The following is a 1132420-nucleotide window of genomic DNA, read 5'->3' as shown; positions in this document are numbered from 1 at the left end:
CACATTGTATAACCTTATATATGGTATATCTTGGAGAATGTGTATTCTGCTGAATATTTTTAGATTCATTTTTCTATTCCCAAAGCTTTACCATATTACATCTTTTTCTGGGTTTTAAATTTCCATTTATTTTTAATTGGAGGATAAATGTTTTACAATGTGGTATTTGTTTCTGCCATACATCTATTCATTTGTTGATGGACATCTAGGTGGCTTCCATGTCCTGTGCTATTGTAAATAGTGCTGCAATGAGCATCAACCTACATGTGTCTTTTAGAACTGTGGTTTTCTCAGGGTATATGCCCAGTAGTGCAATTGATGGGTTATATGGTAGTCTTATTCCTAGTTTTTAAAGAAATCTGTGTACTGTTCTTCAAAGAGGCTGGCTGTTTTAAATTAAAAAAAAAAAACTGTAGTTGACTTACAATATTATATCAGTTTCAGGTATATAGCATAGTGTGTATTCTGCTGTTTGGGTGAAATGTTTAGTATGTGTATTTATCAGGCCGCATTGCTTAAGTGCTCTCCTTACTGATCTTTTTGAGTGTTCTATCCATTATTGTTGTTGGGGTGGTAAAATCTTAAATGGTCATCATATAATTATGTATTTCTCCCTTCAATTTGGTCAGTTTTTATTTCATATATTTTGGAATTTTGTTTTTAGGAGCATGTATTTTAATATATAACCTTGATAGATTTACCCTTCTATAAGTCAAGGCTATGGTTTTTCCCTTGTTCGTGTATGGATGTGAGAGTTGGACTGTGAAGAAAGCTGATCACCGAAGAATTGATGCTTTTGAACTGTGGTGCTGGAGAACACTCTTGAGAGTCCTTTGGACTGCAAGGAGATCCAACCAGTCCATTCTAAAGGAGATCAATCCTGGGTTTTCTTTGGAAGGACTGATGCTAAAGCTGAAACTCCAGTACTTTGGCCACTTCATGAAACGAGTTGACTCACTGGAAAAGAGTCTGATGCTGGGAGGGATTGGGGGCGGAAGGAGAAGGGGACGTCAGAGAATAAGATGGCTGGATGGCATCGCTGACTCGATGGACATGAGTTTGGGTGAACTCCGGGAGTTGGTGATGGACAGGGAGGCCTGGCGTGCTGTGATTCATGGGGTCGCTAATAGTCGGACACGACTGAGTGACTGAACTGACCTTAACTGAACTGAAACATATAGCATCCCTTTTTTACTCCTTATATCAATTTTGAGAGAAAGCTTTATTCTGTGTTATAGTACAGCCACAAAACTTTCTTTTTGAATATACCATTTGAATGGGACACCTTTCTCCATCCTTTCATTTTCAGTCTATTTGTGTCTTTGGATCTAAAGTTAGTTTCTTTAGATAGCATTTATTTGGATTTTAAAAAGCAGCTTCTGTCTGTCTCTGCCTTTTAACTGGAAAGTTTAATCCATTTATTGCAATGTAATTATTCATAAGGAAAGGTTTACTTTTGTTGTTTGGGTATTTATTTTCAATGTGCTTTTAATTTTTTTCTCCCTCAATTACTGTTATTACATTTTTATTTTTCAAGTGTACCATCTTGATTCCCTTGTCATTTCTTTTTCTGTATATTTTATTTTAACATTCAATGCGTACAATTGGAATAAAATTAGCATCTTAAATTTATAACAGAATAGTTTGAATTGCTTAGTTTCAGTAGTATACACAGTTACTACATGTCTTAATGTTCTTACCATGTCATTATATTCACAAATTACATCCTTATACACTGTCATTAACATGAATTTATAATTATTGCTCTCTGTATTTGTTTCTTAATTGAATAGAAATCAAAGAGGAATTATAAACTAAAACTATAATACTGAATTTTATACTTATATAGTTACGTTTAGTGGCACTGTTTATCTCCTCATTCAAGTCTTAGTTACTGTCTAGAGTGTTTTCATTTCAGCCTGAAAGACTGTTTCACATTTCTAGTAGGAGAGATCTATTAATGAGGAACTCCCTCAGTTTTTATTTATCTAAGAACATCTTAATTTCCCCTTCATTTTTGAAGGATAGTTTTAATAAATATTTCTTCATTGACAGTTTTATTTTGAAAAAATAAAATTAAGTGCTGAAAGCAGTTAATTATGTCATCCCGCTGGCTTCTGACCTCTGTATTTCAGAGGAGAAAATCAGTTGTTAATCATACTGAAGTTCCTTTGTATGTAATGAGTCATTTCACTCCTGTTTCCTTTATACTTTTCTCGTTGCCTTTTTCTTTCAACAAGTTGTCTATACGTCCTTGTGTGGATTTCTAATTCTACCTACTTGGAGTTTTTTGAGCTTCTTGAACAAGTAGATCCATGGGTTTCATGAAATTTTGGAAGTTTCTGGACATTATTTTTTCAAATTTTTTTTTTTGCTCTTTCTCTTTTACCCTTTTTGGACTTTAACTGCACATATGTAGGTGTGCCAGTGCTATCCCATGGATCACCAAGGATCTGTTAATTTTATTCATTTTTTTTCTTACTCTTGAGACTAGATAATATCAGCTTCCTCAGGGACAATTTCTTATATGTCTTCTCCACACCCCAGACCATACTTTCTTGTGTCTTTTCATGCCCCAAACTTTCCTTTTTGTCAAACACTAAACATTTTGAATCTTATAATGTCAACTCTGGAAATCAAATTCTCTTCCCTACTGAGAATTTACTGACACTTGTTCTGGTTTGTTGTTTGATTAGTGACTTTTCTAAACAATTTTTGGAAAGTGTGCATTCTTCATTGTATGTGGCCACTCAAGATTGTGTATTGTTAGCTTAGTGCTTAGCTCAGTGTTTGACAGATTTCCTTAAATGACTGAAGCAAAAAAATTCTCCCAGACTGATTTCATACTGGGGCACTCCTTCATTGCTTAGCCAGGTCACTTTCAACTCTACCTTAACCCTTCTTCCTGTTTGCACATACCCTTAAGGTCAGCCAGAGGTGAAATTTGGGGTCTTTGCAGGTCTTTACTGAGAATGCACACGATCTTCTAGATTCTCCAACATAGGCAGGAGCTTTCTCTTAAATATCGTTTTCCTAGGCTTTTTGCTCTATTGCTTGCCCAGAATGTTATCCCTTGCCCCCAGCAACTGCAGGAAATTTATTTGCAGTGAATACATTTGCCTTTAAATGCTTCTGACACAAGTGTCATCAGGGAATCTGCTTAAGATGTGGAAGGCTCTGAAGTAGGTGAAACAAGTGTAATTTGTTATTCTTTCTGGGAGCCAACAGACAGGTCAGAATACACAAAAACAGTAAGAATAGGTCTGTATTGAACCCTCTAATACCAGCAATAAGCAGAAACCTGCTGCTGTCTTTTTGGATACTTTCAAACTTCCAAAGTATAGAGATTGGAGGAAAGTAAGTGGGTAAGTTAAAATGCCATAGCACATTTACTAAAATCCAGCAGCTTTATTAAGCTTTCATTATTATTCATTAAGGCTTCATTGATAAACATTGTTCTTGTAAGCTTTTAAAAACTGTAAGCCTACCCAGTTGTTGTAAGCTTTTAAAATTAGAATCTAGAGTACTTAAAATATTAATTCTGATGCTTTTGAAAGTCTACTGCTTTTGTGGAGCAATGGGATATTAGGATTCCCTACTTTGCTATTTTTTTGTGACATCACAGTTCTTTTCATTGCCCAGTAGCATTCCATTGTGTGGAAGTATTATACCACAGTTTATTTGCCAGTTGGAATATGTTTGTATTAATCCCAGGTTCTGGTGATTATGAATAAAGCTGGTATAAACAAGTTTGGTTACCATAAGCTTTCTCTGGGAATAGAATTCATGAATAAAAAGTGGATGTTTTACTTTATAAGGAACTGCAAAATTATATACAGTGTCTATACCATATAACATACTCATGAGCAGTGTATGAGACTTTTGGTTGCTCTGGAGCATCATCAGCACTTGCTGTTGTCTTTTTTTTTTTCCCCTCAAATTTTGCAATACTGGTGGGTGTGTAGTGATATTTCATCATTTTTATTTGTATTTCCATAGTGCTAATGATGTTGAGTATCTTGTGTTTATTTGCCATCTTCATAACACATGATTAAGCATATTCAAATTTTTGCCATTTAAAAAATTTGGTTAATTTTTTAATTATTGCATTTTAAGAGTTCTTCATAGTCTGTACATAATCTTTTATCTGATTTGCATTATTTATTCTCCCCATTTGCTGTATTTCTTTTCAGTCTCTTAACAATTTCTTTTGAAAAATGAATATTTTAATGTTTGTAATTCCTACATCATTTTTTTGTTTGTTTCATGTATTGTGGTTTTTCTCTTTTATATGAAAACTCCTTGTCAAACTTAAGGCCAAACAGATTTTTGTGTTATCATCTAGGTATTTTAAGTTGTATATGTTACACTTAGATTTATGATAAATTTTGAGCTAATTTTGTACACAGTGTAAGTATAACTTGAGTTTATTTTACTGCACTCGGATGTTCAATTGTTACAGCATCATTTGTTGAAAATACTCTCTTTCCTCTGTAATTTTTTCACTGGCTTAAAACTGCCATAGAACTAATAAATATTTGGTTCCATTTTATATTATTTTTCCCAAGGATTTGATTATTTTCTTTTTTTCAATATCTCACTTGAAATATTTAATCGTGGGTTCATTTACTATCAAAGTTGTAGATCTAACAATTATTTGTGCTGAATTGTTACACCATTTACCATAAGATTCCATTCCACTCAATACATATTCCTTTTTAAAAGCTTACTTTACCTGAAACAAAAAGAACAAAAACAGAAGAAAAAAAACAAAAACAAAACCCAAACATTATATCAGTTCCACTCTATTCTATTTTGGTACTCTATATTTCAGTTTTTTTGTGCCAGGATCAATAATTTTAAGGTGTGTTTATTGACAATGTGCTCTAGTCTACTCTAATCTAAGTGATCCTTTGGTTTTCATATTTATTAATTCCAAAGGAATGTTATTCAGTTCAGTTCAGTTCAATCGCTCAGTTGTGTCCGACTTTTTGAAATCCCATGAATCACAGCACACCAGGCCTCCATGTCCATCACTAACTCCCGGAGCTCACTGAAATTCATGTCCATCGAGTCAGTGATGCCATCCAGCCATCTCATTCTCTGTCGTCCCCTTCTCTGCCCGCCCCAAATTCCTCCAAGCATCAGAGATATTTTGGCGATCAGCTTTCTCAACAGTCCAACTTTCACATCCATACATGACCACTGGAAAAACGATAGCCTTGACTAGACGAACCTTTGTTGGCAAAGTAATGTCTTTGCTTTTTAATACACTATCAAGGTTGGTCATAACCTTCCTTCCAAGGAATAAGCGTCTTTTAATTTCATGGCTGCAATTAGCATCCACAGTGATTTTGGAGCCCCCAAAAAATAAAGTCTGACACTGTTTCCACTGTTTCCCCATTTCCCATGAATTATGGGACCAGATGCCTGATCTTTGTTTTCTGAATGTTGAGCTTCAAGCCAAGCTTTTCACTCTCATCTTTCACTTTCTTCAAGAGGCTTTTGAGTTCCTCTTCACTTTCTGCCATAAGGGTAGTGTCATCTGCATATCTGAGGTTATTGATATTTCTCCCAGCAATCTTGATTCCAGCTTGTGCTTCTTCCAGCCCAGGGTTCCTCATGATGTACTCTGCATAGAAGTTAAATAAGCAAGGTGACAATATACAACCTTGACGTACACCTTTTCCTATGTGGAACCAGTCTGTTGTTCCATGTCCAGTTCTAACTGTTGCTTCCTGACCTGCATACAGGTTTCTCAAGAGGCAGGTCAGATGGTCTGGGATTCCCATCTCTTTCAGAATTTACCACAGTTTCTTGTGATCCACACAGTCAAAGGCTTTGGCATAGGCAATGAAGCAGAAATAGATGTTTTTCTGGAACTCTCTTGCTTTCTCCATGATCCAGCGGATATTGACAGTTTGATCTCTGTTGCCTCTGCCTTTTCTAAAACCTGCTTGAACATGTGGAAATTCATGGTTCACGTATTGCTGAAGCCTGGCTTGGAGAATTTTGAGCATGACTTTACTAGCGTGTGAGATGAGTGCAGCTGTGTGGTAGTTTGTGCATTCTTTGGCATTGCCTTTCTTTGGGATTGGAATGAAGACTGACCTTTTGCAGTTAATATCATTCTTTTAAAATATCCTTTGATGAATTTGATTTTGTTTGCATTAAAAATATATTTGTGTTTAATATGTTTCTCTTTGTACTTGATTTTCATCTATACTCCTAATAAAATCTTGAATGACATCAATGTAAATTAATTCATTTTTTGAAAATTAATTGACTATATATATGTACAAATATGGATCTGTTTCTGGACTTTACAGCTCTATTTATATATCTTTAGTACAGTGACACATTGACTTGATTCCTGTGGCTTTATAAAAAGTTTTGGGAGACAGGAAGATGGCAGAGGAATAGAACGGGTTGATCACCCTCTCCCCCACAAATTCAGCAAAAGAACATTTGAACGCTGAGTAAATCCCACAAAACAACTTCTGAATGCCAGCAGAGGACATCAGGCACCCAGAAAAGCAGCCCATTGTCTTCGAAAGGAGATAGGAAATAGTTTGAAAGATAAAAAGAGAGACAAAAGAGGGAGGGAAGGAGATCCATCCCGGGAATGGAGGCTTAAAAAAAAAAAAAAAAGAAGAAGTTTCCAAACGCCTGGAAACAGTCACTGGTGACTCTGTGGCCAGCCTTGAAACCCCAGAGGGCAATATAACCAGGAGCAAAAAGAAATACATAATTAAAACCCACAGACTAAGTGCCCAGAGGTAATTCTCAGCAGAGAAGTGGGGCAACTGCCCGCACCCCCCACTAGCATGTGGGGGCTAGGCAGGGAGGCGTGGACGGCATCGTTTAGAGTAAAACGACTGGGCCAGAATGCCCCGAGGGCAAGCTGAGGGCTCTAACTTAAGACAGCAAAGCAACTGTGGGATAGCGACCCCGCGGAAAAGGCTAAAAGCCTGAGAATATGTGAAAAGCCCCAACCTAAGACACCACGAGCCCCGCTCACAGAACAAAGGACTGAGCAGAACTAGCCAGCTGCAGTTGGCCCCACCCATCCCCCTCCGAGACAGGCAGGGGAGTGCAGCCAGAGCTGGAAGGGGCAACTGCGGCCCCAGAGAGGCTTCCATACCAAGCTGCAAGCAGGCTTCCTTGCTAACCAAGACTTCTCAGGTTCAGGCAGGTCGATATCCGCCTGAGAAGGTGCACCAGTTGTACACCCAGGAAACCGAGCGGCAGGGCCCAGGGAGGCGATAAGTCGCAGGGACCGTGCTCACCAAACACCTGGTTACCTGAGCTGCTCAGATTGGGGAAGGCACAAAACGCAGGCACAACAAAGTCTACACCTTTGTGGAGTACCTGAGAACCTGAACTTGAGCCACTCAGACCTGGGAAGTGCATACAACCCAGCGCTGACCTCAGAGAGTTCCCAGCAGAGCAACCAAGAGCCTGAGCAGCATAAACAGGGAAAGCACACACGCCGTGAGCAGGGGCAATCCCAGTGTAGCCAAGACACTTTGAGTACTCCCCACAGATGCCAGTGATATTTGTTAGCAGCGTTGCTCCCTCCCCACAGCACGACTGAACAGGTGAGCCTAGGAAAGTGTCCACCACCACCCCCTTGTGTCAGGTTGGGAATTAGCCACTGAAAAGACCAGCAAACAGAAGAGCTTAAACAGAAGGAAGTGCCTTGGAAGTGACAGATGGAGAAATCTTGAGCCTACTGCAGTGGCGTGTTATTCAGCCATTAAAAAGAATGCATTTGAATCAGTTCTAATGAGGTGGATGAAACTGGAGTCTATTATACAGAGTGATGTAAGCCAGAAAGAAAAACACCAATACAGTATACTAATGCATATATATGGAATTCAGAAAGATGAAATGATAACCCTGTATACGAGACAGCAAAAGAGACACAGATGTATAGAACAGTCTTTGGGACTCTGTGGGAGAGGGTGAGAGTGGGATGATTTGGGAGAATGGCATTGAAACACGTATGTTGTCATATGTGAAATGAATCACTATTTCAGGGTCGATGCATGTTATAGGATACTCAGGGCTGGCATGCGGGGATGACCCAGAGGGAGGATAAAGGGAGGAGGGAGGTGGGAGGGGGGTTCAGGAGGGGGAATTTATGTAAACCCAGGGCGAATTCATGTCAATATATGGCAAAACCAACCAATATAATATTGTAAAATTAAAAAAAAAAAGAAATGAAAATGGAGAGGTCACAATCGATAACACAGAAATACAAAGGATCATTAGAGAATACTATCAGAAATTATATAGCAATAAAATGGACAACTTAGAAGAAATGGGCAAATTCGTAGATAAGTACAACTTTCCAAAACTGAACCAGGAAGAAATAGAATATCTTTATAGACCCATCACAAGCACGTAAATAGAAGCTGTAATCAGAAATCTTCCAGCAAACAAAAGCCCAGGTCCAGACGGCTTCACAGCTGAATTCTTCCAAAAATTTAGAGAAGAGCTAACACCTATTCTACTCAAACTCTTACAGAAAATTGCTGAGGAAGGAAAACTTCCAAACTCATTCTATGAGGCCACCGTCACCCTAATCCCAAAACCTCGTAAAGATCCCACAAAAAAGAAAACTACCGGCCAATATCACTGATGAACTTAGATGCAAAAATCCTTAATAAAATTCTAGCAATCAGAACCCAACAAAATATTAAGGAGATCATACAACATGACCAAGTGGGCTTTATCCCAGGAATGCAAGGATTCTTCAATATCCGCAAATCAATCAATGTAATATACCACATTAACAAACTGAAAAATAAAAATCATATGATTATCTCAATAGATGCAGAGAAAGCCTTTGACAAAATTCAACATGCATTTATGATAAAAACCGTCCAGAAGGTGGGAATAGAAGGAGCATACCTCAACATAATGAAAGCTATATATGACAAACCCACAGCAAACTTTATCCTCAATGGAGAAAAAGTGAAAGAATTTCCCCTAAAGTCAGGAACAAGACAAGGGTGCCCACTATCACCACTACTATTCAACATAGTTCTGTAAGTTTTGACCACAGAAATCAGAACAGAAAACGACATAAAAGGAATCCAAATTGTAAAAGAAGAAGAAAAATTTCACTGTTCCCTGATGACATGATCCTCTACACAGAAAACCCTAAAGACTCTAGCGGAAAACTACTAGAGCTAAACAATTAATACAGTAAAGTTGCAGGATATAAAATCAGCACACAGAAATCCCTTGCATTCCTATACACTAATAATGAGAAAATAGAAATAGAAATTAAGGAAACAATCCCATTCACCTTTGCAACAAAAAGAATAAAATACTTATGAATATATATACCTAAAGAAACAAAAGACTTGTACATAGATAACTATAAAACACTCCTGAAAGTAATCAAAGAGGACACTCATAGATGGAGAAATTTACTGTGTTCGTGGATAGGAAGAATAAATATTGTGAAAAGGATTATAATACCCAAAGTAATTTATACATTCAAACAAATCCCTATCAAGTTACCAATGATATTTTTCACAGAGCTAGAACAAATAATCTAACAATTTGTATGGAAATGCAAAAAACCTCGAATAGCCAAAGCAATCTTGAGGAAGAAGAATGGAACTGGGGGAATCAAGCTGCCGGACTTCAGGCTCTACTATAAAGCTACAGTCATCAAGACAGTATGGTACTGGCTTAAAGTCAGAAATATAGATAAATGGAACAGAATAGAAAGCCAAGAGATAAACCAACGCCCCTATGGATACCTTATTTTGACAAAGGAGGCAAGAATATAAAATGGAGAAAAGACAATCTCTTTAACAAGTGGTGCTGGGAAAACTGGTTCAGTTCAGTTCAGTCGCTCAGTCGTGTCCGACTCTCCGCGACCCCATGAATTAAAGCACGCCAGGCCTCCCTGTCCATCACCAACTCCCGGAGTACACTCAAACTCATGTCCACAGAGTCGGTGATGCCATCCAGCCATCTCATTCTCTGTCGTCCCCTTCACCTCCCTCCCCCAACCTTTCCCAGCATCAGAGTCTTTTCCAGTGAGTCAACTCGTCGCATGAGGTGGCCAAAGTATTGCAGTTTCAGCCTTAGCATCAGTCCCTCCAATGAACATCCAGGATTGATCTCCTCTAGAATGGACTGGTTGGATCTCCTTGCAGTATAAGGGACTCTCAAGAGTCTTCTCCAACGCCACAGTTCAAAAGCATCGATTCTTCGGCGATGAGATTTCTTCACAGTCCAACTCTCACATCCATACATGACCACGGGAAAAACCATTGCCTTGACTAGACGGACCTTGGTTGGCAAAGTAATGTCTCTGCTTTTTAATATACTATCAAGGTTGGTCATAACTTTCCTTCCAAGGAACAAGCGTCTTTTAATTTCATGGCTGCAATCAGCATCTGCAGTGATTTTGGAGCCCCAAAAAATAAAGTCTGACACTGTTTCCACTGTTTTTCCATCTATTTCCCATGAAGTGATGGGACCAGATGCCTTGATCTTTGTTTTCTGAATGTTGAGCTTCAAGCCAACCTTTTCACTATCCTCTTTCACTTTCATGAAGAGGCTTTTGAGTTCCTCTTCACTTTCTGCCATAAGGGTAGTGTCATCTGCATATCTGAGGTTATTGATATTTCTCCCAGAAATCTTGATTCCAGCTTGTGCTTCTTCCAGTCCAGCGTTCCTCATAATGTACTCTGCATAGAAGTTAAATAAGCAAGGTGACAATATACATACTTTGACGTACACCTTTTCCTATTTGGAACCAATCTGTTGTTCCATGTCCAGTTCTAACTGTTGCTTCCTGACCTGCATACAGGTTTCTCAAGAGGCAGGTCAGGTGGTCTGGGATTCCCATCTCTTTCAGAATGTTCCACAGTTTATTGTGATCCACACAGTCAAAGGCTTTGGCATAGTCAATGAAGCAGAAACAGATGTTTTTCTGAAAGTCTCTTGCTTTCTCCATGATCCAGCGGATGTTGGTAATTTGATCTCTGGTGCCTCTGCCTTTTCTAAAACCTACTTGAACATCTGGGAGTTCACGGTTTACATACTGCTGAAGCCTGGCTTGGAGAATTTTGAGCATGACTTTACTAGCGTGTGAGATGAGTGCAATTGTGCAGTAGTTTGAGCATTCTTTGGCATTGCCTTTCTTTGGGATTGGAATGAAGACTGACCTCTTCCAGTCCTGTGGCCAGCGCTGAGTTTTCCAAGTCTGCTGCCATATTGAGTGCAGCACTTTCACAGCATCATCTTTCAAGACTTGAAATAAGTCAACTGGAATTCCATCATCTCCACTAGCTTTGTTCGTAGTGATGCTTTCTCAGGCCCACTTGACTTCACATTCCAAGATATCTGGCTCTAGGTCATTGATCACGTTATCGTTACTATCTTGGTCATGAAGATCTTTTTTGTACTGTTCTTCTGTGTATTCCTGCCACCTCTTCTTAATATCTTCTGCTTCTGTTAGGTCCATACCATTTCTGTCCTTTATCGAGCCCATCTTTGCATGAAATGTTCCCTTGGAATATCTCATTTTCTTGAAGAGGTCTCTTGTTTTTCCTATTCTGTTGTTTCCCTCTATTTCTTTGCATTGATCACTGAGAAAGTCTTTCATATCTCTCCTTGCTATTCTTTGGAACTCTGCATTCAGATGGTTATATCTTTCCTTTTCTCCTTTGCTTTTAGCCTCTCTTCTTTTCACAGCTATTTGTAAGGCCTCCTCAGACAGCCATTTTGCTTTTTTGCATTTCTTTTCCATGGGGATGATCTTGGTCCCTGTCTCCTGTACAATGTCATGAACCTCCATCCAGAGTTCATCAAGCACTCTATCAATCAGATCTAGTCCCTTAAATCTATTTCTCACTTCCACTGTATAATCATAAGGGATTTGATTGAGGTCATAACTGAATGGTCTAGTGGTTTTCCCTACTTTCTTCAATTTAAGTCTGAATTTCGCAATAAGGAGTTTATGATCTGAGCCACAGTCAGCTCCTCGTCTTGTTTTCGCTAACTGTATACAGCTGGGAAAACTGGTTAGCCACTTGTAAAAGAATGAAACTAGAACACTTCCTAACACCATACAGAAAAATAAACTCAAAATGGATTAAAGATCTAAATGTTAGACCAGAAACTATAAAACTCCTAGAAGAGAACATAGGCAAAACACTCTCCAAGATAAATCACAGCAGGATCCTCCATGACCCACCTCCCAGAATATTGGAAATAAAAGCAAAAATAAACAAATGGGACCTAATTAAAATTAAAAGCTTTTGCACAGCAAAGGAAACTATAAGCAAGGTGAAAAGACAACCTTCAGAATGGGAGAAAATAATAGCAAATGAAACAACTGACAAAGAATTAATCTCCAAAATATACAAGCAACTCCTGCACCTCAATTCCAGAAAAATAAATGACCCAATCAAAAACTGGGCCAAAGAACTCAACATACATTTCTCCAAAGAAGACATACAGATGGCTAACAAACACATGAAAAAATGCTCAACATCCCTCATAATCAGAGAAATGCAAATGAAAGCCACAATGAGATACCCTTTCACACTAGTCAGAAAGGCTGCTATCCAAAAATCTACATGCAATACATGCTGGAGCGGATATTGAGAAAAGAGAACCCTCTTACACTGTTGGTGGGAATGCAAATTAGTACAGCCACTATAGAAAACAGTGTGGAGATTCCTTTAAAAACTGGAAATAGAACTGCCATATGTTCACAGTCCTGTGCATAAACACAGAGGAAACCAGAATTGAAAGAGACACATGTACTCCAATGTTCATTTCAGCACTGTTTATAATAACGAGGACATGGAAGCAACCTAGATGTCCATCTGCAGACGAATGGATAAGAAAGCTTTGGTAAATATACACAATGGAGTATTACTCAGCCATTAAAAAGAATGCATTTGAATCAGTTCTAATGAGGTGGATGAAACTGGAGCCTATTATACAGAGTGAAGTAAGCCAGAAAGTAAAACATCAATACAGTATACTAACACATATATATGGAATTTAGAAAGAGGGTAACCTTTACCCTGTATACAAGTCAGCAAAAGAGACACTGGAGTATAGAAGAGTCTTTATAACTCTGTGGGAGAGGGTGAGGGTGGGCTGACTTGGGAGAATGGCATTGAAACCTGTATATTATCATATGTGAAATGAATCACCAATCCAGGGTCGATGCATGTTACAGCATTCTCGGGGCTGGTGCGCAGGGATGACCCAGAAGGAGCATATGGGGAGGAAGGAGGTGGGAAGGGGGTTCAAGAAGGGAAACACATGTACACCCGGGGCGGATTCTTGTCAATGTATGGCAAAACCAACTAATATAATATTATAAAATATTTAACCTCCAATTAAAAAAAAATAAAAGTTTTGACAGACAGTGCAAGTCTTCCCACTTTGTCCTTTTTCAAAGTTGTTTTGGCTGTGTTAGTCCCTTTGCATTTCCACGTTGAATGTTAGAAATGACAGAAAACTTTGATTTGTTGGTATTTTAGCTTAGGTTGCATTGAATCTGTAAATCAATTTATGAAAAACTGACTTATTAACAATATTGAGTCTTCTCATCCGTGAACAGAGAGTCTCTAATATAGAGTTGGACACGACTGATGCCACTGAGCACACATAACTGTTGTGTAGTGGGGAGAACCTGATACCCATAGTTTTCCCATTTGAACTGATATTCTGAATATTAAGCTTTTCCCAAAACTATGTTATATGAAGAGGCAGGAAAGAAGGACTCATACTTAGGAAAAATAAGTGGGTAAAAATGGTCCATTGTTTGGGGCTTCTCTCCTATTCTCAGCTATGAGTAAGGCCTCCTCAGACAATCTTTTTTGCTTTCTTGCATTTCTTTTTCTTTGGGACCGTTTTGGAACCTCTGTCCATAGATCTTCAGACACCCTCTCTATCAGATCTAAGCCCTTGAATCTATTTGTCACTTCCACTGTATAATTACAAAGTGTTTAATCACTGTATAATCACTCAGTATTGTCTGAGTCTTGGTGGGACTGTAGACCACCAGGCTCCTCTGTCTTTGGAATTCTCCAGGAAAGAATACTGGCGTGGGTTGTCATTCCCTTCTGCAGGGGATCTTCCCAACCCAGGGACCAAGCCTGGGTTTCCTGCAATACAGTCAGATTCTATACCATTTGAGCCCCCTGGGAAACCTGTAAAATCATAAGGGATTTTATTTAGGTAATACCTGAATGGTCTAGTGGTTTTTCCCTACTTTCTTCAATTTATGTTTGAATTTGGAAATAAAGTGCTCATGACCTGAACTACAGTCAGGTACGGTCTTGTTTTTGCTGATTTTTGAGAGCTTCTCCATCTTTGGCTATGAAGAATATAATCAGTGTAACTTCTGAATTGACCATCTGGTGATATCCATGTGTAGAGTCATCTCTTGTGTTTTTGGAAGAGGGTGCTTGTTATTACCAGGTGCATTCTCTTGGCAAAACTCTGTTAGCCTTTGCCCTGCTTCAGTTCACGCTCCAAGGCCAAACTTGCCTATTACTCTAAGTATCTCTTGAATTCCTACTTTTGTATTCCAATCCCCTATGATGAAAAGGACTTTTTTTTGGTGCTAGTTCTAGAATGCCTTGTAGGTCTTCATAGCACCGTTTAACTTCAGACAAAACACTAGTGGCTGGGGCATAGACTTGGCTTACTGTTATGTTGAATGGTTTGCCCTGGAAATGGACAGAGATCATTCTGTTGGTTTTGAGATTCGACCCAGTACTACATTTTGAACTCTTTTGTTGAATATGAGGACTACTTCATTTTTTGTAAGGGATTCTTGCCAACAATAGTAGCTATAATGGTCATTTTAATTAAATTCACCCATTCCCATTCATTTTAGTTCACTGATTCCTAAAATGTCAATGTTCACTTCTGCCATCTCCTGTTTGACAAGATCCAACTTACCTTGGCAGAAACTGAAGAAGAACTAAAGTGATGAAAGTGAAAAAGGAGAGTGAAAAAGTTGGCTTAAAACTCAACATTCAGAAAACTAAGATCATGGCAACCAGTCCCATCACTTCATAGAAAATATATGTCTAAACAATGGAAACAGTGAGAGACTTTATTTGGAGGGGGGGGGCTCCGAAATCACTGCAGATGTTGACTGTAGCCATGAAATTAAAAGATGCTTGCTCCTTGGAAGAAAAACTATGACCAAGGGGTAGACAGCATATTAAAAAGTAGAGACATTACTTTGTCAACAAAGTTCCATCTAGTCAAAGCTATGGTTTTCCAGTAGTCATGTATGGATATGAGAGTTGGACTATAAAGAAAGCTGAGCACTGTAGATCTGATGCTTTTGATCTGTGGTGTTGGAGTAGACTCTTGAGAGTCCCCTGGACTGCAAGGAAATCCAACCAGTCAATCCTAAAGGAAATCAGTCCTGAATATTCATTGGCAGGACTGATGCTGAAGCTGAAACTCCAAAACTTTGGCCACCTGATGCAAAGAACCAACTCATTGGAAAGGACCCTGATGCTGGGAAAGACTGAAGGTGGGAGGAGAGGGGACAACAGAGGATGTGATGGTTGGATGGCATCACCGACGCAATGGACATGAGTTTGAGTAGGCTCCAGGAGTTGGTGATGGACAGGGAAGTTTGGCATGCTTCAGTCCATGGGGTCACAAAGAGTCAGATATGACTGAGTGACTAAACTGAACTGAACTGAATTTACATTGATTCATAGACCACCATTTCAGATTCATATGCAATATTTCTGTTTATAGTGTCAAAATTTACTTTTACCAACAGATGCATCCACAACTGGGTGTCCTTTCTGCTTTGGCTCAGCCTCTTCATTCTTCCTCGAGCTATTTTTCCTCTCTTCACCAGTAGCCTATTGGACACCTACTGACCTGGCGCTTCATCTTTCAGTGTCATATCTTTTGCCTTTTCATACTCTTCATGGGGTTTTTAAGGCAAGTATGCTGAAGTGGTTTGCTGTTCCTTTCTCCAGTGGACCACATTTTGTCAAAACTCTCCACTATGACCCATCTGTCTTGTGTGGCCCTACATGGCATGGATCATAGTTTCATAGATTTACACAGGATGTGATCCATGTCATTGTTTTCATTAATTTTCTGTGACTGTGGTTTTCATTCTGGAAGCCATGGGATTGCAGTTTCTGCTGCTTCTGTCTGCCCTCCAGTGTATGAGAATAAGAAGCTCATGCAAGCTTCCTCAAAAGAAAGCTGGGGTAGCAATCCTCACATCAGACAAAATCGACCTTAAGATAAAGAAAATTACAAGACATAAGAAAGGACACTACATAATGATCAAGGGATTAATCCAAGAGGAAGACATAACAATTGTAAGTATCTATGCACCTAACATAGGAGCACCTCAATACATAAGACAAACACTAACAGACATAAAAGGAGAAATTGACAGTAACACAATAATAGTAGGAGACTTCAGCACCCCACTTTCACCAATGATCAGCAAAACAGAAAATTAATAAGGAAACATAGTCTTAAATGATACATTAGATGAGATGGATCTCATTTATATTTTCAGGACGTTCCATCCAAAGACAGAAGAACACTCGTTCTTCTCAAGTGTACATGGAGCATTCTCCAGGATAGACCACATCTTAAGTCACAAATCAAACCTCAGTAAATTTTGAAAAATAGAAATTATATGAAGCATCTTCTCCGACCACAATTGTATGAGACTAGATATCAGTTACAAGAAAAAAAATGTAAGAAACACAAACACATGGAGGTTAAAAAAACACGTTTCTAAAAGACCAACCGATTACTGAAGAAATCAAAAGGGAAATTAAAAAAATTCTAGAAACAAATGACAATTAAAACACAACAACTCAAAACCTATGGGATGCAGCAAAAGAACTTCTAAGAGGGAAAGTTTACAGCAGTACAGTCCTACCTCAAGAAACAAGAAAAACATCGAATAGACAACCTAACTTTAAACCTAAAACAACTGGAAAAAGAAGAACGAAAAAACCCCTAAATTAGTAAAAGGAAAGAAATCATAAGATCCAAGTGGAAATAAATGAAAAAGAAATGAAAGAAACAATAGTAAAGATTAATAAAACTAAAAGCTAGTTGTTTGAGAAGATAAACAAAAAAAAAAAGAAGAAGAAGAATCAAATCAACAAAATTAGAAATGAAAAAGGAGAGGTTACAACAGACAATGCAGAAATACAAAGGATTATAAGAGACTACTATGAACAACTATATGGCAATAAAATAGATAAGCTGGAAGAAATGGACATATTCTTAGAAAAGTTCAATCTTCCAAGACTGAACCAGGAAGAAATATAAATTATGAACAACCCAATCACAAGCACTGAAATTGAAGCTGTGATCAAACATCTCCTAAAAAACAAAAGCCCAGGACCAGATGGCTTCACAGTAGAATTTTATCAAAAATTTAGAGAAAAGCTAATGCCTATCCTTCGAACACTCATTCTAAAAATTGCAGAGGAAGGAGCACTTCCAAACTCATTCTATGAGGCCACCATCACCCTGATATCAAAACCATTCAAAGACAACACAGAAAAGAAAACTACAGGCCAACGTCACTGATGAACATAGACGCAAAAATCCTCAACAAAATTTTAGCTAACAGAAATCAGCAACACATCAGAAAGCTCATACACGATGTTCAAGTTGGGTTTATTCCAGGGATGAAAGGATTCTTCAATATATTGACATCATTCAATGTGATACACCATATTAACAAATTGAAAGATAGAAACCATATGATCATCTCAATAGATGCAGAAAAAGCCTTTGACAAAATTCAGCACCTATTTATGATTAAAACTCTTCAAAAAATGAGCATAGAAGGAACCTACCTCAACATAGTAAAGGTCACATATGATAAGTCTACAGCAAACATTATTCTCCATTGTGAAAAACTGAAAGCATTTCCCCTAAGATCAGGAACAATACAAGGGTGTCTACTTTCCCCATTAGTTTTCAACATAGTTCTGGAAATCCTAGCTAGAGAAATCAGAGAAGAAAAAGAAATAAAAGGAATCCGGGTCATAAAAGAAGAAGTAAAGCTCTCACTGTTTGCAGATAACATGATACTGTACATTTGAAAACCCTAAAAAGAGCATCAGAAAATTACTAGAACTACTCAGTGAATTTAGCAAAGTTGCAGGATACAAAATCAATACACAGAAATCACCTGCATTTCTATATACTAACAATGAAAAATCAGAAAGAGAAATTAAGGAATCAATCCCATTCACCATTGCAACAAAAATAACTAAATATCTAGGAATAAACTTACCTAAGGAGACAAAGGAACTGTACACAGAAAATTATAAGACATTAATGAAAGGAATCAAAGATGACATAAACAGATGGAGAGATATTCCATGTTCCTGGGTAGAAAGAATCAATATTGTGAAAATGACAATACTAACAAATGCAATCTACAGATTCAAGGAGATCCCTATTGAATTACCAATGACATTTTTTCACAGAACTAAAACGAAAAGCTTCACAATTCATATGGAAACACAAAATACCCTGAATAGCCAAAGCAGCCTTGAGAAAGAAGAATGGAGCTGGAGGAATCAACCTTCCTTAATTCAGACTATACTACAAAGCTACAATTATCAAGACAGTATGGTACTGGCACAAAAGCAGAAATATAGACCAATGGAACAAGATAGACAGCCCAGAAATAAACCAATGCATCTAGGGGTACCTTATTTTTTACAAAGTAGGGAAGAATATACAATGGGGCAAAGACAGCCTCTTCAATAAATGGTGCTGGGAAAACTGGACAGCTACATGTAAAAGAATGAAATTAGAACACTTCCTAACACTATTCAGGACTTCCCTGGTAGCTCAGACGGTAAAGCGTCTGTCTACAATACAGAAGACCTGGTTCAATCCCTGGGTTGGGAAGATCTTCTGGAGAAGGAAATGGCAACCCACTCTAGTATTCTTGCCTGGAAAATCCCATGGATGGAGGAGCCTGGTAGGCTACAGTCCATGGCATCGCAGATAGTTGGACACGACTGAGCGACTTCACTGACTCACTAGTACTATACACAAATATAAACTCAACATGGATTAAAGACCTATAGGTTAAGACCAGAAACTATAAAACTCTTAGAGAAAAACATAGGCAGAACACTCAAAGATATAAAGCAACGCAAGATCCTCTAGACCCACCTCCTAGAGTAAAGGAAATTAAAACAGAAGTAAACAAGCAGGATCTGATTAAACTTAAAAGCTTTTGCACAGCTAAGGAAACTATAAGCAAGGTGAAAAAACAACCCTCAGAAATGGGAGAAAATAATAGCTAATGAAACAACTGATAAAGGATTAATTTCCAAAATATACAAAGAGTTCATACAACTCAATACCAGAAAAAACAAACCAGTCAAAAATTGGGGAAAAGACCTAAACAGACATTTCACCAAAGAAGACATAGAGATGGCTAACAAACACATGAAAAGATGCTCAACATCGCTCGTTATTAGAGAAATGCAAATCAAAACCACCGTGAGATATCACCTCACACTGATCAGAATGGCACTCATCAAAAAGTCCACAAACAATAAATGCTGGAAAAGGTGTGGATAAAATAGAACACTCTTGCACTGTTGGTGGGAATGTAAATTGATACAGCCACTATGGAAGATGGTATGGAGATTCCTTTTAAAAACTAGGTATAAAATCACAACTTGATCCAGGAATCCCACTCCTAGGCATATACCATGAGGAAACCAAAATTGAAAGAGACACATGTATCCCGTTGTTCATTGCAGCACCATTTACAATAGTTAGAACGTGGAGAAGGAAATGGCAACCCACTCCAGTGTTCTTGCCTGGAGAATCCCAGCGATGGGGGAGCCTGGTGGGCTGCCGTCTATGGGACTGCACAGAGTCGGACACGACTGAAGCGACTTAGCAGCAACAGAACATGGAAGCAACCTAGATGTCCATTGACAATGAATGGACAAAGCAGTTGTGGTATGTACACACAATTGAATATTTCTCAGCCATAAAAATGAATGCATTTGAGTCAGTTCTAATGAAGTGGATGAACCTAAAACCTATTATACAGAGTGAAGTGAGTCAGAAAGGGAAAGTTAAATACCGTATTCTAACGCATATATACAGAATCTAGAAAAATGGTGCTGAAGAATTTACTTACAGGGCAACAGTGGAGAAAAAGGCATAGACAATAGACGTATGGTCGTAGGAGAGGGGAGGAGAGGGTGAAATGTATGGGAAGAGTAACACGGAAACTTGTATTACCATATGTAAAATAAATAGCCATCAGGAATTTGCTGTATGGCTCAGGAATCTCAAATAGGGGCTCTGTATCAACCTAGAGTGGTGGGATGGGGATGGAAATGGGAGGGAGTTTTAAAAGGGAGGGGATATATGCATACCAATGGCTGATTCATGCTGAAGTTTGACAGAAAACACAAAATTCTGTAAAACAATTATCCTTCAATAAAAAATAAATTAAAAATAAATTTTTAAAGAAGCTTATGCAAGCTTCCTGACAGGAGGGACTGACTTTGAAGAAAACTGTGTCTTGCTCTGGTGGGAAGGGCCATGCTTAGTAAATCTTTAATCCAATTTCCTGTTGGTGGATGGGGCTGTGCTCCTTCCCTGTAGTTTGGCCTTGAGCAGCTCAGTCCTGGGATCTGAAGTTTCTATAGGGCAGCAAATGGCGACCTCCTCAAAGAGGACTTATACCAACAAGTCACGTCTCTCACCAACTGCTGCTGCCAATGACCCTGACTCCGTGGCAGGCCAATATCAACCCAAGCCTCCACAGGAGACTTCCAAGCACTCACAGGCATGTCTTTCCTAGGGTCACTTTTCTTTTCACGGTTCAGTCTTTTCTGGGGTCACTTCTTTCCCTGGGACCCTAGTGCACCCAAGGTTTTATTGATCCCTTCCAAGAGTCTCTGTTTCCCCTAGTCCTGTGGAAGTTCTGTAATCAAATCCTGCTGATCTTCAAACCTGGGGATTCCCATTCTTTTACCAGGTCCCCAGATAGGGAAGTCTGATGTGGGACCTAGAACCTTCACAGCAGTGTGGAAACTTCTTTGGTCTAATTGTTCTTCAGTTTGTTAGGTCACCCACTCATCACCTCTTATGGTCGAGCTCCAGGCTCTACGGTAGAGCTAATGGTGACCTCTTCAAAGAGGACTTAGGCCAGCATGTTGTGCCTCTCAAAACTGATGCTGCCAGTGTCCCTCTCCCCGTGGCAGGCCACTGCTGACCCACGTCTCCACAGAAGACACTCAAACACTCACAGGCAGATCAGGCTCAGTCTCTAGTGGGAGTCTCTATTACTTTCCCTGGGTCCTGGTGCACACAAGTTGGTTGTTGTTGTTGTTGTTTTTGCCTTCTAAGAGTCTCTGGTGGGTATGGGGTTTGATTTTAACATTATTGTACCCCTATTGCAGCTTCTTCTTTGGACATGGGGTATCTTTTTCTTGGTGGGTTCCAGCATCCTCCTGTCGATGGTTGCACATTAGCTAGTAGCAATTTTGGTGTTCTTGCAGAAGATGAGCTCATGTCCTTCTACTCTGCCAGGGCAACCTTGCCTAACTCATTCAGTTTCTACATAGAAGATCATGTAGTTTGTGAATAAAGAGAGATTTATTTCTTTTCCAACCTGGACGACTTTCACTTATCCTGAGCTAATATGTTGGCAAGAACCATGAATGCAATATTAAATATAAGCTGTGTAATCAGACATCCTTGCCTGGTGATCCTAGGCAAGAGCATTTTATCTTTCACTGTAAACTATGATGAGCAGTAACATCAGAGACTGCACATTACAGGGAAAACAGCATTCAAAGGCAAGTCACTTAACAAACCAAAAAAAAAAAAAAAAAAAGCAGAAACAGCAAACTCTGGGGGAATCAAAATTCAGAATTGCTATATTATCTAGAATGTCCAATATGCAAAAAAAAAAAAATCTGTAAGGCATACAAAGAAATAGGAAAGTGTAATCTACACATAAGAAAAAAGATGAGCAATATAAACTACCTTTGGAGGCCCCAGTTGTTGATTTAGCAAATGGACTTCACAAAAAGCTAGTATAAATACCTTGAAAGAACTAAAGAAAACCATGTTTAAACAAAGAAAATTATGATAAAAATGATTTATCTAATGAAGATTAACAATAAAGAGATAGAGATGATAAAGCATAAAAGAACCAAATGGAAGTCCTGGAGTTGAAAAACAAAAATTTTCTAGAGGGGCTCAATAACAGATTTGAGCAGCCAGGGGAAAGAATTGGTGCATTTGAAGATGAACAAATAGAGATTATCCAATCTGAAAAAAAAATTTTAATGCAGAAAAATGAATAGAGTCTAGGAGTCTTGTGGGACACAGAAAAGCACAATCAACATAGGTATAATGGGAATGCAAGAAGAGGAGCAAAATTGACAGAAAAAAAAAAGAAGGGATATTGGCCCCACACTTTACAAATCTGATGGAAAAACTGTCCATGCATCTAATGAATTCCAAGCTAATGAATTCCAAATCGAATATATTCAGTCATCTACACTTATATCCATTATAGTCAAACTGCTCAATGTTGAAGACAGTGAGAAAGTTTTGAAAGCAATGAGACAAAATTGACTTATATTCAGGGTAACAACAGTGAGAACAATAGCTGGTTTATCAAAAAAATTGAAAGACACATGTATAATCATTTACCCATGTGGTAAAAGGAAAAAACATGGAGAAGGAAAAGGCAACCTACTCCAATATTCTTGCCTGGGAAATCCCAAGGACAGAGGAGCCTGGCAGGCTACAGTCCAGGGTTGCAAAAGAGTTGGACATGACTTAATGACTAAACAACAAGAAGAGAGTCGATCTTAAAACATCTCATTAAAACAAAAAAGTTTTAACAGGCTGAGAGACTTAAGAGAACAAACATAAGATTGCCATGGGGAAAGACTGGAAGAAAGGATAATTAGGGAGTTTGGGGTTGACATGTACATGCTGCTATATTTAAAATGGATAACCAACAAGGTCTTTCTGTATAGTACAGAGAACTCTGCTCAATATTATATAGCAGAGTGGATGGGATGGGAGTTTTGGGGAGAATGAATACATGTATATGTATGGCTGAGTCCCTTTGCTGTCCACCTGAAATTATCACAACATTGTTCATTAGCTGTACTCCAATAAAAAATAAAAATTTGAAAAAGAAAAAAAAAGTTCTCAACTAAGAATGCTATATCCAACAAAGCTATCGTTTAAAAACTGAAAGTAAGGGACAAGATGGCAGAGGAGTAGGTGGATGAGGAGTAGGAGTACATCTCTCTCCACAGATGCATCAGGAATATATCTTCAGGTATAGGGGGAGGGAGGAAGATGGAGGAGGAATAGGATGGGGAGACCACTTTCTCCCCCACAAATTCATAAAAAGAACATTTGAACTCTGAGTAAATTCCACAAAACAACTTCTGAATGCCAGCAGAGGACATCAGGCACCCTGAAAAGCATCCCATTGTTTTTGAAAGGAGGTAGGAAATAATATAAAAGATAAAAAGAGAGACAAAAGAGGTCGGGATGGAAATCCGTCCCGGGAAGGGGGGCTTAAAAAATTAATATACCTTCAGGTGCAGAAAATCTCACAGAACACCAGGTGAGAGCTGGAAGAAGTCTCTAACAACTGGAAATGAATATATAGATCCATGTAATACTCAGTAAGATGAAGGAAGGAAAAAAGAGGAGCGAGCAGGACTGGGCCTGCAACCAGGGAGTGGGGGAACTGAAGTGGGAGTGAGATCCCCAGATTGGGGCAATTGTTTGGGACAGAGGGGAAACATTTGAGCCCTTGGAGAGTGCAGCAGCTTATCTGGGACAGTGTGAATGGAGTGACAACCACACCAACAATCCTTGCCACAGCCCTACATACCCAGACAGGGACACAAGTACCCTGGAATGTGTGATGGCTGGGATTTGGAACATTGGGCTTGGAGAGCAGTCCCAGGGAGAGGTCTGCTATTGACTGCAGGGAGACAGTCCAAGGGGACGTGAGGGAAGACATCGCAGTGGGGAATACCTTTGGAGGAAAGCTGGGAAGCCATGCAGATAAGGCAGTATTGCTGAATCATGTGCAGGGGATGGAGCCATCACTGTAGCTTCTCTTTCAGATGCCAGTGCCAACAGCTGACCAACAGAGGAAGATCCCAGAGAGGGTGGCCCTTTGAGTGCCTCACATGCCAAGGAATAGAGAATGACCCCAACCAGGGAGGCCCTTTGAATTCCAGGTGCAAAGGCTAGAAAAAGACTCTAATTGTCTGTGCTCCTGTGCCTGAGGCTGCTAGCATCCCTGCACACTTGTGGCCCCCAGGTCCCTGTGATCCAAGCAGCTGTGCCACCTCCATGCTTGATCCACACTGCAGCAGAGCTACCAGAGGCTAGGAAAAAACCCTAACAGCCCCATATCTCCTAAGCCCATGCTGCCAGCCCCACTGTGTGCTTGGTACTCTTAGGGTCCCTGAGATCCAAGCAGGGACCTTAATAGTCTTTGGACTGTTTTTGTTTTCTTTGTTTGTGTGTGTGTTCCTTTGTTTTTGTTATTGTTTGTCTGGTTTTGTGTTTACCATCCATATTTGCCATCTCCACAGCCTGTCCTCAATGGGGGCAAACCCAAGTCCTCCAGGATCAAACTCCTGTGGATAACCCACATGCTGAGATGGGGAAAAAACACAACTGAACTACAGGGGCAGTGTGGCTAAGCAAAAAATCTGAAAGCTTTTCCACCAGCTGTACAGGTTGAAAATTAAATCCACACAATCAACTTGTTAGACTCTTGTGTCTATGGAATATATAAAAGGGCAATGAGTGTTCCTACAAAAGAAAACACCCTAGCTCTGGCAGGTGTGGACTTGGAGGCAAGAACACTAAAGAGTAGGGCAAGATTAGAGTCTGAACTGTCCCCACAGCAGGTCCAGAGACCGGCATAGCATTGGAGGGCATCCAAGGGAGGTGGAGGTGGACTGTGACACACAGCAAGGAAAAGGACACTGACAGCTGAGATCTGAGGGAAACATTTGTTATTATTCTTGTATTTTGATTCATTCTATAGTTGTTTCTGGATGTTTTTTCTCTGAGGCTGTGGTTGTTTTACTATTTCTATTTAAGCTCTTGAGAAATTTTTAAATCACAATTTCTACTTACATTAAATGTTTCTATCTCTGTGTTAGCTTTTTACCGTTCTGTGGATTTTTTTAAACCTTTTTCCTTTTTTAATGTTTTTGTTTGTTTTTCTCATTGTTCTTTTCCTGATGTAGTTATAGTTATATATAGGTAAATCTTTTTATAGATTTCTATTTAACTTTGCTTTTCTATTTTTTCTTTTCTTCTTTCTCTTTATTTCATCATGTTTGTAGGTTTGTTTTATTTTCTTCACTTTATTCACCAGTTTGCACTCTGCTTTCATCGTGTATTCTGGTTTGTATTTTAGCTAGTTTTGTTTTTAATCACCGATAAAATTTTTCGATTCTTTTGCTTGCCAAGTCACTCTCCTGTAGTTTGTTTTCTTTGGACTCTTTTCATTTTCTCTGTGTGTGTGTATGTGTGTGTGTTCCTTTGTTTTTGTTATTGTTTGTCTGGTTTTGTGTTTGCCATTTGTATTTACCATTTGGCTACACGGGTGGCACTAGCAGAGAAGGACCTGCCTGCCAATGCAGGAGACAAGAGACACAGGTTCAATTCCTGGGTCAGGATGATCCCCTGAATGAGGGCATGGCAACCCACTCCAGTATTCTTGCCTGGAGAATCCCATGGACAGAGGAGACTGGAGGGCTACAAGTTCATAGGGTCGCAAAGAGTCAGACATGACTTAAACGACTTAACACACATGCATGCATGTGTGTGTTTTCTTTGTTTTTATTATTATTTGTTTGGCTTTGTATTTACCATTTGTCTAGTGTTCACTTTTTGTTTCTTGTTTATTTTTTGGTTTTGTGTATTTGTTTAAATCACCTTCAAGCCATTACAAATGGCTTATGGAATCTTGGTTTCCATCAGAGACTGGGCCTGGGCTTCTCTAGAGGGAGTGCTGTAGTGGGAGTGCTGAGTCCAAGACACTAGACTGCCAGAGAACACATGACCCCAGGGAGTATAAATTAGTGAGAACTCCCACTATGGCTGCCAGCTGTATCCAAAACCTGGCACCACCCAACTGCTGGCAGCACTAAGTGCAGTAGGCCTCAGCCAAACAACAGGCAACACAATAGCTCAAACCGCAAAACATACCACTTTACACATCCCTGCCCATTAGCCGGAACAAACTCAGCTCCTCTCACCAGAATGCAGAGACCAGTGCCCCCAAAACAACCCTACACAACTACACAACCAGTAGACCAACCTCACCCACTGAGGGCAGAAACCAAAATGAAGATCAAATATAACCCTAAAGCCTGGGAAAAGGAGACATCAAACACAGTAAATTGGGAAAAATGAAAAAACAGAAAACTGTTCAAATGAAGCCTATGGGAATGTGCTGTATGTCTCAAGGAACTCAAACAGGGTCTCTGTGACAATCTAGAAGGGTTGGATGGGCAGGGAAGTTCAGGAGGGAGGGGACGTGGTGTACCTATGGCTGATTCTTGTTGATGTTTGACAGAAAAAACAAAATTTTGTAAGGCAATTAACCTTCAGTTGAAAAATAAATAGATTTTAGAAAATAATTGGGTGACCAAAGGAGCCATAACTGATTTAATGAACTATCTTCAGTTTCTTTGTACTGACAATGCACACTTATGCACGAATTAATCTTTGAGACAAATATACGTTACTGGTAGAATCAACCAGGTAGAGAGAAAAAGATATATATTCCAAAAGCCGTGTGGAACTGCTTCAATTGCTTCCATAGCCTTCCTGTGAATCTACTTGATAACGAAGACCTTTCTGCACAGCATCAGAGTACAAAAGTGTCCATAAATGAAAAAAGACTTAAAAATCATGGTTAAACATCTGATCAATTGACAAAAGGGACTTGGATAATATTTATTCCTTAATCAAAGTAACCAGAGATCTCAGAAGCAAGTATAAATCATTTAAAAGCAAAGAAGTTCATATAATCTGTTATCAAAAGTGCATTCCAAGAAAATTTTTTCTGAACAGAAAGAGAAAAACCAGATTAAAGTCTTAGGAAATCCTGATCATGCATAACTCTTTTCAGTATTCTTTTTGTCCCTCATACCTTCTTCTACTGAAAATACATATTAGTTTATTAGAGTTTTTTCCACATTGAGGTGCATTTTGGCTGACAAATTCATAACAGATATATAATACCTTATTTATGTCAAACCTAGGCATAATGAAAGTATTATGATTAATAATATATGTAATATGTTGATAACAAGACATGTCTATTTTATTACAATTAGATCAATAAACTTAAACATTAATACCAGGTACTAATTTAATATTAAATATTTCCGAGTTCATGTGAATCTGAAACTCATTTTAACTTGATTTCTCTTGTATTTAGAAATTTTTTGGTTTATAAGCCCTTGTCACTGTTATTCAAGCCGATTAAATAGAGCTCTTTTTACAAATCAACCACAGCAATGTTATTTAAAATATATACGTATATATACATATAAACACACAAATAATGAGGCCTCAGCTCTTCCTTCAAGATTTCAGCTTTGAGTCAGGTATGGCAATGTAAAATCATCAGTTTACAAAGGAGGTTGGATTAAAATTGGGGTTCTCACAGATAAAACAAGTCAGGCTCTCTTGGTTAGATGACTAAATATTAATACTTATAGAAAAAAAAACCAACTTTTAATTACCTTGGACAGGCAACTTCTAAATTATTTAACCCTTTCTAAAATTTGCATTTAAAAAGACAGCAGAGATAAAGACTTCAGAGGAAACCAGAGAGGACATTTGCACCTCAAAAATACAGCAAGTTCTTCTTAGGATGACTTTGTTTTCCCTTTAATATTTACAAGCTTCATAAGATGAACAGGGAAGATATTGAGAACAGTGAAAGGATTTTTGGAACCATTCTTCTGGTCCTGTAAAGACAACATTTGTAAACAAAGGACAGTTTTGTTTTTCCCTCCTTTCCCAAAAGAATTTGGTGGCCTCCCCAACAAGGACTGACTCAGCGGAAGCACCCAGGCTCCTGGAAATCAATCAGGAATGAGGGGGAAAGAGGCAAAGGCAATAGGAAAGACAGGGAAGACAGACTGAGGAATCCACCCTGTAATCCCATTGGCTTGGTCCTTAGCATAACGGAAGAAGGGAAAAGGAGTACCCTGACCCCTTGGTGACACAAACTGAGGCACAATGATCAAAGGAGCCATAACCCAATTTAATGAACTATCTTCAGTTTCATTGTACTGGCCATGCACACTTATGCACAACTTAAGTGTGCATCACTGGGCCTCTGGAACACACCAGAGTAATCCCTGGCCAAAGTTCCTCAATTGCTTCCACAGCCACTCACCTGTTTTCAGAAGGTTTGAGGAGAAAGAAATGAGAAAACTGTAGAGGAAGACTTGGAGGAAGACGTTCGAAACAGATGTCTGTGCATTACCAAAGTAACCAGCACTGAAGCTCTCCAGACTGGACAAGCTCAAAAAGACCCCAGTGGGACCCTGATATCAAGCTGTTCTGGGGAAAAGAATATTTGAGTGTTTAATTTACAAAGAAGAGTAGTATCTATTAGAAAGCCAATTAACTTGTTCCCCACTGTCAAAGTTATATGGGGCTCTGGGGCTCCTCTAGGGGAAATTAGAATTGGATGCCTGAAGTTAAAGGGAGCCCCACCCTGACCCTGGGCATGTTCATTATGAGAGAGTTCCTCTACTTTGCAAAGCACTTCTGACTGTCAGATTGCTTAATTGTGAGGCATTCAGGGGTCATTGCTCGTTTCATCTTAAAACATCTAACATACACCGCAAAATTCTTTCCCTCAGGATAGATGAACTGTGTCAAAACACAACAGACACAGACAAATTCTAACAAAAACAGCACAAGTCGATTCCAACATCGATGCACAGACGAATGGATTTGTTATGATTATACAGTGGAAGTGAGAAATAGATTTAAGGGACTAGATCTGATAGATAAAGTGCCTGATGAACTCTGGACAGAGGTTCGTCACATTGTACAGGAGACAGGGACCAAGACCATCCCCATGGAAAAGAAATGCAAAAAGCAAAATGGCTGTCTGAGGAGGCCTTACAAATAGCTGTGAAAAGAAGAGAAGCGAAAAGCAAAGGAGAAAAAGAAAGATATAAGCATCTGAATGCAGAGTTTCAAAGAATAGCAAGGAAAGATAAGAAAGCCTTCCTCAGTGATCAATGCAAAGAAATAGAGGAAAACAACAGAATAGAAAAAACAAGAGATCCCTTCAAGAAAATTAGAGATACCAAGGGAACATTTCATGCAAAGATGGGCTCGATAAAGGACAGAAATGGTATGGACCTAACAGAAGCAGAAGATATTTAGAACAGGTGGCAAGAATACACAGAAGAACTGTACAGAAATGATATTCACGACCAAGATAGTCACGATAACGTGATCACTGAGCTAGAGACAGACATCTTGGAATGTGAAGTCAAGTGGGCCTTAGAAAGTATCACTATGAACAAAGCTGGATGGAATTTCAGTTGAGCTATTTCAAATCTTGAAAGATGATGCTGTGAAAGTGTCTCACTCAATATGCTAGCAAATTTGGAAAACTCAGCAGTGGCCACAGGACTGGAAAAGGTCAGTCTTCATTCCAATCCCAAAGAAAGACAATGCCAAAGAAAGCTCAAACTATCGCACAATTGCACTCATCTCACACGCTAGTAAAGTCATGCTCAAAATTCTCCAAGCCAAGCTTCAGCAATATGTGAACCGTGAACTCCCAGATGTTCAAGCAGGTTTTAGAAAAGGCAGAGGCACCAGAGATCAAATTGCCAACATCTGCTGGATCATGGAAAAAGCGAGAGAGTTCAAGAAAAACATCTATTTCTGCTTCATTGACTATGCCAAAGCCTTTGACTGTGTGGATCACAAGAAACTGTGGAACATTCTGAAAGAGATGGGAATACCAGACCACCTGATCTGCCTCTTGAGAAACCTGTATGCAGGTCAGGAAACAACAGTCAGAACTGTACATGGAACAACAGAGTGGTTCCAAATAGGAAAAGGAGTACGTCAAGGCTGTATATTGTCACCTTGCTTATTTAACTTATATGCAGAGTACATCATGCGAAACTCTGGGCTGGAAGAATCAGAAGCTGGAATCAAGATTGCTGGGAGAAATATCAATGACCTCAGATATGCAGATGACACTACCCTTATGGCAGAAAGTGAAGAGGAACTCAAAAGCCTCTTGATGAAAGTGAAAGAGGAGAGTGAAAAGTTTGGCTTGAAGCTCAACATTCAGAAAACAAAGATCATGGCATCTAGTCCCATCACTTCATGAGAAATAGATGGAAAAACAGTGGAAGCAGTGTCCGACTTTATTTTTTGGGGTCTCCAAAATCAGTGCAGATGCTGATTGCAGCCATGAAATTAAAAGACGCTTACTCCTTGGAAGGAAAGTTATGACCAAACTTGATAGTATATTAAAAAGCAGAGACATTACTTTGCCAACAAAGATCCTTCTAGTCAAGGCTATGGTTTCTCCCGTGTTCATGTATGGATGTGAGAGTTGGACTGTGAAGAAATCTGATCGCCAAAGAATTGATGCTTTTGAACTGTGGTGTTGGGGAAGACTCTTGAGCGTCCCTTGGCCTGCAAGGAGATCCAACCAGTCCATTCTAGAGGAGATCAATCCTGGGTGTTCATTGGAGGGACTGATGCTAAAGCTGAAACTGCAATACTTTGCCCGCCTTATGCGATGAGTTGACTCACTGGAAAATACTCTGAATCTGGCAAAGGTTGGGTGCGGGAGGAGAAGGGGACGATGGAGAATGAGATGGCTGGATGGCATCACCGACTCTGTGGACATGAGTTTGAGTGAACTCCGGAGCTGGTAATGGACAGGGAGGCCTGGCGTGCTGTGATTCATGGGATCGCGGAGAGTCGGACATGACTGAGCAACTGAACTGAACTGAACGGAACCCTACAAACCAAGTCCATTGAGAGAAGTTTGTCAATTCCTTGTCTCAAGTGCCAGGGGCAGCCAGTGCCACTTCAAGGAATCCTGAAGGAAAGAACCTCAGGACAAATGATCCCAGAAGCTGATAGGGTCTTGACCCAGTATTCCCTGACTGGGGCCGACTAGCCACAAGCAGCAAGGATCCTGACTGGCTAAGCCAGATTGTTACCATGTCCAAGCTCGCCCTGCTGGTTGCACGATAGGCAAATGAACCCAAGAGTTGATGTGTTGAGGTAAGGAAGAGACTTTAATCCAGACTAAGAAAATGGCAGTCTAGCGTCTCAAAATAACCATCTTGACAGGGCCTGGTTGCCAGGTTCTTTTATGGACCAGTGATGGTGGTAAGCGGGGACATTAGGAAATAAAGTAAAAAGACTTCATTCCTTGCAAATGTCTCCTAAATTTGCAAACCTTAGGCACAGGAATGGGTTAGTTTTCCTTACAATCCTTCATAGGTGGGCAGCTCAGGTTGCAGGCCATTATGTATACTTCAAAATTTTAAAAGTGAAAGTCGCTCAGTCGTGTCTGACTCTCTGTGACCCCACGGACTATATAGACCATGGAATTCTCCAGGCCAGAACACTGGAGTAGGTAGCCTTTCCCTTCTCCAGTGGATCTTCCCAACCCAGGAATTGAACCGGGGTTTCCTGCCTTGGAGGCAGATTCTTTACCAACTGAGCTACCAGGGAAGCACTATTATGTATGCTAACAATAACAAAAAAGTGTTAAAGTCACAGGAGCATATCCAGTGTAACTTTAAAATTAACCCTCCCCAATTACAGAAAGGCATCTCATGGTCTTGGATTGGAAGAATTAATATTGTTTAAATGGCCATACTACTGAGAGCAATCCCTATGAAAATACCCATTACATTTTTCAAAGAACTAGAGCAAATAACTCTAAAATGTATTAATATATGGAATAGGAAAGACCAGAATTGTAAAAGCAATTCTGAAGAAGAAGAACAAATTTGGAGGTATAACCAACCCTTCCAAACCTCAGATAATGCTCCAAAGCAACAGTTAATCAAATAGCATGGTATTGGCAAAAAATATGCATTAGATAGCTAGATGTTTGTTACAAGATACAGTAAAGAAATTTTAGACACAAAGTTCTTTCAGGGAAAGGAAGATATACTCAGTTGTGACTTTGAAGCTGGGAAAAGCTTAGGTTTCCAACAGGAAAAGGATGTATCTTCCTTTTTGTTTGCATGTAAAGATTTGTTCCACTTTAGATAAATAGAGGTTTTTTTGCAAGCTACATGAATGAACGTTTTTTATTTTTTTTTACTGAAATATATTTAGTTTGCAATGTTGTGTTAGTTTCTGGTAAAGTGAATCACCTATATATTATTTTCCACTGTTACATTATGAATTATTAAAGATATTGCGTAGTTACCTGTGCTATACAACAAATCCTTGTTGTTTATCCATTCTATATACAATAGTTTGCATCTACTAGACTTAAATTCCAATCCAAGCACATCCATCTCAAGTTTGTTCTCTATGTCTACAATTCTGTTTCCATTTTATAGATAAATTCATTTAGTTTCATATTTTAGATACCATATATAAATGATATAGTATTTGTCTTTCTCAACCTAACTTCAATTAGTCTGATAATCTCCAGGTTCATCCATCTAGCTATAAATGGCATTATTTCATTCTTTTTTTTTTATAGCTGAGCTGTATCCCAAAGTTCAAAGGAATATTTCATCCAAAGATCAGCACAAAAAAGGACAGAAATAGTAAAGATCTAACACAAGTGGAAGAGATAAAGAAGATATGGAAAGAATACATAAAAGAACTGAACAAAAAAAGATCTTAATGACCAGATAACCACGATGGTATGGTGACTCACCCAGAGCCAGACATTCTGGAGCGTGAAGTCAAGTGGTCGTTGGGAAGCACTGCTGTCAATAATGTTAGTGGAGGCCATGGGATTGTAGCAGAATTATTAAAAACCTAAAAGATGATGCTATCAAAGTGCTGCATGCAATATGTCTGCAAAACTGAAAAACCCAGCAGTGGCCACAGGACTGGAAAAGGTCAATCTTCATACAATTTCCCAAGAAGGGCGATGCCAAAGAAAGTTCCAAATATCTTGTGGTTTTTCTCGAGTTGCGGTGGGAAGCTTGGGGTTCCTCTCGAGTTGTGATAGGGACCTCAGGAACTCGCTCTTGTTCTAGGGAAGTCAGGTCTCCTTTCGTGTTGGAAGGGGAACCTCGGGATTCCTCTCGAGGCGCAGCAGAGGAATAGGGCCGCGTCAAGCGTTATGTACGTAAATTCTGTGCTCCTCTTCAGTGGGGACAGCTATGTCGGGAAAGTTTTTGAGTCACATAAAGGGTGTCAAGTACCCGTTCGAGTTTCAAGCAGGAATGTGGGATTTCTCTTGAGACTGCAGCGGAAAAATTCCTCATCTCGCATTGAGGGGAGAATCTTGTGGTTTTTCTCGAGTTGCGGCGGGAATCTTGGGGTTCCTGTCGAGTTGCGACATGTAGCTCATGAGCCCCAGCGAAGTCAGATCTCCTATCGTGTTGGAAGGGGAACCTTGGGATTCCTGTCGAGGTGCAGAAGAGCAATAAGTCCGCATCTAGAGTTCAGTCGATCAACTGTGTGTTCCTTTCCAGTGACGACAGGGATCTCGGGGTTTCTATGAAGGTTCTACTGGGGAGTCAGGCCTCTTCTCGATTTCAGGCATGGAATTCTGCTTTCTTTTCATGTTATAAATGGGGAAATCAGTCCTTGTGTCATGATCAGGTGGTTCACTAGGGCTTTTTCTACAGGTTCAGCATAGGTGTCAGGTCTCCCATCATATTGTGAGGGGATAGTCGGTGTTCCATTGGAGCTTTGCTGGATCATCAGGACCTACCTCGACTGGAGGGGGAATTAAGAGTCCTTTATCTTTGCAGCAGGATCCGCGGGAGGGCACTCGAGTTTCAATAGGAGACAGAGGCCTCCTCTTGTGGTGGGAGAAGAAGAAAGGATTCCTCTTGAGTTCAAGCAGGGTTTGAACGCTAATATCGTGAGGAGGTGGGGAATACAGAGCTCTTCTAGAGGTGTGGACGGGAACTCTGGTTTTCTCCCGATTGAAGACGGGTATTCTGGGAGCCCCTTGAATTGTACATAGGGATTCAAGACTCCTATCTTATCTTGAGAGAGAACTCGGGATTGCTCTAGAGGCGCTGCAGGAAAAAACAAGTCTCATGTGACGTGGCCTGGGGCCTCTCGCGATATTTGGAGAGTTGCGGAGGGAAGTTTGGCTTTCCTTTCGAGTTCTGATGGGGAACTCAGGGAGACACTCGTGTTGCCTCAGGGAAGTCAGGTTGCAAGGGGGAGCTCTTGATTGCTCGCGAGTCAATGCAGAGTATTCGGGCTTCAATTCGCATTGATGGGGTAACCTCAAAGTGTTTCTCGAGTTGGGGCAGGAAAATTTCGTATCCCTCAAATTGCAACAGGGGCCTCACGGAGCCTCTCAAGTGGTCTCTTGGAAGTACAGAATCCTTTTGAGATGTGAGGCGACTTTGGGATGCCTTTCGAGTCAGAGCAGGGGAATAGGGCCTCATCTGGATTTGAGGCGCTAACCTCAGGGTGCCTCTCCAGTTCTGACATGGATCTCAGTGTTTCTGTGAAGTTTCAACAGGGGAGTCATGCCATGACTCTTGTTGAGGCATGGAACTCCGCTATCTTTTTGAGTTGTTAAAGGGGTGGGAGGCCTCCTGTCGAGTTGAATTTTTGTCCTGGGGCTTTTTCCCCATGATGCAACTGTGAAGTCAGGCCTCCCTTCGTGGTGTTAGTTGATTTCTGGTGTTCTCGTTGAGTCGGTAGAGGAATCAGTCCTTATGTTGAGCAAATGGGGAAATCGGTGTCTGTTTGAATTGTGGCACGACTCCCCCGGGTCCTCTCGAGTTTCAAGGGGAGAATGGGCTCTTCTTCAGAGCGATGGGAATATTGGGATTAATTTCTAGGTGAAGCAGATGAATTGATCCTCACCTCAAGATGACGACTGGAAAATGGGTCTCTTCTTGAGCTGTGGCAGGAACCTCGCTGCTCCTCTCGAGTTTGGTCGGGTATCTCGGTTAACTTCTTGAGTTGAGTATAGGCTGCTGAGTATCTTTTCGAGTTTGAAGAGGGAATGTGGGGTTTCTCTTAAGACGCTCTAGCGGAAAGGAGCGTCCTGCCACGTGGAGTGCAGAATTCCATGGTTTGTCTGGAGTTGCTGCTTGAAGCTTGGAGGTCTTCTCGAGTTATGACGGGGAACTCTGGTACTCGCTAGAGTTGCATCAGGGAAGTCAGGTCTCCTTTTGTGTTGAAAGTGGAACCTCGGAATTCCTTTGGAGTCTCAGCAGAGAAATAGGTCTACATCTAGATTCAAGTCCGTTTAACTCAGGATTCCTCTCCAGTAGCAACAGGGTTCTCGGTATTCTTCTCAAAATTAACCTGGGGAGTCAGGCCTCATCTCGTGTTCAGACATGAAACTGCTCTTTCTTCTCGAGTTGTAAAAGGGGTGTTAGGCCACAGTCGAGTTGAATTTGTACTTGGAGATTGTATCGTGAATGCTTGGGGAGTCAGGTCTCCACTCGTCTTGTGAATTGATACTGGAGGATACATTTGAATCTGTGCAGTGGAATTAGGCAATATTTCGAGTGGGAGTGGGTGGGGACATCGGTACCTTTTCCAATTGTGTTTCGTAACCCCAGGGATCCTGCCGAGTTTCAAGGTGGTACCGGCCTCCTGGTACTGTGCGACAGGAACGTCCGGATTCCATTCCAGACAAAGCAAGGGAAACGACTGTCATCTGGAAAAGAGGATTGGAAAACGGGGCCTTTGTTAATTGTGGCAGGAAACTCTGTGTTCCTCTCGATTGGGGCTGGGTATGTCAGTGTAATTTTTGAGTCGCATAAGGTATGTTAAGTAACCTGTCGAATTTCAAGGGGGAATGTGGGATTTCTCTTGAGAATCTGCAACAGAAATGTTCCTCATCTCACCTTGAGGGCAGAATCTTGTGGTTTTTCTCAAGTTGTGGTGGGAAGCTCGGGGTCTCTCTCCTGTTGCGATGGGGAGATCAGAAACTCGCTAGTGTTGTCCCAGGAAAGTCAGGTCTCCTTTCGTGTTGGAAGGGGAACCTCGGTATTCCTCTCGAGGCACAACAGAGGAATTGGCCTTCATCTAGCATTGTGTATGTGAATTGTTTGCTCCTCTTCAGTGGGGTCGGCTGTATCCGGGAAGTTTTTGAGTCGCATAAAGGGTATCAAGTACCCGTTCAAGTTTCAAACAGGAATGTCAGATTTCTCTTGAGAATCTGCAACGGAAATGTTCCTCATCTCGCCTTGAGGGCAGAATCTTGTGGTTTTTCTCGAGTTGTGGCAGGAAGCTTGTGGTCCCTCTTGTGTTGCGACGGGACCTCAGGAACTCGCTCGTGTTGCTTCAGGGAAGTCAGGTCTCTTTCGTGTTGCACGGGGAACTTCAGGATTACTCTCGAGGCATGGGATGGGAATAGGGCCTCATCTAGAGTTGAGTCTGTAAATTGTGTGCTCCTAGCCAGTGGGGACGGCTATGTCAGGAACTTTTTGTGTCCCAAAAAGGTGTCAAGTACCCATTCGAGTTTCAAGCAGGAATGTGGGATTTCTCTTGAGACTCTGCAGTGGAAAATTTCCTCCTCTCTAATTGAGGGGAGAATCTTGTGGTTTTTCTCGAGTTGTGGCGGGAAGCTTGTGGTACTTCTCCAGTTGCGATGGGGTCCTCAGGATCTCTCTCGTGTTGCCCCAGGGAAGTCAGGTTTCCTATCGTGTTGAAAAGGGAACCTCGGGATTCCTTTCGAGTCACTGCAGGACATGAGGGCCGCATTTTGACTTGAGTCGATAAACTCAGTGTTCCTCTCCAGTGGCCCCAGGAATCTTGGGGTTGTTATGAAGGTTCCACTGGGGAGTCAGGCCTAGTCTTTGTTGAGGATGGAACGCTGCTTTCCCCCCGAATTGTAAAAGGGTTGTCAGGTCTACTGTCTCTTCAAGAAGGAAATCTGGGCTTTTTCGGGAGGCTCAGCAGGATATTCATATCTCCAATCATGTTGGGAGGTGATACTGCATGTTCTATTGGAGCTGGTGTAAGCGCAACATGACTCATCTCTAGTTGAGTGTGAACTTGGAGTGCTTTGACCTTGCTGCAGTATCCACGGGGTTGCCCTCGAGTGTCAATAGATGTGACAGGACTAGTCAAGTGTGCGAGGGGAAGTTGAGATTCCTCTTCAGGAGAAAGTGGATTGGCCGATTATCTTCAGCTGAGGTGTGATCACGGGGCTCCTCTTAAATTATGGCGGGAAAATCGGAGCTCTTCTCTCATTGGGACGTGTATTTCTGGGCCACCTTTGACTTGCATCAAGGAATTCAAGCCTCATTGAATTTTGAGAAGGAACTCGGGACTTCTGTCTAGGTGCTGTGAGAGAAAAAGGGCCTCATCTTGCTTTGAAGGAGGAAATTCCAAGATTTTCTTGAATTGCTGCGGGCAGTTTGGTGATCCTCTCGATTAAAGATGAGAATATCAGCGAGCCACCCGTGTTGTCTCTGGGAAGTCAGAAAGCCTTTCTATAAGTGAGGGGAACCTCAGGATTCCTTTTGAGTCGCTGCAGAGAAATAGGGCTGCATCCAAATTCTATTCCGTCAACTCAGGATTCCTCTCTAGTGGCAATAGGGTTCTCGGGGTTGCTCCCAAAATTCACTGGGCAGTCAGGTCTCGTCTCGTATTCAGGCATGGAACTCTGCTTTATTCCTGAGTTGTTAAAGGGGTGCTAGGCTGCAGTCAACTTGATTTTGTGCCTGGAGATTTTTTCGAAAATGCTTGGGGTGCCAGGTCTCCACTCGACTTGTGAATTGATACTCGAGGATACATTTGAATCGGTGCAATGGAATCAGACAATATCTCAAGTGGGTTTGGATTTCTGTACCTTTTTGAATTGTGGTTTGACCCCTGGGGATCTTCCCGAGTTTCAAGGTGATACCGGCTTCCTCGTAATGTGCGACGGAATATCGGGATTCCATTCCAGACAAATCAGGGGAATCGACTCTCATCTAGAAAAGAGGACTGGAAAACGTGGCACTTTGTCAGATGTGGCGGGAAACTCAGTGTTCCTCTCGAGTGGGGACGTGTATGTCGGGGTAATTTTTGAGTCGCATAGATGATATTAAGTTACCTTTCGAGTTTCAATCGGAAATGTTGGATTTCTCTTGAGACTCTAGAGCGGAAATGTTCCTACTCTCGCCTTGAGGGAAGAATTGTTTGGTTTTTCTCGAGGTGAGACGGGAAACTTGGGGTCCCTCACGAGTTGCGATGGGGACCTCTGGAAATCTCTCGTGTTGCTTCAGCGAAGTCAGGTCTCCTTTTATGTTGGAAAGGGAACTTCGGGATTACTCTTGAAGCTCAGATTGGGAATAGGGCCTCATCTAGAGTTGAGTCCGTAAATTGTGTGCTCCTCTCCAGTGGGGACGGCTATGTCAGTGAAGTTTTTGAGTAGCATAAAGGGTGTCAAGTACCTGTTCGAGGTTCAGGCGGAAATGTGGGATTTCTCTTGAGCATCTGCAGCGGAAAATTTCCTCATCTCATTGAGGGGAGAATCTTGTGGATTTTCTCCAGTTGTGGCGGGAAGCTTGGGCTTCCCTTTGAGTTGCGACGGGGACCTCAGGAATTTGCTCGTGTTGCCTAAGGAAAGTCAGGTCTCTTTTTGTGTTGGAAGGGGAACCTCGGGATTCCTCTCGAGGCGCGGCAGGGGAATGGGGATGCATCTAGCGTTGAGTCAATCAGCTGTGTGTTTCTCTCCAGTGGTGACAGGGAATTCGGGGTTGCTATGAATTTCAACGGGTGAATCAAGCCTCCTCTGCATTTGAGGCATGGCATTCTGCTTTCCTTCCGAGTTGTAAAAGGGGAGTCAGTCCTCATTTGGTGATCAGGCAGTTCAATAGTGCTTTTTCTATAGGCTCAGCATGGGTGTCAGGTCTCCCATCATGTTGTCAGGGGATACTCGGCGTTCCATTGGAGCTGAGCTAGGACATCAGGACCTACCTCGATTTGAGGGGTAACTCAGAGTTCTTTATCCTTGCAGCAGGATCGGCGGGATAGCCCTTGAATTTCGATTGTAGACAGAGGACTCCTCTTGTGGTGGGAGAAGAAGGAAGGATTCCTCTTGAGTTGAAACAGAGACTGAATTCTCATATATTGATGAGGTGGGGAATATGGGGCTCTTCAAGAGTTGTGGATGGAAATAGGGGTTTCTTCCAATTGAAGATGGGTATTCTGGGAGCCCGTTGAGTTGTAAATAGGGATTCAAGCCTCTGATCGAATCTTGAGAGTGGACTCGGGATTGCTTTCCATGTGCTGTAGGATAAAAGGGCCTCATGTGTCATTGCCTGGGGAATCATGTGGTTTTTGTCGAATTGCGGAGAGAAATTTGGCTTTCCTTCGTGGTAGGACCGGGATCACAGGGAGAATCTCGTGTTGCCTCAGGGAAGTCAAGTTGCGAGGGACAGCTCAGATTTGCTCTCGAATCACTGCAGAGGAATTGGGATTTAATTCACATTGAAGGGGGTAATCAAAAAGTGTTTCTCAATTGGGGGCAGGAAACTTTTGGATCGCTCGAGTTGCAACAAGGCCCTCACGGAGCCTCTCAAGTTGTCTCTTAGAAGTCCAGAATCCTTTTAAGGTGTGAGGAGCCTTTGGCATGCCTCTCGAGTCAGTGCAGAAAAATAGGGTCTCATCTGGAGTTGAAGCGCTAACCTCTGGGTGCCTCTCCAGTTCTGACATGGATCTCAGTGTTCCTATGAAGTTTCAACAGGGGAGTCATGCCACGTCTCTTGTTGAGGAATGGAACTCCGTTATCATTATGAGTTGTAAAAGGGGTGGGAGGATTCCTGTCGAGTTGAAGTTAGGTCCTGGAGCATTTTCTCAATGGTGCACCTGGGAAGTCAGTCCTCTCTTCTTGGTGTTAGTTGATCCCGGGGGGTTCCATTTGAATCGGTACAGTGGAATCAGGCTTTATGACGAGCGGATTGGGAAATCGGTGTCTTTTTAAATTGTGGCACGACCCCCTGTGGTCTTCTTGAGTTTCAAGTGGATACTGGCCTTCTCTTCAGATTTTGCGGGAACACTGGGATTCCTTTCAAGACAATGCAGGGGAATCGATTCTCATCTCGAGAGGACGAGTGGAAAACGGGGCTCTTTTTGAGCTGTGGCAGGAACCTTGCTACTCCTCTGGAGTGCGGCTGGGTAAGTCATTGAACTTCTTAAATTGAGTTAGGGTTTCGAGTATCCTTTCAAGGTTGAAGAGGGAATGTGGGATTTCTCTTGAGACGCTGCAGCAGAAACTGGCGTCCTGTCACGTGGAGGGGAGAATGTCATGGTTTTTCTCAAGTTGCGGCTTAAAGCTTGGAGGTCTTCTTGAGTTATGATGGGGACCTCTGGGACTCGCTAGTGATGCCTAGGGAAGTCAGATCTCCTTTCGTGTTGAAAGTGGAATATCGGGATTCGTTTCGAGTCAGTGCAGGGCATTAGGACCACATTTAGAGTTGAGTCGGTAAACTCAGTGTTCCTCTCCAGTGGCGACAGGGATCTTGGGGTTCCACTGGGGAGTCAGGCCAAGTCTTTGTTGAGGTTGAACTCTAATTTCCCCCCGAGTTGTAAAAGGGTTTCAGGCCTTCTGTCGCTTTAAGCAGGGTATTTGGGCTTTTTTGAGAGGCTCAGCCGGGGATTCATATCTCCAATCATGTTGGGAGGTGATACTCAGTGTTCCACTGGAGCTGGTGTAAGCGTATCATGACCCATCTCTAGTTGAGTGTGAACTTGGAGTTCTTTTATCTTGATGCAGGATCTACGCGGTTGCCCTCGAATTTCAGTAGGTGAGATAGGACTCGTCAAGTGCTGAGAGGGGAAATTGGAATTCCTTTTCAGTTGAAAAGGGAATGGCTCATTACTTGAGGTGAGGTGTGATCACGGGGCTCCTCTTAAACTGTGGCGAGAAATTCGGAGTTCTTCTGTCATTGTGATGGGTATCTCTGGGCGACCCTTACGTTGCATCAAGGAACTCAAGCCTCATATCGAATTTTGAGAAGGAACACGAGACTTCTGTCTAGGCACTGCAGGATCAAAAGGGCCTCATCTCGTTTTGAAGGAGGAATCTCGAGGTTTTCCTCGAGTTGCTGCGAGAAGTTTGGTGATCCTCTCGAGTAACGACGGGAATGCCAGGGAGCCTTCCATGTTGTGTCTGGGAAGTCAGAAAGCCTTTCCATTTGCGAGGGGAATCTCAGGATTCCTTTGGAGTCGCTGCAGAGAAATATGGCTGCATCTAGGTTTGAGTCCGTCAACTCAGGATTCCTCTTCAGTGGCAACAATGTTCTCCCGGTTGCTCTCAAAATTCACCTGGGGAGTCAGGCCTCGTCTCGTGTTCAGACATGGAACTTTGCTTTCTTCTCGAGTTGTAAAATGGGTCTTAGGCCTCAGTCGAGTAAATTTGTACCTGGAGATTCTATCGAGAATGCTCGGGGAGTCAGGTCTCCACTCGCCTTGTGAATTGATGCTCGAGGATACATTTGAATCGGTGCAGTGGAATCAGACTATATCTTGAGTGGGTGGGGACATCGGTACCTTTGCGAATTGTTGTTTGACCCCCAGGGATCCTCCCGAGTTTCAAGGTGATACCGGCCTCCTCGTAATGTGCGTAGGGAACGTCTGGATTCCATTCCAGACAAAGCAGGGGAATTGATTCTAATCTGGAAAGAGAACTGGAAAACGGGCACTTTGTCAATTGTGGTGGGAAACTCGGTATTCTTCTCAAGTTGGGTCGGGTATGTTGGTGTAATTTTTGAGTCACATAAAGGATTTTAAGTAACCTTTCGAGTTCCAAGCAGGAATGTGGGATTTCGCTTGAGACTCTAGAGCAGAAATGTTCCTCATCTCGCCTTGAGGGGAGAATCTTGTGGTTTATTTCGCGTTGTGGTTGGAAGCTTGGGGTTCCTCTCCAGTTGCGATGGGGACATCAGGAACTCACTTGTGTTCCCCCAGGGGAATCAGGTCTCTTCTCGTGCTTGTAAGTGGAGCCTCGGGATTCCTCTCGAGGCATTGCAGGGGAATAGGTCCGCACCTTCCGTTGAGTTGGTCAACTGTGTGTTCCTCTTCAGTGGTGACAGGGATCTCGGGGTTGAAATCAAGGTTCAACTGGGGAGTCAGGCCTAGTCTTTGTTGAGGATGGAACACTGCTTTCCGCCTGAGTTTCAAAGGATTGTCAGGTCTGCTGTCTTTTCAAGCAGGAAATTTGGGCTTTTTCAAGAGTCTCAGCGGGGGATTCATGCCTCCAATAATGTTGGGAGGTGATACTCAGTGTTCCACTGGAGCTGGTGTAAGCACATCACGACTCATCTATTGTTGACTGTGAACTTGGTGTCCTTTTAACTTGCTGTAGAATCCAAGGGGTTGCCCTCGAGTTTCAATAGGTAAAACAGGACTTGTCAATGTGTGCGAGTGGAAGTTGTGATTCCTCTTCAGTTGAAAATGGGATGGCCCATTATCCTGAGGTGAAGCGTAATCACGGGACCTCTCTTAAATTTTGGCCGGGAATTTCGGAGTTCTTGTCTCATCGTGACGGGTATCTCTGGGCGACCCTTCAGTTGCATCAGGAAATTCAAGCCTCCTATCGAATTTTGAGAAGGAACTCGGGACTACTGTCTAGGCTCTGCAGGATAAAAAGGGCCTCATCTCGCTTTGAAGGCGGAATCACGAAGTTTTTCTCAAGTTGCTCTGGCAAGTTCGGTGATCCTCTCGAGTAATGACGGGAGTATCAGGGAGCCTCCCGTGTTGTCTCTGGGAAGTCAGAAAGCCTTTCCATTTGTGAGGGGAACCTCGGGATTCCTTTGGAGTTGTTGCAAAGAAATACGGCTGCATCTAGGTTTTCGAGTCCGTCAACTCAGGATTCCGCTTCAGTGGCAACAATGTTCTCGCGGTTGCTCTCAAAATTCACCTGGGGAGTCACCTCGTCTCGTGTTCAGGCATGGAACTCCGCCTTCTTTGCGAGTTGTAAAAGGGGTGTTAGCCCGCAGTCGAGTTGAATTTGTACCAGGAAATTCTATCGAGAATGCTCGAGGAGTCAGATCTCCACTTGTCTTGTGAGTTGATACTCGAGGATACATTTGAATTGGTGCAGAGGAATCAGAAAATATCTCGAGTGGGTGGGGACATCAGTACCTTTTCAAATTGTGTTCTGACCCCCGGTGATACTGCCCAGGTTCAAGGTGATACCGGCCTCCTCGTAATGTGCTTGGGGAACGTCGGGATTCCATTCCAGACCAAGCATGGGAATAGCCTTTCATCTGGAAAAGAGGACTGGAAAACGGGGCACTATGCCAGTTGTGGCCAGAAACTCACTGTTCCTCTCGAGTAGGGACAGGTATGTTGGTGTAATTTTTGAGTCACATAAAGGATGGCAAGTAACCTTTCAACTTTCAAGCAGGAATGTGGGATTTCTCTTGAGCCTCTAGAGCAGAAATGTTCCTCATATCGCCTTGAGGGGAGAATCTTGTGGTTTTTCACAAGTCGCTGCAGGAAGCTTGGGTGCCATGTCGAGTTGCGACGGGGATCTCTGGAACTTGCTCATGTTGATTCAGGGAAGTCCTTTTGTGTTGGAAGGGGAACTTCTGGATTACTCTTGAGTTGTGGAGTGAGAATAGGGCCTCATCTAGAGTTGAGTCTGTAAACTGTGTGCTCCTCTCAAGTGGGGACGGCTATGTCAGGGAACTTTTTGAGCCACATAAAGGGTGTCAGGTTGGAGATTCAAGTGGGAATTTGGGATTTCTCTTGAGACTCTGCAGGGAAAAGTTCTTCATCTCGCATTGAGGGGAGAATCTTGTGGTTTTTCTCGACTTGTGGCGGGAAGCTTGGGGTTCCTCTCGAGTTGCGCCGGGGACCTCACGAACTTTCTCGTGTTGCCTCAGGGAAGTCAGGTCTCTTTTCATGTTGGAAGGGCAACCTCGGGATTCCTCTCGAGTTGCAGCAGGGGGATAGGGCAGCATCTAGAGTTAAGTCCGTAAATTGTGTGCTTCTCACCAGTGGGGACATGTAAATCGTGGAATTTTTGAGTCGCATAAAGGGTATCAAGTACCCGTTCTAGTTTCAAGCGGGAATGTGGCATTTCTCTTGAGACACTGCAATGGAAGTTCCTCATCTCGCACTGAAGGGAGAATCTTGTTGTTTTTCTTGAGTTGTGGCCAGAAACTTGGGGTTCCTCTCGAGTTGTGATAGTGACCTCAGGAACTCTGTCGTGTTGCCTCAGGAAAGTCAGGTCTCCTTTCGTGTTGGAAGGGGTACCTCGGAATTCCTCTCGAGGCGCAGCAGGGGAATAGGGCCGCATCTATCGTTGAGTTGGTAAACTGTTCTTCCGTGGCGACAGGGATCTCAGGGTTGCTATCAACGTTGAACTGCGGAGTCGGGCCTCCTCTCTGTTTGAGGCATGGAATTCTGCTTTCCTTTCGGGTTGTAAAAGGGGTGTCAGTCCTCGTGTCATGATAATGTGGTTCAATAGGACTTTTTCTTTAGTCTCAAATTGGGTTCCAGATCTTGCATCATGTTGTGAGGGGATCCTTGGTGTTCCACTGCAGTTGTGCTAGGACATTAGTTGAGGGGGAACTGAGTCCTTTATCCTTCCAGTTGGTTCTGCGTGGTTGCCCTCGAGTTTCAATAGGAAACAGAGGCCTCCTCTTGTGGTGGGAGAAGAAGAAAGGATTCCTCTTGAGTTGAAGCAGGGATTGAAAGCTCATATCATGATGAGGTGGGGATTACGGGGCTGATCTCGAGGTGTGTACATAAACTCTGAGTTTCTCTCGATTTAACACAGGTATTCTGGGAGCCCTTTGAGTTGCAAACAGGGAGTCATGCTTCCTATCCAATCTTGAAGAGAAGTCAGGATTGCTCTCTAGGTGCTGCAGGAAAAAAGGGCCTCATGTGACATAGCCTGGTTAATCTCGTGTTTTTTTTTTTTTTTTGTCAGTTTGCAGTGGGAAGTTTGGGTTTCCTTTCGAGTTACCATGGGGAACTCAGGGAGACTCTGATGTTGCCTCAGGGAAGTCAAGGTGCGAAGGGAAGATCAGAATTGCTCTCAAGTCACTGTAGAACAATCGGGCTTCAATTTGCATTGAAGTGGGGTAATCACAAAGTGTTTCTCGAGTTGTGGCAGGAATCTTTCGGTTCCCTCGAGTTGTATCAGGGGCCTCACGGAGCCTCTCATGTTGTCTCTGGGAAGTCAGGAATCCTTTTGAGGTGTGAGGGGCCTTTGGGATGCTTCCCAAGTCAGTGCAGGGGAATACAGTCTCATCTCGAGTTGAGGCACTAACTTCAGGCTGCCTCTCCAGTTCTGACATGTATCTCAGTGTATCTATGGATTTTCAACAGGGGAGTCATGCCCCGTCTCTTGTTGAGGCATGGAGCTCCACCATCCTCTCTAGTTGTAAAAGCGGTGAGAAGCCTCCTATCAAGTTAAAGTTGGGTCCCTGGGCCTTTTCTCAATGATGCACCTGGGAAGTCAGTCCTCCCGTTGTGGTGTTAGTTTATACCGGGGGTTTTATTTGAATCGGTACAGTGGAATCAGGCCTTATCTCTAGCGGATGGGGAAATCGGTGTTTTTTTGAATTGTGGCAAGACCCCCCCATAGTGCTCTCCGGTTTTAAGTAGAGATAGGCCTCCTCTTTACATTCGACTGGAACGTTGGCATTCCTTTCTAGACGAAGCTGGAGAAACGATCCTCATCTCGAGATGACGAGTGGAATACAGGGCTATACTTGACCTGTGCCAGAAACCTTGCAGTTCCTCTGGAGTGCAGCTGGGTAACTCAGGGAACTTCTTGAGTTGCATAAAGTCTGTCTAGAACCCTTTTGAGTTTGAAGAAGGAATGTGGGATTTCTTTCAAGACGTTGCAGCAGAAAGGGGCGTCATGTCCCGTTGAGGGGAGAATTTCATGATTTTCTCGTAGTGCCATTTGAGTCTTGGAGGTCTTCTCAAATTAAGACGGGGACCTCTCGGACTCATTTTTGCCTCAGGGAAGTCAGGTCTCCTTTCATGTTTAAAGTAAAAACTCAGGATTCCTTTCGAGATGCTGATGAGGAATAGGGCCACATCTAGACTTGAGTCGGTAAACTCAGTTTTCCTCTCCAGTGGTGACAGGGATCTTGGGATTGCTATGAAGGTTCCACTGATAGCAGGCCTAGTCTTTGTGGAGGATGGAACTCTGATTTCCTCCCGAGTTGTAAAAGGGTTGGCAGGCCTGCTATCTGTTCAAGTGATGTATTTGGGCTTTTCTGAGAGGCTCAGCAGGGGTTTAGGCCTCTGACAATGTTGGAAGGGGATCCTTGGAGTTCCACTGGAGCTGGTGTAAGTGCATCACGACTCATCTCTAGTTAAGTGTGAACTCGGAGTCCTTTTACCTTGCTGCAGGATCCGCAGGGTTGCCCTCTAGTTTCATTAGGTGAGACAGGACTCATCAAGTGGTTTGAGGGGACGTTGGGATTCCTCTTCAGTTGAAAAGGGAATGGCCAATTATCTTGAGGTGAGATGGGAGCATGGGGCTCTTCTTAAATTGTGGCAGAATATTCGGTTTTCTTCTCTCATCGGGACGGCTATCTCTGGGCGACCCTTGAGTTGCATCAAGGAATTTAAGACTCATATTGAATTTTGAGAAGGAACTCGGGATTTTTTCTAGGCGCTTCAGGATAAATATAGCCTCATCTCGCTTTGAAGGAGGAATCTAGTGGTTTTTCTTGAGTTGATGCGGGAAGTTTGGTGATCCTCTCGCCTAAAGAGGGGAATATCAGGAAGCCTCCCATATTGCATCTGGGAAGTCACAAATCCTTTCCATAAGTGAGGGGAACCTCAGGATTCCTTTGGAGTCGCTGCAGATAAATAGGGCTGCATCTAGATTTGAGTCCATCAACTCAGGTTTCCTCTCCAGTGGCATCACGGTTCTCGGGGTTGCTCTCAAATTCACCTGAAGAGTCAGATCTCATCTCGTGTTCAGGCGTGGAACTCCGCTTTCTTCTCGAGTTGTAAAAGGGGTGTTAGGCCACAGTCGAGTTGAAGTTGGTACCTGGAGATTTTTATCGAGGATGCTCGGGGAGTCAGGTCTCCACTCGTCTTGTGAGTTGATACTAGATGAGACATTTGAATCGGTGCAGTTGAATCAGACCATATCTCGAGTGGATGAGGATATCGGTACCTTTTTGAATTGTGTTTTGACCCCCGGGGTTCCTCCCGAGTTTAAAGGTGATACCGGCCTCCTCGTAATATGGGACGGGAAAGTTGGGATTCCATTCCAGACAAAACAGGAGAATCAACTCTCTTCTGGAAAAGAGGACTAGAAAATGGGGCGCTTTGTCAGTTGCGGTGGGAAACTCTGTGTTCCTCTCGAATGTGGGTGGGTTTTTGGGGTACATTTTGAGTCACATAAAGGGTGTCAATTACCCGTTGGATTTTCAAGCAGGAATGTGCGATTTCTCTAGAGCCTCTGCAGCAGAAACGTTCCTCATGTCGCCTTGAGGGGAGAATCTTGTGGTTTTTTTCGAGTTGCGGTGGGAAGCTTGGGGTTCCCCTCGAGTTGCGATGGGGATCTCAGGAACTCGCTCGTGTTGCCTCAGGGAAGTCATGTCTTCTTTTGTGTTGGAAGGGGAACCTCGGGATTCCTCTTGATGCTCTGCATGGGTATAGGTCCGCATCTCGAGTGGAGTCCATAAATTGTGTGCTCCTCTATAGTGGGGACGTGTATGTTGGGGAACTTTTTGAGTAGCGGAAAGCGTATCAAGTACCCATTTGAGATTCAAGCGGGAATGTGGGATTTCTCTTGAGACTCTGCAGCAGAAAATTTCCTCATCTCGCATTGAGGGGAGAATCTTGTGATTTTTCTCGAATTGCAGCGGGAAGCTTGGGGTTCTTCTCGAGTTGTAACGGGGACCTCAGGAACTCGCTCGTGTTACCTCAGGGAAGCCAGGTCTCCTTTCATGTTGGAAAGGGAACCTCGGGATTCCTCTGGAGGTGTGGCCGAGGAATAAGGCTGCCTCTAGCGTTGAGTCGGTAAACTGTTTTTCCCTCTCCAGTTGCGACACGGATCTCGGTGTTGCTATCAAGATTCACCTGGGGAGTCAGGCCTCGTCTGGATTTGAGGTATGGAATTTTGCTTTCCTTGCGAGTTTTAAAAGGGTCGTCAGTCCTTGTGCCATGAATAGGCAGTTCAATAGGCCTTTTTCTATAGACACAGCATGGGTGTCAAGTTTCCCATTATGTTGTGAGGGGATGCACGGTGTTTCATTGGAGCTGTGCTAGGACATCAGGACCTACATTGATTTGAGGCAGAACTCTGAGTCCTTTATCATTGCAGCAGTATCCGCAGTGTTGCTCTCGAGTTTCAATAGGAGACAGAGGCCTCTTTTTCTCGTGGGAGAAGTAAGGATTCCTCTTGTGTTGAAACAGGGATTGAATGCTCATATCATGATGAGGTGGGGAATACGGGGGTGATCTCGAGGTGTGGAAAGAAACTTGGGGTTTCTCTAGATATAAGACCAGTATTCTGGGAGCCCCTTGAATTGCAAATAGGGAGTCAAGTCTCCTATCGAATCTTGAAAGATCTAGGGATTGCTCTCCCGGCACTGCAGGAATTAAAGGGCTTCATGTGACATTGCATGTTTAATCTTGTGGTTTTTGTCAAGTTGTGGTCGGACGTTTGGCTTTCCTTCCGAGTTACAATGGGGAACTTAGGGAGACTCTCATGTCGCCTCAGGGAAGTCAAGTTGAGAGGGGGAGCTCGGGATTTCTCTCGAGTCACTGCAGAGGAATCAGGCTTCAGTTGGTATTGTAGGGTGTAATCACGAAGTGTTTCTCGAGTTGGGGCAGGAATCTTTCAGTTCCCCTAAGTTACAACAGGGGCCTCATGGAGCCCCTCATGTTTTCTCTGGGAAATCAGGAATCCTTTTAAGGTGTGAGGGGCCTTTGGGATGCCTCTCAAGTCAGTGTAGGGGAATAGGTCTCATCTTGAGTTTAGGCGCTAACCTCAGGGTGCCTCTCCAGGTCTGACATTTATCTCAGTGTATCTATGGAGTTTCAACAGGGGAGTCATGCCACGTCTCTTGTGAAGACATGGGACTCCACTATCCTCTCGAGTTGTAAAAGTGGTGGGAGGCCTCCTGTCGAGTTGAAGTTGGGTCCTGGGGCTTTTTCTCAATGATGCACCTGGGAAGTCAGTCCTCCCTTCGTGGTGTCAGTTGATACCAGGGGTTCCATTTGAATTGGTACATTGGAATCAGGCCTTATCTCGAGAATGGGGAAATCAGTGTCTTTTTGTATTGTGGCACGACCCCCTGGGGTGCTCTCGAGTTTCAAGGGGAGACTGACCTCCTCTTCACTTTCGACGGTGAAGTCAGGATTCCTTTCCAGATGAAGCAGGGGAATAGATCCTCATCTCGAGATGACTAGTGGAAAATAGGGCTCTTCTTGAGCTGTGGCAGGAAACTCAGTGTTCCACTCGAGTGCGGCCAGGTATCTTGGTGAACTTCTTGAGTTGCATAAAGGGTGTCTAGTACTCTTTCAATTTTGAGGAGGGAATGTGGGAAATCTCTTGAGACGTTGCAGCAGAAAGGTTCTTCATGTCCTGTAGAGGGGAGAATTTCATGGTTTTTCTCGAGTTGTGGCTTGACCATTTGATCTTCTCGAGTTACGACGGTGACCTAGTTTTCCTCAGAAGTCAGGTCTCCTTTCGTGTTAAACGTAGAACCTCGGAATTCCTTTCGATTCCCTGCTGGGGAATAGGGCCGCATGTAGACTTTAGTTGGTAAACTCAGTGTTCCTCTCCAGTGGCAACAGGGATCTTGCGGTTTGTGAACCCTCCTGCTAACAAAACATTCTGTGAAAATTAAGAAAAGCAAGTACACCTGGGGCAGTTTCATGTCATTTTATGACAAAACCAATACAGTAATGTAAAGTTATTATGCTCCAATTAAAATAAATAAATTAAAAATTAAAAAAAAAAGAGAAATAACAAAAGAAAAAAGAAAAGCAAACCTTAACTATAGTTAGAGTCTGGAAGGTCTGTAGAGGGAGCACTCATGCCATGTCACTCATCCTCAATTACCTCAACAGGAAGAGGTCATTTACAGATCCAAACAGGAAGAAATAAAGCTTGCATTCTCAAACAAGAAGTGCAGCCACATGACCACCCCGGCTGGAGGAGGAAGACTTACCTTTTGGCCAGCAACAAACCCAGCTAATAGAAAATTCTTCCATTTAGCTAGAGAGAAGCCTTTGTCACTTGAATGTTTACTTTCCTCCACTGATGTTACACTTGTTCACATAGTGATGACTTATTTCCTTGTCCTGCCCTCCTTACCTTAAAAGCCTTCCATGATGTGTCACTCCTTGGAGTATCTCTCTGTCTTCCACATTAAATGCTGCCTGGTTACATGAATCATTTACCTGAGTCATTTGTTTAAATACGAAGTAAATCTTCAAATTTACTTAACTAATCTTTGTTTTTTAATGTACTGGTGGCAGTGATGGGATCTCAGGGGAATTTCTGACGACATTTGGAGACAAGGGGAAACAATTGTGGTGCCCATAAATTCCTGGGTTCACAGTCTTTCTTGCCATTCACGGAGGTTGTTAGTAAGCTCCTCTTGGTTTGAGCTCCATTCTCTTTGCATTTGTGCCCCTAATCTACGTGGCTTTCCTTTCAGGGAAGGTTGCGTTGGCTGGCAGATCGTTCTGCCTGAGGCCAAGCCCATAGCCGATTAGAACAAATTTCCAGTGTGCAGTAACATTTCTTGGTTGTTGCCAATCTATTTTTGAGTGATAAACCCTAGCCCCTAATTTGGTTTGCTAGATTCCAAGTTGGGAAATGCTGATGATGTAGTCTCTACTTCCCCATGTGTTTGGAATAAGGATCAGCCCAGATTTTGTGCTCAGAACTCTCGGTGGCAGCTATAGTTCTCCATTTTGCATGGAATCACTTTGTAGTCCCCATTTCCAGGAATTTGCTGGTTCTATCCTTTTACCCAATACAAGGTTCTCTGAGAATTGGTGGTTGTGCCCTCCAGGTCTTATTTTACCCAGGTCATAGTAGCATCTTTCAGGTAGTGCTGATGGCACAGGTTTGTTTCTCTTGTTTTTGGACGACAAAGGCTAGCTAAGGAAATATGGGAGCCTTACCCTACTGAGCATGCCACCTTCGGGCACACCTGATTATTTTATATTTTATATGGAGGAGCTGTAGACCTAGAGGCTATATATATTAAGAAGATGGCAAAATTATACTAATATTGATCTAGAATTATAGTAGTCATTGTAGGGTGTGTTCCAGTTAGATAAGATTGTTCATTTAAGGAAAACTCTATAGAGAGCATAGGATCCCAAATTGGACAAGGTGAATGAGATGCCTACTTTAATTGATACATAAAAGCTTAGAGAAGGTTTCAAGATTCCAAAATAGCTTGATTTAAGGACTCTGTACCAAAAGCTAATGAATGCACTGAAACATGTGCATTACCATGTGTAAACTATTTAGCTAGTGAGAAGTTGCTCTATAACACAGGGCATTCAACCTGGTGCTCCTTGACAACCTAGAGAAATGGGGAGAGTTGGGGTGGGAGGGAGGTTCAAGAGGGAGTGGATAAATATGGATCTATTCTCATGGCTGGTTCACATTGTTAAACTGCAGAAACCAGCACAACATTGTAAAGCATTTATCCTCCAATTAAAAATGTTTACAAAAAATTAAAGAGACAAAGTGTACGTAAAACAAAAGAGTATAAAGTCTTTTTTTAAAATTTATTTATTTTAATTGGAGGCTAATTACTTTACATTATTGTATTGGTTTTGCCATACATTGATATAATCAGCCCTGGGTGTACATGTGTTCCCCATCTTGAACCCCCCTCCCACCTCTGCCCCCATCCCATCCCTCTGGTTCATCCCAGTACACCAGACCCGAGCATCCTGTATCATGCATCGAACCTGGACTGACGATTCGTTTCACATATGATAGTACTGCTGCCCACCCTACCTTGTCTTTTTTCACGTGAGTACTCATGTTTTACTAATTCTCTATCTGAACTACTTTTCTAATCTAAAGAGTATATTTAACAATTATCATTTAAAATAACTGTACCTGACGTTGCAGGAGAACCCCCTCAGGTATTTTTTACTCCTTGGCCTAAACTGAATTGAGGGCTCCAGTCAAAGATTTCTTTAAATCTAAGAAGGAGCCCCCCAACTTTTTCAAGAGCTAAGAGTCATTGTCAGGACTTATGACCCAAAGTGCTAGATCTTTCTCAGCTTGTACACATGTTGGCAGGACCGGGGGAGGCCCCCAAATGGATGCCAGAAGCAAAACGGAAAATTCCTAGGATGATGTTCAAGGGTTAGGAAGAATCCCCCAGGGTAGAGCATGACAACCTACTCCAATATTCTTGCGTGGAGATTCCCCACGGACAGAGGAGCCTGGCAGGGATACAGTCTATGGGGTCGCAGAGTTGGACACAACTGAGCAACTAAGCACAGCACAGCAACTTTAAAAGTCTTCCAAAATAACAAATGACTTTTACAAACCATTTCTAAAATCATCCCTGGTCACACTGACTGATCTGTTATTCAATTGTACAAACAAAAGAGGGAAGAATCTGTGGCCATTTGACAGCTAGTTTGGAAGCTCTCTTTTTACAACATTTGGGGTTTCATGTAATAAAAAGGGCACTCAGCCAAATTTAGGTGCTCTCTTTATAAACATATTATGTTCTGAGATTGTTGTTTTTCAGTCACTAAATCCTGTCTAATTCTTTGCGACTTCATGGACTGCAGCACTCCAGGCCTCCTTGTCCTTCACTGTCTCCCTGAGTTTGCTCAAACTCATGTCCTTTGAGTCAGTGATGCCATCCAACCATCTTATCCTCTGTCATCCCCTTCTCCTCTTTCCCTCAATCTTTCCTAGCATCGTGGTCTTTCCCAATGAGTTGGCTCTTCAAATTGGGTGGTGAAACTATTGGAGCTTCATCACCAATCCTTCCAATGAATATTCAGGGTTGATTTCTTTTAAGATTGACTGGTTTGATGATCTTGCAGTCCAAGGGATTCTCAAGAGTCTTCTCCAGCACCACAGTTCAAAGCATTAATTCTTTGACTTCGACTTTCTTTATGGTCCAACTCTCACATCTATTCATAACTACTGGAAGAACTATAGCTTTGACTATAAGGACCTTTGTTAGCAAAGTGATGTCTCTACTTTGTAATACACTTACTAGATTTGTCATAACTTTTCTTCCAAGGAGCAAGCATCTTTTAATTTTAAGGCTTCAGTCACCATCCGCATTGATCTTGGGCCCAATAAATGAAATCTGAACCATCTTCACTTTTCCTTCATCATTTGCCGTGAAGTGATAGGACCATTTGACCTGATCTTTGTTGCTGAATGTTGAGCTCGGGGCTCGTGTACTGGGATGAACCAGAGGGATAGGATGGGGAGGGAGGTGGGAGGGGGATTCAAGATGGGGAACACATGTACACCCGGGTCATATTCATGTCAGTGTATGGCAAAACCAATACAATAATGTAAAGTAAAAAAAAAAAAAAAAAGCCAGCTTTATCTCCTCTTTCACTTCTATCAAGAGGCTCTTTAGTTCCTCTTCACTTTGTACCATTAAAGTGGTGTCATCTGCATATCTGAGGTTATTGATATTTTCTGATCAATCTTGATTACAGCTTTGAGTCATCCAGCCCAACATTTCGTTTGATGTACTCCGCATATAAGTTAAATAAGCAAGATGACAATATACAGTCTTGACATACACCTTTCCCAATTTGGAACCAGTCTGTTGTTTCATGTCCAGTTCTAACTGTTGCTTCTTGTCCTTCATACAGGTTTCTCAGGAGGCAAGTAAGGTGGTCTGGTGTTCCTATCTCTTTACAAAATTTCCTCAGTTTGTGGTGATCCACACAGTCAAAGGCTTTAGTGTAGTTAATGAAACAAAAGTAGATGTTTTGTCTGGAATTCTCTTGCTTTTTTGATGATCCAGCGGATGTTGGCAATTTGATCTCTGGCTCCTCTGCTTTTTCTAAATCCAGATTGTACATCTGGAAGTTATCAGCTCATGTACTGCTGAAGCCTAGCTTGAAGGATTTTGAGCATATGAGTCAGAGTCTCATTTCACAGCAATTGTACAGTAATTTGAACATTCTTTGGCATTGCCTTTCTTTGGGATTGGAATGAAAACTGACCTTTTCCAATCCTGTGGCCACTGATGCATTTTCCAAATTTGCTGGCATACTGAGTGCAGCACTTTAACAGAATCAACTTTTAAGATTTTAAGTCACTCCGCTGAAAACCCTTCACCTCCACCTACTTTGTTCATAGCAATGCTTCCTATGGCCCAATTGATTTCACATTCCAGGATGTCTGACCCTAGGTGAGTGACCACACCACTGTGGTTATCTCGGTCACTAAGAGCTTTTGTGTACAGTTCTTCTCTGTTCATGGAGATTCTCAAGGCAAGAATACTGGAGTGGGTTGCCATACCTTTCTCCAGAGGATCTTCCCAACCCAGGGATGGAACCCACGCCTCTTATGTCTCCTGCATTGGCAGGTGGTTTCTTTACCACTAGTGCCACCTGATTGACATAAATAGGCCAAAAGAGCCCTCATATCAACGCTGCTTCTCTTAGAGCAAAGATTGTCATCATGCAGATAATCTGACTTAAGAATAAGAAATGCATGGCAGCTATCATTAAGCCAATTTTACCAAAGCAGGTTAACTAGTTGCTTATGAGTAATGAGAAGTATGACTGTGATATCACCGAAGTCCCCCTTTGGAAAGGGTTGGATATACAATGTGAGGATTTTGATGATTGCAGTATACTTGGTGTATGTTAATGCACACTTTCATTATTTATATAAACTTTCTTCGATTCAAATATGGAGTCCCTTTAGGTCATTTAATTAGACCATGTGTATATATCAAGCAGCTATTTGTAAGGTCTCCCCAGACAGCCATTTTGCTTTTTTGCATTTCTTTTCCATGGGGATGGTCTTCATCCTTGTCTCCTGTACAATGTCAGGAACCTCCGTCCATAGTTCATCACGGACTCTATCTATCGGATCTAGTCCCTTAAATCTATTTCTCACTTCCACTGTATAATCATAAGAGATTTGATTTAGTTCATATCTGAATGGTCTAGTGGTTTTCCCTACTTTCTTCAATTTAAGTCTGAATTTGGCAATAGGGAGTTCATGAACTGAGCCACAGTCAGCTCCTAGTCTTGTTTTTGCTAACTGTATAGACCTTCTCCATCTTGGTCCGCAAGGAATATAATCCATCTGATTTCAGTGTTGACCATCTGGTGATATCCACGTGTAGAGTCTTCTTTTGTGTTTCTGAAAGAGGGTGTTTGTTATGACCAGTGTGTTCTCTTGGCAAAACTCTATTAGCCTTTGCCCTGCTTCATTCCGTGCTCCAAGGCCAAATTTGCCTGTTACTCCAGGTGTTTCTTGACTTCCTCCTTTTGCATTCCAGTCCCCTATAATGAAAAGGACCTCTTCTTTGGGTGTTAGTTTCTAAAACCTCTTGTAGGTCTTCATAAAACTGTTCAACTTCGACTTCTTCAGCGTTACTGGTTGGGGCATAGACTTAGATTACTGTAATATTGAATGGTTTGCCTTGGAAATGAAAAAAGATCATTCTGTCGTTTTTAAGATTGCATCCAAGTACTGCATTTTGGACTCTTTTGTTGACCATGACAGCTACTCCATTTCTTCTAAAGGATCCCTGCCCACAGTAGTAGGCATAATGGTCATCTGAGTTAAATTCACCCATTCCAGTCCATTTTAGTTCACTGATTCCTAGAATGTCTACGTTCACTCTTGCCATCTCCTGTTTAATCACTTGCAATTTGCTCTGATTCATGGATCTAACATTCCACGTTCCTATGCAATATTGCTCTTTGCAGCATTAGACCTTGCTTCTATCACCAGTAACATCCACAACTGGGTATTGGTTTGACTTTGGCTCAATCCTTTCATTCTTTCTGGAGTTATTTCTCCACTGATCTCCAGTAGCATATTGGGCATCTACTGACCTGGGGAGTTCTTCATTCAGTATCCTATCATTTTGCCTGTTCATACTGTTCATGGGGTTCTCAAGGCAAGTATATTGAAGTAGTTTGCATTCCCTTCTGCAGTGGGCCGCATTCTGTCTGTGAAAAGAAGAGAAGTGAAAAGCAAAGGAGAAAAGGAAAGATATAAGCGTCTGAATGCAGAGTTACAAAGAATAGCAAGGAGAGATAAGAAAGACTTCCTCAGTGATCAATGCAAAGAAATAGAGGAAAACAACAGAATAGGAAAGACTAGATATCTCTTCATTGAGTTAGACAGGGCTGTGGTCCACGTGATCAGCTAGACTAGTTTTCTGTGATTATGATTTCAGTGTGTCTGCCCTCTGATGTCCTCTCGCTATACCTACCATATTATTTGGGTTTCTCTTACCTTGGTCGTGGGATATCTCTTCAAGGCTGCTCCAGCAATGTGATGCCGCTGGACCTTACCTTGGATGAGGGTATAACCTCAAGGACGCCCCTCCTGACCTTGAACGTGGAGTAGCTACTCTCAGCCCTCCTGCACCCACGCAGACACCGCCTCTTGGACGTGGGGTAGCTCCTTTCAGCCGCCGGCCCTGAACTCGGGGCTGGGTACCTCCTCTCAGCCGCTGTCCCTGGCTCGGACGTGGTAGCTCCTCTCAGCCACTGCCCCTGACCTGAGTCGTGGGGTAGCTCTTCTCAGCTAAGTTTCTGCGCATGGTCAGTTTTGCAGCCATCTCCTGTCTGCGTGCTTGGAGCCAGCGTCTAACGTATGCGCTCTCAGAGCTGGCATTAAGAAGAGGTGGTAAGAATACACAGAAAAACAGTATAGAAAAAATATTCAGGCCCAAGATAATCACGATGGAGTGATCACTGACCTAGAGCCAGACATCTTGGAATGCGAAGTCAAGTGGGCCTTAGAAAGCATCGCTATGAACAAAGCTAGTGGAGGTGATGGAATTCCAGTTCAGCTATTTCAAATCCTGAAAGATGATGCTGTGAAAGTGCTGCACTCAATACGCCAGCAAATTTGGAAAACTCAGCAGTGGCCACAGGACTGGAAAAGGTCAGTTTTCATTGCAATCCCAAAGAAAGGCAATGCAAAAGAATGCTCAAACTACCGCACAATTGCACTCATCTCACACGCTAGTAAAGTCATGCTCAAAATTTTCTAAGCCAGGCTTCAGCAATACGTGATCCGTGAACTTTCAGATGTTTAAGCTGTCTTTAGAAAAGGCAGACGCACCAGAGATCAAATTTCCAACATCCGCTGGATCATGGAAATAGCAAGAGAGTTCCAGAAAAACATCTTTTTCTGTTTTATTGACTATGTCAAAGCCTTTGACTGTGTGAATCACAATAAACTGTGGGAAATTGTAACGAAGATGGGAATACCAGACCACCTGACCTGCCTCATGAGAAACCTCTATGCAGGTCAGGAAGCAACAGTTAGAACTGGACATGGAACAACAGACTGGTTCCAAATAGGAAAAGGAGTACATCAAGGTTGTATATTGTCACCTGCTTATTTAACTTACATGCAAAGTACATCATGAGGAACACTGGGTTGGAAGAAGCACATGCTGGAATCAAGATTGCCGGGACAAATATCAATAACCTCAGATATGCAGATGACACCACCCTTATGGCAGAAAGTGAGGAGGAACTGAAAAGCCTCTTGATGAAAGGGAAAGAGGAGAGTGAAAAAGTTGGCTTAAAGCTCAACATTCAGAAAACGAAGATAATGGCATCTGGTCCCATCACTTAATGGGAAATAGATGGAGAAACGGTGGAAACAGTGTCAGACTTTATTTATTTATTTATCTGGACTCCAAGATAACTGCGGATGCTGATTGCAGCCCTGAAATTAAAAGATGCTTACTCCTTGGAAGGAAAGTTATGACCGACCTAGATAGCATATTAAAAAGCAGAGACATTACTTTGCCAACCAAGGTCCACCTAGTCAAGGCTATGGTTTTTCCCGTGGTCATGTATGGATGTGAGAGTTGGACTGTGAAGAAAGCTGGTCGCTGATGAATTGATGCATTTCAACTGTGGTGTTGGAGAAGACTCTTGAGAGTCCCTTGGACGGCAAGGAGATCCAACCAGTCCATTCTAAATGAGATCAATCCTGGGTATTCATTGGAAGGACTGAGGCTAAAGCTGAGTCTCCAATACTTTGGCCACCTCAAGAGAAAAGTTGACTTACTGGAAAAGACTCTGATGCTGGGAAAGGTTGGGGGCAGGAGGAGAAGGGGACGACAGAGAATGAGATGGCTGGATGGCACCACTGACTCGATGGACATGAACTTGAGTGAACTCTGGGAGTTGGTGATGGACAGGGAGGCCTGGCATGCTGTGATTCATGGGGTTGCAAAGAGTCAGGCACGAATGAAGACTGAACTGAAGTGGTATATCAAGCAAGATTAAATTATATCTTTTGTAAATTCCACACTATTTGAGGCAATGTATCCTTTTTTAACTGTGTAATGAAGATAAAATTGAGCCTGTTTGAGTCTTGAAAGAGGAACTAAAAAGCCTCTTCATGAAAGTGAAAGAGTAGAGTGAAAATTTTGGCATGAAGCTCAACATTCAGAAAGCAAAGATCATGGCATCTGGTCCCATCACTTCATGGGAAATAGATGGAAAAAGAATGGAAACAGTGTCAGACTTTATTTTTAGGGGCTCCAAAGTCACTGCAGATGCTGATTGCAGCCATGAAATTAAAAGACGCTTACTCCATGGAAGGAAAGTTATGACCAAACTTGATAGTATACTAAAAAGCAGAGACATTACTTTGCTAACAAAGGTCTGTCTAGTCAAGGCTATGGTTTTTCCAGTGGTCATGTATGGATGTGAGATTTGGACTATGAAGAAAGCTGATCGCTGAAGAATTGATGCTTTTAAACTGTGGTGTTGGGGAAGAATCTTGAGAGTCCCTTGTACTGCAAGGAGATCCAACCAGTCCATTCTAAAGGAGATCATTCCTGGTTGTTCATTAGAAGGACTGATGCTAAAGCTGAAACTGCAATACTTGGGCCACCTCATGCTACCAGTTGACTCACAGGAAAAGACTCTGATGCTAGGAAAGGTTGGGGGCGGGAGGAGAAGGGGACGACAGAGAATGAATTGGCTGGATGGCATCACCGACTCGATGGACATGAGTTTGAGTGAACTCCGGGAGTTGGTGATGGACAGGGAGGCCTGGCGTGCTGTGATTCATGGGGTCGCGGAGAGTCGGACACGACTGAGCGACTGAACTGAACTGAAGTGAACTGAGTCTTGGAAATTTTACAATTTAAAAGAATTCTTTAAATACTGAATCTTCTTAAATAGTTAATCAATTTAAGCTATGTTACTTGGACATTAAGATTATATCATATTTTGGAAATATGCATAATATCATTTGAGAGGATTAGCACATTTTGAGAAAAAAATAAGTGTTTTTTGCATGCGACCAAAAAGAAATATTGCCAGATATATGATTCATTTGAAAAACTTACACATAATTTTAGGCTGTTGCATTTGAACTTAAAACCCAAGCCTGACACAAGCTGTTATGTACGAAATGCTGTGTTAGTTGCATGGCCCTCTGGGAGGTGAGTGAAACTCTACACAGCTTGTTGCTGGTTTATTTTATTCCTAGAGCCCATTTGTTGCCATCCTTTAACTTGTTTCCAAAGTAAGGAGACCTGCATCATGAGTTCAGATCTTATTCTCCAGAAAAGAAAACAGTATGATATTGGCACCATCTGACAGGAAAATGAATGAATGGGACATACAAGACGCTTTCATTGGACATTGGCAGCATTTAACTCATGTTTAAAATTTGTCATTCTTTAAGCCATGGGACAGAGCTCAAGCTAATGAAGATCTGTGGAGGAAAGACTTTGCAGGTCTGCACGTGGAACACCATTACTCTTCTGTTCAGAGCAATGGTTACAAAGGACAGAAGTTATGAGCATTTCCCCAGGTAAAGAATGCCATTTAGGGCAATGCTTAGAATATCTGGATGTCTTGGAGTTCTGGGAGCTGAGGCTGGGGCTGGGCACCATCTCTGGTCCTTCACTTGTGCTTCCGGCTTGTTAACTGAGATCAGACCCACCATGAAGGACCTGTCAGTAGGTGGATACTTAGATCCTAAAGATCACCTGTGAGGTGTGTGCATGGGAGGTCTCAGAGAGGGGTTTCTGTGGGATGCTTTGAGAGGTCTCTGGGTGAGATTTCTCAGAGTGGGTGTGGGAGGTCTCAATGTGGGGACAGTGTGGGTCTCTGTGTGGAGACTCTTAGTGAGAGAACCTCCATTGGTGGCTCTTCTGGCCCTTACAGCAGGAGAAGGGCAAAGGGATTTTCCTTTTCTGGTTTCTTGGTGTTCTTTTGGTGTCCCTCTGTGTCACTTCTCCTCACAGGTGTCTTCGGGATCAGCTCCCCCAAACTTCAGCACTCACCTCTCGATGCCTCTGAGAGGACCAGGCAGCACCCAGGCTCAGAATCTCTGCTTTGTGTCTCCCTCTCTCCTGAGCTCTGGAGGTCACTCTGTGCCCTGGGTCCCATCCGCTCCCTTCGACCCTGTCTGAGCCCCCACTGCTGTGCCCACCCTGAGGGATGGGGCCCAGAGACAAGACCTGGCTTCAGTAGAGACCTTACCACAAGCAGGCCTGTGCACACCGCCATGCAGACCTGGACCTGGTCCCGTGTGTGGGGGTCATAACAGGCATGGGGGCAGGGCCATTCCAGCTGTCAACTGAATAAGAGGCCCCTACTGGAGCTGGTCTCTCCACCACTGTAGTGACTATAACACAGATCCCTGCATTGCTCTAGAGAATTGCTCTTGTTTCCCTGCTTTCTGGGGCTTCCCTGGTGGCTCAGATAGTAAAGAATCTGCCTGCAATTCAGGAGGCCTGGGTTTGATACCTGGGTCAGTAAGATCCCTTGAAGAAGAAAATGGCTACCCACTCCAGTATTCTTGTCTGGAAAATTACATGGAGGAGTAAATTACATGGAGCCCTATAGAGGATCCTGCAGGGTTCAAAGACTTGGAAATGACTTGCGTGACTAACAGTTTCTTGTGTAGATGGGTCCTGAGATAAAAGGCTGACAGTACGCTTCTCCACAGGTCACTTCTCGCTTGCTGGGTGAAACATCCTGTCTGCTGGCTTCCTCCCTGTCTGGGCTCTGGACTGAGCAAGGCTGATGACAGGTGAGACTTGCTATGACTGTAGCAGAGCCGTTGGGCCTGTTGAGTGCCACCTGTCACGTGGGAGCCTCCTTGAGTCACATGCATAGGTAGAAGTCCCAGACCACGAGTCTATCCTGAGCTCCCAGTCCTGTGAAAGCCGATTAAATACACTGTGGAGAGGTGAAGTTTGCCTGCTTGGATGCTCTGATGCTTCTGAGAGCCTGGCCCTCTGTCAGGGAGTCCAGGTGCTCTCCCTCTGTCTGGGTTCTGGATGCTAGAGTAGAGGGAAACTCTGGGGTGGGGTCACCAGGAGCCAACGGCCCCGTAACTTCTTTCCTCTGGGCCTGTAGATGCTGGTGGGACACCAGGGGCTCCTTGGTCACTGCACCATCTATGGGCACCTCTGCCACCTTCTTCCTTTCCTGGTATATGACACTAGGGGCACAGTGTCCCACCCTCAGACAGTGAGGTGACTGCACACAAAAACATGCCCCCTGCCCATTGCCTGGCAGAGGTGAGTTCTATGAGCTGTCCTCTTCTCCAGGGCAGGGGTTGACCAGCCCTCAGGAGCCTCCATGCTCCACACTGCAACCCTCAGAACTGAGAGCGTGTGATCCTCATTCCCAACCCTGCTCCAGAGCACGAGAAAAACGAGGAAGGGTGATAGGCTTGGCACATCTCATTACAGCTCCATCTGGAAAAGGAGGGGCTTTCCAGGACAGCATCATCTAATCCCACCATGACACGGAGATGAGGTTTCTCTCACCCTGGACTCGGCCAGCACTGCCCCAAACTCCCCTCCTTATTCTGACGAGTGAATTTGTTTCTGACACTTTCGGAACCTGGGGGAAATTTCAACTTCTGCAAACTCTTCCCCTGCAGCCTCACAAGTTCAACGTAGAGAGAGAGATGGGGAAGACTGAGTTTCATCCTGAGAACGGAGAGGTCTTTAGGTTATTTCACCATGACATATCCTGAATTCTGTGGCTTGTTTCTGTAATAATGAGCAGGAATTATGGACACTGAGGTGCAGGGAGGGAATTGAGTGTGGGTGAGTATCCATGCTGGAGAAGGAAATGGCAACCCACTCCAGTGTTCATGCCTGGAGAATCCCAGGGACGGGGGAGCCTGGTGGGCTGCACAGAATCTGACACGATTGAAGCGACTTTACAGCAGCAGCAGCAGCAGTGAGTATCCATGCTTGGGTTCACTTTCCTTCAGTGGCCCTGTCCCATAAGGAACTCAAAGCATGCACCTGGGAAGAGTGACCCCTTATCCATTTCCTTGATAAAGGACAGAAATGGTGTGGACCTAACAGAAGCAGAAGATATTAAGAAGAGGTGGCAAGAATACACAGAAAAACTGTACAAAAAAGATATTCACGACCAAGTTAATCACGATGGTGTGATCACTCACATAGAGCCAGACATCTTGGAATGTGAAGTTAAGTGGGCCTTAGAAAACGTCACTAAGAACAAAGCTAGTGGAGGTGATGGAATTCCAGTTGAGCTATTTCACATCCTGAAAAATGATGCTGTGAAAGTGCTGCACTCAATATGCCAGCAAATTTGGAATACTCAGCAGAGGCCACAGGACTGGAATAGGTCAGTCTTCATTCCAATCCAAAGAAAGGCAATGCAAAAGAATGCTCAAACTACCACACAATTGCACTCATCTCACATGCAAGTAAAGTCATGCTCAAAATTCTCCAAGCCAGGCTTCAGCAATATGTGAACCGTGAACTTCCAGATGTTCAAGCAGGTTTTAGAAAAGGCAGAGGCACCAGAGATGAAATTGCCAACATCCGCTGGATCATGGAGAAAGCAAAAGATTTTCAGAAAAACATCTATTTCTGCTTCATTGACTATGTCAAAGCCTTTGAGTGTGTGGATCACAATAAACTGTGGAAAATTCTGAAAGAGTTGGGAATACCAGACCACTTAACCTGCCTCTTGTGAAACCTGTATGCAGGTCAGGAAGCAACAGTTAGAACTGGACATGGAACAACAGACTGGTTTCAAATAGGAAAAGGAGTACGTCAAGGTTGTATACTGTCACCCTGCTTATTTAACTTCTATGCAGAGTACATCATGAGGAACGCTAGGCTGGAAGAAGCACAGGCTGGAATCAAGTTTGCTGGAAGAAATATCAATAACCGCAGATATGCAGATGATACCACCCTTAGGGCAGAAAGTGAAGAGGAACTCAGAAGCCTCTTGATGAAAGTGAAAGAGGAGAGTGAAAAGGTTGGCTTGAAGCTCAACATTCATAAAACAAAGACTATGGCATCTGGTCCCATCATTTCATGGGAAATAGATGGGGAAACAGTGGAAAGAGTGTCAGAATTTATTTTTTGGGACTTCAAAATCACTGCAGATGCTGATTGCAGCCATGAAATTAAAAGACGCTTACTCCTTGGAAGGAAAGTTATGACCAACCTAGATAGTATATTAAAAAGCGGAGACATTACTTTGACAACCAAGGTCCATCTAGTCAAGGCTATGGTTTTTCCCGTGGTCATGTGTGGATGTGAGAGTTGAACTGTGAAGATAGCTGATCACCGAAGAATTGATGCTTCTGAACTGTGTTGCTTGAGAAGACTCTTGAGAGTCCCTTGGACTGCAAGGAGATCCAACCAGTCCATTCTAAAGGAGATTGATTCTGGGTGTTCATTGGAAGGACTGAAGCTAATGCTGAAACTCCAATACTTGGGCCACCTCATGCGAAGAGCTGACTCACTGGAGAAGACTCTGATGCTGGGAAGGACTGGGGGCGGGAGGAGAAGGGGACGACAGGGAATGAGATGGCTGGATGGCATCACTGACTCTGTGGACATGAATTTGAGTGAACTGTGGGAGTTGGTGATGGATAGGGAGGCCTGGCGTGCTGTGATTCATGAGGTAGCAAAGAGTTGGTCAGGACTGAGCGACTGAAATGAACTGAAGCAGGGCATATACAGAGCACTATTTCTCAGGAGAAAAAAAATTTATTTCAGAAAACAATAAATTTTTTGGTAGGAAGAAGCTTTTAACACACAGAGCATGGGATGTGCTATAGAAAAAAGTTTCATAGGCATGCTGTGCATTTTTTCTTGGAGAAGAATTTTCATACCAGGTATGCTGTGACAAGGATGTTCTGATTGACCAGAAGAGGTGTATTTCTGAGGAAGACAGTGCATTGGGCTACAAAGGGGATTGTATGGGACACTTGTCACACTTGATCCATGCTGGCAGGCTCTGCCCAAAAGGGGACCTGACTCCTTGGGTGTGAAAGTCTGTGTGCTGTTCCTGGGACTGGTCCACTTACTCTTTGTAGGATACGTGTGGTCTATGGGGATAGCTTGCTGATGGTGGGCTGTTTGTTTCATCACTCTCTTTTGCTCTTCATTTCAGAGAAAACCATGGTAGCAGTAAGCTGGATCTAATGGGACCTGCAGTTCTGCTTTGTACCAGTGAAACTCTGAAGATGAGGTCCATGTTGAAGCTCCATCTTCTCCTCTAAGATTTGTCCAACATGTGTCATGAGATCCTGAGCCTCAACAGCCTTGCTGTCCGTAATCACACTTCTCTTGACAGTTTTCTGTCTCTGGGCAGTGTCTGCTGCAGGCTTGCTTTTTCCAGGGTTTATTCTGGTCTTTTGCCTTTAGGGGCAAATCCACTGCAGAAAGTGCTTAATCCTTCCTCTAAAGTGGTTTTCTGAAGAAACGTGTTCCTTCTTCAGGCTTAACTGTTTTGTAGGGACTCTGCTGATTCCTTTTTCTGGCCAGGGTGGCTCATCCTGCGGGCCTGGTAGAACCTCTGTACCACCAACCCCTTTTTATGCTGTTGTAGTTTGGGCCTTTTATTAGTATCTTTCGCATCAGTGGAGATGAACTTCCTGCTCTGACTCTTATGTTGGGGCTGCCTTCTCAGGGCTTCCTGCTGTCCCTGTCTGCTCCCTCCACCTGACGTAACATCACATGCGTGGGAATTGGACAGGGTCTCAAAACAACACAGGGATTTCTGAGAAGCCAAGGTGTTTGTGGCAATGAATATATCTGACTGTCTTTGAGAAACCTCCTAGTGGCACAGCCTTGAAGGAGTAGGCAAGTGGCCTGGCCTTGAGCCTGTTTCTGCCAGTCTATGAACCCTTGGAACTTAAGCTTATGAAACTATTCATCAAAGTATACATCTTCTGGATTTGTGGCAACAGACTTTGTGTTCGAGGAGGGATTTTCATGGGACCTTGGAGACATGATCTCCTCATATCAGTGTTAATTATTTGGGATTTGGCTAGTAGACTAGGTTCCAAAATACCCTTCTAAGCAGGGTCTCCCTCCAAAGCCTCTTGTTTTCTGGAAGATTGGGAACATTCATCAAGGTCCATGATGGTCACACTAGAGCAAGTTTCTGGGGAGGCCCAATCCCCAAATTCCTCCTGTGGCTCATTCCTGCCCATTGCTGGATGTGGACTGGGCTCCAAACTGCCTTTGTCAACCTCCACAACAGATTTACTGTTCCAGATTCTACCCACAAAGTTGTATGTGAGGGCCTGAGAAGGTGGCTTGTCTTCCTGTCCAGTCAGAGGGGCTTCTGAGGGCTTCTGGATGTTTTAAGTTGAGGTTCCTCCCAGAGCCCCCTGGGTTTTCTCAGTTGCCTGGTAGGGGGCAGGACAGGTACTCTCCAGGGTGGGCACTGCCTGGATTGTTATCACTTTCTCTCTTGGATGGGGATGAGAATGATTTCCTGAGCCCTTTGTTATCTTGGGTTTTGGGTGGTCCGCAGAATCACTAGTGGTCTTCAAGGTGGATCTTGGAAGGTGTATGTGATGAAAAGTTTCAACTTCAAGCTGTATATGAACCTGAGGGAAAGGGCGCATCTGTGCCTCACGTGAAACTTTATTATATGAGCTTCCAGCTCCTGTTGAATATAAAGACTGAGGACAAGAGACTCATAGGAAGTCTACATGGAAGCTTCCCAATCCTGAGAAGAACCTACATTTTCTGTTCCCATAGGAACATTTGACTGTCCAGGAAGTTCTGTGATGTGGTTCACAGAAAGCCTTGAACAACAGACATTTTCAGGTATCCAACTCTCATGGATCTGCTATGCCTTCCTGTTTATAATCATCTTCCTGATGCTTCCTGCCTGGACTAAATTCTCTTTCTAACTCAGGCTTTTCACTTCGAACCTTCACTTGACGGTTGACTAAGGTCACGTACAGAACTTTTAGGATCCTCCCCATGCTCTGCCTTACATCCTGGCTCAGGTGCTTTCCCGGAGGGATTCTTGCTAGGTACCAGGACGTCATTTTCTGTGTTTCCTGGCTGCTTTTGTCTAGACCTGCAGAGGGCTTTGAGGATCTCTTTATGGCCATTGCCTTCCAGGCCTTAGGGTTTCGCCCTGAGGCTACATCAATTTATGAGACTCTTGGATTCTGCAGGGCATGCCACTCTCTTGTTGCATGAACCTTTTGGAAACAGGGTAATTCAGTTTCTCCTGAACCTCAGGGCTGATCAAATCCCTAGGAATGACAGAGACAGATCTGTGTGCCTGGGAAGACCTGTTTTCCTGGGGAAGATTGGGGGTGATCTGGCTAAAGACTTATTGAGATTTTTCTCACCAAAAGGGTAAAGTTCACCCACTTTGTAGCTGTTTTTTAAAAAAGTTGCAGGATTTGAATTACATTGAGGATCAAAGTTTGTGCTTTATTTTGGACTATAGGGAAAGACACTTCATCTTACCCAGTCTTCAGTTGAGAGGAAGATGGTTCCATTGGGAAAGAGAATGTGAGATGGGCAGTGGGTCCCCATGTGAGTCCAAAGTTGTGGTTGTGGCTGAAGTTTTATTGGAGTCAAGGATTGGGATAGGGCCTGGATCCCCATGTGAGTCTGAGTTGGTGGTGTTTGAAAGTGAGCTGTGGTTGGAGTCAAGGGTTGGGGTTGAACATGGGTGTCCACATGAGCTGGAGGTGGTTGTTGAAACTGAGTTACGGTTGGAGTCATAACTCCAGTGTTTTGATTGGACCTGGGTCTCCACTTGAGCCTGAATTTGTGGTTGATACTGGGGCATGGTTGGAGAGTTGTGGTGTAGCCTGAGTTTCCATGTGAGCCTGGGGTGGTGGTTGAATCTGAGGCATGGTTGGAATTAAGGGTAGGGGTCTGGCCTGGGTCTAAATTTGACTCAGAGGTGATGGCAGCAACTGCGACATGGTTGGAGTCAAGGACTGAGGCTAAGTCTGGGCTACAGGGTGGATCAAGGAATGGACCAGTGGCAGCTGTGAAATTAATTTATCTTGAATTTGGAATTGTTCAGCCTTAGAGCATTGATTGAATAAGACAGTGTGTAATTCTACGGGGGACCCAGGTACTGTGTCAGTAGATACCAAAGACTCGTTGTGCAGAAAGGGGAGACCCAGAAGAGCTACCTGCATGTCTTCTGTAGATGGTCCCTCAATTTCTTAGGATATCAGAGCTTTTTGGGACAAGCAGCTGTTCTGGTTTGCCTTTTATGCTCCAGAAATGTTGGTGACCCAAGATGTCTTGCTTGTCACTCAGTGACTTAATTCTCTTCCCTTGTGAAGCCAGATGATATCCTGCCTCCTCCTCCTTTTCTTACTCCTTCCAAATCCTCATTTCCACTCTTTTGGTGGTTCATATCTCCAGCAGCTTCTGGATATCCCCGTTAACAAAAGAGAGGCTACCTGCCCCTACCTGTCTGTTTCTGGGGTCTCACCAAAATAATGCCTCTGGTGAGTGTGTGGGAAGGTATTCTTTTGGGGACCCCAAGTGTGTCAAGGTGGAGAAGCTCCATTCTTTGGCAGCCCCCTGCGACCAAGACAGGATTGAAAGGGGCTAGCTTGAATGAACAAGCCCTAAGATGGCTGGTCTCCAAGGGGAACCGGGGGGTGACCTTTGTGGGATAGTGCCCGGTGTTAGTGCCATGGAGTCACCCTCAGTGAGACTCAGCAGGGAGCCTAATGGTGCTGAGGTGGAAGGCAGGTACCTGCATCAAGATGACATGGTGGGGAAGGAGAGAGAACAAGTGGGTGGAAGACTGTCCAGGGGAAGGAAAGGCTCTGGTGTTGGCACTCAGGGATGAATCTGAGTGAAGGGAAACTAAGAAGGGAACTAAGCCTGGAGAAAAGCTGGAGGCTCGAGACAGAGGCCCTTTGGCAGAGAAGACATGGAAGACATGTTGGGAGCATACCTTTCCCTCCACAGCTGTTGGGCTCCAGGAGATGTTTCTTTGCACATCTCCCCTGGGATATCTAGAGAGGAGACCTGATGAAAGCTGCCTTTGTCAGGGAACCTACTCAAGTGTCTGCAGCAGATATGAGGAAGAAGTTGCAGCCAGGAGTTTCTGGGCCTGGAGGACTGGGCAGGCTGGGAAAGGGTGGGCATCTGCAGCCAACAGCCCTGCACAAGGCCTATACTGACTTCACAATGTTCCTGTTGTCTATCACCCCAGGATTTTAGCCATAACCCACCCCCAAGGCTCCCCCTTCCAGTTCAATCCCAGGCTACCTGCAGTCCCGGGATCACACCATAGGCTCTGGGAAGAAGAACGACCGAGGAGAGAAGTGATGATTCTCTACATTTGCAGAGGTGATGTCAGGTCCCAGACCTCTTTCAGTGCTTACAGACAACTTCTGCAAGCTTAAAATCAGCAGACTGGGTCATGGTGAGGAAGCCAGGGCATAGTGATATTACAGGAGGCTGATTGCAGTGTCCCTTTAAGGGGACACAATTGGGATATTGGAATCCGGTACCAGGGTCCAAGGCCACATGATCCCTGACAGTGATGGTGAAGCTTGTGATAGGGTTTACATTAACAAAGTGCTTTCATATCCATTACCCCTTGATGCCTTCACCAATCCCTTTGTGGGGGAGAATGGACAACATTCACTGCATAGATGAATCTGAGAAAAGTTAAATGATGTGCAAAAGCAATTAACCTCAAATTAAAATGAATAAATAAATAAATAAAAAATGTGTCCACAGTTGGACTTGGAGTCCCACCTCCCAATCCAGGTGCTATTTGCCCAATGTGTCCCATAGGCACCTGCAGGGCCACACTTTTCCAGGTTCTTCCAGCTTCATTCTCTACATGGAATCTGGATAATGTCTGGGTTCTGCTTTTCTTCCAGGAGCTTCCCTGAGGTTTCTGTTTCCCAAGGGATGGGCCCTGCCACTGGCCTCCTCTCAGCTGGTGGACAGGCCCTCAGGTTCGGAGAAATGGGGTTGACCGAAGGGGCACACATATTTGAATGGCAGAACGTAACTTTCAAAGCTCCATTTCTCTCCCTACTCCTGCTTCGCCCCTTTGGCTCCATTTGATGCTGAGACACAGAAAAAATGAAGACTTGAGACCCAGTTCTCAGTCTCCTCTCTCGAGACAAGCATCAGACACTCAGTGTCCATACATAATATGACTTTCTGCATTTCAAAAGACTCTGATGCTGGGAGGGATTGGGGGCAGGAGGAGAGGGTGACGACAGAGAATGAGATGGCTGGATGGTAGCAGCGACTCGATGGACATGAGTTTGAGTGAACTCCGGGAGTTGGTGATGGACAGGGAAGCCTGGCGTGCTGTGATTCAAAGAGTCGGACACAACTAACTAAAAGAACTGTGTGGTTTTTCTTTCTTTTCATGCATTTTTAAGGTGGATAAATATTTTTCTGTTTTCCTTTTTTGAAGAACATAAGGATTTTGAAGTGAGATTCACCCGGATCTTTTGTAATTGTTCCTCTGCTCAGAAACATACACATTCTCAGAATAATGGGTGAATCTGAGCTCTGTCAAGTGGGTCTCTATTTCCCAAGCCCAGGGCCCCACTTCAAAACTCTCAAGACTTAAGCACTGTCCTCAGATCAGTCCTTGTCCAAGATACCATTCACAGCTGGTGAAGCGGTGATCATGTGCCTTGCTGTAGTTGAGATTGAATTCAGTATCCAGTCCTCAGCCCCTGGTCACTGTGTTTGGGACATACCCTGGACAACTGATATCTGAGATCTTTGGAGAGATGTGTTCACTCTGCCCCTTGCCCAGCCTGGTTGTCCCCAGAGGGTGATGTTTTATTCTTTCATGAGAATAGATGTCCTATTCTTTAGCTTCTCAGGAATCGCTCTAGATGATTCATAAGAGTAGAAATAATGATAGAAAAGAAGAGAGGATCACATACTTGTGGGTCTCAGCCAAGGTTTCCTTCCTTCCTGATGTTTCCATGTTTCCTAGAATGAGGAAAGGATGGGCTTTTCTCGAGCTAAGGAAGAATCAGGAAAAAGAGCCCCAGTGTACACAGAAAGGTGAGGATGGTATCAATCCCCCAGGAAGTGGAACTGGAGTTCAGCCAAATATCAAAAGTGCTTTTCAGAGAAAAGAGGATTCTACATTATCTGCATCAGACTGCTGCCCTCAGGCAACTGAGCACAGGGTGTGTACTTGGGGGCTAAAGTAGTACTAGGCCCACATCATAGAGCTCTGGTCTGGTCACATTGGGCTCCTGAGGATGAAGAGGTAGTAATAGAGGAGGAGGCTGGAACATGGTCCCTCCCTGACCATTCAGCCCTGCAACTCCATCTCCATTCTCTGTGCCTCACATCCTGCCTTAGTCAAGTTTCAGTTCATTCCACCTGGAACTCAGACAATGTTTCATGTCAACAGAATGACACAGATTAGAACCAGCAAAAGGCTACAGATCAGAACTAGCAAAAAAAAAAAAAAAAAGATGGAGCAAAAAAAACAAACAAAAAAAAAAACAGATGCAATTTTCTCCTTGTCTATCCTTTGGGCTTGTACGGACAGTGCTTAGCTCTTTCAGCAAACAGTGTGACAGCATGTGCAGAGCAGTGTTGACTATCATCAAGTCTTGATGTCCAGGGTTTTTGTTGGGGGTCAGTCTATACGAATGAAAGGACCATATGACTGTTCTTAGTGACTAAGTCGCCAGTACCCTTTCCTGACATCAGACTGATACAGTCTGTCCAAATGACCAGGACTTGATTAATAAATAATAACTTCTCTAATTTTTCTCACTGCTTCCAGCTTAGGACAAACCAGAGAAATACAAATAAATATACCTAACCAGTCACATAAGGTACCCTACTTTGGGACTTCCCTGGTGGTATAGTGGTTAAGAACCTGTGTGGCAATGCAGGGAATGAGTTTGCTCCTTGCTCGGGGAATACCCTGCATGCCCTAGAGCAACTACACCCATGTACCACAACTACTGAACCTGTGCTCTGGAGCCACAACAACTGAAGCTTGAACTCCTAGAGCCCGTGCACTGCAATGAAAAATAACTTACTTATCACAGCTAGAGAAAGCCTGAGTGCCACAATGAAGACCTAAATAAGTAAATAAAATATTAAAAATATGCCCTACTTCTCGTTATCTGCCACAAGCTTCCCAGTTCCAACAGCCTCTACTCAGGGCACACCCAAAGCCTCCCATTATCTCCCATATAAAGCTTCCCCCTCTCCTGCCAGACTTTGGATCTCTGGCCAACGCAAATAATGGTGGCTGACTCCCTTGTTAAAGCAAGCTCCGAACAAACAACTTGACTTATTTTCCTTTGGTTTGTTTGTATTTATTCCCAGCTACAGATTTAATGGTTTTCCTAGATTCAAGTCTTAACTTATAGATAATTGAAATAGAAAAGTTATAGAAAGAACACTGTCAAGGTTCTGATTCAAGATGGCAATGCAGGAAGATGCTTTGCTCACCATCTTCCATGGACACAACCATTCTACAGCTCTATATGGAACAATTTCCTCTAGAAAACAACAACTAAAGACTGGCTGAGCAACAACTACACATCAGGCAAAAGAGAAAAAACACAAGCTGAATCAGATATGAGAAGGCAGACCACATCTCACAATTAGCCCCACGTCTGACACTGCAACATACAATAGAGAGAGAACTCAAAAACAGGAGAGTCTCCCTGAGAAGCAAAGGGCTTGAACCCCACGTGGAGTACCCCAACTTTTAAGATCTACATATGAGAAATGAACCTCCCAAACATCTAGCTTTGAAAACCAGTAGAGATTGCATGTATTATACAAGACCCTAAGATTGTCATGATCTAAGAAACAGATCTTAAAGAGCTCATGAATCACACTCACCCATCCAATAACCCAGCCCATTGTGCAGACTTTAAGTGAGAGAGAATCATTTGCATGTATTACAGCATTGGCCTGAGAGGCACACATCTAATTTAAAACACACTTCAAACAGTGTGCTAGAACACCTGGGGGAAGGAGACTGTGGGGGCATACCAGTCTGGATATGCATTCTCTCTGTCTTTCTCTGGACAAAAGGCAACATTTATTTATTTTTCTTCTTCTTATGGTGGGTACCCCCTGGACCTAGCTACAGTCAGCAGAGGGCATGTTTGCATTCTACCTCTGCCACACTCGAGAGCTCCAGATGCCATCAGAAGGAAGCTTTTACAGGCTTCTGGTGCCCAGATTTCTGTAGCTACTACCCAGGGAACCTCCTTGATCACCTGGTTCTGGAGACAACAGGAGGCTTGCATTCCTTCATGTCAGAAACACATTTTGGTAGGTTATCAACCCCAGAGCATTGCACAGATAGCAGACTAAACGACGCCCCACAGTCTTTTCCCACATTGGAGGAGGCATATTTGCTGATCTCAGAGCTTTGGCCTGAGGAGCAGGCTTATGGTATTATATAAATCCAGGGGCCTAAGGTAGCGCTTTCAGGGAACAGAGGTCAAAAGAGGAAATCTCTGCATTCTCCCTTGGTCTCACTCCAGCTCATCAATATCTCCCAGAAAATATCTTCCACCCTAGAGAGAAACCACAGTTTTTGCAGCTGCTACCAGGTGATGCCTGTACATGGTCTGCCTCTGTGGTTAAATGACTTACACTAATATGTCCCATAGGATGGTAATCAAAAGAAGAAGTGTTCTATTGAACATAGCAAGAGGCAACAGGCCCAGGGTCTCAGTCTATGAGCCAGGCCTAATTTGTCTCTCTTTGCTATTGGAGTCAGTTTTTTCCCTTCAGGGGTTGCTATTCTTTATTTTTTGTTACCGTTCTTCTTTGTTTGTTTTTCCTTTTTTCTCTTTTTTTTCCCCTCATACCCCACAGCATGTGGGATCCCAGTCCACAGGCCAGAGATGAGGCTTGAGCTCATATGGTTGAGTTTGAATTTCTGGAGTAACAGAGAATGTTGGGCCCCAGGGATTATTAATCAGAGTAAAGTATCCCAGAGGTTCACAACTTAACACCAAGACCTGGCTCTACCCAACTGCCTGCAAACTACACTTCTGGAAATGTCAGGCCAAACAGGTAACAAGATGGGAATAGAGTCACACTCATCACACACACACACACACACACACAGAGACAAATGATGAGACGGCAAGAAAATGTTCCAGATGACAGAGAAAGGTAAAATATTACAAGACCAAATAAATGAGGAGGAAATAGGCCAACTTATCTGTAAAAGAATTAGAGTAATGATAGTAAAAATGTTTCAAAATATCAAAATAAAATGGAGAAAATGCAAGAAAGATTTTCTCATTTAATGAACACCTAAAGAAATAAAGAATAAACAGTAATGAACAACACAATACTGAAATTAAAAATACTTCATTCAGAAGGATCTGATAGCAGAATAACTGAGGCAGAAGAATGGATAAGTGAGCTGGAAGACAGAATGGTAGAAATAATTACCAAGGATCAGAATAAAGAAAAAAGAATGAAAATAACTGAGGACAGTCTCTGAGACCACTAGAACAATATTAAGCACACCAACATTTGAATTATAGGGGTTTCAGAAAAAGACAAGAAAAAGAAAGGGTATGAGAAGGTATCTGAGGAGATTATAGTCAAAAATTTCCCTAACATGGGGAAGGAAAACCATCCAAGTCCAGGAAGTCCAGAGAGTCCCATACAGGATAAACCCAAAGAGAAATGCACCAAGACACATATTAACCAAAGTAACAAAAATTAAACACAAAGAGAAATATTGAAAACAGCAAGGGAAAGCAAAAAACACACAAAAAACAAAAACATACAGAGGAATCCCCAAAAGGTTAATACCTGATTTTTTAGCAGAAACTCTGCAGGCCAGAAGAGAGTGGCAAGACATTTTTAAGTGATGAAAGAAAAACCTACAACAAGATAACTCTACCCAGCAAAGATCTCACTGAGATTTGATGGTGAAATCAAAAGTTTTATAGACAAACAAAAACTAAGAGATTTCAGCACCACCAAACCAGCTTTACAACACATGCTAAAGGGAATTCTACAACAGGAAAGACCAGACAGGAGAAAAATCCACCAAAGAGGCCTATTGCTAATCATTAAAGATGCAGTCTGAAAGATAAACTTCTAATTAAACACACATCTGAGGCCCGACAGACATCCTTTATGTAGAACTCAGAGGATGGGTACTACTAACATGTGACAAAATTCAACATCCATTTATGGCTAAAAAACCCAACAAAGTGAGTATAGCAGGAATAGACCAATATGAAATAAAGCGATTTACGACAAGTTTACAGTTATGGTGAAAAACTAAAGCTTTTGTTTACTATCACAAACAACACAAAAATGCCCACTTTTTCTGGTTTATTCAACAAAGTATTGGAAATCCTAGCCAGAGAAATTATTAAAGAAGAAAATTAAAAGCATTCCATTAGAAATAAAGAAGTAAAACTGTCACTATTTGCAGATGATGTAATATTATTTATAGAATAAAGAAGTATCAGTCAAGATGACAGTGTAAGAGGATGTGAAGCTCACTATGAACACAGCACAACTAAATCTACATGTAGAATAATTCTCAATGAAAGGTCACAAAAAATTGGATGAAGGATTCCAGCACAATCAAGACTATCAGAAAGAAGCAGAGGTAATCAGGTAGGAAGGGATGAAAAACAATCTTGTTGACATCTGTGACCTCAGGAGGACACTCAGAAGAAAACGGAAAATACACAGCTGGGCACCTACCCTTGGGAGGGATTCTTAAGACCCACAGTTTGGGGTCTAATACAAGGGAGACAGGCCAATTGGATGGTGGAAGGACTCCTGGGACAAATAGATGGACAGTGGGAAACTTGGAATTTCATCACAGGGAGAGAATATGCTGGCTTGCTCCTGAGGCAAGGTGAAGAGAATTCTGTTCTACCAGCTGCTGATTTTCTCATGATCACCTCAAAATATGTCCTAGCCCTAGAAAAGCAAACACTTTGGTCCTGCTCACTTTATGTCAAAGTATGGCATTGAATCTGGAGCAATGACAACCAGAGATTAAGATTTGACTGTGGGAAGCAGAAGTGACCTGGCTTTGGGATAGAGCCTGGGTGCAGCAGAAAGAGCAGCTGTGCTTGGTGCTTACTCAGCAGGGCATCAGGAGCAGCCCAGATCTCTGACAACAGCCACTGTATGATATTTTGCCCCAAAGATATATGCAGAGAGATCACTGAAGCACTTTGGCTCCACAGCTGGGCAGGAATGGCAGAAAATGGGGGTAGTGATCAACTGTGAGGACCAAAGAAGTCTTGCACTTGAGGCTGAATCTGTGAAGACTGAAAGAATTAACTATCGGTGCCTGCCCATGCAGAGCATCAGAGAGAGCTCAGGCCTCTGTCCACAGCAGACTTAACTAAAGAGCCTCCAACTCCGCACTTACTGCATGACTAACCCCTCAGGAGCAAGAGACCTGGTGAAGGGACAGGAGAAAACACACTTAAAGGAAACAGAGCCAACTTGGCCCCAACCCAATTAAATAAGAATATGGGACTTTAACACCTCAAGTACATCAGTGGCCTTCATTGGTACAATAGACAATAGACCAAATGGACTTCATATATCACTACAATACATTATAACCTAAAGTAGTATAATAAAGATTCTTTTCAAGTGCACATGAAACATTCATATGGATACATCACATTCTATGTCACAAAACAAATCTCAAAAAATTAGAGAACAAAAAGTATAGAAAGCATTTTTTTTCTGGTGACACCAGTATGAAATTAAAAGTATACTTGCTGAAAGAAAATGAGAAAAAGTAAGAGAGACTAAAAATGCTAACAACAGCAACAAAAAAGCAATTTGTCAGTGAATATCTCCATGCCAAAGAAAGGCAATGCCAAAGAATGCTCAAACTACTGCACAATTTCATTCATCTCACACGCTAGTAAAGTGATGCTCAAAATTCTCTAATCTAGGCTTCAGCAATACGTGAACTATGAACTTCAAGATGTTCGAGCTGGATTTAGAAAAGGCAGAGGAACCAGAGATCAAATTGCCAGCATCTGCTGGATCATCAAAAAAAATAATAATAAGAGAATTCCATAAAAAGATTTATTTCTGTTTTAATGACTATGCCAAAGTCATTAACTGTGTGGATCACAATAAACTGTGAAAAATTCTGAAAGAGACGGGAACACCAGACCACCTGACCTGCCTCTTGAGAAACCTGTATGCAGGTCAGGAAGCTACAGTTAGAACTGGACATGGAACAACAGACTGGTTCCAAATCGGGAAAGGAGTACATCAAGGCTGTATATTTGCACCCTGCTTTTTTAACTTATATACACAGTACATCATGAGAAACTCTGGGCCAGGTGAAACACAAGTTCGAATCAAGATTTCTGGGAGAAATATCAATAACCTCAGGTATGCAGATGACACCACCCTTATGGCAGAAAGTGAAGAAGAACTAAAAAGCCTCTTGATGAAAGTGAAAGAGGAGAGTGAAAAAGTTGGCTTAAAGCTCAACATTCAGAAAACTAAGATCATAGCATCTGTTCCCATCACTTCATGGCAAATAGATGGGGAAACAGTGGAAACGGTGGCTGACTTTATTTTGGGGGGCTCCCAGATCACTGAAGATGGTGACTGCAACCATGAAATTAAAAGACACTCCTTGGAAGGAAATTATGACCAACCTAGACAGGATATTGAAGAGCAGAGACATTACTTTGCCAACAAAGGTCCGTCCAGTCAAGACTATGGTTTTTCCAGTAGTCATGTATGGATGTGAGAGTTGGACTATAAAAAAAGCTGAGCACTGAAGTACTGATGCTTTTGAGCTGTGGTGTTGGTGAAGACTCTTGAGAGTCCCTTGGACTGCAAGGAGATCCATCCAGTCCATCCTAAAGGAGATCAGTCCTGGGTTTTCATATGAAGGACTGATGTTCAAGTTGAAACTCCAATACTTTGGCCACCTGATGTAAAGAGCTGACTCATCTGAAAAAACCCTGATGCTGGGAAAGGTTGAGGGCAGGAGGAGAAGGGGATGATAGAGGACGAGATGGTTGGATGGCATCACTGACTTAATGGACATGAGTTTGGATAAACTCCAGGAGTTGATGATGGACACGCTGCCTGGTGTGCTAGAGTCCATGGGGTTGCAAAGAGTCAGACACTATTGAGTGACTGAACTGAACTGATCTCAGACAGAAAATTGGAAAATACCTTGAGACTAATGAAAATGCAAATGCATTATTCCAAACTATATGAGATGCAGGAAAATTAGTTTGAGAAGTTTATAATGACAAGGTGCTTCCTCAAGAAATAAATAAAATATGTAATAACTAGCCTACTTCCTGAAGTAGTTATACAAATAAGAATAATAAAACCCCAAAGTTAACAGAATGGAGGAAATAAGCAAAGGACAAAAATAATAGGAAAAAAAATCAATGAAACCAAGATTTTTTAAACATAAAACTGACCAGTCGTTTCCCAGGTTAACCAAGAAAAGAAGACACAAGACTGAATTAAGCAAAATAAGAAATAAAAGAAGGAAAATTCCAACCAGTAGCACAGAGATAGAAAATATCATAAAATAATAATGTGAACAGTTATATGCCAATATACCGGACAACCTAGAAGAAAGGGATACAGTTCGAGAAGATATATCTGCCAAGACTTTTTAAAAATGAAACAAGCTTTAATGGATTAGTTACTAGTAATGAAAGTAAATTTGCAATTAAAAAACCCTCCAAACAATAAAAGTCCAGGACTGGACAATTCCACATGGGATTTCTACCAAATATACAAAGAAGAGGTCCCACCTGCCCTTATCAAACTGTTCCAGAAACTAGAAGATAATAGAATACCATCCAATTTATTCTATGATGACATATTTACCCTGATACAAAAATAAAGACACTACAAAAGAGAAAATCGTAGACAAGTATCTTTGATGAATGTAGGTAGAAACTCCTAAAGAAAAGAGTAGTAAACTGAATCCAGCAATATATAAAAAGGATCATATACCATGATAGAGTTAGGTTTATTACAGGGATGGAAAATATGTCAATATTTGAAAATCTATCACTACCATGTACCACATTAACTAAAAGATAAAAATCATATGATTATCTTAATACATGCAGGAAAATATTTGCCCAATTCAACATCCCTTTGTGATGAAAACTGTCATCATAATAAGTTTGGAGGGACTATATCTCAACATTATGAAGGTCAATTATGACAAACATACAGTTAATATCAAACTCAGTGGTGAAAAGCTGAAAGTCATTTCTCTAAAATTTAGGAACAAGACAAGAATTCTCCATCTCACCACTTCTATTTAGCATCATATTGGAAATCCTTGTTATAGCAATCAGAAAAGAAAAAGAAATAAAAAGAATTTGAATTGGAAAGAAAGAAGTAAAACTATCATTATTTGCAGATAATGTGGTTTTATATATAGAAAACCATAAAGATGTCATTAAAAAGCTCTCAAAACTAATAAGGAAATTCAGTGAAGTTGCAAGATACAAAATTTTAATATAAGAATGAAGTTGTTTTTATAAGTCATTTTGATATAAGATGTGATACAATCAAGAGATGTAGAGTTGCTGATTGGAAATAAAAAGGGACCCATCTCTGTGCTGCTTCCAATCAACTCACTTCAGAGCTAAAGACACAGACACTGAAACTGAAGAGATGGAAAAATATAACATGCAAATGAAAACAATGAGAAACCAGATATGCAGCTGCTGTTTGTTACTTTAAAATGTAATACTTTCTATCTCTTCACTGAAATTTGGGCTTTGTTCACACCTTGTTATCCTGACATTAGTGAACATCTTTTAAACCATTATTTCAAACTCTGTACCACGTAAATCACTTCTCTTCATAACATTAAGGACCATCTCTGAAACTTTACGTTATTTTTTTGTTTGGAACATTTTCCTATTTCCTCAGTTTCCTTCACTCTCTGTGCTGGTTTTACACATAGATAAGACAGCCACCTATCTGAGTCTTGACAGGTCTTGGTAGAGTGTTTTCACATAGAAGATGAGCCTCACCAATCAGCTGAGCGTGAGTTCTTGATTGTGGTTTTTTTCAGTCACATACTTTGCCCTTGGTCCTTGCAGTAGTTGAGGATGTTCAAGGGCCTACGACATGAATTATAAGGGAGAAAAACAAGAGGTAGAGAAAGGGGAAAAAATTAATTGAAAGAAAGAATAACTAGCAAAATTGTCCTTCAGAAGTGAAGGAGACACTGAATTTTCTAGACAAGAAAAAGCTGAAGGACTTCATGACCATTAGATCAGTCTAATAGGAAATGTTAAAAGGAGTTCTACAAGCTGAAATGAAATGATTCTCCTTAGCAAAAGGAAAATATATCAAAGTATAAAACTCACTGGTGATAGCTTAGCAGCAAATGGTGATCAGTGCCGCTGGATTCGTGGTGTCCAAAGGAGAATATTTAACTCCTGGACCAAAGACAGTTTCAGTCACTCAGAGCTTTATGCAGATTTTATTTAAAGTGAATGTGACAGAAAAATTTTCTGACATAGACATAAGAAGTGTGTAGGAGATTACCCCCCTCACTAATTTAAGCAGGGCCTTATATACTTTTCAACGAGCTGCTGAGAATAGATTAAAAATATCTCAAGGAAGTGAGCATTTTTCCCAATCCCTTTCCCATAACATAAATCCAAAGCTCAAAAAAGGGCATGTTTATAATAGCCAGGACATGGAAGCAACCTAGATGTCCATCTGCAGACGAATGGATAAGAAAGCTTTGGTACATATACACAATGGAGTATTATTCAGCCATTAAAAAGAATACATTTGAATCAGTTCTAATGAGGTGGATGAAACTGGAGCCTATTATACAGAGTGAAGTAAGCCAGAAAGAAAAACACCAATACAGTATACTAACGCATATATATGGAATTTAGAAAGATGCAAATGATAACCCTGTATACGAGACAGCAAAAGAGACACAGATGTATAGAACAGTCTTTGGGACTCTATGGGAGAGGGTGAGGGTGGGATGATTTGGGAGAATGGCATTGAAACATGTATGTTGTCATATGTGAAACGAATCACTAGTTCAGGGTCAATGCATGTTATAGGATGCTCGGGGCTGGCATGCGGGGATGACCCAGAGCGAGGATAAAGGGAGGAGGGAGTTGGGAGGGGGGGTTCAGGAGGGGGAACTTATGTAAACCCGGGGCGAATTCATGTCAATGTATGGCAAAAACAACCAATATAATATTGTAAAATAATTTGCCCCCAACAAAAAATAAATTAATTACCAAAAAAAAAAAAAAAAGGCATGTGCCTAAACAAGAGATACTGCTGCCTAAGAGGCTACTAGTTTAAGGCAAAAGAATGTGAAAAGAAAGAATGTTTACCTCCACCTTAAAGGGGCTTGGACTCCATATCTACCTGCCTAAGGTGGCTATCTGGTTTATGGGCCCAGCAAAATTCCGCTTTGCCAATCAGATTGACTATATTCTTTGCAGCCAAAGATGGAGAAGCACTATACAGTTACCAAAAACAAGACCAGGAGCTGACTGTGGCTCAGATCATGAACCCCTTATTGCCAAATTCAGACTTAAACGGAAGAAAGTAGGGAAAACCACTAGATCATTCAGACATGACCTAAATCAAATCCCTTATGATTATACAGTGCAAGTGAGAAATAGACTTAAGGGAATAGATCTGATAGATAGAGTGCCTGATAAACTATGGACAGAGGTTCGTGACATTGTACAGGAGACAGGGACCAAGATCATCCCCATGGAAAAGAAATGCAAAAAAGCAAAATGGCTGTCTGAGGAGGCCTTACAAATAGCTGTGAAAAGAAGAGAGGCTAAAAGCAAAGGAGAAAAGGAAAGATATAACCATCTGAATGGAGAGTTCCAAAGAATAGCAGGGAGAGATGAGAAAGCCTTACTCAGTGATCAATGCAAAGAAATAGAGGAAAGCAACGGAAGAGGAAAGACTAGAGACCCCCTCAAGAAAATTAGAGATATCAAGGGAACATTTCATGCAAAGATGGGCTCGATAAAGGTCAGAAATGGTATGGACCTAACAGAAGCAGAAGATATTAAGAAGAGGTGGCAAAAATACACAGAAGAACTGTACAGAAAAGATCTTCACGACCAAGATATTCACGATGGCATGATCAAGCACCTAGAGCCAGACATCTTGGAATGTAAAGTCAAGTGGGCCTGAAAAAGCATTACTACAAACAAAGCTAGTGGTGGTGATGTAATTCCAGTTGAGCTATTTCAAATCCTGAAAGATGATGCTGTGAAATTTGAAAAACTCAGCAGTGGCCACAGGACTTGAAAAGGTCAGTTTTCATTCCAATCTCAAAGAAAGGAAATGCCAAAGAATGCTCAAACTACCGCACAATTGCACTAACCTCACACACTAGTAAAGTCATGCTTAAAAGTCTCCAAGCCAGGCTTCAGCAGTACGTGAACCATGAACTTCCAGAAGTTTAAGCTGGTTTTAGAAAAGACAGAGTAACCAGAGATCAAATTGTCAACATCCGCCGGATCATGGAAAAAGCATTAGAGTTCTGAAAAACATCTATTTCTGCTTCATTGACTAAGCCAAAGCCTTTGACTGTGTGGATCACAATAAACTGTGGAAAATTCTGAAAGAGATGGGAATACCAGACCACCTGACCTGCCTCTTGAGAAACCTGTATGCAGGTCAGGAATCAACTGTTAGAACAGGGCATGGAACAAGAGACTGGTTCCAAATAGGTAAAGGAGTACGTCAAAGCTGTATATTGTCACCCTGCTTATTTAACTTATATGCAGAGTACGTCATGATGAACGCTTCGCTGGAAGAAACACAGGCTGGAATCAAGATTGCTTGGAGAAATATCAATCACCTCAGATATGCAGATGACACCACCCTTATGCCAGAAAGTGAGGAGGAACTAAAAAGCCTCTTGATGAAAGGGAAAGAGGAGAGTGAAAAAGTTGGTTTGTAGCTCAACGTTCAGTAAACTAAGATCATGGCATCTAGTCCCATCACTTCAGGGGAAATAGATTGAGAAACAGTGGAAACAGTGTTAGACTTTATTTTGGGGGGCTCCAAAGTCACTGTGGATGCTGATTTCAGCCATGAAATTAAAAGCCGCTTACTCCTTGGAAGGAAAGTTATGACCACCTAGGTAGCATATTAAAAAGCAAAGACATTACTTTGTCAACAAACGTCCATCTAGTCAAGACTATGGTTTTTTCAGTGATCATATGTTGATGTGAGAGTTGGACTGTGAAGAATCTGATCACCGAAGAATTGATGCTTTTGAACTGTTGTGCTGGAGAAGACTCTCGAGAGTCGCTTGGACTGCAAGGAGATCCAACCAGTCCATTCTAAAGGAGATCAGTCCTGGGTATTTATTGAAAGGACTGATGCTAAAGCTGAACCTCCAATACATTGACCAACTCATGCGACGAGTTGACTCACTGGAAAAGGCTCAGATGCTGGGAGGGATTGGGGCCAGAAGGAGAAGGGGACGACAGAGAATGAGATGGCTGGATGGCATCACAGACTCGATGGACATGAGTTTGAGTGAACTCTGGGAGTTGGTGTTGGACAGGGAGGCCTGACGTGCTGTGATTCATGGGGTCCCAGAGAGTTGGACACGACTGAGTGACTGAACTGAATGGAAGTTAACTGTCTTATTCCCCCTTTTCTTTTTAGGAGAATATTGTAGCTGAAGGAAAATGCGTGGAGAAATCTGTCAGTAACTTATTCCTGCACGTGAGGGGCGCCCCCACCCCATGTAACTGAAGCGGCATGTTTTCCTTACCGTTTTATTTAGGTTTCTGATCCAAGAGTCCCAAGTAATTGTTAGAGGCAGTAGAAATTGTAGGAGTATGAGCAATCTTTTGTAATTTAAATGTTTTCAGATGGTTAAAAACAGATCTCTTTACACAGTTACAGATGTAAGGAGCAAACAGCAAAACAGAATTATTACAATTATTGCATTGAAGTTAGTTTTTCACCAAGGAGAGCTGGAAAACCAAGATTGTATCTGTGACCAGAATGGAACATCACACGAGTCCATTTTGAAGAGTGACCAGAATCTCTGCGTCACTATCACTTTGTCTGGGAAACCATTGTATCATTTAGAAAGAAAAAATAAGAGAAGCAGATTAAAAGTCAGAGACTAAAAATCAGTAAAAGAATTATTGTAATTAACATTCCAAGCAAGAGTAAAAATGAGGTTACATTTTGTAGTAACTTTGATCCTGGTCTAGATACAGTCAACATTTTGGCTGCCCTGTTTATAAGAATGGAGCCATTTGGAATGTTCATGCATTTTGAATATAGATAAAACAAACCCAGTTAGCAGTAGCTGAAAAATTGACAACCTGAACTTTAACAGACAAACTAAATCTTACCATTTATTTCTAGAAGAATGAGTCTGAACCCCTACATAATCAGCTGTTTTAGGCAGACTTATAGCCAGGTAGCCAGTTGTCTAAGTTTGTCCAAGTAGGCTTTGGCCTCTTAATTCTTGCCTCTTATTAACATATAAGCCAAAGTAGTTTTCACTCCAGTACTCTTGCCTGGAGAATCCCATGGATGGAGGAGCCTGGTAGGCTGCAGTCCATGGGGTCGTGACGAGTCGGACACGACTGAGTGACTTCACTTTCACTTTTCACTTTCATGCATTGGAGAAGGAAATGGCAACCCACTCCAGTGTTCTTGCCTGGAGAATCCCAGGGACGGCGGAGCCTATTGGCTGCCATCTATGGGGTCGCAAAGAGTCGGACACGACTGAAGCGACTTAGCAGCAGCAGCAGCAGCAGTTTTCACCATTAACAATTTTAGTGTTTTTCTGGGTATGAGAAGATACAAGAATTTGGGCTTAAGAAAAGTTTTACTTCAAAATATCTAACTATCCAAAGAACTGTTTTGTCCATCTTTTTCAGAGCGCAGAGTGAGTGTCTAATTTCTGATTTTCACCCTGAATTCCATTCAGGGGATGTTGAAGGTCAGTAGATGTAGTGTCCCTGATTTATTCTGTAGAGGCAGACAGCAAGTGCCAGTTTCCAGTTGCAGGGCCCCTTTATGGCCATGATGGGGGGCACTTCATGGCCATCTTGTCCCATGGTGCTGGGAAGACTCATTCCCAGGTCTGTCAAAAATTTCACTGACAGGCCATTCAATGTGCTGTTACTGGATTAGGCCCTCTGAGTAGCAAAAGTCTCTGGACTGCAGCTGTCTCACTAGTCTCTCGGTCCAGGAAAATATTCCCTCTTGTTGCTTCTTCTCATATACAGAGTCACACCATTATAATTAGGGATTTAATATGGAACTGTATACCATTGTTATATCAGTGGCTCAGTCACACAATTAATAATGTAAGGGATTACACTTCTTGAAACATCAACAGAAAACAAAACAGTTAGCAGTAATAGTAGAATCATAAGTAAGAACTTAAGTCAAGAACTTCTATTAGGTATAGCCCAGTGACATCTCCAGGTCATCTGACTTAGTTTGTTAAGTGACTATAACCTGCTGTTGATCTCCTGGTTGTAGATCCTCAGCATCTGATCTTTATTCAAAGACTGGTTATTGAGATAAGCTTTAGGAACAAAGTCAGAGTGTCCTTTTTAACAACTTAATTAAACCTCTTAGCAATGTAACATAACCACAAGGAACTATCTAAGGAGTGAGTCTTAGAAATACAGCCTTTAATTAACAAAACTAGACCTTAATATCCAGTGAAACATAATAGATATCACAGGCCTGACATCAGTTGGATGGATTTTTGTTTTAGAGCTCCCCACTATATGTTGAGATTTCTGTATATGTAGGGAGACAGTCTTTTTATTTATCTGTTAAGGCTGTTCAGAAACCAAGTGTCTCCAGTTTCTGGATGGATAAGGCAGAGAGAAAAAAGATATAATTTTACCCATAGGTGTAAATCACTAGATTGTTTTAAATGATCAGTATCTTGAGGAGAAGTGGTTCTTTATGTCTGAAAACACAGATTAAAAGCCAACAATTTGTCAGACAGAAAATCATGAAAATTGTGGTCATATTTAGCAGTCTACTCAATCCCATGCAATTGATCCCTTTGTTCTATTGTCCTTGCCCAATGACCAAGGACATAAGTGAAAGTGATCATCTCCAAGAAGCTCATGAAGTTTTTGTGAATGTGTGTACGAACTTTTCAGCAAAGCCGGTGCCCTGATCACTGGAGATTGTGGAAAGCACATTTTAACCATCTTTTCTATTCTGAGATTTTAATCCTGAAGCCAGGAAAGGCATTATCAAATAAAAATGAGGAGGAGCTGGGAAAAGTCAAGCGGCCATCTTGGATATCATAGCCCCAAATGTTTAGTGTAGCCCTTTTTAATCCATTTTAAATTCCCTGCAGAGGTGTTAACTTTTGTAAAAGCAGAATGAGCTTTGTTCATACGTTCTATAGTCTGTTATCAAAAGCCACATTCCAAGAAAACTTTGGTCTTTTAATTACCAAGAGAAAACCAAATTCCAATTAGGTAGCAGCTTATATTCACTGTAAAACAATAGTTATTCACTTACTTATGGTAACAGTAAGACTTTAAAGGCAGTTTAATGTCTTAACAAACTTGTACCATGCACAAAACTCTTTTTTCACTTGCCACACACCTTTTTTTACACTTTCTGTATTCATCACATCATTTGTCCACTTAGAGGACAGCCACCTATAAGTTTAGACTTACATTCCTTTTCCTTAATAGAATGTAAATCCATTCCTTATTACTTTTTATTAAAAACACACATTTACTTTTCCTCAGCAACCATGAATTGTACTTTACATCATCATTCTGTAGATTGGGAAGGATACATCACCCAAAGTTATGTCATTTATTTATTTTTTCAGAGTTTATTTTATTTATTTATTTATTTTTTACTTTACAATATTATATTGGTTGGTTTTGCCATACATTGACATGAATCCACCCCGGATGTAGATGTGTTCCCCATCTTGAACCTCCCTCCCACCTCCCTCCCCATCCCATTCCTCTGAGTCATCCCAGTGCCCCAGCCCCAAGCATCCTGTCTCATGCATCAAACCTGGACTGGCGATTCATTTCACATATGATAATATACATTTTTCAATGTTATTCTCCCAAATCATCCCACCATCACCCTCTCCCACAGAGTCCAAAAGACTGTTCTATACACCTCTGTCTCTTTTGCTGTCTCGTATACAGGGTTATAATTATCATCTTTCTAAATTCCATATATATGCGTTAGTATACTGTATTGGTGTTTTTCTTTCTGGCTTACTTCACTCTGCATAATAGGCTCCAGTTTCATCCACCTCATTAGAACTGATTCAAATGCATTCTTTTTAATGGCTGAATAATACTCCACTGTGCATATGTACCAAAGCTTTCTTATCCATTCGTCTGCAGATGGACATCTAGGTTGCTTCCATGTCCTGGCTATTATAAACAGTGCTGCAATGAACATTGGAGTACATGTGTTTCTTTCAATTCTGGTTTCTTTGGAGTGTATGCCCACCCAGGAGTGCGATTGCTGGGTCGTATGGCAGTTCTATTTCCAGTTTTTTAAGGAATATCCACACTGTTCTCCATAGTGGCTGTACTAGTTTACATTCCCATCATCAGTGTGAGAAGGTTCCCTTTTCTCCACACCCTCTCCAGCATTTATTGCATGTAGACTTTTGGATAGCAGCCATTCTGACTGGTGTGAAATGGTATCTCATTGTGGTTTTGATTTGCATTTCTCTGATTATGAGGGATGTTGATCATTTTTTCATGTGTTTGTTAGCCATCGGTATGTCTTCTTTGGAAAAATGTCTGTTTAGTTCTTTGGCCCATTTTTTGATTGGGCCTTTTATTTTTCTGGAACTGAGCTGAAAGAGCTGCTTGTATATTTTGGAGATTAATTCTTTGTCAGTTGTTTCATTTGCTATTGTTTTCTCCCATTCTGAAGGCTGTCTTTTCACCTTGCTTGTAGTTTCCTTTGCTGTGCAGAAGCTTTTAATTTTAATTAGGTCCCATTTATTTATTTTTGATTTTATTTCCAACATTCTGGGAGGTGGGTCTTGGAGGATCCTGCTGTGATTTATGTCGGAGAGTGTTTTGCCTATGTTCTCCTCTAGGAGTTTTATAGTTTCTGGTCTTATATTTAGATCTTTAATCCATTTTAAGTTTATTTTTGTGAATGGTGTTAGGAACTGTTCTAGTTTCCTTTTTTTACAAGTGGCTGACCAGTTTTTCCAGCACCACTTGTTAAAGAGACTGTCTTTTCTCCATTTTATATTCTTGCCTCCTTTGTCAAAGATAAGGTGTCCATAGGTGCATGGATTTATCTCTGGGCTTTCTATTTTTTTCCATTGATCTACATTTCTGTCTTTATGCTGGTACCATACTGTCTTGATGATTGTGGCTTTGTAGTAGAGCCTGAAGTCCGGCAGGTTGATTCCCCCAGTTCCATTCTTCTTTCTCAAGATTGCTTTGACTATTCGAGGTTGTTTGTATTTCCATATAAATGGTGAGATTATTTGTTCTAGCTCTGTGAAAAATATCGTTGGTAGTTTGATAGGGATTGCATTGAGTGTATAAATTACTTTGGGTATTATACTCATTTTTACAATATTTATTCTTCCAATCCATGATCACGGTATATTTCTCCATCTATCAATATCCTCTTTGATTACTTTCAGCAGTGTTTTATAGTTCTCTATGTAAAGGACTTTTGTTTCCTTAGGTAGATATACTTCTAAGTATTTAATTCTTTTCGTTGCAACAGTGTATGGTATCGCTTCCTTAATTTTTCTTTCTATTTTCTCATTATTAGTGTATAGGAATGCAAAGGATTTCTGTGTGTTGATTATATATGCAAAACTTTACTGTATTCATTATTTAGCTCTAGTAGTTTTCTTGTAGAGTCTCTAGGGTTTTCTGTCTATAGGATCATGTCATCAGCGAACAGTGAAAGTTTTACTTCTTCTTTCCCAATTTGTATTCCTTTTATGTCTTTTTCTGCTCTGATTGCTGTAGCCAAAACTTCCAGACCTGTGTTGAAGAGTAGTGGTGAGAGTGATGAGGTTACTTTCTTTTATCACTTTAAGTATGTCTTGCCATTCCCTCCTGGCATGAAGAGTTTCTGTTGAAAGATCAGCTGTTATCTTTATGGGAATCTCCGTGTGTGTTATTTGTTGCTTTTCCCTTGCTGCTTTTAATATTTGTTCTTTGTGTTTGATCTTTGTTAATTTGATTAATATGTGTCTTGGAGTATCTCGCCTTGGGTTTATCCTGTTAGGGATTCTCTGGGTTTCTTGGACATGGATGATTATTTCCTTCCCCATTTTAGGGAAGTTTTCAACTATTATCTCCTCAGGTATTCTCTCATGGTCTTTCTTTTTGTCTTCTTCTTCTGGGACTCCTATAATTCGAATGTTGGGGCGTTTAACATTGGCCCAGAGGTCTCTAATATTGTCTTCATTTCTTTTAATTAGTTTTTCTTTTTTCCTCTCAGTTTCATTTATTTCTACAATTCTATCTTCTAGCTCGCTTTTCCTGTCTTCTGCCTCCGTTATTCTACTGTTTGTTCCCTCCAGAGTGTTTCTGATCTCATCTATTGCATTATTCATTGTATACTGACTCTTTTTTTTTTAATTTCCTCTAAACCCTTATTAAAACTTACTTGCATCTTCTCAATCCTTTTCTCCAAGTTATTTATCTGTTACTCCATTTTGCTTTCCAGATTTTGAATCATTTTCACTATTAAAATTCGAAATTCTTTATCAGGTAGATTCCCTATATCTTACTCTTTTCTTTGTGTTGGTGGGCATTTGTCCTGTTCCTTTACTTGCTGGGTGTTTCTCTGCCTCTTCCTCTTACTTATATTGCTGTGCTTGGGGTGGCCTTTCCGTCTTCTGACAGTTGGTAGAGTTCTCTTAATTATGTAGTTTCCCCACTGTGTGTGTGGTTGGAAAGGTGGCTTGTCAAGGTTCCCTGGTTAGGGAAGCTTGTGTCAATGTTCTGGTTGGTGGAGCTGGATTTCTTCTCTCTGGAGTGCAATAAAGTGTCCAGTAATGAGTTTGAGATGTCAGTGAGTTTGGAGTGGCTTTGGGCAGCCTGTATATTGAAGTTTAGGGCTATTCTCCTGTGTTGCTGGCAAATTTGTGTGGTATGTCTTTCTCTGAAACTTTTTGACCCTTGGGTGGTGCCTGGTTTCAATGTATGTATGAAGGCATCTGGTGAGCTCCTATCAGTTAATGTTCCCTGGAACAGGAGATCTCTGGTGTTCTCAGGATTTGGAGTGAAGCCTCTGCCTCTGGTTTTTGGTCTTATTCTTTCAGTAGGCTCAAGACTTCTCTATCTGTCACATCCAAGGCAGTTCTTTCTGTTTAAGCTCTTCTGTTTGCTCGTCTCTTGCATATCTAATTTCTGCCCTGATACACGGGGGCGGTGGTGGACATTTTAGTAGGTTCACCTGTTCAGACGTGCTGTGGGGAGGGAGGGACGCTGCTAGCAAATATCCCTGGTGTCTGTGGGGAGTGCGCGCAGTGTCTCGGGTACACTGGGATTTCCCCTGCTCGCGGCGCATATGCTTTCCCTGTTTATGCTGCTCAGGCTATAGATTGCTCTGTTGGGAACTGTCCAAGGTTGGCGCTAGGTTGCCTGCACTTCCCAGGTCTGAACAGCTCAGGTTTAGGTCCTCGGGTACTCCACAAAGGCACAGACTTGGTTGAGCCTGCGTTTTGTGCCTCCCCCGGTCCGAGCAGCTCAGGTGACCAGGCATTTGGAGAGCACGGTCGCTGAGACTTATCACCTCCCCGGTCCCTGCCACACAGTTTTCTGTGTGTGCAACTGGCACACTTTCTTGGGCAGATATCGAATGGCCCAGACCCAAGAAGTCTTGGTTAGCAAGGAAGCCTGCCTGCAGCTTGGTATGGGAAGCCTCTTTGGGGCCGTGGCTGCTGCTTCTGGCGCTGGCCACCCACTCTGCCTGTCCCGGTGGGAGCTGGGGGATGGACTGCCCACAGCAGGCTCACTCTGCTCAGTCTTTTGTTCTGTGAGTGGGGCTGGTGGAATCTTAGGTTGGAGCTTTTTGCCTTTTTGCAAGCTGCACAGTCTGCTTAGCTGTCTCCCATTTATGCCCTCAGCTTGCCCTCAGGGCGTTCAGGCCCTGTGCTCTCTCTAAGCACTGCTGCTCGTGCCTCCCTGCCCAGCCCCCACTTGCTAGTGGGGGGTGTGGGCAGTTGCACAGCTTCTTCTCTGAGAGTTTCCTCTGAGCACTTAGTCTGTGGGTTTTAATTATTTATTTCCTTTTTCTCCCTCTTATGTGGCCCTCTGAGGTTCCAAGGCTGGCCACAGACTCGTCAGTGCCTGTTTCCAGGCATTTGGAAATGTCTCTCTTTTTTTTTTAAGCCTCCCTTCCCGGGACAGAGCTTCATCCCTCCCTCTTTTGTCTCTCTTTTTATCTTTTATACTCTTTCCTACCTCCTTTTGAAGACAATGGGCTGCTTTTCTGGGTGCCTGATGTCCTCTGCCAGCATTCAGAAGTTGTTTTGTGGAATTTACTCAGCGTTCAAATGTTCTTTTGCTGAATTTGTGGGGGAGAAAGTGGTCGCCCCATCCTATTCCTCCACCACCTTCTCAACTTCCCCAGTTATGTCATTTATAAAAGTACCTTCACAATGTCTCTGTTAATTAGATCAATAAACAAATATCAATATCATGTATCAATTCAATAATGATTATTTCCTAGTTCACATGAACATGAAATTCACTTACTTTAATTTTCTTGAATTTAGAATTGTTTGATTTGTAAGCACTTACTTCTCTTTAGGCCAATTAAATAGAGCTCATTGAACCACTTATTCTTTAGCAATTTTTTTCCAAGTTGGAGACATACATTGAGACACACATAAATCTGGACAGACAGAAAACTCACAGTCTTCTGCTTGAAATTTAAAATGTCTCTTTGCCTCCTTTTTTTTTTTTTTCTTGCCTTGAGTTCTACCAATTTGCTTATGGCTGGAGTCCCAGATAGAGTGGGCTGTGTATCTCAAGGACATGATAAGAGTTAACTCAGGTTTTTCCCAGGCATATTTCTGTTTCTCAGGTAGGACCAGAGTTCCAAAAAAAATTAACATGTCAAATTTTTAGTAATTACATGTTCAAAAAGAACCAGTTCTGTGATTTCAAATCAAATTTCAAAAAGATTTCGTTAACTAGTTTTCTCCAGAGTCTAAAGAATACCATGGCCATTCAGGATCCAAAATGTTATATCTCCTTCTTGTAGTCATAACTTCATAGCTAAAATTTAAACCAGAGAGTGTTCAAATTGGCTCTGATGACAGGGGTAGACTGATCAATAAGATGTCCCAGCAAGGATTATCTCTCTGGGAAGGTGAGGTCTTCTTTTAAAGCAAAGAAACCCTGTGTATAAGGGTGTATAAGGGATTTTTAGGCCTTGAGAATCAACATCATCCCAGTTTTTCAAGATATTATTCAAAGGGGGTATTTCTGGAACTGTTAGCTCCCATCTGTAAGAGAGAAAAAGCAGCACCCAGTGCCAAGGCTTTTTTCTATCGGAGGTGTCTGCCCCTGCTCTTGATGGGGTTGGAGACTGATTTTCCACCTAAGCTTCCTTCCCTGGCCATAGTTAACCTGCCTCTTACCGATGAAGGTGTCCTACTCCCATCCCCCCTCGTTCTACCACCCAGGCGTGGTGGAGATGCACCAGCGTTAGACCTGATAGCATCCCAGATTGATGTCCAGGTCCTCATCATTAAAACCTTTGTTTGATTTCCCCTTTATTCCACTCCACCTGGGGTGGAGCAGAGTAGTTTTCCACATAATTGCCAAGCCAAGACCACTAGGGGAAGCGCCAATCTTCTGTGTGCCTGTGCACATACCCGACAACAGTAGAAGTGGTAAGTCATAAAGGGATGAACAGAAAACCCAAGATATCCCTCTGAGAGTTGCCACATAAGTTTATTTGATAACAAAGGAGGTGATGGAGGGCCAGTCTGCGAGGGAAAAATAATCTTTCATATTCATGGAGTGTCAACATCCTTTTTCTTCCTGTCCAGTAGACTCTACAAAAAGAATACCTAAGGAGTTGAGACAAGAGCCACTGGAGGGCTTTCTCTAGTCTGCTAAGAGCTAGTGCTACTAACGTAAGAAGCCTGATGCATTTTCAATCTTCCCAAATCTGGGGTGCCTCAATCTGTGTCCTCAGGAATCTCATGCTCACCAGCAATGCCTCAATCCATATAGTCCAGAGGCATAGCCATGACAGGAACTTGCCTCTGTGTCACTGGGATTAGGATGGTGATTTCCAGTCTGAGAGATGTCCCTGGAGCTAGAGCTCCAGCTAGCTCTCTAAAGTGCCCCTGCCTGCAGTGTCCTGTAAAACTTGGAATGGGGGCCTGGCTAGAAAAACACAATAACAGCATGGATTTCAAGTCCCCTGAATGTCTACAATCTGGCACACAAGGTTAATAGCTTTAATTCTCCAAGAAGATATGAAATGGTCAGAGGGACCAGGAAAAGCTGACTGGGGAAAAGAAGTTCGGTCCATATGCTTCTGAGTTAGTAAAGTAGAGACCACAGTAAAAGAGCAAAAAAGTCTCAACTCTCAGTGTTCTTACCTTGTCTTGAAGATCCTGGACAAGTCCCCAAGATGATAACCTAGCAGTCAGTGGTGACCGATATCACTGGATTCATGGTGTCTGAAGAAGATTTAACTCTGGACCAAAGACCATCTCAGTCACTCAGAGATTTGTGTATATTTTATTTAAAGTGAAGGTGACAGAAAAAGCTTCTGACGCAGACATCAGAAGTGGGTAGGAGTGTACCCACCATACTAATTTAAGTGAAGCCATATATACTTCTCAACTTGCTTCTGACAATAAACAAAAAACACCTCAAGGATGTGAGCATTTTGCCCAGACCCTTTCCTATAACATACATCCAAAGCTCAATAAAAGGAATGTCCTTGAACCTTAGATACTGCCCCCTACAATGCCTACTTGTCTAAGGCAAAAGAATGTGAAAAAGAAAGTTTGCCTCCTCCTTAAAGGAGCTTTAGGCTTGAACCCTTTATCAACCTGCTGGGACAGGTAAGTAGACAGTTAAAATCAGAAACCTCTAATGTTGTAATGGTGATGAGTAAAGCATTTGTATAACATTCCACTGATAACTCATAGAAATATATCACTTATAAAAGGAGTATGAAGGTCAAAAGATAAAGTATCAAAATAAAGATAACTACAAAATGAAATAATGGAACCATTTTTGAAGAATTAGATGAAAGTATGATACTAAGTCAACAAACAGAGAAACTCCATGAAGAGCTACAAATTATTTTTTTTTTAAGGAAAGTAATATAAATTCTGGATTTGAAAACCAAAATAATTAAAATGAAAAATTGACTAGACAGGTTCAATAGCACATTTGAGATGCTGGCAGAAATAATCCATAAACTTGAAGATGGATTCAAAGAAATCAATGTAAAAACAAAGAGAAAAAATATTGAGGGAAAATGATCTATGGCATCCATTCAGCACACCATCAAGTATGGAAGGAAAGAAACTCCCAGAAAGCAGGGAGAGAAAGGGGAGGGAGTAAAATTACTTGTAGACATAACAGCGGAAAACTTTTAAAATTCTGATGGAAAACAATTTCCAGGAGCAGTGTTTACATCTAGAAAAATGAAAGCAAACTGATCCACTGTAAGACAAATCTTGGTCAAAGTGTGGAAAAATCAAGAAAAAAATCTTGAAAGTAACAAGAGAAAAAATGTTTTCCATATAAGAGGGGAACACAGATTAATCACTGACTTCCAATCAGCAACAGCAGAGGGAAGACTGTGTGATGCCATATTCAAAGAGCAGAAAGGAAAAGAATTGTCACCCAAGGATTTCATGTCTATGAAATCTATGCTTCAGAAAAGAAGGTAAAATAAAAATATTCCCAGATAAACAAAGACTGGGAGAATTTGCTGCTAGCAGTTCAACTTATATAAGGAAGGAAGATGTTGAATTGAAAAAACAAAAAAAAAGCAAAACCTTGATCCTTAGATTTAAAAACGTTGGGCTGATTTATTTAAAGGATGAGACAGGGTGTTCAGGGCTTGTGCACTTGAATGACCCTGAGGGATGGGATGGGGAGAGAAGTGGGAGGGGGATTCAGGATGGGGAACACATATATACCCAAGGCTGATTCATGTCAATGTATGGCACAAACCACTACAATATTTTAATTAGTCTCCAATTAAAATAAATTAATTTTTTGACCCAAAATAAAACATTTAGTATTCTTATGTTTTGACCTTTTTTTTTTTCTCCATTTCCCCCTCTCTGTTGTAGTGGTCAATTTTATTGGCACTATGAAATCTAATTAAGCTTTTGAGGTTTTTTTTTCCCCTCAGTCACATTTTTTATTGTTTTTATAAACCTCTGTCTCTGTGTTGGGCTTTTGAGGTTCTGTGGAGTTTTTCTCTTTTTTATTTTTTCCTTCTTCTTCCTTTTTCTTTTCTTTTCTCTTTTTTTAAATTTTAATTTTTTAAATCTATTTATTTTAATTGGAGACTAATTGTTTTACATTATTGTATTGATTTTGCAAGGCGAGTGTATGTTCCTCAGTTCTTGTCTCATCACAACATTGATTTGGGGCAATGGACATTAAAGTCCTCGGCGTGTCATAACTCTTGGGTCTTGAGCAAACCGTGTTAGACAAATCAGTTTTAACAACTCTATTTTATTTAGAAGATAGCAGGAGAATCCATCCTCGAAGAAGAGAAGAGAGTGGAGGAGTGGGCCAGTGAGCACGGTGGGGGTCGGGGTAGAAAGAGAGAGAGCCAGTGAGCTTAAGCATGTGGGAGAGAGAGAAAGAGTGCATGCACGCGCGCCAGAGAGAGAGCAAGCACATGGCTCCTCCTTTTATATGTTTTTTTCCCCCCTGGACCTGCCCTATGCAAATTTGGCTTAGTCAGGAGTACTGTTCTACCTGCAGTCTTCACTCCAGTCCTCAGACCTTCCTTTGTTCTATTTTCGTGGGCTTTTTCCTTCCTTGTCTTTTGGCCACCGCAATTTTGGACTCCTTTTCCCTATACTACCTACCTAACATTCCCCCCTCAAGAGATGGGAGGCCCAATTCTTTGGAAACAGGGAAATTAAGGTCTTTCTGGCTACTTCCTACTGAACTGGGATGGCAAGGTATTGGGCCTCCCCCTCTTGCTAGTCTCAGGTCACAGAGTCCTTATAGCAGTGCCCATCTAAGGGTGAGTGATATTTCCCATGGTCGGGTGTAGTTTTAATATCTTTGTTGAACTGGCACTGCATGTTGTAGTTTGTTGACCTGAGAAGAGACAAAACAGGCTAGACAATTGATACTGTATGGAACAATCATGAGCAGCGTCAGTATGGTGTAACAAGGACTAGTAGGGGCATTAGCCAATTTCAAATTCCCATACAGGATGGCTCAAATCCCTCCTTGTTCATGGATCAGAAGATATATCTCTTATCTGTTTTGGAGTACAGTCCCTGCGAAGCTGTGTTGACTCTTTAGAGATATCTAGAGAAATCTTATCCCCAGAAACCAGATTTGGGGATGTTCATTAGAATGGCACTCATTTGTAGTCCTGAATAGGTATCAGATCTCCCCGGGGCTCACAGGTGTATTGAGTGACCTCTTCTGTTTTCTTCCAGGGCTTGACTCGTAAGTAGTGAATCCAGGAGTTATGTCCTGGTACCTGACTGCTGTGGGGGAAGAAAGTATTACAGGGTAGGTGCCCTTCCATGTGGGCTGGAGTTGAGCCTCTGGGGACCCATCTTTCCAGACTTTAATTAGGACTTGAATCCCTGGAACATATAGTGGTGACTCCTTAGAATCTTTTGGGTCCTGGTTCATACCCCACAAGCATATATCCTATTGGAATTGTCCAATGGCCATGGTAAAAGATTGGAGGGCCTGAACCTCTGGATCTAGGAAGAGGTCATTGACATAAACAAAAGGTCTCCCATATAGCATCTCATAAGGACTAAGACCAACCTGTTCCTTAGGGGCAATTCGAGTGCAGAGGAGGGCTATTGATAAAGCCTCCTTCTATCCCAGGGAGGTCTCCTGGGTTATCTTTTTTATCACTGATTTTAAGAATTGGTTGGTTCTTTCTACTTTCCCTGAATACTGAAGCCTCCAGGCACAATGGAGATAATAAGTAATGCCCAATGCTTTAGAGACCCCTTGGGTGACCTTAGAAGTAAATGATGTCCCATTGTCACTTTGTAATGACCTGGGCAGACCAAATTTTGGAATGATTTCATGGAGTAGTTTAAATTAATTATAAAAAATAAAGGATGAGGGATGTTGAGCATTTTTTCATGTGTTTGTTAGCCATCTTTATGTCTTCTGTGGAGAAATGTCTGTTTAGTTCTTTGGCCCATTTTTTGATTGGGTCTTTTATTTTTCTGGAATTGAGCTGCAGGAGCTGCTTGTATATTTTGGAGATTAATCCTTTATCAGTTGCTTCATTTGCTATTATTTTCTCCCATTCTGAAGGCTGTCTGTTCACCTTACTTATAGTTTCCTTTGCTGGGCAGAAGCTTTTGATTTTAATTAGGTCCCATTTGTTCATTTTTGCTTTTATTTCCAATATTCTGGGACGTGATTCTTGGAGGATCCTGCTGTGATTTATGTCGGAGAGTGTTTTGCCTACTTTCTCCTTTAGGAGTTTTATAGTGTCTGGTCTTACATTTAGCTCTCTAATCCATTTTGAGTTTAATTTGGTGTATGGTGTTAGGAAGTGTTCTAGTTTCATTCTTTTACAAGTGGCTGACCAGTTTTCCCAGCACCACTTGTTAAAGAGACTGTCTTTTCTCCATTTTATATTCTTGCCTCCTTTGTCAAAGATAAGGTGTCCATAGGTGCATGGATTTATCTCTGGGCTTTCTATTTTGTTCCATTGATCTATATTTCTGTTTTTATGCCAGTACCATACTGTCTTGATGACTGTGGCTTTGTAGTAGAGCCTGAAGTCTGGCAGGTTAATTCCCCCAGTTCCATTTTTCTTCCCCAAGATTGCTTTGGCTATTCGAGGTTTTTTGTATTTCCATACAAATTGTGAAATTATTTGTTCTAGTTCTATGAAAAATATCGTTGGTAGCTTGATAGAGATTGCATTGAATGTATAAATTACTTTGGGTAGTATACTCATTTTGACAATATGTATTCTTCCAATCCATGAACATTGTATATTTCTCCATCTATTAGTGTCCTCTTTGATTATTTTCAGTAGTGTTTTATAGTTTTCTATGTACAAGTCGTTTGCTTCTTTAGGTAGATATATTCCTAAGTATTTAATTCTTTTCCTTGCAACAGTGAATGGAATAGTTTCAAAACCACAATGAGATACCATTTCACACCAGTCAGAATGGCTGCTATCCAAAAGTCTACATGCAATAAATGCTGGAGAGGGTGTGGAGAGAAGGGAACCCTCTTACACTGTTGGTGGGAATGCAAACTAGTACAGCCACTATGGAGAACAGTGTGGAGATTCCTCAAAAAACTGGAAATAGAACTTCCATATGATCCAGCAATCGCACTCCTGGGCATACACACCGAGGAAACCAGAATTGAAAGAGACACATATACTCCAATGTTCATTGCAGCACTGTTTATAATAGCCAGGACATGGAAGCAACCTAGATGTCCATCTGCAGACGAATGGATAAGAAAGCTTTGGTACATATACACAATGGAGTATTATTCAGCCATTAAAAAGAATACATTTGAATCAGTTCTAATGAGGTGGATGAAACTGGAGCCTATTATACAGAGTAAAGTAAGCCAGAAAGAAGAACACCAATACAGTATACTAACGCATATATATGGAATTTAGAAAGATGCAAATGATAACCCTGTATACGAGACAGCAAAAGATACACAGATGTATAGAAGAGTCTTTGGGACTCTGTGGGAGAGGGTGAGGGTGGGATGATTTGGGAGAATGGCATTGAAACATGTATGTTGTCATATGTGAAACGAATCACCAGTTCAGGGTCAATGCATGTTATAGGATGTTCGGAGCTGGCGTGCGGGGATGACCAAAAGGGAGGATAAAGGGAGGAGGGAGGTGGGAGGGGGGTTCAGGAGGGGGAACTTATGTACACCCAGGGCTAATTCATGTCATTGTATGGCAAAACCAACCAATATAATATTGTAAAATAATTTGTCTCCAATAAAATATGAATTAATTAATTAAAAAAATTTAAAAAAATAAAGGATGTCTGGGTATGTGTACAAAATGTTTCAACAGTTTTTCTTCAGTTTATTGATTTCAGAAACAAGGGTGCTGGCAACATATGAAACTTGACTCTGAAGGTTTAGCTATTTCATTTGCTTTATATTTGATTGCCTTGTAAATTTCAAATAATTTTTATCTAATTTTGAATTGCCTGTGGTTGAATATAGTAAAGATTAACTGAAATTAATATTTACATCTATATCCTAAGAGTAAAAATACATGGGAGTAACCAAAGTTAGGCAGAACTCCAGATTTTCACCAATACAGTATACTAAAGCATATATATGGAATTTAGAAAGATGATAAATGATAACACTTTATACGAGACAGCAAAAGAGACACAGAGGTATAGAACAGTCTTTTGGACTCTGTGGAAGAGGACGAGGGTGGGATGGAAAAGAACAGGATATCTATCCTCGAGAAAGAATAGATGAATATCCCTCTAGGGACAAACCAGGCTGGGCAGAGAAACAGTGAACACTAGGATTTCTATTTAAAGATCTCAACCCATGTATCCAGGTAGGCAGGTGACTCCAAAGCAAGTCCCAAACACAGTAACCAGAGGCAAATGACTGGATTCTGAGTTGAATTTCAGCCAGAGGACAGACTCACTAGTTCAGCAGATGTGAACAATGTCTCAGACAGGACTGACCTGCTGGCAGTACTGAAGCCCCGAGAGTCTCAGAGCAGGAGCTGGGAAGTGGGGAAGCTGGTATCAAGAAGCAGAGACCTGCCTGATGGAGCTTGAATTCACCCATAGTCTGAGAATGTGTGTGTTTCTTGAGCAGAGGAACAGTGAAGAAAGTCCAGAGTGAATCTCACATTGAAAACCCTTCTTTATGTTCTTTAAAGAAGGAAAACAAAACATTTCATCCCATTTAAAAATGAGTGAAAGGAAAAGAAAAATTACAGAGCTGTCAGTGAAATATAGAAAGTCATATCATGTATGGATGCTGGTGTCTGATGCTTGTTTAGAGAGAAGATACTGAGATTTGGATCCTAAGTCATTTTCTCTCTCAGCATCGAATAGAGTGGAGGGGAAGAAGCAAGAGCGTCAAGAGAAATGGAGCTTTGAAAGATGAATTCTGACATCCAGCCATGAGTGCCCCCACAGTTAGTCCCCACTTTTCTGTCCGTGAGGACCCAGCTCCAGGGACTCTGAGAGAGGCCAGTGGCAGGACTTCTCCCTTGAGAAACAGAACTCGCAGGGAGGCTTCTGGGAAGGAGAACAGAACCCAGATACTAAAATGAAGCTGTGAGGGGCCTGGAAAAGGCTCTGTATCAAAGGGCATGTGGGGTGCATTGGACAAATGGCACCAACATTGGGAGGTGAGCCCTCGAGGACATGTAAAACACATGGTTTTACTTTGCTCATATTCAACTGCAGAGTAGTGCCTGCTCATTCTCCCCACACGTAAGCTGTGAGGGCATCAAGGAATAATGAATATGGAAACACTTTGTAAATGATAAACCCTTTCACAGGCTTCACCATTACTTTCAGGGATTATGTGGCCTTGGACACAGGTGCTTGGTCTCCAATCTCCCAATGGTGTCCCTTAAAGTGACAGTGCACCCAACACCCTTTTAAGACCCCTAGGCTCTCATGCTCACCACCATGACCCAGTATGCCGATTTTCAGCTTGAACAGATTGCCTGGAAGCACTGGAAGAGGTCCGGGACCTGACTTCATTTCTGGAAAGGTAGAGAATCTTCCCCTTCTTTTCTAGGTAGTTCTTCCTCCTAAAGCCTAAGATGTGACTCCAGGGATACTGGTAGCCTGGGGCTGAGCTGAGATGGGGTGTCCTGGGTACAGGGTATGGCCAATGTCCTGGGGTGAGGGACAGCATGAGCATTGTGAAGTCAGCACTGGGGCCATGTCGGACTGTGGGATGCAGATGCCCACGCCTGCCTGGACTGCCCAGCCCTCGTGGCCCCAGGTCTCCTGGCTGTAGCTTGGCCCTCATGTCTCCTGCAGACACCTAGGGAGGTTCCCTGAGAAGGGAGGCTTTGATCAGCTCTCATGTAAAGATTCACCTGGTGAGGTTTGCTAACCAGTTCCTGCTGGAGTCCACCAACCATGCAGGAAGAGGCAGCTACCACCATCTCCACAGCTCCTCTGACCAAGTGTCCCCTACCTTGTGCTTCTACCATTTCTCCAGGGTCAGTGGCCTCAGTTTCCATTCCCTCACATTCTTCCCTGAGTGCTTCTCCAACACCAGAGCCTTTATTTCCACTGGATAGCCTTACACCTTAGCCACTTGCTCTTTCCCCTTCCTTGACAGGCCCCCCTCATGCGAGAGCCTGCCCTCCACCTCCAACACACTCCTCTGCGCCTGCACCATCAGGCTCCATGCTGAGTCTCACTCAGGGTGACTCCATGGCACTCACACTGGGCACCATCCCACACAGGTTATCTCCACACTCCCCTTAAAGACCAGCCATCTCAAGCATTGTCCGTTCAAGCAGTCCTGTATCAGCCCTGGCATGGTGACATGAGTCAGCCAAAGCCTGGAGCTTCTCCACCTTGATACATTTAGAATCCAAGCAAGACCACCTTCCCAGCCACCCACCAGAGACCTCATTTTGGGGAGACCTCACAAATAGGGAGGTAGAGGCTGGTAGCCTCTCTTTGTCAACGTGGATCCAGAAGATGCTGGAGATACTAATCACCAAGAGGGTAGAAGGGAAGATTTGGAAGGAGAAAAACAAGGAGGAGGCAGGTTACCACCTAACTTCATTGGGGAAGAGGATCAAGTCACTCGGGGACAAGCGGTACACCTTGGGTCACCAAAACTTCTAGCGCATCAAAGGCAAAACAGAATAGCTCCTTGTTCCCAAGAAGCCTCAATATCTTGACACTTTGGGGGACCATCTACAGAAGACATGTAGTTATCTCTTTTGGGGTCTCCCCTTTCTGCACAGTGAGAGTCTGGTGGCTACTGTCATAGTATCTGGGTCCCCTCTTGAGTTGTGCCTGTCTTAAAAATGAGCATTCTAAGGCTGAACAATTCCAAATCCAAATTTCATCTAACTTCACAACCAACATTGGCTCAGCACTTGACTCAACCTGTAGCCCAGGATGAACCTCAAAGTAAGACTCCAACTATGCCCCAGGTGTAAGTGTTACCTCTAGGTCACATGGAGACCCACGCCCACCCCCAACACTTAGCTCCAACCATGCCTCACTTCCAGCCACCACCTCAAGTTCACATGGAGACCCAGGTTCAACCTCAAACCTTGACTCCAACCATGCAGCAGTTTCAAGCACCACCTCAGGCTCACATGGAGACACAGGCCTGATCCCAAACCTGGACTCCAGCCACGGCCCAGTTTCAACCAGCACCTCAGGCTCAAATGGAGACCCAATTCAATCCCTACCCTTGACTCCAATCATGCAGCAGTATCAGCCACTACCTCAAGATCAAATGGACACCCAGGTCAGACCTGAAATCTGGACTCCAGCCATGCTCCAGTTTCAACTAGCACCTTGGGCTCACATGGAGATGCAGGCTTGACTCCTATCTTGACTACAACTATGTTTCAATGTCAGTCACCACCTAAAGCATCCATGGAATCCCAGACCCAATCCCTATCCTTGGCTACAACCATGCCCCAGTTTTAACCAGCACCTTGGGCTCACATGAATACCCAGGTACGACCTCTTACTTGACAATAACCACCTCAGCCTCTCGTACAGACCCCAGACCATCCCCTACCCCTGACTCTAACCATGACCCCATGTCAACCACCATAGCCTCAGGCTCACATGGAGACCCAGGCCCAACCCCAACGTTTGACTCCAATGCCACCTCTTCAGGTTCACATGGCCTGACCCAAACCCTTGACCCCAAACATGCCCCAGTGTTAAGCATGACCTCAAGCACAGTTAAAGACCACTGGCCATCAATCACCCTCTCTCCGAGTCTGAACATCTTCACAACACCAGATTCGGTCCTGTGAATCATCTTGCCCTGCAGTCTCAAATATGGCACACTTTTTCGTTCTTTCCTTTTTTTTTTTTTTTACAAGTTTTCATTTCAAATGCAGTTGAAAATCTGGGATGTCACTTTTGGTTAAAGCAGCTAGAAAAAGAAAGAACTTTATCCTCTTTGGTTAAGAAATCTCAGCCAATCTTTAGCCAGGTCACTCCTAACCTTCCCCAGGAGAACAGGTTTTACTGGGCCCACAGCTCTGTCTCCATCCTTCCTGAAGATTTGGCCAGCCCTGAGGTTTGGGAGAAACTGGAGCACCAGTTTTCCAAAAGGTTCATGTAGCAACAGTTTGGCTTACCCTGCAGAATACAAGCATCTTAGAAACTGATGCAGCCTTAGGATAAATTCCCACGGCCATGTCAGGCACAGGCCTGGGAGGGGCCCTCAAAGACCTCTGCAGGTCGAGGCAAAACCAGCCGGGACACAGGGAAGATGAGATCCAAGTGCCCAGCACGAATCCCACCAGGGACAGACATGCAATATGATGTAGGGCAGAGTGTGGGGAGGATCCTAAAAGATCTGTACCTGATCTCAGCCAACCCTCCAGTGAATGATCCGAGTGAAACCTGAGTCAGAAAGAGAGTTGAGCCTCAGCAGGAAGCATCCAGAAGTCTCAGGAGTCCTTATGGGGAGGAAGGCACAGTAGATCCATGAGAGATCCCTGTGAATGTCTATAGTTTGAGATTTGCTGACAATCTTGTTTTAGGCATTCTTGGAGAGACGCATGCTCCCATGGAGCCAGAAAATCCACACTCCTCTCAAGATGGGAAAGCCTCCATGGACACCTCCCTTGAGTCTGTTTTCCTCAGTCCTGATATTCAGCAGGAGCTGGAAACACATATACTAAAGTTGAGGGTGAAGCACAGGTGGGACCTACTCTACAAGGTCCTTAAGTTCATACATAACTTGAAGTTGTAAAAAGCTCAAGGGTCTACCTTGAAGGCCACCTGTGGATCTGGGAACCCCTCAATAGGTCTATTAACCCAGGGCATGGGAAAACTTCCTCAGCCCCAGGCAAGAGAGAAACTAGTAACAACAGGGACAAATCCCTCCCTGGATAAACCCCTCCCCACTCCCTCACAGGTGAGTGAGGAAGCCCAGGGGGCTCTGGGAGGACCCACACCTGGTGACATCCATAAGCCCTCAGAGGTCCCTCTGACTGGACAGCAAGCAAGCCACCTTTTCACACCGCCACATACAATTTAGTGACCAGAAATTGGCATAGTGCATCTGTCATGGCAGCTGACAAAGGCAGCTTGGAGCCCAGTTATAGTTCAACAATGGCCAGCAGTGAGTCACAGGAGGAAGCTGGGGGGTGAGCCTCCCCAGAATCTTACTCTATCATGACTGTAGTAACATATATCTTCCAGGGAACAAGAACAAGAGCCTGTGGAAGGAGACCCTCCTGGAGAAGTTACTTTGGAACCTGGTGGGAGTGTCTATTCCCTACTCATTAATATGAATTTGAAGAGTCCATGATCTCCAAGATCCGATTGAAGACCTTCATTGAATACAAAGTCTGTTGGCTCAAATCTGGAAGATCTAAATTTTGAGGCAGAGTTTCAAAAGCTTGAGTTCCAAGGGTTCACATACCAGCAGAATCAGAATCGAGGCTGGGCCACCAGGCTACTCCTTCAAAACTGTGCCATGGATACACTTCTCAAAGACTGTCACTCAGATATGTTCCTTGCTGCAAACATCTTGGCTTCTCAGGAATCTCTGTCTTGTTCCCAAACCTTGTCCAGAAGAGACACATCCATGTCCAATTCCAAGACACTCTATGATATTACATCGTATGGAAGGAGTAGCCAGGAGCAGCAGGTGGCCCTGAGGTGGAACCCAAATTTAAGAGCCAGAGGAAGAAGTGTGTCCCCATTGAAGGGAGAGAAACATATAGAAGTCCCAAAGTAGGGCAGCATCAAAAAGGACTGGCAGAATGAATGGCTACTAGGCCCAAGGGATTAGTCACTCTGACCAGAAAAAGGAATGAGCTGAGTCCCTAAGAAGCAAGTTTCAACAGTTAATCCTGAAGAACAGATAGGTTCTTTCAGAAAGCTTCTTCAAAAAAAAAAGGATGAATCTCCTCCTGCAGGGGATTTTCCCCAGTAAATGCAAAGAATCAGAAGGGCCCCTGCAAAAAGGCAAACCTGAAACAGCCACAGCCCAGAGCCAAAAGTTATTCAAAACCAAATCGACCACGGACAGCAGGCCAGAATCTCATGACAGCTGTAGGAAAAGATTTTAAATGAGAAGATGGTGCTTCACCATAGACCTCATGCCTTGGAGTTAAATTGGTACAAAGCAGGATTCTGGGACGCATTAGGTCCACATTACTGCCACCAAAGTTTTTTATCCAACCAAGAGCAAACAAGAGTCAGAAGCGATATAGTCCTTGATTCCCAAGTTAACCCATGGGCTATAGTTCTCCAAAAGAGAGTAAGTGGGGCAGTCCCAGGGACAGCAAGTGGGCCTTCTCACCCAGGGAGCCAGGTTCCCTTCCAGGCAGAGTCTGGCATCATGGCTCAAGAGTGCAAGTATCGCAGACCATCCCCTCCACTGCCCAAGGCACTGTCTCCTTCAGATATATGCCCCTTTTGGCCAATCAGAACATGCTTTTCACAGCATTCCTGATTGGAAAACTCTATTCCAAGGAAAAACTGATTATCTTACAGAGACAAGTTTTTCCCTCATATTAGCACATCCTCTGCGTGCTAATAGCTTCTTGTTACCACAAATATTTTTGCTCCCTGAAATAAATGTTTTTCTTCTGAGATCTGGTGGCCTCTGTCTGTGCCCTGCTGGGAGAAAGGCAATGGATAATGGTCCACTCTTTCTACAGGTGCCTGCTTTGGATTCAGGTGGGATGGGGCCATGGAGGGAGGTACACCCCAGTGTGTATACTCGCCTTCACCCAGTTCCTTCACTGCACCTTCAGTTTCCATGATCTCAGCATTACAGAAACGTCCAATAGCATCCAGAACACATCAAGGTGAACTAAACCTAAAGACCTCCCCCCTTTCAGGATCTGGTTGTCTTCTCCTGCTCTCTCTCTACTTGGAAATTGTGGGGTTGTAGGGGGAGGGGCTCTTCAGAGGCTGAAATTTCCCTCAGGCTCAGAAAGTGTCAGAGACAATCTCACAGGTCAGAATAAGAAGGGGCGTTTGGGGGCAGTGCTGGTCGTGAGTAAGAGATGGGAGAAAGTTGTCCTCATGTCATGGTGGGCTAGATGAAGTTGCCCTGAAAGCCCCTCCTCTCCCAGAAGAAGCTGGAATGAGATGTGCCAGGCCTGTCACCCTACCTCTGTTTTTCTCATGCTCTGGAGCAGAGTTGAGGATGAGGACCACACACTCCCAGCTCTGAGGATGTGTGGTAGGGAGCATGGAGGCCCCCGAGGGCTAGCCCACCCCTGCCCCAGAGGAGAGGACAGCCCTGCTCAGAGCACCCACCTGCCCTGGGTGAACGAGCAATGGGCACGGCTATGTGTGTAGTCACCTCATGGTCTGAGGGACACTGTGCCCCTAGGGTGGGATTCGGGGAAGGAGGCAGGGGTAAGAGTGCCCATTGATGGCACAGAGACCAAGGAGCCCCTGGCATCCCACCACCATCTACAGGCACAGAGGAAAGAAGTTAGAGGCCTGGTGGCTCCTGGTGGCTCCATCCCAGAGTCTCCCCTCTACTCCTGATCCAAGTGCTCAGACAGAGGGAGAACACCTAAAGCTTCTCCACAGAGGGCCAGACTACCAGAGGCAACGGAGTCTCTGGGAAGGGAAGCTTCACTTCTCCGCAATGTAAATAATCAGACTTCCTAGGATGGGGAGCTCGGTACAGACTCATGGTCTGTGATTTCTACCTACACCTGTGGCCCAAGGAGGCTCCCAGAGGACATGTGGGACTCAACAGGCCCAGGGACTGTGCAGGGGTCATAGCAAGTCTCACCTGCTCTCAGCCTCACTCATCCCAGAGCCCAGAGAGGGAAGAGACCAGCAGACAGGATGTGTCACCGAGCAGGTGGGAAGTCACCTGTGGAGGAAAAAAGTGCCATTAACTTTCCTCCCCAGGGCCCGTCCACACAGAAAAGTAGGGAGACAAGAGCAATCCCCTAGAACAATTTGGGGCTCTATGTCACAGTCACTCCAGTGGTGGAGAGACCTGCTCCTGGAGGGATCCCTGATATAGGAGCCAGCAGGAATGACTCTGCCTCCCTTCCTGTCAGGGGCCCCACATGTGGGACCAGGTTCAGGGTGGGGGCAGAGGGCACAGGCTCGCTTGTGCTGTGCTTTCTCTCGGAGACCAATCCTGCCTGCCTCTGCACCGCATCCCCCGTGGTGGGCATAGTGGTGGGGGCTCAGCCAGGATCTGAGGAGAGGGGTGGCTGCCTAGGTCATCAAGTGACCTCCAGAGTTGAGGAGAGGCGAGCAGAGAGCATGGATCCTGAGCCTGCCTGCTGCCAGGTCCTCTCAAAGGCACCAAGAGTTGAGTGCTGTGTTGGGGGAGCTGGAAATAAGGTGCCTGTCTGGGGAAATGACACGGAAGCACCACTGACAGAACAGCAAGAAACCAGATGTGGAGAGTCCCTTGCCCTTCTCCTACCATGAGGTGCAGAAAGGACAGCAATGGAGGGCCCCTCAAAGAGTGGGTCAGACCCACACTGATCCCAGATAGGGATCTCTCATATACCCACACTGATCCAGCACAGGTCTCCCAATAATCCCACTGAGAGATCTAGACAGATCCACACTGACCCCAGTAGGAACCCCTGACAGACCCACAGTGTCCCCAAACAGAAACCTCCCACACACCCACACTGACCTTGCACAAGGCCCTTCCAGAGATCCACACTCACCCCAGGAGGGACCTCCCACTGACCCACACTAACTCTGCATAGGGATCTCCCACAGACTCATAGCAACCCTGCACAGGAACCCTCGCACAGACCCACACTGACCCCACACAGAGACCTCGGACAGACCCACAATAACCCCACACAGGGACTCCATTAACCTTACTCAGGAATCTCCCACAAATCCACACTGACCGCACACAAAGCCCTCTGACAGACACACATTTACCCCCACTAACAACTCACAGGACCCCCTCACAAACCCACACGGAGTAATCTCACCCAGAGTCCTTTCAGATCATCAAACAGAGACCCCCACATAGACCTCACAGGCGTTCTTTAGGATAAGAGTGTATATACCCTTTGATAGTTTCTTCATGGTGGATCCAATATCACTTAACAAACCGCATGCACTACTGTTTGGAAGGTAAATTGGTACAACCAATATTTAAAATAGTATGGCAATTCTTAAAAAAATAAAATTAGAATAACATGTGATCCAGGAATACCATTTCTGATCATATAGCAAAAGTTTTAAAAGACTGAAATAATTTCAGGTTATCTTTTCTGACCACAATAGGATGAAACAGGAAATCCTATAAGAGTAAGAGACCAGGAAAATTGACAAATATGTGGAAAGTAAACAGTACATTCTTCCCCACTGCTTCTGATTTTATTGAGGCATATTTGACATTGGCCACTGCATAATTTTAAGACATATAGCATGATTATTTGGCTTACATACATCATGAAATTATTAACACAAGAAAATTAGTGAATATCATCTCACATGGATAAAAAATTTATAAAAAGTAAAAAGAAAAGAAAAAAGTGTTTCTGTTGTGATGACAACTCTTAGGATTTATTTTCTTAACCCTCATATATGAAATACACCAATTTCAATTATATTTATAATACTGTATAACACTTAAAAACAACTGAGTCAAATACAAAATCAAAGGGAAAATGAAAAAGTATATTGAGACAAAGTAAAATGAAACACAACACACCAAGATTTATGGGATGAAGCAAAAGCAGGACTACAGGAGATGTTCGTAGTGTTAAATGCATACATTTAAAGGAAAGAAAAGCTTCAAACAAACAAGATGGTGTAGATGGTGGTGGGATGCCAGGGGCTCCTTGGTCTCTGTGCCATCAATGGGCACTCTTACCCCTGCCTCCTTCCCCGAATCCCATTTTATGCTTCAAGGAACTATAGAAAATGAAAACACTAATCTCACATTTAGCAGAAGGAATTAGAGAATAGAAAAATAATAGAAATTTTTAAAAAGTGTTTTTTAATCATAAATTCGACCGTTGGTCAGATTAACTAAAATAAAAGAGTGAAGACAAATCAATGAAATCAGAAATGAAAGAGGAGGCAATACACATGATGCCTCAGAAATAAAAGAATCATTAGAGTCTATTATAAACAATTATGGCAACAAATTAGATAACCTAGGAGAAACAGATAAATTCCTAGAAACATACAACCTATCAACACAACCGAGACAAAATATAAAGTTTGAACAGACCAATAAAAAATAAGGAGATTGAATCAATAATATAAAAATATAGAAAATCCAGGACCATATGGCTTCAGTGTTGAATCTTACCAAGTATTTAAAGAATTAATGCCAATCCTTTTCAAACTCATCCAAAAAAACTGGAGAGGAGGGAGCACTTTCAAATTAAGTTTACAAGGCTAGCATTACCTTGATACCAAAAGCAGACAAAGATATTACAAGAAGATTCTAGGTCAATATCCAGAATGGTCACAGATTCAAAAATCCTCAAAAAATATTAGCAAAGCTAATTCAAGAATACATTAGAAGGGTCATACCCCATGATTAAGTGCGATTTATTCATAGGTTGCAAGGATGGTTCAAAATACACAAATCAGTCAAGATAATACACTACATTAACAAAATGAAGGGGAAAAACTCGTATGATCATGTCAATAGACGCAGAAAAGGATCTGACAATTCAACATTCTTTCATGATGAAAACTCTCAGTTAATTGGGTATAGAAGGATTATACCTCAATACAATAATGGCATATATGAAAAGATCACAGCAAACATATTACTCAACAGTGAAAAACTGAAACCTTTGGCTCTAATATCAGGAAGAAGGCAAAAATGCCCACACCCACCATGTTCATTCAACATAGCACTGAAAGCCCTAGTCAGAGGACTTAGGCAAGATGAAGAAATAAAATGGACTAAAATCAGAGGGGAAGAAGTAAAATTGCCTTCATTTGCAGATGACATAATCATATATATAGAAAATACTAAAGTTTCAAAAACAACAGTGACAACAGCAACAGAAACCATTAGAACTCATAAATGAATTTAGCAAAGCTGCAACAAAATCAGCATACTGAAGTCATTATATAAAAGCAATGAACCACCCAAAAAAGATATTAAGAAAGAAACACCATTTTGAATATAAAGAATAAAATGCTATGCTACGCTGACCTTAGTCGCTCAGTCCCATCAGATTCTTTGTCACCCCATGGACTATAGCCAGGCAGGCTCCTCTGTCCATAGGGATTCGCCAGTCAAGAATGCTGAAGATACACTATGCTAACTCTCCAGAACACAAACTCCTCACCTCTCTCCCAACATATAAAGAGAAAGACACTATATACGTATATCTATCTTCATCATGAATACATAAATATATTACCTACTACCACACACATGAATAAACACCCTAGCAGTCTCCAAAGAAATATACTTGAATACTCCTAACACTCCATACATTATGAATACTTTCATAATTCATGCATCTGATAATGGACATATACAAATCAATACACACAAGAAAGACACATAGAAATATCTCCAGGAAACCACTTATGAAATAACTTCTATATACCAAAGAAGTAGAGTAGGAGCTAGTAGGAGCTGGTTTATACATCTGCATATACTAACAAATAACCATATCACATATTTTTAATACATTTAAATGAAAATTACTAAATCCCCTTTATAAACCTGGAACTTCACCTTCTCATCAGATACACACATACTCACTTCTCAAACTATATAAGCCTAGGAGGTCCCGACTGAAAAACAGAAATCTGTAGCACTAGCAAATATTTCTCCAAATGTCCATGCTTCTTGAATACACACATAAATTCATTATACACACAACTCTCCGTAAGCCCCAAATATAACCACAATTACCCACTACACTACAAATATGCAAACATATAATTATATATACTCTTTATTTCAAACACACTACCCACAATACCTGTATATGCAGACCCCCACATTCCCAAATTCTCACATAGAATTAGTTCTTCCATCTTGCAGAATGTAGAATCATATAAACACTACTATAAACAACATCTACTAGCCCTATAAAATAGCCACAGAATTCCACCCTACATAGCAAAATATACATAACAGCTCCTGAAAATCCACACACACACAAACCACAGAACCATACAACAAGCACTAGACACAAAAGATACCCTCAGTACACAAATGATCATCCGACATTCCTCAAATACACAAAATAGACTGTACACCCAAACTAATACACACCAGTACTTTCCCTAACATTGCCCTTACACATATGAAAAATCTACCATTAAACACATACAAATCCCCAAATTCAAGGGTGAAAAAATCACGTGTAAAAATAGTTCTCAAACACCAAATTACAAACACCTAATCACCAACTCTCTTGCTTTCTCCATGATCCAGTGGTTGTTGGCAATTTGATCTCTGGTGCCTCTGCTGCTGCTGCTGCTAAGTCACTTCAGTCGTGTCCGACTCTGTGTGACCCCATAGACGGAAGCCCACCAGGCTCCCCCATCCCTGGGATTCTCCAGGCAAGAACACTGGAGTGGGTTGCCATTTCCTTCTCCAATGTGTGAAAGTGAAAAGTGAAAGTGCAGGCGCTCAGTCATGTCTGACCCTTAACGACCCCACGGACTGCAGCATATCAGGCTCCTCCATCCATGGGATTTTCTAGGCAAGAGTACTGGAGTGGCTTGCCATTGCCTTCTCCGCTGGTGCCTCTACCTTTTCTAAAACCTGCTTGAACATCTGGATGTTCACGGGTCACATACTGCTGAAGTCTGCCTTGGAGAATTTTGAGCATGACTTTACTAGCGTGTGAGATGGGTGCAATTGAGCGGTAGTTTGAGCATTCTTTGTTATTCCCTTTCTTTGGGATTGGAATGAAGACTGACCTTTTCCAGTCCTCTGGCCACTGCTGAGTTTTCCCAATTTGCTGGCATATTGAGTGCAGCACTTTCACAGCATCATTTTTCAGGATTTGAAATAGCTCAATTGGAATTCCATCACCTCCACTAGCTTTGTTCTTAGTGATGCTCTCTAAGGCCCACTTGACTTCACTTTCCAAGATATGTGGCTCCAGGTGAGTGATCATGCCATCGTGATTATCTTGGTCGTGAACATCTTTTTTGTACAATTTTTCTGTGTATTCTTGCCGCCTCTTCTTAATATCTTCTGCTTCTGTTAGGTCCATACCATTCCTGTCCTTTATCGAGCCCATCTTTGCATGAAATGTTCCCTTGATATCTCTAATTTTCTTGAAAAGATCTCTTGTTTTTCCTATTCTGTTGTTTTCCTAGATTTCTTTGCATTGATCGCTGAAGAAGGCTTTCTTATCTCTTCTTGCTATTCGTTGTAACTCTGCATTCAGATGCTTATATCTTTTCTTTTCTCCTTTGTGTTTCACTTCTTTTCTTTTCACAACTATTTGTAAGACCTTCTCAGACAGCCATTTTGCTATTTTGCATTTCTTTTCCATGGGGATGGTCGTGGTCCCTGTCTCCTGTACAATGTCACGAATCTCGGTCCAGAGTTCATCAGGAACTCTATCTATCAGATCTAGTCCCTTAAATCTATTTCGTACTTCCACTGTATAATCATAAGGGATTTGATTTAGGTCATATCTGAATGGTATAGTGGTTTGCCCTAGTTTCTTCAATTTAAGTCTGAATTTGGCAATAAGGATTTCATGAGCTGAGCCACAGTCAGCTCCTGGTCTTGTTTTCGCTAACTGTATACAGCTTCTCCATCTTTGGCTGAAAAGAATATAATCAATCTGATTTCGGTGTTGACCATCTGGTGATGTCCATGTGTAGAGTCTTCTCTTGTGTTGTTGGAAGAGGGTGTTTGCTATGACCAGTGCGTTCTCTTGGCAAAACTCTATTAGACTTTGCCCTGCTTCATTTCGTGCTCCAAGGCCAAATTTGCCTGTTACTCCAGGTGTTTCTTGACTTCCTACTTTTGCATTCCAGTCCCCTATAATGAAAAGGACATCTTTTTTGGGTGTTAGTTCTAAAAGGTCTTGTAGGTCTTCATAGAACCGTTCAACTTCGGCTTCTTCAACATTACTGGTTGGGACATAGACTTGAATTACTGTAATATTGAATGGCTTGCCTTGGAAAAGAACAGAAATCATTCTGTCGTTTTTAAGATTGCATCCAAGTACTGCATTTCAGACTCTTTTGTTGACCATGATGGCTGCTCCATTTCTTCTAAGGGATTCCTGCCCACAGTAGTAGATATAATGGTCATCTGAGTTAAATTCACCCATTCCAGTCCATTTTAGTTCACCGATTCCTAGAATGTCTACGTTCACTCTTGCCATCTCCTGTTTGACCACTTCCAATTTGCCTTGATTCATGGACCTAACATTTCAGGTTCTTATGCAATATTGCTCTTTACAGCATTGGACCTTGCTTCTATCACCAGTCACACCCACAACTGGGTATTTGTTTTGCTTTGGCTCCATCCCTTCATTCTTTCTGCAGTTATTTCTCCACTGATCTCCAGTAGCATACTGGGCACCTACCGACCTGGGGAATTCGTCATTCAGTATCCTATCATTTTGCCCTTTGATACTGTTCGTAGGGTTCTCAAGGCAAGTATACTGAAGTGGTTTACCATTCCCTTCTCCAGTGGACCACAGTCTGTCAGACCTCTCCACCATGACCTGTCCGTCTTGTGTGGCTCCATACGGCGTGGCTTAGTTTCCTTGAGTTAGACAGGGCTGTGGTCCATATGATCAGATCAACTAGTTTTATGGGATTATGATTTCAATATGTCTTCCCTCAAATGCCCCCTCGCAATACCTACCGTCTTCTTTGGGTTTCTCTTACCTTGGTCATGGAATATCTCTTCACAGCTGCTCCAGCAAAGTGCAGCCGCTGTATCTTACCTTGGACGCGGGGTAGCTCCTGTCGGCCACACTTCTGCATGTGGTTGGTTTCGCCGAGTTGGCTTCTCTCGCGTCTGCGCCACCGGAACCGGTAGCCACAGACAAAACCAACCCACACATTGGACTATCTATCATACCAACCAATGAAATTCATACAAACCCCATCAGAGCTTGCCAATCATGATTTGACATCAGACTACAAATCGATGTCTGTTACTACATTCGGCAAAGTTTCTCTCATCAGTGACAAGAGCACATATTGAACATGTATGTTGACTGATGTTTTCACGTTAAAAAGGAAGTCACCTGTGAAACTATGAGAATGTACGTTAGATCTTCACTCACTTTCCACTGATTTTCCAATGACTTGTGCTACCTCTTTTTCACGTTCCTTCTTTTCATATTCAAAACGAAGAAACTCGTGAAATTATGAGCATGCATGTTAGATCTTCACTCACTTTCAACTCATTTTCCAATGACATATGCTACTTCTTGCCAACTGGATGACGGCTTTCAAGTGGAAGAAATTCCCTCTAGCGTTTGTACTCCTCAGAAGTCACAGGCTAGAACGGCACCTGTTTAACTGCTCTCACGATTTTTCCTCCAATGTAGGCCCTGCAGTCAGGAAACCATTTTTGCAGCCTGCTCCCCGCTGGTGCCAATAATCCTTGTGTAAACATCGCAAGGTAACTGAGCGCTATAGGAGAGTCTCCCTACACTGACAACGGCACAAGTAACCCCAGGGTGAAAGGGAACACCTGAGCATTGAAGAATCTATGTCTCCCTTACCTCAAATACCTCAAAGTTCCTGTAATTTATTCTAGAGGCTGCCATGAGGGTCTGCCCCCTCCCAAGCCAGGTTAGCTGTTGGGGCTCCGCCTTCCCTGTTGCAGCCAGAGCTCTTGTCTTCTTGACGGGACAACCTGAAGAGATGCTGGGAGCAGCTGTTGGATAACGGCCGTCAGCCTGCCCACAGTGGTCGTGCGCATGCGTGCAGGCACACGGCACACAGACAACTGTCCCAGAAGGTTGCTGCAGGAGAGGAGAGAAGTGGAGGGTACGGGCACACTGGGGAGGTTCTGTATCCATGGATTCTCACCGGGAACCTTCGTACAACTTTCTTCTTAAAACTAGCTCTTGTGAGATGCACACTGGTGATTTTTACATTGCACATGTAAAATCCATGCACTTAGATAAAGGAGCTTTGGAGAACTCCACCCTAAGAACAATATCCTTAAATTGGGAAAGTGTTTTCATCCTTTTTCATGACCTTGAACTTCAGTTCTTGTTTATGTCTGTCAAAAAACAATAGGTCCTTTTCCCTAGTAGGCCAAAAGTTTTTGCTAAAGAACAATCCTAACAAAGAATTTCAGACCTGGGAAACGCTTTGAGATACTGTCTGCTGACTTCATTCGTAGACTATACAAATGCATTCAGCTTACTATAATATTTTTTCTTACTGCATTTATTTACTACATGGAGGTGACTCAATAAATGTTGATTCTCAGATGTTTCCTTGCAGGTTTTTGTTATCAATAACTTCGATCAGCACTTGAAAATTTGGGTCAGTTTCAGATGAGATAGCAGTAGCATGGGAATAATTTTATGCTCCTTTTCATTTTCATTATATTGGAGAATTTTTGCTGCCAAATCTAAAAAAAAAGAGAGAGAAAGAAATAGCAGAATCAACTTATTGACTTGGGTTGGTAATACTTTTGAAAGAAGATTTGATCATCAGATTCTCTTAGTGATCAGTTCCAAGATTATTACCATTTTTATTTCACAGGATACCTCTTAAAATTCCAGGTATTTAACAATACTGAGAGTCTCCAAACACACAGATTGAAAATTCTACAAGATATAAGCACGGGATCCCACTGTAATTCTAATGTTCCATGCTTCAATAGAATATGATCGGTCATCTGAGGTCTGTTATCCATATCCAAAGATTTTTTTCTCAGCAAACATTACCTGCCCCCACCTTTCTGCATGAATAGTCAGAGATTATGGTGAAAGAACTTCTAATTACTCCTTTCTGTTGCCTGTCTCCCAAAATTACTTTTGGACTGATTTAATTATATCTGCCTCTGTGGTCTAAGATTTTGATGGAGTACGAAATGATTGTAGACATGAGATGGGTTAATTTTTTCCACAATTCAATTTGTTTGTCAGTGGCCCTGGGAATGGCTCATTCAAACTCTACTCAGAGCCATGAATGAGACTCTTTTAGCAACTGATTGACAGGACAAGGGAAGAATCAACAAGAAAGCCTGCCTTTCTGGAGTGCCAGGGTACAGTATTTTGCCTCCCCATTCCTCTACTTTGAAGTTACTGGTTAAAAATACTATCATATTTTCCCATGAGAAAAGTTCAAATAGTGAGAAATGTCTCCAAGCTGTTAATTTCTTTAACCCTTAACTCTTTTTATTTTTTAAAATTAAGTTTACTGTGATTTTCTTTAAATTGATCTCACCTCATCTTCCCAACTAAGGTCAAGGGAGAGTGCAAAGAGTAGTTAACCAGGAGAATAAAAAAATAAAAGTTAAGTGCATGTAAGAAGATATTTCTGTACTGAAGAGTACTTAAGGCTTGGGAAATATCTAGATGGACAAATCATTCCCTTCAGTTCAGTTCAGTTACTCAGTCGTGTCTGACTCTTTGCGACCCCATGAATCACAGCATGCCAGGCCTCCCTGTCCATCACCAACTCCCAGAGTTCACTCAAACTCATGTCCATCGAGTCAGTGATGCCATCCAGCCATCTCATTCTCTGTCGTCCCCTTCTCCTCCTGCCCCTCATCCCTCCCAGCATCACAGTCTTTTACAGTACGTAAACTCTTCACATGAGGGGGCCAAAATATTGGAGTTTCAGCTTTAGCATCAGTCCTTTCAATGAACACCCAGGATTGATCTCCTTTAGAATGGACTGGTTGGATCTCCTTGCAGTCCAAGCGACTCTCAAGAGTCTTCTCCAACACCACAGTTCAAAAGCATCAATTCTTCAGCAATCAGTTTTCTTCATAGTCCAACTCTTACATCCATGCATGACCATGGGAAAAACCATAGCCTTGACTAGACGGACCTTTGTTGGCAAAGTAATGTCTCTGCTTTTTAATATGCTATCTAGGTTGGTCATAATTTTTCTTCCAAGGAGTAAACATCTTTTAATTTCATGGCTGCAATCAGCATTCACAGTGATTTTTGAGTGACTGGTAAAACCCTCTGAAAGTATCCAATATATATGTCATTGAAATCTTTCAGATTTAGAGTGGGAAAAATGTTAGAAATCATGAGGATATTGGGCAGGTGTTAAGGACAAATTTCCTACACAGTTGTAACAAAGAAGAGGAAGGAAACCTGAGTTCTGGATTCCCAATTGTCTTTCTTTTTCAATATGATTTAAATGTTAAATTTTAAATTTCGAAACTTTTATAAGAAAAGTAGGAGAAAATCTTTGGGTCCTAGGGCTTAGTGAAGAGTTTTTACACTTGAGAGCAAAAACATTACTCGAAAAAGAAGAAAAAATTGGATTTTACTAATATTCATTATTTTCCTACATGAAAGACTCTGTTAAGAATGAGAAGAAGCTATGAGTTTGGACAAATTATTTTCAAGTCACACATCTAGAAAAATCTGTGTCTAGAGTGTAGAAAAAACTATTAAAACTCAGTAAAAATAGGAACAATTCAATTAGAAAATGGGGAAAAGATATGAAGAGACATTTCACCAAAGAGGACGTGTGTTTGGCAAGTAAATCATGAATAGATGTTCAAAACTCCTGGTCATTAATGAACCTCATATTAGGAACACAATGAGAATAATCATCTATTGATTTAGAACAGCTAAAATGAAAATTAGCTTGTTATTTGAGTATGCCATGAAATTGGATTTCTCATAGTGTTGCTAAAGGAACTGTAAAATCATAAAGTCACTCTGGAAACAGTTTCTCTGTTTCAAAAAAAAAAAAAAAAAACTAAATATATATTTACCATATAGTACAGCAATTGCATTCCTGGCTATTTACTCCAGGAAAATGAACACAGGGTAACAGGCATCCAGGTATAGTCTGCAGGAGTACAAAGAACAAAGATATTCAAGTTCTGTGAGAAAGATCAAGATTTGAATTCCTGTTCCCACTAATTCCTACCTATGTCATTTCTGAAAAACTACTTAACCCTGCTAGGCTTCCATTTATCTTTAAAAAGCAGCTAAACCAAGATAATGCTGAGCACTAAGTCAGTTTCAGGCAGTGGGGAACTGGCTGGGCTGGAGTTGACATTTGGTCTGTCTGTTATGCGATGAGGTATGTGTTGGGATCCCCTGGATAGAGGTCTAAGGACAACCAGGAGGGACAGAGAACCACCTATCTCCAGAAATAAGTTGTGTGAAGTTCAGGCTCCAGGGCAGACAGCCTGGTGCTGCTGGGGTTGTGAGGAAAATAAGAACTTATGACCAGTGGAGTGATTACTAGTGCAGCTGAACTGCTTGAGCTCCCCTGATCTGGAGAAAGTGTGTGGACCACATGGTGTATCAGTAGCTCCATGACTCCAGGGCCCTGAGCAATCTTGCCTGAGGATCCATAACTGAGTTCACCACCAAGGGAGAGAACGCTAGTCTTCCCTCTTCCAGAGACTGTTGGGCTTTTAAAAGTTGATGCTGGGGTGGATACATGGCTAAGCATGGTGGTACTTCAGTGGTAAAACTCCAGCCAGATGCAGGCACTGTGGAAATGTGTGGACGCTGGGAAGACACTTTCTTGAGGCCTTCCAAGCTCATCTTGGGGAGGGAGTTTCTGTGCAAGTTCCTGGCTCTAGCCAGTAGAATCCGTGTGAAAGTCCCTCTGAGTCCATTTGTGCTTGTTTGGCAGTGAGAGTCTGGGATATGTGGGCAATGTCATGATTGGAAAGAATTTGGCCTGAATCTTTTGACTAGCATCTAGTCCATATTGGATATGTGCTAAAGGGGAACTTTACCAGATTATCAGGGATTCTGAAGTCTGGAGCAACTGCATTGTGAGGCTTCCTGGGATCCTGCTTGCTACACAAAGACTCTGTGACGGGCAGACTAGCAGGAAGGATGAGGAGAGCATTGCTTCAAGGCTTATAGGCAGGGCCACTAAGTCCTGAGTCAGTTAAGCAGAAAGGAGACACTAGGCTTCTACTGCTGAATATGTGTGGACACCTTGGGACAGGCTGGTCTGGGCCCCTGGCCAGAAGGAAACAGTCATGTGGGGCTGAGGGCCAAGAAGGCTCCTGTTGTCTAAGCCACATTGCTTGTGACATGTGTTATGGCAGCTGGAGCTGACTGATGTATTTCCTCCGAAGTCTGTGCACTCCCACAGCAGGAGTGGTGTGTGCAAGCAAAGACATCATTCTCTCTCCCCAGCTGGACTCTTGCAGTGTCCTCATCGCTGCCCTCCTCCTGATGTAATGTTCCTGCCAGTTGCTGTTCCCTCGTTCGGGGAGTCAGATGAAAAACCTCAAGTGAAGGGGTAAGCGCTGAGGAACAGGAGGAGCAATAGGGCCCCAAGATAGAATCAGGAGGAGACTCTCATTGGTTTTTATTTGGTTTTTCAAGCTTGGTTTTTGGGGGTTGCAGCTGGTGGACAGGAAATCCAAGAAGGGACCACTGAAAGCTGATGAGGCTGAGGGAGGGGAGGGGGGAAGGTTCTGGCGAGGAGGCTGTTGTGGAAACTGGGCCTGTGGAGGAAAGCAGACATGGGCTCAGGGAGGGCGGTGAGTCTCTGGATCTTGTTGATCGAGTTGGTGACGTTAGTGAAGATGCTAGGGTAGATGGGGTATTGGCAGTCAAAACCCCAGCTGGCCAGCCCCATCAGAACCCAGAACTAGTGAAGTCACAGACAAGGGCCCCCCCCCAGAATCACTCTAGGAAAGAAATGGGAGTTGAGGTGGGTTACTGAGCCAGGTCTGAGAAGACAAGGTAGCAAAGTGGGGCTTATGAGTCTCTGCCTGCCAACCTCACTCAGGTGGACCACTGTGAAATTCCAGACTCCAGCATGCCACTAAGACCAGCCTGATTAAGTCATGCAGGTAAGCACTGGAATCATACTTCAGGAAGTTCCTGATTGACCCTCAGAACAATCACAAATGTAAGTCCATCAATATATGGAAGTTGTGCCCAGGAAGGGCATGGTGGTCCAGGAGAAAGCACTCTCCAAGGCCAAGAAGGGACAGCTGAAGGATTTGAACCCAGGAGAGCTGGTCTGTGAGTGGAAACTGACCAGCTGAAGCTGCTGCAGACCCGGCTTTTGTAAACTCTGAGCAGCACATCCCCACCTGATTCATCCTCCTTTTTCATTCATTTAGTCCGGCCTTTAGTTTTCTCTCAACTTCTTTGTTGCATTTCTTCAGAAATTGCCCATACCCAGACCTGGTGGAGGCAGCCTGTATTGCTCAGGGAGCAGCTGAGGGTCTCCTGAAAGCCTCTGGGAGTTATTGGAGTCCTGAAATGTTGTCAGGGCAGGACCATCTGGGCAGAAACTCCCTCACTTCATTAGCCAAACGGAAGATTTCATTGCTGGAGGTAGGTCAAGGAGCAGGGGACATGGCTGCGCTTGGTCCCCATCAAGCACTTGTCCAACACACACAACCAGCATCCGGAGAAGCTGCAGCCCTTGAGCACAGGGGTGAAAGTACAAACCTTCTCTTTCATGAAGCTTTCCTAAAGAATCCAACTCAGCTGCCACTGTCAGATGTGACATGTGGAAGCAAGCCATGGAAGGAACAGGACAGGAATGGAAGGACATTTCATAGGGTGGAAGCATGGCCCTTTCATGAGCTGAGATTCCAAATAGTACAGCCCAACTTTCTGATGCTGGAGCAGAGGGAGCAGTGAGTGCAGACGAGGAGAGGAGGGATGGCCAGGTGGGTGGGAGGAAGAACAATGACAAGTGGGAAGCAAGGCAGGTAGATGGGTTGGAGGCCATCAGGTTCCCAGGGCCTTTATGGTGGGGGTTGGAGTTGACGTCCATGGAGAACTGCTAGGTCAAGTCTAGAAGCTGGATTGCTCTGGTGCTGTGTGGAGAATGAACCAGTTTGGAAGCAGCTATAGGAGAGAAGTGAGAGATTATGGGTAGGGAGGGCCCAGGGTGGTAAGAAACAGATTTGGAACAATATGTTGAAAGAGGCACAGGACCTGTCAAAGTTGAGCCTATCTCACCAACCAGGGAAGAAGTGCAGAGGGGGAGGAGCAGGCTGAGCACAGAGCCCTGGGGTCTCCAGCATTAAGAGGTGGGAGGGGAGGGAACCAGTGCAGAGCAGAGTAGCTGGCTGTTCCTGGTGCCCAGGAAATGGCAGTGAGACTTGCTGAAGTGCTGAGTGAGAGGAGGACTCAGGTCCAAGGGTGGCTCTGGCAAGACAGGCTCTTGGGGACACTGCCATGTGGCTCTGGTGGCACTGCGGACACTCCTGGGCAGAGTGGGTTAGATCCAGGGCTGTTATGAGGAGTCGTTGGGGGAAAGGAGGCAGAGAAACTGGGCAGTATCAGGAGGGAGATTGCCACTGCATGTTTACACAGGACCCACGAAAGGAGACAGAGAAGACATGGAGCAAGGGAGATTCTGGGAACCAAGAACTCCAGGAGGGCCTGACTGGGATGGGCCAGGAGGCTCAAGAGAGATAGAAGATGCTTTCTTGGGGTGAGAAGAAGTGGGCTGGGAAGATGAATGGGCTCTAGTCTGAGTGCTTTGATAGTCTCAGTAAAACAGGAAGGAAGCTGTCCAGCTGAGAGGGAGGGGTGGGGAACTGGCAACTTGAAGGAAAGAGAAGGGTACATGGTATGGCTGGCCAAAAATCACCTTAAGAAGTGGCCATTCTCATCATCAGAACTATGGTTAAGTTACCTTACATGGCAAAAGGGACTCTGCAGCTGTGATGGAGCTGAGAATAAGGAAATAAGAAGATTATCTGAGATTATTTGGGTGTACCCAACACTCATGAGGAAAGAGGGAGGCAGGAAATCAGAGTCAGAGGAGGAGATGAGATGACAGGAGCAGAGGGAGGAGCAATGTGCTTTGGAGACAGAGGAAGAGGCCACGAGCCAAGGAATGTTGGGGACCTCTAAAAACCTAGAACAAGAAAGAAAACGGTCTCCCTGCCTAGAGTCTCTAGAGGGAAGCATCCTAACCAACAACACCTTGACTTTAGACTCTGACCTCCAGAAATGTAAGATAATAAATTTCTGTTGTCTGAGCCACCCACTTAAGATGATGTCACGACATTACCAACAGAGTCACAAAAGAAACCCAAGGAATGGGTTTGGAGGCAATTACAGGAGAAGAGGTGAGAGATTATGGGTGGGGAGAGGCCAGGGCAGTAAGAAAGAATCAGATTTGGGACAATATGTTGAAGGAAGCAACAGGGCCTGTCTGCCAAAGTTGAGCCTATCTCACCAACCAGGGAAGAAGTGCAGACGGGGAGGAGCAGGCTGAGCATAGAGCCCTGGGGTCTCCAGCATTGAGAGGTGAGAGGGGAGGGGACGAGTGCAGAGCAGAGTAGCTGGCTGGTCCTGGTGCCCAGGAAATGGCAGTGAGACTTGCTGAAGTGCCGAGTGAGAGGAGGATTTGGGGCCACGGGTGTCTCTGGTAAGACAGGTTTCATGAGGCTCTGGTGGCACTGGGGACACTCCTGGGTAGAGTGGATTAAATTCAGGGCCGTTAGGAGAAGTCTTTGGGGGAAAGGAGGCTAGAAACTGGGCAGTAGCGGGAAGGAGATTGCCACTGCATGTTTATAGGAGAGTCGTGAAGGTGGAGATAAGACATGGAGCAAGGGAACCTCTGGGCACTCAAAGCTCCAGGAAGGACTGGCTGCAATGGGCCAGGAGGCTCAGGAGAGATGCAGCATGCCTGCTGGACTGCGAAGATGAATGGCACCTAGGCCAGTTGAGTGCTTTCATGTTCTAGGTGAAACTGGAAGCAAGCTCTCCAGCTGAGGGGGAGGGGTGGGGGAAGTGGTGGCTTGAAGGAAAGAGAAGGGTACATGGTATGGCTAGCCAGAATTAACCCTCAAAAATGGCCATCCTCATCACCAGAACCTAAGCCTATGTTACCTTACATGCAAAAGGGACTCTGCAGCTGTGATGGGGTTGAGAATCAGGAAATAGGAAGATTATCCTGAATTATCTGGTTGGACCCAACATAAACACAAAGGTACTCATGAGGAAAGAGGGAGGCAGGAGGTCTGAGTCACAGGAGGAGATGTGATGACAGCAGCAGAGGGAGGAGCAATGTGATTTGGTGATGTAGGAAAGGGTCATGAGCTGAGGATTGTTGCTGCTGCTGCTGCTGCTAAGTCGCTTCAGTCGTGTCCGACTCTGTGCGACCCCATAGACGGCAGCCCACCAGGCTCTCCTGTCCCTGGGATTCTCCAGGCAAGAACACTGGAGTGGGTTAAAGTATTGTTGGGGACCTCTAAAAAGATAGAAAAATCAAGAAAACATTTTCTTCTAGATCCTCCAGAAGGAAGCAGCCAGGCCAACACCTTGACTTTAGACTCTGATGTCCAGAAATCTGAGATAATACATTCTGTTTTCTGAGCCACCAATTTAAGGTGAGGTCACCAATGCACCAAGAAAGTCACACCAGGGGCTTCTTGGTCATTGGGAGGGTGCCATCATCACCTCAGCTCTTCTCCTTTGGGGTCCCTACCTGTGGTGCCCTTGGCCCTCCCCACAGTGCAACCATACTGCACTTTTTAAGGCTGGGGAAGGCCAAGTCCCTGTACACTCCAGGCCTCAGGGATTCATGTAGATGAGCCTTGTCGTTGCTGATATTGTGGTGGATTCTGGGCCAGTATGGGGGAGATGGGAAGGGCTCCAGTAGCCTCCTGACCCCATGGGAGTTCTCAGGAGACAGAGGAAGCCCCACCACTAGTATATCCCATGGAAAGTGAGCTGTGCTTTGCACTGCTGAAAAGAAAGAGTAAACTGAGTGTGGGTGTGTGGGTTTTATATGTGCTGAATGGAGCCAGGGCAGTGAATTCCACATTGAGTGAGAGGATAGGTCTAAGACAGGTCCAGAAAAGCAGGTACAATCCAGGTAGATGGAGAAAGGCCAGGCCAGGCCAGGAGGTTGAAAGCCAATAATTGTTAAGTACCTCCTAAATGCCAGTACAGTATTAAATTTCCTACAGGGACCTTATTAATAGGAGGCTTTAGCAAATCCATTTTATGGGTGAGGAAACTTAGCTAAGGTCACAATCCCAGGAAATGACAGACTGAATACTGGAACCAGGTCTTCTCTGCCCCACAGTCTAAGCACTGAGTGCCCCTGTGTTCTGTCTCTCCTCAGACCTGTTTCTGGGTGCCCCCTGAAAGTGGGGAGGCACTTTCAGGGAGAGAAGAGGGGCCTGGGTTGGAGGATGGGAGCCAGAGCAGGTGATATGGCAGAAGATTAATCTAGATGCAATCTCTCAGGTAGGCTGTGGTGACTGAAAGGCTAAGAGAGGCAGGAGTGAGGGGGCAGTTATATGCTGCCTTGGCTCTTGAGGGTCCATCTCTGGTGTTCTCATCCTGAGGAGAAATGAGAGAAGGAGTCGGCTCAAGGGCACTATGGATATACATCAGGCAAGCAGACAAAGGGCCACAGAAGAGCTTGGCACATGATGCCCGCTTGGGAGGCTCGGCCCTGAGGGTGATCCAGTGGAGGTCACATTAGGCTTCGAGTGAAAACACAGGGGCCCAGGCTGTGCTGCCTTATTTTAGGGTAGCCACCTGTCCTCTCCAGGCCTGTTTTCTAACCTATAAAACAGGGCACTACATAGAGTGTAAGGAAAGGTTCACAATTAAAATATCCAACAAGGAGACTTCCTTGGTGGTCCAGTGGTTAAAAATCTTCCCTTCTTGCAGAGGACATGGGTTGCATCCCTGGTCAGGGAACTAATGCCCCACATGCCACGGGACAACTAAGTCTACATGCTGCAACTACTGAGCCCATGTGCTCTGGAGATTGCATGCTACAACTAAGAAAGGCCCACACTCTGCAATGAAGAGCCTGCATGCGACAACTAAGACCCAACACAGGCTAAAGAAAGCAAACAAACAGAACAAACACCAAAGCAAAAAAAAAATAATACATAAAAAAACAAATAGCCAACAATAGACATATATATGGAATATATAAAATATATACAGAGCCCCTAAAGGAAGAGACAGATAACCCAACAGAAAAATAAGAGGGGGAAAATATCTTGAAAGGAAACTTTACATAAAAAAGATATCCAATGATAGTAAATATGTAAAAGCATATTTAATTGATCATCGGGAAAATGCAAATCACAAAAATCTATTAAAATGAGAAAATAGATTGGAAAATGGAAAATGCTAAGTATTGGTGAGAATACAAACTCTCATCGACTGCTTGAATGAGTGGAAATGGTGAACCACTTTGGAGATGTTTGGTAATATTTGCCAAAGCTAAATATACATATACCTTTTACTCCAACAATTCTACTCAAGGGTTTCTGTGAAATAGAAGGTAAAACATTTGGAAGTGAAATGAAATGAAATGAAAAACTTGGAAAGTACTAAAATATCCATTAAAAGTGTAACTGATCATCAAATTCAAGGCACACAGTAGAGTCCTGTAGAGTAAGGAGACTGAACTTAGGTAATAGTATGGATGAATCTCACAAATACAATGTTAAGACAAGAAAGATTGACAACTGGAAATAAATTCTACTTACAGAACATTCAGAATCTAATCTAAGGTATTAAAGGTGAAGATGGTGGTTTCTGTTGGGTGTTGGTGAAAGGAAGGAAGTATGAGTGGGGCCTCTGGGGGTATTGATCAACTGTTGCCTCACCATGTGAAAATTCATCCAACTTATGAAAAGAGCATGGATATATTCTTTTGTATGTATATTACACTTAAGTAAAAACTTTAATATATTCCTCAAGAATAGATGCTGTAGATGCCTTCATGTGAAAGGAACTTAGGAAGGGAAGTTGGCCTTGGGGACACTGCCAAGGGATGGAGTCCAGGAAGATGAATAGAGGGAGGAAATGGGAAATCCCAGGGGCTCCACAAAGAGAGCAGAGGCAACACAGCCCCTCCCCTAGAGAAATTGAGGCCCTGAGAACAGTTGAGGGTAAAAGAGACAGGGCCTTATTCACTTGGCAGATGGACTTTCCTGTCAAGAAGTCCCCAGCACACAGCATGTTCACATGGACAGAGCAGTCTTGCCTTTTCCATCCCCATATAACAGTTTACAGAACTTGTTCTCAATGAAGCTCACCTTACCCTCCTAGAGATGGAAAGGTTCAAGCCGAGGTGCTGCGAGGATAAGGAGGAAATCAGGGAAGGATGCTGTAGCCTAGCTACAGACCTCTGCCTTACCAGTCAGCACTGCCCCTCAACATGGGGTTTTCTCCGCTCAGCTGAGCTTTCATCCTTGTTTCAGTCTTCTACCTACGCCTAATAAGCCCTCCCCTTTCTCCCAAACTTTTCCAAATTTGTCCTATTCCCTCAGCCTCTTTCATAACAATAGGCAAAACTTCTATCCCACAAAGGAAAAAGGCAAATCCCACCAACACATACCACTCACTGGTGCTTAGCAACCATTCACCAAGCTATCTATCTTTTCACAAACCATCCCATCCACTCACCTTTTGACTATCACTAACCGTTCACCTACCTATCTTTCCTCATTTCCCATTTGCCCACTCACCGTTCCATCCACTTGCCTATACACTCATCTTTTCATCCATCTCTCCATTCTCCCCTCCATCAGTAGACCCACTCACTCCATCTCCCTGCCCACCATCCTTTCACTCATCCGCCCAACCCTCTTCCCTTCCACCCACTCATCCTCCCACCTTCCCGCCATCCATCCTCTCATCCTATCACTCGTTTATTCTTCATCCAGTTTACTCATTTGCTCCTCTGTCCTCATGTTAAGTATCTTTTAACTATTGATACAGGTGAACGTTTTTAGTTGGGACTAAAAATTTCATTACAGCATAAATGAAATAAATAAGGAGCATTATTTTACATCTAACAAGTGGTGTAAAGGAAATAAAACAAGACGATGTGTTATTAGGGGTTGCCTGTTTTAGCTCACATGATCAAGCAAAACTCCTCAGAGGAGTAGCCAAGCTGCATATGCAATGACACAAGGCATGAAGAGCTTAGTCGGAAAAGCAAATGAGTCCAGGGAGATAGTCAAGGTGGAGACCTGAGGTGGGAATGGACTTGGCATCGTCAAGGCAGGAGCGAGGCCTGCTGGCTGGGGTGGTGTGGGTGAGGGATACAGTAGGAGATGAGAGAGAAGAATGGGGCCTGAGAGCCAAGGTAGGGAGTTTCGACCATATTTTAAGTAGAAATGAGAAGGCACTGAGGGTAATGAGCAGGGAACTGGCATGACTCCTGCTGTAAAGTAAATACTCAGACAGCTATGTGGAGAGTAACATAGAACATACAGGATGGGAGCTGAGACCAGTCTGGAGGTCCAGGGAAGAAGGACCCGGGGGCAGCAGTGGGATACCTACCAGATGCCAGGCCCTACCTGGGGCATGGACTGGGATATTAAAACAAGAAAGACAGGGTCCCTGTCCTCAAGGAGGAACCAGTCTGTGTGTATGTGTATGCGTGTGAAGTGTGTATACATCTGCTGTATGTGTCTTTGTGTGTTTGAAATAAATGTGTGTGTTTCTGTATTGTGCCTGTTTGTGTGTGTGAAGTGTGGTATACATGTGTTGTGTGTGTGTGTCTGCGTATTGTGTGTGTGTGTATGTGGTGTAAGAATGCTTCGGACCTGGTTGTTTGTCATATGATTAGGGTGTCTTCAGTTCAGTTCAGTCACTCAGTCGTGTCCGACTCTCCGCGACCCCATGAATCACAGCACGCCAGGCCTCCCTGCCCATCACCAACTCCCGGAGATCACTCAAACTCATGTCCACAGAGTTGGTGATGCCATCCAGCCATCTCATTCTCTGTCGTCTCCTTCTACTCCCTCCCCCAACCTTTCCCAGCATCAGAGTCTTTTCCAGTGAGTCAACTTGACACATGAGGTGGCCAAAGTATTGGAGTTTCAGCTTTAACATCAGTCCTTCCAATGAACACCCAGGATTGATCTCCTTCAGAATGAACTGGTTGGATCTCCTTGCAGTCCAAGGGACTCTCAAGAGTCTTCTCCAACAACACAGTTCAAAAGCATCAATTCTTCGGCGATCAGCTTTCTTCACAGTCCAACTCTCACATCCATACATGGCCACGGGAAAAACCATAGCCTTGACTAGATGGACCTTTTTTGGCAAAATGATGTCTCTGCTTATTAATATACTATCAAGGTTGGTAGGGCGTGTTAGTGACATACTAATAGGCAGGGACCAGAGATGGTGGAACATCCCACCCAGTGAAGACAGCATCTGTTCAAAATGCCTGTAGCAGCTTTGTAGAGAAAAATCATATCAAATTATGACCCAACTAATAATTACAAATGAATACTCTTTCCCTCCCTAATTTTGCATCATAAGCATTTCACCAAATCATGAACAATCCTTTTTTAATAAAAACTCTTGCTCATAAGTTTTTGCCTACATCTCTCCACTTTCAAACTTTAAAAGTACAGTTATTTTCCTGTGTCATTCAGTTCACCTAATGAGCCTACAAAGTAGATGGGTGAGCTGGGTTGGGAGAAGAGCAAAGCGAGTTTCAGAATTGATCAGGCAGGCTCAGAGGTCAGAAGTCATACTTGTATTTTCTTTCTACTTTTCACAAGCACCTCCCATGGCAAGGGAAATCAGAGTTTGTCAGTGACCTAGAAGGAGTCAGGCCCCAACCATGACCTTTGAGTTGGATCAAGTCATCTCAGATCTTTGGTTGATTTAAACATTTGAATCAAGAACCAGAAAGACTTCAAGAACTCAGATTCTTGATTCCGAAGTCAAAGATTCCCAGACTTCAGAGCTTTACACTTTAGGGAAAACCAAATCCTTAGAATTACACTTTCAGAACTAGAACTAGAATGGTCCAGTCCTCTCGAAATGAAGCATTGTGGGCCAAGGGGACCTTTGCCTGGAGACCCCTCAGGTGGAGACACACTTCCCTTCTTTGCTATTCTGTCCTTCTCCCATTCCTCCTCCTCCTCCCCATTCTCATCCCCTCAACTCCCCCACACCCCCTCAGTTTCTTCGTTTAGCATCCCCCAGTCAGGTATCCAGCAGGATGAGTTACTGGGGTGCTTCATGCCAGGGACTGGGAGACAGGCAGGGATGATGTAGGAAGTGAAACTCACAGCAAAGAGCAGCAGCAACATGGCAATGTCACTCCTGAAGGGATATAACTTCTTGAAGTCTGGGTGCATCATAGTCTGGCTCAGAGACACCTCCTGGCTGTGCTGGGTATGCTGGTACAGCTGTGTGCTTCCTAACAGAACCCCATAGTTCCACGGGGCTTTGGATTTCCTGGAGAAGGAAACTTGCACTGTCACCATCATCTCCAAGTGGGGACTAGCTCTTTCCCTGCATCCTTACCTAACTGTCTACACCCCTCTGGACCCTTCCACTCCATGTGATGCCACATATCTTCTGTCTCCTCATTTCTAATGTTCAGGAGGCCTTCTTTCTTGAGGCTAATTGGCATCCTACTTATAGTTTCAAACATACGGCTGGCTTCTCCATCACACACTAGAATTGGAGAAGCACTGAATCCTTCTTCTGGAAAACTCCTCTGTGGGGTCATCAAATGAAGACCTTTTGATTGTACACAGCAGGCATTCTGGCTCAGTCCCAGCTCTAACTTTACCCTTCCCTAGACTCCATACAACATACCTTCTGGCCGTACACTCTTCCTGACCATACCCTTTTTTCAACACCTACCTGCCCAAAGCCTGCTTCTCCACTGAGTTACAAGGACTTGAAAAAGATTCGTTAAACAAATGAGCAAATGAAGGCATGAAACAGAACCTTGCCTTGTTCCCCCAACACAGGTACTGAATCTTCCCCCCTCCCTCACTGTCTTCACAGCTCATCTACTTGGAGACTCTCTCTCATGTTCCCCTCATACAACCCTTCCGCTCTTCCAAGCCCTCCCTCTCCACACACCTTTTCGTGAACCCCCACCCCATTTGCTCTGCTCTTCTCATCCATGCTGGGCCTTTTCTTCTGACAGGATGGAGACATGGTGAGGCAGGATACCCTACCCCTTATGCCCCAGAGTGGCTTGAACGGATCATGGCACAGAGTGGGTGCCGATAGACTCTGAGCCCTCAAAGCTCCAGTGCCCAGACCTGGGCTGAGATGCCTGAACTCCATGGTGAGTCCTCCTCCTCTGTTCAGAAGCCAGTCACTGAGCCAGCCCCACATGGCTAGGTGAATGAGACTCCTGAGCAGCCCTGTCACTCTCCCAGGGAACCCACCTCCCCCTTATGCAGCCTAGCACCACGGTACACCACATGCAAGCCAGTGACCGTGACTCCTCCTGGGCACACAGTTTCGTAGGAATAATAAGAAGAATCATTCAGCTGCTAACCACACATGTGGTCCCAGGGCTCCATCTAGAATCTGACACCTGGAAATAAGGGGGCATTGAGAAGAAACTGTGATTTGAGATGTGTCCACACCACATGGCAGAGAGGATTATTGGAGAATAATTGTGTTGGAGTATTGTGTTGCTTTCTTTTATTTTTTTTCTTTTTCTGTAGGTAACCCCCCATAGTTTTTTATTTTCTTTTTTTAGTAAATTTATTTATTTTAATTGGAGGCTAATCACTTTACAATATTGTATTGGTTTTGCCATACATTGACATGTGTCCACCATGAGTGTACATGTGTTCCCCATCCTGAAACCCCTCCCACCTCCCTCCCCATCCCATCACTCTGGGTCATCCCAGTGCACCAGCCCCAAGTACCCTGTCTCATGCATTGAACCTGGACTGGCAATCCATTTCACATATGACAATATACATGTTTCAAATGTCATTCTCCCAAATCACCCCACCCTCATCCTCTCCCACAGAGTCCAAAAGACTGTTCTATACATCTGTGTCTCTTTTGCTGTCTCGCATATAGGGTTATCATTACCATCTTTCTAAATTCCGTATATATGCATTAATATACTGTATTGGTGTTTTCCTTTCCACTTATTTCACTGTGCATAATAGGATTCAGTTTTGTCCACCTCATTAGAACTGATTCAAATGTATTCTTTTTAATGGCAGAGTAATATTCCATGTGTATATATACCACAGCTTTCTTATCCATTCGTCTGCAGTTGGACATCTAGGTTGCTTCCATGTCCTGGCTATTATAAACAATGCTGCAATGAACATTGGGGTACATGTGTCTTTTTCAATTCTGGTTTCCGCAGTGTGTATGCCCAGTAGTGGGATTGCTGGGTCATATGGCAGTTCTAGTTCCAGTTATTTAAGTACTTACCAAACTTTTCTCCATAGTAGCTGTACTAGTTTGTATTCCCACCAACAGTGTAAGAGGGTTCCCTTTTCCTCACACCCTCTCCAGAATTTATTGCTTGTAGACTTTTGGATAGCAGCCATTCTGACTGGTGTAAAATGGTACCTCACTGTGGTTTTGATTTGCATTTCTCGGACTATGAGTGATGTTGAGCATCTTTTCATGTTTGTTAGCCATCTGTATGTCTTCTTTGGAGAAATGTCTGTTTGTTCTTTGGCCCATTTTTTGATTCGGTGGTTTATTTTTCTGGAATTGAGCTGCAGGAGTTGCTTGTATATTTTTGAAATTAATCCTTTCTCAGTTTCTTCATTTGCTATTATTTTCTCCCATTCTGAAGGCTGTCTGTTCACCTTGATTATAGTTTCCTTCGTTGAGCAAAAGCTTTTAAGTTTAATATGGTCTTATTTATTTATTTTTGCTTTTATTTCTATTACTCCGGGAGGTGGGTCATAGAGGATCCTGCTGTGATTTATGTTGGAGAGTGTTTTGCCTATGTTTTCCTCTAAGAGTTTTATAGTTTCTGGTCTTACATTTAGATCTTTAATCCATTTTGAGTTTATTTTTGTGTATGGTGTTAGAAAGTGTTCTAGTTTCATTCTTTTACAAGCGGTTGACCAGTTTTCCCAGCACCATTTGCTAAAGAGATTGTCTTTCCTCCATTGTATATTCTTGCCTCTTTTGTCAAAGATAAGGTGTCCAAAGGTGCGTGGATTTATCTCTGGGCTTTCTATTTTGTTCCATTGATCTATATTTCTATCTTTGTGTCAGTACCATACTGTATTGATGACTGTAGCTTTGTACTATAGCCTGAGTCAGGCTGGTTGATACCTTCAGTTCCATTCTTCTTTCTCAAGATTGTTTTGCCTATTCGAGGTTTTTTGTATTTCCATACAAATTGTGAAATTATTTGTTCTAGTTCTGTGAAAAATACCATTGGTAGCTTGAAACTGATTGCAGTGAATCTATAGATTGCTTTGGGTAGTATACTCATTTTCAGTATATTGATTATTCCAATCCATGAACATGGTATGTATCTACACCTATTTCTGTCTTTTTTGATTTCTTTCATCAGTGTCTTATGGTTTTCTATATATAGGTCTTTGGTTTCTTTAGGTAGATATATTCCTAAATATTTTATTATTTTCATTGCAATGGTGAATGGAATTGTTTCCTTAAGTTCTTTTTCTGTTTTCTCATTGTTAGTGTATAGGAATGCAAGGGATTTCTTGTATTAATTTTATATCCTGCAACTTTACTATATTTATTGATTAGCTCTAGTAATTTTCTGGTAAAGTCTTTTGGGTTTTCTATGTAGAAGATCATGTCATCTGAAAACAGTGAGAGTTTTCATTCTTTTCAAATCTGGATTCCTTTTAGGTATTTTTTCTGCTCTGATTACTGTGGCCAAGACTTCCAAAACCATGTTGAATAGTAGTGGTGAGAGTGGGCACACTTGTCTTGTTCCTGACTTTAGGGGAAGCACTTTCAAAGTTTCACCATTGAGGATAATGTTTGGATGGGTTTGTCATATACAGCTTTTATTATGTTGAGGTATGTTCCTTCTATTCCTGTTTTCTGGAGGATTTTAATCATAAATGGACGTTGAACTTTGACAAAGGCTTTCTCTGCATCTATTGAGATACTCATATGGCTTTTATCTTTCCATTTGTTAATGTGGTGTATTACATTGATTGATTTGCGGATATTGAAGAATCCTTGCAACCCTGGGATAAAGTCCACTTGGTCATGATGTATGTTTAATATGCTGTTGGATTCTGTTTGCTAGTATTTTGTTAAGGACTTTTGCATCTATGTTCATCAGTGATATTGGCCTGTAGTTTGTGTGTGTGTGTGTGTGTGTGTGTGTGTGTGTGTGTGGCAAAATTGTCAGGTTTTGGTATTAGGGTGATGGTGGCCTCATAGAATGAGTTTGGAAATTTACCTTTATCTGCAATTTTCTGGAAGAGTTTGGGTAGGATAGCTGTTCAGTTCAGTTCAGTTCAGTCGCTAAGTCGTGTCCAACTCTTTGCGACCCCATGAATCACAGCATTCCAGGCCTCCCTGTCCATCACCAACTCCCGGAGTTCATTCAAACTCATGTCCATCGAGCAGGTGATGCCATTCTCTGTCGTCCCCATCTCCTCCAGCCCCCAATCTCTCCCAGCATTAGAGTCTTTTCCAAGGAGTCAACTCGTCGCATGAGGTAGCCAAAGAATTGGAGTGTCAGTTTTAGCATCAGTCCTTCCAATGAACACCCAGGATTGATCTCCTCTAGAATGGACTGGTTGGAACTCCTTGCAGTCCAAGGGACTCTCAAGAGTCTTCTCCAGCACCACAGTTCAAAAGCATCAATTCTTCGGCGACCAGCTTTCTTCACAGTCCAACTCTCACATCCATACATGACCACGGGAAAAACCATACCCTTGACTAGATGGACCTTTTTGGGCAAAGTAATGTCTCTGCTTTTTAATATGCTATCTAGGTTGGTCATAACTTTCCTTCCAAGGAGTAAGCGTCTTTTAATTTCCTGGCTGCAATCAGCATCTCCAGTGATTTTGGAGTCCAAAAAAATAAAGTCTGACACTGCTTCCACTGTTTCCCCATCTATTTCCCATGAAGTGATGAGACCACATGCCATGATCTTTGTTTTCTGAATGTTGAGCTTCAAGCCAACCTTTTCACTCAGCTCTTCTCTAAATTTTTTGGTAGAATTCAGCTGTGAAGCCGTCTGGACATGGGCTTTTGTTTGCTGGAAGATTTCTGATTACAGTTTCAGTTTCCATGCTTGTGATGGGTCTGTTAATTGTTCTATTTATTCCTGTTCAGTTTTGGAAAGTTGTACTTTTCTAAGCATTTGTCCATTTCTTCCTAGTTGTCCAATTTATTGGCATATAGTTGCTGATAGCAGTCTCTTATGATCCTTTGTATTTTTGTGTTTTCTGTTGTGATTTCTCCATTTTCACTTCTAATTTTGTTGATTTGATTCTTCTCCCTTTGTTTCTTGATGAGTCTGACTAATGGTTTGTCAATTTTATTTATCTTCTCAAATAACAAGCTTTTAGCTGTGTTGATTTTTGCTATGGTCTCTTTTGTTTCTTTTGCATTTATTTCTGGCCTAATTTCTAAGATTTCTTTCCTTCTACTAACCCTGGGGTTCTTCATTTCTTCCTTTTCTATTTGTTTTAGGTGTCATGTTAGGTTATTTAGTTGACTTTTTTCTTGTTTCTTGAGGTAAGCCTGTATTGCTATGAACTTTCTCCTTAACACGGCTTTTACAGTGTCCCAGAGGTTTTGGGTTGTTATGTTTACATTTCCATTCTTTTCTGTGCATATTTTGATTTCTTTTTTGATTTCTTCTATGATTTGTTGGTTATTCAACAGTGTGTTATTCAGCATCCATATGTTGGCATTTTAAATAGTTTTTCTCCTATAATTGATATCTAATCTTACTGCATTGTGGTCAGAAAAGATGCTTGGAATGATTTCAGTTTTTTTTTAATTTTCCAAGGCTAGATTTATGGCACAGGATGTGATATATCCTGGAGAAGGTTCCATGTACACTTGAGAAAAAGGTGAAATTCGTTGTTCTGGGGTGAAATGTCCGACAGATATCAATTAGGTCTAACTGATCTATGGTATCATTTAAAGTTTGTGGTTCCTTGTTAATTTTTTGTTTAGTTGATCTATCTATAGGTGTGAGTGGGATATTAAAGTCTCCCACTATTATTATGTTATTATTAATTTCCCCTTTCACACTTGTTAGCATTCGTCTTACATATTGCGGTGCTCCTATGTTGGGTGCATATAGGTTTATTGTTATATCTTCTTCTTGGATTGATCCTTTGATCATTATGTAGTGTCCTTCTTTGTCTCTTTTAAAAGCCTTTGTTTTAAAGTATTTTTTCTGATATGAGTATTGCTTCTCCTGCTTTCTTTTGGTCTCTGTTTGCGTGGAATATCTTTTCCCAGCCCTTCACTTTTAGTCTGTATGTGTCCCTTGTTTCGAGGTGGGTGTCTTGTAGACATCCTATTTGAAGGTCTTGTTTTTTTTTTTTTTTTTTTTTTAATCCATTCAGCCAGTCTTTGTCTTTTGGTTTGGGAATTCAACCCATTTACCTTTAAGATAATTACTAATAAATATGACCCCATTGTCATTTACTTTATTGTTTTGGGTTTGAGTTTACACATCCTTTCTGTCTTTCCTGTCTAGAAAATATCGTTTAGCATTTGTTGGAGAGCTTGTTTGGTGGTACTAAATTCTCTCAGCTTTTGCTTGCCTGTAAAGTATTTATTTCTCCTTCATATTTGAATGAGATCCTTGCTGTTTACAGTAATCTGGGCTGTAGGGTATTTTCTTTCATCATTTTAAGTATGTCTTGCCATTCTCTTCTGGACTGAAGAGTTTCTATTGAAAGATCAGCTGTTATCCTTATGGGAATCCCCTTGTGTCTTTCTTATTGTTTTTCCCTTGCTGCTTTTAATATTTGTTCTTTGTGTTTCATCTTTGTTAATTTGATTAATATGTGTCTTGGGGTGTTTTGCCTTGGGCTTATCCTATTTGGGACTCTCTGGGTTTCTTCGACTTGGGTGACTATTTCCTTCTCCATTTTAGGGAAGTTTTCAACTATTATCTCCTCAAGTATTTTCTCATGACCTTTTTTTTCGTCTTCTTATTCTGGGACACCTATGATTTGAATATTGGGACGATTCACATTGTCCCAGAGGTCTCTGAGGTTGTCCTCATTTCTTTTAATTCTTTTTTCTTTCTTCCTCTTTCTTTCATTTATTTCTACCATTCTATCTTCTACCTCACTAATCCTATTTTTTTCCTCCGTTATTCTACTGTTGATTCTCTCCAGAGGGTTTTTTATCTCATTGATTGCATTATTCATTGTATATTGACTCTTTCTTATTTCTTCTTCTTCTGCTACTACTGCTAAGTCGCGTCAGTCGTGTCCGACTCTGTGCGACTCTTTAGACGGCAGCTCACCAGGCTCCCCCATCCCTGGGATTCTCCAGGCAAGAACACTGAAGTAGTTTGCCATTTCCTCCTCCAATGCATGAAGGTGAAAAGTGAAAATGAAATCTATCACCCGTGTCCAACTCTTTGTAACCCCATGGACTGCAGCCTACCAGGCTCCTCCATCCATGGGATTTTCCAGGCAAGAGTACTGGAGTGGGGAGCCATTGTCTTCTCCATTTTATTTCTTCTCAGTTCAATTCATTTCAGATGCTCAGTCGTGTCCGACTCTCCATGACCCATGAATCACAGCACGCCAGGCTTCCCTCTCCATCACCAACTCCTGGAATTCACTCAAACTCATGTCCACAGAGTCGGTGATGCCATCCAGCCATCTCATTCTCTGTCGTTCCCTTCTCCTCCCACCCCCAAACTTTCCTAGCATCAGATTCTAGGTCGCTGTTAAACATTTCTTGCGTCTTCTTGATCTTTGTCTCCAGGCTATTTATCTGTAACCCCATTTTGTTTTCAAGATTTTGGATCATTTTCACTATTATTATTCGGAATTCTTTATCAGGTAGATTCCATATCTCTTTCTCTTTTGTATGGGTTGGTGGGCATTTATCCTGTTCCTTTACCTGCTGGGTATTTCTCTGCCTTTTCGTCTTGTTTGCGTGGTTCGTTGCGCCCGGGCGGGCGTCTCTCGCGTCGGAGCTACCCCAGGCCTGAGGCCAGGGCCGGGGGCCGAGAGGAGCTACCCCACGTCCAACAGGCGGTGGCTGCGCGGGCGCAGGAGGGCTAGAGGAGCTACTTCGCGTTCAAGGTCAGGAGGGGCGGCCTCGAGGAGATACCCCTCACCCAAGGTAAGGTACAGCGGCTGCACTTTGCTGGAGCGGCTGTGAAGAGATTTTCCACGACCAAGGTAAGAGAAACCCAAATAAGACGGTAGGTATTGCTAGGGGACACCAGAGGGCGGACAGACTGATATCATAATCACAGGAAACTAGCCAATCTGATCACATGGACCACAGCTGAATGTGGTCCACTGGAGAAGGGAATGGCAAACCACTTCAGTATACTTGCCTTGAGAACCCCATGAACAGTAACAAAGGGCAAAATGATAGGATACTGAATGAGGAATTCCCCAGGTCAGTAGGTGCCCAGTATGCTACTGGAGCTCAGTGGAGAAATAACTATAGAAGGAATAAAGGGATGGAGCAAAAGCAAAACCAATACCCAGTTGTGGATGTGACCAGTGATAGAAGCAAGGTCCGGTGCTGTAAAGAGCAGTATTGCATAGGAACCTGGAATGTTACGTCCATGAAACAAGACAAATTGGAAGTGGTCAAACAGGAGATGGCAAGAGTGAACGTTGACATTCTAGGAATCAGTGAATTAAAATGGACTGGAATGGGTGAATTTAACTCAGACGACCATTATATCACTACTGTGGGCAGGAATCCCTTAGAAGAAATGGAGTAGCCATCATGGTCAACAAAAGAGTCCAAAATGCAGTACTTGGATGCAATCTTAATAATGACAGGATGATTTCTGTTCGTTTCCAAGGCAAACCATTCAATATTACAGTAATCCAGGCCTATGCCCCAACGAGTAATGCTGAAGAAGCCGAAGTTAATCGGTTCTATGAAGACCTACAAGACCTTTTAGAACTAACACCCAAAAAAGATGTCCTTTTCATTATAGGGGACTGGAATGCAAAAGTAGGAAGTCAAGAAACACCTGGAGTAACTGGCAAATTTGGCCTTGGAGCACGGAATGAAGCAGGGAAAAGGCTAATAGAGTTTTGTCAAGAGAATGCACTGGTCATAGAAAACACCCTCTTCCAACAACACAAGAGAAGACTCTACACATGGACATCACCAGATGGTCAACACCGAAATCAGATTGATTATATTCTTTGCAACCAAAGATGGAGAAGCTGTATACAGTTAGCGAAAACAAGACCAGGAGTTGACTGTGGCTCAGATCATGAACTCCTTATTGCGAAGTTCAGACTTAAATTGAAGAAAGTAGGGAAAACCACTAGACCATTCAGATATTACCTCAATCAAATCCCTTATGATTATACAGTGGAAGTGAGAAGTAGATTTAAGGGACTAGATCTGATAGACAGAGTGCCTGATGAACTCTGGACGGAGGTTCGTGACATTGTACAGGAGACAGGGACCAAGAGCATCCCCATGGAAAAGAAATGCAGAAGAGCGAAATGGCTGTCTGAGGAGGCCTTACAAACAGCTGTGAAAAGAAGAGAGGAGAAAAGCAAAGGAGAAAAGAAAAGACATAAGCATCTGAATGCAGAGTTCCAAAGAATAGCAAGGAGGGATAAGAAAGCCTTCCTCAGTGATCAATGCAAAAAAATAGAGGAAAACAACAGAATAGGAAAAACAAGAGAGCTCTTCAAGAAAATTAGAGATTCCAAGGGAATATTTCATGCAAAGATGGGCTCGATAAAGGACAGAAATGGTATGGACCTAACAGAAACAGAAGATATTAAAAAGAGGTGGCAGGAATACACAGAAGAACTGTACAAAAAAGATCTTCATGACCAAGATAGTCACGATAACGTGATCACTGACCTAGAGCCAGACATCTTGGAATGTGAAGTCAAGTGGGCCTTAGAAAACATCACTACGAACAAAGCTAGTGGAGGTGATGGAATTCCAGTTGAGCTATTTCAAGTCTTGAAAGATGATGCTGTGAAAGTGCTGCACTCAATATGCCACCAGATTTGGAAAACTCAGCAGTGGCCACAGGACTGGAAAAGTTCAGTCTTCATTCCAATCCCAAAGAAAGGCAATGCCAAAGAATGCTCAAACTACCGCACAATTGCACTCATCTCACACGCTAGTAAAGTCATGCTCAAAATTCTCCAAGCCAGGCTTCAGCAGTATGTAAACCGTGAACTCCCAGATGTTCAAGCAGGTTTTAGAAAACGCAGAGGCACCAGAGATCAAATTGCCAACATCCGCTGGATCATGGAGAAAGCAAAGAGTTTCAGAAAAACATCTATTTCTGCTTTATTGACTATGCCAAAGCCTTTGACTGTGTGGATCACAATAAACTGTGGAACATTCTGAAAGAGATGGGAATCCCAGACCACCTGACCTGCCTCTTGAGAAACCTGTATGCAGGTCAGTAAGCAACTGTTAGAACTGGACATGGAACAACAGACTGGTTCCAAATAGGAAAAGGTGTACGTCAAGGTTGTATATTGTCACCTTGCTTATTTAACTTATATTCAGAGTACATCATGAGGAACGCTGGACTGGAAGAAGCACAAGCTGGAATCAAGATTGCTGGGAGAAATATCAATAACTTCAGATATGCAGATGACACTACCCTTATGGCAGAAAGTGAAGAGGAACTCAAAAGCCTCTTGATGAAAGTGAAAGAGGAGAGTGAAAAGGTTGGCTTGAAGCTCAACATTCAGAAAACAAAGATCATGGCATCTGGTCCCATCACTTCATGGGAAATAGATGGAAAAACAGTGGAAACAGTGTCAGACTTTGTTTTTTTTGGGCTCCAAAATCACTGCAGATGCTGATTGCAGCCATGAAATTAAAAGACGCTTGCTCCTTGGAAGGAAAGTTATGACCAACCTTGATAGTATATTAAAAAGCAGAGACATTACTTTGCCAACCAAGGTCCGTCTAGTCAAGGCAATGGTTTTTCCCGTGGTCATGTATGGATGTGAGAGTTGGACTGTGAAGAAGGCTGACCGCCGAAGAATCGATGCTTTTGAACTGTGGTGTTGGAGAAGACTCTTGAGAGTCCCTTATACTGCAAGGAGATCCATTCTAGAGGAGATCAATCCTGGATGTTCATTGGAGGGACTGATGCTAAATCTGAAACTGCAATACTTTGGCCACCTCATGAGACGAGTTGACTCACTGGAAAAGACTCTGATGCTGGGAAAGGTTGGGGGCAGGAGGAGAAGGGGACGACGGAGAATGAGATGGCTGGATGGCATCACCGACTCTGTGGACATGAGTTTGAGTGAACTCCGGGAATTGGTGATGGACAGGGAGGCCTGGCGTGCTGTGATTCATGGGGTAGCGGAGAGTCGGACACGACTGAGCGACTGAACTGAACTGAACTTTCGTCTTGTTTATTTTGCTCTGTTTGTGGTGGCCTTTCCGTATTCTGTCAGTTTGTGGTTCCTCTTTATTGTGGAGTTTCCTCGCTTTGGGTGGGGTTGGAGGTGTTGTTTATCAAGGTTTCCTGGTTAGGGAAGCTTGTGTTGGTGTTCTGGTGGGTGGAGATGTATTTCTTCTATCTGGAGTGCACCAAAGTGTCCACTAACGACTTTTGAGATGTTTATGGGTTTGGAGTGACTTTGGGCAGCCTGTATATTGAAGCTCAGGGCTATGTTCCTGTGTTGCTGGAGAATTTGCATGATATGCCTTTCTCTGGAACTTGTTGGCCCTTGAGTGGTGCTTGGTTTCAGTGTAGCTATGGAGGGATTTGATAAGCTCCTATCAATTAATGTTCCCTGGAGTTAGGAATTCTCTGGTGTTCTCAGGATTTGGACTTAAGCCTCCTGTCTCTGGTTTTCAGTCTTATTCTTACAGTAGCCTCAAATTTCTCCATCTATACAGCTTCGATGATAAAACATCTAGATTAATGACGTAAAGTTTCTCCACATTGAGGGACACCTGGAGAGGTACACAGAGTTACATAGAGAAGAGAAGAGGGAGGAAGGAGATAGAGCTGACCAGGAGGAGAAGAGGGGGAATAAAAATGGGAGAGAGCAAGCTAGCCAGTAATCACTTCCCTATGTGCTCTCCACAGTCTGGACCCCTCAGAGATATTCATGGAGTTACACAGAGAAGAGAAGAGGAAGAAGGAGAAAGAGGTGGCCAGGAGAATGAAAGGGGAAATCAAAAGGAGAAAGACTGATCCAGCCAATAATCAGTTCCCTAAGTGTTCTCCACAGCCCAGAACACACAAAGAGATTCACAGAGTTGGGTAGGGAAGAGAAGGGGGAGGGAGGAGATAGAGGCGACCTGTTGGAGAAAAAGGAGAGTCCACAGGGTGAGAGAGCAATCCAGCCAGTAATCGCACTCCCAAATAAAAATGGGTACTAAAGTTTGGGTCCTTAAAGGTACAAAATTGATAACAAAAACCAAAAAGCAAAGATTAAAAATCTAGAGAAGAGGTTAGATTCTCAAAAATACAATATTAAAGAAAAAAACAGTCACAAAAATTATAATATATATATATAATGAAGTTTGCTTTGAAAATAGGGTCCTTTTTTTGCAAAGTAAAAGTAATTTATAAAAATGAAAATTAAACGAGTAAAAGAGTACTTAAAATTTTTAAAAAATTTAAAAATTTTAAAAATGATAATAGTAAAAATATATCTAAGACTTTCTCTGGTGTTGTTGTGGACAGTGAGGGGTCAGTTCATTTTCAGATAGTTCCTTGATCCAGCTTACACTTCTCAAGATCTATAGGCTCATTCCTATGTAGTTGGTGCTAACTGCAGGGTTTTAATCTATTGCACCTCTCACTTCCAAAGTGGTTCCCTCTGTATTTTTTAGCTTTTTCTGTTTGCTGGCCTCTTCAGTGTCTAATTTCCACCCTGACACAAGGGGGAGGTAGTGATCACTTTTTTTAGGTTCACTTGTTCAGTCATGCTGTGGGGAGGGAGGAACACTGCAAACAAAAATCACTAGCGTCTGTGGGGAGTGTTCCCAGTGTCTCGGCCACACTGGGTTTACCCCCGCTCACGGCGTGTGTGCTTTCCGAGGTTACACTGCTCAGTCTCTAGGTTGCTCTGCCAGGAACTGTCTGAGGCGGGCCCTGGGTTGAGTGTACTTCCCAGGTCTACTCCACTCAGGTTCAGGTTTTGAGTATTCCACAAAAGCGCAGACTTGATTGGCCCTGTTTTTGTGCCCTTCCCTGGTCCAAGCAGTTCAGGTTACCAGGTGCTTGGCGAGTGCACACGCCCCCAGTTTGAGCTGAGACTTATTGCCTCCCCCATCTCTGCTGTTCCGTTTTCTGGGTCTACAACAGGCGCACCTTCTCAGGTGTGCCCCATGTCTCTTCTGGGGAGCTGCATCTCCTGGCGGATGACAACCATCCAGAATCCCAAGGAGTCTTGGTTAGCAACAAGCCTGTTTCAGTTTGGTTGATGATGCCTCTTGGGCTAAGATTGCCCCCTTCTGGCTCTGGCTGCACTAACCTGCCTGACTCTGGCAGGGGATGGGCTGGTGCACAGACGGCTAGCTCTGCTCAGTCCTTTGTTCTGTCAGTGGGCCTGGCAGTGTCTTAGGTTAGGACTTTTCAAGGGATAGCTATCAAACAGTCTGGGTCGCTATCTATACTTAGTTCCCTCAGATTGCCCTCGGGGCATTCAGGCCTGGTCCTTACCCTAAGCAATGCAGCCTGTACCTCCCTGTGCAGTCCCAGGTTGCTAGTGGCAGATGCAAGACTCTGCACTGCTTCTTCACTGGGAGTTGTTTAGTCATCTAATCTGTGGGTTTTAATTATGTATTTATTTTTCCTCCCGGTTATGTTGCCCTCTGAGGTTCCAAGGCTCATCAGAGGTTTGCCTGTGAGAGTGTTTCCTGGCGTCTGGCAACTCAGGAGACAGGGACCAAGATCATCCCCATGGAAAAGAAAGGCATAAAAGCAAAATGGCTGCCTTAGGAGGCCTTACAAAGCGCTATGAAAAGAAGAGAAGTGAAAAGCAAGGGAAAAAAGGAAAGATATAAGCGTCTGAATGCAGAGTTCCAAGGAATAGCAAGGAGAGATAAGAAAGACTTCATCAGCGATCAATGCAAAGAAATAGAGGAAAACAACAGAATAGGAAAAACAAGAGATCTCTTCAAGAAAATTAGAGCTATCAAGGGAACATTTCATGCAAAGATGGGCTTGATAAAGGACAGAAATGGTATGGACCTAATAGAAGCAGAAGATATTAAGAAGAGGTGGCAAGAATACACAGAAGAACTGTACAAAAAAGATCTTCACGACCAAGATAAACACGATGGTGTGATCACTCAACTGGTGCCAGACATCTTGGAATAAGAAGTCAAGTGGGCCTTAGAGAGCATCACTACGAACAAAGCTAGTGAAGGTGATGGAATTCCAGTTGAGCTCTTTCAAATCCTGAAAAATGATGCTGTGAAAGTGCTGCACTCAATATGCCAGCATATTTGGAAAACTCAGCAGTGACCACAGGACTGGAAAAGGTCAGTCTTCCTTCCAATCTCAAAGAAAGGCAATGCCAAAGAATGCTCAAACTACTGCACAAATATACTCATCTCACATGTGAGTAAAGTCATGCTTAAAATTTTCCAAGCCACTCATCAGCAATATGTGAACCGTGAACTTACAGATGTTCAAGCAGGTTTCAGAAAAGGCAGAAGAACCAGAGATGAAATTGCCAACATCTGCTGGATCATGGAAAAAGCAAGAGAGTTCCAGAAAAACATTTATTTCTGCTTCATTGACTATGCCAAAGCCTTTGACTGTGCGGAAAACAATAAACTGTGGAACATTCTGAAAGAGATGGGAATACCAGACCACCTGACCTGCCTCTTGAGGACCCTGTATGCAGGTCAGGAAGCAACAGTTAGAACTGGACATGGAACAACAGACTGGTTCCAAATAGGAAAAGGAGTACGTCAAGACTGTATATTGTCACCCTGCTTCAGTTCAGTCACTCAGCCATGTCCGACTCTTTGCGACCCCATGAATCACAGCACGCCAGGCCTCCCTGTCCAACACTACCTCCCGGAGTTCACCCACACTCGTGTCCATCGAGTCGGTGGTGCCATCCAGCCATCTCATTCTCTGTCGTCCCCTTCTCCTCCCGCCCCCAATCCCTCCCAGGATCAGAGTATTTTCCAGGGAGTCAACTCGTGGAATGAGGTGGGGAAAGAATTGCAGTTTCAGCTTTAGCATGAGTCCTTCCAATGAACACCCAGGATTGATCTCCTTTAGAATGGACTGGTTGGATCTCCTTGCAGTCCAAGGGACTCTCAAGAGTCTTTTCCAGCACCACAGTTCAAAAGCATCAATTTTTCGGCAATCAGCTTTCTTCACTGTCCAACTCTCACATCCATAAATGACCACTGGACAAAAACATAGCTTTGACTACATGGACCTTTGTTGGCAAAGTAATGTCTCTGCGTTTGAATATACTATCTAGTTTGGTCATAACCTTCCTTCCAATGAGTAAGCGACTTTTAATTTCATGGCTGCAATCAGCATCTGCAGTGATTTTGGAGCCCCCCAAAAAATAAAGTCTGACACTGTTTCCACTGTTTCCCCATCTATTTCCCATGAAGTAATGGGACCAGATGCCATGATCTTTGTTTTCTGAAGGTTGAGCTTCAAGCCAACTGTTCCAGTCTCCTCTTTCACTTTCATCAAGAGGCTTTTGTGTTCTTCTTCACTTTCTGCCATAAGGGTGGTGTAATCTGCATATCTGATGTGATTGATATTACTCCCAGCAATCTTGATTCCAGCTTGTGCTTCTTCCAGCCCAGTGTTCCTCGTGATGTACTCCGCATAGAAGTTAAATAAGCAGGGTGACAATATACAACCTTGAAGTACTCCTTTTCCTATTTGGAACCAGTCTGTTGTTCCATGTACAGTTCTGACTGTTGCTTCCTGACCTGCATACAGGTTCCTCAAGAGGCAGATCAGGTAGTCTGGTATTCCCATCTCTTTCAAAATGTTCCACAGTTTATTGTGATCTGCACAGTCAAAGGCTTTGGCATAGTCAATGAAGCAGTAATAGATGTTTTCCTGGAACTCCTTTGCTTTCTCCCTGATCCAGCGGATGTTGGCAATTTGATCTGTGGTGCCTCTGCCGTTTCTAAAACCTGCTTGAACATCTGGGAGTTCATGGTTCACATATTGCTGATGAGTGGCTTGGAGAATTTTGAGCATGACTTTACTAGCATGTGAGATGACTGCAATTGTGCAGTAGATTGAGCATTCGTTGGCATTGCCTTTCTTTGGGATTGGAATGAAGACTGAACTTTTCCAGTCCTGTGGCCACTGCTGAGTTTTTATTTAACTTATATGCAGAGTACATCATGAGGAACGCTGGGCTGGAAGAAGCACAAGCTGGAATCAAGTTTGCAGGGAGAAATAAAAATAACCTCAGATATTCAGATGACACCACCCTTATGGAAGAAAGTGAAGAGGAACTCAAAAGCCTCTTGATGAAAGTGAAAGAGGAGAGTGAAAAGGTTGGCTTGAAGCTTAACATTCAGAAAACAAAGATCATGGCATCTGGTCCCATCACTTCATGGGAAATAGATGGGGAAACAGTGGAAACAGTGTCAGACTTTATTTTTTTGGGTTTCAAAATCACTGCAGATGCTGATTGCAGCCATGAAATTAAAAGACGGTTACTCCTTGGAAGGAAAGTTATGACCAACCTTGATAGTGTATTAAAAAGCGGAGACATTACTTTGCCAACCAAGGTCCGTCTAGTCAAGGCTGTGGTTTTTCCCGTGGTCATGTATGGATGTGAGAGTTGGACTGTTAAGAAAGCTGATCGCCAAAGAATGAATGCTTTTGAACTGTGGTGCTGGAGAAGGGACTCTTGAGAGTCCCTTGGACTGCAAGGAGATCCAACCAGTCCATTCTAAAGGCGATCAATCCTGAGTGTTCATTGGAAGGACTGATGCTAAAGCTGAAACTCGAATTTTTGGCCACATCATGTGACAAGTTGACTCCCTGGAAAATACTCTGATGCTGGGAGGGATTGTGGGCGGGTGGAGACGGGGACGACAGAGAATGAGATGGCTGGATGGCATCACCGACTCGATGGACATGAGTTTGTGTGAATTCTGGGTGTTGCTGATGGACAGGGAGGCCTGGCGTGCTGTGATTCATGGGGTCGCAAAGAATCGGACACGACTGAGCAGCTGAATTTACTGACTGATCTGAATCTTTTTTAAGACTCCCTTCCTGGGATGGATCTCCATCCCTCCCTCTTTTGTCTCTCTTTTTATCTTTGATTTTTTTTCTACCTCCTTTGGAAAACAATGGGCTGCCTCTCTGGGTGCCTGATGTCCTCTGCCAGCATTCGGAAGTTGTTTTGTGGAATTTGCTTCACGTTCAAATGTTCTTTCAATCAATTTGTGGGGGGAGAAAGTGGTCTCCCCGCTCTATTCCTCCACCATCTTAAGACACCCCCCCACCAATTTTCTCTTTTATGAGTAATGTTTTTTGCTCTCAATGTGTAAAAACCATTCACCAAGACCTAGGTCCCAGAGATTTTCTCTTATTTTCTTAAAAGTGTTTCAAAATTTGAAATTTTACATTTAAAACTATGCTTCATTTTAAGTTAATATTAATATTTGTTAAAAAGAACTCTATTCCTTTTTCATTATATTGATTTTTAATTTTTGTAAAAAAATTAAATGTGCAGTTGAATCCCTTGGGATAAAATTTTGTCATTCTGCTTTTTGCTCCTTTTGGGGGGAGAAAAAAGAAAGAAAGAAGTAAAAAAACCTCAGAAGGGTAGGTTTGTATGAAAACTTAACAGTGGCTTTATTGAAAAGAAAGAGAATTGGGAATCCATAAGTTAAGTTTCTTTCCTCTTCGTTGTTACAATTGTGTAGGAACTTGTCCTTAAGTCATGCCCAATTCCTCATGATTTCTAACTTTTTTCCCAACTATAAATCTGAAAGACTTCAATGATAGTTATATTGGATACTTTCAGAGGATTTTACCAGTCACTTGAAGGGAATGACTTGTCCATCCAGGTATTTCCCAGGCCTTTGGTTCTCTTCAGTACAAAAACATTTTCTTACATGTACCTAACTTTTTATTTTTTATTCTCTGAGTTAACTACTCTGTACACTTTCCCTTGACCTTAGTTGAGGAGATGAGGTGACAGCAATTTAAGGAAGATCACAGTAAACTTTATTGAAAAAATAAAAAACCAACAATCAAACTGTTAAGGGTTGAAGAAATGAACAACTTGGAGACATTTCTCACTATATGAGCTTTTCTCATGGGAAAAGATGAAATTCTTTTTAACCAGTCGCTTCACACTAGAGGAATGGGGAGGAAAGATATTGTACCCTGGTACTCCAGAAAGGCAGGCTTTCTATTTGGTTCTTCTCCTTGTCTTGTCAATCAATTGTTTAAAAAATTTCATTCATGGCTCTGAGTAGAGTTTGAATGAGCCATTCCCAGAGCCACTGATATAAAACTTGAATTGTGGAAAACATTGCCACATCTAGTGTCTACAATCATTTTGTACTTCATCAAAATCTTAGACCACAGAGCAGATATAATTAAATCAGTCCAAAAGTAATTTTGGGAGACAGGCAACAGAAGGGAGTAACTAAAAGTCCTTTCCCCATGATCTCTGATTATTCATGCAGAAAAGTGGGGGGAAGGTATTGTTTACTGTATAAAAAAATCTCTGGATATGGATCACAGACCGTAGATGAGCGATCATATTCTACTAAAGCATGGCACATTAGAAGTACAGTGGGAACCCATGCTTATGTCTTGTAGAGTTTTCAATCTGTGTGCTTGGAGGCTCTCAATATTGTTAGATACAAGGGGTTTAAGAGGTATCCTGTGAAGTAGAAATGGTACTAATCTTGCAATTGCTCACTAAGAGAATCTGATGATTGAGTCTTCTTTGTAAAGTATTAGTCACCCAGATCAGTAAGTTAATTCTCCTACTATTTCTTTCTTTTCTTTTTAAAAGATTTGGCAGGTAAAATTCTCCAATATTTAATATAAATGGAAGGGAGTATAAAATTATTCCCATGTTATGGCTGTGTCAACTGAAACTGACCCAAATTTTCAAGTCTTGATCAAATTTATTGACATAACAAAACCTTGCAAGGAAACATCTGAGTATCAACATTTACTGAAGAATCTCCATGTAGTAAGTAAATAATAAGAAAAAATACTCTGGTAGAGTGAATGCATTTGGAAAGTGCAGGAATGGAGTCAGCAGACAGTATCTCAGAGCATTTCCCAGATCTGAAATTCTTGGCTAGAATTGTTCTTTAATTGAAAAATTTGGCCTGCTAGGGAAAAAAGACCTACTGGTTTTTGACAGACATAAATAAGAATCAAGGAACTGCAGTCCAAGGGTATTAAAAGGCAGGAAAGGGCATGAAAACACTTTCCAAATTTAAGGATATTGTGCTTAAGGTGGAGTTCTCCAAAACTCTTTTATCTAAGTGCATAGATTTCATGTGTGCCATGTAAAAATTACCAGTGCGCAGCTCGCAAGAGCTGGTTTTAGGAAGGCAATGTTATGAAGCTTCCTGGTGAGAAGCCATGGACATAGAAGCTCCTCAGTGTGTCTGAACCCTCAACTTCTCTCCCCTCCTGAAGTGACCTCCTGGGACAGTTTTCTGTGTGTCCCATGTCAGCACTCATGCGCACGCCCACTGTGGGTAGGCTGATGGCCATTATTCAAGAGGTGCTCCCAGCTTCTATTAGGGTTGTCTGCTCAGGAAGACAGGAACTCCAGCTGAAATGCCCAGGGCAGAGCCCCAACGGCCAACCTGGCTGCGTGGACAGGGGTGCCTCTTGTGGCAGTCTCTAGAATCAATTACGGACAAGGCAATGGCACCCCATTCCAGTACTCTTGCCTGGAAAATCCCATGGACAGAGGAGCTTGGTAGGCCGCAGTCCATGGGGTCGCTAAGAGTCGGACACGACTGAGCGAATTCCCTTTCACTTTTCACTTTCATACATTGGAGAAGGAAATGGCAACCCATTCCAGTGTTCTTGCCTGGAGAATCCCAGGGACGGGGGAGCCTGGTGGGAGCCTGCAGTCTCTGGGGTCGCACAGAGTCGGACACGACTGAAGCGACTTAGCAGCAGCAGAATCAATTGCAGGAACTTTGAGGTACGGGAGACAGAGACTCTTCAACCCTCAGGTGTCATGCTCTATGCTGGTGTTTCACCCTGGGGGTTACTTGTTCCCTTGTCAGTGTAGGGAGACTTCCCTATAGCGCTTAGTTCCCCTGCACTGTTTACACCAGGGTTATTGGCACCTCTGGGGAGCAGGTTGCAAGAATGCTTCCCCGACTGCAGGGCCTGCAGTGGAGAGTAAATCGTGAGAGTAGTTTACTAGTGGAGGATAAATCGTGAGTGAAGTTAAACAGGTGCCATCCTAGATGGTGCCTTCTGAGGAGTATGAAAGCTAGAAGGAATTTCTTCCACTTGAGAGCGGTCATCGCAAGAAGTAGCGCAGGTAATTGGAAAATGAGTGGAAAGTGAGTGAAGATCTAACATACATTCTTATAGTTTCACAGATGTCTTCTTATTTAACAGGAAAATATCAGTCAACACATATGAGCAAAGGGCACTCTTGCCCATGATGAAGTAGGAGACATCTATTTGTAGTCTGTTGTAGAATCATGATTGATTTGCAAGCATAGATGGAGTTTGTTTGTAATTAATTGGTTTGTGGGAGTCTGATAAGTTGTCCAACGCACAGGTTGGTTTTGTCTGTGGATATTTGTGATTAAGGGGAGTTTATGCCTCTATTTTAGTGAGAGTGTGTAAGTGTGATTGTTGTGTTTGGAGGGTGTTGAGATTGTAATACAGGCATCAAGTAGTTAATGTAGTTTGATGTTTGAGGACCATTTTTACATGTGCTATTTTCACCCATGAATTTGGGGATTTGTGTGTGTTTAATGGATTTTCATATGTGTAAGGGCAATGTTAGGAAAAGTAGTGATGTATGCTAGTTTGGGTGTACCGTCTATTCTGTGTACTTGAGGAATGTCAGATGATATTTTGTGTACTGAGGGCACCATTTTTGTTTAGTGATTGTTGTACAGTTCTGTGGTTTTGGTGTGTGTGGATTTTCAGGAGCTATCTATGGAAGTATCTATATATATTTTGCTGTGTAGGGGCAAGTCTGTGGCTATTTTGGGGGGCTGGTAGATGTTGTTTCTACCTATGTTTATATGTTTCTGTATTCTGCAAGATGGAAGAATTAATTCTGTGTGAGAATTTGGGAATATGGGATAAGCATATGTAGGTGGTATGTATTTGAAACAGAATATGTGTATATGGTCATATCATTGCATAATTGTAGTGTATATAATTGTGGTTATATTTGGGGCTTGTGGAGAGTTGTGTGTATAATGAGCTTGTGTGTGTATTTAAGGGGCATGATGGACAGGGAGGCCTGGTGTGCTGTAATTCATGGGGTCACAAAGAGTCGATCACTACTGAGCGACTGAACTGAACTGAACTAAGGGTGTTTATACATGTGTGTTGTGGTAGGTAATATATGTGTATATTCAGGGTGAGGATTGATATACATATATAGTGTCCTTCTCTTTGCATTTTGTGAGAGAGGTGAAAAGGTTGTATTCTGGAGAGAGAGAGCATAAAGGATCTCCAGTATTCTTGCGTGGAGAATCCTCATGACAGAAGAGCCTGGTGGGCTATAGTCCGTGGGGTCACAAAGAGTCAGACACAGCTAAGCGACAAAGTGCAGCATCAGTTCAGATAAGTTCAGTTCAGTCGCTCTGACTCTTTGCTATCCCACGAATCACAGCACTTCAGGCCTCCCTGTCCATCACGAACTCACGGAGTTAAATTAAACTCACCTCCATTGAGTCAGTGATGCCATCCACCCATCTCATTCTCTGTCGTCCCCTTCTTCTGCTTCCCCCAATCCCTCCCAGCATCAGAGTCTTTTCCAGTGAGTCAACTCCTCGCATGAGGTGGCCAAAGTATTGCAGTTTCAGCTTTAGCATCAGTCCTTCCAATGAACACCCAGGATTGATCTCCTTTAGAATGGACTGGTTGGATCTCCTTACAGTCAAAGGGACTCTCAAGAGTCTTCTCCAGCACCACAGTTCAAAAGCATCAATTCTTCGGCAATCTGCTTTCTTCACAGTCCAACTCACACATCCATACATGATCACGGGAAAAACCATAGCCTTGACTAGATGGATCTTGGTTGGCAAAGTAATGTCTCTGCTTTTTAATATGCTATCTAGGTTGGTCATAACTTTCCTTCCAAGGAGTAAGAGTCTTTTAATTTCATGGCTGCCAACAGCCTCCGCAGTGATTTTGGAGCCCAAAAATATTAAGTCTGACACTGTTTTTCCATCTATTTCCCATGAAGTGATGGGACCAGATGCCATGATCTTTGTTTTCTTAATGTTGAGCTTCAAACCAACATTTTCACTCTCCTCTTTCACTTTCTTCAGGAGGCTTTTTAGTTCCTCTTCACTTTCTGCCATAAGGGTGGTGTTATCTGCATATCTGAGGTTATTGATATTTCTCCTGGCAATCTTAAGTCCAGCTTGTGCTTCTTCCAGCCCAGCGTTCCTTCTGATGTACTCTGCATATAAGTTAAACAAGCCGGGTGACAATATACAACCTTGACATACTCCTTTTCCTATTTGGAACCAGTCTGTTGTTCCAACTGTTACTTCCTGACCTGCATACAGATTTCTCAAGAGGCAGGTCTGGTGGTCTGTTATTCCCATCTCTTTCAGAATTTTCCACAGTTTATTGTGCTCCACGCATTCAAAGACTTTGGTATAGTCAATGAAGCAGAAATAGATGCTTTTCTGGAACTCTCTTGCTTTCTCCATGATCCAGCGGATGTTGGCAATTTGATCTCTGGTGCCTCTGCCTTTTCAAAAATCTGCTTGAACATCTGGAAGCTCATGGTTCACATATTAGCATAACATTTTGTTCTTTATATTCAGAATGGTGTGTTTTTCTTAATATCCCTTTTGGGATAATTCATTGCTTTTATATAATGACTTCTACATGCTAATTTTCTATCCTGCAACTTTGCTAGACTTTTTCTTTTATGATTTTAAGCAAGGTGAAACGACAGCCTTCAGAATGGGAGAAAATAATAGCAAATGAAACAACTGACAAAGGATTAATCTCCAAAATATACAAGCAGCTCCTGCAGCTCAATTCCAGAAAAATAAACGACCCAATCAAAATATGGGCCAAAGAACTAAACAGATATTTCTTCAAAGAAGACATAAAGATGGCTAACAAACATGAAAAAATGCTCAACATCCTTCATAATCAGAGAAATGAAAATCGAAACCACAATGATATACCATTTCACACCAGTCAGAATGCCTGCTATCCAAAAGTCTACATGCAATAAATGGTGGAAAGGGTGTGGAGAAAAGGGATCCCTCTTACAATGTTGGTGGGAATGCAAACTAGTACAGCCACTATAGAGAACAGTGTGGAGATTCCTCAAAAAACTGGAAATAGAACTGCCATATGATCCAGCAATTGCACTCCTGGGCATACACACCAATGAAACCAGATTTTAATGCATTTTATTTCTTCTTCTTGCCTAAGTCCTCTGGCTTGGACTTTCAGTGCTATGTTGAATAAACGTGGTGGGTTTGGGCATTTGTGCCTTCTTCCTGATATTAGAACCAAAGCTTTCAGTTTTTCTCTGTTGAGTAATATGTTTGCTGGGACCTTTTCATATATGCCATTATTGTGTTGAGGTACGATCCTTCTATACCCAATTTGCTGAGAGATTTTGTCATGAAAAATGTTGCATATTGTCAAATCCTTTTCTGCGTCTATCGAGATGATCGTGAATTTTTCCCCATTTTGTTAATAGAGTGTATTATGTTCATTGATTTGTGTATTTTGAACCATCCTTGCATCCCATGAATAAATCACACTTAATCATGGAGTCAGTCAGTCAGTCAGTTCAGTCACTCAGTCGTGTCCGACTCTTTGCGACCCCATGAATCACAGCACCCCAGTCCTCCCTGTCCATCACCAACTCCCGGAGTTCACTCAAACTCATGTCCATCGAGTCGGTGATGCCATCCAGCCATCTCATTCTCTGTGGTCCCCTTCTTCTCCTGCCCCCAATCCCTCCCAGCGTCAGAGTCTTTTCCTGTGAGTCAACTCGTCGCATGAAATCATGGAGTAAGATCCTTCTAATCAATTCTTGAATTAGCTTTGCTAATATTTTTTGAGGATTTTTGAATCTGTTCTCATTCCAGATATTGACCTATAATCTTCTTGTAATGTCTTTGACTTTGATATCAAAGTAATGCTGGCCTTGTAAACTTAATTTTGAAGGGTTCCCTCCTCTCCAGTTTTTTGGGATGAGTTTGAAAAGGATTGGTATTAATTCTTTAAATGTTTAGTAAAATGTACCAGTGAAGCCATATCGTCCTGGATATTCTTTATTTTTGTATTATTGATTCTGTCTCCTTATTTGTTATTGGTCTATTCAAACTTTTTATTTTGTCTCGGTTCAGTGTTGATAGTTTGTACATTTCTAGGAATTTATCTGTTTCTTCTAGGTTATCTAATTTGTTGACACAATTATTTATGATAGACTTTAATGATTCTTTTTTTTTTTTTACTGAGGCATCATTTGTATCACCTCCTTTTTCATTTATGATTTCATTGATTTGTCTCTCTTTCTTCTTAGTGAGTGTAGCTAGCTGTCTGTTATAATGTCAAAAAAACACTTAGTTTTATATTTTCTATTATTTTTCTGTTATCTAATTCTTTCTGATAAATGTGAGATTAGTATTTTCAATTTCTATAGTTCCTGAAGCATAAAATTAAATTTTTATTTGAAGTGTTTCTTTCCTTTTAATGTATGCATTTATCACCATGAATATCTCCTATAGTGCTTCTCTTGCTTCATCCCATAAATCTTAGTGTGTTGTGTTTCATTTTAGTTTCTTTCAATATACTTTTCATTTTCCCTTTGATTTTATCTTTGACCCAATTAAAAAAAATTGATACAGCATGATAAATATAATTAAAATGAGTGTATTTTTTATATGAGGGCTAAGAATGTAAATCCTAAAAGTTCTCATCACGATAAAAGCATTTTTTTCTTTTCTTTTTATTTTGTATCTATACAAGATGATGTTCACTAACCTACTTGTGATAATCATTTCATGATGTATGTAAGTCAAATCATTATGCTGTCTTAAAATTATGCAGTGGTGAATGTTAGTTATGCCCCAATAAAACCAGAAGTGGGGGAAAAGAGTGTATTATTTAGTTTCCACATATTTCTCAATTTTCCTGTTTTCTTGCTATTAAGGGATTTCTTATTTCATTCTATTGTGGTCAGAAAAGATGGCTGTAATTATTTCAGTCCTTTATAATGTGTTAAAATTTGATTGTGGCTTATCCTGGAGAATGTTGCTTGCGTACTTGAATGCATATGTGCTGCTGTTTGGTGGTATGTTTAAATATGTCTGTAAGGACCATATGATCTATAGTGTTTTCAAAGCATGTTTGTTTATTGATTTTCTATCCATTTTTATAAGTGGATTATTGATGTCCCTTTCTACCGTTGTATGCAATCAATTTTTTCTTTAATTCCAGTATTTGTTTTATATCTTTATGTGCTCTGCTGCTGTATGCATATACAATTTTTATATCTTCCTGTTGAAGTGACTCTTTTATCAAAATATAGAAACCTTTTTTTCTATGGAGACAACTGTGGACTTAATATGTATTTTCTCTATTTTATGAGTAGCCACCCCTGCTTTCTTTTGCTTACTATTTACATGCATGGAATATCTTCTTTCATCCCTTCATTTTGAGCCTATATGTAGCTTTAAATCTACAATGAGTCTCTTGTAGATAGCATCAAGTTGGGTCTTTTTCTTTTAAACTATTCAGCTGAAGTTTAATCCATTTATATTATTTATTGATTCAGTTCAGTTCAGTTCAGTCGCTCAGTAGTATCCTACTCTCCGTGACCCCATGAATCACAGCACACCAGGCTTCCCTGTCCATCACCAACTCCCGGAGTTCACTCAAACTCATGTCCACAGAGTCAGTGATGCCATCCAGCCATCTCATTCTCTGTCGACCCCTTCTCCTCCCGCCCCCAACCTTTCCCAGCATCAGAGTCTTTTCCAGTGAGTCAACTCGTCACATGAGGTGGCCAAAGTATTGCAGTTTCAGTTTTAGCATCAGTCCTTCCAATGAACACTCAGGATTGATCTCCTTTGGAATGGACTGGTTGGATCTCCTTGCAATATAAGGGACTCTCAAGAGTCTTCTCCAACACCACAGTTCAAAAGCTTCGATTCTTCGGCGATCAGCTTTCTTCACAGTCCAACTCTCACATCCATACATGACCACGGGAAAAACCATTGCCTTGACTAGACGGACCTTGGTTGGCAAAGTAATGTCTCTGCTTTTTAATACACTATCAAGTTTGGTCATAACTTTCCTTTCAAGGAGCAAGCATCTTTTAATTTCATGGCTGCAATCAGCATCTGCAGTGATTTTGGAGCCCAAAAAAATAAACTCTGACACTGTTTCCACTGTTTTTCCATCTACTTCCCATGAAGTGATGGGACCAGATGCCATGATCTTTGTTTTCTGAATGTTGAGCTTCAAGCCAAACTTTTCACTCTCCTCTTTCACTTTCATGAAGAGGCTTTTGAGTTCCTCTTCACTTTCTGCCATAAAGGTGGTGTCATCTGCATAGCTGAGGTTATTGATATTTCTCCCAGCAATCTTGATTCCAGCTTGTGCTTCTTCCAGCCCAGCGTTCCTCATGATGTACTCTGCATATAAGTTAAATAAGCAAGGTGACAATATACAACCTTGATGTACACCTTTTCCTATTTGGAACCAGTCTGTTGTTCCATGTCCAGTTCTAAATGTTGCTTCCTGACCTGAATACAGGTTTCTCAAGAGGCAGGTCAGGTGGTCTGGGATTCCCATCTCTTTCAGAATGTTCCACAGTTTATTGTGATCGACACAGTCAAAGGCTTTGGCATAGTCAATGAAGCAGAAATAGATGTTTTTCTGAAACTTTTTTGCTTTCTCCATGATCCAGCGGATGTTGGATAGTAGGGATTATTATTCGGAGAATGCAATGACAAGCCACTCCAGTACTCTTGCCTAGAAAATCCCATGGATGGAGGAGCCTGGTAGGTTGAAGTCCGTGGGGTCGCTAAGGGTCGGACACGACTGAGCGACTTCACTCTCACTTTTCACTTTCCACTTTCACACATTGGAGAAGGAAATGGCAACCCACTCCAGTGTTCTTACCTGGAGAATCCCAGGGACAGGGGAGCCTGGTGGGCTTCCTTCTATGGGGTCACACAGAGTCGGACACGACTGAAGTGACTTAGCAGTAGCAGCAGGGATTATTATTACTGTTTAGTTAATTGTCTTATGTATATTATGCAGGTGTTTTGTCCTCTTCCTGTCTAGCTTTCTTTCCCTCTTCTTTGATGACTTTTTAGTAGTGATTTGCTTTTATCCCTTACTCCAATTTGTTTTCAAGTTTTTGTATCATCTTTACTATCAGTGTTCTGAATTCTCTGATAGACTCCCTGTCTCCTCTTCATTTGTTTGGTCTAGTGAGTTTTTACCATGTTCCTTCACCTCCTGCATATTTCTCATATTTTCATCTTTTTCAGTTTACTGTGTTTGGTGCTTTCTTGCTTTAGGCTGGAGGGTTCTAGTTCTTCTTCTTCTTCTTTTTTTTTGTAAATTTACATTATTGTATTGGTTTTGCCATACATTGACATGAATCTGCCCCAGGTGTACATGTGTTCCCCATCTTGAACCCCCTCCACATCCCATCCGTCTGGTTCATCCCGGTACACCAGACCTGAGCATCCTGTATCATGAATAGAAAATGGACTGAAGATTCGTTACACATATGATAATATACATGTTTCAATGGCATTCTCCCAGGTGATCCAACCCTCACGTCACCCACAGAGTCCAAAAGACTGTTCTACACACCTCTGTCTCTTTTGCTGTCTTGTATACAGGGTTATCATTAAAATTCCATATATATGTGTTAGTATACTGTATTGGTGTTTTTTCTTTCTGGCTTACTTCACTCTGTATAATAGGCTCCAGTTTCATCCATCTCACTAGAACTGATTGAAATGTATTCTTTTTAATTGCTGAGTAATACTCCATTGTGTAAATGTACCACGGCTTTCTTATCCATTCATCTGCAGATGGACATCTAGGTTACTTCCATGTCCTGGTTATTATAAACAGTGCTGCGATGAACATTGGAGTACATGTGTCTCTTTCAATTCTGGTTTCCTCTGTGTGTATGCCCAGGAGTGCGATGGCTTGGTCAGATGGCAGCTCTATTTCCAGTTTTTAAGGAATCTCCACACTGCTCCCCATACTGGTTGTACTGGTTTGCATTTCCACCAACAGTGTAAGAGGGTTCCCTTTTCTCCACGTCCTCTCCAGCATTTATTGTTTGTAGACTTTTGGATAGCAGCCATTCTGACTGGTGTAAAATGGTACCTCATTGTGGTTTTGATTTGCCTTTCTTTGGTTATGAGTGATGTTGAGCATCTTTTCATGTGTTTGTTAGCCATCTGTATGTCTTCTTTGGAGAAATATGTGTTTAGTTCTTTGGCTCATTTTTTGATTGGGTCGTTTATTTTTCTGGAATTGAGCTGCAGGAGCTGCTTGTACATTTTTGAGATTAATCCTTTATCAGTTGCTTCATTTGCTATTATTTTCTCCCATTCTGAAGGCTGTCTTTTCACCTTGCTTATAGTTTCCTTTGCTGTGCAGAAGCTTTTGATTTTAATTAGGTCCCATTTGTTTATTTTTGCTTTTATTTCCAATGTTCTGGGTGGTGGGTCGTGGAGGAACCTGCTGTGATTTATGTCAGAGAGTGTTTTGCCTATGTTCTCCTCTAGGAGTTTTATAGTTTCTGGTCTTAATTTTAGATCTTTAATCCATTTATGTATTTCTTCTTAATCGTGGAATCTCCCCCACCATTGTGGGGTTGGACTAGTGTGAAGGTTTCCTGACTGGGGGGACTTGTGTATGTGTTCTGTTGGATGAAGCTGGAACATGTCTCTCTAAAGGGCAGTGTCTTGTTCAGAAGTGAGTTTTGGGGTCTCTGTGGGTTTGGTATCACTTTGGGCAGCCTATCTGCTCATGTGTGGAATTGTGTTCCTATTTTGCTGAAGGATTGGCATGGGCCATCCTGCACTGGATCTTGCTGACTCTTAATTACCAAAATTAATAACAAAATATTGAGAAGCAAAAGTTAAAATCCTAGAATAAAGATTAGACTCTCAAAAGTACATTATTGAAAACAAAATATCAAACACAAAAATAAAAATTACGGAATTTATTTTTTAAATATGGTGATTTCTTAATTTTATTTTTTTAAAAGGTAAAAGTGGGCTACAGAAAGGAGTAATAAAGAACCACTTTAGGACAATATCAGAAAAAAAAAAAGACCGTGGAAAGGAAAAAATAAAAATAAAAACTGGGGAGTGGGGAGTATATATAGGGAGGTAGTGAGAGGAATGTTTTGTGATTCTTCCTTGCTCCTGCTCCAGTTGATTTGCCTACTCAGAAGGCCCTCTGCTATATGTAGGAAGGTCTCTGGACCTGTTGTGGACAGGGTGGGGTCAGTTCAGACTTAGATCTTCCTTTGCCCCACCGTGTACTTGCTCTCAAATTCTACAGTATCCCCTAAAGCACAACAATTTGAGTGAAATTCAGGAGTTGGTGATGGACAGGGAAGCCTGGCGTGCTGTGATTCATGGGGTTGCAAAGAGTCGGACACAACAGAGCAACTGAACTGAACTGAACTGAACTGATGGCTCTGCTAGCACCTTGAACTCAGACTTTTAGCTTCCATAAATATGACACCATCTATTTCTGTTGTTTAAGCCATTCAGTTTGAGGGACTTTGTTATAACAGCCCTAGCAAATCAATAAAACATATATCTCTTCATTTATTTATATTTTCCTTTCAGTACACAAGCCATATATGTTTTATTAAGTATATACCCAGGTGTCTCTTTTATAAAAATAAATGGGATTATAAATGTATTGTTTTAATTTTGTTTCTGCATGTTCAATATATATAAAAGAACAATTGTATACAGAAATTCAATTTTTAGGTATGTTTTTCTTGTATTCTGCAGCCTTGTTGAACTTATTCATTCTAGGACTAATAAATTTTATTAGATTTTTGCTGTTGTTACTTATTTAAAAATGTTTTTTTGAGATTCCTTGGGATGTTTATGTAGACAGTAATTTCACATGCAAATAGGGACAGTTTTCTTTTTCCAATCTCTACACTTTTTATTTCCTTTTCTTGTTTTGTGCTGATGGGACATCTAGCACTCTGCTGAATATGAGTGGTGGGAATAAGCCTTCTTCCCTTGTTTCCAAAGTTGAAGATAGAAATCCAGTGTTTTGCCACAAAGTACGACGTTTACGATATGGTTTTTGTATATATACTTAATCAAGTTGAACAAGTTACTTTCTACATCTAGTTTGCTGAAAACTTTTAAAATCATGAATGATTTTTCTGCATCATTTGGTATGATCGTGTGATTTTTTCTTTATTATGTTAGCCTGTTGATTTGGTGGATTACATTGATGTTGGAATATTGAACCAGCTTTAGATTTCTGGAACAAATCTTACTAAGTTGTGGTGTTGTGTAATACTTTGAATATATATTTTGGATTTTAAAGGGGGTGGTGCTCAAACTACCACACAATTGCACTCATCTCACACACTAGTAAAGTCATCCTCAAAATTCTCCAAGACAGGCTTCAGCAATATGTGAACCGTGAACTTCCAGATGGTCAAGATGGTTTTACAAAAGGCAGAGGCACCAGAGATCAAATTGCCAACATCCACTGGATCATGGGAAAAGCAAGAGCGTTCCAGAAAAACATCTATTTCTGCTTCATTGACTATGCCAAAGCCTTTGACTGTGTGGATCACAACAAACTCTGGAAAATTCTGAAAGGGATGGGAATACCAGACCACCTGATCTGCCTCTTGAGAAATCTGAATGCAGGTCAGGAAGCAACAGTTTGAACTGGACATGGAACAACGGACTTGTTCCAAATAGGAAAAGGAGTACGTCAAGGTTGTATATTGTCACCCTTCTCATTTAACTTCTATGCAGAGTACATCATGAGGAATGCTGGGCTGGAAGAAGCACAAGCTGGAATCAAGATTGCCGGGAGAAATATCAATAACCTCAGATATGCACATGACACCAACCTTATGGCAGAAAGTGAAGAGGAACTCAAAAGTCTCTTGATGAAAGTGAAAGAGTAGAGTGAACAGGTTTGTTTGAAGCCCAAAATTCAGAAAACAAAGATCATGGCATCTGGTCCCATCACTTCATGGGAAATAGATGGGAAAACAGTGGAAACTGTGTCAGACTTCATATTTTTGGACTCCAAAATCATGGCGGATGCTGATTTCAGCCATGAAATTAAAAGATGCTTACTCCTTGGAAGGAAAGTTATGACCAACCTAGATTGTATATTAAAAAGCAGAGACATTACTTTGCCAACCAAGGTCCGTCTAGTCAAGGCTATGATTTTTCACATGGTCATGTATGGATGTGAGAGTTGGACTGTGAAGAAAGCTGATCGCTGAAAAATTGATGATTTTGAACTGTGGTGTTGGAGAAGACTCTTGAGAGTCCCTTGGACTGCAAGGATATCCAAACATTCCATTCTAAATGAGATGAGTCCTGGGTGTTAATTGGAAGTACTGATGCTGAAGCTGAAACTCCAATACTTTGGCCACCTAATGTGAAGAGTTGACTCACTTGAAAAGACTCTGATGCTGGGAGGGATTGTGGGCAGGAGTAGAAGGGGACGACAGAGAATGAGATGGCTGGATGGCATCACCGACTCGATGGACGTGAGTTTGAGTGATGGACAGGGAGGCCTGGTGTCCTGTGATTCATGGGGTTGCAAAGAGTCCCACAAGACTGAGGGACTGAACTGAACTGAACTAAAGGGGGTGGTATTAGTATATAGTTTTCATATTTTGTACTATCTTTATACGTCTTACTTGGTGACTCAGAAAGTAAAGCATCTGCCTGCAATGCAAGAGACACAGGTTCAATCCCTGGATCAGGAAGATGTCCTGGAGAAGGGAATCGTATCCCACTCCAGTATTCTTGCCTGGAGCTTTCCATGAACAGAGGAGACTGTCGAGCTACAGTCCATGAGATCGCAAAGAGTCAGATATGACTGAGCAGCTAACACCCTTTTGTTTTGCTTTAATATTAAAGAGTTCTTCTGTGTATTCTTGCTACCTCTTCTTAATATCTTCTGCCTCTGTTAGGTCCATACCATTTCTGTCCTTTATTGAGCCCATCTTTGGATGAAATGTTCCCTTGGTATCTGTAATTTTCTTGAAGAGATCTCTAGTCTTTCCCATTCTATTGTTTTCCTCTATTTCTTTGCACTGATCACTGAGGAAGGCTTTTTTATCTCTCCTTGCTGTTCTTTGGAATAGCAAGATTGTTTGGCTCCATAAAGGACAGAAATGCTATGGACCTAACAGACGCAAAACATATGAAGAAGAGGTGGTGAGAAAACACAGAAAAACTATACAAAATAGATCTTCACAACTCAGATAATCACGATGGTATAATCACTCACATAGAGCCAGACATCCTGGAATGAAAAGTCAAGTGGGTCTTAGGAAGCATCACTATGAAAAAAGCTAGTGGAGGTGATGAAATTCCAGTTGAGCTATTTCAAATCCTAAAAGATGATGCTGTGAAAGTGCTGCACTCAATATGTCAGCAAATTTGGCAAACTCAGCAGTGACCACAGGACTGGAAAAGGTCAGTCTTCATTTCAATCCCAAAGAAAGGCAATGTCAGAGAATACTCGAACTACAGAACAGTTGTACTCATCTCACAGGCTAGTAAACTAATGCTCAAAATTCTCCAAGCCAGGATTCAACAGTACATGAACCATGAACTTCCAGATGTTCATGCTGGTTTTAGAAAAGGCAGAAGAACCAGAGATCAGATTGCCAGTATCCGCTGGATCATGGAAAAAGCAAGAGACTTCCGGAAAAAAACATCTATTGACGCTTTATTGACACTATTGTAAAGCTTTGACTGTGTGGATCACAATAAACTCTGGAAAATTCTGAAAAAGATGGGAATACCAAACCATCTGACCTGCCTCTTGAGAAATCTGTATGCAGGTCAGGAAGCAACAGTTAGAACTGGACATGGAACAACAAACTGGTTCCAAATTGGGAAAAGAGTTTAGCAAGGCTGTATATTGTCACCCTGTTTATTTAACTTCTATGCAAGAGTACATCATGAGAAACGCTGGGCTGGAGGAAGCACAAGCTAGAATCAAGATTGTCGGGAGAAATATCAATAACCTCAGCTATGCAGATGACACCATCCTATTGCAGAAAGTAAAAAAGAACTAAAGAGCCTCTTGATGAAATTGAAAAAGGAGGCTGAAAAAGTTGACTTGAGGCTCAACATTCAGAAAATAGGGTCGTTTTCTTATTCAGATCATTTCAACATTCAGAAAATAAGCAAATAAGATCATGGCATGTGGTCTTATCACTTCAGGGCAAATAGATGGGGAAACAGTGGAAACAATAACAGATTTCTTTCTTTTTTTTTTTGGCTCCAAAATCACTGAAGATGGTGAATGCAGCCAAGAAATTAAAAGATGCTTACTCCTTGGAAGAAAAGTTATGACCAAGCTAGACAGCATATTAAAAAAAAAAAATAGAGACATTACTTGCCAATAAAGGTCCGTCTAGTCAAAGCTATGGGTTTTCGGGTAGTAATGTGTGAATGCGAGAGTTGAACTATAAAGAAAACTGAGTGCAGAAGAATTGATGCTTTTGCACTGTGGTGTTGGAGAAGACTCTTGAGAGTCCCTTGGACAGCAAGGAGATCAAACCACTCTATCATAAAGGAAATCAGTCCTGAATACTCATTGGAAAGACTGATGCTGAAGCTGAAACTCCAATACTTTGGCCACCTGATGGGAAGAACTCATTGGGAAAGACCCTGATGCTGGGAAAGATTCATGGCGGGAGAAGTGGACATCAGAGGATGAGATGGTTGGATGGCATCACCAAATCAATGGACATGAGTTTGAGTAAACTCTTGGAGTTGGTGATGGACGGGGATACCTGGCTTACTGCAATCTACAGGGTCTCAAAGAGTTGGACATAACTGAGCAACTGAACTGAACTGAATATTAAGTAACCCGAAGTTCATAGAATTTGTTAGGATTAGTTCTCTGCTGTTTTCTGTAGAATTGATATTCTTTTAAAACTGTTTGATTTTTTACCAATGAAATCATAAGGCCAGAATATCTTTTTTTCAGGAGATTTTAAACTACAAATTCAATTTGTTGAATAGTTATATGACTGTTCAGATTATCAGTTTCATCTTGGGTGAGTTTTGGTAGTCCGAATTAGGAGGAATTGATCTACTTCATCTAAATTGTCTGGTTTATATGCATAGAGTTGTCTGTAATATTACTTATATATTTTTAACATTTTTATTGGAAAGTGAAAGTTAATTTTGGCTGTGCTGGGTTTTCATTGCTGCGTGCAGTCTTTCCCTAGTTGCAGAGTGTTGGGGCTGCTCTTTGTTTTAGGCTTTTCATTGTGGTGGCTTCTCTTGTTGGAGAGTCTGGTCTTTAGAGTGTGGGCTTCAGTAGTTGTGGCACACGGGCATGTCACTTTGAAGCATGAGGGATCTTCCTGGTCCAGGGAACAAACCTGTGTCCCCTGCATTGGAAGGCAGATTCTTAACCACTGGGCTACTGGGGAAATCCTTCCTTATTATACTTTTAATGTTGGTACAGTCTCTAGTGATACCCTCTTTTTCATTCTTGATATTGGTTAAGTTGTTTTTCTCTGTTTTTTTTTTAAATCACTCGTACTAGAACCCTATCAATTCTACTGAAGTTTTCAAAGAACCACCTCTTGGGTTGTGACATTTTTAAAAAATTGATTTTCTGATTTCAGTGTCATTGACTTCTCTTCTTCATTATTTCCTTTCCTATGCTTACTTTTGCTTTATTTTCCTCTTTTTGGTTATTATGAATAACACTACTCTGTTATGAACATTCATATGCTCATTTTTGCTTCAGTTCAGGTCAGTCACTCAGTCATGTCCAACTTTTTGCGACCCCATGGACTGTAGCTTGCCAGGTCTCCCTGTCCATCACCAACTCCCAGAGCTTGCTCAAACTCCTGTCCATTTAATCGGTGATGCTATCCAACCATCTCATCCTCTGTTGTCCCCTTCTCGTTCTGCCTTCAATCTTTCCCAGCATCAGGGTCTTTCCCAATGAGTCAGTTCTTCCCATCAGGTGGCCAAAGTATTGGAGTTTCAGCTTCAGCATCAGTCCTTCCAATTAATATTCAGGACTGATTTCCTTTATGATAGATTGGTTTGATCTCCTTGTTGTCCAAGGGAGTCTCAATAGTCTTCTCCAACACCACAGTGCAAAAGTATCAATTCTTCTGCACTCAGTTTTCTTTATAGTTCAACTCTGGCATCCATACATGACTACTGGAAAACCCATAGCTTTGACTAGATGGACATTTATTGGCAAGTAATGTCTCTGCTTTTTAATATACCATCTAGTATGGTCATAACTTTTCTTCAAAGGAGTAAATGTCTTTTAATTTCATGGCTGCAGTCACCATCTGCAGTGATTTGGAGCCCCCCCAAGAGTCTCTCACTGTTTCCGTTGTTTCCCTGTCTATTTGCCATGAAGTGATGGGACTGGATGCCGTAATTTTAGTTTTCTGAATGTTGTGTTTTAAGCCAACTTTTTCACTCTCCTCTTTCACTGTCATCCAGAGGCTCTTTGGTTCTTTGCTTTCTGCCATAAGTGTCGTGTCATCTGCGCATCTGAGATTATTGATATTTCTCCCGGCATTCTTGACTCTGGCTTGTGCTTTGTCCAGTCTGGAATTTTGCATGATGTACTCTGCATGTAAGTTAAGTAAGCAGGATTTTTTTTTTTTTTTTTGCTTAGACATGATTTAAAGTTATTTAGGGTATGTTTCTAGGAGTGGAATTGCAGTATCTTTTGACAGTTTTATGTTTAACTGCTTGAATATTCACCAAACTGTTTTCCACACTGGTTGCCTCATTTTACATTCCTATCAGCAAATTTTCTTTTGGACCTAGTCCAGCAATCTTACTCTCTTATGTAGTCGGTAGTTCATTTATATACAATGCAATTGGTGATGTACTTGGGTTAATATCTGCCATCTTATTATTCGATTCCAATTTCTTCCAAACTCTTTTTCTTTTTCGCTCTCCTGTTTTGACTTCTTTTGTATTATTGTGTTTCTCTCTCTGATTACCTAATTAGTTGTGCATTCTTTTATTGCTTACCCCAGAAATTATGATATTCTTATAAAAATAATAACTTTGATCACTCTCCCATTAGTGTTCCTCTGACCCCATCTTTATCATTTTAGTATTACACATAATTATTTTGTATTTTATATGTCTTTTAAGGCATTTTTTTACAGAGAATATTCATTTCTATTTTCCCACATATTCATCTCTTCCGTGACTTTTAATTCCTTTTGAATTTTCATCTTAGGTTACTTTTATCTTTTAGTGTAGGTTTGGGCCAGTAATTTTTCTGTTTTTGCCTATCTGAAAATTTCTACTTTGCCTTCACTTATTAAAGGGTATTTCTGCTGACCATAATATTATGGTGAGCAGTTGTTTTCTCTTAGCTGTTTGAATAAGCCATTCTGTTGTTTTCTAGCATTCCAAAGTCCAACAGTACTTGTTCTGTTGAAGGTAAGGTATCTTTTTCACCTGCCACTGGTTGCTTTTACGATATTTTTCTTTGGTTTTCCACAGTTTAAATGTGATATGCTTAGGTGTATTTTTTGTATGTATTCTTCTGGAAATTTGCATAACTTTTTTAATCTATAGAAAAGTGAAAGGGAAGGCACTCAGTCGTGTCCGACTCTTTGCAACCCCATGGATTGTAGCCTTCCCGGCTCCTCTGTCCATGGGATTTTCCAGGCAAGAGTACTGGAGTGGGTTGCCAAATCTATGGGTTGTCTTTAATCAGTTTTGACAAATTCTTGACCATCATCTTGTTATATATTGCCTCTGTTCATTCTTTCTTTCCTCTTTTGAGGTTCAGTTATGTATATCCTAAACATTTTCATGTGTTTTACAAATCTATTATGTTTGTTTGTTTTTTTTCCTGTATCTTTCAGTAGGTTTTGGTCTGTGTGCTTCTGATTTGGATATTTTCTATTGCCTTGTTTTCCATTTTGCCATTTCTTTCTTCTCGCATATCTAATGAGGTCTTAACGTCATCATTTATGTATTTCAATTAGAGAATTTCCATTTGGTCCTTCTTATGATTGATTCCAATTTTCTGGAATCCTTCATCTTTTATTTTCTCAAACCTATTTCTCATGTACCGTCTTGGAAGTGAGCTGAGTTGAGGCTGGGTTTCAGTTTTGATCGGTCTCTGCCTCCTTGTCATTCGCCCCCACTACTGATGTGTGGTCACTCAGGGGAGGGGCTTCCAGCTGCAAGTGAGTTATGCTCATTTCCCCTAGCTGGACTTGAGCCTCTAATTTATGTTTCCTCATACTGATAACACTTTCAAAATCTCCACTCTGCTTTTCAGAGGCTTTGTGCTTAGCTTCCTAAACTCCTGCTCTATGCATCTCCAGAATTTTCAAATATCTTGAAGGGAAAATTAGCTCTGTGTCAGGCCCAAAACTAAGAACTTCCCTGTTCACCCATATGTCACTTTTGTTTTGAATTTTGTCTGTAGTCTTTTTTTTTCTCCTCCTAATTTTTATTTTATATTGGAGCATCATCGACTAACAGTGTTGTATTAGTTTCAGGGGGTATAGCAAGGTGATTCAGTTATATATATACATGTACTGTCTATGGTCTTGCACGACAACCAGAGTTCTGCTGGTTTCTTGTTTCTCTAGCATCAGCCTGGGCAAAACTTGCTTCTCAGTCTCTTGCCTTACACCCAGGTTCAGCAGATACCTCCTTGGAGAAGTGGCCGCACTTATCAGGCCACCTCTGCATTCTTCCCTGCTCTCTGATTCCTGGTCTGTCTAGTTATTTTCCTTCAGTAGTTCTCTAGTAGCCTTCAAGAGATACTTTAAAGCTTTTCCTATATGTTGAAGTTGTTCTTGATGGGAACATTGATTTAATTTAAAGTTATTAATTTAAAATTATTTCTTCATACTTGGAAGTGCTGGTTGCATATAGTTTGTTATATGTTATTACATATAAATATATGTTATAATTATTGTATATAGTGTATATATATAATATATGTAGTTATTTTATATATTTATATATATATTATATATAGTAATAGAGATAATAAATGATAAAGTGATTGTTACATATAGTTATGTATCAGTTATCACATCTTTTATAATAACTTCTTTTAACACCACTTTCTCTAAGTGACTCTTGGTTTTGTGACTGCGTTGTGTATAGAAGGCTTCTGGGAATTGTTCTATATCAATGTAGAAATAGATTGATTGAGTCTTACTGGAAAGGCCTTGTGGTGAGATATATTAGTTAAAAGTTAGCAATGGCTCTGAAACTGGTTATATAAACATGTGAAAAAAAATATTTGGTAGTCAAAAGCCCAGAAGTACATTTCTCGGGATAATTGATCCCTTCCCGTGGTTATGCAGACACAGAGAAATCATAATCACAAAAAACTAGTTGATCTGATCATATGGACCACAGCCCTGTCTAACTCAATGAAGCTAAGCCATGCCGTGAGGGGCCACCCAAGATGGACGGGTCATGGTGGAGAGGTCTGACAGAATGTGGTCCACTGGAGGAGGGAATGGCAAACCACTTCAGTATACTTGCCTTGAGAACCCCATGAACAGTATCAAAAGGCAAAATGATAGGATACTGAATGAGGAATTCCCTACATCGGTAGTTGCCCAGTATGCTACTGGAGATCAGTGGAGAAATAACTCCAGAAAGAATGAAGGGATGGAGCCAAAACGAAACAAATACCCAGTTGTGGATGTGACTGATGCTAGAAGTAAGGTCCAAGGTCCGATGCTGTAAAAAGCAATATTGCGTAGAAACCTGGAATGTTAGGTCCATGAATCAAGGCAAATTGGAAGTGGTCAAACAGGAGATGGCAAGATTGAACGTCTACATTCTAGGAATCAGTGAACTAAAATGGACTGGAATGGGTGAATTTAACTCAGATGACCATTATATCTACTACTGTGGGCAGGAATCCCTTAGAAGAAATGGAGTAGCCACCATGGTCAACAAAAGAGTCCGAAATGCAGTACTTGGATGCAATCTTAAAAACGACAGAATGATTTCTGTCAGTTTCCAAGTCAAACAATTCAATATTAGAGTAATCCAAGTCTATACCCCAACCAGTAACGCTGAAGAAGCCGAAGTTGAACGGTTCTATGAAGACCTACAAGACCTTTTAAAACCAAAACCCAAAAAAGATGTCCTTTTCATTATAGGGGACTGGAACGCAAAAGTAGGAAGTCAAGAAACACCAGGAGTAACAGGCAAATTTGGCCTTGGAGCACGAAATGAAGCAGGGCAAAGTCTAACAGAGTTTTGCCAAGAGAACGCACTGGTCATAGCAAACACCCTCTTCCAACAACACAGGAGAAAAGTCTACACATGGACATCACCAGATGGTCAACACCAAAATCAGATTGATAATATTCTTTGCAGCCAAGATGGAAAAGCTCTATACAGTTAGCAAAAACAAGACCAGGAGATGACTGTGGTTCAGATCAGTTCAGTCCAGTGCAGTTCAGTTCAGTTCAGTCACTCAGTCTTGTCCGACTCTCCGCGACCCCATGAATCACAGCACTCCAGGCCTCCCTGTCCATCACCAACTCCCGGAGTTCACTCAAACTCATCTCAACAGAGTCGGTGATGCCATCCAGCCATCTCATTCTCCGTCGTCCCCTTCACCTCCTGCCCCCAACATTTCCCAGCATCAAAGTATTTTCCAGTGAGTCAACTCGTCGCATGAGGTGGCCAAAGTATTGCAGTTTCAGCTTTAGCATAAGTCCTTCCAATGAACACCCAGGATTGATCTCCTTTAGAATGGACTGGTTGGATCTCCTTGCAGTCCAAGGGACTCTCAAGAGTCTTCTCCAGCACCACAGTTCAAAAGCATGAATTCTTCAGTGATCAGCTTTTTTCACAGTCCAAATCTCACATTCATACATGACCACGGGAAAAACCATAGCCTTGACTAGACGGACCTTGGTTGGCAAAGTAATGTCTCTGCTTTTTAGTACACTATCAAGGTTGGTCATAACTCTCCTTCCAAGGAGTAAGAGTCTTTTAATTTCATGAATGCAATCAGCATCTGCAGTGATTTTGGAGCCCAAAACAATAAAGTCTGACACTGTTTCCACTGTTTTTCCATCTATTTCCCATGAAGTGATGGGACCAGATGCCATGATCTTTGTTTTCTGAATATTGAGCTTCAAGCCAACCTTTTCACTCTCCTCTTTCACTTTCATCAAGAGGCTTTTGAGTTCTTCTTCACTTTTTGCCATAAGGGTAATGTCATCTGCATATCTGAGGTTACTGATATTTCTCCCAGAAATCTTGATTCCAGCCTGTGCTTCTTCCAGCCCAGAGTTCCTCATGATGTACTCTGCATATAAGTTAAATGAGCAAGGTGACAATGTACACCCTCGACGTACTCCTTTTCCTATTTGGAACCAGTCTGTTGTTCCATGTCCAGTTCTGACTGTTGCTTCCTGACCTGCATACAGGTTTCTCAAGAGGCAGCTCAGGAGGTCTGGTATTCCCATCTCTTTCAGAATTTTCCACAGATAATTGTAATCCACACAGTCAAAGGCTTTAGCATAGTCAAGGAAGCAGAAATAGATGTTTTTCTGGAAATTTCTTGCTTTCTCCATGAACCAGCGGATGTTGGCAATTTGATCTCTGGTGCCTCTGCCTTTTCTAAAACCTGCTTTAACATCTGGGAGTTCACGGTTCACATATTGCTGAAGCCTGTCTTGGAGAATTTTGAGCATGACTTTGCTAGCGTTTGAGATGACTGCAATTGTGCTGTAGTTTGAGCATTCTTTGGCATTGCCTTTCTTTGGGATTAGAATGAAGACTGACCTTTTCCAGTCCTGTGGCCACTGCTGAGTTTTCCAAATTTGCTGCCATATTGAGTGTGACACTTTCACAGCATCATCTTTTAAGACTTGAAATAGCTCAACTGGAATTCCACCACCTCCACTAGCTCAGATCATGAACTCCTTATTGCCAATTTCAGACGTAAATTGAAGAAAGTAGGGAAAACCACTAGACCATTCAAATATGACCTAAATCAAATCCCTTATGATTATACAGTGGAAGTTAGAAATAGATTTAAGGGTCTAGATCTGATACATAGAGTGCCTGATGAACTCTGGACGGAGGTTCGTGACATTGTACACAAGACAGGGACCAAGACCATCCCCATGGAAAAGAAATGCAAAAAAGCAAAATGGCTGTCTGAGGAGGCCTTACAAATATCTGTGAAAAGAAGAGAAGAGAAAAGCAAAGGAGAAAAGGAAAGATATAAGCATCTGAATGCAGAGTTCCAAAGAATAGCAAAGAGAGATATGAAAGCCTTCCTCAGCTATCAATGGAAAGAAATCTAGGAAAACAACAGAATAGGAAAAACAAGAGATATTTTCAAGATAATTAGAGATATCAAGGGAACATTTCATGCAAAGATGGGCTCAATAAAGGACAGAAATATTATGGGCCTAACAGAAGCAGGAGATATTAAGAAGAGGTGGCAAGAATACACTGAAGAACTGTACAAAAAAAAGATCTTCACGATGAAGATAATCACGATGGCGTGACCACTCACCTGGAACCAGACATCTTGGAATTTGAAGTCAAGTGGGCCTTAGAGAGCATTACGACAAACAAAGCTAGTGGAGGTGATGGAATTACAATTGAGCTATTTCAAATCCTGAAAGACGATGCTTTGAAAGTGCTGCACTCAATATGCCAGCAAATTTGGAAAATCCAGCAGTGGCCATAGGACTGGAAAAGGTCAGTCTTCATTCCAATCCCAAAGAAAAGGAATGCAAAAGAACGCTCAAACTACTGCACAATTGCACTCATCTCACACGCTAGCAAAGTCATGCTCAAAATTCTACAAACTAGGCTTCAGCAATATGTGAATCGTGAACTTCCAGATGTTCAAGCAGGTATTAGAAAAGGCAGAGTCACCAGAGATTAAATTGCCAACATCTGTTGGATCATGGAGAAAGCAAGAGAGTTCCAGAAAAATATCTATTTCTGCTTCATTGACTATGCCAAAGCCTTTGACTGTGTGGATCACAATAAACTGTATATATGCAGAGTACATCATGAGGAACGCTGGGCTGGAAGAAGCACAAGCTGGAATCAAGATTGTCGGAGAAATATCAATAACCTCAGATATGCAGATGACACCACCCTATGGCAGAAAGTGAAGAGGAACTCAAAAGCCTCTTGATGAAAGTGAAAGAGGAGAGTGAAAAGGTTGGCTTGAAGCTCAACATTCAGAAAACAAAGATCATGGCATCTGGTCCCATCACTTCATGGGAAATAGATGGGGAAACAGTGGAAACAGTTGCAGACTTTAATTTTTTGGGCTCCAAAATCACTGCAGATGCTGATTGCATTCATGAAATTAAAAGACGCTTACTCCTTGGAAGGAAAGTTATGACCAACCTTGATAGTATATTAAAAAGCAGAGACATTACTTTGCCAACCAAGGTCCGTCTAGTCAAGGCTATGGTTTTTCCCGTGGTCATGTATGAATATGAGAGTTGGACTGTGAAGAAAGCTGATCACCGAAGAACTGATGCTTTTGAACTGTGGTGTTGGAGAAGACTCTTGAGAGTCCCTTCGACTGCAAGGAGATCCAACCAGTCCACCCTAAAGGAGATCAGTCCTGGGTGTTCATTGGAAGAACTGATGCTAAAGCTGAAACTGCAATACTTTGGCCACCTCATGCGACGAGTTGACTCACTGGAAAAGACTCTGATGCTGGGAGGGATTGGGGGTAGTAGGAGATGGGGATGACAGAGAATGAGATGGCTGGATGGCATCACCGTCTCGATGGACATGAGTTTGAGTGAACTCCGGGAGTTGGTGATGGACAGGGAGGCCTGGTGTGCTGTGGTTTATGGGGTAGCAAAGAGTCGGACACGACTGAGCGACTGAACTGAACTGAAAAGAACTGTGGTTATGATGATAATTTTAGTATCGTTTTATTTGGGGGGCCACTATGTTTTCTTTTTGTTTCCCGGTTTTAGCTTTGTTTACATCATGATATTTCTGAGTTCAAAGAACTATAGTGTATGTTTTTAAATTTTTCTTTTAATGTAAAAAGAACAGGAAAATATGAGACCAAAGTGATATCTCTTCCTTTTCCTGCGTCCTCAAAATGTGTACCGCTGTGTATAATGACTGCTATTCCTCTCCTACCCTCTCCTTTCATTTTTTTTTCCTATTGATAATATTAGTCCACAAAAATACCGAAATTGAAGTACGTAAGGAAAACAAAATTGAAATCTCTTGTAATCCCATTACGAAGCAGTAATCAGGTTTCTGAGCATTTGACATGTATCTTTTGTGGGTTTTTCTATGTAAAATGGACTGTATTGTTGTCATTCTCAGCCAGGCCTTTTCATTAATATTGCCTGTAATAATTAAAATATCTGTATAGGTTCTGCAATACCCCTCATACTTAACAAAATCAGAATCTCTAGGGATAGGGTGTAGAGGGTTTTATTGAAAAAAACAAAACTTCCCTTCAGAAAATTTTAATTGCCTTCAGAAATCTTCTACAACAGAAAAAACAAGAATATTGCCATACTATATGTGAAGAAAACTTTGACTTGTATACAATTATCCAGCTAATGATTTAGTTTGAGGTTTTTCCTGTCCATTCCCCACTGGGCTGAATTTGGACTGCTCTCGGGATTTCTGCCATCTCTCTGTGCACTCTGCTCCTGCACACTTCCCTGCCTCAGGCTCTGTCAGCGGGCTCACAGTGAGTGCTCAAAGCTCATGGAGCTGCTTGGTGTTCCTTGGCCTGAAGAAATAGAATACAGTAGGTACAAAAATGATAGATTTTTCATGGACCATGGCTTCTTTTGCAGCATATTTAAAATTATTTGTCTTCTAGTTCATCCGTTTTTAAGAACTTTTGAAGTGTGTATATTACTTATAATTTTGAACAGAAGTTTCATGCCTCAGAGCTGTTCATTTAATTAGGAGTTTGGAATGAAATGAAAAAGGTGAAAAAAGAAAAACATTTCTATGAAGAAAACTTTAAAATAATTAAGGAAAACATAATCAAGATATTGATTATTGATATCTTTCCCTTACAGTTTTTTTTCCTTTTCTTTTTTTTCTGGTTGCAAAAGTAATGCCATTTATAATAGATTAGAAGATATAGAGAATATAATCATTTCTTGCCTCATTATTAAATATTTTTAATGATATAATGGGACTTGAATATCTTTTATGATTTTGGTGTTAATGACTTTATTAGATCTGTCATTTCTGTTTTTCTTTCTTTCTTTTTTTTTAAATTTTGTCTTTTGACTATGCAATATGTGGGATCTTAGTTCCCTGATCAGAGATAGAACCCATGGCCTCTGCACTGGAAGCACGGAGTCAACCACTGGACTGCCAGGAAAGACCCTTGGTTCTGTTTTACTGTCATGTATTAACATACCCAGAACCAGAAAATGTCAGATACTTTTCAAATCACTTCCAATATTGCAAGCATTCCCTAAAGGTTTGAGGATATTTACCTGACAGTCTTATAGATTTGTATAAGAGAAGATAATTGTTAGTAATAACGTGTATGGTAGTAATATTGCATTTTTTATACTATAATGTTGTGCCTTTTTGTGTTCTTAAATGTTTCAAGGATAAAGCATAGACTGCCTAGCTTTGTCCAATAATATTTTGCAGTATTTGCTTCAGACTTTTTTTTTTTGGCCACACCCAAGATCCCACATGGCTTGCAGGATGTTAGTTCCCCCAACTAAGGATGGATCCTGGGGTCCAAACAGTGAGAATACCAAGTCCTAACCATTGGACCAGCAGGGAATGCCCCAGATTTCTTCAAGAAGGGGAACACATGTACACCCGGGGCGGATTCATGTCAATGTATGGCAAAGCCAACCAATATATTATTGTAAAGCAATTAGCCTCCAATAATATATATATATATATTAATTAATTAATTAAAATCTTGAAAAAAAAAGAAATAAAACAGTACAGGTAGAGTTGAAGATTCCTTCATTAGTATCCATCTTGATTTCATTTCCTTCTTTTCTCCCCAGAGATGAGATAATCATTGTGTTGAATTTGTTGTTAATTCTTCGTATGTTTGTTTTTATACTCTTACTATACATTACAAGCATATCCATAAGCAACATTATATACTTTTTTACATTTCATATATATATAATGTTATATATGTATCTGTGTTTATATCTGTATCTGTTGTTTATTTTTGTTAGTCTGGTTCTTTCCTCATAATTGCTGTGTAATGGCCAATTTTGTTAATATTACTCTCTGTAGTTGTTTCGTCATCTTCTATTGATGGTCATTTAAGTTATTTCCAAGGGTTTGTTATTATGGGCAGTGCTGCACAGAACACTTTTTTTTTCTCTTTCATGTTTAAAATTAATTTTATTTATCATCTGTCAATAGCCCTTGGAGATAGGTAAAAAGCCCACGCTGTTACTGTCATTTCATAGATGGAGAAACTTAAAACATGTATTAGTTACTTGTAGTCAGTTCACTGTCAATTTGCTTTCTTTCATTTGTCTACTCTATTTTTCACCTATTTGACATACGCTCTTGTCTAGACCCATCAAACCATTCATCCACTGTCTCCCCAAAACCTTATAATATTTATAGTTCCTCTTTTAGAAATCTAAATATATCGGTATTTATAACAATAGTTATGAATTACCTCGGCAGGAATCCTATTTTGTGTTTTGTGTCTAGCTCCTATTGTTTAGTGGTCTTTTTATTTTAATAGATTATGTACAGTTATAGAAATGTCATTGTGATCTCTGTTTTGATGGTGTTAAATCTGTTTTACGTCCTCACTATTTTGCCTGGAGTTGCCTAACTCTGAATTCCTCCTTAAATTCTGACAAACTGATCTTCCATAATAACCTTTCATCTTTCACATCTCTCATACCCTTGTTCATACTGTAGCTGCTCTTCAGTTTCATGGATACCCCAGAGTTTTGGGGTTTTCCCCCACCTTTCCTAATAGCGCCCTTCCTGATTGCATTTCTTTTCTTAGTTAGGTTAAACTTTGTTGTCTGTCACATAAAATAGTACTTTTGCTAAAAATTTCAACTTATTCCATCTACTGTGCTTGTTCAGATCTCTAGCTGGACCAATTCAACTAATTTCTTACAAATTAATTATGCTGCATATTTAATTATTTAAACCATAGCAACTCCTTTTTTTTTTTTTACTACAGTCCCAATTCTATCATTGTTTTATTATACTTGCTTTATCACATCTGTCCATCCCTCTACTGATCTACTAATCTACATTATTCTTTGAGTGTATTTCAAAATAAATTAGAGACAACAGTTATTGTCCTCACAAATATTTTATCAGGTCTTTCACCAAACATTTGTCTATAGTTGTTGTGCTTTTTTTTCTATTTAAAACTTTACAAGAAAACGCACAAATCTAAAGATAGCACCTGAGTTTTGATGAAAACCTGCAGCTTAGAAAGCCAAATCCTTCGAAGGGTGTAGAACTGGATCATTACCATTGCCTCACGCTCTCATGCTCCTTGCTAGTCAGCCCATGTCTGTGCCATCCTCTGGAAGCAACTGCTGTTTTGCATCCTTCCTAGACGACTACTGTGTGTATTCTAGAGCTTTGTACAAATGAAGTCATACGTTGTATAGCTGTTATTTTGCTTGAGTTAAGATTGCTCTTCTCTGCTCTATTTTCAAGACTCACTAATGGTTTTGTGTACATTAATAGTTCTTTCCTTTTTCTTGTTTTCCACTGTATAAATTACTGTATTTTGCTTATCCATTCTCCTGTTGATGGACATTTTAAACCATAGCCGCTCTATTTGTTCTTTGTCTTCAGTCAGTTTCCAGTGTGGTTAACGGGAAAGTTTCTATTCATTCTCCTCAGCACTTATGCCAAATCTATGTCACTCACTTCAAACCTATATTTCATTTCACCGTCATTCCGTATGTGACCCTTACTCCCCTCAACCTCAGTCTGTCCTTTCCTGAAAATCACTTCAGCATTTTGTGCAAACTATTGTGGTCTGCTACATCTCAGTCCAGTCCTTCTCAGTTTCCTTTCTTGCATCTTCTTCTTCCTGGTGCTTCTTAGCAATCTGTTTCTGTTCTTTTTGATTCTACATGCTTCCTCTGGATAATTTCATCTCACTGGTTTTAACTGTTCCTCACACGCTGATGCCTCCTAAATCCAAATCTATAGCCTTGTCATCTTTCTGGTAAGTTCCAAATTTGCCTAACAAGCAGCGATTGGATATCCTAACCTGAATTTGTCTCAAGTACCTCAACTTCAGCTTGTCTAAAATTGATTTTACTCCTTGCCATTTTTTTTTAATTCCTATAAGGCATATTCCTCCTTCATTGACCCAAGCTCCCACATCCAGTCAGCTGTAGATTCTGTTGCTTTTATTTAACTAATTTCACAGCTGTCTCATTCTCACTGCCTTATCTGCTTTTAGTTATGGCTCATCAGATATCTCTGCTCTCAATTTTGTAAGGCTCAAATGTCTTCCATACTCCTTCTAGTCATCTTTCTAATTAACTTGTATGTGGGGTGAGCACTCAGTCATGTAGAGCTCCTTGAGACCACGTGGACTATATATATAGCCCACCAGACTCCTCTGTGCATACTGCCAGTACAGGCAAATAGTGATTCAAAAATCCTGTATGAGGGACTGATATGAAGTCTTTAATAATTTTGATTGCTTCATATGTCATGCTGCTGTATCTTGTATTGTGTTTACAAGTTTGTGCCTTCTTTTGCACTCAAGTATAGAGTGTTTTTTAGGGGTTTTTCCCTTAAAGCCCTGGCTTACTGCAGTGTTCTAATAAATGCCTCTGTGCAATACGTTTCTGTAATTTGGCTTTATAATCCAAGCCTTGTGAAGAAAATGGTTTATATTAATCAGTATAAGGTTATACATGTATTTGGCAAACTTAATATTAGTGACAGTTTATGAGATTGATCAGCCTCAGTGTAAGCTTATTCATGTATTTGGCAAACTTAATATCAGTGACAGTTTCTTGGAAACTATTTGATCCACATAACTAATGAATATCTAGTTGATGGGAGTCTGAAGGCTTAGAGACTGATGCTGCCAAGAAAACTGAAAATGCAGGAAGTTCATGAGAACAGTACTTCTGATCATGTGAGAATGTCTGCAGCACGTCCTGGTTTTTTCTGTACTGTGCGTGTGATTCTTTCTCAAGTTTGGAAGATTGTCAAAATGAAGATTTCTTGGGCCCCAACATAAGCATAATAAAATATAATTTGAGGTGGTGAAGAATGTCTCATCCTCTCCTACCCTCTCCCCATGTCCATAAGTTTCTTCTCTGTGTCTGTTTCTCTGTTGTTGCCCTATAAATAAATTATTCAGTACTGTTTTTCTAGATTTCAATATATGTGTTAGAATACAATATTTATCTTTCTATTTCTGACTCACTTCACTCTGTGTAATAGGTTCTAGGTTCATCCACCTCATCAGAACTGACTCAAATGCCTTCCTTTTGATGGCTGAGTAATATTCCAATGTGTATATATACCACAAATTCTTTATCCTTTCATCTGTCAATGTACATCTAGGTTGCTTCCATAGTCTAGCTATTGTAAATAGTGCTGCAATGAACAATGGGATACATGGGTTTTTTTCAACTTTGGTTTCCTCAGTGTATATGCCTAGGAGTGGGATTGCTGGGTCATATGGTGGTTTTATTCCAAGCTTTATAAGGAATCTCCATACCATCTTCCATAGTGGCTGTATCAATTTACATTCCCATCAACAGTGCAAGAGGGTTCCCTTTCCTCCACACTCTCTCCAGCATTTATTGTTTGTAGATTTTTTGATGATGGCCATTCTGGTCACTGTGAAGTGATATCTCATTGTAATTTTGATTTGCATTTCTCTAATAATGAGCAGTGTTGAACATCTTTTCATGTGTTTGTTAGCCATCTGTATGTCTTCTTTGGAGAAATGTTTGTTTAGGTCTTTTTCCCATTTTTTTGTTGAGTTGTTTGTTTTTCTGGTATTGAGTTGCATGAGCTATTTGTATATTTTGGAAATTAATCCTTTAGTCAGTTGTTTCATTTGCTATTATTTTCCCCCATTCTGAAGGCTGTCTTTTCACCTTGCTTATTGTTTCCTTTGCTGTGCAAAATCTTTCAAGTTTAATCAGGTTCCACTTGTTTAGTTTTGTTTTTATTTCCATTACTCTAGGAGGTGGGTCATAGAGTATCTTGCTTTGATTTATGTCATGGAGTGTTCTGCCTATGTTTTCCTCTAAGAGTTTTATTGTTTCTGATCTTACATATAGGTCTTTAATCCATTTTGAGTTTATCTTTGTGTAGGTGTTAGGAAGTGCTCTAATTTCATTCTTTTACATGTAGTTGTCCAGTTTTCCCAGCACCATTTATTGAAGAACCTGTCTTTACCCTACTGTAAATTCTTGCCTCCTTTGTTAAAAATAAGGTACCATAGCTGCATGGGTTTATTTCCAGGCTTTCTATATTGTTCTATAGGTCTATATTTCTATTTTCATGCCAGTACGATACTATCATGATGACTGTAGCTTTGTAGTATAATCTGAAGTAAGGAAGGCTTATTCCTCTAACTCCATTCTTTCTCAAAACTGCTTTGGCCATTTGGGATATTTTGTTTTTCCAAATGAATTGTGAAATTTTTTGTTCTAGTTCTGTGAAAAATGCGATTGGTAATTTGATAGGGATCGCATTGAATATGTGGATTGTGTTTGGTAGTATAGTCATTTTCACAATATTGATTCTTCCTACCCAGAAACATGGAATATCTCTCCATCTGTTTGTGTCATCTTTGATTTCTTTCATCAGTGTCTTCTACTTTTCTGTGTACAGTTCTTTTGTTTCCTTAGGTAAGTTTATTCCTAGATATTTTTTTGTTGTTGTTGCAATGGTGAATGGGATTTATTCCTTAATTTCTGTTTATGATTTTTCATTGTTAGTATATAACAATGCAAATAATTTCTGTGTATTGATTTTGTGTCTTCAACTTTGCTAAATTCACTGATTAGCTCTACTCATTTTCTGACACTGTCTTTAGGGTTTTCTATGTACAGTATCATGTCATCTGCAAACAGTGAGAGCTTTATTTCTTCTTTTCTGATCTGAATTTCTTTTATTTCTTTTTCTTCTCTGATTGCTGTAGCTAGGACTTCCAGAACTATGTTGAATAATAGTGGTGAAAGTGGACACTCTTATCTTGTTCCTGATCTTAGGGGGAATGTTTTCAGTTTTTCACCATTGAGAATAATGTTTGCTGTAGACTTATCATATATCCCCTTTACTATGTTGAGGAAGGTTCCTTCTGTGCCCATTTTTTTGAAGAGTTTTAATCATAAATGGGTGCTAAATTTTGTCAAAGGCTTTTTCTGCATCCACTGAGATGATGATTTTTTTTTCAATTTTTTTAATATGGTGTATCACATTGATCGGAAAAGGCAATGGCAAGCCACTCCAGTACTCTTGCCTAGAGAATCCCATGGACAGAGGAGCCTGGTAGGCTGCAGTCCATGGGGTCGCTACTAGTCGGACACGACTGAGCGACTTCACTTTCACTTTTCACACATTGAAGAAGGAAATGTCAACCCACTCCAGTGTTCTTGCCTGCAGAATCCCAGGGACGGCGGAGCATAGTCGGCTGCCATCTATGGGCTTGCACAGAGTCGGACACGACTGAAGCAACTTAGCAGCAGCAGCAGCATCACACTGATTGATTTGAATAATTGATTTGGAGAATCCTTGCATTCCTGGTGTAAACCCAACTTGATTATGGTGTATGAGCGTTTCGAGGTGTTATTGAATTCTGTTAGCTAAAATTTTGTTGAGGATTTTTGTATCTATGTTCATCAGTGATATTGGCCTGTAGTTTTCTTTTTTGTGTGTTCTCTTTGTCTGGTTTTGGTATTAGGTTGATGGTGGCCTTGTGGAATGAGTTTGGAAGTGTTCCTTCCTCTGAAATTTTTGAAAGAGTTTTAGAAGGCTAGGCATTAGATGTTCTCTAAATGTTTGATAGAATTCTCCTTTGAAGCCATCTGGTTCTGGGCTTTTGTTTCTTGGGGGATTTTTGATCACAGCTTCAAATTCGGTGCTTGCAATTAATTGGGTTGTTCATAATTTCTATTTCTTCCTGGTTCAGTCTTGGAAGATAGAAGTATTCTAAGAATCTGTCAATTTCATCCAGGTCATCCATTTTATTACCATATCAGTTCAGTTCAGTTCAGTTCAGTCGCTCAGTCGTGTCCGACTCTCCGCGACCCCATGAATCACAGCACGCCAGGCCTCCCTGTCCATCACCAACTCCCGGAGTACACTCAAACTCATGTCCACAGAGGCGGTGATGCCATCCAGCCATCTCATTCTCCGTCGTCCCCTTCTCCTCCCGCCCCCAACCTTTCCCAGCATCAGAGTCTTTTCCAGTGAGTCAACTCGTCGCATGAGGTGGCCAAAGTATTGGAGTTTCAGCTTTAGCATCAGTCCCTCCAATGAAATTCCAGGATTGATCTCCTTTAGAATGGACTGGTTGGATCTCCTTGCAGTATAAGATAGTCTCATAATCATTTGTATTTCTGTATTGTCTGTTGTAACCTCTCCTTTTCATCTCTAATTTGTTGATTTGATTCTTCTCTCTCTCGGTGAATTTGGCTAAAAGTTTGTCAATTTTGTTTATCTTCTCAAAGAACCAGCTTTTAGTTTTATTAATCTTTACTATCGTTTCTTTCATTACTTTTTCATTTATTTCTGCTTGGATCTTTGTGATTTCTTTCCTTCTACTAATTTTGGGGATTTTTGTTCTTTTTTCTTCAGTTGTTTTAGGTGTAAAGTTAGATTGTCTATTCCATGTTTTTCTTGTTTCTTGAGGTATGATTGTATTGTCATAAACTTCCCTCTTAAAGCTGCTTTTGCTGCATCCCATAGGTTTTGACTTGTCGTGTCTTCATTCTCATTTGTTTCTAGGATTTTTTTTTTTATTTCCCTTTTAACTTATTCAGTAAACTGTTTGTTATTTAGAAACATGTTGTTGAATCTCCATGTGTTTGTGTTTCTTACATTTTTTTTTTTCCTGTAGTTGATATCTAGTCTCATAGCTCTGTGGTCAGAGAATATACCTGATAAGATTTCAATTTTCTTAAATTTGCTGAGGTTTGATTTGTGACCTAAGATGTGGTCTAGCCTGGAGAATGTTCCATGTGCCCTTGGGAAGAATGTGTATTCTTCTGCATTTGGATGGAATGTCCCGAAGATATCAATGAGATCCATCTCATCTAATGTGTCGTTTAAGACTTGTGCTCCCTTATTAATTTTCTGTTTTGATGATCTATCCATTGGTGTGCGTGGGGTGTTAAAGTATCTTACTCTTATTGTGTTACGGTCAATTTCTCCTTTTATGTCTTTTAGTGTTTGTCTCATGTATTGAGGTGCTCCTATGGTGGGTGCATAGATATTTTTAATTGTTATGTCTTCCTCTTGGACTGATCCCTTGATCATTATGTAGTGTCCTTCCTTATCTCTTGTAATTTTCATTATTTTAAGGTCTACTTTGTCTGATATGATCTAGTGGTTTTCCCTACTTTCTTCAATTTAAGTCTGAATTTGGCAATAAGGAGTTCGTGATCTGAGCCACAGTCAGCTTCTGGTCTTGTTTATGCTAACTGTATACAGCTTCTCCATCTTTGGCTGCAAAGAATATAATCAATCTGATTTCGGTGTTGACCATCTGGTGATGTCCATGTGTAGAGTCTTCTCTTGTGTTGTTGGAAGAGGGTGTTTGCTATGACCAGTGAGTTCTCTTGGCAAAACTCTGTTAGCATTTCCCCTGCTTCATTCCATGCTCTAAGGCCAAATTTGCCTGTTACTCCAGGTGTTTCTTGACTTCCTACTTTTGCATTCCAGTCCCCTATAATGAAAAGGAAATCTTTTTTTGTGTGTTAGTTCTAAATGGTCTTGTGAGTATTCATAGAACCATTCAACTTCGGCTTCTTCAGCATAACTGGTTGGGGCATAGACTTGAATTACTGTAATATTGAATGGTTTGCCTTGGAAACGAACAGAAATCATTCTGCCGTTTTTAAGATTGCCTCCAAGTACTGCATTTCGGACTCTTTTGTTGACCATGGTGGCTACTCCATTTCTTCTAAGGGATTCCTGCCCATAGTAGTAGATATAACGGTCATCTGAGTTAAATTCACCCATTCCATTCCATTTTAGTTCACTGATTCCTAGAATGTTGACGTTCACTCTTGTCATCTCCTGCTTGACCACTTCCAATTTGCCTTGATTCATGCACCTAACATTCCAGGTTCCTATGCAATATTGCTCTTTACAGCATTGGACCTTGCTTCTATTACCAGTCATATCCACAACTGGTATTTGTTTCTCTTTGGCTACATCCCTTCATTCTTTCTGCAGTTATTACTCCACTGATCTCTAGTAACATACTGGACAACTACCGACCTGGGGAATTCCTCATTCAGTATCCTGTCACTTTGCCTTTTGATACTGTTCATGCAATTCTCAAGGCAGGCATACTGAAGTGGTTTGCCATTCCCTTTTCCAGTGGACCACATACTGTCAGACCTCTCCACCATGACCCGTCTGTCTTGGGTGTTCCCACATGGCATGGCTTAGTTTCATTGAGTTAGACAGGGCTGTGGTCCATATGATCAGATCAACTAGTTTTATGGGATTATGATTTCAGTGTGTCTGCCCTCAAATGTTTTAGAAAAGTAAGAGGAACCAGAGATCAAATTGCCAACATCCGCTGGATCATGGAGAAAACAAGAGAGTTCCAAAAAAACATTTTTTGGCTTCACTGACTATGCCAAAGCCTTTGACTGTGTAGATCACAATAAACTGTGGAACATTCTGAAAGAAATGGGAATAGAAGACCACCTGACCTGCCTCTTGAGAAACCTGTATGCAGGTCAGGAAGCAACAGTTAGAACTGAACAGGGAACAACAGACTGGTTCCAGATAGGAAAAGGAGTACGTCAAGGTTGTGTATTGTCACCCTGTTTATTTAAGTTCTATGCAGAGTACATCATGAGGAACGCTGGGCTGGAAGAAGCACAAGCTGGAATCAAGATTGCTGGGAGAAATAACAATAACCTCAGATATGCAAATAACACCACCCTTATGGCAGAAAGTGAAGAGGAACTCAACAGCCTCTTGATGAAAGTGAAAGAGGAGAGTGAACAGGTTGGCTTGAAGCTCAACATTCAGAAAAGGAAGATCATGGCATCTGGTCCCATATCTTCATGGGAAATAGATGGGGAAACAGTGGAAACAGTGTCAGACTTTATTTTTTTGGGCTGCAAAATCACTGCTGATGCTGATTGCAGCCATGAAATTAAAAGATGCTTACTCCTTGGAAGGAAAGTTATGACCAACCTTGATAGCGTATTAAAAAGCAGAGACATTACTTTGCCAACCAAGGTCCGTATAGTCAAGGCTATGGTTTTTCCCGTGGTCATGTATGGATGTGAGAGTTGGACTATGAAGAAAGCTGATCGCCAAATAATAGATGTTTTTGAAATGTGGTGTTGGAGAAGACTCTTGAGAGTCCCTTGGACTGCAAGGAGATCCAACCAGTCCATTCCAAAGGAGATCAATCCTGGGTGTTCATTGGAAGGACTGATACTAAAGCTGAAACTCCAATACTTTGGCCACCTCTTGCGACGAGTTGACTGAATGGAAAAGAGTCTGATGCTAGGAAGGATTGGGGGTGGGAGAAGACGGGGACGACAGAGATTGAGATGGCTGGATGGCATCACCGACTCTGTGGACATGAGTTTGAGTGAACTCCGGGAGTTGGTGATGGACAGAGAGGCCTGGTGTGCTGTGAATCATGGGGTTGCGGAGATTCGGACACGACTGAGCAACTGAACTGAACTGAACTGAACTTGTCTGATATGAGGATTGTTACTCCAGCTTTCTTTTACTTCCCATTTGCATGCAATATATTTTTCCATCCTCTCGCTTTCAGTCTATATGTGTCTTTAGGTCTAAAGTGGGTTTCTTGTAGACAGCATATATATGGGTCTTGCTTTTGTATCCATTCAACCAGTCTGTGTCTTTTTGTTGGAGCATTTAATCCATTTACACTTAAAGTAATTATTGATATATATGTTCCTATTGCCATTTTCTTAATTGTTTAGGGTCTTAATTGTTTGTTAGATCTTTTTTCTTGTGCTATATTTCTTGACTGTATAAGTCCGTTTAACATGTGTTGTAAAGCTGCTTTGGTGGGACTGAATTCTCTTAACTTTTGCTTGTCTGAAAAGCTTTTTATTTCTCTGTCAATTGTGAATGAGATCCTTGCCAGGTACAGTAATCTTGGTTGCAGATTTTTCCCTTTCAGTTCTTTAAATATATCCTGCCATTCCCTTCTGGCTTGCAGAGTTTCTACTGAAAGATAGTTGTTAATTGTATGGGGTTTCCCTTTTATGTTTCTTGTTGCTTCTCCCTTGCTGCTTTTAATATTCTTTCTTTGTGTTTAGTCTTTATTACTTTGATTAGTGTGTGTGTTTGCATGTTTCTCCTTGTGTTTATCCTGTATGGGCCTCTTTGAGCCTCTTGGACTTAATTGACTATTTTCTTTTCCACGTTGGGTTAGTTTTCTACTATAATTTCTCAAAATTTTTCTCATACCCTTTCTTTTTCTCTTATTCTTCTGGGGCACCTATAATTTGAATGTTGGTGCATTTGCTATTGTCCAAGAGGTCTCTGAGACTATCCTCAGTTCTTCTCATTCTTTTAATTCTTCTCGGTTTTTGTTAATTGATTCTTGCATTTTCTCCATTTTGTTTTCAAGGATTTTTATCATCTTTACTATCCTTATTCGGAATTGTTTTTCAGATAGTTTGTCTATTTCCTCTTCATTTATTTGGAATTCTGTTTCTAGTTTGCTTCTTCATTTGTGTAGTATTTCTCTGCCTTTTCATAATTTTTTCTTAACTTGTTGTGCTTGAAGTCTCCTTTTGCCAGGCTTCAAGCAGAGTTGAATTCTTTCCTTCAAGAAGGTTGGATTCTTTCTTTTGGTTTCTGACCTAAGGCTGGTCCAGTGGTTTGTGTAAGCTTTGTGTAGATGTGTAGAGTGAGATTTGTGCTGTTTTTGTTTGTTTGTTTGTTTTTCCACTGATGGGTAAGGCTGAGTGAGGTGGTAATCCTAACTGCTGATGATTGAGTTTGTATTTTTGCTTTGTTTGTTTAGATGAGGCATCCTGCACAGGGTGCTACTGGTGGTTGGGTGATGCTGATATTCTGTTCAAGTGGTTTTCTTTGTGTGAGTTCTCACTATTTGATACTCCCTACGGTTAGTTCTCTGGTAGTCTAGGGTCTTGGAGTGCTCCCACTACAAAGGTTCAGGGCTTGATCCATGGTCAGAAACAAAGATTCTGCAAGTGGTTTGTTATGGCATTAAGTGAGATTAAAACAAATATCCAAAAATGAGAAACCAAAGATGAAGCCCAGAAAAATGGCAGTTACAAAATCAGACAAATAATAGTTAAAATGATGGAATATACACATATACACCCATGAGCAAAGTCAAAACAGTCCAACAAAAATAAAGTACAGTAGATTGATCAAGCAAATAAAGGAAATCAAAAGTATATTTACCAGTTAAGAACAAAACTAACTAAAGCACAAACTAGAAGACAGATCTAAAGCAATGTGCCAAGTGGGGAAGAGAGCAATGAAAACAAAACTAACAAATATGTTGAGAGGAAAGGAAGGAAAGAAAAAATGGATGTGCAAATTTTAAAAGAGATAGATGAAGATTTATACACATTAAAGATTAACTGCAAGGGGAAAAAACAGTAGGAAATTCAAAAAATGGATAAACATACAAAAAATACAATAGGTTTAAACAAATTAAAATTATAAAGAGGAGAAAAGGAAAAAAAAACAGAAGAAGAAAGAAAAAAGGAAAACTCCATAGAACTGCAAAAGGGCAATGTAGAGGCAGAGGTTTTATAACAACATTAAAAACTGTGCTGAATATACATATATACATATAGGCAAAATTTAAAAAGTCCAACAATAAAGTACAATAGATTGACACAGTGAACAAAATAAACCAAAAATTATATCTACCAGAACAAAGCTAACCAAAGCACAAACTGGAAGGCAAAACTAAAGCAAGGTGCCAACTGGGGAATAAAGCATTGAAACTAAAAATAACAACTATGTTGACAGGAAAGGAGAGAAAGTAACAAAAGAAAGAATAGATATGCAAAGTTAGATAAAGGTAGATAAAGAAGGTTTATATATGTTAGAGATGAACTGCAAGGGGAAAAGAACCGTATGAAAAGCAAACAGAGGAATAAATATAGAAAAAAATAAAAGCAGGTTTAAAAAATTAGGAAAAGAGGAAAACTCCACAGAACTGCAGAAGCCCGATGTAGAGGCAGAGTTTTATAACAACAAAAAATGTGACTAGGAAAAATAAAGCTCAAAAGCTTAATTGGATTTCATAGTGCCAGTAAAATCAACAGCTACAGCAGAGGGGGGGATAAGGAGAAAAAAGAAATCCAGAACAATCTACAGAACAAGTCAAAAAAAAATATATGAATAATAAATATTTTTCTAGAGTCATGCTTTCAGCATCCTTTCCCTCGCTGGAAGTCATAGTCCACTTTATCTCCCTAGGATGCCCTCCAACACTGTGCTGATCTCTGGACCTGCTGTGGGGGCAGCTTAGATTCTAATCTGGTCAAACTCCTGTGTGTTCTTGCCTCCAGTGTCCACAGCTATCAGAACTAGTGAGTTTTCTTTTGTGGGAGCTCTCAATGACCTTTTATATATTCCATAGACACAGAGTCTGCCTAGTTGGTCGTGTGTATTTAATCTGCAGCTTGTAAAGCTGGTGGTAAGGTTTCAGGTTTCTTCCTTAGCCACACTGCCACTGGGTTTAAATTGTGGCTTTATTTCCACCTCTGCATATGGGTCCTCCACAGGGGTTTGCTCCTGAGCCTGCCCTGGTTGGACTTGGGTTTGCCCCTGTGATGGCCATGTATGGAGGTAGTTCAGATGCTTGGGTCGCAGGGGTTCTGGCAGCACCAGGTGCTCAGGGGAGTTGGTGACTAGAGCAGAAGGAAATACAGTGCTCTATAAGGTATGGCAACCAGTATTGGCCAATACACTCCAGTATTCTTGCCTGGAGAACTCCCCTCCTCCCTGAAAGAGATGCCTGGAAGGTCACAGTTTACAGGGCAGCAAACCGTTGGACATGACTGAAGCGACCCTGTGGGTGTAGATGCAAGACTTTTTTTTTGCCTGTGGCAGCTCTGCCCCAGTGAGAGTTGAGCATGAAGGTGGCACAGCTACCTGGCTTGCAGGGACCCTGGCAACGCCAAGTGTGCAAGGACACGAATTGTCTCCACTGCCAGAGTTATGTCCCTATCAGAGCCTCTTGCAGCTGGTGATCAAAAGGCCTCTTTGGCCATTTTACCTGTAGCTCTGCCTGTTCAGGCACTTAGAGGGCTACCTTGCCTGGGGTCCTTCTCTGTTGTTAGGTGTGTCAGGCACATAGAGGGGCCCTCCTGGCTGGGATTCTAGTCTGAAGGTTGGCACCTCTGGCACTTAAAGTGGCACCCTGGGTGGGGTCCTACTCTGTAGTTCAGTGCATCAGGCGTTTGATGGGCCAGCCTCTCTATTGTTCAGCTGCCGATGCTGGCATGTGGGGAGAGAGAGGCTATGGTGATGGCTCCATCCCCTACCCGTGACTCAGCAGTATCCCTTGCTTCCATGGCTGCCTGGCTTTCCTCCTTCACACCCCCTCAATCTGTCTCTCCACAGTCAATGGCAGCCCTCGCCCTGGGATTAATCCACAATCCCTAAACTCCAGCTCCCAGCCACTGTGCCTTCCAGGGTACCAGTGTTCCTGTCTGGGGTATGTATGGCTGCAGCAAGGACTGTCTGATTTTCATTCCATTTAGGCTGCCATAGATCAACTTTTTCACCCTCAGCCTTAAATGTTTTTCCTCTGACTCAGACAATTGCCCTGATACGGGGATTGGACCCCTGCCTCAGTTCCCCCACCAGCCAAGGGCAGGTCCAGTCCTTCTAACACTCCTGTTTTTCCCCCCAGTTCCTTCATCCTCCCGAGTTTTGCATGGTTCTATATATTCTTTTCCACTGGTTACATACTCTTGTCCACTGTTAGCTGGTGTTCTGCATGCACTTCTGTCTCTGAAGGTGTATTCCTGATGTATCCTTGGAGAGAGATGTATTCCACGTCCACCGACTCCTCCGCCATCTTGTTCTCCTAGGGAAGATTTTTACTTCTTATTTTTAAGAAAGTTCTATTTGTGTCTAGGGTAAATTGAGGACTATCTTGTAATTAAACATTAAAAATATAACTTTTAGCTACTATTCTACTGGAGCTTTTTATTTATGTATGTTTATTATATATATATATATAATATATATATATATACTTATTCATAGTTTGAAATCTTACTGTAAACTGTGTGTCCTGCATAAATAGCATTAATTACACTATTAATGGGTATGCCTGTTTTAATAAAGAGTAATATTTTTGAAGCCAAAACAAAATAAAGTATACATTTTTGTTTTTTGCCAACTCTGGAATATCCCATTTTATGACCCACAAGCAAGATATTTGCATTATTTCTTTGACATATCGTAATGAACTGTACATGGACCAACAGACTGGTTCCAAATAGGAAAAGGAGTACATCAAGGCTGTATATTGTCACCTTGCTTATTTAAATTATATGCAGAGTACATCATGAGGAATGCTGGGCTCGAAGAAGCACAAGCTGGGATCAAGATTCCTGGGAGAAATATCGATAACCTCAGATATGCAGATGACACTACCCTTATGGCAGAAAGTGAAGAGGAACTCAAAAGCCTCTTGATGAAAGTGAAAGAGGAGAGTGAAAAGGTTGGCTTGAAGCTCAACATTCAGAAAACAAAGATCATGGCATCTGGTCCCATCACTTCATGGGAAATAGATGGAAAAACAGTGGAAACAATGTCAGACTTTATTTTTTGGGGCTCCAAAATCACTGCGGATGCTGATTGTAGCCAGGAAATTAAAAGACGCTTGCTCCTTGGAAGGAAAGTTATGACCAACCTTGATAGTATATTAAAAAGCAGAGACATTACTTGGCCAACAAAGGTCTGTCTATTCAAGGCTATGGTTTTTCCCATGGTCATGTATGGATGTGAGAGTTGGACTGTGAAGAAAGCTGGTCGCCGATGAATTGATGCTTTTGAAGTGTGGTGTTGGAGAAGGCTCTTGAGAGTCCCTTGTACCAGAAGGAGATCCAACCAGTACATTCTAAAGGAGATCAATCCTGGGTGTTCATTGGAAGGACTGATGCTAAAGCTGAAGCTGCAATACTTTGGCCACCTCATGCAACGAGTTGACTCACTGGAAAAGACTCTGATGCTGGGAAAGGTTGGGGGCGGGAGGAGAAGGGGACGACAGAGAATGAGACGGCTGGATGGCATCACCGACTCTGTGGACATGAGTTTGAGTGAACTCCGGGAGTTGGTGGTGGACAGGGAGGCCTGGCGTGCTGTGCTTCATGGGGTCACAAAGAGTCGGACACAACTGAGCGATTGAACTGAACTGAATGTTCTCCAAAGACATAACCCACAAGTGCTAAATGTGGAAATCCAAATCATTAGGTTCCCAATAAGTAAATGATTCTGGTCTTGTGTTTCTAGGTTCCCAGATTTTGATGAGCCGTATCCTTGGCTGGTTGATCTGAATTTAGCTGGCGATCCTACTGAAGGAGCCTCAGTGGCAGTGCAGAGGGACTATGGCTTTTGATGTCCTTGAGAGTTGAAAATTGATCCTGATCTTGGCTATTCTTTTTGCACATGCGTGATTGTTCAACTTCTTGTCCAAATATGTACTTTAGGAGAGAAGAGTTTTAATTTGCTCGGTATTTTCATAAGATTGATTTCAATAATTTGCCTCTCTGCCACGTTGTCTACTTTTTAACTTTTTTGATTGATATGATAAGATTTCATTATCCCGAAAGAACCCATTATGTTATATGCCGTCTGCTACATGATAGTGTCATTAATTTACTTTATTGGATTTTTGCTTGAGGACCGAGTCACCTGAAATGCATCCAGCCCTGCAGAGTATAAGGCTTCAGTAGTGACCCAAGGATCTCAAAACAAAGCCTGTATCATGCTTTTTATGGTACTCTATTTTTTTTGCTATGGCTGGCAGCATTTGGTGGGTGATTCTTGCCATCACGTGATTCTTGGCAGCTGTGTTAAAGTGGGGTAGTGAAGCTACTGAGAAGAAAGCCTTGCTGTATCACGCCAGTGTGCCAGTTCCAGTGGGGGCATCCCTGGAACGTTGACCATCATCCTTTAAGTGTGAATAATATTGAAGGTGATAGTATCAGTGGCATGTGTTTGCTGGCCTCTGTGATGTTGATGAACGTAGAAATTCTAGGAATCAGTAAACTAAAATGGACTGGAATGGGTGAACTTAACTCAGATGACCATTACATCTACTAATAGGGGCTGGATTCCCTTAGAAGAAGTGGAGTAGCCATCATGGTCAACAAAAGAGCCCGAAATGCAGTACTTGGATGCAATCTCAGAAACGAGAGAATGATCTCTGTTCATTTCCAAGGCAAAGCATTCAATATTACAGTAATCCAAGCCTATGCTCCTAACAGTAATGCTGAAGAAGCTGAAGTTGAACGGTTCTATGAAGACCTACAAGACCTTTTAGAACTAACACACAAATAAGATGTCCTTTTCATTATAGGGGACTGGAATGAAAAAGTAAGAAGTCAAGAAACACCTGGAGTAACAGGCAAACTTGGCCTTGGAGCACGGAATAAAGCAGGGAAAAGGCTAATAGAGTTTTGCCTAGAGAACACACTGGTCATAGCAAACACATTCTTCCAACAACAGAAGAGAAGACTCTACACATGGACATTATCAGATGGTCAACACCGAAATTCGATTGATTATATTCTTTGCAGCATATACAGTCAGCAAAAACAAGACTGGGAGCTGACTGTGGCTCAGAACATGGACTCCTTTTTGACAAATTCAGACTGAAATTGAAGAAAGTAGGGAAAACCACTAGACCATACATGTAAGACCTAAATCAAATCCCTTATGATTATACAGAGGAAGTGAAAAATAGATTTAAGGGACTAGATCTGATAGACAGAGTGCAGGATGAACTATTGATGGAGGTTCGTGGCACTATATAGGAGACAGGGGTCGAGACCATCCCCAAGAAAAAGAAATGCACAAAAGCAAAATGGGTGTCTGAGGAGGCCTTACAAATAGCTGTGAAAAGAAGAGAAGTGAAAAGCAAAGGAGAAAACGAAAGATATAAGCATCTGAATGCAGAGTTCCAAAGAATAGCAAAGAGAGATAAGAAAGTCTTCCTCAGCAGTCAATGCAAAGAAATAGAGAAAAACAACAGAATAGGAAAAACAAGAGATTTCTTCAAGAAAATTAGAGATTCCAAGGGAATATTTCATGCAAAGATGAGCTCGATAAAGGACACAAATGGTATAGACCTAACAGAAGCAGAAGATAATAAGAAGAGGTGGCAAGAATACACAGAAGAACTCTACAAAAAAGATCTTCATGACCAAGATAATCACGATGGTGTGATCACTGACCTAGAACCAGACATCCTGGAATGTGAATCAAATGGGCCTTAGAGAGCATCACTACGAACAAAACTAGAGGAGGTGATGGAATTCCAGTTGAGCTATTTCAAATCCTGAAAGATGACGCTGTGAAAGTGCTGCACTCAATATGCCAGCAAATTTGGAAAACTCAGCAGTGGCCACAGGACTGGAAAAGGTCAGTCTTCATTCCAATCCCAAAGAAAGGCAATGTCAAAGAATGCTCAAACTACCGCACAATTGCCCTCATCTCACACGCTAGTAAAGTCATGCTCAAAACTCTCCAAGCCAGGCTTCAGCAATACGTGAACCGTGAAATTCCATATTTTCAAGCTGGTTTTAGAAAAGGCAGAGGCACCAGAGATCAAATTGCCAACATCCGCTGGATCATGGAGAAAGCAAAAGAGTTCCAGAAAAACATCTATTTCTGCTTCATTGACTATGCCAAAGTCTTTGACTGCGTGAATCACAATTAACTCTGGAAAATTCTGAAAGAGATGGGAATACCAGACCACCTGACCTGCCTCTTGAGAAACCTGTATGCAGGTCAGGAAGCAACAGTTAGAACTGTACATGGAAAAACAACTGGTTCCATATAGGAAAAGGAGTACGTCAAGGCTGTATATTGTCACCTTTCTTATTTAACTTATATGCCGAGTGAATCATGAGGAATGCTGGGCTGGATGGAAAAACAGGCTGGAATCAAGATTGCTGGTAGAAATATCAATAATCTCAGCTATGCCAATGACACCATGCTTATGGCAGAAAGTGAAGAAGAACTCAAAAGCCTCTTGATGAGAGTGAAAAGGTTAGCTTGAAGCTCAACATTCAGAAAACAAAGATCATGGAATCGGGTCCCATCACTTCATGGAAAACACTTGGGGAATCCGTGGAAACTGTCAGACTTTATTTTTGGGGGGCTTCAAAATTACTGCAGATGCTGATTGCAGCCATGAAATTAAAAGACACTTACTCCTTGGAAGGAAAGTTGTTATGACCAACCTAGATAGCATATTAAAAAGCAGAGACATTACTTTGCCAACCAAGGTCCGTCTAGTCAAGGCTATGGTTTTTCCAGTGGTAATGTGTGGATGTGAGAGTTGGACTGTGAAGAAAGCTGATCGCTGAAGAATTGATGCTTTTGAACTGTGGTGCTGGAGAAGACTCTTGAGAGTCCCTTGGACTGCAGGGAGATCCAACCAGTCCATTCTAAAGATCAATCCTGGGTGTTCATTGGAAGGACTGATGGTAAAGCTGAAACTGCAATACTTTGGCCACCTCATGCGTCGAGTTGCCTCACTGAAAAAGACTCTGATGCTGGGAGAGATTGGGGGCAAGAGGAGAAGGGGACGACAGAGAATGAGATGGCTGGATGGCATCACCGACTCAATGGAGGTGAATCTGAGTGAATTCCAGTAGTTGCTGATGGAAAGGGAGGCCTGGTGTGCTGTGATTCATGGGGTCGTAAAGAGTCGGACACGACTAAGCGACTGAACTGAACTGCAATGTTTATGCCTTGAGGTATTTTGTTCTTGCATCCCTTAGCCTGTATGTGGTAGTTGGAGTTCACTCATTTTAGCCAGCATTATATCCCTAAACAGAGTATGAGTGTAGATTCCAGTGAAAAAGGAAAACCAGGATAAACTGGTGAAGTTTTTGATCTGCATTTGGTGTTTTCAGCACTCTGTGTCTCGTACCACTCTTGGTTGTAACTGGATGCTACTTTTAAGAGCAAGCTTACTACAGCATCTGGGAAACAACGTGGACACAGGAACGCTGCAGAGGATATAACATTCCATTTCCATATCAGGTAAGGGAAACCTTGTTTTCAATTTCAGAATGTTTAGCAGTGAAAAGAGCTAATTTTAGCAGTTTTTTTTTAACTCCTTATGAAAAACCTGAACATTAAAATTTTGATGTGAAGTTAATGAACAAATTTATTGTAGTAAGAACGTCATACACACATTTCTGTTAACATCTTCCCTTTAAAAGATAACTTTTGTGAGTCCAAGCCATGGGCTTTTAAGCACTTTACTTCTGTTATCACAAAATACTTGCTTGTTGATTACTTAGAAGACTGCAGGTCTGAGGATAAGATGTTGATGAAAAGACAGTGTCTGTGGAAATTTTACTGATACTTAGTACGGGAGTTTTAACAGTTTTGAAAAAAAAATTAGAATGCATTTGTACAAAGAGTTTCATCTTTTTATTGTTCTTAGATTTTCTTTTTTGCATACTGAATATTTTGTGATTTACCTTTTAATTTAAAAAGATCAGATAATCATAGAATTTTAGATCTAGAAAGGACCTTCACTTCAGTTCAGTTCAGTCGCTCAGTCGTGTCCTATTCCTTGCAACCCCATGAATCGCAGCACAACAGGCCTCCCTGTCCATCATCAACTCCTGGAGTTCACTCAAACTCATGTCCATCGAGTGGGTGATGTCATCCAGCCATCACATCCTCTGTTGTCCCCTTCTCCTCCTGCCCCCAATCCCTCCCAGAGAGGACCTTAGAGATAGTTTATTCAAGTTCCCTCTATAATTTAGAGTTCTTAAACATCTATCTCATTTGAGGCTTAGAAATATTAAGTGACTTGCGCACTTTATTAAAGTACTTATGCATTATAGATAACTTCCGTTTACTTATCTCTTTCCCCTAATAGACAGTGAACTGTTTAAACACAAGAACATCTTTTTCATATTTTTTCAAAGCATGTTCTATAGGTTAGTAGATGATGGCATTGAGAATGGGAATGTGTAGATTGAGAAGAAAAGACATTAAAATGAAATAAAGACATTAATTTAAAATAAAGAAATGTTCCAATTTTACTGGAAACAAGCAGTGTGTGATTAGCACATAGTCAATTCTCGTAAATACTTGATTGAAAATGCCATTTCCTTTTTTATTTTGTGTAATAAATAATTCTACACAAAATTACATTTTTATTATAATATATTATTATTATTATATTATAATAGCATAAATTATAGCTACTGGCCTTTAAACAAACAATCTATAATTGAGAGACCAGAAAAAATGAATAATTGAAATTGTATTACATTTCTTGATAGAATTGCTTATTAAAAACTCTTGATATGAGTTTTCAGGCCTGAAGCTAAGTAATCAAATTTTGCCTCTGATGAGAGAGAAAGAGATGATTGAATTACATCATATGCTTCTCCATGTAAGGTTTCTAGGATTCCAAATATATATTATCGTAGAACTATAAAAGAAATAATGTTTGGCTCTGAAATAATGATCTGAAAAATACCAGACCTGAAACATGTAAATTAGTAAATTAGAGTATTTGGGACGCTACTATTTTCAAGACATTCCTAAGAATCTTTTAGCATCTTTAGAACAAGTTTGAGCTATACAAAAATCTGTGTGTGTGTTCATTTCTTTCCAGTCATAGGTTCTATAAGTGTTTGTTATTTCCAACTTACAGAAATAATGTTGGATTTCCAACATCCTAAAAAGAACAGAAAATGGTATAATAACTAACATAGTTATTAAGCTATAAAGTCTGGGTCAGGAATCCTGGCTTCATATCTGACTCTTATTATTTACTGGTTTTATAGCTTTAGATCAACTTCACCTCTTTCCACTTCAATTCCTCATCTGTAGAATGAGTAATGGAATCTCATAGTAATAAAAAGGTAATCATGCTAGATAGCAATAGTAGTAGAATCTGTCTCCTAGGACCGTCTTTAGGCATCTCCATGCAGTTAGAAGTGTGCTTTCTGTGTCATCAGTGCTCACATGTTGGTTCTGTTACTCATTTTTTCATTTATTGTTGCTGCTGTTACTGTTATTTACACACACACACACACACACACACACACACACACACACACATATATCAGTTCAGTTCAGTCGCTCAGTCGTGTCCAACTCTCCGCAACCCCATGAATCACAGCACGCCAGGCCTCCCTGTCCATCACCAACTCCCGGAGTTCACTCAAACTCATGTCCACAGAGTCGGTGATGCCATCCAGCCATCTCATTCTCCGTCGTCCCCTTCTCCTCCCGCCCCCAACCTTTCCCAGCATCAGAGTATTTTCCAGTGAGTCAGTGTATATATAAACTTTGTTTTAAACCATTCAGCACCAAACTTTAGCAAATGCCATGTTTAAGTTATTGAGAATATACATGACAGTATGTGTACCACTAACTTGTTCATTTTAACTGCAGCAGAGAGATTTAATGTACAAATATACGTTAATTCATTTACTCATTATTTTGCTGATGAACATAGAGTTTCCAAGTGTTTTACTATTGTAATACCTATCTTCCTTGTACATGACCAGGAATGTTCATGGAGTGTGTACCCAAAAGTGTAGTCCTGGCATTTTAACATATAGGCATCTGCAACTCAAGTGGTTATTTTAATTTACACTCACAGTATGGAGTTGGAATTCCCCATTTCGTCCCGTCTTGGTGCGCTCAGGCTTTTAGGCTTTTGTCAAACTTTGAAACATTATCTCAAGCCTGTCTTGATTATTATTTTTATTTCCCTTATGCCTCAGTGTTTTCATTTGTTTATTGGCTGTTTGGGGTTTCTGTTCTGTGATTTGCCTATTTGTTGCCTTTGTCCACTGCTCTGTCAGGTTATTTGCCTTTTGTTGTTATTCTTGTTTTAATTATTTGTCAGTTACTTGCATTGTAGATATATTATCCTGCTCTGTAGCTTGTCTTTTCACTTTGTGTTTTCTTTGCCTTTTGTGTTTTAAGAAATCCCTCCCTACCTCTAAAAACCATAAAACTGGTCTGCCGTTTTTCTTTCCAGCAGCTTTTTATTTTATTATTATTTTATTTTTTCATTCATGGCTCTAATCTCTTGAAATTCATTTTTATCTATGTTATGAGTAACACTTTTAGCTTTTCATATGAATGGTGTTTTTTGCACCATTTGTCAAATAGCCCATCCCAATAGTAATGCATTGCTGTAATATATAAGTTCCATTTTTAGGCTCTCTTATTTACTGCTCTGTTTGAACAACCTTGTCTCAATCCCACATTTCTTCTACCTTATGCTTCTTCAAGATTATTTTAACTGTTCCTGGCATTGTTCTGTTTGAATCTTAGAATAATTTTTTCATGAGAAACAGTTTGTATTTTGTTGAAATTGTTTTAGGTTTTAAATGAATCCAGGGAAAATGTCTGTCTTTGTGATACTAACTTCTAGTATCTTTTTGTTTCTTTATGTATATATTCATTAATTTGTTCCTAGGTACCTTACAGTTTTTGTTTCAATTGTGAATGAGATCTTTTCTCTGTTACATTTTTCAGTTGATTATTGCTGGTCTACAAGAATGCCACTGATTTTTATATATTGACCTTATATTGAGCATCCATGTTGAACTCTTCTGTTAGCTCTAATAGTGTGTAAATTATCTTATGCATTCTTTGTAGAAATCCTATTGCTGGAGGCAAGGCTAAATACATATCTCACATTCCAGTTCTTATGTTTTATTTAAGATTTTTGTTTCTATACTCATGAGGGATATAGACTGTGATATTAATAGTTTTTCTTTTCTTGCCATATATTTTTCCTTTTGGTGTCAAGGATGTAGTAGCTTCATAAAGTGAGGTCTTTTCCTCCTGTTGTTTGAAACAGATTTTACAATGAACAGGGACTGTCTGCTCTTTGGAAGAGTCGGTATATTATGCTGTAAAAATGCTCTGTCATGGTATCTTTGAAGTAAAGAGAGAGAAATTTCACCTTTCCAAACTGAAATTCTGCAATTCTCCATTTATCCCTCTCTCTTGGACTTTGGCAACCATTGTTCTACTTTATTTCTCTATGAATTTGACTGTTCTGGGTACCTCATATTAATGAAACTCAAACACTAGAATTTTAATATTAGTTTTCATTCAGGATTTTACTTCAGAGGAATTTTATACAGACTTTAAAACTGAGCACTAGAGCTGTTGAATTCCTATTTGAAGTAATATCCATACAGAATTGAATAAGATTTACTATTACTGAGCGTGCCTAAAAGAATGCTTGTCAAGTTTTGATGATAATTCCTAATGAGAGGTTTTTAAAATGTATTAAGCAATGATGTTATCCTTGAGGTAGCCTCCTCAGGTGTCTTGGAGAACGTAATATTTGAATATATATTCACGTGAATATCAGTGTGGTTTCTTTGTAGTCATTTCTCATATTAATGAAACTTTCAAACATTTGAAAAATGTTTCACGTAGTTGATCACATTGCTTCAAAATATTCAGTTCGGTTTAAAGTAAATTGCACGTATTTAAGTCCCTGATTTGAAGAAAAGTGGGCTTGTGTAAAGTATTTTAAAATATTTAAAATGAATGTCCTTGCTGAAAACAAGAATTCACTGCTTGGATTTTAAAATACTTTACACCACCTGTTTTTTGTAAGAACACTTTTTTTAAAATGTCTGTTAAATAATTCTTGAGAAAGTAATATTTAATGCCTGAAAAGAGTTGTTCATGAAATATAGCTTGAGTTTTCAGAATAATGTATATTTTACAGTTTAAAATCAGTAAAGTTTATTCCTAGAATATGTTTCATCTTATGCATTATTTGAGTAACAGTAATTTTCCAGGTATTTAGGATTTTTTTTTTCTTTTAAACTATTTCCTTCTATTTATTTAGGGACTTCTAAGAGGCTCAATGGAGAAGGCAATGGCAAGCCACTCCAGTACTCTTGCCTGGAAAATCCCAAGGATGGAGGAGCCTGGTGGGCTGCAGTCCATGGGGTCGCTAGGGGTCAGACATGACTGAGTGACTTCACTTTCACTTTCACACATTGGAGAAGGAAATGGCAACCCACTCCAGTGTTCTTGCCTGGAGAATCCCAGGGACGGGGGAGCCTTGTGGGCTTCCGTCTATGGGGTCACACAGAGTCGGACACGACTGAAGTGACTTAGCAGCAGCAGCAGCAGCAGCAGCAGCATCAGCAAGAGGCTCAAAGCATTTTATGAAAGCGTTACACATTTCAAAGTTTGTTGATATTTCTAGAAAGTCATTCACATGTAACTTATTTATTAAAAACATGGGGTTTATTTTTTTTCTTTTTTTATTTCTAAAAAAGAATTTTATTAAAAAAGCACAAATGCAAAGAAATGAACAGAGGAAAATTTATACGTCGAACCTGGACTGGTCACTTATGATAATATACATGCTACAATTCCATTCTCCCCAATCATTCCACCTTCACCCTCTCCCACAGAGTCCCAAAGACTGTTCTAAATGCCTATGTCTCTTTTGCAGTCTCTTATACAGGGTTCAGGTTACCATTTTTCTAAATTCCATATATATGCGTTAATATACGGTATTGATGTTCTTCTTTCTGGCTTACTTCACTCTGTATAATTGGCTCCAATTTCATCCACCTCATTAAAACTGATTCAAATGCATTCTTTTTGATGGCTGAGAAATACTCCATTGTGTATATGTACCAAAGCTTTCTTATCCATTCATCTGCAGATGGACATCTAGGTTGCTTCCATGTCCTGGCTATTATAAACAGTGCTGCAATGAACATTGGAGTACATGTGTCTCTTTCAATTCTGGTTTCCTCGGTGTGTATGCCCAGGAGTGCGATCGCTGGATCATATGGCAGTTCTATTTCCAGTTTTCTGAGGAATCTCCACACTGTTCTCCATAGTGGCTGTACTAGTTTGCATTCCCACCAACAGTGTAAGAGGGTTCCCTTCTCTCCACACCCTCTCCAGCACTTATTGCATGTAGACTTTTGGATAGCAGCCATTCTGACTGGTGTGAAATGGTATCTCATTGTGGTTTTGATTTGCATTTCTCTGATGATGAGGGATGTTGAGCATTTTTTCATGTGTTTGTTAGCCATCTTTATGTCTTCTTTGGAGAAATGTCTGTTTAGTTCTTTGGCCCATTTTTTGATTGGGTCACTTAGTTTTCTGGAATTAAGCTGCAGGAGCTGCTTGTATAATTTGGAGATTAATCCTTTATCAGTTGCTTCATTTGCTATTATTTTCTCCCATTCTGAAGGCTGTCTTCTCACCTTGCTTAGAGTTTCCTTTGCTGTGCAGAAGCTTTTGATTTTAATTAGGTCCCATTTGTTTATTTTTGCTTGTATTTCCAATATTCTGGGAGGTGGGTCTTGGAGGATCCTGCTGTGATTTATGTCGGAGAGTGTTTTGCCTACGTTCTCCTCTAGGAGTTTTATAGTTTCTGGTCTTACATTTAGATCTTTAATCCATTTTGAGTTTATTTTGGTGTATGGTGTTAGGAAGTGTTCTAGTTTCATTCTTTTACAAGTGGCTGACCAGTTTTCCCAGCACCACTTGTTAAAGAGACTGTCTTTTCTCCATTTTATATTCTTGCCTCCTTTGTCGAAGATAAGGTGTCCATAGGAGCGTGGGTTTATCTCTGGGCTTTCTATTTTGTTCCATTGATCTATATTTCTGTCTTTATGCCAGTACCATACTGTCTTGATGACTGTGGCTTTGTAATAGAGCCTGAAGTCCGGCAGGTTAATTCCCCCAGTTCCATTCTTCTTCCTCAAGATTGCTTTGGCTATTCGAGGTTTTTTGTATTTCCATACAAATTGTGAGATTATTTGTTCTAGTTCTGTGAAAAATATTGTTGGTAGCTTGATAGGGATTGCATTGAATGTATAAATTACTTTGGGTAGTATACTCATTTTTACAATATTTATTCTTCCAATCCACGAACACGGTATATTTCTCCATCTATTCATGTCCTCTTTGATGACACATCTATTCGTGTCATCACTGTTCGCTGATGACATGATCCTCTACACAGAAAACCCTAAAGACTCTACCAGAAAACTACTAGAGCTAATCAATGATTACAGCAAAGTTGCAGGATATAAAATCAACACACAGAAATCCCTTGCATTCCTATACACTAATAATGAGAAAATAGAAAGAGAAATTAAGGAAACTATTCCATTCACTGTTGCAATGAAAACAATTAAATACTTAGGAATATATCTACCTAAGGAAACAAAAGACTTGTACATAGAAAACTATAAAACACTAGTGAAAGTAATCAAAACATGGGGTTTAAAGTCCTGTCTGTAACATTTTTAGTCTCCGTTTCCTCACGTAAAATATAGGGAATAATATGCTAAATACAGTAATATTTACCTCATAGGTGGTTGTGAAGATTAAATGTGAAAATAAAGTTAAGCCTCTTACTAGAATGCCATACACAAAGAAAAATTTCATTATTCTGCTGTTGCAAGTACATAATTCCTGAGGATTAAAAAAGAATTGCTCTTATATTCTGTATTAGAATCACCATTTTTTTCTTATAAACATTGATTTTGAAAGAACATGTTTCCTTTCCTAAAGTTTCCCCCTTCGTTTTTTTTTCTTTCATCCATCTAATCCAATGATCTATGTCCCAAAGAATTTTGATACTAGAATCTGTGTTTCAATAATAGAAATGTGTTACCATAATAGAAGGAGCTTAGCTAAGACTGTTAAGTTCACATTAGAGATATTTGTAAAATTTAAAAAAATTATTTGTGTAGAAAACAAACACAAAACCCATTATTTCTGTTTGCAGCCACAGAAGGCAGCCCATCTGTTGTTTATCTAATCTTGATTCAGAAACATACGAAAATAGAATAATAACATCGCATCTAACTTATGATTTTAGCTTCATTTTCTGATAAGAGTGTTTCCCCTTTGCCAGACAATACCGAAAGGAATCACCATGCTTTAAAAAAGGACCATAGGGAAATGGATGTTGTGCTCTTCCAGCATTAATGCCAGCAAATAATTCTCTATAAATATATAGTATGTACTACTAATCTTTTTCTTTCTTTCCTGCTACTAATCTTTAAAGTGGTCAGTATCCTGCCTGTGACTTCCTAGCACCAAACTTATTTTTCCTCAAAATTGTTCAGTGCCTGTAACAGAGGGAAAGGGGGAGAGTTACTGAATATTCTAAGTCTCTTAAATGGAACATATTTTGAAATATTATATTGTAGAAGTGTAGAATATTAAATTTATTTTAAAAGTATTCATAGTATTATGTACAGGCTGTAAAATGCTATCAAGGAGCACTGTTGGATAAATATCTTAAAATATACAAGTCATTTTGGCCTCTGCTAAACAGACTAAATAACCTAAGCCATAAGTTCCGTTTTAGTTTTAACTACAGATATATCTGTTGCTGGTGGTGGTGTTCATTCGTTAAGTCGTGTCCGACTCTTTGTGACCCCATGAACTGCAGCACGCCAGGATTCCCTGTCCTTTACTATCTTCCAACATATACTATCTAGTGTACAAATGGTTTATACATATTTAGGAAAAAAATCAATGTTCTTGCCACAGTCTACTGCAGGGCAGAGCAAACATTCTCTGTAAGGTCATGTTGTAAAAACTCAGCTCTGCTGGTGTAGTGCAAAAGCAGCTATCAGCCAGTTCAGTCGCTCATTCAGGTCCAATACTTTGAAACCCCATGGACTGCAGCATGCCAGGCTTCCCTGTCCTTCACCAACTTCTGGAGCTTGCTCAAACTCATGTCCATCACATCGGTGATGCCATCCAGCCATCTCATCCTCTGTCGTTCCCTTCTCCTCCCACCTTCAATCTTTCCTGACATCACGGTCTTTTCCAGTTAGTCAGTACTTTACTTCATGTGACCAAAATATTGGACCTTCCACTTCAGCATCAGACCTTCCAATGAATATTAAGGTCTGATTTCCTTCATGATGGCTGGTTGGATCTCCTTGCAGTCCAAAGGACTCTCAAGAGTCTTCTCCAACACAACAGTTCAAAAGCATCAATTCCTAAGTTTCTTTATAGTCCAACTTACACACCCATATGTGACTATAGGAAAAACCATAGCTTTGAACAGTGACCCCACAAGAGAGTTGAACCAGACTTGCCTGTGAGTGTCCAGGAGTCTCTGGTGGAGGTGTGGATCAGCAGTGGTCTGCTTCACGATGGCGGGGGCAGGGGTCACTGACTGTGCCAATGCATGTACGAGACCTTGTGAATGATGTCGCCATTGTCTTCATTACCTCCACAGTGGTTTGGTCTCAGGTAAAACAACAGGGAGGGAACACAGTTCAGTTCAGTTCAGTCGCTCAGCAGTGTCCGAGTCTTTGCGACCCCATGAATCACAGCACGCCAGGCCTCCCTGTCCATCACCAACCCCGGGAGTTCACTCAAACTCATGTCCATCGAGTCGGTGATTCCATCCAGCCATCTCATTCTCTGTCGTCCCCGTCTCCTCCCACTCCCATTTCTTCCGCGCATCAGAGTCTTTTCCAGTGAGTCAACTCGACGCATGAGGTGGCCAAAGTATTGGAGTTTCAGCTTCAGCATCAGTCCTTCTAATGAACACCCAGGATTGATCTCTTTTAGAATGGACTGGTTGGATCTCCTTGCAGGCCAAGGGACTCTCAAGTCTTCTCCAGCACCACAGTTCAAAAGCATCAATTCCACGGCGATCAACTTTCTTCACAGTCCAACTCTCACATCCATACATGACCACGGGAAAAACCATAGCCTTGACTAGACAGACCCTGGTTGGCAAAGTAATGTCTCTGCTTTTTAATATGCTATCTAGGTTGGTCATAACTTTCCTTCCAAGGAGTAAGCATCTTTTAATTTTATGGCTGCAATCAGCATCTGCAGTGATTTTGGAGCCCAAAAAAATAAAGTCTGACACTGTTTCCACTGTTTCCCCATCTATTTCCCATGAAGTGATGGGACCAGATGCAATGATCTTTGTTTTCTGAATGTTGAGCTTCAAGCCAATTTTTTCACTCTCCTCTTTCACTTCCATCAAGAGACTTTTGAGTTCCTCTTCACTTTCTGCCATAAGGGTGGTGTCACCTGCATATCTGAAGTTTTTGATATTTCTCCCAGCAATCTTGATTCCAGCTTGTGCTTCTTCCAGCCCAGCGTTCCTCATGATGTACTCTGCATATAAGTTAAATAAGCAGGGTGACAATATACAACCTTGATGTACTCCTTTTCCTATTTGGAACCAGTGTGTCCAGTGTGTCCATGTCCAGTTCTAACTGTTGCTTCCTGACCTGCATACAGGTTTCTCAAGAGGCATGTCAGGTGGTATGGTATTCCCATCTCATTCAGAATATTCCACATTTTATTGTGATCCACAGAGTCCAAGGTTTTGGCATAGTCAATGAAGGAGAAATAGATGTTTTTCTGGAACACTCTTGCTTTCTCCATGATCCAGCCAATGTTGGCTATTTGATCTCTGGTGCCTCTGCCTTTTCTAAAACCTGCTTGAACATCTTGAAGTTCACAATTCACATATTGCTGAAGCCTGACTTGGAGAATTTTGAGCCTGACTTTACTAGCGTGTGAGATGAGTCTAATTGTTCGGTAGTTTGAGCATTCTTTGGCATTCCCTTTCTTTGGGATTGGAATGAAGACTGACATTTTCCAGTCCTGTGGCCACTGCTGAGTTTTCCATTTTTCCTGGCATATTGAGTGCAGCACATCATTTTTCAGGATTTGAAATAGCTCAATTGGAATTCCATTACCTCCACTAGCTTTGTTCTTAGTGATGCTCTCTAAGGCCCACTTGACTTCACATTCCATGATGTCTGGCTCCAGGTGAGTGATCACGCCGTCGTGATTATCTTTGTCGTGAAGATCTTTTTTGTAGAGTTCTTCCGTGTATTCTTGCCACCTCTTCTTAATATCTTCTGCTTCTGTTTGGTCCATACCATTTCTGTCCTTTATCGAGCCCATCTTTGCATGAAATGTTCCCTTGATATCTCTAATTTTCTTGAAATTTTTTTCCTATTCTGTTGTTTTCCTCTATTTCTTTGCATTGATCGCTGAAGAAGGCTTTCTTATCTCTCCTTGCTATTCTTTGGAACTCTGCATTCAGATGCTTATATTTTTCCTTTCCTCCTTTGCTTTTCGCTTCTCTTCATTTCATGCTATTTGTAAGGCCTCCTCAGACAGCCATTTTGCTTTTTTGGATTTCTTTTCCATGGGGATGCTCTTGGTCCCTGTCTCTTGTACAATGTCACGAACCTCTGTCCAGAGTTCATCAGGCACTCTATCTATCACATATAGACCCTTAAATCTATTTCTTACTTCCACTGTATACTCATAAGGGATTTGATTGAGGTCATATCTGAATGGTCTAGTGGTTTTCCCTACTTTCTTCAATTTAAGTCTGAATTTGGCAATAAGGAGTTCATGATCTGAGCCACAGTCAGCTCCTGGTCTTGTTTTTGCTAACTGTGTAAAGCTTCTCCATCTTTGGCTGCAAATAATATAATCAATCTGATTTTGGTGTTGACCATCTGGTGATGTCCATGTGTAGTCTTCCCTTTCGTTGTTGGAAGAGGGTGTTTGCTTTGACCAGTGCGTTCTCTTGGCAAAACTCTATTAGCCTTTGCCCTGCTTCATTCCATGCTCTAAGGCCAAATTTGCCTGTTATTCCAGGTGTTTCTTGACTTCCTACTTTTTCATTCCATCATCAGAAAATTGGATTAAAGATTTACTGAGTATGACCCCACCATTCGGAACAAGACCTAGTTTTCCCCACAGTCAGTCTCTCCCATCAGGAAGCTTCCATAAGCCTCTTGTCCTTATCTGTCAGAGGCTGGACATAATGGAAACCACGATCACAGAAAAGCAGCCATAGACAGTACATAAACAACTTGAAGTGTTTCAGTATGACTTTGTATGCAGTGACATAATTGGGGCAGACTTTCTCTGTAGGTTGTAGTTTGCCAGCTTCTGAACTATAGCAAGCATTAATCTCTATCACCTTTGACAGTTCTTTCATTACAGTGGTTGGTGACCTATGGCACTTTTCTGTCCCATGGAAATTGTCACTATTTCATTCTTGTTACTGCTTTCGAGGATCATCATTTTACTGTATCACATGACATGATCCTCTACACAGAAAATCTTAAAGACTCTACTGGAAAATTACTAGAGCTAATCAATGAATACAGTAAAGTTGAAGGATATAAAATCAACAAACAGAAATCCCTTGCATTACTATACACTAATAATGAGAAAATAGAAAGAGAAATTAAGGAAACTATTTCATTCATTGTTGCAACATAAAGAATAAAATACTACTTCCCTTATGGCTGAGACGGTAAAGTATCTGTCTACAATGCGGGAGACCTGGGTTCGATCCCTAGGTTGGGAAGATTCCCTGGAGAAGGAAATGGCAACCCACTCCAGTACTCTTGCCTACAAAATCCCATGGATGGAGGAGCCTGGTGTCCATGGGATCTCAAAGAGTCGTACACAACTGAGCGAAGAAGACTTATATACAGAAAACTATAAAACACTGGTGAAAGAAATAAAAAAAGGACACTAATAGATGGAGAAATATATCATGTTCGTGGATTGGAAGAATAAATATATTGAAAATGAGTATACAACCCCAAATAATTTATACATTTAATTCAATCCCTATCAAGCTACCAACGATATTTTTTCACAGAGCTAGAACAAATAATCTCACAATTTGTATGGAAATACAATAAACCTCAAATACCCAAAGCAATCTTGAGGAGGAAGAATGGAACTGGGGAAATCAATCTGCCAGACTTCAGGGTCTACTACAAAAACACAGTCATCAAGACAGTATGGTACTGGCATAAAGACAGAAATATAGATCAAAGGAACAAAATAGAAAGCCCAGAGATAAATCCATGCACCTATGGACACCTTATCTTTGACAAAGGAGGCAAGAATATAAAATGGAGAAAAGACTGTCTCTTTAACAAATGGTGCTGGGAAAACTGGTCAGCCACTTGTAAAAGAATGAAACTAGAACACTCCCTAACACCATACACAAAAATAAACTCAAAATGGATTAAAGGTCTAAATGTAAGACCAGAAACTATAAAACTCCTAGAGGAGAACATAGGCAAAACACTCTTCGACATAAATCACAGCAGGATCTTCCAAGACCCACCTCCCATAATATTTGAAATAAAAGCAAAAAAAAAAAAGCAAATGGGACCTAATTACAATTAAAAGCTTCTGCCCAGCAAAGGAAACTATAAACAAGGAGAAAAGACAGCCTTCAGAATGGGAAAAAATAATAGCAAGTGAAACAACTGACAAATAATTAATCTCCAAAATATACAAGCAGCTCCTGCAGCTCAATTCCAGAAAAATAAACAACACAATCAAGAAACGGGCCAAAGAACTAAACAGACATTTCTCCAAAGAAGACATACAGATGGCTAACAAACACATGAAAAAATGCTCAACATCCCTCATAATCAGAGAAATGCAAATCAAAACCACAATGAGGTACCATTTCACACCAGTCAGAATGACAAGCAATAAATGCTGGAGAGGCGTGGGGAAAAAGGAACCCTCTTACACTGTTGGGTGGAATGCAAACTAGTACAGCCACTATGGAGAACAGTGTGGAGATTCCTTGAAAATATGGAAATAGAACTCCCATACGATCCAGCAATCACACTCCTGGGCATACACACCGAGGAAACCAGAATTGAAAGAGACACATGTACTCCAATGTTCATTGCAGCACTGTTTATAATAGCGAGGACAGGGAAGCAACCTAGATGTCCATCTGAAGACGAATGGATAAGAAATCTGTGGTACATTTACACAATGGAGTACTACTCAGCCATTAAAAGAATACATTTGAATCAGTTCTAATGAGGTGGATGAAACTGGAGTCTATTATACAGAGTGAAGTAAGTCAGAAAGAAAAACACCAATACAGCATACTAACGCGTATATATGAAATTTATAAAGATGGTAACGATAACCCTGTATATGAGACAGCAAAAGAGACCCAGGTGTATAGAACAGTCTTTTTTACTCTGTGGGAGAGGGGAGGGTGGGATGATTTGGGATAATGGCGTTGGAACATGTATATTATCATATGTAAAACGAATCACCAGTCCAGGTTCGACGCATGATACAGGATGCTCGGGGCTGGTGCATGGGGATGACCCGGAGGGAGGATAAAGGGAGGTGGGAGGTGGGACGGACGTTAAAGAAGGGGAACACATGTACACCCAGGGCAGATTAGTGTCAATGTATGGCAAAACCAACCAATATAATATTGTAAAGTAATTACCCTCCAATAAAAAATAAATAAAATAAAATAAAAATATTCAATAAAATAAATTCTAGTACATCACTATAATAAAAATATGCCAGTAAATCTTATTTCCAGTTGTCTTTGAAGTCATACCACACCAGTTCAAGGAAAATTTTGAGTAGTTTATGGGACTAGTAAAATAGGAACAATATAATGTAATAGTAAAAAAGCTACTAGTTACTAAGTATGTACTGTGCATCAGGTTCTGTACTCAGTGAATTTATACACATCATCTCCTTTAATTCTCAAAATAGCACAATAAGTTGTATTCTGTTTTACAAATGAGGAACTGAGTCTTATAATTAAATACAACTTATCTAGATTCTTACAGTAAGTGATAAAGCTAAGTTGTGAATTGTATTTATGATTCCAAAGACTGCTAATCACCTACCTGTTCATGTCAAATATGAAATCTTCCATTTTATTTCCTCTGCCTGCCTGTCTGCTCAGTTGCTTCAGTTGTGTCTGACTCTTTGTGACCCCATGGACCACAGCCTGCCAGGCTCCTGTATCCATGGGAGTCTTCAGGTAAGAATGCTGGAGTGGGTTCCCAAACCAGGGATTGAACCTGGGTCTCCTGCATCTTCTGCATTGCAGGCAGATTCTTTACTGCTGAGCCACTGGGGAAACCCCTCTAGTGAATCACAAATATTTTTTCAGTGATTTTATAAAACGTATTAAGGTAATTTGGCTTACCAGGTGGCACTAATGGTAAAGAATCCACCTGCAGTGCAGGAGACGCAAGAGATATGGGTTCAATCCCTGGGTCAGGAAGATTTCCTGGAGGAAGAAATGGCAAATCACTCCAGTATTCTTTCCTGAAAAAGTCCATGGACAGAGGAGCCTGACAGGCTACAGTCCATGTGGTGGCAAAGAGTTTAACTTGACTGCATGCTGTGTAACTGGTTAAGGTCATTGAGTTCAATAATATTGTCAAGTTTGTTAAAGAGCTAAGAAGTTTGTCTTAAAGTAGAGCATTAGGAAAATAAATATGTTCAGGTTTCTTCAGAAAGTATGACTTCTGAAAATATGTCTGAGTAGGAGCATCAGCAAAGTCTGAACCTGTTAAATCTGGAAAGAACTCACTATTTGAGATATCATAGATCTTGCATGATTGAGGGGAGATCTCCAAAGAGTCCCCCATTTCGAAAATTATTATGAATTGGGACCAGCCCAATAAGGAGCTAGGGCTCATCAAGCAGGGGCTATTAGGTGGATGAGATGGGAAAGGTCACACAAGTGTGGTTTCTATTTATTTCGAAAGGTGAGCCTTGGGCCACTTGGTAAGTTGAGAAAGGGAGCCAGGAACTCCCTTGCTAGCCTAAATCAGCAGGCCCATAGGCTGAAGTGTTTGTAGGTTCGTTGTGCCTCCAATCAATCCGCTAGAACAATACTTTCTCCAGGATTCCCACTAACTGACTCACCAAAGAGCTCAGAATATAAAGCAACCAAACACACGAGAAAACAAGCCACTATGACCGAGTCACAGCATCAAACTTAGAATTGCAGATACTGAATGATAGGTAAGTACGTAATGTTTATAGAAATAGGAAATATAGTCACAGGTTGCCAATCTACAAGAAATTACTTAAAATAATAGATTTAAGCAATCTAGAAAAATGATTTTTGATATGGAAACTCATTCGCTAGAATTCCTGAAATATTTAATATGAAACAGCAATTTAGGCTGCTGATTGAAGAGAAATTTAATGAACTGGTAGTAGGTGAAAATAAAACTATCCAGAATGCCATAAGAGAGACAAGGAAAATGTGAAATTGATGTTAAGAGAAATGGAGAACAGAATGAGAAGGTCGAATAGGAGTATATTGGGTTGGCCGAAATATGGTATGGGTTTTCTCTATCTGAATGAACTTTTTGGCCAACCTGATAATAGATTTCCAGGAGGGAGGGAATTGAGAGAATCTAGGAGAGACAATATTTAAAGAGATAATGACTACAAGTTTTCCACAACTGCTAAACACATGAATTCACAGACCAAGGAGGTACTGTATACCACTAGCAGGATAAGTAAAAAGAAGTACACACTTCAATGAAACTGCAGAACTCCAAGGACAGGGGTCATAAAAAACAGTCTCAGAAAAGGGGACAGATCTAAAAAAGACCAACAGTTAGAATGACAGCAGAGTCCTTCACAATACCAAAAGCCAGAAAAAGATATATTTTAAATGTTGAGAGAAAAAGAACTTTTCAACCAGAATTTTGTACCATCTAAAACTCTTGTGGAGATGCACAGCCAGATCCCCTTCACAGAAGGACTAGCCTCTCAGCTGCAGGGAGTGGGGTCAGTAGACACCCTTCAGGTAGAGAGCTGCCTTATCTGAGGTGGGTCTGCAATGAGCGATTCTTATTTGGGCTAAGAAGGCTTGGCCGTTGGCCCAGCATAGGACCCTCTGATGGTCCTTATTTGTTCCGGAACTCCCTATCAGTTTGGCTGAGGTTTTTCTGAGAATGCATGGCAGGTCACTTTCTTCTGTGCAAGTGTAGATACTGTCCCCAAATAAACATCTAGCTTTATTTGCTGGGTATTTCTCTGCCTCTTCATCTTGCTTATATTACTGTGTTTGGGGTAACTTTTCTGTCTTCTGCCAGTTTGTTGAGTTCTCTTTATTGTGGATTTTCCTCCCTATGGGTGAGTTTGGACGTGTGGCATGTCAAGGTTCCCTGGTTAGGGAATCTTGTGTCAGTGTTCTGGTGGGTGGAGCTGGATTTCTTCTCTCTGGAGTGCAATGAAGTGTCCAGTAATGTGTTATGAGATGTCAGTGGGTTTGGAGTGACTTTGGGCAGCCTGTATATTGAAGCTCAGGGCTATGTTCCTCTGTTGCTGGAGAATTTGCATGGTATGTCTTGCTCTCGAGCTTGTTGACCCTTGGTCGGTGCTTGGTTTCAGTGTTGGTATGGAAGCGTTTGATGAGCGCCTATCAATTAAAGTTCCCTGGAGTTAGGAGTTCTCTGGTGTTCTCAGGATTTGGACTTCAGCCTCCTGCCTCTGGTTTTCAGTCTTATTATTGCAGTAGTCTCAAGACTTCTCCGTCTGTCACTTCCAAGGTGGTTCCCTCTGTTTTAGCTTCTGTTTGCTGGTCTCTTCAGTGTCTAATTTCCACCCTGACACTAGGGGGCTGTGGTGGACACTTTTTAAGGCTCAATTGTTCAGTCCTATTCTGGGAAGGGAGGAACGCTGCAGACAAATATCTCTGGAGTCTGTGGGGAGTGCTCACACTGTCTCAGCCACACTGGCTTTGCCCCTGCTCATGGCGTGTGTGCTGTCCCAGTCTACACTGCACAGGCTCTAGGTTGCTCTGCCGAGAACTGTCTTAGGTCCAGCGCTGGGTTGCATGCACATTCCAGGTCTGAGCCGCTCAGATTCAGGTACTCAGGTACTCCACAAATGCGCAGACTTGGTTGGGCCTGCGTGTTGTGCCCGTCCCCGGTCTGAGCAGCTCAGGTGACCAGGTGTTTGGCGAGTACAGTCGCTGCGACTTATTGCCTCCCCGGTCCCCCTTGCTTGGTTTTCTGGGTGTACAATCAGCACACCTTCTCAGGCGGATGTCGACCGGCCAGAAACCTAAGAAGTCTTGGTTAGCAACGAAGCCTGCCGGCAGTTTAGTATCAGATGCCTTTCTGGGGCCTCGATTGCCCCTTTCCGGCTCTTAACGCCCTCCCCTGCCTGTCTCAGTGGGGGATGAGCTGTCCACAGCTGGCTAGATCTGCTCAGTCCTTTGTTCTGTGAGCGGGATTGGCGGAGTCTTAGGTTAGGGCTTTTCACCTTTTTTCAGGGTAGGTATCCCACATTACTTTGCCAACCAAGGTCCGTCTAGTCAAGGCAATGGTTTTTCCCGTGGTCATGTATGGATGTGAGAGTTGGACTGTGAAGAAGGCTGACCGCCGAAGAATCGATGCTTTTGAACTGTGGTGTTGGAGAAGACTCTTGAGAGTCCCTTATACTGCAAGGAGATCCAACCAGTCCATTCTAGAGGAGATCAATCCTGGATGTTCATTGGAGGGACTGATGCTAAAGCTGAAACTGCAATACTTTGGCCACCTCATGCGACGAGTTGACTCACTGGAAAAGACTCTGATGCTGGGAAAGGTTGGGGGCGGGAGGAGAAGGGGACGATGGAGAATGAGATGGCTGGATGGCATCACCGACTCTGTGGACATGAGTTTGAGTGAGCTCCGGGAGTTGGTGATGGACAGGGAGGCCTGGCGTGCTGTGATTCATGGGGTCGCGGAGAGTCGGACACGACTGAGCGACTGAACTGAACTGAACTGATCCCACAGTCTGCTTTGCTATCTCCAGTTAGCTCTATCAGATTACCCTTGTGGCATTCAGGCCCGGCCCTCACTCTAAGCAGCTCAGCTGGCTCCTCCCTGTCCAGCCCCCGCTTGCTAATGGTGGATGCGGGCGTCTGTGCTGTTTCTCTGCTGGGAGTTACCATTGGGAGTGTAATCTGTGAGTTTTAATTATTTCTTTTTTCTCCCGGTTATGTGGTCCTCTGAGGTTCAAAGGCTAGCCACAGACTCCCAATGAGAGTGCTTCCTGGTGTTTGGAAACTTCTCTCCTTTTTAAGCCTCCCTTACTGGGGTGGAGATTTGTCCCTACCTCTTTTGTCTCTCTTTTAATCTTTCATGTTTTTTCCTACCTCCTTTCGAATACAATGGACTGTTTTTCTGGGTACCTAATGTCCTCACTCGGCATTCAGAAATTGTTTTGTGGAATTTACTCAGCGTTCAAATGGTCTTTTGATGAATTTGTGGGGGAGAAAGTGGTCTCACCATCCTATTCCTCTCCCATCTTGTTCCCTCTAATCATTAAATTTTATATTTTATTTATCTAAAAGTTGACATAACCCACAGTTTACAACAGTCACTGGTAAAGTCAATTAGGATCTAAACTAACTTTCCTCATTGCCATTAGCCATTCTTGAATTTAGAAGATAGAGTTTTTTTAAGGTAGTCTCAGTGCTCAGAAAACAAAATGAGATTATTTGCAAAATATCAGTAGTGTGGAGTTGGTATTTTGTCCTTTCCTCTACGATTGAAGGAAAGCTTGGTAATTGAAATCCCAGCCTGCAATACCTATTTTTCACTGGGTTACAAAAAAATTGGTGGTCCAACGATGGGAGAAGGTAAACTTAGAAGTAAAAGGAAGATTGATTGATAGATACAGATCTGGTTAAAGAAGTGAGTTACTAATTAGTTTTCTATTTACCCTAAATAGTGCTGCTTTAATTTTAAAACTACTGCCTCTCTGAAAGTAGCAAGATATACGGAAATTATAGGAGCATTAACCGCCTTTTTGTCTTTCATTAAAAAAAAAAATAACTGTTTCTGACATACAGGTATTTATGCACACACACATACATATACATATATATGCATGTATATGTTGGATTGGTCAAAAAGTTCATTTGAGTTTTCCATGAAAAGTTACCAAAAAATCTGATCCAGATCATCAAGATGATGTGATCACGTACTTAGAGCGAGACATCCTGGAATGCGAAGTCAAGTGGGCCTTAGGAAGCATCACTATGAACAAAGCTAGTGGAGGTGATGGTACTCCAGTTGAGCTATTCCAAATCCTAAAAGACGATGCCGTGAAAGTGCTGCACTCAGTATGCCAGCAAATTTGGAAAACTCAGCAGTGGCCACAGGACTGGAATATGTCGGTTTTCATTCCAATCCCAAAGAAAGACAATGCCAAAGAATGTTCAAACTACCGCACAAGTGCCCGCATCTCACACGCGAGTAAAGCCATGCTCAAAATTCTCCAAGCCAGGCTTCAACAGTACATGAACCATGTACTTCCAGATGTTCAAGCTGGTTTTAGAAAAGGTAGAGGAACCAGAGATCAAATTGCCAACATCCGTTGGATCATGGAAAAAGCAAGAGAGTTCTAGAAAAGCATCTATTCCCGCTTTATTGACTATACCAAAGCCTTTGACTGTGTGGATCACAATAAACTCTGGAAAATTCAGAAACAGATGGGAATACCAGATCACCTGACCTGCCTCTTGAGAAATCTGTATGCAGGCCAGGAAGCAACAGTTAGAACTGGACATGGAACAACAGACAAGTTACAAATTGGGAAAGGAGTTCGTCAAGGCTGTATATTGTCACCCAGCTTATTTAACTTCTATGCAGTGTACATCATGGGAAATGCCGGGCTGGATGAGGCACAAGCTAGAATCAAGATTCCCAGGAGAATCATCAATAACTTCAGATATATATATATATATATATAGATGACACCACCCTTATGGCAGAAAGTGAAGAAGAATTAGAGAGCCTCTTGATGAAAGTAAGAAAGGAGAGTGAAAATGTTGGCTTGAGGCTCAACATTCAGAAAACTAAGGTCATGGCATCTGGTCCCATCACTTCATGGGAAATAGATGGGGAAACAGTGGAAACAGTGTCAGACTTTAATTTTTTGGGCTCCAAAATCACTGCAGATGCTGATTGCAGCCATGAAATTAAAAGACGCTTGCTCCTTGGAAGGAAAGTTATGACCAACCTTGATAGTATATTAAAAAGCAGAGACATTACTTTACCAACCAAGGTTCGTCTAGTCAAGGCTATGGTTTTTCCCATGGTCATGTATGGATGTGAGAGTTGGACTGTGAAGAAAGCTGATCGCCGAAGAATTGATACTTTTGAACTGTGGTGTTGGAGAAGACTCTTGAGAGTCCCTTGTACCGCAAGGAGATCCAACCAGTCCATTCTAAGTGAGATCGATCCTGGGTGTTCATTGGAAGGACTGATACTAAAGCTGAAACTGCAATAGTTTGGCCACCTCATGAGACGAGTTGACTCACTGGAAAAGACTCTGATGCTGGGAAAGGTTGCGGGCGGGAGGAGAAGGGGACGACAGAGAATGAGATGACTGGATGGCATCACCGACTCTGTGGACATGAGTTTGAGTGAACTCCGGGAGTTGGTGATGGACAGGGAGGCCTGGCGTGCTGTGATTCATGGGGTCGTGGAGAGTCAGACACGACTGAGCGACTGAACTGAACTGAACTGAACTGAAAACACTGAACAACGATAGGTTTATGAGTCATTTAATAAATGAAACACAAAGCACCAGATCCCCCTCCCTGATTGAACCTCTCTTGTAAACTGTCATTATCCAGAACTGGGTGTTATTGTGTATTTACACTCACATGTATTACCTCAACAATATATTGTATTAGTTGAAGTGTTTTAAAGTTTTGCAGTGTCAAAACTGCATGTATTTTCACAACATGCTTTTGTCATTCATTATTTTTGTGAGATTTGTCTATGGTATTTTGCACAGTGTGTGTTTATTCGCTTTCTTTGCTGTTCAACTTTCTGTTGTATGAATATATCAAATTTGTTTATGTGTTTTACTGTTAATGTATATTACAGTTCAGTTCAGTCGCTCAGTCGTGTCTGACTTTTTGCCACCCCATGAACCACAGCAAGCAAGGCCTCCCTGTCCATCACCAACTACCGGAGTTCACTCAAACTCATGTCCATCGAGTCCGTGATGCCATCCAGTAATCTCATTCTTTGTCATCCCCGTCTCCTCCCACCCACAATCCCTCCCAGCATCAGAGTCTTTTCAAGTAAGTCAACTCTTCACATTAGGTGGCCAAAGTATTGGTGTTTCAGGTTCAGCATCAGTATTTCCAATGAACACCCAGGTCTCATCTCATTTAGAATGGACTGTTTGGATATCCTTGCGGTACAAGTGACTCTCAAGAGTCTTCTCCAGCACCACAGTTCAAAAGCATCAATTCTTCAGCGATCAGCTTTCTTCACAGTCCAACTCTCACATCCATACATAACCATGGGAAAAACCATAGCCTTGACTAGACGGACCTTGGTTGGCAAATTAATGTCTCTGCTTTTTGATATGCTATCTAGGTTGGTCTTAACTTTCCTGCCAAGGAGTAAGCGTCTTTTAATTTCATGAATGCAATCAGCATCTGCAGTGATTTTGGAGCCCAAAAAATTAAAGTCTGACACTGTTTCCACTGTTTCTCCATCTATTTCCCATGAAGTGATGGGACCAGATGCCATGATCTTCGTTTTCTGAATGTTGAGCTTCAAGCCAACCTTTTCACTCTCCTCTTTCACTTTCATCAAGAGGCTTTTGAGTTCCTCTTCAGTTCAGTTCAGTTCAGTCGCTCAGTCGTGTCCGACTCTCCGCGACCCCATGAATCACAGCACGCCAGGCCTCCCTGTCCATCACCAACTCCTGGAGTACACTCAAACTCATGTCCACAGAGTCGGTGATGCCATCCAGCCATCTCATTCTCCGTCGTCCCCTTCTCCTCCCGCCCTCAACCTTTCCCAGCATCAGAGTCTTTTCCAGTGAGTCAACTCGTCGCATGAGGTGGCCAAAGTATTGGAGTTTCAGCTTTAGCATCAGTCCCTCCAATGAACATCCAGGATTGATCTCCTTTAGAATGGACTGGTTGGATCTCCTTGCAGTATAAGGGACTCTCAAGAGTCTTCTCCAACACCACAGTTCAAAAGCATCGATTCTTCGGCGATCAGCTTTCTTCATAGTCCAACTCTCACATCCATACATGACCACGGGAAAAACCATTGCCTCGACTAGACGGACCTTGGTCGGCAAAGTAATGTCTCTGCTTTTTAATATACTATCAAGGTTGGTCATAACTTTCCTTCCAAGGAGCAAGCGTCTTTTAATTTGATGGCTGCAATCAGCATCTGCAGTGATTTTGAAGTCCCCCAAAATAAAGTCTGACACTGTTTCCACTGTTTTTCCATCTATTTCCCATGAAGTGATGGGACCAGATGCCATGATCTTTGTTTTCTGAATGTTGAGCTTCAAGCCAACCTTTTCACTCTCCTCTTTCACTTTCATCAAGAGGCTTTTGAGTTCCTCTTCACTTTCTGCCATAAGGGTGGTGTCACCTGCATATCTGAAGTTTTTGATATTTCTCCCAGCAATCTTGATTCCAGCTTGTGCTTCTTCCAGCCCAGCGTTCCTCATGATGTACTCTGCATATAAGTTAAATAAGCAAGGTGACAATATACAACCTTGACGTACAACTTTTCCTATTTGGAACCAGTCTGTTGTTCCATGACCGGTTCTAACTGTTGCTTCCTGACCTGCATACAGGTTTCTCAAGAGGCAGGTCAGGTGGTCTGGGATTCCCATCTCTTTCAGAATGTTCCACAGTTTATTGTGATCCACACAGTCAAAGGCTTTGGCATAGTCAATGAAGCAGAAAAAGATGTTTTTCTGAAACTCTCTTGCTTTCTCCATGATCCAGCGGATGTTGGCAATTTGATCTCTGGTGCCTCTGCCTTTTCTAAAACCTGCTTGAACATCTGGGAGTTCACGGTTTACATACTGCTGAAGCCTGGCTTGGAGAATTTTGAGCATGACTTTACTAGCGTGTGAGATGAGTGCAATTGTGCGGTAGTTTGAGCATTCTTTGGCATTGCCTTTCTTTGGGATTGGAATGAAGACTGACCTCTTCCAGTCCTGTGGCCACTGCTGAGTTTTCCAAATCTGCTGGCATATTGAGTGCTCTTCACTTTTTGCCATAAGAATGGTGTCATCTGCATATCTGAGGTCATTGATATTACTCCCGGCAATCTTGATTCCAGGTGGTGCTTCTTCCAGCCCAGCGTTCCTCATGATGTGCTCTGCATATAAGTTAAATAAGCAAGGTGACAATATACAACCTTGACGTACTCCTTTTCCTATTTGGAACCAGTCTGTTGTTCCATGACCATTTCTAACTGTTGCTTCATGACCTGCATACAGGTTTCTCAAGAGGCAGGTCAGGTGGTCTGGTATTCCCATCTCTTTCAGAATGTTCCACAGTTTATTGTGATCGACACAGTCAAAGGCCTTGGCATAGTCAATGAAGCAGAAATAGATGCTTTTCTGGAATTCTCTTGCTTTCTCCATGATCCAGCTGATGTTGGCTATTTGATATCTGGTTCCTCTGCCTTTTCTAAAACCTGCTTGAACATCTGGAAGTTCACGGTTCACATATTGCTGAAGCCTGGCTTGGAGAATTTTAAGCATAACTTTACCAGCATGTGAAATGAGTGGATTTGTGCAGTAGTTCGCGCATTCTTTGGCATTGCCTTTCTTTGGGATTGGAATGAAGACTGACATTTTCCAGTCCTGTGGCCACTGCTGAGTTTTCCCAATTTGCTGGCATATTGAGTGAAGCACTTTCACAGCATCATCTTTCAGGATTTGAAATAGCTCAGTTAGAATTCCATCACCTCCACTAGCTTTGTTCCTAATGATGCTCTCTAAGGCCCACTTGATTTCACATTCCAAGTTGACTGGCTCCAGGTGAGTGATCACGCCATCATGATTATCTTCATCGTGAAGACTTTTTTGCACAGTTTTTCTGTATTTCCTTGCCACCTCTTCTGAATATCTTCTGCTTCTATTAGGTCCATACCATTTCTGTCCTTTATTGAGCTTATCTTTGCATGAAATATTCCCTTGATATCTTTAATTTTCTTGAAAAGATCTCTTGCTTTTCCTATTCTGTTGTTTTGCTCTATTTCTTTGCATTGATCGCTGAGGAAGGCTTTCTTATCTCTCCTTGCTATTCTTTGGAACTCTGCATTTAGATGCTTATATCTTTCCTTTTCTCCTTTGATTTTTGCTTCTCTTCTTTTCACAGCTATTTTTAAGGCCTCCCCAGACAGCCATTTTGCTTTTTGGCATTTCTTTTCCATGGGGATGGTCTTGGTCCCTGTCTCCTGTACAATTTCACAAACCTCTGTCCAGAGTTCATCAGGCACTCTATCTATCAGATCTAGTCCCTTAAATCTATTTCTTACTTCCACTGTATAATCATAAGGGATTTGATTGAGGTCATATATGAATGGTCTATTGGTTTTCCCTATTTTCTTCCATTTAAGTCTGAATTTGGCAATAAGGATTTCACAATCTGAGCCACAGTCAGCTCCTGGTCTTGTTTTTGCTGATTGTATAGAGCTTATCCATCTTTGGCTGCAAAGACTATAATCAATCTGATTTCGATGTTGACCATCTGGTGATGTCCATGTGTAGAGTCTTCTCTTGTGTTGTTGGAAGAGGGTGTTTGCTATGACCAGTGCGTTCTCTTGACAAAACTCTGTTAGCCTTTGTTGACCATGATGTCTGTGCCATTTCTTCTAAGGTATTCCTGCCCACAGTAGTAGATATAATGGTCATCTGAGTTAAATTCACCCATTCCAGTCCATTTCAGTTCACTGATTCCTAGAATGTCGATGTTCACTCTTGTCATCTCCTGTTTGACCACTTCCAATTTGCCTTGATTCATGGACCTAACATTCCAGGTTCCTATGCAATATTGCTCTTTACAGCATCAGACCTTGCTTCTATCACCAGTCACACCCACAACTGGGTATTTGTTTCGCTTTGGCTCCATCCCTTCATTCTTTCTGCAGTTATTTCTCCACTGATCTCCAGTAGCATACTGGACACCTACCGACCTGGGGAATTCCTCATTCAGTATCCTATCATTTTGCCTTTTGATACTGTTCGTAGGGTTCTCAAGGCAAGTATACTGAAGTTGTTTGCCATTCCCTTCTCCAGTGGACCACATTCTGTCAGACCTCTCCACCATGACCCGTCCATGTTGGGTGGCCCCACACGGCATGGCTTAGTTTCATTGAGTTAGACAGGGCTGTGGTCCATATGATCAGATCAACTAGTTTTCTGTGATTATGATTTCAGTGTGTCTGCTCTCTGATGCATACTCGCAATGCCTACCATCTTATCTGGTTTCTCTTACCTTGGTCGTGGAAAATCTCTTCACAGCTGCTCCAGCAATGTGGACCCGCTGTACCTTACCTTGGGTGAGGGGCATCTCCTCAAGGCCGCCCCTCCTGACCTTGAACGTGGAGTAGCTCCTCTCGGCCCTCTTGTGCCCATGCAGCCACCGCCTCTTGGATGTGGGACAGCTCCTCTCGGCCACCGCCCTGACCTTGGGCGTGGGGTAGCTGCTCTCGGCCACGCTTCTGCGTGTAGTCGGTTGCGCAGAGCCGGCATCTCTGGCGTCTGCGCTGCCGGAGCCAGCGTCTCTCGCATCTGCAGTGCCGGAGCCGGCGCCTCTCACGTCTGCGCTGCCAGAGTCGGCATCTCTCGCGTCTGCGCCGCTGGAGCCGGCATCTCTCTAAGAGTAATTCAGATCTTGAAAATTCAGTTTTTTGTTATTTTAATAATTACTGTTCATTAATAACATTTATTTTTTATAAGACAGTGATATTTTTCAAGCTTGTTATATTTTCTACAGTAGGATGAGCTATATATTTTTTTTATAGCCCTGGGATTTTTGTTACATAAGTCAGCTTCTTTGTATTGCTAACTTGCAAGTATTACTTTAATTGTGTTGACATGCTATTGACAAAGAAGAAAGAACTTTGAACTTAATAGTTTCTTTTTTCTAAATTGGCAGATTTTTTGAATGTTTAGTAAAAATATATTATGTTAATTTTAAAATCTGACAGAACTTTGTGTCAGAGGGCTGATTTGTACTGTTGCCTCTGTATTCAGTGAGATATCGAACTTTGCAATTTTATCTCTTGGGATCTCAGTTTAACCATCTGTAAATGAAAGAAAAAGGGGATTAGACCAGGTGGTGTCTCAGATTCCACTTGTTTCTGTTTTGGTTATCCCTTGACTATTTTATAATCATTATCTTATTCTTGTTATTCCTCCCATGAACTCTATATACTATATCAGCCTGCAATGTTAATGAAAGTTGCACGTAAATTGATAGGATTCAGCTATGTTGCTGATTTTTTCATTCTTGATTTTCAGTTCAGTTCAGTTCAGTCGCTCATCGTGTCCTACTCTTTGCAACCCCATGAATCACAGCATGCCATGTCCATCACCAACTCCCAGAGTTCACTCAAACTCATGTCCATCTAGTCCATCACCAACTCCCGGAGTTCACTCAAACTCATGTCCATCTAGTCAGTGATGCCATCCAGCCATCTCATTATCTGTCGTCCCCTTCTCCTCCCACTCCCAATCCCTCCCAGCATCAGACTCTTTTCCAGTGAGTCAACTCGACGCATGAGGTGGTCAGTGTATTGGAGTTTCAGCTTTAGCATAAGTCCTTCCAATGAACACCCAGGATTGATCTCCTCTAGAATGGACTGGTTGGATCTCCTTGCAGTCCAAGGGACTCTCAAGAGTCTTCTCCAGCACCACAGTTCAAAATCATCAATTCTTCGGCAATCAGCTTTCTTCACAGTCCAACTCTCACATCCATACATGACCACGGGAAAAACCATAGCCTTGACTAGACGGACCTTTTTGGCAAAGTAATGTCTCTGCTTTTTAATATATTATCTAGGTTGGTCATAACTTTCCTTCCAAGGAGTAAGCATCTTTTAATTTCCTGGCAGCAATCAGCATCTGCAGTGATTTTGGAGCCCAAAAAAATAAAGTCTGACACTGTTTCCACTGTTTCCCCATCTATTTCCCATGAAGTGATGGGACCAGATGCCATGATCTTTGTTTTCTGAATGTTGAGCTTCAAGCCAGCCTTTTCACTCTCCTCTTTCACTTTCATCAAGAGGCTTTTGAGTTCCTCTTCACTTTCTACAATAAGGGTGATGTTATCTGCATATCTGAGGTTATTGATATTTCTCCAGGCAATCTTGATTCCAGCTTTATCCATGTCCAGTTCTAACTGTAGCTTCCTGACCTGATACAGTTTTTTTCAAGAGGCAGGTCAGGTGGTTAGGTAATTTTAAAGGAGGAAAATTATATTACAGATTGTAAAATTAAAAAAAAGGTTACAAATAGTCCACATGACCTTTTTTCCTCCCAAGGTAAAAATCTCCTAAGGAAACAATATAAGCACTTTAAAACTGATGTACAGAAAAAAAAAATAACATCTAAAATTTTGTGGTCTTTGTTCTCTTAAATATGAGCGTAGCTACTTAGACTAAGCGAGAAATGCCAGCTCCGGTGGTGCAGACGCGAGAGACTCCGGCTATGGTGGCACTGAAATGAGAGACGCCAGCTCCAGGGCAACAGACAACGCACAGAAGAGCAGCCGAGAGGAGCTACCCCCTGTCCGAGGCCAGGGGCGGTGGCCGAAAGGAGCTAACCCATATCCAAGAGGCACAGGCTGTGGGGGTGCAGGGGCCCGAAAGGAGCTACTCCACGTTAAAGGTCAGGAGGGATGGCCTTGAGGAGATACCCCTTGTCCAAGGTAAGGTGCAGAGGCTGCGCTTTACTGGAGCAGCTGTGAAGAGATATCCCACGACCAAGGTAAGAGAAACCCAAATAAGACGGTAGGCATTGCGAGTGGGCATCAGAGGGCAGACACACTGAAATCATAATCACAGGAAATTAGTCGATTAGGTCCATGGACCACAGCCGGATGTGGTTCACTGGAGAAAGGAATGGTAAACCACTTCAGTATACTTGCCTTGAGAACCCCATGAACAGTATCAAAAGGCAAAATGATAGGATATTGAATGAAGAATTCCCCAGGTCGGTAGGTGCCCAGTATGCTACTGGAGATCAGTGGAGAAATAACTGCATAAAGAATGAAGGGATGGAGCCAAAGCAAAACCAATACCCAGTTATGGATGTGACTGGTGAAAGAAGCAAGGTCCGATGCTATAAAGAGCAATATTGCATAGGAACCTGGAATGTTAAGTCCATGAATCAAGGCAAATTGGAAGTGGTCAAACAGGAGATGACAATAGTGAACGTCGACATTCTAGGAATTAGTGAACTGAAATGGACTGGAATGGGTGAATTTAACTCAGATGACCATTATATCTACTACTGTGGGCAGGAATCCCTTAGAAGAAATGGAGTAGCCATCATGGTCAACAAAAGAGTCCGAAATGCAGTACTTGGATGCAATCTTAAAAATGACAGAATGATCTCTGTTCGTCTCCAAGGCAAACCATTCAATATTACAGTAATCCAGGCCTATGCCCCAACAAGTAACGCTGAAGAAGCCGAAGTTGAACGGTTCTATGAAGATCTACAGTATCTTTTATAACTAACACCCAAAAAAGATGTCCTTTTCATAATAGGGGACTGGAATGCAAAAGTAGGAAGTCAAGAAAAACCGGGAGTAATAGGTAAATTTGGCCTTTGAGCACAGAATGAAGCAGGACAAAGGCTATTAGAGTTTTTCCAAGAGGATGCACTGGTCATAGAAAACATCCTCTTCCAACATCACAAGAGAAGACTCTACACGTGGACATCACCAGATGGTCAACACCGAAATCAGATTGATTATATTCTTTGCAGCCAAAGATGGAGACGCTGTATACAGATAGCAAAAACAAGACCAGGAGCTGACTGTGGCTCAGAGCATGAACTCCTTATTGCCAAATTCAGACTGAAATTGAAGACTAGGAAAACCACTAGGCCATTCAGATATGACCTCAATCAAATCCCTTATGATTATACGGTGGAAGTGAGAAATAGATTTAAGGGACTAGATCTGATAGATAGAATGCCTGTTGAACTCTGGACGGAGGTTCATGACATTGTACAGGAGACAGGGACCAAGACCATCCCCATGGAAATAAAATTCAAAAAAGCAAAATGGCTGTCTGTGGAGGCCTTACAAATAGCTGTGAAAAGAAGAGAAGCGAAAAGCCAAGGAGAAAAGGAAAGATATAAGCATCTAAATTCAGAGTTGCAAAGAAAAGCAAGGAGAGATAAGAAAGACTTCCTCAGCGATCAATGCAAAGAAATAGAGGAAAATAACAGAATAGGAAAAACAAGAGATCTCTTCAAGAAAATTAGAGCTGTCAAGGGAACATTTCATGCAAAGATGGGCTCGATAAAGGACAGAAATGGTATGGACCTAACAGAATCAGAAGACATTAAGAAGTGGTGGCACGAATACACAAAAGAACTGTACAAAAAAGATCTTCACGACCAATATAATCACGATAACGTGATCACTGACCTAGAGCCAGACATCTTGGAATGTGAAGTCAAGTGGGCCTTAGAAAACATCACTACGAACAAAGCTAGTGGGTGTGATGGAATTCAAGTTGGGCTATTTAAAATCTTGAAATATGATGCTGTAAAATTGCTGCACTCAATATGCCATCAAATTGGGAAAACTCAACAGTGGCCACAGGACTGGAAAAGGTCAGTCTTCATTCCAATCCCAAAGAAAGGCAATGCCAAAGAAAGCTCAAACTACACCACAATTGCACTCATCTCACAGGCTAATAAAGTCATGCTCAAAATTCTCCAAGCCAGGCTTCAGCAATATGTGAACCACGAACTCCCAGATGTTCAAGCAGGGTTTAGAAAAGGCAGAGGTACCAGAGATCAAATTGCCAACATCCGCTGGATCATGGAGAAAGCAAGTGAGTTCCAGAAAAACATCTATTTCTGCTTCATTGACTATGCCAAAGCCTTTGACTGTGTGGATCACAATCAACTGTCGAAAATTCTGAAAGAGATGGGAATACCTGCCTCCTGAGGAATCTGTATGTAGGTCAGGAAGCACCAGTCAGAACTGGACATGGAACAGACTGGTTCCAAATAGGAAAAGGAGTATGTCAAGGTTGTATATTGTCACTCTGCTTATTTAACTTATATGCAGAGTACATCATGAGGAACACTGGACTGGAAGAAGCACAAGCTGGATTCAAGATTGCTGGGAGAAATATTAATAATCTCAGATATGCAGATGTCACCACCCTTATGGCAGAAAGTGAAGAGGAACTCAAAAGCCTCTTGATGAAAGTGAAAGAGGAGAGTGAATAGGTTGGCTTGAAGCTCAACATTCAGAAAACAAACATCATGGCATTTGGTTCCATAACTTCATGGGAAATAGATGGGGAAACAGTGGAAACAGTGTCAGAGTTTATTTTTTTTGGGCTCCAAAATCACTGCAGATGCTGATTGTAGCCAGGAAATTAAAAGACGCTTACTCCTTGGAAGGAAAGTTATGAGTACCCTTGATAATATATTAAAAAGCAGAGACATTACTTTACCAACCAAGGTCCGTCTAGTCAAGGCAATGGTTTTTCCCGTGGTCATGTATGGACGTGAGAATTTGACTGTGAAGAAAGCTGATCATCGAAGAATTGATGCTTTTGATCTGTGGTGCTGGAGAAGACTCTTGAGAGTCCCTTGAACTGCAAGGAGATTCAACCAGTCCATTATAAAGGAGATCAATCCTGGGTGTTCATTGGAAGGACTGATGCTAAAGCTGAAACTGCAATACTTTGGCCACTTCATGTGACGAGTTGACTCAATGGAAAAGACTCTGATGCTGGGAAGGATTGGGGGTGGGAGGAGAAGGGGACGACTGAATGAGATTACTGGATGGCATCACCGACTCGATGGACATGAGTTTGAGTGAACTCCGGGAGTTGGTGATGGACAGGGAGGCCTGGTGTGCTGTGATTCGTGGGTAGCAAAGAGTCGGACACGACTGAGTGACTGAATTGAACTGAACTGAACTTAGACTAAAGTTTTAAGCAAAGTATATTAAGGTAAAATTGGTAACAAAGTATATAAAAGTTATATGGCCCATATAACTAATTAAAAACTATTAGGTTTTTCTGACATTAAAATAATTATAAAATACAAAAATAATTGAGAACTGGATTTATATTTGTCTGTTCAGTAATTACCTGAAAGCTGAATTCTTAGATTCTTTGCATAACTACAGTTGCCAGTTTGCCACGAGCAAGTGAATGTCCTGCTTTAAAATGTCTTTAGAGATAAATGTGGTTTGTTTTATTTTTTCAGCTCTGCAGAAGATTTTTCTGTGAAGCCTTCTTCTGTAATAAAATATAGAGATTCTATTACTTCCATCTCTCGACAGAGTTCTCTTGTAGATTTATTGATAATTGCATTCTCTGAGAACCAGGCCATAGAGGTTCCTGTTATGCTTAAAGATCATTGTATTTATTCTAATTGTCTGCATTAACTCCTATCAATCTCTTGAACCCTTGGTCTGTAGATTTACAATCTAGGTACTGGGTTTGGTATCTGGTGGGTAGAGAAGAATAATGTAAATTGATACAGGAAGGTGCACTGATTTCTGATGTAATTTGTTTGGCTGTACTCGATCCCTTGTCTTCGGTCAGTTCACTGGATCAGGCAGCTCTCCTGACATCCAAAAGATCAATTAGATGCCCAGCGTCTCTCATTCACACATTGCTATATTACAGTGTTATATTAACCACCTGTGAAAAACAACCACCACAACTTTCTTTTCAATTCTCTGACTCTGTGTGTTTTGATATTATATTTGTTAAACCTTGAGTCTGAGGTCTAAACATTTCATTGAGTACTCTCTGGGTTTTGATAATGGAATATTCTATAAGGTAAAACAGATAATCCTAGGGTGGTTTAATTTATATTTATCCATCCACCATTTTTCTGTTTTTCTAACTGACCCCTCCTCAGTTTTGAAAATTAAGCTTATAAATATCTTCCGTCCCTCCCTTAGCCCTGCCTCAGATAATTTTTCTTTGAACTACTCTTGTTGGCAGAAAGGTTTAATATGAAATGATTCTGTTTCTGAGACAAGATCAACACGGTAGTTCTTTACATTGAGCAGAGGTGAACATGTATTTGAAAATGCTGTAGTTTCTTTATATGTGAACTTAAAATTATTATTTTTTTTAATCATGAAAGGGACTCTGATTTGAAAACATTAGTTTGGAAGTTCTCTTGTCATCAGGTACTATTTCTACCTTAGCTGTGAATTAGCATAATAAATCTGAATTCTTTATCATTCATCTTTTAAAAAAAGTTAATGCCTCTAGAATGATCCCATTTCACAAATCTATTTTTTCCACAAATCTTTAATACCAACTTCAAACAACTTTTCTGCTTTTATTTTCAAATGGCGGACTCTGTTTTCAAGTTTTATTTTTTCATTGAAGTTTAAACATCTATGAAGGATTGACTGCAGTTTAAACAATTACTTTGGCATGATAGAGAGAGCTACACCATCCATAATCACTTTCTCCCATTACCAGAAAGAAAAGTTCATTTGCCGGTGCCAGCCGGCAAAGAGAACAGGTCTGGACTGCAATGACGGAGAAGCCTGAGAAAAGAATTAAGGAGTAAAGAATGGGGTCGAGAGGACTGAATGCTCGTGAGGCAAACCAGCGACTTTATTGAAAAGGGCCAGGGTTTTTATACAAAGTGAGACAGGGAACAGGGTACATAAAAATACCAAGTCATTTACCAGGTTAGTTATTGCATCTATAGAAGATTACAAAGGCTTGTTTGCTTTCTAAGACAAGCTTGGCATTTAGACTAAATGCTCAAAAGATAAGAAAAACTAGTCAGCAGGCTATAAACATTAGGGGGTACATTCTTAATCTATTTTAAGAGATAAGGAAAACATACCTACATAAATCTGGGGGAATAAACAAGAAACCTAGCAAAGGATTATTTGCTCTGTTTTTCTCAAGGAAGAACAAACATTTTATGACTCTCTTAAGGGGTGGCGGGACAGGGAACAGCACTTACAAGGCATTCCCAGGGCCAACATTTGGGGCCTTGTTCAGGCCGGCTCCCCACATTCGTTTGACATTTAAAAGCTGTTAAATTGTCATTTTTTTTTTTTTTGAAAGAGCTATGGAAGCTGTTTCCTCTCATTTAAACTTTTTAAGAAAATGCCAACATTGCTGTATTTTAATCTGATAGTGATTTGGCATTATTTATGTAAGTATGTATGTCTACAGTTTATCATACAAGTGAAGTGAATAGGGAAGTCGCTCAGTCGTGTCCGACTCTTTGCAACCCCATGGACTGTACCCACCAGGCTTTTCCATCCAGGGAATTTTCTAGGCAAGAGTACTGGAGTTGGTTGCTATTTCTTTCTCCAGGGGGTCTTCCCAACCCTGGGATCTAACCTGCGTCTGCCGTGTTGTGGGCAGATGCTTTACCATCTGAGCCACCAGGGAATCCCACATTTTATCATAGTTAATCGTTGTTCCACTTTCTGTAATATACGATACTTGAAGCTCACATTTATTTAATGTGAGTGGTTTTTTTTTTTTTTTGAGCCCATTTTTTTGTTTTGTCTTTTATTTTCTTAGTGTTGTACTTTATTGTGTATGTTAGGTTATCTTGGTCATCTCAGTAGAAAGCTCTTGAGTAGATTATTTTTTTTTTTGAGAATCAGCCCAAGGAAATGCATATTATATGGCCATCAGTTCAATTCAGTTCAGTCCATAGCTGGGTAATATTATTCTGAGCTATGTGAAGTTGCTGGTTTTGTTGATCAAATGTTAGCAGTTTCATGATACATATTCAACAAACAACCAAACAAAAGATCTTTTAGAAGAGATGTTTCAGCTTCCTAATTCAACTCTTTTAACTGACCTGCCAGAGGCTTTATGAAGATTCAAACTACAGATAACCAGAGGCCTATCAAGAAAAGTCTGCTTTGTTTTGCTGTTAAATTGGCCAGCTTTCAAAGGTATTTAAACAAAATGACTTCAGTAATTGAAGCAAATATCTTTTGGGAATGCTTAAGTTATGTAAGTTTTTCATTAAATCTGTGCATAGTTTTTCAGCTTTCCTTCACTGACATATTGTCATATATCAAAGGATTAGTCTGTAAATATCATTTGAAGGCAAAATAACTACACCCTGCCAATATCTAATATGGACTCAATTTTGCCAGCTATAGAATTTTGTCTTCTTACTATGCATTGTAAAATAATAATATTATTTATGTAGCCAACAGATTTGCCTAAACATGCCATTTTAAAGATTTTCTTTATATCTGTGTTTTCAGTTATAAGAATTAAAATGTATGAGTATAAAAAAATGGATATAAAAATGAGAAGCTCCTACATAGGAAATCCCCAATTTTAAACAGAACTGTTTTATGAAAGGTTGCGGATTGGGTTGTTCCAAAGTCAGACTACATCTCCTCATGTATATAATATTATAAATAATAAGGGTAGCACCAAGCCAGCAATAGCTGACCTAATGCTCTCCAAAATTAACCTAGGGGTTTTGGTTTGGAATAAAATGTTCGTGACTATAGCCCTTTCACCTGTTTAAAAAAAAAATACATTGTTATTAGCACAGATGACTATCAATTAGGAGAATAAGTATTTAGATTTTAAACAAAAGTGGAACTAGTTCAGTCAGTGTTAGTGAAACTCTTTTGAAACAAGAGATTTCATTTAGGTGAATTAAGTTGGGAATCTGCTCCTCTTTCAAAGAGCCCATGTGGTGACTGAGAGTGCTGTGTGTTTTCAGTGACCTTGAGGAAGGGAGCCAGTCATTTCTTCTTAAGGGTCATAAGAAGTAGGGGCCTTGCTGATATCATGATTTTCAGTTCAAACACTGTCTGAAGCATCTTAGATATCCTTCACCCACATTGTTCAAAGGCTGTCTATGCTTCAGGCTCAGTCTACCCTACCGTCAGCTAAGGCTGTCTTCCAGCTCTACTCCCTCATACTAAATTTACTGGTGGACATTCTCCATTCTTATTTTTATTTTAAAGTCTTTACTCATTTTACTGTTATGAGAAATGACCACCATCTTCTCCTTTTCTCAAGAAATATAAAGGTAGAAGAGATATTCCTTTTCCATTATTTTAAAAAGCTATTGTTTTTGAACTGCTGGCACTTATCTGTTTAGTTTTTAGACCATAATCTGAATTAAGTTGATGGAGGTGATCCTAAAATTGAAACTACAATTTTAATCTTTTTTTCTTTTATCACATAAGCATCTGTGTGGAAACTCTGCTGATGAACATTTGTATTTTGTGGCATTAGTTCTTCATGTTTCTTTTTTATGTATTTAAAATCCATCAGATAATGGAGGAAGATAGGGGAGGAATAGGACGGGGAGACCACTTTCTCCCCCACAAATTCAGCAAAAGAACATTTGAACGCTGAGTAAATCGCACAAAACAACTTCTGAATGTCGGCAGAGGACATCACGCACCCAGAAAAGCAGCCCATTGTCTTCAAAAGGAGGTAGGAAATAGTATAAAGGATAAAAAGAGAGGCAAAAGAGGGAGGGATGGAGATCAATCCCAGGAAAGGAGGCTTAAAAAATGTGAGAAGTTTCCAAACACATATAAACACTCACTGGCAGGTCTGTGGCGAGCCTTGGAACCTCAGAGAGCAGTATAATTGGGAGAAAAAATAAATAAATAATTAAAACCTACAGACTAAGTGCCCAGAAAAGCAAAGGAGAAAAGGAAAGATATAAGCATCTGAATGCGGAGTTCCAAAGAATAGAAAGGAGAGATAAGAAAGCTTTCCTCAGTGATCAATGCAAACAAATAGAGGAAAACAACAGAATAGGAAAAACAAGAGATCTCTTCAAAAAAATTAGAGATTCCAAGGGAACATTTCATGCAAAGATGGGCTCGATAAAGGACAGAAATGGTAGGGACCTAACAGAAGCAGAAGATATTAAGAAGAGGTGGCAAGAATACATGGAAGAACTGTACAAAAAAAAGATATTCATGACCAAGATAGTCACGATAACGTGATCACTGACCTAGAGCCAGACATCTTGGAATGTGAAGTAAAGTGGGCCTTAGAAAGCATCACTACGAACAAAGCTAGTGGAGGTGATGGAATTCCAGTTGAGCTATTTCAAGTCTTGAAAGATGATGCTGTGAAAGTGCTGCACTCAATATGCCAGCAAATTTGGAAAACTCAGCAGTGGCCACAGGAATGGAAAAGATCAACCTTCATTCCAATCCAAAAGAAAGGCAATGCCAAAGAATGCTCAAGCTACACCACAATTGCACTCATCTCACACGCTAGTAAAATCATGCTCAAAATTTTCCAAGCCAGGCTTCAGCAATACGTGAACCATGAACTCAAAGATGTTCAAGCAGGTTGTAGAAAAGGCAGAGGCACCAGAGATCAAATTGCCAACAACCACTGGATCATGGAGAAAGCAAGAGAGTTCCAGAAGAGCGTCTATTTCTGTTTCATTGACTATGCCAAAGCCTTTGACTGTGTGGATCACAATAAACTGTGGAAAATCTTAAAAGAGATGAGAATAAAAGACCACCTGAGCTGCCTCTTGAGAAACCTGTATGCAGGTCAGGAAGCAACAGTCAGAACTGTACATGGAACAACAAACTGGTTCCAAATAGGCAAAGGAGTGCGTCAAGGCTGTATGTTGTCACCTTGCTTATTTAACTTATAGGCAGAGTACATCATGAGGAACGCTGGGCTGGAAGAGGCACAAGCTGGAATCAAGATTGCTGGGAGAAATATCAATAATCTCAGATATGCAGATGACACCACCCTTATGGCAGAAAGTGAAGAGGAACTCAAAAGCCTCTTGATGAAAGTGAAAGAGGAGAGTGAAAAGGTTGGCTTGAAGCTCAACATTCAGAAAACTAAGATCATGGCATCTGGTCCCATCACTTCATGGGAAATAGAAAAATAGTGGAAACAGTGTCAGACTTAATTTTTTTGGGCTCCAAAATCACTGCAGATGCTGATTGCAGCCATGAAATTAAAAGACGCTTACTCCTTGGAAGGAAAGTTATGACCAAACTTGATAATATATTAAAAAGCAGAGACATTACTTTGCCAACCAAGGTCCATCTAGTCAAGGCTATGGTTTTTCCCGTGGTCACATATGGATGTGACAGTTGGACTGTGAAGAAAGCTGATCACCGAAGAATTGATGCTTTTGAACTGTGGTGCTGGAGAAGACTCTTGAGAGTCCTTTGTACCGCAAGGAGATCCAACCAGTCCATTCTAAGCGAGATCGATCCTGGGTGTTCATTGGAAGGACTGATGCTAAAGCTGAAACTGCAATAGTTTGGCCACCTCATGCGACGAGTTGAGTCACTGGAAAAGACTCTGATGCTGGGAAAGGTTGGGGGCAGGAGGAGAAGGGGACGACCGAGAATGAGATGGCTGGATGGCATCACCGACTCTGTGGACATGAGTTTGAGTGAACTCCGGGAGTTGGTGATGGACAGGGAGGCCTGGCGTGCTGTGATTCATGGGGTTGCGGAGAGTCAGACACGACTGAGCGACTGAACTGAACTGAACTGAAGTGCCCAGAGTTAACTCTCAGAGGAGAAGCAGTGCAGACACCTGCTCCCCCCACTAGCAAGCGGGGGCTGCGTAGGGAAGCACAGGCAGCATCCCTTAGAGTAGAAGTACCGTGCCTGAATGCCCCGAGGGCAATCTGAGGGCGCTAACTGGAGATAGCTAAGCAGACTGTGGCATAGCTACCCCGCGAAAAGGTGAAAAGCCCCAACCTAAGACACCGCCAGACTCACTCATAGGACAAAGGACTGAACAGAGCTAGCCAGCTGTGGTTGGCCAATCCATCATCCCCGACCGAAACAGGCAGGGGAGAGCAGCCAGAGCCAGAAGGGGGCAACCGTGACACCAGAAAAGATTCCGATACCAAGCTGCAGGCAGGCTTCATTGCTAATCAAGACTTCCTGGGTTCGAGCTGATGAATATCCACCTGAGAAGGTGCGCTGGTTGTACACCCAGAAAACCGAATGGCTGGGACTGGTGAGGCGATAAGTCGCAGCGACTGTGCTCACCAAACACTTGGTCACCTTACCTGCTCGGACCAGGGAAGGGCACAAAATGCAGGCCCAACCAAGTCTGCACCTTTATGGAGTACCCGAGTACCTGAACCTGAGCGACTCAGACCTCGGAATTGCATACAACCCAGTATCAGCCTCGGACAGTTCCCAACAAAGCAACATAGAGCCTGAGCAGCATAAATAGGGAAAGCACACACGCCGTGAGTGGGGACAATCCCAGTGTAGCTGATATATTGCGAGCACTCCCCACAGATGCCAGTGATATTTGTTAGCAGCGTTCCTCCTTCCCCACAGCATGACTGAACAGGTGAGCCGGAAAAATTGTCCTTCACCGCCCCCTTGTGTCAGGATGGGAATTAGACACTGAAGAGACCAGTAAATAGAAGAGTTTAAACAGAAGGAATTGACTTGGAAGTGACAGATGGAGAAGTCTTGAGCCTACTGCAAGAATAAGACAGAAAACCAGAGGCAGAGGCTTAAGTCCAAATCCTGAGAACACCAAAGATATCCTGTTCCAGGGAACATTAATTGATAGGAGTTCATCAAATGCCTCCATCACTTCAGTTCAGTTCAGTCGCTCAGTAGTGTCCGAATCTTTGCGACCCCATGAACAACAGCAGGCAAGGCCTCCCTATCCATCACCAAATCCCGGAGTTCACTCAAACTCATGTCGATCAAGTCGGTGATGCCATCCAGCCATTTCATTCCCTGCATCCCCGTCTCCACTCACCCCCAATCCCTCCCAGCATCAGACTCTTTTCCAGTGAGTCAACGCGTCGCATGAGGTGGCCAAAGTACTGGAGTTTCAACTTTAGCATAAGTCCTTCCAATGAACACCCAGGATTGATCTCCTTTAGAATGGACTGGTTGGATTTCCTTGCAGTCCATGGGACTCTCAAGAGTCTTCTCCAGCACCACAGATCAAAAGCATCAATTCTTCGGTGATCAGCTTTCTTCACAGTCCAACTCTCACATCCATACATGACCATGGGTAAAACAATAGCCTTGACTGGACGGAACTTGGTTGGCAAAGTAATGTCTCTGCTTTTTAATATGCTATCTAGGCGAGTCATAACTTTGCTTCCAAGGAGTAAGCGTCTTTTAATTTCATGGCTGCAATCAGCATCTGCAGTGACTTTGGAGCCCCAAAAAAATAAAATCTGACACTGTTTCCACTGTTTCCCCATCTATTTCCTATGAAGTGATGGGACCAGATGCCATGATCTTAGTTTTCTGAATGTTGAGCTTCAAGCCAACCTTTTCACTCTCCTTTTTCACTTTCATCAAGAGGCTTTTGAGTTCCTCTTCACTTTCTGCCATAAGGGTGGTGTCATCTGCATATCTGAGGTTATTGATATTTCTCCCAGCAATCTTGATTCCAACTTGTGCCTCTTCCAGCCCAGCGTTCCTCATGATGTACTCTGCATATAAGTTAAAGTAACGGGGTGACAATATACAACCTTGATGTACTCCTTTACCTATATGAAACCAGTCTGTTGTTCCATGTCCAGTTCTAACTGTTGCTTCCTGACCTGCATACAGGTTTCTCAAGAGGCAGGTCAGGTGGTCTGGTATTCCCATCTCTTTCAGAATGTTCCACAGTTTATTGTGATCCACACAGACAAAGGCTTTGGCATAGTCAATGAAGCAGAAATAGATGTTTTTCTGGAACTCTCTTGCTTTCTCCATGATCCAGCGGATGTTGGCAATTTGATCTCTGGTGCCTCTGCCTTTTCTAAAACCTGCTTGAACATCCAGAAGTTCACAATTCACATATTGCTGAAGCCTGGCTTGGAGAATTTTGAGCATGACTTTACTAGCGTGTGAGATGAGTGCAATTGTGGTGTAGTTTGAGCATTCTTTGGCATTTCCTTTCTTTTGGATTGGAATGAAGACTGACCTTTTCCAGTCCTGTGGCCATTGCTGAGTTTTCCAAATTTGCTGGCATATTGTGTGCATTACTTTCACAGCATCATCTTTCAGAATTTGAAATAGCTCAATTGTAATTCCATCACCTCCACTAGCTTTGTTCGTCGTGATGCTCTCTAAGCCCCATTTGCCTTCACATTCCAGGTGAGTGATCACGCCATCGTGATTATCTTTGTCTTGAAGATCGTTTTTGTGCAGTCCTTCTGTGCATTCTTGCTGCCTCTTCTTAATATCTTCTGCTTCTGTTAGGTCCATACCATTTCTGTCCTTTATCGAGCCCATCTTTGCAGGAAATGTTACCTTGATATCTCTAATTTTCTTGAAAAGATCTCTTGTTTTTCCTATTCTGTTGTTTTCCTCTATTTCTTTGCATTGGTCGCTGAGGAAGACTTTCTTATCTCTCCTTGCTATTCTTTGGAACTCTGCATTCAGATGCCTATATCTTTCCTTTCCTCCTTTGCTTTTCACTTCTCTTCTTTTCACAGCTATTTGTAAGGCCTCCTCAGACAGCCATTTTGTTTTTTTCATTTCTTTTCCATGGGGATGGTCTTGGTCCCCGTCTCGTGTACAGTGTCACGAACCTACGTCCAGTGTTCATCAGGCACTCTATCGATCAGATCCAGACCCTTAAATCTATTTCTCATTTCCACTGTATAATCATAACGGATTTGATTTAGGTCATATCTGAATGGCCTAGTGGTTTTCCCTACTTTCTTCAATTTCAGTCTGAATTTGGCAATATGGAGTTCATGATCTGAGCCATAATCAGATCCTGGTCTTGTTTTTGCTAACTGTATAGAGCTTCTCCATCTTTGCTGTAAAAAATATAATCAATCTGATTTCGGTGTTGACCATCTGGTGATTTCCATGTGTAGAGTCTTCTCTTGTGTTGTTGGAAGAGGGTGTTTGCTATGACCAGTGTGTTCTCTTGGTTAAACTCTATTAACCTTTGCCTTGCGTCATTCTGTGCTCCAAGGCCAAATGTCCCTGTTACTCCAGGTGTTTCTTGACTTCCTACCTTTGCATTCCAGTCCCCTATAATGAAAATGCCGCCATACATACACTGAAAGCAGGCACCACCCAATGGTCAACAAGTTTCAGAGAAAGATATACCACACAAACTCTCAAGCAACAGAGGAACATAGCCCTGAGCTTCTATATACAGGCTGACCAAAGCCACTCCAAACCCATTGACATCTCAAACTCACTGCTGGACACTTCATTGCACTCCAGAGAGAAGAAATCCAACTCCAACCACCAGAACACAGACACAAGCTTCCCTATCCAAGGAACCTTGACAAGCCACCTGTCCAACCCCACACACAGTGAGGAAAGTACATAATAAAGAGAAATCCACAAACTGCCAGAAGACGGAAAGGCCACCCCAAGCACAGCAATATAAGACGAAGAGGCAGAGAAATATCCAGCAAGTAAAGGAACAGGATAAATGCCCACCAACACAAAGAAAAGAGAAAGATATAGGGAATCTACCTGATAAAGAATTTTGAAATTTGATAGTGAAATTGATGCAAAATCTTGAAAGCAAAATGGAGTTACAGATAAATAAATTGGAGACAAGGATGGATAAGATGCAAGAAAGGTTTAATAACGATTTAGAAGAAAGAAAAGAGTCAAAATACAATGAATAATGCAATAAATGAGATCAGAAACACTCTGGAAGGAACAAACTGTAGAATAACAGAGGCAGAAGACAGGATAAGCGAACTAGAAGATAAAATTGTAGAAATAAATGAAACAGAGGAAAAAAGAAAAATGAATTAAAAGAAATGCGGACATCTTAGAGACCTCTGGGACAATATTCAACACCCCAACATTCGAATCATAGGAGTCCCAGGTGAAGAAGACAAAAAGAAAGACCATGAGAGAAAACTTGAGGAGGTAATAGTTGAAAACTTCCCTAAAATGGGAAAGGAAATAATCACCCACATCCAAGAAACCCAGAGAGTCCCTAACAGGATAAAACAAAGGTGAAATACTCAAAGACACATATTAATCAAATTAACAAAAATAAAATACAAAGAACAATTATTAAAAACAGCAAGGGAAAAGCAACAAATAACACACAAGGGGATCCCCATAACGATAACAGCTGATCTCTCAACAGAAACTCTTCAGGCCAGGAGGGAATGGTAAGACATACTTAAAGAGATGAAAGAAAATAACCTACAGCCGAGATTACTATACCCAGCAAAGATCTCTTTAAATATGAAAGAGAAATCAAAAGCTTTACAGACAAGCAAAAGCTGAGGAAATTCAGCATCAGCAAACCAGCTCTCCAACAAATGGTAAAGGATCTTCTCTAGACAGGAAACACAGAAAAGGTGTATAAACTCAAACCCAAAGCAATAAAGAAAATGGAAACGGGATCATACTTATCAATAATCACCTTAAACGTAAATGGGTTGAATGCCCCAACCAAAAGACAAAGGCTGGCTGAATGGATACAAAAACAAGACCCCCATATATGTTGTCTACAAGAGACCCACCTCAAAACAAGGGACACATACAGACTGAAAGTGAAGGGCTGGAAAAAGATATACCACTCAAATAGAGGCCAAAATAAAGCAGGAGTAGCAATATTCATATCAGACAAAACAGACTTTAAAACAAAGGCTGTGAAAGGAGACAAAGAAGGAAACTACATAATGATCAAAGGATCAATCCAAGAAGAAGATATAACAATTTAAATATTTATGCACCCAACATAGGAGAACTGCAATATGTAAGACAATTACTAACAAGTATGAAGTGGGAAATTAACAACGCAATAATAGTGGGAGACGTTAATACCCCACTCACACCTATGGATAGAAGAACTAAACAGAAAATTAGCAAGGAACCACAAACTGTAAATGATACAATAGACCAGTTAGACCTAGTAGATCTCTATAGGACATTTCACCCCAAAACAATGAATTTCACCTTTTTCTCAAGCACACACGGAACCTTTTCCAGGATAGATCACATCGTGCGCCATAAATCTGAGAGGGTAACAGGCAGGAAGGCCAGGGGTCTCCAAGCGGAGGAAATAGCCTGCACATGTCAGACATTTTTATCTCTCTTAAGCGGCAGGAGGAAACAAACTAGTGATATTTTTTTCTTCTTTATACAAATTTAAAAGGAAGTTTCTCTTAAAATAATGTGTTGCCATAATGACACCTGGTTTCACCTGAAGTTAACTATTCTCAAATCTTGAGTTAACCAATGCATTTTTCTTATGGAAATGTTGGTCTTAAGCTATGTTAATGTACTACAAATTTACCCCAGACTCTTATCTTCAAGTCGGTTCCACCAAATGGCTCAGAGCCTACTTGATAAACCTCTATGTTATACTTAGGTAGTGTTCCCTTAATCTATGTAAAACGAAATTTTTGTATGGTAATCTGCCCTTCTGCAAGGTTCAAGTTAATCATTTTATGGCGCGGGATGAATAGTCTGGTGTCAAAATTATCCCAAAATGCATGTTATGGGTGAGGGGCCTGGTGCCATTCTAAGCCTTAAGACATTCCTTTCTTTCATTAACAGACTATAAGTGTTAACCGACATTAAGTGACTATTTAACATCAAGCTGAAGACTAGCAAGGGGGCACTCTTTCTGCCCCCTTCTGATGTCTATGTAAGAAGCTTTCTCTATCTCCTTTATCCTTTAATAAAATTTTATTACACAAAAGCTCTGAATGATCAAGGCTTGTCTTTGGCCCCGGTTTGATTTCTCCTCCTCCGGAGGCCAAGATCCCGGGGTCTTTGTGTCATTCCGGAACAACCTTTCAAATCTACCCTTGGCAAGTTCAAAAAAATTGAAATCATTCCAAGCATCTTTTCTGACCACAATGCAGTAAGATTAGATCTCAATTACAGGACAAAAACAATTAAAAATTCCAACATATGCAACCTGAACAATAAAATGCTGATTAATAAACACATCACAGAAGAAATCAAAAAAGAAATCAAAATATGCATAGACATGAATGAAAATGAAAACACAACAACCCAAAACCTGTGGGACACTGTAAAAACAGTGCTAAGGGGAAGGTTCATAGCAATAGAGGCACACCTCAAGAAACAGGAAAAAGGTCAACAAAATAACCTAAGTCTACACCTAAAGAAACTAGAAAAGGAAGAAATGAAGAACACCAGGGTTAGTAGAGGGAAAGAAATCTTAAAAATTAGGGCAGAAATAAATGCAAAAGAAACAAAAGAGACCATAGCAAAAATCAACAAAGCCAAAAGCTTGTTCTTTGAGAGGGTAAATAAAATTGACAAACCACTAGCCAGACTCATCAAGGAACAAAGGGAGAAGAACCAAATCAATAAAATTAGGAAAGAAAAGGGAGAGATCACAACAAACAACACAGAAATGCAGAGGATCATAAGAGACTAGTATCAGCAATTATATGGCAATAAAATGGACAACTTGGAAGAAATGGACAAATTCTTAGAAAAGTACAACTTTCCAAAACTGAACCAGGAAGAAATAGAAAATCTTAATAGACCCATCACAAGCATGGAAATAGAAGCTGTAATTAGAAATCTTCCAGCAAACGAAAGCCCAGGTCCAGATGGCTTCACAGATGAATGCTACCAAAAATTTAGAGAAGAGTTAACATCTATTCTACTCAAACTCTTCCAGAAAGTTGCTGAGGAAGGGAAACTTCCAAACTCATTCTATGAGGCCACCATCACCCTAATCCCAAAAGCTGGTAAAGATCTCACAAAAAAGAAAACTAGAGGCCAATATCACTGATCAACATAGATGCAAAAATCCTTAACAAAATTCTAGAAATCAGAATCCAACAACACATTAATAAGATCATGCAGCTTGACCAAGTGGGCTTTATCCCAGGAATGCAAGGATTCTTCAATATCCGCAAATCAATCAACGTAATACACCACATTAACAAACTGAAAAATAAAAATCATATGATTATCTCAATAGATGCATAGAAAGCCTTTGACAAAATTTAACATCCGTTTATGATAAAAACCCTCCAGAAGGTAAGAATAGAAGGAATATACCTCAACATAATAAAAGCTATATATGACAAACCCACAGCAAACATTATCCTCAATGGTGAAAAACTGAAAGCATTTCCCCTAAAGTCAGGAAAAAAACAAGGGTGCCCACTCTCACAATTACTATTCAACATAGTTCTGGAAGTTTTGTCTACAGCAATCAGAGCAGAAAAAGACATAAAAGGAATCCAAATTGGAAAAGAAGTAGTAAAACTTTCACTGTTCACCAATGACATGATCCTCTATACAGAAAACCCAAAAGGCTCTACCAGAAAACTACTAGAGCTAATCAATGAATACAGTAAAGTTGTAGGATATAAAATCAACACAGAGAAATCCCTTGCATTCCTATACACTAATAATGAGAAAATAGAATGAGAAATTAAGGAAACTATTCCATTCACTGTTGCAACGAAAAGAATTAAATACTTTGGAATATATCTAACTAAAGAAACAAAAGACCTATATATAGAAAATTATAAAGCACTGGTGAAAGTAATCAAAGAGGACACTAATAGATGGAGAAATATACTGTCTTTGTGAATTGGAATAATAAATATTCTGAAATGAGTATACTACCCAAATTAATTTATACATTCAATGCAACTTATCAAGCTACCAATAATATTTTTCACAGAGCTAGAACAAATAATCTCACAATTTGTATGGAAATACAAAAAATCTCAAATGGCCAAAGCAATTTTGAGGAAGAAGAATGGAACTGGGGGAATCAACCTGCCGGACTTCAGGCTCTACTACAAAGCCACAGTCATCAAGACAGTATGATACTGGCATAAAGACAGAAATATAGATCAATGGAACAAGATAGAAAGCCCAGAGATAAATCCATGCACCTATGGACACCTTATCTTTGACAAAGGAGGCAAGAATATAAAATGTAGAAAATCTCTTTAACAAGTGGTGCTGGGAAAACTGTTCAGCCACTTGTAAAAGAATGAACCTAGAACACTTTGTAACACCATACACAAAAATAAACTCAAAGTGGATTAAAAATCTAAATGTAAGACCAGAAACTATAAAACTCCTAGAGGAGAACATAGGCAAAACACTCTCTGACATAAATCACAGCATGAATCTCCATGACCCACCTCCCAGAATATTGGAAATTAAACAAATGGGACCTAATTAAAATCAAAAGCTTCTGCACAGCAAAGGAAACTATAAGCAAGGTGAAAAGACAGCCTTCAGAATGGGAGAAAATGATAGCAAATGAAACAACTGACAAAGAATTAATCTCCAAAATATACATACAACCCCTGCAGCTCAATTCCAGAAAAATAAATGACCCAATCAAAAAATGTGCCAAAGAACCAGACATTTCTCCAAAGAAGACATACAGTTGGCTAACAAACACATGCAAAAATGCTCAATATCCCTCATAATCTGAGAAATGCAAATCAAAACCACAATGAGATACCATTTCACACCAGTCAGAATGGCTGCTATCCAAAAGTCTACATGCAATAAATGCTGGAGAGGGTGTGGAGAAAAGGAAACCCTCTTACACTGTTGGTGGGAATGCAAACTAGTACAGCCACTATGGAGAATAGTGTGGAGATTCCTTAAAAAACTGGAAATAGAACAGCCATATGATCCAGCATTTGCACTCCTGGGCATTCACACCGAGGAAACCAGAATTGAAAGAAACACATGTACTCCAGTGTTCATTGCAGCACTGTTTATAATAGCCAGGACAAGGAAGCAACCTAGATGCCCATCTGCAGATGAATGGATTAGAAAGTTTTGGTACATATGCACAATGGAGTATTACTCAGCCATTAAAAACAATACATTTGAACCAGTTCTAATGAGGTGGATGAAACTGGAGCCTATGATACAGAGTGAAGTAAGCCAGAAAGAAAAACACCAATACAGTGTACTAACGCATATATATGGAATTTAGAAAGATGGTAATGATAACCCTGTATATGAGACAGCAAAAGAGACACAGATGTATAGAACAGTCTTTGGGACTCTGTTGGAGAGGGTGAGGGTGGGATGATTTGGGAGAATGGCATTGAAACATGTATATTATCATATGTGAATCAAATCACCAGTCCAGGTTCGATGCATGATACAGGATGCTCGGGGCTAGTGCATGGGGATGACCCAGAGGTAGGATAAGGGGAGAAGGGAGAGGGGAGGGGGGTTCAGAAAGGGGAACTCATGTACACCCTGGGCGGATTCATGTCAATGTATGTCAAAACCAACCATTATAATATTGTAAAGTAATTAGCCTCCAATAAAAATAAAATAAAATCAATCATTAATTTCCAAACAAGTGAAGAATTTACCATTGTTGAGCTATACAGAGGGCAAGTGTGCTTGATTAGAGCATTAACTGTACTTTCACATTAGCTGATGTGCTTTGCACTCTGTTCTTGTAGATTTATTTTGTTGACAGTAGACTGATGTCAAGTTTTTGTAAATATTTTTATTTAGCACTTTTACTCTGAGTGTACAAACTGATTTTAAATGTGATTGTATATTTTGGTTATAAATTGGAAATTTGTAATAAAAATTAAATGATTTGTTCTCTATTTGTCATCCGTACCTGATTGAGTGTAATTTTCTACATCATCTACACTGCTATTTTTAAATTAGGTTCCATATTTTATGTTTTTCTAATTACTGATTTTTTCATTCACAATAGCATAGACTCCACAGTAATCTGGAATATAACTATATCATTCTGTACCGTATCTCTGGAATATACCTACATTGTTCTGAATGCTCTCCCATCTCTATTCATTATTATATCCCCATGCATACCATTACCAGGTACATAACAGGAGGAAAAGACGAATGCATCAAAGTACCTGTATCAATTTCCCCAATAGGAAGTCCTACCCATGTAAGCAAATCAGATTTTTGTTTTTGTTTTTCCAAACACAGGACAGCCGATTAAGACTTAAACTGGTACTAGAGTGTTTTTTGCCTAGATCATGCATTCTTTAGTTGGAAGGGACCTTAGAAATCAAAGATTCAACTTCCAACCCAGTACCAATATCCTCCAAAACCAGCTTTTATAAGCCTCTGTTTGAATGATTTCAGTAACAGGAAGCTTACTATTCTAAGGCCTTCCATTCCATTTTGAAGTCAGCTGACAACCAAAATGAACAAAGTAAGCAAGGAAATTAATTCTATCCTCAAGTCTTCATAAAGGAGCTGCTGGCATCTTCATTTCAGCCCCGTGAGACCCATGTCAGACTTCTAACTTACAGAAGGTGATAAGTTGCTTAAGTGTTGCTTACACACATAAATTTATGGTAATTTATTAGAGCAGCAGAAAAAAAACTAAAATATTCAGCCTCACACTTGCACATATGCAAAGCATGGGCAATTAACAAGCGAGGAATGGAAAATGGCCCAAGGAATCCATTAAAGACCAGAAACATTGTACAGAACTGGCCTGTTGCCATGAAACAGACTGTTGAGGTGGCTTGGAGAAGCTGGAGGTACTGAGATTCGTAAGAGCAATCAGTTTCTGGAGCCCTTCTTCCAATATTATCCTTCATTTTTATTTCACCATTATTGTCCAGTTTTCTTTTTATTCCCACTTCTTTATCTTCTCTTCCATTGTACTTTCCTCCTTTTTAAAGCAATGCTCTTTATTTTTCTCTGCTAATCAAGTGTATGTTTTTATCAACCTCACACTACCACTAGCATACCCACCCAATTTGTTGAAAGGAGATAAGGAGCAGAAAATGAAAGGAGCCTTGAGAGAAGGTTGAGATTTTCCAGCATGCCAAGAATTAAAAAGGTAAGGAATGTAGCTTTACCACCTGGTCTCTGAGTACTCCAGTGCAGCACACAAATTCACAAATGAGGGTTATATACAAATCCACTTATTAGAAAAAAAAAAAAAAACTAAGCAGGCACGCAAAAATATTTTGAAAATAATAAAAGGTTTTTGCTAAGGTACTGATTAGTGACTGTCTTCTATTTTGCTGGTGAAAAATTATGTTGAGCCCGTTTCATTATCTCTTAGCTCAAAACTAAGGCCACCTTAAGGAGCTAAGGGAAGGTTTTCATCAATTTCAAGTAACATTAGATGAGGTACTGAACAATAGTAAATACAGTAGAAGCATCTAAACACTTAAGTGAATCAGTAAAGCATGTACATTTTTATTTTAAGGATTGCTTGGCACCAGATTTTTAGGAAAGTGTTTGCTGAGTATGATGACTAAGATCCATGCACTAATGTCTGTGGTACAAGCTTCTGATTTCCCACATGTCCTGCTGGCTACAAGGGCAGAAGGGACATTGTTCTCTGGCGACGGATTGGGCTTTGGTGGAGCCAGTTTAAAGGCACTATTGGTAATAATCCCAAGGGCACAAGTATTACCTCAGTCATCAGTCTAATAGATTCCAAATGAACTTTTAGCACAAAACAGGGAGAGAAGTCTCTTTCATTTCCAATGTGATGATAAGCATTTCTGGAAATTCAAAAAATTATGTGGGCCACATGACTGTCAAAAATTGGCTTGTTTCTAGAGCCATTGCTGCAGCAGTAAAATTGATAAGCAAGTACAGAGGAGAGCCAAGTCATTTAACCTGAAAGTCCTTTTCTTCCTCTCTTCTGTCCTAGTCATTGTCAGGAGTTCTTTTGCCAGAAGTGTGACATATTTAATCAGAGGCTTGTTTTTGCTGTCACAGTTTTAGTTGTTTTTCCAGAATCAAAGGTTATGTTCATATTGTTTTTCTTGTTTGTTGATGAAAGTAATTTTAGGAAATGATTTTTCAAGTCTCTGTGGCTGTTCATTAGCATTCATTCATTTATTCAGTAAACATACATTTGTTTACCTACTCTTTATCAGGTAGTGAATAAGACCTTAGAAATTCAAAGAAGAAAATGTCATGATTTATACTCCTACAAAGTTCACACTCTGGTAAGGGGATAAGCTTGTAGACATCTGAGTACTGTAATGGTGGTGTGTTTAAAATGTTATTTGAGCACAAATGTGGAAGTAGTTACTTCTGCCATGAAGACTGGGTGTTCAGAGAACTATTCAAATATGAAAGATTCAATTGACAGGAATTTATTAATCACCTAATAATTGCTGAGGTTATGGTAGGGAACAAATAGACAGTTGTCCTGTTGTAGTTCTGTAATTGAAATTTTGAGTCTAGGGAGAGGAAGCAGACAATAAGTAAAGACAATAGCAGATTAGTTTCAGATACTAATAAGTGTTATGAGATAAAACTAAGTGTCTTGTAGGGAAAGGCTTAAGGGTCTTGGTTAAACAGTGTGGATTTTATTCAAAGTGCAGAGGTGTGCCACTTCAGTGCTGAAATTTGTGCTCAAATTTCATTTTAGTTAAGGGGTTAACATGACTAATTTTCCTTTTTAAAAAATTATCCTGCTGGCTCTATGAAAATGGATTGTGAAAATCAAGAATGTGCACAGGGAATCCAATAAAAAAGCAAATGCATTAGTTCAGGTTAGAGATAATAATGACTAGGACTCAGGTGGCAGTTGTAGAGATGGACAGGAAAGGGAAAATTCAGGATGTCTTAAAAGTAGAGTCAGTACCACAAACTTAGAAAATTAACTCATGGTTGCCAGAGGGAAGGGATAGTTGAGGACTTTGGGAATGTCATTTACACACTGTTATATTTAAAATGGATAACCAGTAAGGACCTACCGTACTGCGCATGGAACTCTGCTCAGTGTTATGTACTGGTCTGGATGGGAGGGGGTCTTGGGGGAGAATGGATGCATGTATGTGTGTGACTGAGTCCCTTCACTGTTCACCTGAAATTGTCACAACAGTGTTAATGGTCTGTATCCCAATAAAAAATGCTTTTGGGGTTAAAAATAGATGAAATTTTATAAATAAATATTGCAAGGTAAAATAGAATCAGTAAGATTGACATACTGGATGTGATATGACAGGAAGGGTGTGAATGAAAGATGACTGCTAGTTCTTTAGTTAGAGCCGCAAGGTGGAGTCAGGGCCACTTACTGTGGTGGAGAAAACTGGAGGAATAGCTGCTGGAGGGGAAAACCAAGAGTTCTGTTTTGGAAAGTTTTAAAGTGACCGTTACCCAAGTGAAGATGCCAAGTAAGCAGCTGAATATAAGTATAGAGCTCAGTTCAAGATTTTGGCCTGAGTTTACTCAAGTTCATGTCCATCAAGTCAGTGATGCCCTCCAACCATCTCATCCTCTGTCACTCCCTTCTCCTGCTCCCAGTCTTTCCCAACATTAGACTGCTTTCCTCCAAAGATATGCATTTGCTTCTGACAACTGCATGGAGTAACAAGCAATCCAGGAGACTTTGAGTTATATTCTTGGCTTAAGGTTCAGGTCAAAGAAGTTATTAAACGTATAATATTATACTGTGAAAAATCAGTAGGCAGGTTTGAAAAAAAGAGGCCTCGCTGAATGTCTAGATATGAATGTTTTAGTCACTGAAATTAGAAACAGTAGATTAAGCACAACTCATGAGAGACGACTGAACTGAAACATGCACGCTCGGTTGTTCGGTCAAGGCCAGCTCTTTATAAGCCTGTAGGCTGTAGACAACCAGGCTCCTCTGTCCATGGAGAAGATTATGGAGAAATTTATGTGGTGATTTTTAAAAATTTATTTTTTGGCTATGTTGTACAGCATGTGGGATCTTAGTTCCCCAACCAAGGGTGGAACGTCTGCCTCCTGCAGTGTAAGTGTGGATTCTTAACCACTGGACTGCCAGGGAAGCCCTGTGTAGTGATTTTTAAGTGTTTAAAATTCTTTGATATTCTCCTCTTCAGGAGGTGGAGCTTCATTCTCCTTCCCTTAAGCATAGTTCAGCCTTCTTGATTTGCTTCTAACAAACTGAATAAAGTGGAACTGAAGGTGTGTGATTCGGGGACTGGGTCATAAAGGATGCTGTGGCTTCCTGCTGCTGCTTTCCCTCTCTCATACCTCAGCTTGGGGAAGCCAGCTGATCTGTCCAGAGACTACTCAGGCAGCCCTCGCAGAGGCCCCTGTGGGGAGGAATGGAAGTGAGCCAACCTGGAAGCAGCTTTCTCTCCAGCCCTGGTCCCACCCTCCGTTGATGACAGCCCCAGGGTCACTTGACCTTCACCTCGTGAAAGACACTGAACCAAAACCACCCAAGTCATTCCTGGATTCCTTTCCCCCAGAAACTGTGTGAAGTAATACATGTTTGTTGCTTTCAGCAGCTAGGTTTGTTGGTAATTTATTATACAGCAATAAATAAGTAATACAAGGTTAATTTGAAGAAATTATCCTAAAGGCAGCACACGGATAGAAAGCGATAGAAAACATGAAATAAGATTAATCAATATTCCAGAAAGAATAATGGGAACAAAGAAATATTTGAAGTATTAATTGTTGGGAAATCTCTAGAATTGTTGAAAGACAATAATCATTAGGTCCATGGAGCCCAGTGAATCCTAAGATGAATATATATATATATATATATATATATATATATATATATATTAACAGCACTTAGACATCTTATAGGAAAACTGATGAATACCAGACGGGGAAAATATTCTTTAACAACACAGCCAGAGAGGAGGAAGCTCAGTCTCAAAGGGATGGTAATTACACTGAAAGCTGATTTCTCTATAGCAATAATGAAAGTCAGGAGCCAGGAATATATCTCGATTTACTGACTGCAAGACGACTGTAGTTTGAATGTTCTTTGAACATTGCCTTTCTTTTGGATTGAAAGGAAAATTGACCTTTTCCAGTCCGGTGGCCAAAGTTTTCCAAAGTGGCAGCACTTTCAAAGCATCATCTTTTAAGATTTGAAATAGCTCAGCTGGAATTCCATCACCTCCACTAGCTTTGTTAGTAGTCATGCTTCCTAAGGCCCACTGACTTTGGCCTCCAGGATGTCTGACTCTAGGTGAGTGATCCACCATTGTGGTTATCTGGGTAATAAAGATCTTTTTTGCATAGTTCTTCTGTGTATTCTTGCCACCTTAATACCTTGTGCACCTGTTAGGTCCATACCATTTCTGTCCTTTGTTGTGCCCATCTTTGCATGAAATGTTCCCTTGGTATCTCTAATTTTCTTGAAGAGATCGCTAGTCTTTCCCATTCTATTATTTTCCTCTATTTCTTTGCATTGTTCACTTAGGAAGTCTTTCTTATCCCTCTGTGCTATTCTTTGGAACTCTGCTTTCAGATGGGTATATCTTTCCTTTTTTCCTTTCCCTTTAGCTTCTCTTCTTTTCTTAGCTATTTGTAAGGCCTTGTCAGACAACTATTTTGCCTTTTTGCATTTCTTTTTCTTGGGGGTCTTGATCACTGCCTGTATAATATTATGAACTTCCGTCCATAGTTCTTCAGTCACTCTATCAGATCAAATCCCTTGAATCTATTTGTCACTTCCACTGTATAATCATAAGGGATTTAATTTAGGTCATACCTGAATGGCCCAGTGGTTTTCCCTACTTTCTTCAATTTAAATTTGAATTTTGCAATAAGGAGTTCACGATCTGAGCCACAGCTCCTGGTCTTGTTTCTGCTGACTGTATAGAGCTTCTCCATCTTTGGATGCAAAGAATATTATCAATCTGAATTTGGTATTAACCATCTGGTGATATCCACATATACAGTTATTTCTTGTGTTGTTGGAAGAAGGTATTTGCTATGACCAGTGCGTTCTCTTGGCAAAACTCTATTAACCTTTACCCTGCTTCATTCTGTACTCTTAAGACCAAACTTGCCTGTTACTCCAGGTATCTCTTGACCTCCTACACTTGCATGTCAGTCACTTATGATGAAAAGGACATCTTTTTTTTGTGTTAATTCTAGAAGATCTTGTAGGTCTTCATAGAAACGTTCAGTTTCTTTGGCATTAGTGGTTGGGACATAAACTTGGATTACTGTGATATTGAATGGTTTGCCTTGGAAACGAACAGAGATCATTCTATCAATATGCCAGCAAATTTGGAAAACTCAGCAGTGGCCACAGGACTGGAAAAGGTCAGTTTTCATTCCAATCCCAAAGAAAGACAATGCCAAAGAATGCTCAAACGGTATACCACACAATTACACTCATTTCACATACTAGCAAAGTAATGGTAAAAATTCTTCTAGCTAGGCTTTAATAATACACGAACTGAGAACTTCTAGATGTTCAAGCTGGATTAAGAAAAGGCAGGGGAACCAGAGATCAAATTGCCAACCTCTGTTGGATCATAGAAAAAGCAAGAGAATTCCATAAAAACATCTACTTCTGCTTCATTGACTACACTATAGCTTTTGACTATGTGAATTACAACAAAGTATGGAAAATTCTTAAAGAGATGGGAATACCAGAGCACCTTACCAGCATTCTAAGAAAGCTGTTTGCAGATCAATAAACAACAGTTAGAACTGTACATGGAACAACAGACTGGTTCTAAATTGGGAAAGGAGTCCATCAAGGCTGTATATTGTCACCCTGCTTATTTAACTTATATGCAGAGTACATCTTGTGAAATTTGGGGCTGGATGAAGCACAGCTGAAATCATCATTTCAGGGAGAAATATTAATAACCTCAGATATGCAGATTACACCACCCTTAGGGCAGAAAGTGAAGAGGAACTAAAGATCCTCTGATGAAAGTGAAAGAGGAGAGTGAAAAAGCTGGCTTGAAACTCAGCATTCAAAAATCTATGATCATGACATCTGGTCCCATCATTTGGCAAATAGATGGGGAAACAATGGAAACAGTGACAGACTATTTTCTTGGGCTCCAAAATGACTACAAATGTTGACTGTAGCCATGAATTAAAAGATGCTTACTGTTTGGAAGAAAAACTATGATAAACCTAGACAGCATATTAAAAAGCAGAGACATTACTTTGCCAACAAAGTTCCATCTAGTCAAAGCTATCGTTTTTCCAGTCATGTATGGATGTGAGAGTTGGACCATAAGGAAAGCTGAGCACTGAGGAATTGATCCTTTTGAACTGTGGTGTTGGAGAAGACTCTTGCAAGTCCCTTGGACTTCAAGGAGATCAAGATGGATTCTAGGAAAGAGGCTTCTGAGTAGGTTGACATCACATACTAAGGGGTTGCAACCCCTCATTTTTTGACCTTGGAGGAGCCTTTCTGTACGTGTGCAGTTTGGAAGGTTGCATTGGCTTCCAGAATGAGAACTACGTGGTTTCTTCACCTCTTAAATGGGCAGGCTCAGCTCCTTCTCACTCCTGCTATTACCTTCATCTTAGAGTATCTGTCTACTGGGGGACAGACTCCAGCTCTCAACCTGGGGCCCACTACCTCAAAGTGGCATGCGTGGAGGGGTGTGAAAGCTCCATGTTGTCTCCCCACACCTTGCTCTGGGCATCTCACCCATCTGGCTCCTCCTCCGTTACCTCATTTTATATTAAGCCAGTGATCTGAAGGCTCCATATGAAGACAGTGACATCAGATAATGGAAAGGGACTCTTGACGTGCACTTCCCTGACAATTAGTGATGTTGAGCATCTGTTCAGGGACTGATTGGCCATCTGAATATCTCTTTGGAAATATGTCGGTTCGGGTCCCAGACCACCCAGCACCACAGGATGCTCTCTGCCGCTGCCCAGCTTTCTCCAGTCAGATTTCCCGGATGGGCAGGAACCGAGGCCGAGTTATTTGCTTTCCTGCTGAAGTGAGGCAGAAGAATGAGCTGGTGGGGCCCCTTGATTGGAGTCTCAGGTCAGGTGGAACTGCCAAACAACCGTATTCTCTGGCCAGATGGAATCCCCAGCAAAACCACTGGCTGGGATGTCTGCTCCCGCACATGGTAAGTGGGTACATGGTTCACAGAGGGCCGCAAGCAGGTCCCTGCAAACCTGGCACCCTGTGTCTATTTGATCCCTGCTGGTGGAGCCCTGCCACTTCCTCAAGTAATTTCTTTGGGGCACGACCCAAACAGACCTCCCTGGAAGCACGTTCCACAATGCTGGGAAAGCGGGGTGTCCATTTAGGGCTCTCTTTTTGCCTGCCAGAGAAACTAGGTGGGGGCGGGGATGGGGGGCTCTTCAGGCAGTTCAATGCCAGCCTGGGGGAGAAACAGCATGGTCAGACTGTAATTGCTCCTTCTGCCTTCGAATGTGGTGCTCCGCAGACTTCGTGGTCCAGATGGGTGCTTTAGCCCCACCCCTACGTCTTACAATTTTCTCTGTGGAAAGATGCTGGTTGATCCTCTTGTGAGAGGGGCTGAAGTGGCTTGAGGCATGGCTCCATCCTTATGAACTTACCTTGGGGAAGATGCTGCTGCAGGCCCAGCTGGGGCACTGGGGCAAGCTCTTAATGGCCCAGAAAGTTAGCTGGTGATGGCAGGATCTGCTATTATTGGAGGGTCTCCTCTCAGGTTGGTTGGGCGGGGCCTGTGGCTCACTAGGGGGAAAAGGCAACTGGCGGCAGTAGCTGTGGGGAGTACTCACTGGTGTGAGCCATCCTGGAGACCACCGTCTTCTTACCAAGACCTGGCCCACCCAGCAGCCTTGTTGTTGTTGTTGAGTCACTAAGTTGTGTCTGACTGTTTACAATCTCATGGACGCTGCACGCCAGGCTCCCCTGTCCTTTACTATCTCCCGGAGTTGGCTCAAATTCATGTCCACTGAATTGGTGATGCCATCCAACCATCTCATCCTCGGCTGTCCCCTTCTCCACCTGCCTTCACTCTTTCCCAGCATCAGGGGCTTTTCCAGTGAGTCTGCTCTTTGCATCAGGTGACCAAAGTATTGGAGCTTCAGCTTCAGCATCAGTCCTTCCAATGAATACTCAGGGTTGATTTCCTTTAGGATTGACTGGTTTGATCTCCTTGCAGCCCAAGGGACTCTCAAGAGTCTTCTCCAGCACCAAAAATTGAAAGCATCAGTTTTGTAGCCGCTCAGAGATAAAGACTCAGTAGGTCTGAGGTGGGACCCAGGAATCCAAATCTGGAAGCATAAGGACCACACTTAGAAAAACATTCCTACACATTATAGATTCTCGAACCCATTAGGCAGCAAGCACATCCGCTGTATCACAGAAGGACAAATAAGCAGGTGATGATGAGTTGTTTTGAATACTTCTTGGGATTTTCTTTTTTCTTTCCCCTTTGTCCTGGAATCCTTTGCTCTGCAGCAGCTTGCCTGTGCTGTGGGGTGGGCACATGGGAAGTGTGGACACCTGCCAGCCAGCCTGGTGCGTGCAGCGCAGCTCCAGGGAGGGACAGGGCAGTTCTGAGTCGCCTTTCCTAATGAGCATCGCTTGCTGACTGACTGGAGGGGAGGAGCTCATTATTTATGTTTGGCCCAGGGCCTTCTCTCTTGATTGCAAAGAAACAGAGTCCCAGCGGCTTCCACCATGTTCACCTCTGTGGAAGAAAAGTAGAAAGATCACCCAACCAACACCTTAGTTCACCCTTCTCATTGAAAAGAGTTAGATTAGCTGGAAGGAAGCTTATGAGGCTGTTTGGCAGAGAATTTTCACACTTGATTTATTCCTTTCTTCCTCCATCCATTACCTCTTGCCCAGCCCACCTTGATCCCTTGAATAGGAACATTGACTGCTCCAAGTCATCCAAAATAAAGCCTCTGTTCTTTTGAGCAATTCCTGCTGCCCCAGTGCAGCCCCTAGATGCTTCAGAAACATAACTCTTAAGAAAAAAACATGAGGTTAAAGAATATCATGTCAGTAACCCTATTCCTGTAAAACGGCTGGCCTAATCCAGAAACTTCTTTTCTCATATTGTTCTGTTTCAAAATCCTACCGTACCTTTTTCTTGGTCTCTTGGTAGAACTCTAAAATAAAGCCCCTAGAGCCAAACATCTTTGGAGTTAAAAATTAAGTTGGGAAACAGGGTGGAATTTGTGGAGCTCAACTCCAAAGTGCTTTCCTGAACCAGCCACAGCCAACACTTCAGGATGATGATTTCAACATAAACAACCTTCTTTAATCATGAGATGGCTATCTACAGAGGCATAAAGGGAGGTTCTTCCCTCCCCGGAAGAGGAAGGTTCACTTCATCCTGGCCCCCGGTTCTGTAGCCCACAGGGACTGGAAAGGAGAGAAGCCTTAGCTCCTCTTCCTCCAGCCTTGGCTCCAGTTCTCCATCCATGGCAACCAGGACTCATATTGGCCCCTGAACAGCTTCTGGGTTAACCTTGTATTGATTAAAAAATGTCCGTTTTCATCTGTGGGAGTCCCTTCACTAGGTCTTGAGAGGTGAGTGATTTGCTAAGGTAACACTGCTCAGGGAGATGGCTCCCATCTGATGCCATTCTAGAATGGCTCCTATCATCAAGTTGTAAGACCACGGTACTCCCTTTGAACGTGGGCCGTAAGTTTAGATGAGAGAGAAGCTGGGGTGGGGAGGAGAATGCCCATCTTCCTTTCTTTCCTTGCGGCTCTTTTTGCCCATTTCTATATGTTTCTGCTTCGTGGAATCTTTCTCTTTGCTTTTGCTCCTCTGTAGCTCTGTTTAAGGCTTCCCTGGTGACTCAGAGTTAAAGAATCCACCTGCCAAGCAGGAGACTCAAGTTTGATCCCTGGGTTGGGAAGATCCCCAGAAGGAAATGACAACCCACACCCATATTTTTGTTTGGAAAATCTCATGGATAGAGAAACCTGGTGGGCTACAGTCCATGGGGTCACAAAAGAGTCGGACACAACTGAGTGACTAAGTAGCAACAGTCTTGTTTAAACCATGAGCTCTTTTTTTGGCTGCACCACTCAGCTTGTGGGATCTTAATTCCCTAAGCAGGGATTGAACCCGGGATATGGCAGTGAAAACCCAGAATCCTAACCACTAGTCCGCCAGGGAACTCCATTAAACCAGGAGTTCTGAACCTATGGTTCACGGATCCCTTGAATATACAAGAATATGTCTATTTTATGGGAAAAATCTCACAGTTTTCACATTGTCAAAGTGGACTGAGAAAAAAGAACTTCTAAACTCTCCCTCCATTTTCCTTTCTCTGACACTCTGGCTGCCCCCTTAGGATTCTGACTCTTGTACTGTTATGACTCTTCCTCCCTGATCCATGTCTCTCCCATTTCTTCTTTCATGTGCTGAGTCGCTCAGTCATGTCTGACTCTTTGTGGCCCCAGAGACTGTAGCCTGCCAGGCTCCTCTGTCCATGGGATTCTCCAGGCAAGAGTACTGGAGTGGGCTGACACGCCCTCCTCCAGGGGATGTTCCTGACCCAGGGATCAAATCCCTGTCTCTTATGTCCCCTGCTTTGGCAGGCAGGTTCTTTACCACTAGCGCCGTCTGGAAGGCCCTTCTCTCCTCCCTTCTCTCTTTCTCCTTCTGTCTTTGGCTTATTGCCCCATGCCATCTTTTTTTTTTTTTCTTTTTCTGAAAATAGGGTATAATAAAAAATGAATACTAATAATTGTCACATATTGGACAATGTTCAGTAAATGAAGGTTTAATTTCCCTAGGTATGTTCTTAATTTTAAAGCCACTGAAGTGGATATTTTTCTGTAAAAAAAAAAGCATTCATGAGGGGTAACTGCTGGCTACTTTTTTAAAAAGTCATCTGTGACGGTTCACTTTACCCACTGTGAGCCCTCAGCTATGAATGAGAGCATAGCTTCCTGCCCGCGGTCTAATCAGACATCGGGAGGGCAATCGCGCCCCCTCGTGTCACAGTTTTATATTGCATGTTGCGTTAGATGCGGGAAGGTACCTCCAAAGACAAGAAATCTAGTTATTTAATAGAATTTGAATCCATGAACAGGATTGCTTTCAACAGCTTGCTGGTCTATCCTAACGGGGCGCTTCAGAGAGAAAGAGGCAGAGGGAACAGGGAAGGGTCTGACTCTTTGTCGTCGGAGCAATACAAGACTCCTCAACCATTAGATAGAGTGGATCTTTGTCCTTAAAGAGTACAGACTGCAACCCCACCTTCTGGTGTTTCGATGTTTTGATATATTAATATTCCAGTATTTTGCTGGCATAATGCTCCCATTACGGTAATGTAAAAAATTTGAAATTCATCTTGATATACATTTAGAGAGTTAGACACTGCATTAATTTTCAAATGGTAAAGTTTACTCATCTGGAAATTGTTCTTTTATGCCTGTATAACATTCAAGAAGAGAAAGAAAATCAACTGACAGAGAATCTCTTGCAAGAATGAGTCTCCATTTTCAGATTTTAGAAACTTCATTTCTCATATTATCCCAGGAGAAGGAAATGACAACCTACTCCAGTATTCTTGCCTGGGAAACTCCATGAACAGAGAAGCCTGGCGGGCTACAGCCCATGGGGTGACAAAGAGTCCGATACGACTTAGTGACTATCCCTGCTTCAAACCCCTTAAAGTACCTTTTTATTGGAACTCTTTATCTCTTGGTAGAACTCTAGAATAAAAACCCAAGAGCCATGCTTATGTTTGGAGTTAAAAATTAAGTTGGGAGTTAAGGTGGAATTTGTGGAGCTTAATTCCAGGGTACCTTCCTTGGACCAGCCCCAGATCACACCCCGAGGAAAGGGAAGAAGCCTGGGGCAAAGGGCAGCATTAGACACTTCAGGTGGAAGGTTTCAACACAGATATCCACCTTCTTTAACCATGAGACTGCTCTACACAGAAGTGCAAAGGGAGGTTCCTCCCTCCCCAGAATTCTACAGTGTCCAAATGTAAAATCGTTGTTGTTCCCTGGGCATTCATCTTGTTCCTATGTAATGTGCAAAACTGAGATCCATCTGGGGATTGGAGAAGGACAGCATCCATGGGAGTCTCAGGGACCAAGGGAGGAGATGGTTCTAAGGTGAAAAACAATGATGGTGTTAGAGGCTGTTGTCAAAATGCTCCTACATCAAAGCAGCTCACCGAACTCCCAGAAACCTAGAAAAATAGGCAGTTACTGAGTCGCCGGGGAAGAAACCATGTCAGGGCAGTTTATATTGATTGCAGGCCAAACAGTGGGAAGAAATTAAATTAGCATCTCATCTTTTTTAAGAGACATGGGATGAGGTGGTGTGAGATGGGAGTGAGAGCCAAAAATTACTGAGCACCTACTGTATGCCACTCGCTGCCTCTCATTTAACCTTCAAAACAGCGTTGGGTGGTAGGTAGTATTAGTCCTAGTTTTCAGGAATCGAGAACTGAGAATCAGGTTAAACGGCATGATTTTTTCAAGTTCCTGTGATGAATTTTCTGAAGTATCCCACAGTAACTCCCTGCAAAGCTGAATCAAAGATGCGGTCAACTGTAGTTGCCCAGACATCACTAAGGACTCTCCATCCTTGCTGGAATGTAGTAACGTGGAGAACGTTAATTCCACACCCACCCCCGCCCCATCCAGCACTTTCTCTTAGGGATAATAGAATAAAAATCTGTAAGGAATAGTCGATGGGCTTCTGGGGGTGAAGTGGAGTTATAAGCCCTGGCTCCTAGCCGTCCTTCTGGACTGTAGAGAAGGCAGTGATTAACTCATAACTCTGGTTTGTTGAGGTGGTATGCAAGGTTAGAGAGAGCCGAAGGTTTGGGACCGCGCAGGAAGGGCGGAGCTGCTGCCACCAGAGGGCACCCTTCCTCCTGCCTGCACCCCCCGACCCGTCCGCACCCACCGCGTAGTTCTAGCCCCAGACAGGTCTCCACCCGCATCTCTTTCATTTCTCCAGTCTTTCTCTTTCTCCCCGCCCTCCTCCCTCCACGCTCCCGCGCTCCCCTGCTCCCGCTCTTCTCTCTGAGGATCATAAGGTAGCAATGAAGGAAACCTCCTAGAACTGCTTTTCCACCGCTAGGTACTTTGTTATCGTGTCTATCCATGGAGGTCTTTTGACAATTTTATGTGACCTTCACTTTGGGTAAATCTTTTCAGTCCTTAATAACAACGTTGCTGGAAACTGTTTCACCAGGAGGAAAATAGCAAGCCCACCGTACTAGAATTACAACAGGCCTTGCTTTTTAACTTTTAGAGTGACAGGTAGTTAAAAAGCCAATTTCCAGGTGATCACATAAATATGCGTCTAAGTTAATGGGAAAGGTGTTTCATAAAACAAAATCTAGCCTTTTTCCAAATTCCTTTTAAAAACGAAATAATCCAGAATGTTGTAGAAAATAGTTGGATCTTTTCCCAACATGATAAGAGGAAAGACGTAAGTAGGAAGATTGGGAAGAGAGAGGGGATCACACAGAGGGATGGGGTAGGAAAAGAAGTAGGAAGATAAGGAAGACATAGTGGGAGGAGGGCACAGAGTTTGACCTGAGGAAAAGAGGGTGAAAAAGTGATGGGGAGAAAAGGGAAATAAAAGAGGCATAATGGTTCCTGTATCACGTGCCCGGAATGACTTAAGTGGGTAGAAATTAAAGCCTGGGTGTTGATAGCACCTTAAGTTTTCTTTGCCTATGAGGTGAAAGGTGAGGGGGAAATCCGGGGAAAAGTGTCCTAGAGAAACTGCTAACTCCGCCATCTTTCTCAGAGCATGTGCTCATCATACCCACAGCAGAGGAAACTGCAGAAGGAAGGCCCAAATCTGTTCCCCCTCGGAACAGGTGAGGTGAATGTGCTTCCATCTGCCAGGCTGTCTGCTTGCTTTGCACATCTCCCCAAATCATATGCTAACAGCACCCATCGTCTGCCATCCTGGCACGAGGCCCAAGAAGATGCAGCTAAATTAGAACGTGGGGGAGAGGAGGAGAGCATGGCTAGTTTTCTGCTCTAGAATTTGTGGTAATTCATGAGTCACTGCTGCTGTTTAGTCGTTCAGTCGTGTCCGACTCTTTAAGACCCCATGGATTGTAGCCCACCAGGCTCCTCTCTTCATGGGATTCTTCAGGTAAGAATACTGGAGTGGGTTGCCCTTTCCTTCTCCAGGGGCTCTTGAGGCCTTTGGAGGTCAGGACAATTGAGATACTGTAGAAAAGGATTCAGGGTTTTGTGTTGGGCTTGCCCAGTCTCTCCTCATTCCCTTTGACCTGGTTGGTGTGCTTCTGAACATCAGCAGATTTTTGTGGGACAGTCTTGGGATTCAGTTGAAATGAATGCTCCTCCAAGATAAGGCTCTTTAGTTCATTTTTGGTGGTCTGGAGTTCATTCCTTTTTCAAGTCAAACAAGTATTTGTTGCATGAGTTCCACATGTCAGAACAGGAAACAGGGTGGATTGAAACCACAGAGATTCTCTTCTCACAGAGCAGGACCAGCAATAACCAAAGAAATAAACAAGAAATCTATCAACAAGTAACATGAGTTACACAGAGAATTACAATAAGTCGCCGTAATAGTGAGTGAAAGGGTGGTCTTCTGGGACGGGTCATCTGAGCTGGTGACATCACTTGGAGTACCAGAGGCCCCTGCCCTGCCAAGATATGAGGGGACACATTGCAGGCTGATGCAAAGGCTCCAGCCCAGGAGTAACCTTGGGACATTTGAGGAACAGAGACAAGGCTCACTTGTCCTGAGCCCAGTGAATGAGCAGAGAGGTGTGGGGTGAGTTGGAAAGACAGTGGAGGGTAGCGGGAATCACTGAGGCTTTTCTGACTCAAAAGAGGGAATTTGGAATTTTTTTCCAAGTGCAATGGGAAATCATTGGAAAGCTTTAACCTTAGGGGTAATTTGATCTGGTCTATATAGACTCAGATGGTAAAGAATTTGCCTGCAATGAAAATTCGATCCCTTTGTCAGGAAGATCCCCTGGAGGAGGGCATGCAACCCACTCCAGAATTCTTGCATGGGATATGCCATGGACAGAGGAGCCTGACGGGCTACAGTCCATTGGGTTGCAAAAGAGTTGGACGTGACTGAGTGACTAACACATGCACACACATATTTTTAAAAGGTCACTGGTGGGTTTGTATAGAGGGAACAAGTCTGGGATCAGGGTGGATACCACAATGGTAAAACAGAAATTCGCAGGGCCCAGACTTGATGGTGGTGGAGTTGTCGAAATAGAGATGTAGAGAAGAGAATGGATTAGGGTGCATTGTGAATGTAGCATTGAAGGCCCTGAGGAAGATGAAAGAAGGAGACCTGGGAACATCCCTAGATTTTTGGCTTAAGTAACCAAGTGGATTGTGTTGCCCTTTTCTGAGATGGGGTGCTTGAAATAGGAGCCGGTCTGAATGTGGGAAGTTAGAGTCAAGAACTCTCTTCTGAGCAAGTTCATTTGAGATGCCTGTGAAACCATTCAAATCTTCATCTAGAGTTCTGGGCAGAGGTCAGGGCTGAAAATAGCAATTTGGAGAGCCATTGGGAAGTAGGGAGAATCCCCTAGTGCTGTTTTTTAAATTGCTATTGCGTTTGTCTTCCTCTGCTTTCCTGGTGGCTCAGATGGTAAAGAATCTGCCTGCATGCAGGAGACCTGGGTTTGATCCCTTGGTCTGGAAGATTTCCTGAAGAAGGAAATGGCAACCCACTCAAGTATTCTTGCCTGGAGAATTCCATGGACAGAGGAGCCTGGCGGGCTACAGTCCATAGGGTCACAAAGAGCTGGATACAGTTGAGCAACTAATTATTTCCTTCTTTTTTGTCTTCCTCTGCCCACATTCTCTTCACCTAAGACCATGCAGCCTTCTATTCTTGATATACTGGCTTTTTCTTTGTATGTATGATGACCTAGGCTGACCAAAGTCCTTATTGACCTTGATCGTCTTTCCATGTCGAAAATATGGGAATAGGTATCCCCAGTTATACAAACATACACACACACACTTCTGGATCTTACAGCATATATATGTAAATACAGGTTAAGGAAAACTCATTGAATTGAGCAGTTGGGAAGGCTTCCAAAATATCTATATCAAAAGATAATATCAATTTTTAATGACCTTTACTGGTGGCTCAGAGGTAAAGAATCTGCCTGCAATGTGGGAGACTCAGGTTCGACCCATGGGTAGGGAAGATCCCCTGGAAAAAAGCATGGCAACCCACTCTAGTATTATTGCCTGAAGAACTCCATGGACAGAGAAGCCTGATAGGCTATAGTCCATGAGGTAACAAAGAGTCAGACATGACTGAGCAACTAACAGACCCACACCCTATTTCTCTGATAGAAAAACTGAACTGCAGGTGGATCTAGGTTTTCATGTACAGCTTATCAGGGTAGAGGCAGAAACTAAGCCCCATTCTATATCTCATTTGCTGGACAGCAGAACTACAGAGACTTGGTAACACATCTAGGTGTCCTTTCATCCCCAGCCTGAACCTGATACCTGCAAATACTCTGCCTGTTGCTGTCACTGGGACCAGAGGAAACAGGAATGTACTGCGACTCCAGAGCCCAGCACTGAGCTCTAGCTCTGACCCTGAGATCCAAAAGAAAGAAGGAAAATTATTGAGGATTATTATGTGGCAAAACTGTACCAATGCTCTTCAGGTTTCAGTCTTAATTTAAACAGCAGTCCTGTGAAGTGATTCCTATTATGCCTATTTTACAGATGAGGAAACAAGGGCTCAGACGGGTGCAATGACTTCCTGGTGTTTGGGAATCAAGTCCTGATCTATTGGAAGCTATTGTCCTGTGTTGCTCCACCTTGTCATGTACCCAAGGGCCAGATTGTTAACCTCTCTGCCTTAGAGTTTCTTCATTTATTAAATGGAACATGACATTTTTTATTTTTATGGGTTCATCTAACTCTGATATTAAGGATTGTAAAATGCATTTGAATGCTTAATTTACCACTTTTCTAAGCAAGAGTTTTGAATCATACTGTGAGTGACGTACTTTAGCCAGAGTGTGACTTTCACCCTTTCACTGCAAGAGGGGATAATTGACCTCGCTTGTGGAGTGTATTTGTTACCCTGACACCCAGGAGTGAAAGGCTACATAGACACGGAAAGGATACTGATATAGCTTCTTTGTTCACCTTGTTTATACCTCTTGGTTTCTTCTTCCTTTTCTTTGTCTCTGGAAAATGCTTCTCATATTCTGAATCCTTGTACTTTGAAGACCAATTTTGTCAGAGAAATATCAAAGGAGACATGGGGTTAAATATGGAATTGATTCATTTCACTTTGAGCTGTAGTAGCCTGACTGTCACCCCAGACCTCGTCATCCTGGTGAGAGCAGAGGCTTGGCACTCTGGGATCACCACTTCCTTTGCCAAAGCAAAGGCAAAGGGTTCTTTCTTAATTGATGTTTGCCTGTCTGGATCCTGAAAATCATTCTGATGGTAGAAAGGAAAGGCAGCACCAGGCTGACAGCATGATGTTTTGGTCAAAATCTATCTTCACCGAAGAAATTCTCATGGTGTTTTTATCTCATCCCTTTGGCTGGTTGTCCATTTATAACATGTTTTAAAACTTTAGCAAGGTGAATCTTCTTAGTGGTCTTGACAATTATCTAGTCATGAAGAATTGTTATTATTAATTTTGTATAAAATATATCATGAATGAGGGTTGGATTTTGTAAAGTACCTTTACTGTATCTATTAGTATGTTCATATGATTTTTCTCCTCTAGATTGATATGCTGGGTTCCTTCAATTCACTGATTTTGGAGGGTATGCAAGACTGGAGTTTTGAACTAGCCTTGTATACCCAGGATAAATTTCACTTGGTTTTATTTATACCATTACAGAAGAACGTTATAAAATTCTTTTCATATAATGTTGGCTTCAACTTACTAATAATTCTCTAAAGATTTTTTGCTTCTGTGTTCATGGGAGATACTAGTTTTGTTTTCTTTTCTTGTGAAGTCTTTGTCTGGTTTTGGGATTGAGATAGTACTGTCTTCACAGAATGAGTTAGGAAGTGTTCCTTGTGCCTCTCTTTTCTGGGAAAGATGCTAAGGGAATCGATACAGTTTCTTGCTTAAATGTCTCTTAAAAGTCATCAGTGAAACTGCCTGGGCCTAATGCTTTCAGTTTTAGAAGGTTATTAATTATTGATCCACTTACTTTCTTTAATAGAGAAAAGCCTGTGAAGATTATATATTCTCTTTGTGTGAGTCTTGATAGAAAAGAGTTTCAGAAAAAAAGACCTGCATCTTCAAGGAATTGACCCATTTCATCTAAGTTATCATATTTGTAGGCATAGGTTTGTTCATTGTATTACTTTATTACTCACAACATCCATGGGAGGTGTAGTGATAGCCCCGCTTTCGTTTCTGATATTAGTAATTTATATTTTCTCTCTTTTTTTCTTTACTAGCTTGGCCAGTGGTGTATCCATTTTATTGATCTTCTCAAAGAATTGGCTTTTGGTTTTGCTAATTTTCTCTGTTGCTTTCCTGCTTTCAATTTTATTTATTTCTATTCTAATTGCAATCTGCCTCCCAATGCAGGAAACTTAAGAGATATCAGTTTGATCCCTGGGTCGGGAAGATCCGTTGAAGGAGGGCATGGCAACCCACTCCAGTATTCTTGCCTGGAGAATCCCAGGGACAGAGAATCCTGGTGGGCCACAGTCCATAGGGCCTAGAGAGTTGGACATGACTGAAGTTACTGAGCACACATGCATGCCCAGTCTAAGCTTAGATTACTGGCTTTAGATCTTTCTTCTTTTGTAATAAATGTATTAAATGCTATAAACTTCCCTTTTTGCACTGCTTTCTCTGTATATGATAAATTTTGATAAGTTGTGTTTTCAATCAGTTTAAATTTTTAAAATCTTCTCTTGAGTCTTCTTTGACCCATGTGGTATTTAGAAGTGTATTGTTTAGTCCCCAAATATTTCAGAATTTTTCAGCAATATTTTTGTTATTGGTTTCTAGTTTATTTCCACTGTGATTTGAGAGCCTGCTTTTGTTTCTCTCTCCTTTTTTTTTCTTTTTTAATTTGTTAAGGTATGACATGGAAGCAACCTATGTCTACCGACAGATAAGCAGGTAAAGGAGATGTGGTGTATACACACACAATGGAGTGCTTCTGCTTCTGCTGCTGAGGCTTCAGTCATAAAGAGTGAGATACAGCCATTTGCAGCAACATGAGTGGACCTAGAGATGATCATACTAAAGGAGGTAAGTCAGACAGAGACAGATATTGTATGATACTGCTTATATGTGGAATAGAAAAAAAAAAAAAAAAACGATACAAGAGAACAAAACAGAAATAAACTCATGGACATAGAAAACAAATTTATGGTCCCAAAGGGGAAAGAGAGGGAAGGATAAATTAGGAGTTTGAGATTATCATTAACTGTTGTATATAAAATAGGTAACAAGGATTTACTGTATAGCACAGGATATTATACTCAGTATCTTGTAATAACATATAATGGAAAAATAATCTTAAATAGAATATATAGTTTTCTCTTGATTAGTATTAATGTGGTGTATCTTTCTCCATTTCTTGGATTTAAAAAACTATTGTATCAAATCTATCACTAGTGAAATTATTACTTTAAAGAATGTAACCACTCTTCCAAAAGGCAGGATAGTAAGCCATTTTTAGTCATTCACACCTTAGTATAAGTCAGTGTATAAGCTCCTTTCAGTAAACAGATAAGGACAATTTTATGTGGAAGGAAATGGAGAAGCTGTAAGAGATGATGAGTCAGTAGTTGAGAAAGGGAGATAGAAGCCCTACAGAGAGAAAGGAGTGGTAGTCAGATGTAAAAGACAAATCTTGTTCTCCTTAAGATTTTTGCTCAAGGCTGATAGTGCCTGAATGTGTGGGAGTGAATTCATTTCTAGGTGAATTCTAGGTGAATTCATCAGTAACTGTGTACTGAGTGTGGACCTGTACCGAAGTCCCCATTTCGGTTGAGTCCAGGGATACCCTCAGGATGAACAGCGTAGGCGAGAAAAGGAAGAAAACAAAGCAAGTCAAGTCTTGGTTGAGTGTTGAATCAAGACTAATTTATTTTTTCACATCAGTGTTGTTTATATACCCTAAACGAGTACAATTCTAAAGGGGGGCAGTGAACAAAGTAAGCTTAACATTACGTCAGTTTGCCCTTTACAAACCAGAATGCTTTCCGCATACTTCTCTGTTTACTAGAGTCTTTTTTATAGTAGATATTAATACATTATCTTCTGACCTTGAGGCCTATTAACATCTCATGACCTTTTCTTACAAGCTAGGTGAATGCAAAGCTGTTTTTTGTAAGCTATTCTTATTTTTCCACTTGCCTTGTGCTAAACAGAAAACAGAAAAGTTATAATTTAATAAGGTAAAAGTTCAACAGGTACAGTATATTAGAAATTTAACACAATGGTCAGTTCTTTTTAGTTACTACACACAGACTCTGTGGCTCCTGTGAGGCAGCCTCTGCCTCGCATTCCTGGTTAAAAGCCTCGGTTGTCTTATGGTTTCTACACTAGAGCTAAACTCTTATTATTCTAAATTCTAAGTATAGTAACCATAATTTCTACATCAAGAGCAAAAACACAGCTAGCAAACGTTGATTCAGTAACAACTTCTAGAATAATATTTTTTATATTCTCTAATAGGGCTTCTTCACCCCCCGAAGGGCTCTATCTATTAGGGCTTTTGTGTGATCGGGTTCTTTATGCTATTTATGATTAAGGTGTTGTGAGCAGTCATGTGCATTAGTGCCAAGGGCAAAAACAAGTTGATTTTATTTGGAAAGAGATTGGGGAAGGTCTTCTGCCTGTGTCACAGAAATTAAGGTGCAGTCAGAAAGATAAGCATCAGAAAGAGAGATATCATCTTTAAGGTGAGCACCGGGGCAGCTTTTTGAAATCCCTGAAGTTCTGATCTGCCTTGCTTGTCGGGTCTTGTCCTCATGACCTTATCATGGGTGGGATCTCACGTGCTGGCTCCCAGCAGACCTGGATATGGAGCAGGAGCTAGGAACACACAAGGGCTCCCAGGAACAACCTAGTGACCACCTAGTGGCTCCATACTGTCTGTCTTAGAAGTTGCTGTGGTTTTGCTCTCTAGGTATATGAAATTGAAGGGAAAACAAAATTAATTTATGGCCTTATTCCCCAAGGTTGCTTTTTTGCTTCCTTCCTTAAGCCACATCATCTCAACCCCTTTTTACTTGGACTGCATCAAGGTAGCCTAGTGTTCCCAGCTATGCTCAACTCCAGGAAGTGGGATGTTCTGTAAAAGCCCACTTCCTGGCAGAGTGTCTCAGTCTTGAGAGGATCTGTCCAGGCAGAACTAGCCCTTCAGCCAAGTTGAGTATGTGGTGTGTCTTGATGGTGTGATTTGAAGACCGCCCACAGGGTTCCCACATTCAAAAAAATTTCTTCTCTACTCATGCCTAAAATCCTATCCTTGATGATTCATACCTGTTGTTAACACCTGGTGCCTGGAAGGGAAAGACACGTGGATGTTTACTTCCTAATTTTGCCTGGCAGTGGCCCAGGATTAGGGTCATAAAGGGACTTCTGAGTGTATGAATTAGAGTGTCTTGCAACTTCTTGTAAATGTTGACAAAATTCAGTATGAGGTCTCAAGACTTTGAGGCAGGGGGAGAAAATCAAAGAGGCTTTCAGTGATTATTTCTTAGGAAACAGGTTAACAGCAATGGGCTGGGTTTGACCAAACTTAGGCTGGATCACGGTGTTCCACACATGACCATTGTGTACCCTTTTTTTGTATTCAGATCATGTGAAAGCATGTGAAAGAAGACTGCATGTTGGTATCTATTCCACTCTGTCTTTATTGGACTAAATTTATTATATGGTAGTAATTTGGTAGCTTGACTAAAGCTTTGCTGAGTACAAACAATCACTTACGCTAATGTCCCTTCTTTCCATTTATATCCCATTCTTAGTTTTTATTTATTTATTATCTTTTTGGCTGTACCAAGTGGCATGCAGAATCTTAGTTCCCTGATCAGGGATTGAATGTGTGCCTGCTGCATTGGCACAGACTCTTAATTACTGGGTTGTCAGGGAAGTCCCTTTAAATTTTTTTTAATCTTATCTTTCATTCTTCTCCACTCTTCTCTCAACCAGTTAATATTCACATGCCCACAGTGGTCTCCACACCATCTTACTTTCTGAGCATGACTGCATGTGGACATTTATGGATCTCAAATGTGGACCCATTTTCATCTCCCTTGGGGAAAGCCTTGCCTGTCACTGCAGGCTTCCTGGAGCCTCCTGAGTAACCTCTTCAGGCTCTGCTCCCTTCAGTCCTCCCAATTCCATGTGATAGTCCATCTGAGAAAGTCTGTCATTCAGTGGGGCAAAGTGGAAACATCCTGGACACAGGTCAGAGATTTGAGCTTGAACTCCTGTTCCATCATTTTCCACTTCTAGATGATTCTGTAAGATAAATGGCAATTAGCCAGTTCTACCTTAGTAATAAGATCTGAGTATGTGGAGGCAAAAATGTGATGTGTTAACCAATGTTCAAAGCAGAATTATTCACAATAACCCAAAGGTGGAAACAACCCGGATGTGTATTAACATATGAATGGATAAACAAATGTGGTATATTCACAAAGTGGAATATTATTTAGCCAGGAAAAGGAACAGAATTCTGACACATGCCACAACACGGATGAACCTTGAAAACAGGCTAAGTTGCAGATGCCAGATACAAAGGGACAATTATTGTATGATTGCATTTATAAAAAATACCTAGAATAGGAAAACTCCTGGAAACCGAGTAAATTAGACATTAGATGTTAGTGGAGATAGGGTGAAGTAGAGAGTGGGGAGTTATTGCTTAATAGGCTCAGAATTTCTGTTTAGAGTGATGGAAAATTATGGAGTTAGTTGTGATGGTTGTATAATTTGTGGCTGTCACTAATGCCACCAAATTCTACACTTAAAAATGGTTCAAATGGTTCACACTTTATATTACATGTATTTTGCCACAATAAAAGATAGTAAAAAGAGCAAACCCAAAACCTGGGAGTTTAATAATAAAACTATTGATCTGACTCAAGATTCCTGGCATGGGAAGAGACCCATAGAGCTACGAAAGGAGTAAAAACTCAGGAAAAACAAGAATTAAGGCCTAAAATCAAGCAAACATCGCTTGCTTGGGAATGGCAACTTAGATAAAGTGAAGTTACCAGGAGTGGGGAGGCAGATACAGCTGGTGAGTAGATGCCAGATCAGGAAAAGCCTATGTCTCTTGCAAAAGAGAGTCAACCCGACCCAGGGGAGGGTTTTTAAGCAGAAAGGAATATACATGTATCAGCTTTGCTCATGAGAAAAATCACTCCAGCAAGGGTGGGGGATGATTGTACAAGAACACCATTAAGGGGACTTCCCTGGTAGTCCAGTGGCTAAGAATCCACCTTGCAATGCAGGAGGCACGGATGTGATCCTTGGTCGGGGAACTAAGATCACACCTGCCGAGAAGCAGCTAAACCTGTGCACCACAACCACTGAAGCCCAAGTGATTTTATGCCTGCGTGACACAACTGGGGAGTCCATGTGCCCCAACAAAAGGCCCCGCATGATACAGTAAAGAGCCTGCATGCCGCCACTGAGCCCTGACGCTGCCAAACGAATGACTGAATCAACAAAAGGACAACACTGAAAGCAGAGTCAACTTCTGGGTTAAGCTGTAGGACAGGTGCACCCCTAGTCTGCACTGTAAACAGGTACAGAGCCCTTGAGAGCCAGCTGGAGTTACAGGACACCCAGCAGTTTCTCTTGGTTGTCTTACCCGCCTTCGGTTCAGCTCAGTCGCTCAGTTGTGTCCGATTCTTTGCAACCCTATGGACTGCAGCAAGCCAGGCCTCCCTGTCCATCACCAATTCCAGGAGCTTACTCAGATTCATGTCCATTGAGTCGGTGATGCCAGCCAACTATCTCTTCCTCTGTCGTCCCCTTCTCCTGCCTTCAATCTTTCCCAGCATCAGGGTCTTTTCAAATGAGTCAGCTCTTGGAATCAGGTGACCAAAGTATTCAGGTTTCAGCTTCAACATCAGTCCTTCCAATGAACTCCCAGGACTGATCTCCTTTAGGATGGACTGGTTGGATCTCCTTGCAGTCCAAGGGACTCTCAAGAGTCTTCTCCAACGCCACAGTTCACAAGCATCAATTCTTCAGCACTCAGTTTTCTTTATAGTCCAACTCTCACATCCATACATGACTACTGGAAAAACCATAGCCTTGATTAGATGGACCTGTGTTGGCCAAGTAATGTCTCTGCTTTTTAATATGCTGTTTAGGTTGGTCATCACTTTCCTTCCAAGGAGTAGCGTCTTTTTGTTTCATGGCTGCAGTCACCATCTGCATGATTTTGGAGTCCCCCAAAATAAAGTCTGCCACTATTTCCACTGTTTCCCCATCTATTTGCCATGAGGTGATGGGACTGGATGCCATGACCTTAGTTTTCTGAATGTTGAATTTTAAGCCAACTTTTTCACACTCCTCTTTCACAAGAGGCTCTTTAGTTCTTTTTCACTTTCTGCCATAAGGGTGGTGTCATCTGCATATCTGAAATTATTGATATTTTCTCCCAGCAATCTTGATTCCAGTTTGTATTTCATCCAGCCCAGCATTTCTCATGATGTACTCTGCCCGCCTTCACACAAGTTTTATCGGTTATAACAGGAGCACACATGTGTCTTGCAGTGGGCTCAGCCTCATACCAAGTCCATCAAGTGTGAGAACGACCTTGTGGAATGTAAGTCCAATGACACGACAGCTGGGTGAGCCCTGGAAACTCTCACCTAAATGTCCCTCTTCCTGCCAAGATCATCTCAGGGTGAACACCCTAAGAAGGGAAATGAAAGAGGGGTGTTTTCCTTCAAGCTGAGAACATTCTGATTGCTTCACTTGTGCCAGTCCTATTTCTCTTACCCAGACTGAGTGAGCCTCTCTCAGCTTGGAAAGAATGCACTTTCTCCTGCTAGGTTTGGTCTTCTTGCCCATTCCCCACCCCCACTGCCCTGGAGGCTATGTAGGGGCCCAGATTCTCATGGCAATGCCCCACTGCCCATGGCTCCCCACTAGCACTGCTGCTCAGTTGGATGCTCTGCTCCAAACCCACAAGGCCTACCTTCTGTCTGCTCCCAAAAACGGCTCCCTGGCACCCTCCTGGTTTTGAGACCCTGAAACCAGTTACCTGGGCTTGGTGTTGGGCATGCTGGTGCTCCAACTCTGTGTTCAGTGACCTCCTGTTGGTAGCTTGAAATCAGCCATGTGGAAGAATTTATGATGCTAAACTCAGCCACTCTGCACTGGTGCCGAATAGAATCTCAGAGACAGAGTTTTGGGTGAAGTAGAAAATTATAGCTTAATTGCTTCACCTGGAAAAAGGGGACACAGCAGGCTCATGACCTGAAAATCTGTGTGTCCCTACCTGGTAGGATTTGGTGAGGAGTTTTATAGCAATGATATAAGGGCAGGGCTGTTGATAAGGGTCAGACTTTGTGCAGGGTCCAAGTTCCTTTGATCTGGCCTCAGAGGATCCCCTGATGAGCTTTTCGATTCCTGAGGTTATCAAACCGCGACCTTCTCTCTGGCATGAAGAATGCTTCAAGTAGTTAACATCTCCTGTTTGTTCAGGGAGAGCATCTCCTTCTAGTTCTGCTGCTGCTGCTGCTAAGTCACTTCAGTCGTGTCCGACTCTGTGTGACCCCATAGACGTAAGCCCACCAGGCTCCCCTGTCCCTGGGATTCTCCAGGCAAGAACACTGGAGTGGGTTGCCATTTCCTTCTCCAATGTGTGAAAGTGAAAAGTGAAATTGAAGTCGCTCAGTCGTGTCCGACCCTTAGCGACCCCTTGGACTACAGCCTACCAGGCTCCTCCATCCATGGGATTTTCTAGGCAATAGTACTCTAGTTCTGCAGAAGAGCTCAAAGATATTGCTAAGTGTATCTCTTAGGGTGGAATTGGGATTCTATACCAAGGCTGCACTATTGTTTCTTGGCCTCTCCTCTCTTGTCTCTGCAGCCTCTCCCTTCCCTGATTAGCAGCTATTTGAACCTGTCCTTTGGGATTCAGGGAAGGTCATGGAGGCTAGGGCTTCCCTGATATCTCAGTTGGTAAAGAATCTGCCTGGGGTGCAGGAGACCCCCGTTTGATCCCTGGGTTGGGAAGATCACCTGGAAAAGGGAAAGGCTACCCACTCCAGTAATCTGGCCTTGAGAATTGCATGGACTGTATAGTCCATGGGGTCGCAAAGAATCGACACGACTGAGTGACTTTCACTTTCATGGAGGCTGAAGCCTATTTCCTACAAACAAGAAAGGAGGACACAGAAAGTTGTCTATGCCCAGAAGCCCCACAGGTTTCTGCCCAGTTTTATTTACACCTCAGAAATCTTCAAACACCATGAATTAGAGCATTTCTTTCTGGAGAATCAGTTGTTTCTATCAGTATACCTCTAACTGGGCTTCTGGTTCTTTTAGAAGAATTAACACACAAATAGATGGAACTGGAGGCATTAGGGCTTTGTTCTCTCAGAGAGCTTCTGGGTTCCCATCATCTCTAAAAGCAGGAGGCAGGACCCAGTAATGATTTTCTTCTTGTTGAAACCATGTAGTGGGGTGAATTGGGAGAGGCTGGCTCATCTCAGGAAGACTGGATCAGTACTTTCAATGAATATTCAGGACTGATTTCCTTTAGGATTAATTGGTTTGATCTCCATGAAGTCCAAGGGACTCTCCAAGAGTCTCCTCCAACACTACAGTTCAAAAGCACCGATTCTTTGGCACTCAGCTTTCTTTATGGTCCAACTCTTGAATCTATACATGACTACTGAAAAAACCATAGCTTTGACTAGATGGACCTGGTTGGCAAAGTAATGTCTCTGTTTTTTAATATTCTGTCTCAGTTGGTCATAGCTTTCCCTCCAAGAAGCAAGTGTCTGTTAATTTCATGGCTGCAGTCACCATCTGCAGTGATTTTGAAGCCCAGGAAATTAAAGTCTGTTACTGTTTCCATTCTTTCCCCATCTATTTGTCATGAAGTGATGGATGACTTTAGGAACAGATTTTATGATTTCAATCCTTGCATCTCCTCATATCTAGAGAAGCACTAAATCCCTTCACGGTGACATCAGATCCTCATGACTAGCAGAAAACCTTTTGTAAAATGAGTGCTTAATGTTACTGAACTTCCCCTTCACCAAAACTTTATATATTGACCTCCTCCCACTACTTCTTTGGAGCAGTCTCCCAGAGTTATCTGAGATGCTGACTCTTTGGCTGCAGTCCTCATTTTGCCCCCAATAAAACTTAACAGCTCTCAAGTTGTGCATCTTTTTTGGTCGATATCCCCAAGCTGAGGCTCTTATTGGCCTCCTGAATGAAAGTTGAGTTCTTTGCAGGAGGGTGTTTGTGCGTGTCTTCCAGTGATGAGATCCTGCTTACAGTTCTCCACCCATAGCCTCTCTGACCTTGTTCTTGAGGCACAAATGCAAGAGATGGCACCTTCCTCCCTGGGCACATGGACATACCTTCTCCAAGCCCTTCCTGCAGGAGGTCAGACAGATCTGATCTACTATCTGTGAAGCTAAAGGCTGTCTTCTTCCATTAATATCTCTGTTTCCACTGGGAAAGCCTGAAAGGTGTTAGAGGACAGAAAGAAGAATGCTGTAATCAGTTTAGTTTTACTGTGTTCAAGTTGACAGGGTTTTGATATGTTTGAGACTGTATACAGGATTACTAAATAAAAAAGACTGAGTGCAGAAGAATTGAAGCTTTTCAATTGTGGTGCTGGAGAAGTTCTTGAGAGTCCCTTGGACAGCAAGGAGGTCAAACCGGTCAATCCTAAAGGACATCAACCCTGAATATTCATTGGAAGGACTGATGCTGAAGGTCCAATACTTTGGCCAACTTATGTGAAGGGCAAACTCATTGGAAAAGACCCTGATGTTGCGAAAGATTGAAGGCAAAAGGAGAAGAGGGTGGCAGAGAATGAGATGGTTAGATAGCATCACTGACTCAATAGATATGAGTTTGAGCAAACTCCAGGAGATAGTGGAGGATAGGGAAGCCTGGCGTGCTGCCGTCCATGGGGTCGCAAAGGGCTGGACATGACTTGGTGACTGAATGACAAACCAGAAGGAATAAATCCTGACAATACCTTGATCTCAGACTTTCAGCCTTTAGATCTGTGAGACAATAAATTCTGTTGCTTAAGTTGCCCAGTCAGTGGTAGTTTTAGCTCTAGTAAACTAATACACTGCCCTAATAAATTTACTTTTCTTTTGTGCCACATCAGGGTTTGCAGATAAGCAAAACTGTCTTGGTTCACTAAAACCTCAGAATTTTTTAACATGTAAAGTGAAGGGAAACTAAAATACTGCAGTTCCATCCAAAATTAGAACTAGTCCTCCACAAGTTAGAAATGTTTAAAAAGTTATTTAGTAAAGATAAAACAGCTTGCATGCATGCTCAGTCTTTCAACTTGTTGGGACCCTGTGGACAATAGCCTGTCAGGCTCCCCTGCCTTTGGGATTTTTCAGGTAAGAATACTAGAGTGGGTTGCTATTTCCTCCTCCAGGGAATCTTCCCCATAAAGGATCGAACCTGCATCTCCTGCATTGGCAGGCAGGTTCCTTACCACTGAGCCACCAGGGAAGCCTTAAGACATATTAAACTCTCTATTCATCGTTCCCAAGGTTCTTTTCACATTTGTTAACACGTATATTTTCACATAGACTCATAGGCCATGTGCTTTCTTGGGTTCTGTGCTTTTAACGTTATTTGATAGAAATATTTCTAGTTAGTGATGATATTCATATTTTTATTTAAGTAGCTACATATCATTTTTTTAAAAGATGGTATTAGCTCAGATGGCAAAGAATCTGCCTGCAATGCAGGAGACCTGGGTTCGATCCCTGGGCCGAGGTTGTTTTATTAAATAAGTGAGCAACTGACACACACACGTGTTACCTTTATGCCTTTCACATATTTTTAGCTGTTTGTTACTTCCTAATTTGTCACTGTGAATATTTTTGTATAATTTATTTTTACCCTACTTGAACTGTTTCCTTGAGGTGTATACCAAGAAGAAAAAAGTCCTGGATTAAACACTTAGTCTATCTTCTGTATTACTGTTATTTTCTAGACAGATTGAGCTGATCTGTGGTTTCACCAGAACTAAAAACTAACTGTGCAGGATTTTCCATAATCTTCATGTCATTTAGTTTTATGATTTTAAAATGACTTTTCCTAACTTAAAAAGCTTTTCCGTGACTGACAGTTGCTTAGTTTTTCACTTATGTCACTACCCGGGACGGGGCCCTAGGCGCTTTGAAAGCATCATTTATCTTCATCTTTGAGATGTGGAGCAATAGGCAACCAGTGCTAGCTCCCTGTAGTCCTGCTGAGCGCGTCCGGCGCCTCCCTTCCCTCGGCCGGTTCCCGCACACGGTCCCCACCAGCCCTGGGTTAGTTCTCGGACGATCCCGCCAGGGGTCAGTGCAGGCTCGGCGGCGGGCTTCGGCTTCCCACAATGCACCCGGCGCTGGGGTCCGGAGGTGACCGAGCTGCGGCTGAGGCGGCCGAGCCCCGAGGGTTTGCGGACGGCCGAGGGGCGGGGCGCCCAGGGGGCGGGGCCAGCGGCTCTGGCCTCTGTCTCCCGCTGCTGCGCTTCTCCTGCGGGCAGTGCCCGGGCTCCGGTCGCGTACTTCCCGGTCTCAGAGACCTGTCCACCTTGAGCTGTAGCAAAGTAGTGGGGGGCTCTTCCGGGTCATCCTATTTTTTCTTGGTGGTGGGGTGGGCTGTGAAATCCTAGCTGTTGCCAACCGGAGAAGCCCTAACGTTGCTAAAATTTAGGGATGGAGCAACCAGTTTCGCTCCGAAGAATTTGTTTAAAATTCTTGTTTCTGTCCCATTCTCCCGGTGCCCTCCAGTCTCCTCTGGGCTTTGGTAAGCCTGATTTGGGGTGCCTGTGCCAGGGTAATTTCAAGCTCTAGGTTCATCTCTCCTGCCTTATGGAGGGATGCTAACTAGCGCGTGGGGTTAGAATGCGTGAGAACTTTTATGGGTGTAGGCCGGTTTCTTCAGATGTGTGCCTATGTAACAACTCCTGAACAAAATTAGACGTACTTTTTTAGTATGTGTAGGGGTCCTGAGTCCTCTCTGTTTCAGGGAGTTAGAGGAGTCTCTCTCGTGCCCGCCTCTGCCACCATGTAGCCACCAGGAGGTAGCAATCCTGGGATCTAAGCCAAGGGGTGCCCTCAAATTCTACACCCCAGGACACTGTTTCCTAACGGTCTGTGCCGCCGCATCCCTGAGCTCCTCAGCACAGCTGACCCTCCTTTTGAGATCCCAGCTTTTCAAAAAAAGTAAAGTTTGACAGATACAAAGCGCTGGAATATGCGGGCACCTCGGGACAGCTTAAGCTTGTTGGAGGTCTGTCGTCCTCAGCCTGTTTTTTGGTCACACTTCATGGCTCAACCCATTCGGTCTACTTTCTGTTACCCCAGTGCTCCCCTTGGTAAAAAAATGCCGATCTGAAGTAATCCCAACGTGAAACTTGCAACTCTAAAGTGACTGCACCTTTCCCCACTTCTAAAGGCTTAGAAAAGCACTTCAGTGTCCTGATCCTGAACTTCAGTGCAAAAAAATTCTAGTTTCAAGGGTTTATTTTTCTTTAAAACACTTACCCAGTAAATATCAACTGGTTGATTTTACTTGTGAAATCCAAGTTTCATTTTTGGATTAGTAATAAAGTTTGTAACTAGGAAAACCATCCAAATGATATATTCTTCAGATGACCGTAATTAACCAAGTAGCTGATAATAAAAGGCAGATTAGAAATCAAGTAAGCTTGGGTCTAAAATATTTCTGCCTCTGAGAAGTTTGGAAAGATAAACTTTCTTTCTAAAAGTAGAAGGAACACAGATTCCACCACCCCCCCGCCTTTTTTTTAGACTAGACAGACCTCTTAATTTGAGATAATAAAAAATATGAAAGTTTTTTCAAACTGCTAGCACCTCGCCTGTGTCCACCCAAAGAAAGAAAGTAAGTCTAGGAGCTGTAAATCTTTAAGTAGAAATTCTTAATGATCCTTAACACCATGTCTGGGTATGTTCCTACAGAAGTGTCAGTTCTCCATCAAGTATAAAATTATGAATTTCTCATGTATAATATTTTCTATTTGCAAAAATATTTTCCATATCTCGTGTTAATACTTAAAAGCATTGTCTATTTGTGAGTAAAATGATTCAAATATTTAAAAGGTTAAAAGCAAGGAAAAACATGGTCTTAGCTAGTCTACATCAGTGATTCTCACCCTGAGGGCCTCAGTGAGTGGCAATAAACCCCAGAGATAAAAATCAAAATCTGGGGAAGCGTCCATGGTGGTCCACGGGTTAAGAATCTACCTTGCAATGTAGGGGAGGCAAGTTTGAGCCTTGGGGGAGCTAAGACCCTACATGCCTTGGAGCAACTAAGCCTGAGCATCACAGCTACTGAACTTACTGGATGCAGTCACATAAATAAATTTTAAAAATTCAACAATAAAATCAAAAGTCATTAATAATAATTGCCAACACCTGTAAGAACTAGAGTGCACCATTTGAAGCTTAAAAGGAGCTGGTTAATGGTGGCTCAGGTGGTAAAGCATCGCCCTACAGTGAGGGAGAGACAGGTTCAATCCCTGGGTTGGAAAGATCCCCTGGAGAAGGAAATAGCAACCCACTCCAGTATTCTTGCCTGGGAAATCCCATGGACAGAAGGAGCCTGGAGGCTATAATCCATGGGATTGCTGAGTCAATAACCTCAGATATACAGATGACACCACCCATATAGTCGAAAGCGAAGAACTAAAGAGCCTCTTGATGAAAGTGAAAGAGGAGAGTGAAAAAATTGGCTGAGAGCTCAACATTCAGAAAACTAAGATCATGGCATCCAGTCCCATCACTTCATAACAAATAGATGGGGAAACAATGGAAATAGTGGCAGACTTTATTTTGGGGGACTCCAAAATCATGCAGATGGTGACTGCAGCCATGAAACAAAAAGACGCTACTCCTTGGAAGGAAAGTTATGACCAAGAATATTAGACAGAATATTAAAAAGCAGAGGCATTACTTTGCTGTCAAAGGTCCATCTAGTCATGTATGGATGTAAGAGTTGGACTATAAAGGTCCATCTAGTCATGTATGGATGTGAGAGTTGGACTATAAAGAAAGCTGAGCAACAGAGAATTGATGCTTTTGAACTGCAGTGTTGGAGAAGACTCTTGAGAGTCCCTTGGACAGCAAGGAGATCCAACCAGTCCATCCTAAAGGAGATCAGTCCTGGGTGTTCATTGGAAGGACTGATGTTGAAGCTGAAAGAAACTCCAATATTTTGGCCACCTGATGCGAAGAGCTGACTCATTTGAAAAGATCCTGATGTGGGGAAAGATTGAGGGCAGGAGGAGAAGGGAACAAGAGAGGAGGCGATGGTTGGATGGCATCACCGACTCAATGGACATAAGTTTGAGTAAACGCCGGGAGTTAATGATGGACAGGGAGGCCTGACCTGCTGCAGTCTGTGGGGTCGCAAAGAGTCAGGTACGACTGAGTGATTGAACTAAATGCCAAAGTGTTCTTGTTTTCACGCACTGATGAGAAATAGTTTTGGGATAACTTCTTGTCAGGGGTCGTGTCATCATGACTATGAATGTAGAGATCAGAATATTTCTCAGATGCTGAGAAAAGGAAAGCATCTCTCAGAACTGTGCAGACTCGAGGAACTCAAAAGTACCTTGAAAGTACCCTTTGGTTTCCATCCTTCATGGTGAAAATTTTTTAGAAATGCCCCATTTCATAGTAATACTAATTATTCTGTAATAGTCATGTAGTATGAGACTACAGAAGCAGTTATTCTGATTAACTCAAGAGTTAATCATGTGTGAACTATTTCAACTTTCTTACAATAAAAACACCAATCTGTTTCTATTGTCATCTATTCGTTCAGTAAACAGCCTGGCACTGTGCTAAGACCGGAAATACAGAGATGAGTCTTCTAAACCACTGACTTTGAGGAGCTGATCTATTTGGGGAAATCAACCCACAGATGGTTATACTGAAGCCTGTGCTTGGCATGGTCGTGGATCTCTGCTCCTGGTGCTGTGGGCCTCGAGTCCAGCCTGGTGGAGCCAGAAAGGCTCTGGAAATGCTGCTGCTGCTAAGTCACTTCAGTCGTGTCCGACTCTGTGTGATCCCATAGACGGCAGCCCACCAGGCTCCCACGTCCCTTGGATTCTCCAGGCAAGAACACTGGAGTAGGTTGTCAGTTCCTTCTCCAATGTGTAAGTGAAAGTGAAGTCACTCAGTCATGTCTGACTTGTATCGACCCCATGGACTGCAGCCTACCAGGCTCCTCCGTCCATGGGATTTTCTAGGCAAGAGTAATGGAGTGGCTTGCCATGCAGGAATTAGTAATTAAAGGATGACTGGCTTTAGCTAGGATTGGAGGAAGGGTGCTCTAGGTGGAGGGGACAAGCATTAAGAACACCGTGGGCCTGGGACTTCCCTGGTATTCCAGCAGCTAAGACTTAGTGCTCCCAATGCAGGTGACTATAGTTTGACTAGGTCAGGGAACTAGATCTCACATGCCACGACTAAGTGTTTGCATGTCCCGGCTAAAAATACCACATGCCGCAACTAAGACCTGGTGCAACCAAATAAATTCAGGGTAAAGTGGCAAAATCGGAGAAATAGACTGAAGAAAGAAAGGTCTGGCGAGGGTAAAGGGTTAAAAACTAAGTGGGAGGGTCAGGAGCCTGTCTGTTTTAGGGAGTTCACTCTGAATCTGTAGTGGAGGAGGGACTCAAGAAGCCAGGGAGCAGGAAGCTGTAACAAAATAAAAAAATGAGGAGAGCTTAGCATCTGTAGAATGCATGACACTTTCCAGCTCTGTCATCTGTTACTTTGGTTTTCACAACCACCCTTTGCAGTCAGTAGGGTGAGATTCACATCTTCATTTTCTTTTCTTTCTTCTTATTTTTATTTTATTTTTTAAATTTATTTTATTGGAGGCAAATTACCTTACATTAATATGTTGGTTGGTTTTGCCATACATTGACATGAATCTGCCCCGGGTATACATGTGTTCTCTTTCTTGAACCCCCCTCCCACCTCCCTCTTCCCCATATCCTCCCTCCATGTCATCCCCGTGCACTAGCTCCAAGCATCCTGTATCATGCGTCGAACCTGGACTGGTCACTTATGATAATATACATGCTACAATGCCGTTCTCCCCAATTATCCCACCTTCACCCTCTCCCACAGAGTCCCAAAGACTGTTCTATATGCCTATGTCTCTTTTGAAGTCTCGTATATAGGGTTCAGGTTACCATCTTTCTAAATTCCATATATATGTGTTAGTATACTGTATTGATGTTTTTCTTTCTGGCTTACTTCACTCTGTGTAATTGGCTCCAATTTCATCCACCTCATTAAAACTGATTCAAATGCATTCTTTTTGATGGCTGAAAAATACTCCATTGTGTATATGTACCAAAGCTTTCTTATCCATTCATCTGCAGATGGACATCTAGGTTGCTTCCATGTCCTGGCTATTATAAACAGTGCTGCAATGAACATTGGAGTACATGTGTCTCTTTCAATTCTGGTTTCCTCGGTGTGTATGCCCAGGAGTGCGATTGCTGGATCATATGGCAGTTCTATTTCCAGTATTTTGAGGAATCTCCACACTGTTCTCCAGAGTGGTTGTACTAGTTTGCATTCCCACCAACAGTGTAAGAGGGTTCCCTTCTCTCCACACCCTCTCCAGCATTTATTGCATGTAGACTTTTGGATAGCAGCCATTCTGACCGGTGTGAAATGGTATCTCACTGTGGTTTTGATTTGCATTTCTCTGATTATGAGGGATGTTGAGCATTTTCTCATGTGTTTGCTAGCCATCTTTATGTCTTCTTTGGAGAAATGTCTGTTTAGTTCTTTGGCCCAGTTTTTGATTGGGTCACTTAGTTTTCTGGAATTGAGCTGCAGGAGCTGCTTGTATATTTTGGAGATTAATCCTTTATCAGTTGCTTAATTTGCTATTATTTTCTCCCATTCTGAACGCTTATCTTCAACAAAGGAGGCAAGAATATAAAATGGACAAAAGACAGTCTCTTTAACAAGTGGTGGTGGGAAAACTGGTCAGCCACTTGTAAAAGAATGAAACTAGAACACTTCCTAACACCATACACCAAAATAAACTCAAAATGGATTACAGAGCTAAATGTAAGACCAGATACTATAAAACTCCTAGAGGAGAACGTAGGCAAAACACTCTCTGACATAAATCACAGAAGGATCCTCCAAGACCCACCTTCCAGAATATTGGAAATAAAAGCAAAAATAAACAAATGGGACCTAATTAAAATCAAAAGCTTCTGCACAGCAAAGGAAACTCTAAGCAAGGTGAAAAGACAGTCTTCTTATTTAAAAAAATGTTTTTTTGGCCATGTGAATTTTTAGTTGCAGCATGTGAATTCTTAGTTGAGGCATGTGGGGTCTAGTTCCCTGACCAGGGATTGAACTCAGGCCCTCTGCATTGCTAGCACAGAGTCTTAGCCACTGAAACCATCAGGGAAGTCCCTACATCTTCATTTTCTGAATTCTTACCTCACTGCTTTGTGCCTCATCCCTGACCCTTATAAAAAACCTGTAAATTAAGTATTATTGACCCACTTTACAGGAGTGGATACTGAGGCAGAGTCAGGTTCAGACCCAGATCCAGTGTGGAAACCAGAACTTATCCCAAACAGCAGGTGGGTCCTTCTCCTCTAGAGAATGAGGTAAGACAACCTTCTGGGCAGATCTGTACCCGGACAACATCTCTCAGGAATCAGCTTGGCAAAAGGACTGCTGTGCCCAGCTCCTTAAGTGCTTTGAAAAGTTCCGTTGAATGAAACAGTGTGGAGGTTCCTCAAAACAATAAATGTAGAATTACCATGTGATCCAGCAATTCCACTTCTGGGTGTACACCCAAAAGAAGTGAATGCAGGGACTCAGATACTTGCACACTTGTGTTCATAGCATCGTTATTCACAATAGTCAAAAAGTGGAAATGACTCAGCTGTTCATTGATAGAATGGGTAAACAAAATGTGGTCTGTACCTACAGTGAAGCATTATTCAGTCTTACAAGGAAGGAAATTCTGACACAGGCTAAAACATGGATTAACTTTGAGGACATTATGTTCAGTGCATTAAGCCAATCACAAAAGGGAGAGTACTGTTGATGCTACTTAAACAGTCAGGCTCATAGAAACACAAAGTGGAATGTTGGTTGCCAGGACAGGCGGAGTAGGGATAGGAAATTGCTACTCAATAGGTACAGAGTTTCAATTTGGGAAGATGTAAACAGTTCTGGCGATGGATGGTGGTGATGGGTGCACAGAAATGTGAATGTACTTAATGACTCTGAACCATCCATTTAAAAAATGATGCAATGGTCAACTGTACGTGTATTTTGCAAAAAAAAAATTTTAAAAAGTCTCATTGAGCAAGTGACTTGCCCAGAGTCACTGAACAAAGCAAAAACATGGCCTCTGCCAGACAGTCATTCCTGGTCATTATAAGGAAGCTCTTTGGGCAGGCGGAGGTGTGATCTGGCTTTCTTTTTAAGCAGAAAGAGATATCAAGTTTTCCATTGTTATCACACTTACTGCAGAAAATCCGTAGGACTCCAATCCTTGAAGAAATCTGGGTGCTTAGAACTTGGGGTTTGCTTGCTGGCTTTGTCTAGGCATCAAGGTGGGAAAGCAGTGATAAATGAGAGTTTGTTGATTCATTCGTTCATTCGATATTGAATATTTGAGGGCCTTTGTTGTGTCAAAATCTCTCTCCAGTTTCAAACGTTTCTGTCTAGCAATCAGCATCTGCCAGCTCTGTTCTTGGTGCTCTGCCAGTTTCCCTTGGACATAAAGTCCTAAGTTACATAAACCTTCACTGATTCCTGGAAAGGTCAATAGGGGAACAGGTAGAGCTGGAGGGGAGGTGATTTGAGGTGAAGTGGGAGGTGCCAGATGCCTAAGAGAATTGCAATTACAATGAAGAAGCTGCTCAGCCCTAGATGAGTCTCCTGAGATGTGTCCAGGGGCTGCAGATGCAGAAGCAGTGAGTCCAGCACATGGACCTTGCCCCTGGCATAGGTCAAGTGTGGGCATTGCCTATGCATTTTTTATTTACAGTGTTGTGCTAATTTCTGCTATACAGCAAGGTGACTCAGTTACACACACTCAGTCGTGTCTGACTCTTTGTGACACCATGGACTGCAGCCCACCAGGCTCCTCTGTCCATGGAATTCTCCAGGCAAGAATACTGGAGAGGGTTGCCATTTCCTTCTCCATGGGATCTTCCTGACCCAAGGATTGAGCCCAGGTCTCCTGGCATTGGCAGGTCAGTTGAATTCTTGACCATCTGACCTGCCAGGGAAGCCCAGTTACACACATATATACATTCTTTTTTTAATAATCTTTTCCATTATGGTTTATCCCAGGAGATTAGATATAGTTTCCTGTGCTATGTAGTAGAAGCTTTTTGTCTATCCATTCTAAATGTAATAGTTTGCATCTACTAACCCCAAACTCCTAGTTCCTCCTTCTCCCTCCCCTGACCCTTGGCAACCACAAACCTGTTCTCTATGTATGGGAGTCTGTTTCTGTTTTGTAGCTAGGTTGGTTTGTGTCATATTTTAGATTCCACATATAAGTGATATCATATGGAATTTATCTTTTTCTTTCTGACTGACTTCACTTAATATGATAATTTCTAGGTCCATCCATGTTGTTGCAAATGGCATTATTTTGTTCTTTTTTATGGCTGAGTAGTATTCCGTTGTACCTGTGTACCACATTTTCTTTATCCATTCATCTGTTGATGGACATTTAGGTTGTTTCCATGTCTTGGCTATTGTAAATAGTGCTGCAGTGAGCACTGGGGTATGTGTCTCTTTTTGAATTATATTTTATCTGGGTATATGCCCAGGAGTGTGGTTGCTGGATCCATATGGTAATTATATTTTTAGTTTTCTGAGGAGCCTCCATCCTGTTTTCCATAGTGATTTCACCAACTTACAATCTTGCCAACAGTGTAAGAGGATTTCCTTTTCTCCACACCCTCTCCTGCATTTGTTATTTGTTGGCTTTTTAATGATGGCCATTCTGACCAATGTGAGGTGGTGCCTCATTGTAGTTCTGATTTTCATTTCTTTGTTAGTGATGTTGAGCATCTTCTCATGTACCTATTGTGTGCTAAGTCACTTCAGTAGTTTCTGACTCTTATGGACTATAAAGCCTACCAGGCTCCTCTGTCCGGGGTATTCTCCAGGCAAGAATACTGGAGTGGATCGACATGTCCTCCTCCAGGAGATCTTCCCAACCCAGGATTGAACCTGCCTCTCTTACATTTCCTTCACTGGGAGGCGGGTTAGCGCCACCTCGGAAGACCATTGATCATCTATTTTCTTCTTTGGAGAAATGTCTGTTAAGGTCTTCTTATTTTTGGTGGGTGGTTTGTTTTTTTGGTTGAGTTCTATGAACTGTTTGTATACTTTGGAAATTAAATCCTTGTCAGTCATGTTATTTACAAATATTTTCTCTTATTCTGTAGTTTCTCTTTTCTTTTTATTTTATGGTTGTCTTTGCTGTGCAGAAGCTTGTAAGTTTGATTAGGTCCCATTTGTTTATTTTTGCTTTTATTACTATTGTCTTGGCCTTGGGAGACTGACCTAAGAAAACAATGGTACAATTTTTGTTAGAGAGTGTTTTTCCTGTGCTCTCTTTTAGAAGTTTTACAGTTTCATGCCTTATGTTGAAGTCTTTAAGCCACTTTGAGTTTCTTTTTTGTATGGTTTGAGGGTGTGTTCTAACTTCATTGACTTATATACAGATGTCCAATTTTCCAGCACACTTACTGAAGAGACCGTCTTTTTCCCATTGTATGTTCTTGCCTCCTTTGTGGAACATTCATTGACTGTAGTTGTTGAGCTTATTTCTGGGTTCCCTATTCTGTTCCATTGATCTGTTTGTCTGTTTTTTAAAAAACAGTTCCATATTGTTTTGATTACTATAGCTTTGTAGTATTGTCTGAAGTCTGGGAGAGTTATGCCTCTTGCTTTGTTTATTCGTCAGGATTTGCTTTGGCAATTCTGGGTCTTTTATAGTACCATGTAAAATTTTAGATTATTTGCTTTAGTTCTGTAAAAAATATCATTGGTAACTTGATAGAAATCACATTAAATCTGTAAATTGCTTTATGTAGTTTTGCCATTTTAACAATATTAATTCTTCTGGCCCAAGAGCATCATATATCTTTCCATTTCTTTGAATCTTCTTTAATTTCTTTTATTAATGTTTTCAAGTTCTCAGTGTATGTCTTTCACCTGCTTGGTCGGGTTTATTCCTGGAGTATTTTATTTTTGTGAGAGTTTAAAAGGTCTTGCATTTTTTACATTCCCTTTCTGATATTTCATTGTTAGTATAAATAAATGCAACCAATTTCTGAATGTTATTCTTGTGTTCTGCTGCTGCTTCTGCTGTCACTTTAGTTGTGTCCGACTCTGTGCAACCCCATCGATGACAGCCCATCAGGCTCCCCTGTCCCTGGGATTCTCCAGGCACGAACACTGGAGTGGGTTGCCATTTCCTTCTCCAAAGCGTTAAAGTGAAAAGTGAAAGTGAAGTCACTCAGTCTTGTCCAACCCTCAGCGACTCCATGGACTGAAACTTTCCAGGCTCCTCCGTCCATGGGATTTTCCAGGCAAGAGTACTGGAGTGGGGTGTCATTGCCTTCTCCTACTTTGCCTAATTCATTTATTAGCTTTATTAGTTTTGTGTGGAGTTTTTAGGGTTTTCTGTATATAGTATGGTGCTGCCTGGAGTTTTAATGCCTGCATGGAGGATTAGAGTGATGCCCACAGCAGAAATCCCAAAAAGGTAGATCAAAAAGCCAATACATGGAGACAGGCAGTGGTACAAAAAGAGAGAGTGATGTGGAAGACAGTGCAATCTGGAAAAAAGCCCAGCCTTCATAGACTGACATCCTCATCTTGTTCTCCAAAGAATAAAGCATGGTTGGCTATTCATAACTATGTGCATAATTGTGATTAGAGCCTATTAAAAAATCCAGAGTGTTTGGTTTTGTCTGCTTCCAGGAGATCTGAGGTTAGAATACAAGGTAAAGCATATCTATATTTATTTGTTAGCAGTGTTTTTCTTTTGTTTTGGCTATTTTTTTTTTTTTTCTATTTGAGGGCTCTCTCTAGTTTTGGAGAGCGGAACTACTCTCTAGTTATGGTGCTTGTGTTTCTCACTGTGGTGGCTTCTTATGCTGCTCAGCACAGGCTCCAGGGCATGTGGGCTTCCGTAGATGCGGCTTGCAGGTTTTAGAACTCAGGATCAGTAGTTGTGGTGCACTGGCTTAATTGTCCTCAGGCATGTGGGAGCTTTCCAGATCAGGAATTAAACTGGTGCCCCCTGCATTGCAAAGCACATTCTTAACCACCGACCCACCAGGTTAGCCCAAAGCATAACTTTAAAAAATAAGGCTCTGGGGTACTTCAGTTAAACAAGCACTAGATTTGTAATGATGTGGGGAGGAAGGGCACATCTGGAGAGTCAGGAAGCCTGGCCTGTACGAGACAGACTCTATCTGAGCCCTTTATCAAAATGTAAAAGGAAAATAGTCCTAGCAGCAAAGTGGAAGTAGGGCCTACTGGGGATCTGAGATGAGATACTTTGGCAGAGTGTTTGGTTTTATGTTTCTTGGGAGTCATGATATAAAGGAAACAGGTATGGCTACATTATTTCATTATTCTGGCAAGATAAAAGATTCCACTCTATGAAAACCATTTTTTCTTTCCTGAACTAAACTCCGGGAAGGATTTGCCTCATGGGATCCCTGGAATACAGTCTTGATGCTGTGGACAATACCTTCGATAACGTTTTGTGGTTAGCTCTGAAGATGTCATGCAGATGAACGGATTTTACCTTTGGTAGAAACCATCTGGTGGAGAAGGCAATGGCAACCCACTCCAGTACTCTTGCCTGGAAAATCCCATGGACGGAGGAGCCTGGTAGGCTGCAGTCCATGGGGTCACCAAGAGTCAGACACGACTGAGCGACCCCACTTTCACTTTTCACTTTCATGCATTGGAGAAGGACATGGCAACCCATTCCAGTGTTCTTGCCTGGAGAATCCCAGGGATGGAGGAGCCTGGTGGGCTGCCGTCTATGGGGTCGCACAGAGTCGGACACGACTGAAGCAACTTAGCAGAAGCATAAACCATCTGGAGTCAGTGCTGAGCATGGAAAGTATTTTTCTGTTATAATGCTGTAGCGGTGGGATTCCTGGAAAGTGACTTTCAGGAAGTTCCCTAAGGATGAGTCATCAGAGGGACTGGGAGAAGAGGGGGCTCAGTTGGACACTTGAGCAAGAAAACATCTAATTGCCCTTTGAGCTTGGTCATTTGTACTGTTCTCTTAAGGCAGAGGATCTCTTGGCAGGAAACCAGAGCTAAGTGGTCCAACAGGCACTTAAGCTTTGGAGGAAGAATAAAATGAGTCCTGTGCCAATCTTGACACAAGGTGGCAGACTCTGGGGATCATCATTCCAGCTGCTGGTTAACTACCAAGCCAGTGGTTTTACGTCTCAAACACTAAACACGCGGTTGTGCTGTGGTGGAAAGGCCATGGTCCTTGAAGTCAAATAAAGCTTCTTCAAAGCCTAGCTCTGCTGCTTGTTGGCTATGTGATTTGACAAATTCCTGGATTTTTCTGCTTTTCAGTGGGATATTAATATCTGCCTTGTATGAGTCATTTTACTGATCAGAGATGTATAAACCGTCATAAACAATGATAATAGTAGTTAGCAATTTTGTTAGTTATTATTATGTTTATTATCAAGATATCCGATGTCATATTTATTCCAACTTAAAAAAAAAAATAATCCACAGTATCATTCAGGTTTTTCAAATTCGTTCAAATAATGACTGCCTCTCCCCTCCCCCGTTTTTATTTCCTCAGGCCCCTCCCGCACGTCTCTAGTTATACTGTGTGGGCTCAGTAGCTGTGGTGTGTGGAATCTCAGTTCCCCAAGCAAGGATCAAACCCACGGCCGCTGCATTATGGGCCAGATTCCCAACCCCTGGATCACCAGGGATGTACAACCCAAACTTTCAACAGAGGTGCCTCTTGTCTACCAGTATCAGTTCAGTCACTCAGTTGCATCTGACTCTGCGACCCCATGGACTGAAGCACACCAGGCTTCCCTGTCCATCACGAACTCCCAGAGCTTGCTCAAATTCATGTCCATCGAGTCAGTGATGCCATCCAACCATCTCACCCTCTGTCTTCCTCTTCTCCTCCCACCTTCAATCTTCCCAAGCATCAGAGTCTTTTCTGGTGAGTCAGTTCTTCGCATCAGCTAGCCAAAGCAGTGGAGTTTCAGTTTCAATAACAATCCTTCCAATGAATATTCAGGATTGATGTCCTTTAGGATTGATTGGTTTGATCTCCTTGTAATCCAAGGGACTCTCAAGAGTCTTCTCCAACACCACAGTTGAAAAAACATCAATTCTTCTGTGCTCAGCTTTCTTTATGGTCCAACTCTTGAATCTATACATGACTACTGCAAAAACCATAGCTTTGACTAGCTGAACCTTTTTTGGCAAAGTAATGTTTCTGCTTTTCAACATGCGTCTATCATAGCTTTTAATCATAGCTGTTTATCATAGCTTTTCTTTCAAAGAGCAGTTCAGTTCAGTCGCTCAGTCATGTCTGACTCTCCAGGACCCCATGAATCACAGCACGCCAGGCCTCCCTGTCCATCACCAACTCCCGGAGTTCACTCAAACCCATGTCCACAAAGTCGGTGATGCCATCCAGCCATCTCATTCTCCGTCGTCCCCTTCTCCTCCCGCCACCAACCTTTCCCAGCGTCAGAGTCTGTTCCAGTGAGTCAACTCGTTGCATGAGGTAGCCAAAGGACTGCAGTTTCAGCTTTAGCATCAGTCCCTCCAATGAACACCCAGGATTGATCTCCTTTAGAATGGACTGGTTGGATCTCCTTGCAGTACAAGGGACTCTCAAGAGTCTTCTCCAACACCACGGTTCAAAAACATAAATTCTTCAGCGATCAGCTTTCTTCACAGTCCAACTCTCACATCCATACATGACCACGGGAAAAACCATAGCCTTGACTAGACAGACCTTTGTTGGCAAAGTAATGTCTCTGCTTTTTAATATACTATCAAGGTTGGTCATAATTTTCCTTCCAAGGAGTAAGCATCTTTTAATTTCATGGCTGCAATCAGCATCTGCAGTGATTGTGAAGCACAAAAAAATAAAGTCTGACACTGTTTCCACTGTTTTTCCATCTATTTCCCGTGAAGTGAGGGGACCAGATGCCATGATCTTTGTTTTCTGAATGTTGAGCTTCAAGCCAACCTTTTCACTCTCCTCTTTCACTTTCATCATGAGGCTTTTTAGTTCCTCTTCACTTTCTGCCATAAGGGTAGTGTCATCTGCATATCTGAGGTTATTGATTTCTCCCAGCAATCTTGATTCCACCTTGTGCTCCTTCCAGCCCAGCGTTCCTCATGATATAATCTGCATAGAAGTTAAATAAGTAAGGTGACATTATACAGCCTTGACACACTCCTTTTCCTATTTGGAACCAGTCTATTATTCCATGTAGAGTTCTGACTGTTGCTTCCTGACCTGCATACAGGTTTCTCAAGAGGCAGGTCAGGTGGTCTGGTATTCCCATCTCTCAGAATATTCCATAGTTTATTGTGATCCACACAGTCAAACGCTTTGGCACAGTCAATGAAGCAGAAATAAATGTTTTCCTGGAACTCTCTTGCTTTCTCCATGATCCAGCGGATGTTGGCAATTTGATCTCTGGTTCCTCTGCCTTTTCTAAAATCTGCTTGAACATCTGGGAGTTCACACTTCACATATTGCTGAAACCTGGCTTGGAGAATTTTGATCATTACTTTAATAGCGTGTGCGATGAGTGCAATTGTGCAGTAGTTTGCGTATTCTTTGGCATTGCCTTTTTTTGGGATTGGAATGAAGACTGACCTTTTCCAGTCCTGTGGCCACTGCTGAGTTTTCCAAATTTGCTGGCATATTGAGTGCAGCACTTTCACAGCATCATCTTTCAAGATTTGAAATAGCTCAACTGGAATTCCATCACCTCCACTAGCTTTGTTCGTAGTGATGCTTTCTAAGGCCCACTTGACTTCACATTCCAAGATGTCTGGCTCTAGGTAAGTGATCACATTATCGTGATTATCTTGGTTGTGAAGATCTTTTTTGTACAGTTCTTCTGTGTATTCTTGCCACCTCTTCTTAATATCTTCTGCTTCTGTTAGGTCCATCCCATTTCTGTCCTTTATTGATCCTATCTTTGAATGAAATGTTCCCTTGGAATCTATAATTTTCTTGAAAAGATCCTTATTTTTCCTATTCTGTTGCTTTTGTCTATTTCTTTGCATTGATCACTGAGGAAGGCTTTCTTATCTCTCCTTGCTATTCTTTGGAACTCTGCATTCAGATGCTTATATCTTTCCTTTCCTCCTTTGCTTTTCGCTTCTCTTCTTTTCACAGCTATTTGTAAGGCCTCCTCAGGCAGCCATTTTGCTTTTTAGCATTTCTTTTCCATGGGGATGGTCTTGGTCCCTGTCTCCTGTACAATGTCACGAACCTCCGTCCAGAGTTCATCAGGTACTCTAGTCCTGGTGATCTAGTCCCTTAAATCTATCTATCAGATCTAGTCCCTTAAATCTATTTCTCACTTCCACTGTATAATCATAAGGAATTTGATTGAGGTCATATCTGAATGGTCTAGTGATTTTCTCTACTTTCTTCAATTTAAGTCTGAATTTGGCAATAAGGAGTTCATGCTCTGAGCCACAGTCAGCTCCTGGTCTTGTTTTTGCTAACTGTATACAGCTTCTCCATCTTTGGCTGCAAAGACTATAATCAATCTGATTTCGGTGTTGACTATCTGGTGATGTCCATATGTAGAGTCTTCTCTTGTGTTGTTGGAAGAGGGTGATTGCTATGACCAGTGCGTTCTCTTGGCAAAACTCTATTAGCCTTTTCCCTGCTTCATTCTGTGCTCCAAGGCCAAATTTGCCTGTTACTCCAGGTGTTTCTTGACTTCCTACTTTTGCATTCCATTCCCCTATAATGAAAAGGACATCTTTTTTGGGTGTTAGTTCTAAAAGGTCTTGTAGGTCTTCATAGAACTGTTCAACTTCGGCTTCTTCAGTGTTACTGGTTGGGGCATAGGCCTGGATTACTGTAATATTGAATGTTTTGCCTTGGAAACGAACAGAAATCATTCTGTCTTTTAAGCTTGCATCCAAGTACTGCATTTTGGACTCTTTTGTTGACCATGATGGCTACTCCATTTCTTCTAAGGGATTCTTGCCCACAGTAGTAGATATAATGGTCATCTGAGTTAAATTCACCCATTCCAGTGCATTTTAATTCACTGATTCCTAGGATGTCTATGTTTACTCTTGCCGTCTCCTGTTTGACCACTTCCAATTTGCCTTGATTCATGGACCTAACATTCCAGCTTCCTATGCAATATCACTCTTTACAGCACCGGACGTTGCTTCTATCACTGGTCACATCCACAACTGGGTATTGGTTTTGCTTTTGCTCCATCCCTTTATTCCTTCTAGAGTTATTTCTCCACTGATCTCCAGTAGCATACTGGTCACCTACCGACCTGTGGAATTCCTCATTCAGTATCCTATCATTTTGCCCTTTGTTACTGTTCATGGGGTCCTCAAGGCAAGTATACTGAAGTGGTTTGCCATTCCCTTCTCCAGTGGACCACATTCGGCTGTGGTCCATGTGATCAGATCGACTAGTTTCCTGTGATTATGATTTCAGAGTGTCTGCCCTCTGATGCCCCCTCGCAATGCCTACCGTCATATTTGGGTTTCTCTTACCTTGGGCGTGGGATATCTCTTCACAGCTGCTCCAAGAAAGCGCAGCTGCTGCACTTTACCTTGAATGAGGGCTATCTCCTCAAGGCCGCCCCTCCTGACCTTGAACGTGGATTAGCTCCTCTTGGCCCTCCTGCGCCTGCGCAGCCACTGCCTACTGGACTTGGCGTAGCTCCGCTCGGCCGCCAGCCCTGGCCTCAGACGTGGGGTAGCTCCTCTCAGCTGTGCCTCTTTGCGTGGTCGGTTGCACCGCCGGGGCCGGCGTCTCTCGCATCTGTGCTGTGTCTTTTAATTTCATGGCTGCGGTCACCATCTGCAGTGATTTTGGAGCCCAAGAAAATTAAGTTTGTCACTATTTTTATTGTTTCCCAATCTGTTTACCATGAAAAAATGGAACCGGAAGCCATGATCTTCATTTTTTGAATGTTGGGTTTTAAGCCAGCTTTTTCATTCTCCTCATTAAGAGGCTCTTCAGTTCCTCTTCACTTCCTACTATAAGGGCGGTGTCATCTGCATTCTGAGGTTATTTATATGTCTCCCAGCAATCTTGATTCTAGCTTGTGTTTTGTCCAGCCCTGCATTTCTCATGATGTACTCTGCATATAAGTTAAATAAGCAGGGTGACAATATACAGCCTTGATGTACTCCTTTCCTGATTTAGAACCAATCTGTTTTTCCATGTCCAGTTCTAACTGTTGCTTCTTGACCTGCATACAGATTTCTCAGGAGGCAGGTCAGGTGGTCTGGTATTCCCATCTCTTGGAAACTTTTTCCATAATTTGTTGTGATCCACACAGTCAAAGGCTTTTGCATAATCAATAAAGCAGAAATAGATGTTTTTTCTGGAACTCTCTTGCTTTTTCTGTGATCCAGCAGATGTTGGCAATTTGATCTCTGGTTCCTCTGCCTTTTCTAAATCCAGCTTGAACATCTGGAAGTGTTCAGTTCATGTACTGTTGAAACCTGGCTTGGAGGATTTTGAGCATTAATTTGCTAGCGTGTGAGATGAGTGCAATTGTGTGGTAGTTGGAGCATTCTTTGGCATTGCCTTTCTTTGGGATTGGAATGAAAACTGACATTTTCTAGTCCTGTGGCCACTGCTGAGTTTTCCAAATTTGCTGACATACTGAATGTAGCACTTTCACAGCATCATCTTTTAGGATTTGAAATAACCTGGATGGAATTCTGTCACCTCCACTAGCTTTGTTCGTAGTGCTACTTCCTAAGGCCCAATTGACTTCACACTCCAGAATATGTGGCTCTAGGTGAATGATCACACCATCGTGGTTGTTTCGGTCATTAATATCTGTTTTGTACAGTTCTGTGTATTCTTGCCACCTCTTCTTAATATCTTCTGCTTCTGTTAGGTCCCTACCATTTCTGTTCTTTATTGTGTCCTTCTTTGCATGAATTGTTCCCTTGGTATCTAATTTTCTTGAAGAGATCTTTAATCTTTCCCTGTCAGGGAACATTTAACAGAAGGATTCTCGCATGCTGTTTTTTATTTCTCATAAATCCTCTGTTCCTTACCAGTATCTATTCCAAGAATGAGTAAAGCTGCACGCAGTTCTCAGGACTGAGATCATGGGAAAGGGTATCTGCTTGGATTCCTTTCAGTAACTCCCTTCAGTGACTCTTTTCTGAGTCAGTGACCTTGTATGTATTAGGCTATCCATATTATGGCTATTGATAAAATTTCTTCCTGTGTAATAGCTGAGTAATCATCTTACTAAATGTATATAAGCCTGCATTTTCTCTAGTAAAATACCTTTGCTCCATCAGAGCTTGGGTCCCCATGTCTTTCTTTCTTTCTTTTTCTCTCTGTCTCTCTCTTTCACTTTCTTATAGTCAACTCTGGACCACCAGCTTCTAGTCCATTAAAGGACCCCAACATTTCCCATTCTATTGTTTTCCTCTATCTCTTTGTGGTGATCACTGCTGCTGCTGTTGCTGATGCTGCTAAGTCGCTTAAGTCATGTCCGACTCTGTGAGACCCCATAGACGGCAGCCGACCAGGCTCCGATCACTGAGGAAGGCTTTATTATCTCTCGTTGCTGTTCTTTGGAACTTTGCATTCAAATGAGTATCCGTTCCGTTCCGTCGCTCAGTCGTGTCCGACTCTTTGCGACCCCATGGACTGAGCCTACCAAGCTTCTCTGTCCATGGGATTCTCCAGGCAAGAATACTGGAGTGGGTTACCGTTTTCTTCTCCAGGGGATCTTCCCGACCCAGGGATCGAACCCGGGTCTCCCGCATTGGAGGCAGACGCTTTAACCTCTGAGCCACCAGGGAAGCCTAAAATGAGTATATCTTTCCTTTTCTCTCTGTCTATAGCAGCAGCAGCATAGTAACTGACAATAATGATATCTACCTCTTTTTTAAAGTTTTCTCGTTTTTTTTTTTTTAAATATTTTTGGCTGTGCAGGGTCTTCATTGTTGTGCAGGCTTTTTCTGGTGGCAGAGAGTGGGGGCTTCTCTGTAGTTGAAATGGCTTCTTATTATGGGGGCTTCTCTTGTTGCAGGAGTACCAGTGCTAGGGCATGGACTCGATGGTTGTGGTGCATGGGCTTAGTTTCTCCGCAGCCTGTGGAATCTTCCTGGATTCCTTGAGTCACCAGGGAAGCGCTCATGTTTACCTCTGAGCAAGCATTATGCTGAGTGCTCTACAGACATTATTTTATTTATTCTTCAGAGCAGCTCTCTGCAGTATATACCAACTTTCACCCGTGGGTTCTCAACGAACATTATCCCCTAGTGTTACTGGCATCAGTTTTAATAATAAACTGATGATGTAAAAGAGAAGAGGACATCTTTGCCATGGGAATCACTGCCTTTAATGTACAGGGCAAATCTGGCCCATCGCCCACTTTTGTACAGTTGGTGGGCTAAGCATGGATTTTACATACTTAAATGGTTGAAAAAAAATTAAAATAGGAATACTGTTTCATGATAGGGACTTCCCTCATGGTCCAGTGGTTATAACTTTGCCTTCCAGTACACGGGGTGCAGGTTCCATCCCTGGGTGGGGCGCTAAGTTCCCACTTCCCCTGTGACCAAAAACCCCAAAAAATGTAAAACAAAAGCAATGTTGTAGCCAATTACAATTAAGACTTTAAAAATGTCCATATCTAAAAATCTACATCTAAAGTCCACATTTTAAAAAGAAAAATAAATGAGAGTTTCCTTGGTGACTGGTAAAGAATCCGCCTGACAGCGCAGCAGACAGATGTGACCCCTGGTCCAGGAAGATCCTACATGCCTTGGAGCAGCTAAGCCTGTGCACTCCAACTGCAGAGCCTGGGCACTGGAGCCGGTGCTCTGCAAGGAGAGAAGCCTGCGCACTGCAACGAAGAGTAGCTCCCGCTCACCGCAACTAGAGAAAAGTCCCTGCAGCAACAAAGACCTGGCACAGCCAAAAATAATTCCATATGAAATAAATAAATAAATAATTTTTTAAAAGAATAATATTTCATGAGAAAATTATATGAAAGTCAAATTTCAGTGTCCATATTTAAAGTTTTATTGGAACACAACCAGGCCCTTTGCTTTACACATTGTCTACATCTGCTTTCCTGCTGAAGCATCAGAATTGAGTGCCTGTGACCAAGCCAAAGCTGAAACTTTACCCTGTGGTCCTTTACAGGAAGGGCCCATTTCTGATCCCTGATTTAGAGCAAGACCTCCAGAGACAGTCTCAGTGGAGAAGCTCAGTCAACCTCAGTATAAGCCAGACTGCCTGGGGTGAACATTAAGAAGGGGGCCCATTGGCCTCATGTTTGCACAGGGCACAAAGGGACTACTGTTCTGGTGTCAGTAGGGACAAGTGGAGGAGGGAAAAGAGGGCTTGGGTCGAGCCCTCTCTGTACAAGTTCTAACCAGGAGATGAAACTTTGTGAAGGAGCTAAGAAATCTGGGATCTGTCCATTTTCATGCTTTTTGCTGTTTGCTTTTTGTTTTGTATTTGTTTGCTTTTCACTTTGTGCTTAGAGAAAATTCTTTTTCAACAATTCTAATCTTATCTAATCTAAGCCAAGGGAAAAAAACAATGATTGAATTACACCTGGGCTGGGATAAAGTTCAAACTTCTTAACTGCTCTTAAAACCAGCCCAGACGCTGATCCCTTCTCACCTGTGCAGGCTCATGTTCTGACCTCTCCCCACACCCTGTATTCTGTAATGCAACCTACAGCCTCCAGAAATAAGCCTGTTCCATGTCCCATTTTTTCTTTTAATGTTCTGCTATTCCTCTGCTTCCCACTCTTCCACACCTTTCCTGACTGAAGAAATCCTCATCCTTCGAGACTCCGCTGAAACATCACCTCCTCCAGGAAGCCTTCCTGACTCTGCCCCTCCTAGAAGAGATGATAACATCCACCTTTTGGCCTCCTTTGCCTCCCATCACAGCACCTATTACTCTGTATTGGCATTGTTCCTGAGTCTGTGCCTCCTTCAAGGTGAGGAATGATGTAATCTTAGTTTGTCACCTTGCTTCTAGCATGTGGTAACCTAGATGTGTAAAAGCTGAGGAGAGTCAGAGTGCTCTGAAGGGCCAGGAGGTAAGAACTTTCCTGCTTAAAAACCTGGAAATGTTAGGTCAGAAATGGGTAGATAGGGACTTCCCTGGTGGTCCAGTGGTTAAGAATCTCTCTTGCATTGCAGGGGGTACAGGTTCAATCCCTGGTCAGGAAACTAAGATCCTACCTCCCACAGGGCAACTAAGCCCGCATGCCATACCTAAGGAGTCTGCGCTACAATGGGAGGTCCCACATGCCACAACTAAGACCCAGTGGAGCCGAATAAATAAACAAACAAATATTTTAAAAAATAAGAAAAAGAAATGTAGCAGAAATGAAAACCAGGCAAGGAAGACTTTGCATAGCAAAGTGCTGCCTGTTTTTTGGTGTTTTTTTTTTTTGGGGGGGGGGTTGGTTTTTTATCTATAGAGAATATTGAATAATTTAGTAGGAAATCACCTGAACTCTGAAAGACAAAAAAACCAAAACACTATTCAGGGTGTTTACATCATACCTCTCTGAAGACAGAGGTAATTGTGATTCAGAAAAGACATTTCAGGAGAAGCTGAGGCAACTATGTTCCAAAAACTTTGTTGAGATGAAACTAAATATAAGGATAAAAGTTGAAACTATAAATGATTAATGTGATTCGTAGAGGAGGCCTTCAAATACAGTTATCTCACATGAGCTCTTATCATTCTCAACTGAAACTTTTGTCTTGATACTGGAAAGGACCTTATCTAGTGGCCTCTTGGTATTTGTTCAATCCAGTGGTTGTATCTGGTCTTAACAGCATTGTTCCAGCTACTTCGATCTCTTAGTTAGGTGGTCACTGAGATCTCAAGATCTTTATTTTGCTATTGCAGTTTGAGTTTTGTGTTTTAGACCCAGATTCATTATTATTTTCCAGCCTACTGAATCTTATCGGCCACTCCGGACTCTGTCATGTCATTTTGTGAGAATTGTCTGTGGTTTCTCTCCACCAGATTGGCAGTTTACCCTGCAGAAAAGCTGTGGATCCTATCAGCAAACTGAAAAGTTCCTCTTTTAGGTCAGTGATGAAAACTATCCCAGTACACCCTAACATTTTTTAATGTATGAAAGAGGCCATTTATAAGTCAGTTGCCTCAGTATAAGCCAATACTCACTTTCAGATTCCATCCTTTCCTTGATGTACCTGATTTGGTGGAAACCACTCCATTGTTTGGTATTTGTTTGGTTGCCAAGTCATGTCTGACTTTTTGAGACCCCGTGGACTGCAGCTTGCCAGGCTCACCTGGCCTCTACTATCCCCTGGAGTTTGCTCAAATCCCTGTCCGTCGAGTCAGTGATGCCATCCAACCATCTCATTCTCTGTCGTCCCCTTCTCCTGCCTTTAAACTTTCCCAGCATCAGGGTCTTTTCCAATGAGTCAGCTCTTTGCATCAGGTGGCCATAGTATTGGACCTTCAGCATCAGTCCTTCCAATAAATACTCAGGGTTGATTACCTTTAAGATTGACTGGTTTTATCTCTTTAGAGTCCAAGGGACTCTCAAGAGTCTTCTCTAGCACAACAATTTGAAAGCATCAGTTCTTCAGCACTCAGCCTTCTTTATGGTCTAAACCTTTATAAGGTTAAACCCAACTCTCACATCCATACATGACAACTGGAAAAACCATAGCTTTGACTATGTGGACCTTTGTTGGCAAAGTGATATATCTGCTTTTTAATATGCTGTCTATGTTTGTGATAGCTTTCTTTCTGAGGAGCAATGATAACTGGTTTCTGTCATCCAGTGGGTCCTCATAGCTTCCAGTCAGTTCTTCTATGTTTTCCTAGTCTCTGTTTCTCACTAGGGCTTCCCAGGAGGCATTGGTGGTAAAGAACTCGCCTGCCAATGCAAGAGACATAAGAGATGCAGGTTTGATCCCTGGCTTGGAAAGATTCCCTGGAGAAGGAAAGGGCAACCCCCTCCAGTATTCTTGCCTTGGAAATCCCATGGACAGAGGAGCCTGGTGGGACTGGAACCCCATGGACTGTACATGGGGTTGCAAAGAGTTGAACACGACAGAAGTGGCTTAGCATGCACGGATAATCTTTCTCCTCCATAGCAAAGTTTCAGACGGCCTGCATTCTCCTTAAGCTTCCACCCCTACTCTTCTTCCCACCCCACCCCCATTCTCCTCCATCTCAGTAAAGGATCCTGCTGGCTACTCCGTGGAAAAGATGGAGGCTGTCAGACACGTCATGCCATCTAGTTCCTGATGCCACGCCAGGATGTCTAGTTAATTCCTCCCACATCCTTCTGTCTATTTCCAGTGAAGAGATGCTCTTCCCTTGAATTGGAGCCAACCTCTAAGTATATGCCTTGGCCTGAACTATGGACCTTCTCTCTCCTCCCTCCTCAAGATCTCCCCCAGCTGACTGTTCCCCTTCCTGCATCCTCCCTGTTAGCCTTTACACATTCTCCCACCTCATCCATCTGAAAGCATCTCCCTCCCCAGCTCTCCCCTTGGCAACTCAATGCCCCGACTTAGAATTGTTTCTGTTCTGCCTCTCACCTCAGCCCCTCACACCTTCAGTCTGGATTGTACCCCCATCCTTCCACTGATACTGTCCTCACTTAGGTCACCAACTCCTGCCTTGCGGCTAAACCCAGCGCAGACGTCTAGGTCCTTGTCGGCCTTATCTCTCTAGAGCATTCAGCTTTACCAACCACATGCTTCCAAGAACTTCTCTTCTGCTCGATTTCCTGGGTTCCTCCTTTCCTCTGTCTTTCTCCCTGGACTCATCTTCCTGTGTTGCTTCTTCAGTGGTGGTTCTATGCTGGTCTCTCAACTCCTACTGTCCCCTCTCTTCCCTGAATTCTTTTGGTTTACAAGCCACAGATCCCAACTCAGACTGAACTAAACAACCAACCAAAACACCACCATCTCCAAAAAATCACAAGGGAAATTCATTGATTCGTGTGTCCAAAACATCCAGTCATAGATCTGTAGAAGACTCTTGAGAGTCCCTTAGACAACAAGGAGATCAAACCAGTCAATCCTAAAGGAAATCAACCTGAATATTCACTGGAAGAACTGATGCTGAAGCTCCAATACTTTGGCCACCTGATGCAAAGAACTGACTCACTGGAAAAGACCCTGATGGTGAGAAAGATTGAAGGCAGGAAGAGAAGGGGACGACAGAGGATGAGATGGTTGGATGGCATCACCAACTTGATGGACATGAGTTTGAGCAAACTCAGCGAGTTAGTGATGGACAGAGAAGCCTGGTGTGTTGCAGTTCATGGGGTCGCAAAGAGTTGGACAAGACTTAGTGAACAACAGCAACGAGATCTGTGGTAGCCAGTCCAGAGGCATAAAATGAGGACGTCACAACAGCTTCACCGTCTCTGCCTTAGTTTCGTTTTCCTTTATATTGGCTCCATTCTCAGGCAGCTTCTTTCTAAACGATGGCATGACGCCTACCAGCAATTCCTGGCTTATATCCAATCCTTTTAGGAAACACAGTGGAAAATTTCCTACCCAGGTTCTTAAGCTGGGAGTCTAGGGATCGTTTCTGATTCCTGCCCCCACATCTTAGTCACTGAGTCCTGTTTCTCCTTCTTAACCTCTCCTCATCCTCATTGTTGTTTAGTCACTCAGTCGTGTCCGATTCTTTGAGACCCCATGGTCTATAGCCCACAAAGCTTCTCTGTCCATGGATTTCCCAGGCAAGAGTACTGGAGTGGGTTGCCAATTCCTTCTCCATGAGGTCTTCCAGACCCAGGGATCAAACCTGCATCTCCTGCATTGGCAGGGGAATTCTTTCTCACTGAGCCACCTGGGAAGCCCCCATCCTCGCTGCCAGTGTTCTAGTTCTGGGTACCATTTTTCATTCAGATTCCTGCTGCAGCCTCCCTGTAATTTTCTGCCTTGAGTCTTGTTTCCCTCCAGCCTGTTCTTCACATCACAGCCAGGATAACATTTTGAAAGTGTTACGTGATGCCCAGCCACAATGGATAGGAAGCTAAAGACAAAAGTCCTTGTTATGTTCTGGAAGGCCTGGCATGAAATAGCTCCTGTCTGCTTCTCTTTGCACATTATACCTCACCCCAGGCAGTTCAGATGCAGATGCCACTGGCCAACACCCTCCCAGCTCTGTCTTTCTATAAAGTGCTCCCCCCCCACCCCGACCATTTCCCCTCCTTAGACTGCCACACAATGAGCCTCTTGTTATTCATTTACGTCTTGGCATTCACTATAACTGTATTGAGAAAATCCTTCCATACTGTGTTATGTACTCTTCCTGCTAGAATATCCTCATTTTTCCATCTTAGAAATTATTACACTTGATCCTCTTTGCTTGTTAAATCACCTGTACCCCTCAGCAGACTGTAAGGTCCATGAAGGCAGAGATTTCTCGTGTTTTGTGAATCCCCGGCTTTGCAGAGTAGAGACTTGATAAATATTTATGAAATTGTAAAATAAAGTAGGATGTGATTATACTAGGTGACTTTAGACTATACGTTGGTTTGTGAAACTACTGGAAAGTCTAATGTCTACTGCTTTTCTTTTTCATATGCTAATTGTGTGCTAAGTTTCTTCCATTGTGTCCAACTCTTTGTGACCCCATAGACTGTAGGCGCCAGGCTCCTCTATCCACGGAATTTTCCAGGCAAGGATACTGGAGTGGGTTGCCATTTCCCTCTCCAGGATATGCTTATTGGTCCTCTTTTAAAAACAGTAGAGTTTTGCAATTTCCTGGGTCCAGTGGTTAGGACTCCATGCTTCTAAGGTGGAGGTGGCATGGGTTCGAGTCCTGGTTGGAGAACTAAGATCTCACAATCTGCGTGGTGCAGCAAAAAAATGTTTTTAAAAGAATTAAAAAAAAATAGTAGAGCTTTAGAATTAAAGAGGATCTTAACAACCATCTTGCACTAATTCACTTCAACTGACAGATTAGGAAGCGGGAGCTCAGAGCAACTCTGTATCTTGTGCAAACCACGGGGATTTTCATGGCGTCCTCACTGGACTTGAACTCAGTGCCTGACTTTTAGTGCATAGCAGCTTTCTCTTCATCATGATATTATTACTTTTAACAGACTAGTGTAGTGCGATTTTTATCTTAACACAAAGGAATCTTACCATCTCTAGCCTCCCATGTTTTCCTTGTTAAGATGTACTTAGTTTGCCTGGTGGCTCAGATGTAAAGAATCTGCCTGCAATGCAGTTTCGATCCCTGGCTCAGGAAGATCCCCTAGAGAAGGGAATGGCAACCCACTCCAGTATTCTTGCCTGAAGAATCCCATGGACAGAGGAGACTGGTGGGCCACAGTCCATGGGGTAACAAAGAGTCGAACATGACTGAGTGACTAACGCTGATTCTGTACATCTTGGTGGATTCTGACACTTTATCAGGATGCAAATCTCCCTGGTCTGTAGATGCCCAAGAATCCTTTAGAGTTTGTTCTCTTTGTCAGTGGTCCTCAACCCTTTTGGCATCAGGGACCAGTTTTGTGGAAGAAAAATTTTCCATGGATCAGAGGCAGGGATCATCCATCATTTCAGGATGATTCAAATGCATTGCATTTATTGTGCACTTTATTATTATTATTTTTTTTATTCCATCAGCTCCTGCTCAGATCATCAAATATTTGATTCCAGAGGTTGGGGACCCCTGCTGAACACCACTGGCCTACAGAATAACAGAAGTTATACATTTGGCTCCCTTCTTCCCCCATTTCTCCTCGTAAGGGTGGGTACTGAGTGACCGTCATCTGGATTTGATCTGAGGAACACTCGTGTTATGTAAAAGTAGTAACAGATTGGTTAACTGTTTGTGAGAACCACTCTTCTCTCTGTGAGGCTTGCTGACTGATGTCCATATGAGATAAGAGCGTAAAAAGAGAATTGCTTCCATAAAAACAAGTTGAAGTTCGGCAAAGACTGGGTAGGAGCAATTTTCTAAAAAGAATTATAAGAACTTCCATGGCAGTCCAGTGGTTAAGATTTTGCCTTCCAATGTAGAGTGGTGCTGGTTCAACCCTGGCTGGAGAGTTAAGACCTACGTATCCACATACCCCACAACACATAAAAAACAGAAGCAAAATTGTAACAAGTTTAATAAAAACTTTAAAAATGATCCACTTGAAAACAATCTTATAAATAAATGAAAAGAATTGTAATAGAATTGGGTATAGGTAAGAAGACAAACCTGACGTGCCTCTTGAGAAACCTGTATGCAGGTCAGGAAGCAACAGTTATAACTAGACATGGAACAACAGACTGGTTCCAAATAGGAAAAGGTGTATGTCAAGGCTGTATATTGTCACCTTGCTTATTTAACTTATATGCAGAGTACATCATGAGGAACGCTGGGCTGGAAGAAGCACAGTCTGGAATCAAGATTGCCAGGAGAAATATCAATCGCCTCAGATATCCAGATGACACCACCCTTATGGCAGAAAGTGAAGAGGAACTCAAAAGCCTCTTGATGAAAGTGAAGGAAGAGAGTGAAAAATTTGGCTTGAAGCTCAACATTCAGAAAACAAAGATCATGGCATCTAGTCCCATCACTTCATGGGAAATAGTTGGGGAAAAGGTGTCAGAGTTTACTTTTTTGGGCTCCAAAATCACTGCAGATGCTGATTGCAGCCATGAAATTAAAAGACACTTATCTTTGGAAGGAAAGTTATGACCAACCTAGATAGCATATTAAAAAGCAGAGACATTACTTTGCCAACCGAGGTCCAACTAGTCAAGGCTATGATTTTCCCAGTGGTCATGTATGAATGTGAGAGTTGGACTGTGAAGAAAGCTGATCACTGAGGAATTGATGCTTTTGGACTGTGGTGTTGGAGAAGACTCTTGAGAGTCCCTTGGACTGCAAGGAGATCCAACCAGTCCATTCTAAAGGAGATCAGTCCTGGGTGTTCATTGCTGAAAATCGAATACTTTGGCCACCTCATGCGAAGAGTTGACACACTGGAAAAGACTCTGATGCTGGGAGGGATTGCGGGCAGGAGGAAAAGGGGATGACACAGAATGAGATGTCTGGATGGTATCACTGAGTTGATGGACATGAGTTTGAGTTAACTCCGGGAGTTGGTGATGGACAGAGAGGCCTGGCGTGCTGTGATTCTTGGGGTCGAAAGAGTCGGACACGACTGAGCGACTGAACTGAATTGAGAAGACAAATATTGGGAAAATTTTTTATTTAATAGAAAATAGTTTTATATTAAAATGTTTGACTTATTTAAAAATTTTAAAAAGAAAGAAACTGAAAATGGAATCTATTGACAAAAGCATGATGAAACTTCAAATAATTGACCTATTCTCTACATAAATGTCTTCAAGTACTCTTTTAAAGTAAAATTTTCAGCGTGTCTTCTACATTATGGTTCTTGCTTTAACTGATTATTTCAGTTAACCAAATTACCTACCCTTCTATCTATTGTAGGTGGACTTGTTATATGTAGTTATAATTTTGCTTTTGAACCAGATTTTAAGCTTCTCAAGGGCTAGGACTGGACCTACATATTTCATTTCCTGTAAATCTTAGAGGCTGTCCGGATGCTTCCTGTGTGCTGTTTTGGATCTGTCAGGAATTCTCTGTTCCTTATTAATTTCTGAATATTCAGGAATTAAGAGGAGACGCAAGCCTCTCCAGGGGGCTGAGGAATCCAGGCATTTCCTTCTTAGTTTTTCTATCCGGTGGTAAGTACCCTTTTCCTTTTTATGAACCATATGGTAAAAGTGATCATTTACAACTCTCTTTAATACGGATCACTTATGTTTTGTAAATCTGGAATTTTAATCTTTATCTTTGCTGAGAATAACTACAGTTTATATGCCAACACCATGTTGATTAAAATGCCTTTGGTCCATCAGAGCTTTGGTCAACGTGTCTTGCTTTCTCTCTCTCTCTCCCCCCTCTGTCTTTTTCAGGCTATTCCTGGAATGTAGCAGCTCTCTGTGTTCACTTTCCTGACCGGGCTTCTAAGACCCTCTCAAGAAGGCACTCTGTGCCTTCACCCCATCGACAGGGCGCCTGAGACGTTCGTGAACAGAGCAAGCCCCATGCCAGGGGCTTTATTGGCTTTCTGTGTAAACCAAAGAGTATCAGCCTCTTTCTCTCTCCTTTACTTTCTTATCAGTTGACTCCAGACCACCAGGTTCCGGTCCATTAAAGGCATCAACAGAGTCTTGCCTTTTGTTGCTTGCTACTTGTTGATCTGAGGTGCATTTCTTGGAATATTATATTTTGTTTTTCAGTATCAAATAAGAAGTATAATCCACCTCACCTCACAGGCTATTATGAGAACTGATTGAAGAAACATTTGAATGCATATTCCACACTGTTGAGGACACACAGAGGACCTTCCTTACTTTTATGGCTATTTATGTACTCAAGATTAGGAGGAACTGATATTTTTGGCAATGATACATCTAAACATTTGACCATACAATAGACTGAGGAAGAATCATCTCCAATTTAACTTTTAAAGAAGTCACAGAGATCCATATTATGGTCAGCATTTGCTCCCAGAAAGTTCTTCATATGCATGTGTGAACTAAACAAGTGATGGTTCATATCATCTAATTGATATCTTTTTGCGTGTGAAATGTGTTTAAGTTTTGTTTTCATACTCATGAGTAGCCTTAATTATTAAAATAATTGTCCAATAACAAAATAAGTATATCTGGAGTTAGAGAAAAGGGTCTTAACAAATTTCTTAATCTCAGGGAGATTAGTATTTTCTTCTGTTAAATTAGGTTTATGACATTTACCAAATATCTTTTGAAGAAGGGGCTGAATGTAAAAGGCTTTACTATTGTATTTGAAAAGTATTAAAATATGACAATTACTATATATGGAAAACAACATTCTTTACTAAGCAACAGAACTATTGAAAAGCTTACCTTTTGGTCTTAGATGATATTAATGATATTTGAGGGTGTTTAGAACTAATTCCATTTTAAATTGACCTCCTCTTTGGATAAGAAACTTTCAATAGGAAAGACGTGACATGCTCAGCAAAAGGCTATTCAGATAATTCAACATCAAGTCAATAGAAGATAAGTAAGTCTTTGTATAGGTCTAAATCTTTTCTTCTGGCCTAAAAATTGAAAAAGTTTTCACAGAAAATCTGGGACTTGAATTTAGAATAAATTCGCTTAGAATACCAAGGCAAAATGATCTTCCATGAATGGTCTGATCCAAAAGCTAGGAGGCAGAATGTATGGTGGAAACGTATTCAAATGGGTCCTTCCACTCTTGACAAAGCTTTCTCTGGAAATCTAAACAACAAGAAAAGACATTTTCAATTGCATGCGTGGCTATTTACCAAGTTTGCCACATAGTTTCTAGGAACTGGTCTATAACTGCAATTTTCTCTCCCAGGAACTAATTATCTGCTTTGATGGAAAGACTTTATCTTAGAAGCAAGTATTTTCTAGGAACGTGGTTGGGAAACATTCTTGAGTAGGGAAGTGTATTCCCTGCACTTGCAGCCAAAAGATGTATGTACCCCTTCTCTATCTGAACCTGGCTTTTAAAGTAGGCTGACTGTTGTCTAAATAACAAGGCTGCTGTATTTCCATCACAGTAATATCTGTGATGCAGTTACCCTGTGAGCTCACATCAGAGAGAAAACTTCCATTACATGTATGTATTGTATCTTCCTTATCCATTCATCTATTGATGGACCCTTAATTACTTCTTTGCATTGGCTATTGTAAACAGCCCTGTGATGAACACTGGAGTGCATATATCCTTATGAACCATGTTTCCTCCAGATATATAGCCAGGAGTAGGATTGCTAGATCATATGGTAGCTTTATTTTTAGTTTTTTAAAGAAAAATCCATATTGTTCTCCATACTGGTTGTATCCATTTACATTCCCTTCAACAGTGTTCGAGTGTTCTCTTTTCTCTACACCCTCTCCAATATTTAATGGTTTTAGATTTTTATGATGATGGTCATTCTGACAGGCGTGAGTGGATGTCTCATTGTAGTTTTAATTTGCGGTTCTGTAGTACTTACCATGGGGTCGCAAAGAGTAGGACACGACTGAGCAACTGAACTGAACTGAATACTTACCAATATGAGCATTTTGTCATGTGCCTCCTGGCATCTGTATGTTTACATTGATGAAATGTCTATTTAGATCTGCTCTTTTTTTTTTTAATTGAGCTGCATGAGGTATTTGTAAATCTGTGGATCTAATCCCTTTTTAGCCGTGTCATTTGCAAATATTTTCTCCCATTCTATGGATTTTTTTTGTTGTTTTGTTTTTGGTTTCCTTCACCATGAAAAAATTTTGAATTTAATTAGGTACTGTTCTTTATTCTTCTTTTTTATTTCCTTTTCTCTAGGAAGATGGATTGAAAATTATTTTGCTCTAATTTATGTTAGACAGTATTCTGCCAATATTTTCTAAGTTTTTTAGTTTCATATGTTAGTTTAGGTCTTTAATCGATTTCAACGTGTGTGTGTGATGTTGGACGTGTTCTCATTTCATTTTTTTACATAGAGCTATTCAGTTTTCCAACATCATTTATTGAAGAGATTGTCTTGTTTCCATTGCCTCCTTTGTTGCAGACTAATTGACCATATGTGCATGAGTGGACTTTGTAGTATAATCTGATCGGTGATTCCTTTAGCTCTATTTCTCTCTCTCAAAATTGCTTTTGTATATCAGTATCTTTTGTGTTTCCATACGAATTTTAAGATTTGTTTTGTTCTGGTTCTGTAAAAAAATGTTATTAGTAATTTGATTGGGATTGCGTTGAATCTGTAGATTGCCTCGTGTAATATAGTCATTTTGATAATATTGATTCTTCCAAATCAAGAATGTGATATATCTTTCCATCTATGTGTCATCTTCAATTTCTTTCATCAGTGCCATAGTTTTCAGTGCACAGGTCTTTACCCTCCTTATCAAAAAGAATAAAATACTTGGGAATAAACTTGCCTAAGGAGAAGGAAATGGCAACCCACTCCAGTGTTCTTGCCTGGAGAATCCCAGGGACAGGGGAGCCTGGTGGGCTTCCGTCTATGGGGTCACACAGAGTCGGACACGACTGAAGTGACTTAGCAAGGAGACAAAAGAACTGTACACAAGTTTTATTTACAGGAGTGTAATAGTGGGTCCTGAATTTAGGTAGAATATGTTCTACCATAATCATTTTTTGAGAGTGGTTTTCTAGTCTAGGTTCCGTTAAATTTATGTGTTTATGCATAAATTTCAAAATAGAATTGTCAGTTTCTTCAAACAGCCTATGAGATATTTATTGGAATTGTATTGACATTTTAATGATTGATATGATGTAAACACTGAATCTGTTAATCATCAATATGCCATATCTTTCCCTTTACTGATGGATTTTATTTCTTTCAGTAGTGTTTTCTGGTTTATATATAAAACTCTTTAATATATTTTAAAATATGTCCTTCAAATGTCACATTTTAGTGGTATGTTAATAGAATTTTCTAATTTCTATTTCTAATTATTACTTTCATAGAAATACATTTGATATACTGTGTTGACTTTCTTATTGAATTAACTGATTGGATCTATTAGATTTTCTATAGAGCCCTTAGCATTTTCTGAGCTAACCTGGTGGCTCAGATGGTAAGGAATTTCCCTGCAATGGAGGAGACTCGAGTTCAGTTCCTGGGTGGGGAAGATTCCCTGGAGAAGGGAATGGCAACCCACTCAAGTATTCTTGCCTCAAGAATTCCGTGGTCAGAAAAGCCTGTTGGGCTACAGTCCATGGGATCCCCAAGAGTCAGATACGACTGAGTGACTAACACTTTCACTTTAGCATTTTCTACCTATATAATTATGTACACTGATGTTTTTATAATATCGCTTCTTCTTTTCTAATCTGTATTCTGGTTTTCTTTTGTTTTAAATTTAAATTTAATGACTAGTATTTTGGGTACAATGCAGAACAAAATTTAGGAGATGACAGACATGACTTGTTTCCAGTATTAGAATTCAGTTAAGTATGATGATGTTCTGTTCTGTTCTGTTCCGTCGCTCAGTCGTGTCCGACTCTTTGCGACCCCATGGACTGTAGCCTACCAGGCTTTTCCGTCCGTGGGATTCTCCAGGCAAGAATACTGGAGTGGGTTACCGTTTCCTTCTCCAGGGGATCTTCCCGACCCAGGGATTGAACCCGGGTCTCCCGCATTGGAGGCAGACGCTTTAACCTCTGAGAAGTATGATGATAGATGTAGGTATTATACAGATACTCTCTCAGATTTAATCAATTCCTTTCATCCTTCATTTTCTTATATTTTTATTCATAATTTAAATGGAAAGTTTTAAGTTTACTTACACCCATTGAACTGGTCATGAGATTATTCTCCTTTATTCTTTTAATTTAGTGAATATCATTGATTAATTTTTGTAAATTGAACAGTGTTTTATTACTGGAATAGATTATACAGTCATGTTGAATAATTGCTTTTTAAAATAACAGGACTCATTCATTGATATGTAGCTTAATATGTTCATAAGGTACATATTTTATATTCTTTCTTATGATGGAACTTGGCAGGTAGGTGATGGTAGTTTCATAAATGGTGTGCTAAGAATTCTCTATTTTTTTGAAAGAATTTTTTAAGACTGTATTACTTATTTTTAAAATATTTTGTGAAGTTCAAAAATTGAATTTATTGGGCATGGAGTGATTTTTAGACTAATTTTATGTACATATTTAACACATTTAATGCATTCAATTGTCATGGAACTATTCATGCTTTTTAAATAATTTTATGATAAATTAGATTTTAAATTGTCAAATTATCTGGTTTTTAAATTTGTTCATGGTATATCCTACTCTCCTGTTAAATTTTCATCAATTTGAAAAAAAAAAATAATCCAGATTTACCTGTAAAGACTTTACTCCTATCCAGAAATTTCAGTTTGTGATTAATTCAATTTCATTTACTTAAAAATATGCATTAGTGATTTTTATTGAGGCAAAATTCATTATTTTAGTGATTTAAAAATATACAATTCTTTGACTCAACACATCAGCAATGTTGTGCAATCATCACAGGACTCTAGTTGCAGAGCATTCTCATCACCCCTTGCCAATTAAGTCATTTACCATATTATCATTTCTCCCTACCCTGAGAACCTGGAAACCACTAAGGAATTTTTATTTCTCGGAATTTGCTTATTCTGAGCATTTTATATACATATAATTAAATAACATATGGTCTTTTTGTTTATTTGTCCTAACATGTTTTCAAAGTTTATTTATATTGTAGCATATATTAGTATTTCATTCATTTTTATTGTGATTAATATCCTATTGCATGGATAGACCAAAAGTCTATTCACTGGTTATTATTAATTTGGGGTGTTTTGGCTATTGCAAATAGTGCTACTGAAAACATTTATACACGTTTCTTTCAATACTTGTTTCCAATTTTTCTGTTTGTCTAGTAGAGGAGTTCCTGGATCCTGTGACAATTCTAGATTTAATTTTATGAGGAATAACTGTGTATTCACTACATGACATCATGTTACATACCATCAGAAATGTTCTCCAGCTTTCAGTTTCTTGATAGTGTCCTTTGATGCACAAGAGTTTTTAATTTTAGGGAAATCAAATTCACCTATTTTTCTCTTGTTGCCTGTGATTTATTGCTATATTTAAGAAACTGTTGCTTAACCCAAGGTCTTGAAAATTTCTCCCTATGTTTTCTACTATGAATTTCACAGTTTCAGTTGAACCTTTTATTCTTGACTTATTTTGAGTTAACCTTCATATAAAGGGAGATAGGGTTCCAAGCGCATTCTTTTGCTTTCAATCCCTGTTTATTGGCATCGCTTGCTGAAGAGACTACTCTACTCTTCAGTTCAGTTCATTTCAGTAGCTCAGTCACGTCTGACTCTTTGTGACCCTATGGACTTCAGCACACCAGGCTTCCCTGTCCATCACCAACTCCCGGAGTTTACTCAAATTCATGTTCATTGAGTCAGTGATGCCATCCAACCATCTCATCCTCTGTCGTCCCCTTCTCCTCCTCCCTTCAATCTTTCCCAGCATCGGGGTTTTTCCAATGAGTCAATTGTTTGCATCAGGTGGTCAAATTATCGGAGTTTCAGCTGGTGCATCATTCCTTTCAATGAATATTCAGGACTGATTTCCTTCAGGATGGACTGGTTTGATCTCCTTTCAGTCCAAGGGACTCTCAAGAGTCTTCTCCAACATCACAGTTCGAAAGCATCAATTTTTCGTCACACAGCTTTCTTTATGGGTCAAGTCTCACATCCATATATGACTACTTGAAAAACCATATCTTTGACTAGATGGACTTTTGTATTGGTAAAGTAATGTCTCTGCTTTTTAATATGCTGTCTAGCTTGGTCATAGCTTTCCTTTCAAGGAGCAAGCATCTTTTAATTTCATGGCTGCAATCACCATCTGCAGTGATTTTGGAGCCCCAGCAAATAAAGTCTCTCACTGTTTCCATTATTTCCCCATCTATTTGCCATGAAATGATGGGACCGGATGGCATGATTTTTGCTTTTTGAATGTTGAGTTTTAAGTCAGATTTTTCATTCTCCTCTTTAATTTCATCAAAAGGATCTTTTATTCCTCTTTGCTTGCTGCCATATGGGTGATGTCATCTGCATATCTGAGGTTATTGGTATTTCTCCTGGCAATCTTGAATCCAGCTTGTGCTTCATCTGGCCGGACATTTTTCATGATTTACTCTGCATATAAGTTAAATAAGCAGGGTGACAATATACAGCCTTGACTTACTCCTTTTCTTATTTGAGACCAGTCTGTTATTCCATGTCCAGTTCTAACTGTTGCTTCCTGACCTGCATTCAGATTTTTCAGGAGACAGAATTTTCCACAGCTTGTTGTGATCTGCACAGTCTAAGGTTTTAATGTATTCAATGAAGCAGAAGTAGATATTTTGCTGGAATTCTCTTCCTTTTTCTATGATCCAGCAAATGTTGGCAATTTGAGCTCTGGTTCCTCTGCCTTTCCTAAATCCAGCTTGAACATCTGGACGTTCTCGGCTCACATACTACTGAAGCCTCACTTGGAGAATTTTGAACATTACTTTGCTAGAGTGTGAGATTGTATACTCATAAAGTAGTTTATATTTTGCATTCCACATATAGATGGTATCATACTGTATCTATCTTTCTCTGTCTGACTCATTTCACTTAGTGTGATACCCTTCAAGTGCATCCATGTTATTGCAAATGGCAAAATTTCATTATTTTTTTGTGGCAGAATAGCATTCCATTAAATATGTATATCACATTATCTTCATCATTTACTTGTTGATGGACACAAACCGATTCCATACATCAGCTATCGTAAATAATGCCACTATGATCATTGGGTGAATGTATCTATTGAATTAGCATTCATTTTTTTTCCAGTCATATCCCTAGGAGTGTAAATTCTGGGTCATTTGGTAGTTCTAGTTTTACTTTATTGTGAAACCTCCATAATGTTTCCCATAGTGGCTGTACCAATTTTCAAGGATTCCCTTTTCTACACATCCTTGCCAAAATTTGTTACTTGTGTTCCTTTTAATAATAGCCATTTTGGCAAGTTTGAAGTACTATCTTATTGTGGTTTAATATGTAAAAACAATTTTGAGGCAGAGCAGAGCTGAATGCATCATTCTCCCGGGATACAGCAGTAATCAAAACAGTATGTTATGGGCACACAAACAGACTCAGACATGAGTGAAATGAAATAGAGACACCAGATATAAACCCACACACTTATAGTTTGTTAGTCTATGACAAAGTTGGTAAGAACATACAAGGTTGAAAAGACAGTCTCTTCAATAAATGGTGCTGGGAAAGTTGAACAGCTACATGTAAAAGACATTAAAACATTCTCTAATACCGTATAAAATGTAAATTTGAAATGAATTAACAAGCTAAATGCAAGACTGGAAGCCATAAAACTGCTAAAGGAAAGTATTGGCAGAACACTCCATGATAAAAATTATAGCAATATTTCTGGATTTGTCTCTTAATACAAAGAAAGCAAAATGAACAAATGGTACCTAAGTAAATTTAAAACTGTTTGCACAGCAATGGAAACCATCAACAAAGTGGATAAACAACATGAATGGGAGAAAATATTTGCTAATAATATGACTGATAGGTTAATATCCAGAATATATAAACAGCTCATACAATTCAGTATTTTTTAAAAAAGCAACTTAATTAAAAATTGACAGAAGACCTAATAAATATTTTTTCACAGAAGACACACAGTTGGTGAACAGGCACTTGTAAAGATATTAAACATTTTTAATAATCAGAAAAAAGCAAATTATACCCTTTTTAAATGACACTTTTTTTGTGTGTATTGAATTCTTGCTTTTCATTTTTGTCTTTTCACTTAAGGCTTTGAATATATTATACTACATGGTTCTGCTAAGCTTCTAAAATCAGGAGAGGTCATTTAAGGCCCTAGATAGTAGCAGAGTTGTTTCTGGGTGACCTACTTCCTTTTAAATAAATAATATTATGTTCATTTTTTGTTTTTTGCCTTCTCTCCCCACTGTTTATTTGCTTTATTCCTCTTTTTCCCTGGTGATATTGCTCAGTGTGAAGCACCTAAGGGCGTCAAATCCTTGTTGGTATGTGATGAATGAGCATGAGGTGATTAACATGCTGTCCTTATAAGGTAAATAGAAAAATCAAAGTTGTTTAATACCCATGAGGTGTTTATGACTAGCATAGAGGGGAAAATACTTGCTATGATGCCAATAACTTATGTCATTGTTTCTTAAGATATACCCCCCTGAAATGCAGACAAGAGCATTTTTTTTCAGTGTCTGATGAGGAGACTACTATTAAAAACGATGATAAGAATGAAGAGTAACTCAGTGTTTTCTAATAGGCAAGTGAAAAATATTTTCCATTTTTTATTCAGAGAGGCATCATTGCAAAATAAACCAACATAATTTTCTAATATATTTTCCATACTTACTTTGAATGCATTGTTCGCTTAGTGGTATAGTCCATAATAAATAAGGGCAGAACTGGCTCCTTATCTGGGAACCTGACTTTCTTTTTCCAACTGTTTAACATCTTCAGAGCCCCATTTACCATCCTGGGCACCAAAGTTTCAGCCTGGGTCAAAGGTCAAGGCATACCTTGGTCATCCAGAATAATATACCAAAGAGTTATTGAGTCTCACATGGAAAAACACATAGAGGATCAATGTTAATATCTAATGAGTCTCAGGCACTGTTGAGTATGACTAATGGAATGTGATATTGATATCCAAATTATAATGAATGTGGAAAAAATTAGTTTACACAATAATGTTTAGTAACTTCACAAATAGAAAGCAATATACAATTCAAGTAGTAAACAAGTGACTAACATACTTTTGTGCTCTGTAAGGAGAAATGTTATATGCCTCTTAAAATAATGCCCTGTTAAGATGTATAATAATTTGTGGTAATGAGTATATTATGATAGAAAAGTAAAAAATAAATAGAACAATTTTCATAAAAAATAATATTTAACTCTTTAATGATGAAGTTACTGAAAGAAAACAATAAAAATCCACTTTTTTTCAGAAAGGAAATGAAACTACTAAAAAATGGATATTACTAGTGTATGTTGTTTACTTATGACTGATTTACATTGTTGTATAGCAAAAACAGACACAACCTTGTAAAGCAATTATCCAGTTAAAAATTTAAAAAAATTCTCCAGCAAATTATTGTGCATTTTTTTCAAATATTTAATCTTTAAAATAAGCAAGGTGACAATATACAACCTTGACATACACCTTTTCCTATTTGGAACCAGTCTGTTGTTCCACGTCCAGTTCTAACTGTTGCTTCCTGACCTGCATACAGGTTTCTCAAGAGGCAGGTCAGGGGGTCAGGGATTCCCATCTCTTTCAGAATGTTCCACAGTTTATTGTGATCGACACAGTCAAAGGCTTTGGCATAATCAATGAAGCAGAAATAGATGTTTTTCTGAAACTCTCTTGCTTTCTCCATGATCCAGCAGATGTTGGCAATTTGATCTCTGGTGCCTCTGCCTTTTCTAAAACCTGCCTGAAAATCTGGGAGTTCACGGTTTACATACTGCTGAAGCCTGGCTTGGAGGAAAAGGTGTACGTCAAGGTTGTATATTGTCACCTTGCTTATTTAACTTAAATGCAGAGTACATCATGAGGAACGCTGGGCTGGAAGAAGCACAAGCTGGAATCAAGATTGCTGGGAGAAATATCAATAACCTCAGATATGCGGATGACACTACCCTTATGGCAGAAAGTGAAGAGGAACTCAAAAGCCTCTTGATGAAAGTGAAAGAGGAGAGTGAAAAGGTTAGCTTGAAGCTCAACATTCAGAAAACAAAGATCATGACATCTGGTCCCATCACTTCATGGGAAATAGATGGAAAAACAGTGGAAACAGTGTCAGAGTTTATTTTTTTTGGGCTCCAAAATCACTGCAGATGCTGATTGCAGCCATGAAATTAAAAGACGCTTGCTCCTTGGAAAGAAAGTTATGACCAACCTTGATAGTATATTAAAAAGCAGAGACATTACTTTGCCAACCAAGGTCTGTCTAGTCAAGGCAATGGTTTTTCCCGTGGTCATGTATGGATGTGAGAGTTAGACTGTGAAGAAGCCTGATCGCCAAAGAATCGATGCTTTTGAACTGTGGTGTTGGAGAAGACTCTTGAGAGTCCCTTATACTGCAAGGAGATCCAACCAGTCCATTCTAAAGGAGATCAATCCTGAATGTTCATTGGAGGGACTAATGCTAAAGCTGAAACCGCAATACTTTGGCCACCTCATGCGACGAGTTGACTCACTGGAAAAGACTCTGATGCTGGGAAAGTTTGGGGGCGGGAGGAGAAGGGGTCGACAGAGAATGAGATGGCTGGATGGCATCACCGACTCTGTGGACATGAGTTTGAGTGAACTCCGGGAGTTGTTGATGGACAGGGAGGCCTGGCATGCTGTGATTCATGGGGTTGCAAAGAGTCGGACATGACTGAGCGACTGAACTGAACTGAACCTAGTACTTATCAAGATTTAACAACTTTTTTTTACACCTGAGATTTTCCTCAAGCTGCTTCCTTAATAATTCTTAGTCCCTTACCCCTTATATTCAATCACTGTTTTATTTTTCCAATACAGATTAGTTTTGTCTGTTCTATATTTCAATACAATTGAAACCATGAATAAATACTTTTAAGCAAGACTTGAACTGAACAAAGTATTTTTGCAATTAATGATGTTGTGTGTATCAGTAACTCATTGCTTTTTATTGCTGAGGAAGATTTAATTTTATAAGGTTATTACAACTTATCCTTCTCTTTGGGGTTTCCTAGATGGTTCAGACAGTAAAGTGTCTGCCTGCAATGTGGGAGACCCACGTTCGATCCCTGGGTCAGGAAGATTCACTGGAGAAGGAAATGGCAACCCACTCCAGTCCTCTTTCCTGTAAAATTTCATGGACGGAGGAGCCTGGTAGGCTACAAACCATGGGATCTCAAAGAGTAGGACAGGACTGAGTGACTTCACTTTCTTTCTTTCCATCCTTCTCTTTTAACATATTTTTGGGTTATTGAAGTCTCTTGTCTATTATGTACAAAGCAAGTGTGAAGATAATAGTACAAAGTCTGAAAACATACCATGTCTCCAGGATATTTGGCTAAAGACAAAATTGTTGGAATATATGTCATGTATATGTTTATTTTATGCTAACCATCTGGAACATTATCCAAAGTGGATGTACCATTTAACACCCCCATTGAAAATTAAAGCTGAATCCATAGCAGACATTTTCTGACCACCCACTGCTACTCACCTCATTCTAACTATCATAGTCTTTTTTCTAGATTATTACAGCATCCCCCCCAACATCTCTGTGTCTATTCTTAATGCTTAAAAGACATTCAGAGTTATCTTGTCAAATGATGTCAGGCCATGCCACTAAACAAGAGGTAGGGTGTTCATTAATGATATCTGTTTAGCTTACGAGGATTTGTGGGTTTTAATATGTAGCTTAATAAAATATGCATTTATAGAATAAATTAAATAAAAATTCAAATAAAATATTTTAAATATGGTAAATAGAAGTTGAGTTTGCTGCTGGCTCTTTAGTCACTAAGTTGTGATCAACTCTTTGTGACCCCATGGACTGTGGCCCACCAGGCTCTGGGATTTCCCAGGTGAGAACACTAGAGCAGGTTCCTTCTACAGGGGATCTTCCCCACCAAGGGATTGAACCTGTGTTTCCTGCTTGTCAGATGGATTCTTTACCAGTGAACCACCTGGGTAAATAAACTTTTAAACAGACTATTTTAGAAAAGTTTTAAGTTTACAGAAAATCGTACAATAGATACTGACAGTTCCCATATACACACTCTGTATCCCTCTCAATTTCCTTATTTTCTGACATCTTGCATTTCTACGGTGTATTTGCTAAAACTGACGACCAAAATTGATACATTTTTAATAAAGGACATAATTTTCAGTTTACATCTTGTTATACAGTTTTATGAGTCTTGACATAACACAATATGTCATTTATACACCATTACAATATTAAACATAATGGTTTCCCGTCTCTTAAACTGGTCTGCGCTGTTCTAGTCATGCCATTACTTCTCCCTTGGAATTCCTAGAAACCACTATATGTTTATTTCTGCTTCCAAAGATTTTCCTTTTCAAGAAAATAAATTCATAATTCACATATATTGTATAAATAATTCTCTCTCAAGTCTAAATAATTTCTGGGTTGTCTCATTTATTGCTCAAATCTATTACTATTTTGAAATTCATTAATCTCAACTGTTTAAACTCTACAACCAGTCCACATAAATATATGTTTTAATTTTAAACATCTGTGCTTTATATACTTATAATAACCCATTATTATTTTTAAAGCATCATAATTGGTATGATTCAAGAGAAACCTTGGGGATTCCCAGGTGGCTTGGTGGTAAAGGATCTGCCTGCAATGCAGGAGATGCCAGACGGGTGGGTTCAGTCCCTGGGTCTGAAAGACCCTCTGGAGGAGGAAATGGCATTGCAGTATTTTTTCCTGGAGAAGCCCATGTGCAGAGGAGCCCTGTGGGGTTCAAAAAGTCACAAAGATTTGGACACAACTGAGCAACTCAATATTAAGAGAAAGCTTAATATTGCCCCCCAAACTGGAAGCAATCAAATTAGGAGCACAAAGTAGATTTTATTAAAATGTCTCTTCTGGGGACTTCCCTAATAGTCCAGGGGCTAAGACGCTTCACTTCCAATGCAGAGTGACTAGGATCAATCCCTGGTCAGGGAACTAGATCCCACATGCCACAACTAAGAGTTTGAATGCCAGAATTAAAAATCCTGTGTTTGGTAACTAAGACCCAGCATAGCCAAATAAATAAATCCGTTCCGTTCCATTCCATCACTCAGTCGTGTCCGACTCTTTGCGACTTCATGGACTGTAGCCTACCATGCTTCTCCGTCCATGGGATTCTCCAGGCAAGAATATTGGAGTGGGTTACCGTTTCCTTCTCCAGGGGATCTTCCCGACCCAGGGATCAAACCCGGGTCTCCCGCATTGGAGGCAGACGCTTTAACCTCTGAGCCACCAGGGAAGCCCACAAATAATATTAAATATAAATAAACCGTAGTATATTGAGTATAAACCTAGCAATTAAAACCTTTCTAAGAACTGAAAGCAAACAAAAAACAGAGTACCTCAGATGGGTGAATTTCCATCTGAGAAAAATCATCTTATCCTAAATGTTAAATATAAGAAAGAAGAAAACAAATATATATGTGTGTGTGTGTATAAACACACACACACATATACACATATAAAATACACTTGTATACCGACACAGTCATAAAATAAATTGGACACACGACAATTGCAGTTCTCATTTTTGTAACTGGTTCCATGGTTGTGACTTGTTTTTATAACTAAGTTCTTCTGTTACTCATTTTATACTCTCGGTGCCTTCAGAAAGAGCCTAAGTTGGCCATGGATCCTTACCTGGTGGGTGGCACAGACCTTTACTGAGGAAAACTCTGGGTCATTAGTAATTGTGATTGGATTCAATAGTTATAATTGATCTTAATCTTCAGACTTGATAATACTAAGAGGGGACTTTTTAGGAGCTACCATATTTCAGACACATTTTTCCCTATCTCTGTTGAGAAGTAGTAGTCAATTTCCTCTTAGTAATCAGGACCAAAACCCCAGTCATAACCCTAAGTTACTAACTTGCCTGTTGATTCAGAAGCACGAGCAGCCCAAAGTTGTTGGACAGAAGTCTTAATGCTCAGTTCAACGGAATCTCGTGTAACTCTTGGTGGAAGCATTTCTCTCTTTGAAAGTAAGCCTTTAAGCAAACAGCATATAAGTTAATAGGAACAGGAAGCACACATTTTGGTAATAGTTTACCAAAGTTAGTGGTATGCATTGTTACTCCCATTTTCAACTTTTGTGATTTGGGAAGCAAGGAGGTTTTTTTGTTTGTTTGTTTGTTTTTTTGCCCATTCAAACAAGTGTATATATATACCTCTTCCTCAAATTTTCTTGTCACCAATCTTGCAGCTATATCCCCCTGCCAACCAAGCCTCTGACCATCTAGACAAACCATTGGCCAAAACTATGAATCAGTGTATGTTATACATTTGGACATTTCTCCTTCCAAGTAAAGTAATCAACTAGATGCACCCCTTGAAATGCACCCACTGTGATGGTTTCCCTTCACTACTGAGTGTCAGGCATTTTCAGAGTGAGGTTGCGTTTCTGTAGCTTCCGATGTTGGAGATCACTGCGGAACTACCCGTTTACAAGTCTGAAGTCTTACGTTCCGCAGTCAGTTGGCCCCGTGAATCCATAGGTGCAGGCAGGGAGAGAGAAGGAAACGTAGTGAGAGTGGGGACCATGAGCATTTTTGCCACTTCTCTCTGGAACCTTGCCTTCAGGTCCTATTTGGGCCAGTTCAAGTAAGTAGCACTTAGTTTGATGATAGATTACTGCTGCGAACACTCTGCTTTATGACTTTGATGGGTTAGATAATACCAAATGTATGATAGAAACTTAGGTTGCAGAGTGACTTGGTGGCCCATGATGAAGCATTCAGTTATCTTTAGAGGATGGCAAGAATTTTTCTCCAAAATCCTAAGTGTCTCACTGCAATTCACATATGGAGGACAGACATTTCCAATATTCTTATCTGCCGCTAACACAACAAGCACCATAGATCTACTGGATCATGTTTCTTAAGTGGAAGAGAAGCTTATGAGATGGCCCAAACTTTTGCAGAATCGTTTCTATTTCTGGTGCCCACTTCAAGCTATCAGCTTTTTGAATAATTTATGTCAGCCAGATTAATACTCCAAAATGAAAGATATGTTGACTCCCAAATCCAGTGAGACCCTCGGGACATTATACATCATCTTTGGTTATAGGAGAGGCCATATAGAACAAGTGATCCTTCATCTTAAAAGGGATAGCTTGATATGCCCCATGCTACTGGGTCCCTAGAAACTGCATTGAGTTTGAGTCTCCAAATTTTAGTTGAACTTGTATTGCCCTGTAACACAGAAATATTTTACCAAAAAGTCAAAAGTAATTTGTGTTGAATTTTTCCCCAAGGCCACAGGTTGCAAGTCCTTGCACCAAGGCCACAGAAGCGGAGCCCAGAACTGAGGTCACCTCCGAAGCTGGCTGAGCTCCATTGTAACCGTTGCCGAAAGCCCCCTTGATCATCACCAGCAGGCTTCCTGACCTCAAAATAGGCAAAAATGCCCACTCCAACAGTTACCCTGTACCACCGAAACCAATCACCTTATTCCAACATGTCAGCAGGAATTTGCTTTGCCTGGAGGCTTTAAAAATTGGCTACTAACCCATGAAAACTCTCGACTTTTCCTGGTCTGTCAGGAGATTGGCCCACTGCATTTGTAGTCCCTTCCTTATGTCTGCTTCATGCTCTTAATAAACTCACTCCCTTCTGAAATGATCTGTGTCTGGAAATTCTTTTTCAACCTGTGTTCCAATTACCTCAAGTTACTGTTTCTTAATCAGTAGGTCCAATCAGCATGGTAACATCAGTATAACTAATCAGTGTGATGCCTTGTAGAATATAAGACACCCAAGATCCCTATAAACTATATTATAGCACAGTTCTGGTGAGAGTTGACACGTTCCTGATGAAGGACCATGGAGGTTTATTGTCAGCCTTTCAAGCTGAAAGCTAAATGCTTCTGGTGGTTCTTATTGACAGAGACATAAAAGCTATTACAGAGACATTAAGCTATACACTAGGTAGCAGCAGTTCTGATAATTTACTCTTGGGATGAAACTACATCTGATACAGAATTTGGTTAACCTTAGAATTATTCACTCACTCTCCAACATTCATCTGTCTTCGGCAACAGGCAAAATGAGAGAGTTGTTGTGGGAATCACCACCCTTGCATCTTTCAAGGTTTGGCAATGGCAATAATCTCTATAATACCTCCAGAAATATGACTCAGCTTTGATTTACTATTTTCTTAGGTAGGACAGTAGCAGTGTCTTACACTTGGCATTTCCCGATATAATGTCTCTTACTTCACAGGTCAGTCAAACAATTATGTCAGTTGCTAAGAATATCTATTCCAATTATTAATTCTGGAGTTGAGGAAATAACCACTGTAAATAGACCTGGACTGAAATTCCATTGATCGCCAATCCTTCACAAACTCTTACTCTGACTGAAGAACTACAATATTGCTTTGGATGTCTTGGAATGAGTTTCAGGTCAAAGCCAGTGTTCTGAAAGATCTGATTATTTACTTTATCACATTGCATAGTTAACCTGATAAAAGGTTGGAGGTCCAAATCTGAGGGAAAGATACATTATAAATTTTTAGCAAGGTACCAAGGTCCTTCTTCAAGGGTATTGAATATCTCCCCCCCTCCATTCATAGTATTTTGAGTCTGTAAACTGGAGCAAGTCTGAGAATTGATTTGATGACATGAATTTCTGTTTTAATGATTTGAGCTATATATTTGTTTATTTAATCTTGAACTTTTCCACTGACACAGTCCAACTGAGAACTGAGAAAGCGTCTTCTCTGAGCTGGGCAGCACTGTAAATCCTCTTGTGCTGATTGCTCTGGTTGTCATTTTGACCATATCTTTGGCTTTGCTTCAGAGGTTCTTTTAAAGAATTCAAGATGTAGTCCACAGGTTGGTAGCAAACACCAGTTTATTAAGTATTTAGGCTGGTACCACTCAAGGGTCAAAGTGAAAGGAAAGAAGTGAATTTGAAACAGCACATAGTAAATGAATCTCAACAGTCAGGGGTAAAGCACCTTCTTGTGGCTCTTAGAAGCTGTTAAGTCCAGTGATAAGCACACTTGAGTCCCCAAGAGTCCCCACCTTGCCTTTGTGGTTGAGTGCACTAATTGGCTACTGTTCCCCAGGATCAAATCACTTGTAACACATTCAAATTTTCAAACCAGAAACCAGAGGTCTGGCATATAGAAAAGAGCCATCTCAGACATATCTTAGACACACGCACACACACACACACACACACACACACAAATCTATTGGAGTCTTTCTTACCTCCTCCAGTTGCTACATTGCATGCAGGATCTCTGTTTAGTGGAGGCTTCCCAGGTGGCTAAGTCAGCAAAGAATCTGCCTGCAATTCAGGAGATCGACTGCAGTACAGAAGACCTGGGTTCCATCTCTGAAAGGGGAGGATCCCCTGAAGAAGGAAATGGCAACCCACTCCAGTGTTCTTGCCTGGGAAATTCCATAGACAGAGGAGCCTACTGGTCTACAATTCATGGGGTCGCAAATAATCGGACACAACTTAGCAACCAAACTACCACCACTGTTTAGTGAGCCCATATCAGTAAATCAGTCCTGATCAAAGTTAATAACTTTTCTACTTTTATCCATTCCTTCATATATTTCCTGGATTTATAATACAAATCATTAGAGCCTTTCTTACTTGCCCCAGCTGTAATACTGAATGTAAATCTGCCAGGAGACATTCAGCTTTAAGGGATCCAACAGGTTTTCTTCTTTTGTGTGCAGTTTCTCAAGGACTCTTTGTTCCTTATTAGTTCCTGGAAAACAGGAATGAGCAGAGCTGCACGCAGTTCCCAGGACTGAGATCGTGGGAAAGAGCACCTGCTTGGATTCCCTTCAGTGACTCCCTTCAGTGACCTTTTACTTAAAGGACTATCCATTTTGTTGCAACTGGTGGAATCCCATTCTTTTTAATGGCTGAGTAATCATTTTGTTGAAGATATATAAGCATGAATTTCTGCAAATAAAGTACACTTGTTTCACTCAAGACTTGGGTCCCCTGTGTCTTTCTTCTCGTCAACTCCAGTCTCCAGGTCCTGGTCTACGAAGACCATGACATAAATCCTAGTGTGCAATGCTACATTTTGCTGTATATTTTATGTGAGTTTTTCATCTTCCCTTATATTTACACTGATTTATTCAGTATCTGCTGGGAGAGATTGAAGGTGAGAGGAGAAGGGGATGACAGATGATGAGATGGTTGGATGGCATCACCAACTCGATGGACATGAGTTTGAGTAAACTTCGGGAGTTGGTGATGGACAGGGAAGCCTGGTGTGCTGCAGTTCATGGGGTGAAGTCAGACATGACTGAGGGACTGAACTGAACTGATTCAGTATTTATCATAAACCAATGTTGTGCTACTTGCAGAAACTATTGTTAGCAAGTAGGTAAGTATTATAGAGAGTATGACATTTAATGCATACAGTAAAGCAAAATTTCTGCCTGACATTAAACTATACTTTTACTTGATTTATCACTCTTTTTGATGGATTATCAGGATAAGGTCATGACATAAGCAAACAAAAATGATTCTGAAAGCAACAAGAACATTTGGAAATATGGTGTAATATAACTTACATACCCCTTAGAGGTTAAATGGCCTATTAGTTTGAACCCCTAAACTAGTTATATACCATATATAAAATTATATATGTGTGTATATGTATATACATACATATATATATATATATATGTATGTGTATGTGTGTGTGTGTGTTTCAGCACAATGCCTGTCTCAAAAAATGGAAGTAATAATGTAGTTATGTATCCTTTCTGTTACCATTGCCTGGCAGCATAGCTTGGCAGCTGAGAACATAGTCTGAGAGATCAGCTAAATACAGCTAAATAACCTTCAATATTTCTTTTTTGGAACTTTCCTCTTTCTGCTTGCTTTCCCACCTGTAAAATGAGGGTAGTAGCAAGGTTGACTTCATTGGATTGTTGCAAAGATTACTGGTAAATTTCAGTGATTTTTTAAAAGTTATTTTCTTATTAGAATGAGCTTATTAATCCACATAAATTGATAAAACTAGAAAAACTAAACGCCAACATGGTTGATGTTCCAAACATGCAAAAGTAGTCTCCTGCTAAGTTTTTCCTGACTTTTTGTGTACCCATTTCTTCTCCCCACTGCAGAATCTATGATATATATTCGCTATTTATTTTCCTTTTATCTCATAGGTATTCTTTGTTGAAAGCATCAGCAATGTCCTTTTGACCTTTGCATTAGTAAACTCAATGGTGGGATTCCTGTAAATTTTATCTATCACCTGAAATCACTTTTCTATTACATAAATTCCTAACGGCATTTTTCATCCGAGCATTTCTCAAGGTATAGATTAAGGGATTTAACATGGGAATTATCATGGTATAAAACACAGTAACTGCTTTATCAGTCAGAAAAGTAGTTGCTGGTATCAGGTACACAAAAATGCAGGGTACAAGGAATATGATGACAGCTGTGATGTGGGAGACACAAGCGGAGAGGGCCTTGTGACTCGCCTCCAAACTGTGTGTCCTTCAGTTCAGCTCAGTTCAGTTGCTCAGTCGTGTTCGAATCTTTGTGACCCCATAAATCACAGCATGCCAGGCCTCCCTGTCCATCACCAACTCCCGGAGTTCACTCAAACTCATGTCCACAGAGTCGGTGATGCCATCCAGCCATCTCATTCTCTGTCGTCCTTTTCTCCTCCTGCCCCCAATCCCTCCCAGCATCAGAGTCATTTCCAGTGAGTCAATTCTTCGCATGAGGTGGCCAAAGTATTGGAGCTTCAGCTTTAGCATCAGTCCTTCCAATGAACACCCAGGATTGATCACCTCTAGAATGGACTGGTTGGATCTCCTTGCAGTTCAAGGGACTCTCAAGAGTCTTCTCCAACACCACAGTTCAAAAGCATCAATTCATCGGTGATCAGCCTTCTTCACAGTCCAACTCTCACATCCATACATGACCACCGGAAAAACCATAGCCTTGACTAGATGGACCTTTGTTCGCAAAGTAATGTCTCTGCTCTTTAATATGCTATCTAGGTTGGGCATAACTTTCCTTCCAAGGAGTAAGCGTCTTTTAATTTCATGACTGCAATCAGCATCTGCAGTGATTTTGGAGCCCCCAAAAATAAAGTCTGACACTGTTTCCACTGTTTCCCCATCTATTTCCCATGAAGTGATGGAACCAGATGCCATGATCTTCGTTTTCTGAGTGTTGAGCTTCAAGCCAACTTTTTTGTGTTTCCTTAGGGAGCACACAATGACCACATAGGAACCCAACAAGAGGAGGAATTTTAACAGACAGAGGAAACCACTGTTGGCAGCAAAAAAGAGCACTAGAGTGTGGGTATCAATGCAAGCAAGATTTAACAAAGGGTTCAGATCACACATAAAGTGGTCTATGACATTAGGACATAGAAGGGTAACCTGAAGATGAAGAGGATCTGAATGGGTGCATGAAGAAAGCTTCCCACCCATACCACTCCAATTAGCAGCCAACACAACTGCCAGTTCATGATGGTCATATAGTGAAAAGGTTTGCAGATGGCCACATGGTGGTCAGAGGCCATCACAGTGAGCAGGATGACATCAGTACCTCCAAATAAGTGTTCCCCAAAGATCTGAGTTATGCATTCATTGAAAGGGCTAGCTTTTGTTTCATGGAGTGAATCTACAATCAATTTTGGGTTATTGACAGAGGTTATTTACAAGCATCAATAAAGGAGAGATAGGAAAAAGTACATTGGGCACCCCAATAATGGGCTGACTGTGATGGTGACCAAGGTGAGCACATTCCCTACCTCAGAGACAATGTAGATGACAAGAAACACAGCAAATATAATTTTCTGCAGCTTTGGATTCTGTGTGAGTCCCAGTAGAACAAACTCTGTCACGTTGTTCCTATTCCCCATTTATATTATATTATGGTTAATTACATAACCTGAAAAAAATACATCATATTAGCTCAATCTTGAATTCATTATCCTTTCCATGTAATAAATGCCAAATTCTGTTGAGTTCTGAATTCTGAAGAGTAATTTTTTTTTCTTTTGATAAAGGAAGAAAATATTTCTGATCTCTTGAAGTTAACTCAAATCCTCTCCTAGGATATGTTTATAGTGGGACACATAAGGAACCTGATGCACACACAGCAGTAGACCATCTGTGTACATTTAATCATTTGAGATGACCCAGAGCCTAATGTGAATCAACAGGTCTTACACATAATAGTGCAAAGCTTCCCAGGTGATTCAGTGGGAAATAATCTGCCAGACAATGCAAGAAAAATAAGAGAGGCAGCTTTGATCCATGGGTTAGGAAGATTCCCTGGAAAAGTGAATTACAACCCCTCCATGTCTTGCCTGGAAAATCCCATGGACAGAGAAGCCTGATGGTCTACAGTCCATGGGGTCATAAAGAGTCAGACACGACTGACTGAGCTAAGCCCAAGAGGTTGAAAATGGATATAAAAGACAAAGAACAAGATGGCGGAGGAATAGGACAGCGAGACCACTCTCTCCAAAACAAATTCATCAAAAGAACATTTGAACGTGGAATTAAGTCCACAAAACAACTCTGGAATGCTGGCAGAGGACATCAGGCACCCAGAAAAGCAGCCCCTTGTCTTCGAAAGGAGGTAGGAAAAAACATAAAAGATAAAAAGAGAGACAAAAGAGGTAAGGACGGAGCTCCATCCAGGGAAGGGAGGTTTTAAAAAGAGAGAAGTTTCCAAACACCAGGAAACACTCTCACTGGCTAGTCTGTTGTGAGCCTTGGAACCTCAGATGGCCACATAACCGGGAGGAAAAAGAAAGAAATAATTAAAACCCACAGATTACCCACCAAACGATAACTCCCAGTGGAGAAACAGTGCAGACGCCTGCATATGCCATTAGCAACTGGGGGCTGGGCAGGGAGAAGCCCGCTGAACTGCTTAGAGAGAGGACTGGGCTTGAATCTCGCGAGAACAATCTGAGAGATCTAACAGGGGATAGCAAAGCAGACTTGGATAGCTTCCCCACGAAAAGGCGGAAAGCTCTAACCTAAGACTCTGCCAGCCCCACTCACAGAACAAAGGGCTGAGCAGAGCTAGCCAGATGCGGTTGGCCCATCCCCCATCCCCCACCAAGAGAGGCAGGGAGGTCAGCCAGAGCCGGAGGGGCAACCACGGCCCCAGAAAGGCATCCGATACAAACTGCAGGCAGGTTTGTTGCTAATCAAGACTTTTTGGTCTCGGGCCGGTCGATATCCACCTGAGAAGGTGCGCCAGTTGTACACCCAGAAAACCAAGTGGCAGAGACTGGGGAGGCAATAAGTCGCAGTGACTGCGCTCGCCAAACACCTGGTAAACTGAGCTGCTCGGACCAGGGAAGGCACAAAACGCAGACCCAGCCAAGTCTGCACTTTTGTGGAGTACCAGAGAACCTGAACTTGAGACTCTCAGACCTGGGAAGTGCATACAACCCAGCACCAGCTTCGGACAGTTCCTGGCAGAGCAAGCTAGAGACTGTGCAGTGTAGACTGGGACAACACATGCACTGTGAGCGGGGGCAAACCCAGTGTGGCCAAGACGCTGTGAGTACTCCCCACAGACGCCAGAGATATTTGTCTGCAACGTTCCTCCCTTCCCAGAACAGGACTGAACAACTGAGCCTTAAAAAGTGTCTACCCACCCCCTAGTATCAGGGTGGAAATTAGACACTGAAGAGACCAGCAAACAGAAGCTAAAACAGAGGGAACCACCTTGGAAATGACAGATAGAGAAGTCTAGAGACTACTCCAAGAATAAGACCAAAAACCAGAGGCAAGAGGCTTAAGCCTGAATCCTGAGAACACCAAAGAACTCCTAACTCCAGGGAACATTAATCAATAGGAGCTCATCAAATGTCTCCATACCTACACTAAAACCAAACACCACCAAAGGGTCAACAAGTTCCAGAGCAAGACATACCACGCAAATTCTTCAGCAACACAGAAAAATAGCACTGAGTTTCAAAATACAGACTGTCCAAAGTCACTCCAAACCCACTGACATCTCATAACTCATTACTGGACACTTTATTGCACTCCAGAGAGAAGAAATCCAGCTCCACACAATAGAACACCGACACAAGCTTCCTAACCAGGGAACCTTGACAAGTCACCTGTCCAACCCCACACACAGCGAGGAAACTACATAATAAAGAGAACTCTACAAACGGCCAGAAGAGGGAAAGGCCACCCCAAGCACAGCAATATAAGCAAGATGAAGAGGCAGAGAAATACCCAGCAAGTAAAGGAACAAGATAAATGCCCACCAACACAAACAAAAGAGGAAGATATAGGGAATCTACCTGATAAAGAATTTCAAATTTTGGTGGTGAAAATGATTCAAAATCTTGAAAGCAAAATGGAGTTATAGATAAATAACCTGGAGAAAAGGACTGAGAAGATGGAAGAAAGGTTTAATAAGGACTTAGAGGAAATAAAAAAGAGTCAATATACAATGAATAAGGCAATAGATGAGATCAGAAACATTCTGGAGGGAACAAACAGTAGAATAACAGAGGCAGAAGACAGGATAAATGAGCTAGAAGATAGAATTGTAGAAATAAATGAAGCAGAGAGGAAAAAAGAAAAACGAATTAAAAGAAATGAGGACAATATTAGAGACATATGGGACAATATTAAACCCCCCAACATTCAAATCATAGGAGTCCCAGAAGAAGAAGACAAAAAGAAAGACCATGAGAGAATACTTGAGGAGATAATAGTTGAAAACTTCACTAAAATGGGGAAAGAAATAATCACCCAAGTCTAAGCAATCCAGAGAGTCCCCAACAGGATAAACCCAAGGCAAAATACTCCAGGACACATATTAATCAAATTAATAAAGTTCAAACACAAAGAACAAATATTAAAAGCAGCAAGGGAAAAGCAGCAAATAACACACAAGGGGATTCCCATAAGGATAACAGCTGATCTTTCAACAGAAACTCTTCAGGCCAGGAGGGAATGGCAAGACATACTTAAAGTGATAAAAGAAAATAGCCTACAGCCCAGATTACTGTACCCAGCAAGGATCTCATTCAAATATGAAGGAGAAATCAAAAGCTTTACAGACAAGCAAAAGCTGAGAGAATTCAGCATCACCAAACCAGCTCTTCAACAAATGCTAAAGGATCTCCTTTAGACAGGAAACACAGAAAGGTGTATAAACTCGAACCCAACACAATAAAGAAAATGGCAAAGGGATCATACTTATCAATAATTACCTTAAACATAAATGGGTTGAATGCCCCAACCAAAAGACAAAGGCTGGCTGAATGGATACAAAAACAAGAACCCTGTATATGTTGTCTACAAGAGACCCACCTCAAAACGAGGGACACATACAGATTGAAAGGAAGGGCTGAAAAAAGATATTCCATGCAAATACAAAAAGAAAGCAGGGGTAGCAATACTCATATCAGATAACATAGACATTAAAACAAAAGCTGTGAAAAGAGACAAAGAAGGAAACTACATAATGATCAAAGGATCAATCCAAGAAGAAGATGTAACAATTCTAAATATTTATGCACCCAACATAGGAGCACTGCAATATGTAAGACAAGTACTAACAAGTATGAAAGGGGAAATTAACAACAATGCAATAATAGTGGAAGATTTTAACACCTCACTTACATCTATGGATAGATCAACTAAACAGAAAATTAACAAGGAAACACAAACTTTAAATGATACAACAGACCAGTTAGATCTAATAGATCTCTATAGGACATTTCACCCCCAAACAATGAATTTCACCTTTTTCTCAAGTGCACACGGAACCTTTTCCAGGATAGATCACATCCTGGGCCATAAATCTAGCCTTGGTAAATTCAAAAAAATTGAAATCATTCCAAGCATCTTTTCTGAACACAATGCAGTAAGATTAGAACTCAATTATGGGAGAAAAATTATTAAAAATGCCAACATATGGAGGCTGAAAAACATGCTGCTGAATAATGAACAAATCATAGAAGAAATCAAAAGAGAAATCAAAATATGCATAGAAATGAATGAAAATAAAAACACAACAACCTGAAACCTCTGGGACACTGTAAAAGCAGTGCTAAGGGGGAAGTTCATAGCAATACAGGCATGCCTCAAGAAACAAGAAAAAAAGTCAACTAAATAACCTAACTCTACATCTAAAGCAACTTCAAAAGGAAGAAATGAAGAACCCCAGGGTCAGTAGAAGGAAAGAAATCATAAAAATTAGGGCAGAGATAAATGCAAAAGAAATAAAAGAGAACATAGCAAAAATCAACAAAGCCAAAAGCTGGTTCATTAAGAAGGTAAATAAAATTTACAAACCACTAGCCAGACTCATCAAGAAACAAAGGGAGAAGAAGCAAATCAATAAAATTAGAAATGAAAATGGAGAGATCACAACCAACAGCACAGAAATACAAAGGATTATTAGAGAATACTATCAGCAATTATATGGCAATAAAATGAATAACCTGGAAGAAATGGACAATTTCTTAGAAAAGTACACCTTTCCAAAACTGAACAAGGAAGAAATAGAAAATCTGAAGAGACCCATCACAAGCAGGGAACTAGAGGCTGTAATCAGAAATCTTCCAGCAAACAAAAGCCCAGGTCCAGACGGCTTCACAGCTGAATTCTACCAAAAATTTAGAGATGAGTTAACACCTATTCTACTCAAATTCTTCCATAAAATTGCTGAGGAAAGAAAACTTCCAAACTCATTCTATGAGGCCACAATCACCCTAATCCCAAAACCTGGTAAAGATCCCACACAAAAAGAAAACTAGGGGCCAATATCACTGATGAATATAGATGCAAAAATCCTTAACAAAATTCTAGCAATCAGAATCCAACAAAACATTAATAAGATCATACATCATGACCAAGTGGGCTTTATCCCAGGAATGCAAGAATTCTTCAATATGCGCAAGTCAAACAACGTAATACACCACATTAACAAACTGAAAAATAAAAATCATATGATTATCTCAATAGATGCAGAGAAAGCCTTCGACAAAATTCAACATCCATTTATGATAAAAAAACCTCCAGAAAGTGGGAGTAGAATGGACATACCTCAACAAAGTTATATATGACAAACCCACAGCAAACATTATCCTCAATGGTGAAAAACTGAAAGCATTTCCCCTAAAGTAAGGGACAAGACAAGGTGCACACTCTCACCACTACTATTCAACATAGTTCTGGAAGTTTTGGCTACAGCAATCAGAGCAGAAAAAGCAATTAAAGTAATCCAAATTGGAAAAGAAGAAGTAAAACTTTCACTGTTCACTTATGACAAGATCCTCTGCACAGAAAACCCTAAAGACTCTACCAGAAAACTACTAGAGCTAATCAATGAATACAGGATATAAAGTTCCAGGCTATAAAATTAAGACACAGAAATCCCTTGCATTCCTATACACTAATAATGAGAAAATAGAATGAGAAATTAAGGAAACTATTCCATTCACTGTTGCAATGAAAATAATTAAATACTTAGGAATATATCTACCTAAGGAAACAAAAGACTTGTACATATAAAACTATAAAACACTAGTGAAAGTAATCAAAGAGGACATTAAGAGATGGAGAAATATACCGTGTCCGTGGATTGGAAGAATAAATATTGTAAAAATGAGTATACTACCCAAAGTAATTTATACATTCAGTGCAATCCCTGTCAAGCTACCAACGATATTTTTCACAGAACTAAAACAAGTAATCTCACAATTTGTATGGAAATACAAAAATCCTCAAATAGCCAAAGCAATCTTGAGGAAGAAAAATGGAACTGGTGGAATTAACCTGCCGGACTTCAGGCTCTACTACAAAGCCACAGTCATCAAGACAGTATGGTACAGGCATAAAGACAGAAATATAGATCAATGGAACAAAACAGAAAGCCCAGAGATAAATCCACGCACCTATGGACACCTTATCTTTGACAAAGGAGGCGAGAATATAAAATGGAGAAAAGACAATGTCTTTAACAAGTGGTGCTGGGAAAACTGGTCAGCCACTTGTAAAAGAATGAAACTAGAACAGTTCCTAACACCATACACCAAAATAAACTCAAAATGGATTAGAGAGCTAAATGTAAGACCAGAAACTATAAAACTCCTAGAGGAGAACGTAGGCAAAACACTCTCCGACATAACTCACAGCAGGATCCTCCAAGACTCACCTCCCAGAATATTGGAAATAAAAGCAAAAATAAACAAATGGGACCTAATTACAATTAAAAGCTTCTTCACAGCAAAGGAAACTATAAGCAAGGTGAAAAGACAGCCTTCAGAATGGGAGAAAATAATAGCAAATGAAGCAACTGATAAAGGATTAATCTCCAAAATATACAAGCAGCTCCTGCAGCTCAATTCCAGAAAAATAAATGGCCCAATCAAAAAATGGGCCAAAGAACTAAACAGACATTTCTCCAAAGAAGACATAAAGATGGCTAGCAAACACATGAAAAAATGCTCAACATCCTTCATAATCAGAGAAATGCAAATCAAAACCACAATGAGATACCATTTCACACCGGTCAGAATGGCTGCTATCCAAAAGTCTACATGCAATAAATGCTGGAGAGGGTGTGGAGAGAAGGGAACCCTCTTACACTGTTGGTGGGAATGTAAACTAGTACAGCCACTATGGAGAACAGTGTGGGGATTCCTCAAAAAAACTGGAAATAGAACTGCCATATGATCCAGCAATCGCACTCCTGGGCATACACACCGAGGAAACCGGAATTGAAAGAGACACATGTACTCCAATGTTCATTGCAGCATTGTTTTTAATAGCCAGGACATGGAAGCAACCTAGATGTCCATCTGCAGATGAATGGATAAGAAAGCTTTGGTACATATGCACAATGGAGTATTACTCAGCCATTAAAAAATGCATTTGAACCAGTTCTAATGAGGTGGATTAAACTAGAACCTATTATACAGAGTGAAGTAAGCCAGAAAGAAAAACACCAATACAGTATACTAACGCATATATATGAAATTAGAAAGATGCAAATGATAACCCTATATACAAGACAGCAAAAGAGACACAGACGTATAAAACATTCTTTGGGACCCTGTGTGAGAGGGTGAGGATGGGTTGGTTTGGGAGAATGGCACTGAAACATGTATATTATCATATGTGATACGAATCGCCAGTTCAGGGTCGATGCATGTTACAGGATGCTCGGGGCTGGTATGCGGGGATGACCCAGAGGGAGTATAAGGGGAGGAGGGAGGTGGGAGTGGAGTTCGGGAGGGGGAACTCATGTACACTCGGGCCGGATTCATGTCAATGTATGGCAAAGCCAACCAATATAATATTGTAAAACAATTAGCCTCCAAATAAAAATTAAAAAAAAAAATGTAAATGGATGTAAAAGTTATGAATGGTTGATGGATTTTCTTGCTACTCTTAGGAAATGGGAAACCGTGTAAAGTAATTGAGAATGTGAGTGTAAGGATGAAGAGAGATTTGAGAAACAGGGAATGCTGCATATATTTCCAGTAAAGATATTTGTGTGATTTATATGATAGAAGGATGCAAGACTGAAAGGAATACAAGAATCAGACTATATATGAGCTGACACAAATTATAGCAGAGAATGTATGGGAAAGTAATGAAAAGATACAGGAGTGACTGCAACAAAATTAACATCTTTCCTATAAATTTTCCTAATCAATAATTTATAGGTATACTTTTAATTGTAGATTACTATATGCATGGCATGGTTATGTAGATGCTAAGTTGCCTCAGTCGTGTCTGACTCTTTGCGATCCCATAGATTGTAACTCAACAGGCTCCTACCTTCATGGGACTTCCCAGGCAAGAATACTGGAGTGGCTTAACTTTTCCTTCTCCAGGGGATCGTACTGACCCAGCGGTCAAACCCACGTCTCATGTCTCCTGCATTGGCAGGCGGGTTTTTACCATTAGCGCTACTTCATACCGTGCAGTGATAGAAAAAAAGGGGACATGCCAAATAAACAGAGATCAATGCAAATTTAAGCTTAGAGCCTCAGCCTAAGATGTGTGGCTGTTAATACTGGTGGACAGGCCCATCTGGGCAGTGGCCATTGGAGACAGCTGGGAGGAAATTGGTTCTCAACATTGACAATGAGAGTTTCAGGCTGGCAAAACTTCCTGGGCCCTCCATGTAACGACCTACATTTGCTCTAACAACACCATTTCTAGGAGTTTATCCTGAGGAAGCAGATAAAGGCACAACCAGCTGTGTGCAAAGATGCTGGCTGTACAGCTATTTACAAGACCAGAAAATGTCCCATCATGAGGACTGTATTTAATGACTCGAAGAATAGAAGGCAGCTATTAAAGTGATGAACACAGACAAATAGACCAGACAATAGGAAAAGGACAAGGCAGAAACACGCACACACACAAAGGTGCCCACACTATTCAGTAACACGTAACCAATCAGCTGTACCTTATGACACACTGCTATTAAAAAAAATACACTTATGAATACAAACCATCTGGAAAAATGCACATCCAGCTGTTAACAGTAGTTCATCGTTTCTGGAGAGAATGATGGGGGAGTTGGGGAGGGGTGAGAAAAAAAAGGGCAATTCCTTTCCAATGAGTATACTTCTGGACTATTAGTATGCGAAGTCACAAATAATCAGAGGCTAAATGTCTGATATTAATAAACTGCCAAAAAAAAAAAAGTGCTAGCAAATGATGCACAAATAAATATATCCACTATGAAAGGACCATTCAGCTTTCAAACACAGATGGACCTGCCTGTGAGGAATCATCCATGTAGAGAAGTGATCTGGAATGAATCTGTGTGAATAGTATCATTACATGCATATAGCAGAAACAATCAGAGCACACAATAGTAATTGTGTCATTAACCTAATTTTACAGATGAAAAAGCTGAGTCTCATCAAGATTAAGAAGACCCAGTTATCTAACCTCTGTTACATTTATTTTGCCATCTGAAACTTCTTTTAAAAATGAAGACTAATTATGACATTGAAAACAAAATTTAAATACACCTCACACACAAAGTACATCAACATGATAATTAATTGATACAAACCATGACTTGTTTAGTCCAAACATGGATATGTAGATCACTTCTTTGGAGGAAATGCTATGTGTAATATGGGTCTCTTTGGCTTCTTTAAAATTGGAGATGACTGTTCCTCAGTTTAATGTAGGGTTAATTTTTTTTTCTGTATTATTGCCAAAAAAGTCAATTCTTCCTAATCCTGGGTGCGTAAATAGTCATAAAAATAAGTAAATTTCCTCTGTGTGTCTTTAGCAGTGTTCTGGATACATTTATATTCTTATGACAGCCTGTGAGGCGGATTATTCTTCTCACTTGATATTAGAAAAAATAAGAACATAAGGTTGCAAGAAATGCACCCAAGGTCAAGAAGTTGCAAGTAGGAAAAGGCAAGATTCTAATCTGGTATTTCTGATTACCAAACTAATATGCTTGGTCACTGGGATTGTCATTTTCAACATTTTTCAGAAGAATGAGATGAATTCTTTCTTTTACAAGTAAAAATAAATTTTAAAATTTAATTCTTTAAAATTGTTATTGCTTTTGAAAAGTATTAAAACATAATTACTATATATATATATATATATAAATTCATGTCAATGAACACGAGTCTGAGCAAGCTCCAGGAGACGGTGAAGAACAGGGAAGGCTGGTGTGCTGCAGTCCATGGGGTTGCAAAGAGTCAGACGTGACCGAGGAGCTGAACTACAGTATACATAAAGTAACAATCTTTACTAAGCATCACCACTGTTGAAGAACTTACCTTCTGGTCTTAGATGATATTAATTATATTTGAGGGTATTCAGAACTAATCCCATCTTCAAATTGACCTACTCGTAGGATAAGGAATTTTTAATACGAAAGATGCGACACATTCAGAAAGAAGTTATTCAGATAACTCAGTATCAAATCAGTAGATAAATCATTCTGTATGTTTATATATTTCCTTCTAGCCTAAAGAGTCAATGAAATTTCACAGAAAACCTGGAACTTGAATTTAGAATAAATTGATTTAGAAAACCATGGAAAAATGATCATCCATGGATGGTCTATTCCAAAAGTCAGCAGGCAGAAAATGTGGTGGAAACACCTCCAAAAGAGTCTTTCCACTCTTGATAAGTCTTTCTCTGGAAATGTAAATAACAGATGAATATATTTTCAATTGCATATGTGGATATTTAAGAAGGTTCCAATACAGGTTCAAGGACTTTGTGTTATAGCTGTTCTTTTCTTTCCCAGGAACTAATTATCTGCTTTGATGTAAAGGCTTTTTCTTAGAAGTAGGTATTCTGAAGAAACATGCTTGAGAGTGTGGAATTGTATTCCCTGCACTTGCAGCTAAAATAGGTGAATCCCTTTTATACAAGCCTGGTTTTCTAAGGACAAATGCCATGTAATGACAAGGAGAGCATTATTCCAGCCTTGGAACCTGCAATATAGTTAATTTGTGCACTTATGTCAGAGACAGAACTTCTTCCTTGTTATCAGTATTAAAGTTCTTGGAAACCTAGTACTGTTTTCTATCTTTTCCTTTTGTTTTTAAATTTACCTATTTTAACTGGAGGCTAATTACTTTACATTATTGTATTGGTTTTGCCGTACATTGACATGAATCTGCCCCGGGTGTACATGTGTTCCCCATCTTGAACGCCCCCCCTCACCTCCCTCCCCATCCCATCCCTCTGGTTCATCCCAGTGCACCTGCCCCTATCATCCTGTATCATGCATTGAACCTGGACTGGCGATTTGTTTCACATATGATAATATACTTAAGAGATGGAGCAGTGAGGGCATAAAACTAACGACAACAATTTTAAAGTATTTGCATGCAAAACTTGTTTTTCACAATCATTAGAAGGCTATGAATATAGAGAGAAACTCTAAAAAGTTTCCAGTAAGTTACGTCTGGGAGAGTTGTGGCAGTCATTATGGAATGCTGAGTGACAACACCCATGTGGGTAGACACATGAAACACAGGAAGTTAGTTCTGATTTCAAAGTGAATTATTTGACATCTCTGCCACTTGGTATCATTTTGGTCCTTCTAGGACGTGTGTAGTGATCAGCTACTGAGGTTTTAGTTTGCTTTCTTGATAAGAACTGAAGCTAATAATTTTTAATGTTTAATATTATAGGCAATTTCTACACCTTTTTGGAAGGTTTATGGGTTTTATTTTGAAGATCTCTGTGCAATTTAAAATAGGAGTTCTGGGTTTCTCATCACTAAATTATAGGTGATGTATATATATATTCTAGATATAGTTCTTCTTTCATATATATGTATTTATATATATAATAAATTTACATATACAAATTTACACATAAATTTATATATAATGTAAAATTTTGTATATGTGAATATAGATAAAATTTTTTCATACTCTGTGGATAGCTTTTTTACTTTTAAAATGTATAATCTCTAATGATCAGATTTAAAATATTGACAATGTTCAATTTTTAGTTTCTTTATGGCTCTTGATTGTATTTTTCCTATAGATTTTCTAGAGGTTTAGCTTTGACATCTTGATCTCTGACTCATTTTGAGCTATTTTTTGTCTATAGCATGAGGTAGTGGTTGAAGTTCCTTTTTTAATATATAAGGATATCCAATTGATGTGGTGTAGTGTAATTTGTTGAAAAATGTATTATTTCTGCTTTAATCACTTTGATATCTTTGTAAAACAATTCATCTATTTAAGTCTATTTCTGAGCTTTCTATTATGTTTCGATGGTTTTTATGTTTATTCTTTTCTTTTTTCCTCTTTTTAAAATTTATTTTTTGTTATCAAAGAGAATGTCCAGAAACATTGAGTACTAAAGAATCTGTTCATGGCATTGTTTTACAAAAGTTCCTAATGGAGTGTGAATATTTTATTTTCTGTTGTATCCTTCACTTATTAATGATGAGGTGGATGAACTGGTGCAATTACTTAAAAAAAAAAATTCCAGACAAAAACATCCATTCTCATTCTGAATCTGTTGACTGGAGTGAATTCAGTGGTTACAATACCACCACTGGCTAAGAATCAAGCTCCCCACAAGAGGGAACTATTCAAGTCATCTCATTTGGTCACACAGGTCTCTCACAAATAGGTACCATGTTTGAAGTCTCAAACAAAATGTCTGTGTCACTTAAATTACACAATGTGGCAGTGTTTGTTTCATGGGGACATAGTCTTGAAAGAAGGGGTAACGTAGAAAACAATCTGCTTGCATGTTATACGTCAGTACATTATTGGACTGTGTATGGGTTTAAGGGCACTATAGCCCCTATTAAAGAACAATTCTACCAATAAAGCATCTGTCAGATCCCAACTGCTCCTGATGCTGAAGATGTTGACTCATTTTAAACATGGGCTGTTAGGTTGGGGCCTTCTTCATCTACTATTTGGCTCAAATGGTTTGAAATGAAGTTGGTGGTCTTTCTGGTCCATCTAAGCTTTATTCCTCAGCCTCAGGGTATGTGGGGTACTTGACCGTTTCTACCTTCTCTCAAACTTTGTAGGAGGGATACAGGCCCGTCCTTCCAAGTTTTCTGTTGTCACCTTTAGAAAAGCCATCCCTATGATTTCCAGCCACACCAATGATATCTCCAGGTTCCATGGGGATTTCATCCACAGTTCGAGGTTCGTGAGGATAAATGGCAATCTGATTGTGGGCATTTTGGCCTCCAAAATAGTAGATGTCATCCAAAGAATGGAAGTTTGCAGAGGCATCGGGATGCAGTGTCTGCATGATCTCATAAGCAACTCGACAGACCTGGGATGAAAAAGTACACACCAGGAAGTCTGCCTGAGAGAGAAAGTGTATATGCAGGATCACACCTCGAAGTGAATTTTCTGTGTATCGATTGTGTAGTCCAGCTGACCGAGAGATAGAGTTATCACTAATAAATTCATAATTGGGGTACTTTATTTTGCCTCCTTTAATAAAGAAGGGTCATCTGTGGCCAAATGAGCTCTCTTTTTATCCACTTGCATTCTGCAAGCAAGAAGCTGAAAATGTTCTTCAACATGCACCATGTATTCCTCAATGGGATGGAAGGCTGTTTCTGTTCCCACTTTTTCTGTGTGTCTGACGTGAACTCCAAAAACTGGATATTTGAAGCCTAGCTTCTTGGTGGCCTCTTCTATTTCCTTTTCTGGCCAAGGTTGCAGGCAGATCAAGTATTTGACAAACTGGGACACCCACCACACTGCAGGATCACCATGGACTCATACAAGTCGATCTGCAAGGTCTTCTGGTACAGCCAGGGGTAAATATGGAGGACGAGGATGAAGACTGTCCACGATGGGGAGCTCGACTATCTGTACATTTTTTCCCTTTACTTCACCTGACCAGTGTCCAATGGAGACACCAGATCTGTCTGTGCAGGTCTCACTTACAGGTCTAAACACAGTTTCCCATCCTCCAGTAGCATAGCGCCAATTTTGAGATTCCAAGATGAGTGTTCGCCGGGTGCCATATGCAATCATGAAGCAGTAGGCCACATGATGGAGTTGACAGCCATAGCCACAGCCTTTGTTGATGTTACACACCAGCTTTTTGGCTTTGCTGAAGTCCTTGGGATTCTGAAGATACGTTATTCTCCACTGCACCAGCTCTGTCAGATCTTTGGCCTCTTTTTCCCGCCAACCACCTGCTCCATCTGTTTGACTGAGGTAGTATAAATCCATCATTATAAACCTTTCATGATGTCCCAAATCTGACAGAAATTCATCTACATGTCTTTGGAGTTCATTTCCTTCTAAATTCATTAATTTCTTCAACTCATTTTGTAAAAAAAACCAAAGCTCTTTAGCTCCATTTTCAATCCTCCTCTTTCGGATTTCATGATTCTTCCACAAACCGTTTCTAATTTGTTTCTTATAATTTTCAATCTGTTCTTTGGCCTTCACAAGCTGCTCTTCTAAAGCATGAATCCTTCCTGAAGCTGGCCCCTGATCGATGGGGCCTTCTGGTACTCGGAGAGCTTCAGCCATTTGCCTCAAGTCTTCATTTTGCTGTTTTAAGCGTTCAAGCTTTGCCAAAATCTTGGACAGTTCTCGGCTAGAGTGATCAGGGTGGTCATTATCTCGTACCAAGTGACCACCTATATAAATATCAAGGTCCCCCAGGCAAAAAGAATGAGCATGATCCAACGCCAGGAACCAGTCAATGGCCCCATTTTCAGAGTTTCAACTCACTCTCCTGGGGTCCTGGAGCTCAAAGAATTAAAAACATCATCACTCTGGTTCTAACCAGTGCAAAGGCTGTAGACTTTCGTTGTTTCAACACATGATGCTTCAGACAAATTAGTCTCTCCTGTAGTCCTATGGTGAATATTTTCAAGAGATCTTCCTGGTGGTACGAGTAGGAAGTTTTATTTTCCTGTGCTTCATGGACTCTACATGCTTTTTTCCCTTAGAATGTAAGAAGCTGATGAAATCACATATTTCCAATGGAAGATATTACTGCTTGAAAGCAGGTCACTATAATTATCAACTGAATTTGTTCAGTTAATCAATAACTGCAATAGAACACTTTATCAAAACTGGAAACACCATCAGGGTCATGGGTGCTCTCTTAGAAAAAGCAGCAACCCGAGGCGGGAGCAGAGGCAGTCTCCGCCATTCCCCAGCAGCCAGCGCCACTACAGCCCTCAGCCGCAGATGCCCCGCACTGGGGCAGTGGGCTATGTTTATTCTTACATCAATACTTCACAACCTTGCTTTTGTTCGTTTTCTTGTTTTTTCAAATTTATATTTTATATTAAAATACAGTTGATTAACAATAATGTGTTAGTTGCATATACACAGCAAAGTGATTCAGTTATACCCACACAATTCTCCTTTGTTTTTTAAATTATTTTCTCATTTCGATTATTATAGAATATTAACCAGAGATCCCTGTGCTATACAGTATGTTCTTGATTATCTATTTTAAATATAGCAGCTTGTACATGTTAATCCCAAACTCACAGTCTATCCCTCCCCTCTCCCCCTTTTCCCCTGGTTATCATAATTGTGTTCTCTAAGTCTGTGAGTGTTCTTGTTTTATAAATGTCTGTTTGTATGTTTTATTTTAAGATTCTGGCATATAAGCCATATCATATGATATTTGTTTTTCTCTGACTTGCTTCACTTAGTATGATAATCTCAGGTCCAACCTTGTTGCTGTAAGTGGTGTATTTCCTTATTTTTAATTGCTGGGTAATATTCCATTGTATATATATATGGTATCTTGTTTCTCCATTCTCTTTTGAGGACATTTAAGTTACTCCCAAGTCTTGGCAATTGTAAACAGCACGGTGATGAACATCAGACTGCATGTAACCTTTTGAAGCAAGGTTTTCTCCTAACATATATCCAGGATCCATATGCTGGCTAACATAGTAGGTATATTGAGCTTTTAAGGAACCTTTATATTGTTCTCCTTAGGTATTGTGTCATTTTACATTCACACCAGCAAATGTAGGAGAGTTCCCATTTCCCCATACCCTCTCCAGCATTCATCATTTGTAGACATTTTTAATGATGGCCATTCTGAAAGCTGTGAGGTGATATCTTAGTGTAGCTTTAATCTGCATTTCTCTAATACTTAGCGATATTGAACATCTTTAATATGCCTCTTGTTCATTTGTATGTCATCTTTTAAGTACATAAAACAGGATTGTTTTCCTTCCCTAAAACTGGTTTGTGTGCTACCTATTCATCCCATTACTTCTCCTTTGAAATTTCCAGAAATCACTATACTTTTTTCTGATTCTAGTTTTTCCTTTTCAAGAAAGGAAATTCATAATTCATATATGTGTACATAAATAATTCTTTCTCAGCATAAATATCTTATGACTTATCTCATTCAGTGCTCAAATATATTAATATTTTGTAATTCACTAACATCAACTGTCTACACTCTATCTCCAGCTCCACATAAATCTATTTAATTTGTAACATCTGTACTATATTTCTAATAGCCCACTACTGTTTTTTCAATATCATGATAAGTATGATTCAATAGAAAGATTAATATTGTCCCCAAATTAGAAGAAATTAAATTAGGAACACAATGTGCTTGCAAGCTAAGTCATTTCAGTTGTGTCAGGACCATAATGTAGATTGTATTAAAAATGTTAAACTGAGTAGAAACTTAACAATTAAAACCTTCTTGATATTGGGGAAAAAAATGACCTCAGAGTCTTAACTTTACATCTGAGAAGGAAGAATCTGCTTAAACATATGGTAAGAATTTGGAGTGAACAATAAATAATTGAAAAAAAATACTAGATTATATACGGTCTCTTACTACATGAAGCTTCTGCAATTATTCAAAACTAACTCCGGGAGTTGGTGATGGACAGGGAGGCTTGGCATGCTGTGATTCATGGGGTCGCTAAGAGTCAGTCACGACTGAGAGACTGAACTGAACTGAACTATTAATCAGGAAAAAAAAAATAAATTGAAGGGGATTAAACAGATATGATGAAACAGAAACTTTTAATAAAATGTTGAAAAAACAAAAAGTTACTAAGTTGTGTTTATAAGAATACAGGGCAAGTTTACATAGGAGCAAAACAATAGATGGCAAGGTGAAGAAGGGTTGGGAACACATTAGGTGAAAACCACATAGATATTAATACCAGGCAAGTGAGAGATACAGAGACACAGCATCTAAGCTACTGGGCTTCAAAGCCTGCTTATACCTAGTGTCCTCTCTTCCTCTACATAAGTTTGACTCAACACTAACAAGTATATGTGTGCACACTCCTTTTCAATCTTAAAGGCAGTGGCTGTCACACACTAAGACAGAATTATACTAGCTTCACAATTAGAAGAGAATGGTCTCTATGGACTTTTTCTAGGTCAGTTCAAACAATGAAGACATTTTGAAATTTCTATTCATTTTTTGTCATCTGAAATTAACTTCTTCCTCCATAGCATCCTCATGGCATTTTTCACTTCTGCATTCCTCAGGGTATAAATCAAAGGGTTGAAGAAAGGTGTTCCAATTGTATAAAGCACAGCTATCATCTTATCTGTGGAGAAGGTGGTGGCAGGGCGTGTGTATATAAATATGCAAGGACCAAAGGAAAAATTGACCACCATAATATGGGAGATGAAGATGGAGAGGACTTTTTTCCTCCCCTCAGCACTGGTTTCTCAGAGAATGCAAGATGATAGCATAGGAGAACATCAGCACGACAAAACTCACTGTACAGATGGCCCCACTGTTGGACACCAAGAGTAGGTTGGTCACATAGGTGTCTGTACAGGCAAGTTGTAACAAAGGCTGCAAGTCACAGAAGTAGTGGTCAGTTCCATTGGGACCACAGAAAGTCAGACTCAAGGCTAGAAAAATCTGAGCTGATGAATGCACACAGGACCCCACCCAGGCCAGGGACTTTAGCACACCACAGACTCGATGACTCATGATGGTTGTGTAGTGTAGAGACTTACAGATGGCCACATAGCGGTCAACAGTCATGAGGACAAGGATGAAGATCTCCAGGCAGCCAAAGAAGTGGAATGCAAAGACTTGGATCACGCATTCACTGAAAGAGATAGTGGTCTTCTTCAAAAGGGCATCAGCAATCATTCTAGGAGCTATGGAATTAGAGAAGCAGCCATCAGATAAGGATAAGTAGAAAAGGAAGAAGTACACTGGACTCCCAAGTGCTCAGCTGGTCTTGATGGTAACAATAATCAGCAGGTTACCCAGAAATATCCCCAAGTAGAGAACCAAGAAAATGACAAACACTGTTTTCTTCCTGACAGGATCTTGTGTGAACCCAAGCAGAATAATCTCAGTCACATTATTTTTCAGCTGCATGATTTCATGAAAGAGGAGAAGACATGAGTGTGAAATGATTAATCTGCAAAAAATAAGGGAATAATTCATAGGATGTTACATGATGTTATGGAATATTGCTTTTGGGGGCCATTGTACCCGTGATTTCTTAATAACTAACTCATGCTAACACTTTGTGTGATAATTTTTAATGACCGCTGCAAAGGTTTACTATGAGTTTCAAACAAGCTTCTGAAAGTAATAATTTCCTATAAGTTTGTTTTTTAGAAAGCTTGCTAAATTTGATATCATTATTGATTAAATTTTCCAATGTGTTGAATGCATAGTTAAAAGATAAGTCTTTGTTATTTCTTTCATTTGTTTGTCATATTCAAAAATTTTACGGCACATGTTTTTGACGGAATATCACTTGGGATTTAGGATATACATGACTGCTATTGGAGGTTCATGATATAAATATAAAGTCACACTACACCTTTCACTCTGTTAAAACCATCATACACAAAAACTTATGTATCACATAATTGCTATACAGAGAGATATATAATCATATATATATATGTATATATATTTAATATGTTCCACCTCTTCCTTGCATTCTTGTTCCAGTTATTACAGCTTGAGCAATGAAAAAGGAAACATGCCCTTTAAATCATTTGCTGTTATCATCTTGAAGGTGATAGTCTGTATTAGACAGCTACTAATGATCAGAAATAAATGTTATTTCATATGCAATTATCTGCCATTATCTCAAATATCCCAGTTTATCTCTTTTCCCAACTTCTAAAAACTACCGTTTAGAATACTCAGAATTCCTGAAGTTACCGTACTAAATGGAGGATGGTGGGTTATTACTCAAAAGTTAGTATTTTTCTCTTAAACATCTTAGATCTGGAGTAATTTGGGGAAATGGTTGTGTGTCATCAGGTGGTTAATATAGGATCCAATCATGGTTTTATTCCCAAGAGAGTCTGTATTGTTCAAGTATCTGAAAATCTGCAGTTCAGTTCAGTTAAGTCACTCAGTCATGTCCGACTCTTTGCGACCCCATGAATCACAACACGCCAGGCCTCCCTGTCCAACACCAACTCTCGGAGTTCGCTCAAACTCATGTCCATCGAGTGAGTGATGCCATCCAGCCATCTCATTCTCTGTCGTCCCCTTCTCCTTCTGCCCCCAATCCCTCCCAGCGTCAGAGTCTTTTCCAGTGAGTCAACTCCTCGCATGAGGTGGCCAAAGTATTGGAGTTTCAGCTTTAGCATCAGTACTTCCAGTGAACACCCAGGGCTGATCTCCTTTAGAATGGACTGGTTGGATCTCCTTGCAGTCCAAGGAGCTTTAAGAGTCTTCTCCAGCACCACAGTTCAAAAGCATCAATTCTTCAGCGATCAGCTTTCTTTACAGTCCAACTCTCACATCCATACATGACCACTGGAAAAACCATAGCCTTGACTAGACGGACCTTGGCATAGAAAGTTACTAATACTACAATGAAGCATTACCATGACAAAAGACTTCTTGGATGGCTTGACGGTGGAATGGCCTACCCTCATCCTCGAATCATTCTTGATAAACATATTGGGCCTAAACAATGGGACATCTGGAAACTTGCTGCAAGGACCAAGGAACACTGCACTTGGACTGGACATTTCACAAGGACTAATCATAGCCATAGCAATTATTTCTCTCACTATAATCAATCATATTTTGTACAAGATTATCTTCCATTTCCTTTTGTAATAGCTATAGGAAATTTGTAATTCAATAAGACTTTACGTTCTGTAACTTTCATAAATTGTAAATTATATACTTATCTTAACTCCTCTATTTCCTTGAGAAATGACTCCCTTTTGATTCTCCGATCTCAACATAATCTGTGGTTACCAATAAATCTCCAGTGGCCCTGGGAAGGTCCCACGGCTGGACTTGCTTCCCAGTTACGTACTAAATTGCTCCAGTGATCTAAATGATTCACTGGATGGCTGATATTTGGCATTTTGAGATTAATAGCTATTTGCACCACTGCTGCTGTCACTGATGTTGCTTTATAAACCTCAATTCAAACACATACTTTTATTCAAAATTGGACTAAAGATGCCCATACTATGTGGGCCACTCAGGCTCATATTGATGAAGATATTCAAGAGAAAATACAGGAACTAAAAACAGGCATCAGATGGGTTGGAGATCAATTGACAGATGTTTAAAAAAAGGTGATACTAAAATGTGATTGGAATTCTACTCAATTTTGTGTTACACCTATTCATTTCAATAATAATGCCTACAACTAGGAACAAATCAAATTTCATTTACAAAACATACACGATAATGCCTCTCGAAATGTACAATTATTAAAAAAAAGTATTTGAAACCTTTTCTAATAATCTCCCCTTTTCCACTAATTTGAAAACTTCAGCTGAACAACTAGCTGATCAATTATCTGTGCTAGACCCACATAGATGGTTTCAAAGCATTACTCACAGCATCGGATCTAAAACTGTAATTTTGGTGATTGTCTTAACAATTATATTTCTCATCTACCATTGCCTTCATGCCAAGAGTGTTAAAACTAAACAAACTCTAATGGTCAGAATTCTTTTTACAAATATCATAAATAAATAAGGGGGTATGTCAGGGAATGTTTAACAGGAGGATTCCTGCGTGCTGTTTCTCACACGTCCTTTGTTTGTTTTTAAGCGGAACAGAACGCTGTTCCCAGGAACTAAGGTCATTGTGTGAGACAGGCTTGAGTCTCCTTTAGTAAATATTCTCTTTATAACAAAACTGCTTAGTCTCAATCCTCATTCTTGAGATATGGTTTGTCTCCTGACCTTGTGACCCCTGGTTCCCTTGGTAATGGTTACTGTGCATTTGGTTTTCTGATCTTTATCATTGTTGAAAGAAATTTCTTGTACCACAGCCTTTATATACTCACAGAGAAATCATTAAAGTACCTTTGCTCCAACAGAGCTTGGGTCCCTGTGTCTTTCTTTGTTTCTCTCTTCCTCTCTCTCTCTTTCTCTCTCCTTGACCAATTCCTTAGATCATAGAGACCCGTCTTGCCCACTTTCCTGCCTGGGTTTCTTAGACTCTCTCTAGAAGGTGCCCTGTGCCTTCACTTCCCCCTCGAGAGGGCCCCCAGTGCCTTCGTGGGAGATGCAAGACCTGTGCCAAGGACTTTATTGGTTTTCTGCGTAAACTAGAGAATATCAGCCTCTTTCTCTCTCTCTTTCACTTTCTTATCGTCGTCTCTGCACCACCAGGTCCCGGTCCATTAAAGGACTCGAACATAAACCTATGATGTTATTTTGGGAGAATATAAGGAGTGATGATTCTATATTGTGATATAAGATATTCTGTGGAAAGTTGTCACATGGTGATGGAAAAGTTGCGTTCTCCCAAGGCTATGTGAAAGTCACTGTCTCCACTAACCTTTTGTCTGATTTCTGACATAATCTTTTCAAACTTTCTAGTACCTCTAGCTCCTAGTGAGGATGAATCTTGTCACACTACCTTACATCAACATTATGTATGAAATTTCTTACACTCTGCCATTTCTAGAATTTGTAATAAAAACAATAACACATGAATACATTCTTCTATTATTTCATTACAATAATGAGTTTTAACATGTCAAGATTTATTGAGTTCATAACATCATTTTTCCTCAACATTTGTGTTCATTTTATTTATTTCTTATTTTAACAGTAAATCTTAAAAAAAAAAAAAAAGCTTCTATTTCCTACTCAGAGTTATGTGGTAAAAAGTGTATTCAAAATAAATATGGAAGTGTATTAGAAAATAATGATGGCTAATTTTGTAATGATGCCTCTCTGAGTAAAAGATTGAAAATGTTTTTCACTTACCTGTTAGAAGACACTGAATAAGTGTCTATTCAGACCATCTTTTTGATAGCAACCTTTTCAGAGAGCAGTGAAAAAACACACTCTTGTCTGAATTCCAGGGGGAATATTTTAAGAAATAGTGACATAAGTTATTGGCATAATAGAGAGTGTTCTCTGTAAAGTTTTCCCCACTGTGCTAGTCAGAAACATCTCATGTGTAATAAGCAGCTTTCATCTGTCTATTTAGCTTATTAGGAAAACACGTCAATTGTTCTCAATTTCATTAATCACATAGAAACAAGGATTTGGAATTCTTAGGTGCTTCACACTGAACAACATTAACAGGGAAAAAGACAAATAAAACACATGAATGGTAGAGAGAGCAGGTTAAAAATAAAGAATAAAAATAGTTATTCATTAAAATAATTGGTAAATGTCAATGTATGGCAAAACCAACCAATATAATATTGTAAAATAATTAGCCTCCAATAAAAAAATAAAAAAACAAAAAAAACATTAACAAAAAAAAAATAGTTGCTCATCCAGAAACATCTGCTGCCAACTAGAACCTAAATTATCCCTCCTGGTGTTAGAAACTTAGCAGAACAGAAAAGTATGGTGTAATATAGTCAATGAAATGAGATATTTGGATAGCATCACAGACTCAATGGACATGAATTTGAGCAAACTCTGGGAGATAATGGGCAAGGAAGTGTGGTGTGCTGCAGTCAATAGGGTTGCAAAGAGTCTGATATGACTGACTGAACAAAGACAATATAGTCAAAGGATTAAATGAAAAAAATTCCAAGCAAGATTTTAATACATAAAGCAGTGTCTTTTAAAAAAGGAGAGGATATAATTTGCATTACTTTAAAGATTAAAAACTTTGAACATCTTTATAAGTGCCTCTTGACCAACTTCATGCCTTCTTTGGAAAAATTTCTATTAGGTCTTCTTTCAATTTGAATCTTTCTTTTTTTAATTATATAAGCTATGTATGTATTTTGGATATTAACTCCTTATCAAACATATTATTGGCAAAAATTTTCTCCTTCTCAGGTAATCTTTTCATTTTCTTCATAGCTTCCATTCCTGTGAAAATACTTTTAATTATGATCTATTTGTTTATTTTTGTTTTCTTTGCTTTAGGAACCAGAATAAATCTGAATTGAAAATATTGCTATGATTTATGTCATAGTGTTTTGCATATTCTTCCTTTCAGGAGTTTTATGGGTTTTAGTCTTATATTCAGGTATTTAATCCATTTTGAGTATATCTTTAAAAATAAATGAAGTTAGAAAATATTTCAATTTCATTCTTTTGCACGTAGCTTTTTCATTCTTTTCAGTTCAGTAGAGTTCAGTTCAGTTCAGTCGCTCAGTCGTGTCCAACTCTTTGCAACCCCATTAATCACAGCACGCCAGGCCTCCCTGTCCATCACCAACTCCCGGAGTACACTCAAACTCATGTCCACAGAGTCGGTGATGCCATCCAGCCATCTCATTCTCGGTGGTCCCCTTCTCCTCCCCCTTCCAACCTTTCCCAACATCAGAGTCTTTTCCAGTGAGTCAACTCGTCGCATGAGGTGGCCAAAGTATTGCAGTTTCAGCTTTAGCATCAGTCCTTCCAATGAACACCCAGGATTGATCTCCTTTAGAATGGACTTGTTGGATCTCCTTGCAGTATAAGGGACTCTCAAGAGTCTTCTCCAACACCATAGTTCAAAAGCATCGATTCTTCGGCGATCAGCTTTCTTCACAGTCCAACTCTCACATCCATACATGACCACGGGAAAAAACATAGCCTTGACTAGACGGACCTCGGTTGGCAAACTAATGTCTCTGCTTTTTAATATACTATCAAGGTTGGTCATAACTTTCCTTCCAAGGAGCAAGCGTCTTTTAATTTCATGGCTGCAATCAGCATCTTCAGTGATTTTGGAGCCCAAAAAATAAAGTCTGATACTGTTTCCACTGTTTTTCCATCTATTTCCCATGAAGTGATGGGACCAGATGCCATGATCTTTGTTTTCTGAATGTTGAGCTTCAAGCCAACCTTTTCACTCTCCTCATTCACCTTCATCAAGAGGCTTTTGAGTTCCTCTTCACTTTCTTCCATAAGGGTAGTGTCATCTGCATATCTGAGGTTATTGATATTTCTCCCAGCAATCTTGATTCCAGCTTGTGCTTCTTCCAGCCCAGCGTTCATCATGATGTACTCTGCATATAAGTTAAATAAGCAAGGTGACAGTATACAAACTTGACGTACCCCTTTTCCTTTTTGGAACCAGTCTGTTGTTCCATGTACAGTTCTAACTGTTGCTTCCTGACCTGCATACAGGTCAAGAGGCAGGTCAGGTGGTCTGGGATTCCCATCTCTTTCAGAATGTTCCACAGTTTATTGTAATCGACACAGTCAAAGGCTTTGGCATAATCAATGAAGCAGAAATAGATGTTTTTTCTGAAACTCTCTTGTTTTCTCCATGATCCAGCGGATGTTGGCAATTTGATCTCTGGTGCCTCTGCCTTTTCTAAAACCTGCTTGAACATCTGGGAGTTCACGGTTTACATACTGCTGAAGCCTGGCTTGGAGAATTTTGAGCATGACTTTACTAGCGTGTGAGATGAGTGCAGTTGTGCGGTAGTGTGAGCATTCTTTGGCATTGCCTTTCTTTGGGATTGGAATGAAGACTGACCTCTTCCAGTCCTGTGGCCACTGCTGAGTTTTCCATTTTTCCTGGCATATTGAGTGCAGCACTTTCACAGCATCATCTTTCAAGACTTGAAATAGCTCAACTGGAATTCCATCACCTCCACTAGCTTTGTTAGTAGTGATGCTTTCTAAGACCCACTTAACTTTAAATTCCAAGATATCTGGCTCTAGGTCAGTGATCACATTATCGTGACTATCTTGTTTGTGAAGATCTTTTTTGTACAGTTTTTCTGTGTATTCCTGCCATCTCTTCTTAATATCTTCTGCTTCTATTAGGTCCATACCATTTCTGTCCTTTATCAAGCCCATCTTTGCATGAAGTGTCCCCTTGGAATCTCTAATTTTCTTGAAGAGGTCTCTTGTTTTTCCTATTCTGTTGTTTTCCTCTATTTCTTTGCATTGATCACTGAGGAAGTCTTTCCTATCTCTCCTTGCTATTCTTTGGAACTCTGCATTCAGATGCTTATATCTTTCCTTTTCTCCTTTGCTTTTCGCCTCTCTTCTTTTCACAGCTATTTGTAAGGACTCCTCAGACAGCCATTTCACTCTTTTGCATTTCTTTTCCATGGTGATGGTCTTGGTCCCTGTCTCCTGTACAATGTCACGAACCTCCGTCCAGAGTTCATCAGGCACTCTATCAATCAGATCTTTTCCCTTAAATCTATTTCTCACTTTCACTGTATAATCATAAGGGATTTGATTGAGGTCATATCTGAATGGTCTAGTGGTTTTCTCTACTTTCTTCAATTTAAGTCTGAATTTCGCAATAAGGTGTTCATGATCTGAGCCACAGTCAGCTCCTGGTCTTATTTTCGCTAACTGTATACAACTTCTCCATCTTTGGCTGCAAAGACTATAACCAATCTGATTTCGGTGTCGACCATCTGGTGATGTCCATGTGTAGAGTCTTCTCTTGTGTTGTTGGAAGAGGGTGTTTGCTATTACCAGTGCATTCTCTTGACAAAACTCTATTAGCCTTTGCCCTGCTTCATTCTGTGCTCCAAGGCCAAATTTGCCCTTAACTCCAGGTGTTTCTTGACTTCCTACTTTTGCATTCCAGTCCCCTATAATGAAAAGGACATCTTTTTTGGGTGTTAGTTCTAAAAGGTCTTGTAGGTCTTCATAGAACCATTCAATTTCGGCTTCTTCAGCATTACTGGTTGGGGCATAGGCTTGGATTAATGTAATATTGAATGGTTTGCCTTGGAAATGAACAGAGATCATTCTGTCATTTTTGAGATTGCATCCAAGCTTAAATAACAAAGTATCTTCCATTAACAATTAGCTTTAGCTATTATTATTATTGTATTATTACTATTATATAATAAGATTTTTCTCATCTATTTTATGGATGAAATAATACCATTTGCCTAGGTTGTAATCATATCATGCATATAGAAGTCAATCATTGAGTGTATATTTATTAGTTACTATAAAGTTATTAGATTTAAAAATGTTAATTTTATTACAATAGCTTCCATATATTTTCATTATTTTCCCATTACTAATGCTCTGTTACACATTATGTCAATTATTATAAACAGCCTGATTCTAGTGATCTTTTGTGTCTTCCATCTCCCTATTTAAACTCAGCATACTTCATACAGATCAGTCAAAGTTCATTCCCAGAATAACATCCACATTCACTCTTTTTCAAATCTGTTTTCATCCTTATACTCTCATTATTGGTTACCTTGCATGGTTTCCAATTTCCTAAGACTAAAGGGAAAATCACTTGGCTTTACATTCATAGCTTTTACAACTATTTTCTACCTTTCACTTCAGGTTGGTTGCAACTATATAAGAGATCTATTAATTCATATTAGATTCTGAGCATCTCACATGATTAAATGTGCACAGACAATCCCCTGCCTGTGTGTTCAGAGTTCCTCATGTATCTAACTTTAAACATTATTCACTTCTGCCCTTGAGAGGACTTAAGAGATCAGAAAATTTTTTTCCTGTATCAAAAGAAAAACTGAAAATAATTTGTAATTCAATAGAATCAAGCCATTTATCTTTTTATTACATGCAGAGGCTTAGTGAACTCACAGTTGAGCTAATAGAAAGTATTTTTTCAGGTAATATAATTAATCATAATATAAGATACATGGAGAATAGGAACATGAATGAATTTATTCCTGTGAGACACAAACAGAATCTAAAGATGCAGAAGATCATATTTGTTGTGTGTGTGTGTGTGTTTTTTTTTTTATCTACATCTTCAATGTGTTGGGCTTCCCTTGTGGCTCAATTGGTAAAGAATCTGCTTGCAATGCAGAAGACCTGGGTTCGATCCCTGGGTTGGGAAGATCCCCTGGAGAAGGGAAAGGCTACCCACTCCAGTATTCTGGCCTGGAGAATTCCATGGACTGTCTAGTTCTTGGGGTCACAAAGAGTCGGACACGACTGAGTGACTTTCACTTTCACTTTCAATGTGTAGGAAACGTGCTCATCATGGTAGCCATCATAGTCAGTCCAATACTGAGTTCTTCCATGTACTTTTTCCTGGACTATTTCTCTTTCATTGATACTTGCTATTCCTCTGTGAATATCCCTAAACTGATCTTAGATTCACTCCATGAAAAGAAGACCATCCCATTCAATGAATGCATGATCCAAATCTTTGGGGAACATTTCTTTGGCAGTACTTAAGTCATCCTGCTTATGTGATGGCCTATGATAGTGATGTGGCCATTTGCAAGCCCTTGCACTATACAAGTATCATGAAGTGGCAGGTGTGTGGGCTGCTAATGGAGTGACATAAGTGTGAAGTTTTCTTCATGGGACCACACCGACTGTTTTCATCTTCAAATTACCCTTCTGTGGCCTCAATGTCATAGACCACTTTTTGTGTGATCTGAATCCTTTGCTCAATATTGCCTGCACTGATATTCACACTCTAGGATTTTTTGTTGTTTCCAACAGTGGATTCCTCTGTCTGTTAAACTTCCTCCTCTTGATGGGCTTCTGTGTGGTCATTCTGCACTTCCTAAGGAACCACAGTTTGGAGGCGAGGTGCAAGGCACTCTCCACTTGTGTCTCCCCCATCATAGTTTTTATCACGCCTCTTGTGCCCTGCACATTTGTGTATCTGAGACCATCAGCTACTCTACCTATTGATAAAGCAGTTGCTGTATTCTACATTTTAATAACTTCCATGTTAAATCCCTTCATCTATACCTTGAGAAGTGCCCAGATGAAAAATGCCATTAGGTATTTGCATAAGAGTGATTTCAGGTGATAAAAAAGATGCATGGAGCCCAGTATGGATTCTGTTGATGCAAATGTCAAGTTATTACTGATACTTTCAGCAAAGAATATTTTTGAGATAAAAGGAAAATAAACAGTCAGTATACGTCATAGATTCTGCAAGGGGAGAAGAAATGGGTGCAAGAAAAGTGAGGACAATTTGGATATCTCACACTTCATGATTTTAAAACTTACTGTAAAGCCACAATAATCAAAACAATGTGGTGTTGGCATAAAAACAGGCATATAGAACAATAGAAAATAGAGCCAGCAATAAACCATTACATGAATGGTTAAATGACTTTAAAAGTATGCCAACATCACCCAATTTAAAAAGCAATTTTTCAACATATTTACTTGGCAAAACTAGATGTCTATATGTAAAAGAATGAAAGTAGATTCTTAGCTTTCATCATATCACAATATACTCAAATGGATCAAACCCCTTAACATAAGAGCTAAAATCATGAAACATTTAGAAAAAATAGAGAGCAAAAGATTCTGGCCATTAGATTAGGCAATTTTTTTTTTTAATGACACCAAAAACAAAGGCACAAGAAAAAAAAGTAGGTAAATAGGACTGTATCATAATTGAATACTTTTATTTGTCAAAGGATACAATCAGCAGAGAGAAAAGGCAACCAAAAAAATGGAAGGAAACAAAGACATATCTGATAAGGAGTTCATATCCAGACTATATAAGAAATTTCTGTAAATCAATAAACTAATAATAATGCAATTAATAAATGGGCAAAGAACTTGAAAGGAATTTTTATTCCAAATTTGTATAACCACGTTCTTTACAGTATTATTCAGAAGAGTTAAATGTTTAAGCAAACAAAGTATCCATTATCTCATGAATAGATAAACAAAATGTGGTATACAGTCAATAGAATATTATTCAGTGTTAAAAAGGAGCAAGTGTACTCATGGTACAACACAGATAAATTGTGAGGATGTGTTAAATAAGTCATTCATTTCTCATAAACTTTACCTTCTCTAATAGGTTTATATTTACAGGTGAAGTGAAGTAAAAGTCACTCAGTTGTGTCCAACTCTTTGCACCCCATGGACTGTATAGTCCACAGAATTCTCTAGGCCAGAATACTGGAGTGGATAGTCAGTCCCTTCTTCAGGGGATCTTCCCAATCCAGGGATCAAACCCAGGCCTCCCACATTGTAGGCTGATTCTTTACTGTTTGAGTCACTAGAGAAACCGTAGTGGTAGGGTTTTTTGTAGGTTCCTCACATTCAGTTCCTCCTATTATCAGATTGTATTATGACAGTACATATGTAACAGCTAATTAAAGACCATATCACACACTTTAACTAAAATCCATACTTTAACTAGATTTATTTGTGTTTACTGGTGCCATGTTTCTCCTCCAGAATGTGAAAAAACACATTATATTCACTTTTCAAGTTCTTTTCAGCTCTTCCAGACAGTGACAGTTTCTCTGACTTTTCTTGTTTTGAATGACCTAGACCTTGATAGCTTTGAAGAGGAGTAGTCAGACATTTTGTATTAAGACCCTCCATTGGGGTTTGTCTGATATTTTGCTCACAATTAGACAAAGGTTATAGGTTATTGGAAGAACACCCACAGAGGAAGTTCTATTTCCACCATACCATATCAGCAGGTAAATACTCCCAATGTGATTTATCACTGTGCTGTGAATCTTGATCACCTAACTGAGGTACTGTTTGTAATAATCCACACCCCCCCCCCCCGGTAAATTTACTCTTTTCTCTCATTTCGTTCTGTGATCTTTGGAAGGAAGCCACTTAAGTGTTTGAGGATAGAACAGCTACATAACTTGTTTGGAATTCTTCTATCTATTCTCACCTAATTATATATATAGTTATTTATTTAATTATTTACATCATTATAACTCACAGGTATTTGTATCTCAATCTTTACATTATATCTCAGTTCAATGTTTATTTTCATGCTGACCTTTTTCCTAGCACTGGGCACTGGGGGCCCTCTTATTTGGTTCCTTTGTCCCTTTGGGTTATTTTCATCAGTGTGTGTGAAGGGAAGGGGCATTTAAGGGAATGGCCTTCTCCAGAATTCTATGCTTTGCATCATCCACATGTAAATACTTCTACAGGGAAAACAAAAGAGATACACTTGCCCAGTCAAAATCTTATATGGAGTGGATTTCAGAAGGCGTGGGGTGAATCCGGAATCAACTCTGTCTTCTGATGTGCAGGTGAGGACCTAAGTCTCCTCATGCGATCACAGAATCCCTGGTTCTAGATAAACTGAATTTTAGGATGACTTGGTCTATTATCAGTTGAGTAAATGGTGTTCAAAATGTCCTTGGGCTGAAAAGAGGGCAACTGAACATTGTAACCTCTGCATGAACTCTTACAGGGCTAATATGACTTTTATTGAAGAGTAACAGTCTATACGATACTTGGAGAAAGTGAATCTGACTAATGACACTGTGAGCGTCTAGTACATATAACACAGCTATGGAAGAATTGAAAGTTTAGAACATTTCTAGGTGTGTTTTGTATTCTAAATTCAGATGATGGAAATAAATGCCTTGCACAGCAGCTTCTGAAGTACTGGAACTGAGGATGTGAGACATCAGTAAATAGAAATAATATCTGCTTGTGAGCTTCAGGATATATTCCGTAGATATGATCATTTGTGGGGAGTATAGGAGAATGCAGACTTCTGTTTTCCTCAATGGCATCCAAGTATAGTGTAGTGAGAAACACTGTTAGACTGTATGCACAGAAGATTTCCTTAAAGCTTTGATTCATTCAACAGATGTTGGTCAAGCACCTACTATTTTCTAGGTGCTCAAATTCAGTAGTTTATGGGTAAAAATTATGCTCCTGGTTTCTTCATTCCAGCTAGTGTCATTTGTATGCATGCAATTTTAATGTAAGCATATGTATCTACATAGTTATAAAGATATAAATATATTATGAGAATGATTCAAATATGACTATCTATCAACTATTAATCTGTGAAAGTGAAGTCGCTCAGTCGTGTCTGACTCTTCGTGACCCTGTGGACTGCAGCGCACCAGGCTCCTCCACCCATGGGATTTTCCAGGCAAGGGTATGGAGTGGGTTGCCATTGCCTTCTCTGGAATTAATGCACTAAAATGTATTAATTCTATGCATTTCATCATATTGATGCTATTATTTCCATTTTACCATCTAGAAGATTGAGATTACAAAGTTTAACTTTCTCCAGGTCACACAGTTGGCAAATAGGAGAGATCAGTGGTTAGTCTCAAGCTTTATCACTATGCTCTTATGCCTTTCACAAAAAACTTGTTGGTCACCTTGACTTGGAAAGGGCCCAGGAAAGGTGGGCTGGTTTAGGAACCACTTGCTCAAAGGCAGACTCTGCCCTTGTAACTTGCTCCCTCCTTGAGTGCCAACTTAAGCTCATCATGCGGTCCCTGGCCTGTGACTCCTCTCAAGGCTTCCAGTAGACACTAGAAAACTCAGATCTGTCAGACTGCCCCTGTGACGAGTGCCTGGCCTCCATTGGGCAAGTCCCATCTTGGCCAAAAGAGCCATTGCTGGGGCCAGACTGGGGTGCAGAGAAATTGCCTGTCCGGTTGAGAAGGAAAGTAGCACACCAGCAGCCCAGAGCCCCATGGCCAGGCCTGTGCAGAAGGTATAGCACTTTGTTTCTCTCAGACACAAGTTCCCCAATCACTTTGAAAGCTGAGCTAGGATAGTGAGAATAGGGCAAGAGTCTGAGAATCACAGCCACCCTGTCTGGGCTTCTGGCTCTCTTCTGGGTCCAAGCTAATCAGCCTTCTCCTGCCTCTGATAATTCTCACATAATCCTGGGGTCCACCTCACCATCACTCTTATGGAAGTCAAATAAGCCATGCAGAGAACTTAATAGCACAAGGCCAGGCAGGTAATAACAATCATTGTGTCTCTACATGCATGGTCACATTTAATCTCCAGGTGGTTAAAGAGACTGAAGTGAAGAAGGTTAAGTTCATTTCCACAAAGTCACTCACAAGGAGTGAGTGGATCCAGGGTCCCAAAGCTCTTGTCCTGTGGCTCTACGCCACAGTAAACCCTGGTTGTTCCTGTCATTGTTGTTGTTAAGGTTCTTATTGTTACAAGATATCTTTGTTATAGCTGCAGTGGAAACCAATAACAGAGGACAATCCCAATAAGTTACCTCCAAGATGGCTGGAGAGGAGTGACTGAATCCAGCAATGATTTTCTATTATTGTTCTACTTGAGGGAAAGTTAGACTGAACGACTAAATCTAAGCACTGAGGGTCAGTCCTAGCCCTAGTCAGGTGACCTGTCTTCAATGCACCCAAGAAATGCAGGCCTGCCGAGAGAATGCTTAATGTCTAGAATTATGAGCGTAAAAGAAGGAAGAAACCACTACAGCAAACTAGAAGAAAGAACATCAAAAACATCAGGGACGAGGTCCCAGGTGCTGTGGCTGGGTCCTGGGCACTGACTTGTAGCAGAAGTTAACATTGTGTTTGTAGAACCGGTAGAGGGTCCCATCATCAGGGGTCATGGCATAGAAGAAGATGGTAGGTGGCAGATTGTATTGGCCAATCTTGCAGAACTCATCAGTTTCTTGAGGAGCACCAGGCTCGATGGCAACACGATCAATCTGTATATATGTATAAATATATGAATATAGATGATAAATATTTATATACTATTCTTCATAGACATAAACAGCAAAAAATTTTTCATTTGGTTGTTGAATCTTGACAAAGGTATACTCGGAAAACACCTAATTAGACAAGTAAACTGTTAGTTAAATGTAGTGTGTTGTTGTTCAATGTGATTAAAAAACACTGAGTTCTGTAACTGCCTCTGCACTTGCCTTAGCATCTTACTCATGCTCTCAAATCTTATATTCTCACCAAAATATCACTGTCACTCCTGCCTAAATAAGAAGGCAATTATTATTGCCTAAGGATGTGCAATTGTGAATAATAGTCCATTAACTAAGATGAGGTTTCAAAAAACATTAATTTTTTAGCAGAATAAATTTAATTTTTTTGAGAAGGTTAAGAGTCTTGGGAATTCAGTAGAGATTTGTTAAACAAAAAATTTTCAACATCAGAATAAGAAATGATGTCTAACCATGATCATTGCAGTTCCATGCTTTCCAGAATAAAACTGGTTAAAAGAAATATTTTTAAATACAACACATGATAACTATGTATTTCAAAATTATCAAAGAGCATATCTTAAAAATTGGGCATGGCTCATGTGGCTGATGCCAGCAAAATTTCCTCATACAGAGAATTCAAATATATGCTCTTGCTGACATTCTTCTAAGTATACATCATTAATATATGAGCATATGTTTCTAATATATATTATCTGATTTAATTAACTTATCTTTCGAGCATACAGTTCTATCCTCTTGGCTTTCACTTTGAAATAGACTTTAGATAGCATTGCTTATGTATCTGCTTTGTTTTTATGAATGGCTCTATCAGTGGATGTCATTACTGTAAGTACCATCCTTACTCATTAAACTCCTTTCAGATGTGTTTTAAGTCCTTTTTTGTATCTTTGCTACCATAGCAAGTGTTGCAGTGGTAGTTATTGTTCTTGTGGGTGACAGTATCTGTAGGGAATGAAATCACTAGATCCATATCTATGTGCAGTTGTAATATTATGGATGGTGGAAATTGCCTCTTAAGAGATTGTGCCCAATTACACTCCTACAAAAGTGAGGCTGGCTAACACCCACAACTCATCAGCACTCTACGTGAACAGACTTGCACCACAAAGAACACTTTGTAAAAATGATAGGTGGAAATATCTAAATAGACATTAAATTTGAATGTATTAATTAGTGAATACAATTGAGCACATTTTCACGTGGTTAATTATCTGATTTTTGTGACCCCATGGACTGTGGCCCATCAGATTCCTCTGTCCATGGGGTTTCCCAGGCAAGAATACTGGAGTTGGTAGCCATTCCTTTCTCCAGAGAATCTTCCTGACCCACAGAACAAACCCTGGTCTCCTGCATTGTGGGCAGATTCTTTAACATCTAAGCCACCAGGGAAGCCCCTAATTATATTTAATAAGCAGAAAAGTCTTTTTTAAAATGGGTTATTTCACCTAGTATTTACTTTGCCACGTTTTAAGCCTAAAAAGTGAAATCCTTCATATTTGAAAATTGTGATTTTGTCTCATATATAAGTAGCAAACATACTTGTCCAGTTTGGCTTTTGTAATTAGCTATTAGCTTTCATTTGAATAGAATAAAGTGTGAATGCATGCTCCTTCACTTAGTTGTGTCCTACTCTGTGACCCATGAACTGTAACTCACCTGGCTTCTCTGTCCATGGAATTTTCCAGGCAAGAATACTAGAGTGGGTTGCCATTCCCTTCTCCAGGGGATCTTCCCAACACAGGGATTAAACCCACTTCTCCTGCATCTCCTTCATCAGCAAGCAGATTCTTCTTACCATTGAGCTACCCAGGAAGTCCTAATATAGGGGACTTAAACCAATTTTTCTAGTGTTTAGCGTTTAGCTAGATATGATAAATAATAGTTGCCTTTTAATTTCCAAATTCTCTTAGGTAAGATGAGAGTACAGGACATTCAAGACATTTATCACAAAAATGTTAATGAAATGTTCCGGGTGTGACTTGGAGCTTCTTGAGTTTCTTTTTCTAAATTCCTGGCGCTGTTCAAGAAGGGGAACACATGTACACCCGGGGCAGATTCATGTCAATGTATGCACAACCAACCAATATAATATTGTAAAGTAATTAGCTTCCAATAAAAAAAAATAAAAATAAAATTTAAAAAGGACAATAAATAAATAAATTTCTGGTGCTTGATTTTAAACCTGAAAATTGAAACAGTGTTTTGATTTATGGCAAATGTTCTACTTATATTTTTCCTTCATTTTAGACTCACTGAGACTCTGTGTCTTAAGAAAGCATATTGAAAGACTCAGAAAAACAATGAAGTAGACAGCATATTATAAATTATAGGAGTGACTTTAAAACTGTAAGCAACTCAAAATGTTTGAGAAGTGGAATAAAAAGTAAATTTAGTCAAAAGCAACCTATTAAAATAAGTGACATGATGGCCTGGACCAAATTACTGTGTATTTGTTACTAAAATTTTATGTTTATTGTTTCTTTCTCTTTGTCTCACCCTCTATCTTGTGTGTGTACTTATTATGTCTGAAGAATAATTTAGTTTTCATTGTTTTCCTGTTTCTTGTACTATTATTTTCATATGCAATCTAGGGAATAGATTAAGTATTATATATTCCTTTTCATTCAGGTAAAAGTGATACATAGCAGATAAATGAGTGCCCATTGAATAGTGACAATCTCACACTTATGGGCTCCAACCCTTGTATTCATTAATACCTTTCCTTTTCTCCTTTGCAGAATTTTTTTTTTCTAGCCAGTGCTTTCATCTCATCAAGTGAAACAATGCTGCAAAATAAGAGTGTAACTGAGTTCATACTATTAGGATTGACAGAGGATCCTGAGAGACAGAAAATGGTATTTGTAATCTTCCTCATTTTCTATTTCGGAACCGTGGTGGGAAATTTGCTTATTATCGTGACCATCAAGTCTAGCCGGACACTTGGGAGCCCCATGTACTTCTTCCTATTTTATTTGTCCTTGGTTGATACCTGCTTTTCAACTTCCATGGCTCCCAGATTAATTATAGATGCTCTGTCTGCAAAGAAAATCATATCATACAGTGAGTGCCTGACTCAAGTCTTTGCACTGCATTTTTTTGGCTCCATGGAGATCTTTGTCCTGGTCCTCATGGCCATTGATCGCTATGCAGCCATTTGCAAGCCTTTGCATTATCCAACCATCATGAGCCAGAAAGCCTGCATCATCTTGATTGTTCTTTCTTGGATAGGATCCTTTATACATTCTATGGCTCAGATTATCCTGGCCTTGAGATTGCCCTTCTGTGGATCCAATTTGATTGATCACTATTGCTGTGATATGCAGCCCTTGTTGAAACTTGCCTGCATGGATATTCATGTGATGAACCTACTGGTAGTGTTTAATAGTGGGTTCATTTGCACAAGCAGTTTTATAATTCTCATAATCTCATATATTGTTATCCTGCATTCACTACGAAACCACAGTGCAGAAGGGAGGAAAAAAGCTCTCTCCACTTGCACTTCCCACGTCATTGTAGTTGTCTTATTTTTTGGGCCATGTATATTTATATATTCCCGACCCGCAACCACTTTTCCCATGGACAAGATGGTGACAGTATTTTATACTATTGGAACACCCTTCCTCAATCCGCTAATCTACACACTAAGGAATGCAGAAGTGAAAAATGCCATGAGAAAGTTATGGCATGTTGGAATTACCTCAAAAAGTAAAAGATGAATTGAGGGCCTTGCTTGATTACTTATTGAGTCATGGTTTGACTGAGTCTGTACAGATATGTGATAGTATCTGTTTATTGTGGGAATGATATATTCTCTCATAAAAGGGCATGACTTTCTACTTCTTTCTAGTTCACAGGTAAGATGAACGCTAAGGTTTCTCATTCTTACATCGACCAAATTTACCAATTTTAACCTGGTTCTCTTGTCAAAGTTTATTTTGAAATAAACTCAGTAAAATAGCTTGAGTTTTGTTTTTCTCAATTTTTAAAAAATTTCCAGGTCTATGCAAAGTTCAGTGTCTACATGCAATGCATGAGGAGGGCCATAAATTATATATATATATAAAAAAACACAATAATGATTCCATCATAAAATCATCTAATTTACTCCTCCATAAACCCAGTACACACAAATATACATGCAGACACTATACAGGGTGTCATAGTTATTTGTATTTCAGATGAATGAGTGATAAAGTTAAGAGGTAAAGAAGAAAATAAAATGAGTTAACATGCAGGTGAAAAATAAAGTAAATAGAATAAGAAGTTAAACAGAGAAGAAAATTTAGAAGGTTTTCAAGTGTTTATAAAGTATTTGTAGTTAAAATTGGGGAATGATGCAATTTTCAAACAACTTTTAGAACATAATATACACACAATGTATAATTTTAGATATTCACCTGCCCTCAAAAGTAATTCATGGAAAAGATGAACTATGAACTCTAAGCATCCTTTCACTTCTCTCCGGAAGAAGTAGAATGCCTGATGTATCCAGTGCTTTTTTTGCTTTCATGCTATGTCTCAAAAAATATTACAAAGTTCCATGTGTCTGTTGAAAATATGCAAACAGAAAATCTGGAGTTCAGAGAAGTGAACGAATCCTTAAGGTTCTGCTAAGAAGTACCAGAAGCAAGGCTTTAAACCAGATCCATATGTATTCCCTGTAATAAATAAAGATGACTAATCCACATTATCCCTTAATTCACACATCTGCATTGTGGTCTACAACACATGAAAAGTTAGGAATCGATGAAATGGTTATGAACTGTTTTTATCCTAGCTTAGAGATGAGTAGTAGAACATAATGATTAAGAGTATGAGCTTTGAACTCAGACTCTACGAATCTAAATCCTGTCTCTACCACCTCAGAGTCCTTTAACTTCAAGGAAGAGAGATGGAATACTGGACCTCATTTTTGTGTGTATATCAGAAATGAAAATAACCCCTATCTTATAGGCTTGTTGTGAGGATTAAACAAGGTAGTATATATAAAGAACTCTGAATAGACATGACAATATGGTAAGTGTTAATTTTTTTCATCATCAGTTCAGTTCAGTCACTCAGTCGTGTCTGACTCTTTGTGACCCCATGAATCGCAGCACGCCAGACCTCCCTGTCCATTACAAAATGTATTTAAAAATATATATATCTACATCATATATATTTACCAAAACATTTTTATTTCATTCAGTGAATGCAATTTATAATTATAATTGTTCACTACGTATATCAGCCCAGTATTGTTAACAGTTTTAAATATTAACCTCAGTTCAGTTCAGTTCAGTTCAGTCGCTCAGTCGTGTCCGACTCTCCGCGACCCCATGAATCACAGCACGCCAGGCGTCCCTGTCCATCACCAACACACGGAGTTCACTCAAACTCATGTCCACAGAGTCGGTGATGCCATCCAGCCATCTCATTCTCCGTCGTCCCCTTCTCCTCCCGCCCCCAATCCCTCCCAGCATCAGAGTCTTTTCCAGTGAGTCAACTCGTCGCATGAGGTGGCCAAAGTATTGCAGTTTCAGCTTTAGCATCAGTCCTTCCAATGAACATCCAGGATTGATCTCCTTTAGAATGGATTGGTTGGATCTCCTTGCAGTATAAGCCTAAGAGAATGTTAAACACATTGCTATTAATTAAGAAATAAAGAAAACTTTAGGGAACAAGTGTCAAACTTTTTACATTTTGTGTCATCAGCTTTAAATATGAGTTAATGTGGAATAGGAATAAAAGCCAAAAGAATAACAAATCATAGTCAACTCACAGATGAATGGATAAAGAGGTTGTGGTGCATACACAAAATGGAATACTCAGTCATGAAAAGGGACAAATCTGAGTCAGTTCCAATGATGTGGATGAACCTAGAGCCTATACAGAAAGAAGTCAGAAAGAGAAAAACAAACATTCCATGTATATATCTACACATATATGCATGGAATCTAGAAGGATGGTACTGATGAATCTATTTGCAGGGAAGCAGTGGAGACACAGACATAGAGAACAGATTTATGGATGAAAGTGGGGGTGGGGAGGGGGGAGACGGTGAGAGGAGAGGAGAGAGAAGCCTGCAAGCATAGACACCACCACATGTTGAACAGACAGTCAATGGGGGTTGGCTGTATGACTCAGGGAACTCAAACTGGGGCTCTGTAACAACCTAGAGGGCTCGGAAAGGGTGAACATGGTAGGGAGGAACATATGTACACCGATGGCTAATTCATGTCAATGGATGGTGGAAATCAAACCCATATTGTAAAGCAAGTATCCTTCAATTCAAAATAAATTAAGAAAAATAGTCACCTCATAGAAACAGAGAATAGAAAAATGTGTGCTAGGGGCTGAGGGCTTGAGGAAACAGAAATAGTTTGATGAAGTTCTACAAACTTTCACTGACAAGATGAAAAAGTTTTGAAAATTTAATGTAGCATAGGATAGCTACAGTTGAAAACATGGTGACTGTATTACATCACTGACAGGCGGTAAGAGAATAGAACTTAAATACTCTCACCAAAAGAAAAGAAAGTTGAGGTTATGGATGTGTTACTGAACCATGTGGGAGAAATCATTTCACAATTTATTTCTGTTGTTGCTAAATCATGTTGAATTCTTTTGCTATGCCATGGACTGTGCCTGCCAGGCTCCTTTGTCCATGAGATTTCCCAAGCAAGAATACTGAAGTAGGTTGCCATTTTATTCTCCAGGAGATCTTCCCTACCCGCCAGGGATTGAACCTTCATCTCCTACACTGGCAGGTGTATTCTGTACCCCTGAGTCACCTGGGAAGCCCAGGTTCCTCTGTCCATAGAATTCTCCAGGACAGAATACTGGAGTGGGTAGCCATTCCCTTCTCCATGGGATCTTCCAAACCCAGGAATTGAACTTGGGTCAACTGCATGGCAAGTGACACTTTACCATCTGAGTCACTTCCATAGTCTTCTGTGTGTGTGTTCAGTTGCTCAGTTGTGTCTGACTCTTTTTTACTCCATATACTAAAGACCACCAGCCTCCTCTGTCCATGAATTTTTCAGGAATTCTGGAGTGGATTGCCATCTCCTCTTCCATGGGATCTTCCAACTCAAGAAACAAACCCACATCTCTTGCATCTCCTACATTGGTAGATGGATTCTTTATCACTGTGCCCCCATGGGAAGCCCATGCAACCCTGTAATGTATGAAACACACTTTGAATTCAAGTACTTTGAAGTGGCTTCCATCAATTTTATGCTTGCATTGCAATCTGTGATTCATGTCTCATGCATTGGCAGTCAGATTTTTTAACACTAGCTCCACCTGGAAAGCCCAATCAAAACTGGGTTTCCAGAAAAGGTTTAATGTTGAAAAGAAGACAGAAGTCTTTATCTGACATGAGTGTTCTCTCTCTGACATAACAGTATTGCAGATCCCACACTAGAATTATGCCATTGTCGGTCTTCACAGGACATTCAGCATTCACAGAAACTCAGATTCAGATAGAGAAAGGGAATTCACATGCTTAGGTTGCATGTGCAGGGAATACAAGTCCCCACTCAAGAATAGGTGTTTTTCAAATTTCTCTTCAAACAAAGCCTTTCCATCAAAGATGTAATTAATTCCTGGGAGAGAAAAATAAGCTATAAGACAAAGTACTTGAATCTTAGTGGGGACCTCTTTAAATATCCATGCATTGCAGGCAAAAATGTTTCCTTTACTTGTTCACATCTACAGAGCAAGATTGATCAAGGGTGAAATGAATACTCTGGTGTGTTTCCACCACACATTGTGCCTCCTGACCATGAGATGAGAGCCATCAATGGAAGAACATTTCTCCATACTGCTCCAGCTGAATCCATTATGAAGTTAAGTTCCAGGTTTTCTGTGAAAACTTTTTGATGCTTTAGGCTAGAAGTGAAGATTTAAGGCTTATAAAACGACTTACTTACCCACTGTTAATGTGGTACTGAATTGTATGAATACTGTCTTTCTGAGTGTGTCATAGTTTTTGTACTGAAAGCTATTTATCCCAAGAAGATGTCTGTTTGCAAATGAGATTAGTTCTGAATACCCCCAAATATCACTAAGACCATATAAGATCTGAAAGAGTATTCTTCAATAATGCTAACTCTAATTAAACGTTGTTTGTTTCCATATATAGTAATGACTATGTTTCATCATTTTTCAAATAGGATAATAGAGTATTTAATCTTTACCCCATTCCTCTAAAGAGGGTTAATGAATATTATTACCTACTTTAGCAGATGAAGAAATAATTGAGGCTCACACAGAATAAGAATTTTGTAGGACTCAATTCTCTAACACTAGATGCTCTTCTTTTGTCAACAGACATATCTTTTAATAATTAAGACTAATCATGAGAATGAAAGCAAATTTGTAACACACTTCACACTCAAGACTTTTACATTGACATTTCAGTTCAGTTCAGTTCAGTCTCTCAGTCGTGTCCGACTCTCCACGAAACCATGAATCACAGCACGCCAGGCCTCCCTGTCCATCACCAACTCCCGGAGTACACTCAAACTCATGTCCACAGAGTCGGTGATGCCATCCAGCCATCTCACTCTCGGTCGTCCCCCTCTCCTCCCACCCCCAATTCTTCCTAGCATCAGACTCTTTTCCAGTGAGTCAACACGACGCATGAGGTGGCCAAAGAATTGGAATTTCAGCTTCAGCATCAGTCCTTCCAATGAACACCTAAGATTGATCTCCTTTAGAATAAACTGGTTGGATCTCCTCACAGTCCAAGAGACTCTCAAGAGTCTTCTCCAGCACCACAGTTCAAAAGCATCGATTCTTTGGTGATCAGCTTTCTTAACAGTCCAACTCTCACATCCATACATGACCACAGGAAAAAACATAGCCTTGATTAGATGGACTTTGGTTGGCAAAGTAATGTCTCTGCTTTTTAATATGCTGTCTAGGTTGGTCATAACTTTCCTTTCAAGGAGTAAGCGTCTTTTAATTTCATGGCTGCAATCAGCATCTGCAGTGATTTTGGAGCCCCCCAAAAATAAAGTCTGACACTGTTTCCACTGTTTTTCCATCTATTTCCCATGAAGTGATGGGACCAGATGCCATGATCTTCGTTTTCTGAATGTTGAGCTTCACGCCAACCTTTTCACTCTCCTCTTTCACTTTCATCAAGAGGCTTTTGAGTTCCTCTTCACTTTCTGCCATAAGGGTAGTGTTATCTGCATATCTGAGGTTATTGATATTTCTCCCGGCAATCTTGATTCCAGCTTGTGCTTCTTCCAGCCCAGCGTTCCTCATGATGTACTCTGCATAGAAGTTAAATAAACGGGGTGACAATATACAACCTTGACGTACTCCTTTTCCTATTTGGAACCAGTCTGTTTTTCCATGTCCAGTTCTAACTGTTGCTTCCTGACCTGCATACAGGTTTCTCAAGAGGCAGGTCAGGTGTTCTGGTATTCCCATCTCATTCAGAATGTTTCACAGTTTATTGTGATCCACACAGTCAAAGGCTTTGGCATAGTTAATGAAGCAGAAATCGATGTTTTTCTGGAACTCTCTTGCTTTATCCATGATCCAGCGGATGTTGGCAATTTGATCTCTGGTGCCTCTGCCTTTTCTAAAACCTGCTTGAACATCTGGGAGTTCATGGTTCACATACTGCTGAAGCCTGGCTTGGAGAATTTTGAGCATGATTTTACTAGCATGTGAGATGAGTGCAATTGTGCGGTAGTTAGAGCATTCTTTGGCATTGCCTTTCTTTAAGTGTAAATACTAAATGATGTAGATCATCATCTGTTTAATCCAAACATGAATAAGGAGAGCTCTTCCTGTGATCACTCATTATGGATAATGTGAGTCTCTGTGGCTTTTTTAAAAATAAAATTTCAGATGATTATTCCTCAGTTTATTGCATGGTTAAATATTTCTTTTTATTATTGATTAAAATACCAATTCTTTCTGTCTCCTAGGTGCATGCTGCTGCTGCTGCTAAGTCGCTTCATTTGTGTCCGTCTCTGTGTGACCCCATAGATGGCAGCCCATGTGGCTCACCATCCCTGGGATTCTCCAGGCAAGAACTCTGGAGTGGGTTGCCATAGTCATAAAAATAAGTGAAGGTCCTCTGTGTGCCCTCTGCAGTGTGGTGGATATATTCATATATGTTTCCTCAATCCGTTCTCATAACAGCCTGTGAGGTGGACATTATTGTTCTCATTTGATACTAGAGGAAACTAGGGTGTAAGCTGACAAGAAATATACCCCAGAATCAAGCAGCTGCAAGTGGAGAAAGACAAGATCCTTATCAGTTTTATTTTTCTTCTGATTCTCAAATCAATATATTTAACTGCTGGAATCATCTTTTCAACATTTTGCAGAAGAGTCTGTAGGTTAATACGTTGTAGGGAAATTGTGGAGAAAAGAAATAAGGGTGAGGAAGAGATAAAACTAAAATTGACCCTCAATAAAAGTAGTATTACGTGGTTATTCAAAATTAAGAATTTCAGCAAGTTTTACTGTGTGTGTCTGAGTCTGTGTATATATATTTACATTTATTAAATGACATTGTTTCATAGACACTCACTTCTGAAGGAATATTAATTATAATTATTATGATTATATGTAAAGGTTCTTTTTAGGTCAACATGGTTTATTTTAACCTAATAAGATAGAACACTATTTAAGAATTTGGAGGAAATAAAAAGAAGTAGAATCTGAACTAGTCTTAGATCTGCTTTCATTAGTTGCTTGATTTTTGTCAAGATCCTTACTTTCTCTAAACGTCTACTCACTAGTGTGAAAAATAAGTATAAAAATGATAGTAGTAATCATTTCAGAGGTCTGCAGTGAACATTAAATAATCAGATGTCTGAAAAAACATGTAGAGCACAGTAAGTATTCATTATGATTTTAAAGCTAGTTTTATTGTTGCTAGTGGCTATAATTACATTTTTCTGCTATCATTATTAGTCTTACTGTTAACATTAGTCTCTGATATCCTTTACCTTGTGCAAATGGATGAAATAATGCCATGTGCAGGTCACTACCATGCCATGCACAGAGCAATCAATCACTGTTAGCTACTGTTAAATTATTGGATTTAGGCAACATGGCTTTTCAGTCCTATTACAGTATCCAGAGTCCCCTGTATTCATTCTTTTCCTATTATGGGTTCCCCATAACACTTAATGTGAGTGCTTAATTATTCTGTTATACATAAAATTTTGATCTCCATCTCCTTACAGAACATCTTCAAAGTTCACTTGGTCCAAGTCACACACACAAAAAAAATCTTTACGAGGGTTATATGCAAAATTCACTCTTTCTCAAATTTGCCTTCATGCCTACACTCATGTGCCCATATTCTTATACTTATATTCTAATATTTGCACTCAAATCCTCATGTACTCATAGTTGAAAAATGTTTAAGATATCAGACTATTTTCCATCTTAAAAAATCTTATTAGAATTTAGATATCTATAGAATCTAGGCAATTGCTATTTATTAGATGAAAAACAAAAATTCAAGGCTGTGTTAAAAAATTGTGACTTTTTAAGGTACTGTGATCAATAAGAACACGAAAAACATGGAAAATAGGAACAATGTCACAGAGTTTATTCTACTGGGACTCATGCAAAATCCAAAGATGCAGAAAATCATATTTGTTGTGTTTTCGGTTGTCTACTGATGCTGGGAAAGGTTGGGGGTGGGAGGAGAAGGGGACGACCGAGAATGAGATGGCTGGATGGCATCACCGACTCTGTGGACATGAGTTTGGGTGAACTCCAGGAGTTGGTGATGGACAGGGAGGCCTGGTGTGCTGTGATTCATGGGGTCGCGGAGAGTCGGACATGACTGAGCAACTGAAGTGAACTGAACTGAACATCATCTCTATGGCAGGAAAGGTATTCACTGTGGTCGTCATCACCACCAGCCCATTATTGGGGTCCCCAATGTACTTCTTTCTGGCTCATCTTTCTTTATTGATGTCTGCTATTCCTGTGTTGATACTCCTAAACTGGTCATAGATTCACTCTGTGAAAAGAAAACCAGAAACTATAAAACTCCTAGAGGAGAATGTAGGCAAAACACTCTCCAACATAAATCACAGCAGGATCCTCCAAGACCCACCTCCCAGAATATTGGAAATAAAAGCAAAAATAAACAAATGGGACCTAATTAAAATCAAAAGCTTCTGCACAGCAAAGGAAACTATAAGTAAGGTGAAAAGACAGCCTTCAGAATGGGAGAAAATAATAGCAAATGAAGCAACTGATAAAGGATTAATCTCCAAATTATACAAGCAGCTCCTGAAGCTCAATTCCAGAAAAATAAATGACCCAATCAAAAAATGGGCCAAAGAACTAAACAGAAATTTCTCCAAAGAAGACATAAAGATGGCTAACAAACACATGAAAAGATGCTCAACATCCCTCATAATCAGAGAGATGCAAATCAAAACCACAATGAGATACCATTTCACACCAGTCAGAATGGCTGCTATCCAAAAGTCTACATGCAATAAATGCTGGAGAGGATGTGGAGAGAAAGGAACCCTCTTACACTGTTGGTGGGAATGCAAACTAGTACAGCCACTATGGAGAACAGTGTGGAGATTCCTCAAAAAATTGGAAATAGAACTGCCATATGATCCAGCAATCGCACTCCTGGGCATACACACCGAGGAAACCAGAATTGAAAGAGACACGTGTACTCCAATGTTCATTGCAGCACTGTTTATAATAGCCAGGACATGGAAGCAACCTAGATGTCCATCTGCAGACGAATGGATAAGAAAGCTTTGGTACATATACACAATGGAGTATTATTCAGCCATTAAAAAGAATACATTTGAATCAGTTCTAATGAGGTGGATGAAACTGGAGCCTATTATACAGAGTGAAGTAAGCCAGAAAGAAAAACACCAATACAGTATACTAACACATATATATGGAATTTAGAAAGATGCAAATGATAACCCTGTATACGAGACAGCAAAAGAGACACAGATGTATAGAACAGTCTTTGGGACTCTATGGGAGAGAGTGAGGGTGGGATGATTTGTGAGAATGGCATTGAAACACGTATGTTGTCATATGTGAAACGAATCACTAGTTCAGGGTTGATGCATGTTATAGGATGCTCGGGGCTGGCATGCGGGGATGACCCAGAGGGAGGATAAAGGGAGGAAGGAGGTGGGAGGGGGATTCAGGAGGGGGAACTTATGTAAACCCGGGGCAAATTCATATCAATGTATGGCAAAACCAACCAATATAATATTGTAAAATAATTTGCCTCCAATAAAAAATAAATTAACTACAAAAAAAAAAAAAAAAAGAAAACCAGTACTTTCAAAGGATGCATGCATCAAATCTTTTGGGAACACTTCCTCGCGGGTATTGATATCATCCTGCTTATTGCAATGGCCTATGACTGCTATGTGGTCATTTGGAAGCCCCTGCAGTACACAACAGGAGAAGGCAATGGCAACCCACTCCAGTCCTCTTGCCTGGAAAATCCCATGGATGGAGGAGCCTGATAGGCTGCGGTCCAGGGGGTCTCGAAGCGTCGGACACGACTGAGTGACTTCACTTTCACTTTTCACTTTCATGCATTGGAGAAGGAAATGTCAACCCACTCCAGTGTTCTTGCCTGGAGAATCCCAGGGGCAGGGGAGCCTGGTGAGCTGCCGTCTATGGGGTAACACAAGAGTCGGACACGACTGAAGTGACTTAGCAGCAGCAGCAGTACACAACCATCATGAATCAGTGGTTATGCTGGTTGCTAGTGGGAGTGGCATGGATGGGAGGCTTTCTTCACGGAGTCATACAGATCCTCTTCATCATCAGATTACCCTTCTGCGACCCTAATGTCATAGATCACTTTACGTGTGACCTGAACCCTTTGCTCGAACTTGCCTGCACTGATACCCACACTCTAGGGCTCTTCAATGCTGCCAACAGTGATGTTCTCTGTCTGTTAAACTTCCTTCTCTTGGTTGGCTCCTATGTGGTCATTCTGCACTCCCTAAGGACAAAACACAAGGAGGCCTGACGCAAAGCCCTCTCCACTTGTGTCTCCCACATCACAACAGTTGTCATATTCTTTGTGCCCTGAACATTTGTATACATGAGACCTGCAGTTATTTTGCCTATTGATAAAACGGTGGCTGTATTCTACACTATGATAACCCCCATGTTAAATCCCTTAATCTATACCTTGAGGAATGCCCAGTTGAAAACTGCTATTGGGAAATGGTTTAGAAGTAAAGCTATTTCACGTGAAATATAAATGTGGCCAGAACGCAAAGTCGATTGAACAGAGTTACTGTCAAAGGGATATTGCTGATAATCTCTGCAAAGAATACCTAGTGAAATAAAGAACAGCAACAACGACAAAAAAAATACCAAACTTAGATTCTGTAAGAAGCAGATTAGAAATTGGTGCAAGAAAATGGGAAAGGCCAAACCCAGGATCATTCTTTGAATATGTAGAAAATTCTATCAAACTGGGACTTTATATCATTGAATTCATCAATTTATATGGGTTCAAAATATTTATTCTAGTAAAAATAAAAGAAATAAAATATATTGTTTCTTATTGATAATCTCAGTAACAATCCATAGAGCTGGGCATGGCTGTTTTCCCCATTAACAGGTGAGAGACTAAAGAGAAAGGAGTAAATTCCAAAATGAAAATATCAAAGAACTAATAAACAGAATCTAACTAATCACTCAAATCATGCTCTTAACTGTCAGAAAACAATGACAGAAGGGTAACCTAATTACCATTGAAAGAGTCTGGGACTGTTTCAGACTATAAATACACACACACACATATTGTGTGTGCATTATAATACATATCATATATTATTATATAATTAGCTATATTGCATGTATACTTACACATATATTACATATACATTAGTTATATAACATTATTATGTTAGTATGTATGTATGTGTGTTCCCAGTCATGTTACAACACTGTGATCCCATGGACTGCAACCCACTAGGCTCCTCTGCCCATGGAATTTTTCCAGGCAAGAATACTGGGGTGGGTTGCCATTCCCTACTCAGGGGATTTTCCTGACCCAGGTATAGAAACTGCATTTTTGTGTCTCCTGCATTTTCAGGCAGATTGTTTACCACTAGTACCACCTGTGAAGCCCTAGTATGTATACTATTATATAATAGGTTATTCAGTTCAGTTCAGTCACTCAGTCGTGTCCGACTCTTTGCCACCCCATCAATCACAGCACACCAGGCCTCCCTGTCCACCACCAACTCCCGGAGTTCACCCAAATTCATGTCCATAGTGTCGGTGATGCCATCCAGCCATCTCATTCTCGGTCGTCCCCTTCTCCTCCCGCCCCCAACCTTTCCCAGCATCAGAGTCTTTTCCAGTGAGTCAACTCGACACATGAGGTGGCCAAAGTACTGGAGTTTCAGCTTCAGCATCAGTCCCTCCAATGAACAGCTAGGATTGATCTCCTTTAGAATAAACTGGTTGGATCTCCTCGCAGTCCAAGAGACTCTCAAGAGTCTTCTCCAGCACCACAGTTCAAAAGCATCAATTCTTTGGTGATAAGCCTTCTTCATAGTCCAACTCTCACATCCATACATGACCACGGGAAAAAACATAGCCTTGACTAGACGGACCTTGGTTGGCAAAATAATGTCTCTGCTTTTTAATATACTATCTAGGTTGGTCATAACTTTCCTTCCAAGGAGCAAGCGTCTTTTAATTTCATGGCTGTAATCAGCATCTGCAGTGATTTTGGAGCCCCCAAAAATAAAATCTGACACTGTCTCCACTGTTTTTCCATCTATTTCCCATGAGGTGATGGGACCAGATGCCATGATCTTTGTTTTCTGAATGTCGAGCTTCAAGCTAACCTTTTCACTCTCCTCTTTCACTTTCATCAAGAGGCTTTTTAGTTTCTCTTCACTTTCTGCCATAAGGGTGGTGTAATCTGCATATCTGAAGTTATTGATATTTCTCCCGGCAATCTTGATTCCAGCTTGTGCTTCTTCCAGCCCAGCGTTCCTCATGATATACTCTGCATATAAGTTAAATAAGCAGGGTGACAATGAGTTTGAGTGAACTCCGGAGTCGGTGATGGACAGGGAGGCCTGGTGTGCTGTGATTCATGGGGTTGCAAAGAGTCGGAAATGACTGAGCGACTGAACTGAACTGAACTGAATTTGATAGATGATACATTTGAGGCTGGAGATTAAGAAATGTGTGTGAGCTAACATTCCATCACTAGATATTCTTTTTTTTTTTTTTTAATCAGGAAACACTTATTTTAGTAATGAAAGCCATTTCTGAGGAATGAAAAAAAATTTAATACACTTCATAAACAAAATATATAAATGTATTAGAAAATAAAAATAATCACCTTTGTTCCAAGCAGGAAGAAGGATAATTCTTTCTTGGATCAACTGCTATGAGCATATGAGTCCTTTTGGCTTCTCCCGGTGTACTGCATATTTAAAAGTTTCTCTGTATTATTACTCAGATTGTCAATTCTTCCTGTCTACTAGCTGCACATAGAGCCATAAAAAAAACTGAAGTTGCTTTGTGTTTTCACAACAGTATGATGGATATATTCATATATGTTTTCTAAATCTACTTTCATAAGAGACTGTGAGGCTGACATAATGTTCCCACTTGATACTAGAGGAAACATGGTGTAAGTTGACAAGAAATGTAGCCTGGATCATGAGCTACAAGTAGAAAAGGCAAGACTCTATCATGTTCTTTAGATTCGCCAGTCAATGTACTTAACCACTAGTATCACCTTTTTAACATTTCGTAGAAGAGTTTGTGAGTGTATGATTTCTATGGAAATTGAGGTAGGAAGGAAATGGAGGTAAAAGAAAGACAAAGATCAAATGGATCTTCAATGAAAGCAGTACAGCATAGTTTTCAACATTTGGGAATTTCATTATGTTACACTGTGTGTGGTTGTGTCCGAGTCTGTGTGTATTTGTATTTGTGACTGTCAGTGAAATTGCTTCATATATTATTGACTCTGAAGTACTATCAGAGCAATTATACTTATTATGGTTATGCTACTGCTGCTGCTAAGTGGCTTCAGCCGTGTGTGACTCTGTGCCACCCCATAGATGGCAGTCCACCAGGCTCCCACATCCCTGGGATTCTCCAGGCAAGAACTTTGGAGTGGGTTGCCATTGCCTTCTCCATATAATGGTTATAGATTTTGTCAAAAGGGAGAGTTCAAATTCAACATGGTAAGTTTAAACTTAACAATAACGGATGCATTTTAAGAATTTGGAAGGGGAAAAAAATATAATCTGAACTAAATTTAAACCTATCTTTCATTAGTTGTTCTATTTGGGGCAGGAACCTAAAGGCATTAATTAAAGTGACTATAATAATTATTGTTATTATCATGGTCATATCAAAGGAGTTTGCTGGCTTAACATTATTTACAATATAACATCACAATATACGGTGTGTAAAAAATTTGGAGGAAAACAAAGATAAGAAGTATAATCTGGTCTAATCTTGACTTTGCACTTTATTAGCTGCTTGATCTTGGCAGGAGCATTAATTTCTCTATTCTTCTCTTCCTGTTATGTAAAATAAGTATAAAAATGATGGCAGCAAACACCCTGAAGGTTTTTAATGGGGATTAAATAAACAAATGTCTGAAAAAAATAGCACACAGTAAGTGTTCATTAAGTTTCTAAAAATAATTTTATTGGAGTATTGTTTATTAAAATTATGGTTTAGTTAATAGTATCATTTGATTCACTTCAGTTTAGTTCAGTTGCTAAGTCGAGTCCGACTTTTTGTGACCCCATGAATCACAGCACGCCAGGCCTCCCTGTCCATCACCAACTCCCAGAGTTCACTCAAACTCATGTCCATCGAGTCGGTGATGCCATCCAGCCATCTCATTCTCTGTCGTCCCCTTCTCCTCCCGCCCCCAATCCCTCCCAGCATCAGAGTCTTTTCCAGTGAGTCAACTCTTCGCATTTGGTGGCCAAAGTATCATTCAGTTCAGTTCAGTCGCTCAGTCGTGTCCGACTCTTTGCAACCCCATGAATCACAGCACGCCAGGCCTTCCTGGCCATCACCAACTCCTGGAGTTCACTGAAACTCAGGTCCATCGAGTCGGTGATGCCATCCAGCCATCTCATCCTCTGTCGTCCCCTTCTTCTCCCGCCCCCAATCCCTCCCAGCATCAGAGTCTTTTCCAGTGAGTCAGCTCGTCACATGAGGTGGTCAAAGTATTGGAGTTTCAGCTTCAGCATCAGTCCTGAACACCGAGGATTGGTCTCCTTTATAATGGACTGGTTGGATCTCCTTGCAGTCCAAGGGACTCTCAAGAGTCTTCTCCAACACCACAGTTCAAAAGCATCAATTCTTCGGCGATCAGCTTTCTTCACAGTCCAACTCTCACATCCATACATGACCACTGGAAAAACCATAGCCTTGACTAGACGGACCTTGTTTGGCAAAGTAATGTCTCTGCTTTTTAATATACTGTCTAGGTTGGTCATAACTTTCCTTCCAAGGAGTAAGCATCTTTTAATTTCATGGCTGCAATCAGCATCCACAGTGATTTTGGAGTACCAGAAAATAAAGCCTGACACTGTTTCCACTGTTTCCCCATCTATTTCCCATAAAGTGATGGGACCAGATGCCATAATACATGCTATAAATTTACCATATAAATTATAATGAAAGTTAAAGAATCTGGGGAACATAAAATGCTAACAATACTTGAGAATCCAATCAGAAAGAACTTGTGCATGTGGAGTAGGGTGCTGTTGGCCAACCCTTGGGATATTCAGTGCATGGAGGCAGGATACTGGGGAGAGGAATCAGGGGCTTCCAAGTGTCTTCCTTCCTTCTAAGAAAAAAGTGAAGTCAAGGAATATTCTTGCTTTCCAGGTTTTCAGGCTAATACACAGTTAACTACAGAAAGAAAGTTACCATTTCCATTCAAGAGCCTGAATACAACCTCTAGCAAGTCACATAGACAACATCTCTGGGTAAGGAACTTCAGTTTTCTATAACCCTAAAAGTAAATGCAGTTACTAGAACTACATATGGTGGCTCAGACAGTAAAAGCATCTGCCTACAATGTGGGAGACCTGGGTTCGATCCCTGGGTCAGGAAGATCCCCTGTAGAAGGAAATTGCAATGCACTCCAGTAACGTTGCCTGGAAAATCACATGGATGGAAGAGTCTAGTAGGCTACAGTCCCTGAGGTCACAAAGAGTTGGACATGACTGAACGACTTCACTACTACACTACAGAACCACATATAGAATACAAAGCCAATGCATCATAAACATGTCTCACTGACATAAGATCTTGGCTTCCTGGCCACCATAACACACCTGCCACGATACACTCCCTCAGGACCATTTGCATGTGAAAACATTCTAAGTACTATTGGTTTAATATATGAAATGGACAGGAATATGGAGCCCCCAAATCTAGGAAAAATTCTCTATCCTTCTCTATTTATCTGCTAGTCCTGCTTTTCCTGTGGCTGACCCCTTTTTAAATTATAGCAAATTTTATAGTAAAGGTACCATCAGTTCAGTTCAGTTGCTCAGTGATGTCTGGCTCTGTGACCCCCATGGACTGCAACATGCCAGGCTTCCCTGTCCATCACTAACTCCCAGAGCTTGGTGATACTCATGTCCATTGAGTTGGTGATGCTATACCCTGTACAATAAATTCTGTGAAGTAAAAGAAAAGTGTTCTGTGTATTTTCGTGTGAAACACTCATCTAATAGGTGTTTAATAAATTCAAAATGTTTTGTGAAACTGATAATTCAAAGAAATAAATATTACTTTGAATTGAATATTACTTTGTACAGTATTATTCAAAATAGCTAATGGAGAAAATCTGTGTTGACCCTCGCTTTATAAAAGAATAAATTTGTACACATATACACAGTGGAATATTATTCATCTGTGGGAAAGAAGAAAACCTGCAATTTGTAACAGCATGTGTAGACATTGAGGGCATTATGCTAAATAAAATAGGGCAGAAAGAAAAAGGAAAATGCTCCTTGCAGGACATTTTGCCCTGTCCCAATTATCCATAAAATAACTACAGTAAATCCCCTCCATGCAAATAAATTCCACTCTGAAAGTATATTTTAAAGTCTAACTTTGTTCATAAGGTCAAAAAGTTAGCTGAGGTACCTAACCAACACAATCAGCTATATGGTGCTATAGTGTAATAGGTTAAAATACACATAACACACACACTCAACAACAACAGCAACAAAGAAAGCATTTTTAATACTACAGTACCTTGACAAGTACAGTAAGACAGTATGACAGCTGGCGCACAGGGACTGGTATGTAGTGAACAGGCAAGAAGAGTTACTGTTTGGAGGAGGGAGAGGGGGTGGGAGATAGTACAGCCAAAGGATCATTAGCAATCACAAATGGAAGACAAGCTACAATTTCACTCATGCTTTACATAACTGGACATGCAAGCACACGTTCACATCTTTGAAAGGCCGTAACTTGACAGTTTGTATGTAGAGGGCTTACTCTATTTGGTCCAGGCCAAACAGTCCTCAATATTTGGTCCTGTCCAACATATCTCAACATAATAAAAGCTATATATGACAAACCCACAGCAAACATTATCCTCAATGGTGAAAAACTGAAAGCATTTCCCCTAAAGTAAGAACAAGACAAGGGTGCCCACACTCACCACTAATGTTCAACATAGTTCTGGAAGTTTTGGCTACAGCAATCAGAGCAGAAAAAGACATAAAAGGAATACAAATTGGAAAAGAAGAAGTAAAGCTTTCACTGTTCGCTGATGACATGATCCTATACACAGAAAACCCTAAAGACTCGACCAGAAAACTACTAGAGCTAATCAATGAATACAGTAAAGTTGCAGGATATAAAATCAACACACAGAAATCCCTTGCATTCCTATACACTAATAATGAGAAAATAGAAAAGAAATTAAGGAAGTGATACCATTCACTGTTGCAAAGAAAAGAATTAAATACTTAAGAATATAACTACCTAAGGAAACAAAAGACCTGTACATCAGTTCAGTTCAGTCGCTCAGTCATGTCCGACTCTTGGTGACCCCATGAATCACAGCACTCCAGGCCTCCCTGTCCATCACCAACTCCCGGAGTTCACCCAAACTCATGTCCATAGAGTCAGTGATGCCATCCAGCCACTATAAAACACTGCTGAAAGTAATCAAAGAGGACATTGATAGATGGAGAAATATACCATGTTCGTGGATTGGAAGAATAAATATTGTGAAAATGAGTATACTATCCAAAGTAATTCATATATTCAATGCAATCCCTACCAAGCTATCAACAATATTTTTCACAGAGCTAGAACAAATAATCTCACAATTTGTATGGAAATACAAAAACCTCGAATAGCCAAAGCAATCTTGAGGAAGAAGAATGGAACTGGGGGAATCAACCTGCCGGACCTCAGGCACTACTACAAAGTCACAGTCATCAAGACACTATGGTACTGGCATAAAGACAGAAATATAGATCAATGGAACAAAACAGAAAGCCCAGAGATAAGTCCATGCACCTATGGACACCTTATCTTTAACAAAGGAGGCAAGAATATAAAATGGAGAAAAGACAGTCTCTTTAACAAGTGGTGCTGGGAAAACTGGTTAGCCACTTGTAAAAGAAGGAAACTAGAACACTTCCTAACACCATGCACAAAAATAAACTCAAAATGGATTAAAGATCTAAATGTAAGACCAGAAACTATAAAACTCCTAGAGGAGAACATAGGCAAAACACTCTCTGACATAAATCACAGCAGGATCCTCCATGACCCACCTCCCAGAATATTGGAAATAAAAGCAAAACTAAACAAATGGAACCTAATTAAAATTAAAAGCTTCTGCCCAGCAAAGGAAACTATAAGCAATGTGAAAAGACAGCCTGAAGAATGGGAGAAAATAATAGCAAATAAAAAACTAACAAAGAATTAATCTAAAAAATATACAAGCAGCTCCTGCAGTTCAATTCCAGAAAAATAAATGGCCCAATCAAACAATGGGCCAAGAACTAAACAGACATTTCTCCAAAGAAGACATAAAGATGGCTAACAAACACATGAAAAAATGCTCAACATCCCTCATAATCAGAGAAATGCAAATCAAAACCACAATGAGATACCATTTCACACCAGTCAGAATGGCTGCTATCCAGAAGTCTACATGCAATAAATGCTGGAGGGGTGTGGAGAAAAGGGAACCCTCTTACACTGTTGGTGGGAAAGCAAACTAGTCCAGCCACTATGGAGGACAGTGTGGAGATTCCTTAAAAAACTGGAAATAGAACTGCCATACGACCCAGCAATCGTATTCCTGGGCATACACACCAAATAAACCAGAATGGAAAGAAACACATATACTCCAATGTTCATTGCAGCACTGTTTATGATAGCGAGGATGTGGAAGCAACCTAGATGTACATCTGCAGATGAATGGATAAGAAAGCTTTGGTACCTATGCACAATGGAGTATTATTCAGCCATTAAAAAGAATACTTTTGAATCAGTTCTAATGAAGTGGATGTAACTGGAGCCTATTATACAGAGTGAAATAAGCCAGAAAGGAAAACACCAATACAGTATACTAATGCATATATATGGAATTTAGAAAGATGCAAATGATAACCCTGTATTACGAGATAGCAAAAGAGACTCAGGTGTATACAACAGTCTTTGGGATTCTGTGGGAGCGGGCGAGGGTGGGATGATTTGGGAGAACGGCATTGAAACATGTATATTATCATATGTGAAATGAATCGCCAGTCCAGATTCGATGCATGAGACAGGGGCTGGTGCACTGGGATGACCCAGAAGGATGGGATGGGGAGGGAGGTGGGAGGGGGGTTCAAGATGGGGAACACATGTACACCCGGGGCAGATTCATGCCAATGTATGGCAAAACCAACTAATATAATATTGTAAAGTAATAAGCCTCCAATTAAAGAAAAAAAAACATTATGGGGAAAACTGGAAAAAATTGTGAGTAAAATATAAATTCAATGAAAACAATATATATATATATATTGTCCTGTCCAAAACCATTTGCCATGGACCAAATTGTTCATGGACATTTTTGGCAGAACCAAATTTCAAGGATCTTTAAAAGATAGATCCTTAAAGTGTGGCCCAGATGTCTTATGTTCAGTTTGGGCAGGACCAAATGTCTGGTAACCCCGGTACCTGAATGTATCACTTATATGTGTTATTTGTAACAAAAAATGAAACTCATATATGCATAAGTTAAAGAAGTGGTTGTCAATGGGTGATGTGAGAAACAGGAAGAAGTTGGTAAAAGATGATAAAATTTCAGCTGTAAAATGAATAAGATCTAAGGATTTAACATAAAGTATGGTAAACTTTGCTGAGAGCAAAACTTAAATGTTCTCACCAAATAAAAAGAGGCAGAGAAATATATAAGATTGACGGATATGCAATTAGTTAGACAGGGGAATATTTTCCCAATAAACTAACAAATCTTTAGAAATCTCTAGGTGATGTGATACCATAAACATAGTTCTCTCTCTGATGTTGAAGAAAACACTAGAATAGTCTAGAAGTGTCTAAACTAACTCTCTCAGTGGATGTCTAGAAAAAGCTACAAGGATGAAGAAAATGGTGAGGGATAAGAAGATGGTACTGAATTGGAATTCACATAGAACTCCACCACTGGCAGCTAGTTTTGGCCTCCAATCTTTCCTTTGGATTTCTTCTAAAACTTTTAAAATTTCCCCTAGTATGGTACTTTATGGCAATGGGGACCTTCAAAAGTGTGCTTTTAAAACCAATACAATAATGTAAACTAATTAGCCTCCAATTAAAATAAATAAATCAAAAAAAATAAAATTAGTGTTCATTAGTTGTTGAAGGAATTCTAATGAATTTTTAAAATAGTGGATTTTTAAATTAAACAAATTGCTATATAAATGGATAGAATTTCATTTACAAACTTTAATGTGTTTTAAGCAATCTGTTTTTAGATTTACATGCCATGCATCTATTTGGCAGGTTTTTCAAAGATGTTAAGCATAGTGCTACAGTCTGGAAAGTGAATTCTAGAAAGAACATTCAATGAATAGGTAACTAATACTAGTTAAATATTTATTTGGTGTGCTTAGTATATAATATTGTCATATTTTTGTTAATAATATCTTGTACACACTTGAGAAAATAAAACAAATTATAATAAAAAATTTTTTTAGTTGTTTGTTTTCTCGTGACAGAAGATGGGATTTCCTGTCTATGTCTCTAGTTCAGTTCACTTCAGTCGCTCAGTCGTGTCCGACTCTTTGTGATCCCATGAATCGCAGCCGCCAGGCCTACCTGTCCATCACCAACTCCCGGAGTTCACTCAAACTCATGTCCATCTAGTCAGTGATGAAATCCAGCCATTTCAACCTCTGTCATCCCCTTCTCCTCCTGTCCCCAATCCCTCCCATCATTAGAGTCTTTTCCAATGAGTCAACTCTTCGCATGAGGTGGCCAAAGTATTGGAGTTTCAGCTTCAGCATCAGTCCTTCCAATGAACACCCAGGATTGATCTCCTTTAGAATGAACTGGTTGGATCTCCTTGCAGTCCAAGGGACTCTCAAGAGTATTCTCCAACACCACAGTTCAAAAGCATCAATTCTTTGGTGATCAGCTTTCTTAACAGTCCAACTCTCACATCCACACATGACCACGGGAAATACCATAGCCTTGATTAGATGGACCTTGGTTGGCAAAGTAATGTCTCTGCTTTTTAATATGCCATCTAGGTTTTTTGTCATTGACTGTGACACAAGACAGATTAACAGGAGGAAAAAACACAATTTTTAACTCATGCCTAAGGAGGTGTCAGAAATGAGACCTAAGAAGTGGCCATAGAAGGCAGAGAGAAAGAAACAATACATTCATGATACTTCCTTACTGCATAAAGTAAAAAGACATTATATGGGGTTATGAGCTTGCTAGATTCCATTCCCTCCCATAGATACATGGGGATTTCTGTTAAATGTCTTTCTGACATTTTTGTTCATTTACTCAGTCATGACCGACTCATTACAACCCTGTAGACTGCAGCACGCCAGGCTTCTCTGTCCTTGACTATCTCCTGGAGTTTGCTCAAACTCATAGTCATTGAGTCACTGATGCCATCCAACCATCTCATCCTCTGTCATCCCCTTCTCCTCTTGCCTTCAATATTTACCAGCATCAGGGTCTTTCTGACATTACTTATTTTCTTGTTAATGCATGATTATTAATGACACAAATAAAATTCTAAGATGTATAAAAGTTATGTACATAGTCGAATAAGAATAATTTAATTCAATAACTGTTTATTAACCTCTTAATTTGCACGGGCACATTGCTAAAAAAATGAAGATATAAAAAAATGAAGATATAGCATATAAGCTTCTGTCTTAGTCAAACTGGAAAACACAGTTCATAAGAAGAAACACAAGATGGAGTATAGAACTATTTGAAATGCAGTGAATACAGAGTTGATAGCAACAAAAAGCAGGACAAGAATCAGAAATACTTCTGGTCTATTGATAGATCTACAACATCTTTTGAATAAGAAAATGAATGTGAGCTATATGTAAGACAAGCTATATGTATTAAAACATAAGGGTGAAGGCATTATAACTAGAGATACAGAAATAAAGTCATATGAATGAGATTTTAGTGTATGTTTGGAGAACAGACAGAGGTCCTAACAAACTGGGTGAAGGTATTCAAGCAAAGGGAAATATTGGAAGAAAATATAGGTAAAACAAAGAATGCCAGCCATAAGTCCCTTTTTTGCCTTATGCCCTGCTAAAACTTCACATGTGTTAACTGAAGGAATATTACTTCTATGTGGAGTGCAAATAATGCTCATTTCATGGATATTTGAAGAGAGAGGATGCATATAATTAAAGCAAATTGCTAAGACTCAAAGACAGTAGTCACCCAGGTCTACCTGCGTGTGTGCATGCTAAGTCACTTCTGTCATGTCCAACTCTTTGCAACCCTATAGACTGAGTCTTCCAGGCTCCTCTGTCTATGGGATTCTTCAGGCAAGGATACTGGAGTGGTTTGCCATGTTCTCTTTAGGGGATCTTCCCAATGCAGAGATTGAAACCAAATCTCCTGCAACTCCTGTATTGCAGGTGGATTTTTTATCTCTGAGCCACCATGGAAGCCCAGGTCTACCTGACCCTAAGCCTATTAATGGAACAGTGTACTTTATATTGCTGTAATGACTTTTTATTTATTTTTTAATTGTAGGATAATTGCTTTGCAATGTTTAATTGGCTTCTGCCATATATCAACATGAATCATCAATGTTTTTGTTGTAATTGTTGTTCAGTCGATAAGTACTTTCTCACTGTTTGTGACACATGGAGTGCAGCATGCCAGGTTTCTCTGTCCTTTACTATGTCCCGAAGTTTGCTCAAACTCATGGACATTGAGTCCATTATGCCGTTCAACCATCTCATCATCTGTCACCCCCTTCTCCTCCTACCTTCAGTCTTTCCCAGCATTAGGGTCTTTTCCAATGAGTTGGCTCTTCTCATCAGGTGGCCAAAGTGATGAAACTTCATCTTCAGCATCAATCCTTCCAATGAATAGCCAGGGTTGAGTTCCTTTAGGATTGACTGTTTTGATCTTCTTGCTGTCCATGAGACTCTCAAGAGTCCTTTCCAGCACCACAGTTCAAAATAATCAATTCTTCAGTGCTCAGTTTTCTTTATGATACAACTCTCACATCTGTACATGACTACTGGAAAAACCATAGTTTTGACTAAATGGTCCTTTCTTGGCATAGTGATGTCTCTGTTTTCTAATATGCTGTCTAAGTTTGTCTTTTAATTTCATGGTTTCAGTCACAGTCCACATGACTTTGGAGCTCAAGAAAGTAAAATCTGTCACTCTTTCCAATTTCTTCCCATCTATTTTCCATGAAATGATGGGACTAGGTGCCACAATCTACATTTTTTAAATGTTGAGTTATAAGCCAGCCTTTTCACTCTTCTCTTTTACCCTCATAAGAGGTTCTTTTGTTCCTCTTTGCTTTATGCCATTAAGGTGGGATCATTTGCATATCTGAGTTTATTAATATTTCTCCTGGTAAACTTAATTCCATCTTGTGATTCATCCATCTTGGCATTTCACATGATTTACACTGTTAAATAAACAGGGTGGCAATATATAGACTTAACATACTCCTTTTCCCAATTTTGAATCAGTCTATTGTTCCATGTCTGATTAGTTCTTGTGCTGAAAACAGGTTTCTTAGAAGACAAGTAAAGTGGTCTGGTAGTCCCATCTCTTTGAGAAATTTTAACAGTTTTTTATGATCCACACAGTCTAAGGCTTTAACATAGTTAATGAAGCAGAATAGGTTTTTTTTTTAATTGGCCATTCTGTTTCTTCAAAGGTGTTCTTGCCCACAGTAGTAGATACAATGGTCATCTGATTAAATTTGCCCGTTGCTGTCCATTTTAGTTCATTGATTCCTAAAATGTTGATGCTCACTCTTGTCATCTCCTGCTTGACCGCACTCAATTTACCTTGATTCACGGACCTAATATTCCAGGTACCTATGCCGTACTGTTCTTTACAGTATCAATCTTTCACCACCAGACGCATCCATAGCTGGGTGTATACATATGTACCTTCCCTCTTGAATCTCCCTCCTACCCACCACCCCTTTCTGCCCCTCCAGCTTGTCACAGAGACTGGGTTGAGCTCCCTACATTATATAGCAAATTTCCATGGACTATCTGTTTTACTCACGGGAATGCTTATGTTTCAGTGATACTCTCCCAATTCATCCCACCCTCTCCTTCCTCTGCTGTGCACACATGTCTATTTTCAATGTCTGTGTCTATATCAGTGCCCTGCAAATAGTTTCTTCAGCACCATGTTTCTAGATTCCATATATGTGTGTTAATATAAGATATCTGTCTTTATCTTTTTGACTTATTTCCCTCTGCATAACAGATTCAAAGTTCATTTGCCTCACTATACCAAAATTTGTTCTTTTTTTAATCTCTGAGTAAGCAGGTCAGGAAGCAACAGTCAGAACTGTACATGGAACAACAGACTGGTTCCAAATAGGAAAAGGAGTGCGTCAAGGCTGTATATTGTCACCTTGCTTATTTAACTTATATGCAGAGTGCATCATGAGGAACGCTGGGCTGGAAGAAGCACAAGCTGGAATCAAGATTACTCGGAGAAATATCAATAACCTCAGATATGCAGATTACACCACCCTTATGGAAGAAAGTGAAGAGGAACTCAAAAGCCTCTTGATGAAAGTGAAAGAGGACAGTGAAAAGGCTTGCTTGAAGCTCAACATTCAGAAAACAAAGATCATGGCATCTGGTCCCATCACTTCATGGGAAATAGATGGAAAAACAGTGGAAACAGTGTCAGACTTTATTTTTTTGGGCTCCAAAATCACTGCAGATGCTGATTGCAGCCATGAAATTAAAAGACGCTTACTCCTTGGAAGGAAAGTTATGATCAAACTTGATAATATTTTAAAAAGCAGAGACATTGCTTTACCAACAAAGGTCCGTCTAGTCAAGGCTATGGTTTTTCCCGTGGTCATGTATGGATGTGAGAGTTGGACTGTGAAGAAAGCTGATTGCCGAAGAATTGATGCTTTTGAACTGTGGTGTTGGAGAAGACTCTTGAGAGTCCCTTGTACCGCAAGGAGATCCAACCAGTCCATTCTAGGGGAGATCGATCCTGGGTGTTCATTGGAAGGAATTATGCTAAAGCTGAAACTCCAATACTTTGGCCACCTCATGCGATGAGTTGACTCACTGGAAAAGACTCTGATGCTGGGAAAGGTTGGGGGCGGGAGGAGAAGGGGACGACCGAGAATGAGATGGCTGGATGGCATCACCGACTCTGTGGACATGGGTTTGAGTGAACTCCGGGAGTTGGTGATGGACAGGGAGGCCTGGCGTGCTGTGATTCATGAGGTCGCGGAGAGTTGGACAAGAATGAGCGACTGAACTGAACTGAACTGAACTGAATATTCCATTGTATATATACCACAATTTTTTTATCCATTCACCTGTGATGGACATCTAAGTTGATTCCATATCCTGGCTACTGTAACTAGTACTGCAATGAACACTGGGGTACATGTGTCTTTTAAAATTGTGGTTTTCTCAGGATATATGCCCAGAAGTGGGATTGCTAAGTCATATATTAGCTTTATTCTTAGATTTTTAAGAAATCTCCACAATGTTCTCCACAGTGGTTTATCAATTTACATTTCCACCAGCAGTGCAAGAGGGTATCCTTTGCTCCACATTCTCTCCAGAATCCATTGCTTGTAGATTTTTTTTATGATGGCCATTCTGACTGTTATGAGGTGATATCACATTGCAATGTTGGTGTCCATTTCTCCAATAATAAGCAATGTTTTCTCCCATTCTGAGTAAGCTTAAACATGGACAAATTTGAGAAGATATTTGATTTCAAAAACTGAAGAAGTTGGATTCTATTTCAAGGAAAATGGGGTTCCAGCCAATTTTTGGAGAAGGCTGTGATATGATCAGAGATGTGCTTCAGTAGGTCATTTCTGCATACCTCAAACCCATGTGATTGCACTCGGAATTAGTTGGACCCTTTAACGTGCAGATTTCAGTGTAAATAACAGTGACTAGCATCTTTGGTCCAAAGTCTCCAAAAGCTTATATAGTTTTTTCTATTTATTTAAATTAATAAATATCCTGTGGACACTGACCCGAAGTGCAATAAGTATTACCTTACTCATTTTAATTCTGAATGTATTACTTTAGACCATACCTTCCTCATGGTGACTTTCATCTCCATGTTTCTCAGGATGTAGATGAGAGGGTTCAGCATGGGGGCAATCACAGTGTAAAGCACAGACATTTCCTTATCCTTATTTTCACTACCTGCAGGTAGAACATAAATGTAGATACAAGGAACAAAGAACAAAGCTACAACCATTATGTGAGAACTACAGGTTGAGAGAGCTTTTTTCCGTCTGGCAGAAGAGTATGATCTAAGATTATATAATATGATTATGTAAGAAACTAATAGGACAAAAAAAAAAAAAAACAAGGACCACAACCATCCCTGAATTTGCAATCATTAAGATATTAACAACATGAATATCTTCGCACACCAATTTAAAAAATGTCCTCACATCACATAGGTAGTGATCTATCTGATTAGGACCACAGAAAGGTAAACTGAGTATTACCAACAGCAGAGCAATAGAATGCCCAAAACCCACAGCCCAGGCCAGAGCAATCAGCATGTCACACCTCTGTCTGTTCATGATAACCACGTAGTGCAGGGGCTTGAGGATGGCGACATAGCGGTCAAAAGACATGGACACTAGAATGAATATTTCCACACCTGCCAGCAAGTGGGCAGTGAAGAGCTGGGTCATACAGTCGTTATAGGAAATGTTTCTTCGTGTTGCAGCTAGGTCCCTGATTAGCCTGGGGACCACAGTGGAGGTGTAGCTGACATCCATGAGGGAGAGGTGACAGAAAAGGTAGTACATCGGTTGTTGCATTAAATGATTGCAGGTGATGGTGAGCAAGATGATAAAATTCCCCATTAAGACAGTCAGGTAACAAAGCAGGAAAAATAAAAATAGCAGTAGCTCTACTTGCTTATTACACCACAGTCCTATGAAAACAAATTCTGTGACATTGTTCTGATTTTCCATGACGTTGAGGTGAGTTCAGAACACACAACAGAAATTTACATCATCTGAATTGACACAGAACATAATATATCTTTAATAACACTTTCTAAGTTTTGGAGTATTTCTACATGAAAAAAACTGTAGTTTATACAGGATTATTCCAGATACAATCTTGCAAATCCTTTTAGATTAGTGGTGTCATTATATTTAAAGAGGTATTTAGTAAAAGCCTGTCTTAAGCCTAAAACTTTTGTAAACATTTCAAATGCATTTAAGTCATGCTTAGTTATTACTAAGTTATAATAGCTATTACTTAGTTATTACTCTGATACTCGTTTTACATATGGATAAACCGAAAAATGGGGGATCAATTAATTCTACAGGATTCCCTGTTGGCTCAGACGATAAAGAATCTGCATACAATGTGGGAGACCTGGGTTCAATCCCTGGGTTGGGAAGATTCCCTGAAGGAGGACATGGCAATCCACTCCAGTATTCTTGCCTGGAGAATCCCCATGGACAGAGGATCCTGGTGGGCTATAGTCTATGGAGTTGCAAAGAATCGGATATGACTGAGCAGCTAAACACAGCACAACACAGCTAATTCTACAAAATCATTAAGATAATTAAATAGCAACCTAATACATGAACCTGCATTTGATGCCATTTTCCATGCTTGGAACAGCTATGCTACCTCATCTATTGACCAAATAAATGTACTACCAGGTCTTTCCCACCTCCATAAAGAAAATGTGGTTTTATGCCATTTATGCCATCTATACCTGTAAAACTTTAGGTAAGTTCCTTCCCTCCTCTATGGTACATATAATTTTTGTATAAAGTCTAAATTATAGGTGAAAATTACAAATACCCATTGGAAGAAACATTTATTTTTTAAATAGAAACAAAACAATGTTCTTAATTATGGCAGGCATAGTCTTAAGTATTTTTTACCAGTTTCAATGACTCTGCTTCTTTGCACCATGGACATACAGAAAATGAACTTGAGGCAAAATTATGGGCATCTAAATATAGGAAGAGAAGTTATTATTACTCAAAGTGTTATCCTTTTATTAATCATATTAATAATTTTTATTAATAAAATAAATAATATTTTAGAGGTCACTATTGTAACACCAGAAACACTTTGGAGATGTGGTTGTTATCTATAGACATATTGAAGAACTCAATGTGATTAATAGATGATCTGCTTATTGAAATACACATTTTGAATAGTGCCACCACTTTGATGCAATACAACTAGGAGCAGATAGTGAATATGTTGGAACCGTCATCTTTTACCCATAATCATATGTCTTCCAGAGAAAATATATTTTACCTAAAGGACTCTTAATTTCAATACATTATTTTAATGGTATAAGTGGGGAACAATATGAATCATTAGACAGATGATTCATTTAATGATTATGAAGATGAGGATTCAGGCTTCACAGGTGGCCCTAGTGGTAAAGAACCCACCTGCCAATGCAGGAGACATAAGAGACATGGGTTTGATCCCAGGGTTGGGAAAATCTCCTTGGAGTAGGAAATGTCAACTCACTCCAGCATTTTTGCATGAAAAATCCCATGGATAAAGGAACCTGGTGAGCTACAGTCCATGAAATTTCAAAGAGTCAAACATTCCTGAGCTACTGAGCATGCACATCAAGGATCTCGTGTCCTGCTGTAAGCATTTCATTCTCTCTAAGCCTCTTTCTTCAACTACTAAGTAGAACTAATAATGCTGAGCATCAGTAGATTGAATTTACTATGATCAAAGATTTTTGTAAAAATAAAATGCTATTCAAACTCCCAATTATTTTCTCAATATTTACCTCAATTATTTTTCTCAATTAAATGACATGCACAAACACACACACAGACATATCTCTCTCTCTCTCTCTCTCTCTCTATATATATATATATATATATATATATATATAAAACAGGTAAGCATTGCTATGCTTATATATATATATATGTTTCTAAATATACAATATATATTATATATATATATTATAACAATGCTTTTATATATATATAACAATGCTTACCTGTGAAATTTTAAATTTTTGTGAAGTACTATAATTCTTTAGACCAGTTACTTTTGTTTTTCTGTGAGTGTGCTATGAAACAGCAAATAAATATGGAATACCGCTTAAGCTCCTGTGAATCTCCCATCAGAAGTAATTTAGGAAAACATTGCTAGGGATATCTTCAATTCTATTAAAAGGTACAAAATGACCAGAGGGGAAAACTCCCTCATGAATTGTTCAGCAGCCAATTGGTTTGTAGTCATAATTGTAAATAAAGCCAATAAAATTATAGTGAGTGTATATATAGGCTTGAAGGTTGCTTCTTTTATTTATCTCTTGGGGTTATCGGACTAATGATGCAACACTTCTCTAATGTTATACCACTGAAAATGTTATGGATACTTTTCCATCTCTCTCCTCTCCTAGAATATTTCTTCCAAGATTTGTCACTGTGTTTCACAATACATAATATATATTTAACAAATGTTTCATTCTTAATGATCCAATTTACACATTTTTTTTCCGTTACTGTATTACCTAGAATTAGGGTGCTGGTTAGAAATTGGAAAAACCACAATGATTAATCATTTCCCCCCTCCCTTTTTTTTTTTTTGGCTTTGTTTTGTCCTGTCTTTCCTTGAATGAAAAAGCGAGAGGAATGACCCCAGAAAGTGAAGTAACACGTTGATTAAATTCTAGTCCTTACTTTATAGCAGGCAATCCCTATGGGTCTATGCAATCAGAGGCTAATCTTGTTATATATGCTGTCTTAGGTGTAAAAAATTGCTTATCTCCACACAACCCTCCCGACACAGCCAAAAGAACAAATAACTCACGCGACAAAGAGTGCAGGCGGTGACACGAAATAAATGCACATAAACCCCGTGCAGAGGGCAGGCATGGGGAGCAGAAACAAGTCCACACTAGCTCCCAATGCAGAGGCCAGCCTGGGAAGCTGAAACAAGTGTGCACAAGCCCCGTGAAGCAAAGGGCAGGCCTGGGGAGCCAGAACAAGTGCACACAAGCCCCACAGCACAGAGGGTGAACTTAGGGGGCCGAGGGAAGCACATGCAAGTCATTCAGATGCAGAGGAATCCACACAAGCACCTATCGAGCAAGTTTCAGCCAGCAGGGCAGGACAGGACAGAGGAACATAAGCACGGACAATGATCCCAGGGACAGGTAGGGGCTGGCAGAACTGCAGATATTCTGAGAGGGTCACTTTGAAGCAGGTGTGGAAATAGAGGTGCCTAACACCGTGAAGTGGTTTGCCATTTCCTTTTCCAGTGGACCACATTCTGTCAGAACTCTCCACCATGACCTGTCGGTCTTTGGTGGCCCCACACGGCATGGCTTAGTTTCACTGAGTTAGACAAGGCTGTGGTTCATGTGATCAGACTGGCTAGTTGTCTGTGATTGTGGTTTCAGTCTGTCTGCCTTCTGATGCGCTTTCTCAGCGCCTAATCTCTTACTTGGGTTTCTCTTATCTTGGACATGGGGTATCTCTTCATGGCCACCCCTCCTGACCTTGGACATAAGTTCAAAAGAGTTGCTCAAACTACCACACAACTGCACTAATTTCACAGCCTAGCAAAGTAATGGTCAAAATTCTTCAAGCCAGGCTTCAGCAATACATGAAATGTTAACTTCCTGATGTCCAAGTTGGATTTAGAAAAGGCAGAGGAACCAGAGATCAAATTGTCAACACTCACTGGATCATTGAAAAAGCAAGAGAGTTTCAGAAAAACATCTATTTCTGTTTTATTGACTATGCCAAAGCCTTTGACTGTGTGGATTGCAGTAAACTGTGGAAAATTCTGAAAGAGATGGGAATACCAGACCGCCTGACCTGCCTCTTCAGAAACCTGTGTGAAACTCAAGAAGCAACAGTTAAAACTGGACACAGAACAACAGACCAGTTCCAAATCAGGAAAGGAGTACGTCAAGGCTGTATATTGTCACCCTGCTTATTTAACTTCTATGCAGAGTACATCATGAGAAACGCTGGGCTGGAAGAAGCACAAGCTGGAATCAAGATTGCCAGGAGAAATATCAATAACCTCAGATATGCGATGACACCACCCTTATGACAGAAAGTGAAGAAGAATTAAAGAGCTTATTGATGAAAGTGAAAGAGGAGAGTGAAAGTTGGCTTGAAGCTCAACATTTAGAAAATTAAGATCATGACATCCAGTCCCATCACTTCATCTATGGCAAATAGATTGGGAAACAGTTGCTGACTTTATTTTGGGGGGCTCCAAAATCACTGCAGATGCTGATTGCAGTCATGAAATTAAAAGACACTTACTCCTTGGAAGGAAAGTTATTATCAACCTAGACAGCATATTAAAAACCAGAGACATTATTTTGCCAACAAAGGTCCGTCTAGTCAAGGCTATGGTTTTTCCAGTGGTCGTGTATGGATGTGAGAGTTGGACTGTTAAGAAAGCTGATCACCAAAGAATTGATGCTTTTGAACTGTGGTGCTGGAGAAGACTTTTGAGAGTCCCTTGGACTGCAAGGAGATCCAACCAGTTCATTCTAAAGGAGATCAATCCTGGGTGTTCATTGGAAGGACTGATGCTGAAGCTGAAACTCCAATACTTTGGCCACCTCACGCCAAGAGTTGACTCATTGGAAAAGACTCTAATGCTGGGAGGGATTGGGTACAGGAGGAGAAGGGGATGACAGAGGTTGAAATGGCTGGATTTCATCACTGACTAGATGGACATGAGTTTGAGTGAACTCCAGGAGTTGGTGATGGACAGGTAGGCCTGGCGGCTGTGATTCATGGGATCACAAAGAGTTGGACATGACTGAGTGACTGAACTGAACTAAACTGAACACCACAAAAGCTAGAATGACTGCCCAAAGGCATTCTGAACCTGTAGACAATACAAACTTCCTGCTGGTCACTGTACTGCCCTTCAGAGAGAGGAGCTCCAGCTCCGTCAACCAGAACACAGGCACAAGCTCCCTCAACAAGGAAAAGATCACAGGATTCTAACCCAACCCCGTCCACACTGGCAGACTGCACAACCAAGAGCTACGTCTTTGAGAACTTAATTTTTTTTTTTCTTTCTCTCTCTCTCTCTCTTTTTTTTTTTTTTCCCTCTATGAACCACACTGTTTATTCCCCCAGCATATCTCCACCTTCACACTAGCCTTTAGTGGTGCTGTGGAGTTTTCGTCTTTGTTTTTCTTGTTATAAAAATTAAAATAAATCATTTTAAGTTTATTTCTTCTTATAAGTCACACTGTTTATTCCCCAACATATTTCAACCATTACATGAACATTTTGCGGTGCTGTGGGGTTTTCCTCTTTGTGTTTCTTGTCAAAAAAAAAGAAAGAAAGAAAGAAAGAAAAGAAAAGAAAAAATTCATTTAACTTTTTTTATTCTCAGTTTTTTTTTTCATTTTTCTTGATTTTTTAAAAATATTTTTTATATATTCAACTGCTTTTCATACAGTTCTTTACTGGGTTTAGTTATTTCAGAATATATATAAATCTTATCCACATATGTCTGTTTATCTTTTCTATTTTTTCTTTTTTTAATCCTCTTCTCCACCTCCACTTTTCTCTTTTCCCTCCATTCTCCTTTTTCTTTCTTCTCTTTCTTTTTTTATTCTCTTTTTTTCCCTTCACTCTTTCTTCTTTTGCCAAGTAAGTTAAATCGTTGAGCTGTCTATGCTATTTTCCCAAGTTGGCCCTCTGCACATGCTCAGATTTCCAGACTGAGCATTAGCTAACTCTGCTTTCAGTTGGTTGATATCACCTCTGGTTTCCCTTGTTCACCAAGTCAATCTCCTGTACTAGTTTCTTTAGAAGACTGTCTATAACTGTAAGTTTGGAAGTGTGTGTGTGTATGTCCTAGCATTTCTGTAATTACCTACTTGATCTCCTCCCACTAGAACACAGGCATAAGTCACCCCCAAAAAGAAATCAACACAAACCACCCAACCAACATTTCCCTCCAAGGTCAAAAATCAAAAGGAAGAAGTAATACAACCCTAAAGACTGGAAAAAGGAGACCTCAAGTGGATCAAGTTAGAAAAAATAAAGCAAAAAGACAGAGAAATACAGTACAAATGAAACAGAAAGGTAGAAACTCAAAACCCCAAATAAACAAAGAGGAAATAAGTAATCTCCCTGAAAGAGAATTCAAAATAATGATAGCAAAGATGCTTCAAAGATTTGAAAATAGATGGAAAACGTGCAAGAAGCATTTAACACAGTTACTAAAATCACTAAGGACATTGAAGAAATAAAGAATAAGCAAATGGAGATGAATAACATAATTTCCAAAATTAAAAATACTCTAGAGGAAATCAATAGCAGAATAACTGAGGCAGAGGAATGGATAAGTGAGCTGGAGAATAGAATAGTGGAAATAACTGCCAAAGAGAAGGATAAAGGGAAAGGAATGAAAAGAGTTGAGGATAGCCTCAGAGATCTTCGGGGCAATATTAAACACACCGACACTTAAGTTATAGGGGTCCCAGAGGAAGAAGAAAAAAGAAAGGCACTGAGAATTTTTTTTAATAAATTATAGGTGAAAACTTCCCCAACATGGAAAAGGAAATAATCAAGTCCAAGAAGTTCAGAGAATCCCTTACAGGTTAAACTCAAGGAGAAACACATTGAGACACATATTAATCAATCTAAAAGAGATTAAGCACAAAGAAAGAATATTAAAAGCAGCAAGGGAAAAGCCACAAGTAAAATACAAGGGAAAATCCATGTGATTAACACAGGATCTTTCAGCAGAATCTCTACAGGCAAGAAGGGAATGGCAATATATATTTAAAGTACTGAAAGAGAAAAACCTACAACCATGATTACTATATCCAGCAAAGATCTCATTCAAAATTGACGGAGAAATAAAAAACTTTACAGATAAGCAGAAGTTAAGAGAATTCAGAACCACTAAGCCAGACCAGAAACAAATTCTAAAGGGACTTATATAGCCAGTAAACACAAGAGAAAGGAAATACCCACAAAAACAAACCAAAACAATAAAGAAAATGCCAAAAGGAACATATGTATCAATAATTACCTTAAATGTAAATGGATTAAATGGACCAACCAAAAGATACAGACTGACTCAGTTCAGTTCAGTCATTCAGTCGTGTCTGACTATTTGCAAACCCATGAAATGCAGAACGCCATGCCTCCCTGTCCATCACCAACTCCCAGAGTCCACCCAAACCCAAGTCCATTGAGTCGGTGATGCCACTCAACCATCTCATCCTCTGTCGTCCCCTTCTCTTCCTGCCCTCAATCTTTCCCTACATCAGGGTCTTTTCCAATGAGTCAGCTCTTCGCATCAGGTGGCCAAAATATTGGAGTTTCAGCTTCAAAATCAGTCCTACCCAGGACTGATCTCCTTTAGGATGGACTGGTTGGATCTCCTTGCAGTCCAAGGGACTCTCAAGAGTCTTCTCCAACACCACAGGTCAAAAGCAACAATTGTTCGGCGATCAACTTTCTTTGTAGTCCAACCTCACATCCAAACACGACCACTGGAAAATCCATAGCCTTGACTAGAAGGACTTTTGTTGGCAAAGTAATGTCTCTGCTTTTTAATATGATGTCTAGGTTGGTCATAACTTTCCTTTCAAGGAGTAACTGTCTTTAAATTTCATGGCTGCAATCACCATCTGCAGTGATTTTGGAGCCCCCAAAATAAAGTCAGCCACTGTTTCCATTGCTTCCCCATTTATTTGCCATGAAGTGATGGAACCGGATCCCAAGATCTTAGTTTTCTGAATGTTGAGCTTTAAGCCAACTTTTTCACTCTCCTCTTTCACTTTCATCAACTGACTGAATGGATACAAAAACAAGACCCATATATATGCTACCTATCAGAGACCCATTTCAGACCTAGAGAAAAATACAGACTGAAAGGAAAAGGATGGAAAAGGACAGTCCATGCAAATGGAAACCAAAAGAAAGCTGGAGTGGTAATTCTTATTTCAGACTAAATAGACTTTAAGATAAAGAATATCATAAGAGTCAAAGAAGGACATTACATGATGGTCAAGGGATCAATCCAAGAAGACGACATAACAATTGTAAATGTCTATGAACCCAACATAGGAGTACCATAGTACATAAGGCAAACACTAACAAACATAAGAGGTGAAACTGACAGCAGCACAATAATAGTAGGGGACTTTAACATCCCACTTTCACCAACGGACCATTCATCAAAACATAATCAAAAAGGAAACACAAACCTTAAGTGAAACATTAGACCAAATGTACCTAATTGATATTTTCAGGATTTTCCATCCAAATGCAGAATACACTTTCTTCTCAAGTGCACAAGGGACATTCTCCCAGATAGACCACAACTTGGGCCATGAATCAAGTCTCAGTAAATTTAAGAAAATTGAAATTGTATCAAGTATCTTCTCTGACCACAATGCTATGATACTAGATATCAACTACAGGAAAAAAAAAAAAAAGAGCAAAAAAAAAAAAAAACAAGCTCTTGGAGATTAAACAATACATCACTAAATAACAAAGAATTTACTGAAGAAATAAGAAAATATCAAAAGATTCCTAGAAACAAATGACAATGAAAACACGATGACCCAAAACCTATGGGATTCAGCAAAAGCTGTTCTAAGAGATTTATAGAGATACAATCATATCTCCACAAACAAGAAAAGGGTCAAGTAGACAGCCTAATTCTACATCTAAGGCAGATGTATAAAGAAGAACCAAAAAACCCCAAAGATAGCAGAAGGAAGGAGATCATAAAAATCAGAGCAGAAATCATTGAAAAAGAAATGGAAACAATAGTAAATATTGGTAAAAGTAAAATCTGGTTCTTTGAGAAGATAAACAAAATGGAAAAACCACTAGCCAGACTCATCAAGAGAAAAAGGGAGAAAAATAAAATCAATAAAATTAGAAATGAAAAAGGAGAGGTTATAACAGGCAGCACATAAATACAAAGGATCATAAGAGAATATTATAAGTGACTATGTGCCAATAAAATGGAAAATATAGAGGAAATGAACAGATACTTAGAAAAGATCAGCCTGCCAAGGCTGAATCGGGAAGAAGCAGAAATTATAAACAACCCAATTACAAGCACTGAAATTGAAGCAGTGATCAAGAATCGCCCCAAAAAGAAAAACCTAGGGCCAGATGGTTTCACAGGGGAATTCTATGAAACATTTAGAGAAGAAATGCTGTTTATTTTTCTGAAACTCTTTCAAAAAATTCCAGAGGAAGGAGAACTTGCAAACTCATTCTACAAGGCCACAATCACCCTGATACCAAAACCAGGAAAAAAACAGCACGAAAAAACAAATTACAGGCCAACATCACTGAGGAACATAGATGCAAAAATCCTCAACAAAATTATAGCAACAGAATCCAACAACATATTAAAAAGCTCATTCACCGTGATCAAATCAGGTTTATTGCAGGGATAAAGGATTCTTCAGTATATTCAAACCAGTCAAAGTGATACACCATATCAACAAATTGAAAGATAAAAGCCATATGATCATCTCAATAGATCCAGAAAAATCCTTTGACAAAATGCAGCATCCATTTATGGAAAAAAAAAAAAACTTGAAAAATTGGCCAATTAGGGAACCTACTTCAACATCACTTCAGTTCAGTTCAGTAGCTCAGTCGTGTCTGACTCTCCACGACCCCATGAATCACAGCACGCCAGGCCTCCCTGTCCATCACCAACTCCCGGAGTTCACTCAAACTCATGTCCACAGAGTCGGTGATGCCATCCAGCCATCTCATAGTAAAGGCCATATACGAAAAGCCCACAGCGCATATAATTCTCAATGGTGAAAAACTAAAAGCTTCCCTTTTAAGATCAGGAACAATACAATGGCTTCCATTCGTATCACCATTATTCAACGTAGTATTGGGGGTCCTAGCTATGACAATCTGAGAAGATAAAGAAGCAAAATGAATCCAGATTGGTAAAGAAGTAAAACTCTTACTGTATGCAGATATCATAGAAAACCCCAAAGAAACTATCAGAAAATTATTAGAGCTAATCAGTGCACTCAGAAGAGTCGTGAGATACAAGGTCAATACACAGAAATTACTTGCACTCCTATACACAAATAATGAAAAATCAGAAAGAGAAATTAAGAAATCAATGCAATTCACCATTGCAACAACAACAAAACACATAAATAAATAAATATATAGGAATAAACCTACCTAAGGAGACAAAATACCTGTATTAAAAAACTATAAGACACTAATCGAAGATATAAAAAATGGCATAAACATATGGAGAGATATTCCATGTTCCTGGGTAGGAAGAATCAATATTTTCAAAATGACTATACTACCAAATGCAATCTACAGGTTCAATGAAATACCTATCAAATTACCAATGGCATTTTCCACAGAACTAGAACAAAAAATTTCACAATTCATATGGAAACACAAAAGACCCTGAATAACCAAAATAGTCTTAAGAAAGAAGAATGGAGCTGGAGGAATAACCTTCCTGACTTCAGAGTATACTACAAAGCTACAGTCATCAAGACAGTGTGGTACTCGCACAAAAACAGAAATACAGACCAATGGAACAAGATAGAGAACCCAGAGATAAACCCACTCACCTATGGGTACCTTATTTATTACAAAGGAGGCAAGAATATACAATGGGGAAAAGGCAGACTATTCACTAGGTGGTGCTAGGAAAACAGCACAGTTATGTGCAGAATGATGAAGTTAGATCAGTACCTAATGCCATACACAAAGATAAACTCAAAATGGATTAAAGTCCCAAATGTAAGACTAGAAACTATTAAACTGTAAGAGGAAAACATAGGCAGAACACTCAATGACATGAATCAGAGCAAGATCTATGACCCACCTCCTAGAGTAATGGAAATAAAAATAAACAAATGGGATACAGTTAATCTTAAAAGCTTTTTCATAGCAAAGAAAACTACAAACCAGGTAAAAAGGCAACCCTCAGAATGGGAGAAACTGATAGCAAAGGAAATAGCTGATAAAGAATTAGTTTCCAAAACATACAAGCAGCTTTTACAACTCAATACCAGAAAAGCAGGCAAACCAATCAAAAAGTGGGAAAAGTACCTGAAGAGACATTTCTCCAAAGAAGACATACAGATGTCTAACAAGCTCATGAAAAGATGCTCAACATCATTCATTATTAGAGAAATGCAAATCTACAATGAGATACCACCTCTCATCAATCAGAATAGCCATCAACAAAATACCTATAAACAATTCTGGAGAGGGTGTGGAGAAAAGGGAACACTCTTGCACTGCTGGTGGGAATGCAAACTGATACAGCCACTATTGAAGACGGTATGGAGACCCCTAAAAAAGCTAGGAATAAAACCACCATATGACCCAGCAATCCCAATCCTGGGTATATACCCTGAGGAAATCAAAACTGGAAAAGACATATATACTCCTGTGTTCACTGCAGCACAATTTACGATAGCTAGAACATGGAAGCGACTTAGTTGTCCATCAGCCGATGAATGGATAAAAAAGCCATGGCACAAATATATAATGAAACACTACTCAGTCATAAAAAGGAACAAATTTGAATCTGTTTTAATTAGGTGGATGAAACTAAAGCCCATTATACGGAGTGAAGTCAGTCAGAAAGTAAAACATAAATATTGTATACTGACACATATGTATGGAACATGAAGATACAGCACTAATGAATTTATTTTCAGGGCAACAATGGAGAAACAGACATAGAGAACAGAACTATGGATAATCTGGGAGGAGAGGAGGGAAAAGGGGAGATGTATGAAGAGTGTAACATAGAAATTTACAATACTATGTGTAAAACAGATAGCCAGTGGCAATTTGCTGTTTGACTCAGGGAAGTCAAACAGGGGCTCTGTGTCAGGCTGTTGGGTGGGGTGGGGAGGGAGATGGGAGGGAGGTCTGAGAGGGGGTGGACATGAGTGTACTCATGGTTGATTTTTGTTAATGTATAACAGAAAACCACAAATTTCTGTAAAGCAATTATCCTTCAGTTAAAAATTTATATATATATATATATAAAATTTGCTTATTTCTGCTTCTCTTCACCCTTTCTGGACGCCCACTGTTCTCTAACATATTCAGCTCTTGCTAGCCCCAGGGTATTGCACATTCCTCGTAGCTTTTCTCCATCTGTCCATATCTTGAAAATAATCTCTTACTAAACTCCCCTTAAATCATGATATGTGCCTCCAGCTTTATCTTACTGCATGACATTGACATATATGCATTTAATAATATATCCTGGGTTAGGGGGAACAAGATGGCGGAGGAATAGGACGGAGAGACCACTTTCTCCCCCACAAATTCATCAAAAGAACATTTGAACACTGAGTAAATTCCACAAAACAACTTCTGAATGCTGCCAGAGGACATCAGGCACCCAGAAAAGCAGCCCATTGTCTTCGAAAGGAGGTAGGAAAATACATAAGAGATAAATAGACAAAAGAGGTAAGGACGGAGCTCATTCCTGGGAAGGGAGGCTTAAAAGAGAGAGAAGTTTCCAAACACCAGGAAACACTGGCAAGTCTGTGGCGAGCCTTGGAACCTCAGAGGGCCACATAGCTTGGAGGAAAAAGAAATAAGTAATTAAAACCCACAGATTATGTGTCCAATGGTAACTCCCAGCAGAGAAACAACACAGACGCCCGCATCCGCTATTAGCAAGTGGGGGCTGGGCAGGGAGGAGCCGGCTAAACTGCTTAGAGTGAGGACCAGGCCTGAATGACGCGAGGGCAATCTGAGAGAGCTAACTGGAGATAGCAAAGCAGACTGTGGGATAGCTACCCCACAAAACGGCTAAAAGGCCAAACCTAAGACTCTGCCAGTCCCGCTCACAGAACAAAGGATTGAGCAGAGCTAGCCGGCTGTGGACAGCCCATCCCCCACCAAGACAGGCAGGGGAGGGCAGCCAGAGCTGGAAGGGGGCAATCGCGGCCCCAGAGAGGCATCTGATATCAAACTGCAGGCAGGCTTCATTGCTAACCAAGACTTCTTGGGTTTCTGGCCGGTTGACATCCACCTGAGAAGGTGCACTGGTTGTACACCCAAAAAAATGAGTGGCAGGGACTGGGGAGGCGATAAGTCACAGTGACCACACTCGCCAAACACCTGGTCACCTGAGCTGCTTGGACCCGGGAAGGGCACAAAACGCAGGCCCAACCAAGTCTGCCCCTCTGTGGAGTACCCAAGTTCCTGAACCTGAGCAGCTTAGACCTGGGATGTGCATGCAACCCAGCGCTGGCCTCAGACAGTTCCCAGCAGAGCAACCTAGAGCCTGTGCAGTGTAGACTGGGACAGCACACACGTCGTGAGCGGTGGCAAAGCCATTGTGGCTGAGACACAGCTAGCACTCCCCACAGATGCCAGAGATATTTGTCTGCAGTGTTCCTCCCTTCCCAGAACAGGACTGAACAAGTGAGCCTTAAAAAGTGTACACCAACGTCCCCTAGTGTCAGGGAGGAAATTAGACACTGAAGAGACCAGCAAACAGAAGCTAAAACAGAGGAAACCACCTTGGAAGTTACAGATGGAAAAGTCTTGAGGCTACTGCAATAATAATACTGAAAACCAGAGTCAGGAGACTTCAAGTCCAAATCCTGAGAACACCAGAGAACTCCTGACTCCAGGGAACATTAATCGATAAGAGAACATCAAATGCGTCCATACCTACACTGAAACCAAGCACCACCCAAGGGTCAACAAGATCCAGAACAAGACATACCACACAAATTCTCTGGCAACACAGGAAAATAACCCTGAGTTTCAATATACAGGCTGCCCAAAGTCACTCCAAACCGACTGACATCTCATAATTCATTATGGGACACTTCATTGCAGTCCAGAGAGAAGAAATCCAGCTCCACCCACCAGAACACCGACACAAACTTCCCTAAGAAGGGAAACTTGACAAGTCACCCGTCCAACCTCACCCACAGTGAGGAAACTCCACAGTAAAAAGAACTCAACATACTGCCAGAAAAGAGAAAGCCCACCCTAAACACAGCAATATAAACAAGGTAAAAAGGCAGAGAAATACCCAACAGGTAAAGGAACGGGATAAATGCCCACCGACCCAAACAAAAGATAAAGAGATAGGGAACCTACCTGAAAAAGAACTCCGAATATTGATAGTGAAATGATCCAAAATCTTGAAAACAAATTGGAGATAAGTAACCTGGAGACAAGGATTGAGAAGATGCAAGAAAGATTTAACAAGGATCTAGAAGAAATGAAAAACAATCATTATACAATGAATAATACAATAAATGAGATCAAAAACACTTTGGAGGAAACCAACAAGATAGAATAAGTGAGTTAGAAGATAGAATGGTAGAAATAAATGAAACAGAGAGGAAAAAGGATAGAATATCTATCTATTCTATAGAAGAAGGCAGAAGATAGAATAAGTGAGTTAGAAGACAGAATGGTAGAAATAAATGAAACAGAGAGGAAGAAAGAAAAACGAATTAAAAGAAATGAAGACAATCTCAGAGACCTTTGGGACAATGTTAAACACCCCAACATCCGAATCATAGGAGTCCCAGAAGAAAAAGACAAGAAGAACGACCATGAGAAAATACTTGAGGAGATAATAGTTGAAAATTTCCAGAAAATGGGGAAGGAAATAATCACCCAACTCCAAGAATCCCAGAGAGTCCAAAACAGGATAAACCCGAGGTGAAATACTGCAAGACACATATTAATCAAATTAACAAAGATCATGCACAAAGAACAGATATTAAAAGTAGCAAGGGAAAAGCAACAAATAACAAACAAGGGGATAACAGCTGATCTTTCAATAGAAACTCTTCAGGCCAGGAGGGAATGGCAAGACATACTTAAAGTGTTGAAAGAAAATAGCCTACAGCCCGGATTACTGTACGCAACAAGGATCTCATTCAAATATGACGGAGAAATCAAAAGCTTTACAGACAAGCAAAAGCTGAGAGAATTCAACATCACCAAACCAGCTCTCCAACAAATGCTAAAGGACCTTCTCTAGACAGGAAACACAGAAAGAGTGTATAAACTTGAACCCAAAACAATAAAGTAAATGGCAACGGGATCATACTTATCAATAATTACCTTAAATGTAAATGGGCTGAATGCCCCAACCAAAAGACAAATTCTGGCTGAATGGATGCAAAAACAAGACCCCTATATTTGTTGTCTACAAAAGAGCCACCTCAAAACGAGGGACACATACAGATTGAAAGTGAAGGGCTGGAAAAGGATATTCCACTCAAATAGAGACCAAAAGGAAGCAGGAGTAGCAATACTCATATCAGATAAAATAGATTTTAAAACAAAGGCTGTGAAAAGAGACAAAGAAGGACACTACATAATGATCAAAGGATTAATCCAAGAAGAAGATATAACAATTATAAATATATATGCAATCAACATAGGAGCACCACAATATCTAAGACAAATGCTAACAAGTATGAAAGGGGAAATTAACAATAACACAATAATAGTGGGAGACTTTAAACCCCACTCACGACCTATGGATAGATCAACTAAACAGAAGATTAACAAGGAAACACAAACGTAAAATGATACAATAGACCAGTTAGACCTAGTAGATATGTATAGGTCATTTCACCCCAAAACAATGAATTTCACCTTTATCTCAAACGCACACGGAATCTTCTCCAGGATAGATCACATCCTGGGCCATAAAGATAGCCTTGGTAAATTCAAAAAAAATTAAATCATTCCAAGCATCTTTTCTGACCACAATGCAGTAAGACTAGATCTCAATTACAGGAGAAAAACTATTAAAAATGCCAACATATGGAGGCTGAACAACACGTTGCTGAATAACCAACAAATCACAGAAGAAATCAAGAAGGAAATAAAAATATGCATAGAAACGAATGAAAATGAAAACACAACAACACAAAACCTTTGGGACACTGTAAAAGCAGTGCTAAGGGGAAGGTTCATAGCAATACAGGCATGCCTCAAGAAACAAGAAAAAAGTCAACTAAATAACCTAACTCTACACCTAAAGAAACTAGAAAAGGAAGACATGAAGAACCCCAGGGTTAGTAAAAGGAAAGAAATATTAAAAATTAGGGCAGAAATAAATGCAAAAGAAACAAAAGAGACTAAAGCAAAAATCAGCCAAGCCAAAAGCTGGTTCTTTAAGAGGGTAAATAAAATTGACAAACCACTAGCCAGACTCCTCAAGAAACAAAGGGAGAAAAACCAAATCAATAAAATTAGAAATTAAAATGGAGAGATCACAACAGACAACACAGATATACAAAGTATCATAAGTATCAGCAATTATATGGCAGTAAAATGGACAACATGGAAGAAATGGACAAATTCTTAGAAAAGTACAACTTTCCAAAACTGAACCAGGAAGAAATAGAAAATCTTAACAGACACATCACAAGCTCAGACATTTAAACTGTAATCAGAAATCTTCCAGCAAACAAAAGCCTAGGTCCAGACAGCTTCACAGTTGAATTTTACCAAAAATTTAGAGAAGAGTTAGCACCTATCCTACTCAAACTCTTCCAGAAAATTGCAGAGGAAAGTAAACTTCCAAACTGATTCTATGTGGCCAACATCACCCTAATATCAAAACCTGACAAAGATGCCACAAAAAAGAGAACTACAGGCCAATATCACTGAGGAAGATAGATGCAAAAGTCCTTAACAAAATTCTAGCAATCAGAATCTAACAACACATTAAAAAGATCATACATCATGACCAAGTGGGCTTTATTCTAGGGATGCAAGGATTTTTCAATATCCACAAATCAATCAATGTAATACACCACATTAACAAACTGAAAAATAAAAACCATGTGATTATCTCAATAGATGCAGAGAAAGCCTTTGAGAAAATTGAACATCCATTTATGATCAAAATCCCCCAGAAGGCAGGAATAGAAGGAACATTCCTCAGCATAATAAAAGCTATATGTGACAAACACACAGCAAACATTATCCTCAATGGTGAAACACTGAAAGCGTTTCCCCTAAAGTTAGGAACAAGACAAGGGTGCCCACTCTCACCACTACTATTCAAAATAGTTCTGGAAGTTTTGGCCACAGCAATCAGAGCAGAAAAAGACATAAAATGAATTGAAATTGGAAAAGAAGAAGTAAAACTCTCACTGTTTGCAGATGATATGATGCTCTGCCCAGAAAACCCTAAAGACTCTACCAGAAAATTACTAGAGCTAATCAATGAGTATAGTAAAGTTTCAGGATATAAAATCAACACACAGAAATCCCTTTCAATCCTATATACTAATAATGAGGAAATAGAATGAGAAATTAAGGAAAAAATTCCATTCACCATTGCAACGAAAATAATAAAATACTTAGGAATATATCTACCTAAAGAAACAAAAGACCTATATACAGAAAACTATAAAGCACTGGTGAAAGAAATCAGAGAGGACACTAATAGATGGAGAAATATACTGTGTTCATGGATTGGAAGAAAAGATATTATGAAAATGAATATATTACCCAAAGTAATTTACAAGTTCAGTGTAATCCCTATCAAGCTACCAATGGTAGCTAGAACAAATAATTCTACAATTTGTATGGAAATACAAAAAACTTAGAATAGCTAAAGCAATCTTGAGAAAGAAGAATGGAACTCGGGGAAATCAACCTGCTGAACTTCAGGCTTTACCATCAAGCTACAGTCATCAAGACAGTATAGTACTGGCATAAAGACAGAAATATAGATCAATGGAACAAAATAGAAAGCCCAGAGATAAATCCATGCACCTATGGACACCTTATCTTTGACAAAAGAAGCAAAAATATTTAATGGAAAAAAGACAATCTCTTTAACAAGTGGTGCTGGGAAAACTGGTCCACCACTTGTAAAAGAATGAAACTAGCACACTCCCTAACACCATACACAAAAATAAACTCAAAATGAATTAAAGATCTAAATGTAAGACCACAAACTATAAAACCCCTAGAGGAGAACATAGGCAAAATACTCTCCAACATAAATCACAGCAGGATCCTCCATGACCCACCTCCTAAAATATTGGAAATAAAAGCCAAAATAAAAAAAAAGGGACCAAAATAAAATTAAAAGGTTTTGCACAGCAAAGGAAACTATAAGCAAGGTGAAACGACGGCCTTCAGAATGGGAGAAAATAATAGCAAATGAAGCAACGGACAAAGGATTAATCTCAAAAATATATAAGCAACTCCTGCAGCTCAACTCCAAAAAAAATAAATGACCCAATCAAAAAATGGGCCAAAGAACTAAACAGACATTTCCCCAAAGAAGACATACAGATGACTAACAAGCACATGGAAAGATGCTCAACATCCCTCATAATCACAGAAGTGCAAATCAAAACCACAATGAGATACCATTTCACGCCACTCAGAATGGCTGGTATCGCAAAGTCTACAAGCAATAAATGCTGGAGAGGGTGTGGAGAAAAGGAAACCCTCATACACTGTTGATGGGATTGCAAACTAGTACAACCACTATGGAGAACAGTGTGGAGATTCCTTAAAAAACTGGAAATAGAGCTGCAATACGACCCAGCAATCACACTCCTGGGCATACACATTGAGGAAACCAGAATTGAAAGAGACACATGTCCTCCAATGTTCATCAAAGCAGTGTTTATAATAGCGAGGACATGGAATCAACCTAGATGTCCATCTGCAGACGAATGGATAAGAAAGCTTTGGTACATATACACAATGGAGTATTATTCAGCCATTAAAAGGAAATCATTTGAATCAGTTCTAATGAGGTGGATGAAGCTGGAGCCTATTTTACAGAGTGAAGTAAGCAAGAATAACCAATAAAGTATCCTAACACATATATATGGAATTTAGAAAGTTGATAATGATAACCTTGTATACGAGACAGCAAAAGAGACACAGATGTATAGAACAGTCTTTTGAACTCTGTGGGAGAGGGTGAGGGTGGGATGATTTGGGAGAATGACACTGAAACATGTATATTATCATATGTGAAACGAATCGCCAGTCCAGGTTCAATGCATGATACGTGATGCTCGGGGCTGGTGTATAGGGATGAACCAGAGGGTTGGGATGGGGAGGGAAGTGTGAGGGGGGTTCAAGAACTGGAACACATGTACACATGGGGCAGATTCATATCAATGTATGGCAAAACCAATACAATAATGTAATGTAATTAGCCTCCAATTAAAATAAATAAATTTTTAAAAAGTCTGAAAAAACATGAATAAAAGTTAATTGCATCCACCTGAAGAAAACATAAATCTACCTTCACAGTAGAAATTTTCAATATTACTTTTTAAATTATTGTTAAATAAAGTCTGCATTAAATCTTAAAATATATAAAACTTCTAAACAGAAAAATTTACAGGAATATGGATGCATAACTAAAATAGTACCTATACCAAAGAATCATATTATCAGCATGCATACATGAATATCTACAAAATTAAGTGTTAGGTCATTAAAAAACTATCAACTAATTTGCTCCTAGCACAACATTATAAATCAACTATATTTCAATAGAAGTTTAAAACAATGAATGTGTAATAGAAAATCAGCATCCAAAGAAAAAAAAAGAAAGAAAAGAAAGAAAGAAAGAAAAAGAAACACAGTTGGAGAACTTTTTCTATCTAAACTGAAGTCTTATTATAAAGCACTGATTTAAATCATTGAATATAATGTGATGTTCATACATATAATTAAATTACAAATGACTTGAAATGAAATTTAAAATAGAAGATACCTAAATGGCCAATGACAGTATTTTTTAAATGTTTAGAAAATTAGTCATCAGGAAAACAAACTATATCCTCAATAATTTATCTCTGCATACCTCCTCAGTCAGTTTAGTTCAGTTGCTCAGTCGTGTCCGACTCTTTGCGACCCCATGAATCACAGCACGCCAGGCCTCCCTGTCCATCACCAACTCCCGGAGTTCACTCAAACTCATGTCCATGGAGTTGGTGATGCCATCCATCCATCTCATCCTCTGTTGTCCCCTTCTCCTCCCGCCCCCAATCCCTCCCAGCATCAGAGTCTTTTCCAGTGAGTCAACTCGTCGCGTGAGGTAGCCAAAGTATTGGAGTTTCAGTTTTAGCATCAGTCCTTCCAATGAACACCCAGGATTGATCTCCTTTAGAATGCACTGGTTGGATGTCCTTGCAGTCCAAGGGACTCTCAAGAGTCTTCTCCAACACCAAAGTTCAAAAGCATCAATTCTTCGGAGATCAGCTTTCTTCACAGGCCAACGCTCACATCCATTCATGACCACGGGAAAAACCTCCTAGAATGACTAATAGGAAAATAGCAAGGGCAGGAATGTGGAACAATCTATTTGTTTGAAATTATAACTCTCTTTTTGTGCTTTAGATAGCTTTCCTTACTTTTAATATTGCCCAGTTTTCCATGATAGGCTTCCCTTGTTACTCAGTTGATAAAGAATCCACCTGCAATGCAGGAGAACTGGGTTCGATCCCTAAGTTGGGAAGATCCCCTGGAGAAGGGAAAGGCTACCCACTCCAGTGTTCTGGCCTGAGTCCAACAAAGAGTTGGACATGACTGAGAGACTTTCACTTTCACTTCTATGACAGCCATCACATGATTCTAAGAAATAACTTATTGGAAGACTTTAAGAGTTTCTGTTTATTGTCATAGGCCCTCTGATGAATGTGAGTAATAGTTTTAGGGATAAGTACTTTAAAATGGGCTTTCTAGGTGACATAGTGGTAAAGAATACACCTGTGAACGCAGGAGATGCAAGAGAGAGGGGTTACATCTCTGAGTCAGAAAGATCCCCTGGAGTAGGAAATGGCAACATGCTCCAGTATTCTTCCCTGGAAAATTCTATGGTCAGAGGAGCCTGGTGGGCTACAGTCCATGGGGTCACAAAGGGTCAGACACAAATGAGCAAACACACACAAACGCACACACACACTCACACACACACTTTAAAATGACTAGCATTAATTTTTTGTCCTCACTTTTCTAATCTTCAAGCAATCAATGTTAGTTTCTCAGAAAACTTCTAAGATAAGAAAGAAGTATCTTCTCTAACTTGAGTCTATATATGAGGCCCCCAGGTTGGAATCATTCCATTACTGATATTAACATAACTTTCACCTTTCTAAGAAATCCAAGTTTAGATAGAGGAAGCTCACATGTTTTGGTTCCAAGTACAGGGACTAAAGGGCTTCTCTGGTGACTCAGTGATAAAGAAGCCACCTGCAATGCAAGAGATTTGGGTTCAGTCTCTGGGTTGGAAAGATCCCCTGGAGAATAAAATGGCAACCCACTCCAGTCTTCTTGTCTGGGAAAACCCATGGATAGAGGAGCATGGAGGGCTACATTCCATGGGGTCACTAAAGAGTCAAACACAACTTAGTGATTAAACAACAATAACAATAACAGAGACTAAAATTCCCCACTTATTCTTAATAAGTGTTTCTTGAACACATCTCTCCAGAGTATCTCTTTCTAAGACAAAGGCTTTCCATCGAAGGAAATAATAACTTCTGGGAGAGAAAATAGCAGCTACAAGATAAAGTCCTTGATCTTTTATGGCAACCACATTAAATATCCTTGAATTGTAGGTTTAAAAAAAAAAGCCTTTTTTTGTAGTTGTTTTTCACATCTTCAGAACAAGCTTCATCAAGGATGAAATAACTCATTTGAATGTGTTTCCACTACATATTCTGCCTCCTGCCTATGGGATCATAGCCATTTATAGATCATTTCTACATAGCATTCCAAATAAACTAATTTTAAATTCAACTCTTTGGTTTTCTGTGAAAAAGTTTTGAGGCTTTAGGATAGAAAGAACTGTTTAGACATAAAAAATTATTCTGTACTATTGATTTGATATTGAATTATCCAACAGACTGGTTCCAAATAGGAAAAGGAGTATGTCAAGTGTGTACATTATCACCCTGCTTATTTAATTTATATACAGAGTACATCATGAGAAACGCTGGATTGGAAGAAGCACAAGTTGGAATCAAGATTGCCGGGAGAAATATCAATAACCTCAGATATGCAGATGACACCACCTTTATGGCAGAAAGTGAAGAACTAGAGCCTCTTGATGAAAGTGAAAGAGGAGAGTGAAAAACTTGGGTTAAATCTCAGCATTCAGAAAACAAAGATCATGGCATCTGGTCCCATCACTTCATGGTGAATAGATGGAGAAACAGTGGAAATAGTGGAACTTTATTTTATTTTGCTGGGGTGGGCTCCAAAATCACTGCAGATGGTGTCTGCAGCCATAATTAAAAGATGCTTACTCCTTGGGAGAAAATCTATGACCAACATAGACAGCATTTTAAAAAGTAGAGATGTTACTTTGTCAACAAAGTTCCATCTAGTCAAGGCTATGGTTTTTCCAGTGGTCATGTATGGACGTGAGAGTTGGACTGTGAAGAAAGCTGATCGCCAAAGAATTGATGCTTTTGAACTGTGGTGTTGGAGAAGACTCTTGGCAGTCCCTTAGACTCAAAGCGATCCAACCAGTCCATCCTAAAGGAGATCAGTCCTGGCTGTTCATTCATAGGATTGATGTTGAAGCTGAAACTCCAGTGTTTTGGCCACCTCATGTGAAGAGCTGACTCATTGAAAAAGACCCTAATGCTGGGAAAGATTGAGGGCAGGCGGAGAAGGGGACGGCAGAGGATGAGATGGTTGGATGGCATCACCGACTCAATGGACATGGGTTTGGGTGGACTCCAGCAGTTGGTGATGGACAGGGAGGCCTAGCATGCTGCAACTCATGGGGTAGCAAAAGAGTCAGATACGACTGAGGAAATGAACTGAACTGAATACAGTCTCTTTCTGAGTATGTCATATCTTCTATATTGAGTTACTTATCCAAAGAGTATGTCAATTGGAAGACGGGATTAGTTCTGAACAGCCCCAAATATCATTAAGGTCATCTAAGTACAGAAGGTAAGATAAAAAAGAAAAAAAAAAAAAAACCGCTTAAAAATAGTGCTGATGCTCATTAAAGATTGTTACTTTTCAAAATTAAAAAGACCATTACTTTTCATGCACATTTATCATTATGTTTCAATAATTTTCATAGACTATTAGCACATGTCATCCTCACCCCCTTCATCAAAAGTTAGCTGGTAAATATCATAAACCTAATTTGATTTCAGCAAAATTTGAGGCTCATAGAAATTAAGAAATTTGTAGGACTAGGCTCTCTAACAATGGGCTTTTTGTGTCATGAGACACTTCATTTAATAATCAAGACTAGCTATGGCAATGAAAACAAAATTTAAATACACTTAACAAACAAACGGCATAAATATATTAAATGATATTAATTATCACTTGTTTAATCCAAATATGAACCTGAAGAACTCTCTCTGAAATTAACTGCTGTGAATGTTATGGATCTCTGTGGCTTCTTTGAAAGTAAAATAGGAGCCGATTTTTCCTTGGTTTATTGTATAGCTAAATATTTCTCTCTCTTATTGCTCAAAATATCAATTCTTATCACACAGGTGTATAGACAGGCATGAAAAGAAGTGAGGGTCCTTTGTGCATCCATAGCCATTTGAGGGATATTTTCATATAGCTTTTCCCTCAGAGGATTCTTATAACAACCTGTGAGGTGGACACTATGTGTCCCACCTGTTAGAGGAAACAAGGATATTAGATGCCAAGAAATGTGTCCTAGGTCAAGAAGTTGCAAGTAGGAAAAGCCAAATTCTAATCTGGTCTTCCTGATTCTCAAGCCAATATATCTCACCAGCAGGATTCTTATTTTCAACTTTTCAAGAGGACTCTGTGGGGCTATGCTTTGCAAGGGAACTGGGGAGACAAGAAATGGGGTGAGAGAGGAAACAAGATAAAAAGAACCTTCAATGAAGTATAGTTATTAATTATAGTTTACTAATATTTGAGTATTATAATATATTGTGTGTATGTGTGTTTATGTGTATTTCTGTGTCTGTTGATGAAATTGTTTCAAATGTACTTTCCTCTGAAGCAATATTAAAATAATTATAATTATTATGGCCATATCAAAAGGAGTTTATTAGTTTAATATTATTTGCTATAACAACACACTATAGAGTGTGTTTGAAAAATTTGGAAGAAAAAGAAGATAGGATGTGTAATCTAATCTTATCTTGGCTTGATCTTGAGTAAGATCCTTAACTTCTCTATTCCTGATGGATAAAATAAGCATAAATTATAATATCAATCATTCATAGGTTTATAAAGAATAAAAAAAAGCTTCTAAAAATCACTTGGAGCATAATGAAGGGCTGATTAAATTTTTGGTAATATGACAGTTAACATTACTGCCAACATTTTTCTTTGAGATTATTCCTCCTGTGCTAAATGGATGAAATAATAGCATCTACAAAGGTTGCTATCTTGCTATAGTGATTTCAATAAATCATTAAAAGTATATTTATTAGCTACCATAAAGTTATTGGATTTAAACAAAATGCTTGTCATTTGATTATAGTAGCTCCTGTATTACTTTATTACCTTTCCATCAAGAATATCCTGTTACACTTTCAATTACTATGAATAGTCTGACATTGGAAATTATTTATTTTTCATAGACTTACAGAAGCTCAGTCCACCTTACCTAAGTGATACAAACATCTTTACTAGATATATATCTAAAATTCCCTCTTTCTCAAATCCTTCTTCATCCCACACTCAAATTTTCGACTACTTTTCCTGGTTTCCCATTAACCAAGAATAAAGAAAATAAGATTCTTAGCTTGCATTTATAGCCTTTACAACCATTTCCTACTCTCTTCAGACTTTGCTGTCACTATATCTGAGATCTTCTGCTTCATGTTGGGCTCTGAGGCATCTCACATGATTAAGTGTGCAGAGAGAATTCCCTGCCCATGTTTACTAAGTTCCTCATGTCTATAAACATCACCTTACTCCAGAAGATAATGTGAATAATTTTCAAGGAAATAGAACATTTTTTCCTATCTGAAAAATAAAAAAAGAAAATCTCATAAGTGTTCAGATTTCAGTAGAGTCTAGAGATATATCACTTAATACATTAATAACTGTAAGGTTCAATTTAAGAAAAAGTGACTTTTTTTTCAAGTAATGTAACTATGCATACCATGAAATATATGGAGAATAAGAACAATGTATAGAATTTATTCTACTGGGGCTCACAGAGAATCCAAAAAAGCATAAAATCAAATTTATTGGATTTTTAGTCATCTACATTGTGTCTGTGGTAGGAAATGTGCTCATAATGGTCAACGTCACTGCCAGCCTATTATTGGAGTACCCTATGTACTATTTCCTGGACTATCTCTCCATTATTGATGCTTGCTATTCCTCTGTCTTTTCATATGGTTCATGGGGTTCTCAAGGCAAGAATACTGAAGTGGTTTGCCATTCCCTTCTCCAGTGGACCACAATCTGTCAGACCTCTCCACCATGACCCGTCCATCTTGGGTGGCCCCACACGGCATGTCTTAGTTTCATTGAGTTAGACAAGGCTGTGGTCCGTATGATCAAATTGGCTAGTTGTCTCTGATTGTGTTTTCAGCCTCTCTGCTCTCTGATGCTCTGTCTCAGCGCTTACCATCTTACTTGGGTTTCTCTTACCTTGGACGTGGGGTATCTCTTTACAGCTGCTCCAGCGAAACACAGCTGCTACTCCTTACCTTGGACGTGGAGTATCTCCTCTCTGCCGCTGCCCCTGACTTTGATTCAGTTATATATGTATATTTATGCTGTGCTGTGCTTAGTCACTCGGTTGTGTTGTTTATAGATCCTGAGGGCCCAGAATCCAGACAGGGGATATATTGTTCCATCCATTTTCAGCTGGCTTGAAGATTGGGGTTGGAATCCACCAAAGGTTCAGTCTGTGGCTTTAAGAGAACCAGAGATCAAATTGCCAACATCCACTGAATCATCGAATAAGCAAGAGAGTTCACAAAATACATCTATTTCTGCTTTATTGACTATGCCAAAACCTTTGACTGCGTGGATCACAGTAAACTGTGGAAAATTCTGAAAGAGATGGGAAAACAGACCACCTCACCTGCCTCTTTAGAAACCTGCATGCAGGTGAAGAGGCAACAGAATTGGACATGGAACAACAGACTGGTTCCAAATAGGAAAAGGAGTACATCAAAGCTGTATATTGTCACCCTGCTTATTTAACTTATATGCAGAGTACATCGTGAGAAACGCTGGGCTTTAGGAAGCACAAGCTGGATTCAAGATTGCCGGGAGAAATATCAATAACCTCAGATACTGCTGATGACACCACCCTAATGGCAGAAAGTGAAGAAGAACTAAAGAGCTTCTTAATGAAAATGAAATAGGAGACTGAAAAGTTGTCTTAAAGTTCAACATTCAGAAAACTAAGATCATGGCATCTGGTCCCATCACTTCATGGCAAATGGGGAATCACTGGAAATCAGTGGAAATCAATGAAATCACTGGATTCATTAACCTATCATTTCAGGTACCTATGCAGTATTGTTCTTTACAGTGTCGGACTTTACTTTCATCAACAGTCACATCCACAACTGGGTGCTGTTTTTGATTTGGTTCAGTCTCTTCATTCTTTCTGAAGTTATTTACCCACTCTTCAGTAGCATATTGGGCATCTACCAAGCTGGGGAGTTCATCTTTCAATGTCCTATCTTTTTGCCTTTTCATACTGTTCATGGAGTTCTCAAGGCAAGGATACTGAAGTGGTTTGCCATTCCTTTATTCAGTGGACCACTTTTGTCAGAACTTTCCACCATGACCCTTCCATCTTGGATGCTCTACTCGGCATGGCTCAAAGTTTCGTTGAGCTAGACAAGGCTGTGATCCATGTGATCAGTTTGATTAGTTTTCTGTGACTGTGGTTTTCATTCTGTCTGCCCTCTGGTGGATAAGGATAAGAGGTTTATGAAATCTTCCTGATGGGAGAGACTGACTGTGGGGAAAACTGGGTATTATTCTGATGGCTGGGGCCATGCTCAGTAAATCTTTAACATACTTTTCTTTTGATCAGTGGGGCTGTGTTTCCTCCCTGCTATTTGACCTGAGACAAACTATGGTGGAGGTAATGAACATAATTTCTTTTGGAAGAAAAGCTATGACCAACCCAGAAAGTGAAAGTGAAGTCTCTCAGTCATGTCCAACTATTTGTGACCCCGTGGACTGTAGCCTACCAGGCTCCTCTCTCCATGGGATTTTCCAGGCAAGAATACTGAAGTGGGTTACCATTTCCTTCTCCAGGGGACCTTCCCAACCCAGGTATAGAATCCGAGTCTTCCGCATTGCAGGCAGATTCTTTAACCTCTGAGCCACCAGGGAAGCCCTATGACCAACACAGAGAGCATATTAAAAAGCAGAGACAGTACTTTTCCAAGAAAGTAATCAAAGAAAGTAACCATCTAATCAAAGCTATGGTTTTTCCAGTAGTCATGTATAGATATGAAAATTGGACTATAAAGAAAGCTGAGCACCAAGGAATTGATCCTTTTGAACTGTGGTGTTGGAAAAGACTCATGAGAGTCCCTTGGACTGCAAGGAGATCCAAACAATCCATCCTAAAGGAAATCGGTCCTGAATTTTCATTGGAAGGACTGATGTTAAAGCTGAAACCCTAATAGTTTGGCCACCTGATGCGATAGAACTGACTCATTCGAAAAGACTCTGATGCTGGGAATGATTGAAGGTGGGAGGAGAAGGGGAGGACAGAGGATGAGATGGTTGGATGGCATCGCTTACTCAATGGACATGAGTTTGAATAAACTTTGGGAGTTGGTAATGGATAGGCAGGCCTGGCGTTCTGCAGTCCATGGGGTTGCAAAGAGTCAGACATGACTGAGAGACTGAACTAAACTGATATCTCTTCTTTAACAAGTTATTTTCCAATTAAATTATTATGTAATATTAAGACATGTTCCCTTGGTAGACAGTAGGTCTTTGTTGGTTATTTTAAATAGAGTAGTGTTTACACATCAATCCCATACTCCCAATATATCCCTGCCTTCAACTCTTTCCCATGGTAACCATAAATTATTTTTTGAAGTTCGTTTCTGCTTTGTAAATATATTCATTTGTGTCATTTTTGTTTTTAGATTCCACATGTAAGCAATATCATGTAATATTTGTCTATTTCTACCTGACTTACTTCACTTTTAGCATTTTAACCTCCAGGATCATTCATGGTGCTACAAATGATCATATTTCATTATTTTTAATAGCTGATTAATATTCCATTGTATTAATATAATAAGTACCAGATTTTTTTATCATTCATCTGTCAATGGGTATTTAGGTTATTTACATGTCTTGGCTATTTAAAGAGTGCTGCAGATGATATTGAGGTGCACGGGTCCTTTCAAACAATTTTTTCCCCGGGATATATGCCTAGGAGTGGGATTGCTAAATCATATGGCAGCTCTATTTTTATGTTTGTTTTTTTTTTTTTTTGGAACCTTCATACTATTCTCCATAGTGGAGAAAGAATAAAAGAAGGAAATCCCACATTTATGACAACATGGATGACAGCTTTATACCAAGTGGAAAAAGGTAGACAGAGAAAGACATATATCGTACATAACCATTATGTAACATATGAAAAAGCCAAACACATAAAATAGAATAGTGGTTACCAGGAGTTGGGGATTGGAGTAATTGAAGAGAAGATAGTCAAAAGAGTATAAGTTTGATATTAGAAGATGAAATAGCTCTAAAGGTCTCATGTACAGCTTAGTAATTATAGTCAATGATATTGTATTATATATTTCAAATAGTCAAGAGACTTGATATTAAATATTCTCATCACAAAAAAGTACAATTATTTGACTTATTAGTGCTGTTAGCTAATACCATGGTGTTAATCATATTTTAATATAAAATATATCAGTGGGATGTACTTTTAATATGCACAATGTTCCATCAATCATATCTAATATTTTTATGGAGACAAAGAACTTGAATAGATGTGTATCCAAGCAAGATATTCTTTGTGACCCCATGAAGTGCAGCATTCCAGGCTTCCCTGTCCTTCACGCTCTCCTTGAGTTTACTCAAACTCATGTCCACTGAGTCAGTGATGCCATCCAACCATTCTGTCATCTATTACCCACTTCCCTTCTTGCCCTGAGTCTTTCCCAGAATCAGTCTTTTTCAACAACTCAGCTCTCCCATCAGGTGGCCAAAGTATTGGAGCCTCAGCTTCAGCACCAGCCCTTCCAATGCATATTTAGGGTAAATTTCCTTTAGGAATGACTGGTTTGATTTCCTTGCTATCCAAGGGACTCTCAAGAATCTTCTATAGCACCACAGTTTGAAAAGATCAATTCTTCGGTGCTCAGCCTTCTTTATTGTCCAAATCTCACATTCATACACGACTACTGAAAAAACCAATAGCTTTGACTATATGGACTTTTGTCAGCAAAGCGATGTCTCTGCTTTTTAATACACTAAGTTTGTCATGGGGATTCTTCCAAGGAGCAAGTGTCTTTTGATTTCTTGGCTGCAGTCACAATCCACATTGATTATAGAGCCCAAGAAAATAAAACCTGCCACCATTTCCACATTTTCCCCATCCATTTGCCATGATGTGATAGGACAGGATGCCATGATCTTTATTTTTGAATGTTGAGTTTTAAGCCAGCTTTTTCATTCTCTTCTTTTAATTTATAAAGAGGCTTTTTGTTTCCTGTTTATTTTCTGCCATTAAATTGGTATCATCTGTATATCTGAGGTTGTTGATATTTCTCCCAACAATCTTGACTCCAGCTTGTAATTCATCTGGCCAATAAGCAATGAAGATATGTCCACCATCACTAATCACCCGTGTGCACCTTAATGAAAATCAAAATTGTGCAGCTACTATGGAATAAAGTGTTACATTTCTGGGAAAAAAAATCCAGCATTTCTACTTTTAGGTATATACCAAGAAAATTGAAAGCAAGTACTCAAAAACTACATTCATGTTCATAGCAGCATTAGTCACAGTAGCCAAAACATATAAGCAACATGTGAAATTTTTTTAAAATGTGCTTTACATAAAGTAAAATATTCTTCAACATTTAAAAGGTAGGAATTTCTGACATGTTACAATATGGATAAATTCTGAGAACTTGTTTTCGGAATAAACATTTTATTTTATTTTAAAAAAACCTTATATTTTACAACAGGCTTATATTAACAAGGAAGTTGTGAAAATAATATAGAGAGTTCTTATATCAGTTCAAGTCAGTCACTCAGTCATGTCTGACTTTGTGACCCCATGGACTGCAGTACACAAGTCTTCCCTGTCCATCACCAACTACCAGATCTTGCTCAAACTCATGTCCATCAAGTTGGTGATGTCATCCAGCCATCTCATTCTCTGTCATCTCCTTCTCCTCCTGCCTTCAATCGTTCCCAGTATCAGGGTCTTTTCAAATGAGTCAGTTCTTCACATAAGGTGGCCAAAATTTTGAAGTTTCAGCTTCAGCATCAGTCCTTCCAATGAATATTCAGGACTGATTTCTTTCAGAATTGACTGGTTGGATCTCCTTGCAGTCCAAGGGACCCCCAAGAGTCTTCAGCATCACAGTTCAAAAGCATCAAGTTTTTAGCACTCAGCTTTTTTTATAGTCCAACACTCACATCAATACATGACTACTGGAAAAACCAAAGCCTTGACAATATGGACCATTGTTGGCAAAGTAATGTCTCTGATATTTAACATGCTGTCTAATATGGTCATTGCTTTTCTTCCAAGGCAGAAGGGTCTTTTAATTTCATGGCTGTTGTCATCATCTGCAGTGATTTTGGAACCCCCCCAAAATAAAATCTTTCACTGTTTCCATGTTCCCCCATCTATTTGCCATGAAGAGATGAAACTGGATGCATGATCTTAGTTTTCTGAATGTTGAGCTTTAACCCAACTTTTTTACTCTCCTCTTTCACTTTCATCAAGTGGCGGTTTAGTCCTTCTTCGCTTTCTGCATAAAAGGGTGATGTTATCTGCATACCTGAGGTGATTGATATTTCTCTCGTCAATCTTGATTTCAGGTTTTGCTTCATCCAGCCCAGCATTTCTCATGATGTACTCTGCATATAAGTTAAATAAGCAGGGTGAAAATATACAGCCTTGACATACTTCTTTCCCAATTTGGAACCAGTCTGTTTTTCTTACATAGTCTGAACAATTTCCCCTGTTATCAGTTTACATTATGTGCTACATTTGTCACAATTAATTCAATGATGTCAATACATTAATTTTAACCAAAGATACATACTGACTTTATTCAAACATCTTACTTTTAAACTAGTGGATTGACCAAAAAGTTTGTTCAGGTTTTCCTGTGTGATGCTATGGAAAAATTCAAACAAACTTTTTGGCCAACTGAACAATAATTTTGTTTTTCTTCTCCAGAATTATTACTTTTAGTCGTCATATTTTCTTCGGCTTCTTCAAACGGTGATATTTTCTCTAACTTTTCTTATCTCTGAAGATCTTGACTGTTTTGAGAAGAAATAGACATTTTGTGTTTCCCAGGTGACTCAGTAGTAAAGATCCTGCCTGCCAATGCAGGAGACTCAGGACACATGGGTTCAATCCCTGAGTAGGGAAGATGCCCTGGAGGAGTAAATGACGACTCACTCCAGTATTCTTGTCTGAGTAGTCCCATGGACAGAGGAGTCTGATAGACTACAGTTCACGTGGTCACAAAACGTCAGACCCAACCAAGCACACACACATGCAGTCAGATATTTTATACCAAAGTTCTCCATTGAAATCTGTCTGATATTTTAGTAACGATTACACTGGGTTTATGAATTATTAGGAGAAGGACTGAAGAGGTAAATCACTGTTTTCATAACATTATATCAGTGTCTACCTACTCTCAATGTGACTTACCACTGTTGATGTTAATCTTGGTCACCTGGCCGAGGTAACTTTTGTACCACTTTTACTCTGTAAAGTTACTCATTCCCCTTGTTCTACACTGTACCTTTTAGAAGGATTCACTACGTAAAGTCTATTAAAAATTGATGGAGATAACTTTTTGAAAGTTGAATATCTACATAATTATTATGAATTATTTTTGATGTGAGATTTGTCTGTTCTCCCCTATTTTTTACTTATTTATTCAATCATCTATGTTATTATGAACTCATGGAATTGTTTAAAATACAGTTTAAATTATCTGACAGTTCAGTTTTATTTTATTACTCTTTTTTTTTTTTTCCAGCTATGTCCATTAGGTGTGCTTTGACTTGGCTCCTGTGTCCCTCGGGCATATCCCCATCACTATGTGAATTTGTGTGTGTGTCTGTATGTGTGTGTATGTGTGTGTGTGTTAGCACTTATGTGTTTTCCAGCACTACCGAATGCTTCAGTCTATCTTATACATTCCCTGCACCAGACTGAGAATCAGCCATTTTTTAAGTGTCCTTAATTCATTTATTTAACAAAGGTATTAGAAACTGAGACCTTGGTACTGGAAGAACATCATTTTTCTTTTTAATTTCTAGTCCACAGATATAATTTATAGCCCAAATGAGCATCTTTAATTGCAAGAACAGGGAAAGTTTTTCACCATAATCTAATGACAAATATTGAAGGTTAGATTCTTTGTCACATCTGACTCATGTCTCTTAATTGGAAGGGAAAGGGTACTTTATGGAATAACCTTCCCCAGACTGCTATATTTTGCATCATTCATGCTTAAATACTTCTCTGGGAAAGTGGGAAAAAAGCATTTCCCAGTCAAAATCTTGCATGACAGTGGATTTCAGAAAGTGTGGGATGAATCTGGGATAAACTCTATCTGTCTTTTCACAGGCAGGTCTGAACTTCAGCTTCTTGTGAAATCAAAGAGATATTGGTTCCATGTGAACATTTGAACTTCTATATAAGTTCTTCTCAAAACCAGTAAGATTTGTGTTTTGAATTAACTTGGCTGTAGTTAATACTCGGAGAAAATAAATCTGATCAATGCCACAGTGAAAACGTAATAAATAAAAGGCACTTTGGAATCAGAGAAGGTTTAAGAAATTTTCTAGAAGCACTTTAGAATCTCCAAAAAGAAGATGGAAATGAAAACCTGCACAACAGCATTGATGGAAATCGGCAATACTATTGGTACATGTGGTGTAAGCAATAACCAAATAGAAATAATATCAATTTGAATGTTTCAGGAAATGCTTCATGAATATGATGATTTTGCTGTGGATATAGTAAGATACAAGTCTTCTCAGGTGGCAGAAGTGGTAGAGAATATGTCTGCCAATGCAGGAGACAAAAGAGACCTGCATTCAATCCTTGCTTCTGAAGACCCCCTGGAGCAGGAAAGAGCAACAAACTTCTGTTGCCTGAAGAATCCCATGTACAGAGGAGCCTGGAGGGCTACAGTCCCATATGGTCACAAAGGGTCGGATATGACTGAAAGGACTTAGCAAACACATAGGTTTCCCATAATAATGAGTAAGTATATAATAGTGCCGATAACCATAGATATGTATCTATGAAAATTTTCATTAATTCTTTAATTTACTCAACAAATCTGTGTGTGCATGCATGCTAAGTTGCTTCAGCCACGTCCGACTCTGCACAACCCGATGGACTGTAGCCCGCCAGTCTTTTCTGTACATGGGATTTTCCAGGCAAAAATATTGGAGTGGGTTGCCATGCCCTCCTTCAGGGGATCTTCATGACCCAGGTATCAAACCCACGTCTCCTGCATTACAAGTGGAGTTTTTACTACTGAGCACTTTGGGAGCTCATAAGAACTATACAAATGCTTCAGTCTTTTTCTACTCCCATATGGATACATAGATGGATAGAGATATAGATAATCATTTTACAATACTTCAGTTAGGCTCAGTTCAGTCTCTCAGCTGCATCTGACCCTTTGCGACCCTATGAACTGCAGCACACCAGGCTTTCCTGTCCATCACCAACTCCTGGAATTTACTCAAACTCGTGTCCATTGAGTTGGTCATGTCACCCAACCACCTCATCTTCTGTCGTCCCCTTCTCTTCCCGCCTTCAATCTTTTTCAGCATCAGGGTCTTTTCAAATGGGTCAGTTCTTCACATCAGGTGGGCAAAGTATTGGAGTTTCAGCTTCATCATCAGTCCTTCTAATGAATATTCAGGACTGATTTCCTTTAGGATGGACTGGTTGGATCTCCTTGCAGTCCAAGGGACTCTCAAGAGTCTTCTCCAACACCACAGTTCAAAAGCATCAATTCTTTGGTGCTCAGCTTTCTTTATAGTCCAACTCTCACATCCACACATGACTACTGGAAAAACCATAGCCTTGACTAGATGGACCTTTGTTGGCAAAGTAATGTCTCTACTTTTTAATACGTTGTCTAGGTTGATCATAACTTTTGTTCCAAGGACCAAGTATCTTTTAATTTCATGGTTGCAGTCACCATCTGCAGCCATGAAATTAAAATATGCTTAAGTTTTAGTTTCTGTTTGTTGAAGAGTTGTGACAAAAATCATATCGGCAAAACTATACTGCAGATTAACCTATACTTAATGGCAGTGTGCAGGTATCTGATGTAGTAAATATCACTCAGTTCCAGAATGGTCTCTATAGCTGACTCACTGTGGTACTCAAATTCCTATTAATAATTCTGAATATTTTCCTAAGAATTTCACTGTCCCCATCACTTATATCTAAAGACAGCTGTTATTAATCAGTAACATGCCAATATAAATAGCAATCTCCACTAAAATAAGATTTGCAAAACTTTTGTGCTATTTTTAAAAGTTTACTTGTAATGTAACACAATTATGGCATATTTTCAAATATTGTTGCTGTTGTTCAATCACTATTGTGCCTGACTCTTTACAACCCCAAGAACTGCAGCATGTCTGTCTTTCACCATCTTCCAGAGTTTGCTCAAGTTCAACTCCATTGAGTCAGTAATGTTATCAAACCACCTCATCTTCTGCCACCCCTTTTCCTCTTGCCCTCAACCTTTCCTAGCACGAGGGTCTTTTAAACTATTACCAAAGGAAATATTTTTAAAAGGTATTTTTGAATATTTTTAAAATATATATTTAAAAAATATTTCCACCCTCCCAATTCTGATGGAAAGATGCAATTTTCCCACCAAGGGACCATAAGTTTTGTGCTATTTTTGTACTTCCCTAAGTATATTTATGGACTTCCCTGATGTCTCAGATGGTAAAGAATATGCCTGCAATGCAAGAGTTCAGTTCAGTTCAGTTCAGTGGCTCAGTCGTGTCCGACTCTTTGCTACCCCATGAATCACAGCACACCAGGCCTCCCTGTCCATCACCAACTCCCGGAGTTCACTCAAACTCATGTCCATCAAGTCGGTGATGCCATCCAGCCATCTCATTCTCTGTCATCCCCTTCTCCTCCTGCCCCCAATCCTTCCCAGCATCAGAGTCTTTTCCAGTGAGTCAACTCGTCTCATGAGGTGGCCAAAGTATTGGAGTTTCAGCTTCAGCATCAATCCTTCCAATGAACACCCAGGATTGATCTCCTTTAGAATGGACTGGTTGGCTCTCCTTGCAGTCCAAGGGACTCTCAAGAGTCTTCTCCAGCACCACAGTTCAAAAGCATCAATTCTACGACGATCAGCTTTCTTCACAGTCCAACTCTCACATCCATACATGACCACTGGAAAAACCATAGCCTTGACTAGACGGACCTTTGTTGACAAAGTAATGTCTCTGCTTTGACTTGGGTTCAATTCCTGGGTCAGTAATATCCCTGAAGAAGGAAATGGAAACTCACTCCAGCATTCTTGCCTGGAGAATTCCATGAACAGAGCCTGGCGAGGTACAGTTCATGGTGTCATCAAGAGTCAAACACGACTGCATAACTATTTATATAAGTGCACCTATATGTGATATATATTATCCTGTTGCTAATATAAATATTACCATTCTTGATATACAGTTGTGAACTCTTAGATTTCACAAAATATTTTAGAAACCACTGCCTGTATATCTAATTCATTTTGATTAATGATTGCATGAAGTTCCACTTCTGTTTTATTCAGTTCCCCTCTGATAGGCACTGAGAATCTTTCCTATTTTTGCTACTTTGGATGGAGGTTCAGTGATTGTTTTTGTGACTGTGAGTGAGATTATCTGTAGCAAATGGAATCAATAGACCTATATTTATAAGCAGTTTAATGTCATCTGTGCTGGAAATAATTCTTTAAGAGATTGTACTCACTTAAACTCATACAAAAAATGTGTGAGACTGACTGATTCCCAAATCATTTGCAGCACTGCTTGTTAAAATACATTTATCAAAATATTATCTTGTTAATCATTTGAGTAAAATATATATCTGAATGAGATTTAAAATTGAATATATTTAGATAGAATGAAATTGAGCATATCTTCACATATTTAACCATTTTAAAAAAGAAGTTTTCTTCTGAAATTAGTTCATTGCTCGTTATTCATTTGTGCTGTACTGTAAAGTATTGATATATGAAATTTATTTTTATTTGAAGAAATTGTTCTTCTGTCTGGGTATATATATTTTACCAAGTTGGCATTATGTTATGTTTTTAACTGAACTGTTGTTTGGAAAATATCTGTGATGAGGGATGTCAAAGGATTTGTCCATCATGAATAAATAATAATTCATTTTTGTTTCTACCTTCTCTTTACTGAAATATGGGTGTGAGGCACATGAATAATATAAATTCTGAGCATTCTATTGAAAAGTTTCAACTTTAACTTTAAGCTGCCTGAGTTCAATTATCTAAGATTCCTAGTGCTTAAAGTGAGTAAAGTTTGAAAGAATATTCAGATTTATGACAAATATTCTCACTGTATTTAGCCTTCATTTTAAGTTTAATATCTCCTTATGTCTTGAGAAAATATGTCAAAATACTCAGAAAAATAATAAGGGAAGAATTTAAATTTGGATAGCACACTATAATTTTAAAATTGCAAGATTTAATGATAGAAGTAGAATTTATAACTATAAACAGCAAGAAATGTTTGAGAGGTAAAGTAAAAAGAAATAAGCTTAGTCAAAGGCAAAAGATTATATAAATCTTATGATGTACTGGAACAATTGATTGGATTTTGACTACTAAAATTGAGTTTCCTTCTCTCATTCCCTACCCCATCCTCAGTTCCTTGACTCTTGCTCTGACTTTAGGTTTAATTAAGGAAGACACTATCAAATATCATGACATCCTTCTTTAAATGTCTGCAAAATTTCCTGGAAGATGCTCTATGACTGGGTAACTAGGTTCAAGTAATGTGAAAGCAAATCAGGGTAAGCCATTCATAAGTTTTCTCTATTTATGTAACATATCAACCTAATAGATATTAACTGAAAATTAAAGAAACACATTCTGCCCAGGAAGTTATCCACTCATGCCAAATCCCCTGAATTAATGCATAGAAGAATTTTTTATTATTTACATATTTCACTGTTTTCATAAGCAATCAGATAGTTTGCATAAATATAAGAATTTTCATTTTATTGAGAAAACAATACTAAGAAATAATAATATAGAAAACAGATAGTAAATGATTACCAATTGGAAAGCGGCATTTCCATGAGTAAGCGTATGTGTTTGAATTCCAAAGGTAGTAATCATGCATAATTTTCTTTTCCTTTGCAGGTTTGCTATTTTTAGCCTACACTTTCTCCATTTTGACAGAAACAATGATGGCAAATAACAACGTAACTGAGTTCATACTGTTAGGATTAACACAACACCCTAGAAGGCAGAGAATAGTATGTGTAATTTTCTTTATTTTCTATGTGGGGATGTTGGTGGGGAATTTGCTTATTATTGTGACCATCAAATTCAGCCTAACACTTGGGAGTCCCATGTACTTCTTCATTTTCCACTTATCTGTATCTGATACCTGCTTCTCAACTTCCATATCCCCTTGACTAATTGCGGATGCCCTGTCTACAAAACAAAAGCATATCATACAATGAGTGCCTGACTCAAGTCTTTGCACTGCACATATTTGGCTTCATGGAGATCTTTGTCTTCATTCTCATGGCCATTGATTGCTATGTGACCATCTGCAAGCCCCTGCGCTACCCAACCATCATGATGCACCAGGTCTGCATCCTCCTGATTGTTTTTGCATGGATAGGTTCTTTCATACATTCAATGGCTCAGATTATCCTAGCCTTGAGATTGCCTTTCTGTGGATCTAATTTGATTGATCATTACTGCTGTGGTCTGCAGCACTTGCTGAAACTTGCCTGCATGGACACTTATGCAATCAACCTGTTGTTGGTGTCTAACAGTGGGGCCATATGCACAAGGAGCTTTGTGATTCTGATGATCTCATACTTTGTTGTCCTGCATTCGCTGAGAAACCACAGTGCAGAAGGAAAGAAAAAAGTTCTCTCCACTTGCACTTCCCATATCATTGTTGTCATCTTATGCTTTGGTCCATGTCTATTTATATGCACACGCCTCCCCCCTCCACCAATCACCTTTCCAATGGACAAGATGGTGGTTGTGTTTCATACTACTGGAACACCCTTTCTCAATCCACTCATCTACACACTGAGGAATGCAGAAGTGAAACATGCCGTGAGAAGGTTATGGTATGTCAAAATTACTTCAGAAAACAAAAGATGAATTGAGGGGTTTCTTTGATTACTTATTGAATGATGGTTTGACTGAAGAGATCAAATATGAATGTACATAATGTGATCTACTCATTAATCTGCTATAACGTATAAGATTGTCTTACTTTTTTCTGTACTTCTGCCCACATAGAAGTAATTTCCCTCATATTGTTAGCCCGGCTCATTCTTTTCCTGATAATTCAATTCTGGCATTTGTGATTGTGTAATAAATGTGCAAAATAGTCTAGAGTCTGATTTGATAAGCAAAAAAGGCATTTATACAGTCACAGCTTTTAAAACATATGATTATCCATAAATAAAGTATAGCTAGTAATCTGAAATTTATAATTCCCTCTATAGTATATTTAAAATTAGGTACTCTCTTTTCTCTTGAATACTTCTAGAGCAAAAAAGTTAACTTCATGTGTCAATCATTCATTATATCATTATTTTATTTCCAAAAGTTCCACACTGTTGAATCATTTTTTTTTTACATAAAGATCTTTTAAAATGTTTTCTTATTTCTTCCTATGGGTATTAAGATAACTGAGACATAGTATTTGTTTTTAAATGTAGTGTTACAAGACCTTGTGATATTTAGCTACATGTGTAATTGATGTGAAGGATCTATAAAAGTAGAATTCTGTAACTCTATGAAGTCAGGATGTAAAATAATTTATTGTCAAGAAAAAACAAAAATTCAAACACATAAGATAGATATAACATATGTTCTGAGATTAAAGTACAGGAATTCAAGACCTGGTTTGGGGAGAAAAATCATGATATTATTTTATTTAAAGTTGGATTATGTCAATTTAACATGGATAATCTCAGTTTTCATTCCAATCCCAAAGAAGAGCAGTGCCAAAGAGTGTTCAATATACCACATATTTCACATTCTAGAAAAGTAACGCTCAAAATCTTCAAGCTAGGCTTCAACAGTTTGTGAACCAAGAATTTAAAGATGAAAAAGCTGGATTCAGAAAATGCAGAAGAACCAGAGATCAAATTGCCAACATTCGCTGGGTCCTAGAAAAAGCAAGAGAATTCCAGAAAAGCATCTACTTTTGCGTTATTGACTATGCAAAGCCTTTGACTGTATGGATCACAAAAAATTGTGGAAAATACTTAAAGAGCTGGGAATACCAGACCACCTTACCTACCCCCTGTGAAACGTGTATACAGGTCAAGAAGCCACAGTTAGAACCAGACATGGAACAACGGACTGGTTCCCAATTGGAAAAGAAGTACATAAAGGCTGGTCAGCAAGGAGATCGAAACTGTCAATCCTAAAATAAATCAATCCTAAATATTCATTGGAAGGACTGATGCTGAAGTTGAAGCTCCAATAATTTGGCCATCTGATGGAAAGGGCCAACTCACTGGAAACCAAGACGCTGATGCTAGATGAGACTGAAGACGGGAGAAGAAGGGGACAACAGAGGATGAGATGGTTGGATGGCATCACTTACTCAATGAACATGAGTTTGAGCAAGCTCTGGGAAATGGTGAAGGACAGGGAAGCCTGGCATACTGCAGTCCATACTTGCAGCAAGGACTGCAACCAGTCCATCCTAAAGGAAATCAGTCCTGAATATTCATTGACAGGACTGATGCTCAAATTGAAACTCAAATACTTTGGCCACCCGATGTGAAGAACTGACTCATTGGAAAAGATCCTGATGTTGGGAAAGTTTGAAGGTGAGAGAAGGGGACAACAGAAAATGAGATGATTGGATGGCATCACCGACTCAATGGTCATGAGTTTGAGCAAGTTCCGGGAGTTGGTGATGGACAGGGAAGCCTGGCGTGCTGCAGCCCACGGTGTTGCAAAGAGTTGGACATGACTGAGCAATTGAACTAAACTGAATTTTAGATATGAGTGTGAATGAAGCTGTCTTATGCAGAACATTCACACCTTTATGAAAATACACTGATTTGGTTGCTATATCACTGCTTTTCATTATTTTATTTATGATTTTTGAACAAGCTACTTGAGGCCACACTGGTATTCTTTATGCTTATATAATCATACATATTGTAGTTGGTTCAATATTTCTATTCTCCATTTCCTTGGGTGAATTTTTCCCCACCTCCAAATAAATTATCATTTACAAGATTCCCAAATCTACTTCTAGAATTCTGACACAAATTTCAAACTTTTTAAAAAATTCAATTTCATGCAAATCATTTTAACTCATGTTTCCTATGGCCACCTGAACTTCAACCTGTCTTCATTGTCTCACTATTAATTCTAATCTCATCAACCAGAGATAAGATTACTTAGACATTAGAAATATCTTATGTTTCAATTACTTCTTAATACTCCTCATTTTCAACTTAGGATACTATAAAAAGTGTGTAGGATACTATAAAATAATGTGTAGAAATGAAAGAAAAATCTTTAATATTATTCTCCATATTTAATTTCCCAAGAACTTAAACTGGCAAGCTTCTTGACTTCTGTGAGTTTCAGATTTCTCTGAAAGGAAATGTCATTGTTAATTCCTATCTGGTGGAATATTTATGTAAAATTAAAGACATAACTTTTGTAAAGTGAAAAACACACAAGATATTGTATAAAATGTATTCAATAACTGTATGTTAAGTAAAATCATTTCAATAAAACACTCCCTTTAGTAGGTGTATATTTACCAGTGGAAGTTAGAAAAACAGTTGGGTATCAATTTGAAAAAAAATGAGATGTCAGTTCAGTTTGAAAAAATAATCTAGGCATAGACGTTAATCAAAGAACGACTGGCTCTAAGCTTGTGTTTGAAGATGTGTGCAGCCCAAAGCACAGAAAGTGCTCCCAGGCACCCACTACCTTTCCTGGATTGTACTGGCAAGTAAATCAGAAAAGCTATGAAATTTTGTTTCCTAACACACAAAATGGCACCTCAGGGCACTGGGTGGTAGTAATCTAATTCCTCTTTTACAAACGACATTGCTTTGTTTACTTCTTTCTATCCTCCACTATCTTCCATCATCCATTTGTATTTCTACCTCTGTTTTTGGTCAGTGAGTAAACAACAAGTTCAACTCCTTGTTTCTATCTGGTTATTGAGTATATTGAGCATTGTCATAGGTATAGGTTACATAGACAAATTAAAAGTTTTCCTTATTATAGCTGGATAATTCTGACTAGCACAGGAAAGAAAGCTTTAGAGAATTATACATCAGGAATGCCAATATCTTATATAATCACAAACTCAAAATGTTCCCCCAGGAATGCAGACTAGAAGAAAAAAAAATGGTGTTTTATGAGGAGTTGTTATCAAAAATGGATGGGCAGACTCTAAAATTGGGCAAGTGTGAGGGGCAGAGTGTCCTCAAACAGGTAAGTGACATATTGTTTAAATCTTAGTACTCAGAGAGGTGTCTTTATAAAATAATCTAGCATCAGTTTCTAATATATCTCCATATATTGTATAACTTTATTTTCCTCATACTATAAGAAAGCAAGAGGGAAAAATTGACAATCTAAGTTTTTCAAGACTTACCAAAAATATAGGGAATTAATAGGATGAGACATAAGCACTGGATTGGGGGTGATCTGTTAATCAACAAATCCTATCAGGGGCACCAGGAATGTGAAGAGTCATCATCATTGTATGCTGCTAGAAGGATTGAGTCCATGAGTTAAATTTTATTACATTTTCCTCAGACAGCAGAGTGTAGGAATGTCTACAAATGTTTTACACATGAGATAGCTTAGAAAATAAGTTTTGTTGAGAACTGTGGTTACTAAAATGATAGAAGATTATTTCTGGCTCAAAATTAAAGAAAAAGTTAATTCAGGTAATGACCTTCACACAGCTTCTGGAGAATCCCAGCTTTTCCAAGTAACAGCTTTGAACAGAATATTATATATCACAGTTTTATTGCATTTGGTTTTCTTAAAATTAATGATAATATATGATTATTATTTGCAGTTGGCTCACATCATAAAATTGAGGTTCATTGGTAAATAACTACTTCTCAGAGAAAGTTCAAAGGAAGAATGACAATGAAGAGGCTTAAGCCTATCATTAAAGTGAAAAACAACTGGCTTTATGTTTGAAGGAGTTGTTACTGAAAATATTTTGGGTAAGATTGTCCCTTTGCATCAATATTTTTTCCCTTGACAGTGTTCCTCCACACTGTTGTACCTTCAAAGTTTCCTACTCGAATAATATTTTAATGAGGAAAAAAATATTAATTTTTTTTACATATAGGACAACCAGATATTGGAAGGATAAGTATTGGGTACTGACTTTTAAGGTGACCTTTTGACTTTCATCTCAAGCTGTTTTCTTGGGAATCCCTGAACCAGATAATCAAGAGTCAAACGATTCAGTTAGTTAGACAGAGTGAGGAGCTCAAGAGGTTATTTTCTGTATATATCTTGGTCTTTAAGGGGTAAAGTGTCTTGTGGCAACCTGTCAACCTTTCCACAAAAAATGGTAAATTTTTCAGAAAAATAAGGTCAGTGTAGCTTCTCTCAAAAGACAGACAGTGTAACTGAATAAGGGAGGAGTGAATAGTTTAAGAGAGAAATTTTAAAGAGAGTGAAGCTTCTCACTATGGTCTCCATGGCAGTGTAGACTTTCAAACATAACAAGATTCATCCAACACTCTATATTCCATCTTCACCTATTCCTCACCTTTATCTGCCTGCTTTGCTTTAAGTTCTCCTCTGGTCTCCCTACACCAAAAATAGTCTGTGTATTATGTTTGACAAATTAGCCATTTAAAATTTGGCTAATCTTGTTTGGTGGGATTCCCTGGTGGCTCAGACAATAAAGAATCTGCTGCAATGTGGGAGACCCGGGTTCAATCCCTGGGTTGGGAAGATCCCCTGGAGAAGGAAATGGCAGCCCACTCCAGTACTCTTGCCTGGTAAATCTCATGGATGTAGAACCCTGGCAGGCTACAGTCCATGGGGTCACAAAGAGTCGGACACGACTGAGTGACTTCACTTCACTTCACTTCAATCTTGTTTGGTGAGGTGAAGTTAAGATTCTACCTATTATAAGATATGTCCTGCAGGACATTTAGTCCTTTCTGAAACTTCCATAAAGATATTTGTTCCACACACAAAAAAGGTACTTGATGTTTTAAGGAAATGTTTCAATGGACATTTTAGATTGGACCAAAGTTCCACTAATCGAAGATGTGCTATATTACTGATGCTGTTTTGTCTCGAAACTATTTTAATCTGTGTTTGTGTCAGATTTCTTTACAAATATAAGGAAAGGTGTTAACCCTCCTCTGAGAAAGTAAACTTGGACATGTGGTCGAGTTTCATACCACACATAAAAATATTAATCAGTACTAGGACAATATGAAAAATTGTAAGCTTCTTATTGCATATTCTAAGGGATAATGATTCATGTAAAAATTATTCTAAATGCTTCAGATGATCATTTGTATAGGCTACCATATATGATAGGATACCCTGTAAATTTGAGGTAAGTCTATGTACATTTGATGTTACTGTGGTTTGTAACCAGAATAGTATGACAGCAATGACATAAATATTATCATATTTTAAGGAGAAGCAGGGAATGTTAAATTTCAGGGCACTTAACACCTACATCGCATAAGACAGTTGGATTAGAATTGTGGAGAATAAAATCCCAGGGGCACATAGTATTCCAACATCCTCTTTTTCAGAATGGGAAGTAGAAAAGCACACATTTTTCTGTTGTAGAAATTATTATATTGTAAGACAAGATGTACTGAAAGCCTTTGGAGAGCAAGCGTGATTTCCCTGCTCATAGGCAATCATTGAAGGTCATCTACGGGATTTTTTGGACAGTTCAATCCTTAGGTTCAAGAAAAAGAGAAGCATCTAAACTGGGTAGAATAAGAGGGTAAAATGCTACATTTGCTTATTTTTTTCAATCCTTATTGTCTGTTAGTTTTATTGAGGAGATGCTATCTCATTACATTTACTAATCTTCATGTGCTTCTATTACACCTTGATTCTGATTATACAAAGACTTCAGTATACACTTGCTGATTTGAGAACTATTATTTCCCTAGAATGTGGGATATAGTAGATTACCAAATTGAATAAAAATCTTTTCTTTCACAAGAATCAAAATAAACCCTATTCTTGAGTGCAGATAAAATGTTTTCTTAAAGACATTATGGTTAAATGAGTCAAGATTCCTTGGAATATGTAGAAACTGAAATGGACTTTACCATTGTAGATTGGTTAAAGACTTTGATATTATACTGAAACAATTATTTAATGAGGACCAATAATTATATGTTAAATTGTATGTATTTATGATTATAAATTCATTAAATATACATGTACAAATTTAAAAATAAGTAAAATATTTCTAGAAATGAATTGACTAATGAGAATAATGACATACATACCAAAGGCTGTACTCATTCAAAGGAATGACCAAAATCATGGACTATATGGAACAAAGACTTTCACATCATCTTATATCCACTGCCAAACATATTGCTAAGTTTCAATAAGTTATAAAATATTACTCTTTTGAATGAATAAAGAAAATATGTAAAGTTCCTGTAAAGATTAAGATACCAAGGTTCAATTCCCTTGTATTTTAAGATCCTTGACTGAGAGCATGGAAAGTTCCTTCTGTGAGCTGTGTGCTATGCTGGGATTCATGGCCTCTGGAGGAGAGGAATTTCATCCAGGGTCTTGTTGGGGAGTGTTTAACAGGAGGATTCCTACGTGCTGTTTCTCACAAGTCCTTTGCTTCTTTTCAAATGGAGCGAGCAAACTGCTCCCAGGAACTGGGGTCATTGTGTCTGGATCCATCCCAGACTTGGATCTCTAGTAAACATTCTCTTTATAACAAAACTGCTTAGTCTCGATCCTCTTTCTTGAGATATGGATTGTCTCCTGACCTTGTGACCATTATTAACCCCTGGTTCCCTTGGTAATGGTTACTGTATGTTTGCTTTTCTGATCTTTATCACTCTTGAAAGAAATTTCTTGTAGCACTGCTGCTGCTGCTGCTGATGCTAAGTCGCTTCAGTCGTGTCCAACTCTGTGTGACCCCATAGACGGAAGCCCACCAGGCTCCCCCGTCCCTGGGATTCTCCAGACAAGAACACTGGAGTGGGTTGCCATTTCCTTCTCCAATGCATGAAGGTGAAAAGTGAAAGTGAAGGCGCTCAGTTGTGTCCGACTCTTCGCGACCCCATGGACTATACCACAGCCTTTATATACTCACAGAGAAATCATTAAAGTACCTTTGCTCCATCAGAGCTTGGGTCCCAATGTCTTTCTTTCTTTCTCTCTCTCTCTCTCCTTGGCCGATTCCTTAGAGTGTAGAGGCCCGTCTTGCCCAGTCTCCTGCCCGGGCTTCTAAGACTCTCTCAGGAAGGCGCCTTGTGCCTTCACTTCCCCTCGAGAGGGCGCCTGGTGCCTTCGTGGGAGACGCAAGTCCTGTGCCAAGGATTTTATTGGTTTTCTGTGTAAACTTTATTGGTTGTCAGCCTCTTTCTCTCTTTCACTTTCTTATCGTCATCTCTGGACCACCAGGTCCCGGTTCATTAAGGGACCCCAACAGGGTCAGAGATGACATTTGACTACTTGGAGTCTTTGTGTAGCAGTTTCATTAAAGTATAATAGAGATAAGGAAAACTTCTGACATAGACATCAGAAGGAGACAGAAAGAGTGCCCCCTTGCTAGTTTTTAGCAATGTGTTTTATGTCTGATAGAAAGCTATTCCTCAGATAAGAGAGACACCTCAAGGCTAAGAGAGTTTCACCAGATCCCTCTCCCACAATTTTTGAGATAGGATGGCATGAGGTATGTCATCCCTTGGCCATAAAACAATTGACATGAATACTGGTCTATTGAGCCATTATCAGCCCAAAGTTTGAGAAAAGAAGAAACGGTTAGTCTTAGGAAGAACACGTTTCATCAACAGAGAAGGGGAAAAAAAAAAAAAGTCTGCTACTTGTAATTTATTTCCTTCTGCTGTGTGGGGCCCTCTGGCGTTCTTACCTGTTAACATTGTCCATCACATAGTCCAAAGATAGATTTTTTTTTCTTCTGTGACTTCCCAAGCTGAATAATTTCATTAGATATTTTCCAAAGAGTCATTTATAATTTGGAGGAAGATAGTGTATATTTAAAGTTTATTGAAGAGAAGCAAATTTGTCTAGGAAGAGGAAAATATATAAGGGAACTTATGTGTTTAGTCTAATATAGTTTGTGGCTGGCTAACAAATACTTTTTAATACTATATATTATAGGTATGGGTGAGATTCTGGAAGGAAGTCAATAGAATAAATAAATCTTCCAAATTACATTTAAAATACATAACATTTCAGTTTAAACATTTTTACATAAAAATCTCTTTTCTAGCATCATCATAAGAAAGATCTAGAGAAAAAGTGGTCACGGATTGGCCCATGTTAATGTATTTTTCCACATTAGGAAAAAAAAAAAAACTTGGTTGGAAAGAAATGGCATTTCAATATTGAATAATAATTGACTTTGCCCACACAAAAAAGACCAAACTGAATGAGAAAGTCAGTTACTAGATTATCTACTATGTCTCTTTTAAAAAATATAATTTCTCTATTTTTTTTTCTGCGTCTGCAATCTGTTCTAGGATCGGGGGGAGGGTGGTACAAAACCTGGAAAATACAGTCTTTACTGGGAATGCAAACGTGATAAATCAAGTCCTACACGAGTTGTCTGGTGACCATATCAAAAAGAGTACTTCAGATCTAAGATGCTTCAGCTAAAACTTGAATTGTGAAAACATGAAATATTGAGCAGTAACTTATGATTGTTTATTTCCAAAAATAAGTTTAGGGATGCTTAGTGCTTTAAGCAATGATCTCCAGAAGTTGGAGAAATAAAAATAGAAATAAAATTGAGATATTATAAATTATGATATACCATTCATTTCTGTCCATCATTATTTGTCAACTAATAATTGTGATAAAAAATCTTAAAGTTTACAACACATTATTTAAATGATATATTGTTACTTGTTGCTCCTTCCATTGGATTATACAGTGAAGAAATAGATCATTTATGAATAATAAATATTAATATATATGCATAAGAAATGTATGAAACATAAATATATCCACGTGGGGTAAAGGAATTGGATAACTTGACATTTATATCATAAACCTCCAAGGACAGACAAATGTATCCCAGGTGCAAACTGATACACCATGCAAAATTTTATTGTATATGAAAAAAATTATTGAATATGAAAAAAAAGAGAAAGTACAAATCAGAGCCACATCTCCAAATAAGAACTCTTAAAATTGACACAACTAATCAGAATCATGCCAAGGTTAACATGAGGTTTTATTTGAAGATTGTTGTTGAAAGTATCACGTTCATTAGCTTATTAAGACTCATAATCTATGATATGATCATCACACATTAAGGAACAAATTGGTAAAGAAAGTTATTAAGATGCCACAGTTAGAATATCTCTGATGGGGAATATGTACATTTTCTCAAATATTGCATAGCATTACATGTCACACCATGACTTAACGCCTTTATTTTTTATAGGTAATTCATTTCACACTCATCCCTTCTCCTCCTTTATGAAACCATGCAGATGAAAAATAATATGACTGAGTTTATTATACTTTGGTTGACCCAGGATCCTGTTAGAAAGAAAACAGTGTTTGTCATTTTCTTGATTTTTTATTTGGGGACGTTAGTGGGTAACCTGCTTATTATTACTGCCATCAAGACCAGCAGGGCACTTGGGAGTCCCATGTACTTCTTCCTTTTCCACTTATCTTTATCTGACACCTGCTTCTCCACTTGCATAGCTACTAGAATGATTGTGGATGCCTTTTTGAAGAAGGTCACTATCTCTTTTAACGAGTGCATAGTCCAAGTTTTTTCATTTCATTTTTTTTTTTTTTTTGGCTGCCTGGAAATCTTCACCCTTGTCCTCATGGCTGTTGACCGCTATGTGGCCATCTGTAAGCCCCTGCACTACACGACCATCATGAGTCATCGAGTCTGTGGTGTGTTGGTGGCTGTGGCCTGGGTGGGGTCCTGTATTCATTCTTCAGCTCAGATTTTTCTGGCCCTGAGTTTACCTTTTTGTGTTCCCAATATGATTGATCATTATCTATGTGACTTTCAGCCTTTGTTGAAACTTGCCTGTATAGACACCTATGTGACCAACCTACTCTTGGTGTCCAACAGTGGGGACATCTGTACAGTGAGTTTTGCCATGCTAATGTTCTCCTATGCTATCATCTTGCATACTCTGAGAAACTAGTGCTGAGGGGAGGAAAAAAGCCCTCTCCACCTGCATCTCCCGTATTATGGTGGTCATCCTGTTCTTTGTTCCCTACGTATACACTAGCCGGCTACCACCTTCCCCATAGATAAGATGATAACTGTGTTTTATACAATTGGATTACCTTTACTTAACCCCCTGATTTATACACTGAGGAATGCAGAAGTGAAAAATGCCATGAGGATGGTATAGAGAAAGAACCTGATCTCTGATGACAAAAGATAAACGATTGACCTATAAGTAGTCCTTGGAGAATGTCACCTCTTACTGTGTTGTCAATAAAATCTTACTATGAGGCATTAATATTAATTTTCCTTAGGAAAATAGACAATGTAAAGACATACACTAATAGAGTTTAGTCAGTTTTATGTAGAGGAAGAGATGGCACCAAGTATACCCAGGTATACAAGGTTCATTGCCTTAGAAGTTTCTCACTACTGTGTCTGTTCTCGTTCCTGCCTCAAGTCATGCTGGTTTTGATCTAACATTTTTTATGCTCTTTTTCATGGTAACTTATGATGTTCTCTGCTTCCAGATATTTATCTATATGTTTATATTCATAGGTAGGTTTTACCTCTTTCAGTTATTTTCTTCTTTAGACATTTTGTTCTATTCATGTCTGATCCTGAACCTTTAACTTAGCAGTTCTTTCTGAATGAAATAAAATATTGGTTTCAAATAATTACAAAAATTCCGTGTTAAAAGGGACTTTATTTAATCTAGGCTATCTTCCATACATCTCTAATGAATTTTCTCCATCTTCTTACCAAGTGCTACCTAAATCCTTCAGAAGAGTGACATAAAAATGAGAAAATGCACCATTCTGATTTTAGTCTTTGAACTTAAAAGGTTTAACTTTGAGGTATACAAGCCAAATGGAATTCATTTTTTGTAAAATCTACTTTCTGCTTCTAATTAGATTCCTTCTAATTTGGGGTTGGTGTTAAAATTTCTTGAATCATACTAATTTTAGTAATACCCCCATAATATTGGATTATTATGACTGTAGCATAGATAGTCCGAATTAAGGAAGATATAATTATGTGAGCTAGAAGAGAAGAGAACAAGCAGATAATGTTAGTGAATTTTTAAATATTAATAGGATAAAATAATAAGATAATACAAAAGTGGATATTTAAATTTTGAAACAATATTTTCATGAATTATAAATTACTCTCTTGAAAAGACAAAATGTGTGAAGAGTAAATAATATTCAGTGGTTTTCAGGATTTTAAGCAGTTTTAGTAAGGGATGCATAGGTCAAGCTTGGGACATTTTAGAGGGAAAACTAGTCTGTTTGATACTCTATTGTAAATACATGACACAATGCATAATACATAGAGCATAAGACAGAATGGAGGTTAAAAATCTCTTTATCATCCAAAAAGATGAAAGTTCAACATGATTTTATGATAAAAGCTCTCAACAAAATAGGAATCTAAGAACTTACTTTAATATAGTAAAAGGCCTTATAATAAAACCCCACTGTAACTTCCCACTCAATGGTGAAAATCTGAATGTTTTTCTTCTAAGAACAGGAATAAGGCAAAGATGCTCATATGCACCACTTTCAGTCCATATAACACTAGAAGTTCAAGTCAGAGTAATTAAGAAATGAAAAGAGACAATGAGCTTCCAGTTCACAAAGGAAGTAATATTATCTCTGCAGAATACATCATCTTGTATGTAGAAAACTGAGAAGACTGCACAAGAAACAACCACTAGAACTAGTAAATTAATATAGTAACTTTCAGTTTATAAAATTAACAGAAAATTAAGTTGTTTTAATATGCACTAAAAACAAATTTTCAGAAAATGAAATTAAGAAAACAATCCCATTGCAATAATATAAAAATACTACTTAAAAATAAACCTATCAAATGAAGTAAAGATTACTCATCTGAAAACAACAAATTATTGATGAAAAAATTTAAAGAAGACAAAATAAATGAAAAGATATCCAGAGCTCCTAGGATGGAAGACTTAATATTTCTAAAGCTTATGTACTATCCAAAATGATCTACAGGGTTAATGCAATTCCTATCAAAATTCTGAAGAATTTTTAAAGAAATAATAATAAGTCCTAAAATTCATATGAAACCACAAATGTCCCCAACTCGCCAAAGCAGTATTGAGAAATGAAAATAAAATTACAGCTATCAATATATTCCTGATTTCAAAATATACTGTAATTCAAACAGTTATATCCCACAAATTGGACAACCTAGATTAAACATACAAATTTCTATAAACAGAAGCTGCTGATAACTTACAGTGAATGATGTTGGATTTGCGATCTCTGAAGAAGACTTAGCTTCAGGATCAGGGACCAGGCTTGGTCACTTAGAGGTTTGTGTCACAAAAGTTTATTACAGTGCAAAAGGACAAAGAAAGCTCCTGATATAGACATCAGAAGGGAGACAGAGACTGTCCCATTCACTAGTCTTATCAAGGCCTTATATACTTTTACCAGACCCACTCCCACCACATACATCTTAATGTAAAAAGGTTAGTCAGAAGATTCTTGTTAAGAAGGAGAAACATATCCTTGAGCAAGATACACTGTTGCTGTATAATCTGTGCTGTACACTGTTGCTGTACAGGGCTGTACAAGGCTTAAAGGAAAACATACCTTTGAGCAAGATGAGCTGTTGTGTGTGTGTATGTGTGTAATCATTAGCTCTGGGCTTACAGAAAAAAGAAAAAAAATGCCTTATGTGACTAGGACAAAGGAATATAGGTTAAAAAAAAATTGTTCTTTTCTCCTTCTTGAGAGCCCCAGACCCTTTTCTCCTCCTTGAGGGCCCCAGGGGGCCCCTATCAACCTACGTAAGAATTAACTCTCTCACTACTGACACTGAATCAGGAAGAAACAGACCATCTGAACAGACTTATCATTAGTAATGAAGTTAAATGTGTAATAAAGAATGAGGTTAAATGTGTAATAAATATTCTTTCAACAAATTCAAGTCCATATCAAAAGTTCACAGAGGAATTGTCAGTATAGTCAATAGTAGTATAATACCTTTGTATTGTGATAGATGGTAACTAGACTCACCGTGGTGATCATTTTGAAATATACAGAAATATCAAATCCCTTTGTTGTATATTAAGAACTAACATAGCGTTTTATGTCAAATGAAAACAAACAAAAACTGCCAAGAAAAAGATCAGATCAGTGTTTACAAATACAAACACAAAAATAGGAGAAAGAGCTCAGATTTGTGGTTATCTGGGATGGAAAGATTAGATGAAGATAGCCAAAAGTTATAAATTCCAGTTATAAGACAAATAAGACCTGGGAAAGTAACATACAACATAATAAATATAATTATAACTGCTGCATATTATACATGAAAGTTGTCAGAATAAATTCTAAAGAAAGAAGAAAAATCAAAAGAAAAAATTATATATTTTTTAAATTTCTTTAATTTTGCGTCTATACGAGGTAATGGACGTTCACTAAACCTATGCAGCAACCATGTTGTGATGTATGTAAGTCAAATCATTAGGCTGTGTATCTTATATGGTAATGTAAGTCAACTATATTTCAATGAAACTAAGGAAAAAATTGCCCTTTGACCTGAAACCATGTTGAATTTCACGGGAGTCTGATACAGCAAAGAGTAGAATGGGAATTTTTGGAGGGACTATTATATACAAATGGAAACTGGGACCTTAAAGCCTAGTGGCTTTCAATGGCTGAGTTAAAACAGTCCCTCATTGGCTGAGTTGTTTCTAGGCAAGGAGAAAACCTTACTTCCTTCTGCTGGCCACGATGAAGTAGAGTCACTTCCTGTTATAAATGCAGTGCACCTCTTTCCTGTTGGGTTCTGTACTGATGTGCACTGGTACATGCATGAGAGAGTTTTTTTTTTTTTTTCTTTTGTCCTCCAAACTCCATTTTAATGAGGTTTGTCTTTAATTTTCTTACAGGAATGGATAAACACAACATGGAGGGTTTTTATGGCAGTTAAATTATGTGTATGATACCATGATGGCATATAAAGGTCAGTATAGTATAGTATAGTATATTGTTATCCACTCAGTCTTTCTGACTCTTTGTGATCCCATGGACTGTAGCCCATCAGGCTCCTCTGTCCATGGAATTCTAAGACAAGAATACTGGAACGGGTTGCCATGTTCTTCTCCAGGAGATCCTTTAGGTAATAATCCATAGAATGCACTATGCTAAGAGTGACTCTAATGTTGACTATATACTTTGGGTGGTAATGATATTTCAGTAAAAAAAATCAGGTCCCTTGAGTGTAACAAATATAACACTCTAGTTCAGGATGTTGATAAGAGGGAGGGCTTGGGTGTTTGTGAGGGTTGAGAGCACAGACGGTTTATGCAAGCTCTATTTTCCACTCAAATTTGTTGTGAATCTAAAAATGACCCACAAAGATAAAGTCTATTAAAAACGTGATGTTTACATCAGGAATTGAAAAACATGTTAGGTGAATTTCATTACAATTAAAAATTCTATTTTGAAAAAGAAACTTTTGAGACAATGAAAAGACTAACCACAGACCGGTGGAAAGTATTTTTGAAAGACATATATGTTAAATAACTCATATCCAAAATGTATAAAGAACATTCGTTGAAACTTTGGAGAAGATCTAAAATAAGAAAAAACCCAACAGAGAAAATGGGCAAATGATCTGTATAGACATCTTACTAAAGAAGATATACTGATTGAAAACAAGCATGTGAAAAGATTCTGAGCACTGCGTTTTACTGTGTGCTTAGTCGCTCAGTTGTGTCCGACTCTTGGCAACCCTGTCCATGGAATATTCCAGGCAAAAATACTAGAGGGGCTACCATTTCCTACTCCAGGGATCTTCCCAACCCTGGGATTGAACCACTGTCTCTTGTACTTCTTGCATTGGCAGATAGATTTTTGTTTTTTTTTTTACCACTGTGCCACCTGGGAAGCCATCGCATTTCATTAGGGAAATGAAAACAAAATATGATAAATTACCACACATACACATTTATTGGACTGGATACATTGAAAATACTGACATTACCAAATATTGGTGAAGAGACAGGGGCATGGGAAAACTCATTCATTATACTTTGCATATCGAATGCAATATGGCATTATTACCACCAAAAGTCCATATAATTTGTATTAGCATTAACTGTTTGTGTTGAATATTCTATGAATTTCAACTGATGTGTAATGTATCCACCTTTACAGTATCATGGGATAAATCCACTGTCCTATGTATTCCCCATGCTTCTCTTAATCACACCCATTTCTTCTTCCCTCCCAACCCTTGGCAACTACTGATCTTTTTACTGGACCCTTATTTTTATCTTCCTATATCGTACAGTTGGATTTATGCAGTATTGCATATATTTCCAGATTGACCTTTCTTTTTTTTTTATTTAGCAATATGCATTTAATGTTTCTCCATGATTTTTGTGGTTAGATAGTTCATTTCTACTTATTGCTGCATAATATCCCATTGCATGAGTGCTTCAAAGTTTGTTTATCAAATCATCTATTGAAGGACATGAAGTGTACTTTTTGCATGCACCTAAGTTTTCAACTAATTTGTGGGACACCTAGAAACAGATTTCTGGATCATATGGAAAGTTTGTGTTTAGCTGTGTAAGAAACTGCCAAACTGTCTTCAAAGGCAACGTAACATATTGTATACCATACCGAATATCGTGATTTAAAATATTCAGTTCAGTTCAGTTCAGTCGCTCAGTCGTGTCCGACTTTTTGTGACCCCATGAATCACAGCATGCCAGGCCTCCCTGTCCACCACCAACTCCCGGAGCTCACTCAAACTCATGTCCATCGAGTCGGTGATGCCATCCAGCCATCTCATTCTCTGTCGTCCCCTTCTCCTCCCACCCCAAAGGTGGAGAATTTGGATTTAAAATATTACTTATAAGTAATTTCAAATCTAATTGCACAGCACTGACAAATTTCTCAAACTTCAGTTCAGTTCAGTTCAGTTCAGTCGCTCAGTCGTGTCCGACTCTCCGCGACCCCATGAATCACAGCACGCCAGGCCTCCCTGTCCATCACCAACTCCCGGAGTACACTCAAACTCATGTCCACAGAGTCGGTGATGCCATCCAGCCATCTCATTCTCCGTCGTCCCCTTCTCCTCCCGCCCCCAACCTTTCCCAGCATCAGAGTCTTTTCCAGTGAGTCAACTCGTCGCATGAGGTGGCCAAAGTATTGGAGTTTCAGCTTTAGCATCAGTCCCTCCAATGAACATCCAGGATTGATCTCCTTTAGAATGGACTGGTTGGATCTCCTTGCAGTATAAGGGACTCTCAAGAGTCTTCTCCAACACCACAGTTCAAAAGCATCGATTCTTCGGCGATCAGCTTTCTTCACAGTCCAACTCTCACATCCATACATGACCACGGGAAAAACCATTGCCTTGACTAGACGGACCTTGGTCGGCAAAGTAATGTCTCTGCTTTTTAATATACTATCAAGGTTGGTCATAACTTTCCTTCCAAGGAGCAAGCGTCTTTTAATTTCATGGCTGCAATCAGCATCTGCAGTGATTTTGGAGCCCAAAAAAACAAAGTCTGACACTGTTTCCATTGTTTTTCCATCTATTTCCCATGAAGTGATGGGACCAGATGCCATGATCTTTGTTTTCTGAATGTTGAGCTTCAAGCCAACCTTTTCACTCTCCTCTTTCACTTTCATCAAGAGGCTTTTGAGTTCCTCTTCACTTTCTGCCATAAGGGTTGACTTAAAAAGTATCTAATTGTCTACTGAATATTTTTGTTCATATAACCTAAGACTACAAGGATTTCAACCTGTGCTCATTGTCTTACTGTTAATTCTAATGTCTTTCATTGGTCATTAATTTCCATAACTCCCCATTTTAAACTTAGGCTTGTGCTAGAAAAAGCTGTGCACAGAGAACAAACCAAGAAATGAATGAGTCATTAGTACAGTTCCCAAGATTGATCTTCCCAAATGTAAAACCTGAAAAGTGCTTGACCTCTGTGAGCTTCAGTTTTCCCTCACATGAAATGTAACTATGAGTTCCTATTTCATGGAACAATTATATAAATTAAAAGTCATGCTTATTAAAGTGACAAGCATACAGCCTTTTGTATAAAAAATTATGCAATTAACATATGGTAAGTAAGCTAAATTATTTTTATCAAATATGTAATGGAGTAAGTATATATTTACTAATGTAAGTTAGAAAAACAATTGGACATAAATTTGAAAATAGTATGAGATATTAATTCAGTTTACAGAAAAGCTAGGTATCTAAGTTAATCTGTGGATCACTTGCTATTAGTCTATATTTCCATGGTTGGTGAAGTGTGTAGTCCACAGCATGGAAACTGGTACCAGGCACCACACTACGTTTTCTGGATGGCACTTGCAAATAAATTACAAAACTTATAAAAGTTTGTTGCCTAAGGCAGAGAAAGACACCTTAGGGCACTGGATGGGACTGACCTACTTCCTCTTTTAACAATTACATTTTTTTTTCTTCTATTCTCCAACATTTTCCACCATCCACTTGCACATTTTCCTCTATTTTTGGTCAACAAGTTACCAAAAACTCCAAGACCTTGTGTCTATCTGGTTACTGAGTACAAAGAGCATGCAGTTGCTATCCAAATAGATTGAACAGGCAAATCAAAAGTTGAGTTGATTATATCTGGATAATTCCATCTGTCAAAGGAAAGAAAACTTTAGGGACTAATTATCTTTAGGTTGCCAATGTCTTACATCATCATGACTTAAAATATTCCCCCTGGTATGCAAAGAGGAAGATTTTTTGCTTCAATATTCTTTGAAAGGACCTCTGTCAAAAGTGGATGGTTATACTTGACAATGGTTCAGAGAGTCTTCTAACAAGTAAGTGACATATAATTTCAATATTTGTATTCAGAGAGGCATTGTTTAAAAATAAGCCAATATCATTTTTAATATATCTGCAATATGTAACCTAGAAAGATGATACTGATGAACCTATTTTCAGGGCAAGAATAGAGATGAAGACTTTGAGATGCAGACTTGTGGGCCCATCAGGGCACAGAGAAGGTGGGATGGATTGAGACAGTAGCACTGAAATATATACATTATTATATTTGTATATACTGACCACTGCCCTCCGCAGAAGGCTTCTCTCTGCCTAGTAAGGTTCTAAGGAGGAATAAATAAATGTTGATTTCATGATACAGGGGACAATCAGATAAGGGAAGCATAAATAATTGGTATTGAGTGGTATGATGATATTGTGATTCTCAGGTCAGGCTGTTTTCTAGGGCAACACTGGACCAGATGAACACGGATTTTAAACAATTTTTATTTGGGCTTTTGGGGGGATAAATAACATTGGGACAACCTCTTCAGTTCAGTTCATTTCAGTTCAGTCGCTCAGTCGTGTCCGACTCTCCGCGACCCCATGAATCACAGCACGCCAGGCCTCCCTGTCCATCACCAACTCCCGGAGTACACTCAAACTCATGTCCACAGAGTCAGTGATGCCATCCAGCCATCTCATTCTCTGTCGTCCCCTTCTCCTCCCGCCCCCAACCTTTCCCAGCATCAGAGTCTTTTCCAGTGAGTCAACTCGTCGCATGAGGTGGCCAAAGTATTGGAGTTTCAGCTTTAGCATCAGTCCCTCCAATGAACATCCAGGATTGATCTCCTTTAGAATGGACTGGTTGGATCTCCTTGCAGTATAAGGGACTCTCAAGAGTCTTCTCCAACACCACAGTTCAAAAGCATCGATTCTTCGGCGATCAGCTTTCTTCACAGTCCAACTCTCACATCCATACATGACCACGGGACAACCTCTTAACTGGAACCAAATGTCCACTAATTGAAGATGCACTGAGGCTGCTTTGTCTCCCAACTATTATAACTCATCTTTGTGAGATATTCATTTGAAAATATGAGACAAGGTGTTAACCTCTCTCTGGAAAAAAAAGAAATTTGTGTCTTTAATCATATTCATATGACAAATAAAAGTGTCTATCAATATCAGAAAGATATGAATAATGTACAGCCTCTAATAGCATGCTCCAAGGCCAGTATTCCATGTAAATAAAGGCTGAATGCTTTCAGTTCAGTTCAGTTGATCATTCCGACTCTTTGTAACCCCATGAATCGGAGCATGCCAGGCCTCCCTGTCCATCACCAACTCCCGGAGTTCACACAAACTCATGTCCATCGAGTTGGTGATGCCATCCAGGCATCTCATCCTCTGTTGTCCCCTTCTCCTCCTGCCCCCAATCCCTCCCAGCATCAGAGTCTTTTCCAGGGAGTCAACTCTTAGCATGAGGTGGCCAAAGTATTAGAGTTTCAGCTTTAGCCTCAGTCCTTCCAATGAACATCCAGGATTGATCTCCTTTAGAATGGACTGGTTGGATCTCCTTGCAGTCCAAGGGACTCTCAAGAGTCTTCTCCAGCACCGCAGTTCAAAAGCATTAATTCTTTGGCGATCAGCTTTCTTCACAGTCCAACTCTCACATCCATACATGACCACTGGAAAAACCACAGCCTTGACTAGATGGACCTTGTTTGGCAAAGTAATGTCTCTGTTTTTTAATATGCTATCTAGATTGGTCAAAACTTTCCTTCCAAGGAGTAAGCGTCTTTTAATTTTCTGGCTGCAATCAGCATCCGCAGTGATTTTGGAGTCCAAAATGTGAAGTCTGACACTGTTTCCACTTTTTCCCCATGTATTTCTCATGAAGTGATGGGACCAGATGCCATGATCTCAGTTTTCTGAATGTTGAGATTCAAGCCAACTTTTTCATTCTCCTCTTTCACTTTCATCAAGAGGCTTTTTAGTTCCTCTTTACTTTCTGCCTTTGCTTTAGATGACAATTTTATGGCTATCAGTGTCCCAGTGTCTTACATGCTCAAGTAATACATCACAAAATACATCCTCTAATACAAGATTTATAACTGATTCACAGTTATTTAAACCTGATCTTGGGGATATCATTGCCTTGATTGTTGTTGCCAGAAGGCCCTGTAAATTTAATAAAGACTCTATAAATTTGTTGTTGTGCACTTTGTAATCAGAATAGTACTAGAGCAATGACAAAAAGATGATTATATTTTAAGGAGTACTGTGAAAAATTCGATTAAAAGGCACTTAACTAAGCTCCTACATTGTACAATATTTTAAATTGTTACTTCAGAGAGTATATCCTGAAAACACATAGTTTGCAAATTTTTTTTAAAATGGGAACTAAAATAAGCACACCCATTATTGTATTATAAACAATGCTATGTTATAAAATCATGCTACAAAAATCCTGTAATCAGAAGTCCATTTGTGTTTTTTTTTATAATTTAGTCCTGAAGTTCACAGAAGACTGCAAGATGAGTTAATGACCAACATAGACAGCATATTAAAAAGCAGAGACATTACTTTGCCAGCAAAGTTCCATTTAGTCAAAGCTATGGCTTTTCCAGTGGTCATGTATGGATGTGAGATTTGGACTACAAAGAAAGTTGAGCACTGAAAAATTGATGCTTTTGAACTTTGGTGTTGGAGAAGACTGTTAAGAGTCACTTGGACAGCAAGGAGATCAAACCAATCTGTCTTAAAGGAAATCAGTCCTGAATACTCATTGGAAAGACTGATGCTGAAGCTGAAACTCCAATGCTTTGACCACCTGGTGCAACGAATTGACTTATTTGAAAAGACCCTAATGCTGGGAAAGACTGAGGGCAGGAGGAGAAGGGTACAACAGTTGATGAGATGGTTGGATGCATCACCGATTCAATGGACGTGAGTTTGAGTAAACTCTGGAATTCAGTGATGGACAGGGAGGCCTAGTGTGCTGCAGTCCATGGGGTTACAAAGAGTTGGATATGACTGAAAAACTAAACTGAACTCAACTCAACACCTATTTATTATGAATACTTGGGTTTGACATTACTTCCATTATGGAGATATCTTTATTCCATTTACTACTCTCAAAGATCAATCCTGGGTGTTCATTGGAAGGACTGATGCTAAAACTGAAACTGCAATACTTTGGCCACCTCATGCGACTAGTTGACTCACTGGAAAAGACTCTGATGCTGGGAAAGGTTGGGGGCGGGAGGAGAAGGGGACGACAGAGAATGAGATGGCTGGATGGCATCACCGACTCTGTGGACATGAGTTTGAGTGAACTTGGGGAGTTGGTGATGGACAGGGAGGCCTGGCATGCTGTGATTCATGGGGTCGTGGAGAGTCGGACACGACTGAGCGACTGAACTGAACTGAACTGAAAAGCTTACATTGAATCTTAATTCTTATTAAACATTCACTTTAATCAATATTTCTTGATTTGAGAACTATAACATCCCTTTTATAGAATGTAATCCTTTGTTCAAGAGTCAAAAATTATTCCTGAAGTGTACTTGAAAGCACAGAAAATGTTTTTCGAAGACATCAAAAAGTTAATGATTAAGACAGTCAAGATTGTTTGGAATATGTATAGACAGAAATGGGCTTTACTTTTGCAGAGAGGATAAGGAACTTTAATGTCAAACTGAAACTGTGTGTGCTGCTTGCTCAGTCATGCCAAACGCTTTGTGACCCCATGGACTGTAGCCTGTAAGGTTCCTCTATCCATAAGATTTTCCAGGAAAGAATACTGGAGGGGTTGCCATTTCCTTCTCCAGGGGATTTTCCCAACCCAGGGATTAAACCCACATCAAACTGAAACTACTGATTCAATATTTAGTGAGAAAAATGACTAAAACCTAATCATGCTCCATATATTCAAATACACATGTCCAAATGTAAAAAAGAAATGTTATGCCTAGAAATGGGTAGATTTATGGGATTGGTTACATACAAACTCAAACTATACACAGTCAGGAATGGGAAAACTCATAGACTAGTGTAGTAACAGATTTTCATATCATTTTACATCCAGTGCCTACCATATTATCACATGCCAATATTTTATAATCAGTTCAGTTCAGTCACTCAGTCATGTCTGACTCTTTGCAACCCATGGACTGCAGCACACCATACTTTCCTGTCCATCAACAACTACCAGAGCTTCCTCAAACTCATGTCTATTGATTTGGTGATGCCATTCAACCATCTCATCCTCTGTTGTCCCCTTCTCCTCCTGCCTTCAACCTTGCCCAGCATCAGAGTCTTTTCCAATGAGTCAGTTCTTCACATCAGCTGGTCAAAGTATTTGAGTTTCAGCTTCAGCATCAGTCCTTCCAATGAAATATTCAGGACTGATTTCCTTTAAGACAGATTGGCTTGATCTTCTTGCTGTCCAAGTGACTGTTAACAGTCTTCTCCAACACCAAAGTTCAAAAGCACCAATTCTTCAGCACTTAGCTTTCTCTGTAGTCTAACTCTCCTATCCAGACAAGACTACTGGAAAAATCATTGTTTTGACTAGCTTGACCTTTGTCGGCAAAGTAATGTCTCTGTTTTTTAGTATGCTGTCTAGTTTGGTCATAGCTTTTATTTCATATTTTTATAATAGCTCCCTTTTATTCTTTTAAATGAATAAGGGAAAGAATAATTTTATTGTAACGATTAAAATTTCAAGGCTCGCTTTCTTTATGTTTTAAGATCCTTGCCCATGTTCACAGAGTCCAAAGAGACTCGTTCCCCTGGCATTTGAAAGAAAATAACTTTCTTAGACATTTTCTAAAGAGTTGTTTGCAATTTGAAGGAAGAAAATGTGCATTACAAGTTTGTTGAAGAGAAATAAATTTGTCAGGAGAGAAGAAGATGTAAAAAGAAAATTTTTTTGTCTAAGTTTCCTGTTATTGTCTGTTTTATACATTTAAGACAATGTGTTAGAAATACGGGTGGGATTCAGAAAGGAAGGAATGCAATAAGATAAATAATCTTGTAAATTACATTTCAATGCATGACATTTCAGTTCATAATTTTACTTTTAAAAGGGTCCCTTATAACATCATCTTCACAAAGCAAAAAAAAAAAAAAAAAAGATCCAAAGTTTTGACCATGAATTGGCCTATGATAATATATCTTTCTACATTTGAAAAAGTAATCTTAGTTGAAAAATTACATTTCAAAGTTTAATAATAATCAGCTCTGGCAGGACCAAATAAAATTGAATGAAGATGTCAAACACTGATTAGCTACTATGTCTCTTATAGAAAATCTCATGTCTCCATTTTCTATTTCCCTGTTCTGTTCTGTGAATGGAGGCTTTTCTGAGATCAGAATAATTTAGTCAACTCTACTGGGGATGTGAACATGATCTGATCCTACACCAGTTTTCTGGTGACACAGATTCCTAAAAAAAAAAAAAAAAAAATCAAACTAGGTCTAGGATGTTTAAAACTTCGAATTGTGAAAACATGAACTGCTGAATAACAATTCACATTTTTTAACTAGCAATGTAATTTCAGAGGCACTTAGTGTTCTAAGGAATTCTGTTCAGGAATGGAGAATGAAAAATAGAAATGAGGAAGTCCTGAGGATATTTTTATTACCAAATATGAAAAAGACTTTCATTTCTGTTCATTAGTATTTGTCAACTACTAATTATGACCAAAACCTTAAAGCTTACAACACATTATTTAAATGCTGTAAGTGTTTCCTATTTGACTTTTCAAGGTGTAATCAAGGGAGCAAGTATGCAGTGAAGAGACAGATCATTACACAGGTATAAATAACACAAATTTCTAATATGTGTATAAACTTATGTGGTATATAAATATATGTATAAAATTAAGACATTACTTATGGGGTAAAAAGTGCTGTACAACCTTGTATTTATATCATAAATCCCCAAGGGATAGAAAATGTTTCCTAAATGCAGAGCAAAACACGGGACACACATTTTATTAAATATAAAAAATGTTAATCAAATACAGCATAACAATACCTTGAAAGTACATATTTATAATACTGAAAAATTTCATCAGAGTAATACCCCTGCTAACAAGTGGTTTTCTTTGAAGATTCTTTTTTGAAAAGAATCATATTCATCAGCTTATTGAAACTCATAATGAGTGAAGTGGTCATTACAAATAAAGTGTTTAAAATAAATTATTAAGAAATGTTAATAATGTTAGAATGTTTCTGGTGAAAAGCACTTTTCCTCAAATATTCTGTGACATTAGATAACACCATGAATTAATTTGTTTTTTACAGATAATCCATTTTACACTCATCTTTTCTCTTCACTTGTGAAATCATGCAACAGAACAATAATGTGACTGAATTTATTATGCTTGGCTTAACCCAGGATCCTATTAGGAAGAAAATAGTGTTTGTCACATTCTTGCTTTTATATTTGGGAACATTACTGGGTAACCTGCTGATTATTATTACCATCAAGACCAGCAGGGCACTTGGGAGTCCAATGTATTTCTTCCTTTTCCATTTATCTTTATCTGATACCTGTTTCTCTACATGTATAGCCCCTAGGATGCTTACAGATGCCCTTTTGAAGAACGCCACTATCTCTTTCAATGAGTGCATGACCCAAGTTTTTACATCTCATTTTTTTGGCTGCCTGGAGATCTTCATCCTTGTCCTCATGGCTGTTGACCGCTATGTGGCCATCTGTAAGCCCCTGCACTACACGACCATCATGAGCCATCGAGTTTGTGGTGTGCTGGTGGCTGTGGCCTGGGTGGGGTCCACTGTACATTCTTCAGCTCAGATTTTTCTGGCCCTGAGTTTACCTTTCTGTGGTCCCAATGTGATTGATCACTATTTTTGTGACTTGCAACCTTTGTTGAAACTTGCCTGTACAGACACTTATGCGACCAACCTACTCTTGGTGTCCAACAGCGGGGCCATCTGTACAGTGAGTTTTGTCATGCTGATGTTCTCTTATACTGTTATCTTGCATTCTCTGAGAAACCACAGTACTGAAGGGAGGAAAAAAGCCCTCTCCACCTGTGTCTCCCACATCATTGTGGTCATCTTGTTCTTTGGTCCTTGTATATTTATGTACACACGTCCTGCAACCACATTTTCCATGGATAAAATGATAGCTGTGTTTTATACAATTGGAACACCTTTGTTCAACCCTCTGATTTATACCCTGAGGAATACAGAAGTGAAAAATGCCATGAGGATGTTATGGAGCAAGAAGTTGATTTCAGATGACAAAAGATGAATGGACGTTTCTATTTTTCTTCATAATCCAGATTAATTTAGTAAAAGTCCTTACAGGATATAACGTTCTTCATGTGGTGTTGATACAATCTTGTCCTTGGGCATGTGGTTAGTTACGTTAGGAAAAAGCAATGTGAACATATACACCGGTTAGTGTTCAGTTTCAGTTGGGAAAGACACAGGACCAGGTAAACACTGGTTTGTTAGGTCCATTGGTTTTCTCTACCTTGTCTCTGCCTCGCTTGTGTAACTAGTGTCACTCTGGTTGTGATCTAGCATTTCCCCTGCCCCTTCTCATGATGATTGCTGGTATTCTCTGCAACAAGACAACCATCTATATGTTTATATTACAAACTTGAGGGTTTCATTTCTTCTAAACTCTTCCCTTTATTAGACATGTTAGTTTTATTATGTTTGATCATGGGCATATTCCTAGTAGTCCTTTCTGGTAACAGCATGTATCAGACTCAAATAATTGTAGAAGATTTTGGTTGTCAGGGAGGATATATAATTTATGTTAACTTCAATGTATTTCTTTACTGTTACTCCAAGTTCTCACATCAGTATACATACCCTTCCAGACAGTGACATAAACTTAAATATATACCTTAAAACTTAAATACAACATACATAAACTTACATACATACCTTTCCAGACAGTGACATAACAGTGAGAAAATTCAGGCTCCTGAAGTGATAACCCTGTATACGAGCAAAAGAGACACAGATGTATAGAACAGTCTTTTGGACTCTGGGAAAGGGCGAGGGTGGGATGATATGGGAGAATGGCATTGAAACATGTATATTATCATATGTGAAATGAATCTCCAGTCCAGGTTCGATGCATGATACAGGGTGCTCGGGGCTGGTGCACTGGGATGACCCAGAGGGAGGATAAGGGGAGGAGGGAGGTGGGAGGGGGGGTCAGGATGGGGAACACATGTACACCACATGTACACCCGGGGTGGATTCATATCAATGTATGGCAAAATACAATACAATATCATAAAGTAATTAGCCTCCAATTAAAATTTTAAAAAGTAAAAATAAAATTTTAAAAAAATAACTTAAAATATTTCACTTTGTTGTTGATGGTCAGAGCATTCTTTCTGTAAAATATACTTTATACTCCTAATTAGATTTCTTCTAATTTGGTACTAAGGTTTCTTGAATCATGCCATTTCCAGTAATATGTTCATAACATTAGGTTGTTATTGTCAGAGCATAGATGGTTCAAATTAAGGAAGATATATTTATGTGAATAAGATGTTGAGACGGCAAACTATTGATGTTAGTAGTCTTTTAACATTAATAGAATTAAACAAATAATTAAATAATACGAAGGAGGATTTTTAGATTTTGAAACAGCAATATTTATATGAAAGATATCATTTATGAGCTTCTCTCTGATAAAGGCTAAACTGTGGGAACAGTAAAAAGTAATCAGTCTTTGCAAATGATTTAAGTAAGGGAAATAAAGGAACACTTAAGTTGACCACAGGGGTATTTTAAGAAGGGAAGACTATTTTTTTTTTATTCTAAGGTAGAGGCATGGCATAACTGGTATATCAACACCCAAAAAATAACCATATATTACAAAGTGTAAACTCTAATGTAAACTATGGAATTCAGTAAACTCTGATTAATATTGACTCCTCACTTGTATGTAGCAGAATAACATAAGCTCTCATTAAATAGCAAACCTGTAAAAGGGACAAAGGGTTTCAATGGGAACTCCTTATACTTCTGTGTAAATTTTTTTTTAATCTAAGAACTTAAAAATATTCTGAAACACAGAGTCTAACAAAAAATTTATATCTAAAAGAAAATGTTCAATTTTACTGTATCATGTTAAAAAATATGTTATTTGAAATTTTATACAAATTTAAACTATAAACACATCTGTTACTAAGTCACATATTTATAACCTTAGATGTTTTACAGTTTATCTTAGTATGCTATACAAATATCACTAAAGGATATGCAATATTATATTCAGTTCAGTTCAGTTCAGTAGCTCAGTCGTGTCTGACTCTGTGATCCCATGAATCTCCGCATGCCAGGCTTCCTTGTCCATTACAAACTCCCGGAGTTCACTCAAACTCATGTCCATCGAGTCGGTGATGCCATCCAGCCATCTCATCCTCTGTCATCCCCTTCTCCTCCTGCCCCCAATTCCTCCCAGCATCAGGGTCTTTTCCAACGAGTCAACCCTCCGCATGAGGTAGCCAAAGTATTGGAGTTTCAGCTTTAGCATCAGTCCTTCCAATGAATATTCAGGACTGATTTCTTTTAGAACAGACTGGTTGGATCTCCTTGCAGTCCAAGGGGGCTCTCAAGAGTCTTCTACAACATCACAGTTCAAAAGCATCAACTCTTCGGCAATCAGCTTTCTTCATAGTCGAACTCTCACATCCATACATGACCACTGGAAAAACCATACCCTTGACTAGACAGACCTTGGTTGGCAAAGTAATATCTCTGCTTTTTAATATGCTATCTAGGTTGGTCATAACTTTTCTTCCAAGGAGTAAGCATCTTTTAATTTCATGGCTGCAATCAGCATCCACAGTGATTTTGGAGCCCCCAAAAATAAACTCTGACACTGTTTCCCCATCTATTTCCCATGAAGTGATGGGACCAGATGCCATGATCTTAGTTTTCTGAATGTTTAGCTTCAAGCTAACATTTTCACTCTCCTCTTTCATTTTAATCAAGAGGCTTTTGAGTTCCTCTTTACTTTCTGCCATAAGGGTGGTGTCATCTGCATATCTGAGGTTATTGATATTTCTCCCAGCAATCTTGATTCCAGCTTGTGCTTCTTCCAGCCCAGGGTTTCTCATGATGTACTCTACATATAAGTTAAATAAGCAGGGTGAAAATATACAGCCTTGACATACTCCTTTTCCTAATTGGAACCAGTCTGTTGTTCCATGTCCAGTTCTAACTGTTGCTTCCTGACCTGCATAGAGGTTTCTCAAGAGGCAAGTCAGGTGGTCTGGTATTCCCATCTCCTTCAGAATTTTCCACAGTTTATTATGATCCACACAGTCTAATGCTGGGAAAGGTTGGGGGCGGGAGGAGAAAGGGACGACAGAGAATGAGATGCCTGGATGGCATCACCGACTCTGTGGACATGAGTTTGAGTGTACTCCGGGAGTTGGTGATGGACAGGGAGGCCTGGCGTGCTGTGATTCATGGGGTCGCAAAGAGTCGGACACGACTGAACGACTGAACTGAACACAGTCAAAGGCTTTGGCATAATCAATTATATTAACTGCTTACAAATATTTTAATAACTTTAGTATTACTATAACATTATAATTTAAAATAAAATTTGTAATAAATGGACATTAATTTGAATGTTGCTACATTAAGAAAAATTTTCATTAAAATATTTTAGTTTTATTCAACATGATATTCTTCATTACTTTAATATTTATATATACAAAAAGTGCTTTTCTCTTTTTGTTTCCTTTGTTACTTTTTTAAATGTACAATATGCCTGAAAATTGTAGTGTTTATAAGCACAGAAAGGGTTATATTAGTAGTAAGAGTTTAAGTAGTTTTTTGTTATTAATCTCTAATAATAACAGAAAAATTTGTATTTTACTACCAATATATTTTTCCATAGATTTAACTTAGGTTCTGCGAGAAAGCAGTAAAACATATACTTTCAAAGCCTCAGGTAGGGTTTTCTAGGCTAAAAATGGCTGAAATGGTTAGCATCAAAAATTGATTTTAAATATACCAGAAAAAAATGTATACAGAACAAAGATGAATGGGGCCATATTACCCACCTTCTTTTTCCTGTGCCCTATTCTAAGAGTTGACAGTATTATAGTAAAGTAAATAAGGGCTTCCCTGGTGGCTCAGAGGTTAAAGCGTCTGCCTCCAATGCGGGAGACCCGGGTTCAATCCCTGGGTCGGGAAGATCCCCTGGAGAAGGAAATGGTAACCCACTCCAGTATTCTTGCCTGGAGAATCCCATGGACGGAGAAGCCTGGTAGGCTACAGTCCACGGTGTCGCATAGAGTCGGACACGACTGAGCGACGGAACGGAACGGAACGGAAATAAGCAATATCCATTGTAGCAGAGAGTTTACTCTGTCTGCTGTGTAGTGAAGATGCACAATAAAAACGGCAAATACTGATGATGCCATGAGTTAAGAATGTCACGAACCTACAGAGCAAGATAATTAAGAGTTGATGGTGGTAAACCTGAGGTGTGCACTATTTCGAACAGGATGGTCAAGAAAGACCCATATGACTTTTCAACTAAGATGAAAATTAATGGTTCTCACCATGGAAAAGTTTGCTTCCCAGCAGACAGTGGTAAGTTCTAGATTAACTGCTGGTTGCCCTAGAAATGAGGGTGTTTAGTGGTCACTGCTACAGCATTTGGCAGGTAGACTTTCAGGATGCTGTGGAACAGCTCATAATGTGCCAGGCAGGAGATCACTACAAAGAAATAGCGTGTGTGTGTGTGTGTGCTCAGTCATGTTCAGCTCTTTGCGAGACCATGGACTGTAGCCCACCAGGCTCCTCTGTTCATGGAATTTTCTGGGCAAGAATACTGGAGCAAGTTGCCATTTCCTACCCCAGAGTATTTTCCTGATCCAGAGACTGAACCCACATCTCTTGCATCTCCTGCATTGGGAGGCAGATTTTTTTTTTTTTAACCACTGAACCACCTGAGAAGTCCCACAAAAAACTATCTGACTCAAAATTCCAGTGGTGCTGAGGCTGATAAATTCTGACCAATATGAAAAAATCTTGACTGTTCGGGCAGAATAAAAATTCTAGGTAGTTAATAGATGGAACTGAAAGTGCAAACTGAATATACTTCTATTATTGGAAGGAAAGTTATGACCAACCTTGATAATATATCAAAAAGCAGAGACATTACTTTGCCAACAAAGGTCCGTCTAGTTAAGACTATGGTTTTTCCCGTGGTCATGTATGGATGTGAGAGTTGGACTGTGAAGAAAGCTGATCGCCGAAGAATTGATGCTTTTGAACTGTGGTGTTGGAGAAGACTCTTGAGAGTCCCTTGGACTGCAAGGAGAGCCAACCATTCCATTCTAAGGGAGATCGATCCTGGGTGTTCATTGGAAGGACTGATGCTAAAGCTGAAACTGCAATACTTTGGCCACCTCATGCGACGAGTTGACTCACTGGAAAAGACTCTGATGCTGGGAAAGGTTGGGGGCAGGAGGAGAAGGAGACAACCGAGAATGAGATGGGTGGATGGCATCACCGATTTTGTGGACATGAGTTTGAGTGAACTCCGGGATTTGGTGATGGACAGGGAGGCCTGGTGTGCTGTGATTCATGGGGTCACGGAGAGTCGGACACGACTGAGTGACTGAACTGAACTGATAAGAAAAAAAAAAAAAATCAAGAAGCTAGGTAGTCAGAGAAGGGAATAAGAGGGAATAATTGGAAATGAGACCAGAAATATAAAAGAACTTCAGTATACAGTGTTTATGGGATTTTTCTGGAAAGAAATGGGAAAGCATTTGAGATCTATCTGACATGATTTGAATTATGATTTAATAGGGTTATTTTGACTGCTTTATTGAGCATCTGGAGTAAACTGTCAGGATATTATAACAACTAGAAAAGAGGTTATGGTAGTTTGGAAGAGGTCAGTAGCATGTTTATGGAAAGAAATATTCTGCTTACGGATACAGCTTTCACGGTTGATTGGAATATAAAATTACACATCCAAAGAGGATAAGTTTCTGATTCTTCAGTTTAAAATTAAACATGCATTTAGTGTAGTCTCAATTTTCTCATTCTTAGCACTTAAGGTTAAAAAAAAAATTGTGTTCACAAAGACTCAATCTGTAATTTTATAGTAGCTTTTATGTAATAGTTATGAGCTTAAAGTAAGTCAAGTGCATATGAATAACAAAAAGGATTTCTTTCATGATTACAATGAAATATTTCTCAGAAGTAAAAAGGAATAAACTATTGGCATACACATGAGCAATAACCATTCCAAAACTATCTATTTGAATGAAAGACGCCTTATATAAAACAGTATGTTCTTTGTGGTTTCATTTATGTTAAGTTTTGCAACAGGCCATAGTAATTAGTAGTGGGAAAAGGAAATAAATCAGCACTTCTCTTTATAGAATAAAGTAGTGAGGATTACTTAGGGGTCAGCATGAGAGAAATGCCTGGGCTCGTGGGAATGCCTGTATCTTGATTGTAAGTGGTTGCACACATGTACTCATTTGTAAAATGTCTTGTAGTTTTGAAAATTTTCATAATAAAGTGCTTTGAAAAACAATTTTACTTCAGCATCTTATGACACCTGTCACTAAGTTTAATATAATTTTGTTTGATCTACCAGAAAGAGTGGCTCTTTTTTATTGTGCTTCTTACTGCGTTTTTCAGTATGTTTTTGTAGAAAACACTTTACCATTATTTTTACTGTTCTATATCAAAACACACTTATTATCATAAATTCTCCATGGAACATTATTCTAATCAACATACAAAATTGCACTTTACTGATGACAGCAGTATTTTTGGTCATACTTTTGCTGTTTTAATAAATGTTGCTCTAATTTTCACTTGAATGAAGGTTTTTGTGAAAAAGGATTCTTTTCCGCATTTAGGAACATTTAGATGGCAATATCCCACTCAGTCACTTTATATTCAACTGAGCTAGAGGCTCGCTGGGTACTAACTAGATATATATATATCGCTAGATATATTTTTCATAGTCAGCATTAGACTTAACTCTTGGACACGTTATACTGAAAGATGAAGGTATGCTTAACCCTTTCACCCAGAATGAAATTTGGGATCCAGGAATATACAACACACGAAAAGTACCATAAATATGACCAAATTGGACTAAATCTTGAAATGCCATGTTGGTTCATCATAAGCAGATTAATTAATGTGAAACACCACATTAACAAAATCAACATTTAAAATCTCATTATCATCTAATCAAACGCAGAAAAATCATTTGACAGATTCAGCATTGATATTATGATTAAAACTCTCCCAACAAATTAAGAATAGGAAGAACTTCCCTCACTAGAGTAAACACCATGTATTACAAACTTAAAAAAAACGCAGCTAACATCACATTCAACGGTGAAAAACTAATAGCTTTTCTTATAAGATCGGGAATAAAGCAAAGATTACCACTTTTATGAATTATATTCAATAAAGTACTAAAAGCCCCACAAGGTAGAACTGCTAGGTAAGAAATAAAAAGCTTCCAAACCATAAAATTAGTCACACTACTTCTGTCTATAGATGACATCACCCCATATGCAGAAAATCAAAAGACACCATAAGAAAGAAAGTAAGAAAAAAAAAAAAAAAACTCAGAGCTAATAAATGAATGAAGCCAAGTTGCAAACTATAGTTCAGTTCAGTTCACTCACTCAGTCGTGTTCGATTCTTTCCGACCCCATGGACTGCAACACACCAGGCCTCCCTGTCCACTGCCAACTCCTGGAGTTTACTCAAACTCATGTCCATTGAGTCAGTGAGACCATCCAACCATCTTATCTTCTGTTGTCCCCTTCTCCTCTTGCATTGAGAACCCTATGAACAGTATGAAAAGGAAAATTAAAAAATCAACATAAAAATAAGTTGTCTTGGTTTGCTAAATACATTATTTTTGAAAATGAAATAAGACAAACTGATTACTATAGCATAGAAATAATACAAATGAAAGTATCAAATGAAGCAAAAAAATGCTTACACTGAGTTCAGTTCAGTTGCTCAGTCGTGTCCGACTCTTTGCAACCCCATGAATCACAGCACACCAGGATTGGCATCCATACATGACCACTGGAAAAATCATAGCCTTGACTAGACAGACACTGAAAACAACACAAAATTAATGAAAGAAATTAAAGCAGATAAGATAAAAGAAAAGACAACTGTGTTCACAGATTGAAAGACTAATATATTTAAAATATCCATGCTATTCAAATTGATATATAGACTCAACAAAATCTTTATCAAAATTTCAATGGTATTTTTCATGTAAATAAAAGCAGTTCTAAAGTTCATGTGAATTCACGAATGTCCTCATTTAGTCAAACAAGTACTGAGAAATAAAAAAAAAAGCCAGAGGATAGAAGATGGCAAAGGCATAGGATGGGGCAACCACTTTCTCCCCCACAAATTCAGCAAAAGAACGCTGAGTAAATTCCACAAAACAACTTCTGAATGCCGGCAGAGGACATCAGGCACCCAGAAAAGCAGCCCATTATCTTCGAAAGGAGGTAGGAAAGAGTATAAAAGATAAAAAGAGAGACAAAAGAGGGAGGGACGGGGCTCCGTCCCAGGAAAGGAGGCTTAAAAAAAAGAGAGAAGTTTCCAAACACCTGGCAACAGTCACTGGCGAATCTGTGGCCAGCCTTGGAACCCCAGAGGGCCACATAACCGGGAGAGAGAGAAATAAATAACTAAAACCCACAGACTAAGGGCTCAGAGGAAACTCTCAGTGGAGAAGCGGTGCAACTACCCGCAACACCCCTAGCAAGTGGGGGCTGGGCAGGGAGGTGCAGCGGCAGTGCTTAGAGAGAGGACCGGGCCTGAACGCCCCGAGGGCAATCTGAGGGTGTTAATGGGAGATAGATAAGCAGAAGGTAGGATAGTGACCCTGCGGAAAGGTGAAAAGCCTGCGGAAAGATGAAAAACCCCAACCTAAGGTTCTGCCAGCCCCGCTCACAGAACAAAGGACTGAGCAGAGCAAACTGACTGCAATCAGCCCATCCCCCAGCCCCCACCGGGACAGGCAGGGAGGGCAGCCAGCCTGGAAGGGGCAGCCGCGGCACCAGAGAGGCTTCCCATACCAAGCTGCATGCAGACTTCATTGCTAACAAGACTTGTTGGGTTCAGGCCGGTCGATATCCACCTGAGAAGGTGTGCCAGTTGTACACCCAGAAAACTGAGCAGCAGGGACCGGGGAGGTGATAAGTCGCAGCGACTGCACTCGCCAAACGCCTGGTCACCTGAGCTTCTCAGACCAGGGAAGACACAAAACGTAGGCCCAACCAAGTCTGAGGCTTTGTGGAGTACCCGAGGACCTGAAACTGAGCCGCTCAGACCTGGGAAGTGCATGCAACCCACCGCTGGCCTCAGACAGTTCCCGGCAGATCAACCTAGAGCCTGAGCAGCATAAACAGGGAAAGCACACACGCCGCGAGTGGGGGCAATCCCAGTGTATCCGAGACACTGCATGCACTCCCCACAGATGCCAGGGATATTTGCTAGCAGCGTCCCTCCCTCGCCACAGCATGTCTGAAAAGTGAACCTATTAAAATGTCCACCACCACCCCGTGTATCAGGGTGGGAATTAGACACGGAAGAGACTAGCAAACAGAAGAGCTGAAACACAAAGAACTGCCTTGGATGTGACAGATGGAGAAGTCTTGAGCCTACTGCAAGAATAAGACCAAAAACCAGAGGCAGAGTCTTAACTCCAAATCCTGAAAACACCAGAGATCTCCTTTTCCAGGGAACATTAAATGATAGGAGCTCATCAAATGCCTCCATACATACACTGAAACCAGGCACCACTCAAGAGTCAACAAGTTTCAGAGAAAGACACCATGCAAATTTGCCAGCAACACAGGAGAATAGCCCTCAACTTCAATATACAGGCTTCCCAAAGCCACTCCAAATTCACTGACATCTCAATCTCACTCAGTTCAGTTCAGTTCAGTCGCTCAGTCGTGTCCGACTCTCCGCGACCCCATTAATCACAGCACGTCAGGCCTCCCTTTCCATCACCAACTCCCGGAGTACTCTCAAACTCATGTCCACAGAGTCGGTGATGCCATCCAGCCATCTCTTTCTCAGTCGTCCCCTTCTCCTCTCGCCCCCAACTGGACACTTTATTGCACTCCAGAGAGAAGAAATCCAGCTCCACCCACCAGAACACCGACACAAGCTTCCCTAACCAGCGAAACTTGACAAGCCACCTGTCCAACCCCACACACAGCGAGGAAACTACATAATTAAGAAAACTCAACCAACTGTCAAAAGACGAAAGGCCATCCCAAGCACAGCAATATAAGTAAGAGGAAGAGGCAGAGAAATACCCAGCAAGTAAAGGAACAGTATAAATGCCCAACAACACAAACAAAAGAGGAAGATATAGGGAATCTACCTGATAAAGAATTTCAAATTTTAATAGTGAAAATGATTCAGAATCTGGAAAGCAAAATGGAGTTACAGATAAATAACTTGGAGAAAAGAATTGAGAAACTGCGAGAAAGTTTTAATAAGGATTTAGAGGAAATAAAAAAGGGTCAATATACAATGAATAATGCAATAGATGAGATCAGAAACACTCTGGAGGGAACAAACAGTAAAATAATGGAGGCAGAAGACAGGATAAGCGAGCTAGAAGATAGAATTGTAGAAATAAATAGAACAGAGAGGAAAAAAGAAAAACGAATTAAAAGAAATGAGGACAATATTAAGACGTCTGGGACAATGTTAAACGCCCCAACATTCGAATTATAGGAGTCCCAGAAGAAGAAGACAAAAAGAAAGACCATGTGAGAATACTTGAGGAGATAATAGTTGAAAACGTCCCTAAAATGGGGAAGGAAATAGTCACCCAAGTCCAAGAAACCAAGAGAGTCCTTAACAGAATAAACCCAAGGCAAAATACTCCAAGACACATATTAATCAAATTAGCAAAGATCAAACACAAAGAACATTTTTTTTAAATTTTTATTTAATAAATGGTACAAACCACAAAGCCATAAACATTAACAGTTAAAATTTCACCAAATGAAAAAAATACTATAGAATACACAGTTGCAAAAAGCTACATTATGTTATTTTAAAACTGCCTCAAGCTGAAAAAATAAAAAAAAAACCAATATTATACCTAAGTTATCCCTCTCTCAAAATAATGTCATTTATGTTATAAACCATGAGCTCCCTATCAAAAGATGGGAACTGCTTCTGCTTTTGTTATTTCATATATATATATATATGACTGTATCACTTTGCTATTAACCTGAAACAAACACAACACTGTAAATAAAATATAGTACAATATAAAATAAAAATAAGTAACAGATCTTTGGGGCTTTACATTGAGTTAGAGTTCCTATCAGAGGGATTACAGCACCAAAAAACAGAACAAATATTAAAAGCAGCAAGGTAAAAGCAACAAATAACACACAAGGGATTCCCATAAGGATAACAGCTGATCTTTCAACAGAAACTCTTCAGGCCAGGAGGGAATGGCAAGACAGACTTAAAGTGATGAAAGAAAGTAACATACCGCAAAGATTACTATACCCAGCAAGGATCTCATTCAAATATGAAGGAGAAATCAAAAGCTTTACAGACAAGCAAAAGCTGAGACAATTAAGCATCAACAAACCAGCTCTCCAACAAATACTAAAGGAACTTCTCTAGGTAGGAAACACAGAAAGAGTGCATTAACTCAAACCCAAAGCAATAAAGAAAATGGAAACAGGATCATACTTATCAATAATCACCTTAAATGTAAATGGGTTGAATGCCCCAACCAAAAGACAGAGGCTGGCTGAATGGATACAAAAACAAGACCCCCATATATATTGTCTACAAGAGACCCACCTCAAAACGAGGGACACACACAGGCTGAAAGTGAAGGCCTGGAAAAAGATATTCCATGCATAAAGAGACCAAAAGAAAGAAGGAGTAGCAATATTCATATCAGATAAAATAGACTTTAAAACAAAGGCTGTGAAAAGAGACAAAGAAGGAAACTACAAAATGATCAAAGGCTCAATCCAAGAAGAAGGTATAACAATTCTAAATATTTATGCACCCAACATAGGAGCACCACAATATGTAAGGCAATTACTAACAAGTATGAAAGGGGAAATTAACAACAATGCAATAATAGTGGGAGATTTTAATAACCCACTCACACCTGTGGTTAGATCAACTAAACAGAAAATTAACAAGGAAACACAAGCTTTAAATGATACAATAGACCAGTTAAACCTAATAGATCTTAATAGGACATTTCACCCCAAAACAAGGAATTTCATCTTTTGCTCAAGCGCACACAGAACCTTTTCCAGGATAGATCACATGCAGGGCCATAAATCTAGCCTTGGTAAATTCAAAAAAATTGAAATAATTCCAAGAATATTTTCTGACCACAATGCAGTAAGATTAGATCTCAATTACAGGAGAAAAATTACTAAAAATCCCAACATATGGAGGCTGAACAACACTCTGCTGAATAACGAACAAATCATAGAAGAAATCAAAAGAGAAATCAAAATATGCATAGAAATGAATGAAAATGAAAACACAACAACCCAAAACCTCTGGGACACTGTAAAAGCAGAGCTAAGGGGACGATTCATATCAATACAGGCACACCTCAATAAACAAGAAAAAAGTCAACTAAATAACTTAACTCTACATCCAAAGAAACTAGAAAAGGAAGAAATTAAGAATCTCAGGGTAAGTAGAAGGAAAAAAATCTTAAAAATTAGGGCAGAAATAAATGCAAAGGAAACAAAAGAGGCCATAGCAAAAATCAACAAAGCCAAAAGCTGGTTCTTTGAGAAGGTAAATAAAATTGACAAACCACCAACCAGACTCATCAAGAAACAAAGGGAGAAGAACCAAATCAATAAAATTAGAAATGAAAATGGAGAGATCACAACCGACAACACAGAAATACAAAAGATTATTAGAGAATACTATCAGCAATTATATGGCAATAAAATGGACAACTTGGAAGAAAAGGACAAATTCTTAGAAAAGTACAACTTTCCAAAACAGAACCAGGAAGAAATAGAAAATCTTAACATACCTATCACAAGCACGGAAATAGATGATGTAATCAGAAATCTTCCAGCAAAAAAAAGCCCAGGTCCAGACGGCTTCACAGCTGAATTCTTCCAAAAATTTAGAGAAGAGCTAACACCTATTCTACTCAAATTCTTCCAGAAAATTGCTGAGGAAGGTAAATTTCTTAACTCATTCTATAAGGCCACCGTCACCATAATCCCAAAACCTTCTAAAGACCCCACAAAAAAAAGAAAACTACAGGCCAATATCACTGATGAACATAGATGCAAAACTTCTTAACAAAATTCTAGCAATCAGAATCCAACAACACATTAAGAAGATCATACACCATGACCAAGTGGGCTTTATCCCAGGAATGCAAGGATTCTTCAATATCCGCAAATCAATCAATGTAATACACTACATTAACAAACTGAAAAATAAAAATCGTATGATTATCTCAATAGATGCAGAGAAAGCCTTTGACAAAATTCAACATCCATTTATGATAAAAACCCTCCAGAAGATGGGAATAGAAAGGACATACCTCAACATAATAAAAGCTATATATGACAAACCCACAGCAAACATTATCCTCAATGGTGAAAAACTGAAAGCATTTTCCCTAAAGTCAGGAACAAGACAAGGGTGATCATATACACAGAAAACCCTATAAGACTCTACCAGAAAACTAATAGAGCTAATCAGTGAATACAGTAAAGTTGCAGGATATAAAATCAAGACACAGAAATCCCTTGCATTCCTATACACTAATAATGAGAAAATAGAAAGAGAAATTAAGGAAACTATTCCATTCACTGTTGCAACGAAACGAATTAAATACTTAGGAATATATCTACCTAAGGAAACAAAAGACCTGTACATAGAAAACTATAAAACACTGCTGAAAGTAATCCAAGAGGACATTGATAGATGGAGAAATATACCGTGTTCGTGGATTTGAAGAATAAATATTGTGAAAATGAATATACTACCCAAAGTAATTTATACATTCAATTGCAATCCCTACCCAGCTAGCAAAGACATTTTTCACAGAGCTAGAACAAATAAGCTCACAATTTGTATGGAAATACAAAAAACCTCGAATAGCCAAAGCAATCTTGAGGAAGAAGAATGGAACTGCGGGAATCAACCTTCTGGACTACAGGCTCTACTATAAAGCCACAGTCATCAAGACAGTATGGTACTGGCATAAGGACAGAAATGTAGATCAATGGAACACAATAGAAAGCCCAGAGATAAATCCACGCACTTATGGACACCTTATCTTTGACAAAGGAGGCAAGAATATAAAATGGAGAAAAGACAGTCTCTTTAACAAGTGGTGCTGGGAAAACTGGTTACCCACTTGTAAAAGAATGAAACTAGAACACTTCCTAACACCATATACAAAAATAAACTCAAAATGGATTAAAGATCTAAATATAAGACCAGAAACTATAAAACTCCTAGAGGAGAACATAGGCTAAACACTCTCTGACATAAATCACAGCAGGATCCTCCACGACCCACCTCCCATAATATTGGAAATAAAAGAAAAAATAAACAAATGGGACCTAATTAAAATTAAAAGTTTCTGCACAGCAAAGTAAACTATAAGCAAGGTGAAAAAACAGCCTTCAGGATGGGAGAAAATTATAGCAAATGAAACAACTGACAAAGAATTAATGTCAAAAATATACAAGCAACTCTTGCAACTCAATTCCAGAAAAATAAACGACCCAATCAAAAAATGGGCTAAACAACTAAACAGACTTTTCTCCAAATAAGACATACAGATGGCTAGCAAACACATGAAAAGATGCTCCACATCACTCATAAACAGAGAAATGCAAATTAAAACCACAATGAGGTACCATTTCACGCCAGTCAGAATGGCTGCTACCCAAAAGTCTACCTGCAATAAATGCTGGAGAGGGTGTGAAGAGAAGGGAACCCTCTTACACTGTTGGTGGGAATGCAAACTAGTACAGCCACTATGGAGAACAGTGTGGAGATTCCTTAAAAAAACTGAAAATAGAACTAACATATGACCCAGCAATCCCACTCCTGGGCATACACACCGAGGAAACCAGAATTGAAGGAGACACATGTACTCCAATGTATATTGCAGCACTGTTTATTATAGCCAGGACATGGAAGCAACCTAGATGTCCATCTGCAGACGAGTGGATAAGAAAGCTGTGGTATATTTACACAATGGAATACTACTCAGCAATTAAAAAGGAAACATTTGAATTAGTTCTAATGAGGTGGATGAAACTGGAGCTTATTATACAGAGTGAAGTAAGCCAGAAAGAAAACACCAATGCGGTATACTAACACATATATATGGAATATAGCAAGAGGATAACGATTAACGTGTATACGAGACAGCAGCAGACTCGAATATGTGGAGCAGTCTTTCAGACTCTGTGGGAGAGGGCGAGGGTGGGATAATTTGGGAGAATGGATTGAAACATGTATATTATCATATGTGAAATGAATCTGATGTGGTTGGCGGTTCCCCACCTCAACACTCTGTGGATTTAAGAGGCCGTTCCTTCCGGAAGTGTATAATTAGCTTGGGATACAACCTGCACACTGTATTTACTAATTAAGAAATGAGAAACCAGAACTATAAATTTGGCATAGAAATACAAGAAACTATTCTTAAGTAATCTTTTAAAACTTTGAACAGAGTTACAGACTTTACCATTTGTTATAAACTGATATATATAATTTAACCAGAACCATAAGAAAATTAGTATTGTTTGAATTCTGAAGCACTCTCAACATGTTGTAGCAATAATGGGGACTTTCTTGAGTTTTACACATTCATAACTAAATGGTCTGTGTATCAAAAAAAAAAAAAATGGGCCAAAGTTCTAAACAGACATTTCTCCAAAGAAGATATACAGATGGCTAACAAACACATGAAAAAATGCTCAACATCCCTCAAAATCAGAGAAATGCAAATCAAAACCACAATGAGATACCATTACACACCAGTCAGAATGGCTGCTATCCAAAAGTCTACCTGCAATAAATGCTGGAGAGGGTGTGGAGAGAAGGGAACCCTCTTACACTGTTGGTGGGAATGCAAACTAGTACAACCACTATGGAGAACACTGTGGAGATTCCTCAAAAAACTGGAAATAGAACTGCCATACGACCGAGCAATCGTACTCCTGGGCATACACACCGAAGAAACCAGAATGGAAAGAAACACATGTACTCCAATGTTCATTGCAGCACTGTTTATAATAACGAGGACATGGAAGCAACCTAGATGTCCACCTGCAGACGAATGGATAAGAATGTTTTGGTACATATACACAATGGTGTATTATACAGCCTTAAAAAAATACTTTTAAATTAGTTCTAATGAGGTAGATGAAACTGGAACCTACTATACAGAGTGAAGTAAGCCAGAGAAAAAAACACCAATACAGCATACTAATGCATATATATGGAATTTAGAAAGATGATAATGATAACCTTGTATATGAGACAGAAAAAGAGACACAGGTGTACAGAACTGTCTTTGGGACTCTGGGAGAGGACGAGGGTGGGATGATTTGGGAGAATGCCATTGAAACTTGTATATTATAATAGGTGAAGTGAATCGTCAGTCCAGGTTCAATGCATGAGACAGGATGCTCGGGACTGGTGCACTGGGATGACCCAGAGGGATGGGATGGGGAGGGAGGTGGGCGGGGGGTTCAAGATGGGGAACACATGTACACCCTGGGCGGATTCATGTCAATGTATGGTAAAACCAACTAATATAATATTGTAAAATAATTAGCCTCCAATAAAAAATGTAAAAAGATAAAGCCAGAGGCATTATACTTCTTCAATTCAAAATGCATTAGCAAGCTACAGTAATTAAAGCAACATGATACTGGCATAAACACAAGTATATAGACCAATGGCACAGAGTGGGGACCCCAAAGTACAAGCATAAACTATAAGCAGCTATTTGACAATGAAGTTAAGAATCCACAGTGGGAAAAGGAGAATGTCTTGGAGAAGAATATTATGAAACTGGATAACAAACTATATCAGATGAAATAAATTGTACCCTTCTCTTATTCCACAAACAAAGTCAGTTCAGAATGGATTAAATACTTCAGTATTATAATTGGAAGAAATAAATATTTGAAGAAAACAGAGGTAAAAATCTTCATGACACAAAAGAACAGGCAGCAAAATCAAAGTTAAACGAGTGAGATAACATCACAAAACACAACACAAATCGTAAACATGGTAAAAAAAAAAAAAAAACAGAATGAATGGGATAAATTATTTGCAAGGACACAATACAATAAATCTACAAGAAACCTTACAACTAAACAAAAAAGAATTAACAAGAAGATTCATAAATGAAGAAAGGACTTGAATAGACATTTCTCCAAGGAAGATATAAAATTTGTCAATGGTACATCAATATGTAGTCAATATCACTAATTATCAGGGAAATTCAATCAAAACCCACAGTGAGATATCACCTCACACCAATGAAAATGGGCTTATCAAAATAGTCAAGCTAACAAATGTTGGAACATATGTGGAGAAATCAGAACCTGTGTGAACTGCTGGGAGCAATTTAAAATAATGCAACCCCTAGGAAACACAAAACAGCAGTTCTTCAAAATACTGAAAAACATAATTACAATAAGGTTCAACTTTCCACTTCTGCTTCATTGACTTTGCCAAAGCCTTTGACTGTGTGGATCACAATAAAGTGTGGAAAATTCGGAAAAAGATGGGAATACCAGACCGCCTGACCTGCCTCTTGAGAAACTTGTATGCAGGTCAGGAAGCAACAGTTAGAACTGGACATGGAAAAACAGACTGGTTCCAAATAGGAAAAGGAGTACGTCAAGGTTGTATATTGTCACCCTGTTTATTTAACTTATATGCAGAGTACATCATGAGGAATGCTGGGCTGGAAGAAGCACAAGCTGGAATCAAGATTGCCGGGAGAAATATCAATAAACTCAGATATGCAGATTACACCACCCTTATGGCAGAAAGTAAAGAGGAACTCAAAGGCCTCTTGATGAAAGTGAAAGACGAGAGTGAAAAGGTTGGCTTGAAGCTCAACATTCAGAAAACAAAGATCATGGCATCTGGTCCCATCACTTCATGGGAAATAGATGCGGAAGCAGTGGAAACAGTGTCAGGCTCTATTTTTTTGGGCTCCAAAATCACTGCAGATGCTGATTGCAGCCATGAAATTAAAAGATGCTTACTCCTTGGAAGGAAAGTTATGACCAACCTTGATAGTATATTAAAAAGCAGAGACATTACTTTGCCAACACAGGTCCGTCTAGTCAAGGCTATGTTTTTCCTGTGGTCATGTATGGATGTGAGAGTTGGACTGTGAAGAAGGCTGATTGCCGAAGAATTGATGCTTTTGAACTGTGGTGTTGGAGAAGACTCTTGAGAGTCCCTTGGACTGCAAGGAGATCCAACCTGTCCATTCAAAAGGAGATCAATCCTGGGTGTTCATTGGAAGGACTGATGCTAAATCTGAAACTGCAATACTTTGGCCACCTCATGCGATGAGTTGACTCACTGGAAAAGACTCTGATGCTGGGAGGGATTGGGGATGGGAGGAGATGGGGACGACAGAGAATGAGATGGCTGGATGGCATCACCGACTCGATGGACATGAGTTTGAGTGAACTCCGGGAGTTGGTGATGGACAGGGAGGCCTGGCGTGCTGTGATTCATGGGGGTGCAAAGAGTGGGACACGACTGAGCGACTCAACTGAACTGAACTTCCACTTCTGAGTCTATGTCTTCAAATGCATTAATATCAAGAATGTAAATGGATATCTATACACCCATCTTTATTGTAGCATTGTTCACAATAGCCAAGGGATGAAAACAACCTGGTTTTTTTCTGAGTGCTTTTGTTAATTAATTTATTATTTTTATATACTTTTTCTTTTTTAAAATTTTATTTATTTTAATTGGAGGCTAATTACAATATTGTATTGGTTTTGCCATACATTGACATGAATTTGCCCCGGGTGTACATGTGTTCCCCATTTTGAACCCTTCTCCCACCTCCCTCCCCATACCATCCCTCTGGTTCATCCTAGTGCACAAGACACAAGAATCCTGTATCATGCATCGAACCTGGACTGGCAATTCGTTTCACATATGATAATATACATTTTTCAATGCCATTCTCCCAAATCATCCCACCCTCGCCCTCTTCCACAGGGTCTAAAAGACTGTTCTATACATCTGTAAACAACCTGTTTATGGAAAGAAGAAATGATAACAAAAATGTGACATATATACACAATGGAATATTACACAGTCTTTAAAAATAAGGAAATTCTTCCGCATGCAACACCTTGGATGAACCTGGATGGCATTAAACCAAGTGAAATAAGCCAGATATAGAAGGACAAATTCCTTATCACAACAGTCAGACTGATAGAAACAGACAATAGAATGGTGGTTACCAAAGACAAGGGCAAAGTTTTAGTTATGCAAGTTGAATAAGTTCCAGAGAGATTGCAAATCATGTGATTATTAACAAACTGTGTAGTGTAACTTCAAGTTTGTTAAGAGGGTGTGTCTCATGTTGTGTTCTTATTACAATAAAAAATGTATAAAATAAATAAATATCCTTAAAAATTATCTTCCTCAAAAAATAAAGTACCAAAATATAAAATGATATTCAGATGACAAGTTAGAAAAAGACAATCAGTGAGTGCTAAATGTCATTAAATAATCAAAACTGAAACAACAATAAGATGCCACTAAAAAGTCAAATCCAATATATTGACAATATTAACTGCTCACAAGGATGCAGAGCAACAGGAACTCTCATGCACTACCTACTGGGATACACATGAAAAACACTTTTGTGTCATTTTACACAACCTACCTAGTGTTCCTACAAAACCCAATGATAACACAACACGGTATTTACCCAAAGGAGCTGACAATTTACGTCTATGCAACAACCTGCACACAAATATTTATTGCAGCTTTAACTCATATTTTCCAATGATAAACCAAGATATTCTTCAGTATATGAAAAGGGGAATAAACTGTGCAATATCCACAACATTGGAATCAATCAAGATAGTCTTCAATATGTGAAAAGGTGAATAAACTGTGAAATATCCACAAGGGAATATTTTTGAACACAAAATCCCACTATCTAGCCATGAAAATACACAAAGTAATTTTTAATGCATGATACTGAAATTAAAAAATAGTTAATCTGAAAAAGTTACTTACTATGTGGTTCGAACTATGTAAAATTCTGTAAAAGACATAAAAAAAGACAGAGAGAGAGAAAATAAAGTGATCAGTGGTTGGCAGGGGTTGGAGAGAGGGAAAAGTTAATCTAAATAATAAAGCAGCCAGTTATTTTTACCAGTAAAAGGGAACAGGGATGAGTAACTGTGATGAATCACATATAAATCTGGTAAAGCAGAGGAGAGGAAATTTTCTTATTGTAAAGAGGAAGTTAGGAGAAGCTGTTTATAAACAAAAAGTCCACTGGAGAAAACTGGGAGCTTGAACTACAGTGACTTTCTTTACCTGAGTTGTCACAGTCTCTTGTGGCCAACGTATTGTCAGTCAAAGAGAAGATCTTTCTTCCTTCTGATGATGACACGAGTTTCACACCCTTCTCAAGTTGCAAGCGCATCTCTATCAGTTGGGATCCTTACTGACTGAATGTGCCAGAGACCTCCCCCTTTTGATTTATTGATACCATTTTAATGAGGTTTCCCTTCATTAACTATCACATGCAAGATGAGTAGGCAGAACACAGATTATTTAAGGCACTGAAAGTACTGTACTATTCTGTAACAATGGGCTCCCCTTATGGCTCAGCTGATAAATAATCTGCCTGCAATGCGGGAGACCAGGGTTCGATCCCTGGGTTGGAAGATCCCCTGGAGAAGGGAATGGCTACCCGCTCCAATATTCCGGCCTTGAAAATTCCACTGATTGTATGGTCCATGGGGTTGCAAAGAGTCAGACACGACTGAGCAACTTTCACTTCACTGTAATAATAAATACCTGTCATTTTACATAGATCAAAACCCATAGAATGTACTACACTAACAGTGAGAACAAACATAACCCATAGACTTTGGATTATTATGATGTGTCAGGTTCAATGATTCCAAGAAATGTACCAGTTTAGTTCAGGGTGTTGATAGAGGGGAAGATTGTATGTGTGAGGAGTGGAAAGGTGGATGGTATGGACAATTGTTGTATTTTCTATTCAAACTTGCTATGAACATAAAATGGTTCATAAAAAAAGAAAGTATACTTTTAAAAGTTATGTTTACACCAAAAACTAAAAAATAAAATGTTAAGGTGAACATCATTAAAATTATATGAGTCTTCTGTGGAAGAGATCTAATTATGACAATGAAATTACTAGCTACAGACTGAGAGGTATTATTTATAAAAACACATATCTGACAAAATGATTCATATCCAACATGTACAAAGAACACTGAAGTCCAACAATAAGAACACAAGCTATCTGACTTTTTTAAAATGGGCAATGATCTGAACAGATATCTCACTAAAGAAGATATACTGATGGAAAACAAGTATGCAAAAAGATTCTCAACATCATATGTCATTAGGGAATTGCAAATAAAATGATGAGATACCATAAGCACACTTTACAAGTTGACTACATTGAAAACACTAACCATATCAAAATTTGGTGAAGATGTTGAGAACATGGGAAAAATCATTCACTACAGTGGGAATACAAATTGGTACAGTCACTCTGAAGATAGTTTGGCCCTTTCTTACAAAGTTAAACATAGATTTACCATGTGACCCAGCAATGTATCACCCAAATGACTTAAAAACTTAGGTCTATATGAAAAATATACTAGACGTTGTTCAGTAGATGACTGGATAAAGTAAATGTGAATCACCCATGCCTTGGAATATTATTCAGTAATAAAGATAAATGAACTATCAAACCACAAAAATCATGAAGAAACCATAAATGCCTATTTCTAAATGAAAGAAACCAATCTGAAAGTCAAGATAATATATGAATCAAACTGTATTATATAGCACAGAGAAACCCATGGGTCCAGTAAAAAGATCAGTGGTTGGCAGGGGTTAGAAGAAAATAAGGGCATAATTAAGAGGAGTACAGGGAATATTTAGGATAGTGAATTATTCTATGATGTAAAGTTGGTTAAATGTCATATGTTTCTGTGCAACACCAAGAGTAAATGGAAATGTAAATTATGGAATTTAGGTTATAATAATGTATCAATATAAATTCATAAAAAATATAACTTCATAGATCATTTTAAAACATATATAACTTTATTCAAGATATTAATAATAGGGGTTACTGGGGGTGTTACAAAGGAACTTACTGTACTTTTCATTTTTGTTTAAAATTGATCTCTAAAAACGTTACAGTATTGGTTACCTTTAGAGTGAAGCAGGAACAGGTAGGAAGGTAGTCAGAAATAGATTGAATTACAGTTAGCGTTTTAATTCTTAAGATGGTTGGCAAGTTTGCAAGTATTTATGATATTATTTAAAGAAATATAAAAACAAAAGTATAAAATGGAAAACAGTAAAATAATTTGGGCATAGGTAAATTCTACAGATGAATGTTATACAATTGATTTCTCTCTTAGCTCTGCATTCATGTTGACTTTCTCCAACTGTTGATGGTCAGAAGTTCCAGATATGTACCCTCAAACTCTTTTAGGGAAAAAACTGATTTGGGCGGGGGAACTTAATACTCCAAACAAAAGTAATGACTGCATCTCATTTGCTGTAAGATCCCCAACACAAACAACAGCCTGGGGGAAATATTTCCAAACAAGCTGGTGACAATCATATTCCAAGCTTTGTGAAACAATATCACTTAAAGCTTGTATAGTGAAAAATTGAGAAGTTGTATTGATATTTTCTCAGAGGAAATTCAAGATTCAGTTATTCAAGAAAGAAAATAGACTTGTCAGGTACAAACAATTAGAGCCCACTAAAGAAAATTTTAGTTTAGTAAATAATAAAGTATTTACTTTAGTAAATACATCAGTAGTCTTGCCTTGAGAACCCCATGAAGAGTATGAAAAGGCAAAATGATAGGATACTGAAAGAGGAACTCCTCAGGTCGGTAGGTACCCAATATACTACAGGAGATGAGTGGAGAAATAACTCCAGAAACAATGAAGAGATGGAGCCAAAGCAAAAACAATACCCAGTTGTGGATGTGACTGGTGATAAAAGCAAGGTCCAGTGCTGTAAGAGCAATATTGCATAGGAACCTGGAATGTTAGGTCCGTGAATCAAGGCAAATTGGAAACGGTCAAACAGGAGATGGTAAGAGTGAACGTCGACATTCTAGGAATCAGTGAACTGAAATGGACTGGAATGGGTGAATTTAACTCAGATGACCATTATATCTACTACTGTGGGTAGGAACCCCTTAGAAGAAACGGAGTAGCCATCATGGTAAACAAAAGAATATGAAATGCAGTGCTTGGAGGCAATCTCAAAAATGACAGAATGATATCTGTTCGTTTCCAAGCAAACCATTCAATATCACGGTGATTCAAGCCTATGACCCAACCAGTAAAACTGAAGAAGCTGAAGTTGAATGGTTCTATGAAGACCTACAATACTTTTCAGAACTAACACCCAAAAAAGATGTCCTTTTCATTATAGGGAACTGGAATGCAAAAGTAGGAAATCAAGAAACACCTGGAGTAAGGGCAAATTTGGCCTTGGAATATGGAATGAAGCAGGGCAAAGGCTAATAGAGTTTTGCCAAGAGAAAGCACTGGTCATAGCAAACACCCTCTTCTAACAACACGCGAGAAGACTACACATGGACATCACCAGATGGTCAACACCAACATCAGATTGATTATATTCTTTGCAGCCAAAGATGGAGAAGTTCTATACAGTCAGCAAAAACAAGACCGGGAGCTGACTGTGGCTCAGATCATGAACTCCTTATTGCCAAATTCAGACTTAAATTGCAGAAAGTAGGGAAAACCACTAGACCATTCAGTTATGACCTAAATCAAATCCCTTATGATTATGCAGTGGAAGAGAGAAATAGATTTAAGGGACTATATCTGATAGATTAGAGTACCTGTTGAATTATGGACGTAGGTATGTGAATGGTACAGGAGACAGGGATCAAGACCTAACCCATGGAAAGAAATGCAAACAGCAAAATGGCTGTCTGAGGAGGCCTTACAAATAGCTGTGAAAAGAAGAGAAGTGAAAAGCAAAGGAGAAAAGGAAAGATATACCCATTTGAATGTAGAGTTCCAAAGAAAAGGAAAGAGAGATAAGAAAGCCATCCTCAGCGATCAATGCAAAGAAATAGAGGAAAATAACAGAATAGGAAAGACTAGAGATCTCTTCAAGAAAATTAGAGATATCAAGGGAACATTTCATGTAAAGATGGGCTCGATAAAGGACAGAAACGGTATGAACCTAACAGAAGCAGAAGATATTAAGAATACACAGAAGAACTGTACAATAAAGATCTTCATGACCCAGATATTCATGATGGTATGATCACTCACCTAGAGCCAGATATCCTGGATTGTGAAGTCAAGTGGGCCTTAGAAAGCATCACTATGAACAAAGCTAGTGGAGATGATGGAATTCCAGTTGCGCTATTTCAAATCCTGAAAGATGATGCTGTGAAAGTGCTGCACTCAATATGCCAGAAAATTTGGGGAACTCAGCAGTGGCCACAGGACTGAAAAAGGTCAGTTTTCATTCCAATCCCAAAGAATGCTCAAACTATTGCACAATTGCCCTAATCTAACATGCTAGTAAAGTAATGCTCAAAATTCTCCAAGCCAGGCTACAACAGTATATGAACCATGTACTTCCAGATGTTCAAGCTTGTTTTAGGAAAGGCAGAGGAACCAGAGATCAAAATGTCAACATCCACTGTAGCATTGAAAAAGCAAGAGAGTTCAGAAAAAAATCTATTTCTGCTTTACTGACTATGCAAAAGCCTTTGACGGTGTGGATCCCAGTAAACTGTGGGAAATTCTTAAAAAGATGGGAATACCAGACCACCTGACCTGCCTCTTGAGAAACCTGTATGCAGGTCAGGAAGCAACAGTTAGAACTGGACATGGAACAACAGACTGGTCCCAAATAGGAAAAGGAGTATGTCAATGCTGTATATTGTCATCTTGCTTATTTAACTTATATGCAGAGTACATCATGAGAAATGCTGGGCTGGAAGAAGCACAAACTGGAATCAAGATTGTTGGGAGAAATACCAATAACCTCAGATATGCAGATGACACTAACCTTATGGCAGAAAGTAAAGAAGAACTAAAAAGCCTCTTGATGAAAGTGAAAGAGGAGAGTGAAAATGTTGGCTTGAAGCTCAACATTAAGAAAATGAAGATCATGGCATCTGGTCCCGTCACTTCATGGGAAATCGATGGTGAAACAATGGAAACAGTGGCTGACTTTATTTTTCTGGGCTCCAAAATCACTGCGGATGCTGATTGCAGCCATGGAATTAAAAGACGCTTACTACTTGGAAGGAAAGCTATGACCAAACTAGAGAGCATATTAAAAAGCAGAGATATTACTTTGCCAACAAAGGTCCTTCTAGTCAAGTCTATGGTTTTTCCAGTGGTCATGTATGGATGTGAGAGTTGGACTGTGAAGAAAGCTGAGCACTGAAGAATTGATGCTTTTGAACTGTAGTGCTGGAGAAGACTCTTGAGAGTCCCTTGGATGGCAAGGAGATCCAACCAGTCCATCATAAAGGAGACCAGTCCTGGGTGTTTATTGGAAGGACTGATGCTAAAGCTGAAACTCCAATACTTTGGCCACCTCATGCGATGAGTTGACTCATTGGAAAAGACCCTGAGGTTGGGAGGGATTGGGGGCAGGAGGAGAAGGGGACACAGTGGATGAGGTGGCTGGATGGCATCACCGACTCGATGGACATGAGTTTGAGTGAACTCCGGGAGTTGGTGATGGACAGGGGGCCTGGCATGCTGTGATTCATGGGGTCGCAAAGAGTCGGACACGACTGAGCGACTGAAATGAACTCCACTGAACTGAAAGTAGTTTTTACACCTTTATTTTTAATTGAACACAGTACATATAGTCTTTCTTTAAGCATAGTTAATGTACAATATTATGTGTTCGGTTCAGTTCATTTCAGTCACTCAGTCGTGTCTGACTCTTTGCGACCTCATAAATTGTAGCACACCAGGTTTCCCTATCCATCACCAACTCCTGGAGTTTACTCACATCCATGTCTATTGAGTCGGTGATGCCATCCAACCATCTCATCCTCTGTTGTCCCCTTATCATCTGTCGTCCCCTTCTCCTCCCACCTTCAGTCTTTCTAAGTATCAGGGTCTTTTCCAATAAGTCAGCTCTTTGCATCGTTGGCCACAGTATTGGAGTTTCGTTTCCAACATCAGTCCTTCCAATGAATATTCAGTACTGATCTCCTTTAGGATGGAGTGGATGGATATCCTTGCAGTCCAAGTGACTCTCAAGAGTCTTTTCCAACACCACAGTTCAAAAGCATTAATCCTTCAGCACTCAGGTTTCTCTATACTCCAACTCTCACATTCATTTCAGACACAACATAGTGATTCACAGGGTTTAAAGATTATACTCCTTATAGTTATCATAAAATATTGACTATATTCCCTATGTAGTACAATGTATTCTTCTAGCTTATTTATCTTATACATAATAGTTGGTATCTCAGTCCTCTACTCTTTTCTTGCCCCTAACTCCTTCTCTCCCCCATTGCCAACCAGTAATTTGTTCTTTATATTTGTGAGTACATTTCTTTTTTGTTGCATTCATTATTATCTTGTTTTGTTGTTTAGATTCCATATATAAGTGATATCATACAGCATTTTTCTTTCTCTGTATGACTTATTTCACTTAGCATAATATCTTTCCATACCATTCATTCATTGCTGTAAATGACAAATTTTATTCTTTTTATGACTGTAGTATATTGATAGGGAATATCTGCAACCCATATCATAGAACTTATGTTTTCAAGCACTATAGTGCTTTCCCTGGATTGTAGTTACCACCACCACAAACAACAAAATTATAAGGGCTAGAAAATTTTGCTTCCTGATGTAGGGGTGGGTAATTAGGGCACTAGTGGGAGCATAGTAGTTTCTTGGTGGCCCACTTTCTCTCCTACCAGTAACATAGTTTCTTTTCCCTGTTTTCCACTACTCTTTTTCCTCTTCTTCCCTGATATCTTTTTTTTTTTTTTTTTAGACCAAGGAAAATATAATAACTACAAATCCTTGTATGATCTGGTTCCTGAGTACAAGGTGGATTAACTTGCTGCTCTTAATAGGCTAAATGGATAAACCAAACACTGAGGTTTTTACATTTGGGATTAATTTGATTGAAAAGAAACTTTAGGAAATAAACTCTCTATGATACTAAAAACTTACATCATTAAGTCTGAAAATGATCCCCCTGGAATACAGAGAGGAACTATTGTTCCCTTGTGTGTGTATTTTTTTTTTCAGTATTATTTAAGAAAGTTGGTAACAGAAAAGGACAGGCAGATAATACTAATCCAGAGACTCTTCTAACAGTTAAGTGATAAATTATATTTGTTTTCTTCCTTCTTTTTGGCTATGTAAAATTAGAGCATATTTGTCTACCTACTCTACATGATAGATAGATGATGCTTATAAGTTAATAATTCTAATGTGACTTTGTAACCAACATAATGTAAAAACAATGAGGTAAATGTATCCTTTTATGGAGTGATAGGAAATTATCAAGCTAAAAGCTCTTACTGAACATCTACAGTGTACAAAGCATTGTGTTGGAACTGTGGAGAATGATATTAAAAGAGCATGTAGTTTTCCGATATTCTCATTCCAGGAAGAAAGCTAAAGTAAACATACACATTCTTATTATAAGCAACAAAATTAACACTATAAGAAAAATTAAAGCCTTTAGAGAGCAAAAGAGTGAATTTCCTTTCTTACAGGAAATCTCTGAAGGCCAGCTAGAGGATATTTCTCAGAAATTTCGTTTGAAATTCCCAGAAGGTTGAAACAGCTAGAAATGGAAAGACACTCCAGGAAGAAAGAAGAGAGCAAGCTGAGTTTGGATATTCTATATCTATTTAGTTTTCATCTTTGGCTGCTATATTATTTACATTATAGAGATTTCACATGACGTATCTGCTAATTTTTACATGCTCACATTGCATCATGAATACACCCTGATTATATAAAGGCTTTGATATAGTTCTCTTGAGAATTATAGTCCCCATTTTCTAGGTCATGAAGTATTGTAGATTACAAAATAGGTTAAAATCCCCTCTTTCAAGATGCAAGGGGAATCACTGAAATGTACTGATGCCTGAGGACACAGTATGTTTCAAATAAATTAGTGACTAAAGTAGTTTGAATTGTTTGGAACTTAATTGCACAAAAATGGACTTTATGTCTGTAGATCCGAGTGGAGACATTTAATGTCTTTCTGAAACTACTGATTAAATACTTGATGAGGACACATGATTATTAACAAGTTAATGATCATACATGTTTATGATTCTCCCGTTACCTTAAATATACAAGTCCAAATGTGAAAAGAGAGATAAGCTTGTCCTGGAAAATAATAGGAAAATAAGTTTGACAACATACATCTCAGAACTACAATACTCAAAGGAGTGACCAATGTAAGGGAATATTGACATGAAATAGACCTTTACATCACCTTGTTTCCAATGATTAGCATATTTCCAAGTGTTAAATATGTTATGGTACATCACTCTTTAAAATTAGTGAAGGAAAGGAGGAGCTTATTGTAATGATTAATATATCAAGACTCAATTTACTTATAGTTTAAGATTATTCAAGTTGAAAGAGATTTTTTAGTACTTGAAAACCCAAATTGAGTAACTTTATTAGACCTATTCTGAAGAGTTTTTTTTTTTTTTCAGGAATAAGGGTTATTTCATCTCTGTTGAAGAGAAGAAAGTTCACCATGAAAGAGAAAAATATTTTGAAAGGAAATCTTGTCCCTAGCTAGTCTGTCATAATCTGCACTTTGGCTGTTCACAACTTTCAAGACATGTATTGAAGGTTGGATGGATTGAGGAGAGGCACAATGGAATAAGTAAGTCTTCCAGATTATATTTAAATGCATTACATTTCATTTTATACTTATACTTGCATATAGTGCCACTTGCCAGCATAACCGTAATAAGAAAAAACTAAAGAAAAAAGGTGTTCTTGGAAATGACCCCATGATAGTATTTCTTTAAAAATGTGAAAACAGAAATCTTCATCCAAAGAAGGGATATTTTAAGCTGAATAATTATTTGCCAGGACAGAAACAAACTGAATGAAGAAGTCAGTTGTTATTTATTATGATTCTTTTGGAAAATTACATTACCCTCCCTCTTCTGCTTTCCTCCTCTTCCAGCAATGTGAGGCTTTCAGGTACCTGAGAATACAATCTCCTGGGAATATAACCATGAACATGTTCTAGACCAACTGCCAGGTAACATCCTCTAATAAAAGAAAACCACCTCAGGTATCACAGGCTTAGGTAAAAGCTTTAATTTTTAAAACATAAGCTATTAATTAATAAATTCTCTTTCAAATTTCTCTTTCAAAATTCTCTTTCGAATAGCCAAAGCAATCTTGAGAAAGAAGAATGGGACTGGGGGAATCAACCTGCTGGACTTCAGGTTCTGATACAAAGACACAGTCATCAAGACAGTATATTACTGGCATAAAGACAGAAATATAGATCAATGGAACAAAATAGAAATCCCAGAGATAAATCCACACACTTATGGACACCTTATCTTTGACAAAGGAGGCAAGAATATAAAATGGAGAAAAGACAATCTCTTTAACAAGTGGTGCTGGGAAAACTGGTCAACCATTTGTAAAAGAATGAAAAAAGAGCAATCCTTAACACCATACACAAAAATAAACTCAAAATGGATTAAAGGTCTAAATGTAAGACCAGAAACTATAAAACTCCTAGAGAAGAACATAGGCAAAACACTCTCCGACATAAATCACAGCAGGATTCTTCAAGACCCACCTCCCAGAATATTGGAAATAAAAGCAAAGATAAACAAATGGGACCTAATTAAAATTAAAAGTTTCTGCACAGCGAAGGAAACTATAAGCAAGGTGGAAAGTCAGCCTTCAGAATGGGAGAAAATAATAGCAAATGAAGCAACTGACAAAGAATTAATCTCAAAAATATACAAGCAACACTTGCAACTCAATTCCAGAAAAATAAATGAACCAATCAAAAAATGGGCCAAAGAACTAAACAGACATTTCTCCAAAGAAGACATAAAGATGGCTAACAAACACATGAAAAGATGCTCAACATCACTCATAATCAGAGAAATGCAAATCAAAACCACAATGAGGTACCATTTCATGCCAGTCAGAATGGCTGCTATCCCGAAGTCTACATGTAATAAATGCTGGAGAGGGTGTGGAGGAAAGGGAACCCTCTTACACTGTTGGTGGGAATGCAAAGTAGTACAGCCACTATGGAGAACAGTGTGGAGATTCCTTAAAAAACTGGAAATAGAACTGCCATACGACCCAGCCATTGCACTCCTGGGCATTCACACCGAGGAAACCAGAATTGAAAGAGACACATGTACTCCAATGTTCATCGCAGCACTGTTTATAATAGCCAGGTCATGAAAGTAACCTAGATATCCATCTGCAGACGAATGGATAACAGAGCTGTGGTACTTATACACAATGGTGTATTACTCAGCAATTAAAAAGAATACATTTGAATCAGCATTAATGAGGTGGATAAAACTGGAGCCCATTATAGAGAGTGAAGTAAGCCAGAAAGAAAAACACCAGTACAGTATACTAACACATATATATGGAATTTAGAAAGACAGTAACGATAACCCTGTTTATGAGACAACTAATCTTCAAATGTATAGACATAAAGTTGTTTCTATTGTTTATATTCTTAATGCTTCTATAAATAATTCCAATTTTGAGAATTGTTTATTTGCAAGATTTTTCTTGTTGATTATCGTTACCTGATGTTTCCCTTTTTAGAGAAGCTTTTTAAGGCATCTTTGACTCTGTTGAGCCTCCCAATTTTATCTTTATTTTTATTGCATTGATACTTGATATGTATTAGATGCTTTCTGTTCTTTATGATTATGCTGCTTGTTTTGCTAGTTTCTTAAACTGGCTGTATACTTGCATACTCATTGCTTTTCCTTTTTATGTAAAGTCTATTACATTTAAGGCCTCAGTGGATAATGTTTTCCATATTCCATAGATTTTAACACTTTGTATTTTTGTTATCTTTATGTTATGATATTGTTTTTAAATGCCATTTACTCAGTGAGTGATATAAACACATTCTATATTTCAGTTAATTAAAATAAAAAACAAACAAAAATTCTCTTTAATTTAGAAATCTAACTTCAGGAAGTCATTTAGAAATTTAACTTCAGGAAGTCATTTAGAAACCTAACTTCAGGAAGTCATTTTGAAATGTAACTTCAGGAAATATGAGTGCTTAAAATGTACTTTTTCTGGGCTGGAGAATGAAAAAATAGTAATGGGCAATTTTGAAATATTATCAAATAGCAGAAATCATTCACTCTGTTCATCATATACAATAAGGACTAAATATAAACGTGCTTGGAGGTTGCAACAGATTATTTAAAGTAATATGTCTTTTCTCTTTTCAAACTAGGGTATCTAGAAGAGAGTTTGTGCTACTTTTAAAATCAGATCAGATCAGTCGCTCAGTCGTGTCCGACTCTCCGCGACCCCATGAATCACAGCACGCCAGGCCTCCCTGTCCATCACCAACTCCCGGAGCTCACTCAAACTCATGTCCACAGAGTCGGTGATGCCATCCAGCCATCTCATTCTCCGTCGTCCCCTTCTCCTCCAGCCCCCAACCTTTCCCAGCATCAGAGACTTTTCCAGTGAGTCAACTCGTCGCATGAGGTGGCCAAAGTATTGCAGCTTCAGTCTCAACATCAGTCCCTCCAATGAACATCCAGGATTGATCTCATTTAGAATGGACTGGTTGGATCTCCTTGCAGTATAAGGGACTCTCAAGAGTCTTCTCCAACACCACAGTTCAAAAGCATCGATTCTTCGGCGATCAGCTTTCTTCACAGTCCAACTCTCACATCCATACATGACCACGGGAAAAACCATTGCCTTGACTAGACGGACCTTGGTTGGCAAAGCAATGTCTCTGCTTTTTAATATACTATCCAGGTTGGTCATAACTTTCCTTCCAAGGAGAAAGCGTCTTTTAATTTCATGGCTGCAATCAGCATCTTCAGTGATTTTGGAGCCCAAAAAAATAAAGTCTGACACTGTTTCCACTGTTTTTCCATCTATTTCCCATGAAGTGATGGGACCAGATGCCATGATCTTTGTTTTCTGAAAGTTGAGCTTCAAGCCAACCTTTTCACTCTCCTCTTTCACTTTCATCAAGAGGCTTTTGAGTTCCTCTTCACTTTCTGCCATAAGGGTAGTGTCATCTGCATATCTGAGGTTATTGATATTTCTCCCAGCAATCTTGATTCCAGCTTGTGCTTCTTCCAGCCCAGCGTTCCTCATGATGTACTCTGCATATAAGTTAAATAAGCAAGGTGACAATATACAACCTTGACGTACACCTTTTCCTATTTGGAACCAGTCTGTTGTTCCATGTCCAGTTCTAACTGTTGCTTCCTGACCTGCATACAGGTTTCTCAAGAGGCAGGTCAGGTGGTCTGGGATTCCAATCTCTTTCAGAATGTTCCACAGTTTATTGTGATCCACACAGTCAAAGGCCTTGGCATAGTCAATGAAGCAGAAATAGATGTTTTTCTGAAACTCTCTTGCTTTCTCCATGATCCAGCGGATGTTGGCAATTTGATCTCTGGTGCCTCTGCCTTTTCTAAAACCTGCTTGAACATCTGGGAGTTCACGGTTTACATACTGCTGAAGCCTGGCTTGGAGAATTTTGAGCATGACTTTACTAGTGTGTGAGATGAGTGCAATTGTGCGGTACTTTGAGCATTCTTTGGCATTGCCTTTCTTTGGGATTGGAATGAAGACTGACCTCTTCCAGTCCTGTGGCCACTGCTGAGTTTTCCAAATCTGCTGGCATATTGAGTTCAGCACTTTCACAGCATCATCTTTCAAGACTTGAAATAGCTCAACTGGAATTCCATCACCTTCACTAGCTTTGCTAGTAGTGATGCTTTCTAAGGCCCACTTGAGTTCACATTCCAAGATGTCTGGCTCTAGGTCAGTGATCACGTTATCGTGACTATCTTGGTCGTGAAGATCTTTTTTGTACAGTTCTTCTGTGTATTCCTGCCACCTCTTCTTAATATCTTCTGCTTCTGTTAGGTCCATACCATTTCTGTCCTTTATCGAGCCCATCTTTGCATGAAATGTTCAATAAATGGAAAAAGTATAACTTTTTGTGTGAACAAGATATTCTTTAAGGTGCTAAGGACTTTATGACTTTATGTCATAAACCACCAAGGACAGTCAAAAATACCCTAATACCCTAGTGATGTGCAGTACTTGGGATTTTGAATATACTGAATATGGCCAAAAACTGACAAAGGGAATAACAAAATGAAACTGAACAATAATGTGACTGAGTTCATTCTACTTGGGTTATCACAGGATCCTGTTAGGAAGAAAATAGTGTTTGTCACTTTGTTGATTTTATATCTGGGGACATTACTGGATAACTTCCTGATTATTTCCACCATCAAGACCAGCAGGACACTTGAGAATCCAATGTATTTCTTCCTTTTCCACTTATCTTTATATGATACCTTCCTCTCAACTTCCATAGCCCCTAGAGTGATTGCCAATGCCCTTAGGGGAAAGAGCACAATCTCTTTCAATGAATGCATGACCCCAGTCTTTGCATCACAGTGTTTGGTTGCCTAGAGATTTTCATCCTTATTCTCAAGGCTGTTGACCAGTATGTGGCCATCTCCAAGCCCCTTTGATACATGACACTCATAAGCCATCGAGTTTGTGGTGTGTTGTTGGCTGTGGCCTGGGTGGGGTCTTGTGTTCATTCTTCAGCTCAGATTCTTCTAGCCTTGAGTCTGCCTTTCTGTGGTCCCAATGTGATAGATCACTGTTTTTGTGACTTGCAGCCTTTGTTGAAACTTGCCTGTACAGACACTTATGCGACCAACCTACTCTTGGTGTCCAACAATGGGGCCATCTGTACAGTGAGTTTTCTCATGCTGATGTTCTCCTATGCTATCATCTTGCATTCTCTGAGAAACCACAGTGCTGAAGGAAGAAAGAAACCCCTCTTCACCTGCATCTCCCACATAATCATGGTCATCTTGTTCTTTGGTCCTTGTGAAACGTTGTTGCTGAACCACGGAAAAGACGTCAGGATTCTTGGTCTCCGGAGGCATCAGAAGGGGACAGAAAGAATACCCCCTTTCTAGTGTTAGCCATGGAGTTATATACTCTCTAATTAGTTATTACAGTGAATCTAAAGAATGTCTAGAGGTTGTAAGACCTCACAAGACCTACTTCCATAATTTACACCTTAAGACAACACGATTAGTCAGAAGGTTTTTTCGAGACTGTCCTCAAGCAGGATACATTATTGTTTTATAATCCTAAGGAATGTAGAGGGACAAAAAAGTCTGTCATTTCTTCCTCCTTGAGAATTCCAGACCTCTCTCTCCTTGGGGACCCCTAGACTTCTTATCAACCTGCCTAGGAAATGGCTCTCTCCTTTCCCCCTTTTCTTTTAGGAGAATTATGTTGCCAAGGGAAAGGGGCATCGTTTTCATTCCATAACTACTTCCTGCTGTTTAGGGGCGTGGTCCCCAAATTGTTGAGGCAACATGTTCTCTTAACCCTCATACTGAGGGTCTATGATCCAGGTATCCCCAGTAATAGTTGGAGGAGGCTGTGGCACTCGTAGGAGCTTGGACAACCATTTGTAACTTAAAAGCTTTTAGACAGAAAACCCCATTACACAGTTACAAAGGCAAAATAGTCATTAAACCCAGTTAAAATCAAAATGAAAAGTCGCATTATGTCCATGGTTACATCAGTCCATCTTAAGATTGTTAGATGTCATCAATTTAAGAAGAGATAGGACATGCGATTGTTGTTGAAGGTATTTGTAGACTTGGAGAAAGTCTTTTCCTTGAAGTGGAGATGTCCACCACCGGAAGCCTTCTATTGATGAAGAGGGGAGTGCTCCACAGACCCAGCAGTTAGACTGATTGTGAAATGCTGCATAGGAGTGAGCCCAGGACAGTAAGGCATTGTCTTGAGGATCAAACGGCAGACTCAGGATTTTTGGAGTCAGCAGAAGTAGGCTCACATATATTATCAGGCCCATCTGAAAAGTACCAAGTCTGAGCATAGAAAATAAAGACAAAAAATGAAGTCACTTAGTTCTGGTTAGGGTGCCACATCTTAACTCGAGTGTGATGTACCCACGAATCAGTTCCTGGCACTTTGACAGCTATGGGAGAAGAAAGAATAACCTTGTAAGGACCTTCCCAGAGGGGCTCAAGGGATGGGCCCCCAGACCCCAGTGTTTTTATGAGGACCTCGGTTCCTGGCTCAAATAGAGGCTTGCTTGACTCAGAGGCTGGGTCAGGAGTTGTCTCCCGGAGTTCTGCTAATGCCTATTGAAAGGCTGAAAGTTGAGTTACATAACTAATTAATTCCAAGGCTTCAGGGTGTATAACAATGTCTATGTGTAAGAAAGACCTTCCATAAATACATTCAAAGGGGAAGAGTTCCACCTTTTGGGGGAAGTTCGAGCCCTCATTAAAGATATGGGTAGGACTTTAATCCAATTGTCCTGCGTCTCTTGAGTTAATTTGCACAGACGTCTTTTGATAATGTCATTAGCCTTTTCAACCTTTCCTGAGGATTGGAGTCTCCAGGAACAGTGTAAGTGATATTCTATTCCTAGAGCTTTAGATACCCCCTGAGTTACAGCAGCTTTAAAGGCAGAGCCTTTGTCACTCTGAAGGCTCCGTGGCAGCCCAAACCTGGGGATAATTTCATGGATTAAAATCTTTATAACTTCCTTAGCCTGTTCACTACAACAGGGAAAAGCCTCAATTCATCCAGTAAAAGTATCCACCCAAAATTGTAACCAAGAATACCCATTAGCTTTTGGCATATGAGTAAAATAAACTTCCCAGTCCTCTCCAGGATACATTCCACTTCGTTGTAATCCAGATTTTGCTAGCTTTTCAGTCTTTGGATTATTTTTCTGACAAACCTCACACCTTTTGACAATATTCTTTAAAGTTGTCATTACATTTTTACCTTCAAACAAACTAGAAGCCATATGGTAAGTACTCTCTGCACCCAAATGAAAACTCTGGTATAAACCCTTAAGCGTTTTCCATTGAGTATTTTCAGGAATTATTAATCATCCATCTTCAGACTGTAGCCATCTTTTATGAGTAATCTTTGCTCCTCTTTTCTCATATCTTTCTAAGTCTTCCTCAGTATACTGTGGTTTTTCCTGTTCCACAGGACCTTTCCAAATCAAAGGCATCTGTAGTGAAGGGGTTTCATAATGCCACTTTTCTGGTTTGACAGTCAGCCAGCTGATTACCTTCAGCTACTTTACTCCCATCCCTGCTGTGCCCTTTGCAATGCATAACAGGTACTTCTTTAGGACAATATATTGCAGTTAAAAGTCTCTCGATCTCTCTGAAATGTTTAATAGGTTCTCTTGTTGCTGTTTTAAACAGTCTTTCTTTCCATATTGCAGCATGAGCATGTAAAGTCAAATAAGCATACTTAGAATCGGTGTAGATATTTACCTGCTGCCCTTTGCTTAACTCTAGAGCTCGGGTCAGAGCCACAAGCTCTGCTGACTGAGCACTGGTTCCCTGGGGGAGAGATTTTGCTTCTAAAACCTGTTCAGCAGTCACCACGGCATATCCTGATTTATGCTTCCCATCTCGAACAAAAGAACTGCCATCTGTAAATATTTCCTTGTCAGGATTGTCTAATGGGGTATCCATTAGATCTTCTCGAGCTGCATAGTTTAAAGTTAGAAATTGGGAACAATTGTGATCAGGTGTTTTATTTTCCTTCTCAGGAAGGAAAGTGGAAGGATTTAAATTTCCACGAACTTTAAGCTTAGTTACTGGTCTTTCTAACAACAATGACTGTTATTTAAGAAGCCTACTGTCTGTCATCCAAATATTAACGTTAGAATTTAAGATTCCACTCACATCATCAGAAGTCAGTACAGTAAGATTTCGTCCATAAATTATTTTTAAAGCTTCAGGTGCTAATAACGCTGCTGCTCCAATTACTCTTAGGCAGTGGGGGCACCCACGTGAAATTACATCTAGTTCTCTGCTTAGATAAGCAATAGGCTGCTGGGGAGGCCCTGGGGTTGTATCAAAACTCCCAAGGCCATACCTTTTCTTTCAGTGGCAAACAAGTTAAATTCCGACCCTGTGGGCAAGCTCAGAGCCTGAGCTTGAAGGAGAGCAGTCTGAAGAACCTTAAAAGCCTTTTGAGTTTCTGGAGACCAAGCCAGTTTGTCTGTTTGGGCCTGCTGAGTTCCAGCTATAAGTTTATATAAAGGTCGGGCAGGTTCCTCAAAACCCGGAATAGAAATGCGACAGTAACCAGTGATTTCCAAAAATCCTCTCAATTGTCTTAAAGTCACAGGTAGGGGATGATTTAGTATAGGTTTAACTATCTTGGGGCCTATGGCCCTAGTCCCTTCTGATATGATTAGGCCCAGATATCTAACAGATTGTTGACAAAGCTGAGCCTTTTCTCTTGATGCCTTGTAACCGCAGCCTGCCAGAAACTTTAAGAAATCTGAGACTCATGAACAAGCTTCCTCTGTCTCAGCACAGGGCAAAATATCTACATATTGTAACACCACTGCTTTGGAACTATTAAAGTTATGTAGATCTTGTGACAAACTTGGTCCAAACAAGTGCGGACTGTCCCGAAATCCCTGGAGCAAAACTGTCCAAATTAACTGAGAAGCTGACTGCGTAGGGTCCTCAAAGGCAAATAGAAATGACTTCCCTCTGCCAAAGGCACTGAATAGAAGACATCTTTCAAATCAATTATTGAGAAATATTTGGCTCATTCAGGTATTTCAGACAAGAGAATATAAGTATTAGGCACCACAGGGTGTAAAGAACTACAGCCTCATTTATTATTTGTAAATCTTGAACTAGTCTCCATTTACCATCTGATTTATTTATACCCAGAATAGGAGTGTTGCATGGACTGTTACAGGGAATTAATAGTCCCTGCCCCTTTAAATTCTCAATGATGGGTTTGAACCCTTCCTTAACCTCAGGTTTCAGTGGATACTGCTTCTTATGTGGAAATAAGTGCGGGTCTTTGAGCTTGACAGCTACAGGATTAGCATTTTGTGCTCAACCCACAGACTTTCCATCAGCCCATACTCTAGGATTTACATTTTATTCAATTAAAGGGAGAGAAAGGAAAGGCTTCATATTCATGAAAACAGAGGCATAGACCTTACTCAGTATGTCCCTCCCCAAAAGGGGTGAGGGAGACTCTGACACAATCAGAAACGCGTGTGAAAAAAGCACCGAATCCCAGTCGCAACTGACAGAAACACTAAAGTAATATGTTTTGGCTCGTCCAGACAGTCCCATTACGGAAGCAGATCGGGAAGAAAGTGGGTCAGGGGCTTCAGTAAGCACGGAGTAAGTTGCCCCAGTATCTAAAAGGAAATCGACGGACTGCCCCCCCCACAGTTATTAATACCCAGGGTTCCTCAGGTGTAATTAGGATGGGAGCTTGTGTGGGGACCCCCAGGCACCTTCAGTCCTGATTGTCTTAAGAGTCCGACCCCTGAAGCCTATGCCTCATAGGGGGCGGTTTCTCTTCCAGTGTGGTCCTTTGCAGACTGAGCATGGAGACAGGGTTGGCTTGAATGCCTGAAGGCAATCCGACTGGAGGTGCCCCTCCTTTCCACAATAATATCAAGCGCATGCCTTTTCACCTGGGTACCTCTGGGCATTTTTCTCAGGCTGTTTAAGAACAGTTTTCATAGCCTGTTCCTTTTACTTTTTCTGCCTTTCTTTCTTCTCCTCATATTCCCTACCAAAATAGACTGTATAAGCCAGTTGTAACAGATTATGTAAAGACTAATTTGGTCCATATGCCCGCTTTAATAGCTTACAGCAGATATCTGGAGCCGACTTAGTGAGAAATCTATCTTTTAAGATGACTTTTCCCTCTTCACTTTCGGGATCAATCTCAGTGAATCTGAGAAGGGCTCCTCTCAGTCTATCTAGGAATTTACCAGGACTTCATGGGAAATAGATGGAAAAACAGTGGAAACAGTGTCAGACTTTATTTTTGGGGGCTCCAAAATCACTGCAGATGCTGATTGCAGCCATGAAATTAAAAGACGCTTACTCCTTGGAAGGAAAGTTATGACCAACCTAGACAGCATATTAAAAAGCAGAGACATTACTTTGCCAACCAAGGTCCGTCTAGTCAAGGTTATGGTTTTTCCCGTGGTCATGTATGGATGTGAGAGTTGTACTGTGAAGAAAGCTGATCATCGTAGAATTGATGCTTTTGATCTGTGGTGCTGGAGAAGACTCCTGAGAGTCCCTTGGACTGCAAGGAGATCCAACCAGTCCATTCTAAAGGAGATCAATCCTGAGTGTTCATTGGAAGGACTAAAGCTGAAACTGCAATACTTTGGCCACCTCATGCAACGAGTTGACTCACTGGAAAAGACTCTGATGCTGGGAGGGATTGGGGGCAGGAGGAGAAGGGGACGACAGAGAAAGAGATGGCTGGATGGCATCACCGACTCGATGGACATGAGTTTTAGTGAACTCCGGGAGATGATGATGGACAGGGAGGCCTGGCATGCTGTGGTACATGGGGTTGCAAAGAGTTGGACATGACTGAGCAACTGAACTGAAAGGCTTAGCACATGCCTGCCTGAGTCCTTTAAGAATACATCTGACAAAATGACTCTGATCCCATTTTCCCTTAGCTGTGTTGTATTCAGTCTGGTTCTGTAGTTGGGACCACCTGATTCCCAGTGGGAGGTCGGTTACCTCGTCCTCCCTCTTCCCTACCAAGCCATTCATCTCCATAAAAAACCGCTTTTCCCAAAGCTCAACTCTCTGATTCGGGAGTCAGCATTTGTCCCAAGATATACATCACATCTTTCCAAGTAAGGTCATAAAGTGGAATAACACCTTTAAAAGCTCTAATACATTTTTCTGCGTCCTCTAAATAGTTTCCCAGATCCTCCTTTATTCTTTGTATTTCTTGATAAGAAAAAGGCTTATTAATTCTTATAGCCTGATTATTTCTCCTGGTGGGTGCTTCATGAAGAGGCAACAGCCTGTATGGCTGTTCCTCAGTCTCTCTGGCTGCTCTGCGCATATGATCCCAGTGATAGATTGGAGAAACCTGCCTTTCTTTATCTCTTTGTCTCCTGCCCTCCCTCTCATCTGGCAAAGTAGGAGGACAGGAGGGGGCTGAAGGAGTCATACCCAGATCTATACCCTTAGGACCTAAGTCTGGCATATTCCACAGAGAGAAAAAGGGCAACACATATGCTATTTCTACCCATTTCCCTTGTTTTCTACAGAACTGGTCTAATTGTAAAACAGTATTATACTTAAGAGACCCTCCAACTGGCCACCGTTCACCGTTCTTCAATGGATACAGTGGCCATGCACTATCACATAGGAATATCAGGTGTGTCTTCTTTAAGCCCTGGGGATCAAGTCTGTAGGATACAGTTTAAAAGAGTGAGGCTGAAATTGTTAGCTCCCATCTGTTAAAGAGAAAAAAAAGCGACTAGCGCCCTCTTTCTACCAGAGGTGTCCCTCGCTGCTCTAGATGGGGTGGTAGACAGACTTTACACCAAAGCTTTTCCTTCCCTGGTCGGACTTAGTCTGTCCCTTACTGACGCAGGCGATGTACTCCTGGTTCTACCACCACGATGGGTTGGCAATGCACCAGGGGTAGACCTGATGGCATCCCTGACTGACGTCCAGCTCCTCACCATTAAAACCTTGCTTGCTTCTGATGCCACCCGGGGTGTAATCAGCGTAACCTTCTGGAATGACTCCCAAACTAAGAACGCTGAGGGAAACATTCTCATCACCTGAGTACCTGTGCACGACCCTGAGCATATTCCTGACCACGATAAGACTGGTATGAACATAACACTGAAATGTTCCTTCCAAGCATCACCACACCAGTTTAAGAGTCTCCTCTGGTCAACTAAGAGCCAGCATTACCAAAGGAAAAAACCCGTTGTAGTTCCAATCTGAGTAACCTTTAACTTCAGAGATGCTCTTGGAGCTAGAGCTCCATCTAGCTTCCAAACTTTCCATGCCTAGCGAGGCTAGGCGCTTCCTGACTACTAATCCAAGCTTGGGATCTAAGTAACAGTACACAGTAACAGCATAGATCACAAGTCCCTTGAAAGTCTATGATCCCATAGATTACGTTAGTACTTCTAATTTCCAAGGAGTTATGAAATGGTCAAAGAGAACGAAAAGTTTGACTGAGAAAGAAGAGTTCAGTCCACGTACTTTGCCCATTTCTGGTTTGTCCCCAAAGGAGAAACTGGGTGCCTCTTGGTATTGGCAGGTCGGTATAAACCCCTGGCAAGTTTCTGCAATAAGCCATATGAGGTCCGCAGAACCGCAGAGCAGGGCTCCTCACTTGCTTCACGCAGGGCATTTCATTCATTCACACAAGCACACCGTAAAGTACAGCATAAAATGTGTTCTAGGAGAACAAAGAACTGCAAGAGCTCTTACCCATCCTTAACTTGTCCTGAAGAATCCCGGACGATCCCCCAAGATGAAAGGTTGTTGCTAAACCTTGGAAAAGATGCTGGGATTCTTGGTCTCCAGAAGAGAATTCAGTCCGGGGCCAGAGAAAAGGCATGATCGCTCAGAGTTTGGATAATAAAGTTTTATTAAAGTGTAAAGGAGATAGAGAAAGCTTCTGACATAGGCATCAGAGGGGGCAGAAAGAGTACCCCCTTGCTAGTGTAAGTCATGGAGTTATATACTCTCAGATGCAACGCGAGAGATGCCAGCCCCGGCGCAACGAAACACGCAAAGAGGTGCGGCCGTGAGGAGCTACCCCACTCCTGAGGCCAGGGCCGGCGGCCGAGAGGAGCTACTCCGCGTTCAAGGTCAGGAGGGGCGGCCTTGAGGAGATACCCCTCGTCCAAGGTAAGGTACAGCGGCTGTACTTTGCTGGAGCGGCTGTGAAGAGATTTTCCACGACCAAGGTAAGAGAAACGCAAATAAGACGGTAGGTATTTTGAGGGGGCATCAGAGGGCAGACACACTGAAATCATAATCACAGGAAACTAGCCGATCTGATCACATGGACCACAGCCGAATGTGGTCCACTGGAGAAGGGAATGGCAAACCACTTCAGTATACTTGCCTTGAGAACCCCATGAACAGTAAAAAAGGACAAAATGATAGGATACTGAATGAGGAATTCCCCAGGTCGGTAGGTGCCCAGTATGCTACTGGAGCTCAGTGGAGAAATAACTAGAGAAGGAATAAAGGGATGGAGCAAAAGCAAAACCAATATCCAGTGGTGGATGTGACCAGTGATAGAAGCAAGGTCCGGTGCTGTAAAGAGTAATATTGCATGGGAACCTGGAATGTTAGGTCCATGAATCAAGGCAAATTGGAAGTGGTCAAACAGGAGATGGCAAGAGTGAACATAGACATTCTAGGAATCAGTGAATTAAAATGGACTGGAATGGGTGAATTTAACTCGGATGATCATTATATCTACTACTGTGGGCAGGAATCTCTTAGAAGAAATGGAGTAGCCATCATGGTCAACAAAAGAGTCCGAAATGCAGTACTTGCATGCAATCTTAAAAATGACAGAATGATTTCTGTTCGTTTCCAAGGCAAACCATTCAATATTACAGTAATCCAGGCCTATGCCCCAACCAGTAATGCTGAAGAAGCTGAAGTTAATCGGTTCTATGAAGACCTACAAGAACTTTTAGAACTAACACCCAAAACAGATGTCCTTTTCATTATATGGGACTGGAATGCAAAAGTAGGAAGTCAAGAAACCCCTGGAGTAACAGGCAAATTTGGCCTTGGAGCACAGAATGAAGCAGGGCAAAGGCTAATAGAGTTTTGTCAAGAGAAAGCAATGGTCATAGCAAACACCCTCTTCCAACAACACAAGAGAAGACTCTACACATGGACATCACCAGATGGTCAACACCGAAATCAGACTGACTATATTCTTTGCAGCCAAAGATGGAGAAGCTGTATACAGTTAGTGAAAACAAGACCAGGAGCTGACTGTGGCTCAGATCATGAACTCCTTATTGCCAAATTCAGACTTAAATTGAAGAAAGTAGGGAAAACCACTAGACCATTCAGATATGACCTCAATCAAATCCCTTATGATTATACAGTGAAAGTGAGAAATAGATTTAAGGGACTAGATCTGATTGATAGAGTGCCTGATGAACTCTGGACGGAGGTTCGTGACATTGTACAGGAGACAGGGACCAAGACCATCCCCATGGAAAAGAAATGCAAAAGAGAGAAATGGCTGTCTGAAGAGGTCTTACAGATAGCTGTGAAAAGAAGAGAGGCGAAAAGCAAAGGAGAAAAGGAAAGATATAAGCATCTGAATGCAGAGTTCCAAAGAATAGCAAGGAGAGATAAGAAAGACTTCCTCAGTGATCAATGCAAAGAAATAGAGGAAAACAACAGAATAGGAAAAACAAGAGACCTCTTCAAGAAAATTAGAGATTCCAAGGGAACATTTCATGCAAAGATGGGCTGGATAAAGGACAGAAATGGTATGGACCTAACAGAAGCAGAAGATATTAAGAAGAGGTGGCAAGAATACACAGAAGAACTGTACAAAAAAGATCTTCACGACCAAGATAGTCACGATAACGTGATCACTGACCTAGAGCCAGACATCTTGAAATGTGAAGTCAAGTGGGCCTTAGAAAGCATCACTACTAACAAAGCTGGTGGAGGTGATGGGATTCCAGTTGAGCTATTTCAAGTCTTGAAAGATGATGCTGTGAAAGTGCTGCACTCAATATGCCAGCAGATTTGGAAAACTCAGCAGTGGCCACAGGACTGGAAGAGGTCAGTCTTCATTCCAATCCCAAAGAAAGGCAATGTCAAAGAATGCTCACACTACCGCACAATTGCACTCATCTCACACGCTAGTAAAGTCATGCTCAAAATTCTCCAAGCCAGGCTTCAGCAGTATGTAAGCCGTGAACTCCCAGATTTTCAAGCAGGTTTTAGAAAAGGCAGAGGCACCAGAGATCAAATTGCCAACATCCGCTGGATCATGGAGAAAGCAAGAGAGTTTCAGAAAACATCTATTTCTGCTTCATTGACTATGCCAAAGCCTTTGACTGTGTGGATCACAATAAACTGTGGAACATTCTGAAAGAGATGGGAATCCCAGACCACCTGACCTGCCTCTTGAGAAACCTGTATGCAGGTCAGGAAGCAACAGTTAGAACTGGACATGGAACAACAGACTGGTTCCAAATAGGAAAAGGAGTACGTCAAGGTTGTATATTGTCACCTTGCTTATTTAACTTATATGCAGAGTCCATCATGAGGAACGTTGGGCTGGAAGAAGAACAAGCTGTAATCAAGATTGCTGGGAGAAATATCAATAACCTCAGATATGCAGATGACACTACCCTTATGGCAGAAAGTGAAGAGGAACTCAAAAGCCTCTTGATGAAGGTGAATGAGGAGAGTGAAAAGGTTGGCTTGAAGCTCGACATTCAGAAAACAAAGATCATGGCATCTGGTCCCATCACTTCATGGGAAATAGATGGAAAAACAGTGGAAACAGTGTCAGACTTTATTTTTTTGGGCTCCAAAATCACTGCAGATGCTGATTGCAGCCATGAAATTAAAAGACGCTTGCTCCTTGGAAGGAAAGTTATAACCAACCTGGATAGTATATTAAAAAGCAGAGACATTGCTTTGCCAACCAAGGTCCGTCTAGTCAAGGCAATGGTTTTTCCCGTGGTCATCTATGGATGTAAGAGTTGGACTGTGAAGAAAGCTGATCGCCGAAGAATCGATGCTTTTGAACTGTGGTGTTGGAGAAGACTCTTGAGAGTCCCTTGTACTGCAAGGAGATCCAACCAGTCCATTCTATAGGAGATCAATCCTGGATGTTCATTGGAGGGACTGATGCTAAAGCTGAAACTCCAATACTTTGGCCACCTCATGCAACGAGTTGACTCACTGGAAAAGACTCTGATGCTGGGAAAGGTTGAGGGCTGGAGGGGAAGGGGACGACGGAGAATGAGATGGCTGGATGGCATCACCGACTCTGTGGACATGAGTTTGAGTGAGCTCCGGGAGTTGGTAATGGACAGGGAGGCCTGGCATGCTGTGATTCATGGGGTCGCGGAGAGTCGGACACGACTGAGCGACTGAACTGAACTGAACTGAATTAGTTATTACAGTTAATTAAAAGAATGTCTGGAAGTTGTAATGACCTCACTAGACCTACTCCCATAATTTACACCTTAAGATAACAGGATTAGCCAGAGGGTATTTTTCCAGAGAATGTCCTGAAGCAGGATACATTATTGTTATATAATCCTAAGGAATGTAGGGGGACAAAAAATTTGTCCTTTTTTCCTCCTTGAGAATTCCAGACCCTTTTCTCTTTGGGGACCCTTAGACTCCTTATCAACCTAGCTAGGAAATTACTCTCTCACTGCATATTTATATACACACACCCTGCAACTACCTTCCCCATGGATTAGATGATAGCTGTGTTTTATACAATTGGAACACCTTTGATCAACCCTCTGATTTATACACTAAGGAATACAGAAGTGAAAAATGTCATGAGAATGTTATGGGACAAGAAACTGATCACAGGTGACAAAAAATAAATAGATGTTTCATATTTTTCTTCAAGTTTAAATTGACCTGCTGCTGCTGCTGCTAAGTCACTTCAGTCGTGTCCGACTCTGTGTGACCCCATAGACTGAAGCCCACCAGGCTCCCCCATCCCTGGGATTCTCCAGGCAAGAACACTGGAGTGGGTTGCCATTTCCTTCTCCAATGTGTCAAAGTGAAAAGTGAAAGTGAAGTCGCTCAGTCATGTCTGACTCATAGCGACCCCATGGACTGCAGCCTACCAGGCTCCTCCGTCCATGGGATTTTCTAGGCAAGAGTACTGGAGTGGCTTGCCATTGCCTTCTCCGTTAGATTGACCTAGAAGTCCCCAAAAATATTATCTTTTACTGTCAGTTCAGTTCAGTCGCTCAGTGTGTCCGACTTCTTGTGACTACATGAATCGCAGCACGCCAGGCCTCCCTGTCCATCACCAACACCCAGAGTTCACTCAAACTCATGTCCATCGAGTTGTTGATGTCATCCAGCCATCTCATCCTCTGTCGTCCCCTTCTCCTCCTGCCCCCAATCCCTCCCAGCATCAGGGTCTTTTCCAATGAGTCAACTCTTCACATGATTTGGCCAATGTATTGGAGTTTCAGCTTCAGCATCAGTCCTTCCAAAGAACACCCAGGACTGGTCTCCTCTAGGATGGACTGGTTGTATCTCCTTGAAGTCCAAGGGACTCTCAAGAGCCTTCTCCAACACCACAGTTCAAAAGCATCAATTCTTCAGCATTCAGCTTTCTTTATAGTCCAACTCTCACATCCATACATGACCACTGGAAAAACCATAGCCTTGACTAGACGGACCTTTGCTGGCAAAGTAACATCTCTGCTTTTTAATATGCTGTCTAGGATGGTTATAGCTTTTCTCCCAAGGAGTAAGCGTCTTTTAATTTTATGGCTGCAGGCACCATCTGCAGTGATTTTGGAGCCCCCACAAAAAAATAAAATTTGCCCCTATTTCCACTGTTTCTCTGTCTATTCTCCATGAAGTGATGGGACCAGATGCCATGATCTTTGTTTTCTGAATGTTGAGCTTTAAGCCAACTATTTCACTCTCCTCTTTCACTTTCATCAAGAGGCTCTAGTTCTTCACTTTCTGCCATAAGGGTGGTGTCATCTGCATATCTGAGTTTATTGATATATCTCTCGGCAATCTTTATTCCAGCTTGTGCTTCTTCCAACCCAGCGTTTCTAATGATGTACTCTGCATACAAGTTAAATAAGCAAGATGACACTATACAGCCTTGACGTACTCCTTTTCCTATTAGGAATCAGTCTATGATTCCATGTCCAGTTCTAACTGCTGCTTCCTGACCTTCATACACATTTCTCAAGAGACCCGTCATGTAGTCTGGTATTCCTTTCTCTTGAAGAATTTTCCACAGTTTACTGTGATCCACAATCTAAGGTTTTGCATAGTCAATAATGCAGAAATAGATGTTTTTCTGGAACTCTCTTCCTTTTTTGATGATCCAGAGGATGTTGGGAATTTGATCTCTGGTTCCTCTGCCTTTTCTAAAACCAGCTTGAACATCTAGAAATTCACGGTTCCTGTATTGCTGAAGCCTGGCTTGGATAATTTTGAGCATGACTTTACTAGCGTGTAAGATGAGTGCAACTGTGTGGTAGTTTGAGCATTCTTTGGCACTGCCTTTCTATGGGAATCGAATGAAGACTGACCTTTTTCAGTCCTGTGGCTACTGCTAAGTTTACAAATTTGCTGGCATATTGAGTAAAGCACTTTAACAGCATCAACTTTCAGGAATTGAAATAGCTTAACTGGAATTCCATCACCTCCACTAGCTTTGTTCATGGTGATGCTTCCTTAGGCCCACTTGACATCATATTTCAGGATGTCTGGCCATAGGTGAGTGTGAATGATCACACCATCATGATTATCTGGGTCGTGAAGATCTTTTGTGTACAGTTCTACTGTGTATTCTTGCCATCTCTTCTTAATATCTTCTGCTTTTATTAGGTCCATAACATTTCTGTCAGGTCCATAATATTTCTGACCTTAATTTAGCCCATCTTTGCATGAAATGCTCCCTTGGTATCTCTAATTTTCTTCAAGAGATCTGTTGTCTTTCTCATTCTATTTTTTTCCTCTATTTCTTTGCATTGATCATTGAGGAAGTCTTTCTTATCTCTCCTTGTTATTCTTTGAAATTCTGCATTGAAATGGGCATATCTTTCCTTTTCTCCTTTGCTTTTTATCTCTCTTCTTTTCACAGCTATTTGTAAGGCCTCCTCAGACAATCATTTTGCTTTTACGCATTTCTTTTTCTTGGAGATGCTCTTGATCCCTCGCTCCTGTACAATGTCATGAACCTCCATCCATAGATCATCAGGCACTCTGTCTATTGGATCTAGTCCTTAAATCTACTTCTCACTTCTACTGTATAATTGTTAGGGATTTGATTTAAGTCATACCTGAATGGTCCAGTTTTTTTTTTTTTCTATTTTCTTCAATTTAAGTCTGAATTTGGCAATAAGGAGTTCATGGTCTGAGCCACATTCAGCTCCTGTTTTTTTTTTTTTTTCCCTGACTGTATAGTGCTTTTCCATCTTTGGCTGCAAAGAATATAATCAATCTGATTTCGTTGTTGGCCATCTGTTAATTTCCATGTGTAGAGTCTTCTCTTGTATTGTTGAAAGAGGGTGTTTGCTATGACCAGTGCATTCTCTTTTCAAAACTATAATAGCCTTTGCCCTGCTTCATTCTGTACTCCAAGGCCAAATTTGCCCGTTACTCCAGGTGTTTCTTGACTTTCTACTTTTGCATTCCAGTCCCCTATCATGAAAAGGACGCCTTTTTTGGATGTTAGTTCTATAAGTTCTTGTAGGTCTTCATAGAACCATTCAGCTTCAACTTCTTCAGTATTATTGATTGGGGCATAGACTTGCATTACCATGATATTGAATGGTTTGTCTTAGAAACGAACAGAGCTCATTCTGTCATTTTTGAGATTGCATCCAAGTAGTGTATTCTGGACTATTTTGTTGACTACGATTTCTACTCCATTTCTTCTAAGGGGTTCTTGCCCACACTACTAGATATAATGGTCATCATCTGAATTAAATTCACCCATTCCAGTCCATTTTAGTTCACTGATTTCTAAAATGTCAATGTTCACTCTTGCCATCTCCTGTTTGACCACTTCAAATTTGCCTTGATTCATGAACCTAACAATCTAGGTTCCTATGTAATATCGCCCTTTACAGCATCGGACCTTGCTTCTATCAGCAGTCACATCCACAGTGGGTGTTGTTTTTTGCTTTGGCTCCATCTCTTTATTCTTTCTGGAGTTATTTCTCCATTGATCTCCGATAGCATATTGGGCACCTACTGACCTGGGAAGTTCATCTTTCAATCCTATCTTTTTGTCTTTTCATACTGTTCATGGGGTTCTCAAAGCAAGAATACTGAAGTGCTTTGCCATTCCTTTCTCTGCTGCTGCTAAGTCACTTCATTCGTGTCCGACTCTGTGTGACCCTGTAGACGGCAGTCCACCAGGTTCTCCAATCCCTGGGATTCTCCAAGCAAGAACACTGGAGTGGGTTGCCATTTCCTTCTCCAATGCATGAAAGTAAAAAGTGAAAGAGAAGTCCCTCAGTTGTGTCCGACCCTCAGTGACTCCAAGGACTGCAGCCTTCCAGGCTCCTCCACCCACGGGATTTTCCAGGCAAGAGTACTGGAGTGGGGTGCCATTGCCTTCTCTGATTACCTTCTCTAGTGGATCACATTTTGTCTGAACTCTCCACCATGACCCATCTGTCTTGGGTAGCCCTACATGGCATGGCTCATAGTTTCATTGAGTTAGACAAGGCTGTGGTCCATGTGATTAGATTGGTTAGTTTTCTGTGATTGTGGTTTTAAGTCTGTCTGCCCTCTAATGGAGAATAATAAGAGGCTTATGAAACCTTCCTGGTGGGAGAGACTGACTGAGGGGGAAACTGGGTCTTGTTCTGATTGGCGGGGCCATGCTCAGTAAATCGTTAATCTGGTTTATCCAGACAAATGGATATTATTCAGCACTAAAAAGAAATAAACTGGAAAAGCATAAACTAACAAGAAGAAATCTTATATGCATAGTCTTAAGTAAAAGAAACCAATGTTAAAAGGTTATGCACTGTACAATGACAAGATATTCTGGAGGAAAATAAAAACCTCTGGAGACAGTAAAATGTTCAGTGGTTGCCAAGGATTCAAGTGTTTGGAGGGATCAATAGTTGGAGCACAGAGGACATTTAGAACACTGAAACCATCTGGGTGGTACTATAGTGATAGATACATGTCATTGTACATTTGTCAACCCATATGATGTACATCACCAATAGTGAAGTCTAATGTAAACTCTGGATTTTGGGTGATAATGATGTGTCAACTTAAGTTCATCAATTGAGCAAATACATCACTTTTGTGGAAGGTTAACAATGTGGAGGAGAGGACTTCCCTTATGGTCCAGGGGTTAAGCCTCAACATTCCCAATGAAGGGGCCCTGGGTTCAATCCATAGTCAAGGAATTGGATTACACGTTCTGCAACTAAGCAAAGAATTTTCATGCCACAGCTAAAAATCCCACATGCCTCAGATAAGACCCAGTGCAGCTGAATAAATAAATACATAAAAATAAATATTGAAAACAATGGAGCAGGCGATGCATGAGTGGGACAGGGAGGTACATGGATGATCTCTATATCTTTTCCTCAATTCTGCTACAAACCTAAAGCTACTCTAAAAAATAAAATCTGTTTAAAATACGTAAATAGAGAAGATAGAATTTAATGGTAGACAAAAACACCTACTAAACCGAAAAGAATACAGGAGAGAAAGTTATAAAGGGAAAAAAAGAAAAAGTAAACTGCAATAAGATCAAGTAAAATTCAAAATTTTAAACAACTACATTAAAAGTAAATTGCAGCATTTAAAAGCATTTCATCTTCATCTTCCTATGCAATAGAACTTGTATCTATACTAATTGGGAGATGGGGAAAATTGGCCCCTCATTTCCATTCAGTCACTTCATCATATCTGATTCTTTGCAGCCCCATGGACTGCAGCTTGCCAGGCTTCCCTGTTCATCACCAACTCCCAGGGCTCGCTCAAACTCATGTCCATCGAGTCAGTGACGCCATCCAACCATCTCATTCTCTGCCATCCCCTTCTCCGCCTGCCTTCAATCTTTCCCAGCATCAGGGTCTCTTCCAAAGTGTCAGTTCTTCGCATCAGGTAGCCAAAGTATTTGAGCTTCAGTTTCATCATAAGTCCTTCCAATGAATATTCAGGACTGATTTTCTGTAGGACTGACTGGTTTGATCTCCTTGCAGTCCAAGGGACTCTCAAAAGTCTTCTCCAACATCACAGTTGAAAAGCATCAATTATTCGGTGTTCAGTTTTCTTTGTAGTCCAATTCTCACATCCATACACCACAACTGGAAAAACCATAGCTTTGACTAGACAGAACTTTGTGGCAAAGAAATGTCTCTGCTTTTAATAAGCTGTCTAGTTTGGTAAGCAAGCACCTTTTTATTTCATGGCTGCAGTCACCATCTGCAGTGATTTTGGATCCCAAGAAAATAGTCTCTCACTGTTCCCATTGTTTCCCCATCTATTTGCCATGAAGTGATAGAACTGGATATCATGATCTTTGTTTTTTGAACGTTGAGTTTTAAGCCAGTTTTTTTTTTTCACTCTCCTCTTTCACCTTCATCAAGTGGTTCTTTAGTTCTTCTTTGCTATCTGACATAAGAGTGCTGTCATCTGCATATCTGAGGTTATTGCTATTTCTCCTGGCAATCTTGAATCCAGCTTTTGCTCATCCAACCCAGCATTTCATATGATGAACCGTCATTTAAGTAAAGTAAACAGGCTAATAATATACAGGCTTGATGTACTCCTTTCCCAATTTGGAACCAGTCCATTGTTCCATGTCCATTTCTAACCATTGCTTCTTGACCTGCATACGGATCTCTCAGGAGGCAGGTCAGGTGACTTGGTATTCCTATCTCCTTTAAGAATTTTCCAGTTTGTTGTGATATACACAATCAAAGGCTTTGGCTTAGTCAACAAAGCAGAAGTAGATGTTTTTCTGGAACCCTCTTGCTTTCTCGATGATCCAACAGATGTTGGCAATTTGATCTTTGGTTCCTCTGCCTTTTCTAAATCCAACTTGAACATCTGGAAATTCTTGGTTCATGTACTGTTGAAGCCTCGCTTGGAGAATTTTGAGCCTTACTTTGCTAGCGTGTGAGATGCGAATCTGATTAAGTGAATCTTTCAGACCCATGACCCCACCTGGACTGACATCCAGAGCTTTCTTAATATTTTCCTAATGGGGGAACAAATGGTGTTTTTATTTTTGCTGCTGTTGGCTTGTTTTGAGTCCAAGAAGAAGCAGGTAAAGAGAACAAAATGCAAGCCAAACTATTTTCAGACCTTGGAATCAAGTGGTCCAGATTACAATCTCAACTGGGACTATCGAGACAATGGAGAGGAGGTTGACCCATTATAAAAGTATGATCTTAAAGGGAATGCTGGCAGCAGGAAATAAACCTGTCATTTGTAATAAGATGAAGAAAATCAGGAGCCAATAGAAAATTCTTCAGCATTCCTAGAGCACCACAGGGAAGGCATCTGAATTTATACTGCCACTAACCCTGAGACATTGGAAGGGAATGCTTTGACTACCTGGAATTTAATAACCAGTATGTAGAGGAAGAAATGTCAGAGAAAGAAAACGACCCACACTCAAGTCTGCCCACTGACTGGTGCCCTCTAATGTCAACTGATCAACACAGGAATCTACACTAATGCCCACAGAGATTCTCGGCTCTGGTAAAGGTACCTGACCTCTGCTCCTTCTGAGGGAGAGCAAACCAGAGCAAACCAGTGCACCATGCCAACAAGAGGGATACTAGGAGACAGAATGTTCTCGAACGGTCAGAAATGGCAGGTCCTTTCCACTACCCTCAAAAGCTGAGGTTCAAATAGATGAAAAATGATAGGCCCAGCAAGGCTTTCCCTAGTCTGATGACTAATACTTCACACTCTCAATGCAGGAGGTGTGGGCTTGACCCCTGGTCAGGTGGCTAGATGCCACATGCTGAAGCCAAGACCTGGCAGAGCCAAAAATATAGATAAACAGGCTTTCCAGGTGGTACTAGTAGTGAAGAACCCACCTGCCAATGTAGGAAATGTAAGAGATGTGTATTCAATCCCTGGTTCAGGAAGATCCCCTGGAGGAGGGCATGGCAACCCACTCCAGTACTTTTGCCTGGAGAACCCCATGGACAGAGGAGCCTGGCAGGTTATGGTCCGTAGAGTCCCTTAGTGGGGTGGCCTCCTTGCTTAAGAGTATCTGCTCCCACAACTCTTCTAGGGGAGGTTGAAAAGTTAACACTTGATTAACCAATCAATATATGGGCTCCACGGCAGGTTCATACTTTAGTCAATTTTAAGGGAACAGGAGGGCTATATCCCCCAGAAGGCTGACTCACATTCAGGCTACCCTTTCAGACATCCTAGTGGCTACCAAGGGAAAAAAAAAAGTCACACATACAAAAATTGTCACAAGGTAAATCTTGCCACCCTGCTACCCACAGAAATAGGGCACATGGAACATGATTATATAGAGACCAAAGGCATGATCTATTCTAGTTGTCCTGACCTAGGAAATGAGCCTCCTTGAAACTCCAAAAAGGGATGGTTCCCAGATAGGAACAGGTTTACAAAAGAAGGAAAAAAGCTGGTGGGATATGCAGTAACCTTCCAGACCCAAGTCAGAGAAGGAAAAAGGTTATCCACAAGGACATCTGTCCAAAAGGTGGAGCTGATACCCTTAAAGAAATTTTAGAGCCTGGGACAGGGAACATCTTAAATATTTATTCATATTCTTGGTATATATGTGGGTTTCCCTGGTGGCTCAGTAGTAAAGAATCTACCAACAATGCAGGCAATGCAGGTTCGATCTCTGGGTCTGGGAGTGTACCACTAGAGAAAGAAATGGCAACCAACTTCAGTATTATTGCCTGGAAAATCCCATGGACAGAGGATATATATATCAGTTCAGTTCAGTTCAGTTGTTCAGTCGTGTCTGACTCTATGCGACCCTATGAATCACAGCATACCAGGCCTCCCTGTCCATCAACAAATCCCGGAGTTCACTCAAACTCATGTCAACAGAGTCGGTGATGCCATCCAGCCATATTATTCTCTGTCATCCCTTTCTCCTCCTGTCCCCAAACCCTCCCAGCATCAGAGTCTTTGCCAATGAGTCAACTCTTCACATGAGGTAGCCGAAATATTGGAGTTTCAGTTTAGCATCAATCCATCCAATGAACACCCAGGACTGATCTCCTTTAGAATGGATTCGATGGATCTCCTTGCAGTCCAAGGGACTCTCAAGAGTCTTCTCCAGCACCACAGTTCAAAAGCGTCAATTCTTTGGTGATCAGCTTTCTTCACAGTCCAACTCTCACATACATACATGACCACTGGAAAAACCATAGCCTTGACTAGTCAGACCTTGGTGGGCAAAGTAATGTCTCTGCTTTTTAATATGCTATCTAGGTTGGTCATAACTTTCCTTTCAAGAAGTAAGCGTCTTTTAATTTCATGGCTGCAATCAGCATCCGCAGTGATTTTGGAACCCAAAAAAATAAAGTCTGACACTGTTTCCACTTTTTCCTCATCTATTTCCCATGAAGTGATGAGACATGATGTCAGATCTTAGTTTTCTGAATGTTGAGCTTCAAGCCAACCTTTTCACTCTCCTCTTTCACTTTCATCAAGAGACTTTTTAGTTCCTCTTCACTTTCTGCCATAAAGGTGGTGTCATCTGCATATCTCAGGTTATTGATATTTCTCCCGGCAATCTTGAATCCAGCTTGTGCTTCCTACAGCCCAGCATATATATAAACACACACACACACACACACAAATATATATATATATATATAACAACTATGTATCTATAACTGAATCACTCTGCAAAAGAGAAGAAATTAAACCAAAATTGTAAATCACCTCAGTTAAGTTCAGTTCAGTCGCTCAGTCGTGTCCGACTTTTTTGACCCCATGAATCACAGTACGCCAGGCCTCTCTGTACATCACCAACTACCGGAGTTCACTCAAACTCACGTCCATCGAGTCGGTGATGACATCCAGTCATCTCATTCTCTGTCATCCCCGTCTCCTCCCGACCCCAATCCCTCCCAGCATCAGAGACTTTTCCAGTAAGTCAACTCAGCGCATGAGGTGGCCAAAGTATTGGAGTTTCAGCTTTAGCATCATTCTTTCCAATGAATACCCAGGATCGATCTCATTTAGAATGGACTGATTGGATCTCCTTGCAGTCCAAAGGACTCTCAAGTGTCTTCTCCAGCACCACAGTTCAAAAGCATCAATTTTTCAGTGATCAGCGTTCTTCACAGTCCAACTCTCACATCCATACATGACCACTGGAAAAACCATAGCCTTGTCTAGACGGACCTTTGTTGGCAAAGTAATGTATCTGCTTTTTAATATACTATCTATGTTGGGCATAACTTTCCTTCCAAGGAGTAAGCGACTTTTAATTTCATGGCTGCAATCAGCATCTGCACTGATTTTGGAGACCAGAAAAATAAAGCGTTACACTGTTTCCACTGTTTCCCCATCTATTTCCCATGAAGTGATGGGACCAGATGCCATGATCTTCGTTTTCTGAATGTTGAGCTTCAAGCCAACCTTTTCATTCTCCTCTTTCACTTTCATCAAGGGGCTTTTTAGTTCTTTTTCACTTTCTGCCATAAGGGTGGTGTCACCTGCATATCTGACTGAGGTTATTGATAATTCTCCAGGCAATCTTGATTCCAGCTTGTGCTTTCTCCAGCCCAGCGTTCCTCAGGATGTACTCTGCTTATAAGTTAAATGAGCAGGTTGACAATATACAACCTTGACGTACTCCTTTTCCTATTTGGAACCAGTCTGTTGTTCCATGTCCACTTCTAACTGTGGCTTCCTGACCTTCATACAGGTTTCTCAAGAAGCAGGTCAGGTGGTCTTGTATTCCCATCTCTTTCAGAATTTTCCACAATTTATTGTGATCCACACAGTCAAAGGCTTTGGCATAGTCAATGAAGCAGAAATAGATATTTTTCTGGAACTCTCTTGCTTTCTCCATGATCCAGCGGATGTTGGCAATTTGATCTCTGGTGCCTCAGCCTTCTCTAAACCTCCTTGAACCTCTGGAAGTTCACGGTTCACATTTTGCTGAAGCCTGGCTTGGAGAATTTTGAGCATGACTTTACTAGCGTGTGAGATGAGTGCAATTGTGCGGTAGTTTGAGCATTCTTTGGCATTGCCTTTCTTTGGGATTGGAATGAAGACTGACCTTTTCCAGTCCTGTGGGCACTGTTGAGTTTTCCATATTTGCTGGCATATTAAGTGCAGCACTTTCACAGCATCATCTTTTAGGATTTGAAATAGCTCAACTGGAATTCCATCACCTCCACTAGCTTTGTTCCTAGTGATGCTCTCTAAGGCCCACTTGACTTCACATTCCATGATGTCTGGCGCCAGGTGAGTGATCACACCGTCATAATTATCTTGGTTGTGAAGATATTTTTTTTATAGATCTTCCGTGTGTTCTTGCCACCTCTTCTTAATATCTTCTGCTTCTATTACGTCCATACCATTTCTGTCCTTTTTCGAGCCCATCTTTGCATGAAATGTTCCCTTGATATCTCTAATTTTCTTGAAGTGATCTCTTGTTTTTTTTTTATTCTGTTGTTTTCCTCTATTTCTTTGCATTGATCACTGTGGAAGGCTTTCTTATTTCTCCTTGCTATTCTTTGGAACTCTGCATTCAGATGCTTATAACTTTCCCTTTCTTCTTTGCTTTTCACTTCTCTTCTTTTCACAGCTATTTGTAAGGCCTCCTCAGACAGCCATTTTGCTGTTTTGCATTTCTTTTCCATGGGGATGGTCTTGGTCCCTGTCTCCTGTACAATGTCACGATCCTCCGTCCATAGCTCATCAGGCACTCTATCTATCAGATCTAGTCCCTTAAATCTATTTCTCCCTTCCACTGTATATTCATAAGGGATTTGATTTAGGTCATATCTGAGTGGCCTAGTGGTTTTCCCTATTTTCTTTAAGTCTGAATTTGACAATAAGGAGATCATGATCTGAGCCACAGTCAGCTCCTGGTCTTGTTCTTGCTAACTGTATAGAACTTCTCTATTTCTGGCAGCAAAGAATATAATCAATCTGATTTCGGTGTTGACCATCTGGTGATGTCCATGTGTAGAGTCTTCCCTTTTGTTGTTGGAAGAGGGTGTTTGCTATGACCAGTGCGTTCTCTTGACAAAACTCTATTAGCCTTTGCCCTGCTTCATTCCTTGCTCCAATGCCAAAGTTGCCTGTTACTCCAGGTGTTTCTTGACTTCCTACTTTTGCATTCCAGCCCCCTATAACAAAAAGGACATCTTTTTTGTGTGTTCGCTCTAAAAGGTCTTGTAGGTCTTCATAGAACCTTTCAACTTCAGCTTCTTCAGCATTACTGGTTGGAGCATAGGCTTGGATTACTGTAATATTGAATGGTTTGCCTTGGAAATGAACAGAAATCATTCTGTCATTTTTAAAGTTGCATCCAAGTACTGCATTTCGGAGTCTTTTGCTGACCATGATGCCTACTCCATTTCTTCTAAGGGATTCTTGCCCGAAGTATACCTCAATAAATCTAAAATAAAAAAGAAATTGGCTTCTGACTACCCTTCTTTACATGTGCTTAGCTCCAGAGGATAAGTTAAAATTAAATTCATTTGAAGTCCTATATTGTAGACACATTCCTCTAGCCTGAGGGAATGGACACCCTAAATACCTTGAAATGGAACAGTTCAAGTGTGTCCTCCAGGTAGGAGAATCTGTGAAAACTTTCACAAAACATGGTAACTTGGTGCTGCCCTGACCTAGCCCACTATCTTTTCTGGCCAGAAGCCTGGGGGCGTCTAAAAATCAGGAAAACCACCAACTTGCAAGACCAGCTCACTCCTGGGTAGAACAATCCCACGTGGTGATCCTAACCACACGTTCCATGCTGAAGTTGCTGTGATCACTTCATGGTGTTCAAATGAATGGGGCGGGGGTCCCAAGCCTCAACCTCCAGAGAAACGACCTGTGACAATGGCCTCCTTGACTAAACCTCTGAACCTCTCTGACCCGAAGCTTCTCTTTCATAAAACAACCAAAGCCTGACCAGAGACATTCAGACCCGGCCAGTGAAGCTGGACATCAGGGCATATTTGCCCACAGCAAACCTAGATACTTTTACTCTTTCATGTTTCTGAAAGTGTCCAGTGTCCTTTTCTTCCAAAAGTTTAGAAAACTGGGGTCCATTTCATGAAGACGAACGTTTAGGACTGAAGCTTGGTAACACCAAACATATGTAATGGTGGCTGAGAGGAAAGTCTGCTCCTTTGCACAGTGCTATGATGATGCCTGGAATCAGCAGGAAACAATTACAGAGACAGACTGTCACCCCTCCGCATCCCTCAAGCGTAAGAAGCCAGACAGAGGAGGGATTTTTCACCAGCAAAGCCCATTAGGAAGTCCCTGGCAGTAACATTAGAAGCAGTGTTAAAAACAAAACTAACCTTTCTCTTTTCCTTTGTGTCTCATCCTGTTTCACTTGCTCACAGGCTGCCACGTGCAGAAGCTTCCTGCTGGTGCTTCAGACCAGAGTTCCTCTGCTGAAGGGCTGTGCCGGCTCTGCTCAAGGATGTAGGCAGAAGGACCAAGCACAACTCAGAGATTCAAGATGGCGGTGTTCAGGTGAGTGCAAGTGGAGCAACACATCTGGATGTTCCCACAAGAACTCTGCATCCTCTACACTGGCAGCCTCAGCAGCCCTGCCCACAGTCTGTCTGTCAGGGAGATACTGTGCTCTAGCAGTGGTTCCCCAAATTTTTGACACCAGGAACCACCTTCATGGAAGACAGATTTTTCATAAATAATGAGATTGGGGACTAGGGAATGGTTTCCAAAGAATTCAAGCACATTGCAGTTATTTGCACGCTATTTCTATTATTATCACATCAACTCCATCTCAGATCATTAGGCATTAGATCCAAGAGGCTGGGGACCGCTGCTCTGGAACCAGCTCATTCCTCTCATTCTTTGCTCAAGGAACACAGTTTCGTGTCCTATGCTTCTGAACTGAGCTCCTCTAATTCTATTGGCTTGAACAACAAGGACAGGGAGACCCCTGTTGGAGTCTGACTCAAAGGGTCAGTAAAAATGTATACAAGCTTAGTAATATCCAACTCTTTGTGACTCCTACACTAGCCCACCAGGCTTCTCTGTCTGTGGGATTTAACAGGCAAGAACACTGGAGTGGGTTGCCATTTCCTCCTCCAGAGGATCTTCCAGACCCAGGACCAGACCTACGTCTCTGTCTCCAACATTGGCAAATGAATTATTTTACTATTGAGCCATCTGGGAATCCCTCAGTAACAGTATTTCATGTAAATTTTTAAATACATGAGCAGAATGTGGAAAAAGTGATATTGTATGATTCCTGAAGCTTAGAATGAGAGACCTTGAAGATTTAGCTTTAGTGAAACAACTACTGCCCTGAAACAGCCATGGTGTGAGAGAGCCCTGCCAATGCTACTGGAGAATGAGAGAGAGCTGAAGTACTTAAGCTGACTGAAAGGCATATGAAGGAGGCCATCTTGGAGCATCTATTCCATTCAGGCTATCAGAATGCTGCCAGAAAGCATCAGTGGAACAACCACCCAGGTGAATCCAAGGAAAAGTTCAGAATTATGACCAAATAAAGTGTTTTTATTTTAAGCCTTCAAGTTGTGGTGTTACGATTTTTAAACTATTAATTTCGGGATCAAATTTTGTGGTGGTAAGCCACTGATTTTTGACTTAGCTCTGTTTGCCAACATATAGCAATAGATAGCTTACACACACAAGGCAGAAAGTGAAAGAAAAACACTGAAAATTTCCTGGAGTTCTTCCCCAGAGAGTCCTTGTTGCTGATGAGGGGGTATATACTGCGTGACATGAGTGGATCTTAAATACGCTCAGAAGTTTCCCATCAAACTCCCTCCTGCTACTATGAATGCCCCTGGTGCTCTGCTACAGCTACAGGATGAGTACATGGCCAGAAATTGCAGAGAAAATGGCCCACTGTGTGGTGAACTTTGTCTCATGGAAAAGAAAATTTGATGAATATGTACATCTTTCCCTGTCCTGTTTACAAATTGCTTGGAAAATGAATCCATGGTGTCTATTAAAAGCTTCAGTGAGATAAAGAAATCAGCTGCAATGGGCAGCTCACAAGTTCTCCATAAAACTATGAACTAGTTGCTTTTTGACATTTTACTATAAATAAAGAAGGAGGTGAGATGAAAGTAGGGAGAAGAAAGAAGGTAAAGAAAGAATGGAGTAGAAGTACAAGAGGAGTAAGAAAGAATATCCGTGGTCAAGAGTCAACCATAACAGTTTGCAATCAAAAGGTAAAAGAATGAAAGCCTGCACTATGATTATTCCAAGTATAGGTTGGAAGTGAATTTGTTCCCACCAGTTTCTCCAGAAATCACCAGAAACTATATTAAAAAAGAAAAACTGGTGATAATACTACGGAATATACTATTTTCCAATCAAAAGAAACTTTTAAAAGCAGGAAAACTTCGGGGCTGGTGTACTGGGATGAACCAGAGGGATGGGATGGGGAGGGAGGTGGGAGGAGGGTTCAAGATGGGGAACACATGTATACCCGGGGCAGATTCATGTCAATGTATGGCAAAACCAATACAATAATTAAAATAAACAAATTTTAAAAAATGCTTTAAAAATACTTAAAATTCAACAGAGAAATACCTCCAAAAAGATATCTAATAAACATGTTTATATTAAATACCACGTAAATCGTATTACATATATGTATATATACATCAGTTCAGTTCAGTTCAGCCGCTCAGTCGTGTCCAACTCTTTGCGACCCCATGAATCACAGTACTCCAGGCCTCCCTGTCCATCACCAACTCCCGGAATTCACTCAAACTCATGTCCATCGAGTCGGTGATGCCATCCAGCCATCTCATTCTCTGTCGTCCCCTTTTCCTCATGCCCCCAATCCCTCCCAGCATCAGATTCTTTTCCAGTGAGTCAACTTTTCGGATGAGGTGGCCAAAGAATTGGAGTTTCAGGTTCAACATCAATCCTTCCAATGAACACCCAGGACTGATCTCCTTTTCCACTGAACAAGATAAACCTCCACAAAATAATCTTATATCTGTTTACTGAACTGCTTTGGAATAGTGTCATTGTTCTAAATGCAGAAATTGATTGTTTTTTAATTTTTTTTTATTGGAATATAGTTGCTTTACAATGTTGTGTTGGTTTTTAACTTTAATAAGTTAAAAGCTTTTCAACATTTCTTTTTTTCTTTTTTTTTCTTTTTTTTCAGAAAACTGAAAAGACATCTGGAAATTGAAGCTCAATGTTCTCTGAAGTGGTTCTGATTATAGAGGGTACTTTGGGAGAAAAGTTTTCCCCAGAGTCATTAACATTTTGTATCACTCTCTTTAAAATGACCATATAAGAAGTAGAGAAGACAGAATTTGTTGCCAACAGTACTGCAAAATGGCAGATTTCAGTTGGTGAGAGACAGACCAGGAACAATAAAAATCTACCAATTTTTGAGTTTCTGGACTCAGGGATTCTCTGAAACCAATTATTCACAAAGCAATTCTTAAGTCACCACAGTTAACTTTGTTTTGGATAGTTACATCCAAATTATGTCAGGAGTGATAGAAAAATAAAGCAAAAGCCAAGCTGTGGTCAATATTGGTGAGATTTTTCAATTCTAAAACGAACATTGAAGGTTTCTGAAAAAGATAGAATTTTATCAAATGTCTATATTTTGAATACTTGTGATATAGTTGCAAGACAATGTTCTTAGAAATAGGGGGAGAATAAAATTTTTAAGATGATAATATAATGATGAAGTGCGTGCAAACCAGACTATTAGATGGATACTAATGACATATGAGTAGGAAAATGCTTGACTTGCAAAAGAAAATGAGGTGTTAGTATGTTTGAAAGGTTCAGAATGTGGAGGAAGAAATTCTTTGAGGTGGATCTTGATTCTGGGAGAAAGAAGCTTTCCTCCTGGACCTTGCTGGATGGACAATGGAGACAGAATCCCCAGGTTTGATTTTAAATGACCAGTTTCTTTTAGATGATAACCAAGACATATTATTCACAGTTCTCAAAAACTGCTATGATTTGATGTCTCTTAAACTTAAGGAATCTCTGAACGGAGAATAAAATGTTTTGTTTAATTCAGGAGGAAAAACAAAAGGAGAGTGAGAGTGTAGATGAATTTTTGAACCCCTATTTGATATCAAACTCTCTTATCGAGAGATGCTGTGTAGGAGAAAGAAAATGAAAATTATGCAAATCTGATTTTAAGATGTACTTTACCTCTAGATAAATTGCTTAGTTTCATGGGGCTTCTGCTCTCCCTCCTGAAAAATGAGAAAGTTTTAAGGGATGTGTTCAAGTCTGAATTGGGTTGTCATTATATCTATTACAGTTTCCATCATTATTTCTACTGTTAAAGAAAGACATACCTGGAATGACTATGCCATCAAGTCTAATATACAGATCAGGAACAACATTGCTACAAAACATACCTCAGAGCACAGAGTTCAGTTGGAATTAACAGATCTTTGGGGGATGTGTGCTCAGATCGATAGATTTCTTGATGATTACCTAAGACACTGTAATCCTCTCCTAAACCAGAACTTGATGAAAGTGAAAGAGGAGAGTGAAAACGTTGGCTTGAAGCTCAACATTCAGAAAACAAAGATCATGGCATATGGTCCCATCACTTCATGGGAAATAGATGGGGAAACAGTGGAAACAGTGTCAGACTTTATATTTTTGGGCTCCAAAATCACTGCAGATGCTGATTGCAGCCATGAAATTAAAAGACGCTTGCTCCTTGGAAGGAAAGTTATGATCAACCTAGATAGCATATTAAAAAGCAGATACATTACTTTGCCAACCAAGGTCTGTCTAGTCAAGGCTATGGTTTTTCCCGTGGTCATGTATAGATGTGAGAGTTGGACTGTGAAGAAAGCTGATCGCTGAAGAATTTATGCTTTTGAACTGTGGAGTTGAAGAAGACTCTTGAGAATCCGAAAGGACTGCAAGGAGATCCAACCAGTCCATTCTAAAGGAGATCAGTCCTGGATGTTCACTGGAAGGACTGATGCTAAAGCTGAAACTCCAGTACTTTGGCCACCTCATGCGTCGAGTTGACTCACTGGAAAAGACCCTGATGCTGGGAGGGATTAGGGGCAGGAGGCGAAGGGGATGACAGAGAATGAAATGGCTGGATGGCATCACCGACTCGATGGACATGGGTTTGAGTGAACTCCGGGAGTTGGTGATGGACAGGGTGGGCTGGCGTGCTGTGATTCATGGGGTCGCAAAGATTCAGACACGACTGAGCGACTGAACTGAATTGAACTGAATTTTAAAAAGTAATCTCTTATGAAAGCCATCAGCGATTGCTTTGGGATGAAGGAAATTCTCTAGTTCTTTAAAGCTTCTTTTTTAGCTTTTCTTATGCTATCACATACTAGGATTAAAATCAAAACTGTGTGAGCTGCCTTTAGCTTGTTTCATAGAAGGATAATCTTAGAAGTCTTCAGTATTTTGCTCTCCCCAGATTCAAACCCAATGCCTTGTACAATGTACATGCTTAATAAGTATTTTTAAGCTGAACTTTCTTAGTTACTTCTTGTAATAGTCATCTCATTGTTTCAGTACTATTCTGATTAACATTATTAATTATTATTAATGATTCACATTATTAATTTACTGTGGCCATCTTATAGTATGTATGGTATGGTGAACAGGTAAATGTGCTCCCAATTTATATGTTTGAAAAAACAAAATTAGATAAATTTTATTTTATTTTTTTTATTCCTACCATTTAATACAATATGTCAACCATGCTATATACTCAGCACATGATTCTTAATGACAACCTCTAAACCGGATACAGGCTATAAAAGATGATTTCACAAGGCTTAAAAATAAAGCTCCCACCCATCAATCCATCCCCGCATGCCACAGTAGTTGATTTTACAATTATTTACACATCTCTCCTGACTCTTTTTCCCCCCAAGGGTTAGTCGATCAGTTGTGTCTGACTCTTTGCAACCCCCTGGCCTGCAGCCCACCAGGCTCCTCTACTCATGGAATTTTCCAGGCAAGAATACTGAAAGTGGGAGCCATTTCCTTCTCCAGTGGATCTTTGTGACCAGGGACAGAACCTGGGTCTCCTGCACTTCAGGCAGATTCTTTACCATCTGTGCCACCAGTGAAGCCCATTTTTTCCCAAACCAGGGCTAAAAACATCCCTGGCACAGACACTAACAGCAAGTAACCTTACCAAAGAGCAGCCAGGAGACAGACTAGTTTTCTACAAGAGATATTCTATAGACTGCAGGGATCTACTTTCAAGTTGTTTAGAATAACTTGCCCCAAACCTGCATAATCAACCTATTCCAAGAAAGTTACCATCAGCTCACCCTAAGAGCCAGAGACCACCCCATAAAGACCAATTCTACTTTATGCAGACCTAAATTCTTCAGTAAGATTAACTTACCTAATAGGATTTAGGGACTCTATGAAGGCCATTATGGTGTCTCCAAAATTAGATAAATTTTAAATAATTTAATCAGCTCCACAACCTGGAGTAGAACATGTATTCAGAACAGCACCACTTGGCTATGTAAGATTTTAGAACTTTGGCATGCCTAAGATGATCATTGTGATTTTTATACACATTTCACATGAACCCTAGGCCCTTCAAGAATGCAAGGACAGCCTTGATATTCTTCCTAACCTTCTAACATCAATGGATATTTTTCTATATGTCTCTCTGTATTACCATATGTCAACTTTTCCCAGAAGTCAAATTCTCAAAGGAATCTTTAAATTTTCAAACAAGTTTAGCCAATTTTAGAATGGTTAAATTTCTCAAAACAGTAATAAAGAAAGAGTATGTTGAGCTGGGAGCTAAAAGAGATGAACTGAAAGAAAATCACACAGAAAAGGTGATGAACAAAAGAAAGTGAAACAAAAGAAAGTGAAACACAAGGTGTCATGTTGATCCTTCTACCTTACAGGGTTGTGTGTGTGCTTAATCCCTCAGTCATGTCTGTCTCTTTGCGACCCCATGGGCTCTAGCCTGCCAGCCTCCTTTATCCACAAGAATTCTCCAGACAAGAATATTGGAGTAAGTTGCCATACCCTCCTCCAGGGAATTTTCCCAAACGAGGGATCGAACCCAGGTCTTCCACATTGCAGGCAGATTCTTTATGGTCTGAGCCACCAGGGAAGCCCTTCTACTTGACAAATCTATTTTATTGCGGAAGCCACAGTGAAAACTTTGGTTTCCTTAAGACTCTCTTAAACTATACCACCCTCCCTGATTTGTTTATCTTTCACTTTTATCTTTAGGAAAATCTCTACATTCATTTAATTTCTATGAAAAATGTAGCTTTCTCTGTGGGAAGGTGAACAGATCTACCAAAGGTTCTTTATGCCTCAAAAGCCTAAATTAGAGAAAGATGGAAATTTCCTTCCCACATATATGACATATTACCCTTCACCTTCATTTTGCATTTCCTAACCTCCACTTTGTTATGTTTCTTCTGAACCTTTCATCAGGTGTAGTTATCCGCTGTTTCAAAATAAATCCAGATGCATGTGGACTACAAGTTATATTCTTAAAATATCATTTTAGAAACATGCAAAGAGTAACACTTTTCTTCTGTGATATACAGCTTTCATTTAAAGCTATCTCTTGGAGAAAGAAATGGCAACCCACTCCAGTATTCCTGCCTGGAAAATCCCATGGATGGAGGAACCTGGTAGGCTATAATCCATGGGGTCACAAAGAGTCGGACACGACTGAGTGACCTCACTTTCACTTTCACTTGGATGTGGAGAAGTTGGTATTCAAGAAGCTTGTGCCACAGTCACTATCTGTATTAGTTTTACTTCCTTCTTAAGGGGAAAAAGACATATGGAAATATATTTTCAAGTTTGCTAAATTATTCTGCATGATTCCTCTCTCATTACAATCATGTGAGTAGACTGTCACTTACCTGTTCAGTTCAGTTCAGTCGCTTACCTGTTAGAACCCCCTAAATTAGCATCAAGGCTTTCCATCCCTTTTGGGAGACAGTCTTCTCATGAAATGCTGAACAAAATATTACATTCTAAAAGGAATATTTTAAGGCATAATGATGTTAGATATTAGCATCACAGAGAGTAGTATTCCCTAATATTTCCCTTTCTTTGCTCATCAGAAATACCCTGAATGTTGCAATAAGTTTACATTTTGGTTTGTCCTCTTAGCCAGTAGAAGAGTAAACTGCCCCTCCTTAAACTCAGGAACCAAGTATGGAAAAGGGTTTAAAGGCATTAGGTGACCCAGGCTGACCAAAGGTACCAGGGAAAAAGAGGAAAATTCAAATGGATGGTAGGGAGGGTGACAGAGGAGAGGAAGAAGAAAACATTGACTTTGGTAAAAATAATAATAATAATAAAGTGGATCACCAAGAAGTTACTCTTCTCCTCCCAGTGTTCTAGGGTGCCCCTTTGTTCTTATTCTCTATGTCTTGTAAACTATTTTTAAGTACAATCTAGGATGATTTGGGAGAATGGCATTGAAACATGTGTATTATCATATGTGAAACGAACCGCCAGTCCAGGTTCCATGAATGATAAAGGTTGCTCGGGGCTGGTGTACTAGGATGAACCAGAGGGATGGGATGGGGTGGAGGTGGGAGGGGGGTTCAAGATGGGGAACACATGTACACTCGGGGCAGATTTATGTCAATGTATGGCAAAACCAATACAATAATGTAAAGTAATTAGCCTCCAATTAAAATAAATAAATTAAAAAAAAAAAGACAACAACAACAAAAAAAGTACAATCTAGGGAAGGCACCATGGTGCTTGAAACAAGATCGTCTTCTGTGCGCTGGAGCCTTCCTTCAACTAGAAACCACAGATTTATAACAAGTAGTCTGAGGATGGAAAGGTATGAGAGCACTGAGTACAAATCTCTTTTTTTCTTTTTCTAACTCAATTTCATTTGTTTTGCTAACTAATAAAGTGACATTTATTAAGGAAAACATCTTATTAAAATAATTTGTATTTATTATTGAGAAAAGTCACTATCTTTTTTTCCTAATAGAATTGCCAAAAATGTAGACTGGGAACTCCTGCCTAAGTTTACCATAATGGAGACAGTCTGATTAAAAATTAAGTCTACAAAAAAGGAAGCAGAACCTACCAGTAGAAGAAATCCATTTTTATAATATGTTTTCAACTGTAGAATTCATTCATTTCCAAACAATTTTATCATCTTTCATTTATTCTTTTTATGTTATTGCTTTTTTGTGCATGTACATCAGCTCATGTGTGTCCACTCAGACATGTCCGATTCTTTGTAACTCCCATAGGCTCTAGCCTGCCAGGCTCTTTCATCCATGCAATTTTCCAAGCAGAAATACTGGAGTGGGTTGCCATTTCCTACTCCATACTGCTTTTTTTTTCATTTATGTAAATAATAAAACAGAGAAGGCAATGGCAAGCCACTCCAGTACCATTGTCTAGAAAATCCCATGGATGGAGGAGCCTGGTAGACTGCAGTCCGTGGGGTCACTAAGGGTCGGACACGACTGAGTGAATTCACTTTCACTTTTCACTTTCACACATTGGAGAAGGAAATGGCAACCCACTCCAGTGTTCTTGCCTGGAGAATCCCAGGGACAGGGGAGCCTGGTGGGCTTCCATCTATGGGGTCACACAGAGTCAGACACGACTGAAGTGACTTAGCAGCAAATAATAAAATGAATCCTAGTAAGCTTACTACCATCTCAAGAACTAAAATATTACCCATAATTAAACATTTTAAACACTTTCTTATTTGCTGCCCACCTCTTCTTCAAAGTAAGAAGTATTTTAATTTTGTCCTAAAAATAAAATACATTTATCGATATATATTTTCCCTGGCTTTGAATTTTATAGAACTTTACATCCTTTATGCAGACTTCTTGGACTTGCTTTTATTTTTTTCATCCAAAAAAACTATGTTTTATTTCGGCTGTTGAATTTAGTTGTAAATTCATTTCCACTGGTATATCACACTCTGCTGTGGGACTATTTCAAAATGTATTTATTCAATATCCAGTCAATAGATATTGGACTGACTACTATGAACGGTAGTTATGAACATAAAAATATGTTTCCTAGGAGGGTAATTAATAGGTTTCAGGATATGCCAATATTCAGATTTACAAACTAATATAAATTTCAGTAAGAAGGAAAGAGGTGCAATCTAGTTATGTGCCAAAAAAGAAGACAAATAGAATATTTGTGAACAGAGCTAAAAACTCCCACATGATTCACAGAGAATCAAACAGAAGTGTGTTCTCTTTTGTTGTTGTTCTTTTGATTAAGAACATAGATAAAATTAAAGTCCTCAAAACAACCTGAGTTCATAGTTTTCATGTCAGTTTAAAAATGTCAATTCTTAACCTCCTTTTCCTTGTTATTTTAAGATAATTTTTTCAATGCTAATGTGATCCAGAGTCCTGTGAAGGAAAGATAATTTCTTTGAGGCAGAAAAACTTATTCTTGTTTATTAAACATGATTAAAATATCTGATCTATACAATTAGATAAGAGGTTTATGATTATGTTTCTATCACTAAAGAACATATTTATGAAAGCATTTCCATATTGCTGCAAGGTGACATCAGTTAAAGACACCTTTTAGAATTTAGGAGAAGAGGCATTATAATGAAGGATCTTAATTAGAGTATTGCATAATATCAGAGTTCTTTGTTCAACTGCATATGGCCTGGATTCAAAACCCTAGTCAAGTAGAATAATATATTCTGTTGTTTAAATGATGAAGAGATGTATAATATTTACTTTCTCATCGATTTGTTAAAGAATTCTACAAATAGACTAACTTCCAGGACTTTGAATCCTTAGTAAATCTAGTACCTGGTACCATATAATGGCAAGCACTGTCTGCAAGTACTTTAAACTATGACAGATTCCTTACATTGAGAGACGGACTCAAAAAAATATATTGTCTTTATTCTATCTCATAATTTATAAATTCAGTATGAATTGGTGGGAATAGCTGAAATGAATAGCTGAATAGATGAAATGCAGAGGATTTTCAGAGCAGTGAAAACACTCTATATGATACTATTGATATAATGATGGACACATATCATTATACTTTTCTCCAAATTCGTGAAATATACAAGAGAGAACCCTAAGGGAAACTACGGAATTTGGGTTATTATGTGTCAATGTAAGTTCATCATTTGGAACAAATTTGGAACAAATCAACTCTAGGAGAAGGTGATAATGGTAGATATTACATATGTGTAAGGGTAGGGGTATATGAGAAACCTGTACATTCCTTTCAATTAAGCTGTGAACTTAAAACTGTTCTTTAAAAAAAAAGAAAAGCCTTTATTAAAAAGTAATCCAATGTATTTACTCCCTGATGTACAGGCTTCTACATGAAAATGCCAGGTGTTTCTCTAGAGTATAATTTCTTGGAGCCATGAGCTACATTGAGGGAAGGATTGTGACATATTCTTTAGATCAGCCTTACTTAGAGATGCCTTGGGACTACAGTCCCAGCCTTTGACTCATGAAGCAGGGCAGGAAAAAGTGCATTCTCTGAGGTATATCCAAACTGTGGTCACTGCCTCCTTCCAATGCAGTCTCCAGTGTCCATGGATGATGCAATGCTTTAATTAGTCAGAACACTTGGTGCCAAAGCATGACCCACTCTAATAGGCACTTTGGTCTATCAACTCCCCAGTGACAACTTCATCAACAAGTGGTTTCTTGACAAGAAGATTTGGACTTAATCCTGCTATCAAGCTACTGAAAATGGCTCCTATTAGCAAGCTGCAATTCCCCCAACGTAATAAAATGTTCTCTGAAGACATTACATCAGCTATCTTGAATGGTGCCTCTGTCTCTAGTGCCCTGCAGTCAGGGATGGAGACCGAGGCCCGTTTCCTTTCTCCCCATTTGAAAGTTCAAGCCAACTCTCTGCTTTTACCCAGAGTATCTTCCTAAGATCACTCTTCTCCCACTTCCTGTCACTCGGAGCATGGGCATAGGGACATCTTCACATTAAGACTGTGTGTCCCTTTGTGAAGTTTTCATTGTTTGCATACATGGCACCTAAGGGTACCTTTTCAATGTGTAGCCACTTATTTCTCAAATTTAAGTATTTTTCAAAAGATTGTTAAATAGGTAAGTTCTGAAGTATAGATTCATGCCTGGTCTTCAGCCAAAAATTTTATCAACTTATAATTCAGCATTTGAAAGATAGAAGAACTAAACGCTGACATTAGTGTCATTTATGACCTCTCTGCCCCTCTGGAATATGACTGTGTAATTTACTGTCATGTACAATCTCCATAATGATGCTATTACAACTCAGTCACAAGATTCAGATTCATTGTTATTACACACATGTATGTGTGCTCAGTCTCTCAGTCATCTCTGACTCTTTTTGGCTCCATGGACTCTAGTCCACCAAACTCCTCTGTCCATGGAATTCTCGAGAGAAGAATACTAGAGTGGGTTGCCATGTCCTAACTCAGGGAATCTCCTGACCCAGGCCTCAAAACCACGTCTCTTTTGTCGCCTTCATAAGCAGGCAGATTCTTTATTACTGTGCTCCCAGGAAGCCCTAAGATAACATATTTACTCTCAAATATTGGTGAACATTTTAGGTGTGACTAAGAGACAATATTTCCTTATTCATTTCATTTTTTTCACTTCAGTTTCTTGCTGCAAATTAATTAGCAAAATTACCCAATAGGACTTTCACAATTTAGTGATATTCAATCGGGTGGGTGTGCATGCTTAAAAAGCTGAAGTTGAACGGTTCTATGAAGACCTAAAAGATCTTTTAGAACACCAAAAATATATGTCCTTTTCGTCATAGGGGATTGGAATGAAAAAGCAGGAAGTCAAGAAACACCTGGAGTAATGGGCAAATTTGGCCTTGGAGCACGGAATGAAGCAGGGCAAAGGCTAATAGAGTTTTGCCAAGAGAACGCACTGGTCATAGAAAACACCCTCTTCCAGCAACACAAGAAGAATCTACACATGGACATCACTGACATCAGATTGATTATACTCTTTGCAGCCAAAAAAGGAGAAGCTCTATACAGTCAGCAAAAACAAGACCAACAACTGACTGTGGCTCAGATCATGAACTCCTTATTGCCAAATTCAGACTTAAATTGAAGAAAGTAGGGAAAACCACTAGACCATTCAGGTATGACCTAAATCAAATCTCTAATAATTTATACAGTGGAAGTAAGAAATAGATTTAAGGGACTAGATCTGATAGACAGAGTGTCTGATGAACCATGGATGGAAGTTCATGACATTGTACAGGAGACAGGGAGCAAGATCATCCTCAAGAAAAAGAAATGCAAAAAGGCAAAATGGCGGTCCAAGGAGACCTTACAAATAACTTACAAAAAGAAGAGAAGTCAAAAGCAAAGGAGAAAAGGAAAGATATACCCATTTGAATGCAGAGTTCCAAAGAATAACAAGGAAAGAAAAAAAAAAAAAAGCCTTCCTCAGTGATCAATGTAAAGAAATAGAGGAAAACAATAGAGTGGGAAAGACTAGAGATCTCTTCAAGAAAATTAGAGATACCAAGGGAACAGTTCATGCAAAGATGGGCTCGATAAAGGACAGAAATGGTATGGACCTAACAAAAGCAGAAGATATTAAGAAGAGGTGGCAAGAATGCAGAGAAGAACGCTACAAAATATATCTTCATTATCCATATAATATAGGTGATCACACACCTAGAGCCAGACATCCTGGAATGTGAAGTCAAGTAGGTCTTAGAAAGCATCACTATGAACAAAGCTAGTGGAGGTGATGAAATTCCAGTTGAGCTAATTCAAATCTTGAAAGATGGTGCTGTGAAAGTGCTGCACTCAATATGCCAGCAAATTTGGAAAACTCAGTCGTGGCCACAGGACTGGAAAATGTCAGTTTTAATTCCAATCCCAAAGAAAGGCAATGCCAAAGAATGTTCAAACTACCACACAATTGCACTCATCTCAGGCTAGGAAAGTAATGCTCAAAATTCTCCAAGCCAGGCTTCAGCAATATGTGAACAGTGAACTTCCAGATGTTCAAGCAGGTTTTAGAAAAGGCAGAGGAAACAGAGATCAAATTCCCAACATCTACTGGATTATCAAAAAAGCAAGAGAATTCAAGAAAAACATCTATTTCTGCTTTATTGACTATGCCAAAGCCTTTGACTGTGTGGATCACAAGAAACTGTGGAAACTTCTGAAAGAGATGGGACTACCAGACCACCGGATCTGCCTCTTCAGAAACATGTATGTAGGTCAGGAAGCAACAGTTAGAACTAGACATGGAACAACAGACTGGTTCCAAATAGGAAAAGGAGTACATCAAGGGCCTGCTTATTTGATTTCTATGCAGAGTACATCATAAGAAACACTGGGCTGAATGAAGAACAAACAGGAATCAAGATTGTCTGGAGAAATATCATTAACCTCAGATATGCAGATGACACCACCTTTATAGCAGAAATTGAAGAAGAACTAAAGAGTCTCTTGATGAAAGTGAAAGAGGAGAGTGAAAAAGTTGGCTAAAGCTCAAAATTCAGGAAACTAAGATCATGGCATCTGGTCCCATCACTTCATGGGAAATATATGGGGAAACAGTGGAAACAGTGGCTGACTTTATTTTCTCGGTCTCCAAAATCACTGCAGATGGTGACTGCAGCCATGAAATAAAAAGAATCTTACTCCTTGAAGAAAAGTTGTGACCAACCTAGACAGCATGTTAAAAAACAGAGACATTACTTTGCAAACTAAGGTCCATCTCTTCAAGGCTATGGTTTTTCCATGTATGGATGTGAGAGTTTAATTATAAGGAAAGCTGAGTGCTGAAAAACTGATGCTTTTGAAGTCTGGTGTTGGAGAAGACTTGAGAGTCCCTTGGACTGCAAGGAGATCCAATCAGTCCATCCTAAAAGAAATAAGTCCTGAATGTTCATTGAAAGGACTGATATTGAAGCTGAAACTCCAATATTTTGGCCACCTGATGCAAAGAACTGACTCAGTGGAAAAGACCCTGATACTGGGAAGGATTGAGGTGGTGGAATGGTACCACTGACTCAATGGCCATGAGTTTGAGTAAACTCTGGGAGCTGGTGATGGACAGGGAGGCCTGGTGTGCTGCAGTCCATGGGTTCGCAAAGAGTCAGACGCGACTGAGCAACTGAACTGCACTGAACTCTGTGCATGCACACAGACACAGACACACACACACACACACACACACACTGAAAATCTTTTAAAATATATGATATTTATCTCTAAAAATTACTTTTTTGTTTGTTTTGGAGATTTTTGTGCAATGATGATTATTGGCAGGGTTCTCTGTGAATTCCTCTAATAAGGTGCTGGGAAAGATTTATCACAACTGAACAGGAAGAGAAGGAAAACTTAGGATACAGGATGAATCAGATTAAAAATGCATGGGCTTTTGATGGAGGGAAGATAAGTTCTTCATGGAACTAACTGAGAATGGCGGATGCTCTGGGTACCACTTTGTTTCGAGAATGATCTTTCTGCGTTGGTTCTCACCAGGGCATTCTGTAACATAATTGGCCAGGTGTTTCCAGCTACTGAAATAGGACTGAAGAACTGACAACTACCAAGATTGCCATTCTTGCTGTGTGGTGTCAGAGAAGGATGCTGGGCCATCTGAGAGTGTAGGGAGACCACTGTAGTATCAGTGGTATGTAGTGAAGCTAACTCATCATGGGTGATCATCTGAACCAGATTTGAGGAACATTATGTGGTTCCGCAGCCTTCTGGGAACATGTGAGCAGAGCTCCTTCCCCCAATTGGATCATAAATAGTCTGTAGTAAAGTGTGCCCTCAGATTTGAGTGACTTCAGATTAGATTAGAAGTCTTCAGTAGTTGGCTTTTGGTCATTTTGATGTTAGCTCTGGTGAACTCTGACCTCAGGGCCTACAATTTCAATGTATTTTGGCATTTCTGTTCCCATCTTAGTTGTCTAAGGCTGGCTGGATGTAAACTGGATCAATGACCTTAGCTACCTTATTTTCTTTAACATCCTTTCTTTTATACTCTCTATCATTTACCATGTCTTCATTTTTAAAACTATGATTTACCATATATGCTATTGTATATTTGGGGAAATTTCCTCCTCCTGATACTTCAAGCTGGCCCAGAAGATATTCTGTTTTTGTTTTCTGTTTAATTTACCACTATCCAAGTGAAGAATTTCCAGAGTGCTTTTATTGTTCTGTTTTTTCATGAAGGATCCCTGACTTAAATTAATTAAATAATTTTAAATGAATTAAAGTTCTTAAAAGTTACTTGTGTTGCTGTTATACATGTTAGAAACCAATATAATATTGTAAAATAAAAAAAATTAAAAAAAAAAAAAGAACAGTAAAGGCATTGTTGGGGACTTGGATTTTTCAATGTATTTTTACAGGTTATTTTGTCTTCTCTCATGAAGTAAAAGTGAATGAAGTAAAATTTTCCCCATTTTCACACTGAGGACTTTCTTGGTTGAAACCACCGTTAAACAAAAAAAACAAAAAAAAAAATCAAACTCTCACATGATTACAATTTTGAGATACTCTAACCACTAATATTTTTACCAATTTTAAAATGATTTAAATTTTTGAGGGCATTTCTTAGCTCAAAAAGGCAACAACAGATTTCTCCATATATAGCCAACAAACTCTAAATATTCACATAAAAATTTCAATTTATTTTCCTATTTAATTAATTATTTAAGAGATCATAATTTTCTTTTAGCTATTTAATTCTCACAGCTTTCACGACTGCCACTCATCTTGGACAATTTTGCCCTTGCAAAGATAAATACATACATATACCTCAAACTCAGTCCTGTCTGACTCTTTGCCACCCCATGGACTATAGCCTGCCAAGCTCCTCTGTCTGTGGAAGAACGTGGGAGACACCAGCTCAATCCCTGGGTCAGGAAGATCCCCTGGAGAAGGGAATGGCTACACACTCTAACATTCTTGCCTGGAGAATTCCATGGAGAGAGGAGCCTGGCTGGCGACAGTCCCTGGAGTAGCAAAGAGTAGGACACAACTGAGTGACTAACACTTTCATTACGTATACCTCAACTTGCATAAAAAATGTGAACACAAAGAAGATGCATGGAGGCTCAGATTCCCAGAACTTTCCCAACTGCTGTCTTTCTCTACTTGCTGAATGTAACAAACTTAAAGGAAAAACAGAGCATCAATTGCCACAAATGTCCGCAAATCCAACCACGACCCTACCCCATAATCATAGAGTTTAGAACAAGACAAGTTTCTGTGCTCACTGAAATCCTCAAACACATTGGATCATAGGAAGCTGAGCTCTCCTGAGAGTATGAGGCTAGGTTCCTTGATTACCCATGCCTTTGCCTAAATATTCACACAGCTAGAAGAAGTTCCCAAAATATAAAGCACAGGATCGTCTTCTCACTATAGGTTTAAGAAAATGACTACTTTTACCATTCTTCTTTCCTTCTCACTTGTTCTCATTCCTTATACTTTTCCATCTTCTGTATCTACAGATTTCAAAACAACTTAAATCTGGCAGAAAGCTATTATTACTTCCCTAAGAGAAACCCCCAGAACACTATTTATTCTTGATTTTATCTCAAATATTTGTTGCTAACTATTCTTATAATGAGGGCTTTCTTTGGTGGATCAGACGGTAAAGAATCTGCCTTCAATGCAGGAGACCAGGGCTCGATCCCTGGGTCAGGAAGATCCCCTGGAGAAGAGAATGGCAACCCACTTCAGTATTCTTGCCTGGAAAATTCCATAGACAGAGGAGGCTGGTGGGCTACAATCCATAAGGTTGCAGCCATGAAATTAAAAGACGCTTACCCCTTGGAAAGAAAGTTATGATCAACCTAGACAGCATATTAAAAAGCAAAGACATTGCATTGCCAACAAACGTCCATCTTGTCAAGGCTATAGTTTTTCCAGTAGTCATGTATGAATGTGAGAGTTGGACTATAAAGAAATCTGAGCACCAAAGAATTGATACTTTTGACCTGTGGTGTTGGAGAAGACTCTTGAGAGTCCTTTGGACTGCAAGGAGATCCAACCAGTCCATGCTAGAGGAGATTAGTCCTGGGTGTTCATTGGAAGGACTGATGTTGATACTGAAACTCCAATATTTGACTACCTGATGTGAAAAGCTGGCTCGTTTGAAAATACCCTGATGCTGGGAAAGATTGAAGGTGGGAGGAGAAGGGGATGACAGAGGATGAGATTGTTGGATTTCATCACCAACTCAATGGATATGAGTTTGAGTAAGATCCAGGAGTTTGTGACGAACAGGGAGGCCTGCTGTGCTACAGTCCATGGGGTCTCAAAGAGTCGGACATGACTGAGCAACTCAACTTAACTGAATAAAGCAAATTATGGGATTATAAAAGCAAATCATGGCTCAGTTAGTAAAGAATCCACCTGCAATGCAGGAGATCTGAGTTTGATCCCTGAGTTGGGAAGATCCTCTGGAGAAGGGAACTTCTACCCACTCAAGTATCATGGCCTGGAGAATTCCATAAACAGAGGAGCCTGGTTGGCTACAGTCCATGGTTACTTGGCTTTGGGGGCTTCCCTGGTGACTCAGATAGTAAAGAATCTGCCTTTTCAAACCAGGAGACCCGGGTTTGATCCCTGGGTCAGGAAGATTCCCTGGAGAAGGAAATACAATACACTCCAGTATTCTTGCCTGGGAATTCCATGAACAGAGGAACCTGGCAGCCTAAGTCCATGGGTCTTAAAGAATCAGACACGGCCAAGCAACGAACACACAGAGCAGGGCATAAGAAAACATTGAAATGGTATTATTAGGTAGTTAGAATAGGAAAAATGAGTCCAAACTAACAGTGGCTAAAAGACAAAGAAAGGAAAAAACTTGTAAAAATAGAACACAGTAAGGTCCAAGGACCAGAGTGAGAACTTCAGGTGAAGCAAACAGCCCTCCTGGCTAGCCCGGTTTACATAGGGCAGTCTCAGGTTCAAGAGCACAAACATAAATAGAGGAGCCAAATTTGAGCCTCTAGCCTCTTGTCTCTTCTCTTCACGTCTTTTGAGTTGCCCCATCCCCACTCCTCGAGGGTGTATTTTCCTTTGCTTGCCAAAGAAAACTGAACGGTAACACAGAGTTGTAACACTGGTCTGTCTGTCATTTCAAATCTTTGCTATGGGAAGACAAAACCAAGGAATTTACAAACTCCCCTGATAGTATCAAGCTAATGAATGGGAGTCTGCAAGAAATCTCGAGCTAGGTGGAGGAGTTGCTAAAATAATTATGATTGAGAAATAAGCAGAAAAAAATAGGCAACTGCAAATTAAGAAGTATCTATTGGAAATCTAGGAGGCAATGTAAGTCAGATATCTGAGTAGAGAATCTTGATACTTAGGAATTATTTTGAGGAACCAAATCTTGCTTTCCACTTTTGTTGTGAAACTACTCAAGGATATCAATTTAATACCATCAAATAAAAGACAAAGCCAGTTCCAAAAGGAGGAGGGGGAATGCATTCTAAGATGTATATGACTCTGCTAGATGACATCATGAGTGTCCATTCTGTCCATTCTGTTATTGAGATAACAGTGCAGGAATAAATGATTGAACATTTAATGTTGTGGTCTACATTTCTGCCTGCACAGTTGATTACTGATTGGCCCCAGTTATGTCCTTGCCCCAGGGAAAATTTTTATTAAAGTAGGTGGGTGGAAATTCACTTGGTTAGGGATTAACACCACCATCAGAGGAGAATCAGCCTCAAGGGGTCAGAAAGAATGATGTAGGTCTGTTCCATTTCACAGCTGCACAAACAGGCACTGAACTCTTATAGTCCAGGTTCATCTCCCCAAGATGAACAGTACCTGCATAATGTAATTTCTAAGAACTGAAAGAAAAATGTTTCTACTTTGACTTCACACTACAATCAACTGGATCTAAATGATTTGGTAACCACTGTACTTGGGCAACGGAGAAGGCATTGGCAAGCCACTCCAGTACTATTGCCTAGAAAATCCCATGGATGGAGGAGCCTGGTAGGCTGCAGTCCATGGGGTCGCTAAGAGTCAGACACGACTGAGAGACTTTACTTTCATTTTCACACATTGGAGAAGGAAATGGCAACCCACTCCAGTGTTCTTGCCTGGAGAATCCCAGGGACAGGGGAGCCTGGTGGGCTGCTGTCTATGGGGTCACACAGAGTCGGACATGACTGAAGTGACTTAGCAGCAGCAGCAGCAGTACTTGGGCGACTTTTAGCAATCATCCCTAATTAGAGAGAAGGTAAATCCTTTGGTAAACCAGAAGTGGAGAAGGAAATGGCAACCCGCTCCAGTATTCTTGCCTAGAAAATCAAAAAGTTTATTTCTTCATTAAGAACATAAATATTGGATGTCTCTTTTAAATCTCTCTCTGAAAGCAATAAAAATTTTAATCATGCAAATTTGACTAAGCAGTAATAAATGATGTTTATTTAATCTATATCCCATACATCATTTCTGAACTGTGAAAAAAAAAAAGAAAAGAAAAAAAAATCAACTTGGAATAATTTCTCTTGGTTCTTGGACTCCCTAAAGTTACCTCTTGTGAATGAACCTTGAGTTGGTAAGATTTTAGGTTAGATGCAAATAAATGCAATTATTTAAAAAGAAATAGCATAAGAAAGGAGAATTGATGGAAAAGTTCATTACAACAAAATTGTCAAATTTTTCGCTGTTATTCTTATTTTTAATTCATTTTCATTAACATAATTCCAAATGGATTTGATAGTTCTATCACAAAGCTGGACAACAAACTATCATTATCAGTACATCATTATCAGAACAAACTTCATTATTAAAAATGACTCACCTCCCAGAATATTAGAAGTAAAAGCAAAAATAAACAAATGGGACCTAATTACAATTAAAAGCTTCTTCACAGCAAAGGAAACTATAAGCAAGGTGAAAAGACAGCCTTCAGAATGGGAGAAAATAATAGCAAATGAAACAACTGACAAAGAATTAATCTTCAAAACATACAAGTAGCTACTGCAGCTCAATTCCAGAAAAATAAACGACCCAATCAAAAAATGGGCCAAAGAACTAAACAGGCATTTCTCCAAAGAAGACATACAGATGGCTGACAAACACATGAAAAAATGCTCAACATCCCTCATAATCAAAGAAATGCAAATCAAAACCACAATGAGATACCATTTCACGCCAGTCAGAATGGCTGCTAACCAAAAGTCTACAAACAGTACATGCTGGATAGGGTGTGGAGAAAAGGGAACCCTCTTACCCTGTTGGTGGGAATGCAAACTAGTACAGCCACTATGGAGAACAGTGTGGAGATTCCTTAAAAAACTGGAAATAGAACTGCCATATGATTCAGCCATCGCACTCCTGGACATACACACCGAGGAAACCAGAATTGAAAGAGACACATGTACTCCAATGTTCATTGCAGCACTGTTTATAATAGCCAGGACATGGAAGCAACCTAGATGTCCATCTGCAGATGAATGAATAAGAAAGCTTTGGTACATATACACAACGGAGTATTACTCAGCCATTAAAAAGAATGCATTTGAATCAGTTCTAATGAGGTGGATGAACCTGGAGCCTATTATACAGAGTGAAGTAAGCCAGAAAGAAAAACACCAATACAGTATACTAACACATATATATGGAATTTAGAAAGATGGTAATGATAACCCTGTATGCTGCGGCTGCTACTAAGTCACTTCAGTCGTGTCCGACTCTGTGTGACCCCATTGACGGAAGCCCACCTGGCTCCCCCATCCCAGGGATTCTCCAGCCAAGAACACTGAAGTGGGCTGCCATTTCCTTCTCCAATATGTGAAAGTGAAAAGTGAAAGTGAAGTCGCTCAGTCGTGTCTGACTAGTAGCGACCCCATGGACGGAAGCCCACCAGACTCCTTTCTCCATGTGATTTTCTAGGCAAGAGTACTGGAGTGGCTTGCCATTGCCTTCTCTGGATAACCCTGTATACGAGACAGCAAAATAGACACAGGTGTATAGAAAAATCTTTGGGACTCTTTGGGAAAGGATGAGTGTGTGATGATTTGGGAGAATGGCATTGAAACATGTATATTATCATATGTGAAACGAATCATTCCAGATTCAACGCATCATACAGGATGCTCGGGGCTAGTGCACGGGGATGACCTAGAGGGAGGATAAGGAGCAGATGGAGGTGGGAGGGGGGTTCAAGAAGGGGAACACATGTACATCCGGGGTGGATTCACGTCAATGTATGGCAAAACCAACCAATATAATATTGTACAGTAATTAGCCTCCAATAAAAATTTGAATTAAATTTTAAAAAAAGAAAAAAAAAGAAATTAGAAAGTATAGCCATCTCTCAGCAGAACTACTTCCAGATAGGAATGTTTTCTGAAAGATTATATTTTGTGAAAAAGTGAAATTTTTATAACCAAAGTTTACTATCAAATTTAGATGTTTTTCTAGGACTCATTCTTAGTGACCCCCTGACTTTTGAAAGTGCAGTGTACAGTTTTAAAATCTTAATCAACCGTTTTATTTTTTGTTTATCGATTATTTAGAATCTCTTTTTTTTTTTTTTTTACCAGAATTTTCTGGTTAATCCTTCTACTTCCTCTAAACCTCCAATCACATCTTGAGTGCCTCACCCAACCCCTCGGTGTGCATAAGACATCCTGAGATTTGTCATTTGTCCTCAGGACTTCCCTGGCAGCTCAGACGGTAAAGCATCTGCCTTCAATGTGGGAAACCTGCATTCGATCCCTGAGTCAGGAAGATCCTCTGGAGAAGAAAATGGCAACCCACTCCAGTACTCTTGCCTGGAAAATCCCATGGACAGAGGAGCCTGCTAGTCTGCAGTCCATGGGATCGCGAAGAGTCTGACACCACTGAGTGACTTCATTTCACTTCACTTCTTAGATTTATGAAAGATTTTGTTTCTCTATCAAAACAAGCCTTCATCCTACTTAGGTGACTACTTCTCTCCAACTTCTGGTACCAGATGAACTGTCATTACTTTAGAGAGCCTTCCTCTGTGGCTCTATTCAATGGTTCTTATATTCTCGCCATTATTCTCTACGTCTCTGTTTTCATTTTTTTAGTAACAATGACCAAAAGCAAGTATATTTCATATAATTATCCTCTGACTTTTATTACTTTCCATGCCGGTCTAGACTGGACAAGCCTCCAGGAAGGGATTTTTTTTTTTTTTTTGACTGTGCTGGTCTTCTTTGCCTTATGGGTTTTTCTCTAGAAGCAGCAAGCAGGGGCTACTCTCTAGTTCCTGTATGGGCTTCCCACCGTGGTGACTTCTTTTGTTGTAGAGCATGAATTCTAGAGCTTGTGGACCTCAATAGATTCGGCCCACAGGCTCTAGAGCACAGCTTCAATAGTTGTGCTACATGGGCTTATTTGCTCTGTGGCATGTGTGACCTTCGCAGATGGGGAGCCCTTTCTCCTGCATTGGGAGGTGGATTCTTTACCGCTGAGATACTAAGGAAACCCAGAAGGGATTTTTATTTATCCTTCCCATGTATTCATTTTTCAATATAAAACACAAGAGCCTATATTTTTCAAATAGCCCGATTCTGATGGTTGAGGCATAAAAAGAAACAAACACTAAAATTAAAAGTAACTGAAAAAAGAAGGCAGAAAGTGAATGTTATGATAGAGTTAATGGAAATGGAAGGCTGTGATTATTTCATAGAAGGTACTTCATATTGGGCAGTCAGAAAAGGATTCTATTAGCATGTATCTTTTAAACTGATTAGAATTCTGTTGATATTACCTTAGAAAAAAGTTATGAGCTAAATTAATATTTTAATACCAATGAACTGAGTAGTTATAAAAATGGTCAGAAGGAAGCAGTCATGTGAGGATTAGTGAGATAAAGAATCTAGAGAGAAAACTCTAATTCAAGAAATATCATGGTGTTTTTGAGGAAATGCAAAATAACAGAGTGAGTGGAACATAGTGATCCAGGCAGAGAGAGGCCAGAAGCAAGATCAAAAATGTATGAGGGACTCAGATCATGTATGCAATGCTGATACCTCTGAGGTTTTATTCAAGCATGGGTAAATAAGTTCCCCAGTATATTAAATTTGAATAAACAAAAGAAAAAAGAATGAAAGTTATATTTGGATTATGTCTTGTTTGCTTAAGATGACACCAGCCTAATGGAAGAAGTAAAGGGGAACTAAAGAGCCTCTTGTTGAAAGTGAAAGAGGAGAATGAAAAAGCTTTCTTAGAACTCAACATTGAAAAAAAGAAGATCATGGCATCTGATCCCATCACTTAATGGAAAATAGATGGAGAGAAAATGGAAACAGTGACAGACTTTGTTTTCTTGGACGACAAAATTACTCCAGATTGTGACTGCAGCCATGAAATTAAAAGATGCTTGTTCCTTGGAAGGAAAGCTATGACAAATCTAGAGAGCATATTAAAAATCAGAGATGTCACTTTGACGACAAAGGTATATGTAGTCAAAGCTATCGTTTATCTTGTAGTCATGTATGGATGTGAGAGTTGGACCATAAAGATTGAGTGCCAGAAACTTGGTGCTTTTGAACTGTGATGTTGGAGAAAATTCTTGAATGTTCCTGGAACAGCAAAGAGATCAAATCAGTCAGTCCTAAAGGAAATCAGTTCTGAATATTCATTGGAAGGACTGATGCCAAAGTTGAAGCTCCAATACTTTGACCACCGGATGCAAGAAGCTGACTCATTGGAAAAGACTCTGATTCTGGGAAAAAGTGATGGCAGGAGGAGAAGAGGGTGACAGAGCATAAGATGGTTGAATGGCATCATCAACTCAATGAACATGAGTTAAAGTGAACTCTGGGAGATAGTAAAGGACAAGGAAGCCTGACATGGGGTTACAAAGAGTCGGACAGGACTGAGCGATTGAACAATAACAACTTAAGAACCAGTAGCACTTTATGTAATCCTTATAAGACCAGGTTGTCCCTGGTAGCTCAGCTGGTGAGGAATCTGCCTGCAATGCAGGAGACCCCAGTTCAATTCCTGGCTTGGGACAATCCCCTGGAGAAGGGATAAGCTACCCACTCCAATATTCTTGGGCTTCCCTAGTGGCTCAGCTGGTAAAGAATCAGCCTGTAGTGCAGGAGAGCTGGCTTCAATCCTTAGGTTGGAGAGGTACGCTGGAGGAGGGCATGGCAACCCACTCCTGTGCTCTTGCTTAAAAAATACCCGTGGACAGAGGAGCCTGGAGTATATGGGGTTGCAAAGAGTCAGACATGACTGAACTACTAAGCACAGCACAGCATAGGATCAAATGGAAATGTTTTAAAAACAGAAATTTAGATATAAAATTAGAAAAATGGGAAGTGTTTATTTGTAGGGAGTGTATAACAAGTTTACAGCTTGTGAGTATGATGTTAAAAGCTCTGACAGATATCATTTTTGGTCTTAAGTATCTTTCTTTTCCTGTCACTAGTTTTTATATTAGAGTTATTGGGAATCTTAGGTGCAACATAATAACATTTTGTCTTCACTTGACAGAAATGATTCCCTTAAAGCAATACTTAAGTACTTGAGTATTAAATGATACTTAAATATCACAAAACAGTTTGAATTGGAATTATAAGCTCAGGTTCTAAAATAGCATTACAGTACTTTATCATGAGATTATATAGTGGTGTGGTAGTGGGAGTGGTGAGTGAAAACTATTTATATATTAAGCTATCTTCAAATACACATTTTTTGAATAACCTCATATAAAATAAAATTTTGAGAAGCATTTTCAATTTCAGGTTCTTCCCAGAATCCTGAAACTTGAGTTTTCAGATGCTTTAGGGAAGCAAAAGAACAAAAATGCTTCTTTCCTGTACACCAAAAAAAATAAAAAATAAAAAAAAAAAAAACAGAGAAAACTTAATGATATGGGAATAGCCTGAAACTTCATTATTTCCTGCAAATGTTCATATTCCCAGAAGTGATTCTCAAAGTATAAGGAAGATGAAGCTTCTTCTCTCCTACTTGGATAAAACGACCACTTCCTTTCACATGCCCTCTCTTTATAAAGCACCATTTTCTGTCCTCTCTCCTTCCCTTTACATCCCTTCTGCACATTCGTGCTGGCAAACTCTTATTTCCCTCTCCTTCGTGAAGAGCAATGTGAAAGACTCTGAAGGGAAACTGACTGGCTGGCTGTTATTTCCTATTAAGCCAAATATAAAACCCTTCATCTTCTTAATTATTCATGATATTTTCAGATGTTTTTCAGTATAGTCTATGTTTTCACTGATAGTTCCAGCTTTTATAGGAGTTCGAGGGTCATCAGTGTAGACAAGTAGTGAGGTGGATTCAGCACTGATTTCAGAGTAACATTTTCTCAGAGAATCTTCTCAAATTGTTAGGTTGTCAAGACAGAAACCGTGATTCTGTAAAGTTCCAGTCCCTTATGGATAAGCTCTTATGACCACCTTCATAAGGACTAGAACAAAATCTAGGAAAAGAATCAATGTGCACACACACACACACACACACACACATTCTGTCAGTCCATTTCTCTATGAGGAAATATTTGTATAGGAAACTTAATTATCATGTGAATATTGTCTGATGTTGATAGAATTAAATTAAGAGTCATCAGAGGTTGTTCAGAATTGTTATGGATTTTATTTTCTATTGCAAGCCTCTCAGAATAATGATGCTGTGTATCTCTGTCTTTATATCTATGTATTTCTTTACTCTTGCTTCTGGACAATAATACGCTATTTCTTCTGTCCAGAAAGCAGAACTAAATCATTAAGGAAATATACACAAGGATTCCTGTATATGCACCTATCAACTGAAGTCATGCTTTGCTACACCATAACATTTTCATGGCATTTTTCACTTCTTCATTCTGTAGTGTATAGATCAGTGGGCTAAGCAAGGGTGTCCCGATTGTATAAAATACAGCCACCATCTCGTCTTTTGGAAATGTGGTTGGTGGGTGTGTGTATATGAATATACATGGGCCAAAAAGTATGACAACCACAATGAAGTGGGAGATGCATGTAGAAAGGGCTTTTCCCTTCCTTCTGCACGGTGATTTCTCAGTGAGTACAAGATGACAACATAGGAGATAAACAGGATTATGAAGCCCACCACGCATATGGCTCCACTATTAGAAACAACATGCAAAGTTATCACAGACGTGTCCATGCAGGCAAGTTTCAACAAGGGTTGCAAGTCACAGAACTAGTGGTCAATCAGATTGGGGCCACAGAAGGGCAACCTCAAAGCCAGCAAAATCTGTGCTGAAGAGTGAATACAAGACCCCACGCAGGCTAGAATCACCAGTACACCACAGAGGTGCCGGTTCAAGATGGTTGTATATCACAAGGGTTTACAGATGGCTATGTAGCGATCAAAGGACATGAGGATGAGCACAAAGATCTCCATGCATCCAAAGAAATGGGCTGCAAAGACCTGGGTCATGCACTCATTGTAGGAAATGGTTTTCTCCTGAGAAAGGGCATCCACAATTAACCTGGGGGCTATGGTTGTAGAGAAGCAGGCATCAGCAAAGGACAGATAGAATAGGAATACATGGGACTCCCAAGTGTCCTGCTTGTCTTAATCACTACAATAAGAAACTTCCCCAAATGTTGCAAGGTATAGGATCAAGAAGACTCCAAATATCACTTTCTGATTTCCCGCATCCTGTGTCAAGCCAAAGAGAATGAATTCAGTCACACTCTTATTCACTGACATGGTAATGACTGTAGATAAGATGTAGTTGACAAAGGTTTACTCTGCAGAAAGAAGAAAATAATAGACATCTTGGGAAGACAAGTGGACTGAATTCTGAAGTCCTAGTTTCTGTTTCACACTCTGTTTGTTCCAAATGCCTTTAATTCAATATGAATCTCTGGAAATCTATACATGTCCTAATCTCTCCCAGATCTATTGATTCAGAAGTTAGCTGCCTTGGGTCAAAGGCATTTTTGATTTTTGGATTTTGAGAATACAGAACGCATGGCCTTTAAATTTTTTTATTCCAACCAAGATTGTGAACTCCAGAACTAGTACTTTCCTTGGCAAATGACTTTAACACTTCAAAATTTAAACTCCGGACAAGAAATGAAGTGCAAATACTTGTCATATCTTATTCTGAGTTTTCCTAAAAATTTAAAGAAGATTTTGTATCCACATCGACGTCAATATACACATGTATATTCCAGGCATTATATATCTTTCATATGTTCTCTAAAATCTAAATAGCACTATTTCAATATTAAGTGCTAATATTATTAGAATCCCTGCTGAAGAAACCATTTTTAGTTTGGTTCACTTTTGTGTCTATTATACTTGACTCCATTGGACTCTTGGTTGAAATATGCTTTGACACTTTTTACCTATGCCTCTTGTGTTCAAGATGTCAGCTTCACTGATGGTCATAATATAAGAAATGTGTGGAGAATACACTAAGGTTTATATAATTTGGGAAACTACTATTTACCCTCTTGACTATACTCCTGAACTTACCCCATTAAAGTACTGAACCTTTCTACCTATGGATTTCACTTGTAAAATTTCCAATATGTGCACAATCTAATATATGATCTTACTTACACATGTCTCTCTTTAGTCCAAATTTTCCAGAATACTTTCCTAAAAATATTGTTTGAAAAAAATCCTGCAGTTCCATTATACAGTAATAAAATTTTTCTTTTTCAGATATTTGTTAATATCATACATAGTTTGATTGACATCATCACTGTATTTTCTGACTTTCACTTAGAATTATTACAGCAATTTTGACATATTACCATAATTTCCATAGTTTAATTTTTGACGTAATGATATAATGATATATAAAGTTTTAGAATATTGCAGAAAATTTAATGCACATGCAAGCAAAGCGAAAAAAGCTTACTGTATTATCTCACCTGGTTAGAAAAATGTATTTTTATTATACGTAAAATTATATTACAAGCCACATTTTATTTTTTACCACATCTTTATGATTGTCCTGAGTATCTTTTATCTTTTGTCTTATACTTTCTAATCTTGGTATTTTATTTACAATTAATATTAATCTAACAAAATGATATTTCTTGGTAAAGAACACAGTTCTTGAGTCAGTTTGTCTGGGTTCAAATCGCAGATTCGCTATTTACTAGTTGCAAGATCTTGGGAAAATCACTTTAGACATAATCATGGTTAGTATGCAAATAAAATGAAGAATGATGTGGCTTATAGTAAGAACTATATAAGTCAGTCTCTACTACTTGCACTATTATGACTTTGCTTCTTTTCTTCTTCTGTGACTTTGTTCCTTTTTATAAAATACAAGCTGTCAATTTTCCCATTTTAGTGTAGTCTATATTTTGAAAAAATTTTAAAATAGTAATACAGTATCCACTCACCTTTCGTAATTCCATAATTATCTTTCATTTTTTGTAATATAATTTTTTTCATTTTAATTGGAGGCTAATTACTTTACAATGTTGTATTGGTTTTGCCATCTATTGACATGAATCTGCCCCGGATGTACATGTGTCCCCCATCCTGAACCCCCCTCCCACCTTCCTCCCCATACCACCCCTCTGGGTCATCCCAGTGCACCAGCCCTGAGCACCTTGTATCATGCATCGAACCTGGACTGGCGATTCACTTCACATATGATAATATACATGTTTTAATGCCACTCTTCCAAATCATCCCACCCTCGCCCTCTCTCACAGAGTCCAAAAGACTGTTCTATACATGTGTCTCTTTTGCTGTTTCACACACATGGTTATCGTTACCATCTTTCTAAATTCCATATATATGTGTTAGTAAACTGTATTGGTATTTTTCTTTCTGGCTTACTTCACTCTGTATAATAGACTCGTTTCATCCACTTCATTAGAACTGATTCAAATGTATTCTTTTTAATTGCTTAATAATACACCGTTGTGTATATATACCACAGATTTCTTATCCATTCGTCTGCTGGTGGGCATCTAGGTTGCTTCCACGTCCTGGTTATTATAAACAGTGCTGCGATGAACATTGGGGTACACGTGTCTCTTTCAATTCTGGTTTTCTTTGTGTGTATGCCCAAAAGTGGAATTGCTGGGTCATTTGGCGGTTCTATTTCCAGTTTTTTAAGGAATCTCTACACTGATCTCCATAGTGGCTGTACTAGTTTGCATTCCCACCTACAGTGTAAGAGGGTTCCCTTTGCTCCACACCCTCTCCAGCATTTATTGCTTATAGACTTTTGGATAGCAGCCATTCTGACTGGTGTGAAATGGTACCTCATTGTGGTTTTGATTTGCATTTCTCTGATAATGAGATGTTGAGCATCTTTTCATGTGTTTGTTAGCCATCTGTATGTCTTCTTTGGAGAAATGCCTGTTTAGTTCTTTGGCCCATTTTTTGATTGGGTTGTTTATTTTTCTGGAATTGAGCTGCAGGAGTTGCTTGTATATTTTTGAGATTAATTCCTTGTCAGTTACTTCATTTGTTATTATTTTCTTCCATTCAGAAGGTTTTCTTTTCATCTTGCTTATAGTTTCCGTTGTTGTACAGAAGCTTTTAATTTTAATTAGGTCCCATTTGTTTATTTTTGCTTTTATTTCCAATGTTCTGGGAGATGGATCATAGAGGATCCTGCTGTGATTTATGTCGGAGAGTGTTTTTTCTATGTTCTCCTCTAGGAGTTTTATAGTTTCTGGTCTTACATTTAGATCTTTAATCCATTTTCATTTTATTTCTGTGTATAGTGTTAGAAAGTGTTCTAGTTTCATTCTTTTACAAGTGGTTGACCAGTTTTCCCAGCACCACTTGTTAAAGATATTGCCTTTTCTCGACTGCATGTTCTTCACTCCTTTGTCAAAGATAAGGTGTCCATAGGTGCATGGGTTTATCTCTGCGCTTTCTATTTTGCTCCATTGATCTATATTTCTGTCTTTCATTTTAAATACTTAATTGAAATCATTTCGAGTTATTGTGAAGAATGTGGAAAACATTCTCCCTGTTCCTAAAAGTTTAATACGTTTTAAGGTACTTGGAGATAAGATCACTAATTATGTAAGTTATCATACGATTGGTGTTATAAGAATAGAAACCATCTGCAGAGAGAAAAGTACAAATTCTTAAAGAGTACAGTGAATAGTGAATAATTCAGAATTTTTTAGAGATGAACTTTAACTGAAGATTAAGGTTTTAAATCATGTCTGAGAGGTGAGTTAGCATAGAATCTGAGGCCACACTGCCTAGATTCACACTCCATCTGCTGCCTATGAGGGTGTATATTTAACAAATTCCTTGATTCTATGCATTTCATTTTCTCCAGCTGTGAAAATATATGATAATGCAATCTAAATTTCAGGGTTGCTATGAATGTTGGATAATTCAGTATGTGCAAAATATATGGAAGATACAGGTGTGCAGTACCTTCAATTGCAGAGGTTACTTGCATTATGATTATTATTGTTAGCTTTCCAAGAGGGATTTTTCATTTTCTGAAAATACCAATTCCAAATTTTTATTTACCTAAAAAACACCTGCACAACTGTTTTAAATATTACGTTCCTTTTCTAAGTAACTGAAATCATATTGGCACTGTGTATCACAGCAGTTTTCTCATGGTGACCAGAAGTTAGGAATGATGCTTTCAGAAATTTTAATATGTATTTAAATATATAAAAATAAAAGTACATAACACCTTAGTAATATGGGCCCATGAGAAGAGGAAAGTCAGTTCATTTCAGTTCAGCTCAGTCGCTCAGTCGTGTCTGACTCTCCGCGACCCCATGAATCACAGCACGCCAGGCCTACCTGTCCATCACCAACTCCCCGAGTTCACTCAAACTCATGTCCACAGAGTCGGTGATGCCATCCAGCCATCTCATTCTCGGTCGTCCCCTTCTCCTCCTGCCCCCAACCTTTTCCAGCATCAGAGTCTTTTCCAGTGAGTCAACTCATCCCATGAGGTGGCCAAAGTATTGCAGTTTCAGCTTTGGCATCAGTCCTTCCAGTGAACACCCAGGATTGATCTCCTTTAGAATGGACTGGTTGGATCTCCTTGCAGTACAAGGGACTCTCAAGAGTCTTCTCCAGCACCACAGTTTAAAAGCATTAATTCTTCGGCGATCAGCTTTCTTCACAGTCCAACTCTCACATCCATACATGACCACTGGAAAAACCATTGCCTTGACTAGACGGACCTTTGTTGGCAAAGTAATGTCTCTGCTTTTTAATATACTATCAAGGTTGGTCATAACTTTCCTTCCAAGAAGTAAGCGTCTTTTAATTTCATGGCTGCAATCAACATCTGCAGTGATTTTGGAGCCCAAAAAAATAAAGTCTGACACTGTTTCCACTGTTTTTCCATCTATTTCCCATGAAGTGATGGGACCAGATGCCATGATCTTTGTTTTCTGAATGTTGAGCTTCATGCCAACCTTATCACTCTCCTCTTTAACTTTCATCAAGAGGCTTTGTAGTTCCTCTTCACTTTCTGCCATAAGGGTAGTGTCATCTGCATATCTGAGGTTATTTGATATTTCTCCCGGCAATCTTGATTCCAGCTTGTTCTTCTTCGAGCCCAATGTTCCTCATGATGTAATCTGCATAGAAGTTGAATAAGCAAGGTGACAATATACAGCCTTGAGGTACTCCTTTTCCTATTTGGAACCAGTCTGTTGTTCCGTGACCAGTTCTAACTGTTGCTTCCTGACCTGCATACAGGTTTCTCAAGAGACAGGTCAGGTGGTCTGGTATTCCCATCTCGTTTAGAATGTTCCACAGTTTATTGTGATCCACACACTCAAAAGCTTTGGCATAGTCAATGAAATAAAAATAGATGGTTTTCTGGAACTCTCTTGCTTTCACCATGATCCAGCGGATGTTGAAAATTTGATCTCTGGTGCCTCTGCCTTTTCTAAAACCTGCTTGAACGTCTGGGAGTTCACGGTTCACATATTGCTGAAGACTGGCTTGGAGAATTTTGAGCGTGACTTTACTAGCATGTGAGATGAGTGCAACTGTGCCGTAGTTTGAGCATTCTTTGGCATTGCCTTTCTTTGGGATTGGAATGAAGACTGACCTTTTCCAGTCCTGTGGCCACTGCTGAGTTTTCCAAATTTGCAGGCATATTGAGTGCAGTATTTTCACAGCATCATCTTTCAAGATTTGAAATAGCTCAATTGGAATTCCATCACCACCACTAGCTTTGTTCGTAGTGATGCTTTCTAAGGCCCACTTGACTTCACATTCCAAGATGTCTGTCTCTAGGTCAGTGATCGCGTTATTGTGACTATCTTGGTCGTGAAGATCCTTTTTGTATAGTTCTTCTGTGTATTCTTGTCACTTCTTCTTAATATCTGCTGCTTCATTTAGGTCCATACCATTTCTGTCCTTTATCGAGCCCATCTTTCCATGAAATGTTCCCTTGGAATCTCTAATTTTCTTGAAGAGATCTCTTGTTTTTCCTATTCTGTTGCTTTCCTCTATTTCTTTGCATTGATCACTGAGGAAGTCTTTCTTATCTCTCCTTGCTATTCTTTGGAACTCTGCATTCAGATGCTTATATCTTTCCTTTTCTCCTTTGCATTTCGTTTCTCTTCTTTTCACAGCTATTTGTAAGGCCTCCCCAGACAGCCATTTTACTTTTTTGCATTTCTTTTCCATGGGGATGGTCTTGGTCCCTGTCTCCTGTACGTCACGAACCTCCATCCAGAGTTCATCAGGCACTGTATCGATCAGATCGAGTCCCTTAAATCTATTTCTTACTTCTACTGTATAATCATAAGGGATTTGATTGAGGTCATATCTGAATGGTCTAGTGGTTTTCCCTACTTTCTTCAATTTAAGTCTGAATTTCGCAATAAGGAATTCATGATCTGAGCCACAGTCAGGTCCTGGTCTTGTTTTTGCTAATTGTATATAGCTTCTCCATCTTTGGCCGCAAAGAATATAATCAATCTGATTTCGGTGTTGACCATCTGGTGATGTCCATGTGTAGAGTCTTCTCTTGTGTTTTTGGAAGAGGGTGTTGTTTATGACCAGTGCGTTCTCTTGACAAAACTCTATTAGCCTTTGCCCTGCTTCATTCCGTGCTCCAAGGCCAAATTTGCCTCTTACTCCAGGTGTTTCTTGACTTCCTACTTTTGAATTCCAGTCCCCTATAATGAAAAGGACATCTTTTTGGGGTGTTAGTTCTAAAAGGGCTTATAGGTCTTCATAGAAACTTTCAACTTTGGCTTCTTCAGCGTTACTGGTTGGGGCATAGGCCTGGATTACTGTAATATTGAATGGTTTGTCTTGGAAATGAACAGAAATCATTCTGTCATTTTTAAGTAGAAGGAACATAGACCCTTGGATGTGAAAAAATCTAGAATCCAGAGATAAAACTCAGAGGAGTGAGGGCTTTGGAAGGAAAGAGTAAAACAATATTTTAATGGACATGATACTGCTGCTACTAAGTAACTTCAGTCGTTCAGTCGTGTCCAACCCTGTGCGACCCCATAGACAGCCGCCCACCAGGCTCCTCCGTCCCTGGGATTCTCCAGTTAAAAACACTGGAGTGGGTTGCCATTTCCTTCTCCGATGCATGAAAATGAGAAGTGAAAGTGAATTCGCTCAGTTGTGTCAGACTCTTAATGACCCCATGGACTTTAGCCTACCAGGCTCCTCTGCCCATGGGATTTCCCAAGCAAGAGTACTGCAGTGGGGTGTCATTTCCTTCTCCAAATGGACATGTTAAGGCAAATGCTTTATCAAGCAAATAAAAAGAAAATCAAACTGAAACTTCTAGTTTAATTGGATTATTCTGATGTTGGGAAATATTGAAGGCAAAAGAAGAAGGGGGTGGCAGAGGACAAGATGGTTTGATAGCATCACCGACTTAATGGACATAAATTTGAACAAACTCCGGGAGATTATGGAGGGAAGAGAAGCCTGACATGCTGCAGTCCATGGAGTAGCAAAGGGTCAGACATGTCATAGCAACTGAACAACAACAAAGGCATAGTAAAAAGCTTCAAAAACTAGTTTTCTACCTAGCCAGAGGCCGTGAAAACAAGAGTATATTGTTTGAATATGTTTTTGTAGGGATATATAAAATGTAGAGGCCTAAAAAGATATGAACATCTTTTATTATGATTTATTCGCTACCTAAGAACAGAAATAACTAAGTTGTTTAACAAAATTATCATTAAAAAATAAAAAAAAAATTGGACTTTATGCTCATCTGCAATGAAATGTCTACCTTCTTGAAGATATGCAGCTTCCAGGGGAGATATGTCTTTCTATTCCCTACACTAAAAAACTAAATGGGAAGCATACAAGTTGATCCACTGTGGTCCCAACGAAATAAAATCTGGACCCTCAGTGACCCGAGATATGATTCGTTGGTGGCTTTGGATTTCTTACTTCCTTCCCTGGAGAAGGGAATAGGTACCCACTCCAGTATTCTGGCCTTGAGAATTCTATGGACTGTATAGTCCATAGGGTTGCAAAGAGTTGGACATGACAGAGTGACTTTCACTTCTTAGAAAGTGATCTTAAATGCTCATTTTTTATCAATCTCACGCAAAACAGCAAAATTAAATATATCTTTTATATTTAATAGGATCGTGTTCTGTCATTGTTATCATTTTTAAGGCTTTATTTTTTACAGCAGTTTTAGGCTCACAATAAAATTAAGAGAAAGGTTCAGAGATTTCCCATACAGTCCCTGCCCTAATACATGTATAACTTCCACCCCATTATCAACTATCCCACCAGAGTGGTGCATTTGTTACACTGATGAAGCCTCACTGACAATCACCTGAAGTCCATGGTTTACCAGAGGGCTCACTCTTGGTGGTGTGCATTCTATGGATTTGAATAAATGTGCAATGATATGTATCTATTACTGTATTATTATAGAGAATATGTTCACTGCCCTAAAACATGATCATTTTTACACTTCTAGAACATAGAACACAGTAAGTCTTTTCATAGAATACATCATTTTCTTTCAATTCTAAATAAGATGTCTCACTAAAAAATTTAGTTGATGAAGAGTAACACTTTGAGTGAGATCTATCTGTGTGTTTTGATTGTAAGAATTATTAGCTCCTATATACCATAAAGTCAGGCTGATATTTCATAAATGTCAGTATTACCAATGGTGGTCTAGTGGTTAAGACTCCGTACTCCCAATGCAGGAGGCACAGGTTCAATCCCTGGTCAGGGAACTAAGATCCTGCACGCCATTAGACAAGGCCAAAGGAAAACAGAAAGAAAAGGAAAAGTGAACATTTTAAAGATATGACACATCATAAATGCAGTAAAATTATTACTATAGTTTTCAAGAACAATGACTGAAATACTCACTGTGGCTCTCATAGTCCTCTAACTCAGAGCCAGTGCTTCTGCATGCAGCAGCCAAGCCTGGCACTGTCAAATAACGTGCTTGCTAATGGCTATCCATTTTAAAGGGCACGTTTGCATGTGTGTATGTGTTTGTGTGTGTGTGTGTGTGTGTGTGTGTGGTGTGTATTTACTGAATTATGCAATCCTTTCAGATTTGCTTTAACATTTATTGTTCATTTGATTTTACCATCTCATAAAGCAAGTTCATCTTTTTTTTTCTTTTTTTAAATTTTATTGGAGCAGAGTTGTTTTACAAAGTTGTATTATTTTCTACTATATGAGAAAACCATAATTCCAAAAGATAGATGCATCCCAATGCGGCACTTTTTACAGCAGTCAGGACATGGAAGCAGCCTCCATCAACAGAGGAATGGATAAAGATGTGGCACATATACACAATGGAGTATTACTCAGCTATATAAGGGTCAAAACTGTGCCATTTGTAGAGATGTAGATGGATCTAGAGACTGTCATACTGAGACAAGTTCATGTTATTCTGTTTAGTTTATTTCAAGTTAAGCTGGGAGGCAGGATTTAGCAGAGAATAGTCGGAGAGGAACCAGGACTGGAACTGAAACATTTGTGTTCCATGGCAATTCTTGCTAACACTCTGCTCCACACTGTTACATAAAATATTAGTCTCCAGCTATCCAGGAGGAGCCAGCATAAAGCCAGAAAATCATAAACAGGTAAAGAAGTAAACCTCTGACATGTTCAATGCATGTTCTGACTAGTAAATGGGTGCAAACTTCAATATGGGTCAAAGAGATCAGCATTTTAGATGTATATCTGAAAAATAATAGTGAGGAGTAAGGGATAGAGAGATTAGAGAATAGTGGCAGGAATCAGAGCAAAAAGGGAAAATCTGATTGTGGGAAATTGCCAGAAAAGGAAGAAGAACCAGGGGATGAGACAGGGTAAATCTCACAAGACAAGGGTGAGCGAAGACCCATGTTAGGGGTAAAGAGTAGTTTATCCCAGGGTTTCACTAAAGAGTTATCTTTCTCTTCTCCAGTCCTCATATTATCCCTTACTCCATCCCAGAAAGAATGCAATTAGGGGCTGTAAGTAGGGGCAATGGTGTGTCCTGGACAGAAAATGTTAGTATAATAATTAGGATAATAAGTATCACAACATCACCAGATTCAGTGCTTACCCACTGCATATCATTAATCTGTTTCCATGTCCTTCCTATCCGTATGCTTTGTAAATAAGAAATGTGTAAGTATAGAATATTGTGCCTCTGCTCCCTTCAATATGCCCCCAATTTGGATAAGAATTGGGCCTGGACCAGTGTTGCATTAAGCAAAGACCAATGAAAGAAGAGGATGCCCCAAATATTAGAATCCTCTCATCTCCAAGGGAAATGTGTTTCTTGAACTTGAGGTTTCTCAGGAGACAGAACTGGGTAGAGACAACTGACCTAAAACCCAGTCTTCAATGGGAGGCAAGAAAAAGGAAATTGTTCAGTTGGGCTTGAAAATTTATCTATTTTCTTTGTGGGAAAAAAAAGAGAGAGCGCTATGAGCTCTTGCTCCTTCAATTCTGATTTACTTTGAAGACAAATTATGCTCAATATTTGCAACATGTAAATTGTACTCCAAATAGATCAACTCTGTTTTCTGTCGCAGGACCTATGGGGACAGAAGATGCTCCATACATACCAACCCTTCCTAGAAGGCCTGAGTTAGACAATTCAAAACGGTCTGTAATACTGGCAGAAATTCTTACTCTGCTCTTAGAAATTTCTAGAATAAATAGGAAATATTCTCACTATTCTGGGTTAAAATTATCTCTAAATAGCCACATCCATTACCCCAAATCATTTCCTGACATAGCATATGAATTGAACATTTCCTCTTCCTCCAACATCTATTTCTGTTCAATTCAGTTCAGATGCTCAGTCTGGTCCGACTCTTTGCGACCCCATGAATTGCAGCACACCACGCCTCCCTGTCCCGGAATTTACCCAGACTCATGTCCATCGAGTTGGTGATGCCATCCAGCCATCTCATCCTCTGTCGTCCAGTCTCCTCCTGTCCCCAATCCCTCCCAGCATCAGGGTCTTTTCCAATGAGTCAGCTCTTCGCATGGGTTTCAGCTTTACCATCAGTCCTTTTAATGAATAGCCAGGACTGATCTCCTTTTGAATGGGATGGTTGGATCTTCTTGCAGTCCAAGGGACTCTCCAGAGTCTTCCAATACCACTGATCAAAAGCATCAATTCGTCAGCGCTCAGCTTTCTTCACAGTCCAACTCTCACATCCATACATGACCATGGGAAAAATCATAGCCTTGACTAGGTGGGCCTTTGTTGGCAAAGTAATGTCTCAGCTTTTAATATGCTATCTAGGTTGGTTATAACTTTCCTTCCAAGGAGTAAGCGTCTTTTAATTTCATGACTGCAGTCACCATCTGCAGTGATTTTAGAGCCCAGAAAAATAAAGTCAGCCACTGTTTCCACTATTTCCCCATCTATTTGCCATGAAGTGATGGGACAAGATTCCATAATCTTAGTTTTCTGAATGTTGAGCTTCAAGCCAACTTTTTCACTCTCCTCATTCACTTTCATCAAGAGGCTTTTTAGATAATTTTCACTTTCTGCCGTAACGGTGGTGTCATCTGCATTTCTAGGGTTATTGATATTTCTCCCGGTAATCTTGATTCCAGCTTGTGCTTCTCCCAGCCCAGCGTTCCTCATGATGTACTCTGTATATCAGTTAAATAAACAGGGTGACAATATACAACCTTGACGTACTCCTTTTCCTATTCGGAACAAGTCTGTTGTTCCATGTCCAGTTCTAACTGTTGCTTCCTGACCTGCATACAGGTTTCTCAAGAGGCAGGTCAGATGGTCTGGTATTCACATCTCTTTCAGAATTTTCCACAGTTTATTGTGATCCACACAGTCAAAAGCTTTGGCATAGTCAATAAAGCAGAAATAGATATTTTTCTGGAATTTTCTTGCTTTTTCCATGATCCAGCGGATGTTGGCATTTTGATTTGTGGTTCCTCTGCCTTTTCTAAAAACTGCTGGAATATCTGGAAGTTCACAGTTCTTGTATTGCTGAAGCCTGGCTTGGAGAATTTTGAGCATGACTTTCCTAGCGTGTGTGATGAGTGAAATTGTGGGGTAGTTTAAGCATTCTTTGGCATTGCCTTTCTTTGAGATTGGAATAAAGACTGACCTTTTCCAATCCTGAGGCCACTGCTGAGTTTTCCAAACTTGCTGGCATATTGAGTTCAGCACATTCACAATATCATCTTTCAGGATTTGAAATAGCTCAACTGGAATTCCATCATCTCCACTAGCTTTGTTCATACTGATGCTTTCTAAGACCTACTTGACTTCTCATTCCAGGATGTCTGGCTCTAGGTGAGTAATCACACCATTGTGAAGATGTTTTTTGATAATTTCTTTGCCGAGGCTTTGAAGGAAAAATGTCTTCACCCTTCCCACCCAACCCTGAAGGATTAGCTGAATGAGTCATTTAGTTCACTTAGTCCAGAATCACAGCAATCCATGAGGCTAATTAATCCCAGACAAGATTATCAAACGGAAGATTCTGCCCACAGAGCCCTCCTCACTTCCTACTCTGTCCTCTTGGGACGGCTTCCATTTAAGCTACTAAGAGCTCCACTTATGTACCCTACTCCAAGGAAAAACCACACTTTCAAAGTCACATGTAAGTCTAGACTACAAAAAGTCACCAAAGACTCTGTCCTTTAAGTCAGATCTTTCCTAATTACAGAAGCAGCTCTAAGTGTATGTAAAGGTTCAAATAGTTCGTTAGTTAGTTAGTTCAGTCGCTCAGTCGTGTCCGACTCTCCGCGACCCCATGAATCACAGCACGCCAGGCCTCCCTGTCCATCACCAACTCCCGGAGTACACTCAAACTCATGTCCACAGAGTCGGTGATGCCATCCAGCCATCTCATTCTCTGTCGTCCCCTTCTCCTCCCGCCCCCAACCTTTCCCAGCATCAGAGTCTTTTCCAGTGAGTCAACTCGTCGCATGAGGTGGCCAAAGTATTGGAGTTTCAGCTTTAGCATCAGTCCCTCCAATGAACATCCAGGATTGATCTCCTTTAGAATGGACTGGTTGGATCTCCTTGCAGTATAAGGGACTCTCAAGAGTCTTCTCCAACACCACAGTTCAAAAGCATCGATTCTTCGGCGATCAGCTTTCTTCACAGTCCAACTCTCACATCCATACATGACCACGGGAAAAACCATCGCCTTGACTAGACGGACCTTGGTCGGCAAAGTAATGTCTCTGCTTTTTAATATACTATCAAGGTTGGTCATAACTTTCCTTCCAAGGAGCAAGCGTCTTTTAATTTCATGGCTGAAATCAGCATCTGCAGTGATTTTGGAGCCCAAAAAAACAAAGTCTGACACTGTTTCCACTGTTTTTCCATCTATTTCCCATGAAGTGATGGGACCAGATGCCATGATCTTTGTTTTCTGAATGTTGAGCTTCAAGCCAACCTTTTCACTCTCCTCTTTCACTTTCATCAAGAGGCTTTTGAGTTCCTCTTCACTTTCTGCCATAAGGGTAGTGTCATCTGCATATCTGAGGTTATTGATATTTCTCCCAGCAATCTTGATTCCAGCTTGTGCTTCTTCCAGCCCAGCGTTCCTCATGATGTACTCTGCATATAAGTTAAATAAGCAAGGTGACAATATACAACCTTGACGTACACCTTTTCCTACTTGGAACCAGTCTGTTGTTCCATGACCGGTTCTAACTGTTGCTTCCTGACCTGCATACAGGTTTCTCAAGGGGCAGGTCAGGTGGTCTGGGATTCCCCTCTCTTTCAAAATGTTCCACAGTTTATTGTGATCCACACAGTCAAAGGCCTTGGCATAGTCAATGAAGCAGAAATAGATGTTTTTCTGAAACTCTCTTGCTTTCTCCATGATCCAGCGGATGTTGGCAATTTGATCTCTGGTGCCTCTGCCTTTTCTAAAACCTGCTTGAACATCTGGGAGTTCACGATTTACATACTGCTGAAGCCTGGCTTGGAGAATTTTGAGCATGACTTTACTAGCGTGTGAGATGAGTGCAATTGTGCGGTAGTTTGAGCATTCTTTGGCATTGCCTTTCTTTGGGATTGGAATGAAGACTGACCTCTTCCAGTCCTGTGGCCACTGCTGAGTTTTCCAAATCTGCTGGCATATTGAGTGCAGCACTTTCACAGCATCATCTTTCAAGACTTGAAATAGCTCAACTGGAATTCCATCACCTCCACTAGCTTTGTTCGTAGTGATGCTTTCTAAGGCCCACTTGACTTCACATTCCAAGATGTCTGGCTCTAGGTCAGTGATCACATTATCGTGACTATCGACGCGAGAGACGCCGGCCCCGGCGGCGCAGACGCGACGCGAGAGACGCCGGCCTGGGCGCAACGAACGACGCAAAGAGGTGCGGCCCTGAGGAGCTACCCCACGCCTGAGGCCAGGGCCGGCGGCCGAGAGGAGCTACCCCACGTCCAACGAGCTGTGGCTGCGCGGGCGCAGGAGGGCCGAGAGGAGCTACTCCGCGTTCAAGGTCAGGAGGGGCGGCCTTGAGGAGATACCCCTCGTCCAAGGTAAGGTACAGCGGCTGCACTTTGCTGGAGCGGCTGTGAAGAGATTTTCCACGACCAAGGTAAGAGAAACCCAAATAAGACGGTAGGTATTGCTAGGGGGCACCAGAGGGCAGACAAACTGAAATCATAATCACAGGAAACTAGCTGATCTAATCACATGGACCACAGCCAAATGTGGTCCCCTGGAGAAGGGAATGGCAAACCACTTCAGTATACTTGCCTTGAGAACCCCATGAACAGTAACAAAGGGCAAAATGATAGGATACTGAATGAGGAATTCCCCAGGTCGGTAGGTGCCCAGTATGCTACTGGAGCTCAGTGGAGAAATAACTATAGAAGGAATAAAGGGATGGAGCAAAAGCAAAACCAATACCCAGTTGTGGATGTGACCAGTGATAGAAACAAGGTCCGGTGCTGTAAAGAGCAATATTGCATAGGAACCTGGAATGTTAGGTCCATGAATCAAGGCAAATTGGAAGTGGTCAAACAGGAGATGGCAAGAGTGAACGTCGACATTCTAGGAATCAGTGAATTAAAATGGACTGGAATGGGTGAATTTAACTCGGATGACCATTATATCTACTACTGTGGGCAGGAATCCCTTAGAAGAAATGGAGTAGCCATCATGGTCAACAAAAGAGTCCGAAATGCAGTACTTGGATGCAATCTTAAAAATGACAGGATGATTTCTGTTCGTTTCCAAGGCAAACCATTCAATATTACAGTAATCCAGGCCTATGCCCCAACCAGTAATGCTGAAGAAGCCGAAGTTAATCGGTTCTATGAAGACCTACAAGACCTTTTAGAACTAACACCCAAAAAAGATGTCCTTTTCATTCTAGGGGACTGGAATGCAAAAGTAGGAAGTCAAGAAACACCTGGAGTAACTGGCAAATTTGGTCTTGGAGCACGGAATGAAGCAGGGCAAAGGCTAATAGAGTTTTGTCAAGAGAATGCACTGGTCATAGCAAACACCCTCTTCCAACAACACAAGAGAAGACTCTACACATGGACATCACCAGATGGTCAACACCGAAATCAGATTGATTATATTCTTTGCAACCAAAGATGGAGAAGCTGTATACAGTTAGCGAAAACAAGACCAGGAGCTGACTGTGGCTCAGATCATGAACTCCTTATTGCGAAGTTCAGACTTAAATTGAAGAAAGTCAGGAAAACCACTAGACCATTCAGATATGACCTCAATCAAATCCCTTATGATTATGCAGTGGAAGTGAGAAATAGATTTAAGGGACTAGATCTGATTGACAGAGTGCCTGATGAACTCTGGACGGAGGTTCGTGACATTGTACAGGAGACAGGGACCAAGACCATCCCCATGGAAAAGAAATGCAAAAGAGCGAAATGGCTGTCTGAAGAGGCCTTACAAATAGCTGTAAAAAGAAGAGAGGCGAAAAGCAAAGGAGAAAAGGAAAGATATAAGCATCTGAATGCAGAGTTCCAAAGAATAGCAAGGAGAGATAAGAAAGCCTTCCTCAGTGATCAATGCAAAGAAATAGAGGAAAACAACAGAATAGGAAAAACAAGAGACCTCTTCAAGAAAATTAGAGATTTCAAGGGAACATTTCATGCAAAGATGGGCTCGATAAAGGACAGAAATGGTATGGACCTAACAGAAGCAGAAGATATTAAGAAGAGGTGGCAGGAATACACAGAAGAACTGTACAAAAAAGATCTTCACGACCAAGATAGTCACGATAATGTGATCACTGACCTAGAGCCAGACATCTTGGAATGTGAAGGTTCAAATAGATGTAATCTAATTGAATTCTATCTTCATGACTTATGTTTCTGTGACTTTAAACAAGTTTCTTAACTTCTCCCAGTTTCATATTATAGAAAATGCTACTGTTAGATATATTAATTGTTATATAAAACCTGATGATACTGGTAAATATGACTAATGACAATGAAAAATAATAATTAAAATTTCTATAATTCCTATAGCATTTTGGAATCAGTCACTAGATAAAGGAAGGGATAAGACAAAAATGGAAACAAAAATGTTTTTATATATTTTTATATTTAAAAGAATTTCTTAAAGTATGATTTACATACAGTAGACTGCACCATTTTAAACATACAGTAAATAACTTATGACAAATATATACACTCACTTCATAATATTTATTCTTCCAATCTACGAACACGGTATATTTCTCCATCTATCAGTGTCCTTTCTGATTTCTTTCACCACTGTTTTATAGTTTTCTATATATAGGTCTTTTTTTTATTTAGGTAGATATATCCCTAAGTATTTAATTCTTCTCATTGCAACGGTGAATGGAATTATTTCCTTAATGTCTCTTTCTCTTTTCTCATTAATAGTGTATAGGAATGCAAGAAATTTCTGTGTGTTGATTTTATATTCTGCAACTTTACTATATTCATTGATTAACTCTAGTAATTTCCTGGTAAAGTCTTTAGGGTTTTCTGTGTAGAAGATCATGTCATCTGCAAACAGTGAGAGTTTTACTTCTTCTCTTCCAATTTGGATTCCTTTTATGTCTTTTTCTGCTCTGATTGTTGTGGTCAAAACTTCCAAAATTATGTTGAATAGTAGTGGTGAAAGTGGGCACCCTTGTCTTGTTCCTGACTTTAGGGGAAAAGCTCTCAGTTTTTCACCATTGAGGATAATGTTTGCTGTGGGTTTGTCATATATAGCTTTTATTATGTTGAGGAATGTTCCTTCTATTTCCGCTTTCTGGAGGGTTTTGATCATAAATGGATGTTGAATTTTGTCAAAGGCTTTCTCTGCATTTATTGAAATAATCATTAAAATGAGTATATTACTCAAAGTAATTTCTAGGTTCAATGAAATCCCTATCAAGCTACCAATGGTATTTTTCACAGAGCTAGAACAAATAATTTCACAATTTGTGTGGAAGTACAAAAAACCTCGAATAACCAAAGCAATCTTGAGGAAGAAGAATGGAACTGGGGGAATCAGCCTGCCGGACTTCAGGCTCTACTACAAAGCCACAGTCATCAAGAGAGTATGGTACTGGCACAAAGGCAGAAATATAGATCAATGGAACAAAATAGAAAACCTAGAGATAAATCCATGCACCTATGGACACCTTATCTTTGACAAAGGAGGCAAGAATATAAAATGGAGAAAAGACAACCTCTTTAACAAGTGGTGCTGGGAAAACTGGTCAGCCACTTGTAAAAGAAAGAAACTAGAACACTCCCTAACACTGTACACAAAAAATAAACTCAAAATGGATTAAAGATCTAAATGAAAGACCAGAAACTATAAAACTCTTAGAGGAGCACATAGGCAAAACACTCTCTAACATAAATTACAGCAGGATCCTCCATGACCGACCTCCCATAATTTTGGAAATAAAAGTAAAAATAAACAAATGGGACCTAATTAAAATTAAAAGCTTCTGCACAACAAAGGAAACTATAAGCAAGGTAAAAAGACAGCTTTCAGAATGGGAGAAAATAAAGCAAATGAAGCAACTGACAAAGGATTAATCTCAAAAATATACAAGCAACTCCTGCAGCTCAATTCCAGAAAAATAAACTACCCAATCAAAAAATGGGCCTAAGAACTAAACAGATATTTCTCCAAAGAAGACATACAAATGGCTAACAAACACATGAAAAGATGCTCAACATCCCTCATAATCAGAGAAATGCAAATCAAAAGCACAATGAGGTACCATCTCACACAAGTCAGAATGGCTGCTATCCAAAAGTCTATAAGCAATAAATGCTGGAGAGGGTGGCCACTATGGAGAACAGTGTGGAGATTCCTTAAAAACTGGAAATAGAACTGCCGTATGACTTAGCCATCGCACTCCTGGGCATGCTCACTGAGGAAACCAGAATTGAAAGAGACACATGTACTCCAATGTTCATTGCAACTCTGTTTATAATAGCCAGGACATGGAAACAACCTAGATGTCCATCAGCAGATGAATGGATATGAAAGCTGTGGTACATATACACGATGGAGTATTGCTACTGCTAAGTCACTTCAGTCGTGTCCGACTCTGTGTGACCCCATAGACGGAAGCCCACCAGGCTCCCCTGTCCCTGGGATTCTCCAGGCAAGAACACTGGAGTGGGTTGCCATTTCCTTCTCCAATGTGTGAAAGTGGAAAGTGAAAAGTGAAAGTGAAGTCGCTCAGTCGTGTCTGACCCTTAGCGACCCCACGGACTGTAGCCTACCAGGCTCCTCCATCCATGGGATTTTCTATGCAAGAGTACTGGAGTGACTTGCCATTGCCTTCTCCGATGGAGTATTTCTCAGCCATTAAAAAGAACACATGTGAATCAGTTCTAATGAAGTGGATGAAACTGGTGCCTATTATACAGAGAGAAGTAAGCCAGAAAAGAAAATACCAATGCAGTATACTAATGCATATATATGAAATTTAGAAAGATGTTAACGATAACCCTCTATACAAGACAGCAAAAGGAATACAGATGTATAGAACAGTCTTTTGGATTCTGTGGGATAGGGCGAGGGTGGGATGATATGGCAGCATGACATTGCAACATGTATATTATCATATGTGAAACGAATTGCCAGTCCAGGTTCAGTGCATAATACAGGGTGCTCAGGACTGGTGCACTGGCATGATCCAGAGGGAATTTATGGGGATGGAGGTGGGAGGGGAGTTCAAGATGGGGAAAACATGTACACCAGGGGCAGATTCATGTCAATGCATGGCAAAGCCTATACAATTTTGTTAAGTAATTAGCCTCCAATTACAATAAATATATAAAAACAAATGTATACACTCATGTAAATACCACCACATGACAGGAGATTATTAATTTTATTCTTCTAGTCAAATGACCAGATTTTGACTTTCTGTGTGTCTTCTCTTCATAATTATAGTCTTTATTTTTCCTTTTGCTCTTTATTTTTTGGTATTATAATATGGTTCCTTCTGAAGTAAGACAGAATATCAATCCCATGCCACTCTCCAGCCTCTGGTGGTTTATATATGTTTATACAATTATTTATTTATTAGTTCATTAGATACTTGACCATTTACACTATTCTAGGTGCTATTCTAGGCACTGGAGATGTAATAGTATTTTTAAGACACAAATTTCTACCATCATAAACGTATATTGTATTATACGTACCAGAAAATAAAATGAATAAACTGTATGACAGCTTAGGGATTATAAGTGCTAAGGAGAAAAATTAAGCAGAGATGGACGAACAGGAGACAGAGAAGGTTACTGGTTGGGCATTGAAATTTTATGAAGTAGTCTAAAGAGTCAATATTGAAGATACATTTTAATAATAAATCAAAAGTGTTGAAGGGATAAGCTATGAATATATCCAGAGGAAGGATAATGAAGAGACAGAAAACAGGCTTGCAAAGATTCTTAGAAATGATCACAGCAATAAGACCAGTTACCATCTTCGACCATTAAATTTTATTACAGAAAAGCATATAATCAGATCTTCCACACTTTGATTGTCAGAGTCTACATGTCCATGAGTGCTGAGATTCCCAAAGAGATATGCTCATGCAAAACATCTCAAAGTGGCATCATATGAGTTCATCCGCCACAGTTTACAGTGCAGTTTTCAGATCTATAGTGAAATCAGTCAGTGAGGTCGCTCAGTCGTGTCCGACTCTTTGCGATCCCATGGACTGCTGCACGCCAGGCTTCCCTGTCCATCACCAACTCCAAGAGCTTGCTCAAACTCATGTCCATCAAGTAGGTGATGTCACTCAACCATCTCATCCTTTCTCATCCCCCTTCTTCTCCTGCCTTCAATCTTTCCCAGCATCAGGGTCTTTTCCAATGAGTCAGTTCTTCCCATCAGGTGGCCAAAGTATTGGAGTTTCAGATATAGCAAAATAGTCTTGATTATGTTTATTCTCAGAGATAGATTCAATGTCTGTTTCCTTGTGGACTGGCTGCTACTATTGATACTCATTAGTTAACAGTACTCAAACAAGAATACAAATTTAGTCAGATGCATGAAAAATAAGTTTCTCAGGTGGCATAGAATCTGCTGCCAATACAGGAGATGCAAGAAATGCAGGTTTCATCACTGAGTCAGGAACATCTCCTGGATAAGGAAATGGCAACTCACTACAGAATTCTTGCCTGGAGAAACACATGGACAGAGGAGCCTCGCAGGGTGCAGTCCATGGGTCTCAAAACAGTCAGACACGACTGAGTGACTGAGCACACACACACGCATTATGACATTAGTTCTATTTTATTTGTCAGTTATTGCCTTTTTCATATGACCTCATCCGTGAGATGTTAGTTTTTATAATATAACTCTAACAGCTTTATAAAATCCATTCAGAATTAATCAAAGATTAGGGAAGTGTCCATGAATTTAAAATACAAAAACAAATATGTATAAAAAACTAAGAAATATGAAAATAATAATCAACATGATGAACAAAACATATTAATGTATATATAGATAAATTATGTATCAATACAGTGAATATCTTTGTTATAACTAAAATTATCTGATTTGAACAGGAAGTGAGGCGCTATTTCCCTGTACATAGTCAGGCAAAGGTAAAGCTAATTTTTAAGAGTATTTTAGAGACAAAATGGATGATAGAAATCAGGGACAAATTATTAAACTTGGATAAGAAATATAACAACAACAACAAACCAATACTGTACAAAATCAGAAGGAAAACCTATAGAAAGAACGGGATGTGGCTCACAAGCAGAAACATCAAAGTAGACAGCTAACATGAGGAGTGGCCTTGTGCCCCCACAAAGATGATGGAACTTCAGGTTCTCTCTCTGAGGCATTGGTTAAAACAATACAGGTTTTGCTGGGTGCTCACTCTGCCTATTTCCCTAAATGCCCCACTGGAACACATCTACACTGTCCACAATAGAATGAGAATACTTTCTCTTTTCCATCAATCCAATTATACTTAAACTCTGACAGAATTAACAGTTGGCATCTTCTGCTTTGCAATCTCGAGTCAGACTTTGTTGCACCATAATTTCTCATGGCCTGTTTGACTTCTGCGCTCCTCATAATGTAAATCAGAGGATTGAGCAAGGGTGTCACAATAGTGTAAAACACAGCCATCATCTTGTCCACTGGAAATACAGTTAGAGGGCGAGCATATATGTGTATGTATATGTATATACACGGTACAAAGAATAAGACAATAACAATAATGTGAGAGATGTGTGTGGAAAGTGCTCTGCTTCTTCCTTCTGTGCTACAGTTACTCAGAGAATGTAAGACGAAAACATAGGAGATTAGCAGCAGAATGAAACTCCCCAAGCATATGACCCCACTGTTAAACACTATGAGTAGGTTGATGACATAAGTATCAATGCAGGCAAGTTTCAACAACGGTTGCATATCACAGAAATAGTGATCAATAACATTGGAGCCACAGAAGGGTAATTTCAAAGCCAAGAGAATCTGTGCTGAAGAATGGATACAGACCCCCATCCAGGCCAGTTTCACCGGTGTGCCACAGACAGGATGGCTCATGACAGCTGTGTACAGCAGCAGCTTGCAAATGGCCACATAGTGATCAAAGGACATGAGGATAAGCCCCAAGATCCCCATGCACCCAAAGAAGTGAACTGAAAAGATTTGGGTCATGCATTCATTGTAGGAAATGACTTCTCAGATACAGAATCTGCAATCAACCTGGGGGCAATGGTTGTTGAAAAACAGGCATCAGCAAAGGATAAGTAGAAAAGGAAGAAGTACAAGGGCTCTGAAGTGTCTGGCTATTTCGTATGGTCATCACAATCAGGAAGGTTGCAACAGAGTCCCAAGGTATAGAGATAAGAAGATAACAGATACTACTTTCTCCTTTAGTAGACTCTGTGTTAACCCAAGCAGAATGAACTCATTCACATTACTGTTCACTTCCATGGTTATGGTGAATATAGAACAGGCACAGCTGAGAAGTGGTTCATCTGCAAAAAAAAAAAAAAAAAAGTTGGAGAAATGGTGACTTGGCAATTGCAGTCTATTTGGATGCAGAATTGCAATTTTTAGAATTCTCATTTCATTGAACATATAACTTGGTGTTTCTCAAAATTTTCATACACTATACTCACTCAGAATTTGTTTGTTTTTTTTATGTTAACAGACTTTAAACATCAGCATTGATTCAAGATCTTATGGGTTGCCTTTTTTTTTGGTGGGGGGAACTCTCAAGTGACTGTGCACTCTGCCATGATTTGAAAACTAGTGAATTTGTTTTATGATCTTGATCAGATCATTTTAGTGTCTTGATGCTCTTTCTTTATATGACAGAGAATCTAACAGATACATTATTAAGCATTGCATATGTGTATGATACATATATATGCATATAATGTGTATGCACATCAATTACTGATAATAATATCTGTATATAATTTAGAAATCATATATTTGGAGATTCTCTCCTGAGTGAATACATTTCTGGATTTGAACAACAGTTAGTAGCCATTATTCCTAATCTCTTCAGTATCTTTGTTGGGTTATACTTAAGAAAAAAGCTGATTTTTCCATCTTTAGGCTCCTTGCAGCTATAACTTTACCTTCATTGCCAGTTAGGGCACATGAGCTATTTGAGCAAATCATTGAGGCTAGCAATATTTTGGAAAATTGCTATATATATTTGATATAAACTATTACATATGTTAGATGTCTGCTAGTAAATTTCACATTCTGTGTACTCAACCTATTATTTCATTTTCTATATTTCTGTAACCCTTGTATTATTCTCCTTCATATCTAATTTTCCTACCACTGTCATCTAGAAGATGGCATTCTTTTAATTTTTTCTCTTTAAAATGTAAGTTTAAAAATGTATTTCAGAAATTCAACATAAAAATACATCTCCTTGCTCTCCTTTACTTTTTTCTTGTGTACATATATCTATATAATTTCAATCATCTTATTAATTTTCTGATTTTCCTTTTTTAATTTGAAAGTTTTTTCTATGTTAGCCAAACTGTATTTGTAGTGTAATTATCTGCCTAACAATTATAAATAAAAATGCTGTTAGTCACTCAGTCATGCTTGACTCTTTGTGACACCATGGACTCCACCAGGCTCTTCTGTCCATAGTATTCTCCAGGCAAGAATGCTGGAGTGTGTTGCCATTCCTTCCTCCAGGAGATCTTCCCAACCCAGATTTCAAATCCAGGTCTCCTTCATTGCAGACAGATTCTTTACCAGCTGAGCCACAAGGGGAGCCCAAAATTGACATATCAAAATCTATTTTCTTTTTTGTCTTTTTTTTATTGGAGGCTAATATGAGTTTGAGTGAAATCCAGGAGTTGGTGCTGGACAGGGAGGCCTTGTGTACTGTGATTCATGGGGTCACAGAGAGTCGGACACGAATGAGCGACTGAACTGAACTACTTTACAATATTATATTGGTTGGTTTTGCCATATATTGACATGAATCCACCCCGGGTGTACATGTGTTCCCATTCTTGAACCCCTCTCCGACCTCCCTCCTTTCCTTATCCTCCCTCTGAGTCATCCCCGTTCACCAGCCCCGAGAATCCTGTATCATACATCGAACTTGGACTGGTGATTCGTTTCACTTACGGTAATATACATGTTTCAGTGCCATTCTCCCAAACCATCCCACCCTCACCCTCTCCCACAGAGTCCCAAAGACTGTTCTATAGACCTGTGTCTATTTTGCTGTCTCGTATACAGGGTTATCATTACCATCTTTCTAAATTCCATATATATGTGTTAGTATACTTTATTGGTGTTCTTCTTTCTGGCTTACTTCACTCTGTACAATAGGCTCCAGTTTCATCCACCTCAATAGAACTGATTCAAATGCATTCTTTTTAATGGCTGAGTAATACTCCATTGTGTATATGTACCAAGGCTTTCTTATCCATTCATCTGCAGATGGACATCTAGTCCATGTCCTGGCTATTATAAACAGTGCTGCAATGAACATTGGAGTACGCGTTTCTCTTTCAATTCTGGTTTCCTCGGTGTGTATGCCCAGGAGTGTGATTGCTGGGTCATATGGCAGTTCTATTTCCAGTTTTTTAAGGAATCTCCACACTGTTCTCCATAGTGGCTGTACTAGTTTGCATTCCCACCAACAGCGTAAGAGGGTTCCCTTTGCTCCACACACTCTACAGCATTTATTGCTTAGACTTTTGGATAGCAGCCATTCTGGCTGGTGTGAGATGGTACCTCATTGTGCTTTTGATTTGCATTTCTCTGATTATGAGGCATGTTGAGCATTTTTTCATGTGTTTGTTAGCCATCTGTATGTCTTCTTTGGAGAAATGTCTGTTTAGTTCTTTGGCCCATTTTTTGATTGGGTCGTTTATTTTTCTGGGATTGAGCTGCAGGAGTTGCTTGCATATTTTGGAGATTAATTCTTTTTCAATTGTTTCATTTGCTATTATTTTCTCCCATTCTGAAGGCTGACTTTTCACCTGCTTGTAGTTTCCTTTGCTGTGCAGAAGCTTTTAATTTTAATTAGGTCCCATTTGTTTATTTTTGCTTTTATTTTCGATATTCTGGGAGGTCGGTCATGGAGGATCCTGCTGTGATTTATGTCGGAAAGTGTTTTGCCTATGTTCTCCTCTAAGAGTTTTATAGTTTCTGGTCTTTCATTTAGATCTTTAATCCATTTTGAGTTTATTTTTGAGTATGGTGTTAGGGAGTATTCTAGTTTCATTCTTTTACAGGTGGCTGACCAGTTTTCCAAACACCACTTGTTGAAGAGACTGTCTTTCTCCATTTTATATTCTTGCCTCCTTTGTCAAAGATAAGGTGTCCAAAGGTGCATGGATTTATCTCTGGGCTTTCTATTTTGTTCCATTGATCTATATTTCTGTCTTTGTGCCAGTACCATACTGCCTTGATGACTGTGACTTTGTAATAGAGCCTGAACTCCAGTAGGTTTGATTCCCCTAGTTGCATTCATCTTGCTCAAGATTACTTTGGCTATTCGAGGTTTTTTGTATTTCCCTACAAATTGTGAGATTATTTGTTCGAGTTCTGTGAAAAATATCATTGCTAGCTGGATAGGGATTGCATTGAATGTGTATACATTATTTTGGGTATTATACTCATTTTCACAATATTTATTCTTCCAACCCACGAACAAGGTATATTTCTCCATCTATTAATGTCCTATTTCATTACTTTCACCAGTGTTTTATAGTTTACTATGTACTAGTCTTTTGTTTCTTTAGGTAGATATATTCCTAAGTATTTTATTCTTTTCATTGCAACAGTGAATGGAATAGTTTCCTTAACTTCTCTTTCTATTTTCTCATTATTAGTGAATATGAATGCAAGGAATTTATGTGTGTTGATTTTATATCCTGCAACTTTACTGTATTCATTGATTAGTTCTAGGAGTTTTCTGGTAGAGTCTTTAGGCTTTTTTGTGTAGAGGATCATGTCATTGGCAAACAGTGAAAGTTTTATTTCATTTTTTGCAATTTGGATTCCTTTTATGTCTTTTTCTGCTCTGATTGCTGTGGCCAAAATTTCCAGAACTATGTTGAATAGTAGTGGTGAGAATGGGCACCCTTGTCTTGTTTCTGACTTTAGGGGAAATGCTTTTAGTTTTTCACCATTGTGGATAATGTTTGCTGTGGGTTTGTCATATATAGCTTTTATTATGTTGAGGTATGTTCCTTCCATTACCACCTTCTGGAGGGTTTTTATCATAAATGGATGTGGAATTTTATCGAAGTCTTTCTCTGCATCTATTGAGATAATCATATGATTTTTATTTTTCAGTTTGTTAATGTGGTCTATTACATTGATTGATTTGTGGATATTGAAGAATCCTTGCATTCCTGGGATAAAGCCCACTTGGTCATGTTTATGATCTTCTTAATGTGTTGTTGGATTCTGATTGCTAGAATTTTGTTAAGGATTTTTGCATCTATGTTCATCAGTGATATTGGCCTGTAGTTTTCTTTTTTTGTGGGATCTTTACCAGGTTTTGGGATTAGGGTGACGGTGGCCTCATAGAATGAGTTTGGAAGTTTACCTTCCTCTGCAATTTTCTGGAAGAGTTTCAGTAGAATAGGTGTTAGCTCTTCTCTAAATTTTTGGTAGAATTCAGATGTGAAGCAATCTGGGCCTGGGCTTTTGTTTGCTGGAAGATTTCTGATTACAGCTTCTATTTTCGTGCTTGTGATGGGTCTATTAAGATTCTCTATTTCTTCCTGGTTCAGTTTTAGAAAGTTGTACTTTTCTAAGAATTTGTCCATTTCTTCCAAGTTGTCCATTTTATTGCCATATAATTGCTGATAGTATTCTCTAATGATCCTTTATATTTCTGTGTTGTCTGTGATCTCTCCATTTTCATTTCTAATTTTATTGATTTGGTTCTTCTCCCTTTGTTTCTTGATGAGTCTGGCTAGTGGTTTGTCAATTTTACTTACCCTCTCAAAGAATCTGCTTTTGGCTTTGTTGATTTTTGCTATGGTCTCTTTTGTTTCTTTTGCATTTATTTCTACCCTAATTTTTAAGACTTCTTTCCTTCTACAAACCCTGGAGTTCTTCATTTCTTTCTTTTCTAATTTCTTTAGATATAGACTTAGGTTATTTAGTTGACTTTATTCTTGCTTCTTGAGGTGTGCCTGTATTGCTATGAACCTTCCCCTTAGCACTGCTTTTATAGTGTCCCAGAGGTTTTGGGTTGTTTTGTTTTAATTTTAATTCATTTCTATGCATATTTTGATTTCTTTTTTGATTTCTTTTATGATTTCTTCGTTATTCAGCAGCGTGTTGTTCAGCCTCCATATGTTGGCATTTTTAATAGTTTTTCTCTTGTAATTGAGATCTAATCTAACTGCATTGTTGTCAGAATACATGAATGAAAATATTTCAATTTTTTTGAATTTACCAAGGCTAGATTTATGGCCCAGCATGTGATCTATCCTGGAAAAGGTTCCGTGTGTACTTGAGAAAAAGCTGAAATTCATTGTTTTGGGGTGAAATGTCCTATAGAGATCTGTTAGGTCTAACTGCTCTATTATATCACTTAAAGTTTGTGTCTCCTTCTTAATTTTCTGTTTAGTTGATCTATCCATAGATGTGAGTGGGGTATTAAAGTCTCCCACTATTATTGTGTTATTGTTAATTTCCCCTTTCATCAGTTCAGCTAGGTTAAGTTCAGTCGCTCAGTCATGGCCGACTCTTTGCAACCCCATGAATCACAGCACGCCAGGCCTCCTGGTCCATCACCAACTCCCAGAGTTCACTCAAACTCATGTCCATTGAGTTGGTGATGCCATCCAGCCATCTCATTCTCTGTCGTCCCCGTCTCCTCCCACCCCCAATCCCGCCCAGCATCAGACTCTTTTCCATGAGTCAATTCGTTGCATGAGGTGGCCAAAGTACTGGAGTTTCAGCTTTAGCATCAGTCCCCTTTCATACTTGTTATTAATTGTCTTACATATTGCCATGCTCCTATGTTGGGTGCATATATTTTTATAATATTATATCTTCTTCTTGGATTGATCCTTTGATTATTATGTAGTTTCCTTCTTTGTCTCTTTTCACAGCCTTTGTTTTAAAGTCTATTTTATCTGATATGAGTATTGCTACGTCTGCTTTTTTTTGGTCTTTTTGTGCTTGGAATATCTTTTTCCAGCCCTTCACTTTCTGTCTGCATGTGTCCCTTGTTTTGAGGTGGGTCTCTTGTAGACAACACGTATAGAGGTCTTATTTTTGTATCTGTTCAGCCAGCCTTTGTCTTTTGGTTGGGGTATTCAACCCATTTATGTTTAAGGTAATTATTGATAAGTGTGATCCCGTTGCAATTTTATTTATTGTTTCGGGTTTGAGTTTATACACCATTTCTGTGTTTCCTATCTACAGAAGGTCCTTTAGCATTTGTTGGGGAGCTGGTTTGGTGATGCTGAATTCTCTCAGCTTTTGCTTGTCTGTAAAGCTTTTGATTTCTCCTTCATATTTGAATGAGATCCTTGCTGGGTATAGTATTCTGGGCAGTAGGTTATTTTGTTTCATCACTTTAAGTATGTCTTGCCATTCTCTCCTGGCCTGAAGAGTTTCTGTTGAAAGATCAGCTGTTATCCTTATGGAAATCCCCTTGTGTGTTATTTGTTGCTTTTCCCTTGCTGCTTTTAATATTTGTTCTTTGTGTTTGATCTTTGTTAATTTGATTATTATGTGTCTTGAAATATTTTGCCTTGGGGTTATCCTGTTAGGGACTCTCTGTGTTTCTTGGACTTTGGTGATTATTTCCTTTCCCATTTTAGGGAATTTTTCAACTATTATCTCCTCAAGTATTCTCTCATGGTCTTTAATTTTGTCTTCTTCTTCTGGGACTCCTATGATTCGAATGTTGGGGAGTTTAACATTGTCCCAGAGGTCTCTGAGATGTCCTCATTTCTTTTCCCCCTCTCTGTTTCATTTATTTCTACAATTCTATCTTCTAGCTCACTTATCCTGTCTTCTGCCTCTGTTATTCTACTGTTTGTTCCCTCCAGAGTGTATCTGATCTCATCTATTGCATTATTCATTGTATATTGACCCTTTTTTCCCCTCCAAATCCTTATTAAACCCTTCTTTCATCTTCTCAATCCTTGTTTCCAGGTTATTTATCTGTAACTCCAGTTTGCTTTCCAGATTTTGAATCATTTTCACTATAACAATATGAAATTCTTTATCAAGTAGATTCCCTATATCTTCCTCTTTCGTTTGTGTTGGTGGGCATTTATCCTGTTCCTTTACTTGCTGGGTATTTCTCTGCCTCTTCATCTTGCTTCCATTGCTGTGCTTGGGGTGGCCTTTCCGTCTTCTGGCAGTCTGTGGAGTTCTCTTTATTATGTAGTTTCCTCTCTGTGGGTGAGGTTGGACGGGTGGCTTGTCAACCTTCTCTGGTTAGGGAAGCTTGTGTCGGTGTTCTGGTGGGTGGAGCTGGATTTCTTCTCTCTGGAGTGCAATGAAGTGTCCAGTAATGAGTTTGAGATGTCAATGGGTTTGGAGTGGGTTTGGGCAGCCTGTATATTGAAGCTCAGGTCTATTCTCCTGTGTTGCTGGAGAATTTGTGTGGTATGTCTTTCACTGAAACTTGTTGACCCTTGGGTGGTGCCTGATTTCACTGTATGTATGGAGGCATTTGATGAGTTCCTATCGATTAATGTTCCCTGGAACAGGAAATCTCTGGTGTTCTCAGGATTTGGACTTAAGTCTCTGCCTTTGTTTTTCGGTCTTATTCTTGCAGTAGGCTCAAGACTTCTCCATCTATCACTTCCAAAGAAGTTCCTTCTGTTTAAGCTCTTCTGTTTGCTGGTCTCTTCAGTGTCTGATTCCCGTCTTGACACAAGGGGGCAGTGGTGGACACTTTTATAGGCTCACCTGTTCAATTGTGCTATGGGGAGGGAGGAACGCTACTAAAAAAATATCACTGGCTTCTGTGGAGCGTGCTCTCAGTGTCTCAGCTACACTGGGATTGCCCCCACTCATGGCATGTGTGCTTTCCCTGTTTATGCTTCTCAGGCTCTAGGTTGCTCAGCCAGGAACTGTCTGAGGCTGGCGCTGGGTTGTATGCACTTCCCAGGTCTAAGCCACTCAGGTTCAGGTACTCGGGTACTCCACAAAGGCGCAGACTTGGTTGGACCTGCGTTTTGTGCCCTTCCCCGGTGTGAGAAGTTCAGGTGACCAGGTGTTTGGCAAGCGTGGTCGCTGCAACTTATCGCCTCCCCAGTCCCTGCTGCTTGGTTTTCTGGTTGTACAACTGGCGCACCTTCTCAGGCAGATGTTGACTGGCCCAAAACCAAGAAGTCTTGGTTAGCAACAAAGCTACTCTGCAGCTTGGTATTGGAAGCCTCTCTGGGGCTGCGATTGCCCGCTTCTGGCTCTGGCTGCCTTCCCCTTCCTGTCTTGGTGGGGGATGGGCCATCCGCAGCTGGCTAGCTCTGTTCAGTCCTTTGTTCTGTGAGCGGGTCTGGTGGTGTCTTAGGTTGGGGCTTTTCACATGGTAGCTATCCCACAGTCTGCTTAGGTATCTCCAGTTAGCACCCTCAGGTTGCCCTCGGGTCATTCAGGCCCAGTCCTCACTCTAAGCGATGCAGCCGCGCCTCCCTGCCCAGCCCCCACTTGCTAGTGTGGGGTGCGGGCGGTTGCATGGCTTCTCCACTGAGAGTTACCTCTGGGCACTTAGTCTGTGGGTTTTAACTATTTATTTCTTTTTTCTCCCGCTTATGTTGCCCTCTGAGGTTCCAAGGCTCACCACAGACTCACCAGTGAGTGTTTCCAGGTGTTTGGAAACTTCTCTCTTTTTTTAAGCCTCCCTTCCCAGGACGGAGCTCCTTCCCTCCCTCTTTTGCTCTCTTTTTATCTTTTATACTATTTCCTACCTCCTTTAGAAGACAATGGGCTGCTTTTCTGGGTGCCTGATGTCCTCTGCCATCATTCAGTTGTTTCGTGGGATTTACTCAGCGTTCAAATGTTCTTTTGCTGAATTTGTGGGGGAGAAAGTGGTCTCCCTGTCCTATTCCTCCGCCATCTTCCTGTCTCTCCCACATCAAAATCTTAAAATATAAATTCTACCATTTATTTTTTGTTTTAACAAATTTTCGTCTTAATTAAAATATTTTCAATAAATTCTTCTCATATAGCTTGTGCTTATTTTAATATTTTAATCAAATATATGCCCAGGGGATTTTTTTTTAAAATCACATGGACTGTAGCCCACCAGGCACCTCTGTCCACGGGATTTTCCAGGCAAGAATACTGGAATGGATGGCCATTTCCTTCTCTGGGGGATTTTTCTGACCCAGGAATCGAGCCCACATCTCCTGCATTGCAAGCATATTCTACCACTGAGCCACTTGGGAAGCCCATAATTATTGACACTATTCTCAAATAATCTTTCAATTTGTTTGTTTTATTATTTATTAGAAAATTAATTATTGCATGGATATATCTGCATAATAAAATTTCCAAAGCTGCAATGTATTACAAGGTGAGAAAATTGCCCTTCAAAAATTCATATTAACCAATCCCATGGTGGTGTTAGTCACTCAGTCCTGCCAGACTCTGTGACTCCATGAACCCAACCAGGCTCCTCTGCCAATGGGATTCTCCAGGCAAGTGGGCTGCCATTCCCTTCTCCAGGGTATCTTTCTGACCCAAGGATAAAACCCAGGTCTCCTGCATTGCAGGCAGATTCTTTCCCATCTGAGACACCAGGGAAGCCCATAAACCAGAAGTAAAAGTCAGTTCCTTACACATTCTGCTGGGTTTTCAGACATATAGGTATAAATCTATATATGTGTATGTATATACACATACGTGAAATATTTTAATGTACAAATTAGGTCATTTTCCATTGCTTCTAAAACTATAACAGTATGACACAAATTATAAATAAAAAAATAATGAGGCATTATTATATTTGCTTAGTTAATACAGTTAAAATTATGAAATATATATTTTGATTAGCAATAGAATATAACATTTTTGTATATTTTAATTTCTTATATTTCATTTATTTTGAATTTTGTATGCTATGTCTATTTAATTTTTTATATCTATAAGTTTTGAGCTCTTTTTTTCAACATTATGCAATAAACTCTATCAATTTTATTTTATTTTTTTTAATTTCTTAAATTTATTTATTTTAATTGGAGGCTAATTACTTTACAATATTGTATTGGTTTTGCCATACATTGACATGAATCTACCCCAGGTGTACATGTGTTCCCCATCTTGGATCCCCCTTACACCAAACTATATCAATTTTAAATTCGTGTTTCCATTTTAGTCAATCATGCCTTTAAAATTTAATATCAAATGAAACACATTTTAACATGAATTTTGACATACATTTCCTCTTTCTGATTAATCATCAAATCTTTAGTGATTCAACAACACTATCAACTCAGTCATCAAATGTGTACTGAGAACATACTCATATCTAGAGTCAACTTACAGAGCATGAAAAGATGTCCTCAACCTCCTCACAACGATGTTGGAGGGATGCCATTTCTCTATTAATATTCTTAATCATTAAAAAGCTACACACAACTCTGCGATAATACTGAGTGAATTTTAACTCCATATCAGAAAGATCCTAGAAAATAAGTTGATGGATCGTTAAAAGTTTAAACATGGGAAATAAGTGAAATTAAGGCTTTAATTGAGTCAAACTGCAATTTCCAACAAAGTTCTCTGAAAATTAAATATTCAAAAAGTTTATAAAGGGTTTCCCTAAGTAAGAAAAATATATCAGTATCAGTAAATCAAACTATTTAACTCTAGTAAAGTTAAATATCTAAATACAATTAGGTTTTCCTTGCACTTGAGCTAAAATAATGTTATTTCACAATGAGAAATTAGAAATATCACAATAATTACAAACTCTGATTGGAAGTTGCAATTTTCTCTGCTGATTATTAAAAAAAGAAAATAAATCAATGATTATTTAATTTTAATATATTAGGTTTCCAGTAAGAGATAAAAACAAAAGAGAGGGAGCCCTTTGCTGTGAGAAGAAGAGTTAGAAGAGTGATTAAATATTTATAGAAAGGGAACATGCATTCCTTTAGGAAAAATAGACATTCCCATCATTAAAAACTGCACTCTCATTAAATCCAAACTTTTTAAAAGACAAATTTTGGGTAGGTAACAGAAAACCATGACTTCCAGTTCAACAAATTCTATTTTATTTTAAGTAAGCAAAGAGTAGGTTTAGGGACATAAAAACAGGAAAGCATCATTGAAGGATGCATACATTAGTTTAAATCAATACTATCTGAGAATTTTATTATTGAATTCAGCCATTATCTCCAAACTTTTCTGAGAGGCAACCACGCTGCCTCTTTGATTTGGGAGGGCATCATGGTAGAATGTCTTTTTCCTTCCTTGATCCTTACAGTTTACTTTTACCTGCTGCTGCTAAGTCACTTCAGTTGTGTCCGACTCTGTGCAAATCCATAGACTGCAGCCCACAGGGCTCCCCTGTCCCTGGGATTCTCCAGGCAAGAATACTGGAGTGGGTTGCCATTTCCTGCTCCAATGCATGAAAGTAAAAAGTGAAAGGGAAGTCTCTCAGTCGTGTCCAACTCTTAGCGACCCCATGGACTGCAGCCTACCAGGCTCCTCTGTCCATGGGATTTTCCAGGCAAGAGTACTGGAGTGGGTTGCCATTGCCTTCTCTGATTACTTTTACCTACTGAACTGTTAACCAATTCAAATATATTTGGTGCCAAAATTTTTCCATTCTTCCTAAGTTAAATAACCATCTGCCTCTATTTCCTATGTTCCATATATATGTGCGTATGTGTATATATATGCCTATGTATGCATATATGATTAAATAAGGCAATTCAGGATTAAATATTATTCTGTTTCCATAATCTTATCATTCAAACAAGTTTTTGCTTGTTCTACTTCATCTGACATACACATTTTTTTTTGCAAGGCAACTGGATTGGCCATATGATCCATCCATTTCTAGTTACAAAGCATGACCTGTGATACAGAGTGTTTTAATTAAGGCACTTAAGCTAGAACTAGAAAGGGCTGTTACTACATAGCTTCTCTCTCAGCATTCACCCTCATCTCATGTAAAATATCTGATTCTAATCATCACATAGATTGCATCTTAGAAAAGAGAAATCATGAGTCATGAGAGAAGGATAGCAATTGATATCTTAAATTTCTGTCCTGACTCCAAAACCAAGCGCATTAAACTGCATGCTGAGGCTAATATTAAAGCAAAAGCAAAAAAAAAAAATAAGATCTAACTGGAAAATGGTGAAGAGGAGGAAAGAAACAGACTAATGTAGTCAGAATAGGAGAGAGTAGTGAGCAGTTACCAGGGAAAGAAGAGTCGGGAAGGAGAGCAACCATCTTAGAGAAAGTCGTTTTATCTGAGATTTAACCCCACAGTTCGGCTTCTTTCTTCCTGAACAACCATGCCATCAGTTACTCCAATTAAAGAAATATTGCTGTGTGTCGTCTCAAGGGTTGTCAAGGATCTTGAAAACCCAGGTGTGTAGAAACGGGAGCCCAATTTCATACTCTGTCCCAGAAGTATCAGCACTGACCATAGACCTTGAATCAGGAGCTCCCCAAGAGAGAAACTTCTGCCAAGCTGGCCTTCATTCTGTGTGTTGCGTCCTCTGTGAGCAGAGATGCCTTTGAGAGGTAGTTCAGCCAAGTGCTGAGTCCAGGGAAAGCCTAGGAAGCCTGAACCACCATAATTCTTCATTGGTAGAAACACTCCCCAGGAGCTCTGTCATTTAGTAGAAGACACATTGAGTATGGATTCCAAGAAATCAGTGTTTAGGGTTCAGATGGTAAAGAATCCGCCTGCAATACAGGAGACCTGGGTTCAATCCCTGGGTTGGGAAGATCCCTTGGAAGAGTGCAACTCACTCCAGTATTGTCGCTGGAGAATCTCATGGACAGAGGAGCTTGGCAGGGTACAGTCCATGGGGTCAGAAAGAATCAGACATGACTGAGAGACTAAGCACAGCACAGAAGAAAAAGTTTCAGACAGATTGAAAAAGAACGTGAATTATGTGAAGCTTGAATAAAATGCACAAACTATACTTCATTGAGATTTATCATTGCCTGTGATCACAAGTGATGATGGGATGTAAAGAGTTTATGGAGAAAGGGAACTCTTCATGTAGCCCTAATTCACACAGCTCCTTCCTGGAAACACTGGGTCAGACAGAACAGCAAGGTCTGTATTGGAACAGAGAGAATGCTCTGAAAATGGAGTGAATTTTTTAATTCGGTTCTTGGAAACTTAACTGGAGTAAACTATTCCTACTCTCTGAGACACAAATGCCTCTGTGGCTAGCTTCCTTCCCACTGTATCTCTCTCTCTTTTTTGGTGAAAAATCATGAGGCTAAGTATTTTATCTATGCTGTACTGAATATTTATAGAAATTCAACAAGAGTTTGCAAATGCTTAAGGTAGCCTTTAAGCCTCAGGAACTCCAAGGAAACTATTTCTTCCAAACCAGTCCCAAGGAATATGTAATGAGCTACCTAGCTCAAACAGTCCAAGGGCAAAATTAAACCTTGGGGACAATTGGTTAAAATTCAACTCATATGACTTGGTTTGAGGCAATTCTATACTCTTTCCCAAAATTTTTCCTTAAGTCCATCTCTTCTAGAAGCTTGGAAGTCTTTGAAGGCAGTTGAAAACCCGTAGATGAAATATGCATTGTTAACTACTCTTGTTTGTGCTATATCAACATGTGAACTGGTTTCCCTGGTGGCTCAGATGGTAAAGCATCTGCCTGCAATGCGGGAGAGCAGGGTTCGATCCCTGGGTTGGGAAGATCCCCTAGAGAAGGAAATGGCAAGTCACTTCAGTACCCTTGCCTGGAAAAGTCCATGGGCAGAGGAGCCTGGTAGGTTAGAGTCCATGGGGTCACAAAAGAGTTGGACATGACTAAGTGACATCACTTTCACTTTCAAAGTGTGAATTATAGTGATCATCAATATCAAAGGGCTAATGTCAGCAATAATTACAGTTCTTTGGCAAACCTGAAACATTAATATGTTAATGTTTTTCTTTCATTATTTATTTATTTTTTAAATAGAGGTGATTTACAATGTTTTGCTATTTTCAGTTGTACAGCAGATACATTAGGTTGGGCAAAAAGTTCATTTATATATATATAATTTATATTTACATATATATATATTTACATATATGTAAAAGCTAATCTCTAAGACAGTTTTGTTTTCCCTCCAGAAATATTTTCCAGAATATCAAATGAGTACCAAGAAGTGATAGCAATTATTTTCATTATTTTTTGATTTTTAGATTCTCATTTAGCATAAAATTCAAATTGCCAAACCAGAGTTCATAAGTGATCTAAGAAAGAAAACTAAATTATTTCCTGGAACTGATGCTATTTTTTATAAAATTACATTACTTTCAGTTCAGTTGCGTTCAGTCGCTCAGTCGTGTCCGACTCTGCGACCCCATGATCCTCAACATGCCAGGTCTCTCTGTCCATCACCAACTCCCATAGCCTACCCAAACCCATGTCCATTGAGTGAGTGATGCCATCCAGCCTTCTCATCCTCTGTCATCTCTGTCTCCTCCTATCCCCAATCCCTTCCAGCATCAAGGTCTTTTCCAATGAGTCAACTCTTCGCATGAGGTGGCCAAAGTATTGGAGTTTCAGCTTTAGCATCAGTCCTTCCAAGGAACACCCAGGACTGATCTCCTTTAGGATGGACTGGTTGGATCTCCTTGCAGTCCAAGGGACTCTCAAGAGTCTTCTCCAGCACTACAGTTCAAAAGCATCAATTCTTCGGCACTCAGGTTTCTTCACAGTCCAAATCTCACATCCATACATGACCACTGGAAAAACCATAGCCTTGACTAGACAGACCTTTGTTGGCAAAGCAATATCTCTGCTTTTTAATATGCTATCTAGATTGGTCATGACTTTCCTTCCAAGGTGTAAGTGTCTTTTAATTTAATGGTTGCAATCACCATCAAACAAGAATAGAAGCTGACAAAAATAAGTAATACCGTCTAATAGTTACTGTTATGATGCCTGTTAAATAATGCAAAGGAAGCAATTGTTCAGAGGTAAGTGGCTAGGAAACAGTCCATGTTAGATCTTATTACCCAGTTTTACTGGTAGGAAGCCCATGCTTAAAGAGATAAAATTAAAGAAATAACAGATACTGGCTCTGGAGTTTTAACCCAGAACCTCTGACTCCAGCATGGAAGTGACTGACTCTACAGGGAAAGAAGCAAACATTTTTCTAGCAAGAGTTTCAGAGCAGGAGGGGCTTCTCTAGAGTCTCCATTATCTGTAGAGGTTATAACCTGATTCCTGTATTCATGTTTGACTGATGCTTCTTGATGAAGGACACAGAGCCAATGATGTAGAATCAGAAGGTAAAGGCTGGATTATTTATAGATATAAACTGACAGTAACCACATGGGTAAGGGATAGAAACAATGCTGACTATAGCCACAGACTGAGGCTTTATTAATTGGTAAGTATTTATTCAAGGTGGCCCAATCAGATCAAGCAGTGTTCACGAGTGTATGTCTGTTTCAAATGTATATGACTTACTGTAATGTTGAGAAATTCACGTATAATCCATTTCATACAATTATAATGAGGGTCAAATTGGAAAATGTGAAATTGCTGCTTATGATAAAATGCCCTTACTGATTTTAGTGACTCTTTTCTCACTTAAAAAGCCAAACAGCTTACCCACAGGAAGCTTTTCCATTAGTCATCCAGATATTACTCCAACTTCTGACTTTATTTCTTAGAGCAAGACATGGATTTGAAGAATGACTGTCCTTTGTTGTTGTGTAGTCGCTCAGTCATGTCTGACTCTTTGTGACCCCATGGACTGTAGCCTGCCAGGCTTCTCTGTTCATAGGATTTCCCAGACAAGAACCCTGGAGTGGGTTGTCATTTCCTTCTCCAGGGTATCTTCCCCATGCAGGGATTGAACCTGCATTGGCAGGTGGATTCTTTACTATTAAACAACCAGGGGAATATAATTGTGTCCTTCCTTGTACATTTGAGAAACTCATCAGTCAAATGGCATGTGAGTGTGTGTGTGTGTGTACATATACATACTATCTATGCTTGTTAAAGAGGGAAGTAAAAGAATAGGCTTTCTGAAAGAATTAAAAATGAGTTGATTTTTTATGAATGACAATGACATCTAAAAAAATGATTGAAAATATGAATAAAACTAGCACATATACAGATGTATATACAACTCGTCTTTTTACTTACTTTAAAACAAATTGTTTCCAGGGTACTAGACATCCCTAAACAGTGCCTGTACTCTGAACTCCATAATCAGCTATGTCATCAAGCAAACAAGAACATGAAACAAATCTTATAAGATCATTGGATCAGTTAATTACTGTATATTAAAGAGTAAAGACTATCAATATATGAAGAGACAATGAAATGAAATAAAGACATCAGGTCCAGATTCATAGAGACCTAGGTTTAAATCAAAGCTCTTGTACTAAGTTATATCATGTGATCAGAAAAGTTACTTAAACTTCTCAAGAGCTCAGATTCTATTCTGTAATTGTGCATAATAACAGTACCTATTGATAAGATTCTCGGAAGAATCAGATAAAGCAATATTGACATTGATAAAACCATTAATGCAGTTAGATGCACTGAAGAAAAGCACCATAAGTGTGAACAAGATCCCAGAGCCTTTGACACAGAGCAGAAATGACAATACTTTTACCCCTAATTTATGCTTTACCATGATCTAGGCTTACAAATATCTTTACTCATCCTTTTCAGTTCAGTTCAGTCGCTCAGTCGTGTCCAACTGTTTGCGACCCCATGAATCACAGCATGCCAGGCCTGCCTGTCCATCACCAACTCCCGCAGTTCACTCAAACTCATGGCCATCGAGTCGGTGATGCCATCTAGCCATCTCATTCTCCGTCGTCCCCTTCTCCTCCCGCCCCCCATCCTTCCCAGCATCAGAGTCTTTTCCAGTGAGTCAACTTGTCGCATGAGGTGGTCAAAGTATTGCAGTTTCAGCTTTGCATCAGTCCTTCCAATGAACACCCAGGATTGATTTCCTTTAGAATGGATTGGTTGGATCTCCTTGCAGTCCAAGGGACTCTCAAGAGTCTTCTCCAGCACCACAGTTCAAAAGCATCAATTCTTCGGCGATCAGCCTTCTTCACAGTCCAAATCTCACATCCATACATGACCACTGGAAAAACCATAGCTTTGACAGACGGACCTTTGCTGGCAAAGTAATGTCTCTGCTTTTTAATAGACTATCCAGGTTGGTCATAACTTTCCTCCCATATTCACAAATATAAAATAGTTTTTTGGTTACCACAATGAAGGTATGGTATCATTTAAATTTGCAACAATTTTAAGTCTTTAATAATGCCTCAATACAATTTTATAGTCTTCAGACCCTCATGTTTGCGTGTGTGGGTGCTAAGTTGCTTCAGCTGTGTCCAGTTCTTTTTGGCCTTATGGACTGTACCCTGCCAGGCCCCTCTGTCCATGGGATTCTCCAGGCAAGAATATTGGAATGGATTGCGGTGCTCTTCTCCAGGGGATCTTCCCGACCCAAGGATCAAACCTGTATCTCTTCTGTCTCCTGGATTGGCAGGCAGGTTCTTTACCATTAGCATCACCTAGGAAGCCCAGATCCTCAGGTGTCCACTTCTTTATCAGGTAGTGTCATTGTACAAAGAAAATCAAATAATACAAACAGTGGAGAGAAAGAGCAACGTTCTGTAAATATATAACAAGTAATTCATAGGCTCTGTACTTCCCTAATATGTGAAGTTTCTAAGAAATACTATTTTAGAATCAAATGCTCATTAAATATGAACGAATCAAACAGCTTTTTTTTTTTTTTAGATAAAAGATTCTTCCAAAATTACTGTTAATATCTAGGCAATGGTGAAATCAGTGTCCTCAGAGTTTATGACCACAAGGTCTACAGTTAGAAACTATTTAAGAGGCAATTAAACGTGCTGTGCTGTCCTGGATTGACCCCTAGAACAGAAATGTGATAGAAGTGGAAAAGTTAGTGACACATGATTAAAATCTTGTGCTTCTTTAAAAGTAATATAGTCAATATACATTCCATAGTTTTGACAAATATACTACTAGTAGTGTTAGATGATAATTATTAGGGAAAAATAATTGAGGAGTAAAGTTATGACTAACCTAAATAGCATATAAAAGTTGTTCATTCTCACAGGAGTTCAAGTAAGAGGCAAATATTAATAATAAAAATGAGATAACTCTTTATGTATCAGATGCTAGTAAAGCCCAGTGTTGGCAGATGTATCGGAAAAGGGTGGTGTCAAAAATGCTGGTTAGAACTACAAAATATGTCCTTTCTAGAGAAAACCTGGCCAGCTCTTTCCAAATTTAAAATGTGCATACTGTCTTAACAAATAATTACTTCTAGAACTCCACCTTATAAAAACACACATATGCATAAAAGGTGCATAAGACTATACCTGAAGTATTTACATGTAATGGGGCTGGTGTGTGTGGGGGAAACAGAGACATTACTTTGCCAACAAAGGTCTGTCTAGTCAAGGCTATGGTTTTTCCAGTGGTCATATATGGATGTGAGAGTTGGACTGTGAAGAAAGCTGATCGCTGAAGAATTGATGCTTTTGAACTGTAGTGCTGGAGAAGACTCTTGAGAGTCCCTTGTACTGCAAGGAGATCCAACCAGTCCATTCTAAAGGAAATCAATCCTGGGTGTTCATTGGAAGGACTGATGCTAAAGCTGAAACTGCAATACTTTGGCCACCTCATGCGACGAGTTGACTCACTGGAAAAGACTCTGATGCTGGGAGAGGTTGGGGGGTGGGAGGAGAAGGGGATGACATAGAAGGAGATGGCTGGATGGCATCACTGACTCAATGGACATGAGTTTGAGTGAACTCCTGGAGTTGGTGATGGACAGGCAGGCCTGGCCTGCTGTGATTCATGGGGTCGTGGAGAGTCGGACACTACTGAGCGACTGAACTAAACTGAACTGAAGCCTCTATTTGGTGCTTGTCTCCGAGATTGAACTCTGGGAGTTGGTGATGGACAGGGCAGCAATGAGTCAGACACGACTGAGTGACTGAGCTGAACTGAGTTGAGGAGTAGACAGAAACTCTATTATCTAGCAACTTTTCTATTAATTTAAAATTATTCTAAAATGAAAAGTCAATTAAAATAATATAATAATTGTTCAGTTTCCAACATTAAAAATCTAGAATCTACAGATTTATAGTCAGGTGTCACTGAAGAAACAATGAAGCTTTGGAGTCTTCTCCAATCAAACAGAGTACCATATGTTCAAGCTGTTGACCTGTGAGATTCAGGTGGTCTGGTATTCCCATCTCTTTCAGAATTTTCCAGTTTATTGTGATCCACACAGTCAAAAGCTTTGACATAGCCAATAAAGTAGAAATAGATGTTTTTCTGGAACTCTCTTGCTTTTTTTATGATCCAGCAGATGCTTGTAGTTTGATCTCTGGTTCCTCTGCCTTTTCTAAAACTAGATTGAACATCTGGAATTTCACAGTTCATATATTGTTGAAGCCTGACTTGGAGAATTTTGAGCATTCCTTTGCTAGCGTGTGAGATGAGTGCAATTGTGCGGTAGTTTGAGCATTCTTTGGCATTGCCTTTCTTTGGGATTGGAATGAAGACTGACCTTTTCCAGTCCTGTGGCCACTGCTGAGTTTTCCAAATTTGCTGGCATATTGAGTGCAGCGCTTTCACAGCATCATCTTTCAGGATTTGAAATAGTTCAAATGGAATTCCATCACCTCCACTAGCTTTGTTTGCAGTGATGCTTCCTAAGGCCCATTTGACTTCACATTCCAAAATGTCTGGCTTTAGGTGATTGATCACACCATTATGCTTATCTGGGTCGTGCAGATCTTTTTTGTACTGTTCTTCTGTGTATTCTTGCTGCCTCTTCTTACTATCTTCTGCTTCTGTTAGGTCCATACCATTTCTGTCCACTATTGAGCCTATCTTTGAATGAAATGTTCCCTTGATATCTCTAATTTTCTTGAAGAGATCTCTATTCTTTCCCATTCTAATATTTTCCTCTATTTCTTTGCATTGATCACTGAAGAAGGCTTTCTTATCTCTCCTTGCTATTCTTTGGAACTCTGCATTCAAATGGGTATATCTTTCCTTTTCTGTTTTGCTTTTCACTTCTCTTCTTTTCACAACTATTTGTAAGGCTTCCTCAGACAGCCATTTTGCTTTTTTGCATTTCTTTCTCTTGGTCAGAAATGATCAAATAATCATTTTTTATTATCTTGACCTTCTTCTATTCAAGGTGGCTTCTGACTTATAAGTTTTTCACAGACTTTTCAGTAGTCCCTTGAAATGCTCTTCTCACTGCTGTGTTTAAGGCTGATTCTATTATCATTTAGGTCTCAGAAAAGAAGAAACCTCTCTGAAAATCTTCCTTGTCCACCTAACTAAAGTTGTCTGGCCACATAGGCACCATTCCACTACAGTTTCTGATAATCAGTTAACACTTCATGACTTTATTTTTATTTCTCTGTATTGTCTCCTGCACTAGAATGTAAACCCCAAGGTAAAAGAGAAACATCATCTTATTCATTACTTGTTCCTCATGCTGCTGCTAAGTCGCTTCAGTCGTGTCTGACTCTGTGCGACCCCATAGACGGCAGCCGACCAGGCTCCGTCGTCCCTGGGATTCCCCATCTTAAAGAGTATCTGACAATTCATACAAAGTAAGCAAATATTCTTCAGTAAATAAATGAACCTCATAGTTTTCAAAAATAACTGATGATATTAACATGAAATATCTACTGTATATACACGTTTTTGTGTATACAAATAAATACTGTCTTAAACATTGTCCTTGCTTGAAATACTATGACTGATATTGCAATTATTTCTATCATATATACTATGTATTTTTAAAATTAAGAAAACTATAACAGAATGCTAATTTCGTCTAAAACATTAGATTTCCCATATACTAGGTAAAGGAGGAAGTTTATTTATTTTTTGTTTGTTTTTTTGTTTAATTTATATATATATTTAACTTATTTATTTTAATTGGAGGCTAATTACTTTACATTATTGTATTGGTTTTGCCATACATTGACATGAATCTGCCCCGGGTATACATATGTTCCCCATCTTGAACCCCCCTCCTACCTCCCTTCCCATCCCATCCCTCTGTATCATCCCAGTACACAAGCCCCAAGCATCCTGTATCATGCATCGAACTTGGACTGACATTTCACTTCACATATGAAAATATACATGTTTCAATGTCATTTTCCCAAATCATCCCACCCTGACCCTCTCCCACAGAGTCCAAAAGACTGTTCTATACATCTGTGTCTCTTTTGCTGTCTCGTATACAAGGTTATCATTATCATCTTTCTAAATTCCATATATGTGCGTTAATATACTGTATTGGTATTTTTCTTTCTGGCTTACTTCATTCTGTAAAATAGGCTCCAGTTTCATCCACCTCATTAGAACTGATTCAAATGCATTCTTTTTAACTGCTGAGTAATACTCCATTGTGTATATGTACCAAAGCTTTCTTATCCATTCATCTGCAGATGGACATCTAGGTTGCTTCCATGTCCTGGCTATTATAAACAGTGCTGGGATGAACATTGGAGTACGCGTTTCTCTTTCAATTCTGGTTTCCTCGGTGTGTATACCCAGGAGTGCGATTGCTGGGTCGTATAGCAGTTCTATTTCCAGTTTTTTAAGGAATCTCCACACTGTTCTCCATAGTGGTTGTACTAGCTTGCATTCCCACCAACAGTGTAAGAGGGTTCCTTTTTCTCCGAACCCTCTCCAGCATTTATTGCTTGTAGACGTTTGGATAGCAGCTATTCTGACTGAGACCAGTATCTCTCTGCTGCTTCTGCTGCTGTTGCTGCTGTTGCTACTAAGTCACTTCAGTCGTGTCTGACTCTGTGTGACCCCATAGACGGAAGCCCACCAGGCTCCCCTGTCCCTGGGATTCTCCAGGCAAGAACACTGGAGTGGGTTGCCATTTCCTTCTCCAATGTGTGAAAGTGAAAAGTGAAAGTAAAGTCGCTCAGTCGTGTCCAACCCCTAGCGATCCCACGGACTGCAGCCTACCAGGCTCCTCCATCCATGGGATTTTCTAGGCAAGAGTACTGGAGTTGCTTGCCATTGCCTTCTCTGAGTATCTCTCTACTGACAGGCAAAGCAAAATCTGGAGGAAAAGAAATGTCATTTGGATTTTCAAATCCAACTCTATGATGTAACAGCAGTAAAATTTTTCCCACAGTTAAAGAAATATTTAGGTCTCTATAAAGTTATTTTTTTCTCATAAAAGGCATAGCTACAGACACTAGATTCTGAAGTACGCTGACTCCCAGTGTGAGTGATTCTTATTCTGCCTCTTTAAAGGAGAAATAACAGCAGCAGAGAATTTGGCAGTGCTGTATTCCTTATTAAAGAGTAAACTGCTAAGTAAAGTACTAATCTGTGATTGTACTTGCTTCCAAACGTTTCCGGAAAAGACACTTGGTAACATGAAATCAGATAATTCTAACTCTTATATTTCTTATACATACATACATATATATATCACACACACACACACACCTAATTTTTGGTATTAATTTGCATTAAGAAAAAACAAGTTACTTTTAGACGTATATTCAACAATATTTATTAAGCACAGCTTGAAGCAACAAACACAATCTCTGACTTTACAGAGATTACAAATTTGTTGGAGGGAAAATAAAAGCCAAGAAATAATTGCTAAAGTTTAGTTTCTGACATTGATACTAAGGATATTATCAGATGAAGAGTTAAAGAGTTACCCAGAAAAAAGTCATCAGGGAAAATGTCTAAGGAGATGACAGTTCATCCAAAAGAAGGAAAAGAAAAATAGTGCTAGAGAAGAACTCTGGGAAAGAGAATTTCAGGAGTGAGCAGAATAAGGAAAGCAAAAGCCATAAGCTAGAAAAGGCTTGAATTATTCAAAAGGCAGGAGAAAAATGTAGAGAGAGAAAGTGGGCAGAGCGTTGTGAGAAGAGGAACAGCACAAAATGCACTGGAGAGGTGGGGAGTAACAGGATTATAGAATCTTAGCCTGATTTGCATGATTAAATGATGCCAGTGACTACTGTATCATCAATAGAGCAGAATGAATGGGAGGGTAAAAGCACATTGTCCTTGTAAAAAATAATTTCTATAAGCATGTAAGCTAATGACCACACAAGACCCCTTGTTTCATCCACAGTTTCCTCATGGCAGTTTTCACCTCTATGTTCCTCAAGGTGTAGATCAGAGGATTTAACATGGGTGCAACGATGACAAGCCATCGTCTTGTCTATTGGGTAGGTGGCCATAGGCCTCACTTACAGGAAAATACAAGGCATAAAGAACATGAAGACCACCATGAGGTGGGAGCCACAGGTGGAGAGGGCTTTACGCTGCCCTTTGGAAATGCAGGACTTCAGGGATCAGAGGATGATCACATAGGAAGTGATGAGGATGAAGAAGATGGTGGCACACATCACCCCGCTGCTGAGGATGACTAAGAGGCCCAGGGAGCAGGTGTACATGCAGGCCAGTTCCAACAGTGGGAACAAATCACACAAAAAAATGATTAATGACATTAGAACCACAGAAGGGAGTTTGATACATGAAGAGAAGTTGTACTGTTGCATGGGTAAATGCCCCCACCCAGCCCCTCCCAGTAGTAGGCAGCACATCCGAGGCCTCATGATGGTCATGCAGTGAAGGGGCTTACAGATGGCCACATAGCGGTCACAGGCCATCACAGTGAGGAGGAGGATGCCCACTCCACCGAAGAAGTTGTCAATGAAGAGCTGGGCTATGCAGACTTTGAGGGAGATGGCAGTCCTCTCAGAGAGGGAGTCCACAATCATCTTGGGGGCAATGACGGAAGAGTAGGTGACATCCATGAGGGAGAAGGATGTAAAGAAAAAATACATGGGTGATCTCAGACTCTGACTTGTGACCACAGTTACCACGGTGAGGAGGTTTCCCAAAATGGTGCACACCTACATGATTAGAAACACGGCAGAGAAGATTTTCTGTAGCTCTGGATTCTTTGCAATGTCCCAAAGAATGAATTCTGTCACATTGTTGGGATACCCCGTTTACTATAGGGTAAACCAGCCAAGCATTCAGCATGATGTATTCTGCATATAAGTTAAATAAGCAGGGTGACCATATACAGCCTTGACGTACTCCTTTTCCTACTTGGAACCAGTCTGTTGTTCCATGACCAGTTCTAAATGTTGCTTCCTGACTTGATTATAGGTTTCTCAAGAGGCAGGTCAGGTGGTCTGGTATTTCCATCTCTTTCAGAATTTTCCAGTTTATTGTGATCCACACAGTCAAAGGCTTTGGCATAGTCAATAAAGGAGAAAAGGATGTTTTAGTGGAACTCTCTTGCTTTTTCCATGATCCAGTGGATGTTGGCAATTTGATCTCTTGTTGCTCTGCCTTTTCTAAAACCAGCTTGAACATCTGGAAGTTCATCGTTCATGTATTGCTGAAGCCTGGCTTGGAGAATTTTGAGCATGACTTCATTGGTGTGTGAGATGAGTGCAATTGTGGGGTAGTTTGATCATTCTATGGCATTGCCATTCTTTGGGATTGGAATGAGAACTGACCTTTTCCAGTCCTGTGTACTGGAACACTGGGCTGGAAGAAGCACCAGAGGGAATCAAGATTGCCAGGAGAAATATCAATAACCTCAGATATGCAGATAACACCACCCTTATAGCAGAAAGTGAAAAGGAACTAAAAAGCCTCTTGATGAAAGTGAAAGGGGAGAGTGAAAAAATTGGCTTGAAGCTCAACATTCAGAAAAGTAATATCATGGCATCTGGTCCCATCACTTCATGGGAAATAGATGGGGAAACAGTGGAAACAGTGTCAGACTTTATTTTTGGGGAGCTCCAAAATCACTGCAAATGCTGATTGTAGCCATGAAATTAGAAGACCCTTACTCCTTGGAAGGAAAGTTATGATCAACCTAGATAGCATATTAAAAAGAAGAGACATTACTTTGCCAACAAAGATCCATCTAGTCAAGGCTATAGTTTTTCTAGTGGTCATGTATGGATGTGAGAGTTGGACTGTGAAGGAAGCTGATCGCCGAAGAATTGATGCTTTTGAACTGTGGTGTTGGAGAAGACTCTTGAGAGTCCCTTGGACTACAAGGGGATCCAACCAGTCCATTCTAATGGACTAAGTCCTGGGTGTTCTTTGGACGGACTGATGCGAAAGCTGAATCTCCAATAGTTTGGACACCTCATGCGAAGAGTTGACTCACTGGAAAAGACTCTGATGTTGGTATGGATTGGGGGCAGGAGGAGAAGGGGACGACAGAGGATGAGATGGCTGGATGGCATCACCGACTCGATGGACTTGAGTTTGAGGGAACTCCTGGAGTTGGTGATGGACAATGAGGCCTGGTGTGCTATGATTCATGGGGTCACAAATAATCAGACACGACTGAGTGACTGAACTGAACTGATTGATGTAAGCTTATCTCTCTGAGCTGGAAAGTCTACAAAAGAATATTATTCTGAATTAGTAATTGTTACTTATTTAGAATTTTTATTTTTTGGACTCTCTCACACCCTGTACCTTTTCCTTCAGCCATCAGTACAGCAATTTTCTGCAAACAATCATATCCTGATAACACCTTGATCCTTGTCATTCCCCGTACAACACCTATCACCAGTGTATCTCTTGCTTTTCTAACACTTACTGCTTGAGACACTTAGAAGACCCTGCTTCATCACCCTGGGACATCAAGCATGTGGCAATATGGAGAATTAACATACCTTTAGGGAATCCTATATCACCAGTCGATAGGATCCAGTAGATAAATTGTAACCAGCCTAGCACAATCTAAGATTCAGATTTGCTTCTCCCCCGTTTCACTCTCCCCCATTCACTGCCTTCATTTTCTTTTCCAAAATGACCTACCTACACAAAAGTCCTCTCAGTTGCTGCCTTTTAGGAATCTCAAGCTAGGAAGCTGACCTTAATGTATCACTGGACATACCTAGTAACCTCGGAACATTTTATTTTAGCTCATTTGCTTCATATTCTTATTGATTACTAGAATGTTCTAGGTGAAGAGCCTGCAAAGCAGGCACGTCACATCCCAAGGCCTGTCCACTTATTAAGAACTATACTCTTTTCATCTGCATTTCTTCCTATCAAATTGGATTATTATTGCATACTGTGACTATTCATTAAATCTCTCTTGTGTATCAGGCACTAGACTATCCCATGAAACATTTCCTTCATTTTTAAAGATAAGATACTGAGGCAAAAATGGGTGAAAAATGACAGCAAGTCCCCAAAGATAAAAAACATTAAAGGCAAGTTCAAGTCCAGGCTTTCCTGAATTAAAATCAATACCAACAACAACCTATATTGCTCCTTTTAGTATAATGTTGAGTACTCAATATGAAAGAGATACTGAAAATTCAATAATTTCTATATCATGACATTATAGAGAGACAAATTTATGCTTCCTGTGCTTATCTTATTTAATGATTCTACAATAAAATTCAATGATTAATTCAATGATGAAACTACAATGAAGAATTTTTTTTATTATAAATATAATTCTGAAACCATGATTTATAACCTTTTACTAACCTCCCGAGATTCTAATAATTTTCCAAAAATTCTGATTAAAGAAAACAAAAGCTTAAATTTCTTTCCTTGCTCCAGGAAGACCCAGATTCAGCTTGGCCAGCCTCATCCCGGCAGACGAGCCTAAGTCAACATAAATCATTTCTTCCATATTTTTCTTGTGAAGGGATGCACACAGATAAAGCCAAAGATTCTAAAGTATAATAAAAATATTAACAAATAAACTAATCTATTTTGCACTCAGTATGTGACAGCAAGATGTTTTGTATGTTATTTGCATTATTACATTTATTTTCATATCAGTTGGGACAGGGTACTGTCATAGATCTCATCTTGAGGATGAGGAAATGGAGGTTTGGACACATTGAGCATCTCAGTTAAAAAGAGCAGAAATTACAAATCCATATCACCTTATTTTAAAACACAAGTTCTTAGTCTTTGCCCTATACCACTAAAGAAGTGAATAGTGGCCTCCATTGACTAAATGGAATTCTTACTACAGTTGGATGATGAGATGGTAAGACAAGTGCTTCATTAGCCAAGGTCTCTTTGCGAGGGATAATTAAGCAGAGGCTGTCTTGGTGGACCTCTGTTAAAGATGAGTGCTTTAAATGGGGATGCAAACTACACAGTCTCTAAGACTCCTGTAAACACCTAAGATCCACTCAGGATTATCCCTCTTACTAAACAAATTTATACAACTTTCAGGACACTCTTTGCAAATATACAATGTAGATTAGCTTCAAGCACTTTCATCTCCAGTCTAAGAACTTCAAAAAATTTTGATAGCACAGATGAAGTAGAAAGGACATGTTCTTGGAAATCAGGAAAACTGGGTTTTATTCCAGGTTGTCCCTCTCATCCCTAGGTTATATTGTTCCATTGCTCACTATTCTGGGCCTCAATTTTCTCATCTAGAGAATGAGGTAGCTATGGCACGTTATTAGAGAGCTGGGGTTCGAAGGAGCCAGCATAGAGACTCTGTTCCTTTCAAATACAGCAGCTCAGATGTTATCTACATTAAATGTTTACACTTCCAAGTAATATTTCCTCTGAACTATCTCATGGCTTCAAAATATTTTAAAACAAAACACATTATACTAAGATACCAATGTCCTTTTTTAATACATATTGACTACTAGTTCACACCTCAGCTTCCTATTTTGAAATTCAAGACCCCCAACCAAAGTAGTCAACCTCATCTTTTTCTACAATTCCCTCTCACTGCCATAAAACCCATGTCTAACTGTCAGAACACATTTGATTGTGTTTTGAACAGTGGGAAAATCCAAGGGGTCAAGAATGAACAACATAATTCTACACTTCAGTCAAGTCACTTACTGACTACACAACCTATAAATCCTGTAAAAATAAAACAATGCAACAACAGTTTAAGTCATTAAGTGATAAGGAGTTATTATTTGAGAGTACTGTGCTAAAATATTTATGGTTTTCTTTTTTAGTTCCCACAAAACCATACGAAATAGGATCTAGCATTATCCTGATTTTCTAATGCAATGAATAAGATTTCAGTTCAGTTCAGTTGCTCAGTCATGTCTGACTCTTTGTGACCCCACTGACTACAGCATCTCAGGTCTCCCTGTCCATCAACAACTCCAAGAGTTTACCCAAACTCATGGCTATTGAGTTGGGGATACCATCCAACCATCTCATCCTCTGTTATCCCCATCTCTTCCCTCCCTCAATCTTTCCCAGAATCAGGGTCTTTTCATTTTTTTTAATGTATTTATTTTAATTGGAGGCTAATTACTTTACATTATTTTTTCATTATACTTTCATTTATTGCATTTCCTTATTTTCTAAAATTTTTATTTAATAACTGGTACAAACCACAATGCCAAAAACATTAACAGTTAAAATTTCAACAAATGAAAAAATACTATAGAATACACAGTTGTAAAAAGCTACATTAAGTTATTTTACAACTGCCTCAGGCTGCAAAAAGAAAAAAAACCCAATGCCATACCTAAGTTATCCCTCTCTCAAAATAATGCCATTTATGTTATAAACCATGAGCACCCCATCAAAAGACAGAACTGCTTTTGTTAATTCATATATATATATATATAAACTGTATCACTTTGCTATACACCTGAAACGAACAGAACACTGTAAATGAAATGTAGTACAATATAAAATAAAAATAAGTAACAGACCTTTGGGGCTTTACACAGAGTTAGAGTTCCTATCAGAGGGATAACATCACCACAGCCGTACTGAATTCTCATGAAGGAAGCACACGAATGACTGAATTACAAGAGTTACAGGAATGAGAGCTTCTCACTTCACAGAAACTACAGCTCACAGAAAACCAACAAAGGCACGAGATACAGACCATTTACTTATGAATGTGTAAAACTCAAGAAAGTCCACATTATTCCTACAACATGTTGAAAGTGCTTCAGAATTCACAAAATACTAATTTTCTTCTGGTTCTGGTTAAATTATAAATACCAGTTTATAACAAATGGTAAAAATCTGTAACTCTGTTCAAAGTTTTAAAAGATTACTTAAGAATGGTTTCTTGTATTTCGATGATACCTTTATAGTTATGGTTTCTCATTTCTTAATTAGTAAATTCAGCGTGCAGGTTCTATCCTAGGCTGATTTATACACTTCTGGAAGGAACGGCCTCTTGAATTCACAGAGTGTTGAGGTGGGGAGCACCCAACCACGTCAGATTCATTTTACATGTGATAATATACATGTTTCAATGCCATTGTCATACCATTTGACATGAATCTGCCCTGGATGTACATATGTTCCCCATCTCGAACTCCCCTTCCACCTCCCTCCCCATCCCATCCTTTTGGTTCATCCCAGTACACCAGCCCCGAGCATCCTGTATCATGCATTGAACTTGGACTGGCGATTCGTTTCACATATCATAATGTACATGTTTCAATGCTTTTCAAATGAGACAGTTCTTCCCATCAGGTGGCCAAAGTATTGGAGTTTCAGCTTCAACATCAGTCCTTCCATTGATTATTCTGGACTGAATTCCTCTTGGATGAACTGGTTGGATATCCTTGCAGTCCAAGGGACTCTCAAGAGTCTTCTCCAACACCACAGTTCAAAAGCATCAATTCTTTGGTGCTCAGATTTCAACTCTCACATCCATACATTACTACTGGAAAAACCGTAGCTTTGACTGGATGGACCTTTGTTGGCAAAGTAATGTCTCTGCTTTATAATAAGCTGTCTAGGTTGGTCATAACTTTTCTTCCAAGGAGCAAGTGTCTTTTAATTTCATGGCTGCAATCACTATTTGCAGTGACTTTGGAGCCCCCCAAAATGAAGTCTTCCAGTTTCCTCTGTTTCTCCATCTATTTGCCATGAAGTCATGGGACAAGATGCCATGATCTTAGTTTTCTGAATGTTGAGGTTTAAGCCAATTTTTTCACTCTCCTCTTTCACTTTCGTCAAGAGGCTCTTTAGTTCTTCTTCACTTTCTGCCATAAGGGTAGTGTCATCTGCATATCTGAGGTTATTGATATTTCTCCTGGCAATCTTGATTCCAGCTTGTGCTTCATCCAGTCCAGCATTTCTCATGATGTACTTTGCATATAAGTTAAATAAGCAGGGTGGCAGTATACAGCCTTAACATACTCTTTTCCCTATTTGGAACCAGTCTGTTGTTTCATGTCCGGTTCTAACTGTTGCCTCTTGACCTGCATACAGCTTTCTCAGGAGGCAGGTCAGGTGGTCTGGTATTCCCATCTCTTTCAGAATTTTCCACAGTTTGTTATAATCCACACTGTCAAAGACTTTGTCATAGTCAATAAAGCAGAAATAGATGTTTTCCTAGAACTCTCTTGCTTTTTCCGTGATCTAGCGGATGTGACAATTTGATCTCTGGTTCCTCTGCCTTTTCTAAAACCAGCTTGAACATCTCGAAGTTCATGGTTCATGTATTATTTAAGCCTGGCTTGGAGAATTTTGAGCATGACTTTACTAGCATGTGAAATGAGAGCGATTGTGCAGTAGTTTGAGCATTCTTTGGAATTGCCTTTCTTAGGGATTGCAATGAAAACTGACCTTTTCCAGTCCTGTGGCCACTGCTGAGATTTCCAAATTTCCTGGCATATTAAGTGCAGCACTTTCACAGCATCAGATTTGAAATAGCTCACCTGGAATTAGACAGTGTACATAACTTGCTCAAAGCCTGTTGATGCCTATGTGATGGTGATACTTCAGCTCACTGACCACAGCCCCTCCACAAATTTTACACCCTGTCTCACAAAACTGTCATGAAAATCTGAGGAAACAAGAGACATAAGAATGTTTGGAGAGCACTCTCCAAATATTCATTATGATTACCTTCCATTCCTATAAGTTCCTGGCCTCCCCATGTTCATGGCATTTGTTAAACTAATCCATTACACTCATCTTTCTGCCTCACATCATCACCCAAATCTCCTTCACCTGTTATTCTGGATATTTGCTATGTGTATCTGTTAGCTTGCATATCAGAAGTAATTAATTTATCTCCTTACTTAGCTAATTTTTTTAAAAAAGATTAATGCTTATAAAATAAATTTTAAAAATGATGCAGCAAAAAATTGAAGGTCTTTCTTAATAAACATTTAACCAGTACATCAGATTTTTTAAGATATTTTTTTAAGAAATATCAAATTTTCCAAATAAATTTATTTATAATGAAGGAAAATATACTATACAGTCCATGGAATTATATAGGCCAGGATACTGGATTTGTTTCTCTTCTCCAGGAGATCTTCCCAAGCCAGAGATGGAAGCTGCACCTCTTGGGTCTCCTTCCCTGGCAGGCTGATTCTTTGGAACCAACATCACCTGGGTCTGTTACATACTGAATTGACTGAAGGGTATCAGCTTAATCCCTCCTGAACACTTCAGTTCAGTTCAGTTCAGTTCAGTCATTCAGTCACGTCTGACTCTCCGCGACCCCATGAATCACAGCACGCCAGGCCTTCCTGTCCATCACCGACTCCTGGAGTCCACTCAAACTCATGTCCATCGAGTTGGTGATGCCATCCAGCCATCTCATTCTCTATCGTCCCCTTCTCCTCCCGCCCCCAAACTTTCCCAGCATCAGAGTCTTTTCCAGTGAGTCAACTCATCGCATGAGGTGGCCAAAGTTTTGCAGTTTCAGCTTTAGGCAAGATGTAAATTTCTGAACTGACTTTAAAAGAAATCTTCAAAAGAAACTTGTTTCCTAAAACACTCTTCTAGCCAGAAGTAGAATATTTACAATTAAATAATTTATTTTCATAAATTGTAAAAACAAGACATGCCCTGTGAGGAATAGCTTAAATAGATAGATAGATAGAAAAGTTAAAGTCAAAAACTCTCTCCCAACCATAAGCACTCACTCATTTGATCTTCTATGAACAGTAAATGTTCCTAAGATATGCATTTGTATTTGGTATATATATCATCATTGATGTGTTTTACTCTATATGAACATGTACCAAATATAATAATTCACTTGAAATTCTAATTTACAGCTTGTGTGAGCATTATCTGTCAATATTGATGAATTTTCCTTGATTCTAATTGTTACATATTATTCCATTTCATTGTTAGAATATAATCCATTTAGTCCATTTTTGCTTGAAATTTATTTCAGTTTTAATATTTTGCCTTACACACAGATACACAATGAACACCACTTACAGACATCTTCACATTTCTGTTGGAGAAATCTATGTCATTATCAAAATAAAAAATACACATACGTTTACATTTGACAGATTTGGTAGCATTGTTCTCAAAATCCTGAAGTATCTTTTATTCCCCAAAATAGTATATTAAAAATGAATTATCCCCACAGATTTTCCATCACTGAATATTAGGAACCTTGAATATATTAAAAATAATGATGCAGAAAATCATCTCATTTTAATTTGAATTTGGTTAATCATTCAATCTTAGAATCTCATTGGTGATACAAACAGCAAATATTAGTCTCCAGAGTTAAAGCTGTGGTGTGTGCCTGTGAACTCATTCATTCAGTCATGTTCAACTCTTTTGCGACCCCAGGACTGTAGCCCGCCAGGTTCCTCTGTCCATAGAATTTGCCAGGCAAAAATATTGTAGTGGGTTGCCATTTCCTCCTGCAAGGTATCTTCCCAACACAGAGATCGAAACCATGTCTCCTGCATTATCAAGCAGACTCTACCCTTGAGCCACCAGGGAAGCCCAAATTAAAACGATATAATATCTATATAGAGATATATGATCTATGCATGCTAAGTCACTTCAGTTATGTCGAACTCTTTGTGACCCCATGGACTGTAGCCTGCCAGCTCCTCTGTCCATGGGATTCTCCAGGCAACAATACTGGAGTGGGTTGCCATGCCCTCCTCCAGGGGATCTTCCTGATGTAGTGACAGAAGCTGTCTCCTGCGGCTCCTGCATTACAGGCAGATTCTTTACCACTGAGTCATCATCTATATGCATATCTAAATCAAACTAATAATAAATTATTTAGTATATTCTGTATATCAGGTATTTTGCTATTACTTAATATATGTTCTCTCACTTAGTCCTCACATCTATGATGAGACACGTTGTATGACTGAGATAAAGCCAAATGATTAATTTGCTTAAGGGTATACCACCTCATGAGACGAGTTGACTCACTGGAAAAGACTCTGATGCTGGGAAATGTTGGGGGCGGGAGGAGAAGGGGACGACAGAGAATGAGATGGCTGGATGGCATCACCTACTCTGTGGACATGAGTTTGAGTGAACTCCGGGAGTTGGTGATGGACAGGAAGGCCTGGCTTGCTGTGATTCATGGGGTCAAGGAGAGTCGGACACGACTGAGAGACTGAACTGAACTAAACAGATAAAGTCAGTAATAAACAAAGCCTGGATATGAATCCAAGAAGCCAACTCTAAGTTGATATGTGTTTCTTGTGTCTGAGTTTCTCATGGAGCTTAATGATTTATTCAATAAAATCTTGGATAACAGAAAGTGATAGCAAGGCATTTAGGGAGAGCCTCTGGGTCATCATTTTTAAGGAGCAACAATGTCCTCTGTTTCTTAGAAGACTCATGCCTAGCACAGGCATCATCAACGGACTGTCTCTAATGAAGGACTTTAAAAGGATTATTTCTGTCCCTAAGTCTTCCTTCCTTCACTTGCTTTCCTTGAAAGAGGAATAGACATGTAATTATATGCAGCAGCTTAACTTGGATAGAAATTAAAATATCATTGTAGATACAAAAACTAATGCTTTCTTGAAATGACTTTAGAAGCAGGGGTCTTCAACCCTGAACAACTGTTTGCTTCACCCTCAGGACCAATGCAGACATCACCCTTATAGGCAGAGCTCCTCAGAAATAAATGTCTGTGTTTTAATGTTAAATACAAATTTGTATTAATTTGTTATATACAAATTAAATATGTCTTATTTATATATCTATAAATTTAATATATGTATTTAAAAAACTAGAATCAATAATTTATCAAAACAGAAAGAAACACATACTAAATAAGGTCTTTGTCAAAGGTGACTAATAGAAAAAGAAAGGCAGTTAGTACAAGAGGAACAAAGAAATATATCTATGTATATGCACCTATATATTGCTTATACAATACATATACACACAGAATTTGCTTGAAAGAAGGGAAATGCAATCTGTCTAAAATTATCCTATATGTACCAGCTACTCCCATTCCTCCCTTTTCTAAGACAAGCCACTGACATGTAAACACACAATTTATTTGCTAATTTCATGAAGTGGATAGAGATCAAAAGGGCAGACACTTAAGTTCTGGTAATTTGCCCACAGAGTTTAAAGTAAATTAAGCTAAAAATTGTTGATAACTCAAGACTTTTCAACCTTAGGCTAAGTTTTTTGTTGTTTTTTTTTTTTTTTTTAATACAGACAAAACAGGTTAGCAACTGACATCTTAAATAAAATTGTGTATGTATATGATTCAGTAATTTCAGTGACCTCAAAACTAATTCAAATTAATAAGACCATGTTTAATACTCAAAAAAGTTGTTAAAATCATCTCCAAAACTCAATTTCTTGTCATCTGTCTAATTACATGATGATCTCTGTAACTAGAAGGCAGAGAGTGTGTGAGTAATTTTCTAAGATCATGTCAGAGTAATCAAAAGTCTGGCTCCATCCAGGATATACTTACATGAAGTTTTCTCTACAAAGGTCTAGAAATCATGATGCATTATAGTTGCAACTTAGAAAATTCAAGTGTGGAATGAAGTAAATCAGGATCACACTGGAAGCAAATCATCCAATCAGTCAATGGGAGGTAATTTTGATAGGACCAGAGTTTCTAGTGATTTTGAAAAACACATTTAAAACATATCTGAATGTCTAAGGATTTATCTAGGAAACAACCTCTGTGGATAGGAGCAGAATTTAAATATGAAAGCTTTCTAAAAAGGCAGCCAGATATAAACACTTTGCAAAATCATTCATGGAACTGCCTGCCATTTAGCTATATTTGAGTTTAATTTGTAAACAGTTTCCAATACATATATTAGAAAAAAACATCACTACTAAGACATTTTCCTTTGGGTAATAGACTCAGATTAAAGAGAACAAAGTGTTATTTTCAAATGACACAGGATTTCAAAAAGTGTAGACTTGCATCAATTCAACCGCACTGCTTTGAGGCTCTGTCTCCACTGACTGAGGCGCTAATCACCATACCAATGAATTACCATCCACCCTTGCAATGGCCCACATTTCCCAGGAGTGGAGCCTCACTGGAGCTAGGCCAAACTGATGCTCCAAAAACACACAACCAGATTATGGTGGCTGATAACTATAGAACTTAGATTAACTAAGTTCTCTTCTTCAGTAGAAGAATAACTGCACAATGATTCATCTCCCTGGTAACAGACATGAAGAAAAGTCAGTAGGACTTATTCTTGATCACCTTGCTAGCCCCAGGGCTGAATTTTTCCATCACCTGATCTGGAGTTCTCTGTATCTTTTAAGACTGTCATTAAAATGCTATCACATCTAACTGCCACAATAAAGCATTTACAAATATTCCTCAGCAAGAAAAAAGAAAGTCTAAATTCTTTCACACTCCTTAAAAATTGGTATTCTCAAATAGCATGTTTAAAATTTAAAAATATTTGGGGTTAGGGCCATTATTCTTTTTCTACTATTAATAATTAAAAAAAAAATCAGTATCCTACATTTGCAACACACCTCACAGACTATAACTGGTCCAATAAATATGGTTGACCACACTCTCAGAAGTCTCCAGAGAAGCAAGAGTCTCTCAGTTTTACTGAAGGTCAGGTGATGGGCCAACCTCTGCTTGGATTAATTTTCCTAACATTCTAAAGTTACTCCATGCTCTCATCTAACAATGTAGACATGAGTTAGGGTAACTTGGACTTCCCATATGGCTCATATGGTAAAGAATCTACCTGCAATTCAGGAGACCCATGTTCTATCCCTGTGTTAGGAAGATCCCCTGGAGAAGGGCATGGCAACCCACTCCAGTATACCTGCCTGGAGAATCCACATGGACAGAGGATCCTGGCAGGTGACAGTCCATGGGATTGCAAAGAGTTGGACACGACTGAGTGACTAAGAACAGCATGCGGCACAGGGCAGCTTTGTACAATTTTCTTTTTCACTATTACCCCCCCAAAAGTTATTTTGTTGGATGTTTCATTTCCTTAATCACTTTATCTTCTGAAATAGGAATGCCACAAATTTGCTATCTTTTTATGTGATATATGTAAGTCTGTGCATTATGTATAAAAACAGTAAAAAATGTTCATCCCCTAAGAAACGATTTTTACTTCCTTGGGAAAGATAGGGCCCTCATTTCAAATGCATATTTTTAAATAACTTGCTTATTTTTTTTTAATGGAAGGAGGATAGTATGGTTATTTAAGCTCTGAATAAACTGAAATTTTAGCTGTGCTTCAAACAACTGCACAAATCTATATGCAATTTTTTTATCTGCTACATCACCCTCTCATAAAACTTTCTTCATATTACCCATTACTAACAAAATTTTATTTTTCATTTCTTTCAGTTCAGTTAAGTTCAGTTCAGTCGCTCAGTCGTGTCTGACTCTCCACGACCCCATGAATCACAGCACGCCAGGCCTCCCTATCCATCACCAACTCCCGGAGTTCACTCAAACTCATGTCCACAGAGTCGGTGATGCCATCCAGCCATCTCATTCTCGGTCGTCCCCTTCTCCTCCCGCCCCCAACCTTTCCCAGCATCAGTCTTTTCCAGTGAGTCAACTCGTCGCATGAGGTGGCCAAAGTACTGCAGTTTCAGCTTTAGCATCAGTCTTTCCAATGAACACCCAGGATCGATCTCCCTTAGAATGGACTGGTTGGATCTCCTTGCGGTACAAGGGACTCTCAAGAGTCTTCTCCAACACCACAGTTCAAAAGCATCAATTCTTCGGTGATCAGCTTTCTTCACAGTTTCATTTCTTTACTTGCTTATTATTTACTTATTCACCACTGGAATTAGTTCCTCACAAATACAACCCTATATGTATTATTCAATGTCGTATACCTAAATCCTACAGCTTTTTTCCCCCCACTGTAGGCACTGAACAATATTTTTTGAATGAATTCAATTTCTAATTTTCCTAAGCTTAATTGACCATGAAGCCATTTATCCAGTAATAAATGTTAGCATTGTGGGATAACAATGGCAAAAGCCCTATAGAAATAACACCTGTTTAGCTCCTCAGGGTGCCACCCTCATGCCCAAACTCAGTATCAAGTTTTATTTTTTCCTCCAAATATCTTTCACCAAAGTGCCACTTTCTTTGAAATTCAACCATTTGAATTTCATGTCTTGAGCCGACTATATTTCACTTTTCATGATGCCCATGAAGGGTATCATATCTTCAAAGATGAGACCATCAGGTGGCTTCTCTCTAACAAAAGTGGAATCAAGAAAGTGCAAGTCGCCTGAGGAATGAAGGCCAAAGGAGAGCTGAGAGAGGACAGTGTCTCTGCCCCACCAAAAGGGAAAAAGTCTCAGTGGCAGTATCCACAATGCAGCAAATGATCATATCTGTGTTTTGATATTTTCACGTCATGGCAAGAAGGACTACTGTTGTCAGGTGAGAAGAGAGGAAGGAAACAAAGTCTAAAAGTCTTAACGTGTGGCTTACCTTCACTGAGTCATATATTTTTCTATTAAATGCAGTAAAATCCTCCTTAATTACACTTGTTGCTTAATTATATAAAGAACCTATGAAAATGTATGCCTTAAAGTTATGTTAGTTGTTCAGTCATGTCCAACTCTTTGTAAACCCATGGACTATAGCCCACCAGCCTCCTATGTCCATGGAATTTCCCAGGCAAGAATATTGGAATGTGTTGCCATTCCTTTCTCCAGGAGATATTCCTGACCTAGTGATCAAACATGCATCTCTTATGTAAATGGTGTTAGTCTTCATGTATATGGTTTATTAATTTTACTAAAAGTCTTATTATTAAGGTAAACCTTAAATTAGCTGTCAATTTATGTTTAAATATAAATTAAAATTGTTATTGCTAATTAATTCAAATTTTATAAGCTCAGCCATGAATTCAGGTTCAATACAGCAAGTACTTCAGTGTTACCACTTTGCAGAGGGAGAGTCTTCTTCAGTTACCGGTTATTAAAAAGATATATATATTCACTTAAATGTTCACTTTTCTATTCTAGCATGTTGGTATGAAAGTTTCAAACTCTAACTCAAACCTTTTCACTAGACTGTATATAGATAGATAGTTTCACTATATTTGATTGGTTTCATCAGGAAAACAAGAAGGGGAAGGGAGAGAAAAGCCTTCTAGTTGGCCTTCAACAATAGAGAACTCACTTTCCTCATTTAATGCCTAATAATTTCACTAAAAGTCCAGATTAAAATAATGTATCCGTATACAATGATCCACATATTTGTCTCATTAATTTTAAGGAAACATACTTGCATGCTTATATGTTTTATTTATTTTTTTAATTGGAAATAATTAGGTCGCTGTTAGTCTTCAAGAGATATTCTTGATAATGAGTATGAAGGGACATATACCTTAAACTTTCTCACAAGCCAGCAAGTCTCCAATTGAGAATGCCAGATAGCCTTATATTTCCATCTTCAGCTCTGAAACCTTCTAAGTTTTCTGTTGACAGTTTATAATATACACCTCATTAAACTTCTCACCCCTCCAGCAAGCCCTTCAAATAGCCCTATTGGTCTTAGGTTTCCTCTTCAGATCCTCCCTTTAGTCTTAAAGTAGAAGCAATATTTATTCAAGAGTTTCCCCATTCTTATCCCAGGATTATGCTCAGCTAATCTCTAATAGTCACAAGACAAAATGAATCACATATTATTTAAGTCTAGACTCTTGAAATGCTTAATTATCATTATCAATTGTAAACTTGAAAGCTTTGGTACATATACACAATGGAGTATTTTTCAGCCATCAAAAAGAATGCATTTGAATCAGTTTTAATGAGGTGGATGAAATTGGAGCCGATTATACAGAGTGAAGTAAGCCAGAAAGAAGAACATTTTAACAGCTTAACGGGCTTCCCAGGTGGACCGCTTAGATCCCTGGGTTTAGAAGATCCCCTGGAGGAGGGCTAGGCAAACCAGTCCAGTATTCTTCCCTGGTGAATCCCAGGAACAGAGGAGCCTGGCAGGCTACAGTCCTTTGGGTCACTGAATATCAACACTAGTACTCGACTTCACTAACTGAAAGAAATAGAAGATTTTTGCTTTTCTGAGAAAAAAACAAATCTGTTACCATACTAACATTGACCTTTTGTAAAAGTGAGTTGGCATAACTCACTATGCCAAAGTGGGAAAAAAAAAAGAGAAAAAAAATTGTAATGTTGAAATATGTTGCTACATGTGAGAATAGGCTGCGACAGATTTAACCTATCTTCTTGAAGGACATAGGCTTTCCTTATAGTTCAGTTGGTAGAGAATCTGCCTGCAATGCAGGAGACCTCCGTTCAATTTCTGGATCAGGAAGATCCCCTGGAGAAGGGATAGGCTACCCACCCCAATATTCTTGGGCTTCCCCTCTGGCTCAGCTGGTAAAAAATCTGCCTGCAATGCAGGAGACCTGGGTTTGATTCCTGAGTTGGGAAGACCCCCTGGAGATGGGAAAGGCTACCCATTCCAGTATTCTGGTCTGGAGAAATCCATGGACAGTTCACGGGGTCAGAAAAAGTCAGACATGACTGAGAAACAAAGCAAATCATTAAGACTGCAGATATTTGCCTCATCTGTAGACTCAAACATACCACAGACAGCAATGTTTCATTTTAAAGAACATAAGACTGAGTTTGAAAGACCTGAATTGGAAATTCATCGCTGAAACTTTTGAAAGGAAGCTGGATTCCAGTGTAATATTTCCTGACACATTAATGAGGGAAACACATGTGATGTGAAGAAAGAGAACCTCTCTTGGCTTCAATTTGTTCTCTGGAAAATGGAGATAATAATAACGAAACTACCAGCTTTAGGATGTAGATGAATCAACTGGTGTCTGAGGGATAATAAAATGATCATGTGATGTAAATACATTTATCAGACCTAGAGAGCAATAGCTTTAGAACATAAACATATACCTTTTGCTGAAATTTAACAAAAGGTGTTTACCCCCCCAAAAAAAATCTTCAAAGACCCAGACAATCATAATGGTGAAAAAACTCACCTAGAGCCAGACATCCTGGAATGTGAAGTCAAGTGGGCCTTAGGAAACATCACTGCAAACAAAGCTAGAGGAAGTTATGGAATTCCAGTTGAGCTATTTCAAATCCTGAAAGATGATGCTGTGAAAGTGCTGCACTCAATATGCCAGCAAATTTGGTAAGCTCATCAGTGGCCACAGGACTGGAAAAGGTCAGATTTCATTCCAATCCCTAAGAAAGGCAATGCCAAAGGATGTTCAGACTATTGCACAGTTGCACTCATCTCACACGCTAGCAAGTAATGCTCAAAATTCTCCAAGCCAGGCTTCAGCAATATGTGAATCATGAACTTCCAGATGTTCAAGCTGGTTTTCAACAAGGCAGAGAAACAAGAGATCAAATTTCCAACATCTGCTGGATTATCAAAAGAGCAAGAGAGTTCGAGAAAAACATCTATTTCTCCTTTATTGACTATGCCAAAGCTTTTGACTGTATGGATCACAATAAATTGTGGAAAATTCTGAAAGAGATGGGAATACCAGACCACCTGAACTGCCTTTTGAGAAATCTGTAAGCAGGTCAGGAAGCAATGGTTAGAACTGGTCAACGAACAACAGACTGGTTCCGAATAGGAAAAGGAGTACATTAAGGTTTTATATTGTCACCCAGCTTATTTAACTTATATACCGAGTATGTCATGAGAAATGCTGGGTTTGATGAAGCACAAGCTGTAAACAAGATTGCTGGGAGAAATGTCAATAACCTCAGATATGCAGATGACACCACCCTTATGGCAGAAAGTGATGAAGAACTAAAGAGCCCCTTGATGAAAGTGAAAGAGGAAAGTTAAAAAGTTGGCTTAAAACTCAACATTCAGGAAACTAAGATCATGGCATCTGGTCCCATCACTTCATGGCAAATAGAGGGAGCAACAGTGAAAACAATGGCAGACTTTACTTTTTAGGGGGCTCTAAAATCACTACAGATAGTGACTGCAGCCATGAAATAAAAAGACTCTTACTCCTTGGGAGAAAAGATATGACCAACATAGACAGCATATTAAAAAGCAGAGATGTTACTTTGCTGACAAAGGTGCACCTAGTCAAGACTGGATTTTTCAGTAGTCATGTATGGATGTGAGAGTTGGACTATAAAGAAAGTTGAATGTCGAAGAATTGAATATTTTGAACTGTGGTGTTGGAGAAGACTCTTGAGAGTCCCTTGGGCTGCAAGGAGATCCAACCAGTCCATCTTAAAGGAAATCAGCCCTGAATATTCATTGGAAAGACTGATGTTGAAGCTGAAACTCCAGTATTTTGGCCACCTGATGCAAAAAGCTGACTCATTTGCAAAGACCTTAATGCTGGCAAAGATTGAAGGCGCGAGGAGAAGGGGACGACAGAGGATAGGATGGTTGGATGGCATCACTGATTCAATGAACATAGTCTGGGAAAACTCTGGGAGTTGGTGATGGACAGTGAGGCCTGGTGTGCTTCAGTCCTTGGGGTCGCAAAGAGTCTGATGTGAATGAGCGACTCTACTGAACTGAACCCCCCATCCCAGTTTCAAATAGCTCAAGAACTGATACAGAAAAAGAAAATATTTCCTTCAGATTCAAGAAAAACTGTGATATTTAAAGATATTTAAGAGTAAATGAAGAGTAATTTCAAAATTTTAGCTTAGATTTTGTGCTAATAAAATAATTAGGTTGTAAATTATTATTTCCTCCTTTTGTGGGTGTTTCTCTTGTTGAATTTCATAAATTAACAGAAAAAAATTAGCATTGAGTTTTTCACTCACCATCTCTCCCTTTCCCATGTATTTATCAAAAATTTTCTTTTAGTGGATTTATGAAAGCCTAAGAAAAAAACAGGCTTCCCTGGTGGCTCAGAGGTTAAAGCGTCTGCCTCCAATGCGAGAGACCCGGGTTCGATCCCTGGGTCGGGAAGATCCCCTGGAGAAGAAAATGGTAACCCACTCCAGTATTCTTGCCTGGAGAATCCCATGGATGGAGAAACCTGGTAGGCTACAGTCCACGGGGTCGCATAGAGTTGGACACGACTGAGCGACGGAACGGAACGGAAGAAAAAACAGGGATTCTAACATGAACATCCTATGGAAAAATAAATTTTATACATGTAACATATGTGAGAATTTGGAAAAACATCAATAAAACACTGGAGACTAATATACTATACAATTATCAAACTAGGAGTTTATTGTTGTTCTTTCAGTTAAGTATTCTGAAACTATGCATGTGAATATTGAAGCCTTGACAGGGCAGTTTAAAAGTTATCAAAATGCTAAATAAATACCAATCTGTTAGTAAATATTCAACAAATATTATTTTATAAGCCTTTCTCTTTCATCAATGATCTGTAAAATTTATTAACTTTTTTTTACAATGTAAAACAGATGTAATCCTTCCTATGTATATAAATAATCACTTTCTTGACATCATGAATATCCTAAGTGACTGTCTTCATCAACAGATTTCTTATAGCTTTTTTCACTTCTGTGTTTCTCACTGTGTAGATGATAGGATTTAACGTGGGATAGAGGACTGCAAAGAACATAGTCACCCACTTGTCCACAGGCTAAATGGTCACAGGATGTGTGTAGGTGAATACACAAGGACAAAAAAAGAGCACCACTACTATAAAGTGGGAGCCACATGTAGAGAGGGTTTTTGCCATCCTTCAAAGCCATGGGATTTCAAGGAGCTCAAGATAGCTATGTAGGAGGTGACTAGGATGCTAAAGCTGAAACTCCAATACTTTGGCCACCTCATGCAAAGAGTTGACTCACTGGAAAAGACTATGATGCTGGAAGGGATTGAGGGCGGGAGGAGAAGGGGATGACAGAGAGTGAGATGGCTGGATGGCATCACCAACTCGATGGACAAGAGTCTGAGTGAACTCCGGGAGTTGATGATGGACAGGGAGGCCTGGCGTGCTGTGATTAATGGGGTCACAAAAAGTCAGACATGACTGAGGAACTGAACTGAACTGAGGATGACAAAAAGAAGCAAACACATGCCACCACTGTTGGCTGCTACCACTATTCCCAGCCTATAGGTGTCACTGAAGGCAAGTTTCAACAGTGAGAAGAAATCCCACAAAGTGGTCAATGACATTGGGACCACAGAAAGTCACGTCAACCATAAAGAGAATCTGCACGGCGGCGTGAAGGATGACCCCAGCCCAGGCCACCACCGGGAGCTGGCAGAGCCCCTGTCACGTGATGGGCGTGTGGTGTAGAGGCTTGCAGATGGCCAAGCGGCTGTCACAGGCCATGGCAGTGAGGACGATCACCTCTGATCCTCCTATGAAGTGCTCCAAGAAGAGCTGAGTTTGGCAGCCACCCCAGGAGATGGTTCTCCTCTGGTGCAACAGATCAATTATCATTTGGGGTGTGCTCACAGAGGTGAAGGAAGAGTCTAATAAGGCCAAGTGAGTGAGAAAGAAGTACATAGGAGCAGAAAGTGTGGGGCTGAGGGAGATGGTGAGGACAATGAGCAGGTTGGCCAACACAGTAAACAGAAAGATTAACAAAAAGACAATGAAGAGTATTTTCTGCAGGTGTGGATTCTGTGTGAGTCCCAAGAGAACAAATTCAGTCACTTTGTTGGGAGGCCTGAGGACATCCATTCAGCAAGTAATACCTTCCTGAGCCCTTATTACCTACAGAGAATAAAGAATGATACTTGTTAGTCATGAAAACATTGTGATCTCACTGTCTCAGGATAAAAAGAGTGCAGTCATGGTGACTGTGGAGCATATCCTTGGTAATTTGCCCCAGTTCTCCTTTCAAGTCTTTCTTATATCTTTCCATGCTGCTTTCCATTTCTTCAAGCACTCAGAGCTTGTCACCTGTAAAACATTTCTAAGACAACATCTGAGGTTATAATTTACTGATAAAGTACTGGGTTGTCTCCATGAGATCTGGATTCTCCTAGTGGTTTCAACTCTATGTGACTGTACAGTCATCTAAGTGCTCCAAATTTCCATGAATTCTGTGTCTGTGAGGCTACCGAGTGTAATTTTCAGATGTGTCTTATAAGCTGAGAAGTGCAACACACAAGTAAGAATTGTTTCCTCTTGCATGAAAATTTAGATTTGAAATATCACATCTGTGGAAAGAAAAACCATGATCAACAATTGTCTGTCATAAACAGGGAGTTTAGGGAAGTGTACATAAGTCCTTGGACACAAAAACTCACTGGTACCTACCAAAACACATTAGCTATTGAGGTGTGTTTCATCATTGTCCCTACCATAGTGGATGGCATCATATCTACAGTGTCTGAAACCTATTAAGTGATGAGCGTTTGACACTGATTTGCCATCTTCCAAGGATCAGCATATGCCTCCTTCTCCAAATCATGATCTCAGATGAAATTCAAGTGTTCTCTTCCTTTGGGTCTGTTCATCTATAATCTCTCTACTTTATGAGAAAATTAAATAGACATTTGAAAGGAAGGTGCATTCCAGTTTGATAGTTTCTGAGTGAAAAAGTTGGTTTAAAACTCAACATTCAGAAAAGTAAGATTATGGTATCTGGTCCCAACACTTCATGGCAAATAGTTGGGGAAACAGTGACAGAATTTATTTTGGGGGGGCTCCAAAATCACTGCAGATGGTGACAGCAGCCATGAAATTAAAAGATGCTTACTCCTTGGAAGGAAAGTTATTACCAACCTAGATAGCATACTAAAAGGCAGAGACATTACTTTGACAACAAAAGTATGTCTAGTCAAAGCTGTGGTTTTTCTAGTGATCATGTATGGATGTGAGAGTTGGATTATAAAGAAAGCTGAGCACTGATGAATTGATGCTTTTGAACTGTGGTGTTGGAGAAGAGTCTTGATAATCCCTTGGACTGCAAGGAGATCCAACCAGTCCATCCTAAAGGAAATCAGTCCTGGATATTCATTGGAAGGACTGATGCTGAAGTTGAAGCTCCAATACTCTGGCCACCTGATACAAAGAACTGACTCATTTGAAAAGACCCTGATGCTGGGAAAGACTGAAGATGGGAGAAGAAGGGGACAACAGAGGATGAGATGGTTGGATTGCATCAGCAACTCAATGGACATGAGTTTGTGTAAACTCTGGGAATCAGTGATGGACAGGGAAGCCTGGTGTGTTGCAGCCCATGGGGGTCACAAAGAGTCAGACACGACTGAGAAACTAAACTGAATTGAACTGACACACTATCTAGAGTAAGTATGGAAATATTTAATTGTCTCTTGGAAAGTTCATTTTATGAGTCATTTTACTTTCAAGATAATTAGTTTGCAAATTGATAATTTATATCCTTCAATATTATGTTCCGTGTGTGTGTGTGTGCTTGCACGCTCATGCACACTCAGTCGTGTCCAACTCTACAATCCTATAGACTGTAGCCCACCAGGCTCCTCCATCCATGGAATTTTCCAAGCAAGAATAATGGAATGGGCTACCATTTCCTGTTCTACATACAATTTAACAAAGTCATATTCTGTGAATTTACAGTTTCAGTAGACTTGATAAAAAATATTCTTGCATAGGTGTTCAATACACAAGGATCTATAAAGTAAAGAAAATTTTTATTTTTCAAAGTTCTAAAAATAAGAAAAAAATTAATGAGAAGAACAGAAATAGTTGGCTAGAAAATTTAGTCAAATGCACTAAATATCTATATATATATATAGACAACAAATAGCATTTTGTTAATTCAGTGGTGTCTGACTCTTTGCGACCCCATGGACTGCAGCATGCCAGGCCTTCCTGTTCATCACCAACTCCCAGAGTTTCCTCAAACTCATGTCCATCGCATAGGTGATGCGATCCAACCATCTCATCTTCTGTAGTCCCCTTCTCGTCCTGCCTTCAATCTTTCCCAGCATCAGGGTCTTTTCAAATGAGTCAGCTCCTCTCAGCAGGTGGCCAGAGTATTGGTGTTTCAGCTTCAACAACAATCCTTCCAATGAATATCCAGGACTGATTTCCTTTAGGATGGATTGGTTGGATCTCCTTGCAGTCCAAGGAACTCTCAAGAGTCTTCTCCAACAGCATAGTTCAAAAGATTCAATTCTTCAGTGCTCAGCTTTCTTTATAGTGTAAAATCCATTACTTACTAGTTTCTACTTCAAGTTCATTCATTTGACAAATATTTATTGGACACTTTCTATATATATTGGACTTCCCTTGTGGCTCAGACGGTAAAGCATCTTTCTACAATGTGGGAGACCTGGGTTTGATCCCTGGGTTGGAAAGATTCCCTGGAGAAGGAAATGGCAACCCACTACAGTACTCTTGCCTAGAAAATCCCATGGACGGAGGAGCCTGGTGCAGGCTACTGTCCATGGGGTTGCAGAGTTGGGCACGACCGAGCGACTTCACTTTCACTTTACTATGTATATTAGTGTATGTTGTTCACAAATTTTCATAAAATTTTCATTATCAAGTGTTATTAATTCCTGAAATTTTATTACCAAACAGCAGCAGCACATCCATTTGTGATATGAATGAACTTCCTACTCCTTCTCATGCTTTCTCCCATCTTTCTATGGCATCCATTATCCTTTACTCCTAGTTACAGGATGAGTGTGTGCTAAGCTGCTTCAGTCATGTCTGACACTTTGAGACCCCATGGACTGTAGCCTGCCATGCTCTTCTATCCTTGGGATTCTCCAGGCAAGAATACTGGAGTGGATTGCCATGCCCTCCTCCAGGTGATCTTCCCAACCCAGGAATTGAACCAATTGTCTCTTGTGTCTTCTAGACTAACAGACAGGTAGACTAGTTTACCACTAGTGCTACTGGGAAATCCAGTTACAGGACACTGCAGTACTAATAGAGTGAGAGATTTGGGGATATAAATTTGCCAAAGGGAAGAGAAATAAATATGATAAAATGTATTCGACAAAATATGTCTTTCTCTTTCAAAGATAAATTAATAAAGAAGTTTATTTTTAATTATCTAAGATGAAAATTTTATACAAATATGAAATCAAAGTGCAGCAGCTTCATTGTCAGTCCCCATTCTGAGGTAGGATCTCACAACAGATCAAAAAAGACTAGAGTGTAAATAAAGTAATATATACATATATTTTTAGAAATTCTTTTTTTATTTTTTCATTTTTTATTATTATTTTTAAATTTATTTATTTTAATTGGAGGCTAATTACTTTACATTATTGTATTGGTTTAGCCATACATTGGCATGAATCTGCCCCGGGTATACATGTGTTCCACATCTTGAACCCCCCCTCCCACCTCTCTCCCCATTTCATCCTTCTGGGTCATCCCAGTACACCAGCCCCAAGCATCCTGTATCATGCATCGAACCTGGACTGGTGATTCGTTTCACATTTGAAATATACATGTTTCAATGCGATTCTCCCAAATCATCCCACCCTCGCCCTCTCCCACAGAGTCCAAATGACTGTTCTATACATCTGTGTTTCTTTTGCTGTCTCGTATACAGGGTTATCGTTATCATCTTTCTAAAGATAATAAAATAATATTTAAACATAATAACTATGAATAAATATAAATTATTTTTCTTGTTTTTCCTTGTCCCCACAGTACTTTTTCAAGGAATAAGCCCCAATGTAAGATATTTATAAAAGAGAAAGATCATTATGTATAAATATGTTCAACACAATTATTAAGAGCTATGGAAAATTAGAAATAGTATGGAGAAAATCAGAAACAGTGTTATTCAAAAGTGAAGAACAAAATAATTAAAATATAATCACTTTCTTTGAATAATATGTAGTTTTTAACAAAGCTCCATTTAAAATTGTGCATTGTCATAGAAAATGAAGTTGTAATATTAAGTGGGGAAATTTTGGATGCATATTTGAATTGTATAGTTACTCTAAATTATTTTATTGAAAGCAATTACATTATTATTCTAGTGAATTTAAATATATATTTATAATAGAACCCAAAATATTTTTACTTCTAAATTGTTAGTACTGTACTTGAGTTTACCTCTAGATAAGTTTGAATGAGCAACAATCATATGATTTGCAACATACATTTAAATATAAGAATCTAAGATTATATAATTTCATAAAATGATCTCACTTATGAACATGTCTGATATAGGTCCATGGTCAAGCCCCAGGCAGCTTCTAGTTCACTAGGAAAGAAATATTAAGTTATAAGATTAAAAATGCCAACTAGCTCAGCTGCAATAAGTGTCTTTGTTGATTTATACATGGTATCTTGGGATAAACCTTAAAAACACTGCCACATAGCCTCTTTGTGGGCAAAGTTTAGAAAGTTTCTTATCTGTGGCTAATTGACCTCAGGGGTATTTTTCCATCATTAGCAGGTCTTGCCAACAACCCAATTGTTTCAAATAAGACATCTGAACATCAAAGAATAGCTTTTACAGTATTCATCTTTAATTTTAAACTTCATCCTTAAGTCTACATGAAAACAAAACATCATCACAAAATAAAAAAGAAAAGCACCAAGTTGACCACTTACAAACTTGGATACTTGATAGTAAATGAGCTTAAAAATGGAATCTGAATTTTTGATACCGTATAAATAAAACACTTAGATGTGTAGCTATCTGATTTTTAGATGTTATTATAATATTTTATTTTTACTGATCTACCAATCCTGGTAATCATAATTTCTAAATATTGCTTTCAGATGTACATTAAATGATTATTATGAACTCTATTATATTATTAAAACTTCATGCTAGATAAGTTTTACGGTACTTCTTCAAAATAGTCGTTTCTTGTTCCAGTTCTGGAATTAGACTAACATGATAATAATGAAAATTATTCTATTGTTCAGTTCAGTTCAGTCACTCAGTCATGTCCTACTCTTTGCGACCCCATGAATCACAGCACACCAGGCCTCCCTGTCCATCACCAACTCCCGGAGTTCATGCAACTCATGCCCTTCGAGTCGGTGATGCCATCCAGCCAGCTCATTCTTTGTCGTCCCCTTCTTCTCCCGCCCCCAATCCTTCCCAGCATCAGAGTCTTTTCCAGTGAGTCACACTTGTTCAAGTATACCCAAATATGTTAGAATGCATTTGCCATTTAAATTTAATCCTACAGCATATCTACAAAATATAAAAAATAGAAAATAATACTCACCATTTGTATAAGAAAATGTAAGAAAGGAAATAAAATAGCATTTAAGAAGGGAAAATAAGAAGCCATGCAACTGAATCCTGGGGAAGGATCCTTATCTTTAAATTATATTTTTTATGACTAAAGTATCATGAGACTTTTATGCTGCCACCAATTGTGAAGTCAATTTTAATTACTTCTGCTGAATTCTCTCAGCTTTTGCTTGTGTGTAAAACTTTTGATTTCTCCTTCATATTTGAATGAGAGCCTTGCTGGGTACCGTAATCTGGGATGTAGAATATTTTCTTTCATCAATGCAAATATGTCCTGCCCTTCCCTCCTTGCCTGAAGAGTTTCTATTGAATGATTAGCTGTTATACTTGTGGGAATCCCCTGTGTATTATTTTCTGTTTTTTCCCTTGCTGTTTTTAATATTTGTTCTTTGTATTTGATGTTTGTTAATTTTATTAATATGTGTCTTGGGGTGTTTTGCCTTGGGTTTTTCCTGTTTGGGACTCTCTGGGTTTCTTGGACTTGGGTGATTATTTCCTTCCCCATTTTAGGGAACTTTTCAACTATCATCTCCTCAAGTATTTTCCCACGGTCTTTCTTTTTGTCTTCCTCTTCTGGGACTCATATGATTCAAATGTTGGGGGGTTTACCATTGTCCCAGATCTCTCTGAGATTTTCCTCATTTGTTTTAATTCGTTTTCTTTTTTCCTCTCTCTTTCATTTATTTCTACCATTCTATCTACTATCTTACTTATCCTATATTCTGCCTCTGTTATTCTACTGCTGGTTCCCTGCAGAGTGGTTTGTATCTCGTCAATTGCATTATTCCTTATGTATTGACTCCTTTTTTTATTTCTTCTAGATGCTTTTTAATCCTTTCTTGAATCTTCTCGATCCTTGTCTCCAGGCCATTTATCTGTAACTCCATTTGTTTTCAAGATTTTGGATCATTTTCACTCTCATTATTCGGAATTCCTATCAGGTAGATTCCCTATCTCTTCCTCTTTTGTTTTGGTTGGTCAACATTTATTCATCTGTTTATCTCTATGTGAAGAGTTTGCGGAGGCAACCACACGTTTGCTTACTCACAAAGCAAGGCAGAGGAAACATGTTGAAATTACAGAGGATGCTGGCTGTTTCCCCATAACAATGCCAAGTCATGACCTATCCCACTCTGAATGCCTATTCCAGCCCCTCTTATTTCATAAAACACCGCTTCCCACTACTATGGCAAAGACTTCCATTGCTGAGAAGAATGTACAGGTGCCAGGAGAGGAGCCAAATCAGATCTGGCCTACATAAGAACAAGTTGAGAGCAGCCATTACCAATGCTTATGGAGGTGGCACAGTGGGAGTATCTGGAACTCTGACTGGTGTGCTGGGACTGGTCTAGTATGCACCCAAGCCAATATTGAGCAGCCCTTCTTGCTTCGTTCTTTTGGGGCAAATTTCCAATGCTGGAAGGGGATACAGCACACACTTACATGAGATGGAATCAGCATGGACCTGAAACTCAGGGCTTCTGTACCATCAACTGGATACTCAACCTAACGCCCCAATAGGCAGGAGCACAGGAGAAGTCCGGGCTAATACCTGGCCCTGATTCTGGCCCCTCTATCTCTAGCCCAACCTCTCACCAATGTGAGAGTTGCCAATACACAAGAAGCAAAATTAATCTGGAATGTAAAACTATGGAAATCGCCCATCAGGACAAACAAAACGAAAAACAAGTTAAAAAGGAGAACAGTTTAAGAGACTTCTAGACAACATCAAATATGCTAACATTCACTTTATTGAGGTGGTAGAAATGGCAACCCACTCCAGTGTTCTTGCCTGGAGAATCCCAGGGACGGGGGAGCCTGGTGGGCTTCCGTCTATGGGGTCACACAGAGTCGGACACGACTGAAGTGACTTAGCAGCAGCAGCAGCAGCAGCAGAAGGAAAAAAGAGAGATAAAGGGGTCAAAAATGTATGTTTAACGTGCTGAAAGGGGAAAAACTTGCAACCTATAATACTCTACCCAGCAAGATTATCATCCAGAATTGAAGAGAAGAATTTCTCAGAGAAGCAAAAACTAAGAGCTTATCCATACTAAACCAACTCAGAAGGAAATATTAAAGATTTTTCTCAAAGTGGCAAAAAAGTAAAAATATACAGAGAAGGGAAAAACTCACACCAGTACACACAAAGACATAGTAAAGTCTGTCGATCAATGAAGTAGATAAACTAATATGAAAATTAAAAGAAAAGTGAATTGCAAATTAATTGCTAAATACATTAAACACTCTATGGACAGAGCATCCTGATAGAAAAGCAATAAGAAAACTCTAGTCTTAAATTGCAGATTAGAGTAGTTGAACTTAATAGATACCTAGAGCATTTGTTGTTGTTCTTCAGTTACTAAGTTGTCTGACACTTTTGAAACCCCATGGGCAGTAGCCCTGCCTTCTCCTCTGTTCATGGGATTTCCCAGGCAAGAACACTGGAGTTTATTGCATTTCCTTTTCCTGGGGATCTTGCTGACACAGGGATCAAATCTGCATCTTCTGCGTTGCAGGCAGATTCTTTACCTCTGAGGCACCTGGCATCAGTTCAGTTCAGTTCAGTTCAGTCGCTCAGTCGTGTCCGACTCTCCGCGACCCCATGAATCACAGCACGCCACCTGGCATAGTCTATCCCAAAATAGCAGAATATACACCTTCAAGTGTGCACAGGACAATTTTTCAGGGATGATCAAATGCTAGGCCACAAAACAAGTCTCAACACATTTAAGAACACAGAAATTATCTTCAGCACTTTTTCTGACCCCAGTGGTACAAAATAAGAAATCAATTACATGATGGGAATATTTGACAAACACAAACATATGGAGACAAAGCAAAATGCTACTAAATACCAATGAGCTAATAAATAAATCAAAAAGGGAATCAGAAAATACTTTGAGACTAATAAAAACACCTACTTTCCAAAATCTATTGGATTTAGCAAAAGCAGTTATAGGGGAAATTGTATAGTGACAGATGCTTCCCTCAGGGAGCGGGGAGAAATTGAAATAAACAACTTCACTTACTATATATATGAAGTATAAGAGGAATAGATAAAGCCCCAAATCCTCAGAATGAAGACAATAATAAAGATCAGAGAGAACATTAATAAAATTGAGACTTCCCCTTTCCTAGAGTAAAAAACTGTCAGTTAAGTGAAAAGATATTTGTTGAAAAGATAAACAAAATATTTAAATCTTTAGCCAGGTTCATCAAAAATATAAGATAGGTGTCAAATAAGCAAATGCAAACGAGATTTTAGCCGACATCACAGCAATAGGGAAAAATCATAAGAGGATACTACAAAGAGTTATATGCCAAACAATTGGACAACCTAGAAGAAACTGACAAATCTCTAGGACCATACAAACTTTCAAAACTTAATCAGGAAGGAATGTATAATCTGAATAGTTGAAACACTAGTAGTGAAATTGAACTTGTAGTAATATTCTCTTCATAAGATGTAGATCAGTACCGCACAGCTTCACAGCAGATTGTTTACAAACATATACAGAAAAGTTTATACCCAACATTCTCAAACTATTCCAAAAAATTGAGAAAATGGTGCACTCCCAAATTTTTTTATGAAGCTATTATTTTCCTAGCACCAAAACCAGACAAAGTCACCATCAAAAAAGAAAACTCAATGCCAATGTTTCTGTTGAATATAGATGTGAATATTCTTAACAAAATATGGAAGAACAAAATTCAACATCAGATTGAAACCATCATATACCATGATAAGGATGGACTTATTCCAGGGGAACAAGAATGGTTCAATATCTTAGTCAGTGTGGTAAAGCATATTAGGAAAGAGAAGGACAAAAATCACATGACCATCAAAACAGGTGCTATAAAAGCATTTGGCAAAATTCATTATTCATTCATTTCAAAAACTCTCACCATACTTGATATGGAAGGAATATATCTCAACATAATGAAAGTGAAAGTGGAAGTCTCACTGTGCCCACTCCAGTACTCTGGCCTAGAGAATTCCGTGGACTGTATAGTCCATGTGGTCGTCTGAACATAATAAAGGTGATTTATAACAAACAGAGATGATATTATATTAAGTGGCAAAAAGCTGAAAGCTATCCCTCTAAATCAGGAACAAGAAACAGATGTGCACTCTTGCCACTTCTAAAACAATACAAGTACTACACACAGCAGTCATTCAAAGAAAATAAATAAAAGTCATCCAAATTGGAAGGAAAACGTAAAACTCTCACTACTGGCAGTTGACATGATACTATATACAGAAAGCTATCAGTTCAGTTCAGTCGCTCAATCGTGTCCGAGTCTTTGCAACCCCATGTATCACAGCATGCCAGTCTTCCCTGTCCAACACTAAATCCTGGAGTTCACTCAAACTCATGTCCATCGAGTCGGTGATGACAACCAGCCATCTCATTCTCTGTCGTGCCCTTCTCCTTCCTCCCCCAATTCCTCCCAGCATCACAGTCTTTTCAGTGAGCCAAGTCATCGCATGAGGTGGCCAAAGTATTGGAGTTTCAGCTTACAAAAAAATGAGTAAACACATGAAATCAAGGTGAATTAAAACCCTAAATGAAAGACTGGAATCTATGAAACCCCTCGAAGAATATATAGGCAGAACTCTCTTTGACATAATTCATAGCAACATTTTTTTCACCTCTCTCCTAAGGCAAAGGAAGCAAAGGGAAAAAAATGAGATCTAATTAAACTTAAAAGCTTTTGAACAGAAAACGAAAACACTAAAAAAATGAAAAGACCACCTACTGAATGGAAGTAAGTATTTGCAAATGATATGACTATAAGGGGTTAATATCCAAACTATCTAAACAGATTATTCAACTGGATATTAAAAAACAAACAAAAAAAAAAAAGAAAGAAAATGGGAAGATCTGATTTTCTCCAAAGAAGATATAGAGATGGCACAAGGAAAAATGCTGAACATCACTAACTGTCAGAGAAATCATAACCAAAATCAAAGGAGATATCACCTCTCACTCATCAGAATGGCTATCATCAAATCAAAAAGTCTGAAAATAACAAATGTTGACAAGGATGTAGAGAAAGGGAAGCACTTGTACTAATTGGTGGGAATGTAAATTTGTGCAGTCGCTATGGTAAACATCATGAAGTTTTCTCAAAAAAGTAAAACTAGAACTACGAATTGACCCAGCAATTTCACTCCGAGGTATATATCAGAAGACAATGAACACTAATTTGAAAAGATATATGAATTACAATGTGTATTACAGCCTTATTTACAGTGTGAAGGTAAGATGACTCCATCTACCTCTCCACGTTCTCCATTGACTTTGCTGCCCACGACCTCTACACTGCCCTTGCCTGGCACAAAAGCCCTCATCAGCCCACATCCCTTTTTCATGAAATCTCCCTTCCAACTCAGTTGTTACACTCTTTCCCCAAAACTAATACCCTTCTCTTTTCTTCCCAGGCACGAAATATGACCATGAGGGTCAGAAGGCCTCTACAAGGGACTTTGAGAAAGAAAATCCTATCATATGCCACTCAGTCGAAGAAAGTGAAGAAAACAAGAAATCCAAACTGATTTTTCTGTTCCTGTGCACGTAAGACACTGAATCAACATAAAAAAATGTACCAAAATATGAGGCAGAGTCCAAGAAGGAGGCAGAATCGAAAGAGAAGATCAGCTCAGCCGCCCCAGAATGAGAGACTCTGGAGAAATACATCTGGGCAGCCAGTAACTGAATACCAAAGATCAGACAGTTTAGAATTGTTTCTACAGAGGTCTGCTGCTACTGCTGCTAAGTCGCTTCAGTCGTGTCCGACTCTGTGCGACCCCATAGACAGCAGCCCACCAGGCTCCGCCATCCCTGGGATTCTCCAGGCAAGAACACTTGAGTGGGTTGCCATTTCCTTCTCCAATGTGTGAAAGTGAAAAGTGAAAGTGAAGTCACTCACTCTTGTTCGACTAGTAGTGACCCCATGGTCTGTAGCCCACCAGGCTCCTCTGTCCATGGGATTTTCTAAGCAAGAGTACTGGAGTGGCTTGCCATTGCCTTCTCTGCTACAGAGGTCTACTTTCTAACAAATGGGCAACCAGGAAAGGACTGACTCTCACACTAACGTAGTAAACTGATGGCTGCCATTAAAATAAATATCACATGGTGAAAAGATGATATTTGTGTGTGTGTGTGTGAATTTTCTGATTGGAAGGGTTGGAAGGGAGAGAAGAGGTGGGCACCTAGTGGAGAGGGGTGTGGAATCCCCGGAGATTGGGGAACAGACCCTCAGGCCCCCAGTTAACCAGAGAGTAGAGGTCTGGACTGGGTCAGGAGTCTGCACTGAAGATGGATAACCCTGCTTAACGATTGATCTCAGTGGCAAGGATTAGTGGTTTGGTGTTACTGCCCTTGTTTGGGGTGTGGAATGACATTAGGGGCTAGATTGCCAGAACCCAGAGTTGAGTAGAAGATGTTGGAGGAATAGGACGGAGCGACCACTTTCTCCCCCACAAAATCAGCAAAAGAACATTTTAATGCTGAGTAAATCCCACAAAACAACTTCTGTATGCCGGCAGAGGACATTAGGCATCCAGAATAGCAGCCCATAGTCTTCAAAAGGAGGTAGGAAATAGTATAAAAATATAAAGAGAGACAAAATAAGGAGGGAGGAGCTCCGTCCTGGAATGGGAGGCCAAAAAAAAAAAAAAAAAAGAGAGAGAGAGAGAGAATTTTCCAAACACCTGGAAACACTCATGTGCAAGTCTGTGAAGAGTCTTGGCTCTTCAGAGGGCCACATAACCAGGAGAAAAAAGAAATAAATAATTAAAACCCACAGACTAAGTGCCCAGAGGAAACTCTCAGCAGAGAAGCAGTGCAGGTGCCCACACCCCCCACTAGGAAGCAGGGGCCTGGCATGGAGGCGTGGCGGCATTGCTTTGAGAGAGGACCGGGCCTGAACACCCCCAGGGCACCCTGAGGGCTCTAATGGGGAAATAGCTAAGCAGAATGTGCAGTTAAAAGGCGAAAAGCCTGTGAAAAGGCGAAAAGCCACACCCTAAGACCCTGCCAGCCCCGCTCACTGAAGAAAGGACTGTGCAGAGCAAGCCGGCTGCAGGAGGCCCATCCCCCAGCCGCCGCTGGGACAGGCAGGGGAGGACGACCAGCTCCGGAAGGGGCAACCGTGTCCCCAGAGAGGCTTCCCATACCAAGCTGCAGGCAGGCTTCATTGCTAACCAAGACTTCTTGGGTTCAGGCCGGTGGATATCTGCCTGAGAACTTGGGCCAATTATACACCCAGAAAACCAAGCGGCAGGGTCCATGGAGGCGATAAGTCACAACGACCGCAGTCCCCAAATGTCTGGTCACCTAAAGCTGCTCAGACCAAGGAATGCACAAAACGCAGGCCCAACCAAGTCTGCGCCTTTGTGGAGTACCTGAGTACCTGAACCTGAGATGCTCAGACCTGGGAAGTGCAGGCAACCCAGTGCTTGCTGGGGCCAACTCCCAGCAGAGCAACCTAGAGCCTGAGCAGCATAAACAGGGAAAGCACACTCACAGTGAGTGGGGGCAATCCCAGTGTAGCCGAGACACTGCGAGCACTCCCCACAGACGCCAGTGACATTTGTTAGCAGTGTTCCTCCCTCCCCACATCAGGACTGAACAGATGAGCCAAAAAAAAAATAAAAAGAAAAGGATCTACCACTGCCCCCTGGTGTCAGGAAGGGAATTAGACATTGAAAAGATAGGCAAATAGAAGGGCTTTAACAGAAGGAATGGCCTTAGAAGTAACAGATGGAGAAGTCTTGAGCCTGCTGCAAGAATAAGGCTGAAAACCAGAGGCAGAGGCTTAAGTCCAAATCCTGAGAACACCAGAGATCTCCTGTTTCAGGGAACATTAATTGATACGTGCTAATCAAATGCCTCCATACATACAGTGAAACAAGGCAACACCCAAGTGTCAACAAGTTTCAGTGAAAGACATACCATGCAAATTCTCCAGCAACACAGAAGAATAGCCCTGAGCTTCAATATACAGGCTGCCCAAAGCCACTCTAAACCCATTGACATCTCAAATTCATTACTGGACACTTCATTTCACTCCAGAGAGAAGAAATCCAGATCCACCCACCAGAACACTGACACAAGCTTCCCTAGCCAGGAAACTTTGACAAGTCACCCATCCAACCCCACACACAATGAGGTAACTACGTAATAAATAGAACTCGATAAACTGCCAGAAGATGGAAATGACACCCCAAGCACAGCAATATAAGCAAGATGAAGAGACAGAGAAATACCCAGCAAGTAAAGGAACAGGATAAATGCCCAACCACACAAACAAAAGAGGAAGATATAGGGAAGCTACCTGATGAAGAATTTCGAATTTTAATTGTGAAAATGATTCAAAATCTGGAAAGCGAAATGGAGTTACAGATAAATAAAGTGGAGAAAAGGATTGAGAACATGCAAGAAATGTTTAATAAGGAATTAGAGGAAATAAAAAAGTCAATATACAATGAATGAGACAATACGTGAGATCAGAAACACTCTCAGGGGAACAAACAGTAGAATGACAGAGGCAAAAAACAGGATAATTGAGCTAGAAGATAGAATTGTAGAAATAAAAGAAACAGAGACGGAAAAAGAAAAATTAATTAATAGAAATGAGGACAATATTAGAGACTTCTGGGACAATTTTAAATGCCCCAACATTCGAAGCATAGGAGTCCCAGGAGAGGAAGACAAAAAGAAAGACCATGAGAGAATACTTGTGGAGATAATATTTGAAAACTTCCCTAAAATGGGGAAGGAAATAATCACCCAAGTTCAAAAAAGCCAGAGAGTCCCTAAAAGGATAAACCCAAGGCGAAATACTCCAAGACACATATTAATCAAATTAACAAAGATCAAACACAAAGAACAAATATTAAAGCAGCAAGGGAAAAGCAACAAATAACACACAAGGGGAATCCCATAAGGATTACAGCTGACCTTTCATCAGAAACTCTTCAGGCCAGGAGGGAATGGCAAGACATACTTAAAGTGATGAAAGAAAGTAACCTACAGCCAAGATTACTATACCCAGCAAGGATATCATTCAAATATGAAGGAGAAATCAAGCTTTACAGACAAGCAAAAGGTGAGAGAATTCAGCATCAAAAAACCAGCTCTCCAACAAATAATAAAGGATCTTCTCTAGACAGGAAACACAGAAGGGGTATATAAACTCAAACCCAAAGCAATAAAGAAAATGGCACAGGGGTCATACTTATCAATGATCACCTTAAACGTAAATGGGTTGAATGCCCCAACCAGAAGACAAAAGCTGGCTGAAAGGATACAAAAACAAGACCCCCATATATGTTGTCTACAAGAGACCAACCTCAAAACAATGGATACATTCAGACTGAAAATGAAGGGCTGGAAAAAGATGTTCCACCCAAATAGAGACCAAAAGAAAGTACTGGTAGCAATACTCATATCAGATAAAATAGATTTTAAAACAAAGTCTGTGAAAAGAGACAAAGAAGGAAACTACATAATGATCAAAGGATCTATCCATGAAGAAGATATAACAAATATAAACATTTATGCACCCAGCATAGGAGAACCACAATATGTAAGACAATTGCTAAAAAGTATGAAAGGGGAAATTAACAAAAACACAATAATAGTTGGAGACTTTAATACCCCACTCACACCTATGGATAGATCAGCTAAACAGAAAATTAACAAGGAAACACAAACTTTAAATGATACAATAGAACAGTTAGAGCTAATAGATCTCTATAGGACTTTTCACAACAAAACAATGAATTCCAACTTTTTCTCAAGTGCACATGGAACCTTTTCCAGGATAGAGCACATCCTGGGCCATAAATCTAGCCTTGGTAAATTCAAAAAATGAAATCATTCCAAGCACCTTTTCTGACCACAATGCAGTAAGTTTAGATCTCAATTACAGGAGAAAAACTATTAAAAATGCCAACATATGGAGGCTGAACAACACGCAGCTGAATAATGAACAAATCATAGAAGAAATCAAAAGAGAAATCAAAATATGCATAGAAATGAATGAAAATGAAAACACAACAACCCAAAACCTCTGGGACACTGTAAAAGCAGTGCTAAGGGGAAGGTTCATAGAAATACAGGCACACCTCAAGAAATAAGAAAAAAGTCAACTAAACAACCTAACTCTACATCTAAAGAAATTAGAAAAGGAAGAAATGAAGAACCCCAGGGTTAGTAGAAGGAAAGAATCGTAAAAATTAGGGCAGAAATAAATGCAAAAGAAACAAAAAGAGACCATAGCAAAAATCAGCAAAGCCAAAAGCTGGTTCTTTGAGAAGGTAAATAAAATTGAAAAACCACTAGCCAGACTCATCAAGAAACAAAGGGAGAAGAACCAAATCAATAAAATTCAAAATGAAAATGGAGAGATCACAACGGACAACACTGAAATACAAAGGATTATCAGAGAATACTATCAGCAATTATATGGCAATAAAATGAATAATTTGGAAGAAATGGACAAATTCTTAGAAGAGTACACCTTTCCAAAACTGAACCAGGAAGAAATAGAAAATCTTAACAGACCCATCACAAGCATGGAAATAGAGGCTATAATAAGGAATCTCCCAACAAACAAATCCCCACGTCCAGAAGGCTTCAGAGCTGAATTCTACCAAAAATTTGGAGAAGAGCTAACACCTATTCTACTCAGACACTTCCAGAAATTTTCTGAGGAAGGGAAACTTCCAAACTAATTCTATGAGGCCACCATCACCATAATCCCCAAACTGGGTAAGATCAGATCAGAGATCAGATCAGTCGCTCAGTAATGTCCAACTATCCGCGACCCCATGAATCACAGCAAGCCAGGCCTCCCTGTCCGTCACCAATTCCCACAGTTCACTCAAACTCATGTCCACGGAGTCGGTGATGCCATCCAGCCATCTCATTCTCTGTCGTCCCCTTCTCCTCCCGCCCCCAAACTTTCCCAGCATCAGAGTTTTTTCCAGTGAGTCAACTCGTCGCATGAGGTGGCCAAAGTATTGCAGTTTCAGCTTTAGCATCAGTCCCTCCAATGAACACCCAGGATTGATCTCCTTTAGAATGAACTGGTTGAATCTCCTTGCAGTACAAGGACTCTCAAGAGTCTTCTCCAACACCACAGTTCAAAAGCATCGATTCTTCGGCAATCAGCTTTCTTCACAGTCCAACTCTCACATCCATACATGACCACAGGAAAAAACAATTGCCTTGACTAGACGGACATTTGTTGGCAAAGTAATGTCTCTGCTTTTTAATATACTATCAAGGTTGGTCATAACTTTCCTTCCAGGGAGCAAGCGTCTTTTAATTTCAGGGCTGCAATCAGCATCTGCAGTGATTTTGGAGCCCAAAAAAATAAACTCTGACACTGTTTCCACTGTTTTTCCATCTATTTCCCATGAAGTGATGGGACCAGATGCCATGATCTTTGTTTTCTGAATGTTGAGCTTCAAGCCAACATTTTCACTCTCCTCTTTCACTTTCATCAAGAGGCTTTTGAGTTCCTCTTCACTTTCTGCCATAAGGGTAGTGTCATCTGCATATCTGAGGTTATTGATATTTCTCCCAGCAATCTTTATTCCAGCTTGTGCTTCTTACAGCCCAGCGTTCCTCATGATGTACTCTGCATATAAGTTAAATAAGCAAGGTGACAATATACAACCTTGACGTACACCTTTTCCTATTTGGAACCAGTCTGTTGTTCCATGTCCAGTTCTAACTGTTGCTTCCTGACCTGTATACAGGTTTCTCAAGAGGCAGGTCAGGTGGTCTGGGATTCCCATCTCTTTCAGAATGTTTCACAGTTTATTGTGATCGACACAGTCAAAGGCTTTGGCATAGTCAATGAAGCAGAAATAGATGATTTTCTGGAACTCTCTTGCTTTCTCCATGATCCAGCGGATGTTGGCAATTTGATCTCTTGTGCCTCTGCTTTTTCTAAAACCTGCTTGAACATCTGGGTAAAGATTCCACAAAAAGAGAAAACTACAGGCCAATATCAGTGATGAGCATAGATGCAAAAATCCTTAACAAAATTCTAGCAATCAGAATCCAAGAATACATTAAGAAGATCATACATCATGACAAAGTGGGTTTTATCCCAGGAATGCAAGTATTCTCCAATATCCGAAAATCAATCAACATAATGCACCACATTAACAAACTGAAAAATAAAAATCATATGATTATCTCAATAGATGCAGAGAAAGCCTTCAACAAAATTCAACATGCATTTATGATAAAAGCCCTCCAGAAAGTGAAAATAGAAGGGATATTCCTCAACATAATAAAAGCTATATGTGACAAACCCACAGCAAACATTATCCTCAATGGTGAAAAACTGATAGCATTTCCCCTAACGACAGGAACAAGACAAAGACGGTGTGCAGTCTCACCACTACTACACAAGATAGTTCTGGAAGTTTTGGCCAGAGCCATCAGAGCAGAAAAAGACATAAAAGGAATACAAATAGGAAAAGAAGAATTAAACCTTTCACTGTTCGCTGATGACATGATCCTATACACAGAAAACCCTAAAGACTCTACCAGAAAACTACTAGAGCTAATCAATGAATACAATAAAGTTGCAGGATATAAAATCAACACACAGAAAGCCCTTGCATCCCTATACACTAATAATGAGAAACTAGAAAGAGATAATAAGGAAACTATTCCATTCCCTGTTGCAATGAAAAGAATTAAATACTTAGGAATATATCTACCTAAAGAAACAAAGGACTTGTACATAGAAAACTATTAAACACTGGTGAAAGTAATCAAAGAGGACACTGATAGATGGAGAAATATACCGTGTATGTGGATTGGAAGATTAAATATTGTGAAAATGAGTATACTACCCGAACTAATTTATACATTCAATGCAACCCCTATCCAGCTACCGACGATATTTTCCACAGAGCTAGAAAAAATAATCTCACACTTTGTATGGAAATACAAAAAACCTCGAATAGCCAAAGCAATCTTGACGAAGAAGAATGGAACTGGGAAAATTAACCTGCCAGACTTCAGGCTCTACTAAAAAGTCACAGTCATCAAGACAGTATGGTACTGGCATAAAGACAGAAATGTAGATCAATGGAACAAAATAGAAAGCCCAGAGATAAATCCATGCACCTATGAACACCTTAACTTTGACAAAGGAGCCAAGAATATAAAATGGAGAAAAGACAGTCTCTTTAACAAGTGGTGCTGGGAAAACTGGTCAGCCACTTGTAAAAGAATGAAACTAGAATACTTCCTAACACCATACACAAAAATAAACTCAAAATGGATTAGATAATTAAATGTAAGACCAGAAACTGTAAAACTCCTAGAGGAGAACATGGGCAAAACACTCTCCGACATAAATCACAGCAGGATCCTCCATGACCCACCTCCCATAATATTGGAAATAAAAGCAAAAATAAACAAATGGGACCTAATTAAAATTAAAAGCTTCTTCACAGCAAAAGAAACTATAAGCAAGGTGAAAAGACAGCCTTCAGAATGGGAGAAAATAATAGCAAATGAAACAACTGACAAGTAATTAATCTGCAAAATATATAAGCAAATCCTGCAGGTCAATTCCAGAAAAATAAACGACTCAGTCAAAAAATGAGCCAAAGAACTAAATAGACATTTCTCCAAACACATGAAAAAATTCTCAACATCCCTCGTAATCAGAGAAATGCAAATTAAAACCACAGTGAGATACCATTTCACACCAGTCAGAATAGCTGCTATCCAAAAGTCTACATGCAATAAATCCTGGAGTTTGTGTGGAGAAAAGGGAACCCTCTTACACTGTTGGTGGGAATGCAAACTAGTACAGCCACTATGGAGAACAGTGTGGAGATTCCTAAAAAAAACTGGAAATATAACTGCCATATAATCCAGCAATCGCACTCCTAGGCATACACACCGAGGAAACCAGAATTGAAAGAAACACATGTACTCAATTGTTCATTGCAGCACTGTTTATAATAGCCAGGACATGGAAGCAAACTAGATGTCCGTCTGCAGACGAATGGATAAGAAAGTTTTGGTACATATACACAATGGAGCATTTTTCAGCCATCAAAAAGAATGAATCTGAATCAGTTCTCATGAGGTGGATGACATTGGAGCTTGTTATACACAGTGAAGTAAGCCAGAAAGAAAAATACCAATACAGTATACTAAAGCATATATATGGAATTTAGAACGAAAGTAACCTTAACCCTGTATACCAGACATCAAAAGAGACATAGATGTATAGATCAGTCTTTGGGACTCTGTGGGAGAGGGTGAAGGTGGAATGATTTGGGAGAATGGCATTGAAGCATGTATATTATCATATGTGAAACGAATCACCAGTCGAGTTTTGATGCATGATACAGGATGCCTGGGGCTGATGCATGGGTATGAACTTAGGGAGGATATGGCGAGGAGGGAGGTGAGAGAGGGATTCAAGGAGGGGAACACATGTACCCTCGGGGTAGATTCATGTCAATGTAAGGCAAAACCAACCAATATATTATTGTAAACTAATTAACCTCCAATAAAAAAAATAGATTGTCAGAACCCAGATGACAAGAGGGTTCAACATGGGGATGGTCAATGTCATACTTCCTCTGAGAAAAGCAGGCAGAAATCAACTCCTGGACACCTACGTCATAAAGGGCTTTGTTGCATCACTCACTGATGCTATCAGCTAAAGGTGCACAAGAGGCACAAAATGCTGGTACAACTAAAACCCACAGCTAGCACTCCCAAAGATTAAAGTAATGTTTGGAGGGAACAGACCAAATATCAATTATGCCAGTGTTATCCTAGGAAATTGGTGGGAGCAGTGTATTTAGGGCAGGGCAGTGGAGGTGCCAGTGACTGTGGATCAACCAAGTAGATAATCTAGTAAGAAAATTAAAAGACAAGTGAATTGCAAATTAAACGCTAACTACATTAAAAACACACTATTACATCAATGGACAGAACATCCTGATAGAAAAGCAATAAGAAAACTGTAGTCGCAAATTACAGATTAGAGTAGTTGAACTTAATAGATAACTACAGAATTTGTTGCTGTTCTTCAGGTACTAAGTTGTCTGACTCTTTTGAAACCCCATGGGCTGTAGCCCTGCAGGCTCCTCTGTCCATGGGATTTCCTAGGCAAGAACACTGGAGTTTATTGCATTTCCTTTTCCAGGGGATCTTGCTGACCCAGGGATCAAATCTGCATTTTCTGAGTTGCAGGCAGATTCTTTACCTCTGAGCCACCTGGAATAGTGTATCCCAAAATAGCAGAAGAAATACCTTCAAGTGCGCACAGGATATTTTTTCAGGGAGGATTAAATGCTAGGCCACAAAACAAGTCTCAACACATTAAGAAGACAGAAATTATATCAAGCACTTTCTCTGACCACAATGGTACAAAATAAGAAATCAATTACAGGAGGGGAATATGGGACAAGCACAAACATATGGAGACGAAACAACATGCTACTAAATACCAATGAGGTAAGGAAGAAATCAAAAAGGGAATCACAAAATACTTTGATATTAATAAAACACCAACAATCCAAAACCTATTGGATTTAGCAAAAACAGATCTAGGGGAAATTGTATAGGGCCAGATGCTTCCCTCAAGGAGGGGAAGAAACTGAAATAAACAACTTAACTTACTATATAAATGAAGCAGAAAAAGAAGAATAAATAAATAAAGCCCAAAATCCTCAAAATAAAGGCAAAATTAAAGATCAGAGAGGATATTAATAAAACTGAGACTTCCCCTTTCCTAAAGTAAAAAAATATCAGTTAAGTGAAAAGATATTTTTTGAAAAGATCGACAAAATAATTAACTCTTTAGCAAGGTTCATCAAAAATAAAAGATAGATGATTCAAATAAACAAATGCAAAGGTGACATAACAGCCAACATCACACAATAGGGAAAAATCATAAGAGGATACTACAAATAGTTATATGCCAAAAAATTGCACAAACTAGAAGAAACTGACAAATCTCTAGGACCATACAACCTTAAAAAACTGAATCAGGAAGGAATGTGTAATCTGAATAGTTGAAACACTAGTAGTGAAAATGAATTTATAATAAAAAATCTCTTAGTAAAATAAAGTTCAGGACCACACAGCTTCACAGCTGAATGTTTACAAACATATACAGACAAGCTTATACTCAACATTCTCAAACCATTCCAAAAAATTGAGAAAATGGAGTACTCCCAAATTTTTTATGAAGCTAATATTTTCCTAACACCAAAACCAGACAAAGACACCACCAAAAAAGAAAATTCAATGCAAATATTTCTGTTGAATATAGATGTGAATATTCTTAACAAAATATGAGAGAACCAAAATCAACATCACACTGAAACCATCATATACCATGATCAATATGGACTTATTCCAGTGGTACAGGGATGGTTCAATATCTGCAAATTTGTAAGTGTGGTCCACCACATAAGGAAAGAGAAGGACAAAAATCAAATGATCATCTCTACAGATGCTGTAAAAGCATATGGCAAAATTCAATATTCATTCCTTTCAAAAACTCTCACCATACATGATATGGAGGGAACATATATGAACATAATGAAAGTGAAAGTGGAAGTCGCACTGTGCCCACTCCAGTACTCTTGCCTAGAGAGTGCCATGGACTGTATAGTCTATGTGGTCTTCTGAACATAATAAAGGTGATTTACAGCAAACAGAAATGTTATCACATTCAGTGGCAAGAAGCTGAAAGCGCTCCCTCTAAATCAGGAACAAGACACAGATGCCCACTATTGCCACTTCTAGAAGTACTAGGCACAGCATTCATTCAAAGTAAATGAATAAAAGTCTTCCAAATTGGAAGGAAGAAGTAAAACTGTCACTACTTGCAGATGACATGATACTGTATAATGAAAGCTATCAGTTCAGTTCAGTTCAGTCTTTCAGTTGTGACCGACTCTTTGCGACCCCATGAATCACAGCACGCCAGGCCACCCTGTCAAACACCAACTCCCGGAGTTCACTCAAACTCATGTCCATCGAGTCGGTGATGCCATCCAGCCATCTCATTCTCTGTCGTCCCCTTCTACTCCCGCCCCCAATCCCTCCCAGCATCACAGTCTTTTCCAGTGAGTCAATTTGTCTCATGAGGTGGCCAAAGAATTGGAGTTTCTGCTTACAAAAAAATAATTAAACAAATGAAATCAAGGTGAACTAAAACCCTAAATGAAATAATGAAAATTATGAAACTTCTAGAAGAAAATGTAGGAAGAAGACTCTTTGACTTAATTCATAAAAACGTTTTTTCACGTGTCTCCTAAGGCAAAGGAAGCAAAGGAAAAAAAAATGAGATCTAATAAAACTTAAATACTTTTTGCACAGCAAACGAAAACACTGGAAAATATGAAAAGAAAACCTACTGAATGGGAATAAGTATTTACAAATGATATGAATACAAGGGGTTAATTTCCAAACTATCTAAAGAGATTATTCAACTCGACTTAAAAAACAAACAAGCAAACAAAAAACAATGGAAAGATCTGATTTTCTCCAAAGAAGATATAGAGATGGCACAAGAAAAAATGCTGAACATCACTGTCAGAGAAATTAAAACGAAAACCCAAAGGAGATATCACCTCACACTCATCAGAATGACTATCATCAAATCAAAACCTCTGAAAATAACAAATGTTGACAAGGATGTGGAGAAAGGGAAGCCCTTGTACTTAGTTTGTGGGAATGTAAATTTGTGCAGTAGCTATGGAAAACATTATGAAAGTTTCTCAGAAAACTAAAAAAAGAACTACCATTTGACCCAGCTATTCCCTTCCGAGGTATCTATCAGAAGACAATGAACATTAATTTGAAATTCATTAATACATGAATTCCAATGTGTATTACAGCCTTATTTACAATAGAAAAGATATGGAAGCAACCAGTGAACAAAGTACACATGGTTCCTCTCTTCAAAGCAATCACATGGAGTATGGGATAAGCAAGCATTTGAACACTATAGTAATCCTTAGAAATAATGGCAGATACACGTTCATTGAGATGGAAAAATTCTTCCAGCATATTGTTTAGAAAAGGAAGGCTACAATAGTGCATATAGTTTGATTCAATTTCTATAACTTAAAAAAAAATCAGTGATGTATATATGCTCATCCAAATATACGTGTATTATATATTCTAGCATTATACAACACATATAACATATATGTTATAAACATTTAGGTAGAACAACAAAGAAAAATATTAACAGTATATATACCTATTGACATACTTATTGGTGTCCTCTAATTTCCTTTTTATATTTTTTGAATATCCATCATCCTGCTCTGTTATACTGTTAATAAAATAATAACCACTGTGATGTTAAGGTTTGTCAAAGTAGTTCTCAAGATGGGCTGGCCTTCAGATTCTTGTTGGGTTTGAAATATTAGCTATACTATATGCGGCACATGGGATCAATTTGCAGCTGTTGGAGGGGCATAGAGATAAGCACCTCTGACAGGCATGCCTGGGAATACAAGGAAAAGAATGGTGTACAAAAGTTAAACAAGCATGTAAAATCAAAATCTGAGGTTGGAAAGGAGTCCATCAAAAACATTCCAGCACACTGGACCCAAAGTATCCTTATGTAACAGAGCAGCATGAGCACAGCCCTTAGCAGGTAGCAATTGCTGTGCCTTACTACTCCACATCCTGTTACTAAGCAAAGGTCTTCCTCATCAATTGGACTGTGCATTTCTGGGCCCTGTCCATAAGCCACCAACTATCAGTGAGGTACCTATTGGTACTTCTCCTGGTCAGCTATTGGTCGGCTACACACAGGGCCCTACCTTATGATAACTGTCAATGAGGGACCATTGGCGAAGTGATTCAACAAGAGTCCGTGGTGCAGTGGTCATGTGACTCTTGACTTTGGCCACCCTACTTTTTTTTTTTTTTTAATCAGGAATGTATTTCTCGTAGATGGGGCAAGTTGAGGTTCCCTACTCAATATGAGACTTGAAGTGTCCCCAACAATAATAGTGGAGGAAACACTGAACACTTTCTTTGTTCTGATGTGTAATCTTATGTAGACGGTGTATTGATGTTGGGGCAACAGACTTAGGATTCACCAAATCTTGTGTCTCTAAATCTCACTGGAGTAGAAAATACATACAACATGTTCTTACTGACCTTTTTCCATGTTAGGTGCTTGATTGTAAGTTCTTTAAGCCGTTCAAGAATCCCCATTAAGAAGAGGGTGGTCTAGAGATGAAGTGACTAGACAACTCTGAAGTGCTGAAATGGGATGACAAGTGTTCATACAGGGATGGAGGAAGCAGGACTGTTGAAGGGAGACATATAAGTCAAAGAATAAATGGCACGGAAGGAAAGTCTGAATGTCATGAGCAGAAATATCATGCCCCTGAATCACCACTCCCCAGAATCATACACACAGAGGTGTCAGCAGAGGGTAAGTTGTATCATGGTCTCCCTCAGCCTCCACTAGCCCATGTTGATAGGCAAAGTGGTACATTGTGATGTCGAAGATGCCAAGGTCACCGTTGGCTTGGGAGTGTCTAGCTGACCAATCAGATGGAAGGGTGTGGCTCCTCATTACCCTGAGAAGGTATATATACGGGGGTCAGAGGCAGAGATTCTGGGTTAGGCCACTCCGTGGGATCATCATGACTAAGGAAACCAGGAAGTCATAGAAGCCAAGAAGAGTTGCAACACGATTTGCTTCAAGAATGAAAGGAAGAAAGACGACCCGTTGTCAACGAAGAAACAGAGGCAGTGTGAAGGTAAAATGATTCCATTTATTCTCCCCATGTTCTCCATTGACTTTGCTGCCCAAGACCTCTAAACTGCCCTTGCCGGGCACAGAAGCCCTCATCAGCCCACATCCCTTTTTCATGAAATCTCCCTTCCAAGTCATTTGTTATATTCTTTGCTCAAAACCATTACCCTTCTCTTTCTTTCCAGACACGAAATATGACCACGAGGGTCAGAAAACCTCTACAAGACACTCTGAGAAAGAAAATCCGATCATATGTCACTCAGTCGAAGAAGGTGAAGAAAATAAGAAAACCAAACTGGTTTTTCTGTTCCTGTGCATGTAAGACACTGAATCAATGCCGGAAAAGGTACCAAAATATGAGGCAGAGTCCAAGAAGGATCCAGAATCGAAAAAGAAGATAAGTTCAACCGTCCCACAGTGATAGACACTGGAGAAGTACATACTGGACAGCCAGTAACTGAATACCAAAGGTCCGACAGTTTAGAATTGTTTCTCCAGAGGTCTGCTTTCTTACAAATGGCAAACCAGAAAAGAGTGACTCTCACACTAATATAGTAAACTGATGGCTGCCATTTAAATAAACATGAAATCGTGAAAAAATGATATTTGTGTGTGTGTGTGTGTGTGTGTGTGAAATTTCTGATGGGAAGGGAGGGGAGAGGTGGGCACCTGAGTGGGGAGGGGTGTGGAGTCCCGGGAGATTGGGGAACAGATCCTCAGGCCCCCAGTTAACCAGAGAGTAGAGGTCTGGACTGGGTCAGGAGTCTGCACTGAAATGGATAACCCTGCTTTACAATTGATCTCAGCGGCAAGGATTAGTGGTGTGGTGATACTGCCTTTGGGGTGTGGAATGACATTAGGGGCTAGATTGCCAGAACCCAGATGGGAAGAGGGTTCAACCTGGGAAATGTGAATGTCATACTTCCTCTGAGAAAAGCAGGCAGAAATCACCTCCTGGCCACCTACATCATAAAGGGCTTTGTTACATCACACACCTATGCTGTCAGCTAAAGGTGCTCAGGAGGCACAAAATGCTGATACAATTAAAACCCACAGCTAGCACTCCCAAAGTTTAAAATAATGTTTGGAGGGAACAGATCAAATATCAATTAGGCCACTGTTATTCCAAGAAGTTGGTGGAAGCAGTGTATTCCCAAGGGCAGGGCAGGGGAGGTGGCCCAATCCCCGTGCATATGACAAACATGATCACCACAGACAGATAACTTTTTTTCTTGGGAGGCACCATGCAGGTTGTGAGATCTTCGTTCCCTGACCAGGGATTGAAAACGTTTCTGTTTCCTTGTTAAATTTCTGTTTAGTTGATCTATCCATAGTTGTAATTGGGGTATTAAAGTCTCCCACACTTATTTTGTTATTGTTAATTTCCCCTTTCATAATTATTAACATTGGGCTAGCATATTGTGGGGTTCCTGTGTTGGGTGCAAATATATTTATAATTGTTATATCTTCTTTTTGGATTGATCATTTGATCATCATGTAGTGTTCTTCTTTTTATCTTTTCACAGCCTTTGTTTTAAGTCTATTTTATCTGATATGACTATTGTTACTTTTGCTTTCTTTTGTCATCTATTTGTGTGGAATATGTTTTTCCAGCCCTTCCTTTTCAGTCTGCATGTGTCCCTCTTTTCGAGATGTGTCTCTTGTAGACAACCTATATAGGTGTCATGTTTTTTATTCATTCGGCCAGTCTTTGTCTTTTGGTTGAGGCATTCAACCCATTTACATTTAAGGTAATTATTGATAAGTATGATCCCTTTGCCATTTACTTTATTGTTTTGGGTTCGGGTTTTTAACCCCTTTCTCTGCTTCCTGTCTAGAGAAGGTCCTTTAGCATTTGTTGGAGAGCTGGTTTGGTGATGCTGAATTCTCTCAGCTTTTGCTTGTGTGTAAAGCTTTGGATATCTCCTTCATATTTGGATGAGATCCTTGCTGGGTTCAGTAATCTTGGCTGTAGGCTCTTTTCGTTCATCACTGTAAGTATGCCCTGCCATTCCCTCCTGGCCTGAAGAGTTTCAATAGAAAGATCAGCTGTGATCCTTGTGGAAATCCCCTTGTGTTTTATTTTCTGTTTTTCCCTTGCTGCTTTTAATATTGTTCTTTGTCTTTGATCTTTGTTAATTTTATTTGTTTTTGTTTTTTTGTTTCATTTGTACAACACAGTATTTGAATTTCTCTTTTTCATACACACATGCTCAAGAGCAAAAGCAATTATTTTTTCTTGGTAATAGCATCTTGTTATACTTTATATCTCTTGGCACACTTCCTCTGAGAATCCTCCCTGTGTAAATGCAGTATTTAGGTCTGTGAAAATGCAAATTGCTTTTTTTCACTTTTGTATTTTTATTTCTTCATGAAAGTTTGATTTCACTTTGTCTTTGCTTTCCTTTCTTTCTTTTCTGTATTTTGATCTACCATATCTTTTAAATAATATATTTTCTCTTCTATTTCTGACATCTTTGTGACAATACTACATTTTAGGTCCATCATTTACAGGAATTTGTTGACATTTCATCTTTGTCATGGATGAAAAATTTTCAATTGAAGGCATGCTTATTTTTTTCTTACTTCTTTACTTTTAGATAGACATGTCTGTGGTGATTGTTGAAACTAGCTTTTTCTCTAGGAATATTAGGGTCAAGTCCTTGATTCCAGTTTGATTGCGTTCTGTGTGATCCAGTTTTGTGTGTGGTGCAACTCAGTGAACTAAATACTTTACTTTAATTTTTTTTATTAATAAATGGTACAAAGCACAATGCCAAAAGCATTAACAGTTAAAATTTTACCAAATGAAAATATACTATAGAATACACAGTTGTAAAAAGCTACATTAAGTTATTTTACAACTAGCTCAAGCTGCAAAAAGAAAAAAAAAAATCCCAATGCCATACCTAAGTTATCCCTCTCTCAAAATAATGCCATTTATGTTACAAACCATGAGCACCCCATCAAAAGACGGGAACTGCTTTTGTTGATTCATATATACATATATATACATATATATATATATATATTTATGACTGTATCACTTTGCTATACACCTAAAACAAACACAACACTGTAAATAAAATATAGTACAATATAAAATAAAAATAAATGACAGATCTTTGGGGCTTCACACCCAGTTAGAGTTCTTATCAGATGGATAACAACACCATAGCCATACTGAATTGTTAAATTTATTAATATGTATCTTGCTGTGTTTTGCCTTGGGATTTTCCGGTTTGGGACTCTAGGTTTCTTGGACTTCGGTGATTATTTCCCTCCCCATTTTAGGGAACTTCTCAACTATCATCTCCTCAAGTATTTTCCCATGGTCTTTCTTTTTGTGTTCCTCTTCTGGGACTCCTATGATTCGCATGTTGGGGCGTTTAACATTGTCCCAGAGGTCTCTGAAATTGTCCTCATTTCTTTTAATTCATTTTTCTTTTTCCCTCTGTTTTATTTATTTCTACCATTCTATATTCTGTCTCACTTATCCTATACTCTGCCTCTGTTATTTTACTGTTGGTTCCCTCCAGAGTGTTTTGGATCTCATCTATTGCATTATTCCTTAAGTATTGACTCACTTTTATTTCTTCTAGGTGCTTGTTAAACCTTTCTTGCCTCATTTTGATCCTAGTCTCCAGGCTATTTATCTATAACTCCATTTTGTTTTCAAGATTTTGGATCATTTTCTCTATCATTATTCGGAAATTTTTACCAGGTAGATTCCCTATCTCTTCCTCTTTTGTTTGGGTTGGTGGGCATTTATTTATTTATCTCTATGTGAAGAGTTTGTGGAGGCAACCACACGTTTGCTTACTCACCAGGCAAGGCAGAGAAAACATGTTGAATTTATACAGGATGCTGGCTGTTTCCCCATAACAATGCCAGATCATGACCTAACCCACTCTGAATGCCTACTCCAGCCTCTCTTATTTCATAGAACACCTCTTCCCACAACTATGTCAAAGGCTTCCATGGCTGAGAAGAATGTACAGGTGCCAGGAGTGGAGTCAAATAAAATCTGGCCTACATCTGAACGAGTTGAGAGCATCCATTACCAGTCATTATGGAGGTGGAACAGTGGGAGTATCTGGAACACTGACTGGTGTGCTGGGACTGTTCTAGTATGCACCCAAGCCCATATTGGGCACCCCTTTCTGCTACAGCACTTCTTTCTTTTGGGCCAAAATTTCCAATGCTTGCAGGGGATACAGGACACACTTACATGAAATGGAATCAGCATGGACCTGAAACCAGGGCTTCTGTACCATCAACTTGATACTCAACTTAACTCCCCAGTAGGCAGGATTTGCTACTGAGCACAAGAGAAGTCCGGGCTCATACCTGGCACTGGTTCTGGACCCGATATCTTAACCCCATCTCTCACCAAAGTGAGATTTGCCAATACACAAGAAGCAAAATTAATCTGGAACATGAAATTATGGAAATCGCCCAATAGGAGAAACAAAACTAAAAACAAGTTTAAAAGGAGAACATTTTAAGAGACTTTTGGACAACATCAAGTATACTAACATTCACTTTATAGGGGTTGTAGAAGAAAAGAGAGAGAGAAAGGTGTCAAAAATGTATATTTAACGTACTGAAAGGGAAAATCTTGCAACTTATAATACTCTACCCAGCAACATTATCGTCCAGAATTGGAGAGAAGAACTTCCAGACAAGCAAAAACTAAGAATTTATCTATATTAACCCACTCTGAAGGAAATATTAGAGTCTTCTCTAAGTGGGAAAAGAAGTAAAAATCTACAGAGAAGGGAACAACTCCCACCAGTACACAGAAACACATAGTAAAGGCTGTGGATCAACCAAATAGATAATCTAGTACGAAAATTAAAAGAAAAATGAATTGCAAATTAAACTTTAACTACATTAAACACCCTATTACATCAATGGATAGAGCATACTGGTAGAAAAGCAATAAGAAAACTGTAGTCTTAAATGAGAGATTAGAATATTTGAACTTAATAGATACCTATAGCATTTGTTGTTGTTGTTCAGTTACTAAGTTGTCTGACTCTTTTGAAACCCCACGGGCTGTAGTCCTCCAGGCTCTTCTTTGCATGGGATGTCCCAGGCAAGAACACTGGAGTTTATTGCATTTGCTTTTCTGGGGGATCTTGCTGAACCAGGGATCAAATTTGCATTTTCTGAGTTGCAGGCAGATTCTTTACCTCTGAGTCACATGTCATTGTGTATCCCAAAATAGCGAATACACACCTTCAAGTGCGCACAGGATATTTTTTCAGGGATGATCAAATGCTGGACTACAAAACAAGTCTCAACACATTTAAGAAGACAGAAATTATCTCAAGCACTTTTTCTGACCACAATGGTAGAAAATAAGAGATCAGTTACAGGAGGGGAATATGAATGAGGAATTCCCCAGGTCGGTAGGTGCCCAGTATGCTACTGGAGATCAGTGGATAAATAACTACAGAAAGAATGAAGGGATGGAGCCAAAGCAAAACAAACACGCAGCTGTGGATGTAACTGGTGATAGAAGCAAGGTCCGATGCTGTAAAGAGCAACAATGCATAGGAACCTGGAATGTTAGGTCCATGAATCAAGGCAAATTGGAAGTGGTCAAACAGGAGATGGCAAGAGTGAACGTAGACATTCTAGGAATAAGCGAACCAAAATAGACTGGTATGGGTGAATTTAACTCGGATGACCATTATATCTACTACTGTGGGCAGGAATCCTTAGAAGAAATGGAGTAGCCATCATGGTCAACAAAAGAGTCCGAAATGCAGTACTTGGATACAACCTTAAAAATGACAAAATGATTTCTGTTCATTTCCAAGGCAAACCATTCAATATTACAGTAATCCAAGTCTATGCCCCAACCAGTAATGCTGAAGAAGCCGAAGTTGAACGGTTCTATGAAGATCTATAAGACCTTTTAGAACTTAACACCCAAAAAAGATGTATTTTTCATTATAGGGGACTGGAATGCAAAAGTAGGAAGTCAAGAAACACCTGGAGTAATAGGCACATTTGGCCTTGGAGCAAGAAATGAAGCAGGGCAAAGGTTAATAGAGTTTTGTCAAGAGAACACACTGGTCATAGCAAACACCCTCTTCCAACAACACAAGAGAAGACTCTACACATGGACATCACCAGATGGTCAACACCGAAATCAGATTGATTATATTCTTTGCAGCCAAAGAAGGAAAAGCTCTATACAAATAGCAAAAACAAGACCAGGACCTGACTGTGGCTCAGATCATGAACAACTTATTGCCAAATTCAGACTGAAACTGAAGAAAGTAGGGAAAACCACTAGACCATTCAGATATGACCTAAATCAAATCCCTTATGATTATACAGTGGAAGTAAGAAATAGATTTAAGGGACTAGATCTGATAGATAGAGTGCCTGATGAACTCTGGATGGAGGTTCGTGACATTGTACAGGAGACAGGGACCAAGACGATCTCCATGGAAAAGAAATGCAATAAAGCAAAATGGCTGTCTGAAGAGGCCTTACAAATAGCTGTGAAATGAAGAGAAGAGAAAAGCAAAGGAGAAAAGGAAAGATATAAGAATCTGAATGCAGAGTTCCAAAGAATAGCAAGGAGAGACAAGAAAGTCTTCCTCAGCGATCAATGCAAAGAAATAGAGGAAAACAACAGAATCGTAAAAACAAGTGTTTTCTGCAAGAAGTTAGAGATATCAAAGGAACATTTCATGCAAAGATAGCTTTGATAAAGGACAGAAATTGTATGGACCTAAAAGAAGCAGAAGATATTAAGAAGAGGTGGCAAGAATACACAGAAAAATTGTACAAAAATATCTTCACGACAAAGATAATCACGATGGCGTGATCACTCCCCTCGACCCAGACATCTTGGAATGTGAAATCAATTGGGCCTTAGAGAACATCTATAAGAACAAAGCTAGTGGAAGTGATGAAATTCAAATTGAGCTATTTCAAACCCTGAAAGATGATGCTGTGAATGTGCTGCACTCAAAATGCCAGCAAATTCGGAAAACTCATCAGTGGCCACAAGACTGGAAAATGTCAGTCTTCATTCCAACCCCAAAGAAAGGCAATGCCAAAGAAAGCTCAAACCTACCACACAATTGTACTCATCTCACACACGAGTAAAGTCATGCTCAAAATTCTCCAAGGCAGGCTTCAGGAATATGTGAACCGTGAACTTCCAGATGTTCAAGCAGGTTTTAGAAAAGGCAGAGGTACCAGAATTCAAATTTCCAACATCCACTTGATAATGGAGAAAGCAAGAGACTTCCAGAAAAACATTTATTTCTGCTTCATTGACTATGTCAAAGCTTTTGACTGTGTTTATAACAATAAATTATGGAAAATTCTCAAAGAGATGGGAATACCTGACCACCTGACCTGCCTCTTAAGAAAACTGTATGCAGGTCAGGAAGCAACAGTTAGAACTGGACATGGAACAACAGACTGAGTGCATCAGGGTTGTATATTGTCACCCTGTTTATTTAACTTATATGCAGAGTACATCTTGAGGAACACTGAGATGGAAGAAGCACAAGCTGGAATCAAGATTGTTGCAAGAAATATCAATAACCTCATATATGCAGATGACACCACCCTTATGGCAGAAAGTGAAGAAGAACTCAAAAGCCTCTTGATGAAAATGAAACGGGAGAGTGAAAATGTTGGCTTGAAGCTCAACATTTAGAAAACAAAGATCTGGTCCCATCACTTCATGGGAAGTAGATGGGAAAACAGTGGAAGCAGTGCCAGACTTTATTTTTTGGGGCTCTAAAATCACTGCAGATGCAGATTGCAGCTATGAAATTAAAAGACACTTTCTCATTGGAAGGAAAGTTATGACCAACCTCGATATCATATTAAAAAGCAGAGACATTACTTTGCCACACAAGGTCCGTCTAGTCAAGGCCATGGATTTTCCCGTGGTCATGTATGGATGTGAGAGTTGGACTGTGAAGAAAGCTGATCGCCAAAGAATCGATGCTTTTGAACTGTGGTGTTGGAGAAGACTCTTGAGAGTCCCTTGGACTGCAAGGAAATCCAACCAGTCCATTCTAAAGGAGATCAATCCTGGGTATTCATTGGAAGGACTGATGATAAAAATGAAACTCCAATATTTTGGCCATCTCATGAGACGAGTTGACTCACTGGAAAAGACTCTGATGCTGGGAGGGATTGAGGGCGGGTGGAGATGGGGACGACAGAGAATGAGATGGCTGGATGGTATCACCAGCTCGGTGGACATGAGTTTGAGTGAACTCCGGGAGTTGGTTATGGACAGGGAGGCCTGGCGTGCTGTGATTCATGGGATTGCAAAGCATCGGACACGACTGAGAGACTGAACTGAACTGAACTGAACTGATTCCAGGTGGCTCAGAGGTAAAGAATCTGCCTGCAACGCAGAAGATGCAGATTTGATCCCTGGTTCAGCAAGATCTCCAGGAAAAGGAAATGCAATAAACCCCATTGTCCTTGCTGGGAAATCCGATGGACAGAGGATCCTGGAGGGCTACAACCCGTGGGGTTTCAGAAGAGTCAGACAACTTAGTAACTGAAGAACAACAATAAATGCTGTAGGTATCTACTAAGCTCAACTACTCTAACCTGTAATTTAAGACTAGAGTTTTCTTATTGCTTTTCTATCAGGATGCTCTGTCCATTGATGTTATAGGCTGTTTATTGTAGTTAGCATGTAATTTGCAATTCACTTGTATTTTAAATTTCATACTAGATTATCTACTTCATTGATCCACAGACTTTACTATTTTTTCGTGTGTACTGGTGGGAGATTTTTCCCTTCTCTGTCGATTTTTACTTCTTTTTCCACTGAGAGAAGACTCTTTAATATTTCCTTCCGAGTTGGTTTAGTATGGATAAGCTCTTAGATTTTGCTTGGTTGAGAAGTTCTTCTCTGTAATTCTGGATGATAATCTTGCTGGGTAGAGTATGAGGGGTTGCAAGGTTTTCCCTTTCAGCACATTAGATATACATGTTTGAAATCTTTATCTCTCTTTTCCTTCTACGACCCCAATAAAATGAATGTTAATATACTTAGTGTTCGCTAGAAGTCTCTTTAACTGTTCTCCTATTTAACTTGTTTTTCGTTATGTTTTTCCTATTGAGCGATTTCCATAATTTTACGTTTCAGATTAATTTTGCTTCTTGTGCATTGGCAACTCTCACTTTAGTGAGAGGTGGGGCTCGTGATAGTGGGGCCAGATCCAGTGCCAGGTATGAGCCTGTACTCAGTAGCCAACACTGCCTATTGGGTAGTTAGGTTGAGTATCCAGTTGATGGTACAGAAGCCCTGAGTTTCAGGTCCATGCTGATTCCATTACATGTAAGTGTGTGCTGTATCCCCTTCAAGCATTGGAAATTTTGCCCACAAAGAAAGAAGTGCTGGAGCAGGAAGGGGTGCCCAATATGGGATTCGGTGCATGCTGGGACAGTCCCAACACACCAGTCAGATTTCCATATACTCCCACTGTGACACCTCAAAAAGCACTGGAAATGGCTGCTCTCAACTTGTTGAGATGTAAGCCAGATCTGAGTTGGCTCCACACCTGGCACTTGTGCATTCTTCTCAGTCATGGAAGCCTTTGCCATAATTGAGCAAAGCGGTGTTCTATGAAATACCAGAGGCTGGCGTAGGCATTCAGAGTGGGTTAGGTCATGACCTGGCATTGTTATGGGGAAACAGCCAGCATCCTGTGTAATTTCAACATGTTTCCTCTGCCTTGCTTTGTGAGTAAGCAAACGTGTGGTTGCCTACGCAAACTCTTCACATAGAGATAAATAAATGCCCACCAACCCAAACAACAGAGGAAGAGATAAGGAATCTGCCTGATAAAGAATTCCGAATAATGATAGTGAAAATGAACCAAATTCTTGAAAATAAATGGAGTTACAGATAAATAGCCTAGAGACAAGATTCGAGAAGATGCAAGAAAGGTTTAACAAGCACCTAGAAGAAATAAATAAGAGTCAATACATAAGGAATAATGCAATCGATGAGATGCAAAACACTCTGGAGGGAATCAATGGTAGAATAAGAGAGCAGAAGAGAGGATAACAGATAAAAAATAGAATGGTAGAAATAAATGAAAGAGTGAATAAAAAATAAAAAGGAATTAAAAGAAATGAGGACAATCTCAGAGACCTCTGGGACAATGTTAAATGCCCCAACATTTGAATCATAGGAGTCCCAGAAGAGGAAGACAAGAAGAACAACCATGGGAAAATACTTGAGGGGATGATACTTGAAAAGTTCCCTTAAATGGAGAAGGAAATAATCACCCATATCCAAGAAACCCAGAGAGTCCCAAACAGGAAACATCCAAGGCAAAACACCACAAGACATATATTGATAAAATTAAGAAAGATCAAAGACAAAGAACAAATATTAAAAGCAGCAAAGGAAAAAAAAAAAAAACAGCAAATAACACCCAAGGGGATTCCCACAAGGATCACAGCTGATCTTTCCATAGAAACTCTTCAGGCCAGGAGGGAATGGCAGGGCATACTTACAGTGAGGATAGAAAATAGCCTACAGCCCAGATTACTGTACCCAGCTTGTATCTCATTCAAATATGAAGGAGAAATGAAAAGCTTTATACACAAGCAAAAGCTGAGAGAATCTAGCATCACCAAACTAGCTCTCCAACAAATGCTAAAGGACCTCCTCTAGACAGGAAGCAGAGAAAGGGGGTATAAACCCGAACCCAAAACAATAAAGCAAATGGCAATGGGAGCATACTTGTCAATAATTACCTTAAATGTAAATGGGCTGAATGCCCCAACCAAAAGACAAAGACTGGATGAATGGATACAAAAATAAGACCCCTATATATGTTATCTACAAGAGACCAACCTCGAAATGATGGTCACACACAGACTGAAAGGGAAGGGCTGGAAAACCATATTCCATGTAAATAGATACCAAAAGAAAGCAGGAGTAGCAATACTCATATCAGATAAAATAGACTTTTAGACAAAGACTGTGAAAAGAGACAAAGAAGGACACTACATGATGATTAAAGGATCAATCCAAAAAGAAGATATAACAATTATAAATATATATATGCACACAAAACAGGAGCACAGCAATATGTAAGACAAATGTTAACAATTATGAAAGGGGGAATTAACAATAACGTAATAAGCGTGGGAGACTTTAATGCCCCACTCACACCTATGGATAGATCAACTAAACAGAAAATTAACAAGGAAACAGAAACGTTTTCAATCACCAGTCAGGGAACTAAGATCCCACAAACTGCATGGTTCACCCCACCCCAAAAAATTATCTGTCTGTGGTGATCCTGTTTGTCATATGCACCGGGAATGTCCCCCTTCCACTTCCCTGCCCTTGGGAACAAACTGCTTCCACCAATTTCTTAGGAGAACAGTGAATTAATTTATACTTGGTTGGTTCCCTCCAAACATTAATCGTTGGGAGTGCTAGCTGTGGGTTTTAGTTGTGTCAGCATTTTGTGCCTCCTGAGCACCTTTAGCTGACAGCATAGGCGAGTGATGCAACACAGCCCTTTATGACATAGGAGGCCGGGAGGTGATTTCTGCCTGCTTTTCTCAGGGGAAGTATGACATTCACCATCCCCATTTTGAACCCTCTTCCCATTTGAGTTCTGGAAATCTAGACCCTAATGTCATTACACACCCAAAACAAAGGCAGTAACACCACACCACTAATCACTGCCGCTGAGATCAATTGTTGAACAGGGTTATCCATCTTCAGTGCAGATTCCTGACCCAGTCCAGACCTGTACTCTCTGGTTAACTCTGGGCCTGAGGGTCTGTCCCCCAATCTCCAGGGACTCCACACCCCTCCCCACTCAGGTTCCCACCTCTTCTCTCCCTCCGCTCCCTTCCCATCAGAAAACTCAAACACACACACACACACACACAAATATCATCTTTTCACCATTTGATGTTTATTTTAATGGCAGCCATCAGTTTACTATGTTAGTGTGAGAGTCAGTCTTTTTCTGCTTGGCCATTTTTAAGAAAGGAGAACTCTGGAGAAACAATTCTAAACTGTCTGGCCTTTGGTATTCAGTTACTGGCTTCCCAGCTTGTACTTCTCCTGGGTCTCTCATTCTTGGGCGGCTGAGCTGACTTTCTCTTTCGTTTCTGTTTCATTCTTGGACTCTGTCTCATATTATGGTACCTTATTCGGCATTGATACAGTGTCTTACCTGCACAGGAATAGACAAACCAATTTGGTTTTCTTGTTTTCTTCACCTTCTTCTACTGAGAGGCATACGCTCGGATTATATTTCTAAAAGTCCCTTGTAGAGGTCTTCTAACACTCATGGTCATATTTCGTGCCTGGCAAGAAAAGAGAAGTGTATTAGTTTCAAGGAAAGAGTACAACAACTGAGTTGGAAGGGAGATTTCATGAAAAATCATGTGGGTTGATGAGCGCTTTTCTGCCAGGCAAGGGCAGTGTAGAGGTCTTGGGCAGCAATGTCAGTGGAGAACATAGGGAGCTAAATGGAGTCATCTTACCTTCACATGGCCTCTGTATCTCCATTGACAATGGGTCGTTTTTCTTCCTTTCATCCTTGAAACAATCCGAGTTGCAACTCTTCTTGGCTTCTGTGGCTTCCTGGTTACCTTAGTCATGATGATCCCACGAAGTGGCCTAACCCAGAATCTCTGCCTCTGACCCCCTTATATACACATTCTCAGGACAATGAGGAGCCACACCCTTCAATCAGGTTGGTCAGCTAAGCACTCCCCCAGCCAATCATGGCTTTGGGGTCTTAGAAATCACAATGTACCACTTTGCCCGTCAAATGGGCTAGTGGAGGCTGAGGGAAGCCATGATACAACTTACGCGCTGCTGATACCTCTGTGTGTCTGATTCGGGGGAGTGGTGATTCAGGGCATGGTGTTTCTGCTCATGACCTTCAGAATTTCCTTCAGTGCCCTTTATTCTTTGACTTATAAGCTTCCCTTCAACAATCCTGCCTCCTCTATCCCTGTATGAACACTATTCATCCCTTTTCAGCACTTCAGAGTCCTCGAGTCACTTCATCTCTAGACCACCCTCTTCCTATTGGGGGTTTTTGAGGGGCTTAAGGAAATTAAGAGCAAGCACTTAACATGGAAAAAGGTAATTAAGAACCTGATATATGTTTTATCTACTCCTATGAGCTTTAGAGACTCCAAGATTTAGTGAACAATCAGTCTGTTGCCCCAAGGTCAATACACAGTCTCCATAAGATTACACATCAGAACAAGGACAGTGTTCAATGAATCTTTCAATAATATTGTTTGGGACAGTTCAACTCTCATATTGATTAGGGAAACTCAACTTGCCCCATCTACCAGAAATACATTCCTGATTTTAAAAAAAAAAAAAATTAAGGTGCCCAAAGGCAAGAGTCACATGACGACTGAACCAAGGACTCTTGACTGAATCACTTCCACAATGGTTCCTCATTGACAGTTCTCATCAGGTAAGGCCCACTGCATTGCTGACCAATAGCTGAGCAAGAGAAGTACCAGTAGGTATCTCATTGATAGTTGGTTGCTTATGGGTGGGGCCAGGGATGTACTGTTCAATTGCTGAGCAAGACCTGTTGCTTAGTAACACATAGCAATGGCCATCTGCTAAGGGCTGTGCTCATGTTGCTCTGTTACATAATGTCCCTTTGGGTCCAGTTTGCTGGTGTCTTTTTGGTTGACTCCTTTCCAACCTCAGATTTTGATTTCACATGCTTTTTTTAACTTTGTACATCATTCTTTTCATTGTTTTCACAGGCATGCCTGTCAGCAGTGCTTATCTATATGCCACTCCAACAGCTACCACTTGGGATAATATTTAAAACCCCACAAGAATGTGAAGGCCAGCCCACCTTGAGAACTACTTTGACAAACCTTACCATAACAAAGATTTTATTCTATTCATAGTATAACAGAGCAGGATGATGGAAATTCAAAAAGTATAAAAATGAAATTCAAGGACACCAATAAGTATGTCATTAGAAATATATATACTGTTAATATATTGTCTTTGTTGTTCTACCTAAATGTTTATAACATATATATTATATGTATTATATAATGCTAGAATACATAATACATATATATTTGGATAAGCATATACACATCAGTGAATTTTTCATAATTTATAGAATTTGAGTTAAACTATATGCATGATTGTAGACTTCCTTTTCTATAAAATGTGCTGGAATGATTTTTCCATCTCAAAGAACGTGTATCTGCCATTATTTCTATGGATTACTATGCCGTACTTGGACGCAATCTTACAAACGACAGAATGATTTCTGTTCGTTTCCAATGCAACCATTCAGTATTACCATTCAGTAATCCAAGCCTATGCCCCAACCAGTAACGCTGAAGAAGCCGAAGTTGAACGGTTCTATGTAGACCTACAAGACCTTTTAGAACTAACACCGAAAAAAGATGTCCTTTTCATTATGGGGGACTGGAATTCAAAGTAGGAAGTCAAGAAACACCTGGAGAAACAGGCAAATTTGGCCTTGGAGCACGGAATTAGGCAGGGCAAAGGTTAATAGAGTTTTGTCAAGAGAACGCACTGGTCATAGCAAACACCCTCTTCCAACAACACAAGAGAAGACTCTACACATGTACATCACCAGATGGTCAACACCGAAATCAGATTGATTATGTTCTTTGCAGCCAAAGATGGAGAAGCTTTATACAGTTAGCAAAAACAAGACCAGGAGCTGATTGTGGCTCAGATCATGAACTCCTTATTGCCAAATTCAGACTTAAAATGAAGAAAGTAGTGCAAACCACTAGACCATTCAGATATGACCTAAATCAAATCCCTTATGATTATACAGTGGAAGTAAGAGACTAGATCTAATCGATAGAGTGAATGATGAACTCTGGACAGAAGTTCGTGGCATTTTACAGGAGACAGGGACCAGGAACATCCCCATGGAAAAGAAATGCATAAAAGCAAAATGGCTGTCTGAGGAGGCCTTAAAAGTAGCTGTGAAAAGAAGAGAAGTGAAAAGCAAAGGGGAAAAGGAAAGATATAATCATCTAAATGCAGAGTTCCAAAGAATAGCAAGGAGAGATAAGAAAGCCTTCCTCAGCCATCAATGCAAAGAAATAGAGGAAAACAACAGAATAGGAGAAACAAGAGATCTTTTAAAGAAAATTAGAGATATCAAGGGAAAAGATGGGCTCGATAAAGGAAACAAGTGGTATGGACCTAACAGAAGCAGAAGATATTAAGAAGAGGTGGAAAGAATACACAGAAGAAGTGTACAAAAATATATTCATGACGAAGATAATCATGATGGTGTGATCACTCACCTGAAACCAGACATCTTAGAATGTGAAGTCAAGTGGGCCATAGAGAGTATCACTACGAAAAAAACTAGTGTAGGTGATGGAATTCCAATTGAGCTATTTCAACTCCTGAAAGATTATGCTGTGAAAGTGCTGCACTCAACATGCCAGCAAATTTGGAAAACTCAGCAATGGACACAGGACTGGAAAAGGTCAGTCTTCATTCCAATCCCAAAGAAAGGGAATGCCAAAGAATGCTCAAACTACCAGACAATTGCACTCATCTCCCACGCTAGTAAAGTCATGCTCAAAATTCTGCAAGCCGGGCTTCAGCAATATGTGAACCTTGAACTCCCAGATGTTCAAGCAGGTTTTAGAAAAGGCAGAGAAACTAGAGATCAAATTGCCAACATCTGCTGGATCATGGAGAAAGCAAGAGAGTTCCAGAAAAACATCTATATCTGCTTCATTGACTATGCCAAATCTCTTGACTGTGTGGATCACAATAAACTGTGGAAAAGTCTGAAAGAAATGGGAATATCAGACCACCTGACCTGCCTCTTGAAAAACCTGTATGCAGGTCAGGAAGCAACAGTTAGAACTGGTCATGGAACAACAGACTGGTTCCAAATAGGAAAAAGAGTACGTTAAGGTTGTATATTGTCACCCTGCTTATTTAACTCATATGCAGAGTACATCATGAGGAAATCAGGGCTGGAAGAAGCACAAGCTGGAATCAAGATTTCCGGGAGAAATATCAATAACCTCAGATATGCAGATGACACCAACCTTATGGCAGAAAGTGAAGAGGAACTCAAAGGCCTCTTGATGAAAGTGAAAGAGGAGAGTGAAAAAGTTGGCTTGAAGCTCAACATTCAGAAAACGAAGATCATGGCATCTGGTCCCATCACTTCAAGGGAAACAGATGGTAAAAAGTGGAAACAGTGTCAGACTTTATTTTTGGGGGCCCCAAAATCACTGCAGATGCTGATTGTAGCCAGGAAATTAAAAGACGCTTACTCCTTGGAAGGAAAGTTATGACCAACCTCGATAGCATATTAAAAAGCAGAGCCATTACTTTGCCAACAATGGTCCCTCTAGTCAAGGTTATGGTTTTTCCCATGGTCATGTATGGATGTGAGAGTTGGACTGTGAAGAAAGCTGATCGCCAAAGAATTGATGATTTCGAACCGTGGTGCTGTAGAAGACTCTTGAGAGTCCCTTGGACTGCAAGGAGGTCCAACCAGTCCATTCTAAAGGAGATCAATCCTGGGTGTTCATTGGAAGGACTGATGCTAAAGCTGAAACCGCAATACTTTGGCCACCTCATGAGATGAGTTGACTCACTGGAAAAGACTCTGATGCTGGGAGGGATTGGGGGTGGGAGGAGACGGGGATGACAGAGATTGAGATGGCTGGATGGCATCACCGACTCGATGAACATGAGTTTGAGTGAATTCCGGGAGTTGGTGATGGAAGGGGAGGTCTGGGGTTCTGTGATTCATGGGGTTCTGTGATTCATGGGGTCCCAAAGAGTCGGACACGACTGAGTGACTGAACTGAAATGAACTGATAGCTTTCTGTATATAGTGTCCTGTCAAATGCAAGTAGTGACAGTTTCACTTCTTCCTTCCAATTTAGATGACTTTTATTTTTTTTTCTTTGAATGATTGCTGTGCCTAGTACTTCTAGTGTTTTAGAAGTGGCAAGAGTGGGCATCTGTGTCTTGTTCCTGATTTAGAGGGATAGCTTTCAGCTTTTTGCCACTGAATAGGATATCATCTCACTTTGTTATAAATCACCTTTATTATGTTCAGACGACCACATGGACTATACAGTACATGGAATTCTCTAGTCTAGAGTACTGGAATGGTCACAGTGCAATTTCCACTTTCACTTTCATTGTGTTCAGATATATTCCCTTCATATCAAGTATGCTGAGAGTTTTTGAAATGAATGAATATTGAATTTTGCAAATGCTTTTATAACATCAGTTGAGATGATCATGTGATTTTTGTCCTTCTGTTTCCTAATGTGGTGTAACACACTGACTAATTTGCAGATATTGAACCATCCTTATACCCCGGCCCTGGCGGCGCAGACGCGAGAGACAACGGCTCCGGCGGCGCAGACGCGAGAGACCCCGGCCCCGGCGCAACGAACCATGCAAAGAGGCACAGCCGTGAGGAGCTACCCCACGCCTGAGGCCAGGGCCGGCAGCCGAGAGGAGCTACCCCACGTCCAACAGGCGGTGGCTGCGTGGGTGCAGGAGAGCTGAGAGGAGCTACTCCACATTCAAGGTCAGGAGGGGCAGCCTTGAGGAGATACCCCCCGTCCAAGGTAAGGTACAGCGGCTGCACTTTGCTGTAGCGGCTGTGAAGAGATTTTCCACGAACAAGGTAAGAGAAACCCAAATAAGATGGTAGGTATTGCAAGGGGGCATCAGAGGGCAGACAAACTGAAATCATAATCACAGGAAACTAGCCAATCTGATCACATGGACCACAGCTGAATGTGGTCCACTGGAGAAGGGAATGGCAAACCACTTCAGTACACTTGCCTTGAGAACCCCATGAACAGCAACAAAGGGAAAAATGATTGGATACTGAATGAGGAATTCCCCAGGTCGGTAGGTGCCCAGTATGCTACTGGAGCTCAGTGGAGAAATAACTCCAGAAGGAATAAAGGGATGGAGCAAAAGCAAAACAAATACCCAGCTGCGGATGTGACCAGTGATAGAAGCAAGGTCCAGTGCTGTAAAGAGCAATATTGCATAGAAACCTGGAATGTTAGGTCCAAGAATCAAGGCAAATTGGAAGTGGTCAAACAGGAGATGGCAAGAGTGAACATAGACATTCTAGGAATCAGTGAATTAAAATGGACTGGAATGGGTGAATTTAACTCAGATGACCATTATATCTACTACTGTGGGCAGGAATCCCTTAGAAGAAATGGAGTAGCCATCATGGTAAACAAAAGAGTCCGAAATGCAGTGCTTGGATGCAATCTTAAAAACGACAGAATGATTTCTGTTCATTTCCAAGGCAAACCATTCAATATTACAGTAATCCAGGCCTATGCCCCAACCAGTAATGATGAAGAAGCCGAAGTTAATCAGTTCTATGAAGACCTACAAGACCTTTTAGAACTAACACCCAAAAAAGATGTCCTTTTCATTATAGGGGACTGGAAGGCAAAAGTAGAAGAAAAGTTATGACCAACTTTGATAGTATATTAAAAAGCAGAGACATTACTTTGCCAACAAAGGTCCATCTAGTCAAGGCTATGGTTTTTCCCGTGGTCATGTATGGATGTGAGAGTTGGACTGTGAAGAAAGCTGATCTCCGAAGAATTGATGCTTTTGAACTGTGGTGTTGGAGAAGACTCTTGAGAGTCCCTTGTACCACAAGGAGAGCCAACCAGTCCATTCTAAGGGAGATCGATCCTGGGTGTTCATTGGAAGGACTGATGCTAAAGCTGAAACTGCAATACTTTGGCCACCTCATGCGACGAGTTGACTCACTGGAAAAGACTCTGATGTTGGGAAAGGTTGGAAGGGGGAGGAGAAGGGGACCACCGAGAATGAGATGGCTGGATGGCATCACCGACTCTGTGGACATGAGTTTGAGTGAACTGTGGGAGTTTGTGATGGACAGGGAGGCCTGGCGTGCTGTGATTCATGGGATCGCGGAGAGTCGGACACGACTGAGCGACTGATCTTATCTGATCTATACCCCTGGAATAAGTTGATCTTGATCATGGTATATGATGGTTTCAAAGTGATGTTGAAATTAGTACTCTCATATTTTGTTAAGAATATTCACATCTGTATTCAAGAGAAATATTGGCAATGAATTTTCTCTTTTGGTGGTGACTTTGTCTGGTTTTTGCGTTAGCAAACTAATAACTTCATAAAAATTTTGGGATTACTCCATTTTCTCAAATTTTTGGAATAGTTTGAAAATGTTGGGTATAAGATCTTCTGTATATGTTTGCAACCATGCTGCTGTGAAGTGTTTTGGTCCTGAAATTTATTTTACTAAGAGATTTTGAGTATAAATTCAGTTTCACTACTAACGTTTCAACTATTCAGATTATACATTCCATCCTGATTCAATTTTGAATGGGTGTATGGTCCTAGAGATTTGTCAGTTTTTTCTAGGGTTTCAAATTGTTTGCCATATAAGTATTTGTAGCATCCTCTTATGATTTTTCCCTATTGCTGTGATGTTGGCTGTAATGTCTCCTTTGCATTTGTTTCTTTGAGCCATCTAACTTTAATTTTTTGAACCTGTCTAAAGAATTAATTATTCTGTCTATTTTTTAAAAAATTATATTTACACTTAACTATTTTTTTTTTTACTTTAGGAAAGGCGAAGTCTCAATTTTATTAATGTCCTCTCTCATATTTATTATTGCTTTCATTCTGAGGATTTGGGGCTATATTTATTCTACTTTTTCTACTTCATTTATATTGCAATTTTAGTGGTTTATTTCAGTTTCTCCCCTCGCCTTGAAGGAAGCATCTGTCACTATACAATTTCCCCTAGAACAGCTTTTGCTAAATCGAATAGATTTTGGAAAGTTGGTGTTATTAGTCTCAAAGTATTTTCTGATGCCCTTTTTTATTTCTTCGTTAGATCATTGGTATTTAGTAGCATGTTGTTTCGCTTCCATATGTTTCTATTTGTCCCATATTCCCCTCCTGTAATTGATTTCTTATTTTTTACCATTGTGGTCAGAAAAAGTGCTTGATATAATTTCTGTCTTCTTAAATGTGTTGAGACTTGTTTTGTGGTTCAGCATACACTCATCTCACACGCTAGTAAAGTCATGCTCAAAATTCTCCAAGCCAGGCTTCAGCAATATGTGAACCGTGAAGTCCCAGATGGTCAAGCAGGTTTTAGAAAAGGCAGAGGCACCAGAGATCAAATTGCCAACATCCGCTGGATCATGGAGAAAGCAAGAGGATTCCAGAAAAATATCTATTTCTGCTTCATTGACTATGCCAAAGCCTTTGACTGTGTCGATCACAATAAACTGTGGAAAATTCTGAAAGAGATGGGAATACCAGACCACCTGACCTGCCTCTTGAAAAACCTGCATGCAGGTCAGCAAGCAACAGTCAGAACTGTACATGGAACAACAGACTGGTTCCAAATAGGAAAAGGAATACGTCAAGGCTGTATATTGTCACCTTGCTGACTTAATTTACATTCAGAGTACGTCATGAGGAACGCTGGGTTGGAAGAAGCACAAGCTGGAATCAAGATTGCTGGGAGAAATATCAATAACCTCAGATATGCAGATGACACTACCCTTATGGCAGAAAGTGAAGAGGAACTAAAAAGCCTCTTGATGAAAGTGAAAGAGGAGAGTGAAAAAGTTGGCTTGAAGCTCAACACTCAGAAAGCAACATCATGACATCTGGTCCCATCACTTCATAGGAAATAGATGGAAAAACAGTGGAAATAGTGTCAGACTTTATTTTTTGGGGGCTCCAAAATCACTGCAGATGCTGATTGCAGCCATGAAATTAAAAGACGCTTATTCCTTGGAAGGAAAGTTATGACCAACCTTAATAGTATATTAAAAAGCAGAGACATTCCTTTGCCAACCAAGGTGCGTCTAGTCAAGACTATGGTTTTTCCCGTGGTCATGTATGGATATGAGAGTTGGACTGTGAAGAAAGCTGATGGCCGAAGAATTGATGCTTTTGCACTGTGGTTTTGGAGAAGACTCTTGAGAGTCCCTTGGACTGCAAGGAGATCCAACCAGTCCATTCTAAAGCTGAAACTGCAATACTTCGGCCACCTCATGCGACGAGTTGACTCACTGGAAAAGACTCTGATGCTGGGAAAGGTTGGGGGCGGGAGGAGAAGGGGACGACAGAGAATGAGATAGCTGGATGGCATCACCGACTCTGTGGACATGAGTTTGAGTGAACTGTGGGAGTTGGTGATGGACAGTGAGGCCTGGCGTGCTGTGATTCATGGGGTCGTGGAGACTCGGTAATGACTTAATTGAACTGAACTGATAAAATGTCCTGTGTGCACTTGAAGGTGTGTATTCTGCTATTTTGGAATAGACTATGCCAGGTGGCTCAGAGGGAAGGAATCTGCCTGCAACGCAGAAGATGCAGATTTGATCCCTGGGTCAACAAGATGTCCTGGGAAAGGAAATGCAATAAACTCTAGTGTTCTTGCCTGGGAAATCCCATGGACAGAGGAGCCTGAAGGGCTACAGCCCATGGGGTTTCAAAAGAGTCAGACAACTTAGTAACTGAAGAACAACAACAAATGCTGTAAGTATCTATTCAGTTCAACTACTCTAATCTGTAATTTAGACTACAGTTTTCTTATAGCATTTCTATCAGGATGCTCTGTCCATTTATATAAAATGGGCTTTAATGAAGTTAGCGTTTAATTTTCAATTCACTTGTCTTTTAATTTTCATACTAGGTTATCTAGTTGTTTGATACACAGCCTTTACTATGTGTTTGTCTGTACTAGTGGGAGTTTTTCCCTTCTCTGTAGATTTTTACTTCTTTTTCCACTTAGATAAGACTCTTTAATATTTCCTTCTGAGTTGGGTAATATGGATAAACTCTTAGTTTTGCTTCACTGAGAAGTTCTTCTCTCAAATTCTGGATGTATTCTTGCTGGGTAGAGTGTTATAGGTTGCAATTTTTTCCCTTTCAGCACGTTAAATATATATATTTTTTACCCCTTTCTCTCTGTCTTTTCCTTCTACGACCGCTTTAAAGTGAATGTTAGTATACTTGATGATGTCTAGAAGTCTCTTAAACTGTTCTCCTTTTTATCTTGTTTTTGTTTTATTTCTCCTGTTGGGCGATTTCCAACAGTTTACGTTTCCATAAGTTTACGTTCCAGATTAACTTTTCTTCTTGTGTTTTGCCAACTGGTGAGAGTTGGGGCTAGATATAGAGGGGCCAGAACCAGTGCCAGGTGTGATCCCGGAATTCTCCTGTGCTCAGTAGCAACCCTGCCTATTGGGGAGTTATGTTGAGTATCCATTTCATGGTACAGAAGAAATGAGTTTCAGATCCGTGCTGATTCCATTAGCATGGAGTGTGCTGTATCCCCTTCCAGCATTCTATATTTTGCTCTCAAAAAACCAAGTGCTGGAGCAAGAAAGGGTGTCGAATATGGGCTTGGGTGCATACTGGGACAGTCCCAGCACACCAGTCAGAGTTCTGGATACTCCCACTGTGCCACCTCCATAAGCACTGCTAACGGATGCTCTCAACTTGTTCAGATGTAGGCCAGATCTGAGTTGGCTCAACTGCTGGCACCTGTACATTCTTCTCAGCCATGGAAGCCTTTGCCATAGTTGTTTGAAGGGGTGTTCTATGAAATAAGAGGGGCTGGAATAGGCATTCAGAGTGGGTTAGGTCATGACCTGGCATTGTTATGAGGAAACTATCAGCATCCTGTGTAATTTTAACGTGTTTCCACTGCCTTGCTTTGTAAGTAAGCAAATGTGTGGTTGCCTCCGCAAACTCTTCATATAGAGATAAATAAATAAATGCCCACCAACCCAAACAAAAGAGGAAGAGATAGGGAATCTACCTGATAAAGAATTCCAAATAATGATAGGGAAAATGAGCCAAAATCTTGAAAACAAGATGGAGTTACAGATAAAGAGCCTGGAGACAAGGATCGAGTAGATGCAAGAAAGTTTTAACAAGCACCTAGAAGAAATTAAAAAGAGTCCATACATAATAAATAATGCAACAGATGAGATCCAAAACACTCTGGAGGGAACCAACAGTAGAATAACAGAGGCAGAAAATAGAATAAGTTAGATAGAAGATAGACTGGTAGAAATAAATGAAACAGAGAGGAAAAAAGAAAAATGAATTCAAAGAAATGAGGACAATCTCAGAGACCTCTGGGACAATGTTAAAGGCCCCAACATTTGAATCATAGGAGTCTCAGAAGAGGAAGACAAAATGAAAGACCATGGGAAAATACTTGAGGAGATGATAGTTGAAAAGTTCCCTAAATGGGGAAGGAAATAATCACCCAAGTCCAAGAAACCCAGAAAGTTCCAAACAGGAAAAACCCAAGGCAAAACACCCAAGATGTATTAATAAAATTAAGAAAGGTCAAAGACAAATAACAAATATTAAAATCAGAAAGGGAAAAACAGCAAATAACACACAAGTGGATTTCCACAAGGATCACAGCTGATCTTTCAATAGAAACACTTCAGGCCAGGAGGGAATGGCAGGGCATACTTACAGTGATGAAAGAAAATAGCCAATATCCCAGATTACTGTACCCAGCAAGGATTTCATTCAAATACAAAGGAGAAATCAAAAGCTTTACCCACAAGAAAAAGCTGAGTGAATTCAGCATCACCAAACCAGCCCTTCAACAAATGCTAAAGGACCTTCTCTAGACAGGAAGCAGAGAAAGGGGGTATAAACCCAAACCCAAAACAATGAAGTAAATGACAATGGGATCATACTTATCAACAATAAGCTTAAATGTAAATGGGTTGAATGCCCCAACCAAAAGACAAATCCTGCCTGAATGGATAGATAAACAAGACTCCTATATATGTTGTCTACAAGAGACCAACCTCAAAACACATACAAACTGAAATGGAAGGGCTGGAAAAACATATTCCACTCAAATTGTGACCAAAAGAAAGCAGGAGTAGCAATACTCATATCAGATAAAATAAACTTTAAAACAAATGCTGTGAAAGGAGACAAAGAAGGATACTATATGATGATGAAAGGATCAAAGCAAAAAGAAGACATAACAATTGTAATTATATATGCACCCAACAAAGGAGCACCGCAATATGTAAGATAAATGTTAATAATTGTGAAAGGGGAAATTAACAATAACACAATAAGAGTGGGAGAATTTAATACCCCACTCACACCTATGGATAGATCTACTAAACAGAAAATTAACAAAGAAGAACAAATGTTTTCAATCCCTGGTCAGGGAACTAAGATCCCACAAACTACATGGTGCCCCCCACCCCAAGAAATTATCTGTCTGTGGTGATCCTGCTTGTCTTATGCACTGGGATTGGGCCACCTCCACTGTCCTGCCCTTGGGAACACAGTGCTCCCAGGAATTTCTTAGGATTACAGGGGCTTAATTGATATTTGGTCTTTTCCCTCCAAACATTATTTTAAACTACGAGAGCGCTTGCTATGGGTTTTAGTTGTATCAGCATTTTGTGCCTCCTGAGCACCTTTAGCTGAAAGCATAGGCGAGTGATGCAACAAAGCCCTTTATGACGTAGGTGGCCAGAAGGTGATTTCTGCCTGTTTTTCTCAGGGAAATGTGACATTCACCATCCACATGTTGAACCATCTTCCCATCTTGGTTCTGGCAATCTAGACCCAATGTCATTCCACACCCCAAACAAAGGCAGTAACAGCACATCACTAATATTTTCCACTAAGATCAATTGTTAAGTAGGGTTATCCATCTTCAGGGCAGACTCCTGACCCAGTCCAGACCTCTACTCTCTGGTTAACTGGGGGCCTGAGGGTCTGTTCCCCAATCTCCCACGACTCCACACCCCTCCGCACTCAGGTTCCCATCTCTTCTCTCCCTCCCCTCCCTTCCCATCAGAAAATTCACACACACTCACACACACACACACAAATAAGACACACCAATATCACCTTTTCACCATTGGATGTTTATTTTAATGGCAGCCATCAGTTTACTCTGTGAGTGTGAGGGCCCGTCTTTTCCTTGTTGGCCATTTGTAAGAAAGCAGACCTCTGGAGAAATAATTCTAAACTGTCTGACCATTAGTATTCTGTTACTGACTGCCCAGGTTGTAATTCTCCTCGGTGTCTCATTCTGGGACAGCTGAGCTTATCTTCTCTTTCGATTCTGTCTCTTTTTTGGGCTCTGCCTCAAATTTTGGTACCTTTTTTGGCGTGGATTCAGTGTCTTACGTGCACAGGAACAGAAAAACCAGTTTGTTTTTCTTGTTGTCTTCACCTTCTTTGACTGTGTGTCATATGATTGAATTTTCTTTCTCGAAGTCCCTTGTAGAGGTCTTCTGACCCTCATGGTCTATTTCGTGCCTGGAAAGAAGAGACAAGGGTATTAGTTTTGAGGAAAGACTATAACAACTGAATTGGAAGGGAGATTTCATGAAAAAGGGATGTGGGCTGATGAGGGCTTTTGTGCCAGGCAAGGGCACTGCATAGTTCTTGGGCATCAAAGTCAATTTAGAACATGGGGAGAATAGATGGAGTCATCTTCCCTTCACACAGTCTGTATCTCCATTGACAACAGGTTGTCTTCCTTTCATCCTTGAAGCCAACCACGTTGCAAATGGCTTCTGAGGCTTCCTGGTTCCATTAGTCATGATGATCCCAGGAAGTGGCCTAACCCAGAATCTCTGCCTCTGACCCCCCTATATATACCTTCTCAGGACAATGAGGAGTCACACCTTTCAATCTGATTGGTCAGCTAGGCACTCCCCGAGCCAATGGTGGCCTTGGGGTCTTAGACATCACAATGAGCCACTTTGCCCATCAACATGGGCTAGTGGAGGCTGAGGCAGGCCATGATATAACTTACCTACTTCTGACACCTCTGTGTGTCTGATTCTGGGGAGTGGTGATTCAGGGGCATGGTGTTTCAGCTCCTGATCTTCAGACTTTCCTTCCATTCTGTAGAGCTTGACAGAGATGCCTCTGAAAAAGGGACAAGGACAGCCTTCTAGGAGACTGACAATTTGCTTTATTTTACAAGTGCTTTTATATAGCTTTACGAGGGAGGAAGACTTTAACAGTTACATCAGCATGAAAAAAACCAGGATACCTGTGGAGTGTTGATAAACTTAGCTATATAAAAGCTTTACCAGACAGGCTGGCTCCACTTCTAAACATTAATCAGGTTCAATTGAAGAAAGTAGGGAAAACCACTAGACCATTCAGATATGACCTAAATCAAATCCCTTATGATTATATAGTAGAAGTGAGAAATAGATTTAAGGGACTAGATCTGATAGATAGAGTGCCTGATGAACTCTGGATGGAGGTTCGTGACATTGTACAGGAGACAGGGACCAACACCATCACCATGGAAAAGAAATGCAAAAAAGCAAAATGGCTGTCTGAGGAGGTCTTACAAATAGCTGTGAAAAGAAGAGAAGTGAAGAGCAAAGGAGAAAAGGAAAGATATAAGCATCTGAATGCAGAGTTCCAAAGAATAGCAAGGAGAGATAAGAAAGCCTTCCTCAGTGATCAATGCAAAGAAATAGAGGAAAACAACAGAATAGGAAAAACAAGAGACCTCTTCAAGAAAATTAGAGATTCCAAGGGAACATTTCATGCATAAAAGAGCTCGATAAAGGTTAGAAATGGTATGGATCTAACAGAAGCAAAAGATATTAAGAAGAGGTGGCAAGAATACACAGAAGAACTGGACAAAAAAGATCTTCACGACCAAGATAGTCACGATGACGTGATCACTGACCTAGAGCCAGACATCTTGGAATGTGAAGTCAAGTGGGCCTTAGAAAGCATCACTATGAAGAAAGCTAGTGAATGTGATGGAATTCCAGTTGAGCTATTTCAAGTCTTGAAAGATGATGCTGTGAAAGTGCTGCACTCAATATGCCAGCAAATTGGGAAAACTCAACAGTGGCCACAGGACTGGAAAAGGTCAATCTTCATCACAATCCCAAAGAAAGGCAATGCCAAAGAATGCTCAAACTACTGCACAATTGCACTCATCTCACACGCTAGTAAAGTCATGCTCAAAATTCTCCAAGCCAGGCTTCAGCAATATGTGAACCATGAACTCCCAGATGTTCAAGCAGGTTTTAGAAAAGGCAGAGGTACCAGAGATCAAATTGCCAACATCCGCTGGATCATGGCGAAAGCAAGAGGGTTCCAGAAAAACATCTATTTCTGCTTCATTGACTATGCCAAAGCCTTTGACTGTGTGGATCACAATATACTGTGGAAAATTCTGAAAGAGATGGGAATACCAAACCACCTGACCTGCCTCTTGAGAAACCTGTATGCAGGTCAGGAAGCAACAGTCAGAACTGGTCATGGAACAACAGACTGGTTCCAAATAGGCAAAGGAGTACGTCAAGGCTGTGTATTGTCACCCTGCTTATTTAACTTATATGCAGACTACATCATGAGGAACGGTGGGCTGGAAGAAGCACAAGCTGGAATCAAGCTTGCTGGGAGAAATATCAATAACCTCAGATATGCAGATGACACCACCTTTATGGCAGAAAGTGAAGAGGAACCCAAAAGCCTCTTGATGAAAGTGAAAGAGGAGAGTGAAAAGGTTGGCTTGAAGCTCAACCTTCAGAAAACAAAGATCATGGCATCTGGTCCAATCACTTCATGGCAAATAGAAGGAAAAAGAGTGGAAACAGTGTCAGACTTTATTATTTTGGGCTCCAAAATCACTGCAGATGCTGATTGTACCCATGAAATTAAAAGACACTTGCTCCTTGGAAGAAAAGTTATGACCAACTTTGATAGTATATTAAAAAGCAGAGACATTACTTTGCCAACAAAGGTCCATCTAGTCAAGGCTATGGTTTTTCCTGTGGTCATGTATGGATGTGAGAGTTGGACTGTGAAGAATGCTGATCGCCAAAGAATTGATGCTTTTGCACTGTGGTTTTAGAGAAGACTCTTGAGAGTCCCTTGTACTGCAAGGAGATTCAACCAGTCCATTCTAAGGGAGATCAATCCTGGGTGTTCATTGGAAGGATTGATGCTAAAGCTGAAACTGCAATACTTTGGCCACCTCATGCGACGAGTTGACTCACTGGAAAAGACTCTGATGCTAGGAAAGGTTGGGGGCGGGAGGAGAAGGGGACGACAGAGAATGAGATGGCTGGATGGCATCACCGACTCTGTGGACATGGGATTGAGTGAACTGCGGGAGTTGGTGATGGACAGTGAAGCCTGGCGTGTTGTGATTCATGGGGTCGCGAAGAGTCGGACACGACTGAGACTGAACTGAACTGAAAAGAAGAGAATTACTGTAATAATTCATCATCAGAATAGGAAATCCAGCAGTAACAAATTTTGGAAACATATTAGCAATGTATTAAGAGTCAGTGAGCACATTAAAGGCATTTGGTTCCATTTGTAATAAAAGAAAAAGAGTACACAATTCAGCACGTTGCACCAAGGAGAAAGGACTTTTGACTCGTTTTATGCATTTTGGGCCTACTATCCCAGAAGAGCCTGCTTCATTGCCATCAATAAAATAAGTAGGCATTGCAGAAAGTGGTTGGGAAGATCCTAGGTTGTTAATAATGAATGGGGTAGTTCGTAAAAAATCCCATAATTTGCCTTTTGGGGGGTTAGGATTAAGTTGTCCCTGGTAATCAGAAAAAGCTATTTGGAACATAAGATTAAGTTGTAAACAGCAGTAAATTCTTCTTTGGAAACTGAGAGATAAATTCCCGTAGGGTCATAACCCATAAGGGCTTGAATGCGTTAACCTTCCCAAATGAACAAGTTTGCCAATTAATTCAATATAAGCAACAATTTTTTGTCTGCTTGGGATGAAAATAAAACCATTCTAAAGGCTTTTCTTCCTGTGCTATTATAGCGGTAGGGGAAATCTATTGTAGCAAAAATGTAAATAGAAATCGGAACACCCAATTGTAGCCGCGAAGCAAAGTCTTTAGAAATTCTCTCTTCTACTAGTTTTAGTTCTTGTTTGGCTGAGAGGGTTAAAGTTCGGGAACTATTTAGATCAGAGGGTCCCTCTAGCGTTTTGAAAAAGTTTTTTAATGCATAATTTGGTATACCTAGGGAAGGCCAGAGCCAATTAATATTGCCAAGAAGTTTTTGAAAATCATTCAAGGTTCGAGTTTTGTCCAATCTCACAGACATTTTTTGAGGTTTTACAGTCTGTTTAGTCATTACATATCCTAAATAATTAAAAGGTTCCTGGAATTGTATTTTTTCTTCGGATACTATTAGATTTCTCACTTGTAATTGTTGTGTGGTGGCCTCTAACAAGGCTTCCACAGTTGCTGTTTTTGACCCAGCAAGTAAGATATCATCCATGTAATGAATTATATATGCATCTGGGAATCACTCCCTTATGGGTAGTAAGATCTGTCCCACTCAAAATTGGCAAATAGTGGGGGAATTTTTCATTCCTTGAGGAAGCACTTTCCAATGATACCTTTGAACGGGTTGCTTGTTACTGGTTGTGGGAATAGAAAAAGCAAACTGTTGTCTGTCATCCGGATGAAGAGGAAGGGTTAAAAAGCAATTTTGAAGATCTATAATAATTACTGGCCATCCTTTGGGTATCATACTCGGATTTGGAAGTCCTGGCTGTAAGGCTCCTGTGGTGACCATAGTCTCATCTACATTTCTTAACTGTACTAACATTCGCCATTTTCCTGATTTTTTTCTTAATTACAAACACTGGAGAATTCCATGGCGAGAAAGAGGGCTCGATTCGCCCTTGATTAAGTTGCTGTTTTGTCAATTTTGTTAAGGCCGCTAATTTTTCAAAAGGCAGGGGCCATTGAGCCGTCCATACTGGATCATTAGACTTCCATTGTAATTTTAGCGGCTGTATCTCAATGGCCCCTAACAAACAGGTTCATTCAATACCAAACAAGCTTGAGTCTGTTGCAAAAAATCTCACAGATTTATAGGGACCTCCGTAATATAAGGTTTAATGTAAGCTACAATCTGTTTGGGCCCTCGAGCCTGAAGGTAAGAGACACTTTCAAAAGTTTTATTAAGGCTGGCCTCTCCCACACTGATAATACGGCTTGCTGGTGTCTGGAGGGGCCATTCAGGGGGCCATTCTGACAAGCGGATAATGGAAATGTCGGCCTCAGTATCTAACATTCCTTTAAAATTCTTTCCTCTAATGTTCAAAGTCAAAATGGGCTTGTCTAACTCCTGTAAGAGAGCAGTTAATCCCACAAAAAAGTTAGTGCTGCCAAAACCTCCAGCACGAACAGCTTGGGACGATTTTTGTGGTTTCTCATAGGGCAACAGGAGCATCTGGGCAAAGTGATCCCCTTTTTGCAAATATATATTTCGAGTGACTTGTACCATTTTGAAATCTCTCCGTCATAATCCTCATCAATAACTCCAGCCATAACATGCAACCCTTTCATAGTACAACTACTCCTGCCCAATATGAGTCACACAGTGTTAGCAGGAATAGGCCCGTAATAACCAGTATCTATTTTATAGGGAGAATTAATTACTAACAGTTCTATGTCCCTCAGGCTAGGAATATCTACACAGGCACTGTGCTGCATAGCTGAGGAAAGAGTCATAATACTAGGTTTTGTATTATCCCCTTCTTTGGGTGCGGGGCTGAAGGGAAGCCCCATTTCTAGTTTCCTGAACTTCCCTGATTGTGTTTTAGCTTTAAGGGCAATGGATTGCCATCTTTGTCGAATTTAGATTTGCATTCACTTAACCAATGATTGCCCTTTTTGCATCATGGGCAAGGCCCTGGAGGCTTCCCCTTTTTATTTGTAGAAGCAGTCAAAGACGAATTTACAGATAAACGACATTGTTTCTTCATGTGACCTGGCTTGCCACAGTTAAAACATTTTACATTCATACTTTTTTGTATGGCATATGTTACCATACCGGCGACCTGTGCCCTATGATGTATGGAGCCAATGTTTCTACATATTTTCAAGTAATCCATAATAGGGCCTGTTTCTCTGATGGGCCTGATGACATTTTGACAGTCCTCGTTTGCATTTTCAAATGCTAATTTCTTCAAAATCATTTGTTGCACATTTGCATCCCTAATAGATTTTTCTATTGCATCTTTTAACTTTCCGAGGAATTAAGCATATTCTTCATTTGGTCCTTGAAATATTTTTACAAAGGACCCATCAGACAGAGAGCTATCCACTTTAGAGCATGCATTTAGGGCTATTTGTTTAATTCCATGCATCATGGGCAGAGTCACGCCCTGTATTTGAGCAGCTGTCTCTGCCATTGTCCCTGTGCCAGTTAAAAATATCAAAAGTAAGCTGTGCGAGGTTTCCCTGACTTTGCTGTTCTTGAAGCATCTCTGTCGCTTCATCATTCACCCACATCTGCCACTGGAGCAATTGTTGGGGGGTAAGGACCATTTTCGCAATGGCAGTAAAATCCGCTGGTATCCAGTTTTCTGCCCAGTTCCGAAGGAATTCAAGACAGTAAGGAGCAGTGGGCCCATAGAGCGTACATGCTTTTCTAAAGGTCGAAATTATGTTGAAATCAGGATTGCTCCAGGTCACTTGCCCTTGTTGGGGATGGTCAAAGAATATAGGAAAAGCCTGCTTGACCAAGTTCCGAGGAGTCAAGGAGCTGGTAGCGGAGGTCAGAAAAGGAGCACAGGGAACGTTAGTTGTCAGTGATGGAAGGGTTAAAGTCGGAGCATTAGGGAAAGATAGGAATTACTTCGGAGGAGGGGGAAACCGGCTCTCCAACGGTTCAGCTGTTCTTGCATCTGTTTTTGCTGGCTGAGGCAGCGGCAGCAAATGAAATACATCCCTCTGTCCAAAAAGGACATTTTTGTGATGAAGAGCCCCTTGCATATCTTTTTCTTCCAATTCATATTCATGCAGTGATTGTACTGTTTCTATCTCAACATCCACTTTTATCCCATCTAATTGTTCAATGATGGTACAAATTAGAGCCCAGGTTACCCACCAACGGGGAGGAATCTGGGCTCCTCGTCTGTATGCCGTCAAGACATTAGTTTGCACTCTGTGCCAGACTTGCTCATCTAACGTCCCTTCCTCAGGAAACCATGGGTTGTAATCAACAACAAGGTTATAACATTCCATTAGCTGTTCTGTAGAAACATTCACTCCAAACTGTTTTAAAAAATGATGCACTAGAGAAACGAAAGGAATTTTACTCGCTTGGTGTGCCATGTTCTGCTTATCTCTTTCGGCAAGAGGCACGTCTCCATTTTAGAAATGCGGGTTCTTCAAGCCCCACGTTGGGCGCCACTTGTAGAGCTCGGCGGAGATGCCTCTGAAAAAGGGACACGGACAGCCTTCTAGGAGACTGACAATTTGCTTTATTTTACCAGCGCTCTTATATAGTATTACGAGGGAGGAAGATTTTAACAGCTACATCAGCATGACAAAAACCAGGACACCTGTGGAGTGTTGATAAACTTAGATTTACATAGCTTTACCAGACATGCTGGCTCCACTTCTAAACATTAATTGGTTCCTAAGCTTCAAGTCAGCTATCAATCAAGGTTACCAGCATGGCTTCCAATTAACTCAAGGACTATGTGCGAAGGGAGTATTCCTAACACTAAATAAAGAAGGACAAAGAAAGCATTACTTGGACTAGGGAGTGTTTCTTGCGCTGCATGCCGAGGGTTGTTAAGGGCCAAATGTAAGAGCTTCAAAGGGCAAGATGTTTTTGAAAACACTGGAGACGTGGTGAGCGAGGCCGACCCTCCACCAAGGCCTCTGGTGAGGACCTTCTCCTCAGGCAACTCTTCCTCAGTTTCTCAACACCGTTCCCTTTATTCTTTGACTTATATGTCTCCCTTCAACACTCATGCCTCTTACATCCCTGTATGAACACGTTTCATCCCATTTCAGCACTTCAGAGTCCTCTGGTCACTTCATCTCTAGACCACCCTCTTCCTATTTGGGGTTCTTGAGGGGCTTAAGGAACGTAAGAGCAAGCACTTAACATGGAAAAATGTAACTAAGAACATGTTGTATGTTTTTTCTACTCCAATGAGCTTTAGAGACCGCAAGATTTGGTGAATCCTCAGTCTGTTGCCCCAAGGTCACTACACCGTCTCCATAAGATTACACATCAGAGCAAAGAAAGTGTTCAATGTCTCCTCCACTAATATTGTTGGGGACACTTCAACTCTTATATTGAGTAGGGAAACTCAAGTTGCCCTATCTACCAGAAATATATTCCTGATGAAAAAAAAAAAAAAGAAAAAAGTAAGATGCCCAAAGGCAAGAGTCACATGACCACTGCACCACGGACTCTTGACTGAATTACTTTCCGAATGGTCCCTCATTGACAGTTTTCATCAGGTAGGGCCCACTCGGTAGCTGACGAATAGCTGAACAGGTGACGTACCAGCAGGTACCTCATTGACAGTTGGTTGCTTATGGGCGGGGCCCGGGGATGCACTGTCCAATTGCTGAGCAAGATCTTTTGCTTAGTAACAGGATGTGGAGTAGTAAGGCACAGCAATGGCTACCTGTGAAGGGCTGTGCTCACGCTGCTCTGTAAAATAAGGATACTTTGGGTCCAGGGTGCAGGAATCTTTTTGATTGACTCCTTTCCAACCTCAGATTTTGATTTCACATGCTTGTTTAACTTTTGTACATCATTCTTTTCCTTGTATTCCCAGGCATGCCTGTCAGCAGTGCTTATCTCTATGCCCCTCCAACAGCTGCCAATTGATCCCATGTGCCACATATAGTATAGCTAATATTTCAAACCCAACAATAATGTGAAGGCCAGCCCACTTTGAGAACTACTTTGACTAACCTTAACATCACAGTGATTCTTATTCTATTTTCAGGATAACAGAGCAGGATGATGTAAATTCAAAAAGTATAAAAATGAAATTAGAGGACACCAATAAGTATGTCAATAGAAATATATATACTGTTAATATTTTGTCTTTGTTGTTCTATCTAAATGTTTATAACATATATATTATATGTGTTATATAATGCTAGAATATATATAACACATATATTTGGATGAGCATATATACATCAGTGAATTTTTTTTTAATTTATAGAGATTGAATTAAACTACGTGCACTCTTGTAGCCTTCCTTTTCTATACAATATGGTGGAAGAATTTTTCCATCTCAGCGAACATATATCTGCCATTATTTCTAAGGATTACTATAGTGTTCAAATGCTTGCTTCTGCCATACTCCATCCGAGTGCTTTGAAGAGAGGAACCATGTGTGCTTTGTTCACTGGTTGCTTCCATATCTTTTCTTTTTTTTTGATAAATTCTAGTATTTATTAAATTATAAAGCCTGTAATAAAAAAAAAATGTGGATCAAGAGAAACCGCTAACTACAAGGACTAGACAGCAAAGCCTATGAGAACGCCATGAAGTGTGTTGCAGACAAGATTCTGAAACATAAGTTATAAGCTATTTTCTTTACATTTCCATTTCAGTAACTTTATTATTAAATAGTTGTTATTCTTCTATTTTAAAACCCCAAATTTGCATTTGTTCTCATGTTAATTAAGCTTTCTTTTCATACTGATACCAGACATCTTGTAGGTGCCAAATTTTTGTAATGGTTTTATGTCAATCCATGCAGAAAAATGTGAACCAGTGCAGTAGGCAGATGAGGACCATTAATGCACAGATAATACACACACGCTGGCCAAAAGAACTGAAGGCATTTAAAAAAAAAACAATAAAATAAACAGACCTCAAGAAAACTGGGTTATTACTAAACAGCTCTCAACTATTAACACCCAAGTTCCTTATATTAAATAAATTTCTCAACAGAGATGTGTTAGACATTTTAATTACAGGTCTATCCTTTCCATACCCCTTTCCACCCCAACTCCCAAAATGCACTACTAGGGATGAGTATAATGCTATGTGGGCAGAAATTTACAGATAACCATTTTCATCTTGAGCATGGATCTTAAAACTTTTTTTATTTAAACTTCCATTACTGTGCACTGTCCATCAGGCCTTCGAGATCTGACACTCACTCTTCCATCTGCTGCCACTTATCGATCATTTCCTGATCGATCAGATACTGTCTGATTTGCATTAGGAACCAAAAGTCTCTGTTGGGTCAAGGAGTATTGTGCAACAAGCGCAGATATATCCTCACTCTCACTGCAGGCATCGGATTCGGTTTCTTCAATCGAAGTGTCTGGTTCTGGTGCCCAGCCTGAAGATGGTGATCCATGCTCTTCTTCTCCTTCCCCTCTATGACTCCTTTCTGCTATGCCGTCTTCACAAAGTTGTAAATGTGCAAAAGAGTCTTCCAGAGTAGTGCTTGCATCAGGGGATGGTGTGGCGGGGCTTGTTAGCTGACCATCTACTGATGTCAGGGGCTTCACAGAAGATGACTGAACAGAAGTTCGGCTCTGAGCCGGTACACTGTATGCTCCATTAGCAGAGCTCTCTCTTGCGAGGTTTACAGTATTAGAATCACAGTCCAGCCTAAGTCCGGCTACTCCCTTCTTTGGTATATCTATTGTATCCCGCTTGATCTTCCTGTGACGTCCATGTTCGTTTCTCCTATACTGTACCATATTTTCAAGATTGGCAACATGGAGAAACCCGACAATTAACATTTCAGTGCTCTTTTTACCTTTGGAAAAAGCATCCTCCAGCTCTCTGCTAGTGCGCTCATCATACTGCCACCACCCATGTCTTCCTTCATAATACCAGGCACATTCACTGTTTCCTCTACTTGCTGCCTTGAGTTCCTCTGGTGACAACAAGGTTGGCTTATCAAGGAAATCTTCGGGAATTTCTTGTCGACAGAGGGCACATCGCTTTCCAGGCCATGAAGCTCCCTTCACACACAGATAGCAGAAAACATACTTACAAGGCAGAGTGACTAGGTGAACACATGTTTGCAGACAAATGGCACATTCAGGGACAGTTAGAAAAGGTGCAGTATTAGAACAAGCCTCATTTGCTTTCCTGTTCGTAGGAAGCATGTGTATAGAGTGATAAATTTCTCCACAGCAAGCAATCATTTCTATTATGGACCCCACAGATGCCTGCCACAAAAATAAAATCTCATCTTCATGAGTAATCAGCCAGTTTGCAGAATTTTCTCCTCCATCCTGTGCTCTGTGGCCACTGCCAAAGCCACCTCACCATCTTTTCTCTTCAGCCTTAGAGCCCGCAGCCCATGTATTTTCTATTGTAAAAAAGGCTGCAATACACATTGGAATTCATGTATCTTTTCAAAGTAGTGTTCATTTTCTTCTGAAATATACCTTAGAGTGGAATTGCTGCGTCAATTGGTAGTTCTTTTTTTTTTTTTTTTTGAGTTTTTTTATAAACTTTCATGATGTTTCCCATGGTGACTGCACAAATTTACATTCCCACCAATTAAGTACAAGGGATTCCCTTTGTCCACATCCTTGTCAACATTTGTTATTTTCGGACATTTTGAATTGATGATAGCCATTCTTATGAGTGTGAGGTGATACCTCCTTGTGATTTTGGTTTTAATTTCTCTGACAGTGATGTTCAGCATTTCTTCATTTGCCATCTGTATATCTTCTTTGGAGAAAAACAGAACTTCCCATTGTTTTTTGTTTGTTTGTTTGTTTTTTAATATCGAGTTGAATAATCTGTTTAGATAGTTTGGATATTAACTCCTTATAGTCATATCATTTGCAAATAGTTACTTCCATTCGATAGGTGGCCTTTCATTTTGTCAGTGTTTTCGTTTGCTGTGCAAAAGTTTTTAAATTTGATTAAATCTCATTTTTTTTCTTTGCTTACTTTGCATTAGGAGACAGGTGAAAAAATGTTGCTATGAATTATGTTAAAGAGTGTTCTGCCTACATTTTCTTCTAGGTGTTTCATGGATTGTAGTCTTTCATTTAGGGTTTTAATTCACCTTGATTTCATTTGATCATTTTTTTGTAAGCTGAAACTCCAATATTTTGGCCACCTTATGTGATGAGGTGACTCACTGGAAAAGAGTCTGATGCTGGGAGGGATTGGGGGCTGGAGGAGAAGGGGACGACAGAGAATGAGATGGCTGGATGGCATCACCGACTCAATGAACATGAGTTTGATTGAACTCTGGGAGATGGTGTTTGACAGGGAGGACTGGCATGCTGTTATTCATGGGGTCTCAAACAATCGGACAGGACTGAGTGAGTGAACTGAACTGAACTGATAGTTTTCTGTGTATAGTATCATGTCAACTGCAAGTAGTGACAGTTTTATTTCTTCCGTCTAATTTGGATGACTTTTATTTAGTTTCTTTGAATGATTGCTGTGCCTAGTACTTCTAGTGTTTTAGATGTGGCAAGAGTAGGCATCTGTGTCTTCTTCCTGATGTAGAGGAATAGCTTTCAGCTTTTTGCCACTGAATAGGATATTATCTCTATTTGTTATAAATCACATTTATTATATTCTGAAGACCACATGGACTATACAGTCCATGGAATTATCTAGCCCAGAGTACTGGTGTGGGAACAGTGCAACTTCAACATTCACTTTCATTATGTTCAGATATATTCCATCCATAACAACTATGGTGAGAGTTTTCAAAATGAATAAATATTGAATTTTGCCAAATGATTTTACACTATCTGTTGAGATAAGCATGTGATTTTTGTCCTTCTCTTTCCTAATGTGATGTATTACACTGACTAATTTGCAGATATTGAATCATCCTTGTGCCCCTGGAATAAGTCAATCTTGATCATGGTATATGTTGGTTTCAATGTGATGTTGAATTTGGTGGTCTCATATTTTGTTAAGAATATTCACATCTATATTCAACAGAAATGTTGGCATTGAGTTTTCTTTTTTGGTGGTGCCTTTGTCTGGTTTTGGTGTTAGGAAAATAATAGCTTCATAAAAAATTTGGGAGTACTCCATTTTCTCAATATTTTGGAATCGTTTGAGAATGTTGGGTATAAGCACTTCTTGTATGTTTGTAAACATTCTGCTGTGAAACAGTGCGGTCCTGAACGTGGTTTTACTGAGATTTTTTTATTATAAATTCAATTTCACTACTAGTGTTTCAACTCTTCAGATTATACATTCCTTCCTGATTTAGTTTTGAAAGGTTGTATGGTCCTAGAGATTTGTCAGTTTCTTCTAGGTTATGCAATTGTTTGGCATATATCTATTTGTAGTATCCTCATGATTTTTCCCTATTGCTGTGATGTTTGCTGTAATGTCTCATTTGCATTTGTTTATTTGAGTCATCTATGTTTATTTTTAATGAACCTGGCTAAAGACTTAATTATTTTGTTTATCTTTTCAAAAAAATATCTTTACACATAAGTGATTTTTTTTTTTTTTTACTTTAGGAAAGGTGAAGTCTCAATTTTATTAATGTCCTCTCTGATCTTTATTATTGCCTTCATGCTGAGGATTTGGGGCTTTATTTATTCTTCTTTTTCTACTTCGTTTATATAATAAGTTAAGTTGTTTATTTCAGTTTCTCCCTCCGCCTTAAGGAAAGCATCTTTCACTGTACAATTTCCCCTAGAACTGCTTTTGCTAAATCCAATAGATTTTGGTAAGTTGGTGTTTTTATTAGTCTCAAAGTATTTTCTGATTCCCTTTTTTATTTCTTCGTTAGCTCATTGGTATTTAGTAGCATGTTGTTTCGTCTACATATGTTTGTGTTTGTCCCATATTCCCCTCCTGTAATTGATTTCTTATTTTGTACCATTGTGGTCAGAAAACGGGCTTGAGATAATTTCTGTCTTCTTAAATGTTTTGAGACTTGTTTTGTGGCCCAGCATTTGATCATCCCTGAAAAAATATCCTGTGCGCACTTGAAGGTGTGTATTCTGCTATTTGGGGATAGACTCTGCCAGGTGGCTCAGAGGTAAAGAATCTGCCTGCAATGCAGAAGACACAGATTTGATCCCTGGGTCAGCAAGATCCCCTGGAATATGAAATGCAATAAACTGCAGTGTTCTTGCCTGGGAAATCCCATGGACAGAGGAGCCTGGAGGGCTACAACCCATTGAGTTTCAAAAGAGTCAGACAACTTAGTAACTGAAGGACAACAAGAAATGCTGTAGGTGTCTATTTAGTTCAAATACTCTAATCTGTAAATTAAGCCTACAGTTTTCTTATTGCTTATCTATTATGATGCTCTTTCCATTGACGTAATAGGTTATTTAATGTAGTTAGCATTTAATTTGCAATTCACTTGTCTTTTAATTTTCATACTAGATTATATACTTGGTTCATCCACAGACTTTACTATGTGTTTGTGTGTACTGGTGGGACTTTTTCCCTTCTCTATAGATTTTTCCATCTTTTTCCACCTAGAAAAGTCTCTTTAATATTTCCTTCCGAGTTGGTTTAGTATGGATAAGCTCTTAGTTGTTGTTCGTCTGAGAAGTTCTTCTCTCCAATTCTGGATGATTACCTTGCTGGGTAGAGTATTATAGGTTGCAATTTTTCCCTATCAGCACGTTAAATACATATTTTTGACCCCTTTCCCTCTCTCTTTTCCATCTACGACCCCATAAAGTGAATGTTAGTATAATTGATGTTGTCTAGAAGTCTCTTAAACTCTTCTCCTGTTTAACTTGTTTTTGGTTTTGTTTTTTATTGGGCGATTTCCATAATTTTACATTCCAGATTAATTTTGCTCTTGTGTATTGGCAACTCTCACTTTGGTTTGAGTGGGGCTAGATATAGAGGGGCTAGAACCTATGACAGGTAGAGGCCGGACTTCTCCTGTGCTCAGTAGCCAACCTTGTCTATTGGGTAGTTAGGTTGAGTATCCAGTTCATGGTATAGAAGCCCTGAGTTTCAGGTCCATGCTGAATCCATTTCATGTAAGTGTGTGCTGTATCCCCTTTCAGCATTGGAAATTTTTCCCAAAAGAAATAAGTGCTGGAGCAAGAAGGGGTGTCCAATATGGGCTTGCGTGCATACTGGGACAGTCCCAGCACACCAGTCAGAGTTCCAGATATTCCCACTGTGCCACCTCCATAAGCACTGGTAATGGCTGCTCTCAACTTGTTCAGATGTAGAACAGATCTGAATTGGCTCCACTCTTGGCACCTGTACATTCTTCTCAGCCATGGAAACCTTTCCCATAGTAGCGGGAAGGGATTTTCTATGAAATAAGAAGGGCTGGGGTAGGCATTAAGACCGTGTTAGGTCATTTCCTGGCATTGATATGGGGAAACAGCCAGCATCCTGTGTAATTTTAACATGTTTCCTCTCCCTTGCTTTGTGAATAAGAAAAGGTGTGGTTACCTCTGCAAACTCTTCACATAGATATATATAAATAAATGCCCACCAACCCAAACAAAAGAGGAAGAGATAGGGAATCTACCTGATAAATAATTCCGAATAATGATAGTAAAAAAGATTCAAAGTCTTGAGAACAAAATGGAGTTACAGATAAATAGCCTGGAGACAAGGATCGAAAAGATGTAAGAAAGGTTTAACAAGCACTTAGAAGAAATAAAAAAGAGTCCATGCATAAGGAATAATGCAATAGATGAGATCCAAAACACTCTGGAGGGAACCAACAGTAAAATAATAGAGGCAGAAGATAGAATATGTGAGACAGAAGATAGAATGATATAAATAAATGAAACAGAGAGGAAAAAAGAAAAACGATTTAAAAGAAATGAGGACCATATCAGAGACCTGTGGGACAATGTTAAACGCCCCAACATTCCAATCATAGGAGTCCCAAAAGAGTAAAACAAAATGAAAGACCATGAGAGAATCCTTGAGGAGATGATAGTAGAAAAGTTCCCTGAAATGGGGAAGGAAATAATCGCCCAAGTCCAAGAAACCAAGAGAGTCCCAAACAAGAAAAAGCCAAGGAAAAACACCCCAGGACACATATTAATAAAATTAAGAAAGACAAAGAACAAATATTAAAAGCAACAAGGGAAAAACAGCAAATAACACACAAGGGGATTCCCACAAGGATCACAGCTGACCTTTCAATAGAAACTTTTCAGGCCAGGAGGGAAGGCCAGGGCATACCTACAGTGATGAAAGAAAATAGCCTACCGCCCAGATTACTGTACCCAGCGAGGATCTCATTCAAATATGAGGGAGAAATCCAAAGCTTTACACACAAGCAAAAACTGAGAGAATTCAGCATCACCAAACCAGCTCTCCAACAAATGCTAAAGGACCTTCTCTAGACAGGAAGCAGAGAAAGGGGGTATAAACCAGAACCCAAAACAAAAAAGTAAATGGCAACGGGAACATACTTATTAATAATTACCTTACATGTAAATGGGTTGAATGCCCAAACCAGTAGACAAAGACTGGGTGAATGGATACAAAAACAAGACCCCTATATATGTTGTCTACAAGAGACCCACCTCGAAACGAGGGACGCATACAGACTGAAAGAGAAGGGCTGGAAAAAGATATTTCACTCAAATAGAGAACAAAAGAAAGCAGGAGTAGCAATACTCATATCAGATAAAATAGACTTTAAGACAAAGGCTGTGAAAAGAGACAAAGAAGGACACTACATGATGATCAAAGGATCAATCCAAAAAGAAGGTATAACAATTAAAAATATATATGCACCCAACACAGGATCACAGCAATATGTAAGACAAATATTAATAATTATGAAAGGGGAAATTAACAATAACACAATAAGCGTGGGAGTGTTTAATACCCCACTCACAACCATGGATAGATCTACTAAACAGATAATTAACAAGGAAACACAAATGTTTTCAATCCCTGGTCAGGGAACTAAGATCCCACAAACTGCATGGTGCCCCACTCCCCAAAAATTTATCTGTCTGTGGTGATCCTCTTTGTCATATGAACCGGGATTGGGCCACCTCCACTGCCCTGCCCTTGGGAACACACTGCTCCCACCAATTTATTAGGATAAAGTGGCCTAATTGATATTTGGTCTGTTCCCTCCAAACATTATTTAATCTTTGGGAGTGCTAGCTGTGGGTTTTAGTTGTATCAGCATTTTGTGCCTCCTGAGCACCTTTAGCTGACAGCATAGGCGAGTGATGCAACAAAGCCCTTTATGACGTAGGTGGCCAGGAGATGATTTCTGCCTGCTTTTCTCAGGGGAAGTATGACATTCACCATCCCCACGTTGAACCCTCTTCCCATCTGGGTCCTGGCAATCTATTTTATTTTTTTTAAAGGTGGCTAATTACTTTACAATAATATATTGGTTGTTTTTACCATACATTGACATGAATCTGCCCTTGGTGTACATGTGTTCCGCTTCTTGAATCCCCCTCCCACCACCATCCTCCCCATATCCTCCCTCCAAGTCATTCCCGTGCACCAGCCCCAAGCATCCTGTATCATGGGTCGAACCTGGACCTGTGATTCATTTCACGTACGATAATATACATGCTAAATACCATTCTCCCAAATCATCCCACCTTCACCCTCTCCCACAGAGTCCCAAAGACTGTTCTATAAACCTATGTGACTTTTGTTGTCTCGTATACAGGATTAAGGTTACCATCTTTCTAAATTACATATATATGTGTTAGTATAGTGTATTGGTGTTTTACTTTCTGGCTTACTTTACTCTGTATAATAGGCTCCAATTTCATCCACCACATTAGAACTGATTCAAATGCATTATTTTTGATGGCTGAAAATTGCTCCATTGTGTATATGTACCAAAGTTTCTTATCCATTCGTCTGCAGATGGACATCTATTTTGTTTCCATGTCCTCGCTATTATAATAGTGCTGCAATGAACACTGGAATACATGTGTTTCTTTCAATATTGGTTTCCTAGGTGTGCATGCCCAGGAGTGTGACTGCTGGATCATATGGAAGTTCTATTTCCAGTTTTTTGAGGAATCTCCACACTGTTCTCCATAGTGGCTGTACTAGTTTGCATTCCCACCAACAGTGTAAGAGGGTTCCCTTTTCTCCACACCCTCTCCAGCATTTATTGCATGCAGACTTTTCAATAGCAGCTATTCTGACTGGTGTGAAATGGTATCGCCCTGTGGCTTTGATTTGCATTTTTCTGACTACGAGGGATGTTGAGCATTTTTTATGTGTTTGGAGAAATGTCTGTTTAGTTCTTTGGCCCAGTTTTTGATTGGGTCATTTGTTTTTCTGGTATTTAGCTGCAGGAGCTGCTTGTATATTTTGGAGATTAATCCTTGTCTGTTGTTTCATTTGCTATTTTTTTCTCCCATTCTGAAGGCTGTCTTTTCGCCATGCTTATAGTTTCCTCTGCTGTGCAGAAGCTTTTGATTTTATTTACGTCCCATTCATTTTTTTTTTTCCTTTATTTCCAATATTCTGGGAGGTTGGTCTTGGAGGATCCTACTGTGATTCATGTTGGAGAGTGTTTTGCTTATGTTCTCCGCTAGGAGTTGTATAGTTTCTGGTCTTACATTTAGTTCTCTAATCCTTTTTGAGTATATTTTTGTGTATGGTGAAGTGAAGTGTTCTAATTTCATTCTTTTACAAGTGGCTGACCAGTTTTCCTAGCACCACTTGTTAAAGAGACTGTCTTTTCTCCATTTTATATTCTTGCCTCCTTTGTCAAAGATAAGGTGTCCATAGGTGTGTGGATTTATCTCTGGGCTTTCTATTTTGTTCCATTCATCTATATTTCTGGCTTTATGCCAGTACCATACTGTCTTGATGACTGTGACTTTTTAGTAGAGCCTGAAGTCTGGCAGGTTAATTTTCCCAGTTCCATTCTTCTTCGTCAAGATTGCTTTGGCTATTCGAGGTTTTTTGTATTTCCATACAAATTGTGAGATTATTTGTTCTAGTTCTGTGAAAAATATCGTTGGTAGTTTGATAGGGATTGCATTGAATGTATAAATTACTTTGGGTAGTATAATTTTCACAATATTTAATCTTCCAATCCACGAACAAGGTATATTTCTCCATCTATCAGTATCCTCTTTGATTAGTTTCACCAGTGTTTTATAGTTTTCTATGTACAAGTCTTTTGTTTCTTTAGTTAGATATATTACTAAGTATTTTATTCTTTTCATTGCAACAGTGAATGGAATAGTTTCCTTAATTTCTCTTTCTATTTTCTCATTATTAGTGTATAGGAATGCAAGGGATTTCTGTGTGTTGATTTTATATCCTGCAACTCTACTGTATTCATTAATTAGCTCTAGTAGTTTTCTGGTAGAATCTTTAGGGTTGTCTGTGTAGAGGATCATGTCATCAGCGAACAGTGAACATTTTACTTCTTCGTTTCCAATTTGGATTCCTTTTATGTCTTTTTCTGCTTTGATTGCTGTGGCCAAAACTTCCAGAACTATGTTGAATAGTAGTGGTGAGACTGGGCACCCTTGTCTTGTCCTGACTTTAGGGGAAATGCTTTCAGTTTTTCACCATTGAGGATAAAGTTTGTTGTTGGTTTTTCATATATAGTTTTTATTATGTTGAGGGATGTCCCTTCTATTCCCACTTTCTGGAAGCTTTTTATCATAAATGGATGTTGAATTTTGTCGAAGGCTTTCTCTGCATCTATTGAGATAGTCATATGATTTTTATTTTTCAGTTTGATAATGTGGTTTATTACGTTGATTGAGTTGCTGATATTGAATAATCCTTGCATTCCTGGGATAAAGCCCATTTGGTCATGATGTATAATCTTCTTAATGTCTTGTTGGATTCTAATTGCTAGAATTTTGTTAAGAATTTTTGCATCTATGTTCATCAGTGATATTGGCCTGTAGTTTTCTTTTTGTGTGGGATCTTTACCAGGTTTTGGGATTAGGGTGATGGTGGCCTCATAGAATGAGTTTGGAAGTTTTCCTTCCCCAGCAATTTTCTGGAAGAGTTTCAGTAGAATAGCTGTTAGCTCTTCTCTACATTTTTGGTAGAATTCAGCTCTGAAGCCATCTGGACGTGGGCTTTTGTTTGCTGGAAGACTTCTGATTACAGCCTCTAATTTTGTGCTTGTGATGGGTCTGTTAAAATTTTCTATTTCTTCCTGGTTCAGTTTTGGAAAGTTGTACTTTTCTAAGAATTTGTCCATTTCTTCCAAGTTATTCATTTTATTTCCATATAATTGCTGACAGTATTCTCTAATAATCCTTTGTATTTCTGTGTTGTCGGTTGTAATCTCTCCAGTTTCATTTCGAATTTTATGGATTTGGTTCTTCTCCCTTGGTTTCTTGATGAGTCTGGCTAGTGGTTTGTCAATTTTATTTACCTTCTCAAAGAACCAGCTTTTGGCTTTGTTGATTTTTGCTATGGTCTCTTTTGTTTCTTTTGCTTTTATCTCTGCCCTAATTTTTACGATTTCTTTCCTTCTACTACCCCTGGGGGTTTTAATTTCTTCCTTTTCTAAGTTCTTTATATGTAGAGTTAGGTTGTTTAGTTGACTTGTTTCTTGTTTCTTTAGGTGTGCCTGTATTGCTATGAACCTTCCTTTAGCACTGCTTTTACAGTGTCCCAGAGGTTTTGGGTTGTCGTGTTTTCATTTTCATTCATTTCTATGCATACTTTGATTTCACTTGATTTCTTCTATGAATTGTTCATTATTCAGCAGCGTGTTGTTCAGCCTCCATATGTTGGCATTTTTAATAGTTTTTCTCCTGTAGTTGAGATCTAGTCTTGCTGCATTGTGGTCAGAAAATATGCTTGGAATGATTTCATTTTTTTTGAATTTACCAAGGCTAGATTTATGGCCCAGGATGTGGTCTATCCTGGAAAAGGTTCATGTGCACTTGTGAAAAAGGTGAAATTGTTTTGGGGTGAAATGTCCTATAGAGATTTATTAGGTCTAACAAGTCTATTGTATCATTTAAAGTTTGTGTTTACTTGTTAATTTTCTGTTTAGTTGATCTGTCCATAGGTATGAGTGGGGTATGAAACTCTCCCACCATTATTGCGTTGTTGTTAATTTCCCCTTTCAAACTTGTTAGTTATTGACGTACATATTGTGGTGCTCCTATGTTTGGTGCATAAATATTTATAATTGCTATATCTTCTTTTTGGATTACTTTTGATCATCATGTAGTGTTCTTCTTTGTCTCTTTTCACAGCCTTTGTTTTAAAGTCTATTTTATCTGATATGAGTATTACTAGTCCTGCTTTGTTTTGGTCTCTATTTGCGTGGAATGTCTTCTTCCAGCCCTTCCTTTTCAGTCTGTATCTATCCCTCGTTTTGTATTGGTTCTCTAGTAAACAACAAATATGTGGGTCTTGTTTTTGTATCCATTCAGCCAGCCTTTGGCTTTTGGTTGGGACATTCAACCCATTTACATTAACATGATTATTGATAAATATGATCCCGTTGTCATTTTCTTTATTGTTTTGGGTTCGAGTTTATATACCCTTTCTTTGTTTCCTGTCTAGAGAAGATCCTTTAGTATTTGTTGGAGAGCTGGTTTGGTGATGTTGAATTCTCTCAGCTTTTGCTTGTCTGTAAAGCTTTTGATTTCTCCTTCATTTTTGAATGAGATCCTTGCTGGGTATAGTAATCTTGGCTGTAGGTTACTTTCTTTCATCACTTTAAGTATGTCTTGCCATTCTCCCCTGGCCTGAAGAGTTTCTGTTGAAAGATCAGCTGTAATCCTTATGGGAATCCCTTTGTGTGTTATTTGTTGCTTTTCCCTTGCTGCTTTAATATTTGTTCTTGGTGTTTGATCTTTGTTAATTTGATTAATATGTGTCTTGGAGTATTTCGCCTTGGGTTTGTCCTGTTAGGGACTCTCTGGGTTTCTTGGATTTGGGTGATTATTTCCTGCCCCATTTTAAAGAAATTTTCAAGTATTATCTCCTCAAGAATTCTCTCATGGTCTTTCTATTTGTCTTCTTCTTCTGGGACTAATATGATTCGAGTAGTGGGGCCTTTAACATTGTCCCAGAGGTCTCTAACATTGTCCTCATTTCTTTTCATTCGTTTTTCTTTTTCCCCTCTCTGTTTCATTTATTTCTACAATTCTATCTTCTAGCTCACTTATCCTGTCTTCTACCTCCGTTATTCTACTGTTTGTTCCCTCCAGAGTGTTTCTGATCTCATCTATTACATTATTCATTGCATATTGACTCTTTTGAGTTTGGAAGTTTCTCTTACTCAGCAACTTTCTGGAAGAGTTTGAGTAGAATAATTGTTAGCTCGTCTCTAAATTTTTGGTCGAATTCAGCTGTGGAGCAGTCTGGACCTGGCCTTTTGTTTGCTGGAAGACTTCTGATTACAGCCTCTAATTCCGTGCTTTTGATGGGTCTATTAAGATTATTTCTTCCTGGTTCAGTTTTGGAAAGTTGTACTTTTCTAAGAATTTGTCCATTTCTTCCAAGTTATCCATTTTATTGCCATATAATTGTTGATAGTATTCTCTAATAATCCTTTTTATTTCTGTTATCAGTTGTGATCTCTCCATTTTCATTTCTAATTTTGTTTTAAAATTCGAAATTCTTTATCAGGTAGGTTCCCTATCTCTTCCTCTTTTGTTTGGGTTGGTGGGCATTTATCCTGTTCCTTTATTTGCTGGATATTTTTCTAAGTCTTCATCTTGCTTATATTGCTGTGTTTGGGGTGGCCTTTCCTTCTTCAGGCAGTTTGTGGTGTTCTCTTTATTGTGGAGTTTCCTCACTTTGGGTGAGTTTGGACATGAGGCTGGGCAAGGTTCCCTGGTTAAGGAAGATTCTATCAGAGTTCTGGTGGGTGGAGCTGGATTTTATCTCTCTGGAGTACAGTAAAGTGTCCAGTAATGAGTTTGAGATGTCAATGGGTTTGGAGTGGCTTTGAGCAGCCTGTATATTGAAGCTCAGGGCTATTCTCCTGTATTGCTGGAGATGTCTTTCACTGAAACTTGTTGACACTTGAGTGGAGCCTGGTTTCAGTGTATGTATGGAGGCATTTAATGAGCACCTATCAATTAATGTTCCCTGGAACAGGAGATCTCTGGTGTTCTCAGGATTTGGACTTAAGCCTCTGCCTCTGGTTTTCAGTCTTATTCTTGCAGTAGGCCCAAAACATCTCCATCTGTTACTTCCAAGGCAGTTCCTTCTGTTAAAGCTCTTCTGTGTGCTGGTCTCTTCTGTGTCTAATTCCCATCCTGACACCAGGGGGCGGTGGTGGACGCTTTTATTTATTTATTTATTTTGGCTCACCTGTTCAATCCTGCTGTGGGAAGGGAGGAACGCTGCTAACAAATGTCACTGGCGTCTGTGGGGAGTACTTGCGGTGTCTCGGCTACACTGGGATTGCCCCCGCTCGCGGAGTGTGTGCTTTCCCTGTTTATCCTGCTCAGGCTCTAGGTTGCTCTGCCAGGAGCTGTCCGCGATCAGCGCTGGGTTTCATGCACTTCCCAGGTCTGATCGGCTCAGGTTCAGGTACTTGGGTACTCCACAAAGGCGCAGACTTGGTTGAGCCTGCGTTTTGTGCCCTCCCCCGTCCGAGAAGCTCAGGTGACCAGGCTTTATCCAGCACGGTTGCTGTGACTTATCGCCTCCCCAGTCCCTGCCGCTCAGTTTTCTGTGTGTATAACTGGCGCACATTCTCGGTCAGATATCGACCAGCCTGAACCCAAGAAGTCTTGGTTAGCAATGAAGCCTCCCTGCAGCTTGGTATGGGAAGCCTCTTATGGCCTCGGTTGCCCCTTCCAGCACTGGCTGCCCTTCCCTGCCTGTCCTGGTGGGGGCTGGGGGATGGGCTACCCACAGCCAGCTCCCTCTCCACAGTCCTTTGTTCTGTGAGCGGGGCTGGCGGAGTCTTTGGTTGGGGCTTTTTGCCTTTTCGCAGACTTTCCGCCTTTTAACTGCACAGTCAGCTTAGCTATTTCCCCTTTAGTGCCCACAGGTTGCCCTCGGGGTATTCAGGCCTGGTCCTCTCTCTAAGCAATGACAACGTGCCTCCCTGCCCGGCCCCTGCTTGCTAGTGGGGGGTTCGGTCATCTGTGCTGCTTCTCTGCTGAGAGTTTCCTATGGCCACTTAGTGTGTGTGTTTTAATAATTTATTTCTTTTTTTCTCCTGCTCCTGGTTATGTGGCCCTCTGAGGTTCCAAGGCTCGTCATAAACTCACCCGTGAGTGTTTCCAGGTGTTTGGAAAATTCTAATTTTTTTTTTTTTAGGTCTGCCTTCCAATGACAGAACTCTGTCCCTACCTATTTTGTCTCTCTTTTTATCTTTAATAATATTTCCTACCACCTTTCGAAGACTATGGGCTGCTTTTCTCGGTGCCTGATGTCATCTGCCGGCATTCAGAAGTTGTTTTGTGGGATTTATTCAGCGTTCAAATGTTCTTTTGCTGATTTTGTGGGGGAGAAAGTAGTCGCCCTGTCCTATTCCTCGGCCATCTTCTACTCCACTCTGGGTTCTGGCAATCTAGATCCTAATGTCATTACACACCCCAAACAGAGGCAGTAACACCACGCCACTAATCCTTGCTGCTGAGATAAATTGTTAAGCAGGGGTATCCATCTTCAGTGCAGACTCCTGACCCAGTCCAGACCTCTACTCTCTGGTTCACTGGGGCCTGAGGGTCTGTTACCCAATTTCGTGGGACTCCACACCCCTCTCCACTAGGTGCCCACCTCTTCTCTCCCTCCAATCCCTTCCCATCAGAAAATTCACACACACACACGCGCACACACACACACACACACATATCATTTTTTCAACATTTGATGTTTATTTTAATGGCAGCCATCAGTTTACTATGTTAGTGTGAGTGTCAGTCTTTTCCTGGTTGGCCATTTGTAAGAAAGCAGACCTCTGGAGATACAATTCTAAACTGTCTGACCTTTGGTATTCGGTTACTTGCTTCTCAGGTTGTACTTTTCCAGGGTCTCTCATTCTGGGGCGGCTGAGCTTATATTCTCTTTCGATTCTGCCTCTTTCTTGGACTCTGCCTCATATTTTGGTAACTTTTTCGGCGTTGATTCAGTGTCTCACATGCACAGAAACAGAAAAACCAGCTTAGTTTTCTTGTTTGCTTCACCTTCTTCCACTAAGTGGCATATAATCGGATTCTTTTCTCAAAGTCTCTTGTAGAGGTCTTCTGACCCTCATGGTCATATTTCGTGCATGGAAGAAAGGAGAAGGCTGTTATTTTGATGAAAGAGTATAACAACTGAGTTGGAAGGGAGATTTCATGAAAAACGGATGTGGGGTGACGAGGGTTTTTGTGCCAGGCAAGGGCAGTGTAGAGGACTTGGGCAGCAAAGTCAATTGAGAACATGGGGAGCATAGATGGAGTTGTCTTACCTTCACAGGGCCTCTGTATCTCTGTTGACAACGGGTCGTCTTTCTTCCTTTGATCCTTGAAGCAAACTGCGTTGCAACTCTTCTTGGCTTCTGTGGGTTCCTGGTTACCTTAGTCCAGGTAACCAGGACTAAGGATGATCCCACGACCTGGCCTAACCCAGAAACTCTGCCTCTGACACCCCCTATATATACCTTCTTAGGACAATGAGGAGCCACACTCTTCAATCTGATTGGTCAGCTAGGCACTCCCTCTGCCAATGATGGCTTTGTGGTCTTAGACATCACATTGTACCACTTTGCCCATCAACATGGGATGGGCTAGTGGATGCTTACGGAGGCCATGATACAAGTTACCCACTGCTGACACCTCTGTGTGTCTGATTCTGGGGAGTGGTGATTCAGGGGCATGGTGTTTGTGCTCATGACCTTCAGACTTTCCTTCAGTTCCCTTTATTCTTTGACTTTTATGTCTCCCTTCAACACTCCTGCCTCTTGCATCCCTGTATGAACACTTTTCATCCCATTTCAGCACTTCAGATTCGTCTAGTCACTTCAGATCTAGACCACCCTCTTCCTATTGGGGATTCTTGAGAGGCTTAAGGAACTTAAGAGCAAGCACTTAAGATGGCAAACTTTAATTAAAAACATGTTGTGTGTTTTTTCTACTCCAATGAGTTTGAGACCCCAAGATTTGGTGAATCCTCAGTCTGTTGCGACAAGGTCAATACCCCGTCTCCATAAGATTACACATCATAGTAAAGAAAATTTTAAATGTGTCCTCCACTAATATTGTTGGGGACACTTCAACCCTCATATTGAGTTGGGAAACTCAACTTGCCCCATCTACCAGAAATACATTCCTGATTTAAAAAAAAAGAAAGGTGCCCAAAGGCAAGAGTCACATGACCACTACACCATGGACTCTTGACTGAATCACTTCCCCATTGGTTCCTCATTGACAGTTATCATCAGGTAGGGCCCACTGTGTAGCTGACCAATAGCTGAGCAGAAGATGTACCAGAAGATACCTCATTGATAGTTGGTTGATTATGGGAAAGGCCGAGGGATGCACTGTCCAATTGCTGAGCAAGACCTGTTGCTGATTAACAGAATGTGAAGTAATATGGCAGAACAGTGGCTACCTGCTAAGGGCTATGCCCATGTTGCTATGTTACATAACGATACTTGGGGTACAGTGTGCAGGAATCTTTTTATTGACTCCTTTCCAACGTCAGATTTTGATATCATATGCTTGTTTAACTTTTGTACATCATTCTTTTCATTGTATTCCCAGGCATGCCTGTCAGCAGTGCTTATCTCTATGCCCCTCCAACAGCTGCCAATTGATCCCATGTGCCGCATATAGTTTAGCTAATATTTCAAACCCAACAAGAATGTGAAGGTCAGCCCACCTTTAGAACTATTTTGACAAACCTTAACATCACAGTGATTCTTATTCTATTCACAGTATAACAGAGCACGATGATGGAAATTCAAATATTATAAAAATGAAATTAGAGGACACCATTAATTATGTCAATATAAGTATAAAATATTAATATTTTGTCTTTGTTGTTCTACCTAAATGTTTATAACATATATGTTATATAATGCTAGAATATATAATACACATATATTTGGATGAGCATATATACAGCAGTGAATTTTTTTAATTTATAGATATTGAATTAAACTATATGCACTATTGTAGCCTTCCTTTTCTATACAATATCCTGGAAGAATTTTTCCATCTCAACCAACATGTATCTGCCATTATTTCTAAGGATTACTATAGTGTTAAAATGCTTGCTTAAACCATTCTCCATGCAAGTGCTTTGAAGAGAAGAACCATGTGTGCTTTGTTCACTGGTTGCTTCCATGGATATTTTCTATTGCAAATAAGGCTGTAATACACTTCGGAATTCATGTATCTTTTCAAATTAGTGTTCATTGTCTTCTGATATATACTTCAGAATGGAATTGCTGGGAAAATTGTTTGTTCCTTTTTTAGATTTTGGAGAAACTTTCATGATGTTTTCCATAGCGACTGCACAAATTTACATTCCCATCAATTAAGTACAAGGGCTTCCAATTCTCCACATCCTTGTCAATATTTGTTATTTTCAGAGTTTTTGATTTGATGATAGCCATTCTGATGAGTGTGATGTGATATATCCTTGTGATTTTAGTTTCAGTTTCTCTGACAGTGAAGTTCAGCATTTTTCATCTGCCATCTGTGTATCTTCTTTGGAGAAAATCAGATGGCCCCATTGATTTTTTTGTTTGTTTTTTAATATCGAGTTGAATAATCGGTTTACATAGTTTGGATATTAACCCCATATATTCTTATCATTTGCGAATACTTACTCCCATTCAGTAGGTTGTCTTCTCATTTTGTAAGTGTACACATTTGCTGTGCAAAAGCTTTTATGTTTAATTAGGTCTCATTTTTTCCTTTGCTTCCTTTACCTTGGGATACAGTTTTTTAAAAAAATGTTGCTATGAATTATGTCAAAGAGTGTTCTGCCTACAATTTCTTCTAGGAGTTTCATAGTTTCCAGTCTTTCGTTTAGGGTTTTAATTCACCTTGATTTCATTTGTTTAATCATTCTTTTGTAAGCTGCAACTCCAATACTTTGGCCACCTCATGAAATGAGTTGACTCACTGGAAAAGACTCTGATGCTGGGAGGGATTGGGGGAGGGAGCAGAAGAGGACAACAGAGAATGAGATGGCTGAATGGCATCACCGATTCGATGGTCATGAGTTTGAGTGAACCCAGGGAGTTTGTGTTGGACAGGGAGGCATGGCGTGCTGTGACTCATGGGGTCGCAAAAGTCGGACACGACTGAGCGACTGAACTGAACTGGTATCTTTCTGCATATAGTATCACGTAAGTTGCAAGTAGGGACAGTTTTACTTCTTTCTTCCTTCCAATTTGAGTGAGTTTCATTTACTTTCTTTGGATGATTGCTATGACAAGTTTGTCTAGTGTTTTAGAAGCGGCAAGAGTAGGTGTCTGTATCTTGTTCCTGATTTAGAGATATAGCTTTTTGCTTTTTGCCACTGAATAAGATGTCATCTCTGTTTGTTATAAATCACCTTTATTATGTTCAGAAGACCACATGGACTATACAGTCCATGGAATTCTCTAGGCCAGAGTACTGGAGTGGGCACAGTGCGATTTCCACTTTCACTTTCATTTTGTTCAGATATATTCCCTCCATATCAAGTATGGTGAGAGTTTTGGAAATGAATGAATATTGAATTTTGCCAAATGCTTTTACAGCATCTGTTGAAATGATCATGAGATTTTTATCCTTCTCTTTCCTAATGTGGTGTACCACACTGACTCATTTGCAGATATTGAACCATTCTTGTACCCCTGGAATAAGTCCATCTTGATCATGGTATATGATGGTTTCAAAGTGATGTTGAAATTGGTACTCTCATATTTTGTTAAGAATATTCACATCTATATTCAACAGAAATATTGGCAGTGAGTTTTCTTTCTTGGTGGTGTCTCTGTCTGGTTTTGGTGTTAGGAAAATAATAGCTTCATAAAAAATTTGGGAGTACTCCATTTTCTCAGTTTTTTTTTTAAATAGTTTGAGAATGTTGGGTATAAGCTCTTCTGTATATGCTTGTAAACATTCTGCTGTGAATCTGTGCGGTCCTGAACTTTATTTTATTAAGATTTTTTTTAGTATAAATTCAATTTCACTACTAGGGTTACAACTCTTCAGATTATACATTACTTCCTGATTCAATTTGGAAAGGTTGTATTGTCCTAGAGATTTGTCAGTTTCTTCTAGGTTGTGCAATTATTTGGCATAAAACTATTTGTAGTATCCTCTTATGATTTTTCCCTATTGCTGTGATGTTGGCTGTAATGTCTGCTTTTCATTTGTCTATTTGAGTCATCTACCTTTTATTTTTGATGAACCTGGCTAAAGACTTAATTATTTTGTTTATCTTTTTAAAAAATATCTTTTCATTTAACTGATTTTTTTTTTTACGTTAGCAAAGTGGAAGTCTCAATTAAATTAATGTCCTCCTTGATCTTTTTTATTGCCTTCATTCTGAGGATTTGGGGCTTTATTTATTCTTCTTTTTCTATTTCATTTATATAGTGAGTTAAGTTGTTTATTTCAGTTTCTCCCACTGCCATGAGGGAAGCATCCATCACTATACAATTTCCCCTATAACTGCTTATTTTACATCCAATAGATTTTGAAAAGTTGGTGTTTTTATTAGTCTCAAAGTATTTTCTGATTCCATTTTGATTTCTTCATTAGCTCATTCGTATTTAGTAGCATGTTGTTTCATCTCCATATGTTTTTGTTTGTCCCATATTCCCCTCCTGTAATTGATTTCTTATTTTGTACCATTGTGGTCAGAAAAAAATGCTTGATAAAATTTCTGTCTTCTTAAATGTCTTATGACTTGTTTTGTGGCCCAGCATTTGATCATCCCTGAAAAAATATCCTGTATGAACATGAAGGTGTGTATTCTGCTATTTTGGGATAGACTATGCCAGGTGGCTCAGAGGTAAAGGATCTCCCTGCAACACAGAAGATGCAGGTTTGATCCCTGGTTCAGCAAGATCCCCTGGGAAAGGAAATGCATTAAACTCCAGTGTTCTTGCCTTGGAAATCCCATGAAGAGAGGAGTCCGGAGGGCTACATCACATGGGGTTTCAAAAGAGTCAAACAACTTAGTAACTGAAGAACAACATATGCTGTAGGTATCTATTAGGTTCAATTACTGTAGTCTGTAATTTAAGACTACAGTTTTCTTATTGCTTTTCTATCAGGATGCTCCGTCCATTGATGTAATAGGATGCTTAATGCAGTTAGCATTTAACGTACAATTCACCTGCCTATTAATTTTCATACTAGATTATCTACTTGGTTGATGCACAGCCTTTACTATGTGTTTGTGTGTACTGGTTGGAGTATTTCCCTTCTCTGTAGATATGTATTTCTTTTTCCTCTTAGAGAAGACTCTTGAATATTTCCTTCCGAGTTGGTTTAGTATGGATAAGCTCTTATTTTTTGCCTCTCTGAGAAGTTCTCTCCAATTCTGGATGATAATCTTACTGGGTAGACTATTAAAGATTGGAATTTTTCCCTTTCAGCACAATAAATGTACATTTTTGAACCCCTTTCTCTCTCTCTTTTCCTTCTTCGTCCCCAATAAAGTGAATGTTATTACACTTGATGTTGTCTAGACGTCTCTTAAACTGTTCTCCTTATTAACTTGTTTTTCGTTTTGTTTTTCCTATTGGGCGATTTCCATATTTTTACATTCCAGATTAACTTTGCTTCTTGTGTATTGACAACTCTCACTTTGGTGAGAGGTGGGGATAGAGATAGAGGGGTCAGAACCTGTGCCAGGTATGAGCCCGGACTTCTCCTGTGCTCAGTAGCCAACCCTGTTTATTGGGGAGTTAGTTTGAGTATCCAGTTGATGGTACAGAAGCCCTGAGTTTCAGGTCCATGCTGATTCCATTTCATGTAAGTGTGTGCTGTATCCCCTTCCAGCACTGGAAATTTTGCCCCCAAAGAAAGAAGTGCTGGAGCAAGAAGGGGTGCCCACTATGGGCTTGGGTGCATACTGGGTCAGTCTCAGCGCACCAGTCAGAGTTCCAGATATTCCCACTGTGCCACCTCCATACACACTGGTAATGGCTGCTCTCAACTTTTTCAGATGTAGGCCAGATCTGAGTTGGCCCCATTCCTGGCACCTGTACATTCTTCTGAGCCATGAAAGCCTTAACCATAGATATGGGAAGGGCTGTTCTAATAAATAAGAGAGTTTGGAGTAGGCATTCGGAGTGGGATAGGTCATGACCTGGCATTGTTATGGGGAAAGAGACAGCATCCTGTGTAATTTCAACATGTTTCCTCTGCCTTGCATTCTGAGTAATCAAACGTGTGGTTGCCTCCAGAAACTCTTCACATAGAGATAAATAAATAAATGCCCACCAACCCAAACAAAAGAGGAAGAGGTAGGGAATATACCTGATAAAGAATTCCGAATAATGAGAGTGAAAATGATACATAATCTTGAAAACAAATGGAGTTACAGATAAATAGCCTGGAGACAAGCATCAAGAAGATGCAAAAAAGTTTTAACAAGCACCTAGAAGAAATAAAAAAGACTCAATACATAAGGAATCATGCAATAGATGAAATCGAATACACTCTGGAGGGAACCAATAGTAGAAAAGAGAAGCAGACGATGGGATAATTGAGAATGGTAGAAATAAATGAAACAGAGAGGAAAAAAGAAAAACAAATTGAAAGAAATGAGAACAATCTCAGAGACCTCTGGGACAATATTAGATACCCCAACATTTAAATAATAGGAGTCGCAGAAGAGGACTACAAAAAGAACGATCATGGGAAAATACTTGAGGAGATGATAGTAGAAAAGTTCCCTAAAATAGGGAAGGAAATTATCATGGAAGTCCAAGAAACCCAGAGTGTACCAAACAGGAAAAACCCAAGGCAAAACACCCCATGACACATATTAATAAAATTAACAAAGCTCAATGACAAAGAACAAATATTGTAAGCAGCAAGGGAAAAACAGCAAATAACACACAAGGGGATTCCCACAAGAATAACAGCTGATCTTTCAATGGAAATTCTTCAGGCCAGGAAGGAATGGCAGGGCATACTTACAGTGACGAAAGAAAATAGCCTACATCCCAGATTACTATACCCAGCAAGGATCTCATTCAAATATGAAGGAGAAATCCAAAGCTTTACACACAAGCAAAAGCTAAGAGAAAGCATCAACAAATCAGCTCTCCAACACATGCTAAAGGACCTTCTCTAGACAGGAAGCAGAGAAAGGGGGGTATACCTGAACCCAAAACAATATATTAAATGGCAACGGGATCATGCTTATCAGAAATTAAGTTATATGTAAATCGGTTGAATGCCCCAACCAAAAGACAAAACTGGCTGCATGCATCCAAAACAAGACCCCTATATATGCTGTCTACATGACACCCACCTCGAAAAGAGGGACACATACAGACTGAAAGGGAAGGGCTGGAAAAACATATTCCACTCAAATAGAGAACAAAGCTAAACAGGAGTAGCAATACTCATATCAGATAACATAGACATTAAAACAAAGGCTGTGAAAAGAGACAAAGAAGGACACTACATGATGATCAAAGGATCAATCCAAAAAGAAGATATAACAATTATAAATATGTTTGCACCCAATACAGGAGCACCGCAATATGTAAGACAAATATTAATAATTATGAAAGGGGAAATTAATAACACCATAAGAGTGGGAGACTTTAATACCCCAATAACACCTATGGATAGATCGACCAAACAGAAATGTAACAAGGAAACACGAAAGTTTTCAATCCCTGGTCAGAGAACTAAGATCCCACAAACTGCATGGTGCCCCCCACCCAAAAAATTATCTGTCTGTGGTGATCCTGTTTGTCATATGCACCGGGATTGTGCCACCTCCCCTGCCCTGCCTGTGGGAACACACTTCTCCCACAAATTTCTTAAGACAATGGTGGCCTTATTGATATTTGATCTGTTCCCTCCAAACATTATTTTAAACTTTGGGAGTGCTAGCTTTGGGCTTTAGGTGCATCAGCATTTTGTGCCTCCTGAGCACCTTTAGCTGACAGCATAGGTGAGTGATGCAACAAAGCCCTTTGTGACGTAGGTGGCCAGGAGTTGATTTCTGCCTGCTTTTCTCAGGGGAATTATAACATTCACCATCCCCATGTTGAACCCTCTTACATCTGTGATCTGGCAAACTAGACCCTAATGTCATTCCACACCCCAAACAAAGGCAATAACACCACACCATTAATCCTTGCCGCTGAGATCAATTTTTAAGCAGGGTTATCCATCTTCAGTGCAGACTCCTGACCCTTTCCAGTCCTCTACTCTCTGGTTAACTGGCGGCCTGAGGGTCTGCTCCCCAATCTCCCGGGACTCCAAAATCCTCCCCACTCAGCTGCCCACCTCTTCTCTCCCTTCCCTCACTTCCCATCAGAAATTGACACACACAGACTCTCTCACACACACCCAGACACACATATCATCTTTTTACCATTTGATGTTTATTTTAATGGCAGCCATCTGTTTATTATGTTAGTAAGAGAGTCAGTCTTTTCCTGGTAGGCCATTTTAAGAAAGAAGACCTCTGAGAAACAATTCTAAGCTGTCTGACCTTTAGTATTCAGTTACTGGCTGCCCAGGTTGTACTTCTCTAGGGTCTCTCATTCTTGGGCGGCTGAGCTTATCTTCTATATGGATTCTGCCTCCTTCTTGGACTTTGCATCATATTTTGGTACATTTTTCGGCGTTGATTAAGGGTCTTACGTGCACAGGAACTGAAAAACCACTTTGGTTTTCTTGTTTTCTTCACCTTCTTCGACTGAGAGGCATATGCTCGGATTTTCTTTCTCAAAGTCCCTTGTAGAGGTCTTCTGACACTCATGCTCATATTTGGTGCCTGTAAAGAAAAGAGAAGGGTATTAGTTTTGAGGAAAGAGTATAACAACTGAGTTGGAAGGGAGATTTCATGAAAAAGGAATGTGGTCTGATGAGTGCTTTTCTCCAGGCAAGGGCAGTGTAGATGTCTTGGGCAGCAAAGTCAATGGAGAACATGGGGAGCATCGATGGAGTCATCTTACATCACACGGCCTCTGTGTCTCCATTGACAACGGGTCGTCTTTCTTCCTTTCATCCTTGAAGCAAACTGAGTGGCAACTCTTCTTGGCTTCTGTGGCTTTCTGGTTACATTAGTCATGATGATCCCATGAAGTGTCCTAACCCAGAATCTCTACCTCTGACCCCCTTATATATACCTTCTCAGAACAATGAGGACCCACACCCTTCAATCTGATTGGTCAGCTAGGCACTCCCCCAGCCAATTGTGGCTGTGGGGTCTTACACATCACAACGTACCCCTTTGCCCATGGTCTAGTGGATGCTGAGGGAGGCCATGATACAACTTACCCACTGCTGAAACCTCTGTGTGTCTGATTCTGGGGAGTGGTGATTCAGGGGCATGGTGTTTCTGCTCATGACCTTCAGAGTTTCCTTCAGTGCCCTATATTCTTTGACTTTTATGTCTCCCTTCAACACTCCTGTCTCCTCTATCCCTGTATGAACATTTTTCATCCCATTTCAGCACTTTAGTGTCCTCTAGTCACTTCATCTCTAGACCAGCCTCTTTCCTTTGGGGGTTATTGAGGGGCTTAAGGAACTTAAGAGCAAGCACTTAACATGGAAAAAGACAATTAAGAACATGTTGTATGTTTATTCTACTCCAATGAACTTTAGAGACCCCAAGATTATTTGAATCCTCAGTCTGTTGCTCCAAGGTCAATACACAGTCTACATAAGATTACATATCAGAGCAAAGAAAGTGTTCAATGTCTCCTCCACTAATATTGTTGTGGACACTTCAAATCTCATATTGAGTAGGGAAACTCAACTTGCCCCATCTACCAGAAATACATTCCTGATTTAATAAAAAAGAAAAAAGAAAAGTAAAGTGCCCAAAAGTGAGAGTCACAAAACCACTGCACCATGGACTCCTGACTGAATCACTTCCCCAATGGTCCCTCATTGACAGTTCTCATCAGGTAGGGCCCACTGTGTAGCTGACCAATAGCTGAGCAGGAGACGTACCAGTAGGTACCTCATTGATAGTTGGTTGCTTATGGGAGGGCCCAGGGATGCACTGTCCAATTGCTGAGCAAGACTTTTTGCTTAGTAACAAGATGTGGAGTAGTAAGACAGCAATGGTTACCTGTGAAGAGCTGTGCACATGCTGCTCTGTTACAAAAGGATACTTTGGGTCCAGTGTGCTGGAATCTTTTTGGTTGACTCCTTTCCAACCTCAGATTTTTATTTCACATTCTCATTTAACTTTTGTACATCATTCTTTTCCTTGTATTCCCAGGCTTGCCTTTCAGCAGTGCTTGTCCCTGTGCCCCTAAAACAGTTGCCACTTGATCCCATGTGAGCATATAGTATAGCTAATATTTCGAACTCAACAAGTATGTGAGGGCCAGCCCACCTTGAGAACTACTTTACAAACCTTAACATTACAGTGATTCTTATTCTATTCACAATATACCTGAACAGGATGATGGAAATTCAAAAAGTACGAAATGAAATTAGAGGACACCAATAAATATGTCAATAGAAATATATACTATTATTATTTAGTCTTTGTTGTTCTTATCAAAATGTTTATAACGAATATATTATATGTGTTATAAAATGATAGAGTATGTAGTACACATATATTTATATGAGTATATATACATCAGGGAATTTTTTTAAATTTTTACAAATTGAATCAAACTATATGCACTATCGTAGCCTTCCTTTTCTATACAATATGCTGGAAGAATTTTTCCATCTCAACGAACATGTATGTGCCATTATTTATAAGCATTTCTATAGTGTTCAAATGCTTGCTTATTCCATACTCAATGCAAGTGCTTTGAAGAGAGGAAACATGTGTTCTTTGTTCACTGGTTGCTTCCATATCTTTTCTATTGGAAATCAGCCTGTAATACACATTGGAATTCATGTATCTTTTCATATTAGTGTTCATTGTCTTCTGATATATAACTCGGAGTGGAATTTCTGGGTCATTGGTAGTTTCTTTTCTAATTTTTTTGAGAAACTTTAATGATGTTTTCCATAGCTACTACACAAATTTACATTCCCACCAATTAAGTACAAGGGCTTCCAATTCTCCACATCCTTGTCAAGTTTTGTTATTTTCAGATTTTTTGATTTGATGATAGCCATTGTGATGAGTATGAGTTGACATCTCCTTGTAATTTTCGTTTTCATTTCTCTGACAGTTAGTGATGTTCAGCATTTTTTCTTGTGCTATCTGTATATCTTCTTTGGAGAAAATCAGATATTTCCATTGTTTTGTTTGTTTGTTTGTTTCTTAATATCAAGTTGAATAATCTGTTTAGATAGTTTGGATATTAACCCCTTATAGTCATATCATTTGCAAGTACTTACTCCCATTCAGTAGGTTGTCTTTTCATTTTGTCAGTGTTTTCGTTTGCTGTGCAAAAGCTTTTAAGTTTAATTAAATCTCATTTTTTTTCCTTTGCTTCCTTTGCCTTAGAAGAGAGGTGAAAAAAAATGTTGCTATGAATTGTGTCATAGAGTGTTCTGCCTACATTTTCTTCTAGGGGTTTCATAGTTTCCAGTCTTTCATTTAGGGTTTTAATTCACCTTGATTTCATTTGTTTAATCATTTTCTTCTAAGCTGAAACTCCAATACTTTGGCCACCTCATGAGACAAGTTGACTCACTGGAAAGGACTATGATGCTGAGAGGGATTGGGGGCGGAAGGAGAAGGCGATGACAGAGAATGAGATGGCTGGATGGCATCACCGACTCGATGGACATGAGTTTGAGTGAACCCAAGGAGTTGGTGTTGGACATGCAGGCCTGGAGTGCTGTGATACATGGGGTCATAAAGCGTTAGACACGACTGAGCGACTGAAATGAACTGGACTGAACTGAACTGATAGCTTTCTGTATACAGTATCATGTCAACTGCAAGTAGTGACAGTTTTACTTCTTCCTTACAATTTGGATGACTTTTATTCATTTTCTTTGAATGATTGCTGTGCCTAGTACTTCTAGTATTTTAGAAGTGGTAAGAATTCACATCTGTGTCTTTTCCTGATTTAGAGGGATAGCTTTCAGCTTCTTACCACTGAATAAGATATCATCTCTGTTTGTTATAAATCACCTTTATAATGTTCAGACGACAACATGGAGTAAACAGTCCATGGAATTCCCTAGGCCACAGTACTGGAGTGGGCAAAGTAAGACTTCCACTTTCACTTTCATTATGTTCAGATATATTCACTCCATGTCAAGTATGGTGAGAGTTTTTGAAATGAATGAATATTGAATTTTGCCAAATGCTTTTACAGCATCTGTTGAGATGATCATGTGATGTTTGTCCTTCTCTTAATGTGGTGTACCACACTGACTAATTTTCAGCTGTTGAACCATCCTTGTACCCCTGGAATAAGTCCATCTTGATCATGGTATATGATGGTTTCATTTTGATGTTGAATTTGCTTCTCTCATATATTATGAAGAATATTCACATCTATGTTCAACAGAAATATTGGCATTGAGTTTTCTTTTTTGGTGTTGTTTTTGTCTGGTTTCAGTGTTAGGAAAATAATATCTTCATAAAAAAAATTGGGAGTACTCCATTTTCTCAATTTTTGAAATAGTTTGAGAATGTTGGGTATAAGCTCTCCTGTATATCTTTGTAAGCATTCTCCTGTGAAGCTGTGTTCATGAACTTTATTTTACTAAGAGATTTTACAATATAAATTCAATTTCACTATTAGTGTTTCAAATATTCAGATTATGCATTCCTTCCGGATTCAGTTTTGTAAGGTTACATGGTCCTAGAGGTTTGTCAGTTTCTTCCAGGTTGTGCAATTGTTTGGCATATAACTATTTGTAGTATCCTCTTATGATTTTTCCTATTTCTGTGATGGTGGCTGTAATGTCTCCTTTGCATTTGTTTATTTGTGTCATCTATCTTTTATTTTTGATGAACCTGGTTAAAGACTTAATTATTTTGTTTATCTTTTCAAAAAATATCTTTTCACTTAACTGACTTTTTTTTTTTTTTACTTTAGGAAAAGGGAAGTCTCACTTTTATTAATGTCCTCTCTGATCTTTACAACTGCCTTCATTCTGAAGATTTGGGGCTATATTTATTCTACTTTTTCAACTTCATTTATATAGTAAACGAAGGTGTTTATTACAGTTTCTCCACCCACCTTAAGGGAAGCATCTGTCACTATACAGTTTCCCCTGAACTTCCTTTGCTAAATCCAATAGATTTTGGAAAGCTGGTGTTTTTATTAGTCTCAAAGTATTTTCTGATTCCCTTTTTTATTTCTTCATTAGCTCATTGGTATTTAGTAGCATGTTGTTTCGTCTGCATATGTTTGTGTTTGTCCCATATCCCCTCCTGTAACTGATTTCTTATTTTGTACCATTGTGGTCAGAAAAAGTGCATGATATAATCTCTGTCTTCTTAAATGTGTTGAGACTTGTTTTGTGGCCTAGCATTTGATCATCCCTGAAAAAATGTCCTGTGTGCACTTGAATGTGTGTATTCTGGTATTTTGGGATAGATTGTGCCAGGTGGCTCAGAGGTAAAGAATCTGCCTCCAACGCAGAAGATGCAGATTTGATTCCTGGGGCAGCAAGATCCCCTAGAAAATGAAATGCAATAAACTCCAGTGTTCTTGCCTGTGAAATCCCATGGAAAGGGGAGCCTGGAGTGCTACAGCCCTTGGGGTTTCAAAACAATCAGACCATTTAGTAACTGAAGAACAACAACAAATGCTGTAGGTATCTATTAAGTTCAACTAATCTAATCTGTAATTTAAGACTACAGAGAGGAATAGAAGATGGCAGAGGAATAGGATGAGGCGACCACTTTCTCCTCCACAAAATCAGCAAAAGAACACTTGAACGCTGAGTAATCCCACAAAACAACTTCTGAATACTGGCAGAGAACATCATGCACCCAGAAAAGCAGCCCATAGTCTTCAAAAGGAAGTAGGAAATAATATAAAAGATAAAAAGAGAGACAAAAGAGGGAGGGATGGAGCTCCATCCTGGGAAGGGAGGCCTGAAAAAAAAGAGAGAGAAGTTTCGAAACACCTGGAAACACACATGGGAAAGTCTGTGGCGAGCCTTGGAACCTCAGAGGTCCACATAACTGGACGAAAAAAAAAAAAGAAAAAAATAATTAAAACCCACAGACTAAGTGCCCAAAGGAAACTCTCAATGAAGAAGTGGTGCAGATGCCCGCACCCACCACTAGGAAATGGGGGATGGGCAAGGAGGTGCGGCAGCAGCGCTTAGAGTAAGGACTGGGCCTGAATGCCCCAAGGGCAATCTGAGGGTGCAAACGGGAGATAGTTAGCAGACTGTTCAACTAAAAGGCGAAAAGCCTGTAAAAAGGCGAAAAGCCTGTAAAAAGGCAAAAAGGCCCAACCTAAGACTCCAACAGCCCCACTCACAGAACAAAGGACTAAGCAGAGCGAACCAGCTGTGGTCGGTCCACCGTCCATCCACCTCCAGGATAGGCAGGGGAGGGCGGCCCATGCCAGAAAGGGCAACCACAGCCCCAGAGAGGCTTCCCATACCAAGCTTCAGGCAGTCTTCATTGCTAACCAAGACTTCTTCGGTTCAAACCAGTCAATATCTGCCTGAGAAGGTGAGCCGGTACTACACCCAGAAAACTGAGTGGCAGGGACTGCGGAAGCAATAAGTTGCAGCAACCGCGTTCGCCAAACACCTGCTCGACTGAGCTGCTAGGACAGGGGAAGGCACAAAACGCAGGCCCAACCAACTCTCTGCTTTTGTGGAGTACCCGAGTACTTGAACTTGAGCTGTTCAAACCTGGAAAGTGCATGCAACCCAGAGCCCGCCACAGACAGCTCCTGGCAAAGCAACCTAGAACCTGAGCAGCATAAACAAGGATAGCACACACGCTGAGAGCGGGAGCACTCCTCACAGACGCCAGTGATATTTATTAGCAGCGATCCTCCCTCCCCACAGCAGGACTGAACAGGTGAGCCGAAAAGAAAAGTGCCCACCACCGCCCCATGGTGTCAGGACGGGAATTAGACACTGAAGAGACCAGCAAACAGAAGAGCTTTAACAGAAGGAATGGCCTTGGAAGTAACAGATGGAGAAGTCTTGAGCCTACTGCAAGAATAAGGCTGAAAACCAGAGGCAGAGGCTTAAGTCCAAATCCTGAGAACACCGGAGATCTCCTTTTCCAGGCAAAATTAATTGATAGGTGCTCATCAAATGCCTCCATACATACACTGAAACCAGGCACCACCCATGGGTCAACAAGTTTCAAGGAAAGACATACAACGCAAATTCTCCAGCAACACAGGAAAATAGCCCTGAGCTTCAATATACAGGCTGCCCAAAGCCACTCCAAACTCACTGACATCTCAGATTCATTACTGGACACTTCACTGCACTCCAGAGAGATGAAATCCAGCTCCACCACCAGAATATCGACACAAGCTTCCCTAGCCAGGGAACCTTGAAAAATCACCCGTCCAAGCCCACACACAATGAGGTAACTACATAATAAAGAGAATTGCACAAACTTCCAGAAGACGGAAAGGCCACCCCAAGCAGAGCAATATAAGCAAGATGAAGAGGCATAGAAATACCCAGAAATTACACGAACAAATTAAATGCCCACCAACACAAACAAAAGAAGAACATATAGGGAACCTACCTGATAGAGTATTTCAAATTTTAATTGTGAAAATGATTCAAAATCTTGAAAACAAAATGGAGTTACAGATAAATAAAGTGGAGAAAAGGATAGAGAAGATGCAAGAAATGTTTAATAAGGAATTAGACGAAATAAAAAAGAGTCAATATACAATGAATAACGCAATACATGAGATCAAAAACACTCTCGAGGGAACAAACAGTAGAATAACGGAGACAAAAGACAGGAAAAGCGAACTAGAAGATAGAATTGTATAAATAAATGAAACAGTGACAGAAAAAGAAAAGCGAATTAAAAGAAATGAGGACAATATTAGAGACCTCGGGAAGATGGTAAACGCCCTAACATTCGAATCATAAGTGTCCCAGAAGAAGAAGACGAAAGACCATGAGAGAATACTTGAGGAGATAATAGTTGAAAGATTCCGTAAAATGGGGAAGGAAAAAATCACCCAAGTCCAAGAAATCCATAGAGTCCCTAACAAGATGAATCAAAGGCAAAATACTCCAAGATAAATATTAATCAAATTAACAAAGGTCAAACACAAGGAACAAATATTAAAAGCAGTAAGGGAAAAGCAACAAATAACACACAAGGGGATTCCCATAAGGATAACAGCTGATCTTTCAACAGAAACTCTTCAGGCCAGGAGGGCATGGCAAGGCACACTTAAAGTAATGAAAGAAAGTAACCTACAGCCCAGATTACTATACCCAGCAAGGATCCCATTCAAATATGAAGGAGAAATCAAAAGCTTTACAGACAAGCAAAAGCTGAGAGAATTTAGTATCACCAAACCAGCTCTCCAACAATTACTGAAGGATCATCTCTAGATAGGAAACACCGAAAAGATATATAGACTCAAACCCAAAGGAATAAAGAAAATGGCAATGGGACTATACTTATCAATAATCACCTTAAACGTAAATGGGTTGAATGCCCCAACCAAAAGACAAAGGCTGGCTGAATGGATACAAAAAAAAGACCCTTATATTTGTTGTCAACAAGAGACTCACCTCAAAAAGAGGGACACATACAGAATGAAAGTGAAGGGATGGAAAAAGATATTCTACACAAATAGAGACCAAAAGAAAACAGGAGTAGCAATACTCATATCAGATAAAATATATTTTAAAACAAAGGCTGTGAAAAGAGACAAAATAGGAAACTACATAATGATCTAAGCATCAATCCAAGAAGATAAAACAATTCTAAATATTTAAGCACACAATAAAGGAGTACCACAATATGTAAGACAATTACTAACAAGCATGAAAGGGGAAATTAACAATAACACAATAATAGTGGGAGAGTTTAATACCCCATTCACACCTATGGATAGCTCAACTAAACAGAAAATTAACAAGGAAACACAAACTTTAAATGATACAATAGTCCAGTTAGACCTAATAGATGTCTATAGGACATTTCACCCCAAAACAATGGATTTCACCTTTTTCTCAAGTGCACACGGAACATTTTCCAGGATAGATCACATCCTGGGCCATTAAACTAGGCTTGGTAAATTCAAAAAAATTGAAATCATTCCAAGCATCTTTTCTAACCACAATGCAGTAAGAGTAGATCTGAATTACAGGAGAAAAACTATTAAAAATGCCAACATATGGAGGCTGAACAACACGAAGCTGAATAATGAACAATTCATAGAAGAAATCAAAAGAAAAATCAGAATATGCATAGAAATGAATGAAAATGGAAACACAACAACCCAAAATCTCTGGGACACTGGAAAAGCAATGCTAAGGGGAAGGTATATAGCAATACAGGCACATCTTAGGAAACAAGAAAAAAGTCAACTAAATAACCTAACTCTACATCCAAAGAAATTAGAAAAGGAAGAAATGAAGAATCCCAGGGTTAGTAGAAGGAAAGAAACCGTAAAAATTAGGGCAGAAATAAATGGAAAAGAAAGAAAAGAGACCATAGCAAAAATCAGCAAAGCCAAAAGCTGGTTCTTTGAGAAGGTCAATTAAATTGACAAACCATTAGCCAGACTCATCAAGAAACAAAGGGAGAAGAACCAAATCAATAAAATTAGAAAGTAAAATGGAGAGATCACAACCGACAACACAGAAATACCATGGGTTATTAGAGAATACTATCAACAATTATATGGCAATAAAATGGATAACTTGGAAGATATGGACAAATTCTTAGAAAAGTACAATTTTCCAAAACTGAACCAGGAAGAAATAGAAAATCTTAAAAGACACATCACAAGCACGTAATTATAGGCTGTAATCAGAAATCTTCCAGCAAACAAAAGCCCAGGTCCAGACAGCGTCACAGCTGAATCCTACCAAAAATTTAGAGAAGAGCTAACAGCTATTCTACTCAAACTCTTCCAGAAAATTGCTGAGGAAGGGAAACTTCCAAACTCATTCTATGAGGCCACCATCACCTTAATCCCAAAACCTGGTAAAGATTCCACACAAAAAGAAAACTACAGGCCAATATCACTGATGAACATAGATGCAAAAATCCTTAACAAAATTCTAGCAATCAGAATCCAACAACATATTTAGAAGATCATCCATCACGACCAAGTGGGCTTTATCCCAGGAATGCAAGGATTCTTCAATATCCGCAAATCAATCAATATAATACACCACATTAACAAACTGAAAAATAAAAACCATATGATTATCTCAATAGACGCAGAGAAAGCCTTCAACAAAATTCAATATCCATTTATGATAAAAAAACTCTCCAGAAAGTGGGAATAGAAGGGACATCCCTCAACATAATAAAAACTATATATGAAAAACCAACAACAAACTTTATCCTCAATGGTGAAAAACTGAAAGCATTTCCTCTAAAGTCAGGAAAAGGACAAGGGTGCCCACTCTCATCGGGACTGTTCAACATAGTTCTGGAAGTTTTGGCCACAGCAATCAGAGCAGAAAAAGACATAAAAGGAATACAAAGTGGAAAAGAAGAAGTAAAATATTCACTATTCGCTGATGACATGATCCTCTACACAGACAACCCTAAAGACTCTACCAGAAAACTACTAGAGCTAATCAATGAATACAGTAAAATTGCAGGATATAAAATCAACACACAGAAATCACTTGCATTCCTATACACTAATAATGAGAAAATAGAAAGAGAAATTAAGGAAACTATTCCATTCACTGTTGAAACGAAAAAAATTAAATACTTAGTAATATATCTACCTAAACAAACAAAAGACTTATATATAGAAAACTATAAAACACTCGTGAAAGTAATCAAAGAGGACATTAATAGATGGAGAAATATACCCTGTTCGTGGATTGGAAGAATAAATATTGTGAAAACGAGTATAGTACCCAAAGTAATTTATACATTCAATGCAATCCCTATCAAGATACCAACGATATTTTTCACAGAACTAGAACAAATAATCTCACAATTTGTATGGAAATACAAAAAACCTCGAATAGCTAAAGCAATCTTGAGGAAGAAGAATGGAATTGGGGGAATTAACCTGCCAGACTCAGGCTCTACTACAAAGCCACAGTCATCAAGACAGTATGTACTGGCATAAAGACAGAAATATAGATGAATGGAACAAAATAGAAAGCCCAGAGATAAATCCACGCACCTATGGACACCTTATCTTTGACAAAGGAGGCAAGAATATAAAATGGAGAAAAGACAGTCTCTTTCACAAGTGGTGTTGGAAAAACTGGTCAGCCACTTGTAAAAGAATGAAACTAGAACACTTCCTAACACCATACACCAAAATAAACTAAAAATGGATTTCAGAGCTAAATGTAAGGCCAGAAACTGTAAAACTCCTAGAGGAGAGCATAGGCAAAACTCTCTCTGACATAAATCACAGCAGGATCCTCCAAGATCCACCTCCCAGAATATTGGAAATAAAAGCAAAAATAAACAAATGGGACCTAATTAAAATCAAAAGGTTCTGCACAGCAAAGGAAACTATAAGCAAGGTGAAAAAAGAGCCTTCAAAATGGGAGAAAATAATAGCAAATGAAACAACTGAAAAAGAATTAATCTGAAAAATATACAAGCAGCTCCTGCAGCTCAATTCCACAAAAATAAATGACCCAATCAAAAAACGGGCCAAAGAACTAAATAGACATTTCTCCCAAGAAGACATACAGATATCTAACAAACACATGAAAAAATGCTAAACGTCCCTCATAATCAGAGAAATGCAAATCAAAACCACAATGAGATACCATTTCACACCAGTCAGAATGGCTGCTATCCAAAAGTCTACATGCAAGAAATGCTGGAGAGGTTGTGGAGAAAAGGGAACACTCTTACACTGTTGGTGGGAATGCAAACTAGTACAGCCACTACGGAGAACGTTGTGGAGATTCCTCAAAATACTGGAAATAGAACTGCCATATGATCCAACAATCGCACTCCTGGACGTACACACCAAGGAAACCAGAATTGAAAGAAACACATGTACTCCAGTGCTCATTGCAGCACTGTTTATAATAGCGAGGACATGGAAGCAACCTAGATGTCCATCTGCAGATGAGTGGATAAGAAAACTTTGGTACATATACACGATGGAGTATTTTGCAGCCATCAAAAAGAATGTATTTAAATCAGTTCCAATGAGGTGGATAAAATTCGAGCCTATTATACAGAGTGAAGTATGCCAGAAAGAAAAACATCAATATGGTATATTAAAGCATATATATGGAATTTAGAAAGACGGTAACCTTAACCCTGTATACGATACAGCAAAAGAGACATAGGTGTATAGAACAGTCTTTGGGACTCTGTGGGAGAGGGTGAAGGTGGGATGATTTGGGAGAATGGCATGGAAGCATGTATATTTTCATATGTAAAACGAATCACCAGTCCAGGTTCGACACATGATACAGCATGCTTGGGTCTAGTGCAGGGCGATGACCTGGAAGGGAGGATATGGGGTGGAGGGAGGTGGAAGGGGCTTCAAGGAGGGGAACACATGAACACCCGGGTAGCATTCATGTCAATGAATGGCAAAACCAACCAATATATTATTGTAAGGTAATTCAGTTCAGTTCAGTCGCTCAGTCGTGTCCAACTCTCCGCGACCGCATGAATCACAGCACGCCAGGCCTCCCTGTCCATCACCAACTCCCGGAGTTCACTCAAACTCATGTCCACAGAGTCGGTGATGCCATCCAGCCATCTCATTCTCCGTCGTCCCCTTCTCCTCCCTCCCTCAACTTTTCCCAGCATCAGAGTCTTTTCCAGTGAGTCAACTCGTCGCATGAGGTGGCCAGAGTATTGCAGTTTCAGCTTTAGCATCAGTCCCTCCAATGAACATCCAGGATTGATCTCCTCTAGAATGGACTGGTTGGATCTCCTTGCAGTATAAGGGACTCTCAAGAGTCTTCTCCAATACCACAGTTCAAAAGCATCGATTCTTCGGCGGTCAGCCTTCTTCACAGTCCAACTCTCACATCCATACATGACCACGGGAAAAACCATTGCCTTGACTAGACGGACCTTGGTTGGCAAAGTAATGTCACTGCTTTTTAATATACTATCAAGGTTGGTCATAACTTTCCTTCCAAGGAGCAAGCGTCTTTTAATTTCATGGCTACAATCAGCATCTGCAGTGATTTTGGAGCCCAAAAAAACAAAGTCTGACACTGTTTCCACTGTTTTTCCATCTATTTCCCATGAAGTGATGGGACCAGATGCCATGATCTTTGTTTTCTGAATGTTGAGCTTCAAGCCAACCTTTTCACTCTCCTCTTTCACTTTCATCAAGAGGCTTTTGAGTTCCTCTTCACTTTCTGCCATAAGGGTAGTGTCATCTGCATATCTGAGGTTATTGATATTTCTCCCGGCAATCTTCATTCCAGCTTGTGCTTCTTCCAGCCCAGCGTTCCTCATGATGTACTCTGCATATAAGTTAAATAAGCAAGGTGACAATATACAACCTTGACGTACATCTTTTCCTACTTGGAACCAGTCTGTTGTTCCATGTCCAGTTCTGACTGTTGCTTCCTGACCTGCATACAGGTTTCTCAAGAGGCAGGTCAGGTGGTCTGGGATTCCCATCTCTTTCAGAATGTTCTACAGTTTATTGTGATCCACACAGTCAAAGGCTTTGGCATAGTCAATGAAGCAGAAATAGATGTTTTTCTGAAACTCTCTTGCTTTCTCCATGATCCAGCGGATGTTGGCAATTTGATCTCTGGTGCCTCTGCCTTTTCTAAAACCTGCTTGAACATCTGGGAGTTCACGGTTTACATAGTGCTGAAGCCTGGCTTGGAGAATTTTGAGCATGACTTTACTAGCGTGTGAGATGAGTGCAACTGTGCGGTAGTTTGAGCATTCTTTGGCATTGCCTTTCTTTGGGATTGGAATGAAGACTGACCTCTTCCAGTCCTGTGGCCACTGCTGAGTTTTCCAAATCTGCTGGCATATTGAGTGCAGCACTTTCACAGCATCATCTTTCAAGACTTGAAATAGCTCAACTGGAATTCCATCACCTCCACTAGCTTTGTTCGTAGTGATGCTTTCTAAGGCCCACTTGACTTCACATTCCAAGATGTCTGGCTCTAGGTCAGTGATCACGTTATCATGACTATCTTGGTCATGAAGATCTTTTTTGTACAGTTCTTCTGTGTATTCCTGCCACCTCTTCTTAATATCTTCTGCTTCTGTTAGGTCCATACCATTTCTGTCCTTTATCGAGCCCATTTTTGCATGAAATGTTCCCTTGGAATCTCTAATTTTCTTGAAGAGCTCTCTTGTTTTTCCTGTTCTGTTGTTTTCCTCTATTTCTCTGCATTGATCACTGAGGAAGGCTTTCTTATCTCTCCTTGCTATTCTTTGGAACTCTGCATTCAGATGCTTATATCTTTCCTTTTTTCCTTTGCTTTTCGCCTCTCTTCTTTTCACAGCTATTTGTAAGGCCTCCTCAGACAGCCATTTCGCTCTTTTGCATTTCTTTTCCATGGGGATGGTCTTGGTCCCTGTCTCCTGTACAATGTCACGAACCTCTGTCCAGAGTTCATCAGGCACTCTATCAATCAGATCTAGTCCCTTAAATCTATTTCTCACTTCCACTGTATAATCATAAGGGATTTGATTGAGGTCATATCTGAATGGTCTAGTGGTTTTCCCTACTTTCTTCAATTTAAGTCTGAACTTCGCAATAAGGAGTTCATGATCTGAGCCACAGTCAGCTCCTGGTCTTGTTTTCGCTAACTGTATACAGCTTCTCCATCTTTGGTTGCAAAGAATATAATCAATCTGATTTCGGTGTTGACCATCTGGTGATGTCCATGTGTAGAGTCTTCTCTTGTGTTGTTGGAAGAGGGTGTTTGCTATGCCCAGTGCATTCTCTTGACAAAACTCTATTAGCCTTTGCCCTGCTTCATTCCGTGCTCCAAGGCCAAATTTGCCAGTTATTCCAGGTGTTTCTTGACTTCCTACTTTTGCATTCCAGTCCCCTATAATGAAAAGGACATCTTTTTTGGGTGTTAGTTCTAAAAGGTCTTGTAGGTCTTCATAGAACCGATTAACTTTGGCTTCTTCAGCATTACTCGTTGGGGCATAGGCCTGGATTACTGTAATATTGAATGGTTTGCCTTGGAAACGAACAGAAATCATCCTGTCATTTTTAAGATTGCATCCAAGTACTGCATTTTGGACTCTTTTGTTGACCATGATGGCTACTCCATTTCTTCTAAGGGATTCCTGCCCACAGTAGTAGATATAATGGTCGTCTGAGTTGAATTCACCCATTCCAGTCCATTTTAATTCACTGATTCCTAGAATGTCAACGTTCACTCTTGCCATCTCCTGTTTGACCACTTCCAATTTGCCTTGATTCATGGACCTAACATTCCAGGTTCCTATGCAATACTGATCTTTACAGCACCGGACCTTGCTTCTATCACTGGTCACATCCACAACTGGGTATTGGTTTTGCTTTTGCTCCATCCCTTTATTCCTTCTATAGTTATTTCTCCACTGAGCTCCAGTAGCATACTGGGCACCTACTGACCTGGGGAATTCCTCATTCAGTATCCTATCATTTTGCCCTTTGTTACTGTTCATGGGGTTCTCAAGGCAAGTATACTGAAGTGGTTTGCCATTCCCTTCTCCAGTGGACCACATTCGGCTGTGGTCCATGTGATCAAATTGGCTAGTTTCCTGTGATTATGATATCAGTCTGTCCGCCCTCTGGTGCCCCCTAGAAATACCTACCGTCTTATTTGGGTTTCTCTTACCTTGGTCGTGGAAAATCTCTTCACAGCTGCTCCAGCAAAGTGCAGCCGCTGTACCTTACCTTGGGTGAGGGGTATCTCCTCGAGGCCGCCCCTCCTGACCTTGAACGCGGAGTAGCTCCTCTCGGCCCTCCTGCGCCGGCGCAGCCACCGCCTGTTGGACGTGGGGTAAGGTAATTAGCCTCCAATAATAAAAAAAAAAAAAAGACTACAATTTTCTAATTGCTTTTCTATCAGGATGCTCTGTCCATTGATGTAATAAGGTGTTTAATGTAGTTAGCGTTTAATTTGCAATTCATTTGTCTTTTAATTTTCATAATAGTTTATCTACTTTATTGATCCCCAGCCTTTAGTATGTGTTTGTGTGAAATGGTGGGAGTTTTTCCCTTCTCTGTAGATTTTTACTTCTTTTTCCTCTTAAAGAAGACTCTAATATTTCCTAACGAGTTGGTTTAGTATGGATAAGCTCTTAATTTTTGCTTCTCTGAGAATTTCTTCTTTCCAATTCTGGATGATAACCTTGCTGCATAGAGTATTAAAGGTTGCAAGTTTTTCCCTTTCAGCACGTTAAATATACATTTTTGACCCTTTTCTCTCTCTCTTTTCCATCTACTACCCCGTAAAGTGAATGTTAGTATACTTGATGTTGTCTAGACGTCTCTTAAACTGTTCTCCTTATTAACTTGTTTTTTGTTTTGTTTTTCCTATTGGGGGATTTCCATATTTTTACGTTCCAGATTAACCTTGCTTCTTGTGAGAGGTGGGGATAGAGATAGATGGGCCAGAACCAGTGCCAGGTATGAGTCTGGATTTCTCCTGTGCTCAGTAGCTAACCCTGCCTATTGGGGAGTTAGTTTGAGTATCCAGTTGATGGTACAGAAGCCCTGAGTTTCTGGTCTATGCTGATGCCATTTCATGTAAGTGTGTGCTGTATCCCCTTCCAGCATTAGAAATTTTGCCCCAAAAGAACGAACTGCTGAAGCAAGAACAGGTGCCCAATTTGTGCCTGGGTGCATACTGGGACAGTCTCAGCACACCAGTCAGAGTTCCAGATACTCCCACTGTGCCACCTTCAGAAGCACTGGTATTGGCTGCTCTCAATTTGTTCAGATGTAGGCCAGATCTGAGTTGGCTCCACTCCTGGCACATGTACAATCTTCTCTGCCATGGAAGCTTTGCAATAATTGTGGGAAGGGTTGTTCTATGAAATAAGAGGGGCTGGAGTAGGCATTCAGTTTGGGTTAGGTCATGACATGGCATTGTTATGGGGAAACAGCCAGCATCCTATGTAATTTCAACATGTTTCCTCTGCCTTGCTTTGTGAGTAAGCAAACGTGTGGTTGCCTCTGCAAACTCTTCACATAGAGATAAATAAATAAATGCCAATCAACCAAAACAAAATAGGAAGAGATAGGGAATCAACCTGGTAAAGAATTCCGAATAATGAGAGTGAAAATAATCCGAAATCTTGAAAACAAAATGGAGTTACAGATAAATAGCCTGGAGAAAAGGATCGAAAATCTGCAAGAAAGGTTTAACAAGCACCTAGAAGAAATAAAAAAGAGTCCATACATAAGAAATAATGCAATAGATGAGATCCAAAACACTCTGGATGGAACCAACACTAGAATAACAGAGGCAGAATATAGGATAAGTGAGATAGAATGATAGAAATATGTGAAACAGAGAGGAAAAAAGAAAAACGAATTAAAAGAAATGAGGACAATTACAGAGACCTCTGGAACAATGTTAAACGCCCCAACATTCGAATCATAGGAGTCCCAGAATACGAAGATAAAAAGATATACAATGGGAAAATACTTGAGGAGATGATAGCTGAAAAGTTCCCAAAAATGGGGAAGGGAATAATCACCCAAATCCAAGAAACACATATAGTCCCAAAAAGGGAAAACCCAAGGCAAAGCACCCCCAAGACACATATTAATGAAATTAAGAAAGATCAAAAACAAAGAACAAATATTAAAAGCAGAAAGGGAAAAACAGCAAATAACACACAAGGGGATTTCCACAAGGATCACAGTTGATCTTTCAATAGAAACTCTTCAGGCCAAGAGGGAATGGCAGGGCATACTCACAGTGATGAAAGAAAATAGCCTACAGCCCAGATTACTGTATCCAGCAAGGATCTCATTCAAATACGAAGGAGAAATCCAAAGCTTTACACAAGCAAAAGCTGAGAGAATTCAGCATCACCAAACCAACTCTCCAACAAATGCTAAAGGACATTCTCTAGACAGGAAGAAGAGAAAGGGGGTATAAACCCGAACCCAAAACAATAAAGTAAATGGCAATGGGATCATACTTATCAATAATGACCTTAAATGTAAATGATTTGAATGCCTCAAAAAAAAAAAAAAGACAAAGCCTCGCTGAAGGATACAAAAACAAGACCCCTATATATTTTGTCAACAAGAGACCCACCTCGAAACGAGGGACACATACAGACTGAAAGGGAAGGGCTAGAAAAGCATATTCCACGCAAATAGAGACCAGAAAAAAACAGGAGTAGCAATACTCATATCAGATAAAATAGACTTTAAGACAAAGGCTGTGAAAAGAGACAAACAAGGACACTACATGATGATCAAAGGATCAATCCAAAAAGAAGATATAACAATTATAAATATATATGCACCTAACAGAGGAGCACTGCAATATGTAAGACAAATGTTAATAATTATGAAAGGGGAAATTAACAATAACACCATAAGTGTGGGAGACTTTAATACCCCACTCACACCTATGGATAAATTGACTAAACAGAAAATTAACAAGGAAACACAAACGTTTTCAATCCCTGGTCAGGGAACTAAGATAACACAAACTGCATGGTGCCCCCCACCCCAAAAAATGATCTGTTTGTGGTGATCCTGTTTGTCATATGCACTGGGATTGGGCCACCTCCACTGCCCTGTTCATGGAAACACACTGTTCCCACCAATTTCTTAGGATAACAGTGCCCTAATTGATATTTCGTCTGTTCCTTCCAAACATTATTTTAATCTTTGGGAGTGCTAGCTGTGGCTTTTAGTTGTATCAGCATTTTGTGCCTCCTGAGCACCTTTAGCTGACAGCATAGGTGAGTGATGCAACAAAGCTTTTCATGACGGACATGGCCAGGAGTTGATTTCTGCCTGCTTTTCTCAGGGGAAGTATGACATTCACCATCCCCATGATGAACCGTCTTCCCGTCTGGGTTCTGGCAATAAAGATCCTAATTTCATTCCACACCTCAAACAAAGTGAGTAACACCACACCACTAATACTTGCCGCTGAGATCAATTGTAAAGCAGGGTTATCCATCTTCAGTGCAGACGCCTAACCCAGTCCAGACCTCTACTCTCTGATTAACGGGGGTCTGAGGGTCTGTTCCCCAATCTCCCAGGACCCCACACCCATCCCCACTCAGGTGCCCAACTCTTCTCTCCCTCCCCTCCTTTCCCATCAAAAAATCCACACACACACAAAAACACACACACAAATATCATTTTTCAACATTTAACGTTTATTTTAATGGCAGCCATCAGTTTACTATGTTAGTGTGAGAGTCAGTCTTTTCCTGGTTGGCCATTTGGAAGAAAGCAGTCATCTAGAGAAACAATTGTAAATTGTCTGACCTTTGGTATACAGTTACTGGCTGCCGAGGTTGTGCTTCTCCAAGGTTTCACATTCTGGGGAAGCTGAGCTTACTTTCTCTTTCGATTCTGCCTCCTCCTTGAACTCTGCCTCATATTTTGGTACCATTTTCGCGTTGATTCAGTGTCTTACATGCACAGGAACCAAAAATCCAGTTTGGTTTTCTTGTTTTCTTCACCTTCTTCGACTGAGTGGCATATGATCGGATTTTTTTTCTCAAAGTCCCTTGTAGCTGTCTTCTGAGCCTCGTGGCCATATTTCGTGCTGGAAAGAAAAGAGAAGGGGATTAATTTTCAGGAAAGGGTATAACAACTGAGTTGGAAGGGAGCTTTCATTAAAAAGGGATGTGGACTGATGAGGCCTTTTGTGCCAGGCAAGGGCAGTGTAGAGTTCTTGGGCAGCAAAGTCAATGGAGAACATAAGGAGCATAGATGGAGTCATCTTACCTTCATACTGCCTCTGTGTTTCCGTTGACAATGGGTCATCTTTCTTCCTTTCATCCTTGAAGCAAACCGTATTGCAACACTTCTTGGCTTCTGTCGCTTCCTGGTTCCCTTAGTCATGATGATCCCACGAAGTGGCCTAACCAAGTATCTCTGTCTCTGACACCCCTATATATGCCTTCTCAGGATAATGAGGAGCCACCCCCTTCAACCTGATTGGTCAGCTAGGCACTCCTCCAGCCAATGGTGGCCTTGGGGTCTTATACATCACAATGTACCACTTTGCCCATCCACATGGGCTAGTGGAGGCTGAAGGAGGCCATGATACAACTCACCCACTGCTGACACCTCTGTGTGTCTGAATCTTGGGAGTGGTGATTCAGGGGCATGGTGTTTCTTCTCATGACCTTCAGACGTTCCTTCAATGCCCTCTGTTCTTTGACTTATATGTCTCCCGTCAACCCTCCAGCCTCCTCCATCCCTGTATGAACACTTTTCATCCCATTTCAGCACTTCAGAGTCCTCTAGTCACTTCTCTATACCACCCTTTTCCTACTGGGGTTTCTTGAGGGGATTAAGGAACTGAAGTTCAATCTCTTAAAATGGAAAAAGGTAACTAAGAATATGTTGTAAGTTTTTTCTATTCCAATGAGCTTTAGAGACCCCAAGGCTTGGTGAATCCTCAGTCTGTTGTCCCAAAGTCAATGCACAGTCTACATAAGATTACACATCAGAGCAAAGAAAGTGATCAATGTTTCCTCCACTAATATTGTTGGGGAAACTTCAACTCTCATATTGAGTAGAGAAACTCAACTTGCCCCATCTACCAGAAATACATTCCTGATTAAAAAAGAAAAAAAAAAAGTAAGGTGCCAAAAGACAAGAGTCATATGACCACTTCACCTCAGACTCTTGACTGAATCACTTCCCCAATGGTCCCTCACTGACAGTTATCATCACGTAGGGCCCTCTGTGAAGCTGACCAATAGCTGAGCAGGAAACGTACCAGTAGGTACCTCATTGATAGTTCGTTGCTTATGGGCAGGGACCAGGGATGCACTGTCCAATTGCTGAGCAGAACTGTTGCTTAGTAACAGGATGTGGAGTAGTAAGGCATAGCAATGGCTACCTGCTAAGGGCTGTGCTCATGCTGCTCTGTTACATAAGGATACTTTGTGTTCAATGTGCTGGAATCTTTTTGACTGACTACTTTCCAACCTCAGATTTTGATTTCATATGCTTGTTTAACTTTTGTACATCATTCTTTTCCTTGTATTCCCAGGCATGCCTGTCAGCAGTGCTTATCTCTATGCCCCTCCAACAGCTGCCACTTGATCCTTTGTGCCGCATACAGTATAGCTAATATTTCAAACCCAACAAGAATATGAAGGCCAGCCCAGCTTAAGAACTACTGTGACAAAACTTAACATCACAGTAATTCTTATTCTAAACACAGAATAACAGAGCAGTATGATGGAAATTCAAAAAGAATAAAAATGATATTAGAAGACACCAGTAAGTATGTCAATAGAAATATATATATTGTTATTATGTTTTCTTTGTTATTTTACCTAAATGTTTATAAGATATATATTATATGTGTTATATAATGCTAGAATATATAAAACACATATATTTGGATGAGCATATATACATCAGTGAATTTTTTTTTAATTTATAGAAATTGAATCTAACTCTATGCACTATTGTAGCCTTCTTTTCTATACAATATGCTGAATTTTTCCATCTCAACGAACATGTATCTGCCATTATGTCTAAGGATTACTATAGTGTTCAAATGCTTGCTTCTGCCATACTCCATGCGAGTGCTTTGAAGAGAGGAACCATGTTTGCTTTGTTCACTGGTTGCTTCCATATCTTTTCTATTGTAAAAAAGGCTGTAATACACATTGAAATTCATGTATCTTTTCAAATTAGTGTTCCTTGTCTTCTGATATATACCTCGGCATGGAATTGCTGGGTCAATTGGCACACCAGTCCCAGCACACCAGTCAGAGTTCCAGATACTCCCACGGTGCCACCTCCATAAGCACTGGTAATGGCTGCTCTCAAATTGTTCAGATGTAGGCCAGATCTGAGTTGGCTCCACTCCTGGCACCTGTACATTCTTCTCAGCCATGGAAACCTCTGTCATAGTTGTGGGAAGGGGTGCTCAATGAAAGAAGAAGGGCTGGAATAGGCATTCAGAGTGGGTACGGTTATGACCTGGCATTGTTATGGGGAAAGAGCCAGCATCCTGTGTAATATCAACATGTTTCTTGTGCCTTGCTTTGTGAGTAAGCAAACGTGTGGTTGCCTCAGCAAACTCTTAACATAGAGATAAATAAATAAATAAATGCCCACTAAGCAAAACAAAAGAGGAAATGATAGGGAATCTACTTGTTTAAAAATTCCGAATAATGATATTGAACATGATCCAAAATCTTGAAAACAAAATGGAGTTACAGATAAATAGTCTGGAATCAAGGATCGAGAAGATGCAAGAAAGCTTTAACAAGCACCTAGAAGAAATAAGAAAGAGCCGAAACATAATAAATAATGCAATAGATGAGATCCAAAGCACTCTGGAAGGAACCAATAGTAATAACAGAGGCAGAAGATAGGATAAGTGAGATAGAATGGTAGAAATAAATGAAAGAGAGAGGAAAAAAGAAAAACAAACTAAAAGATGTGAGGACAATCTCAGAGACCTCTGGGACAATGTTAAATGCCCCAACATGCGAATCATAGGAGTCCCAGAAGAGGAAGACAAAAAGAAAGACCATGGGAAAATACTTGAGGAGATGATAGTTGAAAAGTTCCCAAAATAGGGACAGAAATAATCACCCGAGTCCAAGAAATCTAGAGAGTCCAAAACAGGAAAAAATCCAAGGCAAAACACCCCAAGACACATATTAATAAAATTAAGAAAGATCAAAGACAAAGAACAAATATTAAAACAGCAAGGTAACAACAGCAAATAACACACAAGGGGATTCCCACAAGGATAACAGCTGATCTTTCGATAGAAACTCTTCAGTCAAGGAGGGAATGGCAGGGCATAGTTACATCGAGGAAATAAAATAGCCTACAGCCCATATTACTATATCCAGCAAGGATCTCATTCAAATATGAAGGAGAAATCCAAAGCATTACACACAAGCAGAAGCTGAGAGAATTCAGCATCACCAAACCAGCTCTCCAACAAATGCTAAAGGTATTTCTCCAGACAGGAAGCAGAGAAAGGGGATATAAACCCAAACTCAAAACAATAAGGTAAATGGCAACGGGATCATACTTATCAATAATGACCTAAAATGTAACTGGGTTGAATGTGCCAAGCAAAAGACAAAGACTGGCTGAATGGATACAAAAACAAGACCACTATACATGTTGTCTGCAAGAGACCCATCTCGAAACGAGGGTCACAGACAGACTGAAAGGGAAGGGCTGGTAAAACATATTCTACGCAAAGAGAGACCAAAAGAAAGCAGGACTAGCAATACTTGTATCAGATAAAATAGACTTTAAGACAAAGGCTGTGAAAAGAGACAAAGAAAGACACTACATGATGATTAAAGGATCAATCCAAAAAGAAAATATAACAATTATAAATAGATATGTACCCAACACAGAAGCATGGCAATATGTAAGACAAATGTTAATAATTATGAAAGGGGAAATTAACAATAACACAATAAGAGTGGGAGACTTTAATATCCCACTCACACCTATGGATAGATCGACTAAACAGAAAATTAACAGGGAAACACAAACTTTAAATGATACATTTAAATCTAGTAGATCTCTATAGGACATTTCACCCCAAAACAATAAATTTCACCTTTTTCTCAAGTGCACACGGAATATTTTTGAGGATAGATCATATCCTGGGCCATTAATCTAGGCTTGGTAAATTCAAAAAAATTGAAATCATTCCAAGCATCTTTTCTGACCACAATGCAATAAGAGTCGATCTCAATTACAGGAGAAAAACCATTTGCGTTGTATGTCTTTCACTGAAACTTGTTGACCCTTGAGTGGAGCCTGGTTTCAGTGTATGTATGGAGGCACTTGATGAGCACCTATCAATTAATATTCCCTGGAACAGGAGATCGCTGGTGTTCTCAGGATTTGGACTAAAGCCTCTGCCTCTGGTTTTCAGTCTTATTTTTGCAGTAGACTCAAGACTTCTCCATCTGTTACTTCCAAGACAGTTCCTTCTGTTAAAACTCTTTTGTTTCCTGGTCTCTTCAGTGTCTAATTCCCGTCCTGACACCAGGTGGGGGGGGGGGTGGACCCTTTTTTTTTTTCTTTTTTGGCTCACCTGTTCAGTCCTGCTGTGAGGAGAGAGGAACACTGCTAAAAAATGTCACTGGCATCTGAGGGGAGTGTTCGCAGTGTCTTGGCTACACTGGGATTGCCCCCGCTCGCGGCATGTGTGCTTTCCCTGTTTATGCAGCTCAGGCTCTAGGTTGTTCTGCTGGGAGCCGTCTGCAGACAGCGCTGGGTTGCATGCACTTCCCAGGTCTGATTGGCTCAGGTTCAGGTACTCGGGTACTCCACAAAGGCGCAGACTTGGTTGGGCCTGCGTTTTGTGCCTTCCCCAGTCCTAGCAACTAAGGTGACCAGGTGTTTGGCAAGCGTGGTCGCTGCAACTTATCGCCTCCCCGGTCCCTGATGCTCGGTTTTCTGGGTGTATATCTGGCGCACGTTCTCAGGCGGATAACGACTGGCCTGAACCCAAGAAGTCTTGGTTAGCAATGAAGCCTGCCTGAAGCTTGGTATGGGAAGCCTCTCTGGGGCTGTGGTTGCCCTTTCCGACACAGGCTGCCTCCCCTGTCTATCCCGGTGGTGGATGGAGGGTGGACCGACCACAGCTGGCTCCCTCTGCTTAGTCCTTTGTTCTGTGAGTGGGGCTGTCGGAGTCTTAGGTTGGGCCTTTTTGCCTTTTTGAAGGCTTTTCACCTTTTAGTTGCACAGTCTGCTAACTATCTCCCATTTGCACCCTCAGATTGCCCTTGGGACATTCAGGCCCGGTCCTTACTCTAAGCGCTGCTGCCGCGCCTCCTTGCCCATCCCCCATTTCCTAGTAGGGGATGCGGGCATCTGCACCACTTCTCCATTGAGAGATTCCTCTGGGCACTTAGTCTGTGGGTTTTAATTATTTCTTTTTTCTCCTGGTTATGTGGCCCTTTGAGGTTTCAATGCTTGTCACAGACTCGCCCGTGACTGTTTCCAGGTGTTTGGAAAATTCTCTTTTTTTATTTTTATTTTTAAGGCCTCCATTCCTGGGACGGAGCTCTGTCCCTCCCTCTTTTATCTCTCTTTTATCTTTTATACTATTTCCTACCTCCTTTCGAAGACTATGGGCTGCTTTTCTGGGTGCCTGATGTCCTCTGCCAGCATACACAAGGTTTTCTGTGGAATTTACTCAGCGTTCAAATGTTCTTTTGCTGATTTTGTGGGGGAGAAAGTGGTCGCCCCGTCCTATTCCTCTGCCATCTTCTACTCCACTCTGGGTTCTGGCATTCTAGATCCTAATGTCATTCCACAACACAAACAAAGGCAGTAGCACACCACTAATACTTGCCGCTGAGATCAATTGTTAAGCAGGGTTATCCATCTTCAGTGCAGACTCCTGACCCAGTCCAGAACTCTACTCTCTGGTTAACTGGAGACCTGAGGGTCTGTTCCCCGATCTGGCGGGACTCCACACCCCTCTCCACTCAGGTGCCCATCTTTTCTCTCCCTCCCTTACCTTCCCATCAGAAAATTCACACACACACACACACACACAAATATCATCTTTTCACCATTATATGTTTATTTTAATGGCAGCCATCAGTTTACTATGTTAGTGTGAGAGTCAGTCTTTTCCTGGTTGGCCGTTTTTAAGAAAACAGACCTCTGGAGAAACAATTCTAAACTGTCTGATTTTGGGATTCAGTTACTGGCTGCCCATGTTGTACTTCTCCATGATCTCTCATTCTGGGGGGGGTGGGGCGGGGGCTGAGCTTACTTTCTCTTTCGATTCTGCCTCCTTCTTGGAGGCTGCCTCATGTTTTGGTACCTTTTTTGGCTTTGATCCGTGTCTTACGTGCACAGGAACAGAAAAACCAGTTTGGTTTTCTTGTTTTCTTAACCTTCTTAGACTGAGTGGCATATGATCGTATTTTCTTTCGCAAAGACACTTATAGAGGTCTTCTGAGCTTCCGGGTCATATTTCATGCCTGGAAAGAAAACAGAAGGGTATTAGTTTTGAGGAAAGAGTATAACAACTGAGTTGGAAGCTAGATTTCATGAAAAAGGGATGTGGGCTGATGAGGGCTTTTGTGCCTGGCAAGGGTAGTGTAGAGGTCTTGGGCAGAAAAGTCAATGGAGACCATGGGGATCATAGATGAAGTCATCTTACCTTCTCAATGCCACTGTATCTCCGTTGAAATCAGGTTGTCTTTCTTCCTTTCAGCCTTGAAGCAAACCGTGTTTCAACTCTTCTTGGCTTCTGTGGCCTCCTGGTTCCCTTACTCATGATGATCCCACGAAGTGGCCTAACCCAGAATCTCTGCCTCTGACCCCCCCTATATATACCTTCTCAGGACAATGAGGAGCCACACCGTTCCATCTGATTGTTCACCTAGGCACTCTCCCAGCCAATGTTGGTATTGGGATCTTAGACTTCACAATGTAACACTTTGCCCATCCACATGGGAGAGTGGCGGTTGAGGGAGGCCATGATACAACTTACCCACTGCTTACACGTCTGTGTGTCTGATTCTGGGGAGTGGTGATTCAGGGGCATGGTGTTTCTGCTCATGACCTTCAGACTTCCCTTCAGTGCACTTTATTTTTAGACTTATATGTCCCACTTCAACACTCCTGCTTCCTCCATCCATGTTTGAACACTTTTCATCCCATTTCAGCACTTCAGAGTCCTCTAGTCACTTCATCTCTAGACCACCCTCTTCTTATTGGGGATTCGTGAGGGGCTTAAGAAACTAAGAGCAAGCACTTAACATGGAAAAAGTTAATTAAGAAGATGTTGTATGTTTTTTCTCCTCCAATGAGCTTTAGAGACCAAAAGATTTGGTGAATCCTCATCTGCTGCCCCAAGGTCAATACACCGTCTCCATAAGATTACACATAAGAGCAAAGAGTGTGTTAAATGTTTCCTCCACTAATATTGTTGGGGACACTTCAACTCTCATTGAGAAGAGGAACTCAACTTGCCCCATCTACCAGAAATACATTCCTGATTTAAAAAAAGTAAGTTGCCCAAAGGCAAGAGTCACATGACCACTACACCACGGATTCTTGACTGAATCACTTCCCCAATGATCCCTCATTGACAGTTATCATCAGGTAGGGCCCACTGTGTAGATGACCAACGGCTGAGCAGGAGACATACCAGAAGATACCTCATTGATAGTTGGCTACTAATGGGCGGGGCCCAGGGATGCACTGTCCAATTGCTGAGCAAGACCTGTTGCTGAGTAACAGAATGTGGACTAATAAGGCACAGCAATGGCTACCTGAAAGGACTGTGCTCACGGTGCTCTGTTACATAGGATACTTTGGGTCCTGTGTGCTAGAGTCTTTTTGATTGACTCCTTTCTAAAATCAGATTTTGATTTCACATGTTTGTTTAAATTTGTACATCATTCTTTTCATTGTATTCCCAGGCATGCCTGTCAGCAGTGCTCATCTCTATGCTCCACAAACAGCTGCCACTTGATCCCATGTGCCTCATATAGTATACATAATATTTCAAACCCAACAAGAATGTGAAGGCTAGCCCACATTGAGATCTACTTTGACAAACCGTAACTTCACAGTGATTCTGTTCACAGGATAACAGAGCAGGATGATGGAAATTCAAAAAGCATAAAAATGAAATTAGAGGACACCAATAATTAGGTCAATAGAAACATTTATACTCTTAATATTTTGTCTTTGCTGTTCTACCTAAATGTTTATAACATATATATTATATGTGTTATATAATGCTAGAATATATAATACACACATATTTGGATGACCATATATACAGCAGTGAGTTGTTTTTAATTTATAGAAATTTAATCCATTTATATGCACTATTGTAGCCTTCCTTTTCTATACAATATGCTGGAAGAATTGTTCTATCTCAACGAACATTTATCTGCCATTATTTCTAAGGATTACTATAGTGTTCAAGTGCTTGCTTATCCCGTACTCCATGCGTTTGCTTTGAAGAGAGGAACCATGTATGCTTTGTTCATTGGTTGCTCCCATATCGTTTCTATTGTAAATTAGGCTGTAATACACATTGGAATTCATGTATCTTTTCAAATTAGTGTTCATTGTCTTCTGATATATACCTCGGATTGAAATTGCTGGGTCAATTGGTAGTTCTTTTTTAAGTTTTTTGGAGAATGTTTCATGATCTTTTCCATAGCGACTGCACAATTTACATTCCCACCAATTAAGTACAAGGGCTTCCCCTTCTTCACATCCTTGTCAACATTTGTTATTTTCAAATTTTTTATTTCATGATAGCCATTCTGATGAGTGTGCGGTGATACCTCCTTGTGATTTTGGTTTTAATTTCTCTGACAGTTAGTGATGTTCAGCATTTTTTCATGTGCCATTTGTGTATCTTCTTTGGAGAAAATCAGATCTTACTATTGATTTTTTTTTAATATCGAGTTGAATAAACTCTTTAGATAGTTAGGATATTAACCACTTATAGTCATATCATTTGCAAATACTTACTCCCATTCAGTACGTTCTCTTTTCATTTTGTCAGTGATTTTGTTTGCTGTGCAAAAGCTTTTAAGTTCAATTAGATATCAATTTTTTCCGTTGCTGCCTTTGCCTTAGAAGAGAGGGGGGAAAATGTTGCTATGAATTATGGCAAAGAGTGTTCTGCCTACATTTTCTTCTAGGGGTTTCATAGTTTCCAGTCTCTCATTTAGGGTTTTAATTCACCTTGATTTCCTTTGTTTAACAATTTTTATTTAAGCTGAAACTCCAATACTTTGGCCACCTAATGCGACGAGTTGACTCACTGGAAAAGACTCTGATGCTGGGAGGGATTCGGGGTGGGAAGAGAAGGGGACGACAGAGAATGAGATGGCTGCATGGCATCACCGACTCGATGGACATGAGTTTGAGTGAACGCCAGTAGTTGGTATTGGACAGGGAGGCCTGGCGTGCTGTGATTCATGGGGTGGCAAGGAGACGGACAGGACTGAGTGACTGAACTGAACTGAACTGATAGCTTTCTGTATATTGTATCATGTCAACTGCAAGTAGTGACAGTTTTAGTTCTTCCTTCCAATTTGGATGACTTTTGTTTATTTTCCTTGAATGGTTGCTGTGCCTAGTACTTCCAGTGTTTTAGAAGTGGCGAGAGTGGGCATCCGTGTCTTGTTCCTAAATTAGAGGGATAGATTTCAGCTTTTTGCCACTGAATATGATATCATCTTTCTTAGTTATAAACCACCTTTATTATGTTCAGATGACCATATGGACTATACAGTCCATGGAGTTCTCTAGGCCAGAGTACTGGAGTGGGCACAGTGCGACTTCCAATTTCACTTTCATTATGTTCAGATGTATTGTCTCCATATCAAGATTGGTGAGAGTTTTTGAAATGAATGAATACTGAATTTTTCCAAATGCTTTTACAGCATCTGTTGAGATGATCATGCTATTTGTGTCCTTTTCTTACCTAACGTGGTATACCACACTGACTAATTTGAAGATATTGAACCATCCTTGTACCCCTGGAATAAGTCCATCTTAATCATGGTATATGATGGTTTCAATGTGATATTGATTTTGGTTCTCTCATATTTTGTTAAAAATATTCACATCTATATTCAACAGAAATGTTGGCATTGAGTTTTCTTTTTTGGTGGTGTCTTTCTCTGGTTTTCATGTTAACAAAATAATAGCTTCATAAAAGAGTTTGGAGTACTCCATTTTTTCAATTTTTTGGAATAGTTTGAGAATGTTGGGTATAAGCTCTTCTGTATATGTTTTTAAAAATTCTGCTGTGAAGCTGTGTGGTCCTGAAATTTATTTTTCTAAGAGATTTTTTATTATAAATTCAATTTCACTACTAGTGTTTCAACTATTCAGATTATACATTCCTTCTTGATTCAGTTTGAAAGGTTGTATACTCCTGGAGATTTGTCAATTTCTTCTAGGTTATGCAATTTTTTGGCACATAACTATTTGGAGTATCTTCTTATGATTTTTCCCTGTTGCTGTGATGTTGGCTATAATGTCTCCTTTGCATTGGTTTATTTGTGTCATCTATCTTTTATTTTTGATGGACCTGGCTAAAGACTTAATTATTTTGTTTATCTTTTTAAAAAAATATTTTCAATTAAGTGATTTTTTTTACTTTAGGAAAGAGGAAGTCTCAATTTTATTAATGTCCTCTAATCTTTATTATTGCCTTCATTCTGAGAATTTGGGGCTTTATTTATTCTTCTTTTTCTACTTCATTTATATAGTAGGTTAAGTTGTTTATTTCAGTTTCTTCCCCCACCTTGAGGGAAGCATCTGTCACTATACAATTTCCCCTAGAACTGCTTTTGCTAAATCCAATAGATTTTGGAAAGTTGGCGTTTTTATTAGTCTCAAAGTGTTTTCTGATTCCCTTTTTGATTTCTTCGTTAGCTCATTGGTATTTAGTAGCATGTTGTTTCAACTCCATATGTTTGTGTTTGTCTCATATTTCCCTCCTGTAATTTATTTCTTATTTTGTACCATTGTGGTCAGAAGAAGTGCTTGAGATAATTTCTGTGTTCTTAAATGTGTTGAGACTTGTTTTGTGGCCCAGCATTTGATCATCCCTGAAAAAATGTCCTGTGTGCACTTGAAGGTGTGTATTCTGCTGTTTTGGGATAGACTATGACACGTGGCTCAGAGGTAAAGAATCTGCCTGCAACGCAGAAGATACAGATTTGATCCCTGGGTCAGCAAGATCCCCTGGAAAATGAAATGCAATAAACTCCAGTGTTCATGCCTTTGAAATCCCATGGACAGAGGAGCCTGGAGGGCTACCGCCAATGGGGTTTCAAAAGAGTCAGGCAACTTAGTAACTGAAGAACAACAAATACTGTAGATATCTATTAAGTTCAACTGCTGTAATCTGTAATTTAAGACTACAGTTTTCTTATTGCTTTTCTATCAGGATGCTCTGTCCATTGATGTAATAGGGTATTTAATATAGTTTAATTTAATTTGCAATTCACTTGTCTTTTAATTTTCATACTAGATTATCTACTTCGTTGATCCAAAGCCTTTCCTATGTGTTTGTGTGTAGTGGTGGGAGTTTTTCCCTTCTCTGTAGATTTTTATTTTCTTTTCCAACTTAGAGTAGTCTCTTTAATATTTCCTTGTGAGTTGGTTTAGTATGGATAACCTCTAGTTTTGGTTTGTCTGAAAAGTTCTTCTCTCCAATTCTGGATGAAAACTTTTCTGGGTAGAGTATTATAGGTTGCAAGTTTTTCCCTTTCAACTCGTTAAATACATATTTTTGAACCCTATCTCTCTCTCTTTTCCATCTACGACCCATAAAGTGAATGACAGTATACTTGATGTTGTCTAGAAATCTCTTAAACTGTTCTCCTTTTTAACTTGTTTTTCGTTTTGTTTTTTCTATTGGGCGACTTCCATAATTTTACGTTCCAGATTAATTTTGCTTCTTGTGTATTGGCAATTCTCACTATGGTGAGAGGTGGGGCTAGAAATAGAGGGGCCAGAACCAGTAACAGGTGGACGCCGGACTTCTCCTGTGCTCAGTAGCCAACCCTGCCTATTGGGTAGTTAGGTTGAGTATCCAATTGATTGTGCAGAAGCCCTGAGTTTCAGGTCCATGTTTATTCCATTTCATGTAAGTGTGTGCTGTATCGCGTTCCAGATTTGGAAACTTTGCCCCAAACAAAGAAGTGCTGGAGCAATAGAGGTGCCCAATATGGGCTTGTGTGCATACTGGGACAGTCCCAGCACACCAGTCAGAGTTCCAGATACTCCCACTGGGCCACCACTATAAGCACTGGTAATGGCTGCTCTCAACTTGTTCAGATGTAAGCCAGATCTGAATTGGCTCCACTGTTGGCATCATACATTCTTCTCAGTCGTGGAAGCCTTTGCCGTAGTTGTGGGTCTGGGTGTTCTATGAAAAAAGAGGGGCTGGAATAGGCATTAATTGTGGGTTAGGTCATGACCTGGCATTGTTATGGGGAAACAGAAAGCATCCTGTGTAATTTCATCATGTTTCCTCTGCCTTGATTTGTGAGAAAGCAAACGTGTGGTTGCCTCCGCAAACTCTTCACATAGAGATAAAAAAATAAATGAATGCCCACAAACCCAAACAAAAGAGAGAGATAGGGAATCTACATGATAAAAAATTCCGAATAATGATAGTGAAAATGATTCAAAATCTTGAAAACAAAATGGAGTTACAGATTAATTGCCTGGAGACAAGGATCGAGAAGATGTAAGAAAGGTTTCCAAGCCCCTAGAAGAAATAAAAAATAGTCAATACATAAGGAATAATGCAATAGATGAGATCCGAAACACTCTGGAGGGAGCCAACAGTAGAATAACAGAGGCAGAAGATAGGATAAGTGAGATAGAAGAGAGAATGTTAGAAATAAATGAAACAGTGAGGAAAAAAGAAAATGAATTAAAAGAAATGAGGACAATCTCAGAGACCTCTGAGACAATGTTAAACGTACCAACATTCGAATCATAGGAATCACAGAAGACGAAGACAAAAAGAAAGACCATGGGAAAATACTTGAGGAGATGATAGTAGAAAAGTATCCTACAATGGGGAAAGATATAATCACCCAAGTCCAAGAAAACCAGAGAGTGCACAACAGGAAAAACCCAAGGCAAAACACCCCAAGACACATATTATTAAAATTAAGAAAGATCAAGACAAAGAACAAATATTAAAAGCAGCAAGGGAACAACAGCAAATAACACACAAGGGGATTCCCACAAGGATAAAAGCTGGTCTTTCAATAGAAACTCTTCAGGCCAGGAGGGAAGGCCAGGGCATACTTACAGTGATGAAAGAAAATAGCCTACAGCCAAGATTACTGTACCCAGCACGGATCTCATTCAAATATGAAGGAGAAATCAAAAGCTTTACACAAAGGAAAAAGCTGAGAGCATTCAGCATCACCAAACCAGCCCTTCAACAAATGCTAAAGGACCTTCTCTAGATAGGAAGCAGAGAAAGGGGGTATAAACCGGAACCCAAAACAAAAAAGTAAATGGCAACGGGAACATACTTATTAATAATTACCTTACATGTAAATGGGTTGAATGCCCAAACCAATAGACAAAGTCTGGGTGAATGGATACAAAAACAAGACCCCAATATATGTTGTCTACAAGAGACCCACCTCGAAACGAGGGACACATACAGACTGAAAGTGAAGCCCTTGAAAAACATATTCCATGCAAATAGAAACCAAAAGAAAGCAGGAGTAGCAATACTCATATCAGATAAAATAGACTTTAAGACAAAGGCTGTGAAAAGAGACAAAGAAGGACACTACATGATGATCAAAGGATCAATCCAAAAAGAAGATATAAAAATTATAAATAGATATGCACCCAACACAGAAGCACGGCAATATGTAAGACAAATGTTAATAATTATGAAAGGGGAAATTAACAATAACACAATAAGAATGGGAGACTTTAATATTCCACTCACACATATGGATAGATCGACTGAACAGAAAATTAACAAGGAAACACAAACGTTTTCAATCCCTTGTCAGGGAACTAAGATCCCACAAAATGCATGGTGCCCCCCACCCCAAGAAATTATCTGTCTGTGGTGATCCTGTTTGTTATATGCACCAGGATTGGGCCGCATCCACTGTGCTGCCCTTGGGAACAGACTGCTCCCACCAATTTGATAGGATAACAGTGGCCTAATTGATATTTGGTCTGTTCCCTCCAAACATTATTTTAATCTTTCGGATTGCTAGCTGTGGGTTTTACTTGTATCAGCATTTTGTGCCTCCTGAGCACCTTTAGGTGACAGCAAAGGTGAGAGATGCATCAAAGCCCATTATGACGTAGGTGGCCAGGAGTTGATTTCTGCCTTCTTTTCTCAGGGGAAGTATGACATTCACCATCCCCATGTTGAACCTTCTTCCCATCTGGTTTCTGGCAATCTAGACACTAATGTCATTCTACAGCCCAAACAAAGGCAGTAACACCACACCACTAAACATTGTCACTGAGATCAATTGTAAAGCAGGGTTATTCATCTTCAGTGCAGATTCTTGACCCAGTCCAGACCTCTCCTCTCTGGTTAACTGGGGCCCTGAGGGTCTGTTCCCCAATCTCCCAGGACTCCACACCCCTCTCAACTCAGGTGCCCACCTCTTCTCTCCCTCCCCTCTCTTCCCATCAGAGAATTCACACACACACCCACACACACACACACAGACACAATTATCATCTTTTCACCATTTGATGTTTATTTTAATGGCTGCCATCAGTTTACTATGTTAGTGTGAGAGTCAGTCTTTTCCTGGTTGGCCATTTGTAAGAAAGCAGACCTTGGGAGAAACAATTCTAAACTGTCTGACCTTTGGTATTCATTTACTGGCTGCCCAGGTTGTAGTGCTCCAGGGCCTCTCATTCTGGGGTGGCTGAGCTGATCTTCTCTTTCGATTCTGCTTCCTTCTTGGATTCTGCCTCATATTTTGGTACCCTTTTCGGCGCTGACTCACTGTCTTACGTGCACAGGAACAGAAAAACCAGTTTGGTTTCCTTGTCTTCTTCACCTTCTTCGACTGAGTGGCATATGATCCTATTTACTTTCTGAAAGTCCCTTGTAGAGGTCTTCTGACCCTCATGATCATATTTTGTGCCTGGAAAGAAAAGAGAAGGGTATTAGTTTTGAAGAAAGCATATAACAGCTGAGTTGGAAGGGAGATTTCATGGAAAAGAGATGTGGGCTGAGGAGGTCTTTTTTACCATGCAAGGGCAGTGTATAGATTTTGGGCAGCAAATTCACTGGAGAACATGGGGAGCATAGATGGAGTCGTCTTACCTTCACACTCCCTCTTTATCTCTGTTGACAACAGGTCGTCTTTCTTTCTTTCATCCTTGAAGCAAACTGCATTGCAACCCTTCTTGTCTTCTGTGGCTTCCTAGTTCCCTTAGTCATGAGGATCCCAGGAGGTGCCCTAACCCAGAATATCTGCCTCTGACCCCCTCCCCCCATATATATCTTCTCAGGACTATGAGGAGACACACCCTTCAATCTGATTGGTCAGCTAGGCTCTCCCCCAGCCAGTGGGGTCTTAGATATCACAATGTACTACTTTGCCCATCAACATTGGCTAATGGAGGCTGAGGGAAGCCATGATACAACTTACCAACTGCCGACAACTCTGTGTGTCTGATTCTGGGGAGTGGTGACCCAGGGCCATGGTGTTTCTGCTCATGACCTTCAGACTTTCCTTCAATGCCCTTTATTCGTTGACTTATATGTCTTCCTTCAACACTACTGCCACTTCCATCCCTGTATGAACACTTTTCATCCCATTTCAGCACTTCAGAATCATCTAGTCACTTCATCTCTAGACCACCCTCTTCGTATTGGGGGTCTTTGAGGGGCTTAAGGAACTTAAAAGCAAACACTTAACATGAAAACAGGTAATTGAGAACATGCTGTATGTTTTTTTCTATTCCAATGAGCTTTAGAGACCCCAAGATTTTGTGATTCCTCAGTCTGTGGCCCCAAGTTCAATACACCATCTCCATAAGATTACACATCAGAGCAAAGAAAGTGTTCAAAGTCTCCTCCATTAATATTGTTGGGGACACTTCAAATCTCATACTGAGTAGGGAAACTCAACTTGCCCCATATACCAGAAATACTTTCCTGATAAAAAAGAAAAGAAAAAAAATAAGGTGCCCAAAGGCAAGAGTCACATGACCACTGCACCACGGACTCTGGACTGAATCACTTCCCCAATGGTCTCTCACTGACAGTTTTCTTCAGGTAGGGCCCACTCTATAGCTGGCCAATAGCTGAACAGGAGATGTATCAGTAGGTACCTCATTGTTAGTTGATTGCTTATAGGCGGCACCCAGGGATGCACTGTCCAATTGCTGAGCAAGACCTGTTGCTTAGTAAGAGAATGTGGATTAGAAAGGCATAGCGATGGCTACCTGCTAAGTGTTGTGCTTATGCTGCTCTGTTACTTAAAGATTCTTTGTGTCTAGTGTGCAGGAATCATTTTGATTGACTCCTTTCCAACCTCAGATTTTGATTTCACATGATTGTTTAACTTTTGTACATCATTCTTTTCATTGTATTCCCAGGCATGCCTGTCAGCAGTGCTTATCTTTATGCCCCTCCAACAACTGCCACTTTAACCCATGTGCCACATATAGTATAGCTAATATTTCAAACCCAACAAGAATGTGAAGGCCAGCCCACCTTGAGAACTACTTTGACAAACCTTAACATCACAGTGATTCTTATTCTATTCACAGTATAACAGAGCACGATGATGCAAATTCAAAAATTATAAAAATGAAATTAGAGGACACCATTAATTATGTCAATAGAAGTATATAATGTTAATATTTTGTCTTTGTTGTTCTACCTAAATATTTATAACATATATATTATATATGTTATATAATGCTAGAATATATAATACACATATATTTGGATGAGCATATATACATCAGTGAATTTTTTTTAATTTATAGAAATTAAATAAAACTCTATGCACTATTGTAGCCTTCCTTTTCTATACAATATTCTGGAAGAATTTTTCCATCTCAACGAACATGTATCTGCCATTATTTATAAGCATTACTATAGTGTTCAAATGCTTGCTTATTGATACTCCATGCGAGTGCTTTGAAGAGAGGAACCATGTGTGCTTTGTTCACGGTTGCTTCCAAATCTTTTCTATAGTAAATCAGGCTGTAATAGTTTTTTTTTTTTTTCATTTTTTAGAATTTTTTAAATTGTTTAAAATTATTAATTTATTTTACTTGGAGTCTAATTACCTTACAATATTGTAGTGGTTTTTGCCATACTTTGACATGAATCAGCCATAGACACCATCATTTGAAGGGACCTGAAGGAGATGGTTTCAGTTCAGTTCAGTTCAGTCCCTCAGTCGTGACCGACTCTATGCGGCCCCATGAATCACAACACGCCAGGCCTCCCTGTCCATCACCAACTCCAAGAGTTCACTCAAACTCATGTCCATCGAGACAGTGATGCTATCCAGCCATCTTATTCTCTGTCGTCCCCTTCTCCTCCTGCCCCCAATCCTTCCCAGCATCAGAGTCTTTTCCAGTGAGTCAACTCTTCTCATGAGGTGGCCAAAGTATTGGAGTTTCAGCTTTAGCATCAGTCTGGATGTTTTCGAAAAAGAGAAATCTTTCTTCTCCATTTTGAGATCTATAGGATGTTAGGAAAATACTGTTCAATATATTTTACTCTAGAGAGGATTATAATAGTGACTATTTAATAATATACCAGTTCTCAGCTTTTAATAAAACTAAATGAGCAATCTTTCTCGGTAATTCTATGAATATATTATTGAAGAATGTAGGCTACATTTAGGTTGCCTATTCCTAAAATGAAATGATGCTTGAAAGAAAATTTAGCAAAAGCTAAATCATTTCCCTCAAGCATTTTGCTCTGATGCGGTGAATAGGTCCTGAACACTGTCTGGTAGACTTCCAGGCAGAAATAACTGGCATCTGAAAAGGCTTAGACTTGGAAGAGAGCCAGTTCTTTCTCCTTCTTCTCCCTAAATAATATTGATTTCTGAGCACTGTAAAGCACAATTCTCTAAATGTTTCAGGTTTGGGATTAAATCAAAATATATTTCTATTTTCAGAGTTTAAAAATCCTAACAAAATCACTTTTTTCAATGATTTTGAAATTTTTTGACCTTTGGGTCATTTAATTTCCAGTGATGGGGAAAGTGAGGTAAGGAAAAACCAGAGGGATGGATAATCAAGTTAGTCACTCTCAGTAAGATTGTCAATATGAAGGTAAAAATTGCATAACATTGATTTAATTTGCATCTCTTTCATTACAAGTGAGGTAGGGCATTTTTTTTCAGTGCTTAACAGCTAATTAATTCATTTTTAAGGTACCCATTCATTAGTAGAACTGTTCATTTGATAAAATCGATAACAAGTTCTAATAGAGTAGACAAACTATGTTCTGGTCCCTCTCTTTTTTAATTTGTATTTTAATGATATATTGCACTTAGTTGAGTAGCTTACAGGCCCCAGCCATAAAACAAAACACAACATAAAAAGCCTAACCTTCACCTTAAACGTGAATCACATTTAGCTATTCCTGCTATAACAGTTTTATTTTCTATTTTCAGACAAGAAATGTTTCTAAAAAGTCAGTTGTTTTAAATATATATTCTTACCCTTAAAAGACAGATATCAGTGTTTAACTTGCTTATCAATTGTAAATTTATAGAAGTTAGCTCATTGAATTGCCTCCATGTATATTCACTTTGAATGATTGAGAGAGAGATTTAGTTTCACCCTATCAAAAATTTTTTCAGGTTAATTTCCTAAAGTCATTCTTTATTACTGAACTTTGAGACCTTGAAGACTCTTTGATATATGAGCTAGAGGTGAATTCAAAACTGCTTCCTGTGGAGGATCTAGGCTCCAAGGATATTCCCCTGGTTTACCTCCATGTCTTTTAAGGCTTTTCTGCCTTCAAGGGAGGTTATAAATCTTATTTCCAGCCCAGATGACTATTAATATTTATGACTCTAACTTCACACATTGTAAGGGTATTGAGAACAACACTGAATTCACAATACTTATTCAAAGTGAGACAAATAATATAAATGGAAGATTGACTGAATGCTCTACTCCTCTAGTGTATACTAAAGTCTATCCTTAGGAAAGACCAAACCAGAAGAGAGCTAGATTTCAGCCTCTTATTATCTGTGCTTGCTGAATTAAGCTCCAACATGATGTCATAATACTACTCTAAGAGATATTTATATAAAATTATTAAACTCAATGGCCTTTCAGTTCATTGACCTTCTCATCTCCATGTATCTCTTCAAATTAGTGTTCATTGTCTTCTAATATATATCTCGGAATGGATTTGCTGGGTCAATTGGTAGTTCGTTTTTTTAGTTTTTTGAGAAACTTTCATGATGTTTTCCATAGAGACTACACAAATTTACATTCCCACTAATTAAGTATAAGGGCTTCCCTTTCTCCACATCCTTGTCAACATTTGTTATTTTCAGACTTTTGATTTAATGATAGCCATTCTGATGAGTGTGAGGTGATATTTACTTATGATTTTGGTTTTAATATCTCTGACAGTTAGTGATGTTCAGCATTTTTTCATGTGCCATCTGTATATCTTCTTTGGAGGAAATCAGAACTTCCCAATGTTTTTTGTGTTTGTTTTTTTTTTTTTTTAATATGGAGTTGAATAATCTGTTTAGATAGTTTGGATATTAACCCCTTATAGTCATATCATTTGCAAATACTTACTCCCATTCAGTAGGTTGTCTTTTCATTTTGTCAGTGTTTTCGTTTGCTGTGAAAAACTTTTAAACTTAATTAGATCTCATTTTTTTCCTTTGTTTCCTTTGCCTTAGGAGACAGATGGAAAAAAAAATGTTGCTATGAATTACGTCAAAGAGTGTTCTGCCTCCATTTTCTTTTAGGGGTTTCATAGATTCTGGTCTTTCATTTAGGGTTTAATATACCTTGATTTCATTTGTTTAATCATTTTTTTGTAAGCTGAAACTCCAATACTTTGCCACCTCATGCGACTAGTTGACTCACTGCAAAAGACTCTGTTGCTGGGAGGGTTTGGGGGCGGGAGGAGAAGGTGACAACAGAGATTGAGATGGTTGGATGGCATCACCGAATCAATGGAGATGAGTTTGAGTGAACTGTGGGAGTTGGCGTTAGACAGGGAGGCCTGGCATGCTGTGATTCATGGGATCGCGAAGAGTCAGATGCAACTGAGCGAGTGAGCTGAATTGAACTGATAGCTTTCTTTATACAGTATCATGTAAACTGCAAGTAGTGACAGCTTTAGTTCTTCCTTCCGATTTGGATGACTTTTAATTTTTTTCTTTGAATAATTGTTGTTCCTAGTACTTCTAGTGTTTTAGAAGTGGCAGGAGTGGGCGTCTGTGTCTTGTTCCTGATTTAGAGGGATAGCTTTCAGCTTTTGCCCCTGAATATGATATCATCTTTGTTTGTTATAAATCACCTTTATTATGTTCAGATGACAACATGGACTATACAGTCCATGGAAATCTCTAGTCCAGAGTACTGGAGTGGGCACTGTGCTATTTCCACTTTCTCTTTCATTATGTTCAGATATATTTCCTCCATATCAAGTATGGTGAGACTTTTTGAAATGAATGAATATTGAATTTTCCCAAATGATTTCACAGCATCTGTTGAGATGATCATGTGATTTTTGTCTTTCTCTTTCCTAATGTGGTGTACCACACTGAATAATTTGCAGATATTGGACTATCCTTGTACCCCTGGTATAAGTCCATTTTGATCATGCACATGATGGTTTCAATGTGATGTTGAATTTGTTTCTCTCATATTTTGTGAAGAATATTCATATCTGTATTCAACAGAGATATTGGCATTGAGTTTTCTTTTTTGGTGGTCTCTTTGTCTGGTTTTGGTGTTAGGAAAATTACAGCTTCATAAAAAATTTGGGAGTACTCCATTTCCTCAATTTTTTGGAATAGTTTGAGAATATTGGGTATAAGACCTTCTGTATATGTTTGTAAACATTCTGCTGTGAAGCTGTGTGGTCCTGAACATTATTTTACTAAGAGATTTTTTATAAATTCAATTTCACTACTAGTGTTTCAACTATTCAGATTATACATTCCTTCCTGATTCAGTGTTGAAAGGTTGTATGGTCCTAGAGATTTGTCAGTTTCTTCTAGGTTGTCCAATTGTTTGGCATATAACTATTTGTAGTATCCTTTTATGATTTTCCCCTATTGCTGTGATGTTGGCTGTAATGTCTCCTTTGCATTTGTTTGTTGGAATCATCTATCTTTTATTTTTGATGAACTTGGCTAAAAAGTTTATTGTTTTATCTTTTCAAAAAATATCTTTAACTTAACTAATAATATTTTACTTTCAGAAAGGAGAAGTCTCAAATTTATTAATGTCCTCTCTGTTCTTTACAATTGCCTTCATTCTGAGGATTTGAGGCTTTATTTATTCTTCTTTTTCTACTTCATTTATACAGTAAGTGAAGTTGTTTATTTCAGGTTTTCCCCCCGCTTGAGATAAGCATCTCTCACTATCCAATTGCCCCAGTACTGCTTTTGTTAATTCCAATAGATTTTGAAAATTTGGTGTTTTTATTAGTCTCAAAGTATTTTCTGATTTCCTTTTTTATTTCTTAAATAGCTCATTGATATTTAGTAGCATGTAGTTTCATCTCCATATGTTTTTGTTTGCCCCATATTCCCCTCCTGTAATTGATTTCTTATTTTGTATCATTGTGGTCATAACTAGTGCTTGAGATAATTTCTGTCTTCTTAGATGTGTTGAGACTTGTTTTGTGGTCCAGCATTTGATCATTCATGAAAAAATGTCCAGGGCACACTTGAAGGTGTGTATTCTGCTATTTTGGATAGATTATGCCAGGTGGCTCAGAGGTAAAAAATCTGCCTACAACTCAGAAGAGGCAGATTTGATCCCTGGGTCAGCAAGATGCCCTGGAAAAGGAAATGCAATAACCTCCAGTGTTCTTTCCTGGGAAATCCTATGGACAGAGGAGCCTGGAGGGCTACCGCCCATGGGGTTTCAAAAGAGTCAGACAATGTAGTAACTGAAGAACAACAACAAATGCCGTAGGTATCTATTCAGTTCAACTGCTCTAATCTGTCATTTAAGACTACAGTTTTCTTATTGCTTTTCTATCAGGATGCTCTGTGCATTGATGTAATAGGGTGTTTAATGTAGTTAGCTTTTATTTTGCAATTCACTTGTCTTTTAATTTTCATACTAGATTATCTACTTGGTTGATCCACAGCCTTTACTATGTGTTTGTGTGTACTTGTGGGAGTTTTACCCTTCTCTGTAGATTTTTACTTCTTTTTCCACTTAGAGAAGACTCTTTAATATTTCCTTCTGAGTTGGTTTAGTATGGACAAGCTCTTAGCTTTTGCTTGTCTGAGAAGTTCTTCTCACCAATAATGGATGATAATCTTGCTGGGTAGAGTATTATAGGTTGCAATTTTTTCCCTTTCAGCACATTAAATGTACATTTTTGACCCCTTTCTCCCTCTCTTTTTCCTTCTACGACCCCAATAAAATTAATGTTAGTATACTTGATGTTGTCTAGATGTCACTTAAACTGTTTTCCTTTTTAACTTGTTTTTCGTTTTGTTTTTCCTATTGGGCGATTTCCATAATTTTATGTTCCAGATTAATTTTGCTTCTTGTATATTGGCAACCCTCACTTTGGTGAGAGGTGGGGCTAGAGATAGAGAAGATAGAACCAGTGCCAGGTATAAGCCCGGACATCTACTGTACTCAGTAACCAACCCTGCCTATTGGGGAGATAGGTTGAGTATCATTTGATGGTACAGAAGCCCTGAGTTTCAGGTCCATGCTGATTCCATTTCATGTAATTTGTGCTGTATCCCCTTCCAGCATTGGAAAATTTTCCCCAAAAGAAAGAAGTGCTGGTGCAAGAAGGGGTGCCCAATATGGGCTTGGGTGCATACTAGGACAGTCCCAGCACAGATACTCCTAATGTGCCACCTCCATAATCACTGGTAATGGATTCTCTCAACTTGTTCAGATGTAGGCTAGATCTGAGTTGGCTCCACTGCTGGCACCTGTACATTCTTCTCAGCCATGGAAGCCTTTGCAATAGTTGTGGGATGGGGTGTTCTATGAAATAAGAGGGGGTGGAATAGGCATTCAGAGTTGATTAAGTCATGACCCGGCAATGATATGGGGAAACAGTCAGCATCCTGTGTAATTTCAACCTGTTTCCTCTGCCTTGCTTTGTGAGTAAGCAAACGTGTGGTTGCCTCTGCAAACTCTTCACATAGACATAAATAAATAAATGTCCACCAAACCAAACAAAAGAGGAAGAGATAGGGAATCTACCTGATAAATATTTCTGAATAATGATAGTGAAAATGATCCAAAATCTTGAAAACCAAATGGAGTTACAGATAAATAGCCAGGAGACAAGCATCGAAAAGATGGAAGAAAGGTTTTACAAGTACCTAGAAGAAATAAAAAAGAGTCCATACATAAGTAATAATGCAATAGGTGAGATTCAAAACACGCTGGAGAGAACCAACAGTAGAATAACTGAGGCAGAAGATAAGACAAGCGAGGTAGAATTGTAGAAGTAAATGAAAGAGAGAGGAAAAAAGAAAAACGAATTAAAAGAAATGAGGACAATCTCAGAGACCTCTGGGACAATGTAAAATGCCCCAACATTTGAATCATAGGAGTCGTGGAACACGAAGACAAAAAGAAAGACCACGGGGAAATCCTTGAGGAGATGATAGTTGAAAAGTTCAATAAAAAGGGAAGGAAATAATCACCCAAGTCCAAGAAACCCAGAGGGTCCAAAACAGGAAAAATCCAAGGCAAATCACCCCAAGACACATATTAATAATATTAAGAAAGATCAAAACAAAGAACAAATATTAAAAGCAGCAAGGGACAAACAGCAAATAACACACAAGGGGATTCCCACAAGGATAACAGCTGATCTTTCAATAGAAACTCCTCAGGCCAGGAGGGAATGGCAGGGCATACTTACAGTGATGAAAGAAAGTAGACTACAGCCCAGATTACTGTACCCAGGAAGGATCTCATTCAATATGAAGGAAAAATCAAAAGCTTTACATACAAGCAAAAGCTGAGAGAATTCAGCACCACCAAACCAGCTCTCCAACAAATGACAAAGGACCTTCTCTAGACAGAAAGCAGATAAATAGGGTATAAATCTGAACCCAAAACAATAAAGTAAATGGCAGCGGGGGTCATACTTATCAATAATTACCTTAAAGGTAAGTCAAGGCAATGGTTTTTCCCGTGGTCATGTATGGATGTGAGAGTTGGACTGTGAAGAAAGCTGATCACCGAAGAATTGATGCTTTTGAACTGTGGTGTTGGAGAAGACTCTTGAGAGTCCCTTGGACTGCAAGGAGATCCAACCAGTCCATTCTAATGGAGATCAATCCTGGATGTTCATTGGAGGGACTGATGCTAAAGCTGAAGCTGCAATACTTTGGCCACCTCATGCGACGAGTTGATTCACTGGAAAAGACTCTGATGCTGGGAAAGGTTGGGGGCGGGAGGAGAAGGGGACGACGGAGAATGAGATGGCTGGAATGCATCACCGACTCTGTGGACATGAGTTTGAGTGTACTCCGGGAGTTGGTGATGGACAGGGAGGCCTGGCGTGCTGTGATTCATGGGGTCGCGGAGAGTCGGACACGACTGAGCGACTGAACTGAATTGAACTGAACAAATAGATATATGGCAATCACTTGCACAACCTCGAAGAAATTGACAAATCTCTAGGACCATACAACCTTTCAAAACTGAATAAGGAAGGAATGTATAATCTCAATAGTTGAAACACTAGTAGTGAAATTGAATTGATAATAAAAAAAATCTCTTAGTAAAATAAGGTTCAGGACCACACAGATTCACAGCAGAATGTTTACAACATATACAAAAGAGCTTATAACCAACATTCTTAAACGATTCCAAAAAATTGAGAAAATGGAATACTCCCAAAATTTTATGAAGCTATTAGTTTGCTAACACCAAAACCAGACAAAGACACCACCAAAGAAGAAAACTCAATGCCAATATATCTGTTGAATATAGATGTGAATATTCTTAACCAAATATGAGAGAATGAAATTCAACATCACATTGAAACCATCATATACCACGATCAAGATGGACTTATTCCAGGGGTACAAGGATGGTTCAATATCTGCAAATTGGTCAGTGTGGTATACCACATTAGGAAAGAGAAGGACAAAAATCACATGATTATCTCAACAGATGCTGTAAAAGCATTTGGCAATATTCAATATTCATTCGTTTCAAACACTCTCACCATACTTGTTATGGAGGAAATATATCTGAACATAATGAAAGTGAATGTTGAATTCGCACTTGGCCCACACCAGTACTCTGGCCTACAGAATTCCATGGACTGTATAGTCCATGTGGTCGTCAGAACATAACAAAGGCGATTTATAACAAACAGAGATGATATCATATTCAGTGGCAAAGAGCTGAAAACTATCCCTCTAAATCAAGAACAAGAAACAGATGACCACTATTGCCACTTCTAAAACACTAGAAGTACTAGGTACAGCAATCATTCAATGAGAATAAATAAAATTCATCCAAATTGCAAGTAAGAAGTAAAACTGTCACTACTTGAGTTCACATGATACTATATACAGAAAGCTATCAGTTCAGTTCAGTTCAGTTCAGTTCAGTCGCTCAGTCATTTCTGACTCTTTCCCACCCAATGAATCACAGCACACCAGCCCTCCCTGTCCAAAGCCATCTCCTGGAGTTCAGTCAAACTCATGTCCATTGAGTCGGTGTTGCCATCCAGCCATCTCATTCTCTGTCGTCCCCTTCTCCTCCTGCCCCCAATCCTTCCCAGCATCAGAGTGTTTTCCAGTGAGTCAACTCGTCACATGAGGTGTCCAAAGTATTGGGGTTTCAGCTTTAGCATCAGTCCTTCCAGTGAACACCCAGGATTGATGTACTGGTTGGATTTTCTTGCAGTCCAAGGAATAACCTGCATATCTGAGGTTATTGATATTTCTCCCAGGAATCTTGATTACAGCTTGTGCTTCTTCCAGCCCAGCGTTCCTCATGATGTACTCTGCATATAAGTTAAATAAGCAGGGTGACAATATACAACTTTGACATACTTCTTTTCCTATTTGGAAACAGTCTGTTGTCCATGTACAGGTCTAACTGTTGCTTCCTGAACTGCATACAGGTTTCTCAAGAGGCAAGTCAGGTGATGTTATTCCCATCTTTCAGAATTTTCCACAGTTTCTTGTGATCCACACAGTTAAAGGCTTTGGCATAGTCAATGAAGAAGAAATATATGTTTTTCTGGAATTCTCTTGCTTTCTCTGTGATCCAGCGGATGTTGGCAATTTGATCTCTGGTGACTCTGCCTTTTCTAAACCCTGCTTGAACATCTGGAAGTTCACAGTTCACATATTGCTGAAGCCTGGCTTGCAGAATTTTGAGCATGACTTTACTCGCGTGTGAGATGAGTGCAATTGTGTGGTAGTTTGAGCATTCTTTGGCATTGCCTTTCTTTGGAATTGGAATGAAGACTGACTTTTTCCAGTCCTGTGGCCACTGCTGCGTTTTCCAAATTTGCTGGCATACTGAGTGCAGCACCTTCACAGCATCATCTTTCAGGATTTGAAATAGCTCATCTGGAATTCCATCACTTCCACTAGCTTTGTTTGTAGTGATGCTCTCTAAGGCCCACTTGACTTCACATTCCAAGATGTCTGGCTCCAGGTGAGTCATCATGGCATCGTGATTATCTTGGTCGTGAAGATCTTTTTTGTACAGTTCTTCTGTGTATTCTTGCCACCTCTTCTTAATATCTTCTGCTTCTGTTAGGTCCAAACCCTTTCTGTCCTTTATCGAGCCCATCTTTGCATGAAATGTTCCCTTGATATCTCTAATTTTCTTGAAAAGATCTCTTCTTTTTCCTATTCTGTTGTTTTTCTCTATTTCTTTACATTGATAGCTGAGGAAGGATTTCTTATCTCTCCTTGCTATTCTTTGGAACTCTGCATTCAGATGCTTATATCTTTCCTTTTCTTCTTTGCTTTAAGCTTCTCTTCTTTTCACAGCTATTTGTAAGACCTCCTCAGACAGCCATTTTGCTTTTTTGCATTTTGTTTCCATGGAGATGGTCTTGGTCCCTGTCTCCTGTACAATGTCACCAACCTTTGTCCATAGTTCATCAGGCACTCTATCAGATTTAGTCCCTTAAATCTATTTCTTACTTCCACTGTATAATCATAAAGGATTTGATTTAGGTCATATCTGAGTGGTCTAGTTGTTTCCCTACTTTCTTCAATTTAAGTCTGAATTTGGCAGTAATGAGTTCATGATCTGAGCCACAATCAGCTCCTGGTCTTGTTTTTGCTATCTGTATACAGCTTCTCCATCTTTGCTACAAAGAATATAATCAATCTGATTTCGGTGTTGACCATCTGGTGATGTCCATGTGTAGAATCTTCCCTTTTGTTGTTCTCTTGACAAAACTCTATTAACATTTTCCCTGCTTCATTCCGTGCTCCAAGGCGAAATTTGCCTGTTACTCCAGTTGTTTCTAGACTTCCTACTTTTGCATTTCTGTCCTCTATAATGAAAAGGACATCTTTTTTGGGTGTTAGTTCTAAAAGTTCTTGTAGGTCTTCATAGAACCATTACACTTTGGCTTCTTCAGCATTACTGGTTGGGGCATAGACTTGGATTGCTGTAATATTGAATGGTTTGCCTTGGAAATGAACAGAAATCGTTCTCTTGTTTTTAAGATTGCATCCAAGTACAGCATTTCAGACTCTTTTGTTGACCATGATGGCTACTCCATTTCTTCTAAGGGATTCCTGCCCACAGTAGTTGATATAATGGTCATCTGAGTTAAATTCACCCATTCCAGGCCATTTTAGTTCACTGATTCCTAGAATGTCTACGTTCACTCTTGCCATCTCCTGTTTGACCACTTCCAATTTGCCTTGAGTCATGGACCTAATATTCCAGCTTCCTATGCAACATTGCTCTTTACAGCATCGGACATTGCTTCTATCACCAGTCACATCCACAACTGGGTATTTGTTTTGCTTTGGCTCCATCCCTTCATTCTTTCTGGAGTTATTTCTCCACTGATCTCCAATAACATACTGGACACCTATAATCCTGGGGAATTCCTCATTCAGTATCCTATCATTTTGCCTTTGAATACTGTTAATGGGCTTCTCAAGGCAGGTATAGTGAATTGGTTTGCCATTCCCTTCTCCAGTGGGCCACATGCTGTCAGACCTCTCCACCATGACATGAGCCATCCGTCTTGGGTGGCCCCACATAGCATGGCTTAGTTTCATTGAGTTAGACAGGGCTGTGGTCCATGTGATCAAATCAACTAGTTTTCTGTTATTATGATTTCAGTGTGTCTGCCCTCTGGTGCCCCCTCGAAATACCTACCATCTGATTTGCGTTTCTCTTACCTTTGTCATGGAATATCTCTTCACAGCTACTCCAGCAAAGGGCAGCCGCTGTACCTTGCCTTTGACGTGGGGTAGCTCCTCTTGGCCAGGCTTCTGCGCCTGGTCAGTTGTGCCAGAGTTGTGCCAGAGTGGCGTCTGCGCCACTGGAGCCAGCATCTCTCCTGTCAGCCCCGCTGGAGCCGGCGTCTCTCGCGTCTGCGGATAGAACTTAGTATAAACTATAGGAGTAGAGCATTCAGTCAATCTTCCATTTATACTATTTGTCTCACTTTGAACAAGTATTGTGAATTCAGTGTTGTTCTCAATACCTTTAGAATGTGTGAAGATAGAACCATAAATATTAACAGTCAGATGGGCTAGAAATAAGATTGATAACCTCCTTTTCATGGAGTTATATCAGGGGAATATTTTTGGAGCCTAGATTCTCCACAGGAAGCAGTTTTGAATTCACTCTAGCACATAGATCAAAGAGTCTTCAAGGCCACATAGTTCAGTAATAAAGAATGACTTGTGAAGAAAGCTGATCACCAAAGAATTGATGCTTTTGAACTGTGGTGTTGGAGAAAACTCTTGAGAGTCCCTTGGACTGCAAGGAGATCCAACCAGCCCATTCTAAAGGAGATCAATCCTGGGTGTTCATTGGAAGAACTTATGCTAAAGCTGTAACTGAAATATTTTGGCCACCTCATGTGTGAGTTGACTCACTGGAAAAGAGTCTGATTCTGGGAGGGATTGGTGATGGGAGGAGATGGGGACGACAGAGAATGAGATGGCTGGATGGCATCACCGACTCGATGGACATGAGTTTGAGTGAACTCCGGGAGTTGGTGATGGAGAGGGAGGCCTGGCGTGCTGTGGTTCATGGGGTCACAAAGAGTCAGACACGACTGTGCGACTGAACTGAACTGAACTTAGGAAATTAACCTGAAAAAAATTTTAATCGGGTGAAACTAAATCTCTCTCTCAACCATTCAAAGTGAATATACATGGAGGCAATTCAATGACATAACTAGTATAAATTTATTGATAAGCAAGTTAAACTCTGATATCTGTCTTTTAAGGGCAAGAATATATAGTTAAAACAGCTGACTTTTTAGAAACATTTCTTGTCTGAAAATAGAAAATAAAACAGTTACAGCAGAAATAGCTAAAAGCGATTCACGTTTAAGGTGAAGGTTAACTTTTTGTTGTGTTTTGTTTTATGGCTGGGGCTTGTAATCTACTCATCTAAGTGCAATATATCATTAAAATATAAATTAAAAAAAGAGAGGGACCAGAACATAGTTTGTCTACTCTATTGGAAAATTTTATTTATTTTATCAAAAGACCAATTCTACTAATGAATGGGTACCTTAAAAATGAATTAATTGGCTGTTAAGCACTAAAAAAAAGCCTTACTTCACTTGTAATGAAAGAGATGCAAATTAAATCAATGTTATGCAATTTTTACCTTCATATTGACAATTTTACTGAGAGTGACTAACTTGATGATCAATCACTCTGGTTTTTCCTTACCTCACTTTCCCCATCACTGGAAATTAAATGACCCAAAGGTCAAAAAATTTCAAAATCATTAAAGAAAGTGATTTTGTTGGAATTTTTGAATTGTGAAAATAGAAATATATTTTGCTTTAATTCCAAACCAGAAACATTTAGAAAATTGTGCTTTACAGTGCTCAGAAATCAAAATTGTTTAGGGAGAAGAAGGAGAACGAGTTGGCTCTCTTCCAAGTCTAAGCCTTTTCAGATGCCAGTTATTTCTGATTGGAAGTCTACCAGTGTTCAGGACATATTCACCTCATCAGGGCTAAATGCTTGGGGGAAATGATTTAGCTTTTGCTAAATTTTGTATCAAGAAGCATTTCATTTTAGGAATAGTCAACCTGAATGTTGGCTACATTCTTCAATAATGCATTCATAGAATTACTGAAAAAGATTGCTCATTTAGTTTTATTAAAAGCAGAGAAATGGTATATTATTAAAAAGTCATATTATAATACTCTTTAGAGTAAATATATTGAACAGTATTTTCCTAACATTCTATAGATCTCAAAATGGAGAAGAAATATTTCTCTGTTTCTAAAATATCCGAACTGATGCTAAAGCTGATTACAATACTTTGGCCACCTCATGCGAAGAGTTGAATCACTGCAAAAGATTCTGATGTTGGGAAGGATTGGGTGCAGGAGGAGAAGGGGACGACAGAGAATGAGATGGCTGGATGGCATCACCGACTCGATGGACATGAGTTTGAGTGAACTCCGGGAGTTGGTGATGGACAGGGAGGCCTGGAGTGCTGTAATTCATGGGGTCTCAAAGACTCGGTCCCAACTGAGTGACTGAACTGTACTGAACTGAAACCATCTTCTTCAGGTCCCTTCAAATGATGGTGTCTGTGCCTGATTCAAGTCAAAGTATTGCAAAAACCACTACAATATTGTAAAGTAATTAGCCTCCAAATAAAATAAATTATTTAATTTTAAAAAATGACAAAAAAGAAAAGGTACATGAATTTCAATGTGTATTACAGCCTGACTTAAAATAGAAAAGATATGGAAGCAACCAGTGAACAAAACACACATGGTTCCTCTCTTCAAAGCACTCGCATGGAGTATGGGATAAGCAAGCATTTGAACACTATAGTAATCCTTAGAAAAAATGGCTGATACATGTTCGTTGAGATGGAAAAATTCTTCCAGCATATTGTATAGAATAGGAAGGCTACAAGAGTGCATATAGCTGGATTCAATTTCCATAAATTAAAAAAAATTCACTGATCTATATATGCTTATCCAAATATAGGTGTATTATATATTCTAGCATTATATAACACAATTAATATATATGTTATATACTTTTAGGTAGAGCAACAAAGACAAAAATTTGACAGTATATATTTCTATTGACATATTTATTGGTGTCCTCTAATTTCATTTTTCTACTTTCTGAATTTCCATCATCCTGCTCTGTTATACTGTGAATAGAATAAGAATCACTGTGATGTTAAGTTTTGTCAAAGTAGTTCTCAAGGTGGGCTGGCCTTCACATTCTTGTTGGGTTTGAAATATTAGCTATACTATATGCGGCACATGGGATCAAGTGGCAGCTGTTGGAGGGGCATAGAGATAAGCACGGCTGACAGGCATGCCTAGGATTACAATGAAAAGAATGATGCACAAAAGTTAAACAAGCATGTGAAATCAAAATCTGAGGTTGGAAAGGAGTCAATCGAAAATACTCTAGCACACTGGACCCAAAGTATCCTTAAGTAACAGAGCGGTGTGAGCACAGTCCTTAGCAGGTAGCCATTGCTGATCCTTACTATTCCACATTCTGTTACTAAGCCACAGGTCTTGCTCAGCACTTGGACAGTGCAACCCTGGACTCCGCCCATAAGCAACCAACTATCAATGAGGTAACTACTGGTACGTCTCCAGCTCAGCTATTGGTCAGCTACACAGTGTGCCCTATCTGATGATAACTGTCAATGATGGACCATTGGGGAAGTGATTCAATCAGTAGTCCGTGGTGCAGTGGTCATGTGACTCTTGCCTTTGGGCACCTTACTTTTTTTTTTCTTCTTTTTTAATCATGAATGTATTTCTGGTAGATGGGGCAAGTTGAGTTTCCCTACTCAATATGAGAATTGAAGTGTCCCCAACAATATTAGTGGAGGAGACATTGAACACTTTCTTTGCTCTGATGTGTAATCTTATGGAGACGGTGTATTGACCTTGGGGCAACAGACTGAGGAGTCACCAAATCTTGGAGTCTCTAAAGCTCATTGGAGTAGAAAAAATATACAACATGTTCTTAATTACCTTTTCCATGTTAAGTGCTTGCTCTTCAGTTCCTTAAAACCCTCAAGGACCCTCAATAAGAAGAGGGTGGTCTAGAGCCGAAGTGACTAGAGGACTCTGAAGTGCTGAAATGGGATGAAAAGTGTTCATACAGGGATGGAAGAGGCAGGAGTGTTGAAGGGAGAAATATAAGTCAAAGAATAAAGGACACTGAAGGAAAGTCTGAAGGTCATGAGCAGAAACACCATGCCCCTGAATCACCACTCCCAAGAATCAGACACGCATACGTGTCAGCAGTGGGTAAGTTGTATCATGGCCTCCCGCAGCCTCCACTAGCCCATGTATATGGGCAAAGAGGTACATTGTTATGTCTAAGACCCCAAGGCCAACATTGGCTGAGGGAGTGCTTAGCTGACCAATCAGATTGAAGGGTGTGGCTACTCATCGTCCTGGGAAGATATATACAAGGGGGTCAGAGGCAGAGATTCTGGCTTAGGTCACTTCGTGGGATCATCATGACTAAGGGAAACAGGAAGCCACAGAAACCAAGAAGAGTTGCAATGTGGTTTGCTTCAAGGATGAAAGGAAGAAAGATGGCCCATTGTCAGCAGAGATACAGAGGCAGTATGAAGGTAAGATGACTCCATCTAGCTTCCCATGTTCTCCATAGAATTTGCTGCCCAAGAGCTCTACACTGCCCTTGCATGGTACAAAAGCCCTCATCGGCCCACATATCTTTTTCATGAAATCTCCCTTCCAACTCAGTTGTTATATGCTTTCCTCAACACTAATACCCTTCTCTTTTCTTTCCAGGAAAGAAATATGACCATGAGGGTCAGAAGACCTCTACAAGGGACTTTGAGAAAGAAAATCCGATCATATGCCACTCAGTCAAAGAAAGTGAAGAAAAGACAACCAAACTGGTTTTTATGTTCCTGTGCATGTAAGACACTGAATCAACGCTGAAAAATGTAGCAAAATATGAGGCAGAGTCCATGAAGAAGGCAGAATCGAAAGAGAAGATTAGCTCAGCAGACCCAGAATTAGAGACCCTGGAGAACTACAACCTGGGAAGCCAGGAACTGAAAACCAAAGGTCAGGCAGTTTAGAATTGTTTCTCCAGATGTCTACTTTCTTACAAATGGTCAACCAGGAAAAGACTGACTCTCACACTAACAGGGTAAACTGATGGCTGCCTTTAAATAAACATCAAGTGGTTAAAAGATGATATCTGTGTGTGTGTGTGTGTGTGTGTGTGAGTGTGAATTTTCTGATGGTAAGGGAAGGGAGGGAGAGAAGTGGTGGGTACCTGAGTGGGGAGGGGTTTCGAGTCCCAGGAGACTGGGGAACAGACCTTCAGGCCCCCAATTAACCAGAGTAGAGGTCTGTACTGGATAAGGAATCTGCACTGAAGATGGATAACCCTGCTTAACAATTGATCTCAACGGCAATGATAAGTGGTGTGGTGTTACCGCCTTTGTTTGGGGTGTGGAATGACATTAGGGTCTAGATTGCCAGAACCCAGATGGGAAGAGGGTTCAACATGGGAATGTCATACTTCCCCTGAGAAAAGCAGGCAGAAATCACCTCCTAGCCTCCTACATGATAAAGGTATTGTTGCATCACTCACCTATGCTGTCAGCTAAAGGTGCTCAGGAGGCACAAAATGCTGATACAACTAAAACCCACAGCTAGCACTCGCAAAGGTTAAAATATTGCTTGGAGGGAACAGACCAAATATCAAGTAGGCCACAGTTATCCTAAGAAATTGGATGGAACAATGTGTCCCCAAGGGCAGGGCAGTGGATGTGGCACAAACCCGGTGCATATGACAAACAGTATCACCACAGAGAGATAAATTTTGGGGGAGGTGGTCACCATGCAGTTTGTGGGATCTTAGTTCACTGACCAGGGCTTGAAAACATTTGTGTTTCCTTGTAAATTTTCTGTTTAGTCAATCTATCCATAGGTGTGTGGGGCATTAAATTCTCCCACTCTTATTGTGTAATTGTTAATTTCCCGTTTCACAATTTTTAACATTTGTCTTACATATTGCAGTGTTCCTGTGTTGGGTGCATATCTATTTATAATTGTTATATCTTCTTTTTGGATTGATCCTTTGATCATCATGTACTGTTCTTCTTTGTCTCTTTTCACAGCCTTTGTCTTAAAGTCTATTTTGTCTGATATGAGTATTGCGACTCCTGCTTTCTTTTGGTCTCTATTTGTGTGAAATATGTTTTTCCAGCCCTTCTCTTTCAGTCTGCATGTGACCCTCGTTTCGAGGTGGTCGCTTATAGACAACATATATAGGGGTCTAATTTTTTTTGTTTCCATTCAGCCAGTCTTTGTCTTTTGGTTGGGGCATTCAACCCATTTACATTTAAGGCAATTATTGACAAGTATGCTCCCATTGTTATTTGCTTTATTGTTTTGGGTTCGGGTTTATACCCCCTTTCTCTGCTCCCTGTTTAGAGAAGGTCCTTTAACATTTGTTGGAGATCTAGTTTGGTGATGCTGGATTCTCTCAGCTTTTGTTTGTGTGTAACGCTTTTTATTTCTCCTCCATATTTGAATGAGATCCTTGCTGGGTATAGTAATCTGGGTTGAAGCCTAGTTTCTTTCATCACTGTAAGTATGCCCTGCCATTCCCTCCTGGCCTGAAGAGTTTCTATTGAAAGATCAGCTGTTATCCTTGTGGGAATCCCCGTGTGTGTTATTTGCTGTTTTTCCCTTTGCTGCTTTTAATATTTGCTCTTTGTCTTTGATCTTTGTTAATTTTATTAATATATGTCTTGGGGTGTTTTGCCTTGGGTTTTTCCTGTTTGGGACTCTGTGGGTTTCTTGTACATGGGGGATTATTTCCTTCCCCATTTACGGGAACTTTCCAACTACCATCTCCTCAAGTATTTTCCTATGGTGTTTCTTTTTGTCTTCAAATTTTGGTACTCCCATGATTCGAATGTTGGGGCATTTAGCATTGTCCCAGAGTCTCTGAGATTGTGCTCATTTGTTTTAATTCATTTTTATTTTTGCTTATCTCCTTCATTTATTCCTAACTTTCTATCTTCTATCTCATTTATCCTATCTTCTGCCTCTCTTATTCTACCCTTGGTTCCGTCCAGAGTGTTTTGGATCTCATCTATTGCATTATTCCTCATGTATTGATTCTTTTTTTATTTCTTCTAGGTGATTGTTAAAATTTTCTTGCATCTTCTCAATCCTTGTCTCCAGGCTATTTATCTGTAACTCCATTTTTGTTTTCAAGATTTTGGATCATTTTCCCTATCATTATTCGGAATTCTTTATCAGTTAGATTCCCTGTCTCATCCTCTTTTGTTTGGGTTGGCAGGCCTTCATTTATCTCTATGTGAAGAGTTTGCAGAGGCAACCACACGTTTGCTTACTCACAAAGCAAGGCAGAGGAAACATGTTGAAACTACACAGGATGCTGGACCTTTCCCCATAACAATGAAAGGTCATGACTTAACCCACTCTGAAAGCCTACGCCAGCCCCTGTTATTTCATAGAACACCCCGTCCCACAACTATGGCAAAGGTTTCCATGGCTAAGAAGAATGTACAGGTGCCAGCAGTGGAGCCAACTCAAATCTTGCCTATATCTGAACAAGTTGAGAGCACCCATTAACAGTGCTTATGGAAGTGGCAGAGTGGGAGAATCTGGAACTCTGACTGGTGTGCTGGGACTGTGCTGGTATGCAAGCAAGCCCATATTAGGCACCCCTTCTTGTCCCAACACTTCGTTCTTTTGGGGCAAAATTTCCAACGCTGGAAGGGGATACAGCACACACTTACATGAAATGGAATCAGCATGGACCTGAAACTCAGGTCTCCTGTACCATCAACTGTATACTCAACCTAACTCCCCAATAGGAAGGGTTGGCTACTGAGAACAGGAGAACTCCGGGCTCATACCTGGCACTGGATCTGGCCCCTCTAACACGAGCCCCACCTCTCACCAAAGTAAGTGTTGCCAAAGCACAAGAAGCAAAATTAATCTGGAAAGTAAAATTATGGAAATCGCCCAATAGGAAAAGCAAAACGAAAAACAAGTTAAAGAGGAGAACAGTTTAAGAGACTTCTCGACAACATCAAGTATATTAACATTCACTTTTTTGGGATAGTAGAAGGAAAAGAGAGAGAGAAAGGGTTCAAACACGTATATTTAACGTGCTGAAAGGGAAAAACTTGCCACCACTAATACACTACCCAGCAAGAATATCATCCAGAATTTCAGAGAAGAACTTCTCAGCCAAGCAAAAACTAAAAGTTTATCCATACTAAACCAACTCGGAAGGAAATAATAAAGAGTCTTCTCTCAGTGGAAAAATAAGTAAAAATCTACAGAGAAGGGAAAAGCTCCCACCAGTACACACAAAACCATAGTAAAGGCTGTGGATCAACGAAGTAGATAATCTAGTATGAAAATTAAAATACAAGTGAATTGCAAATTAATTGCTAACTACATTAAACACCCTATTACATCAATGGACAGAGCATGCTGGTAGAAAAGCAATAAAAAAAACTGTAGTCTTAAATGACAGATTAGAGTAGTTGAACTTAGTAGATACTTACAGCATTTGTTGTTGTTCTTCAGTCACTAAGTTGTCTGACTCTTTTGAAACCCCATGGGCTGTAGCCCTCCAGGCTCCCTTTTCCTTGGGATTTCCCAGGCAAAAACACTGCAATTTATTGCATTGCCTTTTCCAGGGGATCTTGCAAATCCAGGGATAAAATCTGCATCTTCTGCGTGGCAGGCAGATTCTTTACCTCTGAGCCACCTGGCATCAGTCCAGTTCAGTTCAGTTCAGTCGCTCAGTCGTGTCAGACGCTTTGCGACCCCATGAATCACAGCACGCCAGGCCTCCCTGTCCATCACCAACTCCCGGAGTTCACTCAAACTCATGACCATTGAGCTGGTGATGTCATCCAGCCATCTCATTCTCTGTTGTCCCTGTCTCCTCCAGCCCTCAATCACTCCCAGCATCAGAGTATTTTCCAGTGCGTAATCTCATCACATGAGGTGGGCAAAATATTGGGCTTTTCAGTTTTAGCATCAGTCCTTCCAATGAACACCCAAGATTTATCTCTTCTAGAATGGACTGGTTGTATATCCTTCCAGTCCAAGGGACTCTCAGGAGTCTTCTCCAACACCACAGCTAAAAAGCATCAATTCTTCAGCGATCAGCTTTCTTCACAGTCCAACTCTCACATCCATACATGACCACGGGGGAAAAAAAAAGATCCTTGACTAGATGGACCTTGGTTGACAAAGTAATGTGTCTGCTTTTTAATATGCTATCATGTTTGGTCATAACTTTCCTTCAAAGGAGTAAACGTCTTTAAATTTCATGGCTGCAACCAGCATCTGCAGTGGTTTTAGAGCCCAAAAAAATAAAGTCTGATACTGCTACCACTGTCTCCCCATCTCTTTCCCCTGAAGTGATGGGACCAGATGCCATGATCTTTGTTTTCTGAATGTTGAGCTTCAAGCCAACTTTTTCACTCTCCTCTTTCACTTTCATCAAGAGGCTTTTTAGTTCCACTTCACTTTCTGCCATAAGGGTGGTATCATCTGCATATCTGAGGTTATTGATATTTCTCCCGGTAATCTTGATTCCAGCTTGTGCTTCTTCCAGCCCAGCATTCCTCATGATGTACTCTGCATATAAGTTAAATTAGCAGGGTGACAATATACCATCTTGAGGCACTCATTTTCCTATTTGGAACAAGTCTGTTGTTCCATGTCCTGTTCTAACTGTTGCTTCCTGACCTGCATACAGGTTTCTCAAGAGGCAGGTCAGGTGGTCTGGTATTCCCATCTCTTTAAGATTTTTCCACAGTTTATTGTGATCCACACAGTCAAAGGCTTTGGCATAGTCAATGAAGCAGAAATAGATGTTTTTCTGAAACTCTCTTGCTTTCTCCATGATCCAGCGGATGTTGGCAATTTGATCTCTGGTGCCTCTGCCTTTTCTAATACCTGCTTGAACATCTGGGAGTTCACGGTTCACATATTGCTGAAGCCTGGCTTGGAGAATTTTGAGCATGAATTTACTAGTGTGTGAGATGAGTGCAATGGTGCAGTAGTTTGAGCATTCTTTGGCATTGCCTTTCTTTGGGATTGGAATGTAGACTGACATTTTCCAGTCCTGTGGCCACTGCTGAGTTTTCCAAATTTGCTGGCATATTGAGTGCAGCACTTTCACAGCACTATCTTTCATTATTTGAAAGAGTTAATTTGGAATTCCATCACTTCCCCTAACTTTCTTTGTAGTGATGCTCTCTAAGGCCCACTTGACTTCACATTCCAAGATGTCTGGCTCCAGGTGAGTCATCATGGCATCGTGATTATCTTGGTCGTAAAGATCTATTTTGTACAGTTCTGCTGTGTATTCTTGTCACCTCTTCTTAATATCTTTTGCTTCTGTTAGGTCCATAACATTTCTGTCCGTTATCGAGCCTATCTTTGCATGAAATGTTCCCTTGATATCTCTAATTTTCTTGGAGATCTCTTGTTTTTCCTAGTCTGTTGTTTTCCTCTATTTCTTTGCATTGATCACTGAGGAAGGCTTTCTTGTCTCTCCTTGCTATTCTTTGTAACTCTGCATTCAGATGATTATATCTTTCCTTTTCTCCTTTGCTTTTTGCTTCTCTTCTTTTCACAGCTATTTGGAAGGCCTCCTCAGACAGCCATTTTGCTTTTTGGCATTTCATTTCCATGGGGATGGTCTTGGTTCCTGTCTCCTCTACAATGTCACGAACCTTCGTCCAGAGTTCATCAGGCACTCTATCTATCAGATCTAGTCCCTTAAATCTGTTTCTTACTTCCACTGCATAATCATAAGGGGTTTGACTTAGGTCATATCTGAATGGCCTAGTGATTTTTCCTACTTTCTTCAATTTCAGTCTGAATTTGGCAATAAGGAGTTTATGATCTGAGTCACAGTCAGCTCCTGGTCTTCTTTTTGCTATCTGTATAGAACTTCTCCATCTTTGGCTGCAAATAATATAATCAATCTGATTTCGGTGTTGCCCATCCGGTGATGTCCATGTGTAGAGTCTTCTCTCGTGCTGTTTGAAGAGGGTGTTTGCTATGACCAGTGCATTCTCTTGGCCAAACTCTATTAGCCTTTGCCCTGCTTCATTCCGTGCTCCAAGTCCAAATTTGCCTTTTACTCCAGGTATTTCTAGACTTCTTTTGCCTTCCAGTCCCCTATAATGAAAAGGACAACTTTTGGGGTTTTACTTCTAAAAGGTCTTGTACGTCTTCATTGAATCATTCAACTTTGGCTTTTCAGCATTACTGGTTGGGGCATAGACTTGGATTACTGTAATATGGAATGGTTTTCCTTGGAAATGAACAGAAATCATTCTGTTGTTTTTAAGACTGCATCCAAGTACTGCATTTTGGACTCTTCTGTTGACCATTATGGTTACTCTATTTCTTCTAAGGGATTCCTACCCACAGTGGTAGATATAATGGTCATCTGAGTTAAATTAACCCATTCCTGTCTATTTTAGTTCACTGATTCCTAGAATATCTACGTTCTCTCTTGCCATCTCCTGTTTGACCACTTCCAATTTGCCTTGATTCATGGAGCTAACATTCCCGGTTCCTATGCAATATTACTCTTTACCACATCATATCTTGCTTCTAACACCAGTCAAATCCACAGCTGGGTATTTGTTTTGCTTTGGCTCCATCCATTCTCTTTTCCTAGAGTTATTTTCCACTCATCTCCAGTAGAATACTGGGCACCTACGGACCTGGGGAATTCCTAAATCAGTATCCTATCATTTTGCATTTTGATACTGTTCATGGGGTTCTCAAGGCATGTATACTGAAGTGGTTTGCCATTCCCTTCTACAGTGGACCACATGCTGTCAGATCTCTCCACCATGACCCATCCATCTTGGGTGGACCCATACAGCATGGCTTAGTTTCACTGAGTTAGACAGGCCTGTGGTCCATGTGATCAGATCAACTAGTTTTCTGTGATTCAGTGTGTCTGCCCTCTGATGCCCCCTCGCAATACCTAACATCTTATTTGGGTTTGTCTTACCTTGCTCGTGGGATATCTCTTCACAGCAACAGCAAAGCGGAGCTTCTGTACCTTACCTTGGACGTGGGGTAGCTCATCTTGACCATGCTTCTGCAGGTGGTAGATTGCCTGGAACTGGCGTTTCTCATATCTGCACCAATGGAGCTGGCGTCTTTCCCATCTGGGCCGCCGAGGCAGGGTCTCTCGTGCCTGGGCCGCCGGAACTGGCTTCTTTCACGTCTGTGCTGCTGGAGCCAGCTTCTCTCTCAGTTCAGTTCAGTCGCTCAGTCGTGTCCTACTCTTTGCGACCCCATGAGCTACAGCACTCCAGGCCTCCCTGTCCATCACCAACTCCCAGAGTTCACTCAAACTCATGTCCATCAAGTCAGTGATGCCATCCAGCCATCTCATTCTCTGTTGTCCCCGTCTCCTTCTATCCCCAATCCCTCCTAGCATCAGAGTCTTTTCCAGTGAGTCAACTTGTCACATAAGGCGGCCAAAGTATTGCAGTTTCAGCTTTAGCATAAGGCCTTCCAATGAACAACCAGGATTGATCTCCTTTAGAATGGACTGGTTGGATCTCCTTGCAGTCCAAGGGACTCTAAAAGTCTTCTGCAGCACCACAGTTCAAAAGCATCAATTCTTCGGCACTCAGCTTTCTTCACAGTCCAACTCTCACATCCATACATGACCACGGGAAAAACCATAGCCTTGACTAGACAGACCTTTGTTGGCAAAGTAATCTCTCTGCTTTTTAATATGCTATCTAGGTTGGTCATAACTTTCCTTCCAAGGAATTTTTAATTTTAATTTCATATTTTAATTTCATGGCTGCAATCAGCATCGACAGTGATTTTGGCGTCTCTCTCAGTTCAGTTCAGTTCAGTCGCTCAGTCGTGTCCGACTCTCCGCGACCCCATGAATCACAGCACGCCAGGCCTCCCTGTCCATCACCAACTCCCGGAGTACACTCAAACTCATGTCCACAGAGCCGGTGATGCCATCCAGCCATCTCATTCTCTGTCGTCCCCTTCTCCTCCCGCCCCCAACCTTTCCCAGCATCAGAGTCTTTTCCAATGAGTCAACTCGTCGCATGAGGTGGCCAAAGTATTGGAGTTTCAGCTTTAGCATCAGTCCCTCCAATGAACATCCAGGATTGATCTCCTTTAGAATGGACTGGTTGGATCTCCTTGCAGTATAAGGGACTCTCAAGAGTCTTCTCCAACACCACAGTTCAAAAGCATCGATTCTTCGGCGATCAGCTTTCTTCACAGTCCAACTCTCACATCCATACATGACCACGGGAAAAACCATAGCCTTGACTAGACGGACCTTGGTCGGCAAAGTAATGTCTCTGCTTTTTAATATACTATCAAGGTTGGTCATAACTTTCCTTCCAAGGAGCAAGCGTCTTTTAATTTCATGGCTGCAATCAGCATCTGCAGTGATTTTGGAGCCCAAAAAAACAAAGTCTGACACTGTTTCCACTGTTTTTCCATCTATTTCCCATGAAGTGATGGGACCAGATGCCATGATCTTTGTTTTCTGAATGTTGAGCTTCAAGCCAACCTTTTCACTCTCCTCTTTCACTTTCATCAAGAGGCTTTTGAGTTCCTCTTCACTTTCTGCCATAAGGGTAGTGTCATCTGCATATCTGAGGTTATTGATATTTCTCCCAGCAATCTTGATTCCAGCTTGTGCTTCTTCCAGCCCAGCGTTCCTCATGATGTACTCTGCATATAAGTTAAATAAGCAAGGTGACAATATACAACCTTGACGTACACCTTTTCCTATTTGGAACCAGTCTGTTGTTCCATGACCGGTTCTAACTGTTGCTTCCTGACCTGCATACAGGTTTCTCAAGAGGCAGGTCAGGTGGTCTGGGATTCCCATCTCTTTCAGAATGTTCCACAGTTTATTGTGATCCACACAGTCAAAGGCTTTGGCACAGTCAATGAAGCAGAAATAGATGTTTCTCTGAAACTCTCTTGCTTTCTCCATGATCCAGCGGATGTTGGCAATTTGATCTCTGGTGCCTCTGCCTTTTCTAAAACCTGCTTGAACATCTGGGAGTTCACGGTTTACATACTGCTGAAGCCTGGCTTGGAGAATTTTGAGCATGACTTTACTAGCGTGTGAGATGAGTGCAATTGTGCGGTAGTTTGAGCATTCTTTGGCATTGCCTTTCTTTGGGATTGGAATGAAGACTGACCTCTTCCAGTCCTGTGGCCACTGCTGAGTTTTCCAAATCTGCTGGCATATTGAGTGCAGCACTTTCACAGCATCATCTTTCAAGACTTGAAATAGCTCAACTGGAATTCCATCACCTCCACTAGCTTTGTTCGTAGTGATGCTTTCTAAGGCCCACTTGACTTCACATTCCAAGATGTCTGGCTCTAGGTCAGTGATCACATTATCGTGACTGTCTTGGTCGTGAAGATCTTTTTTGTACAGTTCTTCTGTGTATTCCTGCCACCTCTTCTTAATATCTTCTGCTTCTGTTAGGTCCATACCATTTCTGTCCTTTATCGAGCCCATCTTTGCATGAAATGTTCCCTTGGAATCTCTAATTTTCTTGAATTCTCTTGTTTTTCCTATTCTGTTGTTTTCCTCTATTTCTTTGCATTGATCACTGAGGAAGGCTTTCTTATCTCTCCTTGCTATTCTTTGGAACTCTGCATTCAGATGCTTATATCTTTCCTTTTCTCCTTTGCTTTTCACCTCTCTTCTTTTTACAGCTATTTGTAAGGCCTCCTCAGACAGCCATTTCGCTCTTTTGCATTTCTTTTCCATGGGGATGGTCTTGGTTCCTGTCTCCTGTACAATGTCACGAACCTCCGCCCAGAGTTCATCAGGCACTCTGTCTCTCTAGTCTATCCTAAATTAGCCGAATACACACCTTCAAGTTCGCACAGGACATTTTTTCATGGATGATCAAATGCTAGAACACAAAACAAGTTTCAAAACATTTAAGAAGACAAAAATTATATCAAGCACTTTTTCTGAACACAGTGGTACAAAATAAGAAATCAATTACAGGAGGGGAATATGGGACAAACACAAACATATGGAGATGAAACAACATGCTACTAAATACCAATGAGCTAATGATGAAATACAAAAGGGAATCAGAACATACTTTGAGACTAATAAAAACACCAACATTCCAAAATTTAATGGTTTTAGCAAAAGCAGATCTAGGGGAAATTGTGTAGTTACAGATGCTTCCCTCAAGGAGGGGGAATAACTGAAATAAACAACTTAACTTACTATATAAATGAAGTAGAAAAAGAAGAATAAATAAACTGCCAATTCCTCGGAATGAAGGCAATAGTAAAGATCAGAGAAGACATTAATAAAATGGAGACTCCCCCTTTCCTAAAGAAAAGAAAAAATTCTGTTAACTGAAAAGACATTTTTTGAAAAGATAAACAAAATAATCAAGTCTTTAGCCAGGTTCATCAAAAATAAAAGATAGATGACTCAAACAAACAAATGCAAAAAGACATTACAGCCAACATGACAGTAATAGGGAAAAATCATAAGAGTATGATACAAATATTATACGCCAAACAATTGCACAACCCAGAACAAACTGACAAAGCTCTAGGACCATACAACATTTCAAAACTGAATTAGAAAGGGATGTATAATCTGAATAGTTGAAACACTAGTAGTGAAATTGAATTTATGATTAAAAAAATCTCTTAGTAAAATAAAGTTCAGGACCACAGAGCTTCACAGCAGAATGTATACAAACATATACAGAAGAGCTTTTAGCCAACATTCTCAAACTATTCTAAAAAATTGAGAAAATGGAGTACTCCCAAATTTTTTATGAAGCTATTATTTTCCTAACACCGAAACCAGACAAAGACATCACCAAAAAAGGAAACTAAATGCCAATATTTATGTTGAATACAGATGTGAATATTCTTCACAAAAAATAAGAGAGAACCAAATTCAACATCACATTGAAACCATGATATATCATGATCAAGATGGACTTATTCCAGGGGTACAAGGATGGTTCAATATCTGCAATTAGTCAGTGTGGTACACCACATTAGGAACGTGAAGGACAAAAATCACATGATCATCTCAACAGAAGCTGTAAAAGCATTTGGCAAAATTCAATATTCATTCATTTCAAAAACTCTCACCATAATTGATATGGAGGGAATATATCTGAACATAATGAAATTGAAAGTGAAAGTCGCACTGTGCCCCCTCCAGTAATCTGGCCTAGAGAATTCCATGGACAGTATATTCCATGTGGTCGTCTGAACATTATAAAGGCGATTTATAACAAACAGAGATGATATCTTCTTCAGTGACAAAAAGCTGAAAGCTATCCCTCTAAATCAGGAACAAGACACAGATGCCCACTCTTGCCACTTCTAAACACCTAGAAGTACTAGGCACAGCAATCATGCAAAGAAAATAAATAAAAGTCATCCAAATTGGAAGGAAGAAGTAAAACTGTCACTACTTGCAATTGACATGATACTATATACATAAAGCTATCAATTCAGTTCAGTTCAGTCCCTCAGTCGTGTCCGAGTTTTTGCGACAACAGGAATCACAGCATGCCAGGCCTCCCTGTCCAACACCAACTCCCGGATTTCACTCAAACTCATGTCCATCGAGTTGGTGATGCCATCCAGCCATCTCATTCTCTCGGTCCCCTTCTGCTCCCGCCCCCAATCCCTCCCAGCATCCGAGTCTTTTCCAGTGAGTCAACTCGTCGCATGAGGTGGCCAAAATATTGGAGTTTTAGATTAAAAAGAAATGATCAAACAAATGAAATCAAGGTGAATTAAAATCCTAAATGGAAGACTGGAAACTATGAAACCCCTCCAACAAAATGTAGGCAGAAAACTCTTTGACATAATTCATAGCAACATTTTTTTCACCTATCTCCTGAGGCAAAGGAAGCAACGGGAAAAAATGAGATCTAATTAAATTTAAAAGCTTTTGCACATCAAACGAAAATACTGACAAAATGAAAAGACAACCTCCTGAATGGTAGTAAATATTTGAAAATGATATGAATATAAGGGATTAATATCCAAACTCTCTAAAGAGATTATTCTACTCGATATTAAAAAACATACAAACAAACAAACAAAAACAATGGGAAGATCTGATTTTCTCCAAAGAAGATATATAGATGGCACATGAGAAAATGCTGAACAACACTAACTGTCAGAGAAATTAAAAGCAAAATCACCAGGAGATATCACCTCACACTCATCAGAATGGCTATCATCAAATCAAAAATCTGAAAATGACAAATGTTGACAAGGATGTGAAGAAGGGGAATCCCTTGAACTTAATTTATGGGAATGTAAATTTGTTCAATCTCTTTGGAAAACATCACGAAAGTTTCTCTAAAAACTAAAAAATGAACTACCATTTGACCCAGGAATTCCAATCCCAGGTATATATCAGAAGACAATGAACACTAATTTGAAAAGATACATGAATTCCAATGTGTATTACCGCCTTATTCACAATAGAAAAGATATGGAAGCAACCAGTGAACAACGCACACATGGTTCCTCTCTTCAAAGCACTCGCATGGAGTGTGGTTTAAGCAAGCATTTGAACACTATAGCAATCCTTAGAAATAATGGCAGATACATATTTGTTGAGATGGAAAAATTCTTCCATCATATTATATAGAAACGGAGGGCTAAATGGTGCATATTGTTTGATTCAATTTCTATACATTCAAAAAATTCACTGATGTATATATGCTCATCCAAATATACGTGTATTATATATTCTAGCATTGTATAACACATATATATGTTAGAAAAATTTAGGTAGAACAACAAAGACAAAATAATAACAGTATATACTTCTATTGACATACTTATTGGTGTCCTCTAATTTCTTTTTTTTTTTTTTTTTTTTGCTTTTTTTATTGGATGCTAATTACTTTACAATATTATATTGGTTGGTTTTGCCATACATTGACATGAATTTGCCCCGGGTGTACATGTGTTCCGCATCTTGAAACCCCCTCCCACCTCCCTCCTTATCCCATCCCTCTGGTTCATCTCAGAGCACCAGCAACAAACATCTGTATCATGCGTTGAGCCAGGACTGCTGATTCGTTTCACATATGATAATATACATATTTTCAATGCCATTCTCTCAAATCATCCCACTCTCACCTTCTCCCACAGAGTCCCAAAAACTGTTCTATGCACCTGTGTCTCTTCTGCTGTCTTGTATACAGGGTTATCTTTATCATCTTTCTAAATTCCATATATATGCCTTAGTATACTGTATTGGTGTTTTTCTTTCTGGCTTTCTTCACTCTATAATAGGCTCCAGTTTCATCCACCTCATTAGAACTGATTCAAATGTATTATTTTTAATGGCTGAATAATACTCCATTGTGAATATGTTGGTAGGTTGATAAGGATTGCACTGAATGCATAAATTACTTTGAGTGTATTCTCACTTTCACAGTATTTAATCTTCCAATCCACGAACACGGTATATTTCTCCATCCATCAATGTCCTCTTTGATTACTTTCAGGAGTATTTTAGAGTTTTCTATGTACAGGTCTTTTGTTTCCTTAGGTAGATATCTTTCTAACAATTTAATTCTTTTCATTGCAACGGTGAATGGTATCTTTTCCTTAATTTCTCCTTCTATTTTCTCATTATTAGTGTATAGGAATGCAAGGGATTTCTGTGTGTTGATTTTATATCCTGCAACTTTACTGTATACATTGATTAGCTCTAGTAGTTTTCTGGTAAAGTCTTTAGGGTTTTCTGTGTAGAGGATCATGTCATCAGCGAAGAGTGAAAGTTTTACTTCTTCTTTTCCAATTTGTATTCATTTTATGTCTTTTTCTGCTCTGATTGCTGTGGCCAAAACTTCCAGAAATATGTTGAACAATAGTGGTGAGAGTGGACACCCTTGTCTTGTTCCTGACTTTAGGAGAAATGCTTTCAATTTTTGACCTTTGAGGACAATGTTTGCTGTGGGTTTGTCATATATAACTTTTATTATGTTGAGGTATGTCCCTTCTATTCCCATTTTCTGGAGGGTTTTTGTCATAAATGCATGTTGAATTATGTCGAAGGCTTTCTCTTCATCTATTGAGATAATCATATGATTTTTATTTTTCAGTTTGTTAATGTAGTGTATTACATTGATTAATTGGCGGATATTGAAGAATCCTTGCATTCCTGGGGTAATGCCCACTTGGTCATGATGTATGATCTTCTTAATGTGTTGTTGGATTCTGATTGCTAGAATTTTGTAAAGGATTTTTGCATCTATGTTCATCAGTGATATTGGCCTGTAGTTTTCTTTTCTTGTCGGGTCTTTACCAGGTTTTGGGATTAGGGTAATGGTGGCCTCATAGAATGAGTTTGGAAGTTTCCCTTCCTCAGCAATTTTCTGGAAGAGTTTGAGTAGAATAGGTGTTAGCTCTTTTCTAAATTTTTGGTAGAATTCAGCTGTGAAGCCGTCTGGACCTGGGCTTTTGTTTGCTGGAAGACTTCTGATTATAGTTTCAATTTCCGTGCTTGTGATGGGTCTGTTCAGATTTTCTATTTCTTCCTGGTTCAGTTTTGGAAGGTTGTACTTTTCTAAGAATTTGTCCATTTCTTCCAAGTTGTCCATTTTATTGCCATATAATTGTTGATAGTATTCCCTAATAATCCTTTGTATCTCAGTGTTGTTGGTTGTGATTCTCTCCATTTTCATTTCTAATTTTATTGATATGGTTCTTCTCCCTTTGTTTCTTGATGAGTCTGGCTATTGGTTTGTTAATTTTATTTACCTTCTCAAAGAACCAGGTTTTGGCTTTGTTGAGTTTTGCTATGGTCTCTTTTATTTCTTTTGCATTTATTTCTGCCCTAATTTTTAAGATTCCATTCCTTCTAATTACCCTGGGGTTCTTCATTTCTTCCTTTTCTAGTTTATTTAGATGTAGAGTTAGGTTATTTGAATTTTTTCCTGTTTCTTGAAGTGTGCCTATATTGCTATGACCCTTCCTCTTAGCATTGCTTTTACAGTGTCCCAGAGGTTTTGGGTTGTTATGTTTTCATTTTCATTCATTTCTATGCATATTTTCATTTCTATTTTGATTTCTTCTATGATTTGTTCATTATTCAGCAGTGTGTTGTTCAGCATCCACATGTTGGCATTTTTAATAGTTTTTCTCCTGTAATTGAGATCTAATCTTACTGCATTGTGGTCAGGAAAGATGCTTGGAATGATTTCAATATTTTTGAATTTACCAAGGCTAGATTTATGGTCCTGGATGTGATCTATCCTTGAAAATGTTCCGTGTGGACTTGAGAAAAAGGTGAAATTCATTGTTTTGGGGTGAAACATCTTATAGAGACCTATTAGGTCTAGCTGGTCTATTGTATCATTAAGAGTTTGTGTTTCCTTGTTTATTTTCTGTTTAGTTGATCTATCCACATGTGTGAGTGTAGTATTAAAGTTTCTCACTATTATTGTGTTGTTGTTAATTTCCCCTTTCATACTTGTTAGTAATTGTCTTACATATTGTGGTCCTCCTATGTTGGGTGCCTAAATATTTAGAATTGTTATATCTTCTTCTTCTTCTTGTATTGAGCCTTTGATCATTATGTTCCCTCCTTGTCTCTTTTCACAGCCTTTGTTTTAAAAACTATTTTATCTGATAAGAGTATTGCTACTCCTGCTTTCTTTTGGTCTCTATTTCTGTGGAATATCTTTTTCCAGCCCTTCACTTTCAGCCACTTTGTGTCCCTCATTTTGAGGTGGGTCTCTTGTAGACAACATATACTGGGGTCTTGTTTTTGTATCCATTCAGCCAGCCTTTTCCTTTTGGTTGGGGCATTCAACCCATTTATGTTTAAGGTGATTATTGATAAGTATGATCCCATTGCCATTGTCTTTATTGCTTTGGGTTCGAGTTTATACACCCTTCCTGTATTTCCTGTCTAGAGAAGATCCTTTAGTATTTGTTGAAGAGCTGGTTTGGTGATGCTGAATTCTCTCAGCTTTTGTTTGTCTGTAAAGCTTTTGATTTTTCCTTCATATTAGAATGAGATCCTTGCCGGGTATAGTAATCTGGGCTGTAGGTTACTTTCTTTCATCACTTTAAATATGTCCTGCCATTCCCTTCTGGCCTGAAGAGTTTCTGTTGAAAGATCAGCTGTTATCCTTATGGGAATCCTCTTATGTGTTCAGTTCAGTTCAGTTCAGTATCTCAGTCGTGTCCAACTCTCCGCGACCCCATGAATCACAGCACGCCAGGCCTCCCTGTCCATCACCAACTCCCGGAGTACACTCAAACTCATGTCCACAGAGTCGGTGATGCCATCCAGCCATCTCATTCTCCGTCGTCCCCTTCTCCTCCCGCCCCCAACCTTTCCCAGCATCAGAGTCTTTTCCAGTGAGTCAACTCGTCGCATGAGGTGGCCAAAGTATTGCAGTTTCAGCTTTAGCATCAGTCCCTCCAATGAACATCCAGGATTGATCTCCCTTAGAATGGACTGGTTGGATCTCCTTGCAGTATAAGGGACTCTCAAGAGTCTTCTCCAACACCACAGGTCAAAAGCATCGATTCTTCGGCGATCAGCCTTCTTCACAGTCCAACTCTCACATCCATACATGACCACGGGAAAAACCATAGCCTTGACTAGACGGACCTTGGTTGGCAAAGTAATGTCTCTGCTTTTTAATATACTATCCAGGTTGGTCATAACTTTCCTTCCAAGGAGCAAGCGTCTTTTAATTTCATGGCTGCAATCAGCATCTGCAGTTATTTTGGAGCCCAAAAAAATAAAGTCTGACACTGTTTCCAATGTTTTTCCATCTATTTCCCATGAAGTGATGGGACCAGATGCCATGATCTTTGTTTTCTGAATGTTGAGCTTCAAGCCAACCTTTCACTCTCCTCTTTCACTTTCATCAAGAGGCTTTTGAGTTCCTCTTCACTTTCTGCCATAAGGGTGGTGTCATCTGCATATCTGAGGTTATTCATATTTCTCCTTGGAATCTTGATTCCAACTTGTGCTTCTTCCAGGCCTGGCATAGTCTATTCCAAAATAGCAGAATACATACCTTCAAGTGTGTTCAGGACATTTTTTTCAGGGATGATCAAATACTGGGCCACAAAACAAGTCTCAACACATTTAAGATGACAGAAATTATATCATGCATTTTTTCTGACCACAGTGGTACAAAACAAGGAATCAATTACAGGAGGGGAATATGGGACAAACAGAAACATATGCAGACAAAGCAACATGCTACTAAATACCAATGAGCTAAGGAAGAAATCAAAAAAAGAATCAGAAAATACTTTGAGACTAAGAAAAACACCAACTTTCCAAAATCTATTGGATTTAGCAAAAGCAGTTCAGGGGAAATTGTATAGTGACAGATGCTTCCCTCAAGGTGAGGGGAGAAAGTGAAATAGACACCTTCATTTACTATATAAATGAAGTAGAAAAAGAAGAATAAATAAAGCCCTAAATCCTCAGAATTAAGGCAATAATAAAAATCAGAGAGGACATTAATAAGATTGAGACTTCCCTTTTCCTAAATTAAAAAAAAAATGTCAGTTAAGTGAAAAGATATTTTTTGAAAAGATAAAGAAAACAATTAAGTTGTTAGCCAGGTTCATCAAAAATAAAAGATAGATGACACAAATAAACAAATGCAAAGAGACATTACAGCCAATATCACAGCAATAGGGAAAAAATCATAGGAGGATACTACAAATAGTTACATGCCAAATATTTGGGCAAATTAGAAGAAACTGACAAATCTCTAGGACCATACAACCTTACAAAACTGAATCAGGAAGGAATGTATAATCTGAATAATTGAAACACTAGTAGTGAAATTGAATTTATAATAAAAATTCTCTTAGTAAAATAAAGTTCAGGATCATAGCTTCGCAGCAGAATGTTTACAAACATATACAGAAGAGCTTATACTCAACATTCTCAAACTATTCCAAAAAATTCAGAAAATGGAGTACTCTCAAATTCTTTATGAAGCTATTATTTTCCTAACACCAAAACCAGACAAAGACACTACCAAAAATGAAAATTCAATGTCAATATTTCTATTGAATATAGATGTGAATATTCTTAACAAAATATGAGATAAACAAACTCAACATACAATGAAACCATCATATATTATGAACAAGATGGACTTATTCCAGTAGTACAAGGATGGTTCAATATCTGCAAATGAATCACTGTGGTACAACACATTAGGAAAGTGAAGGACAAAAATCATATGATCATCTCAACAGATGCTGTAAAAGCATTTGGCAAAATTCAATATTCATTCATTTCAAAAACTCTCACAATACATGATATGGAGGGAATATATCTGAACATAATGAAAGTGAAAGTGGAATTTGCACTGGGCCCACTCCAGCACTCTGGCCCAGCGAATTCCATGGACTGTATACTCCATATGGTCGTCTGAACATAATAAAGGTGATTTATAACAAACAGGGATGATATCCTCTTCAGTGGCAAAAAGCAGAAAGCTATCCATCTAAATCAGGAACAAGGCACTGATGCCCACTCTTGCCACTTCTAAAACACTAGAAGTAGTAGGCACAGTAATCATTCAAAGAAAATAAATAAAAATCATCCAAAGTGGAAGGAAGAAGTAAAACTGTCACTACGTGCAGTTGACATGATACTATATACAGAAAGCTATCAGTTCAGTTCAGTCCAGTTCAGTAGCTCAGTAGTGTCCGACTCTTTGCGACCCCATGAATCACAGCACACCAGGCCTCCCTGTCCATCACCAACTCCCAGAGTTCACTCAAACTCATGTTCATCAAGTCGGTGATACCATCCAGCCATATCATTCTCTGTCGTCCCCTTCTCCTCCCGCCCCCAACCCCTCCAAGCTTCAGAGTCTTTCCAGTGAGTCAACTCGTCGCATCAGGTGGCCAAAGTATTGGAGTTTGAGCTTACATAAAAATGATTAAAAAAATGAAATCAAGGTCAATTAAAACCCTAAATGAAAGACTGGAAACTATGAAACCCCTAGAAGAAAATGGAGGCAGAACACTCTTTGAATAATTGATAGCAACATTTTTTTCACCTGTCTCCTAAGGTAAAGGAAGCAACAGGAAAAAAATGTGGTCTAATTAAACTTAAAACTTTTTGCACAGCAAAAAGAAAAAAAAAAACACTGACAAAATGAAAAGACAACCTACTGCATGGGAGTAAGTATTTGCAAATGATATGACTATAAGGGGTTAATATCCAAACTATCTAAAGAGATTATTCAACTCGATATTAAAAAACAAACAAACAAAAACAATGAAAATATCAGATTTTCAAGAAAGAAGGTATACAGATGGCACATGAAAAAATTCTGAACATCACTAACTGTCAAGAAATTAAAAGCAAAATCACAAAGATATCACCTCACACTCATCAGAATGGCTATCATCAAATCAAAAATTTGAAAATAACAAATGTTGACAAGGATGTTAAGAAGGGGAAACCCTTGTACCTAACTGGTGGGAATGTAAATTTCTGCAGTCACTATGGAAAACATCATGAAAGTTTCTCAAAAAATTAAAAAAGAACTACCAGTTGACCCAGGAATTCCAATCCGAGGTATATATCAAAAGACAAGGAACACTAATTTGAAAAGATACACGAATTCCAATGTGTATTACAACCTTATTTATAATAGAAAAGATATGGAAGCAACCAGTGAACAAAGCACACATGGTTCCTATCTTCAAAGCACTGGCATGGAGTATGGGATAAGCAAGCATTTGAATACTATAGTTATCCTTAGAAAAAATGGCAGATACATGTTCGTTGAGATGGAAAAATTCTTTGAGTATATTGTATAGAAAAGAGAGTTTACAATAGTGCATAGATTTTGATTCAATTTCTATAAATTAAAAAAAAGACTGCTGTATATATGCTCATCCAAATATATGTGTATTATATATTCTAGCATTATATAACACAAAAAATATATATGTTATAAACATTTAGGTAGAACAACAAACATAAAATATTAACTATATATATTTCTATTGTCATACTTATTGGTATCCTCTTATTTCATTTTTATACTATTTGAATTTCCATCATCCTGCTCTGTTATCCTGTGAATAGAATTAGAATCACTGTGATGTTAAAATTTGTTAAAGTAGTTCTCAATGTGGGCTGGCCTACACATATTTGTTGGGTTTGAAATATTAGCTATACTATATGTGGCAAATGGGATCAAGTGTCAGCTGTTTGAGGGGCATAGAGATAAGCACTCCTGACAGGCATGCCTGGGAATACAATGAAAAAAATGATGTACAAAAGTTAAACAAGCATGTGAAATCAAAATCTGAGGTTGGAAAGGAGTCAATCAAAAAGATTCCAGCACACTGGACCTAAAGTATCCTTATGTAACAGAGCAGCGTGAGCACAGTCCTTAGCAGGTAGCCATTGCTGTGCCTTACTACTCCACATCCTGTTACTAAGCAACACGTCTTGCTCAGCAATTGGACAGTGCATCCCTGGGCCCCGCCCATAAGCAGCCAGCTATCAATGAGGTACCTACTTGTGTGTCTCCTGCTCAGCTATTGGTCAGCTACACAGTGGGCCCTACCTGATGATAACTGTCAATGAGGGACCATTGGGGAAGTGATTCAGTCAAGAGTCTGTGGTGCAGTGGTCATGTGATTCTTGCCTATGGACACCATTCTTTGTTTTTAATCAGGAATGTATGATGGGGCAAGTGGAGTTTCCCTACTCAATATGAGAGTTGAAGTGTCCCCAACAATATTAGTGGAGGAGACATTGAACACTTTCTTTGCTCTGATGTGTAATCTTATGGAGACGTTGTATTGACCTTGAGGCAGCAGATGAGGATTCACCAAGTCTTTTGGTCTCTAAAGCTCATAGGAGTAGAAAAAACATACATGTTCTTAATTACCTTTTTCCATGTTAAGTGCTTGCTCCTAAGTTAATTAAGCCCCTCATGAACCCCCCCCCCACCAAGAGGAAGAGGGTGGTCTAGAGCTGAAGTGACTAGAGTACTCTGAAGTGCTGAAATGGGATGAAAAGTGTTCATACAGGGATGGAAGAGGCAAGAGTGTTGAAGGGAGACATATAAGTCAAGGAATAAAGGGCACTGAAGGAACGTCTGAAGGTCATGATCAGAAACACCATGCCCCTGAATCACCACTCCCCAGAATCAGACACACAGAGGTGTCAGCAGTGGGTAAGTTGTATCATGACCTCCCTCAGCATCCACTAACCCATGTAGATGGGCAAAGTGGTACATTGTGATGTCTAAGACCCCAAGGCCACCATTGCCTGGGGGAGTGCCTAGATGACCAATCAGATTGAAGAGTGTGGCTCCTAATTTTCCTGAGAAGGCATATATAGGGGGGTCAGAGGCAGAGATTTTTGGTTAGGCCACTTCGTGGGATCATCATGAGTAAGGGAACCAGGAAGCCACAGAAGCCAAGAAGAGTTGCAACACGGTTTGCTTCAAGGATGAAAGGAGGAAAGACGACCCGTTGTCAATGGAGACACAGAGGCATTGTCAAGGTAAGATGACTCCATCTATGCTCCCCATGGTCTCCATTGATTTTGATGACCAAGCCCTCTACACTGCCCTTGCCAGGCACAAAAGCCCTCATCAGCCCACATCACTTTTCATGAAATCTCCCTTCCAACTCTGTTGTTATACTCTTTCTTCAAAACTAATATCCTTCTCTTTTCTTTCCAGGCACGAAATATGACCCTGAAGCTCACAAGACCTCAACAAGTGACTTTAAGAATGAAAATCCGATCATATTCCACATGGCCGAAGAAGGTGAAGAAAACAAGAAAAGCAAACTGGTTTTTCTGTTCCTGTGCATGTAAGACACAGATCAAAGCCGATAAAGTTACCAAAATATGATTCAGAGTCCAAGAAGGAGGCAGAATTGAAACAGAAGTTAAGCTGAGCCACACCAGAATGAGAGACCCTGGAGAAGTACAGCCTGGGCATCCAGTAACTGAATCCCAAAGGTCTTTTTGTTTAGAATTGTTTCTCCAGAGGTCTGCTTTCTTAAAAATGGCCAATCAGGAAAAGACTGACTCTCACTCTAACATATTAAACTGATGCCTGTTATTCAAATAAATATCAAATGGTGAAAATATGATATTTGTGTGTGAGTGTAAATTTTCTGATGGGAAGGGAGGGAATAGAGAGATGAGGTGGGCACCTGAGTGGGGAGGGTTGTGGAGTCCCGGGAGATTGTGGAACAGACCCTCAGGCTCCCAGTTAACCAGAGAGTAGAGGTCTGGACTGTGTCAGGAGTCTGCACTGAAGATGTATAAACCTGCTTAACAATTGATCTCAGTGGCAAGGATTAGTGGTGTCGATTTACTGCCTTTGTTTGGGGGTGTGGAATTACATTAGAGTCTAGATTGCCAGAATCCAGATGGGAAGAGTGTTCAACATGGGGATGGTGAATGTCATACTTCCACTGAGAAAATCATGCAGATCACCTCCTGGCCACCTACGTCATAAAGGGCTTTGTTGCATCACTCACCTATTCTGTCAGCTAAAGGTGCTCAGGAGACACAAAATGCTGATACAACTAAAACCCACAGCTAGCACTCCCAACGATTAAAAAATTGTTTGGAGGGAATAATCCAAATATCATTTAGACCTCTTTTATCCTAAGAAATTGGTGGGAGCAATGTGTTCCCAAGGTCAGGGCAGCCGAGATGGCCCAATCCCAGTGCATATGACAAACACAATCACCACAGACAGATATTTTTTTGGGGTGGGGGCCACCATGAAGTTTGTGGGATCTTAGTTCCCTGAACAGGGATTGAAAACGTTTGTGTTTCCTTTTTAATTTTCTGTTTATTCGATCTATCAATATAGATGTGAGTGAGATATTAAAGTCTCCCACTTTTATTGTGTTATTGTTAATTTCCCCTTTCATAATTACTAACATTTTTCTTACATATTGTGGTGCTTTTTTGTTGGGTGCATATATTTTTATAATTGTTATATCTTCTTTTTGGATTCATCCTTTGATCATCATGTAGTGTTCTTTTTTGTCTCTTTTCACAGCCTTTGTCTTAAAGTCTATTTTATGTTATATGAGTATTGTTACTCCTGCTTTCTTTTGGTCTTTATTTGTCTGGAATAGGTTTTTCAAGCACTTCCCTTTCAGTCTGTATGTGTTCCTTGTTTCAAGGTGGGTCTCTTGTAGACAACATATATAGAGGTCTTCTTTGTGTATCCATTCAGCCAGTCTTTCTCTTTTGGTTGGGGCATTCAACCGATTTACATTTAAGGTCATTATTGATAAGTATGATCCCATTGCCATTTACTTTATTGTTTTCGGTTCGGGATTATACCCCCTGTCTCTAATTCCCGTCTAGAGAAGGTACTTTAGCATTTGTTGGAGAGCTGGTTTGGTGATGCTGAATTCTCTCAGCTTTTGTTTGTGTGTAATGCTTTTCATTTCTCCTTCATATTTGAATGAGATCCTTGCTGGGTACAGTAATCTGGGCTGTAGGCTCTTTTCTTTCATCACTGTAAGTATGCCCTGACATTCCCTTCTGGCCTGAAGAGTTTCTGTTGAAAGATCAACTGTTATCCTTGTGGGAATCCCCTTGTGTGTTATTTGCTGTTTTTCACTTGCTGCTTTTAAATTTTTTCTTTATCTTTGACCTTTGTTAATTTTATTAATATGTGTGTTGGGGTGTTTTGCCTTGGGTTTTTCCTATTTGGGATTCTCTGGGTGTCTTGGACTTAGGTGATTATTTCCTTCCCCATTTTAGGGAACTTTTCAACTATCATCTCCTCAAGTATTTTCCCTTGGTCTTTTTTTTTTTTTTTTTTTTTTGTCTTCCTCTTCTGCAACTCCTATGATTCGAATGTTGGGGCATCTAACGTTGTCCCACAGGTCTCTGAAATTGTCCTCGTTTCTTTTAATTAGTTTTTTTTTTCTTCCCTGTTTAATTTATTTCTACCATTCTATCTTCTATCTCACTTATACTATCTTCTGCCTCTGATATTCTACCGTTGATTCCTCCAGAGTGTTTTGGATTTCATCTGTTGCATTATTCCTTATGCATTGACTCTTTTTTACTTCTTCTAGGTGCTTGTTAAACCTTTCTTGCACCTTCTCGATGCTTGTCTCCAGACTTTTTATCTGTAACTGCAATTTGTTTTCAAGATTTTGGGTCATTTTCACCATCATTATTCGGATTTCTTTATCAGGTCAATTCCTTATCTCTTCCTCTTTTGTTTGGGTTGATGGGCATTTTTTATTTATCTCTAAGTGAAGAGTTTGCAGAGTCAACCACACGTTTGCTGACTCACAAAGCAAGGCAGAGGAAACATGTTGAAATTACACAGGATGCTGGATGTTTCCCCAGAACAATGCCAGGTCATGAGATAATCAACTCTGAATACCTACTCCAGCCCCTCTTATTTCATAGAACTCCCCTTACCACAACTATGACAAAGGCTTCAATGGCTGAGAAGAATGTACAGGTGCCAGGAGTGGAGCCAACTCAGATCTGGCCTACAACTGAACAAGTTGAGGGCAGCCATTACTAGTGCTTATGGAGGTGGCACAGTGGGAGTATCTGGAACTCTGACTGGTGTGCTTGGACTGTTCTAGTATGCACCCAAGCCCATATTGGGCAGCCCTTCTCGCTCCATCTCTTCCTTCTTTTGGGGCAAATTTCCAATGCTGGAAGGGGATACAGCACACACTTACATGAGTTGGAATCAGCATGGGTCTGAAACTCAGGGATTCTGTACCATCAACTGGAAACTAAACCTAGCTCCTCAATAGGCAGGCTTGGCTAACGAGCACAGGAGAAGTCCAGGCTAATACCTGGCCCTGATTCTGGACCCTCTATCTCTAGCCAAACCTCTCACTGAAGTGAGAGTTGCGAATAAAAAAGAAGCAAAATGAATATGGACTGTAAAATTATGGAAATAGCCCAACAAGAAAAGCAAAACAAAAAACAATTTAAAAGGGGGAACAGCTTAAGAGACTTCTAGACAACATCAAGTATACTAACATTCACTTTATTGGGGTCGTAGAAGGAAAAGAGAGAGAGAAGGGAGTCAAAAATGTATATTTAACGTGCTGAAAGGGGAAAAACTTGCAACCTATAATACTCTACCCAGAAAGATTATCATCCAGAATTGGTGAGAACAGCTTCTCAGACAAGCAAAAACTAAGAGCTTATCCATAGTAAAACAACACGGAAGGGAATATTAAAGAGATTTATCTAAGTCAAAAAGAAGTAAAAATCTACAGAGAAGGGGAAAACTCCCACCAGTACACACAAAGACATAGTAAAGGCTGTGGATCAATGAAGTAGATAAGCTAATATGAAAATTAAAAGACAAGTGAATTGCAAATTAATTGCTAACTACATTAAACACCCTATTACATCAATGAACAGAGCATCCTGATAGAAAAACAATAAGAAAACTGTAGTCTTAAATTACAGATTAGAGTAGTTGAACTTAATAGATACCTAGAGCATTTGTTGTTGTTCTTCAGTTACTATGTTGTCTAACCCTTTGAAAACCAATGGTCTGTAGACCTGCAGGCTCCTCTGTCCATGGGATCTCCCAGGCAAGAACACTTAAGTTTATTGCATTTCCTTTTCCAGAGGATCTTGCTGCCACAAGGATCAAATCTGCATCTTCTGCATTGCAGGAAGATTCTTTACCTCTGAGCCATCTGGCATAGTCTATCCCAAAATAGCAGAATACACACCTTCAAGTGCACACAGGACATTTTTTCAGGGATGATCAAATGCTGGGCCACAAAACAACTCTCAACACATTTAAGAAGACAGAAATTATATCAAGCACTTTTTCTGACCACAATGGTGCAAAATAAGAAATCAGTTACAGGAAGGGAATATGGGACAAACACACACATATGGAGACAAAGCAAAATGCTACTAAATACCAATGAGCTAATGAAGAAATAAAAAATGGAATCAGAAAATACTTTGAGACTAATAAAAACACAAACTTTCCAAAATCTATTGGATTTAGCAAAAGCAGTTCTAGGGGAAATTGTATAGTGACCGATGCTTCCCTCAAGGAGGGGGGAGAAATTGAAATAAACAATTTCATTTACTATATATATGAAGTAGAAAAAGAGGAATAGATAAAGCCCCAAATCCTCAGAATGGAGGCAATAATAAAGATCAGAAAGGACATTAATAAAATTGAGACTTCCCCTTTCCTAAATTAAAAAAATAAATGTCAGATAAGTGAAAAGATATTTGCTGAAAAGATAAGCAAAATATTTAAGTCTTTAGCCAGGTTCTTCAAAAATGTAAGAAAGATGTCAAATAAGCAAATGCAAACAAGATATTATAGCCAACATCACAGCAATAGGGAAAAATCATAAGAAGATACTACAAATAGCTATATGCCAAACAATTGGACAACCTAGAAGAAACTGACAAATCTCTAGGACCATACAAACTTTCAAACCTGAATCGGGAAGGAATGTATAATCTGAATAGTTGAAACACTAGTAGTGAAATTCAATTTATAATAATAAACTCTTAGTAAAATGAAGATCAGGAGCGCACAGCTTAACAGCAAAATGTTTACAAACATATACAGAAGAGCTTATACCTAACATTCTCAAACTATTCCAAAAATTTGAGAAAATGATGTACTCCCAAATTTTTTATGAAGCTATTATTTTCCTAGCACCAAAACCAGAAAAAGACACCACCAAAAAAGAAAACTCAATGCCAATATTTCTGTTGAATATAGATGTGAATATTTTTAACAAAATATGAAAGAACAAAATTCAATTTCAGATTGAAACCATCATATACCATGATCAAGATGGACTTATTCCAGGGGTACAAGGATGGTTCAATATCTGCAATGCAGTCAGTGTGGGACACCACATTAGGAAAGAGAAGGACAAAAATCACATGACCATCTAAACAGGTGCTATAAAAGCATTTGGCAAAATTCATTATTCATTCATTTCAAAAACTCTCACCATACTTGATATGGAGGGAATATATCTCAACATAATGAAAGTGAAAGTGGAAGTCGCACTGTGCCCACTCCAGTACTCTGGCCTAGAGAATTCCATGGACTGTATAGTCCATGTGGTCGTCTGAACATCATAAAGGTGATTTATACAAACAGAGATGATATCATATTTAGGGGCAAAAAGATGAAAGCTATCCCTCTAAATCAGGAACAAGACACAGATGCGCACTCTTGCCACTTCTAAAACAATAGAAGTACTATGCACAGCAATCCTTCAAAGAAAATAAATAAAAGTCATCCAAATTGGAAGGAAAACCTAAAACTGTCACTACTGGCAGTTGACATGATACTATATACAGAAAGCTATCAGTTCAGTTCAGTTCATTCTCTCAGTTGTGTCTGACTCTTTGAGACCCCATGAATCACAGCATGCCAGTCCTTCCTGTCCAACACTAAATCCTGGAGTTCACTCAAACTCATGTCCATCAAGTCGGTGATGGTAACCAGCCATCTCATTCTCTGTTGTACCCTTCTCCTCCCGCCCCCAGTTTCTCCCAGCATCACAGACTTTTCCAGTGAGTCATCTCATCGAATGAGATGGCCAAAGTATTGGTGTTTCAGCTTACAAAAAAAATGATTAAACACATGAAATCAAGTTGAATTAAAACCCTAAGTGAAAGACTGGAAACTGTGAAACCCCTAGAAGAATAAATAGACAGAATACTCTTTGACATGATTGATAGCAACTTTTTTCACCTCTCACCTAAGGCAAAGGAAGCAAAGGAAAAAAAAGAGAGAGAGAGATCTAATTAAACTTAAAAGCTTTTGAACAGAAAACGAAAACACTGACAAAATGAAAAGACCACCTACTGAATGGGAGTAAGAATTTGCAAATGATTTGAATATAAGGGGTTAATATCCAAACTATCTAAACAGATTATTCAACTCGATATTAAAAAACAAACAACAACAACAAAAAAAAAAAAAACAGTGGGAAAATCTGATTTTCTCCAAAGAAGATATAGAGATGGCACATGAAAAAATGCTGAACATCACTAAGTGTCAGAGAAATTATAACCAAAATCACAAGAAGATATCACCTCACACTCATCAGAATGGCTATCATCAAATCAAAAATTCTGAAAATAACAAATGTTGACAAGGATGTGGAGAAAGGGAAGCCCTTGTACGTAATTGGTGGGAATGTAAATTTGTGCAGTCGCTATGGTAAACATCATGAAATTTTCTCAAAAAAGTAAAAATAGAACTACGAATTGACCCAGCAATTCCACTCCGAGTTATATATCAGAAGACAATGAACACTAATTTGAATATACATGAATTCCAATGTGTATTACAGCCTTATTTACAGCGTGAAGATAAGATGACTCCATCTAGCTCTCCATGTTCTCCACTGACTTTATTGCCCACGACCTCTACACTGCCCTTGCCTGGCACAAAAGCCCTCATCAGCCCACATCCGTTTTTCATGAAATCTCTCTTACAACTCTGTTGTTATACTCTTTCCTCAAAACTAATGCCCTTCTCTTTTCTTTCCAGGCACGAAATATTACCATGAGGGTCAGAAGGCCTCTACAAGGGACTTTGAGAAAGAAAATACGATCTTATGCCACACAGTCGAAGAAAGTGAAGAAAACAAGAAAACCTAACTGATTTTTCTGTTCCTGTGCATGTAAGACACTGAATCAGTGCTGAAAAATGTACCAAAATATGAGGCAGAGTCCAAGAAGGAGGCAGAATAGAAAGAGAAGATCAGCTCAGCCGCCCCAGAATGAGAGACCCTGGAGAAGTACAACCTGGGAGGCTAGTAACTGAATACCAAAGATCAGACAGTTTAGAATTGTTTCTACAGAGGTCTACTTTCTTACAAATGGCCAACCAATTAAAGACTGACTCTCACACTAACATAGTAAACTGATGGCTGCCATTAAAATAAACATCAAATGGTGAAAATATGATATTTGTGTGTGTGTGTAAAGTTTCTGATCGGAAGGGATGGAAGGGAGAGAAGAGGTGGGAACCTGACTGGAGAGGGATGTGGAGTCCCAGGAGATTGGGTAACAGACCCTCAGGCCCCCAGTTAACCAGAGAGTAGAGGTCTGGACTGGGTCCGGAGTCTGCACTGAAGATGGATAACCCTGCTTAACAATTGATCTCAGCGGCAAGGATTAGTGGTTTGGTGTTACTGCCTTTGTTTGGGGTGTGAAATGACATTAGGATCTAGATTGCCAGAACCCAGAGTGGAGTAGAAGATGGCGTAGGAATAGGACGGGGCGACCACTTTCTCCCCTACAAAATCAGCAAAAGAACATTTTAACGCTGAGTAAATCCTACAAAACAACTTCTGTATGCCGGCAGAGGACATCAGGCACCCAGAAAAGCAACCCATAGTCTTCGAAAGGAGGTAGGAAATAGTATAAAAAATAAAAAGAGAGACAAAATAGGGAGGGATGGAGCTCCGTCCTGGGATGGGAGGCAAAAAAAATAAAGAGAATTTTCCAAACACCTGGAAACACTCACAGGAGAGTCTGTGATGAGCCTTGGCACCTCAGAGGGCCACATAACCAGGAGAAAAAAGAAATAAAACCCACAGACTAATTGCCCAGAGGAAACTCTCATTGGAGAAGCAGTGTAGACGCCCGCTCCCCCTACTAGCAAGCAGGGAGGCGGGGCGGCATTGCTTAGAGAGAGGACCGGACCTGAACGCCCTGAGGGCAACCTGAGGGCGCTAACGGGGAAGTAGCTAAGCAGACTGTGCAGTTAAAAGGCAGAAAGCCTGCGAAAAGGCGAAAAGTCCCAACCTAAGACCCTGCCAGTCCCACTCACAGAACAAAGGACTGTGCAGAGCGAGCCGGCTGCAGGGGGCCCATCCCCAAACCCCCGCTGGGACAGGCAGGGGAGGGAAGCCAGCCCTGGAAGGGGCAACCGCGGCCCCAGAGAGACTTCCCATACCAAGCTGCAGGCAGGCTTCATTGCTAACCAAGACTTCTTGGGTTCGGGCCGTTGAATATCCGCTTGAGAACGTGCGCTGATAATACACCCAGAAAACCTAGTGGCAGGGTCTGGGGAGGCAATAAGTCACAGCAATCGTGCTCCCCAAATGCCTGGTCACCCGAAGCTGCTCAGACATGGGAAGGCACAAAACGCAGGCCCAACCAATTCTGCGCCTTTGTGGAGTACCCAAGTACCTGAACCTGAGCCAATCAGACCTAGGAAGTGCATGCAACCCAGCGCTGGCCACGGCCAGCTCCCAGCAGAACAACCTAGAGCCTGAACAGCATAAACAGGGAAAGCATACTCACAGTGAGTGGGGGCAATCCCAGTGTATCCGAGAAACTGTGCGCACCCCCCACAGATGCCAGGGATATTTGCTAGTAGCCACCATGAGCAGGGGCAATCCCGGTGTAGCCGAGACACTGCGAGCACTCCCTACAGACGCCAGTAACATTTGTTAGCAGTGTTCCTCCCTCCCCACAGCAGGACTGAACAGGTGAGCCAAAAATAAATAAATAAATAAAAAGGTCCACCACTGCCCCCTGGTGTCAGGACGGGAATTAGACAATGAAGAGACCTGCAAACAGAAGAGCTTTAACAGAAGAAATGGCCTTGTAAGTAACATATGCAGAATTCTTGAGCCTAAAGCAAGAATAAGACTGAAAACCAGAGGCAGGGGCTCAAGTCCAAGTCCTGAGAACACCAGAGATCTCCTGTTTCAGGGAACATTAATTGATAGGTACTCATCAAATGTCTCCATACATACACTGAAATCAGGCAAAACCCAAGGATCAACAAGTTTCAGTGAAAGACATACCACGCAAATTCTCCAGCAACACAGGAGAATAGCCCTGAACTTCAATATACAGGCTGCCCAAAGCCACTCCAAACCCACTGACATTTCAAATTCATTACTGGACACTTCATTGCACTCCAGAGAGATGAAATCCAGCTCCACCCACCAAAACACCGACACAAGCTTCCCTAGCCAGGGAACCTTGACAAGTCACCCGTCCAACCCCACACGCAATGAGGTAACTACATAATAAACAGAACTCCACAAACTGCCAGAAGTTGGAAAGACCACCCCAAGCACAGCAATATAAGCAAGATAAAGAGGCAAAGAAATACCAAGCAAGTAAACGAACAGGATAAATGCCCACCAACACAAACAAAAGAGGAAGATATAGGGAACCTACCTGATAAAGAATTTCAAATTTTAATTGTGAAAATGATTCAAAATCTGGAAAGCAAAATGGAGTTACAGATAAATAAAGTGGAGAAAAGGATTGAGAAGATGCAAGAAATGTTAAATAACGAATTAGAGGGGAAAAAAAGAGTCAATATACAATGAATAATGCAATAGATGAGATCAGAAACACTCTCGGGGGAACAAACAGTAGAATAATGGAGGGAGAAGACAGAATAAGCGAGCTAGAAGATACAATTGTAGAAATAAATGAAACAGAGTCGTAAAAATGAATTAAAAGAAATGAGGACAATATTAGAGACTTCCGGGACAATGTTAAACGCCCCAACATTCGAATCATAGGAGTCCCAGAAGAAGAAGACAAAAACAAAGACCATGAGAGAATACTTGAGGAGATAATATTGGAAAACTACCCTAAAATGGGGAAGGAAATATTCCCCCAAGTCCAAGAAACCCAGAGAGTCCCTAACAGGATAAACCCAAGGCAAAATACTCCAAGACACATATTAATCAAATAAACAAAGATCAAACACAAAGAACAAATATTAAAAGCCACAAGGGAAAAACAACAAATAACATACAAGGGGATTCCCATAAGGATTACAGCTGACCTTTCAACAGAAACTCTTCTGGCCAGGACGGAATGGCAAGACATACTTAAAGTGATGAAAGAAAATAACCTACAGCCCAGATTACTATACCCAGCAAGGATCTCATTCCAATATGAAGGAGAAATCAAAAGCTTTACACACAAGCAAAAGCTGAGAGAATTCAGCATCTGCAAACTAGCCCTCCAACAAATACTAAAGAATCTTCTCTAGACAGGAAACACAGAAAGGGTATATAAACTCTAACCCAAAACAATAAAGAAAATGGCAATGGGATCATACTTATCAATAATCACCTGAAATGTAAATGAGTTGAATGCCCAAACCGGAAGACAAAGGCTGGCTGAATATATACAAAAACAAAACCCCCATATATGTTGTCTGCAAGAGACCCACCTCAAAACGAGGGACACATTCAGACTGAAAGTGAAGGGCTGGAAAATAATATTCCACGCAAATAGAGACCAAAAGAAAGCAGGAGTACCAATACTCATATCAGATAAAATAGATTTTAAAACAAAGGCTGTGAAAAGAGACAAAGAAGGAAACTACATAATGATCAAGGGATCAATCCAAGAAGAAGATACAACAATTATAAATATTTATGCACCCAACATAGGAGCACCACAATATGTAAGACAATTACTAACAAGTATGAAAGGGGAAATTAACAACAACACAATAAGAGTGGGAGACTTTAATATTCCACTCACACCTATGGATAGATCAACTAAACAGAAAATTAACAAGGAATCACAAACTTTAAATGATACAATAGAACAGTTAGACCTAATAGACCTCTATAGGACATTTCACTCCAAAACAATGAAATTCAACTTTTTCTCAAGTGCACACGGAACATTTTCCAGGGTAGATCACATCCTAGGCCATAAATCTAGCCCTCGTAAATTCACAAAATAAAATCATTCCAAGCATCTTTTCTGACCACAATGCAGTAAGTTTAGATATCAATTACAGGAGAAAAACTATTAAAAATCCAAACATATGGAGGCTGAACAACACGCTGCTGAATAATGAACAAATCATAGAAGAAATCAAAAGAGAAATCAAAATATGCATAGAAATGAATGAAAATGAAAACACAACAACCCAAAACCTCTGGGACACTGAAAAAGCAGTGCTAAGGGGAAGGTTCATATCAATAGAGGCACATCGCAAGAAATAAGAAAAAAATCAACTAAAAAACCTAACTCTACATCTAAAGAAATTAGAAAAGGAAGAATTGAAGAACCCTAGAGTTAGTAGAAGGAAAGAAATCGTAAAAATTAGGGCAGAAATAAATGCAAAAGAAACAAAAGAGACCATAGCAAAAATCAACAGTCAAAAGCTGGTTTTTGAGAAGGTAAATAAAATTGACAAACCACTAGCTAGACTCATCAAGAAACAAAAGGAGAAGAACCAAATCAATAAAATGAGAAATGAAAATGGAGAGATCACAACCGACAACACAGAAATACAAAGGATTATTAGAGAATACTATCAGCAATTACATGGCAATAAAATGAATAACTTGGAAGAAATGGACAAATTCTTAGAAAAGTACAACCTTCCAAAACTGAACCAGGAAGAATTAGAAAATCTTAACAGACCTATCACAAGCACGGAATTAGAGGCTATAGTAAGAAGTCTCCCAGCAAACAAAAGCCCAGGTCCAGACGGCTTCACAGCTGAATTCTACCAAAACTTTAGAGAAGAGCTAACACCTATTCTACTCAAATTCTTCCAGAAAATTGCTGAGGAAGGGAAACTTCCTAACTCATGCTATGAAGCCACCATCACCCTAATCCAAAAACCGGGTAAAGATCCACAATAAAAGAAAACTACAGGCCAATATCACTGATGAACATAGATGCAAAAATCCTTTACGAAATTCTAGCAATCAGAATCCAACAACACATTAAGAAGATCATCCATCATGACCAAGTGGGCTTTACCCCAGGAATGCAAGGATTCTTCAATATCTGCAAATCAATCAATGCAATACACCACATTAACAAACTGAAAACTAAAAATCATATGATTATCTCAATAGATGCAGAGAAAGACTTCGATAAATTCAACATCCATTTATGATAAAAACCCTCCAGAAAGTGGCAATAGAAGGGACATATCTCAACATAATAAAAGCTATATGTGACAAACCCACAGCAAACATTATCCTCAATGGTGAAAAACTGAAAGCATTTCCCCTAACGTCAGGAACAAGACAATGGTGCCCAGTCTCACCACTACTACTCAACATAGCTCTGGAAGTTTTGGTTACAGTAATCAGAGTGCAAAAAGACATAAAAAGAATCCAAACTAGAAAAGAAGTATTAAAATATTCACTGTTCGCTGATGACATGATCCTCTACACAGAAAACCCTAAAGACTCTACCAGAAAACTACTAGGGCTAATCAATGAATACAGTAAAGTTGCAGAATATAAAATCAACACACAGAAATCCCTTGCATTCCTATACACTAATAATGAGAAAATAGAAAGAGAAATTAAGGAAACAATTCCATTCACTGTTGCAACGAAAAGAATTAAATACTTAGGAACATATCTACCTAAAGAAACAAAGGACTTGTACATAGAAAACTATAAAACACTGGTGACAGTAATCAAAGAGTACACTGATAGATGGAGAAATAAAAACCGTGTTCGTGGATTGGAAGATTAAATATTGTGAAAATGAGTATACTACCCAAAGTAATTTATACATTCATTGCAATCCCTTTCAAGCTACTGACGATTTTTTTCACAGAGCTAGAACAAATAATCTCACAATTTGTATGGAAATACAAAAAACCTCGAATAGCCAAAGCAATCTTGACGAAGAAGAATGGAACTGGGGGCATTAACCTGCCGAACTTCAGGCTCTACTACAAAGCCACAGTCATCAAGAGAGTATGGTACTGGCATAAATACAGAAATATAGATGAATGGAACAAAATAGAAAGCCCAGAGATAAACCCATGCACCTATGGACCCCTTATCTTTGACAAAGGAGGCAAGAATATACAATGGAGAAAAGACAGTCTCTTTAACAAGTGGTGCTGGGAAAACTGGTCAGCCACTAGTAAAAGAATGAAACTAGAACACTTCCAAACACCGTACACAAAAGTAAACTCAAAATGGATTAGAGAGCTAAAGGTAAGCCCAGAAACTATAAAACTCCTAGAGGAGAACATAAGCAAAACACACTCCGACATAAATCACAGCAGGATCCTCCAAGACCCACCTCCCAGAATACTGGAAATAAAAGCAAAATAAACAAACGGGACCTAATTAAAATCAAAAGCTTCTGCAAAGCAAAAGAAACTATAAGCAAGGTGAAAAGACAGCATTCAGAAGGGGAGAAAATAATAGCAAATGAAACAACTGACAAAGAATTAATCTACAAAATATACAAGCAACCCCTGCAGGTGAATTCCAGAAAATTAAATGACCCAGTCAAAAAATGTGCCAAAGAACTAAACAGACATTTCTCCAAACACATGAAAAAATGCTGAACATCCCTCATAATCAGAAAATTGCAAATCAAAACCACAGTGAGATACCATTTCACACCAGTCAGAATGGCTGCTATCCAAAAGTCTACACGCAGTAAATGCTGAAGAGGGTGTGGAGAGAAGGGAACCCTCTTACACTGTTGGTGAATGCAAACTAGTACAGCCACTATGGAGAACAGTGTGGCGATTCCTCAAAAAACTGGAAATAGAACTGGTATATGATCCAGCAATCCCACTCCTAGGCATACACACTGCGAAAACCAGAATTGAAAGAAACACATGTACTCAATTGTTTATTGCAGCACTGCTTATAATAGCGAGGACTTGGAAGCACCGTAGATGTCCATCTGCAGACGAATGGATCAGAAAGATATGGTACATATACACAATGGAGTATTTTTCAGCCATCAAAAAGAATGCATTTGAATCAGTTCTAATGAGGTGGATGAAATTGGAGCCTGTTATACACAGTGAACTAAGCCAGAAGGAAAAACACCAATACAGTGTACTAAAGCATATACATGGAATTTAGAAAGAAGGTAACCTTAACCTTGTATACGAGACAGCAAAAGAGACATAGATGTATAGAACTGTCTTTGGGACTCTGTGGGAGAGGGTGAAGGTGGGATGATTTGGGAGAATCGCATTGTAGCATGTATATTATCATATGTGAAATGAATCGTCAGTCCAGGCTCGTTGCATGATACAGGATGCTTGAGGCTGGTGCACGGGGATAACCTGGAGGGAGGATATGGGGAAGAGGGAGGTGGGAGGGGGCTTCAAGAAAGTGAACACATGTACACCTGGGGTGGATTCATGTCACCATATGGCGAAACCAACCAATATATTAATGTAAGATATTTTGCCTCCAATAAAATAAAAAAATAACTTTTTTTAAAAAAAGATGAAGTGAAATAATAGATATGAAAAAGGCTATGAAGAAAAATTAAAAACATTATGCAAATGGGGAAAAAAAAGAATTCAGAATAATGATAGTGGAAATGATCCAAAATCTTGAAAACAAAATGGCGGTACAGATAAGTAGCCTGGAGACAAGGATCGAAAAAATGAAAGAACGGTTTAACAAATACCTAGAAGAAATTAAAAAGAGTCAATACATAAGGAATAATGCAATAGATGAGATCCAAAACACTCTGGAGGGAACCAACAGTAGAATAACAGAGGCAGAAGATAGGATAAGTGAGATAGAAGATAGAATGGTAGAAATAAATGAAACAGAGAGGAAAAAAGAAAAACTAATTATAAGAAATGAGGACAATCTCAGAGACTTCTGGGACAATGTTAAACGCACCAACATTCAAATAATAGTAGTCCCAGAAGGGGAAGACAAAAAGAAAGACCATGGGAAAATACTTGAGAAGATGACCGTTGAAAAGTTCCCTAAAATGGGGAAGGAAATAATCACCCAAGTCCACGAAAATCATAGAGTCCCAAACAGGAAAAACCCAAGGCAAAACACCCGAAGACACATATTAATAAAATTAAGAAAGATCAAAGACAAAGAACAAATATTAAAAGCAGCATGGGAAAAACAGCGAATAACACACAAGGGGATTCCCACAGGGATAACAGATGATCTTTGGATAGAAACTCTTCAGGCCAGGAGGGAATGGCAGGACATACTTACAGTGATGAAAGAAAATAGCCCACAGCCCAAATTACTGTACCCAGCAAGGATCTCATTCAAATATGAAGTAGAAATCCAAAGCTTCAAACACAAGCAAAAGCTGAGAGAATTCAGCATCACCAAACCAATTCTCCAACAAATGCTAAATGAACTTCCCTAGACAGGAAACAGAGAAAGGGGGTATAAACCCGAACCCAAAACAATAAAGTAAATGGCAACGGGATCATACTTATCAATAATTACCTTAAATATAAATGGGTTGAATGCCCCAACCAAGAGACAAAGACTGGATGACTGGATATGAAAACAAGACCCCTATATATGTTGTCCACATGAGACCCACCTCGAATCGAGGGACACATACAGACTGAAAGGGAAGGGCTAGAAAAACATATTCCACACAAATATAGACCAAAAGAAAGCAGGAGTAGCAATAGTCATATCAGAAAATATAGACTTTAAAACAAAGGCTCTGAAAAGAGAAAAAGTAGGATACTACAAGATGATGAAAGGATCAATCCAAAAAGAAGATATAACAATTATAAATATATATGCAACCAACATAGGAGCACCTCAATATGTAAGACAAATGTTAATAATTATGAAAGGGGAAATTAATGATAACACAATATGAATCGGAGACTTTAATACCCCACTCACACCAATGGATAGATCGACTAAACAGAAAAGTAACAAGGGAACACAAAAGTTTTCAATCCCTGCTAAGGGAAGTAAGATCCCACAAACTTCATGGTGCCCCCAACCCCCAAAATTATCTGTCTGTGGTGATCCTGTTTGTCATATGCACCGAGATTGGGCCACCTCCACTGCCCTGCCATTGGGAACACATTGCTCCCACAAATAACTTAGGATAACAGTGGCTTAATTGATATTTGGTCTGTTCCCTTCAAACATTATTTTAATCTTTGGGAGTGCTAGCTGTGGGTTTTACTTGTATCAGCATTTTTTGCCTCTTGAGTACCTTTAGCTGACAGCATAGGCTTCTGATGCAACAAAGCGCTTTATGACGTAGTTGGCCAGGAGGTGATTTCTGCCTGCTTTTCTCAGGGGAAATATGACATTCACCATCCCCATGTTGAACCCTCTTCCCATCTGGGTTCTGGCAATCTTGACCCTAATGTCATTCCACACCCAAAACAAAGGCAGGAACAACACACCACTAATCCTTGCCGCTGAGATAAATTGTTAAGCAGGGTTATCCATCTTCAGTGCAGATTCCTGACCCAGTCCAGACCTCTACTCTTTGGTTTACTGGGGGTGTTAGGGTCTGGCCCCAAAAACCTGGGACTCCACACCTCTCCCCACTCAGGTGCCCACCTCTTCTCTCCCTCCCCTCCCTTCCCATCAGACAATTCACACACACACACACACACACAAGTATCTTTTCACCATTTGATGTTTATTTTAATGACAGCCATCAGTTTACTATGTTAGTGTGAGAGTCAGTCTTTTCCTGATTGGCCATTTGTAAGAAAGCATACCTCTGGAGAAACTATTCTAAACTGTCTGAACTTTGGAAAACAGTTAATGGCTGCCCAGCTTGTACTCTCCAGGGTCTCTCATTCTGGGGCGGCTGAGCTTAACTTCTCTTTCCATTCTGCCTCCTTCTTGGACTCTACCTCGTATTTTGGTACACTTTTCGGCATGGATTCAGTGTCTTACGTGCATAGGGACAGAAAAAACAGTTTTGTTTTCTTGTTTTCTTCACCTTCTTCGACTGAGTTGCATATGATCGGATTTTCTTTCTCAAAGTCCCTTGTAGAGGTCTTCTGACCCTCATGGTCACATTTCGTGCCTGGAAAGAAAAGAGAACGGTATTAGTTTTGAGTAAAGAGTATAACAACTGAGTTGGAAGGGAGATTTCATGAAAAAGGGGTGTGGGTTGATGAGGGCTTTTGTAGAAGGCAAGGGCAGTGTAGAGGTCTTGGGCAGCAAAGTTAATGGAGAACATGGGGAGTATAGATAGAGTCATCTTACCTTCACACTGCCTCTGTAACTCCGTTGACAATGGGTCGTCATTCTTACTTTGACCCTTGAAGCAAACCGCATGGCAACTCTTCTTGGCTTCTGTGACATCTTGGTTACCTTAGTCATGATGTACCCTCGAAGTGGCCTAACCCAGAATTTCTGCCTCTTACCCCCTATACATACTATTTCAGGACAATGAGGAGCCACACTCTTCAATCTGGTAGGTTTTTTAGGAACTGCCCCAGCCAATGGTGGCCTTGGGGTCTTAGACATCACAATGTACCCCTTTGCCCATCAACATGGGCTAGTGGAGGCTGAGGGAGGCCATGATACAACTTACACACTGCTGACACCAGTGTGTCTGATTCTGGGGTGTGGTGATTCAGGGGCATGGTGTTTCTGCTCATGACCTTAAGACTTTCCTTCAGTGCCCTTTATTCTTTGATTTATATGTCTCCCTTCAACACTCCTGCCTCCTACATCCCTGTATGAACACTTTTCATCCCATTTCAGCACTTCAGAGTCCTCTAGTCACTTCATCTCTAGACCACCCTCTTCCTGTTGAGGGTTCTTGAGGGGCTTAAGGAAACTAAGAGCAAGCACTTAACATGGAAAAAGGTAATTATGAACATGTTGTATGTTTTTTTCTACTCCAGTGAGCTTTAGATACCCCAAGATTTGGCGAATCCTCAGTCTGTTGCCCCAATATCAATACACCATCTCCATAAGATTACACATCAGAGCAAAGAAAGTGTTCAATGTCTCCTCCTCTAATATTGTTGTTAGTTAGTTAATTCAGTCGCTCAGCCTTGTCCGACTCTTTGCGACCCCATGAAGCACAGCACGCCAGGCCTGCCTGTCCATCACCAACTCCCGGAGTTCACTCAAACTCATGTCCACAGAGTCGGTGATGCCATCCAGCCATCTCATTCTCGGTCGTCTCCATCTCTGCCCACCCCCAATCCCTCCCAGCATCAGACTCTTTCCAGTGAGTCAACTCATCGCATGAGGTGGCCAAAGTATTGCAGTTTCAGCTTCAGCATCAGTCCTTCCAATGAACACCCACGATTGATCTCCTTTAGAATGGACTGGTTGGATATCCTTGCAGTTCAAGGAACTCTCAAGAGTCTTCTCCAGCTCCACAGTTCAAAAGCATCAATTCTTTGGCGATCAGCTTTCTTCACAGTCCATATCTCACATCCATACATGACCACGGGAAAAACCATAACCTTGACTAGACGGACCATGATTATTTGAGTAGGGAAACTCATATTGCCCCATCTACCAGAAATACATTCCTGATTAAAAAAAAAAAAAGTAAGGTGCATAAAGGCAACAGTCACATGACCACTGCACCACGGACTTTGACTGAATCACTTCCCCAATCATCCCTCATTGACAGTTATCATCAGGTAGGGCCCACTGTGTGGACCATTTGCTGAGCAGGAGACGTACATGTAAATACCTCATTGATAGTTGATTGCTTATGGGCGGGACCCAGGCATAGACTTTCCAATTTCTTAGCAAGACCTGTTGCTTAGTAGCAAGATGTGGAGTAGTAAGGCACAGCAGTGGCTACCTGCTAAGGGCTGTGCTCATGCTGCTCTGTTACATAAGGATACTTTGGTTCCAGTGTGCTGGAGTCTTTTTGATTGACTCCTTTCCAACCTCAGATTTTGAATTCACATGCTTGTTTAACTTTTGTACATCATTCTCTTCACTGTATTCTCAGGCATGTCTGACAGCAGTGGTTATATCTATGCCCCGCCAACAGCTGCCACTTGATCCCATGTGCCGCATATAGTATAGCTAATATTTCAAACACAACAAGAATGTGAAGGCCAGCCCACTTTGAGAACTACTTTGACAAACCTTAACATCACAGTGATTCTTACTCTATTCACAGTATAACAGAGCAGGATGGTGGAAATTCAAAAAGCATAAAAATGAAATTAGAGGACACCAATAAGTATATCAATAGAAATCTATACTGCTAATACTTTATTTTGCTTTTCTACCTAAATGTTTATAACATATATATTATATGTGTTTTTTTAATGCTAGAATATATAATACACATATATTTGGATGAGCATATATACATCAGTGATTTTTTTTAATTTATAGAAATTGAATCAAACTCTATGCACTATTGTAGCCTTCCTTTTCTATACAATATGCTGGAAGAATTTTTCCATCTCAATGAACATGTATCTGCCTTTATTTCTGAGGATTACTATAGTATTCAAATGCTTGATTATGCCGTACTCTATACAAGTGCATGGAAGAGAGGAACCGTTTGTGCTTTGTTCACTGGTTGCTTCCGTATCTTTTCTATTGTAAATAAGGCTGTAATACACATTGGAATTCATGTATCTTTTCAAATTATTGTTCATTGTCTTCTGATATATACCTCGGAGTGGAATTGCTGAGTCAATTGGTAGTTCTTTTTTTAGGTTTTTGAGAAACTTTCATGACGTTTTCCATAGCGACTGCACAAATTTACATTCCCACCAATTAATTTCAAGGGGTTCCCTGTCTCCACATCCTTGTCAACATTTGTTATTTTCAGACTTTTTGATTTAATGATAGCCATTCTGATGAGTGTGAGATGATATTTCCTTATGTTTTTGGTTTTAAAATCTCTGTCAGTTAGTGATGTTCAGCATTTTTTCATGTGCCATCTGCATATCTTCTTTGGAAAAATTCAGATCTTTCCATTGGTTTTTTGTTTGTTTTTTAATATCGAGTAGAATAATCTATTTAGATAGTTTGGATATTAACCCCTTATAGTCATATCATTTGGAAATACTTACTTCCATTCAGTAGGTTGTCTTTTCATTTGGTCAGTGTTTTCGTTTGCTGTCAAAAACTTTTAAGTTTAATTAGATCTCATTTTTTTCCTTTTCTTCCTTTGCCTTAGGAGACAGATAAATAAAAATTTTGCTATGAATTATATCAAAGAGGGTTCTACCTCCATTTTCTTTTACGAGTTTCAAAGATTCTGGTCTTACATTTAGGGTTTTAATTCACCTTGATTTCATTTGTTTACTCACTTTTTTATAAGACGAAACTTCAATACTTTGCCACCTCATGCAACGGGTTGACTCACTGCAAAAGACTCTGTTGCTGGGAGGGTTTGGGGGCGGGAGGAGAAGGTGACAACAGAGATTGAGATGGCTGGATGGCATCACCGAATCAATGGAGATGAGTATGAGTGAACTCTGGGAGTTGACGTTGGACAGAGAGGCCTGGGTTGCTGTGATTCATGGGGTCACAAACAGTCAGACACAACTGAGCGACTGAACTCAACTGAACTGAACTGATAGCTTTCTGTATATAGTATTATATCAACTGCAATTAGTGACAGCTTTACTTCTTCCTTCCTATTTCGAAGACTTTTATTTATTTTCTTTGAATGGTTCCTGTGCGTAGTACTTCTAGTGTTTTAGAAGTAGCAAGAGTGGCATCTGTGTCTTGTTCCTGAATTAGAGGGATAGCTTTCAGCTTTTTGCCACTGAATATGATATCATCTCTGTTTATTATAAATCACCTTTATTATGTTCAGACGACCACATGGACTATACCGCCCATGGAATTCTCTGGGCCAGAGTACTGAAGTGGGCACCATGGAACTTCCACTTTCACATTCAATATGTTCACATATATTCCCTCCATATCAAGTATGGTAGGAGTTTTTGAAATGAATGAATATTGAATTTTGCCAAATGTTTTTGTAGCATCTGTTGAGATGATCACGTGATTTTTGTCCTTCTCTTTCCTAATGTGGTGTATAACACTGACTAATTTGCAGCAATTGAACCATCCTTGTACCACTGGAATAAGTGCATCTTGATCATGGTATATGATGGTTTCAATGTGATGTTGAATTTGGTTCTCTCATATTGTGTTAAGAATATTCACATCTATATTCAACAGAAATATTGGCATTGAATTTTTCTTTCTTGGTGGTGTCTTTGTCTGGTTTTGGTGTTAGGAAAATAATAGCTTTAGAAAAAATTTGGGAGTACTCCATTTTCTCAATTTTTTGGAATAGTTTGAGAATGTTGGGTATAAGCTCTTCTGTATATGTTTGTAAACATTTTGCTGTGAAGCTGTGTGGTCCTGAACTTCATTTTACTAAGAGATTTTTTATTATAAATTCAATTTCACTACTAGTGTTTCAGCTATTCAGACTATACATTCCTTCTTGATTCAGTTTTGTAAGGTTGTATAGTCCTAGAGATTTGTCAGTTTTTTCTAGGTTGTCCAATTGTTTGGCATATAACTCTTTGTAGTATCCTCTTATGATTTTTCCCTGTTTCTGTGATGTTGGTTGTAATGTCTCCTTTCCATTTGTTTGTTTGAATTATCTATGTTTTATTTTTGATGAACCTGGCTAAAGACTTAATTATTTTGTTTATCTTTTAAAAAATATCTTTTCACTTAACTGATATATTTTTTACTTTAAGAAAGGGGAAGTCTCAATTTTATTAATGTCCTCTCTGATCTTCATTATTGCTTCATTCTGAGAATTTGGGGCTTTATTTATTCTTCTTTTTCTACTTAATTTATAGAGTAAGTTAAGTTGTTTATTTCAGTTTCTCTCCCCTCCTTGAGGGAAGCATCTCTCACTATACAATTGCCCCTAGAACTGCTTTTGCTAAATCCAATAGATTTTGGAAAGTTGGTGTTTTTCTTAGTCTCTAAGTATTTTCTGATTCCCTTTTTTATTTCTTCATTAGCTCATTGGTATATAGTAGCATGTTGTTTCCTTTCCATATGTTTGTGTTTTTCCCATATTCCCCTCTGGTAATTAATTTCTTATTTTGTACCATTGTGATCAGAACAAGTGCTTGATATAATTTCTGTCTTCTTAAATGTGTTGAGACTTGTTTTGTGGCCTAGCATTTGTTCTTCCCTGAAAAAATGTCCAGTGTGCACTTGAAGGTGTGTTTTCTGCTATTTTAGTATAGACTACGCCAGGTGGCAAAGAGGTAAAGAATCTTCCTGCAACGCAGAAGATGCATATTTGATCCCTGGGTCAGCCAGTTACCCTTGAAAAGGAAATGCAATAAACTCCAGTTTTCTTGCCTGGGAAATCCCATGGAAAGGGGAGCCTGGAGGGCTAAAGCCCATGGAGTTTCAAAAGTGTCAGAAACCTTAGTAACTGAAGAACAACAGCAAAAGCTGTAGTTATCTATTAAGTTCAATAGTTCAACTCTAATCTGTAATTTAAGACAATAGTTTTCTTATTGGTTTTCTATCAGGATGCTCTGTCCATTGATGTAATATAGTGTGTAAATAGTTAGTGTTTAATTTGCAATTCAATTGTCTTTTAATTTTCATACTAGATTATCTACTTGGTTGATCCACAGCCTTTCCTACGTGTTTGTGTGTACTGGTGGGAGTTTTTCCGTTCTCTGTAGATTTTTATTTCTTTTTCCACTTAGAGAAGACTCTTAAATATTTCCTTCCGACTTGGTTTAGTATGGATAACTCTTAGCTTTTGCTTCTCTGAGAAGTTCTTCTCTCCAATGCTGGATGATAATATTGCTGTTTAGAGTATTATAGGTTGCAAGTTTTTCCCTTTCAGCACGTTAAGTATACATTTTTGACCCCTTTCTCTCTCTCTTTTCCTTCTGCGACCCCAATAAAATGAATGTTAGTATGCTTGATGTTGTCTAGAAATCTCTTAAACTGTTCTCATTTTTAACTTGTTTTTCCTTTTGTTTTTCCTATTGGGCAATTTCCATAATTTTACGTTTCAGGTTAATTTTGCGTCTTCTGTATTGGTAACTCTCACTTTGGTGAGAGGTGGGCCTAGGGATAGGTGAGAGGATAGGGATAAAGGGGCCAGAACCAGTGTATGAGCCCGTGTATTGTGTATTGTATATTGGTAACTCTCACTTTGGTGAGAGGTGGGCCTAGGAATAGAGGGGTCAGAACCAGTGTATGAGCCCGGAATTCTCCTGTGCTCAGTAGCCAACCCTGCCTATTGGGGAGTTAGGTTGAGTATCCAGTTGATGGTACAGATGCCCTGAGTTTCAGGTCCATGCTGAATCCATTTCATGTAAGTGTGTGCTATATCCCCTTCCAGCTTTGGAAATTTTGCTTCAAAAAAAGAAGTGCTGGAGCTAGAGGGGTGCCCAATATGGGCTTGGGTGCATACTGGGAAACTCCCAGCACACCAGTCAGACTTCCAGATACTCCCACTGTGCCACCTCCATAAGTACTGTTATTGGCTGCTCTCAACTTGTTCAGATGTAGGCCAGATCTGAGTTGGCTCCACTCCTGGCACCTGTACATTCTTGTCAGCCGTGGAAACCTTTGCCATAGTTGTGGGAAGTGGTGTTCTATGAAATAAGAAGCGCTGGAGTAGGCATTCAGAGTGAGTTAGGTCATGACCTGGCATTGTTATGGGGAAACAGCCAGCATCCTGTGGAATTTCAACATGTTTCCTCTCCCTTGTTTTGTGAGTAAGCAAATGTATGGTTGCCTCTGCAAACTCTTCACATAGAGATCAATAAATTAAGGCCCACCAACCCAAGCAAAAGAGGAAGAAATAGGGAATCTGCCTGATACAGAATCCCGAATAATGATACAAAAATCTTGAAAAACAAATGGAGTTACAGATTTAATAGCCTGGAGACAAGGATCGAGAAGATGCAAGAATGGTTTAACAACCACCTAGTTCAGTTCAGTTCAGTCACTCAGTCATGTCCTACTCTTTGCAAATCCATGAATCACAGCACGCCAGGACTCCCTGTCCATCACCAACTCCCGGCGTTCACTCAATCTCACGTCCATAGTGTCGCTGATAGCATCCAGCCATCTTATTCTCTGTCGTCCACTTCTCCTCCCACCCCAATCCTTTCCAGCATCAGAGTCTTTTCCAGTGAGTCAACTCGTCGCATGAGGTGGCTAAAGTATTGGAGTTTCAGCTTTAGCATCAGTGCTTCCAATGAACACCGAGGATTGATCTCCTTTAGAATGGACTGTTTGGATCTCCTTGCAGTCCAAGGGACTCTCAAGAGTCTTCTCCAGCACCACAGTTCAAAACATCAATTCTTCGGCGATCAGCTTTCTTCACAGTCCAACTCTCACATCCATAGATGACCACGGGAAAAAAGATAGCCTTGACTAGACGGACCTTGGTTAGCAAAGTAATGTCTCTGCTTTTTACTATGCTATCTAGGTTGGTCATAACGTTCCTTTCAAGGAGTAAACGTCTTTTAATTTCATGGCTGCAATCAGCATCTGCAGTGATTTTGGAGCTCCCAAATAAAAGTCTGACACTGTTTCCACTGTTTTTCCATCTATTTCCCATGAAATGATGGGACCAGATGCCATGATCTTTGTTTTCTAAATGTTGAGTTTCAAGCCAACCTTTTCACTCTCCTCTTTCACTTTCATCAAGAGGCTTTTGAGTTCCTCTTCACTTTCTGCCATAAAGGTGGTGTCTTCTGCATATCTGAGGTGACTGATATTTCTCCCAGCAATCTTGATTCCAGCTTGTGCTTCTTCCAGCCCAGAGTTCCTCATGATGTACTCTGCATATAAGTGAAATAAGCAAGGTGGCAATATACAAAACTGACGTACTCCTTTTCATATTTGGAACCAGTCTGTTGTTCCATATACAGTTCTGACTGTTACTTCCTGACCTGTATACAGGTTTCTCAAGAGGCAGGTCAGGTGGTCTGTTATTCCCATCTGTTTCAGAATTTTCCACAGTTTATTGTAATCCACACAGTCAAAGGCTTTGGCATAGTCAATGAAGCAGAAATAGATGTTTTTCTGGAACTCTTGCTTTCTCCATGATTGAGCAGATGTTGGCAATTTGATCTCTGGTGCCTCTGCCTTTCTTAAAAGTTGCTTTAACATCTGGGTGTTCACCGTTCACTTATTGCTGAAGCTTGGCTTGGAGAATTTTGAACATGACTTTACTATCATGTTGCTGAGGCTGCTGCTGCTAAGTCACTTCAGTCGTGTCCGACTCTGCGCGACCCCATAGACGGCAGCCAACCAGGTTCCACTGTCCCTGGGATTCTCCAGGCAAGAACACTGGAGTGGGCTGCCATTTCCTTCTCCAATGTGTGAAAGTGAAAAGTGAAAGTGTGATGAGTGCAATTGTGCGGTAGTTGGAGCATTCTTTGGCATTGCCTTTCTTTGGGATTGGAATGGAGACTTACCTTTCCCAGTCTTGTGGCCACTGCTGAGTTTTCCAAATTTGCTGGCATATTGAGTGCAGAACTTTCACAGCATCATCTTTCAAGATTTGAAGTAGCTCAACTGAAATTCCATCATCTCCACTAGTTTTGTTCGTAGTGATGCTTTCTAAGGCCCACTTGACTTCACATTCCAAGATGTCTGGCTCTAGGTCAGTGATCACATTATCATGACTATCTTGGTCGTGAACATCTTTTTTATACTGTTCTTCTGTGTATTCTTGCCACCTCTTGGTAATGTCTTCTGCTTCTGTTAGGTCCATACCATTTCTGTCCTTTATCGAGCCCATCTTTGCATGAAATGTTCCCTTGGAATCTCTAATTTTCTTGAAGAGATCTCTTGTTTTTCCTATTCTGCTGCTTTCCTCTATATGTTTGCATTGATCGCTGAGGAAGGCTTTCTTATCTCTCCTTAATATTCTTTGCAACTCTGCATTCAGATGCTTATATCTTTCCTTTTCTCCTTTTCTTTTCGCTTCTCTTCTTTTCACAGCTATTTGTAAGGCCTCCTCAGACAGCCATTTTGCTTTTTTGCATTTATTTCCTATGGTGATGTTCTTGGTCCCTGTCTCCTGTACAATGTCAGGAACCTTGTCCAGAGTTCATCAGGCACTCTATCTATCATATCTATTCCCTTAAATCTATGTCTCAATTCCACTGTATAATCATAAGGGATATGATTGAGGTCATATATGAATGCTCTAGTGGTTTTCCCTACTTTCTTCAATTTCAGTCTGAATTCGGCAATAAGGAGTTCATGATCTGAGCCACAGTCAGCTCCTCGTCTTGTTTTTGCTAACCGTATACAGCTTCTCAATCTTTGGCTACAAAGAAAATAATCAATCTGATTTCGTTGTTGGCCATCTGGTGATGTCCATGTGTAGAGTCTTCTCTTGTGTTGTTGGAAGAAGGTGTTTGCTATGACCAGTGCGTTCTCTTGGCAAAACTCTATTAGCCTTAGCCCTGCTTCATTTCTTGCTCCAAGACCAAATTTGCCTGTTACTCCAGGTGTTTCTTGACTTCCTACTTTTGCATTTCAGTCCCCTATGATGAAAAGGACATCTTTTTTGGGTGGTAGTACTAAAAGGTCTTGTAGGCCTTCATAGTACTGTTCAACTTGGGCTTCTTCAGGGTTACTGGTAGGGGCATAGGCCTGGATTACTCTAATACTGAATGGTTTGCCTTGGAAATGAACAGAAATCATTCTGTATTTTTCAAGATTACATCCAAGTACTGCATTTCTTACTCTTTTGTTGACCATGATGGCTACTCCATTTCTTCTAAGGGATTCCTGTCCACAGTAGTAGATATAATGGTCATCTGAGTTAAATTCACCCATTCCAGTCCATTTTAGTTCACTGATTCCTAGAATGTCTATGTTCTCTCTTGCTATCTCCTCTTTGACCACTTCCAATTTGCCTTGATTCATGGACATAACATTCCAGGTTCTTATGCAATATTGCTCTTTACAGCATTGGACCTTGCTTCTGTCACCAGTCACATCCACAACTGGGTATTGGTTTTGCTTTGGCTCCATCCCTTTATTCCTTCTAGAGTTATTTCTCCACTGATCTCCAGTAGCATACTGGGCACCTACCGACCTGGGGAATTCCTCATTCGGGATCCTATAATTTTGCCCTTTAAAACTGTTCATGGGGTTCTCAAGGCAAGTATACAGAAGTGGTTTGCCATTCCCTTCTCCAGTGGACCACATTCGGCTGTGGTCCATGTGATCAGATCGACTAGTTTCCTGTGATTATGATATCAGTGTGTCTGCCCTCTGATGCCCCCTCTAAATACCTATCATCTTATTTGGGTTTCTCTTACCTTGATCGTGGAATATCACCTCACAGCTGCTCCAACAAAGCGCAGCCACTACACCTTACCTTGGACAACGGGTATCTCATAAAGGCCACCCCTCCTGACCTTGAATGTGGGATATCTCCTCTCGGCCCTCCTGCGCCCACACAGCCACCGCCTCTTGGACTTCGGGTAGCTCCTCTCAGCCCCCCCCCTGAAATTAGAGGACACCAATAAGTATGTTAATAGAAATATATATACTATTAAAATTTTCTCTTTGTTTTTCTACCTAAATGTATATAACATACATATTATGTGTGTTATATAATGCTAGAATATAAAATACACATATATTTGGATGAGCATATATACATCAGTGAATTTTTTTAATTAAAAATTGAATCAAACTATATGCACTATTGTAGCCTTCCTTTTCTATCCAAAATGCTGGAAGAATTTTTCGATCTCAAAGAACATGTATCTGCCATTATTTATAAGAATTACTATAGTGTTCAAATGCTTGTTTATGCCATACTACATGGGAGTGCTTTGAAGAGAAGAACCACGTGTGCTTTGTTCACTGGTTGCTTCCATATCTTTTCTTTTGTAAATAAGGCTGTAATACACATTGGAATTCATGTATCTTTTCCAATTTGTGTTCATTGTCTTCTGATATATACCTCGGAGTGGAATTGCTGGGTCAATTGGTAGTTCTTTTTTCAGTTTTTTTAGAAACTTTCATGATGTTTTTCATAGCGACTGCACAAATTTCCATTCCCACCAATTAATACAAGGACTTCCCTTTCTCCACATCCTTGTCAACATTTGTTACTTTCAGAGCTTTTGATTTGATGATAGCCATTCTGATGAGTGTGACGTGATATCTCTTTGTGATTTTGCATTTCATTTCTCTGACAGTTAGTGATGTTCAGCATTTTTTCATGTGCCATCTGTATACTCCATTGTGTATATTTACCAAAGCTTTCTTATCCATTCGTCTGCAGATAGACATCTAGGTTGCTTCCATGTCCTTGCTATTATAAAGAGTGCTGCAATCAACATTGGAATACATGTGTTTCTTTCAATTCTGGTTTCCTCAGTGTTTATGCCCAGGAGTGTGATTGCTGGGTCGTATGTCAGTTCTAGTTCCAGTTTTTTAAGGAATTTCCACACTGTTCTCCATCATGACTGTACTAGTTTCCATTCCCACCAACAGTGTAAGAGGGTTCCCTTTTCTCCACACCCTCTCCAGCATTTATTTCATGCAGACTTTTGGATAGCAGCCATTCTGACTGGTGTGAAATGGTATCTCATTGTGGTTTTGATTTGCATTTCTCTGATTATGAGGGATGTTGAGAAATTTTTCATGTGTTTGTTAGCCATCTTTATGTCTTCTTTGGAGAAATGTCTGTTTAGTTCTTTGGCCCATTTTTTGATTGGGTCATTTATTTTTCTGGAATTGAGCTGCAGGAGCTGCTTGTATATTTTGGAGATTAACCCTTTATCAGTTGCTTCATTTGCTATTATTTTCTCCCATTCTGAAGGCTGTTTTTTCACCTTGCTTATAGTTTCCTTTGCTGTGCAGAAGCTTTTGATTTTAATTAGGTCCAGTTTGTTTATTTTTGCTTTTATTTCCAATATACTGAGAGGTGCATCATGGAGGATCCTGCTGTGATTTATGTCAGAGAGTGTTTTGCCTACGTTCTCCTCTAGGAGTTTTATAGTATCTGGTCTTACATTTAGCTCTCTAATCCATTTTGAGTTTATTTTGGTGTATGGTGTTAAGAAGTGTTCTGGTTTCATTCTTTTACAAGTGGCTGACCAGTTTTCCCAGCACCATTGTTAAAGAGACTGTCTTTTCTCCATTTTATATTCTTGCCTCCTTTGTCAAAGATAAGATGTCCATAGGTGCGTGGATTTATCTCTGGGCTTTCTATTTTGTTCCATTCATCTATATTTCTGTCTTTATGCCAGTACCATACTGTCTTGATGACTGTGGCTTTGCAGTATAGCCTGAAGTCCGGCAGGTTAATTCCTCCAGTTCCACTTTTCTTCCTCAATATTGCTTTGGCTATTCGAGGTTTTTATGTAATTCCATACAAATTGTGATATTATTTGTTCTAGTTCTGTGAAAAATATCGTTGGTAGCTTGATAGGGATTGTACTGAATATATAAATTACTTTGAGTTGTATGCTCATTTTTACAATATTTATTCTTCCAATCCACGAACACGGTATATTTCTCCATCTATCAGTGTCCTCTTTGATTACTTTCACCAGTGTTTTATAGTTTTCTATGTACAAGTCTTTTCTTTCCTTAGGTAGATATATCCCTAAGTATTTAATTCTTTTCGTTGCAACAGTGAATGGAATTGTTTCCTTAATTTCTTTTTCTATTTTCTCATTATTAGTGTTTAGGAATGCAAGGGATTTCTGTGTGTTGATTTTATATTCTGCAACTTTACTGTATTCATTGATTAGCTCTAGTAGTTTTCTGGTAGAGTCTTTAGGGTTTTCTGTGTAGAGGATCATGTCATCAGCCAACAGTGAAAGTTTTAATTCTTCTTTTCCAATTTGTATTCCTTTTATGTCTTTTTCTGCTCTGATTGCTGTGGTCAAAACTTCCAGAACTATGTTGAATAGTAGTAGTGAGAGTGGGCACCCTTGTCTTGTTCCTGACTTTAGGGGAAATCCTTTCAGTATTTCACTGTTGAGGATAATGTTTGCCGTGGGTTTGTCGTATATAGTTTTTATTACGGAGAAGGCAATGGCAAGCCACTCCAGTACTATTGCCTAGAAAATCCCATGGATGGAGGAGCCTGGTGGGCTGCAGTCCGTGGGGTCGCTAAGGGTCGGACACGACTGAGCGACTTCACTTTCACTTTTCACTTTCCACTTTCACACATTGGAGAAGGAAATGGCAACCCACTCCAGTGTTCTTGCCTGGAGAATCCCAGGGACGGGGGAGTCTGGTGGGCTTCCGTCTATGGGGTCACACAGAGTCGGACACGACTGAAGTGACTTAGCAGCAGTAGCAGCAGCAGCAGTTTTTATTATGTTGAGATATGTCCCTTCTATTCCCACTTTCTGGAGGGTTTTTATCATAAATGGATGTTGAATTTTGTCAAAGGCTTTCTCTGCATCTATTGAGATAATTGTATGATTTTTATTTTTCAGTTTGTTAATGTGGTGTATTACGTTGATTGATTTGCAGATAATGAATTATCCTTGCATTCCTGGGATAAAGCCCACTTGGTCATGATGGATGATCTTCTTAATGTGTTGTTGGATTCTGATTGCTAGAATTTTGTAAAGGATTTTTGCATCTATGTTCATCAGTGATACTGGCCTGTAGTTTTCTTTTATTGTGGGATTTTTACCCAGTTTTGGGATTAGGGTGATGGTGGCCTCATAGAATGAGTTTGGAAGTTTCCCTTCCTCAGCAATTTTCTGGAATAGTTTGAGTAGAATAGCTGTTAGCTCTTCTTTAATCATTTTATTGTAAACTGAAACTCCAATACTTTGACCACCTTATGTGATGAGTTGACTCACTGGAAAAGACTCTGATGCTGGGAGGGATTGTGGGCGGTAGGAGAAGGTGATGACAGATAATGAGATGGCTGGATGGCATCACCGACTCGATGAACATGAGTCTGAGGGAACTCCACGAGTTGGTGTTGGACAGGGAGGCCTGGCGTGCTGTGATTCATGGGCTTGCAAAGAATCAGACACGACTAAATGGAACTGAACTGAACGGATAGCCTTCTGTATATAGTATCATGTCAACTGCTATTAGTGGCAGTTTTACTTCTTCCTTCCAATCTGGATGACTTTTATTTATTTTCTTTGAATGATTGTTGTACCTTGGACTTCTAGTGTTTTAGAAATGGCAAGAGTGGGTATCTGTGTCTTGTTCCTGATTTAGAGGGATAGCTTTCTGCTTTTTGCCCCTGAATATGATATCATCTCTGTTTGATATAAATCACCTTGATTATGTTCAGATGACCACATGGACTATACAGTCCATGGAATTATGTAGGCCAGAGTACTGGTGTGTGCACAGTGTGACTTCCTCTTTCACTTTCATTATGTTCAGATATTTACCCTCCATATCAAATATGGTGAGAGTTTTTGAAGTGAATGAATATTGAATTTTGCCAAATTATTTTACAGCATCTGCTGAGATGATCATGTGATTTTTGTCCATCTCTTTCCTAATGTGGTGTACCACACTGACTAATTTGCAGATATTGAAGCATCCTTGTATCCATGGAATGAATTCATCTTGATCATGTTATATGATGTTTTCAATGTGATGTTGAATTTGGTTCTCTCATATTTTGTGAATAATATTCACATCTATATTCAACAGAAATTTTGGCATTCAGCTTTCTTTTTTGCTGGTGTCTTTGTCTGGTTTTGATGTTAGGAAAATAATAGCTTTATAAAAATTTTGGAAGTACTACATTTTCTCAGTTTTTTGGAATAGTTTGTGAATGATGGGTATAAGCTCTTCTGCATATGTTTGTAAAAATTCTGCTGTGAAACTGTGCGGTCCTGAACTTTATTTTACTAAGAAATTTTTTATAATAAATTCAGATTCACTACTAGTGTTACTACTATTCAGATTATACATTCCTTCCTGATTCAGTTTTGAAAGGTGTATGCTCCTAGAGATTTATCAGTTTCTTCTAGGTTGTTTGGCATAGATCTGTTTGTATTATCCTCTTATGATATTTCCATATTGCTGTGCTGTTGGCTGTAATGTCTCCTTTGCATTTGTTTTTTGGTTCATCTATCTTTTATTTTTGATGAACCTGGCTAAAGACTTAATTATTTTGTTTATCTTTTCAAAAAATATCTTTTCACTAGCTGATATTTTTTACTTTAGGGAAGGGGAAGTCTCAATTTTATTAATGTCCTCTCTGATTTTCATTATTGCCTTCATTCTGAGAGGATTTGGGGCTTTATTTATTCTTTTTTTTTTTCTACTTCATTTATATAGTAAGTTAAGTTGTTTATTTCAGTTTTTCCCCCTGCCTTGAGGGAAGCATCTCTCACTACACAATTTCCCATAGAACTGCTTTTGTTGAATCCAATAGATTTTGGAAAATTGATGTTTTTATTAGTCTCAAAGTATTTTCTGATTCACTTTTCTATTTCTTCATTAGCTCGTTGGTATTTAGTAGCATGTTGTTTCATCTCCATATGTTTTTGTTTGTCCCATATTCCCCTCCTGTAATGGATTTCTTATTTTGTAACATTGTGGTCAGAAAAAGTGCTTGATATATTTCCTGTCTTCTTAAATGTGTTTAGACATTTTTTCTGGCCTAGCATTTTATCATCCCTGATAAAATGTCCTGTGTGCACTTGAACGTGTGTATTCTGCTATTTTGGGATAAACTATACCAAGTGGCTCAGAGGTAAAGAATCTGCCTGCAACGCAGAAGATGCAGATTCGATCCTTGGGTCAGCAAGATCCCTTGGAAAAGGAAATGCAATAAACTTCAGTGTTCTTACTTGGGAAATCCCATAGATAGCGGAGCCTGGAGGACTACAGCCCATGGGGTTTCAAAAGAGTCAGTCAACATAGTAAATGAAGAACAAAAACAAATGCTGTACATATCTATTCAGTTAAAATATTCTAACTTGTATTTAGACTACAGTTTTCTTATTGCTTTTCTATCAGGATGTTTTGTCCATTGATGTAATAGGCTGTTTAATTTAGTTAGCATTTAATTTGCAATTCACTTGTCTTTTAATTTTCATACTAGTTTATCTACTTGGTTGATCCTCAGCCTTTACTATGTGTTTGTGTGTACTGGTGGGAGTTTTTCCCTTCTCTGAAGATTTTTACTTCTTTTTCCATTTAGAGAAGACTAATGTTTCCTTCAGAATTGGTTAATATGGATAATCTGTAAGTTTTTGCTTCGCTGAGAAGTTCTTCTCTCTAATTCTGAATGATAATCTTGCTGGGTAGAGTGTTATAGGTTGCACATTTTTCCCTTTCAGCACGTTAAATATATATTTTTGACCCCTTTCTCTCTCTCCTTTTCATCTACGTCCCCATATAGTGAATTTTACTATAATTGATGTTGTCTAGAAGTCTCTTAAACTGTTCTCCTTTTTAACATGTTTTAGCTTTGTTTTTCCTATTAGGCGATTTCCATAATTTTACGTTAAAGATTAATTTTGCTTCTTGTTCATTGGCAAATTTCACATTGGTGAGAGGTGGGGCAATAGATACAGAGGCCAGACTCAATGCCAGGTATGAGCCCGGACTTCTCCTGTGTTCAGTAGCCAACCCTGCCTATTGGGGAGTTAGGCTGAGTATCCAGTTGATGGTACAGAAGCCCTGAGTTTCAGGTCCATGCTGATTCCATCTCATGTAAGTGTGTGCTGGATCCACTTACAGCATTTGAAATTTGGCCCAAAAAGAACGTCGTGCTGGTGTAAGAAGGGGTGCCCAAAATGGGCTTGGGTGCATACTGGGACAGTCCCAGCACATCAGTCAGAATTCTAGATACTGACACTGTGCCACATCCATAAGCACTGCTAATGGCTGCTCTCAACTTGTTCAGATGTAGGCCAGATCTGAGTTGGCTCCACCCCTGGCACCTGTACATTCCTCTTTGCCATAGTTGTGGGAAGGGGTGTTCTATGAAATAATAGAGGCTGGAGTAGGCATTCACAGTGGGCTAGGTCATGACCTGGCATTGTTCTGGGGAAACAGCCAGAATCCTGTGTAAAATCAGCATGTTCCCTCTGCCTTGCTTTGTGAGTAAGCAAACGTATGGTTGCTTCTGCAAACTCTTCACATTGAGATAAATAAATAAAGGCCCACTAACTGAGAGTTGGACTGTGAAGAAGGCTGATCGCCGAAGAATTGATGCTTTTGAACTGTGGTGTTGGAGAAGACTCTTGAGAGTCCCTTATACTGCAAGGAGATCCAACCAGTCCATTCTAAGGGAGATCAATCCTGGATGTTCATTGGAGGGACTGATGCTAAAGCTGAAACTGCAATACTTTGGCCACCTCATGTGATGAGTTGACTCACTGGAAAAGACTCTGATGCTGGGAAAGGTTGGGGGCGGGAGAAGGGGACGACGGAGAATGAGATGGCCGGATGGCATCACCGACTCTGTGGACATGAGTTTGAGTGTACTCCGGGAGTTGGTGATGGACAGGGAGGCCTGGCGTGCTGTGATTCATGGGGTCGCGGAGAGTCGGACACGACTGAGCGACTGAACTGAACTGAACTGAACTGAACCCAAACCAAAGAGGAAGAGAAAGGGGATCTACCTGATAAAGAATTCCAAATAATGATAGTGACAATGATCCAAAATCTTGAAAAAAAATGGAACTATAGATAAATAGCCTGGAGACAAGGATCGAGAAGATGCAAGAAATGTTTAACAAGCACCTCGAAGAAATAAAAAAGAGTCAATACATAAGGAATAATGCAATAAATGAGATAAAAAACATTCTGGAGGGAATCAACATTAGAATTACAGAGGCAGAAGATAGGATAAGTGAGATAGAAGATAGAATGGTAGCAATAATTGAAATAGAGAGGGGAAAAGGAAAAAGAATTAAAAGAAATGAAGACAATCTCAGAGCCCGCTGGGACAATGTTAGAAGCCACAACATTCGAATCATAGGAGTTGCAGAAGAGGAAGAGAAAAAGAAAGACCATGGAAAATTACTTGAAGAGATGATAGTTGAAAAGTTCACTAAAATGGGGAAGGAAATAATCACCCAAGTCCAAGAAATCAAGAGAGTCCTAAACAGGAAAAACCCAAGGCAAAACACCCCAAGACACATATTAATAAAATTAACAAAGCTCAAAGACAAAGAACAAATATTAAAAGCAGCAAGGGAAAAACAGCAAATAACACACAAGTGGATTGCCACAAGGATAACAGCTGATCTTTCAATAGAAACTCTTCAGGCCAGGAGGGAATGGCAGGGCATACTTACAGTGATGAAAGAAAATAGCCTTCAGCCCAGATTACTGTACCCAGGAAGGATCTCATTCAAATATGAAGGAGAAATCAAAAGCTTTACACACGAGCAAAAGCTGAGAGAATTCAGCATCACAAAACCAGCTCTCCAACAAATGCTAAAGGACCTTCTCTAGACAGGAAGCAGAGAAAGAGGGTATAAACCCTATCCCAAAACAATAAATAAATGGCAATGGGATCATACTTATCAATAATGACCTTAAATGTAAATGGGTTGAATGCCCCAACCAAAAGACAAAAACTGGCTGAATGGATACAAAAACAAGACCCCTATATGTGTTGTCTATAGGAGACCCACCTCGAAACGAGGGACATATACAGACTGAAAGGGAAGGGCTGGAAGAAGATGTTCCACCCAAATGTAGACCAAAAGAAAGCAGGAGTAGCAATATTCATATCAGATAAAATAGACTTTAAAACAAAGGCTGTGAAAAGAGGCACAGAAGGACACTACATGAAGATTAAGGGATCAATCCAAGAAGAAGATATAACAATTATAAATATATATGTACCCAACACAGGAGCACCACCATATGCAAGTTAAATGTTAATAATTATGAAAGGGGAAATTAACAATAACACAATAAGAGTCAGAGACATTAATACCCTACTCACACCTATGGATAGATCGATTAAACAGAAAATTAACAAGGATACAGAAACGTTTTCAACCCCTGGTCAGGGAACTAAGATCCCACAAACTCCATGGTGCTCCCAACCACAAAAAATTATGTCTGTGGTGATCCTGTTTATCATAATCACCAGGATTGAGCCACCTCCACTTCCCTGCCCTTGGAAACACACTGCTGCAGCCAATTTCTTAATATAACAGTGGCCTAATTGATATTTGGTCTGTTCCCTCCAAACATTATTTTAATCGTTGGGAGTGCTACCTGTGGGTTTTACTTGTATCAGCATTTTGTGCCTCCTGAGCCCTTTAGCTGACAGCATAGGCAAGTGATGCAAAAAAGTCCTTTATGACGTGGTGGCCAGGAGGTGATTTCTGCCTGCTTTTCTCAGGGGAAGTATGACATTAACTATCCCCATGTTGAACCCTCTTCCCATCTGGGTTCTGGCAATCTAGACCCTAATATCATTCCGCACCCCAAAAAAGGCAGTAACACCACACCACTAATCCTTGCCGCTGAGATCAATTGTTAAGCAGGGTTATCCATCTTCAGTGCAGACTCCTGACCCAGTACAGACCTCTCCTCTCTGGTTATCTATGGCCTGAGGGTCTGTCCCCCAGTCTCCCGGGTCTCCTCCCCCTCCCCACTGAATTGCCCACCTCTTCTATCCCTTCACTCCCTTCCCATCACAAAATATACACTCACACACAAATATCAACTTTTCACCATTTGATGTTTATTTGAATGGCAGCCATCAGTTTACTATGTTAGTGTGAGAGTCAGTCTTTTCCTGGTTGGTCAGTTATAAGAAAGCAGACCTCTGGAGAAACAATTTTAAACTGTCTGACCTTTGTGATTCAGTTACTGGCTGCCATGTTGTACTGCTCCAGGGTCTCTCATTCTGGGGGGACTGAGCTTACATTCTCTTTTGATTCTGCCTCTTTCTTGGATTCTGCCTTATGTTTTTGTACTTTCTTCAGCTTTGATTCGTCTCTTACGTGTACAGGAACAGAAAAACCAGTTTCGTTTTCTTGTTTTCTTCACCTTCTTTGACTGAGTAGCTTATGATAGGATTTTCTTTCTCAAAGTCCCTTGTAGAGGTCTTCTGAGCTTCAGGGTCATATTTCGTGCCTGGAAAGAAAAGAGAAGGGTATTAGTTTTGAGGAAAGAGTATAACAACTGATTTGGAAGCGAGATTTCATGAAAAAGGGATGTGGGCTGATGAGGGCTTTTGTGCCAGGCAAGGGCAGTGTAGAGGGCTTGGTCATCAAAGTCAATGGAGAACATGGGGAGCATAGATGGAGTCACCTTACCTTCACAATGCCTCTGTATCTCCGTTGACAACGGGTCGTGTTTCTTCATTTCATCCTTGAAACAAACCAGTAAACCGCGTTGCAACTCTTCTTGGTTTCTCTGGCCTCCTGTTTCCCTTACTCATGATAATCCCAGGAAGTGGCCTAACCCAGAATTTCTGCCTCTGACCACCCTATATATACCTTCTCAGGACAATGAGGAGCCACACCCTTCAATCTGATTGGTCAGCTAGTCACTCCCCCAGCCAATGTTGACCTTGCGATCTTAGACATCACATGAATCACTTTGCCCATCAACTTGGGCTAGTGGAGGCTGAGGGAGGCCATGATACAACTTACCCACTGCTGACACCTCTGTGTGTCTGATTCTGGAGAGTTCTGATTCAGGGGCATGGTGTTTCTGTTCATGACCTTCACACTTTCCTTCAGTGCCCTTTATTCTTAGACTTATATGCCTCCCATCAACACTCCTGCATCCTCCATCCCTGTTTGAACACTTTTCATCCCTTTTCAGCTCTTCAGAGTCCTCTAGTCACTTCATCTCTAGACCACCCTCTTCCTATTGAGGGTTTTTGAGGGTTTTAAGGAACTTAATACCAAGCACTTAACATGGAAAAAAGTAATTAAGAACATGTTGCATGTTTTTTTCTGCTCCAATGAGCTTTAGAGACACCAAGATTTGGTGAATACTCAGTCTGTCGCCCCAAGGTCAATATACCGTCTCCATAAGATTACACATTAGAACAAAGAAAGTGTTTAATGTCTCCTCCACCAATATTGTTGGGGACCCTTCAACTCTCATATTGAGTAGGGAAACTCAACTTGCCCCATCTACCAGAAATACATTCCTGAATTTAAAAAAAAAGAAAAAAAAGTAAGGAGCCCAAAGGCAAGAGTCACATGACCAGTGCACCAGGGTCTCTTCAATGACAGTTATCATCATGTAGCGCCCAATGTGAGGATGAACAATAGCTGAGCAGGAGATGTACCAGTAGGTACCTCATTGATAGCTGTTTTTTTATGGGCGGGACCCAGGGATGCACTGTCCAATTGCTGAGCAAGACCTGTTGCTTAGTAACAGGATATGGAGCAGTAAGGCAGAGCAGTGGCCACCTGCTAAGGGCTGTGCTCATGCTGCTCTGTTACATAAGGATACTTTGGGTCCAGTGTGCTGGAATCTTTTTGATTGATTCCTTTCCAACCTCAGATTTTGATTTCACATGCTTGTTTAACTTTTGTACATCATTCTTTTCATTGTATTCCCAGGCATGCCTGTCAGCAGTGCTTATCTATATGCCCCTCCAACAGCTGCCACTTGATCCCATGTGCCACATATAGTCTAGCTAATATTTCAAATCCAACAAGAATGTGAAGGCCAGCCCACCTTGAGAATTACTTTGACAAACTTTAACATCACAGTGATTCTTATTCTATTCACAGGATAACAGAGCAGGATAATGGAAATTCAAAAAGTATAAGAATTAAATTAGAGGACACCAATGAGTATGTCAATAGAAATATATACTGTTAATATTTTCTCTTTGTAGTTCTACCTAAATGTTTCAAATATATATATATTATATGTGTTATATAACGCTAGAATATATAATACACATATATTTGGATGAGCATGTATACATCAGTGAATTTTCTTTAAATTATAGAAATTGAATCAAACTGTATGAACTATTGTAGCCTTCCTTTCCTATACAATATGCTGGAAGAATTTTTCCATCTCAATGAACATGTATCTGCCATTATTTCTAAGGATTACTATAGTGTTCAAATGCTTGCTTATCCCATACTCCATGTGAGTGCTTTGAAGAGAGAAACCATGTGTGTTTTGTTCACTGGTTGATTTCATATCTTTTCTGTAGGAAATAAGGCTGTAATCCACATTGGAATTCATGTATCTTTTCAAATTAGTGTTCATTGTCTTCTGATATATACCTCGGAGTGGAATTGCTGGGTCAATTGGTAGTTCTTTTTTCAGTTTTTTGAGAAACTTTCATGAGGTTTTCCAAACCGACTGCACAAATTTACATTCCCACCAATTAAGTACAAGGGCTTTTCTTCTTCACATCCTTGTCAGCATTTGTTATTTTCAAATTTTTGAATTGATGATAGCCATTCTGTTGAGTGAGAGGTGATATCTACTTGTAATTTTGGTTTTAATTTCTCTGACATTTAGTGATGTTCACCATTTTTTCATGTGCCATCTGTATATCTTCTTTGGAGAAAATCAGATCTTCTCATTTTTTTTGTTTGTTTTTTAATATTGAGTTGAATAATCTCTTTAGATAGTTTGGATATTAACCCCTTATAATCATTCATTTGCAAATATTTACTCCCATTTAGTACGTTGTCTTTTCATTTTGTCATTGTTTTCGTTTGATGTGCAAAAGCTTTTAAGTTTAATTAGAAATTTTTTTTTTCCGTTGCTTCCTTTGCCTTAGGAGACAGGTGAAAAAAAATATTGCTATGAATTATGTCAAAGAGTGTTCTGCCTACATTTTCCTCTAGGGGATTCATAGTTTCCAGTCTTTCATTTAGGGTTTTAATTCACCTTGATTTCATTTGTTCAATCATTTTTATGTCAGCTGAAGCTCCAATACTTTGGCCACCTGATGCGACGAGTTGACTCACTGGAAAAGACTCTAATGCTGGGAGGGATTAGGGGCGGGAGGAGAAGGGGACGACAGAGAATGAGATGGCTGGATTGCATCACCGACACGATGGACATGAGTTTGAGTGAACTCCATTAGATGGTGTTGGACAGGGAGGCCTGACCTGCTGTACTTCATGGGGTCGCAAAGAGTCAGACACGACTGAGCGACTGAACTGAACTGAACTGAAGTGATAGCTTTCTGTATATAGTATCATGTCAACTGCAAGTAGTGACAATTTTACTTCTTCCTTCCAATTTGCATGACTTTTATTTATTTTCTTTGAATGAATGCTGTGCCTAGTACTTCTATGTGGGCATCTGTGTCTTGTTCCTGATTTAGATGGATAGCTTTTAGCTTTTTGCCACTGAAGAGGATATCATCTCTGTTTGTTATAAATCACCTTTATTATGTTCAGACGACCACATGGACTATACAGTCCACTGATTCTGTAGGCCAGAGTACTGGAGTGGGCACAGTGTGACTTCCACTTTCACTTTCGTTATGTTCAGATATATTCTTTCCATATCAAGTATGGTGAGAGTTTTTGAAATGAATGAATATTGAATTTTGCCAAATGCTTTTACAGCATCTGTTGAGATGATCATGTGATTTTTGTCCTTCTCTTTCCAATGTGGTGTACCACACTGACTAATTTGCAGATATTGAACCATCCTTGTACCCCTTGAATAAGTCCATCTTGATCATGTATATGATGGTTTCAATGTGATGTTGAATTCGGTTCTCTCATATTTTTTGAAGAATATTCACATCTATATTCAACAGAAATATTGGCATTAAGTTTTCTTTTTTGGTGGTGTCTTTGTCTGGGTTTTTTTTTTTTTTGTAATGGTAGTTGACTCTGGTAATAAGCCAGAGTCTGGCACTTGGTAGTTATGATAGAGTTTTTGTAAATTAACAGGGCATTCCTACCATATGAATTCTTAATACTCTTGTTTTTATTAAACACAGGATCCTGAAAATATTTTTATGCTGATATTATATTTTCAAAAACCTATCTAGAGTGTGTGATATTTCTACAAATTTACACTCAGCTGTTTTAGTCCTTTATAGAAACAGAGAACAAAGACAAGACTTCTTTACTATAGCAGCCCAAACGACAAGAGGAATAAGTGTTAGAACAGGGTATGTATGCTTCCTGCTCTAACTAGTCATATAAAAATATTCACTATCCAAATAGACAAATGAAATTTAAAATTATAGAGATATTTTAGGTCTTTCTTTATCAGCCTAATGCCTCCATATTACTGATTTTGCATAATGTATAATTCAGGAGAATATAATCAACTGTTACACTTTAGCTTTGACAATTCATTAATGTAATTTAGTCCCATTATATTTTTCTGTCTTTGTTTTATCTTATTTAATATTGTCACTTTTATATCAGTTCAGTTCAATTCAGTCGCTCAGTCGTGTCCGACTCTCTGCGACCCCATGAATCACAGCACGCCAGGCCTCCCTGTCCATCACCAACTCCCGGAGTTCACTCAAACTCATGTCCACAGAGTCGGTGATGCCATCCAGCCATCTCATTCTCCGTCGTCCCCTTCTCCTCCCGCCCCCAACATTTCCCAGCATCAGAGTCTTTTCCAGTGAGTCAACTCGTCTCATGAGGTGGCCAAAGTATTGCAGTTTCAGCTTTAGCATCAGTCCCTCCAATGAACATCCAGGATTGATCTCCTCTAGAATGGACTGGTTGGATCTCCTTGCAGTATAAGGGACTCTCAAGAGTCTTCTCCAACACCACAGTTCAAAAGCATCGATTCTTCGGCGGTCAGCCTTCTTCACAGTCCAACTCTCACATCCATACATGACCACGGGAAAAACCATTGCCTTGACTAGACGGACCTTTGTTGGCAAAGTAATGTCTCTGCTTTTTAATATATTATCAAGGTTGGTCATAACTTTCCTTCCAAGGAGTAAGCGTGCAAATATAATCATTGGAAACAATTAGTGCGCTGCTTTTGAAACCTTATGACCTTTAACATTTAAATTCTTATACATTTTGTATGGTGTGTTCATTTGCTATATTTGAGGTTCAAGAAAAAAAGAAATTGAGTTAAACCATATCTTGCCTCTCTTTTAAGTCATTCTTCTCTGCCTTCAGTTAAGGTAGGAGGGATTATCATCATAAGCAATTGTTTTGTGTTAAGTTGCCATCTGTTGAGTTAAGAAGGCTCCATTCTTCCTCTGTTCAATATTCTTAAAGTGGTAATATTTGATGTTGTAAGTTGTATACTGCATGTGCTGGCACTGAAAATTTATTCTCCTGAATCCTGCTTTCTTGCAGTTGTTTAGAAGATAGTACTTTGTGTTAGGCTGAAGCATGTTATCAAGTCATTTATGGCCTAGATGTAATATATTTTATTTTATATTTTGTTATTTATTTATTTTTTTAATTTGAGGTTAATTACTTTACAATAATATATTGGTTGGTCTTGCCATACATTGATATGAATCTGCCCCGGGTGTACATGTGTTCCCCTTCTTGAACCCCCTTCCCACCTCCCTCTTCCCCATATCCTCCCTCCAGGTCATCCCCGTGCACCAGCCCCGAGCATCCTGTATCATGCATCGAACCTGGACTGGAGATTTGTTTCACATATGATAATATACATGCTTCAATGCCATTCTCCCAAATCATCCCACCTTCACCCTCTCCCACAGTCCCAAATACTGTTCTATGCACCTAGGTCTCTTTTGCTGTCTCGTATACAGGGTTAAGGTTACCATCTTTCTAAATTGCATATATATATGTTAGTATACTGTATTGGTGCTTTTCTTTCAGGCTTACTTCACTCTGAATAATAGGCTCCAATTTCATCCACCTCATTAGAACGGATTCAAATACATTTTTTATGATGCCTGAAAAATGCTCCACTGTGTATATGTACCAAAGCTTTCCTATCCATTTGTCTGCAGATGGACATCTAGGTTTCTTCCATGTCCTCTCTATTACAAACAGTGCTGCAGTGAATATTGGAGTACACGTGCCTCTTTCAATTCTGGTTTCCTCAGTGTGTATGCCCAGGAGTGTGATTGCTGCACCATATGGCAGTTCCTTTTCCAGTTTTTTGAGGAATCTCCACACTGTTCTCCATAGTGGCTGTACTAGTTTGCATTCCCACCAACAGTGTTAAGAGGGTCCCCTTTTCTCCACATCCTCTCAGGCATTTATTGCATGTAGAGTGGGAGACTTTAATACCCCACTCCCACCTATAAATAGGTCGACTAAACAGAAAATTAACAAGGAAACACAAATGTTTTCAATCCCTGATCAAGAACTAAGATCCCACAAACTGCATGGTGCCCCCCATCCCAAAAATTTATGTCTCTGGTGATCCTGTTTGTCATATGCACCGGGATTGGGCCACATCCATTGCCCTGCCCTTGGGAATACAGTGATCCCACCAATTTCTTAGGATAACAGTGGCCTAATTGATATTTGGTCTGTTCCCTCCAAACATTATTTTAAACTTTGGGGGTGCTAGCTGTGGGTTTTAGTTGTATCATTATTTTTTGCCTCCTGAGCACCTTTAGCTGACAGCATAGGCAAGTGATGCAACAAAGCCCTTTATGACGTAGGTGGCCAGCAGGTGATTTCTGCATGCTTTTCTCAGTATGACATTCACCATCCACACGTTGAACACTCTTCCCATCTGGGTTCTGGGAATCTAGATCCTAATGTCATTCCAAACCCCAAACAAACGCAGGAACACCACACCACTAATCCTTGCTGCTGAGATCAGTTGTTAAGCATGGTTATCCATCTTCAGTGCAGATTCCTAACACAGTCCAGAACTCTACTCTCTGGTTAACTGGGGGCCTGAGGGTCTTTCCCCCAATCTCCCGGGACTCCACAACCCTCCGCACTCAGGTGCCCACCTCTTCTCTCCCTTCCCTCCCTTCACATCAGAAAACACATACACACACACACACACACACACACATATATCATCTTTTCACCATTTTATGATTCTTTGAATAGCAGCTATCAGTTTATTATGTTAGTGTGAGAGTCAGTCTTTTCCTGGTTGGCCATTTGTAAGAAAGGAGACCTCTGGAGAAACAATTCTAAACTGTCTGAGCTTTGGGATTCAATTACTGGCTGCCCAGGTTGTACTTCTCCAGGGTCTCTCATTCTGGGGTGGCTGAGTTTATCTTCTCTTTCGATTTGCCTCCCTCTTGGATTCTGCCTCATATATTGGTACCATTTTTGGCATTGATTCAGTGTCTTACATGCACAGAAACAGAAAAACCAGTTTGGTTTTCTTGTTTTCTTCACATTCTTCGAGTAACTGGCATAGGATCGGATTTTCTTTCTCAAAGTCCCTTGTAGAGGTCTTCTGACCCTCGTGGTCATATTGCGTGCCTGGAAAAAAAAGAGAAGGGTGTTAGTTTTGAGAAAAGAGTATAACAACTGACTTGGAAGGGAGATTTCATGAAAAAGGGATGTGGGCTGATGAGGGCTTTTGTGCCTGGCAAGGGCAATGTAGAGGTCTTGGGCAGTAAAGTCAATAGAGAACATGGGGAGCATAGATGGAGTCATCTTACCTTCACACTGCCTCTGTATCTCCGTTGACAATGGGTTGTCTTTCTTCCTTTAATCCTTGAAGCAAACCAAGTGGCAACTCTTCTTGGCTTCTGTGGCTTCCTGGTTCCCTTACTCATGTTGATCCCACGAATTGGCCTAACCCAGAATCTCTGCCTCTGACCCCCCTATATATACCTTCTCAGGACAATGAGGAGCCACACCCTTCAATATGGTTGGTCAGCTAGGCATTTCCCCAGCTAATGTTGCCCTTGGGGTCTTAGACATCACAGTATAGCACTTTGCCCTCAACATGTGCTAGTGGAGGCTGAGGGAGGCCATGATACATCTTACACACTGCTGACACCTCTGTGTGTCTGATTCTGGGGAGTGGTGATTCAGGGGCATGGTGTTTCTCCTCATGACCTTCAGACTTCCCTTCAGTGCCCTTTATTCTTTGACTTATATGTCTCCCTTCAACACTCCTGCCTCCTCCATCCGTGTATGAACACTTTTCATCCCATTTCAGCACTTCAGAGTCCTCTAGTCAATTCCTTTCTAGACTACCCTCTTCCTATTGGGGGTCCTTGAGGGGCTTAAGGAATTAAGAGCAAGCACTTAACATGGAAAAAGATAATTAAGAACATGTTGTATGTTTTTTCTACTCCAATGAGCTTTAGAGATCCCAAGATTTGATTAATCCTCAGTCTGTTGCCCCAAGGTCAATACACCATCTCCATAAGTTTACACATCAGAGCAAAGAAAGTGTTCAATGTCTCCTCCAGTCATACTGTTGGAGACACTTCAACTCTCATATTGAGTCGGGAAACTCAACTTGCCCCATCTACTAGAAATACATTCCTGATTTAAATAAAAAAAGAAAAGAAAAAATAAGGTGCCCAGAGGCAGGAGTCGCATGACTACTGCACCACGGACTCTTGACTGAATCACATCCCCAATGGTCCCTCATTGACAGTTATCATCAGGTAGGGCCCACTGTGTAGCTGACCAATAGCTGAGCAGGAGACGTACCAGTGGGTTCCTCATTGATTGTTGGTTGCTTATGGGCAGGGCCCAGGGATGCACTGTCCTATTGCTGAGCAAGACCTGTTGCTTAGTAACAGGATGTGGAGTAGTAAGGCACAGCAATGGCTACCTGCTAAGGGCTGTGCTCATGCTGCTCTGTTACATAACGATACTCTGGGTCCAGTGTGCTGGAATCTTTTCGATTGACTCCTTTCCAACCTCAGATTTTGATTTCACATGCTTGTTTACCTTTTGTATATCATCCTTTTCATTGTATTCCCAGGCATGCCTGTCAGTAGTGCTTATCACTATGCCCCTACAACAGCTGCCACTTGATCCCTTGTGCCGCATATAGTATAGATAATAATTCAAGCCCAAGAAGAATATGAAGACCAGCCAACCTTGAGAACTACTTTGACAATCCTTGACATCACAGTGATTCTTATTCTATTCACAGTATAACAGAGCAGGATGATGGAAATTCAAAACGTATAAAAATAAAATTAGAGGACACCAATAAGTATGTCAAAAGAAATATATACTGTTAATATTTTGTCTTTGTAGTTCTACCTAAATTTTTATAACTTATATATTATATGTGTTATATAATGCTAAAATTTATAGTACACATATATTTCAATGAGCATAAATACATCAGTGAATTTTTTTTAATTTATAGAAATTGAATCAAGCTATATGCACTATTGTAGCCTTCCTTTTCTTTACAATATGCTGGAAGAATTTTTCCATCTTGACGCACATGTATTTGCCGTTATTTCTCAGGATTACTCTAGTGTTCAATTGCTTGCTTAAAGCATACTCCATGCGAGTGCTTTGAAGAGAGGAACCATGTGTGCTTTGTTCACTGGTTGCTTCCATATCTTTTCTATTATATATAAGGCTGCAATACACATTGGAATTCATGTATCTTTTCAAATTGGCATTCATTGTCTTCTGATATACACCTCGGAGTGGACTTGCTGGATCAATTGGTAGTTCTTTTTTTAGTTTTTTTTGAGAAACTTTCGTTATGTTTTCCAAAGTGACTGCACAAATTTACATTCCCACGAAGTAAGTACAAGGGATTCCCTTTTCCACATCCTTGTCAACATTTGTTATTTTCAGACAGTTTGATTTGATGATAGCCATTCTGATGAGTGTGAGGTGATATATCCTTGTGATATTGGTTTTAATTTCTCTGACAGTGATCAGCATTTTTTCTTTTTTTTATAATGCCGCCATTAGTCATTATATTCTATATACAGGAATTATATGTGTTTTCTGTACAGAAATTAGCACAGTTCTTATATACTCTCCTAAAGATATTTTGCCAAAAAAAGGCTCTGAAAATTTTGAAGTTAACAGACTGACTATAGCCCAGATAATATTTTATAAAATTAGTAATTGTTTCAAATTAAGCAATATGGCTTTTCCAGTTTATTTTTTTTCCTATCTTTCATTGTTTCATTTTATTTTATTGGAGTCTAATTATTTTACAATATTCTATTGTTTGGCTTTGCCATACATTGACATAAATCCGCCACGGGTGTACATGTGTTCCCCACTTTGAACAGCCCTCCCACCTCCCTCTTCCCCATATCCTCCCTCCAGGACATCCCCGTGCACCAGCGCCAAGCATCCTGTCTCATGCATCAAACCTGGACTGGCGATTCATTTCACATATGATAATATACATGGTTCAATGCCATTCTTCCGAATCATCCCACCCTCGCCCTCTTCCACAGAGTCCAAAAAACTGCTCTATACACCTGTGTCTCTTTTGCTATCTCGTATACAGGTTTATCATGATCATCTTTCTAAATTCTCTCTATATATGTGTTTGTATACTGCATTGGTGTTTTTCTTTCTGGCTTACTTCACTCTGTATAATAGGTTCCAGTTTCATCCACCTCATTAAAACTGATTCAAAAGTATTCTTTTTAATGACTGAATAATACTCCATTGTGTACATGTACCAAGGCTTTCTTATCCATTTGTCTGCAGATGGACATCTAGGTTGATTCCATGTCCTCACTATTATAAACAGTGTTGCAATGAACATTGGAGTACATGTGTTTCATTCAATTCTGGTTTCTTCGGTGTGTATGCCTAGGAGTGCAATTGCTGGGTCATATGGCAGTTCTATTTCCAGTTTTTTAAGGAATCTCCACACTGTTCTCCATAGTGGCTGGACGTTTGCATTCCCACCAACAGTGTAAGAGGGTTCCCTTTTCTCCACACCCTCTCCAGCATTTATTGCATGTAGACTTTTAGATAGCAGCCACTCTGAAGGGTGTGTAACAGTATCTCATTGTGATTTTGATTTGCATTTCTCTGATTCTGAGGGATGTTGAGCAGTTTTTCATGTGTTTGTTAGCCAACTGTATGTCTTCTTTGGAGAAATGTCTGGTTCTTTGGCACATTTTTTGACTGGGTCATTTATTTTCTGGAATTGAGCTGCAGGAACTGCTTCTGTATTTTGGAGATTAATCCTTTGTCAGTTGTTTCATTTGCTATTATTTTCTCCCATTCTGAAGGCTGTCTTTTCACCTTGCTTATAGTTTCCTTTGCTGTGCAGAAGCTTTTGATTTTAATTAGGTCCCATTTGTTTATTTTTGCTTTTATTTCCAATATTCTGGGAGGTGGGTCATGGAGGATCCTGCTTTGATTTATGTCGGATAGTGTTTTGCCTATGTTCTCCTCTAGGAGTTTTATAGTGTCTGGTCTTACATTTAGATCTTAAATCCATTTTGAGTTAATTTTTGGGTATGGTGTTAAGAAGTGTTCTAGTTTCATTCTTTTACAAGTGGCTAACCAGTTTTCCAATCACCACTTATTAAAGAGAATGCCTTTTCTCCATTTTATATTCTTGCCTCCTTTGTCAAAGATAAGATGTCCATAGGTGTGTGGATTTATCTCTGGGCTTTCTATTTTGTTCCATTGATCTATATTTCTGTCTTTATGACAGTACCATACTGTCCTGATGACTGTGGCTTTGTAGTAGAGCCTGAAGTCCTGTAGGTTTATTCCCCTAGTTCCATTCCTCTTCCTCAAGATTGCTTTGGCTATTCGAGGTTTGTTTTATTTTTTTCATATAAATTGTGAGATTGTTTGTTCTAGTTCTGTGAAAAATATCGTTGGTAGCTTGATAGGGATTTCATTGAATGTGTAAATTACTTTGGGTATTATATTCATTTTCCCAATATTTATTCTTCCAATCAATGAACACGGTATATTTCTCCATCTATCAATGTCTTCTTTGATTATTTTCAGCAGTGTTTTGCACTTTGCTATGTACAGGTGCTTTGTTTCCTTAGGTAGATATATTCCTAAGTATTTAATTTTTTTGTTGCAACAGTGAATTGTATCATTTCCTTAATTTCTCTATTTTCTCATTATTGGTGTATAGGAATGCAAGGGATTTCTGTGTGTTTATTTTATATCCTGCAACTATACTGTATTCATTGATTAGCTCTAGTAGAAAATTGCTGAGGAAGGTAAACTTCCTAACTCATTCTATGAGGCCACCATCACCCTAATACTAAAACCTGGTAAAGATCCCACACACATACACACAAAAAAAAAAAAAAAAAAACTACAAGCCAATATCACTGATGAACATGGATGCAAAAATCCTTAAAAAAAATTCTAGCAGTCAGAATCCAACAACACATTAAGAAGATCATACATCATGACCAAGTGGGCTTTATCCCAAGAATGCAAGGATTCTTCAATATCTACAAATCAATCAATGTAATGCACTACATTAACAAACTGAAAAATAAAAATCATATGATTATCTCAATAGATGCAGAGAAAGCCTTCGACAAAATTCAACATCCATTTATGATAAAAAACCATCCAGAATATGGGAATAGAAGGGACATAGCACAACATAATAGAAACTATATATGACACACCGACAGCAAACATTATCCTCAATGGTGAAAAACTAAAAGAATTTCCCCTAAAGTCAGGAATAAGACAGTTGTGTCCATTCTCACCATGACTGTTCAACATAGTTCTGGAAGATTTGGCCACATCAATCAGAACAGAAAAGACATAAAAGAATACAAATTGGAAAAGAAGAAGGAAAACATTCACTGTTCGCTGATGACATGATCCTATACAGTTCAGTTCAGTTCAGTTCAGTTCAGTCGCTCAGCCGTGTCCGACTCTCTGCAACGCCATGAATCACAGCACGCCAGGCCTCCCTGTCCATCACCAACTCCCGAAGTTCACTCAAACTCATGTCCACAGAGGTGGTGATGCCATCCAGCCATCTCATTCTCTGTCGTCCCCGTCTCCTCCCGCCCCCAGCCTTTCCCAGGATCAGAGTCTTTTCCAGTGAGTCAGCTCATCGCATGAGGTGGCCAAAATATTGGAGTTTCAGCTTTAGCATCAGTCCTTCCAATGAACACCCAGGATTGATCTCCTTTAGAATGGACTGGTTGGATCTCCTTGCAGTCCAAGGGACTCTCAAGAGTCTTCTCCAACACCACAGTTCAAAAGCATCAATTCTTCGGCGATCAAATTTCTTCACAGTCCAAATCTCACATCCATACATGATCACGGGTAAAACCATAGCCTTGACTAGACGGACTTTTGTTGGCAAAGTAATGTCTCTGCTTTTTAATATACTATCTAGGTTGGTCATAACTTTCCTTCCAAGGAGTAAGCGTCTTAATTTCATGGCTGCAGTCAGCATCCGCAGTGATTTTGGAGCCCCAAAAAATAAAGTCTGACACTGTTTCCACTGTTTTTCCATCTATTTCCCATGAAGTGATGGGACCAGATGCCATGATCTTTCTTTTCTGAATGTTGAGCTTCAAGCCAACATTTTCACTCTCCTCTTTCAGAAAACCCTAAAACTCTCCAGCATTTTTTCATGTGCCATCTGTATATCTTCTTTGGAGAAAATCAGATCTTCCCATTGTTCTTTAGTTTGTTGTTTTTTAATATCAAGTTGAATAATCTGTTTAGATAGTTTGGATATTAACCACTTTTAGTCATGTCATTTGCAAATACTTACTCCCATTCGATAGTTTCTCTTTTCATTTTGTCAGTGGTTTCCTTTGTGGTGCAAAAGATTTTAAGTTTAATCAGATCTCATTTTTTTCCCTTGGCTTCCTTTGCCTTAGGAGACAAGTGAAAAAAATGCTGTTATGAATTATGTCAAAGAGTGTTCTGCCTACATTTTCTTCTAGGGGTTTCATAGTTTCCAGTCTTTCATTTAGGGTTTTAATTCACCTTGATTTCATTTGTTTAATCATTTTTTTGAAAGCTGAAAGTCCAATACTTCGGCCGCCTCATGTGACGAGTTGACTCACTGGAAAAGACTCGGATGCTGGGAGGGATTTGGGGCGGAAGGAGAAGAGGACGACAGAGAATGAGATGGCTGGATGGCGTCACCGACTCGATGGGCATGAGTTTGAGTGAACTCCGGGAGTTGGTGTTGGACAGGGAGGCCTGGCGTGCTGTGATTAATGGAGTCGCAAAGTTGGACACGACTGAGCGACTGAACTGAACTGATAGCTTTCTGTATATAGTGTCATGTCAACTGCAAGTAGTGACAATTTTACTTCTTCCTTCCAATTTGGATGACTTTTATTTATTTCCTTTGAATGATTGCTGTGCCTAGTACTTCTAGTGTTTTAGAAGTGGCAAGAGTGCGCATCTGTGTCTTGTTCCTGATTTAGAAGGATAGCTTTGAGCTTTTTGCCACTGAATACGATATAATCTCTGTTTGATGTAAATCACATTTATTTTGTTCAGACGACCACATGGACTATACACTCCATGGAATTCTCCATGCCAGTGTACTGGAGTGGGCACAGTTCGACTTCCAATTTCACTTTCACTTTCATTATGTTCGGATATTTTCCCTCTATTTAAAGATTGGTGAGAGTTTTTGAAACGAATGAATATTGAATTTTGCCAAATGCTTTTACAGCATCTGTTGAGATGATCATGTGATTTTTGTCCTTCACTTTCCCCGGCGGCACAGATGCGACACAAGAGACGCCGGCCCCGGCGGCGCAGACGCGACGCGAGAGACTCCGGCCCCGGCGCAACGAACCACGCAAACAGGCGCGGCCAAGAGGAGCTACCCCACGCCTGAGGCCAGGGCCGGCGGCCAAGAGGAGCTACCCCACGTCCAACAGGCGGTGGCTGCGGGAGCGCAGGAGGGCCGTGAGGAGCTACTCCGCGTTCAAGGTCAGGAGGTGCGGCCTTGAGGAGATAGCCCTCCTCCAAGGTAAGGTACAGCGGCTGCACTTTGCTGGAGCAGCTATGAAGAGATTTTCCACGACTAAGGTAAGAGAAACCCATATAAGATGGTAGGTATTGCTAGGGGGCATCAGAGGGCAGACAAACTGAAATCATAATCACAGGAAACTAGCCGATCTAATCACATGGACCACAGCCGAATGTGGTCCACTGGAGAAGGGAATGGCAAACCACTTCAGTATACTTGCCTTGAGAACCCCATGAACAGTAACAAAGGGCAAAATGATAGGATACTGAATGAGGAATTCCCCAGGTCGGTAGGTGCCCAGTATGCTACTGGAGCTCAGTGGAGAAATAACTCTAGAAGGAATAAAGGGATGGAGCAAAAGCAAAAGCAATACCCAGTTGTGGATGTGACCAGTGATAGAAGCAAGGTCCGGTGCTATAAAGAGCAATATTGCATAGGAACCTGGAATGTTAGGTCCATGAATCAAGGCAAATTGGAAGTGGTCAAACAGGAGATGGCAAGAGTGAACATAGACATTCTAGGAATCAGTGAATTAAAATGGACTGGAATGTGTGAATTTAACTCGGATGGCCATTATATCTACTACTGTGGGCAGGAATCCCTTAGAAGAAATGGAGTAGCCATCATGGTCAACAAAAGAGTCCAAAATGCAGTACTTGGATGCAATCTTAAAAACGACAGAATGATTTCTGTTCCTTTCCAAGGAAAACCATTCAATATTACAGTAATCCAGGCCTATGCCCCAACCAGTAATGCTGAAGAAGCCGAAGTTAATCGGTTCTATGAAGACCTACAAGACCTTTTAGAACTAACACCCAAAAAAGATGTCCTTTTCATTATATGGGACTGGAATGCAAAAGTAGGAAGTCAAGAAACACCTGGAGTAACTGGCAAACTTGGCCTTTGGGCACGGAATGAAGCAGGGCAAAGGCTAATAGAGTTTTGTCAAGAGAATGCACTGGTCATAGCAAACACCCTCTTCCAACAACACAAGAGAAGACTCTACACATGGACATCACCAGATGGTCAACACCGAAATCAGATTGATTATATTCTTTGCAACCAAAGATGGAGAAGCTGTATACAGTTAGCGAAAACAAGACCAGGAGCTGACTGTGGCTCAGATCATGAACACCTTATTGCGAAATTCAGACTTAAATTGAAGAAAGTAGGGAAAACCATTAGACCATTCAGATATGACCTCAATCAAATCCCTTATGATTATACAGTGGAAGTGAGAAATAGATATAAGGGACTAGATCTGATTGATAGAGTGCCTGATGAACTCTGGATGGAGGTTCGTGACATTGTACAGGAGACAGGGACCAAGACCATCCCCATGGAAAAGAAATGCAAAAGAGCGAAATGGCTGTCTGAGGAGGCCTTACAAATAGCTGTGAAAAGAAGAGATGTGAAAAGCAAAGGAGAAAAGGAAAGATATAAGCATCTGAATGCAGAGTTCCAAAGAATAGCAAGGAGAGATAAGAAAGACTTCCTCAGTGATCAATGCAAAGAAATAGACGAAAACAACAGAATAGGAAAAACAAGAGACCTCTTCAAGAAAATTAGAGATTCCAAGGGAACATTTCATGCAAAGATGGGCTCGATAAAGGACAGAAATGGTATGGACCTAACAGAAGCAGAAGATATTAAGAAGAGGTGGCAGGAATACACAGAAGAACTGTACAAAAAAGATCTTCACAACCAAGATAGTCACGATAACGTGATCACTGACCTAGAGCCAGACATCTTGGAATGTGAAGTCAAGTGAGCCTTAGAAAGCATCACTACTAACAAAACTAGTGGATGTGATGGAATTCCAGTTGAGCTATTTCAAATCTTGAAAGATGATGCTGTGAAAGTGCTGCACTCAATAGGCCAGCAGATTTGGAAAACTCAGCAGTGGCCACAGGACTGGAAGAGGTCAGTCTTCATTCCAATCCCAAAGAAAGGCAATACCAAAGAATGCTCAAACTACCGCACAGTTGCACTTATCTCACACGCTAGTAAAGTCATGCTCAAAATTCTCCAAGCCAGGCTTCAGCAGTATGTAAACCGTGAACTCCCAGATGTTCAAGCAGGTTTTAGAAAAGGCAGAGGCACCAGAGATCAAATTGCCAACATCCGCTGGATCATGGAGAAAGCAAGAGAGTTTCAGAAAAACATCTATTTCTGCTTCATTGACTATGCCAAAGCCTTTGACTGTGTGGATCACAATAAACTGTGGAACATTCTGAAAGAGATGGGAATCCCAGACCACCTGACCTGCCTCTTGAGAAACCTGTATGCAGATCAGGAAGTAACAGTTAGAACTGGACATGGAACAACAGACTGGTTCCAAATAGGAAAAGGTGTACGTCAAGGTTGTATATTGTCACCTTGCTTATTTAACTTATATGCAGAGTACATCATGAAGAATGCTGGGCTGGAAGAAGCACAAGCTGGAATCAAGATTGCTGGGAGAAATATCAATAACCTCAGATATGCAGATGACACTACCCTTATGGCAGAAAGTGAAGAGGAACTCAAAAGCCTCTTGATGAAAGTGAAAGAGGAGAATGAAAAAGTTGGCTTGAAGCTCAACATTCAGAAAACAAAGATCATGGCATCTGGTCCCATCACTTCATGGGAAATAGATGGAAAAACATTGGAAACAGTGTCAGACTTTATTTTTTTGGGCTCCAAAATCACTGCAGATGCTGATTGCAGCCATGAAATTAAAAAACGCTTGCTCCTTGGAAGGAAAGTTATGACCAACCTGGATAGTATATTAAAAAGCAGAGACATTACTTTGCCAACCAAGGTCCGTCTAGTCAAGGCAGTGGTTTTTCCCGTGGTCATGTATGGATGTGACAGTTGGACTGTGAAGAAGGCTGATCGCCGAAGAATCGATGCTTTTGAACTGTGGTGTTGGAGAAGACTCTTGAGAGTCCCTTATACTGCAAGGAGATCCAACCAGTCCATTCTAGAGGAGATCAATCCTGGATGTTCATTGGAGGGACTGATGCTGAAGCTGAAACTGCAATACTTTGGCCACCTCATGCGACGAGTTGACTCACTGGAAAAGACTCTGATGCTGGGAAAGGTTGGGGGCGGGAGGAGAAGGGGACGACAGAGAATGAGATGGCTGGATGGCATCACCGACTCTGTGGACATGAGTTTGAGTGTATTCAGGGAGTTGGTGATGGACAGGGAGGCCTGGCATGCTGTGGTTCATGGGGTCGCGGAGAGTTGGACATGACTGAGCGACTGAACTGAACTGAACTGAACTTTCCTAATGTGGTGTACCACACTGACTAATTTGCAGATATTGAACCATCCTTATACCCTGGAATAAGTCCATCTTGATCATGGTATATGATTGTTTCAATGTGATGTTCAGTTTGGTTCTCTCATATTTTGTGAAGAATATTCACATCTATATTCAACAGAAATATTGTCATTGAGTTTTCTTCTTTGGTGTTGTCTTTGTCTGGCTTTGGTGTTAAGAAAATAATAGCTTCATAAAAATTTGGGAGGTACTCCATTTTCTCCATTTTTTGGAATAGTTTGAGAATGTTGGATATAAGTTCTTCTGTATATATTTGTAAACTTTCTGCTGTGAAGCTGTGTGGTCCTGAACTTTATTTTACTAAAAGATGTTTATTATAAATTCAATTTCACTGCTAGTGTTTCAACTATTCAGATTATACATTCCTTCCTGATTCAGTTTTGAAAGGTTGTATGGTCCTAGAGATTTGTCAGTGTTCTCTACCTTGTCCAATTGTTTGGCTTGTAACTATTTTTAGTATCCTCTTTGATTTTTCCCTGTTGCTGTGATGTTCGCTGTAATGTGTCCTTTGCATATGTTTATTTGAGTCATCTTTTATTTTTGGTGAACCTGTTTAAAGACTTAACTATTCTGTTTATCTTTTCCAAGAATATCTTTTCACTTAACTGTTATTTTTTTTTACTTTAGGAAATGGGAAGTCTCAATTTTATTAATATCCTCTCTGATCTTTATTATTGCCTTCATTCTGAGAATTTGGGGCTTTATTTATTCTTCTTTTTCTACTTCATTTATATAGTAAGTTAAGTTGTTTATTTCAGTTTCTCCCCCCGCCTTGAGGGAAGCATCTGTCACTGTACAATTTCCCCTAGAACAGCTTTTGCTGAATCCAATAGATTTTGGAAAGTTTGTGTTTTTATTAGTCTCAAAGTGTTTTCTAATTCCCTTTTTGATTTCTTCATTAGCTCATTGTTATTTAGTAGCATGTTGTCTCGTCTCCATATGTTTGTGTTTGTCCCATATTCCCCCTCCTGTAACTGATTTTTTATTTTGTACCATTGTGGTCAGAAAAAGTGCTTGATATAATTTCTGTCTTCTTAAATGTGTTGAGACTTGTTTTGTAGCCCAGCATTTGATTATCCCTGAAAAAATGTCCTGTGCGCACTTGAAGGTTTGTATTCTGTTATTTTGTGATAGACTATGCCAGGTGGCTCAGAGGTAAAGAAACTGCCTGCAACGCAGAAGATGCAGATTTGATCCCTGTGTCAGCAAGATCCCCTGGAAAAGGAAATGCAATAAACTCCAGTGTTCTTACCTGGGAAATCCCATGAATAGAGGAGCCTGGAGGGTTACAGCCCATGGGTTTTCAAAAGAATCAGACAACTTTATACCTGAAGAACAACAACAAATGCTGTAGGCATCTATTAAGTTCAAGTACTCTAATCCTCTAATCTGTAATTTAAGACTACAGTTTTCTTATTGTTTTTCTATCAGGATGCTGTGTCCATTGATGGAATGGTGTGTTTAATGTATTTAGTGTTTAATTTGCAATTCACTTGTCTTTTAATTTTCACACTAGGTTATCTACTTGGTTTATCCACAGCTTTTACTATGTGTCTGTGTGTACTGGTTGGAATTTTTCCCTTCTCTGTAGATTTTTCCTTCTTTTCCACTTAGAGAAGACTCTTTAATATTTCTTTCCAAGTGAGTTTAGTATGGATAAGCTCTTAGTTTTTGCTTGTCTGAGAAGTTCTTCTCTCCAATTCTGGATGATATCCTTGCTTGTAGACTATTATAGGTTGCAAGTTTTTCTCTTTCAGCACGTTAAATATACATTTTTGACCCCTTTCTCTCTCTCTTTTCCTTCTACAATCCAATAAAGTGAATGTTAGTATACTTGATGTTGTCTAGAAGTCTCTTAAACTCTTCTCCTTTTTAACTTGTTTTTCTTTTTTTTTCCCTATTGGGCAATTTCCATAATTTTAGTTTAAAGATTTATTTTGTTTTTTGTGTATTGGCAACTCTCACTTTCGTGAGAGGTGGGGTTAAAGATAGAGGGGCCAGAACCAGTCCCAGGTAAGAGCCCGGACTTCTCCTGTGCTCAGTAGCCATCCCTGCCTATTGGGGAGTTAGTTGAGTATCCATCTGATGGTACAGAAACCCTGAGTTTCAGGTCCATGCTGATTCCATTTCATGTAAGTGTGTGCTGTATCCCCTTCCAGCATTGGAAATTTTGCCCCAAAAATACGAAGTGCTGGAGGGAGCAAGATGGCGGAGGAATAGGACGGCGAGACTAATTTGTCCCCCACAATTTCATCAAACGAACATTTGAACGCTGAGTAAATTCCATGAAACAACTTCTGAATGCCGGCAGAGGACATCAGGCACCCAGAAAAGCTGCCCATTTTCTTTGAAAGGAGGTAGGAGAAAACATTAAAGATAAAAAGAGAGACAAAAGCGGTAGGGATGGAGCTCCGTGCCAGGAAGGGAGGCTTAAAAAAGGGAGAAGTTTCCATTCCCCAGGGAACACTCTCACTGGTGAGTCTGTGGTGAGCCTTGGAACCTCAGAGGGCCACATAACCGGGAGGAAATAGAAATATGTAATTAAAACCCACAGATTACCCACCAAAGGGTAACTCCCAGTGGAGAAGCAGTGCAGTCGCCTGCATCTGCCTTTAGCAAGTGGGGGGTGGGACAGGGAGCAGCCGGCTGAACTGCTAAAGAGAAAGGACTGGCCCTGAATGCCACGAGGAGCTGACCAGAGATAGAAGAGCAGACTGTAGGGTAGCTACCCTGCGAAAAGGTGAAAAGCCCTAACCTAAGACTCCACCAGCCCCGCTCACAGAACAAAGGACTGAGCAGAGCAAGCTGGCTGGGGTCGGCCCATCCCCCACCATGACAGGCAGGGGAGGGCAACCAGAGCCAGAAGGGGGTAACTGCGGCCCCAGAGAGGCATCCAATACCAAACTGCAGGCAGGCTTCGTTACTAACCAAGACTTCTTATGTTTCTGGCCTGTTGACATCCAACTGAGAAGGTGTGCTGGCTGTACACCCAGAAAACTGAGTGGGAGGGACAAGCGAGGCAATAAGTCACAGTGACCTTGCTGGTCACCTGAGCTGCTCTGACTGGGGAAGGCACCAAATGCAGGCCCAACCAAGTCAGTGACTTTGTGGAGTACCCATGAACCTGAACCTGAGCCACCCAGACCTGGGAAGTGCATGCAACCCAGCACTGGCCTCAGAGAGCTCCCGGCAGAGCAACCTAGAGCCTGTGCAGTGTCGATTGGGACAAAACATGTGCCGTGATTGGGGGCAAACCCAGTGTGGGCGAGACATGGTGAGCACTGCCCACAGACGCCAGAGATATTTGTCTGCAGCTTTCTTACCTTCCCAGAACAGGACTGAACAAGTGAGCCTTAAAAAGTGTCCACCATGCCCCTTACTGTCAGGGTGGAAATTAGACACTGAAGAGACCAGCAAACAGAAGATAAAACTGAGGGAACCACCTTGAAAATAACAGAGAAGTCTAGATGTTACTCCAAGAATAAGACCGAAAACCAGAGGCAAGAGGCTAAAGCCCGAATCCTGAGAACACCAGAGAACTCTTGACTCCAGGGAACATTAATTGATAGGAGCTCATCAAACGCCTCCATACCTACACTGAAACCAAGCACCACCCAAGGGTCAACAAGTTCCAGAGCAAGACATACCATGCAAATTGGCCAGCAACACAGGAAAAGAGCCCTGAGCTTCAATATACAGGCTGCCCAAATTCACTCCAAATACACTGACACCTCATAACTCATTACTAGACACTTCATTAGATTCCTGAGTAAAGAAATCCAGTTCCACCCACCAGAACACCGACGCAGGCTTCACTAAACACAGAAACCTGACAAGTCACTGGTCCAACCCCACACACAGCAAGGAAATTACATAATAAACAGAACTCCACAAACTGCCAGAAGATGAAAGACCACCCCAAGCACAGCAATATAAGCAAGAGGAAGAGACAGAGAAATACCCAGCAAGTAAAGGAACAGGATAAATGCCCACCAACACAAACAAAAGAGGAAGAGATAGGGAATCTACCTGATAAAGAATTTTGAATTTTGATGGTGAAAATGATTCAAAATCTTGAAAGAAAAATGGAGTTACAGATAAATAACCGGGAGAAAAGGGTTGAGAAGATGGAAGAAAAGTTTAATAAGGATTTAGATGAAATAAAAAAGAGGCAATATAAAATGAATAATGAAATACATGAGATCAGAAACACTCTGAAGGGAACAAAAAGTAGAATAACGGAGGCAGAGGACAGGATAAGCCAGCTAGAAGATAGAACTGTAGAAATAAATGAAACAGAGAGAAAAAAGAAAAACAAATTAAAAGAAAGGAGGACAATATTAGACACCTCTGAGACAATGTTAAACTCCCGAACATTTATATCATAGCAGTCCCAGAAGAAGAAGTCAAGAAGAAAGACCATGAGAGAATACTTGAGGAGATAATAGTTGATAACTTCCCTAAAATGGGGAAGGAAATAATCACCCAAGTCTAAGAAACCCAGAGAGTTCCTAACAGGATAAATCCCAGGCGAAATCTCCAAGACACATATTAATCAAATTAACAAAGATCAAACACAAAAAACAAATATTAAAAGCAGCAAGGGAAGAGCAACAAATAACGCAATGGGATAACAGCTGATTTTTCAACAGAAACTCTTCAGGCCAGCAGGGAATGGTAAGACATACTTAAACTGATGAAAGAAAATAACCTATAGCCCAGATTACTGTACCAAGAAAGGATCTCATTCAAATATGAAGGAGAAATCAAAATCCTTACATACAAGCAAAAGCTGAGATAATTCAGCGTCACCAAACCAGCTCTCCAACAAATGCTAAAAGATTTTCTCTAGACAGGAAACACAGAAAGGTGTATAAACTCGAATAAAAAACATTAAAGAAAATGGCAGTGGCATCATCAGTTTAGTTCAGTTCAACTCAGTCGCTCAGTCGTGTCTGACTCTTTGTGACCCCATGAAACACAGGACTCCAGGCCTCCCTGTCCATCACCAACCCCCGGAGTTCACTCAAACTCATGTCCACAGAGTCAGTGACACCATCCAGCCATCTCATTCTCCGTTGTCCCCGTCTGCTCCTGTCCCCAATCCCTCCCAGCATCAGAGTCTTTACCAGTGAGTCAATTCGTCACAAGAGGTGGCCAAAGTATTGGAGTTTCAGCTTCAGCATCAGTCCTTCTAATGAACACCCAGGATTGATCTCCTCTAGAATGGACTGGTTGGATCTCCTTGCAGTCCAAGGGACTCTTAAGAGTCCTCTCCAGCACCACAGTTCAAAAGAATTAATTCTTCAGCGATCAGCTTTCTTCACAGTCCAATTCTCACATCCATACATGACCACGGGAAAAAGCATAGCCTTGACTAGACGGACCTTTGTTGGCAAAGTAATGTCTCCGCTTTTTAATATGCTATCTAGATTGGTCATAACTTTCCTATTTATCAATAATTACCTTAAATGTAAATGGGTTGAATGACCCAACCAAAAGACAAAAGGCGGGCTGAATCGATACAAAAACAAGACCCCCCCCCCCATATATGCTGTCTACAAGAGAACCACCTGAAAACAAGAGACACATACAGACTGAAAGTGAAGGGCTAGAAAAAGATCTTCCATACAAACAGAGACCAAAATAAAGCTGGAGTAGCAATACTCATATTAGATTAAATAGATTTTAAAACAAAGGCTGTGAAAAGAGACAAAGAAGGAAACCTCATAATGATCAAAGTATAAATCCAAGAGAAGATATAAAAATTATAAATATTTATGCACCCAACATAGGAGCACCGCATTATGTAAGACAATTACTAACAAGTATGAAAGGGGAAATTAACAACAATGCAATAAAAGTGGGAGATTTTAATACCTCACTCACACCTATGGACAGATCAACTAAACAAAAAACTAACAAGGAATCATAAACTGTAAATGATACAATAGACCAGTTAGACCTAATAGATGTCGATAGGACATTTCACCCCAAAACAATGAATTTCACTTTTTTCTCAACTGCACACGAAACCTTTTCCAGGATAGATCACATCCTGGGCCATAAATCTAGCATTGGTAAATTCAAAAAAATTGAAATCATTCCAAGCATCTTCTCTGATCACAATGCACTAAGATTAGATCTCAATTACAGGGGAAAAACTATTAAAAATGCCAACATACGGAGGCTGAGCAACACGCTACTAAATAACGAACAAATCATAGAAGAAATCAAAAGAGAAATAAAAATATGCATAGAAATGAATGAAAATGAACATGGAACAACCCAAAACCTCTGGGACACTGGAAAAGCAGTGCTAAGGGGAAGGTCATAGCAATACAGGCACACCTCAAGAAACAAGAAAAAAGTCAAATACATAACCTAACTCTACACCTAAAGAAACTAGAAAAGGAAGAAATGAAGAACCCTATGGTTAGGAGAAGGAAAGAAATCGTAAAAATTAGGGCAGAAATAAATGTAAAACAAAAAAAGAGACCATAGCAAAAATCAACAAATCCAAAAGCTGGTTCTTTTAGAGGGTAAATAAAATTTACAAACCACAAACCACACTCATCAAGAAACAAAGGGAGAAGTACCAAATCAATAAAATTAGAAATGAAAGTGGAGAGATCACAATTGACAACACAGAAATACAAATGATCATTAGAGAAAACTATCAGCAATTATATGGCAATAAAACGGACAACTTGTAAGAAATGGACAAATTCTTAGAAAAGTACAACTTTCCAAAACTGAACCAGGAAGAAATAGAAAACGTTAATAGCCCCATCACAAACAAGGAAATAGAAGCTGTAATCAAAAAGCTTCCAGCAAACAAAAGCCCAGGTCCAGACGGCTTCACATCTGAATTCTACCAAAAATTTCGAAAAGAGCTAACACCTATTCTACTCAAACTCTTCCAGAAAATTGCTGAGGAAGGGAAACTTCCAAACTCATTCTATGAGGCCACCATCACCCTAATCCCAAAACCTGGTAAAGATACCAGAATAAAAGAAAACTACAGGCCAATAACACTGATGAACATAGATGCAAAATTCCTTAACAAAGTTCTAGCAATCAGAATCCAACAACACAGTAAAGAAGATCATACATCACGACCAAGTGGGCTTTATCCCAGGAATGCAAGGATTCTCCAATATCCACAAATCAATCAACGTAATACACCACATTAACAAACTGAAAAATAAAAATCATATGACTATCTCAATAGATGCAGAGAAAGCCTTCTAAAATATTCAGCATCCATTTATGATAAAAACCCTTCAGAAAGTGGGAATAGAGGGGACATACCTCAACATAATAAAAGCTATATATGAAAAACCCACAGCAAACATTATCCTCAATGGTGAAAAACTGAAAGTATTTCCCCTAAAGTCAGGAACAAGACAAGGGTGCCCACTCTCACCACTATTATTCAACATGGTTCTGGAAGTTTTGGCCACAGCAATCAGAGCAGAAAAAGACATAAAAGAATCCAAATTGGAAAAGATGAAGTGTAATTTTCACTGTTCGCTGATGACATGATCCTCTACACAGAAAACCCTAAAGAAATTATCAGAAAACTACTAGAGCTAATCAATGATTACAGTAAAGTTGCAGGATATAAAATCAACATACAGAAATTCCTTGCATTCATATTCACTAATAATGAGAAAATAGAAAGAGAAATTAAGGAAACTATTCCATTCACTGTTGCAACGAAAAGAATTAAATACTTAGGAATATATCTACCTAAGGAAACAAAAGACCTGTACATAAAAAAACATAAAACACTGCCGAAAGTAATCAAAGAGGACATTGATAGATGGAGAAATATACCATGTTCGTGAATTAGAAGAATAAATATTGTGAAAATGAGTATACTACCCAAAGCAGTCTATAGATCCAATGCAATCCCTATCAAGCTACCAACGGTATTTTTCACAGAGCTAGAACAAATAATCTCACAATTTGTATGGAAATACTAAAAACCTCTAATAGCCAAAGCAATCTTGAGGAAGAAGAATGGAACTGGGGGAATCAACCTGCCAGACTTCAAGCTCTACTACAAATCCACAGTGATCAAGACAGTATGGTACTGGTATAAACACAGAAATATAGATCAGTGGAACAAAATAGAAAGCCCAGAGATAAACCCATTCACTTATGGACACCTTATCTTTGACAAAGGAGGCAAGAATATACAATGGAGAAAAGACAGTCTCTTTAACAAGTGGTGCTGGGAAAACTGGTTAGCCACTTGTAAAAGAATGAAACTAGAACACTTCCTAACACCATACCCAAAAATAAACTCAAGATGGATTATAGATCTAAACGTAAGACCAGAAACTATAAAACTCCTAGAGGAGAACGTAGGCAAAACACTTTCCGATATAAATCACAGCAGGATCCTCAATGACCCACCTCCCAGAATATTGGAAATAAAAGTAAAAATAAACAAACGGGACCTAATTAAAATTAAAAGCTTCTGCACAGCAAAGGAAACTATAAGCAAGGTGAAAAGACAGCCTTCAGAATGGGAGAAACTAATAGCAAATGCAACAACTTACAAATAATTAATCTGTAAAATGTACAAGCAGCTCCTGCAGCTCAATTCCAGAAAAATAAATGACCCAATCAAAAAAATGGGCCAAAGAATGAAACAGACACTGCTCCAAAGAAGACCTACAGATGGCTAACAAACACATGAAAAACTGCTCAACATCCCTCATAATCAGAGAAATGCAAATCAAAACCACAATGAGATACCATTACACACCAGTCAGAATGGCTGTTATCCAAAAGTCTACATGCAATAAATGCTGGAGAAGGTGTGGAGAAAAGGGAACCCTCTTACACTGTTGGTGGGAATGCAAACTAGTCCAGCCACTATGGAAAAAAAAATGTGGAGATTCCTTAAAAAACTGGAAATAGAACTGCATGTGACCCAGCAATCGCACTCCTGGGCATACACACCGAAGAAACCAGAATTGAATGAAACACATGTACTCCAATGTTCATCGCAGCATTGTTTATTATAGCTAGGACATGGAAGCAACCTAGATGTCCATCTGCAGATGAATGGATAGGAAAGCTTTGGTACATATACACAATGGAGTATTACTCAGCCATTAAAAAGAATGCATTTGAATCAGTTCTAATGAGGTGGATGAAATTGAAACCTATTATACAGAATGAAGTGAGCCAGAAAGAAAAACACCAATACAGTATACTAACTCATATATATGGAATTTAGAAAGATGTTAATGATAATCGTGTATACGAGACAGCAAATGATACACAGGTATATAGAACAGTCTTTCAGACTCTGTGGGAGAGGGCGAGGGAGGCATGATTTGGGAGAATGGCATTGAAACATGTATATTATAATATGTGAAACAAAGCACCATTCAAATTCGACACATGATACAGGATACTCGGGGCTGGTGCACCGGGATGACCCAAAGGGAAGATAAGGGATTGAGGGAGGTGGGAGGGCGGTTCAGGAAGGGGAACTCATGTACACCCAGGGCGGATTCATGTCAATATATGGCAAAACCAACCAATATTCTAAAATAATTAGCCTTCAATTAAAATAAATAAATAAAAATTTAAAAATTGGAACATTAAAATTTTTTAAATTTAAATTTAAAAACAAACCAAAAAAAAAAACAATGAAGTGCTGGAGCAAGAAGGGGTGCCCAATATGGGCTTGGGAGCATACGGGGATGGTCCCAGCATACCAGTCAGAGTTCCAGATACTCCCACTGTGCCACCTCAATAAGCACTTGTAATGGCTGCTCTGAACTTGTTCAGATGTAGGCCAGATCTGACTTGGCTCCACTCCTGGCACCTGTACATTCTTCTCAGCTGTGGAAGCCTTTGCCATAGGTGTGGGAAGGGGTGTTCTATGAAATAAGAGGGGTTGGAGTAGGCATTCAGAGTGTGTTAGTTCATGACCTGGCATTGTTATGGGGAAACAGCCTGTATCCTGTGTAATATCAACATGTTTCCTCTGCCTTGCTTTGTGAGTAAGCAAATGTATGGTTGCCTTCGCAAACTGTTCACATAGAGATAAATAAATAAATGCCCACCAACCCAAACAAAAGAGGAAGAGACAGGGAATCTACCTGATAAATAATTCCAAATAATGATAGTGAAAATAATCCAAAATCTTGAAAACAAAATGGAGTTACAGATAAATAGCCTGGAGACAAGGATCGAGAAGATGCAAGAAAGGTTTAACAAGCACCTAGAAGAAGTAAAAAGAGTCTATACTTAAGGAATCATGCAATAGATGAGATCCAAAACACTCTGGAGGGAACCAAGAGTAGAATAACAGAGGCAGAAAATAGGATAGGTGAGATAGAAGATAGAATGGTAGAAATCAATGAAACAGCGAGGAAAAAAGAAAAACTAAATAAAAGAAATAAGGGCAATCTCATAGACCTCTGGGACAATGTTAAAAACCCGAACATTCGAATCATAGGAGTCCCAAAATAGGAAGACAAAAAGAAACACTATGGGAAAATACTTAACGTGATGATAGCTAAAAAGTTAGGTAAAATGGAGAAGGAAATAATCACCCACATCCAAGAAAACTACACAGACCCAAACAGGAAAAACCCAAGGCAAAACACCCCGGGACACATATTAATAAAATCAAGAAAGATCAAAGATAAAGAACAAATATTAAAAGCAGCAAGGGAAAAATAGCAAATAACACAGAAGGGGAATCCTAAAAGAATAACAGCTGATCTTTCAATAGAAACTCTTCAGGCCAGGAGGGAATGGCATAGCATACTTAGAGTAATGAAAGAAAATAGCCTACAGCCCAGATTACTATACCCAGCAAGGATCTCATTCAAATATGAAAGACAAATCCAAAGCTTTCAGTTCAATACAGTTCAGTCACTCAGTCATGTCCGACTCTCTGCGACCCCATGAATCACAGCACGCCAGGCCTCCCTATCCATCACCAACTCCCGGAGTTCACTCAAACTCATGTCCACAGAGTCGGTGATGCCATCCAGCCATCTCATTCTCTGTCATCACCTTCTCCTCCCGCCCCCAACCTTTCCCACCATCAGAGTCTTTTCCAGTGAGTCAACTCGTCGCATGAGGTGGCCAAAGTATTGCAGTTTCAGCTTTAGCAGCAGTACTTCCAATGAACACCCAGGATTGATCTCCTTTAGAATGGACTGGCTGGATCGCCTTGCAGTACACGAGATTCTCAAGAGCCTTCTCCAACACCACAGTTCAAAAGCATCAATTCTTCAGCGATCAGCTTCCTTCACAGTCCAACTCTCACATCCATACATGACCACTGGAAAAACCATAGCCTTGACTAGACGGACCTTTGTTGGCAAAGTAATGTCTCTGCTTTTTAATATACTATCAAGGTTGGTCATAATTTTATGTCCAAGGCGTAAGCGTCTTTTAATTTCATGGCCGCATTTGGGATCTGCAGTGATTTTGGAGCCCAAAAAAATAAAGTCTGACACTATTTCCACTTTTTTCCATCTTTTTCCCATGAAGTGGTGGAACCAGATGCCATGATCTTTGTTTTCTGAATGTTGAGCTTCAATCCAACCTTTTCACTCTCCTCTTTCACTTTCATCAAGAGGCTTTTTAGTTCCTCTTTACTTTCTGCCATAAGGGTACTGTCATCTGCATATCTGAGGTTATTGATATTTCTCCCAGAAACCTTGATTCCAGCTTGTGCTTCTTCCAGCCCAGCGTTCCTCATGATGTATTCTGCATATAAGTTAAATAAGCAAGATGACAATATACAGCTTTGACGTACTTCTTTTCCTATTTGGAACCAGTCTCTTCTTCCATGTACAGTTCTGACTGTTGCTTCCTGACCTGCATATAGGTTTCTCAAGAGGCAGATCAGGTGGTCTGGCATTCCCATCTCTTTCAGAACTTTCCACAGTTTATTGTGATCCACACAGTCAAAGGCTTTGACATAGTCAATCAAGAAGAAACAGATGTTTTTATGGAACTCTCTTGCTTTCTCCATGATCCAGCGGATGTTGGCAATTTGATCTCTGGTGCCTCTGCCTTTTCTAAAACCTGCTTGAACATCTGGGAGTTCACGGTTCACATATTGCTGAAGCTTGGCTTGGAGAATTTTGACCGTGACTTTATTATCGTTTGATATGAATGCAATTGTGCGGTAGTTTGAGCATTCTGTGGCATTGCTTTCTTTGGGATTGGAATAAAGACTGACCTTTTCCAGTCCCATGGCCACTGCTGAGATTTCCAAATTTGCTGGCATTTTGAGTGCAGCACTTTCATAGCATCATCTTTCAAGATTTGAAATAGCTCAACTGGAATTCCATCACCTCCACTACCTTTGTTCGTAGTGATGCTTTCTAAGGCCCACTTGACTTCACATTCCAAGATGTCTGACTCTAGGTCAGTGATCACATTATCGTGACTGTCTTCGTCGTGAAGATCTTTTTTGTACAAAGGGCAAAATGATAGGATACTGAATGAGGAATTCCCCAGGTTGGTAGGTGCCCAGTATGCTACTGGAGATCAGTGGAGAAATAACTCTAGAAGGAATAAAGGGATGGAGCAAAAGCAAAACCAATACCCAGTTGTGGATGTGACTGGTGATAGAAGAAAGGTCTGGTGTTTTAAAGAGCAATATTGCATAGGATCCTGGAATGTTAGGTCCATGAATCAAGGCAAATTGGAAGCGGTCAAACAGGAGATGACAAGAGTTAACGTAGACATTCTAGGAATCAGTGAATTAAAATGGACTGGAATGGGTGAATTTAACTCAGATGACCATTATATCTACTACTGTGGGCAGGAATCCCTTAGAAGAAATGGAGTAGCCATCATGGTCAACAAAAGAGTCCAAAATGCAGTACTTGGATGCAATCTTAAAAATGACAGAATGATTTCTGTTCTTTTCCAAGGCAAACCATTCAATATTACAGTAATCCAGGCCTATGCCCCAACCAGTAACGCTGAAGAAGCAGAAGTTGAACTGTTCTATGAAGACCTACAAGACCTTTTAGAACTAACACCCAAAAAAGTTATCCTTCTCATTATAGGGGACTGGAATGCAAAAGTAGGAAGTCAAGAAACACCTGGAGTAACAGGCAAATTTGGCCTTGGAGCACGGAATGAAGCAGGGCAAAGGTTAATAGAGTTTTGTCAAGAGAACACACTGGTCATAGCAAACACCCTCTTCCAACAAGACAAGAGAAGACTCTACACATGGACATCACCAGATGGTCAACACTAAAATCAGATTGATTATATTCTTTGCAGCCGAAGATGGAGAAGCTGTATACAGTTAGTAAAAACAAGACCAGGAGCTGACTGTGACTCAGATCATGAAGTCCTCATTGCCAAATTCAGACCGAAATTGAAGAAAGTAGGGAAAACCAATAGACCATTCAGATATGACCTAAGTCAAATCCCTTATGATTATACAGTGGAAGTGAGAAATAGATTTAGGGGACTAGATCTGAGAGATAGAGTGCCTGATGAACTCTTGACAGAGGTTCATGACATTGTACAGGAGACAGGGACCAAGACCATCCCCATGGGAAAAAAAAATGCAAAAAAGCAAAATGGCTGTCTTAGGACACCTTACAAATAGCTGTGAAAAGAAGAGAAGCAAAAAACAAAGGAAAAAAGGAAAGATATAATCATCTGAATGCAGAGTTGCAAAGAATAGCAAGGAGAGATAAGAAAGCATTCTTCAGTGATCAATGCAAAGGAATAGAGGAAACCTGGTAAAGATCCCACAAAAAAAGAAAACTACAGGCCAATATCACGGATGAACATAAATGCAAATATCCTTAACAAAATTCTAGCAATCAGAATCCAACAACACATTAAGAAGATCATACATCATGACCAAGTGGGCTTTATCCCAGGAATGCAAGTATTCTTCAATATCCTCAAATCAATGTAATACACGATATTAACAAACTGAAAAATAAAAATCATATGATTATCACAATAGATGCAGAGCAAGTCTTCGACAAAATTCAGCATCCATTTATGATAAAAACCCTCCAGAAAATGGGAATAGAAGGGACATACCTCAACATAATAAAAGCTATATATGACAAACACCGAGCAAGCATTATCCTCAATGGTGAAAAATTGAAACATTTCTCCTAAGGTCTGGAACAAGACAAGGGTGCCCACTCTCACCACTACTGTTCAACAAAGTTCTGGAAGCTTTGGGCACAGCAATCAGAGCAGAAAAAGACATAAAAGAAATACAAATTGGAATAGAAGATGTAAAATTTTCACTGTTCGCTGATGACATGATCCTATACACAGAAAACCCTAAAGACTCTACCAGCATTTTTTCATATGCCATCTGTATATCTTCTTTGGGGAAAATCAGATCTTCCCATTGTTTTATTTTGTTTGTTTGTTTTTTAATATCGAATTGAATAATCTGTTTAGATAGTTTGGATATTAACCCCTATAGTCACCATTTGCAAATACTTACTCCCATTCGGTAGGTTGTCTTTTCATTTTGTCAGTGTTTTCGTTTGCTGTGCAAAAGCTTTTAACTTTAATTAGATGTTAATTTTAATTAAGTTTAATTTAATTTAATTTAATTTAATTTAATGTTAATTTAAGTTTAATATGGTTGTTTTTGCCATGCATTGACATGAATCCGCCCCAGGGGTACATGAGTTCCCCCTCCCGAGCCCACCTCCTTCTTCCCCTTATCCTCCCTCTGGTTCATCCCCGCATACCAGACCAGAGCATCCTGTAACATGCATCGATGCTGAACTGGCGATTCGTTTCAAATATGATAATATACATCTTTCAAGGCCATTCTCCCAAACCATCCCACCCTCACCCTCTCCCACAGAGTCCCAAAGACTGTTCTATACATCTCTGTTTCTTTTGCTTTTCTCATATACAGGGTTGTCATTTCCATGTTTCTAAATTCCATATATATGCTTTAGCATATTGTATTGGTGTTTTGCTTTCTGGCTTACTTCACTCTGTATAATAGGCTCTAGTTTCATCCACCTCATTAGAAGTGGTTCAAATGCATTCTTTTTAATGGCTGAGTAATACTCCATTGTGTATATATACCAAGGTTTTTTTAATCCATTCGTCTGTAGATGGGCATCAGCTCAATTCCAGAAAAATAAATGAGCCAACAAAAAAAAAATGGGCCAAAGAACTAAACAGACATTTCTCCAAAGAAGACATAAAGATGGTTAACAAACACATGAAAAAATGCTCAGTTCAGTTCAATTCAGTTCAGTCGCTCAGTCGTGTCCGACTCTCCACGACCCCATGAATCACAGCAACCCAGGCCTCGCTGTCCATCACCAACTCCTGGAGTTCACTCAAACTCACGTCCACAGAGTCGGTGATGCCATCCAGCCATCTCATTCTTGGTCATCCCCTTCTCATCGCGCCCCCCAAAAATGCTCAACATCCCTCATAATCAGTTCAGTTCAGTTCAGTCGCTCAGTCGTGTCCAACTCTGCGACCCCATGAATCACAGCACGCCAGGCCTCCCTGTCCATCACCAACTCCCAGAATTCACTCAAACTCATATCCATCGAGTCAGTGATGCCATCCAGCCATCTCATTCTCCCTCATCCCCTTTTCCTCCCGCCCCCAATCATTCCCAACATCAGAATCCTTTCCAGTGAGTCAACTCTTCGCATGAGGTGGCCAAAGTATTGGAGTTTCAGTATCTTCTTAGAAAGAAAGTGAAGTCGGTCAGTCATGTCCAAATTTTTGAAACCCATGGACTATAGCCTACCATGCTCCTCCATCCATGGGATTTTCCAGTCAAGAATACTGAAGTAGTTAGCCATTTCCTTCTCCAGGGGATCTTCCTGACCCAGGGATCAAACCCGGGTCTCCTGAATTGCAGGCAGACTCCTTACCATCTGAGCCACCAAGGAATCTTCAGTTCAGTCACTCAGTCGTGTCCAACTCTTCGCGACCCCATGAATCACAGCACGCCAGGCCTCCCTGTCCATTACCAATTCCCGGAGTTCACTCAAACTCATGTCCACAGAGTCGGTGATGCCATCCAGCCATCTCATTCTCTGTTGTTCCCTTCTCCTCCCGCCCCCAACCTTTCCCAGCATCAGAGTCTTTTCCAGTGAATCAACTCGTCGCATGAGGTGGCCAAAGTATTGGAGTTTCAGCTTCAGCATCAGTCCTTCCAATGAACACCCAGGATTGAGCCCTTTAGAATGGACTGGTTGGATCTCCTTGCAGTACACGGGACTCTCAAGAGTCTTCTCCAGCACCACAGTTCAAAAGCATTAATTCTGTGATCAGCTTTCTCCACAGTCCAACTCTCACATCCATACATGACCACGGGAAAAACCATAGCCTTGACTAGACGGACCTTTGTTGGCAAAGTAATGTCTCTGCTTTTTAATATACTATCAAGGTTGGTCACAACTTTCCTTCCAAGGAGTAAGCGTCTTTTAATTTCATGGCTACAATCAGCATCTGCAGTGATTTTGGAGCCCCCAAAAATAAAGTCTGACACTGTTCTGCAAATCAAAACCAAAATGAGATACCATTTCACACCAGTCAGAATGGATGCTATCCAAAAGTCTACATGCAATAAATGCTGGAGAGGGTGTGGAGAGAAGGGAATCCTCTTACACTGTAGGTGGGAATGCAAACTAATACAGCCAAGATGGAGAACATTGTGGAGACTCCTCAAAAAACTGGAAATAGAACTGCCATATGATCCAGCAATCGCACTCCTGGGCATACACACTGAGGAAACCAGAATTGAAAGAGACACATGTACTCCAATGTTCATTGCAGCACTGTTTATAATAGCCAGGACTTCAAGTGTTTTAGAAGTGGCAAGAGTGGGCATCTGTGTCTTGTTCTTGATTTAGAGGGATAGCTTTCAGCTTTTTGCCTCTGAATATGTTATAATCTCTCTTTGTTATAAATCTCCTTATTGTGTTCAGACAACCACATGGACTATACAGTCCATGGAATTCTCTAGGCCAGAGTACTGGAGTGGGCAATGTGCGACTTCCACTTTCACTTTCATTATGTTCAGATATATTCCCTCCATATCAAGTATGCCGAGAGTTTTTGAAATGAATGAATATTGAAATTTGCCAAATGCTTTTACAGCATCTGTTGAGATGATCATGTGATTTTTCTCGTTCTCTTTCCTAATGTGGTGTACCACACTGACTAATTTGCTGATAGTGAACCATCCTGTACCCCTGGAATAAGTCCATCTTGAACATGGTATATGATAGTTTCAATGTGATGATGAATTTGGTTCTCATATTTTGTGAAGAATATTCACATCTATATTCAACAGAAATATTGACATTGAGCTCTTTTTTTTGGTGGTGTCTTTGTCTGGTTTTGGTGTTAGGAAAATAATAGTTTCATAAAAACTTTGAGAGTACTCCATTTTCTCAATTTTTTGGAATAGTTTGAGTATGTTGGTTATAAGCTCTTCTGTATATATTTGTAAACATTGTACTGTGAATCTGTGTGATCTCGAACTTTATTATTCTATGAGATTATATATTATAAATTCAGTTTCACTTCTAGTGTTTCAACTAATCAGATTATACATTCCTTCCTGATTCAGTTTTGAAAGGTTGTATGGTCCTAGAGATTTATCATTTTCTTCTAGGTTGTCCAATTTTTTGGCATATAACTGTATGTGAGAGTTGGACTGTGAAGAAGGCTGACCGCCGAAGAATCGATGCTTTTCAACTGTGGTGTTGGAGAAGACTCTTGAGAGTCCCTTATACTGCAAGGAGATCCAACCAGTCCATTCTAGAGGAGATCAATCCTGGATGTTCATTGGAGGGACTGATGCTGAAGCTGAAACTGCAATACTTTGGCCACTTCATGCGACGAGTTGACTCACTGGAAAAGACTCTGATGCTGGGAAAGGTTGGGGGCGGGAGGAGAAGGGGACGACAGAGAATGAGATGGCTGGATGGCATCACCGACTCTGTGGACATGAGTTTGAGTGAACTCCGGGAGTTGGTGATGGACAGGGAGGCCTGGCGTGCTGTGATTCATGGGGTCGCGGAGAGTCGGACACGACTGAGCGACTGAACTGAACTGAACTGAACTGATCCTCTTATGACTTTTCCCTATTGCTTGGATTTTGGCTGTAATGTCTCCTTTGCATTGGTTTATTTGAGTCATCTATCTTTTATTTTTGATGAACCTGGCTAAAGACTTAATTATTTTGTTTATCTTTTCAAAAAAATATCTTTTCACTTATCTGACTTTTTTTTTTTTTGCTGTAGAAAAGGGGAAGTCTCAGTTTTATTAATGTCCTCTCTAATCTTTAACATGGCCTTCATTCTGAGGATTTGGGGCTTTATTTATTCTTCTTTTTCTACTTCATTTATATAGTAATTGAAGTTGTTTATTTCAGTTTTTCCCCTGCCTTGAGGGAAGCATCTGTCACTATACAATTTCCCCTAGAATTGCTTATGATAAATCCAATAGATTTTGGACAGTTTGCGTTTTTATTAATCTCAAAGAATTTTCTGATTCCCTTTTTGATTTCTTAATTAGCTCATTGGTATTTAGTAGCATGTTGTTTCGTAGCCTTATGTTTGTGTTTCTCCCATATTCCCCTCCTGTAATTGATTTCTTATTTTGTACCATTGTGGTCAGAAAAAGTGCTTGATATAATTTCTGTCTTCTTAAATGTGTTGAGACTTGTTTTGTGGCCTAGCATTTTATCATCCCTGAAAAAATGTCCTGTGTGCACTTGAAGGTGCATATTCTGCTATTTTACGATAGACTATGCCAGGTGGCTCAGAGGTAAAGAACCTGCCTGCAACGCAAAAGATGCAGATTTGATCCCTGGGTCAGCAAGATCCCCTGGAAAAGGAAATGCAATAAACTCCAGTGTTCTTGGCTGGGAAATTCTATGGACAATGGAGCCTGGAGGGCTACAGCCCATGGGGTTTCAAAAGAGTCAAACAACTTAGTAACTGAAGAACAACAAGAAATGCTGTAGGTATCTATTAAGTTCAACTACTCTAATCTGTAAGTTAAGACTACAGTTTTCTTATTGCTTTTCTGTCAGGATGCTCTGTCCATTGATGTAATAGGGTGTTTAAGGTAGTTACCGTTTATTTTCCAATACAATTGTCTTTTAATTTTCATACTAGACTATCTACTTAATTGATCCACAGCCTTTACTTTGTGATTTTGTGTACTGGTGGGAGTTTTTCCCTTTTCTGTAGGTTGTTACTTATTTTTCCACTTAGAGAAGACTCTAATATTTCCTCACGAGTTGGATTATTATGGATAAGCTTTTGATGTCTGAGAAGTTCTTCTCTCCAATTCTGAATTATATTCTTCCCTAAATTGGGGAAGGAAATAATCACCCAAGTCCAAGAAAACCAGAGAGTCCCTAACAGGATAAACCCAACGCAAAATACTCCAAGACGTATATTAATCAAATTAACAAAGATCAAACACAAAGAACAAATATTAAAAGCAGAAAGGTAAAAGCAACAAATAACACACAAGTGGATGCCCATAAGGATAACAGCTGACCTTTCAACAGAAACTCTTCAGGCCAGGAGGGAATGGCAAGACATACTTAAAGTGATGAAAGAAAATAACCTACAGCCCAGATTACTATACCCAGCAAGGATCTCATTCCAATATGAAGGAGAAATCAAAAGCTTTACAGACAAGCAAAAGCTGAAACAATTCAGCATCACCAAACAAGCTCTTCCACAGATACTATAGGATCTCCTCTAGACAGGAAACACAGAAACGGTATATAAACTTGAACCCAAAACAATAAAGAAAATGGCAACGGGATCATACTTATCAATGATCACCTTAAACGTAAATGGGTTGAATGCCCCAACAGAAAGACAAAGGCTGGCTGAATGGATACCAAAAAAAGACCCCCCCATATATGTTGTCTACAAGAGATCCACCTCAAAACGAGGGACACATACAGACTGAAAGTGAAGGGCTGGAAAAAGATATTCCACGCAAATAGAGACCAAAAGAAAACAGGAGTAGCAATAGTCATATCAGATAAAATAGATTTTAAAACAAAGGCTGTGAAAAGAAACAAAGAAGGAAACTACATAATGATCAAAGGATCTATCCAAGAGGAAGATATAACAATTATAAATATTTATGCACCCAACATAGGAGCACCACAATATGTAAGACAATTACTAACAAGTATGGAAGGGGAAATAAACAACAACACAATAATAGTGGGAGACTTTAATACCCCACTTACATCTATGGATTGATCAACTAAACAGAAAATTAACAAGGAATCACAAACTTTTAATGATACAATAGCCCAGTTAGACCTAATAGACCTCTATAGGACATTTCACCCCAAAACAATGAAATTCAACTTTTTCTCAAGTGCACACGGAACATTTTCCAGGGTAGATCACATCCTAGGCCATAAATCTAGCCCTCGTAAATTCACAAAATAAAATCATTCCAAGCATCTTTTCTGACCACAATGCAGTAAGTTTAGATCTCAATTACAGGAGAAAAACTATTAAAAATCCAAACATATGGAGGCTGAACAACACGCTGCTGAATAATGAACAAATCATAGAAGAAATCAAAAGAGAAATCAAAATATGCATAGAAATGAATGAAAATGAAAACACAACCCAAAACCTCTGGGACACTGAAAAAGCAGTGCTAAGGGGAAGGTTCATATCAATAGAGGCACATCGCAAGAAATAAGAAAAAAGTCAACTAAAAAACCTAACTCTACATCTAAAGAAATTAGAAAAGGAAGAATTGAAGAACCCCAGGGTTAGTAGAAGGAAAAAAATCGTAAAAATTAGGGCAGAAATAAATGCAAAAGAACCAAAAGAGACCATAGCAAAAATCAACAAAGCCAAAAGCTGGTTCTTTGAGAAGGCAAATAAATTGACAAACCACTAGACAGACTCATCAAGAAACTAACGGAGAAGAACCAAATCAATAAAATTAGAAATGAAAATGGAGAGATCACAACCGACAACACAGAAATACAAAGGATTATTAGGGGATACTATCAGCAATTACATGGCAATAAAATGAATAACTTGGAAGAAATGGACAAATTCTTAGAAAAGTACAACTTACCAAAACTGAACCAGGAAGAAATAGAAAATCTTAATAGACCTATCACAAGCATGGAATTAGAGGCTATAATCAGAAATCTCCCAGAAAACAAAAGCCCAGGTCCAGATGGCTTCACAGCTGAATTCTACCAAAAGTTTAGAGAAGAGCTAACACCTATTCTACTCAAACTCTTCCAGAAAATTTCTGAGGAAGGGAAACTTCCTAACTCATGCTATGAGGCCAGCATCACCCTAATCCCAAAACCTGGTAAAGATCCACAAAAAAAGAAAACTACAGGCCAATATCACTGATGAACATAGATGCAAAAATCCTTAACAAAATTCTAGCAGTCAGAATCCAACAACACATTAAGAAGATCATACATCATGACCAAGTGGGCTTTATCCCAGGAATGCAAGGATTCTTCAATATCAGCAAATCAATCAATGCAATGCACCACATTAACAAACTGAAAAATAAAAATCATATGATTATCTCAATAGATGCTGAGAAAGCCTTCGACAAAATTCAACATCCATTTATGATAAAAACCCTCCAGAAAGTGGGAATAGAAGGGACATATCTCAACATAATAAAAGCTATATATGAAAAACCCACAGCAAACATTATCCTCAACAGTGAAAAACAGAAAGCATTTCCCCTAAAGTCAGGAACAAGACAAGGGTGCCTACTCTCACCACTACTATTCAACATAGTTCTGGAAGTTTTGGCCACATCAATCAGAGAAGAAAAAGATATGAAAGGAATCCAAATTGGAAAAGAAGAAGTAAAATGTTCACTGTTCCCTGATGACATGATCCTCCTCACAGAAAACCCTAAAGATTCTACCAGAAAACTACTAGAGCTAATCAATGAATACAGTAAAGTGGCAGGATATAAAATCAACACACAGAAATCCCTTGCGTTCCTATACACTAATAATGAGAAAATAGAAAGAGAAATTAAGGAAACTATTCCATTCACTGTTGCAATGAAAAGAATTAAATACTTAGGAATATATCTACCTAAAGAAACAAAGGACTTTTACATAGAAAACTATAAAACACTAGTGAAAGTAATCAAAGAGGACACTAATAGATGGAGAAATATACCGAGTTCGTGGATTGGAAGAATAAATATTGTAAAAATGAGTACACTACCCAAATAATTTTTACGTTCAATACAATCCCTATCAAGATACCAAAGATACTTTTTACAGAGCTAGAACAAAATATCTCACAATTTGTATGGAAATACAAAAAACGTCGAATAGCCAAAACAATCTTGAGGAAGAAAAATGAAACTGGGGGAATCAACCTGCCGGACTTCAGGCTCTACTACAAAGCCACAGTCATCAAGACAGTATGGTACTGGCATAAAGAAACCTAACCCAGAATCTCTGACTCTGAATCCCTATATATACTTTCTCAGGACAATGAGAAGCCACACCCTTCAATCTGATTGGTCAGCTAGGCACTCCTTCAGCCAGTGGTGGCCTTGGGGTCTTAGACATCACAATGAACCACTTTGCCCATCAACATGGGCTAGTGGAGGCTGAGGGAGGCCATGAAACAACTTACCCACTGCTGACACCTCTGTGTGTCTGATTCTGCAGAGTGGTGATTCAGGGGCATTTTGTTTCTGCTCATGACCTTCAGACTTTCCTTCAGTGCCCTTTGTTCTTAGACTTATATATTTCCCTTCAACACTCCTGCCTCCTCCATGCCTGTTGGAACACTTTTAATCCCATTATAGCACTTCAGAGTCCCTTAGTCCCTTCAGCTCTAGACAAACCTCATCCTATTAGGGGTTCTTGAGGGGCTTAAGAAAATTAAGAGCAAGCAATTAACATGGAAAAAGATAATTAAGAACATTTTGTATGTTTTTTCTACTCCAAGGAGCTTTAGAGACCCCAAGATTGGGTGAATCCTCATCTGCTGCCCCAAGGTCAATACACCGTCTCCATAAGATTACACATCAGAGCAAAGAAAGTGTTAAATATCTCCTCCAATAATGTTGTTGGTGACACTTCAACTCTCATATTGAGTAGGGAAATTCAACTTGCCCCATCTTCGAGAAATACATTCCTGATTAAAGAAAAATAAAGGTGCCCAAAGGCAAGAGTCACATGACCACTGCACCACGGACTCTTGACTGAATCACTTCCCCAATGGTCCTTTATTGACAGTTATCATCAGGTAGGGCCCACTGTGTAGCTGACCAATAGTTGATCAGGAGACATACCAGTAGGTACCTCATTGATAGTTGGTTGCTTATGGGCGGGGCCCAGGGATGCACTGTCCAATTTCTGAGCAAATCCTGTGGCTTAGTAACATAATGTAGAGTAGTAAGTCTCAGCAATGGCTACCTGCTAAGGGCTGTGCTCATGCTGCTCTGTTAAATAAGGATACTTTGGACCCAGTTTGCTGGAATCTTTTTGATTGGCTCCTTTCAAACCTCAGATTTTGATTTCACATGCTTGCTTAATTTTTGTACATGATTTTTTTCATTTTATTCCCAGGCATGCCTGTCAACAGTGCTTATCTCTATGCCCCTCAAACAGCTGCCACTTGATCCCATGAGCCACATATAGTATAGCCAATATTTCACATCCACCAAGAATGTGAAGGCCAGCCCACCTTGAGAACTACTTTGACGAACCTTAACATCACAGTGATTCTTATTCTATTCACAGGATAAAAGAGCAGGATGATGGAAATTCAATAAGTATAAAAATGAAATTAGAGGACACCTATAAGTATGTCAATAGAAATATATATACTGTTAATATTTTGTCTTTGTTGTTCTACCTAAATGTTTATAACATATATATTGTGTTTGTTATATAATGCTAGAATATATAATACACATATATTTGGATAAGCATATATACAACAGTGAATTTTTTTAAACTTATAGAAATTGAATCAAACTATATACACTATTGTAGCCTTCCTTTTCTATACAATATGCTGGAACAATTTTTCCATCTCAACGAACATGTATCTGCCATTATTTATAATGATTACTATAGTGTTCAAATGCTTCCTTATCCCATAGTCCATGCGATTGCTTTGAAGAGAGGAACCATGTGTGCTTTGTTCACTGGTTGGTTCAATATCTTTTCTATTGTAAATAAGGCTGTAATAGACATTGGAATTCATGTATCTTTTCAAATTAGTTTTCATTGTCTTCTGATATATACCTCGGAGTGGAATTGCTGGGTCAATTGGCAGTTAGTTCTTTTTTTAGTTTTTTGAGAAACTTTCATGATGTTTTTCATAGAGACTGCACAAATTTGCATTCCCACCAATTAAGAACAAGGGCTTCCCCTTCTTCTCATCCTTGTCAACATTTGTTATTTTCACATTTTTGATTTGGTGATAGCCATTCCGATGAGTGTGAGGTGGTATATCCTTGTGATTTTGGTTTTAATTTCTCTGACAGTGATGTTCATCATTTTATCATGTGCCATCTCTGTATCTTCTTTGGAGAAAATCAGATCTTCCCATTGTTATTTTTTGTTTGTTTGTTTGTCTTTTCATATGGAGTTGAATAATCTCTTTAGATAGTTTGGATATTAAACCCTTATAGTCTTATCATCTGCAAATACTTACTCCCATTCAGTAGGTTGTCTTTTCATTTTGTCAGTGTCTTCGTTTGCTGTGCAAAAGCTTTTAAGTTTAATTAGATCTCATTTTTTTTCCTTTGCTTCCTTTGCCTTACGAGACAGATGAAAAAAATTTTGCTATGAATTATGTCAAAAAGTGTTCTGCCTATATTTTCTTCTGGAGGTTTCATTGTTTCTAGTCTTTCATTGAAGATTTTAATTCACCTTGATTTCATTTGTTTAATCATTTTATGTAAGCTGAAACTCCAATACTTTGGCCACCTGATGCGACGGGTTGACTCACTGGAATAGACTCTGATGCTGGGAGGGGATGACAGAGATTGAGATGGCTGGATGGCATCACCGACTTGATGGACATGAGTTTGAGTGAACTCTGGGAGTTGGTGTGGACAGGGAGGCCTGGTGTGCTGTGATACATGGAGTCCCCAAGAGTCGGACACAACTGAGCGACTGAACTGAACTGATAGCTTTCTGTATATAGTATCATGTCACTGCAAGTAGGGACTGTTTTACTTCTTCCCGCCAATTTGGATTACTTTAATTTATTTTCTTTGAATGATTGTTGTGCCTAGTACTTCTAGTGTTTTAGAAGTGGCAGTGGGCATCTGTGTCTTGTTTCTGATTTAGATGTATAGCTTTCAGCTTTTTGCCACTGAAGAGGATATCATCTATGTTTGTTATAAATCACCTTTATTATGTTCAGATGACAACATGGAATATAGGGTCCATGGCATTCTCTAGGCCACAGTACTGGAGTGGGCAATGTGCGACTTCCACTTTCACTTTCCCTATGTTCAAATATTTTCCCTCCATCTCAAGTATGGTGAGAATTTTTTAAATGAATGTATGAATTTTGTCAAATGCTTTTACAGCATCTGTTGAGATTATCATGTGATTTTTCTCCTTGTCTTTTCTAATGTGGTGTACCACACTGACTAATTTGCAGCTATTGAACCATCCTTGTACCCCTGGTATAAGTCCAACTTGGTCATGGTATATGATGGTTTCAGTGTGATGTTGAATTTGGTTCTCTCATATTTTGTGAAGAATATTCACATCTGTATTCAACAGAAATATTGGCATTGAATTTTCTTCCTTGCTGGTGTCTCTGTCTGGTTTTGCTGTTAGGAAAATAATAGTTTCATAAAAAATTTGAGAGTACTCCATTTTCTTAATTTTTGGAATAGTTTGGGAATGTTGGGTATAAGCTTTTCTGTATATGTTTGTAAACATTCTGCTATGAAGCTCTGTGGTCCTGAACTTTATTTTCCTTTTTTATTATATATTCAATTTAAATACTAGTGTTTCAACTCTTCAGATTATACATTACTTCCTGATTCAGTTTTGAAAGGTTGTATGGTCCTAGAGATTTTTCAGTTTCTTCTAAGTTGTCTAATTTTTTGGCATATAATATTTGTAGCATCCTCCTATCATTGTTCCCTATTGCTGTGATGTTGGCTGTAATGTATTTTTGCATTTGTTGGTTTGAGTCATCTATCTTTTATTTTTGATGAGCCTAGCTAAAGAGGATCATTTTGTTTAACTTTTCAAAAAATATCATTTCACTTAAAGGACATTTTTTTTACATTGGAAAAGGGAAAGTCTCCATTTTATTAATGTCCTTTCTGATCTTTATTATTGCCTTCATTCTGAGGATTTGGGGCTTCTTTTATTCTTCTTTTTCAACTTCATTTATATAGTAAATTAAGTTGTTTATTTCAGTTCTTCCCCCGACTTGAGGGAAGCATCTGTCACTATTCATTTTCCCCTAGAACTGCTTTTGCTAAATCCAATAGATTTTGGAAAGTTGGTGTTTTTATTAGTCTCAAAGTATTTTCTGATTCACTTTTTTATTTCTTCCTTAGCTGATTGCTATTTAGGAGCATGTTGTTTTGTCTCCATATGTTTGTGTTTGTCCCATATTCCCCTCCTGTAATTGATTTCTTATTTGTACCACTGTGGTCAGAAAAAGTGCTTCATATAATCTGTCTTCTAAAATGTGTTGAGACTTGTTTTGTGGCCTAGCATTTGATCATCCCTGAAAAAATGTCCTGTGTGCACTTGAAGGTGCATATTCTGCTATTTTGGGATAGACTATGCCAGGTGGCTCAGAGGTAAAGAATCTGCCTGCAACGCAGAAGGTGCAGATTTGATTTCTGGGTCAACAAGATCCCCTGGAAAAGGAAGTGCAATAAACTCCAGTGTTCTTGCCTGGGAAATCTCATGGACAGAAGAGCTTGGAGGGCTACAGCCCAAGGGATTTCAAAAGAGTCAGACATCTTAGTAACAGATAAACAACAAGAAATGCTGTAGGTATCTATTAAGTTCAACTACTCTAATCTGTCATTTAAGACTCAGTTCAGTTCAGTTCAGTCGCTCAGTCGTGTCTGACTCTCCGCGACCCCATGAATCACAGCACGCCAGGCCTCCCTGTTCATCACCAACTCCCGGAGTACACTCAAACTCATGTCCACAGAGTCGGTGATGCCATCCAGCCATCTCATTCTTGGTGGTCCTCTTCTCCTCCCGCCCCCAACCTTTCCCAGCATCAGAGTCTTTTCCAGTGAATCAACTCGTCGCATGAGGTGACCAAAGTATTGGAGTTTCAGCTTTAGCAGCAGTCCTTCCAATGAACACCCAGGATTGATCTCCTTTAGAATGGACTGGTTGGATCTCCTTGCGGTACAAGGGACTCTCAATAGTCGTCTCCAACACCACAGTTCAAAAGCATCAATTCTTCAGTGATCAGCTTTCTTCACAGTCCAACTCTCACATCCATACATGACCACGGGAAAAACTATAGCCTTGACTAGACGGACCTTTGATGGCAAAGTAATGTCTCTGCTTTTTAATATATTATCAAGGTTGGTCATAACTTTCCTTCCAAGGAGTAAGCGTCTTTTAATTTCATGGCTGCAATCAGCATCTGCAGTGATTTTGCAGTCCAAAAAAATAAAGTCTGACACTGTTTCCACTGTTTTTCCATCTATTTCCCATGAAGTGATGGGACCAGATGCCATGATCTTTGTTTTCTGAATGTTGAGCTTCAAGCTAACCTTTTCACTCTCCTCTTTCACTTTCATCAAGAGGCTTTTGAGTTCCTCTTCACTTTCTGCCATAAGGGTAGTGTCATCTGCATATCTGAGGTTATTGATATTTCTCCCACCAATCTTGATTCCAGCTTGTGCTTCTTCCAGCCCAGCGTTCCTACAGTTTTCTTATTGATTTTCTATCAGGATGCTCTGTCCATTGATGTAATAGAGTGTTTAATGTAGTTAGTGTTTAATTTGCAATTCACCTCTCTTTTAATTTTCATACTAGATTGTCTATTTGGCTGATCCACAGCCTTTACTATGTCATTCTGTGTACTTGTGGGAGTTTTTCCCTTCTCTGTAGATTTTTACTTCTTTTTCCACTGAGAGAAGACTCTTTATTATTTCCTTCCATGTTGGTTTATTATGGACAAGCTCTTAGCTTTTGCTTGTCTGAGAAGTTCTTCTCTCCAATACTGGATGATAATCTTGCTCGGTAGAGTATTACAGGTTGCAAGTTTTTCCCTTTCAGCACGTTAAACATATGTATTTGACCCCTTTCTCTCTCTCTTTTCTTTCTACAACCCCAATAAAGTGAATGTTAGTATACTTGAGGTTGTCTAGAAGTTTCTTAAAATTTTCTCCTTTTTAACATGTTTTCCGTTTTGTTTTTCCTATTGGGCTATTTCCATAATTTTATGTTCCAGATTAATTTTGGTTCTTGAGTGGCTGAACTGACTGACTGACTGACTATGTATTGGTAACTCTCACTTTGGTAAGAGGTGGGGCAATAGGTATAGAGGCTAGAACTAGTGCCAGGTATGAACCCGGATTTCTCCTGTGCTCAGTAGCCAACCCTGCCAATTGGGGAGTTAGGTTGAGTATCCAGTTAATGGTACAGAAGCCCTGAGTTTCAGATCCATGCTTATTCAATTTCATGTAAGTGGGTGCTGCATCCTCTTCCAGCATTGGAAATTATGCCCAAAAACAAAGAAGTGCTGGAGCAAGAAGGGGTGCCCAATATGGGCCTGGGTGCATACTAGGACAGTCCCAGCACACCAGTCAGAGTTCCAGATACTCCCACTGTGCCACCTCCATAAGCATTGGTAATGGCTGCTCTCAAGTTGCTCAGATGTAGGCGAGATCTGAGTTGGCTCCACTGCTGGCACCTGTACATTCTTCTCAGCCATGGAAGCCTTTGCTATAGTTGTGGGAAGGGGTGTTCTATGAAATAAGAGGGACTGGAGTAGGCATTTAGAGTGGGTTAGGTCATGACCTGGCATTGTTATGGGGAAACAGTCAGCATCCTGTGTAATTTCAACATGTTTCCTCTCCCTTGCTTTGTGAGTAAGCAAACGTGTGGTTCCCTCCGCAAACTCTTCACATAGAGATAAATAAATAAATAAATGCTCACTAAGCCAAACAAAAGAGGAAGAGATAGTTAATCTACCTGATAAAGAATTCAGAAAAATGATAGTGTAAGTGATCCAAAATCTTGAAAACAAAATGCAGTTTGAGATAAATAGCCTGGAGACAAGGATGGAGAAGATGCAAGAAAGGTTTAACAAGCACTTAGAGGAAATAAAAAAGAGTCCATACATATGGAATAATGCAATAGATGAGATCCAAAACACTCTGGAGGGAACCAACAGTAGAATAACTGAGGCAGAATATAGGATAAGCGAGATAGAAGATAGAATGGTAGAAATAAATGAAACAGAGAGGAACAAAGAGAAACGAATTAAAAGAAATGAGGAAAAACTCAGAAACCTCTGGGACAATGTTAAACTCCCCAATATTCGAATCATAGGAGTCCTGGAACAGGAAGACAAAAAGAAAGACCATGGGAAAATTTTTGAGAGATGATCATTGAAAAGTTCCCTAAAATAGGGAAGGAAATAATCACCCAAGTCCAAGAAACCCAGAGAGTCCCAAACAGTAAAAACTCAAGGCAAAACACCCCAAGCCACATATTAATAAAATTAAGAAAGATCAAAGGCAAAGATCAAAGATTAAAAGCAACAAGGGATAAAAAGCAAATAACACACAAGGGGATTCCCACAAGGATCACAGCTGATCATTTTTTTTTAATTGGAGGCTAATTAGTTAACAATATTATATTAGTTGGTTTTGTCATACATTGACATGAATCTGCCCCGGGTGTACGTGAATTACCCCTCACGAACCCCCCTCGCACCTCCCAGCCTCCCTTTATCCTCCCTCTGGGTCATCCCCGCATACCAGTCCCAAGCATCCTGTAACATGCATTGACCCTAAACTGGCGATTCGTTTCACTTATGATAATATACATGTTTCAATGCCATTCTCCCAAACCACCCCACCCTCACCCTCTCCCACAGAGTCCCAAAGACTGTTCTATACATCTGTGTCTCTTTTGCTGTCTCTTATACAGGGTTATCATTTGCATCTTTTTAAATTCCATATATATGCGTTAGTATATTGTATTGGTGTTTTACTTTCTGGCTTACTTTGCAGTGTATAGTAGGCTCTAGTTTCATCCACCTCATTAGAACTGGTTCAAATGCATTCATTTTAAAGGCTGAGTAATAATCCATTGTGTATATCTACCAAATCTTTCTTATCCATTCGTATGCAGATGGACATTTCGGTTGCTTCCATGTCCTGGCTATTATAAACAGTGATTCCGTGAACACGGAAATATATGTTTCTCTTTCAATTCTGGTTTCCTAGGTGTGTGTGCCCAGGAGTGCAATTGCTGGATAATATGACAGTTCAATTTCCAGTTTTTTCAGGAATCTCCACAGTGTTCTCCATAGTGGCTGTACTAGTTTCCATTCCCACCAACAGTGTAAGAGGGTTCCCTTCTCTCCACACCCTCTCCAGCATTTACTGCATGGAGACTTTTGGATAGCAGCCATTCTGACTGGTGTGAAATGGTATCTCATTGTGGTTTTGATTTGCATTTCTCTGATCATGAGGGATGTTGAGCATTTTTTCATGTGTTTGTTAGCCATCTGTATGTCTTCTTTGGAGAAATGTCTGTTTAGTTCTTTGGCACACTTTTTTATTGGCTCATTTAATTTTCTGGAATTAAGCTGCAGGATCTGCTTATATATTTTGGAGATTAATCCTTTATCAGTTGCTTCATTTGCTATTATCTTCTCCCATTCTGAGGGCTGCCTTTTCACCTTGCTTATAGTTTCCTTTGCTGTGCAGAAGCTTTTGGTTTTAATTAGGTTCCGTTTGTTTATTTTGCTTTTATTTCCAATATTCTGGGAAGTGGGTCATGGAGAATCCTGCTGTGATTTATGTCAGAGAGTGTTTTGCCTACGTTCTCCTCTAGGAGTTTTATAGTATCTGGTCTTACATTTAGCTCTCTAATCCATTTTGAGTTTATTTTGTTGTATGGTGTTAGGAAGTGTTCTAGTTCCATTCTTTTACAGGTGGATGACCAGTTTCCCCAGCACCACTTGTGAAAGAGACTGTCTTTTCTTCATATTATATTCTTGCCTCCTTTGTCAAAGATAAGGTGTCCATAGGTGCGTGGATTTACCTCTGGGCTTTTTATTTTGTTCCATTGGTCTATATTTCTGTCGTTATGCCAGTACCATACTGTCTTGATGACTGTTGCTTTGTAGTAGAGCCTGAAGTCCGGCAGGTTGATTCCCCCTGTTCCATTCTTCTTCCTCAAGATTGTTTTGGCTATTCAAGGTTTTTTATATTTCCACACAAATTGTGAGACTGTTTGTTCTAGCTCTGTGAAAAATATTGTTGGTAGCTTCATAGGGATTGCATTGCATGTATAAATTAGTTTGGGTAGTATACTCATTTTCACAATATTTATTCTTCCAATCCACGAACACGGTATATTTCTCCATCTATTAGTGTCCTCTTTGATTACTTTCACATTTTTTTAGTTTTCTATGTACAAGTCTTTTGTTTCCTTAGCTATATATATGCCTAAATATTTAATTCTTTTCATTGCAACAGTGAATGGAATAGTTTCCTTATTGTCTCTTTCTATTTTCTCATTATTAGTGTAAAGGAATGCAAGGGATTTCTGTGTGTTGATTTTATTTCCTGCAACTTTACTGTATTCATTGATTAGCTCTAGTAGTTTTCTGGTAGAGTCTTTAGGGTTTTCTGTGTAGAGGATCATGTCATCAGCAAACAGTGAAAGTTTTACTTCTTCTTATCCAATTTGGATTCCTTTTATGTCTTTTTCTGCTCTGATTGCTGTAGCCAGAACTTCCAGAACTATGTTGAATAGTAGTGGTGAGAGTAGGCACCCTTGTCTTGTTCCTGACTTTAGGGGAAATGCTTTCAGTTTTTCACCGTTGAGGATAATGTTTGCTGTGGGTTTGTCATATATACCTTTTATTATGTTGAGGTATGTCCCTTCTATTCCCACTTTCTGGAGAGTTTTTATCATAAATGGATGTTGAATTTTGTCAAAGACTTTCGCTGCATGTATTGAGATAATCTTATGAGTATTAATTTTCAGTTTGTTAATGTGGTGTATTACGTTGATTGATTTGTGGATAATGAAGAATCCTTGCATTCCTGGGATAAAGCCCACTTGGTCATGATGTATGATCTTATTGTGTTGTTGGATTCTGATTGCTAGAATTTTGTTAAGGATTTTTGCATCTATGTTCATCAGTGATATTGGCCTGTAGTTTTCTATTTCTTTTTTTTTTTTCTTTTTTTTTTTTGTGGTATCTTTACCAGGTTTTGGGATTAGGGTGATGCTGGCCTCATAGAATGAGTTAGGAAGTTTCCCTTCCTCAGCAATTTTCTGTAAGAGTTTGAGTAGAATAGGTGTTAGCTCTTCTCTAAATTTTTGGTAGAATTCAGCTGTGAAGCCGTCTGGACCTGGGCTTTTGTTTGCTGGAAGATTTCTGATTACAGCCTCTAGTTCCGTGCTTGTGGTGGGTCTGTTCAGATTTTCTGTTTCTTCCTGGTTCAGTTTTGGAAAGTTGTACTTTTCTAGGAATTTGTCCATTTCTTCCAAGTTATTCATTTTATTGCCATATAATTGCTGATAGTATTCTCTAATAATCCTATGTATTTCTGTTTTGTCGGTTGTGATCTCTCCATTTTCATTTCTAATTTTATTGATTTGGTTCTTCTCCCTTTGTTTCTTGATGAGTCTGGTTGGTGGTTTGTCAATTTTATTTACCTTCTCAAAGAACCAGCTTTTGGCTTTGTTGATTTTTGCTATGGTCTCTTTTGGTTCTTTTGCATTTATCTCTGCCATAATTTTTATGATTTCTTTCCTTCTACTAACCCTGGGGTTCTTCATTTCTTCCTTTTCTAGTTTCTTTAGATGTAGAGTTAGTTTATTTAGTTGACATTTTTCTTGCTTCTTGAGGTGTGCATATTTTGTTATGACCTTTCCCCCTAGCACTGGTTTTACAGTGTCCCAGAGGTTTGGGTTGTTCTGTTTTCATTTTCATTCATTTCTATGCATATTTTGATTTCTCTTTTGATTTCTTCTATGATATGTTCATTATTCAGCAGCGTGTTGTTCAGCCTCCACATGTTGTCATTTTTAAGAATTTTTCTCCCGAAATAGAGATCTAATCTTACAACATTTTGGTCCGAAAAGATGCTTGGAATGATTTCAATTTTTTTGAATTTACCAAGGCTAGATTTATGGCCCAGGATGTGATCTATCCTGGAAAATGTTCCATGTGCGCTTGAGAAAAAGGTGAAATTCATTGTTTTGGGGTGAAATGTCCTATAGAGTTCTACTTGGTCTAACTGGTCTATTGTATCATTTAAAGTTTGTGTTTCCTTGTTAATTTTCTGTTTAGTTGATCTATCCATAGATGTCTGTGGGGTATTAAAATCTCCCACTATTATTGCATTGTTGTTAATTTCCCCTTCCATACTTGTTAGTAATTTTCTTACATATTGCGGTGCTCCTATGTTGGGTGCATAAATATTTATAATTGTTGTATCTTCTTCTTGGATTGATCCTTTGATCATTATATAGTTTCCTTCTTTGTCTCTTTTCACAGCCTTTTCTTTAAAGTCTATTTTATCTGATATGAGTATTGCTACTCCTGCTTTCTCTATTTGCATGGAATATCTTTTTCCAGCCCTTCACTTTCAGTCTGTATGTGTCCCTCATTTTGAGGTGGGTCTCTTGTAGACAACATGGGGTTCTTGTTTTTGTATCCATTCAGCCAGCCTTCTCTTGTTTGGGGCATCCAACTCATTTTCGTTTAAGGTAATTATTGATAAGTATGATCCCTTTGCCATTTTCTTTATTGCTTTGGGTTCGAGTTTATTCACCCTTTCTGTGTTTCCTGTCTAGAGAAGATCCTTTAGCATTTGTTGGAGAGTTGTTTCAGTGATGCTGAATTCTCTCAGCTTTTGCTTGTCTGTAAAACTTTTGATTTCTCCTTTATATTTGAATGAGATCCTTGCTGGGTACAGTAATCTGGGCTGTAGGTTATTTTCTTTCATCACTGTAAGTATGTCTTGCCATTCCCTTCTGGCCTGAAGAGTTTCTGTTGAATGATCAGCTGTTATCCTTTTGGGAATGCCCTTGTGTGTTATTTTCTGCTTTTTCCCTGCTGCTTTTAATATTTGTTCTTTGTGTTTGATGTTTGTTAATGTATCTTGGAATATTTTGCCTTGGGTTTATCCTGCTGGGGACTCTCTGGGTTTCTTGGACTTGGGTGATTATTTCTTTCCCCATTTTGGGGAAGTTTTCAACTATTATCTCCTAAAGTATTCTCTCATGATCTTTCTTTTTGTCTTCTTCTTCATTCGAATGTTGGAGTGTTTCACATTGTCCCAGAGGTCTTTAATATTTTCCTCATTTCTTTTAATTCGTTTTTCTTTTTTCCTCTCTGTTTCCTTTATTTCTACAATTCTCTATTCCAGCTCTCTTATCCTGTCTTCTGCCTCTGTTATTCTACTGTTTGTTCCCTCCAGAATGTTTCTGATCTCATCTATTGCATTATTCATTGTATATTGACTCTTTTTTATTTCCTCTAAATCCTTATTAAACCTTTCTTCCATCTTCTCAATCCTTTTGTCCAGGTTATTTATCTGTAACTCCATTTTGCTTTCAAGATTTTGAATCATTTTCACCATCAAAGTTCGAAATTCTTTATCAGGTAGATTCCCTATATCTTCCTCTTTTGTTTGTGTTGGTGGGCATTTATCTTGTTCCTTTACTTGCTGGGTATTTCTCTGCCTCTTCCTCTTGCTTAGATTGCTTTGCTTGGGGTGGCCTTTCCCTCTTCTGGCAATTTGTGAGGTTCTCTTTATTATGTAATTTCCTCTCTGTGTGTGGGTATTGGACGGGTTACTTTTCAAGGTTCCCTGGTTAGGGAAGCTTGTGTTGGTGTTCTGGTGGGTGGAGTGGATTTCTTCTCTCTGGAGTGCAATGAAGTGTCCTGGAATGAGTTACGAGATGTCAGTGGGTTTGGTGTGACTTTGGGCAGCCTGTATATTGAAGCTCAGAGCTATTTTCCTGTGTTGCTGGAGAATTTGTGTAGTATGACTTGCTCTGGAACTTGTTGACCCTTGGGTGGTGCTTGGTTTTAGTGTAGGTATGGAGGCATTTGATGAGCTCCTATTGATTGATGTTCCCGGGAGTCAGGAGTTCTCTGGTGTTCTCAGGATTCGGACTTAAGCCTCTTACCTCTGGATTTTGGTCTTATTCTTGGAGTAGTGTCTAGACTTCTCTATCTGTCATTTCCAAGGTGGTTCCCTCTGCTTTAGCTTCTGTTTGATGGTCTCCTCAGTGTCTAATTTCTGCCCTGATATTAGGGGGTGGGTGGACACTTTAAGGCTCAGTTGTTCAGTCCTTTTCTGGGAAGGGAGGAACGCTGCAGACAAATATCTCTGGCGTCTGTGGGGAGTGCTCGCAGCGTCTCGGCCACACTTGGTTTGCCCCCGCTCACAGAGCATGTGTTGTCCCAGTCTACACTGCACAGGCTCTAGGTTGCTCTGCCGGTAACTGTCCAAGGCCGGCGCTGGGTTGTATGCACTTCTCAGGTCTGAGCGGCTCAAGTTCAGTTTTTCGGGTACTCCATAAAGGCGCAGACTTGGATGGGCCTGCGTTTTGTGCCTTACCCAGGTCCGAGACTTATTGCCTCCCCAGTCCCTGCCACTCAGTTTTCTGGGTGTACAACCGACAACTTCTCAGGCTGATATCGACCTGCCTAGCCCAAGAAGTCTTGATTAGCAACAAGCCTGCCTGCAATTTGTATCGGATGCTTTTCTGTGGCTGTGGTTGCCCCCTGTGGCTCTGGCTGACCTCCCTGCCTGTCTCGGCAGGGAATGGGGGATGGGCTGACCACAGCTGGTTCACTCTGCTCAGCCCTTTGTTCTGTGAGTGAGGCTGCTGGAGTCTTAGGTTAGAGCTTTCTGCCTTTTCGTGGGGTAGCTATCCCAGTCTGCTTTGATATCCCCAGTTAGTTCTCTCAGATTGTTCTCTCGGCATTTAAGCCCAGTCCTCTCTCTAAGCAGTTCAGCCGGCTCCTCCCTGCCCAGCCCCCGCTTGCTAATGGCATATGCACGTGTCTGCGCTGCTTCTCCCCTGGGAGTTACAGTTTGGTGGGTAACCTGTGGGTTTTAATTGTTTCCCTCTTTTTCCTCCTGGTTATGTGGCCCTCTGATGTTCAAAGGCTCGCCACAGTTTCATCAGTGAGACTGTTTCCTAGTGTTTGGAAACTTCTCTCTTTTTAAAGCCTCCCTTCCCAGGATGGAGCTATGTCCTTACCTCTTTTTTCTCTCTTATTATCTTTTATGTTTTTTCCTACCTCCTTTTGAAGACAATGGGCTGCTTTTCTTGGTGCCTGATGTCCTCTGTCAACATTCAGAAGTTGTTTTGTGGACTTTAATCCATGTTCAAATGTTCTTTTGATGAATTTGTGGGGGAGAGAGTCGTCTTGCCATCTCCTTCCTCCGCCATCTTGTTCCTCTGAAAAGATGTTTATTGAAAAGATAAACAAAATAATTAAGTCTTTAGGTTCATCAAAAATAAAAGATAGATGACTCAAATAAACAAATGCAAAGGAGAGATTACAGCCAACGTCACAGCAATAGGGAAAAATCATAAGAGGATACTACAAATAGTTATATGCCAAACAATTTGACACCCTAGAGGAAACTGACAAATCTCTAGGACCATACAACCTTTCAAAAATGAATCAGGAAGGAATGTATTATCTGAATATTTGAAACACTCGTAGTGAAATTGAATTTATAATTAAAAAATCTCTTAGGAAAATAAAGTTCAGGACCACACAGCTTCACAGGGAATGATTACAAACATGTACAGAAGAGCTTATATACAACATTCTCAAACTATTCCAAAAAATTGAGAAAATGGAGTACTCCCAAATTTTTTATGAAACTATTATTTTCCTAACACCAAAACCAGACAAAGACACCACCAAAAAAGAAAACTCAATGCCAATATTTCTGTTGAATGTAGATGTTAATATTCTTCACAAAATATTAGAGAACCAAATTCAACATCACATACCATGTTCAAGATGGACTTATTCCAGGGGGACAAGGATGGTTCAGTATCTGCAAATTAGTCAGTGTGGTACACCACATTAGGAAAGAGAAGGACAAAAATCACCTGAGCATCTCAACAGATGCTGTGAAAGCATTTGGAAAAATTCAATATTCATTCATTTCAAAAACTATCACCATATTTGAGATGGAGGGAACATAATGAAAATGAAAGTGGAAGTCGCACTGTGCCCACTCCAGTACTCTGGCCTATAGAATTCCATGGATTGTACAGTCAATGTGGTCGTCTGAACAAAATAAAGGTGATTTATAACAAACAGAGATGATATACTATTCAGTGGAAAAAAGATGAAAGCTATTCCTCTAAATCAGGAACAAGACACAGATGCTCATTCTTGCCATTTCAAAAACACTAGAAGTACTGGGCACAGCAATCATTCAAAGATAATAAATAAGTCATCCAAATTGGAAGGAAGAAGTAAAACTGTCACTACTTGCAGTTGGCATGATACTATATACAGAAAGTTTTCAGTTAAGTTCAGTTCAGTTTATTCTCTCAGTCGTGTCCAACTCTTTGCGACCGCATGAATACCAGAACGCAGGCCTCCCTGTCCAACACCAACACCCGGAATACACTCAAACTCATGTCCATCAAGTCGGTGATGCCATCCAGCCATCTCATTCTCTGTCGTTCGCTTCTCCTCCAGCCCCCAATCCCTCCCAGCATCAGAGTCCTTTCCAGTGAGTCAACTCGTCGCATGAGGTAGCCCAAGTTTTGGAGTTTCAGCTTACAAAAAAATGATTAAGCAAATAAAATCAAGGTTAATTAAAACCTTAATGAAAGACTGGAAACAATGAAACCCCTAGAAGGAAATGTAGGCGTAGCACTCTTTGACATAATTCATAGCAATATTTTTTTCACCTGTCTCCTAAGGCAAAGGAAGCAACGGGAAAAAATGAGATCTCTTTAAACTTAAAAGCTTTTGCACAGCAAACGAAAACACTGACAAAATGAAAAGACAACCTACTGAATGAGAGTAAGTTTTAGCAAATGATATGACTATAAGGGGTTAATATCCAAACTATCTAAACAGATTATTCAACTCGATATTAAAAAACAAACCAAAAGATATCAATGGGAAGATCTGATTTTCTCCAAAGAAGATATACAGATGCCACATGAAAAAATGTTGAACGTCACTGTCAGAGAAATGAATACCACAATCACAAGGAATACCACCTCACACTCATCAGAATGGCTATCATCAAATCAAAAAGTCTGAAAGTAACAAATGTTGACAAGGATATGGAGAAAGGGAAGCCCTTCTACTTAATTGGTGGGAATGTAAATTTGTGCAGTTGCTATGGAAAACATCATGAAAGTTTCTCAAAAAGCTGATAAAAGAACTACCAATTGACCCAGCAATTCCATTCCGAGGTATACATCAGAAGACAATGAACACTAATTTGAAAAGATACATCCTACAGCCTTATTTACAGTAGAAAAGTTATGGAAGCAACCAGTGAACAAATCACACTGGTTCCTCTCTTCAAAGCACTCGCATGAAGTATGGTTTAAGCAAGCATTTGAACACCACAGTAATCCTTAGAAATAATGACAGATACGTGTTCGTTTAGATGGAAAAATTCTTCCAGCATATTTTATAGAGAAGGAAGGCTACAATAGTATATATATTTTGATTCAAATTCTATAAATTAAAAAAGATTTCACTGATGTATATATGCTTATCCAAATATATGTGTATTATATATTCTAGCATTATATAACACATATAAATGTTATAAACATTTTGGTAAAACAAAAAGACAAATTATTAATAGTACATATTTCTATTGACACACTTATCGGTGTCCACTAATTTCATTTTTATACTTTTTCAATTTCCATCATCCTGCTCTGTTATCCTGTGAATAGAATAAGAATCACTGTGATGTTAATGTTTGTCAAAGTAGTTCTCAATGTAGGCTGGCCTTCACATTCTTGTTGGGTTTGAAATATTAGCTATAATATATGCGGCACATGGGATCAAGTGGCAGCTGTTGGAGGGGCATAGAGATAAGCACTGCTGACAGTCATGCCTGGGAATACAATGAAAAGAATGATGTACAAAAGTTAAACAAGCATGTGAAATCAAAATCTGAGGTTGGAAAAGAGTCAATCAAAAAGATTCCAGCAAACTGGACCCAAAGTATCCTTATGTAACAGAGCAGCGTGAGCACAGCTCTTAGCAGGTATCCATTGCTGTGCCTTACTACTCCCCATCCTGTTACTAAGCAACAGGTCTTGCTCAGCAATTGGACAGTGCATCCTTGGGCCCCGCCCATGCGCAACCATCTATCATTGAGGTACCTACTGGCACATCTCCTGTTCAGCTATTGGTCAGATACACGTTGGGCCCTACCTGATGAGAACTGTCAAAAGGGACCATTGGGGAAGTGATTCAGTCAAGAGTCCGTGCTGCAGTGGTCATGTGACTCTTGCCTTTGGGGACCTTACTTTTTTTCTTTGTTTTTTTTTTTCTTTTTTTTAAATCAGGAATGCATTTCTGGTATATGGGGCAAGTTGAGTTTCCCTACTCAATATGAGAGTTGAAGTGTCCCCAACAAAATTAGTGGAGGAGACATTGAACACTTTCTTTGCTCTGATGTGTAATCTTATGGAGATGGTGTATTGACCTTGGGGCAACAGACTGAGGAGTCACTTGGGATCTCTAAAGCTCACTGGAGTAGAAAAAACATACAACATGTTCTTAATTACATTTTTCCATGTTAAGTGCTTGAATTAAAGTTACTTAAGCCCCTCAAGAACCCCTAATAGGAAGAGGGTGGTCTAGAGAAGAAGTGACGAGAGTACTCTGAAGTGCTGAAATGAGATGAGAAGTGTTCATACAGGGATGGAGGAGGCAGGAGTGTTTAAGGGCGACATATAAGTCAAGGAATTAAGGCACTGAAGAAAAGTCTGAAGGTCATGAGCAGAAACACCATGCCCCTGAATCATCATTCCACGTATCAGACACAAATTGTGTCAGCAAAGGGTAAGGTGATGTCTAAGACCCCAAGGCCAACATTGGCTGGAGGAGTGCCTAGCTGACCAATCAAATTGACGAGGGCGGCTCCTCATTGTCCTGAGTAGGTATATATAGGGGGGTCAGAGGCAGAGATTCTGGATTAGGCAACTTCGTGTGATCATCATGACTAAGGGAATCAGGAAGCCACAGAAGCCGAGAAGTGTTGCAACGCAGTTTGCTTCAAGGATGAAAGGAAGAAAGAAGATACATTTTCAACGGACATACAGAAGCAGTGTGAAGGTAAGATGACTCCATCTATTTTCCCCATGTTCTCCATTCTCTTTGCTGCCCAAGACCTCTACACTGCCCTTGCCTGGCACAAAAGCCCTCATCAGCCCACATCCCTTTTTCATGAAATCTCCCTTCCAACTCAGTTGATATACTCTTTCCTCAAAACTAATACCCTTCTCTTTACTTTCCAGCCATGAAATACGACCAGGAGGGTCAGAAGACCTCTACAAGCGACTTTGAAAAAGAAAATCCGATCATATGCCACTCAATCGAAGAAGGTGAATAAAACAGGAAAACCAAAGAAGTTTTTCTGTTCCTGTGCACGTTAGACAGTGAATCAACACCGAAAAAGATACCAAAATATGAGACAGGGTCCAAGAAGGAGGCCGAATCGAAAGAGAAGATCAGCTCAACCGTCCCAGAATGAGAGACCCTGGAAACTACAACCTGAGCATCCAGTAAATGAGTACCAAAGGTCAGACAGTTTAGAATTGTTTCTCCAGAGGTCTGCTTTCTTACAAAAGGCCAACCAGGAAAAGACTGACTCTCACACTAACATAGTAAACTGCTGGCTGCCATTGAAATAAACATCAAATGATGAAAAGATGATATTTGTGTGAGTGTGTGTGAATTTTCTGATGGGAAGGGTTGGGAGGGAGAGAAGAGGTGGGCACCTGAGTGGAGAGGGGTGTGGAGTCCCGGGAGATTGCGGAATAGACCCTAAGGCCCCCAGTTAACCGGAGTAGAGGTCTGGACTGGGTCATGAGTCTGCACTGAAGATGGATATCCCTGCTTAACAATTGATCTCAGCAGCAAGGATTTGTGGTGTGGTATTACTGCCTTTGTTTGTGTTGTGGAATGACATTAGGATCTATATTGCCAGAATCCAGAGTGGAGTAGAAGATGGCAGAGGAATAGGACGGGGCGACCACTTTCTCCCCCACAAAATCAGCAAAAGACTATTTGAACGCTGAGTAAATCGCACAAAACAACTTCTGTATGCTGGCAGAGGCCACAGGAACCCAGAAGCAGCCTATAGTCTTTGAAAGGAGGTAGAAAATAGTATGAAAGATAAAAGAGGGAGGGACGGAACTCCGTACTGGGAAGGGAGGCCTAAAAAAAAAATAATAAAGAGAGAGAATTTTCAAAACACCTGGAAACACTCACGGGCGAGTCTGTGACAAGCCTTGAAACCTCAAAGGGCCACATAACCAGGAGAAAAAAGAAATAAATAATTAAAACCCACAGACTAAGTGCCCAGAGGAAACTCTTAGCAGAGAAGCAGCGCAGATGCCCGCACACCCCACTAGCAAATGGGGGCTGGACAGGGAGGCGCGATGGCTTTGCATCGAGTGAGGACCGTGCCTGAACGCCCCAAGGGCAACTTGAGGGTGCTAACGGGGAAATAGCTAAGCAGACTGCACAGTAAAAAGGCAGAAAGCCTGCAAAAAGGTGAAAAGCCCAATCCTAAGACTCCAGCAGCCCCACTCACAGAACAAAGGACTGTGCAGAGTGAGACAGCTGTGGGTGGCCCATCCCCAAGTCCCTGCCAGGACAGGCAGGGGAGGGCGGCCAGCACCGGAAGGGGCAACTGCAGCCCCAGAGAGGTTTCCCCTACCAAGCTGAAGGCAGCTTCATTGCTAACCAAGGCTTCTTGGGTTTGGGCCGGTCAATATCCTCCTGAGAACGTGTGCCGGTTATACACCCAGAAAACCGAGTGTCAGGGACCAGGGTGGTGATAAGTCACAGAGACCACGCTCACCAAACGCCTGGTCACCTGAGATGCTCAGACCGGGGAAGGCACAAAACGCAGGCCCAACCAAGTCTGCGCCTTTGTGGAGTAACTGAACCTGATCCGATCAGACCTGGGAAGTGCATGCAACCCAGTGCTGGCCGCTGACAGCTCCTGGCAGAGCAACCTAGAGCCTGAGCAGCATAAACAGGGAAAGCACACATGCAGCAAGTGGGGGCAAACCCAGTGTATCTGAGACACTGTGCGCACTCCCCAGAGACCCCAGGGATATTTGCTAGCAGCCACAGCGAGTAGGGGAAATCCCAGTGTAGCTGAGACACTGCGAACACTCCCCACAGACGAGAGTGACATTTGTTAGCAGCATTCCTCCCTCCCCACAGCAGGACTGAACAGGTGAGCCAAGAAAAAAAAAAGAATAGAAAAGAGAAAAAAAGCGTCCACCACCACCTCCTGGTGTCAGGACGGGAGTTAGACATTGAACAGATCAGCAAACAGAAGAGTTTAACAGAAGGAATGGCCTTGGAAGTAACAGATGGAGAAGTCTTGAGCCTACTGCAAGAATAAGACTGAAAACCAAAGGCAGAAGCTTAAATCCAAATCCTGAGAACACCAGAGATCTCCTGTTTCAGGGAACATTAATTCATAGGTGCTCATCAAGTGCCTCCATACATACACTGAAACCAGTCAACACCCAAGGGTCAACAAGTTTCAGTGAAAGACATACCACGCAAATTCTCCAGCAACACAGGAGAATAGCCCTGATCTTCAATATACAGGCTTCCCAAAGCCACTACAAACCCACTGACATCTCAAACTCATTACTGGACACTTCATTGCACTCCAGAGAGAAGAAATCCAGCTCCACCCAACATAACACTGACAGAAGCGTCCCTAGCCAGGGAACCTTGACAAGTCACCCGTCCAACCCCACACACAACGAGGTAACTACATAATAAAGAGAATTCCACAAACTGCCAGAAGACGGAAAGGCCACCCCAAGCACAGCAATATAAGCAAGATGAAGATGCAGAGAAGTACCCTGCAAGTAAAGGAACAGGATAAATGCCCACCAACACAAACAAAAAAAGAAGATATAGGGAACCTACCGGATAAAGAATTTTGAATTTAAATTGTGAAAATGATTCAAAATCTGGAAAGAAAAATGGAGTTACAGATAAATAACTTGGAGAAAAGAATTGAGAAGATGAAAGAAATGTTTAATAAGGAATTATAAGAAATAAAAAAGAGTCAATGTACAATGAATAACGCAATAGATGAGATCACAAATACTCTCGAGGGAACAAAGAGTAGAATAATGGAGGCTGAAGACAGGATAAGCGAGGTAGAAGATAGAATTGTAGAAAAAAAAAAAAGACGGATAAAGAAAAACGAATTAAAAGAAATGAGGACAGTATTAGAGACTTCTGGGACAATGTTAAACGCCCCAGAAGAAGAAGACAAAAAGAAAGACCATGAGATAATACTTGAGAAGATAATAGTTGAAAATTTCCCTAAAATGGGGAAGGAAATAATCACCCAATCCAAGAAACCCAGAGAGTCCCCAACAGGATAAACCTAAGGCGAAATAGTACAAGACACATATTAATCAAATTAACAAAGTTCAAACACAAAGAACAAATATTAAAATCAGCAAGGGAAAAGCAACAAATAACACACAAGGGTATTCCCATAAGGATAACAGCTGATCTTTCAACAGAAACTCTTCAGGACAGGGGAGAATGGCAAGACATACTTAAAGTGATGAAAGAAAGTAACCTACAGCCAAGATTACTATACTCAGCAAGGATCTCATTCAAATATGAAGGAGAAATCAAAAGCTTAACAAACAAGCAAAAGCTGAGAGAATTCAGCATCACCAAATCGGCTCTCCAACAAATACTAAAGGATCTTCTCTAGACAGGAAACACAGAAAAAATATATAAACTCAAACCCAAAACAATAAAGAAAATGACAACGGGACCATACTTATCAATAATCACCTTAAACGTAAATGGGTTGAATCCCCCAACCAAAAGACAAAGGCTGGCTGAATGGATACAAAAACAAGACCCCCATATATGTTGTCTACAAGAGACCCATCAACAAAACGAGGGACACATACAGACTGAAAGTGAAGGGCTGGAAAATGATATTCCACGCAAACAGAGACCAAAAGAAAGCAAGACTAGCAATATTCATATCAGATAAAATATATTTTAAAACAAAGGCTGTGAAAAGACACAAGGAAGGAAACTACATAAGGATCAAATGATCCATCCAAGAAGAAGATATAACAATTATAAATATTTATGCACCCAACATAAGAGCACCGCAATATGTAAGAAAATTACTAACAAGTATGAAAGGGGAAATTAACAACAACACAATAATAGTGGGAGACTTTAATACCCCACTCACACCTATGGATAGATCAACTAAACAGAAAATTAACAAGGAAACACAAACTTTAAATGATACAATAGACCAGTTAGGCCAAATATATCTCTATAGGACATTTCACCCTAAAACAATGAAATTCATCTTTTTCTCAAGTGTGCACACGGAACATTTTCCAGGATAGGTCACATCCTGGGCCATAAATCTAGCCTTGGTAAATTCAAAAAAATTGAAATAATTCCAAGCATTTTCTCTGACCACAATGCAGTAAGATTAGATCTCAATTACAGGAGAAAAACAATTAAAAATGCCAACATATGGAGGCTGAACAACACGCTGCTGAATAATGAACAAATCAGAGAAGAAATCAAAAGAGAAATCAAAACATGCATATAAATGAATGAAAACACAACAACCCAAAACCTCTAGGACACTAAAAGCAGTGCTAAGGGGAAGGTTCATAACAATACAGGCACACCTCAAGAAACAAGAAAAATGTCAACTAAACAACCTAATTATACATCTAAAGAATCTAGGAATGGAAGAAATGAAGAACCACAGTGTTAGTAGAAGGAAATAAATCGTAAAAATTAGGCCAGAAATAAATGCAAAAGAAACAAAAGAGACCATAGCAAAAATCAACAAAGCCAAAAGCTGGTTCTTTGAGAAGGCAAATAAAATTGACAAACCACTAGCCAGACTCATCAAGAAACGAAGGGAGAAGAACCAAATCAATAAAATTAGAAATGAAAAAGGAGAGATCACAACCCACAACACAGAAATACAAAGGATTATTAGAGAATACTATCAGCAATTATATGGCAATAAAATGAATAACTTGGAAGAAATGGACAAATTCTTAGAAAAGTACAACTTTCCAAAACTGAACCAGGAAGAAATAGAAAATCTGAACAGACCCATCACAAGCATGGCACTAGAGGCTGTAATCAGAAAATTTCCAGCAAACAAAAGCCCAGGTCCAGATGGCTTCACAGCTGAAATCTAACAAAAGTGTAGAGAAGAGCTAACACCTATTCTACTCAAACTCTTCCAGAAAATTGCTGAGAAAGGGAAACTTCCTAACTCATTCTATGAGGCCAGCATCACCCTAATCCCAAAACCTGGTAAAGATCCCACAAAAAAAGAAAACTACAGGCCAATATCACTAATGACCATAGATGAAAAAATCCTTAACAAAATTCTAGCAGTCAGAATCCAGCAACATATTAAGAAGATCATACATCATGACCAAGTGGGCTTTATCCCAGGAATGCAAGGATTCTTCAATATCAGCAAATCAATCAATGCAATGCACCACATTAACAAACTGAAAAATAAAAATCATATGATTATCTCAATAGATGCTGAGAAAGCCTTCGACAAAATTCAACATCCATTTATGATAAAAACTCTCCAGAAAGTGGGAATAGAAGGGACATATCTCACCATAATAAAAGCTATATATGACAAACCCACAGCAAACATTATCCTCAACGGTGAAAAACTGAAAGCATTTCCCCTAAAGTCAGGAACAAGACAAGGGTACCCACTCACACCACTACTACTCAGCATAGTTCTGGAAGTTTTGGTCACATCAATCAGAGCAGAAAAAGACATAAAATGAATTCAAGTTGGAAAAGAAGAACTAAAACTTTCACTGTTCAGTGATGACATGATCTTCTACACAGAAAACCCTAAAGACTCTACCAGAAAATTAGGAGAGCTAATCAATGAATACAGTAAAGTTGCAGGATATAAAAGCAACACTCAGAAATCCCTTGCATTCCTATACACTAATATGCAACGAAAAGAATTAAATACTTAGGAATACATCTACCTAAATAAACAAAAGACTTGTACATAGAAAACTATAAAACACTGGTGAAATTAATCAGGGAAGACACTGATAGATGGAGAAATATACCGTGTTCGTGGATTGGAAGATTAAATATTGTGAAAATGAGTATACTATCCAAAGCAATTTATACATTCAATGCAATCCCTATCAATCTACCAACGATATTTTTTACAGAGCTAGAACAAATATTCTCACAGTTTGTATGGAAATACAAAAAATCTCGAATAGCCAAAGCAATTTTGAAGACGAAGAATGGAGGGAATTAACCCCCCGGTCTTCAGGATCTACTACAAAGCCACAGTCATCAGGACAGTATGGTACTGGCATAAAGACAGAAATATAGATGAATGGAACAAAATAGAAAGCCCAGAGATAAATCCACGCAACTATGGACACCTTATCTTTGACAAAGAGGCAAGAATATAAAATGGAGAAAAGACAGTCTCTTTAACAAGTGGTGCTGGGAAAACTGGTCATCCACCTGTTAAAGAATGAAACTAGAACACTCCGTAAAACCATACACCAAAATAAACTCAAACTGGATTAGAGAGCTAAATGTAAGACCAAAAATTATAAAACTCCTAGTGGAGAACATAGGAAAAATTCTCTCCGACATAAATCACAGCAGGATCCTCCATGACGCACCTCCCAGAATATTGGAAATAAAAGCAAAACTAAACAAATGGGACCTAAGTAATTCAAAAGCTTCTGCACAGCAAAGGAAACTATAAGCAAGGTGAAAAGACAGCCTTCAGAATGGGAGAAAATAATAGCAAATGAAGCAACTGATAAAGGATTAATCTCCAAAATATACAAGCAGCTCCTGCAGCTCAATTCCAGAAAAATAAACGACCCAATTAAAAAATGGGCCAAAGAACTAAACAGACATTTCTCCAAAGAAGACATAAAGATGGCTAACAAACACATGAAAAAATGCTCAACATCCCTCATAATCAGAGAAATGCAAATCAAAACCACAATGAGATATCATTTCACACCAGTCAGAATGGCTGCTATCCAACATTCTACATGCAGTGAATGCTGGAGAAGGTGTGGAGAGATGGAAACCCTCTTACACTGTTGGTGGGAATGGAAACTAGTACAGCCGTGATGGAGAACAGTGTGGAGATTCCTCATAAAACTGGAAATAGGACTGCCATATGATCCAGCAATCGCACTCCTGGGCATACACACCGAGGAAACCAGAATTGAAAGAAACATATGTAGTCCAATGTTCATTGCAGCACTGTTTATAATAGCAAGGACATGGAAGCAACCTAGATGTCCATCTGCAGATGAATGGATAAGAAACTTTGGTACATATACACAATGGAGTCTTTTTCAGCCATCAGAAAAAATGCATTTGAATCAGTTCTAATGAGGTGGATGAAATTGGAACCTATTATACAGTGTGAAGTAAGCCAGAAAGAAAAACACCAATACAGTATACTAACGCATATATATGGAATTTAGAAAGATGGTGACCTTAACCCTGTATACGAGACAGCAAAAAGACATAGGTGTATAGAAGAGTCTTTGGGACTCTGTGGGAGAGGGTGAAGGTGGGATGATTTGGGAGAATGGCATTGAAGCATGAATATTATCATATGTGAAATGAATCACCAGTCCAAGTTCGACGCATGATACAGTTTTCTCGGGGCTAGTGCATGGAGATGACCTCGAGGGAGGATATGGGGAGGGGGGATGTGGGAGGGGGGTTGAAGAAAGGGAACACATGTACACCCGGGGAAGATTAATGTCAATGTATGGCAAAACCAACCAGTATATTATTGTAAAGTAATTAGCCTCCAATTAAAAAAAAAACAAAAAAACATTGCCAGAAACCAGAGGGGAAGAGGGTTCACCATGGGGATGGTGAATATCGTACTTCCCCTCAGAAAAGCAGGCAGAAATCAACTCCTGGCCACCTACGTCACAAAGGGCTTTGTTGCATCACTGGCTTATGCTGTCAGCTAAAGGTGCTCAGGAGGCACAAAATGCTGACACAACTAAAACCCACAGCTAGCACTCCCAAAGATTAAATAATGTTTGGAGGGAACAGACCAAATATTAATTAGGCCACTGTTATCCTAAGGAATTCGTGGGAGCAGTGTGTTCCCAAGAGAAGCGCAGAGGAGGTGGCCCAATCCCAGTGCATATGACAAACAGGATCACCACAGACAGATAAATTTTGAGGGAGGAGGGCACCATGCAGTTTGTGGGATCTTAGTTCCCTGACCAGGGATTGAAAATGTTTCTGTTTCCTTGTTAATTTTCTGTTTAGTCGATCTATCCATAGGTGTGAGTGGGGTATTAAACTCTCCACTCTTATTGTGTTATTGTTAATTTCCCCTTTCATAATTATTAATATTTGTCTTACATATTTCCGTGCTCCTGTGTTGGGTGCATATCTATTTATAATTGATCCTTTGATCAACATGTAGTGTCCTTCTTTGTCTCTTTTCACAGCCTTTGTCTTAAAGTCTATTTTATCTGATATGAGTGTTGCTACTCCTGCTTTCTTTTGGTCTCTATTTGCTTGGAATATGTTTTTCCAGCCCTTCCCTTTCAGTCTGTATGTGTCCCTCATTTCGAGATGGGTCTCTTGTAGACAACATATATAGGGGTCTTGTTTTTGTATCCATTCTGCCAGTCTTTGTCTTTTGGTTGGGACATTCAACTCATTTACATTTAAGGTAATTATTGATAAGTATGATCCCCTTGCCATTTATTTTATTGTTTTGGGTTCGGGTTTATACCCCCTTTCTCTGCTTCCTGTCTAGAGAAGGTCCTTTTAGCATTTGTTGGGGAGTGGTTTGGTGATGCTGAATACTCTCAGTTTTTGCTTGTGTGTAAAGCTTTGGATTTCTCCTTCATATTTGAATGTGATCCTTGCTCGGTGTAGTAATCTGGGCTGTAGGCTATTTTCTTTCATCACTGTAAGTATGTCCTGCTTTTTCCTCCTGGCCTGAATAGTTTTTATTGGAAGATCAGCTCTGATCCTTGCGGGAATCCATTTGGGGGTTATTTGCTGTTTTTCCCTTGCTGCTTTTAATATTTGTTCTTGGTCTTTGATCTTTCTTAATTTTATTAACATGTATCTTGGGGTGTTTTGCCTTGGGATTTTCCTGTTTTGGACTCTCTGGGTTTCTTGGACTTGGGTGATTATTTCCTTCCCTATTTTAGGGAACTTTTCAACTATCATCTCCTCAAGTATTTTCCCATGGTCTTTCTTTTAGTCTTCATCTTCCTGGGCTCCTATGATTCGAATGTTGGGGCGTTTAACATTGTCCCAGAGGTCTCTGAGATTGTCCTCATTTCTTTTAATTAGTTTTTCTTTTTTCCTCTCTTTTTCATTTATTTCTACCTTTCTATCTTCTATCTCACTTATCCTATCTTCTGGCTCTGTTATTCTACTGTTGGTACCCTCCAGAGTGTTTTGGATCTCATCTCTTGCATTATTTCTTATATATGGGCTCTTTTTAATTTCTTCTAGGTGCTTGTTAAACCTTTCTTGCATCTTCTCAATCCTTGATTCCAGACTATTAACTGTAACTCCATTTGTTTTCAAGATTTTGGATCATTTTCACTATCATTATTCGGAATTCTTTATCAGGTAGATTCCCTATCACTTCCTTTTTTGTTCGGCTTAGTGGGCATTTATTTATTTATTTATCTCTATGTGAAGAGTTTGCGCAGGCAACCACACGTTTGTTTACTCACAAAGCAAGGCAGACGAAACATGTTGATATTACACAGGATGCTGGCTGTTTCCCCATAAGAATGCCAGATCATGACCTAACCCACTCTGAATGCCTATTACAGCGCCTCTTATTTCATAGAACACCCCTTCCCAAAACTATGACAAAGGCTTCCATGGCTGAGAAGAATGTACAGGTGCCAGGAGTGGAGCCAACTCAGATCTCGCCTACATCTGAACAAGTTGAGAACAGCCATTACCAGTGCTTATGGAGTTGGCACAGTGGGAGTATCTGGAACTCTGACTGGTGTGCTGGGACTGTCCTAGTATGCACCCAAGCTGATATTGGGCACCCCTTCTTGCTTCAGCAGTTCGTTATTTTGGGGCAAAATTTCCAATGCTAGAAGGGGATACAGCACACCCTTACATGAAATAGAATCAGCATGGACCTGAAACTCAGGGCTTCTGTACCATCAACTGGACACTCAACCTAACTCCCCAATAGGCAAGGTTGCCTACTGAGCACAGGAGAAGTCTGGGCTCATACCTGGCACTGATTCTGTCCTTTCTATCTCTAGCCCCACCTCTCACCAAAGTGAGAGTTGCCAATACACAAGAAGCAAAATTAATCTGGTATGTAAAATTATGGAAATCGCCCAATAGGGAAAACAAAATGAAAAACAAGTAAAAAAGGAGAACAGTTTAAGAGATTTCTAGACAACATCAAGTATACTAACATTCATTTTATTGGGGTCGTAAAAGAAAAAAGAGAGAGAGAAAGGGGTCAAAAATGTATATTTAACGTGCTGAAAGGGAAAACCTTGCAACCTATAATACTCTACCCGGCAATATTATCATCCAATAATGGAGAGAAGAAGCTCTCAGACAAGCAAAAGCTAAGAGCTTATCCATACTAAACCATCTTGGAAGGAAATACTAAAGAGTCTTCTCTAAGTGGAAAAAGAAGTAAAAATCTACAGAGAAGGGAAAAACTCCCACCAGTACACATAAACACATAGTAAATGCTGTGTACCAATCAAGTAGATAATCTAGTATGAAAATTAAAAGAGAAGTGAATTGCAAATTAAACGCTAACTTCATTAAACACCCTATTACATCAATGGACACAGCATCCTAATAGAAAAGCAATAAGAAAACTGTAGTCTTAAATTACAGGTTAGAGTAGTTGAACTTAATAGATACCTACAGCATTTGTATTGTTCTTCAGTTACTAAGTTGTCTGATTCTTTTGAAACCCCATGGGCTGTAGCCCTAGAGGCTCCACAGTCCGTGGGATTTCCCAGGCAAGAACACTGGAGTTTATTGCATTTCCTTTTCCAGGGCATCTTGCTGACCCAGGGATCAAATCTGCATCTTCTGCATTTCAGACAGTATCAGGTACCTGCTTCGATATGGACCCAGGGTATCCTCGGGATGAGCGGCGTTGGTGTCAGTGAGAGAGAGAGAGAGAAAGAGAGAGACAGACAGACAGACAGAGGCTGATAATACCTTGGTTTATGCAGGAAACCAATAAAACACCAGCACGGGGTTTGCTCTGTTTACCTAGGCCACAGGTACCCTCTCGAATCACTGGAGGCACCCCACCAGGGCACCCCCTCGAGTGGGTCTTAGAAGCCCAGGCAGATAAGTAAATGCAGAGGGCCCAGCACTTCAAGTATCTCAACCGGAAAAAGGAGAATAGAGAAAAGGAGAACAAACGACACGGGGAGACCAAGCTTCAGTGAGAAAGGCCCAAAACTTTATTTTCCAGTGCTGATTTTATACCCTAAGTTGTGCACATAAAAAATAGAGAAAGGGAGGTATCAAGTCACGCCAAAATGACGTGGGGTCAGCAATCTTGCCCCTTATCAAGATCAGGGCTTATTTTTGTATGCCTCTTGATATACAAAAGTTTTAGGTGGTTTACATCATCTTCTGGCCAGGAGGCCCGCTAACAGTTTATGGCCCTCTCTCCTAACAAAGGTTAGTCAGCTAGAAAAAGGCTTATATTCTTTCAAGGTGATTTTCCTAAAGTCAGGCGCTATTCTCCAAAGACACATGACAAGGTTACATTCCTATAAGGCAAGGGTGTAGTGAGCTACAAGAAAAGAATTTATTAAGATATGATGTGGTTAAATCAAAGGCTACTACTTATTTTCTCTGTATGTTATTAATATATTTCCAAGGATTCAATAAATAGAAAATATGGAAACTTTGCAGCAAGCATTGATTCAACAATGAAATCATTTTTAGTACTATTCTAATGATTTTAACTTCTTCAACAAATTCCTGTATTTTAGAATATTAGGCTTTCTGTCCTTGCATGGCTGAGAGGCTGTAAACAGTCACATTCGTAGTTGTAAGAGCCAGGACAAACTTGTCAGGCAAGTTAGAAAGATATCAGAGGGGCTTGGATTGGAACACTCCTATTAAGCCGAGGAGAACTTTTTAACCTCAGCTCTGAATTAATGTTTTCAGAGAAAGGTGGTTGGGGGGAAGCCCCCATATGTATTAGAGGACTTGGTAAGAGGTGTAAGATAGTAAGGCAGTCAGACTCCGGTTTTCATTGGGGTAGATGTTCTGGTAAGTCCAGGGGGTTCCTCGAGTCCTGATTAGCCTTTGCCGGTCAGGCCTCTTCCCCAATTGACCTTTGCCACGGGTAGGATTTCTCTCGCTGGCTCCCGGCAAGACAGATTCTTTACCTCTGAGCCACCTGGCATAGTCTATCCCAAAATAGCAGAATACACACCTTCAATGGAGCACAGGACATTTATTCAGTGATGATCAAATGCTGGGCCACAAAACAAGGCTCAACACATTTAAGAAGACAGATATTATCTAAAGCACTTTTTCTGATCACAATGGTACAAAAAAAGAAATCAAATACAGGAGGGGAATATGGGACAAACACAAACATATGGAGATGAAACAACATGCTACTAAATACCAATGAGCTAATGAAGAAACAAAAAAGGGAATTGGAAAAGACTTTGAGACTAATAAAAACACCAACTTTCCAAAACCTATTGGATTTAGCAAAAGCAGTACGGGGGAAATTGTGTAGTGACAGATGCTTCCCTCAAGGCGGGGGGAAAAATTGAAATAAACAACTGACTCTATAAATGAAGTAGAAAAAGAAGAATAAATAAAGCCCCAAATCCTGAGAATGAAGGCAATAATAAAGATCAGAGAGGAAATTAATAAAACTGAGACTTCCCCTTTCCTAGAGTAAATAAATATCAGTTAAGTGAAAAGATATTTTTTAAAAAATAAACAAAATAATTAATTCTTTATCCAGGTTAATCAAAAATAAAAGATAGATGACTCAAACAAATGCAACGGAGACATTACAGCCAACATCAAAGCAATAGGGAACAATCATAAGAGGATACTACAAATAGTTATATGCCAAACAATTGGACAAACTAGAAGAAACTGACAAATCTCTAGGACTATACAACCTTACAAAACTGAATCAGGAAGGAATGTATAATCTGAATAGGTGAAACACTAGTAGTGAAATTGAATTTATACTAAAAAAATCTCTTAGTAAAATAAAGTTCAGGACCACACAGCTTCACAGCAGAATGTTTACAAACATACACAGAAGAGCTTATATACAACATTCTCAAACTATTCCAAAAAATTGAGAAAATATTGTACTCCCAAATTTTTTATGAAGATATTATTTTCCTAACAACTAAACCATAAAAAGACACCACTAAGAAAGAAAACTCAATGCCAATATTTCTGCTGAATATAGATGTGAATATTCTTCAAAAAATATGAGAGAACCAAATTCAACATCATATTGAAACCATCATATACCATGATCAAGATGGACTTATTCCAGGGGTACAAGGATGCTTCAATATCTGCAAATTAGTCAGTGTGGTACACCACATTAGGAAAGAGAAGGACAAAACTCACATGATCATCTCAACAGATGCTGTAAAGCATTTGGTAAAATTCAATATTCATTCATTTCAAAATCTCTCACCATATTTGCTATGAAATCATAATCAGAGAAACCTAGTCGATCTGATAACATGGACCACAGGCGAATGTGGTCCACTGGAGAAGGGAATGGCAAACCAGTTCAGTATACTTGCCTTGAGAACCCCGTGAACAGAATGAAAAGGCACAATGATAGCATACTGAATGAGGAATTCCCTAGGTCGGTAGGTGCCCAGTATGCTACTGGAGATCAGTGGAGAAGTAACTCCAGAAGGAATGAAGGGAAGGAGCCAAAGCAAAACCAATACCCAGTTGTGGATGTGACTGGTTATAGAAGCAAGGTCCGTTGCTGTAAAAAGCAATATTACATAGGAACCTGGAATGTTAGGTCCATGAATCAAGACAAATTGGAAGTGGTCAAACAGGAGATGACAAGTTTGAATGTGGACATTCTATGAATCAGTGAACTAAAATGGACTGGAATGGGTGAATTTAACTCAGATGACCATTATATCTACTACTGTGGGCAGGAAGCCCTTAGAAGAAATGGAGTAGCCATCATGGTCAACAAGAGTTCGAAATGCCATACTTGGATACAATCTTACAAACGACAGAATGATTTCTGTTCGTTTCCAAGGCAACCATTCAATATTACAGTAATCCAAGCCTATGCCCCAACCAGTAACTCTGAAGAAGCCGAAGTTGAACGGTTCTATGAAGACCTATAAGACCTTTTAGAACTAACACCGAAAAAAGATGTCCTTTTCATTAGAGGGGACTGGAATTCAAAGTAGGAAGTCAAGAAACACCTGGAGAAACAGGCAAGTTTTGCCTTGGAGCAGGGAATGAAGCAAGTCAAAGGCTAATAGAGTTTTGTCAAGAGAATGCACTGGTCATAGCAAACCTCCTCTTCCAATAACACAAGAAAAGACTCTACATATGGACATCACCAGATGGTCAACACCAAAATCAGATTGATTATATTCTTTGCAGCCAAAGATGGAGAAGTTCTATACAGTTAGCAAAAAGAAGACCAGGAGCTGACTGAGGCTCAGATCATGAACTCCTTAATGTCAAATTCAGACTTAAATGAAGAAAGTAGGGAAAACCACTAGACCATTCAGATATGACCTAAAAGAAATCCCTTATGATTATACAGTGGAAGTGAGAAATAGATTTAAGGGACTAGAACTGATAGAGTGCCTGATGAACCTTTGACGGAAGTTCGTTACATTGTACAGGAGACAGGGACCAAGATCATCCCCATGGAAAAGAAATGCAAAAAAAGCAAAATGGCTGTTGGAGGAGGCCTTACAAATAGCCGTGAAAAGAAGAGAAGCGAAAAGCAAAGGAGAAAAGGAAAGATATAAGCATCTGAATGCAGAGTTGCAAAGTATAGCAAGGAGAGATAAGAAAGTCTTTCTCAGTGATCAATGCAAAGAAATAGAGGAAAACAACAGACTAGGAAAAACAAGATATCTCTTCAAGAAAATTAGAGATTCCAAGGGAACATTTCATGCAAAGATGGGCTCAACAAAGGACAGAAATGATATGGACCTAACAAAAGCAGAAGATATTAAGAAGAGGTGGCAAGAATACACAGAAGAACTGTACAAAAAAGATCTTCACGACCAAGATAATCACGATAACGTGATCACTGACCTAGAGCCAGACATCTTGGAATGTGAAGTCAAGTGGGCCTTAGAATCACTACGAACAAAACTAGTGGAGGTGATGGAATTCCAGTTGAGCTATTTCAAATCTTGGAAGATGATTCTGTGAAAGTGCTGCACTCAATATGCCAGCAAATTTGGAAAACTCAGCAGTGGCCACAGGACTGGAAAAGGTCAGTCTTCATTCCAATCCCAAGGAAAGGAAATGCCAAAGAATGCTCAAACTACCGCACAATAGCCCTCATCTCACATGCTAGTAAAGTCATGCACAAAATTCTCCAAGCCAGGCTTCAGCAATATGTGAGCCGCGAATTTCCAGATGTTCAAGCAGGTTTTAGAAAAGGCAGAGGCACCAGAGATCAAATCACCAACATCAGCTGGATCATGGAGAAAACAAAAGAGTTCCAGAAAAACATCTATTTCTGCTTCATTGACTATGCCAAAGCCTTTGACTGTTTGGATCATAATAAATTGTGGAACATTCTGAAAGAGATGGGAATACCAGACCACCTGACCTGCTTCTTGAGAAACCTGTATGCAGGTCAGGAAGCAACAGTTAGAACTGGACATGGAACAAAAGACTTTCAAATAGGAAAAGGAGTACGTCTAGGTTGTATATTGTCACCCTGTTTATTTAACTTATATGCCGAGTACATCATGAGGAATGCTAGTTTGGAAGAAGCACAAGCTGGAATGAAGACTGCTGGGAGAAATATCAATAACCTCAGATATGCAGATGACACCACTCTTTTGGCAGAAAGTGAAGAGGAACTCACAAGCCTCTTAACGAAAGTGAAAGAGGAGAGTGAAAAGGTTGGCTTGAAGCTCAACATTCAGAAAACAAAGATCATGGCATCTGGTCCCATCACTTCATGGGAAATAGATGGGGAAACAGTGGAAACAGTGACAGACTTTATATCTGGAGGTCCAAAATTACTGTGGATGCTGATTGCAGCCATGAAATTAAAAGATGCTTACACCTTGGAAGGAAAGTTATGACCAACCTAGATAGCATATTAAAAAGCAGAGACATTACTTTGTTAACAAAGGTCCGGCTAGTCAAGGCTATGATATTTCCAGTGGTCATGTATGGATGAGAGAGCTGGACTTTGAAGAAGGCTTATCGCAGAAGAATTGATGCTTTTGAACTGTGGTGATGGAGAAGATTCTTGAGAATCCCTTGGACTGCAAGGAGATCCAACCAGTCCACTCTAAAGGAGATCAATCCTGGGTGTTCATTTTAAGGACTGATGCTAAAGCTGAAACTCCAATACTTTGGCCACCTCATGCGACAAGTTAACTCACTGGGAAAGACTCGGATGCGGGGAAGGATTGGGGACAGGAGGAGAAGGGGACGACAGAGAATGAGATGGCTGGATGGCATCACCAACTCGATGGACATGAGTTTGAGTGAACTCCAGGTGTTGGTGATGGACAGGGAGGCCTGACGTGCTGTGATTCATGGGGTGGCAGAGAGTCGGACACGACTGAGTGACTGAACTGAACTGAACTTCATTTTTATACTTTTTGAATTTCCAACATCCTGCTGTGTTATACTGTGAATAGAAAAAGTATCACTGTGAAGTTAAGGTTTGTCAAAGCATTTCTCAAGTGGGCTGGCCTTCACATTCTTGTTGGATTTGTAATATTATCTATACTATATGTGGCATTTGGGATCAAGTGACAGCTCTTGGAGGGGCATAGAAATAAGCACTGCTGACAGGCATGCCTGGGAATACAATGAAAAGAATGATGTACAAAAGTTAAACAAACATGTGAAATAAATATCTCAGGTTGGAAAGGAGTCAATCAAAATGATTCCAGCACACTGGACCTAAAGTATCCTTATGAAACAGAGCAGCATGAGCACAGCCCTTAGCAGGTAGCCATTGCTGTGCCTTACTACTCCACATCCTGTTACTAAGTGACAGGTCTTGCTCAGCAAATGGACAGTGCATCCATGGGCCCCGCCCATAAGCAACCAACTATCAATGAGGTACGTACTGGTACGACTCCTGCTCAGCTATTGTTTCGCTATGCACTGGGCCCTCCCTACCTGATGATCACTGTCAATGAGTGACCACTGTCAATGAGAGTTGAGGTGTCCCCAACAATATTAGTGGAGGAGACATTTAACACTTCTTTGCTCTTATGGGTAATCTTATGGAAATGGTGTATTGACCTTGGGGCAAAAGACAGGATTCACCAACTCTTGGGGTCTCTAAAGCTCATTGGAGTAGAAAAAACATAAAACATGTTCTTAATTACATTTTTGCATGTTAAGTGCTTGCTCTTACATTCCTTAAGCCCCGCAAGAATCCCCAATAGGAAGAGGGTGGTCTAAAGCTGAAGTGACTAGAGGACTCTGAAGTGCTGAAATGGGATGAAAAGTGTTCATCCAGGGATGTAAGAGGCATGAGTGTTGAAGGGAGACATATAAGTCAAAGAATAAAGGACACTGAAGGAAAGTTTGAAGGTCATGAGCAGAAAAACCATGTCCCTGAATCACCACTGCCCAGAATCAGAAATACAGAGGTGTCAGCAGTGGGTAAGTTGTATCATGGCCTCCCTCAGCCTCCACTAGCCAATGCTGTTGGGCAAAGTGGTACATTGTGATGTCTAAGACCCCAAGGCCACCATTGGCTGGTGTGTGCCTAGCTGACCAGATTGAAGGGTGTGGCTCATCATTTTCCTGAGAAGTTACATATAGGATGGTCAGAGGCAGAGATTCAGGGTTCGGCCACTTATTAGGATCATAATGACTAAAGGAACCAGGAAGCCACAGAAGCCAAGAAGAGTTGTAATGCGGTTTCCTTTAAGGATGAAAGGAAAAATGACGACCCGTTGTCAATGGAGATACAGAGGCAGTGTGAAGGTAAGATGCCTCCATCTATGCTCCCTATGTTCTCCATTGACTTTGCTGCCCCAAGACGTCTACACTGCCCTTGCCTGGCAAAAAAGCCCTCATCAGCCCACATGCCTTTTTCATGAAATCTCCGTTTCAACTCAGTTGTTATAGTCTTTCCTCAAAACTAATACCCTTCACTTTTCTTTCCAGGCAAGAAAGATGACCATGAGGGTCAGAAGACCTCTACAAGCGACTTTGAGAAAGAAAATCCGATCATATTCCCCTCAGTCGAAGAAGGTGAAGAAAACAAGAAAACCAAACTGGTTTTTCTGTTCCTATGCATGTATGACACTGAATCAATGCCGAAAAAGGTACCAAAATATGAGGCAGAGTCCAAGAATGAGGCATAATCGAAAGAGAAGATAAGCTCAGCCGTCCCAGAATGACAGATCCTGGAGAAGTACAACCTGGACAGCCAGTAACTGAATACCAAAGGTCAGACAGTTTAGAATTGTTTCTCCAGAGGTCTGCTTTCTTACAAATGGCCAACCAGACTGACTTTCACAATAACATAGTAAACTGATGGCTGCCATTAAAATAAACATCAAATCGTGAAAAAATTCTGTGTGTGTGGATGTGTGTGAAATTTCTGATGGGAAGGGAGGGTAGGGAGAGAAGAGGTGGGCACCTGTTTAAGGAGAGGTGTGGAGTCCCAGGAGTGCTAACAAACCCACAGGCCCCCAGTTAACCAGAGAATATAGGTCTGGACTGGGTCACAAGTCTGCACTGAAGATGGATAACCCTGCTTAACGATTGATCTCAGCGGCAAGGGTTAGTGGTGTGGTGTTCCTGTCTTTGTTTGGGGTGTGGAATGACATTAGGGGTTAGATTGCCAGAACCCAAATGGGAAGAGAGTTCAACATGGGGATGGTCAATGTCATACTTTCCCTGAGAAAAGCAGGCAGAAATCACATCCTGGCCACCTACGTCATAATGGGCTTTGTTGCATCACTTGCCTATGCTGTCAGCTAAAGTTGCTGAGGAGGCACAAAATGCTGATAAAACTAAAACCCACAGCTTTCACTCCCAATGATTAAAATGAAGTTTCGAGGGAACAGACCAAATATCAATTAGGCCACTGTTATCCTAAGAAATTGGTGGGAGCAGTGTGTCCCCAAAGGCAGGCCAGAGGAGGTGACTCAATCCCGGTGCATATGACAAACAGGATCACCAAAGACAGATATTTTTTGGGGGTGGGGGACACCATGCAGTTTGTGGGATCTTCGTTCCCTGACCAGGGATTGAAAACTTTGTGTTTACTTGTTAATTTTATGTTTAGTCGATCTACCCATAGGTGTGAGTGGGGTGTTAAAGTCTCCCCCTCTTACTGTTTTATTCTTAATTTTCCCTCTCATAATTATTAACATTTGTCTTACATATTGCGGTGCTCCTGTGTTGGGTGCATATATATTTATAATTGTTATATCGTCTTTTGGATTGATTCTTTGATCATCATGTAGTGTCCTACTATGCCTCTTTTCACAGCCTTGGTTTTAAAGTCTATTTTATCTGATAAAAGTATTGCTACTCCTGCTTTCCTTTGGTCTCTATTTGCATGGAATATGTTTATCCAGCCATTCTCTTTCAGTCTGTATGTGTCCCTCGTTTTGAGGTGGGTCTCTTGTAGACAACATATATAGGGGTCTTGTTTTTGCATCCATTCTGCCAGTTTTTGTCTTTTGGTTGGAACATTCAACCCATTTACATTTAAGGTAATTATTGATAAGTATGATCCCATTGCCATTTACTTTATTGTTTTGTTTTCGGGTTTATACCCCCTTTCTCTGCTTCCTGTCTAAAGAATGTCCTTTAGCATTTGTTGGAGAGCTGTTTTGGTGATGCTGAATTCTTTCAGCTTTTGCTTGTGTGTAAACCTTTGGATTTCTCCTTCATATTTGAATGAGATCCTTGCTGGGTACAGTAATCTGGGCTGTAGGCAATCTTCTTTCATCACTGTAACTTTCCAGTTCCCTTCCCTCCTGGCCTGAAGAGTTGCTATTGAAAGATCAGCTGTTATTCTTGTGGGAATCCCCTTGTGTGTTATTTGCTGTTTTTTTCCCTTGCTGCTTTTAATATTTGTCCTTTGTCTTAGAGCTTTCTTAATTTTGTTATGTGTCTTGGGGTGTTTTACCTTGGTTTTTTCCTGTTTGGGACTCTCCGGGTTTATTGGTCTTGGGTGATTATTTCCTTCCCCATTTTAGGGAACTTTTCAACTATCATCTCCTCAAGTATTTTCTCATGGTTTTTCCTATTGTCTTCCTCTTCTAGGACTCCTATGATTCGAATGCTGGGGATTTTAACATTGTCACAGAGGTCTCTGAGATTGTCCTCATTTCTTTTAATTCGTTTTTCTTTTTTTCCACTCTGTTTCATTTATTTCTACCACTCTATCTTCTATCTCACTTATCCTATCTTCTGCTTCATTTATTCTACTGTTGGTTCCTTCCAGAGTGTTTTGGATCCCATCTATTGCATTATCCCATATGTATTGACTCTTTTTTATCTCTTGGAGGTGCTTGTTAAACCTTTCTTGCATCTTTTCGATCCTTGTTTCCAGGCTATTTATCTGTAACTGCATTTTGTTTTGAAGACTTTTTATCATTTTCATTATCATTATTCGGAATTCTTTATCAAGTAGATTACCTATCTCTTCCTCTTTTTTTGGGTTGGTGGGCCTTTATTTATTTATCTCTATGTGAAGAGTTTACAGAGGCAACCACACTTTTGCTATCTAATAAAGCAAGGCAGAGGAAACATGATGAAATTACACAGGATGCTGGCTGTTTCTCCATAACAATGCCAGGTCATGACCTAACCCACTCCTAATGCCTACTCCAGCCCCTCTTATTTCATAGAACACCCCTTCCCACAAATATGGCAAAGGCTTCCATGGCTCAGAAGAATATACAGGTGCCAGGAATGGAGCCAACTCATATCTGGCCTACATCTGAACATGTTGAGAGGAGCCATTACCAGTCATGAACAGTATCAAAAGGCAAAATGATAGGATACTGAATGAGGAATTCCCCAGGTCGGTAGGTGCCCAGTATGCTACTGGAGATCAGTGGAGAAATAACTCCAGAAAGAAAGAAGTGATGCAGCCAAAGCCAAACTAATACCCATTTGTGGATGTGGCTGGTGATAGAAGCAAAGTCCAATGATGTAAAGAGCAATATTGCATAGGAACCTGGAATGTTAGGTCCATGAATCAAGGCAAATTGGAAGTGGTTAAACAGGAGATGACAAGAGTGATTGTAGACATTCTAGGAATCAGCGAATTAAAATGGACTGGAATGGGTGAATTTAACTCAGATGACCATTATATCTACTACTGTGGACAAGAATCCCTTAGAAGAAATGGAGTAGCCATCATGGTCAACAAAAGAGTCCGTAATGCAGTACCTGAATGCAATCTTAGAAACATCAGAATTATTTCTGTTCGTTTCCTTGGCAAACGATTCAATATTACAGTAATCCAAGTCTATGCCCCAACCAGTAATGCAGAAGCTGAAGTTGTACGGTTCTATGAAGACCTACAAGACCTTTGAGAACTAACACCCAAAAAAGATGTCCTTTTCATTGTAGGGGACTGGAATGTAAAAGTAGGAAGTCTAGAAACACCTGGAGAAACAGGCAAATTTGGCCTTGGTGCACGAAATGAAGCAGGGCAAAGTTAATAGAGTTTTGCCAAGAAAATGCACTGGGCATAGCAAATACCCTCTTCCAACAACACAAGAGAAGACTCTACACATGGACATCACCAGATGGTCAACACCGAAATCAGATTGATTATATTCTTTGCAGCCAAAGATGGAGAAGTTCGATACAGATAGCAAAAACAAGACCAGGAGCTGACTGTGGCTCAGATCATGAACTCCTTATTGCCAAATTCAGACTGAAATTGAAGAAAGTAGGGAAAACCACTAGACCATTCAGATATGACCTCAATCAAATCCCTTATGATTATGCAGTGGAAGAGAGAAATAGATTTAAGGGACTAGATCTGATAGATCGAGTGCCTGAAGAACTCTGGACAGAGGTTCGTGACATTGTATAGGAGACAGAAACCAAGACCATCGCCATGGAAAAGAAATGCAAAAAGCAAAATGGCTGTCTGAGGAGGCCTTACAATTACCTGTGAAAAGAAGATAAGCAAAAAGCAAAGGAGAAAAGGAAAGATATAAGCATCTGAATGCAGAGTTGCAAAGAATATTAAGGAGAGATAAGAAAGCCTTCCTCAGCGATCAATGCAATGAAATAGAGGGAAAAAAAGAATAGGAAAAACAAGAGATCTCTTCAAGAAAATTAGAGATATCAAGGGTACATTTCATGCAAAGATAGGATTGATAAAGAACAGAAATGGTATGGACCTAACAGAAGCAGAAGATATTAAGAAGAGGTGGCAAGAATACACAGAAGAACTGTACAAAAAAGATCTTCACGACCAAGATAATCATGATGGAGTGATCTCTTACCTGGAGCCAGACATCTTGGAATGTGAAGTCAAGTGGGCCATAGAGAGCATCATTACGAACAAAGCTAGAGTAGGTGATGGAATTCCAATTGAGGTATTTCAAATCTTGAAAGATGATGCTGTGAAAGTGCTGCACTCTATATGCCAGCAAATTTGGAAAACTCAGCAGTGGCCATAAGACTGGAAAAGGTCAGTCTTCATTCCAATCCCCAAAAAATGAAATGCCAAAGAATGCTCAAACTACCGCACAATTGCACTCATCTCACACACTAGTAAAGCCATGCTCAAAATTCTCCAAGCCAGGCTTCAGCAATATGTGAACTGTGAACTTCCAGATGTTCAAGCAGGGTTTAGAAAAGGCAGAGGCACCAGAGATCAAGTTGCCAACATCTGCTGTATCATGGAGAAAGCAAGACAGTTCCAGAAAGACATATATTTCTGCTTCATTGACTATGGCAAAGCTTTTGACTGTGTGGATCACAATTAACTGTGGAAAATTCCGAAAGAGATGGGAATACCAGACCATCTGACCTACCTCTTGAGAAACCTGTATGCAGGTCAGGAAGCAACAGTTAGAACTGGACATGGAACAACAGACTGGTTCCAAATAGGAAAAGAAGTGCGTCAAGGTTGTATATTGTCACCTTGCTTATTAAGTTATATGCAGAGTACAACATGAGCAACGCTGGGATGGAAAAAGCACAAGCTGGAATCAAGATTGCTGGGAGAGATATCAATAACATCAGATATGCAGATGACACCACCCTTATGGTAGAAAGTGAAGAGGATCTAAGGAGCCTCTTGATGAAAGTGAAAGAGGAGAGTGAAAACGTTTCCATGAAGCTCAACATTCAGAAAACAAAGATCATGGCATCTGGTCCCATCACTTCATGGGAAATAGATGGGGAAACAGTGGAAGCAGTCTCACACTTTGTTTTTGTGGGCTCGAAAATCAATGCAGATGCTGATTGCAGACATGAAATTAAAAGACGCTTACTTCTTGGAAGGAATATTATGACCAACCTAGATAGCATATTAAAAACCAGAGACATCACTTTGCCATCCAAGGTCCGTCTAGTCAAGGCTACAGTTTTTCCCATGGTCATGTATGGATGTGAGAGTTGGACTGTGAAGAAAGCTGATCGCCGAAGAATTGATGCTTTTGAAGTGTGGTGCTGGAGAAGACTCTTGAGAGTCCGTTGGACTGCAAGGAGATCCAACCAGTCCATTCTAGAGATCAATCCTGTGTGTTCATTGGAAGGACTGATGCTAAAACTGAAACTACAATACTTTGGCCACCTCATGCGACGAGTTGACTCACTGGAAAAGACTCTGATGCTTGGAGGAATTGGGGGCTGGGGGAGACGGGGACGACAGAGAATGAGATGTCTGGATGGCATCACCAGCTCGATGGACATGAGTTTTGGTGAACTCCAGGAGTTGGTGATGGACAGGGAGGCCTGGCGTGCTGTGATTCATGAGTTCTCAAAGAGTCAGACATGACTGAGGGACTGAACTGAACTGATGCCAGGTGGCACGGTGGGAGTATCTGGAACTCTGACTAGTGTGCTGGGATGGTCCCAGTATGCACCCCTTCTTGCTCCAGCACTTCATTCTTTTTGGGAAAAATGTCCAATGCTGAAAGGGGATACAGCACACACTTACATGAAATGGAATCAGCATGGACCTGAAACACAGGGCTTCTGTACCATCAATTGGATTCTCAACCTAACTCCCCAAGAGGCAGGGTTGGCTACTGAGCACAGGAGAAGTCTGGGCTCATACCTGGCACTGGTTCTGTCCCCTCTATCTCCAGCCCCACCTCTCACCAAAATTAGAGTTGCCAATACACAAGAAGCAAAAATAATCCTGAACATAGAATTATGGAAATTGTCCAAGAGGAAAAACAAAACGAAAAACATATTCAAAAGGAGAACAGTTTAAGAGACTCTAGACAACATCAAGTATACTAACACTCACTTTATTGGGGTCGTAGAAGGAAAAGAGCGAGAAAGGGGTCAAATATGTATATTTAACACGCTGAAAGGGAAAATCTTGCAACCTATAATACTCTACCCAGCAAGATTATCATCCCGAATTGGAGAGAAGTAATTCTCAGACAAGCAAAAACTAAGAGCTTATCCATACTAAACCAACATGGAAGGAAATATTTAAGAATCTTCTCTAAGTGGAAAAAGAAGTAAAAATCTACAGAGAAGGAAAAAAAACTCCAATCAGTACACACAAACACATAGTAAAGCCTGTGGATCAACCAATTAGATAATCTAGTATGAAAATTAAAAGACAGGAGAATTGCAATTTAAACGCTAACTGCATTAAACACCCTATTACATCAATGGACAGAGTGTCCTGACAGAAAAGCAATGAGAAAACTGTAGTCTTAAATGACAGATTAGAGTAGTTGAACATAGTAGATACCAACAGCATTTGTTACTGTTCTTCAGTTACTAAGTTTTCTGATTCTTTTGAAACTCCATGGGCTGTAGCCCTCAGTCCTCTGTCCATGGGATTTCCCAGGCAAGAACACTGGAGTTTATTGCATTTCCTTTTCCAGGGGATCTTCCTGACCCAGGGATCAAATCTGCATCTTCTGTGTTGCTGGCAGATTCTTTACCTCTGAGCCACCTGGCATAGACTATACCAAAATAGCAGAATACACACCTTCAAGTGCACATGGGACAGTTTTTCAGGGATCATCAAATGCTAAGCCAAAAAACAAGTCTTAACACATTTAAGAAGACAGAAATTATATCAAGCACTTTTTCTGACCACAACGGTACAAAATAAGAAATCAATTACAGGAAGTGAATATGTTGCAAACACAAACATATGGAGATGAAATAATATGCTACAAAACCCAAATGAGCTAATGAAGAAATCAAAAAACGAATCAGAAAATACTTTGAGACTAATAAAAACACAAACTTTCCAAAATCTATTGGATTTAGCAAAAGCAGTTCTAGGGGAAATTGTATCATGACAGCTGCTTCACTCAAGGCGGGGGGTGGGGGGGGAACTATAATAAACAACCTAACTTACTATATAAATGAAGTAAAGAAAGAAGAATAAATAAAGCCCCAAATCCTCAGAATGAAAGCAATAATAAAGATTAGAGAGGACATTAATAAAATGGAGACTTCCCCTTTCCTAAAGTAAAAAAAAAAAAAAAAAAGTCAGTTAAGTGAAAAGATATTTTTTGGAAATATAAACAAAATTTGTAAGAGTGATGTGGACTTTCTTGAGTTTTACATATTCATAAGTGAATGGTCTGTATCTCGTGCCTTTGTTGGTTTTCTGAGAGCTGTAGTTTCTGGGAAATGAGCAGCTCTCATTCCTATAACTCTTGTATCCCAGTCATTCGTGTGCCTCCTTCATGAGGATTCAGTGTGGCTATGGTGCTGTTATCCCTCTGATAGGAACTCTAACTCAGTGTAAAGCCCCAAAGATCTGTTAATTATTTTTATTTTATATTGTACTATATTTTATTTACAGTGTTTTGTTCGTTTCAGGTGTATAGCAAAGTGATACAGTCATATAACATATATATGAATTAACAAAAGCAGTTCCCATCTTTTGATGGGGAGCTCGTGGTTTATAATATAAATGGCATTATTTTGAGAGAGGGATAACTTAGGTATGGCAGTCGGTTTTGTTTTGTTTTGTTTTGTTTTGTTTTTGCAGCTTGAGGCAGTTGCAAAATAACTTAAGGTAGCTTTTTGCAGCTGTGTATTCTATAGTATTTTTTTCATTTGGTGAAATTTTAACTGTTAATGTTTTTGGCATTGTGCTTTGTACCATTTATTAAATAAAAATAAATAAACAAACGAAAAAGATGATATTTGTGTGTGCATGTGTGTGTGTGTGTGAATTTTCTGATGGGAAGGGAGGGGAGGGAGAGAAGAGGTGGACACCTGAGTGGGGAGGGTTGTGGAGTCCCGGAAGATTGTGGAACAGACCCTCAGGCCCCCACTTAACCAGAGAGGAGAGGTCTGGACTGGGTCAGGAGTCTGCACTGAAGATGGATAACCCTGCTTAACAATTGTTCTCAGTGGCAAGGTTTAGTGGTGTGGTGCTACTGCCTTTGTTTGGGGTGTGGAATGACATTAGGATCTAGATTGCCAGAACCCAGATGAGAAGAGGGTTCAACATGGGGATGGTGAATGTCATACTTCCCCTGAGAAAAGCAGGTAAAAATCGCCTCCTGGCCACCTACGTCATAAAGGGCTTTGTTGCATCACTCGCCTAAGCTGTCAGCTAAAGGTGCTCAGGAGGCACAAAATGCTGATACAACTAAAACCCACAGCTAGTACTCCCAAAGATTATAATAATGTTTGGAGTGAACAGACCAAATATCAATTAGGCCACTGTTATCCTAAGAAATTGGTGAGATCAGTGTGTTTCCAAGGGCAGGGCAGTGGAGATGGCCCAATCCCGGTGCATATGACAAACAGGGTCACCACAGACAGATAATTTTTGGGGAGGGGGGCACCATGCAGTTTGTGGGATCTTCGTTCCCTAACAGGGATTGAAAACCTTTGTGTTTCCTTGTTAATTTTCTGTTTAGTCGATCTATCCATAGGTGTGAGTGAGGTATTAAAGTCTCCCACTCTTATTGTGTTATTGCTAATTTCCCCTTTCATACTTTTAAGTAATTGTCTTACATATTGCAGTGCTCCTGTGTTGGGTGCATAAATATTTATAATTGTTATATCTTCTTCTTGGATTGATCCTTTGATCATTATGTAGTTTCCTTCTTTGTCTCTTTTCACAGCCTTTGTTTTAAAATCTATTTTTTCTGATCTGAGTATTGCTACTCCTGCTTTCTTTTGGTCTCTATTTGCGTGGAATAACTTTCTCCAGCCCTTCATTTTCAGCCTGTATGTGTCCCTCGTTTTGAGCTAGGTCTCTTGTAGACAACATATATGGGGGTCTTGTTTTTTTATCCATTCAGCCAGCCTTTGTCTTTTGGTTGGGGCATTCAACCCATTTACGTTTAAGGTGATTATTGATAAGTATGATCCCGTTGCCATTTTCTTTATTGCTTTAGGTTCGAGTTTATACACCCTTCCTGTGTTTCCTGTCTAGAGAAGATCCTTTAGTATTTGTTGAAGAGCTGGTTTGGTGATGCTGAATTCTCTCAGTTTTTGCTTGTCTATAAAGCTTTTGATTTCTCCTTCATATTTGAAAGATATCCTTGCTCGCTATAGTAATCTGGGCTATAGGTTACTTTCTTTCATCACTTTAAGTATGTACTGCCATTCCCTCCTGGCCTGAAGAGTTTCTGTTGAAAGATCAGCTGTTATCCTTATGGGAATCCCCTTGTGTGTTATTTGTTGCTTTTCCCTTGCTGCTTCTAATATTTTTTCTTTGAGTTTGATCTTTGTTAATTTGATTAATATGTGTTTTGGAGTATTTCGCCTTGGGTTTATCCTGTTAGGGACTCTCTGGGTTTCTTGGACTTGGGTGATTATTTCCTTCCCCATTTTAGGGAAATTTTCAACTATTATCTCCTCAAGTATTCTCTCATGGTCTTTCTTTTTGTCTTCTTCTTCTGGGACTCCTATGATTCAAATGTTGGGGTGTTTACCATTGTCCCAGAGGTCTCTAATATTGTCCTCATTTCTTTTAATTTGTTTTTCTTTTTCCCTCTCTGTTTCATTTATTTCTACAATTCTATCTTCTAGCTCACTTATCCTGTCTTCTGCCTCCGTTATTCTACAGTTTGTTCCCTCCAGAGTGTTTCTGATCTCATGTATTGCATTATTCATTGTATATTGACTTTTTTTATTTCCTCTAAATCCTTATTAAAACTTTCTCACCTCTTCTCAATTCTTTTCTCCAAGTTATTTATCTGTAACTCCAATTTGCTTTCCAGATTTTGAGTCATTTTCACTATTAAAATTCAAAGTTCTTTATCAGGTCGTTTCCCTATATCTTCCTCTTTTGTTTGTGTTGGTGGGCATTCATCCTGTTCCTTTACTTGCTGGGTATTTCCCTGCCTCTTCATCTTACTTATACTGCTGTGCTTTGGGTGACCTTTCCGTCTTCTGACAGTTTGTGGAGTTTTCTTAATTATGTAGTTACCTCGCTGTGTGTGGGGTTAGACGGGTGGCTTGTCAAGGTTCCCTGGTTAGGGAAGCTAGTGTCAGTGTTCTGATGGGTGGAGCTGGATTTCTTCTCTCTGTTCAGTTGTGCTTTGGGGAGGGAGGAACGCTGCTAACAAATATCCCTGGCATCTGTGGGGAGTGCTCACAATGTCTCGGCTACACTGGGATTGCCCCCGCTCACGGCATGTGTGCTTTCCCTGTTATGCTGCTCGGGCTCTAGGTTGCTCTGTCTGGAACTGTCCATGGCTGCCGCTGGGTTGTATGCACTTCCCAGGTTTGAGTGGCTCAGGTTTAGGTACTTGGGTACTCCACAAAGGCGCAGATATGTCTGGGCCTGCGTTTTGTGCCTTTCCCAGTCTGAGCAGTTCAGATGACCAGGCGTTTGGTGAGCGCAGTTTCTGCGACTTATAACCCCACCTCCCCAGTCCCTGCCGCTCAGTTTTCTGGGTGTAAAACCGGCGCACTTTCTTGGGCAGATATTGACTGGCCCGAACCCAAGAAGTCTCAGTTAGCAATGAAGCCTGTCTGCCGCTTGGTATCAGAGGCCTCTCTGGGGCCACAGTTGCACGTTCCGGTGCTGGCTGCCCTCCCTGCCTGTCCTGGCAGGGGATGGGGGGTGCCCTGACCGCAGCCGGCTCTGCTTAGTCCTTTGTTCTGTGAGCGGGGCTGGTGGAGTCTTAGGTTGGGGCTTTTCACCTTTTCGCAGGCTTTTTGCCTTTTAGCTGCACAGTCTGCTCACGGTCTCCCGTTAAGGCCTTCAGATTGCCCTCCGGGCGTTCAGGTCCTATCCTCTCTCTAAGCGCTGTTGCCCGCACCTCGCTGTCCATCCCCCGCTTGCTACTGGGGGGTGCGGGCATTAGCACTGCTTCTCCACTGACAGTTTCCTCTGGGCACTCAGACTGTGTGTTTTAATTATTTATTTCTTTTCTCTCCCGGTTGTGTGGCCCTCTGATTTTCCAAGGCTGGCCACAACTCACCCGTGAGTGTTTCCAGGTGTTTGGAAACTTCTCTCTCTTTTTTTTTAAGCAAAGGGCTCCATCCCTTCCTTTTTTGACTTTCTTTTTATCTTCTTTACTCTTTCTTACCTACTCTTAAAGACAATGGGTTGCTTTTCTGGGTTCCTGATGTCCTCTGTCAGCATTTAGAAGTTGTTTTGCAGGATTTACTCAGATATCAAATGTTCTTTTGCTGCATTTATGGGGAAGAAAGTGGTCGCTCCATCCTATTCCTCTGCTATCTTCTATCTGCCCCCCGGTGTCCTCTAATTTCATTTTTATACTTATTGAATTTCCATCATCCTGCTCTGTTACACTGTGAATAGAATTAGAATTACTGTGATGTTAAGGTTTGTCAAAAGTTCTCAGTGTGGGCTGCCCTTCACATTCTTGTTGGGTTTGAAATATTAGCTATACTATATATGGCACATGGTATCATGAGACAGCTGTTGGAGGGGCATATAGATAAGCACTGCTGACAGGCATGCCTGGGAAAACAATGAAAAGAATGATGTACAAAAGATAAACAAGCACGAGAAATCAAAATCTGAGGTTGGAAAAGAGTCAATCAAAAAGATTCCAGAACACTGGACCCAAAGTATCCTTATGTAAAAGAGCAGCATGAGCACATCCCTTAGCAGGTAGCCATTGCTATGCCTTACTTCTCCACATCCTGTTACTAAGCAACAGGACTTGCTCAGCAATTGGACAGCGCATCCCTGGACCCTGCCCATAAGCAACCAACTATCAATGAGGTAGTGGTCACGTGACTCTTGCCTTTGGGCACCTTGATTTTTTTTTCGTTTTTTATTAATCAGGGATGTATTTCTGGTAGATGAGGCAAGTTGAGTTTCCTTACTCAATATGAGAGTTGAAGTGTCCCCAACAATATTAGTGGAGGAGACATTTAACACTTTCTTTGCTCTGATGTGTAATCTTATGGAGACAGTGTAGTGAACTTGGGGCAACAGACTGAGTATTCACTAATTCTCGGGGTCTCTAAAGCTCATTGGAGAAGAAAAAAAACATACAAAATGTTCTAAATTACCGTTTTCCATGTAAAGTGCTTGATCTTAAGACCCTCAAGAACCCCCAATAGGAAAAGTGTGGTCTAGAGATGAAGTGACTAGAGGATTCTGAAATGCTGAAATGGGATGAAAATTGTTCATACAGGGATGGAGGATGCAGGAGTGTTGGAGGGAGACAAATAAGTCAAAGAATAAAGGGCACTGAAGGAAAATCTGACGATAATGAGTAAAACACCATGCCCCTGAATCACCACTCCCCAGAATCAGACACACAGAGGTGTCGACAGCGGGTAAGTTTTGTCATGGCCTCTCTCAGCCTTCACAAGCCTATGTTGATGGGCAAATTGGTACATTGTGATGTCTAAGACCCCAAGACCATCATTGGCTCGGGGACTGACTAGCTGAACAATCGGATTGAAGGGTATGGCTCTTCACTGTCCTGAGAAGGTATATATAGGGGGGTCAGAGGCAGAGATTCTGGGTTAGGCCTCTTCGTGGGATCATCAAGACTAAGGTAACCAGGAAGCCACAGAAGCCAAGAAGAGTTGCAATGCTTTTTCCTTCAAGGATGAAAGGAAGAAAGACAATCCGTTGTCAACCGAGATACAGAGGCAGTGTGAAGGTAAGATGACTTCATCTAGCTCCGCATTTTCTCCATTGACTTTGCTGCCCAAATCTGTACACTACCCTTGCCTGGTACAAAAGCCCTCATCAGCCCACACCTCATTTTCATGAATTCTCCCTTCCAAATCAGTTGTGATATGTTTTCCTAAATACTAATACCCTTCTCTTTTCTTTCCAGGCACAAAATATGACCATGAGGGTCAAAGACCACTACAAGGGATTTTGAGAAAGAAAATCCGATAATATTCCACTCAGTCGAAGAAGGTGAAGAAAACAAGAAAACCAAACTGGTTTTTCTGTTCCTGTGCACGTAAGACACTGAATCAATTCCGAAAAAGTTTCAAAAATATGAGGCAGAATCCAGGAAGTAGGCAGAATCGAAAGAGAAGTTCATCTCCACCACCCCAGAATGAGAGAACCTGGAGAAGTACAACCTGGGAAGCCAGTAACTGAATACCAAAGGTCAGACACTTTAGAATTGTTTCTCCAAAAGTCTGCTTTTTTACAAATGGCCAACCAGGAAAAGACTGACGCTCACACTAACATAGTAAACTGATGGCTGCCATTAAAATATGCATCAAATGATAAAAAGATGATACTTATGTGTGTATGTATGAATTTGTGATGGGAAGGGAGGGGAAGGAGACAAAAGGTGGGCACCTGTGAGGAGAGTAGTGTGGTGTCCCAAAAGATTGGGGAACAGACCCTCAGGGCCCCAGGTAACCAGAGAGTAGAGGTATGGACTGGGTCAGGAGTCTGCACTTTAGATGGATAACCCTGCTTAACAATTGATCTCAGCGGCAAAGATTAGTGGTGTAGTGTAACTGCCTTTGTTTGGGGTGTGGAATGACAGTAGGGTCTAGATTGCCAGAACCCAGATGGGAAGGTAGTTCAACATGCGGATGGTGAATGTCATAATTCCCTGAGAAAAGCAGGCAGAAATCACCGCCTGGTCACCTAGGTCATAAAGGGCTTTGTTGCATCACTCGCATATGCTGTCACCTAAAGGTGTTCAGGAGGCACAAAATGCTGATACAACTAAGACCCACAGCTAGCACTCCCAAAGATTAAAATAATGTTTGGAGGGAACAGACCAAATATCAGTTAGGCCACTGTTATGCTCAGAAATTGATGGGAGCAGTGTGTTACCAAGGGCAGGGCAGGTGAGGTGGCACAATCCCGTTGCATATGACAAACAGGATTACCAAAGACAGATAATTATTTGGGGTGGGGGACAACATGCAGTTTGTGAGATCTTCGTTCCCTGACTAGGGATTGAAAACGTTTCTGTTTCCTTGTTAATTTTCTGTTTAGTCGATCTATCCATAGGTGTGAGTGGAGTATTAAAGTCTCCCACTCTTATTGTGTTATTGTTAATTTATCCTTTCATAATTATTAACATTTGTCTAGCATATTGCGGTGTTCCTGTGTTGGGTGCAAATATATTTATAATTGTTATATCTTCTTTTTGGATTGATACTTTGATCATCATATAGTGTCCTTCTTTGTCTCTTTTCACAACTCTTGTTTTAAAGTCTATTTTATCTGATATGAGTATTGCTACTCCTGCTTTCTTTTGGTCTCTATTTGCGTGGAATATCTTTTTCCAGCCCTTCACTTTCAGTCTGCATGTGTCCTTCGTTTTGAGCTGGGTCTGTTGTACACAACATATATAGGGGTCTTGTTTTCCTATCCATTTAGCCAGTCTTTGTATTTGGGGCATTCAACCCATTTACATTTAAGGTAATTATTGATAAGTATGATCCCGTTACCATTTACTTTATTGTTTTGGGTTCGGGTTTATACTCCCTTTCTCTGCTTCCAGTCTAGAGGAGGTCATTTAGCACTTGTTGGAGAGCAGGTTTGGTGATTGTGAATTCTCTCAGCTTTTGCTTGTGTGTAAACCTTTTGATTTCTCCTTCATATTTGATTGAGATCCTTGCTGGGTACAGTAATCTTGGCTGTAGGCTGTTTTCTTTCATCATTGTAAGTATGCCCTGCCATTCCCTCCTGGCCGGAAGAGTTTCTATTGAAAGATCAGGTGTTATCCGTGTGGGAATCCCCTTGAGTATTATTTGCTGTTTTTCCCTTACTTCTTTTAATGTTTGTTCTTTGTCTTTGCCCTTTGTTAATTTTATTAATATGTGTCTTGGGGTGTTTTGCCTTGGGCTTTTCCTGTTTGGAACTCTCTGAGTTTCTTGGACTTGGATGATATTTCTTTCCCCATTTTAGGGAACTTTTCAACTATCATCTCCTCAAGTATTTTCCCATGGTCTATCTTTCTGTCTTCCACTTCTGGACTCCTATGTTTCGAATGTTGGGGCATTTAACATTGTCCCAGAGGTCTCTGTGATTATCCTCGCTTCTTTTTATTCGTTTTTCTTTTTTCCTTTCTTTTTCATTTATTTCTATCATTCTATCTTCTAGCTCACATATCCTATCTTCTGTCGCTCTTATTCTACTGTTGGTTCCATCCAGAGTGATTTGGATCTCATTTATTGCATTATTCCTTATGTAATGACTCTTTTTTATTTCTTCTAGGTGCTTGTTAAACCTTTCTTGCATCTTCTCGATCCTTGTCTCCAGGCTATTTATTTACACCATTTTGTTTTCAAGACTTTGGGTCATTTTCACTGTCATTATTTGGAATTTTTAATCAGGTAGATTCCCTATCTCATCCTCTTTTGTTTGGGTTGGTGGGCATTTATTTATTTAACTCTATGTGAAGAGTTTACGGAGGCAACCACACGTTTGCTTACTCGCAAATCAAGTCAGAGGAAACATGTTGGAAATACACAGGATGCTGGCTGTTTCCCCATAACAATGCCAGGTCATGACCTAACCCACTCTGAATGCCTACTCCAGACCCTCTTATTTCATAGAACACCCCTTCCCACAACTATGGCAAAGGCTTCCATGGCTGAGAAGAATGTACAGGTGCCAGGAGTGGAACCAACTCAGATCTGGCCTACATCTGAACAAGTTGATAGCAGCCATTACCAGTGCTTATGGAGGTGGCACAATGGGAGTATCTGGAACTCTGACTGGTGTGCTGGGACTGTGCTAGTAGTAGTGCCGATATTGGGCACCCCTTCTTGTTCTAGCACTTCTTTCTTTGGGAGTAAAATTTCCAATGCTGGAAGGTGATATAACACACACTTACATGAAATGGAATCAACGTGGACCTGAAACTCTGGGCTTCTGTACTATCAACTTGATACTCAACCTAACTCCCCAATAGGCAGGCTTGGCTGGTGAGCACAGGAGAAGTCCGGGCTCATACCTGGCACTGGTTCTGGCCCCTCTATTTCTAGTCCCATCTCTCACCAATGTGAGAGTTGCCAATACACAAGAAGCCAAATTAATCTGGAATGTAAAATTATGGAAATCTCCCAGTAGGGAAAACAAAACGAAAAACAACTTAAAAATGAGAACAGTTTAAGAGACTTCTAGACAACATCAAGGATACTAACATTCATTTTCTTAGGTCTTAGAAGGAAAAGAGAGAGAGAAAGGTGTCAAAAATGTATATTTAACATGCTGAAAGGGAAAAACTTGCAACCCATAATATTCTACCCAGCAAGATAATCATCCAGAATTGGAGAGAAGAAATTTTCAGACAAGCAAAAACTAAGAGCTTATCCATACTAAACCAACTCAGAAGGAAATAATAAAGAGTCTTCTCTAAGTGGAGAAAGAAGTGAAAATCTACAAAGAAGGGAAAAACTCCAACCAGGACACACAAACACATAGTAGAGGCTGTGGATCAACCAAGTAGATAATCTAGTATAAAAATTAAAAGACAAGTGAATTGCAAATTAAACGCTAAGTACATTAAACACCCTATTACATCAATGGACAGAGCATTCTAAATAAAAAGCAATAGAAAACTGTAGTCTTAAATTACAGAATAGAGTAGTTGAACTAAATAGATACCTACAGCATTTATTGTTGTTATTCAGGTACTAAGTTGTCTGTCTCTTTTGAATCCCCATTGGCTGTAGCCTTCCAGGCTCCACTGTCCATGGGATTTCCCAGGCAAGATCACTGGAGTTTATTGCATTCTTTTTCCAGGGGATCTTGCTGACCCAGTGATCAAATATGCATCTTCTGCATTGCAGGCAGATGCTTTAATTCTAAGCCAACTTGCATCAGTTCAGTTCAGTTCAGTCGCTCAGTCGTGTCCAACTCTTTGAGACCCCATGAATCACAGCACGCCAAGCCTCCCTGTCCATCACCAACTCCCGGAGTTCACTCAAACTCATGTCCATCGAGCTGGTGATGCCATCCAGCCATCTCATTCTGTCATCCCCATCTCCTCCAAACCCCAATCCCTCCCAGCATCAGAGGCTTTTCCAGTGAGTCAACTCGTCGCATGAGTTGGCCAAAGTATTGGAGTTTCAGTTTCAGCATCAGTCCTTCCAATGAACACCCAGAATTGATCTCATCTAGAATGGACCGGTTGGCTCTCCTTGCAGTCCAAGGGACTCTCAAGAGTCTTCTCCAGCACCACAGTTCAAAAGCATCAATTCTTTGGCGATCAGCTTTCTTCACAGTCCAACTCTCAGATCCATACATGACCACGGGAAAAACTATAGCCTTGACTAGACTGACATTGGTTGGCAAAGTAACGTCTCTGCTTTTTAATATGCTATCTAGGTTGCTCATAACTTTCCTTTCAAGGAGAAAGCGTCTTTTAATTTCATGGCTGCAGTCAGCATATGCAGTGATTTTGGAGCCCCCAAAAAATAAAGTCTGACACTGCTTCCACTGTTTCCCGGTCTATTTCCCATGAAGTGATGGGACCAGATGCCATGATCTTTGTTTCTTGAATGTTGAGCTTCAAGCCAACCTTTTCACTCTCCTCTTTCACTTTCCTCAAGAGGCTTTTTAGTTCCTCTTCACTTTCTACCATAAGGGTTGTGTCATCTGCATATCTGAGGTTATTGATAATTCTCCCAGCAATCTTGATTCCAGCTTGTGCTTCATCCAGCCCAGTGTTCCTCATGATGTTCTCTGCATAGAAGTTAAATTAGCAGGATGACAATATAGACACTTGATGCACTCCTTTTCCAATTTGGAACCAGTCTGTTCCATGTCCAGGTCTAACTGTTGCTTCCTGACCTGCACACAGGTTTCTCAAGAAGCAGGTCAGGTGGTCTGGTATTCCCATCTCTTTCGGAATTTTCCATAGTTTATTGTGATCCACACAGTTAAAAGCTTTGACATAGTCAATGAAGCAGAAATATATGTTTTTCTGGAACTGTCTTGCTTTCTCCATGATCCAGCGGATGTTGGCAATTTGATCTCTGGTGCCTCTGCCTTTTCTAAAACCTGCTTGAACATTTGGAAGTTCACGGTTCACATATTGCTGAAGCCTGGCTTGGAGAATTTTGAGCATGACTTTAATAGCGTGTGGGATGAGATCAATTCGGCGGTAGTTTGAGCATTCTTTGGCATTGCCTTTCTTTGGGATGGGAATGAAAACTGACCTTTTCCAGTCTTATGGCCACTGCTGAGTTTTCCAAATTTGCTGGCATATTGAGTGCAGCACTTTCACAGCATCATCTCTCAGGATTTGAAATAGCTCATTTGGAATTCCATCACCTCCACTAGCTTTGTTTGTGGTGATGCTCTCTAAGGCCCACTTGACTTCACATTCCAAGATGTCTGGCTCCAGGTGAGAGATCACTCCATCATGATTATCTTGGTCGTGAAGATCTTTTTTGTACAGTTCTTCTGTGTATTCTTGCCACCTCTTCTTAATATCTTCTGCTTCTGTTAGGTCCATACCATTTCTGTCCTTTATCGATCCTATCTTTGCATGAAATGTTCCCTTGATATCTCTAATTTTCTTGAAGAGATGTCTTGTTTTTCCTCTTCTGCTGCTTTCCTCTATATCTTTGCATTGATCCCTGAGGAAGGCTGTCTTATCTCTCCTTAATATTCTTTGCAACTCTGCATTCAGATGCTTATCTTTCCTTTTCTCCTTTGCTTTTCGCTTCTCTTCTTTTCACAGCTATTTGTAAGGCCTCCTCAGATAGCCATTTTGCTTTTTTGCATTTCTTTTCCATGGTTATGGTCTTGGTTCCTGTCTACTGTACAATGTCACGAACCTCCGTCCAGAGTTCATCAGGCACTCTATCTATCAGATCTAGTCCCTTAAATCTATTTCTTACTTCTACTGTATATTCATAAGGGATTTGATTTAGGTCATATCTGAATGGTCTAGTGGTTTTCCCTACTTTCTTCAATTTCAGTCTGAATTTGACAATAAGGATTTCATGTTCTGAGCCACAGTCAGCTCCTGGTCTTGTTTTTGCTAAGTGTATAGAGCTTCTCCATCTTTGGCTGCAAAGAATATAATCAATCTGATTTCGGTGTTGACCAACTGGTGATGTCCATGTGAAGAGTCTTCCCTCGTGTTGTTGGAAGAGGTTGTTTACCAGATGTTCAGATTTTTTTAATAGAAACTTGGATTTTTATTTGAAATTTTCTGCTTTTTAAATATTATCAATTAATTAAGACCTGAAAAACACTAGGTGGGCCAAGTAAGCACTTCCACAACCACCGAATGGTGAATTCTAATTTACATGATGGTTGGAAATCATGGTAGAGCTTTGTTTTTATGACTTAAGTCTGTCTCTTTGTCCATTCAGCATGGGCCTGTTTGCAGCTTTGTGGGTACGAGTACCTCTCCCAAATGGCAGTCTTGCATGTTAACTTGTATCCTATAAGGTTACATTGGGGAAAGCCTCCCCAATGGTAACATGGTAAGCAGACTCTATTCTTGGTTGCAGACTCTATTCTTGGTTAGAATAAATCTGTTCGACAAGTAACAGAAAAATCAGTTGGTAAAACTATGAGATATGTAAATAAAGTAATCAGATGATAGTTCTTTTCCATGCACTTTTTGCTCTTACCAGATCATGAATCCCTTGAAGGCTATGGTAAAGACTTGGAATTTGGTTCTAAAACTGTTGGGAAGCTATTGGAGGCTTTCGAGCAGGAAGGAATATGATCCAACTTATTATTCTAAAAAGAACACTCTGAAATAGCAGAAAGGAAAGCCCTGTCTAGGCCTGCAACCTGAAGACATCCAAAATATCTGCCCTTACTGAACTCAGTCTCTCCCCCAACCATTTGTTCTTTCCCAAGAATGTAGCTCTTATATTTATGTCTTCTGTCTCTCATCCCCTCTTCCTACCACAAATGAAAATGTTTTCCATGGTTGTTGGGCCATGTGTCATAAGAAAATTAGAGCCTATGTGATTTGGAATGTGTTATCCAAGGGTAACCAATGCTTTTTCTGAATAAACTAACTACTCTATATTCTTGCCTGGCCCTTAGGCCATTTCTCAGATATTGACAGGGTCTTCCAGATATTTGAACTTCTCAAATGAGAGGACCAGTGATATGGTCTTGCAAATTGACCTAATTACTCAAATCTATGCTTCTATCTTTCAGAAAATACTGAAGGAAGGACCTCTGCTAAAGAACTGTAACTCATTCAAGAGATGGAAGCTTAGATATTTTCTGGTTCAAGGACAAAGGCTCTGCTTTGCACACCATCCTGCGGTAAGAGAATATATATATACACATATATGTGTATGTATATATATACAATCTTGTCAATTGTGTTAGTAGGTAGGTACCAGGAAATATTTTGAGAGGAGATAAACCAAGGGGCTAAGCCATGTTAGCAAGAATTAAGGTGGATAATCCTAATCTGCTCCATTATGTCCCTAGCTAGACCATATCCCATTATGTTCTTGCTGTTCAGTCTCTAAGTCGTCCTGGACTCTTTGTAACCCCATGGACTGGAGCACTCTAGGCTCCCCTGTCCTTCACTACTTCCAGGAGTTTGCTCAAATTCATGTCTACTGAGTCAGTGATGCTATCTTATCATCTCATCCTCTACTGCCCCATCTCCTTTTGCCTTCAATTTTTCCAAGCTTCAGGGTCTTTTCCAATCTTTACATCAGGTGGCCAAAGTATTGGAGTTTTAGCTTCAACATCAGTCCTTCCAATGAATATTCAAGGTTGATTTCCTTTAGGATTGGCTGGTTCAATCTCCTTGCTATCCAAGGGACTCTCAGGAGTCTTCTCCAACACCACATTTCAAAAGCATAAATTCTTCGGTGCTCAGCCTTCTTTACGGTCCAACTCTCACATCCATACATGACTACTTGAAAAAATATAGTTTTGACTAGACAGACCTTTGCAGGCAAAGTGATGTCTCTGCTTTTTAATATGTTGTCTAGATTTGTCACAGGTTTCCTTTCAAGGAGCAAGCATCTTTTAATTTCATGGTCGCAATCACTGTCCACATGATTTTGGAGTCCAAGAAAATAAAATCTGTCACTACCTGCACTTTTTCACCTTCTATTTATCATGAACTGATGGGACCAGAGGCCATGATCTTAGTTTTTTGAATGTTGAGTTTCAAGCCAGCTTTTTCCCTCTCCTCTTTCACCCTCATCAAGAGGAGGCTCTTTAGCTTCTCTTTAGTTTATGCCATTAGAATGATATTATTTGCATATCTGAGGTTGTTGGTATTTGTCCTGACAGTCTTGATTCCAGCTTGAGCTTCGTCCAGCCTGGCATTTCTCATGATGTACTCTGCCTATAAGTTAAATAAGCAGGGTGACAATATACAGCCTTCTTACACTCCTTTCCCAATTTTGAACCAGTCCATTGTTCCATGTCTGGTTCTAGCTGTTGCTTCCTGACCTGCATACAAGTTTCTCAGGAGACAGGTAAGGTGGTCTGGTACTCACATCTCTTTAAGAATTTTCCACAGTTTGTTGTGATCCACACAGTAAAAGGCTTTAGCGTAATCAATGAAGCAGAGGTAGATATTTTCCTGGAGTTCCCTTGCTTTCTCTATGATCCAACAAATATTGGCAATTTGATCTCTGGTTCCTCTGCTTTTTCTAAACCCAGCTGGTACATCTGGAAGTTCTCAGTTCATGTACTGCTGAAGCTGAGCTTGAAGAATTTTGAGCACAACCTTACTAGCATGTGAAATGAATGCAATTATACAGTAGTTTGAACATTTTTTGGCATTGCCTTTCTTTGAGATTGGAATGAAAACTGACCTTTTTCAGTCCTGTGGACACTGCTAAGTTTTCCAATTTGCTGATATATTGAGTGCAACACTTTAACAGCATTATCTTTTAGGATTTGAAATAACTCAGCTGGAATTCCATCACCTCCACTAGTTTTGTTTGTAATGATGCTTTCTAAGGAACACTTTCACAGTGTCATCTTTTAGGATTTGAAATAGCTCAGCTGGACTTCCATCACGTCCACTAGCTTTGTTCATTGTGATGCTTTCTAAGGCCCACTTGACTTCACATTCCAGGATGTCTGGCTCTCAGTGAGTGATCACACTATCGTGGTTTTCTGGGTCATGAAGATCTTTTTTGTATGGCTCTTCTGTGTATTCTTGCCACCTGTTCTTAATATCTTCTGCCTCTGTTAGGTCCATACCATTTCTGTCCTTTATTGTGCCCATCTTTGCATGAAATATTCCCTTGATATCTCTAGTTTTCTTGCAGAGATCTCCAGTCTTTCCCATTCTACTGTTTTCCTCTATTTCTTTGCACTGATCACTGAGGAAGGCTTTCTTATCTCTCCTTGCTATGCTTCAGAACTCTGCATTCAGATGGATATCTTTCCTTTTCTCCTTTGCCTTTCAGTTCTCTTCCTTTCATAGCTTTGTGTAAGGCCTCCTCGACAAACATTTTGCCTTTTTGCATTTCTTTTTCTTGGGGATGGTTTTGATCACTGCCTCCTGTACAATGTCATGAACCTCCATCCATAGTTCTTCAGGCACTCTATCAGATCTAATCCCTTGAATCCGTTTGTCACTTCCACTGTATAGTCGTAAGGGATTTGATTTAGGTCAAACTTGAGTGGTCTAGTGGTTTTCCTTACTTTCTTCAGTTTAAGTCTGAATTTTGCAATAAGGAGTACATAACCTGAGCCACAGTCAGCTCCTGGTCTTGTTTTGACTGACTGTATAGAGCTTCTCCATCTTTGGCTGCAAAGAATATAATCAATCTGATTTCAAATCCTAAAAGATGATGCTTTGAAAGTGCTGCACTCAATATGCAAGAAATTTTGGAAAACTCAGCAGGGGCCACAGACTGGAAGAGGTCAGTTTTCATTCCAATCCCAAAGAAAGGCATTGCCAGAGAATGCTCAAACTAACATACAATTGCACTCATCTCACACACTAGCAAAGTTATGCTCAAAATTCTCCAAGCCAGGCTTCAACAGTACATGAACCGTGGACGTCCAGATGTTTAAGCTGGATTTGGAAAAGGCAGAGGAACCAGAGATCAAATTGCCAACATCTGTTGGATCATAGATAAAGCAAGAGAGTTCCAGAAAATCATCTACTTCTCTTTTATTGACTATGCCAAATCCTTTGACTGCGTGGATCACAACAAACTATGGAAAATTCTTCAAGACATGGGAGTACCAGACCACCTGAACTGCCTCCTGAGAAATCTGTATGCAGGTTAATAAACAACAGTTAGAACTGGACATGGAACAACAGACTGGTTCCAAATCAGTAAAGAAATACAGCAAGGCTGTATATTGTCACCCTGCTTACTTATGTGCAGAACACATCATGAGAAATGCTGGACTGGATGAGGCACAAGCTGAAATTAAGATTGCCGAAAGAAATATCAATAATCTCAGATATGCAGATGACACCACCCTTATAGCAGAAAGTGAAGAAGAACTAAAGAGCCTCTTGTTGAAAGTGAAAGAGGAAAGTGAAAAAGTTGGCTTAAAACTCAACATTCAGAAAACTAAGATCATGGCATCTGGTCCCATTATTCATGGCAAGTAGATCGGGAAACAGTGGAAACAGTGACAGACTTAATTTGGAGGGCTCCAAAATCGCTGCAGATGGTAACTGCAGCCATGAAATTGAAAGAAACTTTCTCCTTGGAAGAAAAGTTATGACCAACCTAGACAGCTTATTAAAAAGCAGAGACATTACTTTGCCTGCAAATGTCTGTCTAGCCAAAGCTATGGTTTTTCCAGTAGTCATGTGTGGATGCGAGAGTTGGACTATGAAGAAAGCTGAGCGCTGAAGAATTGATGCTTTTGAACTGTGGTGTTAGTGAAGACTCTTGAAAGTCTCTTGGACAGCAAGGAGATCGAACCAGTCCATCCTAAAGGAAATCAGTCCTGAATATTCATTGGAAGGACTGATGTTGAAGCTGAAACTCCAATACTTTGGCCATCTGATGCGAAGAGCTGACTCATTTGAAAAGACCCTGATGCTGGGAAGGATTGAAGGCGGAAGGAGAAGGGGATGACAGAGGATGAGATGGTTGGATGGCATCACTGACTCAATGGACATGAGTTTGAGTAAACTCCAGGAGTTGATGACGGACAGCGTGGCCTGGTGTGCTGCAGTCCACGGGGTCACAAAAAGTCAGACACGACTGCACGACTGAACTGAAGGACCACTTGATTTCACACTCCAGGATGTCTGGCTCTAGGAGATTGACCACACCCTCATGGTATCTGGGTCATTAAGACCTTTTCTGTACAGTTTTTCTGTGTATTCTTGCCACCTCTTCTTAATCTCTTCTGCTTCTGTTAGGTTCTTACTGAGCCACTTCATTCTTTCTGGCCTGAATACATGCTAAGTCACTTCAGTCGTGTCTGATTTTGCAACCCTAGGTACTATAGCCTGCCAGGCTCCTACATCCGTGGGATTCTCCAGGCAAGAACACTGGAATGGGTTGCCATGCCCTTCTCCAGGGGATCTTCCTGAGGCAGGGATCAAATCTACATCTCCTGCGGCTCCTGCATTGCAGGCAGATTCGTTACCCCGGGCCATCAGAGAAGCCTCATTCTTTCTGGAGCTATTAGTAATTGCCCTGAACTCTTCCCCAGTAGCATATTGGACACCTTTCAACCTGGGGGCTCATTTTCCAGTGTCATACCTCTTTGCCTTTTCATACTGTTCATGGAGTTCTCCAGTCAAGAATACTGGAGTGGGTTGACATGCTCTCCTCCAGTGGACCAAGTTTTGTCAGAACTCTTCACTATGTCCTGCCATCTTGGGTGGCCCTGCATGGCATGGCTCATAGCTTCCTTGAATTATGCAAGGCCCTTCACCACAACAAGACTGTGTTCCATAAAGGCAGTATCCCACTATATTCTCCAGGATAAACCTTTAGTTTTAAATAATCCTGAACTACCTAAGCTGTGGTTCATGGGGTCGCGGAGAGTCGGACACTACTGAGCGACTGAACTGAACTGAACTGAACCTAAGCTTTCCTATAAATCCACATAAAAGTTTTGGGAAGAGTTGTGTTTTGGGTTTAGTTTGGTTAATTTTCTGTTTGTTACATGATATATCAATCAAAATCATTATGCTAAATAAATCCAGCACTCAAGCCAAAGAAATAACGGAATTATAACTGCCAAAAATGTCTGTTAGCATTCCTGTGTATGTGTTTACCTTTTAGTGTATCTTTGCCTCAATAACCAGATGGTTCCTTTTCCCTCTCCCTCTTATACCTTTCCAGTTTGCACGCTTTGAAACAATTGATTTGTCTCAAGTTACCTTGGCAGAAAGCAGCTGTAGAAATCTTTGCCACAGTTTTTGCGTAAGTAAGATTAGGATTGCCTGAATGGGGAAGGGTGAGAGCTAGCTGGGAATAGGGGTTTCCATACCTACCTGTCGCCTGTTTGGAATTCAAATTTCCCAAGTCTTCTTTAATCCCAAAGTGTGTTTGGAAATCCACTTAAAGTAGCATTGCAAATGAGTGCTAAAGATTATTCATGTGAGTATTTTCTATCAGCCCACTGATGTGGGGAAAAAGCATGATTGCCCTGGTCTCTATTACCAGTTTGATATAAAAGTAGAGCTGATTTCAGGATGGGGGTGACTATTTAAAAAAATCAATCCTTCTGGTGAAGGTAATTTAAATGAATATCATTGGGAGGATTTCAAGAGACTGCTAATATTTTGTAGACTATATCAAGATATTTGAGCTACATGACACTTTCTCCTTTGATGAAACAGATAAGAACCTAAATCCAAAGTGAAAGTTACTCTATGCTGAGATTACTAATGAGAGTACCTCAAAGAAATCAGATTTTCTAGGGATCTATTCAAGGGCTTGTCACTGATAAAATGTCATAAGACTTGGTCATTCAGGTAAATTCAGAACAGAAATCTCACTGAAAAATAAAAAGTCCATTGGCCCAAGAATTCTCCTATCCTTCTTCTCACAGAAATGTTTTTTTCTCAGAATCAGTGGTGGGTTATGGAGAGCAGGGTTCCTCTTCAGGCAGGTGGAGAGTGGTACTTAGCAGACTGAAGAGCTATGGGTCCAATACCCTGCTTCCATGGGTGGTCCACAGTCTATTCTCCTTTGAAAGGAGAGCAGTTGAAAGGAGACCCTACTCTCATTTCTCTCTCATTGCATCATACTGACCCAGGAAAAAGCTGATGGTTCTGTTGATCCAGTTCCAAAAATCTTAATTTTTGAGTGATAAGCATACAAGATAATGTTTTGGGTATCCATTCTACAAAAATTCCAAGGGCTAGGTTTCCCCTTAGCCTAATTAAAGCACAGTGGCACTATGCACCAACCCCCTGTAAGAATGGGTTTAGACCAAAGGAGTGACTGTTGTTACAAATTCCAACTAGTTCCTATTGCCATTATCACAGAATCATGCAGTGCTACATGCACAAGAAAAACAAAATTGTTTGTTGGTGTGGTGAGCTCTAGCTGCAAGATTTGGACTTGCGGTTGTGGGCACTGGTAATGAAGACAAGTAGGGCCATTGAAGCAATGACTGATGCTATAGCTATCCATGCTCCCTCCTGTCCTTTGGGAAAAGATGAAGTTAGCATGGTCTACCTCTGCTAGACCCTCAACATGGCTTTCTCGTTGTTTCTTCAAGGTTCTTGCACCAAGCAGGATTAAGAGAAATAACAGTAAAATTCTCTTCAGATTTTCCCTGACCATAAGAAAGAAAGAAACTGGATTTGTAGTTTCCTCACTCCGGTCTCACTCTCCCCTCAAACAGAAATAGGCACACCCTGATGAAAAATAAACACTTTCACCATTTCAGGTAGAAAGAACAGCAAGTAAACAAGTAAGATTTTCAGGCAACTTTATTTGAGTAACAGATGGGTGCTTGGCCTAGTGTTTAAGAGCATGTGTGCTGGAGCCAAAGAATCTAGATTCAAATTCTGACTTAGTATCTTACCTACTGTTTTCCCCTGAGTAAGTCATTTAACTCCCTTTGCCACAGAAAAAATATCCAGACTATAAAGTGAGGGAAAATAATACTTCCTAGCTCTTGGATTTGTAATGAAGATTGAAATAAATAAGATACATAAAGTACAATTGAACAGTGCCCAGTACATAGTAAGTGCCTTTAAATTGTTGTTTATTACTGTTACTAGTTGGGGTGGCTCTGGGAACTACTGTCATATATTTAAGAAGTGGCTTTGGTTGTGCTTGGTAGACCTGTCTAGTATCTTAGAGAGTTCAAACGCTCTGTTTGAGGGCAAAGTTTGAGTTGGGAATCAGCTAATAATGTGACTTTCTGTAGGTGATCACACCACAACGAAAAGTTACGCTGGCTGCACCCAATCGGAAAGACATGGAAGAATGGATTAAGGTCATAAAAAACGTGCAACAGGGAAAAATTCGTAACGTAGGGTAAATAATAGAGAATCCACTCAACTCTCATGGGTAAACATTTAATTGACTGCATTAGCTAAGCCACCTTTCAAACAGGGAAATAATAAAATGGAAGCAAATACCATCTGATCAGGAATTTTGGATGTATGTCATTAGGAAATCTGTTTATAAATAGAATTAATTCACCTAGACTCAAACTTTGGTAAATATGTGGTTTAGATACCTCTGTACACATCCACTTTATATATAGATGTCACTGTTTGCTCAATGGATGAGGTACTCAAGATGTATGTGAGAACCTAACTTTGATGTTCTTATGTTATTAATAGCATAGCTGCAGTAAGCAGTCTTGACTTGAGTCTGCTGAGTGACTATAGTAACAACTAAGGAAACTGAGGCTCGAGGATAAGGAACCAGACCAAAACAAAATAACTACTCAGTTGCAAAGCAAAGATTTAGACCCAGGCTATGTGAATCCAAAGCCTATGTCCCTAACCATTATGCCCTTCTGCCTCTCTGTTTACTGTTCACAACAAAGGAAATATAGAAGGAGGAGCAAGGAACAGTCTTCCCCAAAACGTGGCAGGGTTCCTTTTCTCCTTAACAATGCCAAGCCCTGGGCTACTGCTCCCTGCAACAAGTGGTGCTACCATTGAAACTCTGGGTTATGCCCTCTGCTCAGTCTTCTATAGACTTACTGCACTAGAAGTTATGTAAGTTTCAAGAGGGGAGAGATTTTTGTCATTTATTTACTTAGAGCAGTGTCTGGCATATAGTAGAGGCTCAATAAACATTCTTTGAATGAATAAATGAATCTGAGGGTAATCTTGGGGCTAGGGTTTAGAAAGAGAGTGATATATAGTTAATCCTAAAGCAACGTTCTGCTGTGAAGCTTTTAGAGATAATGAGGAAGATTAATTCAAACGTAAAACAAAACTGATGTATAGGAGATGTATAGGCCCTGTGATACTCAAGAGGGATAATGGATTCTATAATCCCATAATCATAAGCTAGCAAACTTTATAAAAGCCATTAAAAAGAAGTACACAGAACCTATATATGAAAGGGGTCAAGTTTTCCAGTAAAATGCTTATGTTTTATTGTTTAAGAATTCAGGTTTTCTTCCTCTATTTATTAGCAAAAATGCATATACAAGTTAAAAAATATAACCTGATGTCTTAAGTAACTAGTAAAGGATAGAGGACTGTTATAGATATTTGGGGTGGAGCAGTGTAAAATAATAGGTAGTAATGTTGTTCAGTCACTCAGTCGTGTCTGACTCTGCGACACCACGGACTGCAGCATGCCAGGCCTCCCTGTCCATCACCAACTCCCAGAGTATACTCAGACTCATGTCCATTGAGTTAGTGATGCCATCCAACCATGTTGTCCTCTGTCGTCCCCTTCTGCTGCCTTCAATCTTTCCCGGCATCAGGGATTTTTCTAATGAGTCGGTTCTTTGCATCAAGTGGCCAGAGTATTGGAGCTTCAGCTTCAGCATCAATCCTTCTAAACGAATATTCAGGAATGATTTCCTTTATAATTAACTGGTTTGACCTCCTTGCAGTCCAAGGGACTCTTATGAGTCTTCTCAACACTACAATTCAAAAGCATCAATTCTTTGGCATTCAGCCTTCTTTATGGTCCAACTCTCACATCCATACATGACTACTGGAAAAACCATAACTTTGACTAGACAGACCTCTGCAGGCAAAGGTATGTCTCTGCTTTTTAATATGCTGTCTAGGTTCATCATGGCTTTCTTCCAAGGAGCAAGTGTCTTTTAATTTCATGGCTGAAGTCACCATCTGCATGATTTTGGAGACCATGAAAATAAATTCTGTCACTGTTTCCATTGTTCCCCCATCTATCTGCCATAAAGTGCTGAGACCAGCTGCCATGATCTTCATTTTTTGAATGTTGAGTTTTAAACCAGCTTTTTCACTCTCCTCTTTCACTTTCATCAAGAGGCTCTTTAGTTCCTCTTCACTTTCTGACATAAGGGTGGTGTCATCTGCATATTAGAGGTTGATATTTCTCCCTGCAGTCTTGATTCCAGCTTGTGTTGCATCCAGTCCAGCATTTCTCGTGATGTATTCTGCATATAAGTTAAATAAACAGGATGACAATATATAGCCTTGATGTACTCCTTTCCCAATTTTGAACCACTCCATTATTCCATGTCTGGTTCTAACTGTTGCTTCTTGACTTGTATACAGATTTCTCAAGAGGCTGGTAAGGTGGTCTGGTATTCCCATATCTTTAAGAATTTTCCACATTTTGTTGTGATCCACACAGTCAAAGTCTTTAGCATAGTCAATGAAGCAGAAGTCGATGGTTTTCTGAAATTTTCTTGCTTTATCTATGATCCAACAGATGGCAATTTGATCTCTGGAGAACTCCATGGACCGTATGAAAAGGCAAGAAGATATGACACTGGAAGATGAGCTCCCCTGGTTGGAAGGTGCCTGATATGCTACTGGAGAAGAGACAAGGGCAATTACTACTAGCTCCAGAAAGAATTAAGAGGCTGGGCCAAAGAGGGAACATTGTTAAGTTGTGGATGTGTCTGGTGGTGAAAGTAAACTCTGGTGCTATAAAGAACAATATTGCCTAGGAACCTGGAATGTTAGATACATGAATCAAGGTAAATTAGACTTGGTCAAGCAGGAGAGGACAACACTGAACATTGATATCTTAGGAATCAGTGAACTAAAATGGACAGAAATGGGAGAATTTAATTCAGGTAACCATTATATCTACTACTGGGGGCAAGAATCCCTTAGAAGAATTGGAGTAGCCCTCATAATTAACAAGAGACTTTGAAGTTCAGTACTTAGGTGCAACCTCAAAAATGACAAAATGATCTCAACTTGTTTCCAAGTAAACCATTCAACATCACAGTAATACAAGTCTATGCCCCAACCACTGATGCCAAAAGGCTGAAGTTGACTATGTTTATGAAGACCCACAGCACCTTCTAGAAGTAACACCAAAAAAAAGATGTACTTTTCATCATAGGGGATTGGAATGCAAAAGTAGGAAGTGAAGAGATACCTGGAATAACAGGCAAGTTTGGCCTTGGAGCACAAAATGAAACAGGGAAAAGGCTAGCAGAGTTTTGTCAAGAGAAAACACTGGTCATAGCAAACACCCTTTTTCAACAACAAGGGATGACTCTACACATGGACATAACCATACGGTCATACAGAAATCAGATTGATTATATTCTTGGCAGCTGAAGATGGAGAAGCTCTATACAGTCAGCAAAAACAAGACAAGGAGCTGAATATGGCTCAGAACATGAGCTCCTTATTGTAAAATTAAGGCCTAAATTGAAGAAAGTAGGGAAAACCACTAGATCATTCAAGTATGACCTAAATCAAACCTCTTATGATTACACAGTGGAGGTGACAAATAGATTCAAATTAGATCTTGTAGACAGAGTGCCTAAAGAACTGTGGACAGGTTCGTAACATTGTACAGAAGGCAATGACCAACACCAACCCCACGAAAAAGAAATGCAAGAAGGCAAAGTGGTTATCTGAGGAGGCTTTACAAATAGCTAAGGAAAGAAGAGAAGCGAAAGTCAAGAAAGAAAGGGTAAGATATACCCAAATGATTGTAGAACTCCAGAGAACAGCAAGGAGAGATGAGAAGGATTTCTTAAGTAACCAATGCAAAAAAAATAGAGAAAACAATAGAATGGGAAAGACTAGAGACCTTGTCAAGAAAATTGGAGATACCAAGGGAACATTTCATGAAAAGATGGGCACAATAAAGGACAGAAAATGCAAGGACCTAAAAGAAGCAGAGGAGATTTAAAAGAGGTGGCAAGGATACACAAAGATATACAAAGAAGGTCTTAATGACCCAGATAACCATGATGGTGTGGCCACTCACTTAGAGCCAGATATCCTGGAGTGTGAAGTCAAGTGGGCCCCAGAAAGTATTAGTATGAACAAAGCTAGTGGAGATGATGAAATTCCAGCTGAGTTATTTAAAATACTAAAAACAATGATGCTGTTAAAGAGCTATACTCAATATGTCAGCAAATTTGGAAAACCCAGCTATGGCCACAGGACTGGAAAAGGTCAGTTTTCATTCCAATCCCAAAGAAAGGCAATGCCAAAGAATGTTCAAACTACCATACACTTGTGCTCATTTCACATGCTAGCAAGTTAATGCTCAAAATCCTTAAACTTAGGCTTCAACAATATGTGATCTGAGAACTTCAAGATGTTCAAGCTGGATTTAGAACAGGCAGAGGAACCAGAGATCAAATTGCCAACATCTGCTTTATCATAGAAAAAGCAAGGGAATTTCAGAAAAACATCTATTTTTGCTTCATTGATTACACAAAAGCTTTTGTGTAGATCACAACAAACTGGAAAATACTTAAAGAAATGGGAATACCAGACCACCTTAGCTACCTCATGAGAAACCTCTATGTAGGTCAAGAAGCAGCAGTTAGAACTAGACATGGAACAGCTTTGTGGTTCAAAATTGGGAAAAGAGTGTGACAAGTTGGCATATTGTCACCCTCCTTTTTTAACTTATAGGCAGAGTACATCATTCGAAATGCTGGACTGGATGAATCACAAGCTGGAATCATGATTACTGGGAGAAATAATAACCTCAGATATGCAGAAGATACCATCATAATGGCAGAAAGTGAAAAGAAACTAAAGAGCCTCTTGATAAGGTTGAAAGGAGAGTGAAAAAAACTGGCTTAAAACTCAACATTCAAAAAACTAAGATCATGGCATCTGGTCCCATCACTTCATGACAAACAGAAGGGGAAAAAGTAGAAGCAGTGAGAGATTTTCTTTTCTTGGGCTCCAAAATCACTGTGGACGGTGATTGCAGCCATGAAATTAAAAGACGCTTGGTCCTTGGAAGGAAAACTTTGAAAAACCTAGACAACATATTAAAAAGCAGAGACATCATTTTGCTGACAAAGGTCTAATAGAGCTATGATTTTTCCAGTAATCACGTACAGATGTGAGAACTTGACCATAAAGAAGGCTGAACACTGAAAAACTGATGCTTTTAAATTGTGGTGATGGAGAAGACTCTTGAGAGTCCCTTGGACTGCAAGGAGATCAAACCAGTCAATCCTAAAGGAAATCAACCCTGAATATTCACTGAAAGGACTGTTGTTGAAGCTGAAGCTCCAATATTTTGGCTGCCTGATGCAAAGAAATGACTCACTGGAAAAGATCTTGATACTGGAAAAGATTTAGGTCAGGAGGTGATTGGGTGGCAGAGGATGAGATGGTTAGATAGAATCACCATTGAGTTGGAAGATCATGGAGGACAGATGAGCCTGGTGTCCTGCAGTCCATGAAGTCTCAAAGAGTTGGACTGTACTTAGCAACTGAACATCAACAACAGCATATATAATGAAATCACTTTACTGTACCTGGATCTAACACAATATTGTAAATCAACTATACTTCAATATTTATAAAAAGAAATAACACAAGAGGAAATAAGTCCTGACAAGAATGTGGAAAAAAGAGATTAATAATAAATTATTATTGGTACAGGCCTTATAGAAAGTAGTACTGCAGTTTCTCAAAGTATTAAAAATATAACTACCTTATGCTCCACAAATTCTACTTCTGGGTATATACATCTATAGGACATGAAATCAGGATCTTGAATATGTATCATCACTCTCATGTTTCTTTCAGCATTATTCACAGATATCCAAGATATGGATGTAACCTAAATGTTACATTTTTTATATACGAATGTATATAAATGTAATATTTATATATACAAATACAATGGAATATTGTTCAGCCTTTAAAAAGAAGCAAATCTTGCCAGTTGTAATAACATGGATGAACCTGGAAGACATTATGCTAAACTAAATAATCCAGACACAGAAAGACAGTACTGTATGTCCTAATCTATATGTGGCATCTAAAATAAACTCAATCCCCAGGAGAAGGAAATAGCAACCCACTCCAGTATTCTTACCTGGGCAATCCCATGGACAGAGTAACCTGGTGGGCTACAGTTCATGGTTTCACAAAGAGTTGGACTCCAAACTTCTTATCACTAAGAGTTGGACCCCAAACTTCTTGTTGGGGTTGGACTGCAAGAACTTGGACTGCTACAACAAATCCACAAATTGTATGAATTAAGAAACTTAATCTGTCACAGTTCTGGAGTTTAGAATTCCAAAATCAGTGTATTGGCAGGGCCGTGCTCTCCTGAAGCCTCTAGAAGAGAATTCTTCTTTACCTCTTCTTAAATTCTAGTGATTACAGGCATTCCTTGGCATTCATTCACTTGTACACACATCATTCCAATCTCACGCTCTGTCATCACTTGCTGTTCTCTCCTGTGACTGTGTCTGAATTTCCCTCTTCTTATAAGGACAGTAGTCACTGGTTTAGGGCCTACTCTAATCCATTGTGACCTCATGGACTGTAGCTCACCAGGCTCCTCTGTCCAAGGAATTCTCCAGGCAAGAATACTGGAGTGGATTGCCATTCCCTTCTCCAGGGAATCTTCCCGACCCAGGGATCAAACCCAGGTCTCCTGCATTGTGGGCAGATTCTTTACCATCTAAGCCGCCAGGGAACCCCAATCCATTATGACCACATCTTAAATTGATTGCATCTATAAAGATTCTATTTTCAAATAAGATCACATTCACAAATACTAGGTATTTGAACATATTTTGGCAAGGGACATAATTCAGCATACAACACATACTCACTCAGGGTTGTATGCATCAAATTTTCCTTATACAATAAGATGCACATAAGGAATATAAATCCCATTTCCTCTACTGCTGAACCAAAACAATATCTACTTTATATATGTTTGTATTATGTAGCCAATTGTACCTTGCAATTCAGTATTCTACTCAAAGTTCTTCATTTCTTTCATTTGTCCCATAGAATCTTGAACATTATAGGAGAGCTCACTTATAACTCTATACCGGAAGGATCTGTTTAGGAAGTTGTCTCCTACAGTAGACCATGAGCTCCTTGAGGGCAAAAACTATGGATCATGCATCTCTGCATCTCTAGTTCCTAGCTTCATAGATGACACAAAGTAGCACTTAGTAATTATTGTAGGAAAAGGGGAAGCTGGAAGGAAGGAAAGTACTTATAGAGTTATAATCTAGTGGCTTGGGAAATGGAAAGGTACTGGTTGCTCAGTATGTTAAGACCAAGTCTATCTCATTTCCTCATGACTCTCCACTCTCTACTCTGATCTTCTTGGAACTTTGCCAGGGTCTCAATATGCAAAACATAATACAATCACAAAGTGACATCATGCTAGATGAGCTTTTGTCTCATCCAAGTAGCTTTTCCTTCCAGAAGCTTCCTGGTCAATCCAACAGCAGTTTAGCACATAAAAGCATGCCAGAGAGGGAAGAGGGAAGAATTCAAAGAGTACCATACACAGGCTATGTTTTAGATGACTAATTCCTATAAATTAATCAAAGTTGAAGACTAAACGTGCTAGGTCCCTCAATAGTGCCCTCTCTCCTCCCCCTCTTTTTTTTCTCTCTCTCTTATCCTCCTCTCTCTGTGTCTCTCAGGGCCCACTATCAGGAAGAATGTGTTTTGCATTTTAAGGTCTTATGTCTTTACATGCCCAAATGATTATAACATCAAGAATAAATAGCTGAATGTGTATGCCTATGTCTATATTCCAGAGGAAGGCAGAGAAAGAAAAGATTGGGCATTCACAGAAATTAGAGAAAAGGTGGAAGTGTCCTGTGGAATGTACACCCAGAATAAATTGAGGGGTTTTTGGTGCCCACACCTCCCCTTCTACTTTTAACCCCAAATCTAGTTGCTGTTATACCCTGTGCCTGCCCAACAGTCATGAGAAATAGGCTATGTTAAACAAATGCAGCATTTACAGGCAGGTTAATCAGTCAGTTCAGTTCAGTCGCTCAGTCGTGTCTGACTCTTTGCGAGTAAACATCAAATTCAATACCATGAAAGAGGGACACCAAACAGAATGCTGTTTCAAGAAGGCAGAGACTTTGTTTTATTCATCACTATATCCCCAGTGCCTTGAAAAATGCCAAGCACATAGTAGTTACTCGGTAAATATTTAATTAATTTTGAATGAATTAAATTGATTAACCAGAAAATTTCTATAGGCAGTCAGAGCATGGTATTCAGAAAGAATGCTTTGGCCAGAAGCTTCTGAAATGAAACTGTTGTCCCAGCAATGCAATTCTCTACTCACTTGGCAGCAGTAAGCCAGGAAGGGTAATATATATCTCCAGGAGGAAGCTAAAACCTGACAAGCATTCCTTAGCCCAGGGTCAGAGCCCTACTTCCTCCCTTTCTTGTCTGATCAGAGGATTTGGAACCCATGCGCCCTGCATTGACAGTGTGGAGTCTTAATCACTGGACTGCCAGGGAATTCCACCCCGTCGTTCTTTTTCCCTTTCCAAAACCACTGGGAAAAAATAGAGATAGGAGGTTTATTAAGTGTCAGCTCAACTTTGATTCTTACTCTTCACATGCTCTGACACCTTGTATAGCTGGCCATTTCACCCTTAGCATCAGGTTTTCTGGCCTTCCCTAATCCATCTCTGTGATTAACTCTCTATTCTTTGTTCTCTTTGATTTATTTTAGATACCTGCAGCAGAAAACAACCCTTTTCTTGTTGGAATGCACTACTGGTATTTGAGCCACAGTCCCCGGACCCAGCACTGCAACGTTTGTCGGGGGAGCATTCCTGCCTTATCTCAAAATGTTATCATCTGTGAAGGTAACTTTTTGATTCCTTTAGGAAGTGGAGCTCAGTGGGTGGAGAGAGGGGTGAAAAAGTTCATGTGACTTTAGTATCATTGACTCAAACCACATCACTGACTCTAGTGTAATATTAACCCTGATATTTAACAGACTTGGAAAAGAAGATGGGAGGAAACTGGCATAAGGGAGAATTTTCATGAATCAAAAGAGAAGGTTGGATCTCGGAGGACTGGACAATACAGTCACGTGGCTGAAAAAAAACAACAACAGAAAATCACCTCTTTTTTTATCATCAATTTCCATTCAAGTTGGGTAGTAGAAAATTTGACCAGGAAGAATAAAAAGAAACTGAAATATATGGAAAATAAGCCTTTGGAGTTAAGCCATAACTACTTAGAAGCATCTAGGTTATAACTTTTAGAGCAGTTTAGGGGAAGAAATTAGAATCTACATTGTCACCAGATTAATATCCATTTCTTTTCTTCTTTTTACAGTGTGCAAAGTAAAGTCTCACAGATTATGTGCCTTAAGAGCAAACAAAGATTGCAAATGGAATACATTATCCATTACCGATGACCTCCTCATGCCTGCAGACGAAGTAGTGAGTACCAGCCATGCTTTCTCGTAATCACCCTTATACATCTCCCCTTCAGTCATGACACACAGAAAACCCAAGCAGGCTTGTACCCTAAGCTCATGACCCAACAAATCAATAAGAATGAAAGCCTCCTCCCATCTCCCACCTGTCATTGGTCACTAGCACTGAAGTAGGGAGAGCAGGACGATGGAGAACTTCTTTAGGGTTATCTAGTGTCCTCCAGCGGGTAGTACAGTTATTCCAGCTGGGCTTCCTCTCTTTATATCTCTAACTTCTATATCTTGTCTCTTTCTATCCTTTAGAAAACCATGCCTCATCAGTGGGTAGAAGGAAACATATCTGCCAGTTCTCAGTACGTGGTATATCATGAGAACTGTGGCAGTTACCAGAGACTTCAAGATTTCCGGTGTCTCTGGTGTAATTCTACGGTAAGACTCTTCTCATCTCCTTGATACTTAGAAAATCGACTTCTAGAGAAGGGGTGGGTTGGAGGTTGATTGTGCCTACATATAGACAGAAATCTCAGTGACCCTTACTCAGAAATAGATTATACAGATTCGATGGTATAGAACTCAATATCCTACCTTTCCAAAATTGGCTATGGACTCTTTGAGAGAAAGATGTAATACTCCCTCTTATCTTTGAGGGTCTTAAATGATGAAGCCTGCTAGCAAACCGGAAGAGCTGAACTCTTTTATGACATATGGTCAATTAAAAAATTTGTTCTCAGTATACCCTTAAGAAACCTCCTGCTTTCCTCATTTACCATTTCCTAGGAAATTGTAATCTTTGTTAATTAATAATGGTTAATAATATTAGCATATTATTACTGCCGCTACATATTATTTTATATACATGACCTCATTTAATCTTACAACAACCCTTAACCAATCCTTATTGTCCCCATTTACTGAAGGGGAAAGTGAGATTCAGAAAAGTAAAGTGATTTGCTCAAGGTCATGCAGCCAGTAAGCAAAACAGTCTTGATTTATACATAATTGTGCAAAAAACTGTGCTCTTAACTACAACATTACCATACCTTTAAGCCAGTGATTCTCAGCTGGGGTTATTTTCTCCCACCCCCAGGACACATTTGACAATGTCTGGAAAATTTTTTGTATCCAATCATATTCAGATGGAATTTTTTCTATTTATTGAAATACAGTTGTTTTATAATATTATATAAATTTCAGGGGTACAAAATGATGATTCACAATTTTTAAAGTTTATACTCCATTTATACATATTATAAAATATTGCCTATATTCCCTGTGTTGTTTTATATATCCTTGTAGCTTATTTATTTCATACATAATATTAATAATTTGTACCCCTGAATCCCCTACATCTATCTTCACCTCCCCTCTTCCTCCTCCTCACTAGTAAATACAAGTTTGTTCTCTATACCTGTGAGTGTGTTTTGTTTTTGTTATATTCACTAGTTCATTTTTTGGATTCTGTATATAAAAGATAATATACAGTATTTGTCTTTCTCTGTCTGACTTATTTCACTTAGTATAATACTCTCAGGGTCCACCCATGTCAGTGCAAATGGCACATTTTCATTCTTTTAAATGTCAGAGTACTATTCCATTATACATAACAGGAAAAAAATCAAATGAACTTTTTAGCCACTCCAACTTTTACATATGTAGCAATTGTTCTTTATCAATTCATCTGTTGATGGGCACTAAGTAAGGATGCTTCCATATCTTCACAATTACAAAAAATGCTGCTGTGAACACTGAAGTGCATGTATATTTTTGAATTAATGTTTTCTTCAGATACATAGACAGAAGTAGGATTGTTGGATACTAGGAGCCTAGCAAGATATAGTCCATAGGGTCACAGAGTTGGACACAACTGAAGCGACTGAACACGCATGTGGTACCTCTATGTTTAGTTGTTTGAAGCACCTCCATATTGTTTTCCATAGTGGCTGTGCCAGTTTACATTCCCACCAACAGTATACTAGGGTTCCATTTTCTCCACATCCTTGCCCACGTTTGTCATTTTTGGTCTTTATGATGGTAACCATTCTGACAAGTGTGATGTGATATCTCATAGTGGCTTTGATGTGCCTTCCCCTGATAATCAGTGATGTTGAGCATCTTTTCATGTGCCTGTATATCTTCTTTGGAAAAATTGTCTGTTTAGGTCTTCTGCCCATTTTTTTAGTGGAAGATAATTGCTTTAGAATGTTGTGTTGGTTTCTACTGTACAAAAGCGTTCATCAGCCATATATATATATATACATATATAGGCTCCCTCTTGAGCCTCCCTTCCATTTTTTAATTGGGTTGTTTTTAAATATTGAGTTGTATGAGCTACTTATATATTTTGGATATTAACCCTTTATTGGTCATATCATTTGCAAATAGTTTCTCCCATTCTGTAGGGTGTCTTTCCATTTTGTTTATGGTTTCCTTTGCCATGCAAAAGCATTTAATTTTAACTGGATCCCATTCATTTATTTTTGCTTTTATTTCCTTGCCTTAGGAGACAGATCAAAAAAAATATTGCTATAATTTATCTCGAAGAGTGTTTTGTCTATATTCTTTTCTAGTAGTTTCATGGTTTCAGGTCTTATATTTAGGTCTTAAATCCATTTTGAGTTTACTTTTGTATATGGTATGAGAAAATGTTCTAATTTCACTCTTTTACATGTAGTTGCCCAGTTATCTCAGCACCACTTATTGAAGAGACTGTCTTTTCTCCATAGTCTATTCATGCTTCCTTTTATGTAGGTTAACTTATCATAAGTGTGTGGGTATATTTCTGGGCTCTTTATTTTGTTCCAATGATCTATATATCTGTTTTAGTGCCATTGGTATTGCCTATTGCTCTGTAGTAAGGTCTGAAGTTAGGGAGTATTTCTCAAAAATTTTTTGGTTTTCACGGTTGTTTGTCTCATACAAATTTTTAGAATTATTTGTTCTGGTTCTGGAAAAATGTCATTGGTATTTTGATAAGGATTGCATCAAACCTGCAAATTTCCTTGGGCAGTATGGTCATTTTAACAATTTTAATTCTTGCAATCCATGAAAAAGTTATATATTTCTATCTGTTGTGTTGTCTTTCATCAGTATATAAGTACAGGTCTTTTTACCTCCTTCGATAAGTTTATTCTTACATATTTGATTCTTTTTGATGTTATTGTAAATAGGATTTTCCCATAATTTTCTGATGGTACATTGTTAGTGGATAGAAATTCAACAGATTTCCATATATTAATTTTGTATCCTGCCACTTTACCGAACTCACTGATGAGCTCTACTTGTTTTCTGATGGTGTCTTTAGGATCTTCTGTGTATAATATCATGTCATCTGCAAATAGTGGCAGTTTTACTTCTCCCTTTCTAATGTGGATTCCTTATAATTCTTTCTTTTGTCTGATTGCCCTGGCTAAGAATTCCAATACTATGTTGAATAAAAATACTGGGAATGTCTTTTCCTGATCTTAGGTGAAATGCTTTCAGCTTTGTACTACTGATGTTAGCTGTGAGATTATCATATATGGCCTTTATTATGCTAAGGTATGTTCCCTCTATATACACTTTCTGGAGAGTTTTATCACAGATGGATGTAGAATAAAGAAAGGTGAGCACCAAAGAACTGATGCTTTTATATTTTTCCTTTTTTTTTTTAATTTATTTTATTGGAGGCAAATTATCTTACATTAATATATTGGTTGGTTTTGCCATACATTGACATGAATCCGCCCTGGGTGTACATGTGTTTTCTTTCTTGAATCCCCCTCCCACCTCCCTCTTCCCCATATCCTCCCTCTATGTCATCCCCGTGCACTAGCTCCAAGCATTCTGTATCATGCGTCGAACCTAGACTGCTCACATATGATAATATACATGCTACAATGCCGTTCTCCCCAATCATCCCACCTTCACCCTATCCCACAGAGTCCCAAAGACTGTTCTATATGCCTATGTCTCTTTTGCAGTCTCGTATACAGGGTTCAGGTTACCATCTTTCTAAATTCCATATACATGCGTTAGTATACTGTATTGATGTTTTCTTTCTGGCTTACTTCACTCTGTATAATTGGCTCCAATTTCATCCACCTCATTAAAACTGTTTCAAATGCATTCTTTTTGATGGCTGAAAAAATACTCCATTGTGTATATGTACCAAAGCTTTCTTATCCATTTATCTGCAGATGGACATCTAGGTTGCTTCCATGTCCTCACTATTATAAACAGTGCTGCAATGAACATTGGAGTACATGTGTCTCTTTCAATTCTGGTTTCCTCGGTGTGTATGCCCAGGAGTTCGATTGCTGGATCATATGGCAGTTCTATTTCCAGTTTTTTGAGGAATCGCCACACTGTTCTCCATAGTGGCTGTACTAGTTTGCATTCCCACCAACAGTGTAAGAGGGTTCCCATTTCTCCACACCCTCTCCAGCATTTATTGCATGTAGACTTTTGGATAGCAGCCATTCTGACTGGTGTGAAATGGTATCTCATTGTGGTTTTGATTTGCATTTCTCTGATTATGAGGGATGTTGAGCATTTTTTCATGTGTTTGTTAGCCATCGGTATGTCTTCTTTGGAGAAATGTCTGTTTAGTTCTTTGGCCCATTTTTTGATTGGGTCACTTAGTTTTCTGGAATTGAGCTGCAGGAGTTGCTTGTATATTTTTGAGATTAATTCTTTGTCAGTTGCTTCATTTGCTATTATTTTCTCCCATTCTGAAGGCAGTCTTTTCACCTTGCTTAGAGTATCCTTGGCTGTGCAGAAGCTTTTGATTTTAATTAGGTCCCATTTGTTTATTTTTGCTTTTATTTCCAATATTCTGGGAGGTGGGTCATGGAGGATCCTGCTGTGACTTATATTGGAGAATATTTTGCCTACATTCTCCTCTAGGAGTTTTATAGTGTCTGGTCTTACATTTAGCTCTCTAATCCATTTTGAGTTTATTTTGGTGTATGGTGTTAGGAAGTGTTCTAGTTTCATTCTTTTAAAAGTGGCTGACCAGTTTTCCCAGCACCACTTGATAAAGAGACTGTCTTTTGTCCATTTTATATTCTTGCCTGCTTTATCGAAGATAAGGTGTCCATAGGTGCGTGAGTTTATCTCTGGGCTTTCTATTTTGTTCCATTGATCTATATTTCTGTCTTTATGCCAGTACCATACTGTCTTGATGACTGTGGCTTTGTAGTAGAGCCTGAAGTCTGGCAGGTTAATTCCTCCAGTTCCATTCTTCTTCTTCAAGATTGCTTTGGCTATTCGAGGTTTTTTGTATTTCCACACAAATTGTGAGATTATTTGTTCTAGTTCTGTGAAAAATATCATTGGTAGCTTGATAGGGATTGCATTGAATGTATAAATCACTTTGGGTAGTATACTCATTTTCACAATTTGTATTCTTCCAATCCACGAACACGGTATATTTCTTCATCTATTAGTGTCCTCTTTGATTACTTTCACCAGTGTTTTATAGTTTTCTATGTACAAGTCTTTTGTTTCCTTAGGTAGATATATTCCTAAGTATTTTATTCTTTTCGTTGCAACAGTGAATGAAATAGTTTCCTTAATTTCTCTTTCTATTTTCTCATTCTTACTGTATAGGAATGTAAGGGATTTCTGTGTGTTGATTTTATATCCTGCAACTTTACTGTATTCATTGATTAGCGCTAGTAGTTTTCTGGTAGAGTCTTTAGGGTTTTCTGTGTAGAGGATCATGTCATCAGCAAACAGTGAAAGTTTTACTTCTTCTTTTCCAATTTGTATTCCTCTTATGTCTTTTTCTGCTCTGATTGCTGTAGCCAAAACTTCCAGAACTATGTTGAATAGTAGTGGTGAGAGTGGGCAGCCTTATCTTGTTCCTGACTTTAGGGGAAATGCTTTCAGTTTTTCACCGTTGAGGATAATGTTTGCTGTGGGTTTGTCATATATAGCTTTTATTATGTTGAGATATGTCCCTTCTATTCCCACTTTCTGGAGAGTTTTTATCATAAATGGATGTTGTATTTTGTCAAAGGCTTTCTCTGCATCTACTGAGATAATCATATGATTTTTATTTTTCAGTTTGTTAATGTGGTGTATTACGTTGATTGATTTGCGGATATTGAAGAATCCTTGCATTCCTGGGATAAAGCCCACTTGGTCATGATGTATGATCTTCTTAATGTGTTGTTGGATTCTGATTGCTAGAATTTTGTTAAGGATTTTTGCATCTATGTTCATCAGTGACGTTGGCCTGTAGTTTTCTTTTTTTGTGGGATCTTTACCAGGTTTTGGGATTAGGGTGATAGTGGCCCCATAGAATGAGTTTGGAAATTTTCCTTCCTCTCCAATTTTCTGGAAGAGTTTGAGTAGAATAGGTGTTAGCTCTTCACTAAATTTTTGGTAGAATTCAGCTGTGAAGCCATCTGGACCTGGGCTTTTGTTTGCTGGAAGCTTTCCGATTACTTCCTCTATTTCCGTGCTTGTGATGGGTCTGTTCAGATTTTCTATTTCTTCCTGGTTCAGTTTTGGCAAGGTGTACTTTTCTAGGAATTTGTCCATTTCTTCCAAGTTATTCATTTTATTGCCATATAATTGCTGATAGTATTCTCTAATAATCCTTTGTATTTCTGTGTTGTCAGTTGTGATCTCTCCATCTTTATTTCTAATTTTATTGATTTGGTTCTTCTCCCTTTGTTTCTTGATGAGTCTGGCTAGTGGTTTGTCAATTTTATTTACCTTCTCAAAGAACCAGCTTTGGGCTTTGTTGATTTTTCCTATGGTCTCTTTTGTTGCTTTTGCATTTATCTCTGCCCTAATTTTTACGATTTCTTTCCCTCTACTAACCCTGGGGTTCTTCATTTCTTCCTTTTCTAGTTTCTTTAGGTGTAGAGTTAGGTTATTTAGTTGACTGTTTTCTTGTTTCTTGAGGTGTGGCTGTATTGCTATGAACTTCCCCCTTAGCACTGCTTTTACAGTGTCCCAGAGGTTTTGGGTTGTTGTGTTTTCATTTTCATTCATTTCTATGCATATTTTGATTTCTCTTTTGATTTCTTCTATGATTTGTTCATTATTTAGCAGCGTGTTGTTCAACCTCCATATGTTGGCATTTTTAATAGTTTTTCTCCTGTCATTGAGATCTAATCTTACTGCATTGTGGTCAGAAAAGATGCTTGGAATGATTTCAATTTTTTTGAATTTACCAAGGCTAGATTTATGGCCCAGGATGTGATCTATCCTGGAAAAGGTTCCGTGTGCGCTTGAGAAAAAGCTGAAATTCATTGTTTTGGGGTGAAATGTCCTATAGAGATCTATTAGGTCTAACTGATCTATTGTATCATTTAAAGTTTGTGTTTCCTTGTTAATTTTCTGTTTAGTTGATCTATCCGTAGATGTAAATGGGGTATTAAAGTCTCCCACTATTATTGTGTTATTGTTAGTTTCCCCGTTCATACTTGCTAGTAATTGTCTTACATATTGCGGTGCTCCTATGTTGGGTGCATAAATATTTATAATTGTTGTATCTTCTTCTTGGATTGATCCTTTGATCATTATGTAGTTTCCTTCTTTGTCTCTTTTCACAGTCTTTGTTTTAAAATCTATTTTATCTGATATGAGTATTGCTACTCCTGCTTTCTTTTGGTCTCTATTTACGTGGAATATCATTTTCCAGCTCTTCACTTTCAGTCTGTATGTGTCCCTCGATTTGAGGTGGGTCTCTTGTAGACAACATATATGGGGGTCTTGTTTTTGTATCCATTCAGCCAGCCTTTGTCTTTTGGTTGGGGCATTCAACCCATTTACGTTTAAGGTGATTATTGATAAGTATGATCCCGTTGCCATTTTCTTTATTGTTTTGGGTTCGAGTTTATACACCCTTTTTGTGTTTCCAGTCTAGAGAAGATCCTTTAGTATTTGTTGGAGAGCTGGTTTGGTGATGCTGAATTCTCTCAGCTTTTGCTTGTCTGTAAAGCTTTTGATTTCTCCTTCATATTTGAATGAGATCCTTGCTGGGTACAGTAATCTGGGCTGTAGGTTGTTTTCTTTCATCACTTTAAGTATGCCTTGCCATTCCCTCCTGGCCTGTAGAGTTTCTGCTGAAAGATCAGCTGTTATCCTTATGGGGATCCCCTTGTGTGTTATTTGTTGTTTTTCCCTTGCTGCTTTTAATATTTTTTCTTTGTGTTTGAACTTTGTTAATTTGATTAATATGTGCCTTGGGGTATTTCGCCTTGGGTTTATCCTGTTAGGGACTCTCTGTGTTTCTTGGACTTCTGTGATTATTTCCTTCCCCATTTTAGGGAAATTTTCAACTATTATCTCCTCAAGTATTCTCTCATGGTCTTTCTTTATGTCTTCTTCTTCTGGGACTCCTATGATTCGAATGTTGGGGCGTTTAATTTTGGCCCATATGTCTCTAATATTGTCCTCATTTTTTTAATTCTTTTTTCTTTTTCCGACTCTGTTTCATTTATTTCTACAATTCCATCTTCTAGCTCACTTATCGTGTCTTCTGCCTCCGTTATTCTACTGTTTGTGCCCTCGAGAGTGTTTCTGATCTCATCTATTGTATTATTCATTGTATATTGACTCTTTTTTATTTCCTCTAATTCCTTATTGAACATTTCTTCCATTTTCTCAATCCTTTTATCCAGTTTATTTATCTGTAACTCCATTTTGCTTTCCAGATTTTGAATCATTTTCACAATTAAATTTTGAGATTCTTTATCGTGTAGGTTCCCTATATCTTCCTCTTTTGTTTGTATTGGTGGGCATTTATCCTGTTCCTTTACTTGTTGGGTATTTCTCTGCCTCTTCATCTTGCTTATATTGCTGTGTTCGGGGTGGCCTTTCCGTGTTCTGACAGTTTGTGGAGTTCTCTTTATTTTGTAGTTACCTCGTTGTGTGTGGGGTTGGATGGGTGACTTGTCAAGGTTCCCTGGTTAGGGAAGCTTGAGTAGATGTTCTGGTGGGTGGAGCTGGATTTCTTCTCTCTGGAGTGCAATGAAGTGTCCAGTAATGAGTTTGAGATGTCAGTGGGTTTGGGGTGGATTTGGGCAGCCTGTATATTGAAGCTCACTGCTATTCTCCTGTGTTGCTGGATAGCTTGCCTAGTATGTCTTTCACTGAAACTTGTTGACCCTTGGGTGGTGCCTGGTTTCAGTGTATGTATGGAGGCATTTGATGAGTACCTATCAATTAATGTTCTCTGGAACCAGAGATCTCTGGTGTTCTCAGGATTTGGCCTTAAGCCTCTGCCTCTGGTTTTCAGTCTTATTCTTGCAGGAGGCTCAAGGCTTCTCCCTCTGTTACTTCCATGGCAGTTGCTTCTGTTGAAAAAGCTCTTCTGTTTTCTGGTCTCCTCAGTGTCTAATTCCCGTCCTGACACCAGGATGCGGTGGTGGACACTTTTTTTTTTCCCCCGGGCTCTCCTATTCAGTCCTGCTATGGGGAGGGAGGAGCAGCTAACAAATATCCCTGGCGTCTGTGGGGAGTGCTGGCGGTGTCTCGGCTACACTGGGAATGCTCCGGCTTGAAGTGTGTGTGCTTTCCCTGTTTATGCTGCTTAGGCTTTAATTTGCTCTGCTGGGAGCTGTCCGCGGCTGGCGCTGGGTTGCATGCACTTCCCCGGTCTGAGCGGCTCAGGTTCAGGTCCTCGGGTACTCGACAAAGGCACAGACTTGGCTGGGCCTGCGTTTTGTGCCTTTCCCGGTCCTAGCAGCTCAGGTGACCAGGCATTTGGCGAGCGCGGTCGCTGCGACTTATCGCCTTCCCGGTCCCTGCCGCTCAGTTTTCTGGGTTTACAACCGGCGCACCTTCTCCGACGGATATTGACCGGCCTGAACCCAAGAAGTCCTGGCCAGCAAAGAAGCCTGCCTGCAGCTTGGCACTGGAAGCCTCTCTGGGTCCGCGGCTGCCCCCGTCCCAGCGCTGGCTGCCCTCCCCCCCCATGTCGGTGGGGGCTGGGGGCTGGGCCGCCCGCTGCCGGCTCACTCCACTCAGCACCCAGGTTCTGTGGGAGGGGCAGGCTTGGGGCTTTTCGCAGGATTTTCCCAGCCCTCTCGCCCTTCAGCTGCAAGCTCTGCTCTGGTATCTTAAGCTCGAGCCCTCAGTTTGCCCTGGGGCGTTCAAACCCGGTTCTCCCTCTAAGCACAGCCTCTGGTTCTCCCTCTAAGCGCCGCTGCCAGTTCTCCCTCTGAGCGCCACCGCTGGTTCTCCCTCTAAGCGCACAGCCGTTCTCCCTCTAATCGCCGCTGCCGGCGCCTCCCTGCGCAGCCCCCGCCCGCTAGTGAGGGGTGCGGGTGTCTGTGCCGCTTCTCCGCTGAGAGTTTCCTCTGGGCACTTAGTCTATGAGTTTTAATTATTTATGTCTTTTGTCTCCCAATTATGCGGCCCTCTGAGGTTCCACTAGCCAGTGTTTCCAGGTGTTTGGAAACTTCTCTTTTTTTTTTTTTAAGCCTCCCTTCCCGGGACGGAGCTCCATCCCTCCCTCTTTTGTCTCTCTTTTTATCTATTTCCTACCTCCTTTCGTCGACTGTGGGCTGCTTTTCTGAGTGCCTAATGTCCTCTGCCGGTATTCAGAAGTTTTTTGGTGGGATTTACTCAGCATTCAAGTGTTCTTTTGTTGATTTTGTGGGGGAGAAAGTGGCCGCCCCGTCCTATTCCTCCGCCATCTTCCCGTGATGGAATTGATGCTTTTGAACTGTGGTGTTGGAGAAGACTCTTGAGAGTCCCTTGGACTGCAAGGAAATAAAACCAGTCAATCCTAAAGGAAATCAGTCCTGAATATAAATTAGAAGGGCTGAAGCTGAAGCTCCAATACTTTGACTACCTGATGCAAAGAACTGACTTACTGGAAAAGACCCTAATACTGGGAAAGATTGAAGGCAGGAGTAGAAGGGGATGTTAGTGGATGAGATGGTTGGATGACATCACAAACTCAATGGACATGAGTTTGATCTAGCTCTGGAAGTTGGTGAAGGACAGGGAAGCCTGGCGTGCTGCAGTCCATGGGGTCACAAAGAGTTGACCATGACTGAGCGACTGAACTGAACTGACTGAACTGAGAATTCACCTGAGAAAGCTATCTGGTCTTGGACTTTGGTTTGTTGGAAGTTGTTTCATTACTGATTCAATTAAATTACTGGTAGTTGATCTGTTCATATTTTCTATTTCTTCCTGGTTCAGTCTTGATAGATGGTACATTTCTAGGAATTTGTCCATTTCTTCTATATTGTCCACTTTATCAGTATATAATTATTTGTAGGAGTCTCATTATCCTTTGCATTTCTATGGTATCAGTTGTAACTTCTCCATTGTCATTTATAATTTTATCCATTTGGGCCATCTCTTTTTTTTCTTGATGAGTCTGGCTAAGGGTTTATCAATTCTGTTTATCTTTTCAAATATCTAACCCTTAGTTTTATTGATCTTTTCTATTGTATTTTAGTCTCCATTTATTTATTTCTACTCCAATCTTTATGAATTTTCCTCTACCAACTTTGGGGTTTGATCTCTTTTTCTACTTCCTTTAATTGTAAGGTTAGTTTCTTTGAGATTTTTCTTCTTTCATTAGGTAAGCTAATATCAATATAAAACTCTCTCTTAGAACTGCTTTGCTGTGTCTCATATGTTTTGGATTATGTGTTTTCATTTTCATCAGTCTGCAGCCAATTTTTTTTTTATTTCTCTTTGAGTTCTTCAGTGATCCATTGGTTGTTTAGTAACATATTGTTTAGCCTCCACATGTTTCTGTTTTTCACAGGTTTCTTTTTTGTTTTGCTTTTAGTTTGTTTCTAGTTTCATAATATTGTGAAAAGAAAAGATGCTTTATATGATTTCAATTTTCTTAAGTTTACCAAGGGGCCTCCCTGGTGGCTCAGATGGTAAAGAATCAGCGAGCAATGCAGGAGACTCAGGTTCAATCCCTGGGTCAGGAAGATCCCCTGGAGAAGGGAATGGCTACCCAATCCAGTATTCTTGCCTGGAGAATCCCATGGACAGAGGAGCCTCATGGGCTACAGTCCATGGGGTCACAAAGAGTTGGACATGACTGAGCAACTAAGCACATATACACACTCAAGTTTACTGAGATTTGTTTTGTGATTTAGTATGTGATATATCCTGGAGAAAGTTACTTGTACCCTTGAAAATATGTGTACTCTGCTGCTTTTTGATGGAATATATATACATATATATTCCACTTTCTCTAATATGTCTTTTAAGTGTTTATTTCCTTTCTGGATGATTGTTCATTGATGTAGTGGGGTGTTAAAGTCCCCTCCTATTATTGTGTTACTATCAGTTTCTCCCTTTATGTCTGTTAATATTTACTTCATGCATTTAGGTGCTCCTATGTTGGGTGCACATATATTTATAATGGTTATACCTTCTTAGAATGACCCCTTTATCATTATGTACTATCCTTCTTTCTCTCCTGTAGTTGCTTTGGCTTTAAAGTCATTTTGCTTGATATAGCTATTGCTATCCCCTTTTCTTTTCCATTTTCATGGAATAATGTTTTCTATCCCCTAACTTACAGTATGTGTTTGTCTTTAGATCTGAAGAGAGTCTCTTTTAGGCAGTATATATACAGGTCTTGTTTTTGTATCCATTCAGCCACTCAATATCTTATGATTGGAGCACTGAGTCCTTTTACACTGAAAGTAAATACTGATAGGTATGTACTTATTGCCATTTTGTTCATTGTTTCTGGTCAATTTTAGTACTTTTTGTTATCTTCTTCCCTTACTCTCTTCTCTTATGATCTGATGACTATCTTTAGTGTTATGTTTGGACTCCTCTGTTTTGTCTTCTGTGTGTGTGTCCCTATTATAGATTTTAAGTTTGTGGTTACCATGAGGTTTATATTTATATCTATACTTAATTGTTTTAAGTTACAGATCTCTTATTTTCAAATACATTTTAACAATCCAACATTTGTATACTCTTCCTTCACAATTTACTGTTTTTGACATCACATTTGATATCTAACTCTTTTGTGTAATCCTTAACTATTTATTGCAGATATAGATTATTTTATTCCTTTTTTTCTTTTAACCTTCCTACTTTCTATGTGGTTGGTTTTCTACCTTTATTGTAAATGTATTTTTTACCAATGAGCTTTTTCGTTTTGTAATTTTCATGTTTCTAGTTGTGGGCTTCTGTTTTTCACTTAGAGAAGTCTCTTTAACATTTGTATGACTTGTGTGGTGGTGCTGAACTCTTTTATCTTTTGCTTGTCTGTATAGCTTTTCACCACTCCATCAATCTAAATGAGAGCCATGCCAGGTAGCTTATTCTTGGTTATAGGTTTTCCCCTTTCATCACTTTAAATATATCATGCCACTCCCTTCTAGCCTGCTGAAATGTCCACTGATAGACTTATGGGAGTTCCCTTGTTTGTAATGTGTTGCTTTTTCCCTTATTGCTTCTGTGGTGGCTCAGATGGTAAAGAATCTACCTGAAGTGAAGGAGACCCGGGTTCAATGCCTGGATTGAGAAGATCCTCTGGAGAAGGGAATGGCAACCCACTGCTGTATTCTTGCCTGGAGAATTCCATGGAGAGAGGAGCCTGGCAGGCTACAGTCCATGGGGTAGCGAAGAGTCGGGCATGACTGAGCATGACTTTCACTTCACTTCATTTTCATTTTTTCCATTTTAATTACAGTGTATCTTGGTGTGTCCCTCTTTGATTTAATCCTGTATGGGTTACTCTGCACTTCCTGGATTTGAATGTCTGTTTGCTTTCCCAAGTTAGGGAAATTTTCAGCTATTATTTCTTCAATTATGTTCTCAGCACCTTTCTCTCTTCTACTTCTGGGTTCCCTATAATGTGAGTATTAGTGCTCTTGATGTTGTCTCAGAGATCGCTTAAACTGTCCTTATTTCTTTCATTCTTTTTCTGTTCAGCATCAGTTATTTCTGCTACTCTGTATTCCAGCTTGCTGATCCATTCCTCTGTATCATTTTGTCTACAGTTGATTCCATCTAGTGTATTTTTTATTTCAGTTATATTCTCCACCTGTTTTTGGTTGTTTATATTTTTCAACTCTTTGTTAAAAACTTCTAACTTCTCAGCTCTGTGCATCCATTCTTCTCCCAAGTTCTTTGATTATTTGTATGATCACTGCCCCAAGCTCTCTTTTAGTTAGATTGGCTGTCTCCACTTCACTTAGTTTTACTTCTGGGATTTTGTCTTGTTCCTTCATTTGGAACATGTTTGTCTGTCACCTCATTTTGCCTAAGTTGTTGTTTGTATATATATGGTAGGTTGGTTACACTTCCCAACCTTAAAGAAGTAGCCTTTTGTAAAAGACATCCTCTGTGTCCCAGAAAAACATTCCTCTCATCACCAGAGCTAAATTCTCTAGGGGTGCCCCCTATTTGGGCTACATGGGTCTTTCTTTTGTGGTGGGCCGACTACTATGGGTGGTCTGGTAGTCATGGCTGACCTTCAGGCCAGTTGGTTGACAGGCTTTGCCTCATGTGGGTGCTGCAGGACCAAGACACTAGGCGGCTGGCTGTGAAACAGCAGGGGGCCCTAGGACTAGTGCTGCCTTACTGGTGGTCAGAACCGGGGTCCAAGAGATCCTGGGGCTGTTGCCAAAAGACTTGTGGTTGAAGCCAGGTCCTCTGACTAGTGGTGCCCCACTAGCAGAAAGAACTGAGTCCTGAGGTCTGGCTTCAGGGCCCCACAGCTGGTGTTGGATTCCAGTGGGTAGGGCCAATTTCTGACACAACTGGCCTGGGGTGTCTTGAAGCTTGTGTTGGCCTGCTAGCAAGCAAGACTATGGCCCAGTGGTCCCATGGCTGGTGCTGGACTACTGTTGGGTAGGCTGAGTCTGCAAGCTGTGAGGCTTTAATTGTCTTTTGGGTGGTGTCTGTCCACTGGGCTGGTCCTGAGGCTAGAGCAGTCTTGCTGATGGGTGGGTCCAGGCATTCTAGAGCTGGTGCCTGCCAACTGGTGGGTAGAGGTCAGTCCCAGGTCTCTTGCTGCCAGGTTGTTAGGGTTCCTGGTCTAGTACCTTCAGACACTAGCGTGTGGGGACACTTCCTGGGCCCTCTGGTGGGCAGGGCCATGTGTAGGGGACTGTTTGTGGGTTCAAAGGATCTTAAGGCAGCATGTGTGCTGGTGGGTAGGGCTTGCCTTGAGACATTCTGGTACCGATGCCTACAGATTGTTGAGTGGGAATGGGAAGGGTCCTGAAGTTAGTAAGATGTAGGGATGATTCCAAAATGGTGTTTCCTAGCTCCAGTTTCCCCATGGTACAGCAAGCTCCCCAAAATGGCTACAACCATTTTCCCCAGAGTGAGCTCCACTTGCCATCTGCCTCTCCAGGAGACTCTCCAAGATCATCAGTTAGGTCTAACCCAGGCTCCTTTCAAATTACTGCTTCTACCCTGGGTCCAAGAGCATATGAAATTGTGTTGTGCCCTTTAAGAGTAGAGTCTCTATTTCCCACAGCCCTCTGAGAGTCCTGAAAGTAAGCCCTGTTAACCTTCAAAGACAAACATTCTAAGGGCTTGTCTTCCAGGGCAGGACCCCAGACTGGGTACCCTGATATGGGGCTCAGACCCTTCTCTTCTTGGGGAGAACTTCTAAAATTGTAATTCCTGTTTGTTGGCTGCCCACCCAGGGGTATGAAAATTGACTATACCACAACTCTACCCCTCCTACCCATCGTGTTGTGGTTCCTTCTTTATAGTTTTTGTTGTGTTAATAGAAGATCTTTTCTGATAAGATCCAGAATTTTTCATGGATGGTTGTTTTGTAAATAGTTGTATTTTGGTGTGCCCAGTGAAAGGAGATGAGCTCAGGGTCTTTCTACTCTGCCATTTTGGCTGATGTCTTTGTCTAAAGATATTTTTATTGTTACAACTCAGGGGGAAAGGATGTGCTGCATACTTCTAGTGAACAGAGGACTAAGATTCTGCTAAACTTCCTGCAATACACAGTATAGCACAAAGAACTATTTGGTCTAAATTATTAGTAGCAACGATATTGAGAAACCCTGATCCAGTATTTGTAGCCTTTTATATGCTTCTTTAAAACTGATCATTCTAAACAAGAAGAAATAAAAGTATAAGCTTCTTCTTAGAAGATTTTGGTTTCTTCTGCCTTGCTTCTGCCAGTGGACATCATCTTTGTAATTTCCTTCTGCTCTTCTCCAGCTTACCATTATCTCCTGGAAGGAAGCTTGAACCCTCATAATGTGTCCTGATTTTTGCACTTGACCCCAGGGAACACCTCTAGATCACCTGGATCTGATGACCAGCAGGATTTATGCTCAGAGGTCCCAACGAATTGTAACAAATGAAGAAAGTGTTCTTATAGCTGCCACCACCAGGGCACAGCAAGAAGCACAGACTGAGGAGCCCAATCTTTCTGCAAAAGAGGTCTGTTATCTTACCTTCATCCTTGCAGCCTGAGTAATAGACTTTTAATTTAACATATATCTAAGGGTCAACTCTAATCCTTTCCACAGACCCTGGAAGCAGGTGCTTTTTCATGCTTTCTTTTTGACATGATCCAAAATGCTAGTATCTCCTGGAGAGGAGCTGTTACATATTTTTTGTGCCCAAGTGTTTTGGAATTTCTGCCCAAGGGTCAACTCTTGATTGCCTGGCTCTCGTGGCCAATGTAGCTTGCATTTTGGGGTCCAATGGGACTGTAACAGAGAGAGAGTTTTTGGTCAACCACCACCCGAAGGGCACACACAGACAGTAGGCTGAAACACAACTCATCTTTCTGTGAAAGAGGCTTGTTTACTTGTCCTGGAGCTTTGGCATGGAGAGCAGGCCTCTGGCTTCACACACATCTAAGAATCTACTGAGATGCTCTTTGAGGATGGTGGATGCCACAATTCTTCTCTCCCTATGATTTACAACAGGTCATGAACATCTACTGGAAAGGAGCATGTATACTCATCTGGCACCCCAGTTTTCGCAAATGCCACACAGGTGACACTTATAGGTCACCCAACTCTGGTGATCAGTAAGACTTACATATTCAATCCCACAGAACTATATATATTGGCATACTCTAAAAGCTATGGCCTGAGGGCCCAGCTACCAATTAACCTGAATCTAGGTACTGATCAAGCTATTCTCTTTGGGACACTGAGGTTCAGTTCAGTTTAGTTCAGTGGCTCAGTTGTGTCCAACTCTTTGTGACCCCAAGGACTGAAGCACACCAGGCTTCCCTGTCCATCACCAACTCCCAAAGCTTACTCAAACTCATGTCCATCGAGTTGGTGATGCCATCCAGCCATCTCATCCTCTGTTGTCCCCTTATCCTCCTGCTTTCAATCTTTCCCAGCATCAGGATCTTTTCCAATGAGTCCGTTTTTCATATCAAGTGGCCAAAGCATTGGAGTTTCAGCTTCAGCATCAGTCCTTCCAAAGAAGAGTCAGTACTGATTTCCTTTAGGATTGACTGGTTTGACATCCTTGCAGTCCAAGGGACTCTCCAGAGTCTTCTCCCACACTATAGTTCAAAGGCACTAATTCTTTGGTGCTCAGCTTTCTTGTTTTCTCAGATCCATACATGACTACTGGAAAAACCATAGCTTTGACTAGATAAAACTTTGTCGGCAAAGTAATGTCTCTGCTTTTTAATGTGCTGTCTAGGTTGGTCATAGCTTTTCTTCCAAGGAGCAAGTGTCTTTTAATTTCGTGGCTGCAGTCACCATCTGCAGTGATTTTGGAGCCAAAAACAAATAAAGTCTGTCACTGTTTCCATTGTTTCCCCGTCTATTTCCCATGAAGTGATGGGACCAGGTGCCATGATCTTAGTTTTCTGAATGTTGAGTTTTAAGCAAACTTTTTCACCCTCCTCTTTCACTTTCCTCAAGAGGCTCTTTAGTTCTTCTCTAGTTGGGACAACCCAAATATCGGGATCCACTAAAAATAAAATAGGCTGCTTGGAAAATCACAAAAGCTTGAGAAACAACCAAGACCTAGGGAAGGGTTGAACAATAAGATTCATCCTCTATGAGGCCACTTCCTAAAGACTGGGAGAAGTAACTGTTTTATATAATTCTAGAAACAAACACAGAAAGTAAAGGAAAGTGAAGAAATAGAGGAATATGTTCTAAGTGAAATAACAATAACAGAAACAACTTCAGAAAAAGTCCTTAATGAAACAGAGATAAGTGATTTACCTAATCAAGGGTTCAAAATAACAGTCATAAACATGCTCACCATGCTAAGGAAATAAATGGATGAACACAGTGAGAACCTCAACAGAGAGATGAAAATTATAAGAAAGTACCAAATGGAAGTCATAGAGCTGAAGAAAATAATTAAAGTGAAAAATACACTAGAGAGTTTCAACAGCAGACTAGATGCAACAATGGAAAAGATTAGAGAACTCAAAAACAGAGAAATGGAACTCATCCAATAAGAGCAGCAAAAAGAAAAAAAAAGACTGACAAAAAGGGAAGATAGTTCAAATAATCTATGGGGCAACATCAAGCAGACAAACACTCACATTATAGGGGTCATAGTAATAGAATAGAGACAGAAAGTGGCAGAAAACTTATTTGAAGAAATGATAGCTGAAAACTTCCCTAACCCAGGGAAAGAAACAGCCATCTAGACCACTTAGCCCAGAAAGAGCCAAATAAGAAGAACTTAAATAGACCACAACAATATACATTGGAATTGAAATTTCAAAAGTTAAGGACAAGGAGAGAATCATAAAAACAGCAAGAGAAAACAGTTATGTACAAGGTAACACCCGTAAGACTATGAGCAGATATTTCAGCACAACATTTGCAGGCCAGAAGGGAATTGCAGAATATATTCAAAGTGCTGAAAGAAAAAACCTTCCAACTCTGCCAGAAAAAAAACTGTTCTTCTGAATTGAAAAAGAGAGTTTTCTAGACAACCAAAGGTTAAAGGAGTTCATCACCACTAGACTAGCATTACAAGAATATTCATGGGAAACAATCCTGGATGTTCATTGGAGGGAGTGATGCTAAAGCTGAAACTGCAATACTTTGGCCACCTCATGCGACGAGTTGACTCACTGGAAAAGACTCTGATGCTGGGAAAGGTTGGGGGCGGCAGGAGAAGGGGACGACATAGAATGAGATGGCTGGATGGCATCACCGACTCTGTGGACATGAGTTTGAATGAACTCCGGGAGTTGGTGATGGACAGGGAGGCCTGGCATGCTGTGATTCATGGGGTCGCAGAGAGTCGGACATGACTGAGCAACTGAAATGAACTGAACTGAGCATGAAAATATAGGAAAGTATAAAGTTCACTGGTAAGGGTAAATATACAGTAAAATTCAGAGTAATGTTGTAAAGGTTGTACATTGATCACTTATAAACCTAGTACGCAGGTTCATGAAAAGATGCTCAACGTTGCTCATTATTAGAGAAATGCACATCTAAATGACAATGAGATATCACCTCACACCAAGCAGAATGGCTCTCATCAAAAAGTCTACAAACAATAAATGCTGTAAAGGGTGTGGAGAAAAGGGAACAATCTTGCACTGTTGGTGGGAATGTAAATTGATACAGCCACGATGGAAGACGGTATAGAGATTCCTTTAAAAACCACTATATGACCCAGCAATCCCACTCCCAGGCACATACCCTAAGGAAACCAAATTTGAAAGAGACACATGTATCCCATTGTTCATTGCAGCACTATTTACAATAGCTAGAATGTGGAAGCAACCTAGATGTCCATAGACAGATGAATGGACAAAGAAATTGTGATATATATATACAATGGAATATTCAGTTTAGTTCAGTTCAGTCGCTCAGTCGTGTCCGACTCTCTGCGACCCCATGAATAACAGCACGCCAGACCTCCCTGTCCACCACCAATTCCCGGAGGTCACTCAAACTCATGTCCACAGAGTCGGTGATGCCATCCAGCCATCTCATTCTATGTCGTCCCCTTCTCTTCCCACCCCCAACCTTTCCCAGCATCAGACACTTTTCCAGTGAGTCAACTCGTCACATGAGGTGGCCAAAGGATTGCAGTTTCAGCTTTAGCATCACTCCCTCCAATGAACACCCAGGATTGATCTCCTTTAGAATGGACTGGTTGGATCTCCTTGCAGCCCAAGGGACTCTCAAGAGTCTTCTCCAGCACCACAGTTCAAAAGCATCAATTCTTCAGCGATCAGCTCTCTTCACAGTCCAACTCTCACATCCATACATGACCACGAGGAAACCCATAGAGTTGACTAGACGGACCTTGGTTGGCAAAGTAATGTCTCTGCTTTTTAATATGCTATCGAGGCTGGTCCTAACTTTCCTTCCAAGGAGTAAGCGTCTTTTAATTTCATGGCTGCAATCAGCATCTGCAGTGATTTTGGAGCCCAAAAAATTAAAGTCTGACACTGTTTCCACTGTTTTTCCATCTATTTCCCATGAAGTGATGGGACCAGATGCCATGATCTTTGTTTTCTGAATGTTGAGCTTCAAGCCAACCTTTTCACTCTCCTCTTTCAATTTCATCAAGAGGCTTTTGAGTTCCTCTTCACTTTATGCCATAAGGGTGGTGTCATCTGCATATCTGAGGTTATTGATATTTCTCCCAGCAATCTTGATTCCAGCTTGTGCTTCTTCCAGCCCAGCGTTCCTCATGATGTACTCTGCATATAAGTTAAATAAGCAGGGTGACAATACACAGCCTTGACGTACTCCTTTTCCTATTTAGAACCAGTCTGTTGTTCCATGTACAGTTCTAACTGTTGCTTCCTGACCTGCATACAGGTTTCTTAAGAGACAGGTCAGGTGGTCTGGGATTCCCATCTCTTTCAGAATGTTCCACAGTTTATTATGATCCAAACAGTCAAAGGCTTTGGCATAGTCAATGAAGCAGAAATAGATGTTTTTCTGGAACTCTCTTGCTTTCTCCATGATCCAGCGGATGTTGGCAATTTGATCTCTGGTGCCTCTGCCTTTTCTAAAACCTACTTGGACATCTGGGAGTTCACGGTTCACATATTGCTAAAGACTGGCTTGGAGAATTTTGAGCATGACTTTACTAGCATGTGAGATGAGTGCAATTGTGTGGTAGTTGGAGCATTCTTTGCCATTGCCTTTCTTTGGGATTGGAATGAAGACTGACCTCTTCCAGTCTTATGGCCACTGCTGAGTTTTCCAAATTTGCTGGCATATTGAGTGCAGCACTTTCACAGCATCATCTCTCAGGATTTGAAATAGCTCCACTGGAATTCCATCACCTCCACTAGGTTTGTTCATAGTGATGCTTTCTAAGGCCCACTTGACTTCACATTCCAAGATGTCTGGCTCTAGGTCAGTGATCACGTTATCGTGACTATCTTGGTCGTGAAGATCTTTTTTGTACAGTTCTTCTGTGTATTCTTGCCACCTCTTCTTAATATCTTCTGCTTCTGTTAGGGCCATACCATTTCTGTCCTTTATCGAGCCCATCTTTGCATGAAATGTTCCCTTGGAATCTCTAATTTTCTTGAAGAGATCTCTTGTTTTTCCTATTCTGTTGTTTTCCTCTATTTCTTTGCATTGATCACTGAGGAAGGCTTTCTTATCTCTCCTTGCTATTCTTTGGAACTCTGCATTCAGATGCTTATATCTTTCCTTTTCTCCTTTGCTTTTCGCTTCTCTTCTTTTCACAGCTATTTGGAAGGCCTCCTCAGACAGCCATTTCGCTCTTTTGCATTTCTTTTCCATGGGGATGGTCTTGGTCCCTGTCTCCTGTACAATGTCATGAACCTCCGTCCAGAGTTCATCACGCACTCTATCTGACAGATCTAGTCCCTTAAATCTATTTCTCACATCCACTGTATAATCATAAGGGATTTGATTGAGGTCATATCTGAATGGTCTATTGGTTTTCCCTACTTTCTTCAATTTAAGTCTGAATTTGGCAATAAGGAGTTCATGATCTGAGCCACAGTCAGCTCCTGGTCTTGTTTTTGCTAAGTGTATAGAGTTTCTCCATCTTTGGCTGCAAAGAATATAATCAATCTGATTTTGGTGTTGACCATCTGGTGATGTCCATGTGTAGAGTCTTCTCTTGTGTTGTTGGAAGAGGGTGTTTGCTATGACCAGTGCGTTCTCTTGACAAAACTCTATTAGCCTTTGCCCTGCTTCATTCCATGCTCCAAGGCCAAATTTGCCTGTTACTCCAGGTGTTTCTTGACTTCCTACTTTTGCATTCCAGTCCCCTATAATGAAAAGGACATCTTTTTTGGGTGTTAGTTCTAAAAGGTCTTGTAGGTCTTCATAGAACTGTTATACTTCAGCTTCTTCAGAGTTACTGGTTGGGGCATAGGCCTGGATTACTGTAATATTGAATGGTTTGCCTTGGAAATGAACAGAAATCATTCTGTCATTTTTAAGATTGCATCCAAGTACTGCATTTCGCACTCTTTTGTTGACCATGATGGCTATTCCATTTCTTCTAACGGATTCCTGCCCACAGTAGTAAATATAACGGTCATCTGAGTTAAATTCACCCATTCCAGTCCATTTTAGTTCACTGATTCCTAGAATGTTACTCCGCCATAAAAAGGAATGCATTTGAGTCAGTTCTAATGAGGTACTGAGATAAGCCTTAGAAACTAACCTAGAGTGTCCTTTTTAATAACTTAATTAAATCTTTTAGTAATATCATGTAACAAGGAACTGTCTCAGTAGTGAGTCTTAGTAAACACTAGACATTAACAAAACTAGAAACTTAATTTAACAGTTTACAATACTTAATATTCCGTGATTTTTCATTATAGAGGCCATGTAGCCAGGGAGGCTTTAACCCATCAAATAAAAAATGAGGTTTATCAGGGAGCTGGGAAAAGCCAAGCAACTATCTTGGATTTCCCATAGCCCTGACTCTGATTACCAGCTATTGTTTTTAATTTTCCAATTTAGAAGTAGACTGTTTTCATGGTTTAAGGACATTAGGATGGCACAAGTCTAACAGAGTCTTGTATAAGCCGAATGAGTTTTACATGACTACAAACCAGACAATTGGATTAATTTGTAAAACTAGCATAGGATCAGGCCTATGGTAGAAAAGCACTTGATTTATATGCAGAGGGCTAAGAAGTCAAGAAAACGTTATAAATGATCATACGAATCAGGTCCAGCATCTTGGGCAAGCTGTCTACCTCTGATGTTGTCGTCTTCTCATCCTGGTGTAGTGTAGTTTCTTCTGAAAAAATTCCTTCCATTCAGGTTGGAGACAGTCCTTTAAATTATGTCCCCCCTTTTTTTTTTTTTTTTAGTCCTGGTTGCAGGTCACGAGGCATCTGATCTTCATCCAAAGATAGATCACTGAGGTAGAAACCTAGAACCTATTTTACAGAGTGAAGTGAGTCAGAAAGAGAAAAATAAATACCGTATTCTAATACATATATACAGAATCTAGAAAAATGGTACTGAAGAATTTACTTACATGGCAATAATGGAGAAACAGACATAGAGAATTGACTTATGGACATGGGGAGAGGGGAGGAGGGAGTGAGATGTATGGAAAGTGTAACATGGAAACTTACATTACCATATGTAAAATAGATAGCCAACGGGAATTTTCTGTATGGCTCGGGAAACTCAAACATGGCCTCTGTAACAAACTAGAGGAGTGGGATGGGGGAAGGAGATGGGAGGGAGGTTCAAAAGGAAGGGGATACATGTATACCTATGGCTGATTCACGATGAGGTTTGACAGAAAACAGCAAAATTATGTAAAGCAATTATCCTTCAATAAAATGTAAATTAATTTTTAAAAATATGAGTATGAAGGTTAAAAGACAAAAGTAATAAAGAATAACCATAACTACAAGGAAAAAGAGGTAAACTGTGGAAACTAAATCATTAAAAGTTGTAGAGGGAGAGTAAAAGTTTAGAGCTTTAGAAGGCACTCAAATCATTATCAACATGAATTAGACTGTTTTAAGTCCTTGTGTGTAAACCTCACATTAACCACAATGCAAAAACTTGTAGTACATACACAAACGATAAAGATAAATGAATCTAAGCATACCACTGTAGAAAACCATGAAATCACAAAGGAAGAAAGCAAGGGAAGAAGAATGGAACAAAGGAAATACAAAACATCCAGCAAACAATTAATAAAATAGAAATAAGCACATACCTATCAGTAATTACTTTCAACGTAGGTGGTCTACATTCTCCAATCAAGAAACATAGAGTGGCTGAAGAGATAGAAAAACATGGCTTATCTATATGCTTCCCACAAGAGACTCACCACAGATATAAGGATGAAAGGAGGTATTTTGTGCAAATTGAATGCAAAAGAAGGCAAGGGCAGTTATATCAGGCAAAATGGACTTTAAAACAATGACTGTAATGAGACAAAAACTGGCCATCATATAATGATAAAGGGGATAATCAAAAAAAATCCTAACAAAAGTATATAATATTTGTAAATATTTATGCACTCAACATAGAAGCACCTAAATTATAAAGTAAATATTAACCAAATGAAAGGGAGGGATGTACAGGGTATATTAAGAGCAGAGGATTTTAATATCTCATTATCATTAATGGATAGATCATCTAGAAAAAACTCAAAGGAAACTTTGGCTTTAAATGATGTTTTATCAGATACATACAGAACATTTCATCTGAAAGCAGCAGAATACAAATTCTTCTCAAGCACACATTGAACATTCTCGAGGATAGGTCATATGTAAGGCCACAAACAAGTCTTGATAAATTTGAAAATATTAAAATCATCTTTCCTAACCACAGTAGTATGAAACTACAAATTAATTACATGAAGAAAATTTGAAAATTCACAAAGATGTGGAGATTAAACAATATGCTACTGAAAAACCAATGGGTCAATGAATAAATCAAAAGATAAAAACAACTTTGAGACAAATGAAATTTTTTTAAAAAAACATGCAAAAACATATGGCATACAACAAAAGCAGTTCCAAGAAGAAAGTGTGTTGTGTTTAGTCTCTAAGTTGTGTCCAACTCTTTTGCAGCCCTATGGGCTGGAGCCCATCAGGCTCATCTGTGCGTGGGATTTCCCCAGCAAGAATACTGGAGTGATTTGCCATTTCTTTATCCAGGGAATCCTCCCAACCCAAGGATCAAACCCACATCTTCTTCATTGGCAGGCAGATTCCTTACCACCGAGCCAACACGGCAGCCCATAAGAAGAAAGTTCAGATCAGTTCAGTTCAGTTCAGTCATTCAGTCGTGTCCGACTCTCCGCGACCCCATGAATTACAGCACGCCAGGCCTCCCTGTCCATCACCAACTCCCGGAGTACACTCAAACTCATGTCCACAGAGTCGGTGATGCCATCCAGCCATCTCATTCTCCGTCGTCCCCTTCTCCTCCCGCCCCCAACCTTTCCCAGCATCAGAGTCTTTTCCAGTGAGTCAACTCGTCGCATGAGGTGGCCAAAGTATTGCAGTTTCAGCTTCAGCATCAGTCCCTCCAATGAACACCCAGGATCGATCTCCTTTAGAATTGACTGGTTGGATCTCCTTGCAGTATAAGGGACTCTCAAGAGTCTTCTCCAACACCACAGTTCAAAAGCATCGATTCTTCGGCGATCAGCCTTCTTCACAGTCCAACTCTCACATCCATACATGACCACGGGAAAAGCCATTGCCTTGACTAGACGGACCTTGGTTGGCAAAGTAATGTCTCTGCTTTTTAATATATTATCAAGGTTGGTCATAACTTTCCTTCCAAGGAGCAAGCGTCTTTTAATTTCATGGCTGCAATCAGCATCTGCAGTGATTTTGGAGCCCAAAAAAATAAAGTCTGACACTGTTTCCACTGTTTTTCCATCTATTTCCCATGAAGTGATGGGACCAGATGCCATGATCTTTGTTTTCTGAATGTTGAGCTTCAAGCCGACCTTTTCACTCTCCTCTTTCACTTTCATCAAGAGGCTTTTGAGTTCCTCTTCACTTTCTGCCATAAGGGTAGTGTCATCTGCATATCTGAGGTTATTGATATTTCTCCCAGCAATCTTGATTCCAGCTTGTGCTTCTTCCAGCCCAGCGTTCCTCATGATGTACTCTGCATATAAGTTAAATAAGCAGGGTGACAATATACAACCTTGACGTACACCTTTTCCTATTTGGAACAAAATGGTAGGAGGGGCGAAATTGTGTTTAGAATCAAACCTCATACCCACTAGAGATGCTAGGAGGACTCAAACAAAACCTTGTGTGTACCAGGAGCCAGGGACCCCACAAGAGACTGAAACAAACCTGCCTTTGAGTGCTTGAGTGTTTTCTTCAGAGGCATGGGTCAGCAGTGGCCTGCCACGGGGACAGGGGCTCTGGCTGCAGCAGACCTGGGAGATGCGGTGTGTGAGTCCCACCATAGAGCCACTGAGCAGACAAACCGTAAACTGGAGAACAATTATACCAAAGAAGTTCCCGCACTGTTATAAAAGTTTTAGGGCCAACAACAGATTCCCCAACCTGGGGGTCCAGCAAAGGGACTGAGAACCCCCAGGGAATCTGACTTTGAAGGCCAGTGGGATTTGATTACAGAACTTCCACAGGACTGGGGAAACAGATGCTTGGAGGGCACAAACAAAACCTCATGCCTACCAGGACCCAAGAGAAAGGAGCAGTGACCCCACAGGAGACTGAGCCCACAGGAGGCTGAGCCAGACTGGCCAGTGAGTGTCCAGGAGTCTACGACAGAGGCGTGGGTTGACAGTGGCCTTCTGTGGGGTCAGGGACACTGAATACAACAGTTCTGGCATAGTCCTTTTAAGGGAGGTCACCATTAACAAATACCCCTACCAAAGTTTGGCCTCAGACCAAACAACAGGCAGGGAAGACAGCCCTACCCATCAAGAGAAAACTGGATTAAAGATTTACTGAGCCTGGCTGCACCCATCAGAGCAAGACTCACTTTCCCCCACAGCCAGTCCCTCCCATCAGGAAGTTCCTACAAGCCTCTTACCCTTATTCATCAGAGGCCAGACAGAACGGAAACCACATATTACAGAAAACTAACGAAACTGATCACTTGGATCATAGCCTTGTCTAACTCAATGAAATTATGACCGTGCCATGTAGGGCCACCCAAGACGGACGGGTCATGGTGGAGAGTTCTGACACAATGTCGTCTACTAGAGAAGGGAATGGCAAGCCATTTTAGTATTCTTGCCTTGAGAACCCCATGAATAGAATGAAAAGCCAAAAAAATATGACACTGAAAGATGAATTCCCCACGTCTGTAGGTGCTCAATATGCTGCTGGCGGAAGAGTGAAGAAATAACTCTGGAAAGAATGAAAAGATGGAGCCAAACTTGTGGATGTGACTGGTGATGGAAGTAAGCTCAATACTGTAAAGAAAATATTACATAGGAATCTGGAATGTTAGGTCCATGAATCAAGGTGAATTGGAAGTGGTCAATCAGGAGATGGCAAGAGTGAACATCAACATTTAAGAAATCACTGAAATAAAATGGACTGGAATGGGAGAATTTAATTCAGATGACCATTATATATACTACTGTGGGAAAAAATCCCTTAGAAGAAATTGAGTAGCCCTCATAATCAATAAAAGAATCCGAAATGCAGTAGTCGGGTGCAATCTCAAAAATGACAGAGTGATCTCTGTTCGTTTCCAAGCAAATCATCAATATCACAGTAACCCAAATCTATGCCCCAATCACTAATGCTGAAGAAGCTGAAGTTGAACAGTTCTATGATGACCTACAAAACCTTCTAGAACTAACAGCAAAAAAAAGATGTCCTTTTCACCATAGGGGACAGGAAAAAGAAGGAAGTCAAAAGATACCTAGAGTAACAGGCAAGTTTGGCCTTGGAGTACAGAATGAAGCAGGGCAAAGGCTAACAGAATTTTGTCAAGAGAACGCACTGGTCATAGAAAATACCCTCTTCCAAGAATAAAAGAGATGACTCTACATGTGGAAATCACTAGATGGTCAACACTGAAATCAGACTGACTATATTCTTTGCAGCTGAAGATGGACAAGCTCTATACAGTCAGCAAAACAAGACCAGGAGCTGACTGTGGTTCAGATTATGAACTCCCTATTGCAAAATTCAAACTTAAATTGAAGAAAGTAGGAAAAACCACTAGACTACTCAGGTATGAACTAAGTCATATCCCTTAAGATTATACAGTGGAAGTGACAAATAGACTTAAACTATTAGATCTGATAGAGTGCCTGAAGAACTATGGACAGAGGTTTGAAACATTGTACAGGAGGCAGTGATCAAAACCATCCTCAAGAAGAAGAAATGCCAAAAGGCAAAATGATTGTCTAAGTAGGTCTTACAAATAGCTGAGAAAAGAAGAGAAGCTAAAGGCAAATGAAAAAAGGAAAAATACACCCATCTGAATGCAGAGTTCCAAAGCATACCAAGGATAGATAAGAAAGCCTTCCTCGGTGATCAATGCAAAGAAATAGAGAAAGACAATAGAATGGGAAAGACTAGACATCTCTTCAAGAAAATTAGAGATACCAAGGGAACACTTCATGCAAAGATGGGCTCAATAAAAGACAGAAATTGTATGGACCTAACAGAAGCAGAAGATATTAAGAAGAGGTGGCAAGAATACACAGAAGAACTATACAAAAAAGATCTTCATGACAAAGATAATCACGATGGTGTGATCACTCACCTAGAGCCAGACATCTTGGAGTTCGAAGTCAAGTGGGCCTTAGGAAGCATCACTACGAATAAAGCTAGCAGAGGTGATGGACTTCCAGATGAGCTATTTCAAATCCTAAAAGTTGATGCTGTGAAAGTCCTGCATTCAATACGCCAGCAAATTTGGAAAACTCAGCAGGGGCCACAGGACTGGAAAAGATCAGTTTTCATTCCAATCCCAAAGACAGGCAATGCCAAAGAATGCTCAAACTATGGCACAATTGCACTCATCTCACATGCTAGCAAAGTAATGCTCAAAATTCTCCAAGACAGGCTTCAGCAGTACATTAACCAAGAATTTCCAGATGTTGAAGCTGGATTTAGAAAAGTCAGAGGAACCAGAGATCAAATTGCCAACACCCATGGGATCATAGAAAAAGCAAGAGAGTTCTAGAAAAACATCTACTTCTGCTTTATTGACATGCCGAAGCTTTTGACTGTGTGGATCACAACACTCTGTAGAAAATTCTTCAAGAGACTGGAAAACAAGACCACCTTACCTGCCTCCTGAGAAATGTGTATGCAGGTCAGGAAGCAACAGTTAGAATCAAACATCGAACAATGGAATGGTTCCAAATTGGGGAAGGGCTACATCAAGGCTGTATATTGTCACCTTGCTTATTTAACTTATATGCAGAGTACATCAAGTGAAATCCCAGACTGGATGAAGCAGAAGCTGGAATCAAGACTGCCCGGAGAAATATCAATAACCTCAGATATGCAGATGCCACCACCCGAAAGCCAAGAGGAACTAAAGAGTCTCTTGATGACACTTAAAGAGGAGAGAAGAGTTTTTCTGGCTTAAAACTCAAAATTGAAAAAAAAAAAATAATAAAGATCATGGCATCCAGTCCCATCACTTCAGGGCAAATAGTTGGAGAAACAGTGGAAACAATGACAGACTTCATTTTTTATGCTCCAGAATCACTGCAGATGGTGACTGCAGCCTTGAAATTAAAAGATGCTTGCTCCTTGGAAGAAAATCTATGACCAACCTAGACAGCATATTAAAAAGCAGAGGCGTTACTTTACTGACAAAGGTCCACCTAGTCAAAGCTATGGTTTTTCCAGTAGTCATGTATGGATGTGAAAGATGGTCCAAGACCATATAAAAAAGCTGAGCACCAAAAAATTGATGCTTTTGAACTGTGGCTTTGGAGAAGACTCGAGATTCCCTTGGACTTCAAGCACATCAAACCAGTCAATCCTAAAGGAAATCAGACCTGAATATTCATTGGAAGGACTGATGCTGAAGGTCCAATATTTTGGCCACCTGATGTGAACAATTGACTCATTGGAAAAGACCCTGATGCTGGGAAATATTGAAGGCAGGAGGAGACTGGGACGACAGAGGATGAGATGGTTAGATGGCATCACCACCATCAACCAACCACCATCCTCTCAATGGACTTGAGTTTGAGCAAGCTCTGGGAGTTGGTGATGGACAGGGAAGCCTGGCATGCTGTAGCCCATGGGGTTGCAAAGATTCGGACATGACTGACCGACTGAACTGAACTGATGAAGAAATTCCTTTAGCAATTCTTTTTCACAAGGTTTGCTTGCTATGAATTTTCTTAGTTTTCCTCTATTTAAAATTGTGTTTTAAATTTTACCTTCATTCCTGAGGGATATTTTCTTGCTGTATATCTGAACTTATAAATCTTTCAACACTTGAAAAACTGTTGCTTCTTTGTGATCTAGAGTTTCTGATGAGAAATATGCAGTCATTCAAACAGTTGTTCCCCTATGTATAATTCATGATTTCCCTCTAAATGTTTTCAAGATTCTTTTCTTTATTTTTTGGCGACTTTCTTATGATGAATTTATATGTGTTTCTTTTGGCTTATCCTGGTTGGAATTTACTCATTTCCTTGAATCTATAGTTTGGAGTCTTTCACCAAACTTGGGAATTTTTCAAGCCATTATTTCTTCAAAGACTTTTTTTTTCCAGCACCACTTCTTTCTCCTTTCATGGGTCTCCAATGGGCTTGATGACAGACCTTTTATCCCTGTCCTATATGTCCCTAAAGTGCTGTTTATTTTTCTAACCTTTTTTCTGTTGTTCATAGTGCATAATTTTTATTTATCTATTTTAAAGTCTACTGATTCGACAAAGACATACTGTATATTAATGCGTATATATGGATTTTAGAAAGAAGGTTCAGTTCAGTTCAGTTCAGTTCAGTCGCTCAGTCATGTCTGACTCTTAGCGAGCCCATGAACCACAATACGAAAGGCCTCCCTGTCCATCACCAACTCCCGGAGTTCACTCAAACTCATGTCTGTCGAGTCGGTGATGCCATCCAGCCACCTCATTCTCTGTCGTCCCCGTCTCCTTCTACCGCCAATCGCTCCCAGCATCAGAGTCTTTTCCAGTGAGTCAACTCGTCACATGAGGTGGCCAAAGTATTGGAGTTTCAGCTTTAGCATAAGTCCCTCCAATGAACACCCAGGATTGATCTCCTCCAGAATGGACTGGTACTGACACTGTAAAAGCAGTGTTAAGAGGAAGGTTCATAGCAATACAGGCTTACCTCTAGAAACAAGAAAAAAGTCGAATAAATAACCTAACTCTACAAGAATTGATGCTTTTGAACTGTGGTGCTGGAGAAGACTCTTGAGAGTCCCTTGTACTGCAAGGAGATCCAACCAGTCCATTCTAAAGGAGATCAATCCTGGGTGTTCATTGGAAGGACTGATGCTAGAGCTGAAACTCTAATACTTTGGCCACCTCTTGTGACGACTTGACTCACTGGAAAAGACTCTGATGCTTGGAGGGATTGGGGGTGGGAGGAGAAGGGAACGACGGAGAATGAGATGGCTGGATGGCATCACCGACTCTGTGGACATGAGTTTGAGTGTGCTCCGGGAGTTGGTGATGGACAGGGAGGCCTGGCGTGCTGTGATTCATGGGGTCGCGGAGAGTCGGACACGACTGAGCGACTGAACTGAACTGAACTGAACTGAACACCAAAAGCAACTAGAAAAGGAAGAAATGAAGAGCCCCAGGGTTAGTAGAAGGATAGAAATCTTAAAAATTAGGGCAGAAATAAATGCAAAAGAAACAAAGGAGACCATAGGAAAAATCAACAAAGCTAAAAGCTGGTTCTTTGAGAAGAGAAATAAAATAGACAAACCATTAGCCAGACTAATCAAGAAACAAAGGGAGAAGAATCAATTCAACAAAATTAGAAATGAAAATGGAGAAATCACAACAAACAACACAGAAATACAAAGGATCATAAGAGACTACCATCAGCAACTAAATACCAATAAAATGGACAACTTGGAAGAAATGGACAAATTCTTAGAAAAGTAAAACTTTCCAAAACTGAACCAGGAAGAAATAGAAGATTTTAACAGACCCATCACAAGCATGGAAATCGAAACTGTAATCAGAAATATTCCAGAAAACAAAAGCCCAGGACCAGATGTCTTCACAGTTGAATTCTACCAAAAATTTAGAGAAGAGCTAACACCTATCTTACTCAAACTCTTCCAGAAAATTGCAGAGGAAGGTAAACTTCCAAATTCTTTCTATGAGGCTACCATCACCCTAATACCAAAACCAGACAAAGATGCCACAAAAAAAGAAAACTACAGGCCAATATCACAGATGAACACAGATGCAAAAATCCCTAACAAAATTCTAGCAAACAGAATCCAACAACACATTGAAAAGATCATACATCATGACCAAGTGCACTTTATCCCAGGGATGCAAGGATTCTTCAATGTTCACAAATCAATCAATGTGATACACCACATTAACAAATTAAAAGATAAAAACTATATGATTATCTCAATTGATGCAGAGAAAGCCTTTGACAAAATTCATCATCCATTTATGATAAAACCCCTCCAGAAAGCGGGCATAGAAGGAACATACCTCAACATAAGAAAAGCTATATATGGCAAACCCACAGCAAATATTATCCTCAATGGTGAAAAATTGAAAGCCTTTCCCCTAAAGTCAGGAGCAAGACAAGGGTGCCCACTCTCATCATTACTATTCAACATAGTTTTGGAAGTTTTGGCCACAGCAATCAGAGCAGAAAAAGAAATAAAAGGAATCCAAATTGGAAAAGAAGTAAAACTCTCACTGCTTGCAGATGACATGATCCTCTACACAGAAAACCCTAAAGACCCTATCAGAAAATTACTAGAGCTAATCAATGAGAGTGCATCATGAGGAACGCTGGGCTGGAAGAAGCACAAGCTGGAATCAAGATTGCTGGGAGAAATATCAATAACCTCAGATATGCAGATGACACTACCCTTATGGCAGAAAGTGAAGAGGAACTCAAAAGCCTCTTGATGAAAGTGAAAGAGGAGAGTGAAAAGGTTGGCTTGAAGCTCAACATTCAGAAAACAAAGATCATGGCATCTGGTCCCATCACTTCATGGGAAATAGATGGAAAAACAGTGGAAACAGTGTCAGACTTTGTTTTTTTGGGCTCCAAAATCACTGCAGATGCTGATTGCAGCCATGAAATTAAAAGACGCTTGCTCCTTGGAAGGAAAGTTATGACCAACCTTGATAGTATATTAAAAAGCAGAGACATTACTTTGCCGACCAAGGTCCGTCTAGTCAAGGCAATGGTTTTTCCCATGGTCATGTATGGATGTGAGAGTTGGACTGTGAAGAAAGCTGATCGCCGAAGAATCGATGCTTTTGAACTGTGGTGTTGGAGAAGACTCTTGAGAGTCCCTTATACTGCAAGGAGATCCAACCAGTCCATTCTAAAGGAGATCAGTCCTGGATGTTCATTGGAGGGACTGATGCTAAAGCTGAAACTCCAATACTTTGGCCACCTCATGAGACGAGTTGACTCACTGGAAAAGACTCTGATGCTGGGAAAGGTTGGGGGCGGGAGGAGAAGGGGACGACGGAGAATGAGATGGCTGGATGGCATCACCGACTCTGTGGACATGAGTTTGAGTGTACTCCGGGAGTTGCTGATGGACAGGGAGGCCTGGCGTGCTGTGATTCATGGGGTCGCGGAGAGTCGGACACGACTGAGCGACTGAACTGAACTGAATCAATGAGTATAGTAAAGTCGCAGGATATAAAATTAACACACAGAAATCCCTTGCATTCCTATACACTAACAATGAGAAAACAGAAAGAGAAATTTATGAAACAATTCCATTCACCATTGCAACGAAACGAATAAAATACTTAGGCATATATCTACCTAAAGAAACAAAAGACCTGTATATAGAAAACTATAAAACACTGATGAAAGAAATCAAAGAGGACAAAAATAGATAGAGAAATATACCATATTCATGGATTGGAAGACTCAATACAGTGAAAATAATTATACTACCCAAAGCAGTCTATAGATCCGATGCAATCCCTATCAAGCTACCAATGCTATTTTTCACAGAACTAGAACAAAAAACTTCACTATTTGTATGGAAATACAAAAAACCTGGAATAGCCAAAGCAATCTTGAGAAAGAAGAATGGAACTGGAGGAATCATCCTGCGGGACTTCAGGCTCTACTACAAAGCCACAGTCATCAAGACAGTATGGTACTGGCACAAAGACAGAAATATAGATCAATGGAACAAAATAGAAAGCCCAGAGATAAATCCATGCACCTATGGACACCTTATCTTTGACAAAGGAGGCAAGAATATACAACAGAGAAAAGACAATCTCTTTAACAAGTGGTGCTGGGAAAACTGGTCAGCCACTTGTAAAAGAATGAAACTAGAACACTTCCTAACTCCATACACAAAAATAAACTCAAAATTGATTAAATATCTAAATGCAAGACCAGAAACTATAAAACTCTTAGAGGAAAACATAGGCAAAACACTCTCTGACATAAATCACAGCAGGATCCTCTATAACTACCTCCCAAAGTAATAGAAATAAAAGCAAAAATAAATAAATGGGACCTAATTAAACTTAAAAGCTTTTGCACAACGAAGGAAACTATAAGCAAAGTGAAAAGACAGTCTTTAGAATGGGAGAAAATAATAGCAAATGAAGCAATTGACAAAGAATTAATCTCAAAAATATACAAGCAACTCCTCCAGCTCAATTCCCGAAAATAAATGACCCAATCAAAAAATGGGCCAAAGAACTAAACAGACATTTCTCCAAAGAAGACATACAGATGGCTAACAAGCACATGAAAAGATGCTCAACATCACTTATTATCAGAGAAATGAAATCAAAAACACAATGAGGTACCATCTCACGCTGGTCAGAATGGCTGCTATCCAAATATCTACAAACAATAAATGCTGGAGAGGGTGTGGAGAAAAGGGATCCCTCTTACACTGCTGGTGGGAATGCAAACTAGCACAGCCACTATGGATAACAGTGTGGAGATTCCTTATAAAACTGGAAATAGAACTGCCATTTGACCCAGCAATCCCACTGCTGGGCATACACACCAAGGAAACCAGAATTGAAAGAGACACGTGTACCCCAATGTTCATCACAGCACTGTTTATAATAGCCAGGACATGGAAGCAACCTAGATGTCCATCTGCAGACGAATGGATAAGAAAGCTTTGGTACACAATGGAGTATTACTCAGCCATCAAAAAGAATGCATTTGAACCAGTTCTAATGAGGTGGATGAAACTGGAGCCTATTATCCCGAGTGAAGTAAGCCAGAAAGAAGAACACCAATACAGTATACTTACACATATATATGGAATTTAGAAAGATAGTAATGATAACCCTATATGCGAGACAGAAAAAGAGACAGATGTACAGAACAATCTTTTGGACTCTGTGGGAGAAGGCGAGGGTGGGATGATCTGAGAGAATAGCATTGAAACATGTATATTATCATATGTGAAACACATCACCAGTCCAGGCTCGATGCATGAGATAGGGTGCTCAGGGCTGGTGCAGTGGGATGATCCAGAGGGATGGGATGGGGAGGGAGGTGAGAGGGGGTTCAGGATGGGGGACACATGTAAACCCATGGCTGATTCATATCAATATATGGGAAAAACCACTACAGTATTGTAAATTAATTAGCCTCCAACTAAAAAAAATAAAATTTTTTAAAAAGAAGAAAGATGGTTCTGATGGTTCTACATGTAAGGCAGCAAAAGAGACACAGACATGAAGAACGAACTTTTGGACTCAGTGGGAGAAGGTGAGGTTGGAATGATTTGAGAGAATAACATTGAAACATGTATATTACCATACGTAAAATAGATGACCAGTGCCAGTTCGTTGCATGAAGCAGGGCACTCAAATCAGGTGTCTTGGACAACCCAGAGGAATAGGGTAGGGAAGGAGGTGGTAGGGGGTTTCAGCACTGGGGAAGACACATCACAATATTATAAAGTAATTATCCTCTAATTAAAATAAATAAAATTTAAAAATTAAGTCTACTGACTCTTTCCTCTGACATTTTACTTCTATTAAGCCCATCTGGTGAATTTTTTTAGTGTCAGTTATTGTATTTTTCAGGCTTCCCTAGTGGCTGAGTGGTAAAAGAAAAAAAAAAAAAATCTGCCTGCCATTTCAGGAGACACAGGTTTGATCCCTGAATCAGGAAGATCCCCTGGAGAAGGAAATGGCAACACACTACAGTATTCTTGCGTGGGAAATCCCATGGACAGAGGACACTGGGGGGGCTACAGTCCATGGTGTTGCAAAGGAGTCAGACACAACTTAGCAACTAAACAACAACAACTGCATTTTCAATTCTGAAGTTGTCACCTAGTTCCTACTTCTTTATATCTTTTATTTATCTGATTAGGCTTTGTATTTTAACATTTGTTCCAAGAATGTTTGTGCTATCCATTTGAATTTTTAATAGCTAAGTGACAAAGTCTTTTTCAGTTAAGTGCAACATCTGCATCCTTTGATTGTGGCTGTTTTTTATTATTTTTTTAATTGTAAATGTATTTATTTGCCATGCAACTTGAAATCATTGTGGTTTTTTCTATGCCTGATAATTCTGGAGTATATCCTGGACATTTTAGATATGACGTCATAAAACTCTAAGTATGGAAAGCATTTATATTTTTGCTTTAGCAGTTAATCTGATTAGGTTCAGGACATATGTTCTTACCAGACTGCTGTGGGCTGATGGTCCAATGTCAGTTCAGTTTTCAAATGTTAACTCAGATTTGTCTGGTATGTGTCACTAAGTGGTCAGTCTGGAATCTAGACAAAATCAGTTATCTCAGTTCTTTGGTATGCTCATTGGGATCTAATCAACATAGGCAAGGGTTAGTGATGGGTATCCAGGAGCTCATTAACAAAAAACATTATGGGGTCACTTCCCTGAACTCCTACCTCTCCACAATCTCACCAGTGCTACCCTGGGATTTCCCTTTCAGGCCTCCAGTTGGAAATTGTTCACTTCTGCAATTGTGCCACATTTGTAAACAAGCAGTTGGAAAACAGAGAGATAAAAAAAGCAACAGTAAGTGGTTCTGCTCTCATGGCTACAGCTTCATCAAACAGAGACTAAGGGTTCCCCTCTCCAAAAGTATTGGTTCCTGACAGCTTCACTGCTGCCACTGTGGCTGCCACTGCGGCTGCCACTGCATGATTGCCCGAGGACTGGGACTTTCCCCCTTCTCTCAATTCTCAAACAAGAACTAGAGGGCTTCTCCTGGAACTCTCTGACTGTACTACAGTAATCACTTTCACGTTTCCAAATAGATTAAGTTCAGGTTGGGGAATGGGGTAGGGGGAGTGGGAAACTCACCACTGGTTTGTTGGATTCTCAAATTCTGATGTTCTTTAATCTTTTCAGTATTCTCAAACAGCTGTGTTGTGAATTCTGTCCAGGTTTTATGACTGTGTTCAGTGATGGACAAAGAGTAGCAAGTACTTAACCATCTTACCCAGAACTATAATCTAGAGTTGGATTTTAAATAAATCACTCTGGTGGTTATATGGAAGGTGAATTTGAAGGGAACAGCACTAAAGATAGGGAGATCAGTTAGGAAAGTACTATAGTAATCTAGATAATAGATGAGATCTCAAATCTGAGCAGTCGGTAATAGAGACGATGATGAGAATGACAATTCAAGAAATATTTGGGAGGTAAAACTGATTAAGACTCAAAGAGGTGACCCTCTTACAAGGCCATAATTGAAACATGTAAGAAATTCAAAGTGGTCAAGACTTTTTAATGGCTCCATTAAGAAATACTTAGGAATAAATATAAAAATAGAAATATAAAAATTATATTCTGACAGCTGTAAAACACTGTTGAAAAGAACTACTTCAATAATGGAAAAACATATCATGTTGCAGTCCTAACATTTGGATTTTCTCTTTTTTGTAATGCAAATGTCTAACTTAAGCCTTGATTGCCCAGACATCCACTTCAAAGAGTCACCCACTTCAAAGATGGCAACGTCAAAAAACACATTGCTAGCCACCCCCACCCCAGTTCCTACTCCTTTGTTACAGCAATCTTGTTTGATTTGATAACTGACCATTTGGACTGCTTATTTTTTCTCTTCTCTGGCTTCAAATTCCACTCTTGCATTTTAAAATTAACCAATAATAAGAGAGACCCAGAAACCCTAGGTTCCCACCTTCATTCTCTGTCTCTGTCTATGTGTGTCACTCTATCTCCCTCTCTCTCTCCTCTCCTTCTCTCTCCCCAAACCCTTGATCTTTCTGTATGGCCCCAGGTGTGATGGGTATTTTCCAGGTGGTGGTGGTGGTTTAGTTGCTAAGCTGTATCCAACTCTTGTGACCCCATGGACTGTAGCCCACCACCACTCCTCTGTCCATGGGATTTCCCAGGTAAGCATACAGGAGTGGGTTCCCATTTCCTTCTCCAGGGGATCTTCCCAACCCAATTGCCATGACAACCACCAGAAAAACCCATACAAGGACTAAAAAGAAGTATTGCCTCAGTTCTGGTCCAAACCACACCCCTGATCTAAGGTAAGTCAAGAATATCCCTCCCTCTCTTACCAATTACCCACCTTTTACATTGAACTTTTTATATATATGATGTCTCTGCCCAAAGCAGGTTGAGAAGTTGATTTGCAAGCTAAATTCCTGCTTATCCATTATTCAGCCATCAGATAAAGCTTGTGCTATTCTAGTCTTGGGGCTTCCCCATTGGCTCAGACGGTAAAGAATCTGCCTGCAATGTGGGAGACCAGTTTCAATCCCTGGGTCAGGAAGATCTCCTGGAGAAGGTAATGGCTACCTTCTCCTGGCAGGCAATAGTCCAAAGGGTCGCAAGGAGTCAGACATGACCTAATAACTAAACAGCAGCAGCAGCAGTTCTAGTCTCAGAATTGGTTTCATTATTAGCTGTGCAAATCTAATCAGAAAAAGAACCTCTCTGGCCAAGACAAGAGGTCTAAGCCCAGGCTAGGACCCAACCATGGGCCCAGGCAACCAATTCGGTCACATGTCCACATGCAGGAAAATGAAATTGGATTCCTATATCACACCATATACAAAAATTAATTCAAAATTGATTTAAGACCTAAATATAAGAACTAAAACTATAAAACTCCCAAGAAGAAATAATGCAGGTAAATCTTCATGACCTTGACAGGCCATGGTTTCTTGGATAAATTTAGACTTCAACAAAATTAAAAACTTTTATGCTTCAATTAACACAATCAAGAATGTGAAAAGACAATTCATAGAATTAGAGAAAATATTTGAAATCATAAATATAATCCCAGATTATGTAAAGAATTCTTACCATTCAATAATATAGAAGTAAATAAGCCAAATAAGAATGGGCAAAGAATTTGGACTGATATCTCTCCAAAGAGGATACACAAATGGCAAATAAGCACAAGATAAAAACGTCCAACATCTTTAGTTTTTGTCTTTTATTTTTTTAACTGGAGGCTAATTATTTTACATTATTGTATTGGTTTTGCCATACATTGACATGAATCTGCCCCGGGTGTACATGTGTTCCCCATCTTGAACCCCCCTCCCACCTCCCTCCCCATCCCATCCCTCTGGTTCATCCCAGTGCACCAGCCCCGAGCATCCTGTATCACGCATTGAACTTGGACTGGCGATTTGTTTCACTTTAGCCATTAGGGAAATCAAAATCACAAGAAGATACCACTTTCATGCCCATAAGAATGGCTATGATAAAGATAGATAATAAAAAGTGTTGCAGAGGATGTAATGAAATTGGAACCCTCATACACTGCTGATGGTAATGTAAAGCAGTAACATGGTCCAGCAATTTCCCTCTTCAGTAAATATCCATGAATAATGAAAACATATGTGCACACAAAAACTTGTACATGAATATTCAAAGCAAATATGCTGTATCTATACAATGGAATGGGCTTCCCTGGTGACTCAGATGGTAAAGAATCCGCCTGCAATGCAGGAGACCTGGGTTCGATCCCCAGGTTGGGAAGATCCTCTGGAAGAGGGCATGGCAACCCACTCCAGTATTCTTGCCTGGAGAATCCCCATGTACAGAGGAGGCCTGGTTGGCTACAGTCCACAGGGTCACAAAGAGTCAGACATGACTGAGCACAGCACATGCAATGGAATATTTTTCATCAATAAAAGGAAATGAAATACACATGCTACAACACGGATGAATCTTATGTTAAATGAAAGAAGTTAAACATAAAGGGCTACACACTGTAAGATTTAATTCATATAAAATGTCCAGAACAGGTAAATCTACAGAGACAGAAAGTAAATCAATGGCTGACTAGGGTTAGGGGGTAGGGATGGAGTGGGATGGGGACTGACTGCTAATGGGTATAGGGCTTCTTTGGGGATGATGAAAGTGTTCCAAAATTTGACTGTGATGATAGATGTACAACTCTGTGAATATACTAAAAACTATAGAATTGTACACTGTATTTATATGTCAATAAAACTGTTGAAAATGCATAAGGTTCAAAGAAAATCAGTTATATTGAACCAGAGGAATCAAAAGATAAACAAAAAATCTTGATAAAGAAATAGATGTGCTTCCTTAGTAAGGCATTAAATAACAAGATCCAAGTCTAAGAGGTAACTTACTTTTGAAGTAGTGATGAGTGTAAAATTTTGAGACATGTGCAACAACTGCAACAAAAATGATTGACAGTTTCATTAGCATCATTAAAGAACAACAGAGGTGGGGAAAAGGAGGGAAAGTAAAACAGTCAATTGTTTCCCCTGATGAAGCTGCAGGATTAAAAAGTGCATACAGACCAGAGATTTCCTTTTAGTGAGGCTGGAGATTTGCAAGACGGCGTCCAGCCTAGTACTTTTAACATGTTTACACAAAATTGGCTGTACCAGCTAAATCACTGCCAAGCAGCTTGGACCTCTCTGGCTGTACCCTTCAGTCACTCTGAAAGGCAGTGGGAGGGGACAGGCATAAACCTAATGATACTTGATCACCAAAACAAAGCAAGCTGGGACACAGAATGGAAAATTAACACAATGGGTAAGAAAGCACTAAGGTAAGAAAGCATCTAAGGCATGACACGCTCTCCCTCCTGTGTCCAACTCATCAGAGAAGGAGACATGACTAGACTAGCCTGGGACTCGGGTGAGAATTGGAGAGACTTCAATGACTTCCCCTCTACCAGATACCTACCTATAGGACTAAATTTCAAAATATTTGACAAGTGATAATCGGCCACAGAGCAATCACAACAGTTGCCAGTCACAATACTAGAACAGAGCCTTGGAGGTCTCTTGCTATGACAGACATTACCTGATTCAGTTGCTAGATTGTGGGGAGATCCTAGAAGTACTACAGGCAAGACGGGCAGTGGCTCTTCATCAACTGGCACAGAGGATGTCCAAGTCCTCTGTTAATAACTGAAGTGGTAGATTCTTTATCATCTGAGCCAGCAGGGAAGTGCCATATCAGTATACCTCACCACAAACGTAGGATAGAGAGAGCAGAACCTCCTGAAAGCTTTATGAAGGAAGGATTGAGCAAGTGGTTGATGCTTCCATTCAAGGGACATCTTGCAGATTTCACCAGTGGAAATTTCTCCTCTTGACTGAAGGACCAAAAGAGATTTCAGTGTACCACATCAAGGTTTTGTTTTTTTTTTTCAAATTTAGACTCTAGAAAGTCACCTAACTGCAAAAGTAGGGGTTCATTTCACTGAAAATCCTGATCCCTACCCTTTTCCTCATGTAGGAAGAAGCAAAGAAAGCAGGCAACCTTAAAAGGGAACTGATGGATATTGGGCCACACATCCTGTTGCCCCAGATCTGAACACTGAGGCCTGTCTGTCTGTAAGGGGTCTCTCTCTCTGGACTGCCTCTCCCAGCACCAGGGTGCTCCTTCTACAGACTCATCCATCAATGTACATCTAGCTCAATTCCTCTTTCTTTGAAGAGAAGGCCTTCAAATAGAGAGGGAAACTGGATAAACCAGACCCTGAGGCACAGCCTTTACTAGGCAGGGGGAAATATATCTGTGGGCTATGTATGGGGCTCCTGAGCAATAAAGGGGAAGTGAGTCATTTTAAAAACAACAACCATCATTTTTATTAAAGTTATAATGAAATATTACAACAACGTCTTTTCTTTTGTAAAACGAAAACTTAAATATTTACAACATTATCAGTTTGGGAAAAGACAAACAGTATAAAAATGAGGAAAAGTGATGAAAAGACAAATCCAAAGACAGAATAAATACAGCCTATTTACGCACCTGCCCAGCCCTGGTGGCTGCTGCCAGAGTACCAGACCCTCGGCCTCAGAATTAGCAACACCTCAAAATTTTGTCCAGTGTCAACATGTCCAAGGGTGGGATTTTGGTGACTTCAAAGAAGATCCTGCAAAAGGAAGAGGGGTTTGCTCAGTGTGAAATAGGCCAAAGCAAGGAGGCTCCATGGAATAAGTGGGACACTGGCCCTTGGTTCCTTATCTTGCTTTAACTCTGGAACAGAAAATAAGGTAAAAAAGTACCTGAATCCTTCCTTCCCCTTAAGTGAGGTTAGTCTGGGCCTCCCCATGATGAAGCATAAACCCAACCTCAACTGGAGACTGATACTTACTCGTGCGAATACTTGGAATGTACAGTCTTGAGCCTATTGCAAGACTGAAAAGTCAGTAAGATGTTCAGTTGCCTGACCAAGGCGTGAAGATCAGAAATCTTGTAGCCACTGTAATACTCCAGGATAGGATCCTGGAAGAAGCAACATGAACAGTGACATTTATGACAGGAAGCAGACCCTTTCTGTCTCCAACACCCAAGTCCAAACCTCCTATCCATAGTACAGGCAGGGAAGATAGTCAAACAATTCAGACTCATACAGCACAGATACCGGCCAATAATTATAGGGTACTACCTACAAAAATATGTTCTATCTGCAAGCTAATGGAATGGCTATATCCATATGTACCAGATGGATACAAGGCCCAGTCATAGGTATTTAAACTGAAATCCACTAAGAATTCAAGGAACAGAACAGACTTTATAACTTACGCACTATCAGGTTAAGAGCCAATGGCTAGGCAAACCTCAGGACAAACTTGAGGTCCCAACAAAACAGCCAACAGGAATTTAAGGTTGTTCTTCCTCTCTGGCTCGAGCAGCTATCATTTCATGCATTTATTTTCTCATTCAACTTTAAGGATGCCTGCTGCTGCTGCTGCTAAGTCACTTTAGTCGTGTCCAACTCTGTGTGACCCCATAGACGGAAGCCCACCAGGCTCCCCCACCCCTGGGAATCTCCAGGCAAGAACACTGGAGTGGGTTGCCATTTCCTTCTCCAATGTGTGAAAGTGGAAAGTGAAAGTGAATTCGCTCAGTCGTGTCCGACCCCTAGCGGCCCCATGGACTGCAGCCCACCAGGCTCTTCCATCCATGGGATTTTCCAGGCAAGAGTACTGGAGTGGCTTGCCATTACCTTCTCCTCTAGCATGTGGCAAAAGGAGTATAGCGGAGTGTTTAAGATCAAAGATTCTGCAGGCAAGATGCTAGGGTTCAGATTCCAGCTACACTTACAACATGACCTTGAACCAGTTACTTAACTTCTTGGTACTGCTGTTTCTAAATCTGCCAAATGGGGATCATCACAGTAATTACATAATAGGATTAAATGAGTTAACATACATAAAGCACATGAAACAGAGTCTAGCATGTGCCCATACCATATGAGCTAGGATTAATATTAACCAAGCCTCATATACAGTGCTGGGAATACAAGGATGACTAAGGCTCTTGCTCTTGAGGAGTCTGTAGTCTAGTGGGAGAGACAGACATTCACATAGAGAATTACAAAATGTGTGGAAAGTGCTACCAGGGAAGGGAACATGGGACACTAGAGGAAGAGAGCTGTAGGACCCATGACTTTTGTCTGGGAGAGCCACAGAAAGCTTTGTAGAGAAGCATATATCTACAATAGGTGCTAAAAGTCTAATGGAAGTTCCACAGGTAGAGAAAGGAATATTTATTATTCTGCAAAGCAGTTTTCTTAAAACGTCTTAAATTATTCTCCCTGAACTCATTTTTTTTTTCAAATATCTTACCTGGAATTGGGGGTAGGGGATAAGAAGTCCACCAATTTGGATCCCTTTCCCTTTTACATGCCCCTGAGATACTTCTGCAGGAATCTCAGGGCTCTACTGAATATTGGAAACCACTGTGACAGACAAAGGGCAGTCATTGGAATGCTGCTTTCTCCTCTCACCATTCCGTTAATATGTTCTCTGCTCTATCCATAGGAAATATGTTATCTGCCTCCCCAAAATCACACTGTTTCCTTATTGTCTTCACGTCCCTGAAGACTACCAACCTTCCCCAGGTTCCAAAGCCTGGGTCAGCATAGGACCTCCAGGATCATGACTCCAGAGCTATGGCCACAACCACTCTGATTGTAGAGTAGGTATATACTTTGAACAGACTCATAGTTCTCAAAGTCTAGCTCTGCCTCTCATTAGCCAAACATGGGAACTTATTTCTTATCTGTCCAATAGGGATAATAACTGTTGATTTCATAGGGTTGTTGTAAAGATTAAGTGTTTAGACCACCATCTAAGCATTCAATAAATGTTAACCATTATTACATATTCTTTTTCATCATCATCACTTTCATTTACTGAATGTTTTCTCTGTCATTTCAGGGCCTTGTCCAAGTTCACACAACCACTTTTAGGGTTCTTTCTCAGCACACAGAGGTTCTTCCATCAGTAGTGGTGCTAGAATTTCTAAGCTGGAGGGGCCTAGGGGAGGTTGGGAAGAGTATGCTCATTTGTGAACACACTCTTCTATTTGGATTTCATTTACATCTCAAAAAGTTCATAGTTTTCTAAAGCTGTTTTTATTCACAATTTTTCATAAAATTAAGAAAGCATCAAATATACATTTTATTTGTATTGGGAAAGGAGGCTGTGGAGGCCTTCCCCTTCAGAGAAGAGTACTACAGTATATGTCTGAGTCCTCTGTTATGTACACGGACACTTACTTTCACTGCTCTATTCTCTGGGTCAGTACTTGCCAAATCCTGTTCCAATGAGCTCTCCTGTAGGGGGCCAACCTTGCTGAGAGGACTGCAAGGAGCAGGGGTGGCGTGGGGTAAGGCTAGAAGTGGGTCTACCCCACCCCCTGCCACAATCAAAATAATTTCACATTAGTCTGTTTTGTGATATTGGGCTTTTAGGTAAGCTGTCTTTAGAACAAATGGTACTGTGACAAAGAAAAATGAAATAAAATACTTCAAAACCAGGGCTACAGAAAAACTTTAGGCAGCCAGGCCTCTAAGAGGTCAAGATGTTAAAGGATTCATAACAGCACATATGCAGCAGTTTTGTCACAGAGTTTCCCACAACCCTAACTTATACTTTCCTCCAGAGCTGACCCTGTGCTTTTAAATCCCTACCCGGTCTTCCCCACTGCCCACAAGTGCTTACCCAGGGTCCGAGCTGGTTCATGCAGAGGGCCAGGAAGAGGGAGGCAGCAGCGAGCTTGGAAGCCCTCTCTTGGACATAGTCATATTCCAGCAGGGTCAACTCACAGATGAAGCGGGACAAGGTCAGTGTCTTCATGCTGGCATAGACACAGTAAAGGCAGGAAGAAGACTGACTCAGCAATCAATTCAGAACACTGGCACCAAGCAGATGACCCCTGCACTCACTCCAGTTATCCTACCTTGGGCCTAATGGTTCTCTGCCTGAGCGATGTACTTCTGCCACCATGATTCACACTAAGCACAGAATCTTTAAGAGGGGGGATTCTGAAATCAGCAATGGTAATTGCCATCTTTAGGGTCTTAAGCCAAAATACCAACTGTGCTTGTGGTACACTCCCACCTCCCCTTTCTGTATATGCCATCCTTTGAAAAGCCGAAGGCCTCCAACTATTATCTTTGCACCAGGTTCCAGGCTAGAAATCTTTGCTTGTTTGAATCTACACACACACACACACACACACACACACACACGTATAATATATATTATATACATATACACACACATATACACACATATATATATTTATGGGCTTCCATGGTGGCTCAGGCAGTAAACAATCTGCCTGCAATGCGGAAGACCTAGGTTTAGTCCCTGGATTGGCTCCTTGAGAAAGGAATGGCAACCCACTCTAGTATTCTTGCCTGGAGAAATGCAAGGACAGAGAAGCCTGGTGGGCTAAGTTCGTGAGGTCACAAAGAGTTGGACACAGCTGAGTGACTAACACTTTTCATGTATATTTATATGTACATACATACACACAAATCCTACCACAAAACACACTTGTAGAATAAGTGAATAATTACAAAGTGACCCCTTGTAAGCAATATTCAGGTGAAGGAAGAGAACTTTGCTAGCATCTCCTCTAAACTTTCCATGTGTCCCTTCCTGATTAAAGAATCTTCTTCCCCTCCCCTACTCTGCCCTCACCTCAAAACTTTACAGGCATACCATGGAAATCTGCAATTTTCTCTGCCCACCACCACCACCACACTCCATAAAGATCGCCATTCTAGGAGGGTATCTTGAAGAAACTCCCCTATCCTCAGTTGTCCCTTTCCCTACCACTCAGGGAACCACTCTGGGAATGGAGGGGACTAACTCAGCAGTGGGAAAATGAAGATGTGCTTCCTCCCTCTTACCCTAGCATATCTACGCAGAAAATGATAGGCCATGGGAATGTTGATATCAAATTTGAGGATTTTCAGGATGTTGGCTTCCATGGCGAGCAACTCTCCTCTCTTATAAATATCATCGCAGATGTATAGGAAGTCATTCACACGAGGTGGGCAGTGCTCCTATGGATGGAGAGGAGAGGCAGTCACAACCAGGCAAAGACAACCCATTCCTCCCTGCTTGGAGATGAAAGGCAGTTGAAGAAGGGGTGAATGATAGGAGGTAATATAACATTCCCTGGAATAAACCTTCAGGGTAGCTCTGAGAGCCAGCATTGATGTGAGCAGTCCATCTGAAAAACAAAATCAAAGACATAAGAGGAGAGAGGGCAAGGCCTTTTGGGGTAGATTCTTACAGCACTGGAAGTGGCACAGCACAGCACATGGACTGGAAGCACTGATCTCTCTTCTGATGAGTGAGAGCCAGGAATGGGAAATCTAAGGCCTGCTCTGAAGGGAATGGAAGGAAACAGACCACAAAAAGGGGAGCGAGAGATGGAAAACAAGCCCACACTTTGTTTCCTAGTCTAAGGAATGAATAAGGATGTTTGGGAGGGGGCACCGTTGGGGTAATAGGCACCGCAACAGAGACAGAGAGATGGGCACAGAGGGAACCCAAGCAGAGACTGAAGGTGGTGGGAGGATATGCAAGGGGGGCTAGACTGGGAAGATGCAGGGCAGATGGAGGGTGAGAACAACACCTCTCTCCCCATTCAGGAGCACCTTCCCATGTCCTGCCCTCTGCAGGTTGAAATTTAGCTTTGGGGTGAGGAAGAGGAGATAGGAAGACCCCTGAATCTTTTCTCCAGCTGCACCTCACTGCCCACTCCAGCATTCTTCTCACAACTTTCTCTATCTTCAGATCACAAACTGGACCAATCCTCTGGGTTTGCATACAAGGAAATTGAGGCCCAGAGAGAGAAAGAGACTTGCTTGAGGTCACACAAGCACCTAGTGACAAGTCCAGAACAAGAAATTCTCCCTTCCACTGCTCTACTTACCAGTGGCTCCTTCCTTTTTCTCTTCTCATAGCATCTCCTTACCTCCCCTTGCAAAAGTCTTTCTGTACTTCTCAATCTTGTGAGGGGAAGACACTCCTGCTCCAAAAAACCTAGTGGGGGTCCTTTGTTTTGACAACCAAAAGACAGGTACTCCTGGTTCCAAAATTTGATAACAAGAGCACTTTGCACTTTCCTCCTCCCTCCTGTGCTTGGCTGGCCAGGGATCCTTAGCTTCTTTTTAACCCTCTTGAGGCTGAGGCAGGGAATACTTGCTCAATCCACAAGGACATCCATAGGTAGGCAGAGGGAGGAGGAGGGAGAGAGAGAAGGAAAAAGAGAGAGGAAGGGGAGCAAGGGAATGAACCAGGAAGCCAGTGAGCAGGGAAGGGAATGAGCTAGAGAGGGAAGCAGGGAACAAGGGAGAGAGTGAAAGAGGAGGAAGGGAAAGAGGAAGAAAAGCAAGAAGGTTAGGAAGCAAGAGCAGGAAGGAGGGTGGGGTAGGATTGAGGGAGAGAGCCAGGGGAAGAAGAGGCCAGGGAGGAAAAGAGGATGGAGTGGAACAAGGAACAAGCCTGAGTGAGAAGGGGTTGAGCAGAGAGGGAGCAAGGAGAGAGGGGGAATAAGTGAACCAGGGAGTAAGAGAGTAGGGAAGGAAATGAGCCAGAGAGAAAAAACATCAGGAAAACGAGGGAGGGAGGGAGAAGAGAGAAAAGGAAGAAAAAGAAAGCAAACAGGGAAGGAGGGTGGGAGGAAGTTAAGGTGGTGGGGGGAGGGCAGTCATGATGCCAGGGTACCATAGAGCAAGGATGGGAGATAGGAAGGGAAGGAGCAAGTGGGGAGGGGAGACAAGGAACCAGCAGAAAAAGAAGGGGGAGAAGAGAAAGGGTTAAGAGGGGAAGGGAGAGGGGAGAAAGAGGGAGGGGAGCAGGCACCAGCAGAGTGACAGGAAGGAGAGAGAAGGAAGAGCAAGAGAAAGAATGTGTGACAGAGGGAAGAGAGTTAGCTAGGGAAGGAGAGGAGAGTGAACAAAGGAAAGGGAGGGAGGGTGGAGCATACGATGGAGGGAGAAACTGGGTGGGTAGGAGGGTGGGAAGGTGGTAGGAGGGAGGGAGGCATGGAGGAGTGAGGGATAGAACCAGGGTAGGAAGGAGAGGGTCATGGAAGGAGGGAGTAAGAGAGGAGGGGAGAGAGTAATTGAGAGAAAGAGAAAAGGAGAGCTGGAAAGAGCAAGAGAGTGGGAGGGTAGATGGAGGGAGGGAGCTCAGCATGGAGTGAGTATTCAAAGCATGGACTGAGGGATCAAGGAAGGAATTGAAAGAAGGCTGGAGGGAGGAAGGGAGCTATGGAGCATGGGCGGAAGTATAATGAGCACAGAAGCAGAGTAAGGGCGGAAATGGAGTGAGAGCCAGGAGCGGGGATGTGGGCCAGAACTGGCACAAGAAGGAAGCAAGTAAGGAGCAAAGGAGGGAGAGTTCGAATTAGAGAGGGAGGTACTGATCGAGGTAGGAGCTAGCAAGTGAAGAAGAGAGTGAAGAACGCATGGGAAAGCTACTTAGGGATACAGCTGAGGAGGCAGCACAAAAACAAATCCACAGTTCTAAAGGTTTTTGCACTCAGTAGAAGTTACTACTTCTCTGTTCCTAAACCATAAGGTTTTATACTATTAGCCTATCTGAAGGAAAAATGAGAGTTGAACAAGACCATTTAGTAACTGAGGAAGAGGAAAGAATCAGATAAAGTAGCTAGATGGATTATGGCCAGCTACTTGCTTTTATAATACTACTTCAAAAGTAATTTACGTGGACTCACTACCATCTACAGCAGGCCATTTTCTCTTAAATGCTTCCAGCACCTAGATTTGGAAATGCTTCCTTATACATGCAATTCAAGACTCCACCAGAAGGAGATGGAGTTGCTGGAAGAAGAAAAGGGGGCAACAACACAAAATTATGATCCAGAAGAAAGCTTTAAAAAGAACAACTTATTTAACTAGGAATGTGTCCATATACACACATTTTCAAAGAGGAAACAGGAGAACTTTGTTGATGCCAGAAAACAAGTACACCACCATTTGCACCCAACTCCAGCTTCCCTGCCCATGGAAGACAGACAAAAATTTGATAGGAAAACTTAATTGTGTTCATGAATGTAATTGTATACACACACAGATACACATATATGCAAATGTACATACATGCATACATGTGATATACATGTATATAGTATATATACACATGCATGTTATATACATACACACATACATACGTATGTAAATGTACATACATATATACATGGCTTGGATAGAAATTGATTAATTTTCTCCAAGTCCCATGGATTTGGGCTCACCTCAAATTTTGCTGCAATCAGAAAAGCAGTGGAACCAAAGAGTTGTAACTTGTCCTTCTCGCATATTACCTTCATAAGGTAGTGATCTACCAGCTTCACTGCCAAGTACAGGGTCTCATGATTCATCTCAAAGGCCATCTGGAAGAATACACAAACAAGGCAGGTATCTGCAATGTTGTCCAACTCCAAAGCCATATCCAGATGGATCTAACTACCTGGTCTGTGGTATTGAGGACATTGTAACTACAAGGCCTAGCCAGCTTAAACTGCTATGAGTGCAAGACATGTTTCAGCTAGGTGCCTGGCTCTATCTCTAGTGCCTCTGAGGACCCTGGCAATACCTATCCCTACACATGTGGGTAAACGACAAATCTTACATCAGAGGGAGATGCTCTGCCTTCTCTAGGAGCACCCTGAGTGAACACACCCTCTCTCTTTCATCTCCAAAACTTAGATTCTTGCTCTCCGCATTTGCTAATTAATAGCGTAAACCCTAAGCATTGACTTTTTGTAATGCCAGTGCCTGGCTTAAGTTTTGATTGCCAAAGTATTCACTTCAAAGAGACATCTACTTCAAGAATGACTATGTCCAATGAATACACTGCCAGCCACAAGACGAGATAATGAGCCAGGCCACCTTCCCCACTGAGGCTTCTTTGTTTTAGAGATCTTGGTTGGTTTTGATAACTGACTATTTGGAATGATTTTTTTTTCTCTTCCCAGGCTTTAAATTCTTGCTCTTATGTTTTAAATTTGCCAATAAAGAGTGAGAACCAGAAACCCTAGGCCCCCACCTCTGACCCAGTAAAAGCAGAACCTGGCTTGAATGTTTACCTGTGTGTTGTTTCTTTCTCTATTTCCCTCCAACCTCAACCTCACCATGTGGACCCAGCTGTGCTGTGTAATTTCCAAGTCCTATAAGTAATAAACTTGTATTTTTTCTAAGTTTCCTGTGGTTATTGCTGAAGGCTGTTTTGCTATCATAATACGAACCACAGAGGGTAGTCCAGCCATGACATTAGTTATTGATAGGCTGAGACCAACACAAAAAACACTATTACCTCATACAATGAACTCCCAAAAGAGATGTTTATTTAGCTCTGAAATAAAGGTACTTGTTTATTAGTTTATTCATTCATTAATTTCTCTTCCCAACTAGATATGCTATTAGAATATATGGACTGGGAGCAAGCACTAATAGCACAGTTTGTAAGTGAGCTGAGGTGCTAAAGAAGCCAGAAAGAGATTAAAGCATTAGTAGCATAATCTTCCTTTCCTTCTTTCTCTTATTTATCCTTATTCTTGCCTTCACCAGCTCCAAGAAACTGTCTCCTATAGGCCTAGTCCCACAGTTAGTGCTAGCCCATATGGCATCTTTGTGAAAATTAGAAAAAAGGTGTCTCTCTGGGTGAATGCAGCCCTACAGGCACACATCTTATCAAGTAGACAATATTTTTATATAAATTAGCAAAAGGTGCCCTTGCCACAGGGCATAGCAACCCCATAGTCAGAATGCACAGCTTAGCAAATAAGGATATTAGCTGGATTCCATGCCTGCTTTTACCTTGCCTGGAAGCTGTGTGTAGGCACAATTTGCACTCATGGTGGTCCTACACAATCCTCACTAAGGCTTCTTCCTCACAATACCTTGGGTTAGGATTCGAAAATAATACAATCTCTACTAGCCCTGTAATAGGGAATAACAAATCTGACTCCATGTTGGGTCTGTTTCTTTTACTTTAACCTTTGTATTCTACTCCTTATTCTACAAGTTGATTAACTTGTAACTTGTTAAGAGATGTTGCCTATAGCTTTAAGTATACATAATGGCCCATCTCCAGGAATCCTGCAGCCCTCCCAGGCCTGAATGTTGAACTAAAATAAATTCAGCTGAAAGGAAACATCCTGACTCAGCCCACCTGTGAATGACCACCAGAAAGAAGAAATTAACATATTCCCCCCTGGCAGAAACCAGGAAATGTTTGCAACATCTTACGGCCTTTTACTTTACCTCTCACCTCCCCCACTTATGGCCTTATACTTTATCTCTCACCTCTCACCTCACCTACTCTTTGTCTTATAAAAGAAACTAGCATCCAGACCCTGGCAAGATGGTTCAGACTTTCAGCCTTCTGAATAAAGGTCACTATTTCTTGCCCCAACACATCATCTCCCAATTTACTGTATTGTGCAGCAAGCAGAATGAGCTTGGAATTGGTAACAGTCCAACACCTTAATCAATGTGTGAATCCCCTCTAACATCTCCACCAAATAGTTACTCAGTTTCTGCCACAGAACCTCCAAATATAACCTGGCTTTAACAGAAACCAGAACCTGATTTTAACAGAAAATTCTTTCCACTGAGTAGAAATTGCCCTTAATGTAAGCTTACTTACTTCTTTGGGCCTCCTTTTTCATTGGCTATATTATTGACCGGAGGCTAGATAACCAAATGGAGGTCCACAAAAAGCACTGGAGAAATGGATGTATAACTGGATGGGCAAATAATTACCAGATAATGGCTGAATACATTGGTTCAGCGATAGATATATTACATTTCTGAATAACAGAAATACCATGAAGCGTTTCTTATTGTTCCTGGGATATGGCCTGGATGTTCTCAGAAATCTGGCTTTATTAGTTTCCAACTGCTTCTGCAATAAATTATCACACTTAGCTGGTAAATAATCCACCTGCAATGAGGGAGACCTGGGTTCGATCCTTGCATTGGGAAGATCCGCTGGATTAGGGATAGGCTACCCAATCCAGTATCCTTGGGCTTCCCTATGACTCAACTGGTAAAGAATCCACCCGCAATGCAGGAGACCTGGATTCGATCCCTGGGTTGAGAAGATCCCCTGGAGAAGGGAAAGGCTACCGACTCCAGTATTCTGGCCTAGAAAATTGGACATGACTGAGCAAGTTTCACTAGTGGCTTAAAACAATACAGATTCATTACCTTACAGATCTGGTGGTCATAAGTCCATTGGGCTTGCTGGACTAAAAAAAAAATCAATGTGCAAAGTGGGGCAAAATGTTTCATTCTGAAGGTTCTAGTAGAGAATTTTTTTTAGCTTCTAGAAACTGCCCATATTCCTTGGTTTGTGGCCCCTTCCATCTTCAAAGCCAGCAGTGGCCATCGGAGTCTTTCTCATACTGCATCACTCTCTTCCTCTCTCTTACACATTTAAGAACACTTGTGATTATAATTGGGCCCACTTGGATAATCTAGTATAGTCGCCCTACCTTAAATTCAGCTGATTATAATCTTAATTCCATAGTCTTATTTCCCATTGCCATATAAATTAACATACTCAGATTCTGAGGGTTAGAATGCAGGCATTTTATTCTGCCTACTACATTTTCCGAAGGAACATATAAGAAAGGTATGGGGAAAGTTCATGCAGATGAAAAGTAATGACTATCACCTCTACGTGTCAAGAAATTGAGGTCAAATAATTACAGGAAAAAAGTGTAAAAATGAAAAACAGCAATTCTCTGAGGATGCCTTTGTGAGCAAACAACAAAGCTAGTGGATGCATAGCCTCCTTGCAGTACCTCACATAGGCACCTGGCCACCCATGCAGTACATCATTATCAAATGATAACATCAAAGAGTAGGTAGTATCTGAATGAATTGTTGAAATGTGGACTCAGTAAATATTTAAATTAGCAGCTGTGTCAGTTACAGCACTCTTGCTTCCTTGAATGTGAGACAAGACTCTTCTAACATAACTGTACCACTTGGACTACATGGAACAAGTCGCTTCTTGTGACAGCCCATCAGCTACTGTTTTAGTTATTATGTTTCCTATACATCTTCATTCTAGATCAAATAACGACTTCATTTTTCATATGATACGGTTTTTCTGACTGCTCAGAATCAGGCTTCAAATCAGGAGCCAAACTTTGTGCCAGTTAGAGAAGAGTGGGTAATTCCAACCAGCTGTACAAAATGAGGACGAGAAGCTTTTCATCATAGGAGCAAGGTTCTCTCCCTCACAACTGTCTTTGTCAGGCATATCCTTCCAATTGTTCAAAAACAACTCTTTTCCATATATGGAAATGGATATGAAGACTCAAAAGGAAGTGATAAATCAATCAAAACTATAGAAAATACAAAGATTACTCTTAACGTTGAAATTAATATATGTTTAAAATATGTGTGTATACATTCATATATGTTAGGAAGCATATATGATAAAATTCATCTCAAGTTCCAAAACTCAAAGACCACCTTCTATAAAATGAATAAACAGAGAAAATCTACCAGATATATGAAAAAGAACAAGTAATTCTTCAAAGAGAAGTGCTTTGAGGAACCAGAGCAAGTGTCTATGTATTGAAATCTTTTCACTCCAAAGATATAGAATAAACTTTTTAAAAGTACACTCTCGGGGAGCATGGGAAGATGGCAGAGGAATAGGACGGGGCTGCCAAATTCCCCCAAAAAAAAAATCAACAAAAGAACATTTGAAGGCTGAGTAAATCCCACAAAAAAACTTCTGAATACCGGCAGAGGACATCAGGCACTCAGAAAAGCAGCCCATAGTCGTCGAAAGGAGGTAGGAAATAGATAAAAAGAGAGACAAAAGAGGGAGGGACGGAGCTCCCTCCTGGGAAGGGAGGCTTAAAAAAAAAAGAGAGAGAGAGAGAGAAGTTTCCAAACACCTGGAAACACTGGCGAGTGGAACCTCAGAGGGCCGCATAACTGGGAGACAAAAGACATAAATAATTAAAACTCACAGACTAAGTGCCCAGAGGAAACTCTCAGCGGAGAAGCGGCGCAGACGCCCGTGCCCCTCACTAGCAGGCGGGGGCTGGGCAGGGAGGCTCCGGCAGCAGCGCTTAGAGGGAGAACCGGCAGCGGTGCATAGAGGGAGAACGGCTGTGGGCTTGGAGGGAGAACTGGTGGCTGCGCTTGGAGGGAGAACCGGTGGCTGCGCTTAGAGGGAGAACCCGGCTTGGGCGCCCCAGGGCAGACTGAGGGCTCGAACTTGGGATACCAGAGCAGAGGGTGCAGCTGAAGGGCGAGAGGGCTGGAAAAAGCCTGTGAAAAAGCCCCAAACCAGCCCCGCCCACAGAACCGGTCACTGAGTGGAGCGAGAGGGCAGCGGGCGGCCCAGCCCCCAGCCCCCACCAACGCGGGCGGGGAGGGCAGCCAGTGCCGGGGCAGGGGCAGCCGCCGCCCCAGAGAGGCTTCCCGTGCCAAGAAGCAGGCAGGCTTCTTTGCTGGCCAGGACTTCTTGGGTTTGGGCTGGTCGATATCCACCTGAGAAACTGCGCCAGTTGTGCCCCCAGAAAACCGAGCGGCACGGACTGGGAAGGCGATAAGTCGCAGCGACCGCGCTCGCCAAACGCCTGATCACCTGGGCTGCTAGGACCGGGGAAGGCACAAAAGGCAGGCCCAGCCAAGTCTGCGCCTTTGTCGAGTACCTGAGGACCTGAACCTGAGCCGCTCAGACCTGGGAAGTGCATGCAATTCAGCGTCACCCGCGGACAGCTTGCAGCAGAGCAAACTAAAGCCTAAGCAGCATAAACAGGGAAAGTACACACGCCTCAAGTGGGAGCATTCCCAGTGTAGCCGAGACACCGCCAGCACTCCCCACAGACGCCAGGGATATTTGTTAGCTGTTCCTCCCTCCCTACAGCAGGACTGAATAGGAGGGCCGGGGGGGGGGGGAAAAAGTGTCCACCACCGCATCCTGGTGTCAGGACGGGAATTAGACACTGAGGAGACCAGAAAACAGAAGAGGGAGAAGCCTTGAGCCTCCTGCAAGAATAAGACTGAAAACCAGAGGCAGAGGCTTAAGGCCAAATCCTGAGAACACCAGAGATCTCTGGTTCCAGAGAACATTAATTGATAGGTACTCATCAAACGCCTCCATACATACACTGAAACCAGGCACCACCCAAGGGTCAACAAGTTTCAGTGAAAGACATACTAGGCAAGCTATCCAGCAACACAGGAGAATAGCACTGAACTTCAATATACAGGCTGCCCAAAGCCACCCAAAACCACGGACATCTCAAACTCATTACTGGACACTTCATTGCACTCCAGAGAGAAGAAATCCAGCTCCACCCACCAGAACATCTACTCAAGCTTCCCTAACCAGGGAACCTTGACAAGTGACCCGTCCAACCCCAAACACAACGAGGTAACTACATAATAAAGAGAACTCCACAGACTGTCAGAAGATGGAAAGGCCACCCAAACACAGCAATATAAGCAAGATGAAGAGGCAGAGAAATACCCAACAAGTAAAGGAACAGGATAAATGCCCACCAACACAAACAAAAGAGGAAGATATAGGGAACCTACCTGATAAAGAATTTCGAATTTTAATTGTGAAAATGATTCAAAATCTGGAAAGCAAAATGGAGTTACAGATAAATAAACTGGAGAAAAGGATTGAGAAGATGCAAGAAATGTTCAATAAGGAATTAGAGGAAATAAAAAAGAGTCAATATACAATGAATAACACAATAGATGAGATCAGAAACACTCTCGAGGGCACAAACAGTAGAATAACAGAGGCAGAAGACAGGATAAGCAAGCTAGAAGATAGAATTGCAGAAATAAATGAAACAGAGTCGGAAAAAGAAAAAAGAATTTTAAAAAATGAGGACAATATTAGAGACATATGGGACAATATTAAACGCCCCAACATTCGAATCATAGGAGTCCCAGAAGAAGAAGACAAAAAGAAAGACCATGAGAGAATACTCGAGGAGATAATACTTGAAAATTTCCCTAAAACGGGGAAGGAAATAATCACCCAAGTCCAAGAAACACAGAGAGTCCCTAACAGGATAAACCCAAGGCGAAATACCCCAAGGCACATAGTAATCAAATTAACAAAGATCAAACACAAAGAAAAAATATTAAAAGCAGCAAGGGAAAAACAACAAATAACACACAAGGGGATCCCCATAAGGATAACAGCTGATCTTTCAGCAGAAACTCTCCAGGCCAGGAGGGAATGGCAAGACATACTTAAAGTGATGAAAGAAAATAACCTACAGCCCAGATTATTGTACCCAGCAAGGATCTCATTCAAATATGAAGGAGAAATCAAAAGCTTTATAGACAAGCAAAAGCTGAGAGAATTCAGCATCACCAAACCAGCTCTCCAACAAATACTAAAGGATCTCCTCTAGACTGGAAACACAGAAAAGGTATCTAAACTTGAACCCAAAACAATAATGAAAACGGCAACGGGATCATACTTATCAATAATCACCTTAAAACGTAAATGGGTTGAATGCCCCAACCGAAAGACAAAGGCTGGCTGATTGGATACAAAAACAAGAACCCCATATATGTTGTTTACAAGAGACCCACCTCAAATCGAGGGACACATACAGACTGAAAGTGAAGGGCTGAAAAAAGATATTCCACGCAAATAGAAACCAAAAGAAAGCAGGAGTAGCAATACTCATATCAGATAAAATTGATTTTAAAACAAAGGCTGTGAAAAGAGACAAAGAAGGAAACTACATAATGATCAAAGGATCAATCCAAGAAGAAGATACAACAATTATAAATATTTATGCACCCAACATAGGAGCACCGCAATATGTAAGACAATTACTAGCAAGTATGAAAGGGGAAATTAACAATAACACAATAATAGTGGGAGACTTTAATACCCCACTTACATCTATGGATAGATCAACTAAACAGAAAATTAACAAGGAAACACGAACTTTAAATGATACAATAGACCAGTTAGACCTAATAGATCTCTATAGGACATTTCACCCCAAAACAATGAATTTCAGCTTTTTCTCAAGCGCACACGGAACCTTTTCCAGGATAGATCACATCCTGGGCCATAAATCTAGCCTTGGTAAATTCAAAAAAATTGAAATCATTCCAAGCATCTTTTCTGACCACAATGCAGTAAGATTAGATCTCAATGACAGGAGAAAAACTATTAAAAATGCCAACATATGGAGGCTGAACAACACGCTGCTGAATAATGAACAAATCATAGAAGAAATCAAAAGAGAAATTAAAATATGCACAGAAATGAATGAAAATGAAAATACAACAACCCAAAACCTCTGGGACACTGTAAAAGCAGTGCTAAGGGGGAAGTTCATAGCAATACAGCCACACCTCAAGAAACAAGAAAACAGTCAACTAAATAACCTAACTCTACACCTAAAGAAACTAGAAAAGGAAGAAATGGAGAACCCCAGGGTTAGCAGAAGGAAAGAAATCATAAAAATTAGGGCAGAGAAAAATGCAAAAGAAACAAAAGAGACCATAGCAAAAATCAACAAAGCCCAAAGCTGGTTCTTTGAGAAGGTAAATTAAATTGACAAACCACTAGCCAGACTCATCAAGAAACAAAGGGAGAAGAACCAAATCAATAAAATTCAAAATGAAAATGGAGAGATCACAACGGACAACACAGAAATACAAAGGATTATTAGAGAATACTATCAGCAATTATATGGCAATAAAATGAATAACTTGGAAGAAATGGACGAATTCCTAGAAAAGTACACCTTGCCAAAACTGAACCAGGAAGAAATAGAAAATCTGAACAGACCCATCACAAGCACGGAAATAGAGGAAGTAATCGGAAAGCTTCCAGCAAACAAAAGCCCAGGTCCAGACGGCTTCACAGCTGAATTCTACCAAAAATTTAGTGAAGAGCTAACACCTATTCTACTCAAATTCTTTCAGAAAATTTCTGAGGAAGGAAAACTTCCAAACTCATTCTATGAGGCCACTATCACCCTAATCCCAAAACCTGGTAAAGATCCCACAAAAAAAGAGAACTACAGGCCAATATCACTGATGAACATAGATGCAAAAATCCTTAACAAAATTCTAGCAATCAGAATCCAACAACACATTAAGAAGATCATACATCATGACTAAGTGGGCTTTATCCCAGGGATGCAATGATTCTTCAATATCCGCAAATCAATCAACGTAATACACCACATTAACAAACTGAAAAATAAAAATCATATGATTATCTCAATAGATGCAGAGACAGCCTTTGACAAAATACAACATCCATTTATGATAAAAACTCTCCAGAAAGTGGGAATAGAAGGGACATATCTCAACATAGGAGAGACGCCAGCCCCGGCGGCGCAGATGCGGCGCGAGAGACGCCGGCTCCGGCGGCACAGAGGCGACGCAAGAGACGCCGGCCCCGGCGGCGCAGACGCGGCACGAGAGACGCCGGCTCCGTTGCAACGAACCACGCAAAGAGGGCAGCCGTGAGGAGCTACCCCACGCCTGAGGCCAGGGCCGGTGGCCGAGAGGAGCTACCCCACGTCCAATAGGCGGTGGCTGCGCTGGCGCAGGAGGGCTGAGAGGAGTTACCCCGCATTCAAGGTCAGGAGGGGCGGCCTTGAGGAGATACCCCTCATCCAAGGTAAGGTACAGCGGCTGCACTTTGCTGGAGCGGCTGTGAAGAGATTTTCCATGATCAAGGTAAGAGAAACCCAAATAAGACGGTAGGTATTGCTAGGGGGCATCAGAGGGCAGACATACTGAAATCATAATCACAGGAAACTAGCCGATCTGATCACATGGACCACAGCCGAATGTGGTCCACTGGAGAAGGGAATGGCAAACCACTTCAGTATACTTGCCTTGAGAACGCCATGAACAGTAACAAAGGGCAAGATGATAGGATACTAGATGAGGAATTCCCCAGGTCGGTAGGTGCCCAGTATGCTACTGGAGCTCAGTGGAGAAATAAATATAGAAGGAATAAAGGGATGAAGCAAAAGCAGAACCAATACCCAGCTGTGGATGTGACCAGTGATAGAAGCAAGGTCCGGTGCTGTAAAGAGCAATATTGCATAGGCACCTGGAATGTTAGGTCCATGAATCAAGGCAAATTGGAAGTGGTCAAACAGGAGATGGCAAGAGTGAATGTCGACATTCTAGGAATCAGTGAATTAAAATGTACTGGAATGGGTGAATTTAACTCAGATGACCATTATATCTACTACTGTGGGCAGGAATCCCTTAGAAGAAATGGAGTAGCCATCATGGTCAGCAAAAGAGTCGGAAATGCAGTACTTGGATGCAATCTTAAAAATGACAGAATGATTTCTGTTCGTTTCCAAGGCAAACCATTCAATATTACAGTAATCCAGGCCTATGCCCCAACCAGTAATGCTGAAGAAGCCGAAGGTAATCGGTTCTATGAAGATCTACAAGACCTTTTAGAACTAACACCCAAAAAAGATGTCCTTTTCATTATAGGGGACTGGAATGCAAAAGTAGGAAGTCAAGAAACACCTGGAGTAACAGGCAAATTTGGCCTTGGAGCACGGAATGAAGCAGGGCAAAGGCTAATAGAGTTTTGTCAAGAGAACGCACTGGTCATAGCAAACACCCTCTTCCAACAACACAAGAGAAGACTCTACACATGGACATCACCAGATGGTCAACACCGAAATCAGATTGATTATATTCTTTGCAACCAAAGATGGAGAAGCTGTATACAGTTAGCAAAAACAAGACCAGGAGCTGACTGTGGCTCAGATCATGAAATCCTTATTGCCAAATTCAGACTTAAATTGAAGAAAGTAGGGGAAACCACTAGACCATTCAGATATGACCTCAATCAAATCCCTTGTGATTATACAGTGGAAGTGAGAAATAGATTTAAGGGACTAGATCTGATTGATAGAGTGCCTGATGAACTCTGGACGGAGGTTCGTGACATTGTACAGAAGACAGGGACCAAGACCATCCCCATGGAAAAGAAATGCAAAAGAGCGAAATGGCTGTCTGAGGAGGCCTTCCAAATAGCTGTGAAAAGAAGAGAGGCGAAAAGCAAAGGAGAAAAGGAAAGATATAAGCATCTGAATGCAGAGTTCCAAAGAATAGCAAGGAGAGATAAGAAAGCCTTCCTCAGTGATCAATGCAAAGAAATAGAGGAAAACAACAGAATGGGAAAAACAAGAGAACACTTCAAGAAAATTAGAGATTCCAAGGGAACATTTCATGCAAAGTTGGGCTCGATAAAGGACAGAAATGGTATGGACCTAACAGAAGCAGAAGATATTAAGAAGAGGTGGCAGGAATACACAGAAGAACTGTACAAAAAAGATCTTCACGACCAAGATAGTCACGATAACGTGATCATTGACCTAGAGCCAGACATCTTGGAATGTGAAGTCAAGTGGGCCTTAGAAAGCATCACTACTAACAAAGCTAGTGGAGGTGATGGAATTCCTGTTGAGCTATTTCAAGTCTTGAAAGATGATGCTGTGTAAGTGCTGCACTCAATATGCCAGCAGATATGGAAAACTCAGCAGTGGCCACAGGACTGGAAGAGGTCAGTCTTCATTCTAATCCCAAAGAAAGGCAATGCCAAAGAATGCTCAAACTACCGCACAATTGCACTCATCTCACACGCTAGTAAAGTCATGCTCAAAATTCTCCAAGCCAGGCTTCAGCAGTATGTAAACCGTGAACTCCCAGATGTTCAAGCAGGTTTTAGAAAAGGCAGAGGCACCAGAGATCAAATTGCCAACATCCGCTGGATCATGGAGAAAGCAAGAGAGTTTCAGAAAAACATCTATTTCTGCTTCATTGACTATGCCAAAGCCTTTGACTGTGTCGATCACAATAAACTGTGGAACATTCTGAAAGAGATGGGAATCCCAGACCACCTGACCTGCCTCTTGAGAAACCTGTATGCAGGTCAGGAAGCAACAGTTAGAACTGGACATGGAACAACAGACTGGTTCCAAATAGGAAAAGGTGTACGTCAAGGTTGTATATTGTCACCTTGCTTATTTAACTTATATGCAGAGTACATCATGAGGAACGCTGGGCTGGAAGAAGCACAAGCTGTAATCAAGATTTCTGGGAGAAATATCAATAACCTCAGATATGCAGATGATACCACCCTTATGGCAGAAAGTGAAGAGGAACTCAAAAGCCTCTTGATGAAAGTGAAAGAGGAGAGTGAAAAGGTTGGCTTGAAGCTCAACATTCAGAAAACAAAGATCATGGCATCTGGTCCCATCACTTCATGGGAAGTAGATGGAAAAACAGTGGAAACAGTGTCAGACTTTATTTTTTGGGCTCCAAAATCACTGCAGATGCTGATTGCAGCCATGAAATTAAAAGACGCTTGCTCCTTGGAAGGAAAGTTATGACCAACCTTGATAGTATATTAAAAAGCAGAGACATTACTTTGCCAACCAAGGTCCGTCTAGTCAAGGCAATGGTTTTTCCGTGGTCATGTATGGATGTGAGAGTTGGACTGTGAAGAAAGCTGATCACCGAAGAATCGATGCTTTTGAACTGTGGTGTTGGAGAAGACTCTTGAGAGTCCCTTATACTGCAAGGAGATCCAACCAGTCCATTCTAGAGGAGATCAATCCTGGATGTTCATTGGAGGGACTGATGCTAAAGCTGAAACTGCAATACTTTGGCCACCTCATGTGACGAGTTGACTCACTGGAAAAGACTCTGATGCTGGGAAAGGTTGGGGGCGGGAGGAGAACGGGACGACGGAGAATCAGATGGCTGGATGGCATTACCGACTCTGTGGACATGAGTTTGAGTGTACTCCGGGAGTTGGTGATGGACAGGGAGGCCTGGCGTGCTGTGATTCATGGGGTCGCGGAGAGTCGGACACGACTGAGCGACTGAACTGAACTGAACTGATCTCAACATAATAAAAGCTATATACGACAAACCCACAGCAAACATTATCCTCAACGGTGAAAAACTGAAAGCATTTCCCCTAAAGTCAGGAACAAGACAAGGGTGCCCACTCTCACCACTACTATTCAACATAGTTCTGGAAGTTTTGGCTACAGCAATCAGAGCAGAAAAAGACATAAAAGGAATCCAAATTGGAAAAGAAGAAGTAAAACTTTCACTGTTCGCTGATGACATGATCCTCTACACAGAAAACCCTAAAGACTCTACCAGAAAACTACTAGAGCTAATCAATGAATACAGTAAAGTTGCAGGATATAAAATCAACACACAGAAATCCCTTACATTCCTATACACTAATAATGAGAAAATAGAAAGAGAAATTATGGAAACTATTCCATTCACTGTTGCAACGAAAAGAATAAAATACTTAGGAATATATCTACCTAAGGAAACAAAAGACCTGTACATAGAAAACTATAAAACACTAGTGAAAGTAATCAAAGAGGACACTAATAGATGGAGAAATATACCGTGTTCGTGGATTGGAAGAATAAATATTGTGAAAATGAGTATACTCCCCAAAGTAATTTATACATTCAATGCAATCCCTATCAAGCTACCAATGGTATTTTTCACAAAGCTAGAACAAATAATTTCACAATTTGTATGGAAATACAAAAAAACCTCAAATAGCCAAAGCAATCTTGAGGAAGAAGAATGGAACTGGGGGAATCAACCTGCCGGACTTCAGGCTCTACTACAAAACCACAGTCATCAAGACAGTATGATGCTGGCATAAAGACAGAAATACAGATCAATGGAACAAAATAGAAAGCCAAGAGATTAATCCATGCACCTATGGACACCTTATCTTTGACAAGGGAGGCAAGAATATTCAAAGGAGAAAAGAAAATCTCTTTAACAAGTGGTGCAGGGAAAACTGGTCAACCACTTGTAAAAGAATGAAACTAGAACACTTTCTAATGCCATACACAAAAATAAACTCCAAATGGATTAAAGATCTAAATGTAAGACCAGAAACTATAAAACTCCTAGAGGAGAACATAGGCATAACACTCTCCGACATAAATCACAGCAGGATCCTTCATGACCCACCTCCCAGAATGTTGGAAATAAAAGGAGAAATAAACAAATGGGACCTAATTAAAATTAAAAGTTTCTGCACAGCAAAGGAAACTATAAGCAAGGTGAAAAGACAGCCTTCAGAATGGGAGAAAATAATAGCAAATGAAGCAACTGACAAAGGATTAATCTCAAAAATACACAAGCAACTCCTGCAGCTCAATTCCAGAAAAATAAACGACCCAATCAAAAAATGGGCCAAAGAACTAAACAGACATTGGTCCAAAGAAGACATACAGATTGCTAACAAACACATGAAAAGGTGCTTAATATCCGTCATAATCAGAGAAATGCAAATCACAACCACAATGAGGTACCATTTCACACCAGTCAGAATGGCTGCTATCCAAAAATCTACAAGCAGTAAATGCTGGAGAGGATGTGGAGAAAAGGGAATCCTCTTACACTGTTGCTGGGAATGCAAGCTAGTACAACCACTATGGAGAACAGTGTGGAGATTACTTTAAAAAACTGCAAATAGAACTGCCATACAACCCAGCAATCGCACTCCTGGGCATGCACACCAAGAAACCAAAATTGAAAGAGACACATGTACTCCATCGTTGATCGCAGCACTGTTTATAATAGCCAGGACCTGGAAGCAACCTAGATGTCCATCTGAGGACGAATGGATAAGAAAGCTTTAGTACATAACACAATGGAGTATTACTCAGCCATTAAAAAGAATACATTTGAATCATTTCTAAAGAGGTGGATGAAACTGGAGCCTATTATCCAGAGTGAAGTAAGCCAGAAAGAAAAACACGAGTACAGTATACTAACACATATATATGGAATTTAGAAAGATGATAATGATAACCCTGTATGCAAGACAGCAAAAGAGACACAGATGTATAGAACAGTCTTTTGGACTCTGTGGGAGAGGGCGAGGGTGGGAAGATTTGGGAGAATGGCATTGAAACATGTATATTATCATATGTGAAACGAATTGCCAGTCCAGGTTCAATGCATGATACAGGATACTCGGGGCTGGTGTACTGGGATGAACCAGATGGATGGGATGGGGAGGGAGGTGGGATCAGGATGGGGAACACATGTACACCCGGGGCAGATTCATGTCAATGTATGGCAAGACCAATACAATAAAGTAATTAGACTCCAATTAAAATAAATAAAATTTTTTAAAAAAGGAAGCCGCCTGCTAATGCAGTGGACATGGGTACAATCCCTCGTCCAGAAAGATTCCACATGCCATGTGGCAGTTAAGCCCATGTACCACAACTACTGAGCCTGGGCTCCAGAGCCTGAGAGCTGCAACTACTAAGCCCACAAGCTGCAACTACTGAAGCCTGCACACTTGAGAGACCATGCTCCACAACAAGAGAACCAACCACAATGAAAAGCCCATGCACTGCAACTAGAGAGTAGCCCCTGATTACCATAACTAGAGAAAACCCTCACGCAGCAATGAAGAGCCAGTACAGCCAAAAATAAATGAATAAAATAAAATATTTTAAAGACAACACCCATAACATTTAAAAATTCCGCAATACCCAAGAAAGACATTTTTAAGTCAGTGAGACTGATAGGAAGAGAATCTTTTAAAACTTAATATTGCAAAAGAAGACCTGGTAACAAGATAGATACAACATAACTGGCTTGGAAAACTCAATATTGTAAAATCTGTAAATTCTCCTTGAATTAATCCCAACAGGCTATTTTTGAGAACTTAACAAAATTATTCTACATCTCACTTGGAACAATTATTGTGTAAGAACAACCATGAATACTTTGTAAAAGATTAGTAAAGAGGTAATATATGTATTAAAAAACTATAATAATGAAAATGGCATACCACTGGCATTAGAATGGATAAATATACCAAAGAATAGATTGAGAAGACCATTAACAAAGCCAAGTATATGTAATTAAAGATGTCATTTCAAACCAGTAGATAATGAAAAACAATAAATCGTATTAGAATGAGAAGAACTGGGTTGAAGAATGGTGTATAAAGGCTGAAAACAAAACCAAAATAAAATCCAGATAAAGATTTAAATGTGAACATGAAACTATAAATGTTCTAGAAAAAATTCAGAGAAATATTTATATAATTATGACTGAAAAAGGCTTTTCTAAGAGAAACAAATCTTAAAATCATAAAGGAAATAATTGATAGACCTGACTACTTAAAATGTCAATGCTCCTATCAGTTCAGTTCAGTTAAGTTCAGTCGCTCAGTCGTGTCCAACTTTTTGCGACCCCAAGAATCACAGCATGCCAGGCAGCATACTAAAGTAATACATTAAAAATGTCATTTAGTTCAGTTCAGTCGCTCAGTAGTGTCCAGCTGTTTGTGACCCCATGAACCACAGCACGCCAGGCCTCCCTATCCATCACCAACTCCCGGAGTTCACCCAAACCCATGTCCATTGAGTTGATGATGCCATCCAACCATCTCATCCTCTGTCGTCCTCTTCTCCTCCTGCCCTCAATCTTTCCCAGCATCAGGGCCTTTTCAAATGAGTCAGCTCTTCACATCACGTGGCCAAAGTATTGGAGTTTCAGCTTCAACATCAGTCCTACCATATTTCACTTATCAGAACTCAAAAATATAACATCTAATGTTGGTAAGATTATGAGAAAATAATCACTTTTATTGAGTACTTGTAAAAGCACAACTGCATTGATCACTGAGGAAGGCTTTCTTATCTCTCCTTGCTATTCTTTGGAACTCTGCATTCAAATCGGTATATCTTTCCTTTTCTCCTTTGCCTTTCACTTCTCTTCTTTTCACAGCTACTTGTAAGGCCTCCTCAGACAACCATTTTGCCTTTTTGCATTCCTTTTTTGGGGATGGTCTTGATTCCTGCCTCCTGTACAATGTCACAAACCTCCGTCCAGAGTTCTTCAGGCACTCTGGCTATCAGATCTAATCCCTTGAATCTATTTCTCACTTCCACTGTATAATCATAAGGGATCTGATTTAGGTCATACCTGAATGGTCTATTGGTTTTCCCTACTTTCTTCAACTTAAGTCTAAATTTGGCAATAAGTTCGTGATCTGAGCCACAGTCACCTCCTGGTCTTGTCTTTTTCTGACTGTATAGAGCTTCTCCATCTTAGGCTGCAAAGAATATAATCAAACTGATTTTGATGTCGACCATCTGGTGATGTCCATGTGTAGTCTTCTTTTGTGTTGTTCGAAGAGGGTGTTTGCTATGACCAGTGTGTTCTCTTGGTAAAACTCTATTGGCCTTTGCCCTGCTTCATTCTGCACTCCAAGGTCATATTTGCCTGTTACTCTAGGTATTTCTTGACTTACTACTTTTCCATTCCAGTCCCCTATAATGAGAAGGACATCTTTATTGGGTGTTAGTTCTAGAAGGTCTTGTAGGCCTTCATAGAACTGTTCAACTTCAGCTTCTTCAGCATTACTGGTCGGGGCATAGGCCTGGATTACTCTGATAGTGAATGGTTTGCCTTGGAAACAGAGATCATTTTGTCGTTTTTAAGACTGCATCCAAGTATTGCATTTTGGCTTCTTTTGTTGACTATGATGACTATTCCATTTCTTCTAAGGGATTCTTGCCCACAGTAGTAGACATCATGGTCATCTGAGTTAAATTTACCCACTTCAATCCACTTTAGTTCGCTGATTCCTAAAACGTCGATGTTTACCCTTGCCATCAAAGATGGACTCAATAAAGGACAGAAATGGTAGGGACCTAACAGAAGCAGAGATATTAAGAAGAGGTGGCAAGAATACACAGAACTATATAAAAAAGATCTTCATGACCCAGATAATCACGATGGTGTGATCACTCCCCTAGAGCCAGACATCTTGGAATGTGAAGTCAAGTGGGCCTTAGGAAGCATCACTACAAATAAAGCTAGTGGAGGTGATGGAATTCCAGTTGAGCTATTTCAAATCCTAAAAAAAATGATGCTGTGAAAGTGCTGCACTCAATATGCCAGCAAATTTGGAAAACTCAGTAGTGGCCACAGGACTGGAAAAGGTCAGTTTTCATTCCAATCCCAAAGACAGGAAATGCCAAAGAATGCTCAAACTTTCAATGCACAATTGCACTCATCTCACACACTAGCAAAGTAATGCTCAAAATTCTCCAAATCAAGCTTCAACAGTACATGAACTGTGAACTTTCAGATGGTCAAGCTAGATTTAGAAAAGGCAGAGGAACTAGAGAACAAATTGCCTACATCCACTGGATCATCAAAAAAGCAAGAGAGTTCCAGTAAAACATCTATTTCTGCTTTATTGACTACACCTTTGACTGTGTGGATCATAACAAACTGTGGAAAATTCTTAAAGAGATGGGAATACCAGACCACCTAACCTGCCTCATGAGAAATCTGTATGCAGGCCAGGAAGCAACAGTTAGAACCAGACATGGAAAAACAGACTGGTTCCAAATTGGGAAAGGAGTACGTCAAGGCTGTATATTGTCACCCTGCTTATTTAACTTATATGCAGAGTACATCATGAGAAACGCTGGGCACAAGCTGGAATCAAGATTGCAGGGAGAAATATCAATAACCTCAGATATGCAGATGACACCACCCTTATGGCAGAAAGTGAAGAAGAACTAAAGAGCCTCTTGATGAAAGTGAAAGAGGAGAGTGAAAAAGTTGACTTGAAACTCAACATTCAGAAATCTAAGATCATGGCATCTGGTCCCATCACTTAATGGGAAATAGATGGGGAAACAATGGAAACAGTGAAAGACTTTATTCTTTGGGGCTCCAAAATCACTGCAGATGGTGACTGCAGCCTTGCAATTAAAAGATGCCTGCTCTTTGGAGGAAAAGCTATGACCAACTAGACAGCATATTAAAAAGCAGAGACATTACTTTGCTAACAAAGGTCTGTCTAGTCAAAACTATGGTTTTTCCAATAGTCATGTATGGATATGAGAGTTGGACTATAAAGAAAGCTCAGCACCAAAGAACTGATGCTTTTCAACTGTGGTGCTGGAGAAGACTCTTGAGAGTCCCTTGGACTGCAAGGAGATCCAACCAGTCCATCCTAGAGGAAATCAGTCCTGAGTATTCATTGGAAGGACTGCTGCTGAAAGCTGAAACTCCAATACTTTGTCCACCTGATGCGAAGAACTGACTCATTTGAAAAGAGCCTGATGCTGGGAAAAATTGAAGGCAGGAAGAGAAGGGAATGACAGAGGATAAGATAGTTGGATGGCACCACCGACTCAATGGACATGAGTTTGAGTAAACTCCGGGATTTGGTGATGGACAGGGAGGCCAGGCGTGCTGCAGTCCATGGGGTCACAAAGAGTAAGACACAACTGAGTGACTGAACTGACTGAACTGAAAAGTACAATTGGGCAAGACAATTCAGAAGCATAGTTGTCTATATACAATTGGATAAATTCAATTTTTTAAAGCAATAAATATTTATTGAGAGCCCCCAAAATAGTTTCCTACACCCACAAAAATTTTAAATATGCATTGTGTTGGTCTAATACTTCTATTCCTAGTAATTTATTCCAGAAAAACAAAAGTACATTTATGAGCAATGCAAATGTATGCTTGTTCACTACAGGGTTATTGGAAATAACCTTTATGTCCATTAATAGGAGGTTGAGTAAATAATGCCAGTTGAAGAACAGATTATTATGGTCTAAGGCCATACCACCCTGAATACACCCGATCTCATCTGAACTTGTAAGCTGAGCAGGGTTGGGCCTGGTTAGTACTTAGAGGGGAAACAGAATACTACACAGCTGACAAAATTGATGTAAAAATGTCAATTTAACTAGAAAGATATTTGCAATTACATGAGCATTTTTACATGAAAAAAAAAGCAAGTCATAAAGAACTGTGAAGAGGACATGATAATTCTAAAAATATATGCTCATATGCTCCGAACAACAGATTTTCAAAATACACAAAGAAATAGTAACAAAACTGAAAAGAGAAATAGACAAATTCATAATTATAGTTGAAAACTTCAATATTCTTCTCTCAGTAACGGAATTAGTTCACGGAAAAATCAGCAAAAATAATAAGGAAATTAACAACATGAACCAACTGAATCTAACAGACATTTTATAGAACACTCACTCCATCCAACACAGCAGAATACACATTCTTCTCAAGTGCACTTGTAACATTCACCAAGACAGACCATATCCTGAACAATCAACCTTAAACTTTTTTAAATAATTAAAAATCATACAAACTGTTTTCTTTGACCACAGTGGAATTAAATTACAAATCGATAACAGAAAAATAATAGTGAAATTTCCAAATACTTAGAGATTAAACAAAGTTCTAAATATTTCAAGCAGTTAAAAGTGGTACTTAGGAAGAAATTATAGCAATTAGGTGCTTATATTAGAAAAGAAGAAAAGTCCTAGGGCATCCCTGGTGGTCCAGTGGTTAAGAATCGGCCTGCCAATGCAGGGGACATGGGTTTGATCCATGGTCTGCTAATATCCCACATGCCACGGGGCAAGTAAACCAGTGTGTCACAACTACTGAGTCCACTTGCCCTAGAGCCTGTGCTCCACAACGAGAAGCCCCCACAATGAGAACCCCATGCACCACAACTAGAGAGTAGCCCCTGCTCACTGCAACTAGAGAAAGCCTGCACAACATCAAAGACACAGCATTACCAAAAATAAGTAAGTTAACAATTTTTTTAAAGAAGAAAAGAAGTCTGAAATCAATCTACTCTTCTACTCAAGCTAGGAAAAGAAGAGCAAATTAAATCCAAAGCAAGAGAAAGGAAACTGTGAAAATTAAAACAGATATCAGTTAAACTGATAACAGAAAAATAGAGAAAACAAATGAAACCAAAACCTGGTTCTTTGAAAAGATCAATAAAAATGATAAACTCCTAGCAAGTTTGACAAAGTGAGAGAAGACACAAATTACTAAATATCAAGAATGAACGACTAAATAATCAGCAAATGCTATGAACATAAATTCAACAACTTCAATGAAAGGACCAATTCCTTGAAAATCACAAACTTCCAAAAGTCATCTGATATAATAAGTTGAATAATCACATAACTATTATAGAAATTATATTCTTAGATATAATTCTTCACAGAAAAGAAAAACCTTCAGGCCCAGATGGTTTTACTTGTGAATCCTACTAAACATTGAAAGAATAAAACATAAATTCTACACGTTTTCAAGAAAATAGAAGAGAATACTTTCCAAATCATTTCATAAAACCAGTATCTCATTCTCATACCAAAACCAGAAAGTCAGTACCAAAATCAGAAAACAAAACACTACAGACCAACATCTATCATAAACATAGATGTGATACTCCTCAACAAAATATTAGCAAATATAATCCAGAAATATATAAGAATAATATTCCAAAGCTAAGTGGGGTTAAAACAATTTTGAAAAAAAACAGACGGACTAGAGTTGGAAGAATCACATTACCTAGTTTTAAAATTTATTATAAATATACAGAAATAAAGACTGTGATACATACAAATCAATGAAACAGAATTTAGAAATAAGTATAAAAATAGGCCCGCACAAATAAGTCAAATTGTTTTTTGGCAAAGGTCCAAAAGCAATTTAGTGGAGAAGTATATTTTCCCACAAATGGTGTTAGAACAGTTAAACATCCATATGCAAGACAATGAACTGACTTCAAAACCTTCATGCCTTATAGAAATTCAACTCAAAATGGATTATAAATTTAATGTTAAAGCTTTAAAACATTCATATAAAATATAGGAGAAAATTTCACGACCTAGGTTTAAGCAGAGTTCTTAAACATGACACAAAAAACACAAGGCTTCCCTGGTGACTCACATGGTAAAGAATCCGCCTGCAATGTGGAAGACTTGGGTTCAATCCCTAGGTTGGGAAGATCCCCTGGAGGAAGGCATGGCAACCCACTCCAATATTCTTGACTGGAAAATCCCCGTGGACCAAGGAGCCTGGCAGGCTACAGTCCAGGGTTGCAAAGAGTTGGACATGACTGAGTGACTAAGCATAGAAAGATAACATAGAAAAATTGAACTTCATAAAAATTAAAAACTTTTGCTCTATGAAAGACACAGATATTAATAATAAAAAAACTGGTGGGATATATTTGTAAATCACACATCCAACAAAGGATTTGTAACGTGAACATATAAGGAACTCTCATAACTTGACACAAAGAAAATAAACTATCCAATTTAAAACGGGGCAAAAGATATAGACATTTCATCAAAGACGACTTTATACAAACAAGTATGTTCAACATTATTAGCCCTTGAGGAAACACAAATTAGAACCATGGTGAGATTCCTCTATACATCTGTATGGCCAAAGTTTTAAAACAAACAATACTAAGTGCTAACAAGGATGCAGAGCAGCTAGAACTCTCATATATTGCAGGTAAGAATGCAAAATGATAGTCACTCTGAAGCACTTTCTCATTAAGTTAAACATGCATTTATCATATGAGCCAGAAATCCCACTCCTGGGTGTGGATGTTGGAAATAAAAACTTATATTGACATAAAACCCTGTACATTAATGTTATAGACATTCTTCTCACAGTCTCAGAAACTGGAAACAACTCAAATGTCCTTTAATGGGGTAAGGTTTAAACAATCCTTGATACATCCATACATGGACTACTGCTTGCTGCTTAGTCGCTTCAGTCGTGTCCGACTCTGTGCGACCCCATAGACAGCAACCACCAGGCTCCGCCGTCCCTGGGATTCTCCAGGCAAGAACACTGGAGTGGGTTGCCATTGCCTTCTACATGGACTACTACTCAGCAATAAAAAATAATGAACTGTTGATATATACAACTTGTGTAGATCTCAAAGGAATTATGGTGATAAAAGTCAATCCCAAAAGATTACACAGTATATGATTCCATTTATATAACATTTCTGAAATCACAAAATTACAGAAATGGAAAGCAAATTAGAAGTTTCCAGGGATAGAAAGGTGAGGTGAGGGAGAAGGCTGTGGCTATCGCAGCACTGTTCATAATAGCCAGGACCTGGAAGCAACCTAGATGTCCATATGCAGATGAATGGATAAGAAAGCTTTGGTACATTTACACAATGGAGTATTACTCAGCCGTTGAAAAGAATACATTTGAATCAGTTCTAATGAGGTGGATGAAACTGGAGCCTATTATCCAGAGTGAAGTAAGCCAGAAAGAAAAACACCAATACAGTATACTAACGCATATATATGGAATTTAGAAAGATGATAATGATACCCCTGTATCAGTTCAGTTCAGTCGCTCAGTCGTGTCCGACTCTCCGTGACCCCATGAATCACAGCATGCCAGGCCTCCCTGTCCATCACCAACTCCCGGAGTTCACTCAAATTCATGTCCACAGAGTCGGTGATGCCATCCAGCCATCTCATTCTCCGTCGTCCCCTTCTCCTCCCGCCCCCAACCTTTCCCAGCATCAGAGTCTTTTCCAGTGAGTCAACTCGTCGCATGAGGTGGCCAAAGTATTGCAGCTTCAGCTTTAGCATCAGTCCCTCCAATGAACATCCAGGATTGATCTCCTTCAGAATGGACTGGTTGGCTCTCCTCGCAGTCCAAGGGACTCTCAAGAGTCTTCTCCAACATCACAGTTCAAAAGCATCGATTCTTCGGCGATCAGCTTTCTTCACAGTCCAACTCTCACATCCATACATGACCACAGGAAAAACCATTGCCTTGACTAGACGGACCTTATACGAGACAGCAAAAGAGACACAGATGTATAGAACAGTCTTTTGGACTCTGTGGGAGAGGGCGAGGGTGGGATGATATGGGAGAATGGCATTGAAACATGTATATTATCATATGTGAAATGAATCACCAGTTCAAGTTCGATACAGGATGCTCGGGGCTGGTGTACTGGGATGAACCAGAGGGATGGGATAGGGAGGGAAGTGGGAGGGGGGTTCAAGATGGGGAACATATGTACACCCGGGACAGATTCTTGCCAGTGTATGGCAAAACCAATACAATAATGTAAAGTAAAAAAAAAATAATTAATTTATTTAAAAAAAAGAGTAAAACAAGGGATCATTCTGGTGATGGAAAAATTTTGTATCTTAACTGTGGTATGGTGCTTATGAAACTTACATGCCTGATAAAATTTTATAGGCTAAACACAGACACAAATATGAGCATGTAAACTGGTAAAATATAAATAAAGCCTCTGGACCTTGACTGTGATATTATATGACAGTTATGCAAAGTGTTACCACTGGGAGAAACCATGTGAAGGGTACATAGGACCTCTCTATATACTATTTTTTTTGCAACTTCTTGTGAATCTATTATTTCAAAATGTTAAAAGTTCATAGAACTTTATACCAAAAGTCAATTTTACTAATTATTTTAAGATAAGAAAATTAAATTTACAAAAGTAATATATATAGGAACACATTTTCTACAACTGTGATTTTCTATCAAAGGTATACATTAGCATGGCTTATGGAACTTAAAAAATCTGTGATAAGTCTCAGACGGGACCTGGGCATCTGATTCTGTGATCAGTGTACCATTTTAAAAATGGGGTGATAATAAACACACATGAATATTCACACTGTTTGTAGGTTATGGGATCATAAGTAATTATAATTTTTTACTTGGTTATAATAAATATGAATTTTTGTGCAATAAAAATAACAAAAACTTTAAAAAATATTCAGTTCTTCATTCCAGCTGGTATTTCTAAAGAGTCAGACATGACTTAGCAACTAAACAACAACAAACAACTACTCCTAGTTTCATGCCATCTGTGAATTTGATGAGATGATCTTCTTTGTTTTCATCTGTATCATTTATAAAAAATGTAAATCAAAGTGGAGAAACAAGATGGCGGAGGAATAGGATGGCGAGACCACTTTCTCCCCCACAAATTCATCAAAAGAACATTTGAACTCGGAGTAAAGTCCACAAAACAACTTCTGAATGCTGGCAGAGGACATCAGGCACGCAGAAAAGCAGCCCATTGTCTTCGAAAGGAGGTAGGAAAAAACATAAAAAGAGAGACAAAAGAGGTAAGGACGGAGCTCGGTCCTGGGAAGGGAGGCTTTAAAAAGAGAGAAGTTTCCAAACACCAGGAAACACTCTCACTGATGAATCTGTGGCGAGCCTTGGAACCTCAGAGGGCCACATAACCGGGAGGAAAAAAAAGGAAACAATTAAAACCCACAGATTACCCGCCAAACGGTAACTCCCAGCGGAGAAGCAGTGCAGACGCCTCCATACGCCATTAGCAAGCAAGGGCTGGGCAGGGAGGAGCCAGCTGAACTGCTTAGAGAGAGGACTGGGCTTGAATGCCACGAAAACAATCTGAGAGAACTGGGGATAGCAAAGCAGACTGTGGGATAGATTCCCTGCAAAAAGGCAGAAAGCTCTAACCTAAGACTCCGCCAGCCCCACTCACAGAACAAAGGGCTGAGCAGAGTGAGCCAGCTGCGGTTGGCCCATCCCCCATCCCCTGCCGAGAGAGGCAGGGAGGTCAGCCAGAGCCGGAGGGGGCAACTGCGGCCCCAGAAAGGCATCCGATACAAACTGCAGGCAGGCTTGTTGCTAATCAAGACTTCTTGGGCTCGGGCCGGTCAATATCCGCCTGAGAAGGTGCGCCGGTTGTACACCCAGAAAACCGAGTGGCAGGGACTGGGGAGGCGATAAGTTGCAGTGACCGCGCTCACAAATCACCTGGTCACCTGAGCTGCTCAGACAGGGGAAGGCACAAAACGCAGGCCCAACCAAGTCTGAGCCTTTGTGGAGTACCTGAGAAACTGAACTTGAGCCGCTCAGACCTGGGAAGTGCATACAACTCAGCGCCGGCCTCGGACAATTCCCGGCAGAGCAACCTAGAGCCTGTGCAGTGCAGACTGGGACAACACACGCTCTGTGAGCGGGGGCAAACCCAGTGTGGCCGAGACGCTACGAGCACTCCCCACAGACGCCAGAGATATTTGTCTGCTGCGTTTCTCCCTTCCCAGATCAGGAGTGAACAACTGAGCTTGAAAAAGTGTCCACCTGCCCCCTAATATGAAGGCGGAAATTAGACACTGAAGAGACCAGCAAACAAAAGCTAAAACAGAGGGAACCACCTTGGAAATGACAGATAGAGAAGTCTAGAGACTACTCCAAGAATAAGACCAAAAACCAGAGGCAAGAGGCTTAAGCCCGAATCCTGAGAACACCAGAGAACTCCTGACTCCAGGGAATATTAATCGAGAGGAGCTCATCAAACGCTTCCATACCTACACTAAAACCAAGCACCACCCAAGGGTCAACAAGTTCCAGAGCAAGACACACCAGGCAAATTCTCCAGCAACACAGGAAAATAGCTCTGAGCTTTAATATACAGGCTGCGCAAAGTCACTCCAAACCCACTGACATCTCATAACTCATTACTGGACAATTCATTGCACTCCAGAGAAAAGAAATCCAGCTCCACCCACCAGAACACCAACACAAGTTTCCCTAACCAGGGAACCTTGACAAGTCACCCGTCCACCCCTACACACAGCGAGGAAACTACATAATAAAGAGAACTCCACAAACTGCCAGAAGAGGGAAAGGCCACCCCAAGCAAAGCAATATAAGCAGAGAAATACCCAGCAAGTAAAGGAACAAGATAAATGCCCACCAACACAAACAAAAGAGGAAGATATAGGGAATCTACCTGAAAAAGAATTTCGAATTTTGATGGTGAAAATGATTCACAATCTTGAAAGCAAAATGGAGTTACAGATAAATAACCTGGAGAAGAGGATTGAGAAGATGGAAGAAAGGTTTAATAAGGATTTAGAGGAAACAAAAAAGAGTCAATATACAATGAATAATGCAATAGATGAGATCCGAAACACTCGGGAGGGAACAAACAGTAGAATAACAGAGGCAGAAGACAGGATAAGAGAGCTGGAATAGAGAATTGTAGAAATAAAGGAAACAGAGAGGAAAAAAGAAAAACAAATTAAAAGAAATGAGGAAAATCTCAGAGACCTCTGGGACAATGTTAAACGCCCCAACATTCGAATCATAGGAGACCCAGAAGAAGAAGACATAAAGAAAGACCATGAGAGAATACTTGAGGAGATAATAGTTGAAAACTTTCCTAAAATGGGGAAAGAAATAATCACCCAAGTCTAAAAAACCCAGAGAGTCCCCAACAGGATAAACCCAAGGCGAAATACTCCAAGACACATATTAATCAAATAAACAATGATCAAACATAAAGGACAAATATTAAAAGCAGCAACGGAAAAGCAGCAAATAACACACAAGGGGATTCCCATAAGGATAATATGTGATCTTTCAACAGAATCTCTTCAGGCCAGGAGGGAATGGCAAGACATACTTAAAGTGATGAAAGAAAATAACCTACAGCCCAGATTACTGTACCCAGCAAGGATCTCATTCAAATATGAAGGAGAAATCAAAAGCTTTACAGACAAGCAAAAGCTGAGAGAATTCAGCATCACCAAATCAGCTCTCCAACAAATGCTAAAGGATCTTCTCTAGACAGGAAACACAGAAAGGGTGTATAAACTCAAACCCAAAGCAATAAAGAAAATGGCAACGGGATCATACTTATCAATAATTACCTTAAACGTAAATGGGTTGAATGCCACAACCAAAAGACAAAGGCTGGCTGAAAGGATACAAAAACAAGACACCCATATATGTTGTCTACAAGAGACCCACCTCAAAACAAGGGACACATACAGACTGAAAGTGAAGGGCTGGAAAAAGATATTCCATGCAAATAGAGACCAAAAGAAAGCAGGAGTAGCAATACCCATATCAGATAAAATAGACTTTAAAACAAAGGCTGTGAAAAGAGATAAAGAACGAAACTACATAATGATCAAAGGACCAATCCAAGAAGAAGATATAACAATTATAAATAATTATGCACCCAACATAGGAGCACCGCAATATGTAGGACAATTACTAACAACTATGAAAGGGGAAATAACAATGCAATAATAATGGGAGATTTTAATACCGCACTTACATCTATGGATAGATCAACTAAACAGAAAATTAACAAGGAAACACAAACTTTAAATGACACAATAGATCAGTTAGACCTAATAGATCTCTATAGGACATTTCACCCCAAAACAAGGAATTTCAGCTTTTTCTCAAGCACACATGGCACCTTTTCCAGGAGAGATCATATCTTGGGCCATAAATCTAGCCTTGGTAAATTCAAAAAAATTGAAATCATTCCAAGCATCTTTTCTGACCACAATGCAGTAAGATTAGATCTCAATGACAGGAGAAAAACTATTAAAAATGCCAACATATGGAGGCTGAACAACACGCTGCTGAATAATGAACAAATCATAGAAGAAATCAAAAGAGAAATCAAAATATGCATAGAAATGAATGAAAATGAAAACACAACAACCCAAAACCTCTGGGACACTGTAAAAGCAGTGCTAAGGGGGAAGTTCATAGCAATACAGCCACACCTCAAGAAACAAGAAAACAGTCAACTAAATAACCTAACTCTACACCTAAAGAAACTAGAAAAGGAAGAAATGAAGAAGCCCAGGGTTAGTAGAAGGAAAGAAATCGTAAAAATTAGGGCAGAGATAAATGCAAAAGAAACAAAAGAGACCATAGCAAAAATCAACAAAGCCCAAAGCTGGTTCTTTGAGAAGGTAAATTAAATTGACAAACCACTAGCCAGACTCATCAAGAAACAAAGGGAGAAGAACCAAATCAATAAAATTAGAAATAAAGATGGAGAGATCACAACTGACAACACAGAAATACAAAGGATTATTAGAGAATACTATCAGCAATTATATGGCAATAAAATGAATAACTTGGAAGAAATGGACAAATTCCTAGAAAAGTACAACTTTCCAAAACTGAACCAGAAAGAAATAGAAAATCTGAATAGACCCATCACAAGAACGGAACTAGAGGCTGTAATCAGAAATCTTCCAGCAAACAAAAGCCCAGGTCCAGACAGCTTCACAGCTTCTACCAAAAATTTAGAGAAGAACTAACACCTATTCTACTCAAACTCTTCCAGAAAATTGCCGAGGAAGGGAAACTTTCAAACTCATTCTATGAGGCCACTATCACCCTAATCCCAAAACCTAGTAAAGATCCCCCCAAAAAAGAAATCTACAGGGCAATATCACTGATGAATATAGATGCAAAAATCCTTAACAAAATTCTAGCAATCAGAATTCAACAATACATTAAGAAGATCATACATCATGACCAAGTGGGCTTTATTCCAGGAATGCAAGGATTCTTCAATATCTGCAAATCAATCAATGTAATACACCACATTAACAAACTGAAAAGTAAAAATCATATGATTATTTCAATAGATGCAGAGAAAGCCTTCGACAAAATTCAACATCCATTTATGATAAAAACTCTCCAGAAAGTGGGAATAGAAGGGACATATCTCAACATAATAAAAGCTATATATGACAAACCCACAGCAAACATTATCCTCAATGGTGAAAAACTGAAAACATTTCCCTAAAGTCAGGAACAAGACAAGGGTGCCCACTCTCACCACTGCTATTCTACATACTTCTGGAAGTTTTGGCTACAGCAATCAGAGCAGAAAAAGACATAAAAGGAATACAAATTGGAAAAGAAGAAGTAAAACTTTCACTGTTCGCTGATGACATGATCCTCTACATAGAAAACCCTAAAGACTCTACCAGAAAACTACTAGAGTTAATCAATTAATACAGTAAACTGGCAGGATATAAAATCAACACACAGAAATCACTTGCATTCCTATACAGTAATAATGAGAAAATAGAAAGAGAAATTAAGGAAACTATCCCATTCACTGTTGCAACGAAAAGAATATAGGAACATAACTACCTAAGGAAACAAAAGATTTGTGCAAAGAAAACTATAAACCACTAGTGAAAGTAATCAAAGAGGACACAAATAGATGGAGAAATATACCATATTCATGGATTGGAAGAACAAATATTGTGAAAATGAATATACTAGGCAAAGTAATTTACACATTCAATGCAATCCCTATCAAGCTACCAACGATATTTTTCACAGAACTAGAACAAATAGTCTCACAATTTGTATGGAAATACAAAAAACCTCGAATAGCCAAAGCAATCTTGAGGAAGAAAAATGGAACTGGGGGAATTAACCTGCCAGACTTCAGGCTCTACTACAAAGCTACAGTCATCAAGACAGTATGGTACTAGCATAAAGACAGAAATATAGATCAATGGAACAAAATAGAAAGCCCAGAGATAAACCCACGCACCTATGGACACCTTAACTTTGACAAAGGAGGCAAGAATATAAAATGGAGAAAAGACAGTCTCTTTAACAAGTGGTGCTGGGAAAACTGGTCAGCCACATGTAAAAGAATGAAACTAGAACACTTCCTAACACCATACACCAAAATAAACTTAAAATGGATTAGAGAGCTAAATGTAAGACCAGATACTATAAAACTCCTAGAGGAGAATGTAGGCAAAACACTCTCCGACATAAATCACAGCAGGATCCTCCATGACCTACCTCCCAGAATATTGGAAATAAAAGCAAAAATAAACAAATGGGACCTAATTAAAATCAAAAGCTTCTGCACAGCGAAGGAAAATATTAGCAAGGTGAAAAGATAGCCTTCAGAATGGGAGAGAATAATAGCAAATGAAACAACTGATAAAGGATTAATCTCCAAATTATACAAGCAGCTCCTGCAGCTCAATTCCAGAAAAATAAATGACCCAATCAAAAAATGCGCCAAAGAACTAAACAGACATTTCTCCAAAGAAGACATAAAGATGCCTAACAAACACATGAAAAAATGCTCAACATCCCTCATAATCAGAGAAATGCAAATCAAAACCACAATGAGATACCATTTCACACCAGTCAGAATGGCTGCTATCCAAATGTCTACATGCAATTAATGCTGGAGAGGGTGTGGAGAGAAGGGAACCCTCTTACACTGTTGGTGGGAATGCAAACTAGTACAGCCACTATGGAGAACAGTGTGGAGATTCCTCAAAAAACTGGAAATAGAACTGCCATATGATCCAGCAATCGCACTCCTGGGCATACACACGGAGGAAACCAGAATTGAAAGAGACACATGTACTCCAGTGTTCATTGCAGCATTGTTTATAATAGCCAGGACATGGAAGCAACCTAGATGTCCATCTGCAGACGAATGGATAAGAAAGCTGTGATACATATACACAATGGAGTATTACTCAGCCATTAAAAAGAACGCATTTGAACCAGTTCTAATGAGGTGGATGAAACTGGAGCCTATTATACAGAGTGAAGTAAGCCAGAAAGAAAAACACCAATACAATATACTAACGCATATATATGGAATTTAGAAAGATGCAAATGATAACCCTGTATACGAGACAGCAAAAGAGACACAGATGTATAGAACAGTCTTTGGGACTCTGTGGGAGAGAGTGAGGGTGGGATGGTTTGGGAGAATGGCATTGAAACATGTATATTATCATATGTGAAACGAATCGCCAGTTCAGGGTCGATGCATGTTACAGGATGCTCGGGGCTGGTATGCGGGGATGACCCAGAGGGAGGATAAGGGGAGGAGGGAGGTGGGAGGGGGGGTCCGGAGGGGAAAATCATGTACACCCAGGGAGGATTCATGTCAATATATGACAAAACCAACCAATATAATATTGTAAAATAATTAGCCTCCAATAAAAATAAAAATTTAAAAAAAGATTAAACCCCCCCAAAAAATGTAAATCAAAACAAATTCCACTGGCAGTCTTCTAGAAATCTCTTTCTTGTTTGGTAATGATCAGCAATATTTATGATCAATTTTACTTATTTAAGATCTACTCAGATTCTACTTTATCTAATTTACAATTTTTCATCATTTCCATAGAATGATATTTTCATGCTTTGCTGATGTTCAAATATACCATGTTTACCACATTTCCCTGGTTTGTCACTCCAAAGTGAGCCTGAACCATTACTCTAGTATTTAAAGGATACTTAACAATATTACCTTTTCTTCTGCTGAGCACAGACTATGCCTTTTATTTCCTTGCAAACTCCAGAGCAACCCCTTTAAATCTATTCATTCATCAAACATTCACTGACACCTACAACATCCAGGTACTATCACACCTTCATTAGTGTAAAGTAATAATTAAGTATTTACAACAATATTCCCTCAACAGTCAACTCTGAACAAACAGCCATCTGCCCTGTTTGGGGCTATACTGTCCTTCCTATTACTCATCCCATCCAAAGCTTGAAAGACTTTGTCACTGACCCTTATCCAATCACTACATATACTTTTACAAGATTTTGAGAATGACTGAACTGCCATACCATGATTACCTTTTCTAGGAATCTCTCTCCTTCCACTGGGTTCTCATAGTGTCTTATTAATAGCATTCTTATATTACTTAGTATATTCTACTTTGTATTATTCTTATCTGCCTGCATGTCTTATCTTGTCCCCTAGGTCATAAGCTTCCTGAGGGCAGGAATCCTGGCTTATTCAGCTCTGGAGACGCAGTAAAATTTTACTGTGTTTGAGACCTGGCAATGCTGAGTGAATAATCAATAAAGAGAACAGCAGCCCCTTAAGGCAGCAATTGTCAGGCTTACCTGCACCTCCACCATCCAGTCCACAAGAATGGCCCTCATGTCACTGGTGATATCAATCTGCCTGGTCATATATTTTTTAAGTATAAACTTTTCCTGGCAGAAAGAAAGAAGTATTAACAGATAAACTCTTCCTGTCGTTCAAAATTATAACTTAGGAAAAACTATATGCAACTAATATCTAAAAACAAATTATACCTCAACATAAGTAATTTCTTCACAGTTCTAACTCACTATTTTTAGCTGGTATCAGATAGAGACAGAGCAAAGTATCCTTTCCCAGACAAGGTCAGTTATCCTTGGGAAATGAACACACATGATATTCAAGTATCAGGGTAGATATTGAGGAGTCTGGCAGAATATGAAATATAGGCAGGAATACACATATGACTGTAGATGAATACCAACAAGATTCTGCCCCTTCTTTGTAATTCAATCAAAAGCACGATACCATGCTGTATAGAGGAGTCCTTCTCAAACTTTAACATACATATTTGAAAGATATTTGAGGATCTTTAAAATTTAGAAAGTCTAGGGTGAGCCTCAGTTCAGTTCAGTCGCTCAGTCGTGTCCGACTCTTTGCGACAGCATGAATCACAGCACGCCAGGCTTCCCTGTCCATCACCAACTCCCGGAGTTCACTCAAACTCATGTCCATCGAGAGAGTGATGCCATCCAGCCATGTCATTCTCCGTCGTCCCCTTCTCCTCCCGCCCCCAACCTTTCCCAGCATCAGAGTCTTTTCCAGTGAGTCAACTCGTCGCATGAGGTGCCCAAAGTATTGCAGTTTCAGCTTTAGCATCAGTCCTTCCAATGAACACCCAGGATTGATCTCCTTCAGGATGGACTGGTTGGATCTCCTTGCAGTCCAAGGGACTCTCAAGAGTCTTCTCCAACACCACAGTTCAAAAGCATCAATTCTTCGGCGATCAGCTTTCTTCACAGTCCAACTCTCACATCCATACATGGCCACGGGTAAAACCATAGCCTTGACTAGACGGACCTTGGTTGGCAAAGTAATGTCTCTGCTTTTTAATATGCTATCTAGGTTGGTCATAACTTTCCTTCTAAGGAGTAAGCGTCTTTTAATTTCATGGCTGCAATCAGCATCTGCAGTGATTTTGGAGCCCCCAAAAATAAAGTCTGACACTGTTTCCACTGTTTTCCCATCTATTTCCCATGCAGTGATGGGACCAGATGCCATGATCTTTGTTTTCTGAATGTTGAGCTTCAAGCCAAACTTTTCACTCTCCTCTTTCACTTTCATCAAGAGGCTTTTGAATTCCTCTTCACTTTCTGCCATAAGGGTAGTGTCATCTGCATATCTGAGGTTACTGATATTTCTCCTGGCAATCTTGATTCCAGCTTGTGCTTCCTCCAGCCCAGGGTTCAACATGATGTACTCTGCATATGAGTTAAATAAGCAGGGTGACAATATACAACCTTGATGTACTCCTCTTCCTATTTGGAACCAGTCTGTTGTTCCGTGTCCAGTTCTAACTGTTGCTTCCTGACCTGCATACAGGTTTCTCAAGAGGCAGGTCAGGTGTTCTGCTATTCCCATCTCTTTCAGAATTTTCCACAGTTTATTGTGATCCACACAGTCAAAGGCTTTGGCAGAGTCAATGAAGCAGAAATAGATGTTTTGGTTTCTGCATTTCTAACAAGATCTTAAGTGAAACCAATACTGCTCAGCTAAGGCCCACACTTTCAGTATAGCAAAATTATCTCTTGCTTCTTCCAAGATATACTAGACAAAGTACAGGTTCTGGAGTCAGTTCATCTATTACCATGTCTCTAGAGAGAAGATGAGACATTCATCATTCCTCTTATGAATGGCCTGTTAAAATTCTAGTTAGTACATAACCCTGGTCCCATCTGTTCCACTGAGAGAGAGAAGAAAATTTGGAATTGATGAACATTAGTGGTAAAGGAGACTGGCAGATTTGAAAGGAGAAAGAAAATTTCACCAGGTTGGAGAGCTGGAACAAAGTCTGGTTTTATATGAAATGCCAGAAAACTGCATAGAGAAAGGGAAAGATCTCTAAGAGCAGTCACTCAGAAAGAGCTCGCTTGACAATGTTTGTGTCTGAGATTACCTCCTAAGCAATTAGAGGTGTGGGCTTATGGTGATCAGTCTAAGGTATTCAAACTACTTCATATCCCAGATCTACTACACACTAGTTGTTTTGACTGAGTAGTTTCCCCCAACTATAAAAAGGAGAAAATAATACCTACCATCATGAGGCTATTGGGAGAATTAAACAAGATAATGTTTATAAATCCTTTAGCACAATATTTAACTCATAGTATGCTACCAGGAGACGTCAGTTGCTACTGTTATTATTTTTCTCATCATTATCTCCCCTTTAAAGCTGCATTTGAAGGATGCATGGTAAGGAAACAAGAACTGGAAAATCATTTCCCCTCACCCCCATCCCCTACATACCTCTCTTTTCTTCATGTAACTGAAGATATCCTTAGCATATACAGCTGAAAAATGGCTCACTGTGGTCTATGTCAGTATCCCCCAGTGGGATCATCTGCTTGGAAATCATCAAAAAGACATATTAGGAGAAAGATTCCTAAAGAAGCTTAGCACACACACATAAAAAATTACTCCTTTCTTCCCACTTTTATCTTCAACTCAAGCCTTTGCCCTGTAATCCTCATACTGTTGAGTAACCAAGAAATACTTAATCCTTATACATACCTGCTCTGCCCTAAGAACCAGGCACTATTATTACAGGTAAGCACAAGATTCTCCAAGAAAGACATTGTGATCTTACAATCTTCCAGCTTATGTCACCTGTTATGTTTCAATGTTTTGATTGGGCCCAATTCATCTTCTTGTTAGCCTTTTCCTCCCTTCTATACCTTTAACCAGGTTATTTTGCCTACATCCAGGTTGTTTCTCCTCCCAGGTACCAAATCTCATCTCAGTTTCCTTCTAATTTACAACTTATAAACCATCTTCCTTGGAAGATGCCTCTGTGAATTTAACTCATCTTTAGCTACTGCTGCTGCTGCTGCTGCTGCTAAGTCACTTCAGTCGTGTCCGACTCTGTGTGACCCCATAGACGGAAGCCCACCAGGCTCCCCCGTCCCTGGGATTCTCCAGGCAAGAACATTGGAATGGGTTGCCATTTCCTTCTCCAATGTGTGAAAGTGAAAAATGAAAGTTAAGTCGCTCAGTCGTGTCTGACCCTTAGCGACCCCATGGACTGCAGCCTACCAGGTTCCTCCATCCATGGGATTTTCTAGGCAGGAGAACTGGAGTGGCTTGCCATCGCCTTCTCCGATCTTTAGCTAAGGTCCTATGTAATGCAGATTGCAATTACTAAGAAAGGCAATTTCCTGAAATTGTCTAACCACTACTGAAATACACACACAGAGAGTATTCCAGACCCTTGAGGGTGGCCCTGGAATAAATACTTTCTATTCCAATCATGAAGTCAAGAGACTCTACAAGGCCAGTTTGGTTTAATATCACTTACTATATACAACTCAATTGCTTAGGAAGGCAAAAAAATCTCTGCTAGCCGCCACCTCCAGGACAACAAAGAACACTTCAACTAATTTAAGAAGAAAGAAAGCAGAATACCTCCTGCTGTGATCTCTTGTTGCAAGATGAGAAAGGTTTATTGAAATTGGATTCACAAGTACTGGATTGCTTATGGTACTGCACGACATGGTGATGGTGTTGAACAAGCCTGTTCCAGATTCAGAGGTGGTGGTGGACACATCTGGGTTGGTTTCAATTTGGAGGGTGAAATCTTTGAGAAAAGTGTCTTCTTTGTGAGTGAGTGTCTTTTGCAAGGCCAATGGCTCCTTCCAGACAGCCTCCTTCTCAATCGTGGAATTCTCCTGCAAGGCTAAGGACTCCCTCAGGATGGTCTCCTTTTCAATGTTGGGCTTCTCCTGCAAGGCCTGTGGCTGCTTAATAATGCACTCCTCTTCACTGGTGATGTTCTCTTGCAAGGTTGACTGCTTTTTCAAGAGGAACACCTCCCCCTGAGCAGTGGGCTGCTTCTTAAAAGATGATTGTCTCTCTATGCTGGCTGCTGCCTCAGGGGAGATCTTCTCCTTCAGAACCAATTGTTTCTCGAAAATAATTTCTCTTCAGTGGTGCTTTTCTTCTGCAAAGCCAACGGCATCTTCAAGAAGTCCACTTCCTTATCAGTTTTCTGCAAGACCAAGGACTTCTCCATGGTCAACAGTTCCTTGATATATGATTTTTCTTTAGTGGCTATGTTCTCCTGTAAGGTCAATGGCTTCTTTGAGAGGGACGCCTGTTGCAGAGAGGTATGTTTCTCTTTCAATACAAATGGATCCTGGAAGAGGAGCCCCTCTTCAATTGTAGACTTTTTTTTAAGGGCAACGACTTCTTAAAGAGTGACTTCTCTTCAGAGGTGGTCTTCTCCATTACCGTGTTCCACTGAGTGATTTGCCTCATTTTTGGAGATAATGGTGTCTTGGTAAGAACTGCCTCATCAGTTGAAGTCTTCTTCCTAGATGATACTGGCATCATAAAGGAATTCTTACCTTCACCAATCATATTCTGCAAACCCAACAGTTCTTGGTAGATAGACATTATTTGAGTGGCACACATTTGCTTCATTAAAGATGACTCCTCGGTAGAGACTGCCACATTTGTGGTGTGTGTCTTCCTAAATGATAGTGGTTCCATAAGAAATTCATCTTTACTGTCTATTCTCTCCTGTAATGCCCATGGCTTTTTTAAGGGGGCCACATTCCCCTGAGTGGTGTGCTTCTCTTGCAGTGCAGATGGTTCCTTCAAGAGGGACTCCACCTCAGTGGTAGGCTCCTTAATGAGTGATTTCTCTTCAGAAATGGTCTGCAATACTAGTGGCTTGGTCAAACAGGACTTACCCTGAGTGGGACATTTCTTCTATAAAGATAACAGCATATTGGTGGAGGGTGCCTCCCCAATGGTAAACTTCTTAAAAGTCAAAGTCTCCTTTTCAAGTGATTCCTCCTCAGTTGGAGTCTTTTGCAAGACCAAAGGCTTCTTCAAGATGGATGCCTCCTCTAGAATGGGGTGCTTCTCCTGCAATGCTGATGGCTCTTGGAAAAGGGATTCCTTAGTGGTAGGTGGCTTCTTAAAGGGTAATGGCTCCTTAACAAGTGACTTCTCTTCAGATGTGACCTTCTGCAATACTAGTGGCTTCTTCAAGTGGTACAACTTCCCCTGAGTTGTACGCTTCCTCTTTAAAGGTAGTGGCTTCTTGGGAAGTGTTGCCTCCTTAGTAGTATGAGTCTTCCTAAAGGAAAGTGGCTCCATAAGAAAATCATCTTCACCATCTTTCTTCTGCAATGCCCATGGCTTCTTCAAAAGTGTCACTGCTTCATCAGTGGTATGCTCCTCTTGCAACACTGAGAGGTCCTGGAAGAGGGACTCCTCCTTAGGGGTAGGCTTCTTTTTAAAGGACAGGAACTGGCTAATGAGTGCCTTCTCTCCAGAGGTGGTCTTCTTCAATACTAATGGCTTCTTCAAGTAGGCCATCTTCCTCTTCCTCTGAGTAGTGCACTTTTTCTTTAAAGGTAATGGCCTCATGATGAAGGTTGTCTCCTCAGTGGTAGATTGCTTCTTCAAAGCCAATGGTTCCTTAAAAAGTGATTTCTCTTCAGTGTCAATCTTCTCCTGAAAGTCCAATGATTTCATCAAGATGGATATTTCTTGTTCAGAGGTGTGCTTCTCTTGCAATGCAGGTGGTTCCTGGAAAAAGGACTCCTTCTCAGCAGTAGGCTTTCTCTTAAAAGACTCCTTAGTGAGTGGCTTTTCTTCACAGGTGGTCTTCTGCAGTACTAGAGGATTTTTCCTACAGGACATCTTCCTCTGAGTGATATACTTTTTCTTTAAAGATGATAATGGGCTGGTGGAGGTTGCTTCCTCAGTTTTGAGCTTTTTCCTAACATTCTGGAGCTCCATAAAGGAAGAATCCTCTTCAACACTGACATCCTGCAAGGCCAACTCCTCCCCCAAGCAGGACTGCTTTCCCTGATATGGGCACATATTCTTTAAGGATAATGTCCTGTTGGTGATGGCTGCCTCCTCGGTTTTACGCTTCTTCCCAAAAGTCACTGGCTGTACAACATCACATTCACTCTTCCCTGCAAGGACAGTGGCTTCTGCAAGAGGGACATCACCCCCTGATTTGTGCACTTCTTTGAAGGTAATGACCTCTTCGTGAGGACTGCATTCTCAGAAGTGGGATCCTCTTTTTAAATGAATGGCTTTTTGAAAAGAGATGCTTCTTCAGTATTGGGTGTCTTGGAGCTGGTAGACATATCCAGAGTGAGCAATTCATCTATAATGTTTGGCGCCATGGTGGTTAAGACTACTACTGGTGAGAGTTCTGCCTTGTATCTGCAAAGAAAACAATGTCTGGGTGAGAAGACTGTAGTTCCTAGAATCCTTACCTATCATTTCATTTTGTCACTACACTTACTAAATATATGGAAAGGGAAAGGACTGCAACCCCAGGAGACAGACTAGAGGGTAAAAAATCAATGGGTAACATAGTAAATCTACTAAGTAGCATAGTGTATAGTTTCTATGATCTAGGTCCTCACACTTTTCTAAAAAAATTCCCCCTGAAATCCTTATCTTGCTTTTTCATATATGACTTATTACCTTTATTTATATAAAAAGGTTTTCATTATAATACTTAGCACATCGTATGAGTGATTTGCTTATGTGTCAGTCTCTCTCACTAGCTGCATTTGTCTTTGTCTATCACCACTAGGCATCTGGTGAAACTCAGATTGAAATTAATATTGTTTGAAGCTTATGAGAGAGGATTATAAGAGACAGGCTTATAAAAGGTTTATGAAAGCTTATAAGAGAAAGTTGGTCTGGTACTTAATATTCATGGTATCTAATCATATTCCCTTCACCCTAGGCTATTCACAAGATGCTTTCCCAGTGAAGATAATAAAAAGATAAAAAATAAACATTTGTTGACATGTGTCAGATGCAAAGCTTAGCAGCAGCACTTCAATTAGAATGATTAACCTGGTGTGACCAAATCACTGAATGACTAGAAATCAGAACAAGAAAAGAGAACTATTGGTAAATAAGATCGATCTGAACAAAAGTACCTCAAAAAAACTAGATATTATAGGATTCTATTTATATGAATCATCCAGAGGAGACATATCCACAGAGGTATATCTATAACAGATAGTAGACTGGTGGGTGTCTGGAGCTGGGAGGGGGTGGGGAAGAAGATGGAAAGGGGGACTTAGAAATCTATTCTTCCTAAAAGAAGTAATTCCCACTGGAATGAGGAGAGGATATAGAAAGGTCTTACTCCACTTTCTAACTCTTCTTCCAATAAAAGTTTTCCTAGGAGTAAATCCTTTTCCCAAATCCTAGGTGAGAATACTCATATCTACTTGCAGAACCTGTGATCAGTTCCCTAAAAACAGCTGGAAAACACACATTTTTGGCCTAGTTCAGTCGCTCAGTCGTGTCCGACTCTTTGCAACCCCATGAATCACAGCACGCCAGGCCTCCCTGTCCATCACCAACTCCCGGAGTTCACTCAAACTCATGTCCATCGAGTCGGTGATGCCATCCAGCCATCTCATTCTCTGTCGTCCCCGTCTCCTCCCACCCCCAATCCTTCCTAGCATCAGACTCTTTTCCAGTGAGTCAACTCGTCGCAGGCCTAAGGAGACAGTAATTTCTCTAGAGTAACAAGAAACAAGCCTCCCCTAAGGCTTCTTATGGGATAAGCAGACTGGCAAGCTATTAATCAGCTGCTGAGAATCCCCTGAAAATTGGTTCCACACTCTCAAGCCCAGACTTGTTCAATCAGGGACTGAATCACCAAGAGAGAGAAAATATGAACACAAGATCTCTTGGCAAATTCCTCAATGACAACAGCTCTTTCAATATGCACACAACATGGTGGTGAGGGGCAGAGGGAGGGAGGGAAGGAGGGGCAGAGGAGGGAGAGACAAGAGACCTGGAATTCTTTAGCAACTTAGACCATCTAAGCACCCAGGGTTAATATAGTATTCACCACTGTGGCTCACTAACAATGTTCTCAATGGGGACAAAAGGCAGTCGAAAGGATGTCACTCCCTCTCCTTTACCATCTAAAACAATGACATCTGAGTTCCCTGTACTCACTTTTTTATATCCATCTTATTGTTTCAGGCAACCTAGCAGCGAATGTGTTCCTGTTTCTCTTCTTGGAAGTATCTTTAACAAACTCATTATTGGCTTCCTTCTTGGGCTGGACAGGTTGACTTTGAGGAGCCTGAAAAAAAAAGGAGGGGGATGGTCAGGAGAAGGAAGCAAGGAAATGGAGAGAGAAAACCTCAAATTACTCAAAAAGTGGTTCTTATAGGAAAGTCCTGACCCACGTCCTCACCCTGGACGCCTTGTTTGAGTGTTTTCAGAAACACCAATCAAAATCTCTCTCAACCAGTATGGTACTGGTGCCAACTAATCATGATGGAAGCTAGCAGTACAGTAGTCCTGGTACATATTATCTAAATAGCAGCCCTTGGTGATTTCAAGATACATAGGATATAGTGTTGATCTCCATACTGGCTGGCAAATTCCCAAAGATATTTTGTAAACGTCACATTCCATTTTGACCCCATAAGATGTTCAGAGGGGGAAAAAGACCATAAAACTTGCTTTGCTGCCTGAGAATGCCGAGATCAACTAGCGTTTCAGGGTAGACCTCTAACACATCACTATCTGTGATACATCTATCCCATCTCACTGAGGGGATATTTATTTAACATGGGGCTCTGGGGAGCTCCACCAAAAACGCTAATCATAACTAATTCTGTTAAACAGTAGAAGAAATCATGGGACTGTGAATAACATCAATAAAAAAAATCATTTTAAAGGTTATGCCTTTAAAATAAAACAAACTGAATCTAATTATATTCCAAATAAATACCATAACCACATTGAAGGACAAAAGAAAGAAAACAGAATACAAGAAACAGCTAATCCAAGTAAACACAGGCTGTATACCCTCAGTATATACATCCTCAATCAGGATGGGTTTGTGGTGTTGTAGGGAATATCACAAATAAATCTGGAACTCTTTTTAATAGATGTGTTTATTATGGTAGTGTGGAAGAAGTAATTCTGAAACGTTTAGATACAGTATTGAGTAAATATGTTGATGATCTTGGGAACCATGGTTCTCACTGTAAAGAAGGAACATGCAAATATGGATTGAGGAATATAAGAAAGAATCCTGTGCATTGGAATGGGAGCTGTATAAACTCATGATTTCTTACACAGGTATATGTATATATACATCTGAATATAAAGGAGTGTGTGTTACTTGTATCTATAGAAATATATGTGTGTACATATATCTTTAAGTACAGATATGTGTGTATGTATAATGTATATGTGGACTTCCCTGGTGGCTCAGCAGTAAAGAATCCGCCTGCCAATGCAGGAGTCCCAGTTTCATCCCTGTGTCAGGAAGATCCCCTCAAGAAGGAAATGGCAACCCACTCCAGTTTTCTTGCCTGGAGAATCCCATGGACAGAGAAGCCTGGCAGGCTACAGTCCATGGAGTCACAAAGGGTTGGACATGAATTAGTGACTAAAAGAAAAACAATATATATGTATTACATCCAGATACTTCCTAACTCTGTCTGCAGAAAGGGCAGAAAAAGCAGATACCTCAGTAGCACACCTAGAACTGAGATCTTGGTCTCTAGTACTATTCCCCACTCAAAGGAGCAGGAATTCTTTGGAAAAACAGTTGACTCCATGTCTGAGATAAAAATAGACACATGATGAGTCTCAGACATCCTGTTATGCTGGAACGAAAATGCTCAAAAAAATGATGAGAGTATGTTACAAAGACACAATAATTAGATTCAAGGGGACCCTAGTGGCCAAATCTGGGACAAGTTGAACACCAAAATAATATAATAATATTATAATAATGAACAACAAACCACTGAAAAATAAAAATTCATAAGTCTATATTAATAATAAATAGGGAAGAAAGAAAGGCTCTGCTTACAGAATGCCAAGAGCAGATTGGTAAATGGGGAGCAAGAGCTACAGCTAGAAAAATCACCATAAAGACTGGGCTAGGCAAAAATCATCAATGGATACTAAATCTAGGGGGCATGTTGATGAAGAGCAGTTACTTGCAGGCTCTTAGGAGTGTGTTCCATAGACTGTTTGTTAGTTCCAAGAGGGAAAAAAACAGTCATTATACAGCAGAGAAACCAGACAACATCTTGACTGGGTGATCAAAATTAACCTCACCAATGAATGACAGATGGACATTGTATGCCTCCAGCTGTGATACCCTAAGGACAGACCATCACTTATACAGTACTCCAGTCAAATATGTATAACACCAATCTAATCCCATGGAAACATTAGAAAAATATAAAATTAGGAATGATCTATTTTTAAAAGGGGGGTTGAGTGGGACTTTATTCTTCAAAAATGTCGTAAAAAACAAAGAGAAGCTATAGAAGCATTCCACATTAAAAGAAGCTAGAGACATGACAATTAAACAACCCTAGACTGGATCCTTCCCTAGAAAGGGGAAAATGCTTATAACATTGACTTTACAAAGTCAATGGGAAGAATGGGCATATGGGCAATAAATTACATAAAACATTACATCAGTGTAAACTTATGAAGTTGACTGCACTATGGTTATATAAGACTACTTCTCTGAGGAAATATACACTGAAGTACTTAGGGGTAAAGGGCCATGATGTATGTATGTAAGAAGATGGGATAAAATGTTAATAATAGGTGAACCTAAGTAAAAGGTATATGTGTGTTCTTGGTATTATTCTTTTTGCAACTTATTATAAATTTGAAATTATTTCCACATGAAATATAAAAAATTATGCCTTTGTATCATCATATAATAAGCTACTACAGTCCAGCAGGGAATTCTTTCTTAGGCCCTCAGGTTGTTGTCCACTTCTGCTCTTCAAAGAGTTTGGCACAGTTTGTATTTGAATTTCACCTAAAGATTTACAAACTCCTTCTGTGTCCAGCCAAGATCCACAATTGGAAAAGATGTGCATTCTTGGCAGGGGAGAGGTGGAGACTCTAATTCCCAGAGTGAAACTTTCTACTTGCCATATGTGAAGGTTCAAAGCACTAATATTTTCAGATCTAAGCACAAGGGGTCCTTTACCAACATTTCCCCATAATTCTTTCTCTGAGAAATAGGAAAATAGAGATAAAAATCCTACTGACAAAACATAATTTAGGAAATAGACCTTATCTCCTCATCCAATGGCTCAGGATCAGCTCTAACAAATCAAAAGTTCTTCCCATGCTAGAAGGATAAAGGAGAGGGGAAAAAGAAAACTCACAGCAGACTAAATAACTAAAACAAATCAGCTCCTTTGGCCATGTTACACATGTTGTAATTTGTGTGGGGGAAAGACTGGTTTAACACAAAAGTGGTCACATGGCATCTAAAGAGCAGAGATATAAAGGAGAGAACTTTGCCAATGCTTATCCAACCCTTCCCAAGGCAGTAAAATATTCTCTAGTAAATGTAAGAATTCTGGTAGCCACAAAAGAACACTCTATCATAGAGAGCAGGACAGGCCTCACTAGGGTTCTCTGTATCCTAGATGAAACGGACTTCAAAACCAACACTAGCCATGTCTTCACCTGTAAAGGGGTTATAGTTTTAGTGTCTGCCTCATAGGATCTTATGAGTATTAAGTGGGTGGATACATGGGACAATGCTTAGAATAGTGCCTAGCATGTGGTAAACACTCAGGAGGTATCAGTTATTACTGATTTCTAAGATCAAAGGTTACCTATATTCAATTAGTAACATTCTAACTATTAAATTTTATTTTTTGCTAGTACCTTAATAATACCAGAAGGGAGGTAACTTGGAAGTAAACTCAAGAATTCTAGTCACAATTGAGTTTCTAGATATCCCTAGTCGAAAACCAGATCATGGAACTGCGGTCATCAATGGTTCTGTACATCGGAAGGCAGTTTTGATTGTCACTATGACTGGGATGCTGCTGGAACTTAATGCCAGGGGCCAGGAATGCTGGTTGAATGACTAGGAGTTGCAAGGTGGTGCAATTCCAAGTCATTCAGTCCTACACAGTAGAATAACTGTCCTATTCAAAAATGCCCATAGTGCCTGAACTGATAAACACTGCCCTAGACTACAATGAATCCACCATAGTATTGACACTTGCCTCCAAGGCCGAGGCAGCCAGCTGAGCCATCTCTGGACTTTACCTAAATGCAAGATTCCATAGTTCTCTTATCTGTCTACAATTTCACATCTGATCATCATTCTGTCTGCGGTTTTCAGAGAGCTCCACCAATTAATACAGATGGTATGTGCCAGCAGAAAAGCTCATACAGTTTCTGAAATTGGGTGCTTGATTCCAAATAAAATTGGAACTGGCTCTCAGCCAGTAAAATTGGCTTTCAGCTTCTACAGAGGGGCAGGGTTTGGTAAACTAGAAAGGTCCCTCAAGGAAGAGGTTGTTTGAACCTTATGCAACACCATAGGATTAGACTAGCATACTCACATTGGTGAGATCTTCAAAAGCTGATCTCTTTTTGAGTGGTCCCTGAGGTGAAGATGGAGATATCTTTGTTTGGTACTTCTCATCTTTCTAAAAAAGTAAGAAAGGTAAATGAGTATATCCAATTGTGAACAGTCTTTTCAGGGACTTCAGGTCATCTTTGGAGCTCAACAGGGAAATGCCTGAATCTCCAAGCAATTGGGAATGCCTATAATAAACCCTAATAAATTACAACAAAAGAAAGTTTTGGCACTCACTGCTGCTTAGAGTCCCTGAAGGAGGTAATAACCATTGATGATGGTGACAAGGCTGTGAGGAGACAGGACAAACTTCAGTGTAACTCTTAAAATGAGCAAAATAGCTTGGTGAAGCTAATTTTCTCTCTCTTACTCCTCTCATATCTATGGCCATCCTAGTCAAGATTAATCATGACCATCACCACCACCTTGCAACTCCCAGTCATTCATTTAATATGGACGTTCCCAGGTAAATTAGCTCAATAATTCAACAAAATTTAAGTGTCTCTTATGTTAAGTAGTTGATTTAAGACATTCTCAATAAGGATAATCACACACATACCTAGATACTGATCCAGGATCAGTCCTTTACTAGCTATTGACCTTGGAAAAGTAACTTAATTTCTGAACCTCAAACTTCTCATCAGCAAAACTGGAAAGATAACCTACCTTATTTGAGGATCAAATAAGAGAACACATGTTTTTTAAAAGTCTTGTAAACTGTAAATGGGCAGAAATAGTATTTATAAAATATATGGTCCAATGTGATGGACAGGGAGGTCTGGCGTGCTGTGATCCATGGGGTCGCAAAGAGTCGGACACGACTAAGTGACTGAACTGAACTGAACTGAATGTGATTTTAAACCTCATAAGGAAAATTCTGTATTTTAAGAAAGGAGTTTGGTAATTCATATTTATCCATTTTAGTGTATACAAGGGAGGAATGGGGTAAAGGAGGCAGGGTGAATATTTTGGAGCAAAAGGAGCTTTCTTTCTAGCTAGTGTTTATCTGAAATGCCTTATCCCACTACCAAATGAGCAAGACTATCTCTATAGGGTTAAAGGTTAAGGTAAATCACACTGTAGGGTTTCTCTATTCCCTAACGGTTTTTGTTTGGCGAAAGTATCCTATGTATCAGATTTCCTTTATGAATTGAGAACTCTGCCTTACCTATGTCAGAGAGTTGTTATAATGTGAAACAGAACACTGAGGTCAGATCATTTATTTTCTCTGTTTCTCTTTTTACATTATGTACAGTTAGTACATGACACAGTAAGTGATTAGAAACTTAGAGAATTGGATTCATACTACAATAGACCAATTCTAGTTCAGTGGAACAATTCTGAAAGAGCTGAAAAGAATTACTTCTGTTAACTGTTTAAGCTAAGAAATAACTATTAGTCTTTCATCTAGTTCATGATAAATAATCAATGGAAATAATTAGAAAAGAATAAATTATTATTTTCTCACAAATTAGCTAAGAAATTAACCATGGTCTGTTATCCCACTCCTACTTAATAACCAGCCCCAAATAAAATTAATGGTGAAACTGAATCCTATAAAATTTATATTTGCAAAATACACCCTGAGAAAGTTGGATTTGGAAAAATAACTGCCACAAAAGAAAATGTACAGTGGCAGAACTCTAATCATAAAATTTGATATGAACAAAAATTTGATCAATATATCAAATCCTTCTTGCCAAATTTTCATAGGAAAAATACACTTGTTTTCCCTAACCTCCGAGAAAACCATTTTAGTGAGACAAAAATGAAAATGATTAGAAAGTGTTTATCTGTGCTGAGAGAAAACCAATCAAGGAAATTAAATTGGCCTAATGATGTTTGCGCCAAGAAACACTTTCTTAGCAACAATTCATCAGTGTTAGTAAAATGCTAATTAAAATATGACTGATGACAAACACAGAACATCACAAGCTCGGAAAGTCAATGTCAAACTATTCACAAGGTCAAAACAGCAGGCTCAAAATGGACCCATTCTTCAAATTTAACAGCTGTAAAAAGCATTAAAATACATTTGTTGACCTAATCATCATACTCTCCCCAGGATGTACTAAGCAGCCACCTGGCAAGATGCTTTGAGCCTCTCAGAGAAAATAAGAGTTTAAATGGGATCACTAATGAGAACTAAGTATTGTTTGCTTTTGAAAGTTGTGGAGGACACCCTTCATCCTAGCCATGCACTGATGGGAAAGAAGAGTTTATGCTTTCTCCCCAAGTTATAATTTGCTGGTCTCCTCCAACTACAAGGTTTGCCATGCCTTCTCACTTTCTCAGATTAACCACACATATTCCAAAAGATATAGAGGGAAGGATAGGGACTAAGCCAACACAGAAAAGATGCTAAATGCGACACTATTGAGAGGGGCAGCTTGCTCTAACCTTTTCAGATGGTTCACGATCACTGGGCACAATGCTGGACTGAGATTTCCTAGTTTCACGTTTGGAGTGTTGGGATGGTAGTGGCAGCGGCATTTCTTACAGATTCAGCAGCGATCTATCCAAGGCAGAGCTTCAATCAGAAAAAGACTCTTTAAAACTTTCACCAGAAACATCACCGATTCTCTGGAGATCCTTGAGAAAACCCAGTCTCTCCCTAGGAGAAAACAGACTTCGATGTTAGCAGATCTGGGATCAAATCTTGGTTGTACCATACTTAACCAGGGGCAAGTGACTTAACCTCTGGGCAAGATGGAGGTAAGTATACATATCTTTGCAGAGCACTGTTCAAATTAAATAAGATACTCTGTGTAAAAAGCCAAGCACAGTGCCTGCCACCCCCTGTAGGTACTGGGACTGTGGCCTAGCCCCTAGCTTAGGCCTAGGAACACTAGAGGAAAATTGACAGTTGAAAATAATCATGAACATGACAAATCATATAGTATGGAGGCTCACTTGTAGGGTTAGTGTTCTTTAAAAGGCATGGGGTCCTGGCCCCAGCAATAATGATGCTACACAGAAGGCAAAAGAATGCATTGCACACACATGCATGCAGAACAGGCCAGAGAGTATTCTAGGCTGCATTCAATCAAGAAACTGCAGTCCAGTTCCAAACATCTAGTAAAAAAAAATCAAATCAAAAGATAATACTGGTGAAAAAATAAAAGATAATAGCAGAAGGAATTTAATTGGTGAAAATCATTTGACATAAAAATTTTAACAGTCATTACAGAACTTAGGAGAGTCCTACCTTCAACCCACCTCAATGTGGGACCCCATTCTGTACTCCTTAAGGTTCTTTTAGCTTGTGAGTTCTCAAACTAAAATAAGAACTCACTACCATAACTTATGATATACTTAAGTGTCTTATGTTATGATACACTTAAGTGTCTTACAAGCACATTAGGAGGAAACAGTTCTTGAATATAAAAGAGACCCTTCCCATTCAGATACAACTGCCCTTCTGAACCCACCCATATTCAGTCTCCAAATCCAACGACATTTGACAAAGAATAGGCTTCCATAAGAGAGACCCTAAAGGCAATGCAACAAATTTATGTCCAAGATACATCAGGCAATGGAGACAAACACAAATAAATCATGGATCTTATCCTAGAAGTATTCACAGGCACAGCTATAACAGCAACATATAAATGTGATAAATGATTTAATAACAGTAAACACAAAGTACTTTAGAAACATAACACAAAGTCAGTAATCTTGTGGGAGACAGGGGGTGGAGGAAGGCTTCACAGAGGAGAATATATTTGATCTGGACTTAATATGATAAAAAGGTTCCCAAGTAGACAGGTGAGCTTTCCAGGCAAACAAAGTGAGAGCCCAGGCAGAGGCTTGAACCTGTAAAGCACAGCAGGTCTGGAAACATCCAAGTTGCCCAGAGTGTGAAATATGATGTGTTGGGAGGAATTAGAAAGAGGCTGAGAGTTAGACTGTGAAGACTGCAGAGAAGATTGCAGTTTGAGAGAAAGGTTGAAGAAAAGAGAAAGGCTAACTTGGGTTTTGCTTTGGATGGACAATATTAAATATTTTGTTGGTGAGGAAAAGTCAGTACAAATAGGAAGGAGACAGGAACATGGCGGAGGAATAGGATGGGGAGACCACTTTCTCCTCCACAAATTCATCAAAAGAACATTTGAACGCTGAGTAAATTCCACAAAACAACTTCTGAATGCCTGCAGAGGACATCAGGCACTGAGAAAAGCAGCCATTGTCTTCGAAAGGAGCATGACTGAACAGGTGAGCCTAAAAAAGTGCCCACCACAGCCCCTCTGTGCCAGGACGGGAATTAGACACTGAAGAGACTGGCAAACAGAAGAAGCTTAAACAGAAGGAACTGCCTTGGAAGTGACAAATGGAGAAGTCTTGAGCCTACTGCAAGAATAAGACTGAAAACCAGAGGCAAAGGCTTAAGTCCAAATCGTGAGAACTCTAGAGAACTCGTGTTCCAGGGAACATTAATCGATAAGAGCTCATCAAATGCCTCCATACCTACCCTGAAACCAGGCACCACCCAAGGGTCAACAAGTCTCAGAGAAAGACATACCACGCAAATTCTCCAGCAACACAGGAGAATAGCCCTGAGTTTCAATAAACAGGCTGCCCAAAGCCACCCCAAACCCATCTCATAACTCATTACTGGACACTTCACTGCACTCCAGAGAGAAGAAATCCAGCTCCACCCACCAGAACACCGACACAAGCTTCCCTAACAAGGGAACCTTGACAAGCCACCCGTCCAACCCCACACACAGCGAGGAAACTACACAATAAAGAGAACTCCACAAACTGGCAGAAGATGGAAAGGCCACCCCAAACACAGCAATATAAGCAAGATGAAGAGGCAGAGAAATACGCAGCAAGTAAAGGAACAGGATAAATGCCCACCAACCCAAACAAAAGAGGAATACATAGGGAAACTACCTGATAAAGCTGTAAAGAGCAATATTGCATAGGAACCTGGAATGTTAGGTCCATGAATCAAGGCAAATTGGAAGTGGTCAAACAGGAGATGACAAGAGTGAAGGTAGACATTCTAGGAATCAGTGAACTAAAATGGACTGGAATGGGTGAATTTAACTCAGATGACCATTATATCTACTACTGTGGGCAGTTTTCCCTTAGAAGAAATGGAGTAGCCATCATGGTGAACAAGAGTTCAAAATGCAATCTTAAAAACGACAGAATGATTTTTCTTCGTTTCCAAGGCAAACCATTCAATATTACAATAATCCAGGCCTATGCCCCAACCAGTAACGGTGAAGAAGCCGAAGTTGAACGGTTCTATGAAGATCTACAAGACCTTTTAGAACTAACACCCAAAAAAGATGTCCTTTTCATTATAAGGGACTGGAATGCAAAAGTAGGAAGTCAAGAAACACCTGGAGTAACAGGCAAATTTGGCCTTGGGGCACGGAATGAAGCAGGGCAAAGGCTAATAGAGTTTTGCCAAAGGAATACACTGGTCATAGAAAACACCCTCTTCCAACAACACAAGAGAAGACTCTACACATGGTCAACACCAAAATCAGATTGATTATATTCTTTCCAGCCAAAGAAGGAGAAGCTCTATACAGTTAGCAAAAACAAGACCAGGAGCTGACTGTGGCTCAAATCATGAACTCCTTATTGCAAAATTCAGACTTAAATTGAAGAAAGTAGGGAAAACCACTAGACCACTCAGATATGACCTAAATCAAATCCCTTATGATTATGCAGTGGAAGTAAGAAATAGATTTAAGGGACTAGATCTGATAGAGTGCCTGATGAGCTCTGGACGGAGGTTCGTGACATTGTACAGGAGACAGGAAACAAGACCATCCCCCATGGAAAAGAAATGCAATAAAAGCAAAATGGCTGCCTGAGGAGGCCCTACAAATAAATAGCTGTGAAAAGAAGAGAAGTGAGGCAGACGCGAGATACGCCCGGCTCCGGCGGCGCAGATGAGAGAGACGCCCGGCTCCGGCGCAACCGACCACGTGCAGAATCGTGGCTGAGAGGAGCTGCCCCGTGCCCAGGGTTAGGGCGGTGGCCGAGAGGAGCTCTACCACGTCCAGGAGGCGGTGGCTGCTTGGGCACCGGAGGGCCGAGAGGAGCTGATCCACATTCAAAGCAGGAGGGGCGACCTTGAGGAGATACCCCTCGTCCAAGGTAAGGTACAGCGGATGCATCTTGCTGGAGCAGCTGGGAAGAGATACTCCACGACCAAGTGGAATATAAGAATCCAGTGTTCTGGGGAGGAAGGAACAAGATGGTGGAGGGATAAGACGGTGAGACCACTTTCTCCCCGACAAATTCATCAAAAGAACATTTGAACGCGGAGTAAAGTCCACAAAACAACTTCTGAATACTGGCAGAGGACATCAGGCTCCCAGAAAAGCAGCCCATTGTCTTCTAAAGGAGAGAGAAGAAATCCAGCTCCACCCACCAGAACACCGACACATGCTTCCCTAACCAGGGAACCCGGACAAGTCACCCGTCCAACCCCACACACAGCGAAGGAACTACATAATAAAGAGAACTTCACAAACTGCAAGAAGAGGGAAAGGCCACCCCAAGCAAAGCAATATAAGCAAGATGAAGAGGCAGAGAAATACCCAGCAAGTAAAGGAACAAGATAATTGCCCACCAACACAAACAAAAGAAGATATAGGGAATTTACCTGATAAAGAATTTCAAATTTTGATGGTGAAAATGATTCAAAATCTTGAAAGCAAAATGGAATTACAGATAAATAACCTGGAGAAAAGGATTGAGAAGATGGAAGAAAGATTTAATAAGGACTTAGAAGAAATAAAAAAGAGTCAATATACAATGAATAATGCAATAGATGAGATCAGAAACACTCTGGAGGGAACAAACAGTAGAATAACAGAGGCAGAAGACAGGAAAAGCGAGCTAGAAGATAGAATTGTAGAAATAAAGGAAATAGAGAGGAAAAAAGAAAAACGAATTAAAAGAAATGAGGTCAATATTAGAGACCTCTGGGACAATGTTAAACGCTCCAACATTCGAATCATAGGAGTCCCAGAAGAAGACAAAAAGAAAGACCATGAGAGAATACTTGAGGAGATAATAGTTGAAAACTTCCCTAAAATAGGGAAAGAAATAATCACCCAAGTCCAAGAAACCCAGAGAGTCCCCAACAAGATAAACCCAAGGTGAAATACTCCAAGACACATATTAATCAAATTAACAAAGATCAAACACAAAGAACAAATATTAAAAGCAGCAAGGGAAAAGCAGCAAATAACACACAAGGGGATTCCCATAAGTATAACAGCTGATCTTTCAACAGAAACTCTTCAGGCCAGTAGGGAGTGGCAAGACATACTTAAAGTGATGAAAGACAGCCTAGATTACTATACCCAGCAAGGATCTCATTCAAATATGAAGGAGAAATCAAAAGCTTTACAGACAAGCAAAAGCTGAGGGAATTCAGCATCACCAAACCAGCTCTCCAACAAATGCTAAAGGATCTTCTATAGACAGGAAACACAGAAAGAGTGTATAAACTTGAACCCAAAGCAATAAAGAAAATGGCTACGGGATCATACTTATCAATAATTACCTTAAACGTAAATGGGTTGAAATTTTCAAAAAGGCTAGGAAACAATTCTCATAGCCATCAATAGTTCAGTGTTGAGTTCATGAATAGTTTTTAAAGTTTGGGACAAACTGTAGTATTTGCTATTTGAAGTACTATTTGTAATTGGCATATTATGATGTAACATTGGTCTTCATTTCCAACTTAAAACGCCTTAAAATGCCTAACACTTTTTTAGATTTGTGAATTTTAGTTGAAATGTATTTTACGATGTTACTAAACCTGCAAAAATATTGAAATATTTCAGAGAACTTATTCACTGTACATTTAATTTATTTTATTTATAAATGTTATGAACTGTAGAAAGTTTTACTTGTTGGGTCAAATGCTTGTTGCATTTGAAGTGCTAGTTACAAGAAAATCAAATACCTTCAATGTATAAATGCTATTAAGTTTTTAAAGGACTCTGGAGTCTAAGTTTGTTTAAAGAAATTTAGTCTGTTCAACTTGAATCAGCTCTGTCAAACATTAATTAAAAGCCTCACTTTAAAAAAAATAAAATAAAGATTCAAAAAAAAAAGGAAAAAATAATTTCTGGAATCTGACATCATCAGTTAACTATAGAGTTTATTATGTCATTTGCTGTGCATGTGTACACAAAAGTGTCTGCACACACCAAATAGGAAGAAAATCTTACTTTGAAGTCCTATATTTTAGTTCCCACGGCAGTGGCATTCTCAGCTAACTCTTTTGCACTTCTATAAGTTCAAATTCCATCTATATCCCTTTCTTTTTGTTTATTTTAACTTTTTCATGAACTTCAGAAATAAAATGCCAATTTAAAAAGAAAAAAAATGAAAGTAAAGGGCTGAAAAAAGATATTCCATGCAAATAGAGATCAAAAGAAAGCAGGAGTAGCAATACTCATATCAGATAAAACAGACTTTAAGACAAAGGCTGTGAAAAGAGATAATGAAGGACACTATATAATGATCAAAGGCTCAATCCAAGAAGAAGCTATAACAATTATAAATATATATGCACCCAACATAAGAGCACCACAATCTGTGAGACTAATACTAACAAGTATGAAAGGGGAAATTAACAATAACACAATAATAGTGGGAGACTTTAATACCCCACTCACACCAATGGATAGACCAACTAAACAGAAAATTAACAAGCAAACACAAAAGTTAAATGATACAATAGACCAGTTAGACCTAATAGATATCTATAGGACATTTCACCCCAAAATAATGAATTTCACCTTCTTCTCAAGTGCACACGGAACCTTCTCCAGAATAGATCACATCCTGGGCCATAAATCTAGCCTTGGTAAATTCAAAAAAATTGAAATCATTCCAAGCATGTTTTCTGACCACAATGCAGTAAGACTGGATCTCAATTACAGGAGAAAAACTATTAAAAATTCCAACATATGGAGACTGAACAACACGCTGCTGAATAACGAACAAATCATTGAAGAAATCAAAAAAGAAATCAAAATATGCATAGAAACGAATGAAAATGAAAATACAACAACCTAATGTACTTATTTAAATTCATTGGATCAAACCTTTCCTTCAGTTTTACTAGTGTTTAACTACCTACTATTAAGGAAACAGACAAGCAAAAAAACAAACAAACAAAAATAAAACCCTGTTTGAAACATTCAAAAAAAAAAAAAAAGAAGAGAAGTGAAAAGCAAAGGAGAAAAGGAAAGATATAAGCATCTCAATGCAGAGTTCCAAAGAATAGCAAGGAGAGATAAGAAAGCCTTCCTCAGTGATCAATGCAAAGAAATAGAGGAAAACAACAGAATGGGAAAAGCAAGAGATCTCTTCAAGAAAATTAGAGACATCAAGGGAACATTTCATGCAAAGATGGGCTCAATAAAGGACAGAAATGGTATGGACCTAACAGAAGCAGAAGATATTAAGAAGTGGTGGAAAGAAAACACAGAAGAACTGTACAAAAAAGATCTCCACGACCAAGATAATCACGATGGCGTGATCTCTCACCTGGAGCCAGACATCTTGGAATGTGAAGTCAAGTGGGCCTTGGAGAGCATCACTACGAACAAAGCTAGTGGAGGTGATGGAATTCCAATTGAGCTATTTCAAATCCTGAAAGATGATGCTGTGAAAGTGCTGCACTCAATATGCCAGCAAATTTGGAAAACTCAGCAGTGGCCACAGGACTGGAAAAGGTCAATTCCAAAGAAAGGCAATGACAAAGAATGTTCAAACTACCACACAATTGCACTCATCTCACACGCTAGTAAAGTCATGCTCAAAATTCTCCAAGCCAGGCTTCAGCAATATGTGAACTGTGAACTTCCAGATGTTCAAGCAGGTTTTAGAAAAGGCAGAGGCACCAGAGATCAAATTGCCAACATCCGCTGGATATGGAGAATGCAAGAGAGTTCCAGAAAAACATCTCTTTCTGCTTCATTGACTATACCAAAGCCTTTGACTGTGTGGATCACAGTAAACTGTGAAAAATTCTGAAAGAGATGGGAATACCAGACCACAACACCTGCCTCTTGAGAAACCTGTATACAGGTCAGGAAGCAACAGTTAGAACAGGACATGGAACAACAGACTGTTTCCAAACAGGAAAAGGAGTACGTCAAGGTTGTATATTGTCACCCTGCTTATTTAACTTATATGCAGAGTACATCATGAGGAATGCTGAGCTGGAAGAAGCACTAGCTGGAATCAAGATTGTCGGCAGAAATATCAATAACCTCAGGTATGCAGATGACACCACCCTTATGGCAGAAAGTGAAGAGGAACTCAAAAGCCTCTTGATGAAAGTGAAAGAGGAGAGTGAAAAGGTTGGCTTGAAGATCAACATTCAGAAAACAAAGATCATGGTATCTGGTCCCATCACTTCAAGGGAAATAGATGGGGAAACAGTGGAAACAGTGTCAGACTTTATTTTTGGAGGCTCCAAAATCACTGCAGATGCTGATTGCAGCCACGAAATTAAAAGACGCTTACTCCTTGGAAGGAAAGTTATGACCAACCTAGATAGCATATTCAAAAGCAGAGACATTACTTTGCCAACCAAGGTCTGCCTAGTCAAGGCTATGGTTTTTCCCGCGGTCATGCATGGATGTGAGAGTTGGACTGTGAAGAAAGCTGATTGCCGAAGGATTGATGCTTTTGAACTGTGGTGTTGGAGAAGACTCTTGAGAGTCCCTTGGACTGCAAGGAGATCCAACCAGTCCATTCTAAAGGATATCGATCCTGGGTGTTCATTGGAAGAACTGTTGCTAAAACTGGAACTCCAATATTTTGGCCACCTCATGTGATGAGTTGACTCACTGGAAAAAAACTCTGATGCTGGCAGGGATTGGGGGGTGGGAGGAGATGGGGACGACAGAGAATGAGATGGCTGGATGGCATCAACAGCTGGATGGCATCACCGACTCTAACGACATGAGTTTGAGTGAACTCTGGGAGTTGGTGATGGACAGTGAGGCCTGGCGTGCTGTGATTCATGGGGTCGCAAAGAGTTGGACATGACTGAGCAACTGAACTGAACCCGATAAAGAATTTCGAATATTGATAGTGAAAATGATTCAAAATCTTGAAAACAAACTGGAGTTACGGATAAATAACCTGGAGACAAGGATCGAGAAGATTCAAGAAAGGTTTAACAAGGATCTAAAGGAAATAAAAAAGAGTCAATATGCAATGAATAATGCAGTAGATGAGATCAGAAACACTCTGGAGGGAACAAACAGTAGAATAACGGAGGCAGAAGATAGGATAAGCAAGCTAGAAGATAGAATTATAGAAATAAATGAAACAGAGAGGAAAAAAGAAAAACGAATTAAAAGAAATGAGGAAAATCTCAGAGACCTCTGGGACAATGTTAAACACCCCAACATTCGAAACATAGGAGTCCCAGAAGAAGAAGACAAAAAGAAAGACCATGAGAGAATACTTGAGGAGATAACAGTTGAAAACTTCCCTAAAATGGGGAAGGAAATAATCACCCAAGTCCAAGAAACCCAGAGAGTCCCTAACAGGATAAACCCAAGGCAAAATACACCAAGACACATATTAATCAAATTAACAAAGATCAAACACAAAGAACAAATATTAAAAGCAGCAAGGGAAAAGCAACAAATAACACACAAGGGGATTCCCGTAAGGATAACAGCTGATCTTTCAACAGAAACTCTTCAGGCCAGGAGGGAATGGCAAGACATACTTAAAGAGATGAAAGAAAATAACCTACAGCCCAGTTTACTATAGGCAACAAGGATCTCATTAAAATATGAAGGAGAGATCAAAAGTTTTACAGACAAGCAAAAGCTGAGAGAATTCAGCATCAGCAAACAAGCTCTCCAACAAATGCTAAAGGATCTACTCTAGACAGGAAACACAGAAATGGTATATAAACTGGAACCCCCCAAAAAATAAAGAAAATGGCAACGGGATCATGCTGCTGCTGCTGCTGCTGCTGCTGAGTCACTTCAGTCATGTCCGATTCTGTGTGACCCCACAGACAGAAGCCTACCAGGCTCCCCCTTCCCCGGGATTCTCCAGGCAAGAACACTGGAGTGGGTTGCCATTTCCTTCTCCAATGTGTGAAAGTGAAAAGTGAAAGTGTAGTCGCTCAGTCGTGTCCGACCTTTAGCGACCCTACGGACTGCAGCCTATCAGGCTGCTCCATCCATGGGATTTTCCAGGCAAGAGTACTGGAGTGGCTTGCCATTGCCTTCTCCGCAATGGGATCATACTTATCAATAATTACCTTAAATGTAAATGGTTGAATGCCCCAACCAAAAGACAAGACTGGCTGAATGGATGCAAAAACAAGACCCCTATACATGATGTCTACAAGAGACCCACCTCAAAACGAGGGACACATACAGACTGAAAGTGAAGGGCTAGAAAAAGACATTCCATGCAAATAGAGATCAAAAGAAAGCAGTATTCATATCAGATACTCATATCAGATAAAATAGACTTTAAAACAAAGGCTGTGAAAAGAGACAAAGAAGGACACTACATAATGATCAAAGGATCAATCCAAGAAGAAAATATAACAATTATAAATATTTATGCACCCAACATAGGAGCACCGCAATATGTAAGACAATTACTAACAAGAGAATGAGATGGCTGGATGGCATCACCGACTCTGTGGACATGAGTTTGAGTGAACTCCGGGAGTTGGTGATGGACAGGGAGGCCTGGCGTGCTGTGATTCATGGGGTCACGGAGAGTCGGACACGACTGAGCGACTGAACTGAACTGAACTGAACTGAATGAAAGGGGAAATTAACAACAATGCAATAATAGTGGGAGACTTTAATACCCCACTCACACCTATGGATAGATCAACTAAACAGAAAATTAACAAGGAAACACAAACTTTAAATGATACAATCGACCAGTTAGACCTAATAGATATCTATAGACATTTCACCCCAAAACAAGGAATTTCACCTTTTTCTTAAGCGCACACGGAACCTTCTCCAGGACAGATCACATCATGGGCCATAAATCTAGCCTTGGTAAATTCAAAAAAAAATGAAATCATTCCAAGCATCTTTTCTGACCACAATGCAGTAAGACTAGATCTCAATTACAGGAGAAAAACTATTAAAAATTCCAGCATATGGAGGCTGAACAACACGCTGCTGAATAACCAACAAATCATAGAAGAAATCAAAAGAGAAATCAAAATGTGCATAGAAATGAATGAAAATGAAAACACAACAACCCAAAACCTCTGGGACACTGTAAAAGCAGTGCTAATAGAGCAATACAGGCTTACCTCAAGAAACAAGAAAAAAGTAAACTAAATAACCTAACCTAAAGAAACTAGAAAAGGAAGAAATGAAGAAGCCCAGGGTTAGTAGAAGGAAAGAAACGTTTAAAATTAGGGCAGAAATAAATGCAAAAGAAGTAAAAGAGACCATAGCAAAAATCAACAATGCCAAAAGCTGGTTCTTTGAGAGGGTAAATAAAATTGACAAACCACTAGCCAGACTCATCAAGAAACAAAGAGAGAAAAACCAAATCAATAAAATTAGGAATGAAAATGGAGTAATCACAACAGACAACACAGAAATACAAAGGATCATAAGAGATTACTATCAGCAATTATATGCCAGTAAAATGGACAACTTGGAAGAAATGGACAAATTCTTAGAAAAGTACAACTTCCCAAAACTGAACCAGGAAGAAATAGAAAATCTTTAGAGACCCATCACAAGCACAGAACTATAGGAAGTAATCAGAAATCTTCCAGCAAACAAAAGCCCAGGTCCAGACGGCTTCACAGCTGAATTCTACCAAAAATTTAGAGAAGAACTAACACCTGTCCTATTCAAACTCTTCCAGAAAATTGCTGAGGAAGGTAAACTCAAAAACTCATTCTATGAGGCCACCATCAATCTAATGCCAAAACCTGGCAAAGATCCCACAAAAAAGAGAACTACAGGCCAATATCACTGATGAACATAGATGCAAAAATCCTTAACAAAATCCTAGCAATCAGAATCCAACAACACATTAAGAAGATCATACATCATGACCAAGTGGGCTTTATCCCAGGAATGCAAGGATTCTTCAATAACCGCAAATCAATCAATATAATATACCACATTAACAAACTGAAAAATAAAAACCATATGATTATCTCAATAGATGCAGAGAAAGCCTTTGACAAAATTCAACATCCATTTATGATAAAAACCCTCCAGAAGGTGGGAATAGAAGGAACATACCTCAACATAATAAAAGCTATATATGACAAACCCACAGCAAACATTATCCTCAATGGTGAAAAATTGAAAGCATTTCCCCTAAAGTCAGGAACAAGACAAGGGTGTCCACTCTCACCACTACTATTCAACATAGTACTGAAAGTTTTGGCTACAGCAATCTGAATAGAAAAAGACATAAAAGGAATCCAAATTGGGAAAGAATAAGTAAAACTCTCACTGTTCACCAATGACATTATCCTCTACACAGAAAACCCTAAAGGTTCTACCAGAAAACTACTAGAGTTGATCAATTAATACAGTAAACTGGCAGGATATAAAATCAACACACAGAAATCCCTTGCATTCCTATACACTAATAATGAGAAAATAGAAAGAGAAATTAAGGAAACTATTCCATTCACTTTTGCAACGAAAAGAATAAAATACTTAGGAATATATCTACCTAAAGAAACAAAAGACCTGTACATAGAAAACTATAAAACACTGGTGAAAGTAATCAAAGAGGACACTAATAGATGCAGAAATATACCATGTTCATGGATTGGAAGAATAAATATTGTGAAAATGAATATATTACCCAAAGTAATTTACACACTCAATGCAATCCCTATCAAGCTACCAATGGTATTTTTCACAAAGCTAGAACAAATAATCTCACAATTTGTATGGAAATACAAAAAACCTCGAATAGCCAAAGCAATCTTGAGGAAGAAGAATGGAACTGGGGGAATCAACCTGTGGGACTTCAGGCTCTACTACAAAGCCACAGTCATCAAGACAGTATGGTACTGGCATAAAGACAGAAATATAAATCAATGGAACAAAATAGAAAGCCCAGAGATAAATCCATGCACTTATGGACACCTTATCTTTGACAAAGGAGGCAAGAATATAAAATGGAGAAAAGACAGTCTCTTTAACAAGTGGTGCTGGGAAAACTGGTCAGCCACTTGTAAAAGAATGAAACTAGAACACTCCCTAACACCATACACAAAAATAAACTCAAAATGGATTAAAGATCTAAATGAAAGACCAGAAAGTAGAAAACTCCCAGAGAAGAACCAAGGCAAAACACTCTCCGACATAAATCACAGCAGGATCCTCCATGACCCACCTCCCAGAATATTGGAAATAAAAGCAAAACTAAACAAATGGGACCTAATTAAAATTAAAAGCTTCTGCACAGCAAAGGAAACTATAAACAAGGTGAAAAGACAGCCTTCAGAATGGGAGAAAATAATAGCAATTTAAACAACTGATAAAGAATTAATCTCCAAAATATACAAGCAGCACCTTTAGCTCAATTCCAGAAAAATAAACGACCCGATCAAAAAATGGGCCAAATAACTAAACAGACATTTCCCCAAGGAAGACATGCAGATGGCTAACAAACACATGAAAAGATGTTCAACATCTCTCATAATCAGAGAAATTCAAATCAAAACGTCAATGAGGTACCATTTCACACCAGTCAGAATGGCTGCTATCCAAAAGTCTACAAGCAATAAATGCTGGAGAGGGTGTGGAGAGAAGGGAACCCTCTTTCACTGTTGGTGGGAATGCAAACTAGTATAGCCAGTATGGAGAAGAGTGTGGAGATTCCTTAAAAAACTGGAAATGGAACTGCAATAAGATCCAGCAATCCTACTCCTGGGCATACACACCGAGGAAACCAGAATTGAAAGCGACACATGTACTCCAGTGTTCATTGCAGCACCGGTTATAATAGCAAGGACATAGAAGCAACCTAGTTGCTTCGTCCATCTGCAGACGAATGGATAAGAAAGCTTTGGTACATATACACAATGGAGTATTACTCAGCTATTAAAAATAATACATTTGAATCAGTTCTAATGAGGTGGATGAAACTGGAACCTATTATCCAGAGTGAAGTAAGCCACAAAGAAAAACACCAATATAGTATACTAAGGCATATATATGGAATTTAGAAAGATGGTAACGATACCCCTGTATATGAGACAGCAAAAGAGACACAGATGTATAGAACAGTCTTTTAGACTCTGTGGGAGAGGGCGAGGGTGGGATGATTTGGGAGAATGGCATTCACTTTATCTATGATGTCACACACTGTATATATGACATCACATCCACTATATATGTGACATCACACCCGCTGTATCTGTTACCTCACACACACTCTATGACATCACAACCACTGTATCTATGACATCACTCCTACTGTTTTTGTGACATCACACCAACTCGATTTGACATCACACCCACTATATGGCATCATACCCACTGTATATGATATCAAACCCATTATATGGCATCACATCCACTACATATGACATCACACCCACTATATATGACATCACACGCACTTTATTTATGTCATCACACCCCATGTATGTATGACATCACACCCAGTCTATGGCATCACATCCACTACCTATGACATCACACCCATATATGAGATCACTTTTTCTGTATCCATGACATTATGCCTACTGTATTTAAGACATCACACCCACTTTATCTATGATGTCACACCCCATATATCCCACATCACATCCACTATATATGTGACATCACATCCCCTATATATGTGACATCACACCCGCTGTATCTATTCCATCACACACACTCTATGACATCACAACCACTGTATCTATGACACCACTCCTACTGTTTCTGTGATTTCACACCCAATATATTTGATAACACCCACTATATGGCCTCATACCCACTGTATATGACATCCCATCGACTGTATGTCATCATATCCATTACATATGACATCACAACCACTATAAATGACCTCACACCAACTTTCTATAACAACAAACCCACTTATCTGACATCACATCCACTATATCTGAGACATCAAAACCACCATGTCTATCACCACACCCACTGTATTGATAACATCACATGCACTGTGTTTGTGACATCATGTTCACTATATATGACATCACAGCCCCTATATCTGACATCACACACTTTCATGTCAACACACCCGCTATATCTGACATCACATCCACTATATCTGACTTCACAACCAACATTTCTATGATCACACCGCTATATATGACACAAAACCCACTGTTTATATGACATCATAGCCACTATATTTGACATCACACCCACTGAATGACAGCATAGCCACTATATATAACACCACACCACTGTATTTATGACTTCACACACACTTTATTTATTTCAACACATCCAATGTATATTTGACATCACACCCACTCTATGGCATCACACTCACTACATATGACATCACGCCCACTATATATGAGATCACGTCCATGTATCCATGTCATTATGCCTACTGTATTTAAGACATCACACCCCATCTATCTATAATGTCACAATCGTATATATGACATCACCTCCACTATATATGTGACATCACACCTGCTGTATCTATTACCTCACACACATTCTATGACATCATTACCACTGTATCTATGACATCTTCCTCCTGTTTTCGTGACATCACACCCACTAGATTTGACATCACACCCACTAGATGGCATCATACCCATTGTATATGGCATTCCACCCACTATATGGCATCACATCCACCCTATAGGACATCATACCCACTATATATGACATCACACCCACTTTCTATAACAACAAACCCACTTATCTGACATCACATCCACTATATCTGGGACATCAAAACCACCTTGTCTATCACCGCACCCACTGTATTGATGACATCACATGCACTGTGTTTCTGACCTCATGTTCTCTATATTTGACATCACAGCCCCTGATATCACACATTTTCATGTCAACACACCCGCTATATCTGACATCACATCCACTATAGCTGACTTCACAACCAGCATATCTATGATCACACCCGCTATATATGACACCAAACCCACTGTTTTTATGACATCACAGTCACTATATTTGACATCACACCCACTGTATGACATCATATCCACTATATATGACATCACACCACTGTATTTATGACATCACACCCACTTTATTTATGGCATCACATCCAATGTATGTATGACATCACACCCACTCTATGGCATCACACCCACTACATATGACATCACACCCACTATAGATGAGATCCCTTCTACTGTGTCATGGCATTATGCCTACTGTATTTAAGACATCACACCAAATTTATCTAAGATGTCACACCCCGTATACACGCCCTCACCTTCACTTTATACGTGACATCAAACCCGCTGTTAATATTACCTCAGACACACGCTATGACACTACAACCACTGTATCGATGACATAACTCCTACTGTTTTTTTGACACCACACCCACTATATTTGACATCACACCCACTATATGGCATCATACGCACTGTATATGACATCCCATCCAATATATGGCATCGCATCCACTACATATGACATCACACCCACTATATATGACATCACACCCACTTTCTATAACAAGAAAACCACTTATCTGACATCACTTCCACTATACCTGGACATCAAAACCACCATGTCTATCACCACACCCACTGTATTGACAACATCACATGCAGTGTGTTTGTGACATCATGTTCACTATATATGACATCACAGCCCCTATATCTGACATCACACCCTTTCATGTCAACACACGCGCTATATCTGACATCACATCCACTATATCTGACTTCACAACCTGCATATCTATGATCACACCCGCTATGTATGACACCAGTCCTACTGTTTTAATGACATCACACACACTGTATGACATTATATCCACTATGTATGACATCACACCACTGTGTTTATGACATCACACCGACTTTATTTATGACATCACATCCAGTGTATTATGACGTCACACCCACCCTATGGCATCACGCCCACTACATATGACATCACACCCACTATAGATGAGATCCCTTCTACTGTATCATGACATTATGCCAACTATATTTAAGACATCACACGGAATTTATCTATGATGTCACACCCCGTATATACACCCTCACCTTCACTATATATGTGACATCAAACCCGCTGTTAATATTACCTCACACACACGCTATGACACCACAACCACTGTATCGATGACATTACTCCTACTTTTTTTGTGACATCACACCCACTATATGGCATCACATCCACTACATATGACATCACACCCACTATATAAGACATCACACCCACTATACATGACATCACACCCACTTTCTATAACAACAAACCCACTTATCTGACATCACATCCACTATATCTGACTTCACAACCAGCATATCTATGATCACACCCGCTATATATGACACCAAACCCACTGTTTTTATGACATCACAACGACTATATTTGACATCATTCCCAGTGTATGACATCATATCCACTATATATGACATCACACCACTGTATTTATGACATCACACCCACTTTATTTATGATATCACATCCATTTTATGTATGACATCACACCCACTCTACGGCATCATGCCCACTATATATGACATTACACCCACTATAGATGAGATCACTTCTACTCTATCCATGACATTATGCCTTCCGTATTTAAAACATCACACGCAATTTATCTATGATGTAACACCCCGTGTATCCGACCTCACCTCCACTATATATGCGACATCACAGCCGCTGTATCTATTACCTAACACACACTCTATGACATCACAACCACTGTAACTATGACATCACTCCTACTGTTTTTGTGACATCACACCCACTATATTTGACATCGCACCCACTATATGACATCATACTCACTCTATATGACATCCCACTGACTATATGGCATCACATCCACTGAATATGACATCACACCCACTATATATGACCTCACACCCACTTTCTATAACAACAAAGCCACTTATCTGATATCACATCCACTATATCTGTGACATTACGACCACCATGTCTATCACCACACCCACTGTATTGATGACATCGCATGCACTGTGTTTGTCACATCATATCCACTATATATGACATAACAGCCCCTATATCTGACATCACACACTTTCATGTCAACACACCTGCTATATCTGACATCACATCCAATATATCTGACTTCACAATCAGTATATCTATTCTCACTCCCGCTATATATGACACCAAACTCACTGTTTTTATCACATCACAGCCACTGTATTTGACATCACACCCACTCTATGACCTCATAACCACTATATATGACATCACACCACTGTATAACATCACACCCACTTTATTTATGACATCACATCCAATATATGTATGACATGACACATATTCTATGGCATCACATCCACTACACATGACATCACACTCATTTTCTATAACAACAAACCAACTTATCTGACATAACTTCCACTATATCTGTGACATCAAAACCACCAGGTCTATCACCAAACCCACTCTATTGACGACATCACATGCAGTGTGTTTGTGACTTCATGTTCACTATATATGACATCACAGTCCCTATATCTGACATCACACACTTTCATGTCAACACAGCCGCTATATCTGACATCACATCCACTATACCTTACTTCACAACCAGCATATCTATGATCACAACCACTATGTATGACACCAAACCCACAGTTTTAATGACATCACAGCCTCTATATTTGACATCACACACTTTATTTATGACATCACATGCAGTGTGTAAATGACGTCACACCCACTCTATGGCATCACACCCACTATATATGACATCACACCCACTATAGATGAGATCACTTCTACTGTATCTATAACATTATGCCTTTCGTATTCAAGACATCACATGCAATTTATCTATGATGTTATACCCCGTGTATCCGACCTCACCTCCAATATATATGCGACATCACACCCGCTATATCTATTACCTCACACACACTCTATGACATCACAACCACTGTATCTATGACATCACTCCTACTGTTTTTGTGACATCACACCAACTCTATATGACATCACATCCACTATATATGACATAACACCCACTTTCTATAACAACAAACCCACTTATCTGACATCACATCCGCTATATCTGTGACATCGAAACCTCCATGTATATCACCAAATCCACTGCATTGATGACATCACATGCACTGTGATTGTGGCATCATGTTCACTATATATGACATCACAGCTCCTATATCTGACATCACACACTTTCATGTCAACATACCCGCTATATGTGACATCACATCCCCTATATCTGACTTCACAACGAGTATATTTATGATTACACCCGCTATATATGACAACAAACCTACTGTTTTTGTGACATCACAACCACTATATTTGACATAACACCAACTATATGGCATCACACCCACTGCATATGACATCACACACAGTATCGATGAGATCACGTCTACTGTATGCATGACATTATTCCTACTGCATTTAAGACATCACACCCACTTTATCTATGATGTCACACCCCGTATATACGACATCACATCCACAATATATGTGATATCACACCCGCTGTATCTATTACCTCACACAAACTCTATGACATCAAAACCACTATATCTATGACATCACTCCTACTGTTTTTGTGACATCACACCCACAATATTTGACATCATACCCACTATATGGCATCACACCCACTTCAATAACAACAAACCGACTTATGTGACATCACATCCACTTTATCTGTGACATCAAAACCACCATGTCTATCACCACAACTACTGTATTGATGACATCACATGCACTGTGTTTGTGACATCATGTTCACTATATATGACATCACAGCCCCGATATCTGACATCACACACTTTCATGTCAACACACCCGCTATATCTGAAATCACATCCACTATATCTGACATGACAACCAGCATATCTATGATCACACCCGCTATCAGTTCAGTTCAGTTCAGTTCAGTCGCTCAGTCGTGTCCGACTCTCCGCAACCCCATGAATTACAGCACGCCAGGCCTCCCTGTCCATCACCAACTCCCGGAGTACACTCAAACTCATGTCCACAGAGTCAGTGATGCCATCCAGCCATCTCATTCTCCGTCGTCCCCTTCTCCTCCCGCCCCCAACCTTTCCCAGCATCAGAGTCTTTTCCAGTGAGTCAACTCGTCACATGAGGTGGCCAAAGTATTGCAGCTTCAGCTTTAGCATCAGTCCCTCCAATGAACACCCAGGATTGATCTCCTTTAGAATGGACTGGTTGGATCTCCTTGCAGTATAAGGGACTCTCAAGAGTCTTCTCCAACACCACAGTTCAAAAGCATCGATTCTTCGGCGATCAGCCTTCCTCACAGTCCAACTCTCACATCCATACATGACCACGGGAAAAACCATTGCCTTGACTAGACGGACCTTGGTTGGCAAAGTAATGTCTCTGCTTTTTAATATACTATCTAGGTTGGTCATAACTTTCCTTCCAAGGAGCAAACGTCTTTTAATTTCATGGCTGCAATCAGCATCTGAAGTGATTTTGGAGCCCAAAAAAATGAAGTCTGACACTGTTTCCACTGTTTTTCCATCTATTTCCCATGAAGTGATGGGACCAGATGCCATGATCTTTGTTTTATGACACCAAATCCACTGTTTTTATGATATCACAGCCAGTATATTTGACATCACTCCCACTGTATGACATCATATCCACTATATATGACATCACACCACTGTATTTATGACAACACACCCACTTTATTTATGACATCACATCCAATGTATGTATGATATCACACCCACTCTGTGACATCACACCCACTACATATGACATCACACCCACTCTATGGCATCATGCCCACTACATATGACATCACACACACTATATATGAGATCACTTCTACTGTATCCATGACATTATGCCTACTGCATTAAAGATATCACACCCACTTTATCTATGATGTCACACCCCGTATATACGACATCACATCCACTATATATGAGACTTCACACATGCTGTATCTATTACCTCACACACACTCTATGACATCACAACCACTGTATCTATTACATTACTCCTAGTGTTTTCGTGACATCACACCAACTAGATTTGACATACACCCACTATATGCCATCATACCCACTGTATATGACATCCCACCCACTATATGGCATCACATCCACTACATATTATATCAAACCCACTATATATGACATCATACCCACTTTCTATAACAACAAACCCACTTATCTGACATCACATCCACTATATCTGTGACATCAAAACCACCATGTCTATCACCACAGGCACTGTATTGATGACATCACATTCACTGTGTTTCTGACATCATGTTCACTATATATGACATCACAGCCCCTATATGTGACATCACACACATTCATGTCAACACACCCGGTATATCTGACATCACATCCACTATAGCTGACTTCACAACCAGCATATCTATGATCACAGCCGCTATATATGAGACCAAACCCACTGTTTTTATGACATCACAACGACTATATTTGACATCATTCCCAGTGTATGACATCATATCCACTATATATGACATCACACCACTGTATTTATGACATCACACCCACTTTATTTATGAAATGACAACCAATATATGTATGACATCACACCCAATCTATGGCATCACACCCAGTACATTCACTATATCTGTGACATCAAAACCACCATATCTATCACCACACCCACTGTATTGATGACATCACATGCACTGTGTTTGTGACATTTTGTTATATATGACATCATATTCCCTATATCTGACATCACACACTTTCATGTCAACCCACAAGCTATATCTGACATCACATCCACTATATATGACTTCACAACCAACATATCTATGATCACACCCGCTATATATGAGACCAAACCCACTGTTTTTATGACATCAAAACCACTATATTTGACATCATTCCCAGTGTATGATATCATATCCACTATATATGACATCACACTACTGTATTTATGACATCACATCCAATGTATGTATGACATCACACCCTCTCAATGACATCACACCCAGTACATATGACATCACACCCACTATATATGAGATCACTTCTACTGTATCCATGACATGATTATGCCTACTGTATTTAAGACATCACACCCAATTTATCTATGATGTCACACTCCTTATATACGACATCACCTCCAATATATATGTGATCTGCTGTATCTATTGCCTCACACACACTCAATGACATCACAACCACTGTATCCATGACATAACTCCTACTGTTTTTGTGACATCACACCCACTATATTTGACATCACACCCACTATATTTGACATAACACCCACTATATTTGACATCACACCCACTAAATGGCATCATACCAACTCTACATGACATCCCACCCAGTATATGGCATCACATCCACTACATATGACATCACACCCACTATATATGATACCACAACCACTTTCTATAAAAACAAACCCACTTATCTGACATCACATCCACTATAACTGTGACATCAAAACCACGATGTCTATCACCACACCCACTGTATTGATGACATCACATGCACTGTGTTTCTGACATCATGTTCACTATATTTGACATCACAGCCCCTGATATCACACACTTTCATGTCAACACACCCGCTATATCTGACATCACATCCCCTATATCTGACTTCACAACCAGAATATCTATGGTCACACCCGCTATGTATAACAGCAAACCCACTGTTTTTATGACATCACAGCCACTATATTTGACTACACACCCACTGTACGACATCATATCCACTATATATGACATCACACAACTGTATTTATGACATCACACCCACTTTATTTATGACATCCCATCCAATGTATGTATGACATCACACCCACTCTATGTCACCACCCACTACATATGACATCACACACACTATATATGTTATCTCTTCTATTGTATCCATGAGATTATGCCTACTGTATTTAAGACATCACACCCACTTTATCTATGATGTCACACCCCGTATGTGCGACATCAGCTACACTATATATGTAACATCACACACGCAGTATCTATTACCTCACACTCACTCTATGTCATCATAACCACTGTATTTATGACATCACTCCTACTGTTTTTGTGACATCACACCCATTATATTGGACATCACACCCATAACAACAACCCACTTATCTGACATCACATCCACTACATCTGTGACATCAAACCCTCCATGTCTATCACCAAACCCACCTTATTGATGACATCACATGCACTGTGTTTGTGACATCATGTTCACTATATATGACATCACAGCCCCTATATCTGATATCACACATTTTAGTGTCAACACACCCTCTATATCTGACATCACATCCACTATAGCTGACTTTAAAACCAGCATATCTGTGATCACACCCGCTATACATGACATCAAACCCACTGTATTTATGACATCACATCCAATGTATGTATGATATCACACCCACTTTATGGCATCACACCCACTACATATGACATCACATCCACTATAGATGAGATCACTTCTACTGTATCCTTTTCCTACTGTATATAAGACATCACACCCAATTTATCTATGATGTTACAGCCCGCATATACCACATCACCTGCACTCTATATGTGACATCACACCCGCTGTATCTATTCCGTTCCGTTCAGTCACTCAGTCGTGTCCAACTCTTTGCGACCCATGGACTGTAGCCTACCAAGCTTCTCCGTCCATGGGATTCTCCAGGCAAGAATACTGGAGTGGGTTACCATTTCCTTCTCCAGGGGATCTTCCCTACCCAGGGATCGAACCCGGGTCTCCCGCATTGGAGACAGACGCTTTAACCTCTGAGCCACCAGGGAAGCCCAAGTATCTATTACGTCACACAAACTCTATGACATCACAACCACTGTATCTATCACATCACTCCTACTGTTTTTTTGACATCACACCCACTATATTTGACATCACACCTACTATAGGGCATCATACCCACTGTATATGACATCCCATGCACTATATGGCATCACATCCACTGCATATGACATCACAACCACTATATATGACATCACACCCATAACAACAAACCCACTTTTCTGACATCACATTCACTATATCTGTGACATCAAAACCACTATATCTATCACCACACCCACTGAATTGATGACATCATATGCATTGTGTTTGTGACATCATGTTCACTATATATGACATCACATCCCCTATATCTGACATCACACACTTTCATGTCAACACACCCGCTATATCTGACATCGCGTCCACTATATCTGACTTCACAACCAGCATATCTATGATCACACCCGCTATATATGACAACAAACCCACTGTTTTTATGACATCACAGCCACTATGTTTGACATCACACCCATTGTATTACATCATATCCACTATATATGACATCACACCACTGTATTTATGACATCACACCTACTTTATTTATGACATCACATCCAATGTATGTATGATATCACACCCACTCTATGGCATCACACCCACTACATATGACAAAACACCCATTATAGATGAGATTACTTCTACTGTATCCATGACATTCTGCCTACTGTATTTAAGACATCACACCCACTTTTTCTATGATGTCACATGTCTATGATGTCGTATATTCGACATCACCTCCACTATATATGTGACATCACACCCGCTGTAACTATTACCACACACACACATTCTATGACATCACAACCACTGTATCTATGACATCACTCCTACTGTTTTTGTGACATCACCCCCTCTATATTTGACATCCCACCCAGTATATGGCATCATACACACTCTATATGACATCCCACCGACTTTATGGCATCACATCCACTACATATGACATCACACCCACACTATATGACATCACACCCACTTCTATAAAAACAAAGCCACTTATCTGACATCACATCCACTATATCTGTGACATCAAATCCACCATGTCCATCACCACACCATGTCAGTGTTTCTTGGTTTCCTCCATCTTCTGTGTCCTGCTGTCTGAAACTTACAGCTTCTTCAAGGATGGTTCTCTTAGGAAAAAGGACTGTTGCTATCCATACTCACGTGATCCTGCTTAGAGGCATTTATTTCATTACATTATTGAAAAACAATTTAGAATATATATCAACTTTTTTTTAACTGTGCACAATACTTTGGCCATCTCATGCGACGAGTTGACTCACTGGAAAAGATTCTGATGCTGGGAAAGGTTGGGGGTGGGAGGGGAAGGGGACGACGGAGAATGAGATGGTTGGATGGCATCACCGACTCTGTGGACATGAGTTTGAGTGTACTCCGGGAGTTGGTGATGGACAGGGAGGCCTGGCGTGCTGTGATTCATGGGGTCGCGGAGAGTCGGACACGACTGAGCGACTGAAATGAACTGCAGCCGGGAAATTAAAAGACGCTTACTCCTTGGAAGGAAAGTTATGACCAACCTAGATAGCATGTTAAAAAGCAGAGACATTACTTTGCCAACCAAGGTCCGTCTAGTCGAGGCTATGGTTTTTCCCATGGTCATGTATGGCTGTGAGAGTTGGACTGTGAAGAAAGTTGATCACCGAAGAATTGATGCTTTCAAACTGTGGTGTTGGAGAAGACTCTTGAGAGTCCCTTGGACTGCAAGGAGATCGAACCAGTCCTTTCTAAAGGAGATCAGTCCTGGGTGTTCATTGGAAGGACTGATGCTAAAGCTGAAGCTCCAATACTTTGGCCACCTCATGCGACGAGTTGACTCACTGGAAAAGACTCTGATGCTGGGAGGGATTGGGGGCGGGAGGAGAAGGGGACGACAGAGAATGAGATGGCTGGATGGCATCACCGACTCGATGGACATGAGTTTGAGTGAAGTCCGGGAGTTGGTGATGGACAGGGAAGCCTGGCGTGCTGTGATTCATGCTGTCGCAAAGAGTCGGACACAACTGAGCGACTGAGCATAACTGTACTGAACTGAATTGAACTGAATATTTGGTTCAGCTGAGAGGTGATCTGTTTTTTTTTTTTTTTTTTCAGTATTGAGAATCAATTTTGACCCATTTTAATTTCATCATCTTTTTTTTTTTTTTTTTGCTTTGCTTGCTGCCTGTTATAGGGCATTTTTGTGTCCCTTGGCTTGTAACTTAATCAACAGTCAGTAAACATTGGTTCAAGTAGTAGTATTGTCAGCACACATTTATAGATTTAGCAGACTTATTTTCCTAGACACAAGTAACATGGGACAGATTTTAAAATAACATTTCAAGATTTATAATACTTTACTACTTTTTTGTTTTGTTTTTGTTTTTTGACCATGCCGTGCAGCTTGTGGGACCTTAATTCTCTGACAAGGGATCAAACTCGTGCCCCCTGAAGTAGAAGTGTGGAATCCTAATCACTGGATTGCCAGGGAAGTCCCTATAATATTGTATTTTTAAACAATTCAGGTAAGTTTTATTCTGTTTAATGTATGTATATTTCTGACAAAAGTGGGAGACTATATTCTGTTTTGTAAACCATTTAAATTTTAGCTTTCACTTATTGTATTGTTACTGTCTTTTCAAGTCAGCATATACAGATCCTGCTCATCATTTTTAGTGAGTGTGTTATGTGTTGGTTGTGCCATAATTTAACCAATTCCTTATTGGTAGACTTTCAGACTGTCTTGGTTTTTATTTTGTAAACAGTGTTGTACTAATATTTCAGTTATACATCATGTGTACTTGTGTTTACTTTCTTAGAATAAATTGTAGAATAGGTCTGCTGAATCAAATTATATATGTTTTAAGAGCTTTTTAGGTCCATGGCTATTTTTTTGAAATACCAACTAGTTTGCTTTTCCTCCAGTAGTATTTGAAAATGGAGAATTTGCTGGCGGTCTAGTGGTTAGACACTTCACTGCCTTGGCCCGGGTTCAGCCCTTGTTTGGGAAACTAATATTCTGCAAGCCATGTGGGACAGCCAAAAAAAAAAAAGTATTTCCCACTGTTGGAATGTTGAATATATTCTTTTTTCTGCACCCTCTCCTATACTGTGTTTTGTTATTCTTGCTTTGTTCATCTGATTGGCAAAAATGTTATATATCATGTTTATATGTTTTTATTAGTAAAGTTGAATATTTTTTCATATGTTTGTTGGCCATTTGTATTTATTTTGTAAATGTATGTCCTTTTCCCATTTTTCTATTCAAGTAATGTTCTTTATCTGCTTTTTAAAAAATTCATTTTATATATTACTTTTGCTAAGCACATAATTATGTGCAAATATCCTGTACTGTGTTAAATTATTCTACTTTAGGATAGCATTTCTCAAAATACGACTTACAGATCACTTGTAACAGTACCGAGATAATCGTTAGAATGCATGTATATCCTTCATTTTCCAGAGGTTCGGATTTCTTAGACCTATGGGGTTTCTATGAATCTGTTGCACATGAAAATTAGGGAACCTCTGATTTGGAAGAAATAAATTCGTTAACATTTTTACTGTTCCTATTTTTCTTCTTGTCTCATGGCATTCTACTGTTTTTTCTTATTTATCTTAATAATCATAAACTACAGTCTTAATGTATTAAGGTTTTATCCTACCCCAGCCTAACAGTAATTTTACAAAAATGTTTTGATACATGGAAATTAGAATGTTAAAGTCCCTAAAGGAAAGCATTTTTGTAAGTCTGTGAGAAGCATTGTTTGTAAATGAGGCAAAAAGAATAGCTGAGAGAAAAACAAGTAAAATAGAGTAGACAGAAGTATAGGGGGTTTCTCATCTAGTTTAAAAAACTCAATATTACTTTGTTTCTTCCTCATGTTTTGTGTGGTAGTCGTCTTTGAACTGTAAATTTGGAACCCATACTGCTTGAAAAATAGTCTAAATGAAATTTTTGAAATTCTCATTGTTATCTATATTCAGTAGGGAGCAGTGTTCCCTTTAATTTTTTTTTTAAGTTGCAAACAGATGGACAGGCTGCATAAGCAGCAAACTACAAACATGGAACTTAGATGGATGTTTTGATACTGTAGCCAAATAAAGCTTTCAGGGCTTGACATATTTAATGATATGCATAATTGTTACCGTGCTGCATGATAAGCTTCCATATACATGACTGTGTTTAATATCACTTTTCCATAGCCAGACATCACATTTCTGGGCCCAGCTTGAAGGAGGAAACAATATGGCAGGCCAAGAAGCTTTAACAAATATTTCTGATTTAGAGATTTCAGTATTAGAGAGATTAGACGTTTGGGGCAGAGGTCGCTTGTAACTTTGGTGTTCCTAATTCCTAAGGTTGTAGACTTTCCTTTTCCCTTCTTCTACTCAAGACCATATGCTTGAGGGAAAAATGGGAAGATTCAGCCATGGCTTTACTTTCTCCAAATAGTTTTTTCTGCCCAGTAATTAAAGCTTGGGATGCAGAGGTCCCTGTCATTGGTAGTGCACAAAGGACAGTTTCTTTCCCTGCTTTAGCCAAGCCAGTTCAAGTTTTCAAGGTCTAAATTGTCACGGGCCCTAATATCTATTTGAATTGTCCTGTTAACCTGGGTCTCTGAGAATTTCTGAATCTGACTTTCTCATGTTTTCCCAACCGAGGTTGTGTACCTCAAACAGAAATATTTGCCATCTGTGAAACGCGAATAAAGTAAAAGCAGACTTAACATCATTACAAAACCAAATTGAAGTATGGTAGTTTTAGAATATGCTTTTTTCCTACCAATCTTGTCTTCCACTCTACCTACCCTTCCAACCCCCAAAGAGATGCATATTTTTGTCCCTAGAAAAAAAAGTGAAAGTGAAAGTTGCATCCAACTCTCTGCGACCCCATGGACTGTAGCCTGCCAGGCTTCTTTCTCCATGGAATTCTCCAGGCAAGAATACTGGTGTAGGTTGCCATTTCCTCCTCCAGGGAATCTTCTCAACGCAGGGATCAAACGCATGTCTCCAGCATTGCAGGCGGATTCTTTACCGTCTGAGCCACCAGGGAAGCCCCCAGCAAAGGCAGTGTCAAATCATACTCTGAAACCTGGTAGAAACTCTTAACTGGAAATCATTCATATCCCACGCTGTAAATTTCTAGGGTTGACTCTTCTCTGCAGCCTGACTGTGTGCAATGAAGCGTTTGTTGGTCAAACGTTTTCTCTATGTACTGAATTTTTGTACTATCTAAAAGGATGAAGCATTGTTGGGAAAATGTCCTGATACTACTTTTAGAATCTCCTGTTTGCCAGTTCAGTATTGGTTGATAGAAGTCAGTCTTTGTATCTGCTGTAATTCAGTAATAAAACTACCTAAAGTTTGATGTTGCTTTACCTTTTATAGAGTGCATTATTTTATAATTCAAATCTTTGATAGGGAGGTGCAATTTTTAGAAAGGAAAATTCTGAGCTCAGAGAAGTTAAGTGATTCACATAGTTGGGAACAGGCTTAAATCCATATCTTTTGATTTCTTTATATTTTACACTTTTCAGAGATACCATCTGCTGAATCATTTGATGATTAAAACATTTGTAATAAAATTTAAATAGCTTGTTATTAAGTGTGGCAGATATTTAAATAAAATTTAGGACAGCAGCATGCAAGTTTTTCCCAATGGATCAATTATGTCTTGTGACAAATGAAATACTACCGTTATAGATGGGAAATTAAACTGTATGGTATATAAACAACTGAGGGAGGAAACAGTGCCTTTAAATGCTATTTATGGATTCTCTGGTATATCTAGAGCAAGAATGATACAGTAGAAAAACTATCATATTTGTTTATGAAATACCCATGTGTTTTATCTGTAAAGGATTGTATCTCTCGGTCAAAGTCTGTGATTGTTGTTGTTGTTAGTCACACGCCCGGCATTTGGCATTTTAGTTCTCCACCAGGGAGTGCACTGGTGCCCCAGTCGTGGATGTGTGCAGCTTTAATCACTGGACCACCAGAAAGTCCCAAAGGCAGTATTTTAAAATTTCTCTTCCTAGTAGCTGATTATTAGTGTGTAGAAACGCAACTGATTTTTGTATACTGATTGTGTATCCTGCAACTTTACTGAGCTAATCGAAGTTTTAATATCAAGCCTGTAATATTTCAAGAGGAAATTGCTAATTTCTCCCATTTTTAAAAAACAATTATTTTTCAGATATTTCAGCCAAAGACAGAAAGAGCTCTTCTCCTAAGATGGAGTCTGTTGTTTGGGAATGTGGTTGATCCACTTGACACGTTGGCCAGATGGTGCCGATGTAATAAAATGAGAAGAAGAGGCAAGATGATGTCATTTTCCCATATTGTGAAACCAAAAACAAATGCCTTTCGTGAGACCAAGCTAACAAACCTCTGACGGTGCAAAGAGTTTGAAGAACTTAACAGCAAGATAGAAGAAGTACTTTCAAGCTGAGACCTGCAGGTGTACAAAGATCTAAAATACATATTGAGTAGGCCTGATCATCTGAATCTCATTCAATCGAGAAAACATTTCTATGAGTTGGATCGCCTTCTATCTATGCCCTTGACTATGTTTGTGGGCCATATAGGTGAGCACAGTTTGTTTTCTTTGAGCCTATTACCTTGAGGACGTGCCAAGATTTGCCTTGTAACACTGCCTTCATGCCCAATCTTCTGAATCATTATGACCAACAGACGGCAGCTTTAGCAGTGGAGGTAAGACTTCATGTATTATTTGACATGTTGTAGAAAATTGTTCTTGTATTGCCCTTTTAGTCATTCTACTGAATGTGTTTGATAAATGACAGGAAAAACTAATGTGTTATTTTGAACTGCATCTTGTACATTAAAGAGTTATGTATTTAGGTTCAGACTCTGATCGATTGAAGATTTCAGGTTTGGGGAATGTTACTCATCTTAGTTTTCAGATATTATTCTTTTATGAAGAAATTTGAAAGTTTGGAACTGGGGAATTAATAGCCTTTCAGAAGTTTAAATTGTCCAACTTATGGTTACATCTTGTTTTGCTATTTGATAAGACTTTAAAGAACAGACGATAATAATAATAATGCTCATAATTCAATTAGTAAATATTGAAGGTAACATGATTTTTGAAAATGGGTTCTTTGGTTCAGCCTTTAGGCTGGTGGGTTTATAGTATTTACATTGTCTTAAATACTTAAGATGGTATCCTGGTCTTACTGTCTTCACATCGATTTAAGAACAGCAACTCCCAAGCAGTGATAAAGGTTTTGTTGTGTGAATTATCTGTTCTTGACCTCTCAGGACTTCATGAAAATCTGTTGCCTTACTTGAATTTTTCTAATGGTAATTCTTTAGGCACTTTTTAATTATTTTACTTTAGAAGCTGTGACCAATTAATGGATATAGTTAATAACAGATTTAAACAATTTCGTATGCGTTTCAATAATGGTTTTAGAATTGTGGATAAAGATATGTTGACCAGGTAGGAATTAGGGGGCAGTAAACTATGACAGTAGGAGGTAAAAGCTTTGGAGTTCTATAAACTGCAGCAGCAGCTACCACTTTCTATCTGTATTACTTTGGGCAAGTTACTTGAGTTTTCTTACCATTGTCACTTTGCTTGTAAACTAGAGTTAACACTTTGGAAGATTCAAAATGAAGTGTTTGTAAAGTACTTGGCACAGTAATTTTGGAGTAAGTTCTCTGAAAGTGATAGCTTTTACCATTTTCCCGTATTCTAATATTAATATACCTACATAGTATATAGAATTTAAAGTGTTTTTTTTTATTTTAGTCTTTAATCCTTTGTTACAGTGCTTTCAGCAAATTGAATACTACATGTTTTGGAATCTTCATTTTATAGTAAAATTCAAAGGTTTATTACTTCCAAGTAAACGAACATAAATCTGGGAAAGATTATTATTCATAGATTTTGAAATGTAGAGGGCAACTTGTATAGTCCAAATACTTGAAAATATTGTAGAGGTTGAATAAAATATTTCTGCTCTTCCACTGACTACACACCGTCTAACTGGTAAGGAGAGATTTGGTATAGACTGTGAGATTGGGTATATGGAAATGGGTATTGGTTTCATATAGGAATTTGGTTCCAGGCATGGTAGTCCCTGCCGGGTATTAAAACTACCCAGTTCTCTCACCAAAAAATGAAGGAGGAATATCTTTGGTTCTGGTATCATTTTAAGTCAGTATGACTCCTTTGGACAGCAAATAGGTTTGTAAGAAATAAGTCATAAAGATTTATGTACTGATTGGGGTTTAAATTTTGCCTCTTTCACGTAGTAGGTTTCAGACTTTGAAATTAAGTCACCTAACACTCTGTGATCTGGAAAAGGAAACAGCAACCCACTCCAGTACTCTTGCCTGGAAAATCCCATGGATGGAGGAGCCCGGTAGGCTACAGTCCATGGGGTCGTAAAGAGTCGGACACGACTGAGTCACTTGACTTCACTTCAGCATCTGTGAAAATCATTTGTGAAAAGGGACTAATAACAAAAATACTTTGAACAGCTATTAGGTTTTTTTTTTCTAATTTATTTTATTGGAGGCAAATTACCTTACATTAATATATTGGCTAGTTTGCCATACATTGACATGAATCCGCCCCGGGTGTCCATGTGTTCCCTTTCTTGAACCCACCTCCCACCTCCCTCTTCCCTATATCCTCCCTCCAGGTCATCCCCGTGCACCAGCCCCAAGCATCCTGTATCATGCGTCGAACCTAGACTGGTCACTTATGATAAAATACATGCTACAATGCCGTTCTCCCCAATCATCCCACCTTCACCCTCTCCCACAGAGTCCCAAAGACTGTTCTATATGCCTATGTCTCTTTTGCAGTCTCGTATACAGGGTTCAGGTTACCATCTTTCTAAATTCCATATATATGCGTTAGTATACTGTATTGATGTTTTTCTTTCTGGCTTACTTCACTCTGTATAATTGGCTCCAATTTCATCCACCTCATTAAAACTGATTCAACTGCATTCTTTTTGATGGCTGAAAAATACTCCATTGTGTATATGTACCAAAGCTTTCTTATCCATTCATCTGCAGATGGACATCTATGTTGTTTCCATGTCCTGGCTATTATAAACAGTGCTGCAATGAACATTGGAGTACATGTGTCTCTTTCAATTCTGGTTTCCTTGGTGTGTATGCTCAGGAGTGCGATTGCTGGATCATATGGCAGTTCTATTTCCAGTTTTTTGAGGAATCTCCACACTGTTCTCCATAGTGGCTGTACTAGTTTGCATTCCCACCAACAGTGTAAGAGGGTTCCCTTTTCTCCACACCCTCTCCAGCATTTATTGCATGTAGACTTTTGGATAGCAGTCATTCTGACTGATGTGAAATGGTATCTCATTGTGGTTTTGATTTGCATTTCTCTGATTATGAGGGATGTTGAGCATTTTTTCATGTGTTTGTTAGCCATCTTTATGTCTTCTTTGGAGAAATGTCTGTTCAGTTCTTTGGCGCATTTTTTGATTGGGTCACTTAATTTTCTGGAACTGAGCTGCAGGAGCTGCTTGTATATTTTGGAGATTAATCCTTTATCAGTTGCTTCATTTGCTATTATTTTCTCCCATTCTGAAGGCTGTCTTTTCACCTTGCTTAGAGTTTCCTTTGCTGTGCAGAAGCTCTTGATTTTAATTAGGTCCCATTTGTTTATTTTTGCTTTTATTTCCAATATTCTGGGAGGTGGGTCTTGGAGGATCCTGCTGTGATTTATGTCGGAGAGTGTTTTGCCTACATTCTCCTCTAGGAGTTTTATAGTATCTGGTCTTACATTTAGCTCTCTAATCCATTTTTAGTTTATTTTGGTGTATGGTGTTAGGAAGTGTTCTAGTTTCATTCTTTTACAAGTGGCTGACCAGTTTTTCCAGCACCACTTGTTAAAGAGACTGTCTTTCGTCCATTTTATATTCTTGCCTCCTTTGTCGAAAATAGGGTGTCCATAGGTGCGTGGATTTATCTCTGGGCTTTCTATTTTGTTCCATTGATCTATATTTCTGTCTTTATGCCAGTACCATACTGTCTTGATGACTGTGGCTTTGTAGTAGAGCCTGAAGTCTGGCAGGTTAATCCTCCAGTTCCATTCTTCTTCTTCAAGATTGCTTCGGCTATTCGAGGTTTTTTGTATTTCCATACAAATTGTGAGATTATTTGTTCTAGTTCTGTGAAAAATATCATTGGTAGCTTGATAGGGATTGCACTGAATGTATAAATTACTTTGGGGAGTATACTTATTTTCACAATATTTATTCTTCCAATCCATGAACACGGTATATTTCTCCACATATTAGTGTCCTCTTTGATTACTTTCACTAGTGTTTTATAGCTTTCTATGTACAAGTCTTTTGTATCCTTAGGTAGATATATTCCTAAGTATTTAATTCTTTTCGTTGCAACAGTGAATGGAATACTTTTCTTAATTTCTCTATTTTCTCATTATTAGTGTATAGGAATGCAAGGGATTTCTGGGTGTTGACTTATATCCTGCCACTTTACTGTATTCATTGATTAGCTCTAGTAGTTTTCTGGTAGAGTCTTTAGAGATTTCTGTGCAGAGGATCATGTCATCTGCAAGCAGTGAAAGTTTTACTTCTTCTTTTCCAATTTGGATTCCTTTTATGTCTTTTTCTGCTCTGATTGCTGTAGCCAAAACTTCCAGAACTATGTTGAATAGTAGTGGTGAGAGTGGGCACCCTTGTCTTGTTCCTGACTTTAGGGGAAATGCTTTCAGTTTTTCACCATTGAGGATAATGTTTGCTGTGGGTTTGTCATATATAGCTTTTATTATGTTGAGATATGTCCCTTCTATTCCCACTTTCTGGAGAGTTTTTATCATAAAGGACGTTGTATTTTGTCAAAGGCTTTCTCAGCATCTATTGAGATAATCATATGATTTTTATTTTTCAGTTTGTTAATGTGGTGTCTTACGTTGATTGATTTGCGGACATTGAAGAATCCTTGCATTCCTGGGATAAAGCCCACTTGGTCATGATGTATGATCTTCTTAATGTGTTGTTGGATTCTGGTTGCTAGAATTTTGTTAAGGATTTTTGCATCTATGTTCATCAGTGATATTGGCCTGTAGTTCTCTTTTTTTGTGGGATCTTTACCAGGTTTGGGATTAGGGTGATAGTGGCCTCATAGAATGAGTTTGGAAGTTTTCCTTCCTCAGAAATTTTCTGGAAGAATATGAGTAGAATACGTGTTAGCTCTTCACTAAATTTTTGGTAGAATTCAGCTGTGAAGCCGTCTGGACCTGGGCTTTTGTTTGCTGGAAGCTTTCCGATTACTTCCTCTAGTTCCGTGCTTGTGATGGGTTTGTTCAGATTTTCTATTTCTTCCTGGTTCAGTTTTGGCAAGGTGTACTTTTCTAGGAATTTGTCCATTTCTTCCAGGTTATTCATTTTATTGCCATATAATTGCTGATAGTATTCTCTAATAATCCTTTGTATTTCTGTGTTGTCAGTTGCGATCTCTCCATTTTCATTTCGAATTTTATTGATTTGGTTCTTCTCCCTTTGTTTCTTGATGAGTCTGGCTAGTGGTTTGTCAATTTAATTTACCTTCTCAAAGAACCAGCTTTGGGCTTTGTTGATTTTTGCTATGGTCTCTTTTGTTTCTTTTGCATTTTTCTCTGCCCTAATTTTTACGATTTCTTTCCCTCTACTAACCCTGGGGTTCTTCATTTCTTCCTTTTCTAGTTTCTTTAGGTGTAGAGTTAGGTTATTTAGTTGACTGTTTTCTTGTTTCTTGAGGTGTGCCTGTATTGCTATGAACTTCCCCCTTAGCACTGCTTTTACAGTGTCCCAGAGGTTTTGGGTTGTTGTGTTTTCATTTTCATTCATTTCTATGCATATTTTGATTTCTCTTTTGATTTCTTCTATGATTTGTTCATTATTCAGCAGCGTGTTGTTCAGCCTCCATATGTTGGCATTTTTAATAGTTTTTCTCTTGTCATTGAGATCTAATCTTACTGCATTGTGGTCAGAAAAGATGCTTGGAATGATTTCAACTTTTTTGAATTTACCAAGGCTAGATTTATGGCCCAGGATGTGATCTATCCTGGAAAAGGTTCCGTGTGCGCTTGAGAAAAAGGTGAAATTCATTGTTTTGAGGTGAAATGTCCTATAGAGATCTATTAGGTCTAACTGGTGTATTGTATCATTTAAATTTTGTGTTTCCTTGTTAATTTTCTGTTTAGTTGATCTATCCGTAGATGTAAGTGGGGCATTAAAGTCTCCCACTATTACTGTGTTATTGTTAATTTCCCCTTTCATACTTGTTAGTAATTGTCTTACATATTGCGGTGCTCCTATGTTGGGTGCATAAATATTTATAATTGTTTTATCTTCTTCTTGGATTGATCCTTTGATCATTATATAGTTTCCTTCTTTGTCTCTTTTCACAGCCTTTGTTTTAAAGTCTATTTTATCTGATATGAGTATTGCTACTCCTGCTTTCTTTTGGTCTCTATTTGCGTGAATATCTTTTTCCAGCCCTTCACTTTCAGTCTGTATGTGTCCCTCGATTTGAGGTGGGTCTCTTGTAGACAACATATATGGGGGTCTTGTTTTTGTATCCATTCAGCCAGCCTTTGTCTTTTGGTTGGGGCATTCAACCCATTTACGTTTAAGATGATTATTGATAAGTCTGATCCTGTTGCCATTTTCTTTATTGATTTGGGTTCGAGTTTATATACCCTTTCTCTGTTTCCAGTCTAGAGAAGATCCTTTATTATTTGTTGGAGAGCTGGTTTGGTGATGCTGAATTCTCTCAGCTTTTGCTTGTCTGTAAAGCTTTTGATTTCTCCTTCATATTTGAATGAGATCCTTGCTGGGTACAATAATCTGGGCTGTAGGTTATTTTCTTTCATCACTTTAAGTATGTCTTGCCATTCCCTCCTGGCCTGAAGAGTTTCTGCTGAAAGATCAGCTGTTATCCTTATGGGGATCCCCTTGTGTGTTATTTTTTTTCCCTTGTGGCTTTTAATATTTGTTCTTTGTGTTTGATCTTTGTTAATTTGATTAATATGTGCCTTGGGGTATTTCACCCTGTTAGGGACTCTCTGTGTTTCTTGGACTTCTGTGATTATTTCCTTCCCCATTTTAGGGAAATTTTCAACTATTAACTCCTCAAGTATTCTCTCATGGTCTTTCTTTATGTCTTCTTCTTCTGGGACTCCTATGATTCGAATGTTGGGGCGTTTAATATTGTCCCATATGTCTCTAATATTGTCCTCATTTCTTTTAATTCTTTTTTCTTTTTCTGTCTCTGTTTCATTTATTTCTACAATTCTATCTTCTAGCTCGCTTATCCTGTCTTCTGCCTCCGTTATTCTACTGTTTGTGCCCCCGAGAGTGTTTCTGATCTCATCTATTGTATTATTCGTTATATATTGACTCTTTTTTATTTCCTCTAATTCCTTATAGTTTGGCCACCTCATGCGACGAGTTGACTCACTGGAAAAGACTCTGATGTTGGGAAAGGTTGGGGGCGGGAGGAGAAGGGGACGACGGAGAATGAGATGGCTGGATGGCATCACCAACTCTGTGGACATGAGTTTGAGTGAACTCTGGGAGTTGGTGATGGACAGGGAGGCCTGGCGTCCTGTGGTTCATGGGGTCGCGGAGAGTCGGACACGACTGAGCGACTGAACTGAAGTGAAATTCCTTATTGAACATTTCTTCCATCTTCTCAATCCTTTTCTCCAGTTTATTTATCTGTAACTCCATTTTGCTTTCCAGATTTTGAATCATTTTCACACTTAAAATTCGAAATTCTTTATCGGGTAGGTTCCCTATATCTTCCTCTTTTGTTTGTGTTGGTGGGCATTTATCCTGTTCCTTTACTCGTTGGGTATTTCTCTGCCTCTTCATCTTGCTTATATTGCTGTGTTCGGGGTGGCCTTTCCGTCTTCTGGCAGTTTGTGGAGTTCTCTTTATTATGTAGTTACCTCATTGTGTGTGGGGTTGGATGGGTGACTTGTCAAGGTTCCCTGGTTAGGGAAGCTTGTGTCGATGTTCTGGTGGGTGGAGCTGGATTTCTTCTCTCTGGAGTGCAATGAAGTGTCCAGTAATGAGTTTGAGATGTCAGTGGGTTTGGGGTGGCTTTGGGCAGCCTGTATACTGAAGCTCAGTGCTATTCTCCTGTGTTGCTGCATAGTTTGTGTAGTATGTCTTTCACTGAAACTTGTTGACCCTTGGGTGGTGCCTGGTTTCAGTGTATCTATGGATGCATTTGATGAGTACCTATCAATTAATGTTTTCTGGAACAGGAGATCGCTGGTGTTCTCAGGATTTGGCCTTAAGCCTCTGCCTCCGGTTTTCAGTCTTATTCTTGCAGGAGGCTCAAGGCTTTTCCCTCTGTTACTTCCAAGGCAGTTCCTTCTGTTGAAAAAGCTCTTCTGTTTTCTAGTCTCCTCAGTGTCTAATTCCCGTCCTGACACCAGGATGCAGTGGTGGACACTTTTTTTTTCCCCTGCTCACCTATTCAGTCCTGCTATGGGGAGGGAGGAACAACTAACAAATATCCCTGGCGTCTGTGGGGAGTGCTCACAGTGTCTCGGCTACACTGGGAATACTCCGGCTCGAGGCGTGTGTGCTTTCCCTGTTTATGCTGCTTAGGCTTTAGTTGACTCTGCTGCGAGATGTCCACGGCTGGCGCTGGGTTGCATGTACTTCCCAGGTCTGAGTGGCTCAGGTTCAGGTCCTCGGGTACTCGACAAAGGCGCAGACTTGGCTGGGCCTGCGTTTTTTGCCTTCCCAGGTACTAGCAGCTCAGGTGACCAGGTGTTTTCTGAGCACGGTTGCTGCGACTTATCGCCTTCCCAGTCCCTGCCGCTCGGTTTTCTGGGAGTACAACTGGCGCACTTTCTCAGGTGGATATCGACCGGCCCGAACCCAAGAAGTCCTGGCCAGCGAGGAAGCCTGCCTGCAGCTTGGCACGGGAAGCCTCTCTGGGGCCGTGACTGCCCCCGCCCCGGCGCTGGCTGCCCTCCCCGCCCGTGTCGGTGGGGGCTGGGGGCTGGGCCCTCTGCTGCCGGCTCGCTCCGCTCAGCGCCTGGTTCTGTGGGCGGGGCTGGCAGAGTCCTGGGCTGGGGCTTTTCACAGGCTTTTCCTAGCCTTTTCGCCTTTTGGTATCTTAAGTTCGATCCCTCAGTTTGACCTGGGGCATTCATGCCCAGCTCTCCCTCTAACACCGCCGCCAGTTCTCCCTCTAAGAGCCGCTGCCAGCGCCTCCCTGCCCAGCCCCCGCCTGCTAGTGAGGGGCGCGGGCATCTGAGCCACTTCTCCGCTGAGAGTTTCCTCTGGGCACTTAGTCTGTGAGTTTTAATTATTGATGTCTTTTGTCTCCCAGTTATGCGGCCCTCTGAGATTCCACTCGCCAGTGTTTCCAGGTGTTTGGAAACTTCTTTCTCTTTTTTTTTTTTTTTTATGTCTCCCTTCCCTGGACGGAGCTCCGTCCCTCCCTCTTTTGTCTCTCTTTTTATCTTTTTATCTATTTCCTACCTCCTTTCGTTGACTATGGGCTGCTTTTCCGAGTGCCTGATGTCCTCTGCCGGTATTCAGAAGTTTTTTTGTGGGATTTACTCAGTGTTCAAATGTTCTTTTGTTGATTTTGTGGGGGAGAAAGTGGTCACCCCGTCCTATTCCTCCGCCATCTTCCCGTGCTCCCCTCGGCTATTAGGATTAAACGAGAGATTTAAGTAGCTAGCACAATGCATGACGCCGAATAGTTGATCCACAAGTGTTACTTCTATTCCAAATTTCATTTGTAAGTGAGCCTAGAGCGAAAGTATGAGAAAGGCAATGTGTTTGTTTCACATGAATTTGCATCTCTCATTGTGGGCTCCGGGGGCTTTAATAATGGTGGCATGGTGAGCTGTCTCTGTCCTCTCCTCAAACAGGCTAGACATTTTGTTGGCAGTGAGACCGCATCTTTTTGAATTTCATTCATTCTAGGGAAAGCACCTAGATGAGAAAGAGAAAGCTTTGGTGATATGAAGTGATGTCGGGGATAGTTGACATGGTTGTCATATCAGGACAGGGATGCTACTGACAGAGTCTCCTGACAGTCTGAGAGTGTAAAATTTCTGTAATATCAAAGGATATGGAATTTCAGCAATCAACACAGCATACTTGCAAATAGAAGTAAGGATTCTTAGATCCTTACAAGGATTTGTCTGCTGATGACACCCTCCTTTCTCTGACCCAGGACCTTTGGATCAGCTCGCCAGCTTTTAGTGGGAGCAAGTAATTGGAACAGGTAACCCCAGCACAGTCTGGAGTGTTCTTTGTGGGACTGGATGAGTTGAAAGACATTTCCTAGGTAATAGCATCGTTCAGCAGACCCAGGCTTTAAGCCTGCCTCAGGTTCATTCCTGTACTGACGTTTGGTGAAATCAAAATGAGTGCTTCAAATGCAATAATATATGGTATTGAGCTAAGGGTGCCAGGAGAGAAATTGCAGAATGTGGGTTATTTCAACTTTGCTTATTGTTGTTCACAGTCAACAAGTTGGATGTTCTTTCGTTGTGTATAGAGAATTCCTCCTCAATACTTGGATTGAAGTTGGAACATGTTCAAATAAATGGGGTGAATGTCCATTTATTAAATTGGAGAAAAGATACTTGTTAGTATGTTAGTATGTTTGTTTCTCTTACTTTACAAAATGTGTGTTTCTACATAAACACACACGTTAAATGTTTCTAAAGTTCTTAACTTGATGTCTGTCTTTTCCCCGAGTATTGTGGCTTTTGATAGAAACAAGATTGCTCATTCCTGAGTTTCCCACATCATTTTGAACTGTCTAAATTGCCAAGTACAGGATGCAGTACAGTTGTCTCCAATGTACAACTGACATTGTACAGGAGACAGGAATCTAGACCATCCCCAAGAAAAGAAATGTCAAAAAGCAAAATGGCTGTCTGAGGAGGCCTTATAAATAGCTGTGAAAAGACGGGAAGCGAAAAGCAAAGGAGAAAAGGAAAGATATACCCATCTGAATGCAGAGTTCCAACCAATAGCAAGGAGAGATAAGAAAGCCTTCCTCACGATCAGTGCAAAGAAATAGAGGAAAACGAATGGAAAGACTGGAGATCTCTTTGGAGAAGGGAATGGCAGCCCACTGCAGTACGCTTGCCTGGAGAATCCCATGGGAGGAGCCTGGTAGGCTGCAGTCCATGGGGTCACTTGGAGTTGGGCACGACTGAATGGCTTCCTTTCACTTTTCACTTTCTTGCATCGGAGAAGGAAATGGCAACCCACTCCAGGGTTCTTTCCTGGAGAATCCCAGGGATGGGGGAGCCTGGTGGGCTGCCCTCTCTGGGGTCGCACAGAGTCGGACACGACTGAAGTGACTTAGCAGCAGCAGCAGCAGAAATCTCTTCAAGAAAATTAGAGATACCAAGGGAACATTTCTTGCAAAGATGGGCTCAATAAAGGACAGAAATGGTAGGGTCTTAACAGAAGCAGAGGATGTTAAGAAGAGGTGGCAAGAATACACAGAAGAACTGGACAAAAAAGATCTTCACGACCCAGATAATCATGATGGTGTGATCACTCACCTAGAGCCAGGAATCCTGGAATATGAAGTCAAGTGGGCCTTAGGAAGCATCACTATGAACAAAGCTAGTGGAGGTGATGGAATCCCAGTTGAGCTCTTTCAAATCCTGAAAGAAGACACTGAAAGTGCTGCACTCAGTATGCCAGCAAATATGGAAAACTCAGCAGTGGCCACAGGACTGGAAAAGGTCAGTCTTCATTCCAATCCCAAAGAAAAGCAATGCCAAAGAATGCTCAGACTACCGCACAATTGCACTCATCTCACACGCTAGTAAAGTCATGCTTAAAATTCTCCAAGCCAGGCTTCAGCAATACTTGAACTGTGAGCTTCCAGATGTTCAAGCTGGTTTTAGACAAGGCAGAGCAACCAGAGATCAAATTGCCAGCATCTGCTGGATCATGGAAAAAGCAAGAGAGTTCCAGAAAAACTTCTATTTCTGCTTTATTGACTATGCCAAAGCCTTTGACTGTGGGGACCACAGTAAACTGTGGAAAATTCTGAAAGAGACGGGAATACCAGAACCCCCTGACCTGCCTCTTGAGAAACCTGTATGCAGGTCAGGAAGCAACAGTTAGAACTGGACATGGAACAACAGACTGGTTCCAAATAGGAAAAGGAGTACGTCAAGGCTGTATATTGTCACCATGCTTATTTAACTTCTATGCAGAGTACATCATGAGAAATGCTGGGCTGGAGGAAGCACAAGCTGGAATCAAGATTGCCAGGAGAAATATCAATAACCTCAGATATGCAGCTGGCACCACCCTTATGTCAGAAAGTGAAGAGGAACTCTAGAGCCTCTTGATGAAAGTGAAAGAGGAGAGTGAAAAAGTTGGCTTGAAGCTCAACATTCAGAAAACTAAGATCATGGCATCTGGTCCCATCACTTCATGGCAAAAAGATGGAGAAACAGTAGAAACAGTGGCTGAGTTTATTTTGGGGGTCTTCAAAATCACTGCAGATGGTGACTGCAGCCATGAAAGTAAAAGTGGTTTAGTCCTTGGAAGAAAAGTTATGACCAACCTCGACAGCATATTAAAAAGCAAGAGACATTACTTTGCCAACAAAGGTCCATCTAGTCAAGGCTGTGGCTTTTCCAGTGGTCGTGTATGGATGTGAGAGTTGGACTGTGAAGAAAGCTGAGCGCTGAAGAATGATGCTTTTGACCTGTGGTGTTGGAGAAGACTCTTGAGAGTCCCTTGGACTGCAAGGAGATTGAACCAGTCCATCCTAAAGGAGATCAGTCGTGGGTATTCACTGGACGGACTGATGTTGAAGCTGAAACTCCAATACTTTGGCCACCCGATGCGAAGAGCTGACTCATTGGAAAAGACCCTGATGCTGGGAAAGATTGAGGGCAGGAGGAGAAGGGGACGACAGAGGACGAGATGGTTGGATGACATCCTCGACTCTATGGACATGGATTTGGGTGGACTCTGGGAGTTGGTGATGGACAGGGAGGCCTGGCCTGCTGCGGTTCATGGGGTCGCACAGAGTCGCACACGACTGACGCGACTTAGCAGCAGCAGCAAAATGGTGATATGCTGTCATTCTTCATTTCTCAGCTAGAATACTTTAAACTGAAACTTTCTCATTTTGATTATTGGACTGTTGAGTTACTCATGTTCAGTTTATATAAAAGTGACAATAAATATGCAACTGTTCTCCTTTGTTAGTTTTTAGGATAATAAATTGATTCATCTTTCAAAAGTGACTAATGAGATCTTTCTCCTTTCAAATATCGTTGTTCTCCTTTCAAGTATCATTATGAACTCATGGATTTTTATCATATTTTATGCGTTTGAGTCCACTGCAGTTGTTATTTTGTTGTGGCTGAATCTGTTCTGTTTTTGGTAGTGAGCACCTCTTCAAGATAGCTCCTAAGTGTTTTTGACACTACCCTAGTGGTTTCTGATAGCTTCCTTGCTGTCTGGTATGATCCAACCTTATTTCATAAAATTCTGCCTCAGAACTTGAATTATCACTTTCTTTAGGGAGTGCTGGTTCCTTTTAGTTGGAGAGAATTTTCACGGATTTTTACAGACTGCTATCTGGGTGCTATGCTTATTGATACTAGGTAAGTAATTTATAGGTCTCATCAAAGATGGAGCTAGGAAATAACTTTTTTTAAAAAAGACAGTGCAGCATGAGTTTATACTGATAACTTGTTTTTATTTAATATTTTAGAATTCTTGTTTCTTCTCGTGCCAAAAGCTTATGATATACAGACATTACTTAATTTCAGAATTATATCAGTATCGTTAAAGAAAGCACTGTAAGGTTTCTTTGTATTTCTTATGTCCTTAGGATGTATTTCACCAAGGATGTGCAGTCAGATTACTGTGTTTTAGAGTTAAGTAGTCCTCTGTTTGGTTTAACTCAATACACAGTTTAGGTGTGTTTTTCATTTTGATTTTGAGTAACGACTTAAAATGTTTTTTGTTTAAATTTATTTTATAATCGTGTTTAAAAACTTAATGTATACGACAAGGTACATTCAGAGGAGTCTAGTTTCTGGACTGTGTTTGTGCTTAGTCACTTATCGTGTCTGACTCTTTGAGACCCAATGGACTGTAGCCTATTAAGCTCCTCTGTCCACAGGGATTCTCCAGGCAAGAATACTGGAGTGGGTAGTCATGCCCTACTTCAAGGGATCTTCCCAACCCAGGGATCAAACTCAGGCCTCCCGAATTTCAAGCAAATTCTTTACCATCTGAGCCACCAGGGAAGCCCATGAATACTGGAGTGGATAGCCTATCCTTTCTCCAAGGGATCTTCCTGACCCAGGAACTGAACCGGAGTCTGCAGGTGGATTCTTTACCAGCTGAATCCTAACCTTCTTCTTTCCTTCCCTTGGGGGTAGTTGTTTTTTAAAAGCTTTTTGTTTATCCTTCCATTAAAAATTATAGTAATTATAGAAAATGTCTGTATAATATCTCTATATAGCTATATGTTGTTTCACGCTCTTTTGATATAGTGTCATACTCTTTGTTTTCTCTACCTTGTTTTTTTACTTAACAATATGTCCTAGGCTATTTCATAGTAGCACTTATAGATAATGTTCCTCAGAATTTTTTTTTAAACTGTGGCCAAATATACATGTTGCACTAGTGGTAAAGAAAACGACTGCCAATGCAAGAGGTGTGGGTTCAATCCTAGGGTCCGGGAGATCCCCTGGAGGAGGACATGGCTTCCCAATCAAGTATTCTTGCCTGGAGAATCCAATGGACAGAGGAGTGTGATAGGTTACAATCCATAGTGTTGCAAAGAGTTGGAGATGACCGAAGTGACTTAGCATGCATGTACGCAAAATATATATAACATAAAATTTACCATTTGAACCTTTTCTTGTTTGTTTTTTGGCGTACCGTGCAGCTTGTGGGATCTTAATTCCTCAACCAGGGATTGAACCCAGTTCCCAGCACTGAAAGTTCGGAGTCCTAACCATGAGACCACCAAGGAATTCCCCCATTCCAATCATTTTTAAGTGTGCAGTTCAGTGGCATTCAGTACAGTCACCTTGGTATGTCATTACCACTATCCTTCTTGAGCACTTTTTCAGCCTCTGCAACTGAAACACTATACCTGCTAAACAATAATTCCCTGTTCTCCCCTCCCCTCAACCTTCAGCGGCCACTGTTCTGCTTTTTTTCTTTCTCTCTGAGTTTGACGACTCCAGTACCTCATATAAGTGAAATCATAAAATATTTGTCCATTTGTGATTGGCTTATTTCACTTAGCACACTGTCTTCACGATTCATCCATGTTGTAACAAGTGTCGGAATTCCCTTCCTTTTTAAGGCTGAATAATATTTCATTGTATATTTATGCCCAACGTTTAGTTTAATCATTCGTTTATCAGACTCTTGAGTTCCTTCCACCTTTTGGCTATTATGAATATAACTGCTAAGAGTACAGATGTATACATATTTGTTCCAGTCTTTGCTTTAAGTTTTTTTGGGGTATTCCCAGAAGTGAAATTTCAGGATAGCATGATAATCCTGTTTAGTTTGTTGAGGAACCGCTGAACTGTTTTGTATAGCAGCTGCTCCATTTTACGTTCTTGCTAGCGATGCACAAGGGTTCCAGTATCTCTCCATCCTCACCAACACTAGTTATTTTCTGGGTTCTTGTTTTGGAGTGATAGCCGCTGTATTGGGTACGATCTTGTCCTCATTTTTTAGTTCAGGTCCTGCTGAAGGACATTTGCTTTTGAAAGCAGAACTTGCTGTTGAGGTCCTTATTCATCTTTGTAGGGCCAGCAGCTAACATAGTGCCTCACACATAGTAACTGCTAAATAAATGTTTGAGTGAGTTAATGCACTTCATAAACTGTGAATTCTGGAAGAGGTGGTAGTCAGTCGTGGTTGTGTTGTAGAGGTGTCCCTCAGCACATGATCTCCTGGAACTGTCAATAGTTGTGGGTTTGTTGGGGTTGGTAATGGTAGTCCTGACAGGAGTACCAAAGATACCACTGTCCTGTGAACACCAGTGTTTTCCTTTGCCCTTATTTTTTTTTTTTTTTTGGAGTGGGGAAAGGTCAAAGTGACTTGAAGCTTTCAACATTATGTATTTAAACTTGTAAGTAGTATAGTAAAATAAAGGAATCAAAAAACCAGCTTTCTTATCTCTAGACCTCTCATTCTCTTTCTGCCTAAATAATCTCATCTCCATCTTTGCCTGTCAAATTCTAATGGTTGTACTTGATGTATCCCTCCAGGCTTCTCTGTCCATGGAATTTCCCAGGCAGGAATATTGGAGTGGGTTTGCCATTTCCTCCTCTAGGGAATCTCTCCAACCCCAGGATTGAACCAGCATCTCCTGCTTGGCAGGTGGATTCTTTACTACTGAGCCACCAGGGAAGCCAAATTTGATACATTAATTAATAGGAAAAAATAGGAATAGATAATAAAATAATGTATGTGGTATCATCCTGTTTTTGTTGAAGAAAAGAAGTGTATTCATGTTCATGTAGAGTAAGTGATCTGGAAAGATTTTTGTCAAGACCAGCAGTGATTGTTCTTGAATTAACATGATTTATTTGTGTTTTCTGTGTTTTTCATTTAATGTTTGTGTTTTCTGATTTTTTTGCAAAAAACACATTGTGTTTTTAAAATAGTAAAATTAGTACGGAAACTTTATATTTAAAAATCCCAGCTGTCCTTTTTTGTCTAGCTCCCAGTTAAAGTGTCTCAGACTTAGTATTTATTAAATATGTTTTTATCTGAATGACTGAAACTTCAGGAAGAACTTGGTAAATGCCATAAATAGGCATATAGTGCTCAGAGGATTCAAAAGAGAAAGGATCATGTGTGGAAAGGATAAGTTGCAGATTGTTTGAATTGACCTTGAAAGGCAGGGTTTTGTTGTGTGTGTGTGTTTTTTTTTAAGAGGATACTATAATTTAATACCCCTTTGTACCAGTGATTAACATCTTGTGGATAAGCATTTGCAGAAATGAAATTTTTTTGACTGTATTTATTCTTGAAATTCATGGCTTATATTTTTAGGATACATGCATTATCAGGCAGACTGACTTATTATCTTCTCTTTCGGTTAGTATTAATAAGGTGGTTTTCCCTAAGCAAACAACAGCCTGGTGAAGTTGATTGAAGAGCCCATCGTGTGACAGGGAAATCAGCCAGGAACTAGGAAACTTCTAAATTGAAAAACGTGAAAAATACACACGTAGTGGAGAATTAATTGCATTTAGTTATTTCTGACTTTAGGAAAAAAAAACTTTTAACAGTTTAATTGATTTTCTTACATTTTAGATCACTGCACCAGGGGCAGATTCATGTCAATGTATGGCAAAACCAATACAATAATATAAAGTAATTAGCCTCCAATTGAAATAAATAAAAGAAAAAAAAAGAATGCCTTAAAATGCTTATTTTAAATTAAAGTATTAATTCTGATGAATTTGGTTTGTAAAGTTCTATCTTTTGAGACAGACTATAATTCATAACCATTCATGATACTTGAAATGCTAACAGTTTTACTTCCTAAAGAAAAGTCAAATTTTATGGGCTGCTTCAGGAGCTCCCCTTTGACCTGAGATAAATATACTCCTGTGATAAAGTCATATTTCTGCAAACTAGCTCACTGAACTAATATTGGGAAGTATTTAATATGCTGTCATAAGACATTAACAAAATAAATTTGTAAAAGAAAAGCAAATCTATGGGACTAAAGGTATTTTACAAACGTGGAATATATATATATATGTATAAATAAAGTAATTCTTAAAATTTTAGACCTTTTCTCTGTACAATTTTATTCTTAGAAAAAAGTTTTTAAAGTTCTTCTTTTACATCACTTAAAATTATTCTATTTAAAAGTAATTTCTTACTCTAATTTGGATCTAAAATGAAATGAATACCATTTTTGAATTTTCAAGGCCGTTCCACATTTGGTTTCACATTTAGTGAATTTAGTCATAATATTCCCAAACCCAGTAGGATACAGTCTCTGTGGTTATCAGGCCCTTTGTAGAGTGACAGAGATTGGCATTCTGATTCTCATGAATCAAATTTTGGCCTTGGACTCTGTTCCCCTTTCACACTCCTTGCTAAGCTTGGGCTGTTGCTGTGCTTGAAGGCTTGTCAGCAGGAATGGAAATTTCAAAGAAGAAAGAGAATCGGAGCACAAAGACTTGGTTGATTTGAATTTGAGCAAATAGAAGGATCCCTGTCTTGCACCTTTGTTGAAGAAGCCAGGAATTTAATTTTAGAAAGTTATTTTTCAGTTTGTAAACTTCGTATACCCTGGTCTTAATTTAGTGAATAAAAGTACTGCAGCTTAAGGGAGTACTCAGTAAGAATCTTTTAAAAGTTTTATCAGCTGAAGATTCTTTTTTCCTCATTAATAGAGCTTTGAGAGTCTGTGTTCCTGATATATATTCTCAACTTGGCAGTATGCTGGCTAACTCATTTAATTTTTACTTTGCTGAAGTTAAAAATTGTTAGAGTTATAATCAGGGCAGTTTGCTTATTTGAAAAAAATGAACGCTTTTTGTTTTTACATAACTCTGCTGAGGTATGATGTGTATACAGTTAACTGTACCCATTTAACAGTGTTCAGCTTGCATTTTGACAGAAATATATATCTGTGAAGCCATCATCACTATCAAGATAGCATACATGTCCATCACCTCAAAAGCTTCCTGGGGATCGTCCCTGTGGCTCAGACAGTAAAGAATCTGCCTGCAATGCAGGAAGGAGACCCAGGTTCGACCCCTGGATCGGGAAGATCCTCTGGAGAAGGGAATGGCAATCCACTCCAGTATTGTTGCGTGGAGAATCCCGTGGACAGAGCCTGGTGGGCCACAGTCCGTGGGGTCGCAGAGTCTGACACGACTGAGCGACTAACAGTATTACACTACAGAAGCTTCCCTATGCCCATTGTAGTCCACCCCTCTGAGTTGCCTCCCTGCTGTAAACAACCACTGATCTGCTTTCTGTCACTGTGTGTTAGTGTTCATTTTCTAGAGTTTTATATTAATGTACATGTAGTATCTACTTTTTTATATCTGGTTTCTTTCACCCAGAGTCGTGATGTAGAGATTAATGCATGTTTTCTTTTGCTTTTTTAAAAACACCATTCCAGTTGACTCACTTGGTAGTTGAGCACAGGGAATTGAGCAGGGTTCCTCGTGCCCATCCAATAGGCCTTCTGCAGCTTTCTTAATTTGTAACTCTTTCCTAATCTCTTTTTAAGCTGTCATTTACTAGGTGCTGTATCCTATTTTATATATTCTTATTTGTATATATTGTTGTTTGGTCGCTAAGTTGTGTCCGACTCTTTGCCACCCCATGGACTGTAGCATGCCAGGCTTCCCTGTCCTTCGCCATCTCCTAGAATTTGCTCAAACTCATCTCCATTGAGTCTGTGATGCCATCCAATCGTCTCATCCTCTGTCATTTCCTTCTCCTCCTACCCTCAGTCTTTCCCAGCATCAGGGTCTTTTCCAGTGAGTCGGCTCTTCACATCAGGTGGCCAAAGTGTTGGAGCTTCAGCATCAGTCCTTGCGGTGAATATTCAGGGTTGATTCCCTTTAGGATGGACTGGACTGGTTTGATCTCCTTAATGCATCTATATATATTAACACCATTTTATAGAGGAAAAGCTGACATTTAGAGAGGTTACAGAGAACAAACTGGTTAATAAACTCAAGGGCTCTGGATAAGAATGCCACGGTTTAAATCTTGGGACTGTCTTTGTAACTATGTGATCTTTGGTGAGGTTCTTAACTTTCTATGTCTTCTTTTCTTCACATTTATTATAAAATGGTGTGACTGATTATAGTACCTCCCTTATGGGATTGTTGAGAAGATTAAGTTAGGTGTGTGAAGCACTTACAACACTGCCCAGCCTTTAGTAAGTGTCCATAAATGCTAGCTGAGATACAGCACAAGATACTTCTAGCTAGTGAGTGACAAAAGCATAAACTTAAAGCCTTATACTCAGTGCTGGCAGCACAAAATAGTGATTCAAGTCAATTTTAAAATTCATGATGGTGCTCACAAATGGAGGTTTTACTACCATGGTGACATGTCAGTATCAGCTTAGCTGGTGTTGTACGGTTGGGGACTGAGTGGGTCTGAGGCTGACTTAGGGCATGCACATGCTTGCATGCATGATGTCTACACATGTATCAGCTGTGAATATAATGCAGTTTTAAGCTTTGGAGTGGTTTTTTTTTTTGTTTTTTTTTTGTTTTTTTTTTTTTTTGGTGGCACTGGGTCTTCGTTGCTGTGCACAGTCTTTCTCTAGTTGTGGATTAAGAGCTTCTCTGATGCAGTGGCTTCTCTTGTTTCAGGGCACAGGCTCTAAAGTGCATAGGCTTCAGTAGTCATGGAACGTGGGCTTAATAGTTGCAACTTGCAGTCTCCAGAGCTCGGGCTCATTAGTTGTGGCCCACTGGCTCAGTAGCCCTGTGGCATGTGGGATCTTCCCAGACCAGGGATTGAACTGGTGTCCCTTGCATTTCAAGGTGGATTCTTAACCACTGGGCCACCAGGGAATCCCTAAACTTTAAAATAGTTATAGACTCACAGGGAGAAGGCAATGGCAACCCACTCCAGTACTCTTGCCTGGAAAATCCCATGGACGGAGGAGCCTGGTGGGCTGCAGCCCATGGGGTGGCTAAGAGTCAGACACGACTGAGTGACTTCACTTTCCCTTTTTACTTTCATGCATTGGAGAAGGAAATGGCAACCCACTCCAGTGTTCTTGCCTGGAGAATCCCAGGGACGGGGGAGTCTGGTGGGCTGCCATCTATGGGGGTCGCACACGGTCGAACACGACTGAAGCAACTTAGCAGCAGCAGCAGCTCAGGAAGTTTAAGTAGTGTAGAAATTCTATATACTGTAGCTAGTTTCACCAGGGGCTTGGAGGGGGCGGTGTCTTGCTATCTTATGTAGTTATTAGTATCAAAACTGAGACGTTGGACTTCCCTAGTGGTCAAGTGGTTAAAAATCCTCTTGGCAGTACAGGGGACACCAGTTTGATCCCCGATCCAGGACGATCCCACGTGCCTCGGGACAGCTAAGCCCATGTACCACAACTACTGAAGCCTCTATGCCCTAGAGCCTGTGTTCTGCAACAAGAGAAACCACTGCAATGAGAAGCCTACACAATGCAACTAGAGAGTAGCCCCGACTCACTGCAGCTAGAGAAAGCCTGCACTCAGCAATGAAGACCCAGCATAGCCAAATAAATAAATAAAAAACTTTAAAGGCACAGGTGATCTAAAAAAAAAAGGAAAGTAATCATTGGTATATTCTTTAGCACTTTATCATATTTCACCAGTTTTTACATGTACTCATTTTTGTGTCTGTATATGCACATGTACATGTATTTTTATTGTCTGTGCATTTTTATCACATGTATATGTTCATGTAGCCATCACTTTGGTTAAGATACTGTGGAAATTCCCTGGCAGTCCAGTGGTTAGGATACTGTGCTTCCACTGCAGGGGGCAGGAGTTCGGATCCCTCTTCGGGGATCTGAGATCCCACAAGACCTGCAGCGTGGCAAAAAGAAAACAAAACACCAAAACGATACAGAACTGTTTTTATCACCACATCTTTCTGTGCTTCCTTTCTCCCTACCACCCTTTCCTATTCCCAGGCAACGACTAATTTGTTCTCTGTCCCTATACTTTTGTCATTTCAAGAATGTTATATAAATAAAATCATACAGTATATAATCTTTTGAGATTGACTGTTTTCATTTAGCATAATACCCTTGAGAGCCATCCAGTTTGTTTCATGTACCAGTCGTGACTGTTTTTAATTGCTGAGTACTATTCCGGTATAGACATGTTCTGCGGTTTGTTTAATCATCCACTGAAGGATACTGAGTTGTTTCCAGCTTTTTGCTATTACAAATAAAGCTGCTGTGAACAATCATATACAGGTTTTTGTGCAGACATAAATTTTCCTTTTGGGTAAATAAATGCCCAGGAGTGTGATTGCTGGGTTATATGATAAGCATGTGTTTGAGTTTTTAAGAAACTACTCAATTATTTTCCGTAGAGGTTCTACCGTTTTACATTCTACCAGCAGTGTATGAGAGTCGTACGTTCTCAGCATTCTTACCACCATTTGGTATTTGCACGTTTTTATTCAGCTTTTCTCAAATGATGTGGTATCTTACGTGATTTCAATTTGCATTCCCCTTATGGCTAATAATATTGGACATCTTTTCATGTGCCATTCATATATCTTCTTTGATCAAATGTCTGTTCATGGCTATTGTTCATTTTCAGTTGAATTGTTTTTGACTTTTGAGCTTTGAGAGTTCTTTATATATTCTAGATACAAATCCTTTGTTGGAAATGTAGTTAGTAAATAGCTTATTCTCGTCTATAGCTTGCTTTTTCATCCTTTTAACAAATCTAGGAGAATAGAAGTCTTAAATTTTAACAAAGTCCAGTTTACCAAGGTTTTTTCTTTTGGAGAGTGCGTGTTTGGTGTCGTTTATAAGAACTCTTCAGTTGGTCTGCAAATTCTCTGAAGTTTTATAACTTTATGTCTCACATCTAAATATATGATCAATTTTGAGTTAACTTGTATAAAGTAAGTTTCATATTTTTGCCACTAGCTTCCTCGCTATTTATTGGAGAGGCTCTCTATCCTTACACTATTGAACTGCTTTTGTTTCTTCCTCAAAAATCCTTTATCTGTCCTTGTATAGATTTATATTTGGGTTCTCTATTCTGACCTGTTGATATTTGCATCTGTTTCACCACCAATACCACAGTGTCTTGATTTTTGTTAGCTATACAGTAAATCTTAAAATTGGATAGTAAGATTTTTCCCACTTTTTTTTTTCAAAAGTGTTTCATTTATTCTACTTTTTTTTCATATAAAATCTAGAATAAACTTGTCTTTAACTACTAAAAGTGTTACTGGATTGTGACAGAAATGTTACTAAATCTAGAGGTCAGATGTTGAATCTCCAATCCATAAACAGCGTTGTTGTGGATTGACTTGAGTCCCCCTGAAAAGTGAAAGTGTTAGCCGCTTGGTCGTGTCTGACTCTCTGTGACCCCATGGACTATAACCCGTCAGGCTCCTCTCTGCATGGAATTCTCTCCAAGGAAGAATACTGGAGTAGGTAACCAGTCCCTTGTCCAAGGGATCTTCCCGATCCAGGGCTTGCACCTGGGTCTCCCGCATTGCAGGCAGATCCTTTGCTGTCTGAGCCATCAGCGGAGTCCCTTGAGTGCCCCTAATAAGCCCTAACCTCCAGTACCTCAGAATGTGACCTTATCTGAAAATAGGGTCATTCTCAATGTTATTAGTTAAAACAGATGTATACTGATGTAGTGAGGGACTCCTGTTCCAATATGACAGGTGTCCTTAGAAAAGGCCATTTTAGACGCAGGTGTGCACAGAGGGTTGATGCGTGTAGAGGCATGGAGAGAATCCTGTGTGAAGCTTAGGCGTGTTTTGCCACGAGCCAAGGAGCAGCTAGAAGCTGAGAAAGATACCTGGAACATATCTTTCCCTATCACCTTTAGAGGCAGTATGGCTCTGCCAGCACCTTGGTCTCAGACTTTTAGCTTTCAGAAATGTGACACAATCAATTTCTGTTGCTTAAGCCACTCAGTTTGAGGGACTTTGTTACAACAGCCCTGCTGCTGCTGCTAAGTCACTTCAGTCGTGTCTGACTCTGTGCGACCCCATAGACGGCAGCCCACCAGGCTCCCCCGTCCCTGGGATTCTCCAGGCAAGGACACTGAAGTGGGTTGCCATTTCCTGCTCCAATGAGTGAAAGTGAAAAGTCAAAGTGAAGTCGCTCAGTTGTGTCTGACCCTTAGCGACCCCATGGACTGCAGCCCACCAGGCTCCTCCATCCATGGGATTTTCTAGGCAAGAGTACTGGAGTGGCTTGCCATTGCTTTCTCAGACAACAGCCCTAGCAGACTAATAAAACATATATCTGTTCATTTATTTATATCTTCCTTTCAGCACAGAAGCCGTATGTGTTTTGTTAAGTATATACCCAGGTGTTTCTTTTTTAAAAAATAAATGGGATTATAAATGTATTGTTTTAATTTTGTTTCTGCATGTTCAATAGATATAAAAGCACAATTGTATACAGACATTCATTTTCTAGGTGTGTTTTTCTTGTATTCTGCAACCTTGTTGAACTTACTCATTCTAGGACTAATAAATTTTATTAGTTTTTTGTTGTTGTGACTAATTTAAACATTTTTTTTTGTGATTCCTTGGGATGTTCTACGTAGACAGTAATGTCACATGCAAATAGGGACAGTTTTCTTTTTCCAGTCTCTACACTTTTTGTTTCCTTTTCTTGTTTTGTGCTGATGGGACTTCTAGGACTCTGCTGAATATGAGTGGTGGGACTAGGCATTCTTCCCTTGTTTCCAATGTTGAAGATAGAAATCCAGTCTTTCACCACAAAGTATGATGTTTACCGTAGGGTTTTTGTATATATACTTTGTCAAGTTGAAGAAGTTACTTTCTATATCTAGTCTGCTGAAAACTTTTAAAATCATGAATGCTTTTTCAGCATCATTTGGTATGATCGTGTGATTTTTCTCTTTGTTATGTTAGCCTGTTGATTTGGTGGATTACATTGATGTTGGAATATTGAACCAGCTTTGGATTTCTGGAAGAAATCCTACTAAGTTGTGGTGTCGTATAATGCTTTTAATATATTTTTGGACTTGATTTCCTACTATTTTATGAAGGATTTTTGCATTTTTTAAGGGGGTGGTGAAAGAGGAGAGTGAAAAGGTTGGCTTGAAGCTCAACATTCAGAAAACAAAGATCATGGCATCTGGTCCCATCACTTCATGGGAAATAGATGGAAAAACAGTGGAAACAGTGTCAGACTTTGTTTTTTGGGCTCCAAAATCACTGCAGATGCTGATTGCAGCCATGAAATTAAAAGACGCTTGCTCCTTGGAAGGAAAGTTATGACCAACCTTGATAGTATATTAAAAAGCAGAGACATTACTTTGCTGACCAAGGTCCGTCTAGTCAAGGCAATGGTTTTTCCCGTGGTCATGTATGGATGTGAGAGTTGGACTGTGAAGAAAGCTGATCGCCGAAGAATCGATGCTTTTGAACTGTGGTGTTGGAGAAGACTCTTGAGAGTCCCTTATACTGCAAGGAGATCCAACCAGTCCATTCTAAAGGAGATCAATCCTGGATGTTCATTGGAGGGACTGATGCTAAAGCTGAAACTCCAATACTTTGGGCACCTCATGAGACGAGTTGACTCACTGGAAAAGACTCTGATGCTGGGAAAGGTTGGGGGCGGGAGGAGAAGGGGACGACGGAGAATGAGATGGCTGGATGGCATCACCGACTCTGTGGACATGAGTTTGAGTGTACTCCGGGAGTTGGTGATGGACAGGGAGGCCTGGCGTGCTGTGATTCATGGGGTCGCGGAGAGTCGGACACGACTGAGCGACTGAACTGAACTGACTGATTAGTCTACAGTTTTCATCTTTTGTATTATCTTTGTTGGGCTTCCTTGGTGACTCAGAAAGTAAAGACTCTGCCTGCAATGCAGGAGACACAGGTTCAATCCCTAGGTCAGGAAAATCCCCTGGAGAAGGTCATGGCATCCCACTCCAGTATTCTTGCCTGGAGCTTTCCATGGACAGAGGAGACTCTCGGGCTACAGTCCATGAGATTGCAAAGAGTCAGATATGACTGAGCGACTGACACACTTTTGTTTTGCTTTAATATTAAAGAATTCTTCTGTGTATTCTTGCCACCTCTTCTTAATATCTTCTTCTTCTGTTAGGTCCGTACCATTTCTGTCCTTTATTGAGCCCATCTTTGTATGAAATGTTCCCTTGGTATCTCCAGTTTTCTTGAAGAGATCTCTAGTCTTTCCCATTCTAATGTTTTCCTCTATTTCTTTGCACTGATCACTGAGGAAGGCTTTCTTATCTTTCCTTGCTGTTCTTTGGAATAGCAAGATTGTTTGGCTCCATAGCAAGATTGTTTGGCCACCTGATGGGAAGAACTGACTCATTGGGAAAGACCCTAATACTGGGAAAGGTTGAAGGCGGGAGGAGAAGGGGATGACAGAGGATGAGATGGTTGGATGGCATCACCAACTCAGTGGACATGAGTTTAAGTAAACTCTGTGAATTGGTGATGGACAGGGATACCTGGCTTGTTGCTATCTACGGGGTCTCAAAGAGTTGGACACAACTGAGCAACTGAACTGAACTGAATATTAAGTAATACGAAGTTCACAGAATTTGTTCACATTAGTTCTCTGCTGTTTTCTGGAAGAGATTGTGTAGAATTGGTATTCTTTTAAAATTGTTAGATTTTTACCAATGAAAGCATCAGGCCTGAATATCTTTTTTCAGATTTTAAACTACAAATTCAATTTGTCGAATAGTTATAGGACTGTTCAGATTATCAGTTTCATCTTGGGTGAGTTTTGGTAGTCTGACTTATGAAGAATTGGTCTACTTCATCTAACTTGTCTGGTTTATATGCATAGAGTTGTTTGTAATATTACTTATATATTTTTAGCATTTTTATTGGAAAGTGAAAGTTAGTTTTGGCTGTGCTGGGTTGTCATTGCTGCGTGCAGTCTTTCCCTGGTTGCAGAGTGTGGGGCTACTCTTTGTTTTAGGTTTTTCATTGTGCTGGCTTCTCTTGTTGGAGAGCCTGGGCTTTAGAGTGTGGGCTTCAGTAGTTGTGGCACACAGGCATGTCACCCTGAAGCATGAGGGATCTTCCTGGACCAGGGATCGAACCTGCATCCCCTGTATTGGCAGGCGGATTCTTAACCACTGGGCACTAGAGAAAGCCTTCCTTGTTCTAGTTTTAATGTCGGTCCAGTCTCTGGTTATACCCTCTTTTTCATTCTTGATATTGGTTAAGTTGTGTTTCTCTGTCTTTTTAAGTCATTCGTCCTAGAACCCTATCAATTGTACTGAAGTTTTCAAAGAACCATCTCTTGGGTTGAGTGATATTTAAAAAAAAAAAAAATGATTTTCTGATTTCAGTGTCATTGACTTCTCTTCTTTATTATTTCCTTTCCTTTGCTTGCTTTTGCTTTATTTTGCTCTTTTTGGTAATTATGAATAACACTACTCTGTTATGAACATTCATACGCACATTTTTGCTTCAGTTCAGGTCAGTCGCTCAGTCGTGTCTGACTCTTTGCAACCCCATGGACTGTAGCTTGCCAGGCCTCCCTGTCCATCACCAACTCCCAGAGCTTGCTCAAACTCCTGTGCATTTAGTCGATGATGCCATCCAACCATCTCATCCTCTGTCGTCCCCTTCTCCTCCCGCCTTCAGTCTTTTTCAGCATCAGGGTCTTTCCCCATGAGTCAGTTCTTCCCATCAGGTAGCTAAAGTATTGGAGTTTCAGCTTCAGCATCACTCCTTCCAATGAGTATTCAGGACTGATTTCCTTTATGATAGAGTGGTTTGATCTCCTTTCTGTCCAAGAGACTCTCAAGAGTCTTCTCCAACACCACAGTTCAAAAGCATCAATTCTTTGGCACTCAGCTTTCTTTATAGTTCAACTCTCGCATCCATACATGACTACCAGAAAACCCATAGCTTTGACTAGACAGACCTTTGTTGGCAAGTGATGTCTCTGCTTTTTAATGTGTCATCTAGGATGGTCATAACTTTTCTTCCAAGGAGCAAGTGTCTTTTAATTTCATGGCTGCAGTCACCATCTGCAGTGATTTGGGAGCCCCCCAAAATAGTCTCTCACGGTTTCCAATGTTTCCCTGTCTATTTGCCATGAAGTGATGGGACTGGATGTCGTGGTCTTAGTTTTCTGAATGTTGTGTTTTAAGCCAAGTGTTTTTGTTTGTTTTGTTTTTTTACAGTCCAGGTCTTTATTTTTACACCCATCAGGCCATGAATTCATAGGGAATGGGTGGGCTCCAACAGTTCGGGTTCCTTTCCATAAGTCCTCACAAAGTGTGCTTCTCTGGGTGGAGCAGGCTGGCGCTTCAGCTGAACCCAAGTCCCTTTCTCTTTGGCTTCCTTCTTTTTCTGATCGTTTTCCTTCACACGTTTCAGAAAGCTATCTCAGCTCTTAGAGTGCTTAATATGCTCAATACGCAGATTAATTCTCTTGGCAAGAATCTTGCCCTTAACTTGTTTGCTTACAATGATGCCAACAGCATGCTGGGTGACACTGTTGACTCTCCCAGTTTTGCCATGGTAACATTTGTGGGGCATTCCTTGTTGAACAGTACACATTCCCTTGATATCTACAATATGCCCCTTCTTGTAGATTCGCATGTATGTGGCCAAAGGAACAACTCTGTGTTTTCTAAAAGGCCTAGAGAACATGTAACGGGTGTCTCCTCTTTCCCTTTGTGTTGGTCGTTTTGGCGAATTAGCTTGAGGAGCCGGGGGAGAGATAGAAGGCAGCGGGAGAAGCCGGACTTTTTCATGCTCCTCTTTCACTGTCATCCAGAGGCTCTTTGGTTCTTTGCTTTCTGCCATAAGGGTCGTGTCATCTGCACATCCGAGGTTATTGATATTTCTCCCGGCAGTCTTGAGTCCGGCTTGTGCTTTGTGCAGTCTGGCATTTCGCATGATGTACTCTGCATATAAGTTAAATAAGCAGGATTATTTTTGCTTAGACAGGAGTTAAAGTTATTTGGGGTAATTCCTAGGAGTGGAATTGCAGGGTCATGTGACAGTTTTATGTTTAACTGCTTGAATAGTCGTCAAACTGTTTTCCATAGTGGTTGCCTCATTTTGCATTCCTGTCAGCAAATTTTTTTTGTACCTAGTCCAGCAATCTTCCTCTCTTATGTAGTCGGTAGTTCATTTATATATAATGCAATTGGTGAGGTACTTGGGTTAAATCTGCCATCTTGTTATTCGATTTCAATGTTTCCAAACTCTCTTTCTTTTTCTCTCTCCTGTCTTGACTTCTTTTGTATTGCTGTATTTCTCTGATTACCTAGTTAGTTGTGCATTCTTTTATTGCTTACCCCAGAAATTAGGATATGTACTCTTGACTTACAATAGTCTAATAAAAATAACAACTTTGGTCACTCTCCCATTAGTGTTCCTCTGACCCCTGTCTTTATCATTTTATTATTCAGTTCAGTTCCATAATTATTTCATATTTTATATGTCTTTAAGGCATTATGTTTTGTTTTTACAGAGAATATTCATTTCTATTTTCCCACACATTCACCTCCTTTGTGGCTTTTAATTTCTTTTGAATTTTCATCTTAGATTACTTTTATCTTTTAGTGTAGGTTTGGGCCAGTAATTTTTCTGGTTTTGTCTGTCTGAAAATGTCTTTACTTTGCCTTCACTTATTAAAGGGTATTTCTGCTGACCATAGTATTGTGGTGAGCAGTTGTTTTCTCTTAGTTCTCTGAATAAGTCATTCTGTTGTTTTCCAGCATTCCAAAGTCCAGCAGTAGTTGTTCTGTTGAAGGTAAGGTATCTTTTTTCCCCTCACTGGTTGTTTTTCTGATATTTTTCGTTGGTTTTCCACAGTTTAAATGTGATATGCTTAGGTGTATTTTTTTTGTATGTATTCTTCTGGGGATCTGCATACCTGTTTGAATCTATAGAAAAGTGAGACTGAAGTCGCTCAGTCATGTCCGACTCATTGTGACCCCATTGACTGTAGCCTACCAGGCTCCTCTGTCCATGGGATTTTCCATGCAAGAGTACTGGAGCGGGTTGCCAGATCTATGGGTTGTCTTTAATCAGTTTTGACAAATTCTTGACCATCATCTTTGTTATACATTGCCTCTGTTCCTTCTTTCTTCCCTCTTTTGAGGTTGCAGTTATGTATATCCTAAAGATTTTCATGTGTTTTACACATCTACTATGTTTTTTTTCTGTATTTTTCAGTAGGTTTTGGTCTGTGTGCTTCTGGTTTGGATATTTTCTATTGCCTTGTTTTCCATTTTGCCAGTTCTTTCTTCTGGTATATCCGATGAGCTCTTTACATCATCATTTATGTATTTCACTTACAGAATTTCCATTTGGTCCTTCTTATGATTGATTCCAATTGTCTGGAATTCTTCATCTTTTATTTTCTCACACATATTTCCCATGTACCATCTTGGGACTGAGCTGAGTTGAGGCTGGGTTTCAGTTTTGACCGGCCTCTGCCTCCCTGTCATTTGCCCCCACTGCTGACATGTGGTCACTCAGGGGAGGGGCTTCCAGCTGCAAGTGAGTTATGCCCATTTCCCCTAGCTGGACTTGAGCCTCTAATTTATGTTTCCTCATACTGATAACACTGGCAAAATCTCCACTCTGCTTTTCAGAGGCTTTGTGCTTAGCTTCCTAACCTCCTGCTCTATGCATCTCCAGAATTTTTAAATATCTTGAAGGGAAAATTAGCTCTGTGTCAGGCCCAAACCTCGGAACTTCCCTGTTCACCCATCTGCCCCTTTTGTTTTGAATTTTGTCTGTAGTCTTTTTTTTTTTTCCTTCTAATTTTTATTTTATATTGGAGCATCATCGATTCACAGTATTGTGTTAGTTTCAGGGGGTACAGCAAGGTGACTCAGTTATATATACACATGTACTGTCTATGGTCTTTCACGACTACCAGAACCCTGCTGGTTTCTTGGTTCTCTAGCATCAGCCTAGGCAAAACTTGTGTCTCATTCTCTTGCCTTACGCCCAGGTTCAGCAGATACCTCCTTGGAGAAGTGGCCGCACTTATCGGGCCACCTCTGCATGCTTCCCTGCTCTCTGATTCCTGGTCTGTCTAGTTCTTTTCCTTCAGTAGTTCTCTAGTAGCCTTCAAGAGATACTTTAAAACTTTTCCTATATTTTGAAGTTGTTCTTGATGGGAACATTGATTTAATTTAAAGTTATTCATTTAAAATGATTTCTTCATGCTTGGAGTGGTGATTGCATATAGTTTGTTATATGTTATTATATATAAATATATATTTATTATATATAGTGTATATATATACTATTATATGTAGCGTTATTTTATATATTACTATATACTATATAGTAATAGTGATAAGAAGTGGTAAAGTGATCGTCCCATATAGTTATGTATCAGTTATCACACCTCTTACACAGTTAACTTCTTTGAACACCAGTTTCTCTAAGTGACGCTCGGTTTTGTGACTGGGTTGTGTATAGAAGGCTTCTGGAAAATGTTTTATATCAATGTAGAAATAAATTGATTGAGTCTTAGTGGAAAGACCTTGTGGTGAGACTATGTTATGAGGTAAAAGTCAGCAATGACTCTGAAACCGATTATATAAACATGTGAAAAAAATATTTGGTAGTCAAAAGACCAGATGTACATTTCTTGGGATAATTGATCCCTTCTTGTGGTTATGATGATAATTTTAGTATGGTTTTATGCTTGGGGCCACTATTTTTTCTTTTTGTTTCCATAATATCAGCTTACAATGTTAGCTCTGTTTATATCATGTGCTTTCAGAGTTCAAAAAACTCTACTGTGTGTTTTTAAATTTTGCTTTTAATGTAAAAAGAACAGAAAAATATGAGACCAAAGTGATATCTCTTCCTTTACCTCCCACCTCAAAATGTGTACTACTGTGTATAACGACTGTTCTTTCTCTCCTACCCTCTCCTTTCATTTTTTGTCCTCCTCTCCTATTAATATATGTTAGTTGACAAAAATACAGAAATTGAAGTACATAAGAAAAACTAATTTGAAATCTCTTGTAATCCCATTACCAAGCAGTAATCAGGTTTCTGAGCATTTGACACGTATCTTTTGTAGGTTTTTCTATGTAAAATGGACTTTATGTATTGTTATTTGTCGTTTTCAGCCAGGCCTTTTCATTAATATCACCTGGAATAATTAAAATATCCGTATAGATTCTGCAATACACCTCATACTTAACCAAATCAGAATCTCTAGGGGTAGGGTGAAGAGGGTTTTGTTGAAAAACACAAAAACTTCCCTTCAGAAGATTTTAATTGCGTTCAGAAATCTTCTAAAACAGAAAAAAGAGGAATATTGCCATATTACATGTGAAGAAAACTTTGACTTGTATACAACTCTCCATCTAATCATTTGGTTTGGACTTTTTCCGGCCATTCCGCCCTGGAGTGAATTTGGACTGCTCTCGGGATTTCCACCGTCTCTCTCTGTGCCGCTATCTGTGTGGAGTACGGACGTGTCACCCTTCCCTGCCGCAGGCTGTCAGTGGGCTCACAGTGAGTGCGCGAAGCTCAGGGAGCTGTTTGGTGTTCCTTGGCCTGAAGATATGGAATGCAGTAGGTGCGAAAATCATAGATTTTTCATGGACCGTTGCTTCTTTTGCAGCATATTTAAAATTATTTGTCTTCTAGTTCATCAGTTTTTAAGAACTTTTCCAAGTGTGTATATTACTTATAATTTTGAACAGACGTTTCATGCCTCAGAGCTGTTAATTTCCTTAGGAATTTGGAATGAAATGAAAAAGGTGGAAAATGAAAAACATTTTTGTGAAGAAAATTTTAAAGTAATTAAGAAAAACATAATCAAGATATTGATTATTTGATATCTTTCCCTTACAGTTTTTTTTTATGGTTATAAAAGTAATGCCATTTATAAAAGATTAGAAGATATAGAGAACATAATCATTTGTTGCCTCATTATTAAATATCTTTAATGATTTAATGGGACTCGAATATCTTTATGATTTCGGTGTTATTGACTACAGTAGTTCTGTCATTTCTGTTTTTCTTCCTTTTTTTCAATTTTGTTTTTTTGACCATGCAACATGTGGGATCTTAGTTCCTTGATCAGAGATAGAACCCGTGGCCTCTGCACTGGAAGCACGGAGTCAACCACTGCACTGCCAGGAAAGTCCCTTGGTTCTGTTTTACTGTCATGTATTAACATGCCCAGACCCAGAAAATGTCAGATATTTTTCAAATCACTTCCAATATATAGATTGTAAGCATTTCCTAAAGGTTTGAGGACATTTACCTGACAGTCTTATAGATTTGTTTAGGAGAACATAATTGTTAGTAATAACGTGTATGGTAGTAATACTGCATTTTTTAATACTATAATGTTGTGCCTTTTCGTGTTCTTAAATGTTTCAAGGATAAAGCATAGATGAATACCTATAAGACTCTTACTGTCTAGCTTTGTCCAATAATATTTTTCAGTGTTCGCTTCAGACTTTTTTTTTTTTTTTTTTGTCCACACCCAAAATCCCACATGGCTTGCAGGATCTTAGTTCCCCCAACTAAGGATGGAACCTGGGGCCCAGACAGTGAGAATACCAAGTCCTAACCATTGGACCACCAGGGAATGCCCCAGATTTCTTTTTTAAAGAAATAAAACAGTACAGGTAGAGTTGAAGATTCCTTCGTTAGTATCCATCTTGATTTCATTTCCCTCTTTTCTCCCCAGAGATGAGATCATCATTGTGTTGAATTTGTCGTTAGTTCTTCTTATGTTTGTGTTTATACTCTTACTGTACATCACAAGCATATCCATAAGCAACATTCTATACTTTTTTACGTTCCATATATATATATATATAAATATATAATGTTGTACATGTATCTGTGTTTATATCTGTATCTGTTGTTTATATTTGTTAGTCTGGTTCTTTCCTTTTAATTGCTGTGTAATGGCCAATTGTGTTAATACTACTATCTGGAGTTACTTAGCCATCTTCTACTGTGGTCATTTAAGTTATTTCCAAGGGTTTGCTATTATGGGCAGTGCTGCACAGAACACTTTTTTCCTCTTTCATGTTTAAAATTAATTTTATTTGTCATCTGTCAATAGCCCTTGGAGATAGGTAAAAAGCCCACGTTGTTACTGTCATTTGATAGATGGAGAAACTTAAAACATGTGTTAGTTACTTGTAGTCAGTTCACTGACAGTTGGCTTTCTTTTATGTATCTACTCTGTTTTTCACCTATTTGACATACTCTCTTGTCTAGACCCACCCATCAAACCAGTCATACACTGTCTCCCCAAAACCTTATAATATTTATCGTTCCTCTTTTAGAAATCTAAATTTATTGGTATTTATAACAACAGTTATGAATTACCTCGTCAGGAATCCTATTTTATATTTTGTGTCTGACTCCTATTGTTTAATGGTCTCTTTATTTTAATAGATTATGTACAGCTATAGAAATATCATTATGATCTCTGTTTTGATAGTGTTAAATCTGTTTTATGTCCTCAGTATTTTGCCTGGAATTGCCCAACTCTGAATTCTTCCTTAAATTCTGACAAACTGATCTTTCACAATAACCTTTCATTCTTCCACATCTCTCATATCCTTGTTCATACTGTAGCTGTTCTTCAGTTTTAGGGATACCCCAGAGTTTGGGGGTTTACTCTCACCTTTCCTAATAGCTCCCTTCCCTATCTCATTTCTTTTCTTTCTTAGGTTAAGCTTTGTTGTCTGTCACATAAAATAGTACTTTTGCTAACAATGTCAACTTATTCTGACTACTGCGCTTGTTCAGATCTCTAGCTGGACCAATTCAACTAATTTCTTACAAATTAATTATGCTGTATATTTAATTATTTAAACCATAGCAACTCCTTTTATATTATTACAGTCCAGATTCTATCATTGTTTTATTATATTTGCTTTATCACATCTGTCCATCCCTCTACTGCTCTACTAATCTACATTATTGTTTGAGTGTATTTTAAAAATAAAATAGAGACAACAGTTACTGTCCTCACAAATATTTTATCAGATCCTTCACCAAACATTTGTCTATAGTTATTTTTTTTTCCTTATGTTTAAAACTTTACAAGGAAATGCACAGATCTAAAGATAGCACCTGAGTTTTGATAAAAACCTGCAACTTAGAAAGCCAAATCCTTAGAAGGGTGTAGCACTGGATCATTACCATTGCCTCACGCTCTCATGCTCCTTGCTAGTCAGCCCATGTCTGTGCCATCCTCTGGAGGCAACTGCTGTTTAGCATCCTTCCTAGATGATCGCTGTGTGTATTCTAGAGCTTCATACAAATGAAGCCATACGGTTATAACTGTCACTGTGCTTGAGTTAAGTGTGCTCTTCTTTGCTCTGTTTTCAAGAATCATTAATGGTTTTGTGTTCATTAATAGTTCTTTCCTTTTTCTTGTCTTCCATTGTATAGATTACTGTATTTTGCTTATCCATTCTCCTGTTGTTATACAGTTTAAATCATAGCCGCTCTATTTGCTTTTTGTCTTCAGTCAGTTCCCAGTGTGGTCGACGGGAAAGTTTCTATTCATTCTCCTCAGCACTTATGCGAAATCTATGTCACTCACTTCAAACCTATATTTCATTTCACCGTCATTCCGTATGTGACCCTTACTCCCCTCAACCTCAGTCTGTCCTCCTCTCCTGAAAATCACTTCAGCATTTTGTACAAACTATTGTGGTCTGCTACATCTCAGTCCAGTCCTTCTCAATTTCCTTTCTTGCATCTTCTTCTTCCTGGTGCTTCTTAGCAATCTGTTTCTTTTTGATTCTACATGCTTCCTTTGGATAATTTCATCTCACTGATTTTAACTGTTCCTCACACGCTGATGCCTCCTAAATCCAAATCTATAGCCTTGTCATCTTTCTGTTAAGTTCCAAATCTGCCTAACAAGGAGCCATTGGATATCCTAACCTGAATTTGTCTCAAGTGCCTCAACTTCGACATGTCTAAAATTGATTTTACTCTTTGCTCATTTTTTTTTAATTCCTAGAAGGCATATTCCTCCTTCATTGACCCAAGCTCCCACATCCAATCAGTTGTAGATTCTGTTGCTTTTATTTAACTAATTTCACAGCTGTCTCATTCTCACTGCCTTATCTGGTTTTAGTTATGGCTCATCAGATATCTCTGCTCTCAATTTTGTACAGCTCAAATGTCTTCCATACTCCTTCTAGTCATCTTCTTAATTAACTTGTATGTGGGGTGAGCGCTCAGTCATGTAGAACTCTTTGAGACCCCATGGACTATATATATAGCCTACCAGACTCCTCTGTCCACGCATGAAATTTTCCAGGCAAGAATATTGGAGTGGGTTGCCATTTCCTTCTCCAGGGGATCTTTCCGACCCCAGGATCGAACCCACGTCTCTTGTGTCTCCTGCAGTAGCAGGCAGGTTCTTTACCAGGTGAGCCACCAGGGAAGCTGTTACTTTGGGTAAGGGCTATATGAAGATATTTAGTCAACAGTCATCCATTCAGCAAATATCAATTGGATGTCTTCCATGTGCTCAACTGGAGAAGGCAGTGGCAACCCACTCCAGTACTCTTGCCTGGAAAATCCCATGGGCGGAGGAGCCTGGTAGGCTGCAGTCCATGGGGTCACTAAGAGTCGGACACAGCTGAGTGACTTCATTTTCACTTTTTACTTTCATGCATTGGAGAAGGAAATGGCAGCCCACTCCAGTGTTCTTGCCTGGAGAGTCCCAGGGACGGGGGTAACCCTAGTGGGCTGCCGTCTGTGGGGTTGCACAGAGCCGGACATGACTGAAGTGACTTAGCAGCAGCAGCAGCAGCGTGTGCTAGACACTATTCCAGATAGTGGAGATGAGTAGTGAACAAAACGTGGTCTGTTCTTATGGAGCTACAGTTCTAGTGTTGGCTGTAATGGTAGGATATAGATAAGCAGAAAATGTCAGATAGCAGTGACTGCCAATAAGAAAGAATAGAGTTAGGTGACAGTGAAACAGTGTGGAGACATTAGGGAAGTCCTTTTTAATATGGAGACAGTGTGACAGGGACGTGAATGAAACGAGAGAACAAATGATACAGATATCTCGGGAAGATCAGTCCAGGCAGAGGAATCAGAGCAACAAGTGCAGAGGCTCTGAAGTGGAAGCATGCTGGTTATATTCACAGAACAACGGGGACACCACAGAGGCTCGAGCCGTGTAAGGGAGAAGGGAAGGAAATTCGATCAGAAAGCACTGGGGTTGGGAGGTGTCTTTAGAGCTCCTTTATGGAATTTGGATTTGATTCTGAGTGAGTTAGAAGCTGTTGAGCAGAAAAGACATGATCATGAGCACAGGGGTGGCATGTCTTTAAAGGATCACCCTGGTTCTTGTGTACAAATGGATATGAACTGGAAGCCACTCCAGAAATCCAAGGATGAGGTACTAATCGCTCAAACTGGGTGGACGCTGTGGAGGACGTGGAAAGTGGTCAGATTCTAGATAGGTTGCAAAGTCGAATGACAAGAAGTGCTGGTAGGTTGTGAGGTGGATACGCAGAAGCATCTTCAAGGAGGATCCCAAGGGTTTCGGCCTGAGCAACCAGAAGAGTGGGATTACCATTTGTGAAAATGGAGAAACTAAGGAGTAGAAATCAAGAGTTTGGTTTTGGAAGGATTGGAAAGGAAGGAGTGGGTCTGTGGTGAGTTGGCAGTTGGATGTACAGATATGTCCATTGATATGTTTATGTCAGTGTTTACACACACACGCATACACATGTTTCTGAAAGTGCTTGCCTCTTCGTGCCCCAGCAATACTACACACACCCTGTTCGAACCTCTGTGCCTTTGCTCGCATTTTTTGTTAGAATACTGATGGCCGTACTGCCAGTACAGGCAAATACTGATTCAAAAATCCTGTGTTGAGGGACTGACATGAAGTCTTTGATAATTTTGATTGCTTCATACGTCTTGCTGCTGTATCTTGTATTGTGTTTACAAGTTTGTGCCTTCTTTTGAACTCAAGGATATAGTGTTGTTTTGGTGTTTTTCTTTTAAAGCCCTGGCTTATTGCAGAGTTCTAATAAATGCCTCTGTGCAGTAAGTTTCTGTCATTTGTCTTTATAATCCAAGCCTTGTGAAGAAAATGGTTTGGATTAGTCAGCTTCAGTATAAGCTTATACATGTATTTGGCAAACTTAATAGCAGTGACAGTTTCTTGGAAGCGATTTGATCCATGTAACTACTGAATATCATAGTTGATGGGAGTCTGAAGGCCTAGAAACTGGTGCTGCCAAGAAAACTGAAAATGCAGGAAGTTCATGAGAACAGTACTTCCGATCATGTGAGAATGTCTGCAGCACGTCCCTGTTTTTTCTGTACTGTGCGTGTGATGCTTTCTCAAGTCTGGAAAACTGTCAAAATGCAGATTTCTTGGACCCTAACATAGGCACAATGAAATAGAATTTGAGGTGGTGAAGAATGTCTCATCCTCTCCCACCCTCTCCCCATGTCCATAAGTGTCTTCTCCACGTCTGTTTCTCCGTGGTTGCCCTATAAATAGATTCTTCAGTAGTGCTCTTCTAGATTCCATATATATGCATTCGAATACAATATTTGTCTTTCTTACTCACTTCACTCTGTGTGATAGCTTCTAGGTTTGTCCACCTCATCAGAACCGACTCAAATGCCTTCCTTTTGATGGCTGAGTCATATTCCATTGTGCATATGTCCACAACTTCTTTATCCATTCATCTGTCAGTGGACAACTAGGTTGCTTCCATAGTCTAGCTATTGTAAATAGTGCTGCAGTGAACAATGGGATACATGGGTCTTTTTCAATTTTGGTTTCCTCAGGGTATACGCCTGGGAGTGGGATTGCTGGGTCATATGGTGGTTTTATTACTAGTTTTTTAAGGAATCTCCATACCATCTTCCATAGTGGCTGTATCAATTTACATTCCCATCAACAGTGCAAGAGTGTTCCCTTTCCTCCACACACTCTCCGGCATTTATTGTTTGTAGATTTTTTTTTTATGATATCTCATTGTAATTTTGATTTGCATTTCTCTAATAATGAGCAGTGTTGAGCATCTTTTCATGTGTTTGTTATCCATCTGTATGTCTTCTTTGGAGAAATGTATGTTTAGGTCTTTTCCCCACGTTTTGGTTGGGTTGTTTCTTTTTCTGGCATTGAGTTGTAGGAGCTGGTTATATGTTTTGGAAATTAATCCTTTGTCAGTTGTTTCATTTGCTGTTACTTTCCTCACATTCTGAGGACTGTCTTTTCACCTTGTGTATCATTTCCTTTGCTGCGCAAAAGCTTTCAAGTTTAATCAGGTCCCATTTGTTCACTTTTGTTTTTATTTCCATTACTCTAGGAGGTGGGTCATAGAGTATCTTGCTTTGATTTGTGTCATTGAGTGTTCTGCCTATGTTTTCCTCTAAGAGTTTTATAGTTTCTGATCTTACATTTAGGTCTTTAATCCATTTTGAGTTTATCTTTGTGTAGGTGTAGAATGTTTCATTCTTTTACATGTAGCTGTCCAGTTTTCCCAGCACCGTTTATTGAAGAGCCGGTCTTTGCCCCATTGTAAATTTTTGCCTCCTTTGTCAAAAATAAGGTACCCATAGGTGCATGGGTTTATTTCCGGGCTTTCTCTCTTGTTCCATCAGTCTATATTTCTATTTTTGTGCCAGTACCAGACTATCTTGATGACTGTAGCTTTGCAGTATAATCTGAAGACAGGAAGGTTGATTCCTCCAATTCCATTCTTTCTTAAGAGTGCTTTGGTTATTTGGGATCTTTTGTGTTTCCGTATGAATTGTGCAATTTTTTGTTCTAGTTCTGTGAAAAATGCCATTGGTAATTTGATAGGGATGACGTTGAATCTGTAGATTGTGTTTGGTAGTATAGTCATTTTCACAGTATTGATTCTTCCTACCCAGAAACATGGAACATCTCTCCATCTGTTTGTGTCATCTTTGATTTCTTTCATCGGTGTCTCATACTTTTCTGCGTACAGTTCTTTTGTCTGCTTAGGTAAGCTTATTCCTATTTAATTGTTTTTGTTGCAGTGGTGAATGGGATTGATTCCTAAATTTCTCTTTCTGATTATTCATTGTTGGTATATAGAAATGCAAGTGATTTCTGTGTATTGATTTTGTGTCCTGCAACTTTGCTAAATTCACTGATTAGCTCTAGTCATTTTCTGATACGGTCTTTAGGGTTTTCTATATACAGTATCATGTCATCTGTAAACAGTGAAATCTGTACTTCTTCTTTTCTGATCTGAACTCCTTTTATTTCTTTTTCTTCTCTGATTGCTATAGCTAGGACTTCCAGAACTATGTTGAATCATAGTGGTGAAAGCGGACATCCTTATCTTGTTCCTGATCTTAGGGGGAATGCTTTCAATTTTTCACCATTGAGAATAATGTTTGCTGTAGACTTATCATATATGCCCTTTACTAGGTTGAGGAAGGTTCCTTCTGTGCCCATTTTTTGAAGAGTTTTAATCATAAATGGGTGCTAAATTGTGTCAAAGGCTTTTTCTGCATCCATTGGATTTCATAGCGCCAGTAAAATCGACAGCTCCAACGGGGGGGGGGGGGGCGGCGATAGGAGAAAAAAAGAAGAAAAATCCAAAAGAATCTACAGAACAAGTCAAAAAATAAGAATAATAAATGTTTTTCTTGAGTCATTGCTGTCAGCATCCTTTCCCTTGCTGGGAGTCATAGTCCACTTTACCTCCCTAGGATGCCCTCCAGCACTGTGCTGATTTCTGGACCTGCTGTGGGGGCAGCTTCGATTCTAATCTGGTCCAACTCCTGTGTGTTCTTGCCTCCAATGTGCAGTGCTATCAGTACTAGTGAGTTTTCTTTTGTGGGGGCTCTCAATGACCTTTTATATATTGCATAGACACAGAGTCTGCCTAGTTGATCGTGTGGATTTAATCTGCAGCTTGTACAGCTGGTAGGAAGGTTTTAGGTCTTCTTCCTTAGCCACACTGCCCCTGGGTTTCAGTTATGGTTTTATTTCCACCTATACATGTGGGTCCTCCACTGGGGTTTGCTCCTGCGGCTGCCCTGGAGGACTTGGGTTTGTCCCTGTGAAGGCCAGGTGTGGAGGTGGTTCAGCTGCTTCAGTTGCAGGGGTTCTGGAAGCACCAGGTACTCGGGGAGTTGGCGATGAGGACAGCAGGAGATACAGTGCTCTGGAAGGGTATGGCAACCAGTATTGGCCAATACGCTCCAGTATTCTTGTCTGGAGAACGCCCCTCTTCCCTGACAGAGATGCCTGGCAGGTCACAGTTCACAGGGCATCAAAAAGTTGGACAGGACTGAAGCGACCCTTTGTGCGTAGATGCAAGACAGCGGACAGCTGCCTGTGGCAGCTCTGCCCCAGTGAGAGTTGAGCGTGAAGGTGGCGCAGCTGCTTGGCTTGCAGGGACTCTGGCAGCGCCTAGTGTGCAAGGACACAGACTGCCTCCGCTGCCGGAGTTACGTCCTTATCAGAGCCTCTGGAAGCTGGAGATCAAAAGGCCTCTTTGGCCATTCTACCTTAGCTCTGCCAGCTCGGGCACGTAGAGGGCTACCTTGTCTGGGGTCCTTCTCTATTGTTCGGTGTGTCAGGCACATAGAGGGGCCCCCCCGGCTAGGATCCTAGTCTGTAGGTTGGCGCCTCTGGCACTTAAAGTGGCACCCTGGGTGGGGTCCTACTCTGTAGTTCCATGCGTCAGGCGTTTGATGGGCCAGCCTCTCTATTGTCCAGCTGCCGATGCTGGCGTGTGGGGAGAGAGAGGCTATGGTGATGGCTCTGTCCCCTACCCGTGACTCCACTTGAATGGATTCCACTTGATCGGGAAAGAAGCCAAAGACTCTGCCTACCTGAGTCAAAGCCAAAGTCTCGGAAACAATAATTGGACTTAGGCCACCACAATAACGATACATATGTCCTTGGTGTTTTTCTTCTTCTGCGAGGCTTTTTTCCCACTTTAGCGTGAATAATTTTTTCTATTTAATTAAAAAGAATTTAAGCCCCAGGGTCTTTGGTAGATGATGGATCTAAATTGGGAAAATATTTTCCATATTGTGTTCAAATAAAGTCACGTTGCAAAATTCTGTTGATTGAAATTAGAGTGGTGTGAGCGGAGACTGGTTGTTGAAAAGATAGGAAAAGTGGGCTCTTCACAGCGAGGCAGGCAGTTGTAGAGAAAGGACGATGACCAAGATACAGGGATAGTGGTGGAGGCAGATTGTCTGCCTTTTCTGCTGGGGATTCTCCGTCAGTTCCCAGTAAAGAGACCAAAGAAATACATCAGATGAGGCTTTTCCACTGTTAAGGCGGTATTTTTTAAATTTAACTTTATTTTATATTGGAGTAATGTTGATTTCTGATACTGTATTAGTTTCAGGTGTACCGCAAGGCGATTCAGTTAAGCATGTACAGATATCATTTCTTTTTGTATTCTTTTCCCATACAGGTTATTACAGAATATTGAGTACAGTTCTCTATACAGTGGGTCCTTGTTGATTCTCTGTTTTAAATACAGTAATGTGTATCTGTTAATCCCAAACCCAGTTTATCCCTCCTTTCCACTTTTCCCCTTTTGTAACTGTAAGTTTATTTTCAAAGTCTATGAGTCTCTTTCTGTTTAGCTTGAGTTGCTTTCTCACTGTATCATTATCATGGCAGGTACTGACTTGTCTTCCCTGGGGATTTGGCTTTAACCAGAACCGTGTAATACAAAATGTCCCATGTTACAACCCTCTGTCCTCCAATTCTCCTCTTTACTGTCTTGCCTAATTGAAGGTTTTGGTTGTTTCTGTTATTACTGATTTTTTTTTTTAGCACTCCTTTAATTCAAGCATTTGTGATATATGGACAGTATCTCTAATTTATTAAAGATAATACAATGCAGTTAAAAAGTTCTGAAGGAGTCATCAGATGCGGTTTCTCCCCCAAGTTCCCTTTTTCTCCTCTCCTCCTTTTCTGGGTAAACGTATTCAGTCCCATACTTTGGATTATATAGGTCAACTTTTCTTCTGAACTGCAGACATGTATCTGTTTATATGACATCTCCAACTTAACATGTCTGAGATACAATTCTTAATTTTTCTTCTTAAACCCTGTTCCTGCATTCCATCCCCAGTTCTTTCCATTCAGTAAATGGTATTGTCATCTGTGAGTAGTTGTTCATTTGCTAAGTCGTGTCTGACTCTTTGCAGCCCCATGGGCTGCAGCCCACCAGGCTTCCCGTCTCATCGCGAGTTTGCTCACCTTCATATCGATGAAGTCAGTGATGCTGTCTAACCATCTCATCCTCTGCTACCTGCTTCTCCTTTTCTCTTAAGTCTTTGTCAGCCTCAGGGTCTTTTCCAGTGAGTTGGTTCTTCACATCAAGTGTTCAATTTCAGCTTCAGCGTCAGTCCTTCCAGTGAATGCTCAGGATTGATTTCGTTTAGGATTGACTGGTTTGATGTCCTTGCAGTCCAGGTGCCTCTCAAGAGTCTTCTTCAACACCGCAATGAACTAAAGCATCCATTCTTCGGCACTGAGACTTCTGTATGGTCCAACTCCCACAGCTGTCCATGAGTACTGGAAAGATCATATCTTTGACTGTATGGACCAGTCCAGCTATCATCATGTGCCAGTTAGAGCTAAAGTGTAACAAGGGAATTTTTAAACAGAGTCAGCCTAAAAGACAAAATAAGCTAACTTGTAGAATAGAAATGCAAAATGATGACTGGAGATAAAAGCGTGGGCTACTAGAATCCAGGTCTGAAGTGGCTGGGGTGGCTAGGCATTCAGTTTCTATGGGTGTACAGAAGGAAAAGTGTTATGTGGGAGTCAAGAGAGTCCTCTGACTAAGCTTATCAGTTAAAAGTAGCAGTCAGAAATGGGACTCTCCTGCTCCTAGAAGAAAGTTTACATAAAAGGTGGAACCAGCTCTTTCCTGAAGCTGCATTTAGCATAAAAATACTTAAAATATTTATCTAGAGATGTGAGAGGGCCAAACTTGAATGACTCAGTAGCTGAGTCTCTGGTAGCTGATAATATCTGGAGTGTGCAGTTATCAATATTAGACCTGGTTTTTAACTAGGGCCACATAAAGTAAAGTAAAGTAAAGTCGCTCAGTCATGTCCGACTCTGCAATCCCATGGACTGTAGCCTACCAGACTCCTCCGTCCATGGGATTTTCCCGGCAGGAGTACTGGAGTGGATTGCCATTTCCTTCTCCAGAGGATCTTCCCGACCCAGGGATCAAACCTGGGTCGACCGCCTGAGCCCCCAGGGAAGTCCAGGGCCCCATGGGTGATGGGAAAGACAAAAATGAATGAAGCATGGTGGATATAGAGAGGGACTGAGGACGAGAGAAGGAGGGGGAGCGGAGAGCTCTCTCACTCAGGGTCTGTGAGCAGGAATTCCAGAGTGAATTAAAGAAAGAAGCGAAACCTAGAGAGTCACTCAATAAAAGCAAGTCAGGAGATGGATTCACTCCCAAATGTAACAAAAGTAATAATTTTCTAAAGACTTATTTTAAAAATATATATGTGTAAGATTCTTCCATAGATAAATAATAAAAAGCACTTTAAAGAATAAGAATAAGAATAATTCCAGAAAAATAAGTGACCCAATCAAAAAATGGGCCAAAGAACTAAACAGACATTTCTCCAAAGAAGACATAAAGATGGCTAACAAACACATGAAAAAATGCTCAACATCCCTCATAATCAGAGAGATGCAAATCAAAACCACAATGAGATACCATTTCACACCAGTCAGAATGGCTGCTATCCAAAAGTCTACATGCAATAAATGCTGGAGAGGATGTGGAGAGAAAGGAACCCTCTTACACTGTTGGTGGGAATGCAAACTAGTACAGCCACTATGGAAAACAGTGTGGAGATTCCTCAAAAAACTGGAAATAGAACTGCCATATGATCCAGCAATCGCACTCCTGAGCATACACACCAAGGAAACCAGAATTGAAAGAGACACATGTACTCCAATGTTCATTGCAGCACTGTTTATAATAGCCAGGACATGGAAGCAACCTAGATGTCCATCTGCAGACGAATGGATAAGAAAGCTTTGGTACATATACACAATGGAGTATTATTCAGCCATTAAAAAGAATGCATTTGAATCAGTTCTAATGAGGTGGATGAAACTGGAGCCTATTATACAGAGTGAAGTAAGCCAGAAAGAAAAACACCAATACAGTATACTAACGCATATATATGGAATTTAGAAAGATGCAAATGATAACCCTGTATACGAGACAGCAAAAGAGACACAGATGTATAGAACAGTCTTTGGGACTCTGTGGGAGACGGTGAGGGTGGGATGATTTGGGAGAATGGCATTGAAACACGTATGTTGTCATATGTGAAACGAATCACTAGTTAAGGGTCAATGCATGTTATAGGATGCTCGGGGCTGGCATGTGGGGATGACCCAGAGGGAGGATAAAGGGAGGAGGGAGGTGGGAGTGGGGTTCAGGAGGGGGAACTTATGTACACCCGGGGCGAATTCATGTCAATGTATGGCAAAACCAACCAATATAATATTGTAAAATAAAAAAAAAAAGAAAGAAAGAAGCGAAACCTAGAGAGTCACTCAATAAAAGCAAGTCAGGAGATGGATTCACTCTCAAATGTAACAAAAGTAATAATTTTCTAAAGACTTATTTTAAAAATATATAGTGTAAGATTCTTCCATAGATAAATAATAAAAAGCACTTTAAAGAATAAGAACTTATGATAAATTAGCAAACATAAAAATAGACAAACATAAAAGCCAATTTGCCTAGAAATATAGTTATAGAAATTAAGTCAATAGATGGAATGAATTCTAAAGTCGACATGAAGAGAGACAGCTAGTGAAGTGGAAAATTGTTCTAAGTGTCAATCACCCAGAATGCGTAATAGAGACATACAATGCTCAAAATTTTCTAATTATGCCATTAAGAGATATTAAAAATAGGTTGAGAAGTTTCAGTATACATCTAGTGGGAGTCCTAGAACAAGGGGCTGTAAGAATGACTAAGAAATGATAACTAAAGAACTACATCCTGAATTTTTCAGAACCAATAACTTGTTAAACCTCACATTAAAAGTACGTTCTGCATACTAAGCAGGACAAGTAAAAACCAATCGCAATGAGAAACATTCTTTGCAACTAAAGGCTAGAGACATTTAAAAGCTACCAAAGAGCAGAAATCTCACAAGAGATGATCAACTGTGCAGGCTTCTCAAAAGCAACAATAGCAGCTAGAAGATAATGAACTAATATCTTTTAAATGCTGAGTGATGATAACTTTATCCATCTGAAACACCACTGCAGATTGAGGACAAGAGAAAGACATTTTGGGGAAGGACTAAAATTATTTATCTCTGGCATACCCTATCTATAATAATTTCTAAAGAGCATCCTTTAGCAGAAAGAAAAGAGAACCCCAAGATAGGACAAGGGTGTAGTTTTGGCAAAGTCACTTAACAATGATAATAACAGGACCAGTTATTTTTGTAAAGGTTCTTCTGAGTCTCTCTCTGGAAAATAATAACAAGGAGTATCAGGTAGCTCAAGTGTGCTAGGAGCATAGTCTTGTTCAAGAAGATGGAAGTGCTGAATACTTTTAACTATTAACTTTTTCTCATAAAGCCAAGTATAAGTACATATTGTAAATGTATATGTGTATTTAATGAGCACCTGCTATGTGCCAGACACTGATCTAGACTCTGGGAATAAGACCACTGGGGGGAAAAAAACTCCTCGTTGAGTTTATACTTTAGTAGGAGGAAACTATATATTGTTTAAAAACAGTAGTATAGCACAGCCAGGCTTGAAAGAAATACATTGGTAAATAGGAAAAGATACGCTTGACAAATGTGATGGTATGATGAGAAAACACACTGGTGTGGCAACAGTGACGTGAGATAGAATGCTGTTGACAGTGAGCACTGAAGCGCATTGGGCAGCTGGAGCATTGATATAACACCTAACACGGCCTTAAAAGTGAAAAGTGACAGGATCAGAAGGAAAACGGAGGAGCCCATAGATTAGCATATCTCTATTAAAACAGATAGGTGGGGACTTACCTGGCGGACCAGTGGTTAGGAATCGCCTCGCAGTGCAGGGGCCATGGGTTTAAGGAACTAAGATCCCATGTGCTGCAGGGCAGCCAAGCCCACACACCACAGCTAAGACTCGATGAAGACAAAGAAATGCATATCCTTAAAAAGAAAAATGAATAGGTAAACAGAAAATTAGTCAAGAAAACGCATATACCTTGTTTTATTGCACTTCCCTTTATTCCCTTTATTGTCTGCTTTGCAGACACTTCACTTCAGTCACTTCAGTCGCTCAGTCATGTCCAGCTCTCTGTGACCCCATGCACTACAGCCCGCCAGGCCTCCCTGTCCATCACCAACTCCCAGAGTTTACTCAAACTCATGTCCATTGAGTTGGTGATGCCATCCAACCATCTTATCCTGTCGTCCCCTTCTCCTCCCACCTTCAATATTTCCCAGCATCAGGGTCTTTTCCAATGAGTCAGTTGTTTGCATCAGGTAGCCAGAATATTAGAGTTTCAGCTTCAGCATCCGTCCTTCCAATGAATATTCAGGACTGATTTCCTTTAGGGTGGATTGGTTGGCTCTCCTTTCTGTCCAAAGGACTCTCAACAGTCTTCTCCAACACTACAGTTCAAAAGCATCGATACTTCAATGCTTAGCTTTCTTTATAGTCGAACTCTGACATCCATGCATGACTACTGGAAAAACCATAGCTTTGACTAGACAGACCTTTGTTGGCAAAGTAATGTCGCTGGTTTTTAATATGCTATCTAGATTGGTCATAACTTTTCTTCAAGGAGCAAGTGTTTTTAATTTCATGGCTGCCGTCACCATCTGCAGTGATTTTTGGAGCCCCCCAAAATAAAGTCTGTCACTGTTTCCACTGTTTCCCCATCTACTTGTAATGAAGTGATAGGACAAGATGCCGTGATCTTAATTTGGTGAATGTTGAGTTTTCAGCCAACTTTTTCACTCTCCTCTTTCACTTTCATCATGAGGCTCTTTAGTTCTTCGCTTTCTGCCATAAGGTTGGTGTCATCTGCCTATCTGAGGCTATTGATACTTCTCCCGGCAATCTTGATTCCAGCTTGTGCTTCCTCTAGCCTAGCGTTTCTCATGATGTCCTCTGCATAGAAATTAAATAGGCAAGGTGACGATATACAGCCTTGACGTACTCCTTTTCCTATTTGGAACCTGTCTCTTGTTCCACGTCCAGTTCTAACTGTTGCTTTCTGACCTGCATACAGATTTCTCAAGAGGGAGGTCAGGTGATCTGGTATTCCCATCTCTTTCAGAATTTTCCAGAGTTTGTTATGATCCACACAAAGGCTTTGGCATAGTCAATAAGGCAGAAGTAGATGTTTTTCTGGAACTCTCTTGCTTTTTCCATGATCCAACGGATGTTGGCAACTTGGTCTCTGGTTCCTCTCCCTTTTCTAAAACCAGCTTGAGGATCTGGGAGTTCTCAGTTCATGTACTGTTGAAGCCTGGCTTGGAGAATTTTGAGCTTTATTTTACTGGCTTGTGAGATGAGTGCAATTGTGCGATACTTTGAGCATTCTTTGGCATTGTCTTTCTTTGGGATTGGAATGAAAAGTGACCTTTTCCAGTCCTATGGCCACAGCTGAGTTTTCCAAATTTGCTGACATACTAAGTGCAGCACTTTGACAGCATCGATCTTTTAGAATTTGAAGTAGCTCAACTGGAATTCCATCACCTCCACTAGTTTTCTTCGTAGTGATGCTTCCCAAGGCCCACTTGACTTCACGTTTCAGGATGTCTGGCTCCAGGTGAGTGATCATCCCATCGTGATTCTCTGGGTCTTGAAGATCTTTTTTGTATAGTTCTTCTGTGTATTCTTGCCACCTCTTCTTAATATCTTCTGCTTCTCTCAGGTCCCTACCATTTCTGTCCTTTATTGAGCCCATCTTTGCCTGACATGTTCCCTTATTATCTCTAATTTTCTTGAAGAGATCTCTAGTCTTTTCTATTTTGCTGTTTTCCTCTATTTCTTTGCACTGATCACTGAGGAAGGCTTTCTTATCTTTCCTTGATATTCTTTGGACCTCTGCATTCAAATAAGTGTGTCTTTCCTTTTCGCTTCTCTTCTTTTCACAGGTGTTTGTAAGGCCTCCTCAGACACCCATTTTGCTTTTTTGTGTTTCTTTTTCTTGGGGATGGTCTTGATTCTTGTCTCCTGTATAGAGTCACGAACCTCCATCGACATTCATCAGGCACTCTATCTGTCAGATCTAATCCCTTGAATCTCTTCGTCACTTCCACTGTATAATCATAAGGGATTTGATTTAGGTCATCCCTGAATGGTCTAGTGGTTTTCTCTACTTTCTTCAATTTAAGTCTGAATTTGGCAATAAGGAGTTCATGATCTGAGCCACAGTCAACTCCCAGTCTTGTTTTTGCTGACTTCTAGAGCTTCTCCACCTTTGGCTGCAAAGAATATAATCAATCCGATTTCAGTGTTGTAATCTGGTGATGTCCATGTGTGGAGTCTTCTGTTGTGTTGTTGGACGAGGGTGTTTGCTATGACCAGTGCATTCTCTTGCAAAACTCTATGAGCCTTTGCCCTCTTCATTCTGTACTCCAAGGCCAAATGTGCCTATTACTCCAGGTGTTTCTTGACTTCCTCCTTTTGGATTCCAGTCCCCTATAATGAAAAGGACATCTTTTTTGGGTGTGAGTTCTAGAAGGTCTTGTATGTCTTCCTAGAACCGTTCAACCTCAGCTTCTTCAGCATTACTGGTCAAGGCATAGACTTGGATTACTGTGATATTGAAGGGTTTGCCTTGGAAACGAATAGATCGTTCTGTCATTTTTGACATTGCATCCAGGTACTGCATTTCGGACTCTTGTTTTGCAGGCACCACAGTTTTTACAAATTGAAGGTTTGTGGCAACCCTGTGTTGAGCAAATCTGTTATCCAACATCTTTGCTCACTTCATATCCCTGTGTCACATTTTGGTAACACTTGCATAGCAGGCATATCTCTGAGATATTGCAAGTTTGGTTCCAGACCACTGCAGTAAAGCAAATATCCCAATAAAGCAAGTCGCACAAGTTTTGGGGGTGGGTTTCCATAGAAAAGGTTCTCCATGGGCCTCCCTATTCACTTAGACACAACGATATTGAAATCAGGCCAACTAACCTTGCAGTGGCCGCTAAGGGTTCAAGTGAAAGGAGTTGCATACCTCTCACTTTAAATCAAAAGCTAGACATGATTAAGGTTAGTGAGAAAGTCATGTTGAAAGTTGAAACAGGCCAAAAGTTAGGCCTTTTGAGCCCAGCAGCCAAGTTGTGAATCCAAAGGGAAGGTTTTTAAAGAAAATCGAAAATGATAACTCTAGTGAATTCATGAATGATAAGAAAACAAAACAGCCTTATTGCTGATATGGAGAAGGTTTTGGGATCTGCCTAGGTCAGCCAGCCATGGGATTCCCTGAAGCCCAAGCCTAATCTGAGACAAGGCCCCAACTCTAATTCTGTGAGGGCTTAAAGAGATGAGGAAGCTGCAGAAGAAAGGTTTGAAGCTAGCAGGGGTCGATTTCGTGAAGTTGAAGGAAAGACATCATCTCTGTAGCATCAGAGTTCATGGCAGATCAGCAAGTGCTGATATAGAAGCTGCTGCAAGTTATCCAGAAGATCTAGCTAAGGTCATTCATGAAGGTGGCTGTTATGAACAACAGATTTTCTTTTTTTTTTTTTTCAGTTAAAAGCATTTTTATTGAAAAAGCATAAATGCAAAGAAATGAACAGAGGAAAATTTATGCGTCGAACCTTGACTGGTCACTTATGATAATATACATGCTACAATTCCATTCTCCCCAATCATTCCACCTTCACCCTCTCCCGCAGAGTCCCAAAGACTGTTCTAAATGCCTATGTCTCTTTTGAAGTCTCTTATACAGGGTTCAGGTTACCATTTTTCTAAATTCCATATATATGCGTTAATATACAGTATTGATGTTCTTCTTTCTGGCTTACTTCACTCTGTATAATTGGCTCCAATTTCATCCACCTCATTAAAACTGATTCAAATGCATTCTTTTTGATGGCTGAGAAATACTCCATTGTGTATATGTACCAAAGCTTTCTTATCCACTCATCTGCAGATGGACATCTAGGTTGCTTCCATGTCCTGGCTATTATAAACAGTGCTGCAATGAACATTGGAGTACATGTGTCTCTTTCAATTCTGGTTTCCTCGGTGTGTATGCCCAGGAGTGCGATCGCTGGATGATATGGCAGTTCTATTTCCAGTTTTCTGAGGAATCTCCACACTGTTCTCCATAGTGGCTGTACTAGTTTGCATTCCCACCAACAGTGTAAGAGGGTTCCCTTCTCTCCACACCCTCTCCAGGATTTATTGCATGTAGACTTTTGGATAGCAGTCATTCTGACTGGTGTGAAATGGTATCTCATTGTGGTTTTGATTTGCATTTCTCTGATGATGAGGGATGTTGAGCATTTTTTCATGTGTTTGTTAGCCATCTTTATGTCTTCTTTGGAGAAATGTCTGTTTAGTTCTTTGGCGCATTTTTTGATTGGGTCACTTAGTTTTCTGGAATTGAGCTGCAGGAGCTGCTTGTATATTTTGGAGATTAATCCTTTATCAGTTGCTTCATTTGCTATTATTTTCTCCCATTCTGAAGGCTGTCTTTTCACCTTGCTTAGAGTTTCCTTTGCTGTGCAGAAGCTCTTGATTTTAATTAGGTCCCATTTGTTTGTTTTTGCTTTTATTTCCAATATTCTGGGAGGTGGGTCTTGGAGGATCCTACTGTGATTTATGTCGGAGAGTGTTTTGCCTACATTCTCCTCTAGGAGTTTTATAGTTTCTGGTCTTACATTTAGATCTTTAATCCATTTTGAGTTTATTTGGGTGTATGGTGTTAGGAAGTGTTCTAGTTTCATTCTTTTACAAGTGGCTGACCAGTTTTCCCAGCACCACTTGTTAAAGAGACTGTCTTTTCTCCATTTTATATTCTTGCCTCCTTTGTCGAAGATAAGGTGTCCATAGGAGCGTGGGTTTATCTCTGGGCTTTCTATTTTGTTCCATTGATCTATATTTCTGTCTTTATGCCAGTACCATACTGTCTTGATGACTGTGGCTTTGTAATAGAGCCTGAAGTCCGGCAGGTTAATTCCCCCAGTTCCATTCTTCTTCCTCAAAATTGCTTTGGCTATTCGAGGTTTTTTGTATTTCCATACAAATTGTGAGATTATTTGTTCTAGTTCTGTGAAAAATATTGTTGGTAGCTTGATAGGGATTGCATTGAATGTATAAATTACTTTGGGTAGTATACTCATTTTTACAATATTTATTCTTCCAATCCACGAACACGGTATATTTCTCCATCTATTCGTGTCCTCTTTGATTACTTTCACTAGTGTTTTATAGTTTTCTATGTACAAGTCTTTTGTTTCCTTAGGTAGATATATTCCTAAGTATTTAATTCTTTTCGTTGCAACAGTGAATGGAATAGTTTCCTTAATTTCTCTTTCTATTTTCTCATTATTAGTGTATAGGAATGAAAGGGATTTCTGTGTGTTGATTTTATATCCTGCAACTTTACTGTAATCATTGATTAGCTCTAGTAGTTTTCTGGTAGAGTCTTTAGGGTTTTCTGTGTAGAGGATCATGTCATCAGCGAACAGTGAAAGCTTTACTTCTTCTTTTCCAATTTGTATTCCTTTTATGTCTTTTTCTGCTCTGATTGCTGTGGCCAAAACTTCCAGAACTATGTTGAATAGTAGTGGTGAGAGTGGGCACCCTTGTCTTGTTCCTGACTTTAGGGGAAATGCTTTCAGTTTTTCACCATTGAGGATAATGTTTGCTGTGGGTTTGTCATATATAGCTTTTATTATGTTGAGGTATGTCCCTTCAATTCCCACTTTCTGGAGGGTTTTTATCAAAAATGGATGTTGAATTTTGTCGAAGGCTTTCTCTGCATCTATTGAGATAATCATGATTTTTATTTTTCAGTTTGTTAATGTGGTGTATTACGTTGATTGATTTGCGGATATTGAAGAATCCTTGCATTCCTGGGATAAAGCCCACTTGGTCATGATGTACGATCTTCTTAATGTGTTGTTGGATTCTGATTGCTAGAATTTTGTTAAGGATTTTTGCATCTATGTTCATCAGTGATATTGGCCTATAGTTTTCTTTTTTTGTGGGGTCTTTACCAGGTTTTGGGATTAAGGTGATGGTGGCCTCATAGAATGAGTTTGGAAGTTTCCCTTCCTCAGCTATTTTCTGGAAGAGTTTGAGTAGAATAGGTGTTAGCTCTTCTCTAAATTTTTGGTAGAATTCAGCTGTGAAGCCGTCTGGACCTGGGCTTTTGTTTGCTGGGAGATTTTTGATTACAGTTTCAATTTCCGTGCTTGTGATGGGTTTGTTCAGATTTTCTATTTCTTCCTGGTTCAGTTTTGGAAAGTTGTACTTTTCTAGGAATTTGTCCATTTCTTCCAGGTTATTCATTTTATTGCCATATAATTGCTGATAGTATTCTCTAATAATCCTTTGTATTTCTGTGTTGTCAGTTGTGATCTCTCCATTTTCATTTCTAATTTTATTGATTTGGTTCTTCTCCCTTTGTTTCTTGATGAGTCTGGCTAGTGGTTTGTCAATTTTATTCACCTTCTCAAAGAACCAGCTTTTGGCTTTGTTGATTTTTGCTATGGTCTCTTTTGTTTCTTTTGCATTTATCTCTGCCCTAATTTTTATGATTTCTTTCCTTCTACTGACCCTGGGGTTCTTCATTTCTTCCTTTTCTAGTTGCTTTAGATGTAGAGTTAGGTTATTTAGTTGACTTTTTTCTTGTTTCTTGAGGTGTGCCTGTATTGCTATGAACTTCCCCCTTAGCACTGCTTTTACAGTGTCTCAGAGGTTTTGGGTTGTTGTGTTTTCATTTTCATTCATTTCTATGCATATTTTGATGTCTCTTTTGATTTCTTCTATGATTTGTTCATTATTCAGCAGCGTGTTGTTCAGTCTCCATATGTTGGCACTTTTAATAGTTATTCTCCTGTAATTGAGATCTAATCTTACTGCATTGTGGTCAGAAAAGATGCTTGGAATGATTTCAATTTTTTTTGAATTTACCTAGGCTAGATTTATGTCCCAGGATGTGATCTATCCTGGAAAAGGTTCCGTGTGCGCTTGAGAAAAAGGTGAAATTCATTGTTTTGGGGTGAAATGTCCTATAGATATCTATTAGGTCTAACTGTTCTATTGTATCATTTAAAGATTGTGTTTCCTTGTTAATTTTCTGTTTAGTTGATCTATCCATAGATGTAAGTGGGGTGTTAAAATCTCCCACTATTATTGTGTTATTGTTAATTTCCCCTTTCATACTTGTTAGTAATTGTCTTACATATTGCGGTGCTCCTATGTTAGGTGCATAAATATTTATAATTGTTATATCTTCTTCTTGGATTGATCCTTTGATCATTATGTAGTTTCCTTCTTTGTCTCGTTTCACAGCCTTTGTTTTAAAGTCTATTTTGTCTGATATGAGTATTGCTACTCCTGCTTTCTTTTGGTCTCTATTTGCATGGACTATCTTTTTCCAGCCCTTCACTTTCAGTCTGTATGCGTCCCTCGTTTTGAGGTGGGTCTCTTGTAGACAACATATATGGGGGTTTTGTTTTTGTATCCATTCAGCCAGCCTTTGTCTTTTGGTTGGGGCATTCAACCCATTTACATTTAAGGTAATTATTGAAAAGTACGATCCCGTAGCCATTTTCTTTATTGGTTTGGGTTCAAGTTTAAACACTCTTTCTGTGATTCCTGTTGGTGATGCTGAATTCCCTCAGCTTTTGCTTGTCTGTAAAGCTTTTGATTTCTCCTTCATATTTGAATGAGATCCTTGCTGGGTATAGTAATCTGGGCTGTAGGTTATTTTCTTTCATCACTTTAAGTATATCTTGCCACTCCCTTCTGGCCTGAAGAGTTTCTGTTGAAAGATCAGCTGTTATCCTTATGGGAATCCCCTTGAGTGTTATTTGCTGCTTTTCCCTTGCTGCTTTTAATATTTGTTCTTTGTGTTTGATCTTTGTTAATTTTATTAATATGTGTCTTGGAGTATTTCGCCTTGGGTTTATCCTGTTGGGGACTCTCTGGATTTCTTGGACTTGGGTGATTATTTCTTTCCCTATTTTAGGGAAGTTTTCAACTATTATCTCCTCAAGTATTCTCTCATGGTCTTTCTTTTTGTCTTCTTCTTCTGGGACTCCTATGATTCGAATGTTGGAGCATTTAACATTGTCCCAGAGGTCTCTAATATTGTCCTCATTTCTTTTAATTCGTTTTTCTTTTTTCCTCTCTGTTTCATTTATTTCTACAATTCTATCTTCTAGTTCGCTTATCCTGTCTTCTGCCTCTGATATTCTACTGTTTGTTCCCTCCAGAGTGTTTCTGATCTCATCTATTGCATTATTCATTGTATATTGACTCTTTTTTATTTCTTCTAAGTCCTTATTAAATCTTTCTTCCATCTTCTCAATCCTTTTCTCCAGGTTATTTATCTGTAACTCCATTTTACTTTCAAGATTTTGAATCATTTTCACCATCAAAATTCGAAATTCTTTATCAGGTAGATTCCCTATATCTTCTTCTTTTGTTTGTGTTGGTGGGCAATTATCTTGTTCCTTTACTTGCTGGGTATTTCTCTGCCTCTTCATCTTGCTTATATTTCTTTGCTTGGGGTGGCCTTTCCCTCTGCTTGCAATTTGTGGAGTTCTCTTTATTATGTAGTTTCTTCACTGTGTGTGGGGTTGGACAGGTGACTTGTCCGGGTTCCCTGGTTAGGGAAGCATGTGTCAGTGTTCTGGTGGGTGGAGCTTGATTTCTTCTCTTTCCTTTAGAAGACAATGGGCTGCTTTTCTGGGAGCCTGATGTCCTCTGCCAGTATTCAGAAGTTGTTTTGTGGACTTTACTCCGCGTTCAAATGTTCTTTTGATGAATTTGTGGGGAAGAAAGTGGTCTCACCATCTTATCCCTCTGCCATCTTGTTCCTTCCTCCCCAGAACACTGGATTCTTATATTCCACTTGGTCGTGGAGTATCTCTTCCCAGCTGCTCCAGCAAGGCGCAGCCGCTGAACCTTACCTTGGATGAGGGGTATCTCCTCAAGGCCGTCCCTCCTGCTTTGAATGTGGATCAGCTCCTCTCGGCCCTCCGGTGCCCAAGCAGCCACCGCCTCCTGGACGTGGTACAGCTCCTCTTGGCCACCACTCTAACCCTGGGCGCGGGGCAGCTCCTCTCAGCCACGATTCTGCACGTGGTCGGTTGCGCCGGGAGCCGGGCGTCTCTCGCGTCTGGGCCGCCGGGAGCCGGGCGTCTCTCGCGTCTGCGCCGCCGGGAGCCGGGCGTCTCTCGCGTCTGTGCCGCCGGGAGCCGGGCCCGTGACCAGCAGTTTTTCTCTCGTTCTCCTTCACTCTCTTGTGCTCAGATATGCTCGCTGAGTCTTTAAACTAAGGCCACGCTGGCTTAACCTAGCAATCTGACTTACTCGTCTCATAAGAGCCAGAAGAACAGGAAGGTGGGCATTTTTTTGGGTCTTCCTGATTTGTACTCTACTGACTTGAGATGAGTCAGAAGTTCTCCTTAAGTAAAACTTCTCAATGGTTCTTTCCCTCCAAACAAACATTCGGGATTGCCCTTTTCTCTGGAGCTGCTCTCCCTATCTCTTCACGGCTGCATCTGAACAACAGATTTTCAATGTAGACAGGACAGTCTTCTATTGGAAGAAGATATCACCAGGACTTTCACAGCTAGAGAGGAGAGGTCAGTGCCTGGCTTGAGAGCTTCACAGGGCAGGATGACTCTCTTGTTGGGGGCTAATGCAGCTGGTCTGGTGGCTCAGTGGTAAAGAATCTACCTGTCAGTACAGGAAATGTGGGTTTGATCCCTGAGTCGGGAAGATCCCCTGAAGAAGGAAATGGCAAGCCACTCCAGTATTCTTGCCTGGGAAATCCCATGGACAGATGAGCCTAGTGAGCTACAGTCCATGGGGTCTCAAGAGAGTAGAATATGACGTGGCAAGTGGTGACCGGTAACAAAATGCTCATTTGCCATTCTGAATTATGCTAAATCTTCCCTTCCTGTGCTCCATAAATGGAACAACAACGCATGGGTGACAGCACATCTGTTTATAGCATGGTTTACTAAATATTTGAAGCCCACTGTGGAGATCTACGGCTCAGAAAAAAGAGATTCCTTTGAAAATATTACTGCTTATTGACAATGCGTTTGGTCACCCAAGCATTCTGATGGAGACGTACCAGACTAACGTTGTTTAATGCCTACCTTCTCAACATCCATTCTGCAGCCCACAGATCAAGGAGTAATTTGAACTTTCAAGGTTTTATTAGTTAAGAAATATATTTTGGGAGTGGCACACCTCACAGCTTGCAGGATCTTAGTTTCCTGACCAGGTATTGAACCTGGGCCACCACAGTGAAAGTGCCAAATTCTAACCACTGGACTGCCAGAGAAGTCCCATAAGAAATACATTTTTAGGCTATAGCTACAATAGTGATTCCTCTGATGGATTTGGGTGGTTAAATGAAAACCTGGAAAGGATTCACCACTCTAGATGCCATTGAGAACATTCACGATTCAAGGGACGAGGTCAAAATAAAAATATTAGCAGGAGTTTGAAAGAAGTTGATTCCAACCCTCATGGTGCCTTGCGGGGCTTTAAGACTTTGGTGGAGGAAATAATACCCAGTGTGGTAGAAAAATAGCAAGAGAACTAGAATTAGAAGTGGAACTTGAAGATGTAACTAAATTGCCTCAATCCCATGATAAAACTTTAACGGATGAGGAGTTGCTTCTCATGGGTGAGCATTAAGACAATTATTTCTTGACATGGAAGATGCCGTGAGGATTGATGAAATGACAACAGAGGATTTAGAATATTACATAAACTTAGTTGATAAAGCAGAAGCAGGGTTTGAGAGGATTGACTTCAGTTTTGAAAGACATTCTACTTTGGGTAAAATGTTACCAAACAGTAATTCATGCTGCAAAGAAATTTTTCATGAAAGGAAGAGTCAAAGAAGGATGCAGCAAATCTCATTATTATCTTATTTTAAGAAGTTGCCACAGTCATCCTGCTGCTGCTGCTAAGTCACTTCAGTCGTGTCCGACTCTGTGTGACCCCATAGACGGCAGCCCACCAGGTTCCCCGTCCCTGGGATTCTCCAGGCAAGAACACTGGAGTGGGTTGCCATTTCCTTCTCCAATGTGTGAAAGTGAAAAGTGAAAGTGAAGTCGCTCAGTCGTGTCCGACCCTTAGCGACCCCACGGACTGCAGCCTACCAGGCTCCTCCGTCCATGGGATTTTCTAGGCAAGAGTACTGGAGTGGCTTGCCATTGCCTTCTCCGACAGTCATCCTAGCCTACAGAAACCACCCCGATCAGTCAGCAGCCTTCAGCATCGAGGCAAGACCCTCCACAACGAAAATAGTATGAGTCACTTGAAGGCTCAGGTGATGGGTAGCATTTTTTAGCAATAAACTATTTTTTAACTTAGATATGAGCATTGTTATTTAGACTCTTAGGAGTAGATACTACTGGGAAACAAAATAATCCCCATGACTCACATTATTGTGGTATTTGTTTATTGTGGTGGTATGGAACCAGACTACAACATCTTTGAGAATGCCTGTATAGAAGATTCTCCAAGCTAGGCTTCAGCAATACGTGAACCATGAATCTGCAGATGTTCAAGCTGGTTTTACAAAAGCCAGAGGAACCAGAGACCGAATTGCCAACATGCACTACATCATGGAAAAAGCAAGAGAGTTCCAGAAAAACATCGATTTCTGCTTTCTTGACTATGCCAAAGCCTTTGACTGTGTGAATCACAATAAACTGTGGAAAATTCTGAAAGAGATGGGAATACCAGGCCACCTGACCTGCCTCTTGAGAAGCCTGTGTGCAGGTCAGGAAGCAACAGTTAGAACTGGACATGGAACAAGAGACAGGTTCCAAATAGGAAAAGGAGTACATCAAGGCTGTATATTGTCACCCTGCTTATTTAACTTCTATGCAGAGGACATCATGAGGAACGCTGGGCTGGAAGAAGCACAAGCTGGAATCAAGATTGCTGGGAGAAATATCAATAACCTCAGATATGTAGATGACACCACCCTTATGGCAGAACGTGAAGAGGAACTCAAAAGCCTCTTGATGAAAGTGAAAGAGGAGAGTGAAAAAGCTGGCTTGAAGCTCAGCATTCAGAAAACTAAGATCATGGCATCTGGTCCCATCACTTCATGGGAAATAGATGGGGAAACAGTGGAAACCGTGTCAGACTTTAATTTTTGGTGCTCCAAAATCACTGCAGATGGTGACTGAAGCCATGAAAGTAAAAGTGGTTTAGTCCTTGGAAAGAAAGTTATGACCAACCTAGATAGCATATTAAAAAGCAGAGACATTACTTTGCCAACAAAAGTCCGTCTGTTCAAGGCTATGGGTTTTCCAGGGGTCATGTATGGATGTGAGAGTTGGACTGTGAAGAAAGCTGAGCGCCGAAGAATTGATGCTTTTGAACTGTGGTGCTGGAGAAGACTCTTGAGAGTCCCTTGGACTGCAAGGAGATCCAACCAGTCCATTCTAAAGGAGATCAGTCCTGGGTATTCATTGGAAGGACTGATGTTGAAGCTGAAACTCCAATACTTGGGCCACCTCATGCAAAGAGTTGACTCAGTGGAAAAGACTCTGATGCTGGGAGGGATTGGGGGCAGGAGGAGAAGGGGACGACAGAGAATGAGATGGCTGGATGGCATCACCGACTCGAAGAACATGAGTTTGAGTGAACTCCGGGAGTTGGTGATGGACAGGGAGGCCTAGCGTGCTGTGATTCATGGGGTCACAGAGAGTTGGACTCGACTGAGCCGCTGAACTGAACTGAACTGACCATGGGCTAGCAAGAAAAGTATAGAACTCAGGCTATAGAGTATAGAATATATAGTATTTGTCAGATTTTCAGCAGTGTATCTTTTCCATATAATGAGAAAATGATAGGACTGTGTAAGTGCAGACATCAGACTTGTATAATTATACTATTTATTTAAAGATTTTACAGTGGTCTTAAAGAGAAGTTTCTATGTATATATTTAAGGCAATCTTCTTTCCCTTCTTGTAGGTTACTCAAATGAGTCGTCCAGATCTGATTCCCTTTCTGATGAAATACCTGATGGCTCTCATCGTTGGTATTCCTTCCGTTTTTTGCGTTGAAAGCAAAAAGACTTGCTTTGAATAGGCCAGTTTTTCTTCATGGTCTCAGGAAAAAAGAGTAAGTTGAAGTAAATTATCGTAGTGTTCACAGGCTTCACACTTACATAATTGTGTGTGTGTGTTTCCTATGTTGAAACAATTTGGATTTGGAGGAAATATTCCAACAAGATTATCACCTCAGCTGCCACCAGGTATGATTAAATCTTACACCTAAAAACGTACTCAGAAAAGATAGCCAAGTAGAACCAGGCTTAAGGCCTGTTCCTTACTAATTCAGAATATTTGAGGGAAAGACAATCTTTAAAAAAAAAAAAAAAAACTCGAAATTATAATCTTAAAATTAAAAACAAATGAATGCTTATATATATATATATATACACACACACACACACACACATATATATATTCTTCTTTGATCTTTTTGACATTTCTGTGATGACTAGTGTTATCATCTCTGTGTTAAAGATGTGGAAACACGCACAGAGAGGCTCGGTGCCTTGGCTAAAGTCACCCAGTATTAGATTTCCATTTCCAGTTGTCCATTGTTCTTCCAAGTTACACCATAGATTATTTAAAGGGATCGCATGTTATTTTATTCTAAGTCATACACATTAAAGCCAAAATAGTGAAATGATATGAGCAGATAAAATGAAACATGTTAAAGGTGTTATTTTAATCCATAGTTGGCCAAATTGCATATTAGAGAGTCATGGTAAAATATAAGATTTGGCCATATTTGAGGAATCTTTCATTTTTTAACCACTTACTTAATAGAATAAAATAAGACCCTGCAGTATTCACAAAGGAACAGATGACTTCAGGCTTTTTACTAAGTATAAAGCTAATATTTATACTTATTTGAATTGTCACAGATTCTAAGTGAGTGGAATCCATATTCTTATGATTTTATTTAACCTAAGTTACATGAAAAATAAATCTTGGGAAAATGAATTTCTATAAAAGTCTTAAGATTAAATGTAAAATGTTATTGTGTTTTGTATGGGTTAATGTACTTTTAAAATAGATCTTAAATTACCACATTATCAGAATCTTGTGTTTTCTCAGTTAACACTAATTAGCAGCTTCTGTTACTCAGATTAGACTGAAATCTATAAAAATCACAATTTAAAAATATACATTCCTTATTACCATATCTGAAACTACTGCTAGTGTTATCGGACAGTGCATTTCTCCTTTAAATGCAATTTCATTGGGCCGAGAAGGAAAGAAGGGGAAAGGTTAATTCAACAATGACAAAAATGTCTTTTCTGGGAATTCATCCTTTGAGAAAGACGTTAATGAGTGGTTACTCTGTGCCATCAACTATTTGGTGATGCCACAGAGTCAATAGCAAACAAAACAAACCAAGTCCTTGATTTCTGTGGAACAGCCTTACTTGGGAGATTTATCTGTGTATTCTTTGAAATTTTAAAATGTATTTCAGTCACAGTGAAACATAATTCTAAGGAGAGGGTTTGAATTAGCATTCCTGGTCACCTCTGGGCCACACACAAGCCATTCTGTCACACAGCAATTCTGTTGTGTTAGAAACTTGAGATGGGGCTAAACTAAACCAACACTGCCCTTTTGGGGACTCATCCCAGTTATTTGGGGGATCCTGACTGGGTCAGAACCCTTTTGAAACTGGTTTGACCTCCCCAAAACCCTGCCATTTGGTTTTCTGGAACCATGGGCCACCACTTCCCTGACTCAGCAAAGTCATTGTGACCCTCCCTGCTGGGACTGTGCTCTGGGCTAGAGTCACTCCTGCAGAGTGTGAGCAGCCTACAGTCATTGGTAGTGTTTGTCTGGTTGAGCCTTTGAGAAATGACTAGAGAGTAACCATAATAATGGTTTCCAATCAATTGAGTCCACTTAATACTCCAAGCACTGTTCTAAGCACGAAATCATTTAATCCTCTAGACAACCTTGTGAGGAAGGTTGTCATTTTACAGATCAGAACACAGAACCAAGTTTCAGTAGCTGGTGAGTGGTAGAACTGAGATTCAAACCCAAGCAGTCTGATTCTAGCATCTAGTCTTTACTGTTAACCCCTCTGTTATACTGTGCTGTTGAAAGACTGGCTTCTAAAATTATGACAGTCAAATTAGTGGTCCTTCTCTCAGTGAACCACATATGCAAGGAGATCCAACCAGTCCATGCTAAAGGAGATCAGTCCTGGGTGTTCATTGGAAGGACTGATGCCAAAGCCGAAACTCCAATACTCTGGCCACCTCATGCGAAGAGTGGACTCACTGGAAAAGACTCTGATGCTGGGAGGGATTGGGGGCAGGAGGAGAAGGGGACGACAGAGAATGAGATGGCTGGATGGTGTCACCGACATGATGGACATGAGTTTGAGTGAACTCCGGGAGTTGGTGATGGACAGGGAGGCCTGGCGTGCTGTGATTCATGGGGTTGCAAAGAGTCGGACTCAACTGAGCCACTGAACTGAATTGATGCTAATAATTCTGACACTGGTTGAAATATTTTCAGAAATCTTGTTTTGGAGTTATCTGGTTCACATCACTTAATTTTTCTGGACCCCTGTTTTCTTATTGTAAAATGAGGAGTCAGACCTTCACCATTTGAAGGTAGATTAAATGTTTGGAATGACCAGAAATCAGTTTGAACCAATTTTAAAACATAAGTTTAGAAAATAAATTCAGCAGTCCAGAGCAACTTTGGATGTGTGTACATGTGCACAGGGCCATTGATGACAGAAGAATAAATGTGGTAATAACTTTGTTTGAGTTGTTCTTTCTTCTGTCTAGTTTTTGATGCTTTCTGGACATATATAAACATTATGTTGTATCATTACTTTATGATTCACTTTGAAACATTTAAACATCAGTTTGATCCCCAGCTGTTGTTCTGCTGTATGACTTTTGAAAAGTTCTTTAATCCCTTGGGACCTCAGTTTCTTCATCTATGAAATGGGGATCACAGTATTTACTCTTGATGGACCTCCACCCCCATAGAAGTGTCTGTTCAGGAGTTAATCTCCATAATAAAACCATTATTAAGAAAGATTAACAGAGAATATATGTAAAACGCTTGGCATTATGCAGTACTCAACATAGACTAGTCTTTGAGTTCTTCTACCCCAGCTCGAAAAATAACAATGGCAGTAACAGCAGTGATTCTTTTCTAATTTGAAAACTTAGAATGTATGCACTTTGTCAATTGATGATCTAATCTTCAGGTGTCAGAGCTTTTTTTTAAAATAATATTGTCTCATTTTAACTTTATGATTCTTATGGTCACTTATTTACCCAAACTGATACACTGACCTTTGCACCTGTTGAATTGGCTCTTTAATTACCATTTTGTTCATCAGCATAAACACCTATCTGCTTTTAGTCGTTTCATAGCAGTTAAAAACTTTAGCTCTGGACATAATTCGTCCCCTTAATTCTTTTTCTCCTAAGCCTTTATTATGTCTGGGACTTCGTTGTATGTTTGCTTAAATTAATTTTTCATATGTTTTGTTCTAGTTACGGTCAGGTTTATTCAAGCACTAGACAACAGATTCTGTCATAAAATCAACTTGTAAGCTAAAAACAACTGCTCTTACAAATTAAAAAATGAGTCTATGCCATAATGAGACCTCCACTGCTTCTATAAACCATGCAAGAAAATACTATTTTTACTTTATAGTAGTCCCTTTGCAATATTTCAATGTCTTCAAGAATGATAAATTTCTTTAGCCGAAAGGGGCTTTTGAAAAATGATGAAATTGCATGCGTTCATTTTATAGATGAGGAAAATTAAGTAAAGGGGATAATGACTTGCCTAAGATCACATATTTGTTGATAGAATTGGAACTAACATCCTGAGTTCCATATTCTAATACGAACCTCTTTCCATCATACCAGTTTAGGGGACAGATTGACACAGATTTTTGTGTTAGTCTCTCTTCTGTCAACAGTGTTACCTTATATCTGTCCTAAAGACATTGTTTGGAGAGCTTTCTTTTTTGAAGAATAACATCAGTCTGTCGAAGGATTGTTTTTGGTCTGTAGGGTTGCTATCTTACACTTAGTATTTTGTTATCTAGGATAGTGAATGAGAGCCGACAGGTCCTCCAGGAACCTGACTTTGCTCAGTCCCTCCTGAGGGATCCAGATATTCCTACCATAAGGAAATCAAGAGGAACTTCCACTCAAGGGATATCCACACATGCTCCTTCAACTCAGCTGGCCGTGACGGATGACCAGAAAAGCACAACAGGGAGTGTCCACAGCAAAGTGAGCAGCTACCACGGCAGCCTCCACAGGTCCCGTGATGGCAGGTGAGTTTTATCGGCAGCTTAGTTTATCTCATGTGCTGAGTTCGAATCATACGGTGTCCAAAGGAAAAGCAGCCAATTCTGAAACAGGAGTTGATCTTTATTGACCTTTCTGAACTTTGCTAGATTCAGTTGTCCCAGATTATGGTCAGACTTAATGCCAGCCAGAGGAGTTTAGATGTGATACAGCGAGCAACGTGGAATCATTGCTCATGAGAGAGAAGGCAGAGTAAAAGTGGTTATTTTAGTGAGATTAACTTAGCAAACAATTATGGAATACCTACTATGTCAGACACTGTGTGAGTCTATGGGGATACAAAACTGATTTAGACACGATCTTTGTTCTTAATAAGCTCAAGAAAAATAGGGTATCGTGTCCGACCCTTAGCGACCCCACGGACTGCAGCCTACCAGGCTCCTCCATCTAGGGATAAAAAAAACTGGAACAGAAATGAAAAACACCCTTGATGAACTTATGAATAACTTATTAATAATTAATGCTGGGGAAAGAATCTCTGGTTTAGAGGACATATCAGTAGAACTTTCAAAAATTGAACAGCAAAGAGAAAAAATATTTAAAAAAATAGAACAGAGTGTCTAAGGACTGTGGGACAAATACAAAAGTTGCAATACATTAATGGAAACACAGAAAGAAAGAAAAAGAAAAAAAGGTAAAGAAAAGAGATAAGAAGAAATATTTGAAACAATAATGACTGGAAATTTCTCCCAAATTAATATCAAAACCAAACCAAAGTTCTTAGAGACTTAGAGAACACCAAGCAGGATAAATATCAAACAAGCAACTACTAGTGGGCATATCGATCAGATTCAGGCATATCATATTCAAACTAAATAAAAAATGAAGAAAAGCATCCTGAAGAAAGCCAGAGAAACAAAGCATCTTACTTAGAGAGAAATAAAGATAAGAATTACATCTGTATTCTCAGAAGCTGTGCAAACAAAGGAGAGTGGAGTAAAAATATTTTAAATATTGACAGAGAAAAACCCCTCCCACCTAGAATTCTGTACCTTGTGAAATTATCCTTCAAAATTAAAGAAGAAATAAAGACTTTCTCATATAAACAGAAATTGGAAAAAGTTATTGCCAGTAGCCCTGCCATACAAGAAATATTAAAAGTTCTTCAGAGAGAGGAAATAATACAGGTCAGAGACTCAGACCTGTATTGGAGAATAAATAAGTGAAGGTAAAATAAAAACTTATTTTATTTACTTTTAATTGATCTAATATATAACAGTGTTCAAAATAATAATAGCAACACTGTTTTCAGTTATACAACTGAATTATTGTTTGTTTATGTATAAGTGAAATGAATGACAACATTGATATAAGGAATGGCCAAAGTTGAGAATATTAGTAATTCTGAATGTTGGCAAGAATGTGAAACAACATAGAATGCAAAATGGTACAGCAACTTTGTAAGACATTTTGGTGGTTTCACAGAAAACTAAACATACTTTTATCGTACAATCCAGCAGTAGCACTCCTTGGTTTTTACCCAGTGGAGCTGAACAACTCATGTCCACACAAAAACCTGCACACAAATGTTTATAGCAACTTTATTCATAAATGTCAACACCTTGAGGCAATCAAGGTGCTTTTCAGTAGGTGAATGGCTAAATGAACTGGTACATCCAGACAATGGAATATTATCCAGTGCTGAAAAGAAATGAGCTATCAAGCCAAGAAAAGATACTGAGGAAACTTTAATACATATTAAAGTGAAATAAGCCAATATGAAAGGGCTACATACTGTACAATTTCAACTACATGGTTTTCTTTAGAGGTAAAACTATGGAGACATTAAAGAGATCAATGATTAGCAGGATTCAGAGGGGAAGAGAGAGAGAAATAGGCAAAACACAGAAGATTTTTAGGGCACTGAATCTTTGTATGATAGTATAATGATAAGTATATGACATTATACACTTGATCAAATCCATGGAAAGTACAACCCCAAGAGTGAACTTTATGTAGACTATGGACTTCGGGTGATAGATAAGCATCAATCTAAGTTCATCAGTTGAAATTAACATAATGCTCTGGTGAGGCATGTTGATATTGGGGGAGAGGCTATGCAAGTGAAGAGTTAGGCGGTATTTGGGAAATCTGTACCTTCCTCTTAATTGCTGTTAACATAAAACTACCCTTAAAAAATTAAATCCTAAAACATGCACACCTTTTTATAAAAAAAAAAGAAAAATAAGGTAGTCATTATTTGTGTTGTAGTTGAAAGCATGGGGTCTAGAATTATAAGCCTCAGTTTCCTCATCTGTAAAATGGAAATAGTAATAATATCTGTCCCTTAGCAATGTTGTAAGAAATAAATGAGATAATATACCTAATGGCTCAGAACAGCGCCCATCTCAGTAAGTGCCTGTTATCAACTTTTATTATCAATAGGATAAGGTAATAGTTAAAGTAAAATGCAAATATCATGGTATAGTCCAGAGGTTGTCAAATTTTTCTATAAAGAGAAAAATAACTAATATAATAAATACTGTATTATAAATGAAATAACCTAATAAATAACTTTAGGCTTTGTGGGTCACATGGTCTTTGTTGCCACCATTCATTTCTGCTGTTAATACCATGAAAGCAGCCATAGACCGTATGCAGTCAAAATAGGAGTGGCTGTGTTACAGTAAAACTGTTTACAAAAATAAGAAGGGGCCTGATTTGACCAGCTGGCCACAGTTGGCCAACCCCTGTTTGGTAGCATGGACGAGGAGGGGGTGATTAAATCTGGTGGGGAGGAGGTGGGAGAAAGCTTCACAGAGAATGTCTGAGAGTGGGAAGGATGTGCCTTCTTGTTATATTTGATGGTAGAGACACTAGAATTAGAAACCTCTTAGGAGCTCTGCAGTAATTCAGTTAAGAGATGATGGAGGTTTATGAAAGAACAGTGGCAGTGCCAAGAGAGTAATAGCTGATCTAAAAGATATTCAAAAAGAAGAAATGAAAAGATAGGAGTTGGTGATGGATTCAAAGCAGCTGGAGAGAAGGGATGTGCCAAAAGAATTTTTTTTTAATTTTAAGCCTGGGAAACTGAAAGAATGAAAATTATGATGTCTGAAATTCTCTCTTCTGTGTTTCCGTGGCTGTGCTGTATCCTTCCAGACTCATTCCAGCCTTTCTTTCAGTCTTCCCTGTCCTTGTTACGTAGGATACGATTCCTCGATGTACTCTCTTTTTAGACCTTCTTGCTTGTCCTCTCAACTTGCTTGCTTTTGCCTTCTAACTTGGTCAGCGACTCTAGGTTTTGAAAAGGAGCCGCCTTTGACATGTTTTCTATCTTGTATCCATTACCTTTACATATTTGCTAACTTTGATGTGTTTTCTCTCTTGTATCCATTTCTTTCTATTTTCCTTGCAAGATTTTTGAAATATTTTTAATATTTCCTTTCTACCAGTTCCATCCTTCATTCTTTGTATCTCTGGTCTTATTCACCTTCTTCCCCAACTGCTAACATAACCAATGACCTGTTTTTAAACCACCATCAAAGATCCTTTCTCTTTCCTGCCTTTTCCTTTCATTCAGCACTCCTAAGTGAAAAGCGTTCTTCTAGGTGCTAGGAACGCAGAGATGGAAGACAAAAGAGCAGTAGGTATGATAAAGTCATACACAGTGTGCTTTGGGATTCCAAAGAAGGAAGCTTTTTAAGTCACTGTGGAAAGTCTCGTTCACAAACAAGGTAGTACTCTGATCTGACTAGGGTACAGAGGCGGCAGTTGGAAATCTCAGACAAGGAAACAGCACATGCAGAGGCCAGGAGGACGAAAAGGCATTTAGGTACCAGGGCCACCAAAGGAGATGAAACATGCTGAGGAGTTCGGGGTTTTTTCCCCTAGAGCAATGAGAAACTATTAAAAGACTTTGAGCATTGGGGTGATAAAATCAGATTTGGGTTTTAGGAAGATCACTTTGACAACAGCATAGGAGAGGAGGTTGTAAGGAAGCCCAGTTGGGAAGTTTCTAGAGTAAAACTAGAGCTCTTAAGTTAAAACACTCATAGAGAAAGAGGAAACCAGAGAATCTTTGAGAATACCTGCCTCCATGAACTGCTAGGTACAGTTGGCACGAGTGGTAAAGAACCCATCTGCCAGTGCAGGAGATGTAAGAGACATGAGTTCGATCCCTGGGTTGAGAAGATTCCCTGGAGGACGAAATGGCAACGCATTCTTGCCTGGAGAATCCCATGGACAGAGGAGCCTGCCATGGGGTCACAAAGAATTGGACATGACTGACGTGACAGCAGAGCATGGCTCCATGAACTGATTTTCAGCAGTATTTGATATTTGACATTATTAGCCTCATCCTTTTCAATAAGGAATGAACAGTTATACGACAGCTCTTATGCCTGTGGCATTCTGTGTGTTTAGAGATATATAGAAGAAAGCTAAAGTATAATTTCTGCTTTCCAGGAGAATAGAACCTTATGGGAAAGGTAGGACATACACATGATAGCCAATTAAAAATAGTTCAAGCTAGCAATAATTAAAACTGTGCTTGTTAGAGATGATCAGTGTTATAGAACTTCAAATTATCAGATTGGCTTCTCTGAAAATATCTCAGGAGATAAATAGGGTGAGCAAATGGTAGTACAAATTATGAGTTCATATTGAGCAGAGAGTTTCTGAAGGGAGTTAAATGTAGGAGAATTTTAGCTTCTGTGATCTAAATGAAATTCCAGTTTAGGTAAGAAAACTTATAATATTTAATGTAAAGTAGTACTCTTGCCTAGAAAATCCCATGGATGGAGGAGCCTGGTAGGCTGCAGTCCATGGGGTCGCTAAGGGTCGGACATGACTGAGCGACTTCACTTTCACTTTTCACTTTCCACTTTCACACATTGGAGAAGGAAATGGCAGCCCACTCCAGTGTTCTTGCCTGGAGAATCCCAGGGACAGGGGAGCCTGGTGGGCTTCCATCTATGGGGTCACACAGAGTCGGACACGACTGAAGTGACTTAGCAGCAGCAGCAGCAGCAGTGGTAATTAAAAAGCTGCGGGATGGAATTCCTTGAAGCTGAATCAAAAATGACATACCAAGAACAAGATCATCAGTCATCATCAGTTCAGTTGTTCCATCATATCCAGCTCTTTGTGACCCCCATGGACCACAGTATGCCAGGCCTCCCTGTCCATCACCAACTCCCGGAGCTTGCTCAAACTCATGTCCATCGAGTCAGGGATGCCATCCAACCATCTCACCCTCTGTCGTCCCCTGCTAGGAGAAGAACAAGATACAGTAATGAAAACAATCCAGTAAGAATAGCCTAGCATGTGATTCAGAGAAAATGCTTATAAATACATGAGGGTCTCTATGAAAGTTTAGTGTCATGGAAACTAGGGGATCGTGTATGACCTCCTGTGATAGCCTTTCTTATCTCTCTGCTTAATTAAAATCACACTCATCCTTGAAGCCCTGCTTAATTCCCATACCATGGCAGCTAATTAATTGCTTTTTAAACATTCTTTGAGTCTGACCTATTTTCAGTACAGTTTGTTTTTCCCTCAGCTAAGTTTGCCGTTTCTGGAGAATGTGAACTTGCTGACAAATATCTGTATATCCCTTGACAGTATCTAGCCCTCTGTTGTTCTTTAGTTGCTAAGTCGTGTGGGGTCTTTGCGACCCCAAAAACTATAGCCTGCCAGGCTCCTATCTGTGGGATTTCCCAGGCAAGAATACTGGTGTGGGTTGCCATGTCCTTCTCCAGAGAATCTTCCCAACCCGGGATCGAACCCACGTCTTCTGCATTGGCAGGCATTCAGATTTTTTATCACTGAGCCACGAGGGAGGAAACAAATCAATTTGTCAAGCAACTTTAGAAATAATTTGGGCATGCCATCTCATGGATATTTCTGTCTGCGTCAGTCAGTGTTTAAGTGTACACATTAGCACTATATTTTGGCGTGGTTTTCTCATCATCTCATGTTATCTTGGCTGTAAGATGACACATATGCACACATATCTGCTTCTCAGTACTCACTCTAGTCCAGATTGCTTGATGGATAGTTACTGATCTCAGTGCTATGTAAAATAAAATAGACAGGTATGTATATCGACTTCAAAGAATAAGCAATTGGCAGTTAGATGAGAGGATATAGAAAAGGAAATGGATGAGTGGAATTTGAGAATGAGTGGTCAGTTTGGTACGTGGGTGACATTTTCCTGTGTAGTCAAGTCCTAATTATCCACCTCAGATAAGGCAGCTCTCCACCTGAAGGGTGTCTACTGACCCTGCTCCCTGCAGCTGAGAGGCTCGTCCTTCTGTGAAGGGGATCTGGCTGTGCATCCCCACAAGAGTTTTACATGGTACAGAATTCTGGTTAAAAGTTTTTTTTCTCTCAACATTTAAAATATATCGTTTTCTGGCTTTTGGTATTGTTAAGGACTCTGCTGTCATTCTAACCGTTGGTCTCTTTTAGATCTGTCCCCTTTTCTGAGACTGTTTTTCATGACTCCTGTCTTTGGAGTTCTGCAGTTTCATTGAAGTGTGTATTTCTTTGTACTTCTCCTGCTAGTGGTATACAGTACCTCCTTGGTCTGTGAATTCACGTGTTTAGCAGTTGTGGAAAACTTGAAGTCATTCTCTCTTGAAATATTGAGATTCTCTCAATTGCCTCCCTCCTGGGAATCTAATTATTGGGTTGGCCACAGAGTTCATTCAGGTGCAGAAAAGCCATACCGTCTTTCGGCCAACCCAGTATACTCCTATTCGACCTTTTCATTCTGCCCTCCATTTCTCTTGACATCACTTTCACATTTTCCTTGTCTCTCTTATGGCATTCTGGATAGTTTTATTTTCACTTTCTACCAGTTCATGAAATTTCTCTTCAAACAGCAGCCTGAATTGCTGTTTCGTATTAAATATTTCAGGAATTCTATCGAATGAGTTTCAATTTGAAAAATTATGTTTGTAGATTTTTTTAACCTATTATTTCAAGTAATTCCTTGTAGATTGGTAACCTGTGACTATATTTCCTATTTCTATAAACATTACATACTTACCTATTCTATCATTCAGTATTTGACAATTTCAGTATCTGCGATTCTAAGTTTGATGCTGTGACTCGGTCATAGTGGCTTGTTTTCTCATCTGTTTGGTGGCTTTATATTTTGAGCTCTTTGGTGAATCAGTTAGTGGGAATCCTGGAGAAAGTATTGTTCTAGCTGATTGATAGGAGGCACAGCTAACCTGCAATCACGTCAGCCTATGGGCCTGGTGATTTAGGCTAGCGAGGGAGTTCCTGGCTCCCTGTCTCAACTTACCAACTGGCCCAAGGCTCACCTTTCTCAAATAAATAGCAACCACACTTGTGTGACCTTTCCCATCTCATCCACCTAATAGCCCCTGCTTGATGAGCCCTAGCTCCTTATTGGGCTGGTCCCAATTCATAATAATTTTTGAAGTGGGGGACTCTTTGGAGATCTCCCCTCAATCATGCAAGACCTGTGATATCTCAAATAGTGAGTTCTTTCCAGATTTAACTGGTTCGGACTTTGCTGACGCTCCTACTCAGACGTTATTGTCGGAAGTCATACTGTCGGAAGTCATACTGTCGGAAGTCATACTGTCGGAAGAAACCTGAGCATATTTATTTTCCTAATGCTTTACTTTAAGACAAACTGCTTAGCTCTTTAACAGCCTGAACAATATAAATGAACTCAGTGACCTTAACCAGTTACAGTGCGTGCAGTCACGTCAAACTCTTTGCCACCCCATAGACTGTAGCCTGTCAGGCACCTCTGTCCATGGAATTTTTCAGGAAAGAATCCTGGAGTGAGTTGCCATTTCCTCCTCCAGGGAATCTTCCCGACCCAGGGACTGAACCCATATCTCTTGCATCTCCTGCACTGCAGGTGGATTCTTTACCACTAGTGCCACCTGGGAAGCCAAATTACCTAAAATCACTGATAAAATATTTGTGATTCACAATACTTTGGCCACCTCATGCAACGAGTTGACTCATTGGAAAAGACTCTGATGCTGGGAAAGGTTGGGGATGGGAGGAGAAGGGGACGACAGAGAATGAGATGGCTGGATGGCATCACCGACTCTGTGGACATGAGTTTGAGTGAACTCCAGGAGTTGGTGATGGACAGGGAGGTCTGGTGTGCTGTGATTCATGGGGTCACGGAGAGTCGGACACGACTGAGCGACTGAACTGAACTGAACTGAACTGAGAGGGGTTTCTGGAGAAGGAAATGGCAACCCACTCCAGTACTTTTACCTGGAAAATCCCATGGACGGAGGAGCCTGGTAGGCTGCAGTTCATGGAATCACTAGGAGTCGGACACGACTGAGCGACTTCACTTTCACTTTCACGCATTGGAGAAGGAAATGGCAACCCACTCCAGTGTTCTTGCCTGGAGAATCCCAGGGACGGGGGAGCCTGCTGGGCTGCCATCTGTGGGGTCGCATAGAGCCGGACACGACTGAAGTGACTTAGCAGCAGCAGAGGGGTTTCCCCAGTGGCTCAGCAGTAAAGAATCTGCCTGCAATGCAGAAGATGCAAGAGACCCAGGTTCAATCCCTGGTTTGGGAAGATCCCCAACCCAATCCAGCATTCTTACCTGAAGACTCCCATGGATACAGGAGCCTGGCGGGCTGCGGTCCATAGCGTCACAAATAGTCAGACACAGCTGAAGCGACTGAGCAGTCAGGCAGGCAGAGGAAATAAAATGGAAGATTTCATATTCGACATGATCAGGTAGGTGGTTAGTAGTCTTTGGAATCGTAAATACAATTCACACCTTAGCTTTATCACTTACTGTAAGAATCTCAATAAGTTGTATTTAATTATAAGATTCAGTTCCTCATTTGTAAAGCAGAATAAACTTATTGTGTTATTTTGAGAAATAAAGGAGATGATGTGTATACATTCACTGAGGACAGAACCTGATGCACAGTACATACTTAGTAACTAGAAGCTTCTATGACTATTACATTATGTTGTTTCTATTTTAGTATTCCCATAGACTACTCAAATTTTTCCTTGAACTGGTGTGGTGTGACTTCAGAGACAACTGGAAATAAGTTTCATTGGCATATCTTTACTATAGTGATGCGCTAGAATTTACTTTATTGAGTATTTTTAATACCATTATTTGATAGAGTAAAATGATCCTCGAAAGCAGTAACGAGAATGAAACAGTGACAGTTTCCATGGGACAGAAAAGTGCCATAGGTCACCAACCACTGTAATGAAAGAATTATCAAAGGTGATAGAGACTAATGCTTGCTATAGTTCAGAAGCTGGCAGACTACAACCTACAGAGCAAATCTGCCCCAATTATGTCCCTGCAAACAAAGTCATACTGAAACACTTCCAAGTTGTTCATGTATTGTCTATGGCTGCTTTTCTGTGATTGTGGTTTCCATTGTGCTCAGCCTCTGTCAGATAAGGATAAGAGGCTTATGAAAGCTTCCTGATGGGAGAGACTGACTGTGGGGGAAACGGTCTTGTTCCTATTGGTGCGGCCATACTCAGTAAATCTTTAACCCAATTTTCTGTTGATGGGTGGGGCTGTGTTCCCTCCCTGTTGTTTCACCTGAGACCAAACCATGGAGGAGGTAATGAAAATAATGTCGACCTACTTCAAAAAGTCTCGTACATGCACTGGCACACTCAGTGCCTCCACATCCTGCAGCAGGCCGCTGCTGACTCACCCCTCCACCAGAGACTCCTGGACACTCACAGGCAAGTCTGGGTCAACTGTCTTGTGGGGTCACTGCTCAAAGCTATGGTTTTTCCTAGAATCATGTATGGGTGTGCAAGTTGGACTATAAAGAAAGCTTAGGAATTGATGCTTTTGAACTGTGGTGTTGGAGAAGACTCTAGAGAGTCCCTTGGACTGCAAGGAGATCAAATCAGTTAATCCTAAAGGAAATCAGTCCTGAATACTCAACTGGAAGGACTGATGCTGAAGCTGAAGCTCCAATACTTCGGTCACCTGAAGCAAAGAACAGACTCACTGGAAAAGACCGTGATGCCAGGAAAGATTGAAGGCGGGAGGAGAAGGGAACGACTGAGGATGAGATGGCTGGATGGCATCACCAATGCGATGGACATGAGTTTGAGCAAGCTCCGGGAGTTGGTGAAGGACAGGGAAGCCTGGGGTGCTGCAGTCCATGGGGTTGCAAAAAATTGGACCTGACTGATCACATGGACCACAGCCTTGTCTAACACAATGAAACTTAGCCATGCTGTGTGGGGCCACCCAAGACGGGCGGGTCATGGTGGAGAGGTCTGACAGAATGTGGTCCATGGGAGAAGGGAATGGCAAACTACTTCAGTATACTTGCCTTGAGAACCCCATGAACAGTATGAGAAGGCAAAATGATAGGATACTGAATGAGGAACTCCCCAGGTCGGTAGGTGCCCAGTATGCTACTGGAGATCAGTGGAGAAGTAACTCCAGAAAGAATGAGGGGATGGAGCCAAAGGAAAAACAATAACCAGTTGTGGAGGTGACTGGTGATAGAAGCAAGGTCCAGTGCTGTAAAGAGAAATATTGCATAGGAACCTGGAATGTTAGGTCCATGAATCAAGGCAAATTGGAAGTAATCAAACAGGAGATGGCAAGAGTGAACATAGACATTCTAGGAATCAGTGAACTAAGATGGACTGGAATGGGTGAATTTAACTCAGATGACCATTGTATCTACTACTGTGGGCAGGAATGCCTTAGAAGAAATGGAGTAGCCATCATGGTCAACAAAAGAGTCCGAAATGCAGTTCAGTTCAGTTCAGTTCAGTTCAGTCGCTCAGTCGTGTCCGACTCTCCGCGACCCCATGAATCACAGCATGCCAGGCACCGAAATGCAGTACCTGGATGCAATCTCAAAAACGACAGAATGATCTCTGTTCGTTTCCTAGGCAAACCATTCAGTATTACAGTAATCCAAAGCTATGCCCCAACCAGTAACGGTGAAGAAGCCGAAGTTGAACGGTTCTCTGATGACCTACAAGACCTTTTAGAACTAACACCCCAAAAAGATGTCCTTTGGATTATAGGGGACTGGAATGCAAAAGTAGGAAGTCAAGAAACACCTGGAGTAACAGGCAAATTTGGCCTTTGAGCACAGAATGAAGCAGGGCAAAGGGTAATAGAGCTTTGCCAAGAGAATGCACTGGTCGTAGCACACACCCTCTTTCAACAACACAAGAGAAGATGCTACACATGGACATCACCAGATGGTCAACACCGAAGTCAGACTGATTATATTCTTTGCAGCCAAAGATGGAGAAGCTCTATACACTTAGCAAAAACAAGACCAGGAGCTGACTGTGGCTCTGATCATGAAGTCCTAATAGCCAAATTCAGACTTAAATTGAAGAAAGTAGGGAAAACCACTAGACCATTCAGATATGACCTAAATCAAATCCCTTACGATTATACAGTGGAAGTGAGAAATAGATTGAAGGGACTAGATCTGATAGATAGAGTGCCAGACGGAGGTTCATGACATTGTACAGGAGACAGGGATCAAGACCATCCCCATGGAAAAGAAATGCAAATAGCTTACAACTAGCTGTGAAAAGAAGAGAAGCAAAAAGTAAAGGAGAAAAGGAAAGATATAAGCATCTGAATGCAGAGTTCCAAAGAATAGCAAGGAGAGCTCAGAAAGCCTTCCTCTGCAATGAATGCAAAGAAATAGAGGAAAACAACAGAATAGGAAAGACAAGAGATCTCTTCAAGAAAATTAGAGATACCAAGGGAATATTTCATGCCAAGATGGGCTCGATAAAGGACAGAAATGGTATGGACCTAACAGAAGCTGAAGATATTAAGAAGAGGTGGCAAGAATACACAGAAGAACTGTACAAAAAAGATCTTCACGACCCAGATAACCACGATGGTGTGATCATTCACCTAGAGCCAGACATCTTGAAATGTGAAGTCAAGTGGGCCTTAGAAAGCATCACTACAAACAAAGCTAGTGGAGGTGATCAATTCCAGTAGAGCTTTTTCAAATCCTGAAAGATGGTGCTATGAAAGTGCTACACTCAATATGCCAGGAAATTTGGAAAACTCAGTAGTGGCCACAGGATTGGAAAAGGTCAGTTTTCATTCCAATCCCAAAGAAAGGTAATGCCAAAGAATGCTCAAACTACCACACAGTTGCAGTTATCTCACACACTAGTAAAGTCACGCTCAAAATTCTCCAATCCAGGCTTGAGCAATACGTGAACCGTGAACTTGCAGATGTTCAAGCTGGTTTTACAAAAGGCAGAGGAACCAGACCAAATTGCCAACATCTGCTGGATCATGGAGAAAGCAAGAGAGTTCCAGAAAAACATCTATTTCTGCTTTCTTGACTATGCCAAAGCCTTTGACTGTGTGGAACACAATAAACCGTGGGAAATTCTGAAAGAGATAGGAATACCAGATCACCTGACCTCCCTCTTGAGAAATCTGTATGCAGGTGAGGAAGCAACAGTTAGAACTGGACATGGAACAAGACACAGATTCCAAATAGGAAAAAGAGTGTGTCAAGGCTGTATATTGTCACCTTGCTTATTTAACTTCTATGCAGAGGACATCTGGAGGAACGCTGGGCTGGATGAAGCACAAGCTGTAATCAAGATTGCCGTGAGAAATATCAATAACCTCAGATATGCAGATGGCACCACCCTTATGGCAGACAGTGAAGAGGAAGTAAAAAGCCTCCTGGTGAAAGTGAAAGAGGAGAGTGAAAAAGTTGGCTTGAAGCTCAACATTCTGAAAACTAAGGCATCTGGTCCCTTCACTTCATGGGAAATAGATGGAGAAACAGTGGAAACAGTGTCAGACTGTATTTGGGGGGGCTCCAAAAGTACTGCAGATGCTGATTGCAGCCATGAAATTAAAAGACGCTTACTCCTTGGAAGGAAAGCTATGACCAACCAAGGTGGCATATTAAAAAGCGGAGACGTTACTGTGCCAACCAAGGTCCATCTAGTCAAGGCTATGGGTTTTCCAGTGGTCATGTATGGATGTGAGAGTTGGACTGTGAAGAAAGCTGATCACCAGAGAATTGATGCTTTTGAACTGTAGTGTTGGAGAAGACTCTTGAGAGTCTCGTGGATTGCAAGGAGATCCCACCAGTCCATCCTAAAGTAGATCAGTCCTGGGTGTTCATTGAAAGGACTGGTGCTAAAGCCTAAACTCTAATACTGTGACCACTTCATGCGAAGAGTTGACTCACTCAAAAGACTCTGATGCTGGGAGGGATTGGGGGCAGGAGGCAAGGGGACGATAGAGAATGAGATGGTTGGATGGCATCACCTACACGATGGACATGAGTTTGAGTGAACTCCGGGAGTTGGTGATGGACAGGGAAGCCTGGCGTGCTGTGATTCATGGGGTCGGAAAGAGTCGGACAGGACTGAGCGACTGAACTGAACTGAGCGAATGAACTGACTGATATCTGCTTTTGCACTACACCAGCTGAACTGAGTTGTTGCAACAAAAACCACATGGCTGACAAAGCCTAAAATATCTACTATATGACCTTACAGAGAAAGCTTGCTGTACCCTGTTGTAGACTGTGGCAAGAACACTGAATTTTTTCCTAAATATGTATAAACCATTTGTACACTAGATAGTATATGTCGGAAGATAGTGAAGGACAGGGAAGCCTGATGAGCTGCAGTTCACGGGGTCACAAAGGGTCTGACGCAACTTAACGAATGAACACCACCACCACCGCCGCCAGATACATCTGCAGTTAAGCCTAAAATGGAACTCATGGCTTAGGCTATTTAGTCTAATAGCTATTTAGGCTATTTCACAGCGGCCAAAATGTCTTGTATATTTTAAAGTATTTATCTAGAAGTGCCCCTTGATAGCATTATACAACCTGTACATAATAGTATGAATACTTTTAAAATAAATTTAATATTCTACACTTCTAAAATATAATATTTCAAAATGTTTTCCTATAAGAGACTTAGAATATATTTCCAGTAAGTCTCCCTCTTTCCCTCTATTCCAGGCACTGAACAATTTTGAGGAAAAATCAGTTTGGTGCTAGGAAGTCACAGGCAGGATACTTAGCACTTTAAAGATTAGTTCAGTCAGTTCAGTTCAGTTCAGTCGCTCAGTCTTGTCCGACTCTTTGAGACCCCATGAATCACAGCACGCCAGGCTTCCCTGTCCATCACCAACTCCCGGAGTTCACTCAAACTCACTGTCCATCGATTCGGTGATGCCATCCAGCCATCTCATTCTCTGTTCTCCCTGTCCTCCCACCCCCAATCCCTCCCAGCATCAGAGTCTTTTCCAGTGAGTCAACTCGTTGCATGAGGTGGCCCAAGTATTGGAGTTTCAGCTTTAGCATCAGTCGTTCCAATGAACACCCAGAATTGATCTCCTTTACAATGGACTGGTTGGATCTCCTTGCAGTCCATGGGACTCTCAAGAGTCTTCTCCAGCACCACAGTTCAAAAGCATCAATTCTTCGGTCATCAGCTTTCTTCACAGTCCAACTCTTACATCCATACATGACCACGGGAAAAACCATAGCCTTGACTAGACGGACCTTTGTTGGCAAAGTAATGTCTCTGCTTTTTAATATGCTATCTAGGTTGGTCATAACTTTCCTTCCAAGGAGTAAGCGTCTTTTAATTTCATGGCTGCAATCAGCATCTGCAGTGATTTTGGAGCCTCCAAAAATAAAGTCTGACACTGTTTCCCCATCTATTTCCCATGAAGTGATGGGACCAGATGCCATGATCTTTGGTTTCTGAATGTTGAGCTTCAAGCCAACCTTTTCACTCTCCTCTTTCACTTTCATCAAGAGGCTTTTGAGTTCCTCTTCACTTCCTACCATAACGGTGGTGTCATCTGCATATCTGAGGTTATTGATATTTCTCCCAGTAATCTTGATTCCAGCTTGTGCTTCATCCAGCCCAGCATTCCTCATGATGTACTCTGCATATAAAGATTAGTAGCAGGAAAGAAGAAAAGATTAGTAGTACATACTATATATTTATAGAGAATTATTTGCTGTCATTAATGTTGGAAAAGCAAAACATACCCGTTTACTTATGATCCTTTCATAAACAATGTTGATTCCTTTTGGTTACGTCTGGTAAAGGGTAAACACTCTTCTCAGAAAATGAAGCTAAAATCATAAGTTAGATATGATGTTGTTATTCTATTTTTGTATGTTTCTGAATCAAGATTAGATAAACAACAGATGGGCTGCCTTCTGTGGGTGCAAATAGGAATAATGGGTTTTTTGTTTGTTTTCTACACAAACTTTTTTTTTTAATTCTACAAATGGCTCTAATGTGAACTTGACAGTCTTATCTAAGCTGCTTCTATCCCAGTAACACATTTCTATTATTGAAACACAGGTTCTAGTATCAAAATTCCGTGGGACATAGATCTTTGGATTAGATGGATGAAAGAGAAAAACGAAGGGGGAAACTTTAGGAAAGGAAACATGTTCTTTGAAAAATCAATGTTGAAAAGACAAAATGATGATGCTAATACAGAATACAAGAACAATTCTTTTTTAAACCTCAGCAATTATGTACTTGCAACAACAGAATAATGAAATTTTTCTTTGCGCATGGCATTCTAGTAAGAGGCTTCACTTTATTTTCTCATTTAATCTTCACAGCCACCTATGAGGTAGATATTACTGTATTTAACATATTATTCCCTGTATTTCACATGAGGAAACTGAGACTCAAAGTGTTACAGACAGGACTTTAAACCCCATGTTTTTAATAAATATGTACATGTGCATGGCTTTCTAGAACTATCAACAAATTTTGAAATGTGTAACTCTTTCATAAAATGCTTTGAGCCTCTTGCTGCTGCTGCTAAGTCGCTTCAGTCGTGTCCGACTCTGTGCGACCCCATAGACAGCAGCCCACCAGGCTCCACCGTCCCTGGGATTCTCCAGGCAAGAACACTGGAGTGGGTTGCCATTTCCTTCTCCCATGCATGAAAGTGAAAAGTGAAAGTGAAATCGCTCAGTCGTGTCCGACTCTTCGCGACCCCATGGACTGCAGCTTTACCAGGCTCCTCTGTCCATGGGATTTTCCAGGCAAGAGTACTGGAGTGGGTTGCCATTCCCTTCTCCATTGGAGCCTCTTAGAAGCCCCTAAATAAAGAGAAGGAACTACTTTAAAAGAAACAAACAAAAAAAAAAAGCCTAAGTACCTGGAAAATTACTGTTACTCAAATAACACATAAGGTGAAACATATTCTAGGAATAAACTTTACTGATTTTAAACTGTAAAATATACATTATTCTGAAAACTCAAGCTATATTTCACGACCTACTCTTTTCAGGCATTAAATATTACTTTCTCTAGAATTATTTAACAGACATTGTTTAAAAGTGTTCTTGCAAAAAACAGTTGGTGTCAATTATTTTAAAATCCAAGCTGTGAATTCCTGTTTTCAGCAAGGACATTCATTTAAATATTTTAAAATACTTTATACAAGCCCACTTTTCTTCAAATCGGGGACTTAAATACATGCAGTTAACTTTAAACCCAACTGGGTATTTTGAAATGGAAGGAGTCTTTTGGGCCTAGAAAGGAAAACAACAGTCTCAAAGGCCCCTGCTGAATCACCTAACTACAGCGAAAACAAAACAGAACTTTAGGTCCCACCCTGATGGCTCCAGGCTGGTTGCATCACTCTGGGACTTATCACCCCCTGTCCAGAAACCTTCCACCCCCTACACCTGCCCTGAAGACTTATCACTCCCTGCCCAAAAACTTTCCACTCCCTACACCTGCCCAAAAGACTTATCATCCCTTGCCCAACTACAAATGCCATCTCAACTGAAGAATACCCAAACCATCCTGCCTGATTAACGTTTTCCTTATCGCTTCCACAAACCTCCCTATAAATATGGAGCCTCCCTGATCCCTCTCAGCGCTCAGCTTGGTCTTTAGGCTGACTGTCGCCCCCTCCTTGCCTGAAAAAAGGTAAACTACTTCTGTTGAGGTCGTCTTTCCTTTTTCTGCCTCTCCTGAACTATACCTTACAGAAACAATGTGATCAACTACCTGAAACATTTTCAAATATTGGAAAGTTTCATTAAAATGAGAAATGACTACAAAGAAACTGCACTGATATTCACGGGAACATATATTCAAATGTTACGTTCTCCAAGATACCTAAAGAGGCTACCTCAAGGATAACATCATTGCTTAATACATTTTAAAAACCTCTCACTAGGAATCATCATCAAAACGTGACAAGCATTCTTTTAGGCATGCTCAGTAATAGTAAATCTTATTCAATTATGTACGCTGTTACTTCAAATAGGAATTCAATAGCTCTAGTGCTCAGTTTACAAGTCTGTATAAAATTCCTCTGAAGTAAAATCCTGAATGAAAACTCATATTAAAATTCTAGTGTTTGAGTTTCATTAATATGAGGTACCCAGAGCAGTCAAATTCATAGAGAAATAAAGTAGAACAATGGTTGCCAAAGTCCAGGAGACAGGGAGGAATGGAGAATTGCAGAATTTCAGTTTGGAAAGATGAAATTTCTATGTCTTTACTTCAAAGATGCCATGACAGAGGATTTTTACAGGATAATATACTGGCTCTTTCAAAGAGCTGCTGCTGCTGCTGCTTCTAGGTCACTTCAGTCGTGTGCGACTCTGTGTGACCCCATAGACGGAAGCCCACCAGGCTCCCCTGTCCCTGGGATTCTCCAGGCAAGAACACTGGAGTGGGCTGCCATTTCCTTCTCCAATGTGTGAAAGTGAAAAGAGCAGACAGTCCTTATTCATTGTAAAAAACTGTTTCAAACAATAGGAGGAAAAGACCTCACTTTATGAAGCTGTAACATCCTTGACACCAAAAAGGAAAAATACATGGCAAGAAAAGAAAAACTATTAATATCACAGTCTATATCTCTCATGAGTATAGACACAACACTCTGACCTAAAACATAAGAACTGGAATGTGAGATATGAACTTGGCCTCGCCTGCAGCAACAGGATTTCTACAAAGAATACATAAGAGAATTTACACACAATTAGAGCTAACAGAAGAGTTCAGCAGGGACGCTCAGTATAGGGTCAATATATAAAACTCAGTGGCATTCTTGTAGACCAGCAATATCCAACTGAAAAATGTAACAGAGGAAAGGTCTCAGTCACGATTGAAACAAAAACTGTAAGGTACCTAGGAACAAATTAATGAATACATACATAAAGAAACAAAAAGATACTAAAACTCAGTATCACAAAGACAGAGATTTTCCCTGGATTCATTTAAAACCTAAAACCATTTCAACAAAATACAAACTGTTTCTCAAGAAGAAATTATTCTAAAATTCAAACAGAAGAGTGCCAGAACAGTTGAAATGATCTTGAAGAAGCATAAGGTAGAGGAAATGTGGGATTGAAACAAGGTTGTTCAAACAGAGCAGTAAATAAGAGAGCCTGAAAATGGAACTTGTATATTACAGCAATGCATTACTATTCAGATGGGCTATTTGATACATGGTGCAGAAAGCACCATTCGTATGAAAAACTAAAATTGTTCCTTATAACAGATAAAAATGAGTTTCAAGAGATTAGAGCCATGAATTAAAAAATCAAATTTAAAAAACTGCTGGAAAAACGTGGCAGACAGTTTTTATTCTTTTCAGAGGTAGGGAGGGATTTCTTGAAACACAAAAGGCAAAGAAAACACAAAGTGAAAAGACAAGCTACAGAGCAGGATAAGATATCTGCGAGGCAAGTAACTGACAAAGAATTAAAACAAGAATAACAACCAAAGGCAAATAACCTGACAGAGCAGTGGACAAAAGGCAACAAATTGGCAAATCACAGAAGAGAAACCCCAAACAGCCAAGAAACATATGAAAACACTGAGGCTTAAGGGAAATAAACATCAAAATCAAGACAGGCTTGAGGTATTGTTTCAGAGGTTGAGAGAAACCTAAAAGCCTGAGAACACCAAGATGGGGCGAAATGGGGAATTCCAACTCTATACTGCGAGTGTGAATTGAAATAACCACTTGAGTTGCAGATGCCTGTATTTTAAAGTGCCACGACTACACTTTTGGGTATCCACCCCATTGAACATCCTTGGTCATGTACAAGGAAGATAGGTATCACAATAGTGAAATATTTGGAAACTCTATGTCCATCAGAAAAATAATGAGTCAATGAATTAAAGTATATTTGTACATTAAATCTCTCTACTGCAGTTAAAATGAACAAGTTAGTGGTACACATAGTGCCATGTATATTCTCAATAACTTAAACATGGCATTTTAAAGTTTGGTGCTGAATGGTTTAAAACAAAGTATATTTGCATCTTTCTAAATTCTGTGGGAGAGGGTGAGGGTGGGATGATTTGGGAGAATGGCATTGAAACACGTATGTTGTCATATGTGAAACGAATCACTAGTTCAGGGTCGATGCATGTTATAGGATGCTCGGGGCTGGCATGCGGGGATGACCCAGAGGGAGGATAAAGGGAGGAGGGAGGTGGGAGGGGGGTTCAGGAGGGGGAACTTATGTACACCCGGGGCGAATTCATGTCAATGTATGGCAAAACCAACCAATATAATATTGTAAAATAATTTGCCTCCAATAAAAAATAATTACCAAAAAAAAAAAAGTACATGTATGTGTGTGTGTAAATAACAGTAACAGCAGCAACAATAAATGAAAAAATGAGTCTGAGAACTAACATTCGAGCACTTACTATACAGAAGGCACACTTCTAACTGCATGTACATGCCTAAAGACGGTCCTAGGAGACAGATTCTACTACTATTTCTATCTAACACGATTACTCTTTTATGACTATGAGATTCCATTACTCATTCTACAGATGAGGAATTGAAGTGGAAAGAGGTGAAGTTGATCTAAAGCTATAAAACTAGGAAATAATAAGAGTCAGATATGAAGCCAGGATTCCTGACCCAGACTTTATAGCTTAATAACTATGTTATAGTTATTATACCATTTTTTATTCTTTTTAGGATGTTGGAAATCCAACATTATTTCTGTAAGTTGGAAATAAAAAACACTTACAGAACTTATGACTGTAAAGAAATGAATACACACACAGATGTTTGTATAGCTCAGACTGGTTTCAAAGATGCTACAAGATTCTTAGGAATGTCCTGAAAATAGTGGCGTCCCAACTACTCTAATATGCTAATTGACATGTTTGAGGTCTGGTATTTTTGAGATCATTATTTCAGAGCCACACATTATTTCTTTTATAGTCCTAAGATAATATCTATTTGGAATCCTAGAAACCTTACATGGAGAAGCATATGCTGTAATTCAGTCATCTCTTTCTCTCTCATCAGAGGCAAAATTTGATTACTTAGCTTCAGGCCTGAAAACTTATATTAAGTGGTTTTAATAAGCAGTTCTATCAAGAAATGAAATAAAATTTCAATTATTCATTTTTTCTGGTCTCTCAATTATAGGTTGGTTTTTTAAAAACCAGTAGCTAATATTTATAATATTATTTGTATAAAAATATTATAATAAAAATGTAATTTTGTGTAGAATTATTTATGCCAGAAAATAAAAAAGGAAATGGCATTTTCAGTCATCAAGTATTTACAAGAATTGACTATATGCTAATCACACACTCCTTGTTTCTAGTAAAACTGGAACATTTCTTAAAAATGTCTTTTCTTCTCAATCTACACATTCCCATTCTTAATGCCATCATCTACTAACCTATAGAACATGCTTTGAAAAAAATATGAAAAAGGTGTTCTTGCGTTTAAAGAGTTCACTGTCTGTTAGGGGAAAGAGACAAGTGAACGGAAGTTATCTATAATGCATAAGTACTTTAATAAAGTGCGCAAGTCACTTAACATTTCTACGCCTCAAATGAGATGGATGTTTAAGAACTCTAAATTATAGAGGGAAGTTGACTAAACCATCTCTAAGGTCCTCTCTGGGAGGGATTGGGGGCAGGAGAAGGGGACGACAGAGGATGAGATGGCTGGATGGCATCACCGACGTAATGGACATGAGTTTGAGTGAACTCCGGGAGCTGGTGATGGACAGGGAGGCCTGACGTGCTCGGTGCGATTCATGGGGTTGCAAGGAATCGGACACGACTGAACTGAACTGAACCGAAGGTCCTCTCTAGATCTAAAATTCTATGATTATCCGATCTCTTTAAATTAAAAGGTAAATCACAAAATATTCAGTATGCAGAAAAGAAAAACTAAGACCAAGTAAAAGATGAAACTGTTTGTACAAATGCACTCTAATTTTTTTTTCAAAACTGTTAAAACTCCCGTTCTAAGTATCAAGTAAAATTTCCACAGACACTTGTCTTTTAATCAACATCTTCCCCTCAGACCTGCAGACTTCTAAGTAATCAACAAGCAACTACTTTGTGAGAACAGAAGTAAAGTGCTTAAAAGCCCATGGCTTGGACTCACGAAAGTGACCTTTAAAAGGAAGATATTAACAGAAACGTGTGTATGACATTCTTTGACTTCAAATTTTTAATGTTCAAGTTTTTCATGAAGAGTTAAAAAAAAAAAAAAACAGCTAAGATTAGCTCTTTTCACTGCTAAACATTCTGAAATTTAGAACAAGGTTTCCCTTACCAGATATGGACATGGAACGTGATATTCTCTGCAGCGTTCTGGTATCCACGTTGTTTCTCAGATGCCACAGTAAGCTTGCTCTTAAAAGTAGCATCCAATTACAACCAAGAGTGGTATGAGACACAGAGTGCTGAAAATATCAATCCGGATTACAAACTTCACCGGTTTATCCTGGTTCTCCTTTTCTAATGGAATCTCAACTCGCACTCTGTTTTGGGATATAATGCCGACCACAAGGAGTGAAACCCCAACTACCACATATAGGCAGAAGGGTGCAAGAACAAAATACCTCAAGGCATCAACATCGTAGAGGCCAACAAAACACAAGCCACTGATACTGTCACCTTCCATGTTATTCATCGCTAAAAGGATGATGGTCAGCGTTCCAGGGATGCCTCATGTACTGGCGTGAAACAGCAAGGCTTTCTTCTCAATAGCTTCACTACCCCACTTTGGCACAGCTGCCAAGAACCACGTGATGGTAAGAATCACCCACCAAATGCTGCCAACCATAGTATAAAAAGAGTATCATAGAAAGCATAATCCAGGCTTTGTTATCAGATCCTTGGGTCACTGTGGAAGCCTTATACTGTGCAGGGCTGGGTGCAGGGCTGGATGCATTGCAGGTGACTCGGTCCTCAAGCAAAAACCCAATAAAGAAGATTAATGACACCATCATGTAGCAGACGGCATAAAACATAATGGATCTTTCAGGATAACGGAATCTTATCACATCAGTCAAAAAAGTTAAAAAAGTAAACAACGTGGCAGAGAGGCAGATGATTGAAATCAATCCCATGACAATCCCGAGCAAATGAAAGCTCTTCTCTCCTAAAGCACATATTTGGACAAGGAGGTGAACAGTCACACACGTGCAAAAAGGAAAAGCCAAGATCAGGATCAATTTTCAACTCTCAGGAACACCAAAAGCCATAGTCCCTTCTGATCTGCCCCTGAGGCTCCTTCAGTAGGATTGCCAGCTAAATTCAGGTCCACCAGCTGAGGATACGGCTCATCACAATCTGGGAATCTAAAAACACGAGACAAGAATCACTTACTTATTGGGAACCTAATGATTTGGATTTCCACATTTAGCACTTCCACCCAGTTGACCCCCGCCCTTTACCCGTTTGCCCTCCTCCACCTCCCTTTCAAGAGATTATTCTTTCTAAACTTAGACTCACTCCGTCTTTCATATTTCTCTTGCATCTGGAAATAGGGCCAGGAAGACTTTGTTTCCTATGTTTCACCACGCTCTGAAGTTCAGTGCCTGTAGACCAAGCTTCCCTGCGATAGGGCGTTTTCATCCTGAACTGAAGAGCCAGAGACGTTGTGTCGTGTCCCAGCAAGACACTTGCATTCTGTGTTCAGTGCTCCAGGCGATGGGGCCAGAAACACTGTGCTGTTTCAGTGTGCTATTGTCAGCTTATAGTGCTGATTCTATTAATGGTATGATGCCGTTTTCTGTCAGTCTCCAAGAGTTTGGTTAGGATTATGGTCATTGTCAACAGCAGTTCTTTCTTCTTTTTTTGTTTTGCATTTGATGACTGTAAAGGAGAGGAGTGGTTCTTAGGCATTAGTGGCCTGCTAGTATAGTACAATCACTATTCCCTCTAGTGTGATCTCCAGGTATGGTCCGAAAGGAATACTTTTAAGCAGAGCATCAGTCTTGAGGTTTTAATAGTCTGTATTTTTCTTTTGTTGATTTAAAACGTGTCTTACTTTTTTCTTTAATAGAGGATGAGAGTTCTGAAGAAGACTCTTTAAGCAGGTAGGATTTTATGGGTGTTTTAAAATTGTATGTTTAAGTAAGGGAACGCGGAGAAGAGAAACTCATGTTTGTTGAGCGTTCTGCTCTGGGTTAGATACTGCATTCCGTGCTTAACATTTGTGACCTCACAGAGTCATCACAGCAGCTTTATAAAGTAGCTGTGTCCTACTGAAACCTTGTCATTGAAAGAAAAGACACGGGGTTCTTGGCCTCCCTCCGGAGGAGAAGAATTCAATCCAGGGCCAGAGACAAGGCTTGATCGCTCAGAGCTTTTGTGTAATAAAGTTTTATTAAAGTATAAAGGAGATAGATGGAGAAAGCTTCTGACAGAGGCATCAGATGAGGGCAGAAAGAGTACCTCGCTGCTAGTCTTCAGCTGGGTGTTATATAGTCACTAGCAGTCTGTTAATGAAAGAAAGGAATGACTTAAAACTCAGAAAGGCACCAGGCCCCTCACCCATAAGATGCATTTTGGGATAATCTTGATACCAGACGATTCATCCCAGGCCATAAAATGATTAACTTGAATCTTGGAGAAGGGCAGATTACCATACACATAGTTGTTTCATTTACATAGATTAGGGGAATGATATCTGAGTATAACATACTGGATTGTCAGGTAGGTTCTGAACCATTTGGCGGAACGGACTTGAAGACAGAACCTGGGGTAAATGCATAGTACATTGACATGGCTTAAGACCAATATTTCCATAAGAAAAATGCATTGGTTAACTCAAGGTTTGGGAATAGTTAACTTCAGGTGAAACCAGGGGTCATTATGGCAACACAGTATTTTAAGAGAAACCTCCTTTTAAATTTGTCTAGAAAAGAAAAAATATCGCTAGTTTGTTTCCTCCTGCCGCTTAAGAGAGAGAAAGATGTCTGACATTTGCAGGCTGTTTCCTCTGTTTGGAGACCCCTGGCCTTCCTACCTGTTACCCTCTCACTGCTGCTGCTAAGTTGCTTCAGTCGTGTCCGACTCTCTGCGACCCCATAGACTGCAGCCCACCAGGCTCCACCGTCCCTGGGATTCTCCAGGTAAGAACACTGGAGTGGGTTGCCATTTCCTTCTCCAATTACCCTCTCACTGTTGTTACTTAATTAGCCAACTGTGGTTCAGTTGGAGCTTGATGAATTGACCCGTGATTCCCTTGTTAAATTGTTGACCTGTGATTTGACCGTTGGCCTGCTTGGCTCCCAGGTCCACTCTCATGTCCCTCAGCAGAGACTGAGAAGTACTGTGTAGCATATAAGTTAAACGTATAAATTAGTTCTTTGATTTCTGTACATTTTAAGTTTCAGACATTGCCAAGAACTCCTGTACTGTTCCAGAGTAAAGGGGAGGGGTGGGGCCATGAAGGACCAAGACTGCCATTTTTGACGGATGCTTTTTATTTCATCTCTGAGCTAGGGACAGAGAATGGAGAAGGGACAGCATATCTTTGCACTTTCTTTTAAGTCATCAGGTTTATTCCAGTTTGGGCAAACAAGAGTTATGTCAATCCACCAATTCGATTTTTAGTTCAGAACTAGATATTTCAATAGTTGGGAGAGATGAAAGCAGAAATAGGTAATTTAAAACCTTTTAGAGACGTCCCTGGGATTGCAGTGGTTAAGATGGGTAATAAGACTTCTCCTTCCAATGTAGGCAGTGTGGGTTCGTTCCCCGTTCCGGAAGCTAAGATCCCACATGCCTCAGGGTCTGAAAACCAAAACATAAAATAGAATCAACATTGGAACAAATTCAAGAAAGACTTTAAAAGTGGTCCACATCAAACAATCTTTTTTTTCTTTAAAAAAAAAAAAGTTTTTAAAACAGAGACCAAGTTTTAATTATGTCAAGAAACTTCATTTAATACGCAGACAGCCAAACTTTGACTTGTGTTTTTTCTTCTTTTTTTTTTAATTTACTTATTTTAATTGGAGGCTAATTACTTTACAATATTGTATTGATTATCACTTGTGCTTTTTTGTTTAAAGAAATGAACTCACTCATTTTTGTTGTATATGTTTTTGCTCTAAAGGTTTTCCAGCAAACCTGCTGTTGATTCATGGCCTATATCAGATGATGAAGACTTCGATTTGGAAACCAAGGTAATGTACTCTCTTCTGTAATTAGTTTCCTTGCTCTGAATTTAGTTTCCTATAGCATTTACTCTTCATATTCAGCAGTGGTGTCCCTCTCACTGTTGTATGTTTGTAATGGAAAGTTGGTGAGAGCAAACCAGTTTATAAAACTATGAGTAGTTGATTTTTTTCTTCTTTTAACTTTAGTAAATCCTGAAAAGTGAAAGTGAATCTCTCAGTCATGTCCGACTCTTTGTGACCCCATGGACTGCAGCCCGCCAGGCTTCCCTGTCCGTCACCAACTCTCAGAGCTTGCTGAAACTCATGTGCATCACATCGGTGATGCCATCTAACCATCTCATCCTCTGTCGTCCCCTTCTCCTCCTACCTTCAATCTTTCCCTGCATCAGAGTCTTTTCCAATGAGTCAGTTCTTCACATCAGGTGGCCAAATTACTGGAACTTCAGCTTCAGCATCAGTCCTTCCAATGACTATTCAGGACTGGTTTCCTTTAGGATGGACTGGTTGGATCTCCTTGCAGTCCAAGGGACTCTCAAGAGTCTTCTCCAACACCACAGTTCAAAAGCATCAGTTCTTTGGCACTCAACTTTCTTTATGCTCCAACTCTCACATCCACACATGACTACTGGAAAAACCATAGCTTTGACTAGATGGACCTTTGTCAGCTTTGTAACATGCTGTCTAGGTTGATCATAACTTTTCTCCCAAGGAGCAAGCATCTTTTAATTTCATGGCTGCGGTCACCATCTACAGTGATTTTGGAGCCCAAGAAAATAAAGTCTGTGACTGTTTCCATTGTTTCCCCACCTATTTGCCATGAAGTGATGGGACCAGATGCCATGATCTTAGTTTTTTGAATGTTGAGCTCTAAGCCAACTTTTTGCACTCTCCTCTTTCACTTTCATCAAGAGGCTCTTTAGTCCCTCTTCTCTTTCTACCGTAAAGGTGGTGTCATCTGCATATCTGAGGTTATTGATAGTTCTCCTGGCAATCTTGATTCTAGCTTGTGCTTCATGCAGTTAAATAATCAGGGTGACAATATACAACCTTGATGTACTCCTTTCCCAATTTGGAACCAGCTTGTCTGAATGCTCACCTTTTACAAGATGGCTGGGAGGATTCCAGTTTGGGGATGCCACAGAAGCTGCAAAGAACATTCCTAGGCAGGTCTTTGTGTGGATGTAGGTTTTCATGTCACGGGATAAATGCCCTGGAGAGCAATTGGTCTGTACAGCAGTTGCATGTCTAGTTTTATCTGAAATTGCGCAGCTGTTATCCAGAGCGGCTACTAACAGTTTATGTTCCCACCAGCAGTGTATGCTAGGTCCAATTGCCCCACATCCTTGTCCACACTTGGTGTTTTCACTCTTATTTTGGCCTCTCCAGTAGGTGAGTGGCACTGAGTCAGAACAGCTAGAGGGGGCTCCACTTGGCTATTCCCTTCCGCTGGCTGATTCTGGTAAAGAAGGAGGTTTCCCTTGAGGGCAGAGAGCAGAATGCTCTGTGTACTTCAAACCAGTCGCAGTCCTAGTCTGCTCAGGCTCCATACAGAATGCCCCAAGCAGGCGGCTTAAACTGCAGGAGTTTGTTGTCCCAAGGTGCTCAAGGTGGGGCTGGCTTGGTTCCCGTGAGGCTCTTCCAGGCTTGTGGGGAGCCCCCCTCACTGTGTCTCCTTATAAAGTCACTGTCCCCTTTGATTAGGACCCCACCTTGTGAGCACATTTAACCTTAATTACTTGCTGCAAGCCTTGTCTCCAGAAATGGGGACTTTGTGGACCCGGTTCTGCCCACAGCGGCCACTCTGTGTAGGCCTCCAGCCTTTGACTCCTGGCGAGCTGTGACGCTCTTCGCCTGTTTTTCTTTCTGGTTTTCATAGCATTGCTTTGCCCTGTGACTTCAGTTCTCTGATGGATCTCAGAAGAGCTGTTGACTCTCAGTTACTCAGCTTTTTGTCTTTCTTCTTCTTGGGAGGGTGGGAGTGACGACTTCCAAGCTCTTTCCAGGCCAGAGAGGAAATGGTGTTTTGTTTTTCACGTGGGTTTCTGCACGTTCACTGTCAGGACATAGAAGCATAGTAGATTTTCACCTGAGGACCTTGTGTCCCACACATTCTGGGAGTGCTTTTGTCGCCTCTGGCTTCTCAGACACCTGCGGTACCCTGGAGAGACCTGCAGTTCCCATCTGCCTCTTCCCACCGCTGTCTGCCTCCCCGAGCCTGGCTGATAAGGTGGGAACACCCACCCTGGGGCGACAGTGATGCATCCGCCTAGCTGTGCATGAACCTTGCTCTGAGGCACAGAGGGCTTCAGACCCTCAGCCTCCGGAGCAATTCTAGGGAAAAGCAGAGGAGCAAAACATGGTTTGTGTGAAGGCGTGTGACGCACAGTTGGAGATAATGAACTTTGTTGTGTCTCCTGCTAGCTGCTGTTTATCCCAGGCTGCACTGCTAGGGTCCAGCATCCACTGTTTGGCAAGTGGGTCATTTCATCAGTGTGCTGTGTTTAATGACAGTGATCAGATTTTTGAAGAGAATCACATGCCTCAGGTGTAGCCAGGGTTTTGTGGTTTCTTTTCCTTCCACTTGTGTAAGATAATGTCAGAAATAACCATGGGAGAAACGAGAAAATCATGCCAGTTCTCCAGAGCGATGATGGGATGTTGATGGGGTGGGAGCACTCCTGGTGCCCAGCGTTTGTTTCTTGGGGGATGGATCGTAGTTCATCCTCCGCCCGGTGGCCTGAGAGCCCATCACTCTGGGGACACTGAGCAAGCGCCTCACCCACTAGTTGCTAATAGCAGCCCCACCCCCAGCTGTGATGACCAAAATGGTCTCCAAAGATTGCCAAGCATCCCCTGGGGAGAAGAGTGCCCCTGGTTGAGGACCCCCGGAAGTCTGCTGGCTTAAAAAAAATAACTTATCTACCCGTGTTTTCTCCCTTTTCATTCCGGAGTCAGAAGTGTAGGGGTGAACTGTCCCAGCTCCACCACAGGGTCCTATGGCTCGGAGAGGAGGCCTCTATCCACCAGGCCCAAAGCAAGAAGAATCAGGTCACCGTCCAGCTGCTGACACACAGACTGGAGGACGCCATACTCTGGGAGGAGCTGCAGGTGAATGGCGGGTGGGGCAGGGAGGGGCGGGCAGCCTGGCCCACAACAGACCAGGGACAGCCCTGACGTGCCTGGAGGTAAAGCGAGGGGCTTCACAAGCAAGCCCTGCAAAATGTGTGAACTTTAGCAGCTTTTGCAAAGCCTCAAGCCCCCTGGTGGAATCAGACATGGGGGTGTGCTTGGAGGGCCAGGGTCTGCAGGGGGAAGGGGCTATGAGAGAGGGTCTCAACGCCTCGTGTCTCTGCTCAGCCTGGTACCAGGTTCCCCACCTGGCCTTGGTCTGACCCCTGGACTTAGCTGTGGACACCTGGTGTGAGAGGTCACTTGTCAGATGGCCTGGGTTGCAGAAGGGTCTGTCTGCATGTGGGACTCCTCCCTGTCCAGGGTCTTAGGAGGGGCTGGCAGACCCCTGTGGGCCCAGCCCGCTACTGTCAGCAGGAAGTTTCTCCAAGGTGTCTCTGTGTATTGGGGGCTCCCTTCCCTGTTTGTAGTGCAAACTTGAGAAATTGCCGGACTGGTTTAAGCCTTTAAGGTGAAGAAGACAGATCCACCCATGGGCAGAAGGGCTGGGCTGCTGGAGGCTTCCATGCCTGCTGGGGTGGGGGGATGCCCAGCACTCAGCCGCTGTCAAGGGCAGGAGCAGCTGCTGTGACGCAGCTGGCGTCACCTTTGGTGAGTTAGATGAGGACCCCCCGACACACGCCTGGATGAAAGTGTGCAGAGGGCAGTAAGGCCATCATCTGAGGGGCTCACTGCCCTACCCCAGCACCCAGAACACGGAGGCCATGGCTTCCTGGCTGCGGGGGCCCGCTTCTCTTCTGGGGACGTCCTGCCTTCTCACGTGGC

The 1132420-nt window shown here is 40.1% G+C and overlaps 2 protein-coding genes and 20 pseudogenes across 2 annotated transcripts; 9 read left to right on the top strand and 13 right to left on the bottom strand.

The window, feature by feature from the left end:
• Positions 1 to 67444: 67444 nt before the first annotated feature.
• LOC148773793 (spermatogenesis-associated protein 31E1-like) lies at positions 67445 to 69125 on the bottom strand (annotated as a pseudogene).
• A 31748-nt stretch (positions 69126 to 100873) lies between these two features.
• Positions 100874 to 102299, top strand: LOC148773792 (spermatogenesis-associated protein 31E1-like; annotated as a pseudogene).
• A 92-nt stretch (positions 102300 to 102391) lies between these two features.
• On the top strand, positions 102392 to 119539 carry LOC148773791 (spermatogenesis-associated protein 31E1-like; annotated as a pseudogene).
• A 77-nt stretch (positions 119540 to 119616) lies between these two features.
• On the bottom strand, positions 119617 to 129496 carry LOC148773790 (putative serine protease 47; annotated as a pseudogene).
• A 43825-nt stretch (positions 129497 to 173321) lies between these two features.
• LOC129557401 (frizzled-3-like) lies at positions 173322 to 1103009 on the top strand (annotated as a pseudogene).
• On the bottom strand, positions 321681 to 323326 carry LOC129557379 (olfactory receptor 4C46-like; annotated as a pseudogene).
• Positions 335913 to 337638, bottom strand: LOC129557402 (alpha-(1,6)-fucosyltransferase pseudogene; annotated as a pseudogene).
• LOC129557304 (olfactory receptor 4C16-like) lies at positions 340349 to 341279 on the bottom strand (annotated as a pseudogene).
• LOC129557300 (olfactory receptor 4C11-like) lies at positions 358517 to 359449 on the top strand. Its single transcript, XM_055427864.2, has one exon. The coding sequence runs from the start codon at positions 358517 to 358519 to the stop codon at positions 359447 to 359449; it is 933 nt and encodes a 310-aa protein (XP_055283839.2).
• On the top strand, positions 367283 to 369987 carry LOC148773789 (olfactory receptor 4C13-like; annotated as a pseudogene).
• Positions 385530 to 386466, bottom strand: LOC129556908 (olfactory receptor 4P4-like; annotated as a pseudogene).
• LOC129557303 (olfactory receptor 4C11-like) lies at positions 424163 to 425105 on the top strand (annotated as a pseudogene).
• On the top strand, positions 434669 to 435601 carry LOC129557327 (olfactory receptor 4C16-like; annotated as a pseudogene).
• Positions 449555 to 450487, top strand: LOC129557293 (olfactory receptor 4C16-like). Its single transcript, XM_088832521.1, has one exon. It carries the CDS (start codon positions 449555 to 449557, stop codon positions 450485 to 450487), a length of 933 nt encoding a protein of 310 aa, XP_088688647.1.
• On the top strand, positions 483981 to 496332 carry LOC129557834 (olfactory receptor 4C16-like; annotated as a pseudogene).
• On the bottom strand, positions 535435 to 536339 carry LOC129557403 (olfactory receptor 4C11-like; annotated as a pseudogene).
• On the bottom strand, positions 557553 to 558472 carry LOC129557491 (olfactory receptor 4C11-like; annotated as a pseudogene).
• On the bottom strand, positions 581312 to 583807 carry LOC129557404 (olfactory receptor 4C6-like; annotated as a pseudogene).
• LOC148773788 (olfactory receptor 4C12-like) lies at positions 600903 to 602084 on the bottom strand (annotated as a pseudogene).
• On the bottom strand, positions 662419 to 663477 carry LOC148773787 (E3 ubiquitin-protein ligase RNF146-B pseudogene; annotated as a pseudogene).
• Positions 953869 to 1009092, bottom strand: LOC148773786 (G2/mitotic-specific cyclin-B3-like; annotated as a pseudogene).
• A 3677-nt stretch (positions 1103010 to 1106686) lies between the features above and the next one.
• On the bottom strand, positions 1106687 to 1125633 carry LOC148773785 (frizzled-3 pseudogene; annotated as a pseudogene).
• Positions 1125634 to 1132420: the final 6787 nt, after the last annotated feature.

This window comes from Moschus berezovskii, chromosome 26, assembly GCF_049115385.1.
Source record: "Moschus berezovskii isolate FMDL1 chromosome 26, NW_MosBer_1.0, whole genome shotgun sequence".
NCBI lineage: Eukaryota > Metazoa > Chordata > Mammalia > Artiodactyla > Moschidae > Moschus > Moschus berezovskii.
The sequence above is the reverse complement of the archived record's forward strand: the minus strand, read 5'-3'. Positions and strand labels throughout refer to the sequence as shown.

Bases quoted from the DNA above. Each gene is read 5' to 3' on its own strand.
- LOC129557300 (XM_055427864.2), top strand. From the start codon at position 358,517: ATGCTGCAAAATAAGAGTGTAACTGAGTTCATACTATTAGGATTGACA.
- LOC129557293 (XM_088832521.1), top strand. From the start codon at position 449,555: ATGCAACAGAACAATAATGTGACTGAATTTATTATGCTTGGCTTAACC.